This window comes from Macaca mulatta, chromosome 1 (genome assembly GCF_049350105.2).
Source record: "Macaca mulatta isolate MMU2019108-1 chromosome 1, T2T-MMU8v2.0, whole genome shotgun sequence".
In the NCBI taxonomy this organism is placed as follows: Eukaryota; Metazoa; Chordata; class Mammalia; order Primates; family Cercopithecidae; genus Macaca; species Macaca mulatta.
Genome location: NC_133406.1, coordinates 59,665,890 through 60,814,931, shown reverse-complemented (window position 1 = coordinate 60,814,931; position 1,149,042 = coordinate 59,665,890). Strand labels below are relative to the sequence as shown.

General features: G+C 45.9%; 19 protein-coding genes, 15 long non-coding RNA genes, 3 other non-coding genes and 6 pseudogenes across 198 annotated transcripts; 21 read left to right on the top strand and 22 right to left on the bottom strand.

Annotated features, from left to right (window-relative positions):
• Nucleotides 1-1,223: 1,223 nt before the first annotated feature.
• LOC144341186 (uncharacterized) lies at nt 1,224-5,795 on the bottom strand. Its single transcript, XR_013417974.1, has 3 exons — nt 5,611-5,795; nt 5,014-5,215; nt 1,224-3,093 (listed from the first exon to the last, which is right to left on the bottom strand). It is a non-coding gene; the product is annotated as an uncharacterized LOC144341186 (long non-coding RNA).
• On the top strand, nt 3,078-6,460 carry MYOG (myogenin). Its single transcript, XM_015119869.3, has 3 exons — nt 3,078-4,086; nt 4,860-4,941; nt 5,559-6,460. Exons 1-3 carry the CDS (start codon nt 3,541-3,543, stop codon nt 5,678-5,680), a joined length of 750 nt encoding a protein of 249 aa, XP_014975355.1. The 5' UTR covers nt 3,078-3,540; the 3' UTR covers nt 5,681-6,460.
• A 4,735-nt stretch (nt 6,461-11,195) lies between these two features.
• PPFIA4 (PTPRF interacting protein alpha 4) lies at nt 11,196-63,898 on the bottom strand. Of its 50 annotated transcripts, XM_078003116.1 has the most exons (32): nt 63,794-63,898; nt 51,969-52,170; nt 51,194-51,826; nt 46,643-46,744; nt 46,045-46,209; nt 45,687-45,761; nt 45,359-45,448; nt 44,548-44,739; nt 44,125-44,271; nt 43,730-43,864; nt 41,816-41,899; nt 41,412-41,543; nt 41,141-41,203; nt 40,357-40,448; nt 38,253-38,361; nt 35,830-36,038; nt 34,158-34,398; nt 33,660-33,695; nt 33,307-33,440; nt 32,859-33,028; nt 30,535-30,628; nt 29,960-30,041; nt 29,369-29,569; nt 28,582-28,644; nt 27,940-27,966; nt 25,931-26,106; nt 21,798-21,895; nt 20,963-21,138; nt 18,125-18,193; nt 14,162-14,342; nt 13,838-13,951; nt 11,196-13,596 (listed from the first exon to the last, which is right to left on the bottom strand). In XM_078003116.1, the coding sequence occupies exons 3-31, from the start codon at nt 51,425-51,427 to the stop codon at nt 13,893-13,895; spliced, it is 3,636 nt and encodes a 1,211-aa protein (XP_077859242.1). In that variant the 5' UTR covers nt 51,428-51,826; nt 51,969-52,170; nt 63,794-63,898; the 3' UTR covers nt 11,196-13,596; nt 13,838-13,892. The 50 variants fall into 50 exon arrangements, with proteins under 50 accessions (XP_077859242.1, XP_077859223.1, XP_077859271.1 ...); XM_078003097.1 differs by lacking the exon at nt 27,940-27,966 and having other exon boundaries at nt 28,552-28,644; XM_078003145.1 differs by lacking the exon at nt 13,838-13,951.
• Nucleotides 63,899-65,667: 1,769 nt separating this feature from the next.
• Nucleotides 65,668-83,995, bottom strand: TMEM183A (transmembrane protein 183A). 6 transcript variants are annotated; one of them, XM_028840564.2, is made up of 8 exons: nt 83,792-83,995; nt 83,505-83,594; nt 82,572-82,739; nt 75,466-75,625; nt 74,372-74,552; nt 71,919-71,999; nt 69,566-69,713; nt 65,668-67,665 (listed from the first exon to the last, which is right to left on the bottom strand). In XM_028840564.2, exons 1-8 carry the CDS (start codon nt 83,898-83,900, stop codon nt 67,571-67,573), a joined length of 1,032 nt encoding a protein of 343 aa, XP_028696397.1. In that variant the 5' UTR covers nt 83,901-83,995; the 3' UTR covers nt 65,668-67,570. The 6 variants fall into 6 exon arrangements, with proteins under 6 accessions (XP_028696397.1, XP_014974114.1, XP_028696424.1 ...); XM_015118628.3 differs by having other exon boundaries at nt 69,566-69,721; nt 75,466-75,622; XM_028840591.2 differs by having other exon boundaries at nt 75,466-75,622.
• A 39,408-nt stretch (nt 83,996-123,403) lies between these two features.
• Nucleotides 123,404-141,169, top strand: MGAT4F (MGAT4 family, member F). Its single transcript, NM_001375382.1, is given in 4 exon segments — nt 123,404-123,581; nt 124,991-125,165; nt 126,087-126,243; nt 139,927-141,169. Coding segments are annotated over 3 exon segments (1,401 nt in total). The 5' UTR covers nt 123,404-123,581; nt 124,991-125,057; the 3' UTR covers nt 141,063-141,169.
• Nucleotides 141,170-155,183: 14,014 nt separating this feature from the next.
• LOC114680023 (alpha-1,3-mannosyl-glycoprotein 4-beta-N-acetylglucosaminyltransferase-like protein MGAT4E) lies at nt 155,184-156,004 on the top strand (annotated as a pseudogene).
• A 9,562-nt stretch (nt 156,005-165,566) lies between these two features.
• Nucleotides 165,567-165,763, bottom strand: LOC114677125 (large ribosomal subunit protein eL39 pseudogene; annotated as a pseudogene).
• Nucleotides 165,764-177,166: 11,403 nt separating this feature from the next.
• On the top strand, nt 177,167-182,541 carry CYB5R1 (cytochrome b5 reductase 1). Of its 2 annotated transcripts, NM_001257476.2 has the most exons (9): nt 177,167-177,237; nt 177,530-177,679; nt 177,828-177,900; nt 178,435-178,541; nt 178,916-179,045; nt 179,729-179,812; nt 180,693-180,778; nt 181,256-181,355; nt 181,722-182,540. In NM_001257476.2, exons 1-9 carry the CDS (start codon nt 177,223-177,225, stop codon nt 181,892-181,894), a joined length of 918 nt encoding a protein of 305 aa, NP_001244405.1. In that variant the 5' UTR covers nt 177,167-177,222; the 3' UTR covers nt 181,895-182,540. The 2 variants fall into 2 exon arrangements, with proteins under 2 accessions (NP_001244405.1, XP_077822619.1); XM_077966493.1 differs by lacking the exon at nt 177,530-177,679 and having other exon boundaries at nt 177,171-177,237; nt 181,722-182,541.
• A 2,663-nt stretch (nt 182,542-185,204) lies between these two features.
• Nucleotides 185,205-202,723, top strand: ADIPOR1 (adiponectin receptor 1). Of its 7 annotated transcripts, none has more exons than XM_015118661.3 (9): nt 185,768-185,898; nt 189,798-189,864; nt 192,918-193,152; nt 195,245-195,361; nt 196,640-196,811; nt 198,379-198,565; nt 199,590-199,777; nt 201,326-201,519; nt 201,838-202,723. In XM_015118661.3, the coding sequence occupies exons 3-9, from the start codon at nt 193,012-193,014 to the stop codon at nt 201,964-201,966; spliced, it is 1,128 nt and encodes a 375-aa protein (XP_014974147.1). In that variant the 5' UTR covers nt 185,768-185,898; nt 189,798-189,864; nt 192,918-193,011; the 3' UTR covers nt 201,967-202,723.
• Nucleotides 193,114-194,876, bottom strand: LOC144341172 (uncharacterized). Its single transcript, XR_013417956.1, has 2 exons — nt 193,888-194,876; nt 193,114-193,717 (listed from the first exon to the last, which is right to left on the bottom strand). It is a non-coding gene; the product is annotated as an uncharacterized LOC144341172 (long non-coding RNA).
• Nucleotides 202,724-219,953: 17,230 nt separating the features above from the next.
• Nucleotides 219,954-259,186, top strand: KLHL12 (kelch like family member 12). Of its 8 annotated transcripts, XR_013407280.1 has the most exons (14): nt 220,962-221,149; nt 223,044-223,283; nt 227,819-227,972; nt 229,644-229,861; nt 232,598-232,639; nt 237,451-237,600; nt 239,820-239,934; nt 253,243-253,349; nt 254,573-254,768; nt 255,541-255,699; nt 256,011-256,109; nt 256,864-257,050; nt 257,623-258,088; nt 258,199-259,161. XR_013407280.1 is itself a non-coding variant. In XM_015118721.3 (13 exons), the coding sequence occupies exons 2-13, from the start codon at nt 223,089-223,091 to the stop codon at nt 257,747-257,749; spliced, it is 1,749 nt and encodes a 582-aa protein (XP_014974207.1). In that variant the 5' UTR covers nt 220,962-221,149; nt 223,044-223,088; the 3' UTR covers nt 257,750-259,161.
• On the bottom strand, nt 230,203-234,266 carry LOC144341168 (uncharacterized). Its single transcript, XR_013417951.1, has 3 exons — nt 233,724-234,266; nt 230,702-230,860; nt 230,203-230,576 (listed from the first exon to the last, which is right to left on the bottom strand). It is a non-coding gene; the product is annotated as an uncharacterized LOC144341168 (long non-coding RNA).
• A 1,958-nt stretch (nt 259,187-261,144) lies between the features above and the next one.
• On the top strand, nt 261,145-269,757 carry RABIF (RAB interacting factor). Its single transcript, NM_001265980.2, is given in 2 exon segments — nt 261,145-261,280; nt 268,948-269,757. Coding segments are annotated over 2 exon segments (372 nt in total). The 5' UTR covers nt 261,145-261,154; the 3' UTR covers nt 269,194-269,757.
• Nucleotides 269,758-290,945: 21,188 nt separating this feature from the next.
• Nucleotides 290,946-300,855, top strand: LOC106993939 (tubulin alpha-1C chain-like; annotated as a pseudogene). Its single transcript, XR_013417896.1, has 7 exons — nt 290,946-291,077; nt 293,679-293,907; nt 294,767-294,772; nt 295,001-295,150; nt 296,626-296,741; nt 297,054-297,597; nt 300,466-300,855. The product of XR_013417896.1 is annotated as a tubulin alpha-1C chain-like (transcript).
• A 563-nt stretch (nt 300,856-301,418) lies between these two features.
• LOC144341170 (uncharacterized) lies at nt 301,419-303,153 on the top strand. The gene is made up of 2 exons (XR_013417954.1): nt 301,419-301,549; nt 303,004-303,153. It is a non-coding gene; the product is annotated as an uncharacterized LOC144341170 (long non-coding RNA).
• A 23,483-nt stretch (nt 303,154-326,636) lies between these two features.
• Nucleotides 326,637-329,879, bottom strand: LOC705299 (alpha-1,3-mannosyl-glycoprotein 4-beta-N-acetylglucosaminyltransferase-like protein MGAT4E). Its single transcript, XM_015119963.3, has 3 exons — nt 329,641-329,879; nt 329,120-329,216; nt 326,637-327,857 (listed from the first exon to the last, which is right to left on the bottom strand). Exons 1-3 carry the CDS (start codon nt 329,743-329,745, stop codon nt 326,734-326,736), a joined length of 1,326 nt encoding a protein of 441 aa, XP_014975449.2. The 5' UTR covers nt 329,746-329,879; the 3' UTR covers nt 326,637-326,733.
• A 14,772-nt stretch (nt 329,880-344,651) lies between these two features.
• KDM5B (lysine demethylase 5B) lies at nt 344,652-427,771 on the top strand. 8 transcript variants are annotated; one of them, XM_078003010.1, is made up of 28 exons: nt 344,652-344,972; nt 376,773-376,850; nt 379,128-379,250; nt 380,805-380,975; nt 386,254-386,388; nt 386,808-386,915; nt 388,092-388,188; nt 389,663-389,772; nt 392,177-392,335; nt 394,255-394,374; nt 396,565-396,723; nt 397,633-397,814; nt 400,316-400,478; nt 402,905-403,024; nt 404,865-405,059; nt 408,292-408,473; nt 408,640-408,764; nt 412,102-412,252; nt 412,407-412,521; nt 413,200-413,555; nt 414,118-414,256; nt 417,241-417,420; nt 418,368-418,526; nt 420,374-420,859; nt 422,633-422,744; nt 423,820-423,974; nt 425,155-425,475; nt 426,010-427,771. In XM_078003010.1, exons 1-28 carry the CDS (start codon nt 344,769-344,771, stop codon nt 426,145-426,147), a joined length of 4,743 nt encoding a protein of 1,580 aa, XP_077859136.1. In that variant the 5' UTR covers nt 344,652-344,768; the 3' UTR covers nt 426,148-427,771. The 8 variants fall into 8 exon arrangements, with proteins under 8 accessions (XP_077859136.1, XP_077859154.1, XP_014975455.1 ...); XM_078003028.1 differs by lacking the exon at nt 386,808-386,915 and having other exon boundaries at nt 344,652-344,957; XM_015119969.3 differs by lacking the exon at nt 386,808-386,915.
• On the bottom strand, nt 346,175-350,978 carry LOC144341181 (uncharacterized). Its single transcript, XR_013417965.1, has 2 exons — nt 350,697-350,978; nt 346,175-348,675 (listed from the first exon to the last, which is right to left on the bottom strand). It is a non-coding gene; the product is annotated as an uncharacterized LOC144341181 (long non-coding RNA).
• On the bottom strand, nt 356,839-358,861 carry LOC144341185 (uncharacterized). Its single transcript, XR_013417970.1, has 2 exons — nt 358,673-358,861; nt 356,839-358,068 (listed from the first exon to the last, which is right to left on the bottom strand). It is a non-coding gene; the product is annotated as an uncharacterized LOC144341185 (long non-coding RNA).
• A 17,386-nt stretch (nt 427,772-445,157) lies between the features above and the next one.
• On the top strand, nt 445,158-565,222 carry SYT2 (synaptotagmin 2). 8 transcript variants are annotated; one of them, XM_077979509.1, is made up of 10 exons: nt 445,158-445,353; nt 527,482-527,564; nt 550,080-550,274; nt 551,260-551,426; nt 552,757-552,876; nt 553,333-553,500; nt 553,822-553,989; nt 555,377-555,494; nt 556,486-556,619; nt 558,880-565,222. In XM_077979509.1, the coding sequence occupies exons 3-10, from the start codon at nt 550,097-550,099 to the stop codon at nt 559,084-559,086; spliced, it is 1,260 nt and encodes a 419-aa protein (XP_077835635.1). In that variant the 5' UTR covers nt 445,158-445,353; nt 527,482-527,564; nt 550,080-550,096; the 3' UTR covers nt 559,087-565,222.
• Nucleotides 510,441-513,258, bottom strand: LOC144341183 (uncharacterized). Its single transcript, XR_013417968.1, has 2 exons — nt 513,072-513,258; nt 510,441-511,267 (listed from the first exon to the last, which is right to left on the bottom strand). It is a non-coding gene; the product is annotated as an uncharacterized LOC144341183 (long non-coding RNA).
• On the bottom strand, nt 555,676-803,383 carry PPP1R12B (protein phosphatase 1 regulatory subunit 12B). 47 transcript variants are annotated; one of them, XM_078003346.1, is made up of 26 exons: nt 802,946-803,383; nt 735,955-736,085; nt 730,110-730,228; nt 727,147-727,306; nt 725,754-725,898; nt 723,987-724,061; nt 721,797-721,876; nt 720,971-721,110; nt 717,843-717,955; nt 714,541-714,744; nt 711,752-711,834; nt 709,992-710,117; nt 707,334-707,516; nt 703,432-703,614; nt 666,768-666,858; nt 662,020-662,223; nt 659,877-660,066; nt 659,676-659,788; nt 658,234-658,275; nt 596,851-596,867; nt 592,915-593,059; nt 591,253-591,357; nt 587,954-588,007; nt 586,623-586,673; nt 563,763-563,970; nt 555,676-555,860 (listed from the first exon to the last, which is right to left on the bottom strand). In XM_078003346.1, exons 1-26 carry the CDS (start codon nt 803,234-803,236, stop codon nt 555,760-555,762), a joined length of 3,354 nt encoding a protein of 1,117 aa, XP_077859472.1. In that variant the 5' UTR covers nt 803,237-803,383; the 3' UTR covers nt 555,676-555,759. The 47 variants fall into 47 exon arrangements, 13 of the variants coding, with proteins under 13 accessions (XP_077859472.1, XP_077859463.1, XP_014975500.2 ...); XR_013417846.1 differs by lacking the exons at nt 555,676-555,860; nt 563,763-563,970 and adding exons at nt 573,025-574,991; nt 653,024-653,170; XR_013417850.1 differs by lacking the exons at nt 555,676-555,860; nt 563,763-563,970 and adding exons at nt 573,025-574,991; nt 653,024-653,167 and having other exon boundaries at nt 587,954-588,004.
• On the top strand, nt 597,604-608,518 carry LOC144341184 (uncharacterized). Its single transcript, XR_013417969.1, has 2 exons — nt 597,604-598,498; nt 608,351-608,518. It is a non-coding gene; the product is annotated as an uncharacterized LOC144341184 (long non-coding RNA).
• Nucleotides 627,737-627,854, top strand: LOC114675050 (small nucleolar RNA SNORA70; annotated as a pseudogene).
• LOC144341182 (uncharacterized) lies at nt 633,340-644,138 on the bottom strand. Its single transcript, XR_013417966.1, has 2 exons — nt 643,912-644,138; nt 633,340-636,901 (listed from the first exon to the last, which is right to left on the bottom strand). It is a non-coding gene; the product is annotated as an uncharacterized LOC144341182 (long non-coding RNA).
• Nucleotides 686,697-688,143, bottom strand: LOC144341176 (uncharacterized). The gene is made up of 2 exons (XR_013417961.1): nt 688,010-688,143; nt 686,697-687,883 (listed from the first exon to the last, which is right to left on the bottom strand). It is a non-coding gene; the product is annotated as an uncharacterized LOC144341176 (long non-coding RNA).
• LOC106994092 (peptidyl-prolyl cis-trans isomerase FKBP8 pseudogene) lies at nt 712,830-714,298 on the bottom strand (annotated as a pseudogene).
• LOC114674861 (U6 spliceosomal RNA) lies at nt 742,671-742,774 on the top strand. Its single transcript, XR_003725943.1, has one exon. It is a non-coding gene; the product is annotated as a U6 spliceosomal RNA (small nuclear RNA).
• LOC144341179 (uncharacterized) lies at nt 770,529-803,377 on the top strand. Its single transcript, XR_013417963.1, has 3 exons — nt 770,529-770,901; nt 772,060-773,796; nt 801,948-803,377. It is a non-coding gene; the product is annotated as an uncharacterized LOC144341179 (long non-coding RNA).
• Nucleotides 770,749-798,174, bottom strand: LOC144341167 (uncharacterized). Its single transcript, XR_013417945.1, has 3 exons — nt 797,333-798,174; nt 795,213-795,347; nt 770,749-772,759 (listed from the first exon to the last, which is right to left on the bottom strand). It is a non-coding gene; the product is annotated as an uncharacterized LOC144341167 (long non-coding RNA).
• LOC144341177 (uncharacterized) lies at nt 774,524-782,557 on the top strand. The gene is made up of 3 exons (XR_013417962.1): nt 774,524-776,954; nt 781,249-781,785; nt 782,109-782,557. It is a non-coding gene; the product is annotated as an uncharacterized LOC144341177 (long non-coding RNA).
• Nucleotides 803,384-803,572: 189 nt separating the features above from the next.
• On the top strand, nt 803,573-820,956 carry UBE2T (ubiquitin conjugating enzyme E2 T). Of its 4 annotated transcripts, none has more exons than XM_078003499.1 (8): nt 803,573-803,719; nt 810,160-810,251; nt 816,835-817,011; nt 817,595-817,664; nt 819,391-819,496; nt 819,611-819,709; nt 819,852-819,935; nt 820,654-820,956. In XM_078003499.1, the coding sequence occupies exons 3-8, from the start codon at nt 816,993-816,995 to the stop codon at nt 820,777-820,779; spliced, it is 504 nt and encodes a 167-aa protein (XP_077859625.1). In that variant the 5' UTR covers nt 803,573-803,719; nt 810,160-810,251; nt 816,835-816,992; the 3' UTR covers nt 820,780-820,956. The 4 variants fall into 4 exon arrangements, with proteins under 4 accessions (XP_077859625.1, XP_077859621.1, XP_014975609.1 ...); XM_078003495.1 differs by having other exon boundaries at nt 803,576-803,719; nt 816,835-817,007; XM_015120123.3 differs by lacking the exons at nt 803,573-803,719; nt 810,160-810,251 and adding an exon at nt 810,441-810,483 and having other exon boundaries at nt 816,835-817,007.
• Nucleotides 820,957-832,784: 11,828 nt separating this feature from the next.
• On the bottom strand, nt 832,785-956,648 carry LGR6 (leucine rich repeat containing G protein-coupled receptor 6). 5 transcript variants are annotated; one of them, XM_015120162.3, is made up of 18 exons: nt 955,541-956,648; nt 925,569-925,640; nt 923,099-923,170; nt 915,355-915,426; nt 876,468-876,683; nt 872,154-872,225; nt 854,739-854,807; nt 851,417-851,488; nt 851,103-851,174; nt 849,293-849,361; nt 847,976-848,047; nt 846,808-846,873; nt 845,614-845,685; nt 845,152-845,223; nt 843,386-843,511; nt 842,208-842,368; nt 837,663-837,743; nt 832,785-834,573 (listed from the first exon to the last, which is right to left on the bottom strand). In XM_015120162.3, the coding sequence occupies exons 1-18, from the start codon at nt 955,750-955,752 to the stop codon at nt 833,321-833,323; spliced, it is 2,901 nt and encodes a 966-aa protein (XP_014975648.3). In that variant the 5' UTR covers nt 955,753-956,648; the 3' UTR covers nt 832,785-833,320. The 5 variants fall into 5 exon arrangements, with proteins under 5 accessions (XP_014975648.3, XP_077859113.1, XP_014975661.3 ...); XM_078002987.1 differs by lacking the exon at nt 846,808-846,873; XM_015120175.3 differs by lacking the exons at nt 872,154-872,225; nt 876,468-876,683 and having other exon boundaries at nt 955,541-956,229.
• Nucleotides 919,333-919,433, bottom strand: LOC114675429 (small nucleolar RNA U13). The gene has a single exon (XR_003726447.1). It is a non-coding gene; the product is annotated as a small nucleolar RNA U13 (small nucleolar RNA).
• Nucleotides 952,044-952,147, top strand: LOC114675418 (small nucleolar RNA U13). The gene has a single exon (XR_003726440.1). It is a non-coding gene; the product is annotated as a small nucleolar RNA U13 (small nucleolar RNA).
• A 1,885-nt stretch (nt 956,649-958,533) lies between the features above and the next one.
• PTPRVP (protein tyrosine phosphatase receptor type V, pseudogene) lies at nt 958,534-991,660 on the bottom strand. The gene is given in 42 exon segments (XM_077982248.1): nt 958,534-958,763; nt 959,013-959,147; nt 959,476-959,636; nt 959,738-959,860; nt 960,001-960,129; nt 960,275-960,312; nt 960,315-960,350; nt 960,441-960,519; nt 960,626-960,713; nt 960,843-960,910; nt 961,276-961,393; nt 961,529-961,701; nt 962,258-962,416; nt 963,109-963,237; nt 963,239-963,253; nt 964,270-964,346; nt 964,455-964,503; nt 964,506-964,547; nt 964,709-964,802; nt 966,004-966,048; nt 966,153-966,279; nt 967,514-967,689; nt 968,539-968,665; nt 968,668-968,748; nt 969,024-969,158; nt 969,542-969,770; nt 969,773-969,852; nt 970,181-970,459; nt 970,680-970,943; nt 973,234-973,262; nt 973,264-973,489; nt 975,129-975,570; nt 975,701-975,710; nt 975,823-976,025; nt 976,027-976,103; nt 976,303-976,572; nt 976,762-977,033; nt 977,241-977,293; nt 977,650-980,533; nt 981,211-981,388; nt 982,040-982,141; nt 990,846-991,660. Coding segments are annotated over 39 exon segments (4,956 nt in total). The 5' UTR covers nt 977,707-980,533; nt 981,211-981,388; nt 982,040-982,141; nt 990,846-991,660; the 3' UTR covers nt 958,534-958,702.
• Nucleotides 984,328-999,350, top strand: PTPN7 (protein tyrosine phosphatase non-receptor type 7). 24 transcript variants are annotated; one of them, XM_078002894.1, is made up of 10 exons: nt 984,328-984,618; nt 986,635-986,695; nt 987,694-987,877; nt 988,177-988,258; nt 990,396-990,472; nt 991,667-991,804; nt 992,155-992,265; nt 993,284-993,441; nt 995,890-996,003; nt 997,603-999,350. In XM_078002894.1, exons 1-10 carry the CDS (start codon nt 984,576-984,578, stop codon nt 997,694-997,696), a joined length of 1,062 nt encoding a protein of 353 aa, XP_077859020.1. In that variant the 5' UTR covers nt 984,328-984,575; the 3' UTR covers nt 997,697-999,350. The 24 variants fall into 24 exon arrangements, with proteins under 24 accessions (XP_077859020.1, XP_077859012.1, XP_028707918.2 ...); XM_078002886.1 differs by having other exon boundaries at nt 988,174-988,258; XM_028852085.2 differs by having other exon boundaries at nt 984,342-984,618; nt 986,526-986,695; nt 988,174-988,258.
• Nucleotides 999,351-1,002,267: 2,917 nt separating this feature from the next.
• Nucleotides 1,002,268-1,017,207, top strand: ARL8A (ADP ribosylation factor like GTPase 8A). 2 transcript variants are annotated; one of them, XM_015120203.3, is made up of 7 exons: nt 1,002,268-1,002,555; nt 1,008,260-1,008,340; nt 1,008,638-1,008,711; nt 1,010,530-1,010,623; nt 1,010,804-1,010,871; nt 1,011,108-1,011,178; nt 1,011,820-1,017,207. In XM_015120203.3, the coding sequence occupies exons 1-7, from the start codon at nt 1,002,433-1,002,435 to the stop codon at nt 1,011,867-1,011,869; spliced, it is 561 nt and encodes a 186-aa protein (XP_014975689.1). In that variant the 5' UTR covers nt 1,002,268-1,002,432; the 3' UTR covers nt 1,011,870-1,017,207. The 2 variants fall into 2 exon arrangements, with proteins under 2 accessions (XP_014975689.1, XP_077859087.1); XM_078002961.1 differs by lacking the exon at nt 1,010,804-1,010,871.
• A 110-nt stretch (nt 1,017,208-1,017,317) lies between these two features.
• On the bottom strand, nt 1,017,318-1,023,843 carry GPR37L1 (G protein-coupled receptor 37 like 1). Its single transcript, NM_001266071.1, is given in 2 exon segments — nt 1,017,318-1,018,609; nt 1,023,149-1,023,843. Coding segments are annotated over 2 exon segments (1,446 nt in total). The 5' UTR covers nt 1,023,779-1,023,843; the 3' UTR covers nt 1,017,318-1,017,793.
• A 3,286-nt stretch (nt 1,023,844-1,027,129) lies between these two features.
• Nucleotides 1,027,130-1,081,074, bottom strand: LOC144341075 (uncharacterized). The gene is made up of 5 exons (XR_013417669.1): nt 1,080,719-1,081,074; nt 1,050,174-1,050,296; nt 1,032,895-1,032,969; nt 1,031,562-1,031,678; nt 1,027,130-1,029,802 (listed from the first exon to the last, which is right to left on the bottom strand). It is a non-coding gene; the product is annotated as an uncharacterized LOC144341075 (long non-coding RNA).
• LOC144341076 (uncharacterized) lies at nt 1,033,663-1,059,980 on the top strand. The gene is made up of 3 exons (XR_013417671.1): nt 1,033,663-1,033,736; nt 1,038,373-1,038,444; nt 1,059,348-1,059,980. It is a non-coding gene; the product is annotated as an uncharacterized LOC144341076 (long non-coding RNA).
• A 42,555-nt stretch (nt 1,081,075-1,123,629) lies between the features above and the next one.
• Nucleotides 1,123,630-1,124,073, bottom strand: LOC100428426 (U6 snRNA-associated Sm-like protein LSm3 pseudogene; annotated as a pseudogene).
• Nucleotides 1,124,074-1,140,524: 16,451 nt separating this feature from the next.
• Nucleotides 1,140,525-1,148,464, bottom strand: ELF3 (E74 like ETS transcription factor 3). Of its 2 annotated transcripts, XM_015120231.2 has the most exons (10): nt 1,148,256-1,148,464; nt 1,146,097-1,147,122; nt 1,145,504-1,145,674; nt 1,144,608-1,144,829; nt 1,144,350-1,144,442; nt 1,144,027-1,144,146; nt 1,143,750-1,143,839; nt 1,143,489-1,143,605; nt 1,142,792-1,142,987; nt 1,140,525-1,141,308 (listed from the first exon to the last, which is right to left on the bottom strand). In XM_015120231.2, the coding sequence occupies exons 3-10, from the start codon at nt 1,145,664-1,145,666 to the stop codon at nt 1,141,194-1,141,196; spliced, it is 1,116 nt and encodes a 371-aa protein (XP_014975717.1). In that variant the 5' UTR covers nt 1,145,667-1,145,674; nt 1,146,097-1,147,122; nt 1,148,256-1,148,464; the 3' UTR covers nt 1,140,525-1,141,193. The 2 variants fall into 2 exon arrangements, with proteins under 2 accessions (XP_014975717.1, XP_014975722.1); XM_015120236.3 differs by lacking the exon at nt 1,148,256-1,148,464 and having other exon boundaries at nt 1,145,983-1,146,233.
• Between the last annotated feature and the right edge of the window lie 578 nt (nt 1,148,465-1,149,042).

Sequence of the window (1,149,042 nt, the reverse complement as noted above, 5' to 3'; positions counted from 1 at the left end):
CCCCACGCTGCTGTAGTCAGACATACACAAACACACGCACAGACAGGGATTCACAGAAACCAGGCACACAAGGTCACCCTAACCTCCCGGCTCTGCCCTCATGTTTGGTCAGAGGCAAACATCATCCAGACAGAAGGCCAAACGCATGCCCGACAGAGCTTCTGCAGGCAAGCGCCGAGTCTAGGCACTGCTCTTGCCCCAGGTCAGGTCCCAGCCGGGGAACTGACAGAGTGGGTTCTCAGTAAATGTGTGTTGAGCAGATGGAGTGAATGAATAAATTCCTTCTCTGGATTACATCAGCACTTTCTCTAGCCTGCTCTTTCTACCTTGGTTAGATGACTTTGTGAACTCATTCTCCTTACGCATCAGTGAACACACTGAAGGCAGAGAGGGCATGTCTTAGTAACCCAAGCACCTGGCACAAGGTGCTGAATGCACGGTACTTGATCGAAAAAAAAAATGCATGAATGAATAAACACACCCAGGGTGGAGCCAGGTTTTCCCTCCTCCATTCCTGCTGCTGTGGTCCCCTGCAGGGCACGCAGAAGTAGAAGAGAAGACAAAGCAAGAAAAGGGAATAACATTTACCAGGAGTATCCATGTGCCAAGTACATTATCATTTAATACAACCATTCCCCTATTGCGTGCATACTCACCATCCTTTGCTAGTCTGAAACATGCGCCCTCTCCCAGTCGAATTCATCCTCCTGCCTCTGAGGGGGTTGTTCAGACCTTCATCATCTCATTCCTGGATGACCATCACGCTGTTCTGTGTGGTCTCCTTGCCTCAGCTCTTAAGTCCTTCCCTGCCCAGTTGGGCCTCCTCCCCTCTGTGCAAGTTTGTCTCCAATCGCCCCCTTACCTGAACCCCAAGCTCCATACAAACCAGCCTACCCAAAGACCCCTTCCCCTGCTCCTCTCTCCTCATCCGAATCCTACCAGTTCTCAAGAGCTGGCCCAGCATGCTCCCCAAGCCTTTTGCAGAGCCCCAGCCTTCAGCGATTTTGCCGTCCCAAAAATTCCCGAAACGCTTTTGAAGAATCTACTGGTTTGCAATTGATCACAGCCCCCATGTTTGCTGTGGAATCATCATAGCTCTCCCTTGTCTTCTAATCCAGCTTTGACATGTCAGCCCATGCTCACCAACTAGATAGTAAGGTCTTGAAATCACCATAGAGCAAGCCAGCTCTGCCTCCATTTTAGAGGAAGAAGACACATTATTTAGAGGTAAGTCACACTGGATCCTGGAATAACAAAAGACGCAAATACGGGGGTTCCTATAGTGGCTTCAACATGACTTCTTTTCTCAGGGCTCATAGGATTGGAGTGTAAACTGAGGCATTTTTTTTTCTTTTTTCTTTGTTTGGCAAGGGATGTGTTGGAAATAGAGACTCTTCTTCAGCCCAGCTTGTCAGGGGAAAGCAAAGTTTAGAACCCACACAGTACCTATGTTGCTAATTTCTTTTTTTTTTTTTTTTTTTTTTTGAGGCAGAATCTCGCTCTGTCGCCCAGACTGGAGTGCAGTGGCGCGATCTCGGCTCACTGCAACCTCCGCCTTCTGAGTTCAAGCAATTCCCTGCCTCAGCCTCCTGAGTAGCTGGGATTACAGGTGCCTACCACCATGTCCGGGTAATTTTTGTATTTTTAGTAGAGACGAGGTTTCACCATCTTGGCCAGGCTGGTCTTGAACTCCTGACCTCATGATCCACCGGCCTCGGCCTCCCATACTGCTGGGATTACAGGTATAAGCCACCACACCCAGTCTATGCTGCTACTTTCTATCATGCTGGTAAGGCCAAGAACAGAATTAAGACCTCACTGTTCTCCCTCAACATGCTTAGGGCTCTTTTATTGTTCAGCTATGTTCCCTCCTTCCCCCCGTTTCCTATCCCAAAAGGACATCAGAATTCTCCTGGCTCCCTGCTGTGAACAATGAGAGGAAGGAACACTGGTTCTTCACATGCTGCACAGATCTCATCTCCCTTGTAATCTCCCCTGAGTCCCCAGCAGGGTTCCCCTTCCTCTCATTGTCCTTGCCACCGGCTTGAACTTGTCATTTTGATCTGTCATAGGATGAGGAGCAGGACAGATCAGACTTGGTCTATGGGGCCTAAGGGAAAAAACTAGGAACAAAGGGTAAAAGATAGAGGGAGAAGATTGCAGCTCAAAGCTGCACGTCAATGGAAGGGGCTGTCTCCTGACGTGAGCAGAAGCTGAACAGTGGTTGCCTGGGAGGAGATTCGGTCATCAGGGGCTAGGTAGAAAGAGGTGACCACCATTGTCTACCAGATGGTAAGGTCAAGGGCAGGGACCCTGTCTGGGGTGTCCCTATAATCCCCAGCCCTAAGACTGAGCCTTGTTCACTGCTGGTGTCTGAGGTCTGCCCACTGCATTGGAAAGAATTTGTCCTCTCAGACCCTGAGGCACCTACTGAGAGGTGACCATGGCCTGAGAGGCCCGAAGATTATACAGTCCCTGCTCCACCTGACATTTGAGACCTGCATGATACATGTAAAATTGATGGCTCAGATGAAGAGGCAGAACAACCAAGCCCGATGGCCAAGGAGAGAAGAGATTTAAACTGAGTTTGAAGGGCTCTGTTTTTTCTCCTTTTTCACCCCCATCCACAGTAATGAGTCAGGAAAATTCTGGTGTTGGAAAAAGAGTTGAGGAGGTAACATAGAAGGACAGATCAATGGTCCGGAGTGAGACAGGGAGGAGACAGGGAGCTTAGTACATCTTGACCTTGCGGCTCTGGGGAAGGTGGCACGTGTAAGCTGTAAATTCTAATCTCTGCTCTGACCACGGCCGCTGTATTAAAGAGAAAATTTCTCTTGACCCCTGCCAAGAAAACCAAAACCCAAATAATTTCTCTTGCCTCAACTTACCCCCCATCACATGAGACCTAAGAGAACATACAGGTCAGAGCTGCTTGGGAACCCCAAAAGTGGAATCTATTAGCTGCTCTGAGTCTTGATCCCTTTTATCCCTGGATACTGAGTGCCCATGAATGCCCAGAATCTGAAGCAGTCCCATTCTTTCGGGAGGGAGGTCTTTAAGAGTCTCATCGACTGATGTAGTGTGGTTAAGGTGCTGTCAGGAAGCAGGGAGATGGATAAGTTGGCTCTTAAGGCCTCTTCCAGCCTAAGCCTACCCTTCCTTGTTCCCTCCTCCCCCTACACCCACCAGCTTCTTGGGGACTAGCAAGGAGAGAGCAGGCAGGCCGCCCAGCTAGGAGTAATTGAAAGGAGCAGATGAGAGGGGAATGTGTCCTCCCCCAATGCCCCTGCCCCACAGGGGCTGCTGAGAAATGAAAACTAATCAAATTACACCCGACGGCCTCCCGACCCGTGCACAGGAGCCCGCCTGGGCCAGGGACAGGCTGGCTGGGTGGGGTGGGGGCCATGGGGGAGAGAGAAGGGGAATCACATCTAATCCACTGTAAACGTCTTGATGTGCAGCAACAGCTTAGAGGGGGCTCAGGTTTCTGTGGCGTTGGCTATATTTATCTCTGGTTCCATGCCAGCGGGGAGGGTTTAAATGGCACCCAGCAGTTGGCGTGAGGGGCTGCAGGAGCTTGGGGTCTGGTGGCAGGAACAAGCCTTTTCTGACCCCATGGAGCTGTATGAGACATCCCCCTACTTCTACCAGGAACCCCGCTTCTATGACGGGGAAAACTACCTGCCTGTCCACCTCCAGGGCTTCGAGCCACCAGGCTATGAGCGGACGGAGCTCACCCTGAGCCCCGAGACCCCAGGGCCCCTCGAAGACAAGGGGCTGGGCACCCCCGAGCACTGTCCGGGCCAGTGCCTTCCGTGGGCGTGTAAGGTGTGTAAGAGGAAGTCGGTGTCCGTGGACCGGCGGCGGGCGGCCACACTGAGGGAGAAGCGCAGGCTCAAGAAGGTGAATGAGGCCTTCGAGGCCCTGAAGAGGAGCACCCTGCTCAACCCCAACCAGCGGCTGCCCAAGGTGGAGATCCTGCGCAGCGCCATCCAATACATCGAGCGCCTCCAGACCCTGCTCAGCTCCCTCAACCAGGAGGAGCGTGACCTCCGCTACCGGGGCGGGGGTGGGCCCCAGCCAGGGGTAAGTGGCCATCCCGTCCCCCTGCCCCAGGGGGAGGGGGCCAGAGGGAGGCACCTGGACAGCCTCAAGACCCCAAGAGGGGCTCAGAGGGTTGGAGCAGGTGCCAGACAGGGTCGAGGGGCTTCAGGAGCCCTTCCCTGGTCAGAGCTGGGCTATCCAGCTGACCCCCTGTGTCCTGTGTTCTTTCCAGACGAGATAGAGGCAGTGAGGAGGAAGTGCAGAAAGGGTGGGGGTGGGGAACACAGGACTGAAGAAAGGATCAGGAGCAAGGCCACAGTCAGCCCGGGTAAGGGTGAGGATTAATCGCAGAGCCTGAGTCAGAGCCTAAAAAGCCAGGCCAAGTTCACCAGAGAAGGCTGCTTTGCCCCCTGCCCCACCCCCATCCTGGGTGTGGCTGAGCAGAGAGAAAACCCACTCAGTCTCATTGGAACTCCAGCAGGCCTGCACAGAGTGACCTTCACTGGGCCAGAAAATCTGTCTCCATCACCCTTATCACCAGAGTCAGGAGAACCAGGGACCTTTAACCTGGGGTCCTGTGAGGGCAGAACCACCACTCAGGATGGAAGCCAAGAAGGCCTGGAAGCAGGGCCTCTAGGACATGAGAGGAGCTGGTTACTAAGATTCTGGGGTTGGGGATGGCCTGGGCTGGAAGGCCACAGCCTGTGGCCCACCCTCCAACCCCACCACAGGTGCTTCTGCCCACTGGGACTAGGCAGAGAGACACATCAAAGAACGGCTGTGCCCCGACCTTGGGCCTTCGCCCTGTCTTGCAGGTGCCCAGCGAATGCAGCTCTCACAGCGCCTCCTGCAGTCCAGAGTGGGGCAGCGCACTGGAGTTCGGCGCCAACCCCGGGGGTAAGTGAGGCTTGACCCTGGTAACCTTGACTCCAATCCCTCAGTCCCTCCCTGGGCGTTCTTCCCTCTTACCTTATTCCTTGCTCCGGTCCTCTTCCCTTGGGTCTCTCCAGGGACCTGCTGACTCCAGGACCCAAAGGGTGGGCTGGGAGGTTCTGTGTAGCCCTGCAGTCTTGACCAGCAAAGGAGTGATAGTGGCTCCTGCAGCTCCCCAGCTGATGCCTGGTGGTTGACCTTCTCCACAGAGAGGACAATGTCCCTGCCCCAGGGGTCCCTGCGAAGTGCTGAGTCAGTGCTGCAAAACCGGGCCGAGCAAAGGGCAGGTCCAGTCTCTGGGGAGCTCCATCCTGCTCCAACTTGAGTGACTGCTTCCAAACCCTACCTCACTAGGGGAGTTCAGAGAAGAGGCGCGCGCGCGCACACACACACACACACACACACACACACACACACACACAGAGCATGGGGAAAGGCAGGGACTAGGGAGTAGAACTCCGGAGCTTTATCCCCCATCTGTCCTGGAAAACCTGTGTCACCCCAAGGGTCCCATCCTCTATTCTGGGCCTCAAGAACCCCCACTCCTCACCCAGGTACCACCTTCCCACCTCCCCTTACAGATCATCTGCTCACGGCTGACCCTACAGATGCCCACAACCTGCACTCCCTCACCTCCATCGTGGACAGCATCACAGTGGAAGATGTGTCTGTGGCCTTCCCAGATGAAACCATGCCCAACTGAGATTGTCTGCCAAGCCAGGCATCCTTGCAAGCCCCCCAAGCTGACCACAGATGCCACTGCTTCTGTAGCAGGGGCCTCCTAAGCCAGGCTGCCCTGATGCTAGGAAGCCAGCTCTGGGGTGCCATAGGCCAGACTATCCCCTTCCTCATCCATGTAAGGTTAACCCACCCCCCAGCAAGGTACTGGATGCCCTCATTCAGCTGCCTCCTTAGAGGACAGGGCATCCCCTTTCCAGGAAGGTAAAGCAGGGGACCAGAGCGCCCCCTCATGTATGCCCCAGTTCAGGGGGCAAACTCAGGAGTTTCCTTTTTATCATAACATGGCCTCTAATTCCACCCCCTAAGTGAAACGGTTTGAGAGACACAGACAGTGTCCTGACCTGGACAAGCTGTGCACGTCTCCTGTTCTGGTCTCTTCCCGATGCCAGTGGCTGGGCTGGGCCTGCCCTGAATTGAGAGAAAAGAAAGGGAGAGAAACAATCCTCTGTTCCCAAGTCCCTGGGGGGCCAAACTTTTGCAGTGAATATTGGGAACCTTCCAGTGGTTTTATGTTTTGTTTTGTTTTGTGTGTTGTTTGTAAAGCTGCCATCTGACCAAGGTCTCCTGTGCTGAAGTTGCCGGGGACAGGCAGGGAAAGGGGGTTGGGGGCTCTTGGGGGTGATTTCTTTTGTTAACTAAGCATCGTGTGGTTTTGCCATTGTTTTGTATTTTTTTTTTTTTTTTTTTTTTGCTAACTTATTTGGATTTCCTTTTTTAAAAAATGAATAAAGACTGGTTGCCAGAAGAGTGTCGGTGATGATGCAGAGGGAGGGAAATGACTGACAGCCCTGCCCCCTCCCACTGAGCAGTCCAGACACACCCTAGTGGGCGGGGCTCCACAGCGCTGAGGGCCTCATCTTGCTGGTGGTCACTAGGCACTGGGGACCCCGGCTCTTTTCACCATGAGGAAGGAAGTCGAGCATGTCTAGACCTCAGTCTAGGTGGAGACCAGATTCCACAGACATCCTTGTGGGACACGGAGGACAACTGGCTAGGACTATACTTCACAGCCATTGCTCACAGGCTGCTGTGCTCTGCGTCATGTCCCAACAGGTCCTGCGGTTTCAGTTAACTGAGCAATTCGTGAGCCCAGTGCTCAGCCTACAGCCAGGGTGCAGAGCTAGAAGTTGTGGTTTCCCTTCCCTAGTCCCCACCTCTGCCCTGGTGTCACAATACCAGGAGCCCTATAGAGAAGTGGGAGGTGAGGAAGGCAGTGGGGTCAGACACTGTCATTTCCTTGCTGGCCAAATAGCATGGCCCCTCCCCATTCTCCTCCATTCCCTCCAGGCAGAAGGGGATTGTGGTTCCTGCTTGCAGCTCCCAGCATGAAGGAGATTCAGATTTAGCTCGGGGAGGGTAAAGGGGTCCACAAAGAACAATCGAAGAGAAGCTGGGTTCTCTTCATTTGGGGTGCTATTTTTCAAATATTAGCTTCCTGAGGGTAGAAGGTGGGTGGGAAATTGAGAACAGAGATTTTTGGTTAGACATTACACAAGGATTAACTGGGGAGTTAACAGGAGCTAGAATTCAAACGGAACATGGACATCTACTGAAAACGTTATTAATTCCAACAGCTTGGGGCTAAGTTCATCTGATTTACTGCAAATTATAAGTTTCAGAATCATTACCAAAGCAGGGATTCAGAGCATGGTACATTCCAGCCCTACTTAATTCTTTGGGGCCCTTGACAATGGACTTAACCCAGTGTTGCCTGAGGCTCTAGCGACCCCCCTGCACCCGCTCTGAGCTCAGCTGGGCCATCTCTCCCACACCCACCCTCCTGACCTTACTGCTGGAGAGGAGAGTTAACACTGTGCCCCCCCAGTTTCTTCAGAAACTCTGCCTAAGGAAAACAATCAGAAGAAGCCTCTGGAGACTCACAGAACTCAGGTGAGGGTGCAGAAGGGAGGGTCTCCCCCACTGCCTGCTTGTCCCAAACCAGTCAGGCAGGGCTTATTGGGAATTCCAAATTGGCCTCCTCTGCTCCCATTGGTGGGATTTTCTTCTTTTCAACTTGGTGTCACTGAGTTTAGTCTTTCCCCCTTGGAGGGGCTGGAGAGGAAGACCAAGGTCATTTCCATGACTCTTAGCTCTAATTCACTGCCCTGGAGAATGAGGAGGGCAACTGGGCTGGCTGCAATGCCTTGGCTCTGGAATCTACATTTACTCCTTTATTACCCCCTAAAAATTCTCAGAACACATTCATGGAGGATCTTCTCCCCTCAAGTTCATTTCCTCTGCCTCTGGCACCTCCCGCGCTCCTAGGGTGGAAACAGCCCTGTCACCTGCAGCTGTGACCTGCGCATCCCTCACCCTCCTTCTCACTGGGGTAAGAAGGGCTGGCCAAGGAAGGCACTCAGCTCTGCTGAAGCACAGGTTCTGGGGCTGCTGGATATATTTTTTTAAGTCTACTCCTCTTCAGTTATTCTGACAATTAGACAGTGAGGGTCTCGCTCAGACTCTGGAAAGAATGAACAGTCCTCAGCAATGACACTGGATGCAATAGATCCCTACCATGGTGGAGTGTAGTCACTGTCTACTTACTTTTTCATGTCTTTGAGTCCTTAAGGGAAAAACAATTTGCTAGAATTCCACAGGTGTGAATGGCAAACTCTGCTAAGCAGGAGCCCAGCCTCACTCGTTATTTTCACAGAATAAACAGTTGTTATCAAAGCAGGAGGAATTTTTTTTTTTTTTTTTTTGACGGAGTCGCTCTGTCGCCCAGGCTGGAGTGCAGTGGCACGATCTGGGCTCACTTCAAGCTCCGCCTCCCGGGTTCACGCCATTCTCCTGCCCCAGCCTGTCGAGTAGCTGGGACTACAGGCGCCCACCACCACGCCCGGCTAATTTTTTTGTATTATTAGTAGAAACGGGGTTTCACCATGTTAGCCAGGATGGTCTCGATCTCCTGACCTCGTGATCCACCCGCCTCGGCCTTCCAAAGTGCTGGGATTACAGGCGTGAACCACTGTGCCCGGCCACATGGGGACTTCCTTAAATTAGCAAATGCTTAATCTTCACAACAGAATTACAGAGAAGACTCCAATTAATGAATAATGAGTTGGAGTTCTTTAGGGAGATTAGCTCAAATGTGTTCTTTAGTTGGAAGCACCTACAATAAATCAAACCGGGTTAATCAAATGTTGCCTAATAATGGACTTTAGGGAATCCACTACAATGAAAAGATAAATATTACTTAAAATTGGCATACCAATTGTTGGTGTGTAAATAGGAACTTCTTAGAGTGCTGAGATAATTGGTGTGAACTGAATGCTTACAGTGCTACTTGTGGCACTCCGATAAGCATTCCTAGGGATCTAACCTCTCAGAGTAATTTATTTGGTAGACTGGAAAACCTTCTTAAGTGCTGCAGGTGTAGACAGGGTGGATCAACTGGAGAGGGAGGCGGCGGAGGGATGGCAGAGGGTGAGAGGAAAAGATACCCCTCAGCTCAGGTATCTGTTTCCTGGATAAAACGCCACCCCAACATGTTAGGTTCCTTGGGCTTCCCCGGGTTTCTGGACCCCAGGCTGGGGCAGAAAAGCCTGAGGGTGGGCCTGGAAGACTTCAGGTTGAGCCGGGATCTTGGCTAAGGAAGCTCAACCCAGTCCTGAGTGGGAACTCCAATCATAGCCCCTCCACGATTCTGGCTGTGCCTCATCCCTGTCCCCCTCAGCCACAGGTCCCCACTTGGATCTGGGCTCCTGGCCCCTCAATGCTTGGAACATTCCTAGAGGGAGCAAAGGAAAGGGTTCAAGGAAAGACACCTAGATTCTTCTTCCATACAAGTGCAGATGGAACCATGATGTCCAGTTCTCACCTTAAGCCCAGCATGTCCAAAATCAAACTCCCATTTCCACATAAGTCGGCTCCGTCTATATCCCCTGTCCCAGTGGAAGGCAGCACAACGAAGTCATAGTTTTCCTGGATCCCTCCAGTGAAGATCTCATTCCCATGGCTAGCCAGTCACCAAGGCTCATCAATTTTACCTTTGATCCTGGAGAGGGTAGCAAGGGACTCCCAGAGGCCTGTAGGCACAGGGCCAGTACCTTCCCTCACCTCTGTTTTCCCTCCCTGGGCTGTGTCCAGGGTGCCTTGTCCCACTCCCTCCTGTCACTTGTGCCCATGGACTCTGCTGTCCTTGTTCCATCCATGTTTGGGGCACCATCAGCCTTAAAGAGGACACAAGGATGCAGGGTGCACTGTGCTACACAAAGGGGAGTTCACCACTCATGGGAACAGGGGAAACACAGCCCCCCAAAGATTCATAGCAACCAAAGACCACGTGAGTTGTACACACAAAGGAGTCAGCGAAAGGGAGCTGGGTAGCTTGGGAAGGCTTGTTGAGGGGCAGGGGCTTGAGTTCACTTAAAAGAGAAGATAGCAACATTTGATAAGCATTCCTTTTCATCATGCTACTCCTAATGAAAAAAACAAAGACAAAAACTCCTGGCTCTGGGTCAGGAGTTTGAACACACATATCATAATTAAGGACAAGGCACCGGAGTCAGGAAGGCCTAGGTTTAAGATCCACATCTGTCTCTTACCAGCTGTATTATCTTAGTCTTAAAATGTCCTGTTCTATAGAATACTAAGAATATATCAGAGTTGTGAGGATTCATGAGTTAATATATTTACTATGCTTAGAATAGTGTCTGGCAAACAATATTACTCAGTAATTTTTAGCTTTTACTAATATTAATCCTTATACAACCCTCTGAGAGAAGGCTGGTGCATTTATTCATTTGAGGATATACACCTAGGGGTGCAGAGATCAACGAGGCTGCCCCAAAGGAGGGAACTCGCAGTCCAGCGTGGGAGGCAATCACTGCCCAGCCTGTGCAGTGTGCAGAGTGTCCAGAGAGCAGAGGTTGCTGGTTAACTAGTTCTGCTGGGGAAAGGCAGGTGATGCCTCCCCAGTGATGCCTGAAGTGGTCTTGTCAGCTCAAAACTACAACGGTAAGGACAGAAGCAGTCGTGCTGCCTTCTGGTGACGGGGTTGGGTGGACACCATGTTTCTGAGTTAGGTGGACTGGGGACTGGTGGGAGGAGGAGAGGTGAAGGAGCCAAGTCATGAATGGCTTCTTAGGCCACACTGAGGAGGAACTGCAACTCTGAGCTAGAGGTGCTTCGAGCTGCTGAAAGTGGGAACAGTGGAGTGATGTGACCAAGCGGCATTCAGGAGAAGGAACTCCAGGAGCAGCGGGAAAGGGTGACAGCCTGACCAGGTGAGAGAGATGAAAGAAGACACCAGGCTCCTCTCTCCTTATCTGGTCCTTTACCCACTGGGCACATGTAACCCAAACATTAATCTATCAATCCTGTGCTTACATAAACAGACAGTTATTGACTGTAAGTTCTGAAAATTGTATTATTTCCTTCCCAGAGTACAGCAGCCTTTACGACTGTGAAAGCAGCTGGAAATCTCAGGTGAGTTCAGAGTTTAAAAAAAAAAAAAAAAAAAAGACTGGAGGCCATTTGTACATTATCTTAAAACCAGGTTGTTTATTAGTACGTACACACCCACACTCACACCCACACACACCCATACACCCATTCCTGATGCACTGAGCAAGTACAGTACTGAGAAGGGACCTGATGAGATACAGGAGGCTGGTGTGGAGGGCTCGGGTCACTGGTGACTCACCAAAGAAAAAAATATATTGACTATGAGGCAAGGGATACACCAAGACAACAGCCTTCCATCACTGCACAGATTTCTCCAGATTTCTCTTCTTAACACCTCCCTGCAATACTTCTCAGGGTGCTCTGAATGGACCCAGCTATCCTGGCACAGCTACTGCCTTACAACATGGCCAACAGTGGCAGGAGTTGTAGAGGAGAGAGGCTGGGACTGAGTCTCCCATACAGCCAGCCCATCAAGAGCACCCTGAAGGAGTCAGATGGCTGTGCATTGCCCAACTCCACCAATCTTAGGAATCTCCATCATCTTAACAACCATTATGCAGGGATGGGAGCTCTTTATCTCCATCCAACTCATTTTCTGCACAATAATCCCTCCATCTCCACTCCCAGCAACCTGATGGCAGGGAGGCCAGGGAACACTAAGGGAGAGCAAGGGCAAGTGGCTGCCTTGCCCAAGCCTAGGGGAGAGCCCACCCCACCACACCACTGATGAGCCTCTCCTCTACTGAAAAGGAGCAGCAGGCTCTAAGCCCTGGCACTACCCAGGTGCCATTGCTCCTTCTGGACTGGGTGCCCTGGCCCATTATCTCACCTGCAAGCCTAGCCCCTGCTCAGAACTCAAGGTGATCAGGTTGCAATGCAGCTGCTCCAGCCACCTGCAGGATGGCACTGCACTGGCCCCTCTCCAAGAAACACGTGCCAGATGCTTTTCCTTTCCTCTCACTTTGATGAAGCCCTAGGTTCCATCATCCCACCCTGAACATAAGTCTTGAACATTTTCAGGCACCTAGGTAGGATGAGAGAGTAGGTGAGGAGGGGGTGTTTCTTGGGAATAATATTCCTACCAAAACAGGACCTGTATCCCTCAGCTCAGGTTCCCACCATGCTGCTGGGGAAAGCAATGAAAATGGTGGAAGCTGGGTGGATCTTAGGAATTCCAGGAGGAGGCAGTCCCTATACACCAAAAGAGCTCTGGATGAGGGTTAGGTGATGTGGGGACAAGCAGGAGAGTGGCTGACTTCACCAACATTGGTTTTCCTGAATCTGGGACATGAATCACTGTAGGAGAAACTATTTTCTTCCTGGGAGGTCAGAGAAAGGAGGCCTCAGTCTGCCTTTTCCCCAAACTTGACTTTAGGGTCAATGTATATTCCATCCACCCATCATGTTCATTTTTATAGGGCTGGGATTACTAAAGTGAGGCAGAGGAGGAGAGAAGGGAAAGGGATGCTGGGAGCAGAGCTAGCAATGCATGGTTAGATCTGTTCTGCCCCAGAGTCAAGATCCACACAACCTCCCTTCCCCACAGCCCAGCAGAAGCTCCACCCGATGGTTGGGGCAGGGGACATTCCCCCTGCCCTTTGGGCTTAAGGCTACCCAGAGGCCATCGGCTCTCTCTCTGGCTGGTCTGCCTGCACCTCTTATTGGGCAGGGGCTTAGAGTTTCCCCATCCTCACCCTTGGCTCAGAGCTCAGGGATCCATTTCTCTCTGGTTCTTCCCAAACCCACATTTGGGATTCAGCTTATGCCAGGGCCTGGAATCTCTACCTCAGTCTTCCTCCTCCCAGCCTCACCATCCTGCGGGAGAATGGGGTCTTCAGTAGCCCTTCCCAGTCCCTCCCTGTCCCCAAGAGAATGGGGACAGGAACCGCAGTCATGGAGATGGGTTGGGAGAGTGATGATGCTAGGGATGCCAAAACCAGCTGCCAAACCATTTGGCACAGCCAGACGTGGAAAGAGACCCTAAGGTTGAATAGCCCAAACAGGGCTGCGTCTGAAATGACCCTTTCTTAGAAGGATCATCCCAGCCCGTGGCCCAGGATCCTGGTCTTGGTGGAGGCTGCGGTGCAGACCAGGCTGGGTCCAGAAGAGGAAGGGTGGCTTCACATCCACCCTGGGAGGCCCTTCTCTCCTTCCCCCAGAATCCCAAGTGTGGACAACCTGGGTGCCTCCACAATACCAGGAGACCCCAGCCACACCCACCAGACTTACAATGGACACACGGTGGGACTCTGGGTAGTGGGGTGCCGAGGGGGTGGACGAATATATTCTGAGATCCAGGGCAACCGTAAAGTCACGGACGAGACTAGGAGCCGCGGAAGGAAGGGGAACGAGCAGGAGGGGTCAGGGCCAGTAGAGCCTGTGAAACCCAGAAGAAGGAAGCCAGCCCTGGGGGCCGTGGCTAGTCCCGGAAGGCGGAGAGCATGTGTCCGTAGAGATAGTGGGAGTGAGCTGAGGGAGAGAGAGAGACAGGCATCACACTGTGAGACAGGTTGCAGGATGTGTGCGGCAGCGGCAATGCAGCGTGCTCCAAGCGCAAAGCGCCCCGGGCCAGACGAAGCAGGAAGGGACAAGCCGGGCAGTGCTGGTAAGCGGGGCTGGAGCGGCAGGGCCAGGCCGGCAGCCAAAGGCAGGTGCGTGGGGCCGAGGGCCAGCAGCAAGGTGCCTGCGTCCCTGGGCCTGGCCCACTTACCCTGAGCCACGGGCACACCCCCCCCCGTCAGACCCCGGGCGGGAGGGTGGGGGGGTCAGCAGGAGTAGGTCCGAACCGTGGAGGTCTCCAGTCTCTGCGCCCCCGCCGTCCCGGCTGGGAGAAGTCGGCAGCCGCGGGAGAACACACAGAGCGGCGGGTTAGTGCGCGCACACGCTCCCCGCGGGGCGTTAGTGCAGCGGCAGCCCGAGAGCGCGGGGCACCAGCCTCGGCCTCGCCCCTCTCCACCCGGCCCGGCCCCAGGGTGCCAGGAAGAAGCCCGCGCTCGGCTGGGCCTCGGCCATGCCCAGCCCGCCTGTTACTCACCTTCAGGCATGATCTTCTTTGGCGGGGCCGGTGGGGGCTGCAGGGACCCCAGGGTGGACACACGGAAGCCCGCCGGGAGGGTCTCCGCCGAGGCGCTGAGCATGCCGCCGCCACCGTGGTGCTCCCGCGGCCGGAAGCGCTTCCTCCAGGAGGGCGCACGGCGGAACACCTTGTCATCCCCCTGCACCGTGGGGAACACCAGAGGCCCAAGGGCCTGTTGGAATTGCCATCCTCATGCCCTGCCTGGAGGGGGCCAGTCGCAGCTGGTTCTAGGGGCACCACTCCCACCCCTTTGGAAAGAGGGAGCGAGGTCACTTTCCCTTTCTAGCCTTGAGTCTTTCCATCTGTACAGTGAATGGGGAAACCCTGCGACTCTGAAATTCCCTGTCTCCGGGTGGCGGATGGAGGGAGTGTGTGAGGGAGAATCTTGTTGGGTCTGCCATCCTGCAGTTGAACTGTTTCCCAGCCCACCGCAATCTTCTCAAAGTGGGCTTGGCATGACCATTCACCTTTCAAGGCATTCCTCAGCCTCAGTCCATGGGAGGTGACAGCCAGTCCCTATATACACCGTCCTGTCCTTCTGGGGCCTCCGAATGGCTGTAGCCCAGTATGCCGGAAGAGTACTGTGTCTGGCGGGAGTCAGACACCTGGCTCTGCCATTTTACTGGCTATGTGACCCTGTACCAGGTGAGTGACCCCTCTGAGTCTGTTTCCTCATCGGTAAAATGCCCGACCTGTTTCTCAGGTTGCCTATCACTAATGGGATCAGATGAGATCACCCTGTAACAGGGATGGGTCAGGCAGACCACCAAGCAGACGCAGGCTTCTCCAAAGGACATGGCAGGCAGCCCCCCTGCCATCTGCCCCCCCCACCCATGCCAGCCATGTCTCCAAAATAACCATCTCTGCCACAGGGCACCCAGGACCCCAACCCTACAGGATCCCCCTCTGCACAGGCCTCCGCACCCCACACTTAGAGCCTCCATCACCCTGCTTGGAAGTCATGCCCAATCTCCCTCCACCCCATGTTCTCGGAGCTGATGCAGGCAAAGTGGGACTAGCAGGAACAATGGACATTCACCCGCCTGTTCTTGCCTCAACAACCCCTCCCAGCCCTGACCCCCTAGGGTTTGTTGTACATGCCCTGAGTGGGTCAAATGCTCTGATAAATTCTCAGCACCATGTACCTCTCTGTCACAGCACTCATCCTAGTAGCACTTTTATATGTATTTATGAGATTATTTCATTAATACAGTCATGCACCACATAATGTTTCAGTCAGTGATGGACGGCATAGACAATGGTGGTCCCATAAGATTATAATACTTTTACTGTCCCTTTTCTATGTTTAGTTATACAAATACTTACAAATGCCAGCAGGATTCAATACAGTAACAAGCTGCATAGGTTTGTAGCCTAGGAGCAACAGGCTATACCATACAGCCAAGGTGTGCAATAGGCTATACCACCTAGGTTTGTGTAAGTACATTCTATGATGTTCACACAGTGATCAAATTGCCTAATGATGCATTTCTCAGAACTTATCCCCGTGGCTAAGCATCATTAAGCCATGCATGACTGCATCTCTTTCCTCCTCCTTTTCCCACCTCCTTCCTTTCTCCCTACCTCCATACCTTTCACTTTCTCTCTCACTCTTTCTCCCTCTCAAATTCTATGCTCCACGGGGCAGAAACCATAATCTTTTTTGTTCCAACCAACGTATCTCCAACTTCTGAGCAGTGCCTGGGATCACATTAGGTACTCAATAAATATTCATTAAATGAATAGGTGGCAGCTGGCTCTTTATGCAGGAGTCCCATTCCTGAGTTTGTCGGGAACTTGCCTTGTCACTGCTATCCTCCCCATGATCCTGCTCTTACACTAGCCCAGAGCCTCTTTTCTCTCTCCTGCCTTCCCCTTGTCTCCATTTCCACCTTCAGCCAACCCTAAGGACCTGTTTCTGCATTCCTCCCCGGTCCCCTAATCGTCAGATGTTACTCCTTCCCGCTCCCCTCTTCCTTATTTCCCTTCAGTCCTCATCTCCATGTACAGGGAGAACTGGATACCGCCCTTAAGAGCCTTGAAGCTTCAGAAGGGACACTAAGAACCAAAATCGGCAGAGGGTGTGGTTGCAAGAGACAGCTCAAGGTTGCTGATGATGTGCTAGACAGCTGGACAGGAAGCAGTCTCCTTGGACCCCAGACCCTCCCCTCACCCTCAAATCTTACCTTATTCCCAGGACCTGGCTTCTACTCTACACTTCCCACAAAAACCATCCTCTCTAGCCCACACCTAGTTGCAGTCCCAAAAACTCCACTGCACAGCTCTATGTACACCCCAATGTCTAATCAATAACTCCACCCAAGTGTCTGAGGCCTGACAGGTCAGATAGCTCCACAAGCTTCCCAGAGGAAGTGGAACAAGGGGGAAGAGCTCAGAAATCAGACTCGCATCTGTTCCGGTCCTGCTCTGCCACAGCAGATAAGTTCCCTCTTTGAGCTTCAATTTCCTCATCCGTAAGATGGGCATCATAACCTATCTCATGTGGTGATCATTACCATAAAGTGAGACATCGTCATCACTAACCACCATACCTGGCACAATACCTGGCACAGGGCAGGCATTCAAAGAATATTTTTGTAAGGAGTGAAGGACTACATAGCTTCTAAATTAGACAGCACCACACTAATAAATATATGGGAGTCATTTCTCCAGAGAGCAACAAAGAAAGCAGAGATCCTAAGTGCACGTGGAATTAGTGGGAGGGTCAATACCACAGGGGCATTAGGAAAACAGAGATCTCTCAAGAGTTGCAACAGCTCTGGGTTGGGGTGGGGGGGCTGCCAGTTTATCCCCTTTAAGGTATGTAAATGACCAAAACAAATACTTATGTAAATATTTTTTTCTCCCAAACTTCAAGGTACCTCTGTGAAGAAAACACTTCCACAAAAATTCCTGAGAGTACCCTGTGTCTCCCTGAGGCAGAGCAATCCTTCTACAAAGGTGGATTTTAGCCCTGTTTTAAACCCTACTAAGAAACAGTGATCTGACTGAAGACGGAGCAGCAAAAAACACTCTGGGCTTTCTTTTAACTTGTTTGGAACCAAATCAACTAGGGCAGACCTGACAGGCAAGGGCAGTGATAGGAAAGTGAGGCGGGAGGAAGAAGGGAGGAAGAGGAGACGGGGGCCAAGGAGGGGCTATGACCTCAGCAAACCAGTGCAAAACAAAACAAAACAGCAGGATGCTTAGGTTGGCATCTCAAAGGGGACCATAGCTCAGAATGCCCTCAACTCAAGGGGAAGGCCTGATGAAATCAAGTGCAAGGGACTGTTCCTTCAGTGACCAGGAGGGTGGAGAGAGGAAAACTTTAACTTGGTGTGAAGGTAGACCAGAGGGTGAAACTAGGGAAACCTGGGATGGTAAAAGCCTGAGCGTGTGTTTAGCTGTGCAGACTGCACTGGTGAGCAGGAGAGCAAACCTGTAATTTAACAACCTCAGCAGGGATCTGCCTCCACACACCCACACTCCTGAAGGATGGGCTGGAATCTTACTGAGTAGGCTGGAGGTGTGCTGAGCTCAGCACTGAAGAAATACGGTCTGAGACATCAAGAAAAAGGTGTGATCCCAAAGATATGGCCCTTGGGGAAAATCTTTGATCCTATGTGGATAGGAAGGCAGGGCATAGAATTAGAAGATGATGGAAGTACAACACATGGGCCTTCAGCTTTTGCACAGGAGTTTCACAGAGACTTCTCCACAACCTATTACTACCCCAGACAAGTTCTTCTAGGGCTGGTCCATTTCCTCAACCCCCTGACATTCATCATCCCCATCCCCTCTGGCTCTCCTCCCTTAGACTAGCCTTCCAACAATTAGCCCAGGGAAGGCAGAACTCATGAACTTCAATCCAATTAAGATGACCAAATCCCCAAGGTTTCTAATTCATGGCCAGGTACTCACGTCATCCAGCTTCCGGTCTGTGCCCAAGGCCAACAGGTTATTGAACTCTCTTTCCATCACCTGGCGTGCCTGGAGTCCATAGAGCAGGAGAGGGAAAGGTGGGAAGGGCTATAGTTAACTACCTTTATGCCATCTTTCACCATTTTCCTAGGGTCCAAGGGCAGAGATACAAGGCTTCAGTGCATTTAGCCTGTTAGAGGCCTTTACACACCTTTCTGAAGCTGCTCCTTCAAGCAAACTCATAAGTAAAGCTGTAAGCCTAGGATTCTTTCATATACAGCAAATTAGAAAAACAATTTTTTTAAAAAAGTAGCAGCCTTGGCAACATAGTGAGACCCTGTCTCAAAAACAAAAACAAACAAACAAAAAAATTTCATTAAATGGGCGTGGTTGTGAACACCTACAGTCCCAGATACCGGTTGGGCAGGAGGATAGCTTGAGCCCACCAGTCTGAGGCTGCAGGGAGCTATGATCACACCTGCACTCCAGATTGGGTGATACAACAGGACCATGTCTCTAAGAAAAAAATAAGTAGGATCATAGAACACATAGATAAAGAGACTTCACCTAGTTGGAAAAAAAAAATTGTCTGAAAGGGGAAAATCGTGCCTGTCTTTCTGGAGGGGTACGTCAGCATGTAAACCATGGATAACCAGAATGTGACTGATTTGGATTAAATAAATATATCTGATAAGTTTTCACATCAAAAACTTAAAATTAGGAAGCCTGCTCAGCTATGGATATTGGTTGTCCCTGGGCTGTGTACATACAGACTTTCTTTAGGCCTCCCAGGAGATTAATTCATTCACAGTTTTCAGAAATGCCAGAAACAGAAAAGTTTTCAAAACTGCTACCAGACCTTTTTTTTTTTCTTTTTTTTTTTTTTTTTTGAGTGAGACAGTGTCTCATTCTGTTGCCCAGGCTGGAGTGCAGTGGCACAATCATGGCTCACTGCAGCCTTAAACTCCTGGGCTCAAGCAAAATTCCCACCACAGCCTCCCCAGTAATTGGGACTACAGTCATGCATTACCAAACTCAGTTAATTTTTTAAACTTTTTGTAGAGACTGGGTCTCACTATGTTGCCCAGACTGGTCTTGAACTCCTGACCTCAAGCAATCCTCCCACCTTGACCTCCCAAAATACTGAACATACAGGCCTAAGCTACCACATCGAGCCATTTTTAACCATTTTAAATGAGGGATTCCATATTGGGTCAGACACTACTTCTTCCGACAGCTCAATGACTGGGTCAGGATATTAAGAAAGGTTAGAAAGCCATGGAGAGGTGTCCCTGCTGCTATTTACAGAATTATTGCTTTCCTCCAAAACTGAATGCATTCGAGATAGGAAATCAAAGAAAGAGAAAAGTCCATTTCTGGGTAGAAAATATTACGCATAGAGTTCAATAAGGACAGTCTGGGCCAGTATTGGGAACATAACATTTTTAGAAATGATCTGAAAGGAGAAGCATAGTAAATTTCAAGTATCCAAATGACACTGCTCCTCTGGGCAGTGAAAGGGGAGGAGGACAGGTGTACATTTCAGAAGCATCTCACAAAGCAATGTGAGTGGGTAGGAAAGTGGCAGATGAGGCTTGTCCAAAGTGGGCAAGTGGAGAAAACTGTACTTGGGGGAGAAATCCAGGCTTCTCTTGGAGAATGAAGGGATCTGTCCTATCCGTTTTGACTGGCTGGGGTGGGGGTGGGGGGTCACTGCAGAATGCCTACAGGACACACTGGCCCTGTACACTGCCACCACCCCTAAAAGGCCAACACACTGCCCAGAATTACGAGACAACACAGCCCTACCCGCACTCGAGCCAAAACGTGTCTGCTCCCAGAATAGCCTGTGCAGCTCTGGTGGCTGAATTTCAAAAGAGATCTGACAGCTGCAAACAGTCCAGACAAGGGCAGCTAAAACAATCAGGGAACAGAGGCAAGTCTATATGAGGAAAGCCTAAAAGAATTAAGAACACTCTGTCTGGAGAGACAAAGGCTTGGGCCCAGAGGCAATACAATCAGAGTTTATGAAATTATAAAAGGTGAGAACTGGTTAAATACAAATAGCCTTACCAAACCTAAACTATTAGGAGGAGGTAGTTCCTTCCCCAGGGGCCTGACAGGGGCATTCTTAGGACAAATAAAATCAGGAAGTACTCCACACAACAAGCAGCACTTCTAGAATCTATTACCCACAGGAAGTTAGAAAGGCCAAAAATATAAATAGGTTCAAGAAAATTTAGATATATTCTTAGATGACAGCTCCATAAAAATGATGAAACGTAATTTCATGAGATGTTTAATCATTTGAGCTGTTGACAGAGAGCCAAAGCCCAGGCATGGAGAGGCTCTGGGCTGTGTAATTTGGTATATTTCGCTTTTTTAAGCCTGGGGGCCCAGGAGCAGATCCCTAGGGTGGTAGACAAAGGTGATATGGGCTCTCTGGTCCCTACGGGCCATGGGGCTCATTCCCCTCTAAGAAAAGTCAGATCAGAGAAGCAGGATGAAAAGGAAGGCTCAGCGTCTCAGCTATGAAGTGGGGTTAGGAGGAGATGGAGGTACCCAGGGCAGGATGGGGATGTGCATTGTAAGAGCACACTGTGTGCCAGGCCCGTGCTAGGTGTGCCCTGTATGTGAAGACCATGTGTTCCCATGAGGGCTTGCTTATGCACAGGGGACCACTTAGAGGAGGATTGAGGACATCGTGATCCCCTCTGGCATAGGCCCTAGAAAAGCTCCCCAACCCCAAGATACCTAAGCCTTTGTGTATGAGGGAAAGAAAGAGAGCAAGTAAGGGAGACAGGGAGAGACAGGTAGACTGATTAAAAGGCTACCCACCTGGGTGTTCTGTGTGGGGATCTGAAGGATCAGGGCCAGTGTGTTGTGGTCGAAGTTCTCGTCCAGGGCCAGCAAGGCTCCATGCACACCACTCTCATGCAGGTTTCCGGCATAATCCCGGAGCCCAATAGACTGAACCCAATGAACCACCTGGTCGTTGGTCCAGACTAGCACATCTGGAGTGTGGGGGAAGAAAAGGGATGGAAGAAGATACTACGTTTCATCAAGGACCCTCCAAGGACAGAAGCAGAACTCCCTAAACCCAGAGACCCAGTCCACCCTGCTCTCTGGCCCCCACCCCATCCCCAACTTTCTGTATCTTCTTTCTGTCCTCCCTGGAACCTGGGCTCCTGGGGAACCAACCCCCCACTCATTTCATCCCTGCCAGTTTACAGGACCTGGGGTCAGGCCAACAGGCTCTGAGCTTTCTCCCCAGAGCCCTTGCACGGGTCATCCCCCTGCCACAAGCTGGAATAGTCTTCATATTCTTTTCACCTTCAAGGTCTTCTCTAAGATTTGTATCTCCCATCCAACCCCATCCAGATCACCAAGTTCCACAAGCACACCAGTCTATAACACCGTCCCAGAGGATTCATTGCATTTGTCCAGTTAGTGGCTGCAGTCTGGTATGTGGGGTGGAGGGAGGGGATTATAGCGAACTTGGCATGGACCATGTCTCCTCCATCAGACTGGGAGCTCCCTAAGGTGAGGCTGCATCTTCCTTGTCAGACTGGAAGATTCCCTGAGAGACAGAATGCCTCCCCTCCACTTGGCCCAAGGCAGGGACCAGCCAAGCAGGCTACTCCTGCACCCTCTCCAAGCCTGACGAGCTTACCCTTGATCTCGTGCTGGCTCTCCTCTCGCCTCTTCTCCAGCTCCTTCCGGTCATAATTCAGCCTCTTCAGACACATGATGCCATACTGAAGACTGGTTCTGCAGGCACACAACCCCCGAGCCAGAGCCTCAGTGGGGCCACACTCCCACGCCACCTGTCTCACATCCAGCACTAGCTACAGCACGTCCAGACCTACTGCCTCCAGCACAAAGAGCACCCCAGCCTCCCCATGCTCCTCCTTCCCCAGGGGCTTGCCTGCGAACCATCCCAGGGTTACTCCCTTTCTCTGTCTAACCCATATCCTCCCTCTCAGTCAGGAAGCGGGCCTGGATTGATGGGAAAAAAGTTCTTTGAATGAAACCAACATGTCCTTCTCTCCAGGCACTGGAATGCAAAGACCCCTACCACCTGCAAGTGAAAGAAAAAGCAAAAACAAGATACCCCTTTGTATCCCTACTTCACTCAGAGTCCTTACAACGGCCTATAAGATACTCCATGATCTGCTCCGCCACCTGTCTAACAGCCCCTTCAGCCACTCTCCCTCTTGCTCTCTCTGCTGCAGCCACACTGACACCCCTGCTGCTCCTCAAACACAGCAGGCTCACTGGGCCTGCAGGCCTCAGGGCCTTTGCACTGGTGGCTGCCTCTGCCTGGAACACTCCTCCCCCAGTCGGCTGTGTAGCTTACTCCTTTTGTCTCCATTAAGTCTTTGCTTAAATGTCACCTTCTCAGTCCAATTCATTAGTCACACTGTTCATCAGATTTAAAATTGCAGTATCACTATCACCACCCCTGGCCCATACTCCCAATCCCTCTCACCCTGGTCTAATTTTTTCCTAGCATGTTTTGTCTCTTAACATACCATATATTTATTATTCCTTGACTGTCTCTTCCAGTTAGAATATAAGCTCTATGAGGGCAGGGGTCTTTGTTTTGTTCACTGATCCTAAACCCCTAGCGCAGAGCAGGTACTCTACAAATGCTTGATTAATTAAATGAAATAATTAATTCACACAAATTAGTAAAAGCACTTACACAGTATCAGGTGCAGGGCAAGCATTCAGTAACTAAGCCAGACACAGAACCACAGATTCTGTGGGTCAGAAGGAACCCTGGAGGCCATCGGTCCACGCTCCCACCTAAGGCAGGAGTCACCCCTGTAGCTTCCTTCAGAGTAGTCACTGAGCCTGTACCTGAGCGCCTCCAGGGACAGTGAACTCATTACTTCTCAAGGCAGCTCATTCCCTCTTGGAAGAGCTATAGTGTTCTTCCTTCCATGAACGCTACTTTGTCATTCAGCTTCTCTGAGTTTTTCCATCTTTACAGAATTAGAATGGAAAGTCCCTCCCAACTCTGCCTGCTTTTGACTCTTACTGAGGGCACTGCTTTGTGAGATTAAATTGTGCAGCCTGCTCCCTCCTTTTCTCCCCTCACTTCCCAGCAGGAGGCTCTTCTGCCTACAACAGAACTCAGAGATGCCACTTCCAGGAACCCTTTTCTGGCCCAAGTCGCCCATGTGTTGCTCTAGCCGCTGGTTTAAGCCTTGGTCCACTGTGAACGGGCATGCGCACACACAGCTCATGACTGGAAATGCCTTCTGTCTAGTTTCAATCTCACTCACTATAATTTCCAGTCCTGTTCCTTTCTTTTTTTTTTTTTTTTTTTTTTTTGAGACGGAGTCTGGCTCTGTCGCCCAGGCTGGAGTGCAGTGGCCGGATCTCAGCTCACTGCAAGCACCGCCTCCCGGGCTTACGCCATTCTCCTGCCTCAGCCTCCGGAGTAGCTGGGACTACAGGCGCGCGTCACCTCGCCTGGCTAGGTTTTTGTATTTTTTTTTAGTAGAGACGGGGTTTCAACATGTTAGCCAGGATGGTCTCGATCTGACCTCGTGATCCGCCCATCTCAGCCTCCCAAAGTGCTGGGATTACAGGCTTGAGCCACCACGCCCGGCCCAGTCCAGTTCCTTTCAAAGCTGCTGCATACCATGGCAAAAATATAAAGTCCTTAAAGTTAAGTCAACCTGGGTTTGGATGCCAGCTCTGCCCCTTCCTAGCTGAGAGGCACCCAGCAAATGTGAGATGGGGTCACACCTGTCTTGCAGGTGACAATAAATGCAAGGGCTTAGCCCAGCCTTTGGGAACATTACAGGTACTCGGAAGTGGCAGCACGGAAGTGGCAGTGGGTGACATTTATGACTATCGTGCATGCTTGTCCTACCAAAGCAGGAGCTCTTCTAGAAGACCTGCTCGATAGAGCACCATGTCCCAAGGAAAAGAGCTCTGAGTGGGGTGTCTAGAGACAAGGATTTGAGCCCCATTCTGTAATCACCTGGCTGGGTGACCTGATGGAAATCAACCTCTATTGAACTTGTTTTTCTTATCTGTAAAATAAGGTTTTAAAATATCCCTTTCTTATAATAATTATGATTTAAAAGAAATTTTAAAGACGTAAGAACATGCTTGTGAAATGTTACATGGAATAAAAGCAGGTAGACACATAGTTTGGTGGTGAGCTGTGAAAATGCTTTAGAAACTCTGAAGTACTCAAGATTCGGAGCTGAACCTAGAACCCCACGTTCAGGCCACAGTTCTCTCCTGGGGATGGGGCAGAGGGGCTGGGGGGAGGATTTCCACAGTCCTGGCTGGGGCCGGGCTGACAGATCCTCTAGCAGCCCAGACACATCCCGGCTTGGCAGGGGAACAGCTCATCTCTCCCCAGCCCTATCAATCACTGAGAAGGGGACAGGTGTAGCTGGGTCTGGCAGCCTCCAGGCAGAGACAAATGATTCCCTTTCAGCCCTAGCTGATTTGGGTGGGGGCAGGTGCAGAGGGAAGGATGCAGTCTTCCCTCACAAGTCAGCCCTCATGCTGGGGTCAGATGGGCCAAGGGTTCCAAGCCAGGAGGCTCTGCGCAGAGTGGTGCCAAGAGCACTGGACTTGAGTCAGCATACCTGGGTTCCCCTGTACTCTGCTATCATCCCTGAGTGACCTGGGTTACTGCTCCTCCCCATGCCTTAATGTTCTCATCCACAAAACAGGCACGCTAACAAGATCCCTTCCAGATTTAACTTTCTATAAGATTTCTGAGTTGGAGAGACCACAGGACATCCACAGAGCCCTGAAAGAACCTTGAAGAGCCCTATTCCTGGTCTTACTATCCAGCCACGACAAGTCTTGGCTCAAAGAGCCACCCACACAACTTGAAGCTGGATGTTAAGAAGGACTTCCTAAAAACTGCCAACTCCTAGCACCATGGCCACCAACTGCATTCTCCAACACAAATGCCTGCTGGGACCAAGCAGGTAACACAAGTGAGAGAAGAGGCTAGGGGGCTGGGAGGCCCTGGAGCAGGCCCACCCATCCTGAGTGGACTCCGCTCTTTAACTCCAGCTGGTTGCTTCCATGCTAGAATGTGTTGACAGAGCTTTCAAGTCTTCAAGAGAAACCAGAAATCCAGAATTGTATATAAAATCTACTGTTTAAATACTGGCAGCTCAATTTGAGTTGTTAAGATATATGTGGGCCAAACAAAAACAAGTCTGTGGGCCAAATTCTGCCCACAGGCTGCCAGTTTGGGACCTGCGCCGCAGACACTTTTGAACAGAAGATCTTTTCAGCAAAGAGGAGGAAAGGACTGGATGACATCCTATAAAAAAGGATGTGAGCCCAAAGGAGAGAGGTTCCGATCTGGGATGTCAGCAGGGCAATGGCCCAGGAAGATCTTCCCCCTCAACTTGGAATGAGACACCTAAATTGAACACTAGGTTCAGTTTGAGTCTTGTGAGAGTTAACACAGCAAATTCAGCAAGTGCAAAGACAAGCAATAAAATTCAGACCTCGGGGAAAATCTCAAAAGAGGTGAAGGTAAAGAAAAATGACTTTTTGTATCTTTAAGACTAGACATAATGACCTAGTCATTATAAGGACAGAAACCTGGTCAATTTGAGGATTAAATCCTCAAATTACAGGATGTGACAAGGATTTGACAAGGGAGACTTTCCCAAGGGGGAGACCTGTTGCCATTCAGAACAGGCCACAGAAAGAGATGAAGGCACCTCTCTTCCTGGAGGCAGACCCTCAGAGCTAGGGGAGGCCCCCACGAGGGAGGTGGCCCTGGGCCCCAGCCGCACTCACCGATGGAAGCTGTCCACCATCTTCAGGTGGACCCGCAGGTCCTTCTTGGTGAGGTGGTCCAGCATGCGGGCGTCCACCAGGCACTCCATGAAGTAGCTGCGGTACTGCGGGAGCCCCAGGCTAGGCAGCCATTCATTCCCAATCCACTCATGGTTCATGTCCCCATAGGCCAGGGTCTAGGGAAACGAGATGCAGAAGGCTATTATGGGGGAGGAAGGTAGAGCCGGCAGGCTGAGGCTGGTATAGCTGGTTGGGAGATGCATGAATCCATCCTCCACCCATGAGGGAGGAAGGGCATTCCAATACAATTTCAGTTTTATCTTCAATAAGGGGGCTGGTAGTGGCGGGAGGTGGGGATTTTAAATGGAACTTTATAAGATCTCGAAATGATACAGTTCCACTCACATATCAATTATCTACACTAATGAACAGAAGTAGCTATCCCGGCAGCAGCTAATATGAAATCCTTCCTGTTGACTCTGGATTGCATTTGCGGTATTGTGCGGCAGCCGTGCCTTCCTGACTCTCAGTGAGCCTCAAGCCCGCTGAGCCCAAGGGAGAGGCTGTGTTACAGAGGACCTGCAGCATGGCAAAGGAAGCCTGTCTCACTCCGGGACAAGGCTGGTTTTATGAAGGAAGCAAGGAAGTTAAATGTTGGCAGAAGATTGAAAAAAATAAAGGATGATGGCCTGTGCCTGAATAGCCAGCAGCACTCATTCTCTAAGGCCTGAGCCTCTGCTCCGAGAATGCTCCAGGTCCTCTGTTGCTTTCCCACACACACCCCGCCGTGTGGTCCTGCAGGGCCTGTGCCATGTGGACGTCGCCTCCTGACCTGGGCAGGGTGTTCCCTAACCACCCATCTTGAGAAAGCTTCAGTTTTCACAGCAACCCTACCCTACTCTTTCCTTATCCTTACTTGATGTTTTTAGATGGAAAAAGTCTATTTTGTTCTCTTTTAACAATGTAATAGCTGATACACACAAGACTATATGTAAAATGCTCATTATGAAGCATATAAATGAAGTTAGCAACAGTGGACACCAACCAAGCTAAGCAGCAGAGCATTACCCACACTGTACTGTTTGCACACTGATGCTCGCTGTCACCACACGTCTCCTACTGCCCCTCTAAAAGGGAACCACTATGCTGAGTTTTCTGACTATTCCTTTGGTTGTAAAAAACTGTTTTACACTTTTTACAATCATCCATGTATATTTCCCTAAACAATATATGATTAATTTTGTTTGGTTTTGAGTTTTGGTATCAAATTCCATGCATCTTTTAGGATCTGCATTCTTCATTTAACATCCTATGTCTCAGATCCCCCCAATCACCTCTGCCAAGGGTGTTTTATGGCGTGAATGATTCAGCCAGTCTCCTGCTCGTGAGGTTTTCCCTGAGCAGATATACACAGTGCTGCTCCCTGCTTCATTCTTCTTCACAGCTCGCATCACTATCCAATATTGTCCCTTTATTTGTTTACTTATTGAGACTGTCTTTTTTATCCCTATTGACATGGTTTGTTTACTGATATTATTCCTTTATTTGTTTACTGCCTCCATGAGGGCTTGCTTTCTTCACTTCTATATCCAGAGAGTCAGGAAAGGCCTAATCCCTATATTTGCTCAATAAATGTTTGCTCATGAAATGGATGAAAGACCTTCGCTCAGTTCACCAGAGTGCCTCTGAGAGGGACAGCGAGAGGAGAAAGACTCACACTAATCTAGGTCTCATTATTCCCAGGAAAAGGGTGAGACTGAGGAGAAGGGCCAGGGATGCAGGGGCCACAGCCCTCCAGGGCTCCTCACCTGCCACCCTGAGAAACCAGAACAAGCAGCTAGAGGGTACTGGGTGGGGGTGGGGGGGCGCTCTGATGGGAGCAAAGAACCCGTATCCAGGGCTTTTCATGTGAAGAAGGACTCAGAGATTCCTGCTGGGGAGAGAACCTACTGGAAGAACATTGTCTTGAAGTTTTGGGAGCTGGTTCTAGACAGGGGAGGGAGTCTTACCTGAGCCCAGCTGCCCTCCTCACTGTCCTAGCAGGAACAAGTGCAGCGTGTTAGGGGAAACAGGCAAAGTCAAGAAACCTATCAGCTCTACCCTAGACCCCATCAAGGAGAGGAAAAAGATGTCCCAGTATCTGGCTGGGTGACTGGGGAAAGCCTGTCGGGATAGTTAAGAGAGAACACAAGGTTGGTGTGTGCACCCACGTTTGCGGTGAGGCAGGGCAAATGTGTGTGTGGCAAAAACACACACCTCCCAGGCTTGACTGGGAGCCAGGCAAGATGCGCAGCTCTCCCAACACTCCCCATTCCTCCACCAGGGAGGAAGCACAAGGGCAGAGACCCTGTGGCTCAAGTCCATAGCAGGGCAAAGCCCTCCCCAGCCCAACTCTCCTCCACTGCAGCACACCAGCGGCCCAGGGCAAGCTTGTGACCTCCTGGGAAGGACCACACACATACAAACTGCTCCCAGCCTCACCCCTCTCCCGGCAACCCTCCACCCTAAGAGCAGATCACACCTCAGGGATACCAACCTCACATGAGATCGATGGCAGCCCACTCTGACTGCCCACAGCCTTTCCCTCATCCTTGTGGGAGTCATCAGTCCCAACCCCAGGCCCAGGGCCAAAGGCCAAGGGCCAGACTCACTGTTTTAGTAGATGTTTCCAGAGTTTCCATCTCTTCATGGGTGACCCAGACATTCCCAGAAGACTGTAGGCAGAGAGGAAACCCAGCTGGTCCTGGGTGTGGGTTCCCAGGATCCCCATCAGGCTGGGAGCCCAAAGGACAAGGACAAAGCTCCCTCCCCGAGTCCTCCAATGGGCCCAGCCCACAGCTTGCACACTGCCTAGCTCTGAGCAAGTGGACAGCAGAAGCCACATCTCTGTTATCATCATATCCACGATGCTTAGCACAGTTCCTGGCACACAGGAAGTGCGCGATAAATGTTTCCCGGATGAGTAAGAATGCACAGTGCTGACCTGGAATGGGGCTGACCCAGTCATGGAGATGGCCAGTAATGAAAGATTCCACCCCAGGGGCGGCGAAACAGTCTGCATTCTTGTGTTGATTGAGGTTAGAGGACCAAGACAATATTCACAAATGCCCTCTTCCCTTTGTTTCCCCCAACCTGGCAACCATATAAAACCCCAGAAAGCCCATCCTGGAAACTGCCCAGAGACCTGGAAATTTTGGCAGAGTAGGGATGGGGAGATGGAGCCCCATGGGTGGTATGTGAGAGGGAGGGAACCAAGGCTGCTGGGATCCTCCTAGAATCAACGTCATATCCTCCTGAAGAGCAGGGAGAGCCCTTTGTGAGGATGGGAAGGAAGGGGCAGGGCTCAATGCTGCCATCTTCCCAAAGCCCAACAGGAGACCTTGCAAACTCTATTCCAGAACCTCTGAAAATGTCCTGGGCAAGGGAAGGGCCACTCACAGTCCTGGAGGTGGGCGGGGCAGAGGGGCTGGTCAGTGACACCATCTCCTGAATGGCCAGGCGGAGCTTGAGTCGGTGCAGGGCATTGCTGATGCCGATCTCCCGCTGGATCTCTGTGTCCGACAGAGCGGACATGATGGCACCACTCTTGACGTTGGCGCGGCAGGCTGCCACGTACCAGGCAGGCATCCCCACCCAGAGCTGCAGACACCGGGCACAGGGAGGTAATTCAAGGCCTGGGCCCTACCACCAAGAGTTTGGCAATAGCAAGGGGCAAGGGCCAGGCCTCATCCACTGACTCAAGGGCCAGGCTTCATCCACTGACTCGAATAGCAAATGCAGACTTTAGGAATGTGGAGGTCCTCAAATCCTCACTCTCTCATTTTACAGATTAAAAGTAGCATCAACTCTGTCCTCTGACTGGTATGTGTGTGTGTTGGGGTGGGGGAGGGGGGCTAAATGCTAGGTATGGCACATGTGCACTTGGCAGGGAAGAAACACACTGTAAAAGTTCTAGGACATCACCCCTCTGCCCACCCCAAACATCCTTCCCTCCAGACCCCTGAGTGGACTCCCTTTGCTCAGGCTTACCTCCAACCAGGAGACCACAGTAGGACCATCCCACTGGGCAAAGGGCATTCCTTTCCTGCGGGCATCTTCAAGCAGCTGGTGTCTTATAGGAAGAGGAACAACAGACTCACTAGTTCTTCCTTGTCTCTTAACTGTTCTTGCTCCAGGGACCACTGGGCTGTGCAAGAGCTGGACACCCACAACCCTTGCTCCCCACCCTGGACTTCCTCTGCTCTGCTCTTCCGTCTTCTGAAGAAGTATGACAAGAAATGGGGCAGGAACACCTCTCCACCCCCAGAGGGCGAGGAGCTCTCTGTTTGCGTGTGACCTGACATTGACTTAGATTTCAATCTGCCCTGCCAGAGACCCACAGGACCCAGGTCACTCTCCCATAACCCCCTTGCCTCCTTCTCCCTAGGCTTATCCTAAGAACCTCCTCCCAGCCCTGTTGTGCCCATATGGACCAGGCCAACTCAGTTCAGGAAGGGCCTTGCTGGGGTCTGGGTCCCTGAGCTCAGTTTCACAGCAGGCCAGGGGAAGGGAAGTGCGTAGGGGGCTGGGCCCCATCCTGGCAGAATCTGGCCTGTGGCTCTTACTTCTTCTTTAGCCGCCGGTCCTTCTCTGCCTGGGTCCCCAGCTTGGCAGGCACCATAGGCTCCTGCATACTGAACTCGGAGTCTGTTAGCAGAACTACAAGGAAAGAGATGCGTGTATCAGCCAACCCCTCTGCCTCTCCTCCCTTGCCTGGATCAGGGGTGGGGAACAGAAGCAGCAGGAGGCTCCTCAGCAAAGGACAACCCATGGCCTGACGGGACCATTATTCCTGGAGCTTCTGCTCAGTGTCCCTGCATCCAGGCAGTCTCAGAGAATGGCATCAAGCAGGTCATCCCCAGTTCAGAGTCTCCCTGGGAGCCTCAGCCTTGGGGGTGTTTTCCAGCCAGATGGACCCAAGTTATCCCACCCTAGAATCCTAGACAGAACCTGTCCTTCCTCCAAGCCAAGGTGCAAAGGAAACGCAGAGCCCCAAACACAAGTGGGCTACAAGGCTCAGAGAGAAGGATGACCCTGGCTTGGGTCAGGGGTGGGGAAATCCACACACTGAGAGCTGCATCTCTGGGCCTCCTTCTCTGGGTGCATTCACTTGCACAAAACCATAAAGGGGAACATGCAGAGTTCTGTCTTCTATTAAATATTTCCTTGAATTGATGCTAGAACCCTACAGAATTCATGGCCAGAGGCAGAATCTTAGAATTCTTTTAAGCCCTGGTCACCCCCACACAGTACACAGTATGCAACAAGTGTGGGTAACCCAGAAACGAATCTGAGGTGCTGTCTCAGTTTTAGGTGCCAGCATGGTGTGGAGAGCGTCGGAAATCATAAGGTTTCACCCAAAATGCTTCTTCCCCTGATCAAACCTTTCAGCTTCCCCTGTCTGTGGCCAGCTCCACAACTCCCCTCACCCCTGTGGACTGGAGAAAGGAGCTGGACTTCATTCTCTGGGCTGACACTCCCATATTGTGAGCAGACATGGCCATGTTCCTCCTCCCTGTTCCCAGATCACCCCTTTCCTTCACACACAGACCTCTCCCCGTCTCAGCGAATTCCTCTTTCTCCTTCCTCTTTCTCTGACCTCCTTCTCTCATGCTCTCCCTCCTCCTCCTCCTCAGACAGCTAGCTATCTTCTGATTCACATCTTCCTGAGGTGCAGAAAGGTCTAATTATGTATTGGGGTCCAAAGGTTCATTTATTCTAGTTGATGAGTTCCTCCCCTGCACAAAATTCATCAATGCTCCCACTGCCTCAGGGGAACTTTTAAACTAAAACAGATGCTGCAAGGCCCTTACAGCTAGCCCCAGCCTAGCTGTCCAGTCCCATCTCCCCACTCCTCCCACCCTCCTTCTTCTCAACTCTGAACAGGCATAAGTACATACCAACCTCTCACACCCACAAACCTTTGCCTTTCCCAGACCACCCCCTTCCTCCACACACAGACCTCTCCTTGGCTCAGCTAATTCCTATGTGGCCTTCACACTTTAGCTCAGATGTCGCTACCAAAGGAGGCCACCCCTGTTGTCCCCATCATTCCATAGCCGAATTCTGAGTCCCACAAGCACCCTGGGCACATTTCTATCAATAGATTGTTCTGGAATTGTCTCTTTACTTCTTCCTTTTCATTAGACACTGAACTCCTTGAAGGAATGAACTGTTGGTCAGCACCTGTTACTAAGGCATACAGTAGTTACTCAATAAATGTTTGTGGAACAAATGGCTGAATAGGAAACAGAAAGAAAAGGTGATGGAACAGGAAAGAAAAGAGAAAAGAAGAAATAGAAGAGAGGGGGCAGATGAAAGCTAACATTTATTGTGTACTCACCACATGCCAAGTATGTACTAGACCTTTATACTATCATAGAGGTGATAACGATGTCACGCTTGCCTAAGAGCTTCCTTGAATTTAATGTCTACAAAGCTATAACTAGGTGTTACCACATTTTGAGTCCCAGAGGCCAGAGGTACCCAGAAATAAGTTCTAATCAAGAACTGACTCTTCTAAAGAAACAACCAAGAGATTTCTCCAGAAGGTCCCGAGCACAGTACATCAGAAAATCTCCAAATTGAAAGAAACCCCAGACGCCCAATCTTTCACTCAGTACAGGAGACCTTTCCACAGCATGCCAAATAAAGCCATCTAGCCACTTCCTGACACTTGTAGAGGCAGAAGCTTACCCCCTCATAAGGCAGTCCACTCCACCATGAATAGCTCTAACCGAAAACTGCTTCTGCGGATCTGAGGTCACCTGCCTGGGGCTTCCCCCAACTGGTCCCTGGGATGCAGGCAGAGAAGGCCAGTCCAAGTACACCTTCCTGCTTCTGATGCCCCAATGCCCGCCCAGACCTCCGTTAGGAAGGGGACAGAGACCATGGCCTGTGGCTCCATCCCGACTCAGCTGGATCAGCCTGCCCTTCTCCTTCTTCCCAAACAGGCGGCCAATGGAAGACTTGATGCCCTTGCGCTTGGCGCCCTTGTGCAGGGAGTCCTGGCTGCTGCTGTTGCTGCTGCTGGGGTTGCTGCCCTGATCCTCCAAGGCACTACAGGGTGATAGCCAGAAGGGGACAGAATAAGAGGAAACATACTTAAGTGACAGCAGGAAAGATGGAAGTTAGACCTCAGGAAGAACTTCTATTAAGTGTCAGAACTGGGATGGGGGCAAGGGAGACATAGGAACTCCCTTCCCTGATGGTGTTTCAAAGAGAAGTAAGACATTCAGGAAACTGGGACAGGGGAGATGCGGTCCCTGCAGAGGCAGAGGAGGGGAGGAGAGGACCCTGCGGATGGAGAGACTGGAGGTAGGGTCTGCTCCACTTACCTCTTGCCTTCTTCCTGGCTCAGGGCTGGGTGGCCAAGCTTCTCTAGCCGCAGCGTCCTGGGTGAGGAAGGAGGAGAAGTCTCACATTTTATGGTGGCTTTATCCTCTCGGTTCTCTTCCCGAGACACTGGCGACTGAACAGACAGTGGAGCCGTCAGGGGATAGAGGGAGAGATCTCGGGCCTGTCTACCCAGCCCAGAAGAGGTGGAGGAGCGTGGAGAAATGCGGTGGGGAGGCCCTGGGTGCCTCTCTGAGTTCAGACTCAGACTGAAGGGCCCTGGGGGAGGAAGCCGAAAGGAAAGGGCATGGGAGCAGCGAACCCGTTAGTACCTGGGCCATCAGGCAGCACTCACCAGCAGCTTCCTCCTATGCTTTCTTAAGTCACTGGGCTGCAAGAGAGAGGGATGGGTAAGCTTGGACTTACCATCTCCATGCCCTAGAGCCAACCCCAGGGGAGCCCAGTAGTCTTAGGATGAGAAGATAGGATTCAATGCCTCACACAGGCCCAGAAAGAATATCACACCAGAGAGAAAAAAAAAAAAAAAAAAAAAAAAAAAAGCTGGCCTAGAAAAACAAGCCAGGGCTTATTTTTCTGGAAGAAAGGAAGAGGTGAGGGCAGTGGGTGAGTTTCTTTAGCAGTCTGGGCTCGTCCAAGGAAGATGGCAAAGAAGATATGACCTAGGCCCTTCTCAAACCCAGGACAGGTTGGTGGCCTGACATGTCGGGGTCTGCACACATCATGGGAAGACGACGGCAGGCCCAGCTGAGAGCACATGAGTCCTACCATCCCTTAAAACCTCCCCCGGTGCAGGGCCCAGTGACGCCAGGCCTGCTCCTCAGCTGCCTCTCACCAGGGTCATGACCCCCATTCGGTCCAGGTCCTGGGCAGCACTGCGGGAGGTGAGCTTAGGTGTAGAGCGGCCGCTGAGTGGTGGGGACGCGCTGGCCAGGGACAGGGCTGTCAGAGAGGTGGGGATGGAACCGCGCTTGCGCAGCTGCTTCAGGTTTAGGGCCTCCATGCTGCCACTGGTCACACGTGTCTCAATCTCCTCCGCCCGGAGCTCCGTGGACTCCTTCTCTTCCTGAATCATCCTGGAAGGGAGGCAAAACCAGACCTCACCATGAGACCCAGCCAGGACCAGGAGGCAGCACGGGCCGATGCCTGCACTCGCCACCGAGGACTGGCAGGCAGGCTTTGTCTGTCCCGCTGGAGCTTAGAAATATGTTTCCTTCTTGTTAGCTTGCCTGCTCCCTCCATTTAACAAAAGCAGCTGCTGGGGAAGGAGGCAGTTTGGTTAGTGGAACATAAACCATCCTGAAAATCAGAATTCTTGACCTACCCCTAACTACAGGGGTGGCCTTGAGTCAGGTATTTTGCTCTCTGTGCCTCAGTTTCCCAACATATGCAATGTCTGAAGTGGTATAAGTCAGCAGTTTCCAAGTATAGGACTTTTAAATGATGCTGACCCCTGATGGGGTTTTCCCTGTGTCACAGAAAAATGAGAGAAATAATGAAAATGGTGCACGTGTGTGCCTGGGAGGCACTGAGCAACGAGTGCACGCACATACACATGCACACACTCACACATACTCCAGTAAAGATGCCCACTCCCTTTCACAAAGAAGGACTTGCCTTTATTCTGAGTATGTCTTTCTTACTTCAGGAATGTTAAAATGTCCTTTCTTTTGCAAAATGATTGTGATAATAGATAGTCCTTATAATTAATGTTTTACTTTGCAAAATAAAAAGCTAGTGGTCTTATGTTTGTACCTTTCTCTCTCTGTGTGTGTGTGTGTGTGTGTGTGTGTGTGTTCTTTGTAACTGGTCTGTGCAATACACTGAACCATTGAACTGGATATCCTGTACAGCTTATAAAGCTCTGATACACTTCAGCTCAGATATTGCCCTGCTGTGTGTCATCAACATTAATAAACTCATTAAAAAGGCACGATAGAATGAAAGTTTTCACAACTTTCCCTGTCACTGTTTCCGTTTGATGCCTCATTAGGGACAGGAAGCATGGTGCAGTGGACCAAGTTCAGACTTGAGTTTGAATCCTGGCTGTGTCACTTCTGTGTGACTTTGGGCAAGTCACTTAACCTCTCTGAGTTTCTGTTCCCTTGTCTGTAAAACAGGGATCATGCTGCCTACCTCAGGGACTGTGATAAGATAGACAGTGACATTTACAAAGCTCTCACCCTGAGCTGGCCTCAGTAAGCAGGAGCTACACTCTTAGTGGTTATGATCAGCTGCAGGGTTGCAGGAACACAGCGTGCATCCTCCTGAGCCGAGCCACATCGCAAGCCCTGAGAGGGAAGGTGAAGCCTGAGAAGTCCACTGAGGCCCTGCTCCTCTCACTCCAGCACTGGGCCAGCGGGCCTGATGACCCACAGAGGGTCCCTGAATTGTGGTATTCTAAGTTGCAGGTGTAAGAGGTGAGCAAACCCATATAGGATTTTTCCAACACAAAGGGCCCCCCTGCCCTTCGAGGCACTCCCCAAGCCCTCCAGCTATGCCCTAACCTGATTTCCTCATTGATGGCATCCAGCTGCTCCTGCAGCATCATGGCCAGAGTCTGGGCATCTGAGTGGCCGCTGGGGGAGACAACGTCCGCAGAGCCCACCAGACCCCCTGGCTCATCCTCATCTGCGTCGGAGATCTCAGGGTCACTGTCAAAGGCAGGGGCGGCTGCCGGGGCCAGCATCCCAGGCAACGGAGAAGTCTCCCAGTCCTTAGCAAAGGAGGAGGGTAAAGGAGTCGTAATAAGACACCCAGATAACTGCAGAGCAGGACCCTCCCTACCTCTACCCAGCAGCACTGGCATCTCCTGGGAGCTTGTTGGAAATGCAGAATCTCAGGCCATACCACCAGACCTACCAATTCAACTTCTGCATTTTAACAAGACCCCTGGGTGGTTTTTTTGTTTTTGTTTTTGTTTGTCTGTTTCTTGAGATGGAGTCTTGCTCTGTCACCCAGGCTGGAGTGCAGTTTCGCGATCTCGATCTCGGCTCACTGCAACCTCCGCCTCCCGGGTTCAAGCAATTCTCCTGCCTCAAACTCCTGAGTAGCTGGGATTACAGGCACATGCCACCATGCTACCACGCCCAGCTAATTTTTTGTGTTTTAGTAGAGATGGGGTTTCACCATGTTGCCCAAGTTGGTCACGAACTCCTGAGCTCAGGCACTCTGCCCACCTCAGCCTCCCAAAGTGCTGGGATTACAGGCATGAGCCACCACGCCCGGCTGACCCCTGGGTGATTTGTTTGCACATTATATTCTAAGAAATACTGCTCCTGGCCGGGCGCAGTGGCTCAAGCCTGTAATCCCAGCACTTTGGGAGGCCGAGATGGGCAGATCACGAGGTCAGGAGATCGAGACCATCCTGGCGAACACGGTGAAACCCCATCTCTACTAGTAAAGATACAAAAAACTAGCCAGGTGAGGTGGCAGGCGCCTGTAGTTCCAGCTACTCGGGAGGCTGAGGCAGGAGAATGGTGTAAACCCGAGAGGCGGAGCTTGCAGTGAGCTGAGATCCGGCCACTGTACTCCAGCCTGGGCGCGTCTCAAAAAAAAAAAAAAAAAGAAAAAAGAAATACTGCTCTAACTGTTAAGAAGAGAGTCCAGACACAGACTGCTTTGGTGTGCATCTTAGCTCCACCAAATACTAGTTGTGCAACCACAGGAAAATTGTTTAACCTCTCTGTACCTCAGTTTCTTCATTTGTAAAATGGGGATGGTAAGGTACTTACCTTATAGATAGCTGTGAGGATCAAATGAGGAAAATACATGTAAAGCCCTTAGCACAGTGCCTGGCACAAAGCAAGCACTATATAAAAGCTATCACTTTCCATTCACACAAACTCAAAGGCTGACTACACTTAGGGAGCCAGAAAGGCCAAGCAGGCCTGACTAGACATTCTGCAGAGTTTCAGCTCATCATAGGACAGTCTGGCCAACCCCGAGAGGTGCCAGCTTCTCTGAAATCATCCTACACACCTATCCAGCGGGCAAAGGCCCAGAAGAGGGGAGGGCAGAGAACTGGGCTGGGAGAGCCAGAAGAGCAGAGAAGGAAGAAAGGGGGCCAGGGACAGAAAGGTACTCTAACACCCATCCTCTATGACCCAAGCCTCCTAGCTCCCCCTCAAGGCTCCTGCAGCCTCTCAGCTCCTGGACAGCTGCTATGTTCTTATAAACAGAAAGAGTAAAGAAGTCAGGGGAGAAAGAAAAAGAGGCGCCTTCAGATTGTGACTCCCCCATCAGACTAGGAGTTTCTTAAGAGCAGAATGAATCTTCCCCTGAGACTAAGAGTTCCCTCTTTCTCCATCTATATCTTCTAATGCCCCAGTGCTCTAAATGATATTTAGAGGACCTGGACTCAAGACAGAACATGACGAATAATTGCACTTTCCCAAAAGATCGAACTCGGCATTTTTCTGCCCCATATCTTCCCTCATTCTCCCCTAATCTCCCTAGGCAGACTCAGACAGCATGAACGCACAGCTGCTTCTCGGAAAACTCCAGGTGCCATCCCAAGGGCCAGTTAACCTGTCATCCCTCCCTCATCTCCCCCATGAACCACAGCTTTTGTTCCAGAAAGTTTGCCAATTCCGTCTTACCCATGAAGCATCCCCCCGGCCCCCACGCCCGACCACCAGATACACACGCCTGCACGCCCAGGCACACGCACACACACTTCAGTGGGGCCTCAGGGACTGTTGGCTGCCTGCCAGCCCCCACCTCTTGCCCACCAGGAGGCCAAGGCAAGGGGGGGGGGGCACAGCTGTTGCAGCTGACGATGGCCTCAACCCCAGGGCTGCAGCTGTCGTTGACACAGGGGAGGGAAGGGGAAGGATTTGCCCCACACACCAGCCGTCTGCGTAACTGGAGCCAGGCACGCGGCCGAATTGACCCCAAACTCCCTGAGGAGATCCCTCCACCCCCTCACCTTGGCAGACTCTTCCCTCAATGCCGAGTAGCGGCGATGCACGCCTGGGGGTGCGTGTGTGGTTGTGCCCAGGGAGAACCGCACGTCTGCTGCACTGCCCATGTGCGACCTTGAGCGGTGATGAGGGAGAGAAAAGACAGGCGCTGAGGACTGAGAGCCCCAGCTCACACCCAGTGGGCCCAAAGAGTCAAGGGATCTTCAGCTCAGAGAAGAGACGTCTTAGCAGAACACGGAGCTGTCATAAATGTCTGAAAGGCTGCCGTGTAAGCAAAAGAGTAGACGTATGCCCTGGTGCTCCGGGGGTCAGAATGAGCCAGGGGAGAAAGTTCCAGAGAGTGGCTTTCCATCTGGCATAAGAAAGATCTTCTAATGGCAAGGGTTGGCTTATGATGTAACTGGTGGCTTTTAAAAAGTTGAGCTCCCCATCAAAGAGGTATTCGAGCAGAGGCTCTCTGGCCATCTGAAACACATGGCGCAGGAGGGCTCCAGGCACTGGGAGAGGTTGGAAGGGATGATGTCTACAGGTCCTTTTCACTCTGAGGGTGTTTGTTTTTTGGTCTTCTATCCAGCACTTTTCCTTGGGTCTCCCCATAATCTGGACCAAGTCCCTGGTTAAAATTCAAGCCAGGCATACCCTTTTGCCTAGGAAGCTTTAGGAGGCCCTGACACTGTCAGAAACACAAGCTAGAGAAAATACTTTGACTGCCCCAAGAGTCTATTCCAACCCTGAGATTTTAGAACCCAAGCAACAATCCCCTGGAATATCTGAAAGCCTCCCCAGTGATACTTCTTCCCTGTGCCTTTCTACTTGGAACCCTTGAGGGAGTCCAGAATGAAGGGACACAGTGTCTATACAGACTATATGAGGTCGCTGGATGGAGAGGGAAGTTCCCGCATATTCCCCTTTTCTCCCTGCAACTCAGCCCCAATTCCATGATGTACCCAATGATTCTATAGTCGAACCCAAGCATTCCCAACCATTAAAAAAAAAGCCAAGCAGTGGCAAATGGCTTGGTGTACTGTTGGCCATATTTTACTAATTGAGGGGTTGTCTCTTCTGGTCAGGATGGGAGAAGTAGGAGAAATCCCAACTACTGTTACCTGTCTCCATCCTCTGCTTCTCTTCATAGCCATATACAATAATTCCTGGTGAACATGGAGATGGTACTTAAAGTCTCTCCCAACCCAGACACCCACAGGCTTCTCTTCTTCAAGCTCAACATCCCCTTCCCTATTTCAAGCACTGCCTCTCCACACACATCCATATGCATATTTCCATTGACCTTTCTTCACGGTAGTTCATCCCATTTCCCTGATAGAGCAAGCACATGATCAAAGGGAACGGCAAGGGTTCTGATCTAAGAGAGTTTGGTTTGGAGAGAAAACAGCCAAGAGCCATGAACCTTGAGTGGCACCATCCACTTCAGTCTCCTCTGTCTTCACCCCACCTCTCTGGCCTGGGTACTGAGGACAGGCTCGAGGTCTGAGTTCAATACCCATTGCTCCACAAAATGTGGGGGAAAATCCAGAGGTTCCCTAAACATGGGCCTAATTCAAGCATTAGGAGGTAAGCTCCCTCTCTTACAATGGTTTCAAGAAAAGGGATGCCAAGACCGTAGGATCGCCACGGCATCTCAGCTTCCAGTAAGGAAGTTTCTGATGCCTCATTCCAATCTCTCCTGCTGCCTTTCTGCCTGCTGCCTGAACTTGGGTGGTCCTTGACTCTCAAGAGAACTGGAATGAGTGGCCCTCCCTACCAGTGGGCCTTGTGGGACAGGGCTAAGCAAGGGATGTGCAGGCCTCTCTCAGGGGTGTGCCCTCTGTCAAGGAAGCAGAAACCACGGCCTATGTCCTACCACAGCGGGGACAGAGCACTGACTGTCTGATGACTCGCCTCTCAGCAGCCCTCGGAGGACAGGTGTTCCCTCCCAAACTGCCCAAGTAAGCTGGGTGACTTTGACCAAGTTCTCTGAGCCTCAGTGTCCCACCCTGAACAGGAGGAGGACCCTGAGGTCCTGGGCAGTCTTTTGTTGGAAGGAAGTCTCCTTCCGCAGGGTCCGATAGGACCCCATCCTGGCATGCCCAACCTCCGGCGCTGCAGTACCTGGAGTGCACGCCATCCACAAACGGGCCCCCTCGGCCCTTCAGCTGGTCCACCTCTTGGCGCAGCTTCTCAATCTCTTCAGACAGGCGGCCCTGTGCCAGCAGACCCGGGGTGGGGGTGGGGGCCAGGGAGGGGCAGAGAGGGAGGGCGGGAGTCAGAGAGGGACAAAGAAGACAGCAGAGTTGGGGAGATGCTGAAGAATGTATTGCAAAGTCCAAAGCCAGGGGCCCCAAGCCAGGCCCACAGATGACACCAAAAGAGAAGAGGTCCAACCGGAGAGTGAGTGGAAGGATGGGCAGAGGGGCAGGGCCAGGAGGGGGTCTGTCTGGGGAGAGCTCTACTAGCCTAGGCCTCCTGACGCCTCACTACTGCACAAACGCACAGCAGATGAGGCTGGGCAGCAAGAGGGCCCCAGCGCCCTCTCAGACCTCACAGACACTGCCAAAGCCAGGACAGAGGCAAATCCTCCCAGAATCACCAGGCTCTGGCTGCACCAGGGTTTGAAGCTCCCTCCAAATCCTGCGGTGGAGCCCCTCACTGGGCCCTGCCTCTCTGCTGTCCACCTCTGCCCTAAGCTTCTGGCCTCAGTTTCTTCTTTACCTGTGGGCAGTGATGCATCTACTATGATGGGCTCTAATAAGAAATCACGGAATAACGTATGTAGTGCACTAACATAGGCACTAACACTGCCGAGTATCAGAGCAGCAGTGTTAAAAGCAGGGTGTCCTTTCCTCCCTGCAACCCGGCCCTCCCAGGCTGGGCAGGGCTGGCCTCAGCCGGGTACCTTGTGGTGGTGCTGCTCCTCAATCTGCCGCTGGGAGCTCTCCAACTCCTGGATCAACGTGTTCTGGGGGAGAGCAGCCGTGAGCCAGGCCCCTGCCTTCCTCTCCCAATCCAGACCTGAGCCTCCGGGTGTGCAGTCTCAGTCCCTCCTCTCCAGGCTGGCTACCCACCCCAGTGAGATCCTGCCTGCGCCCATCGCAGTCCCGCCTCCCCCCATCCCCCGCCACACCCAGCACTAACCTCTCACATCCCAACCCCGCCCCTCCAGGCACCTTCTCCTCCAGGGCTGCCATGCGCTCCTTCAGGTGGAGCTGTAGACGCTCATTGGACTCGCTGAGCAGCCGGTCCACTGTGTCCGACAGCCGCTTGTTGTGGTCCTCGTTCATCTTTTCCCGCTGGCGCACCTGCACAGCCACCTGCCTCGCACCAGGCCACCCTCCCAGGGAGGACCACCTTCTCCCACTGGGGTTCGACTTCCTCCCCTGTCCTCTTCTCATCCTCTGGCAGCCCCTCTCTCCACTCTCCTGACCACCTCCCCCCTCACCTGCCAGCCTCCTCCCACTCTCTGTGACTGTGTCCCTGGCCAGGCCCTTCCTCCATGCCCCTTCCACAGACCGCCCTGGGAGCCTGTCCTGGGGGAAGGAGGGGACCTGAGGGCCCAGCCGGGTGCCCTCACCCGTGCCAGCTCCTGGTTCTTCTCCTCCAGCTGTCCCTCCAGCTGCCGCAGGTGCTCCTCAATGTTGCCATGTCGTTCTTCAGCCTAGGGGCAGGGATGGGTCGGTGCAGCCCGCAGATCTCTGTTCCTCCTGCTCAGGCCCCATATCCCCTGCACCCTGGTGCCAGGGTGGCCCTGGGGATCATGGCCCCCGGTATCAATGAAGTTCAGCCTCCACTTATCAACTTGGAGCAGGACCACCATCCCCATTGCCTTTCTTCCCAGGTACTTCAATACCTGCCAGGTCTCCCCTGCCTCCTCCTCACTCAGGCCTAGCCCTAAAACATCCTGGAGCTAGCAGTTCAAGAGACTGTAAATAATCCCCATGCTTCCAGAAAAAGCTCCACTTGAAAGCATGACCTACCATAAACCTCTATGCCTCCAGATGGATAGAACCACACTGAAGAGCATGGACTCGTGCCACACTGCCTGGGTTCAAATCCTGGCTCCCTCTTACCATCTGTGTGACCTTGCGCAAGTTACCAAACCTCTATGTGCCTTCGTTTCCACAACTGTAAAATGTGGGTAATAATAGCACCCAAGCCCACTGGACCACCACGAAGACTAAATGAAATAATCCAAGGCAAACACTGAGAACATAGTAAGCACTCAACAAATGTTAGCCTTGCATGGTTACAGCTCTGCTGTTAAACCAGCCCAGGTGTAGTAATCTCCCTTTCCAGTTATGGGTGTCCAGAGATGGAGACCCTACTGTCTCTGCTGGCAAGATATTCTAGAGAGCCACATCTCTTACAGTCAGGAAATCCTTCTTTAAACTCCTCCTGCGATGACTCACTTGACTGTATTAATCATTTCAGCCCAGGCCTTCATGTCAGCTTTGGGAGATACTAAAGCTGACTGCTAAGCAGCCCACACATAACATGCTCTGCTGTGATTTCGACCCAATCCTTCGTTCCTCGAGGCTGGAAAGACCTCCAAGACCATCCCGTCTAACTCCACCATAGTGGTAAGGACACTGAGGCCCAGTTAAGGGAGGGGATGACTTTTCCCAGGTCGCAGAGACAGTCAGTGGCAGAAGCAGTCTTGGTCCTGGGTCTGCTGGGACACAGCCAGGCTGCGGGTTCCGTCCTCGAAGCAGCTGAGCTGCACACTGGCTGGCCAACCTCTCCCTTCTGAGCACTGTGCCTGGTGCTTCCTAAACACCGGTTTCCTTCTCGCCACAGGTTCGAAGATCCCATATGAGACTAACCAGCTGAAAACACTCCTAAATTATTTTGATTAACCCCTGCATGTCTACATCCATGCATTTACCTGACTCTTCCGGCACCTATTATGTTTTCAGTCAGCATACCTCTCAGGAATTACTACTTCATGAAGTATCCATTAAATAAAATTATATTATCTTTTCTTCATCCTAAAACTGCAGGCTTCAAACAACCAGGAGCAGTCCCTAGATCTAGAAGCTTCAATTTGGCAATGAAAGATGTACTCAACCTAACTCTCACCCCTTTCCCCTTCAGGGATATATATACCATATCTCTTCTAGGGTTTCATCCTTCCAGAGATGAAATTCCTAATCTTTCTACTCCAGCTCCAAGTGAAAGAAAGTATTCACCACAACCGTGTAGAGGTTTTAAAAAAAAAGAACACTTTGCATCAACATAGTTTCTTCTCCTTCAAGTACTTTTATACCCCTTCTTATGAGATTGTCACATCCCTGCAGGGTGATGAGGACAGGGATTACTCTTCCAACTGACAAGCACAAGGCAGTGTGCTCCCTGGAATCACACGGCGGGAAGCAGTTTTCTGGCTCCTGGCCCAGTGCGCCTCCTGCGCACTCCCTTCCCTGCCTGGCTCCCTGAGAGCTCAGAACATGGAGGACAGAGGCAGATCCCAGGCCCCTGGCCCACTTGCCTTGGTGAGGGCTGCAATTCTCTGGGCCAGCTCAGCCTCCACCTCTGGCAGCGTCTCTGCCTTGCGCATCGTCTGCTGCAGCTTCTGCTCTGCCACCTCCAGCAGCTCCTGCAGGTGTCGGGCCTTCTCCTCACACTAGCAATGTGGGGGCGGTGAAGTGATTCAAAAGGGAGCTCTGAAGCCCCCACCCCCACCCCAGCCTCAGCAGAGAGCAGATGACAGGTCAGAAGCAGCAAGGGACAATCTTGGTTGTTGGCTGCCCGAGATGCCTGACTTCCCCTTTCAAAGGGTGACCTGCAGGACCCCAGGGGCTCCTCAGCTACCACCAGTAGGTTCACGAGGACACCTCCAGGGCTAAGTACAATGCCTATGCCCACCACACCCCGAGGAGGTACCTGGCGGTGCAGGGACTCCTTGTTGGCCAACTCATTCTCCAGCTTGTCATTGAGGTCATGGATGGATGTTGCCTCACGCTGAGCAGCCAGGTAGCGCTTCTCCAGTGTAGTAATCCGCTCTTCCATGTCCTCCTTCTGGGCCAGAGCCTGGGAGAAGACGAGAAGAGAGGGACGGTCACCAGCCTTTCCCTGCCCCTGTCTATGCCTCCCCACCCATACCTGGCTGACTGGAACCCATTAAGGGGCATGAGCTACACTCCCCTGTCAGTTTCTGGCCTTGGCCCACCCTTTCCATGACTGCCCCCCACAATGGAGCAAGGCCAAGTAGGCAGGTGTTCAGTCTCATGCCCCAGAGCCCTTGCCTGGCTCTCCCTCCACACCCTCCACAATGAGGTCATGGAGCAGGCTTTCGCCCTCACACACCTCCCGGAGGTCCCGCTGATGCTTGCTGCTCAGCTCCTCCGACTTGATGAGGTCCCGGCGGGCCGTGCCCAGGTCCTCCTCGAGTTCAGTCACGGTCGCTGTCAGGGTGACCAGTCGCTCCCGGGCCTGGCTCAACTCAAAGTTCTGCTTCTCCAGGAGCTCCTGCAGCTCCTCCACCCGGCCCGCATCCTCCTCCAGGGATAGGGACAGAGAGCTCTGTGAGTCACAGGAGCATCCCACCCACCCCACTCCCCTATCCCAGGGGATGGGAGGAGGAACAGCACACCCAGAGCAGGTCACAGCTCTGTCCCCAACATCACAGCACTCCTCTGGCTACAACTGCCTCCCTCTGGGCCCCAGGAGGTCACTCCTGACAATGACCAAACACATTGCTATCCTGTGTCTCTCTTGAAAAACAAGTTTCTAGTTTTATCTGTTATGCCAGCCTCTTGTAACCCAGAAAGGGGCATGACTGGGGAAACAAAGGCTCAGAGAGAGAAGGAATCTTGCCTGATGCTGCCACACAAGTCAAATGTCACACAAAAATACTAACACAAGTCACACAAATCTACTAACAACTCAAGTAGATTCAAGTGTACAATGTGCCCAGCATGTGTTGGGCACTAAAATAAAAATCTACAGATTTCATTGCAAACGGGGTAGGGAGAAGAAGAAAGGAGAAGGGGAAATATTGGAGAAAGCCCCAAATTTAATTCAAGCAGTTGGTCTACTGAACTAAGGCAGGGCGGGGCCTCCAACCTCCCACCTTGGGGAACACATGATCCCGGCCACACAGTTCCCCATGACCTACCTTCCACAGGCGTTTTGGCCCCAGCTCCACAGTCCCCTCCTCTTCTGCCGCTCCATCCAGCACCCCTGCCCCCTGCTGCAGGGCAGACACCTGTAGGGCACAGGTCCCAGGGCAATGAGTCAAAGAGAAGAGAACCTCCCATACATTCCAGACCCTTCCAAAGCCCCTGATTTAGTTAAAAAGTGTCTCCTATAAAGAGGTGCTGAGCCTAGCCTTGCCTAGCAGCTTCCAGCCATGGCAGGGAGAAATCCGATGAGAAACGGAATAGGGCACAGGGGTGATCCAGCCTGGACTTCCAGGAGCTGCAGAGAGTGAGCAGGCAGCTTACCTGCTGGTGGGCACCTGCCAGCTGCTCCTCCAAGGTGGTGACTCGCTCCAGCGCTGCCCGGAGCCGCTCTCGCACCTGCTCGAGGTAAGGGGAGATGGAGGAAGAAAGGGGGACCCCACTTGAGTCAGGCTGGAAGAGCCTGGGCTTGGTCTACCATCACCGAGCACAAGGGCAGTGAAGGGCCTACTAAGAAGCACATTTGCAGGAGGGAGCCTAAAAGGAGGACCTTGAAGTTAAGACAATGTTTGGAGGGAGCCAGTATTCCCTAAATACCAGCCACAGAAATCTCAGAGAAGGGATACATGGGAGGCTCCAGGGCAGCCTAGCTGGATGTGGGGGCTGGCAGGCAGGTGGGCACCTTCTCATCCAGGGCCTTGTGGTGCTCAAACAGTGACTTGAGGGCCTTCAGCACCTCCACCTCACTGGAGACTCCCGAAGGTGACTGGGCCTGGCGCTTCACCACAGTCATCCGCAGTGACCGTTCATGGCGGGACACCAGGCACTCCAGATGTTCCAGAAGCAGCTGGCAGGGAGCAAGGGAGGGTGAAAGGGAGGGCTGTAAGCATGTGCCCCAGGGGCTACAAGCAGGGTCCACGTGGTCCTCAAACAGACATGAGTACAGCCATCCCACTGTGAAAACACTGAAATACTTCCAAATGGGCACAGAGCTGCTGCCCCAGCTGATACTACCCAAGCTGGCTGCCCCGGCCTCTCCCCAGCACCCTGAGCTTTCTGTGAATCAGCAACTACAGGTGAAGAGCCCAGTACTGGTGGTTAAATGAGGTACTCTCACCCCAGGATGGGAGACAGGAGGAGGGAAGGATGGGGCTTGAGCTAGGACTGTGCCTGGCCCCACTCTTGCCTGCTCTCTTGGTCAAGGTGTTCACAACACACCCCCATACATGCACACACACACGCGCACACACACACACACAAACAAGGTCATCCCCACTTACCCGTGTGTTATTCCGTTCTGCTTTCAACTCTGATATCTCTTCCTCCCGCTCTAGAAGCTGTTCCCGACACATGCTCAGCTCCCGGGTTAAGGTGGCAAATTCCTGAAAACCCCCAAGGCCCCTCAGTGCTTGGGGATTCACCCCCAAAGCAGTGCCTTGCACGCGCAAGTCAGCGATGGGATCCTCTCACCCATCCCCTACTTCCACTACCTCCCCCACAAAATCCCAATCCATCCACACTGCAGGTCAGTAAACCTGTAGCTAGCATGTGCTTCCTCCAGAGGGGTCCACATCACTGGGTCCTCCATGCATTCCATGTGTTAGAATCCAAGGGAACAGAGTTGTACACAAGAGTGAGAAAGTCACTGAGTCTGCTCTGCAGACCCTTCCCCATCCAGCTACCAATATGACCAGATCACATCCTCCCTCCCACTTGGCATTTCCATTTCTCCAGGAATTCAATGACATTTTCTTTTAGAAACTGATGGAGGGGAGTTTCGCTTCTGGTTTGGTGGAGTAAAGTCCAAACAGAAACTGATGGATATGAAAGAGGAAAGAGAAGGCCCGGCACAGTGGCTCACACTTGTAATCCCAACACTTTGGGAGGCTGAGCCAGGCAGATCACCTGAGGTCAGGAGTTCGAGACCAGCCTGGCCAACATGGTGAAACCCTGTCTCGACTAAAAATACAAAAATTGGCCAGGCGTGGTAGCGCACATCTGTAATCCCAGCTACTCCAGAGGCTGAGGCAGGAGAATCACTTGAACCCGGGAAGCGGAGGTTGCAGTGAGCACCACTGCACTCCAGCCTGGGCAACAGGGTGAGCCTCCATCTCAAATAAATAAATAAGGGGGAAGAGAAAGAGGTTTTGAAGATAATGTCTGCATGAGTGACCCAGGGAGCTCTTCCAGCCCTATCCCAGGGCTTTGCAAACTGCAAGTAGTTGTTGAAATAAGCAGATCAAAGGACCTACCTACATAGGAGCAAGAGAGCATGCAGACCTGCCCAGTCAGGCTTTCTAGGAGCCCTGCTCAACCAAGCAAGGGCTGTGTCCCAGCTCCCAATGCCAAGGCACTTGCCCTGGCTTTACCAAATATCTATGTACCAAGTATCATTTCTAGAGGGATCCATTTCCACACTGTCAGCCTACCCTCCCACATCAGGACAAGCATACTGGGGTGACAGACTGCTCCCACATTCCAGGCTCATCATATCCTGTTTAGCTAAACATCACCTCCTTGCAGGGAGGTTTTCAAATGAGTGGCCCAAACTCTGTGGATGTCCGAGGTCAAAGAGCAATGCAACAGGCCTCACCCCTGTCCTAACCTGAAGCCTCCCTCACACACCAAGCATTGGTGACCAAAGGAAGAACTCCCAATCCCCTCTCATCACTCCAGACAGGGCAAAGGGGGCTAGAAGGGTTGTGAGAGGGGACAAGGGACAAGAGATGCCAGAGCATGAGAAACCATGAGCCTCTGACATTATTACTCGATTACTGCCTTTCTATCAGGGCCATGGCCAAAGGTGGTCAAGGTCAAGCATCTCACACTCCAGAAGCCCAGGCCTGATGCTGCCTCATCCCTCAGCTTATGCACAAACACAGTCACACTTTCACAGGCACACGCACTCAAGTACACATGCTTGTACCCAGAGACAGGGCTTGACAGCCTGCCACCTAGCCCTACACCATGACACCACCACCAAAAGGCTGGTGCTACCCCCCTCCTGGCCTCAAGCTCAGCAGCTGTCTTATCTCCCTCACCACAGGATATCTGTACCCTCCCTCCCACCTCTAACCTATCTGACACACTGCTATCTACAAATCTCCCAAAGCACAATGCTGTCTACAAACACAGGAGACAGGGTTTCCTCTGTCACCCAGGCTGGAGTGCAGTGGCTCAATTTCAACTCACTGCAGCCTGGGCTCAGGTGATCCTCCCACCTCAGCCTCACGAGTAGCTGGGACCACAGGCATTTGCCACCATGCCCAGCTAATTTTTGGTTTTTTTGTAGAGATGAGGTTTTGTCACATTGTCCAGGCTGGTCTTGAACTCCTGACCTCAAGCAATCTACCTCAGCCTCCCAAAGTGCTGGGATTACAAAGTGCACCCAGCCTACAAATACAAACTTCTTATCCTGGTTTTCAAACTTCTCTCTCATGTCATTTCCATATTCCCTAAGACCCAGTCAACCTGGATCACCTGCTGTTTCTCCATTTTTTTTTTTTTTTTTTTTGAGACAGAGTCTTGCTCTGTCACCCAGACTGGAGTGCAGTGGCACGATCTCGGCTCACTGCAAGCTCCACCTCCCAGGTTCATGCCATTCTCCTGCCTCAGCCTCCTGAGTAGCTGGGACTACAGGCACCTGCCACTAGGCCCGGCTAATTTTTTTTTTTTTTTTTTTTTTTTTTTCTTCTTAGTAGAGACGAGGTTTCACTGTGTTAGCCAGGATGGTCTCGGATCTCCTGACATCATGATGTGTCCGCCTCGGCCTCCCAAAATGCTAATTCCAGGTGTGAGCCACCACGCCCAGCCTCACCTGCTGTTTCTAAACACCGGTGTGCCTTCCTAATATCACATCTTGGCTCAGTGGACTCCCTCCCCCTAGAAAACCTCTGTCATCACCTGTTGAAATTGTAATCATCCTTCAAAGCCCATCTCAAAGGATAAAGCCTTGCTGGGAGCTGTCCAGACTCCCCATGGGGAGGCTCTCTCCCTCTCCAGAAAGCCATTTGGAGGAGTGGTCAAGAACACCAACTTGGGAGCCCATCATTCAACCACAAATATTTGTGAGCACCTATCACATACCAGGTCCTGTGCGGGTCACTGGGGATATAGTGACAAGAAAGACACAACCCCTGCCCTCATGACGCTTCAGTGTGGGAAGTCGAGTAGGCCTGGGATCAAATCTCAGCTCTGCCCCTGTTAGCTGTATGACCTTGAACAAGTTACCTAACCTCTCTGAGCCGCATTCTCTGATCTGTAAGACAGAGGTAACAGTCCTCCCTCCAGGTGCTGGTATGAGAGTCAAATGAGCCAATGTATAGAAAGCACTTAGCCCAAGCCCATCAAAGGCAGCTATTTTTATCACTGATACTGTGCTTAATAACCCTTTTGGGCCTCTCTTATCTTCCTCTGCATTCTCTCCGGTCACATGGGTTGTATGTCTCCTTCCTAGTCTATGAGCTCCTTGGGGGCAGGAACTAGTTCATTCACTCTAGGGCAAGTTCAGAGCCTCGTGCACAGTGAAAGAGGAGGGCCCCACCTGCCCACCTGGCTGCTTCACCAGGGCTCCATATTCTTGTCCACTAAGCATCACTTTTGCGTAAGAAACTCAGCCACCCAGGCCCAGCCCTGGTACTCTTCCCCACACACCAGCAAGGGCCTGGCACTGAGGCTTGAGCTCTTCGGCTCCTCAGGGCTGCTTCCCCAACCCCAGCAGCACCCCCACTGGGTCAGGGTAGGCTATGCCACGTGTCCAGAGCCAGCTTCCAATACCCATCTCTCTGCTCATACGAGGGGCGGAGAGGGCCGGATGCTCCCACAGTCAGTGTGAGCACTGTCTCACAGACACACAACCCCCAGCCCTTTCTGGGCCTGGTTATTAGGCAGAATTCACAGTTTCTTTGACAAGCAGAAGCTAAACAGCCCAAGAACCAAACCATCTAGGCTCCCACTCCCTCCTGCATCCCCAGAGCATGTGCCATGCCTAGAATATCTACCAAGTGGGTGATAAGCAGGCATCAGAAGGGAGCTCCCAGGCCAATGCAGTGAGGGAGACATAGGTGCGGTGGTGAGAAACTTGGCCTCTCCAGGCACTTAGCCCCAGGCTCAGTTCCCACCTCCACCACACACTACCTGGATGGCCACGAACAACTTACTCATCTCCCCAAGCTTTAGTTCCGTGATTTGTACAATAGGACGATGGTGGTAATAGCACCAACTTCAGGGTTATAAGAATTTAGTGGGAGAATCCTTACAAAGTGCCTGGTCCACAGAAAGGACACAGTACACGGGACTACAGGACAGCTAGTGGCTGTGCTGTTGAGGAGTGTGAGACAGGATGTCAAGACATCCGGCCGCTACTCAGCTCTGCCCATCATCTTCCATGTGATATCTCTTGCTTTTTTCATCTATGCAGTAATGGAGATGGATGAGATGATCTCTAAGGCTTCTCCCGTCTCTACTGTCTGTGATTCCCCACCCACCACCTCCAAGAACAAGGCACTGGAGAGAAGTAGGCAGGGAGGAGGTTTCTTTCCAGTCTAGGGTGCCACCTACTGGCCGCTTGGGCTCACTGCAGCTGGCACCTATGGTTGTGTTTTTCTATCCACATCAAATTCCATCCATTTCTCCAGGGGAAACCAATTCCAGACTGAGGAGCTTGGAAGTGACAGGGAAAGAATTCAAGTAGAGAGAGGAAGGAAAGTAAATGCTTGGTTAATTCCAATTGTTGATATGCAAATAGACGCAGATGAGCTGAGGGCCCAGTGGATCTAGCAGGGCTAGGGGAGGGAAAGGGGTTAAGGGAGACGCAGGCCTTAGGGCCTTACCTGGGGGAGGGCAGAGTTAAGGTGGCGCTGGAGCTGGTCCCGCTCATGTAGGGCATCCTGGAGCCGGCTCTGCGTGGCCGCCAAGGTCTCCTGACTCTCCCGAAGAGATTCCAGCAACTTCTCCCGCTCGTCCAGCATGTTCACCATCAGCTGCTCGAAGTTGGCGTCAGCATCGGCGCCAAGAGGGGGCCCCAGGGGGTCCCCCTCATTGATTGTGGGCATCACCTCACACATGGTGGGGGAGGGCAGGGCCTTCTCAGCGTCAGGGGACAGGGAGGGACTCACAGGGTTGGCACCTCCAGGGGAACCCAGTGCATGGGTCTCAGAGTGGGCAGTGCCAGGTGAGTGGACAGGTGGGCAGGGGCTTCTCCCATAGCATCAGTTGCTTTTGCTCTGAAAGGGGCCTGGGGTCTGGAGTGCCCCTGTGGAACTGAGCCAGAAGGCCTGGCTTAACTTCTCAGGGCTGGGGCTGGGTGCCCTGTGTCCCCAGACATGCAGACAGCAGCCGAATGTGGCCATGACAGGCAGGGAGAGCAGGGCTGGAAGATGGCCCTTCTCTTAGACTGAGCGCCTGAGGCTGGCAGAGTCCCAGCTGGATCTAGCGACACCCATCGTTTCTGGAGGGCAGTGTGTCTGTGGGAAAAGAGACTGCTGTGAGTACCAACTGGGTGGAGAAGGGCATCGGGGAGGGGGTGGAGCAGAGGAGACAGGACCTGAACTAGAAAGTGGAGGAGAGGGAGGTGCTGGCGCATGCCCCTTCTCCAGGCTTACTCACTCTGATGGCACCTCCTTAGTTCTCCCAAGGAATGCACATGCCTACTACCCAGCCTCTGCCTCCCCCTGCTCTCCACAGCTGTCAGAAGTGCAGCCGCAGTAGCAGTGGTTCCCCTACCCACGTGGTTCACTGGCCAAATATAGAAATGATTCAGTCAGTGGCAGGGGAGCAGCCGGCAGGATGACCAGAGTCCTCCTGAGACCTGGGGGTGAGAGGGGAGGAAATAGGGTCTCTGTGCCACCCCCAACCTTTTCCCCATCACTTAAGTCAACCAAGCAAATGCAGATGGGTAGAAAGGACTCTTAGTGGGAGTGGCTGTGAGTCCTAAAGGCTGGACCTCTTGGGGTCATAGGAAACAGGGGCAGAGTAGTTCCTGCCCTGGACACTGGCACAACATGGCTAAGGGTTTGCAGAGGCACAGACTGGGTACTGGGGCAGGCAGAGAGCCCTGACCTGCTGCATTGCCCATAATTCAGAGAGGAGGCTCTGGCTCAAGTCATTCCCCACTTCCAAAACCTGCCAAGGAGGACAGCACACAGGCCTGGCAGACAGCAGGCTTGGATTCTGAGTTCACAGCCTCCTACCTCTGGCAGGAACTGAATGATGGAAAGGAACCCAGGGGTGATGTAGAGGTGCGGGGTGCCACTCTCCTAGGGTGGGGCTACAGTGTGGCCCCTATCATGGCTGAGAATCTGCTCCCTCGGCATCATTACCCATTGCTGACACTGCAGAACCCACCAGCGAGGTCAGTTAGCATGTGCACAGCCTGGCTCTGCTGATACGCTGAGCCTGGCACAGGGGGCCCAATGGTCAGAGCAACGGAAGCCAGCGATGAAGTAACGCGGAAGTAACGAGAAAGGCCGCGTGCAGCTGGGGATTTCTCTGCCTACAATCAGATTCCAACCTCCCTGTCCACATTAGAAAGCTACCACCTGAGTCGTTTTTCAGGGAGGACTGTCTTCAGAGGCCCCAGTAGAAGGAGAGAAGGGGTGTGAAGCCCCCAGCACAGCAATGGGCACACTGGAGGTGGCCCAAAAATGACGTTTTCCCTCCTTTCCTTCTCTTTTATCTTACGGGAGACGCTAGGAAAGCCTTCTGTCCACCCTCAGGGTGAGAATAACAGGCAGACTACGAGGGTCAGGGTGGACAGGAAGCATCAGGATCCAGTGTGAGGTGAGAGGTCAGACACTGCACAGGCCTGTGGCAGGACTGAACCCAGCAGGGGAACGGCTGGCCTCTCCTACCTGGACCCCCTCCCCAGAGTACTAATGCTCTAGGCAGAAATAGGGGAAAGGAAGAGGGAGACTGGGGAGCAACACGGGGTCTAGATCCAAGGAAAGTTAGTGCACCAGCTTGAAAATTCAGAGCTCACACTCACAGCCCTTCCCAGGGGGGCTCAGAAGTGCAAGCAGGCATGTGGGCGTGCACACACACATGCACTGAGACAGAAACACGGAGACCTAGGACAGATACACACATGGCCACATACACACTCCCATGCATAGAAACTGGACACAAACTCTGGTCAAGGGGATCCTTCCCAAACCAGATGGCCACTGTGGAGGGCAGGGTCCTAGAAGGCTACAGAAGTAAAAAGTAGAAGCTTGGTCTGCCCCCTCCTTTCCCCAGTACTGCTGCTCCCAGGGCAGCCTACTCACACCTCCCTGCCCCTCAGAGCAGCTGTGAGTGGAGAGGAGGGGCTGCTGCCCCAGTCTGTCCAGAGCTGCTGTCTCCCTGAGGCTGATAACAGCCGTTCCCCCAATTCTCCCATCCACCATGCCCAAGCCCTTCCACCCTGAATGCTCCAGCCCTGAGACTGAAAGGCCATATGGCCCCAGCCTACCTCCCCAAGTTCATCCACGTCCAGGCACACCGCCCCCCCCATCTTCCCCCACCCCTCCACACCCACCAAGATGCCATGAGAGGCCAAAAGAGAAGACTAGGCTGGGGAAGTGGCCCCTTGTGGCAAAGACTAACTTTGGAGAAGACTGTAGTGTGCCAGGAAGGAGTTTAGGTACCCCAGGAATGACCCCAGCCCAGCAGATCCCCAGGCAGCCTGCAGCGTGGCATATAGGAAAAAGCCCAGAGCAGGGACTCAGGAGACTAGGGTACAGTCCTGCCACAGACCAGCTGGGTGACCTCAGGCTTGTTACCACCTACTGAGGCTTTGGCTATAAGACAAAACCCACAACCCTGGTTTTGCCTACCTTAGAGGGATGAGCTCATGGCTGGGCAGTAAATGAAGAGTAGAAAGCACCCTGTGATTGCATGGAAGTGTGAATTACCTTAGTGCTGGCCGCCTGTGGGTGGAGTTTTTAAAGCTTCTTACAGGAAAGGGGCTGCAGAAGTTCTCAGGAAGGCAGAACAGAACCTCAGGCTGCCCACTGTGAGGCACTGGCTATCTGGTCCAACCTGGCCTCCCCAAATCCTCCTGGTCATTTTAGCAACTGAGAAGCTGGCTTTGGTTGCTTCTCTTCTCACTAGCCCTTTCCTGGCCTCTCTCTAAACCAGGTGCCAGGGAGCAACTCCACCTCCCCTGGCCAAATGGCATCACGTAGAGCTGGTCTGGAGATAGCCCAGAGAGGACTGCCAGGCAGATGCCCCTGAGATAACTGTCCAGGACCTCCTGCCCCTGTCCTGTCCGCTGCACAGGCACAGTGAGCAGAAGGGGGCCCCAGGACAGCCACGTGGGGCATCTGGCTCCTTCCGGCTCCTTCTGGCTCCAGGGCCATCTTTAAATAGCGCAATTATCATCTCGGCCTAACAGAAGCCTCCTCAACTCCCGCACAATTTCTAAGTAACACTCACAGGTCCTGATTCAGAGGCGAAAGCTGCCAGTCCCCAAAGCAAGCATTTGCAAGGGGCTTTGCCGGGGAGGAGTGTGGGCAGGCTGTGAAACAGCAGAAGAGGGCTCAAGAGTGAGTGGGTGTGAGTGTGCGTGTAGGGGTTGGGGGATTGGACAAAAAGTAGGCCTTGGGCCTTCAGAAACACAGAAGAGGCAACCTGGGGGCCTCTTTGGCATCCCAAAAGTCACCCCCACCTTTTCCTAACACATAGGAGGGATGGGCACTTGGGTCTGTTGCTCTGGCTGGCCCCACACACAGGCCTGGCTCCCTCCTGCCTACCAGATGGCAGGCCCGGCCATGAAGAGAGCTGGACAAGGGTAAGGCTGCCAGCCCCTGCGGAGACCACAGCCCGGGGCAAGGCTGCTAGGAGCGTCTGAGGGGCTATTCAGCTTGGCAAAAATGGAGCCTCCAGGTGGCAGCTACGAGGGAAAAGGGGAGGGTCAGACACCCGTCCGACTGGAGGTCGGGGGAGGATCTGAGGAAATGCGGAGGGCGGGGGTCTTCCAGAAAAATAATGGTCGCCAGAGCTGCTATGAGTCACTCACATTCACCATGTGCCCAGCACTGTGCTTCCAAATGGTATGAATTATTTTAATCCTCATAATTATTTGCAAGGAAGATGTAATTTTTCTTCCCATTTCACAGAACTGAGAACTGAGATGCAATGTCATGTAACCAAATCTATGCAGCTAGTGAAATGAAGAACCAGGATTCAATTCGTCTGTCTCATGCCAAAGAAGGGTTGAAGAAGGAGGAAGAAGAGAGAGGGTAAAGACAACCCCTTCAGACTTCATGTCTCCTCCAACAAACCTTCCCCACCCTCATCAGGGTGATGGCAGCCGGAGGACAGCTCCCCTCAGCCTTCCCTGTCCCTCTCCTCCTCCAGCCTGGGGGAAGGCCTCTGCAGAGCAGCCAAGATGGTCATGAGGCCATGGGTGACTGAAAGGCGCCCCTGGAAGGCCCCGTCCTCCATGCACCCAAATCTCTGCTCCCAGCCCCTAGCTGGTTCCACAGCAAGTTGTAGGCAGCTTCCCTGAGTTCCCCCCCACGGCCCCCCACTCCCATAGGCACTGCAGAAACAGACACTCTTGGGAGCCCTCATCCTTGGGACTCTCAGACACTCTCCCCGCCGTGGGCTTGCAGCTCAGCTGCCCATGCCTCAGGCTGCCCAGAAGTTTCTCCTTCTTCCCTGTCCAGCTCTGCACCCCCAGAAGCCTGGCCCTCATTCATCCTCTCCTCCAGAAATCCAGCCCCACCTCCTCTCCTGCTGCTCCCTAGCCCTTCCCTAGCCCTGCTCACTGAGGCCTGTTCCCAGGGCCCACCTATAGCTCCTGTTCGTCCAGCTCCTCACTGGTCTGCCTCTCATCTGCCTTTCCATATTGGTCTAGGGAGCTTAGATCACCCTGCTAAGCTCATCTCAAACACCACTTCCTCCATGGAGTCTCTTCTGATCCCTCCAATGTGTGAGATCTGCCTTCCGCTGAGCCAGCGCTGCCCTCTAGTTATACCTCTGTTCGTGGGACTTCTCTTACTTCACATCATCTCATCTGTAGACCCATCTCTGAGTACCCTAACACAGGGCCCTAACACACATGGAACTGAACAGAACTGTGCTGACGGTCATTCCAGGGCAGTCCATCCCTGACTGACTTCAAAGAAGGGGAACTCCAAAACAGGACTGACATGGCCACCTTCTAGGTTCAAGTGATTCTCCCGCCTCAGCTTCCTGAGTAGCTGGGATTACAGGCGCCTGCCACCACATCTGGCTAATTTGTTTTTTGTTTGTTTGTTTGTTTTTGTATTTTTAGTAGAGATGGCATTTCACCATTTTGGCCAGGCTGGTCTTGAACTCCTAACCTCAGCTCTCCGCCCACCTCGGCCTCCCAAAGTGCTAGTATTACAGGCGTGAGCCACCACACTCGGTCTGAAAATTAAACCTTCTTGAGAGCAAGATGGGGGCTGCTCCTGTCTTGAAAGGCAGACTCCAGAGCAGCTGATGATTCCGAAGGCTGTCATGCCCACGGACCATGCAGGTGACCCTGGGAAGATCCTGAATCTCTCTGCGCTTCCATTCCCCATATCCTCTGTGAATGGGGATGATAACAGTACCCACGTCAGACAGCTGGGACACAGGATGTCTACAGTCAGCCTACACAAAGTGCTGAGATCAGCACCCAGCAACACTCCGTAAGTGTTAATGAACTCTCAGCACCCTAGGCTCCCAAAGCGCCTCAAGTCTGGGCCCAATGAACTACAATAAGAAAATTAAACATCTATTCTGGCTACAGGAAGCCATTCCCAGCAAAAAAACTCTCGGAAGAGCCCTACTTAAGAGTTTCCACTGCTAGCCACAGATCCCTTCAAAAGCATCCAGTTCTCTAGGCCCCCGACACGCCTAGCAGTGAGACTTTACCCCTCTGTGCTTCAGGTTCCCAAGTCTGGAAAAGGAACACTGTAACATACAATACACTCTAGCGCTCTCACAGGTTGTCATGAGGCTCAAAGAGGTAACAGACATGAAACAGTTCTGAGAAGTATAAAATGCCGCCCAAGCACAGGTTAGCACCAGCTTCTGAATACACTCAGCCTCCTAATGCCAGGCTCATTCAGGGGACATGGAAGGAAGCATCTGTTCAGACAGGCTCCCCTGGGCCTGAGTCTGTGAAGCCCAGCTCTCCAGCTGCTCCCCAGGAGTTAGACATGGGCCACTTCTTCCCAAGACATGGCCTATCACTTGAGTGAGCACAGAACTTACTGTCCAGACCAGGACTCTCTTGGTTTACAGGGTCATGGTTTAGACAGTAAACCACTGTTAACAATCACACCAGAACACAGGTTTCACCTGGCCATATGGTCAACCTTGTCATTGCCACCCTAGGAGGACTAATGTCAAAACTAATGGGGAAGGCCGGGCATGGTGGCTCATGCCTCTAATCCCAGCACTTTGGGAGGATGAATTGGGAGATTGCTTGAGCCCAGGAGTTCAAGACCAGCCTAGGCAATGTGGTGAAACAGCCTCTCTACAAAAAAAAAAAAAAATTAGCTGGGCACAGCGGCATGCATCTGTAGTCCCAGCTACTCAGGAGGCTAAAGTGGGAGGATCACTTAAGCCTAGGAGATGGAGGCTGCAGTAAGCCAAGATCACACTGCTTACTCCAGCCTGGGTGACAGAGTAAGACCCTATTTCAAAAACAACAACAAAAAAAAAAACCAGCGGGGAAGGCAGAATTACAAGCCTCTGAGCTCCCACCCGCAAATAGTTCCTCTTCTGAAATACCCAAAATTATAGACATCACACCTACCTCTTTAACTTAAGACTGGGGTTTGCAAGCTAAGCTTTATGACAAAGTACCTTTAGGGGCAGTCCAGGGCCAAAAGGAGGGTGAAGAGGTGTGACAAATTCAAAAGGCTCTAAATTCCCTTTTCTTACTTTAATCCCATCAACTCCAAATCTGTCCGTTTTATGGGACATCTGATTAAGGTTTCAATCGTATAAAAGGATTCCAAGTCCATGAAGAGGTTAGAAAATCCCTAGTTTAAATATTGTCTACAGAAGGCCCCTGCTAAAAAAAAAAAAAAAAAAAGTTCTCAGAAAGGCTGTACATCAGTGCAACAATGACAACCCTGGGAATGCTACACAAGTAACACCAGGAGCCAACCAACTATTTTCCACACTCCAAATGTCTAATAGAGATCATATAGTTACCAAGCCAAAATATGACTCTGCACCACCGAACACAGACACAGCTTTTGCTAAACTTACATCATTAAGTACATTCCCAGAGAAAACTCTAGGCATCTTCTGCTAATCAGAGCCATTAATCAACACAAATGTCCTCAAATAATGTTTGCAGAAGAAGAAACAAAGTAATAAGCATGGCAAATTTGGAGAATAAAAATATTTCAAAACTAGGGATCCATGTGGGACAAATATTAAACACGATCCTCAAAGTCACTGCATTCGTAGAACAACCCATCAGATTAGGGAGCCATCGCAGAGCAGAGAAGAGGATGGTCCAGAGTGCTAATAGGCACCAGGTGTAAAAAGTCCAGAGTACAGAACTGCAGGGAGGAATGTAGGCATCATACAAAATGTGCATTTGTATGTGGTCACAGAAGTGGAGGGCAGTATGAAAAGAGAATGGGGGGGTGTCATGTGTCTTCATGCAACAGAACGTGTGTGTCATCGTGAGAATGCATGGTATATATGTGTGGCAAAAAGGAAGAGAAGCCAGCACAGTAGTAGTTCATACCTCGGGCATAAGCCCTGGGCTCAGTAGCACTTTGGAAGGCCAAGGCAGGGAGATTGCTTAAGCTCAGGACTTTGAAACCAGCCTGGGCAACATGGCAAAACCCCATCTCTACTAAAAATACAAAAACTAGCTGGGCATGGTGGCATGCACCTGTAGTCCCAGCTAATAGGGAGGCTGAGGTGGGAGGATCACTTGAACACAGGAGGTTGAGGCTGCAGTGAGCCATGATCATGCCACTGCACTCCAGCGTGGGCAATAGGGAGAGAGAGGGGGAAAGGGGCAGAGAGAGAGCGTGTGTATGTTGTGTGTATGTCTGTGTGTAAAGTTATGGTCATAAGTATGGTGTCCTGAGAGCATAAGCATGAGAGCAAGTAGGTGTATAGACTCATGACAGTGTGTAGATGTGTGTGGTCATAAGTACATCAGGGCTCATGACTGCATATAATTGTGGTCATGAGAACACACGTGTGGGTACACAGCCATGACAGTAAATGTGTATGTTCATACATGCACAAGCACCTGGGATTCATAACATCACACATGCTCACAGGAGCACATGGGGGCTGTGAGAGCTTGTGCCAGCATGCGTGTGTGATCATGAAAGTGTATTGGTGGTCATGAGACAGTGTAAGTCCATGTGTGGCCTTGAACCTGTGTGAGAAGGTATGAGCGAGAGAGGAGGGAGGGGGTGATACTGAAAGAATGAAAGCTCCACTAGCTCCAGGTGCTCTGCCCCAAAGTAGGACCAAAAATTTGGGGCGCTCCACAACTAGCCTAGTTTGAGCTGAAGTCATGGAACTGGGGCCACCCCAACTTTCTACCTACCCTCACCCATCGGGGATGCACTGCACCATCTCCCAAGCCCAGGCCTCCATGTCCATGAGATTGTTGGGGTCGCCCCCCTGCATGTCCCAAAATGCTCACTCCTCACAGAACAGCTCAGGCAAAGCTCCAGGCCCGGCCCCACTCCCCAGGCCTCCAGTCCCAGCAGCGCTCCTCTAGGCCAAAGGAGAGCCATCTTCTGAAGCAGCTGCCGAGGCCCTCTCCCATCCAGCCTCACCCCACAGCTGGACTCAGAAGGGCTCTCGGAGGTCACAAAGGCCACCTCCCACCCTGTGTGGGAGTTTCTTTCACAACATCCCTGGCAGCCCAGTCTTGACCTGATTATCCTTCAGGAACAAGGAGCTCACTATCAAATGAGGAAGGTTTCATCGTTCTAAGGAAGCTTTTTCTTCCATTGAATGGAAAACCCATCTCTCTTTGAAATGACAGTTATCTACCTGAAGACAGCGGCCATGAAGGCACATCAAGTAGATCTCTAACTTATGAGCATTCAACTCTAACAGCTGGGTGAAATAAGCAGTAAAGGCCTCTAAAATCAAATCGGCTATTTCATCTGACACTTTACTACAAAATTATATTGTGCATATGTACTCTTTGTAAAATCACTGTACAGTAGTATATACAGTATATATTTACATGATATAAAATACGTATATACCATACTATACATTCATATTACTGTTCAGGGTTATAAATCCATTTGCCATGCTTTATGAGAGACTGGGGAGTTTTCACTTCATCTACTGCCCACTGCATCTAATGCCCCCACAGGGATGTAACACCGGTGTCCTGGGTCCCCAGAGGTTTCGCTGCTCCAGGTTAAATATCTCCAGTGGCAAGGAGGCCCTGCTTCATGGAACTCGGGATCAGAAGACAGACCTCTTCAATTCAATCCAACAATCACTTACTGAGTGATTTCCATGCATCCGATACTGTTACGAAAGCAAAAGACATGTAAGACAGAAAGTCCACAGGCTACTTGAGAGAACACAGATACACATGTAATCACTGGACAGCAGTACAGAGAAGCACGTGACCAAACACTCAGTCTCTGGCACAGTCAGGGGGTCAGTGCTGAACACCACTTGGAGTTTGACCAACTGAATTAACTGGTGGCAGCTTCTCCTCCAGCTCTCTCAAAACGAAGCAGCCCCAGCCAAGGCCTCTCAATCACCAAGTGAAAGGCAGGTGGCTACTACATGCTAGAGCTGACTTCACCTCGGGGGATGGAGATACCTGAAGGAGGCCCTGAGGTTGCAGCACCCGAGCCTCTCTGAAAGCAGAGCAATGAGCTGGGCAGCAATCGTGCTTCTTGTGCCAGCAGCCAGGCAACAAGCGGGGAGGCCTCAGGCTCAGCCCAGCCCTGGAGTCTCCTGCCATCCTCACTTAGAGCTCCTTCCCCCACTGCTGTTTCCCCCACCAGCGCTGTCCCTGTGACATTCTCAGTTGCCTCAGGCCCCTCCCAGTACAGCAAATGCAGAGGGTCCCCTAGAAGCAGCCCCTTCCACAGTACATCGAGGACCATGGTCCCTCTGAATCCTCCACTCTGCTGGCCACCCGAAGTGCCACGCTCCTGTGAGCCAGCACCGTATGCCCTCCAGAGCTAATTATAGGTCAGTGAGCTAGCAGGCCAGAGGGGGACAGATGGTGACTTCATGTGGCTGCAATACACACTTGTCCCTCCCTCTGACCCCACTCCCTCCCCTCCATTTCTCTCAATTCCCTATGTGGGACCCAGACTTTGAGGCAGTTTTCACTCCCTCAATCCTCCCTGCTCCCCACCACTTCTCCTCTCCAACACAAGCACAAGCACACACACTCACGCATGTGCACACACATGCACGTGTGCACATACACGCACACACACTCCTCCATACCACTCAATTGCCATGCCTTGTTTCTACAGCAACTCACCTATGGAGCCAACACAGTAGGGCCTAAAGCCCAGGGGAGAATGTCCTTGGCATTCGAAGGCCTCGGCTAGCCGCCCGTATCTTAAAACCCCCTTAGCACCCAGCTCCCTGGCCCTGCTGAGCCTTCATCCCCACCTCATCACCACCACAGCCTGACTACTCATTCTCTTGCCTAGCTCTAGCTCTGCCATCCTCGGAGGCTCCATGAGGAACTACAAGCCATCCCTGACAACTCTTTTCAACTCTTAAGATTTCAGCAATCAACTCAGAGACGAGACCCAGGAGCCTGGCTGCCTGCCATGCCCTGCCCCTCCAGCCCTCCTTTACAGCCCAGCAGCCAGACCTCATGCACTGCACAGTTCTGACATCATGACATGCTCAGCAGCACAAACCCCAACCCCACTGGATAAGAATTCCCTTCCACGCCCTCCTCCCCCACACTCTTCCATCTTCCAGAGATGGCGTCTCCCACAACGCAGAGTGTCTAGGACATTCTTGGCCCCCAATAACCATTTTGTCATTCACTATCTCCTTACTTGGAGATACCATTTATCCCAGGAAGCCTCCTCAAACCTCAGGACAAAATCTGAGAAAATAACCAAGGAAAATCATTCAAGCTGCCCTTTTGCTTAGGCAGCTTCCCTGGGACTACCTGGCCAGTTAATAGTGGTAGGGGGTGTGTAGGCTACAGTCTAGTTCAGACAGCTGCTTGAAAGTACGTGGACACAGTTCTTTCTTTTTCTAATCCAACAGTAATGTAACAGAATGGGGGTGGGGGGTGAGGGAGGTGTTAACAGAATACCTACTATGTGTGCCTACTATGTGTACCTTTCAGCTGCTCCGTGGCTGTAAATTGCCTTCAGAAGACCTAGCACCGAGCATAGTATCCGGCAGATAGTAGGTGTCCAATAAATGTTTGCTGGATGTTGAACAAAGTACTAGGTACCAGATCCAACAACTCTGGAAAGGACTATGGGAAATCCCCGGAACCTGGCTCCTGGAGAGGACCCTTAAGCGCACACCAGGAGGGGATCTCCCTGCTAAGCAAAGGCTCCTTAACCACTTGCTCCCCACACAGAACGGCCTCAACTCTTCCGCTCCTCTGATGGAAACTACCAGCACACCTCTCCTCAAAGGTGACATCAGCGCCTAGTGGCACCTTGTCCTGGATCCCTCTTCCTTCTCAAAAAAAAACCACCTACACCATGTCTCCAAGTCCTCCAACCCGACCTCTCTCTTCCCACCCACCATCAAAACCTCAAAATCTGTGCTAGAAAACATCCCTACTGCGTGGACGTAAGTCAGCACCCCACTCCCACCCTCCAGTTCAGGCACCTCTATTCCAGCCCTCTTTTCCTGTTGCGCCCACCCCTGTCGCCACCCCCACCAGGCCTCGGGTTGGCCGCTCCTTCCACCCCACCGCCCTGGCACTGCGGAGATGGGGGCATCTCTGGCACAGACTGAGGCTGGCAGTTCGAGGAATGGAGAGCTAGCAACAGGAACAGGGGTGCTATGAGGAACGCGGGAAGGATTAAGACCCCCGCGAAGAGCGAAGACCTCAGCTCCTCAGAAGCGCGTCCCCAAAGGAGTGGGGTTAGCCTTGGAGCCGAGAGGCGCTTTTTCTGACTCTCCTGGAGGGGAAATGGGGGCGCAGTCTGCTCCGTTCCCACCGGGAGACTCGCCAACTCGGCCCCCTCCCCCGAAGCCGATGGAGCAGAGGGCGCACCCCACACCCTCCCCGCAGATCGGGCATCGCCCCCATCTTCACCCCCAAGGGCACAGGGCACCGCAAAGGCTGGCGAGGGGCGGCGGGGGGGAGCCGTACCGACGCCTGCCGGAGACAGCACATGGGGAGTCAAAAAGGGCTGTTTCCTGAGGCACGATAGACGAGACCCCTCCCCAAACTGTCGAGGGGAGTTGGAGGTGGGGAAAAGACGCATCCTACCCCAGTCCAAGCTCTGGGCGCTCACCTGCCTGCAAATGCCGAAGGCCAGGCAGCTAGGCTCGGAGGCAGCAGGGAGCCGCCCCCGACCGGTGCAGACCGACACGTCCTAGAACCGAGCCGGCGCCGAGGTAGCTGCAACCTCCGCCGCCCAAGCGCCCGGCCGCGAAGCCCCGCCCCCTTCCTCCGTGGACAACCCCCCCCAGGCTCCGCCCCCTGGGCGGGGCCGGGCTGCCGCGCCCGAGGCCACGCCTCCCGCCCCCAAGCGCCTCCGGTCCCGGCACGTGACGAGAGCGCCGCTTTGAGGCTGCGCGCCATCTTGGTTCAGCCTCGGAGGTGGCAAAGTGCCAGGGTTTTACCCTGCAGGAGGGTCTCAGGTCACAGGAGTGCTGCCAACATTCTGCCCCCTCCCTCTGAACTCGCCCCTGTTCCGAGTCTAACAGCCTGTTCCCTAAATTGGCCTTAGTCTCGGCCTTGTAATTGTTGTCAATAGTTTGCCACCTTTCACGCTTGCTCTCTCCTGCCCATTACTTGCTTTTCTTTTGATCGCACCCGTTTTTTAAGTGGGGAAACTTGATATCCAGATACTACATCTGTAGTATGCAGTTCAGTGAATTGTGTCGCTTGCCTTCAGGCACCTGGCTGTTCTAACACTGTTACTACAAAATGGTTTGTCTATTACATATACATAGTATGAAAACAAGTCTCAAATGCCAGAATTACTGACTGACAAATTTTAGCTAAGCCTCTCCATTTTCCTGAATTGCTCCCTTACCCTGCCCCCTGTGGCTATTAATGCATCTTTTCCATCTGCTTTGTGAAGTTTCATCACAGTGTGCCTACTCAATCCTTTACCAATACCCAGTAAGCACCACTAAAAGTGTGAACAATTTCTATATACATGCAATGTGTTCACGTGTATGTATTTATAGACATATACACAGCATGTTCTGTATCAGCAGCAAATGCCATAGCTGAGATCAATGACACATACAACCTTCTCTCATTTAACTTCCACCCTATATATTCACCATTTGGCATAATTTCCTTGCGTCTCTTTGAAGACAGGGAAATCTGGGTAATTCTGATCTGAGGGGTGGTAAGTGAAGCTAAATTGGTGACTTTGAACAACACAGCCTTCAACTGCATAGGGCCACTTACATGCAGATTTTCTTCCTTCCCCGCCACCCCTGAGACAGCAAGACTACCCCTCCTCTTCTTACTCGTCAGCCTGCTCAACATGATGACCCACTTAATGAACAGTAAAGATATTTTCTCTTCTTTATGATTTTCTTCATAACATTTTTTTCTCTAGCTTATTTTATTGTAATAAGGTATATACTACATATACAAAATACACATTAATCAACTGTTTGTGTTATCAATAAGGCTTCCAGTCAACAGCACACTACTGAGTTTTGGGGCAGTCAAAAGTTATAGCAGATTTTCAACTGTGTGAGAGGGTCTGCATCCGTAACTCTCACAGTGTTCAAGGGTCAATTTATGTTGCTTGACTGACAGAGCAAAATCCCGGTATATATTTATATATATATGTTATATATTTATATATATGTAATATATAACATATACATATGTTAAGTTATAAAGCTGTTTTTAACCTGTAGTCCAGAAAGTTCCAATTCTTCTTTGGGTGGTCTGGGGTCCTCACCAAAAGGAAATCCCTGAGACACTTCACGTCCTGTCACTAACAAAGCATGCATCATGCTAGAAACAGCAACTCAGTCAATGCAGAGGAAGGCTGAAGCCAAGATACACTGATAACACATTTTACCAAGTGTTTGTCAATATTATGCTGAGAGAAGAGAGCTGAGGCAGTATCTAGTACTGTATCTGTCACTGTACCATGGAATTTGACACAAAAAACTCAGAGCTGAGTCAGAATACAATTATTAAGCCAAATTTATTTCACCCCCTTTTTAAAGGTACTCCTAAGCGGGGAACAATGCACCAAGACACTCCTGCTCCATGGCATCTTTAGTTCAGGCAACCAGGCAGGGACTGTGCTTCTCTCCTCCTGCCTCAAAGAGGCAACTTTTCATTGTAGAGATTTGCAAAGTGCTCATTGTCCTTAGGCTTTTTGTCTGTTATCACTTAAATGCCCAAATTCTGTTTTTGACCGACCCAGGCTCACTCTTGTATTACCACCCTCAACGTGGGATAGGGTTAGCTGTTAGGAGCAAAATTAAGCAGATGCTTTCTAAGAATATTCCTGGGGAAGATGGTAAGGAAAAAAAAAACCCGCAAATTTAGCAGTTTGCCTCAAAGATTCTCCTCCACAAGATTTTCATTTTTAAAGAATATTGTCTTAATGCCCACCTCCTGGCAATATCCAGGTAATATCCAGCTCACTGGTTAATTTTGGATGTTGGAGGATGGGAGGAGAGACAAGCAGCAAGGTTTTCCTCTTAGCAAAACAGAAAAATGTTTGTGATCCTCTTCTCAGAGTACACCTGAACAACAGGAGTCATCTGAACAGGAGGACATAAGCATTTCTGCATGAAGACCAGGCTTCTGTAGGCACACAGGATGACGGCAGAAGCAGCACAGTACAGGGCAGAGCAAAGTCGCTAAGTGCTTATGGTTCAAGAGGCTGGTTTCAACATGCAATGCATTTTGTTAATGACATTTTAGCATAATAAATGCCTTTCTAACAGTTCAATGAAAGTGTCACTATCCTTCCTGAAATAGCTTTCTTGGTTTTACATTTCACTTAGAAATAACATATTTAAAATATCATTTCATCAATCTTCTATACTTTTTCGGCTGATTAGAATAAGGTATATACCACAATCAACTTTTCACTTACCCTTTTACTTTTTTTTTTATCTATGTACACTCTCCCTTTTACCCTTTTACCACCATCTACCACAAGAAAAATGAGACTCATCTTTTTAAATTGTGGTATAACAAAAAGACCTGGGTCAGAATCCTGGCTCTGCCTTTACTGGTGTTATAGGTATAATCACTAATTCTGCTTTCTCAACCATAAAATGGGAATAATACCACCTACCTTGCAAGACTGTAAGAAGTTGAGATACTATGTAAAGTTCCTAGTATAGTACCAAGGGTATAAAGTCATCATCATCACTATCAACCTCATGCAAGAAATACCTAAAATCCAAAACTGGCAAAAGAAAATGTATGCAATAAATATCACAAATTATTTTTTTAAAAAGATACACAAGTCAATCTGGTAAGATTCTGAAAACCCTGTCACCTGCTTTATTTCTGAAGAAGGGTAAAGGGAGAAGGGAAAATATTCACTTGAATTTGAGGGGCAGCTAAACTGGAAGCAACAATTTCAGGCCTCTAAGGTTCCTCTAATCCATAAGGGAATGCTGAAACTTCCTTGTTTGGAGATTCAAAGAGTTTAATTTTTCCCTAGAGCAAGATCAACAATTTTCACTGGGATAAAAGAATAAAGAACAAACTCAATAGCACCAAATGGGGTTTTAACACAGAAAACAGGGCCACTCCTTTTAAATGCAAATTTTTACATTAAAATATGTTTATAAATCATAGTAGTTGTTCTTCCTCTTGATTCAACATTTCTCCCTCCCCTAACAGGAGCCCTAGAACCTGAAGAGCATGTACATTACTAACCAGATATACAATCCAGCCGCCCCGTCCAAACTGGAATCTGATTACTAATGGACTAGACTCAGGGCTGCCCCAAGGGATAGGCAGCAGTAACTATGCTCTCAGGGAGAATGGGTACTGAGGGTGCCACCAGTCAAAGAGCCGAACGCTGTGCACTGGGTCCAGGATGACTTGCACACCCTGCTCACTGCGCAGTTTCCGACCACCATGGACAGGGGAATCTTGGAACACCAGTCTCACTCGATGATGCCGCATGTCCGTGCTCACATTGATAGTAAACTGAAATGGAAAAGCAGATTCAGTATCCAACTTACACAACCTTGGTTTCCAACAGCTCACTCCGAAATGAAATAGTCCACACTAATTTACACTGGCTACGTCACAAGATTAATCTCTAAATTATAACACGAACATCTTTTTTTTTTTTTTTTTTTTTTTTGAGAAAGGACCTCGTTCTGTTGCCCAGGCTGTAGTGCAGTGATGTGATCTTGGCTCGCTGCAACCTCCACCTCCCGGGATCAAACAATTCTCATGCCTCAGCCTCCCGAGTAGCTAGGAATACAGGTGTGCACCACCATGACCAGCTAATTTTTGTATTTTTAGTAGAGACAGTGTTTTGCCACGTTGGCCAGGCGGGTCTCAAACTCCTGACCTCAGGTGATCTTCCCACCTCAGCCTCCCAAAGTGCTGGGATTACAGGAGTGAGCCACCACACCCAGCCAACCTTTAAAGATACAAAAAATTAAGGACAATATTATAAGGCCTTCTCAGCTTCAGGTTTAAACTATGCTAAAGAAAGCCTCACTAATGAGCACTTTGGAAGGCCAAGACAGGCAGATCGTCTGAGGTCAGGAGTTTGAGACCAGCCTGACCAAACCCCATTTCTACTAAAAATACAAAAATTAGCTGGGTGTGGTGGCGGGCACCTGTAATCCCAGCTACTTCGGAGGCAGAGGCAGGAGAATCCCTTGAAACCGAGAGACAGAGGTTGCGGTGAGCCGAGACTGCGCACCATGGCACTCCAGCCTGGACTACAAAGCAAGACTCTTGTCTCAAAAAAAAAAAAAACTGCATATATGACACAATCTCAATTATACAAAATTATTTAAGACAGAGTACGTACATATTAACAGACACATTAAGAGAACAGTTCCCAAAAGATAAACTGCAGTTATAGGATAGTGAAAGTCTAAGTCACCTTTACTTTGTCAGTATATTTATGTATTATTTAAAGTCATTTACCATTAAAAAAAAAGTTACTTTCATTGTGGAAGGGTTACCTCATGTATCTCTGAATGTAAGCCTAAGATACAGAGAAGACAAATTACATGAACTCTCCAGCTGCCAAGCCAATGAAAAAATTTTAAAACCTGGAAAAATATGCCAGAGGCACATACATTGTTTACTAATTACTGGCCAAGCCTTGAACAGTGATAATATCACACAAAGGACAGAGCTGAGCCGGTCACTCTATATTTTAATATCTCATTTGTAACCCCTTATGCATGCCTCAAGGTCCTGACATACAGTGCTCATGTATATATCTCATCATTCTTCCTAATAGGATAATGTTTCTCAATCATTAATGACCACTACACATGAAAATGCAAAAACATTCCCTTTCCTACAATGAAGAAAAGAAGGTAAAATATTCTCAGATATAATTAACGTCTCCACAAATCTGTCTGTTGCTAATATACAGGACTGATTTCAAACTTTTTTTTTTTTAAAGATACTTTCCTTCATGGTTAAACTCACAAATATCCTTCAAACCTCAGATATAGCAAAAGTCTATAAAAAAGCTGAAGGCAGTGGCTCACACCTATAATTTCAGCACTTGGGAGGCCGACGTGGAAGAACTGCTTGAGACTAGGAGTCTGAGACCAGCCTCAGCAACGCTGTGAGACACCCATTGCAACAAAAAATAAAAATTAGCCAGGGATGGTGGTGCGCATGTGTAGTCCTAACTACTTGGGAGGCTGAAGCAAGAGGATAGCTTAAGCCCAGGAGTTTTAGGTTGCAGTGAGCGATGATTCTATCACTGCACTTCAGCCTGAGTGACAGAGTGAGACCATGTCTCTTTAAAAAAAAAAAAAAAAAAAGAGCTGTGGTTCACCTCCTTTCAGAATAAAAAACAAAAAAAAAAGAGCTGAGAATGACATCCTGAGTCCCTACTTACCAGAGTAAATATCATTCCCATGACAATCGGAATAAAGATGAAATTGAGGGTCGTGACCTGCAGTAGGCAGCAGTCCTGGTCTGGATTGGTATGAACATCTTCGTACTGAACGGGAGGCTGCAATCCTCCTGTACACTTGCTCTTTAACCTAGGGGACTAAAGAGAACTAAGAATTAACCCAATGGCTTAGAAGAAATGTATATGGCTCTAAGAGTCTACCAAAGAAAATCCTATGGCTCAACTAAAGCTAGTGAGATACATTTTTCCGTTATCTCCTCTCTCTTTATATATGTTTCTATACAGAGATCAAAGAAAATCTACCCTTTGAAAGAAGGGGAAATACATTTGGATGAGCGGGTTTATACTTCATTTAGATGGTATCCCTTGCCATCTGACAAGAAATGGAAACTTACAGCCTCTACCAGAGGTTCTACAATGTTTGAAAGATTGCAAATTCCTTGTAACTTGTCAGACTCCAAAGAACATCTGCTGTACAAAAGGGAAGGAAGCAGAAGTGGCCACCTAATTCCAGACCCCATAAAACAAAGGAATCACAAGTCTCGGAACTAAAGGAAATCTCAGCATTCACTTTCCTGCAGTAATCCTACTGTCTGCTTCTAGTCACATTTCACCACTGCTAAGACTGCCTCTCAATTCCTTCTCAGAAAGGTCTATGGTGGACTTACTACCAATGTCTAATGAATACCACAGACTGTGCAGATCTTATCAAATGCAAAATATGAGAACTAAAATTCTTCCCCAGAACCATGTTTTTGAAATAAATAAGAAAATAAGGTTTACTTTAACTACAAACTTATCTGTAACCCACCTGCCATCACGTGAGGAATAATAGTATTTGTGTCTCATCAGTGAGACACTAAGTAGAGGAGACAAGTGAAAACACCTCCCTTCCCACCTCACCCCCGCACCCCCCACCCCACCCCACTCCATGTGTTTTCACCTGTCTCCTCTACTGAGAAATGGGTTTATGGGTTTCTATAAACCGATTGCCATATCTGCTCATAATTCCACATAAGAATATAGGGTGATCATAATTACACCTAATAATACAGCTGTCCTTTGAGTAATACTGTCACTGTTCAAGGCCTGGCCAGTAATCAGATTAGTAAACAATGTGTGTGCCTCTGGCATAATTTTTCCAGGTTTTAAAAAATTTTCATTGGCTTGGCAACTGGAGAGTTCATGTAATTTGTCTTCTGTCTCTTAGGCTTACATTCAGAGATACATGAGGCTTCCCCCTCCATAATGAAAGCTTTTTTCAATGGTAAATAAGTTTAAATAATACATAAATATATTGACAAAGTAAAGGTGACTTAAGACTTCTGCTATCCTGTAATGGCAATTAATCTTTTGGGAACTATTCTTTTAATATGTTCTCTCAACATTTATACGTCACTCGTAAATAATTCAGCATATACTTACATATAACCACATTATCATTATCACCCATAAGAAAATTAACAATTATTTCATATTATCCATAGCACATTCTGATTTCCTAAATTGCCCCAAAATGTCTTTTATAGCTTTGTTCACTTATCCAGGATCCACTCAAGATTTACTCTTTGCAGTAGGTTGTTATCCTTGTCTTTCAATACAACATAGTTTTTGTTTTCATGGCATTTCGGGTTGAGTATCCTTTATTCGAAATGCTTAGGGCCAGAAGTGTTCCCGATTTTTTCAGATTTTGGAATATTTGCATTATACCAGTTGAGCATCTGAAATCCACAACCCCAAAATCCAAAATGCTCCAAAAGGCATTTTCTTTGAGCATCATGTTGGCACTCAGAAAGTTTCAGATTATGAGGCATTTCAGATTTTGGATTTTTAGGCTATATACTGTTTGATTTTAGTAAGGCAATTTCATGTCCAGTGTTATGATTTGAACGTTTATGTCTCCTCCAAAATTCATGTGGACACCTAATCTCCAACACAACAGTATTAAGAGGTAGGGCCTTTAGGAGGTGACCTACTGGGGAGGCCCTCCCTCATGAATGGGATTAAAGCCTTTATAAGAGAGTCTCCACACTAAGTTCAGCCCCTTTTGGCATTCCACTTTCCACCATGTGAGGACAAAGTGTTCCTTCCCTCTGAAGGACACAATCAGACACTATCTTGGAAGCAAAGGGACCAGGCCCTCACCAAACACCAAACCTGCAAAGAATTTGGACTTCCCAGTCGTCAGAACTGTGAAGAAATAAAGTTCTGTTCTTTTTTTAAGTTACCCAGAGTCTGTGGTACTGTTATAGCCGCACAAACAGACTAAGAAAGATATCTAGGAAAATCTCTTAGAACAAGGTGTTATCTGAAAAACAAAGAGAAGACCACATACCTGTTTTTTGAACTTGAAGTTGAATTCCCACATTGGTTCCTGTCTGTTCCCAACAATCTTTCTGCACCAGAAAAGTAAGCACTATAAGAAAGTAAAAATAAAATAAACCAAGAAAAAGAAAAAGAAAAAAATCAAAATACACTAATCAAAATAATCAGCAAAAACCTTTCTGTTTGACAGCTCTAAAGCCAGCCACAGTCCCAATGCTGAGATTTTACTTTGGCACAGATAGACTCCCAAGTTGACACTGGTTCAACATAAAAACAGACAATCCCAGGGCTGTTCAATAAGGAGAGGAGGGACCAATATAAGTCAACCTCAGAGGTTACTGACATCAACCCCTATTGTTCTTATCTTCAAAGACAGAAACGTGGTATCTAGAAACTGGGGCATCCTCTCTGATTCAGCAGGCTAATCCTCTACATTAAAATGTAAGGAGAGCCAGCAGCCACCAGGCAAGATGATACAAGGCCATAAGGTAGGCAGAGAGGCTGGCCCTATAATAGAAGCAAACTGCTCAGGACCCTCTGGGAGCAGACAGCCAGTAAGGAAACTACAGAGCTAGGCTGAATTCTGTCTAGAATAAGCCCCTCAGTGAAAGCCAGGCTACAGCTAGGGTTAAGCACAAGAAGTGAAGTACCTCCCAGGGGATAAGGGGTGGGTCGTCCGCCGTGCCAGCTGTCCTGCCCTTCAGACATGCCCTGTACGTCCTGCTGTTCCATCAAAATTAATGGGCTTGGCTTTAAGGGGAAAACACTTCTGCTGCCATCACAACGGCTCCAGTGTCCCACACAAGCTATGCTACTGAAAAGAGAGAGAGGGGGAATCAAATACGAAAAGCTGGAGTCCAGGAACATGGGACAACTTCCTTTAGGCATGCTGGCAACTCCCTGAATGCCACGCAATCATGGGTATACAAGTGGCAAGGCCAAGCATGGGACACCTGCCACTGCAGGCCCCACACCCTCTTCAGAAGATCTCTAACAAGGCACAAAAGCAGCAGCCAGATGGCCTGGGCTTACTATCTGGATTAAGACCTTAGTTTTCATTCTACTTTGGCTTTTTACAGTCACTTTAAAAAAATTAATAGACAATGATAAGAATATGAAGATAGGGGTATTTTAGAATTTAGGCAGTAGCACTTGCATTGTGCACTGGAGCCGCTAAGATGTGTCAAGCATGAGGAGTTTGCCCAATGCTGCTCTGCTCCCAGCAATTGATTCACTCCTGGCATGGCTAACTTTCGGATGATCCCCACACTCACCACAGTTAATATGATACTATCAAATGTTTTGGGGGAAAGGGACACTGTAAATGTGAGAAGATACACTGTCCACTCATATTACAGGCAGAAGCAGCTGCTGGGTGAAATCCTACTCTCCTGGCATTCTACTCCTTCTCTAAATCCACCAGTTAGCATGATATTAAATTGAGCTCAGCCAATGGCCCTGACCACCTCAGTTTACAAGGCTGGGGGGAACCTCGATAATCTTGAAATCAATAGTACCCTTTTAATTAATATGTATCAGGTAGAATGGGATCACCCTAGAGCTAAACTGGGGGAGAAGAATCATTATATAAAGTCCAATACCATAAAAACAAACTACAAGAGAATGGGAAATGCTATGGAACATCAGATTTGAGGTAGGAACAGAGTAACCTTGTTTGGCAAAGATGATTTAGTAATTTTACCAGGGAGGAGAAAAAGAGAGAATGGACCAAAGGCTAGTAGACATATTTACAAATCAGAAGAATGACAAGAGACTTGAATATAAATGTATGAATATAAAATATCAGGGAAATCCTGAGATAAAAAGAGCCTAGAACACAGAAAGAACTTGAGAGAACTAAGGTTTATGAATCAGGGTACCTTATAGTCTATGAGATGACCTACCAGAGCCTGGCAATAGTCTGGCACAGGGCACTTCCAAATGCTACAGAAGTCAAGTCTACACCAGAATCCTTTAAGAAGGTCAACAATAAAGGGGAATCCCTGATGTCAAGGTTGCATTAGAAAGAGAAAAATAGTGAGACGTTCACGTCATACCTCTGTACCGTGATTTAAAGCCCCTCTTAAAAATTACAGCATACATCTACCATTTCAGTTATGCTCTTCCTAGCCCCTACATGTACCCCTACATGTACAAAGGGGTCCAATGTACAATGTATGAAAATAAATTAAAATAAAAAGAATAAAGAATAATAATAAAATAAAAAGAATAAAGAATACACTAAAAGCACCGGAAAGCTTTAAGGTAAGTATAAGATAAGCCAGCTAGCACAGCAGAAAGGTCTTGGAGAAGTGAAATCTCTGAGCCCTGAAAGTTTACATTAGTCCCTTAGTAGCCTGGGACCTACACCCCTCCCCATCAAGGAAGTTGGAGACAAGCCATGATAACAGGCCTACCATACAAGAGTCCATTAGTCAAACCCCAACACAAATTCTCACTTACTTTGGAATTCTTTAATGTGCTGGGGGTGCTTTCTGGAATGGCTGGATTCTTGGAGATTCGAGCAGCAAATGGCTCATACATATGGTACAGAGATCGGATCACACAAGCCCGGAGACAGCGCAGCTTCTCCATTGACTCTGGTCGCAGACGCAAAGGCAGGGAAGCATCCAGCGTGTAGTGCCTGAAACATGACACATTACTCCTACCAATATGTGACCTGTCTCTCCTGCTCTAGGTCAGTCTCCTAAGACTCCTGGTCTCTGTATGAACTTTACTGCACTATTCCACTGGCCAGTAGGTAGCTTGTCCCCAGTGCTACTTGACCTCTTGGCAACTTTTACGTCTTTGCCTTGTAATCCTGCAGTTCACCATCCATTTTTAAAGTTGAAATCCTCACTTTTTTCCTGAACACAAGAGTAAACTCTGACTTGGTATCAGTATATTATGCTTTAACTGCTCAAAGAGAACCTGTCCTAGAGGAACCTATACTGGAGAAGAGCCACCAGGTTCTCCTGTCAGGTCTACAATGAGTTCTCTACTCCTTTCTACTTCAACATTCTTTCCCACCACAGCCTGACAGTTTACAATTGTCACTACACTTCCACACCTAGCATCAAAAATGAGCCCTTTTACTAATCACATAATTTACCTACTCCTCACCACTACAACTATACATAAGGCTGCATAAGTACAAAAACTGTGTGATACTTAAAGATGACTAGCAAATCAAAGCAACACCTAATCCAGCTGGAAAGATGAGCAGATAGGCATCTGCAGCTTTGAACATTCTAGCTAAAATAAGCCTCTGAAGAAAAGTCAAAGACAGTTCTCTCTGGGACTTGAAGCAAGACGTTTTGCTGAAACTGGATACTGGAGTGGGGAAGGAGGCAACCACATGGAAGACAATTACCTGGATAATAAATAATATCAAATTTAAATTAGAGAGGAGCTCAAGGAGTCCAAAGCTGGGTCATGCCCAGACAACATGGAGTAGAGAAAGTGAAAAGAGGTCACCATCCAGTGAGTAGCTCCAAATCACAAACAGTAATGAAATCAGCTACACAGATAAAAGAGTGAGGTCTCTGTGGTCGCACCTTCGGTACAACCTGGTCCAAAAGGCAGCAGTGCAAGTGACAGTCCAGGCATTCTTACAAATCAGGGAAAAATTCACAATGTCCTCAGGACGGATATAGGAGGCCAGCAACAGCCAAATATCCATGGGATACTCTTCTCCTCCAGCCCCGTCCAGTTCTTCTGAAACAGAAAAAAGAATAATCTCTGATCTTCTACATACATATCTGAAGATACTCGTTCATTTCATTTCTCCCAAGGATTGCACAGTTAAGAAAATGGTTTTAAATAGGTCCACGGAAGCGCTTCAAACTTATCATTTCCTGCTCATCCTAGCTGCTGGAAACTTTTACCTCCTGTTGCCCAAGTAAATAGGTTTTGTTCTTAAGGCCTTTACTTAACAACTATCGGCAATACCATTCTGAAGTTTTACTTTTTTTTTGAGACAGAGTCTCACTCTGTTGCCCAGGCTGGAATACAGTGGTACAATCTCAGCTCAGTACAACCTCCGCCTCCCAGGATCAAGCGATTCTCATGCCTCAGCCACCAGAGTAGCTAGGACTACAGGCATGCTCCACCGCACCCAGCTAATTTTTTAGTAGAGATGGGGTTTCACCATGTTGACCAGGCTGGTCTCGAACTCCTGGCCTCAAGTGATCCACCCGCCTCGGCGTCCCAAAGCCCTGGGATTACTGGCGTGAGTCACTGCACCTGGCCATCATTTTGAAGTTTCAAAAGTGCCTTTGCACACATTGTATCATTCAACTCTAATAATTCTTCAATAGAATAAGAAAAATATTATTGCACCCGTTTTACTAATAAGAAAAAAAAAACCTTGTCACTCAAAGGAAATAGAACCAAGATTTTCTGACTCCGAATTTCAGCTTTATGCTATTAAGCCCTGCTCTTGGTTTCTCTTAAGTCTCCACCCACTAAACATTTTCAGTCGGGAAAAAAACAAAATTGACTTTAGGATGGTATAGGGAGGCTGGGCACAGTGGCTCATGCCTATAATCCCAGCACTTTGGGAGGCCAAGGCAGGCGGATCACGAGGTCAAGAGATTGAGACCATCCTCATGGTGAAACTCTTGTCTCTACTAAAAATACAAAAATCAGCTGGGCATGGTGGCACATGCCTGTAATCCCAGCTACTTGGGAGGCTGAGGCAAGAGAATCGCTTGAACCGGTAGGTGGAGGTTGCAGTGAGCTGAGATGGCACTACTGCACTCCAGCCTGGGTGACAGAGTGAGATTCTATCTCAAAAAAAAAAAAAAAAAAAGGATGGTATGAGGAAATCTCAAAGTACAAATTAAATTAAAAAAACAGATAAGTTACAGTGCATTCTCATTACACACAACTACCTGTAAACATGTTTCTTCTAGTTTCTCCTTGTTTCACTGCAAGTTTGACCTATGATCCTTGCCAGAGACACCTAGTCATTCTTTAACAACATATCCATGCTGGGTGCAATGGCTCACGCCTGTAATCCCAGTACTTTGGGAGGCCAAGGCAGGTGGATCACGAGGTCAGGAGTTCAAGATCAGCCTGGCCAAGATGGTGAAACCCCGTCTCTACTAAAACTACAAAAAAATTAGCTGGGCGTGGCGGTGGGCGCCTGTAATCCCAGCTACTTGGGAGGCTGAGGCAGAGAACTGCTTAAACCTGGGAGGCGGAGGATGCAGTGAGCCAAGATCATGCCACTGCACTCTAGTCTGGGTGACAGAGTGAAACTCCATCTCAAGGAAAAAAAAAAAAAGTATCCCTATCTCTTCCTTCTTCACTCATTAGTGTTAATTCTCCTGACCTTGATGTCTACTATACTTCTCAGGTTCAGTTAATACACATGCTTTGTAAACATAACCTGAATCTGAGCTAATCCTAACCCTAACCCTTATTTCAAACCTAGTCCTAGAACTATCCTAAAATTATCAGCTTTCTTCCTTCCTGGGGAAAAAGCCCTAACACCATCTCCCCAAAGTTGCCCCTGCTTTTCTAGCTAACTACTTCCCACAACTCTATGATTAGATCAAGTTCTTTGGCTAGGTTCTTCACAACAGAGACCCAATATGTCTAAAACATCATCTTTTCTAATTCTTATCCCTCTTATAATCTCCAGTAATCATGCAAGACTCAGTCTACCATGTCCAGGCCCCACTTTCTTCCATATTACCTCTTCTCTCTCTGAAAGAGAAGGCAAATGACAGTTAAAATTTCCTCTATTGTGGCTGACTGCAGTGGCTCGTGCCTGTAATCTCAACACTTTGAGAGGCCAAGGTGGGAGGATGGCTTGAGCCCAGGAGTTCAAGATCGGCTTGGGCAACACAGTCTCTATAAAAAAACTTAAAAATTAGCCAGCCATGGTGGTACATGCCTGTAGTCTCAGCTACTCAGGAGGCTGAGGTGCAAGGATCAATCAAGCCCAGGATGTCGAGGCTGCAGTGAGCCATGACTGCACCACTGCAATCCAGCCTGGGCAACAGAGTGAGTCCCTGTCTCAAAAATCCAAAACAAAAACCAAAAAAACAAACAAAAATTTCCTCTACTGAGACCCATAAGGACTTTTACAAAGCAGAGTACTATCAAAAATTTTGTCTTTAGAGACAAAATTTAGTAAACAATGAAGAACTGTCAGTGTTTTATACATAATTATTAAATGAGTTTTCAAAACGAAGTAAATAGAATCAGTAAATGAAAGCTTCATGGAGGTAAGTCATGAAGGACATGAAGAATTTTGACAGGCATAGGTTAAGAGGAAAAGCATGTCAAGTGAATAAATGCTAACACGAAACCAAGGGACTCAGAAAAGCAAAACATGTGAGAACAGTAAACAGAAAAGTCTAACAAGATTTTAATGACATTGAGAAATTACTGTTAAGTCTTTTAGATGTGATAATGGTATTTTAAAAAAGATAACTACTAAGATATTTACAGAGATGATGATGGTATATCTGGAAATTGTTTCAAAATAACCCAGCGTGTGTGTGTGTGTGTGTGTGTGTGTGTGTGTGTGTGTGTGTGTGTGTGTTGGGGTGGTGGAGTAATGGCTGAAGTAAAATAACCCAGCGTGTGTGTGTGTGTGTGTGTGTGTGTGTGTTGGGGTGGGGGAGTAATGGCTGAAGTAAAAATGGCCAGCGTGTGTGTGTGTGTGTGTGTGTGTGTGTTGGGGTGGGGGAGTAATGGCTGAAGTAAAAATGGCCAGCGTGTGTGTGTGTGTGTGTGTGTGTGTGTGTGTGTGTGTGTTGGGGTGGGGGAGTAATGGCTGAAGTAAAAATGGCCAGCGTGTGTGTGTGTGTGTGTGTGTGTGTGTGTGTGTGTGTGTGTTGGGGTGGGGGAGTAATGGCTGAAGTAAAAATGGCCGTGAATTGATAGCATATAAAAACAAAATGGTAATTTAAAAAAGAAAGAGAAAAAAAACTTTTTTTTTTTTTTGAGACGGAGTCTGGCTCTGTCACCCAGGCTGGAGTGCAGTGGCTGGATCTCAGCTCACTGCAAGCTCCGCCTCCTGGGTTCACGCCATTCTCCTGCCTCAGCCTCTCAAGTAGCTGGGACTACAGGCACCCGCCACCTTGCCCGGCTAATTTTTTGTATTTTTTAGTAGAGATGAAAAAAAAACTTTTTAATAGCCATGAGTTGATCACTGTTGAAGCTGGGTTAATAGTTATATGGAGTTATAATCAGACTATTCTCTCTTCTTCTACATGTGTCATTAAAAAAAAGGCTTTTTAAAAAAAGAAGAAAAATACATTACACCTGCTAAAATAATAAAATAAAAAGAAATCTAAAAGGAAAAAAAAAAAGACCAGTCTGATGGAATGGAGAACCCTAACGGAGGTAAAGTAGAATAAGGAAGTAAAATATGAATTATGGTTAAGAGCCTGTAAGCCACAAATCATATATCTGGTAAGTGACTGGTAATCTGAATAGACAAAGAAGTCTTACAATTCAGTATTAAAAAGACAGCTGGGTGCGGTGGCTCACATCTGTAAACCCAACACTTTGGGAGGCCGAGGCAGGTGGATCACCTGAGGTCTGAAGTTCGAGATCGAGACCAGCCTGACCAGTATGGAGAAATCCCATCTCTATTAAAAATACAAAAAATTAGCTGGGCACGGTGGCGCATGCCTGTAATCCCAGCTACTCGGGAGGCTGAGGCAGGGGAATTGCTTGAACCTGGGCAGCAGAGGTTGCGGTGAGCCGAGATCACGCCATTGCACTCCAGCCTGGTCAACAAGAGCGAAACTCCATCTCAAAAAATTTTTAAAAAAATAATAAGATAATCCAATTTAAAATGGGCAAATATCATTAGCCATAGGGAAATGCAAATCAAAACCACAAGGAGACAAATACTAATCCACATCCACTATAATTTAAAAAGTCAGACAATAATAAGTGTTGGTAAGGATGTAGAGAAACTGCAACTCTTATATACTGCTGGTGGAAATATAAAACGATGCACACACTTTGGAAAATGGTTTGGCAATTCCTCAAAAAGTTAAACAGAGAGTTTCTGTATAATACAGCAATTTCACTCCTATCTAACCAAAAATGAAAAAACCTACGTCCACAGAAAAATTTGTCCATGAATGTTCATAGCAGCAAACAAAAAGGAATAAAAAAGAATGAGATACTGATACATGCATAGTATGGATGAACCTTGAGAACATTATGCTAAATGAAAGAAGCTACATGCAAAAGACTATATATTGTATGACTCCATTTACACGAAGTGTCAGAATAGGTGAATCTGTAGAGACAGAAAGTAGATTAGTGGTTTCCAAGGACTGGAGGAGGGTTTAGAATGAGAAGGGATGCTAATAAGTATGGGGTTTCTTTTTAGAGTAATGGAAATGTTCTAAACTTAGACCATGTTGATGGTTGCACAACTCTGTGAATATGCTAAAACCACTGAATTGTACACTTTAAAGGAATAAATTTTATCTCAATTTTTTCTTAAGTCTAAGCCATTCTGTGGAACAAGTCCAAAACAAGATAAATCCCTAATAGAATGGTGATAAGTAGCAAGTTTTTTTTTTTGTTTTTTTTTTTTTTTTTTTGAGACGGAGTCTCGCTCTGTTGCCCAGGCTGGAGTGCAATGGCCAGATCTCAGCTCACTGCAAGTTCCGCCTCCCGGGTTTACGCCATTCTCCTGCCTCAGCCTCCGGAGTAGCTGGGACTACAGGCGCCCGCCACCTCGCCCGGCTAGTTTTTTGTATTTTTTTAGTAGAGACAGGGTTTCACCGGGTTAGCCAGGATGGTCTCGATCTCCTGACCTCGTGATCCGCCCGTCTCGGCCTCCCATAGTGCTGGGATTACAGGCTTGAGCCACCGCGCCCGGCCAAGTAGCAACTTTTAAGTTAAAAATTAAGGACAAATAAGTATGAAGAATGTCAATACTGGCTGAGTATCCCTCATCAGAAACGCTCAGGACCAGAAGTGTTTCAGATTTTGGCTTTTTCCGCATTTTGGAATATCCTGACTGTACTTATTGGTTGAGCAGCCCTAATCAAAAATCAGAAATCCGAAGTGCTCCAATAAGCATTTCCTTTTAGCATCATGTCAGTGCTCCAAAAATTTCAAATTTTGGAGCTTTTCAGATTTGGAATGCTCAACCTGTATTAATTTTTGGATCCTGAAAAAGAGGAATATGACTAACAATAACTGGAGTAATTCCAAAGCAATCATACCATTAATTTCATTAACTTATTACTTCAATATACTTTAACAAATAAAAATATCTATTATCTGATTCTCAGGTACAGGTGAAAGTACTGGTAAATCTGAGACCAAAAATACATACATCATTTATTATTATGATGATTTTTTTTTTTTGAGACAGAGTCTCACTCTGTCACCAGGCTGGAGTGTAGTGGCACAATGTGATGGCTCACTCTAACCTCCGCCTCCCAGGATCAAGCAATTCTCCTGCCTCAGCCTCCCGAGTAGTTGGGACTACAGGTGCACACCATCACATCCAGCTAATGTTTGTATTTTTAGTAGAGACAGGGTTTCACCATATTGGCCAAGCTGGTCTCAAACTCCTGACCTTGTGATCTGCCCACCTCGGCCTCCCAAAGGGCTGGGATTACAGGTGTGAGCCACTGCGCCCAGTCTCACTATTTCACCTAAACGCAGCTGATCATCAGAACCACTTTAGCTTTAATAATTCTGGGCTAAGCATGGTAGCTTATGCCTATAATCCCAGCACTTTGGGAGGCCGAGGTGGGTGGACTGCTTGAGCCCAGGAGCTCAAAACCAACCTAAGCAACATAGTGAGACCCCCGTCTCTACAAAAAATAGAAAAAATTAGCAGGCATGATGACATGGCACCTGTAGTCCCAGCTACTCAAAAGATGGGTGAATCACTTAAGCCCGGGAAGTCAAGGCTGCAGTGTGCCATGATCTTGCCACTACACTCCAGCCTGGGCAAGAGAGCAAAACCTTGTCTCAAAAAAAAAAAATTCTGAGTTCCATCCCAAGAGATTCTGACTCATTAAGTCTGGAGGAAAACCCAGAATCTGAATGATGGTTTGGCACATTATATACCATCAGTTTACTATTCTTTGCTTCATTTGTGTACATTTCATTGCCATTAGGATATTTAAAAAATCACCTACTTTTCTATTTCCCACAGTAGTTACTAGACATGAAGCAGACATTACTAATTGTAGAGCACTTAAAAGCCCATGATAATGTCTATGTTTGTGTGTAACAAAACTTGTAACATAAAATCCACATATTTGGGAAAACATTTTTTGGTTACATCTCTGCTTCCTTACAGTAACATTCAGAAATCCAGAAATGCAAAGGCCTTTTATTTCCACATTGCCATGTGGGTTTTTAACCTGATAATAACATGTTCTCAATGAAGGGCTACTATAGTCCAGTTCACAGTTCCAGAACTCTATAACACATACTAATCTCTTTCCCTCTCGAATTCAGACAAAAGAAAAAAGAAAGCCCAAGTGTATTAAATCCTGTCCCACTACCAAGGTTCTTGTGGAGAGCCAAGTTTTCTTCAAACTCTCCTGGTATCACCTCTTATACCTCCTCCTGTGCTACCGGGAAAGTAACATCTTCAATTTGTCGCCACAGGCAGGTCTAATAAACCAAAAGAGAGCAAGCTCCATACCTTTGTGCCTCTTGCTTTTCTTTTTTCTGGAGACAGTTCTCTCATGGATGCTTTCCTCCTGGGCATCCATCTCATCACTGCTGTCGATGATGTCACAGGGCTCACCAGCCCCAGAAAGAGCTTCCTCTGCAGGAACCTGAGAGGCTTCCAAGCCACAAAGAGATTTTACTAGAAGAAAATAAGAGAAGAATGAGATGGCACACAGCTCCACCCAGAAATACAAACAACTTAGCCAAGGTATCAGCATCCATTCAGGAAAGGGGGGATAAAAACATCGTGAGAGAGAAAAGTGAGAATCTATCACCAAAAAAAATAAAGATTTTAGTATTTTAAATACAAAAAAGAAAGGAAAGTAATGGGCAAACTGACTCCAAAGTTGCAGAAACTCCTTTTTTCAGCCCTGAAGAAAAAAGGTGTGCACAATTTTTCCACTATAAACCCTGCAAGATACAAGATGATTTGTATTCTCTTAAGTTCTACAGAGAAATGTTTGAGACAAATTGAATCCAATTTAGCCCTGGTCCTGAGCTGGAGGCAGTAGGTGTCATAAAATACAAGTCTCAGCCCCATGAGTGAACAGACTGAAAGCAAGAGAAACACCGAAAAGGAAAAGAACACTCCAAGGTTATTAAACAAGGAAGCAAACTGCAGAGTAAAATATATGTGAACTACAGCAAAGAGATTACCCAAGAACAATGCAGTGGAAACTAGAGTATGCAAACATGTTTTTAAATGCAAAGAAAGAAAGAAAATACTTCTGCTGCAGAAACTGCTACTCTTGACTAATCCTCCTCCGCCCCCAATATATAAGTTAACATTGACAAGAGCAAACACGGTTACAGGAAGACGACTGAAGGATTGCAAGAAAAACAAAATAAAATGCCTAGTTCTGTCTTCGCGGCATGAGTCTTTAAAGGCTCGCGCAAAGCTTACCTTCCTGCTGAACAGCGTTGGCTACCGCTTTCTTGACTCGTCCAGACCTCACGACCGCCGGATCCGAGTTGGCGTAATCCGCCACGGTCACTGCAACACAGCACCAACCCTCAAGGAAGAGGCCTTCTCTCGTCAGCGTCTTCCCCGCCAAAGACCTCCTCCTCGCTGCAGGCCCCCGGACCAAGCCGCCCTCCAGCTGCGGACAAACGCGCTCACCTCCGCACGGTCCAGCCCCCTCCCAGCCGCCAGCCCCAAAATGTTTCGGCGCCCCTGCCCCCCTAACCTACCTCGGCCGGAGCAGGCGTCGTGGGCCCGGAACTTGAGTCGCTTTCCTCTCTTGGGCATGGCGACCGTATCCGGGCGAGGCCTGCCTAGCGGGCCGGGCCCCCGGGCCATGTCTCCGGCCGGAGAACCGGCCACGGGAGCCGCAGGCCAGCTCCGCCCGGCTCCGCGGCCATCCCACACCGGAGGCCGCTAACTCTCGCGAGAACATAGGTCCGGGGTCCGAGTCGCTTTGGCGGACGACGCCGCTCTACGCGAACCAATCATCGCCAGGTGCAAGGGTACGTCATCATTCGGCACCCGCGAAGCAAGCTGGGTCCAGGTTCCAGGTAGAGAGACAGCTGTTGTGCTGGGTGGTGTCGGGTATTGCCGTAACTCGTGTGAGACGAACGGTGTCTCAGACCCGGAGCCCACACCTGTGTTGATTAGAATTGAGAGTTTACATCCTGGTCTCTGGGATTCTTCATAGTAACTCCTCTGTCCACACTCCAGGTCCACGTCAGCACCAAAATGCGTATACACTGTCATCTTCGTGCTCTATCTCGGACCACAGAGACTGAGCGCCTGCTAGTCCAACATAGGTCTGTAAGAGTCTTCACTCTGTGTTACGAAAGCTATAAATAAATTTCTGAATTCTCAAAATAGGAGGAGTTCTTCAAAGTTTCCAATCTATCACCATGTAAGGTTAGCCGAGAGAAAGGACGAGAGAGAGACCCGCGATCAGGCGAGGAAGTTTATTAACTTGCCGGCTGCTACACGACAGACAGAGGAGGCACCCCTGAGCTTACAAAATGAGGGTTTTATATGGGGGAAAGAGACCCTGGGGTTGTTTGCTGGTTAATTTTGCCACATATTACCTTGTGACGTTTATTACAGGAGGGTGTAGGTAAAATTTGTTTATGCTTCCCACCGCCTCCCCGTGCGGTCCGGATGGTTTGTAATTGGGGTTTATTGCAGCAAGGTCTGATAAGTGAAGTCTGCTGGCTTCGTAAGGGCTTAGAAGTGTAAAGAGGCTTGGGGGAGGAAAAGAGTTGTAGAGCATTAGGGGGAGGGGTGGACAGCACGGAAGGGTTTGGGGGAAGTGTCGGCAGTACCAAGAAGCTTTTTGGGCAGTTTGTTCCTAACACACCGTCCCTCCAAAAAACTACTAGAAGCATCCATGAAAAACTATCGCAGAGGCAAGAAGGTCACTTGAGTCCGGGAGGTCGAGGCTGCAGTGGGCCATTATTGTGCCACTGCACTCCAGCCTGGGCGACAGAGCGAGAACCTGCCTCAAAAAAAGAGGAAAAAAAGAAAAAATAACGTCTTTCCTTTGTGTTGAGACAAAAGCGAGTCACTGAGTGAAGGTTACAGAACTGTAAGGGAGCAGGACCCTGGGTTGCTTCCTTGTCAGTGGTGCTTACTGTATCACCACGACGAATAAGAAGTTATTTGGTGTCCTAAGTGATTCTCCTTTATCCTTCTAACTTCCTTGCAGCTCCTAAAGGCTGATTATCCCTAGCTTGGGAAACTTAAGACCCAGGCATCCAATCCGCTGGATCTACCAGAGAGTGTCTTATATTCAGTCTAACCAGCGAGCACAAAGTTCTTTAGGAGAAAAACCTCAGGCCTTTTACTAACATTATGTAACAGACTACCACCAGGGTCGTGCTAATAGGCTTGAATCAATTAGGAATTAAAATTGAAGCTGAAAATAATTGATTACAATTGTGAAATATTCAAATTTAATTTATCTAAGGTTACAACATGAAACAAATGTCTAATAAACTGTTAACAAAAGAAAATTATTTCAAATAAGGTTTCTATTGATATGCAATTCATGTTTGTAGTCCAGTTCAAAATGCAGATGGTAAGTGCTGAGACTTCTCATTTTACAATGTTATCAATAAAAAATTCATGGCCAGGTATGGTGGCTCACGCTTGTAATCCCAGCACCTAGGGAGGTGGAGGTGGGAGGGTCCTTGAGCTCAGGAGTTTGAGACCTGCCTGGGCAGCAACAAGACCCCATTCTCCACCAAAAGGAAAAAAAAAAAAAAAAAGACCAAAAAAAAAGTGTAATAAAAAATTCACAAGGCTGACATATATGTAGATTTCTACTCATGTGGCACCCTGTTGAAAACACTCAGGCATTCAGATTCTGGAGGGAATCAAATGTACAAGAAACATAAACCCTATTACATTGTCACTATAAAAAACTTGGGTTTTAACAAGAATGTTCTCTCATTTTTCAGCAGTGTAATTACTATTTTAATGCATTGGATGAAAGAAATGCTAGTTCCCAAAACTGTTTATTTCATCTTTCAAAATTTCTAGACTGGGAAGATTTTAAGCAAATCCATGGGCCACTATAGTGGAACAAATGATCCTGCTCCTTCATTCCACCTTTTATTAAAAAGCAACAACTTTTAATTAATAATAGCACTGTTAATCTCCAGACCAGAAGATACAGGTTCTTGCTAGGAAGACAAATAAAAATTACTAAAATTGTTATTATGTTTAAATGCAAGTGGCTTAACCTAGCTATTAGGAAGAAAGTGGAAGGAAAATGTTTTCAAATATTTTCCTCAGAAAAGTGGGAAATTTAAGGACAATGTATAAATACATACGGCATTTGAATGCTATCTTTCTAGATTATGTCCACCCTACTTTTTTGGTATTAAATTGTCCTTTAGGCCGGGTACGGTGGTGCACACCTGTACTCCCAGCACTTTGGAAGGCCGAGGCAGGTGCATCACAAGGTCGGGAGTTTGAGATCAGCCTGGCCAACATGGTGAAACTCTGTCTCTACTAAAAAACAAACAAACAAAAACAATTTAGCCGGGCATGGTGGCGGGCAACTATAGTCCCAGCTACTTGGGAGGCTGAGGCAGGAGAATAGCTTGAACCCAGGAGGCGGAGGTTGCAGTGAGCCGAGATCTCACCACTACACTCCAGCCTGGGTGAAGAGCGAGACTCCATCTCGAAAAAGAAAATTGTTATTTATTTTGCACTAATAGTAAATGATCACAGGAGGTGTTTGCTTTTTAGGGTCCTTTCTCATGAAAACTTAAAAGTGGCAAATCTATGTTGGTTGTCATAATTTTCTTTTAAATTTTAATAGCCTGTGAAACCCTAAAGCCTGGGAATCATTGCTTTGGAGGTATTGGAAAAGTATCCCTTCGGTTTGAATACATACATGACAGTGGGATTTCCTACTAAAGGCAGTTTAGTATAAAAAAGCAATATTTTGGCCGGACGCAGTGGCTCACGCCTATAATCCCAGCACTTTGGGAGGGCAAGGCAGGCGGATCATGAGCTCAGGAGATCGAGACCATCCTGGCTAACACGGTGAAACCCCGTCTCTACTAAAAGTACAAAAAATTAGCCGGGCGTGGTAGTGGGCGCCTGTAGTCCCAGCTACTCCCAAAGCTGAGGCAGGGGAATGGCGCGAACCGGGAGGCAGAGCTTGCAGTGAGCCGAGATTATGCCACCGCACTCCAGCCTGGGTGACAGAGTGAGACTCTGTCTCAAAAAAAAAAAAAAAAAAAAGTATTTTGAAAGTAGTCAAGAGTGCAGATTGTGAAGTCAGACTTGCTTGTGTTCAAAATTTCCCTCTGCCATTTATTATCTATGTGACCTTGGAAAAGTTACTTAACCTCTCTGAAGCTCAGTTTCCTTGCCTATAAATTTCAGATAATAAAAACACCTGCTTCACTGGGTTGTTGAAATAATTAATTGAATTAACCCATAAAAAGCACTAAAAATAGCACATAGTAATCCTCTCAGCTGTTATTATAGTGATGAAAAAGTTGTGGTGGTTGTTATTTGAAAACACCTTAGGTGACTGATTCGTTTTTGCTTCTACTGCATGAGGAGAGAATACATAGAGTCATAAGGAAGGTAACTCATTCCAGTTTATTAAAATGCTAAAAGACTAGTTAGTACCTAACATACAAGTGGCAGGGTTAGAATTCAGACTATCTCCAAAGTTCATATATTAAAAAACACACTGTTCACTTTGGGAGGCCGAGGCAGGTGGATGACTTGAGGTCAGTAGTTTGAGACCAGCCTGGCCAACATGGTGAAACCCCATCTCTACTAAAAATACAAAAAAAGGGCTGGGCGCGGTGGCTCACGCCTGTAATCCCAGCACTTTGGGAGGCCGAGGCGGGCGGATCACAAGGTCAGGAGATCGAGACCATCCTGGCTAACACGGTGAAACCCCGTCTCTACTAAAAATACAAAAAATTAGCCGGGCGCGGTGGCGGGCGCCTGTAGTCCCAGCTACTCAGGAGGCTGAGGCAGGAGAATGGCGCGAACCTGGGAGGCGGAGCTTTCAGTGAGCCGAAATTGCGCCACTGCACTCCAGCCTGGGGCACAGAGCGAGACTCCGTCTCAAAAAAAAAAAAAAAAAAAAATACAAAAAAAGAAAAAAAATATTAGCCAGGCATGCTGGCACATGCCTATAGTTCCAGCTACTCAGGAGTCTAAGGCAGGAAAAAACACTGTCTTGGCCAGGCACAGTGGCTTCCAGAACTTTGGGAGGTAGAGATGGGAGGATCACTTGATGCCAGGAGTTCAACACCAGCCTGGTCACCATAGTGAGACCCCATCTCTGTTAAGTAAATAAATAAGAATAAGAACTGAAAATAAAAACCACTGTCTTATCCTGCCTCTAAGATTAAAACAGTCGTACTGAACTTTTGCCTTTGATTAATATTGGTAGTCTAAGTGTAAGTTCCTCTAAGCTGGGCGCACCATGGTCAAGCCATTGTGACATTCCCCCGTGTTGTGATAATGTACTTTGTGATATTCCCCGTCCTTGTGAATGTACTTTGTAACATTCCTCCCCGCCCTTGTGACAATACACCCTCCCCTGCCCTTGTGAATGTACTTTGTAACATTCTTCCCCACCTTGTGACTATAGTCCTCCCTGCCCTTGTGAATGTACTTTGTAACATCCATCCTCTGCCCGCAAAAATTGCTCCTAACTCCACGGCCTATCCCAAACCTGTAAGAACCAATGATAATCCCACCACCCTTTGCTGACTCCTTTCTCGGACTCAGCCCACTTGCACCCAAGTGAATAAACAGCCTTGTTACTCACACTGAGGCTGCTCAGGTGGTCTCTTATATAGATGCGCATAACATTTGGTGCCAAAACCCAGGACAGGGGAACTCCTTCAGGAGACTAGTCCCCAGTCCTCATGCTCCCTCTGTGAGGAGATACACCTATGACCTCAGGTCATCAGACCAGCCAGCCCAAAGACCATCTCACCAATTTCAAATCGGTAAGCAGTTTTTCCCACTTGGGTAAGCAGTTTTTTCACTCTCTGCCTAACTTTCTCGCCTCCCTTCAATCTCTGCCCTTTCAATTTCAGTTTCTCTGCCTTCCTGGTAGAGACAAAAAGGAGACACACTTTATCCGTGCATTCAGAACCTACGACGTCAGTAACAGACTTGGGAAGACAGTCTTCCCTTGGTGTCTGATCACCATGGAGATGCCTGCCTTGATCATTCACCCACATTCCCGTGGTGGCAGGTCAATTGCAGGGATGCCTGCTTTGGCTGCTCACCCACGTTACAGGCCAGGACTCAGTCAGAGATGCCTACTGGAAGCCTGGTAGCTGCTACCCCCATTTCTCCGTGTCTCTACCTTCCTCTTTAAACTTACCTTCTCTGCTATGGGCAACCTTCCGCCATCCATTCCTCCCTCTTCCCCTTAGCCTGTATTCTTAAAAACCTAAAACCCCTTCGACTAACACCAGACCTAAAACGTAAACGTCTTATTTTCTTCTGTAATACCGCTTGGCCCCAATACAAACTCGACAATAGTTCCAAGTGGCCAGAGAATGCCACTTTGAATTTTTCTATCTTATAAGACCTAGATAATTTTTGTCGAAAATTGGGCAAATAGTCTGAGGTGCCTTACGTCCAGGCATTTTTTATACTTCACTCCCTCCCTAGTCTCTGCTTCCAGTGTGACTCATCCCAGATTTTCCTTCTTTCTCTCCCATCCGCTCCTTTAGTCTCCACCCCAAGCTCAGAATCCTCCTTTTCCACTGACCCCTCTGATCTCTCTACTCCTCACCAGGCTGAATCGGGTCCCAATTCTTCCTCAGCCTCTGCTCCCCTGCCCTATAACCCTTCTATTACCTCCCCTTCTCACACCGGGTCTGGCTTACAGTTTCGTTCCACGACTAGGTCTCCCCGACCTGCCCAACAATTTCCTCTTAAAGAGGTGACTGGAGCTGAAGGCATAGTCAGGGAACATGTGCCTTTTTCTCTATCAGACCTTTCCCAAATCAGCCAGTGTTTAGGCTCTTTCTCTTAGACCCCACTAAATATATACAGGAATTCCAATATCTAACTCAGTCCTACAATCTAACCTGGAGTGACTTAAATGTCATCCTGACCTCTAACCTCTCTCCAGATAAATAAGAAAGAGTTTATTCTCTAGCCCAGTCCTACCCAGACACCCGCCAGCTTCATGAGCCAGGCCTCCAAGAGGGTCAGTTCCCTGAGAGGATCTCCATTGGCAATACCAGACAGACTCCCCAGGTGTAGCTAAGTGAGATTACATGGTCTCCTGCCTAGTCGAAGGGCTCAAAAAGGCAGCATACAAAGCTGTTAATTATGACAAGCTAAAGGAAACTACCCAAGGTAAATATGAAAACCCAGCCCAGCCCATGGCCTGCTTAGCAGCTACCCTTAGACGCTTTACAGCCCTAGACCCAGAGGGGCCAGAAGGCTGCCTCATCCTTAATATGCATTTTAACACCCAATCCACTCCTGACATTAGAGAAAAACTCCAAAAGTTGGATTCCAGCCCTTAAACCCCACAACAGGATTTAATCAACCTCGCCTTCAAGGTGTTCTATAACAGAGAAGAAGCCACAAAGTGGCAATGTATTTCTGAGTTACAGCTACTTGCCCCGCTGTAAGATAACCCACAGCTACATCTCCAGCATACAAAACCTTCAGAACATCCAAGCCACAGCTCACAGGGGCTCCTTCAAAACCTCCTCGTGGACCTTGCTTCAAATGCCAAAAGCCTGGCCACTGGGCCTCGGAATCCCTGCAGCCCAGGATTCCTCCTAAGCCATGCCCTGTCTGTATGGGCCCCCACTGGAAGTTGTACTATCCGACTCACATCGCCACTGCTTCTAAAGCTCCTGGAGCTCAAACCCAACGTTCCTTGGCCAACTCCTTCCCAGATCTCCTTGGCTTAGCGGCTGAAGACTGATGCTGCCTGATCGCCTTGTAAGCCCCCTGGACCATCACGGACATGGAGCTTCAGGTAACCTTTACAGTGGAGGGTAAGTCCATCCCCTGTTTAATCGATACAGGGGCTACCCACTCCACATTGCCTTCTTTTCAAGGCCCTGTTTCCCTTGCCCCTGTAACTGCTGTGGCTATTGACGGCCAGGCTTCTAGACACCTTAAAACTCCCCAACTCTAGTGCCAACTTGGACAACATTGTTTTATGCACTCTTTTAGTTATCCCCACCTGCCCAGTTCCCTTATTAGGCTGAGACTTTTTAACTAAATTATCTGCTTCCCTGACTGTTCCTGGACTACAGCCACACCTCATTGCTGCCCTTTTGCCCAATTCAAGGCCTCTTCTGAATCCTCCTCTCATGTCTCCCTACCTTAATCCACAAGTATGGGATACCTCTACTCCCTTCTTGGCAACTGATCGGGCACCCCTTACCATCCCATTTAAACCTAATCACCTCGCTCAATGCCAGCACCCCATCCCATAACAGGCTTTAAGAGGACTAAAGCCTGTTATCACTCGCCTGTTACAGCATGGCCTTTTAAAGCCTACAAATTCTCCTTACAGACTCCCCTATCCTACCTGTCCAGAAACTGGACAGATCTTACAGGTTGGTTCAGGATCTTCGCCTTATTAAACAAATTGTCTTACCTATCCATCCTGTGGTGCCAAACCCATATACTCTCCTATCCTCAGTACCCTCCTTCACAACTCGTTATTCTATCCTTGACCTCAAAGATGCTTTCTTCACTATTCCTTTGCACCCCTCATCCCAACCTCTTTTTGCTTTCACATAGACTGACCCTGATAGCCACCAATCTCAGCAACTCACCTGGACTCTACTGCCAAGGCTTCACACAGCCCCCATTACGTTAGTCAAGCTCTTTCTCATAATCTACTTTCTTTCCATCTATCTGTTTCTCACCTTGTTCAATATATGGATGACCTTCCCCTCTGCAGCCCCTCTTTTGAAACTTCCCAACAGGATACCCTCCTGCTCCTTCAACATCTATTCTCAAAGGGGTACCACATGTCCCCCTCTAAAGCCCAAATTTGTTCCCCATCCATTACCTATCTCAGCATAGTCCTTCATCAAAACACACGTGCTCTCCCTGCTGTGTCTGGCTAATCTCCGAAACCCCAACCCCTCTACAAAGCAAAAACGCCTTTCCTTCCTAGGCGTGGTTGGATACTTTCACCTTTGGATACCAGGTTTTGCCATCCTAGCTAAACTACTATATAAACTTACAAAGGGAAACGTGACTGACCCCATAGACCCTAAGTCCTTTCCCCACTCTTCTTTTCATTCCTTAAAGACAGCCCTGGAAACAGCCCCCACATTAGCACTCCCTAACTTGTCCCAATCCTACTTCTTACATACCGCTGAAATACAAGGCTGTGGGGTCGGAGTTCTTACACAGGAACCAGGCCCACGACCTGTAGCCTTCCTATCCAAACTTAACCTCACAGTTCTAAGCTGGTCCTCATGTCTACATGTGGCAGCAGCCACCACTTCAATACTTCTAGAGGTCCTCAAGATCACAAACTATGCCCCACTTACTCTCTACAGCTCTCATAACTTTCAGAATCTATTTTCCTCCTCACAGTTGGCGCATATACTTTCTGCCCCCTGACTCCTCCAACTGTACTCACTATTCGTTGAAACTCCCACAATTACCATTGTTCCTGGCACAGACTTCAACCCAGCCTCTCACCTTATACCTAGCACCAAACCTGAATCTCATGACTGTATCTCTCTAATCCATATGGCATCCTCCCCATTTCCCCATATTTCCCTCTTTCCTGTTCCTAATCTAGACCACACTTGGTTTATTGATGGTAGTTCTTCAAGGCCCAATCATCAGTCACCAGCAAGGGCAGGCTATGCTGTAGTGTCTTCCACATCTGTCATTGAAGCTACTGCCCTGCCCCCTTCCACTACCTCTCAACAAGCCAAACTCATTGCTTTAACCCAGGCTTTCACCCTTGCAGAGGGATCATGTGTCAATATCTACACCGATTCCAAATACGCCTTCCACATCCTACATCACCATGCTGTTATATGGGCAGAAAGAGGTTTTCTCACTACACAAGGGTCATCCATCATCAACACTTCCTAAATAAAAATCCTCTTTAAGGCTGCTCTACTGCCCAAGGAAGCCAGAGTCATTCACTGCAAGGGGCATCAGAGGTCACCAGATCCCATTGCTCAAGGCAATGTTCATGCTGATAATGCAGCGAAAGAAGCATCTAGTGTTCCCACATCTGTCCCTCACGGCCAGTTTTTTTTCCATCTCATCTATCACTCCCACCTATTCTCCCACTGAAACTATTACCTATCAATCCCTTGCTACTCAAGGCAAATGGTTCTTGGATCAAGGAAAATTCCTCCCTCCTGCCTCAAAGGCTCACTCTATCTTATCCTTTTATAACCTCTTTCATGTGGGTTACAAGCCAATGGCTCGTATCTTAGAACCTCTCACTTCTTTTCCATCATGGAAATCCATCCTCAAGGAAATTACTTCTCAGTGTTCCATCTGCTACTCTACCACCCCTCAGGGATATCTCAGGCCCCCTCCCTTTCCTATACATCAAGCTCGAGGATTTGCCCCCACCCAAGACTGGCAAATTGACTTTACCCATATGCCCCAAGTCAAAAAACTGAAATACCTTTTCGTCTGGGTAGATACATTCACTGGATGGGTAGAGGCCTTTCCCACAGGGTCTGAGAAGGCCACCACGGTCATTTCTTCCCTTCTGTCAGACATAATTCCTTGGTTTGGCCTTCCTACCTCTATACACTCTGAAACGGACCAGCCTTCATTAGTCAGGTCACTCAAGCAGTCTCCCAAGGCCTCGGCATCCAGTGGAACCTTCATGCCGCCTACCGTCCTCAATCTTTGGGAAAGGTAGAAAGAATTAATGGTCTTTTAAAAACACACCTTACCAAGCTCAGCCTCCAACTTATAAAAGACTGGACGATACTTTTACCGCCACCCTTAACTCTCTCTTAGAGTGGATAGAAGATCTTCAGTGGCAAGGTGCACTCCCATTCTTCTATCCTGATGAAGTCCTTTTTTTCACTTTTCTGCTCACTCTTATCCTTGCCCCCATTCTCCAGTCACTCTCTACCTCTCCCTAGTTACCGCCAGCATACTATCAATCTCTCCCACTCTCTCCTCACTGCCTCCAATCCTCCTCTAGCAAAGAATTGCTGGCTATGCATTTCCCTTTCTTCCTGCTCTTACACAGCCGTCCCCGCTTTACAGGCTGACTGGGCTACCTCTCCTGTCTCCCTGCACCTCCAAACCTCCTTTAATAGCCCTCATCTTTATTTACTGAGGAACTTCTTTACTTTCTAGACAGATTTGGTGAGAACTCGCCAGACATTTCACACCAACAAGCTGCCACACTTCTCTGCATCTACTTAATGGCACCTCTCCTTATGTCAATTCCACCCCCACCCCCACAATATTTGGACCCACACAAACAACTATCCCTGTTGCTGCTCCCTTACGCATCTCACAACAACAACCTACTGGAATCCCTTTAGTCAACCTTCCACCGTCCAGATGTTCTTTTACTCTTTATCTCCAGAACCCAGCCACACACATTACCAAACAGATGGGAGCATTCCAGCTTCGCATTGCTGATAAGCTCTCTATCATTACTGGCAAACTAAAAAACATTGGCAGTCACTATTGTTTAGGAAGACACCTGCCCTGCATCTCACTCCATCCTTGGCTACCCTCCACCTGTTTGTCTGACTCTCCTCCTGGCCCCTCCTCTTGCTTGTTTATCCCCAGCCCCATGAATGGCAGTGAAAGGTTACTTGTATGTGCTTTCTCATACACCATGAGAACCGAACCTCTCTCTGCACGGTTGTACCATCGATCCCCATTACAGCCTCTAACAGCTGCTGCCCTTGCTGGAGCTCTAGGATTTTGGGTGCAGGACTCCTCTTTCAGTACACCCTCTCACCTTTTCACTTTACATCTCCAGTTCTACCTGACACAAGGTCTCTTCTTTTTATGTTGCTCTTCCACCTTCATGTGCCTATCTGCCAACTGGACAGGCACATTACTCTAGTCCTCCTTACCCCCAAAATCCAGTTTGCAGATGGGAACGAACAACTGCCTGTCCCCCTCATGACACCAACACGACAAAAAAGAGTCATCCCACTAATCCCTTTACTTGTGGGTCTAGGACTTTCTGCCTCCACTATTGCACTTGGAACTGGAATAGCAGGTATCTCAACCTCTGTCACAACATTCCGCAGCCTCTCTAATGACTTCTCTGCTAGCATTAGAGATATATCACAAACTTTAACTGTCCTCCAAGCCCAGGTTGACTCTTTAGCTGCAGCTGTCCTCCAGAACCACTGAGGCCTCTATTTACTCACTGCTGAAAAAGGAGGACTTTGTATATTTCTTAATGAAGAGTGTTGTTTTTACTTAAATCAGTCTGGCCTGGTATGTGATACCATCAAAAAACTCAAAGACAGAGCTCAAAAACTCGCTAATCAGGCAACTAATTACGCCAGACCCACCTGGCCACTCTCTAACTGGGTATCCTGGCTTCTTCCAGTCGTTAGTCCTCTAAGACCTGTCTTCCTCCTTCTCTTATTCAGGCCTTGTGTCTTCCAATTAATCTCTCAATTCCTACGAAACCACATCCAGGCTATCACTAATCACTCTATATGACAAATGTTGCTTTTAACAGTCCCGCAATATCACCCCTTACCCCAAAATCTCACTTCAGCCTAATCTCTCCCACTTTAGGTTCCTGTGCTGCCCCTAATCCCGCTCAAAGCAGCCCTGAGAAATGTCACCCATCACCACTCCATACCGCCCCCCCAAATTTTCACCCCAAGTTTTCACTACTCTTTCTCATTTTATTTCTTCATTATTAACATAAAAAGACAGGAATGTAAGCTCCTCTGAGCTGGCCGCACCATGGTCAAGCCATCCTGACATTCCACCCCCCCCCCCCCCCCCCCCCCGCCCTTGTGATAGTGTACTTTGTGAAATTCCCTGCCCTTGTGAATGTACTTTGTAACATTCCTCCCCACCCTTGTGACAATACACCCTCCCTGCCCTTGTGAATGTACTTTGTAACATCCGCCCTGCCCTTGTGACAATACTCCTTCCCTGCCCCTGTGAATGTACTTTGTAACATCCTCCCTGCCCTTGAGAATGTACTTTGTAACATCCATCCTCCCACCGGCAAAAATTACTCCTAACTCCACCAGCCTATCCCAAACCTATAAGAACCAATGATAATCCCACCACCCTTCGCTGACTCCTTTCCCGGACTCAGCCCACTTGCACCCAAGTGAATAAACAGCCTTGTTGCTCACACTAAGCCTGCTCATGCTCAGGTGGTCTCTTATAAGGACGCATGTAACACTAAGTACATGTGGAGTCAAACTGGCTAAGACAGAGAAAACCTGTAACAGAAAACAAACTGAAAGTGTACTTAAACAATGAATTGCCGTGATGCACTGAAGCTGTGGAAAAGGTCTGAGAAGAATCTGATTCACAATAAGAACGCAGTGAGCCAAGATCGCGCCACTGCACTCCAGCCTGGTGACAGAGTGAGACTTCATCAAAAAAAAAAAAAAGAACCGTGGCACTAGAAAAAGTGCATTTATTGCATTTATTAAATCTAGGGAAAATTGCTTGTGACTAACCTTACATGCCTTGTTTAAAATATAGTATATTGATGCCGGGCACAGTGGCTCACATCTGTAATCCCAGCACTCTGGGATGCCGAGGCATATGGCCAGGTGTGGTGGCTTACACCTGTAATCCTAACACTTTGGGAGGCCGAGACAGGAGGATTGCTTGAGGCCAGGTGTTTGAGACCAGCCTGGTCAACATAGTGAGACCCCATCTCTATTTTATAAAATAAATTTTAAAAATAAAAATATAGTATATGATAAAATAGTTCAATTCACATAGTTCTGAGTGGTTTCCAGTTAAAAATAATAGTAACAAATAGAGTAGCCTAGCGATGGGAAGCTCAGGCTCTAGAGGCAGGTGTTCTCAGTTTGAATCACTGTTCTCTTAATAGCTACATGACCTTGAACAAATAACTTAAATCATGAAAATTCAGTTTCCTTATCTATAAGATGAGCTTAATAATGGTTCCCAATTCATAGAGTTGTTTTAAGGACTAACTGAGATAACACAATGTACGGAAAGCTCTTAGCTCAGCACCTGGCACATAATAAGCACTCAATAAAGATGGGCTACACTTAAAACTAGAAGCATATTCATTTGAATCAGTAGCTCTCAGCCATGACTGCACAATGGACTCCCTCCCTGGTGGTGGAATTTTATAAAGTACTAGTGACCTGACCCCACACCCAAAGTTTCATATTCAATCAGTCTGAGGTGTAGCCTGGGCACTCACGTTATTTTAAAACAATGCCCAGAGAGCCAGACTGGCCCATACCTGTAGTTCCAGCTACTCTGGAGGCTGAGGAGGGAGGATCCTTTAAGACCAGGAGTTATTCTCTTAAAAACAAAACAAAACAAACAAAAATAATCCCAAGATAACTTTAATGTTCAGTCCAAATATTGAGAACACAGGTTTAGATCAAGGGCCAGCAAACCAGAGGCTACAGGACAAATCTGACCCCTACTTATTTTTTGTAAATAAAGTTTTATTGAAATACACCTACCTATTTTTGTATTATCTGTGGCTGCTTTTTTTCTTTTTTAACCAACTGATAATCACTTTAATAAAATTGATTAATCCTGTGCAGAGGTGACTTCAACACCTGGCTCAATACTCATGGAAGTAATCAATTTAGCAATCTCAGAAGTTCTGTGTCAGTCAGTGAGTCGCTTGTGGATTCTCATGGGGATTCATCTTGGATTCTTCTAAGTCTTAACCTTCACCACAGGAATTTTTCTCTTAGTGCGTCTTAGAATCTTGGTAGGGATCCAAAATGGTCCTTTCACTTGGAGATTATTTTCCTTTGCACTTTTGATCAAGTCAGCTCACATCTTCGCCAGGGATGTTAGGTTGCGGCTAGTTAGGGTAATTTTATTTTTAGAGACAGGGTCTCACTCTGTCACCTAGGCTGGAGTTCAGTGGTGCTGTATCAGCTCACTGCAGCCTCAACCTCCTGGGCTCAAGAGATCCTCCCACCTCAGCCCCCCGAGTAGCTGGGACCACAGGTGCGCACCACCACACCCGAATAATTTTTGCATTTTTTGTAGAGAAGGGGGTCTCCCTATATTGCCCAGGCTAGTCTTGAACATGGGCTCAAGTGATCCACCACCTGCCTCGACCTCCCGAAGTGCTGGGACTACAAACGTGAGCCACCGCGCCTAGCCAGTTAGGGTAATTCTAATTCAGCCAATTAACTTGTGGTTCCAGGGATGTCTTTCTCATGTTGTTAAAAGCTGTGTCTGTGGCATGATTTCCTCTAGAGGGTGAGCAGCGGCGAGTCAGTTGCAGGAGCGGATGGACCAGAGTTCCGGTACAACTGGGACCAAGTCTTCCTCAAAGAGCTATCTGTGGCTCCTTTCACTCTACAAGGCGTAGTTGTGTCAAAGACCGAATGATCCTCAGTCTAAAATATTTGCTATCTGGCCCTTTACAGCAAGTTTGCAGACTTCTGGTTTAGAATAAAGTTCCTGGGCAGTCTGCACCACATGAGGGCAGTATAGCCTCAGTACGTGGTAATTGAGTCTACAAAAATAAGCACATCAGGAATCACAGAAATGAATCTATTTTTCCCACCTATAGGCTCCTTTCTCTAATTTACAAATCTACTCTGTCCTGAAAACCTCCATGACAAACACTGCTGCCTCTTCTATCTACCATGACTAATAAGAACAGCTTTTGCCCATTGTCTTTGTTTCTTCAGCACCTAAATGATTGTGTCACCAAACTTGGGCTTCAAAATTCACCTGTCCATTGAAACTACTCTTAAGGTAGCCAGTGACCTCTTCATTGCATTTTCTACATTCTGTTTCTTATATTTCTATGAGATCTCATCCTTCTTGAAATAATCTTCACCATGACACTCCATTTTTTTAGCTCTCTTCATTATCTCTCTGGCCACTCTCACAGTGACAATGCTCTTTTTTCTCCTCCTATAACCTGTGTTCTCTATTCCACTCTGTTTAAGATGGGCATCAGTCCAGATAAATGCTGTTTTTGCTTTTGCAAATTATTAGCCTTACAAAGTTTGGGAATCACATTGCTAATTTATAAGGGGCACGGCCAAGGTTTAGTATGCAATGGGGCCAGGTAAGAAGGAGTTGCTATTAATTGAAGAGGTTTGATCAAGTACCACGTCCCAAGGGCAGATCAGAACGAGTTGGGGGGTGAACACAATCTTCCTCAGCTTCATAATCCCACACCTCATGATCCAGTCAATTTTGGGGGTGAGACCCAAGTCTAACCCTTAGGATCTTTATACTATCTCCTCTATCAGGGAATACCTGTTCTATTCCTTTCTCCTGGGTAACATAGGAGCTCTGTAGGATTAAAAAAAAAAAAAAGGAGCTCCATTGCTAGCTATAAACACTCTACTTGCAGTTACTATAATTAGCTGAGATCTCTGGGAATTTTCAAGTTTCATTCATGCTGTAACGTGAATCAGAACTTCATCTTTTTTTCTTGCTAAATAATGTTCTATTTTATGTACGCACCACATTGTGTTTTTCCATTCATCTGTTGAGGGAAATTTGAGTTACTAATGTGAATAATACTGCTGTAAATATGGATCCACAGATATTATTTCAAGACCCTGCTTTCAGTTCTTTTGGTGTATATCCAGCAGTGGAATTACTGGATCATGTGGCAATTCTATTTCTAATTTTTTGAGGAAGCACCATACAGTTTTCCACAGCAGCTGCACCATTTTACATTTCCACAAACAGTGCACAAGGACTTCAACTTTTGTTCATCCTAGCCAACACTTGTTATTTCCTGTTTCTTTTTAATAATAGCCATCCTAATATGTGTAGGATGGAATCTCACTGTGGTTTTGATTTGCACTCCCCTGATGATCAGTGATGTTGAGCATCTTTTCATGTGCTTATTGGCCATTTATATATCTTCTTTGGAGAAATGTCTATTCAACTCCTTTTGCCCATTTTTGAATCAGGTTTTTTTGTTGTTGCTGCTGCTGTTGAGTGTTTGGAGTTCTCTATATAAACTGGATACTAATCCCTTATAAGATACATGATTTGGGCTGGATGTGGGGCTCATGCCGGTAATCCCAGCACTTTGGGAGACTGAGGCAAGAGGATTGCTTGAGCCCAGGAGTTCAAGACCAGCCTGGACAACATAGCAAGACCTTGTCTTTACAAAAAATTTAAAAATTAACCAGATGTGATGGTGCAAGCCTGTGGTCCCAGCTACTCGGGAGGCTGAGGTGAGGATTACTTGAGCCCAGTAGGTTGAGGCTGCAATAAGCTGTGATTGTGCCACTGCCCTTCAGCCTGGTTGGCACAGAAAGATCCTGTCAAAAAAAAAGATGTGTGATTTTCAAATATTTTCTCCAACTTTGTGGGTTGCCCTTTTACTCTGTTGATAGTGTTTTTGATGCACAAAAGCTTTTAATTTTCATAAAGTATAAATTGTCTATTCTTTCTTTTGTTGCCAGCCCCTTTGGTGTCATATCCAAAAATTCATTGCCAAATCCAATACTGTGAAGCTTTTGCCTATGTTTTCTTCTAAGAGTTTTATAGTTTTCGCTCTCAAGTTTGTCTTTCATCTATGTCAATTTAATTTTTGTATGTAATGTAAGGTAAGGATCCAACTTCATTCTTATGCACTTGCATATCCAACTTTCTCAGCACCATTTGTTGAAAAGACTGTCCTTTTCCCATTGAATGGTCTTGGCTCTCTTATCAAAAATCATTTGACTATATGTTAGAGTTTATTTCTGGGCTTTCTTTTCTATTCCATTAGTCTATATGTCTTCCTTTATGCCAATACCACACATTTTGATTACTGTAGCTTTATAGTTAGTTTTGAAATAAGGAAGTGTGAGTCCTCCAAATTTGCTCTTCTTTTTCAAGACTGTTTTACCTACTCAAGGCAAATTCCATACGAATTTTTAGGAAGGATTTTTCTATTTCTGCAAAAGACATCATTGGGATTTTGATAGGTATTGCATTGAATCTATAGATCACTTTGAAAGTATTAACATCTTAACAATATTAAGTGTTCCAATCAATGAACATAGGATGGCTTTCCATTTATTTATGCTTTCTTTAATTTCCTTGGCAATATTTTCTAGTTTTCATTGTACAAGTCACATCCTTGGCTAAGTGAATTCCTAAGGACTTTATTCTCTTTGATGGTATTATAAATAGATTTCTTTTTCCTTAATTTCCTTTTCAGACTGTTTATTCTGTTTATTGCTAAATACAAATTCAACTGATGTTTTTGTGTTGATTTTGTATCCTGCTAATTTGCTGAATTAGTTTAATAATTCTAACAGGTTTTTTTGGTAGAATCTTTAGGACTTGTACATACAAGATCATATCATCTTCAAACAGAGAAAATTTTGCTCTTCTTTTCAAATTTGGATTTTTTTCTGTCTTTCTTTTTGCCTAATTGCTCTGGCTAGAATTTCCAGTACTACGTTGAGTAGAAGTGGCAAAAGCGGGCATCCTTGCCTTGTACCTGATCTTACAGGAAAAGTTTTTAGCCTTTTACTATTGAGTCTCATGTTCACTGTGAATTTTTTATATATGACTTTTATTATGTTGTGGTAATTGTCTTCTATTCCCAGGTTGTTGAATGTTTTTCTAATGAAAGTGTGTTGAATTTTGTCAAATGCTTTTTCTGCATCAGTTGAGATAATTCTGTGGTTTTCTTCCCCTTCGTTATGTTAATATGGTGTATTACATTGGTTTTCATATGTTAATCCATTATTACACCCAGGAATAAATCCCCCTTGATCATGGTGTATAATCCTTAAGATGCTGCTTAATTCTTTTGGCTAGTATTTTGTTGAGGATTTTTACATGAATGTTCAAAAGGGATATTGATCTGTAGTTTCCTTATTGTACCTTTGCTAGCTTTGGTATCAGGGCACAAAAAACCAGCCGGCCTCACAGGATGAACTAGGGAGTGTTTCCTCCTCTTAAATTTTTTGGAACAGCTTGAGGATTCATGTTAGTTCTTTAAGTGTTTGGTAGAATTCACCAGAGAAGCCATCAGATCCTGGGCTTTCTTTGTCAGGAGATTTTTTTATTACTGGTTAGATCTTACTAATTATAAGTCAACTCATAGTTTCTATTTTTTAATGATCCAGTCTTGGTAGGTTTTGTGTTTCTAGGAATTTGTCCATTTAATCTGGGATATCCAATTTGTTGGCAAACAATTGTTCATAATACTTTCTTATAATCCTTTTTATTTCTGTGAATCAATAGTTATGTCCCACTTTCATTTCCGATTTTAGTACTTTAGTCTTCTCTCCTTTTATTCTTACTCAGTCTAGCTAAAGATTTCTCAATTTTGTTGGTCTCTTCAAAAAACAACTTTTGAATTACTTTATTTTCTTTTTCTTTGAGACAGAATCTTGCTCTGTCACCCAGGCTGGAATGCAGTGGTGCAATCTCAGCTCACTGCAAACTCTGCCTCCCGGGTTCAAGCGATCCCTTCACCTCAGCCTCCCAAGTAGCTGGGATTATGGATGTGCACCACCATGCCTGGCTAATTTTTGCATTTTTTGCGGAGACAGAGTTTCACTACATTGGCCAGGCTGGTCTTGACCTGGCCTCAAGTGATCCACCCATCTCGGCCTCCCAAAGTGCTGGGATTACAGGTGTGAATCATCGTATTTTCTTTATTATTTTTCTGTTCTCTATTTTGTTTATCTCTCCTTTTATCTTTATTAGTTCCTTCCTTCTGCTAGCTTTGAATTTTGTTATTCTTTTTCTAGTTCTTGAAACTGTAAGGTTGTTGATTTGAGATCTTCTTTTTAAATATGAGAATTTATAGCTATAAATGAACCCCTCCACATGGCTTTTGTTGCATCCTCTAAGTTTTGGTATGTTGTATTTTCATTTTCATTTATCTCTAAGTATTTTCCAATTTCCTTCTGTGACTCCTTCTTTCTTTTCTAAAGGGAAGTCCTAGAATATAGTTCCTTAATAAGCTATGACAAAATTTTAGTATGTCGAGTGGGGTACCTCAGTAGTCACTCTCATAGAAGTAGACTAGTGAAGGGGTGGCCTGCCCCTCCACACCTGTGAGCGTTTCTCGTTAGGTGGAATGAGAGACTTGAGAAAAGAAATGAGACACAGAGACAAAGCATAGAGAAAGAAAAAGTGGGCCCAGGGGACCGGCGCTAAGCATACAGAGGACCCGCGCCAGCACCGATCTCTGAGTTCCCTCAGTATTTATTGATCATTATCTTTACCATCTTAGAAAAAGGGAAGTGGCAGGATAATAGGATCATCGTAGGGAGAAGGTCAGCGGTAAGACATATGAATAAAGATCTCTGTGAATGAATAAGTTTAAGGAAAAGTGCTGTGCCTTGATATGCATATGTAAACATCTCCATAAACCTTTTTAGTGCATAAAGAGCAGCATTGCCGCTAGCACGTCCCACCTTCAGCCCTAAGGTGATTTTCTCCTCAGTAAACAGAACACACAATTGGGTTTTACACCGAGATGTTCCATTGCCCAGGGACGGGCAGGAGACAGATGCTTTTCTCTATCTCAACTGCAAAGAGGCCGTCTTTCCTCTTATACTAGTCCTCCTCAGCACAGACCCTTCACGGGTGTCAGGCTGGGGGACAATTAGGTCTTTCCCTTCCCACGAGGCCGTATTTCAGACTATCACATGGGGAGAAACCTTGGACAATACCTAGCTTTCCTAGGCAGAGGTCCCTGCGACCTTCGGCAGTGTATGTGTCCCTGGGTACTTGAAATTAAGAGAATGGTGATGACTTCAGAAGCATACTGCCTTCAGGCACTTGTTTAACAAAGCACACCCTGCACAGCCCAAAATCCGTTAAACCTTGAGTCACCACAGCACATGTCTCTTGCAAGGACAAGGTTGGGGGTAAGGTCACAGATTAACAGCATCTCAAATACAGAACAAAATGGAGTCTTTTATGTCTACTTCTTTCTATATAGACACAGTAACAGTCTGATCTCTCTTTCTTTTCCCACAGAAAATGGTTAATTTTCTTCTCATTCCGTTTTGTGTATATTCTATAACCATTTTATTTAAGGTTGCCATGGGGATTTTACACTTCACATCCTGAAGTTATGACACCTAATTTGAATTTATACCAGCTTAACTTCAATAGATACAAAAATTCTGCTCCTATACTGTTGGCTCCCCACCCCTTTCAGCTATTGATATCATAAAATATCTTTGTACATTGTGTGTCCAAAAACATAGACTAATAATTGTTTTTTTTTTTAATGTATTAGTTCTCTAAAATGATGTAGAAAACAAGATGTGGAGTCTCAAACCAAAGTTACAATAATGCTAGCTCTTAGACTAATAATTGTGTTTTATACTGGAAATTTTATGCTCATTTTTACTTGTATATAAATTGTTTTAAAGGAGGCATTTTGGTTGAGAGAAAAGAAAGAAGATGAGGAAACTTTTTTTAAAGACTAAGGAGAAAAAGGAGGAAGGGGTAGGAGAAGGAAAATTAGAAGAGGAAGAGGAAAAAGATGCTTATTTATCTCAGTCTCAAGTGAGTCATGACCCACAGCATAATGCTATAGTTTTGTACATGTGCCTTTAGCAAAATAATACTATCACTAAGTAAAGCTCATCTATAATTGTAGACTTTTTTAGATTTAAAAGTTGAATTTAGGATCTTTATGGGATAATTAGAACTGGTGTTAAACTTCCTATTATAAACAACTAGAAAATTGGTTAAAATATAAGAAAAAAATGCCTTTGGACATTGAACAACAAGTAACCCAAGGGAGAAAGGACAGACACAAAGTAAGCCTACAGTTCCCCTGGCTTTCTGCATTGAGGTAATTTCTGAACCACAGACATTACAGAGCAGAATTCCAGGAAAGAGAGAACTATGCAGGAAAAAGAACTCCAGAAATCTGCATATGAGTTTCCTCAAGTCAAGACTACTGGGCCATGCACAAATACAGTAAAATTCCACAAGGCCAGGGGAAAAGTGGGATGATGTCAGTGATAAAACTGAAAAAGAGCAGAGGAAGAATATGGAAATTTTTTGGGTCAAACATTAACATCAAGGGGGCTAGGAAAGAAAAGAGGTTTAATGACCAATTTGTGGTAACTAAGAGATCTACTAACCCATAGGGCCTGATCTTAACCTGGAAAGGGGATGTGGAAAGAGAGTAATATGGAAAGGGGATGTGGAATGAGAGTAATGAAGAAAGACTCATCACCTCCCTGTAGCTCTTCTTTACGATTCTACGTGAGGGCTTTCTAAGTTGTTGAAGGTGTTATTCGAAACCTGCCAATGTAATTCAAAGTGATAGAATTGCATTCTAAACAATTTCTAAAATACTGGATTAAATCAGAATAGTTAAGTTATGCTGTGGTCACAAACAACCCCAAATCTCAGTGGTTAAAGACAATAAAAGTTTATTTCTCCCCCAAATTACATGTCTCATCCAGATTTAAGGAAGGAGTGTTGACTCTGCTCCATATAGTCACTCAGGGAACTAGGCTGACAGATGCTCCACTGTGTTGCAGCTATGCCATCTGGAATGCATAGCCAACTTAGTCACCAGAGCAAGGGAAGAGAAAAAAATGGAGAATTTCATGGAGGTTTTTTACTGTCTTACCCCAGAGAGGACACATACTAATTTCCACTCATTTTTCATTGACTAGAGTTAGTATTGTGGCCTCACCTAACTGCAAGGGGGCCAGGAATAGAGGAGCAAATGGAATATTTAAAGAGAGTTTCTGTAGTTACCACAGCTAGAAAGCTGGTGTTAACATTTCTCACCACCAAAATCTAACCTTCACTTACAAATGATGGGGGAGATGGTGAGCTGCCTGCTCCCCATTCAGAAAGAACAGTGGTTGCTAGGTAGTGTCTTCTGGGAGTGTTGACCAGGCTTGGCTGTCTTATAGGAGACATTCAGTGGCTTCACCTACTCTGTGCAGTCAGAGCCCTGCCCTTCAGACACTAAGGTTGTTCTATTTTTAGTTTCAGAAAAATCCCCGCTTTCAGAGGAACTTCAAATTATATTTGTCAGTGTGTGATCCAAGAGCCAGACCAGTGGACATACTGCTCTGATTATTGTGAGAATTTTCACATGGTTAGAAACTTCCAGTTAGTTTCCATTTTCCTTGCTACCTTAATATTTGCCTTGGAAATGTGGCACATGCAATGAAGGGCTTATACTCAAATACCGATTTTTTACTTGACTGTGAGGTAGAAGTTCCTACAAAAATTCTACTGCCCCAACCAAACATGAGTTTGGAAGGGTAAGCCTTGAGGAATCAGTCAGCATAATGGCTGGGAGACAGGAGAGGAGAGGTTTAGCGGAGATGTGGGATTTGAAAGGATCATACTTGGGCCCTTTACCTTCTATTTTGGTTTCCTTTCCTTGGTACAACACCTCTTCTGGTTGGATCCCTACTCCAAGAGGGTTCTTCCGTTCTATTGCATGGTCCTCCTAAGACGTATCCTTGGCTTAAGCAGATGAATAAAGGCATCTTTAGTTAACTTCCTGTTCTAAAAAACTAGAAAATAAGAATACATCTGAAAACCGATGAGGAAGGTACAGATTGTAAAGAATAAATAGAATCAAGCTCCTTGGCCTTTTCAAAGGCCATTTAGATGACAATTTTTGCCGTTTTTAGATAACAAAAATTTGGGGTGAGAGGTGTTAGTAGGCAGAAGGAGAAAGCTCAGGAAAGAATAAGCCAGTGATACCTTGAAGTAGGAACAGAAGGGGAAAGGGTAAGAAAATGGCGCTGGTGTGCTTCTCTGAGGAGGAGGTACTTAAGATCCATGTGCTGCCAACATTTCTCTGCAGAGCTACATCCAACCCCTGGCAGCATGCACCATTGCTTTGGGAAATATGTTACAGCAATTATATCCTTATTCCTCTTGAGCTTCTTCCTCCATGAGAAAATCCAAAATGCTGAATGTAAACTTCTGTTGGTGAGTACCAGAACCTGATAGTGGAACCCATTTTCAATTATTAAATAGGAAAATAGCTAAATAAAAGTCAACATTTAGGCTCCATCTATGTGAGAAACTCTAGAATCACTGTAAATGTTCTTAGAAAAGAGAAGTAAAGACAGAATAATTTTTTTTTATAAACATAAATGGAAGTGAAATAATTTTGTTTTGTTTTCCTTAAGAAAAGATGGCAGGGCACAGTTGCTCACGCCTATAATTCCAGCAATTTGGGAGACCGAGGTGGTCAGATCAGGAGTTTTTGAGACCAGTCTGGCTAATGTGGTGAAACCCCGTCTCTACTAAAAATACAAAAAATTAGCCAGGCATGGTGGTGCACACCTGTAGTCCCAGCTACTTGGGAGACTGTGGTAGGAGGATGGCTTTAGCCCAGGAGGGAGAGGTTGCAGTGAGCCAAGATCACACCAGTGCACTCCATCCTGGGCAACACAGTAAAACCCTGTCTCAAAAAAAAAAAAAAAAAAAAAAAAAAAGGCAATTCACTTTCTGTAAATTGCTAACCCATGAAAGAAATAAATGAGTAATTTGTTATAACCATCAATGGTGACAGTAGAGAAGTATAGATGAAGAAAAGGGACATTTCCAGGGTAAAACAGAGTAGTACCAGACATAGGAGACAACTGACGATTAGATGCCTGATTTGTGGTTACTAAGAAACCTGCTTGCCAGAGGGGTATGGAATAGGAGTGATAGAGACTTCCTATAGCTTTCCCTCAAAAACTCTGCAAAGGACTTCTGTATTATTGAAAAAAGCATTCAAAACCAACACTATCAGCTTGATTCACAATTACTTTCTAAATTCCTGAATTTAAAACAGCCACTTTCCACTGTCCCCTGATATATCAGTGGGATTTGACTAGGAGCAGGGAGGAAGAAAGGGGACTCCAGGTGTGGAGAGGGCAGTGCATATCCTACCAGGCTGACTGGCAGGACCAGCAGGCAATGAGGACCTGGGTGCTGGCCACTTCCCGACCAGAACCTAGCATGGAGATGTTATTTTTCCTATTTCTCACATGAAGGATTGGAAATAGCTTCCATAAGTGGACAACATCTGCAAGTGAGAAGACCAAACCCCACACAATTCCTGGCCAGGCTTCGAAATCCACATTTTTCATAAAACACCTCAGACCAACTGGAGCTAAGCACAGGGCAGGTGTGGGGAGTGGTTCAGAAATGTGTGCGTGGTCAGATTTGAGCAAAAGAAAGGACTCTAGAATTGAGGCACCGGGGCCTATGTTCCTTGAGGACAGGGCCAGGCACTGGGCACCAGCACATCTCACAGAACCTAGCCCAGGCCTAAGCCGAGGTAGATGACACTGGCCAGCCTGACAACGGTGGGGTCAGGCAAGTGCTTTCTCCACACAAGCCTTGGCCCTTCCCGCAGGCACTCCACACAAACCTGGGAGCCCCACTTCCCAACTCAGGACCCATGGCTGGTGCTGGAAAGCCCTGCATGTTCTCATGATGAGGTGGGGAGAGCGGTTACCTGAGCCCCACACTCGGCTTCCCTGGGCACAGGAAGCTGGGGCTTGCCCAACCTGTCCTAAAAGGGAGATCTGCTCCTCAATTGTCTCCAGAGAATCTGGGGGTGAACCTCAGGACTGACATATCTTATCCTCAGAAGGAAAAGGAGGACATAGCTTGGCAAATAGCTGTCAAACAAATCAACTACGAAAGTAAGAACCATCTGTGAACCTTCAAGGAGATGCAGAGAGACTCCCCTCTTCTCCAGCATGCCAGCTACCAATTCCTGGCTGGAGCCCCTCCCCAGGAAAAGAGTGAGTACCTGGGAGGGAGTGGTCTGACTGGGAGAGGACCAGACAGAGTATTTTAGCCAGAAAAGGGAAGGAGGGTCAAAAAGGTAAGCAACCAGCATGTGGCAACGAAAGAGTGTGCTCTGAGGCAGGGCCATGCTGTGGAATTTGGTGTGTTTTCCTCCCCTTGGTCACCCCTTGAATCACCAACAGGACAGAAAGGCCATAGTGACCCCAGGAAGGAGCTGTTCCATAGTGAAGCTCAGTCACGGTAGGCCCCTAGGGAGGGGAAGACAGGAAGGGAGAGGAGCCAGAGGGAGCAGTGGGAAAAGGTATTGGGTAGAGGGCAACTTGTGGACTTTGGGTCTCAGTGCACTAGACTGCTGGACTCTTGGGTTTACATAGATTTCCAGAGATCCTCTAATCCACAGGTTGACCTGTGGTAGCTGAGATAATTGAAGGTCAAGGCCAGGCTAAGATATTTTGCCAAGTCAGCAAATTTGCCTTTGGTACCCGGCAGCCTTGCCCATGAGAGAGAGCCTTGCCCTTCACAAAGCTTCCCCAACAGCCTTCCAAAGTATTGACCCCAATACTTTGACTAAATAAAACCACATCACAATTTCTTCCCCACCCCCCACCCCCGCCAGACGGAGACTTGCTCTATTGCCCGGGCTGGCGCAGTCTTGGCTCACTGCGAGCTCCATCTCCCGGGTTCACGCGATTCTCCTGCCTCAGCCTCCCGAGTAGCTGGGACTACAGGCGCCTGCCACCACACCTAGCTAATTTTTTTGTATTTTTAGTAGAGATGGGGTTTCACCATGTTAGCCAGGATGGTCTCGATCTCCTGACCTCATGATTCACCCACCTCGGCCTCCCAAAGTGCTGGGATTACAGGTGTGAGCCACCGCACCCGGCCCACATCACAATTTCTGATCAGATATTAATCTCCCATCTGGACTACATGCCCCAGGAAAAGGAATGTGAATTGTCACTGGGATCGGCATAAGGGGAAGACCTGGGAGGAGAGTCCTAGGAATTCTTCACCAGCCTGAAGTGCTCATGTGCCTCATCTCTCCCCCAAGACTGCTGACCATGGGGATTGCCTCAATGCAGCATCCTCGTGGGAGCTACCTCTTGGACACCCTGCAGTCCGTGTTCCAAGCTTCCTCAGAACGTGAGCTGGAGTGTATCGTGGTGCTGGAGGCTGAGGGGTAGTGGCAATTCTGTTACTAGCCCCCAGTTTCTCCCCACTACCTTCATCTGTGTAAATAGTTCTGTTATTAAACCTTTATCTAATAACCATCTCACTAAATCTGCACTGTCTAATATGGTAGCTATATGCAGCTATTGAGCACTTGAAATGAAGCTAGATGAAATTAAGATGTGTTATATGTCTAAAATGCACAGCTGAAAGATTTAATATGAAAAAGAACAAACATTTCATTAATAATGTTTTATATTGATTACATATTGAAATCATATTTTGAATCTATTGGATTAATTAAATGTATTATTAAAATTAATTTTATCTCATTATTTTATCTGGCTATTAGAAATATTTTTAATTACCTAAGCGGCAAAAAGCATTCGTGGCTCACATATTTCTATTGGACAGTACTGGACTAAACTGTAGTTGCTAGCAGCAGTGGCTCCAGGAAACTAGTTCTCAGATCAGGATTCTGGAACTAAATTTACTCGGTTCATCATGAGAATAACTTTCTTAATGATGGGGAGTGGAGCATGGATAATCTTGGCAAATGGCAGCATCATGATTACTCAAATTATCTTCAGTGGTAAGTAGCACTAGATGAAGTTCAGGTGGCTGGGTATGGTGGCTCATGCCTATAATTCCAGCACTTTGGGAGGCTGAGGCAGGAGGATTGCTTGAGGCCAGGAGTTTGAGACCAGCCTGGGTAACACAGTGAGATCCTGTCTCTACAAAAAAAAAAAAAAAAAAAAAAAAATTTAATTAATCAAGTGTAGTGGCACACACCTGTAGTCCCAGCTCCTTGAGAGGCTGAGGTAGAAGGACTGCTTGAGTCCAGGAGTTCAAAGCTGCAATGAGCCATGATCATACCACTACTCTCTAGCCTGGGCAACAGAGCAATAACCTGTCTCAAAAAAAAAAAAAAAAAAAAATTTTCAGGTGGAGGGTGAGGCCATAGGAATCAAGGGGCTGTGGCCTTTAGTCTCTATGGAAACAATAGCAATTACAAAGATTATAGAGTCACTTGGCTGTGAAAAGTACAATTTAAAAATGGCAATTTTTTTTGGCCAGGCACGGTGGCTCATGCCTGTAATCCCAGCACTTTGGGAGGCTGAGGCGGGCGGATCACAAGGTCAGGAGATCAAGACCATCCTGGCTAACACGGTGAAACCCTGTCTTTACTAAAAATACAAAAACATTAGCCGGGCGTGGTGGTGGGCACCTGTAGTCCCAGCTACTTGGGAGGCTGAGGCAGGAGAATAGCATGAACCCGAGAGGCAGAGCTTGCAGTGAGCCGAGATCGCTCCACTGCACTCCAGCCTGGGCCACAGAGCGAGACTCCGTCTAAAAAAAAAAAAAATGGCAATTTTGAAGGAGTCCTGAAGTCACAGGGCACTTATGACTGAAAACCAGATCCAGGGACTATCTACAAGGCTTGCCAAGTTGGCAGTGCCAAGGAAATGATCAACCCTCTCTCAATCTAAGATAAGTGCACTGGTGAGGAAGGAGTGGACCCTGAGACTTAAGATGGGAACATTCTGGCAGACATGGATGAGATTTAAACCTCCAAATTCCTCTAAGCCTCACTTTCTAGAATAAGCAGTCTACCCCTATATAAAGAAACCAGTCCTCTTCTGCACATCTCATTGTCTCTAGGCCCATAAGGCCACATGGTACAAGGCCTGCTCCAGAAGGAAATGGCCTATAAACTCAAAGAATTAAGATCCCTCACCAATCTGTATTGGCAGGAGCCCAGACAGCAGATATAGGAGTGGACTCTTAGGGAGAAGGAATGTAAGGCTCTATCCAGCTGAATTCATTGACATAGATACATTAACCTGGAATTCAAGATTAAATGTACTCATCTGAGCATTAGAGAGCCAACATATTAATAATGCCTACATTCATGGTCTACAACTAATGGAGGTGTTCACAGAAGCCTGGATTTGACGATGGTTTATAGTTAATGAGATCAGAATACTTGAGTTTACTAGGCATGCCATAGAAAACGGAGTCTAAAGGCTCAGGGATATAGGGAATGCTGGAACCATGCTTCCAAGGAGGGTCCAGAGGACCCCTTCACCAAGACATTTACAGATATTTTGGTGTGGGGACACTCACATCATTGAAGAGCTCTGTGTTACCTGTTTTCTGCAAACTGGAGATGACAATAAAAATGCCCAGTGGAATTGGGTTCTTTGACCTCATTGAGAATAATGGGATCTTGGAGTGTAGAGACCAAGTAATAGCATTTAACCACTAGGTGAGCTCCCTTACTATAGTAAGCCAGAGAATCAGAGTGCTTTGATGCACAGGGATCTGTAGCAGTGACTAACTGATCCACAGGCTCTAGAAAAGAAAGAAAGGAGACAAAACAATTAGGTCATTTACTGAGAGGCTGTTGACACACGCAAAAAAATTTTAGGTCTGCTAAACACATACTTGAGTTGCAGAAGGGAGAATTCATAGCATTTTACTCAGTTCCCTGAGCCAGCTCAGGGAGCCCCTTCACTGAAACAGAGGCCAGATCTTTTTGAGGAAGGACCTACAATTTGACTAATAAGAGTATACCAAGAATCTTCCCAAGCCTTCCCTCCAAAACCTGCAGCAATTTACCAGGATGACTATGAACCAGAGAAAGAGAAATATGCAGACTTTTTATGAATTCTTGGATATTGGCTCTGAAGTAACATTAATTCTGGACACCCAAACTGCCACCATCATCCATGGGTCAAAGAGGAGGTTTAAGAAAGTCAGGTAACAGCGTCTTTTCCCTTGCCCATCTCATAGCCTATCCATCACAGCCTAAAACACATATTTCATTGTCCCCTCTCCCGAAAAATCCCAGATTGTACAGAAGAAATAAATATACTTAGAACTGGCAGAGATAAACACCACATTGATTCCCTGACCCATGGTGGAAGGGCTATTACAGAATAAACCGACTCTCACCAAAACAGTAAGCCAAAAGCAATGCCAGGGGGAAATGTAGAGATTGGGAACATCATCAAAAGAATCAATAGGTGCAATTGTGTGATTCCCACCATAATTCCCCATTGAACTCACCCATTTTGCTAGTGCAGATGCCAGACAGATCCTAAATATTGATGTCAATTGTGGCAAATGTAGTCAGTTTTGAGTTGCAAATCTTTACTGGAGTAGATCAGTGAAGCCCCTGGCACCTAAATTCAGCTACTAATCTGGCAAATGCCTTCTTTTCATTCCTACCATAAGGAGAATCAAAAACAGTATGTATTTAGAAGGTAGGAAGTAGTGTACTTTAACACCTTGGCCCAGAGCTATTTCACTTCTGTTTTCTGTCACAATAGTTTTCAGGGACCTTGATTGTCCTGATGTTGCACAGAATGTCACACTGACCCACTAAATTGATGACATTATGTTCACTGGACCTGTGATCAGGAAGTAGTAGTGACTACTCTAGATTCCTTGGTCAGATATGTGGACACCAAAAGTTAGGAGGTAGACTTCCTGAAAATTCAGGAGCCTGATACACCATGAAGTTTCTAGGGTTCCAGCAGTATAGGGCATATTGGGCTATTCCCTCTAAAGTTAGACATGTTTCCTTGCTTTGCATCTTGTACCATTCACTATGAAGAGACACCCAATGCTTGGTGAAAATTATTGGATTTCAGAGGCAACATACTCAACTTCTGGGCATGCTGCTACAATCCATTTGCCAAGTAACACATTAGGATGATAGTTCTGAGTCAGACCTGGAGCAAGAAAAATCTTTACAGAAGGTCAAGGTTGTGGAGCAAACTATCCTGCCACTTGAGCCTTGTGATCTAGCAGAACCCATGCAAATGTGATTGGGAGACACATATGCTGTCAGAGATGCCCCAGAGATTTTGATTTACTTCATCTAGTCTAACCTACTGTTATCATTCAGAGTTCTCCAGAGAGACAAAACCAGTAGGATAGATGGATAGATGATTGATTGATTGATGATGATGATAGAGATAGATGATAGATAGATAGATAGATAGATAGATAGATAGATAGATAGATAGATAGATAGAAGTTTTATTATGGGAATTGGCTCAAATGATTACAATTATGGAGGCTGAGAAGTCCCTAGATAGGCTGTCTACAAGCTGGAGAACACCAGAAGCCAGTAACATGGCTCAATCCAAGTTCAAAAACCTCAGAACCAGGTGTAAGCCAATGATGTAACTCTCTTTCTCAGGCCAAATGCCTGAGAACTCGGAGTTGGAGGGTGTGGAGCAGGGGTTGGGGAAACGCTGGTGCTCGTCCTGGAGTCCAAAGGCCAGAGAACCTGGAGTTCTGATGTTCAACAGCAGGAGAAGAATGGCGTTCCAGCTTCAGAAGAAGAGCGGGAATTATCTTTTCTTCTGTCTTTTTGTATCCAAGCCCTCAGCAATTGGATAGGCACCCCTTGCATTGAGGGTGGATCTTCCTTACTGCCAGCTGATTCAAACATCAATCTCTTCCAGAAACACCCTTGCAGGAATACCCAGAAATAATGCCTTACCAGCTCTTTGTATATTCCTAATCCAGTCAAGTAGACACTTAAAATTAACCATCACAGACCAGGCGTGGTGGCTCACGCCTGTAATCCCAGCACTTTGGGAAGCCGAGGCAGGCGGATCACAAGGTCAGGAGATTGAGACCATCCTGGCTAACATGGTGAAACCCCGTCTCTACTAAAAAATACAAAAAAATAAGCCGGGCGAGGTGGCGGGCGCCTGTAGTCCCAGCTATTCGGGAGGCTGAGGCAGGAGAATGGTGTGAACCCGGGAGGCGGAGCTTGCAGTGAGCCAAGATCTTGCCACTGCACTCCAGCCTGGGCGACAGAGCGAGACTCCGTCTCAAAAAAAAAAAAAAAAAATTAACCATCACAGCTACCCACATCCAATCTATCAGTACTATTGGTGAAATCCATTTCCAAAAGATATCACAAACCCAGCTGTTTTTCTCTTGTTTCTATTAAAACTGCATAACCACCATCATCTTCTACTTGGCTTCTATAACCACTTGACTCTTTTCCTCCTCCTTCTCCTTCCCCACTTCCTGTCTTTTTACACTGAAGCCTGAGCTATCTCTTAGAAATTTTTTTTTTTTTTTTTTTTTTTTGAGACGGAGTCTCGCTCTGTTGCCCAGGCTGGAGTGCAGTGGCAAGATCTCGGCTCACTGCAAGCTCCGCCTCCCGGGTTTACGCCATTCTCCTGCCTCAGCCTCCCGAGTAGCTGGGAATACAGGCGCCCGCCACCACGCCCGGCTAGATTTTTGTGTTTTTTAGTAGAGACGGGGTTTCGCCGTGTTAGCCAGGATGGTCTCAATCTCCTGACCTCGTGATCCGCCCGTCTCGGCCTCCCAAAGTGCTGGGATTACAGGCTTGAGCCACCGCGCCCGGCCAGAAATATTTTTTAAATGTCATATTATTCCCTTGCTTAAAGCCCTTTAGCATCTTCCGATTGCATTCAAGCCCAAGTTCCTTACCAAGATTAAGGCCCAATGCCAGTGGTTTCCAAGCTTGGCTGCATTTTAGATTTCCATCACCAGCAGATCTGCATGAGGTGATGGAAACAAAAAATACCCTGACTTGGTCAGCATACAACACATAAATGTATCAAAACATTAAACTATACCTTATAAATATGTAATTTTTAAAAATAGCTAATAATAGCTAAAACATATATGCTGCCTACTATGGGCCAGGCACTCTATTATATATAGATAGAGAGAAAGAGAGACAGAGAGGGAGAGACAGTCAGCCCATCATATCTGTGGATTCCACATCCATGGATTCAACTGACCACAGATCAAAAATATTTGAAAAATAAAAATTCCACAAAATTCCAAAAAGCAAAATTTACCGCATGCCAAGTGCTATGTTGAATCTATATGGATGAAGTGATGTGTAGGCATTGTATTGGGTATTATAAGTAATTGAGAGATTAAACTATACAGGAGGATATGCATAGCATATATACAAGGATGTATTATTCTATGCTATTTTATATAAGGGACTTGAGCATCTGTGGATTTTGGTATCCACAGGGGGTTCTGGAAAAAATCCTCCACAGATATCAAGAGATAATTGTGTGTGTGTGTATACATACACATATGTATGCAACATACACCATACTATATATGGTGGTTATATATACTATACCTAGTATAGATAAGTATATATACACTATACTCTATAAAATATATATTACATATAGTATAGACTAGATATGTATGTGTTGTATATACATATATACACCTATACTCACTATATGCTACTACTTGACTATACTACATATAGTTTATATTATATATAGCATATTACATAGACTGAGAGAATACAATGTATATGTAGTATTTATATATATCTCTCTCACATCAAACTCAATGAGATAGGTATTATTATTATCCCCATTTTACAAATGTTCCATTTCCAGATCTCATACATGTCCATCTGACTGTGGAAACCTATATCTAAATCATATGAGAACTTTAGCTGCTAAGGAATCTGAAAATGCAGGTTTTAGTTTTCCAGTCTCTGCAAACAGGGAGGCACCTTAGGAAAAGTTGAAATGGATGTTGAGCAAGCAAACCCACAATATTTGAAGCGTGTGAATGCGGGGTTTTTGACTTCCTCCACCCTAGCTAATGCACTCTCCTGGTTACATGATCACATTATAGTCATCCCTTGGTATCCCTAAGGAATTGGTTCCCGGACACCCAAAGAATATCAAAATCTGCAGATGCTATAGTCCCTGATATAAAATGGCATAGTATTTGTGTATAACTACATACATCCTCCTGTATAGTTGAAATCATTTCTGGAATACTTATAATAATCTAATACAATTGTAAATGCTATATAAATAGTTGTTATATATTGTATTTTTTAATTTGTATTTTTTATTGTTGTTTTATTTTATTTTTTCTTTTCTGAATATTTTTGATCTGTGGTTGGTTGAAATCCAAGGATGCAGAACTAAAGTGTTAATTGAATGCAGACACCAGGAGGAAGCAAATTCCCGGCCATGTGCAGTAAGAGACAAAATGGCAGAATATGACATTCCAGGGGTGCACCACCAGAAAAGGGAAGAAAGCCTCGGATGGGCATGCACACAACTTCCTAAACACACTGCATGAGCTCACTTCCCAAGGGTAAGGAGGGCATTATTCATGCAGGCTTTCCAGCCTAAGGCAAGAATCATGGGAAAGGGGTGCAAGGCACCAGCAGGAGGCCAGCCTCTGAAGTCCTAGGATCCAGGTTAAACGCTGCACTTGACCTTCTCAGTGCCCACTTGGGTCTTTTCCAAATGTACTTTCCTTTCTTTCCTGCTCTAAAGCTTTTTAATAAACTTCCACTCCTCCTCTGCAACTTGCCTCAGCCTCTTTTTCTGACTTCTGCCCCTCAGTCGAATTCTTGAAGTTGCTGCACACCCTTATAGATTCACCGCTGGTAACTTGTATCCCTTCCACTGGTAACATTCACACAGATGATTTGTGTAAATCCTGTCTGTGGTATTTGGAATGGAGAGGGTGTGTGATGTTGTGTGATGTTGTTGACACACCAACATGAATGCTAGGGGAAGGGGATCCCAGGGAGAATGCTCAACATCAATTCATCCCACAGAAATCTGACTCAGAAGCACCTGGGCAGGTGTCTACTCAGAGAAGTAGTAGGGTTACTGAATACAAGAAGATATTTTAGGAGAAATAGCAGTCCCAGGACAGCCAGATAATTTTATTTCTTTTTTTTTTCTAGGACTTTAGAGTTCTTTTTAAAATAGAGACATGATTCATGCATCATAAAAGCAATCCCTTAAAAGTACAATTCAGTGAGGTTTTTTTTTCACATATTCACAAAGTTGTGCAACGATCACCAGTATCTAATTCCAGAACATTTTAATCACACCAAAAAGGAACCCTAGACCAATGATCAAACTCTCCCCTTTCCCCATTTCCCAAGCCCCTAGCAACCACTACTCTACTTTCCATCTTGGTAGATTTGCTATTCTGGACATTTCATATCAATGGAATGGTACACTGTTTGGCCTTTAGTGTTTGGCATTCACCCAGCATCATGTTTTCAAGGTTAATACCTGTTGTAGTAAGGGTCAACACTTCCTTTTTGTGGCTGAATAATATTGCATTGTATGGAATCACACTTTCTTTATCCATTTATCAATTGATATACATTTAGGTTGTTTTCAGTTTTGGCTCTTTTAAATAATACTGCTATGAACATAAATGTACAAAGTTTTTCATGAACATATATGTTCATTTCTCTTGGGTATATACCTAGGAGTACAATTGCTGGGTCATATGTTAACTTTATGTTTAACTTTTGAAGAACTTCCAAACTGTTTTCCACAGTGGCTACATCATTTTACATTTCCACCAGCAATGTATGAGGGTTCCAATTTCTCTACATCCTCACCAACATTGTTTTTTTGTTTGTTTGTTTGGGGTTTTTGTTTGGTTTTGTTTTTACAAATTTTTTACACTTTTCTACCAAGAAGGTACATTCATTAAAAATAGGCGGCATGCATCCCATTTACAACAGCCGCAAAAAGCGTAAAATATGTAGGAATACAACTAGCCAGGGAGGTGAACCATCTTTACAATGAAAATTACAAAACAGTGCTCAAAGAAATCAGAGATTACACAAACAAATGGAAAACTATTCCATGCTCATAAACAGGAGGAATCAATATTGTTAAAATGGCATACTGCCCAAAGCAAATTACAGATTCAATGCATTCCTATCAAACTACCAATGACATTCTTCACAGAGTTAGAAAAACACTATTTCAAAATTCACATGGAGCCAAAAAAGAAGTGGAATAGCCAAAGCAATTCTAACCAAAAAGAAGAAGCTGGAGGCATCACGTTACCAAACTATACAAGGCTACCATATCCAAAACAGCATGGTACTGGTACAAAAACAGACACACAAACCGATGGAACAGAGTAGAGAGCCAAGAAATAGTGCTGCATGCCTACAACCATCTGATTTTCCACAAAGTTGACAAAAACGAGCGATAGGAAAAGGACTCCCTATTCAATAAATGGTGTGGGGATAACTGGCTGACCATATGCAGAAGACTGAAACTGGACCCCTTCCTTTCACCATATGCAAAAACAAACTCAAGATGGATTAAAGACTTAAATGGAAAATCTAAAATTACAAAAGCACTGGAAGATAACCTAGGTAATATCATTCTGGACATAAGACCTGGCAAATATTTCACGATGAAGATGCCAAAGGCCATTGCAACAAAAACAAAAATTGACAAATGGGACCAAATTAAACTAAAGAGCTTCTGCACAGTAAAAGAAACTATCAACAGAGTAAACAGACAACGTACAGAAGGGAAGAAAATATTTGCAAACTACACATCCAACAAAGGTCTCATATTCAGAATCTATAAGGAACTTAAATAAATCAACAAGCAAAAAGCAACCCCATTAAAAAGTAAGCAAAGGACATGGACGCTTTTCAGAAGAAGGCATACACATGGCCAAGAAGCATATGAAAAAATGCTCACCATCACTTAATCATCAGAGTCAAATCAAAACCACAATGAGATACCATCTCACACCAGTCAGAATGTCTACTATTAAAAAGTCAGAAATTAACATTCTGGTGAGTTTGCAAAGCAACAGGAACACTTATACACTGTTGGTGGAAGTGTTAATTAGTTAGGGAGTGTTAAGCCACTATGGAAAGCAGTTTGGCAATTTCTCAAAAAACTCAAAGCAGAATTATTGTTTGACCCAGTAATCCCATTATTGGGTTTTGCACACATATGTTCATGGCAGCACTATTCAAAACAGCAAAGACATGGAATAAACCTAAATGCCTATCAATGTTGTACTAGATAAAGAAAATGTGGCACATGTACCCCATGGAACATTTTGCAGCCATAAAAGAAGAACGAGATTGTGTCCTCTGTAAGAACATGGATGGAGCTGGCGGCCATTTTCCTAAGGGAACTAACCCGGAAACAGAAAATGAAATACCACATGTTCTCACTTACAAGCGGGAGCTAAACATTGAGAACATGTGGACACAAAGAAGGGAACAACAGACACCTGGGCCTACTTGAGGGTAGAGGGAGGGAGGAGGGTGAGGATGGAAAAACTACCTATTAGATACTATGCTTATTACCTGGGTGGCAAAATAATCTGTACACCAAATCCCCATGACAGGCAATTTACCTCCATAGCAAACCTGCACGTGTACCCCGAACCTAAAATAAAAGTTTTAAAAAATTGGCAGCATAGCCAAGCATGGTGACTCAGGCCTCTAATTCCAACACTTTGGGAGGCTGAGGTGGAAGGACTGCTTGAATCCAAGAGTTTGATACCAACCTGTGCAACATAGTGAGATTTGGTCCCTTAAAAAAAATAAATAAATAAAAAGTAGCCATGTGCACCTGTAGTCCCAGCTGCTCAGGAGGCTGACATGGAAGGATTTGCTTGAGCCCGGAGGTCAAGGCTGCAGTGAGCCCTGATAACACCACGGCACTCCAGCCTGGGCAACATAGCGAGACTTTATCTCAAAAAAAAAATTTTTTTTTTTTGGCCGGGCGCGGTGGCTCAAGCCTGTAATCCCAGCACTTTGGGAGGCCGAGACGGGCGGATCACGAGGTCAGGAGATCGAGACCATCCTGGCTAACCCGGTGAAACCCCGTCTCTAGTAAAAAATACAAAAAAATAGCCGGGCGAGGTGGCGGGCACCTGCAGTCCCAGCTACTGGGGAGGCTGAGGCAGGAGAATGGCGTGAACCCGGGAGGCGGAGCTTGCAGTGAGCCGAGATCCGGCCACTGCACTCCAGTCTCCGCGACAGAGCAAGACTCCGTCTCAAAAAAAAAAAAAAAAAAAAAAAAAAAAAAAATTTTTTTTTTAAGGCACCACAGGTGATTATTCTCTTCTGCGTCTTCAAACTCCTGACAGTACTTGTCTATGAAATCTCTGTAATACCCAGAATTCTTTATCCATGATAATGTCCTTTAAATACCCAACCTCTGATTCCAAATCTGCACCAGGGGCTGTACAGATGCAAGAAGTGGACAGGCTCCTCCGGGGCTACCATCGCACCACCGTCGTTGCCACATCCACCCTGCCTCCTACCCTGCTCGCGGCTGGGCCCAGTCTTGCTCTGAGACGGAGACCCCAATCCGCAGGGAGGGTGCGTCAAAGGGTAGGTCTCAGCGGGCACCCTCCGAGGAGCGGCGCCCCAGCCTCTGCCACCTGCACCATGGCAGCCTCGCGCCCCGCGGGACGCAGCTTCCGGCGGCTGAGGCTGTGCCAGGCGCTCTCTACATCATTCTTTTAAGGAGTGTTCCTTGGCGACCAGGAGAAGCAGCAGAAGAATAGGAAGGAGATAAAGATCAAGAAGAAGAAGACGGAGGATGGAAAATATGGAACCAAAGAAGAAGAGGGAAAAGGGAGAGAGAAACTGGAACATATTCTGGGCATGTGACTTTATTAAAGCAACATCATTACCAAGAAAAAAAATTAATTCTTCTTTCAGATCTAGTTCTTTTGAAAGAACTTGTCTTACAAGTGCATACTGCAATTCTGGACTTATAAAAATTATCGCATTATATTGCCATCATTTTTTCCTTAGATAGCGGCTAATGGTATGTGCTTTCCAGAGCAGTCTTGGAATGGTGGGTGGGGTGCGAGGAATAGCGCTGGGAAAGACAGACTTAGGATATTAATTATTAAGGACAATAAGGAAGACAACAGATAAAGAGGAGTGGTGGAAAATTTTAGGGGAAAAGGACAGCATGTCTGGAATAAGTGAGAATTAGAAATTGCCCAAGAAAACTGAAAATGGTCCACTTGTGGAGACAGATTTACTTCTTCCCTGAACTCCCCGAGAAATCACCACACTTGAGAAGTTGTGTTGCTCAGATGACACTGTTGGAGAGCTTCTGAGTCACTTGACCTCTGTTGCCATATTTGATTTGCATCCATCCTTCTCATTTTTATTTGTGAAAGGAAAATAAATCTTGGGACTCCAAACTCACTAAACCAAAGAGGAAAGTCAAGCCTGGGAACTGAAGCGTGCAAACCTGCCTGCCATTTTTGTTCCTGAGTAAAATGGCAACAGAAATGAAAAGCCACATACCTCCCCCACGTTTTGCCCACTTGTGAGTCCCAAGATCTTTACCCTAAAAAGCTTCCTTTAAAAGTTCACCATGGCAATGTAAATTGATGGCTTATTTTCACAGGTGCTGGGTAGAGGGGGACATAGGACAGAACTCAAAGTCATCCCTCTGCCCACCTGAGACAAATCCATATCTGATTGTTTCCTCTGCCTATTGTCTACGCTATCTTATGTAAAAATACAGATTCACTTGGCCAAAGGCATTAATGATTATTTTCCCCTACCCCCCTCACATGAAAATTGTGTATTTCTCTATATCCTGCCCTTTCCCCTTTAAATATTGAAGCCCTCAAAATTATCTTTGGTGAAAAGCATAGACCTGTCTCCCAGGCACGTGTCCTTAACTTTGGGTAAATAAACCTCCTAAAATGACTGAGACTTGCCTAGGTCATTTTCCTTGATTGACAGATTCAAGATGTTCACCAGATATTAAGAAGAGGTCATTGCTTTGAGTCATTTTTACTCTTTTTTCTTGTAATTGATTTAATGTTTTAATCGAACATGTATTATATTCATAATTGAGAAAAATATCAATAAAACTATTTTTTTTTGTTTTTGTTTCTGTTTTTTGAGACAGAGTCTCACTCTGTTGCCCAAGCTGGAGTGCGGTGGCATGATCTCAGCTCACTGCAGCCTCCGCCTCCCAGTTTCAAGTGATTCTCCTGCCTCATCCTCCCAAGTAGCTGGGATTACAGGTGTGCGCCACCACACCCAGCTAATTTTTGTATTTTTAGTAGAGACGGGATTTTCTCATGTTGGCAGGTTAATTTCTAACTCCTGTCCTCAAGTCATCCGCCGGCCTCGGCCTCCCAAAGTGCTGGGATTACAGGTGTGAGCCATCGTGACCTGCCAAAACTACTTTTATTTGGAGAAAAATGTGACCACTTACAGTCCACAACCCTAGATCCAGTTCAGAATCATAGGAAGCTGATATTAGATCTTCCTCACCATCTCCTTCCACAATGAGCTGGTGCTGGCTGTGAGACTGGGTGTTGGTAATCAGCCCCCATTCAGGGAGAACAATGGTTGTCATGGGAGGGGGTGTCATCTGACTAACTTTGTCTTGCCTCAGAGGATGCATACACCTTCTGGCCCCATCCCAGGGTCCCCAAACATTTTATTTTCTTCTTCTTGACTTTGGGGAAAGCCCTGAACATTCAAGTGGTATAGAGGTCAGGTCAGTCGCCGTGCATCCAGGGGAAAAAAAAAAAAAAAAAATCTCAAATGAAACTACAACTCCAGTCAAGGTGAGGACCTTTTCAATCTCCTTATTTACTGTCCCCTCAAAAGTTCTGGGGGACTGGAAGTTTCATGTCAGAAAGGGAAATTGTCCCTGGGACCTCTGACTTGATGCCATTCATCACCTACCTTAGGTCCTTAACAAGTGCTTAGAAGTGCCATGTCTACGTTTTGTTCCATGAGTCATCTAGAAGAACAAAAGAAACTGACATGAAAAAGAGTCATGAAAGATGAATGCCTAACCAAAAAGGGTCCAGACTTCAGGTAATGGAGAGGACTGCCCTGGAAGAATCTGAGTTTGCTCCCAAAGCCCCTGAGAAGCAGTGATATATAGGAAAAACGGTCTCTGGCATCAGGCAGGAAAACCTGTGGGAACATAGGACTATCACATCTAAATACGAGAGGAAATGGTGGCTCAAGGTTCAGGTTTGGAGAGGACAAAATAACACACTGTCTTTTCTTCTTGGAGCTACAGCCTTTGGATATGGCTTCAGTGTGTTCTGATCCCATCGAGGATCGTAGAAAGAGATGAGGAAGAGGGTGCTTAGCAACTGATAAAGATTTCCACCTCACAGAACTGGCTCAACATGAGCCAAATCGACATCTGTATGGAACATAAGAGTTAGTGGTAGACAGGGCGCAGTGGGCACTCTGGAAAGGATAGAACTTGGAGGGGAGAGAGAATTAAAGGCTTCAGATATCTCCTTCTAGAGCATTCCATGATGCTTAATGTAGGATATATATATATACAAACTAGAGTAAAGTCTGCAAAAATATCTTCCTGACTCCAGAGAGTCAGTAGGGTGAAGGAGTCAATAGGCTCTTGCAAGATTTTTCTATTACAAATACTCATTAGAGATCACACCCTCTCTATTCCCATCACGCCTTCCTTACCTCCTCAATGAATGCTGTCTGGTTCAAATGTGTGAATAAGAAATGTTCTCTATAATGCACTTGGAAACTCCTATTAAAACAGAATCAAGGTCTCTTCTCTTCACCTTGCCTTTGGCAGAAATCATGTCAGGGACTTTGGAGTTGGGGCAATCAAGGTAAGAAAGAGCTCTGGAAATTTAATTAAACGTTGGTGTCCAGAAGAAGGAAAATGAAGGAATGGATATGGAGACTTGCAGGCAAGAGTGGGGGCAACTGAAGCTGTGATATTAAGGGCACTTTGCATGCATTTTTATACATCTGTGTTTCTCAAACGTAAGAAAGGCATAGCTCTGTTTTTAAGGGGAAAAAAATCATTAAGGATTCTTAAGAATATATATAAGAACCCCAGGTTTAATATTACTGGCTTTGGAAACTATACTTATTCAATGATAATTATAATTTGATATTTTTGATAATCTTGTAATTTGAATTTTTTTATGTTACCATCAGATGAAAACTTTTCTCAGTAGTGTGTACATTTCAGACATCCAAGAATACACTGAAGGATCACAGATCGGGAAACAGCTCTGCAAGTTTCCAACCCCAGCACCATGAGAGATTTTCTATGGAAACTCATCATTATTGCAACAGCAGTAGTGCTCCCAATCTACTATTTCATTGACGAAAATCCCTTTGATACTGCAAGTTTCCTGTCTTTGGTGAGTACCAGAAATTTTAAGTGGGGCAAACTTTCCTGGACAGAATGAAAGAAAGCATTTATCTGAGTGTATATTTAAATGAAACTGTCACAAATGCTATAGACATTCAAGGAAGAAAAAAGACAAGCAAGTTTGAGGAATCAACATATTTTTCCTTGATGGAGACAATAAGGGATGGTAACACTCTGGAAGAAACAAAATTCAGGGCTGGGAAGAAATAACACTGATTTAATGCTTCGTCAGAGTTTGCCCTTTTCTTATAGCAATTGATGATGTAGAGATTTTTCTTCTTGTTTGGTAAGTTTCCCATTACAGAAAAGTTCCCTTGGTTTTCAAAGTTATACATTATCCCTAAAGTTATGCATTAGGATCCTGAAGCTCACAACAGTTAAGTCATTTCTCCAAGTCAAGAAAAGTTTTAAGGAGCAGAGAAAATTCTGCCAGAACCCAGAAAAGGCAAAGAAAAGAAGGGAGGGTGGTGAATGAACTTGGAAGGGTGAAATGCCACCAGTGGGAAAGAATTTAGAGTGAAGCACTGGGGTGCTTAACTGGCCTCCTGTATCTCTCATGCTTAACACATGCTATGCCCTTCTTGGGATTAGGTGACTCATACTAGACTGTAATCAAAAAGGATAATTGTGGGTGAAGAATGGCAGAGCTAGACATTGTCTCATTCCCTACATAAAGCTAAGGAGAGCTAGAGAAATCCCAACTCCCTTTACTCCAGGATCCATAATCTATATATGTAACAACCCCTGGGGTAGGATTGCTTCAGAAGAGAAGGAAGAAGTTTGAACTGAGCTTGAGCCAACCTGCCCTGTATCCTGAAGATGATTTCATTATATTATGCAAAGGGAAATGTAACTAACCATTTTTCCCAAAAGGGATGAATCACAGAGCTAAAACTCACTCTTTCCTCAGAAGGAAAAGGAGATGGTAGCTTGGCAGAGAGCCCGAATGCAGATCAGTCCTGGTAGAACAAACCACATGAAAACCTTCAAAGATATGCAGAAAAACTCAGAACCGCTTGAAAATGTGAACTCCCACATCTTGCTGGGAGCCTCTCCCACAGTAAAAAGTGAGTGTCCACCAGGGGTGTAGATCATCCAGGTTAGGCAAGGGTAGAGGGGGAAGGCAAGTGGAAAGGAAAGGGAACAGATAACTCGGGAAGAAAACAGGGATGCTGAAATGAAGGACCAGGCCTATAGAATTTGACTGCAAAAGGGCCGGGCTTGGTGGCTCACGCCTGTAATCCCAGCACTGTGGGAGGCCGAGGCGGGCGGATCACGAGGTCAGGAGATCGAGACCATCCTGGCTAACATGGTGAAACCCCGTCTTTACTAAAAATGAAAAAAATTAGCAGGGAGCGCTGGTGGGCGCCTGCAGTCCCAGCTACTTGGGAGGCTGAGGCAGGAGAATGGCGTGAACCCGGGAGGAGGAGCTTGCAGTGAGCGGAGATCGCGCCCCTGCACTCCAGCCTGGGTGACAGAGCAAGACTCCATCTCAAAAAGAAAAAAAAAAAAAAGAATTTGACTGCAAAAGATAGCAATTCTGACTCCATGAATCTCCCAGTCCCTTTTCTGATGAAACAAGGGAGACAATGGGAAAAGTACAGGAGAAAACTATGGGAAGGGGGACTGAGTAAAAGGGAAAGAACTAGGGAGGGGACAATGCAGTGTCTTGAGTGGGTAGTCCTGTCGGGTTCTGTGGGGCTCTAAAGAGCATCTAATAGCTAGCCACTCATGCTGTGGTCCACAGACTGACAGCTAGTGTCCATGGACGTCAGCAGCGTCTGTCTGGCAGCTTGTTCCGCATGTGGAATCTTAGGTCCTCCCCAGACCTACAGAATCAGAATTTTCATCTTAACCAGACCCCCAAGCGATTGGTATGCACATTAAAGCCTGAGAAGTATGCTTTCATAGATCTGGGGCACAGAGATGATTCTGGAGAGCACAGCCAGGACTAGCACATGTTTCAGATCAGCAAAATCAGTTCTGATGCTTTTTAGACTGTCCATATGATGGAGACCCTGCCCTTTTCATCCTCAGTGTGGGCTACCCTTGCAGTCTTTATGGAACTTCATTTGTAGTAAACAAACATATTCTCATTATAAACTATTTCCATACAATACATTGTAAGTATATACATATTGTATAGCGAGTAAAAAGTGATAGTTCCTTTTTCTCCCTCATTCCTGTCCTCTCCCCCAGAAGTCTAATAAGTACCCTTCTTGAGATCCAGATATCTTTCTAACACGTACATATATACATGTCTGGGGGATTTTTAAAGGCCATCTTATATGTATTGTTCTGAGATTTGCTTTTTTCTTTCATTCATTTGTACATGTTTTCTGGGTTTGGTGGCTCACACCTGTAATCTCAACACTTTGGGAGGCTGAGGCGGGAGGAATACTTGAGTCCAGGAGTTTGAGACTATAGTGAGCTATAATTGTGCCAATGTGCTCCAGCTCTGGGCCACACAGGGGAGACTCTTGTCTTTTTTTTTTTTTTAACTTTTACTTTAAATTCAGGGGTATATGTGCAAGTTTGTTACATAGGTTAACTTGTGTCATGGGGGTTTGTTGTACAGATTATGTCATCACCCAGGTATTAAACCTAGTATCCATTAGTTATTTTTCCTGATCTTCTCCCTCCTCCGCCTTCCGCCATCCAGTAAGCCCCAGTGTGTGTTGTTCTCCTCGATGTTTCCATGTGTTCTCATCATTTAGCTCCCACTTATAAGTGAGAACATGCAGTATTTGGTTTTCTGTTCATTCTTGCATTAGTTTGCTAAGAATAATGGACTCCAGCTCCATCCACGTCCCTGCAAAAGACAAGATCTCCTTTCTTATAGCTGCATGGTGTTCCATGGTATATATGTACACATTTTCTTTATCTGGTCTTTCCTTGATGGGCATTAGGTTGACTCCATATCTTTATTATTATGAATAGTGCTGCAATAACATTCGCATGCATGTGTCTTTACAATAGAACAATTTCTATTCCTTTGGGTATATACCTAGTAATGGGATTGTTGTGTCGAATGATAGTTCTGTCTTTAGGTCTCTGAGGAATCGCCACACTGTCTTCCACAATGGTTGAACTAATTAACTCTCCCACCAACAGTGTGTAAGCATTCCTTTTTCTCTACAGCCTCACCAGAATCTGTGAATCTGTTGGCTTTTGACTTTTTAGTAATAGCCATTCTGACTGGCATGAGGTGGTATCTCATTGTGGCTTTGATTTACATTTCTCTAATGATCAGTGACAGATTTTTTTCATGTGGTTGTTGGCCACATGTGTGTCTTCTTTTGAAAAGTGTCTGTTCCTTTCCTTTGCCTACTTTTTAATGGGGTTGTTTGCTTTTTTCTTCTTGCAAATTTGTGTAAGTTCTTTATAGATGCTGGATATTAGACCTCTGATGGATGCATAGTTTGCAAAAATTCAGGAGGAGACCCTGCCTTGAAAAAAAGTGTATATTTTGGAGAGTTTTTCCTTACCTCCTTCTTTTTTTAACTGCTGTCATCAACATAGTGTGGATGTAAAAAAATTTACTTGACTATTCTTATTGATGAGAACTCAATTGTTTTCAACTTTTTGTGCTACAAACAACATCACAATTAATATATTTTTGCTCATATGTAAAAATATTTCTACGAGAAATATTCCTGTGTGTGGAACTAATGAGTGAAAGAGCACATGCACTTTGGATTTTGATTGACACCTCAAAATTGCATGGAAAAAAGCATACTATTAATCACGTCAGTTTATGGATATCTATTTCCTCACAATCTTGCCAGTGCTGCTGTTGTTTGTCGGTTTGAAGGGCAGAAAATATTTCTTTTGATTTGGTGATATTTGTGATAATTTGATATCCCTGATTATTTTGACAGTTGAGCTTTTTTTATGTTTAAGGGTCATATTTATTCACTCTGTGGATGGTCTATTCATATCCTCTGGTAATTTTCTACCGTGTTGATTGCTTTTTGTTGTTGATTTCTAGGAGTTTTAAAATATATAATGAGTGCTCATTTTATATATTATATACATATCATTGCATTTATCTATTGTTAAATATGTCCCTCTTTGTCACTTGTCTTTTGTTCATGGTTATTTGTCATATGAATTTTAAAAATCGTATATAGTCATATAAAGGAAAAATGAAGCAGGCAAAGAAAAAAAGAATATTTTCTATAATCAAATTCGTTCTTGGTTTTTATAGCTTCTAGGTTTTATGACTGTTTTGGGGGAAAAGTCCCTATTACAATATTATTTTTGGAAAATTTTACTATATGCTCTTCTAATACTCTTCTGATTTTTCTATTTCAGGTAGAAATATTTCACATAGTTTAAATTTATTTTTAATTAGGATCTGAGATAAATAATATACTTTATTTACAATTGGATATCCTGTGATCTCAAAACCATTTACTGAATATTCCATCTTTTCCTCCCACTGAGAAGAAATGCCACCTTTGTCATAGAAACTCCCATATGTGCATGGGTTTATTTTTGAAAATCATTTTGTTCCATTGACTTTTTTAATGTTCCTGTACTAATTCCACATGATTTGAGCTTCTAATGGTTTATTGTATATGTTGTCAGACTAATCCTTCCTCCCCCACTTATTTATGTCCTATTTCAAATTATTGTCTATTCTTTATTTTTTCTCCTCCAGATGAATTTTTAATTAGCTTATTAAACATCATGTAAAACATACTCTTGACTGAGATTGCATTAAATGTATAGATAGACTTGGAGTTCATTGATATCTTTATAATACCAAATCATAGCCTGGCGTGGTGGCTCACGCCCGTAATCCCAACACTTTGGGAGGCTGAGGTGAGGGAAATCACTTGAGGTCAGGACTTCAAAACCAGCCTATCCAACATGGCGAAATCCCGTCTCTACTAAAAATACAAAAATTAGCCGTGTGCGGTGGTGGGCACCTGTAATTCCAGTACTTGGAATGCCGAGGCAGGAGAATCAGTTGAACCCAGGAAGTAAAGGTTGCAGTGAGCCAAAATTATGCCACTTCACTCCAGTCTGGGTGTCAGAGTGAGACCTTGTCTCAAAAAAAAAAAGTAATTAATAATGAATCATACCATTCAAGAATGTGTTATGTATCTACATGTATTCCAGGCTTCTTGTATGGGCTTCATTAAAGCTTTGTCATTTGTTTTAGGTACATTCCCCCATATATTGCAGTTCTTCACACTTTGTGGCTTCCTTTTCCACTACGTCTGATAATTGGTTATTGTAAGTTTGAAAAAATGCTAGTTGTTTCTGTGCTGATCTGTTATCTATCATCTTAATGAACTCTCTTGGTTCTTTTTTTATTATTATTGAGACAGATTCTCACTCTGTCGCCCAAACTGGAGTGCAGTGGCACAATCTTGGCTCACTGCAACCTCTGCTGCCCAGGATCAAGCGATTCTCCTGCCTCAGCCTCCTGTGTAGCTGGGATTACAGGCACCCATCACCATGCCCAGCTAATTTTTTTTGTATTTTTAGTAGAGATGGGGTTTCGCCATGTTGGTCAGGCTGGTCTTGAACTCCTGACCTCAGGTGATCCACCCGCCTCAGCCTCCCAAAGTCCTGGGATTACAGGCATGAGCCACCACACCTGGACTCTCTTGTTGGTTCTAATCGTTCATCAGATTCTCTTGAGTTAGCTATGCAGACCATGATATTATCTGCAAATAGTGACAACTTTGTCTCTTTCCGACATTTCACTCTCTCATTTCTTACATTATTTCATTGACTATTATAAGTAGACGCAAGCATCTTTGTCCTATTCCTCACTTCCATAGAAATTCTTCTATAATAGTTCATCATTATGATGTTTTCTTAATTTTTTAACTTACATGTGTCAAAGGATAAACAAAGTTTTGTGCTGTGTTTGAGGTTTACAATATATCAAAAGCACTTTTATCTTAATCTCTTCAGAGAGGATACAGTAGGTGGACTGCAGTATCAAACAATGGAAATCTTACTCAACTTTTCATAGAGTTAAAGTACAAAGAGTTTAGCCTAAAGTAGATATATCAGTCAGGATTCAACCAAAGAAGCATAACCAGTAGCAGATATATTAAGGGATTTATTGCACTAAATTGGCGATTGTGGGAGCTGAAAGGCAAGTCCAAAATCCATAGGTGGGTCATCAGTATGGGGAGGCTGGAAACGCCAGGGCAAGAACAGAAGCTGCTATCCACAGGTGGGATTTCTTCTTCTTCAGAGAAGCCTCAGTTGTGCTCTTTCACCTGATTGAATCAGGCCTGTCAGTCAATCTCCCTTGTTTTCCCCTCCACCAGGGGTAATGCTGTCCTGAATTTGATGTTTATACTTCCCTTATATTTCTCAATAAACTTACAATTAATTATTCCAAACTAATATTATTATTGCCTGTTTTTTGTGTTTTTGTTTGTTTGTTGTTGGGAACAAGCCTCCCAAAATCTGGCCATAAACTGGCCCCAAAACTGGCCATAAACAAAATCTCTGCAGCATTGTGACAGTTCATGATGGCCATAATGCCCACGCTGGAAGGTTGTGCGTTTACCGGAATGAGGGCAAGGAACAACTGGTCGGCCCAGGGTGGAAAACCGCTTAAAGGCATTCTTCAGCCACAAACAATAGCATGACCAATCTGTGCCTTTAGGACATGCTCCTGCTGCAGTTAACTAGTCCAACCTATTCCTTTAATTCGGCCCTTCCCTTTGTTTCCCATAAGGGATACTTTTAGTTAATTTAATATCTACAGAAACAATGCTAATGACTGGCTTGCTGCTAATAAATACATGGGTAAATCTCTATTCTGGGCTCTCAGCTCTGAAGGCTGTGAGACCCCGATTTCCCACTTCACACCTCTATATTTCTATGTGTGTGTCTTTAATTCCTCTAGGATTTCGGCAGTTTGTTTTCATTTTGTTCTGTTTTGTTTTGAGATGGAGTTTCACTCTGTCACCCAGACTGGAGTGCAATGGAGCAATCTAGGCTCACTGCAACCTCCGCCTCCTGGGTTCAAGCAATCCTCCTGCCTCAGCCTCCCAAGTAGCTGGGATTACAGGTGCCCACCACCATTCCCAGCTAATTTTTGTATTTTTTTAGTAGAGAGGAGGTTTCACCATGTTGGCCAGTCTGGTCTCAAACTCCTGACCTCAAGTGATCCACCTACCTGGGCCTCCCAAAGTGCTGGGATTACAGGCATGAGCTGGCCTAATTGCCTGTTCTTAAACTTCATAAAAATGGTATAAAACTGTGTGTGTTTTTTCCAGAACTTACTTTTTTCACTTAATGTTTGTGAGATTCCTTTTACTTCCTATTCATTCTTTTTTCACCTAATGTTACATTTGTGTTATACTCTGTGTAAAACATTCGACTTCGACTTCGTGTTGAATGAACCATCACAATGTTTTGATTCATTCTCCTGTTGATAGACACTTAGGTTACTGCCAGTTTTTTCTATTAACAACAATGTTGCTATGAATATTCTTGTACACAAATCTGTATGAACACACATGAGCAATTATTTAGGATATATTCCTAGGAGTAAAATTGCTAGATTATAAGACATCCATATCTTCTCCTTTATTAGATTTTGCCAAATTGATCCTTAAAATGGCCTACCAAAATAAAAACAAAAAAGCACACCCATCACAGTTATTACTCATTCACTCTTTATTCTCACCATCAAGATATGAAGCCCTGTTGTTCCACGTCTTTGCCATCTGTTAGTATTGTCAGATTTTCTTTTTTTTAATTGAGATGGTAGGTGTCTCTCTATGTTGCCCAGGCTGGTCCCGAACTCCTGGGATCAAGCCATCCTCCTGCCTCAGGCTCCCAAAGTGCTGGGAATACAGGCATAAGTCACCACGCCTGGCCCAGATTTTTCAACTGCTGTAATTCTTTGGTTTTAATTTGCTCTTCCCTGACTACCAGTAGGTTGAGCAACTGCCTGTTGATCATGCATGTTTTCATGTATCTATTGATCATTTATAGTTTTTTGTTTTTTGTGGCATGCCAGTTCGTAAATTTTGTATATTTTCTTAATAGTTTTTGTATTTAAAATAATTTTTAAAGTCTTCATTTATCTACTTGTGACATATTTTCATTCTTAATATTATTTATGTTTTCACCATTTTAAACTATAGGTTTAGGCAGGGTGCAGTGGCTCACGCCTGTAATCCCAGCACTTTGGGAGGCCAAGACAGATGGATCACCTGAGGTCAGGAGTTCGAGACCAGCCTGGCCAACATGGCAAAACCCCATCTCTACTAAAAACATAAAAATTAGCTGGGTGTGGTGGCAGATGCTTGTAATCACAGCTACTCAGGAGGCTGAGGCAGAAGAATCGCTTGAACCCAGGAGGCAAGGCCACAGTGAGTTGAGATCTCACCATTTACTCTAGCCTGGGTGACAAGAGCAAAACTCTCTCAAAACAAAAACAAAAAACTGTAAGTTTAGTTGATTAAACTTTTCTTTCTTTTTTTTTTTTTTTTTGAGACGAAGTCTCGCTCTGTTGCCCAGGCTGGAGTGCAGTGGTGCCATCTCCGCTCACTGCAAGCTCCGCCTCCCGGGTTCATGCCATTCTCCTGCCTCAGCCTCCCGAGTAGCTGGGACTACAGGCGCCCACCACCACGCCCGGCTAATTTTTTGTATTTTCGGTAGAGACGAGGTTTCACCGTGTTAGCCAGGATGGTCTCGATCTCCTGACCTCGTGACCCGCCCACCTCAGCCTCCCAAAGTGCTGTGATTACAAGTGTGATCCACCGTGCCCGGCCTGATTAAACTTTTCTAACAAACACCTCTTATTGATCTTTTACAGTTTTTAATCTATTGTATTTAATTACATTCTGCTTTTATCTTCTTAATTCCACATTCTGCTTCTGTTGGTTTTATTTTTGCCTGGTTTCTTTATTTTCTCATTTTATTTATTTTCTTTTCATGTTGCTTTCGAGAAAATACACTGAAAGATGTTACTTCTCTACGTCCCACTCCCACTTTAACCATGTCCCACAGGTAGTGGTCTACCATGTTCTTATTTCCATTTATTTCTAAGTACCTGTTAATTTCCATTTGGATTTCCTGTTTAACCCAAGAGATATTTAGAACAGTGACTTTTCATTTCCAAAGGGATGCTGTTAGATTTTCATGATTAGTTTTAACTTTATTGCATTATAATCAAAGAATATGAGATATAAAATTACAATATTCAGGACAATTAAAAGTAAAATTGTCTTCATGGTCTAATGCATAGCCAATATTTTCTATGGATATCTGAAAGGAATGTGTATCATCTGATGAGCTGATGAGCACCACACACATACACAAACACATACACACGTACACACGATGAATTTTGTTAATTGTTTTAGTAAAAACTGTTTCTTGATTTTCATTTACTTAATCTATTGATTTCCAGAGAGGCTAAATATTTCCCAGTGTGATTATGGATATATTTATTTTTGCTTAGATTTCTAAAGTTTTATTTCATATGTAGCTTTGAAATAGGTGAGTTCTATTTGTCAACATTTAAACAATATATTTTTCAGTACTATATTTTCGACATTTTTGTAGTGTGTGTGTGTGTTTTATAAAATGTATAGAGCTGAATTTCATTTAACATTGATATTAAATGAAGTATTTTTCCAGATACCCCTCTTTCCTATTAACCTTGGGTCCAATTCAGAAATACATAGAGGTTGGATAGGTAGTTAAATGAAACATCTCCCGCTTTTTTCTTCACATGAAGCTGGGTTGAAGATGTGTCTGGGATCCAAGAACACAATCAGCTTTGGAGTGCATCCCACCCCCTCCTGTTCCAGTGTCCTCTGGTCTCAGATTTAAAGAAACAAAATAGAAACCCAAGAAATTGGGTCTGTAGAACAAGCATTTAACCATTCAGATGAACAGAATCTTGCTCCTGTTTTTCACTCCACTGAGCACGAAAGTCTAACAAAGCTGAGAAGGAGGCTGCATGTGCACATTACCTGTAATAACCCAGTGCCGAGACCAGCTCGGTCGGGGAGACCCTAACCCAGCGGCGCTAGAGGAATTAAAGACAAACACACAGAAATATAGAGGTGTAAAGTGGGAAATCAGGGCTCTCACAGCCTTCAGAGCTGAGAGCCCCGAACAGAGATTTACTCACATATTTATTAACAGCAAGCCAGTTATTAGCATTGTTTCTATAGATATTCGATTAACTAAAGGTATCCCTTATGGGAAACAGGATTAACTAAAAGTATCCCTTATGGGAAACGAAGGGCTGAAATAAAGGAATAGTTTGGGCTAGTTAACTGCAGCAGAAGCATGTCCTTAAGGCACAGATCGTTCATGCTATTGTTTGTGGCTGAAGAATGCCTTTAAGCGGTTTTCCACCCTGGGCGGGCCAGGTGTTCCTTGCTCTCATTCCGGTAAACCCACAACCTTCCAGCGTGGGCATTATGGCCGTCATAGACATGTCACAGTGCTGCAGAGATTTTATTTATAGCCAGTTTTGGGGCCAGTTTATGGCCACATTTTGGGGGGCCTGTTCCCCACACCCAGCCCTAAAAGAAAACTGTGGGTCAGTGCATGTCAGAGTGATCATCTCAGTAAAGAAATAAGCCAATCAAGGACAGGGAAGTGGGAATGAGAGATTTAAGAAACTTCCGCATGAGAAGATGGATATTCCTAGTTTAAGAAAAGCATGTGCCAGGTTACTACAAGAAACCCAAGGCAGTTCTCATCCCACACAGTCTCTTCTCATAAGGCTCCATGTGTCTTCTTTTCTGACCCTAACTCCACCTCCTCAACTTCTGATGTCTTCCACTGTGCCCTCTAGAACTCATGATCAGTCATCAGCAAAGTTCCCTTCTCTCAGTACAGGTGCACTGTCCACGCTCCTATCTAGTTACAGCCTCTGAACCTTCACACTAGATTTCACCTCTCTTGACCACTCGTTAATATCACTCAATCAATTTTCTCTATCGTGGGCCACAGATTTTCCCTCCCTCCTCTTATCATACAAACACATTATAATATTTTTCAAATCTTGATAAAAGAAAGCAAACCTCTCTTAACACCACAGATTTTTGCCTTCGCCTTTTCAACAAAATTACTCTTGGTTATGTAGCCCATGGTTTCCATGTTGTTGTACCCACTGGTCAGTTTCCAATCTCTATCTTACTTGACCTATCACAGCATTTGACACAGTAAATGACCCTCTTCATTCAACATTCCCTTCCATTGCTTCCAGGATTCCAAACTCTTCTGGGTTTCCTCCAGCATTGCTGGTAGATGCTCAGTCTCTTTTGCTGATTTATCTTCTCTTTCCAACTTCTAAATGTTGATGTACCCTAGGGCTCAGTCTAGACTCACTATTTTGGTGACCTCATCCAATCCCACAGCTTTAATCCCTAACTATATGTTAATTGCTCCCAAAAGTATAGAACCAGCCTTGATCTACCTGTGGTCCTCACTGGCCTCTGCAGCAAGAATATGTGTCCCATTTCCCCTGTCACTGAGAATCCTGTGGGCAGCTGCTACTGAAGTGTTTGGCTGGAGAACATGTGGTCTTTTTCCTGTCAGTTCAATCAGGGCTTTGTGATTCTCTTGCTGAACCGGTTCACTTTGGCACCATGTACCCTCCTGAAGTCTGACTGTGACACCTGTTTGATCTCCATAGGTTACAACAGTATTTAATAGAAGAAATAAACCTTGAGACAGAATAAGATCTTCCTGAGTCAAGTACTTCTTTTTTCTTTTTTTTTTTTTTTTTGTTTGTTTTTGTTTTGTTTTGTTTTTTGAGACAGGGTCTCGCTCTGTCACCAAGGCTGGAGTGCAGTGGTGAGATATCGACTCACTGCAACCTCTGCCTCCCAGGTTCAAGCAATTCTCCCACCTCAGCCTCCTGAGTAGCTGGGACTACAGGGGTGAGCCACCATGCCCAGCTAATTTTTGCATTTTTAATAGAGACAGGTTATCACCACGTTGGCCAGGCTGGTCTTGAACTCCTGACCTCAGGTGATCCACCTGCCTCTCAGCCTCCCAAAGTGTTGGGATTTCAGGTGTGAGCCACCATGCCCAGCCTTGATTCAAGTACTTTAAAAATTCAAGAGACAGATCTAAGCTATTTATTATGTCCAAAGAAGATGAAGTTCAGGAGTGTTTACATTTGTCGGTTTTAATAACACAAAGAACTCTCAATGAAAACCTACTTTTTTCTTTAAGTTTAGATGCATTTTTAATGGAATGTGTTTTAAAATATCGGTATGAATTCATGATGTGTTTTATCTTTTTTTTTTTTTTTTAATATTTCTAGCTCTGTCCACAAGGGCCTAGAAATGACCAACAGTGAGCACCCTTGGTGCCAGATCATAGACTCTAACTCTCATTTTCCACTACAACAAGGGGAGGGGCTCCTTGTAAAAAGTGGATGATTCCAAATCCAAGGCAGGAAATGTCATAGAAGACAGCAGAGAAGCTTTATAAAAACGACTAAAGTTGTATCAGAACAGCTCAGGATCCAACTTCAAGAGCTTATTTGCAAAAGACAGGATAATTTAAGCATCAATAAGAATAAAATTTCCAGCTGGGCATGGTGGCTCATGCCTGTAATCCCAGCACTTTGAGAGGCCAAGGCGGGTGGATCACTTGAGGTCAGGAGTTTGAGACCAGCCTGACCAATATGGTGAAATCCCATCTCTACTAAAAATACAAAAATTAGCGGGATGTGGTGACAGGCACCTGTAGTCCCAGCTACTTGAGAGGCCAAGGCAGGAGGATCACTTGAACCTGGAAGTCAGAGGTTGCAGTGAGCCAAGATCGTGCCATTGCACTCCAGCCTGAGCAACAGGAGCGAACTTCTCTCAAAAAAAAAAAAAAGAGAGAGAGAGAGAATAAAATTTCCATGATTTGAAACACATGAAATATATGAGTTTATAAGGATCTCCCCCACAAAAAAAAAACCTGATACATTTTGTCACCATTTGAGAATGCTAGGGAACCAAGTCATTATTTTATTTGAAAGCTGATAAAAGGGAACCAGCATTTATCCTGCTTTTCTGTATGAACTACAACTGGGTAACCAAAGAGTGAATGAGGGGAATTTTCTCTTTACGGAAACATTCCAGATAATACACAAAGCAGGAATGCTCAACTTAGAATATCACCATATTGCAACCAGTAATGTATTAACAGATCTAGGCACTGAACATCAAAGGCTGCTAACATCATAAAAACAGAAGCAGCCTGCTATTCTGTGCCTTCAGATGAAAGAACACATCACTAATGCATGAAGTATTATTGCCCCAAAATCTAACCTGAACTTGGTCAAGTCCTCATACTAATGTTTTCTACAAACTCTTTATGATTCATATCAGCCGGTTATTTTGCCAAAGAATGTGATTTCCTCTCTGATCTGAGTATTTATTTGACTTATTTGGCATTTTCAATCATTGTTTCCTCTGTTAGCTTCTATTTCTGTAGTTTCTTTCTGATTTAGTTGTTTCTCTTCCGTTATATTGAAGCTTCTTGTTTCAGATTAATATTTGAGGATCTAGAGTGAACAGTGAACTTCTTCCCTCTAAGAGCCATCCCCGTTTGCCTCTTTGTAAAAGTGGGTTGTGATTATGGAAACCTGCCTCATTCGATTGTAAGGCAGGAGTGACATCTGGGGTCACTTCTGATGCTCTTTTCAGCCGCAGGACTCATGCCATGCCCTTTCCCCTAGCAGAACATCCACTTTATTTACACTAAAATACTTAGAACTTTAATGTGAGAATGGACATTGCCACCACCAGCCCCTTGGTGGGCACTAGCCCAGTGGTCCTAGAAATAGTTCTATAATCAAGTATCCAGAGGACCATCCCAGGGCTCACTCCTCTACTTTATATTTGGTGGCTCTGAACTTCAAATTTTTTTGAGGCCTTCTGTAGAAAGATGCACCTGTGCAGTTGTGTTTTCTTGCATATCTTTTGGACTGTGCATTCCTCTGCTTATACTTCCCCACCAGTCCTGTTCTGTAGTCTCTCTATCTTCCAGGAATTCTCCAAATTGTGTGGTTCTCCAAGTAGTGTGGTTCAGGGCAATCTTTCTATTTTTTTAATTGGAATTTTGTTTTTGTTTTTTGGGGTAAGGGTGTTGGAAGTTTTGGTTTGTTTGTGTGTGTGTGTTTGTTTTTGAGACACAGTCTCACTCTGTTGGCCAGGCTGCAGTGCAGTAGTTCAATCTCGCCTCACTGTAGCCTCAAACTCCCAGGCTCAAGTATCCTCCCACTCCTACCTCGAAAGTAGCTGGCACCACAGGCCTATGCCACCACACCCATCTAGTTTTTTTGTAATTTTTGTAGAGATGGGTTTTGCCATGTTGCCCAGGCTGGTCTTGAATGCCTGGGCTCAAGTGATCCTCCACCTTGGCCTCCCAAAGTGCTGAGATTCACACCTGAGGTTGAAATTATAGGCATAAGCTTAGTGAAATTTGGGGTAGAAGGAATTTGGGGTGGGGCATAGCTGCAAATATTAGTTTGTCATCTTTATCCATTTCCCCCACAATTGTTTTCAACAGCAGTGATTTTTAAAAGAACTCTCAACTTGTGACCAGATATTAACTCCTAATATGGTCTGTGGTCAGTCCTGCGAGAGAGAAAATGTAAAATAACCACAGAAATATATAAAAGTTGGCATATGGAAAGACCTAAGAGAATATCATAGCCTTACCCATAGCAAATACTTTTCTAATTTCTCTGAGTTGACAAAGGTCCTTTTTCTCCCCAATCCTAGAACTGCTGACCATAGGGATTTCTTCAGTGCAGCGTCCCCAAGGAAGCTACCTCTTGGACACCCTGCAATCTCTCTTCTTTGCTTCCTCCTTGTCTGAGCAGAAATACTTCACTGTTCTGGTACACCTGGCAGATCCTGATCCCAACTGGCTTGATCAAATGATCTCCAATATCTCAACCCTCTTTCAACCATACGTCCAGGCCAGACAGCTAGTAGTGATCAACACTCCTCTTAAAAGCTATCTTCCCTTAAAGAACCTTAAGAAAAACTTTAATGACACTCCCACCCATGTAACCTTTCGCTCCAAGCAAAATATGGATTATGCCTTCCTGATGAACTTTGCTACCAACTACTCTGACTATTTCCTGATGATCGAAGATGATGTGAAATGTGCTCCTGGATTTGTCTCCCAGATTGCTACTATACTGTCTGCCTGGGAAAGAAAAGCTTGGGTGACTCTGGAGTTCTCTAGGCTGGGCTTCATTGGAAAACTCTTTCATGCCAGAGATCTCCCCTGCTTTGTTCGCTTCCTTCTCCTCTTCTACCAAGAAATGCCCTGTGACTACCTTCTCTCCCATTTCCGTGACCTTCTCATGCAGAAAAAACCAATCCAATTCTTCCCCTCCCTCTTCCAGCACATGGGCAATTACTCCTCCTTTGAAGGTCAGTTGAACAGCCTCACAGATAAAGAGTTTGAGGGAAATAACATTGGCCCTCCTGGCAACCCTGCTGCCACCATTCACACTAGTCTGAATGTTACCAATGCCTCTGTTCTTATGAATGCCTATAGTCTGGATAAGAATTTCTTTTATATCAAGGAGGCTAAGGCTGGCAGCCACCTGACTGTGGTTTTGGACATACCTGCTACAGTGTTCCGAGTTCAGGTGCTGACTGGCTCTGAACTGAAAGAGGAGAATCAGGTGAAAGAGGGACAGGTAGAACTGGGCTATGACTCTACCAATCGGATTAATGACTGTGATGACTACATTCTGCTGGGGCTACTGGTGAATGGCATCCTGGATAAGCAGGTGTTATCTGAAGAGTCTGGGAAGAAGGTGAAATGTGTGAGACTGCTTGTAACAGCTGCTCTGCCCTCAGGATTAATAGTCAGGCACATCAACCTCTGGATTAAGTAACGTTTAAGTAATATGTGGAGATTCCAGTAGGACTTCTGGGAGTGCTCAGGTTGGAGGGAGAGTCTACAGAAGTAACAAAACATTAAAGTCTGGAAATTGGTCAGGTATATCTCTTTACTAGGTCCTTTCAGGATTCTAAGTACAGAAGACACAGCATGTTGAAAGGCCAAGAGAAGGTAACATCCTTTCGGTCACCTTCATGGGTGATCCTAGAGCCATGGGTGGGTAGAAGGGGTTTCTTAAGACGTTCTCTGGTTTTCTTTTCTTTTATTTCTTTCTCCCTCTCTTTTTTTATCTCAAAGTCTCACTCTGTCGCCCAGGCTGGAGTGCAGTAGCGTGATCATAGTTCACTGCAGTCTCCAACTCCAGGCCCAAGCAGTTCTCTCACCTCTTCCTCCCAAGTAGCTGGGACCACAGATGCATGCCACTAGGCCCAGCTAATCTTTTATTTTTTGTAGACATGGGGTCTCACTATATTGCCCAAACTGGTCTCACACTCCTTGGCTCAAGTAATCCTCCCACTTTAGCCTCTCAAAGTGCTGGGATTACTGGCATGAGCCACTATGCCCAGCTCCTTCTCCAGTGTTCTGTCTATAAGGGTCTACCATCCAAAGTTCTTTCCTTGGATCAGTAATGCCAGACCTCTACAAAGAATAGGAACATGTGAGTAAGACTAACTGATGCTCACGTCAGAAGACTGTAACGGTGCATGAGAGAAGACAAAAGTCCTTCCACCAGCCAGGAAATGGATTCGTTAAAGACAACTTCCTATGTGACAGAAAAAGTCAATCAGCTAAGAATATGACTCTTTTCTCTGTGATCTCATTTTTCCATTATAAGGTATTCGTTCATTCCATAAACATTTATCTGAGTACCTTTTATGTTTAGGCACAGTTCCCTTCTACATAATCAGCCAAAATGCCAGAGCATTCCTTTGTAAACACCATTAAAATTACTAAAAATAATGTGTTGTGATTTCTGCTAGCTTCTCTAGTCATATCTATGGGATTATAGGTAACTTGGGTATTTCTGTTAGGAAACACTTTGGATATTTTACTAACATCTTTATTTCAATTTGGCTATGAAATCTTTATTTCCAGAAAAATCTGGTCCCTGAGCTCAACTCATGTGCAGGGCCTGCAGAGGGGTTTCCACTACCTTGAAAACTATAATCCATGAAGGCAAGGAGAAAAGAAAAGGAAAGGAACACTTTAAGAGGAATACTTGGAGCTGGGCTTGGTGGCTCCTGCCTATAATACTAGTGCTTTGGCAAGTCAAGCCAGGAGGATTGCTTGAAGCCAGGAGTTCGAGATCAGTCTGGGCAACAAAGCGAGACCTCATCTCTCTCCAAAAAACAAATCCAGGTGTAGTGGTGCACCCCTGTAGTCCCAGCTACTAGGGAGGCTGAGGAAGGAGGATTGCTTGAGCCTTGGAGGTCAAGGCTGCAATGAGCTATGATTGTATCACTGCATCCCAATCTGGGTAACAGAACAAGACCCTCTCTCAAAAAAAATAAATAAATAAAAAGAGGAATACTTGGGAAGAACTCAAATAAAAAGCCAGACAGAGTGTCCTAATAAGTTATAATCAAAGTGGTTAGAAAGAACTAGAAAATTTGGAAACAGAATAATGGCATGGGAGCAAGAATAGGAGGTTGAGGTTTGGGGACATCAGATGCAGGGGAATGGGGCAAGCATATATGGCAGCCATGAGAGTGTAGGGATCAAATCTCCACTGTGGCCAGCATGATTGGTCCCACCACTCCCCTTTGGACCTACCACAGTGTGGTGCCAAGGCTTCACTTCCCACGGGCTGTGACTAACCACAGCAGAATGGTACAAAGCCAGCCCCTTTCGGCAAGATGAGAGACACCTCTGAGAGGTGATTTTAGCCTGAGGACTCCCCATAAACCTATTCCAAACTTCCTTGGACCACACTGCAGTCCTGGTCTTTCCCTAGCCAATCCTTCTTTCTCTGTCACCTTCCACAGTTGTCATACCTTCCCTACAGGCTGAATTTTCTTCCCGCCTTTTCCTTCTCCCTTCACTAATAAATCTCTCTGGTGTCTAACCCCCATTTTTGTGTCAGCTGCTTGGCAAGTGTGAACTAACAAAAATTTTGGTAAATTTCTGTGATCTAAGAAAAACAGATGGCAAGATGAGGACTTGGGACTGGCTTATTCATGACTTTCAGAGAGTTGTAGTAGTAGAGGTTAAAATAGGCTAATAGAGCATGGTATCACTGTGGAAAAAAATATGCAGATGGCCAGGCGCAGTGGCTCACGCCTGTAATCCCAGAACTTTGGGAGGCTGAGGCAGACGGATCACAAGGTCAGGAGTTTAAGACCAGCCTGGCCAACATAGTGAAACCCTGTCTCTAGTGAAAATACAAAAAAATTAGCCGGGCATGGTGGCGTGTGCCTGTAATCTCAGCTACTTGGGAGGCTCAGGTGGGAGAATCACTTGAATCTGGGAAGCGGAGGTTGCAGTGAGCCGAGATCGCGCCACTGCACTCCAGCCTGGGCAACAGAGTGAGACTCCATCTCAAAAAAGAAATCTATCTATCTATCTATCTATCTATCTATCTATCTATCTATCTATAGAAAAGGCCAGGCATGGTGACTCAAGCCTGTAATCTCAGCACTTTGGGAGGCCAAGGCAGGTTGATCACCCGAGGTCGGGAGTTCGAGACCAGCTTGACCAATATGGTGAAACCCTGTTTTCTACTAAAAAAAAAACACAAAAAAATTAGCCAGGCCTGGTGGCATGTGCTTGTAGTCCCAGCAACTCGGGAGGCTGAGACAGGAGAATTGTTTGAACCTGGGAGGAGAAGGTTGCAATGAGCTGAGATCATGCCACTGCACTCCAGCCTGGGTGACAGACTGGGACTCTGTCTCAAAAAAAAAAAAAATATGTATACTATATGCAGTCACTAAGGATGCTACTTAGCATCTGCAACCAAAACAAAGCAAGAATGAAAGAGCAGGAGTCTGAGGGCATTCATCCCTATAAGGAGTCACAATCCTTGCTTAGTTCCTGAACTTGAGTCAATTTTCAGATCCATACTGATTGATAGAGGAAATGGTCAGATCCTTAGAAGGAAAGAAACTGGAACACTGAAACACACATGTCCTGTAACAATTCCTCCAATCTTTACCCAAAGGTACCTACAGCCATCTATGTAGGTTTATGCAACTCTGGAATACTCAGACATTTTCACAACTATTGAACACAATGTCTGAGTTGATGTTGATGCCCAGAGATTCAAAGCTTAAGGCTTAAGGGGGCCAGATTATAAATGGAGTCTTTGCCAAAGTCATGCTTACCATGAGACCACTGGGTCCATAGACCCATACAGTGGTCATTTTCCCAGACCCTAAGCAGGAAATGATATATTTGTCTCAAGTATAAGCTAACGCATATTGGGGCACCATATTGGAACCTTGGCCTATGGAATAAGAGCAATCATAGTGGGGAAGACCAAGCTTCTGAAACTGCCCCCATCCTTGGCCAAGATAGTAAATCAAGAAGTATTATGTCCTAGGTTAAGGGATGATGGCAGAGATTAGAGCCATCATTGAAGAACCTAAAAGATACAGAGCTAGTGGTCCTTAGTGTATGTCTGTTTCATTCATTAGTCTGGCCCCTGCAGCAACCACATGGATCCTGAAAAATGACCATAGACAAACTCATCCAATTAAGTAGCCGTGATCACAGCTGCTGTGCCAAACATGGTATCATTACTTAAACATATTAATAGGCCCTTCGTTTATGTGACACAGTCATTGATGTGGCAAATGTGTTCTTGTCTATTCTGATTATAAAAGGTCAGAAACATTTCATATTCATAAGAAATGACAATATTCATTCATATTTTTGCCCAAGAACTATGTTAACTCTCTGGGCCTCTGTCACAATAGAGTCCAAAGAGATTTAGGCTGCCTAGGCATCCCACAGAGCATCATATCAATCCATCACATCTATGACATCATGCTTAGATTTAGGCTGCCTAGATATCCCACAGAACATCACATCAATTCATCACATTGATGATATCATGCTTAGATTTAGGCTGCCTAGATATCCCACAGAACACCATATTAATTCATCACATCGATGACATCATGCTTATTAGGCAGGACAAGCAAGCAGTGACTTAGATGCTGGAGGCCTTGGTAATAGGGTGGGAAATAAACCCTGCAAAGATATAGATACTTGCCCCATTTGACTGAAGTTTTGTTTTGTTTTGTTTTTTGTTTTTGGAGACAGAGTTTTGCTCTTGTTGCCCAGGCTGGAGTGCAATGGCACAATCTTGGTTCACCGCAACCTCTACCTCCCATGTTCAAGCGATTCTCCTGCCTTAGCCTTCCCGAGTAGCTGGGATTACAGGTGCCTGCCATCATGCCCAGCTAATTTTGTATTTTTAGTAGAGACAGGGCTTCACCAGGTTGGTCAGGATGGTCTCGAACTCCCAACCTCAGGTGATCCGCCCACCTCGGCCTCCCAAAGTGCTGGGATTACAGGCAAGAGCCACCACACCCAGCCGACTTAAGTTTTTAGGGCTCCAAAGGTTAGGGAAATGTCAGGATAATCTCTCCAAAGTAAAGGACAAATTGCTGCATCTTGCCTCCTCTACCATGAAAAAGAAAGCACAGCACATTGTAGGCTTCCCTGGGTTCTGGAGACAATACTTTCCATGCCTGGGAATACTGCTCCAGTTCCTTTACTAGGCAACACTGAAAGCTGCTAGCATAGAGTAGGTCCTGGAGCAAGAAAGGGCTTTACAGCAGATCCAGACTACAAGGAAAGGAGTCTTGCAACTTGGGTCATGTGATCCAGCACACTTGGTGGTGTCAGACAGTGACGGAGAAAGATACAGAGTAGCGTTTGTGACAAGCCCCAGTGGGGAATCACAAGGGATTCTGGAGTAAGGCCATACTATCTGCATCAGAGAATTATAGGCTTTCTGAGAAACATCTCTTGGCATGCAGTTGAGCCCTGGTGGATACCAAATGCTTCAGCATGGGCACCTGGTTAATGTGTCCAAAACTTCCCATTATGAGCTGAATTATGTCATAAGCTCAGAAGTCATAGTATTGTACAGGCCCAACAGCAGTCCATCAAAAGACGAAAATGGCACATCTGGGATCAAGCCTGAGCGGGGCAGGATATAAGTAAGCTTCAAAAGCAGGTAGTTTAGACTTCCATGTCAACCAGCACAGTGGCACCATACCCTCTCCCAACTCACACCCATGCCATATGGAGGGACCCATATGAGCAGTCGGAAGAAAGGGAAAAGACTCAAGCTTGGTGTAAACATAGGTCTGCTCAATATGTAGGTAGGGTGGGATGCAGTGGCTCATGCCTGTAATCCCAGTACTTTGGGAGGCTGAGGCCAGCAGATCACTCGAGTTCAGGAATTCAGGACAATCCTGGGAAACGTGGTGAAAGCCAGGCGTGGTGGTGCATATCTGTAGTTCCAGTTACTTGAGTGACTGAGAAAGGAGGATCGCTTGAGCCCAGGAGGTCAAGGCTGTAGTGAGCCGTGATCGTGCCACTGCACTCCAGCCTGGGTGACAAAATGAGACCCTGTCTCAAAAAAAAAAAAAATTGTGGATGGAAGCTGAAAAGGGATGGTGGCTGCATGATAGCCACATTCAGGGGCAACCTGAAACACAGCAGAGAAAGAAAATCTTTGCAATGAGCAGAGCTCTGAGCAGTGCGCCTGGTCATTCACAGTTCCCGGACAGTGGCCAAAGGTCTGGCTGTCTGATCAGGGACCTGGCAGGAAAAGCACTAGAAGAAGAGATACGAAGGATGAGATAGAGGAATGTGGAAGGACAAATGGGCTTGTGTAAAAAGCGTGAAGAATTTTGTATCTTCAAAAGTACCCACCAGAAAGTATCCCCTTGAAAGAGGCTCTGAACAACTATGTAGACAAATGACTCAGCCAACCGACATTAGCCAACCTGAAAGTGGCACGAGGACACATTAATGGGTGGCTACTGTGGCAGATATGGAGGCTACATGTGGACTCAACAGCATAGACTCCCACTTACCAAAACTGACCTAGCTATTGCCGCCTTTGAATATCCACTCTGTCAGCACTGGAGACCAATGCAAGTCCCCAACATGGCCCCGTTCTTTGAGACGACCAAACAGACACTCAGCAGCAAGTTTACTACGCTGGGCCTTTCTATCCTGGAATGGCCAGTGGTTCCTCATAGACCATCGTTTTTGAATATGGTTTGTCTTTTCCTGCCCACAGTGTCCCAGCCAGCACCACTATCTAGGAGCTTATAAAATGCATGACATCAGGCATGGAGTCCCATACAACATAGTGTCCAACCAGGGAACCCACTTCACAGCAAGGGAGGTACAGAAGTAGGCCACTGATAATGAGATCCACCAGCCATATTATATTACCCTCCACCTAGAAGCATCTGGCCTTATGGAGCACTGGAATAGCTTTCTAAAGGTACAGCTGAACTGCCATCTCAGAGATGACACTCTGAAACGATGGCAAGTCATTCTTCAGGATGAGGCACATGTACTAAATCAGAGACCTCTATATGGCTTCCAAAAGGAAGAATACATGGGTCTGGAAACCTAAGGGTGGATGCAGGCATGGACCCCATGTACCATCACTTCAATGGCCCAGTGGGGGATTTTATATTTCCCATCCCTGCAGCTTTGGACTCTTCAGCACTGGAAGAGGTGATTTCCCAAAATTAGAAAAAGGCACTCCTGTCTAAAGTGTGTGGCTTCCGGTTTGAAAAGCCCAAACTGGGGCTTTTATTAGTGGATTTTAGTTTCCTGTCATTCCCGTTGTATAGAACATGATCTGTACCACAGCTCAGATGAAGAGGCCCTGGGCTTGAGATTTTCAGCTCAGAGATGGGGTACATTTCTGATACAAAGCTGGATCATTCCAAAAAAAAAAAAAAGCCATCTTAAACAAACAAACAAAAACAGGCCCTAATTATTTAAAAAGAGTATGAGTAGGTAGTCAAGTTCCCGTCAGCTGGCTTGGGTACTAGTTAAGGATCCCAACTAGGCATTACATGCCAGTTGGGGAGCAGGGAAGGATCCAGAGAAACTCCAGTAACTCTTGGCCTCCCAGGTTAGGAGGCTGTCCCAATAGGACAGACTAATCCTGACCATATCATCAATGAGCCTGGAGCCTCTGGTCCCAGTGGCAGCGTGGTCAGAGTGACTCCACATCTTCCTGGAATGTAGACTAAGGTCTGTAGATATCTACCCAACTGTCTGACCCAATTTTTTTGAAAAGAGAGCTGGGGCTGATTATAGAGAGCCTGATACTCATTCAAAATACCTGGGATGAGGCCAAAATCAATGTAAGGATTAATGAGCTCCTTCCAGCTTCTCCCAGCCCTTTCTGATATTTTCTAATATCCCATGTAGAAGACAGGTTGAGTAGGAAACCTAATGTAGAAGAGAGGTTGAGTAGGAAACTCAAGTGCACCCAGACCTGTTTTCAGTAACTGCTTCTGTTTTGTTTTTCTTCTACTATATTGTCCCCACCCATCTTACCTGAATCTGTCCATCATGCTGTCTTTTACTGGTCTTCCGTACATTCTAAAAGCTGTTTATGGGGTGAAGACCAGAGAATACACTTGGTGCTAGAGGTCAACGTTAAGTTGGGTATCCTAAGGTCCCTGAGCTAAGTCTTCCCAGCAGTTAGAGTCTGAAAATGCAAATACCAAAAGGAGCCATGACCAAAGGCAGAAGCAGGGCAGCATCTAGCAAAAGCAGACCCTTGATAAATGCTCCTTCCCTTCACTTCTCTTGGCCTCATTTCCTCATCTTTAATATAGAGACAATAATAAATACATTCAATGGCATTTGTGAGGACTCAGCACGAACACATTAGCAGGTAACTTCCCATCACCATCACCATCACCATCACCACTGTGTCTGGCAAAAAAGTTGCTCAGTAAATTTTAGCTGTCTCGACTCTTTCTTTTTTTCTTGTCTTCTTTTTTTTTGTCAGAGTCTTGCTCTGTCACCCAGACTAAGTGTAGTGTAGTGGCAGTGGTGTGATCACGGCTCATTGCAGCCTCAACCTCTTAGGCTTAAGCAATCCCCTACTTCTGCCTCCCAAGTAGCTGGAACTACAGTTGCATGCCACCATGGCCAGCTAATTTTAAAAAATTTTTTGGTAGACACGGGGTCTCACTGTGTTGCCCAGGCTGGTTTCAAACTTCTGACTTCAAGCAATCCTCCCATCTTGGCCTCCCAAAATGCTGGGATTATAGGCACCTGGCCCGTTTTCCTTTACACTGTATCAGAAGTGGTGATTGAAACATTTAATAATCTAGATGCAACAAGCACTTTCCAATCAAAACAGGCACTGGCTCCAATGCCAGGGCAGGGTCCTAGAAGCCCCCTGCAGAGCCAGGTCTTAACTCTTTTGTTGCTAAGGTCCTGGAAGGTCTGGGGAGCCTGAGGGAAAGGGCAAATGTGGCTAGGACATGGGGCACGCCTAAAGACACAGATGTTTACTAACTGGTTCCCACGTCAACACCAACCCTGCATTATTCACAAGAGTCTTCACAATTTGGATCAAACTTCTCAGACTCTGCCAGGTGCAGTGGCTCACAACTGTAATCCCAGCAGTTGGGGAGCCCAAGACAGGAGAATTGCTTGAGATTGAGAAGTTTGAGACCAGCCTGGACAACACGGCAAAACCCTGTCTTTACAAAAAATGCAAAAATGAGCCGGGCATGGTGGTGCATGCCTATAATCCCAGGTAGTCGGGAGGTGAGGCAGGAGGATCACTTAAGCCCAGGAGAGCAAGGCTGCAGTGAGCCATGATCATATCACTGCACTCCAGCCTGGGCAAAAGAATGAGACTTTGCCTCAAAAAACAAAAATAAAAGGGAGAATGTTATGTATAGTTTTTCCAAAAAGTTCCTTGGCACTAATAAAGCTTAGAGAACTACTAGTTGGTAAGTGATGGCCGTAGGTAAAACAAGTCCGAGTCTAAGCAGGTTGTTTCAGTAGCTACTAGAGGAAAGTGGTTTCAGGTTACAAAGGCAGTTTCAGCAGCTAGACTTGTGCAGAATTACATTGTTGGAACAATATTACGTTCGCTGAGTGCTTTTCCCACCTGACTCTGTTTTTGTTGGGCATTTCCTGCTTTATTATAAAGGATATTACAAAGAGTACAGATGAAGAGATGAACAGGGCAAGGTGTAGAGAATGGGGTGTGGAGCTTCTGTGCCCTCCCTGGGCTCACCACCGTCCAGGAACCTCCAGTAAACGTTGGTGTTTCCCTGAGTTCTGTGAGCGCGCCAGCAAATTAATAAAACCCAAAGAAGTGGTTGTGGGAACCCCAACTTAAAGCTAATCAGTCAGAAGTTCCAGAGGCCTGGACTTTCTACTGGTGTCTTATGAGCGGGGTGGTCTTGTAGGACTGAGCCCTCAATCTCTGGGATCTGATGCTGTGCCCAGGTAGGCAGTGTCAGAACTGAGCTCAGCTGGAGTTGCTGGGTGTGTGGGAAAACAAAACAAAACAAAAACCACGTGTGGTTTTCGATAAGCTCTCAAGTCACATTTTCTGTTAGACAAAAAGACATCAGTGGATATAGTGCTCCCAACACGGTGAGGTCTTTTGTGTTGATTGTTGTTATGTGAAAGAATAGAAAAAAAGAGTTTATGTTTTCCCACTCAATATGCAAAGTGGTACAGTCACTTTGGTAAACAGTTTGGCAGTTTCTTTCTCTTTTTTTCTTCCTCTTGTTCTTCTATTTTTTAAATTTTATTTATTTATTTATTTATTTATTTATTTTTGAGACAAGGTCTCCGGAGTCTACCCAGGCTGGAGTACAGTGGCATGATCATAGCTCACTGCAACCTCCTGGGTCCAGGCAATCCTCACACCTCAGCCTCCTGAGTATCTGGAACTACAGATGTGCACCACCATACCCAGATAATTTTTGTAATTTTTGTAGAGATGGTGTCTTGCTATGTTGCCCAGGCTGGTCTTGAACTCCTGGGCTGAAGGAATCCACCCACCTTGGCCTCCCAAAGCGCTGGGATTACAGGCGTGAGCCACCCCACCCAGTCAAGCCTATAGTTTTAAAATATATGGCCTCGTAAGAACAACACGAACATAAGTAAAACTATAACTGTAGGGAGGAAGAACTGGAAAAACATTCCTAGCAATGGAAAAGAACGAATAAAGAGAAGAAAAGGGTGGCTCGTGCCTGTAATCACAGCACTTTGGGAGCCTGAGGTGGGTGAATCATTTGAGGTCAGGAGTTCTAGACCAGCTTGCCAACATGGTGAGACCCTGTCTCTACTAAAAATACAAAAATTAGCTGGGCATGGTGGCTCATGCCTGTAATCCCGGCTACTCGGGAGGCTGAGGTAGGAGAATCGCTTGAACCCAGGTGGCAGAGGTTGCAGTGAGCCGAGTTTGCACCACTGCACTCCAAGCTGGGCGACAGAGCAAGACGCTGTCTCAAAAACAATAAATAAAAAATAAAAATAAAGAGAAGAAAAGGAAACTCTAGCGGCCCACTGGGCAGTTGTGGGCCCAAGGGAGAACTGGAGATTTGAAGAGCAATTTCTGGTGACGAGGAAACCGCCCCCGCACCCCCCCCACCGACAGGCAGCACAGTGAGGCAGTATCCTGGGGACAGAGGTGTGTCATGGCAGCAGTGACTCGTCCAGGGGGCCCTCTCGTACGGAAAGAGGTCATTCAAAAGTCACCTTTGTCGACTGTCTTTGAGTCCGCCGGTTTGAATCTGAAAGTAACTGATAGTTACTTTCCAAATGTCAGGGTTTGAGGTAAAAGACTGGAAAGCTGGTTTTGAAAGTATATCCCACCCTGAACCCTGCTTCACCCAGAAACAGGTGCTTGACATGAGTTCAGAGGGGTGAGCAGCCCCTATTCAGGGAGAACAAGAACCCCCATTCAAGGAGAACAGTGGGTTCTCCTAGGAGTGGTAGCCAGTTTCAGCTACCTCTGAGGAGTCCCTCTGGGACCCCATCCTTCATTAAAAGTTTTTCTCCTTGAATTTGGAGAAATCCACATTTTCTGTTAGACAAAAAGATGTCAGTGGATATAGTGCTCCCAATATGGTGGAGACTTGCACATGACTGGAAGTGTTTAGCCACTCTGAGGTTTCATCCTTCTTACCAGTCCCAGCACGGGGAAGACGTACTCATACGCGTTTCCTTCTATCCCTCTGATTTGAGTCAAAACCTCGTATCTGCCTAACATAATCCTGGAAAGGATCAGATGCAAAAGTAATGGGGAACTAATAGACAAGACCCAATGTATTGGTCAATAAATCCAAGAAGAGTCTTTGGCTTGAATTTGAAGTCAAATATAATTTGGAAATTATATATTTCCAAATACATAAGGAAATATATAAGAAAAATATAATTAACTTCTTGATTTCCTCTTCTTGGTAACACATCCCCTCTGGTTGGGTCTCTAAACCAGAGTGGATAAATGAAGGCAGCTCCTTCAATTTCACCTGGAAATTCAGGGAAGGGAGAAAGAAGGTGGAGGCTGAACAGAATCAAACTCTATGATCGTTGTCTTTCCTTAGATGGCACAAGTGGTGGGAAGAGTGGAACCAGGAGGGAAAAAGTTTAAGGAAATATTTAAGCAGTAGTGTGCAGGAAGAGGGATGAGGGGAAGGAGGTAGGAGGCTGCCAGGCAGAAGGAAATACCCAGATGCTCTCTGAGCAAGAGGAACTCAGGATACATATAACCAACTCACATTTCTTTGCAGAGCTGCTCCCAGTCCCAGCACCATGCACTGCTGCCTATGGAGATATATCATTGTTGCTATATCCTTAGTCATCCTGGGCTTCATTCTCCAAGAGAATAAAGAGGAGCATGTTGAATACAGTGTATTATGGTGAGTACCAGAGATCAAGGCTGCAGCAGTTTGTCAACCCTTCAGTAGGAGGGAGTTTTTCAAATTTGTGAAATACTCTAGTCTCATCATAGGCGTTCTAAGGAGAGAACACGTGAAGAATCACGAGAATGTCAGGAAAAAAAAAATATGAACCAGTCTTGAAATATGGGTGGGATTTGACTAGGGGAAGGGAGGAAGAAAGGGGACTCCAGGTGTGGAGAGGGCAGTACACGCCCACCTCTAGAGGACCAGGCTGACTGGCAGGACCAGCAGGCGATGAGGACCTGGGTGCTGGCCACTTCCCAGCCAGGACCTAGCATGGAGATGTTATTTTTCCTATTTCTCACATGAAGGATTGGAAATAGCTTCCCTAAGTGGACAACATCTGCAAGTGAGAAGACCAAACCCCACACAATTCCTGGCCAGGCTTCGAAATCCACATTTTTCATAAAACACCTCAGACCAGCTGGAGCTAAGCACAGGACAGGTGTGGGGAGTGGTTCAGAAATGTGTGCGTGGTCAGATTTGAGCAAAAGAAAGGACTCTAGAATTGAGGCACCGGGGCCTATGTTCCTTGAGGACAGGGCCAGGCACTGGGCACCAGCACATCTCACAGAACCTAGCCCAGGCCTAAGCTGAGGTAGACGACACTGACCAGCCTGACAACGGTGGGGTCAGGCAAGTGCTTTCTCCACACAAGCCTTGGCCCTTCCCGCAGGCACTCCACACAAACCTGGGAGCCCCACTTCCCAACTCAGGACCCATGGCCAGTGCTGGAAAGCCCTGCATGTTCTCATGATGAGGTGGGGAGAGCGGTTCCCTGAGCCCCACACTCGGCTTCCCTGGGCACAAGAAGCTGGGGCTTGCCCAACCTGTCCTAAAAGGGAGATCTGCTCCTCAATTGTCTCCAGAGAATCTGGGGGTGAACCTCAGGACTGACATATCTTATCCTCAGAAGGAAAAGGAGGACATAGCTTGGCAAATAGCTGTCAAACAAATCAACTACGAAAGTAAGAACCATCTGTGAACCTTCAAGGAGATGCAGAGAGACTCCCCTCTTCTCCAGCATACCAGCTACCAATTCCTGGCTGGAGCCCCTCCCCAGGAAAAGAGTGAGTACCTGGGAGGGAGTGGTCTGACTGGGAGAGGACCAGACAGAGTATTTTAGCCAGAAAAGGGAAGGAGGGTTGAAAAGGGAAGTGACTGGCATGTGGCAAGGAAAGGCTGTGCTCTGAGGCAGGGCCACGCTGTGGAATTTGGTCCATGTTATAATCCTGAGTGTGTTTTCCTCCCATCTGGTCACCCCTTGAATGACCAACAGGACAGAAGGGCCATAGCGACCCTGGGAAGGAGCTGTTCCATAGTGAAGCTCAGTCATGGTCGGCCCCAGGGGTGGGGGGAAGACAGGAAGGGGAAAGAGCCAGGGGGAGCCATGGGAAAAGGCATTGGGTAGAGGGCAGGCAAAGAGGGCCGTGTGGACTTCAGATCTCAGTGCACTAGACTGTTGGACCCTTGGGTTTACATAGATTTCCAGAGATCCTCTAATCCAGGTCTGGTTGAACTGTGGTAGCTGAAATAACGCTGAAGGTCAAGGCCAGGCTAAGACACTTTGCCAACCCAGCAATTTGCCTTTGGTGACTGGCAGCCTTGCCCATGAGAGAGAGCTTTGCCCTTCATAAAGCTTCCCCAAGAGCCTTCCAAAATACTGACCACAATACTCTGACCAAATAAAATCACATCACAATTTCTGGTCAGATATTAACCTCCCATCTGGACTACATGCCCCAGGAAAAGGAATGTGAATTGTCACTGGGATCGGCATAAGGGGAAGACCTGGGAGGAGAGTCCTAGGAATTCTTCACCAGCCTGAAGTGCTCATGTGCCTCATCTCTCCCCCAGGACTGCGGACCGTGGGGATTGCCTCAATGCAGCATCCTCGTGGGAGCTACCTCTTGGACACCCTGCAGTCCACGTTCCAAGCTTCCTCAGAACGTGAGCTGGAGTATATCGTGGTGCTGGTCCACCTGTCAGGTCCTGACCCTGCATGGCTCGTCCAAACAGCTGCCAATACTTCAGCTCTCTTCACAGCACAGATTGGGGCCGGGAAGCTGCTGGTCATCCATGGTGGCTCCCCTATCCCAGGAGATCTGAGTGACGTTAATCACTCGTCACCCTGTGAAGCCCTCTATTCCAGGCAGAAAGTAGACCATGCCCTCCTCATGAACTTTGCTAGCAACCTCTCTGATTACTTTACTTTGTTGGAAGATCATATTCATTGCACCCCCAAATTCGCTGCTGCCATCTCTCCGGCATTATCAGCCTGGAAAGAACTACCTTGGGTGATCCTGGAGTTCTCCCACCTGAGCATCTCTGGGAAAGTTTTCTGCACCAGTGACCTCTCCCACCTGACCGCTTTCTTGTTCCTCTTCCATAAGGACACTCGTACTCACTTGCTTCTCTCTGAATTTTGTCTTCTCTTGGCCCAGAGTGTTCCTATTCATTTCAGTCCCTCTGTCTTCAACCACACAGGCGATTATTCTATGTTTCATGAATATGCTTTCCTATGGAGAAGGACAGGGTCTTTGGTGAACCAGATAACCCTGTTGCTACTGTCCTCACTGACATGGTGTCAAGGTTGGCTGTGATTCCACAGTACACTTATACACTGAACAAGAAGGGCTACTCTACCTTAGATCCTTTGAAAGGAAACTACTTGAAACTACTTGACCATGATTCTGGACAGGCCATAAAAAGTCACCCGGATAGTGGTGCTGACAGGCTCTGACAAAGACGGGAGGTACCGACTGCAGCAGGGGCAAGTGGAACTGGGCTATGACCCCAGGAGGATCCCAAATCCTGTGCTCGCTATGCCCTGCTAGGGCCACTGGCAGGAGGAAATTTGGACCAGATAGTATTTTTTGAAGAAGAGTCTGTGGAAGAGTTGAGTTGTATCCGGCTGCTGGTGTTGGCATCTCAAGAGTCTTGGCTCCTGATCAAGCAGATCAAAGTCTGGACTGAGCCTGATGAAGAGGAGAGATAGAAGGCACAATGGGGATTCTGGAAGAATTGGGTTTGAGAATGGAATCTATGTGGTTGGGAAGAAATAAATCCAGGCACTGATCCAAGTCTACTCATTCTTAGTAGGGTGGTCATATAATTTATTATTCAAACTAGGACACTTTTTTTTTTTTTTTGAGACAGAGTTTTACTCTTGTTGCCCAGGCTGGAGTGCAATGACACAATCTCGGCTCACTACAACCTCTACCTCCCAGGTTCAAGCGATTCTCCTGCCTCAGCCTCTTGAGTAGCTGGGATTACAGGCTTGCACCACCACACCTGGCTAATTTTTTTTTGTATTTTTAGTAGAGACAGAGTTTCTCCATATTGGTCAGGGTGGTCTCGAACTCCCGACCTCAGATCATCCGCCCGCCTCGGCCTCCCAAGGACTGGGATTACAGGTGTGAGCCACTGCGCCCAGCCCATACTAGGACACTTTTGATAGTGAAAGGAAGCACTCTTAAAAACTGCACTAGAACAACAGATGTAAACCAGGACTGTCCCCGGCAAGATGAGATGTAATGTCCCCCTAATGATGAGTTTTAAGAGAGATGACACAGTCTAATGAGGGGTGAAGCCAAGACAATATCCTTCTGGCTTCCAAACGCCAGGGATAGGGAAGGTGTCACCATGGACTGCCTTGTTCTTGTCTACATACAGGCATAATGCTCTCGGATCTCTCTTTGAGGAAATTATTGCTCTATCTATCTAGAGTTGGCAATAGTCTTAATAGTATATTCATGAGGGTGGAACTGACTTTATTCCACATCTGTAGACCCAAACCTCCAATGTTCCAAGGTTGAGACCTTTCCAAAGCAAAGTTTGCTGAGCCGGGTTTCAGGAATGGATGCTTCAAGTATCCGTTAATTTCCTATAACTATGTGCAAAATTTGTTGTAGGCTCATAAGTGCATTTTTTCTAAGGAGAAGATACTTTACTTTCATTCAAGCATCGATATGTTCCATATCTTCTCCTAAAAAGTTAAGAATAGGGCCGGGTGCAGTGGCTCACGCCTGTAATCCCAGCACTGGAGGCCGAGGCGGGCGGATCACAGGTCAGGAGATTGAGATCATCCTGGCTAACACGGTGAAACACTGTCTCTATTAAAAATACAAAAACATTAGCCGGGCGTGGTGGCGGGCGCCTGTAGTCCCAGCTACTCCGGAGGCTGAAGCAGGAGAATGGCGTGAACTCGGGAGGCGGAGCTTGCAGTGAGCCGAGATAGCGCCACTGCACTCCAGCCTGCTGGGTGACAGAGCGAGACTCCGTCTCAAAAAAAAAAAAAAAAAAGAGTTAAGAATAGCTAAACCAGCAGCTGTAACAATATGTCACTTACAGTAGAATCTTTCTATTTCCATTGGAAAATAAGAAGTTAGGCTCACACATTATTTCATGTATCCAGCAAATATCTGGATGCATACTTAGTGTTGGATTTTTTAAAGATGGTATGAATAATAAGATGAACCAAATATTGATGACACCAGTAAGGGACTTAACAGCAAAAATCAGTAATCACGCCTGGAATCCCAGCACTTTGAGAGGTGAAGAGGGCAGATCACCTGAGGTCAGGAGTTCAAGACCAACCTGGCCAACATAGTGAAATACCATCTCTACTAAAAATACAAAAATTAGCCAGGCGCAGTGGCATGGGCCTGTAATCCCAACTGCCAGGGAAGCTGAGGCAAGAGAATCACTGGAACCCCAGAAGCAGAGGCTGCAGTGAGCCAAGATCGTGCTATTGCACTTCAGCCTGGGCCACAGAGCAAGACTGTATCAAAAAAAAAAAAAAAGAAGAAGAAGAAAAGAAAACAAAAGAAAGAAATTAGTAAACGTTGGCTGGGCATGGTGGCTTATGCTTGTAATCCCAGCACTTCGGGAGGCCAAGGTGGGTAGACCACTTAAGGTTAGGAGTTCGAGACCAGCCTGGCCAACATGGTGAAAACCCATCTCTACTAAAAACACAAAAATCAGCCAGGTGCCATGGCACGCATCTGTAGTCCCAGCTACTCGGGAGGCTGAAGCAGGAGAATTGCTGGAACCCGGGAGACGGAGGTTACAGTGAGCCAAGATAGTGTCACTGCACTCCAACCCAGGCAACAGAGTGAGACTCCCTCTCAAAAAAAGAGAAAGAAATTAGTAAATGTACAGGTAGCTAAAATTGTTTCAATTTCCATTGAAACAGTAATTGCTCATTTGTGTATAGATTTCTAAATATATAACCATATACAGAAGTGTTCATTTTAAAATATATTTTATATGTGTATACATATTTATATATTGAGAGAGAGGGATGTTAATCAGGGTTAACGTGTTCTAACTTTCTAGTTCAATGAAAGAGTAATCATATTAACTTTAAACATTAAGTAAAAATATTTGTGTTAAATTTTTAGGATAATTCCAAATGCTAGAAATAGTGTTTAATGCCCAAACTAGAGAGAAAAAGAAATGTAATGGGGAAGAAAAGAAAAACTCAACCAATCCCCCACTAAAGGCAATAAAGAGGGAATAAAAATAAAAATAAAAGGTGTGCGATGTGATATACATCACATTTGAGATTTTTAAAAATCCATAAATATAAACATAACTTATTAAAAACAGAAATTAACTACATGCATTAGCCAAAAACAGATTGTCTCACTCAATTAGAAAACAAATACAGCTTTTCCTATCAAAAAGAGGCTCACTTGAATCTAACAACTTAAAAAAAGTTGGAGGTGACAGCATGGAAAATTATACAGGTATATCTTGCTTTACTGCATTTCACTTTAAAATGTTCTTTGCAGATATCGTGTGCTTTACAAATTGAAGGTTTGTGGCAACCCTGCATTGAGCAAGACTCTCAGCACCATTTCCTCAACAACATATGCTCACTTCATGTCTCTGTGTCACATTTTGATAATTCTCAAAATATTTCAAACTTTTTCATCATTATTAGTATATCTGTCATGGTCATCTGTGGTCAGTGATCTTTGATGTTACTCATGTTATTTTGGGGTGCCATGAACTAACCCTTATAAGACAGCAAAGTTGATCAATAAATGTGTGTGTTCTGACTGCTCCAACAACCAGCCAGACACTCCCCATCCCTCTCCTTCTCCTTGGGCCTTTCTACTCCCTGAGACACAATATTGAAATTACACCAACTGGCCAGGTACGGTGACTCACACCTGAAATCCTAGCACTTTGGGAGGCTGAGACCTGAGGTCAGGGGTTTGAGATCAGCCTGGCCAACATAGTGAAACCCCATCTCTACTAAAAATATAAAAATTAGCCAGTGGTGGTGCATGCCTGTAATCCCAGCTACTCAGAAGCCTGAGGCAGGAGAAGCACTTGAACCTGGGAGGCAGAGGTTGCAGTGAGCCAAGATCACACCACTGCAGTCCAGCCTGGGCAACAGAGTAAGACTCCATCTCGGAAAAAAAAAAAAAAGGCCGGGTGCAGTGGCTCATGCCTGTAATCCCAGCACTTTGGGAGGCCAAGATGGGCAGATCACCTGAGGTCGGGAGTTCAAGACCAGCCTGACCAACATGGATAAACCCTGTCTCTACTAAAAATACAAAATTAGCCAGGTGTGGTGGTGGGCACCTGTAATCCCAGCTACTTGGGAGGCTGAGGCAGGAGAATCACTTGAACCCAGGAGGCAGAGGTTGTGGTGAGCCAAGATCGTACCATTGCACTCCAGCCTGGGCAACAAGAGTGAAACTCAGATTCAAATTAAAAAGAAAAAAGGAAAGAAAGAAGGAAGGAAGGAAGAAAGAGAGAGAGAGAGAGAAAGAAAGAAAGAAAGAGAAAGAAAGAAAGAAAGAAAGAAAGAAAGAAAGAAAGAAAGAAAGAAAGAAAGAAAGAAAGAGAAAGAAAGAAAAGAAAGAGAAAGGGAAAGAAAGAAAGAAAGAAAGAAAGAAAGAAAGAAAGAAAGAAAGAAAGAAAGAAAGAAAGAAAGAAAGAAAGAAAAGAAATTACACCAGTTAATAAACCTACACCAGCCTCTAGGTGTTAAAGTAAAAAGAATCACATGTCTCTCTCTTTAAATCAAAAGGCAGAAATGATGAAACTTAGAGAGGAAGGCATGTTGAAAACCAAGACAGGCTGAAAGCTAGGCCTCTTGTGTCAAACAGTTAGCTGAGCTGTGAATACAGTTAAAAAGTTCCTGAAGGAAATTTAAAGTGCTCCTCCAGTGAACATATGAATGATAAGAAAGTGAAACAGTCTTATTGCTGATAGGGAGAAAGTTTGAGTAGTCTGGATAGATCAAACCAGCCAAAACATTCCCTTAAGCCAAAGCCTAATCCAGAGCAAGGCCCTAACTCTCTTCAATTCTATGGAGGCTAAGAGACATGAAGAAGCTGCAGAATAAAAGTTTGAAGCTAGCAGAGATTGGTTCATAAGTTTAAGGAAAGTGCAAGGTGAAGCAGCAAGAGCTGAAGTGTAGCAAGATATCCAGAAGATCTAGCTAAGATCACTGATGAAGGTGGCTACACTAAACGACAGATTTTCAACGTGAATGAAACAGCCTTCTGATGGAAGAAGATGCCATCTAGGACTTTCATAGCTAGAGAGGAGAAGTCAATGCCTGGCTTCAAAGCATCAAAAGACAGGCTCACTCTCTTCTTTGGGACTAATGCAGCTGGTGACCTTTAAGTTGAAGCCAATGCTCATTTACCATTCCAAAAATCCTAGGGCCCTAAAGAAATATGCTAAATCTTCTCTACCTGTGCTCTAGAAATGGAATAACAAAGCCTGAATGACAGCACATCTGTTGATAGCATGGTTTGCTGAATATTCTAAGTCCACTGTTGAGAACTGTTGCTCAAAAAAAAAAAAAAAAAAAAAAGATTCCTTTTAAAACATTATTGCTCATTGGCAAAGCACCTGATCACCCAAGAACTCTGATGGAGATATACGAGAAGATTCATATTGTTTTTATGCCTGCCAACACAACATCCATTCTGTCATCTATGGATGGATCAAGGAGTAATTTTGACTTTCAAGTCTTATTATTTAAGAAATACATTTAATAAGGCTATAGTTTTTTTGGTTTTATTTGTTTGTTTTTGAGATGGAGTCTCGCTTCATCACTCAGGCTGGAGTGCAGTGGCACAGTCTCGGCTCACCGCCACCTTTACCTTCAGGGTTCAAACGATTCTCCTGCCTCTGCCTCCTGAGTAGCAAAAGCTACAGGCACCTGCCACCATGCATGGCTATTGTTTTTATTTTCAGGAGAGACAGGGTTTCACTATGTTGCCCAAGCAGGTCTGGAATTCCTGATCAAGTGATCTGCTGACCTCAGCCTCCCAAAGTGTTGGGATTACAGGTATGAGCCACTGCACCCAGCCTAGTGAGGTGATAGTTGCAAGATTCCTCTGATGGATCTGGGAAAAATAAGTTGAAAAATCTCAAAAGCATTTACCATTTCAGATGCCATTAAGAACATTTCTTATTCATGAGAGAAGGTCAAAATATCAACACTGACAAGAGTTTGGAAGAAATTGATTCTAACTTTCATGAATGACTTTGAAGGCTTCAAGACTTCAATCGAGGAAGTACCTGCAGAGGTGGTACTTCTGGTTCAAGAGAACTAGAATTAGAAGTAAAGCCTGAAGATAAGACTGAATTGCTGCAATCTCATGATAAAACTTGAACAGGTAAGGAGTTACTTCTTATGGATGATTATCGGGGGAACCAGCCCCCAATATTTCAACATAGGTTCTTTCTATTTTCCATAAGTGTCGGCTGGCTGAGAAATAAAGAGAAAGAGTACAAACAGAGGAATTTTACACCTGGGCCTCCAGGGTAAAATATCAGTAGGACCGTGATGCCCACCTGAGCCTTAAAGTCAGCAAGTTTTATTAAGGATTTCAAAAGGGGAGGGGGTGCAAGAACAGTGAGTAGGTCACAAGATCACATGCTTCAAAGGGCAAAAAGGAGAACCAAGATACATGCTTCTGAGGAAACAGGACAAGGGCAAATTCAGAACTACTGATGAGGGTCTATGTTCAGCTGTGCATATATTGTCTTGATAAACATCTTAAACAAAAGAAAACAGGGTTTAAGAGCAGAGAACCAGTCTGACCTCAAATTTACCAGGCTGGGTTTTTTCCCCCATCCTAATAAGCCTCAGGGTACTGCAGGAGACCAGGGCGTATCTCAGTCCTTATCTCAACCACATAAGACAGACACTCCCAGAGCAGCCGTTTATAGACCTGCCCCCAGGAATGCATTCCTTCCCCAGGGTATTAATTATTAATATTTCTTGCTAGGAAAAGAATTTAGTGATATCTTCCCTACTTCCACGTCTGTTTATAGGCTCTCCGCAAGAAGAAAAATATGGCTCTATTTTGCCTGACTCCGCAGGCAGTCAGACCTTATGGTTGTCTTCCCTTGTTCCTGAAAATCATTGTTATTTTCTTCTTTTTCAAGGTGCACTGATTCCATATTGTTCAAACACACATGTTTTACAATCAATTTGTACAGCTAACACAATAATGGTCCTGAGGTGATGTACATTCTCAGCTTACGAAGATAACAGGATTAAGAGATTAAAGACAGGCATAAGAAATTATAAGAGCATTATTTTGGGGAACTGATACATGTCCATATTAAAATGAAATCTCCAAAACTTATTTTCAGAGATTGACATATAGATGGGTGTAAGAAATTACAAAAGTATTATTTGGGATCTGATAAATGTCCATATTAAAATGAAATCTTCACAATTTATGTTCCTCTGCCACGGCTCCAGCCACTCCCTCCATTCGGGGTCCCTGACTTCCCACAACAGATGATCAAAGAAGCGGGTTTCTTGAAATGGAATCCACTGCCAGTGAAGATGTTATGAACATGGAAATGACAACAAAGGATTTAGAACATTATATAAACTTAATTGATGAAGCAGTAGCAGGATGTGAGAGGACTGACTCCAATTTTGAAAGAAGTTCTACTGTGGGTAAAATGCTATCCAACAGTGTCACCCACCACAGAGAAATCTTTTGGGAAAGGAAAAGTCAATCAATGTGGCAAACTTGATTGCTATGAAGGAAGGAAGCCAATAAATAAATCACTGGTAATTTATTTATAGGAGAATTGTACAGCAATGTTCTTCATTAGAGGAAGGGAGATGAGATCCAGTGCTTGAGCAGAGGGAGTGATTTTAAATTAACTAATGGTAACAGGTGGAGAAGGCAGAGTATATGGATGCTAAAGCTGGTGGCTGGGTAGATACGGTGGAGGGAGTCTGTAGAAGTTCTCTTCTGATTGCTTTAATTTCTCAGTTAAAAAAAGAGGTAAAGTTATCAATTGAGAGTGAGGATAGAGAAAAGGTATTGGAGGCTTAGAGGACAGAGAAGGTGGGAAATTGTCTATGAGAATATGAGACAGAATGGATTAGGGAGGCATTACAGACAACATTAAGGGCCTACTCAAGGCTCTTGATTTTGAATTCAACATGATGCCAATCAGCACGGTTGTGTGTTTCCCCTAGCCATGGTGAGCTAAATAGGTGAAGGCTCAGAATAGAGAAGATTGACCATTGGATTTAAACTTTGCTGTGGATTTTCCAATCTTATACAATTAATTGAGAAGCAAAGAAGTTAGAAATATATGCAAGGCAATGACTATAGGGATGGACCACTGAGTTAAATCTGTGTAAGCATGGAAGAAAAGATATCAGGGAGGTGAGGTGTGGTAGGAGATGCAAGCAGTTCAATGTCTGGGTCAGTACTCGGTGTCAGTGATATCAAGACATGAGGAGCCCTGATGACCTCTCATGCTTATCAGAAACCTTGTCCCAGTACCTGAGGAGATCTCCCCACTGAAAACAATCCAGCCACTGCAGATATTGCTAAAGGCAAAACAAAACCAACAAAAATCTAACAAAGTATCCCCAACTTTCATAGGAACCTTGTTCAATGTCACTGGCATTTTCTAGAGTGACCATGTGGTTTGTAAATATCATTGGCCTTAAGAATGAGGATTTGAAGGCAGAGTGCATGAATGAAAAAACATAGCTCTGCCTCTTGAGCAAGTTATTTTGACCCCTCTGGGCATTTTTTTTCTCATCTCTAATACAGGAATAAAAATATCTCCTACTCATGAGGTTGTGAAAATTAAATGATTTAATTAATGAAACACAGTTAAAACAGTAGCAGGCATGTACTAAGGGCTTGTTTTTATTAGCTAATACCATCAGTATCATCATCTTATAAAGGGTTAACTCCTAATTCTTCACAAGAATGCCATCTAGCCACTGCGTACATCTGCCAGCTCATTGCTACTGGCCATCCTACACTCTACTCACTTCCTGGAATACCATTTCCCTTTATTCTTTGACAAATTTCAAGGCTCAAAGAGGCATGGAGAACTTGGACTTGATTCAGACCATGTCATTAGCAAAGACTGATCAAGGCACAGCACCACTCACAATGAGGGGTAGTGGGCAGGAAAACAAAGATTAAAGAAACAATTAGAAAAAAGAAAGAAAGGAACAATCATTCTCAGTTATTTCCAGGGCTCTTTCTGTGCCCATGGAAGGTACTAATTCCCTCCAGATATTGGCTTCTCACCCCAGCCTCTACCATGGCAGGAAAGGTGTGCAAGAAGTATAGCAGATGCTGAAAAATAGATGCTGAAACTTGGGCTGTTTTAAACAACAAAGAGTGGCAAAGAACAGAGGAAAAGCAAAAATAAAATGAGACCACCAAGAAGTGTTTGATTTTGCTTCCCTAGTTCCACTCTGCCATCGCCCTGCATATACTTTCTTCCCAGCCTCCCTGCATTCCATTGTTCCAGGGTCCTCTTTTCGACTGTAGTTCTCAATCAGGAGCAATTTTCCCCCCAGGGGACATTCAGCAATGTCTGGAGATATTTTTGGTTGTCACAACTAGAGGATACTATCGACATCTAGTGCAATAGCTGGGGATGCCGCTGTGAAAGGAGAATAAATCTCAGGACCCCAAAATCACTAAGCCAAAAGGAAAAGTCAAGCTGGGAACTGTGTCAATCAGACAAAACTGCCTCCCTCCCTTTTATTTATTTATTTTTATTTTTGAGACAGAGTTTTCCCTCTTGTTGCCCAGGCTGGAGTGCAGTGGCACGATCTCAGCTCACTGCAACATCTGCCCTCTAGGTTTAAGCAATTATTCTGCTTCTGCCTCCTGGGTAGTTGGGATTACAGGTCCCCGCCACCAAGCCCAGCTAATTTTTGTATTTTCAGTAGAGACAGAGTTTCACCATGTTGGCCAGGCTGGTCTCGAACTCCTGACCTCAGGCAATCCACCCGCCTCGGCCTCCCTAAGTGCTGGGATTATAGGCATGAGCCACTGCGCCCAGCCCTGCCTCCCATTTTATTCCTAAATAAGATAGCTACAAAGATTTTTTTTTTTTTTTGAAATGAAAGGCCTCACATATTTATTACTGAACCCAGCCAACCAACGCATTCATAATAGATTCAGAGAGGAAAATACGTCGAACTCTCCAGAGAGTGGTGACATTTTCAGTTTGATATGGTAATGTGATCGTGACCTTCAGACAGCACAAATATATGTGCCATCTCATGTGCAATTCCTTATAGACCCAGCTTTGGTTCTTCTCCAATGTCTCCTTTTGGAATTTTACCTTATTTTATTTCCATTTTTCATCCGAATCCACTGGGGAATGGGACGATTTTGCTTTTGTTTCTTGGCCAGGAATCGCTTAATCCTGAAAGTCCTGTGAGAAGACATGGAGAGAAGTGGAAGCAAGAACACACCACGATAGCAGAGAAAGGAAAAGAGAGCAGATTTTTGGTTTCTAAAGCTATATTCCTTCCTCACCATTTGCCCGCAAGGAAATTCCTTGTGGGCCTCAGGATCTTTACCCTAAAACAGTTCTGTTGAATTTCACCTTGGCAATGGAAATTGATAGCTTCTCTTCAAAGATGCGGGACAAAGAACTCAAAGTCGTCCTGCTCACCTGAGACAAATGCGTATCTGATATATCCCTCTGACTTCTTGTTTATGTAAAAATGCAGATTCACCGAGCCAAGCTAAGGCATAAGTGATCATTCCTCTACTCCCACCTCACATGTAAATTGCATATTCAGTGAAAGGCAGATCGAAGACTCAAAATAATGCAAACATTTGTCTCTTATCTACCTATGACTTGGAAGCCCCTGCTTCAAGTTGTCCTGCCTTTCTGGACCAAACCAAAGTACATCTTACATGTATTGATTGATGTCTTATGTCTCCCTAAAACGTATAAACCCAAGCTGTGCTCTGACCACCTTGGAACACGTAGTCAGGACCTCCTGAGGCTGTGTCACAGGTGCATCCCTAACCTTGGCAAAACAAACTTTCTGAGTTGATTGAGACCTGTCTTGGATACTTTTGGTTCATACTGCTAAGCAAACTATGATGGGCAGAACAGCCCTTGACAACAAAGAATTGACCAGTCTAAAATGTGAATAGCGCCAAGGTTGAGAAACCCTGCTCTGTGATAAATCAGCAATAGCTTCCGTGACAGGGTGAGACTACATTTAAACAGTTGTCCTAAAAGCAGAGTGTCAAAATGATGCAAGGAGAGAATAGATTCTTCAAACAGCAGATGGGTCAAAAGAAATTCTTTCCACCACAAAAGGCAAAACCACTAGTTCAACGAAGAAGTCATGGTACATAAAACATGTCTGGAAAAATATTTATAAGGGAAAATTCATGAATGTAAAGTCTTTACATTTAGATTTGTGTTTGGTCAATATAAGCACTTGGGATTTATAGTGTAAAAATAATCTGAATCCTTGAAAGGACTATACCTATATTTTATAAATCTATGAACTTCTCTCTCTGACTCCCTCCAACCAAGATTTTACCTCTACCACTCAACCAAACTTGTTATTGTCACGATTTCTAATAACTTCCTGGTTGCACAATTTGAGATTTGTCACCATATAAAGCCATGAGATTGGCAAGGACCAAGCCCTGGATCCTTTCAACATCAAGAGGTAGAGCAGATGAAGGGGGACCAAGAAAAGAGAGTGGGAAAGGGTAGATACAGAGGTAGGAGGAAAACCAATTGAGTGTACTGTAAAGACAGTGCTTCAAAAGTAGGTAATAATCAGCTGGATCAAAGGCTGCTGATCGGTCAGGTTCAATAAGGTATGATCACAGATCATTGGAGGTTAAAAAAAAATTATCAACAAAAGCATTATAACGAAAAACAGCCCCAGCCGGGCACAGTGGCTCACGCCTGTAATCCCAGAACTTTGGGAGGCCAAGGCAGGTGGATCACCTGAGGTCAGGAGCTAGAGACCAGCCTGACCAGCATGGAGAAACCCCATCTCTACTAAAAATACAAAATTAGCTGGGCGTGGTGGTGCATGCCTGTAATCCCAGCCACTCGGGAGATTTGCTTGAACCCTGGAGGCGGAGGTTGCAGTGAGCCGACATCGCACTACTGCACTCCAGCCTGGGCAACAAGGGCGAAACTCTCTAGAAAGACAGAAAGGAAAGAAAGAAACAAAAAAAAAGGAAGGAAGGAAGGAGAAAGGAAGAGAGGAAGGAAGGGAAGGAAAGGAGGGAAGGGAAGGAAGGGAAGGAAGGGAAGGAAGGGAAGGAAGGGAAGGAGGGGAGGAGTGAAGGAAGGAAGGAAGGGAGGAAGGGGAGAGAAAGAGAAAAACAGCCCCACCTCCCTTTTCCCTAGTTCTGTTCCCTAAACATAACTATAAGGCTTTCTACTATTTCTTCTAGTGTTGCATCCATCTTTCTAAATAATATACTTACACTGCCATTTTTAAATGTTTGTTTTAAATGTTTTTTTTTAAATGTTTATAGACAATTCCTTGTCATGTTAGGACATGTCTTTTTATCCAACTCAACAAATATGCATTTATCTTTCTCCTATTCTTTCTTTCTTTCTTTTTTCTTTTTCTTTTTTTTTTTTGAGACAGAGTCTCACTTTGTCACCCAGGCTGGAGGCAGTGGCACAATCTCAGCTCACTGCAACCTCCGCCGCCTGGGTTCAAGTGATTCTCCTGCCTCAGCCTCCCGAGTAGCTGGGATTACAGGCGCCCACCACTATGCCTGGCTAATTTTTGTATTTTTAGTAGAGACGAGGTTTTACCATGTTGGCCAGGCTGGTCTCGAACTCCTGGCCTCAGGTGATCCACCCGCCTTGGCCTCCCAAAGTGTTGGGATTACAGGTATAAGCCACCGCACCCAGCCCCATTCTTTCAATATAGTTAAATTAATGCTTACATTATGATGCTTTTGTAAAACATTCACTGCTGAACAAGTAGTTGTGAGACAATTCTCCAAAGCATTTGTACATCTCAGACTATCTTTTCCAGGATTTTTGGGCAGCAAACAGCCTTAGAAGCTAGAGGTAGTGTCTTCCTTTGGCAGAGGGCAGGTTTGTTTATTAAGACAGTGACTCCCTCTGGGAGAGATTTAGAAGCATGGTTCTCCAGCCATATTAAGGGATAGTAAGATCTCCCCACTTCTGCCTCCCCAGATATTTCTTTGCTAACCAGAAAAATAAAGATAATGTCTCCCTGTGGGGCAAAGATTGGGCAGGCTTGCTAGCAGTCCCCTTATAAGACTAGGGGTTTCCTAAGCTTAGCATTTCTCAGCTGTGAGACAGATCCACTGTGTGCTCAGCATCCACCCAGTCCCACTCAACATTGCTACAGTTCACCAAGTTCCCTTTTGGAACTTTTGGGGAAAGGGGAACTGTTAAGCCCATGCTGCCTGCTGTGTCATGGGTACTCAAGGGCCCACTGTTTCCTGACCGACTGGACTTATGGAGATGTGGCAAGTCGGCCTAGAAGCTTCACTGTGCTTGGGAATTGTTTGACCTCTTGATTAAACAGTAGCGCTCTGTGATTATAGTTTGTGTGTAATTTTTTTCCTAGAACAAATAATTGCCTTTTTTATTATTTGCATTATCCTAGCCACTTGAGGTTCATCGGTAAACAGACCAAGTTTGCAACCCTCATGGAGCTTACATACTAAAGCAGGACAGAGATAAAGAAGATAAACAAGTGTGAAGCAGAAGAACTGCAGGGTTTCAAGTGAAGGGTTTGGCATGATCTGGCTGAAGTTATAAAAGTAATACTCTGCCTACTATGTAGAGACTAGATTATAGAGGAACAAGGATGGAAACAGGGCCAATGAGGATGCTTCTGCAGGAATCCAGGCAAGAAAAGATGGTGGTTTAGACCAGAGTGGTGGCAATGGAAGCGGTGAAAACAGCCAAATGTTTAATATATTTTGAAGACAAAACCGAAAGGATTTTCTGAAAATTGGTTGTAAGCATTGAGAAAAGGAGTAAGGATAACTGCAAAGTTTTTGTCCAAACTACTGGAAGGATGGAGTTGCCATCCACTGAAATGGGAAGACTTCTTTATCTGTCATTTAAGGATATTTGATAATTTTCTCATGAGAGTCCTGTACCTCCTTTGTTATTTTTATTTCCTAGGTACTTTGTATTTTCTGTTGATATTAGCATACTAAACTATTACTGTATATTTAATAATTATGGTGAAATGGACTTCATTCTATTTTAGCTTCATCTTATATCCAGCAATTTTCTTCAAGTTTCTTATTGTTTATAACTAAATGTCAGCAATTTCTTCAAGTTTCTTATTGTTTATAACTAAATGTTGTGCCAAAACTGAAGTATAAATCTAACAAAACATATACATAATGTGTATGTTGGAAAGTATTAAATACTAATGAAAGAAATTTTAAAAGACCTAAAGAAATGGAGACATTATATTCATGGATTTGAAAACTTAACATAATAAAGATCTCATTCTCTTCCATATTGATGTATAGATTTAACACAATTCCAACTGAAATCCCAGCAGAATTCTTTTGGAGGTATAGACAAGCTAATCTCAATTTATATGGAAAGGCAAAGAACCAGAATAGTCAAAACAATGTTGGAAAAGAAGAATAAAGTTGGAGGAATCACATTATCTGATTTCAGGACTTACTATAAAGCTGCAGGAATCAAGACAGTATGATATTCATGAGGGGACAGACACATAGTTCAATATAACAGAATACAGAAATCATAAATAGACCCACAAAAACATACCAACTGATTTTTGAGGAGGGTGCAAAAGCAGCTCAATGGAGAAAGGATAGTCTTTTCTACAAAAGAAGCTGGAACAAAACAACATCTGTATACAAAAATAAACAAACCATAACCTAAACCTTATACTTCATGCAAAATAAAATTCAAAATAGATTATGGATAGAAATGTAAACCACAAAGCTATAAAACTTTTAGAAGAAAATATAGGATAAAATCTTTGTAACCTGGGGTTAGGCAAAGTGTTCTCAGATATGACACCCAAAAGCATGCTGCATTTAAAGAATTGATAAATTGGATCAGCCTGGCCAACATAGTGAAACCCTGTCTCCACTAAAAATACAAAAATTAGCTGGGCATGGTGGAGCGCGCCTGTACTCCCAGCTACTCAGGAGGCTGAGGAAAGAGAATCACTTGAATATGGGAGTTGGAGGTTGCAGTGAGCCGAGATTGTGCCACTGCACTCCAGCTTGGGCAACAGAGCGAGACTTCATCTTAAAGAAAAAAAAAAATGGATAAATTGGAATTCAACAAAATTTAAAACCTTCTCAGTGCAAAAGACACTTTAAGACAATGGAAAGACAAGCCACAGGCTGAAATAAAGTATTCGCAATATCCAACAAGGAGTTTTGTACTCAGAATATATAAAGAACTCTCAGCCGGGCGCGGTGGTTCATCCCTGTAATCCTGGCACTTTGGGAGGCCAAAATGGGCGGATCACTTCAGGTCAAGGGTTCGAGACCAGCCTGGCCAGCATGGTGAAACCCCAACTCTACTAAAAATTCAAAAATTAGCTGGGCAAGGTGGCAGGTGCCTGTAATTCCAGCTTCTTGGGGAGCTGAGGCCAGAGAATCACTTGAACCCTGGAGGCAGAGGTTGCAGTGAGCCGAGACCGTGCCATTGCACTCCAGCCTGGGTGACAAGAGCGAAACTCTGTCTCAAGAAAAAAAAAAAAAAAACTATCACAACTCAAGTGGAAGAAAACAATCCAATTAAAAATGGACAAAATACTTGAACAGACACTTCACCAAAGATAATATATAGATGGTAAATAAGAACATGTTTATTATCATCAACCATTAGAGAAATGCAAATTAAAATCATAATGAGGACCGCATGGTGGCTCACATCTGTAATCCCAATACTCTAGGAGGCCAAGGCGGGAGGATCACTTGAACCCAGGAGTTCAAAACCAGCCTGGGCAATAAAGTGAAAGCTCATATCTACAAAAAAAAATGATTTAAAAATTAGCCAGGAGTGGTGGCACATGCCTGCGGTCTCAGCTACTCAGGAAGGCTCAGGTAGGAGAATCGCTGGAGCCGGGGAAGTTGAGGCTGCAGCGAGCTGTGATCATACCATTGCACTCCAGCCTCGGTGACAGAGGAGACTCTATCTCAAAAAAGCAAAAAAAGTAAAATCACAATGAGATACCTCTTCATGCCTGTTAGAATGGCCAAAATCAAAAGTGCTGACAATACCAAGTGCTAATGAAAATGCCAGAGCAATTGGAATTCTCATCCGTTGCTAGTGGGAATGCAAAATGGTAAAATCACCTTGGAAAACAGTTTGGCAGCTTTTTATAAAGTTAAACATACACCTTCCATGTGATCCAGAAATCACACTTGTGGATATTTCAGAGAAATCAAAACTAGGTTCACATGGAAATCTGCACAGGAATGTTTAAACCAGTTTCAATCATCCACCAAAAATTGGAAATAACTCAGACGCCCTTCAGCTGATGAGTGGATAAACAAACTATGATACATCCATACAACGGAATACTACTAGCAATAAAAAGAACGAACCATAAATACGCATGATAACTTGGATGAATCTCAAACTATGCTGAGTGAAAGAAATCCACTCAAAAGCTTACATACTGTATAGACTTCATTTATGTGACATTCATGAAGAGGGAAAAGTGTATTGACAGGGAACACATCAGCGATAACCAGGAGTTAAAGGTAAGGGGAGGATGTGGCCATAAAGGGATAGCATATGGGAGTTTTGCGGGGTGATCAAACTAGTCTATATCCTGATTATAGCGGTGACACAAATCTATATATGTTCTAGAATTCATAGAACTGTATGCTCAAGAGTCTATTTTAATGTATGACAATTACAAATTTAAAATGAGACAGCTGGGGCCAGGCGCGGTGACTCACACCTGTAATTCCAGCACTTTGGGAGGCCAAGGCAGGTGGATCACGAGGTCAGGAGTTCAAGACCAGCCTGGCCAAGATGGTGAAACTAAAAATACAAAAAGTAGCCGGGTGCTGTGGCGGGCGCCATGGCAGGCGCCTATAATCCCAGGTACTCGGGAGGCTGAGGCAGGAGAATTGCTTGAACCTGGGAGGCAGAGCTTGCAGTGAGCTGAGATCACGCCACTGCACTCCAGCCTGTGTGACAGAGTGAGATTCCATCTCAAAAAAAAAAAAAGAAAAAAAAGAGACAACTGGAACTTTGAATACTGACTAGCTATCTGATGAAACTAAGTAATTGTTGTTAATTATTTTACATGTGATAATGGCATTATGGTTATTTTTAAGTCCTTATCTTTTAAAGATACACACTAAAATATTTAAGGACAAAGTTATATAAAGTATGGGATTTGCTTAAAAGTAATACTGGAGGAAGGAACGGACTGGGGAAGAAATGAAAGAAACCTGACCATGATTTAGTAATTGTTGAAGAGGGTAATGGGTACATGGGGCTTTATTATACTGTTCTGTCTACTTTTGTACATGTTTGATAGTTTCCATACTAAAAAGTTCAGCCGGCCGGGCGCGGTGGCTCACGCCTGTAATCCCAGCACTTTGGGAGGCCGAGGCGGGCGGATCACAAGGTCAGGAGATCGAGACCACGGTGAAACCCCGTCTCTACTAAAAATACAAAAAAAATTAGCCGGGCGCGGTTGTGGGCGCCTGTAGTCCCAGCTACTCGGGAGGCTGAGGCAGGAGAATGGCGTGAACCCGGGAGGCGGAGCTTGCAGTGAGCCGAGATCGCGCCACTGCACTCCAGCCTGGGCGACAGAGCGAGACTCCGTCTCAAAAAAAAAAAAAAAGTTCAGCCAGGCATGGTGGCTTACGCCTGTAATCCCAGCACTTTGGGAGGCCGAGGCAGGCGGATCACGAGGTCAGGAGTTTGAGACCAGCCTGGCCAACATGGTGAAACCCCGTCTCTACTAAAAGTACAAAAATTAGCTGGGCATGGTGGCGCGTGCCTATAATCCCAGCTACTCAAGAGGCTGAGGCAGGAGACTCGCTTGAACCTGGGAGGCAGAGGTTGCAGTGACCCGAGATCACGCCACTGCTCTCTAGCCTAGGTGACAGAGCGAGACTCTGACTCAAAAAAAAAAAAAAAAAGTTCAAAAAGGGGTGTGGGGTTGTTAGTTTTCAGCATCAAGCTGCCTGGTATGTAGTCTGAGTTTGCCATTTAGTAGGCGATCTTGGGCAAGTTACTTATTTGTCCTAAACTTCAGTTTCCCCCCACTCCATAAAATGAGACTACTAATGATAATATCTATCTCACAGTTGTTGTCAGGATTAAATGGATGTTGTCAGAATATGTGAAAAGCAAGTTCTTGCTATATTGCGCATGTTCGATAAATGTTAATTTTTTTTGTCATTATTACATCTCCTGGTCTGATTCCTCCATGCCATCTCCTCTGTATGAGCAAGTCTTCTTCCAGGCTTCTTTCTGGACATCTTATCTAAAAAGGGCCACTGTGTTTTACATCCTAATTCAGAATTATAAAACCCAGGTTTGAAATTCTACTTCCCCCTCACACTATAGTATATTATATTCTTTTTTTTTTTTTTGGAAACAGAGTCTTGCTCTATTGCCCAGGCTGGAGTGCAGTGGCACAATCATGCCTCGCTGCAGCGTTGATCTCCCAGGCTCAAGTGATCCCCCCACCTCAGCCTCCTTGGAATCTAGGACTACAGGCCAGTGCCATCGCACTCGGCTAATTTTTGTGTTTTTGTAAAGACAGCATTTTGCCATGTTGCCCAGGCTGGTCTCAAACTCCTGGGCTCAAGTGATCCATCTGCCCCAGCCTCCCAAAGTGATAGAATTACAGGTGTGAACCCAGTCTCTTCTATTCTTTATTGTATACCCAGTAGGAAATCCTAAACTTAAAAGACTGGGTTAAATAAAAATTCAGAAATGTCTATCTTTTCCTCCAAACAAGGAGTAATGAAAGATTACTGTGAGTCATGGTGGAGTGGAATTCTCCACAGAATCTGAGACAGGAAGACCTGCAGATCATCTGGTCCCATCTCTATCCTACTCAAGGCAGCAGCCCCTTCCCACCACTCCTGCAGCATTCATTTTCAGGAACAAAGGAGCTTTCCCACAATTACTGAGTCTGACGCTTAGTTTCCAGGATAAACCCGTACCCAACCATTCTGTCCTGTGGTTCCCAGTGATACACTCAAACTTGTTAGAATGTGTCACTTTGGGGTTCAGAAAATGCAATCACTGAGAGAAGCCCGAGTAGTAGTTATGCTCTCCTTTGGTTCCATACCTCCCCCTCTTGCCACATCTATCCACTAGAGGGAGGAAGGCCTAGAACCTCTTTAGCCAGAGCAGGGCAGTAGCAAGGATCAGTAGTGTGGCTTCTTAACCAAGCCAGCAGTGGGGGTGTCAGAAGCACCGAAACATAATCGCTTCATTCTCTCAGAAAAGAGGAAGGGTCTCTTCCTTCCCCTTTTCAACAGTCTCTGCATGGATTGGCACGTCACCATGCGCTGGTGCACTCACTTCCCTCAAGTCAGTGTGCAGGCTGCTTCAAAAATTCAGAGGAACGTGTACTGGGGTCTTAGGAACATTTTCAGCCAGTGCAGAGGAAAAGGAAAACTAAGTATCTCTTGAATCATTCAGAGTTCACCAAATACAACTGAAAACTGGGGGCTCCAATGTCCCTGCTACCCCGGTGGTATTAGTTTAAGATGTTGACATTGAGGCCGGGCGCGGTGGCTCAAGCCTGTAATCCCAGCACTTTGGGAGGCTGAGACGGGCGGATCACGAGGTCAGGAGTTCGAGACCATCCTGGCTAACACGGTGAAACCCCGTCTCTACTAAAAAATACAAAAAACTAGCCGGGCGAGGTGGCGGGCGCCTGTAGTCCCGGCTACTCGGGAGGCTGAGGCAGGAGAATGGCGTAAAAACCCGGGAGGCAGAGCTTGCAGTGAGCTGAGATCCGGCCACTGCACTCCAGCCTGGGCGACACAGCGAGACTCCGTCTCAAAAAAAAAAAAAAAAAAAAAAAGATGTTGACATTGACATCTGCAGAGATCTCATCCATCACTGTACATCAACAAGCAAATGTCATTCTAGTTGAGAAACTCATGTGTGAGAAAGAATGGTCATCTTAGGAAATCTGTAGCTCCAGCGGCTCCTGATGTCTTTTCCTGCCGCCTCCTGTCCCATGCTTGTGCCTCAGACAGAGCTCATTCCTAAAACCCTAGCTGACCCTCTGTGCTGTCTTTTTTTGTTTGTTTGTTTGTTTTTTGAGATGGAGTCTGGCTCTGTCGCCCAGGCTGGAGTGCAGTGGCCGGATCTCAGCTCACTGCAAGCTCCGCCTCCCGGGTTTACGCCATTCTCCTGCCTCAGCTTCCCGAGTAGCTGGGACTACAGGCGCCCGCCACCTCGCCCGGCTAGTTTTTTTTTTTTTGTATTTTTTAGTAGAGACGGGGTTTCCCGTGTTCGCCAGGATGGTCTCGATCTCCTGACCTCGTGATCCGCCCGTCTCGGCCTCCCAAAGTGCTGAGATTACAGGCTTGAGCCACCGCGCCCGGCCTGTCTTTTAAGTTATAATAGTAACTGCCATCTGTTGAATATTTTGCTTTATGACAGGCACTACATTAAGCACGTTAGCATATGTCAATTGAAGCCTCACGCTAAGGCTATGAACTAGATACTATCTGTCTGTAGATAATATATATCCATCTGTAGATGAAGAAACTAAGGTTGAGTAAGCTATCTAAGGTCACAGAGCCAATAAGTGCTAGAGGCAAGATTCTTATTCTGTACACTCTGCCTCAAAAGTCAATTTCTTTGACCCTAAGGGCACAAGAACCCAAATCAGGATATGAAGCTTGGACTTTGAAGCCAAAGGAAGCTCCTGAATAATTCTGATAGGCTGACAGCTTGGCGCTGTAAACAAAATCAGTCTTTTGTCAAAAGGTACCAGGAAATGAAGTTGCCATGCCACTGTTCACTCCTGTAAGAGACTCCTCCGGGCTGTTCCATTCTCTTGCTGCAATTCAGCCGGTTGAAAAACTAAGGTGGCTACACAGCGATTAACTTCAGGCCCTTCTGCTCTACTTTGAGCCTGTCTCCGGTTCATCGTTAACACTCTCCGCTCAGCACCCGCAGACTCAAGAGATTTCCAATCCCCCAATTTAGCGTGGTTCTACCTTAGGCAGAACTCCCATCCTGTTCGGATATAAGCGGGTCGAAGTGGCAGGGACCACTTCTCTGGGAAGAGAGACTGGAGCTGCGGTCTTAAAAGATCTTGGGCCGAGTGCGGTGGCTCACGCCTGTAATCCCAACACGTTGGGAGGCCGAAGCGGGTAGATTATTTGAGGCCTGGAGCTCGAGACCAACCTGACCAACACGGTGAAGCTCGGTTTGTACTAAAAATAAAAAAAATAAAAAAATAAAAAAATTAGCCGGGCGTGGAGGCGCATGCCAGTAGTTCCAGATACTCGGGAGGCTGAGGCAGGAGAAACACTTGAACCTGGGAGGCGGAGGTTGCAGTAACCGAGATCGCGCCACTGCACTCCAGCCTGGGCGACAGAGAGAAAAAAATAAAAAGTTAAAAAATCTTGAATAAGCACCGGAGACCCTGAGCTACCGAGTAGCGGAATTCCCTTTCCGGGTGGGGCACAGAGAGGACCAGCCCCGCCTCTGCCGGGCCCCGCCCCCAACAGGCCCAGCCGCCGGCGCCTCCTGCTAGGCCCCGCCCCGGACAGACACCCCCCGCCAGGCCCCGCCTCCTGCCCCCCCGGCGCCGCGAGGTCCGGCCTCCTGCCCGGCCCAGCCTCAGGCCTGCCCGGCCCTCCGACCCGCCCCGCGGCGCACTGTGGGATCTGTCTGCTTGCCGGGTGGTGGAGGAAAAGGTGCTCCGTCATGGGGATCCAGCCGGTAAGACCCTCGTTCAGTATCCTCCACTGGGGGACCCCTCCCCATCTGGTTCTGGCCACTCAGCTCCGAACCAGGAGCTGTCGCTGTCGACCCCGCCCCGCAGGGCTCTGGGCCCACAGTGGATGCTGGGGTCCCGGTCCCGCACATCCGGGCTCGGGACCCTGTCAGGTTACTCCTCTGCCCTTGGCATGCCTCCGCGCTGGAGCTCGAGATCGCCACCCCTGGGACGGTCAGCACCCAAGCCCCGGGCTCTTTCCCAGCCTGGCGGTTACGCTGCCTCCTCTACCCACAGAGCCCAGTCCTGCTGGCCTCCCTGGGGGTGGGGCTGGTCACTCTGCTCGGCCTGGCTGTGGGCTCCTACTTGGTTCGGAGGTCCCGCCGGCCTCAGGTCACTCTCCTGGACCCCAATGAAAAGTACCTGCTACGACTGCTGGACAAGACGGTAAGTTGGGGAAGAAAGGGGCAGGGTGGAGGAGGGGACCAGAGTGCTTCTGGCATGGAGGGTACAGCACCCACGGTGGTTGGGATGTCCAAGGGACGTGGCAGCGCCAGGCGCGCTTGGTGAAACACTTGTGTCCTCCACCCTCCAGACTGTGAGCCACAACACCAAGAGGTTCCGCTTTGCCCTGCCCACCGCCCACCACACTCTGGGGCTGCCTGTGGGTAAGGAAAGTGTGGAATGGGTTCCTTTCCCTGGTATCCTCAGAAGGTGACTCCCCTCCTGGGGTCTCATGAAACAGGCTGCTTCAACCGGTTTACTCCACACACCATTCCCCTTCCCCCACTTGGCTCTGCATCCTCCAAGCTGTGAGGTGCCACTGGGCCCCTCTAGGGTGTGGCTTCCGTGGCCCCCAACCAGCTTTAACACTTAACAGTCTTGCCTCTTCCCTGCAGGATTTGCTAATTACTCCATCTGAGCAAGCACTACTAACTTTTTCCCATTGCCCAGACCCTTTTGACTCATCTGTCAAGGTCCTGGCAGTAACTGGCAGGAAACGCTGGAAATAAGCATTTCCTCAACTGGGGGCTTATGAGAGATCCAACTGAGGGTTCAACGGGGTGAATCTTCCCTGCCTGGTAACTCCTTGGAACCACAGCAGGAAGCAAGACATCTTGTTCTCTCAAATCTCTTTGAGTATTTTGAGGGATGCAGCACATCACAGACAGCCCTTATGTAGTTCTCTGCACGGTCCCCAGGCAAACATATCTACCTCTCCACCCGAATTGATGGCAGCCTGGTCATCAGACCATACACTCCTGTCACCAGTGATGAGGATCAAGGCTACGTGGATCTTGTCATCAAGGTAAGGGGCTAGGGAGGGACCCTGGGGCTGCTTACCCATTCTTTCTGGGATTTGTAGAAATTTCTAAGATGTGCCTGATAGCCGGAAATGGTATATACTTTGTGGATATGAAAAAAGTATGAGCTACTCGGGATACTGAGGCAGGAGACTCGCTTGAACCCAGGAGGCGGTTTCAGCGAGCCGAGATTGCGCCACTGCACTCCAGCCTGGGCAACAAGAGCGAAACTCTGACTCAAAAAAAAAAAGAAAGTATGTAGATGGGGAAAAGATAGCACATATCTGATCCCTGCCCCAGCCTCAGGGAGGTTTAGTCAACATGGGGCTCAGAAACCATTGACATTCCAAATAAGGTATTTTTCTCTCTGTCTTGTAAGGTCTACCTGAAGGGTGTGCACCCCAAATTTCCTGAGGGAGGGAAGATGTCTCAGTACCTAGATAGCCTGAAGATTGGGGATGTGGTGGAGTTTCGGGGGCCAAGCGGGTTGCTCACTTACACTGGAAAAGGTAATGACCTGTTTTCTCCTTGAACCTGTCTCCCACTTTATCAGTTCCCATAATAGTCCTCTTGGCACAGTATGGCTGTGTGTACACATGTGTGTGCATGTGTGTAAGGGCCGGGGCCGCCCTTCCTTCTAAACATAGCACTGATACGACAGAAAGGCATGTTTCTCAGCCCCATTTGCCACAGGAAGCAGTTCCTCCTCCACTTGAATTCCCTAGCCATGGCAGCTGTGGAGATTACTAAAGCAAACATGTGCCCCTCTTCCCCTCCTTCAAAAATTTGCCCCCCGGGGTGAGCTGTGGAGAGAGCCAGAGATAGCTTTCAGCCCTTCCCATGGGAACAGCTGGGTGCATTAGCAAGTCCCTGGAGCTGCTGTGTGTCACTTCGGAAAATAGATTCACACCTGGCTTCGTGCCTGTCTCCTTCACCAGGGAGTGACACTTTGCCAGAAGCAGTTGATAATGCTGTGTGGCCCTGAACTGACTCACAGATAGCCCTGGCCCCATTGTCCCTCAAGTATATTATTGTCAGGGCTGGCTCAAGTCAAACTTCCACCCAAGCTCCAGGATCAGATGTCATAGCAGCTGCTCAACTGGCCTCGGGCATATTTTCAACTCTGCATTTGTTTTCTAAGTTCGCTGTCTTGACTTTATTCTTCCACTGCTCTCTTCACTTGACTTCTCAGGGCATTTTAACATTCAGCCCAACAAGAAATCTCCACCAGAACCCCGAGTGGCGAAGAAACTGGGGATGATTGCCGGCGGGACAGGTGCATTACACTGAGGGCCTTTCTCTCCCACTATTGTTGCCTGTTGCCATGCAAATTCCTAGGTGACTCTCTGAAGACTGGTAATCATAGCCAAGCTGTTCATCAGGGGATTTCCAGCAATGCTTAGAGCTCCCTAGCATATGAAAAACAAAATCATAACCAGGTAGAAACCAAAAAAATTTTAACTGATGGAATTAGAGAAACAAATTAAATGAGTTTTCCTCATATTGAATGGATCTAATAGTTTTTAGGTGAGAGAAGAGAAAAGCAGCTAGGAATGACTAGCTAGGAAGAAAGAAAATTCACATTGGACACTACCATGTATTAGACACTGTGTAGTCTAATACACTACTATATATTAGACACATAAATTAGACACATATATATGTATCTATGAAGTAGGTACTAGCCTTTCCCTTTTACAGAGAGCCAATGGAGGTCCAGAGAGGCTAAATGATTTCCACAGGGTTATATCACTTGTAATGGCCTAGAGCAAAATTAGTATCTGGCTCTACCTAATGCCTAAGTACATGCACTTAACCTCTGCAAATACAGTGTTCTAGAACCCTCATCTTTGAATCTGGAGGTACTTGTAGTCATCCGTGACATTGAAGTCCTAGCCTCCAAAGGACTTTCATTAAGAGTCTTAGATTGGTTCCTAAGAAAGATTTCTACAATAAGAACTCATATGAATTTGAAGGGTGCCTGGAAATGCAGATGTTGGAGAATATGCAGGAGGAGTTTAGAGGATGAGAATGCTAAAGGAAAATGGAGCGCAGTGGGGAATGAGCAGAATGAAGATGAAAGGGCTGGTCAGCTAAGGACCCAGGACAGGGCAGAGTGTGGCCAGTACATTTCATTGTGGGGTATCTTCATGCAGGAATCACCCCAATGCTACAGCTGATCCGGGCCATCCTCAAAGTCCCTGAAGATCCAACCCAGTGCTTTCTGCTTTTTGCCAACCAGGTTGGTTTGCTTTCCTCCACCCTAAGACTTCAAAGTTGCTGTGTGGGTAGGGCTAAGAGACACGGTATGGATGGGCAGAACTGGCCCAGTGCCCTGTTTTAGCTTCTGCCCAAGGTCCCTCTGTAAGGTACAGGGTCCTCTTTCAATAAGGAGGAGAAAGGACAGAGCACTGAATCACATTCCTTCGCTGGCCCCCAAGGAAAGAAGAAAACTTTTAAGGCATCTAGTCTGGAGCACAGTAACTTAGATCTTCTTGATTAAATATTCATCTTTATTCCTTCATAATATGTAGATAAAGGCTGTTCCCCTCTTCTCCTTATCCTAACTCCCTAAAAGCACTGCAAGTCTTGCTTATTTCCTAGAACTTCTGCATTCCCTTAACATTCTTTTTCTTAGTTGAAAAGTTGTTATAGCAGAAAACTTTTTATGTGGGCCTGAGAAGACTCCTAAAGACTTTCCTTCCCCTTTGCATTTCAGACAGAAAAGGATATCATCTTGCGAGAGGACTTGGAGGAACTGCAGGCCCGCTATCCCAATCGCTTTAAGCTCTGGTTCACTCTGGATCATCCCCCAAAAGGTATCCTTCCCATTTCTGGACATCCCACTAACCCCTCATCATCACAATCAAAGCCTTGCCCCTTTGTGAGTTCTGGCTTTGGTCAAATCAACCTTGCCTCACACTGCCAACTCGGAAGTCTGAGTGCACAGACACAGGGATCTCCTGGTCCCTTTTCTCTGGGTTCCTGTTTACCAGGTGGGTGACAGGGATGGCTGTGCTGCTAAGGCTTAGCCTGAGGCAGGCTTAGTATACCCATTCCCAGCTGCTACTACTACTTGACACTTTCTCCATAGCTTTTCAGGGCCCTCGCCAGTTTCATGGCACCACACCCGCTTGCCAGCATGTATCTGGAGTATTAAGTACTTTCTTCTCCCCAAACTTCAGATTGGGCCTACAGCAAGGGCTTTGTGACTGCCGACATGATCCGGGAACACCTGCCTGCTCCAGGGGATGATGTGCTGGTGCTGCTTTGTGGGCCACCCCCAATGGTGCAGCTGGCCTGCCATCCCAACTTGGACAAACTGGGCTACTCGCAAAAGATGCGATTCACCTACTGAGCATCCTCCAGCTTCCCTGGTGCTGTTTGCTGCCATTGTTCCCCATCAGTACTCAAGCACTATAAGCCCTAGATTCCTTTCCTGAGAGTTTCAGCTATTTTCGTTCCATCTAGAGCTGAAATCTGGATAGTACCTGCAGGAACAATATTCCTGTAGCCATGGAAGAGGGCCAAGGCTGAGTCATTCCTTGGAAGGCCTCCTAAATCTCCCCGTGGCAACAGGTCCAGGAGAGGCCCATGGAGCAGTCTCTTCCATGGAGTAAGAAAAAAGGGAGCATGTATGCTTGGTCCAAGATTGGCTAGTTCCTTGATAGCATCTTAGTCTCACCTTCTTTGTGTCTGTGATGAAAGGAACAGTCTGTGCAATGGGTTTTACTTAACCTTCACTATTTAACCTATGGGCAAATCTGTACATGTGAGTATAAGTTGAGCATACTTCCAGAGGTATCTTATGGAGATGGCAAGAAAGGAGGAAATGGTTTCTTCAGATCTCAAAGGAGTCTGAAATATCACATTTCTGTGTGTGTCTCTCTCAGCCCCTGCCCAGGCTAGAGGGAAACAGCTACTGATAATCGAAAACTGCTGTTTGTGGCAGGAACCCCTGGCTGTGCAAATAAATGGGGCTGAGGCCCCTGTGTGATATGGAAAGGGTTGTTGTGTCTGGGGTCCTTGTTTCCAAATCCCCGAGGACCTAAGGAGGAAGGGTTTGCCAGCATGGAACTCTCCCAGGTGTTCCAAAGAACCTTTGAGAAGTTGTACCATGTGCTGAAATATTAGCTGCCAGCAGACTCAGTGATCATCTCAGCAGCTGTCTCAGCAGAGGCAGAGCTCTGCTTCTCCCTGGAGGCTCTCAAGGTGGGGGAAGGAGAACACACATTAGAGGGGACATTTTTGAGCCCACTTGCTCCTCACAGTGTTCCCTTGATATGCTACTCTTCCCCTTCCTCCTCCTCTTGGCCCATCCTTCACCATATTTATCCTTCAGGGAACCTGGCACACAAATCAAAGTGTTGCCTTTCTGTTTGGAAGAGGAGCCTTCTTTAAAAAGTAACCTGACATCACCAGCCCTGGCCAGACTTGTTGATGCCCGGATAGAGTTGGCCTCCCCCAGGCCCATCTGTCCTGAGCGCCCTTCTCCTCTGCTATGAGAGCATGACCCAATCTACTCCCTTTCCCAGGGTAGGACTAGGGCAGCCTCTCTAGATTCTTCTTTGTTACTTTCATTGCAACAAAACAATGTGGTGGGCTCAGAATGAAGGTCAACATTGCTTTTCTGCTTTTCAGCAACTGTTTATTGCTGTTTCTGGGGCTTCTGAGAGAAAGGTTTGTAGGACCCTCAGAATTCACCCCTCCCTAGGGCAGAGCCTTCACTAAATTCTGTTGATGGTGTGCCATCCAACATTTCTTGATCAGCTAATATGTGTACGCACTGTGCTCTGTAACACAGTCTCAGCCACCTCACCTCCAGGAAGGAAAATCTTGCTTAGGAATGTTGGGCTCAGACAGTGAAGCAGGCTGGTAAAGAGAATTTCCTACATGGAAGATCACCATTCCTTGTCTTGCATGGGTTTTTGCCTCATCCACTCAACATACAAACGTTTATTAAGGATCTGTCATGTGCTAGGCCCTGAGGATACAAGTGTGACCAAGACTGGTCTTAGACTCCCAAAAAACTCACAGTCTAAGATAGACAAGTGACAAATAATTATAACACAGTGTGACTAATACCATAGCAGAGGTACACACAAAGCGGGAAGAGGTTGAGAAAGATTCAGAAAGGGAGGAAGGGGGGAAAGAGAGTTAACATTTTTGACAGCCTGGGCAACATAGTGAGACCCTATCTCTACAAAAATAAAAAATTAACTGGGCATGGTGGCACAAATCTGTAGCCCAGCTACTTGGGAGGCTGAGGTGAGAGGATCCCATGAAGCCCAGGAGTTCAAGGCTGCAGTGAGCTATGATCTCATGATCGCACCACTGTACTCCAGCCTAGGTGACAGAGTGAGAGCCTGTCCCTAAAAATACAAAAATATTTTGAGCCATGTACCAGGTACTGTGCTAAGTACTCGATCTACATCACATAATTTAATCCTTATGATAATCATGTGACTTGAAGATTAATACTTTGCCAAATGTCATACAGCTGGTAAGTGGCTGGCAGAGCCTAAATGTAAATTTAGGATTGTCTGAGGCCAAACTCAAACCTAGAAGTGGGCATTGTAATCTGCTGGCATCTTGCAGCAGACAATGAGAAGGGCAGTCCAACAGAAGGATCAGCATGTGCAACAGCCTGGAGGAATGAAAGAGAAGTTCACTTTAAAGAACTAGTTCACCAAGGCCCAACATGCCAGAGGGAAAATGGAGGATGAGGCCTTAGAGGTTACAGCCAGCTCACAAAGGGCCTTGAAACACTATGCTGAAGAAACCTGGACTCAATCCTTTGGACAGTAGGAAGTTTCTGAGGGTTTTATACAACGGGCAACACGGTAATAGCTAACATTTAGAAAGCACTTACCATTGACCAGGCCTCATCATAAGAACCTGCATGAATTATCTCACTCAATCCTGACAAAGACCCAATGAAATAGTATTATTTTATTCCCATTTTTCAGATGAGGTAATTATCATTTGGAGGGATTTAGTAATGTGCTCAAGATCATACACTGGCCTGGGACAGAAGCATGGCTCTGTGTGACTCCAGAGCCCATGTTTTTAACCAGGTAGAAGAGAATTAACGCCATGTCCCTGAGGCACCTGTATCAGATTACAATGAGTCACTTTCTCTGCCTCTAGAATGGCACTAGTTGCACAGTGAGCTATGATCTGATGATTGCACCGCTGCACTCCAGCCTAGGTGACAGTGAGAACGTGTCCCTAAAAAAAAAAATTAAAACTTTTTTTGAGTTAACAGCCATATCGAGGTACTGTGCCAAGTACTCTATCTATATCACATAATTTAATCCTTATAATAATCCTGTGAGTTGAAGGTTCGCTCACAAGAGGAAGATCGACATTGCTTTTCTGCTTTTCAGCAACTGTGTATTGCTGTGTCTGGGGCTCCAGAGCGTGGGCTCTAGAGTCACATAGAGCCAAGCTTCTGTCCCTGGCCAGTCTGTGACCTTGAGCACATTACTGAACCCCTCCAAATGATAGTTACGTCATCTGAAAAGTGGGAATAAAATAATACTATTTCATTCTTGGGAGAAATGAGAAAATGGCAGACCCTGAAATCCCCTTCTGTGTTGTGTGGTTCAGACAAGGGCTGTACTATACCCTATGTCGTCTCCCCGATCTGCACTCTGGGTGCCTGTAGGAGCAGGAGCGGGGGCACGGGTTCACCAGCAAGAGTGGTTAGAAACAATTCCGCTCTCTGACAAGAAAATAACAGGAGGCAGACTGAGGTCTAGCCCAGGGCCTGGCAGATGGTAGGCGCTCAGTAGTTTGTGGGAGGGAGGGACTGTGCGGTTGAAGAAGGGATTAAGAAGTGTTTCAGAGATGAAACGACTAGCCTTGGGGACAGAGGAGATGAGAGACAAGGTGTATGGTAGAAAATTCAGTATTCCCTCCCGACGTTCGGCCTCATTCTCTGAAATTCCTTCTCCATCACGCACTTCAGGCTGCGATAACGAAGTGGAACGAGGTGGAGTGTGGAATCGGACGAGCGACCGCAAGCCCAGGGCGGGTGGAGGTTACCTGGCCGCGGCGGAGGGGGTGGGCAGGCGGCAGGGAAGGCGGGGCGGCAGAGCTGGGCTCCGGGCGGGAGGTGTGGCCGGCGGGCGCGGGCCTGTGATTGGGACTCCGCGAGAAGGCCTGGGATTGGACGGGCGAGGCAGAGCCCGCGAGGAGGTGACGCGGCTGCGGAGGTGACGCGAGCGGTCGCGCGCCCCTTCCGGCGCGGGGAGGGCGCTGAAGATCGGGGCCGCTCGGCCGCAGGCCGCCTCCAGCGCCGCGGGATGTAGCGCGGGGGACCGCGGCCCCCAGCAGAGCCCGCCCGCCCGCCCGGCTGTAAGTCTCCCCGGGGCTGCGCGGTGGGCGGGGACTAGGTGGGAGCGCGGGGACCCGGGGGCCCCGACCCAGGCCTGGGGAGGAGACAGCCGTTGGGGGAACCCGCTCCGAAGTGCCAAGGGGCCCGGGCCCCAGCCCTGGAGCCGCCCGGCCTCCCAGCGTCCAGCCGGTTGAGGTTGTAAACATTTCCGGCCCCTCCCACTGCGCGCCGCCTCCGAAGAGGCCTAGGTGCAGTGGGCGCTAGTCCCCGCCTGTCCCCCGACTCCCGACAGTCTTGTGAGTGCTGCACCTTTAGCCCCACGGGGTGGAGATGCATGGGTTCCCGGGATCGGGACCAGACAGCCAGAGCTAAGCCTGGCCCCGAGGCCGCCGCGCGTGGGCAGGGAGTGCTGCGGGCCTAGGTCGCGAACCGCCTCTCAGCGGGGAACAGCCGCACGGGGTGGCGGGGAAGCCCAAAGGTTCCTACACCAACAATCTTTGGCAAGCCACGTCGTGACAGTGCCCTCACTTTGATGGGGTGGGAAGGGAGGTTGGTGATCGCTCTGCAGGGTTAAGGAAATCCTGAAGGCTGAAATGCGGGGCAGAATCGAAGCTACTTTGGGGGAAAATGAAATTTCATTAGCTGAGATATCTAGGATTGATGTATACCATCTTCTGTTTGAGAATTTTGGTCTTCAAGCCTTCGATTTTAAGAAAATAGGTAAGTGTTTCCCTCTGGTGCTCCGTGGGAGAATGGGAAACTGACAAGGCCAATTTCAGTTTACACCGTTTCAGATGTCAGAGGAGCACCAGGAGGCCATGGTTCTTTAGTAGATTAACCATAGTACTTCCCTCAAATAATTTGGAAGAAGGGCTAGAAAATACAGCTGAGAATACATAGGCTGCGGTCTTCAAAACAAATGAAGATTATAATGGCTGGTTCTTTTCTGAAATGAAGTAATAGTGGGGTCTGTTCACTGCTTTTCTCTTTTGCTAGTAGTTGGGTAGGGCACCATGGTGCAACTTCGGTTCCTGAGGTTGTATAGTATCTGTATACTGCCAGGAATTTAGGGTGGTGCTAAACAGATTGCAATGTCGGGGTTCCGGCTTGCAGCCACTAAGTGTATTTACTCCAGGAGTAACTTTTATGTACCCATATTGTAATTTGCACTTGGGAAATCAGTCATAAAAACCAGTGTTACCTGTGAAGGCCCATGTTAGGGTAGACCTCCGCAAAACTATACCTAATTGTAGAGTAGAATCTGAAAGCCTTCTGTTCTCAGTGGTCAAGACTTTGCCTGCAGGTAGGAGAGAATCTCAGAAAAGTAACAGGAAGCAACATTAATCCACCGATCCCCATTGCTGATTTATAAAGTACACCACCTTAAGTAGGCTTTTAGGCTATTTTCAGTTTCTTCAGTCTGGCCTCATTTTACCTTTCCAGGACTCTTTGGAAAAATGAATTGTTTACTGCCCTGGGGACTGTGTTCTTTCATGTCTTGTTCACACCATATACACTCCTGGAATGCCCTGTTTCCATCTCCACCTATCAAGCTCCTTTCATAAAATCTTCCACAAAACTTTTCTGATCACTTCAACTAAAGTTGAGCTTTTCTTTTGAATTCCTCCTGCACATAATGGCACTAAGCCTTGTAGAATGATATTAGGAAAGTTATTTCCCCCGTTTAGAGGCCAACAACCATTTCAACCCTCTGACTCCTCTTTGCTTTGTCTCTCTGACCACAATACCATGCATATTGTAAGTAATCCGTATTCTCAGATTAATGAAGGTTAAGAAATTGCCCTTCTTTCTAGGCCAGTATATTTGTTCTCTGTTTCCTTAGGAAATTTCCTTTGACTTCTAATACAAAGTCAAACTGAAAACCTTTATCACTCCTACCACATTATCCTGTCCCATCTACTTATTATCACACAGGTAAGATAAGCAGTCATCTTTATATCTAGAAGCTTTGTGAATTATGGTGAGGTTTTTTTGTTGGGTCAGTACTCATCAATGTTGTTATGTCCATTTGTCCCTAATGTCACTTCCTTGACTTTGTTCCTCTCACCATGCTCGAAGTTGATTCCTTTTTCCTGCTCAGAAATGTTGGGGGCACAGGCCAGGCATGGTAACTCATGCCTGTAATCTCAGCACTTTGGGAGACTGAGGCAGGTGGATCACCTGAGGTCAGGAGTTCGAGACCAACCTGATCAACATGGCGAAACCCTGTCTCTACTAAAAATACAAAAATTATCCGGATGTGGTGGCAAGTGCCTGTAATCCCAGCTACTTGGGAGGCTGAGGCATGAGAATGAATTGCTTGAACCTGGGAGGCGGAGGTTGCAGTGAGCAGATTGTACCACTGCACTCCAACCTGGGGGATAGAGCAAGACTCTTGTCTCCAAAAAAAAAAAAAAAAAAAAGTGGGAGCTGGCATTGGCTGGGCGCGGTGGCTCACACCTGTAATCCCAGCACTTTGGGAGGCTGATGCAGGAGAATTGCTTGAGTCCAGGAGTACTAGGCTGCAGTGAGCTATTATCATGCCACACACTCCAGCCTGGGCCTGGAACTGACTGAACTGGGAGCAAGACCCTGACTCCAAAAATAAAAAATAAAAAATGGGCTGGCGTTAAAATCCTTCATATGCCTGTATACTGTTCACTTTTTTTTGTCATAACATTAGCAAAGTTTGCCTGTCTGTTAGGGCTCAAAAACACCTCTTCAGTCAGGCACAGTGGTTCATACCTGTAATCCCAGCACTTTGGGATGCCAAGGCTGGAGGGATCGAGACTAGCCTGGGCAACATAGTGAGACCTCGTCTCTACAAAAACTAAACAAAATTAGCTGGGCATGGTGGCACATGCCTTTAGTCCCAGTTACTAAGACTTGGAAAGCTAAGGTGGGAGGATCGCTTGAGTCCGGCAGGTTGAGGCTGCAGTGAGCTGAGATCACACCACCGCACTCCAGCCTGGATGACCGAGCAAGACCCTTTCTTAAAAGACTTCTTCTGTTAGGGAAGAACTACGAAGGAAGTCAGATTGTTTTTCCACTTCAGACTTTGGGACGCTTGGCATCAAGTAGGAGAGCTGAGGCCCTATTACTGTAGTTTGGTGATTTCAAACATGTGCTTTTGCTTTGACTCATATTTCTCCAACAAAGCTGTGAAACTATCCTCCCTAACATACAGTAGATAAGGGGAAAGATGACTGTGTTCTTTATCTATACTGCTAGACTGGTCTTGCTTTAGCACAAGAATCAGGCTAGGCATGGAAAGAGCCTACCCACAGACTCTCTAAAGGCCCGGGAACTAAACTCTTAGAAACTTTGTGTCTTTGCCTCCTGGAAAGGTGTGCTATAACCTGGAAAACTTGGGAATTGGTTCACAGTATAAATGTCTCCAAAAACTATCAGTGAAATAACTCTCCAGCTAACTGGCTGGTGATTAAAAATCAGTCTTTTCCCCAAGTTTGGCACAAGATTATCTTATTTATAGGAGTACAAACACCTCCCTGCTCCACAGCTTTACTCTCTAATATCCTAGGTTTACCCAGTTGGAAAGCTTAGTGGTAAAAGTTTATTAGCTTGAGTTGAAGAAATCCCATCAAAAATGCACTCAGTCGAGTTTGGCTCAAATATAATTTGCAATATTGGGTGTGGCAAGCTTGAGGGGAAAGGCATTTCCTCTAAAATACATAAGGACATAGAAAACTGGCAGAAAGTTGGCTCTCCTAGGATCATTCTAACACCTTAGGGGTTTGTTCTGATTTTACATCATAGACTAAAACACACTTGTAATTCTCCATTGTTTGTGAGTGATCCACCCCATAGAAGTGGTATTTTCAGATCCTAGTATTTGCTCTTCTTTCTTGCCAGACGTCCGATCCCTATCTCTCCCTTTCCTGTCTCTGTGTTACTACAGTTTAGAAGACCAAACTGGACAATGGACTTTGCTCACTATGATGACATGATCTCCATTGACCTCCATTGTATGTACTTTAATGCATGATGATATATTTTGTATGATGAGTTGTAGCTGTCGGCTGGTTTGTGCGTTAACTGGGGTCTCAGGTTTTGGTGACTGTGGGTCTAGAAGATGTGTAGAGGTGATATAGGAGCTAGTGATAGAGGAGCTAGAGGGAATCAGAAGAACTAATAGTAATTGTGTTGGACTGAAAAGGGAAAAGGCTGATGATAACCAGAAGACTTGAGGGCATAAAAACTTTTCAGATCAAATGATGAAATTAGTAAGAATGCCAAGCTGGATTCTGCATATGATCTTTGGACCCTAATTGCCCAACTTAAATTTTCTCTATATTATTCTCATTGCCTCTAGTAAAATAGTTACATAGCACTCAAAATGACTAAATTTAGTGTGTGACCGTTCTAGTTGAGGGGTTCTCTCCCTCCACTGCCCTCTGGAGCAATCAAATTGTATCACTTATTTTTGTGCATATGACAAACTACCTATGTTATCTGGCTCTTTGAAAACAATGCTACAACTTGTTCAACTTGTATTTTGCACAGTATCTTAGAATGCCTTAGGGTGCTGTTCCTAAATACACTTGCTAAATAATGAATGTGTTGACTTACTCTGGGGAAAGGGATAAGAGAAGCCACCACAAGCACAAGAAAATGTGCATAAGCCCTTATCTAAGAGGCTAGAAGTTAAGTCATATGCTCGCAAGCTGGAATCTGCCCCATTCATTCATTTTGAAACGGGTTCTAACCAAAATAAAGTATATTTATTATCTTATGATCCGTGTGTTGCATCTCAGAACCAGAATTTTGTTTTGTTTTGTTTTATTTCTGCCCTGATGGTCTGATCTAAATTACTGCCAACAGTATCGCAAGCTAAGTGTGCCCGTCTTTTCAGATTTATCCAAGATGCCCAAAACTATTTATGTTTTTTGCTTGCGATATAAAGTGTTTGTTTGTTTTTTGTTTTTTGCTTGCGATATAATGTTTTTTTTAAGTAAAGGTGCTGATTCAGTAGTACTTCACTTTGAGGAAATATGTTTTGAGGTCAGCCTATTGAGAAAGATTTCCTAGTGTCCCTGTCATGTGGGTTGCCCATCCTCAAGGTTTTCAGAGCCCCTCAGCTTCCTGTTCTCCTTGAGCTCAATTGTTCACTATGACTGTGTATTGGCATCTCGTCAGAGTCTTGCACATTTAAAGGAAGAGGAACTGCCTATGTGTTGACACCATATAAAGGTCTGCTGTATAGCAAGTTATTGTTTTTGTCTCTCTTGGACTAAATTGCTGGTTGCTTTCAGCTGTGCTTGTGGGTTGAGCGTAGCATGACTCATGACTGTTTAGAAGCTTGAGGATTGCCCTTACCTGATGTGTTAGTAAGTGTTTCTCCAGAAAGCACTAATAGGATACATACATATGGATAGAGGTGGGATTTATTAGGGGAAATGGCTCATGAGATTACGGAGACTAAGTCCCACAGTATGTCATCTGCAAGCTAGACAACGAGGGAAGTCCGTAACTGGTTCAGTTTAAGGCTGAAGGCCTGAGAACCCAGGGGGCTATTGGTGCACGTCCCAGAATCCCAAGGCAGGAGAACCTGGAGTTTCTGATGTCCAAGGGCAGGAAAAGAAGGGTGTCCCAGCCCCAGGAGGGAAGGAGGGGGAGAGAGAGAGACAGAGAGACAGACAGAGTTAGGGAGTCAGAGAAAGAGATTTATAATCCCTGAGAAGGAATTGTGATTACTCTTAGATAAAAAAGAACTAACACAAGATATCAAAGATGTTTGTATATAGTGAATAGCCATGGATGATATAGTGTCTCCCTCAGGAGCAAAGTTATGTTTGCTGCCCAGTATAAAAGATTGGAGCTCCCTAAGCTTAAGTTTCCTCTCCCGGAATGCAACCCACTCCATGCGCAGGTGTTACCTGGCCCTCCCTGCATTGCAATGTGGTTATTTGGGTTTGGGTGGGGCTTGGGTAACCAATGCCAGAAAATGCTAATATTCTGGCAACTGCTATTGCTATAACTAATAAAGTCCTTTGTGTGGGGTAGGGGTGGGGAAAGAACTAATCATTTACAGCATAGTGGAAATCTTTGGAAACTTTCTCCCTCTTTCCCTCTTTTTTTATTTGCATTTCCCTGAGGCCTGATTAAAGACTACTGTGAAAGTCCAACCCAGGAAAACCTAAAGTGTCTGAGATTTTTCCTAGAAAATGGAATTCTGGGTTTTTCTGATTTTTGTGTGTGCCTGTCTCTAGTTTCTGAAATACTCATTTGAGTGGGGCTTAGATTATGGGTTGTGGTGGTTGAAACAAGTTCTTGCGGAGCTGGTTATTAGGTGTGTGTGTGGCAAAGGGTAAACTGGGGCTGCCTCCTTGTCTTTACCTTCCTGCTTCCAGGTAAGTTCTTGCTTGCTTGCGGGACAGATTGTAATGAAAGCTTGTTATCCCAGGGTTGAACTCAGGCTATAATGCTATAATAGAATTAGTAGACTTCGCAGAGAAATTAACCACTAGGCATCTGTCCCATAACCAAGTTCCTTTTGTATGCATGACACATTTATCAAAGCATTTGTAGATAAGGTCCAACTGAGTTCAGTTGGCATTTAATTCATTTCTAAGCCTGGATGATCTTGTAGTAATTGCAGCCAGATGATGGCTTTATATTTTTGTTCCTCAGTCTCAGAGCTAGGCCTTTCTTGGGCAGAGTGAGCTTTGGGAGTGGTAGGTGAGACTCTTCTCACTAAATGGTTCCATACCTGTGGGAGTGAGTTGAGGGTGGGTAGCTGTTTTTCTGTGGTGACAGTTTGGTGCAGTAACCTTAGATCATTTGAAAGCAAGCAACTAGGTGTTACATTTTCAGCCTTACTTATAAGATCAGTGAGGTTCTGGGTAAAGGCTGACGTTAAAGAGGGAGGACAGGAATAGATTTCATTCAAGCAATTAACTGGCCTTTAGAATTGGAGACAGGATATGGGTTGATTAGCTTCTTATTCAATATTAGAGTATAGAAATGAAACTGTAAGAGGAATAAATTGTCAATCCTTCATATTTGTGTTTGCTTTTAGTGTCTACTATCACAGGGAGATCTCTGCCCCCTGGGGCTGAGAGACCCCAACCTTTCCCCAAGCTGAAGCTGCAGGGTATTGAGGTACCAGCCAGATGTCTTCCCACAAAGGATCTGTGGTGGCACAGGGGAATGGGACTCCTGCCAGTAACAGGGAAACTGACACGGTGGAACTGGCTGAACTAGGACCCCTGCTAGAAGAGAAGGGCAAACGGGTAATCGCCAACCCAACCAAAGTAAGTCATCTTCCCAGGAGTCATCCCCTTGTTCAGTTTCTCTCCTTAGAACTCTCTCAGTTTCTCTTTTTTAAGATCTCACTGTCCAAAAGGAGGAACATTGCATTCTGGAAATGTCTCTATCCAAGTCTCTATCATACTATTATAAACATCTGTTGTCTGCTTTCCCCATTGTAAGCTTTTGGGAATTCACTCATCTTTGTAACGCCAGTGCCTAGCACAAGGCCTGCAGTCCAATAAATAATCAGTAAATATCTGAATGAATGAAGGAAGCAGTCAATTAGGATTAGGTTTGGCTTCATATAACACACAAAAATCCTTACAGCTTTGACAGGACAGAAGTCTCTCAAGCAAAAGAATTTCAGAAGTAACCAATCCAGGGCTAATATGGAGACTCTACCACTATCAGGCACCTGTGTTGCTCCCCCATCACTCTTAATATGTTGCCCATCATACCCACATTCTACCCCCCATGAAGGGAAAGGAGAAGAAAGGCCCTCTCTTTCCCTTTTATTCTTATTGAGATAAGGTCTTGCCATGTTGCCCAGGCTAATCTTCTAAACTCCTAGGCTCAAGTGATCCTCCTGCCTCAGCCTCCCAAAGTGTTGGAATTACAAGTGTGAGCCACTGTGCCCGGCCACCTCTTTCCCTTTTAAAGGGACTATCTCTACTAAAAAATACAAAAATTAGCTGGGTGTGGTGGCAGTCGCCTGTAATCCCAGCTACTCGGGAGGCTGAGGCAGGAGAATCACTTGCACCTGGGAGGCAGAGGTTGCAGTGAGCTGAGATCCTGCCATTGTACTCCAGCCTGGGCAACAAGAGTGAAACCCCCTCTCAGAAAAACAAAAATAAAGGGACTATCAGGAAGTACCTCATAACACTTAGGCCAGAACTTACTGACATAGCTATATTCAGCTGCAGTGGAGGTTGGAAAGTGCAGCCTGAGTAAAATTGCAGTAACATTGCCACCCTGAACAAAACTGTGGACTTTGTTACTTAGGAAGAGAGAGAATGGACATTGGGGTAGGCTGGCTGGAAGCTGTAGCACAAAATCTAAGATGGACAATGTGTTTACCAGTGACCATCAACAACAGGAGAGAAATAGCCCAGAAAAGGAGTTGAACTGCCAGGCTTTCTATAGACATGATTCAGAGCCTTGGGATAGAGAGAGAGAAAAAAGTTCCCTTCCTTTCACAGGCAAGTGCTCTCCTGGGTGTGCTCTTTTAGGCCCTGGAGTCAGTACTGCTGTTTTCCATGGAACCAGTTTTGAGGCCCTGGTACTCCGGGGAGCTGCTATAGATACAAAGTTTCAATCATGACAGCATCCCTAGAGTCAGTGAACAGGGAACTCTGAACAGAATTATTGTTATGGAACTCTCTGAAACTCTGTCTTTTTCATTGTTTTGAAAATGTAGGCTGGGCTGGTAGCACAGCCTGTAATCCCAGCACTTTGGTAGGCCAAGACAGGAGGATCACTTGAGGTCAGGAGTTCCAGTCTGGCCAACATGGTGAAACTGCATCTCTACTAAAAGTACAAAAATTAGGCAGGCATGGTGGTGGGTGCCTGTAATCCCAGCTACTTGGAGGCCAAGGCATGAGAATTGCTTGAACCTGGGAGGCGGAGGTTGCAGTGAACAGAGATTGCACCACTGTATTCCAGCCTGGGTGACAGAGGAATATTCCATCTCAAAAAAAAAAAAGAAAAGAAAAGAAAGAAAGAAAATGTAATGGCCTAGAAGAGAGAACTCTTTGGGAAACTGAGGAAAGTTGAGAACCACTATCCTAGAGGAAAGGATGTCATTCAGTACCTAGAGCTGGTATGCTAATCCTGCATTTCCCCAATGCTAGTCTCTGTGAGAGTCCTTTTACACACTGCATAGAATGTTCACTCCAGCATTTATGAAGTATTAATAAATTTCTAACTAGTATTGTAAACTAAGTATGTATGCTTTTGGAGAAGAGACCCCAAGACCCTCTGTAGGAAAGAGGCTGGGCAGAAGGTGTTAGGTTTGGGTTTTTCTGGGTCTCTGCTCTGGAATAGCAGAGTTTATGAGATGACTCCCTGGATTGTTGTGGGGTTTTTCCCCCACAGGCTGAAGAAGAGCAAACATGTCCAGTGCCCCAGGAAGAAGAGGAGGAGGTGCGGGTACTGACACTTCCCCTGCAAGCCCACCACGCCATGGAGAAGATGGAGGAGTTTGTGTACAAGGTATGGCCTATGAGTTTCTGTCCTGGAAGAGGAAGGGCAGCAGGCCTGTCTGGGATGTCCCCAGCCAGCAAGCTTCCACTGGGTTGAAGAGCTTTTACTCCTGGGAAGGAGTGGATTTGCCATCTACTCCCTGGATCCTGTCCATAGTGCATGGATCCTAGATTAAGAACCCCTACTCTAAAAAGACGTGAAAACCCCTACTCTAAAAAGTAAAGAACTTAGAATCTAATTGGTGGAGGGATGGGACATGAGATAGAATCTCCTGGAGAGGGGCAAAGGAGGGATCTGTGTGCTTTTTAAAATGATGTTTATAATTGTTTTGTTTTTATTCAGTATATCAATTTTGAGATTTCAAGTAGCCTAAAGGAAGTTGTACCATATTTTTTTTTTTTTGAGACGGAGTTTTGCTCTTGTCTCCCAGGTGCAATGGCACGATCTCAGCTCACCGCAACCTCTGCCGTCCGGGTTCAAGCCATTCTCCTGCCTCAGCCTCCCGAGTAGCTGGGATTACAGGCATGTGCCACCACGCCCAGCTAATTTTTGTACTTTTAGTAGAGACAGGGTTTCTCCATGTTGGTCTGGCTGGTCTCGAACTCCCAACCTTAGGTGATCCGCCCGCCTTGGCCTCTCAAAGTGGTGGAATTACAGGCGGGAGCCACTGTGCCCAGCCTGGTTGCACCATATTTTCTTAAAAGGTTGAGAAACACTTACTTAAAACTTCTCCAGATAAACTAACATAAAACAAAGAGAAAGGGTTTGTTTTTTTTTTTTTGGAGTACAGAGTCTTGCTTGGTCACCCAGGCTGGAGTGCAGTGGTGCAGTCTCCACTCACTGCAACCTCCGCCTCCCAGGTTCAAATGATTCTCCTGCCTCGGCCTCCCAAGTAGCTGGGTTTACAGGTGCCTGCCACCATGCCCAGTTTTTGTATTTTTAGTAGAGACAGGGTTTCACCATGTTGATCAGGCAGGTCTTGAACTCCTGACATCAGGTGATCCACCCGCCTCAGCCTCCCAAAGTGCTAGGATTACAGGCATGAGCCGCAGCACCCAGCCAGGATTTTTTTTTTTTTTTTTAATGGTCAAAATATGAGTCAGGACTCTGCTAGTCCCATTCATGCTATGTCTTGGATATCTCCCAGTCCAGGCTGGTTCTCTACTACTACTTAGGACCATTCAGAGCCTCATTGACATCTTCTTAGACTGGTTCTCTATCATTGCTTGTCCTTGGGGAAGGTACTATTCTCTAGTGCCCTACCTAGAGAAAGTGTGTATGTTCTAGGTCTGGGAGGGACGTTGGAGGGTCATCCCATATGATGTGCTCCCTGACTGGCTAAAGGACAATGACTATCTGCTACATGGTCACAGACCACCCATGCCCTCCTTTCGAGCTTGCTTCAAGAGCATCTTCCGCATCCATACAGAAACTGGCAACATCTGGACCCATCTGCTTGGTGAGTGGTTTGGATGGGGAAAAGTCGAATTCATTGTCTCCCTAACTGCCGAGGGATTATAGAGCTGAACAGAGTTGCTCGGATTCATTGACAGTTGGTGTTCTGCCTTTAAACTACTAATGACCTTGGTTGACCCTTGATCACTGATCTTTAAGACTGAGAGTAAAAGGCCTAGAAACCAAAGAAATTGGGACTAGATATTCTTTTGTGATCCCTGGCAGAACTGTTCTAGGTGGAGACAATTCCCTGTACTTCATAATTTCCGACTATAAAAGTAAAATGTAGGCCGGGCGCGGTGGCTCAAGCCTGTAATCCCAGCACTTTGGGAGGCCGAGACAGATGGATCACGAGGTCAGGAGATCGAGACCATCCTGGGGAACACAGTGAAACCCCGTCTCTACTAAAAAGTACAAAAAAACTAGCCGGGCGAGGTGGCGGGCGCCTGTAGTCCCAGCTACTGGGGAGGCTGAGGCAGGAGAATGGCGTAAACCCGGGAGGCGGAGCTTGCAGTGAGCTGAGATCCGGCCACTGCACTCCAGCCTGGGCGACAGAGCGAGACTCTGTCTCAAAAAAAAAAAAAAAAAAGTAAAATGCCAACGTTTCAAAAAATGGTCTTTTTGTCTGGGTTTCTGTGACTGGTGCCACTTTCTTTGAAACTTTTGACTGCAATTACACAGCTAAACCTCATAGCTTTCTGATTTTTTCTTTTTTTTCAATAGCTCTTGGGCTACAAAGGGTGGGGATTGGATTTGGTTACATGGATGAATTATATACTGGTGAATTCTGAGATTTTAATGCACCTATCACCTGAGCAGTGTACATTGTACCCAATATGTAGTTTTTCTATCCCACACCCCTATCTCACCCTCCCGCTTCTGAGTCTCCATAATCCATTATATCACTCTGTAGGCCTTTGCATACTCATAGCTTAGCTCCCACTTGTAAGTGAGAACATACATAGTATTTGATTTTTCATTCCTAAGTTACTTCACTTAGAATAGTGGCCTTCAACTTCATTCAGGTTGCTGCAAAAGACATTATTGCATTCGTTTTTATGGCTGAGTAGTATTCCATGGTGTACATACACCACATTTTCTTTATTCACTCATTGGTCAATGGACACTTAGGTTGGTTCCATATCTTTAGAGTTGTGAATTGTGCTACAATAAACATAACATGGGCATGTGTCTTTTTCATATGACTGCTTTTCCTTTGGGTAGATACCTAGTAGTGGGATTGGTGGATCAAATAGTAGCTCTACTTTTAGTTCTTTAAGGAATCTCTGTACCCTTTTCCATAAAGGTTATACTAATTTATAATTTACATTCCCGCAAGGAGTGTATAAGCATTCCCCTTTCACCACATCCATGCCAACATCTGTTGTTTTTTGACTTCTTAATAATGGCCTTTCTTGCAGGAGTAAGGTGGTATCTCATAGTGCTTTTAATTTCTATTTCCCTGATCGTTAGTGATGTTGCCCTTAGCTCACTGATTCAAAAACATCAACCGTCAAAGCGTACACATTCCCTTTTTTCTTACAGGTTTTTTTAATTTTACCCTCCTGCAGGTTTCGTGCTGTTTCTCTTTTTGGGAATCTTGACCATGCTCAGACCAAATATGTACTTCATGGCCCCTCTACAGGAGAAGGTGGTTTTTGGGATGTTCTTTTTGGGTGCAGTGCTCTGCCTCAGCTTCTCCTGGCTCTTTCACACCGTCTATTGTCATTCAGAGAAAGTCTCTCGGACTTTTTCCAAGTGAGTTGAAAGAACACCATAGGAAAGGACTGTGCACTGTTGTCACATCTTGAGATCCCAGTGCTTACTGGGTGCTAGGAGCTCATGTTACTCCTAAAGGTTTCTTGATATGCCAAAGGAAAGCCTCTCTGTTCTGTGGGGATAGTGGGGTGATGAAGCTTTTCTCCTGAACAGTTAATGAACAGACTTACTGCATCCTCCTCAACAGATGGAGGGACCAATTGTGGAATATATTTTCTACCTGAAAAGTACTATCTTTTGTGCGGCTTAGAGTGCCAGTGCACTGGCTGCTTTCCAAGACCTTGTACCCATTCCTAGCGTAACTTACTATTAGCCCAAGCCAGAGTAGGGTGTGGTGAATAGTCTGTGCTTCATTCTGCTGGTGCTCCTACCCACCAGTCAAGTAAAGCTTATCTTTGCTGCCCATGCATTGCTGGAAGCTCCAGATGTCCATCATCGTGTGCTTTCTCTCTTCCCCAGCTGTGAGCCTGGGGTTCTATTTGTTTGCTTGTTTTTGTTATTATTGGTTTTGGTGGTGACAGTGGTATATTATTTTGTTTTTCCTAACAACATCAGTAAGAAGGGTACATTTTCCTCATTTAAAAAGTCAACTAAGATAGAAAAAGCTAGAGTATCCCTTAGTGCCACTCCCAATTTAAGAATTTTGTTTTTAGAACTCATTCTATCAGAATAGGAGAATTTTCAAAGCCCTTCCTGAGTGTGATGCTGGGAACCAGCTGGATTGTGATGGAATTTCTATATTCGAGTGTCTACTAGGGGAGATACAGCTGTTCACTAGTAAGGGAAAGGGATAGAGTTCTTTGAATGCTGATTCTTAGAGACTTTTCCATCGTAAAATAGAAGTGACCTTGTGGAATTTTAATCCAGAATACAGGATAGAGTGTATGGGAAGTGAGGGGATGGTTCAATCTGGGAGCAGGTGGAGAACAGAAAGAGCTAGTTAAAGGAGCCATACAAATTCATTTCCCCCACTGATTTGTTTCATTTTTGTGGTTCTTTTTAGACTGGACTATTCAGGGATTGCTCTTCTAATTATGGGGAGCTTTGTCCCCTGGCTCTATTATTCCTTCTACTGCTCCCCACAGCCACGGCTCATCTACCTCTCCATCGTCTGTGTCCTGGGCATTTCTGCCATCATTGTGGCGCAGTGGGACCGGTTTGCCACTCCTAAGCACCGGCAGACAAGAGCAGGTAGGTCGGAAGACATATGTAAACCTCAAAAGTATTTAGACCTTAGGCCTAATAGGCTCAAACCTATCTGAGCCTTAAGGTTTGCAGCTTGAGAACCCCACCCAAGCCCTGATTTGTGTTTCAGAACTTTCAAAACAGCATCAATTTCAAAGCTCAGTTCATACTATTTCAGTAGAATGCTAATAGGACAGATCATTACCCAGCTAGTCAATTAACTGCAAGCACAGATATAGCTACTCTTATACTTGGTCTGTGACAGTTTAAAAATGTAGCAAGCACAGTAATTTTAGTGACCTGAGTCCCAAGCTCAGATCAATGGATTAAAATTAAAACCCTCAGAGGCATTTTACTAAGGGAATGGAATACCTGGTTTGGTGAATGAAAATACCTTGAGCATAAACACTGGTAACAAAGTAATAGCTACAAGCATAAACATCTTTGTGTTGTCTCATCTCATCTGGACTCTTATTTTAAGCTTTCGTTACTTGCAGCAACACCACCAATTACCACTAGTCTTTATCTCCTTTACAATTAATATCTGCTATATTTTAACCTTCAGTTAATTAAATATTGTCTGGGAGCAGTGGCTCATGTCTGTTATCCCAGCACTTTCGGGGGCCGAGGCGGGCGGATCACTTGAAGTCAGGAGTTCGAGACTAGCCTCTCCAACATGGTAAAACCCTGTTTTTATTAAAAATATAAAAGTCGGCGCTGTGGCAGGCGCCTGTAATCCCAGCTCCTCGAGAGGCTGAGGCGGGAGAATCACTTGAACCCAGGGAGGGCAGAGGTTGCAGTGAGCCAAGATTGCGCTGCTGCACTCCAGCCTGGGCAACAAAGAAAGACTCTATGTCAAAAAAAAAAAAAAAAAAAGAAAGAAAAAAGAAAAGAAAAGAAAGAGAGAAAAGGAAAAGAAAAGAAAAATAATAATGAAATATTTATCAAGCACCAGCCACGTGCATGCACTGTGCTTAAACAAGGGTATCTACAAAGATGGAGAGGTAGTCCCTGCCCTTCAGTTATGTGTAGTGTAATGGTATTGAGACAAGTACCCATTCTTCCCTTGCTCTTGCCTTATCTGTGTGTCCCGGCAGCTACAGGATAACTGCTGATCTGGGTATATCTGTCTACTCAGGAGGTCAGAGTCCCGGTTATGTAAGACTTTTATGATCTTAACAGGAAGCCTCCCCTACACTTCTCTGACTTGGGAGCCAACTGAAGCCTTTGCCATCTAAGTTCTGTACCCAAATTAGACATCAGAGGGTCTTGACATATCATTTTTACCTAAATTCCTTAACAGATAATGAAAAATACGAGATGTTTGTTCTTGGTGCTCCTTAAAAGGTAGTAAGCACTTACACAGCTTTTTCCCATTCAGGACATAGAAGAAATATCTGCTGAGTGTTATCCATCTGGTAACTAAGTTTCCTAAACATGTACTGTTCATCCAAAAATAGCTAATTATCATAAACATTGAAATTTCAGAGTAAGCAGTGCCTTCCATGTGGTGGCTCTTTCCTTGTCTGACAGTCTTATGTCTGTTCTGTTCAGGCGTGTTCCTGGGACTTGGCTTAAGTGGCGTCGTGCCCACCATGCACTTTACTATTGCTGAGGGCTTTGTCAAGGCCACCACAGTGGGCCAGATGGGCTGGTTCTTCCTCATGGCTGTGATGTACATCACTGGAGCTGGCCTTTATGCTGCTCGAATTCCTGAGCGCTTCTTTCCTGGAAAATTTGACATATGGGTAAGAAATGAGTCTTCCAGCAGGGCCTGTGATGGTGAATGAACAGCCCACATTTAAAGGTCTGAGGCAATGGTGGTGAGAGACTGGGATCATATAGTGTGTGGAGGTACATATATGTACATTGAAGGAAAATTGTCAGTGTTAACATTTTGGTGTATTTCTGACAAGGACTGTGTTTTTAAAACTATACCACTTTTATGATATTAAAACAAATTTGTTTAATTAAGGAGAAACTAGAAGTAGCAAATGCTTTCTCCTACTTGTTTCTTATTCCTCCTTGCATTATCCTAAAGGCTCTTCTCTTTTTTATTCCTACAGTTCCAGTCTCATCAGATTTTCCATGTCCTGGTGGTGGCAGCAGCCTTTGTCCACTTCTATGGGGTCTCCAACCTTCAGGAATTCCGTTACGGCCTGGAAGGCGGCTGTACTGATGACACCCTTCTCTGAGCCTTCCCACCTGCGGGGTGGAGGAGGAACTTCCCAAGTGCTTTTAAAAATAACTTCTTTGCTGAAGTGAGAGGAAGAGTCTGAGTTGTCTGTTTCCAGAAGAAACCTCTTAGAGAATTCAGTACCAACCAAGCTTCAGCCCAGTTTCACCCCCACTGGGCAATAAACTTTCCATTTCCATTCTCCTAGCTGGGGATGGGGCATGGTGAGACTCAGCCATCCCCCCCAGCAGTTACCCTCCTCAGCAAGGCATCTACCGGCCCCTCACAGAGACAGTACTTTGAAACTCATGTTGAGATTTTATCCTCTCCTCCAGCCATTTTGGGAAAATTTTGGACTGGGACTCTTCAGAAATTCTGTCTTTTTTTCTGGAAGGAAATGTCCCTCCCTTACCCCCATCCTTAACTTTGTATCCTGGCTTATAACAGGCCATCCATTTTTGTAGCACACTTTTCAAAAACAATTATATACCCTGGTCCCATCTTTCTAGGGCCTGGATCTGCTTACAGAGCAGGAAGAAGCAAGCCACCAACTTTTACCTAGCCCGGCTAATCATGGAAGTGTGTCCAGGCTTCAAGTAACTTGAGTTTTAATTTTTTTTTTTTTTCTTGGCAGAGTAATGTAAAATTTAAATGGGGAAAGATATTTAATATTTAATACTAAGCTTTAAAAAGAAACCTGCTATCATTGCTATGTATCTTGATGCAAAGACTATGATGTTAATAAAAGAAAGTACAGAAGACACTTGGCATTCAAAGATTTCACATGTATGGTCTTGATTATTTGCACACAACTCCAAAAGATTAAGTCAGACCTGTGATAATTTCAGATTCTCCTGAGGCACAAATTTGAATCATAGGCATTGACAGGCTGGCACATGCAGGCCAATAAATGAACCTAATTGAATTCCTAGCATCCGTTCCCCAATACAGCTTTTTTATGTAATTGTTGCACGAATTATCTTTTTACATTTTTAAATTTTTTTTTCATAGAGCCATTTGAAAAGAACAGACCATCTTGTTAGAGAAATCAGTATGTTATAGTAGTGTTCAATAATTAGGAGATTCTCAGGGTCGGGTGCAATGGCTCACGCCTGTAATCCCAGCACTTTGGGACTCCGAGGCGGGTGTATTGCTTGAGACCGGGAGTTCGAGACCCACATGGCCAACATGGTAAAACCCCATCTCTACTAAAAATACAAAAATTAGCCTCGTGTGGTGGTGGGCGCCCTGTAATCCCAGCTACTCGGGAGGCTAAGGCACGAGAATCACTTGAACCCGGGAGGTGGAGGTTGCAGTGAGCTGAGATCACACCGCTGCACTCCCCTGGGCAACAGAGCAAGACTGTCTCAAAAAAATAATAGTAATAGGTTGGACGCGGTGACTCATGCCTTTAAGCACTTTGGGAGGCTGAGGTGGGTGGATCACAAGGTCAGGAGTTCAAGACCAGCCTGGCCAAGATGGTAAAACCCTGTCTCTACTAAAAATAAAAAAATTAGCCAGACATGGCTGGCCCGTGTAATCCCAGCTACTTGTTGCTTGAACTTGGGAGGCGGACGTTGCAGTGAGCCAAGATGGTGCCACTGCATTCCAGGCAACAGAGTGATACTCCATCTCAAAAAAAAAAAAAAAAAGTAATAGTAGTAATAATTAGAAGATTATCAAAAGTGTTGGAATATATCCCAAAGTTTAGGGATATATCCCACGTTGCCTAAGGTCTCATCCAGGGGTCATTCCATGCCTTTCAGTGCTACTGTGAATTGTGCTCAAGCTGACATGAGTGCTGTTCATTATATAGCACAAGATAGCAGTAATCACTTCTCAGCTAATACAGGCAGTTTAAGGGCAGTCTTCTTGAGTTAAGGTTGGGTTCACATCAAGGGTCAAGTTTCTACAGTGGAAGAACAAATTATCCTTTTAAAAAAAAAATCCACCTACACCAACAGGAAAAGTTTCTCTGCCTCAAGTGGTAACCAGGGAAATGTAAATTAAAACCAAAATGATAAACTGTCCCACTCTGACCAGACTGAAACCAAATTAGAAGCCTAATATTGAGTGTTGGTGCAGATGTGGAGCAGACCAGATGCTGCTGGTGGAAGTATACATTGGCAGGACCACTTTATGTGGACACACACAGAGTATATACATGTTACAACATTCAAACATTTCGTGAAACGACACTATACAATATGAAATGCATCTGATACCTACCCTAGGTTACTTAAAAACAGTGCTGGCTGACCCACTAAATTGTTCTCATGACTCAGTAATGGGTCACTACTCGCGCTTCGAAACACACTGCTCTTGAAAAACCTGGCTTGTGCCAAAGGGTTCATTGCAACTGTCTAGTAGCAAAATATTGCAAACAAGCCAAATGTCCAAAACTGTTGAATGGAAAAATGTATCTTGGTGTATTCATATAATGAAACACTACTGGTGAAAATGAATTACAGTGACAAGCAACAAGATGGTTGAGCCTCAGAAATAAGATTGGCAGGAAGGGAGGGAAGCAACAGAATACATTTGCATAATTGCATGTATGTAAAATTAAGAAACTTGCTAAATTAATGATAGGTTTAAGGATACAAACACGATAAAAACTTTAAAGAGGGAATGTTAATTCAGAATAATGTTTACCTCTGAAGGACTAAGAATCTTTAAAGTTTATGTTATTTGAAGTTAGGTGGTGACCACATGTGTGATCCTTGTGCCTAGGATCATGTGATACTTACTGCCTTTATACAATGAATGTTTTATATGTTTAATCCAAAACCATTTTAAGTCTTAAAAAATGCTTGAGGAACTGTTGGCAGAAGTCACAAACTCATGACCTGTACATCAAAAACATCCATAGACATGTTTGGCCTTGCACAGTGAGAATCATCAACGGTGGCTCAAAAGCAGTTATGTATGTCCTTTATAGAAGGCTGGTGCTCTCCAGTTCATCATGGTCCCTACCTAGAATGATGGTCTCAGGCATCTGAGTTTGCAGCCGCTAGTATAAGAAATGGAAGGAAACCTAGGGATCGTATCTGATCCAACTCCATGTTCTAGATGAGGAAATGAGATCCATAGCTGTTCAGAAGGCTTAGTGTGTGGGGGAGGATTGCACGAGTCCGGGAGTTGGAGGCTGTAGTGAGCTGTTACCACACCACTGCACACCAGTCTGGGTGACACAGCAAGAGCCTATCTCTTAAAAACATAAAATAAAATAAATTTAAAAACAACCTAATGTGTGTTTCTTCATTTCCCCGTACTAGACGAGATCAGGGAAAGAGGATCTAAGAGATAACATTTATTGAGCACCTATTTGGTACTTTTAGTATGTCATTTTATATCGTTGACTCTGTGGAATACATAGTAAGTGTAGGTAGAAAATAAGTTAGTCTTTCCCCTAGTTCTTCATTCACTAATAGGAAAGGGATAGAATCAGATTCTCAGCTTTCATTCTTGGCCTTTTTTTTTTTTCTTTTTTGAGACAGAGTCTTGCTCTGTTACCCAGGCTGGAGTGCCATGGTGCGATCTCAGCTCACTGCAACCTGGCTCACTGGGGTTCAAGCGATTCTTCTGCCTCAGCCTCCCAAGTAGCTGGGATTACAGGCACATGCCACAAAGCCCAGCTAATTTTTGTATTTTTAGTAGAGATGGGGTTCTACCATGTTGGCCGGGGGCTGGTCTCAAACTCCTGACCTCAAGTGATCTGCCCACCTCGGCCTTTCTTTAATGACAGTTCATTAGTGTTTCTGTCATTTACTTATTCCATAGTGCGTAGCACCTAACAGGTTTGAGGACCACACTGGATTTCAGCTGCTATGGATCTGCTTATTGCCTCATCTAGAAAATGGATGGAGTTATATCAGGTGTGATATCTAGGTTTCCTTCCAGTTCAATACTAGTGGCTGCAAATTCAGATCCCTCCAGAAAACTAATACTTTTTCCTAAGGTGAGGGACAGGATTGGAGCCAGTATCTGAATCCAGGTCATTCTCATTTAAAGCCCATGTTATAAAGACTCAGGTCACTTAAAAATTCCTTTTGCTCCTGTTTTCAACATCTTCCCTTGCTTTTGTCAGAACTGCTAACTAGCAGCAAGTCACTGTTACCTTCTTTCTCTAATTGCATACTTCTGGTTCATTCACTTACTTTCTAAATACTTGAGGACCTGTTATGTGCTAGGCATTACAGAACAAATAACAAAAACACTGATGAACTTGAATTAAAGAAAGGCGAAGAATAAAAGCTAAGAATCTGATTTTGCCCCTTTTCCTATCCCTAAATCAAAAAATAGGGGAGAGCCTAACTTATCTCTATAAGCCATCCATTTTCTTTTTTAAAAAATTTTCTTTTTTTTTTAAATTTGAGGGGTGTGTGTGTGTGTGTGTGTGTGTGTGTGTGTGTGTGTTTTCTATTGACTGATATGGTTTGGCTGTGTCCTCACCCAAATCTCGTTTTGAATTGTAGTTCCCATAGTCCCCATGTGTCGTGGGATGGATCTAGTGGGAGGTAATTTAATCATAGGGGTGGTTACCCTCATGCTGTTCTCATGAGAGTGAGTGAATTCCCACGAGATCTGATGGTTTTATAAGGGGTTTTCCCCCTCTTACTTGGCACTTCTTGCCATCGCCATGTGAAGAAGGATGTGTTTGCTTCCCCTTCCACTACGATTGTAAGTTTCCCTAGGCTTCCCCATGAATGCTGAAATGTGAGCCAATTAAAACTCTTTCCTGGCTGGGCACGGTGGCTCACGCCTATAATCCCAGCACGTTGGGATGCCGAGGCGGGTGGATCACTTGAGGTCAGGAGTTCAGTACCAGCCTGGCCAACATGCTGAAACCCTGTCTCTACTAAAAATACAAAAATCAGCCAGGCTGGCCAGGCTCAGTGGCTCACGCCTGTAATCCCAGCACTTTGGGAGGCCGAGGTGGGTGGATCACTTGAGGTCAGGAGTTCAAGTGACTTGAACTGACCTGTAGCTGGCCAACATGGTGAAACCCCATCTCTACTAAAAATACAAAAAAATTAGCTGAGTGTGGTGGCAGACACCTGTAATCCCAGCTACTTAGGAGGCTGAGTCACAAGAATCACTTGAACCTGGGAGGCAGAGGTTGCAGTGAGCCAAGATTACACCACTGCACTCCGACCTGGGTAACAGAGTGAGACTCCGTCTCAAACAAACAAACAAACAAAAACCAGCCAGGCATGGTGGCTCATGCCTGTAATCCCAGCTACGTGGGAGGATGAGGCAGGAGACTTGCTTGAACCTGGGAGGTAGAGGTTGCAGCGAGCTGAGATTGCACCACTGCAGTCCAGCCTGGACAACAGAGCAAGATTCCATCTCAAAAAAAAATTTTTTTTTCCTTTATAAATTATCCAGTCTGGGGAATATCTTTGTTAGCAGCCAGAGAACAGACTAATACACCATCCATTTTTAATTTTTAAAAAATATAACTTTGGGAACATTAGTAAATTTGGATTATTGCAAATGAATAGGACCCAAATAAATTCTCACATGTCCTGCGTGTTAGTCTAGTTCTCAGGAAAGTGCTTGCTAAGATGAAATTAAATGTGCATATATTTTATTAGGGGAAATGCTTATATGTAAAGGAAAATAGGAAGGGGCCCAGAGAAGACTGGGACAGCCACTAGACCTTGAGGAAAAGAGAATAGGGAACAGCGTTCTAAGCTGCCTTGCAATCTAAGGAAGGTTCAGCAAAGTTGTTTCGGGGAGGTCCTTGATCTGTTGACAAGTCCCTTCACTGACAAAGGAGTCCGATCTCCCCTGAAATGGGTTTGTCTGCATATCTCGGCTCTCCCTAGTCACGGGTAGGCAGCAGCCTTTGGGGGGCACAACCTTGGCCTGGGTGCAAATTCAGGGAATGAAGTCCTAAGCAGCAACAGAGGCACTGCTTGGATTACACCCAGTGAGTAACTGAGAGGTGCATCCTCATGTCTGCCATACTCTGGCAGTACAAAAATGCAATGTACTTTGCCTGGTGGGTTTGCAGATTCCATCTACACTCTATGTACTTGATCTAGAGTTCCAAGGAAAACTCCGTTTTCCCTCACTTCAGTAGCTATGAACTCTCAGAATCACACCAAATGTCCAAACCATAAAGGCAAGATGATGTATAGAACCTGACTGACACCTTATCCAGACCCACCCCTCCAGAATAGACCTAAGAAACTCAGAATTCTGGGATGTGGAGTATTGGGTCAGATATCCAAATGACTGGGAATATTCTTGTATGGGAAGGATAGTGTCCTATGAGAGAAAGACCCAAATATATGCCAGGACTGTAACCCTGAAGGAAACAAGAATCAGGAGAAGGAGGTGGAGCAAGATGGTGGAATAGAAGTCTATACCATTCCTCCCCGCAGAACACCACATTTTTTTTTTTTTTTTTTTTTTTTTTGAGACGGAGTCTCGCTCTGTCGCCCGGGCTGGAGTGCAGTGGCCGGATCTCAGCTCACTGCAAGCTCCGCCTCCCGGGTTTACGCCATTCTCCTGCCTCAGCCTCCCGAATAGCTGGGACTACAGGCGCCCGCCACCTCGCCCGGCTAGTTTTTTTTGTATTTTTTTTAGTAGAGACGGGGTTTCACCGTGTTAGCCAGGATGGTCTCGATCTCCTGACCTCGTGATCCACCCGCCTCGGCCTCCCAGAGTGCTGGGATTACAGGCTTGAGCCACCGCGCCCGGCCTTTTTTTTTTTTTTTTTTTTTGAGACAGAGTCTCACTCTGTCGCCCAGGCTGGAGTGCAGTGGCATAATCTCGGCTCACTGCAACCTCTGCCCTCCGAGTTCAAGGGATTCTCCTGCCTCAGCCTCCCAAGCAGCTGGTATTATGGGCACCTGCCACCATGCCCGGCTAATTTTATTTTTTTGTATTTTTCTTAGAGAGGGGGTTTTACCATTTGGCCAGGCTGGTCTTCAACTCCTGATCTCGTGATCCACCCGCCTCAGTCTCCCAAAGTGCTGGGCTTACAGGCGTGAGCCACTGTGCCCGGCCAGAACACCAAATTTTAACCAATATCTATACACAGAAAAGCACTCACAAGAACAGAAAATCAGGTGAGCAATTGCTGTACCTGGTTTTAACTACATATTGCTGTAAGAGGCATTGAGGAAGGCAAGACAGACAGTCTTGAATTGCCAATGCCACCCTCCATCCCCCAGCAGTAGCCATGCGACATGGAGACGGAATCTGCACTTGGGAGAGGGAGAACACAGCAACCAGGAGACTGTACATTGAACTTAGTGCTGCCCTGTCACAGTGGGGAATAAAACCATGCAGGGCTCAGCCAGTGCCCATGTACAGAGGGAGCATTTGGACTAGCCTAAACCAGAAGAGAATCACCCATCCCAGCAGTTAGAACTTGAGTTTCTCTGCAAGCCTCACCACCATGAGCTGAAGTGCTCTGTAGTTCTAGGTAAACTTGAAAGGCAGTCTAGGACATGAGGACTGCAATCCCTAGGCAGTCCTTAGTGCTGGGCTGAGCTTAGAGCCAGTGGACTAGTGTGGCACGTGACCTAAGGAGACAATATCTATAGCCGCTAAGGGATTGCTTGTGCCATCCCTCCCTTGCTTCATTGCAGCTTCCAGCAATAAAAGGGACTCCTTTCTGCTTAAGGAGAGAAAAGCAAAGAGTAAAGAGGACTTTGCCTTGCATCTTAGATACCAGCTGAGCACAGTAGGTTAGGGCACCAGGCAGAGCTGTGAGGCCTCCATTCAAGACCCTAGCTTCTGAGTGACATTTCTAGCCAGACTCTGGGTCAAAAGGAAACCCACTTCCTTGAAAGAAAGGACCCAGTCCTGGCAAGATTGATTACCTGCTGACTAAAGAGCCCTTGGGCTTTGAATAACCAGCAGTGATATCCAGGGAGTACACTGTGGGCCTTGGGCTCTGAGATGTGCTGGCTTCAGGCGTGACCCAGCACATCCCAAGCTGTGATGGCTACAGTGAAAGACTCCTTCTGCTTGAGAAACAGCAGAGGGAAAAGTAAAAGGACTTTGTCATACACCTTAGATACTAGCTCAGGCACAGTGGGGCAGAGCAACAAGCAGCCTTTTGGGGTCCCCAAGTCCAGGCCTAGGCTCTTGAACAATATTTCTGGACCTGCCCTGGGCCAGAATGGAGCACACCACCCTGAAGGGTGAGTCCCAGGCCTGGCAGCATTTACCACAAGCAGATGGAAGAGTCCTTGGGCTTAAAGTGAACATGGGTGGTGGCCTGGAAGAACCCATGGAATGGTGGTTGTGGTGGCCACAGGGAGAAGCTCCTATGCCTGTGTAAAGGGGAGGGAAGAGTGAGAAGGACTTGGTATTGAGGTTGAGTGCCAACCTAGCTGCAGTAGAATAAACATCAAGTAAACTGTTGAGGTTTTGAACTCCAGTCCCTGGCTCCCAGACAGCATCTCTGGACACACCTGGTGCCTGGGGAAGCTCACTGCCCTGAAGGGAAGGGCTTTGGAAAAGACTTAATGCTGGACTGGCTTCAGGTCTGACCAAGCACAGTCCCCGCAGTGATGGCCACAGGGTCCTTGCATCACCACACCCCCAGTTCCAGGTGGTTCAGCACACAGAGAGATACTCTGTTTATTTGGGAGAAAGTAAGGGAAAAGAACAAGAGTCTCTGCCTGATAATCCAGAGAATTTTTCTGGATCTTATGCAAGACCACCAAGGCAGTACCTCTATGAGTCTGCAAAAAACACAGAATTACTGCGCTTGGGGTCCAAATCCCTTAAAACACTTGGAAAGCCTCCCCAAGAAGGACAGGGACAAACAAGCCCAGACAGTGAAGATTATAATAACTAACTAACTTGTTAATGCCCAAACACTGAGAAACATTGACACGCATCAGCACCATCCAGGAAAACATAACCTCACCAAATGAACTAAGTAAGGCACCACGGACAAACTCTGGAGAAAAAGAGATACATGACCTTTCAGACAGAGAGTTCAAAATAGCTGTTTTGAGGAAATGCTAAGAAATTCAAGATAACACAGAGAAGGAATTCAGAATTCTATCAGATAAATTTAACGAAGAGATTGAAAGTATTAAAAGAATCAACCAGATAGTCTAGAGTTGACAAGTGCAATTGACATGCTGAAGAATATATCAGTGTCTCTTAATAGCAGAACTGATCAAGCAGAAGAAAGAATTAGTGAGCTTGAAGACAGGCTGTTTGAAAATACACAGTCAGGCCGGGTGCAGTGGCTCATGCCTGTAATTCCAGCACTTTGGGAGGCCATGGCGGGTGGATCATGAGGTCAGGAGACCGAGACGCTCCTGGCCAACCTGGTGAAACCCCGTCTGTACTACAAATACAAAAATTAGCGGGGCGTGGTGGTGCATGCCTGTAGTCCCAGCTACTCGAAAGGCTGAGGCAGGAGAATCACTTGAACCTGGGAGACAGAGGTTACTGTGAGCCAAGATCACGCCATTGTACTCCAGCCTGGTAACAGAATGAGAATCTGTCTCAAAGAAAGAAAAGAAAAAAGAAAAAGAAAAAAGAAAGAAAATGCACACAGGAACCAAAAGAAAAAAGAAAAAAAAAATGAAGCATGCCTACAAGATCTAGAAAATAGCCTCAAAAGGGCAATTCTAAGAGTTAGTGGCGTTAAAGAGGAGGTAGAGAAAAAGATAGGGTCAAAAAGTTTATTCAAAGGGATAATATCAGAGAACTTCTCAAACCTAGAGAATGATACCAGCATTCAAGTACAAGAAGGTTATAGAACACCAAGCAGATTTAACCCAAAGACTAACTCAAGACATTTAATACTCAAACTCCCAAAGGTCAAGGATAAAGAATCCTAAAAGCAGCAAGAGAAAAGAAACAACATACAGTGGGGCTCCAATACATCTGGCAGCAGACTTCTCAGTGGAAACCTTACACTCCAGGAGAGCATGGCATGACATATTTAAAGTGCTGAAGGAAAAAAATTACTCTAGAATAGCATATCTGGCAAAAATATCCTTCATGAAGGAAAAATAAAGGCCTCCCCAGACAAACAAAAATTGAGGGATTTCATCAACACCAGACCGTCCTACAAGAAATGCTAAAGGGAATTCTTCAATCTGAAAGAAAAGGATGTGAATGAGCAAGAAGAAATCATCTGCGGGTAAAAAACTCACTGGTAACAGAACACAGAAAAACAGTATAACACTGTAATTGTGGTGGGTAAACTACTCTTAAGTAGAAAGGCTAAATGATGAACCAATCCAAAATAATAACTACAACAACTTTCAAGACATGGATAGTACAATAAGACATAAAAGAAAACAACAAAGTTAAAGAGAGTGTGGGATGAAAAAGTGTAGAGTTTTTACTAGTTTTTGCATGTTTATGCAATAAGTGTTAAGTCATCATCAGTTTAAAATAATGGGTTAGAATATGGTATTTGCAAGCTTTGTGGTAACCTCAAATTGAAAACATACAATGAATACACAAAAGATAAAAAGCAAGACATTAAAGCATACAACCAGAGAAAATCACCTTCACTGAAAGAAAGACAGGAAGGAAGGAAAGAAGGAAGAGAAGACCAGAAAACAAATAATAAAACAGCAGAAGCAAGTCTCTACCTATCAATAACAACATTAAATGTAAATGGATAAACTCTTCAATCAAAGATAGAGTGGCTGAATGGATGAAAAAACAAGACCCAATGATCTGTTGCCTATGGAAAGCACACTTCACCTATAAAGATACACAGAAACTAAAAATAATGGGATAAAAAATACTCCATGCCAATAGAAACTTGAGCAGGAGTAGCTATACTTGTATCACATAAAATAGATTTTAAGACAAAAACAAGAAAAGACAAAGAAGATCATTAAATAATGATAAACAGGACAATTCAGCAAGAGGATATAATGCTTGTAAACATATATGCATCTAACACTGAAGCACCCAGGTATATAAAGCAAATATTATTAGAGCTAAAGACAGAGATAGGCCCCAACACAATAATAGCTGAAGACTTCAACACTCCGCTTTCAGTACTGGACAGATCTCCCAGACAGAATACCAACAAAGAAACATTGAACTTAATCTGCACTATAGAATAAATTAACCTAAAAGATATTTACAGAACATTTCATCCAGTGGCTGCAGAACACACATTCTTATCCTCAGCATATGGATCATTCTCAAGGACAGACCATATGTTAGATCACAAAACAAGTCTTAAAAGATTCAAAAAAATTTAAATAATATGAAGCATCTTCTCTGACCACAATGGAATAAAACTAGAAATCAATAACAAGAGGAGTTTGGGAGACTATATAAACACATGGAAATCAAACAACATGCTCCTGAATGACCAGTGGGTCAATGAAGAAATTAAGAAGGAAATTGAAAAATTTATTAAATGATAATGGAAGGACAATATGCCAAAACCTATAGGATATGGTGAAAGCAGTATTAAGAAGGAAATTTATAGCTAAAAGTGCCTACATCAAAAAAGAAGAAAAACTTCAAATAAAAAACCTAACGATGCATCTTAAAGAATTAGAAAAGTAAGAACAAACAGAGACCAAAATTAGTAGAAGAAAAGAAATAATAACGATCAGAGCAGAAATAAGTGAATTTGAAATGAAGAAAACAATACAAAAGATCAACAACAACAAAAAATGGGTACTATGGGCAACTATATGCCAATAAATTGGAAAACCTAGAAGAAATGGATAAATTCCTAGACACATAAAACTTACCAAGATTGAACAATGAAGAAATCCAAAACCTGGACAGACAAGTAAGAAGTAACAAGATCAAATCTGTAATAAAAAGTCTCTCAGTAAAGAAAAGCATGGGACCTGATGGCTTCACTGCTGAATTCTACCAAACATTTGTAATGAGAGTAATACCTATCCTACTCAAACTGTTCCAAAAAATAGAGGAGGAGGGAATACTTCCAAATTCATTCTACAAGGCCAGTGTTACCCTGATACCAAAACCAGACAAAGACACATCAAAAAACAAAAAAACAAAAAAAAACTACAGTCTAACATATCTGATGAATATTGATGCAAACATTCTCAACAAAATACTTTCAAACCAAATTCAACTATACATTTAAAAGATCATTCATCATGACCAAGTGGGGTTTTCCAAGGGATTGCAAGGATGATTCAACATATGCAAATCAGTCAATGTGATACATCATGTTAAATGAATGAAATCATATGATCCTTCCAATTAATGCTGAAAAAGCATTTGATAAAGTTCAACATCACTTCATGAAAAAAATTCTCGGCCGGGCGCGGTGGCTCAAGCCTGTAATCCCAGCACTTTGGGAGGCCGAGACGGGCGGATCACGAGGTCAGGAGATCGAGACCATCCTGGCTAACACGGTGAAACCCCGTCTCTACTAAAAAATACAAAAAACTAGCCGGGCGAGGTGGCAGGCGCCTGTACTCCCAGCTACTCGGGAGGCTGAGGCAGGAGAATGGCGTGAACCCGGCAGGCAGAGCTTGCAGTGAGCCGAGATCGTGCCACTGCACTCCAGCCACTGCACTCCAGCCTGGGTGACAGAGCGAGACTCCGGCTCAAAAAAAAAAAAAAAGAAAAAAAAAGAAAAAAATTCTCAAAAGACTAAGGATAGAAGGAACATACTTCAACATAATAAAAGCCATATATGACAGACCTACAGCTTGTATTGAACTGAGAGCCTTTCCTCTTAGATCTGGAACCTGAAAAGATGCCCACTTTCACCACTGTTATTCAACATAGTACTGGAAGTCCTAGTTAGAGCAAGCAGACAAGAGAAAGAAATAAAGCCATCCAAATTGGAAAGGAAAAAGTCAAATTATCCTTGTGTGCAGATGACATGACCTTACATTTGGAAAAACCTAAAGATTCCACCAAAAAACTATTAGAACTGATAAATTCAGTAAAGTTGCAGGATACATAATCAACATACAAAAATCAGTAGCATTTCTATATGCCAACAGCGAACAATCTGAAAAAGAAATTTTAAAAAAGTAATCCCATTTACAATAACCACAAATTAAAAATACTGAGGAATTAACCAAAGAAATAAAAAATCTCGGCCAGGTGTGGTGGCTCACGCCTGTAATCCCAGCACTTTGGGAGGCCGAGGCAGGTAAATCATGAGGTCAGGAGATTGAGATAATCCTGCCTAACACGGTGAAACCCCATCTCTACTAAAAATACAAAATATTAGCCGGGCATGGTGGCGGGCATCTGTAGTCCCAGCTACTTGGGAGGCTGAGGCAGGAGAATGGCATGAACCTGGGAGGCGAAATTTGCAGTACAAGATCACATCACTGCACTCCAGTCTGGGCGACAGAGTGAGACTCCATCTCAGGAAAAAAAAAAAAAAAAAAAAATCTCTACAATGAAAACTATAAAACACTGATGAAAGAAATAGAAGAAAAATGTCAAAAAATAAAAAGATATTCCATGTTAATGGATTGGGAGAATCGATATTATTAAAATGTCCATATTACCCAAAGCAATCTACAGATTCAATGCAATCTCTAAAATACCAATAACATTCTTCACAGAAACATAAAAAACAATCCTAAAATGTATATGAAAGCACAAAAGACCTAGAGTAGACAAATCTATCCTGAGCAAAAATAATAAAATGGGAGGAATCACATTACCTGACTTCAAATTATACTACAGAGCTATAGTAACCAAAACAGCATAGTACTGTCATAAAAACACACAGAGAAAACAATGGAACACAACAGAGAATCCAGAAACAAATCCGCATACCTATGGTGAACTCATTTTCGACAAAGCTCCCAAAGAACATACACTGGGGAAAAGAGTGTCTTCAATAAATGGTATTGGGGAAACTGGATATCCACATGCAGAAGAACGAAATTAGGCTCTGTATCTGTCACCGTATACAAAAATCAAATCAACATGGATTAAAGACTTAAATCTAAGACCTCAAACTATGAAACCATGATAAGAAAACTTTGGGGATAATCTCCATGACATTGGTCTGGGCAAAAATTTCTTTATTTTTTTTTTTTAATTCTTGTTTCCAGTGGGGTTGGAAAAAATTTCTTGCATAATACTGCACAAGCACAAGAAACCAAAGCAAAAATGGGTAAATGGGATCCCATCAAGTTAAAAAGATTCTGCACAGCAAAGGAAACAATCAACAAAGTGAAGAGACAATCCACAGAATGGGAGAAAATATTTGCAAATTACTCATCTGACAAGGGATGAATCAACAGAATATATAAGGGGCTCAAACAACTCTATAGAAAAAAATCTAATAATCTGATTATATCTGGTTAAGGCCAGGTGCAGTGGCTCACACCTGTAATCCCAACTTTGGGAGGCTGAGGTAGGTGCATCACTTGAGTCCAGAGTTCCAGATCAGCCTGGGCAATATAGTGAGACCTCTTCTCATAAAAAAAAATTTTTTTTAATTAACAGAGCGTGGTGGCATGCACTTGTAATACTAGCTACTCAGGAGGCTGAGGTGGGAGGATCACTAGAGCCGGACACAGGGGAGCAGCAGTTGCAGTGAACTGAGATCATACCACTGCACTCCAGTCTGGGTGACAGAATAACACCCTGTCTCAAAATAAATAAATAAATATTTAAAAAATAGAAGTGGGCAAAATATTTAGACATTTCTCAAAAAAAGACATAAAAATGGCAAACAGGCATGTGAAGAGGTGCTCAACATCATTAATCAGAGAAATGCAAACCAAAATTACATGAGGTATCATCTCATCCCAGTTAAAATGGCTTTTATTCAGAAGTCAGGCAATAACAAATGCTGGCAACAATATGAGAAAAGGGAACCCTTGTACACTATTGGTGGAAATGTAAATTAGTGCAACCACTATGGAGAACAGTTTGGAGGCTCCTCAAAAAATTAAACCTAGAACTACCATACAATCCAGCAATCCCACTACTGTGTATATACCCAAAAGAAAGTAAATCAGCTGTGTGTGGTTGCTCATGCCTGTAATCCCAGCACTTTGGGAGACTGAGGTGGGTGGATCACGAGGTCAGGAGTTCAAGACCAGCCTGGCCAATATGTGAAACCTTGTCTCTACTAAAAATACAAAAATTAGCAGGCGTGGTGGTGGGCACCTGTAGTCCCAGCTACTTGAGAGGCTGAGGCAGAAAAATTGCTTGAACCTGGGAGGCGGAGGTTGCAGTGAGCTGAGAGAGCACCACCACACGGCAGCCTGGGCAACAGAGTGAGATTCTGTCTCAAAAAAAAAAGAAATACAGTAAGTCAGTGTGTTGTAAAGATATCTGCACTTCCATGTTTGTTGCAGCATGTTCACTAAGATTTGGAAGCAACCTAAGTGTCCATCAACTTAGGTTAGATAAATGGATAAAGAAAATGTGGTATTTATTCATGATGGAGTACTATTCAGTCATTAAAAATAATAAGATTCTGTCATTTACAACAACATGGATCAAACTGAAGGTCATTATGTTAAGTGAAATAAACCAGGCACAGAAAGACAAACATAGCATGTTCTCACTTATTTGTGGGATCTAAAAATCAAACCATTCGAACTCATGGAGACAGAAAGTAGAAGGATGATTACCAGAGGCTGGGAAGGACAGTGGGGACTGGAGGAAGGTGGGGAGGGTAATGGGTACCAAAAAAGTAGCAAGAATGAATAAGACCTAGTAGTTGATAGAACAGGGTGAGTACAGTCAATAATAATTGAATCGTACATTTTAAAATGACTAAAAGTATACTTGGATTATTTGTAATACAAGGATAAATGCTTGAGGGGATGGATACCCAACTTTCTATGATGTGATTCATACACATTACATGCCTGTATCAAAATCCCTCTTGTACCCCCTAAATATATACACCTACTATGTACACACAAATATTAAAAAGAAAAAAAAAAAGAAAAAGTCAGAAGTCTGAACTAGTTCCTTTGGTGTGATATTCTTGCTAACAGCTTCTTCATCTTTTATTTTGTGAATAAAAGGAGTGGGCATACTCTAAACAAAGCTTCTTTTATTAAGTGCCTTTTCATATTTGGAAAAATCCTTAATTTAGCCACCAGGAATTAGGCAATATCATTAAAGTACTATTTCACATCCTGAAAACAAGGAAGTATTTTTACTTTTTATTTTATTTAATTAATTACTTTATTTGAGATGGAGTCTTGCCCTGTTGCCCAGGCTGGAGTGCAGTGGGGTGACCTCAACTCACTGCAACCTCTGCTCCCCAGGTTCAAGCGATTATCTGGCCTCGGCCTACCGAGTAGCTGGGATTTCAGGCTCAGGCCACCATGACCGGCTAATTTATTTTTAGTAGGGCCGGGCGCGGTGGCTCAAGCCTGTAATCCCAGCACTTTGGGAGGCCGAGACGGGTGGATCACGAGGTCAGGAGATCGAGACCATCCTGGCTAACACCGTGAAACCCCGTCTCTACTAAAAATACAAAAAAACTAGCCGGGCGAGGTGGCGGGCGCCTGTAGTCCCAGCTACTCCGGAGGCTGAGGCAGGAGAATGGCAGAAACCCGGGAGGCGGAGCTTGCAGTGAGCTGAGATCCGGCCACTGTACTCCAGCCCGGGCTACAGAGCAAGACTCCGTCTCAAAAAAAAAAAAAAATTATTTTTAGTAGAGACGGGGTTTTGCCATGTTGCCCAGACTGGTCTGGTACTCCTGACATCAGGTGATCCGCCTGCCTCGGCCTCCCAAGGTGTTAGGATTACAGGCAGGAGCCACTGTGCCCAGCCTATTTTTACTTTTCAAAAAAATTGAACATATAAATATATTTTGAGGCGTGGTCTTGCTATGTTGCCCAGGCTGGTCATGAACTTCGGGGCTCAAGCAATCTTTCCGCTTCAGTCTCCAAAGCAGATAGGACAACAGGTGCACACCACCGCACCAGGCTCTTAACATTATTTTTAATTCACATGATGCAAAATTCAAAAGGCAAACTAAATTATAAAGGGCAAAAATCTCCTTCCCACCCTGTCTCACAACCAGACAGTTCCTTTCCCCAAAGAAACCAATGTTACCAATTTATTTTGTCTTTTCAAATAGTTTACACATACACATGTAAATATGAATATATCTTCCACCTTTTTGCACCAATAATAGAGTATATAAATTGTTCACAGCTTCATGGTATTGGATTTTATGGATGTACTATACTTTATTGAATCAGTCCCCTACTAACGGACATTTAAGGTTGTTGTCAATCTAATCTACAAACAATGCTGCAGTTAGCAATCTTGTACATATATTGTTTTACATGTGCACGAGTATATGTGAAGAAAAATTTTATTAAAATCAACGAATATTTCCAAAATGCCCCCAATAAATTTTATACCAATCTTGCACTCTTCTCTACAATATGTAAGTCAGGGACAGTTTTAGATCAGGAAGGTATGATATGGAAGATGGGGACACAATGTAAATTTAAAATGCTACCCACTTGGCTATGGTTTTAGAATCCTTAAGAATCAAAGGGCCAGGGGGTGTGGCTTCCGTCTGTAATCCCAGCACTTTGGGAGGCCAAGGCGGGCGGATCACAAGGTCAGGAATTCGAGACCACCCCGGCCAAGATGGCCAAACACCGTCTCTACTAAAAATACAAAAATTAGTCTGGCGTGGTGGCGTGCGCCTGTAGTCCCAGCTACTACGGGAGGCTGAGGCAGAAGAATCGCTTGAACCCGGGAGGCGGAGGTTGCAGTGAGCTGAGATCGCGCTAGTGCATTCCAGCCTAGGCTACAGAGCGAGAATCCGTCTCAAAAAAAAAAAAAAAAAAAAAAAATCAAAGGGCTCACAGAGGAAAATAGTATTACCAAACACAATTTGTCTAGACACTGAGATAAGCTGAACTAATTAACCTCTTTGCCTTTTCAGTCACTAAGATAAGTGCACCAAAATCAATTAGAATTTACTGAATCAATTAGAATTTCCTTAGAATCAATTCAGCGGTGATGACAGGGACCATTATGATGCAGAGTATATACTGAGGTCTGTGGGTCGCAGGGCTCAGAGGATTATCGCCGCAGCGTTGTTCGGCACGAAAAGGCCATTGTGGACAATGGACGTGAAAAAATTTGAGGCCTCTGTGGGTTTTCTCGATGTCAAAAAGTTTCTCAGTACCTGGAAGGTAAAACATACTTGCTGCAATCAGATGCTTGGCATATTAAGCGTTGGAATTCTCTCTGTGTGCCCTGCCTCGTGAGCAGTAGGGAGGAACTCAGGCTCAGACAGTCGCTGAGCTGTAGATACATTCCCAGGCTCCCTGCCGGACCCCACAACATCCGGCCTTTTTTGTTTTTTTCTTTTTTTTTTTTTTTTGGAGACGGCGTTTCAGTCGGTCGCCCAGGCTTGAGTGCAGTGGCGCGATCTCGGCTCACTACAACCTCCGCCTCCTGGGTTCTAGCGATTCTCCTGCCTTAGCCTCCTGAGTAGCTGGGATTACAGACGCGTGCGACAACGCCCGGCTAATGTTTTTTGTATTTTTAGTACAGATGGGGTTTCACCATGTTGGCCAGGCTGGTCTCAAATTCCTGACCTCAAGTAATACACCCGCCTTGGCCTCCCAAAGTGCAGGGATTATAGGCGTGAGCCACCACGCCCGGACTTTTTTTTTTTTTTTTTTCAACAGGGTCTCTGCAGTGGCGACTCTGGCTTACTGCAACCTCTGCGCCTAGCTCAAGTGATCCTCCTGCCTCAGCCTCCCGAGTAGCTGGGACTACAGTCGGGGCCACCACGCCGGGCTAATTTTTTTTTTTTTTTTTTTTTTTTAGAAACGGGGTTTTGCCGTGTTCCCCAGGCGGGTGTGGAACTCCGGAGCTCAGGTAATTCGCTCGCCTCGGCCTGCCAAAGTGCCGGGATTACAGGCGTGAGCCACCATGCCCTGCCCACCAGACCTTTTTCTAATTCGGCTTCCTAGCAACGTGCAGAGGCCCGGCACCAGGGTACAGGCAGGTCACGTGACACCACCTCTTCACGTGACGCAGACTCGAGCGGGAGGAGGGCGGTGCTCCAGCTGCATTGCGTCATCACGTCGCGCGGCCGCAGGGACCAGACCTGGACGGCTCCAGAGCCTCCAGAGCCTCCGGGTGGGGGCGGCGGCGGCGGCTCTTCGGCTCTTCCTGAGCCGCCTGCTGGCCCCGCGCCCCACTCCATCCCCACAGGCTGGGGACGGGCCCGGCGCTGCTGTGTGGGCTCGGGAGCGGAGGTGAGTTGCGCGGAAGTGATGGCAGTCAGCCCTTCCCTTCCTGTCCGTCAACTCCGGGTTATGGCCCTACCCCCCATCCTTGGTCTCCCTGTAAGGCGGAATGGGAGACATGCCGGAGAGAGGAGGAAGGCTGGCGGGGGGGCGGGGCATCTGGCCTCAGTCGCCCTCTCAACTCTCCCCTGAATTGCCCCCCTGCGATACCTCCATCTGGCGGCGCCGGTCATATGCCTGGTGGTATCAGAAGGAAGGAGTTCGTTTCCTTCTCTAGAATGTAGTCTTTCCGGAATTTACTACCCCATTCCTGCCCCGAATCTCCCGAAGTGGAATCCCTCTATTCAGATGTTAACGGAAGTTCTAGAAAATAGGTCACTTCAGAAGGGTGAGGGTGAAGGATATGCTGAGACTTGGAGTGTTGAGGCAGGAATCCCCTAGAAGGAAGGCCACTCTGCACTAGGGGTACTGTCATTTTGGCACGGAAACGATAAAACACCCCCCAGGCTGTCTTCACTGTAAATGGACGTTTGTTCCAGACTCTTTTTGCACCCCTAGAGTTGAAACTAAGTTGACTTAAGTCTTTTTGAAAAACATATGCTTTGATGAATCACCCCCTTTTCTGCAAAATGGGTCATGCAGTTGTTGGAGGGATTATCTATAGTGCTTATAGAGTAAAATGCCAACTATAAACAGAAGTAGATGAGAATTTAGGATCTCATTTTTCCTGTTGAAAAATTACTTGTGAGTTGCGAACTTCTGGAGACCACAGTTTTATTTCCTGCCGTCCCCCTACCCCCGCCCCGCCGGATCGTTTCAGAAAGTTTTGGATTCCAATATTGATTCGTTAACCAGTAATGGACATTTACAGATATAGAGTAGGAATACCCTCTTGTTGAGGAGCTTCAATATCTTAAGCAAGTGTAAGTCCATCGGTAACTTGCGTGGTTTCCACTATTCAGTTAGGGTAATAGGTCAATTGAAGTTTCTTTCTTTCTTTTTTTTTTTTTTTTTTTGAGACAGAGTCTCGCCCTATTGCCAGGCTGGAGTGCGGTGGTGTGATCTCATCTCAATTCAACCTCCACCTCCTGGGTTCAAGCGATTCTCGTGCCTCAGCCTCCTTGGTAGCTAGGATTACAGGCGCGCGTCACCACACCTGGCTATTTTTTGTATTTTTAGTGGAGGCTAGGTTTCACCATGTTGGCCAGGCTGGTGTCAAACTCCTGACCTCAACTGATCCACCCATTTCAGCCTCCTAAAGTGCTGGGATTACAGGCGTGAGCTACTGGGCCTGGCCTGAAGTTTCATTTTAAGAAGAAATCCAGATATAGCTGAAAGTCATCAGACATAATTATTTGGCTACTTCTTTAGAAAAAAGTTTATTTTTACTGACTGGCCTTTCTCTCTCTAAGTTGAAGTTGAATACACACTTATTCTTACATTAAATTGTAAACATTCATTGTGCAACTTCTAGGATAGAAAGCATACATATAAAGCAGGATCCTCAGCCTCTAAATACTTATCTACTTAAGGATATTAAATAGTAATGATATAACACCTTTAAGAAATTGTATATTTTCAATTTGTCATTTGAGACAAGAACCTTGTGAAGATTTACAGGACATATATTGTTTATCTCTACTTACGTTTCAGCATTGATCATAATAAATGTCAAGTGGTAGGGACACTCCGTGGTAGAGGAATTCAGAGAAAGAAGAGAGAACTTTTACATGTACTAGATAGTGGCTAGATAGTGGTGGTGATGCCAGGCATAGGAGTGCCCTCAACTTGTGTCTGTTTGGGTCTGAGGGAAGCCTCTTAGGTTCTTAATTTGTAAAACTAATTAAATATGTTCAGTTTCCCTAGTTCTTTGAATATGCTCATTGTTTTTTTTCTCTTGTAGCTTCAGAATCCAAGGACCCATTTTGTTTTTTCTCCGCACTGCTTTATGGGAGGCATTATGGCCCCCAAAGACATAATGACAAATACTCATGCTAAATCCATCCTCAATTCAATGAACTCCCTCAGGAAGAGCAATACCCTCTGTGATGTGACATTGAGAGTAGAGCAGAAGGATTTCCCTGCCCATCGGATTGTGCTGGCTGCCTGTAGTGATTACTTCTGTGCCATGTTCACTAGTGAGGTAAGTGATAAGTTAGCCCCACACAAATGAAACTCCCGTGGTACTCTAGTTGTCTTATTTCACTGAATAAAATAGTAGAACTTTGATATAATTGTGAATTTTTACAGTGTGATGTTTTGGCAGATTCTGGATAAGATCTACCACTTAGATGACTATGCTTTAGTTTCCTCATCTTTAAGTTAGGAATAACAGTAATATGTAATAACTGGTTATTAAGGTTATTGTGAAGATTATTTTATGAAATAACGTACAAAATGCTTAGAGTAGTTTAATATGCAGTAAAACACAAATGTCAGCTATTGGATTTTACTATTTCTTAAATTTGTTTTCCAATTTTTCTCCTTTTTTTGTTTTTAATTTTATTTATTTATGTATTTATTTGTAGAGACAGGGTCTCACTGTGTTGCCCAGGCTGGTCTTGAACTCCTGGGCTCAAGCAATCCTCCCACCTTGGCCTCCCAGAGTGGCCACATCTGGCATTACAGGTGTGAGCCACTGCACCTGGCCTTTTCTCCTTCTAAAGTCTAAAAATTTTTAAGTGAGTACCAGAGGGATGAGGAGGAAGGAAGGAGAGAAGAGTAGGATTCAGACCTCACCCCACTCCTCCTAACAATATGTGAAGAAAATCAGTGTAGATGTTAGGATAACTTCAAATGAAAGGAAGAAGAGTTTTTAATGAATAGCTGTGCAGGCATAGAGTGTATAACCTGAAAAAAGATGTTAACTTATAAGCACTTAACAAAGGGAATTAGGAAAAGGTTGGCTTGAGAGAATACAGGTAGTGCTCACAAAGTATTAAGAAAAACTGCTTAGTAATTGCCTGACAAAATACCTGAAATGTGGTGTAAGGCTGTTGAATATATTGTGTTGAATACTCTTAGAAAGCTGAACAGAAAAGAACATTGCAAGTCTTTGTTTTTCAAGATCCCAAGTCTGATTTTAAGAGCACATTTAAATAAATTATCTTGATTTATTTTTTCAAAGCTCAGTTGTGGGTGCACCACTGTTTATTATATAATTTACACTTACATGTATGCCTGAAATATTTCATTATGAAAACACTTTTTTAAAAGTCTTTTTAAGCACAAGTATTTTTTTTTTAGTTCTATCATCTTAGTGAAGATATTGCTGCTGGATCAGAATGGTATAATGGTGATAACTACCTTTTATGGGTCAGGTACTGTGCTAGTGATTGTTGTGCATATCTGACTCACCCTAGGGGTAGGTATTACCGTCTCATTTTACAAATGAAGGAACACGGTTTCAGATATTAAATCACTTGCCCAAAGTCCCATGGCTTGTAAGTGCTAGAGGTGGGATTTAATTTTATATTTTCCAACTCTAAAGCCCTAACAGTTTTTAACCCTTGTGCTGCCTTAGCCTCCAGAGTATCCTACAATCTAATTTTAAAACCGGTATAGTTAAAAATACTATGAGCCAATGCTCAGTCACATGGCTAGTAGGGAAAACAGGAACCTGACAGGTCATTCCAGCTAATCCAGGCTAATTTTTAAATGAACTTGTGTGATATCACAAGGCAGATCCCTGTCCTATACTGTTTGCCATGATATATACCCAAGATCATCAGAAGCATTTGGAATTTAACTGGGTAAAGAGAGTGTCACCCAGCAGCTGCTGAGCATGAAATGCACTAGAACTGCTGATTGCTAATTATATATTGTGCATCCTGTTGTCAGCTTGAAAATAGTCTGTCTTTACTCTTTCATTATTTGGAAATTAATTCTTTTTTTCTCTTCAGTGATGATTTCTTTCTTTAAAAACTGACATCAGGCAAGAAAATGCTAGATGGTTTTGTCTTTATTTTTAAGAGTAATTGTTTAAAGGAGAGAGTCCAGAGACCTGGATTCTAGGCTTAGTTCTTTCAGCAATTCTGTATAAACCCTGGGAACCATCTCACTTCACTGGGTTGATCTGTAAAATAAAGCAGTTGAACTAGATGGTTTCCTTGTTCTCTTCAGCCATGAAATGCTCCTCAAATGTCATCTGATTGAAAGATCACAAGATTGAGGCAAGAGGACCTGGGTTTTATGTCTCTCTCTCTCTCTCTTCTTTTTCTGAAATACTTTGATAGGAATGATATCTGTCTCTTACTAGCTAAATGACTGGTTAAGTCTTGCATCTTTTTTTGATCCTTAGACCCTTTATCCCTTAAATAGTAATAATATCAGACCTAACTACCTTACCAGGTTGCTGTGAGAATCAGATGAAATAGTAGTAAATGAGAAGCATGCTGAAAAATTCTAAAGCAAAATATAAATGTAAAATATATAATTGCTCTGAGTTCTTACATAGTGAAATTGTCTCCATATTTAAACTATTTGATGGAAATACAGTTTATTGAATGAGAAATTTCTGGAATACATGTACTTACATATTTCAGTATCATAATTATTGAATGCATTTAATGTGTTGGGACAGTAATTGTTTATGAATATTAGTACTGTATTAAATGTAAATAAACCCTAATATGTTTTTTCAAAATGATGTGCTAGTGACTTTTTTACTGTTAGGGACTGATTTTGTTCTTGGCTTTGGTAGAGAGTGCTTTTTGGTTATTCTCTGGCTGATGGAGAAATCAAAAATAATAAAGCCATTTAGTTAATAATGGAGATGCACCAGACTTTCGTGAGTAAAATGAATTTCTAAACTAAGATTAAGATCTAGTAAAATTTTCATAAGGTATTTTCAGATAGTTTCCTGTAAAGTTGAAGATTTCTTCCCTTAGCTAAACAGTTTTCTATGATTATCTGGCCTCATCAGTACTCATGGCTTCAAGAAGATATACTACAACAATTCAGACTAAATATTCTGGTAGTAATTAAGTTAGTCTAACCCAATATTTTGAAAATGTAACAAATAGTTTATTTGTATTCGGATGGTGTTACATAAGAAAGTCCCTTAGGATGATCTGCATGTTATTTTTCATCATTACCAAATGTAGTCTAAGGGCCAGGCATGGTGGCTCACGCCTGTAATCCCAGCATTTTGAGAGGCTGAGGTGGGCAGATCACTTGAGGTCAGGAGTTGGAGACCAGCCTGGCCAACATGGTGAAGCCCCATCTCTACTAAAAATACAAAAATTAGCCGGGCGTGGTGGCACGTTCCTGTAGTCCCAGCTACTCAGGAGGCTGAGGCAGGAGAATCGCTTGAACCTGGGAGGTGGAGCTTGAAGTGAGCCGAGATTGTGCCACTTCTTTCCAGCCTGGGCAACAGAGCAAGACTGTGTCTCAAAAAAAAAAAAATTAACTGGATGTGGTGGTGCACTCCTGTAATCCCATCTACTTGGGAGGCTGAGGCATGAGAATCACTTGAACCTGGGAGGAAGAGGTTGCAGGGAGCTGGGATCGCACCACTGCACTTCAGCCTGGGGAACAGAGTGAGACCCTATCTCAAGGAAGAAAAAATGTAATCTAAGGACAGATGATAGGAACTAGGTAATCCTGGAGAGACTGAAGTTATAACCCACAAGGTCCTCTACAAACATGAAATTTCTTTGAAATTTTGTGTCTTATCTTAAAAATTCATGGACAGTGTTATGTTCATGGGAACTTTTGCATTCTATTCTGTAACACATCTGTATTTTAATAAGAAATTGATTTTTAAAGTTATTCACTGGCAAAATTGCTATTCCAGGAAGGTGTCACCTATTACTTACTCCTGGGGTATAGATAACTACCCACTTCATTTGGAAAACTACAGATATTGTGCCATATTTGCTTTATTTTTTATTTTTTATTTTTTATTTTTTTTTTTTGAGACGGAGTCTGGCTCTGTCACCCAGGCTGGAGTGCAGTGGCGCGATCTCAGCTCACTGCAAGCTCCGCCTCCCGGGTTTACGCTATTCTCCTGTCTCAGCCTCCCGAGTAGCTGGGACTACAGGCGCCCGCCACCTCGCCCGGCTAGTTTTTTGTATTTTTTAGTAGAGACGGGGTTTCACCGTGTTAGCCAGGATGGTCTCGATCTCCTGACCTCGTGATCCGCCCGTCTCAGCCTCCCAAAGTGCTGGGATTACAGGCTTGAGCCACCGCGCCCGGCCCATATTTGCTTTATTAAAATCCAACAAAATAGAGCATACTTTTGTTTTTTTATTTTCTTACTTTTTTATTTTTTTGAAAGAGTCTCACTCTGGTGCCCAGGCTGGAGTGCAGTGGCATGATCTTGGCTCACTGCAACCTCTGCCTCCTGGGTTGAAGCAGTTCTCCTGCCTCAGCCTCCTGAGTAGCTGGGACTACAGGCATGTGCCACCATGCCCGACTAAGTTTTGTATTTCTAGTGGAGATGGGGTTTCACCATGTTGGCCAGGCTGAACTTGAATTCCTGACCTCAGGTGATCTGCCTGCCTTGGCCTCTCAAAGTGCTGGGATAACAGGCGTGAGCCACCATGCCTGGCCTATAATTTTTAAAGATATATGTTCAATTAATGTTACTAACATCTCTAAGCTCTTAGGTATGAGATTCTGCCTTTATCTTGTAGAATTATAACCATCATTCTTTTTTACCTTTCAAATTTTCAGCTTTCAGAGAAGGGGAAACCTTATGTTGACATCCAAGGTTTGACTGCCTCTACCATGGAAATTTTATTGGACTTTGTGTACACAGAAACAGTACATGTGACAGTGGAGAATGTACAAGAACTGCTTCCTGCAGCCTGTCTGCTTCAGTTGAAAGGTACAGACATTAAAACTTGGTATTATTTATGTTGAAATAGCCCTGGAAAGGTTGAAAATTAATAGTGTAAACTTAATCATGAACATTTTGGAGACAAACTATGGATGCTTATGTTTACTAGCCATGGCTTTTGTCTCATTGAGCAATAAGAGATCAGATGTCAATAGCACTATAAAGGAACTTCTCCAGATATGAGTATTTGGCACTATAAAAGAGCATTTGCACCTTTTCTGTTTTAAAAAAAAAAATGTAGGAAGGAGAAATTATGTGTTTTCTTACATACATGTATATAACACACCTATAAGGAACTATAATAAAAACTGATACTATACATAATCTACATGGATACTCTTTATCTGGCCATTAAGTGGTAGTATTTCATTAAGATAAATGAAATTTAAATTGATGCACAAAATATTAAAGTATGTTTTCACAGGATTACAGGTGGTTTGTTTTCCCTTACAGTTCCCAGGTTTTTTAGACTTCTTATTTTGTTTTTGAGACAAGAGTCTCACTCTGTCACCTAGATTAGAGCACAGTGGTACAATCACAGCTCACTGTATCCTTGAATTCTTGGGCTCAAGCAATTCTCCCACCTCAGCATCCTGAGTAACTGGGACCACAGGCACATGCCACCACACCCAGCTAATTTAAAAAAAAATTTTTTTGGCCGGGTGCGGTGGCTCAAACCTGTAATCCCAGCACTTTGGGAGGCCGAGACGGGCGAATCACGAGGTCAGGAGATCGAGACCATCCTGGTTAACACGGTGAAACCCCATCTCTACTAAAAAACACAAAAAACTAGCCGGGCGAGGTGGCGGGCGCCTGTAGTCCCAGCTACTCGGGAGGCTGAGGCAGGAGAATGGCGTAAACCCGGGAGGTGGAGCTTGCAGTGAGCTGAGATCCGGCCACTGCACTCCAGCCTGGGTGACAGAGCGAGACTCCGTCTCAAAAAAAAAAAAAAATTTTTTTTTGTGGAGACGGGTTCTCTCTGTGTTGCTCAGGCTGGTCTCAAGTTCGTGGACTCTAGTGATCCTCCCACCTTGCTTCCCAGAGTGCTGGGATTATAGGCATGAGCCACCATTCCTGGTCCTCAGTTTTTTCTTTTTAAAATTCAGTTATGTTTTTGGTTTTTATATATACATAATTGATACATTTTTAGTTTTTAATACATGGTTTAAACAGTGTGAAGCTTTTGCATTAGTGCATAGTCATAAAATTAAAATACCCTGAACTTTTCAATTAGATGAATATGAGATTTGTTATTATCTTCTGCTTTTCTTTCACTCTAGTCTTTTAGTAAGTTTTCATGTAGAGTAGAAAAATGGGTACATTATGCTGAATTAGTAATTAGTTTTATAGTTTGATTCCCAAGAGTTTTGTAGGCATTTTTGTTGAATTTTGCCAGGTCCCTGGATGTGATTCATCTTGCAATATTCACTTTAAAGATTAAACAGAGACAGGTGTAAAGGTCTTGCTGAAAGTGGCGCAGTACATAAGCCAGAAATAGGGTTTTAAGTTCCTTAAGCAAAGAATTTCTCATCTGTTTCTTAGGTGTTGAAACAAGGGTTCATCTGATAACATGTAGAGAAGATGTTGAGATACAAGAATACAGACTAGATCACACCCGTCCAACTGTTCTAAAGTGTTTGCTTCCTGTGTCCGTCCTAGGTGTGAAACAAGCCTGCTGTGAGTTCTTAGAAAGTCAGTTGGACCCTTCTAATTGCCTGGGCATTAGGGATTTTGCAGAAACCCACAATTGTGTTGACCTGATGCAAGCAGCTGAGGTTTTTAGCCAGAAACATTTTCCTGAAGTGGTACAGCATGAAGAGTTCATTCTTCTGAGTCAAGGAGAGGTGGAAAAACTAATCAAGTGCGATGAAATTCAGGTACAGATTTGTCTTGATGTTATGGTTTCTTCAAGATTGGGCAGTTACAAAACTTGCAAAGTAGGATGCAGTTACTTACCATTAGGGCTTCATAATCAAGTGTGTATTTTGGCTCAAAGATTTCATTAACCCCTCCTGTACCAAATTTATTTGCATTTTTATGGAGTGGGAGTTTGCCACTTTCTTCAATTAGATATATGATCCGAGTGGGTAAGAATCACTATTAAACAGAGTATAGAATAAGCAGAAATTGGAAGTAAAGTAGATATCTGTAGACCACTTCTCTGTTACCCATTCACTCATTTCACAAACATTTACTGAGAATATCTACTATGTAGCAATTACTATGCCAGGTGCTACAGATCCCCAAATGGGTAAATATAGTTCTTGCTTTCAAAAAATTCACAACCTGCTAGTAGAGACAGAGATATAGACTATATATATGTATATAAAAAATAAAGAGGATAATAAGAATAATGAGCCTATACAAAGTAAGGACATTACGTAGAAGAGAGAAGAATAAACCTTTGCTCAGGAGTGGATCAAAAATGAAGAGACAAAAGTTTGGAAGTGAGGATCTACAGAAGCAGGAGCCAAATCATAACTGTCTTGTGAGGGCGCAGGGGATGGAAGGAAGGGACACGCAAACTGGATGTTAAAGGAATAGTAGGCCAGGCACAGTGACCTGTACCTGTAATCCCAGCACTTTGGGAGGCTGAGGCAGGAGAACTTCTTGAGGCAAGGAGTTTGATACTAGCCTGGGCAACATGACAAAACCTTGTCTCTACAAAAAAATAAAATTAGCCTGGCATGGTGGTGAGCACCTGTGGTCCCAGCTACTTGGGAGGCTGAAGTGGGAGGATCTCTTGAGCCCAGGAGGTTGAGGCTGCAGTGAGCCATGATCACACTGCTGCACTCTAGCCTAGGCAACAGAGGGAGACCCTGTCTCTTGCAGGCGAAGAAAAAGGAATAATACTTCACCTAGGCCGGGCGCGGTGGCTCAAGCCTGTAATCCCAGCACTTTGGGAGGCCGAGGCGGGCGGATCACGAGGTCAGGAGATCCAGACCATCCTGGCTAACACGGTGAAACCCCGTCTCTACTAAAAATACAAAAAACTAGCCGGACGCGGTGGCGGGCGCCTGTAGTCCCAGCTACTCGGGAGACTGAGGCAGGAGAATGGCGTAAACCCGGGAGGCGGAGCTTACAGTGAGCTGAGATCCGGCCACTGCACTCCAGCCTGGGTGACAGAGCAAGACTCCATCTCAAAAAAAAAAAAAAAAAAAAAAATACTTCACCTACCAGGGGATACTGCCTGTGCCAGGCAGGCATTCAGTGACTTAACCTACACAGAAGAAAAGTCAATCCTAATTCTAAATCAGAGTACCGGTAGCAGAGTTTTTATTCCATATAGGTCTGTAGTGAGGCTAAGAATTGGAGTGAGAAGTCCAATATAGTTATTAGATGTCTTTGAAGCCCGTAGTATTGATCTCCAGTGGCCCAATTCTTTAATTTTTTTTTTTTTTCTTTTGAGACAGTCTCACTCTGTCACCCAGGCTGGAGTACAGTGGTGCAATTATGGCTCACTGCAGCCTGGATGTCTGAGCTCAAGCAACTCTCCCACCTCATCTTCCTGTGTAGCTGCAACTGCACATCACCACACCGGCTAATTTTTAAAAATTTTTGTTGAGATGGGGTCTCACTATGTTGCCCAGGCTGGTCTTGAACTGCTGGGCTCAAGCAATACTAGGCTCAGGCAATACCATTTAAAGAAAGCCTATAATATACTTCTGTAAACTAAATGATTACTCTCTCCTGATTTATTTTGTTAAAACTAGGATATTTGTGCAATAGAATAACAGGTGTTAAGTATACTTCTTCCAGGCTGGAGTGTGCAGTGATGTGATCTCAGCTCACTGTAACCTTCACCTTCTGGGTTCAAGTGATTCTCCTCCTCGGCCTCCCAAGTAGCTGGGACTACAGGCGCCCGCCACCATGCCAGCTAATTTTTGTATTTTTAGTAGAGACAGAGTTTCACTGTTGTGGACAGGCTGCTCTGGAACTCCTGACCTCAGGTGATCCACCCACCTCGACCTCCCAAAATGCTGGGATTATAAGCGTGAGCCACTGCTCCTGGCCTTAAGTATATTTCTTATCAAATTTTAGCCAAGTGGTTCTTTACACCTTTCTCTAGTGACTGTTCTGAGGGAAAAAGGATTAGAGCACATTAGTGACATTGGTTCCAACTGTAGAGGAATTATTTTCTAGCCTGACATACTGGGCTCTGTATCAGCCCAGAGAAGCTGCTGTTGCAAATGCTGTTGAGTCAAGAATTTGCTAAAATCGTAGTTCTCAGCCTCTTAGTGCAGGACGTTGTATCCTTGTGCTGAAATCACAGCCACAGCCAAAAAACATATTCATCAGACTTGGAAACTGGCAGTTCACTAGAATATCTTGATTTTTCTTGATTTGTCCACATATTGGAAAATACAGTGAATAGAATGAGCACTACAGATTTGACATTCACTACATATAATAGCTAATACTTACTCAGCATTTACTGTTGGTTCACTTACTAAATATTTGTTGAACACTTACTGTGTGCCCAGAACATTTCCAGGTGCTAGAGATCAAATTATGAACAAAACAAAAATCCCTGTCCACTGGAGCTTCCATTCTAATGGCACCATTCTTGGTATTTTTCTCTCATTTAATTCTCACATCTTCATTTTTCACAGGAGGAAAGTGAAGATTGGAGTTTAACCATCATACCAGCACTAGTAAGTGGTAGAGCCAGGTTTCAAATTCGAGTAGTCTGACTCCAGAGTCTATTCTCTTAATCACTCAGCTATGAGCTGGTCATGTTTCCATTTTGTTTCTAATTGTCCAAGTCAGGAAACAATCATAGAAGTCATTTCTTTTGGAACTATACAGGCTTTGGAATAAAACTGGATGGGGCCGGAGAGAACAAATAGCTAACCTTATTTAGAAGCTGAAATGAAAAACAGCTTGAGAACTCTTATGTATAGTTTTTTTTTTAAATGTGTGCCAAGACTGCCCTTTGCTTTTTTTCTGGAAAGAAAGCAAGTGACATATTGTTTTCTGTTCCATATACCAGCCAGAAATAGGAACCAGATGTCTGACTCCCAGTTGCTAATGCTTCCTCTTATTAAATAAAATAATAGTACTTAAAACAATGGGAAGCAGGATGTCTTGTTGGTTAAAACAGCATGGGTTTTAGAGTCCAACTGGGATTTAGTCTTGGCTGTGTGGTATGTGTTACCTAACCACTAATCTTCAGTTTCCTCTTCTATAAAATGTAGATAATATTAGTACTGAGTACACAGGACTGTTCCGAGCATAAAATAAGAACGCCAGTACCTAATACACAAGAGAATTCTTTGTGAAAATCTATTGTGGAGAAAATCTATTTTTCTCTGTAGTGAGGCATTAATGTTTGGGTTTTTTCTTCCCCATTAGCTGTTTTTCTGCAATTCTAATTTATTCTAAATTCTGCTCATGATTATCTGCTCATGGCTGGTCTGAGGGCAGTGGTGTTTACAACTGTTGATCATACTCAGTTATAGATTTCTTTGTTCCTGCTCCACACCTGCTGCTTCATTTGATTAGTCTTTTTTTTTTTTTGAGATGGAGTGTCGCTCTGTTGCCCAGGCTGGAGTGCAGTAGTGTAATCTCGGCTCACTGCAAGCTCCGCCTCCCAGGTTCACACCATTCTCCTGCCTTAGCCTCTCCAAGTAGCTGGGACTACAGGTGCCCACCACCATGCCCGGCTAATTTTTTGTATTTTTAGTAGAGATGGGATTTCACCGTGGTCTCTATCTCCTGACCTCGTGATCTGCCCGCCTCGGCCTCCCAAAGTGCTGGGATTACAAGCGTAAGCCACTGCACCCGGCCTTGATTAGTCTTAAAAAAGAAACTAAAAAACCTCTGCTCATGATTGAAAAGCTCCATCTTTAAATTGATGTATCTAATTTAACCTAGAATGTGTCAGAGTCTAGCATGTATCTGCTTAAAACTATTAGCCAATCATATAAAAGTTTTAAATTAAGATCAAGGACACCTTCTGTACCCTCCCCTGCATCTTATCCAACAATTGCCTGGGTTAGTTTGACCTCCCAAGTATTTCTCCAATGTGTCTATTTCTCTCTCACCACTGCCACAACTATAGTCCTGTAAGCACCTTCACATTTTGCCTGATATACCAGAGCAGCGTCTAAGCTCTTCTAGCTCTTGGCCCTTTAAACTGTTCTACCCACAGTAGCCAGGATAATGTTTACAAAACATCAATATGATCATATCAGTAGCCTGCTTGAAACCTTCGGATGATTTCAAGTTGCACTTAGAGTGAAATCCAGTATTCTAATGCTCTCTGTATCTGGCCCTTGCTTGACTCTCCAGCTTCATATTTTACTCCTCTATCACCCTCATTCACTCTGCTACACTAGCCTTCTAGTCATTTCCTCAAGCTGCCAGTTCTTTTTTGCTGTAGGACAGAGCTGTTCAATGGAACATTCTACGAAGATGGAAGTACTCTATATCTATACTGTTTAGTTTGCTCCTGCTAGCCCCATGTTGCTATCGGGCACTTGAAATGTAGCTAATGCAACTGAGAAGCTGATTTTTAATTTTAATTATGGTGAATGTAAATAGCCACACATGGGTAGTGTATTGGACAATGCACTTCTGGTGCTTTTGAGTGTGCTCTTCTCTCTGCCTGGGAGTACTCTCTCTCTCTCTCTTTTTTTTCTTTTTTTTTTTTTTTTTTGAGATAGAGTCTTGCTCTGTCGCCCAGGCTGAAGTGCAGTGGCGCGACCTTGGCTTACTGCAAGCTCCGCCTTCCAGGTTCACGCCATTCTCCTGCCTCAGCCTCTTGAGTAGCTGGGACTACAGGCGCCCGCCACCATGCCCTGGTTAATTTTTTGTATTTTTAGTAGAGATGGGATTTCACTGTGTTAGCCAGAATGGTCTCGATCTCCTGACGTCGTGATCTGCCTGCCTCGGCCTCCCAGAGTGCTAGGATTACAGGCATGAGCTACCGTGCCGGGTCCTGCCTGGGAGTACTGTCTTACTCCCCCTGGCTAACTGCTACTCATCCATCAGATTTCAATTTGTTGCTTCTTCAAGGAGGCCTTCCCTGCCTCACCAATCTAAACCAGAAAATCTCATGTTGTTCTGTCTCATAGCCCCAGTACCTTTCCTATATAGTATGTAATAATAGTGAGTTTTTTCATTTTTCTGATTTAGCAGTTTGACTCCCCACTTAAGAGCATGGATCATATCTGATTTGTTCACCATATCTGATTTGTTCACCATTGTGTAATCAGTTTCCAGGGCAGTGCCTGGCACTTAGGAGAGGAGTTCAGTAACTCCCTCAAATGAATGCACTTTTTGAAACACTGTCTGCATTTTTAGAGTATCACAGTTCTTGGAAAAAGTTTACAGAGTGATTTTTTTATCTAGTCACAGTGACACTCTGAAAGGTATCTCCCAGAATATGTACTCTCTAGGGGCTTGTAGAAGGGACACAGGACCTGTATTCAGGTGTCTGTCTTTGGGAAGTTCTAGGTGTTATTATATACCTAGGACCTTCCAGTATTGTAGAATAGGTTTTTTTTTAGAGTGTATCTCCCATTATCTAATTGGTCATATGTAATCTTAGACCTAAGTTCTCCAGATGATTAATTAATTATATCTTCTCAAATAGCATAGTGCCTAATACACAGTAGTTCCTTGAAGGCTAATTGATAATGCTTTTCCTTTTTATTTTTTTAAGACATTTATTCAGCATCACGATCAGACTATTACATTTGGCAATCAACAGCATGGCTGCAAAAAAAAAAAAATCTGCATTAAAACCCTTTGTTGGAATGCTTTACACTTTCCACAGAACAGAAACTAAAATAACCTATTATACAATTAATCACAAATACAGTCCTCGAGTTTTTTGCCCATACACATGAGTATTTGTGTAAAATATGTCTGCTTTGTAGCAGTTAGGCCCTGCCACCACTGTGCTTGGCTAAGTTCACAAATCTGTTGTAACCTGTAGCTTCCCTGTCACTTCTCTGGCTCCCCCTCCAGCTAAGCTTTATTTCCTAATTAAAATCTTCTGCCATTGCCATAGCTACTGCTGCTACTGGAACCACCATAGCCACCTTGGTTTCGTGGTTTGGCAAAGTATTAGTCTCTACCACCATAGGGGCCCAGAGCTTCGGCCTCCAAAGTTTCCTCCCTTCATGGGTCTTGTAATTGCCAAAATCACTGTAGCTTCCACCACCTCCAGAATTGCTTCCATCATTACCAAATCCATTATAGCCATCCCCACTGCCGCCTATCCACCACCACCACAGCTGTCATCTCAACTGAAACCACCTCCACGACCACCAGCAAAGTTTCCAGAACCACTTCGACTTCTTTGGCTGGATGAAGCACTAGCCATCTCTTACTTTGACAGGGCTCTCCTAACTTCACAGTTGTGGCCATTCATAGGGTGTTATTTCTGAATGACAGTCTTATTCACAGAGTCATGGTCATCAAAGGTTACAAAGGCAAAGCCCCTTTTCTTGCCACTGGCTCAGTCAGTCATGATTTCAATCACTTCAATTTTTCCAAACTGTTAAAAAATCTCTTAGGTGATGTTCTTCAGTGTCTTCTTTAATGCTGCCAACAAATACCTTTTTCACAGTTAAGTGGGCACCTGGTCTTTTGAGAATCTTCTTTTGAGACAGCTCTCTTTGGTTCCATGACTCTTCCATCCACCTTGTGAGGCCTTGCATTCATGGCTGCATCCACCTTCTCCACAGTGGCCAATGTGACAAACCCAAAGCCCCTGAGCGCTTGGTGTTTGGATCTCTCATTACCACACAGTCCATGAGCATTCCCCATTGCTCAGAATGACTCCTTAGGCTCTCATTGGTTATTTCAAAGCTCAACCCTCCAATGAAGAGCTTCCTCCGCTGTTCGGGCTCTTTAGGAGACTCTGACTTAGACCTGAGGGCAGGGAGAAGACAGACTTTAAAGATACTTCTTTGGCAGCATCCACGGGCAGAAAGGCGATAATGCTTTTGAAAACAGCAACTAATGATGTTAGAAAAGCTCCTGCTTCAGAGGCTTGGATGAACAATTTGAGGGGTGAGCCTGGAGATCATTAGATAACAATTATGACTAAAAATTATTTCAAGAGCTGATTGTCAATAAGGCAACAGATTCCCCCACCTACCTTCCCTAAAGTTAGAGAGATGACCAGAGGCAATTCAGGAATGGGGAAAATTCTGAAACGAAGGCCAATATGTGACTAGTGATTTATTACGTACTGTTTATCATTCATATGTGTGTGTGTGTGTGTGTGTGTGTGTGTGTGTATAACCCAAATTGACTATAATTCTTTTCCTGGTCTGTTAGCTGTGTCTGAAAAAAATGTTTTCCCAAGAGCCTAGCTGTTTCTGGAAGATGGGAAATAATGGTGATGGGCAATGGGAAAGCAGGAAGGAGAAAGTGAACGTGGTTACTTTTTGAGATGGTGAGCTAATTGGAAAACTAGGATCCACGGTGTGTAATTACACATTTACAGGTGGATTCTGAAGAGCCAGTCTTTGAGGCTGTCATCAACTGGGTGAAGCATGCCAAGAAAGAGCGGGAAGAATCCTTGCCTAACCTGCTACAGTATGTGCGTATGCCCCTGCTGACCCCCAGGTATATCACGGATGTAATAGATGCTGAGGTAAGTGGTGCAACACTCTCAGGATCCAAAACCTTGACAAACTCTTACCTTAGTGTTCTGTATTCAAAACTGATTATTTTAACGTAGGCACAGAGTCTCCTGGTTTGCCTGTCTAGGAATGCCAGTGAGAGTGGTGCTGGGTAGTTCCCAAGCATATTTCTAAGAAAAGTGAATTTCTTGGCAGACTCTTGACACAAATGAAAATCTGTGGTTCAATTTTGTGTTTTGCTGTATATGTTTTACATGCCCCTAAGTGTTTTGTATAAACACCTGATAATAAACTTTGTCCCCTTCTCCAAATTGCCCTTATGCCACACTTAGCAAGCCTCTTCATTTTTGACTTCTGGTGAAGCCAGCATGAAAGGAATTTGCTGTGTTTTAGTGTCAACTTCAGTCATATCATGTTGAGTTTATTTATAAAAGTGTTTCTCCAACTTAAGTTCTCTGTGATACTTTTTCATAATTTTTACCATATATGCCACCTATGTTGCCTGGACCATACTTCAAGGGAGCACTGATTTATAACATGTAGGTGAGCCAGCAAGAGAGTTCCTCTTGCTGGCCCAGTCCTAGATCTCTTAGTTAACTACTAACAGTTCTTCAGTTGTTCACATTAGAAAAGTTGCAGGATGGTTAGTGTCACATCTGAAACTCTTTTTCTCCTATTTGTGATTTCTGTCTTTCTTACAACCAATTCACATATCCCTTGTGTCAGTTCTTTACATTGTGGTTAGGAACACAGACTCTGGAACCACACTCGGGCCTGAAATCCCAAATTCACCACTTATTCTGTGAACTTTTAGCAGATGTCTTAATATATTTGTGCCTCAGCTTTCTTATCTGTAAACCAGAGATGATAATAGTACCTTCCTCATAGGTTATTGTTAGCATTGAGTAACTATGTGAAAGCTTTTAAAACCATGTCTTTCTACATAAGTGTTTACTACTATTTATTGTTTGTTTTCCTTTCCAGTTCAACTGAGAACTTCTTGGCTCAGGTTAATAGAGGTGCTATTTAATTAGAGCTGTGTCCTTTAGGGTCCCAACAGGAAACAGATGCTATAGTCTAAAACAGGACAATTTTAGAAGAGTTTTTTTTGTTTTTTTTTTTGTTTTTGTTTTTGTTTTTGAGACAGAGTCTCGCTCTGCCGCCCAGGCTGGCGTGCAGTGGCCAGATCTCAGCTCACTGCAAGCTCCGCCTCCTGGGTTCACGCCATTCTCCTGCCTCAGCCTCCCGAGTAGCTGGGACTACAGGCGCCCGCCACCTCGCCTGGCTAGTTTTTTGTATTTTTAAAGTAGAGACGGGGTTTCACCGTGTCAGCCAGGATGGTCTCGATCTCCTGACCTCGTGATCTGCCCGTCTCGGCCTCCCAAAGTGCTGGGATTACAGGCTTGAGCCACCGCGCCCGGTCAGAAGAGTTTTTTAAAATAAAGAAGCTGTTTACAAAGGTGCAAGTTCAGAGAAACAAAGACCATGAAATAACCTGGATCTAGGACACAAGCTATTAGCAACCCCTAAGCCCGAAGGGACAAGGTTGAGGAGTGGTTACTAGAACCTTAAAGGAAAGAGAATCATGGAGAGTCACTTCCTTGAGAGAAACCTTGACCTTTGGTTGGGCTGATCCCAACCAGAAGCTAGAAGGCATAGAAAGCCCTATTGACACAGTTCATATAGGCCAGTCTTCTGAGCCAGAGAACAGAATGGAAAAGGGTACAGAGCAAGTTGGGAGGCAAATGAAAGATGTCTAGTACAGAGCTATCCAAAACAGACATGGTAATTACAACAAGACTGTGGGGGAGATATTTCAGACAAAATACGATTCTTCCTGTCACCCAGAAAATAACAATCTTTTTGGTTTCCCCCTTAAAATTCTTATTAGTTATTATGTACTTATGTTTGCATAATCCCTGAAAGGGCGTACAAACTATGTAAAAATAGTTAAATGTAAGCACTGAGATAGATGGGAAATACTGCTCAACATACATGTTTATGTCATTTGATTTTTTATTCATCTCATATATTATCTATTTTTCAAGTAAATTTTAAAAATCATTCTGGAAACTCAGAGTATAGTTACTACCAGCAGTACTCCTGGAATCACAGGGCTTTGGAAACTGGTTTTCTGTAGTCAGAAGTTAATTCTTTGCATGTGCCATTTGTACTCTTATAGTATTATAGGTATCCCCTGTGCCTCACTCTACTGTCTGCTGTATTTCAGCCTTTCATCCGCTGTAGTTTACAATGCAGGGATCTGGTTGATGAAGCAAAGAAGTTTCATCTGAGGCCTGAACTTCGGAGTCAGATGCAGGGACCCAGGACAAGGGCTCGCCTAGGTAAGCTGATACCTTGGCAGAATGAGGGCATGCTTTTCAGCTACTTCTTGCAGGTGACAACGTAGTTGAAAATAACACTCTATAAGAAGTACAGCCAGGCGCGGTGGCTCAAGCCTGTAATCCCAGCACTTTGGGAGGCTGAGACGGGCGGATCACGGGGTCAGGAGATCGAGACCATCCTGGCTAACACGGTGAAACCCCGTCTCTACTAAAAAACACAAAAAACTGGCCAAGCGAGGTGGCAGGCACCTGTAGTCCCAGCTACTCGGGAGGCTGAGGCAGGAGAATGGCTTAAACCCGGGAGGCAGAGCTTGCAGTGAGCTGAGATCCGGCCACTGCACTCCAGCCTGGGCGACAGAGCGATATTCTGTCTCAAAAAAAAAAAAAAAAAAAAAAAAGAAGTACAGAGACCTTGTTTCAGATCTTTTCTTCTATCATCTCAGACAAGTCGCTTTACCACTCTAAGTTTTCTTTCCTATAATCAAGGATATCTTCTCTATCTACTTCACATAACCATTTGGAAATTAAATAAGATAAAATCTAAAAGCACTTGATACATTGTCAAGCATTACATAACATGTTACAATTTTTTGTCAATATTATTTAGATTCTGTGAATCAGATAATTTTAGTGCCACGTAGTGCTTCCACCTACCTCTTCACTTCCCCTTGTGTGGTTTTTCCATTCCGGAATGAAGAGAGGAAGAAAAGGAGCCCAGTATGGTAGAAAGTACATGGGTTTTGGCAGTGACTGTCAGTGTAGGTACCAGTTTACCTCGTACTAGGTATATTAACTTGGGCAGGAACCTTAACCTCTGTGTGCTTCAGTTGCCTCATCTGGAATCATCATAGCACCTGCCTGTAACATTGTTATGAAAAGTAAATAAAGTTATTTATGTAAAGCCTTAATACAGTTCTTGGCACATAATAACTATGTGTATTAGCTATTATCTTAGCAAATAGATCTACGTTCACATCCAAGCCCCAGCAGTGACTGGTTGGGCAAGATATCAGTTTATCTGAGCCTATGCATCTACCACTAAGATGAGAGTTAGTGTCTTATCTCAATGAGCTGTTGGGAGGATTAAATGAGATAATGTATATAAGATACCTAACACTATAGCTGGCACACACTAAGTACTCAGATATTTACCATACTTTACATTTCCTATTCTCTCTGCTTCACTGTACCAAGAGCCTAGGTGTATAATGTATAAAAGCATTTTATAAGTTATGAATTACTCTATATGTATGGGGTGGTATTTTGTTTTATTGTTTCCTTTTATCTGACTGAGGACTCATCATGCATGCTAAGGTGTTGATAATTAAGCAGCTCACTGATGGATTTAGGTAGAATGGTGATTTATCCCCTATATTTTATTTTTTCTAATAGAAATGGGGTCTCACTATGTTGCCCAGGGTGGAGTGCAGTGGCATGATCTCGGTTCACTGCAGCCTTAGCCTCCTGGACTCAAGCAGTCTTCATACCTTAGCCTCCCAAGTAGCTGGGACCACAGGCACCGGCCACTATGCCTGGCTAATTTTTGTATTCTTTTGTAGAGACAGAGCCTTCCTTTGTTGCCCAGGCTGGGTCTTGAACTCCTGGACTCAAACAGTTCACCTGCTTTGGCCTCCCAAAGTGCTGGGATTACAGTTGTCCCATATATATATATATATATATATATATATATATATATATATATATATATATTTTTTTTTTTTTTTTTTTTTTTGAGACAGTCTTGCTCTGCCACCCAGGCTGGAGTGCAGTGGAGCAATCTTGGCTCACTACAACCTCTCCCAGGTTCAAGCAATTCTTGTGCCTCAGCCTCCCGAGTAGGTGGGACAACAGGCAACTGCCACCATCCCCAGCTAATTTTTGTATTTTTAGTAGAGACAGGGTTTCTCCATGTTGACCAGATTGGTCTCAAACTCCTGGCTGCAATTGATCCACCCACCTCGGCCTCCCAAAGTGCTGGGATTACAGGCATGAGCCACCATGCATGGCTAGCTCCCCTATATTTTTTAATGGCATAAGTACTGTATGTTCAATGTAGAACTTTAGAAATACAGAGAACCAAAAAATAAATAAAAATCATCTATAATCTTACCACTCAAAGATACTGTATTTTAAAAAGAGAACTTTTAGAAAGGGCATTGTTGATGGTATTTTCTATTACTGCAAGATGACAAAATGTGATCTGTGTTTCATATGCTTCGTACAAAGATACATATCAACACAAGATAGACTGAAGGACTGAATGTTGAAAAACTATGAAAATATTAGAAGAAATTATAGGAAAATATTTGTATACCTTCTGGATGGAAGTCTTTTTTTCTTTTTTGTAAAATATATGTAACAGACCAGGCACTGTGTCTCAGCACTTTGGGAGGCCAAGGTGGGCAGATCACTTGAGGTCAGTAGTTTGAGACCAGCCTGGCCAACATGGCAAAACCCCATCTGTACTAAAAATACAAAAATTGGCAGAGTATGGTGGCACACACCTGTAATCCCAGCTACTTCGGAGGCTGAGGCAGGAGACTCACTTGAACCTGGGAGGCGGAGGTTGCAGTGAGCCAAGATTGTGCCATTGCACTCCATCTCAAAATAAATAAATTAAATATATTTAGCGTAAAATTTAGCATCTTAACCATTTTTACATGTACAGTTGAATCATGTTAAATACACTTACGTTGTTATACAATCAATCTCTCTTTTCATCTTAACGAGACTGAAACTCTGTACCCATTAAACAATAACTCCCAATTCTCCCTTTCCTCCCAGGGTAGGAACTTTTTTTTTTTTTTTTTTGAGATGGCGTTTTGCTCTTGTTACCCAGGCTGGAGTGCAGTGGCATAATCTTTGCTCACTGCAACCTCTGCCTCCTAGGTTCAAGTGATTCTCCTGCCTCAGCCTCCCAAGTAGCTGGAATTACAGGTGTGTGCCACCATGCTTGGCTAATTTTTTGTATTTTTTTGTATTTTTTTTTTTTTTGAGATGGAGTCTCACTGTGTCACCCAGGCTGGAGTGCAGTGGCACGATCTCGGCTCACTGCAAGCTCCGCCTCCTGGGTTCACGCCATTCTCCTGCCTCAGCCTCTCGAGTAGCTGGGACTACAGGTGCCCGCCACAGCACCCGTCTAATTTTTTGTGTTTTTAGTAGAGACAGGGTTTCACCCTGTTAGCCAGGATGGTGTCAATCTCCTGACCTCGTGATCCGCCCACCTCGGCCTCCCAAAGTGCTGGATGGGATTACAGGCGTGAGCCACCGCGCCCGGCCTACTTTTGTTTTTTAAAAAATAATTATTATTTTTAAAAATCAGATTGGGTGGCCGGGTGCGGTGGCTCACGCCTGTAATCCCAGCACTTTGGGAGGCCGAGGCGGGTGGATCACGAGATCAGGAGATCGAGACCATCCTGCTTAACACAGTGAAACCCCGTCTCTACTAAAAATGCAAAAAAAAAAAAAAAATTAGCCGGGCGTGGTGGTGGGCTCCTGTAGTCCAAGCTACTCAGGAGGCTAAGACAGGAGAATGGCCTGAACCCAGGAGACAGAGCCTGCAGTGAACCAAGATCACGCCACTGCACTCCTGCCTGAGCGACAGAGCAAGACTCTGTCTCAAAAAAAAAAAAAAAAAAAAAAAAAAAAAAATTTGGGTTGAGTAACCCTAATCTGAAATTCAGAATGCTCCAAAATCTAAAACTTTTGAGTGCCAACGTAATGCTCAAAGGAAATGCTCAATGAAGCGTTTTGAATTTGGGGTTTCTGAATTAGGGATGTGCAAATAGTTATGCAAATAAATAATGCAGATATTACAAAAATCCAAAAATGTCTGAAATCTGAAGCACTTCTTGTCCTAAGCATTTCAGATAAGGGTTACTCAACCTATACCATGAGAGCCAGTGACGTAGTGGAAAGAACCTGGCACTAGGAGATAAGACATTTTGCTTACTTTTATTTTTACTCCCGTGTCCGTCACTCACTCTGGTAACTTGCTGTTGGACAAGTCCTTTAACTTCTCTGGGTTTCCAGTTCTTTATATCAAGAGAGTTAACGTTCAATCACTAAGGTACTTTCCAACATAGAAAAATGTTTCCTTTTTGCATGATAGTACTCATTATTTGCTTATTAAATTGAACTAAAAGCTAATGAAAATTTTTGTGAATCAGTAAACCCAGAAGATTCTTTGAAGGTACATTTCCTGCGTATCTCTGAACAGGCAGCAAAAGGGGCTTCTGCTTGGTTAGAGAACTTGCTTATTCCCCCGACGTTAAAGGATTAGACTGTGAATCTACTATCTTCATAGTCTTGAGGTTATTTTTCAGAAGTTCTAGAAGGGAAATGCTGAAGCAGTTTCCAATTAGATGCTTAGTATCGCTTTGTTATTGCCTTAGAAAGTAGATTGTTCTTACCATCATGTCCTCTACCGATTTCTATCATATTGGCTGCTAAACCAGCTACCAGGATAATGACTCTTCTGCATACAGCAGAAGGAAATTAAATTGACAGCCAAGTTAAAATAGTCTGCCTGGCCGGGCGCGGTGGCTCACGCCTGTAATCCCAGCACTTTGGGAGGCCAAGACGGGCGGATCACGAGGTCAGGAGATCGAGACCATCCTGGCTAACACGGTGAAACCCCGTCTCTACTAAAAAATACAAAAAACTAGCCGGGCGAGGTGGCGGGCGCCTATAGTCCCAGCTACTCGGGAGGCTGAGGCAGGAGAATGGCGTGAACCCGGGAGGCGGAGCTTGCAGTGAGCTGAGATCCGGCCACCGCACTCCAGCCTGGGTGACAGAGCGAGACTCCGTCTCAAAAAAAAAAAAAAAAAATAGTCTGCCAAATAAGGGATTTTTAGTTATTAACCTTACCCATTACTGTCTCAAAGAAGATATAATGGAAATTGCTTTTCTAATTTGTGGCTGTCTCCTTTTTTGAACTAAAGATCAATGCAAATGGAAATGTGAGTCTCTGAACCCTGTTATTTAGCAGTCCTGCATCTGCCCTGTTCCTCTAACAGCGTATCACAGCACCTATTCCTCTAAAACGTATCACGGCATACACACACTCCCCTTCCCCTCCTAAAAATAATGACCATGCCACTGCCAGGTTCTTCAGTTTTAGAAATGTGCTTTTTCACACTGTTCTTGTCAGATGTCCTAGACAAGGTTTTCTCATTAAAAAGATAAAAATCTCACTTAACAAGTACTCCATCATTGGCAGAGAACAAACAGGCTTCTTTCTGGATTGACTCTTTCATTAACTTTTTTTTACACGAGTCAGATTGTTTAAGTATTGGTCTCCAACTTAGGGTTAAAACATTAAAACCTTAGGAGTTCTTCTGGAGGAGAAAGACTTTCTAGGCACAAAATAGTGGAAGAAATGACAAAGAATAAAAACATATTTGAATAAAAAAAATATACAAAATTATGACAAATTAGGAACATAGGTTTGGAACAACCTTTAAAGGGTTAAAGGGTTGGCCAGCGGAGTGGCTCACGCCTGTAATCCCAGCACTTTGGGAGGCTGAGGCAGGCAGATCACCAGAGGTCAGGAGTTTGAGACCAGCCTTACCAAATGGAGAAATCCCGTCTCTACTAAAACTACAGAATTAGCTGGGCGTAGTGGCACATGCCTGTAATCCCAGCTACTCAGGAGAATCGCTAGAACCTGGGAGGTGGAGATTGCAGTGAACCAAGATCGCGCCATTGCACTCCAGCCTAGGCAACAAGAGCAAAACTCTTATCTCATAAATAGATAGATAAGGCCGGGGGCGGAGACGGGCGGATCACGAGGTCAGGAGATCGAGACCATCCTGGCTAACATGGTGAAACCCTGTCTCTACTAAAAAATACAAAAAACTAGCCGGGCGAGGTGGCGGGCGCCTGTAGTCCCAGCTACTCGGGAGGCTGAGGCAGGAGAATGGCGTAAACCCGGGAGGCGGAGCTTGCAGTGAGCTGAGATCTGGCCAATGCACCCCAGCCTGGGCGACAAAGCGAGACTCTGTCTCAACAACAACAACAACAACAAAAAAAAAATAGATAAATAAGTAAAGCGTTAAAGGGTTAAAACCATTTGTGTGTAAAGAATGCATGAGACAGGGCCAAGAGCAGTGGCTCATACCTGTAATCCCAGCACTTTGAGAGGCTGAGGTGGGCGATGGAGCCCAGGAATTCAAGACCAGCCTGGCCAACTGGGTGAAACTCTGTCTCTACTAAAAATATAAAAATTAGCCGGGCATGGTAACACACGCCTGTAATCCTAGCTATTGGGGAGGTTGAGGCAGGAGAATCATTTTAGCCCAGGAGACAGAGGTTGCAGTGAGCCGAGATCACACCACTGCACTCCATCCTGGGCCACAGAGTAAGACTCTGTCTCAAAAAAAAGAAAAGAAAAGAGGGGCCGGGCGCGGTGGCTCACGCCTGTAATCCCAGCACTTTGGGAGGCCGAGGCGGGCGGATCACAAGGTCAGGAGATCGAGACCACGGTGAAACCCCGTCTCTACTAAAAATACAAAAAATTAGCCGGGCGCGGTTGTGGGCGCCTGTAGTCCCAGCTACTCGGGAGGCTGAGGCAGGAGAATGGCGTGAACCCGGGAGGCGGAGCTTGCAGTGAGCCGAGATCGCGCCACTGCACTCCAGCCTGGGCGACAGAGCGAGACTCCGTCTCAAAAAAAAAAAAAAAAAAAAAAGAAAAGAAAAAAATTAGTGGTCCCAGCTACTAGGGAAGCTGAAGTGGGAGGCTGGGAGGATGCTTGAGCCAGGAGGTCAAGGCTGAGGCTGCAGTGAGCCATGATTACACCAGTGCACTCCAGCCTGGGCAACAGAGCAAGACCTTGTATCTAAAAAGAAAATAAACAAGAATGCATGAGAGAAACAATATAGATTTGAGTGCACAGTTTGCAGAAGGGCAAGTAAAGCTGGCTATTGATATAAGGGAGGGAGTGCAACCTAATTAATAATAGGGTCTTAGTAATAAAGAATTAAACATACAATTTTTTGCCTACCAGAGTGTCAGAGATTTAAAATCTATCCAGTGCCTCAGAAAATAGAATGAGTTGGCACCTTTATAGTGTTGGTGGGGGTATAATTGGTAACAATTTCAAAAAGACACCTTATATATAAAAATTTTTTTTTTCTTTTTTTTTTGAGACAGGGTCTCACTCTGCCTCCTAGGCTAGCGTGCAGTGGCATGATCTTGGCTCACTGAGACTCCACTTCCTGGGCTCAAGCAATCCTCCCACCTCAGCCTCCTCAGTAGCTAGGACTACAGGCGTGTGCCACCATGGTCGTCTATTTTGTTTGTTTGTTTGTTTTGATACAAGGTCTCACTCTGTCGCTATAGTGCAGTGGCATGATCTTGGCTCACTGCAGCATCCACTTCCTGGGCTCAAGTGATCCTCCCACCTCAGCCTCCCAGGTAGCTGGGACTTGGGACTACAGGTGTGCACCACCAGACCTGGCTAATTTTTTTTATTTTTAGTAGAGACAGGTTTTACCATGCTGCTCAGGCTAGTCTTGATCTCCTGGGCTTGTGCAATCCGCCTGCTTTGGCCTCCCAAAGTGCTAGGGTTACAGGTGTAAGCCACCATGCCTGGCTCAAAAACTTTTTTTCTAATTCATGTTCATTACTCAGCATTCTTCCCATTTCTTTAAGAAAACAACTAGGAAAAGTTTCACGTTCAGGATATTTATCACAGGGTTATTTATGTGATTGTTTATAACCCAAAATTATGAACCCCGAAATGCCTAAGAATATTATAACCATGTACTAAAAGACTTATTCATATATTTGCAAAATGAAAAACATCAGCATATAATATAATATGGTCACATTTGTGGGGTTTTTTGTTTGTTTATTTTTGGATTTTTTTTGTTTTTGTTTTTGTTTTTTGATGGAGTCTTGTTCTGTCACCCAGGCTGGAGTGCAATGGTGCAATCTTGGCTCACTGCAATCTCTGTTTCCCGAGTTCAAGCAATTCTCCTGCCTCAACCTCCCGAGTAGCTGGGATTACAGGCACGTGCCACCACGTCCGGCTAATTTTTGTATTTTCACCAGAGATGGGGTTTCACCACGTTGGCCAGGCTGGTCTTAAACTCCTGGCTTCGTGATCCACCTGCCTCAGCCTCCCAAAGTGCTGGGATTACAGGTGCGAGCCACTGTGCCAGGCCCCCATTTGTGTTTTATAAATGTGTAGAAACAAGGCTGGAAGGAAATTATGTTATATTTTGGTGTGTCTTTGTATTGTGGAACTGTGGGTAATTTTTTTCATAATACTTGTCTGTATTTTCCAAGTTTTTTAGCAGTAAAAATGTATATTATATGTTTTATAATCACAAGGAAAAAACTTTTCAAGTCTTTTTAACGGGGAGGGGTAATATGTGAGTGGGGATGGTGATTATACTAGTCCTTGAGTTATTTTTAAATATTCTAAAAGAAAATCATTTTTGTGCGAGAAAAAGCTGAACAGGCAAAATAAAGACTTCAGATTTAGCTAACATTGTATCCATTCAGTGTGAAACACTGTTGCTCTCATAGTTATCAGAAGCTCTGTTGGCAGTTGCTGGGGAAGTTAATTACTTAAACTCACTTTGGTAGACAGTCTGTCAAAACACAGGATCTGTCAGGGGAAAACAATGAAGAGAGTCCTTCACAGCAAAGAAGTTTGAGAATCAGTGATCGAAGGATCCCAGCCATTTAGAGCCATAAAACCTATGTCTGTAATCCCAGCACTTTGGGAGGCCAAAGCAGGAGCATGGCTTGAGCTTCAGGAGTTAAGAGAGCAGCCTGAGCAACATAGTGAGACCTCCTCTCTGTAAAAAATTAAAAAAAAAAAATACCTGGGTTTGGTAGCACACACTGTGCTCCCAGCTACTCGGGAGGCTGAGGTAGGAGGATTGCTTGAGCCTGGAAGGTCGATGCTGTGGTGAGCTGAGATTGTGCCACTACACTCCAGCCTAGGTGACAGAGGAAGTCCCTGTCTTTTAAACAAAACAAAACAAACTCCTTTGCAAATCACACCAACACCTCTTACCAAGTTCCACCGTAGACATATAGTTACCAGAATGTTTATTGGGAAAATTTCAGCCAACAAGAAGTACTGTCCGTTCTCTGGGTTTTTATTATAATCTATTTCCTTTCTACTTATTTTCTCCCACCCTTCAAAAGGTACCTGAATGAAATATCAAGAAAGAGAGGGGTTTTTATTTTATTTTATTTTATTTTTGAGACATTCTTGCTTTGTCACCCAGGCTGGAGTGCAGTGGCGTGATCTCAGCTCACTGCAACCTCCACCTCCTAGGTTCAAGCGATTCTCCTTCCTCAGCCTCCAGAGTAGCTGGGACTACAAACACACACCACCACACCTGGCTAATTTTTGTATTGTATTTGTATTTAGTTTTTTTAGACAGAGTCTTGCTGTGTTACCCAGGCTGGGGTACAGTGGTGCAATCTCTGCTCACTGCAACCTGCATCTCCCAGGTTCAAGTGATTCTTGTGCCTCACCCTCCCGAGTAGCTGGGACTACAGGTGTGTGCCACCACACCTGGCTAATTTTTATATTTTTCATAGAGACGGGGTTTCACCATGTTGGCCAGGCTGGCCTCGAACTCCTGACCTCAAGTGATCCATCCGCCTCGGCCTCCCAAAATGCTGTGATTGCAGGCATGAGCCACTGCTCCCAGCCTTCTTTATTTTATGTTACTTTATTTTTTGAGACAAGTTCTCACTCTGTTCCCCAGGCTAAAGTGCAGTGGAACAACCTTGCTCACTGCAGCCTTAACCTCCTGGGCTTAAGTGATCCTCCCATGTCAGGCTCAGGAGGAGCGGAACTACAGGCATTTGCCACCACACCTGGCTATTTTTTTTAGATATAGGAGTCTTACCATGTTACCCAAAGTGTCCTTGAACCCCTGGGCACAAGAAATCTGCCCACGTTGGCCTCCCGAAGTGCTAGGATTATAGTCATGAGCCACTGTATCTGACCTCTTCATACATATATATATATATATATATATATATTTTTTTTTTTTTTTTGGTTGGCAGGGTGGGGCAGGGAGTCATATAAAGCAACAGAAATAAGAGCTGAAAAATCAGGAGAAAACTTTAAAATTTGCATAGCACAGGAAATACCTCTTGGTTGGTGTGGGAATTTTTATTCATACATATATCATCTGCTGGCATCATACTCATCTACATGGGAAATGTGTCTGGATAAAAGGATCACGCTTACCTTGTCTATTCCAGTCAGGAAGAGAAGAGGTGGAATAAGAAAAAGGAATATGTAGGGGAATAGTGTTCCCAAAGAAAAAACAAATAACTTGTGATCCTGGCTTCTCCCAATTTGAAGTACTCTTAGGCAGACATAAGTGAGTTCAGTCACTAAAGAACCCTTCATTCATATGCTTTGAATTTTTTTTTTTTTTTTTTTTTTTTTGAGATGGAGTCTTGCTCTATTGCCTAGTCTGGAGTGCAGTGGCGCGATCTCGGCTTACTGCAACCTCTGCCTCCTGGGTTCAAGTGATTCTCCTGCCTCAGCCTCCCAAGCAGCTAAGATTACAGGTGCGCACACCGCACCCGGCTAATTTTTGTATTTTTAGTAGAGACGGGGTTTCGCCATGTTAGCCAGGCTGGTCTTGAACTCCTGACCTCAGATGATCTACCTGCTTCAGCCTCCCAAAGTGCTGAGACTATAGGCGTGAGCCACCGCGCCTGGCCATGCTTTCATTTTCGAAGGAGCTGACTCCTGAGACCTACTTGCTGGCTTACTTTGGAGAGGGTCCACTTTATTTGGCAAGTACATAAGACAAGTGTCCTCTTAGAAAAACTCCACGGTTTATGTGTGGGTGTATATGTTTTATTAAGAAAAATCTCAAACATAAAAACAGTGATACAATGATCCCCCATACCCATCACTCAATTTTAACAATTATCAACACATAGCTTTTTTTTTTTTTGAGATGGAGTTTCGCCTTGTGGCCCAGGCTGGAGTGTAGTGGCGCCATCTCAGCTCACTACAAGCTTCACTTCCCGAGTTCAAGCATTCTTGTACCTGAGCCACCCGAGTAGTTGAGATTTCAGGTGTGCACCACCACACTCAGATAATTTTTGTATTTTTAGTAGAGACGGGGTTTTGCCTTGTTGGCTAGGCTGGTCTCGAACTCCGTACCTCAAGTGATCTGGCAGCCTTGGCCTCCCAAAGTGTTGGGATTACAGGCGTGAGCCACTGTGCCCAGGCTATTTTGAAGCAAATTCCAGACTGGATATAATTCCATCACTATGTGTCATACTTCCACGTGTGTCTCTAAAAAGGATAAAATTTTTGACACATCTAGAATGCCATTATCACTGTTTAAAATCACACAGTTCCTTATTGTCATAAGTACGTGTTTGTGTAACTTTTTTTCCATAATTTTTTGTTGTTTGTTTTTGAGTACTTACGTTGTTCAAATCAGGAGCCAGACAAAGTCCACACGTTGCTAGTGATTTCATGTCTCTTTTCAGTCTCTTTTTAATACAAAGTGTTTCCATCCTGTTTTGGTTTTTACTAATCAATTTATTTCTTGAAGAAAACAAGCTATTCGACCTGTAGAATTTCCCACATTCTGGACTCTGCTGTTGGCATCTTTATAGTGTCATTTAACATGTTCTTCTCCTATGTATTGCCTGTAAACTAGTGGTTGGACTAGAGGGTTGTTAAGAGTCAGCCTCAATTTTTTAGAAAAAAGACTCATTAGATGGTAGTGTGGTCCTTCCTATTCATCACCATTAGGAAGCACACAATGTCTCATAGTAATATGTTAGCTTTTGAAATAATGATTCTAGCCCAGCAATTGATGATAATTGTCAAATCCATTACTTCATTAGGGGTTTATCTGTGTTTCCTGTCAGCTTCAAGGTACTACATTTGCTCTTTCAAGTCCAGGTTACTTGTAAGATCACTTTGGTCTCCTAGATGCTTCCTAGTGATTGAATTTTCCAAAGCTCCAGCTAACTGTTCTCTCCATGAGTTCTAATGGAGCACATGCACAGGGGATTTTCTCAAAGAGACTTTGCTCTTTGAAAAAAGCCAAGCCAGGTGCTGTGGCTCATACCTGTAACCCCAGCTACTTGGTAGGCCAAGGCAGAAATATCGCTTGAGGCCAGGAGTTTGAGACCAGCCTGGGCAATATAGCAAGACCCTGTCTCCAAGAGCCAGGGTAGGAAGTATTTTATCAGAGTAAGGCCTTAGGGGAAGGGGAAGATATAAAGGCTGTCAGAATAGCTTCTTTGGGAAAATAGAGAAAAAGACTTTTCCTTTAAAACTCTAGTCTTTTGTTGCCTTGTGGTTTTGATGAATTGGCAGGGAATATGATCATATAGTTGACTACATTGGAGAAGGAAATGTTCATGAAAAAGAGATTTTAGGCCAGGCACAGTGGCTCATTCCTGTAATCCCAGCACTTTGGGAGGCTGAGGCAGGAGAATCACTTCAGGCTAGGAGTTTGAGATCAGCCTGGGCAATATAGCGAGACCCTTTCTCAATTCAGAAAAAGAGACTTTAAATCCATCACTTGGATCCTAAGTTTCAACATGCAGCTTTTTTTTGTGACAAGGTTAGGAGAGTTCTTTCCCTATTACAACAAAAAAACCCTCCCAATTTGGGTTTTTTCAGGCTGAGAAGTGCAGAGAGTGCCTTTAGCCTCTCACCTGCACTTAAGACCTCAAGTATTATGTCAGCCAGTCATCTCAATAGGTTGAAATGGTGCAGTGTTGCCGGGCACGGTGGCTCACGCCTGTAATCCCAGCACTTTGGGAGGTTGAGGCTGGCAGATCACCTGAGGTCGGGAGTTCAGGACCAGCCTGACCAACGTGGAGAAACCCCATCTCTGCTAAAAATACAAAATTAGCCAGGCATGGTGGCATATGCCTGTAATCCCAGCTACTTGGGAGGCTGAGGCAGGAGAATCACTTGAGCCCAGGAGGTGGAGGTTGTGGTGAGCCGAGATTGTGCCATTGCACTCCAGCTTGGGCAACAAGAGTGAAACTCTGTCTCCAGAAAAAAAAAGAAATGGTGCAGTGTCATGTTGAAGTTTGCTTTCTAGAGTTTTAATGTTGTCCAGAAATTTAAGTTTCAGAGACTTGAGAGCTACAGCCTCAAGGAGAAATAACTCCCCATTCGACAGCCTTATGATTATCTCCCATTTCAGATTGCATCCCTCAGTCACATAAAACAAGACATCCTAGAACTGTTTCTGTTGACACTTCCCTGTGACTAGTTACCCATCCAGGGATGCTGAACTAACCCATCTTTTTTCTGCCTTTGTCTTCAGGAGCCAATGAAGTGCTTTTGGTGGTTGGGGGCTTCGGAAGCCAGCAGTCTCCCATCGACGTGGTAGAGAAATACGACCCCAAGACTCAGGAGTGGAGCTTTTTGCCAGTAAATAATGGTGAAACCATTCGTTGGGAGGGAGCTTAAATGTCCTCAGTCTCTGGGTCCAGATCATAGCTAATCCAGCCTTAGGAGTAGAAAAGCCATTCGTTGGGAGGGAGCTTAAATGTCCTTAGTCTCTGGCTCCAGATCGTAGCTAATCCAGCCTTAAGAGTAGAAAAGCCTAATAACAGGATCATGTTTCTTACAGCAGTCTTGTGCACATAGTAGGTACTCACTAAACAGTTTTTGACTGTTTAGATTAGAAGATTATGCCTTAGTAATGTCAGTGGCCCTGTGTCAAGGTAAACTCAGATGGCCACCACTAGTTAGGTGCCTTGCCAAGCTGTCTGTATAATTCCCAGCACATTTCATTGGTCATGCTGTGTTAAACTGAACTGAATGTTAAATTGTGTGTAATTGAACCTAGTGTTCAGTTGAGCTAAGTTTGGGCTGGGCGTGGTAGCTCACACCTGTAATCCCAGCCCTTTGGGAAGCTGAGATGGGAGGATCCCTTGAGGCCAGGAGTTCAAGACCAGCCTGGGCAATATGGTGAGACTCTGTCTCTACAAAAAAGTAAACAAAAAAATTAGCCAGGCATGGTGGTGCATGCCTGTAGTCCTTAGCTATTTGGGAGGCTGTGGCAGAGGATTGCTTGAGCCCAGGAGTTCGAGGTTGCAGTGAGCTGTGATTGTGCCACTGCACTCCAGCCTGGGTGACAGTGAGATCCCAACTCAGGAAAAAAAAAAAAAAAAGTTTGTATCTGTCTTCCTCAGCATGTCTCTTTCAGTGCTGAATGAACAATAGTACTTTCTAAGAAAACATGGAAATCCAACCCTCCTACCTTTTAAGGTTCTTGTAATAAATCCTGGCCCTTTGATTAGCAGTGTGGGAATACTTTTCCACTTTATGGAAGGATATCAGTCTCTTAGCCCAGTGCCTTATGGAAAAGAAAGGAGTCAGATACTGGATAACAGAAGGCTGTTAAATCTTTTGGAAGCCTTGGAAAGAGGCAGATGTGCAGAAAGCTTGTATCTTTAAGAGCACCACAAGCATTTCGTTCAGTAGATAGCTATTTGGGAGCCACTTGAGGATGAACCACTCAGGGAGGGTTCATGATAACAGGTGAAGAAGCATAGAGGTGTGCAGATGCAACAGGGAAGATAGCAAAAGGTAAGGCCTAAAACTTGCCTAACTGAAATGCTCTGTACCTCTTCTCTCCAAATCCATAGAGCATCACTCGTAAGAGACGTTATGTGGCCTCAGTGTCCCTACATGACCGGATCTACGTCATTGGTGGCTATGATGGCCGTTCCCGCCTTAGTTCAGTGGAATGTCTAGACTACACAGCAGATGAGGATGGGGTCTGGTATTCTGTGGCCCCTATGAATGTCCGACGAGGTCTTGCTGGAGCCACCACCCTGGGAGGTAGGCTGGATGTGTAGGGCAATTATTTCCATCTTACTGTGGCTGGACCAGGGTTTTTAACCTCTCCTATTGTCTGGCAGGAGCATGAAATATGGAGAAAAAATTAAGGTCAAATGTTACTATTATTTGAGATAGGGTCTCTCTTTGTTGCCCAGGCTGGAGTGCAGTGGCACGATCACGGCTCACTGCAGCCTCAACCTCCCCAAGCTCAAGCGATCCTCCCACCTCAGCTTCCTGAGTAGCTGGGACTATAGGCATGCACCACCATGCCCAGCTATTTTTTTGTATGTTTAGTAGAGACAGGGTTTCGCCATGTTGCCCAGGCTGATGTCTTACTCCTGAGCTCAAGTGATTCACCCGCCTCGGCCTCCCAAGGTGCTGGGATTACAGGTGTGAGCCACTGTGCCCAGCTGACAAATATTCCTTTTTGCTTTCAGAAATATCAGTGTAATAGAAGCTGTTCGATATTCATGGATGTTTCAGTACTGACTACAAAATTGGCAAATCAAGTTCCAACGTGCTAGGTGGGGAACTGGCACTAGTTGTATTTTTGCAAACTCCCAGGTGGTCTTTGAATGCTTTTAAGGATTTTATTTTACCCCATTCTTTTTGGATGTCTTCCTTGTCTATAAAACTTAATTGACTTATCTCATTAAAAAATACTTTGTTTTTGCTCCCAGACTTTTAAAGAATCCTTGGAAAATTTGTAGAGGAAAGAGTTCTTAGAAATCTGTCATTCTCTAATAGTCTGTAATTTGTTTATTCTGAGCAGATATGATCTATGTCTCTGGGGGCTTTGACGGAAGCAGGCGTCACACCAGTATGGAGCGGTATGATCCAAACATTGACCAGTGGAGCATGCTGGGAGATATGCAGACAGCTCGGGAAGGTGCCGGACTCGTAGTGGCCAGCGGAGTGATCTACTGTCTAGGTATCGAGTCTGGGATGCAGGAATGGGAGAGAACTCAATGGGTAGTGGACTGTGAGTAAGGATTCCTTTTTACTAGGATGAAGTTCATAGACTTCCCTTCAACTAAAACCCTGGTGTGTGTTAATATATTTTCCATTAATTGGGATTATCTTTTTCTTATAAGCAGAAAGTAGGGTACTGTCAGATTTCTCTTATGGAACTCTTGGGGGAAAATTGAAACTAAAATAGTTAGTTGAAGCACTCAGAGAAAGACCGACCAGAAATGGGCATGAGGATTTACCACTCTTTCTGGAATGATCTCTGTCTTCCAGGAGGATATGACGGCTTGAATATCTTAAATTCCGTTGAGAAATATGACCCTCATACAGGACATTGGACTAATGTTACACCAATGGCCACCAAGCGTTCTGGTAAGACTAGATCTGAGGGAAGGGACAATAGATGGTACTGTCAGACATTTGCATATATAATGGTGGTGCATGGGGCAAACTGTAGATTAATGTAAAAATGAGATTCTGCTCTCCTCCTTATCTCTGTTTTCTCTAAATATTAGTGAAGATAAAGACAGTTGATACTTAACAACTAGATTATACATTTGTAAGCAAAAGCCTTCATGTCTTTGTTCTCTCCCTACTTTTTAGAATATCTAGTACAATTTTGTCTGTGTAGTACATGTTAAATAAATGTTAAATAAAGTCTCTAATGCATAAGGACAAAAGAGTAGCTACTTACCTTCACCGAGAACTTTTTGAAGTGGAGCAGGCTGGGATGTAGAAAAGGAGAAAACACTGTGCCGTTCTGGTTTACTTATTCTGGGTAAAAATTGCTTCAGAGGCATAATCACAACTCCTTTCCCTCCATCAACCTTTATTGCTGCCTTTTTTTTCTCTTCCTCCCTTTCTCCTAATTAGAAGGGTTGGGCTCTGAGTTAATGAAAGTAAGGAGAACAATTGTTACTTACCTTTTATCATTTCAAGTCCGAGCCAAAGGGTTTATAGGTGGAATAACTTGTGCTGGACTAGATTATTCTAGGCCCGTATGGACCCAGTCCATATCTCTCATCTACTCTAGAACTCAGCTAGTCATTAGTGACGATAGTTTATTTCTGTAATTCAGATTCTAGGCTTAGTACCATTCGTTTGCTAATGCCTTCATTTTCCCCAGGTGCAGGAGTAGCCCTGCTGAATGACCATATTTATGTGGTGGGGGGATTTGATGGTACAGCCCACCTTTCTTCCGTTGAAGCATACAACATTCGCACTGATTCCTGGACAACTGTCACCAGTATGACCACTCCACGATGCTATGTAGGGGCCACAGTGCTTCGGGGGAGACTCTATGCAATTGCAGGGTGAGGATTTAGAAACTAATCCAGACTCAATATGTAGCCAGAGCCAAGAGTCTATGTGATCTGATCCTCATTTTTGGATGGAGACAAGACTTGGGTAGGGGTAGATATCTCCAGTGGCAACCTGATATTTTTTATTAGATTTTTTTTAGTTTTTAGAGACAGAGTCTTGCTCTGTCACCCAGGCTGGAGTCTGAGTAGAGTAGCTGGGACCACAGGTGCATGCCACTGTGCCAGACTAGTTTTTTATGTTGCCTAGGCTGGTCTCCAACTCCTGGGCTTAAGCAGTCCTCCCACCTCAGCCTCCTAAAGTGCTAGGATTACAGGCGAGAGTCACCATGCCTGGTCTCCAGTGGCAGCCTTAATGAAGGACTTGTGTGGAAAGGAATAGAAGGCGAATTTCTTTCTTTAAATTTTATTGAGACGGGGTCTCACCATGTTGCCTAGGCTGTTCTCAAATTCCCTCCTGGACTTAAGCAATCTTCTTACCTCAGCCTCCTGCATAGTTGGGATTACAGGCACGTGCCACTGCATGCAACTGACTGATTTCTTTCTTTTGCTTCTTTCCCACTCAGATATGATGGTAATTCCCTGCTAAGTAGCATTGAATGTTATGACCCTATCATCGACAGCTGGGAAGTCGTGACATCCATGGGAACCCAGCGCTGTGATGCTGGTGTGTGTGTTCTCCGTGAGAAGTGACCATTGTTGGAGCACCATCCAGAGCTATTCCAGTCCAGTGGACAGTTAGTGGGAGAATCAAGAATCCTTTCCAGAATGTCTGTTTCTCACTATGTGCACAGGTTGATTACAGGCACCAGTGCAGTGATGATTGTACTTATTTGACACATACTCCCCCTCGTCCTGGGTCTTGCTCCTGAGAAGGGTGGGTAACAGATACTCCAGAGAAAAGAATGCACATTGAATGGATGTGAGAGACCACATTGCCTCTCCCACTGCTTTGGGGAGCATTTTCCTGTCATTTCTAACTTACCACGTGCTTGGTGTACTATATGTATGTTGTGCCTCATATGTTGCAAGGTGAGTATAGCCTACTAGATGTGGGTAATATCCAGCCTAGATGATTGGAAAGATACCAATTTAAGTAAGCTTGGTAAAATCCAAGTCTTTTTTTTTTCTTTTTTTTCCAGGAACAACTACATTTTCTCATCTACAGGTAGCTAGGGGCAACACAGTTCCATTGTAGAGGGAAACCAAAGGGAGAGCCCCACAAAACTTTGGGGGCAAGGGAGAGAGAGACTCATCTGACACTTCTTTTGGAGGTCAGGGTTTGTATATCAGAATTGAAGTTAGAATAAGTGAATTAAACTCAATGTGATGGAATGTGAGTGAACCTAGAACAGCACTGAAGTATGACATAACCTGGAAGACTGAGAAGGGTATATTATTTGAAGGATCTTTTTATTTCCCCAAGGTCTTTCGCACTGGAGACAGCATAAAAGAGTGAACAAATGTTGGGATAAGAGAAGATGACATCAATGTGGGAGTTCACTATAACTGGGGATAAACTAGAAGTACCTGTGATTTTACAGTCGTCTTATTACCTGCCAGGGCTTATCTAGCCATGGCAATGTTTGCCTTGAATGGGGGTGAAAGCCTTTCTTTGTTGAATCAAATACTACTACACTATTACACTTCCACACTATTTATTTGGGGATGGGCTGGGAGTGACAGTAGCCTAGTAGTTCAGCTACCTGATTGCTGCCCCATTCTTTTAGAAGCACACTTCTGCCAAGGAGTGGTTTGTACTGCTGTGTTTGGTACATTTGGTCTTTTTTTCTGGTATAAGTTTTCTTTACCTGTCCTTTAGTGTAGATTTTATTCATCATAGGACAGAATAATCAAGGACAACCAAAATCCTTTTGTTAGTTTCAGTACCTCAGCTAGCAGCATTTCTGAGCTATCATTCAATGTTCCTCCGTGTCATGGAGTGAAATTCTTGTTTTATGGGTATTGGGAGTGTGGGAATGTGATAACCTAAACAATCTTTGCTCTGAAATTCCATTTTCCCCTCTTTCCTTGAATTGTATTGACCTACAGAGTTAATTTCCTTTGTATTTTTTTAAGAAAATATTAAAAATCATTGGTGTCAAGTGCCGAGAGTTTGTGGCTAACCAGCATTGCCTTTAGCAGATATTTGGGAGGGAAAGATGTAGGGATCAGCCATAGCTCCCGTCTCTTCAACCTGTTCATCCTGTGTGTTTGCCAGCTAGTTCCGCTATTTCTCTGTTAGACACAGGTAAGAGGTAGCCACTTTACACTTTGGAGATCCTCTTCAGTAAAATATTTTCCTGATTCGCTGTATTCATTATTCCCTCTCATGCTTGGAGTTACTTGAAAACCAAAGGAACAAAGAAGAGACGTCTTCAATTCACTTAGCACCCGCTTGAATTTTAGGGTTTCAGTCACACTAGTCCTTTTTTCCATTTGATTTGAATTATGGCATGTGATATATAAACAGCTATGCAGAAGGCCTGCAAAACTGCAACAATCCTGATGCTTCCAGAGCAAAAGGGAGGAGCAACCACATGAGGAAGTTATTTTCCTTAAAGATACCTGCCAACTTTGGCAGATGGATTGCGCCTGCTAATTAAACCACAGCCTATAAAACGTGGCTTTTCCTATCTCAGGAATAAATCCAGGGGAGGGTGAAGGACTGATGGCTCCCATGCTGTCTTCAGTGCTAATGAGTTTCAGACCAACTTCACAAGTAGTTCATACACTGAAGCTACGATGGAATGTTCTACAGAAAGATCAACATGTAAAACTTAGAGCTCCTTTTTCACTCTTTTCACAATCGTGCACTTTCACGTGCTCACATATATACACAGAGATACCCCTAATTTAGTGGTTCATCTTATTTTTTCAAGCTCCCATAATTGGCAACCAGCTACTTAGTCATCTAACCCAGGAAAACCAGCAGTTGCTTTGTGTCACCCCCATCACAACACAGACATCCAGCTAGTTTCTAAGTTCTGTACAATTTTAATTGTTCCGAGTCCATTCCCATATCTTTGTTCCCTCTGCTAGCTTCAGGGCCTTTCTCAGCTACACTCAAGGTAATAGCCACTGATATCCTTACCTCTACTCTTTTTCCTCTCTTCAATCTATTTCCATTTAGTCATAGGTTGTCTCTGAAGCACAGATAGGATCATTACAGTACTTAACATCAGACAGTAAATATCAAACAGTTATTTCTGGCCTAAAATTCCACAGATTCCCATTGTTCATGTTATTAATGTTAAATTCCTTAGCATGACATTACATCCATGGAGCTCTGAGTCCACTCTACCTTCCTGATCTTACCTACCTCTACTACCGCTTCTCCCCAGGTGTAATGTGGATCAGCCACAGTGGTCTACTAACCATTCCTAAATTTGTTCTCACCTTTGTTCATATATAATACTATTCTGTCTGAAATAATCTTGCCTTCCTGACAATCCTAGTTAATGAAGAGCAGCAGCTTTAGAGTTGTGCTGCAACCTTTCTGATCTTTACCTTTCTCATTTCCTGCACAAGAGTGCCGATTCCGTAAGGAAACTGTGATGATGTGGTAAGTTTCTAAAGGCGCTTTGACATTTTGCCGCATAGTAAATGGTCACAATGAGTAGAAGAGACCAGCAATTAAAGCTTCCATGCATCTTTTTCCAATACCGAAAAGATACATGCCCCTCTAAGTAGTTTAAGAAGCTAGTGTGGCTAAAACTTGATGGGAAGTCCGACCCAGATTACCTTCACATTGCCTCCAATAATGTCCCCATTCAGGAGACTAAATTCAGATCTCAGAAAACTAAACAGGTCAACAGGTTTTAATATTAAGTGAAGCCCAGTGGCCAGGTGGGTATGGAGATATGTCACTGGTCCCAAGAAGTGTCCCTGTCACAAAGCCTGCCGACACCTAGCCACTCAGGTTAGGCAATGAATGAAGGCGCTTGCGCAGTAGAATCCAGAGCGGGGAAGCGGGCGCCTGCGCAGAGACGTGGTGACCGTCCGCTTCACGCCAAGCCGCGCCAGCGCAGTGAAGAACGAGCCAGCAGAAACAGCGCCTGCGCAGCCGTGGCTGAGGAGCTTGTGGCGGCAGCGGCAATGGAACCAGCGGAGCAGCTGAGCGAGTTAGTGTCAGCCGAGGGCCGAAACCGGAAGGCGGTGCTGTGCCAGCGTTGCGGCTCCCGGGTGCTGCAGCCAGGGACCGCTCTCTTCTCTCGCCGACAGGTAGGGAGGCAGGTTGGAGGCCGTTTACACCCGCAGTCTCCCGGACGAGCTGCCGCGGGCAGTATCTGAACCCCGGCTCCTCAATTTCCGGAGACCGCGCCCTCCTCGCGCGGCCTTAAGCCCCGCCCCTCGGGCCTCCGCTCGGCGAGGCTCCGCCCCTGGGGCCGCCAGAGGCGAGGGAGGGAACGTGGTCCCGCCCCGGCGTCTTTTGCCGCGGGAACCCTTCCCTGGGCCACCCGGCCCTTCGCCCCTGGAGCGGCTTCGAGCGCGGGCCGTGCGCCCCGCCGCCGTCCAGGGCCGCTGCTCCGCGGGCGCGTGGAAGGGAGGCGCCCCATTCCGGCTTCTGGAGCTCCCGCCGGCTTGCAGGAGACCCGGCAGGTACCTGTCGGCCGCGGCTCACCGCGAGTGTGGCCGGGTTCCTGTCCCACTTCATATTCCACCCGCCAGTCCTGAATTCACCATCTTATTTATGACAGGCACCTGTCTGCTCCACAGAGGAGCCCCAGAAACAACTGGTGTAGGGGACGCGGCAAAATAACCCTGGTAACCAATCCACTTTACCGAGGCACTGGAAGCCTCTGGTTTTCCAGATGAATCATATTTGAAGTGCTTAGATCCCTGACGTCCTGGAAGTAAATTTCGAAGAAAAACTATTTCCCGTCAGTTTAGGGATTTTAATATCCTTCCTACCACCATCATCGCAAGTGAGAACGTTGAAAAAAAATTTTATTTCGGTAAACTCTGTGTTGAAGCGCAAATATGTTATTTCAACCATAGGAACATCCTATCATTCAAAATTATTTCTAAAAATATGCAGACCATTTTATTATTCCATGTGGTTGAACAGATCGTGAAGTGTAAAGTCTAGTAGAAGAGCAAGAAGCACCCATTCCTCCAAAACAGCCTTCCATCAAAGGAGGAAAAAAAGGAATCTATGTTGTTTTGTAGGTATTTTGATGACTTTTGATCTAGAGATTGGTGGAGGTCCCGGGGTTCTTTTAAGGCTTCCAAGGTTTGGGAGTAGAGTTCTCAATTAATTTTACGAAGTTAGTAGCGTTATGGAGTCAATGGAAAGAACATGGATCTTGGAATTAAAACATACATGGAATTGAGTCCTGACTTTACCATTCATTAACATTCAAAGAGTTAGGCTGGGCGCGGCATGCCTGTAATCCCAGCACTTTGGGAGGCTTAGGCGGGCGGAACACCTGAGGTCAGGAGTGCGACACCAGCCTGACCAACATGGCAAAATCCCATCTCTACTAAAAAAAATACAAAAATTAGCTGGGCGTGGTGGCACACGCCTGGAATCCCAGCTACTCGGGAGGCTGAGGCAGGAGAATCGCTTGAACCTGGGAGCCGAGATTGAGTCACTGCACTCCAGCCTGGGCGACAGAGAGAGACTCCATCTCAAAAAAAAAAAAAAAAAAGTTAACCTCCATAAGATGCAGGTTGCTTATTGTGTAAAAGAGGGGTGTGCAGTCTTTTGGCTTCCCTGAGCCATATTGGAAGGTTTGTCTTGGGCCACACAAAATATACTAACGATAGCTGATGAGCTAAAAAAAAAAATTGCAAAAAAAAAATCTCGTGATGTTTTAAGAAAGTTTCCAAATTTGTGTTGGCCGCATTCAAAGCCGTTCTGAGCCGTATGCCGGCCGCGGGTTGGACAAGCTTGTTGTAAAATGAAGATGACGATAGATGGAAGAATTTATATAAAAGCACTTAGCACTGTGCCTAGTATGTAGTATGTATAGGTTAATTCCCATCTTTTCCATGGCAAGGTTTTGTCTAAATTTATCAACTGACATAAATTAAGAGACTTCTAAATGGAGTTTATAGTTTGTTTTAAAATTCTTCATTTTTTTTTCTTAAAAAAAAAAAACAAAAAACATAGCCCACGCCTGTAATCCCAGCTCTTTGGGAAGCTGAGTTGGGCGGATCACTTGAAGTCAGGAGTTCAACATTGGTTTGGCGGACATGGTGAAATCCCAGCTCTACTAAAAATACAAAAATTATCTGGGCGTGTTGGTGGGCACCTGTAATCCCAGCTACTCGGGAGGCTGAGGCACAAGAATCGCTTGAACCCAGGAGGCAGAGGTTGCAGTAGGCCAAGATTGCACCACTGCACTCCAGCCTGGGTGACAGAGCAAGAGTCCATCTCAAAAAACAAAACAACAACAACCACCGAAAAAAAAAAAAAAAAAACAGAAAAAACATAGACGCACTCACTGTATTGGTCTCCAACTCCTGGGCTCAAGTGATTCATCCACCTTGGCCTCCCAAAGTGGTGGGATTACAAGTATGAGCCACCGGGCCTGGCCAGGATCTTTCTTTTGTTTTGTTTTGTTTTGTTTTTGAGAGGAGTCTCACTCTTGTCTAGGCTGGAGTGTAGTGGCACGATCTCAGCTCACTGCAACCTCTGCCTCCCGGGTTCAAGTGATTGTCCTACCTCAGCTTCCCAAGTAGCTGGGATTACAGGTGCATGCCACCATGCCCAGCTAATTTTTGTGTTTTTAGTAGAGATGGGGTTTCAGCATGTAGGCCAGGTGAGCTGCTGCGCCCCACAGGACCTACCTTCTGCCCTGCCCTCCCTTCCCCTCCCCCTCCCCTCCCGTCCTCTCCCTTGCCCTCCCCTCCGTTCCCCCCTTCCTTTCTCCCCTTCCCTTCTCCCCTCCTCTTCCCTCCTCCCCTCCTCTTCCCTCCCCATTCCCTGTTGTGCTCCGTCACAAGTATGGCTCACTGCAGCTTCCAACCAGCCAAAATTCTTAATTCTTGTTTGATACTATTTTCAACTGATCTGCCAAAAACTGTGTGAGCAAATTAAATTATATATGTTACATTTATTTTTGTTTCTCAACTAACACAGTGGCCCCTATTCTAGAAAGAGGCCTAAGAATTTTCTTTAATGCATTTTGTGTGTTTTAAAATGTTTTCCCTCTTTTAAAAACGCAAAAAGGTGTTTTTTTGTTGTTGTTGTGTTTTTTAACAATGGCTTTAGTATTTCTGGAAATTTCCTATTTCTTGAGAAAGAATTGTTGGAAGAATCCTGTCCCTTTTTCTGGACTCGAACAACTCAGCTGTAGTCCAACCCAGTGTTCTCCTTACTCTCAGTCCTAATTGTTTTCTCCTTTCTTTTCTCAAATACTAATTTCAGCAAAAATATAACTTCTAGGACGTGATGTAAATAGAAAGTAGAAAATTTCATGGAAGATTCTAACCAGTTATTTATTAGTCCTTTCCCTGCTCTGTGTCACACATTTTAAGGTGGGGAAAAACAGTTCCATCCTTAGAACAGGCAGCTTCTGAGATGCCGAGCTCCTTAACTAAAGCTTTGGGGTGAACCCCGTAAAGGTTTGGGGTAGCTCTTTTTTTTGTCATCACTGTGACATATTGCAGATAAACCACCATTAGGGCAATTACAGCAGGGCTGTTAATCATCTCCGCAGGTGTTAAAGGAGCACTCTCAGCCCTTAAGCCTGGAGAAAGGTATGTACGGAGTCTGGTTAGAGGTGGCCTACAGCTTTCTCTCTCACTCCACACAGTGGAATAGCCTAGTAGCCTGCAGATGGGAACAATTGGAGAACTAGACTGCCAGTCCTACCTTTGAGGTGATCCAGGGCCTAGCACTTACTGTATCTTATGTTCCAGAGTACTTTAGTCTAAAGCAGTATGTTTCTCGATTCCTCCCACACTCTCCAGAGGACATTTAGCAATATCTGGAGACATTTTTGGTTGTCAGAATGAGGGAGGTGTGCTACTGGCATCTAGTGGGTAGAAGCCAGGGATGCTGTCTTACTCCGTCTCAAACAAAACAAAAAAACAAAAAAAAAGGCTGGAGTGCAGTGGCACGATCTCTGCTCACCTAATCTCTGTCTCCCGGGTTCAAGCAATTCTCCAGCCTCAGCCTCCCAAGTAGCTGGGATTACAGGTGCCCCCACCATGCCCAGCTAATGTTTTGCATTTTTTAATAGAGATGGGGGTTTCACCATGTTGGCCAGGCTGGTCTTGAACTCCTGACCTCAGATGATCCGGCCACCTTGGCCTCCCAAAGTGCTGGGATTACAGGTGTGAGCCACTGTGCCCAACCCAAACAGTGATATATTTTGCTCAGGAATTTAGGGTTCAACTGGGTTTAGCCAGGCAGTTCTCACTGGGGGTCTCTGATGTGATGGCAGTCAGAAAGGTCATTCCGTCACGCATCTGCCTGTGGGCTGGGAGGGCTCACACACCTGAGCACTGGAACAGGATTTGGGGCCACCTCTGTCCCTACATGGACCCCCCCCCCAGCCTGATCTCTACATGGCACCCTCAGGATAGCCGGACTTACGACACAGTGACTGAAGGCTCCCGGCACAAGTGTCCCATGAGAAATGGCAAAAGTTGCATGCCATTTTCTAACCAGCCTGTCACTACCACCACATACATTCATCAAGCAATCACCATGGCCTGCCCAGACCAAAGGAGAGGGGTATGGACTCCACTCTAGGTGGAAGGATTATCAGAGAATTTTCGGATGTGTTTTGAAACCACCACAAGTAACTCCCAGAAGGGGAAAAATTACGAAAAAGTTAACAGAAGTGTACTCTGTATTGTAACAGTTTTTATTCTCATCTATATTATAGCATGCTTGCCAAGTTTTCTATAATGAAAATGTATTTTTACAATGAGAAAGGTAGTATTTTGTTTTTAAAAGGGTGCTGTTAGTAGTATATCAGCAGTCTCACTGAGTTGTGGTGTTCAGTCTGTTTCTAAAGAGGCTGTCCAGGATTCGCTGGGGTCCTGACAGAACAAAGGTAACCCATCTGGTTAGGGATCTCACTGGCAACTTCACACCAAGTTGAGTTTGCCTCAAATCACTAATTTTTTTGTTGCCACTCCCAGTAGCCTATCCAGAAAGCCTCATTATATGCCAGGTGTTATAGCTGTCTCCTGGCCCTAGCAGTTGTCCTTGGCATTGCAGTAAATAGGTTGAGATCCAGGCAGAGATGCACATACATATGCATATATATGGATATACTCTTGTGGGCCTGACTGAGAGGGTCTAAGTTGAAATGGGAATGTTGGGGAATAGAGCAAACAGGACCCAATATGATGTCTTGAATGGATTGTTAATTATGGTAGTACCTTTAAATTACAGATCAAAGGAGAGACAACTGGACAGGTGACGCTTTGTGCCACAAGTGGGAACTGAGAGAGGGAAGGTGGTGGTCTTTTGTTGGGCACCTCCTGAACACTCATGCTTTAGTCAGTTTTCCTTTTGTTTTGTTGGACACATCAAATTCTTGGTTGATTGGTTAGATGTCTTAACTAGTCCACTGAAGTTTACTCCGTCTATGTGAAGATGTGTGAGATTTCATTCCTACAGTAGAGGGGATAAGACAGAAATATATATAGGAAAATTGAGGCCCACAGAAAGTTACAGATGAGACCAGAATTCAGGTTTCCCGGTTCCTTAATTTTGATTCCTAACTCTCTTTGCCTCTACTTGTTCCTGTTTTTGTTTAAGGTAGAACAAAGTGTTAAGGACACCTTGAACATGAGGCATAAAGAATGAGTGGAGTAGCAGTATTACACAGTGGCTTGCACTGTAACCCCAGTTACTTGGGAGACTGAGGCTGGAGGATTGCTTGAGCCCAGGAGTTCAAACCCAGCCTGGGCAATGTGGAGAAACCCCGTCTTTAATTACAAAAAACCAAAAAAGTATATCATGGGGTGGGAAATGGGAAATAAGTGATATGACAGCAGCCGTATGAGGAGCAGACGAGTAGCAAACTTGGCTGGCATGATATTTTGCAGTAGTCTGGGACAGCTAAGAGTATATACACTATCCATATGGAAGAAATTAAAGCAATTTTGTGTGTGCTAGAGGCCTTCTCCTAATGATTGAGAAGTCATATAGGTTGGAGGGTACAAGCATCCTAGAGCTGATAATTCCAAATTGTAGAACTAGATTTTCCTTTTTATAACATAAATCTAGTATATCCCTAACAGTGATGGAATAGATCAAAGCTAGATATTCTATGCTCGTTCTCTTAACAAATCATTGAGATCCTGCTGTATACCAGTTGCTATTCTAAGCACTAGAGATCGAGTAATGAACAAGGTAAGCTCCTTGCTTTCCAGGAGCTGATATTCTATTGGAGGTAGACACGTGGTAAATAAGCCAATAAATTAATACAGTAATTTCAGAAAATAAGCAATAAGTAAACAAGTAGGAGTGGCATGATGAAGAGACTTCCAGGGGAAATGAATGTGTTCATTATCTTGATTATGATAATGGTTTCACTGGTATACATGTGCTAAAGTGAAATAAACTGTGCGTTTTACTTTATTACTTTTTGAGACAGGATCTCACTCTGTCACCCAGGTTGGAGTACAGTGGCATGATCGTGGCTCACTGCAATCTCAATCTCCCCGGCTCAAGTGAGCCTCCCACCTCAGCCTCCTGAGTAGCTGGGACTACAGACACTTGCCACCATGCCCAGCTAATTTTTTTTTTTTTTTGAGACAGAGTCTCACTCTGTTGCCCAGTCTGGAGAGCAGTGGTGCAATCTCAGCTCACTGCAGCCTCAACAACCTCCTGGGCTCAAGCGATTCTCTTGCCTCAGCCCTGTGAGTAGCTGGGACTACAGGTGTGCACCACCACAGCCAACTAATTTTTGTGTTTTTTGTAGAGATAGGGGGTCTCACTACGTTGCCTAGGCTGGTCTTGAACTCCTGAGCTCAGCCGATCCTCCTGCTTCAGCCTCCCAAAGTGCTGGGATTACAGGCATGTACCACTGCGCCCAGCCCTGGCTAATTTTTTCAAATTGCTTTTTGTACAGACTAGGTCTCATTATGTTGCCCAGGCTGATGTGCATTTAAAATATGTGCAGTTCATATGTCAGTTTTACCTCAAGCTATTTAAAAAATATATATGGTGAGCAGTAAGTAAAGCTAATTCAGGTTGTTTGGTTAGATAAGACCTCCTAAGAAGGCTACATTTGAGCTGACTGCCGAGGAGCAGCTAGCCATGCCAAGATCTGAGGGCAGAACAGACTAATGCTGTTTGAGGAAGGCAAGAAAGCCAGTGTGTCTGAAGCATAATGAGCCAGGGAAACTAGGACCATGTGGGGCCCATGTTGAGGACAGCAGTGAGACCGAGTTCCCAGACCACCCAGCTGGTGCCCGTCTTTCATTTCTCTTAAGAATCAGGTTCACGCCTATAATCCCAGCACTTTGGGAGGCCGAGGCAAGCAGGTCACGAGATCAGGAGATCGAGACCATCCTGGCTAACAGTGAAACCCCATGTCTACTAAAAAAAATACAAAAAATTAGCCGGACTTGGTGGCAGGCGCCTGTGGTCCCAGCTAGTCGGGAGGCTGAGGCAGAAGAATGGCGTGAACCCGGGAGGCGGAGGTTGCAGTGAGCTGAGATCACGCCACTGCACTCCAGCCTAGGTGACAGTGGGATAATCTGTCTCAAAAAAGAAAAAAAAAAGAATCAGGGCAGAGACCAGAGGCAAAGAAGAGCCACCCAGCATTATCGTCTACAGCTTAACGAGACGGCTTCTCTTTTTTAGTTTGTCATTCCTGCTAAGGAGCAATGTGAAGTGTACCTAGAATGGGGGTGTTGATGGAACTGGGCCAGTTCAACTTCTGCATTCTTTATGTTCTCTCCCACTGCAGCTTTTCCTTCCCTCCATGAGAAAGAAGCCAGCTCTGTCTGACGGCAGCAATCCTGATGGTGATCTCCTCCAGGAACACTGGCTGGTTGAGGACATGTTCATTTTTGAGAATGTGGGCTTCACCAAGGACGTGGGCAACATCAAGTTTCTGGTCTGCGCAGACTGTGAAATTGGACCAATTGGTTGGCATTGCCTAGATGACAAGAACAGTTTCTATGTGGCCTTGGAACGAGTTTCCCATGAGTAACTGAGGGGAAGGGTACCCAGTTCCACCTCCAAAGATAAACCTGCTCCCCACAAGAACTGGCCTTTAATGTGGTCTAACTGTTCTGCTGCCTTCTTCTCTGTGCTAATATAAATACTGAGTACCAGCATGTCCACTTGAACATGCAGAGGGTTAATCCTGCTTCCTAAAGCCTCACGTACATGCCTCCTGCCTAGTTCACTTTGCGTCACATTTCCTAAGCTCCTTTTTCCCCCAGTTTTGGGACACTGCTTACCTCCACAAATCTCATCTCTTCCCTCGCATTCTGCCTAGGCTCTCTTTTGCCCAGGGGCTCCCTCTTTTTCTTGCTCTAGAAGAGCAGTATTCAACCGTTTAGCTATGACGACACGTAACAAAAGATGCTTATGTACTAATAGTTGAAAGTCTGCCTTTTTCTCATTCAAGAAGGCATACAAATATCTGAGAGTGACTTTGTTGTATAGCTACCCTTGTGATCTACAGTAATTTAATCAAACTAAAAGTAAAGCATTTACAAAACTCAGTATTTAAACCACTAACCAGAAACATTACTTGGGATGCATCTCCAGTACCATGTTTGAGCGCCTCTGCTCTAGATTGAGAATGACATTTTATTGTGAAGATGGGTGTGGTCCCTCTTCCTTTGAAATCTTACGGTTTCTTTTTATATTAACTCCCCACTGCTACAGCCTAGAAGGTGAGAAGCAGATTTTTAACCCCATCTGGCAGCCAGAGGAAAACCCAGCCCTGGCTGTTTACCCAGGCTCTCTTGGAATGAGAGTGGAGGGTGTAGGATATGAGGGTTAGGCCTTTGCCAGATTACACACAAGTTTATAATTCGCTTTATCTGGACGGGTAACTTTCTGCCTTTGTTCACAGGCAAGAACTTCTTTAATGGATAGTATCATTTACTGAACCTACTAGGCATGGTCCTCATGGAGTTTTGGTTCAACTGGAATCTCTGTGCCAACCCAGGATACAAACTTCCATCCAGATGCCTCTATTTCCATAGCTCCGGGGCTGCTCCAACAGTTTGATATCAGCAGACTTGTTTAAGCCTTCAACTTGATTTCCAATTATTCCATCATTTCTATTCTGAAATGACTCACCGTCATAGAAGGAAGTTTATTATATAACCAAGGTTTCAGGTATCTTCCTGTCACCACCTCTACCATTCAGGAGGCCTAAACTTGAAATAAGTACTAAATAGAAACCTTACCATCTGAAGTCTCTTCCGTTGTTTTCTAGTTGCTTCCTCCTTCCTTTACCCCCAGACTTTCTAAGGGCTCCCCCGCTGCAGTGAAAGCTGGCCTTGGGCACACTTTTGCAACCAACCTACTCCCCTGGAAAGGTGGCTTCCTCCTCCAATCAGCCTGAATGAGCTTCAGTAAGCAAGCAATTGAGAGAACTGTGTTTTTCCAACAAACGGTCACATGTCCATTGTTATGGCATCTAAAGAAAAACAAAGTTATCCACTCAAGTCAGGAGCATAACCCAAGTAGATGCCTCTAGAGGCACATGGCCCCTCACATCACAAGCCAGAACCTAAGCTAAGCATATTTTAAATGAGTTTGAGACTAGCCTGGGCAACATAGTGAGACCCCATCTGTATTTAAAAAATGAACAAAATTACCTGGGCATGGTGGTGTATACCTGTAGTCCCTGCTCCTTGGGATGCTAAGGTGGGAAGATCACTTGAGCCCCAGAGATGGTGGCTGCAGTAAGCCAAGATCACACCACTGCACTCCAGCCTGGGCAACAGAGTGAGACCCTGTCTCAAACAACAACCACAAATACATACATATATATATATACACACACACACATATATATATAGCGACTTGAATAGGAAACCATAGTATTTCATTGTTTTAATTTGCATTTATTTTATTTTTAGTGAAACTTTTATGTACGTATCGGTCATTTCTGTTTCCTTTTTTGAAAACTGCCAAATGTTGCCCTAGTAGCCAAAACTACCAAGTTGCTATTCTGCCTTTTCAGTTTGATCTGAAAGAAATAAAGGCATTTAAGCAATGGAAATTAGATTTCTGCATGTCCTTGGAAAGAATATATAAATTGAAAAAACAGAGGAGAGCTGAAACCTGAACCTTGGGGTTTAGCTTAAGGTCAGCCAACTGATTATCTAGTCTCCTATAAAATGCCAATGTCATTTCTTCATTTCCCTCACACATAGTAGGCTCTCAGTGCATACTTGTGAATCAGCTGCTATTTGCTGTAGGTAGATAGAGGCAACCTGTGCTTTCTACTCCTAGTATAGAAACTTCTGTTTTCTATTGGGGAGAGCAGTTGATTTTGCGAAGGTCTGATTGTTTCCACATAAGCATCTGTTGTTTTACAAAAACACAGAATGAAAGATGGGCAATGGTGCACCGACATTTCACAAATTGTATATGAGGCTGCACATGTAACTAAGTAGCTATGAGGACTTCTGCTTCTGGTAATGGTGGATAGGTCCTTTGGACTGACCAGCTCACTGGTTAACTAGAAAGGCTGGACAAAATACTTCAGAATCTTGGTTTGAAGGCACCAAGAGAGCCAACATGACTTTGAAGAATTGCTAAACGAGGACGGCAGAGGAGATGGGAACCCTGGGAGGTGGGCTTGGTGTGATGGGCCACCGTTCTCCTGGGAGCATTTGCCAAACTTGGAGGCGAATCAGAGTCTTAGCAGTGATTTTAGCAGCCTTTCAGAAGTAGGGGACAGGGCCTGTGAAAGGGGGATGGACTTGGTGGTGTCCCTCACTTTTGGTGTTTTTTCTTTTTTTTTTTTTTTTTTGAGATGGAGTCTTGCTCTGTCCCCCACGCTGGAGTGCAGTGGCGCGATCTCGGCTCACTGCAAGCTCCGCCTCCCGGGTTCACGTCATTCTCCTGCCTCAGTCTCCCAAGTAGCTGGGACTACAGGTGCCCGCCACCACGCCCGGCTAATTTTTTTTTTGTATTTTTAGTAGAGATGGGGTTTCACCATGGTCTCGATCTCCTGACCTTGTGATCCGCCCGCCTTGGCCTCCCAAAGTGCTGGGATTACAGGCGTGAGCCACCGCGCCCGGCCATCCCTCACTTTTGGTTGAAGCCCTCAGTCTTTTGCACCCCAGGAATAAGGGTGAGGCAGTGTAGGAAACAGGCTCTCAGGACCGCAGCCAAGCTTCTGATTATGGATCTTAATCTTTGAAATTAGATTAAGATGATCCCAGAGTGGTAGTTTGCCCAAACTCTTTGGATAAGCAAACAAAAACCCTCTCTAGAGGATATTATTATCCTAAACTTCAGATTATTTCTACAATTTTGTTAATACAATATCCTGAGTACAACAAGATGTAAGCAGGCATGTGAGACAAGATAGCAGGCCCATAGTAGCTAGAGATACTGGTGCTATCAAAGAGACTAAAATAACTGCTTACCATCTTCAAGGAGAGACACCAGTTTGGGAATTTCAGCAGCTACGTGGACATGCTTTTTTTTCTAAAGTGAATTCTAGAATTTGTAAGAATCCAATAATCAAAATTAAGAATACAGTGGAAACTTGGCCAGTCGTGGTAGTTCACGCCTGTAATCCCAGCACTTTGGGAGGCCAAGGCCAGCGGATCACGAGTTCAGGAATTCAAGACCAGCCTAGCCAACGTGGTGAAACCCTGTCTCTACTAAAAATACAAAAATTAGCCAGGTATGGTGGCGCACGCCTGTAATCCCAGCTACTCAGAAGGCTGAGGTGGGAGAATCACTTGAACCCAGGAAGCAGAGGTTGCAGTGAACTGAGATTGCACCACTGTACTCCAGCCTGGGACAGGGAGAGATTCCATCGCAAAAAAAGAAAGAATACAGTGGAACCAGCAGGGGCAACATAGTGAGAGTCTGTCTCTACAAATAAATAAATAAAATAGCTGGGTGTGGCGGCACCTGCCTGTAGTCCCAGCTGGTTTCGAGGGTGAGGTGGGAGGATCACTTGAGCCCAGGAGTTAGAAGCTTCAGTGAGCTATGATGATGACACTATACTCAAGCCAGGGCAAGAGTGAGCCCGCCTGTTAATTTCAAGTTCACTGGAACGTTTTAACAGCAGCTTAGGCACAACTGAGGAGAGAACTAGAAAATTAGGGGCTAGATAGTTAACTAACAGTAGATGTGTAAGACCACAACACAAAACATTATATGACATTACTAAGAGAAAGTAAAAGAAATTCATGAGGCCAGGAGACTACAGCCCACAGGCCAAATTCATTCAGCCAGTACCTATTGAGGCTCAGACACTTTCAAGCTAAAAATAGTTTTTACTTTTTTTTAAGACGGTCTTACTCTGTTGCCTAGCCTGGAGTACAATGGCACAATCACAGATCACTGCAGCTTCAGCCTCCCAGGCTCAGGTGAGCTTCCCACCCCAGCCTCCTGAGTAGCTAGGAACACGGGCACGTGCCAGTGCACCCGGCTAATTTTATTTTTGGTAGAGACAGGGTTTTGCCATGTTGCCCAGGCTGGCCTCAAATTCCTGGGCTCAAGCGATCCTCCCACCTTGGACTCCCGAAGTGCTGGAATTACAGGTGTGAGCCACCGTACCTGGCCGGTTTTTATGTTTTGTAAATGGTTATATAAATATATAATATCTCCAATTCTGCCTCAGCCCACAAAGCTTAGAATACTTATCTAACCCTTTAAGAAAAAAGTTTGTTACCTCCTAATATTGTTAAAATCTCAACTTCAAACTGATATATAAATTCAGTAAATCCCAGTCAAAAACTCAACAAGTTTATGTGTGTGAAATTCAACAAACTGATTGTAAGAGTTAAATGAAAATGCAGAGGACCAGGAGTAGCCGAGACAGTCATGGAGAAGAACAAGGTGGGAGAATTATTCTATTGGACAGACAGTGTAGCTTGTCACAAGGATAGACAAATAGACTAATGGAACAAAAGAGCTCAGAAGCAGACCTATGCATATATATGGACACTTGATTTATGATAAAGGTAGGAGTAATTATTTGGAGGGGGTATGAGGAGAGCTTCTGCAATGCTGGTAATATTCTATATTTAAAAATCTTGATAGTTGCTATGTAATAAATTGAGCTGTACATCTGTGCACTTTTCTGAACATATATTTTCACAATAAGGTTTTTATTTTTGGGAGGACAGGGCCTCTGTCACCGAGGCTGGAGCGCAGTGGCATGATTGTGGCTCACTGCAAGCTTGAACTCCCAGGCTCAAATGATCCTCCTGCCTCTTAGCCTCATGAGTAGCTGGGACTACAGGTGCATGCTACCATGCCCGGCTATTTTTTTTTTTTTTTTTAAGAGATGGGGTCTCACTGTGTTCCCCAGGCTGGTCTGGAACTCCTGGCCTCAAGTGATCCTCCTGTCAACCTCCCAAAATGCTGGGATTACAGGTGTGAGCCACTGTGCCTGGCGACAGTAAGATTTTTAAAAGAATGTAAGTAGTGGTTCTATACAAAGCCCACTTTTCTAAACATCAGTTCTTCCCTTCAAAATCAGATAGCATTTCATTTCCATTATCTCCTAAATGTATACATATTTAAAAATTAAACGCCTGACTCTACTTCCTCACTTCTAAGGACGATACATTTCATAAGCATAAGGACTCAGAATAAATATCCTATTTGCCCTTGGTGCGTGGCTGACAAAGTTATAATAGTTCAGTAAATAGTTTTAAAGAGATTTTTTTTTTTTTTTTTTTTTTGAGACGGAGTCTCGCTCTGTCACCCAGGCTGGAGTGCAGTGGCACCATCTCGGCTCAGTGCAAGCTCTGCCTCATGGGTTCACGCCATTCTCCTGCCTCAGCCTCCTGAGTAGCTGGGACTACAGGCGCCCACTACCACGCCTGGCTAGTGTTTTGCATTTTTAGTAGAGACGGGGTTTCACCATGTTAGCCAGGATGGTCTCGACCTCCTGACCTCATGACCCACCCGCCTCGGCCTCCCAAAGTGCTGGGAATACAGGCGTGAGCCACCGCGCCCGGCCTTTAAAGAGAATTTAAAATAAACTCTGCTGAATACTGTTATCATTTTAATGGTACTAATTTAAAGAAGTTCATGCAGATTTTTCAAAATGGAGCTAAAGGTTAGAGGAAATTATATTTATTTTTTGGTTTACTGCAGCACTTTATTTTTCCTTACACAAATAACAATGGAAAACCAAAATTTATGGTCATCTCTTTAAAAATTGAGAATTATGTACAAAAAACTTACATAAATTAAAAGAATGAATAAATTTACAGGTGTAAATGCAAACCACTTCTAGCTCAAGACTTAACACTAATAGACCAGCAAGACAGAAATGAAACTGGTTCAGGAGCTCTTGCCAGGCTCTAGAAAAATCCTGGAATGGCTGGGCACAGTGACTCACCTGAGGTTGGGAGTTTGAGACTAGCCTGACCAACATGGAAAAACCCTGTCTCTACTAAAAACACAAAATTAGCTGGGTGTGGTGGTGCATGCCTGTAATCCCAGCTACTTGGGAGGCTGATGCAGGAGAATAGCTTGAACCTAGGAGGCAGAGGTTGCAGTGAGCTGAGATTGCACCATTGCACTCCAGCGAAACTCCATCTCAGAAAAGAATAAAGAAAAACCCTGGAACACTGAGCTCTGACACGTTAGTACCTGCAGACATAAGGAGACTGCAGGTCACACAGACTCACCAACTCACAAACTTCCCTACCACAAGCATGTCCTCATGTCAGCCATGAAGTTACTGAGCCACATGTACTAAGGGTATAAATCAAAGATATGTACAGGGTGTTAAATACCAAGGGAACAGTTGACAAAGTCAAAATCAGCAACAAGTTCTTCAATCTGGTGCTGATATACAAGCTTCAAGGACCAGTTTATTTTCAAAGGCTTATTCTGGTTTCTTGAGGCTGGCATGAGGTGTATGCATTTGCCAGGGGCAAATTGATACTTCTACATTAATCCATGAAGCACATGATATGTGTCTGCTTGCAGTCCATTTGGGAGCATTTGCAGTGGGTGATGGAGGGGCTTGACTCATCCTAATCCTGCTTGATGATCCACATCTGCTGGAAGGTGGCCAGGGCGGCCAGGATGGAGCTGCCAGTCCACACAAGGACTTGCACTCAGGGGAGGTGATGATCTTGGAGCTAGGCACCAGGGTGGTGGTCTTCTGCATCTTGTAGGTGATGCCCAGGTACATGGGGGTGTCACCAGACAGCACCACGTTGGCATACAGGTCCTTGCGGATGTGCACATCACACTTTATGGAGTTGAAGGCGGCCTGGTGGATGCCGCAAGATTCCATACCCAGGAAGGAGGGCTGGAGCAGTGCCTTCAGACGCTGGAAACACTTGGACAGCTCCTAGATCTTCTCCAGGGAGGAGGAGGACGCTGTGGTGGCCATCTCTGCAAAGTCCAGGGCGGCACTACACAGCTTCTTGATGGTGCACACAATCTCCCGTTTGGCTGTGGTGGTGAAGCAGTAGCTGGGCTCCCTGAAGATCTCCATGGAGTGGTTGGTCAGGTGCCAGTCATCCAGACGCAGGATGGCATGGGGGAAGGCATAGCCCTTATAGACGGGCACCGTGTGGGTCTCGGCTGTGTATGATAATACCAGTGGTGTGACCAGAGGCGTACAGGGACAGCACAGCCTGGATGGCCATGTACCTCGCTGGGGTGTTGAAGGTCTCAACACAATCCAAGTCATCTCCTTTCTGTTGGCCCTGGGGTTCAGAGGGACCTCGGGCAGCAGCACTGGGTGCTCCTTGGGAGCCGTGTGCAGCTAATTGTAGAAGGTGTGGTGCCAGATCTTCTCCATATCATCCCTGTTGGTGATGATGCGGTGGTCCAGGGGGCAGTTTCAGGGTCAGGATGCTGCACTTGCTCTGGGCCTCATCACCCAGGTAGCAGTCCTTCTGGCCTATGCCCACCATCATGCCCTGGTGCCGGGGATGCCCGATGATGGAGGGGAACATGGCTCAGGGGAAACTGAACCAGCAAAGCCAGCTTTGCGTGTGCTGGAGCCATTGTCAGTGACAAGTGCCATGATCTCTTCTTCCAGTGTGATCAGCAGAGGAGCAGGCAGTGGAGTGACGGGAGAACCCAGAGTGTGGGCTGGTGGTGAGTGGGCGAGTTACATTTCTGATACAGGAATAGTGGGGGGCCAGATGTGGCAGTTCACACCTGCAATCCCAGCACTTTGGGAGGCCAAGGCAGGAGAATTGCTTGAGTCCAGGAGCTTGAGGTTACAGTGAGCCAAGATCACACCACTGCACTCCAGCCTGAGTGCCAGAAACTGTCTCAAAAAAAAAAAAAAGATACTGTACTTTTTTTCAATGCTGTTTGAAAAAGACAATGAAAACAGTTATACAGGTTAGTGAAAGAGTATTTCAATGCGGTTTTGACCATGGCTGTGTCTTCAGAGGGTAAGGGAATAAAGATGTTAACCTCAGCAAGTGCTAACCTTTTTTTTTTTTTTTTTTTTTAGAAAGAGTCTCCCTCTGTCGCCTAGGCTGAGTGCAGTGGCATGATCTCCACTCACTGCAACCTCCACTTCCCAGGTTCAAGAGATTCTCATGCCTCAGCCTCCTGAGTAGCTGGGCCTATAGGCGTGTGCCACCACGCCCAGCTAATCTGCTAACCATTCAATTATGACCAAGATTTTCTTGTGTTTGGAAAATTAAATTCCTGGAATCTGTAGGTGTCAGAATTTACAGTTAAGTGGCAGGAGTGTCCACCAAATTCACTTGAAGTCAGTTGAAACAGAATGCATTTTGCCTCAGAGAGAAACAACAGATGTTGAGTAGTTTTTAACCTATGACACTAGCCCATATGTGTACCGGAAGCACAGCGCTATAACAAACAATTCTAATGTTGGATGCCAGGAGCAAGGCCTTTGCTGCTGTGAGGGCAGGGTCCCTTCACAATCCAAACGTGGTGAGCCCCAGACAGTCTATTTCAAGTTGGGGATCAGGATAAACTCCGACTTATGTAATGGTAGGGAAACTACTGAGGAGATAGAATGTGGGCTGGGAATACTTACTGCCCCAGGGAGGTAAGAGGAGAGTGAGCAGCTCTGGGTTTATACATCATCCCTTCTCTCCTGTGTCCTGAATGGGCCCTGAAATGAGATGTAAAATAGGGATTGGCTGGAAACTGGGGGTCCTATCCTAGGGAGCAGTTGCCTGAGTCAAAGGGGAAATAAATTTCAAGCTCAGTAAGAAAAGAAAGCTCATATCGACACTCAGCCTGGGCGACTGTTCTAAGGTATTTGTAAGAAATTCCAGACCAAGCGTGGTAGCTCATGCCTGTAATCCCAGCACTTTGGGAGGCTGAAGCGGGTAGATCACCTGAGGTCAGGAGTTCAAGACCAGCCTGGCCAACATGGTGAAACCCCATCTCTGCTAAAAATAGAAAAAAATTAGCCGGACAAGGTGGTGGGTGCCTATAATCCCAGCTACTTGGAAGGCTGAGGCAGGAGAATCACTTGAACCCGGGAGGTGGAGGTTGCACTACAGCCTGGGTGGCAGAGCAAGACTCAGTCTCAAAAAAAAAAAAAAATTAAAAAAAGAAAAAGAAATTCTACCATTTGAAAGCCAGGTACTGCATGTACAGTCTTGGCACTGGCTCAAGAATAAATCCTGAAACATGATACTGGTCTATCACTGTTTACCTTAATTCTTCACCACTAGGTTAACAGGATATTCTTGTTCCCACAAAAGCCTCTCCAACTTCTTTTGTCCCTCCCTTGCCCAGACTGATGGGTGTTACTTCAATTCACAGTGTCACTTCATTGCTGTGTGGTGGAGGAAGATGGGGAGGATATAGAGAGAGAAAGGACACAGGTTTATCAGGATACTTTGGATTGCCTGAAAACTAGAGCTGACTATGGCGTTAGGGAAACAGGAGCATGGAGAACCAGGGTGACACCATTTTAAAATCAACTCCAGCTTAAAACTAGCAAGGCACATTCCTTGCCAGTCACGACCCATGGCCAGACGACGTTTTGAAGATGTTTTAGTAATGCCTGCAAGAACAAACTTCTGTGGCAGCAGAACGTCCAGCTGTCCAATATTGCATAACAATATATGTTTTAAAAATAGTTATAGTTATGCTTTGACATACTTACACACTCAAATGTCAAGGATAACTTTTTTTCTTTTTTTCTTTTTTTTTTTTTTTTTGTGACGGAGTTTGGCTCTTGTCACCCAGGCTGGAGTTCAGTGGCATGATATTAGCTCACTGCAACCTCTTCTGCCCAGGTTCAAGCGATTCTCCTGCCTCAGCCTCCCGAATAGCTCGGAATACAGGTGCCCAAACTGCTGGCATTACAGGCATGAGCCACTGCACCTGGCTGAGATTTTGTTCTTCTTATGCAGTTCAGTGAGTTCTAGATAAAATGGAAACATTAGAGACTCATTTGACACTGAGGAAAAAAATGTGAAAAAGGCTTTTTAAAAACCAAACTTCCGGCCGGGTGTGGTGGCTCACGTCTGTAATCCCAGCACTTCAGGAGGTCAAAGTGGGTGCATCACTTGAAGTCAGGAGTTTGAGACCAGCCTGGCCAACATGGTGAAACCACATCACTACTAAAAATACAAAAATTAGCCGGACATGGTGGTGCATGCCTGTAATCCCAGCTACTCAGGAGGCTGAGGCAGGAGAATTGCTTAAGCCTGGGAGATGGAGGTTGCAGTGAGCCATGATCACACCACTGCATTCCAGTCTGGGCAACAGAGTGAGACTCCATCTCAAAAACAACAACAACAAACAAACAAACAAACAAAAACCCCCAAAAATCCAAACTTCCCTAAAGATTTTAACAACAATTTTGGTCCACAGCTCTCCTTGGATAACTTGATGGATGTCTGGGTTATATCCATTTAAGAAAAGTTTATGATATGGAAAAACATGTTTCTAGAATTGTGGAATGGTTTTCTCTACAAACTGTTTCTTAAGTTTTCAGATTCACAGACAGGTGAGTGCCCTTTGTGTTCCTTCCCTTCCCTGTGTTGTTCCTTTTCCTGCTGAGCCTTCTGAGCCCCAGGAGTCATGGGATGCTCATGTTCTTTTATATTCACTGAGAACTGGGAGTCAGAGGCCCCTGCCCAGGGTTGTTGGATAAATTGAGGTTCAGAGACATATTTGCCAGCACCTACTAGTTCTCAGTCCCCCTTGTCCCCTTTGTCGGTTGCATATTTGCTGTCTATGCCTCACTAGTGACACACGCCACCCTCGGCTTGTATGCCCTAAACTTACACCTGTCATTTTCCTTCTCCTCTTGATGGTTTTCATTCTTTGGGTTGTTTAATTCAGCATCTCTCTGGGCAGCATTGGAGGGCAAAAGCCTCCTGGGAACTAGTCTTATTGAGAAAAAGAATAATGTTGTCTAATTCAGAAGCTATCTAAGGGTCGATTCAAATTATGGACTTGGAAATGGTTACTTGGACCAGACACGGTGGCTCACGCCTGTAATCCAGCACTTTGGAAGGCTGAGGCGGGCAGATCACCCGAGGTTGGGAGTTCGAGACCAGCTTGACCAACGTGGAGAAACCCCCCTCTACTAAAAATACAAAATTAGCCGTGCATGGTGGCGCATACCTGCAATCCCAGCTACTCAGGAGTCTGAGGCAGGAGAATCACTTGAACCCAGGAGGCGGAGGTTGTGGTGAGCCGAAATCATGCCATTGCACTCCAGCTTGGGGAACGAGCAAAACTCCATCTCAAAAAAAAAAAAAAAAAAAAAAAAAAGGTTATTTATGGCTGGGCACAGTGGCTCATGCCTGTAATCTCAATACTTTTGGGAGGCCGAGGCAGGACGATCACCTGAGGTCACAAGTTCGAGACCAGCCTGGTCAACATAGTGAAACGCTGTCCCTACTAAAAACACAACAATTAGCTGAGTGTGGTGGCAGCCCCTCTAATCCCAGCTACTCAGGAGGCTGAGGCAGGAGAATCGCTTGAACCCAGGAGGCAGAGGTTGCAGTGAGCCAAGACCACACCACTGCACTCCAGCCTGGGCAACAGAGCAAGACTCCATCTTGGAAAAAAAAAAGCTGGGCGTAGTGGCTCACGCCTGTAATTCCAGCACTTTGGGAGGCCCAGGTGGACGGATCACCTGAGGCTGGGAGTTCAAGACCAGTCTGACCAACATGGAGAAACCCATCTCTACTAAAAATATAAAATTAGCCGGGCGTGGTAGCACATGCCTGTAATCCCAGCTACTAAGGAGGCTGAGGCAGGAGAATCGCTTGAACCTAGGAGGTTGCGGTGACCCAAGATCACGCCATTGCACTCCAGCCTGGGCAACAAGAGCGAAACACCATCTCAAGAAAAGAAAATGGTTACTTATGAAAAAAAGGTAGAAAGAAACCAGTAGGTAGGGGAGAGAGATACTGCCCAAGAAGAAAGTTTTGGAAACGAAGATGTATTTTTGGTAAGGCAAGTTATAAAGAGGATGATTTTATGTTAAAAAAAAAAAAAAAAAGTGGCCAAGCACAGTGGCTCACACCTATAATCCCAGCACTTTGGGAGGCCAAGGCAGGGAGATCACCTGAGGTCAGGAGTTCAAGACCAGCCTGGCCAACATGGTGAAACCCCATCTCTATTAAAAATATAAAACTCAGCCAGGAGTGGTGGCAGGTGCCTGTAATCCAAGCCACTCAAGAGGCTGAGGCAGGAGAATAGCTTGAACCCGGGAGGCAGAGGTCGCAGTGAGTTGAGATCGTGCCATTGCACTCCAGCCTGGGCGACAGAGTGAGAAACTCTGTCAAAAAAGAAAAAAAAAGCTTTAACCCTTTAAATCTCAGTTACAAAAACATTTCAGGATACAAAATCAATGTGCAAAAATCACAAGCATTTCTACACACCAATAACAGACAAATAGCCAAATCATGAGTGAACTCCCATTCACAATTGCTACAAAGAGAATAAAATACCTTGGAGTCCAACTTACAAGGGATGTGAAGGACCTCTTCAAGGAGAACTACAAACCACTGCTCAACGAAATAAAAGAGGACACAAACAAATGGAAGAACATTCCATGCTCATGGATAGGAAGAATCAATATCGTGAAAATGGCCCTACTGCCCAAGGTGATTTATAGATTCAGTGCCATCCCCATCAAGCTACCAATGACTTTCTTCACAGAATTGGAAAAAACTACTTTAAAGTTCATATGGAACCAAAAAAGAGCCTGCATTGCCAAGACAATCCTAGGCCAAAAGAACAAAGCTGGAGGCATCAGGCTACCTGACTTCAAACTATACTACAAGGCTACAGTAACCAAAACAGCATGATACTGGTATCAAAACAGAGATATAGACCAATGGAACAGAACAGAGTCCTCAGAAATAATACCACACATCTACAACCATCTGACCTTTGACAAACCTGACAAAAACAAGAAATGGGGAAAGGATTCCCTATTTAATAAATGGTGCTGGGAAAACTGGCTAGCCATAAGTAGAAAGCTGAAACTGGCCGGGCGCGGTGGCTCACGCCTGTAATCCCAGCACTTTGGGAGGCCGAGGCGGGCGGATCACAAGGTCAGGAGATCGAGACCACGGTGAAACCCCGTCTCTACTAAAAATACAAAAAATTAGCCGGGCGCGGTTGTGGGCGCCTGTAGTCCCAGCTACTCGGGAGGCTGAGGCAGGAGAATGGCGTGAACCCGGGAGGCGGAGCTTGCAGTGAGCTGAGATCCGGCCACTGCACTCCAGCCTGGGCGACAGAGCGAGACTCCGTCTCAAAAAAAAAAAAAAAAAAAAAAAAGAAAGCTGAAACTGGATCCCTTCCTTACACATTATACAAAAATTAATTCAAGATGGATTAAAGACTTAAATGTTAGACCTAGCTGGGCGCGGTGGCTCAAGCCTGTAATCCCAGCACTTTGGGAGGCTGAGGCAGGCGGATCACAAAGTCAGGAGATCGAGACCATCCTGGCTAACACGGTGAAACCCCGTCTCTACTAAAAATACAAAAAAATTAGCCAGGCGTGGTGGCGGGTGCCTGTAGTCCCAGGTACTTGGGAGACTGAGGCAGGAGAATGGTGTGAACCCAGGAGGCAGAGCTTGCAGTGAGCTGAGATTGCCACTGCACTCCAGCCTGGGCAACAGAGCAAGACTCCTCAAAAAAAAAAAAAAAGTTAGACCTAAAACTATAAAAACCCTAGAAGAAAACCTAGGCAATACCATTCAGGACATAGGCATGGGCAAGGACTTCATGACTAAAACACCAAAAGCAACTGCAACAAAAGCCAAAATTGACAAATGGGATCTAATTAAACTAAAGAGCTTCTGCGCAGCCAAAGAAACTACCATCAGAGTGAACAGGCAACCTACAGAATGGGAGAAAAATTTTGACAATCTACCCATCTGACAAAGGGCTAATATCTGGAATCTACAAAGAACTTAAACAAATTTACAAGAAAAAAATCAAACAACCCCATCAAAAAGTGGGCAAAGATATGAACAGACACTTCTCAAAAGAAGACATTTATGCAGCCAACAGACACATGAAAAAATGCTCATCATCACTGGCCATCAGAGACATGCAAATCAAACCCACAATGAGATACCATCTCACACCAGTTAGAATGGCGATCATTAAAAAGTCAGGAAACAACAGGTGCTGGAGAGGATGTGGAGAAATAGGAACACTTTCACACTGTTGGTGGGACTGTAAACTAGGTCAATGATTGTGGAAGACAGTGTGGCAATTCCTCGAGGATCTAGAACTAGAAATACCATTTGACCCAGCCATCCCATTACTGGGTATATACCCAAAGGATTATAACTCATGCTGCTATAAAGACACTTGCACACGTATGTTTATTGCAGCACTATTCACAATAGCAAAGACTTGGAACCAACCCAAATGTCCATCAATGACAGACTAGATTAAGAAAATGTGGCACATGTAAATGACGAGTTGATGGGTGCTGACGAGTTGATGGGTGCAGCACACCAACATGGCACAAGTATACATATGTAACAAACCTGCACATTATGCACATGTACCCTAGAACTTGAAGTATAATAATAAAAAAATAATAATAATAAAAGAAAATGTGGCACATATATACCATGGAATACTATGCAGCCATAAAAAAGGATGAGTTCATGTCCTTTGTGGGGACATGGATGCAGCTGGAAACCATCATTCCGAGCAAACTATCACAAGGGCAGAAAACCAAACACCGCATGTTCTCACTCATAGGTGGGAATTGAACAATGAGAACACTTGGACACAGGGTGGGGAACATCACACACCAGGGCCTGTCGTGGGGTTGGGGGAGCGGGGAGGGATAGCATTAGGAGATATACCTAATGTAAATGATGAGTTAACGGGTGCAGCACACCAACATGGCACATGTATACATATGTAACAAACCTGCACATTGTGCACATGTACCCTAGAACTTAAAGTATTTAAAAAAAAAAAAAAAAAAGCTTTAACCCTTTAAATCTCAGTTTTTTTAGCAACCAAAATCCTAATAAACATAGCATAGGAATTATCTTGACAAAATGTAAACTCTTGGGGTTTTATTTTCTTGTTTTGTTTAGTTTTGTTTTTTGTTTTTTTGAGATGGAGTTTTGTTCTTGTTGCCCCGGCTGGAGTGCAATGGTGTGATCTCGGCTCACTGCAACCTCTGACTCCTGGGTTCAAGCGATTCTCCCGCCTCAGCCTCCCGAGTAGCTGGGCTTACAGGCATACGCCACCACACCCAGCTAATTTTGTATTTTTAGTAGAGACGGGGTTTCACCATGTTGGTCAGGCTGGTTTCAAACTCCTGATCTCAGGTGATCTGCCTGACTTGGCCTCTGAAAGTGCTGGGATTAGAGGCGTGAGCCACTGTGCCTGGCCTGGTTTGTTTTTTAATACTGCCTCTGGCATACCTTGACAGAAAAGGAGGAATATAAACTAAAAAATAAAAAAACCCTAAGCTCCCCAACAGAGCAGACCCCCTTCTTGGCCAAAGAGAATTTTAAAAATACCCTGAAAACAGCTGGGCGCAGTAGCTCACGCCTGTAATCCCAGCACTTTGGGAGACCAAGGTGGGCGGATCATGAGCTCAGGAGAACGAGACCATCCTGGTTAACATGGTGAAACCCCATCTCTACTAAAAATACAAAAAATTAGCCGGGCGTGGTGGCGGGCGCCTGTAGTCCCAGCTACTTGGGAGGCTGAGGCAGGAGAATGGCGTGAACCCAGGAGGCAGAGCTTACAGTGAGCCGAGATCGTGACACTGCACTCCAGCCTAGGCGACAGAGCGAGACTCTGTCTCAAAAAAAAAAAAAAAAAAAAAAAAATTCCCTGAAAAACTAGTTCAGGTTATGATGGGAAACGGGGGGTCAGACACACCTCACTATACATTTCCCCTCTTGCGATTCAGACACAACTGACAAGCATTCACATTAAAATAGAGATCATAAGAATTACAGAACACATTATTTATGGCAATAAGATACCAAATTATAAAGAGGATCTATGACTGGGCGTGGGGTTAAGTCTTCACCGCAATGTAAATAGAGTCATGTGTTACATGCATGTTTGTTCAATATATCTGTGTCAGGCAGGCCACTGCCATCAATATTCATAGCTCCCCTGTTCAACTAGGAGACTTAATCTTATTAAAAACTTGGAAAGAAGGCTGGGTACAGTGGCTTACGCCTGTAATCCTAGCACTTTGGGAGGCTGAGGTGGGTGGATCACCTGAGGTCAGGAGTTCAAGACCAGCCTGGCCAACATGGCAAAACCCCATCTCTACTAAAAATACAAAAATTAGCCAGGTGTGATGGTGAGTGCCTGTAATCCCAGCTACTTGGGAGGCTGAGGCAGGAGAATCACTTGCACTGGGAGATGGAGGTGGCAGTGAAATGAGATCATGCCACTGCACTCCAGCCTGGGCGACAGAGGAAGACTCTGTCAAAACAAAAACAAACAAAAAAACACCTTGGAAAGGAGGATCACCCCAAAATCAATTGCAACCAAAATGAAGGGGCCCTTTCTGGGGAGTATTGTTAAGCTCAGCACCCCCACTGCTGTAGAGCTTTGGGATCTCACTAGCTGAGTATGCCTGGTCCAAGATTAAACCCGTTTTTTACGAGTCCCCACAGGCACCTGAGAAAGACACCACAACCTACACTTGTGAACCCCTAGAAGACCTAAAGCTGTTGTTTTGCAAAGAAAGAGATAAGTAACATCTTCAGTCCCTCCTACAGGTACTCAACCTTCTTAACAACTCCCCTCCCATACAGGTTTGCACCCCCAACGGATACCTGTGGCTATGTGGTCACCCATTCAACCAGCCTATAAATAACTTGTCTCTCATTTGGGATCACGGAACCCATGGATACCAGTGTATTGATAATGTTTGGTTCGGGGGTCAATGTGTAATAGGACCAGCAAAGCTCTTTAATATATAATTACATAACATCACTTACCTGAGAGCTAAGCAGGCAATTGGCCTTATATTGGCTGGGGCTGGGGCTGCCAATGGCTTATTGGCCCTACAGGGAAAATTTGCGTATTCCAAGGCAACTCTTCAAAACTTTACTTCATTTTACAGACTGTCTTATAAAATGGGGGAGGCTTTAGATACATCAAAACTCTTCCTTGATTCCTTAGCAAATACAGCAATGGATAATAGATTTGCACTAGATTACTTACTGGTTGAACAAGGGGGAGTATGTACTATAATCAGTAAACCCTGCTGCACTCATGTAAATGCCTCCAGTCAAATAGAAGAAGATATACAGAAAATATATGAACAAACTTCCTGGTTGCATAAATATAACCAAGACACCAATCCCTAGGTCATTACTAGGTAGCTTTATTTTAATCATTGATATGCCCACCTTCAGTTGGATGCAACATTTGAGTTGTTTTGCTGGGGGTAGTGACAGGCAATGAATAGTGACAGGCCGTGTCTTAACTGGTCAACCATTGAAAGTGCCCTTGCGGCCAGGCATGGTGGCTCTTGCCTGTAATCCCAACATTTTTGGAGGCCAACGCAGGCAGATCACCTGAGATCAGGAGTTCGAGACCAGCCTGGCCAACATGGTGAAACCCTGTCTCTACTAAAAATACAAAAAATCAGCCAGGTGTGGTGGCAGGCACCTGTAATCCCAGCTACTCGGGAGTCTGAGGCAGAGAACTGCTTGAACCCGGGAGGTGAAGGCTGCAGTGAGCTGAGATCACACCATTGCACTCCAGCCTGGGCGACACAGCAAGAGTCCATCTCAAAAAGATGTTCCCTCCTGAGTCTCACTGTTTTTTTGCCCTTCTTTTTTTTTTTTGGAGACGGAATCTCTCTCTGTGGCCCAGGCTGGAGTGCAATGGCCGGATCTCAGCTCACTGCAAGCTCCACCTCCCGGGTTTACGCCATTCTCCTGCCTCAGCCTCCCAAGTAGCTGGGACTACAGGCGCCCGCCATCTCGCCCGGCTAGTTTTTTGTATTTTTTAGTAGAGACGGGGTTTCACCGTGTTAGCCAGGATGGTCTCGATCTCCTGACCTCGTGATTCGCCCGTCTCAGCCTCCCAAAGTGCTGAGATTACAGGCTTGAGCCACCGCGCCCAGCTTTTTTGCCCTTCTTAAGACCTTTGATAGCTGTCTGGTTATTACCAATCTTAGCCCCTTACTTGTTTAACTCCTAGTGAAGTTTGTGTCTTCTAGATTACAATTCTACATGATGCTGGCATAAGGCTTCCAGCCCATCCCATTTTCTGACCCAGGAAATAAAGACACCCTGCCTTTGGGCCCATAGATGGGGCATCCAGAGAATTTTTACTTCTCCAATCTTATGCCCATAAAATCAGCAAGAAGAAGTTACAGAAGAATGACCTTCGTACCTCATCTCTCCTTAAGATTAAGAGATCTCTTATAAATCGAGGATTATGTTAGGGAAACAGGAGCATAGGAGAGCCAGGGTGATGCCATTTTAAAAAATCAACTCCATCTAGGGGCTGGGCCCGGTGGCTCGTGCCTATAATCCCAGCACTTTGGGAGGCCGAGGCAGGCAGATCATGAGGTCAGGAGATCGAGACCATCCTGGCTAACACAGTGAAACCCCGTCTCCACTAAAAATACAAAAAATTCTCTGGGCGTGGTGGCGGGCACCTGTAGTCCCAGCTACTTGGGAGGCTGAGGCAGGAGAATGGTGTGAACCCGGGAGGCGGAGCTTGCAGTGAGCCAAGATCACACCACTACACTCCAGCCGGGGCGACAGAGCAAGACTCCGTCTCAAAAAACAAACAAACAAACAAACAAAAAAATCAACTCCATCTAAAACCAGCAAGGCACATTCCTTGCCAGTCACCACCCGTGGCCATAAGATGTTTAGGCTAAGGAATCAGTTTAGTAATGCCTGTGAGGACAAACTCCTATGACAGCAGAATGTCCAGATGTCCTGCTATTGAGTAACAATATATGCTTTTAAGATAGTTATAATCATGCTTTGAGGTACTTACACACTCAAATGCCAAGGATAACTTTCTTTCAATCAACAAACTTCTAAATTGTCATGCTGTCAGCCCACCAGCACGTAGACACAACTTAGCTTTAACATAGGTAAGACCCCTACATAAGAAGAGTTTAAAACAGGGATGGCACGTTCCTCCTCTTGCTTTCTGAGGACGCCTTACTCTGTAACTGAGTAGCTTTCAATAAACTACCTCTTACTGTGCACTCTGTGACTCGCCTTGAAATCCTTCCTGCGTGAGATCCAAGAACCCTCTCTTGGGGTCTAGATTGGACCCCTTTTTCCAGCAACAATGAGACTCTCTGAATTTTGGAATATTTTAAATTCCTGAAGAGGTGTGTGAAAATGGTGTGCCTGTAATGGCAAAGGAGTTAAGTAGGGTGATGTAGAGTAGAGGAGGAGGAAAAGTTCGAAATAAAACTCTAAGCTAGAAGGCAGTCTGGATAACAGAAATAACTCCAAATAGCTTATAAGAGGATTAGTTTTAATCAGTTTGATTAAAGAAGTATACTGCCAATGGCAGGGGTGGGGGATTGTGTAACTTCCATAAATAACACTGAATGTCACTGTTTCAAATGTATTTATAATCCCTGGGTTAGAGTCAAGTCAGGAATGGAAAGACATTTTTAACTGGCTGGCTCTACCAGCAGGTAGAATGAGTGCTTCATGAGGTGAGGCAAGCAAGAGATGATAGTGTTGAGTTTATGATGTTTTGAGTTTATTACTAGGTAGCTTTATTTTAATCATTGATAGGCCTGCCTTCAGTCAAAGGCAACAACTCAAATGCAACATTTGAGTTGTTTGCTAGGGGTAGTGACAGCCAATGAATAGCCGTGTCTTAACTCTTTATATATATGAGGTTTACAAAAAGCACTTATTTGGATGTTTCCCCACATTCTCTCACCTTATCCCCTAACCAGAGGCATCACTTTAGAGCTGGCAGCCTCATGAAGCCCATTAACAAGGGTTGAGACCAAATAATACTTTTCAAACTTTGAAGTTAACCTCTGCACCCTGGATTTAAACCTTCTTTTAAGTTTTTCATTTCAAAACATTTCAGGACAGTTTTGAATGACATGGCTAGAGTCTTCTGTAAAAATGGGTGCAGGCATCCAGGGGACAGCTGGTCTGATGTCACACTGGCCAATGACAAGGTCTTGCTGAGTTCTGTCAGCAGAAAGTCATATCAGCTGCAGATTTTCCTCAGGTAATTCAAGTCTCCAAGCCTGATTCTATACCAACTGGATGCAATCACCTGTCCACGGGAAGTGGGGATGAATAGGAGATGGCGATGCTTTGGGTTCCTCTGGAATGTGCCTCACGAATAGTAAGGGTAATCACTGGGCGGGGTGGCCAATCATTTGATAAACCAAACACTAATTAACCCTCCCAAAAGGAAAGGCGCTAATTTGTTACACTAAGGTATTTGGAAGTAAAACATCTCAGCTAAGGAAAAGTTTGGAAAAAGGGAAAAGTATGTGAATGCTGTTTAGCATGGAACAATATGAAACCAACCATCCCTGGAAAAAATAATGCACAAGTAACATCTCAGTACTGCTCAGAATGCTGCAGTGATCGCATCACTCCTCTGCTCAAAACCCCTCGATGGTTTGAAATTATATGCCAGGGAAATTATATGCAAACTCTCCAGCCTAGCATTGAAGGCCCCACGCCTCCTTTTCACCTCCACCCCACAGGCCCCCCTCAGTCTGCTTTGGCCAGCCCGGACCCCTTGCTCTTGCAGGAATCTGAGTCACCTGAACCTTAGCAGTTGCTTCGGTCAAAAGGGAAGTAAACGTCAACTACTGGCGCCTGCAGTGTCCTTTCCCATGCCTGTCTGCCCATGCTATCCACCCCAGCCGCATTTTGTCCCGCTCTGGAAGCTCCCAGCTGTCGGTTCTCATCACAGCATCTTTCCCTCTCTAGTGGTTTTTGAAGTTAAGTATGCACCCTCCTCCAAGGCCGACACATTTTTCGAATCAGGTCCGCGGCGTCACTGGTGTAAAGTCCTAAAACCAAAACAGAACTAAACTGTTTCCCCAAAGATTCCACCTCTTAGAACCAGCCCTCACCCCAACAGAGCAGAGGGTTATGCTAGCCGGGAGGACGCGGACGCCCGAGACCCTGCCTCCCTTTGGCTGTACAAACTGCCCAATGACCCTCTGCGGCGGGGATGTTTCCTAAGCGGCCGGCCAATAGCGGAGAGAGGGGCGGGCCTCGGTGGGGGCCTGGCCCAGTGAGAGTCGCGTGGGGGACGACCTCTGTCTAGCTGCGACCCAATGGGAGCCCCCGCTGGGAGGCACAACCGGCGGCCCTCCGGGGATTTATAAGGCCCGCCAGCAACCGCGCGTTGGGATTCGTAGTGTTGTTGAAGACCGGAGGAGTGTCTGCAGTCAGCGACTCTCCACCAACTTCAACTACTGGATCAACCATGGTGGTGAGGGATGCTGTGCGGGGGAGGGTGCTGCACGATGGCGAGGATGCCAGGGGCGCTCGGGGGGTCGGTGGGAAGGTCCCGCAGCGCAGAAAGGAAGGGCGCCCCGGCAGTCCAGGGTGTGGGGTGGGCTGCGCGGGGATGCCAGGGGTGTTTGGATGTTCAGGGCGAAAATGGGCTCTGCAGAAAGCACTGGGACGCCCGAGGAGTCCCGGCACAACTTTTCTACCCTACTTCCCCTGCGGGAGGCGGTGCGAGCTAGAAACGTTCTGAGCGCTCCACAAGCGCTGCAGGACTAGGGAGGCTGGCGAGCAGTAAAGCGCGGGCGAGAACGTGGTGGGGTCGCCTGTGCGCTGCGCGCAAGGTCGGGCAGCAGAGTCTGCTCTGCGGCGGAGCGCGCTCAGGAGCCTGGAGGGGATCTAGGACCTGCCCCATATTTCTCCCGCTGCGGTCCTGGACAAAGAAGTGCCCGCCTGTAGCTGCGGTCCCCGCCTCCCTCTGAGATCATACTCCCGCACAGGAGGCAGGGCCCAGGATGATTGGGAAGCTCTAACAGGTTTCTCCAGTTCAGAACCTGTTTCCCTGAATGTCTTTGTCCTGGACGCCCGACTCTTGCCAGAGGTAGAGGTCCTCGACCTTTGGTCCCATACTTGACTAGGGATTCCTGTAAGCTCTTGGGGCCTAGAAAACAGTGTTCTTGAGTTTTCTCCTGTTTGCTACCCAAGGACTTAAGGTCCCTCTGTTAAAACTGAGAACTTAACTGGCCGGGCGCGGTGGCTCATGCCTGTAATTCCAGCACTTTGGAAGGCCGAGGCGGGCGGATCAATCCTGACCAACATGGAGAAACCCGTCTCTACTAAAAATACAAAATTAGCCGGCCGTAGTGGCGCATGCCTGTAATCCCAGCTACTCAAGAGGCTGAGGCAGAAGAATCTCTTGAACCCAGGAGGCTGAGGTTACGGTGAGCGGAAATCGCGCCATTGCACTCTAGCCTGGGCAACAAGAGTGAAACTCCGTCTCAAAAAAATCAAAACAAAACGCCGGGCGCGGTGGCTCACGCCGATAGTCCCAGCACTTTGGGAGGCCGAGGCGGGCGGATCACAAGGTCAGGAGATCGAGACCATCCTGGCTAACACGGTGAAACCCCATCTCTACTAAAAAATACAAAAAATTAGCCGGGCGTGGTGACGGGCGCCTGTAGTCCCAGCTACTCAGGAGGCTGAGGCAGGAGAATCGCTTGAACCCGGGAGGCGGAGCTTGCAAGTGAGCTGAGATCTCGCCACTGCACTCCAGGCTGGGAGACAGCGAGAATCCGTCTCAAACAAACAAACAACAACAACAAAAAAACCCTAAGAACTTGAGGTGGGTACACAGAGGTCCCTGTGCACCCCAGAAACCTCTTGATCACTGCCTCTGCTCTGAGCCCCCTTAAAGGCTCTGAGGCTGTCTTGGAGGGTAGTTCCTAAGACTGTTAAACTGTTGCCTACTGTCATCCTAGAAGATCGCTTCAATATCTGGGAGGTGCGCGGCCCTTTTAAATTGATCCCCCTAGACTGTGGGTTGGGGTGAAGGACCAGAAGATGGGAGGGAGGGTTTATCCATCATAGGAGTTACCTGAGTGAAGAGTCGAAAGGTGGGGTGTTTCTTTTGGTCTCCGCTGTGATGCTTAATTAAGGAGTACTTGCATGAATTCGCTTGCTTGTACTGCAGTTGGCAGGGACAGGTGTCTAGGATAGGTGCTTGTCCCCCAAAAAGGGGAGTTTGTGGGTGAGCTTTCAGAAGGCTAGCTCTAACTGCAAGGCTGCTTCCTCAGTTGATCCACAGGTCTGAACTTAGTCTTCTGCCCTTTTGGGATGCTGAGGAGATAGTCACTGCCCATGGGAGACCTCCTTTTCTAGGCCCCGGTGCTTGAGTCTAGAAGCTCTTGGTGGGCCTGTCTTGGAATACAGGACTCTGAGCTTTCCCAAGCCACCCCAAACAGCAAGGAGGACACTGTGCAGTGAGATTTGGCTGTTTGGTTTTGGCTTTCTCTAGTTCCTGCCCCAGAAACCTAGGCATAACCACCTCAAGCTCTGAGTGAATGAAGGAAAATGAGGGCCTGGAGGTGGTTTGGCTTAAAGTATGGGAAGGCCTGGAAAGAGAACTGGGTCTTCTGGATTTTGGTTCTTTGGTTTGATTTTTTTTTTTTTTTTTTTTTTTGAGATGGAGTCTTTCTCTGTCGCCTAGGCTGTAGTGCAGTGTTGTGATCTTAGCTCCCTGCAACCTCTGCCTCCTGGGTTCACGTGATTCTCCTGTCTCAGCCTCCCAAGTAGCTGGGACTACAGGCGCCCACCACCACGTCCGGCTAATTTTGTATTTTTAGTAGAGACGGGGTTTCACCATGTTGGGCAGGATGATCTCGAACTCCTGACCTCAGGTGATCTGCCTGCTTCGGCCTCCCAGAGTGCTGGGATTATATTATAAGTAGGTGTGAGCCACTGCACCCGGCCAGTCGTCTGAACTTTGGACTAGGTAACACTAAGTTTCAGCCTTTAGGGAGGAAAGACGAGGGATGTTCCCAGAGAAGGCTTTTCAGGTCCCCACCTTTCGCTCTGCACCACTCAGGGCTCACCCTCGCGGTGTGAGTGCATCTCCATCCATGTGGGCCAGGCCGGAGTGCAGATGGGCAATGCCTGCTGGGAGCTATACTGCCTGGAGCACGACACCCAGCGCAGTGGCACCATGCCCAGCCACAAGGCCCTGGGGAGCAGCGATGACTCCTTCAACACCTTCTTCAGGGAGACCCAGCCTGGCAAGCATGCGTCCTGGGCTGTCTGTGGACCTGGAACCTGCTGTCATAGGTGAGTGGATGGAGGAGTAGGGGCCCCTTCCCCTAGGCCATAGTTTTTGCTAGTGCCAATGTCTGTTTAAGGGGAAAACACTTGAGATGCAAGCAGTCCCCTGCCATGAACGGCACTGAAGTCTGAAGTCTATTGCTTTTGTCTAGACTGTGTCCTCAGAGGGGGTCCTGGAGGCTTCCTGTATTGAGAGGAAGATCATTAGCACAGCTCTGCCAGGAAACTGCCAGATAGGAGTCAGGGATCAGGCCTAGAATGCAGACTGCAGAAAGGAGCAGATGTAAAAGCAGAAATTTAAAACTTGCTTTTCAGTGTCCTCAGACTCTTGAGGGCAGCCTGTTACGTAAGAAGCAGGGAGCCGAGAACATTCATAATGGCCCCCTGCTCGGCCTTAACTGAAATAGGCCCCCACGTAGGATGTGGGCCTGTGTGAACTTGGCTGTTGCTGGCTTCTGGGGGCTTTCCTGCTTCCTCCCTTCTGCATCTGCATCTCCTCAGTTTCCTAATCATGACAATTCTACCCCTCCTGCGTTTTTTTAAAGCTGTTATTTTAGATGTTAAATGGTGGACTGGGTTTCTTCATTAGTCTGTATTCTTTTTTTTTTTTTCTCTCTTTCTGTGGTGAAAATTTACATTGGGCTGTATTCTTACCCCATTCAAAAGTGAAGTGAGATTCTCCTTAACACCACTCTGATTCCTCACCCAGCACAATGAAGTGGCTGTGATCAGAGGGAAGGGACCACTGAAGGTGCCACCTGCTCTCCCCATCTCGGGCCCAGGCAGGACCCAGCCTTAGAAGTGGGTCTCTGGTTGGGAGGCTGAGGCAGGAGAATTGCTTGAACCCGGGAGAAGGAGGTTGTGGTGAGCCAAGATCGTGCAATTGCATCCAGCCTGGGCAACAAGAGCGAGACTCTGTCTCAAAAAAAAAAAAAAAAAAGAAAAGAAAAAGAAGTGGGCCTCTGGGACGCCGTGTATTATCACTCTGTTGGGCAGTTGTACCTGGGGAGGCTTAGCAGCAAAGGTTCTGGTGTCTGGCGTTCCCTTGGGGATGAACCAGCTTGTTTTACCTTTGTTCTTTCTTCCCCTCAGGATGGGGTAAGAACTGACATTTATAGGCAGCTCTTCCACCCTGGGCAGCTGGTATCTGGCGTGGAAGATGCTGCCAACAACTATGCCTGTGGCCACTATACTGCGAGGAAGGAGACCATCGATTTGGTGCTGGAGCGAATCGGAAAACTGGCGAGCAGGCCTCCAGCACCTACAGGAGGTCATTGCATCCTTAACCCTCTTCCTGGCTGGGAGGCAACCACAGCGTGGGCTGGCACCTGACATCATTCCTCTGGCCTCTCAGTCCATTCACTCTCTCCTAAGAGGATACATGTTTTCTGTCCTGGGTGCAGTTCTAGAGTTGGAAGCCTGAATAACCTACTCTGCCTTGAGTTTGTGGACTCAAGCTTCTGCCCTGGTGGTTCCTCACTTTGCCAGGTCTGTCTGATCCAAACCTTCTTTGACCTTTGATCTATCTCTACAGCAGCTCAGCTTGCCGTTCTTAGACTCCTACGCAGATCTGTCCAGGTGGGAGGGGCTCCTGTTTAGCGCTCAACCATTTCTCCAGTTCACCCTTCCCCTATCTGAGGCACTGAGAACTACGAGTGAGGCTACCTGTGAGCCAGGACTTTGGCGCTGTTGCTGTAGAGAGATTGCCTAGACTACTCTCTGCTGCTCAGTAGAGACTGAGGACTTGGAAGTGACCTGATTCTGTGCTCCCTTCCTCAAGAATGAAAATAAAATACCTCCTAGGGGCCGGGCGTGGTGGCACACGCCTGTAATCCCAGCACTTTGGGAGGCTGAGTCGGGCAGATCACGAGTTCAGGAGATCAAGACCATCCTAGCTAACACGGTGAAACCCCGTCTTTACTAAAAATACAAAAAATTAGCTGGATACGGTGGCAGGTGCCTGTGGTCCCAGCTAGTCGGGAGGCTGAGGCAGGAGAATGGCGTGAACCCAGGAGGCGGAGCTTGCAGTGAGCCGAGATGGCGCCACTGCACTCCAGCCTGGGCGACAGAGCGAGACTCCGTCTCAAAAACAAAAACAAAAACAAAACAAAACCTCCTAGCGTTAGACTTCTTTTATACTGTCACTACCCATGTGTCTGGTATAGACTGATGATTTTCTTACCCAAGGAACAGCTATATGAGAATCACGTGGGGTACTTGTTAAAGCTGCAGGTTCCTGGGTTCCAGTCTGAGGTGAGGCCTGGTAATCTGTATGTTCAACAGGATGCCACCACCACTCCCACTCTGCTGTAACTAGGGGGCACGGCAACAAAACAGAGAGGGCCTGGCTCTCTGACTGCAAATCCTGTGTCCTGCCTCATCCCGACCATTGTATATACACAACACTGCCTTTCCAAGTCATCTTTTCCCTAGGAACTCCAAACCTCTTGTAGTTCATCTCTTTTTTTTTTTTTTTTTCCTTTTTTGAGAGAGTTGCTCTTTGCCTAGGCTGGAGTGCCACTAGTGGTGCAGTCACAACTCACTGCAACCTCCACCTTCTGGGCTCAAGTGGTCCTCCCACCTCAGCCTCCTGAGTAGCTAGGACTACAGGTGCACACCACAACACCCAGATAATTTTTGTATTTTTTTGTAGAGATGGGGTGTTGCCATCCCAGCACTTTTGTAGGCCAAAGTAGTGATGTTATCGCCTACTCCAGACAGACCAGTGCACCAGGCTTCAGGGCTTCCTGATCTTCCATAGTTCTGGGGATGGCACTGGCTCAGGCTTTACCTTCCTGGTGATGGGGCAGCTTTCTGTTGACTATGGCAAGAAGTTCAAGTTGGAATTTTCTTTTTTTTTTTTTTGAGACGGAGTTTCACTCTTGTTGCCCAGGCTGGAGTGCAATGGCGTGATCTCGGCTCACCGCAACCTCTGCCTCCCAGGTTCAAGCGATTCTCCTGCCTCACCCTCCCTAGTAGTTGGGATTACAGGCATGTGCCACCACGCCTGGCTAATTTTGTATTTTTAGTAGAGACGGGGTTTCTCCGTGTTGGTCAGGGTGGTCTTGAACTCCCGACCTCGGGTGATCCGCCCACCTCAGCCTCCCAAAGTGCTGGGATTACAGGCATGAGCCACCACGCCCAGCCTCAAGTTGGAATTTTCTATCTACCCAGTCCCCCAAGTGTCCATGACAGCTGTAGAACCCTATAACTCCATCTTGACCACCCACACCACACTGGAACACTCAGACTGCCTTCATGGTAGACCACGAGGCCATCTATGATCTCTGCTGCCACAACGTGTGCCCTACCTATGCCAACCTCAACTGGCTCATCAGCCAGATTGCGTCCTCCATCACTACTTTCTTGCGTTTTGACGGTGCCCTCAATGTGGACCTCATAGTGTTCCAGACCAATCTGATGCCCTATCCTCGCATCCACTTTCCCCTGGTGACCTACTCACCCATTATCTCAGCTGAGAAGGCCTACCATGAGCAGCTCTCAGTGGCAGAGATCACCAGTGCCTACTTTGAGCCCTCCAATCAGATGGTCAAGTGTGAACCTCACCACGGCAAGTACATGGCCTGCTGCATGCTCTGCCGTGAAGAAGTGGTGCCCAGGAATGAGAATGCCACCATTAAAACCAAGCGAATATTCGTTTTGTGGACTGGTATCCCACAGGTTTCAAGGCAAGTGGGGGTAAAGGGTAGTTAGCACATAGCCTGTATACCTGCTGAGAAGGGAGCTTCCTACAGAGCAGGTGTGAGGAACAAATGCACAGGATCTCACTCTGTCACCCAGGTTGGAGTACACTGGCATGATCTTGGCTCACTGCAGCCTTGACCTCAATGCTCAAGCAGTCCTCCTGCCTCAGCCTCCTCAGTAGCTGGGACCACAGGTTTGTGCCACCACACCCTGCTAACTTTGTATTTTTTTGTAGAGGTGGGGCTTCACCATATTGCCCAGGCTGGTCTCAGGCTCCTGCGCATGGGTGATCCACCTACGATGGCCTCCCAAAGTGTTACGGGTATGAGCCACTGTGCCCTGCCAGAGGATGCCTTTAACTAGATAGATCTTGGCTGGTCTAGAAACCAGGCCTTGGACTGTAAGCCAGGGTGGGTTCTACTTGAAAGATTGCCTAGGCCGGGCACGGTGGCTCACACTGTAATCTCAGCACTTTAGGAGGCCGAGGTGGGCGGATCACAAGGTCAGGAGATCGAGACCACGGTGAAACCCCGTCTCTACTAAAAATACAAAAAATTAGCTGGGCGCAGTGGTGGGCGCCTGTAGTCCCAGCTACTCGGGAGGCTGAGGCAGTAGAATGGCGTGAACCCAGGAGGCAGGGCTTGCAGTGAGCCGAGATCGCGCCACTGCACTCCAGCCTGGGGGACAGAGCAAGACTCCGTCTCAAAAAAAAAAAAAAAAAAAAAAGATTGCCTTAATGAAAGGAAAAGTATCCATTTCATTTTACTTAGCCTGGTAAAAAGGCGTTCCCTAGGGCTGCCAGTCACACTGGGGAGAATGGCCTCCTCGTCACTTGTGCTAGGGACATAACCACATGCTGTGGCTCCTGCTCAGAAGGGAAGGCTTTTAGAAGCCAGAGAGACCCATTATCAGATGATGGGGAAAGTGCGGATCAGGTCAGAGGCTTCTTGTGTTCTGTGTCTGTAAATGCGTTCTCTTCCTTTTGCAGTAATGAGGAAGAAGCACTCATTTATGCCCCACCCTGTTATCGGTTGACCTTCCCAGGGTGCTGGGCATATGACCTAGTTTGGTTTATGGGTTTTGTTCTGGGGTAAGGCTCCAGAAAGATTAAAGACGGTACCTGTGGCATTAGAAAACATATATAATTTTCCTGCCCCATGACACTGCTGTGGACATGACCACAACAGGAGGAGAGGCAGGGATAATAGCTGCTTGCTAGTGTGGAAGAGTTGTCCTGTAGCTCAGAAATGGAAATGCAGGGTAGGATATCTTTGGGAAGCAGACTGTTTCTGCTTCCATATTAGGAAGATCTTTAGCTGCTTACAGGAAGAACTGACTGCCGTTAGGACATGCTCAGCTTGTTGTCCCCAGAGACACTAATGGGACGTTGACTTTTTTTTTTTTTTTTTTTTTTGAGGATGAGAAACACTAAAATGTATTATATATTCTGGGCTGGGTGCAGTGATTCAGACCTGTAATCCCAGCATTTTGGGAGGCAGAGGTGGGAGGATGGCTTGAGCCCAGGAGTTTGAACCAGCCTGGGCAATGTGAGACTCCATCTGTACAAAATATAAAAAAAAATTAGCCAGTCGTGCTAGTGTGTGCTTATAGTTCTAGCTACTCAGAAGGCTGAGGTGGGAGGATCACTGGGGTCCAGGAGGTCGAGGCTGCAGTGAGCTATGATTGCACCCCCAACTCCAGCCTCTGCAACAGAGCGAGACCCTGTTTCTTAAAAAATAAAACAACATATTCTGGGTAGACAAATGGTTAAAGTAGGTCTAATTGGAGAGCTTCCCTAACTTTTAACACTTTTTAGGCTACCGGAAAGTAGGGATACTAGTTCATTTAACACCCATATAGCCACTACCTGGATTTAACATCTAGGTCTGTTTCTTTTATTTTTGCTTTACTGACCCATTTAAACTCACTACTTTTGCGGGGGGATGGCGGTGGGGGAAGATGGAGCCTTGCTCTGTTGCCAAGGGTGGAGTACAGTGGTGCCATCTCAGCTCACTGCAACCTCACGGAACCTCCAGGGTTCAGACGATTCTCTTGTCTCAGCCTCCCGAATCGCTGGCATTACAGGCATGCGCCACCACGCCCGACTAATTTTTTGTATTTTCAGTAGAAACGGGGTTTCGCCATGTTGGCCAGGCTGGTCTTGAACTCCTGACCTCAAAGTGATCAGCCAACCTCAGCCTCCCAAAGTGCTGGGATTGCAGGTGTGAGCCACTGTGCCCGGCCCACAAATTTTTTTTATAGTCAATTTTTCAGTCATGATCTAATCAAGGAGCAGGCATTATGCTTATTTGTCTCCTAGCATAAGAGTCCACCCTTTTTCCTTTTTTTTTTTTTGAGACAAAGTCTCACTCATCCCCCAGGCTGGAGTGCAATGGCGCGATCTTGGCTCACTGCAACCTCTGCCTCCTGGGTTCAAGCGATTCTCCTGCTTCAGCCTCCCGTGTAGCTGGGATTACAGGTGCCTGCCACGAGGCCAGCTAATTTTTTTTGTATTTTTAGTAGAGTTGGGGTTTCATCGTGTTGGCCAGGCTGGTCTCGAACTCCTGACCTCAGGTGATCCACCTGCCTTGGCCTCCCAAAGTGCTGGGATTACAGGCATGAGCCACTGCACCTGGCCCCCTTTTTCTTGACTGTGACTGTGAAGGCACTAGTCTTGTCTTGTAGAAGCTCCCTCATTCTAGACTTGTTTGTTTCCTTGTGGTGGTGATCATCTTCCTCTATCTTTATTTCTTACAAGTTGACAAACGCCCCTTCCCCAGTTATGGGGATCCCTATACTACCGTTCCAGGAAACACAGAACCAGGTGCTTATACTTCTTTGTTTCTTCTTAGGTTGGCATCAACTACCAGTCCCCCACAGTGGTGCCCGGGGGTGCCGTAGCCAAGGTGCAGCGGGCAGTCTGCATGCTAAACAATACCACAGCCATCACCAAGGCCTGGACCCGCCTCAACCCAAAGTTTGACCTGATGTATGCCAAGCAGGCATTTATGCACTGGTATGTGGACGAGGGCATGGAGGAAGGGGAGCTCTCTGGGCCGGAGAGGACCTGGCTGCCCTGGAGAAGGATTATGAAGTAGGCACAGAATCTTTGGACAGCGAGGATGAGCGTGAGGAGTTCTAGGGGTCCTGGCACGTGTAATACCTGGTCTCTCGCACCACAGTTGTGCATCTCATTCCACTGTTCCCTGACCCCCTACAAATACAATGGATGTTGCAAGCAATGTGGAACTCTGTGGAATTCTGCCCAGGCAGTGGGCCATCTTTAAGCTTCTCAGCTTCCTTTGATGTCTTTCTAAGTTAAAGGGCAGGGTGGCCTCTGCCGCTAGGGCCTCCAGCCAGGGCATGTCTAGTATAGGATTGGCACTGCTTCCCTCCCATGTGAGCGGACCACCCTGACAGCTCTTCGCCAGCTCAGCACCCAGGCTGTAGTACTTCACAGGGGTCCCTATGTGTACCCCCTTGTCTCCAGCCCACTTCGAGGAAGAGTAAGCCTTCTGGAGGTTCTGATGAAAGCTGCCAAAAGTTTCTCTGCCCCCAGCATTCTGGGACAGAAACTGCTGGACTTCAGTGCCACAAGGAGTCAAGCACTTCTAACCACTCCTCCCGTCTGATGACCAAGAGGGGGCAGTAGAGGTTGTCTCCACAGCAACCATCTTAGACTTGAGGGCTCTGTCTTGATGCCTTACAAACACAGGGTCCAAGAAATAAGATTCCAAAAAACAAAAAACAGTGATCTCCCGCCTGGGACTATGAAGATGCGAAACAACTTTTTTTTTTTTCCTTTCTTTTTTTTTTTTTTTTTTTTTTTGAGACAGCCTCACTCTGTGGCCCAGGCTGGAGTGCAGTGGCACCATCTTGGCTCACTGCAAGCTCCGCCTCCTGCGCTCATGCCATTCTTCTGCCTCAGCCTCCGGAGTAGCTGGGACTACAGGCGCCCGCCACCATGCCCGGAGAATTTTTTGTATTTTTAGTGGAGATGGGGTTTCACCGTGTTAGCCAAGATGGTCTCGATCTCCTGACCTCGTGATCCACCCACCTTGGCCTCCCAAAGTGCTAGGATTACAGGCGTGAGCCACCGCGCCCGGCCTCAAAACAACTTACTTTAAGGGACAGGGTCTTGCTGTGTTGCCCGAGCTGGAGTGTAGTGGTTATTCTCACAGATGTGGTCACAGCATGCTACAGCCTTGGACTCCTGGGCTCAAGCCATCCTCCTGCCTCAGCCTCCCCATGTGGTAGACTACAGGCACCACCTCATGCCTGGCTATAAAGTAAATCTTAAAAGTGCCTATGAGACTTTTAATCAAGAAATCCATATCTCTTATTCTCAACGGAGTTCCTAATGAGGAAATTAGGAACTATTGTTCTAGAGGCATACCATTTCTGCTCACATGTGGTTTCAGAGATCAGTGTATTAGTAAAAGGTTCTGGCAGTAGTTAATGGCTAAACAAAAGGCCCCTTCTAGAACAGTCCAGGTTCAGGGAGGCTGCTTTTATTATTTTTTTTTTATCATTATTTTATTTCTTTGGAGACGGAGTCTCGCTCTGTTGCCCAGGCTGCAGTGCAGTGGTGCATGGCCTTGCTTTGGTTTCAGGAAACTGGTTACTAGCGTTAATCTAGAGACTTATTCCCAGCATCTGTGAGCCTTGCTCCTTGATCCCTGGGCGGGTATTTGCCAAGAGGATGGAATCCCAGAGCCTACCGCATAGTGCCCAGGGTCACAGACTGCCCCTACCGTGGAACTGCATGCTTAGGTCCAGAGGGGCTGTGGCCCTGTGTACTGGTCAGTCCCCACGTGTTGGCCCTCTTCCTTTTTTACCATTTTCCTCTGTATTTGCATTTCTGAGCAGAGAGGTCTGACAGTCTTCTGCTTGGCTGTATTCCCCCTTTGCCTGAGTTCCCATAGTCCCCAAAAGACAAGGGCCTAAACCTACTGTGTTCATTTGTCTTAATTTGCGAATAGCATGGCTCTGACGTGGGTATGTGTCCTTAACGTGTGCCCTCTTTCTTTCATGTAAGCAACACAAGTCTCCCTTGCTATAGCGGTTGATTTTTTCTATTTTACTCCAGAGTCTTTCACCAAAGCTGTTCCCAGGAGACTCCTAACCTACTGGTTCCTCTAGTACTGGGGTTAGAGGTGGAATAAGGGCACAGAAGGAAGGGAAAGAGGTGGGAGAAACTTGCTCTATTAAAGTGCCGATTGCCAGGCACGGTGGCTCATGCCTGTAATCCCAGCACTTTGGAAGGTTGAGGCGGGTGGATCACCTGAGGTCAGGAGTTCGAGACCAGCCTGGCCAACATGGTGAAACCCCGTCTCTACTAAAATTACAAAAAAGTAGCCGGGCGTGGTGGTGCATGCTTGTAATCCCAGCTACTCAGGAGGCTGAGGCAGGAGAATTGCTTGAACCCAGGAGGCGGAGGTTGCAGTAAGCTGAGATTACACCATTGCACTCCAGCCTGGGCAACAAGAGCAAAACTCCGTCTCCAGAAAATAAAGAAATAAAATAAAGTGCCTATTAACGGACCTGGATCTGTTGATGTTTGGCAGGTGCCCCTAGTCTGCTCTGCCAGTATCTTCACCCAGAAACCAGTGAGCTGATGTTTTCTTTCCTTCTCTTCCTCTCACTGGGCCCATGAATTCATACATATTAGCAGTTTAATCCATTATGTAGAGAGACCACCCCTCCCAGAGCACATGCCCCATGCCACAGGAAGGCGAACATCCGGTGAGGGTTGGACTCCTAACCCTGAGCACTCTCCTGTGATTAGATAACAGATAGAATGAGCAGTTAAAGCTGAGGTTAGCAAGCTCGACGATTTATTTGGATAACCTAGCAGCTGCCATACCTCTTCTCCTGGCCCCCAGACAGAATGGAAGGTAAGTCATGTTCTCATCTATGACCCATCCCTCTTTGTACTTTCAAAATAAACAGGAAGCGTTTTTGTTCAGTCTTTGCCCGACCTTACCTCCCACCTCCCCACCTCCAAACCCAGATAGGGCCCAGTTCCTTGGGAGCCTTGCTTGGGTTCCTTTCAAACTATGGAACCTCTGATAGGGTGAGGATGGAGAAGAGAAATTCTTTGTCTTGGGGTTGTGATCTGAAACTTAGAGACTCTTGGAGTCTTAACAAGCACAGTTGACCCTTGAACAACACGGGTTGGGGTGCTGACCCTGTGCAGTCAGAAATCCACGTATAACTTTTGTCTGCCCCAAAACTTAACTAATAACCTAGCATTCACTGGAAGCCTTACCAATAATACAACCAATTAACATATTATTAATGTATTACATATCACATTCTTTTTTTTTTTTTTTTTTTTGAGACGGAGTCTCGCTCTGTCGTCCAGGCTGGAGTGCAGTGGCCGGATCTCAGCTCACTGCAAGCTCCGCCTCCCGGGTTTACGCCATTCTGCCTCAGCCTCCCGAGTAGCTGGGACTACAGGCGCCCGCCACCTCGCCCGGCTAGTTTTTTGTGTTTTTTTAGTAGAGACGGGGTTTCACCGTGATAGCCAGGCTGGTCTCAATCTCCTGACCTTGTGATCCACCCGTCTCGGCCTCCCAAAGTGCTGGGATTACAGGCTTGAGCCACCACGCCTGGCCACATCACATTCTTATAAGAAAGTAAGCTAGAGAAAAATCTAAGAGAAAATATATTTACTGTTCATTAAATGAAAATGGATCATTATAAAGTCTTCATCCTCATCTTTACCTTGAGTAGGAAGAGGAGGAGTTCTTGCTATCTCAGGGGTGGCAGAGGCAAAAGAGGGTTGAAGAGGTAAAAGGGAAGGCAGGCACACTCAATGCAACTTGTATTGAAAAAGCCACATCTGGCCGGGCGCAGTGGCTCAAGCCTGTAATCCCAGCACTTTGGGAGGCCGAGACGGGCGGATCACGAGGTCAGGAGATCGAGACCATCCTGGGTAACACAGTGAAACCCCGTCTCTACTAAAAATACAAAAACTTAGCCGGGCGAGGTGGCAGGCGCCTGTAGTCCCAGCTACTCGGGAGGCTGAGGCAGGAGAATGGCGTGAACCCGGGAGGCGGAGCTTGCAGTGAGCTGAGATCACGCCACTGCACTCCAGCCTGGGTGACAGAGCGAGACTCCGTCTCAAAAAAAAAAAAAAAGAAAAAGAAAAAGCCACATCTAAGTGGACCCATGCCTCTCAAACCCATATTGTGCAATGGTCAACTATTCTACTTAAAGCATGAGCATAGGTAAGCATTGCCCTTCCTGGGCTGGCTTTCTCACGGATGTTGTTACTGGAGGATGCAGCAGATGGACTCTAGTCCTAGTCCTGGCCATAACAAGATCTAAACCTAGATGACTTCCTGCAGGTCACATTGGCTTCCATTTATAACTCCCCCAAGACCCAGGTCCCCATGCTCAGCTGGCTCCATGGAATCCTTGTAGAGAAGGGTGGTTACTCTGGTGATGCAGAACTGAAAACTAAGGGGAAGTGGCCTAAGAGAAGACAGAGCACCTCCAAAGTGCCCGGTCCCTATTAGAAATCCAACCATTTCTGACCTCCAAGAACGCATAGATGGGACAGGAGACCTTGACTGTTTCTTTTTCTCTGTAGTGCAGACTCTCAGTAAGTTCTGCCCAGCTTTCAGTCTGGTTCCTCACCTATAGCCTGAGCTGTATCTGAGGCCAGAGTTTTAGATTTAACTGCCCCAGGGTGTAAACTTGTTTTCTGTTGGATGCATTAGTTGTCTGCTTGTATAAAGTGAAAGACAGGATCTTGGGGCCTAACTTTTCCCTCATGAAGACTTGTGCTATTCTCAGCTCTACCCTGTATCCCCACCTTCAGATCTGAGATCCTGTGATGTGACTCATGTTGCTGCTTCTAGGCGTTCAGTGTCCTGCACTAGTACACCCACCTGCAGTGAGGAAGCTGCTCTTTTTCTGTCTTCCCTCTGCTTAAAGCTCAGTAGAGTGGGTGAGACATATGCTCAGTGCCTGGAGGCCACAGGAAGCCTCAGGCAAGACGAAGGGAGCTTTCCAGGAGGACTGGCACTTGCACCAGATACTGACAATGAGTTGGGGTACAGGGCAGGGTTCAAGGCAGAGACTTACAGGAAAAAATATGGAAAACACGAGCACGTTATATTTGGGTGATCTCGACGACCTTGTAGATGGAATTTGGAATGGAGGAAGGAACTAGAGAAAAAGTTACAGGACTGAATGACCTTGGTTTGGATTTCTTTTTCAAATATTTGTTGAGCACCATGGATTTGAGATGTTAGGGGGCCATTGTGGGGGGCAAAGAAATTTTAACTTTCTCCTGTATAAAATGTTTAGTGGCATTCAGGTGCCTGCATTCAGAGATAACCCATCCTTAAAGCAGTGGTTCTCAACCTGGGACACTTGCCCTCCAGCGGACATTTGGCAATGTTTAGAGATGTTTTTGACTGTTGCAACTGTGGGTAGGAATGATCTGGTGTGTTGCCTATAGAGACCAGGGATGTGGCTCAGTCCTACAAAGCACAGAACAGACATCCCACACCACAAAGAATTATCCTGCCAGAAATGTCAATACTGTTGAAATTAAGAAATCTTAGGCCGGGTGCAGTGGCTCACGCCTGTAATCCCAGCACTTTGGGAGGCTGAGGTGGGCTGATCACCTGAGGTTGGGAGTTCAAGACCAGCCTGACCAACATGGAGAAACCTCATCTCTACTACAAATATAAAAAGATTAGCTGGCCGTGGCCGGGCGTGGTGGCTCACGCTTGTAATCGCAGCACTTTGGGAGGCTGAGGTGGGTGGATCATGAGGTTGGGAAATCAAGACCATCCTGGATAACACGGTGTTACCCCGTCTCTAAAAATACAAAAAATTAGCCAGGCGTGGTGGTAGGCGCCTATAGTCCCAGCTACTCGGAAGGCTGAGGCAGGAGAATGGCGTGAACCCAGGAGGCAGAACTTGCACTGAGCCGAGACTGCGCCACTGCACTCCAGCCTGGGTGAGAGAGTGAGATCCATCTCAAAAAAAAAAAAAAAAAAAAAAAAATTAGCGGGCAATGTTGGGATATGCCTGTAATCCCAGCTATTCAGGAGGCTGAGGCAGGAAAATCACTTCAACCCGGGAGGCGGAGGTTGTGATGAGCTGAGATTGCGCCATTGCACTCCAGCCTGGGCAACAAGAGCGAAACTCTGTCTCAAAAAGAAAGAAGAAAAAAAAAATATTGCCTTAAAGGATTGCTTGACAGTTGCAAGAAGATAGATTTCTGGGCACAGTACAGTAGACGGATAGTGGCTGTTGTAGTAATCAAGGTGAAAAACCAATGCTTGGACCAGAGCAGTAAGATGGGGGAGGGAAGAGTAAAAGGGTTGGGTCACAGCACTTAGTGACCAGTTGACATGGCACACAGGGAGAAGGGTCATGGGTGACTTGCTGCCTTGGACAGCATGAGATGTTCTCCCTCCCATGTTTCCCATTTGGGCTTGGAGAAGAATTCAGTTTTAGATGTAGTAGTCTGCTGGGCTTGCCATAACAAAGCACCACAGACGAGGTGTCTTGAACAACAGAAATGAGCCTCACATCTGGGAGGCTAGAAGTCCGAGGTCAAGGTGTGTTGGCAGGTGGGTTTCTTCTGAGGCCTGTCTCCTTGGCTTGCAGATGGCCATCTCTGGCCTGTGTCCTTATTGCCTCCTCTTATGAGGACATCAGTCCTATTGGATTAGAATCTACCCTTATGACCTCATTTTACTTTTTTTTATTTTTTGAGACTGAGGCTCGCTCTGTTGCCCAGGCTGGAGTGCAGTGGTACAATCTCAGCTCACTGCTGCCTCAGCCTCGCAGATTTAAGCTATTCTCCTACCTCAGCCTCCTGAGTAGCTGGGATTTTAGGCACCCGCCATCACGCCCGGCTAATTTTTGTATTTTTAGTAGAGATAGGGTTTCGCCATGTTGGCCAGGCTGGTCTCGAACCCCTGACCTCAGGTGATCCACCTGCCTCAGCCTCCCAAAGTGCTGGGATTACAAGCATGAGCCACTGCGCCCAGCCCAAACAAGGTCTTCTAAAACAAGATCTTCCAAACACACTGAAGGCCTTTTTATTTCCCTGAAAAGACAATGTACCAGTAAGTAGTAAGATAAAGCAGGTGAAGGCTAGCCCCCAGTTCCATCAACAGCATGCATTTTCCCACCTGCTTCTGAGCCCTGACAGGGCCGAGAGTCCCCAGCACATAGAGCATGAAACCTACTTGCCCTCTGAGTCTAAGTTTGGAAGAGGGCAAAGTTAGGAAGGGGAAGCTCTAAACAAATCACAACATAACATGACAAATATGTGTAGAAATGTGACAGAAGTCCAGAAGCAGGGCAGACCTGCAGTAAATGGCAGTGGATTTTGGAGGCTGAGTTGGCCAGACAGACCAGGAAGGAACAAGGCAGGGGGAGCAGCATACTATCTCAGAACTGTAACAAGCTCCCTAATGATGGGGCTTAAGGAGAAAGGCAGAGTGGTGGAAAAGAGATGAAAGCTCAACACAGGTAGGCTGTGTGTCCATGGAGCAGGAATCTTCTGACCAAAGTGAAAGGTTCCTGCCAAAGAGTGACAGGAAGGGGCTCCCCCAGTGCATAAGGCTTTAAGGGCAGGGTGTGAGTTAATCACATGCCGTGCAGTCCTGGTTACCCCATCCTGTGCATACTCGGGTACTGAGCTAGGTTGAACCCAGTGGGAGGCAGAAAGATAGGAGTTGGAGCCCTAACTTACGGTGGGAGAAAGATGGTGGCTACTTAAAGCCTTAGATGTCTGGGAATTAGAGTCCAAGGGATGGTAATAAATGTAGATGATTCTCATGTCCCTGATACCTTCACAGTGAAGCTGGCTCATTGGCCAGGGAGAGAGGGAACGAAGTTAGAAACCAATCCTAGTAAAAGTTCAGGGCGTCAAGCTGGGACTGTCTCTACGTACTTCCTGGGGCACTCTGGGCAGCCTGAGGAGCAGGCTAGGGGGCGGTTGATGCTGGCTTCACCGGGGACTTGAACACCTGCTCAAAAGGATGTGGCAGGACTCAGTTAAGGAGGCTGTATGGAATTCCCTTACGGACAGGAAGAATGCGGAAGCTGACAGCACGTGCTTCCTTTCCCCACCCCTCCTCACCCCAGTCCTCAGTCTTCGGGAAGAAAGACAGTGCAGTGTATCAGCCCTGGGAAAACAGATGACCCCCTCTCTCACTTGGGGGAGGCGTAAAGACCTTGTCAAGTAATTCTTCTGGATGCTTTACTTGTCTATAAATTCAGGGACTTGGACTAAACCTCCAGCTAAGAACACCCTTGGCCAGGCATGGTGGCTCATGCCTGTAATCCCAGCACTTTGGGAGGCCGAGGTGGGCAGAATCGCCTGAGGTTGGGAGTTCAAGACCAGCCTTACCAGCATGGAGGAACCCTGTCTCTACTGAAACTACAAAATTAGGCGTGGTAGTGCATGCCTGAAATCCCAGCTATTCGGGAACCTGAGGCAGGAGAATCGCTTGAACCGCATGGTGGCTCATGCCTGTAATCCCAGCACTTTGGGAGGCCAAGGTGGGCAGATCACCTGAGGTTGGGAGTTCGAGACCAGCCTGACCAACATGGATGAACCCTGTCTCTACTGAAAATACAAAATTAGGCATGGTGGCGCATGCCTGAAATGCCAATTATTCCGGAGCCTGAGGCAGGAGAATGGCTTGAACCCGGGAGACAGAGGTGGTGGGGAGCCAAGATCGCATCATTGCACTCCAGCCTGGGCAACAAGAGTGAAACTCTGTCTAAAAAAAAAAACCAAAAAAAAACACCCTGCACCACCACCGTGACCACCACATGTCTCTATGTGGAACCCAGCAACTGGGAAGAAATGGAAAAAAAGATAAGGGTGTCTTGTCTCAGGTGTAGGCATCCCTCCCACACCCTATCCTGTCTTGCTGATCTGGAGTCTGATTTTTTTTGTCCCTCATCAAGTCTGGGCAGGTTCTTAAAGGGTTGTGAGTGCCTCTTCTGGGAGGAGCTGCTTCCAGGCTGTCAGAAAGGTAGTGGACAGGCCCATGGAGGATTTTCTGTGGCAGCGCCTCGCCTGTGTGGTCATCTTGTTCCGGAGCATCGCACTACAAAACAGTCCCCAACCCTGAGGGCTAGGCCCCTTGGAGTGGATTTTACTAGTCCCAGCACAAGCCATGTTTAATTGCTGCGATTAAGGCTCTGTAGAGGTGTGATGAGACAGTGCTCTGGCCTTAGAAAGGACAGAGCAGGCCAGGCATCGTGACTCACACCTGTTATCCCAGCACTTTCGGAGGCCAAGGTGGGCAGATACCTGAGGAGTTCGAGACCAGCCTGGTCCAACATGGTAAAACCTCATCTCTACTAAAAATACAAAAATTAGCTGGCATGGTGGCAGGCACCTGTAATCCCAGCTACCTGGGAGACTGAGGCGGGAGAATCGCTTGAACCCAGGAGATGGAGGTTGCAGTGAGCCGAGATCGTGCCACTGCACTCCAACCTGGGCGACAGAGCAAGACTCTGTCTCAAAAAAAAAAAAAGAAAGAAAGGAAAGGAAAGAAAGAAAAAAAAAAAAGGGACAGAGCAGCACAGGTGATGAAGAACACAGACTCTGAAGCCAGAATACCTGAATTTGAGTCCCAGCTTTGCCACCTCAGAACTGTGTGGCCTTGGTCATGTTACTGGCCTGTTTACTGATCTCTAAAATGAGACTAAAACAGCAGTACTTCCCTCAGGGTCATCTTGAGGATTAAATAGACAGTGCTTAGAACAGTACCTGGGACACAGTAAGTGGTCATCAGTGTTCACTATTATCAATATGATTGGGACCATAATCCACCATGGGGGAGGAAAGGGGGCTTTATGTATTTAAGCACTTTCTCTTCCCTCACTGTTCTCCATATAATAATCCTCTGTTCCTATTCTAAGTAATCACTTATTTGTGCTTCTCTGTAGCTCTTCATTTCCCCAAAATTAAGCTCTTTTGAAGACGCTTGTTCTCAATGGTTAATTATTCCAATTTTCCCCTAGCCAAGGCCTCTCGCTACTTGTATTCCTCCTCTTACCCCCTGAGGTTCCAGTGTCCTGGAGCCCACACAATTGGCTCTGTGCGCCCAAGCTCTGGCTGTAAGCCCACCCGCACAAAGCGCCCCTCAGTACCTCTCTAGCCCTCCCCTGCTCACGCCAGGGGCCCAGCTTCTCACCCGCGCTCTCAGAAGCTTTTAGGTAGGTCAGAGGGTGCCATTCATTAAATACAAGCACAACTTTGTCCTCATTCCCAGCCACTCCGCTAGCAGTGAGACCCAAATATTTTATCTGAGTGATAGGCAGGCACTGGCCTGACAGAAGGGCCTCCAACAGAAGGAATCGAGCATGAATTGCAAAGGCCCCGTGCTGTGTGAGGCATGTCTCAGTATGTCTTGCTATGTAACAGACTACCCCAAAACTGAGTGGCTTTAAACAACTGCCATTGATTCACGTTTCTGTAGTTTGTGGAAGGGCTTGGTGGCGGTGCACCCTGTCTGTGGAGTTGACTGGGGCCACTCAAGAATTCAATATGGCCACACTCGCACGTCTTACGTCTCTGCCGGCATGGCCGGGGGCCTCCCTTGCTTTTTCCTTAGCCCTTATCCTACAGGGCTTTTTTCTCCCGCAGTGTAACTGGACTTCTTAAATGGCAGTTGGCTTCCAGAGAGAGAAAACAAACTGTGAGGCCTCCTAAGACCTCGGCCTTGGCCAGAAGCAGCGGCTCACGCCTGTAATCTCTGCACTTTTGGAGGCTGAGGCACGCAGATTGCTTGAGCTCAGGAGTTTGAGACGAGCCTGGCCAACAAAGCAAAACATTGTCTCTACAAAAAATTAGCCAGGTGTGGTGGTGCATACCTGTAATCCCAGCTACTCAGGAGGCTGAGGCGGGAGGATTGCTTGAGCCTGGGAGGAAGAGGTTGCAGTGAGCTGAGATCATGCCACTGCAGTCCAGCCCAGGTGACAGAATGAGACCCTGTCTCAAGAAAAAGACTTAGGCCTTAAGGTCCACCTTCACTGGGAGGCACAATGTTGTGTCTTCCCAACACTGAATTTTGAACTCCTAACCCCCAGTACCTCAGCATGTGACCTTAATTGGAAATAAAGTAATTGCAGATCTTATTAATGAAGATGAGGTCCTACTGGAATAGGGTGGGCCCTTCATCCAATATGACTGGGGTCCTTTATAATGGAGAAATTACAACATACACACACAGGCAGGCAGGAGACTGTGTGAAGACTGGCATTATGCTGCCACAGCTAGCAGGTGCTAGGAAAGAAGCCCAGAACAGATCCTTCCCTAGTGCCTTTAGAGGAAATATAGCCCTGCCCATGCCTTGATCTCAGACTTCTGGCCTCCAGAACCATGAGACAGTACATTTTGGTTGTTTTAAGCTGCCCAGTCTGTGGCACTTTGCTACAGCCACCCTAGTGAACTAACGGAGAAATCAAGTCTGCCTCTTGATGGGAAAGGTGACAGGCATGTAGAGGGTAGTAGGAATAGTATCCTTTGTGGACTGACACAAGGCTTTGCAAGAGTGGACAGAACAAGGGAGGAGGGGACTGCATGTGGGGAGCAAAACCCAGCTTCTAGGTCTGACTCTGCCAAGAACATGATGGGAAGCTGTTTAACTCTCCCTCCTTTTCCCAGAGAACAAAAGGACAGACTTAGGTAAGACATCCTTTTTGATTATTTTCTGCTTTAAAATTGAGTGCCTCCATCAGAGTTCTTTAGCCTGTACTAGAATCCCCTGCAGGAGCTGTAAACTCGGATTACCGGTCCTACCCCTTGAGTTTCTGATTCAGGAGATCTGGGGTGAGGCCTGATTATTTTCATTTCTAACAAGTTCCCAGGCAATGCTAACGCTGGCTGAGACCACACTGAGAATACCGGTTCTAGGTCAGCGCTTCTCAGTTCTGCCTGCATATTGGAATAACGTGGGAAGCTCTTAATAAATACAGCTGCTCGCCGACTTATGATGGGTTTGCGTCCTAATAAACTGATCATAAGTCAATTTAATATACCCAGTGAACATTAGAGTTTAGCCTAGCCGCCTTTAAACATGCTCAGAACATTTCTATTAGCCTAGGCTGGTGCGGCTGCTCACACCTGTAATCCCAACACTGAGAGGCCAAGGCAGGAGGATCACTTGGGCCCAGGAGTTCGAGACCAGCCTGGGCAACATAGTGAGATACCATCTCTACACAAAATAGAAAAAATTAGCTGGGCATGGTGATGCTTTCCTGTAGTCCCAGGTACTCGAGAGGCTGAGGCAGGAGGATCGCTTAAGCCTGGGAAGTTAAGGCTGCAGTGATCAGTGATCAGACCATTGCCTTGCAGCCTGGGTGACAGAGTAAGACTCTGTCTCAAAAAAAAAAAAAAAAAAAAAAATTAAATAAGTAAATAAAAATCTTCCTAAGTGAGGCAAATGTGCAGCGGAGTTGAGAACCACTGCCCTAGGAGCCTCAGACATTTAAGGAAACAAGAATGCAGTAAAACTGTGTTGGTGCGTGCTTTAAAAAAGGTTCCTCAATCTGACATTCATGGCCCAAGCAAAATATAGCTTTAAAAAAAGGTTCCTCGGCCGGGCACAGTGGCTCATGCCTATAATCCCAGCACTTTGGGAAGTCCAGGCGGGTGGATTACCTGAGGTCAGGAGTTCGAGGCCAGCCTGACCAACATGGAGAAACCCTGTCTCTACTGAAAATAGCAAATTAGCTGGACGTGTTGGTGCATGCCTGTAATCCCAGCTACTCGGGAGGCTGAGGCAGGAGAATTGCTTGAACCCGGGAGGCCAAGGTTGCAGTGAGCCGAGATCGTGCCATTGAACTCCAGCCTGGGCAACAAGAGTGAAGCTCCATCTCCAAAAAAAAAAAAGGTTCCTCATTCTGACATTCATAGCCCAAACAAAATGTAGCTTTAAAAAATGAAGAAATGGCCAGGCACAGTGGCTCACGCCTGTAATCCCAGCACTCTGGGAGGCCAAGGCAGGCAGATTATCTGAGGTCAGGCGTTCGAGACCAGCCTGGCCAATATGGCAAAACCCCGTCTCTACTAAAAATACAAAATCAGCTGGGTGTGGTGGCACATGCCTGTAATTCCAGCTACTTGGGAGGCTGAGGCAGGAGAGTAGCTTAAACCCGGGAGGTAGAGATTGCAATGAGCCAAGATTGTGTCATTGCACTCCAGCCTGGGCGACAAGAGCGAAACTGTGTCTCAAAAGAAAAAAAAGAAAACCTTGTTTGCTAACTTGCCAAGGTTAAGAAATTTGAAATAGTGTTAGGGACTCAAGTTCCTTCACCTCTTTTGAACAGAGTAATTTCTTCTTGTCTCATCATTACACTGTAATTTCTTGTTCCCCCTTGCAAGAACAAGGTATGAATTCACTTGTTTTATTTTATTTAATTAATTAATTAATTTTTTTTGAGGAGTCTCACTCTGTTGCCTCCCGGGTTCATGTCATTCTCCTGCCTCAGCCTCCTGAGTAACTGGGACTATAGGCGCCCGCCGCCACACCCGGCTAAGTTTTTGTATCCTTAGTTGAGGTGGGGTTTCACCATGTTAGCCAGGATGGTCTCAATCTCCTGACCTTGTGATCCGCCCGCTTCAGCCTCCCAAAGTGCTGGGATTACAGGTGTGAGCCACCATGTCTGGCTAAATTTGAATCGAAATAACCTGAAACTACTGAGCACTTCTTCTGCCCCTGACTTTAAGGGAACAGAGCAAGCCTGGCAGTTAGGAAAGAGCTTGGGTCTCTTCGGGGAGCTTGCCTGAGTTCAGACTGCTTTAATGGTGGTGTGAGCAAGCTGCACAGATGAAAGCAGGTAGAGTGTAACCCCTCCATGCCTCAGTTACCCCACATGGAAAATGAAGTAGAGTCTATCACATTGAGCTGCACAGATGAAAGCAGGTAGAGTGCTTAGCACAGTGTCACACCGTAATTTGTGTACCTCCTGATTTCCGCCATTCTGTGAAGTGGTATTCTATTTTACTGATGAGGAAACTGGTGCAGTAATTGATTTGTCCAAAGCCTTAACAACTGGGATAGTGCTGGACTTGGACCTGTGCTCAAGCCTTTGGATTCGAGAGGTTCTACTCTTTGCCTAACAGGGAGGGATGGGAGCCGTCCTCATGAGGTTTACTAATAGGCAAGTGATCCATCTACAGAACAGCCCCAAACTAGAAACTGAGGTGACATGGTAAACAGGCCATGTGTTCTCTGGCCTCGTGAAAGGGAGTCAAGAAGGAAGATGCAAGTGACCAGAATTTTGAGTTTTGATAGGGAGGAGCAAGGAAGAAAGTCAGAACAGTGCTCCTGATTCCTCTGCTGGACTGGGAGCAGTTGCTGAGTCGGGTGGAGTTGGGGAGGACTGCGAATGCCACAGACTTCAGGCTAAGGAGAGTGGATGAAGAGCCTGGGGGCCTGGAGGCAGAGCTGCCTCTGAGTCAGTTGCCTTTTTCTTTTTACTCTGTCCCCCAGGCTGGAGTGCAGTGGCGTGATCTCTGCTCACTGCAACCTCCACCTTCCGGGTGCAAGCTGTTCTCCTGCCCCAGCCTCCTGAGTAGCTGGGATTACAGGCGTGCACCACCATGCCTGGCTAATTTTTGTATTTTTAGTAGAAGTGGAGTTTCACCATGTTGGTCAGGCTGGTCTTGAACTCCTGACCTCATGATCCACCTGCCTCGGCCTCCCAAAGTGCTGGGATTACAGGCGTGAGCCACCGCGCCCAGCTGCTTTTTTCTTTCAACGAATAAAATGCCTACTGTGTGCTGAATGCTCTGCAAAGCCTGGAGATACTGTCGGCATGGTGCTCAGTTCCTATCCTCAGGAAGCCCACATTCAGGGAACACAGGTGGGCGGATGCAGACCTCAGACAGTCACGCAACTCTTTATAAGTGTGCAAAGATGAAGGTCCAAAGAGGGCAAGTAAGAAGGAGCCCTGGTCAGGCTTCTCTGAGAAAGATTAAAAAGCTGCTGACGAGTAGTTGGTTAGATGGAGGAAGTCCGAGCCAGGAAGTAGCGCATGCAGGAGACCCAGAGCAGGCATGAGCTCAGCTGCAAGAACCATGTGGGTCAGATGGTGGGAGATGAGGTTAGTGAGCTGGTTGGAGGCTGTGGTAAACATGTTTTTACCCCAAAAGCTATAGGGAAGGCATGGAAGGACTTTATATTGGGTAATGTCCTGTGATGGATTTCTTGCCTTACAGTTCTGAACCCTCCCACACATTAGTCTCATTTGATTGCCACAGTAACCCTATGAAGATATTACCTCCGTTTTACAGATAAAGACAATTGGAATCCTTATTCCAGCTGGAGGTCAGATGTCTGAAATTACATATCCAGACCACACCTCTGCCCCACCTCTTGCTCTTTCTTCTACCAGAGACACCACCACACCCAAGGGAGGTGATGATGCCTGCAGGGGACCCAGGGAGCCCGGATGGTCTCTCTGCCCCATCTCTTAGCCCTCATGGTAACAATATTGCTCTTTGCATGCACAGGGCTCCTAAAGTAGCCTAACCAGAAAAGGGAGAACTATGCCCTGAGGCCACTGGGTGGGAGAAATCTGCCCCTCCCCACCCACCTGGGGCAGGGCTGGCAACAGTGGAAATGTCCTGCCTGCCTGAGCCTGTCTGAAGCTTCCTAACAAAGAAGGAGCCCAGACCCGGTGAGGGGGCAGCCCAAAGACCAGGGCTGAGTGTACAGTTGCCCTGGAGCCTCTAGGGATACGTCAGCAGGAGCAACAGAGGCCCTTGGCGTGGGCTGGAGCCTGTGGTTCCCCATGGAAGGATGTGATGGAGTGAAAGAGGGTGCCAGACTTGACAAATGCTGAAGGCTAGGCACCTCCATCTCCTGGAGAGGGAGAGTTGAGCTGATGTCCTCCGAGTGTCTCTCATTTGCATTACATGGAGAACTCCCTTTAGCGCCAGTGCCAACCCTGTGTGCTAGCTGGAATCCATGTTTCATAGGTGGGGAGACTGGCTCAGAGAGGTTAAATAACATCTCTCAGCTAGGCCGGGCGGGTTGCTCACACCTGTAATCCCAGTACTTTGGGAGGCCGAGGCAGGCAGATTACAAGGTCAGGCGATCGAGACCATCCTGACTAACACGGTGAAACCCCGTCTCTACTAAAAATACAAAAAATTAGCTGGGTGTGGTGGCGGGCTCCTGTAGTTCCAGCTACTGGGGAGGCTGAGGCAGGAGAATGGCATGAACCCAGGAGGCGGAACTTGCAGTGAGCCGAGATCGTGCTACTGCACTCCAGCCTGGGCAACAGAGCAAGACTCCATCTCAAAAAAAAAAAAAAAAAAATCTCAGCTAGTAAATAGCACTGGAATTAAAACCCAGGTTTGAGTGGCACCACCGTCTGTGAACCTTCCTTTGAGCCACAGTAACCAGAGAAGAGCTTACTTATTCCCAGGGAGAGCTCCAAAGCTTCATGGAGGACTGAGACCCTCCTCTCAGGTGCTTAGCACTCACTAGGAGCTTAGTAAATGTTTGGATGAATGAGAAACCTGGAGCAAAAAAGGTTGCTGCTGGGTCCTGGAGGTGGAGAGAGGGGAAGGGAGGGGAGGGAAGGGGAGGGGATGGGGTCTCAATTGCTCCAGTGGTGTGGGCTTCTCCCCAGCTCTCCAGGAGTGAAAGATTGCCTTGGCCTCTCCAGTCTCACCTAAGAAGCCAGAGCCTGTCCCACCTTTCTCAGCAGAAACCGGCTACCAAGAGACACAAATGCCTTTCCCCTAAAAGGCAATTCAGGAGAACCTGAAGCAGCTGCTTTTGATAAAGGAAGGATGTGGCCAACACAGAGGGAGGAAAAGAGGTCAGTGGGAAAGACAGCTGCCAGACAGACCTGAGGGGGGCCCCAGAGGCTGCAGAGAGGATGGGGGTGGGCTGTGCTCCCACTTCGTTTCCTCCTCCCACACCCCCGTCAGAGCCCCCCACTCTTCACGCTGGCTAAGGTCAAATTGCTGTTCACCAAGAAAGGAGGACACCCATGTCCCCCACAGCAGCCTGAGGCCACCTCAGCCTTTTCCCTGGGTAAGGGAAAGCCACATCCCTGGAAGGGCAGGTCTGATGGGGTGAGAGGGGCAGTATGTTTGGGTTTCCCAGATTCATTGCACTGAGAGAGCTGGGACAGTCAGGGAAAGGTCTGGGCCCTGCTGGCAATTTGGTGCAGACTTCAGTGAGGTTGCTCAGAAACCACCTCCCTGCGCTGGTGGGAACCTCCCCGAGACACCCACTTTTGACTACGTGAGGTGACCCAGGAGCTGCACCTCAGGCAGGGTCTAGGTTGTCGCAATCTGCATGAACTGTGCAGACTCCAGGTAACCCGTCTCTTGTATACGAGTATTTTTAATCCGTAAAACAGGATCCTCCCTGCAGTGTGCTTCTGAAGATTAAATCAGATAATGTATTCCTATGAGCTTTATGAACTGAAGTGACGTACAAAAGCAAGGGATTATTCACTAATTCAACAAACATCCACTGAGCTCGAGCAGTGGATTTGGAGGTAACACAGGAACCCAATGTCCAGACAAATCCAACTCAAGGTGCCCTGGGAGCTCAGAGGAGGGGCCGCTGAGCTGGCTCCTGCAGAGGAGGCAGGGATTACTAATACAGACAAGGAGGGAGGAGGTTCCGGGCAGTGCAGAGTATGTGGGTGTCAGGGAGCCACCAAACACCTGCCAGGAACCACATCATCTTTTCTCCTTTTTTCTTTGGTAAAACTAGTGATGGCTAACATTTTTCAGTGCTAAGTACCAAGCAATGTTCTAAGTATTCATTGTACTTCTCACCTCTTAATCCTCAGAGCCTGTATTCATAACCCTTTTTTACCAGATGAGAAAATGGGGTCCAGACGTTAAAGTAACTTCCCAGAGTCACTCAGCTGGTAAATGACAGGTAAAATTTGAACCCTTTCAGACTCCAAAAGCCATGGTTTTAACCTCCTTGTTAGAAAGCCCCTTCACTTTTATTCAACCCTCCAAAAATCCTCTTAAGCAACATTTCCTTAACTTGAGGATGTCACCCTTCCTCTTTCCCAAAAACAGAATCTTAATTCCCTGAGCTTTTTGTAAGAGGGTGTCCAGCTTGTGAGAGGCCAGAATGAGGTCGGCAGAGCATGGAAAGAAGATTTGGAGGAAAGTATTTATGAAGGGCCCAGGGCCTAGAGTGAACCAGAAATCAGACCCAAGCCCAAGGCCCCTTACCTCCACATCTCACCTATCCCAAAAAGTCCAAGCAAGGAGTTGGAGGAGGGCAAAGCAGCATTTATGCTCAGAGAAGTATCTTGCTTTCTGGTAACCAAGGCTGATCTCCTTGTAGAGTTCACGTCCCCCAAGGAAAATTAAGGTACGTTGTGATTTTTTTTGTTTGTTTTTTGTCTTTGTTTTTGCTTTTTTTGAGACAGAGTTTTGCTCCTGTCACCCAGGCTGGAATGTAATGGTGTGATCTCAGCTCACTGCAACCTCTGCCTCCTGGATTCAAGTGATTCTCCTGTCTCAGCCTCCTGAGTAGCTGGGATTACAGTTGCCCACCACCATGCCCAGCTAATTTGTTTGGTATTTTTAGTAGAGACAGGGTTTCGCCATGTTGGCCAGACTGATCTCAAACTCCTGACCTCAGGTGATCCACCCACCTCGGCCTTCCAAAGTGCTGGAATTACAGGCGTGAGCCACCGTGTCTGGCCAGCAAGTTTTACCACGCTGACTTTCTTGTCTTCCCCTGCCCTAACCCTCACTTGGAACAGAAGGCAAGGCCTCCACTTTAGGGAAAAAAGAATGTCCCAGAGAAGAAGGTTTGGGGGATGGGAGGCCAGTAAGGCTCACTCAGTCAGTAAACCCCCTCCCTTGACTGGCATTACCTTTAAGGAGAGGAGGGCCCAGGAAGGGTGGCATTCTCCGAACTCATCACCACAGCCCCTGGGACTATGCGGTGACCTACGTTCCTTTCTTTCCTAACTGCATTTCCCCTGCCAGCCCCATAATAACTTCCCTCATTGTCTATGCTCGCCATTCACCTTCTTCAAGGTGAAACCCACAACCCAGCACACGAAAAGGAGGCCTGTCTCGGAGACATGGCATGCCCACTTGGTTGTGTATGACTTGAACTCACATCGCCCGCATGTGAGGGCTTGGCCAGGACCTCGCCCGAACTCCACCCTAAACTCCAGGCCCCTCCAATCTTTGATACCACACCCTAGTCTGTAGCAAATAATAGGACTTTCTTTTGAATGATAACACTCATTGTAAATCATCTGCTCGCTCCTCCTAAACAATGTTAAGCCTCAAATAGGGTGGGTGGGTCAGTACGAGGAAAATGCCAACCTCTGAAAGTGGAGTGAATAGAATCAACAACAGATGGATTTGGCCATCTGCAGAGTAATCCACGCTCAGAGGGGCTTAGTGTTACTGATAGAGATAAGGGTATGTCCCAGGAATCCGTTTAGGGGACCAGTGCTTCTGAAGTTAAAAATGATTTCCAGCAAGTTGTAACCCAATCAAGTACGTGGCAACCTGAGGCAAACTCTTAACTTGAGAAAGCCTTCCCCGGAGCAGAGCAAAACAGTGGTTCATAGTGTTTTTTGTTGTTTTGTTGTTGATGCTGATTCTGTTTTGTTTTTGTTTTACTTTTGTAGAGGTAGGGGTCTCACTCTGTTGTCCAGACTAGTCTTGAACTCCTGGGTGTAAGCAATCCTCCCAACTCAGCCTCCCAAAGCACTGGGATTTAAAGATGTGAGCCACTGCACCTGGCCATTGTGTTAAAACCATCTTTTGATAACATTCTGAATTAGTTGCCAGCATTCAGAAAATTGAGAGGTCTAATATAAAAATGGAAATTTCCAGCTTCTCTTGACAAATGACCAGATCTGCAATGCTGTACCCACTTTCCCCCAGGGCACCTGTCCAGTAAAGCTGAGCTTCAGAGAGGGCATGCGGACCCGAGTTCGCCATGAGCCTACCACTCTCCACCATCCCCCAGACATGGAGGCTGAGCCTCAGTTGTCAGTTATAATGACACTTTTGCTACTGGATTCCCTTTTTTTTTTTTTTTGAGACGGAATTTCACTGTCGTTGTCCAGGCTGGAGTGCAATGGTGCGATCTCAGCTCACTGCAATCTCCGCCTCCCGGGTTCAAGCAATTCTCCTGTCTCAGCCTCCCAAGTAGCTGGGATTACAGGCATGCACCACCATGCCTAATTATGTATTTTTAGTGGAGAGGTGTTTTCTCCATGTTGGTCAAACTGGTCTCGAACTCCTGACCTCAGGTGATCCGCTGCCTCGGCCTCCCAAAGTGCTGGGATTAGAGGCGTGAGCCACCATGCCTGGCCGCTACTAGATTCTTACACCAGGCCTACTTTACCCAGCTATGTTGTCTTGCAGCCCTTGTAGACAGGAGAATGAGGCCTCAGTCACTGTCTAAGGCAGAGGGTGCCCTGATATGATCTCAGTCCATGAAGAAAGAAAAGGGAAGTGCCATTTATCAAATATCTATTATATGCCAGGCACTGAAATCAGCACCTTACACATATTTTCTTCTTTTTTTTTTTTTTTAGATATGGTCTGGTTCTATTGCCCAGGCTGGAGTGTAATGGTGGGATCTCAGCTCACTGCAACCTCTGCCTCCCGGAGTCAAGTCATCCTCCCACCTCAACCTCCCAAGTAGCTGGGACTACAGGCATGCACCACCTCACCCAGCCAATTTTTGTATTTTTTTGTAGAGACAGGGTTTCACTATGTTGGTCAAGCTAGTCTCGAACTCGTGAGCTCAAGCTATCTGCCTGCCTTGGCCTCCCAAAGTGTTGGAAATACAGGTGTGAGCCACCGCGCCTGGCCCATATTTTCTTCTTTAATTGTTTTGCCCACTGTGACCTCTTTCCATCTAGTCCTCACATGATGCCCATAGTGATCTTTCCAAAGCACAACTCAGATCATTTTTTTGTCCTTCTGAAAACTGTTTGATGATTCCCTATTACCATCAAGATAGCCTAAACCCTTTCATTTGCTTCTATAGCCTTTTGTTTTTGTTTTTGAGACAGTGTTTCGCTCTTGCCCAGGCTGGAGTGTAGTGGCGTGATTGTAGCTCGCTGTAGCCTTGAACTCCTGGGCTCCAGTGATCCTCCCACCTCAGCCTCCTGAGTTGCTGAGACTACAAGCGTGAGACACTGTTCCTGGCTGGTTTGTTTTTTAAATAACTTTTTTTGAGATGTAATTCACATACCACAAAATTCATTCTTTTCAAAGTGCACAATTTAATGGTTTTTAGCATATTAACAGAGTAGTGCAACAATCACCACAGTCAATTTCAGAACATTATCATCATTCCAAAAGAAACCCCATACCTGTTAGCAGTCATTTCCCATTCCCCTTTCCCCAGTCCCTGGCCACCAATCTACTTCCTGTTTCTATGGATTTGTGTATTCTGGATACTTCCTATAAATGAATCACACAATATGTAGCCTTTTGTGACTGGTTTATTTCATGTAGCAGAGTGTTTTTTTTTTTTTTTTTTTTTTTTTTTTTTTTTTTTTTTGAGACGGAGTCTCGCTCTGTCACCCGGGCTGGAGTGCAGTGGCCGGATCTCAGCTCACTGCAAGCTCCGCCTCCCGGGTTCACGCCATTCTCCTGCCTCAGCCTCCCGAGTAGCTGGGACTACAGGCGCCCGCCACCTCGCCCGGCTAGCTTTTTGTATTTTTTAGTAGAGACGGGGTTTCACCGTGTTAGCCAGGATGGTCTCGATCTCCTGACCTTGTGATCCGCCCGTCTCAGCCTCCCAAAGTGCTGGGATTACAGGCTTGAGCCACCGCGCCCGGCTCAGAGTGTTTTTAAGGTTCATACATGTATGTATCTGTACTTCATTCTTTTTTATTGCTGAATAATATTTCACTGTATGAAGGTACTACAGTTTCCTTACCCATTCATCAGTTGGTGGATATGTGGACTGTTACCATGCTTTATTTATAATAATGCTGCTATGAACATTCATGCATAAGCCTTTGTGTGAATGTATGTTTTCATTCTCTTGAGTATGTACCTGGGAGTGGAAATGCTTGATAATATGGCAACTCCAACATTTTGAAGAACTGCTAAACACTTTTCCAAAGTGGTTGCAGCATTTTACAACCCCAGCAGCATGTATGAGGGTTCTAATTTCTCCATATCCTAGACAACATTTATTTTCCTTTAAAAAAAAAATTATAGCCGCCTGGGCATGGTGGCTCATGCCTGTAATCCCAGTACTCTGGGAGGCCAAGGCGGGAGAATCACAAGGTCAGGAGTTTGAGATCAGCTTGGCCAACATAGTGAAACCCCATCTCTACTAAAAATCCAAAAAATTAGCTGGGCGTGGTGGTGGGTGCCTATAATCCCAGCTACTCAGGAGGCTGAGACAGAAGAATTGCTTGAACCCGCGAGGCGGAGGTTGCAGTGAGTCAAGATCATGCCATTGCACTCCAGCCTGGGCGACAGAGCAAGACTCTATCTCCATTAAAAAAAAAAAAAAAAAAAGCCATCCTGGCTGGTGTGAAGTGGTATTTCATTGTGGTTTTGATTTGCATTTCCCTAATGACTGATGATGAAATCTTTTCATGTGCTTATTGGCCACTGGTATGTTGTCTTTGGAGAAATCCCTTAGCCCATTTTTAAAGTGAGTTGTCTTTTTATCATTGAGTTGTATGAATTCTTTTTGTGGCGGAGCAAGGTGGCTCATACCTGTAATCCCAGCACTTTGGGAAGCCAAGGTGGGTGGATCATGAGGTCAAGAGATCGAGACCATCCTGGCCAACATGGTGAAACCAGGTTTCTACTAAAAATACAAAAATTAGCTGAGCATATTGGCACACTCCTATAATCCCAGCTACTCGGGAGGCTGAGGCAGGAGAATCGCTTGAAACTGGGAGGCGGAAGTTGCAGTGAGCAGAGATGGCACCACTGCACTCCAGCCTGGCGACAGAGCGAGACTCCGTCTCAAAAAAACTAAAGAAAGAAAGAATTATTTCTGTATTCTGGATACCAGTCTTTTATCAGATGTATGATTTGCAAATATTTTGTTTCTATTCTGTGGGTTGTCTTTTCACTTTAATAGTATGCTTTGAAGCACAAAAAAAATTTAATTTGTTGAAGTGTAATCTATCTATTCTTTGAGTGCTTGTGTTTTGGTGTCATATCTAAGAAACTTGCCTAATCCTAGATCACGATTGATATTTTTGTTTTCATCTAAGAATTTTATTTAACTCTTACATTTGGATCTACAATGCTTTTTTATGTTAATTTTTTTTTTTTTTTTTTTTTTGAGATGGCGTCTCACTCTGTCACCCAGGCTGGAGTGCAATGGCGTGATCTCGGCTCACTGCAACCTCCACCTCCCAGGTTCAAGCTATCCTCCTGCCTCAGCCTCCCAAGTAGCTGGGACTACGGGTGCCCGCCAATATGCTTGGCTAATTTTTTTATATTTTTAATAGAGATGGGGCTTCACCATGTTGGCCAGGATGGTCTCGATCTCTTGACCTTGTGATCCACCCACCTCAGCCTCCCAAAGTGCTGGGATTACAGGCGTGAACCACTGTGCCTGTCTATGTTAATTTTTTATATGATGTGAGGTAGGGATCCAAATTCATTCTTTTTTTTTTTAATTTAATTTTTCTTTTTCTTGTTTTTCGAGACTAGGTCTTGTCATGTTGCCCAGGCTGCTCTCGAACTCCTGGGCTCAGGCAATCCTTCTACCTTGGCATCACAAATTACTGGGATTACAGGTGTGAGCCACCAGGCCCGGCCCAACTTCATTCTTTTGCATGTGGATATTCAGTTGTTCCAACATCATTTGTTGGAAAGACAATTCTTTCCCCCACTTGATTATCTATGGCCCTTTTATTTATTTATTTATGTATTTATTTATTTATTTATTTAGACAGGGTCTCACTCTATCACCCAGGCTAGAGTGCAGTGGCACAATCTTGGTTCACAGCAACCTCTACCTCCCACACTTAAGTGATTCTCCTGCCTCAGCCTCCTGAGTAGCTGGGATTACAGGCATGTGACATCATGCCTGGCTAATTTTTTTTTTTTTTTTTTTTTTTTGTGGAGATGGGTTTTCTTTTTTTTTTTCTTTGTTTTTTTTTTTGAGACAGAGTCTCGCTCTGTCGCCCAGGCTGGAGTGCTGTGGCCGGATCTCAGCTCAGCTCACTGCAAGCTCCGCCTCCCGGGTTCCCGCCATTCTCCTGCCTCAGCCTCCCGAGTAGCTGGGACTACAGGCGCCCGCCACCTCGCCCGGCTAGTTTTTTGTATTTTTTAGTAGAGACGGGGTTTCACCGTGTTAGCCAGGATGGTCTCGATCTCCTGACCTCCTGATCCGCCCGTCTCGGCCTCCCAAAGTGCTGGGATTACAGGCTTGAGCCACCGCGCCCGGCCGAGATGGGTTTTCACTATGTTGTCCGGGCTGGTCTCGAACTCCTGGACTCAAGTAATCCACCTACTTCAGCCTCCCAAGTGCTGGGATTACAGGCATGAGCTACTGTGCCTGACCTCCTTTGACCTTCTTAAGCTGGCCCTTTCTTTGTCCTGTGTCTTCATCATCTGCGTTACCCTCACCCAGCCTTGTCCTCCATCTCCAGATTCACTAAATGATTTACTCTGTATCACCTCTGGCCCATTTCACCGCATGCTGTTTCTTCTACTGGAAAGTCTCCCTGCCTCTCTTCCCATATCACTTGGATATTTTCTCTAATGATCTGGCAAGTCTAGGCTTAGATGTCATATCTTCCAAAAAACCTTTCCTAAGTCCCCAAGAATGTTTTGGGAACAGCAATTCTGTCTCCCAAGGACCCTGTACTTAACCTCAATGTGATGCTTAACACACTTGTGTATATCTTACTCCCACAAGAACCCTCTTCACAGATAGGAGCATTTTTTTGTGCCTGGCATGTAGTAGGTACTCAATAAATATCTGATGAATCCCAGAAGTCAAGGAAGAGGACAATTTTGAGAAGGAAGACATAATTAGAACTGTGTATTGCTGCAGAAAGTTAGGGAGAATGAGATCTGAAAAAGTCACTGGGTTTTGACTATTCTCGTCATGACAAATAGGGAAGAGTTTCAGTAGCATTGTGGATGCAGAGGCCAGTGTGGACACAGAAACCAGAGTTAAGGAGTGAATTGCTGATGAGAGAGTGAAGCTTTCGTTACAAACTTTTTTTTTTTTTTTTGAGACAGAGTCTTACTGTGTTGCCCAGGCTGGAGTATAATGGTATGATCATGGCTCACTGCAGCCTCAACCTCCTGGGCTCAAGTGACCCTCCTGCCTCAGCCTCCTGAGTAGCTAGGACCACAGGCACATGCCACCACAACCTGGCTAACTTTTTAATTTTTTGTAGAGATGGGGTCTTGCCGTGTTGCCTAGGTTGGTCTTGAACTGTTGGCCTCAAGAGATCCTCCCACCTCAGCCTCTAAGGGAGGCTGGAATTACTGGCATGAGCCACCATACCCAGCCTAGTTGCAACCTATTTGTGCCCAAGTTTATTGGTGAGGAAAGGAGGGAACTAGATTGGCACTGTGAAACAGCTTCAAGGATAGAGTTAAGGGATTCGTTTTATTGCTATTTGTCTATCTGCTACTTTCCTGCACTTCAGAGATTTTGACTTCTAATGAGAGTCCCTTTTATGGCTTTTTATAATGTCAATTCTAGGGATTCAGCCATGATTTTCCTGCCTGCCCTCCCATGACCATATACCTCATCCCCACCTCTGCCTGTGTTTGAACACAGAAGTGCATACATGCACACACATGTACACACAGACACCTTGATTTGGGCTGATCTCAGCATCCCAGGTATCTAAAGAATTTGGGAGTGACCAAAACTCTCCCCAAATGCAGATAAGCTATATGTGCCTCAGCAAAAGATATCCTATGAGAGTTGTTTGGGTAGAAAGGAAGCAACAAGTCTCCTGACATCTTGGCAGCACCAAAAGACTGATAGTCTTCTCTGTCTGCCCTTCATTCCCTTGTGTCTCCCCTGTGTTACTCATATAGACTAGAATGAAATGGCTTTAAGATTTTAATTTTTCATCCCCCTACTGATTTATCTTCAGCATTGATCCACTTGCTGCTATTTGTGATTTTTCTCCCAGAGGTAGATATGCCTGATCATGAGCCCCCCAGCCTGACCAGCTGTCACCACCAGCCTCACACAGCTCACGTGGTACCCCATACCTTTCAGATATATCTCCTGATCCATCTGCCCCTCTAAAAGATGTCCCAGCAAGGCGAAGCTGGTGCAGTGCTGAGGCACCCCCTCAGGTTCGTAGCCCAGCTCCACCTGCCCCTTCTCCAGGGCATACCTCCCATCCACAATGGAGCCCGTTATCACTTGCACTCTGCTCAGGTTTGCTGGATGGTTCAGAATCACTGTCAGGTGGTTTCCTGTACTAAGGTTGTGTGTCCAAAAGAATGACTCATCCAGAGTGTAGGCCTCCCAGGGGAAATGCACGTCGGAAACCTGCATATCAGTGAAGACAGCTCCAGGTGGGTTGTTGGGACCATCAGCATTCTTTTTCTGAAGTGCTGTGGCCTTCTGCTTGTGATCAAAGGTGGTGTAGGAGACCCTGCGGTAAAATAGGAAAGGTTTGCAGAGGATTGGGCTTTCCTGGACCAGGAGCATACGGAAATGAGAAATCAGGCTGTCAAGGGGTTTCTCCTTGTAGAAGAGGAGGAGGAAATGGGCCAGGAGCGGGAGGTCCCTGCTGTGAAAGAGTTTGCCAAGGAAGCCCATATTGGAGAACTCCAGTAGCACCCATGAGTTGGACTTCATGGTGTTCACCCTTGAATGAATGTGGGTAACAAAGTTGGGGGCAAAAAAGGCATTGTCCTCTATTAACAGGAAGTAATCAGAGAGCTTTGTGGCAAAGCTCATGAGGAAGGCGTGATCTACGTTCTGCTTGGAGTAGAATTCGCCACAAAAGGCTTCATCTCTGACGCTGTCAACAGTGGGGTAGGCATCGGATGGAGCATGGATCATTAGCAACTGCCCTTTCAAGATCTGCGGGCTGAAGAGGCTTGAAATGTGGGCAACAGTTTCTCTGAGCCAGGTGAGGTCAGAATCTGCCAGGTGGACCAGCACCGTGAGGTGTTTCTGCTCAGCCTTAGAGGAAACACGGAACAGGGAGACCAATGTGTACAAGAGGCTGCTTCTGTCCCCTTGCTGCACTGACGATATCCCCACTGTCAGCCATGCTGAGGAGAGGTAAAAATAGGGATGACTGTTAGTGCACAGTAATAGTGACCATTCTCAGAAGGGTTAGGGGTTGGGGGACCTTCACTCTTCCTTCCTCCCTCTTATTTCCCACCTGTTTTTCCCTTTGGCAGAGGGGATGTTTACATCCTTGTTGCTCAAAGTGTGGTCCTTAGTCCAGCAACATCAGGCTCATCTATAAGCTCATTTCAAATACAGAATCTTGATCCCTACCTCAGATTTAATCAGAAGCGGCATTTTCACAGCATCACCAGGTAACTTGTATGCACAGTAAAGTTTGAGAAGTACTAAACTAGGTGATGCTGAGTCTCTGTGGGTTCTGCTCAGTCTTCTTTGAGCCTGGAACTTTGTGGCATATGGTTTAGGGGCTCAATAAATATTAGCTATTATTTTAGTTATCATTGTTGTCAATTATGTTATTATATTGTTGTCAATTATTGTCATCTTCCCAAAGCTGTCCTTTGAAGAAGATATATTAGGAAAAGGACTTCCCCTGGAAGTCAGGAGCCCGGAGTTTTTGTCCCAGTTCTGCTACTGATTGTGTGATCTTGAGCAAGTCCCTTCAGCCCTGAGTCTAGTTCCTGATCCATAAACTGGGGCAGTTGGACTATGCGACTCTAAGACCCCCTCTAATCCAAATGTTCTCTAATCTAGTGATTCCACCTTCTTATAGCAATTAACTTTAGTAACTGGCCAAGTAGGGCAAAAATAAAAGTAGTAGCCAACTTTATCTTTTTCCTCCTTCCTCCTCATACTGCTGATATATAAATATTTACCTTGGGGGAAGGAGGAGAGAATTAACTGCCAGATTCTTTTTTTTTTTTTTTTTTTTTTTGAGATGGAGTCTCGCTTTGTCGCCCAGAGCAATGTCCGCTCATTTTTACCACCACCTCCCAGGTTCAAGTGAGTCTCCTGCCTCAGCTTCCTGGGTAGCTGGGATTACAAGTATCCCCCACTGTGCCCAACTAATTTTTGTATTTTTAGTAGAGATGGGATTTCACCATCTTGGCCAGGCTGGTCTCGAACCCCTGACTTCGTGATCCACCCACCTAGGCCTCCCAAAGTGCTGGGATTACAGGCATGAGCCACCACACCTGGTCATTGTCTGCCAAATTCTAATATTCCTGGGCACAGTCTGTCTTTCTCCTTCCCTCTTCTACTTTCCTTCCTATCTGCCTGATCTCTGGCTAGCTGTCCCTACTTCCCCTGGGATACTGAATTCCTCCCTCTTGTTGGTACTCACTCTTTCTTCTCTTCTGGATTTTTTCCATATATTTGAAGGTGAGGTTCTGCCAGTCTTCGAGTGGTCTTGGGTCCTTCCTGCTGTTATAACTGGCCTCCTGGGGCATTGACAAGGGTAAACATATATATCCTTTCATAAAAAGAACAAAGTTTACACCCCAGTGGCTCCCCATCAGCTTTTCTAGGGAAAGAGGTGGAGTGAACCATTCTCCCTAAAGTGAGCCCGGCACATTCTCAGGATACCTGTCCATTGGCTAAAATATCCAGGGCTCAAGCAGTATTTACTCTCTTCTTTACCTTAATGAATAAGGAAAATAAATACAGCTTCTTCATGGACTAATAGGCCCAGGTCCATACCCCCATTCCCTTTGGAGCTTCCTGCTCTCAGGTGAAAAGGTACAGGAAGGAAGAAAGCCCAGGGGTTTTCAAGAATCTGCCTGTCCACACCATTTCCACCCGATATTCCCAGTTCCCAAACTGATAAGGCTCAAGCCTTGCTACTTGGCCTTTGATAGTCATCACATTTTGGTCATCTTCAGTTTCCTTGGGGATTTTCAAAGTGATGAAGAGCCACAGGAATACGATGCCCACTGACTGTATGAAGCATTTCCTAATGGAACACCGCATCGCGTCTGTGTCAGGATACGGTTCCTACAGCAAGAAGTCAACGTGTACAGCTGGAGGACTCTCTCCCTCCAGTCCATGCCTAGAACTTCCCTTCTGCCCTCTTGAAGGCTTCCCCACTTGTATTAACCACCCTGTGTCTGCCTCCATATTCTACCTTTCCTCATCGTTAACTTATTTCCAAGATCTAAACTCACTATGACCTCTGCCTCCTGGGTTGAAGCGATTCTCCTGCCTCAGCCTCCCAAGTAGTTGGGATTACAGGCACGTGCCACTGTGCCTGGCTAATTTTTGTAGTAGTAGACGGGGTTTTACCATGTTGGCCAGGCTGGTCTTGAACTCCTGACCTCAAGTGATCTGCCCGCCTCAGCCTCCCAAAGTGCTGGCATTATAGGCGTGTGCCCGCCATCCAAGCACACCCTTTTATCTGATCTAGGAACCTGATACAATAGAGCCTTATTCCCTGCCTGAAGAAGGAAGGTCACTTGTCTCGTGATAATATTTGTTGCGTTCACTTCATATGCTTGGAGATTCAACTTCCCTAAAGTCTCCCCTACTCAAAATGATGAAGGTTGGCTGAGGCTTTAGTGATACAGTCAATTTATCTGAGTAAACAGATGGCCATTGTACCCTCCTTACCCCTGCTTTTTTATTTTATTTTTTGAGACAAGGCCTTGCTCTGTTGCTCAGATTGGAGTGCAGTGGTGTGATCATGGCTCACTGCAGCCTTGACCTCTCAGGCTCAAACGATCTTCCCACCTCAGCCTCCCAAGTAGCAGGGATGACAGATGCACACCACCACACCCAGCTAATTAAAAAAAAATTATTTTTTTTTTAGGATAGACTCTCTCTGTGTTGCCCAGGGTCATCTTGAACTCCTGGGGCCACGTGATTTTCCTGTATCAGCCTCTGAAAGTGCTGGGATTACCAGCGTGAGCCACCACACCCTGCCTCCCACACTTTTTAAAACAAAAATCGAACTATTAAAACAATTAAACCTGAAGTGTTGCCAAGTGTTATGCCAAATTGGTGTCTTTGTCAGTTTTTTTTTTCCCTAAAGAGTATCCTTAGTTTATTCCAATCTTTAATCTTACTCACAGACCTTGATTAGAATGTGATTGTGTTAACTTAGAGTAAAAAAAAAAAAAAATCCTTTCCTGCGTGTTGGGTTATTGGAATTCAGGCTGGCTCAGCCTCAGAAGCGCTTGTATGCTGCCCTCTTCCTCTGTGAGTGTTTTTTCTCTGGCGAGATGTGTTTCTCTGATTGCTTCAAGATGATCAGAGGAAAGGCTTTAATATGCCTTCTCACCCCTTCTTGATTCTTTCCCTGTGTGATCAGTACACAAAAGAAAAGCTGTAGTCAGTGATTTCTGTGCTCCTGAGGCCATACTATTCTCTAATCTCCCCCATTCCAGGGATGCCTTCCAATTTAGTATTTTGGTAGAGGTTAACATGCTTCTCTCCCTTAGCCACTTCACTTTTTGATGAGTTATAAAAGTAGGCTGGGCACAGTGGCTCACGTCTGGAATACCAACTCTTTGGGAGGCAGAGGCAGGAGGATCGCTTGAGCCCAGGAGTTCCGAGACCAGCCTGGGCAACACAGGGAGAGCTCCAACTCTGTTTAAGGAAAAAAAAAATAATGATAACAATAATACTTATATCTCCAGGTAATCACAGGGATGAGGAAAAAAAAATCTTATAGTAGTAAGGCTTTACAGATTAAACATTTCTTACTTGACTTCCTTAAGGAAAGACTTTTAGTCATATATATATATATATATATATATATATATATATATGCACATACACTGAATAAAAAGGCTCTAGGGGCTGGGCATGGTGGCTTACGCCTGTAATCCCAGCACTCTGGGAGGCCGAGGCGGGTGGATCACCTGAGGTTAGGAGTTTGAGACCAGCCTGGCCAACATGGCGAAACCCCTTCTCTACTAAAAATACAAGAATTAGCCAGGCGTGGTGGCAAGTGCCTGTAAAATTGCAGCTATTCAAGAGGCTGAGGCAGGAGAATCTCTTGAACCTGGGAGGCGGATGTTGCAGTGAGCCGAGATTATGCCACTGTACTCCGGCCTGGGCAACAGAGCAAGACTCCACCTCAGGGGAAAAAAAAGAAAGGAGGTGGGGCTTTAGGGCCAGGTGAGGTGGGATTGGGATAAAAATCACCCAGTGAAAATGTGTGGGCACTCAGGCCTATAATCCCAGCATTTCGGGAGGCCAAAGCAGGAGGATCACTTGAGGCCAGGAGTTCGAGACCAGCCTCGGCAACATAGTGAGACCCCCATCTCTACAAAAAGTTAAATTAGCCAGGTGTAGTGGTATGTGCCTAAAGTCCCAGCTACTCGGGAGGCTGAGGTGGGAGGATCGCCTTAACCCAGTATGTCGAGGCTGCAGTGAGCTGAGATCGTGCCACTGCACACTCCATCCAGCCTAGGGGACAGTGAGACCCTCTCTGTCTCTCTCTCTCTCTCTCAAAAAAAAAAAAAAAAGACTTTAGGCAGGGTGTAAGGCTCTAATTGCAGTTAAAGGGTTTCACCACCACAGGCATAAGCTCTGTTCCCCTTTGGTACCTCCTGTGTAGTTTCCCAGCCACAGAGGGAAGACTGCTCTCATTCAGCCCTCTGAGTTTGACAGACTTCTGGAAAAGGCAGGAGACAGAGAGAGAGAAAAAAAAAAGGAGCTGGGGTGATAAGGACCAGTCACTCTAGGAGTAATGAACAGACGGTGAGACCAGGCACAGCAAACAAAGGTCTCCCCAGTTTTCTACCCTTGAGCTAAGCTCCCTCTGTGATGTTACTGTTGCGTCCTAGCCACCTACTCCCCATTGTCAGAGGAACACGCAGGACTTACATGTGACCTGTGTGTGCTTCATCACTGGGAGCTATGACTTCGCATTCACCCTAAAGACCAGCATCAGTATCTTTTTAGATACTGAGCACTCACCTCCCCACCCCCACCGTGTACCCTATTTCCTTACATCTCTCCTACATTCTCTCCTTCCCTCTTGTTGGTTCCACTGACTCTTAGGCTCAGACTCCTACTCCCTCTCGCCTTCCCAAGTTCTCCACTCCTGCAGTTATCCTCTTCCTCTTCTGCATGATCCACTTCTCCCTTTCTACTGGACGATTCTCATCACTAGGAAAAGGAAGTTTATTATCTCCCAATGGGAAGAAGGCAAAAAGCAAAATACCTCCCTGAATTCGCGTTCTCTTCCAGTTCTGTGCCATTTCTCTACAACCACACACAGCAAAGCCCCTTTAAAGTGTTGTCTTCGTTAATTAGCCCCACTTCATTTCACATTCTCCCTCCTCATCTTACTTAACCTTTCTGCAACTTTGACTCAGTTGACCGCTACCACCTCCTTTAAAGACTTCCTGGGGGCACAGCCGGGTGTGGTGGCTCACGCCGGTAATCCCAGCACTTTGGGAGGCCGAGGCGGGCAGATCATGAGGTCAGGAGTTTGAGACGAGCCTGTCCAACATGGTGAAACCCCATCTCTAAAAAAATACAAAACTTAGCTGGGTGCAGTGGTGCACGCCTGTAGTCCCACCTACTCGGGAAGCTGAGGTAGGAGAATCGCTTAAACCTGGGAAGCGGAGGTTGCAGTGAGCCAAGATTGCACCACTTGCACTCCAGCCTGGGTGACAGAGCAAGACTCCGTCTCAAAAAAAAAAAAAAAAAAAAAAAAAGAGAGACTTTCTGCTCTGGCATCTCTCTTGCCATGCTGATTGCTCCCTCTCAGTTTCCTTACTTGGCTCGTTCTCTTCCCAACCTATATATGTAGGAGTGTCATAGGGCTCTCTTCTCTTCCTACATACTTTCCCTGGGTGATTTTATCCCAGTCCCATGGCTCTAAGTAATATACACACACACACGCACACACGCACATACATGAATGTGTGTATGTATGTATCAGGTAACTCCCAAATCTTATCTCTAGCCCCGATTCTTATCTTGATCCCTATCCTGAGCTCCAGATTACCTAACTATTCAATATCTCCAATTGGATGATAAGGTATCTCAACTTTAACAGAACCAGAATAAAACTACAGATTCCTCCTACCTCCCAAATAATTTCCTCCCCAAGTTTTTTCTACCCTAGTATATAGCATCACCATTCACCCAGTTAGAGAAAAAAAAAATCAAGGAGTTATACCTGGTGCCTCTCTCCTTTTTTTTTCTTTTACTCTTGATTTTTATATAGAGACAGGGTTTCGCTGTGTTGGCCAGGCTTGTCTTGAACTCCTGGCCTCAAGTGATCCTCCTGCCTTGGCCCCCAAAGTGCTGGAATTATAGGTGTGAGACACCACACCCAGCCTTCTTTCTCCTTAATACTCCACAGTCTATTTAATCCTGCTACCTTTTCCTCCAAAATTTACCCAGAACATGACCACTTTTCAAAATCATCTCCTGGACTACTGCAACCACCTCCTAATTGATCTCTCACCTCTACTCTGATTCTTCTGCAATCTGTTCTCCACGTGGCAGTCAGACAGACTTTTCCAATTGTAAATCAAATGATACCCACTCCCTGCCTACAATTCCCCAGTGCCTTCCCACTGCAAATAAATTGAAACCCAAACTCCTACCCATGGTCTGCAGGCTTTCACCTGATCTAGTGTTTGCTTTTTTTGTTGTTTGTTTGTTTGTTTTTTGAGACAGAGTCTCGCTCTGTCGCCCAGGCTGGAGTTCGGTGGTGTGATCTCAGCTCACTGCAACCTCCAATCTCCCGGATTCAAGCGATTCTTCGGTCTCAGCCTCCTGAGTAGCTGGGATTACAGGTGCCTGCCACCACACCTGGCTGATTTTTGTATTTTTAGTAGAAACAGGGTTTCGCCATGTTAGCCAGTCTGGTCTTGAACTCTTGACCTCAAGTGATCCACCTGTCTCAGCCTCCCAAAGTGCTGGGATTACAGGCGTGAGCCACCACGCCCACCTCTGATCTAGCATTCTGCCTGCTGCTTTGACCTCATCTCCCTCCCCACTCTCTAGCCTCAGGGACTTTCTTTTTCTTTTGTTTTTCTTGGTATGTCCCTTGGACACACCAAGCTGTTTCTTGACTCAAGGTCTTTGCACATGCTGTTCCTCTTTAAAATTTGTTTCTGGCCGGGCGCGGTGGCTCAAGCCTGTAATCCCAGCACTTTGGGAGGCCGAGACGGGCGGATCACGAGGTCAGGAGATCGAGACCATCCTGGCTAACACGGTGAAACCCCGTCTCTACTAAAAAATACAAAAAACTAGCCGGGCGCGGTGGCGGGTGCCTGTAGTCCCAACTACTCAGGAGGCTGAGGCAGGAGAATGGTGTGAACCCGGGAGGCGGAGCTTGCAGTGAGCTGAGATCCGGCCACTGCACTCCAGCCTGGGCGGCAGAGCGAGACTCCGTCTCAAAAAAAAAAATAAAATAAAATAAAATAAAATAAAATTTGTTTCTATTTTTTTTTTTTAATTTTACAATGTCTTCATGACATTCAATGTTCCTCTTCTTAGAACTCTCCACTATAGATTTTCCAATAGCTGCTTTCTTCCTAACATTCGGATCTGAGTTCTGATGTTCTCTTTGCTGCCTTAGATCATTGTGGCTAACAGCCCTTGCCACTCCTCCCATTCCATCCTCCCAGTACTTTTATCATGTATTCTGTTTTTCTCATCATTTATTTCATTGTTTTGTTTTGTTTGTTTTGTTTTGTTTTTGAGACAGAACCTCACTCTGTTGCCAAGGCTGGAGTGCAATGGCACGATCTTGGCTCACTGCAGCCTCTGCCTCCTGGATTCAAGAGATTCTCCTGCCCCAGCCTTCTGAGTAGCTGGGATTACAGGCATGTGCCACCACACCTGGCTAATTTTTGTATTTTTAGTAGAGACAGGGTTTTGCCATGTTGGCTGGGCTGGTCTGGAACTCCTGACCTCAAGTGATCCACCCACTTTGGCCTCCCAAAGTGCTGGAATTACAGGCGTGTGCCACCACACTCGGCCTCTCAGCATTTATTTCTACCAGAAGCTAACTTACTTCTTTGTGTGTGTGTTTATTGTCTGTCTCCATCCACTAGATTAGAATATAAGCCCTTAAGGGGCTTTGTTTGATTCAGTGCTGTATCCGTAGCACTTCGCATAAAACCTGATCCAGAGAACATACTAAACAAGTATTTATTAACTCGCCAATTATAGGGACTACATGATAATGATGAATGGTCACCTTTCTTCGACAAACACTACACTAGGTGCTAGAGGCACAGCGGTGTCGGGGGACTGGCCAGAACTCGAGAGAAGGGCAATATATGGGTGATGGTTAAGCGCTCCAATTCAGGACTCAGACAGGCAGAGCTGGAATCTAGTTCTGCGAGACTTGTTGTCCATGTGACCTTAGCCAAATGACTCAGCCTCTCTGAAGCCCAGTTCCTCATCTATAAAATGGAGATAAAAATGATGGCTACCCAGGACAGGGCTGGGCTAACAAAAAATAAATAAAAATAAAGTAAATGATGACTACTTTCAAGAGTTCTTATGAGGATCAAAAGAGATCATTCTATATAAATAGTTATTCTTAAAAATAAAAAAAAAAGAGAGTATCCATATAAACATACTTGGCATATAGCAAGCACTCAATAAATGTTAGCTCTTTTCTGTAGGGAATGACTACCATCTTCAACCAAAAAAAAAAAAAAAAAAAAAAAAAGAAACTCATCATCCCACTAGTCTCTTCTGGCAGGTGGAGAAGGGGCATGGCTACAGGCATGTGTGATTGGCCCACACACTGTTTCTTTTTTTTTGAGACAGAGTCTCGCTCTGTCGCCCAGGCTGGAGTGCAGTGGCGTGATCTCGGCTTACTGCAAGCTCCACCTCCCAGGTTCACGCCATTCTCCTGCCTCAGCCTCCTGAGTAGCTGGGACTACAGGTGCCCGCCATCATGCCTGGCTAGTTTTTTGTATTTTTAGTAGAGACGGGGTTTCACTGTGTGAGGCGGGACGGGATGGTCTCGATCTCCTGACCTCGTGATCCGCCTGCCTCAGCCTCCCAAAGTGCTGGGATTACAGGCGTGAGCCACCACGCCCTGCCCACCACACACTGTTTCTTAAAAATCTGATGAAAGATTGAACATTTAAGAATTGGAGGGTGGGCATGATGGCTCACGCCTGTAATCCCAGCACTTTGGGAGGCCTAGGTGGGCGGATCATGAGGTCAGAAGTTTGAGACCAGTCTGGCTAATATGGTGAAATGCTGTCTCTAATAAAAATGTAAAAAATCAGCTGGGCACGGTGGTGTGTGCCTGTAGTCCCAGTTACTTGGGAGGCTAAGGCAGGAGAATAGCTTGAACCCGGGAGGCAGAGGTTGCAGTGAGCCGAGATCGTGTCACTGTACTCCAGCCAGGGGAAAAAAAAAAAAAAGAATTGGGAGAGCTGAACAGGTGTGGCTCACGCCTGTAATCCCAGCACTTTGGGAGGCCGAGGTGGTCAGATCACTTGAGGCCGGGAGTTTGAGACCAGCCTGGTCAACATGGCAAAACCCTGTCTCTACTAAAAATGCAAAAATTAGCTGGGCCTGGTAGCACATATCTGTAATCCCATCTGCTTGGAAGGCCAAGGCAGGAGAATTGTTTGAGCCTGGGAGGTGGAGTTTATATAGTGAGATGAGATCATGCCACTGCACTCCAGTCTGGGCGACAGAGGGAGACCCTGTCTCAAACAACAAGCAAACAAACAAACTGGGAGAGCTTACCTAAAAGCCTAAATAACTGGCTTCTCTTGAAAAATAGAAACTTGGTGCAACCCTGGTCTGAGTAGTGATGGCCCCCAGTAGCTGGACGTGCATTCTCACCTCTCCACAGACTCCACTTTGCTCACCTCCCCCATGTACCTGTCTGGCTTCTACACAGGCATTTGAGTTTTTAACTCCTGCTCTCACTCAGGTCTTGAGAGGCTCGAAGACTCTATGCTAGCTCTTGGTCTTATATGTGGCACCTGTTTAGCACAGGGTGCTATAAAGATAAGGCACAAAGTGATCCCTGGGTTGAAGGGCTGTGGGTAGAGATAGAAGGAAAAGGTGGCTGGGCAGGGTGGCAGATTACACACCTGTAATCCCAGCACTTTGGGAGGCTGAGTCAGGCAGATCACCTGAGGTCAGGAGTTCGAGACTAGACTGGCCAACATGGTGAAACCCCATCTCTACCAAAAATACAAAAATTAGCCGAGTGTGGGGGCCTGTGCCTGTAATCCCAGCTACTCGGGAGGCTGATCCAGGAGGATCTCTTGAACCCGGGAAGTAGAGGTTGCAGTGAGATCACGCCACTGCACTCCAGCCTGGGTGACAGAGGGAGACTCTGTCTCAAAAAAAAAAAAAAAAAAAAAAAAAAAAAAAAAGCAGACCAGTGAAAAAATTAAATGGTGAAAAACAAATGGAAGAGAAAAGATATAATTATTGATTTTGTATATGATATCTCAGATGATATTCTGAGAGATTTCCATTGTTCATGGGGAATATAGAGGGAGTGGCTGAAATTAAGATTTAAAAAAATGTTTTAAATTAAATTAAATCTTATTTTATTTTATTTTATTTTTGAGACAGAGTCTCGCTCTGTCGCCCAGGCTAGAGTGCAGTGGCGCAATCTCGGCTCACTGCAAGCTCCGCCTCCCCGGTTCACACCATTCTCCTGCCTCAGCCTCCTGAGATAGCTGGGACTACAGGCGCCCACCACCACACCTGGCTAGTTTTTTGTATTTTTAGTAGAGACAGGGTTTCACAGTGTGAGCCAGGATGGTCTCGCTCTCCTGACCTCGTGATCTGCCCGCCTCGGCCTCCCAAAGTGCTGGGATTACAGGTGTGAGCCACCGTGCCTGGCCGATTATTGTTATTTTTTAGAGACGGGGTCTTGCTTTGTCACCCAGGCTGGAGTGCAGTGACACAATCATAGCTCATTGCAGCCTCAAACTCCTGGGCTTAAGTGATCCTCCCACCTCAGCCTCCCAAATAGCTAGAACCACAGGGGTGTGCCACCACACCTATTTTTTTTTTTTTTTTTTTTGGAGACAGAGTCTTGTTCTGTCGCCCAGGCTGGAGCGCAGTGGCACGATCTCTGCTCACTGCAGCTCCGCCTCTTGAGTTCAAGCAATTCTCCTGCCTCAGCCTCCTGGGTAGCTGGGACGACAGGCACGTGCCACCATGCCAGGCTAATTTTTGTATTTTTATTAGAGACGGGGTTTCACCATGTTGGTCGGGATAGTCTCCATCTCCTGACCTCATGATCTGCCCGCCTTGGTCTCCCAAAATGTTGGGATTACAGGCATGAGCTACTGCGCCCAGCCTTTTTTTTCTTTTTTATAGAAATGGGGTTAGGGATCTTCCTATGTTGCCCAGGTCCATTGTAAGTCACAAAATCAACTTAATGAGTTTCAACCAGCATATGTAAGTCCATCACTATATAAAGGTAATACTGTTTTGTGAAACTTTTGTTGCTGTTGCTATGTAAACAAAAATACTGGAGATTAGTCAAAGTTTGAAGCCACTGTAGTCTAGAGGGGAGAGTGGATCAATGTTGGCAGATTAAGGGGCAGCTGGTGGTGAGATCTGAGATGAGGCTTCTGTGTCCTTTTTCCTCAGCTTTAGAAAAGTCAGTTTGGTGTTTTGGGAAGATCAAAGGTAGGTACTAGGATAACATTCTTTTCCTAGCTCTGCTATTACTGTCTGACTTTTGGCTAATTAACCTTTCTGAGTCTCAATTTCTCCATCTGAAAAATGGTAACACTAATACCACTCATTTCACAGGGCTGATGTGCTCAGTAGACTATGATTTCCACCTGGCTAATGGCCGTCTTATTCATGTTACTACAGTGTTTCTAGTGGTTCTCATGTCCCTGCTTCCTGCCAGGAAAGAGGAAAAAGGGAATTCACCTGTAGCATTTAGTGTGTCAGATGCTGTGCTGGGCACTCAGCATGATTTGGTTGAACATGGAATTCCAAATTCCCAGTTACAATTGGGAATTTACAGTGGTGGTCTGTAAAGTGCTGACACAGTGTTGCAGCAGTTTTCATTCTATTGTAAGACTTTCATCCAAGATGCAGGCAATTCCAAACATTCCAGCTATCCACGGCCATTGAGCATGCTGCCAGGGGCCCCTCAGCCCAGAGACCCGAATTAGGGGTGCTGGTGGTGCCACTGAGGGATGAACAGGGAACATGAGTTTCCCTCTAATCCTTATAGCTTCTCTAAGCAGCTCACAGGATTGCTCCTTGGGAGTCCAGGGCTTCTAAAGTTGCCCAACCGGAATGGGAAGAAACAAGCCCTGAAGCCCTGGTGTGGCTAACTCTGCCCTTCCCAATCCCTGTGGGCAGGGCTGGCAGCACCGTGGGAATGTTCCACTTGTCAGCGACTGACCCCGACAAGGGTCTAGCCCTTTGAGCCCCACACCCAGGTAAACCAAAGCCCAAGACTGAGAGCGCAGTTACCCTGGAACTCAGTTGGGCTGAGTCATCAGAAAGGGATTCCAGGACAGGAGAGGAAGAGCAGATGGGAGGAGGAAGAGGCATTTATTAGTTACCAAGGTGGCTCTTAGGACCCAGACCCAGCTTCCCAAGGACAGAAACCCAGAAATGAGCGCCTGGTCAAGGTGTGAGCCATTCCCCAAGGGCAGCACCGACAGCTGGGGCTAGGGCAGGACAGGGAGCACCGAAGTCCCCCATAAGGGACCAGCTCAGCAGAAGACGATAGCATAGGAGGGGTTGCTGGTTCCTGGGAGTCAAGTAGGGCAGGGAATGGGGGAGGATGGGTTTATCTCACCCGTGGTGCCCACCCATCGTGGAGGCTCCATCAACACCCTTCTGAGCCTCCTTCCTGCTTCATGAGGTCAACCAGATTTTTCTCTTTGTCCAGCCGAAAGCTCCATCCACAGCCAATTGGAGCCACAGAAACTCAAGGCCATTTACCCTCCCTTTCAACAAATATTTGTGGAGTGTCTGCCACGTGCCTGGTGCCAAGGAGAGAGACATTACTCCTTCCCTCTAGAGGCTTACAATCTGGCAGGAGAGGAACATGTATGGGGAGAGTGCAGGGACACTGCGGAAAAAAGACAAATACTGAGTTATAAGTGTTGTAATGGGGGTAGTAATAAGACGTTGTGGGAATACACAAAATAAAACAAGAAGGCCAAATTGCAAGGGTTTGTGGGTTTCACAAGGGACATCTGACAGCAAACATTCCAGGGCACCTAGAGGTGGTGAGGAGAGAATGGCATTGGAGAAATAAGCTGAGATGGACTGCGTAGAGGACGAGGGAAAGCCGGTGCACTGGAGATTGGGGGAGACAAGAGGATCCACCAGGCTGGGAGGGGAAGGGTGGTGCTAGAAGAGTGGTGGTAGAAGCACGCGCGAGGGCCGGGCGCGGTGGCTCAAGCCTGTAATCCCAGCACTTTGGGAGGCCGAGACGGGCGGATCACGAGGTCAGGAGATCGAGACCATCCTGGCTAACCCCGTGAAACCCCGTCTCTACTAAAAAATACAAAAAACTAGCCGGGCGAGGTGGCGGGCGCCTGTAGTCCCAGCTACTCGGGAGGCTGAGGCAGGAGAATGGCGTGAACCCGGGAGGCGGAGCTTGCAGTGAGCTGAGATCCGGCCACTGCACTCCAGCCTGGGTGGCAGACCGAGACTCCGTCTCAAAAAAAAAAAAAAAAAAGAAGCACGCGCGAAGCAGAGACCGGAGGCCAGGGCGGAAGGGAGGCTCACGGACGACCCCGGGAGCTCTGGAAAGTTGTCAGAGGCACCGAGGGGGTAGGGAGCGGGCCCTACACGTGCGCTACGTGCTGCGCCGGCCGCTGGGGAGCTCGGCCTGCCCCCCTCATCCCCGAACCCGGTCCCAGGGTAGTTGCACGGCGCCCAAGGGGGGGGGGTGGAAGTCCCCCCAAGTTTGCAACCCGGCAGCGTGGTCTTCACAACGCAGCTACCGGAAGGAACGCGGGGAGCGCCTCATCAGCAGGCGGGTGGATCTAGGGGTGAAGGCTGCAGATCTGGGGCGCAGGCTGGAAAGTGGGGTGCAGCCGGTTGGAGACGTGAGGTCTGGGAGCTGGATGGACCGCATGAGGATGGAGACACCTATGGATGTGTCCAAAGGATCTGGCGCTGCACAAATGAGGGCGGTTTGGGGGACGGAGGCCCGGGCGGGGGCGGAGTGTTGTCCAAGAGTAAGGAGGGGGTTCCTGGAGACGTGGCACTCGGAGCGGGGCTGGGTTCCGCTCAGGTCGCCTGGGCTGCAGCTCCGCTATGGCCTGGGAACCCGAACCTGACCCCGCCCAGACATCGCACCCAGCCCTCTGGGAGCTCCGGCCCCGGCACCTCCAGGCTGGGGTTGCCCAGGTCCGGCCTCTGGGGTGTCCAGCCGGCCCCAGACGAGACAATGCGGCCCGGGCCCCGCCCCCGGAGGCTGACGCGCCCGGCCGCCGGCCAATCAGCGCCCGTGGCTAGGCTCTTTAAAAAAAGAAGCGCCGGCGCGGTGTGGCTGTCAGCTGGGAGGGATCCCTCCGCCCATGTAAACATCATAAAGGGCAAGGGGAGCGTCTGCTGCGGGCGGGGGAGCGGCTGCCTTCCTGGAGAGTCCTCTCGGTCCCTAGGTTCCCCCTCAAGACGCCGGCAACCGCCCCCTCCCTTAACGTCACACCGGGTCCGTTGGGAGCCAAACAGCTGCGGCCCGATCTGGGAGCAATAGAATCTCATCACTTAGGGTCACTACCGGAAATGGAGGAAGCGGGACTGGGAGACCTTGAGAGTTGGGAGCGAGAATAGTATAGAGAATAGAGAATTGTAGGACGCAGCTGAGAATTGGGAAAGATTTTCTTAGGCTTGTTCTTGCTGTCGATCTCAGTTAATAGTCATAACTCATGTAAGTCTAGAATTTGTTTCAAAGTTATGCCTACCTGGCTTGTAGGATGCAAACGTTAAGAGTGAAAATAGTCAACGCTCTCCCGAGAGGGCGCGTAACAAGACATAATCTTCATCAAGACCCACAGAGGCACAGAATGCGCACCAAAGAGCCATCGACGATAAGAATTCTTCTACCCAACTTCTTTAGTATTATCAAATATTCAGTAAAGTTAAAAGAAATTTGCATCAAATTCCTCTATACCCACTACCTAGATTCTATCATAACTTGCCACATCGCATATCTATCTTGCACTGATAATTCTTCTAATAGTGTGCTAGCTGTCCCCTGGGCTTGATTCTCCATTGCAGTAGGGAGCAGGAAGAGGCTCCAGGTCCCAAAGCCCTAGAGATCTAAGAAAAGGACTACGTTTTCCCAGGACCACTGTGAACTCTTTCCGGGGTCAGGTACCTCTGGGAATAATTTGTTGAAGGGAACGCGGTTGTCCTCTCCCCCCACGCCCATCCCCCCTTTTAATTGAAGACTTCTTAAGCATAAGAGATTTCCTTCCACTAGGTGAATCTGAAAGCAGAACTAAGATCTTGACAAGCAGTCCTTGCATACGTTTGGCACCTTTTTGGATGAAAGAGGTCATTTCAATGTTGACGTTCTACTTTTTGAACTTTCTCCCTTTTTCTGAGGCTGCTGGACACCACCCACCCACCCCCGTCTCCCGTCCCCCGCCAAAAGGAAAAAAAAAAGGCGCCTCAAAAGTGTTCATATCTCTTAAAGTTCGTTAACCTCGCTTTGCCTCCGTTGCCTGCTCTGCAAAATGAAGATAATATCGTACCTACTCAATATGGTGGTTGCGAAGACTCAGTGAGCTAACACATGCAGAGCGTTTAGAACAGTGCCTTACACACAGTAGCATTAAATAGCGGCTATCACCCATATGCACATAACTCCCAGATTTATATCTCCAATTCTGATCTCGCCCCTTCTGATTTATGCCCTCCAGTCCGTTGAAGGATACCCCGTTGGGTATCTCTACCTGTTTGTACCAGAGACACCTCAAATTCAAAATGTCCAGAAATGAGCACAGCACCTTCTTCCCTTGAATAACTCGCCTTGTGTATATAATTGGGGTGAACGTCCCACCAATGCCAACCGGCTAGCATCTACTCAGGCAGATACGCCAGACATCTGAATCTTAATACCTCATCTTCCCCCCCAATCTGTCACTGTGTCCTAATTTTATTTCCTACCTTTGCATCCCTTCCTCATAATCATCAGTACCACTGCCTTAAATTAAACCCTATCATTTCTTGTCTGGATTATTTCAAGAGCCTTTTGCCCCTCTCAAGTCTGACCTTGTCATAGATTGTTGATATTTATTTTCCCTGCAACATCTCCACCTCCCAATAATCTCCATCACTTATTAGCCATGTGAATTTTGGCAAATTGCTTAATCTACCTATGCCTCACTTTCCTTATTGTAAAGTGGAAATAAGAGTACCTATCTCATAGGGTTGTGTGATTAATCATGCAATGCAATTAGAACAGTGCCTAGGATATGAAAGTGACCAAAAGTGTTACGTTATTATTATTATTACTACTATTGCCTTCTCACGAACATGCTGTTTGTATGTTCAAGCTGTTATCTCTACTGGAAAATCCTTCTCCATTTCCAATACTCTTTCCAAAACCCCCTCCTGGGTTTTACTGCACCTACCACTGTGTACTGACATGATTGAATGATTGGCTTATGGGACTGATCCTTTCTACCAGACTTAACTTCTTCAGGGCAGGAACTCTGATGCATAGTAAATGGTCAATAAAAGTTGGCTCAACTGAAACCCTAAGGATAAACTCCATCCACAGCGGAAGGCGCGGCCCCTCCTAATTCGGGGGCGGGGCGGGGAGCCATGCGCGGAGGGTGGGTGGGTGGGGGTGGGGTGGGACTCTTTTTCCTCGCCGTGGCGGCGGAGGCGCACGGCGTGGGTTTGCGGCGAGACGTCGTCGTCGGAGGCTGAAAAAGCCCAAGGTGCTGCCGTTGCCCGTACAACTCGGACTTGCTGTCGCCAGAGCTTCGTCTGCACGGGTCTCGGACCGAGTGGAGCTCGCAGCCTCGGTCCCGGAGCCCACCCTCGCCTCGCCTATTGCCCAGCCTGCAGTGATGGAGCCGGCCACCGCGCTGCACCCGGGCCCGCGCCCGGCGCTGCCCCTTGGGGGCCCGGGCCCGCTGGGCGAGTTCCTGCCTCCCCCCGAGTGCCCAGTCTTCGAGCCCAGCTGGGAAGAGTTCGCGGACCCCTTCGCTTTCATCCACAAGATCCGGCCTATAGCCGAGCAGACTGGGATCTGTAAGGTGCGGCCGCCGCCGGTGAGTCACGCCAGCACCCCGGATCCAGCTCGTGGCTGGGGGAGGGAGCGGGGACGCGCGGGTCTGGGGAGGCCCGAGGCGCGGGGGGCGGGGAGCCGGTCGCCCCACCGGCCTCGTCAAGTTTGAGGCTGCCTAGAAGGTTGGAGTTGAGGCTGGGGGAGGAAGATGGGGGCTTCTCTAGGGTGGGAGATGAGTAGCGTGGGAGAACCGGGGACTTCGGCGGTGCCACGGGAGGGCCGGGTCGCCGCGGGGTTCGGGCGGCCGGGTCCGGAGGTTCGGGTTCGGTTCCGGATGGAGTGATGGCAGGAGCCGGGGGTGGTCGCGGGGGAGTTTCCTCACGTAGCCCGGCGGAGGCGCGGGCTGGAGGGAGGACTGTGGGCCCGGCGAGGCTCAGCAGGCTGGTCCTCGCCTCCGCTCCCGGGGTGCGGGGGTGTGTGATGGGGTGGGGTGGGGGTGGGGGACTTGCGAGTTGTCGTGCGAGGAGGAAAGTTTTCAATATGGCGGCGGGAGCCCCTGGTCCTTTGTGTGGTGGCGGCGTCGGCCCGGAGCGGCCCTCACCTGGGCGCCCCACCCTCCAGACCAGGGCACCCCTCCACCGCCTGGTCCCCGGGCCTCCAGGTGTCCCCCGGGCCGGGGTCAAGAGGGGGGCGGCCAGCGCTGGCTGGGGGCGGGGAGGAGCCGCAGGTCCGGCCCCGGAGCGGATGTGTTGTGGGGGGCGTTAGTGTCTGGGGGGACACTTTTGGGGCGGCGGGGGCAGGACAGGCGGTGGTGGGCCCCATGCCCGCCCGCGCTCCCAAAGGCTCACACACCCGGCTTCTTCTGGCTCAGCCGCTCGGCTCCCCGGGGAGGCCTGGGCTGTGCTGTTGGGGATGGGGTCGGGGCGAGGCCGTGTTTGTAGGGGAATGTCAGACGAAGAGACCTCCGAAGATTTCGTGCTCGTTTCCCCCGGCCCTCGGCCTCTGGGCGCTGAAAGGCAGTCACCCACCGCAGCCCTTGCAGCCCTGTCTACAGCGCCTCGGGCCTGGGGGCAGTGAGTGAGGGGTGGGTGTTGCTGAAACCATCCCCAACGGCTCCAACGTTCGCTGAGGAGAGCCCGGCCAACTCCTTCCCCCGTGGCCGGAACTGGGTGCGCTCCTACACCCCTGGTTTTTGCCCACCTTTCGGGAGGGTCTGAGTCCGAGTTGGCCTAAGCGGCGGTTGGACGGGCTGGGACCGTTGGGAAGGGGGTTTAACTGCCTTTCCTACTGTTTAAGAATCTTCTCCCCACTCTCTTCCCCCACCCCCACTCCTAAGTGGAGGAAGACCCCTTCCCACCCCTTTCTCCCTTAAGCTTGCTCTTTGTAATGCCATTTTGAGTTGTAGGGATTCTGTTTGTAATCATTATGTTTTGGAAAGCTGTTTTCAGGGAGATCCCTGAAAATAAGGCTTCTTATCCTAACTCTTCCCCGCCCCAAATTAAAACATGGACACCTACTTTAGTTTTTCTTAAGCAAGTTTGAAAAGGGAGATGAACTATATGCTTCACAAAATAACTAGCCAGCGAATATGAGGGAAATGTTTGAAAATAGATCCATTTCTTACAGCGAGGTGGGCAAGGTTGATTCTTGCTGCTTAAGGGAAGTACGTTTCTCTTAGTGCGAAGAGGCCTGCAGAAGTTATAACAGGGCTGGTTAGAGCCAAGGTTTTAATTCTTGAATAATAGGTCATGTTTCACACTGTAGTAATGTGGCTTTATGTCACATGCTAGAAGGGGTGAATATGAATATCGCACATTTGCATTAATGGGATTTTATTCAGAAATTGGGTAACTTGACTAAGTTGTTAGTAACCAAAATGTGGGGAGTCAGATTCCTGGGAGGTGTCCTCCATGTTGGTATTGTGGTATACCAGGGCTGGGGTAAATCCTTTATCTTGCTTTCTTGTTCTTTGCCTTTTAGAGGGCCCTTTTCCTGAAAAGAGAGTGTTGCTCTGGTTAGGCTTGGCTACCCATTTCCTCATCTTGGCTAGAATATTAATGGTAATCTTTGCAAAATGTGTGATCGAATTGCCTTTTCCCCCCTCTGAATGTCAGACAGACATGATGGCCACCATTTTGTATTGAGAGTACTACATAGTACAGCCTGAGGAAAGGGGTTAAAGAGGCACCAATAATCTACAAATACAACCAGTGCTGTTTTGGAGACCTCCTTTGTGTGGAGGGGGCTTGCTTCCTCCTTTGTTTAACAAACTCCTATGCCAAATGGAAAGAGTTTGAGAGTATTTGTTGTTGATATAACCACAAAAAGGGAAATCTTTCCAGAAGTTGTAGCTCTTGAAGAGGGGTCTTGTTGGAACAAAGGCTTCTTAAGAGATGTAAACAGTCTTTGTTTTAGAAACTGTTTTGTTTTTAGGAAAGCTAACTGTGAACAAGTGGTTTCATATAGTTGATATGTAGCAACAAAAAAACCCTTCAAGAGGTGTGAAATATTTTCCATGGTCATATATGTAATGTCTGTATTTCTGGATGATTTTTGTTCACTGAGTTTTTGGAACACAAATGGTTATATTAGAAGGGGAACTGGGACTATTGATATTTTACTTGTTAGAAGGTAAGGAGAAGTATAAAACATTTCTGTCTCCTTTTGTTCTTACCTTTGTATCTTTACCAATGGTACTTAATATAGCTTCAGTTTATAGCTGCTTTCTCAGTGAGACTCCCAAAACTGCTTGGCTTCTGAAAACCTTAGAGTGCTTATATTATTTTGTATATGGCAGCTTAGGGGTTCTCAGAAATTTGAAAATATACTAAGATAAATGTGAGAAAACGTAATTAAGTCAAGAAGATTATACTTCAATTCTGAGTTTGAAGTTTAACAGACACCTTTGTTTCAAATTATATTAACTACGTAGGATAACCAGGTTTGTTTTCTGGGCCAAGACCTTAAATTTACAATTAATACGGTTTCTGGTTTTGTCACCTTTAAAATGCAAATTTTAATTTCCTCCTTGATACTGTACTTAGATGTCTGTTTAAGGACAAATGATATTTTTCCATATCACTTTGTGGTATTTGGAGATTAATAATTTTAAGGGTGTAACTATTAGGCAGAAAAATAGTTGGCTGTTCAGTAAATACTTTTTTGTCTCCCAAATTTTGATAGGAATATAGTTATGGCTTTAGTAACTTATTTTCTTGCTTTCAGATGTCATGTCTCACATTTGGCCATAGATAGATTCCACAAGTTTCTTTTCTTTTTCTTTTTCGTTTTTTTGAGACGGAGTTTTGCTCTTGTTGCCCAGGCCTGATGTGCAATGGTGCGATCTCGGCTCACTGTAACTTTTCCCTCCCGGGTTCAAGTGATTCTCTTGCCTCAGCCTTCGTGAGTAGCTGGGATTACAGGCATGTGCCACCATGCCCGGCTAATTTTGTATGTTTAGTAGAGACAGGGTTTCTCCATGTTAGTTAGGCTGGTCTTGAACTCCTGACCTCAGGTGATCCACCCGCCTCGGTCTCCCAAAGTGCTGGGATTACAGGTGTGAGTCACCGTGCCCGGCCTAGATTCCACAAATTTCTTCTTTGTGTCCAGAGAAGGTTTAAATCAAACCCAAGGGCACAAGAGACAGAATTTTTTTCAGCTTTAACTCCTTGTAGTTACTAGTTTGATTCCTTCATCTTTATAGCCAAGTGTAAAACTGCCCTTAAATGTTTTAATACAGTCAGCATCTTTTTTTTTTTTTTTTTTTGAGACGGAGTCTTGCTCTGTGGCGCTGGCTGGAGTGCAGTTGCGCTATCTCGTCTCACTGCAAGCTCCGCCTCCCGGGTTCACGCCATTCTCCTGCCTCAGCCTCCCGAGGAGCTGGGACTACAGGCACCCGCCACTACTCCCGGCTAATTTTTTGTATTAGTAGAGACGGGGTTTCACCGTGTTAGCCAGAATGGTCCCCATCTCCTGACCTCGTGATCCACCCGCCTTGGCCTCCCAAAGTGCTGGGATTACAGGCGTGAGCCACCGCGCCCGGCCACAGTCAGCATCTTTTATTGAGTGAGCCTATTGGTTCCACTCCTAGAGAAGAGGGAGGAACTTACACACTTTGTATGGTAGAAGTGTTAATGATATGGAGCTCATTTACTCCCTTTCCAGCGTATCATTCTCCCTAATTTGGAGTTTGATTAACTTAGACCTAACCCTCTCTGGGTTTTCCTATTTCTTTGGTGTCACGAAATCTTTCCCTACTTGTGGTATCTTTGGCTACTTTAAGCCTTCAACGTTTGGAGAAGAGGCTTATCAGTGGAAACATCCTTGAGCAAGGGAACAACTTGTAACTACTTAAAAAATAACCCTTTTATTGAAACATACCACAGAGTTCACCCATTTATGATGTGCAATTCAGTGGTTTTTGATATTTTCACAGAGTTGTACAACCATCACCACAATCAATTGTAGAACATTTTCATCGCCCTCAAAAGAAACCCTGAACTCACTTGTAACTACTTTTAAAGACAAATTTAGGACTATAATGCCCAGGATAAAAACTTGATAGGAGGTTGGATTAAGTCTTACAGTTCCAGGCCACAAATGTCTACCTTTTTTTTTTGAGATGGAGTTTTACTCCTGTCGCCCAGGCTGGAGTGCTGTGGCGCAACATCTGCCTCCTGGGTTCAAGCGGTTCTCCTGCCTCAGCCGCCTGAGAGCTAGGGTTATAGGCGTGCGCCACCACGCCCGGCTAATTTTGTATTTTTAGTAGAGATGGGGTTTCACCGTGTTGGTCAGGCTGGTCTTGAACTCCTGACCTCAGTTGATCTACCCACCTTGGCCTCCCAAAGTGCTGGGATTACAGGAGTGAGCCACCGTACCCAGGCCACAAATGTCTACCTTAAAGCAAAAACAAACTTCATTTATTGTAGTTATTGAATGGGTGTTTAGCTAAATTTGACTTTGCCAGTGGTAAATTGGGCACATTAGTAACCACAAAACATATCTACCCAGTTGTAATTCGTAGTGAACTAATAAACAAAACTTGTAGAATTTAAGAATGTAATGTGAATGATATTGCAAATATGAGTCAGCTAAAGATTTGAGTCCCCACCCCCACTGGAAAAATTTCCTTCCCTTCCTATGATTATAGGGTATGGTTTTAAACATGCAATCTAAACTTTTAAAAGAGTGAAATGGGTAGAGAATTACCTTTGAAAAGCGTTAATATACTTCTCTCTTAAAAGCCAGGGCTTGAAATCTCCCTTTTTTTTAAAAAATCTCTGTCACCCAGGCTGGCATGCAGTGTTGCAATCAAGGCTCACTGCAGCTTCCACTTCTTGGGCTCAAGTGCTCCTCCCTCCTCAGCCTCTAATAAATTGTAGGGATGGGGTTTCTCAGTATGTTGCCCAGGCTTATCTTGAACTCCTGGCTTCAAGCAGTTCTCCCGCTTTGGTCTCCCAAAGTGCTGGGATTACAGGCCTGAGCCAGTGCACCTGGCCTGAATTATTTTGTTGAGACACTGATAAGAAAAGTTAAAAGAAAATTATTAACCCTTAATTTTATTCTTTCTCTGTTTCTAGGGTAATTTTCTTTATGACCTGTTGGCCTAGACTTAGAGTATTGGAGTATGTCAGGTTGATAGATTAGTGAAAAATGTGTTTATTGGTTTACATTTATAAGTGGGTAGAGATCAGCCAGTGGAGGAATTTTCTCTTAGGTAAAAAAATACGGGGTTGGGCGTAGTGGCTCATGTCTGTAATCCCAGCACTTTTGGGAGGCCTAGATGGGCATATTGCTTGAGGTCAGGAGTTTGAGATCAGCCTGGCCAACATAGCAAAACTCTGTCTCTACTAAAAATACAAAAATTAGCTGGGCATGGTGGTGGGGGCTTGCAATCCCAGCTACTCAGGTGGCTGAGGCAGGAGAATTGCTTGAACCTGGGAGGCAGAGGTTCCAGTGAGCTGAGATCACTCCATTGCACTCCAACCTGGGCGACAGGCTCAAAAAAGAAAACAAACAAAAAAAAACCCAAAACAACAACAAAAAAAAGGTGTAAACTATTCGATTTTAAAAAATCGAACCCTGTTTAAATACTGTAATGGGACCTTTTTGTAGACTTTTGTAACCTTTCATTGTTGCCTTAATTGAACCCCATTAAGGTTGGCTATAGAAAAGAATAAGGGAAAGCCCATGCTCCTAAAATGAATGTGCTAATTAGGTCTCTGGTGTTCAGGGTTTTTGAAGTCTTATGCATATACTTCTTTCCAAATGTCATCTATAGGTTTGAAAAACTGCTAACCTAGGAGTACCTTGCTTTCATCCTTGGACAGTCCTCTCAGCTTCATTTGTGTTGAGATTGCTGTGCAATTTTTTTTTTCCTCTAAGAGAATTAGGTGTTCTCTAATATAGCTATTATAGTACAGATTATTGCCAGCCTCAAAAAAAAAAAAAAAAAAAAAGATGGAATGAAGGTTGGGAACTGGAGGGCTACACATTCTCAAATTTAAGTTTGGGTCTCTTGAAGGGGACTCAACAGAGGCATACCGACAAGTTCCTTTGGGGTGAGTGGGTGGGTGAGTTAATACCTTGGGAAAGCCATATTCTTGGGCTGCTGCCATTGACTTTTGATTATTTAAAGTTTGAGATACTAATAACTGGATTTATAAAATCCAGATTGTGAGAAACTTGTTTTAGACATAAGAATTGTATGCAGTTGAGAAGTATTTCTCAAATATTTCTACTGCTGTGTCCTTGCATGGGATTAAAGAGGGAAATTAAATGAAAACTTAATTTTAAATAAAAATTAAATGAAAAATTAAATTGTATACCTCCACAAATTCGTCCAGAAATGTTTCTTTTTCTATTATTAGATGAATTCTTTGGTGAATTTGCTTTTTACAACCAAGTTTATAAACCAGATTAATGAAGAAAAGATATCTCTGGGACAGTGAGGCATTTCGGTTCCATAATTGTAGGATGTTTGGAACAAAGATGCAGAATTTGAACGCATTCTTTTAAGTCCTCTTCCCCACACCATGGTTTAAGACACTCAAACCTTTAACTGTAGACCATCCTTCTTAAAGCACCATCAGCATATATCTTTACACATGGCCTTAGAGTCATCCCATGTGTGCTACTGCTTCTTTTTTTAAAGCATTTAAGCTTTCTTTCGGATATAAAAACTAATCATTTTGTTCTGCTAGACCCATCACTTACAGGGAGTAAATTAAAACATTTTATTATGAAAAATGTCGAGAATACACAAAAGTGTAAAGAATAGTTACTTTAGCTATTTTCCTGGATTGAAGAGCTGAAAGTGGAGTAGCAGCATTGGAGTTGAAAGAATACTCTAGGGATCTTCATTTGTAAAGAACAGCTTGGCTTAGCTTTTGTCCTATTCAGGTTATAAGTGACATTTCGGCAATTAGGAGTGAGCTTTCTAGCCTTTAGTCAGTGATGGTCATTTTGCCCAAATAGGTTGGGGATAGTGTTTCTCAGTTTTAGTCAATGGCTTTGTTGCTTTGTTACACATTTGTTGGGACATGTCAAGTAACTTGACCAGCTGCAGGTCTGTTGACACATGGAGGTGTGGGAGTTGGTTGGTGGGTGGAGGTTGTCTCTGCTAACATCACTTCATTCTTTATCTGTTCATTTTCATATTGGCCAGACTTTATCTCAACTTTTCCTTTCTTGGGAAAAGGGGCCTTCTGGTCAGAGTGGGTATTTTGCCTGACAAAACAGAGTTGACATCAGTAGTAACGAAGAAATAGAATGACGTTCTAGCCAGGCATGGTGGCTTTCACTTGTAATCCCAGCACTTTGGGAGGCTCCAGGCAGGAGGATCACTTGAGATCAGGAGTTTGAGATCAGCCTGGGAAGCATGGTGAGACTCTATCTCTACAAAAGACAAAAAATTAACTGGGAATGGTGCCGTGCACCTGTAGTCCCAGCTACTCAGGAGGCTGAGGTGGGAGGATGGCTTGAACTCAGAAGTTCCGGGTTGTGGTGAGCCCTGATCATGCCGCTGCACTCCAGCCTGGGCAACGGAGCAAGACTTTGTTTCAAAAACAAACAAAACAAAATGGCTGGACGCGGTGGCTCACTCCTGTCATCTCAGCACTTTGGGAGACTGAGGTGGGCGGATCATGAGGTCAAGAGATTGAGACCATCCTGGCCAACATGGTGAAACGCTGTCTCTACTAAAAGTACAAAAATTATCTGGGCGTGGTGGTACTAAGTTACTTGGGAGGCTGAGGCAGGAGAATCACTTGAACCCAGGAGGTGGAGGATGCAGTGAGTCAGTATCGCGCCACTGCACTCCAGCTTGGTGACAGAGCGAGACTCTGTCTCAAAAAACAAAAACAAAACGAAAGTCCCTTTCTGGAAAAGACGTTTTAGGGAAATGAGAATTTGAAGAGTCTAATGAATTTCTTCTTAGATTATTAGGTTCAGCTTAAAAATTAGGTCATTGGAAAATATTTTCTATTAATATCCCTTAAAATCTAAAGACTTGTCCCTGCTTCCCTGAAATAATAATTTTATTTCTCAGATAGGAGATGCCACCAGGCAGAAGGTCACATAATGACCTTTTAGAACTTGTTGATTTCATTTCACATGGCAATCTCTTGTAACATGCTGTGAAATTTAACTATTATTTTGCAGGGATAAAAATGAGGTTTATCAAGGGGACTGTGTGTATATATATATTTGTCATAGTTTTTTCTTTTTTTTAAATTACTTTTTTTTTTTTTTGAGACGGAGTTTCGCACTTGTCGCCCAGTGTGGAGTGCAGTGTGGAGTGTAGTGTGGCGTGATCTCGGCTCATTGCAACCTCTGCCTCCCAGGTTCAAGTAATTCTCCTGCCTCATCCTCCCTACTGGCTGGGATTACAGGCATGTGCCACCACGCCTGGCTAATTTTGTATTTTTAGTAGAGACGAGGTTTCTCCATGTTGGTCAGGCTGGTCTCGAACTCCCGACCTCAGGTGATCCTCCCGCCTCCGCCTCCGAAAGTGCTGGGATTATAGGCATGAGCCACCATGCCCGGCTTAAAATTACTTTTCAAAAGCCAGTTCCTCTATTATGTAAAAGAGGACAGGAGGGATATTTTCTAGATTTAAAAAAATAGGTGGGTAGAGTCTTCAGTCTAGTTACATCATGACCGTGGACAAAGTCATTTTACTGCAACGTATGCTTATCATCTGCTCTAAGGGGATCTGACACTGACCTAGGGCTGCTGTCCAGACTAATTAATTGATGGATTGCAAGGAGCTTAAATCCCAAAGCTTTATTTGCTCATTGCTAAGAAGAGTCTGGGGACAGATTTAGTGAGGCAAGAGTTAGTGCCAAATACACATCCCTCATTTTCCCATATAGTGAAGGGATTTCCCCTTACCCCCCGGGGACAGAGTCTTGCTTTGTTGCCTGGGCTGGAGTGCAGTGGTGCATTCATAGCTCATTGCAGCCTTGACCTCATGGGCTCAAGCCGTCCTCTCACCGCAGCCTCCTGAATAGCTGGGACCACAGGTACATGCCACCACACCCAGAATTATTATTTTTAGGGACAGGGTCTTGCTATGTTGCCCAGGCTGGTTCGAACTCCTGGCCTTAAGCCATCCTCCCACCTCAGCTTCCCAAAGTGCTGGGACTACAGGCATGAGCCACTGCACCTGGCTGTGAAGGGACTGTTTTCTTTTTTTCTTGTTCTGTTGCCCAAACTGTAATGCAGTGGCGCAATCACAGCTCCCCGCAGCCTCGAACTCCTGGGCTCAAGTGATCTCACTTCAGCCCCCCATTTAGTTGAGATTACAGGCACACACCACCGTGCCTGGCTAATTTTTCAAATTTTTTTGTAGAGATGGTGTCTCACTATGTTAGCCAGGCTGGCCATGAAGGGATGTCTTAAAAGTGATACTTGAAAAGGCACCCCCCCTGCCCCGTTGCCCCCCGCCCCCCAAAAAAAGGGCAAAAACCCATCATCAAAACGAGGGTATAGCCAGCACAGTGGCTCACACCTGTAATCCCAGCACTTGCGGAGGCACAGGTGGGAGGATTGCTTGAGCACAGGAATTTGAGACCAGCCTGGGCAACACAGCAGACCCTATCTGTACAAAAACCAATTGAACAAAAACCCTAGAATATGTAGACTATAATTCTTCTATTAGTTTAGATGAAGCTTTTCTGTCCCTGAATCTTTATTTTTTTTGAGACAGGGTCTCACTATGTTGCCAGGCTGGAGTGCAGCGTGATGGAATCTTGGCTCACTGCAACCTCCGCCTCCTGGGCTCAAGCCATCCTTCCACCTCAGCCTCCCGAGTAGCTGGGACTACAGGTGCATACCATCATGCCCAGCTGGTTTTTTTGTTTATTTTAATCGAAACAGGGTTCACCATGTTGCCTAGGCTGGTGAGCTTGAACTCCTGAGCTCAAGCAGTCTGCCCACCTAGGCCTTACAAAGTGCTGGGACTATAGGCACAAGCCACCACACCCGGCCTGTCCCTAAACAGATTAATGAGATTAATATATATTTTTTTTGTTTGTTTGTTTTTGTTTTTTGAGACGGAGTCTCGCTCTGTCGCCCAGGCTGGAGTGCAGTGGCGCGATCTCGGCTCACTGCAAGCTCCGCCTCCTGGGTTTACGCCATTCTCCTGCCTCAGCCTCCAGAGTAGCTGGGACTACAGGCGCCCGCCACTGTGCCTGGCCAATTTTTTTGTATTTTTAGTAGAGACGGGGTTTCACCGTGGTCTCGATCTCCTGACCTTGTGATCCGCCCGCCTCGGCCTCCCAAAGTGCTGGGATTACAGGTGTGAGCCACCGCGCCCGGCCTAATATTTTTTTTAAGGTAGAGCTGTTAAAAATTATTTCAGAAAATTTGCGGATGTATTCGTGTGTCTTATGTAGTGTGTGTATATAGGCAGGAGTTTAGTTTGGTGAGATTTGTGTTAAGAAGGGTTTACAGTGATTTAAATTTCCCCTAATACAGGATGACCGTGACGTTGTGGAAGCCATGCAAATAGAAGGATATTGTACTTACTAACATAATTTAAATAGTCTCAATTCGTGTCTGACAGGAGGGGTCAATAGTTGAAGTCTAGTAATTTTGCAATTATCCTACTTGTAAAGTGGGGAGAAAAGTAGGAGTGGCAGGAAAAATGTTTACCTAGATCTTTTTTTTTTTTTTTTTTTTTTTTTTTTTTTTTTTTGAGACAGAGTCTCGCTCTGTCACCCGAGCTGGAGTACAGTGGCCGGATCTCAGCTCACTGCAAGCTCCGCCTCCCGGGTTTACGCCATTCTCCTGCCTCAGCCTCCCAAGTAGCTGGGACTACAGGCGCCCGCCACCTCGCCCAGCTAGTTTTTTGTATTTTTTAGTAGAGACGGGGTTTCACCGTGTTAGCCAGGATGGTCTCGATCTCCTGACCTCGTGATCCGCCCGTCTCGGCCTCCCAAAGTGCTGGGATTACAGGCTTGAGCCACCGCGCCCGGCCTTACCTAGATCTTTTAAGAAAATATTTTAGGATAAGAGCTACCATCATATTTTATTCTTTTATTTATTTATTTATTGAGGTTAATTGTATTTAGACTTAGGGAATTAACAAAGGAGGGATGAGACTAGACCAGGTCCCAGGATTTCTTGGCTCCAGCTACAGCAAGCACGGAGGGAAACACAGGGGAGGGGCAGATAGCAGATTTGGTCTTGAACTTGGAGGGTGGGAAATTGATGATCCCCACGATGGAGGCAGCAGGAAGAAACTATGTCTGAGGAAGGTCTGGGCTGCCCAGAGGGGCAGCTTACCCCTGGGCCCCTGGGGCTATGGACTAGCAGGAGGGGAAACAAGGATCATCCCCTCAGGGCTGAGGAAAAGGCACTTGATTCAGTCCCTCCTCCCCTCTTTCCCCATCCATTGGAGAGATGGGAGTCCTTGCCTCCTTGCCCTTTGAATGGCCCAGATGCTGATCCTGATTGAGTCTCTTTAAGAAGCTTTTGCTGAAGTGGTGATTGTGATAGCATAGGAGGGGATAGCCTTAGTGATCCAAGGGAGGAAACCTGCAGAGCCCTCTGATGCCTGACTTGGCACAGATCTACCTCTGAGCAACCAGGTAGAGTCCACATCCAGGGGTGTCACTCCCACAACTTCCATCACTCCCAGTGTGGCCCGGTGTTGAGTCTTCACCACGACAAAGGTTAGAGTCAGCACTCTAGCCACCATCCTCATGATGCTGCCAGCTGCAAAGCTGACACTCATGGTTGTCATGGGACCATGGAGGTCCTTTGGCATGAGCCCATTCAGCCAGCTCTTCACTAGCTCCTAGTTGAACCAGTACAGGGCTGAGAAGGGCACATCTCAAAGGATAGTGGGGTCCCGGCACAGCCACAGTGAGCACCAACCACTCTAAGACACTGGAGCTCAAACTACAGGTATCAGCACATAGTATAACATATGCTGAACCTGCCTTTGTCTGCATAAGCTCCAGGGCACTGATAATTGCAGTGATAGTGCCCGGGTGGGCCAGCACACCAGCTACCAGGTTATGTAGAGGTAAGGGCTCAGCCACACAGGAAGGCCTTGAGTTGGTTGTAGGCAGTGAAGTAGTTGGTGGTAGCTGGCACAGCCATCACCAGCGTGGCTGGGAGGCCACTCCACAGGTCCTAGTGCCCTTGTGCCTCAAAATCTTCACAGAGGCATCCATGGTGCCAGTGAAGCTGGTAGGGTCTTAAAACCAGGTGGCACAGCAGGGACCATTTGGTCATAGGTACAGAGGCTCCAGGATATCATTGTAGTACATGATTGGAGAGAGGAGGGCAGCTTGGCATAAGAGAGGCTCTGAAGTCTGGAGGAAGGTGTCAGCTCACTGACCACCAGCAGGCACTGAGACTGGAAATAGAACTTCCACTATGTCTAGGGGTGTCATGAGGAAGCAGGTGACCACAGCCCTTGAAACCTGAGACCACCATTTGTTGGAGGGAGCTAATGCCCCCAGAGTCCTAGTCCGTCATCATGTAGCTTCAGTCCTGGCTCTAGACTGGTGCTTGTGCAGTGTGAGGCTGGTCAGGCCCATTCCAGCTCTGGCCTCACCTTGCATCAAGACTGGCTCCCTGTATTTTACTCCCTATATTTTATTATTTACCAACAATTAGACAATCTTATTTTAAAAAAAAGCTAATTAGGACCCCTATATAATCATATAAACTTAAATTTCCCAGTTTTTAATTCAAATATATCTTCCGTTATTGGACCTCATAACGTTGGCTCTTAGGTAGACCCAGGTAGAGAGTAGTCCCCTCTTTTTTTTTTTTGAGATGGAGTCTTGCACTTTGTCGCCCAGGTTCAAGTGCAGTGGTGTGATCTCAGCTCACTGCAACCTCTGCCTCCGGGTTCAAGCGATTCTCCTGCCTCAGCCTCCTGAGTAGGTGGGATTACAGGGACGTGTCATCACGCCCAGCTAATTTTTGTATTTTTAATAGAGATGGGGTTTCACTGTGTTAGCCAGGCTGGTCTCAACTCCTGATCTCAGATGATCCATCTGCCTCAGCCTCCCAAAGTGCTGAGATTGCAGGTGTGAGCCACTCGCCCAGCCTCTAGTAGTCTCCTCTTAACTGCAGAAAGGAAAACCATGGATAGAATTTGTCAACTGCTTTTGGGCCGGGCGCGGTGGCTCAGGCCTGTAATCCCAGCACTTTGGGAGGCTGAGGCGGGCAGATCACAAGGTCAGGAGATCGAGACCATCCTGGCTAACCCCGTGAAACCCCGTCTCTACTAAAAAATACAAAAAATAAGCCGGGCGTGGTGGCAGGCGCCTGTAGTCCCAGCTCCTTGGGAGGCTGAGGCAGGAGAATGGCGTGAACCCGGGAGGCGGAGCTTGCAGTGAGCCGAGATTGCGCCACTGCACTCCAGCCTGGGCGACAGAGCGAGACCCTGTCTCAAAAAAAAAAAAAGAATTTGTCAACTGCTGTCCAAAATAGGTGAGGACAGTATAGTAAGATATTTCGAGAGAAAGACTACATTCATGTAACTTTTATTTATTTATTTTATTATTTAGTTTTTGGAGACAGAGTCTCACTCTGTCCCCCAGGCTGCAGTGCAGTAGCGCAATCTTGGCTCACTGCAATCTCCACCTCCCGGGTTCAAGTGATTCTCATGCCTCAGCCTCTTGAGTAGCTGGGACTGCAGGCACCTGCTACCACGCCCGGCTAATTTTTGTATTTTTAGTAGAGATGGGGGTTTTACCATGTTGGCCAGGCTGGTCTCGAACTCCTGACCTCAAGTGATCTGCCCGCCTCAGCCTTCCGCATTTCTGGGATTACAGGTGTGAGTCACCACACCAGGCCCCATGTAACTTTTATTACAGTGCATTGTTTGTTACTGTTAATCTCTTACTGTGCCTAATTTATAAATTTTATAGATATGTATGTGTAGGAAAAAACATAGTATATATAGGGTTTAGTACTTCCTATCTATGGTTTCAGGCATCCACTGGGGGTCTTGGAATGTATTCTTCCAGATAAGGGTGGGGACTACCATATACTATATTGCTACTGTGACTTTAATGTGGATTTTTTGGTCTTGAATCAGTCACTTAATACTGCTTTCTAAATGTATTAAGACACTCCCCAATGGTACATGTACCATTTAAAATTGTCAAATGCTTAGGTATTTTAGTTAGGAGCAGACAGCTAGGCTAAGATTTCTTTTCCCAGCTATGTACTTTATGTGCCCTTAGGCAGAGTTTTGTGCATTCTTGAGTTGATTTTTGCCATCTCACTGGCTTGACCAAATTGTAATGTTCAGAGAACTAAAGCCTAAACTTAGTGTGTTTCAAGCACTTGATTGGAACTTTTCATTAAGTACATTTTCTTAGGGGGCATACATACTACAGGCTACAGATACTGAAACATTATAATATTACTCTAATCACATAACCCCAGAAACAAAGAACAAATCCCTATCAAGCCCACATAATTACAAGGTCTTTAAGGCAGGATCCTCCCAATTTTCTGTGGCTATACCAACTCATCATTTGGTGATATTTAAACCAGATGGTAATATCTCATCCTTGCCAGGCTTTAACTTGGAAGAGATGAGAGGTAGGAGCTCTTAGGATTTGTATTCTGTTATCTTTTTATTTATGGGACAATGGGGAAAGGGGTGGATATAAGAAAAGTTTATACAGTGAAATTTGAGTATTGCTTCCACTTTGTAAAATTCCAGATCTTTAAACTTTTCCCTGTGTCAGAGAGGCTTTCATTCAATATGATGCATTTGGACAAATTGAGAACAGCCACCAAATTTTCCAGTGGGAGGCTGGCTTCAGGGATTTGTGGTAGAGTATGGGTTTGGGGTTTTTAAAAATTGTACTTGGTAGCAGCCTATTCTTCTGGGTTCCTCTATAACTACTATTTTTCTCTGGTATCTTTGTGGCTTTTCCCATCTTCCATTTCTAAAATGTATTTTTGATTTATAGAATATATAGTTGCTCATCAAGATTTTTTTGACAAGAACAAAGCTTAGAATTTGATTTAGGATTCTAAGATAATTTGGTTTTGATGGGTGACATTAGCCAGCTAGGAAATGAAATCTTCAAGATAATAGAGATTTTGTGGAAAGAATACTAGAGTAGGAGCCAAAATGTTGGGTTTCTGGCATGTGTTCCATTATTTCCATGTTATCCTTGAGCTCCTAACCTTAAGGGGGGTAATGACTATTTTCAGAGCTTTATTCTATTGATCTGCCTATAAAATGGGCAGACTAAAATATCAGCCCTTCTTTACATAGTGAGGCCTAAAGAGGTAAGGAATCTTGCCCAAATCCTGGTGGAGCCAGGATTTGAACTTTGGTGGTGCAGGTCCTCAGTTACTGCTCTTAACTACTGTATTGCCTCTAATATAACCATAGTAATGATATAATTGTGATTTCATGAGATGATTAATGGGAATTATGAATCTATTAATTTTTGTTTATATACTTTCTATCCTGGTAGGTTCAGCAAAACAAAACCAAAAACAAAATACTTGTTGGTTTTTGCTGCTAAGGCAGATCCATTTTATAGAAAAGGAAACAAACTGAGCTTGAGAGAAGTGACTTGCCTAAGGTGACACAGCCTTGAAAGCACAAATTGAATGTTGCAAACCATGACTCTTTATTCCCAAGTTCAGTGTTCTTCTAATTTAATATATAATGGCTCCCTTCATAGATCGAGATATTAGCCTGCTTCTCTCTTTCATCTCCCCTTACAGTCTTTTTTTGACTGTGGTCTTCTCTCTCTTCCTTCTGGCTACCCAAACTTAAATGCATTAATAATAATAGTATGCTGCATGTATACAGTTATCAAAGTACCATTTAGATTTGTGTGTTTTATCTACTTATCAGTATTTATGAGCTTAGCCCATTCATATACTGTTAGTTTGTTGGCTCATTCATATGTAAACTCGTGGCTCATCAACTCCAGTGACCACTCAGCTTCACATAGGAAGAGTATTTAGGACTCGGGGCTCCCTATATAAATGTACTTCTGCCTCCCATCAAAGTCATTCTGGGGTTCATCCCAGAATTACTTAATTAGAATCTCATTTGGGCCTAAGTGTTTGAATTTTAAAAAGCTCCTCTGGAAGCTCTGCTAGGTTTGAGACCCACTGGTTTAGGTGATTTCATGACAGGTTTAGGCAGCTAACATAAGGAATTCTCAAAAAAAGAGAAAATCTAAAAACCAAAATCCCCCAAAACATAGAAAACAAAATAAAAATAAAAAAAGAAAAAAATAAGGAATTATCTTACCTGTTGACTTCAAATTAATCAGAAATTTCTCAGTTCTACTATGGAAAACTGGGCAATTCTTTTTATCAACTCTGTTGAATGAAGGAATGAATTGAGTCCTTGGAGTTGGTTGTGGTCTCAATTCAGTACTTATTATTGATATGTCAGTAAGTGCATTGTGTTAAAGTCCTAGGTGGCTCATGCCTGTAATCTCAGCACTTTGGGAGGCTTAGACGAAGTTAGTAGTTCGAGACTAGCCTGGCCAATATGGTGACGCTCTGTCTCTACTAAAAATATAAAAATTAGCTGGGCATGCTGGCATGCACCTGTAATCCCAGCTACTCGGGAGGCTGAGGCAGAAGAATCGCTTGAATCTGGGAGGCGGAGGTTGCAGTGAGCTGAGATCACGCCACTGCACTCCAGCCTGGGTGACAGAGTGAGACTCCATCTCAAATAAATAAATAAATTTGAAAAATAAATAAAGGAACTCATAATTGACTGGTCAGAAAGATTAGCAAGTATGATGTATGCAAGGAATAGAAGTTATATACCGAGTGGTTGAAGGTTGGGGGATATGGAGGTGGATGAGAGGGAGCTGTCTGGGAAGGCTTTGCTTCACTTGGATTAGAGTAGGGTTGCAGGAGGAAATAGGTGTGTAGAATGAGAATGAGGGTCATGACATCCCCCTACAAAACAACAATATTCAAGGAAGGAAGAGAATTTGGTTGGAGGTACCAGGAAATGTGTTGTTAGGAAGCTAAGGAGAAAATAGTAAGTTCATTGTTAGTATTTCAGACTTAGGTGGCTTAATGGTGATATTTCTGAAGTCTCAACTCTAGACACAGCTGTAAAACTCTGGAAAAGTAGATACTTACAGTTTTTGTAGAGTATATCCCATTGATACCAGGCAGCCATTCAAATGAAAACCAGTTTTGTCAGGCTGCAGCTTCCTCATATTTTAGGCTAAAGTGGGTTATCTTTCAAATCAAATTTATTTTGGACCATGGCAATACATTTGAAAGAAATAAAGCATTTGATAATACCAGCACGCTACTACAGTCACACAGCATAGTCTGAAATATATCATAGGGTAAGTTTCTTTTAAGATCTTTTGACGTACTTATCTACCATCCTAAATTGAGCATGCCTATGTATTATTAGTGCATCCTTATCTCTTTAATGTGGGGGATCTAGCCTTGAAGCTTGGTCAGTATCTTAGTTCATTTGTGTTAATATAACTATATCTGAGACTGGGTAATTTATAAATAATAGAAATTTATTTCTTGCAGTACTAGAGACTGGGAACTCTAAGATCAAGGCACTGTCAGGTTTGATGTCTTGTGCTGGCCAGGTCTCCACTTTCAAGATGGTGCCTTGACTGGTATGTGGAAGGGCAAAAGGGGCCTAGGGTGTAGGTTCCTGCAACTCTTTTATTTATTTTTATTTTTATAAATTTTTTATATTATTATTTTTTCTTTGAGACAGAGTCTCACTCTGCCACCCAGGCTGGAGTTGAGTGGCTCGATCTGGGCTCACTGCAATGTCTGCCTCCCGGGTTCAAGCAGTTCTCCTGCCTCAGCCTCCTGAGTAGCTGGAATTACAGGCGTGTACCACCATGCCCAGCTAATTTTTGTATTTTTAGTAGAGACGGGGTTCTGCCATGTTGACCACTCTGGTCTCGAACTCCTGACCTCAAGTGATCTGCCCACCTCGGCCTCCCAAAGTGCTGGGATTACAGGCGTGAGCCACAGTGCCTGGCCTAATTTTTGTGTTAAATATGTTTTGTAGGGATGAGATTTTGCCACGTTGCCCAGGCTGGTCTCAAACATCCAGGCTCAAGCAATCCACTTGGTTGGCCTCCCAAAGTGCTGGGGTTACAAGCGTGAGCCACTGCACTTGGCCTGCCATTCATTCATTCATTCATTCTTTTGACAGAGTTTCACTCTTGTTGCCCCGGCTGGAGTGCGATGGCGTGTGATCTTGGCTTACCGCAACCTCCGCCTCCCGGGTTCAAGAGATTCTCCTGCTTCAGCCTCCTGAGTAGCTGGGATTACAGTTGCATGCCACCATGCCCAGCTAATTTTTTGTATTTTTAGTAGAAACAGGATTTCTCCATGTTGGTCAGGCTGGTCTTGAACCCTCCACCTCAGGTGACCCGCCCGCTTCAGCCTCCCAAAGTGCTGGGATTAGAGGCATGAGCCACCGCACCCAACCTTATTATTATTTTTTAGAGATAAGGTCTTGCTGTGTTGCCCAAGCTGGAACGTAGTGGCGCTATTGTAGCTTACTGCAGTAGATGGGACTACAGGCATGTGCCAGTATGTCTGGATAATGTTTTAACATTTTGTAGAGATGGTTTCTCACTGTGTTGCTCAGGCTTGCTCCTCACTCTCTCACTCTGTCTGTCTTCAGCCTCCCAGGTAGCTGGAACTACAGGTGCATGCTGCCATGCCTCGCTAATTAAAAATAAAATTATTTTTGTAGGGTCCCGCCGTAGTGCTCAGGCTGGTCTTGAATTTGTCTTCAATTACTTTCCTTTCCCTTCCCCTTTCTCCTCCCCTCCCCTTTCTCTTCCCCTCCCTCTCACCTTCCCATCCCCTTCCCTTAACTTTCCCATTACTCTCTCCCTTGCCTTCCTTTCCTCCTCCCCTACCTTCCCCCTCCCTTCCCCCTTCCCTCTTCCCTCCTTTTCTTACCCTTCCCTTTTTTCCTTCCCCTCCCCTCCCCTTCCCCCTCACCTTTCCCATTTCCCTTCCCTTCCCTTTCTCTTTTTCTCTTTCTCTTCCCTATCCTTTCCCTTTCCCCTTTCCTTTCCTTTTCTGTTTCCTTTCCCCTTTCCTTTTCCCTTTCCTATGGAGTCTCGCTCTGTCACCCAGGCTAGAGTGCAGTGGCACCATCTCAGCTCACTTGTCTCTGCTTACTTTGCAACCTCTGCCTCCTGGACTCAAGTGATTATCATGTCTCAGCCTCCTCAGTAGCTGGGATTACAGGCGCCCACCACTGTGTCCTGCTAATTTTTGTATTTTCAGTAGAGACGGGGTTTCGCCATGTTGGTCAGGCTGGTCTTGAACTCCTGACCTCAAGTGATCCACCTGCCTTGGCCTCCCAAAGTGCTGGGCTTACAGACATGATGAGCCACTGTGCCCGGCCCTTCTTTCTTTTTTTAATACAATTGCAAATGCGTCATCTTTAGATGGGATATTGACACAACAAAGATTTTGCCGTCTTGCAGTATTTTTTGAGGCTCAGACTGATTTTTAGTCTCACTTCTGTTCGTTTCCTGACCCTGCTGTTGAATCTTCAGGAGTGACCAGTTTATAACTAAAGGACTAAAGGTGCGTCTGTTTCAGATTTAATGAGGCTTTAAAGTTAGGGTGTGGGATATTTAAGCTTCCCCTGCCCTTAGTGCCCAGGTAGGTTTGGGTGTTGCTTAGGCAAGGTTGGGGGCAGAGTCCAATCTCTTTCCTAAATCCCTTCCTCCTGACAGACAAATCATTTTTGGAATCTTTTTAAGTATATAATCTTTTCTTAACCTTGGCAGCCTCAGTTTTCTGCCAGAAATTTTTTCTTCCTTGGATTCTAGGTATGGAAAAAACACAATGAAAGCTAGTTACTAAAGAACCTCCTTGAAAAAACTGTGAAATTATGTATACTTGAGTACAGCATGGCTTGGTATAGGCATGCTGAAGTAATATGTGCACCAGTTATAATTGATGTAGGGGGAAGGATCTGAAATTTCTTCTGATCCCATTCAGTGATTGAAGTATCATAAAATGTCTGTGAATGACATGAAAGAAATAATGTTTTCCTGTTTAGAGGACTTACAAATACAGATTATTATTATTGCTAAGTTTTATTAAAAGTGGTGAAAGAGGAATTTAATGTGACTAATGCTTAAAAAGTAAATAGCACGGTATATCCCTTTATTACTACTATATTTTTATTTACTAATATTCCTTAGAAACAGTGCTTTGCATTCCCAAGTATTTAATATTCAGAAGCTAAAATAATCTTTGAAACAAGTTCTTTAAAACTGATAGCTTTCACCATGACCTATCTGTAAAAGTTATAATTTTAATATGAGTTCTCATTCCTTGGTATTTATTTTTAATAATGACTATTAAAAAAGTCCACATGATTTGCGTTGGTATTTTCAGGGTCTTTTTGGTGATAGGACTTTAGGGAAGACTGGGTTGACCCAGGTATAACTTTTCTAAAAATGTTGACATTGTAAAAATAGGTGGTCAATAAATCACTATTAGTGAATGGAGAATACACTTGAAGGGGCTGTATTTTAAATCTGGATGGAAAGAGTTCTTTGGAAGGACAGATTATATGGGGTGATCTGCAGGGCGTCCAGTAGGACAGTTATTTCCAGGGTGTGGGCCGAGAACCCTTGGAGGGTTCCCAAGACCCTTTCAGTGGATCCAAGAAAACTCCCCCCTTTGAACTAAATATCTGTGGGAGGCCAGATTTATTTCACATACTTTTTTTTTTGAAACAGAGTCTCACACTGTTGCCCCGGCTGGAGTGCAGTGGTATGATCTTGGCTCACTGCAACCTCTGCCTCCTGGGTTCAAGTGATTCTGCCTCAGCCTCCCAAGTAGCTGGGATTACAGGCATCCGCCACCACGCCCAGCTAATTTTTTTTTGTGTTTTTTTTTTTTTTTTAAAGACAGGGTTTCACAATGTTGGCCAGGATGGTCTCGAACTGACCTTGTGATCCACCCACCTTGGCCTCCCAAAGTGCTGGGATTACAGGTGTGAGCCACCGCACCCAGCCTACTTGACATACTTTTAACCAAAACAATATACCACACCTGACTGGAGAAGAAATTGAAACCCAGTTTATTTATATCAAGCCAGACATTGAAGAGATTTGCAAAATAATACAATGCATTACAGATTAAAGAGATTAATTCATTTAAAAAATGTTTCAGTTTTAATTTTTAATGTGATAAAAATCTATAGATACAATTCGTGTAAATTAACATTCTTTGAGGCCCTCAATTTTTAAGATTTTAAAGGACTCCTAAGGCCAAAATGTTGAGTTATTGCAGATTAAAAAGGGAAACTTGGTCAGATTGGTGGCTCACACCTGTAATCTCAGCACTTTGGGAGGCCAAGGTTGGAGTATCCCTTGAGCCTAAAAGTTTGAGACCAATTTAGTCAACATAGGAAGATCCTGACTCTACAAAAAATTTCTTTAAAAAATTAGCCTGAGGTCTGGGCACGGTGGCTCACGCCTGTAATCCCAGCACTTTGGGAGGCTGAGGCAGGTGCATCACGAGTTCAGGAGATCGAGACCATCCTGACCAACATGCTGAAACCCCATCACTACTAAAAATACAGAAATTATCCGGGTGTGGTGGTGGGCGCCTGTAATCCCAGCTACTCGGGAGGCTGAGCCAGGAGAATGGCTTGAACCCAGGAGGCGGAGGTTACAGTGAGCCAAGATTATGCCACTGCGGTCCAGCCTGGTGACAGAGGAAGACTCTGTCTCAAAAAAAAAAAAAAAAAAAAAGCCTGATGTGGTAGCATGCACGTATACTTAGGAGGCTAACGTGGGAGAATTGCATGAGCCCAGGAGTTCGAGGCTGCAGTGAGCTATGATTGTGCCACTGCATTCCAGCCTAGGGACATAGCAAAATTCTGTCTCAAAAAGAAAAAAAAGAGGGAAACTTGATTCTGCAAAGACATGACTCAGTAGGAATAAAGCTAAGATCTTAGCTTTTTGTATATTTAGTAGAGACGGGGATTCTCCATGTTGGTCAGGCTGGTCTTGAATTCCTGACCTCACGTAATCCACCTACCTCGACTTCCCAAAGTGCTGGGATTACAGGCGTGAGCCACCGCGCCTGGCCAGTATATGTACTTTCTAAAACTTCAGTAACAAGCCTTACATTTCTATTTAAATTATTTTAAATCGATTCTGTTGCTTAGCTTTTGCCCCAGTAAGAGAACATGCAGTCAAGAAGTTTTGTATAGTGGGCACACAAGAAGTGGCATGGTATTAGGTTGGTGCAAAAATAATCGTGGTTTTTGCCATTTTTGCATTTTTGCTTTAATGGCAGAACTACGATTACTTTTGCACCAACCTTGTAAATGTGAAATACTGCTATCATGGAACCATACCTAGGTTTGCTGGCTACATTGTTAACTTTTATGGTATACAAGTTCAATTCCATTGCCATCCCAGCAACTCTACTCTCAGTGTGTTGTCTCCTTTACCCTTGAACTGTATATCTAAAAACAACTTAAAAGCTCTTCAAGCATGGAAATCTTAACAGTATACGCTCTTATTTTAAAAAGCAAGGTTGGATCAGGTGTGGTGGCTCACACCTGTAATCCAGGATCGCTTGAGCCCAGGAGTTTGAGACCAACCTGTGCAACATAGTGAGACCCTCCAACCCCCTATCTCTTAAAAAAAAAAAAAAAAAAAAAAGCTGGCCATGGTGGTATGCACCTATAGTCCCAGGTACTCTGGAGGTTGAGGTGGGAGGATCACTTGAGCCCAGGAGATCGAGACTGCAATGAGCCAAGTTTATGCCATTGCACTCCAGCCTGGATGACCTTGTCTCTTAAAAAACAGAAATAAAAACAAACAAAAAACAAGCCTGCATTAGGCCTCTTGGAAACGAAAGCTTTGCAACATGAATATTTTCCTAAGAAAAACCAGCCCTATTTTTTTTTTTTTTTTGGATTAGGAGTCTGCCTCTGTTGCCCAGGCTGGAATAGTGGTGCAATCTCGGCTCACCGCAACACCCGCCTCCTGGGTTCAAACAATTCTTGTACTCTGCCTCCTGAGTAGCTGAGACTACAGGTGTGCACCACCATACCCAGATAATTTTTGTATTTTTAATAGAGAGTGGGTTTTGCCATGTTGGCCAGGCTGGTTGCGAACTCCTGACCCCGTGATCCGCCTGCCTTGGCTTCCCAAAATGCTGAGATTACAGACGTGAGCCACCACACACCTTCCCAAAACAAGTATTTTTTTGACCATTTACTTAAAGTTAAGTAAATGTTGTCTAAGGGTTCTACCTGTATTATTTTACTTAACCCTAACAATTATCCCTTTATTCACATATGTAAGGTACAAGGAACTTAACTTAGTACAAAGCCACACAGTGGTACCAGGATTTGAACCCAGGCAGTGTGTGTGACTTGAAAATCTATCCTCTTTGACATCTATTCTGATGTACAAGGTAAAGGCAAATGGCATCACTATGTTCTATAAAAATTACCATTGGGCCGGGCGTGGTGGCTCAAGCCTGTAATCCCAGCACTTTGGGAGTCCGAGATGGGCGGATCACGAGGTCAGGAGATCGAGACCATCCTGGCTAACACGGTGAAACCCCGTCTCTACTAAGAAATACAAAAAAACTAGCCGGGCGGGCGAGGTGGCAGGCACCTGTAGTCCCAGCTACTCGGGAGGCTGAGGCAGGAGAATGGCGTAAACCCGGGAGGCGGAGCTTGCAGTGAGCTGAGATCCGGCCACTGCACTCCAGCCTGGGTGACAGAGTGAGACTCCGTCTCAAAAAAATGACCACTGGAGAAATAACAATGGAGAAAACAGAGGAGGCCTTTAACCTGTGTTAAAGTGGCTATGATAAAATATGCTAGTTGACAATTACATGCCAACTAGGGTTAGGCTGGAAGGATAGGGTCCTTAAAGGTAAGGTTTAGAGGTCAGATGCTCCTTGAAAGTTGAGGTTGCAGCACTTTTTGTAGAGGAAAATTAATATTTAAGTGGTCAGAACTTAACATAATTATAATTGTTACTTTTACTTTCCAATTTGATGAAAAAACTTTTATATTTGTAAAATCAGTTCTCACCATAGTCCTAAAAGGTAGGCTGTACTTTTTTTTTTTTTTTTTTGAGACAGGCTCTCACTTTGTCATCTAGGCTGGAGGGCAGTCTCTGCCTCTCAGGTTCAAGCAATTATCGTGCCTCAGCCTCCTGAGTAGCTAGGATCCCAGGTGTGTGCCACAATGCCTGGCCAATTTTTGTATTTTTTGTAGAGACTTGGTTTTGCCATGTTGGCCTGGCTGGTCTCAAACTCCTGGCCTCAAGGTCTGTCTGGGCCTCCCAAAGTGCTGAGATTACAGGCGTGAGCCACTGCTCCTGGCCCTGTTTGGAAGATCTTGAATGCAATTCTTTGTATTACAAAGCTTTTCTGATAGATACCTATCAGTGAGTGGCAATTAGACTCCATCGGGGGCTCGTAAATAGTTAACTCTGCTTGTCTTTTATAGGAGGAGTTTATAATAGTTGTGATATACTTGGTTCTACCTTTTGCATCTGTGCAGGTGTTTTAAGGGCATATTACTGACCTAAAACCATTCACTTGATGAGAAAGTGGTCTTTTAAATTATGTTTCAGGCCGGGCGCGGTGGCTCAAGCCTGTAATCCCAGCACTTTGGGAGGCCGAGACGGGCGGATCACAAGGTCAGGAGATCAAGACCATCCTGGCTAACACGGTGAAACCCCGTCTCTACTAAAATACAAAAAAAATTAGCCGGGCGAGGTGGCGGGCGCCTGTACTCCCAGCTACTCGGGAGGCTGAGGCAGGAGAATGGCGTGAACCCGGGAGGCGGGGCTTGCAGTGAGCTGAGATCCGGCCACTGCACTCCAGCCTGGGCGACAGAGCGAGACTCCGTCTCAAAAAAAAAAAAAAAAAAAAAAAAAAAAAAAAAAAAAAATAAATAAATAAATTATGTTTCATATATCGGTTATTCTGATCTTTATATTAAAGTTAAATTTTGTCATCCTCACCTGAAAGGTTTGCTAACTTGCAAGTGCATTTATTCTATGATGACTGGGTTTCATAGAACATATACAATTGAAACAATGCTTTGGTCCTTAGTTGATGTTATTCTTTGTAAACTAACAAGAATGTGCTTTTGTGACACTGATTTCTAATTGGTTTTGTCTGCAGGGAGTTAGAGCCAACTTTCGTAGCCTCTGTAGAGCATATACTTTTTGATTTTGCTAATTATCAGATCTCAAAATGACAGCCTTTCTATACTTAGAAAGATAAAAACAGTATTCTAATATATTAAATATGTGGGTGTTAATAGCAGATCCTCTACAGAGTGAATTTTCCTGGCATTTTTTGGAAAAATCTTCAGCATCTTTTGAAAGTTGTTTTCACAGTGGTTGACTTTATTTTTTAAACATTTCTCTCAATTAAATCTGCTTTTAGGCCGGGCGCGGTGGCTCAAGCCTGTAATCCCAGCACTTTGGGAGGCCGAGACGGGCGGATCACGAGGTCAGGAGATCGAGACCATCCTGGCTAACCCCGTGAAACCCCGTTTCTACTAAAAAATACAAAAAACTAGCCGGGCGAGGTGGCGGGCACCTGCAGTCCCAGCTACTTGGGAGGCTGAGGCAGGAGAATGGCGTAAACCCGGGAGGCGGAGCTTGCAGTGAGCTGAGATCCGGCCACTGCACTCCAGCCTGGGTGACAGAGCGAGACTCTGTCTCAAAAAAAAAAAAAAAAAAAAATCTGCTTTTAGTTGTTAAGTTAGTGCTGGCACTGAGGAAAATGTTTACCTGATGTTTCTCAGGCCTCTGAGGATTTTGAAGCTTCAACTTTCTACTTAATTGCCTTCCTAAGGAAATACATTTTTGAGTCTTAAGGAAACTAATCGAACTTTTTTTTTTTTGAGACAGAGTCTCGCTCTGTCGCCCAGGCTGGAGTATAGTGGTGCGATCTTGGCTCACTGCAATTCTCCTACCTCAGTCTCCCGAGTAGCTGGGACTACAGGCGCCTGCCACCACGCCCAGCTAATTTTTTGTATTTTTTTGGTAGAGACGGGGTTTCACTGTGTTAGCCAGGATGGTCCCCATCTCCTGACCTCGTGATCCACCCGCCTCAGCCTCCCGAAGTGCCGGAATTACAGGCGTGAGCCACTGCACCCAGCCTGAACTTTTAAATAGTAAGGTTCTTGTACTTTATCTTGTAAGGGTTAAAATAAAACCATTTTCAAGTTATTTTTATTTGTTTTTTTGAGACAATCTTGCTCTGCCGCCCAGGCTGGAGTGCAGTAGCATGATCATGGCTCACTACAGGATTGACCTCCTCGGTTCAAGTAGTCCTCCCACCTCAGCCTCCTGATTAGCTTGGGACTACAGCTGCATGCCACCATGCCTGGCTAACTTAATTTGTTTTTGTAGAGACAGAGCCTCACTATGTTTCCGAGGCTGGTCTTTCTTTCAGAGTCTTGTTCTGTCACCCAGGCTGGAGTGCAATGGCGTAATCTCTGCTCACTGCCACCTCCACCTCCTGGGTTCAAGTGATTCTCCTGTCTTAGCCTCCTGAGTAGCTGGTTATAAAGAATGAGAGTTATTTTATTTTATCAGGTACGTGCCACCATGTCCGGCTAATTTTTGTATTTTTATTAGAGATGGGGTTTTGCCATGTTGGCCAGGTTGGATTCGAACTCCTGACCTCAGGCGATCCGCCCGCCTTGGCCTCCAAAAGTGCTGCGATTACAGGCGTGAGCCATTGTGCCCAGCCCCCAGGCTGGTCTTGAGCTCCCAGGTTCAAGCAGTCCTCCCCTTTTTGGCCTCCCAAAGGGTGAACCCCACCACACCTGGCTTACTTTCAAGTTTTGAAAGTAAAGGAAATTAAAATAATCTCAGCAAGGAATTTATATGGAACTGCATGTAATCTACAAATTCTTATTACATCTAGTTAGTATGTAAAGGCTGTTTTATGTTAGAAAAAGTGATTTATGATCCATTTTATTGGTAGGGAGTATAAGTTTTACTTTTTGGCCAGCTTACATTATATTCCTTTTAGACACTTAAGCATCAAGTTAAACATTATCACAATGTCTCTAAGTGGGGATTTGGATTGTTTATTTGGCTACGTAATTTGAGGATTCTTTTTCTTTTTTCTTTTTTTGAGACGGAGTCTCACTCTGTTGCCCAGGCTGGAGTGCAGTGGCGCGGCGCGATCTCGGCTCACTGCAATCTCCGCCTTCCGGGTTCACACCATTCTCCTGCCTCAGCCTCGTGTAGCTGGGACTACAGGCACCCGCCACCATGCCTGGCTAATTTTTTGTATTTTTAGTGGAGATGGGGTCTCACCATGTTAGCCAGGATGGTCTCGATCTGCTGACTTCGTGATCCCCCGACCTCAGCCTCCCAAAGTGCTGAGATTACAGGCGTGAGCCACCACGCCCGGCCCCGAGGATTATTTTTCAAAATTTTCACCTTAGAAGCTTTATTATGATCTCTTGTATTTACCTTTCATAGTGACTTCACCTACCCCCCATTTAAAAGTTATGATTGGCTTCTGCCATGCCTCACACCTGTAATCCTGGCACTTTGGGAGGCCTAGATGCGAGGATTGTTGAGCCCAGGAGTTCCAGACCAGCCTGGGCAACATAGTGAGACCTCATCTCTACTTGAAAAGAAAAAAAGATTCATGTCCCAAAGAGACCAGACTTTGCCAAAGGTATCTTAGTTCCATATGATAGTGAACATTACAAATAAATTTGATTTTTTTATTGGAGTCTAGTTTTGCAGCTGACAGTGAATGTCCCAAAACTGAATGACATTTATATCTTCTCTCATTCTTTATAACCAGAAGAGATGACAGAGTTTGTAGTGATCTATTTTTAATGCAAAAATGATCTTCTCAAACTATTTCTTTAAACATACCCACTGTATGAGCATTCTTATTGACAGATATGTACTAGTTTCCATTTGATGAATCATTTTCAGGATTCATTTTAGCTTTAGGCTAAAATAAGCATACTGTGTATATATTCATACATAGAAAGAAGCTCATTTTAATTTGTAAAACTTTAATATATAGGCTTTTGAGAACATCAGATTAATATCTTTATCATTGTGTTTTGGGATTAGAAGGTAAATTATCTGATCAATCAGCGAATAACATATATCACCTGTAAGTCTTAGTTAAAATTTTCAGGCCATTTTGAAACTGTTTAGACTAAATATTTGAACATTTACTTCTATATTCTGACACATTATTTTTGATATGCTTTTGATCTCACCTTAACCCAGATCAATTCATTTCTGAAAACCAACAGCTTTTATAACACACTAGAAGCAAAGCTCTGAGCAATATAAAGACTTCCTGTTAGCCTACCATAGAATATGAAGAAGCAGTGTCATTTCCTTTTGCTAGGATGTGTTCTGTACAAATTAAACACATTACTTTAGCTTTTAGTTATTGAGTTGAACAAAAACAAATCAGACTTTAATCTTTTTCACTTGGGATGGAGGTATTTTTTAACTTTAACAAAGTATAGTATGTTTTTAACTGACATTTTAAACATTAACCATAAAAAGACAGTACAACCATGTTAAACACTTGAAGACCTTACCCATCGCTTTTTAGCTTAACATTTTATCATGCATCGCTGGTGGGCATTTTTACTGAAGTCTTTGCTATCACTAAAACAAAACAGTTTCATTTATGTGTTTATTTTAGAGCTAGGGTCGTGCTCTGTTGCCCAAGCAGGAGTGCAGTGGCACAATCATAGCTCACTGTAAACTTGAACCACTGGGCTTAAGTCATCCTCCTGCCTTAGCCTCCTGAGTAGGTAGGACTACAGATTTGCACCACTATGCCTAATTTTTACATTTTTTGGTAGAGATGGGTAGAGACTGGTCTCAAACTGTTAGATTCAAGTGATCCTCCTGCTGCTGCCGCCCTAAGTGCTGAGATTACAGGCATGAGCCACTGTGCCTGGCCGTTATTTTTATTCTAAACTAAAAGCAATCTATAATGATAAGTTCCAACAGTACAGATTTGAAATGTTAAAAAGCCTCTTTTCTCCTTATTATTGTGATACTGTTTAAAATCTGCATATGTAAAGTTCAACACAATGTTATTAGCTTGGTGCAAACGTAATTGTGGTTTTTGCCATATGTGTATGTAGGTAATGGCAAAATTACAGCTTTTGCCACATACGTGTATGTATTTTTTTTTTTTTTAGTAGTGGCAAAATCTGCAATTACATTAGCACCAACCTAATACATGTTTTTGTTCTAGTTTTTTGCTCATTGAAGCTTGGGTATCTTTCCATATTTAGAACATCTAGATTTTTTTTTTTTACTATAGCTGAGTGGTATTTTATTGTTGGTTATAGATATACCAACATTTATTTAGGTTATTCTCTTACTGATAGGTGCTTAAATTTTAACTTGAAGGAATTTTGCAGTGAATTTTCTTTTGCCTATATCCAGGTGTTGTGAGTGGTAATAGATATTTATAAATTCCTATCAGAAAATTACTAGGTCACGGCCAGGCGCGGTGGCTCATGCCTGTAATCCCAGCACTTTGGGAGGCTTAGGCAGGTGGATCATTTGAGGTCAGGAGTTTGAGACCAGCCTGGCCAACATAGTGAAACCCCGTCTCTACTAAAAATACAAAATTAGCTGGGCGTAGTAGTGGCACATGTCTGTAATGCCAGCTAGTCGGGAGGCTGAGGCAGGAGAATTGCTTGAACCCGGGAGGCGGAGGCTGCAGTGAGCCGAGGTCACGTCATTGTACTCCAACCTGGGCGACAGAGTGAAACTCTATCTCCAAAATACATACATACATACATACAAAATCTATACTACAGGGTACATTTTTCCTTTTTTTCTTTTTTCATTGTATTAAAATATTAAAATGTATATAACATTAAATTTTTGCCTTTGTAACCATTTTTAAGGATACAGTTCACTGGCATTGGGTACATTTACATTGCTGTACAACTGTCACCATTGTCTGCCTCCAGACCCTTTCATTATCCCAGACTGAAACCTATTAACACATTTTTATACCTTTAGCTCTTCTCTTGTTGTGGACATTCATTTTCAGTTTTCTCCCTTTGTAGGTAACAATTGACATATATATGTGTGTATATAAAAATATGTATGTATATATTTTTTTACTTGTCTGATTACTTTCTCATGATGGCAGTTCTTCCATGATAGGACAATTCTCTAGAGAACAGTTTATATGAGTATACATATTAAGGACAATTTTTTTTTTTTTTTGAGACGAAGTCTTGCTCTCTTGCCCAGGTTGGAGTGCAGTGGCGTGATCTCGGCTCACTGCAACCTCTGCCTCTCGTGTTCATGCGATTCTCCTGTCTCAGCCTCCTGAGTAGCTGGGACTACAGGTGCCTGCCACCCCACCTGGCTAATTTTTGTATTTTTAGTAGAGACAGGGTTTCACCATGTTGGTCAGGCTGGTCTTGAACTCCTGATCTCAGGAGATCCACCCGCCTCAGCCTCCCAAAGTGCTAGGATTACAGGTTGAGCCACTGTGCCCGGCCAAGGATGACTTTTAAAATTGGATTTGGATGTCAGTTTTTCTCCCCCTGACACCACTGTAGAATTTACCCCCAGTTTGATAAGAAAAGTTAATGTAGGCCAGGCTCCAGTGGCTCACACCTGTAATCTCAGCACTTTGGGAGGCCAAGGTGGGAGGATCATTGGAGCCGTAGAGTTCGAGACTGATATGGGCAATACATGTACCTAGACCTCGTCTCTAACAGAAACCTTAAAAAACTAGCTGAGTGTGGTGGTGTTTACCTGTGGTCCCAGATACTTGAGAGGCTGAGGTGGAAGATCGCTTGAGCTCAGGAGGCAGAGGTTTCCATGAGCTGTGATCATGCCACTGCACTTAAGCCTGGGCAACACAGTGAGACCCTATCTCAAAAAAAAAAAAATTAAAAAAGTTAATGTGACTGGAAGGTTAAATGTGTTTTTTAAAGTTATAGATATATAGCTGTTATATAAAAAATGAGATACTTCTATGGTAATACAGAAGTCAAAGTGTCTTTTGCCTAAATGAGTGTTTTTTTTTAACAGGCTCAGTGACATTGCTCAGTGGGAAGATTTGTGGGGAGAGGTATATATGTGATATTTATTTGGGAAAGGGTGTTCATACATATTTTGCTGTTCTCCTGGACAAAAGGTTGAGAAACCACTACTTTGTGTTCTATTTTGTTTGACTGGTTAGAATCAGATTTACCTAACCTGGGTTTTAATTGTAAAACAAAATTTTAAATCTCAAATACTTACAAGTTACTCTAATAAGAGCCTTTGCTTTCTCCTAGGATTGGCAGCCACCATTTGCATGTGATGTTGATAAACTTCATTTTACGCCACGTATCCAGAGACTGAATGAATTGGAGGTAATGTCTTCACTAGTGTTCTGTTTGCCTGTATTCCAGGGGGACCCTCCTTGAAATTATTAGGACATATTAAAATTGTTATAGAATCACCATTGTAAATCTGTTTTTAGATTTGTATTTGAGCAAATAAGAATATTTCTGTAGAGAACAGGTCTTTAAAGTATCGAATTGGCTAGGCATGGTGACTCACACTTGTAATCTCAGCACTTAGGGAGGCTGGGGCAGGAGGGTTGGCCTGGGCAACATACTGAGACCCTGTCTCTAGTAAAACATAATTTTAAAAATTAGCCAGGTGTGATGATGATGGTGTGTGCCTATAGTTCCAGCTACTCAGGAGGCTGAGGTGGGTGGATTGCTTCAGCCTGGGAGGTCAAGACTATAGTGAGCCATGGTTGTGCCACTGCACTCTGCACTCCAGCCTGGGCAACAGAGCAAGACCCTGTATCATACATATTTACATATGTGAAGATACACACACACAAAATTGTATTTTTTTTGTAGGGATGGAGTCTCCCTATGTTGCCCAGGCTGGTCTCAAACTCCTGGGCTCAAGTGATCCTCCTGCCTCTGCCTCCCAAAGCTGGGCATATAAAAGCTTCTTTACTTGTCATATAATTTTAAACAATAATATGGAATTGTGCTTACAGTACTACTTAAGTTCCTTTCAGAGTGCCTACTTACATCACAGGAAGGTTTACTGAGTGTTTAATTCCTTGTCTGTCACGTGGTAGGGGCTGAATTAAATTTTTTTTAAAGTCACTTAAGATTTTTACTTTTTTTATTATGGAGTCCCGCTCTGTCACCCAGGCTGGAGTGCAACAGCATGATCCTGGTTCACTGCAACCTCTGCCTCCTGGGTTCAAGTGATTCACCTGCCTCAGCCTCCCAAGTAGCTGGAATTACAAGTGTGTGCCACCAAGCCCGGCTAATTTTGGTATTTTTAGTAGAGATGGGGTTTCACCTTTTTGGCCAGGCTGGTCTTGAAATCCTGACCTCAGGTGATCCACCTGCCTTGGCCTCCCAAAGTGTTGGGATTACAGGCGTGAGCCACCATGCCTGGCCTGAATTAAATTTTTGTTGAGTTAATGTGTGTGTGGGAGGGGGGTGGGGGGAGATATATATATATATATATTTTTTTTTGGGGGGGGGACAGAGTCTCGCTGTGTCACCAAGGCTGGAGTGCTGTGGCACAGTCTCAGTTCACTGCAACCTTTGCCTCTTAGGTTCAAGTGATTCACCTGCTGTGGCCTCCTGAGCAGTTGGGATTACAGACGTGTACCACCATGTTCAGCTAATTTTTGTGTTTTTAGTAGAGATGGGGTTTCACCATGTTGGCCAGGCTGGTCTCAAACTGTTGGCCTCAAGTGATCTGCCCATTTTGGCCTCCCAAAGTGCTGGGATTACAGGTGTGAGCCACCACACCCGACCATGTATAATTATTATTTTTTTATTTTTCATTTTTATTGAGACGGAGTTTCGCACTGTCATCTGGGCTGGAGTGCAGTGGCATGATCTTGGCTCATGAACCTCTGCCTCCCAGGTTCAAGCAATTCTCCTGCCTCAGCCTCCCGAGTAGCTGGGATTACAGGCGCCTGCCACTACGCCCAGCTAATTTTTTGTATTTTTAGTAGAGACGGGATTTCACCATGTCAGCCAGGCTGGTCTTGAACTCCTGACCTCATGATTCACCCATCTCGGCCTCCCAAAGTGTTGGGATTACAGGCATGAGCCACCGCACCCAGCCGTATAATTATTATTATTTTGAGATGGAGTATTGCTGTCTCGTCCAGGCTGGAGTACTGTGGTGTGATCTCAGCTCACTGCAACCTCTGCCTCCCGAGTTCAAGCTGTTCTTCTGCCTCAGCCTCCTGAGTAGCTGGGATTACAGGCAAGCGCCACCACACTTGGCTGATTTTTGTATTTTTAATAGAGATGGGTGTTTCACCATGTTGGCCAGGTTGGTCTTGAACTCCTGACTTTGTGATTCATTTGCCTCGGCCTCCCAAAGTGTTGGGATTACAGGTGTGAGCCACCGTGCCCAGCTGGCCATGTATAATTATTTAACCAGCTATATTCTCTGTATTTTTGGCTGTTTCTCATTGAATTTAGAAAGTGGTATTATATGGTTCTGCTGAAAGAGCATTAAATTAAAAAAATTTTTTTTAAAACGGTATTGTACTTAAATATTCTGTGAAACAAAATATCACATGGGCAGGTAATAGGAGCTTTAAAATAAGCTAAATGAGATGAAAACTCAATCAATTCTTTGTCTTTTAGGCTCAAACTCGAGTAAAATTGAATTTCTTGGACCAGATCGCGAAGTACTGGGAGTTACAGGGAAGTACTCTGAAAATTCCACATGTGGAGAGGAAGATCTTGGACTTATTTCAGCTTAATAAGGTAATGGGCTAATGACCATCTTACCATCTTACTCATTTAATAATCTTACTGACAGAATGAATTTGATCTTCTTTGCCTTAAAAAGGAACTTACTGCTCAGTCAGATGGCTCGCGCCTGTAATCTTAGCACTTTGGGAGGTTAAGGGAGGAAGATTGCTTGAGACCAGCCTGGGTAACATAGGGAAACCCTGTCTTTACAAAAAATTAAAAAATTAGACAGGCATGGTGGCATGTGCCAGCTATTTGGGCGGCTAAGGAGGGAGGATCCCTTGAGCCCAGGAGGTGGAGGCTGTGGTGAGCTGTGATTGCACCACTGCACTCCAGCCTGGGTAACTGAGCAAGATGCTGTCCCAAAAAAGAAAGAACAAAGAAACTTATTTTTTGAGATGTGCAAAATGAGGTTCTCAAGTCAGTTGAGTGATGAGGATCATCAGGCTCTGCTTCCCAGGTCTTGAAGCCTTGTGGAATATTTTGCTGCCACCTGTTTTTCTCATTTTCACACTTTACAAAAATTCTGCAAAAAATTAGCCGGGCGCGGTTGTGGGCGCCTGTAGTCCCAGCTACTCAGGAGGCTGAGGCAGGAGAATGGCGTGAACCCGGGAGGCGGAGCTTGCAGTGAGCCGAGATCGCGCCACTGCACTCCAGCCTGGGCGACAGAGCGAGACTCCGTCTCAAAAAAAAAAAAAAAAAAAAAAAAAAATTCTGCAAACTATTTCTTTTTATTACAGATAAGGAAACTGAGGCTCAGGGTGATTAAAAAGCTAAAAAGCGCTGAGCTATGGCCGGGCATGGTGGTTCAGGCCTGTTATCCCAGCACTTTGGGAGGTCGAGGCGGGTGGATCAACTGAGGTCAGGAGTTCCATACCAGCCTGACCAACATGTCGAAACCCCGTCTCTACTAAAAATACAAGATTAGCTGGGTATGGTGGCACATGCCTGTAATCCCAGCTACTTGGGAGGCTGAGGCAGGAGAATTGCCTGAATCCAGGAGGCGGATGTTGCAGTGAACCGAGATTGCGCCATTGCACTGCAGCCCGGGCAACAAGCGAGAAACTCCGTCTCAGGGAAAAAAAAAAGAAAAAAAAGCTGAGCCATAATTCAATACCAGGCCCAATTGATTCTGAACTTTACGTTCTTTCCATCAAACATGCTGGCATGCATCCTAGTCTTTAGTTTTTGGAGATTTATTTAAGAGTCCAGAGTAAGACCAAGTATTATAGTCCCTTCTTTGGTAGAGATTTAGTTTTAGGTAAACTGATTCTTTCCACAAGATTGCTTTGGGGATGTGAAAAGTAGCTTAGAGGGGACAAAATGTTTATGGACCATGTTGTCAAGACAGATGTTTAAAATTTCTAACTTAAAATTAGTAGTGTGTATATATGTGTGTGTGAGTATATATGTGTGTGTGTGTGTGTGTATGTATATATATATTTGATTGGCAAAACATGTTTTTAAAAGATAACCATAGCCAAGAACATTTTCCCCTTGGAGTCATACTTAGGTGCGATTAGAAGTGACTCCATATAGTTGTTTCTAATTTTGCTATTTTAACAGTTAGTTGCAGAAGAAGGTGGATTTGCAGTTGTTTGCAAGGATAGAAAATGGACCAAAATTGCCACCAAGATGGGGTTTGCTCCTGGCAAAGCAGTGGGCTCACATATCAGAGGGCATTATGAACGAATCCTTAACCCCTACAACTTATTCCTGTCCGGAGACAGCTTAAGGGTAAGTTTGGGGGCTAGCCTTAACCTGTTTTATCTTACTACTTATCAGTACATTGTCTTTTCAGGAAAATGAAAAGGCCTTGATTGTGTTTGGAAGACCTTGTTTTAGAAGACCTTGTTTTGTCGGGGTGCGGTGGCTCACTCCTGTAATCCCAACACTTTGGGAGGCCAAGGCAGGTGAATCACCTGAGGACAGGAGTTTGAGACCAGCCTGGCCAACATGGCGAAACCTCGTCTCTACTAAAAATACAAAAATCAGCTGGGCATGGTGGTGGGTGCCTGTAATCCCAGCTACTCGGGAGGCTGAGGCAGGAGAATTGCTTGAACCCAGAAGGTGGAGGTTGCAGTGAACCGAGATCGTGCCACTTCACTCAAGCCTGGGCAAAGAGCGAGACTCCGAGACTCCGTCTGAAACAAAAAAATACCTTGTTTTGTGTTTTTTCCTCTAGTGTTTTTGTTCTGCTTTGAGAGCAACTATACTTAGAAGTTTGTTTCTGGAATGAATAAGATTGTGGAGGAAATTTTTTTACTGTCAAAAGCTGAGGAGTTGATTATTATCTACTTGTTACAACTTTGCCTTCTCTTTAAATTTAAAGTAGCTAAAGTATTCCTGGCTGTCATATGAAGGTATAAGCTGTGAAATAACTTACCTACCTATTCTCTTTTGCCAGCTGAGATTTTTTAGGAGATTGTCAGAATGTTGATATGGTAAAGATAGGGGATTTTATAATGCTGCATAGCTAATGGGTTCCTCTTCTAGCAGTTCCTATGTAGCCATGTTCATTTCTGACAAAATGGTATTTGTGAAATTATTCACTTAAAAACTTGTAAGTAAAACAATACTATAAAAGCTTCCCATTTATTTCCATGCCTTGGTAGAAAGAAGAGGGGTGTCATTATCCATTCACACCCTTTGAGTTATTTTAGGACTACAGCAGTGAGCCCTATAATTTTAAGAATTGTTTTCTGTGCTGTAGAGAGGTAGGAAGAGAATAACATAGTTTTTGAGGGGTAAGTCACTAACCAAAGTCCCGTCCTAATACTATACACACACAAACACACCATCTGTAATGCTTAAATCCAGTAGATTTGTTTTTCTTCCCTCTTTCCCTTATTGATTCCAGGTGAACACTTTTTTTTTTTTTTTTTGAGATGGAGTCTCGCTCTGTCCCCCAGGCTGGAGTGCAGTGGGGCGATCTCCCGGTCACTGCAAGCTCCGCCTCCCGGATTCATGCCATTCTCCTGCCTCAGCCTCCCGAGTAGCTGGGACTACAGGCGCCTGCCACCGCACCCGGCTAATTTTTTGTATTTTTAGTAGAGAGGGGATTTCACCGTGGTCTGGATCTCCTGACTTCGTGATCCGCCCGCCTCAGCCTCCCAAAGTGCTGGGATTACAGGCGTGAGCCACCAGGCCTGCCTAACACTTTTTAGCATAGAAGAAAGTGGCCAATCTGACATTCAAAACTTTTTTTTTGTTTGTTTAGTACATTATGTGAATGTTTAGTGAGCCCATGGATGAAATTGTTTAGAATGTTGAGTGTGAGCCGGGAGCGATGGCTCAGGCCTGTAATCCCAGCACTTTGGGAGGCCAAGGTGGGCGGATCACTAGATGGAGAGATGGAGACCATCCTGGCCAACATGGTGAAACCCTGTCTCTACTAAAAATACAAAAATTAGCTGGGCATGGTGGCGCGCGCCCGTAGTCCCAGCTACGTGGGAGGCTGGAGCAGGAGAATTGCTTGAACCCAGGAGTTGGAGGTTGCAGTGAGCTGGGATTGTGCCACTGCACTCCAGCCTGGGTGACAGAGCAAGACTCTGTCTCAAAAAAATTAAAAAAATAAAAAATAGGCTGGGTGCGGTGGCTCACACCTATAATCCCAACACTTTGGGAGGCCTCAAGTGGATCCCCTGAGGTCAGGAGTTTGAGATCAGGCTGGCCAACATGGCAAAACCCCGTCTCTACTAAAAATACAAAAAAAAAAAAAAAAAAAAAAAAAAAGCTGGATGTGGTGGCAGGCGCTTGTAATCTGAGCTACTTGGGAGGCTAAGGCAGGAGAATTGCTTGAACCCGGGAGGCAGAGGTTGCGGTGAGCCAAGATTGCGCCATTGCACTCCAGCCTGGGTGATAGAACAAGACTTAGAACGAGATTGTCTCAAAAAATAAAGAAACAAAAATAAAAAATAGAATGTTGAATGTGGAACGTTTTTGCCTCATAGTCACATCTAGATACAGTTACCCGTAATAGGTTAATTTTCTCTTCTTGAACTCTTCCTAAGTATGGAAGTTATAGTGAATAAAGGAAGAGAGAGTCCTTTTAATGATGCTTTGTGGATTGTAACATTTTAGAAACATGTCACTTATATACTTAAAAAGGCAATGTAGTTTTATGGTTAAAAGTCACTTAAATATTTATACAATCAATGAGTTGAAAGGAGTAAGTATTTAAAAGGTACCCTTTTGTAAACATTGCATCTACAGTAAAGGTAGATATTTGTGAGTGACTTACTGTGTGCCAAGTATGTTTTAGGAAGTGATACACATTCATTGTAGAAAGTTTAAAAACACAGGAGGAGAGTATGGCAAAATAAAATCACTCCTGATCCTTCCACCTGTTATTTCTCTCAGGGCTATTTTTATGCATACATTCACAAATTGAAAGTGTACTCTTCTTCAATGATGTATACATCATTGCATCTTGGGTTTTTTTACTAATCATATGAGCATTTGCCATATCATTGAATAGTTTTGAAAATGCGATTTCTAATGACTGTGGCAATCCATTTTTTATAGCCAGACCTTATTTTTATTTCTTCTATTGTAGAATGTTTAGGTCGATTCTAGTTTTTTATTATAATGCTATGATGAACATTCCTTGTATGTAAATTTTCACATCTATTTCTGATTTTTGAAATAGTTATTAGGGAGAGAAGAATTGAAGAACATATACTTAGGAAAAACAGAGGTGTACAGTGAAGGAATTATTGCAAAAGGGTGAAGGGAGAGTATAAGTTAAATTTTAGGAAGCTTGAGAAAAGTTGATACACTGTTCCAGTGGAACAGAGGCCTCAATCTTGCATCATCATGTTTTTTAAATGTCTTAAGGGATTGCTCTGCCTTTGTGGGATGATGTGGTTATGGCATGATGATGATATTAAATCACCTGTAAGTCCTAGTTTCTCAAGTAAAGGTTAAAATTAGCATCTGTATGTTAATAACACTAGATATAAAACCATATCATGTGTATTTTTAATTGTGGTTTGGAGCAAAATAATAAAGCTCTTCTTATTTATTCTAAAAAACTACAGGGCATGATTGTCTTAGATCTGCAAAGTCCTTACAGAACCAAGCTGACCATAGATGATGGAACCATTGAGACTTAACTAGTAGGAGAGAGGAACCACATATGTAGTATCCGAATTTGTGATCATCCACTTAGTACAATTTATGTAATTCAGCTCAATTTGTATTTTCCTAATCACTCATACTTTTGTGTCTCCAATAGAAAGTATGTTGGATACATAAAGGGGATTAATTTACATGATGAACAGGTTTTATTCCCCTCTGCATGCTTTCATTAAACATACTCTAAATGCTCAACTGAGGACTTGTTACAAAACAGAAGGCAATGTTCTATATACTACTTTTTGTAAAAAACAAAATATTTTTTTCTCTCAGTTGTCATTGGTGTTTAGTTTGTCTCATAATTTTTTCTTTTTTCTTTTTTTTTTTTGAGACGGAATCTTGTTCTGTCACCCAGGCTGGAGTGCAGTGGCACGATCTTGGCTCACTGCAATGTCTGCCTCCCAGGTCCAAGCGATTCTCCTGCCTCAGCCTCCTGAGTAGCTGGGATTACAGGCATGTGTCACCACATCGGCTAATTTTTGTATTTTTAGTAAGGACGGGGTTTCACTATGTTGGCCAAGCTGGTCTTGAACTCCTGACCTCAAGTGATCTACCTGCCTCGGCCTCCCAAAGTGCTGGGATTACAGGCGTGAGCCACTATACCTAGCCGTAAGTCTTAAATAAGGTACTTTATTTAAGGCACCACCGCACCTGACCAACTTTTTTCAGAATGTAAATGCTTAACTATTAGGAATATAATAGTTAACTTTTCTGGATCAAATCAATGTGTAGTTTTAAGTAGAATGAGTAGAATATTTAATATTTATAGGGTGCTATTACCAGTGGTAGATTTACTACTTGTTAACAAGTAATGAGTCAGTATTTTTAAATAGTATATCATATTTCTTAACTATCAGAAATAAATTTTATCATTTTGTCGCTTTGTACTTTCTTTTGTTCTTTTGCCCGTCTCTGTATTTCTGCAAATGTGAGGAGGAAAGGGGCCAATCTCATTAGTGAGATTCTATGGTAGTAACTGCCCGTAGTGTCAGTGCTTCAGGAAGGTTGTTATTTCCATGTATCTCATTCCAAATATAGCTGCTATAACACACCCCAGAGGGTTACTTTTGAAACTTTTACAAAGGTTTTTCGTGAGGTTTGTGGGTCCTCTTATGAAAGAGTAGTACTTACCTGAAATTCATATTAGCTTCAGTGGCAACATTTTGGTGTGTTAATAGCTTAGAATAAAACTCAAAAGAAAAACCAAAGCAAGAAGAGAGGTGCATTTTTGATCAGAACCAAAGTTATTGCTGTGGGCTACCAGTTGATCTTTGCCTTGCGAGTTAGACTTTGTAGGGATATACTGTGGTAAATAGAAACCCTAGTGAGGAAGACTGCTTTAGTTAAATGACCTGTTTTCTCAATTCAGGTGATATCTTTGGATGATAACTTTGCTAGTTATATCTGAAACTATACAGTTGTAAAATCTAGAAAACATATTGGATTCCCTATTTTTTTAATTCCAAATACTTTTAAAAAATGAGATATTTTTAATATGGAAAATTGTTTTGGGAGCTTATAAGGGGCCTTTCTAACAATATGGACCTTCCATTAACTGACAGTTGCAAGCACAAATAATTCCAAGTGGTTTATTGGGAATGCCTTGAGACAGCTATGGTCTGTTGTAACCTGATGATGTCAGCAATGAAAAATCAAAGCAAAACCCCCTGTTAAAAATTTTTAAAATGTTTTAAACCTTTATAGATGTATGTATGTGGTTGGTAACTGCAGACTTATCTTTATTTTTATTTAGATTTTTAAAAATTATAGGCCTGTTGTCTAGATAAATAGTTGTAAAATGTACCTTACAAAAATCCACTGAAACTCTGTAAGATTAAAAAGGGAAGGAATTTATCAGTATAGTTGTTATTTCTAGTGTTTGCAGAAGCCAAACCTGACCACAGACACTAAGGACAAGGAGTACAAACCCCATGATATTCCCCAGAGGCAGTCTGTGCAGCCTTCGGAAACGTGCCCCCCAGCCCGACGAGCAAAACGCATGAGAGCAGAGGTAAGAGCCTCATGAGGTTAATTTAGAAGGAATTCTCAAGCCCTATTACCAATGGCTGTCTGACACTGGATTTCTCTCATGTGTATGCTCTTTGTAGTTTTGAACCTTGTTAATCTCGCAAAGGGATGCTGTTTGTATTCCAACTTTTACACTTGGGTGAATTGTACCATCAAAGGGATAAGGAATCGAAGAAGTCTTTCTAAGTTTATGCTGCCTGTACAGACTGCTGCTTGTTACCAGTCAAGGCCTTAGGAAGAATTGGTGTTCTGTGTTCCTACTTGGATTGCCCATTACCCTCACAAAGTTGGGCAATGTTTAATGGGGATTAAGGCTAGAAAACATGTAGATTAGGAGGTTTTTTAAACAGAGTGGTTAGAAGACAGTTAAAGCCATTTTTCTCAGACTTCTTTTTTTTTTAGAGACAGAATCTCACTCTGTTGCCCAGGCTGGAGTGCAGTGGCGCGATCTTGGCTCACTGTGACCTCAGCCTCCCAGATTCCAGCAATTCTCCTGCCTCAGCCTCCCCAGTAGCTGGGACTACAGGCGTGTGCCACCACGCCCAGTTAATTTGTTTTGTATTTTTAGTAGAGACGGGTTTCACTGTGTTAGCCAGGATGGTCTCAATCTCCTGATCTCATGATCCACCCATTGTGGCCTCCCAAAGTGCTGGGATTACAGGCGTGAGCCACCGCGCCCGGCCTCTTCTTTTTAGAGATGGTCTCGCTCTGTCACCTAGACTGGAGTACAGTGGCATGATCATAGCTTACTGCAACTTTCAACTCCCAGGCTCAGGTGATAACTGCCACCTCAGCCTCCCGAGTAGCTGGAACTACAGATGCATGCCATGCAGAACTACAGATGCATGCCATGCATGCCTAACTAATTAAAATTTCTTTTGTGTGAGATGGAGTCTCGCTCTGTCGCCCAGGCTGGAGTGCAGTGGCGCGATCTCGGCTCACTGCAAGCTCCACCTCCTGGGTTTACGCCATTCTCCTGCCTCAGCCTCCCGAGTATGCAACACCTGGCTAATTTTTGTATTTCTAGTTAGAGATGGGGTTTTGCCATGATGGCCAGATTGATCTCAAACTCCTGGCCTCAAGTGATCCACTCACCTCGGCCTCCCCAAATGCTGGGATTACAGGTGTGAGCCACCTCACCCAGCCACAATTTGTTCTTGATCCTTTGACTTTCCCTATTTTTTTTTTTTTTTTTTTGAGATGGAGTCTTGCTCTGTCACCCAGGCTGGAGTGCAATGGCATGATCTCAGCTCACTGCAGCCTCTTGTCTCTTGGGTTCAAGCAATTCTCCTACCTTAGCCTCCCAAGTAGCTGGGACTACAGGTGCATGCCACCATGCCCGGCCAATTTTTGTAATTTTAGTAGAGACAGGGTTTCACTGTTAGCCAGGCTGGTCTTGAATTCCTAACCTCAAGTGATCTGCCTGCCTTGGCCTCCCAAAGTGCTGCGATTACAGGTGTGAGCCACTGTGCCTGGCCAACTTTTCCCTATTTTAAAATTTCTCATCCATGCTTTAATAGTAGTTTCAAAGGTGAGCTTTCTTCCTTAGGAAGAGAGAGAAGTATGTTTTGAATGCTCTGTTAATAGAGGCAATTGGTAGGATATAGTCATCTTGAGATTCCAGTTGGATTTTTAAAGATTATATCTTCTTAAAGGAAATATTCATATATGTGACAATTTTTTTAGGCCATGAATATTAAAATAGAACCTGAGGAGACAACAGAAGCCAGAACTCATAATCTGAGACGTCGAATGGGTTGTCCAACTCCAAAATGTGAAAATGGTAAGAAAATTTATCAGTGAATAGGAAAGAAAAAGTAAATAAAGTAAAAATAACTATTCATAAGTAAACATTATAAGCTGAAAAAGTCAATGGAAAAAATTAAAAAGTAAACATTAGAGCAGCTATTACACTGGGTTGAGCTTTGAGAAATAAAATCTTAATATATCAACAATGTCCTTGTTCTCATAATTAACTGACTAGTGGCAGAGAGAAACAGAAACTATATGTATGCATATTAGGAGTGTGGGTGAGTTTCTCAGCTCTAGTGAGTTGCTACTTTGAAATTTGATTTAACGCAGTTACTTGAAGTAATTTGTGAAAAACATAGGTGCCTTTGACCGAGTGTCTAATAGATTTATTTCAGGCAAGGCAAACAGACATGTTCCTAAATCTGAATTGTAGTTAATTGCTTGCCTGGCTATCACTTGATGTAAGTCACTGAGAGGTGGATTTGAGATTCTCTTTTTTTTTTTTTTTTTTTTAAAGTTATTCTGAAATTTATTTGCATCTTTAAAGAGTACTAAAAGAGATCAAATTTATAATTCACAGCACTTTTTTTTCTTTTTTTCTTTTTTTTTTTTTATTATTATTATACTTTAAGTTCTAGGGTACATGTGTATTACGTGCAGGTTTGTTACATATGTATGCTTGTGCCATGTTGCTGTGCTGCACCCATCAACTCGTCAGCACCCGAGATTCTCTTAAGAGAAATCTTATATATGAGGCACATACAAATTAAGAAGTTAATAAAATGTGTTCCACCTAGGGATTAGTGAGGTAGTGGAAAGGCAGCACAATGCAGTGGAAAGTACAATATAAAGTAATACAGTAATCTTGGCACAACCGCTAACTAGTTATGTAACCTTAGAGATGTTTCTTGACTTACTTTAACATCAGTTTTCTTACCTTTGAAATGGGTTTGTTGTGAAGGATTGAATATTTTATGGGAAGCATTGAGCACACTGCCTACCACATGATAGTTCAGTAATTGATAGCCAGTGTTTTTGCCAAACTTCTTAGTCTTCAGAACCAGGAATTTGGAGACCAGGAGGATGACCAGGAAAGTCATCTTAGATCATGGAGAGATAATGTGTTATATGGAGGAGGTATAGTTGGGGAACTGTTGGTCTCTTACAGTCATGGCCAAGAGGAATTTGATTTCATCAGTATATGTTATGTGTTGGTCTTAAGAAAACTTAGTTCCTATTTTGAAAGCATACAAACCTGAGAGACATCTTCAGAAGTAACCTACATCCTGAAATTTAAATGGCACAAGAGTTTGCATTTTATCATAAAGTAATCAGCATTTGAGCCCTTGAATAAAGTATACTGGGTGCTATTGCTACTAAAATGAAAACACACATGAAATTGTGTTTGTGTACGGTATGTGCTTTGGGAGGGAGATGATCAGTTGAGGGAGGAAGTGGAAAAAAGCATTGTACAGAAAGAGCTAATTTTGGATTGCCTCCTACAGAGAAAGAAATGAAGAGTAGCATCAAGCAAGAACCTATTGAGAGGAAAGATTATATTGTAGAAAATGAGAAGGAAAAGCCCAAGAGTCGATCTAAAAAGGCCACCAATGCTGTGAGTGACATCTCCCTTTCTCCTTTTTCTTTCCTATTTTCCTTCTTCCCTTCCTTTCTTTAATCCCCTTTACCCCCAAGTTTAAACTTAAATTTGTGCTTTAAATAAGATTGTTTAACTTAGTGTCTGACAATAAAAATATCTTTTGAAGTCAGTTTGTAGTATTAGTTAATAAATGAGGAATGAGGAAATACATGATCGTACTATAAAGATGGTAGTAACATCTGGAGGGGGCATTGACTGCCATTTTCTGGAATACATTCAGTTTTAGCACTGAATAATAATGAACTGTAATCTAGCTCATTATACGTAGAATTGCTCATAATTCACTAGCTCCCTTCTACATGAGCTGAAGGCTAGCTCAAAAATCCAAGTTAGTGTTTTCCAACTTTCCAGCTAGCAAAGGGAAGGAAGGAAATGGAAAGAAGGAACAAAAAAGAGAAAGGAAGGAGGAAGAGGAAGGAAGGAATGAAAAGGAAGTAGAGAAGGAAGGAAGAGAAAGAAAAGGAACAAAGGAAAGCAGTGGGGAGTAGGGAGGAGGGCATGGCAGAGTTAGAGGGCTGGGAGCTGTTTATTCTGTGGAAAACTTTTATTAAAAGTAAAGCCTGATGGCATTAGAAAGGATCTGGTTCTTCTCTACCCCCTTCTGAGAGCCTGAAACAGTGCTTTTTTTCATGGAACTAGAAATTATTCTAATTGAGTGTTCTCTCCATAAATGTCACCTTCTGCCCCACCCCCTCTCCCCAATACAATCAGAAAACTGACAGAGCTAGATTCTTATTTGCTACAGTAAATATACTGAAACAGTTAGACTCCCCGTTTAGTTGAATTCTCAGCTTTCTAGTATTGAGTAATAGTTTGCTATGGCTGCCATAAGGATGTGCCACAGACTGAGTTGCTTAAACAACAGAAATTTATTTTTTCACAGTTGTATAGGCTGGGAAATTTGAGATCAAGGTGTTGGCGGAGTTGATTTCTTCTGAGCCCTCTTTCCTTGGCTGTAGATGGCTGTCTTTCACATGGTCTTTCCTCTGTACATATCTTTGTCCTTATAAGGACACCAGTCATATTGGATGATTACCTCTGTAAGGACTCATTTCCAAATATAGTCACATTCTGAGGTACCGAGGGTTAGGACTTCAACATACGAGTTTTTGGGGGAATACAGTGTACCTGATAAAAAGTAATACCTGGCCGGGCGCGGTAGCTCAAGCCTGTTATCCCAGCACTTTGGGAGGCCGAGATGGGCGGATCACGAGGTCAGGAGATCGAGACCATCCTGGCTAACACGGTGAAACCCCGTCTCTACTAAAAAATACAAAAAACTAGCGGGGCGAGGTGGTGGGCGCCTGTAGTCCCAGCTACTCCGGAGGCTGAGGCAGGAGAATGGCGTAAACCCGGGAGGCGGAGCTTGCAGTGAGCTGAGATCCGGCCACTGCACTCCAGCCTGGGCGACAGAGCTAGACTCCGTCTCAAAAAAAAAAAAAGTAACAACTATGCCTTATCACTGGGCATTAGGGGAACTTCTTAACCATGACCCCTTAATTAGAATTAAAAGTGGTAGTTTATTTTTATTTTTTTAGAGACGACTGGAGTACAGTGACACAATCATAGCTACTGCTGCCTTGAACTCCTGGGCTCAAGGGATCCTCTTGTCCCAGCCTCTTAAGTAGCTGGGACCACAGGTGTGCACCACCATGCCCAGCTAATTTTTCTTTTTTAAATTTCTTGTAGAGACAGTGTCTTGCCATATTGCCTAGGCTGGTCTCAAACTCCTGGCTTCAAGCAGTCCCACCAGGCCCCCAGAAAGTGTTGGGATTACAGGCTTAAGCCACTGTGCCAGGAACTTTAAAACAGTTTTGTTTTAAATATGGAAAAATTATATTTTCCTTCACAAATTATACTTTTGGTTAGGTTGGTAATTTATTACCTGGTGTCTTTTTTTTCTCTTTTTTTTCTGAGACAGGATCTCTGTCACCCAGGCTAGAGTGCAACAGTGCAATAAGGGCTCACTCCAACCTTGACCTACGAGGCTCAAGCAGTCCTCCTGCCTCAACTCCCCAAATAGTTGGGACTACAGGCATGTGCCACCACACTTGGCCTGTAACCTTAGCATCTTGTTGTTTTGGAACCTACTAAAAACTTTAAATAACAAACTTTAAACATATGACAATTGAGAAAGCTAGGAGATTCCACCTTATATTTGGGTATGCATGAGGTATTGTGAAATATCCTTCATAGAAAGTGAAGCATTTTTATTTAAAGTATCCTTTATAGAGGTTGAAGCATTTGTAGCAGGATGTAGAGACTAGATTATGCCTCAGATCCATTTCATTTCTAGAATTTTAGAAAATCAAATAATAGATCATGTTCCTTTGTTCTGTACCCATTTTTATTGCTACAGGTGGATCTGTATGTCTGTCTCTTATGTGGCAGTGGCAATGATGAAGACCGGCTACTGTTGTGTGATGGCTGTGATGACAGTTACCATACCTTTTGCTTGATCCCACCTCTCCATGATGTTCCCAAGGGAGACTGGAGGTGTCCTAAGTGTTTGGCTCAGGTAATAATTAATGGTAGAGGTAACACTAGAAGATTTTTTTAGGGCATTTTTCTTTGCCTTTGAGTTTTTTTTATTTTTTATTTTATTTTTAGACAAGGACTAACTTTGTTGCCCAGGTTGGAGTGCAGTGGCACAAACATGGCTCACTGCAGTCTCAACCTCCCTGGCTCAAGCAGTTCTCCCACCTCAGCCCCCCAGGTAGCTGGAACTACAGGCCCATGCCATGATGCCTGGCTGATTTTTGTATTTTTTGTACAGAGGGGTTTCACCATGTTGCCCAGGGTTGATCTTGAACTCCTGAGCTCAAATAATCCTCCTACCTCGGCCTTCCAAATTGCTGGGATTACAGGTCTGAGCCACCTCATTTGGCCTGCCTTTGAGTTTTAGATTTGGCAGTCGACAGTAATGAGGTCCATGAAGAAAACTGGGATGGACCTGAATAGGAAAGAGGTCTTAGAAGTGAGTTCCACAAGGTATGTGGGTAGTTAAGAGGCAGAAAATAATTTGTAATAACTATCTTTTTTTAAAAACTTATAAAAAGCATTACATGCTCTTTGCAATAATTATTAAAACACTGAACAACTTAAAAAGTAGAGCTATGCTTTCACAGTGCATACATAACCACTGTTAATGTCTTGGTGTATATTCATCCTGCCTTTTTTCTATTTTAAACAAATGGAGCTACATTATATAAGTAATTTTAGTAATCTGCTTTTTTCATTTATAGAGACATTTTCATGTAGCACTTTGATTACTGATGTTTTTAATAGTGCATGCTGTCATTGGTAAAATCTGAAAAGGATCTATGATTATCTTTTTGAGGTTTTTTTTTTTTTTTTTTTTTTTTTTTTTTTTTTTTTTTGAGACAGGATCTCACTCTGTCACCCAGGTTGGAGTACAGTGGAGTGCAGTGGTGTGATCTCAGCTCACTGCAACCTCCGCCTCCCCAGCTCAAGTGATCCTCCCATCTCACCCTCCCAAGTAGCTGGGACTATAGGCTTGCACCACCATGCCCAGCTAATTTTTGTATTTTTTAGTAGAGACAGGGTTTTGCCATGTTGTCCATGCTGTTATCAAACTCCTGAGCTCAGGTGATCCGCCTGCCTCGGCCTCCCAAAGGACTGGATTACAGGTGTGAGCCATTGCGTCCAGCCATTAGGATTATTTTGTATTAATATTATGTAGCAGTCAGTCTATTACCCTTGTTAGGGTTAAATTGTAATATAATAGTAAGGAGGTTTAAGTATAGCATGGATATAAAGGTTTGAGTGCTTTTCCGTGTAGCTATGTTACAACATAAGGATGTCTCTATCAATGGGAGGTCATTAAGCATGGGACAGGGCAGGGGGTCATGGATGTTAGATAAATTATTTAATAACTTATAATAGGGATGACCTTATCAATGGATCTGGAATATTTAAGTCTGTTGGCTCACGAAGATCTAAGGCAGCTTATACTGCCCCTGTTAACTCCCAGTATTAGATTATAATCAAATATTGCTGGCCTGAGAGCCATTCTGTTTCCATCAAGTGGTTTATCTCTATTTTGATCTATTGTATGTTGATTTTATAATTTTAACTCCCAGGAGAACATTATTACTCTCATTTTCAGTATTGAAAACATTATTTGATTTTGAAGGAAGTCGAATCTTTAGCCTGCCTCTTATAAGTATGTAAATTTATCCAAGTTGTGGTTGTTAAAACTGACATTTTATTTGCTCATTAGCAAATAAATAAAATGTATTTCATTTGCTTATTAAAATAACCACATTTTTCAGGCAGGTTTATTTTTATAATATAGACCTAGCATAGCAGTAGAATACACAAAGCCTTGTTTTGTATCTGCCAGCTTGATGATTGACCAAGTATACTTGGTGTTTTCAGTGTCACCTAGAACATAATTTTCTTTTTTATTTTCAGGAATGTAGTAAGCCACAAGAAGCATTTGGCTTTGAACAAGCAGCCAGGGACTATACCCTCCGTACTTTTGGGGAAATGGCAGATGCGTTCAAATCTGATTACTTCAACATGCCAGTCCATGTATGTACATATATACTGCTTCGATTTAGGATTTTAATAGCTTTTGGAGAAAAGTGTACCTGAAGACGGATTTTTAGTTGAGGCCTCACTCTATTAGGCATTATCACACAGAAAGCAGAATGAAACCTTTAATTTGTTTTGTGGTATTTAAAATTTCACAATACTTTAAAAAGCATTCTAATTTTTTATTTTAGGATTTCTCTAAAGATACCTCTTCCACACTGATCATACAGCACCAGTAATAGAATACTAATAAAGAAAATCATCAGCAATCGTTTTGGTCCAACAAATATAAAGAATACTTAACAAAATGTATTAAATGACTGCTATGTGCCAAGGAGTGTACTATGCATTGGGAACACATTTGTTGTATATTGTTATGTAATCATAAGTTAGTATTATAAATTTCAGGATGAGTCCATTTTTAATTCCCCTTTATGTACTTTGAAGCATAAGCATTTTCCATTCAGCATTTAATATTCCATCAAATGAGTACACCAAAATGTAATGCTTTAATTCTGGATATTTAAACTATGGTTTTTGTCACTACTAATAAAGCACTGCAGCAAACCCTTAATGCATGTAGTACTCTTTAATTGGATGATTTTCTTGGGATGATTATTGAAGTCAGATGAGAGTCATTCTCCCTCATTCCATCCCAGTGGCTGTAGCAATTTATGGATCCCAGCAATGTATGAGTGAACTTGTTTTTCCCCAACACCTCTAACATCAGCTATTAGTTACTTAAAATGTTTGCTTATTTAATGGACTTAAATTTATACTCCATTTGAATTTTCAGTTCTCTTGACTTCCATATGTGTTATATTTGCCAATATTTTTTGCTTAACCAATCCTGATGACTTGCATGTAACCTCTTCTATTTGTGGTTAACTGTATATTTTGATGAAATATTAGATGAGGACATTGAGGGATAGACGTTTAAATGTTACCTGCCTCTAGATTTACACCAGATTAACAACAGATTGACATTTAATCTGGTGACTCTTAATTCTAAGGGTGTGCTGCTACAAATTGCTCCTTTTGTCATATCCTATATACTGGCAGTCTCCAACCACCCCTTCCCCACCTGGCCATGAACCAGTACCAGTCAGTGGCCTGTTAGGAACAGGGCCACACAGCAGGAGGTGATTGGTGGGCAGATGTTACCACCCGAGCTCTGGCTCCTGTCAGATCAGCAGCTGCGTTAGATTCTCATAGGGCAAACCCTATTGTGAACTGCCCATGCAAAGTATCTAGGTTGCATATTCCTAATGAGAATCTAATCCCCCCACCTCCCAGCCCTTGCGCCCTGCCCTTCCCTAGGGGTCCATGGAAAAATTGCCTTCCATGAAACCCATCCCTGGTGCCAAAAACACAGGGACATTGGGGATCACTGCTATAGACTTGTCTTTTTTTTTTTTTTTTTTTTTTTTGAGATGGAGTCTCGCACTGTCGCCCAGGCTGGAGTGCAGTGGTGCAGTCTCGGCTCACTGCAAGCTCCGCCTCCTGGGTTCACGCCATTCTCCTGCCTCAGCCTCCTGAGTAGCTGGGACTACAGGTGCCTGCCACCATGCCCGGCTAATTTTTTGAATTTTTAGTAGAGATGGGGTTTCACCATATTAGCCAGGATGGTCTCAATCTTCTGACCTCGTGATCCGTCTGCCTTGGCCTCCTAAAGTGCTGGGATTATAGGCGTGAGTTACCGCGCCTGGCCTATACTGTCTTTTTTGTGTTGGTTGCCTACATTGCTCTCAGACAGGTCCAGTGAAAAGAATGAAAGGATGGACTCAGGTTATGTATTTGAAAGCATCTCAAAGTATAAAAGATCATTGAAACAACAAACCATTATTACTGTGCTATTATCAACTGTACAGTACTATACGTTATTCAAACACAACTAACCATTATTACTATACAGTTTATGTTACATTTTTTGAAACACAGAAATATCTCCAAGTCATAAATAATTGCTTTCCTTGGCTCCCTTTTACAGTTGTGGCATGGCTGGTGATAGAGGAACATGAATTCTTTTTAGACAGTAGAGGTTTTCTGAATTGCCTAAGATCAATTATAGAACATTCTAGACACAATTTTTCCGTAGAGTGCTGTTCTTTGATTCCCATCACTAAGCTTAATTGGTCACAGACAGTTTGTGAGGGAACTCATTTTTTCTATTCCTTGTATTTCCAGATGGTCCCCACAGAGCTTGTTGAGAAAGAATTTTGGAGACTGGTAAGCACTATTGAGGAGGATGTCACAGTGGAATATGGAGCTGACATTGCCTCAAAGGAATTTGGCAGTGGCTTTCCTGTCCGAGATGGGAAAATCAAACTTTCACCCGAGGAAGAGGTAGGCATATAAGTGGCTTGGAAATTGAGGTATTGAAAGTCTGTTTGATTGGCTTGAAGTAACTTATGATTACTTTGAGCAAATCCTTAATTACCAGATTTTTAATGATTTCAAGAAAAGTAGAAAGAGCCTACAGAAGAATTCTAGTCCTAACTATGTCCTGTATTGTGATCATAGGGGAAAATTACTTACCACCCTTTGCCTTCAGATTTTATAACCTTGGTTTCTCTTTCTGAAGAAAACCTGAAGGACTGAGACCAGGTCTATTTATTTTTGAACTTTAATATTTTTGAGTATTTTTTTCCATACTAGCAAACTATTCTTAGGAAGAGTTCTATTTCTATCTTGGTAGGAAAGTGTGATTTTTTTTTTTTTTGGTAGTTTTCTTTGAGAATATTACATATGATCAGAAAAGTACATAGTTATTATGTATACAGCCTGATGAATTTCCACAAACTGAACACACCCATGTAACCAGCACTAACTAAAACAAGAAATAGGATATTCCTAGCACCCCAGAAGTTATCTTTTTGCCTGCTCTCCTTCACTACTTTTCCTCTTTCAGGACAAGCACTATGCCCTCAGGATAATCACTATCCTGACTTCTAACACTATCGATGTTTGCCTGATTTTGAACTTTGTTAAAGTGGACTCATGGCTTATGTTCCTCTATATATATTTAAAAAGAGATAGATACAAAAGTATATGCTGTATAAATCCCTTTACACAAAGCTCAAAACTGGGCAAAACAAATCTCTGAGCATCCTAGAAGGTCAGCATGGTGGCCCCTCTTCTTCCACATTTCTTTTTTTATTTTGGAGGAGAATATTTTTAGCTGGCCTTTTGAAACAGTTCTAAAATGTTAGCATTGTATAGCTAAACCTTTATCCTCTTTTGTCTTATTTTTAGGAGTATCTTGATAGTGGCTGGAATTTGAACAACATGCCAGTGATGGAGCAGTCTGTCCTTGCACATATTACTGCTGATATATGTGGCATGAAACTTCCTTGGTTGTATGTGGGAATGTGCTTTTCTTCATTCTGCTGGCATATTGAAGACCACTGGAGCTATTCAATTAACTACTTGCACTGGTGAGAAGTTCCAAAAAGAACCCATGAATAGTATGCAAGCTGGATAGGAAAACTTTCCTTTTCAGTGCAGATGTATGTGTCTTAACTGTGTCTAAAGAGTAATGAACTACTTTTTTTTCCCTAAGGTTTTTCACTTCTATTAGAACAGGTGTCCTGACAAGTTAAGACAGTGGTTCTCTAGACTTTTTTTTTTTTTTTTTTTTTAGATGGAGTTTTGCTCGTTGCCCAGGCTGGAGTGCAATGGCGCGATCTCGGCTCTCTGCAACCTCCACCTCCCAGGTTCAAGCAATTCTCCTGCCTCAGCCTCCCAAGTTGCTGGGATTACAGGCATGTGCAACCACGCCCAGCTAATTTTTTCTATTTTTAGTAGAGACAGGGTTTCTCCATGTTGGTCAGGCTGGTCTCGGACTCCCGACCTCAGGTGATCCGCCCACCTCAGCCTCCCAAAGTGCCGGGATTATAGGCGTGAGCCACTGTGCCCGGGTAAGACAGTGGTTCTTAAGATTCCTAGAGCATCCATGAATTCCCTGAAATTGCACACACACTACTTTGCAAGAACAACATATTTCTGGGGGAAAAGGTAGTTTTTATCTGAAGTAAAAAAGTCTTTACCTAGGCCGGACACAGTGGCTCACACCTTTTATCCCAGCACTTTGGGAGGCCGAGGTGGGCAGATCACCTGAGGTCGGGAGTTCGAGACCAGCCTGGCCAATATGGTGAAACCCTATCTCTACTAAAAATACAAAAATCAGCTGGGTGTGGTGGTGCGCACCTGTAATCTCAGCTGCTTGGGAGGCTGAGGGAGGAGAATCACTTGAACCCGGGAGGCAGAGGTTGCAGTGAACCAAGAGACCCCGCCATTGCACTCCAGCCTGGGCAACAGAGTGAAACTCCGCCTCAAAACAAAAAGAAGTCTTTACCTATAGAAAAAGCATATTCTAAGTAATTTGATGGCCAGTGGTAGCCTGGATACCCTTTTGGGAGAAGTGTGAATTTTAGTAGTACCACAGTGTCCTCTAGGTCTGTGTGATGACCAGCCTCTCTTTTGTTGTGCTGAATTCAGGTATCACTATGCACAGTAGAGTGAGCCTTATCTTTGTGTGTGCATTGAGGGGGCAAGGTGGGAGGGATGTGCAGATATTTGGGCTTCTTTACTTTTTAAACTCTTCAAGCCATTTCTTCACATCTGTTTTCTTCTCTATTTTTCTTCTAAATATAAAAATATTTGAAAATCTATAACTCACTCAAATCCTCACACAAGGAATTTGAGGATGTACCATAAGAAAGAGAATTGGCATATATATGTATAGAATTAATTCTACTTCCCTAGGCAGTTGCTCCCAGCTGTAAAATGAAGATTATATTTACCATATCTCACAGGGATGATACAGATAAATTGTTTGATAATTTAAAGTCCTTTGAAGAATAAGAATTCCTTAGAAATGCTAATTGCCTTATTAGTGTTTGATTTAACCTAGTCTGCCAGAATGGGCAAGGGAAAAGAAAAATGGCGAGTTGCCTTCCCTTGTCAGTTGCTTTAGGAAACTGTGGTAACAACATATCCTGAAGTGAATACGATACCTTATATTCTTAGAAATTCTAGATACCGGCTGGGCACGGTGGCTCACACCTGTAATCTCAGCACTTTAGGAAGCTGAGGTGGGTGGATCGCCTGAGGTCAGGAGTTCGAGACCAGCCCGGCCAACATGGTGAAACCCCGTCTCCACTAAAAATACAAAAATTAGCTGGCCATGGTGGTACACACCTGTAATACTAGCCACTCAGGAGGCTGAGGCAGGAGAATTGCTTGAACCTGGGAGGCGGAGGTTGCAGTGAGCCGAGACTGCGCCATTGCACTTCAGCCTGGACAACAGAGCAAGACTCAGTCTCAAAAAGAAAAAAAAGAAATTCTAGGTGTCTGCATTTTCTAAAGAATCAGATAAAAATGGGAGGGGGGGAGAGGAACCTTAAATGGAAAGTCTTCTGTTCATTCATACTTGAAGGGGGAAAATGTATTACATATGTTCACATCACATTCCTTTTTCTTTTTCTTTTTCTTTTTTTTTTTTTTTGAGGTGGAGTCTTGCTCTTGTCATCCAGGCTGGAATGCAATGGTGCAGTCTTGGCTCACTGAATCCTCCACCTCCCGGGGTCAACTGAATCTTCTGCCTCAGCCTCCCAAGTAGCTGGGATTACAGGTGCCTGCCACCATGCCTGGCTAATTTTTGTATTTTTGTTAGAGATGGGGTTTCACCATGTTGGCCAGGCTGGTGTTGAACTCCTGACCTTGTGATCCACCCGCCTCGGTCTCCCAAAGTGCTGGGATTACAGGCGTGAGCCACCGTGCCCGGCCCACATTCACATTTCTAATGATACTTTGTCAGTTTGCGGTTTCCTTTGTAGCGTAGTCTTACAAAGCCAAGTTTGAAAAATATGAACTGGTAACCCATTTTGTTTGTGTTGGTGTTGCAGATTGATTTATTTTTATAATCTATTTCCAGGGGTGAGCCAAAAACCTGGTATGGAGTCCCAGGGTATGCTGCTGAGCAGCTAGAAAATGTAATGAAGAAACTAGCTCCAGAACTCTTTGTGTCCCAGCCAGATCTCCTCCATCAGCTTGTGACCATCATGAACCCCAATACCCTGATGACTCATGAAGTGCCTGTATGTTCTGGGTTAATCTTTCTGCCACTCAAGCTTAATTTACCACTTCTTTTTCCTTTTTATTCACTTTTTTATGATGTTGATTTGATTCTGTGTTTTCCATAGCATAACTTGATAGCAGAAACAGCTGTTTTGCTGCCGTACTGTACATTTACTCAGTGGGACTGGATCCTTAGATACCATAAAAATTAATTTGTTGCAGCTAGTAACTAGATTGCTAAACAGCCTTCCTTTGCAAGTAATAATTGCAATTCATTGGTTTTAGTATATTTGTATGTGAAAATTTATTTCAAGGTCTTGGGCTTGTATTTTAGGGTTCACAGTCTAGACCAAAAAGTCTAGAGGTTGCTAAATGAAGTGACACCTAACAACAGGGATATGTTCTGAGAAATGCATTGCTAGGTGATTTCATTGTCATGTGAACTTCATAGAGTGTACTTACATAAACCTAGATGGTGTAGCCAACTATACATCTAGGCTATATGGTATAGGGTATAGATGCTGAGCTACAAATCTGTACAGCATGTTACTGTACTGAATACCTTAGATAGCTGTAACACAATAGTAAGGATTTGTGTATTTAATTGTATCTAAACAGAAAAGGTACAGTGAAAATACGGTATTATAATCTTACAGACCACCATTGATATGTGGTCTGTCTGTGACCAAAATGTTGTTATGTGGCGCACAACTATACTGGCTTCCTTTTGGAGAATACTCTGAAGATATTTGGGAGGCCATATTGAAATGTATGAAGAGTCCATCTTAGCTAAATCAAATGTCAGTGATACATTTACAATGTTTTTTTGTTGTTGTTGTTTTTTTTTTTTTTTTTTTTTTTTTTTTGAGACGGAGTCTCACGCTGTTGCCCAGGCTGGAGTGCAGTGGCGCGATCTCGGCTCACTGCAAGCTCCGCCTCCCGGGTTCCCGCCATTCTCCTGCCTCAGCCTCCTGAGTAGCTGGGACTACAGGCGCCCGCCACCGCGCCCGGCTAATTTTTTGTATTTTTAGTAGAGATGGGGTTTCACTGTGGTCTCGATCTCCTGACCTTGTGATCCGCCCGCCTCGGCCTCCCAAAGTGCTGGGATTACAGGCTTGAGCCACCGCGCCCGGCACATTTACAATGTTAAAGTGAATTCTTGAACTTGTTGTGACCTAAATTTTATGCTTTTGGGTTCATAGGCTAGTCAGTGGAGACAACAGAAAGGATTTTTATTTGAGGCATTATAAATTATGCATAGACCATAGCTTAGAAAATAATCACCAGTAAGCACCACAATCTCACCATCTTCTCGTAGTTATTTTTCTCATTGATATTTTTCTTTCCTTATGTTGACTGTTTTTTCCAATTTGTTAAGAGTAGATTGCTTTAATTGAGACCTGACCCTGGTTCTTTAATAATTGAGCAAACCTCCTGGGGTTAGATTCTGGACCTACAGAGATAGATGAATGAACTCCTTGTGCATTTAGGGATTCACAATATGAGGTAAAAGATAATGCTTATACAGATAATCAAAGGGTGGTTTCATTTGACAGTGGTGCCAACTATGAGACTGATCTAATAACTCTATTGGGAATCAGAAAGGGCTCATAAATGAGATGACATCTGTAGTAGGAGCTGGAACTCTGATAAATTATCACATGTTTGTCAGAGTTAGGGAAGGAGGAGAAGTATTCCAGGTAGAAGATATGGTGTTCCTGTGATGGGTCTTTTAACAGAACCCTGAAGGCCGTATTACTACACAGATGGCTGGTCTCCACCCCTAGAATTTCTGATCCTGCTATTTTGTTAGTCTGAGTGGGGCTTGATGATTTGCATTTCCATCCTAGTGAATGTTGATGCTTTTGTTCTGGGGGACCATACACTAGGTAAGCATTGGTGTAGAAATATAGAGGCTTGAAAAGGAAATCTAATATTATTGTTAATAATAAGCCCAGTGTAAGGATTTGTGTGCCTAGAGCATTATAGGTACTTTTGGGGTGAGGGTAGTGGTAGGAAGAAGGGAATGATGGGAGATAAGTTTGAGTTCCAAATGAGGAGGAGCTCTGTATGTTATGAGATTCTTGAAATAGAGTGGGATTTCTTTAATTGGTGGTAGAAGATACTTATTTGGGGGTAATAATAATATATTAGGATATTCTTAATTGTAGCTGTTTTTACAAGTTATACTTTGAATCTTAATATGGCCACATTTTTGTTTTGTGTTCGGATACTAATCAACTTTGGTAGTCTGGGATACTGCTCCATCTTGTGACATAAATTAGTATCGCTAGGTGATATTCTACTATAGTAATTTGTTTCTTCTGGCTCAATTTCAGAAAGCTGCCTTTTTTTGGAAATTATCTAATAGTCTGTGTCCAGATTGGTTTTAGTAACAATGTCACTCTTTAAGAAACTCAAAAATCTTCAATTTCTGTCTCTTTAGGTTTACCGAACTAATCAGTGTGCTGGGGAGTTTGTGATTACATTTCCAAGAGCCTACCACAGTGGTTTTAACCAGGGTTTTAATTTTGCTGAGGCTGTTAATTTCTGCACTGTTGATTGGGTATGTAATTGCAATTTAGTGAACCTTTTCAAATTTATTATTTTTCTTGAGGAAATTGAATATAATGTTTTAAAGTGTCATGTGGGCTAGGTGCGGTGGCTCATGCCTGTAATCCCAGCACTTTTGGATGCCAGGGCGGGCAAATCACCTGAGGTCAGGAGTTTGAGACCAGCCTGGCCAACGTGGTGAAACCCCATCTCTACTAAAAATACAAAAATTAGTCAGGCGTGGCGGTGGGCGCCTATAATCCCAACTACTTGGGAGGCTGAGGCAGGAGAATCACTTGAACCCAGGAGTTGGAGGTCACATTGAGTCAAGATCATGCCATTGCACTCCAGCTTGGGCAAGAGACTGAAACTCTGCCTCAAAAAAATAAATAAATGTCACACGGGTAGTTGCCTTGACCCATTACTGCTCAAATAGTCAGTCTGCAAATTATTTACCAGTCCACAATGAGATAAAGCACTTGTACCACAGTGTAAATCAAGCATGAATTACCTAAGCATACTGCTTAGTTCAGCTGATGTGTTTTCTTTTGTAGCAAGATTTTCTTGATAAAGAAAGGAGTCTGGGCCGGGCGCGGTGGCTCAAGCCTGTAATCCCAGCACTTTGGGAGGCCAAGACGGGCGGATCACGAGGTCAGGAGATCGAGACCATCCTGGCTAACACAATGAAACCCCGTCTCCACTAAAAATACAAAAAAATTAGCCGGGCGTGGTGGCGGCGCCTGTAGTCCCAGCTACTCGGGAGGCTGAGGCAGGAGAATGGCGGGAACCCGGGAGGCGGAGCTTGCAGTGAGCCGAGATCGTGCCACTGCACTCCAGCCTGGGCGACAGAGCGAGACTCCGCCTGAAAAAAAAAAAAAAAAAAAAAAAAAGAAAGGAGTCTGTTGATTTACATTCTGGCTGAAGCTCTGCATCTGATTGCAAACTGATAAATAATTCCAGTCTAAAGGCTATACTTTGTATAGTACTGGCTTAAATTATTTACAGTACAGCAATTTAAGGACACATTTGGTTTCAGTTAGTTGTAAAGTTTAATTTTTATATTTGTATTAATACTTTTACCTAAAAAGATCTAGATTAAGTGTTGTTAAAGCTAATGAATTATTATTTTGTCATAATGGTACTTGCTATATCTATACTTATTTTCCATTATATAGTTTTTTGAAGTATTATTCCCTGAAGTAGGTTGATCTTACCAGTTCAGCACAACTATTTCAGGAAATATATAAGGTCATACTTCTAATTAGATTCTACATTGTTGTAGATACTAACACATTGTTAATACATTGGGTCTTTTTTATTAAAAAAACACTTTTTAATTAAGATATGTAACATTATAGATCTTTGGTATGCAAAGATAAATAAGGCCTAGGGCCTAGGCTAGGAATCTTATGAGTCTGATGTGTTGTTTTTTTAAATTTTTTGAGACAGAGTCTCGCTCTGTCACCCAGCCTGGAGTGCAGTGGTGTAATCATGGCTCATTGCAATCTTGACCTCCCAGGCTCAAGCAATCCTTCCACATCAGCCTCCTGAGTAGCTGGAACTACAGGCGTGCACCACCACACCCGACTAATATTTGTTTGTAGAGATGGGATTTCACCACACTGCGCAGGCTGGTCTCCAATTCCTAGACTCATGCAAGGCTTGGCCTCCCAAAGTGTTGGAATTACAGGTGTGAGCCATCCACCTGGCCCAGAGTCTGGTTTTAGGGTTGGTAAATGATACGTGTTAAGACCCATAGTGTGATGTTTGGTAATTTGATGATAATGGGTCAGAGGTGTTTGCAGATAGAAGAAAGATGAATGTTATTTTTTTCTTTCCATCTTTTGATACAGCTGCCATTAGGCCGACAGTGTGTGGAGCATTATCGCTCGCTTCATCGATATTGTGTGTTTTCCCACGATGAGATGATCTGCAAGATGGCTTCCAAGGCTGATGTACTAGATGTTGTAGTGGCTTCAACTGTTCAGAAAGACATGGCCATTATGATTGAGGATGAGAAAGCTTTAAGGGAAACTGTCCGTAAATTGGTAAGGCTTATGGAAATCCAACTGCATGTTGTCATTGGGTATTATTTAGTAAAATTCTTACGCACTTTAATATCATTTAAAGCAGTCTTTTTAAAGCGTATTTTCTTTGAGGCCATTGTAATAGATGTAGTATCTCGTGGTTTTAATTTTTATTCACTATCTTATTTGCCACATGTACATATGTCTCTTTGAAGTAGCTGTTCAAATGTTTTGCCCCTTAAAAAAAAATATTTTGTAGAAACAGGGTCTCACTATGTTGCCCAGGCTGGTCTCAAACGCCTGGGTTCAAGCTATCCACCTGACTCAGCCTCCCAATGTGCTGGGTTTACAGGTGTGAGCCACCACACTCGGCTTGCCCTTTATTTTTTAAAAAATTTGATTGTTGTAATAATTCTTTATGTGTTCTGTGTACCAGTTTTTTTTTTTTTAAAAATCAGATAGGCGTTTTGCTAATATTTTCTCCCAATCTGTGGCTTGTCTTTGATTTTCCTACCAGTGTCTTTCAGCAAGCAGGAGTTTTTCATTTTGATGAAGTCCAGTTTGTTAATTATTTTCTTGTGTGAATCATGGTTTTTTGGTTTCCTATTTAACAAATCTTGCCTAATCCAAAGTTACAAAGATTTTTCTCCTACAAAGTCAAAGTCATCAAGTTTTACATTTAGGTCTTTCATCTATTTCAAGTAATTTTTGTTTTTCAAAAATATGAGTCAAGGTTCATTTTTTAACATGTGGATATCTAGTTCTTCCAGCAGCATTTCTTGAAAAGACTGTCTTTTCTTCATTAAATTGCTTTGGCACCTTTGTTGAAAATCAATTCACCACATAAGTATGGGTCTATTTCTGGACTCTGTTGTGTTCTGGTGATCTGTGCATCTATTCTATTGCTAATACCAAATGGTCTTGATTATTGTAGCTTTCTAAGAAGTCTTGAAATCAGGTAGTATGAGTCTTCCAACTTTTTTTTTTTTTTTTTTTGAGACAGAGTCTCGCTTAGTCGCCCAGGCTGGAGTGCAATGGCGCGATCTCGGCTCACTGCAAGCTCCGCCTCCCGGGTTCACGCCATTCTCCTGCCTCAGCCTCCCGAGTAGCTGGGACTACAGGCGCCCGCCACCTCGCCCGGCTAATTTTTTGCATTTTTAGTAGAGACGGGGTTTCACCATGTTAGCCAGGATGGTCTCGATCTCCTGACCTCGTGATCCGCCCGCCTCGGCCTCCCAAAGTGCTGGGATTACAGGCGTGAGCCAGCGCGCCCGGCCAACTTTTTTTTTTTAAATTCGTTTTATCTCTTTTACTTTTTTTAAATGTAAATTTTAGCATCAACTTACCGATTCCTGCCAAATCAATTCCTGTTGGAATTTTGATTGACGTTGCATGAAACTATGAATAGTTTGGGGGAGAATTGATATCTTAATAATATTGAGTCTTCCAATTCATGAACATAGTATGATTTTATATTGCATGTTTTTTGGCACTGTTATAAATTGTACTTTTAAAAGCTTTGAATTTCTAATGATTTATTGCTAGTATTTAGAGAGACAATTGACTTGTATATTGACCTTGTCTCCTGAGACCTTGCTAAAGTCACTTAATTTCCAGTAGCTTTTTCATGGATTCTTTTGTAATAATAATATCTGCAAATAGTAATACTGTTTTTTTTTTGTTGTTGTTGTTTGTTCGTTTGTTTTTTAAATGTGCCTCTTTGGGTAGAATCCTAGAATACTGGCTCTCTGCAGCCCATTATAGTTTAACAGCAGGTCACCTACCTTCCCTCCTTATGTTTTACAGTTGGGGAAAATAGTGTCCACAGGGTTTAAGTGACTTATATCAAAGTCTTACATCAAAAATGGTAGCTCATTTTTTAGAACTCTGAGAATTTTTCCAGGTATGGAATTTACACATTAAAATTGGGTATAAACTACATGATTCATTCTCAACTAAAATCCATAGAATTGGTCCTTAATCTTATTTTAAACAAAAATTTTAACTCTCTCCATCCCATGAAGTCCTTTTTAATGACCAATTCAAAAATAAAACCAAAATCTAATTAGCATTTTCCTTACCTTCCTCATCTTTGTTGGCCCATATACTTGGCAGATATGAAATAGTTAAAAGGTTAAAATACAGTATAAGAGAATAAACGAAAGAAGCCCAGTGGTTCATAAACTGACTGGCATTCTCAAGACTGGATTAGGATCCAGTTTTAGATAGGGAAAAAATGGTGATAGAAGTTTGGTCATTGAATGACAAAAGGTATATCCAAGAAGGGTTCTCTAGATGTTCGGTGGTACAGATTATGTTGAAATTTACTGGTTCAAGACCTTATCGTTCCTGGCAGTCTTTTTGGATGAAATGTTTTATTATGGCTTTAGTCTTTCCTATTGCACAAATTTTCTAACTATTCAGGTAATGATATCCTTTCAGATAACTTCCTGTAAAAGGCTAAGAGACCACTCAGCATCTTCCCAAACTCAACAATTTCTGCATAATAGTCTTTTCCACTTGTCCCATGTTCTTTCCTTTTATTTTTGTCCTTTTAATAGATTCTCCAGGCCGGGCGCGGTGGCTCAAGCCTGTAATCCCAGCACTTTGGGAGGCCGAGACGGGCGGATCACGAGGTCAGGAGATCGAGACCATCCTGGCTGACACAGTGAAACCCCGTCTCTACTAAAAAATACAAAAAAACTAGCCGGGCGAGGTGGCGGGCGCCTGTAGTCCCAGCTACTCGGGAGGCTGAGGCAGGAGAATGGCGTGAACCCGGGAGGCGGAGCTTGCAGTGAGCCAAGATCACGCCACTGCACTCCAGCCTGGGCGGCAGAGCGAGACTCTGTCTCAAAAAAAAAAAAAATAGATTCTCCATATTTCCTCAGAAGTAGGAAGCATATTCCTTTCTTTTGCTCTTATCTATACCCAAAATGTGGACAAGGCTAATTTGGAGTAGAACAGACAACTAACCTCAGTAGTTTTACAGTCCTATTGTGTTCATACTCAGATCAAAATGACCAAACATAAGGACCTGCCTTGTCTGAAAAAGGAGATCTCCCTAGACAAATGAACTTGCCTATATTTGCTAGGTCATTTGTTTCTTGTATGCCACATGTTTTAAAATCATGCATCCCTATTTTGGTAAGGCTTTTTTTTTTTTTTTTTAAACTCAAGTACTACTGCATGCTTGTCTTGGGCTGGTGGATTATATTATCCTTTGGAGGTTTCTCTAAAGTATACTTTATTCTAGGGAGTGATTGATTCGGAAAGAATGGATTTTGAGCTATTGCCAGATGATGAACGTCAGTGTGTAAAATGCAAAACTACATGCTTCATGTCTGCCATCTCCTGTTCTTGTAAACCTGGCCTGCTTGTTTGCCTGCATCATGTGAAAGAATTGTGTCCCTGTCCGCCTTATAAATATAAATTGCGGTAAGTAGGAAGAATGATTTTTTTTTTTTTTTCCTATGGAAAACAGTTGATCCTTACTAAAAGCTCAATGACCTCGCAGTTCTGGGGCTGAAATGTTAAATATAAAACATCTAGTTTTCTCCAAAGCTACACGTCTCAAAGCTAAGTGTGGTGGTATTATTTCCAGGTATAGATACACGCTGGATGATCTCTACCCTATGATGAATGCATTGAAGCTTCGAGCAGAATCTTACAACGAATGGGCCCTGAATGTGAATGAAGCTTTGGAGGCAAAGATCAACAAGAAGAAAAGTATGTGGTACATAAAGTGACTTGGTGATTGGCAAATTGAGGCTCATTGTGATGTAACCAAATTAAGGTCAACAAAACATTTCTTGAAACAGCCTGACCTCATCCTTGGTTATCCCCTCTATGTAGCCAGGTTTACAGAGCACCAGCAGAGAAGGTTTTAAAACCGAGAGTGGATAATGCAGATGCCCTTACATCATAGTGAAATTTCGGTATATGAGTTGTGCAACATCACTTAACAAAAACGATATTGTTAGGAAACCTTTATTTTTGTCTCAGAAATAAAAATTTCACATTTCTTACAAAGACATTGAAATCTTCTTTAAAAAAAAAAAAAACCAAAACATCTTGTGACAAAGGCAGCATGACACTAAATCAGGAGTCTCTGAAATGGTAGTTTATCACTTCTTAGTTCTAATTAAGGTTAAGGTCCCTGGCACTTGTCATTACCTTTGAAAGTCACTACTACCCTTTTTATCTCTCTCTCTCTTTTCTTATGAAAATATAGTTTGTTTTTTGTTTTTTACTTTTCAGCTTAGGGGTACATGTGCAAGTTTGTTACATAGATAAACTTGTGTTATGGGCGTTTGTTGTACAGATTATTTCATCACCCAGGTTATTATTAATAACCCATTAGTTATTTTTCTGGACTCTCTCCCTCCTCCTGCCCTCTACCCTCCCAATAAGCTCCACTGTGTGTTGTTCCCCTGTATGTGTTCATGTGTTATTCCCCTCTACTCATCCATGTGTTTTCATCATTTACCTCCCACTTATAAGTGAGAACATGCAGTATTTGCTTTCCTGTTCCTAGTGTTAGTTTGCTAATTGCCTCCACCTCTATCCATGTTCCTGCAAAGGACATGAGCTCATTCTTTTTTATGGCTGCATAGTATTCCGTGGTGTATATGTACCACATTTTTCTTTATCCAGTCTTATCATCGATGGGTATTTAGGTTGATTCTGTGTCTTTGCTATTGTGAGTAGTGTTGCAGTGAACATGCACATGCACGTGTCTTTATAATGGAGTCATTTATATTCCTTTGGGTATATGCCAGTAATAGCATTGTTCAAATGATATTTCAGTCTTTAGATCTTTGAAGAATCGCCACACTGTTTTCCACAATAGTTGAACGAATTTACACTTCTACCAACAGTGTATGAGTTCCTTTTTCTCCACAACCTTGTCAGCATCTGTTACGTTTTGACTTTTTAATAATAGCCATTCTGATTGGTGTGAGATGATATCTCATTGTGTTTATTTATTTATTAAATTTTTTTTATTTTTTGAGACCAAGTCTCGCTCTGTCGCCCAGACTGGAGTGCAGTGGTATGATCTCGTCTCACTGCAACCTCCATCTCCCAGGTTCAAGCAATTATCCTGCCTCAGTCTCCTGAGTAGCTGGGACTACAGACACACGCCAACATGCCCAACTAATTTTTGTATTTTTAGTAGAGACAGGGTTTCACCACGTTGGTCAGGCTGGCCTTGAACTCCTGACTTCGTGATCTGCCCGCCTTGGCCTTCCAAAGTACTGGGATTACAGGCGTGAGCCACTGCACCCAGCCTTTCATTGTGGTTTTGATTTGTATTTCTCTAATGATCAGTGATTTTGAGCTTTTTTTTCATACGATTGTTGGCCATATGTATATCTTCTTTTGAAAAGTATCTTTTCATATCCTTTGCCTACTTTTTAATATTTTTTTCTTGTAAATTTGTTTAAGTTCCTTATAGATGCTGGATATTAGATCTTTGTCAGATGCACAGTTTGCAAATATTTTCTTCCATTCTCTAGGTTGTGTATTCACTCTGATGATAGTTTCTTTTGCTGTGCAGAAGCTCTTTAATTAGATCCCATTTGTCAGTTTTTGCTTTTGTTGCAGTTGCTTTTGGCATCTTCATGAAATCTTTGCCTGTGCCTATGTCCTGACTGATATTGCTAGGTTGTCACCCAGGGTTTTTATAGTTTTGGGTTTTACATTTAAGTCTTTCATTCCTCTTGAGTTAATTTTTGTATATGGTATAAGGAAGGGGTCCAGTTTTAATCTTCTGCATATGGCTAGCTGTTATTCCAGCACCATTTATTGAATAGGGAATCCTTTCTCCATTGCTTGTTTTTGTTAGATTAGTTGAAGATCAGATAGTTGTAGGTGTGCATTTTTATTTCTGGGTTCTCTATTCTGTTCTATTGGCCTGTGTGTCTGTTTTTGTACCAGTTCATTTCTCTTTCAGAGTGTTTTCACTTGCTTTCATTTCTGTAGCCCAACACATAACTCCACCCCCTTTTATTTAGGGGAAAGGAGCAATATCATTGTCTCTGAGTCTACTGTGCTTTAGTAACTGAGCACACTAGTTACTCACTAACTGTAGAATAAAATGCAGGAGGAAGAAGTGGTTCAAGCCACACAGTAAGAGTTATATTTACTTTGCTTTCATAAGTCAGTTGTTTTCTTCTTTTTGTCTATTGTAAACATGCCAGGTTTTTTTTTTTTTTTTTTTTTTTGAGACAGGGTCTTGCTCTGTCATCTCAACTGGAGTACAGTGACATGGTCATGGCTCACTGCAGCCTTGAAATCCTGAGTTTAAGTAATCCTCCTGCTTTAGGTTGTCAGATAGTTGACTACAGTTGTGTGCCACCATGCCTGGCTAAGTTCTTTAATTTTGTAGAGATGAGATCTTGCTGTGTTGACCAGGCTGGTCTTGAACTCCTGGCCTCAACTGATCTTTCTGCCTTGGCCTCGCAAATTGCTGGGATTTACAGGCGTCAGCCACTGTACCCGCCCTAAAACATGTCAGGTCTTAGCATTTTTATATTTAAGTTCAACTCTAGACACTTGTTTAAAAAACTCCATGTTCGGCTGGGCGCGGTGGCTCAAGCCTGTAATCCCAGCACTTTGGGAGGCCGAGACGGGTGGATTACGAGGTCAGGAGATCCGAGACCATCCTGGCTAACACGGTAAAACCCCGTCTTTACTAAAAAATACAAAAAAACTAGCCGGGCGAGGTGGCGGGTGCCTGTAGTCCCAGCTACTCGGGAGGCTGAGGCAGGAGAATGGCGTGAACCCGCGAGGCGGAGCTTGCAGTGAGCTGAGATCTGGCCACTGCACTGCAGCCTGGGTGACAGAGCAAGACTCTGTCTCAAAAAAAAAAACAAAAAAACTCCGTGTTCAGCCACCACCCTGGAAAAATCAAATCAACAAATTTATTAATAATTTAAAGCATTGCAAGAATTTGAAGTTACATTTCTAGACAAGAACTGACAAAACCAATCTCCTCTGAATTTCATACCAGTAGTAATAAACATAATGATTACAGAAAATATGACTTTTTCTTCATTCCTAGGCCTTGTCAGCTTCAAGGCTTTAATTGAAGAATCTGAAATGAAGAAATTCCCAGACAATGATCTTTTGCGACACCTTCGCCTAGTCACACAGGATGCAGAGAAGTGTGCCTCTGTTGCGCAGCAATTGCTTAATGGCAAAAGGCAAACTAGGTATGTGCTTCTGACTGCGTGAGTTTGGATTCTTTGGCACCTATGTTTGGAAACCTGTTGTGACTCCTTCTGTCTTGAATTTCTGTGACCACCTGGGTGTGGTGGACATATATATATATTCTTATATGGCTTCCTTGGGCCTTTGTCTTTATAGATATCGATCTGGTGGAGGGAAATCCCAAAATCAGTTGACAGTGAATGAGCTCCGGCAGTTTGTAACACAGCTGTATGCTCTTCCATGTGTCCTCAGTCAGACACCATTGCTAAAGGTAACCATAGAGGGATGTGTGGGAGAATACTTTGGTAATGCTGTATTTTGTATATAAACTTGATTGACATTACTAAGTAATCTTTGATGATTAGTATGTACATTTTTTTGCAGATGCTTTTAATAATACATTGAGTGGTATGTGTATATAAATGGATTATAATAGTAGGCCCACAGAGGGGAAATAAAGTTGGAAATTTTTCCTTTGAAAGTGACCTTGGCTGGGCATGGTGGCTCACACCTGTAACCCCAGCTCTTTGGGAGGCTGAGGCAGGCGGATCACCAGGTCAGGAGTTCAAGACCAGCCTGTCCAATCTGGTGAAACCCCATCTCTACTAAAAATACAAAAATTAGCCAGGCATGGTGGCACATGCCTGTAGTCCCAGCTACTCCAGGAGGCTGAAAGCAGGAGAATCGATTGAACCTGGGAGACAGAGGTTGCAGGAAAAAAAGAAAGAAAGTGACCTCAGCTAGTTCGAGTTGGGATAAGGTCTCCGTTATAGTTGCTCAGTGTTTGCTGTCAGTTGGCTTATGTATTATCTTATTTACCTATATTATTACTAAAATTAAATGAGATGTTAGAGTATCTCAGTGAATATGAATTTAAGATTCTAAGTTTGAAAGAAGCCAATTACTGAAAATTACTGTTTTAATGCAATAACCTGTGTATTTTTTTTAGGATCTCTTGAATCGTGTAGAAGATTTTCAACAGCATAGTCAGAAACTACTGTCTGAGGAAATGCCTAGTGCTGCGGAGCTGCAGGACTTGCTAGATGTCAGCTTTGAATTTGATGTTGAACTTCCACAGCTTGCTGAGATGCGTATCCGTTTGGAACAGGCCCGTTGGCTGGAAGAGGTGCAGCAAGCTTGCCTAGACCCCAGCTCCCTTACTTTAGATGATATGAGACGTCTCATAGACCTAGGGGTAGGGCTGGCCCCGTATTCAGCAGTGGAGAAGGCTATGGCCCGGCTGCAGGAACTGCTCACAGTGTCAGAGCACTGGGACGACAAAGCCAAGAGTCTCCTCAAGGCCAGGTGAAAAAGCAGACTTCTCTTTCTTTGGGAAGGTTGGACAGTTTTCTCCATCTTAAACATAGAGCACAACAATTGGTGTATGGCACGTGCTCAGTAGCTGCGGTTATTATGCATGTGGAAGACATGTAGAAATAGCTGAGATATTTGGAGCTGCTTTGGGACCTGAATAAAAGAATGTTAATTTTTTCTTATTTTACTGATTATAAAATGAATAATTCAATTGGATACAGCTTTTCTAGAGTTGGTTTAATAAAATTTCCCTGGATCCTGTTAATATCCTATCTTTGAGAGAGGAAAATACTTACAAATAGGTGAAGCTGTTTAAATTCACAGTTAATAAATACGGTTCCAAGGAGTCTTAAAGAGAAATGTGTGAGAGTCAGTAGGCACTGTTCTGCAAGAAAACAGTGCAGATAATTTTCAACATGAACAGACAATGCCATTTGAAAAAATTTCTTTGCCATACTGAATTTCCTTTGAAATGCTAGTCTTTTTGGTAACCATTTAAAGAAAAATGAACCATCATATAAAATACTAAGAAGTCTTTGTTTGCATTTTGTAGGCCACGGCATTCATTGAATAGCCTTGCTACGGCAGTAAGGGAAATCGAAGAGATCCCCGCATATCTGCCCAATGGTGCAGCTCTGAAAGACTCAGTGCAGAGAGCCAGAGACTGGCTTCAGGATGTAGAGGCCCTGCAGGTTGGTTTTAAAAAGTATATACGGAATGTATAAGTGCATCCAGAAAGAGCAATATTGGAAAGTTGTGAAGAATAATATGTTGGATCTCGCTGCACAGTTTCAGTATTTTAGGGGTTGACCAGAAGACTAATTCTATTCAGATTTATTTGGATGTACTTACCAGCTATTATCCTGACCAGTTGTCTCAAATATTTAAAGCTTAGACAGTGTCACCAACTTTTTCTGGGAGCTGGGGAGTCTTTCATAACAAACTTGAGTACTTGACTGCAGATTGAAGCAAAAGAACTAACAATGAAGTAGTGAGAGGAAGTAGTTTTCTACTCTTTGATAAGTATGATTACCTCTTGTTGGCTTGTCCACAACTTTGAAGTTCTGACAATCAGTAATAGCAGATTCAACAAATCTAGTTATATGACTAAATGCCCAAACTAAGCCCCAAGGCCCAGAATTTTCATGAAGTAGTGACTTCAAAGTACCCTCCCAACCCTAAAAAGAAATAAAAACCTACCCAGTTCCAAAGTAATTATCCAAAGTATCCAAAGTCATTTCCACCAAGTATTTGTGGTTTTATGCTAGATGTCATACTTTTTGACCTGTATATAAGTTTAAAAAAATAATTAAGTTCACTTGTAGCATTGTTAAGGTACAAAAAGAATGCATTATTTAATATGATTTTCCCAGTTTTCAGACGACTGACTGAATGACTTAATTTGAAAAGTGTTTGATGGGGGATGTCTTCCCTTATCTCTTATCATCATAAACTAATAGGTGTTACTGACCTATTGAGAAAAAAAAGTCTCAGGTTCTGTTTTGTTGAAGTCCTCAAATTCTAGAAATAAAAATACTATCTGGCTTTCTGAATATTTGTGTAATTTTAAGTGGTGCTAATTGGCTAGTTGCTAACAAGAAGTACCAAACAGGACAATTCTAGACAAATGTTTGCATCTGGGCATCTGTTCTTGTTAATAGGGAAAAGAAGATATATTGTTTGAGGAGATTACATAATTAAGGACTGACTCCAGCAAGCCAAAACAAAAACAACAAAAAACAAAGTATTTACTATGGATGTAAACTTCGTTAATGAGAGTTTTAGATGTAGGCACTTGTCAATGATAGTTGGTACTGTAGTAATTAGTTTTAGTCATGGTCCTCCTTTTTACTCCATGATTGCTAGCAGCCAGAAGGTGAGCTCATGGCAATAAGGAGAGGCTGGCATATAAAATCAGAAAGCAAGGGCATGCTTCTGGATGAGTTTATTTCCTTCATATTTTATATGTATATGCTACTTTTACTATGTTTGTAACAGTGCCATTAAGGGCAAAAGGCAAGTTTTGCTTCATTCCTGAAAAAGTAGCCTACCTTTTTTTTGAATCATATATTTAAGGACTAATAGACATGACTAACAACAAGGAACTATTTTCTATTTAGTGGATTATTTATTTTAAAATGTTAGGCAGTATTCTGCTTTACACATAGGAAGCACTCGGATTTCTAAATTAAATACCATAGGAATAGCATTAATTTATGAGTCACGTTCTTAAGTGTCCATCAGAACATTTATGCCCTAACAGTTTTAATCCTCTAAGAATAAATATCAAAGGCAGCAAAATAACCTACCCAGTCTTCCCTAGTTGTCCCAAAAATGTCCCTTATGGCTGTTTGTCTAACCCAGGAACACACATTGCACCTAATTGGCATCTCTTTAAGTTTCTTTTGATCTTGTAGCGTTTTCCTCCCTACCCCAGTTTTTCTCATGTCACTGACTAGACAGTTATCCTGTGGTATACTCCACCTTCTGGATTTGTTTGGTTGTTTCTTTGTGGAGTGTTCTATTCTCTGTATTTTCTATAAATTGGAAGTTAGTTTTAAAACCCTGGTGCATCCAAGTTAAACATTTTTTAATATAATGCATTAAAATGTCAGGTAATACTGTATATTCTGTATTACATCACAACAGGAGACATATCTGGATGACCTGACATCAGTGATGCTAAGTTTTACATTGTATTAGAGCAACACCAATGCATTTCATCCTCCATAACCTAATGCTTTTACTCTCCTTCTAGTTTGGCTATCTTTTTCTAAAAATACAGTTCCCAGACCAGCAGTAGTAGCATTGGCAACAGTAGCTTCACCTGGGAACTTGTTAGAAGTGCAAATTTATGGACCTTTCTCTGACCCACTGAATTAGAATATTTGGGGATAGGACTAAGGAAACTGTTTAAACAAGCCTTCCAGATGATTCTTATGTATGCTAAAGTTTGAGAACCACTGGGCTGTCTCAACTTTTATTTTAGTTTCCTGAATAATTTATATTGAGTCGCTTTAATTAATCATTGGTGAGTGGATTGGGGTAAAATATTGTTTTGTTACTTTTTATTTGTATAATTCTGTATGAAAGTCTTGAGTTTCTACAAACCTTCATTTCTGCTGAAATTTTTTTCAAACTATCAGTAGGGATCAATGTGATGAGTGAATTTAGAAGGGTATAAATAGAACAAAGGGACCACAGTATATGCCATGTTCACATTTGTATCCTTAGAGTCTAGCATATACTAGGTTCTCTAGGCCCGGCACAGTGGCTCACTATAATCCCAGCAGTTTGGGAGGCCGAGGTGGGAGAATTGCTTGAACCCAGGAGGTAGAGGTTGCAGTGAGCTGAGATTGCACCACTGCATTCCAGCCTGGGCAAGAGTGATACTCTGTCTTAAAAAAGAAGAAAAAAGAAAAAAAAAAGAAAATAAAAAAACACCACCAACACCAAAAGACCAAACTAGGTTCTCTAAGTGTCACTTCTACCCCCAACATTATTGGTCAGCTGGCAGGTTGACATTTGTGAATTTAGCATGTTGTTTGTGAATTTAGCATGTTGAGATCTTGGAGTAATCTGAAGTACTCAGTGAACCAATCTGATTTATGCTTTTCCTGTTTTTCATAGAAGTGTTCTTTTTTCTAAACTGCTGTAATTTTCCTTGATTTATTAGGCTGGAGGACGTGTGCCAGTGTTAGACACACTCATAGAACTTGTTACACGAGGCCGATCTATCCCGGTACATCTGAATTCTTTGCCAAGACTGGAATCCCTAGTAGCTGAGGTTCAGGCTTGGAAAGAATGTGCTGTTAATACATTCTTGACTGAGAATTCTCCATATTCTCTCTTAGAGGTAAGTTTACAACCAGCTCATCTGCAAGACCTTAGATCTCCTAGTTTGGTAAAACATGCAGTTCATCACATGCAAAGATGACATCACAGATTAATCTATATTCTGTGAGTTGTTCTTCCAGAAAAGCCAGGGAGATTCTTCTAATCTTCTGGTGAAGCAACCTTTAAATGTTTTCTTGGTTCATTTAGGATAACAGTATCTTAAAGAAGAAAATTTTTTCCTACTGGGTGAAATTCCTCTGTGTTGAAATTGGACTCTTAAACTTGGCCATGTTAGGCCGGGCGCGGTGGCTCAAGCCTGTAATCCCAGCACTTTGGGAGGCCGAGACGGGTGGATCACAAGGTCAGGAGATCGAGACCATCCTGGCTAACCCGGTGAAACCCCGTCTCTACTAAAAAATACAAAAAACTAGCCGGGCGAGGTGGCGGGCGCCTGTAGTCCCAGCTACTCGGGAGGCTGAGGCAGGAGAATGGCGTGAACCCGGGAGGCGGAGCTTGCAGTGAGCTGAGATCCGGCCATTGCACTCCAGCCTGGGCGGCAGAGCGAGACTCTGTCTCAAAAAAAAAAAAAAAAAAAAAAAACTTGGCCATGTTTTACCCACCTGAATTTCGTAAGCCTGATAAATGATCTCCCCCATCTTTTAAAAGTGCTTTAACTGCACTTTTTGTATTTTCTGTAAACTGTTGCTTGTGCATCATGACTGGGATCAGTTGGTATATATCACATTTTTTACTTGTTAGTTAATTGAATCAGGAATCAGTCAATCTCATAAGAGTCTTCCTCCTCCTTTTGTAAAGGAGAGTCTGAGGGTTGCACGTTCCAAAGAAAATCTTCAATACTAAGAAATGCACATCCTTTTTACTGCTTAGGCTTTTATTTTGGGACTTCCTACTTAATGCTTTATCTGAAATTTATTTTACCGTTCCTTGTGCTTTGTCCCACATTAGGTGCTGTGTCCTCGATGTGATATTGGCCTTTTGGGATTGAAAAGGAAACAGAGAAAGTTAAAGGAGCCCTTGCCAAATGGAAAGAAAAAAAGCACCAAATTAGAGAGTCTGAGTGACCTGGAGAGAGCTTTAACTGAAAGCAAAGAGACTGCTTCAGCTGTATGTAGGGGTTTTTTTCTTCTCCTTTCTGTGTTATTGGGAAGAATAATTTCTGACCCTCTCTGGTTTATAGGAATTTGGAGAAGGCAAGTAGAGTAAATTGAAAGTGTTCAGTTTTACTAAAAAGACTTTTTGAAAATTGTCAAGTGTTACGAGTTTTGAATGGTAAGATGCATAGAAGTGCGAAAGATTCAGGGTAGGCTTCCCAGTCAGGGACTGGCAGACGCAGAAACAGTCTTGTTAGTGCCTGTGGGTTGATCCAGGAATGCTAACTAAATATATTGAAACTAATATGAATAGATACATGAAACTGCAGTGCCAATTTATTAGTTTACAGTTAAGAAGTACATTTAAAAGTTTACTGGATACTTTGATACTCATCTAGAAGACCTTAAATCTCTGATTCAACATACTGTTGATTCAAAGATGATAGTTTCAAGGAGACGAAGCAATATGTAACTAATGTTACACATTAAGCACCTTCTCAGGATTAAAAAGGGATAGTTTTGTGATGCTTTTAATGGCACGAAGCATTGCCCGTTCTAGAGTGGGACTGTATACCTGCTACTGGGACTAGATTGAATGGGTTCATCTGTGGATCCGGGCACCTTCTCCCATTGATTTCTTTGTAACTGCCGGACCTCTTGCGATAGACATGGGTTGCTTTGATTTATTTAGGTATTTTGACACAGATAAAGTCTTTAGTGTATGTTTGTATATTCAGTCAGGTTCTAGACAGATTTCTGCCATCAGAGGTCCTCCATTCCATCTGTGGTTTGTTTTTATAAAGACTAACTGAAAGTTACAGTCACCCTCCTGAGATGTTTATATGTTGGTTTGAAACTTTACATGCAGTATCTTTCATAGATTTTAGTCTGTGCCCATCTGTCTGTAGACCCCTGGTTGAAGAATTCTCCCTACATATTATCTGTTAATTTATGGTAGACCTCAAAGGTTAGTCATTTGCTTTCCATCTCTAAGCTTTGAGAAGTTACATTGTTATCATAAAACCCACACATATTACCTGTATATTATATTTACAAAAGAAGTGGATTTTTTTTTAAATATACCAAAGGTCTTTACCTGATTTGCTTTTAGATTTTTTTTTTTTTTTTTAAATAATAGAGATAATGGAGAGTTTATTCTGCCCTTGAAAGGGTGCTTCATCTGGTGAATCGTGATGGATCTGAAAGGGGATAGATGTGATGATTGGAAATGGTTTTTTAACTGTGACAGATTTTTTGAGAACTTGTTTACTATATGCCAGGCAAAGAGTGTCCTATCCCACATCTGTCACTTAACTGTCATCTCAGCCTTGTGAGGTGGGCATTATTATCACCTCCATTTTACACAGGCAGAAATTTAGCCATAATGGAATACGTGGCACCAGGTCACTCACACAGCTTAGTCTGAGGCAGAGTCAGGATTTGAATACAGATAATCTACTCAGGATCCCATGCTCTTTTTTTTTTTTTTTGAGACAGAGTCTCGCTCTGTCACCCAGGCTGGGGTGCAGTGGCCGGATCTCAGCTCACTGCAAGCTCTGCCTCCCGGGTTTACGCCATTCTCCTGCCTCAGCCTCCTGAGTAGCTGGGACTACAGGTGCCCGCCACCTCGCCTGGCTAGTTTTTTGTATTTTTTAGTAGAAATGGGGTTTCACTGTGTTAGCCAGGATGGTCTCGATCTCCTGACCTCGTGATCCGCCCGTCTCGGCCTCCCAAAGTGCTGGGATTACAAGCTTGAGCCACCGCACCCGGCCCCCATGCTCTTAACCACCAGGACTTTGAGTTTTAGGGGAAGGCCAAGTTATCTAGGACATCATCCTTGATTGTTAACTCTTTTTTCAGATGGCAACTCTCGGGGAAGCTCGCCTAAGGGAAATGGAAGCCTTGCAGTCTCTCAGACTTGCCAACGAAGGGAAATTGCTGTCACCTGTCCAAGACGTGGATATAAAAATCTGCCTATGTCAGAAGGCCCCAGCTGCCCCTATGATTCAGTGTGAACTGTGCAGGGATGCTTTCCACACCAGTTGTGTGGCGGTACCCAGTATTTCACAGGGCCCCCGAATCTGGCTTTGTCCCCATTGTCGGAGGTCAGAGAAACCTCCATTAGAGAAAATTCTGCCCCTGCTCGCCTCCCTTCAGCGTATCCGAGTTCGCCTTCCTGAGGGAGATGCACTTCGATATATGATTGAAAGAACCGTGAACTGGCAGCACAGAGCCCAGCAACTGCTTTCATCAGGGAATCTTAAATTTGTGCAAGATCGAGTGGGCTCAGGACTGTTATATAGCAGATGGCAGGCCTCAGCAGGACAGGTGTCAGACACAAACAAGGTGAATTTGGACTTTCCTTATTGGGTTGTTGGAATTTGCAAAGCTCTGTATCTTTCTCTCGAACCTGTAGCTTTGGTGTTGCTATTCCCTTGGTGATCACTTTACTGTTAATAGCACCCACTTTACCTGTAGCTTCCCACTTCAAGACCATGCAGCAGGTACAACATACTCTTTTAGTTTCCTCTGCTCTTAATAGAAGTTGTTTCTTAGGCACTCTTTCTTTTTTTTTTTTTTTTTTTTTTGAGACGGAGTCTCGCTCTGTCGCCCAGGCTGGAGTGCAGTGGCGCGATCTCGGCTCACTGCAAGCTCCGCCTCCCGGGTTCATGCCATTCTCCTGCCTCAGCCTCCTGAGTAGCTGGGACTACAGGCACCCACAACCGCGCCCGGCTAATTTTTTGTATTTTTAGTAGAGATGGGGTTTCACCGTGGTCTCGATCTCCTGACCTTGTGATCCGCCCGCCTCGGCCTCCCAAAGTGCTGGGATTACAGGCGTGAGCCACCGCGCCCGGCCTCTTAGGCACTCTTTCTATAGAGCACATATTTAGCTTTTCACAGATACCAATGATCTTTTCATTTATATGTGTGCTGACCCATATATATCTTACATATATGTCTATGATGTTCCTTTAAGTCTTTGCTTGACTAAAAAGTTTTTTACCCTGCTTCTTCTCATGTAAGTCAATTAGTAGAAAGGGAAAGCACTTCCTGCCTTTCATCTGTTTTTGCCCTTTAAGGGAACATATTTTTTGGAAGAAGTGTTTGAGCACTGTGTTATTTCAGAGGAAAGCTGGGTTACACACCATGTGTGATCTTTCTGCCAAAAGCCAGATTCTTTTGACCATCACTGGATGGGCAGAGTTTTCTGTCATCTTCCATAGGTGGCTGCAGTAAAAGAATGTGAAGACAATAGAAAAGTACAATCAGGAAGGCAGTATTCAATCTTTATGAGGTTAATCTGATGGTTTTTAAATTTGCTGAACATCTCCGTACCAGAGATACCACAACTCTCTTGTGCCATATGAGCACAGACACATGGATTATATGAATTACATTGTTGATAAGATGAAGACCAAAAAAAAAAAAAAAACCAAAACAGTCTGTCATATTTATTTCCTTGGTTTTTTATTTCTTTGCAGGTATCTGAAATGTAGTGCCTGACACATAGATGATAAATTAAATATTTGTTGCATAGATGAGTTGTGGCATTGTGCACACTCCCAAAGTGGAGTCATTGGTGTTCTTTACCCAGGATGTGCTAGGAGTTTACCCTTCTTAGTAAAGGGAAAGGACACAACTATTATATTAATCCATGGTCAAAGGAGTGTTTCCCCTAGCTCTTTTAATATAAAACACTAAGGAAGATAGGAAAGTGGTTATGGATGATTTCTGACATTTGATTTACTCGAAGGGGTACATACGTGTTTATTGTATTTTAACCCTCAATAAGGAGCATTAGAAAAGGATTAAAAGGCTGTATGATCTGTTCTCACACTGAGAAAGTGGCTTATTTCCCAATGGTCTTCTTTACATCTCTGAAATCAGTCCAAGTAAAACTGGAAAGAGTAAAGGCTTGGTATTTGGGAAGATATAAGTTGATTTGGCCAGTTCTGAAACGCCAGAAGACTCTTCAGCAGGGGAAAATCAAGTTTTTTGTTTTTTGTTTTTTGTTTTCCCTGGTTGCCTGCCTGGGTAATGCAAGCTACTGTCATTGGACTAATGGGAGTATTTTTAATCCTGAGGAGATTTTATTACAAAACGTTTTCCCTCCATTAGGTATCTCAACCTCCTGGCACAACATCATTTTCCTTGCCTGATGACTGGGACAACAGAACCTCATATTTGCACTCTCCCTTCTCTACTGGACGAAGTTGTATCCCCCTCCATGGTTTGTATTTTGTTGTTATGTTGAAGGCTGGATACTAATGAGTGATCTTGTATTACTAGGTTTTTGTTATAGATGATCAAGTACCATAAAAAAGGACTTTATGCTGTAATGTAGGATATAAGCTATTACATATTTGCAAAATAGGGAAGGGATCCTATTTGAAGGCTTATAAATGCAAAGGAACAGAGAGGAAGGCTTTATATCCATTGTCCTCAGGGATGAAAGGGTTCATGCCACACCAACTGATAAACATCAAGCTGTTAAGTCAGATGCTAGTCATGGGCTCCCTTGTTGCTTCATTACTTAGGAGACTTGAGAATCTTAGGGATAATCCACATTTACTAGAATCCTGATCCTTAGTCATAGCATCTCAGTGTGTGTCTAGTAATGTGGTTAGACCTCCTTGATCTACTCAGATTGTTCATGCTGTGGCCATCAGTTTGTTTCTGTGCTTTCTGTTAGAAGCCATTAAGGCAGAAGTACAGTTTTTCTGCGTTAGCAATAAGTTAAATGAGAAGGGGAATCAGTGTATAATTTTTTTTTTTTTTTTTTTTGAGACGGAGTCTCGCTCTGTCACCCAGGCTGGAGTGCAGTGGCCGGATCTCAGCTCACTGCAAGCTCTGCCTCCCGGGTTCACGCCATTCTCCTGCCTCAGCCTCCCGAGTAGCTGGGACTACAGGCGCCTGCCACCTCGCCCGGCTAAGTTTTTTTTTGTATTTTTAGTAGAGACAGGGTTTCACTGTGTTAGCCAGGATGGTCTCGATCTCCTGACCTTGTGATCCGCCCGTCTCGGCCTCCCAAAGTGCTGGGATTACAGGCTTGAGCCACCGCGCCCGGCCCCAGTGTATAATTAATACTAGTAATCAAAGACTTAGGAAATCTAGTTTTGGCTCTGTTTATTATATTGTGGCTTTAGGCACATTAAGTAAACCTCACTTCAACTGAAGATAATTTGTAATATAAGAAGGAGAGGGTAGTATGGTATTAGGGATAGTCCTTCTATTTGTCTCATAAACCCAAATGTGAATGTGAAACACCCTTTGTTATCATTTTGATTTGGTCTGGTCTTTTACAGGCGTTAGTCCAGAAGTGAATGAACTGTTGATGGAAGCCCAGCTGCTCCAGGTATCCCTTCCTGAAATTCAGGAACTTTACCAGACTTTACTTGCAAAGCCAAGCCCTGCTCAGCAGACTGACCGAAGCTCACCAGTGAGACCCAGCAGTGAGAAGGTGAGTGTCTGAGAGGCTTCTGTGGCAAGACACAGTCTGGGGTGGGGGTCTGCTTTCTTTTACTCCTCCAAACATAACCAGGCAGCTGGTGTGAGCACTGGGTGATTAGACTGAGGATGACCCATTTTGAATGCTGACTTACTTGAAGGATACTCCTTAATGTCCAGTTTCTTAACATAGTTAAGGATACTGCGGCTGCTGCCACTTCCTTCTAGTGAACTAACTGACCCATCACATTTAACACCCCTGAGAATATAGTTAGGATAGAAATCTGCTAGGAAGCCTGAAGCCAAATTAGGGAAGAACTTCACTAAAGATAGCATGAGGGCTAATGTTGACATTTAGAATTTCATTTTTCATTGTGATACCAAGTAGTATGGCACGATCATTGAATGTGTTCAGTTAATGCACCTTACTCCTATATGGTGTCGGGGGTGTACATCCTTCAAGAAGGAAGATTATTAGTGTGATTCCTCAGGAGCCTATCGGTCAAAGGATAGACATAAACACCTAGACAGAAACTATACAGTAGTCATTCATTCAGGGATTTGGTGAAAGGAAGACTCTTAGTGGGCACTTCTCCATCTTCTGGTATTGGTTGGCTAATTTGAAGGCTAATCACATCTTTAACATTCCTTTTTTTTTTTTTTTTTTTTTTGAGACGGAGTCTCGCTCTGTCGCCCAGGCTGGAGTGCAGTGGCCGGATCTCAGCTCACTGCAAGCTCCGCTTCCCAGGTTCACGCCATTCTCCTGCCTCAGCCTCCAGAGTAGCTGGGACTACAGGCGCCCGCCACCTCGCCCGGCTAGTTTTTTTGTATTTTTTAGTAGAGACGGCGTTTCACCATGTTAGCCAGGATGGTCTCGATCTCCTGACCTTGTGATCCTCCCGTCTTGGCCTCCCAAAGTGCTGGGATTACAGGCTTGAGCCACCGCGCCTGGCCAACATTCCTTTTTCCAGTGATCCTTTGGTAGCACTAACAGTGACAGGGAAAGGAAGTATGTTAAACCCAAACTGGTTGTCTTCTATAAGACTGGGAAGGGAGTGGTTAAGATGCAGTATTTTTTTGTGTGTAGACTGGGGGATCATCTGATTTCTAATTTACGTGCTCTCTTTAGCTTCTTTAGTTTTAGTAATAGGTGAACCATAGGCTAAAATTGAACTTTCCTGTCTTCTACCCAGAATGACTGTTGCCGAGGGAAGCGAGATGGAATTAACAGTCTTGAGAGAAAACTGAAGAGACGCCTGGAAAGAGAGGGCCTCTCCAGTGAGCGGTGGGAACGAGTTAAGAAAATGCGGACCCCCAAAAAGAAGAAAATCAAACTGAGCCACCCCAAGGACATGAACAATTTCAAGTTAGAGAGAGAGCGTAGCTATGAATTAGTTCGTTCTGCTGAAACTCATTCCCTGCCCTCAGACACATCCTATTCTGAACAGGAAGACTCTGAGGATGAAGATGCCATCTGCCCAGCTGTGAGCTGCCTGCAGCCAGAAGGAGATGAGGTCAGTGAGGTTTGGGCCATAGAGGACATGCTTTCCCTTAACTCAGAAACCCTGTAAGCTAGACCTCATCTCGCTGGGTCTTTCTCCTCTGCTTATCTGCTTTGAGCTGATCTGAATGGATTGCTCAGCCCTTCCCCCACTGATATCTCTGCTCTTACCATCGTTCCTGGGTCTCCTCCCTTTTCTTGAAGAAACTCTTGTTCTTCCCTTTTTCCTTTTCTTGCTCTTCCAGCTTTCACCTTCCCGGCGCTAAGAAGGTGGGAGGGATGCTGATGTGATGCCCTGTGGCTTACTTATCACAGGGCAGCGCTGTCTTAACCCCAAAGCAGACACGACTTGAAGAATGACTTTGATTCGGTTGCTTTGGATAGGGGGCCAGCTACACTCATTTGGCTTAGCTGTTGTGCCAGAGGTCCTGGTGGTGAGACAGTGGCCGTTATTGGCAAACGGCCTGAATTTCTTGAGGCTGGCCTGCCCAATTTTGAATCCATTTTTTTCCTCTGAAAACCCCATCTTCCTGCTCTTTGTAACCAGGTGGACTGGGTCCAGTGTGATGGCAGCTGCAATCAGTGGTTTCATCAGGTCTGTGTTGGTGTCTCCCCAGAGATGGCAGAGAAAGAAGACTACATCTGTGTGCGCTGTACTGTGAAGGACGCACCAAGCCGAAAGTAAAAACACAAAAACAGATACCCCCCTACTTAATGTAATTCAGGACTCCAACCAAGAGGATTTCTTCAAATCTCAGCAAAGCTACAGGACTGGTACTCAAGCCAGCCTGTAAACGGTGCTATTTCTATTCATTATGGGATCATTTTTCCAGGACTCTTTGAAGAAAAGAAAAAACAACTAAAAAAATTTTTGACACTTTTTGTATTTTTTCCTTAAGAGCTATTTGTGGTTGTTGAGGTTTGAAAAGCTGACTGTTTTTTGCAGGGGTTCCCACCAATTTGGAAGGCATTGAAGCTTGCACCTTTTCATGTACAGCATTAAAATTTTACCTCTCTCTGGGATTTACCAGCTTAAGAGTCCAACTCACTTCCAGTGCCCAAAAGGGCACCCACCAGAAATTCCAGTAAATCCTCATTTGAGGAAACTCTCCCTTGTTTACTCTGTTACCACATTGGGGAAATTTTTAAGTTTTTCACTTTGGGGGTTTTTGTTTGTTTCTTCTTTTCCTTTATCCACTTTTCTTTTTCCTGGTAGACTAGGTTTATTTATCTGAGCAATAACTTCTGTGTTGGTTTCAGTGGCTGGAATTAAAACAAAACAAAACAAACTTCCAAACAGTGTGTTGGTGCTTTAGCGATTGATTGATGTACAGAACACAAATGTCTAGTTTCTAGTGTCACTGATGAACTAGTGATGTAGAAAAGAGACCTCTCTGTAAGTAATTGCCACAGCTGTATTTTGGCTTTCTCCCTGTCCCTTCCTTTCTCCCCTATTTTTTGGTAGCTTGTATCAAATGTTACAGTTTATATTGTGGAATAAATCCTTCGTCCTAACAGAACACTAAATGCTGATTATTTAGAGCCATTAGAGCACAGCTTCTTCTGCCCCTCTACTGTTGCACAGCCAGAAGGGGCTGCTTGCTTTTGCCTCTGCCCAACCAGGTTGCAGTAGCAGTGGATGTTAGCCTGCAAACAACATTAGGGGATTCTTCTTTTGTGTCCTGCTCTGTTTGGTGGGCCATATGCCTACAGCCCTCACTAACAAAGAACCCCTCTGTCTTAAAGGACTAGAACCTATCTTTAAAGCCGTGCTCTTTTAAAATACGCTTTCTCAGAATGTTGGCAAATCACTTCAATCCTCAAATCAGTCCTCCTTGTGAAATGATGCCTTTATTATATTTGAATTGATAGGGGAACTTGGTTTAGGGTTAAGACATTGAAGGAAATCTAAGGAAAATTAATCCTCATAGAGGTCCGGGTTTAGTGTATGTCTTGAGAAGAGACTTGTGAATTGCCAGACTCTGCCTCCTGGTTTCCTTTCTCATTTCTTTCTAACTGTAGCTATCGTTACGGCTGTGGATAGCCCATAGCTATTTTCCTTGCTTTTCTTTTTTAAAGGGCTCTGTTCTGCACTGGAGAAGATATTCTGATGAATGGACTTTTGCTTTTTCCTATTCTGTTGCCAATTTTTGTTTTCCCCACATTCTATAGCCATAAACCTGAAGATGAGTAAAACTGGTGGGTCTTTAATAAAACAACAACAAAAACAGCAGTTTGTGATATAGCAGAGATTTAAATGTACTCTCCCCTTTTATGCACTTCAAATAATTAAATCTCTTTAAGAATGACTTCTAGTTGTCTGCAGTTTTCTGCAGTTGTTGTGATGTTTCTCCTCATCTGATGGTGGTTCTGGGGCAAATAGAGAAGAATAGTCTCCAGAGTACAATCTGGAATCATCATGGTTTGGCCTTGTCAGTGTTCAAATTCTTAGAACCCCCTCCATCACCCCTGACATTGAGATAGGATGCCAGCTGTCCCAGTCCTCACCTTCCATTGAGAAATTAAGCTTAAAAGGAGACCCTGCTGCTAATATAAAGCCACTGCCTTTAGAGAGCTTTTGCCATCTAGTAAGCACAACCCCTGCCCCAATCCCTACTAGTTTTTCTTCTTCACCTGTGGGTGGTACATAGTCATTGACAATAGCATCTTTGAGGAGGTCAGATCTTTGTATCTGTGAGTGAGGCAGAAAAGGTAGGCATGTATGTATTTGAACCACTCCCTTCCTGGATGAGAACCACTCATCATTTTACGTGTGATGATGCTGAAGTTAAAGAGAATGTCAGTTGCCCAAAGCTATACTGTACTACTAGTAAATAACAAAGCCTGGGTTTTGTCTTCCAGTTTTCCTACAGTATTCCTCCTACCTTGTACACCATCACACTAATGAACACAGAGATACATTTACTTTCCAATTTATGCCTTCTGTTGTATCCCTAAAATGACTACAGACTGATGGGATCTAAAAACCATGTTTCATTGTGTGTTAGCAATGAAGCTGGCCTGTGTCAGAGAAACCTCTGAACTTGTAGGGAAAAATGATGAAATGCACACGGAAACTGACACTTCGGTTTCTGTCTCAGTAGTCCTGCAGTTTTGTGAGGTGGGAGATGGGAAGGACTGTGTTAAGTTAGAGCCTGAGCCAGAAGGAGGGTCAGTGGGTAAAGAAAGAAAGGGTAGATGAGGTGTGCCTCCCACCTCACCTAAGTGAATACTGTTTGTTTTTTGTTTTTCCTTCCAGATCAGACTTTGGGGGATTTCTTTCTTTTTTTTTTTTTTTTTTTTTTTTTTTTTTTTTTTTTTTGAGACCGAGTTTCGCCCTTGTTGCCCAGGCTGGAGTGCAATGGTGCGATCTTGGCTCACCGCAGCCTCCACCTCCCAGGTTCAAGCAATTCTGCTGCCTCAGACTCCTGAGTAGCTGAGATTACAGGCATGTGCCACCATGCCCGGCTAATTTTTTTGTATTTTTAGTAGAGACAGGGTTTCTCCATGTTGGTCAGGCTGGCCTCGAACTCCCCACCTCAGGTAATCCGCCCGTCTCGGCCTCCCAAAGTGCTGGTATTATAGGCGTGAGCCACTGCGCCTGGCCCAGGGATTTCTTATATAGAATAAAGGGCTTGATTATATGGAGCCTCTATCCTGGAGAAAGGTTATGTAATTTGGACTAGCTGTAAAGGAAGTTGACTTCTTTACAGCTTCATTTCAGTATCCTAGGAGGTCGGGATTCATTTTTCTATCTCGAGTTAACCTAAGGGAGAGATGGCACTTGTGGTGATGGAGGTTGGTAAAAACCGGAATTTCCCTGCTTCATTCTCCAGTGAAGAGCTTAAGAAAATGAGGCTTTGGATATTTTGGCAGAAGTGTCTGAAATGCACCTAATTTGCCATTATACTCACCATCCAAAGCAACACAGTCCTTTGGGTGTTAGTGCAAGATTAGCCTAAGAATAGAGCAGATCTCTACCTGGAAGAGGGTGAAACATGGCTCTCTACTGATTCGGGTTGTACTCTGAAGCTCCTTTGTAATGGCTTTCTGCCTCTTTTTATTCCACTTAAAAATCTTGATGGATATTTGGCAGTCTGTTAAGACCTGCTTCTGGCTTGGAGCAGGCATTGATTGGTATTTAGTACCCACAGGTGTTTTTCTGGGCTCAGTCTTGCCTATGTTTGTTGCCATGTAGCATAGACCGGAATGGATTCCAGATGCTATATACCTGTAACAGGAGACAGAATTGGACAACAAAGATTTTAAGTCATTGCCCATTGTCAAGCATTAAGCCAGAGCTGGTTATTCATTATCAGACTGACTACATGCTAGTCCATGCTAGTGTCAGCCTATATTAAAATAGTCTTTCCTTGCCATAGTGCTGCAGAAAACACAATCCCTTCTGATGAAACATTGCTTCTTGGGAAGAAGAGCTGAGGAAAGCAATGAAGATCCCAGTGTCGGCCTTTATTGAGCTACGTATGAGGGTCAGGGTCCCTCGACTCCTAGTGACTATGAAGCAGCAGAGTGATGGCTTCGCCCTCTTTGCCCCTCTGTCACCAGTGCTTTGCATGTGGTTCTTTTAAGCCTCTCAGCTTTCTTTTCAGAGGTTTCATATGTAACTTACAGAAATGTTACTGAAAAGCTGCCTAAACAAAAAATTGTATAAAGTAGGAATTTGTGTAAAGTAATACTGTTGTAAATCCATCTTCAAGGTGTAAAGAATCAATTTGTAAAGTTATATTTTCACTTCTTCCTTCAAATTTATGTGAACAAGTTTTTATGTGAACAAGTTTTTCATGTTTCAATATTGCTTACATAGGAATGCACGTTACGTTTTTATCAGTATAAATGGAACATTTAAAGCCAGTCAACAACAGAACAGATAATCCAGCTCCCTGTTTGTGTTCTGGGTTAATTGTGCAAGGATGAAGGGCTGGAAAGTGGTGAGTTTGGGTGTGTTTCTTATTTTCAGGATAACCAGCTGCATTGCAATAGAGGAATGGAATGGTGAGGTCATTTGACCTGTTCCAGGTGAGTGGAGGCCAAAGAACATTCTTTCTGCCTCCCCTTGGATGGGAAAATTGAGAAATTAAAAAGTTGCCTTTCCGAGGAAACAAAAGTTATTTTTTCTATTTAAAATAAATGTCCAAAGGCACCCCACTAAACACCAAAACTTTTAGCTCCTGGCAAACTTACCTAGCTAGAAGTTGGAGAAGAGTGGAATTTCAAACCCTGCTTTCTTTCTGCCTTTGCCAATACGTTTTCACTGACTATGATTCTGCTGCGAACACACACACACACACACACACACACACACACTCATAAAAGCCCCTTTTATATATGATCAGGACAAGTAGTTCAACAGTTAATAAAAAAGTTAAATTATTGGATGAGAAAGATACATTTAACCTAAATCATAAATATGTATATCCATTTATTAAAAACTAAAATTGAGAAAAATTACAGTTTGGGGATGAGGGCCTTCATTCATAATAGCCATAATGCGTTATCTATGATGTCAGCTTGATTGAACTTCTTTAAAATGCATAAAGAATTTGAATAACAAATTTGACTTTTTTTTTTTTTTTTTTAAAGACAGTGTTTCACTCTTGTTGCCCAGGCTGGGGTGCAATGGCACGATCTCGACTCACTGCAACCTCCACCTCCCAGGTTCAAGGGATTCTCCTGCCTCAGCCTGCCAAGTAGCTGGGATTATAGGCATATGCCACCACGCCCGGCTAATATTGTATTTTTAGTACAGATAGGGTTTCACCATGTTGGCCAGGCTGATTTCGAACTCCTGACCTCAAGCGATCCACCCGCCTCAGCCTCCCAACATGAGCCACCACGCCTGGCCTAGGAATTTGATTTTAGAATTCTAAATATTTACTCATTTTTCTCAATCTTTTGTAAGAATTTCACCCACCTAAATTGACAGTTTTACAAGTTTTTTATTAAAAAAACTATTTTCACACTCATTTCATTGGTTTATGTAATAGTCAATTAAAACATAGTTACTATAACAAGTTGACTAGTATATGATTAGGAACAAATACTACTCGGTGAGAATAAAAGAGAGCAGGCCACAGGTGCTCAGCAGGCCAAGACCTTGAGTACATTTTACAGAAGGAATGTAGAGGGAGAGTGTAGGTTAATCGAAGTTGCTTAAGAGAGTGTCAGTATCTGGTTGTGTGTGTGTGGTTTTTGGTTTTGGTTTTGTTTTTTTGAGACAAGGCCTTGCTCTTTCCGTAGTTTGGAGTGCAGTGGCGTGATCACAGCTCAATGCAGTTTCCCATGCTTCAAGCGGTCCTCCCACCTCAGCCTTCCAGGTAGCTGGGACTATAGGTGTGGGCCACCAAGCCTGGCTAATTTAAAAAAATATATTTTTTGTAGAGACGGGGTTTGACCATGTTGTCCAGGCTGGTCTCAAACTCCTGTGCTCAGCAGGGGGATCATCCTGCCTTGGCCTCCCAAAGTGCTGGCATTACAGGCAAGAGAGTATGTGTTTTTAAATCATTTGGTCTGCCTCTTGCAAGACTTTCTTCTTCTTCTTTTTTTTTTCTTTGAGATGTCTCACTCTGTCACAGAGGCTGGAGTGCAGTGGCGCAATCTTGGCTTACTGCAACTTCCGCCTCCCGGTTCAAGTGATTCTCCTGCCTCAGCCTCCCAAGTAGTTGGGATTACAGGCACCCACCACCACGCCCAGCTAATTTTTGTACTTTTAGTAGAAACAGGGTTTCACTATGTTGGCCAGGCTGGTTTCCAACTCCTGACCACAAGTGATCCGCTTGGCTGGGCCTCGCAATGTGCTGAGATTACAGGAGTGAGCGCCTAGGAGATGCCTGGTATTTAAGATGCTTCATAGATTCTGAAGCCATCCTAATCCACTGGCCAGTTATAGCACACTTGGAATTTTGTTCTTTTAATGATTTTAACCCATCATAGTCACTGTCCTATGTCACAGGCATGAAAACTTAAGCCACCTTAAGAGAGGTGGGCTTTGGAATAATATGAGGGCCTTATCCCTAATCTGGGCCTTAGCCTTATTGTAAGGAAGAGCTCTTGGTGTAGTTGCTTTCTAGTTCCTTGTCCAGGACATTCTACATGTCTCAAAGAACTAAGAGTATTGGTCTTGGAATTGGTGAACCTGCTTCATCTCTGTCGTTGTCTCCACATTTCCTCTTGCTCCCAGCCAGCAGGGAATAGAGTGGGCAAATGTGACCTAGGGTTTGACCTCCAGTCACTGATAGATCATTTTTTTTTTAATAGCCCTGTTTGTGGAGTACTTTTATTTTTTAGAGATGTCTTGAAATCTAGCAGCCATGTTTAGCCTTGAAGTGGCCACCCTCAAATGGCCAAAATGCCTCAATGATTAGTTTCCTTTTCCCTCTTGAGACTGGGAACCCGTGGTCCTTAACATGTTGTGTTCCACAGACAACTCCGTATATTCTCAGGCAATTTCACAAGAGGAGGCAGATCCTGGGCACAGGTTTCTGGACTTTGGCATGCCTTGGGAGATTAGCAGAGGACCTGGTGGACATGAGTGCCCACAGCCTGTTTCTGTGCCCTCTTCATTTCCATACCACCTCACACTCCACTCAAACCCTTCAAGGAGCAAGAGTGAACAACTAAAGTAGGTCTTATTGGATCAAGGAAAAGAATGTCCAGAGAGCTAAGCAAAGGGGAGTTTGAAGAGAGAATAAGGCGGTGTGACTGAATATGCAAGCACTTCTCAACATCTTTCCTATTGATATCATTCAGTATGTCTCCTTTGAGCCACTGCTAAACTTAGGGCAACTCTGGCTGCCACTCAGCTTGGCCACCAGACAGCACCATTCGGTTTCCATAAGGGCCATGTATCCTCTTGCCGTATCGATGGCTGGTCCTATTGGCCAGAAGGAGGGGAAAACATGACACTGGGTTTACGTACCAATCTTCAATAAGATTATTAGGGGTTATAAGGCTCCAGCCCCTACTAGCGGAGAAAACCTTTGGGTCTTTGCATACCTTCTCCCCTAAACTTTCGTCATGGGATAGGTTTATGTATATATCAAAGGGAAAATGGGAAGAGTCGAGGTGCTCTTGGTGTAGGCATTACAATTTAAGTGATGACCACAAGAAAAGGTAGCCCTGGTCAGAGGGGCAAAGTGTGCTGATCTGAAACTTCACTGTTAATTCCTTACTCCAGAGCTACCTTCACTGGACAAGGGTGGGGGACAGAATTGGCATGTATTATTACTGAGGGCTTTTTATGAGTCCTGAATGATGAGGTCCTCAGGGAAGCAGACATAGGAAGGGATCATTATCTCTTTTGCTAGATGGCCTATAGACTGAGCACTGAGAAATCAGTTGTGGAGGAGATGTGACTTAAACTGGGATATGGGCAGAAGTGGCATGAGGCTTGTGGCCAGTAGCTGAGCCAGACTCCAATCCCATGTCCTTTTAATACTGTGACGTCTGTCACCTCAATGAGTTTAAACAAAACACACTGGGTGCAGTGGCTCACGCCTGTAATCCCAGCACTTTGAGAGGCCGAGGCGGGCGGATCACAAGGTCAGGACTCTGAGACCATCCTGGCTAACACAGTGAAACCCCGTCTCTACTAAAAATACAAAACTCAGCCAGGCATGGTAGCGGGCGCCTGTAGTCCCAGCTACTCGGGAGGCTGAGGCAGGAGAATCGCTTGAACCCGGGAGGCAGAGGTTTCAGTGAGCCAAGATCACACCACTGCACTCCAACCTGGGTAACAGAGCTAGACTCCATCTCAAAAAAAAAAAAAAAAAAAAAAAAAAGGAAGGCTGTGCCCACGTCTACTGCTTTTTTGCTCAGTAAGACAAATTAGTAGCCCAGTCTGAACTACTCGGGAGGCTGAGGCAGGAGAATGGCGTGAACCCGGGAGGCGGAGCTTGAGCAGTGAGCTGAGATGGCGCCACTGCACTGCAGCCTGGGTGAGAGTGTGAGACTCCATCTCAAAAAACAACAACAAAAACACTTCTATAGCACTAACTACCAGATACTATTCTTATATATATATTTTTTTAATTAATTGAGACAGAGTCTCACTCTGTCACCCCAGCTGGAATGCAGTGGTGAGATCTCTGCTTACTGTAAACTCCACCTCCTGGGTTCCAATGATTCTCATGCCTCAGCCTCCCGAATGGCTGGGATTACAGACATGTGCCTCCATGCTGGTTAATTTTTGTATTTTTAGTTGAGATGGGATTGCACCATGTTGGTCAGGCTGATCTTGAACTCCTGTCCAACTCTTGGCCTCAAGTGATCGTCCCTCTTTAGCCTCGAAAAGCGCTGGGATTACAGGCGTGAGCTACCACGCCCAGTCTTCTTAGGGCTTTACATATGTTATTTAATCCTTGTAACACATGAGGTAATATTCCCTGTGGGTGAGGGTGGAAGGCTGGAATTTTGATGCAAAATTGTGCCCTCACTTGTAAGCTTAAAAAAACAAAACAAAACAACTGCCTCTATAGGATAATTTGTTAGCTTTAGAGTTCAAAATAAGGAGCATGCACCATATCTGCCAGATCCTTGGAGGTGGGGGCAACTCCAGCGTTCTGAAAAGGAAGGCTAGCCGGCTGCGGTGGCTCACGCCTGTAATCCCAGCACTTTGGGAGGCTGAGGCAGGCAGATCATGGGGTCAGGAGTTCGAGACCAGCCTGGCCAACATAGTGAAACCTCGTCTCTACTAAAAACACAAAAATTAGCCAGGCGTGATGGCTTGCTCCTGTAGTCCCAGCTACTCGAGAGGCTGAGGCAGCAGAATCGCTTGAACCCGGGAGGCAGAGGTTTCAGTGAGCCAAGATCATTCCACTGCACTCCAGGCTGGGTAACAGAGCTAGACTCTGTCTCAAAAAAAGAAAAAAAAAGAAGGCTGTGCCCAAGTCTACTGCTTTTTGCTCACTAGGACAAATTAGTAGCCCAGTCTGAACTAATGGCAATCACAGTTATTTTTCTTGCTTGTAATATCAATCCCCTAATATACTGAAACCACAGGGTGGGGCAGGTGGGATGGGATACTGGAGAGGAAGTGGGTTTTTTCCAGGCCTTTTGGGACAAGCCAGGAGGAGCTTCTAATAAGCAACAAAAGAGGGCAGCAGAGGACTAGGATTGGGCTGCTTTCCCCTCCTAGTTCCACGGGAGGGAAAGTGGTGGTGGAAAGACTTGAATACCCAAGGCCACTCTCCATTCCTTTTCTGGTCTGCGACCTGCCCTAAAGTTGGACATCAGGATCTAGTCTTCTGCAATGTTTTGCCCCTCACAAAATTCTTCAGTTCATTATCTAAATCTAACCTGCTTGCTGTTTGGAAGATTAGGTTGTAGATTTAATGTTGTTTTAAGTTTTTACTCTTTTTTTCTGTTTTTTAAAAAATAGAGATAAAGTCTCACTATATTGCCCAGGCTGGTCTTTAACTCTTGGGCTCAAGCTATCCTCCTGCCTCAGCCTCCAAAAGTCCTGGGATTACAGGTGTGAGCCACCATGCCCAGTCTAATTTTTATCTTTTTAGTAATGGAGTCTTGCTATTGCCCAGGCTGAACTGGGCTGTAGACCTAAGACTGAAGATCAGGCTTTGGATTCTCATTCTACCTGAGGTGGAGCCAATTCCTAAGCCAGTGATGATCCCTGTTATGTGCCTAGCATACTAACCACCTCCTGTATTCTCAGCCCAGGACTAGGCTTTGTAGATTTGTATAGAACATGGACACTGCACTGCACCCAAGGAGCTTGAAATTTAATGTAGAAGGAAACTATGTGAAAAAATGTTTCAAGTCTCTTGTTCCATTGTGCATACACATTGTGATGGAGCTAGAGAAGAAAGAGCAAGGCTTAGGAAAGGTGAAAATTGGATTTGAGTTGACACTTGAAGTGAGGTTATTGTCAAACTGACCATGTGGCCTTGCCAAAGATGGAGGCTTGGCATATTTAAAATAAGACTAGTTTACAAGGTCCCCGGGGTACTCTGTCCTTATCTGCTCCTCCCCTCATAAGTTTGGTTTGACTGCAGCACCCTAAAGCACCACCTAAGGTAAGTCAGGGGCATTGGCTGCAAATTGTTCCAGTAATGGTTCTCTTGACTAGGGACAGGCCTTGGCTCAGTGGTTACCTTGAATACTGAGGCAACTCTTTGTGTGAATGGAGAAGAACCAGGGAAGAGGTCCCAGGAGTCCCACTCTGCACCTTCAGTGACTTCTGTGGGGCCAGAACTAGATGTGCATCTAGGGCAAGCTGAGGAAGAAGGCATTTCACATTAGCACACTTCATGATGAGAAATAATAAAAGCTAACACAGCACTTAGTACGTGCCAGGCTCCGGATCCCTTGCATATATTAACTCATTTAATCTTCACAGCATCCCAATGAGATTGATACTATCACACCCATTTTACAGATGAGGAAATTGGGCTTCAGCGAGGTTAAGACTGAAGGCCATTCAGCTGGTACATAGACAGCCAGGATGCACCCAGACAGTCTGGCTCCTGAGGCTGAGCCCTGTAAACAAGATGGAAGGCCTCTGAGCCGCCTTTCAGATGTGTGGTTCCGCAAAGCAGTAAACCATTCCTAATGACTCCCCAACATAGCTGCTGATGGATGCCCTTAAAGGCTGTGGTTTTTCTTCCACCAGTAGTTGAGTAAGGCTTATATAAGCCTTCTTTTAGAGAACTGAGTGAACATTCTTTTTTTCCTAAACTGGTTTGGGTAATTCATTCAAGTTGCAAATGCATTTCAGCTGCCTCTTTAAGGCTATGGTACCTGCTGCCCCAGAGGGCAGACACTCAGGTCTGTAGGCAGGGACCCTGCCCTCAGGGGCCCGCTGGGGGGTGGGTGGCAGTTCTACCATGGTACTCAACTCTCCCCAACTCCTCCACCCACCATCAGCAAAGCCACCTCAGTTGGGACTGAGGCCAGGTATATTGCATTCCTGGCAACCAAAGCAAATCCATACAAGAAGACCTTAGTGATGGGGAACTGCATAACAAATGTGTGGAAACTCTTAAGGTGCCTGGCCTGACTAGGGAAAGGAAACCACGGCATTAGGCAGGTCAGACCCAAGGTAGCTTGCCCTTGGGATAGCAGAACGTTTTTGGGCAGAAGCTCCTAGACAGTGCTCCAAAACGCAGAAAAAAGACCCAACAATGCTGGGCGCAGTGGTTCATGCCTGTAATCCCAGTACTTTGGGAGGCTGAGGCAGGTGGATCACCTGAGGTCAGGAGTTCGAGACCAGCCTGGCCAACATGGTGAAACCCTGTCTTTACTAAAAATACAAAAATTAGCCAGGCATGGTGGTGGGTGCCTGTAATTCCAGCTACTTGGGAGGCTGAGGCAGGAGAATCACTTGACCCAGGAGGCGGAGGTTGCAGTGAGCTAAGATCACACTACTGCACTCCAGCCTGTGCAACAGAGCAAGACTCCATCTCAAAAATAAATAAAAAATTAAAAAGACTCAATAAACGTGTTTTTCCTGTAGGTCTGAGTATGTGCGCACATGCACACATGCACACACAGCCATCGTGAGTCTAGAAATGAGACCATGTGCAATCAATGTCCCATGACCAGGGGTTGGGGTGGTGAGGAACAGGATCTAACAAAGGGTGTTCAATCCTCCGTTTTGAACTTTTCTCCAGCCAGGCCCTAGACAGTACGAGGAGGTAGAGCTATCCCATGGCTTCTAGACTCACTGAGCTTCCTTGGGAAAGTCACTCAACCTCTCTGGAGCAAACAATGTAGAGAATCATCATTAGGCTTGCTGGTCTTCTGGAGCCAGAAATAATAACAGTTACTGTAATAGTCAACACGCACTGAGCACTGACTGAGCATCAGGTACTGTGCTAGATATCAGATAATTTCAGCTGACTCTCACCACACTGCTATGAAATGAAGTCACTAACTCATGGCCTCTGAGAGGTGAGCCGAGATTGGAACTCAGGAAGTCTGGCTCCAGAATCCAAACTGGTAAGCACGACAGTATGTAGTATGCGGCGGCCTTTCAGAAGTCAGCAAGGGAAGGGAACGTACAGGCCCTCTAACACAACTAACTCCAGCTGTGAGTGGTTTTTCTAAAAGCATAAAATGGATCAGGTTGCTCCCATACTTAGATTCCTTCAATGGTTTCCATTACCTTCTGAAGAAAATCCAAACAGTTGGTCTACAGAATCTGTCATGAGCTTGCCTTTGCCTCTGATCTTTCCCTCCTCCCCAAACCTACCCTATACTCTAGCTCCACTGAGCTATTTACATTTCCCTAAGCCACATAATAGAATCTACCTATTTTGTTAAGGCCCTGCTTACTGTTTATAACCATTATACTATTTAATCTTCACAACAGTCCCTCAAAGTAGGTGGTGAAGTCTTCATTTTACAAACAAGGAAACTGAGGCTGTGGAGTAGTCACACAGCTTTCTGACTCCAATGCTTAAGCTCTTCAATGAGTGCACTGCATACTTTTATCCCACTACTGCTGTCTTTGCCTGGAATGCCATTCTCTTCATTGCCTGCCTAGAAAACCAGTCTTTCCTCTAGAGGTAGCTGAAAGGTTATTTCATTGGGGAAGCCCTGCCATTATTTCTTGACTTCCTACCAGGTTGAGTTAGTGACTCTCTCTGGTTCCCACAGCATCTTATACTTTTGTTTTTTGGCACGAGTATCTCACTTCCTGCGTCAAGGAGGCTGTGAAATCCTTGAAGCGTTTAAGTGTTCCCCTCCACGTTGCCCGCTCCTTGCAGGGCTCCTGACAGATAATACCCTGGGTAGTGGTATTATCTGCACTCTAGATAATTTCTTTTTTCCGGGTTTTTTTTTTTTTTTTTTTCTTTTTTGAGACAGTTTTGCTCTTGTTGCCCAGGATGTGGTGCAATCTCGGCTCACTGCAATATCTGCCTCCCAGGTTCAAGCGATTCTTCTGCCTCAGCCTCCCAAATAGCTGGGATTATGGGTGCCCACCACCACACCCAGCTAATTTTTGTATTTTGGGTAGAGACGGGGTTTCGCCACGTTGGTCAGGCTGGTCTTGAACTCCTGACCTCAGGTGATCCACCCACCTCGGCCTCCCAAAGTGCTGGGATTACAGGCGTGAGCCACCGCGCCCGGCCGTGGTAAATGTTATTGACTGGATAGGTGATGGGTACATGGACAAATATGAAGCTTAAGAGACTTATTTCAGATTTGCTCCTGAGTTACAGAGAAGAGTGGCAGATGGACTTGGGATAACGAAGAAAGGACTGTATCAATCCTAGAGCTTCTTCCCCACCTGTCTCTGCTGTGGCTTCTTGTGCTTTGGTGCTTGCCTTCCACAGCTAGGGCACATCCCAAGGACAGTTCTGTGATACAACTCCAATTTATGGAGAGTTTTAATGGACACAGGGATATTAAAGCACCAGGGTTAATTATTCAGAAAATGTTTCAACCGACTTGCTTTTCATCTCCCCCATGATGGGTAGCTTCAAAGCCTACAGTTGCCCTCTGGTAAGGAGAGACATCCTGCCCTCCTGTGATTAGTCTGAGCCATTTGCTCTTCACATTCCAGAACGCGAGCGCCTCAGAAGAACCTTCTCTTCTATGAAGGGGTGAAAACTGAGGCTCAGCGAAACTTACCTGGGACATAAAACTGTGACTGGTACTTCACTGCAGAAGGAAGAAGGGTCTGCTCTGGTGTTGTAGGTTATTATTCCCTTTGAATCTGAGAAGGAAAAACAATCATTGTTACTACATGAAAAGACGAGGTCCGCCGGGCACGGTGGCTCATGCCTGTAATCCTAGCACTTTGGGAGGCTGAGGTGGGTGGATCACAAGGTCGGGAGTTCGAGACCAGCCTGGCTAACATGGTGAAACCCCGTTTCTAGTAAAAAATACAAAAAATTAGCCGGGCGTGGTGGTGGGCGCCTATAGTCCCAGCTACTGGGAGGCTGAGGCAGGAGAATGGCGTGAACTCAGGAGGCAGAGCTTTCGGTGAGCCGAGATCGTGCCACTGCACTCCAGCCTGGGCTCAAAAAAAAAAAAAAAAAAAAAAAAAGAAAGAAAGAAAAGACGAGGTCCTAATGATATTCTTTAGCTCCTGGGATTTGATGAAATTCTGTGATTATTATTTGCATCCTAGTGACTTTCTTCCATATGCCAGAGATGGTCTTGAAAACTTTAAAAATCTTCCCCTCTAGGAATATAATGTTATAGATCCAGTAGTCCCCTGTCTTCCCCATTCTGTTGTATTTAAAAGTTTTATTTGAGCTCAGAGTTATTCGTTTTTATTTTGTTCACTGCATAGAGAAGAAATAATTATAGTCCACTTAATCAGCTTTTTGGAAGAGTTGGCCTTCACTGCCTGTTAGAAGACTAGGGTTTTTCTTTTTGAATTAAAACCTAAGATATCATGTAGAGTATATGATATATGATATTTATCTTTATTTTGCTCATGTTTGATTTCTTTCCCCACATCTGATCAGTTCATGTCTTCTGTATTGAAAGCATTTTGGGGTCAGGTTCAGTGGCTCACGCTTGTAATTCCAGCACTTTGGGAGGCCGAGGTGGGAGGATTGCTTCAGTCCGGGAATGCAAAACCAGCCTGGGCAACAGAGAAAGACCCTGTCTCTACCCAGAATTAAAAAATTAATGGGGCATGGTGGTGCATACCTGTAGTCCCAGTTACTGGGGAGGTTGAGGCAGGAGGATCACTTGAGCCTCAAGGCTGCAGTGAGCCCTGATTGTGCCACTGCACTTCAAACTGGGTGACACAGCAAGACCCCCATCTCAAAATAAATAAAGTAAAATAAAGAAGATAAAAGAATAAAAAAAGGAAAGTATTTCATGGGATATCTAAAAGTTGACTGCAGTATGAAATATGTTATTATTATTTTTTTGAGATGGAGTTTCACTCTTGTTGTCCAGGCTGGAGTGCAGTGGCACGATCTCAGCTCACTGCAACCTCTGCCTCCCAGGTGCAAGTGATTCTCCTGCCTCGGCCTCCCGAGTAGTTGAGATTACAGGTGCCCGTCACCATGCCTGGCTAATTTTTGTACTTCTAGTAGAGATGAGTTTTCACCATATTGGCCAGGCTGGTCTCAAACTCCTGACCTCAGGTGAACTGCCTGCTTCAGTCTCCCAAAGTGCTGGGATTACAGGTGTGAGCCACTACACCTGGCCAGACATGTATTATTGAAGAGTAAGTAGTATAATGGTTATAAACACTGAGCAGGGCCTTAGCAAAATAGGTAGCTACTGTTATGCGGCTTAGGGAAATGTAAATAGCTCAGTGGAGCTAGAGTAGAGGGTAATTTAAATAAAAGTTAAAATACATTTAAGCTTGGTATGTCTACAAAATTAGATTAGAAGAAGAAAACCAAGATCTTTAGTGATAGGAATTGCATGTAATTTTTTTTTTTTTTTGAGACGGAGTTTCACTCTTGTTGCCCAGGCTGGGGTACAGTGGTATGATCTCAGCTCACCGCAACCTCTGCCTTCTGGTTTCAAGTGATTCTCCTGCCTCAGCCTCCTGAGTAGCTGGGATTACAGGCACCTACCACCACACCTGGCTAATTTTTGTATTTTTAGTAGAGGTGGGGTTTCACCATATTGGCCAGGATGGTCTCAAACTCCTGACCTTGCGATCTGCTGGCCTCACCCTCCCAAAGGGCTGGGATTATAGGCATGAGCCACTTTGCCCAGCTGTAAGCTTTTAAGAACCATTTACTCAGTTACAACCAGTAAAGCAGGCATGTTTCAGAGGAGAGTTTAGTCATTGTTTGCTTAATTGTCAGGAACAATACAAACTGCTCTGGAAAAATAATATGGGTATGTGCAAGGGGTGAGAGGGAGAGAACAACAGCTTTCTGAAGAGGTGTTTGTTTCTGTGTGTGTCAAGAGAAAGCAGAAAATGGGAGCTGGCCAGGGTCAGCGGTGATGAAGACTCGCTCTCCTGTCCCAGCTCGTTTCTGTTTGCTCTAATGACGACAGTAGGGCCTGGAACAAGTTTGCAAGGACAAAGACCTGACCAGAACATCAGGGAAACAATCCAAGTGTGAGGTTGTGCAAGTGCTAGTGGACCTATGATCAAGGATGGACGAAAAGGGAATTATTTAAGCAGAAGGTGGGTGGCAGGCAGGAAAAAAGTACAAGGGCTTTCAATCTCCAGGAAAAGCTGTGACGGGCAAGATGCTGCAGTTCCCTGCTCTCTTCTTTCTACTCCCTAGAAAAAAACAGAAAATGAAGCCACCAGGAAGCACTCTATTCAGCAGAAAGTGGTAAAACAATGTAATCAGGGAGTTGTAGACTTTCTTCCTAAATAACTCTCAGTGTTAGACAGCCCTCCCCCACCTTTTGTGGGTTCAGAATGACCTTGCATGGAAGCAGAGGGATTGCCCTGATGGCCCTGGATGGGCCTGCAATTGAGTGATGTTGGTCTAAGATACCAGAGGCTCATCTTTCTACAATGATGAACAGTTGAAAAGCAAAGTATCTAATAATAGGCTGGGCGTGGATGGGGTGGATGTCTTTTCCATTCTTTCCTCTTCCAGCTCCCGAAGCCTGGGGGAATAAGCAAGAAGGATGCTGAGCTCCTGATTAGGTTTGTAACCCAGACACTACTGGTCCTGATGAATTAAAAGAACATTAAGGCCGTAGCCAGGGACACCACATTTTTCATTTAACCAAATTGATTGCAGCATTGACTCTCCTAATAGCCTGGGAAGGCAGGCTGGCTTCCTCTGACGTGCTTAGGAGAAGAAGTTGGGGCACCAGATTGACAAAGGCTTTGATCAGAACAGTAGGCAGCTGAGTCTGCTGCCGTGGAAAAGTTGAAGCGCATCAGGCCAGTTCGCTGGGCTTGATTGTGTGCAAGGAGGCTGCAGCCCTCTTTCTGGCTGGAGTCATGCAGATACTGTCAGCATGGGGAGTAGGAAGGAGCAAATAGAGTAGAGCCAGCCCCTTTGGGGAAGCAACAAGTCCTGGCTAAGGGTGGGGGTGGTGGGTACCCTCTTTGGCTGTGAAGGTCTCATTCCTAGTCCATTGTAACTTGGCTCCCCACTTCCTCCACTGCCCTTGTTATGATTGCTCCACAGGTGAACTGGGAGGACCTCTGTGCCTCAGGGGCTGTGGGCACAGCTTCAGTCTGATTGAGGACTCCCCAGAAGTCTTCCCCCACCTCTTTTGTAACATCCACTGAGGTGGCAGTCACTTTCCGCCTTGCTCTGAGGCAAGCCAAACTGGGGATAGTCTCCAACTGGGATGGTCTGCCAGTAACACCTGGTATTATTGGCACAGTGATCTGCAAAGTGCCCGCCACTGCCTCTTCTCTCCCTCAAGCCTGAATCCCACTTGTTCTTTGCATCTCCTCCTATTGCATTCATTCCACCTCTCACTCACTCACCAAGTGTGTATTGAAGACTGACCTCAGTCCATGTATGGTTTTGTACCCAAAAGCGAGGCAGGATGCTACAGTCCTACTATAAAAGTTAACTCCAGGCCAGGCGCAGTGACTCATGCTTGTAATCCCAGCACTTTGAGAGGCCAGGGTGGGTGGATCCCTTGAGGTCAGGAGTTCAAGACTAGCCTGGCCAACATGGCAAAACCCCATCTCTACTAAGAATACAAAAATTAGCCGGGTGCGATGGCGCACGTCTGTAATCCCAGCTGCTCGGGAGGCTGAGGCGGGAGAATCCCTTGAACCCAGGAGCAGAGGCTGCAGTGAGCCGAGATCACGCCACTGCACTGCAGGTTGGGTAACAGAGTGAGACTCGCCTCAAAAAAATAAAACAACAACAACAACAAAAAAAACCAAAGTTAACTACAAAAGAGTTAAAGTGGATATTCAAATTGTGCTGTAAGGAAGTCCTCGTGCTGCCCTGGCAGTTCCTAGGTAGGTTAGGAAAGGCTCCACTTTGCCCTTGCCACCCTTCTCGTTCCCGCAGGCTCTTCCGAAATGCCACCACTTACTGTCTGCAGCTCCTTGGCCCAACGCACCATTCAGGGACTGTTTCCCCACCTGCAAACTGCCCACCCAAAATGCCCACTTTAAAAGGATGTCTTACGTCTTAAGCAAACTAACATGTGTGAACACCTTGTCTTTAATAACCGGTAGCGTCCTCCTTTTCTTTCCACCGCCTTCCAGCTCCTCTCTCCTTGCCACCCTGCAGTTCTTCCTCTCCCCTCCGCCGTTCTATTTCCATAGGCCTCAGGCCCCGCTGTCTTCTCCCAAGCATCCTCCTCTTTCTCACCCATCCTTTAGGCTCAGAAGCACCACCATCCAGGTGGCCACTATAGGTAGCGGTGACCTAAGCGGGGACGGGAGAAGAGGAGGCTAGGGGCTCAGGGATCCCAAAATGGCCATGGGGAAGGGGACTCCTGAGCCCAATAATTTAGCCATGAGCTGCGGTGGGTTCGGGAAGTTGGAGAGAAGGAGCTGGCTCGAAAAGAGACCGGCCCTCTGGGGTGGGGAGAATGGAGCCCCTTTCCCGTTCGCCTTCCCGCTGGGGAAACCGCCTCCTCGACCTTGAGCAGGAGGCGGGGTCGCCGAGCGCCCGGGGGGCTGCGCAGAGAGGACCCGTCCCGGGGGGTCAGGCCCGCCCTCCGCCTCCTCCGGGCCTCCTCCGCCTGGGTCCCCGCCCTCCCGCGCCGCTAGGTCTCCTCCCCTCACTGCAGCGCTTGCAGCGCGCGCTCATCGATCAGGCCCCCTCCCTCCGCCGCCTCGGCGCAGACTGCTAAGCTCAGCAAGTCTTGCGGCAAAGGCACTTCGGAGCCGAGTTGGGGCAGCGGCGGAGCGGGGACTCCGCGCCCCAGGGGAACGGGCGCCCCTGCGAAACCGTCGCCAGCGCCGCGTCCTTGCGGCCCGACGCCCCCTAACATCGGGGACCCCGGATCTCTCCCGCCTCCTTCGGGTCGCTCTCCGGTAAGTCCACACCCCCGCCGGTGGGGGCACGGACCTCCCTCTCCAAAGTTTCTCGTTTCCTGCTACTGAGTCGAGGGGCCACGGGGTGGTCTGGCTCTCGAGAGGTGAGTGGGGTTGGGGAAGTTTGAGGCCAAGGGGGCCGGGAGTCCGCACCATCCTTTGGGGGAGTTTGGAAGCGTCCGGATGGAAGGTTCGTCTAGGGGAGCCGGACCCGAGGGGCGAGGAGCCGGCTTCTCTGAGGGACTGGGGCTGGCTGGGGGCAGATTTCCTCCCGCGGTCTCCCCGCGAGTTGCTGCAGAGAGGGGCGGGCGACGCGCCCCCGCCCCTCTCTCCTTTCCCTGGGACGCCCCCACTCGCGTCTAGCCCAGCCCCCGCCCGCCCAAGCGGTCTCCAAGGAAGGTTCTTTTGCCCCAGCCTCAAGCTTCGGGGACCCCTGGCACCGCCGTCGTGGGAAATGGGGGGAGGTCTGAGCGCTAAGAGCCGGAGACCCTGGGTCAGGGAGAGGTTGGGGAGACAGACTGCAGGGGCCATCTGGAAGCAATGGGCACGAGGAGCTGGGGCAGGGGCCCAAGAAGGGTATAGAGGCGCCCCTCGCCTCTCTCCAAATCTCATGACTCAGCACGACCTAGGATGCCCCGTCCCTGCTTTAGCTCTGTCCCCAGGGCTGGGCTCGCAGCCTGGCGGGTGCTGACAACCCGACTCCCTTTTCTGGACTCTTCCATGTATCTTTCCCGTTTGGGGTTCCCCCTTCCCCTGCCTGTGTTCCTTTTCCCACCTCTGGGGCATAGGGTTTTTATTTTTCAACTAAAAAGACGAGCTTTATCCTTTCCCATCCCACTAAGCCAGGCTCCCTCCTCCTGTCTCCTTCTCCCTTTTCATCCCCACATTCCACAGGTGCCTCCAGGACACCCCCAGCCCACGGCTGGTGGGGTCTCTCCTGGCAGGGCAGTGTCCTCCCCTACGCTGGCTGAGGTGGTAGGGTAGGTGCTCTCCCCGCAGCAGGACGAAGAGAGTGCAAGGACAGAGGAGGCGCTGGCCCAGGAGGGGCCACTGCAGTGGGGAGGGAAGGACAGAGGCTCAGTGGGCAGGTAGCCCAGGTTGGGTTGGCTTATGAGGAGGAGGAAGTCCTTAGGATCTGGGAGCGCCCAGGAAGCCAGAAAGGTGAACTGGGGTCTGACCTGGAAAGCAAAACGGTGCCCTTCTCCCTCCCCTACTGCTGCCGCCCTGAGGGGTCTCTCCCAGGTGGAATAGATTGTCTTCCATCCAATCTATCCAGCTCCCCATAACCTGGCACTTCATTAGAGGGGGTGACAGTGAGAATCAGGGAAGCCCTTAATCCTTTCAACCATCTCTCCCTACTTAGGACCAAGGCCAGCTTTGGGGCTGCTAGAAACATCTCTGTGACCAGCAGAGGTGCTGAAAAAAATAGCCATGCCCAGGGCTCCTAAGGCAGGCCCAAGTGACAGGTGGAAGGGGGCAGGGTGGCACTGATGCAGTGGGACGTGCCTGGCATCTGGTCCTGTGGAACGAGAGCAGTAGCCTGGCAGGCACTGCAAGCTGCAGCGTGTGTCAGGGCCCTGGGGGTGAGTCAGCGTCAGGGGTCCACGCCAGGCACACTGTGGCCTAGGGAGTCCAGCTCCCACCCGTCCCCTCCCATGCCCCTGGAAAATGGCCAGTGCCCGCTGAACCCTGACTGAACCACCTTTCCCTCAGGGTGGCCCCTCTGCTTGGCTGCCAGGCAGATCCCTGGCTTCACCCTCTAGGACTCCCCCAAGAGGCCTGACTTTTTCTGGAGACCTCTTGGGCTTAATCCTTACCTTTTCCCCTCCTCGCCTTGCCAGAGGAGGAGGAGAGGGAGGCAGAGGAAAGTGTCTAGGTTATAGCCTCACAGACCTGGCCCACCTTCCCCTGGAGGAAGAGAGACCAGACCACTCTGCTGTGAGTCTGCTTTGTTCTGCAGTCCGGGAGCTTGTGTCCAGGGAACTTGGGTTTTCTTTTGAGGGAAGGGGGTGATTATGCAAGAACATTTCTTTTTCAGCTTTGGGGTCTGACATCCACAGAACAGGACCAGGGGAAGCAAAAAGTGTTGGTGTTTGTAAACGTTGACCTTTCACCTAGAGAAGCTTGCAACTGGTTTCAATTTAGGACTGAAACTGGTTTCACCTGGGCAAAGCATGTACCTTGCTGAAGACCTCGCAGGGCCCGGGAGACCCTTTTTGGAGCTGGGTCTGGGCTCTCCTGCCCTCACGTTGCAGCTGGAGCTCATTCTATTCCTTCTACCCTTAGGCAGCTTCCAGGCAGGTGTGACAGGGCTGTCTATGATACTGCAGAAACCTGGGGGTGGGCTTTGGAGGTAGCTGGAGAAGCCTCTTCCCTGCCCTTCTCAAGCCCCCCTGGGGACCACGCTGTCCCAGTGTTCCCCAGCCCCTAGGCAAGCCTGACCTCTAGTCATTCTTTCTGCCTCCATCTGAACTTTGTGCTATCTCAGTGGGGTCTCCTTTTTTCTTCTCTGACAGGCCTATGCCTCCCTCTCTGGGTAGAGTAGATTGGGGGGCAGTGAGTGCACTGGAAACAGGGGGACAGAGGACAGTGAGGACAGAGTGGGAGGAGGTTGGGGTTCATTTGGCTGGAAGAATGGCTGTCATTCCCTTCCCTGGACAGAAACATCCTCGTGGATGAATTGAGGCTGCAGATGAGTAGAAACACTACTTCATTTGGCTTTGGGATTTGCTCTGTGGACTTTCCTGATCTAGGCAGGTCCTAGCTGAAGCCAGACATCACTGAAGGTCCAGGGTGGTGGGGATACTCTTTAAGGACTGGAACAGCAAGCCAGAGAGAGCAATGGGGTGGGGGGATTTACTCAGTGCGGTGGTTAAATACGAAGCACCAAAGAGGAGGCCAGGAGCTAGACAGGCCTGGGTTCAAATTCCGGGGGTGCCAAGTACAAAGTGTGAGACCTTATTTGCAACAAGTATTTTATTAGTGAGTACCTACCGTGTGCCACTGTTGTAGTCTCTCTGGGTGGGGAGTGAGCACAGTGGCAGGCCCTACACATGTTACTGAGCCACTCAGCATCCCTTCTGCATTCATGCCACTATTGCATTTTGAGAATCTATGCTAGGCAATGGAGATTCAGGGGGGAACAAAACAGACCTGCTTCCTGCCCTTGTGGCACTTACAATCTAGTGAATACCACACAATTAAATAATTACATAAAGAATTCATCATGACTGTGCCGAGAGTTATGAAGATGTGTAGGATGCTTTGAGAGCATGTAACAGGATGACCTGACAATGTCTGCACAGTTTTCTCTGTCAAACAGAGGTAATAATGCTTAACTCTCAGGGTAGTATTGTAGAACTGATAACTATTCGTGTTATTTTAGAAGTAGCCCCTGGCCCACCAGGCAGATGCATTTCTAAATTCCCCACATGAATAATCCATCCATAGGCAACAAGCCGAATCTTCGTCTTCCATTCAGTCAGAGAAGCCAGGCTAGAGAAGCTGGGATTCAGTTACGGGTTCTCCTGGGCTCCAGAAGCCTGTGACAAATAACATAGTTTCATTGGAGAAACATCAAGTCAGAGATTTTTTCTAAGTGGCAGCATAGTGACTACAGCCAGATTGCTGGGGTTCATCCTGGTTCTGCCACTTGCTGTGATTTTGGGCAGGTCAGTCACACTGTTTCTTAGTCTTCCCATCTGTAGAATGGAGCTAAAATTTGTAACTATGATGTAGGTTGTTCTTGGTGAGGATGAAATGGGTTAATTCCTGTAAAGCGTGTAGAACTGTGCCTGGCGCAGGAGGAGTGCCGCGAAACTGCTTTCCATCCTTTGGCGTCCTGTGTGCTCCTTTTCCTGCCCACACACAGAACACTGTCTTGGGTGCTCCAGCTGGAGGGAGCATTGTCCACCTTTGATATTCTTAAAACTCAAGGGAAGGAGCTGCCATCATGTCTTGGTGGTCATTCCCGCGTTTCATCCCCCTCACCCGACAGTTCTTCTTTATGCCTAATGAGTCGTTTCTTGCCAAAGCTTGATTTCTGGGAAGGATTTGTCCCAGCAATCCTTCATTTTCATCTTTGGAACTGACGGTTCGAGGAAGTAGCCAGAGTGATGGGTAAATTTGGATCCAGGCCCAGAGGGACCTGACAGTCACTGTGAGCCTGGAGGTCAGGGGAGCACCTAGCTGCCAGCCCACTCCCCTAGAGAGGCTGGGTCTAAAACTAAACATCCAGAGGGCCTCCCCAGGCCACATGCAGTGGCTCACGCCTGTAATCCCAGCGCTTTGGGAGGCTGAGGTGGGAGGACCTCTTGAGCCCAGGAATTCCAGAGCAGGCTGGGCAACATATGGAGACCCTGTCTCTACAAAAAATTTAAAAATTAGCTGGGCACACCAGGTTGAGCAGGTGGATCGCTTGAGCCCAGGAGGCCGAGGCTACAGTGAGCTATGGTCATGCCACTTCACTCCAGCCTGGAAGACAGTGAGATCCAGTATCAAAAAATAAAAAGGACTCCCACATCCAGGACAAGCAGTAGATATTGTAGAAGCTTCCTCCTTGGATAATTTTCGGATGAGGATCAAGTCCCCGCTGGCTGAGTGCCAGGGAGGAGGTTAGCTTCTGAAGGCCCCTCACAATTAGGGAAGTAGGATGTGAGTAGCTGGGTCCATTAAAATGGCCAAGGAGCCTCCAAATCTGAAAGAAAGGGGAGTTACCTGCTGCTGTAAAGTCAGGAGAGGTCCTTCTTTGGCCACTTTAGCTGGGGACCTCAGGATTTCAGCTTTTGCTGTCAGTAACACTAAGCATCAGGCATAAGAAAGGGCAAAGCCAGCGTGGGTCCTGCACAACAGGGAACCTCGGAGCTCCTCCCTGCCCCACTCCCTGTGCCTCCCGCTCACCTGCGGCAGGATAGAGCGGCTCGCAAGGGCGGTCAAGCTCTCATCACTGCAGTCCTCGGCTGTGCCATCGCTGTCCCCACTTTACAATGAAGGGGCAAAGGTCCAGAGAAGTTGTGTGGTTGTTCAAAATCCCCAGATCATAGGTGCTTTGGGGGGGGCCTTTCAGGCCACGGCAGCTGAGTGGTCAGAACCCTTCCTCCTCTCCTCGCCCCTTCTCACCAGCTCTACCTATGGCAAATGGAGCCCGAGAATACAGGTACGGGTCCTTGGGATGAGGCCGCTAACGCATTGAGTAGAAGCAGGAGGCTGGGTGATTGAAATCAAGCAGCAGCCTTTACAAAAATTAGGCAGTGATTCCTTGGAGGAATTGAATCAACTCTCCCTCCCTGGTGTTGGGTTTCCTTGGGCTCCCCATAAGGGCTCTGGCACCTCCTTCAGGAACACCTGCTCTGAAACAAGGAGGGAGGCCTCAGGGTGGGCCGTCTTGAGTGCATGATGGGACGCCCTGCTGAATCCGGACCAGCTCCAGCCTCAGCAGCCCTATCTGTGATGGCATGCTGATGTCATCAGCACCAAAAGCCCCTGCAGGTTCCAACTTGGCAATTAAATGACTCCTCTGAAGCCCAGTGGCCATGTGTGTGTGCATGTGTGTGTATATATGTGTATTCAGGGTCCTAGGGGTGGGCTGGGGAGGAGGGCTCCTTGCAAAGGCAGGGAGAATGGGAGTTAGTTGGTGTGTGACTGCTTCACTCCTTTGGAGACTCCAGACCTGAGAAGTCAGATCCCTATGGGACTCACAGCCCAAAAGTCAACCCTTGCATGCAGGTGCAGCCAGAGTCTAAAATCAGCCTGAGCCAGAGCACCCTATTCCTTCCTTGTTTCCTACTTTCCTCTCCGCTTTTCCTCCACATTCCACTCCAATGCACTGAGCACCTAGTCTGTAAAAGGCACCTGGGATGTAAAGGGGGAACTCAAAATAACCATGTCTCCTCTATCAGCCTGGGCACTCCCCAGGGCCAGGGCATGTGGTTCCTCCTCCTCTCCTGGGTCCCCCCAGCCCCCAAAGTAGAGCTCTGAAGCTGGGAGCGCTGGCGGTAGCTGGTGCAGAGTGACAGGACTCCCAGATGCTCTCCAACTCCAGGATAGCTGCTTGTCAACACAAGGCTTTCCTCAATCGCAAAACTTTCTTCACTTCCTCCCTTCCCCTGCAGAGAAACTAGAAGCCCAAGGGCCTCATTACTGGACAGGCTGGGACCAGGGAAGGACAGTAGCTGGGTGGGGAGTCAGGAAAGCTCCCCTGAGGCATTTGTCAGGTGCCTCTCAGTAAGGCAGGGAGTCCTCAGACCATGGAGAACTCTGGCAGAACTTCCCATAATTGGGTTGATACAGTGGTTCTGGAATTTAGTAATTAGGGAATATTGCAATTAGTGATGGAATTTACCCATTGCTATTCCATGCATCTTAATACAGGGTGTAAGTGGTTGAACTGTGAGCTTGGCACTAGGCAGATGGGAAAATAGAAGTGAATGGAGAAATGGGATGAGGGAGGGAGGGGATGGGAGGAGCTTAACCCTTTCCATACCCAAATAGACTGAAGGAACAGCCTGGGGTGATGCAGGGTTAGGGCGAGCCCAGCAGCCCATTGTATTTGTAAGAGGTGACTGAGCCAAAAATCACAGGCTGCCTCTGGACCTTCTGCTTCTTTAGCTCATGTAGGATCAGATGCAGGGCTTGGCAGGGGTTGGGAGAGTGGTGATGGAGGCCAAGAGGGAGAAGCTGCAGGGGAGAAGGGCTCTTCTTCCGGTTTCCTGCTCAGCTGTGGAGAAACAGAGAAGAGAGTTGTAACCACCTGCAGTAGTGTGCATGTGAGAGAGAGGAGAGGGTACCTTGTACCTTCATCTCCCCCTCCCCACTTGGTCCCCCCACCCCCCGGCTTCTTTTTACTGCCTTTCTCATTCCTACTCTTAGCTTCATTTTCCTCTGAAGTCAAATGAGGCATTTGTGTTAGTGCAGGGCCGAGCTGGGTAGGGCCATGTGTATGGTCAGGGGCAGGGGTGGGGGGTGTCAAAGGGGTGGTGTTCATTTTTTCCCTTCCAGACCAGAAATGGCTTCCCCAAGGTCAGCCAGTGCTCTGAGCTCCAAAGACCTTCTCAGAGAACCTCTGCTCCCTAAGGGCTGGATGGTTTGAGAGAAATCTCTTTTCCTCACCATTGATTCCAGTCTGAACTAATGGTCCAGATGTGCTGGGATGTCCTTCCTCTTCTACAAAGTGACTGGGGAAGCAGTTTTTAGGTTGTTTATAGAAAGGAAGCATTTTCTGGAGTGGGACCTCCCCTGCTTCTGCTACACCTTAACTCCCTACATTAGAGGAGGGCTGTGAAGCTGCAAGGAAGGGGGCCTGGGCTGAGGGTGGTGGAGGTCTCTGAGGACCCTCCTTGTCTTCTGCCTCCTGTGTTGATTTGGAGAAAAGCCCCTTTAACAAATGCACAGGTTTTACCTCTGTCCCTGTTGGGGCTGTCTGGCCTCCCATTTTCATTGTCTGCCATGGATCTTTCATTGTATCAACTCAGATGGACCAAGTGACCTGCCCAGTCACAGGGACTGAGATGGGATATTAGGAGATGGGGATAGAGGCCTGAAAGCAGGAGGAGAGGGGATCACCCAGGCAACACTCTAGGAGTACAGGAAGGATGAACAAGAACCTATTGGTTAAGTGCTCTGGGGTCTTGGAGGGAAGCAGACCTAGGACGGAAATCCATCCTCACCACTAGGAGCCAAGAAGAGTTACAGGTAAACCCCAGGAATCTCAAGGGTGGCTGTGGCTAGGATCAGTGTTAGCAGGAAGCATGGAGTTAATTGGCTGTGGGAGGGCTCCCTCTCCCAGTCTGACTCTCCACGAGGAGGAAAAGGCATCACTTTAATAAGGCTGCCCTGGTTCCAAATCAATCCTGGCATTGCAGGAGGCGAAGGGGGAAGCACAGCTGAGAAATTGGATTAGCTCTTTGATGCTGGGAACTGTGCTGGCTGCTGCTGCTGCTGTTGCAGGAGGCAGGGAAGCATCAAGAACTGAGCCTGCCATTGGCAAGCCAGCCCCAGACGTCTGAAGCTTCCCAGGGAGGCATGCTCTGCCCCCATCAGGTCTCCTACTGGTAGAGGGTGGCAGGGGTGCCCTGGGGCAGACAGTAATAGAATCCCAGATCCTCACCACTGCAAGGCTGGGAGGTGTCTTTGCGCCTCCCCTGGAGTAGGTGATGAGCCCCAAAGACCTCAGGAGGTGAGGCAATGGGGAAGGGGGAGAGGAGAGGCTCCCATATTTGCATGTTCTATAGGGCATAACCGAAACAGCATGTGTGTGACTGGGAGTTAGATGGCCTGGGTTCAAACCAAGACTGCCACTTCCTGCCCATGTGTCCCTGGACAAGTTACTTAAACTTTCTGAACTTTGGGATCCTCAGCTGAAAATGGAGACAGTAACGTGCAGGGAACAGGCCCTTGTGAAGTTTTTCTTACAGCAGTAATCAAGATGCGGGCCACGGGTCCCTGGGAGTCCCTAAGAATTTTCAGGGGGGTCCATGAGGTCAAAGCAGTTTTCATGATAACACTAAAGTTATTTGCCATTCCCATGCTTGACACTGATGGTGCTAAAGCAGTGGTGGGTGAAGCTACTGGCACCTTAACGTGAATCAAGGTAGTAGTATCACACTGCACCTGTCTTTGTGTTCTTCCACACCACACACCCGCTAAGCAAAGTAACTGGTAAGTAACGAAATGCCGGTTTCACTTAAGAATGTCTTCTTTTCATGAAGCAGCAAAGATTATAATTATATTGAACCTTGATTCTGTATCTTTTTAATATTCTCTGTGATGGAATGAGAAGTACACATAAAGTACTTCTGCTGCTTACAAAAATATTACGCAATAATTTCTCAAATAAGCAAGTGAACGATGCCAATCACCTGTGCATCTGTTTGAGTTGCAGGCTGAACTAGTCATTTGTTCGTGGGATACCATTTTATCTGAAAGAACAACCAACAAACTCCAGTTATTCAGACTTGAGTGTTGAGCAGGCATTTTTGCAAAAATGAATGAAGTGAGCTTGTCACTTCCAGAAAAACAATTGACAGTATTTGTGGCCAATGATAAAATTCAAGCTTTCAAGCAAAAATTAGAAGTTTGGAAAACTCACACATATTACTATGAAAAGGACTTTTGTGATAAGATCAGTGGTTATATTAATGGATGTGGTTAATATTGTTTAATGAAATTCATCAATATTTGAAAGATCTGCACAATTCGGCAAACCAGTATCTTCCAAATGATAAATAAATGATGTCGCAAAATCATGCACAGAGGCAAACATGCATTCCAAGTGCAAGGTTTCAGGTTCCCCACTGAAACCAATCTAAGAAACTACCACTTGGTGAGTGTTGATGTCATATCAAAGAAAAATATCCACAATGATCTGAAAAGGCTTTATTAAATACCCCTCCCCTTTCCAGTTACATATCTGAGTGAGGTTGGATTTTCTTTCATCTTTCAATCAAAGTAACGTATTGCAGACAGACCAAACACCGAAGTTGATATAAGACTCTAGCTACCTTCTAGTAAACCACACGTTAAAGAGATTTGCAGTGATGTGAAACAAGGCCTCCTTCTTACTAGATATTTTACTAGAGAAAACGTCTACTAGATTTTCTTTTGGTCTTGAAAAATATAGTTACTTCTTATTAAATATGTTGTATTAACAGGTAATGAGTTACTATTGTATTTTGAGCTAATTTAGAAATTTCTCAGTTTTAATTCTGAATATGGTAACTATAGATGGATCTAACTTACATAAGCAAACGCTTTTGGAGGGTCCTTAATAAATGGGTCTTAGAACCAAAAGGTTTGAGAACCACTGTCCTCGGTGAAGCCCAGCCCAGAGCCGAGTACACAGTGAATGCTTGATAAGGACCGCATGCTCCTCCAGAGTGCCGGGCTTCGTGTCACAGGGCAGAACCTGAGGGCATTCTCTGTATCTCAGAAGTCCAGGGTCAGCCTGGCAGCCTTACTGGGCGGACTGCATGGAACAGAACAGTCTAGAGCTGCACGGGGTGAAGGGAGCCCAGGGAGCACCTAACCCCTGGCTTCCAGGTGTCCTCTGGGGATGAAGCTCCCTCCAGGGCTGCCTGGGGAGGAGAGCTTTCCTTGGAGTTGGGAGAGAGGGGTGTCTAGGGAGAGTCCCCCTCGACTGCCCCAACCCCTGCCTTCACCAGAGCAACCCTGCGTTTATCTGCCTTGCATATTGGGGTTCTTCTACTGGAATTCTCTTAAGCTTCTATTTAAAGGAAGGGGTTTGAGGCTTCCTGAAGATTTCAAAACTTTGTAGTCCAGCTCTTTATTTTAAAGACAAGGCCCGGAGAGGGAATTTGACTTCTCAAAGAATACACAGCAAGCAATCAGCTCAGCAGTGATCAAGGCAAAACCGACATGCGAGACCATGCTAGACGGAGCCTCTCAGCTGGCAGAGCCCAGTGCTGCACAGCAGGAACGCAGCAAATATTCATACACTGGATAAAAAAGCTTCCTGTATATTCTCTTGTTTTATCTTTATAACAAGCCTGAGCTTTATTGAGGTATAATTTATAGATCATAATATTCATCTGCTTTAAGTGTACAATTGAGTGATTTTTAGTAAATTTACATTATACAGCTATCACTACAATGCAGTTTTAGAGCACGTGATCTATTACCCCTATTTACAGAGAAAAATAGTCCCAGAAAAGTAAATAAATGTCCCCAAGGTGACACTGCTATTGGGTGGCAGAATGACATCCAGATTCAAGTTTTTCTGTCCCCGTGTCACACCCTGCTCATGCTGCACACTGCAGAGAAGGAGGTCAGGTGGTCCGCTGTTTGGGGACCATGGACGAATGCCCCACTGCAGGCTGGTGTTCGTGAGACTCTCTCTAGAGCTGGTTGTGCCAGTCCAATTTTAGCACTGGAGACTGGGCGCAGTGGCTCACACCTGTAATCCCAGCCCTCTGAGAGGCCAAGGCAGAAGGATCACTCGAGCCCAGGAGTGCAAGACCAGTCTGGGCAACATAGCGAGACCCCCACCTCTACAAATAATAAAAAAAAATTAGCTGGATGTGGTGGCATGCTTGTATTCCCAGCTACATGGGAGGCTGAGGTGAGAGGATCTCTTCAGCCCAGGAAGTTGAGGCTGCAGTGAGCCGAGATCATGCCACTGCACTGCACTCCAGCCTGGGCAACAGAGCAAGACCCTGTGTCTCAAAAAAAAAAAAAAAAAAGGGACAGTTTGGCTACTGGTTCTATCCACACAACTCTGGATGCAGAGGAAACCTGGATCCCAGCCCCCTCAGAACTTGAATTCTCCACAAATGGGGGACCTGAAGTGCTTCCCTTAGCCTGTCTTTCATAGGGGACCTAAAACTCCTCACTGAGCAGGCCCTCTAAGAGTCGCCTGCTGGGAAGTACAATCTCTAGGAAGTAAAATCAGTCCTTAACCCTGGTGACCTCTAACGGTGAGGAAGTTCTTCCTTGTGTCTAGCCACATTCCTCTTGCTGTACTGAATGCCTATTTCCTATTCCTATCCACCCTTCCTATTCCTATCCACAGAACTCTTCCTGTTCTGCCTAGTGAGTTAGGGGTCGGTGTATAGAGTTCAGAGGCCACAGAGAAAAGCTGAGAGCTGGATGGAGAGTCTGGACTGTCTGCCTAGACAACTGCCTGCCTGCTGTAGTTAACATTTAGTACCCTGATCTCCAAGGATGGCTGCTCTTTTCACAGGAAGGCCAGACAGTCCTCATGTCTCTTCTGTGGCTTTTTGTGGCTCTGGCACTGAGAGAATGTGGTCAGTTCTTCCTGGGAGGATGAGTGGAGTGAAGGGCAGGGAGGCTTTGCAGGATGGTGGAGGAGCCACCTTCAGACGAAGTCAGGTGTCTACCCAGGCACACCTGGTGTAACGGGGAGCACACGTCTCTCTGCTCTTCAGCGGGCACAGGCCTGGGTAATTGATTGCCCTGGCACATGGCTCCTTCTCCAGCTTGGCCAACCTTGACTGTACTGCTGTCCAGGCGCCTCTCTATAGGGGCTGCTTCTAGTACCCATTTTAGACCATGCTTGGGGAAAGACCTAGACATGGTAAAAGATGAAAGGGAGGGTATTCCCTGTGGTGAGAGGGGTCACTTGAGCAGACTGAACTTCCCTTAGTTGGGGGTGGTGAGACCCTGGATGCTGCCCTGTGGAGGTCATCCAGCTAACGCAGGAACTGGGTCCCTGATCCTTCACCCTCCCAGCATCCCCAGCCGTGTTTTCTTTCCCTCTGGCTCCTCCTGTCCATACCAAGGAGCTGTGTTGCAGACAGACCCTGGGCCTGGCAGCTCTCGGCAAGGAAGAAATCAATAGTGAATGTGGGAGTGCTTGGAGGCAGGCCGGAGCAGTCTCTCTAGGGTAGGGTTTTCTTTTATAAATGTAACATTTTCTTTTTTCCAGCGCTATTGAGGTGTAATTGACAAATAAAAATGGTATATATTCAAGATGCATAATGTAATGATCTGACATACATATACCTTATATGGTGATTATTACAATCAAATTAATCAGCACACCCATCAGCACACATAGTTGCTGTGTGTGTGTCTGTGTTTGTGTGTGTCAGTGGTGAGGACACCTAAAGTAGGTTGAGACCCCTGGGACCCTGAGTCCTGGGACACAATGCTCTGGCTCTTTTCCTCTCCCAAATAAACTGGACAGATTCCTCAGACAGCCCCTTCTGGGTCTTGGCCATTGCCCTACTTTCAGAGAACATTTCCTTCTTGTGTGAGGTTCGCAGCAAGTCAGGACATTCGGCTCAGAGTAGGGAAGACTCACAACTTTATACAAGTTCATGCACAGATGCAAACAGACCACACACGTGGCTCTTGGCAGGTTGCCCATGGGCAGAGGTGCCTCTCTCTCACATTCCTTGGAAAGTGAGGATGAAATTGAACCTGAAGCCTTATCTCCAGCTGGAAGGAGACTGCTCGGGTGACATTGATCCTCTCTCCTAGTCCACACGCCACTTCCCGGCTGGGCTCAGGACTGCTCCAGGTGGGATCCTAGGCTGGGTTCTGGCTCAGTGCCTTGTAGTTATGTGGTTTGCTTGCAGACTTTGGACCTGTGGCTTCCCCAACCATTGCTGCCTTTTCAGACCCTGTGGCAGCTGCCATCTGCCATTAGGAGCTAATGCTCTCAGTGAAGCTTGCTCAGCTGTGGCCGTTAGCAGTACACTGTCTGGAGGCAGCATTGATAGGGGCTATTGTCCTCAGAAACGGGGGCTTGGTGGGAAGGTGAATGAGACCATGTGTCTGGGACCAAAGCTTGTGACTTAGATTACTGTCCTCATGACAGAGGTGGTGGGAGAGAGGGTGATGGGGAAGAAAGGTATGGATGAAAGCAAGTAGACTCATTAAATCTTTGCACCAATGCGAAGAGCTCACCTGATACCCCTGCTTCAAATACATCCCATAGTGCTAAGATGCCTTTTTTGTGTCCAAAGTTCTGTAGAGAAGGAAAATTTGTGACATTACCTCTACTCCCTCCTCAGTGTTGGGGCCAGGACTAGAAGCTGGGACCCCTGGCCTTGCAGCTTCTTATCTGTGTGACACTGGCCAGGCTCCCCTGTGCCTCAGGCCACATTTCCCTAGGCTACCACTCAGCCATTCATTCATTTATCCAAGGAACACACATCCGTGGAACAAGCTCTCTGTGCAGACTGCAACTGCTATGAAGACGGAACAGACAGTTCCGGCCCTCGTGCCTCTCACAGGCAGAGGGAAGCAAAGACATTAAACAAAATAATCACACGATTGTTTATTTAATTACAATTATGATCACTGGCATGAAGTAAAAAGTGCTTAATGCTCTGAGGGTTTATAATGGGGGCTTAGCAGGGCGGGGAACATGGTGGGTGCATGGCCACCATGATGCCTGGGCTCTCAGGGCAGCCGCCATAGGCATCCTGGGTCTTTTCATGAGGCATCAGGTCCACTCTCTGGCACTGCCAGGGGTGTGTGCACCTGGCATGTATGTTACACCACCCCTGGAAGGGTCAATAGGAAGAGTTCTGAGCTGGGAGGCATGATTTGGGTTGTAAAGGGGACTGGAATTTCTGGCTCTGCCTCTAGTTCCCCAGGTGACTGTGAACTTGTCACTTTCTCTCTTTTCTGTGTTCCATCCTTTGTAAAATGAGGAGATTTGACTGGAAAAATCCCTGAAGTCCCTTCCCAGAGTCTCAGAAAAACATTAGAGGTTTCCAAAGGCAAACTATAGTTTTTCCACTGGAGACTGAGAAAGGAATGTAGAAACAGGGTTGAAAAGGCCACTAATTCCAGAGAGCAAGAGGGAGGAGGAGAAGAGCAAGCCCAGAGTCAGGGGACCATGGTATCACAAATGGAGGAGTGCACATGGCAGATGCATCCCCAGGGTGTCTGGACTCAGGGATGGAGACATGTCACTGCACTGAAGGTGCAGCTAGAGCAGTGGTTGGGAACTGCAACGAGAAGAGTTTAGATTCGATATTAGGCAGCGTTTTCTTGCTTATAGCACTGAGACAACTGGCAGGTGATTAAAGAGGTGTAAGGGAGAGTGTCATATAGATGTTTCAGAAAGGCAGAGAAAGAGCCTTTCAGAGGGAGGTGTTTTGCATGGAGGCAGGGGCGATGGATGACCTTACAAGGTCTCTTCCTCAGACAAATCCATGAATCTCCCCTCCTCACGTTGCCACTGATGTCAGCACTGTCTGGATGTCTGTGAGAGGAAGATGTCAGGTCCCCTTGGAAATGAATTTTTGACCATAAACTCTCCCCAGTTCACATCTCTCGGTGACACATGTGGCTAACTGTGCAGTTGTCACACTCAATCAAATTGAGTTCAATTGCACCTTTGCTCTCTTGTCCTGCTGTAATATAAATATGGCTCTGAGAAGTGTATTAGTTGCTGACAGTGTGGGAACTGGGGAGGCTGGGTTTGGAGGCTAAGGGAGGCCTGGGAGTTTCATGTTTCAGACCTAGAAACAAGGGCTGGAGATGGGTTCCTCGAGGTTGTGGGATTGGGCTGCTGTGAAGCCTTTTCTTCAGGCAGCCCTGAGGCAGTTATATCTCTAGATCAAGGGGATGGGTCAGATGCCCTCCCAAGGGTCCTTTGTGTTCTTGGACTTTCTGTTGTTGTTACCAGTGGTCGCAGGTTCTCCCTGTGTGTGTGAGCGGGGTGTATTGCATTAATGCATGTGTCTGTCTGCAGATTACAAAAGGTCCAATGACACCTTGCTTTCCATTTCTACTGAGGAAGGTGCTTTACACCTTCGAAAAATGGTTCATAAGGTCATAAAGGTATGGGATTTACCTATAACATGAAGGATTTTAGGTAGATATAAGGAGGAATTTTCAAACACTAAATATGGTTAGATATTGTAACAGAAGACCAAGCAGGGGGTGAGACCTCCCTCAAGGAGAAGAGTGGTCTGGGATAGGATGGACATTGAGAAAAAGATAAACTGTCCATCGCAATTTCTTGCAGCCAAGGGTTTATATATGAGTGTGAGTATAGACATGTTCGAGAGAGGAAGGTATGCACAGTTGTCAAGCAGTTGACTTATACAAATGTATTAAAGTGTCAGGGGAGAAGAGGAGGAGGAGGAGGAGGAAGGAAAGGAGGAGGAAGGGAGAGGAGAGGGGGAGAGAGAGGAATAAGAAGGAGAAGAAGAGGAAAAAGAGGAACGAAGAGGAGGAGGAGGAGGGAGGTGGTGGTGGTGGTGAATAATGCTGGACGTAATAGGGCTTAGCAGGGTGGAACCCCTTCCTTTATCAGTGCCATAATGTTATTGCTGGAGTCAGGGATGGTGTGTGTGTGTGTGTGTGTGTGTGTGTGTGTGTGTGTGTGTGTGTGTGTGTGTGTAAATTCAGCCTCAGGAGACTTCAGTTACGATAGTCAAGCCTGCAATAGGACAGGCAGGTACCCCTCACCATGTGGGCAGGCTGCCCATTTAAATTCAGGATTCTGTGCATCGCCTACTAAAACAGCTCCTTTATATGTGGTCTGTTTACACATGCTGAACATTTGCCCTGCCAGAAAGCCACAGCCATCCACCCTCAATTTTGAAGGGAGAATGAAGAGTCCAACCAAGCCTTGTGAAGAATGCAGCTTCTAGATTCTTTCAGCAGGAACACCAGTCTGGGGCTCAGGATAGATTCAGCTCCTTTTTTCTAACACAAATCTGATACCATTACACATGTATTCCAGGGATATCTAAGGATTTATGCTAGAAAATGCATAAAACTCTGATATGGCTTGGATGTTCATCCCCTCCAAATCACTTGTTGAAATGTGATCCCCAGTGTTGGAAGTGGGGCCGGGTGGGAGGGGTTTAGGTAATGGGGTCAGATCCCTCATGAATGGCTTGGTGTCCTCCTCGTGGTAATGAGTGAGTTCTTGCTCTGAGTTCATGCGAGATCTGGATGTTTAAAAGTGTGTAGCACCACCCCCCACCTTGCTCTGGCTCTTGCCATGTGATGTGCCTGCTCACCCTTCCACCTTCCACCATGATCGCAGGCTTTCTGAAGTCCTCCCAGAAGCAGATGCTGGTGCAATGCTTCCTGTACAGCCTGAAGCACCACGAGCCAATTAAACTTCTTTTTAAAATATAACTTACCAGCTTCAGGTATTTCTTTGTAGCAATGCAAAAATGGACTAACACAATCTCACCAACAGAGGAGGAATGGACAGTTAATCTTTTTTTTTTTTTTTTTTTTTTTTTTGAGATGGAGTCTTGCTCTGTCGCCCAGGCTGGAGTGCAGTGACGTGATCTCGGCTCACTGCAAGCTCTGCCTCCCGAGTTCACGCCATTCTCCTGCCTCAGCCTCCCGAGTAGCTGGAACAGGCGCCCGCCACCACGCCCGACTAATTTTTTGTATTTTTAGTAGAGACAGGGTTTCACCATGTTAGCCAGGATGGTCTCAATCTCCTGACCTCGTGATCCACCTGCCTTGGCCTCCCAAAGTGCTGGGATTACAGGCGTGAGCCACCGTGCCCCGCCCACATCTGTTTTTTTTGATACTGTCCCAAACTTGACTCCAGGGACCCACAGGAGGGTCACAGTCATGATCCTGGACTTTGGAGGTACGACCTTGAAAGATCTTTATTCCAAACCTACAGCCTCTTGGCAAGACCTATCTAAATCACCCCAAATCCTGTTACATATGCTCCAGATTTATCTTGCCCTTCCGGTGGCCTCCTTCTTAGAAAGTTTCCCCTTTGGGGCCAGGCGCGGTGGCTCACGCCTGTAATCCCAGCACTTTGGGGGGCCAAGGTGGGCAGATTACAAGGGCAGGAGATCGAGACCATCCTGACTAACATGGCGAAACCCCGTCTCTACTAAAAAATATAAAAAATTAGCCGGGCGTGGTGGCGGCGCCTGTAGTCCCAGCTACTCGGGAGGCTGAGGCAGGAGAATGGCGTGAACCCAGGAGGCAGAGCTTGCAGTGAGCCGAGATTGCGCTACTGCACTCCAGCCTGGGCGACAGAGCAAGACTCCGTCTCAAAAAAAAAAAAAAAAAAAAAAAAAAAAAAAAAAAAGACACTTCCCCTTTGGCTGTTTCAGTCATCAGTATAAGTCAGGCTGTTTTCTCCTACTCAGCTTCTCTGAAAGGACTTGTATCTCAGTACTTTAGGGTCAGGTGGTCATGCCCAGATCCAGGTGATGAGTAGAAATGAGAGTTTTGGATTGTGCACTGAACCCTTCCCCATGGTCTTGAAGGGTATCTGTCTTGAAACACGGTATGCTTATTTATCTCTTTGGAATTAGTCTCTGCCACCTTCACTTTGACCTCTTGGATTGTGTCATCAATTTGCCCCTGAATCCTCCATAGCACCCTTGAAATTGTGGAAACCCCAACAGTATTTAGCAATGCAAGCCATGGCCGCTCCAGATGGGGAGGTTCAGCACCATGGACAGAGCTCAGTGCTGCCCTCCTCTGCTCACAGCTGAGTCCTCTGGTGATGGATGCATCAATATCTCAGTAATCACCACCAAAGAACTTATTCATGTAACCAAACACCACCTGTTCCCCCAAAACCTATTGAAATTAAAAAAAAAAATTAAGCTGAGTCCTATTGTCTTCCTCCCCCTCCTTCTCCTGTCGTTATTAACTTGCCTCCTCCTCCTCTTTCTTTTTCAATAATATTTTAAAAACTTTTTTTGTAGAGATAAAGTCTCACTATGTTGCCCAGGCTGGTCTTGAACTCCTGGGCTCAAGCCATCTTCCCACCTCGATCTCCCAAAGTGCTGGGATTATAGGTGTGAGCCACTGCCCCCAGCCCTAACTTTCCAATTTTGGAGGTAGAAGCTGGCTGAGGAGAAAACCAGTGTTGTATGACATTGTTTCTGCCCTTTACTGACTGTGAGATCTTAGCCAAGCCACCTCCTCTCTACAGGTCCTACTTTTTCATCTGTAGAATGAGGAGGGTGAACTCCAAGCTCAGTCACTCTCTGAGCCTGAGTGTCCATGATTGCCTTTCCCAGAAAGTCCTTAAAAGTAATCTCAACATGCAAGGCCTGAGTTAGGGTGGGGCCAGTTTAACCTGTAGGTGATAGGAAGCCATGACCTCAGGTCCTGCAGTCTGGCAATGTTCTCCCAAAGTCAGTGCCTTGCATCTTTCTTCAGCTTGTTGAAATGTTTAGAGCAGGGGAATCTTCCCTGTAATATTTATTATCCCAGATACCTCATTGCCTGCCCCACCCATAGGCAAAAATGCAGCCTGTCTTGGTGGGCTAGGTAGGTTTTTGTGGCAGGTAGAGGGCACGTGAGCTTAGCTGGGGATAGAGCCTCCAAATGAGGGTGGAGTTGAACGCACGCCTGGAGGGGAGCAAGCTACGTAGGGGTTAGCGGGGAGAGCCAAGGCTTCTCTATGTCAGGTCAGAGCAGGGTACCAGAGCTGGGCTCTCCCTACCTCACTCTGTCGCAGTGACACCACCTCAGTAGGAGCACTGGGCTGCAGTGGGAGCAGTCTGGAGTGGGAGGAGGAGGCATGACTGGATAGAATGGCATGGAGCCAGATGTGAGTGGAGTACTGGGCAGAGACTGGCAGCTCTCCAGAGCTCTGAGGGCTGGGGGTGCTTGATGGTGGGAGAGAGAATAGAGTGCCAGACGGTAGCTGTGTCCTTGTGTGCCTGTAGCAGGGCTGCACCACATTTCTGGCCTCTTGATTCATTTGAATAGGGTCATCCTCTGCTTCCAGGCTCCAGAAAACCTGGGAGGAGGGAGCTCTTCTCTATCCTCTAGCTCCTCTTCTTCCCACCCTCTCCTGTCTACCTCTCTCTCTCTCTCTCTCTGTCTCTCTCTCTCTGTCTGTCTGTCTCTTTTTGAGACAGGGTCTTGCTCTGTTGCTTAGGCTGGAGTACAGTGGCATGACCTCAGCTCACTGCAACCTCGACCTCCTGGGCTCAAGTGATCATCCTGCCTCAGTCTCCCAAGTAGCTGGAACTGCAGGTGCACACCACTGCACATGGCTAATTTTTTTTTTTTAATGTTTTGTAGAGACAAGATCTCACTGTGTTGCCCAGCTCTGGTCTCAAACTCCTGGGCTCAAGCAATCCTCCTGCTTTGGCTCCTAAAGTACTGGGATTATAGGTGTGAGCCAACGTGCCTGGCCAATCTACATGTCTTCACCATGCCTCTCACCAACTGAGAATTCAAGCCCTCCTTGTTTTCTGGCCCAGGGCACTTAGCCTGGAGCAGAAGGTGTATCTATTGTCCCTTAGGTCATGGGAAAGCTAGCCCAGGCTCTGTATACTGAGTGGGATCACTTGGAACCCTCCACAACCCACCAAACACAAAGGGGGAAATTTCAGGCAATATTTAGATTACCTCCTATCTCCCCTTTTGGAAAGAAGGTCTTGCTCTTAAGCTGCCCTCAGAGATGCCAAGTGACCATTTCTTGGGGGGTGGAGGGGTCTGGACCTAGTGGAGGCGGACTCTTGCTTAGCAGAGAGGAGTGTTGTGTGCATGTGTGAGTAGGGGGAGAACTGGAGGCTTAAACCTCGAATACCAGGAGTATCCACTGGTCAAGTCTAGACCTGAAAATGATTGCCCAGATATGGGAGCAGTTCCGGGACACAAGGCCAGCCTGGGGGAGCAAGCTGGTCCCGTAGTCTTACTGCAGTGAGCCTAAGGCTTTGGGTCTTAGAGAGGATCTTATCTTCTACTAGGTCAAGGAAGCACAAGTTACATGGAGACTGTTAGAATTGTCTTCCTTCACCTTAGGAAGACAATTCTAATAGAGCAAGAACTTAGTCTGTTTTAGTTGTAAACCCAGTGCCCTATTCAGTGCCTAGCACTTGGAAGATATTCAGTAAATAGTTGTCGAATGAATGTTGAAGAATTAGAACCGTCCAGAGACTCGGTGGCTTGCCGCAGGAGATGTGACCGCCTTGTCCTTGAGCATGTCTCAGCAGAGGCCAGGGACCATTAAACTGTTAGATTGTTGGAGGGACTCATGCAGCACTGATGGCTTGGACTTGAGGCCCTTTTCCCTTTGGCTCTGAGAATCCATGGATCTGTGACCTCTTTTGAAGAAAGGAGACCTCTAGAATGGGGCTGGAGCAGGGCTAGCAGTGGGTGTCTTTCTCAGGGACATGCAGCTCAGTACTTTTTGCCCAGCCGTCTCTGCTACATCAACCTGCTGCCACGCATGCTTGTCAGACTTGATAAAGAGAGCGTGTCTATTTATCTTTTCTTGGAAATCTTTATTGTGAGGTTCCTGTGTCTCAGGCTCAGCTTGGCCTGTGACTTGCTGGCCATCTGTTCAGTGGGGTGGTATTCGTCTGATGACTGCATACAGTATTCAGAGGTGGGTGCTCAGTAGGACCCTGAGTGGGTGGGGTGTAGGAGAGATTGCTGGTTGCCTTCAGGGGGAGTACAGGCAGAGTGAGTGTAGGTCTCAGCTCCAGCTGTTCCCTTGCTGCGTCCCCGGCTCTGGCCCTGACGGAGATGAATAATTGATGGTGACTAATGGATCATTGCTCCTGTATGAAATATTCAGCAGGGACTGTGGCAGGTTTGTGTAATCAAATGTTTCATGCTGCCCTCCTGGTAGGTGTAGGACTCCTGGGTTTCCCTGACTCTCAGAGCTGTGGGGTGATAGGTGGGCACTTCCAGGGGAAGTACTTTACAGGGGATGGGGCAAGGCCCTTAATTCTGGGACCTGACTTACCTACCTTGTGGGGGTGTCTACACTGCCCAACATTCAGAATGTTGGGGAAGTAACAGGAGGAATCACTAGTGGTAAAGGAGCAGCCCGCAGCCCTGGGATGTCTAAGAGGGTTGGGAGGATGCTGATGCTGGAAAGAGAATGAGTTAAACCCTGCTCCCCCACAATGTTCCCTGCCCCCTGGACACTCAAAATAACTCTGTAGAACAGCCTTATTATGCAGATGAGGAAAGGGTGCTCAGAGGGATTAAATGATTTGCCTGATGTCACACAGCTGGTGAGTTGTGGAGCTGGACTCCTCCCACAAGACCACTCCACAGAGCTGTCTGCGAAGATAGTCCCTTGGTCTCTTCTCCCCGCTCCATGCCCACCTCATCCCCTCCTCACCTTCCCCACTGACTCTGTGGGAATTATGTTATTGGGATCCCAGGATAGAATTATAGCCACAAGCATCCATGTGCTTGAGAGAGCTGGCTGGTCCCTGATGGGGGATGGGTTACGGGAACATCTGTGTGTGTGCACACATGTGCACACGTGTTTGTGTTGAGGGAGGATCTGAGGCTCATCCTTGCACATGTGAGGTGGTGGGCTCAATATGTGTGCTCAGGGGTATGTGCTAATCTCCTTCCCTTCTTTAGGGAGTAAGGGGCTAAGAGTGGTTCAGCCATACCAGCCCCTGCCTTTCCTGATCACAGCTCAGCAGGGAGGACAGTGATCCCTTCCCTCATAGATCAGATCCAGTAATTCAGGGATCTCAGGAGATTCAGTCTGGGGGCTGGCTCCACACGGGGGTTGGAAGTTCCTTCCCTCGCTGGGGCTGGCCTGTTGGAGCTGCTCTGTGAACTGTTAACCTTCCGTGGAGCTGCAGGCCACACCTAGAACACCATGTCCTGACTCCCCATGAAAGATCCCCATTTGGATCTTTCCCCTGCCACACTGTCTTCATGACTCTGTCACCATCTGAGGCTGGGTGAGGAGGCCACCTGGGGACATCTCTACTTTAGGAATGAACAACTCAACCCAGACCACACTCACCAGTTCTAAAAGACCCCACGGAAGGGCCAGCGCCCTCAACCATCCCTTTCAGCATTTCACAAGCTCCTTCCACTGTCAGAAAGTTCTTCCTGCTCTCTAGTTGGAGACCTTCTTGCTGCAAATGAATATGTCCTCTTGTTCCTTGGGCTGCAGATCTCTCTCTTCAAGGTCTCATGTAACATCACAGGCGTGGGTGACGGATGAGTAATGCTTGCTTAACAGAGAGGAAAATGCAATTCAGGATTTTGGGTTTAGAGCCAAATGCCTCTGTAGCTATCTCTCATCTCCAACTTGACACATTTCTCCACTTGATACCTGATTCCTGTTCAGGGGACCGAATCGGAGTATCTTTGCAGGGGAAACAGGGAGGACCTGCTGGTCCCCTGCCTTATGCAGTCCGAGCCTGTTCCAGATCCTCAACTGTGCCACAGGGGGCGGGACAGAGCACGACAGGGTCATCCCTGCTAAGGAATGAATAAAAACCTTAGTGAGATTTCCCCATATCCTCTCATTTCACCCTTCTGGGCTGGAGGAGAAAGACTGAGCCACCATGGGAGGTCACATTAGCCCATTTTGCAGATGAGGAAGCTGAGACTCAGTAAAGGGGCATGCCAGAGTTCACATTGCAGAGTAGAGCGTTAAAGCATTTTGGGTCCTGTGCTGAATGCTAGCCTCTGGGTATGGGGGGTGACAGTGACCAGAAAGCCAGGCGTTTGCTCACAGATGGGGTCTCTGCTCTCTTCCTGCGCTACAGGAGGGGCTGCGCTGACCAGATGGGCTGCAGCATGACACAGGCACATGCTGTCATCCAGGGCACCGCCTCCATCCCATTAATGTGTCCTCAGAGTTGTGATGACATTGTGAAAAGACATTTTTTCCCTTGCTTATTTCAGCTTCAGTTCAGTGTTAGGTACAAAGAACTTGGCAGATAGGAAGAGACAGGAGGAGAAAAAGGGTAGCTTTTGTGTCTCAGATTCCCAAAGGAAAAAATTAACAGGATCTATTCTTAAACAAAAACAAGGCTTTTCTTGCAGAATCCTTTTGATCCCCCTGGTCTGAGCCACATATGCTGTTGGCTGCACCATTTATAAGTCTCTTTCTTTTATTATTATTATTATTTTTTGAGATGGAGTTTTGCTCTTATCGCCCAGGCTGGAGTACAATGGCGCAAGCTCGGCTCATTGCAACCTCCGTATGAGGCTCTTTCTCCCTGGCATCTGGTCAAGGGGAGGCCCTGTTCCGCAGAGCTGCTTCTTCTGTCCGACAGTCAAGCAGTTGTCACGCTTAGCTGAAAGTCGACCACACACCCCACCCAGGGCTAGGTTCTGCAGGGAGGAAGAAAGCAGCCCCATGGAGTTAAGGCGCTACTCTGTCTCTGAGCAACATGATAGAGATTGAGAGTAACTCATGTGGAGATGAAGAAAATGTCAGGAGACAGCAACATAAACCTGTCACAGGGATGGAGCACTTAGGGCCAGGTGGGGCCAGCTTACCCAAGATGGGCTTTTGGAGTTCAAGGGTGATGAGAAAACCAAGGGCTAGGTTGATAGGGCGAAGGGGACTCAGAGAGGAGGGCACTTGAACTAGACACACACCTCAGTGGCTCCTGTGAGAATTCAGCCATTCATTTAGCAAACATTTGATGGAGTACACACCAGGAGGGCAGGTGTTTTGCTAAGCCGTGGTGATATAAAGATGCTTAAGACACAGCCCTTTCCCTTCACGAACTCACAGTCCAAGCACGTCAACAGGTCATTTGAATACAGAAGTGTAAGTGAATATAGATTGTCAGGCTGCAGCTCAGTGAGCATGAGGAACTGTCAGTTCCACCCAAGGGAATCAGAGAAGACTTCACAGAGCAGGAGCTTGAGTTGGTGCTTGAAGAAAGAGTAGGCATTTTCCAGATGGACAAAGGGAAGAACCTTGTTTCAAGCAGAAGGAATCACGAGAATGAGGACTCAGAGGTGTGAAGCCCCTTGGTGGGCTTTGAAGAGCTAGAGAGGAAAGCAAACGCTGGCAGAGGGGCGTGCATTTGGCAGGGTATGGAAAATATTTGGAAGAGGCAGAGAGCTAGCATCAGGGGCCTGTTTGGGACAATGACATAGGAGTGACAGAAGGTGGGAACTGGTCAGAGCAGTAGCTGTTGTCTGCCCAAGCCCAGAGGTGCAGGGAATGGATTTCAGGATGACCAGGATGACTTGTCCTTGGCCCCTCAGGAGGACCTGAGGACCTCCCCCCACCCCTCATTATCATGGCACTTCTTTCCCAGGCCAGTGGGACATAGGCATCAGGGATCCACCTTCAAGAAGGAAAGAGAAGCTATGAGCTCAATGCTTTCCTTGAGACCTTGTCTGTCTGTCTGTCTGTCTGTCTATCTGAGGTTAAGACAAGGTAGAGATGACATGAAGGCAGACTGAGGCAAGAAGGTGACAGCAAGAACCCCTGGAGCAAAGTGTTAACATGGTTGTATTAGGCCATTTTTATGTTGTTATAAAGAAATATCTGCGGCTGGGTAATTTATAAGAAAAGAGGTTTCCTTGGCTTACGGTTCTGCAGGCTGTACAGGAAGCATAGGGACAGCATCAGCTTCTGGCGAGGGCCTCAGAAAGCTTCCAATCATGGCAGAAGGTGAAGGGGGACCCCCACAGGGTGACCCAAACACCTCCCACCAGGCCACATCTCCAACATTGGGGATTACATTTCAACATAAGATTTAGGTAGGACAGATATCCAAACCATATCAGGGGCCCAGGGTCATATCCTCCCGGGCAGACCCTCTCTCTGGTGGATGTGCTTGACCCTACCCTGGGGGCTTCCTGGCAGGAGCACTCCTCCCCAGGACTGTAGAGGGTGAGAGCTCCTGCATCTGCACACCCCCATGCCCCAGACCCTCTGAGATTGTGTCCCGATGATCTCATACCCTCGCCTTGCTTGCAGGAAACATGCCTTCTAGCAATGTGAGCCTGTTTCCCTAGTTAATGGAGCTGGGGAAATGTGCATTCATTTTTCCCCTGAGCTGTGACAGGCAATAGGAAATTTGCCCTGAAATATGCTTCAGTGTGGATTGAAATAAGACACTTGGTGTAGTTTGCAACAGAGCATTAAAAAGGAATAATGCAGGCATCTCACCCAGACACCAGCTTCCAAGGGTAGCATTTCCCTCAAACTTTCTTTTCCTCCCCACCCAAGCATCCCTTCATGTGGTGAGGCGGGGTGAAGCGGTGAATTACCTGGGAAAGAAGCTGGGTCAATGAAGGGCTAATACCAGTGTGCCCACTGACAAGAGAGACCAGGACATCTGAGACCTTTTATTTTCAAAATAATGGTGACTTTAGAATTCTGGAAGAAAGAGTGAGTTCATTTAAAAGCCCCTGATGCCTGGATTTGAATAATTAAACTCAATTGATTCTCCACATTGCCAGTGGAATTCTGTTGGTGTGAGCAATGGAGGTGTTAGGATGGGGGCCTGGAATAGCAGGTGGTGGTTGGGGGGGGCACTGGTGCAGATCTGGTTCCTCTAAGCAGCCCCCTCTTCTATTTCTCTTAACCTATAACTGAACTGTACCCAGAGAATGATGAATGCCAGCCAGGTGAGTGGGAAATGGCTCTATTTTAGTTTATTTTACTCCTTAGGAGGAAATGTACTGTTTGTTCAGGTGGCCACTTCATCAACAGGTTGCCAGGACAGGGCTGAACTCCCGGACTTCCCCTCACAGACAACCACCGGGTCTGACCTCCCTCTTCCCAGGTTCTATGTTGTCCTCTGCATGCTGCTGGCCTCATCCTAGTTTAGGCTGGTCACTCCCCCAACCCTGCCTGCAGCCCACTGCCACACAGATATTCCTGGAATACCTTTTGAGCATGTCATCCCTCCCTGCTGTGTCCTGGAGGGCATCAGGTGCCAGAGAGAGGGGTTGGGTGTCAATGCTAGGAGTCAGTGAGTTAGAGATGGATCAGTCAGGATGGGCCATTTCATCAGAACATCATGGCCTGTGGGGACAGAAGGTAGGCTTCACAACATGCTGAGCGACATGGTAAGTCAGAATGAAGGGGCTGAAAGAAGTAACCCTCACTAACCAACTGAAACCAAATACATCATGGGTGAGGGGGATGTTGGAGCGGAGACACCCAGAGACAAATTCCTGTGGACACAATTCTACACATGCTCCCTTTTCAGCTATGGAGACACCTGCACCCCCATGCTCATGGCAGCGCTATTCACAATAGCCAAGATATGGAAACAACCTAAAGTTCACTGACGGATGAACGGATAAAGAAATTGGTGCATATACACGACGGAATGTTATTTAGCCGTCTAAAAAAGGAGATGCTGCTTTTTGTGACAGCATGGATGAACCTGGAGGACATTATGTTAACTGAAATAAGCCAGACACAGAATGACAAATACTGTATAATCTCACTTATATGTGGAATTGAAAAAAAAAGAAAGGCTGAATAAATAGAAACAGAGAGTGGATCAGTGGTTACCAGGGATGGGGAGAAGGAGGTCAAAGGTACAACTTGCAGTCATGTAGGATGAGCAGGACTAGGAGCTCATCTACAGCAGGAAGACTACAGTTAATCATATTGCGTCATGCGCTGAACATTTGCAAAGAGCAAAGATAACTATGGAAGGGGACAGGTAGGCTAATCTGCTTACCTGTGGTAATGATTTCACTATGTATATGTATATTAAAATGTCACATTGTACACCTAAATATATACAAAAATACATTAAAATTTGTTACTGAAATATATTTCAGTAAAATATATATTATATATAACATGTAAATATTTAACATGATATGTACACAGAAAAGTGCACAAATCCTGAGTGTTGATAGTTGGATGAATATACACAGACTGAACACACCTGTGTAACTGCAGCCAGACCAAGAAATAGAACATTTCCAGCAGTCTAGAGGCTGGAAATGATCCTTAGTGAATGGGAAAAGCCTCAATTTCCTCCAAGCATGACTTCTTGCACTATAGAAAAGGTTTGCCTGTTTTTGAACTGGAATAATATAGTACGCATTCTTTTTTTTTTTTTTTTTTTTTTGAAACAGGGTTTCACTCTGTCATCCATGCTGGAGTGCAGTGACACCATTATGGCTCACTGAAGCCTTGACCTCCTCAGCTTAAGCAATCCTCCCACCTCAGCCTCCCAAGTATCTGGGACCACAGGCATGCACCACCACTTTCAGCTATTTTTTAAAAAATTTTTTTGTAGAGATGGGATCTTGCTATATTGTCCAGGCTGGTCTCAAATCCCTTGGCTCAAGCAATCCTCCTGCCTCCACCTCCCCAAAATGCTGGAATTACAGGCGAGAGCCACCACATTCGCCAGTATACACTCTTTTGTGACTGGCTTCTGCTACGTGATGTTTGTGAAATCCACTCTGTTGTTACATGTGGTTATGGTTTATCTGCCTTGATGTGTCATGTTTCCTCGTGTCATTGTGCCTCAACTCATTTGTCCTTTCCACTGTTAATGACATTTGTATCATTTCCAGCCTGGGATTGTTATGACTAGTGCTGCTGCAAACATACTTGTCATGCCTTTTGGGAAGCACATTTCTCTAGCTGGGTCATGGGATAGGTATGTTTTGTTTGGTCATTGTAGGGTATGCATTTTCCAAAATGCTTTTGCCAACTTACGCTCCCACCAGCAGTGATGGCGAATTCCTGCTGCTCCATGTTCTTGGTATTCTCTGTCTTTTAACTTTAGCCATTCTGGCAGGTGTACATGGCATCTCTGTTCCATTTCAACATGCACTTCCCTGATGACTAAAAGAATTGAGCCCCTTTCCAAATGCTTGTTGGCCATTTGGATATCCTTTATTGAAGATACTATTTAGGTCTTCTGCTCGTGTTTCTACTAGGTCATCTTTTTCTTGTTGATTTGTGGGCATGATTCCCACCTCTGTTGAAGGCCCGGGCACTGATCCTTCACTTGTGAGTTTCCTCCTAAAGCAGAAGGGCTAGGTTTGTAGCTAATTGAATCCCTGTTCCCACCATCACCTACCTACTGGATCAAGTCCACCCCGCATCTAGGGTATAGGTTAGTCCATGATCAGCTCCACGCTAGCTCTGCGGCCTTGACTCTCAGTGGTCCCCACCCTCAGTCCATGCCTCAGTTGGATGGGAGTACACCCAGGCCTGAATCTGCTCTGTGCTTTGCCACTCCACACCCGTGTCCAGGTGTGTTCTTCTGCTGGAAATCTCTCCAGCAGCCTTTTTGCTGATTCAAGCCACCCCCTTTAAGGTTCAGATTAAATCCCACCTCTTCCTCGAAGCTTTCCTAACTCAGACGATGGTTTCCTCCTCCCTGACCCTGCCCTTCTTGTCCGTCTGCCTCCTTTCACAATGAACTGTATTCTGCCTTGAGACACCTTTCTGTTGCTAGCTTAGCTTGTTATTTAACTTTTTGTATTTATGCCCACGTAGATAGTACCTCTGCGTTTCCCACTGTGGGGGCGTGTTTGATCCAGGCAGGGGAGGGGCAGTCAGAAGTCATGCACAAGCCAACCCCATCATGCTGTGCCACCCCCCTTGCCAGGTTGCTCAGTCAACTAACCTGCTCCCCTGTCTACCCCCATGTGCCTGACTCCCAGCTGGCAGCTGGGGAGAAATGCGGCAGGGAATGGTACCTAACCCCCGAGAGGTCAGTCTCACTGGTAAGGCAAGACAGGGACCCAGGGAGCTACAGAGGTGGTGTTAGAGCCAGTGTAGGCTGGGCTGGGCTGGCTCTGGGCAGAGTGGTCTGGGAGGCTGGATTTCAGAGGAGTAGGAAGGCTGTGGCTCACCAGCCGCCGTGGCCCTGGCCTCATCAGGTGGAGCTGTCAGCAGCTCCACGGTTGGCTTTTTGAAGGAGTAGCTGATGAGGTCGTGGTCTTGGATCTGATCCCCATGGAGCCTCATAATTGCTCTCAAGCAAGCAGCATCACTCATGTCTGCTCCAGGCACCCCAAGTCCTGCCTCACTGGCCAGGTGGTGCTGGGAGACGTGAATCCTTCCATCCCCTGACTGCTCAGCTGATTTATTGGTGCTACTAGCCCAGGCTGGCAGGGGAGTGGGGATGCTCATGCCACACGTGCCCACTGCTGGGGAGTCATCCAAGCAGCCATCTGAGCCCCCCCTGTCCCCTTACCCAGAGGACAACGTCCCTGCCCACAGATCGTTGGGCTGGTCCTGCTCTCTGTTGCCTTTTGAATCTGGGCCAAGCTCATGCCTTTGCCCTCGGGGCTCAAGATCATGCACTCTGGTCTGAAGCTTTTTATCAGCCCAAGGATGAAGGGCTTTCAGTGGGGAGCCTCTTAGAGGTTTCACTTAACATTTCCTGAGTGCTCCCTACTGCCAGCGGGGCCATAGCAGGAGAAGTTAAGGACCCTGCTCTGGGGATTTCTCCAGTTAAATAAGACGAGACTCCAGTCGGGAGGTGGAGGAGTCTCTGCAGCTGCTGGCTCTTACTTCGTTTCCTGGGCTCCAACCCCAGGACTCGTCCCTTTAACTCTCCCTCTCACCTCTGGTGCAGTTTGCATGGAGGGAGGATCCCTTGTGCAGCTTTCAGGGAGGGCAGTGGGAGGGGTGGCTTCCAGGAGGGTGAAAGGGTTGTGGGCAGCAAGGGAAAGTGAGCTTCCCGTGGCTTGGCTGTGGCTGGGGGCAGGAGGAGGGGGTGTGGCTTGATCCAGGTGAGACCAGGAGCCAGGGTGGGACCAGGTGTGGGGAGGATCTGGCCATTTGGAGTGATCTAACACCTCACTGAGGCATTAGCTGGACTGCATTTGAGGGAAGGTTGAACAGAGACCCATGTCAGAGGCCTCATAGTGGCTTTAGCAGCAGCAGTGATGGGGAAACAGTGTTTTTGTCAAGAGTTCTTCTCTGGCTCCTCAAATCACCTGCCAGCTTAGCCCAGCCCTATTTTCCCAGGGCCTACAGTAGGCAGTGGGGCTTATGGAAATCCACATGCAAGCTCTGGAATGATGGGATCATGCCATCGCTCTGCATGCCCGTTTGTCTTCAGGAATTCGCTTGTTGGACAGCACCACAGGTGTTTGATATGGGCAAGGGCTTCAACTCTCTGGGAATGTTTTCAGATAGAGAAAAGCAGAGAGGGGCAAGGAAGAAGCTGGGAATGAGTGGGAATAATGCCAGTTGTGTGGTTAAGTAGGATTTGGGGTAACTCTGTTGCCCAGGCTGGAGTACAGTGGCATGATTATAGCTCACTTCAGCCTCATCCTCTTGGGCTCAAGCGATCCTCCCACCTTGGCCTCCCAAAGTGCTGGCATTACAGGCATGAGGCACCATGCCTGGCCAACAGTAGCAAATTTAGTCACCAAAAGGTTCTATGTATGAGAGAAAGAATTATTCACAAAGATTCCATAGGTAGGTCCAATTTTCTATGGCTCCTAGGGGTAGAAACTGGTATGTTCTAGTCCCCATTTCAGCACCAATTACATAATGGCAGATGTTAATTTGAATCCTCTGAATTTTCCTGTTTGATTTTAGGAAGTTCTATATTTAGGTAAAATGTATGGAACCCCAACTAAGTGCAGGCCTGTGCTAGGCTCTGGTATATAGAAACAAATAGCCACGGCCCCTCCTTTCAGAGAGTGCATATCCTGGGGAAACTTACATGCAAACTATTAGTTCAGTACAGTGACATGGCATTCAGGAGGATGGAACACTGGTTATGCTAAGGACTGGTGGACTTTCAGAGGAGGTGACATCTGATAGATGTTTTGAAGGAGGAGTAGAGGTCATTTGATGAATAGGGGCATTCTAGGCAGAGAAAGCAACAAGGATGACAGTAGAAAGGTGTGGCACAGCATTGAGGGCTTAAGAAAGCCTAGAATCTGAATGAGGGCCTGGGAGGGGTTGAAGCTAGAAAGAAGGGTGGAGGCTGGGTCATGAAGGGCCTTGAATGCTGGGCTAAGGAGTTTGGATTTTTTCTATTGAACGATACTAAGCAGGGATGTGACATGACCAGATGTGCGTTTTAGAAAGTTCACTCTGGCAGACATGTGACTCCTGGTTTGAAGGGGAGTGGCGCAGACGGCGGGGAAAGTAGTTAGGAGATAATTGTGGAATCTAGGTGAGAAATGATGAGGGCCTGGACCTCTGGGAGACAGAGTCTGCATTTGAGAGCTAATTAGGAAGAGTAATGCACCAAACTTGCGAACCAATTATAAGTGGGAGATAAAGCAAAAGGAAGCTCTGTGATGATTTCTAAGCCTCTGAACCAGACAACTGAGTCAATGGTGGTGCCTGGAGCTGAGAAGGGAAATACAGGAACAAGACTGGGCCTGATTTGAGGGAAACAATGAGTTTAGTTTGGATATGGGGAGTTTGAGGTACCTTTGGGTAATTACCAATAAACAGCTGCAAGTGGCAGGGTGGGGCATGGTGGGGGAGGGGTGGCAGCTGGTGCTCAGGGGAGGCCCAAGCCCTAGGAGAAGAGAGGGAGTCTTCACCATCGAGGCAGCTGTAGGAGGGGAACAGGAGGAAGACAGAGAAGGGAGTCGCCATGAGCCCTGGGGGATGCTGACACCAGTGGGACCAGCTTCTCCTCCTCAGCAGCTGAGGAGGAGAAGCTCAGCAGAGGGAAGGAGCAGTAGGAGGGGAGCGAGAGATGGGCATCGCCCCAGAGCAAGGGAGAGAGGGCAGAAGGGGTGTGGCCCTTGGCAAATGCCTGCATGGCCAAGCCAGGCAGGGGCAGAAGTGTCCCTGAGAACTGGCATTTCAGAGGCCCCTGGGGACCTCTGTGAAAGCTGTTTCATTGGTTAAGAAGGGCCAGAGTCAGAATGTAGGGCAATGTGTGTCAGAATGTAGGGCGTTGGGTCAGTAGTTGGGAGGGTGCGTGGTGGAGACTCTGAGCGTAGCACCAGGGAACAGCCACACGTCTGTATTGGGAAGAAGAGATATGTGTGGGTAGCTAGAGGTCATGTGTGTTTTAATTTATAAATGGTACAAACTTGAGCTTATCTGTAGACAGGAGAGGCAAAGTGAGTTGAAGGTAGAAGGAAGTTTGGGGACGATTGGCGAGCAGGATCCTAGCAGAGGCAAGAGGGGTTAAGTGAAGGGACTGACCTTATAAAGGACTAAGTACAGTCCCTCTCGAGGCCTATAGGTAGCGGGGAAGCCCCAGAGAAAGAGACTGAATACAGATTTCAGGGAGGGACATGAACATTAAGGGAGCCATATGAAAACAGGATCTCAGAGAGGGAGGTGTACTGGGTGAGCCTTGGAAATGAAAAGATGAAAGAGGAGAAGAGGTGGAGAGTTGGAAAGATGGTGAAAGAAACAGATGCAGTCTCCAAATCACAGATGCTAAATCTGATTTTACCTCAATGATAGAATCTTTGCAGTGCCATATTAAAAAAAAAATTAGAAAGGTAACAGAGCAGAAAAGTACAAGCATCCATTTTATTTTATTAGTTTTTTTTTTTTTTTTTTTGAGATAGAGTCTTGCTCTGTTGCCCAGGCTGGAGTACAGTGGCGTGATCTCGGCTAACTGCAACCTCTGCCTTCCAGGTTCAAATGATTCTCGTGCCTCAGCCTCCCAAGTAGCTGGGATCACAGGTGCCTGCCACCATGCCTGGCTAATTTTTGTCTTTTTAGTATAGACATGGTTTTGCCACATTGGCCAGGCTGGTCTTGAACTCCTGACCTCAAGTGATCCACCCACCTTGGCGTCCCAAAGTGCTGGGATTACAGGCATGAGCCACCGTGCCTGGCCCCAATCATCTATTTTTCACAGAAATAACAAATGTTAATGTTTGTTCAGTCTTTTTCCCTGTATAGTGAAGAACACCACAAACAATATATGTACACGTTCTTTTTTATAAAAATGTAGGTATGTATATAAACCATCACAGGTAAAGCTAAAATCCCTTTTGGAGATTTTACCCCTTATCCACTTCCTCAAAAGCACCCATGATAATTTTGCTGTTCATATTTCATAAATCATATAGTGTTGGGTTTACCTGATATTATGAAACACCTCATAATAAACCACCTCAAATCAGTGGCCTAAAACAAAAACAATCATTTACTTTGCTCAGAAATCTGCAGTTTGAACAGGGCTCAGCAGGGATGGTTCATCTTTGTTCCACATGGTGTCAGTTTCCTTGGGGCCTCTGGAGGATCTACCTTCAACATAGCTCATTTACATGGTGAGTTGGGGCTGGTCATCAGCTGGGAATTCAGTGAGGGCTGTGGGCCAGGGCTTTCTGTTCCTCTCTATATGGATCCTTCCGTGAGCTTCTTGAGCTCCCTCACAGCATGGTGGCTGGGCTCCAAGAATAAGTGCCTAAGAGAACAAGGTGGAAGTGCATTACATTTTCATTACCTAGCCTTAGTCATGTAGCATCACTTCTGCCATAATTTGCCACTCAAAGCAGTAACAAAATCCATCAATTTCAAGGAGAGGGTACACAGACCCTCTCTCTCAACATCAAAGTCACATTATCAGAAGAACATATGGGATGGGAGATGAGAATCTGCCACATATGCATTTAAAACCTGTATTTGTCTGTTCTCACACTGCTATAAAGAACTACCTGAGACTGGGTAACTTATGAAGAAAAGAGATTTAATCAACTCACAGTTCCACAGGCTATACAGTAGGCATGGCTGGGAGGCCTCAGGAAATCTATAATCATGGCAGAAAGTGAAGGAGAAGCAGGCACTGTATTCACGTGGCCAGAGCAGGAGAGAGAGAGAACGAAGGTGGAAGTGCTACACCCTTTCAAACAATCAGATCTTGTGAGAACTCTATCGTGAGAACAGCAAGGGGGAAGTCTGCCCCCATGATTCAGTCACCTCCCACCAAGCCTCTCCTTCAACATATGGGGATTACAATTAGACATGAGATTTGGGTGGGGACATAGAGCCAAACCATAGCAAAGTATTTACATAAACAGTATTTTATAGTCTATATTCTTTAATTTGCTTTTTCTCACTCAGCATTATGTTTGTGAAATTTAGAGCTGAACTTACTTTTTTATACCTGTCATGGCTGGTGTTCACGTCCAGGGATTGAGGAGGAGCTGTTAGCAATATCATGAATTTGGTTTCAGTGTAGCCTTCTATTATTAAAGTCAAAACTAGTCTGGGAAAAGCTTCTGTTTTGATCAGCACTATTATATCCAAAAAGCTGAGCCTGGTTGTCTGATGTGAAATGCAAGATTCATGCCAATTGTTTAAGCAGGAGCTTCAGCAAGAAAGGTAAAGAGGAACGGAATCAGAATGAATTGAATGAGGGTCTGCATGCTAGGCGTTGTAAGATATACAAAGAGACAGATGCCCATAGACAGGGAGAAGGTTTGTAAGTTGAGTAGAGGAGTTCAGAGAGGGTGGGAAAGGATGGGTGTTGAGCTAAGAGCTGGCTTTGGGAAGGATTGTCTGCCCCATGGGCTCCTCCAGGCTAGGATGGTGTCTCATCTATTTCCTTGTCCCCAACTCCCCGGAGGGCACCTGGTTCAATAAATGTGGTTGAATGTGGGAAGTGGGACTTAAGCAGACTCTGAATTGGGTGGGGGGAAGGGAGGAAGGTGGGCATTCTGAAGCTGGGACCACAGCCTAAGTATCCTGGACTGGAACAACAGTGAGACATCCAACTGGCTGCAGGGGTGGAAAGGCAGTGGCCTTGGTGAGACTGGTCTTTGGGCCAGTGAGTTGGGTTGGGATTGAACCTGGCTTGCCAATTACTAGTGAGATGACCAGAGGGACAAGTTATCAGTTTCCTCATCTGTAAAATAGACATAGTAACGCTTGCCTAAACTGGCTGTGAGGATTAAATGGAAAGATGCAAAGTGTTTAGCACAGTGTAATGCACCTAACACATGGTAAATGCTCAAAAGAGGTTAGGAATGATTACCATTCAAGCTGGGGTCAGATGACAGGTGGCTTGACCCTAAGCTGGAGAGCTTTAATTTGGTCCTTTAGGTGTTGTTTCAGGATTATTAGCCTGGCTGCTTGGACTGGTTAGAGGAAATGGAGTACGGTGGAAGGGGACCAGCCAGCAGGTCATGTGAGAAATCCATTTGGGTATCAGTGAATGAGTATGTCCCTTTCTCGAGGACTGGGGTTCTTCCTGCTCGGTGTCCAGGACCTCTAGTGATAACATTTGCAAGTGCATGTATCCACATGTGGGTTAGAAACAGAAAAGCCCAGCCTTTCCCTGAGTGCCTGAAGCTCTCAGAGTGATTCCAGCCCCTTGGGAAAGCCTTTCCTGAGCTCCCAACTCAACTACGGCCCCTGGTCAAATACTTTCATGGCTCTCTATGCTTTGCATTCATAGTCTTCACATAATTTTCAATTGTGTATATATATATAATATAATTATTATATATTAATAACTATATATATATAATTAGTGTGTGTCTCTCCCACAAGACTGTAAACTCAATTAGAGCAGGGCCTGTTAGTGTGTTTGGCACACACTTACTTGTAAGTAATTTGTTGAATGAATGACTGCACATTAAATATATGGTCATACAGACTCATTCTAATTCATGTGCCCAACATGCTCAGTATTCACCACATCTTATTTTTCCTTAGTAGACATCATAGTGCACATATGCAGACATCATATGGTTGCACATGTACCATCCTCATTCAACAGTTACTACTGGGCCCTCCTGTGCACCCAGCACTGTTCAGGGGATGCCGTAATAAACAAGAAAACCATGGCCCTCTCTGAGCACCTGGCATTTTCTTGGGAGGCGTGGACAGACAATAGACAAGGTGAGTTCTGAACAGGATAACTTCAGATGGTAGTAAGTGCTCTGAAGGAAGCAAAGCAGGCTGAGATCATGAGTGACCTCTTATAAAGAGGAGACGTTGAGATTGGGGTGAAGTGCCCAAGGCAGAGCATGCTGGGCAGTGGGGGAGGGGACCAGCCAGTCTGAGGGTGTATGGAGGCCAGTGTGACCACAGCAGTGTGTGAAGGTGAGAGAGCAGAGCTGCGACCAGTGAGGTGGGAAGCCGAGACTGCCAAGGTCAGATTAAACAGTGGGGGTTTCATACTAAGTGCAATGGGAGTCCTTGGAAAACTTTAAGCTGAGGAGAGATGATTTGGTTTACCATTTGAAAAGAATCCTCAGGCTGATAACAGATCATACTCCCATCAGTTATACAGATATGGATGAGTGATTGAACACGCATAATCTCACTAAGTACTTTCAGCCATTTATCAAAGTTCATATTTCTATATTCACACATATATACGTATCACATCGTATTACACAGACTGTCACATCCTTCCACACAGATGTTCATATGCTCAAATGGACCATGCTAACACTGGGGTATATGCATAATTAAAAACACCTAGTCCAGGTGTGGTGGCTCACACCTGTAATCCCAGTACTTTGGGAGGCTGAGGCAGGCAGATTACCTGAGGTCAGGAGTTCGAGACCAGCCTGGCCGATATGGCAAAACCCTGTCTCTACTAAAAATACAAAAATTAGCTTCACGTGGTGATACACGCGTGGTGGTACATGCCTGTAATCCCAGCTACTCGGGAGGCTGAGGCACAAGAATTGCTGGAATCCAGGAGGCAGAGGTTGCAGCGAGGTAAGATCACACCACTGCACTCCAGCCCAGGCGACAGTGAGACTCTGTCTCAAAAAATAAAATAAAACAAATAAATATACCTGTGCTCTCACATTGTTTGGAAATTCACACACATACCCGTGCAAGAGTACTCACACATTAAAAAAAATACACATTAACCTGCCACATAGGCCTTCATGTGTTACACACCTATAGCACGTGTATGTAACGGCACGTTCACATATCCACTCCTATCCAGAACCGGCCAACTCTCACTGCCCATCAGCCAGGCAATCTCATTCAGGCTTCTAACGGCAAATGAGATCAGAACTCTATGAGGAATTGTCCTCTCTGTTGAGCATAAATGTGCTAAGTAAATCTCCCTGCCTCAAATAAATCTTGTACAGATGTAGAAAACACATTAAAGGCTGAGAAACTAGAGGTGGCTGGAGACAGCCATGGGAACAGAGTAGTAAATCTGCAAGGGGCGTGCCAGCAGCTGGGGCTGTCCAGGGCAAGGAAAGGAGCTGGGCGTGTGGGCAGGTCTTCCTGGAGGCCACCCCAAGGTAACCATGGCCTCATTCCCTGGGTAATGTGTCCCTTCATCTGGAGCCGTTGGGACCCCCACCTAAGGATGTGGGTGAGCATTGATCTTCGTGACACAGAAACATCCGTCTCATTGGATCCATTTGGGGAGGAAAAGTACCTGTTGAGTCAAAACTCCAAACTTTTCAGAGTATGAACATTGATACATTTTTGGTTTGTTTGGGCCTGATTTAGACGCGAATTACTGATTCTTGCCTGCAATGTAACTGAGGTTCCAGGCCCATGATTTTATTATATGGTTGGGTCCATTTTCACGTACCTTTTAACTTCCATGTTCCAACACTGAAGCTGACCTGCCACACAGGGTCTTGCTGTTTATTCTAGAAGACTTAATAGTACTTATAGTTCAGACGTTTTCCCCTCTTCAGATGATTGATTAAAATGTTCAGTAAACCCAAGCCCACCATCTACACTTGGGGGATGGCTAATATGTTATTCCTTTTGTTTCCTATCTCCAAGATTTTCTTGTACCTCCCCCTGCACCGTCCATAAGCCCAGATTTCTGGGGAAGAAATGAAAAATGTTTTCATTCAGTTTACATACTAACAAACGTTTGGATATTGTGAGACATCTGGAGCCTGTACTGCCCTCCCAGCTGCTAGTTTGGTTATTTTGGCTCTACCTTTTTAAGACTTTTTCTTTAGTTTTCTGCAGTTTTCCTATGCTATGTCTAGACATGACTTTCTTTTTATTTTTTATTTTTTGCTGCTTGGGATTTGTTGGGTTTCTTGAATCTGTGGATTGATATCTTTTATCAGCTGTGGTGTCTTCTTCTGCCTTTCTGTCCTCAAGTGTTGCCTTAGCCTGCCTCTCTCTCTCTCTCTCTCTCTCTCTCTCTTTCTCTCTCTTTCTCTCTCTTTCTCTCTCTCTCTTTCCCCCCCATCTCTCGCCCCTCCCTCCCTCCCTCCCTCTCCCTTCCTCTCTCTCCCCCGCCCGCTCATTTCCCACCTGTAATTCCAATGAAATGTGTTTTCTTTTCATCCTCTTTTACCCTTTATTCTGCTTCTGCCAAGTTTTTACCACTGTGTTCTGGATCATTTCTTCTGATCTGTTTTCTAATTCATTAATGTCTTCTTCAGCTGTATTAAACTTGAGGTTATATCTGTTCATTGAACTTGTATTTTCAGTTATTGTATGTAAATACAATAACATACAATCTTACCATCTTAGTCTGCACCAGCCGCTAAAATGAAATGCCATAGACTTTCATAGGCTTAAACAACAGATATTTATTTCTCACAGTTCTGGAGACTGGAAGTCTAAGATCAAGGTGCTGGCAGATGTGATTCTGGGCGAGGGCCCTCTTCCTGGCTTGCAGGTGTCCGCCTTCTGGCTATATCCTCTTCCCATGGCAGAGGACCCCCATTTCATGGCCTCATCTAAACCTATTTCTCTCCCAAAGGTCCCACTTCCAAATGCCATCACACTGGGGGTTCAATGAATTTCAATGAACATATGAATTTTGGGGGGACATAGACATACAGTCCATAACATTGCATTTGTCAATTATAAGCTTTATATTTTATTGTTTTCAAACTATCCTATGGCACGTTTTATAGTTTCTGGCTCCTTGCTGAAATTTTCGATGTTGGCTTTTTATTTATTTGATACTGAAAACATAGTTGTTTTATAATCAGTGCCTGCCGTTCCTCTATCTGGAGTCCCTGTGGATCTCTTTCTGTTATCTGTTGTTCCTGCCAGTTCTTTCTCAAGGTGTCGTTTCCTTGTGTGCCTGAGTTCCTTTTGTGCTAAGCATTGTTTTTGACAAATCATTTGCTATCTTCCCCGGAGAGAAATTTTTCTTTCTTTTTAATTTTTATTCTTGTATTCAGGGAGAATTTTTGTTTGCTTCTGCAGTGTGCCTGGGGCCTTTCTTAGGGCGGGGCACCTTAATTCAAGTTCAGGGCTTAAGTTTTCATAGCCAGAGAGTGAAGTCAGCTTAGAAGCCCATCTGGTTTTGTTCTGCAATGCAGATAAGGGATGAGCCCCTTTGGGGTCGACTCTAAAGCAATAGGTAGTTTATCAAAGGCCTGCTTTGGTGGATCCCGGACATTATTGACTTTCGTTTCTCTAGCTCTGGGAGGCTGCCGAAAGTGCAGCCCTGCCAAGCCGAGTTTCTCAGCAGCTTCCTCCTGATGGACAAATGCTCTCAGGGCAAAAGCGGCTTCCAGCTCTGGGGTTTTGTTGTCTTCTAGATTTGGGTCCAGCATTTCCTCATGAGCTTGTCTTTGATGCTGTTTAGGTGCTTTTTGTATTTCATTAAGCGTTTTTCCTCAGTGGGAGGGTCAATCTTGACGGCCTAACTTCCCTCGCTAAAAGTGGGTCTCTCCGCCTTGGCCCATGCACACTTGGCTGCCCTGAGCCCTGGTGCTGTGCTGGGGACTGGCCTCCATGGCCGTGAGCTTGTCCCAGGCAGGCAGGAGTGGCAGCACTTCCCTCTGGCTCCAACTCCAAGGCCTTGACAGATCGGGGGCTGCCTCTGTTTCTCATGCTTTCCCCAATCGTGTTTGAGTTCTTTTTTCAGAGGTGGGGAAGGCTGATCGTGACTTTGTTTCTAAAAGGAGGGGCCCCTCTTGCCCCCCTCACACAGGTTGAAGGCTCACGCAGGTGATGGGAGTTTTGCTGGTCTGACTGCTTCGTTAGGCCAGCGGATCGCCGATGGGAGTGACGGGCTGCTTATCAAAACGAATTGGTTCTTTGGCCTCGCCTGTATCAACTCTGACCAGGTGAACAGACTCAGGCCCAGCTCACCCAGCAGAGATCACGGGGCAGCCTTGGGGTGGTGAATGTTTAGAATACAGCCCCATCCACCACTCGTTGAATCAGTGATTGCCCTTGTTTTATCAATGATACCGATGGCTGTGCATGATTTGTCAGAGCCCATATTGATCAAAACAGACTGGGACAAATAAAAGATGCATTTTAATACAGAGCAATGACCCAAGGCTGTCAGGGGCACCTTCCTTTCATGCTGCTCCCTTGACAGTTGCTTTCAAACATTAGGTGTGGAGAGGGCTAAGTCACCCATCTCGCCCACCCATGTTGTTCCAACCAGACTTGGCCATTACAAATGGTCATGCCCATGTTATGCTCACAGCAACTAGGGAGTGCAGTAATTGATCCTGGCGAGAACTTCATTAATCTCGATTTAGCACCCAATAGAGTTGTGCTCCTCTTCCCTCTTCCCCTTCATTTTTCTACACATTTAATGACTGAAGAAAGAATGAATTCCCAGGGAGAGCTAGCTGGGGTTGGGGGATTCTTCAGCTCCTTGGAACCTCAGAAGTCCCACCACAGTTTTCAGCCAGTAGCTCCTTGGGCACCAAAAGAAATTTAGCAATACAGGGGTTAAAGGGTTAAGCGCCCAATGCTCCCACTTCTCTATGATCCTGCAATCCCATGCTGTCTTGGCCTAGGTTCCTGAGCTTCAGGAGTAACGGTATCTTCTCAGTTCCTTCTCGGTCTGCTCCCAGTGCTCCTGTGAGGCCGGGTCACTCATGGGACCTCACAAACTGCAGAGAGGCTAAATTCTAACATTCCTGCATCGCCCTAAATGCGAAAACGCCTCCCTTAGGACCCCAGGCTCATAGCATTAGTGGTATTCTCTGAGTCTTTCTCCCTCTTGGGTTGCCACAAGCCCTTATTCCTCATGAGCGTTGGCATATGTCAGTGAGTACAGGTGTGCTGATGAATGTTGGGGTGTGAGTGGCACTGTCGTTCAATGGATCTGGACCTGCAAGCTTTGTATTCATCAGGCCCTCTGCTTTTACACCAACGAGAATAAGCTGTCACCAGGCAGATGGCAGTGCCTTGGTTATGCCCAGATCTGAAAGGCCAGGGCTCCTAGGTGAGTTGACTGAATGAGAGACTGCTTGAACTCCTGACCTCAGGTGATCCGTCCACCTCAGCCTCCCAAAGTGCTGGGATTACAGGCATGAGCCACTGTGCCTGGCCTTCTAGGTCTTTCAAACAATGAATTTAATAAGAGGATTGGGGGCCAGGTGCTCTGACTAGTCAACTATGGTCTTGAAATCTATTAAAGATAAGAATTGTGGGTGTGTTTTTTTTGAGACAGGGTCTCACTGTGTCACCCAGGCTGGAGTTCAGTGGTGTGATCATGCCTCACTGTGGCGTTGACCTCCTGGGCTCAAGTGATCCTCCCACATCAGCCTCTGAGTAGCTGGGACCACAGGCGTCCACCACCAGGCCCAGCTAATTTAACTTTTTTTTTTTTTTTTTGAGACGGAGTCTTTGCACTGTCACCCGGGCTGGAGTGCAATGGTGTGATCTTGGCTCACTGCAACCTCTGCCTCCCAGGTTCAAGCAATTCTCTGTTTGTATTTTTAGTAGAGATGGGGTTTCACCATCTTGGCCAGACTGGTCTTGAACTCCTGACCTCATGATCCACCCGCCTTGGCCGCTCAAAGTGCTGGGATTACAGGCGCGAGCCACTGCACCTGGCCTAAATTATTTTTTTGTACAGACAAGATCTTGCTATGTTGCCCAGTTGGTTTCAATCACCTGAGCTCAAGTGATCCTCCTGCCTCAGCCTCCCAAAGTGCTGGGATTATAGGTGTGAGCCACTGAGCCTGCACTAAAGATAAGAATTAAACATTAATTAGTATTTCTAAACAATATTTTAGTGCACAGTTTAATGCAAGATGTAAAGAGACGCAAAGATTTTGTCTAGTTACGTGACTCGCAGTATCTCACTTTGTGTTACTAGCTGCTTAGCCTCACTGATATTTTCATGGCTTGTGTGGAATTAACGCATGCTGAATTTATTAACTGTACCCTAGACTTTCAGAAGCATCAACAGATCCCAAATTCCTGAAGGCTTGACATAAACGAGACACAGATACCTGATTACTACAAGATCTCCTCCTACTCAGCCAATCATTTCTACCTGATGTAACAAGCCTCCTCCTGACTTCTACTTCAAGAAATACATATGGCTTCAAATGAAGGTCATTGAGTTGCCCAGGGCCATCAGTCAGTGCCTCGATGCCCTGTCTTTGAGGAGATGCCTTATGCAGTGGTGGGTGGGCCTTGGAGTCAGACAGATTCAAGCCCAAATCCCAGCTGTGTCCCTTGGTGGCCACAAGCTCTTAGGCAAGTTACCTGCTTTTCTTCTGGAAAATGGACAGAGTAATGCCTGCCTTTAAGAAATACTTCAAGGCAAGGAATTATTCTTCTTCTAAGTGGCATAATGCACATAAAATTGCTAGCACAGGTCTGGCATATAGTAAGTACTTGATAAATGAGTGTTGTCATTACGTTCTCTTCCCCAAATAAAGGATTTCTATTTGCCCCAGAGCCTTTAAACCCTGTGGGTTTTATAGTAATTCTACCTATAACCATTGCTAGCAGTTTTCACTCTTAACAAACTACAGAATGAAAGTATAATCTCGATTATATTTTTGCATTTATTTGAGTAATGTGCTATCAACTTTATAAAGCACTTTCACATATACTATTCTATTTATCTTCCACATCACACCTGAGAGATTTAGACCATAATGAAAACAAGACTTGAAGCAGACCTGTGTCTTAACCAGTTTATCTGAGTGTGTCTGAGTGTACAAACGGATGTGGATGAGCACACGAGAGATGTGTGAGCCCATATCTCCACGTGTCTGTGACTAGAGTGTTGGGGCCCTACAATATATTCAATGATTTTATACTCTGCCTCTATTCTGTTCCCACCAAAATGTCCTTCTCCATTTATTTGTGTGCTGTTGAGCTGCTACATGGGCTTTGATGGTTCTGAGAGGGCGGATTGCCTGAACATATCTGGGCTGGGTGTGATGGCTCATGCTTGTAATCCCAGCACTTTGGGAGGCTGAGGCAGGTGGATCACGAGGTCAGGAGTTCAAGACCGGCCTGGCTAACACGGTGAAACCCTGTCTCTACTGAAAATACAAAAATTAGTTGGGCATAGTGTCGTGCGCCTGTAATCCCAGCTACTCAGGAGGCTGAGGCACAAGAATCGCTTGAACCCGGGAGGCGGAGGTTGCAGTGAGCCAAGATCATGCCACTGCACTCCAGCCTGGTCAACAGAGCAAGACTCCGTCTCAAAAAATAAATAAATAAAATAAAAATAAAAAAGAAAGTGTCTGAGAAACCTACTATGGGCTCAGTCCATTACTCTCATGGAACTTATGTATTGACTGATTTATTGATTGACGTAATCTTCATGGTTACACATAGCAATGGGGTTTATTTAGAATGACCACTACAAAATAGTCTCCACACCTCTTTCTGATAAATCCACACAGGAAAGTGCACACACACGCGCGCGCGCGCGGCTGGTCACTTGCTTGTTTGTCTTTAGATCCTTTCCTCTGCTCAGCAAACCACATTTCCCAAGCTCCCTTGACAAGTGGATTCTGGGTAGGTGCAGCCAGGTAGGTGCTGGTGGAGATGGAGGGTGGGAGGAGGGGAGAATCCCTTTCTCTCTTTGCCTCAAGTGGCCTCTCTGGCAGTAGTTGTGTTTCCTCTATGGATCTAGTTTTTAATAGAAGACCCCAGATTCTGGGTCCTGATAACACCACCTCCTCCTTTTCTTCCTCCCAGCCGTAGGAGTGGTAGTGGCTCTTTAATACTGTTTTCCTTTCGGTTGAGTCTTTTCCCCACCTGACTTCTCAGTTCTCTATCACCTGTTAAATTACTATAAGATTCACAAGGCTTAAATACTCTGGGACAAATAGAGAGAAATCCTTTATATGGGGAAGAGCACATAATAACAGTCTTCTGGGTTTTTGTCTGTTTTGTATGTTTTGTTTTTTTGAGAAAGAGTCTTGCTCTGTCACCCAGGCTGGAGTGCAATGGCGTGATCTCAGCTCACTGCAGCCTCCACCTCCTGAGTTCAAGCGATTCTCCTGCCTCAGCCTCCTGAGTACCTGGGATTACAGGCGCCTGCTATCACACCCGGCTAATTTTTGTATTTCTGGTAGAGATGGGGTTTTGCCATGTTGGCCAGGCTGGTCTTGAACTCCTGACTTCAGGTGATCCGTCCGCCTCGGCCTCCCAAAGTGCTGGGATTACAGGCATGAGCCACCGTGCCTGGCCTTCTAGGTCTTTCAAACAGTGAATTTAATAGGAGGATTGGGGGCCATGTGCTGTGACTCACCGTGGTAAGCACATTGGTCCCAGAGAGTCTCAATAGACCAATAAAGTCATTCACTTTGGGCTACGTCTGTGGCATACCTCTGAAATGGTAGGTATTTATCATGGAGAGATTGTTCTCTTCTGCTGCCCTACCCCAGCATCCCCAGTATTCAGCCTTCAAACCCTCTCCTCTCTGTACATGATGTGTGGGCCTAAAGAAGATGCAAAATTCTGGGCCCTCCGCATTCCAGCTTTGCTCGGTGGGGCATTGGTCTGTCCCGATTTCCTGGTTGGGAATCTTCTTTGAAGGAAGAGAATGCTACCATTTTCACCAGCAGACTGGGTCTAGATTCTGATGAAACAGCCAGTCAAGCTGTCAGATCACTGGGGAAGTTTAAGTGAAATTAATTGTTTGGCATCATGAGGACCAGGGACTAGATAATCTTTTTTTCCTACTGAGAGCTGCTCACAAAACTAACTAATTTTAGTTAGCTTTTTAAAGAAATAAATTCATGACTCACTTCTTAAATTACAAATCATGATCACAAAGCTCCATTTAATAAACAACAAAACAAGTATAAATGTTGCACTGATGACCAATGACTGTGGAAAGGTAGACAAGGAGCAAACGAGTGAGGGGAGCGAGAGACAGATGCAGGGGAGGGAGAGAAGAACAAGTGAGGAGAGAGGGCACCGAGGCCCTCTCGAGAGATCCTGGTGTGTAGAAAATGAGGAAGTATAGAAACAGACCCATAATTCATGAAGCAATAGCCCCACTCTTCTGGCCTTGTAGGATGTCACGGCTGGGGACTTTTAAAGTAGCTTTATCTTCCCAGCTATAGACTATCTGAAGGCCCAGGAGTCAGAGCTCCAAACAGATTTTTCTCTTGGTTGCTTTAGTCCAGAAGAAACACCAGGCATCACATGTTCATCTGCCTGACTCCCTGACAAGGGCCTTGAGGTCAGGCGCCTTGTCATGGGTACTTAGCCCAGGACTTAGTAAGTGCTCATAATTTTTTGATGAATGTCACTGAAAGGGAATCAGAAAACTAAAAAGGAGTATAGAAGTTATTTGGTTCATCCTTTCCCTAAACGAGACATACCTAAGTATCTTTGACTCTGTGCTTTATGCAAGAGGTGACAGCAAAAACTGTCCTGTTGTTATTGTCGCCCTTTTCCTCCTCATCACTTTCATCCCAGGGACAAGTTCATTACCCTCTTAGAAGGCAGCAGAGTTTCTTAGAAGACTGTAGGAAGAATAAGGGCAGAATATACATAAATAAATTATTTTAAATTGAAATTAAAAACTTAAATAGGCACACCATAGAATGGCATACTACATTCAATAATGAAAAGAATGAACTTCTCTTACCTGTAATGATATGAATGAATCTTAGAATAATTATGCTGAGAAATTCGGGCGTGATCCCAGCACTTTGGGAGGCCGAGGCAGGCGGATCACCTGAGGTCAGGAGTTCGAGACCACCCTGGCCCACATGGTGAAACCCCATCTCTACTAAAAATACAAAATTTAGCTGGGCATAGTGGTGGGCACCCTGTAATCCCAGCTACTCGGGAGGCCGAGGCAGGAGAATTGCTTGAACTCAGGAGGCAGAGGTTGCAGTGAACCAAGATCGCACCTTTGCATTCCAACCTGGGCGACAGAGTAGACTCCATCTCCAAAAAAGAATAATTATGCTGAGTAAAAGGAGCCATCCCAGAAGAGTGCATCCTGTAATGATTCCATTCGTGTAAGAATTTCAAACAAGCAAATTTGACGATGAACCAAATCAGAGGTTACCTGGGGCTGGGGATGATGGGGGCTGAGTGCAAAGAGGCACAAGGAAATGTTTTAAGGTGATGGAAATGTGCTGTATCTTGATTGGGGTGGTGGGAAAGTGCATATACACTTAACAAAATTAATCAAACTGCATACTTAAAATGTGGATATTTCATTATATGTATGTATTATAATTCAATGAAGCTGATTGGAAAACGTAAAATGAGGCCAGTGATGGAGACTGGAGCCTTGTTGCTGTTGTGTGCGTGCAGGAAACCCAAGTGGGATGGCAGTGAGCCACCTTCCTCCTAGTTAAGGATGAACCAGAATGAGAGGCGTGAGCTTGGACTTCACAAGAGCCTCGTGGACTGTTAGAAAGAGGGTCTTGGAATCTCTTTCCTCCCTGTACATGGGAAGGTCCTCCCTCTACCCCTCTCAACATTCATATCCTCTGTTTGGGGAAGCCAGGGTTCAGGCAGTGGTTGAGCCTGCCTTTCCTTACCTGTGTTGCAAAGAGAAGACAATGACTTGAAGGTAGAAGAGCACGCAGCAAGGCAGCTGACATCCCCAGTGCTGCCTCGTTGCAGATTCCAGAGGGCACTGTGCTCGTGGAATCCTGGAGTTTTATAACTTGGCTGACCTTACATCCAGGGGAGGAACTTCTTGGATCCCAAGCCCTTCCAAAAGTTAGTGTAAACCCAGAAAAAGGAGCATCTGTTCTTCTAAGAGCCCAGCAGACAGAGCAGCCAGATCCCCAGAGCATCCCAGGCATAGTGAGTGCATCCAGAGCTGCCCCATGGTCTTCCTGTCCCTTCTCCTACAGCCCTGTCTTCCTGCCATCTCCTACAGCCCTGCAGCTTGAGTGGAAGTTCCTTAGCCAGCCTCAGAGGAGATAATGTCTGGAATTGCTTTAAAATACTCCAGAAGAAAAAGTGTGAGGGGGGAAGAAGTAAAAGGAGATTGTAGAATATTCTTATATATTGAAGTTGGGTGACGAGCACATGAGGCATATTATACTCACCTTTGTACCTATGTGTAAGTTTGAGGATATATTCATAATAAAAGATCTATTTAAAAGGTTGCCGCTGAGGTTTCAAAGTGGAGTAAACAGAAACACAGTGGTGCCGTGGACAGACACAGGGGATTCAGGAAGAGGAGCCAGTTTGGAGGCAAAGGTTTTTGGAGTTTTCTCGGGGAAGTATTGTGTACTTGGTGCAGTTGGTAACACCCAGCAAACTGGAAAGAGGAGGCCAGGGCCAGGAGCAAGGCTGAACTGTTGGCGTGGCAACTGAATGTCCATGCTAGAATGGCTGCCCATAAAACCTGCTATCCCAGAGCCCTTAATGCTGAAGGTAATGACCTCTGCATCCCTTGGTTCTCCCTCTGAGAAGATTGAACGCCTTGCTTTCCCTGGGGTGAAGGTTGGCTGGCTTGAGTTCCCTTTCTTGGTAGCCATGAAAGGGCCTCCCGTGTGTTGGGCTGATACTTTGATTGCTGTCCCTTGCCCCACATACTCATAATCCCAGGAAAACTTCCAGAAAAGAGGACTCATGATGATGTCAAGAGAGGTTAAGTGACTGTTCACACTGCGAAGCATATCCAAGGAGTTAGTACTGCAGCCTGCTACTGCTTCTCTCCTCTGGGAAAGAACGAGCTCATTTCCCCTTCAAAGCCCCAGTCAATTCTCCATTATTATTACCAACAATTTACTATGTGCCTGGGACTTTGCAAATCAATTCTGTACACATTATTTTTAATCCTCAACAACATTATTAGATGGATATTAGTAACCCTCTTTTACAGGTGATGTTCCTGAGGCCCAGAGAGGTTACCTGACTTGCCCAAGGCTACTCAGGTAGTAAAGGCTCAGCTCATGATGGAACTAAGCTCTGTGTAATGCCAAAGCTTGTACCTGCAACCATAACACACAGCATCTCTTAATAAGCCTGGCACGTGCCCAGAGAAGTTGGGGATGTGTGCACTCACCAAGAGAGGATGGAATACACAGGGTCTTTCCACCCACCCAGCTCCACCCCTTGCCCCTCGGTTAATGATGTACCTGAGCTGGTGGAAGGGTAGCACTTGGCCCCGGTAGTATCTGCACTCTCATAGTCCAGGTAGACTATGGAGGAGCCCTTGGCTTCAGTGAGTTTTAGTAATTGACGTGCTGTCTTCCAGATGCTGCCCTGAGCATCATTACTAATTAGAGGGTTAACTTCCTTGCCTTGAATGTATGGGGCTCTGCCCTAGGCAGGGGGATCAATGAGTGTAATCTCTGCATCTTTAGGAAGTAGTGAGGCTGCAGAGATAGGGGAAAAACACTGGGATCTGAAGATCTGGGCATGGTTCCAATTCTGCCGCCAACTCGCATACACTATGCCTCTTGCCGCTTCCTGGTCTTTGCCCCTGGTGTGTCCTCTGCCTGGGATGCCCTTCTTATACCACGTGGTTGGGTAATTCCTATTCTCCCCTAAAAACTCTGCTCAGCAGGCCCCCTGGCTCCCGGGCCAGTTTGGCACCCTCCTCTCTGTTCCCACCACACTGATCATCATACGTTTTACATTACATTGTGATCATACGTGTGTCTCCTTATTGGAGGGTGGGCGTCTTGTGGACAAGGATGACCACAGCGTGTCATCCTTGTATGTCCAGTGACTAGCACAGCCATGGTACCTGGTGGACTCTCAAGGTGTCTGACAAGTGAACCAATGAATGGGTAAATGCGTGCATTAATGAAGTAAATATACTAGATTTGTGATCAATTTTGAGCAAATTAGGATCTCACTCTGAGCCTCAGTTACCCCACTAACAAAATGTGGGGATTGAATCCAATGAATTTCGAAGGCCCTTTGCGCTTTAGAAACACTCCCGCAGGGGTGGAGGGAGAGGGCCAGCGCCTGCAGAGTGTTCTCTCTGAACACCTGCCCCCTTGGAGCAGAGACTGGAGTTGGCAGGCCGGTGATGGATGCAGGACTGGCATAAAAAATCGAGGCCACGGGCTGAGCTCCCCCTGCCAGGCTGTGCGAAGGCTGCTGAGTGGCACAGGGCAACCACGAGGGAATGTTATCGATGGCCTGACACCGTGTTTGGGGGATTAGCCCGTCCTCACATGTAATTATGAGGCATAGGATCATGCAAAGGGACAAGGCTACATCGGAGGAAAAAGAAATACCTTGTACTCAGCAGTGGCGATGAGTGAGCTGGGGAGGAAGGCCAAGCCATCCATCTCTTCTAGGCTGCTTCTGCATGGCATAGCCAGTAGGTGGCAAGTGATAACTGGCTGGACCCTGCACTCTGGCTTGGGATTTGGAACTGAGTGTTCCCAGGGGCAGGTGGTCCTAAGGGCTATCTCTTCCATGGCCCTTTTCTGACAGGAAGGGCTTTGCACTTAACCTTTGCATCCTGCACGGTGCCCAGCAGGAGTCAGCATTCCATAGCATTGATGGAATCAATAGATGCTCAATAAGCATGTGCTGAATGATTAAGTGACTTGAGGAAAGGGGATGTAGAAGTATGATACTGTGGCAGAAGAAGAAAAGCACTAGAGAGTCCTTAAGTCTGGATGGAAGGAAGGCTGGGGGAGAGGAAGCTTGCAATGTGCTGCAAGCACAGGGGGCCTGCATCTAACCACCTGGGAGTGACAGGTTCAGAACCATCTCTCCTTTCCTCTGGAGAAGCGCTTCTCAGAATGTGATCCACTGGTGGAACGCGGTGGTCATACCTGTAATCCCACTACTTTGGGAATCTGAAGTGGGAGGATTGCTTGAGCCCAGGAGTTCAAGACCAGCCTGGGCAAAATAGCAAGACCCCATCTCTACAAAAATATTTTTTAAATTAAAAGTGTTTAAAAATATTAAAGGTGGTCCGCTGACCACTGTGTCAGAATCTCCTGGAGCACCTGAACTGAGCTTGCTGAATCAAAATCTCTGGAGTTGGGCCTGGGAATCTGAACTTTATGGAAGTTTCCAGGAGATTTTCAATACATGTTAAAGTCTGGGAGCTATGTGGTGAAAGCTGCTGTGGAAGGGATTCCTGTGTTTCTCACCTGCTATGCTGGGGGGTAGTAGCAGTAACAGAAGTAGTAGCCACCATTAGCTGAGGGCATATATGCATTGTCATGTGACCCTCCCAGCAGCCTTATGAAGTATTACTTTTCCTCTTACAGATGAGGAAACTGAGGTTCTGACAAGTTATTGAACTTGCCCCACATCATACAGCTAAAAGGTAGCATAGTCAGGACCGAAGTCCAGCTCGTACATATTACACTGTACTGCTCTGCTACAGTGGTGCTTTCCTGGTGAGATGTTCTTCTGCTTTCCTGGTGAGATGTTCCCCCTTGTGGCTAACTCAGGTCCCCCTTACTGTCCTTAGAGCCCAGCGCCTTGTCCTGACCTCAGGAGGAGAGAGCTGTCACCTCAACTGGCAATGGGCATGCGCTCCAGCCTGTGTTTTGGTGGAAATGCGCGAAGCAGAGGGACGGAGATTCTTGGGCAGAGAATCAGTTTGTTTTTATTGAAGGACCTCTGTGCCAAGTTCGGGTCTGGAGGTACCTCCTGCCTGGGACCCAGGGAGTTTAATGGCAGGGAGGAGAGGTCCTGCAGGTAGTAGCTCTGACCCTACCAGCCCAGCTCCCCACCCCTCACCCCTAACTTACATGTCAGCAGCTGTCACCTGCTCGACAGATGGGCCGACTGGCAGCACCTCTCCCTGGGCTGTACCCAGATTGGCTTGGCTGTGGTCTGGCTGCCCCTAAGCTAGAACCATCTGTGCCCAAGAGAGACCCAACATTAGAGGAGAAGGGCAGACGGGGCTCTCACAGCCCCTCCAGGTCATGGGGAGAGAGCTTAGGACCTTGTGATGCTCACCACCTGCTGTTCCCAAATCGGGCACCTGAGAGCCGGGACAGAGACTGCAGGGGCAGCTCTACTTCCCCTGCAAGGGGCTTTCAGAGTCGTTTCCAAGGCTAAAATGCCACTTACTGGCCAAACACTGCCAGCCCGACCACACTTGTAAGCTGTCTTTTTTTACCACTCTCTTTCTATCAGCAGAGCGCCCCCAGTGTCCTGCATGGCAGTTGGAGTCCTGGGAAACCCTCTGCTTGTTGGAAGGGAGGGGCTGAGCTGGCAGGGATAGGTCTGCCCCTGGTTCCATTCAGCCCTTCTTCTGGATTTATTTTCACAGCTGATTGAACTCATCACCTTTTTAATGAGGAAAACAGAGCTGGACTAAAAAGTTCCCTTAAAATGAAATCCAAGATCAGAAGAACAGGGACAGAGGTAACGTGTGTAGAATTAGTTTGCTGTGCACTGGGAAAGGGGAGGGGTCCCTTCTACCAGGGAAGGCGACAGGGTGGTCAATTTCATGCCCTTCTGAGAATGCTGCAGCAGATTTGGTATTTGATACTCCAAAGTGGGAGGGGTGTTGTCATCCTCCCTCCATCCCTCAAAAAACTCATTCAGAAAGAGAGGCAGAGATTTTCTTGAGTCTAAAGGCCTCTGCCTCTGTGAAGGAGCCTTAAGCCGGATCCCCTAGGGATTGGGAAATTGAGAAGTGCTCCAATCTGGCAAGCATTTAAGTTCCATCCGTCTGTGTCCCAGCTTTTAGGAAGGGAAAATCGGCCACTTCATACTCTTTCTACCTAGACCTCCTGACTTCACCAGGAGCAGGGTTCAGGGGGCCGCACACTAGCAGGGGCAAGAGGAGGGTGCCAGCACCCTGAATCGGGAGGGGTTGACACATTTTGAGGCAATCTGGCCACTCCTTTTTTAAAGCATTTGGCTGCACATTTCCCTGGGAAATGGGGACTTTTAGGGGAAAAAAAAAACTAATAAAAAAATCCGACCACTGCATTGCAGTGCCTCTGAGATTGGTGCAGGCTGCTCAGCTGCTGTCTGAGGCACACACACGCCACACATACTCACAGCCTGCACCTAGGCCCCCGGTCTTCTTACCCCCTCTGGCAGCTGCTGTCATAGCCTGGGGGCCAGAGGCAGGGAGGGGGCCCCAGCCATCCTGCCACCCAGCTCTGGACTGGCCCAGGACAGGATCCAAGAGGCATCAGTAGAGGCAAAGGTGGGGATTTCTGACCCAGGGAGGGGACATGTGGCCAGGCCTGGCTGGCTTCCTGGTCTGTGGCTCTGCTGCCTCTACTGCCCTTGCCACACACTCTGGTTATTGCCACCATTCAGGGCACTTTTAGCTGAAACCTGCACAGTCCCATTCCTGGCACCATCCAGTGCAGATGCCCTCATCATTTTTTCCTTTTTCTCTCCAAAAAAGGGGCCAGGAAGCTTTGTCATCCACCCACTCCAGTCTCCCAGCTTACAGAGCCATGGAATATCAGAGTCGAAAGGGCCCTAAGAGATCATCTAGTCCAATCCTTTTAGTTTATTAATAAGGAACCTCAGACCCAGAGAGGAAAGGTGACTTGCCCAAGGTCACTCAGTGAGCTCTGGGCAGAGCTGATCCTACAGTGTGGGCCCTGAGGTGGCACAGAAAGTGCTTTGAAACATGCTGAGTGAACCCAAGTGAGAGGGTCCCCAGGAAGGGGCTAGTGACTTCCTGCTGATTGAATAATGAATTCATTGATTAGCTGTTCAAGGCGGCCAAGGAGATGCAGGATCAGCATTACGTCCCCAGCAAACATACCCTGAGCTCCCCCCAGGGCCCTGGCCCCACTGTACCCCTCTGCTTTCACCCTCCAGGAGCCCTCTACCCACCTGCTGGCTTCCAGTGCTTGTCAAGGACAGTGAGAGGATCCCAGAGCTGTTGTCTGTGCTGACTGCACTCAGTTTCTGGACCCAGGTGCTGACACCAGGGGAGGGAGGAGGCCAAGCAAGGGGGGATCCCTTATATCTCTCACCCCAGGAGCCAGGATCCCCAAGGCAATCTCACAGCTCTCCAGTGTGAGGGAGGAGAGGGGAAATGCAGTGATTGCCACATCAACATTTTCCAAGTCACAGAGCTGCTCCCTGACTGCTCCCTCCCTGACTTCTCCCAGAGCCTTGTGGTAGCCCCCAGTCACTGCATGCCTTCCCTTCAAATGCCTGAGAAGCCAGGAGCAGCTTCTGTCCAGGGTCCTGACCCCACCTCCCAGGGAAATGGACTTCAGGTCTCACTGGGAGGAGAGAGAATCATAGGTGGAGAAAGAGGCCCACTTTGGATCTTGGGCATCTCTTCTAAAGGCTGCCCTGGGGACTCTTCTGGTGGGTTGCTCTAAAGACCATGGTGAACGTGGCTCTTGTGTGGGTGTGTTTGGACTGGCTGTGCCAGAGATCAGACCCAATGAAAAGGCTTCTGTGCCATGACCATGATGAGGTTGGCCCAGCCTCAGTCTGACCTGGAATTTGGACATTTGGCTCTTATGTAGGGTGTGCTGTACTTCTCTGGACATCCCATTTTAAAAAGGACACAGACAAACTGAGCCTTGCCTGGAAGAATTTGGCCAGGAGGGCAGAGGCAGTGGAAAACACTGGAACAAAAGTGGAGAGATCAGTTTGGATTAGACAAAGGCACCCAGGGAAGCCATGGTGGCTGCTTCCAGAGAGCTGGAGAGTGGTCCTGTCTTCTGAAGGGCTGGACTCTGGCAGTGGAAGCCACAGGGAGAGAGATTTTAGTTCAAGATAAGGAAGTCCACTGTAACTCTTAAAGATGTCCAAACAGTGGGAAGAGCGTAATGTGGTGGGTTGCCTGTTGCTGGAATGTTCTAGCAGAAGCTGGTTAGGGAATTCCTGCATGAAGCAGGAGGTTGGGCTGGGGATAGCTAAGTGGAAACACCAAGGAAACTTACTATGTCATGGCTGTGGCACGGGGTTGGGCCCTCCACGTATGTGTGGTATGTCAAACTTAACATGTGGTCCAGCGCATCTAAGCTTCACACCATCCTTGCCAAAAAGGGCATTATTTCCTGCTTTTATAGATGACACAATGAGCCTTAGAGAGGTTAAAGACATTTTCCTAAGGCTGTCCACTTGGGAAGCAGCAGTTGGGACTTGAACCCAGGTCTGTCTGGCTCCCGATCCCTTGGTCTTTGCACTCTACTATTCTTGGCTCCAAGTTTCAGGCTCACAGGGCCCAGACAGAGGCTTGCACCACTCCTGCTTTGAGTCTAAAATCAAGAAGATAGGGGAGCCAAAGCCCTCGGGGGCTGAGGATCTGGAGTTTTGAGAAATTTCTATTTACTTTGCAGTCCAACAGCAATGACCAGCAGGGGACCCCAGAGTTCAGCCTCTGGGTTACCCTGACCAGGCTGATGCTCCATGGCTGACTGTTCTGATTGGAGCATGTGAGCGTTTGTGCCTGTGTGCATGCATGCAAGTGTGCATATTTGCACGTGTGTGTGTGCGTTCCAAAGCCCACTCTCCCACCAGTGCTGCATGCTCACTCTTCACCCCCTTTCTCACAGGCATGGCCTGTTCACCCCCTCCTCTCTGCACACAATAAGCCACACTTTCTGGTCCTTGTTTCTTGGCCTGGGGTCACACCTGTTGCTGCTCAGACAGGGAAGCCCCCCTCTTCTACCTGGCCCAGCACTTTCTGCCCCAAGCAGGCCCACTTACTCCATGGTCACCTTGCATGTGATCACCCTTCCCTGTGTTCCTCCTGCCAGCATCACAGTGCAGCCCTGGACCAGTGGGAGGACATCAGAGATCCACATCTTCTAGTCTTTGCCACCCATGACACAGATGAAAGGTGACTGGTACTCCTGGGGTCCCTCAGACCCTCCCTTAGCCTCACAAACACATGACCATTTCTTTTAGAGAGACAGCACCTGGAAGTGAGAACATGCCAAGCAGGATTGTGCAACCCCTGCCACTCACTGCAGGACCCTAGGGACACTGTTTAACTTCTCTGAGCCCCAGTGTCCTGTTCTGGAAAATAAGGATAGGAACACCTCTCCCGCAAGGGTCACGTAGGTTTGGCACATAAAGACCCAGCACAGTGCGTAGCTAAATGGTGGTGTTCCCTTGTGCCTGAATTAATGGTCGTGTCCCCTTGTCCCTGAAGACTCTCAGGCAGTTGATCAGCTGTCGTCTCAACAGTAGATAAAGAAAATGGAAGGAACTTAAATGACTCTGAGATTAAAAAAAAAAAAAAAAAAAACCAGAACAAAATGACATTGTAAAAATGAGGTATGTTTCAAGTCTGCTAGGGATGAGCCTGCAGTGAATAATTCTGGGCTTCCTCAAGGCCTGTCCTGGGCTCACATCTCCGGCTGTCCGAAATGGCCACACCCTTCAGCTTCAACTGCCTCCTCTAAGCAGATAACTCACAAATGTGAATCTTCAGCCCAGACCCCTCCTCTAAGCCCGCTTGCTCACCGATCTGCATGTTCAGTGACTCCACTTTGACACTTCTAAGGCATCTCAACACCCAATTCATGCTCTTACCCTCTTGTTCACACCTGGTCTGACTCTAGGGAATTATATCGCAGTGAGTGACACCCCCATTCGGCCCATAGTACAAGCCAGGAGCTTAGGAGTTGCTCTTAGTGCCCTTTCATCCTCTCCGCTCACATCCAACCCAATACCAAAGCCAGTCACTTTCTTCTCTTCTTTCTTGAACGCTCTGCCTCTTCTCCAGCAGCCTGGGCCAGCCATTAGCATCTCTCACCTGGATTATGCAGAAGCTGGTCACTCTGCCTGGAATGCACTTCCCTCCTCGCTGCCTAGTTAATTTTGACCCAGCCTTCAAGCCTCAGTTCAAGGGCCACTCCCTCCAGGAAGCGGTCCTTGAACTCCCTGAGAGGTCTGAGTCCGTCTATTTTAGAGCACCGTCCCACACTCCATAGTGCTGGTTGTAGCACAGATCTGATGTGTGTGTGTGTGCGTGTGTGTGTGTGTGTGTGTTGGGCGGGGGCAGGGGTCAATGATGAGTGTCACCTCTCCAAGTAGGAGGAACACCCCATGAGGTCACAAGCTTGTCTGCTTTTGTTCATCATTAACTCCCTGATGGATGCTGAGAACAGCATTTGACACATGAATTAAAAAAAGATTGTTGAATGGATGAATGAATTGGCAGGAGTGAGTCTGGAGTCAGGTTTTGCACTTGGGCGGAGAGGCTGGAGGAGGGCGTTCTGGTGCCTTCAAAGAAACAGGGCTGGCCTAAGTGCAGGCGCTGCAGGTGGAGGCAGCTATCACAGGCTCAGAAAGTGGGTCTGCCAGGGAGTATGGGCAGCAGAGTTGCAGTGGAGAATGTGCCTTCTTGGGTCATGTGACTAGGAAACTATTAGTCCTCGGGAGCAATTAGTTAAGTTAATTAGCCCATCCATTTAAGCAGCAGCTAAAGCAACGGGGCCTGAAGACCGTTTGGGGAAAGACACTCAATTATTTGCACCAATGTCACCCTAATTTCCCCAGTAAGCTCAGCTGTGGCTAGGCAAGGGAAGAGACTTGAACACTCAATTAATTTCCTCTGTTTGGGGCCTGGAGTGGGAGGGGTAGAGGGACCTGGGCAGGAGGGTTGGCTGAAAGCAGGCTGCCAGGGCCCTTGAAGCCCCAGTGGCCACCTTCAGACTCTGCATCTCTCATTGACCCTTCTGATCAAGACATAAGTTTTTCAGGCCCCAGGGATGTCACTCCAGAGAGAGGATAACTTAGTCAAGGTCACACAGCAAATTAGTTCTAGGGACAGACCTAGAACCCAGGCTCCCAGCCTCTTCAACCAGGACCTCCTCTTCAAGGAAAGAAAAGAAGAGGTACAGAAATCACTGTGGTGACTCACAGAGGTCCAGCGGGTTGCAGCCATGTAGTCACACAGCATAGCTCTCCTAGAGAAGCATGCAGTGGTACTTGCCTCCATCGCGGGACACCAGCGCCCAGTCTCTGTTTCCCTGTCTGGAAAATGAGGCCAGTGTTTGTGGGGAGTGGACTTGGAGATACCACCATTCCCTATTCCCAATCTCTGGGGATGGTCTGTGGGCATACAGGTTCTGGTCTCTTTTTGACCCCCATATGAGGTCAGCAGTTAAGACAGGCATCTACTATGTGCACAGACTGTGCTTGATGCTTGGGGTGGGGTGGAGTGGGGGTAACTGCCAAGGTATGGGACAAGTCCCCTGTGGTAGTACAAGCAAAGTGACTGGAGAACAGTACCAGCCGGTGCATAGTGACATGCTGAGCTGTGTGTCTGTGAGGACACGTCAGTCAGGTGATGAGTGAGGAGATGGATTTAGGGGGCTTCGAGGGAGAACTAAAGACTCTAGGTAAGTGTGTGAACCTATAGGGAAGTATGAATCTATGCAGGAATATGAGGATGCAGATGGGCTGGAGGGTTCGGGGGTTCCATGTTGGGGACAGAGGCACGAGAGTTGAGTGATCAGGTGAGGCCATTTGGAGAAGGGCCTTTTGTCTGGGTGCAGCTGGAAAAGGTGACAATCGAGATTTTCAATGAAAATTGTGGCATGAGATGTCAAGCCGCTCATGCAAAAAGACAAGGAAAAACTTACGCCATCAGGGAGGGGCATTCTTTCCATGGGCTGCTGAGCTGGGGGACTTGCGTGAAAGGCTGGGTTGGGAGGAAATCCAAACTGTAAGGGGCGGGGCAGGGGTGGGAAGGAAAATGATATGCATCAAAGGCCAACTCAGGCTCTAGGCACTGTGCTTTAAATGGGTTATCTTAGGTGAATTGGTGATGAATGTTCCTTAAGAAAATGAAACTGGAGCTCATCTGGAGCTCAGAGAGTTTAAGTAATTAATCCAAGTCACACAGTTAGCACAAGGCAGAGCCACGATTCTGGGTCTGATTTTGAATCCAGGGTCTTTCCACCAAAGCGGTCCCCTCACCCTTGGCTACATGGAGAACGACTGATGCCTGGACCCATCCCAGGATAGCTGAGGGAGTCTCTGGGAGATGGGGCTGGGCACCTTTCCTTTAAGCTCCTCAAGTGTCTCTGTTGGGCAGAGAAGTTGAGAGGGCCCAGCAGCAAGCTGCCTCCTGCTTTGGTCCCCAGCTTCCAGCTGTTGCATCACAGGGGACTGAGTTCCTGTCGCTGTGTACTAACTCCATTACTGTCAAAGATGCAGGAGGTAGGGAAGACACATTGGTGCTCTAAAGTTGATCTGGGACAGGCCTCCTGTCCTCCTACAGAAAGGCAGGTGCCCAAATTCAAAGGGAGAGGTGAGAGATGAAGAACAGTGAGGACAGAGGCTGAATCCACTGACCCCTGCTTGTCACCCCCACCCCAGATCCATGCATGACCCCAGGAGTTCCTCTTCTACCATCACCACAAGCCTTGACGTATGTTTATTTCTCCCCAGGGAGCCATCCTCAGATGCCACTCACCCAAGGCAAAGGGACGATGGCTGTTCCCTCAACAGATGCACATGCGGCTCCTCAGGCCCCTTCCACTGGCATCAGCCACCACCAACTCTCTACAGAGGAAACAACTCTCCCAGAGATAGTTGAATGGTTGGCTGTGATAGGCACCATTTCAGACTTGCTGTGTGACTTATTTAGACGGAGTCTCGCTCTGTCACCCAGACTGGAGTGCAGTGGCACGATCTCGGCTCACTGCAACCTCTACCTCCCGGGTTCAAGCGATTCTCCTGCCTCAGCCTCCCAAGTAGCTGGGACTACAGGCGCACGCCACCATGCCCGGCTAATTTTGTATTTTTTGTAGAGATGGAGTTTCTTCGTGTCGTCCAGGATGGTCTCGATTTCTTGACCTCGTGATCCGCCTGCCTCGGCCTCCCAAGGTGCTGGGATTACAGGCGTGAGCCACCGCACCCGGCCGCTGTGTGACTGATTTAAATATATTCTTCAGCTTTCCAATTCTGTAAACTGGGTAGAATAATATCTGAATGGAAACTTATACCTGAAGGCTTTAGGAAAAAGAAAGATTGTTTAGGAGCCTTTTGTAACTTCTTAGCTGTGAGGTAATAACTATTGATAGATAGGAATGTGCTGAGGTGGAAAGAATGAACCAGCATGTGAGTCCAATAGTCTGGAATCAAATCCAGTCACTGCCATGTGTGAGGTTCTTAACATCTTCAGAGCAAGTTTTCCTGTATGATTTATGAGTCAATGAATTCCATGTCTTCTGTCCAACCTCCTTTCTGAGCTCCAGGCCCACAATTCTAGGGGCCTGCTGGACATTTCCTCCTGGATGTGGCTCAGGCTCCCAAACTGATCATGTCCCAGGCTGATCTCCTCACTCCCACCCGCCGCTGTGCTTCCTCTCTTGGTGACTGACGTCCCCATCCTTCCCGTTTCACAAGCCAGAGATCCAGAAGTCACCCTGAACTCCTCTCTATTCCTCACGCCCACCCCCAATTAGCCACATGGTGTGGAGTCTTGTTTCTAGATGAGCACATCCATCCCTTCCTTCCCACTCCTATGGCTCCTCCATGGTGCAGACTGGTATTAGCTTTCCCTTGACTTACCGCAACACCCCCTCTCTGCCAGCGCCCTGCTTCAGGCCTTCCACTGTGCCCATTGCCTGTGTGGGCAGAAGCCCCACCCCCTTAGCCCGGCTTGCAAGGCCCTTCGCATCCAGGCTCCAATGCCCCTCCCACCCCACTCCCGGCCCCTCCTTCCCACTCTGCCCGGTGCCTCCAGGCGACGTGCCCAGTGTCCTCCTGCTTCCATGCTGGAGCACTAGATGTTCCCTTTGCCAGGAACACCGCCTTTCCTTGGGATCGGATCAGAGGTGTACTTACTTCAAGAGCCACTCAGAAGCCATCTTCTCCGACTGTTCCTTCATCCTCACCCCCGTGGAGGCTCCAAGGGCTGTGGCTCCACGGGCTTTTGTGCATACCTGCTATTTTCCCCATGCTGCACTGTTATCTGCTTATGTGCCTGTCTCCCCCAGCAAACTTCCAAACTCTTGTGGGCAGGGATTGTGTCCTACAGAACTCTGTATCCCAGGGCCAGGCAGAGTGCAGGGCACATAGTATGTATTCAGTAAAAAACATACCATAGCCAGGTATGGTGGTGTGTGCCTGTAATCCCAGCTACTCAGGAGGCTGAGGTAGGAGAATCACTTGAACCCAGGAGGCAGGGGTTGCAGTGAGCCAAGAGTGTGCCCCTGCACTCCAGCCTGGGAGATAGAGTGAAACTATGTCTCCAAAAAAAAAAAAAAAAAGCATATGAAATGAGTGTTTGGCAGAGGGATCTTTGCTGGATCCTCTCTCCCGCAAAGACCCAGCTACTCTGGAAGAAATGTACACATAGGGTCTGCCCCTTATATATGTGCCCAGCCAGTAGGTGGCAGTGGAAGTGTCACTGCATGCAAGCACATGACCCTTTCTGGGGTCCTCTGAGGCAGGCTGGAAACCCTGGCTCGCAGGTGGGCAGGAGTACCTGGAACACGGGGCTCACCCAGGTAGATTCCTCAGACTACAGTCTACATACCCACAGATAGGGGAGTTGATTATTTGGGCTTCTTGGATTCTCTGGGAAGATCCTCTGAACCCAACCACAATTTTCTTTTCCTCTTCCGGGGCCCTCTGCCAAACATCTGTTCTTAGATGGCCTACATGTCTGGCTTGAATCTAGAGAGGACTTGGAATCGCTCCCTATGTCCGGAAAAAGCCCTTACAGAGGGGATGGAGAAGATCTGTGCTTTTGTGCAGGGAAGTCTGGAGCTGGACTGACAGCAGCCTGGGAGACTGAAGTTAGCTGTGTGGTCTTGGGCAGGTCACATCACTCCCCAGAGGGTGGATGGGTTTTAGCGCCCCCACAGACCAGCGCTTGAATCCTGGCTCTGGCATTTCCCAGCTATGCAGACTAGGGCAAGTCATTTGCATTTTGGGGGCCTCAGTTTTCCCAGCTGTGATATGGGGACAAATACCAGTTTCATGAAGTAGTTACAGGGATGAGGTAGGACCCAAATGTCTACAATGCTGTTCGGTTTATGGCTGAGAAAGGAGGGCACCTGTATCAACTGGCAAGGCATATAGCACAGGGGTTTGGAGTGCGGCTTCAGGAGGCAACGATGAGGTTCAGATCCTGCATCTTCCCATCTCTAGCTGTGTGACCTTGGACAAGATATTATATCTCTCTTTACCTCAGTTTTCCCATCTTGAAAATAGAAATAAGAATAATCCTCTCTCCTAGAGTTGTTGTAAGTACGAAGTAAATTCATGTGAAACCCTTAAAATAGTACCTAGCACATAGTAAGCATGAATGTGTGCTTCCTGTCACCATTGCTGTCAGCCTCATCAATATCATCATCTCAACACTTGAATTGCATTAACTCTAGGCACCTACCTGCTCTTGCAGGAAATCTTGTCTCCTCTGGATCTGCTTCATACCAGCATGTGATCTGGGAGACCCGCAAAGCTCACGTACACACCCTCATACTGTCTGGGCTGCCACTTGATGCTGGTTTCAATGTCCCCAGTTCCTCTGGCACCGCCACTGTCCAAAGCTGCTGCATGGCCTCTGATGCCTGGGGCCTGCTCCTCCTGCTGATGTGCCTGGCTGTCAAGGCTTTCAATCTTCTGCAGCCTTAGCCGCTCAGCACCTTCTTTCAAAGAGAGAATGAGAACAGTCCCTCCCTAGGTGATGTGATTATTGGAGGGGCAGAGTCTCACAGCAGGTTGCTTGGGCCTTGAAGTGTTAGATTTAGTGAGCTTGCTCTCGAGACAGCTCTTTCATTCTACACATAGCTACTCCTCTTCCCAGGATCGCTGGGTCAGACAAGGTCAAGAGCCAGCCACTCTGCCCAAGCTGGAGGGTCTCACTGTCTGACCTCAAGCCCTGTTGTGCAGACTCACTTGTTTTGTCAGCTTAATTCTTTCTTTTTGACAATAACCCCTACTTAACAACTGCCAGAAACCTCTCTATATGTCTGGAGCCTGGCTGTGAAAACACTTCAAGCTTTTCCCCCCAGGGACTCCTCTTTAGCTCCCAGGTAACCCAGTGGATGCAAATCCATACTCTGGAAGATGGATGCCAGCAGACGCCTTGGGTTTGAGGTATGCATCTCAGTCTCAGCTGCAACCCATCCTGGATGCCTTGCCCCATGCAACATGTATAAACTGCCTGGTACATAGCAGGCACAAAATAACCAGTAGGTATTTTTTTTTATCAGTTTCCTCATCTGCAAAGCAGAGATAATAGAAGTTATAGGCTCACACCTGTAATCCCAGCACTTTGAAAGGCCAAGGTGGGCAGATGGCTTGAGGTCAGGAGTTCAAGACCAGCCTGGCCAATATGGTGAAACCCCATCTCTAGTAAAAAATACAAAAATTAGCCAGGCATGGTGGTGCATGCCTGTAGTCCCAGCTACTTGGAAGGCTGAGGCATGAAAATCGCTTGAACCCAGGAGGTAGAGGTTGCGGTGAGCCGAGATCACACCTCTGCACTCCAGCCTGGGCAACAGAGCAAGACTCCGTCTCAAAACAAATAAGCAAACAAACAAAACAGCTAACATTTACTGTGCCCTTATTATGTCCAGATGATGTTCTAAGTTTTTTACATGTATTAACTCATACTGTTTCTGTTCCATTTTATGGATGAGGCATAGGGTGTGAAGTGCCTTGACCAAGGTTGCACAGCTGCTAAATGGCAGAACCAGGATTCTACTCCCAGTGGTCTGGCTGCAGAGCCTGTATTTGAACCATCATGGTATCCATGCTAATGCTCAGAATTACTGTGAGATCCAATGATTCCATGTCTTATGGCTCTATACAAGCACTAAGAGCTGCTGCTCCCATGGCTCAGTGATTTGGAGGGGGTGGGAGGAGGGGGAGGAGGAGCAGGGAGACGGTCTCTCTTAGCACTAGTGATGGTCACGGTAGTGACTGCAGGATTTAGAGGCTCTTTGCAGAAATCTAGTTGCTGCGTTTCTAGAAGGGAATACTGAGAGCCATTATTTTGTTTGGACAGGTCTGAAGTGGGGAGGGAACTCGGTCAAGGTGAAGAACTACATCAACTTCTCAAGCATCCTCTTCTCTCCCTTCCCCTCTTCCTCTCTCACTCCTCATTCAGCTAGGGCCTGGGGGCAGGGCTGGGGTTTCCAGGAAGGCTGCCTTCACACTGCCCAGGTGGTCTGCCTCAGCTACTGTTGTAGGGTTCGGCTGCTGGGGGTGCTCATGGAATATGGCTGGGGGGAAGGGGCCGCCAGCCTCCCAAGCAGCAGCCTTCACTAAGGCCTAGATCGCTGAGAGAGAAAGGAGGACACCTGAACAGCCACAGAAAACTGGCCCAGGAGACTGCAAAAGTACTCTTTGAGGCACCTCTTCCTAACATGAGCCTTCCCTCTACAGGCCCTGGAAACATATGGGCAACAGGAGCCTGATCCTGCAGCGCTGGCTTAGAGCCCAGAGTTCCAGGGCAGCTCCAGCATTTCTGTAGAGGAGGGGTTTAGGAGTTGCCATCTCATTGGAAGGGAGGTAAGGGGCCTTTATTTTAGTCTGTGGACTTATTTGGAGGTGACTTTGGGGAGGATGCTGATAGAGATCATGAAGGAGGGTAAAGTCTTCCCAACCCTACCCTGGCCGCCATGGTTCTGCCAGTGCCTGCTACCACAACTCCAGGCCTGGGGTTTGTTCGTGCTGACACCTGAGGCCAACCCAGGGACAGTGCAGAGAATCCTGTGCTTGGACTACGGACCTGGAGAGGCAAAGCCTCGGTGGGGACGAACTGGCTTCAGCTGCTGTCCACCTTGTCCAGTAAGCCTAGAGGGAGAAGTTAGGATTTCAGGAGCCACTAAGTGAGGTGAGGCTATGGAGGAGACAGAGTTGGGGGTCAGGGAGGGGAGGGATAGTTAGAACCCTGGGGGAGAAGGCTGAGGGTGGAGTAAGAGGCTCCTTCCCTTATTCCTTCAGCCCTCTGTCTTCCCCAGCAAGGCCAACACTGCTATGCCAAGAATGGCACTGAACTAGTCTCTTTATATACATTATCCCATTAATCCTTACAAAAAGTCTGTTTTATAATCCAAATCCCCATGTCGCAGGTGAGAAAGTTGAGGCGTAGAGAAGTTATGCAATTTGCCTGTAGTCATACAGCATACAGAGGCAACACAAGGATTTGAGGATGCAGCATTTGCGGTGTTTACTGAATGCCTACCCTGGGCCAGTAGGCTAGGTGAGCAGGGTCCTTGCCCTCCTGGAGCTTACAGTCTAGTGTTGGAGACTAGAACAAGGAAGGATAAGTGTGATGAGGGCTGCAGAGGAGAAGCACAGGGCACACAGGGAGAGGGGTCAGGTAACTGGGACTGGCAGGATGGAGGGGGTTGGCCTGGTGTAGTGGGGTGTGGAGGACAGCATGTACAAAAGCTCCGCAGCAGGAAGGAGCATAGCCCTTTGGGCCCTGCAAGGAGACAGTGAGGGAGTGGGCAGTGCCAGGTGAATTTGGAAGGTGGGTAAGGGCTGCATCTAGAGATGCTGGTGCAGGAAGCCTGAAAAGGTAGGATGGACAGTCAGGACCTAAGGAGCACCTGGGGAGGAGGGTGGAGGTCGAGATATACACCCAGCCTATGTAGACTCACAAGACCCAGCTCCATGCCCTAGCCTACGTCAGGACCTTGGGTGAGTCATCCACCCTTTGGGGTCTCCCTGTGCCTCAATGGAGTGAAGAATTACCCCTTCCTCACCCTGCTGCCTCCTGGGGAAGTCAATAAGAATCCAGTGAAATTAAGACTGTCAGGCTGTCATTGTCATCCCTATCAGGGGAAGGGTCCTCTGAGGCCTGAGGGGGCTCTGAGTGAAGCACAGCTGTGTTTTCTCCAGGGACCCACCGTGTTTCCATCCTCCCCCATTCTGGCCCAGCCTCTGCCTGTGCAAATGTCACCCGATCCTTCCATATGCCATCAGAATTCCACTTCTGCCCAAGAGGGGAAGGGGCACATTGGAGGCAGCATAGACATTAAACACGGTATTTTCAGAAGGGGCAGACATAACCTTAGATAACTGCTTTATTTTCTGTAATTAGACTTTATTTTACTGGAGGCAGCTTTGCGTAAGGCTCAGGCATCTCTTGGTCCATTTTATCAGAAGGAACCCTGAGGGTCATTTCATCCATCCCTTTTCATCCAGCAGCACTACATTCCAATCGTGAAGGCATAAGCTTTCCCTGTCAAGCAGGATGCTGCCCCAGACCCTTAGCATCAGGAAATCCCAAAGTCAAACCTGCATCCAGCCTGCTGAATGAAATTTCAGTCCCATCCTCCCTCCCTCCTAGCAAAAGAAGCTTTGGGGGAGATTTCACAAAAGAAGCACTTCTCTCCCCAGGGAGAAACCGAAGAGGAGCAGCAGGTGCTGCTCTTCAGTCTGCATACTCATCTCAGGTGACAGGTCCCCTCCTCGGTGTGAGGTGGCATGATGGGAGTAGGTTACGGGAGTGTACCAGAGTAGGGGGAAAACCCTGGTGCCCTCCTGCTGAGCATCTGACCTTGAGCCCTTTACCCCAGGTCCCCTTTTCCATTTGAAGAACAGTGAGGGGTCAGCAGACCTGACTAGAGGGTCTCAGGCATGGGTCCTCTCCCCCAGCCCACACATGAACACACACACACACCCTTCCCAACACCCAGGTATGCAGATGCACACTCCCCCACAGGACCAGCAGCCCGGAAATCCCTGAATCAGCTTTTCTGCAGTCCAGGGTCTGTGACAAGCGAGCTGCTGCCATTCTGAAGAGAGGCTCCAGCCCAGCTAGGAGCAGCGGGTGCTGCAACACTGCAGTCCCAGGCTTCGGGAGTGAGGTGTATGTCCTGGGGCGGGGGATGCCTAGAGGAGGGGAGGAAGGGGGATTCACTGCGGGTATTGGGAATTTCCCAGTTCCCCAGACTCTGTGGGGATGAGAAGCCGTGGAAAGCCCTGAATGACTGTCCCCCCAACACACATGCACACAGGATTTTTGTGTGTTGGGGGTGGGGGGGTGAGGAATGTCACCTCCTGGGTCAAACACCAAACTCGAGTCCTGGTCCTGAGTGTGCAGAGCAGAAGGCAAACAGAAAGCAGCGGCATGGAGGGTGAAGGAGAGGTTGAGGGGAGAGGGCGAGGGTAGGGTGGAGCTGGGAAGGTCAGGGGTGGTTAATGGCCAGACAGCAGCAGAAATTCCACCTGGCCAGCTGGGGCCCCGAGGTGAGGTTGAGGGGACTGAGGGTGCGGCCCAAGGGTGAGACTGAGGCACAGGAGTGCTGCCCGGGCTCGCCGTCCTCCCTGCCCCTTTCTGGTGCTCACAGTGGGTGTCAGCCTCGCCTTCCCAAGTGGGAAAAAGCAGAGCTGCGGAGGTGGGAGGTGTTGGGTCCATGGCAGAGCCCTTCTGCTGGGTTCCTATCTGGGAGCAGGCAGAGGGTCCTGTGCCAGCAGACGCTCTTCCTCCTCTCCCCCAACCCCGTACCCCTCCATCCCCCTTTCTCCCCTCTCCAGGTGGCCCGTGAAGAGCCCTGGCACCAGCCTTGACCTCACCCTCTGGGACAGACTGAGGCTGGGGACCGCGGGCTGCCGGAGTCCTCCGGGCGAACTCCCCAGCTCCCCTTCCCCTCCAGCGTCTGCCTTTTGTTCCATCTCTCTTCTTCTCCCTCCCTTCTCTCCCTTGACTCAGGAAAACCTTCATCCGTATCTCCTGAAGCAAATCGTTTCCCTCCCACCCCCGCCCGCACGCCATTCCCTACAGCCAGGGGGTCCCCTCCCTGGTGTCCCCTCCCCCCAGCCAATTCCCGGACCTGAGAGGCTGTAAACTCAAGGCTGGCGGGTGGGGTGGGGAGTGTCGCAGGAGTGCACGGAGCTGGCGGGGACTCCTCCGCAGAATCGGGGGAGTCCCGTAGGGCTCCGGGGGCGCGGAGCCGGCCCCGCCCTCCCCAAACTTCTGTAGGGCCGCGCCAGTTTAAACCCCTCTCCCCCAGCCTAGTCCCTCCCGCACACACCTCCCCTTCCCCTGTCGCCCGTTTCCTCCTCCGCTGGCAGTCCGGACTGGAGAAGGGGGGTGTGGGCGCGCGGAGGCGGCCTCTCCCGCAGCGGGGATTGCCTGGGGCGGGGGGCCCTGCGTCGCGGTTTGCGGGGATCGCCCTCGGAGGGGCCGCGCGCGCTGTGTGCAGGCGGATGTGAGGAGCATCTCAATTGGCGGGCGGGGGAAGCGGGATCAGGTTGTTACTACTGCAGAGAGAGAGGAAGAGAAGAGAGAGAGAGGGAGAGAGAGGAAGAGAAGAGAGAGAGGGAGAGAATCGCGGGAGCGAGGGCCGCAGCGGCAGGGCCGGCGGGGAAGTGGGAAGAGGGACCTGGACTTCAGGACCCCAGGCGTCCCCGCCCCCGCCCTCTCCACCAGCGCAGGCTGAACGCGCCCGGAACGTCCCAGGGTAAGAGGGAACCCCAGGCAGGGCACCCCACGAGGGCAGCCAGTAGTCCCGAGCGAAGCCGCGCCTCGACCGACAGTGGTCATCCTTAGGGCCTGGGGCGTGGGCAGACGCGGGGTCGCCAGACAGGGACACTCCGACTTTTGGGGCTTGGCGCTCACGGCGGGATAAACTAAGTACAGGACTGAGCCCTTGGTTGGAACTGTAATCCGGAAATCCATGGGCGTCGGAATTACCTGGCTAGATCCGGGGGAGGTGTCCTGAATTATCTCGGGAACCCCTCGCCCCCAACCAGTTTCTCCCCTCGGAGAGCCAGGGTCCAACGCGGAGAGAAGGCAAGAGAAGCCGCGGTGTCTTAGTGCTGGGACCGGGGACCTGCGGGGAAGCGAAGGCGCCTCGCCGCAGAGAAACCGTGGGAAGGGCGTGGGGAGGTGCATGAAGTGGGCGTGCGGGGAGAAGTGGGTGCGGGGCGCGTGGGACCCCGCCGCGCCTGCTTCGCTGAGGAGCTGGAAGACCACGCTTGCGCAACACTGGGGAGCCCCTGGCGCAGAGTGGGGTGTGCCGGAGGCATCCGCGGTGCGCAGGGCTGGCTGCCTTTCTGAGCCCCCCGCCTTGCCGCAGCCGTCCAGAGTTGGGATGCGCGGCTGCATTTTCCACCCCTTCCTCTCCCAGGAACTTTCCCACACTTTGACACGCACCACGGCTCTGTGCATTGGAGGAAGCAGGCTCCCGGGGATCCTGGCAAGCTTGCAGAGACCCGGGCGGGCGATGGGAGGGGGCAGCTAGGCAGTGGAAACAGCGTCCTACTCAGTTTGCAGTGTGACCTTGGACAAGCCGCTGCACCTCTCTGATCTGAATCTCAAGATGATGGAGGCGCATGGTGCCCAAGACAGGAATGGGGACGAGGTGGGGGAGGGTGCGTGGGGGACAAGCTCATGGGCATGCCTGCCCGAGCCTCTACCTGGGAATCGCTGCCTTTGGTCACTGGCCTTTCTTAAGTGAGTTCAGTGCTCACTTCCTGAGCAGGGGGTGGCAAGGTGGAGCTGTGAACCCAGCGCCCCAGGGAGAGTCCGAAAGCTTCCATTCTGACCTGTCCTGTGACCTTGGGCAACTCACTGACCCGCTCTGGTCTCAGTATCTTCATCTGGAAAATGGAGTTTGGAATTTAAGGTATCTGAGGTTTTTCCCAGCCCCAACACCCTGCCGGTGTCACCCACTGAAAGGTTGGGGGTGGGGTGTAGCTGGGTAGAATGACCTAGCCTCTGGGAAGACTGTAGCTCCCCTACTGCACCCCCTATCCCAAAGTAGCAGGGCTGTGACACCCTCAGCCTGTTCATTGGTCATCTCTCCCCACTCTCAGAATTCAGCTGATGGGGAGAAAGGCTGGCTTTCCAGTATTACACATCCTCTTTGCAGAGGACGGATTCCTCCCTGGGGAAAGGTTCGCTGTGACAGATAGATGACCATAGGTTAAAGGGTGATGTCAAGGACCTCACAAGGTCATGCTGTCTGCTCTCTACCTCCAGACAGGGCTGCATCCACCTCAGATAAGGAAGATCTGAAGGAATCCTCTCGTTTTAGAAAGATCTCCACTGCAATAGCCTAGAGCACCTCATTGTGCAATGTGACAGTCCTTGCCATAGGAAAGTCTAATCTAACTCCTTTTTGGGATGAACTCTGGTTCTGTCTTCAGTTGAGATGAGACAATGGCTTCTTACTGGGCATTGGGGTGTTGTGGATGAGTCCCAGTTTGAGACAAGAGAGCTGAGTTTAATTCACAGGCTCAGCCTCCAATTTGTGTGACCTTGTGTGACCTTGGGTCAAGGCCCTTTCTTGCTTTCCTCCCCTGTACATTGAGAAGGTAGAACTAGATAACTTCTCAGGCCCTTGCAACCGCACAGTTTTGTGGCTGCAGTTCTGGGCTGGTGTCTGAGTAGCAGGAAGTAGGCTTGGCTGGGTGATGGGAGCAGGTGGACTCCAGGAATTTCCAGTGCATTGCCCTCCCACTTCTGTCACCAGAGTTGAGACAACTTGAGACAAATACTGTGTATGAATTTCAAAGCCCGGCACACCCCTGGAGGGACTCCCCAGGAGACCTTGGCTCTACTGGTTATTGGCTGTGTGACCTTGAGCAAATTACTTCATATCTTTGAGCTTCAGTTACTAAGTAGTCAAAACAAAATGAGAATAGTGGTGGTATTTTAGGGTTTTTATGAGGATTAAACAAGAAGCATATGTAAATACTTGGTCCAGTGCTGAGCTGTCTAAGTCCTCAATGAGTGGTAGCTATTGTTAATAATAATACAAGCTATGTAGCAAGCAGGTGGCAGGGCAGCTGTGAGCAGTGGCCATGGGGAGCAGGGAAAGATTGTGGACTTGCAGTGTGATCCTCCCCTAACATCTTCAAAGCTTCGCTACAGAATAGGAATGTCAGCACTGTCTCTCTGTCTCTGACCAGTAGGACCGTTCTGCAGTAGAAGCTCCATGGGAAACAGAGAGACTGCTTGACTTTCCAATAAGCTCACACCAGTTTTCCTTTGGTTCTTCCTTCCCCACTCTCTGCCACACCTCTGTGGTTACGACAAAATGGGCCTTTTACTCCATTGCCTGAACCTTCTAGAAATGGACCAACTGAGAAGCAGAGAGGGATAAGGCTGGATGTCCCTGGAGTGAGTGGCTGAAGGCATGTCTACACCCAGGTGGAAGGAGTGGCAAAGGGACTGGCTCAACCTGGAGGAGGATTCCCAGGACCCCATGGCCGGGACTGAGGTTTACCGTAGACTTGCTGTGTGACCTTAGGCAAGTCGCACACCACTGTGGACCTCAGTTTTCTCATATGTGAAGCGAAAGCTTGGTTTAGATGACCCAAAGTCCTTCTGGCCTTGTTGATCCACGGCCCTTCTGGCTCTGCCTTTGCCGAGGCTGGGTGGGGAGGGGTGGGGTGGCGTGGGGTGAGGTGGGAGGTTTGTTGGAGTCGTTCAGGCTTTGGGTGTTCTCTGCTCTTTGATTCCAGTCCTATAAGTCAGCTTGGGGAGAGGTGATGACCTCACCTTCTCAGTAAGAGTGCTGATGGTTAAAAGCAAAGGCTTTGCAGATAGATATATCTAGGTCCCCATCTTGGCTTGCTCCTTAATATCTTTGTGAATTCAGGCAAATTATCAACCTCTCTGAGCCTCAATTATCTCACCTGTGAAAAGGGAATATTACCAACCTGGAATAGGAAGTCCCTAGTGTGATATTGACTAATGTACAAGGAATGGGTTTTTGAGGTTCTATGTTATCACAGAGAGGGCTCAAGTTAGAGGAGCAGGGATACAGTTCACAGTCCTGCAGTTGTCACCATGCACACGCTCTCCCAAAATGCCCCAGTGTTCTGTGTTGTCCTTCTGCTGTGCACTGGCCTCAGGCTCCAGGAGTTTGCATGTGCTGGTCTTTGTCATGGGGCCTGGAGAAAGGAAGAGCTCATCCACAGAGGCCAAAGGCCAAGCAAGCATGAGTCTGAGGGAAGTGTGGCTGACAAAAGGCTCCTGATGATGAGGGAACACGAGCCAGCAGCGTGGCATCCCTCCATTCAAGGTTAGTCATGAGGAAAGGCTGTGAGATGCAGCCTTGGAGAAAAGGCTGAAGGAGGGGGGGACATCGCCTTCCACAGGGATGTGTTAGATGAGTGGCATGGCAGGACGAGGCACTGAAAGGGGCTGTGGGATCATCTCATCCAGCCCTCTGTTTTGATTATGGGGAAACTGAGGCTTAGAGAGGGGAGCTCCTTGCCCAGGACCACACAGCAGGTTAGCACCAGCGATGGAGCTTGCCGGCCCTTGTAGACCGTCAGTCCAATGCTCTTTCCTTCCTCCCTGTTAAGCACCAAGCAGTTATTTTCCATCTTTTCTAAAATCAGAGCACAAGGTAAAATGCTTTGACTGCAGCAGAAAGGACATGAGTCCTGACAGGAAGGAACTTCCTGATCTAGATACTGAAATCATGGGATCCAACCTTCCCATTTTGCAGAATAGAACACGGAAGCCCAAGAAAATTAAACAACTAGCATAAGGTGACCCAGTATCAGACACTTGCATTCCCAAGCCTGAGCTCTCTCAGTTATGCCAGCTATGCCACGCTGCTGCTCTTGAGCCAGACAGGGCAGCAGGATAGCCAAATGTGAAAAAAATAAACCCAGATGGGCTTGGGGAAGGGAGGGAGGACAGAAAGACAAAAGACCAAAAGACAGAAATATTACTTCCAAGACCACGCTTTGCTTTCTCAGCTTGTCTCAGTTGGCCCCTGCTCAGAGCTGTTGAGGCTGACAGCCTGCTTTGCCCTCTGAGAGGAGAGAGGAGGGAGACAATAGCCAGCCCCAGTGGTCTCACTTCCATTGACAAGGCTGAGTGAAAGAAAGTCAATATTTGCCCAGTGGCAAAGGATAGGGAGTAAGTCTGACTTGGGATGGGGTGGGTAGGGGCTAACAGGGTAGGGTGGTGGGGAGTCATTCTGAAAAGGAAGACTGCGGCGTGTAGGGCCTTGGTTGTGAGGATTTGACTTCTAAAGGAGCCTTTGGATGTTCCACATTGAATAACCCTTTGTATCTCGGAGTGCATCCGGCCCCATTCACAGGCACCATCCTCCCAGAAGCCCTGATCCCTAATAAATTTCCCTTATTGTTTGGAGCTGACACCTCCCCAGCTTCCAGCTCCCTGGAGAAATGGAACTTTTGAAGCTTTTGCAGAAAGGCCTCCGAGCAGATGGCCCATTGAGCGGGTCTCTCAGGCAGAAGCTGCAGAAGCTGTGAGAAAGGCTCGCTTCCTTATCTGGGTCCCCGAGCCTAGGGAAAGATGTGGAAAAAGTCCTTGGCAGGTCAAGAGAGGCTGTGAATTTTTTTTTTCTGCTTTTGTTTTGTTATCTTTCCATTTTTCTTCTCCACATCTTGCTCCTCTTTTCTGTCTGTCCTGAGATTGGGGAGGGGCTGGGAGGGAGGAGAGGAGGGGCAAAGCCCACAGCCTTCCCCAGCCGGAGTGGAATTCTTGAACCCTGTAGCAGCTGCCGTCTGCTTCAGTGGCTTTTGTGATGGCTGCGTTGCTCATGGAATCACAGCTTAGCAGTTTAACAAAGGGTGCATTTGGAAGCAGAAGGGTTTCTAGTAGAAGGTACTGGGGCTATACTGCAGCAGGAAGGGCTCATGTGAGGTACAAGAAGGACTTCCTACCAGGGGAATTGCCCGCTGTTGGCAAATCTACTAGGTGGACAACTGTGGGAGCTGATCCACTGGACCTCCTTACTGTCTTGGGAATGAGCCAGGTTTGTTACCTGTCCCTGAAGGGGCCACAGTGACATTCCTGGAGGTCAGTGCTGCCACCCAAGCCTAAACCTGGTCCCACAGCCACCAAATTGATCATCAGGGCTGGCAGTCCTTGGAGACCAGAAAGCCAGAGTAGCTTCCTAAGCCCTTAGTTTGGCCCTGGGCACTGAGGGAGGGACAGAAGGTGGAAGGGGACAAGGAGGGCCCTTGGCCTTGCCTTAACCCAGCCAGCCCTACAGCCAGGAGAGATACTGCAGCACCTATGAGCAGCCGGCAGGAGAGTCTCTCAACGCTGCCGCTCACAGCGGGGCAGACGGAGCCTGCCAGCTCCAAGCCTGCCTTCAACCTGCTCCCCACTGCTGGGCTGGGCTGGGCTGGGACTTGAGGGCAGCCGGCTGCTCAGAGACAGATTGCAGCCTGTCCCCCGTCCCCGCCCCCAGCACATGGTTGCCTGGGTGAGAGCACAGTCCAGCTCCTGGACTTATGTGGACTTCCTGCATGTGTACTTTGTCCTGAGCTGCGCCCCAGTCCATGGTTTTTGGTTTGGTTTTCAGGTTTTTTGAGACAGGGTCTCACTCTGTCGCCCAAGCTGGAGTGCAGTGGTGTGATCATGGCTCACTGCAGCCTCCACCTCCTGAGGCTCAAGTGATCCTCCCACCTCAGCCTCCCACATAGCTTGTGGTGTGCACCACCATGCCTGGATAATTTTTGTTTTGGGAGGTGTTTCTTTTTTTTTTTTTTTAATTATTTTTTGGTAGAGACAGAGTTTCACCATGTTTCCCAGGCTGGGCTCGAACTCCTGGGCTCAAGTAATCCTCCTATCTCAGCCTCCAAAAAGTGCTGGGATTACAGGTGTGAACCATCTGCCCAGCCCCTAGTCCATGTCTTAGTGTGACTTGGAACATGTGGAGCCTTGTACTTGTATGTGCTTGGCACTGTTGTACAGTGGTTAAACCTCAGGTGCTAGGGCTAGGTTGCCTGTATTCAAATGCCAGCTCCTCCAGTTTTTTATCTGTGGGACTTTGGCTAAGTTATTTAAACACTTGTTACCTCAGTTTCCTCATCTGTAAAATGGAAATGAAATAGCTTGCCATCAGGTTGGCATGAGGATTTGATGTATGACTATTTACATATAGCTCTAAGAATAGGCAGTGCCTGACACACTGTGTTATACAGATTTCACTATCAAGTGCTATAAAGAGTGTTGTTATGGTGTTTCTGAAAACTGACGGATATTTTGTAGGTAAGCTTAGCAGCAGAGCTGGGAGTGGGCAAGGCAGGGATATGATTGGCTTTAATGAGGAGAATGTACAACCCAGTGAACCCACTATTAAGTTACTGCACATCGCCCCAGGCGAGCGGGTTTTCCCTATCTCTTGGACTTCAGTGGTCCCCATTAAAAAATGTGGAGAGGGATGCCTGTCTTCCTCACTTCTCCCAAGATGTCCTGGAATCAAATGAGGTGGATGATGGTCTGAAAAAGCCAGTGAGCATAGCGGATGCACAGGTTGGCCTCTTCCTGCCCCTGCTCTGGAGTACATGCTGGCTTTCTGGCTGAGGTCCTGGCATGTTGGGCTTTCTCCCAATGGCACCAGACCCAGTGGACTGCTCTCCCAGTGAGGCCACTTGGACTCTGGGTGGCTCTGAGCTGAATATGGCCCTCCTCGTTTTCTCTTCTTCCTTATTTCACCTGGAAAAAGGATGGTGGTTTTGCATGTCCTAATGCTCCTTAGCAAGGGAGAAGGCGTGTTTCTGAATGCAGTCTATAGTTGTACAAGCAGAGAAGGGGGCAGGAGAACCTCTCCTTCAAGCTGGGACACCCTGGCCATGAGCCCCAGACAGACGGAGGTGATACCTTCCCTGGGTTGTGAAAAGTGGGAGCTCCTTCCCCTACCACCTGCAACCAGACTATCCACAGTGCAGGGAGGCAGGCAGGGGCTGACCAGAAGCAGCACATTGAGTCAATATCACAGTCAGCATGTTTCCTGCCAGGTAAGACAAGGACCCTGACTGTTAGTGCCCTTGTCGCTTCCTCCTCTTGCCTCCTTCCTGACTGGGAGGAAGAGCCAGTCTGACCTGCTCACAGTATTGGATTGATGGTTAGGTTAGGGCCTCATGGTTTGGCCCCAGTATCCTCTGCCAAGAACCATGGGAGTGGCCAGCCTGTGTATAGCCAAGCAAGCAACCAAGTGATGCCCACTGCCCTACAGACTTCCCACCTGGTCATCTGGGGTGAGTTGTGAATATGCAGAGGGAAGGCCACTTTAGAAATGGCCTTAGAAATGTCTGCTTCTGGAGCTTTCCCCAGAGATTCTTCCTGAATATCATTTTACCAAGAACCCCAGAGCTGAGATTTTTTGGCCAAGGTCACCCCCAAAATCAACTGTGGGCTCATGTCTTGAAGTCCACTATATTTCATCAGCCCCCTTCCCCAGGCTTCCCTAAAGAAGACATCCAGAATTGGCTAGAAATGTAGGTTTCCCTTCCAGTGCCTGTCTCCTGTGACCCTGTTCCTGACCTCAAATCCCCCTGAACATCATCCCTTGTAAGTTGAATGGGTTTAGATTAGAGGGCGGGGAGAACTTCTTGAATGGCCTCATTGGGACAGGGAATGGAGGCTTTCCCCAAGATACATAAGGGCAGACCTGCTCTCCATGAGTCTGGGCTGGATCAGGTCTTAGGAACTTGACAGGAGTCAAGCTTTGTGTTGTCAGACTCCTGACAAGGAGTCCAAACAACACAAAGTCCAAAGTCAGGTCCTGCAGCCTACTAGCCATGGGGCTTTGGGCAAGTTACTGACTCGCTCTGAGCCTTATCATTAAATTGGAATGGATATGATTTACTATCTTATTTATGAAAGTTCCTAAATATATATTTACTTTTTAAAAACAGCTTTATTAAGATATAATTCACATACTATACAATTCACCCATGTAAGTGCACAATTCAATAGTTTTTAATATATTCACAGAATTGCACAACCATCACCACAATCTAATTTCAGAACATTTTTTCACCCCTAAAAAAGAACTCCATACATATTAGCAGTCACCCTTGATTCTTCCGTTCCTCCCAGCCTTAGCCAACTAATCATCTACCTTCTGTCTCTATGAAATTGCACCTTCTGGATATTTTATTTAGATGGAACTATATAATACATGGTCTTTTGTGACTGGCTTCCTTCACTCACATAATGCTTTCAAGGTTTAGCCACGTTGAAGCATGTATCGGTACTTTATTTCTTTTTATTTCCAAATAACATTCCATTGTGTGGATATACTGCGTTTTATTTCTCCATTCATCAGTTGATGGACATTTAGTTGATTCCATTTTTCAGCTACTCTGAATAACGCTGCTATGAACATTTGTGGAAGGATTTTCATAAGGATATGTGTTTTCATTTCTCTTGGGTATATGCCTAGGATTGTCAAATGGTATACTTTTTCTTTTTTTTTTTTTTTTTTTTGAGATAGAGTTTCACTCTTATTGCCCAGGCTGGAGTGCAATAGCACGATCTTGGCTCACCACAACTTCCGCCTCCCAGGTTCAAGTGATTCTCCTGCCTCAGCCTCCCAAGTAACTGGAATTACAGGCATGTGCCACCGTGCCCAACTAATTTTGTATTTTTAGTAGAGACAGGGTTTCTTCATGTTGGTCAGGCTGGTCTCGAACTCCCGACCTCAGGTGATCCACCTGCCTTGGCCTCCCAAAGTGCTGGAATTACAGGCATGAGCCACCATGCCTGGCTGGTATACTTATTTTTAAATGGCATATTTATATTATGAGGCTCTGTTCTAAGTATTTTGTGTGGATAATCTCCTTTAATTATCACTATACTCTATGAGGTAGGTACTATTATGTATCTCCCTCTTAAAAAGTGAAGAAATGGAGGCATCATTTGAAGGACATCAAGGGACTTGTCCAAGGAGACTCAGCTAAGAGAGCCAGGATTTGGACCCTGGCCTCTGGCCCTTCACTCTGCCACCAGCTTGCTCCCACATGGGAGGTTTAAGTGAGAGAATGTCTGAAAGTGCTCCCAGCCTGACTGTAGTAGGTGCCCAAGAAAATTTTGTTGGATGCTGGGAAAGGACCAGACACTTTGCATTTCGATGTCTGACTCACCATGTGGCTTTAGGGAATTTGTGTCCCTTTGAGCCTCAGTTAAATTTCCCCAATATCTAAAGCTTCAACATGGCATTTCCTAAGAGACAGGGCTGAGATGGGAGGTGCAATATCATGGAAAGAGCCCTGGATTCTAGCTCTGGCTCTCTCACTGGTTTGGAAGGGGTAGTAATTTCCTTTCTCTGTCTCTGGGTTTCCCCAGTGTTCATTTAGGGGCTGGAACAATTGATCCTAAGTTTCCTTCCAGCTCTCCCATCCTATACAAGTTCTATATTCTTCCTCAGCATCCGGAGCCCCCTGGGGAGCTAAGCTGGGTTGGGTGCCCAGGGCCTCAGGTCACTGCTGTGCTCAGCAACACTTCTCCTACCCAGTGTGCTCAAGGCCAGGTAGGGGCTGAGTGGGATGAAGACGGGGAGAGGGGAGAACCCACTCTAGGCCTCCCTTCTATTATAGAGCCCTTGGTGTGGGCTGAGGACCGTCTATTCTCTGAGCCAGAAGAGAGCCACTTCACCTACACATCCCCTCAGTCTTCCCCGGCTCCCCTTCTCTGGAGTCCTGCTCCCTCTGGAGTCCCTGCAGCCCTCATTCCATTGAACTACCCAGCCGCCTTTGGAGGCTTGGCCTACCTAGATCCTGGTTTGGGATCATTGATGGGAAAGTGCTGGGCAACCACTGGGTGCCCAGCGTATGTTAGTTGACTTAAATAGGGATCAGTATTTGACCTAGTGGCTTCCCCTAGGTCATGATTCCCCAGTTCACTTTTCCGCATCCTTAGTCAGCAAGAGCATTCATTGCATTCTGCAAACCCAACCTGGCAGCACCAAGCAAGGCGCGTCTGCATCTTCCAACTGCAAGGCCACATCCTGTAAACTTTTCCTTGGCCCTCCCTTTAGTCCATATTCCTTACTTCCTGGATCCCACCGGTCAGAGTGCCTCCTGCACCGCAGGTCCTGTGCCAAGCACATAACATACAGGATGGTGCATTTACCCCTCTGTGGTGGGAATTTGTAGTGTCTCTGCTTTATAGAAGAGGAAGCACATCCAGGACAGGGAAATAATACCTCCAAGGCCACCAAGCCGGGAGATAACAGTGGAAGGATTTGAGCAAAGGCTGTCTGGTCCCAAAGCCTGTGTCACTTGACTGAAAGGAAAGATGGCATAAAGGGCTTTTAAGGGGGTGCCCAGACCCAGGGAAATCAGGTGGAGCCTCTCTGGGCAGCTGGGCTCTGGATTCCTCGGGGCAGGTCTGTGTCTCTGGGTCTTCTCTCTTCCCCTGCATGGAGAACAGTGGAGCCTGTTGGATAATGCCTGGGAACGCCCTCCTCTGGGCTTAGTCTTCTCATCGACAGAACAGGGTCTGACATTTCCAGTAGGCCTGGGCTCCAGGCTTACCCAGGGATCCGGCGATGGCTACACAGCCTTTCTTCCACTGGTTGTAGAGTCGGTTTCTCCCAGGTTTGCTGTTCTTGCCTGTAGTGTGATGAGCTGGAGTCTCAGCCCCAGCTCTCCATCCCCCAATGCCTGTGTGTCTCACTATTTTTAAGCTCCGTGGGCTTAATGAGCTGCCTGCCATGACACGTCTTCAACATTCACCTTTTTCTCTAACGAACCTCAGAGAGCTAGGTTGGGCTCATTTTTCCCTTGACAGTCCCCCACCCCAGTCAGGAGGCCAGAACTGGGCTGTTTCCCTTCTGGGCCCAGATGTGGCTTCCTCAGACCCCTACAGCAGTGTGCCCCACAAATTACCTAGTGGTGGCAACACTGCAGATTCCAGGCCCTCGGGAGCTGGCCCCTTCTCCGGTGCCGCCTTCTGTCTTGTTTCTCCCCTCTTATCCCACCTCAGCCCCTTCCTGCAGGGTGGTGATGTCATAAAGGAAACTCTTGTGGTCCCCATGTAATTGGCAGCTACTTCTCCTTGAGGACAAACTGCCTGGCAAACCAGCAGGGCCTGGCGAATGAGGCCAGTCGGCAGCAAGGACTGGGATAGAGATGTCAGAGATTTAGATGTATTTTTAGTAGAGACAGGGTTTCTTCTCAGGGTTGGAAGGGGGACCTCAAGTTTCATCTAGGCCAACGCTGTGTCCCCTTACCTGAGTCCTGTCTATAACATCCCTCCCAATAGTGTGCTAACCTCAGCTTGAATGCTCCCAATGATGGAGCACTCATTACCTCCTGGGACCATGAACCCATCAATGGGTGGTGCTGACTGTGCAAAAACCCTCCTTCGGTTTGAGCCTAAATCTATTTTCTCACATGAAGAGACGAGACCCCAGCAGTGGGTTCGTCCATCTTCCGCCTCCAGCCCGCACTGCTGCGAAGGAGCCACAAGTCACTCTTCATGAGGAACCACGCGTGGTGTCGTGGGTAGGGGCAGAGGCACCGCTGATCCACAAAGATGTGGTGTGATTTTTTCTTCTCAGGGGACTTTGCTTGGGGGAGGGGCCACTGGGAAGAGCTGAGAAGCTGCTAGAAAAAAACTGAAGTCGTTCCTGCTTCTCAAGTGCGAAGTGAGCCTGCGGCAGAACATCAGAAACCCTGCTGCACGCTAGCTCCGTCTACAGGGACGGTTATATGCCGGCCCTCTGTTGCCAGCTCCAGGGAGTCAGCGTCTGATGGGAGCTACCCCGGGAATTCCACTTATAGTCACAGCTCCGAGCAGGGGTCATCCGCAGGGTGATGGGAACTCCGTGCGGTTCCAGAGAGCCACAGATGCTCACCCATGCCGGCTTTGGTAGGCAGGCAGCTCGTTAAGCCTCTCCGAGGCTCAGGATTTTGCCAGCTTGGAAGAGCACTGGATTGGGAGGCAGGCTTCTTACTCTGTCACTTCGGACAAGTCCCTTCCTCTCTCTGACTGTCAGTTTCCTCGGCTGTGATATGTGCTGTGTGTCGACCTTCAGAAATGGTGTGGGGCTGGGCCCTGCAGCTGCCGAATGCTGTGTGTGTGGGTGGAGGTGCTTTATTCTGGGCCGTGCTCTGCAGGACACAGTGTTTGTCACCAGTGGTCATATGAAGGACAGTCCTCTGCCCACTTCTATTCCCCCTCTCCTCTGGCCCAGAGCAGGGAGGCCAGAGCCCTGTGTATTTTACTGCTAGGCAGGGCAGTGGCCCCTTCTCAAATGTTTGTTGGGGCCCGTGGTGGGGAATGATGCTTCTGCTCCTATGAGGAAAAGCCTAGAGGCCTCTGGCGTCCTGGACCAGGGAGGCTCTCCTGCGCTAGGTCAGGCTCTGTGGAGGGCTTCTCTGGAGCCAGGAGTGTGTTCGGCTGTGTCATCACCTTCCCAAGTCAGCTGTCATCCCTGCGCTTTCCAGGGTGGTGGCTGTGAGGAGTCCCATCATGGTCTGTGGTTGTCAGACACCCACCCAGGTGGACGTCTGTTGCCTGGAGACTGGACAGCCTCTTCCAAGCCCACCTCATCTCCTCCTAAACCTTGGCCCCTGCTGCTCTTTCAGGAAGCCTTTCCTCAGGGGCCGCCTGGTTCTAGGTGCCTTTGCCCTGTGGTTCTCAGCAGAAGCGCCTGTGCATCATGGGAAAGCCGGCTGGCGATGGGATGCACGGCGCTCCATTAGGATCTATGTTCCCTCTCTCCATGGTGTCCTCCAGCACCTGCTCAAGCCAGAGTGTGTGGGAGCCAGGGGTCAGCCCCCAGCTCTTTCTGCTGTGCACATTCGTTTTTCTTTTGATGGAGTTATAACCTAGATTCAGCAAAGTGCACAACTTATGGGTATATGCACCTGTATAATCACCAAAGAAATTCCCCAGAAGGATCCCTGTCCCCTCCCAGCCCCTGCCTGCCCCTCCAGTGTAACAGCTGTATGGCCATGGAGTCCTTTTCTGTTCTTCAGAGCTTTCCTCCCATTCCTGGTCATTCCCCAATCTCCCTGGCTTTCCTCTTTCTCTACAAATCCTCCAAATGCTGATATTTCTAGAAGCCCATCTCTAGATTTCTTCTGATGCCCACACTCTCCCCAGTGGATTATTCTTTTGTGCTAGTGACTTCTGGCGTCACTTCTGAGCAATTCACCTGCCCGCCCAGCTGCCTGCTGGGTATGGCCGCTTGGCTGGCCCGCTGGCATGGCTCGGTCTCACCTAATGTCAAACTCCTGGGCTCCAGTGATTCTCCCACCTCAGCCTCCTGAGCAGCTGGGACTACAGGCACGCACCACCATGCCTGCTGAATTTTTAAATTTTTTGTAGAGATGGGGTTTCACTGTGCTGCCCAGGCTGGCCTCAACCTCCCAAAGTGCCAGGATTACAGGCGTGAGCCACCACACTAGGGGCAGGTTTTGGCTGGGACATCCTTGGGGAGTCTGGGCAACCTCACCTCTTCACATCCCAGTGTTGTCATCTATAGGATGGGAGTGGCAGCTAGAGGAAGAACAGCTAGACTCTGCTGACTTCTGAGAGGAGGATGCGGTCAGATACCCACAAATGAGAACTTGAAAACTTGAGCAACCAAAATATAGACTCAGGAGCCACGGTTGGAGAAGCCGTGGCTGCTGAGAGGCCTGAGTATTGGGGAAGGGGGGCTGGAGGAGGGGGAAAGGCTTGGCAGTGTCTGGACACAGGGGTAGGAAAGAAGCCGGGGATAGTGCAGTGTCCTGGCTTGCACTCCAGTGCAGACCCTAACGGAGCGCCGTGCATCCCATCGCCAGCTGGCTTTCCCATGATGCACAGGCGCTTCTGCTGAGAACCACACGGCAAAGGCGCCTAGAGCCAGGCGGCCCCTGAGGAAAGGCTTCCTGGAAGAGCAGCAGGGGCCAAAGTTTAGGAGGAGGAGATGAGGTGGGCTTGGAAGAGGCTGTCCAGTCTCCAGGCAAGAGACGTCCACCTGGGTGGGTGTCTGACAACCACAGACCAGGAAAGAAGCCAGGGATAGTGCAACATAGTTGCCCAGGATGGTCTCAGAAGAGAGGACTTGGCCCAGAGGTGGGTATCAAGAAGGCTGTCTGGGCTGGAGCTAAAGGCATGGGTAGAAGGAGGACCATTTATTAAGAGAGACCTGAATTATCCCAGGAAATTAAAAAAAAAAAAAGGGTGTTGGCTTAACCTGGTCCTTAATAGGAGGTTAGCAGAGAGGCTGCCCCACCACTTCACTGGAGCCATCCCCGTGTGCTTCTGACAGGCCCATGCCCAGCCTGGCTCAGGAACCAGCCATGGACATAATGCCATACAGTGCTCCTAAGCCTCGCAGCCCTGTGCGGCAGCTTCCGTTATCATTCCCATTTTGCAGATGGAGTGCTGAGGCCCAGAAAGGTTAAGCAACCTGCTCAAGTTCCCATGGCTAAAAGTGGGAGAGCCGAGACTCCAATCCAGGTCAGTCTGCCCAGAGCCCAGGTGCTAATTCACTCCACTTGGCTGCACCTGGTGTTTCACTTGCTCCTTTTCCTCAGCAGAGCTGTCTTCTAGGTTTGGATCCACATAGAATTCCAAGTTGAGACTTTCCAATTTGGAATTCTCCCCCTCATTGCTCCCCTCCTCCAGCCCATGGGTGCTTTGAGGTGATGGTTCATCCCTCCTGGCCCCTATCTCCCATGTCTGTCCCAGCCCCCGGTCAGGCAGGAGAGAGCTGGCTTCTTCGGAGCACCTAATTGTGCCCCCGGGACTTGCATGCTCCACTTTAGTTTCTGGAGACCATGAGCTGTCAGAGGTGTTGGTGATAATGGGCATCTCTGTCTGAAGAGTGATGGGCACATCTCTGTCCCTGGGGCCTGGCCAGCATCTGGAAGGATGGAGGTGCTCTTGGAAATGGGAGGACCAGACCGCACCTTCCTTGGCCGGCTCCCTGCCTGGGTGCTGGCTCCCAGCTCCCACCGAGAGCAGGCTGGGCTTCCCAGATGTCTCATGACCTCTCCCAGGTCCCGGTGTGGCCCAAAGCGAGCTACTCTGCTACCTTCGAGTACAGTTCTTTCCATCCTCTGGGGAAGGGTGCTGTGAGCGAACCACCTGTTTCACTCCCCCTGAGGCCCAGTTTCCTCAATTACAAAATGGGAATCACAGTCCCCACCTCACAGGGCGCGGATGAAATGAATACGCTGCTGGCACGGAGTGGGCACCGTGGCCTCCCTCCCTGCCTCCGGCACCTACCTCTGAGCCCAGTGCCTTTGTGATCTTCCCGTTAGACCCACCTTCCCAGTGTGCTTGAGGAGCTCGCTGGGGCTCTTTGTTGGGAAGGAAAGAGCCCTGGGCTGGGTGCTAGGAAGTCAGGGTTCAAGTGCACCGTGAGGCCTTGGGCAAGCTGATCTCTGAGCCTTAGTTGTCTCCTCTGTCAAGGGGCAGAACCACATCTGCTGCACCTCCCAAAGGCCTGAGCTCTGTCATCTCCCCGTGAGCTGCTTCGGAATGGGGTTGGGTTTTATTCATCTTGTATTCCCAGCACTTAGCATGGAGCTTGCCACAGGATTTGGAGGAAAGGAAAGTGAAGATCAGATGAGAGTGGATTTTTAAGCAATTAAACAGGCTCGGGGTTATTTTCAAGGTTGGGTAAGGCAGACAATTCTTGGTGAGCCCCTCATTAACCAGGGAAGTGGTCTTCATACCCTTCCTTTGCGCATTACTCTCTGGAGAACCTGAGCTGCACTGGACCTCCTTTCCCCTTGGGGAGCCATGGGCCCGCCTGCCTATAGTGGAGTCCCGCAAGGCAGTGCACCTGCCTGTTCACACCCCGCCCCATGACCACTCAGGCCCTGGGTGTCAGGGTCTGACCTAGACAGGGTGCCTTTTTCACCTTTGGGGTTTCTCTTCTGTCCTTTGGCAGGGAGCTTGATGGGACGGAGGTTGCCAGAGTTGGGGGGCAGTGCCTGGTGAGATCCCCCACCTCCTCTGTGACCTGCTGCCAGGCTCGGCAATCAAGCTGCTGCTCTGGGAGCTGGCAGGAAATGCAGTCATAAACAAGACATGTTCCCACCTCACAGCCCTAGTGGTCCTCTGGGAGCTGAGCTGCTTATACAAGTACCTTTGACACCAGGCAGAAGTGGCACAGTCTCTGCGAGAGGAACACACAGAGCCAGGGAAGAGAATTCTGGGCCTCAGGCTCCCCAGCCGCACAACCTCTGCAGCAACCCTTGCCCTCCTGGGCTGGCTCAGAACCCCTGGCTTGGTGACCACTGCAGCCCTCGTTGTGGGGAACACAAGGTCTGTCCTTGAGTCCACGGTCAGCATGGACTCAGCCTAGCCCCACTGAGAGGAGAACCGAGGAAAGGAAATGAGTATTTATTTAGGGTGCACTTTGTGCCAGCACACGTGGCCTCTTCAATCCTCATAACATCCCTGTGAGACAGGCACTTGACCCTTGGTTTGTAGCTAAGAAATGATCCCAGGGAAATGAACTCATCTCCCAGGGCTGCAGAGCTGCTAAGTGTCAGGTTGGAAAGCAGCCCCAGCTGTTCTAAAGCCTGCATTCTCTCATGACCCCACCACCCTTTGTGCCACTCACCTTCAGAGGTAGAACTCTCCAAGCATCTCAGAACGCTGGGTTTTAAAAGCTGAGAGGCTATCTAGGCTGCCTGCAGTGGCTCAGGCATGTAATCTCAGCCCTTTGGGAGGCTGAGGCAGGTGGATTGCTTAAGCCCAGGAGTTTGAGACCATCCTGGGCAACATAGTGAGACCCCTTCTCTATAAAAAATAGCCAGGCATGGTGGTGCCCCTATAGTCCCAGCTACTCATGGGGGTTGGAGCAGGAGGATCCCTTGAGCCTGGGAGGTGGAGGCTGCAGTGAGCTGTGATTGCATCCCTGCTCTCCAGCCTGGGCAACAGAGTGAGACCCTGTCTCAAAAACATAAAAATGAAAGCTGAGAGGCTATCTTGGGAGATGCAAAGCCACTTTCCAAAGGATGGAAAGAAGGGGAGAGAAACCAGGTCTCCTGATACCTCTTTCAGGTCCCCGACCTCGTGCCACCTTTGGAGACAGAGGGTCTGGCAAGAGACGCCGCTGCTGCAGAGGGAGGGTGGGGGCTGGTGACCCTGTGGTCTCTTCCACCCCCGAGGCTGTAAGTTGACCCGCACCGTAGTCCACCCCCTCCCATTACCCACATACAGGGCCTGTAGCTATCACCTCAGCTTCCTGGACAAGTGGTGTGGCCCGAGACCTCCAGCCCTCCCTTCCCTAGGGCTTCTCACATTCCCACATATGGCAGTGTAACGCACTTGCACACAATGTTTGCTTGCATTCATGTTCACAGTGCCAGTTCATGCATGTTTATACATTCAGAGATGGTGTTCATACACATACACAGCCTTTCTGGCATTCTCTGCCATGTCCCTGCACTGGCTGCTGTCACCCATCTCAGCTGGGCCTGAGAGATGGAAACAGGACCCCCTTCCCGGTGCTGCCAGCTAGCAGATGCCACGGTGCTGATGTCCTGCTCCATTACTGGGTTAATGGAGCCTCCTTCTGCCTTCAGCCTCCCACCGGTTGCCCACCTCCTCCTTTCCAGGGTGTGAGCATTGACTGGGCCTGGGAGGCAGTGAAGCCTGGCTGTGGTGCGGCTGTGTGCGGAGGGCGTGGGCCTGGCTTGGGTGGAGATGGGGCTGGAGGCAGGCGGCAGGCTCCTGGACGCACAGCAGGGGGCACCACTAGGTCTCCTCGCCCCGCCGGGGCCGGGCTGTGGGGAGGAAGTGGGCTGGGGAGGAAGTGGGCTGGGGAGGAAGTGGGCTGGGGAGGAAGTGGGCTGGGGAGGAGGCGGTGGTCTCTCCAGCTACTTTCCTGCAGCTTGAGCCGGGGCACCTGCCACCCAGCCAGGGCTCCTGCTCCTGCCCCTGCTCCTGCCCGCGCCCCTGTCCTCCTCCCCGCACACTGGCAATGCCCCCTCCCCTTACACTCCCAGCCCATGCCACACACACACCCTACTACACACAACACATACCACACAGACACACACCCTACTACATGCCACACACACCACACAGACACACACCACACATACACACCTCACAGACACACCACACACCCTACTACATGCCACACACGAACCACACACCCTACTACACACCACACACCCCACACAGACACCACACACACAACCTACTACATGCCATACACACCACAAAGACGCCACACTACACACACCACACATGCCACACACACACACTACACAGACACACATCACACACACCACACATCCTACTGCACGCCACACACACCACACACAAACCACACACACACCCACACACCCTACTACACACCACACACCCCACACACATACCACACACACAACCTACTACATGCCATACACACCACAAATACACCACACTATACACACCACACATGCCACACAGACACACACACTACACAGATACACATCACACACACCACACACCCTACTACATGCCACACACCACACAGGCACACATCACACACACACCACACACACACCCTACTACACACCACACACACCCTAATACACACCACACACACACCCTACTACACACCACACACAGCCTAATACACACCAGACACCACACACACCGTGCTACGTGCCATACACACCACACACAGCACACAGACACACACCACACACCCTACTACACACCACACACCCTACTACACATCACACAGACCATACACACACCACACACACAACCTACTACACACCACACACACCCTAATACACACCAGACACACCATACAGACACACCAGACACACCATACAGACACACCACACACAACCTACATGCCACACACCCCACAAAGACACACACCACACTACACAGACACACACCATGCAGACACACATCACACAGACACACCACACACCCTACTACATGCCACACACACCACAAAGACACACACCACACACACCACACAGACACACCACACACACCCTACTACCACACACACCCTACTACACACCACACAGATACCACACACACGCTGTGCTACATGCCATACACACCACACACACACCACACACACCACAGATACACACCACACACACCCTATTACACATGACACACATCACACAAACACACCACACACACCCTACTACACGCCACACACACCCTACTACACGCCACACACACCCTACTACACACCACACAGACACCACACATACACCCTACTACACACACCACACACATTGCACACACCCTACTACACACCACACACATGCACACCACATGCATGCCCTACTACACACCACACATCCCGCATACCATACTACACATCACACATACCATATGCACACACCACACACAACACACACTGCTGCACACCACACACACACCCTACTACACATCACACACACACCCTACTACACATCACACACACCATACACACATACCACACAGTACTACACACCACACACACACCCTACTACACATCACACAGACACACACCACACACACCCTACTACACATCACACACACACACCAAACACCCTATTACCCATCACACACACTGTACACACACCACACACAACACACTACTACACACCACACACCACACACACACACCACATACATCTTATATTCCCTACTACTCACCACACCCACACACCACACACACTCTATGACACACCATACACACACAACACGCACACACCCTACTACACACCACACACACTACTAAACACCACACACCAGACACACACCACATAGATACACACCACACATACCCTACTACATGCCACACACCACACCACATAAACACCCTACCACACACCACACAGATACACACCACACATACCCTACCACAACCACACACACCACAGAGACACACACCACACACACACCCTACTACACACCACACATGCCCCACAGACATACACCACGCACACACTCTACTGCACACCACATACACCACATGCACACACCACACATATACACCCTACTACACACTAGACACACCACACACACACCACACACACCCTATTACATACCACACACACCCTATTACACACCACACACATACCTCACTACACACAACACACCACAACACATACACATATTACACACACCACAGACGCACTGACACACATCCCACACTAACTATACCCCCATACCACACATAGGTACACACCACACATATGCCACTACCCACCACTACCCACATACCCCCTGACACCCCACTAGACCCTCCACCCCAACCCACACCACCCCTACATCACACACACCTCTCACACTATATACACACACCCCACTGTCCCCCACACCCTAGCCCCCACATTACACACTATACATGCAGCACACACATCTTACGCACACACACCACCACATACACCGCTACCCACCACACACATGCACACACCACGTATGCACACATCACACACACACAACCACACTCACGCACTCCTAGTAAAAGGCTAGTTTGCTTTCGTGCCAAACCTCTAACCCCGTCCCTTAGAGGGGCGGTGCTCGGCAGAGCTAGTGTGTTCAAACCTTGTAACATTTAATCAGAAAGAAAATGCATCAATTTGTAATGGTTTGTAGCTGAAATTGAAGATGTGCATCTGGCATGAAGGGTATCGGGACTGTGCTGGAAGGTGCTTTGTGTCTCACATGAGGCAGAGCTGCTCACACTGTGGCCGGAGGATCCATTGATTGTGTGGGTTCATCACTGCTAAGCCACAGAGAGCTCCCCTTTCCCCTGGTGAGCGCTCCCCCGGCTGGCAGTTGCCCACGCGCCCAGCACCTCTCTTGGGAGCACGACCCGGGCAGACCCCCACGGTCCCACCTGTCCTCCCTCACACTCAGAGCATGTGCACAGCAGACCTCCTGGGACTCACGGGTGCAGCCCCCCCGGACACACACTTTCCATATCCTACACCAGGCAGCCCAGGGCTTGCTGGTCCCCAAACCTCCATCTGTCCACACTCAGTCACTCATTCGGGGTCCCCCACCCTTCCCAGCCTGCTCCCAAGCATCTTGACACCCAACCAGTGGAAGACCCTCTCCTCTGCCCCAGGACAGCTGCCTGTGGGTTTGGGAGATGTGGGGTGCTAGGGAGTGGGGAACCCTGGAGGCCCAAGATTCTGAGTCTCTGGTGAAGGAGGTGGGAAGGCAGCCTGTCTGGGGGCCAGAGGCAGCCCCCTGGGCTGGGAGCAGCTGGGGGCCCCCGCAGGCCTTCAGAGCTGGCCAGGCGGCTGGACTGTGACTCAGCAACTCCTCCGCCTTGGCTAGAGTGCGCCTCGCTGCAGTGTTAACTCCCTCTCCAGGGAGCCCGGCTCCAGCTCCTCTCCCAGGGGGATGGCGGACTCCTCTGTCCTGTTTCAAGTCGTGATCCTGGCTGGGGTGGCAGAGCAGAGGGTGTGCTGAGGGGCTTGGCCTGGCCAGGGCATCCCTCTGCCCCCTCACCACTGCTACCCCTGCACCCTAAGAGTTAGCCAAGGATCAAATGGAGTCAGGGCTTGGCGGCGTGGCCTGAGGGATGACAAAGGCCTGGATTCCAGGAAGTGACAACGCAGGCAGTTCCACTACCATTTAGCGGTGTTGTTTGTGTGATGGAGGTAAGCCACCTCCCTTTGGGGCCTCGGTTTGTTTTTGAAAAGTGGCTGTGGACTGCGTTGTCTGTAAGAGTCCCTCTGCCCTCACGGGCTGGGTTTTATTAATATTTATTAATATTTGCCTGTGATTTAAGGGTATCCATGCCTGGGGTCTAGGTTCAGAGAGAAATAATCCGAGGCAGGTGTGAGACGCTGCAGGTTTGCAGAGCCTTATTCAGGAACCTTCACCTTTGATCATGGAAGCCGTCCTTAAGGCAGGCAGGGCAGGGATGCTTAACCCTCACTTAACACACAGCCGCACACGCACAGGGAGGCTAACAGGCCAGCCCAAGATTGGTGCAGGAAGGGCTCAATCCTCAGCCATTGGATTCTGAGGCGCCCATCAGGTGGCCTGGGATTGCTGATCTCAGCATAGATGCGAGGGAAGGAAAATGAGTGTTGACGCAGCAGGAGAGATTGAAGTTAGACTCTAGAAGGACGTTCCAACTCTCAGGAACCCAGCAGTTGTTAGCTTCCCCAGGGCCAGTCAAGAACAGACTCTGCTTCTGTGCGTGCGGAATGACAACCTTGCTCCAAAGTGGAGGAGTGCGTGGACTGACCAAGAAGGCTCATCAGGCCTCTGTACACAAGGAACTCAAAGAAATGGGTAATTTATTTTCAGAATGAGCTAGAAAATTAATTCATTAAAACTTTATCCTCAGCCTCCCAGGACCAAACGTTGGACTGAAGCATTGGTGCAAAACATAAAGACATACATTTCTCCTTAAGTATTGATCTTTTTAGCCTGTGAGCTTCGGTGAGAAGTGTCTTGCTGGTTAACCTATTTCCATCTCATTACTTTGGCTTCTGCAAATACAATGCCAGGAAAGATTAAATACTGTAAGCTGTATCCAGTCAGATCTCCATTATCTGTATTAATCGAGGCCAGTACTGAGTGGGATAATCCACAGAAGTGCCTAGTCCCCAGATCATATTTAATTGGTTTGGGTTGGCAGTTGATGGTGAGTGTGTGTGTGTGTACACGCGTGCACACACACACACTTTTGGTGAGGGTGAGGATCGAACTTACCCATCTTTGATGTGGCATCAGGATCCCATTTTGGAGGCAGTCTCATTTAGGGGCACATGAAGGGATCCCAGAAGCCTGCTAGAGGAGAGAGCAGGGCTTCTGGTCTCCTGACTTTTTGTAGGGAAGAAGAGAGGCAAGGTGAGAGCCCAGGTATTCTCTGAGGGTGAGGGGGGCAGGTCCTGGTGGCATTCTCCCTGCAGCATGCCTCCCACCTGGAGCAGGTTGGGTGATTCCTGGGTGAGCAACACAAACCCACTTGTTTGTTCTCTCTTTTGGCTGGGTGCAGTGGCTCACGCCTATAATCCCAGCACTTTGGGAGGTTAAGACAGCAAGATCGTATGAGGCCAGGAGTTCAAGACCAGCCTGGGCAACATAGTGGTACCCTGTCTCTACAAAAAATTTTAAAAAGTAGCCAGGCATGGTGGCGCACGTGTGTGGTCCTAGCTCCTTGGGAGGCTGAGGTGGGAGGATTGCTTGGGCCCAGGAGTTTGAAGGCTGCAGTGAGCTATGATCACGCCCCTGTATTCCAGCCTGAGCAACAGAGTGAGACGCTGTCTCAAAAAAATAAAATAAAATAAATTTAAAAATACACAAACCCCCTCATTTGTTTTCTCCTTCGCAAGGCTGAGGATCCAGCTCCAGGGTTCTGAGGTACCAGAGGGTGGAAGAGACGGGCAGATTTTCATGGGATTCAAAATTTTAAAGATACAGAAAGATACCCAGTGAAATATTTTCTAGTTCCTCCTTTCCCAACTCCCCTCCCCAGAAGCAACTACAACTAATGTCATGAATTCCTTATGCACCTTTCCAGAGCTGTGCTGTGAATATAGAAGCATACAATCGTACATATACTTCTCCCTCACCCTTTTACGCAGGTACCATGCTCACTCCCCTTCATGCCGATTCTTTCACTATCTCCCTTGGAGATCATTCCCTGTTCGCCCACACAGAGTGAAGCTCTGGGGCATCTGGGCCTTCTGTGATTCTCCCACATGGGCTGACCATGGGCAGAATGAAGACCCTCAAAGCAGAACATCCCAGAATTACTGAGAGTGTGAGTGTGAGTGTGCGAGGTCGTCTCACCCCACCTTCCTCCTCCAGCCTAGCTCCCCTTCCCTCCTACTCAACTTGATTGTCAATCAAGTCTCCCTTTAGTTTAGGTACAAGAACTGCGGCTGAGCTCTGAGCACATCTGGGCCCTTGGAGTTAAGGGAAAAAGAGCCTTCAGACATGTTGTTTCTGCTTGTAATAAGAGGGCTCATAATGGAGGGAGAGATGGCAGCCCCTTCCCCCTGACTCCCCATCCCGGTGTATCCCTAGGCTCTGTTGAGAGCATTCTTCTTGATACTCACCTGAAGTCCTGCTTTCTGCCCTGACAGCTCTCTACATGATAGAAAAAAAGGATAAGATAAAGGATAAGCCAACCAGGTTGTCACCTGCTCCCCAACTCCTCTCCTACCCCAGGCCAAATGTGGCTGTTCTCCCTAGCAAAGGGGACCAGAGGCAGTTAACTAGTACCCCGAGACCCCAGTGTGTTCTAGGGTCTGTGCAGGGACATGCATGCCAAGCATGGTTCCTCCTGGACCCATTGCTCCCAACCCTGGGGCCACTTGGAAAGGCCTGAGTGCTTGGGACTGACACCGTCACAGGGGCCAAGTGGCCATCCTGGGCAGACAGGACAGCGGCCAGTGGACCAGGGGGAGAAGGGAATTCCTGTGTGGATTCTGTTTAGTGGCCTTGCTTCTGGTCTACCCCTGTTTTTCCAGCATCATTTCCCACTATTGGAGACTCCCCCTTCCTGAGCTTTCCCTGAGGACTGGGCCCCCTACCTTGCTCCTGAGCAGGAGACCTGGCCTCAGTCAAATTTAGACCTGGATCTTTACTCTGACCAACTGTGTGACCTTGGGCAGGTCACTTACTACCTGTCTGAGCAGAATTTGCCTTTGAAATGATGGTGGTAATCGTGCCCTCCCCCGCGGTGGGTTAGATGAGAACATCTCTGTCCTCACCAAAGAGAGCTATGGTGATTGAACCTGTTGTTGCCACCAGTGTCTTCCTGCCCGCTCTGCCCTGATGCCCTCCAGGTCCGCAGTGCCTTTGAGGCTTATTTTACTTCCAGCAACTGGGCTTGGACTTTGACCTCTCTGGCAAATCTTTCTTAATTACTTAGAACCTCATGTTTTCAAAGTGTGGTGCCCAGATCACCTGCCTCAGAGGAAATGGGGGTGCTTGTTATAATGCAGATCCCTGGGCACATTCCAGTCCACTGAATTTTCTGTGTTAGGCTCTGGGGGACAGGGTGCAATGGCAGAGGGTCTGCATTTTAACAAACTCCCCAGGGGGTCTTGATGCAGGCCAAGCCTGAGCGACCCTTCCTCAGTCCCTTCCCTTGTATGTCTTCTCCCTTGATGGGGCCTCCCAGGCCCCTCCCTCTTCAGACCTTGACCTGTGGCCCAGCAGGCTGGGAGCAGGCATCTCTCCCCACCCCCAGCCTCCCTCCCCGGACAGCTGCAGCCTTCACCTAATGGCGCCATTTCATGCTTTCCTGCTTGGGTGATTCTGACCAGGCAGAGGAGTTCACTCTGTCCTGGGAGCCCTGGCACCCTGATCCATTTATCATCCTCAAGTCTTCCAGCTGGCTGCTTTCCCCAGGACTGCAGCTCCCAGCCATGCAGGAGCCGGGGCAGCTGTGAGTCCCTGAGGATTTGGCTCTCCCTCACACCGTTCTCGCTGCCATTCCTCCCCAGCCACGGGAGCTCTGCCTCCTAGAGTGGGGGAAATAGTCCTGGAGGCGGAGGAGGCTGCTGGGCTGTGGAAGGAAGCACTGGACTGGGGGTCCAGGAACTTAGATTCTTCCTCCACCAAATGCCTGTGCGACCTTGGACAACTGGCTTCACTTCTCTGGGCCTCCAGGAGTCTCAGGTGGCATGTGGGGTATGAACGGGCTCTTGCTGTTTTCTTTTTTTTTTTCTCCTCTGACTCTAGAAGGGACAGCAGAGCCAGGCGGTAAGGGGTCACATCAGAAGGAGAGTCTGCCAAGGGAATCTTGGTCTCTCAGCTACTGGAGTGTCTTCCAGGGAAAATGAAATGCAACCCAAGGGCAGCCTTGGAAAAATAAGCAGTGGTTCTCTACATGCTGCCCAGACTGTAGGCTGGGCAGACTGAAGGACATGTGGTCACTACCCATGCAACATCTCATTTAATCCCAGCCTCACCTCGAGGGTTTAGGAATAAAAGCTGCGTTCCAATAGTTAAAAAGTCTGACACTCAGAGAGGTGAAAGAAACCACCTGAGGTGAAATGGCTCAGAAGGGGGTATGTCTGACTCTCTATGGTCCCAGGCCTGCTGCAAGAGGAGAGGAAGGGTGGGCAGTTCCCAGAGCTGTGTGCAATGCCCCCACTTCCCATGCCAGCTTTGGGGTTTCACTGTACACACACACACTCTCTTTCACACCAGGCCTTGGTTCCTTCCCAATCTATGCTTGGGTGTGTGTTCCTGGATATAGCCTGATGACAAATGAGTCTTAACATGGTTTGTGGAAAGAGCCCTGGGCCCAGAGCCAGCCTGTACTGCCGGGGGTACCCTGGGAAGGCCACTTCCCCACAGAATTCAGTGTCTTCTGTGAAATGACATAATGTGACCCAATCTCAAAGTCTGTCTTGCTTGATCATTTACAGACCCACATATTTATTGAATGGACAGATTACTTGAGGTCAGGAGTTCGAGACCAGCCTGGCCAACATGGTGAAACCCCATCTCTACGAAACTACAACAAATTAGTTGGGCATGGTGGTGGGCACCTGTAATCCAGCTACTTGGGAGACTGAGGCAGGAGAATCACTTGAACCCGGGAGGCAGAGGTTGCAGTGAGCCAAGATTGTGCCACTGCACTCCAGCCTGGCAGACAGAGCGAGACTCGGTCTCAACAACAACAACAAATGAACAAAAAAAAATGCATAAACAAGTGAGTGTCCCAACAAAATTTTATTTACAAAAATTAGGTGTGGGACTGGATTTAGCACCTGGACCACTGTTGGCCAATGCCTGCACTAGAGTGACAACAGTGAGCAAGACAAATGAGGTGGCTGCTTATACAGTCACAAGCTGCATGAGTACCATGGGGATGAGAATGGAGAGCCGGGAAAGCAGGTGGTTGGGGCCTTGATGCAGGGTAGGGGAGGAGGGAGCCATGGGTGTGGGGAGGAAGGCGTCCTTGGAAGTGCTGTTTGAGCTGAGAAAGATGTGTAGACTGTATTAGTCTGATCTTGCACTGCTATAAAGAAACAAGACTGGGTAATTTATAAAGAAAAGAAGTTTAATTGGCTCGAAGTTCCACAGGCTGTACAGGAAGCATGATGCTGGCATCTGCTTGGCTTCTGGAGAGGCCTCAGGAAGCTTACAATCATGGGAGAAGGTGAAGAGGGAGCCAGCCCTTCACATGGCCAGAGCAGGAAGAAGAGGCAGGGGAGCGGGGTTTGGGGGGCGCTACACACTTTTAAATGACCAGATCTTATGAGAACTCACTATCACTAGATCTGACCCTGTGATCCAATCACCTCTCACCAGGCCCCACCTCCAACATGAGGGGTTACAATTTGACATGAGATTTGGGCAGGGACACAGATCCAAACTGTATCACAGGCTTTGGCTCCGTGAAGGGGGCACAGCATGTGCAAAGGCCCCGAGGAGGGTAATACAGTGTATGAGGGGAAACAAGGAGTGTGGGCTGGTGTTAGCAACCCAGGGAGGGAAAGCCGAGGTGCTGCTGGATGGAGAGCATGAGGGGCTGTAGGCCATGCTAGGGCTTTTGGCCTGTCTCCCTTGGGTGGCTTTTCATTATGGTGACATGACCAGCTTTGCATTTTATGAAGATTGCCTTGGTGGCAAATATGGAACTGACTGGAGGTGAGCAAGAGGAGACTCAGGAGATCAGGCGGCTATGTTGGGGGCTGATTGACCTGTGGGCCTGGAGCTCAGAAGTGGTTTGACTCTGACAGAAGAGGATGGCACTGATGCCAGGGTGCGGAAGGAACCACACAGGGAGACACCATAGCTGAGGAGGACCTTGAAGGACCTCAAGAGCAAGCCTGAGGCAACAGAAGGAGGAGTAGTCACAGTTATGACGAAAGCAGGCAGTGGCCAGCTGGTGACCACAGCTCAGGGGTCCAGCTCAAGGAAAATGAAAATGTGCCCTGGGTTTAGTGACCTTGTGGTCCTCATCCTGACTTTACAAAGAACTACTTCAGCAGAGGGATGGGGCAGAAGCCACAACGGAGGGGCTGACGAGTCAGGTGAACGTGAAGAAAGGGGGACCATGTGTGCGTGTGTGTGTGCACACGTGTGTATGTGTGTATGCACACGTGTGTATGTGTGTGTGCATATGTGTATGTGTGTGCAAGTGTGTGTGGTCACAAAGGGAAGGGAAGAACAAGGTAGCAGGTGAGGCTCATTTTTGGTGGGTAATGTGATAAACTGGACTGATCCAGCCTCAGCCGAGGGAAGGGGGAAGTGTCAGGCACAAGAAACGGCGGGGATGGAAAAGACTTCCTGAGAAGTCAGGAGGGCTCCTGCGCAGGAGTGGGAACTGGCTTAACCAGAGGAAAAGCCCTCGACTGAGAAGGGGTCAGGAGGAAAGGTCTGTGGTTTGACCCGAGGTTGGGACATTTTGAGAGATTTCTCACTTCTATTTTTCCTTAAAATAACAGCAAAGAGAGAGGAGGGGTGTGAAGGAGCCACAGGCCTGCGGAGACTGGAGGAGGAGGCAAAGCTGGTGGGGAGGCGTTTCCCGCAGTTTCTGTGCAATGCAGAGGGCCTGGGTGATCCTGAGGGCTGATGGGACACGGGCTGCCCTCGTACTGTAGGCGGATCTCACCAGGGGGCTCAACAGTTGGGGGTAGCCATGGAGAAGGAGAAAGCTGTCAGTGGGATTTCTCCAGGGCTGGCACTTTGCCAGACGAGTACCACAAAAATGCCAAGGGAGTGTAGGGAATTGGGAAGAAGTTGTAGGCACCACGGACCATGGTGGGAAAAGAAGACTAGAGGGGTGATGGTGTCCCGGGGAGGTCAGGGAGATTTCTCCAGGAACAGTATTCTAGGCTGAGGGAGAGTAAGTACCGAGGCTGGGGGATGGGGGTCTGTTTGGTGGGTTTGTGGCTGGTGGCAAGAGGCCAGCATGGCAGGAACTGAGTGACTGACAGCAGGGACAGGAAATGCCTGTGGGAGCCAGCCAGGGGCCAGGCCAGGCAGGGATCTTACTCTAAATGTGACAAGAAGCCACAGGAGGGTTTAAAATAGATCAGTCTGGCTGCAGTGTGGAGATCAGCCTGAGTGGAGGGGAGTGGAAGCTTCCAGATAGGAGGCTACTGTGGTACTCCAGGTAGAGGGTAGAAAGTGGCCAGGTTTGGAAAGCATTGTGGGTTGTTGATGAATTTGCAGACACCTGGGATGTGGGGGGTGACCCCACATGGATGGGAGGATGGCCCCAAGGCTTCTGGTCCCAGCACCTGGTGCCATGTACTGGGTGCATAATTGAGAGGTGGGCCCTGAATCCACCCCATCCACTCTCTGGGCCCACTGGCCATGCCTGCCTTTGACCAAGAGGCTCCTTCTCAGGCATCTTCTATTCCCTTGCTGTCTGGGCAGCTATAGCTTCCTGGTTGTGTTGGAGTCTGGAAGAGCCTCCAATCTGCTGCTTCATGGACTCCCCACATTCCCTCTCTGAAGCTCTAAGTCATTTTCCTCTGGTGGATTCCCCGGGAACACTGTCTGTCTGTCATAAGAGCTCAGGGATGATAAGACATTTGTTATTGGTTGTTTTCAACCCTTTCCCCCCTTTCCTCTGGAGTTATGCTCCATCCTAGTCTTTTTACTCACTACAGCCAAAGTGAAACTTTCAAAATATACATTTGTACATGTTACCCCTGCCCCCACCCTTAAAGGCCTCCCACAGCTTCTCATTCCTCTTTGGGAAAGACAAAACTCCTTGATGCAGCCTATGGTGCCCCTGATCCTGCCCTGCCCGGCCTGCCAACCTCACCCTGAACCATCCTCCATCCACTCCAGCTGCCCTGGCCTTCTCTCAGGCTTTGGACTCACCACACTGCATCCCACCTCTGGGCCTTTGCACAGGCTGTGCTCTCTGCCTAGGCCGCCCTTGCATCTGCTCTTTACCTGGATAAATACTCACCCTTCAGGTCTCAGTTCACTCATCAATTTTTCAAGAAAGCACTTTTGCTTTCCCAGATTAGTTCAGGTATGCCCCATTATAGATGCTCACCACCACCAGATGGCTCTCCTTTCCTGCACTTCTCATAATTACAATTTTATATGCACTTATGTGAAGTGCATGGTAAGTTCCATGAGGGAAGCATGATATGAGCTCAATAAATACTTGAGTGAGTGAGTGAATGAATGAATGCATGCATGTGTCTCTCACATCTGTTCTCTCTACTCCATTCCCTACCTTCCCACCCTAGTGCAGATCCTTACCATTTCTGGTCTGTGGAACCAGCCTCCCTGCTCCACTACCCATGGAGCTAACTTTACAAACCCCCACTTACAACTGCTCAGCACCCTTCAGTGGTCCCTGCTGGGTATAGGGGGAGGTCTAATCTCCTTTTCTTGGACTCCAACACTCCTGAGATGCAGTTCTCCCCCTTCATTCCTGGCCTGCAGGTTCCCTGAACCTCTGGAGCATTCAGCATCTTCATTCCTGGCAGGTTTATTTCACTCCCAAGCAGCTTTACTTTGCTACAGGACCATTTCTGGATGGTCAGTCTTAGAGAGAAAGCCCGCATCCGCCATGAACCTTGGGTCCCTGTACTGTGCCAAGGCCACTTCCAGGTGCCTCAGACAGGGTTCAGTGAACACTTCTCAGATTCACATCCAACCCACATTTATTGAATGCTCTCTATGTGCCAGACACAACCAAATTTGTTTTTAAACTTTTCACAGCAGTTCTGAAAAGTAGGTATTATTTTCCACAATTTTATATTAAGGAAATCAAGTTTCACAAAGGGATTTATTTGGAGTCAAATGACAAGTGGTTGGCATTCTTGGGACTACATTCAGCCTCTTCCCCCAGCCTGTGCTGCCTCCTGCCCGCCCCACAGTGGAGAGTGAGAGGGTGGGGTGCTGTAGGGACTGTGCACCGGCTGTGGGGAGCTGTCTGCAGAAAGGGGAGGAGGACTGCAATCCAGGGGCAAGGGTAGAATGGAGGAGCTAGGCTCAACCTGATAAATGGCATCTACAAAAAGCCCACAGCTAACATTATATTAAATGGAGAAAGATTGAAAGATTTTCCCCCAAAGATCAGGAAAAAGACAAGAATTCCCACCGTCACCACTTCTGTTCAACAGTGGACTGGAAGTTCTAGCCACGGCAATTAGGGAAGAAAAAGAAAATGGGAAACTATCTTCATTTGCATGATTCTATATATAGAAAATCCTAAGGAATCCACCAACACACACACACATGCACACACACACACGCACACACACAAATTATTAGAACAAATGATTTCTGGCTGAACGCAGTGCCTCATGCCTGTAATCCCAGCACTTTGGGAGGTGGAGGCAGGTGGATCACCTGAGGTTAGGAGTTCAAGACCAGCCTGGCCAACACGGTGGAACCCCATCTCTACTAAAAATGCAAAAATTAGCCGGACATGGTGGCACACACCTATAATCACAGCTACTCGAGAGACTGAGGCATGAGAATTGCTGGAGCCCAGGAGGCGGAAGTTGCAGTGAGCCGAGATCACACCACTGCTCTCCAGCCTGGGCGATAGAGCAAGACTCTGTCTCAAAAACAAAAACAAAAGAGAGTTCGGCAATGTGGCAGGGTACAAAACTGAGCTACGAAAATCTATTATATTTCTATACACTAGCAGTGAACAATCTGAAAGTGAAATTAAGAAAACAATTCCATTGATAATGACATCAAAAAGAATAAGATACCGAGGAACAAAAGAAGTGCAAGATTTGTATGTTGAAAACTACAAAACAATCTTGAAAGAAATTAAAGGTCTAAATAAGTGGAAAAATAATGTAAAACTCAATATTGTTGATATCCCTGAGCTGATCTACAGATTCAACACAATACCTATCAAAATTCCAGCTATTTTGTAGAAATTAACAAGCTGGTCCTAAAGTTCATATGGAAATGCAAGGAACCCAGAATAGCCAAAACAATCCTGATTAAGGAAGAACAAGGCCTGGTGCAGTAGTTCATGCCTGTAGTACCAGCATTTTGGGAGGCCAAGTGGATTGCATGAGCCCAGAAGTTGGAGACCAGCCTGGGCAGCATGGTGAAACCCCGTCTCTACAAAAATACAAAAATTAGCCAGTTGTGGCAGCACGGGGCTGTAGTCCCAGCTACTCAGAAGGCTGAGGTGGGAGGATCAACTGAGCCCGGGAGGTCAAGGCTGCAGTGAGCCATGTTCACGCCACTGTACTCTGGCCTGGGTGACAAAGTGAGACCTTGGCTAAAAAAAAAAAAAAAAAGTTGGAAGACCCATTCTACCTGATTTCAAAACTTACTACAAAGCTACAGTAATCAAGACAGTATGGTCAAGAGTAGGCAAGTGCTATTAAAAAAAGTAATAAAAAATAAAACCAGTGTGGTATTGCCATGAGGTTAGACATACAGATAGAATTGAGAGTCCAGAAATAAACCCTCATATTTATGGTCAGTTGATATTTTACAAGGGAACTAAGACAATTGGATGGAGGAAAGAATAGTCTTTTCAACAAATGTTACTATACCAAATGGATATCCACATACAAATGAATAAATGTGAACCCCTTCCTTATGCCATATTCAAAGTGGATTGTAGAAACATAGTGGAACCTAATTTCTAGAAGAAAATTAAAAATTAGCCAGGTGTAATGGCACATGGCTATAGTCCTAGCTACTCAGGAGGCTGAGGCTGGAGGATCACTTGAGCTCAGGAGGCCATGGCTGCAGTGAGCCATGATCATGCCACCGCACTTCAGCCTGGGTGACAGAGTGAGACCCTGTATCAAAAAATAAGTAGATTGTAGACTTGAATGTGAGAGCTAAAACTATACAACTCCCATAAGAAAACATAGGAGTAAATCTTAGTGCCCTTAGATTTAGTGATGGTTTCTTATATATAGCACCAAAAATATGGCAACAAAAGAAATAGCTAAATTGGACATCATCAAAATTGAAAACCTTTTTGCTTCAAAGGACATCATTAAAAACTGAAAATATGACAGGGCACAGTGGCTCATGCCTGTCATCCCAGCACTTTGGGAGGCCAAGGAGGCCGGATCAACTGAGGTCAGGAGTTTGAGATCAGCCTGGCCAACATGGTGAAACCCTGTCTCTACTAAAAATACACAAATTAGCCAGGCATGGTGGTAAGCACCTATAATAATCCCAGCTACTTGGGAGGCTGAGGCAGGAGAATCGCTTGAACCTGGGAGGCGGAGTTCGCAGTGAACTGAGATTGTGCCATTGCACTCTAGCCTGGGCAACAAGAGTGAAACTCCATCTCAAAAACAACAACAAAAAACCACCACACACACAAAATGAAAATATAACCCCAGAATGGGAGAAAATGTTTGCAAAGTATATGTTCAACAAGGAACTGGTATGCAGAATATATAAAAATTCTTACAACTCAATAATAAAAAGACAAAATATTTTAAGATGACCAAAGGATTTGAATAGGTATTTCTCCATGGAAGACATACAAAGGGCCCATAACCACATGAAAAGATATGCAACATCATTAGTCATCAGGGAAATGCAAATCAAAACTACAATGAAATGCCACTTCACCTCCACTAGGATTACTATAAACAAAAAGACATAATAACAAGTGTTGTCTGGGATGTGGAGAGCTTGGAACCCTCATACATTGCTGGTGGGAACACAAATTGGTGCCAGCACCTTAAAATGTCAAACATAGTTATGAACCAGCAATTCCATACCTACATATATACCCAAGAGAAATGAAAACATATGTCCACGCAAAAACTTATACATGGATGTTCTTAGCAGCATTATTCATAATATCTTGCAAGTGGGATATTATTAGCTATATTTAGTTATAAAATAGCCCAAAGTGGAAATAACCCAAATATTTATAAATTGATGAATGGATAAATATAAAATATGTTCTAGGCAAGGTGCAGTGGCTCATGCCTGTAATGCCAATGTTTCAGGAGGCTGAAGTGGGAGGACTGCTTGAGTCCAGGAGCTCGAGACCAGCCTGGGCAATATAGGGAGACTCCGTATCTACAAAAAATTCAAAAATTAGCCTGGTGTGATGGCATGCACCTGTAGTTCCAGCTACTCAGGAAGCTGAGGTGGGAGGATCACTTGAGCCCTGCAGGTGAAGGCTATAGTAAGCCATGGTTGCACCACTGCACTCCAGCCTGGGTGACAGAGTGAGACCCTGTCAAAAACAAACAAACAAACAAACAAAAAAACAAAAAAACACCTGTTCTACCTACACAATGGAATATTATGTGGCAATAAAAAGGGAATGAGATACTGATACTACAACATGGATGAACCTTGAAAACATCATACTAAATGAAAGAAGCCAGTCACAAAGACCACATATTTTATAATTCCATCGATAGGAAATGTTTAGGATAGACAAATCTATAGAGTCAGAAAGTAGATTAGTGGTTGCTGGAGCTGGGAAGAGGATGGGAATGGAGAGTGACTGCTAATGGGACTGGGTGTCTTTTTGAGGTGGCAAAAATGTTTTAACTTAGATTGTGCTAATTGTTCCACCATTCTGTGAATACAATAAAATGCACTGAACTGTATACTTTAATGGGTGACTTATAAGATATATGAATTACATCTCAATAAAGCTGTTTTTTTTTTTTTAAAAAAAAAGGCCACAGAGGCCTTCACAGTGTGGTAGAAGTGAGGGGAGATGGACACGGCGGAAGGCTCTGGACACAGATCTTGATCCCCTGGTGTGGCTACTTGCAGTTCCTGCCAGACCAGACCCATCTCTTTGCCCCCAGAGGTGAAGTGTCCAGTGGACCTTGGTTTTTCACTTCAAGACCAGTTTTGGGGTCAAGGCTATTTCAGCATGGCATGTAGTAAGAGTTTAATAAATGCTTGGTGAATGAACCTACATTGCATCAATGTGCAGGTCACTAGAAGTACTTAGGGCTGGAGCAGTCTCTAGGGCTGGGGAGGGGATCTCAGCAGGTTTTTAAAGGAAGGGACAGAACTTAAGAGCTCCTAAAACGTTCCTTCAGAAGAACCCTGAGTCCAGAGGAGAGTTAACTCATCCCTTACATGCAATGAGAAAAGTCTCACATTTTTTCTTTAAATTCTTGTGCTGTATGCATCCTACTCTGTATTTCCAGCTTGTTTTAATTTTAAAATACTGTAAATTGCCATTCAGTAAAACAGATGCTTCAGGGAGTTGTGCTGTTTATTCTTGCATCCTGGAATACCTGTGGGTGTATGCTGCTATGTTCTTTCAGAGGAGCTCAGTCAACAAATATCCCCCGAGTGCCCACTGTGTGCTTGGCACGAGGGGTGCTGTTGCCAACACAGGATCTGCCCTCATGGGACTTTCAGTTGAGAAATGAGTGCATAGCCCCGAGCTTGGAGGAGAGGACAGAATTGTGGGGGGTAGAGTTTGGAAGCTCGTTAAGAACATTGCCTTAAATGAAGACCAACATTTATGCTCAGTGTTTTACTAGCAAAAGGTTGAAAACTGCCTAATCTAATAGTGGAATGGCTAAGCAAATTATGGTGTTACCATGTAGTAGGATATTATGTAACTATTTAATAATAAAAAACAATACAGGAAAAGGCTTATGAAATTTTATGTAAAAAATCTTCCAAAAAAACTATATATAGTATGGTCTCAACATGTAAAACATATTCAGAAAAAATGCCAGCATAGAATGCCCCAAATGCTAGTTGATTTGGAAGGTAGAATTATGGGGGGGATTTCTCTCTCTCCCCAAATTGTCTACAGTAGGTCGGGGTTCTGTTATTAATAAACATTACATCTTTGATGCGGGAAAGCTAATGTGCATCTGCATGTGGGGCAGGGCTAGAGATGAAACTGGAGTAGTGGCTACACAGTAGACCAGGGAGGAAGGGCTAGAGATGAACCTGGAGTAGGGGCTACAGAGTAGACCGGGGAGGAAGGGCTAGAGATGGAGATGTGGGTCTTCCTACAGGAGAGGTCAAAACAAACCCTGAGTGAGCACTGAGGGAGCCGGTGAAGAAACCACAGAGGGCTGAGGAGTCTCGGAGGGCAGGAGGAGGAATTGGAGTCAGGGATGAGGAGAGTTCAAGCGTCATGGAGCTGGGCAGAGAATCTAGGCAGAGCAGTATCTGGAAATCCTTGGAATTCAAGGAGAGAGGTTGAAAGAGGAGCCCTTAGTGTAAAACCTTATCTCCTTCCTAGAGGGTTAGATTTAAATGAGACATAGGAGAGTGATTTAGCTATATGGGCTCTGGAGTTGGGCAGACCAGTTCAAATCTCAGTTTCAGAACTGACAGCTAAGTGACCTTGGAAAAACCGTCTAACCTCTCTGAACCTGTTTCCCCATCTGTTAAATGGAAACAATAAAAACCATTAGGGTATTTTTTGGATTAGATGAATAATGCACAGAAACTGCTTTGCATAGTGCCTGACACATATATGTACTATTTTTTTTTTTTTTAAGAGACAGAACCTTAGTCACCCATAGCTCATGCAACCTCAAACTCCTGGACTCAAGTGATCCTCTGTCACTTCAGCCTCCACCATGCCTAATTTAAGAAAAAAAAAATTTCTGGCCGGGCACGGTGGCTCAAGCCTGTAATCCCAGCACTTTGGGAGGCCGAGATGGGCGGATCACGAGGTCAGGAGATCGAGACCATCCTGGCTAACACAGTGAAACCCCGTCTCTACTAAAAAATACAAAAAAAACTAGCCGGGCGAGGTGGTGGGCGCCTGTAGTCCTAGCTACTCAGGAGGCTGAGGCAGGAGAATGGTGTGAACCCGGGAGGCAGAGCTTGTAGTGAGCTGAGATCCGGCCACTGCACTCCAGCCTGGGCGACCGAGCGAGACTCCATCTCAAAAAAAAAAAAAAAAAAAAAAAAAAAAATTTCTAAAGACAGGGTCTTGCTATGGTGCCCAGACTGACCATGTACTAATTGGATGATGTCTATTATTATTGGTTTACTAGAGTTGTTAATATTGTACAAAATATCTTTGATCTATAAAGAGCTTCTCCTGGTCCTTTGGGCAGGGCTTTCTGAGGGGAAGACGGCCTCCGGGATGCTCACCCTGCCCTCTTCCCCTCTCGTCCCCAGCTGTTCCCTCTGCCACCATGAGGAACATTTTCAAGAGGAACCAGGAGCCTATTGTGGCTCCTGCCACCACCACCGCCACGATGCCCATTGGACCCGTGGATAACTCCACCGAGAGTGGGGGTCCTGCGGAGAGCCAGGAGGACATGTTTGCCAAATTGAAGGAAAAGTTCTTCAATGAGATCAACAAGATTCCCTGTGAGTGTTCCTGGTGGCTGAGAGGGTGGGGCAAGGCTAGAGTCTGGGAGAGGTGAAGAAGCGTTGGGGATACCACTGAGATGTGATTGACTGGGCTCTTTCCTAATGCTTAGATTTCAGGCTGGGTTTTTGGAGAGCCCTTGCAGGAATCAGGGAGGGGGAAGTAGGGTCTGCCATTAATGTGGCAAACAAGGGGGTTTATGCACTTCAACTTCTCAGGGGAAGAAAAGTTCTTATAAAACTGTCCAAAGATGAAACCAAAAGGCAATGAAAAATTATGAAACAGAAGTCACTTTCAAGTTTGCCAATAATACTTTGAAATTTATGTTGGAAGATAGAAAATAAAAGCCCTCGCTGCTTTTGAATTTCTGGCAGAAGCTGTATAGGAGACACCAGAGATGTAGATTAAGGGGCAGCAGTCACACTGGTGGGAGATGGTACTTCAGAACCATGGAGAGCAGCTCAGGACCTATCCCCAAACAGCTGGGTTTTGCAAAGCCCAGCAGTGGTCTAGGTCCAGACTCAATCTTACGGAGCTTGGCCTGCCTATCCAGCTATGCATCACGCCTCTCAAGACTTGGCAAAAGGGGTGGAGGCCAAGGGACTGATAAGCATCATCCCATCCTCTCCAGTGTGAGACAGTACTCCACAGATCACACTAGTAAAACTCAATAGAGCTAAACTGATATTCTTCCATGCATGCACCTACTTGCTACCTCTCAGCTAACGGGCTATGCCAACAAGGGCAGTAGGCAAAATCAATCAATCAATAAATAATAAATAAAAAAGCAAGGTATTAATGAAAAGGCATGCAAAGTATATGCAACTTACATACAAATCACTCATGGGTGTGTGGCTTTTAAAATGTGGGGTGTGGGCATTGTGGGAGGGCAGTCACATTCCTCACCCATTTTTGCCAATGCTACGGGGTCAGGGGCTGCAAGACATGGCACTGCTGACCCCGGGATCTTCTCTGTGTGGGCAGTACCACCCTGGGCACTGATTGCCATTGCTGTGGTTGCTGGGCTCCTGCTTCTCACCTGCTGCTTCTGCATCTGCAAGAAGTGCTGCTGCAAGAAGAAGAAGAACAAAAAGGAAAAGGGCAAAGGCATGAAGAATGCCATGAACATGAAGGACATGAAAGGGGGTCAGGTAGGGCACATTGGTTGTGAGGGGGACTGGAAGGGGCTCAGCCCAGGCTTTCCTGATGCTGAAAGGGTAAGCAAAAGCTCCTGGGCTTCCACAACCAAACCTCCTCCCCTCCTTAAAACTTGGCTCTCTCAGTTACATCTCTAGTATAACACCATCTACCTAGAGGTCCCTGGGAGGGGGTGCCTTATTCCTGTGTTAGCATGAACTCATCCCTGGAAAGACAGTGAAGAACAATATGTTGACCCCCCCAGTGAGGCTACTAGGACAAAATGTTGGAAAGAGACACCCCCCCACCAGCAAGACACCATTGGGTAACCCTGTGTTTTCCTGCCAGAGAGACTGAAGGACAATATCTCATGGGAGGCATCTAACTGGGCATGGGGCAGGAATCAAATGAGGCAGAAGAGTGGCCCTGAGGCACTAAGACAGAGCCAAGTAGAATCCATCATTAATCATATCATAATTTAATTTATTTTCCCCTGTCTTTTGGTGTTGGTCAGCCTAGAAAGCTCCTTTTCTTGTTTTAAGTTTGCAGAGGCCCCTGCGTGCTTCCCTTTCCCCCATGTTTGTTTGGGGGTGACTAGGAGGAATCTTTTGCTCAAGGAATCCATATGGAGGATGGAGGGAAGGGCTTGATCTCAGAAGCCAGGGATCTAAATGGCCTTTGAGTGCACGTGTGTGTGTATATGTCTGTGCACATGCAGGTATGTGTGTGTATGTGGGCCCAAAAGGAACCTGCAGTGTGTGTGAGTGTGTGTTGGGAGGGGTTCCAGGATGACTTGGGTGTAGCCCTTCCTGGTCTTGATGAGTGGCTGTGGTGACTTTAGGGGCTGGTTTGAGCTGCAGGATTTTCTCTTATATCACTTTCTTCTTTCTCTCTCCACGTCTGTGGGCTCACTCTGCTCCTGTCTGCCTGGACCGTACTTCTGGTATGTCTTGCCCAGGATACGTGGGGCCTGAGCTGGGGAAAGTGTTTGGGAGAGGGCTTACAAGGGAAGCAAATCCCACCCCCACCCCAGCCTCCAGAAGCTATGAAGCACTTGGCACGGGGCCTGGTCCCTTGGCGCACTGTGCCTCAGAGGCAGGAGAGTGGTGCCCAAACCAGTCATGTCTCAAACACAGGGCTGGGGGTAGAGGAGCTGCCTAGGGGTTCTGATGGGCCATGAAGGAGGGTCCCATGGCAGGGCCACATTCCCTCTTTTACCCCCACCACACACAGCTCTGAGTCAGGGTCTACCACAGAGGGGCTGGTTTCCCATCACCCTGCGCCAAGCCAGGCTCCTCTGTCCTCCCCTTTTAACTTGTTCCCTCTCTCCCCCAGCTCCCACAGGATGACGACGATGCAGAGACAGGCCTGACTGAGGGGGAAGGTGAAGGGGAGGAGGAGAAAGAGCCAGAGAACCTGGGCAAACTGCAGTTTTCCCTGGACTATGATTTTCAGGCTAATCAGGTATGCAGGGCTGTGGGGGCAGAGTGGGGAATGGGGAGAGACCTGAGAGTTGGGTGGAAGGGGGATAGAAACAGCTCCCTCGGAGATGTGTGGGCGCTGCTCTTCCCTTAGAATGAAGCAGGCTGGAAATGGCAGGGCCTATAGCTCTGGACATTGATGCTGGCTTGGCCACCAGCCTGCTTTGCGAAAGGTTCCAAGTTGATTATGCTATTAACCTGCCCACCAACCTTGGGCAAAGCAATTTCTCTTTCAACTTCAGGTTCCCTAAATGCCATTCCAAATTCCTTGGGGTGGAAATGGAGACCAATTTTCCTCTCTAGCACCAGCCTGCCTCCCCTCATTCCCCTGCCCCAACTGCCTCCTCTGGGAAGGAATTGGTAGGAACTGGGTCTGGGGCCAGTTGTGGTATTGGAACTGTCCTGAGACTCAGGCCCCTTCTCCCCTCTCTCTCCACAGCTTACTGTGGGCGTTCTGCAGGCTGCTGAACTGCCTGCCCTGGACATGGGAGGCACCTCAGACCCTTATGTCAAAGTCTTCCTCCTTCCTGACAAGAAGAAGAAATATGAGACCAAAGTCCATCGGAAGACACTGAACCCTGCCTTCAATGAAACCTTCACCTTCAAGGTGCTGAGGGCTGGAAGGGTGACTCCAGCTCCCTCCCTGATCCCAATTCTCCGCTGAGTTCTACAGACCTTTCCTTGGTCTTTAGCCATTGCTCAGCCTGGAACAATGGCAGCCTGGACTGCAGGGCCCCCCTGGCCTCTTTGGAGGATGGGGATCCCTCCCACCCCACCCTCACACTCTGCTCCCCAAAAGCCCTGGGTCTTTCTCTGTCTCCACACACTAACTGGGACCCTGTGGGCTGGAATAGAGGCCTCTGCCCATAGCACCCCTGGAGGTGCGTGAATCGCTCCGGCCCCCTCTGATTCTGCTTGTGCCCTGCAGGTGCCATACCAGGAGCTCGGGGGCAAAACTCTGGTGATGGCCATCTATGACTTTGACCGCTTCTCCAAACATGACATCATTGGAGAGGTAAAGGTGCCTATGAACACAGTGGACCTCGGCCAGCCCATTGAGGAGTGGAGAGACCTGCAAGGCGGGGAAAAGGAGGAGGTAAGAGCAGAGATGAGGCCAGGTCGGGCAAAAACACGAATGTACAAGTGGGCTTCCACCTCTTGGCGTGATGGAAATAGGATGGGCTTTGGAGGCAGGCGACCTGGGTTAGAATCCCAGCTCCACACTGCCTGGCTGTGTGAACCTGGGCAAGTTGCTTACACTGTTTGGATTCGGGTTCCCTCCTTTAGTCTTTTTTTACAGATGAGGATTCACTACCTGCATAAAGTGCCTAGCGCAGTGACTGGTATTTGGTAGGTACTCAAATAAATACAAACGCCATTATTATTGTTACTCCTAAGCTTCTGCTATTACCTAAGGCCTGTGATTCATGCCTCTGTGCCTCAGTTTACCCATAAGGAAACTCATGTTTGTTCTAAAGGATACTCAGCAGAGGGACTTGTCCTCCCAGAACTGCTACAGCATCCATTCACTCAGTAAATATTTGCTGAGCAATTGCTATGTACCTAAAACTCCATTTTAACCATTCCTCCTTCTGGGCATCAATCATTTGTTTTGGCCAGGGCCCTGCTACCCAGCACACTCTAGGCAGTGATGGAGGGCTGAGTAGAGAAGCTTAAGACATCCTTTTGTCCTTTTTGTCCCCTGTGCCTGGGAGGAAGTCCAGCACACCTGAACCAGGACCTGTGTGATGTGGTCAGTCTTGCCCTGGGTGGCTTTGACTTTGAGCAGCTTTGACTCTGCAGTGTGGTGTTGGCCTTAGGAATTAGGAGCCCTGGGTCCTTGGCCTGCCTGCAGTGCTAAATTGTTGTGTGACTTTGAGCAAACCATGGCCTCTGGGAACCTCAGTTTCTCATTGGTTACGAAGAATTCTTGTCTTGTTTACATGAAAGAGTTCAGTGATAGTAACAAAAGAAGGGATGCAAATTGCTCCGAAAACCACAAATCATACTACAAGTGGAATGGTCCACAAGGAGAGACCTTGGTGGGTGAGAGTGTTCAGGGAAAGAAGGCTTCTGAGACATTCAGTCCCTCAGGGCCCTTGGAGGTGGACATGTGGCTAACCCCTGGGCTTCTTGCACCCCTTTCCACCTTACCAGAGCCTGGGGTAGGAGCCCAAATATACTGCCAACCTCCCAGATCTCAGATCCACCCAGGGATCCACAGCTGTCCTCTACCCCCCTCATCCTCAGCCCATGGCTCCTGAGGTCCCAACCTGTCACTTTCAGGGACTTTGTTGCACTGCATCAGGGGGCCCCAAGATCAGATGCTGGAAGACCTTCTCAGCCATCACATATATGGGGACTGGTGATGAGGGAGGCAGGGACACGTCACTGCCTTGCTAATTTTGGCAAGAAAGAGGCCAGCCATGAGAGAGGCACTAGGATGGCTGAGATGACCCAAGTCCTGCTTTTCCCCCGGATAGCCAGAGAAGCTGGGCGACATCTGTACCTCCCTGCGCTATGTGCCCACGGCTGGGAAGCTCACTGTCTGCATCCTGGAGGCCAAGAACCTCAAGAAGATGGATGTGGGTGGCCTTTCAGGTATGTGGAGAGCTTCTGGCTGCCATTGGGTGGCACCAGCGAGCCAGTTAGCAGAGTTTGCACACTCCAGTGAACAGGAACAGTTTGCTGCCCTGGGACTGAGATGTCTCCTCGAGGAGCGGTGGAGCCTTGGCTTCCCAGCCCCTCCTTTTCTCCAAGGGCCCGTTGTCCCCGTCAGAACTGCCTTCCCAGTGCTCTCTGGCCTTGCACTGTGGGCTACAGAGAAAAGGATCAGAGAAATTTCATCCCCAGATAAGTTCATGACTTACGATTTTACTTCTCCCAGGGAAATGGGCAGGGCTTCGCCTAAAACGTGATACCACAATCGGGACATGTTTCCAGAAGAAGCTGTAGGCTCTGCTGGCTCTGCCTTGGAAAGGGGAGGGTGAGGGAAAGGGGTGGAAGATGCTCTGAATATCACATTTACCTGGCAGTGAATGGGGCTGGCCATGGCACAGGGCTCTGGAGAATGAAGCCTGCTGCTTCAGCCGCCCTCCCAGAGAATCAGCCCTGGGCATGGGCTCCAACCAGCATGTTTCAATGCCAGCTCTGGCTCTGTCACTGACCTGCTGTGTGACCTAGGGCAGGTCATTTCTGTTCTTTGGCCTCAGTTTCTCGTCTGCAAGATTAGGAGGATTGGACTGGGATCATGACCCAGCAGATGTGTGTCCTGACTTTAGCACTCCCCACCCCCTCCCCAGCACAGGATCACAGATGAATCCCCATACCCTTTCTCACAAGGCCTTAGATTCAGAAATGCCCCCCACCCAATGCTTCAGGAAGCCACAACCAACTGGTCAGAGTTGGTCCTTGAGGTGAAGTCTTTTGCCACCTTTGAACTGGATGGCGTGACTTGGGGCTTTCTGAGGGCCTGGTCTCAGCGGAATGAAGACCCCATCTTGACCGATGCTCTGGGCAGGCCTTGGTACATTCGGCAGGAGGGCTGGGGGCTAAGGGGAACCTCTCTGGGGTTGGGATTCTCCCTCCGCAGACCCCTATGTGAAGATCCACCTGATGCAGAATGGCAAGCGGCTCAAGAAGAAGAAGACAACCGTGAAGAAGAAGACCCTGAACCCATACTTCAACGAGTCCTTCAGCTTTGAGATCCCCTTCGAGCAGATTCAGGTGCTGGAGCCCTGGGGTCCTAGGCATGGAGCAGGGTTTGGGGAGGCAAATATGTATGGGGAGGTTGAAGAGCGGGAACTCATCCAGAGACCACGGAATAGCCTTTCTTGGTGGGGGAAGGCTCGAGGTCTAATGGTGCCTAGGTGGGATCTCCTTCCCAAGTGCTTCAGGGATCCCCCTTTTCTGATGAGATAAACATGAACTAATTCAAAAAATTCTGCAAATCATTCCTTTAGGACTTGCAGGACCATGGTCATGCGCACAGGTGTATGGGGGTGTAGCAAAGGTGCCAGAGGTGTTGGGAGCTGGCTGAGAGGGTGGGACTGGCCGCTGCCACCTCCATCCTCTCCAGCCACATCCTGTCTTGGTCATCCCTGCCCCACTTCTACTGCTCTCTAGGTCCTTTCCATCTACTCCTCTGATTTGCTTCCTCTCCTCTTTCCCGCCACCCTTCCAGCCTTCTCCACTCTTCCTTCCTTCTCACCAGCAAGCTCTGTAAATATTGGAGATGAGGTCTGGTTTTTACCATTTCCGGGTATGAGTGGGATCTGGATATGGTAGGACAAGAGGCCGACCCACCCATTTGGGCGGGGAGTCAGGCTCAGCTGGGGGCTTGCAGAGTGGTCGATTATCATGGAGTCTTGGTCTCTCCTTCTTTGTAGTAAACTGATCCCACCCCCTCTCCTCCCCATAGGAGGGCTGGGGGCAAGGGTGCAAGAGAATCTTCAGAGTTGGTACTGTCATCTATGGAGATGTGTATGATGTTATTGATGGAATACTTCAAGGGAACATTGGGCAGCCCAGTGATAACGTTAATCCAAGAGAAGTCCTCATTACAGAGAATTTTACATCTAGAGCATCCTGACCCAGGCATCTCAAATTCAACATTTCTAAAACCAATGTAATGTTCTTCTCCCTACCTCTTCCCAGCCAAGCCTGTTTCATCTGAATTCTGTTTTCAATGAATGACCCCAGAGTCCCTCATCTACCCAGTGGCCCAAGTCAGAAACCTGGACATCACCTTAGACTGACTGTTTCCTTTTTCCTTTCTCATTTATCCAACATACTTTACTGAGCATTTCCTAAGTGCTAGGCACTTGCTAGGGGATGAGGAAATAAGTGTGTAATCGACACGGTCCTTGCTGTCAAGGACCTCACAGCAGGAGGGCACCAGTAAACAGTCTAGTAAAGCACAATGAGACGACAGCTTCAATGTCCATGAAGTGGAGGACTGTAGTGAGGCTTCCCAGAGAAAGCTTGGTCCTGAAGGATGAATCTGAATTGGCTGGAGTCACAGGAGAAAAAGGCATCAACCATTCAGCAAATCCAGCTGATCATCAAGTCCTCTTGATTGTCTCTCTAAATACCCCTCCAACCTGGTTTTGACTTCCCATCCCCATTGTGCCTGCCTTGGTTCAGGTATTTGGGATCCATCCTCCTAGACCCTCCAGCATTCTCCGACGGGTCTCTTCCCTGCCATCAGGCCCACTCCTCCTTGAGTGAATCTTCCACCTCAATGCCAGGGCTCTCTCTCTCAAATGTCCACCACACTCCTTTACTTAAAGTCGTCAGGAGTCCCCTACTGCTTGCCTGAAAGACAAAATGCAAACTCCTCAGCTGACCCCAACCTACTCTACCAGCCTCATTTCCTGCCCCACTGCTTCTCACCCTGTACCTCAATGACTGATTATCTAATGTTTCTCAGATGCCAAATGTACTCTCAGGTCTCTATGCCTCTACGCAAGATAATCTGTTTTCCTGGAATCCTCTTCCTTCTTTTGTCCTCCTAGAGAAATTCTCAGACTTCATGTCCCAGTCACCTCTTCTGTGAAGCCTTTTCTGATTGGCCCTAGCAGGACTGTCACCTCCTCTGAGTTTCCACAGTACCTTGTGCCTATCTCTCTAGCATAACCTTTATCACTTCATGTTGTAAGTTTTCAGTTACATGTCTGCTGATCTCATTGAGGTGAAATTCATCTTTTCATTTTTCCTTCCCTCTTCTCCCCCTACAAGTGCTTAACAGTGTCTAGAGCACAGTACACCCTCAATAAATGCCCAGTGGTAGAAACAAAGGCTGCCAAAGGCGTGGCCTCTGCTTCCATGTCAATTCAGTCTTCACTGGAGCACAGATGAAACCAAGGAGCCTCAGGAGGCCTTTCCTTCCCAATCATTTGGAGTAGAGGTTGATGGAGGATAAATTTGGTCATGGGATCCCACGTCTCTGTCTGCCAACTCCCTCCCTCCTTTGTCTTCCTTGCAGAAAGTCCAGGTAGTGGTCACCGTGCTGGACTACGACAAGCTGGGCAAGAACGAAGCCATAGGCAAGATCTTTGTGGGCAGCAACGCCACAGGCACAGAGCTGCGGCACTGGTCTGACATGTTGGCCAACCCCCGGAGGCCCATCGCCCAGTGGCACTCGCTCAAGCCTGAGGAGGAGGTGGATGCACTCCTGGGCAAGAACAAGTAGACAGCAGCGGCTGGGACCCCACACCTTTCACGGACACTGACAAGATCCAGAGCTATCAATACCTCAGTTATGCAACCTTAGAGGTTTTCTTTTTTCTTTCATTTGTTGGTGGTTGTGTCCTTGTTTTTCCTTGTTTTTCTCTTTTTAAAGACCAACTTCCCTTTGATGGCTGTGTGAGGAGAGTCCCCTAAGAGGTGAAAGAGAAGCCTGGCTCTGTTCATGGTCCCAGGAGCTGCCCTTGCTGCATGCCATCACAGTTCCCCCGACTCTTTCAAAGCTTCACATCTGCCTCACCCCAAGCGAGGTCCTCTACTGGCGCAAGCTTGCAGCACTTCCTGTTTTTTGAGCCTTTTGGACCAACAAAATGGCAGCACATCCTGCTTCCTGACAGGGAAGGCATCACAGTGGCTAATGATCCGTGTGTGTGTGTGTGTGTATGTGTGTGTGTCGTGTGTGGTGTGTGGTGTGTGGTGTGTGTGTGTCTTTGAGCATCTCTCTTCATTCCTGGAATGAGCCATGGACAGTAAAGTTGTGTGGGAAAAGAAGGCTCTTCGGGGACCCTGACATGAAGAAGTCCACTAAGTGGGAGATCTTCTCTCATCTATGGCAAAGTCTCAGGATCCTGTTCAGATGCTGGGGCTTTCATACTCTTCTTGGTGGCTATTTGGGAGACAGCAAGATGTGAAGACTGGATGTGTTCAGAACTAGGACCAAACGATGCCATCAAAGACTTCCTCCTGCCAGTCATGGTTTCCCCAGAAGTGTGGTTCCGGGGACATTCATGGATATGAGCTATTCACTAGTTGGGTCAGACTCTAACAGGGACTCTCAGTCCCAAAATCTCACTCTTATTGACAATAAATATCAAACTATGAAGAAACAGAAGTCCTATTACCAGAAAGACCAAAATTAAACTCCTGGATCGTCACCCCATCCAGTGGGAAACACAGATGCTTTCTCCCTTTCCAGAATATAAGCAGCCCAGTTCATTTGCATTTATTCCCCACTGTGCTTTTGCTTCTGTTTCTCTTTTAAGTGGAGCAACACTGTCTGAAGACACGTTATCTGTGCAGAGCCAGAGAACTTTAAAAGGAAAGTTTAAATATTCTTAGTTCCCCTGAGGTCCAGGTAAGAAGGGGGTGGTAAGAAGAGGATGGGGGACAGATGGCTGAGATTTCCTGGGTGGAGATATAGGGGAGCACTGGAATTCCCCCCAGACTCCCACTCCTTGCTTCCTTGGCCTTCTGCCCTCCATGCTGGAGGGCTGATAGGTAGCTGGAGTGGCCCAGGGAGACCTATAGGGAGGACTCGTCCTACCATTAGGGGGCTTCTCTTTATGAATACTAAGAAACAAAGGGCATCCATTCCAAATAAGTAGCAGAGGAGACCTTCTGGGGTTTCTACCCATGCTCAGTTGTGTCCCACTCCCTGTTCACCTTCTGTCCCCAGCACTGATATAAAAGCCATATATATGTTAGTCAGGTTTGCACTGAGTCTTCTTCCAAACCTTCAGCCTGGACAACAGAGTGAGGTCCCCTTGTGACCAGAGGCCATCCTTCCTTGCCTCCCTTCCTTTGGCCTCTCTCTTCCATCCATGAAGCCCTCAGGCCCTTGCCATTTTTTCACCACAGAAAACTCATGGCTTCTCCAGAAGCCTGAGTATCTCTCTTTCCCAGTACAAATGGCAGCATTTCTATCCTGCCCCATCTGGGCCACTTCAGCTTCCTGTAGACACCCGAGACAGATGGACAGTGTTGGAGGGAATCAGGCTTTGGGGATCCAGCGTGAAGAAGTTGCAGAGTGTCTTTTTATTTTATTTTAAAAAGGGAGAAGGAGCTTTTGGTTTTGCTTTGTGTTTTGGATGAAGGAGTGGGGGAAATGAGGGAATACCCCCACCAGAAACAGACTGGAAAGCCTCCCTGTCTCTCGGAGATCCTTCTTTGTCTTGTTAGTGGTACATGGGAAGTTATATTTTTACTGGTGTGTGTGTGTGTGTGTGTGTGTGTGTGTGTGTGTGTGTACTTAACGATGGGAAGGTAAGACTCTGATCAGGATTATGAACTGTGGTCCTTGGGACCAAAGGTGTGGTCATGGTAGAGAGTTGTAGGACAATAGGGTGCTTTCAGAATCTGGGTGGCCACAGAGTGGGATTTCCTGGTATGGACATCAGAAGTCACTGGACTCTTCTCCCATCCCCAGAGTTGTGGGATTTTGGTGCTTTCTCAGGGTCTCTCCCCAGACTCATTCTCCTCACCCATATCCCACAGACTCATTCATGGAGACCCCCTTGTCAATATTCCCTCTACCTTTACTCCTTTGCCCTTTCCCAATTCACCTTCTACCACCTGGGATTCTTTTCCATTCATGAACTTCATTCAGCCCTTCCAAAGCCCAAGATTTGCACTCCCTTGACAGGGAGGAAAGGCAATGGTAGGAACCTCTGGTGGTCTAAGTGTCCATGTGCCTGGTGACCAGGGCTGGATTTTATTACTCTGAGCCCACTGCTAGTGAGCAGCCTTGAGGGGTGGGGACAGGTTGCTGAGTGACTTTGAATCTTGGCACCAGTGTGGAGCCAGTGTGGGTGTGGGGAGCAGTGCCTTCCCCAGGTCCCAGCTGGTCGTGATGTGCCATCTAGCGGATGGCATCTGTCTTGGTCCATAGGCTTGGTGGGAACATGCTTCTGCTTGTGTGTTTTCCATACCTAAGGACTGACATAGCTGAAACCACAGGGCATCATGCCAAACACTCACTGCTGGGCAGGTTTATTTCTGGGGATGTCAGGGTACTGGGGTGTAGGCACTAAGCAGGATAGAGTTAGGGTGTTTGGCTAGTAAGGCGTTCTGGACGCCTCTGGGGCTATAAGTTTTCATCTCAAAGTCTGTTCCAGAGAAAGGAAAGTAGTATAGAGGTGATTTTTAGAGAAGCTGAGACCATGAAAATCCAAGCCTAATCCCACCCAGAAACTGGGATAAGGTCTGAAAGCTTGTTTTCTTCTTCCTCCCTGAATAATTGTTCCAGAAGGGATGCTAATTCTGTCAGAGCTACAGACAGGTTTTTGGACTTTGGAAGTGGAAGCTGAGGCCTGGGGAAGGCTGGGTAAGGAATGCTGGGGCAATCCCAGACAGTAGGCAGGTGCTCGGCATGAATGAGAAGTGACTTTCCTGGAGTCCCTCAGCTGGAGGATGAGACAGCAGGGATTAGGCCACAGTCTCAGATCCTGATCTTTCTTCCTAGGAAAGCATACATAACTTGTGTCTCTGCGGAATCAGTATGGGATGATTTTGCTGGCCCAAGGCTTCAGCGAGAGGGAGAAGAGGGGTCGCTACAGCCCTCCTGCGGGTAAAAGCAGCTCTCTTATAAACCTGCCTCCATGCAGTGGGGTGGGGGGGTAAGGGCGGGTGATAGCAAAGAGGTTGATGAACCTCCCTGGGTTTGGGGAGTAACAGTTTCCATGTTCCCTTAATGTCCTAGGTTAATTCATAAGGCATCTGAGTCCTGGGTCTCACCCAACCTCATAGAGAAAATGCCTGTTCCTGAGGGCATCCCCTCCCACTCAAAGGTACAAAGAGATTGAGCCAGGAACTGCCCTCATATCCTCTGCTCTGCCTCTTCCCTTCCCTTTCCTCTGCCCCTCCCACTTAAAGCTGTTTGGGGCCCTTTCTCGGAGCCCTGGGTGGTGGCAGGCAGGGAGGAGTCCCAAGATCCTGGTGGCCCAGAGCCCCATTCTGTGGTTGCCAAATAAAAATATGGATGCCCAGTTACATTTGAATTTCAGTTCAACAACAAACAATTTTTAAGTGTAAGTATGTCCTAGGCAATAGTTGGGACATATTATACTAAAAAATAATTCGTTGTTTATCTGAAATTCAAATGTAACTGGCCATCCTGCATTGTGTCTGGGAACCCTGCCCTATGACTTTTCCCCTCTCCCTTTGGTCCCAGGGGGCCAGGAACCCCAAGGATTTGACTTAACCAGTTTTTTGAACTGCAATATTGAGAAGGGGACACTGTGACTTGAAGACACATGAATTACTTTATTTTTTAAGCAACAACAAAATAAGAACCTTCTGAAGCCATTTGAGCCTCATCTGCCCCCATCCATGTATATTTAATTATATATAAAAGAAGATAATTACCTAGAAACATATGAACAGAATCTTGTTTAATCAAGATGCATGTCTATAACTTTCTGTAAATAGCCGCATGGCAATGCTGAGAGTCCCCTTGATCCCCAACCTCAGACCCATTTTACAGAACTGGTTGAGGCTGCTCCTTTGATTTTATGTTGTGTAAAGTCTTTGTCCCCCAGCCCCACCCCTGCCTCCTCCCATCGGGAAACCTCCCCATGGGAGTCATCAGTGGGCGGGAGTCGGTGCCTGCCCCAGTCCAGCCCTGCCTCGGGAGATGCTGGAGGTCGCCCTGAAGGCCTGTTTGCTGCACATCTGTCTGCAGAGCCAACCCTTGGGGCCCGGTGCAGTGTCCAGCCTGGTATCTGGCATCCCAGTAGCTTCCGTGTTCTGTGTATGTGTGTGGTGTGCCCCTTCCTCCCACTGTCTGAATTCACTGAAAAGCCATAAAGGGGACCTCCTGCTGGAGACTTGGCCTCCCTTGGCTCCTCCCAGGAGCCCCCGTGTCCCTCCAACTGGCTCCCCACAGAACACTTGTGAAGGGCTCACCTGTTGTCACCCCCTCCTGCTCCCTCAATCCTGTGTCATGAGAATGGATGGTGTCCAGGGCTTCCGGTGGGGCCTTAGGCGATGCCCATGATGGCCCTGCCTGAGCTGGCTTCCTCGGCCTGGGTTCACAGTTCAGCTCCATCTCTATGCTGGGCGAGGAGCAAGCAGCAGTGGGACTCCATGGTTCTGGATACCTTTCCTGGGGTCCCTGTGGAGGCAACCAGGATTTTCAGGAGCAGCCAGTCAGTGGCTCAACCAGGGGCTCAGTCAGGGATGACAGAACCATCCCTGCTTACTCACCTCTGTGGTGTGAGGGTCGTGGGTGGTGATGGAGGAGGGACTCAGGGAGAGGCTGGTGAATACAGGGGCTGATGCTCTTTTCTCGTGTGTCCTCCTGCAGTCTGACAGAAAGCAGCCCAATAGCAGGGCGACCTCAGGGCTACCAGGGCTCCCCTGAGAGTGGGGTGGGCAGGTCCAGCTGTGAGGGAGGCTCAGAGGCTCAGGCAGAGCAGGTGTGGACTAAGCCCGCTGACCTTCACACCTGCTCCCCAGTGAAGCCCCAGTCAATTGCACCAAGTAGCAGAGAGGTGAGTAGAGGGGCCTGGGGGCTTCCGAGGCCTCAGGTCATCCTGTTGAACTGAGACGGACAGGTAGCCCCCCTGCCTGCCGCCCCTGGCCCCATGGGCACCTGAGGGCAGTACTGCATGGGAAGGGTCCAGGATGCCTCAGGCCTGACAACTGGGACGAGTATGAGGAAGGATGGAGAGAATGGGAGGGTAATCAGGCAGGGCACATTCGATGAGGCCAGAGGTGGCGAGGCAGGCTTGCCCTGCACAAACCACAACACATGAGCACAAAGAAGTCCCAGGGACTTTTGTGCTGGGACATGAAAGAGTGAGGAAGGTGGAGGGGACCATTTCAGAGCAGGCTGGAATCAGGTGTTTGGACGAGTGAAGACATGTCTTGCTTCCTCCAGCTCTCTCTGGGGCCCTCCCACTCTCCACACCCATAGCAGAGACAGAAATTGAGGCAGGAGTTGAGAGAGTGTCTGTCTGGTGAGGTGATGGGAGCAGTGTGCGTGGGGCACCAGGAGTTCCTCCATCCTGCCTGCCTTAGCGATCAGGACTGTAGTGGGGCCTCTTCAAAGATGCTGACCTTTCTGCCCTGACTCCTGCCCATCTAAGGACTTGATTTGTTGCTTTCTGAAAACCCTGGGGCTGAAAACTTCAAAATCAGGGCCTGGCAGAGCCTAGCTTCCCCCAGGTCAGCCCACCAGGAGCCCTGACTTTGTCTCCATAGGAAGGACACATGTACAGCCCGGCCCCCGGCCCATTCCCCACCTCTGCTTGGCAATGCTCTCCATCTCCCTTATGTGGACTCTTGTTCTTGTCTGATCTCTTGTCAAATTGTTATTTTGTAATGAGCTGCGTCTCCTTATTAAAGAAATGAGCTGAAAGAAACCTGGGGGTGGGGGGTGTCTCTGGTTGTTTTTGCTGCGCTGAGGTGGGGGTGAGGGTGTGGGAGCTGCCTGTGAGGGTCAGTATGGTGGGTGAAGGTGGTGAGATGGTCCTGAGGCTCTGGCCTCTAACCCAGAATCTCCCTTCAGGGAAGCACCAAAAGGGGCTGAGGTCCCCTCTCTCCTGGGGTTGGGGGAAGACCAGATTGGCACTCTCGTGGGTGCTGGGGCCCACACATCTCCTGAGGACACATGCCAGGCCTGTGGAATTGTGGGGAGCATGGTGGTGCCGGGGAACATTGTCTGGGAAGCTGCGTGGGGTGATGGTGGGGACTATATTCTTGAATTCCCTTCCAGTAGAGCTGGGCTTAGGGAATAGCCACAGTCTGACCCCAATGACAAGAGGGAGGCTGGCCCTGGGAAATGGGAATTTGAAAAGAAAGAATTTCTACAAAGTCCTCAATTGTCTCTTTGCAAAGAACTTGAAATGTCTTTAACTTCTAAAGCAAAGGTGTTAGGGACCAGGGATAGGGTTTCAGAATTTTAGGGAAAGGGAGAGTAGGGCAGCATTGCTCCCAAAGACCAGGGAAGAGTAAAACTCTTTCTTCAGTTCCCACTTCCACCTGTCTCATCTCCTTCAGGATAGACCAGCGGCTACCGTTTTCAGTTTACACCAGCACCTGTCCTCCAGGAACACCATTGGCTAGATGTGTGTTTGTCCATCAGGTCCAACAGCATGGGGGCAGTGAAGGCAAGCCAGGGACGGGAGCTGCCCACCTGAGGGAGCATGAGCCCAGATCCTTTAACATCTATCCTGTCTTGCTGCTTCAGTCCCTGAGGCTGGGTAGGGTGAGGGGCATGAGCCTTTCAGCAGGACCGGGATTGATCACCTGAGGGTCTCCTGGCTGAGAATGTGAGCTTTTTACTCTGCTAATAGGCTGTGGCCTTCTCCTTTCCCTTGAAGAGGGCTGGACCACGTGACAGCTAGGTGATACTGTCTCTGCAGACCTTACTACAACCAGCGGGGGTCAGAAAGAGAAACATTTGCAGTCTAGGAACCCTTTGCATCGGTCATGCTTCTTTGCCTCTGTTTTGCGCCCCAGGACAGGACTGAATTCTTCAACCATGACATCAAGTGTGTTTGTTCTGCTGCTGCTTGGGTTGCAAACAGCTGGGTGACAGCAGGGGAAAAGAATCTTCCCTCCCTGACCTCTCACCAAGTCAGTGACCAGGGATTTCCGCTTGGCAGGAAACACAAGGCTGAGCAAAGCCAGAGGCAGGGCTTGCTGGATGGAGAAACCAGACCCAGATCCTGGCTGCCTGGGGTCAGACCTGGCCACCTACGTACAAACCCTGCCAGCGGGCCTGAACAGCTCCTTTCTGGGCATGGCTCCTTCATTTTGAGTTTAGATTTAACCTTCAATAACCCCCAAGTTAACTACATTTGTAGTTTGGAACTACAGAATAGTTCTGGATCTCCCGACTTAAACAATGACCTCATGAAGACTGTTATGTATACAGCAGATGACTAAGGGTGGTGGCAGGAGACTTCCATGAGCCCGAGGAAATCACCACCTAGACCTCAGCTTTCCCAGGTGCTAGTAGTCACCTGGATGGCCTCCTCACCCTTGTCACTTAAACCTGGTGTCTTCCAAGAACTAACCACACACTTAGTTACTTGAAGCTTGGAACCTTGATATCTTCTTTTATGGTTCTTTTGAACTCCAATCTAGGCTTCTCCTTGGCCTGACTCCATTTAGGAAATTCCTTGATTCTACCAGAGACCCTTATCAGTGGCCATGACTCACTGTGGCTGTCCCTGGGGAAGGGGCCTCTATGTGGACAGGAGTTGTAGCAGGCTGGTGGGCAAGGCCCCCACCAATGGTAAAGAGGATGTAAAATCACAAGAGGCTGCCCCAGATGTGAGATTCTATAAATCCCATGCTCTGAACTGTGGAGACAGTCACAAAGTTAAAACACAGTTTTATTTACTCATTTATAAATACTGTTGTGTTTACAGGCATCATATAGATGTGAATATTATTATTCCCAAACTTTGAAACACAGAATACTCAATACTATATAATAACAACCAGTAAAACAAAACCATTCATCTTAGGGTTGAAAGGCCACTCAAAATTGCATAAAAATACATTCAGTTCACAAAGCAAGTCTGGCTTCTTCTCCCTAAACACCCCCCAACCCCACCCCATCCCAGGTGTATTTACAGTGGACTGAAGTTAATCCATACAACTCAGCTGAAAAACAGTTATATCTGGTGCGTTAACCTTGGTGGAAATAGGGTGAAGGGTGGAGTAAAGACACAAAATGCTACCACTAAAATGGGAGAGGCATGAAGACACCAGGGTGATTCTTTTCACCCCTGTTGATCAAAGTCAGGGCAAAGACAAGAAGAAAGGAAAACCATAAAGCCAAAGTCTTGAGTGTGAACTACTCAACTGAGCATAGGCTGTATCTTCACCAAGAAGGATGCAAGGGTGAAACATTCTTTCCTTCCTTCTGCAGAGAAATCATTGCCTGGTGTGCCAGCCAGTGGTAGGCACAACCTTTCAAAAGTTCAAGGGATGCTGGCTAGAAAAGGAGGTATTCTGGATTGCTGCATCCTCTCAGAACCTTCTCCTACTCCGCAGCCTGCCTCCTGGTGTCTTTTTTCCTCCAAACTCTCTTTATGTGGCCTCTCTTCATCAGAAGGCAAGCAGGACTCGGTTCCAGGTTTCAGTAGAATGGGAGAAAGGACAGGCAAAGGCACAGATATTAGGCGAGAGTCAAGCTACTTCTGGCCCTAGCGTGTCCCTTGTTCAGGAACAGTGGGCCCAGGGGACCGGCACTCTGACTCTCAACTCTGATTTTGGGAGAACATTAGCGGCTCTTAAGAGGCTCCCCACCATCAGTGTGCCTTTCCTGAATCCTTGCTCTTTGAATGGGCTGAGCTGTTGCCACCAGATGCACTGATACACTGATTAGGTTTGTGCTGGGAAGACACACTTCTGTTTTAAGCTATAAACAGTCTCAGGACAAAGAGTAAACCAGATATGGCTACTCATGGTCTCCTTGGCCAGGCTATGGAGGAGTCATACGGGCCTACAAGTCAAACCTCATCTCTGAGGGGACATTAGCATAGCCAGGGAGCTTTGAAACTGGGAAGAGGGGACAGTGGTGGTGGTGGTGGTAGTTGGTATATCCAACTTCTCCGGGAATCTTGGCTGATTCATGGAAAACCACCTCGCTAAAGCACCCTCGGCTCCAAGTGAGAAAAGCAAGGAATTAAGAATGTGGAGGGAGGTGAGAGGGAGAGGAGTGAAGTGTATGTTTATCCTGGAAGGACATAAGAGCATCCTGATGTCACCTTAAGGGGCCACCCAAGCAAATCTTTATTGGAAACATCAGGGAAAAATTTGGAGGAGAAATAACAGAAAATATCACTCTGGCAGATTCACAGTCCAAAATGATAAGCAGATGAATTGGGGAACGGCTCAAATAGGTCCTTTGGGGGATTAGAAGGGAGGGGGAAAAAACAAAAGATAGGATTTAGTAATATACTTGGATAAAATTGGTTTCTGAGTTCTCATTTGTAATCAAGTATATGCCAGACCTCATTTTAAAAGCTCCGGGCTAGCAAATGTGCATGTGAACACACATAAGCTAGATGCAAGAGTTATCCCCAAATTGCTAAACCTTTTTAGGTAAGGCCAAAACATTCATTAATGGTATTGTCTTTAGACACACCCACCTCTTACTTACAGTTCTCCCGAAGGAGGGCTTCCGGGACACTGGGTTGTAAGCCAAACCTGGGTTCTATGTTTGCCCTCAACCCCAACTCTCCAAGGAGAAGTGAATGCATCTTCTTTTACCATGCAGCTGCTGGCTGATGGTCAAGATTCTGTGTTTTTTCTTAGGCCTCAGAAATCACCTCATTTCTAATAGCTGTGACCAACAGTTCCTGGACTACAATGAAGTTGAAGTTCATCTATTTTCCAATCTAATCAGAACATAAGAGATCAGTAGCTGTCCCTGATAGGGTCTACTACTTCCTGAGCAGTGTCAATACCCATTAAGGAAGCTGATTAAAATCTCTGCTCAGCTGGAGCCTGAGGGATGAAGTCACCAGTGAGACAGAACTCATCTCTGTGTGCCAAAGCTTTGGTTCTGTGAAACTCTCTTCCTTCCCAGTACTTGCAGCTTCCACCCTGCTCTATGTCCAAAGCCCCTGGGCCTTCTGCCTTCTTCCCATCGCAGCACACAGCCACCTCCACTTCCAGGGTCTCTGCCCTTTCACTCCAATTACACCAGGTCCTGTAGGAGGCTTGCAAAAGCCAAGTGCTGTTCCATGCAATGTGGTTGTGTGGACTCTGGGTTTGTAAACACTTACTGCTTTGGTAGTCTCCTCTTCAGACCTGCTTTGAAGGAAAGATCATCTTGAATGGTATCAGAACCTCCTACTTCTGATAGTCCAAAATCCAGAGGGGGAGCTCAATGGAACTAAAGATTGAGGTTCTTATCGAGGAAAATTTTCTTGCTGCTGTAACGCAGAGTTCAAGACAATGAACCAGATGGTGCTAAGCAGAAAAACTATTAGTCTGCTATTTGGGTGTGAAGAGCCAATGTAGATCACATTTTGAGAAAGCTGAGGAAAGGTGGTTGAGGAAACCTATGAAGCAGCGGGTCTGTTTCCTATTAAAACAACTTGTCCAAAGGCTGCCTGCAACAAATTGCTTTCTATCCATTTCTCCATGAGCTCCAATTTCCACCTCTGCAGGCTTTAATATTCTTACCAAGCCATCAGGAGGGAAAGCCATTGCAACATCATTCAATTACCCTCAATATTAAATTCACTTCCCAACAAGGATGAGAAGTCAACCTTGATGTGCTCATGTTAAACAGTTTAAATCCAGAAGAAAACAAAAAATGTGGACTTGGATATTTGAGATTAGAATTTTTGAAGCAGAAATCCCAATAAATGTTCTGATCTTCCTAAGAATGAATAAATCACAGAATTTTAAGCCAAAAGGAAAGGGCACATAAAGATTATCCAGTCCAACCTCATTTTACAGACAGGGAGGGTGACGTGCCCAAAGTCACATGACTAAAAGGAGAAGGTGTAGTAGCCTTGGAATACAGATGTTCTGACTTCTAGGGTCTTATCTTTTTCTGTTGCCTTTTTCTGTCCTCAAAGCTGCCTTTCTTATTGGGTTGGAAGAACTCACATCTTATGAGGGGTTAGACCCTGCCTTGAAAATCAGTATGGTGGGCTGGGCATGGTGCCTTAATCCTGTAATCCTATCACTTTGGGAGGCCCAGCTAGGTGGATTGCTTGACCAGCAGTTCAAGACCAGCGTAGGCAACATGGCAAAACCCCATCTCTATAAAAAAATACAAAAATTAGCTGGGCATGGTGGTGCATACCTGCGGTCCTAGCCGCTCGGGAGGCTGAGGTGAGAGGATCCCTTGAGCCTGGGAGGTGGAGGTTGCAGTGAGCTGAGATCACACCACTGCAATCCAGCCTGGGCAACAGAGTATGGTGACTAAGATCTGCAATAATAACTGGGCCTAGATTTAGGCCACTTGCACCACCTCTGATTGGTAAGTGTGTGCTTAAAGTGCGGTCAGTGCTGGCATAAACAATGGGGTTTGAGGGCCCCTGATGATATCTCTGAGAGAAGGATATCAGGGCTCCTGCAGTGTTACTTCACTGAAAAGCTCCAGTGGAACCAGTGGCTTATCCGGTAGAGTAGAATTTCCCTTTCCTTTTTGCTTAAATGCTGAATCCTTTCTGCTTTCTTTTTCCTTTTTGCACCTTTGGAGGTGCAAAGCCACCTGGAAGCTGAATAACTGGCAACACTTTAAATAGTTCTCTCTTCTTCAGGCTTCTTCTGCTCACTCCATGCCCACCTCAAGGGTGCCGACACTCACCAGTGGCCTGGACTGAAACACTGGCCTTTCTCTGAGAGGAGACAGTGTCTGTCTGTCGCTAGGAGAGGCTGCAAAGGGGCCAAAAATCCAGACACCTAACAAAGTACATGCCTTTGAGAGTTTCTTCTTCCATCATCTTTGGCTCAATTAAATGCCTCTAATGGAGAAATGGTCAGTAGTTCACACACACTTTCATGGGATCCACAGACTATTAAGTTGAGTTTTAGCTTCCTTGCTTCCTGAGTGGAACCATCTAATAAGCACATGGTTTGAGGAAGGGAAATGGGTAAAATGTTGCAAAACAGTGATCTGAAATCTCACTAGTGGCCTCAGATAGCAATATATGAATCTAAGTCTTCTTAAACTTGGGGTGGGAACTAGCACAGAAACCACAGAAAACCCAGAAGAGAAGCAAACACATCCTGCAGTTGGAAGACAAGGAGGTTCTAGTGAACATCAAATGAGAATGGCCCACTAGAGAATCTAGTGCACTAAGTAAGCCCAAAGCAAGTCTATTCTTTAGATTCTTTAGTGGCAACACCCTGAGATTTGCGTAACCCTTTCGCTAGAGACTGGGATGGGGCTAGGGGTCATCACACTCTGGAGCTATCTGGAAAGGGATCAGCAGCCCTAGAAAAACAAACTTTAGCCACAGAATCTCTGGAATGGCCAAATCATTACTTTCAAAGGTGTGGCTCGGTTTTTGAAAAATAACAAATTAATGAAAACAGAGTTGTGCCAAGAACATTCTCTTTCCCATTCTGATATTTCATGTAAAGACTCTAAGTTAAGTGATAAACCTGTGCCACATGTTGTTGGCCAAGTCTGCAGCTATTGATTCAGCTTGAGCTGTTTGGACATGAGTGTCCAAACCAGCAGGTGAGGACTGAGGATTATGGCCACTGAAGAGGCCAGTGGTAGGTACCTGTCCAAGCAGCACAAGAAAAGGGAGACCTGCTGATGCCAGTATCCAGAGAGAATTGCTGGCTAGTAGAAGGCCTATAACTACCACCTCATGGGGCTTCCAGACAATACAGTTGTGAAGGAATGGTATTTTATTTCTGGAGATAGACCAGAAATCAGTTCATCTAATAAAATTAAATGCGTAAGAGAAAGTACCTGAAATTACCTAGGACAGTTTACACTTACTTTCATGAGTTCCTGGCCATAGAATCCGGTATTCCTGAGATTGAAAAGCTTGCAAATTTCTTGTCACAAGGAAAACTTTCTGGCAAGAAAAGTTAGCTTTAACATGAAAGGGCCATGTGAAGTGGCAGGGGTGCAACACCAATCTAAGAGTTTTGAGAATCTGCCCCCAGTGCTTTTGAAAGGCACAAACAGATCTGAGGGGACTCTCTGTAACCCCTTTCCCTGGTCTATTGAGTGGAAAAGGGTCAAGATGTATTCCCAATAATCCAATTTTCTTTTCTTGAGAAAGCAGTATCATCTTCCTTCCCCAATATTCAAAATGTTCCAGGATAATCAATAAGTCAATACCTTATGTTGATTTCCTCTCCCAGAATGAAGGAAATGCTTATAGTGAAAGATATAAAACTTATTACTCTAATTTAGCATTCCCTGAGAACTGAACTTACAGTACTCCCATGATAATCCAAAGTCCCAAGATAGTAGCAGCTTCTCTTGAAAAATGGTTGGAAATGGAAGACAGAATTTTATATACTCTAAAAATGGGGTTTTGTCAGAGGAAACATATCTCCTGTTATGGAACTGGGATCTTGAATTACAGCTTCTAGTTTAAAGAGCATGTGATGTTTCAGAGGGAGGGCCATGGACAGCTACACGTCATGTCAGGAAAGGAATCAACAGGCAGAGGTAGTGTATGTTAAGGGAATGAACCACTCTAAACACTGAATATCATTGGTAACCCTAAAATGATGAGGATTTAATGACTTGCACACTCAAGTGAACCAAGGGATAAAGCTCCTACAAAAGGAAAATACTGTAAGTATTAATGCTAGGTTATCATCAAGAACTAATGGTTTAATTTTGCACTGGATGTGTAGAGTATTCTTTCCAGGCCTGGGCATGATATTTTAAAGGCTGGTTTTGTCTAGAGGAGGATGGCCAAGATGTGACAGGTAAGAAAAGCATGCCATATGAGGAATGACTGAAAGGACTAGGGTAACAGCAGCTCAAAGTAAGACTGAGGGGGAGACCACCCACTGCACATATCTGAAGAGCTGTTAAAGAGTTGCAGATAGTAGATCTGGACTACAAGGAGAATCCACAGGCAGACTTCAGCTGATATCAGGAAAAACTCTCTCGATTAGAGTTGCCCAACTTTTGAGTAATAAATGCATAGCCACCAGAGGCTACCTGACCATGCCCATGGGTCAAAACTGTGGTAGCAGGGGTCCCTGTGACACAATAATAGAAAGCTGGACCTAATGACCTCTGGGCCTTGCCACTCTAAACTTCCATGACTCTCATCAATGGGCTGAAAGTACTTCATTCCATTAAACCTCTATTAAGTGCCATTTCCCTATTAATTTCCAAGAAAGTAAATCTCTCCGCTAAATCTAACCACTGGAAATAATCAAATTCACCACTATTCTCACAGTCCAGTGGGCTGCTATCTTCTACCTTCTTTGCCACAATGTTGCAAGTGGCCTCAGATACTTGACCTTCACCATATGTGTCTTTCCAGCCTGCTTCCACTTCCTAGTCCATCTCCCAACAATCTCCCCTCCCCACCTCTCATTCCTCCCTGCACTGACTTCATTTCTCATTAGAAGCAGGTGTCAGAGCGAAGAGAGGAAAACAAGGTCAAGGAAGTGAGGCAGAATGGGGTATTCAGAGCCAGATTTTCTTATAAAGAAAATCACTTTGAAGGGGAAAGTGGGAGATGAAAACAATGAGCTGACACTTATGCCATAGTCTAGCTTTCAGGGCAGTGGTGCTGCCACCAAGGCACCAGAGTGATGATTTTCTTGTCTCCAGAATAATGATTCCCCACAACGGCCAAAGACAACTGAGGTCAGGTGCTCTGTCCTAGCTTTTATACCATTGAGTGAGGGGGTGGGGGAGGGAAAAAAATAAAAGGATAGAAAGGAAAGGAATAAATGAAGCCAGGGCCATTTGAGCCTTGAGGAAAGGGCTAGGTATGAGGGAGGAATAAAGGTTAAAACTAGTTAGGGAGATTACTGGGTGTTGATAGAAAAAATAAAAGTTCCTGAGAGGTGAAGAAGAATAGAGCACCTCAATGCAGTCACTGTCACCTTGGATGCTAACAGCTCTGGAGGCCATCTGATGATCAATTCAACATCCTGCTGTTTCTCTTGGCACCCCAATCAGGATCCTGGGTGGCTACCACAAGACTCACCTATATCAGAGGACACTGGGTCAATGTAAAAAGCTGAAGGATACTGATTTGGGTAGAAGCCTTACATGTTTGGACCAAATCCAATGTGGACAAAGTAGCTGAGCAGCAGGAAGTTGAGGGGTCCACAGCTGAGCCTAGTGTACTCCCCAGAGCATTCTCCAGATGGCTCGAATTATCACAATCATGCTTCAATTGAAACTGTCATAAAACTTGGGATAGGGGTTTTGGAAGAACAGGGCATTGAAAGTGCAGAGAAAATGTAAAGTGTATAGAAGTGACTGAAGAGGGTGTTAGAAAGAAGTGTCCTTCCACCAAAACATCCATTTCTTTTGGTTGGAAGGCAAGGACTGGAAAAGAGGGGTGGGGGCAGCAAATACTGTCCCTTTGTTTCCTCATAAATCTGGAGCCTAGCCTATTTGGACAGTTTGCTGATGACTCTGATGAGGGCACCATTTTCATCTTTCAGCCTCTGGTTGTCGGATTTCAGTTCTGTTAACACCTGTAGGGTGACAGAGGGAAAGGGAAAGGTGAGTTAGAGCCTGGCAGGATCCTCCTTTGCCCTCCCTGACCAGGCCAGGCCAACCTGGTGATCAGGGCCTTTTGAGACAATGTGTCTCATGGTCCCTTGTCCAGGGATAAAATTCCTTTCAATCTTCCTATTTATTGAGTTGGTATTGTTAATCTTCAGGGAGATTATAGCCCCTCCATCTTTTGAGCTGGCATATTTAGCAGTAATATCTTATTTCTTCATAGGCAGACCTCACATTTCACACTGTATATCCTTTCATTCTATTGAATCAGTAACCACTTTCAATTTCTCCTGCCCTTAAACTCATCCCTAGTCTAAAGAAATTGGGGAGAGAGCCAAAATGGGCTAGTGAGGACATAGGGAAAGAATTCAGAAAGGGGGTGGTGGTCAACTAGAAGAGTTAAAGGAGGATACTGCTTCACATCTCATCAAAAACAAGAGCAAAGGCCACAGAGGCAGCACTCAGCTTTCCTGCCATATGCACAAAGGGTCCTCCACTTGGTGCCTTCAGTGAATAATCCTCCAAATTCTCACTGGCCATACTATACATATCCACTTTCAATCATTAAAACTCAGAAAACTTACAGTCACAGAGCTGTCAGGCACAGTGAACACTAGGCATGTATTTAATCCTTGCCAAAGCTCTCCACTGACAGTCACCAAAGGATACCCAGAGGCCTTATCAGCAGTTTTAGGGCATTGTAATTCACAGAAATAGATGCTTGTCAGGCAGGGGAGGGAGTAGAAACTCAATCTTATCAGTTCTGCCATCTTGGAACATTACACATACTGTTGTCTAACTTGTGAAAAAAAGGAAAACTAATAGCCTCAAGTCCCATCCTGGAAGTCCAAGTCTTTGTTACATGATCAGGCACTTTTGACAAGTACACTGTGCATCTGAAAAATCCTAATGGGATGTTGATAAGGGTACAGTTTATGTGTGGGTCCCACTGGCAGCAAGAGCGATTTAGGACAGCGGGTAAATGTATCACCACTATGCAGGCTACAGAAAGCTACATTTGTATCTGTTCAATACAGGTGTCCTTTGACTAGTCATTTAAACTTACAGGACCCCAGGGGCAGGTAATGCCCCCAGTAAAGGGTACCTGGGCTGAGGTGTTATGAGGCCTATTTAGTTCTAGCTCTGGCTCTGCTATTAACCACTTAGGAGATCTAACTGTGCCTTAAGGAATATAATCTGTTTCCTTGATCTCTCAGGGAATATACAGGTTAAATTATATAAATATATGTGTATGTACACAAATATGCATCACAGATACATAATTTGTATCAGGGAAATAAAAGGAAAATTACAGAATATCTATAATGTGGACGGCACTGTGCTAGAGGGTCTCCCTAGTGCCTCATGAGACTATGATACAGTTGTTATCCCGATTTCTACAAATGAGGAAATGAAAAGTGCCAGAACTAGTTCAAGGCACCCAGCAAAGCTAATACTGAATCCCAATGTGCCTGACTCCAAAGATCCTTCTTTTATTACACGTGGGATGGAAAACAAAACACCAAAAATGTTTGACGCCTAGAAACTGAAATTCCAGCATTGTCTTTGTCACTAGTGATCTATTACTTTAGGCAGATCACTCACCTTCTCTGCATTTCTATTTTTGTACTTCTATAAGAACAACAGTCCCTGTCCTACTCTCTCCTACGGTAGGGACTCTACGAGGCTCACAGGAGGTAACAGATGTGGAAGTGTGTTGACATACATACTCAGCTTTGCGATATTGAGTGTTCCTACAATCACTGTGAGTCTTCTCATGACTGTGGGAGGGCAGGCAAATAATCTGCAAACTTCATTAAGAAGACTCTGATCCAGAAAATATAAAAATAAAGTTGCAGTCCTTTGACCCTGGTCTCCTACCTCTGATTTAATCAAAGCAGGTCTGGCTGCCCTCTCCTTCATTCCTCTATCCCTGTAGCCTTGTCTACCAGATTGAATGCTTGGAAACTCATTTCAATGAGATTTTTAGAAAAAATCCAGGGTGGCCTCATGTTTCTGTGTTCAATCTGCTCTATAATGCCCCATCCTGGGGCTGCAGCTTGGGTATAAGTGAGACTGTGAAAGCCACATTTCCAAAATAGGATTCCATAGGTAGGAAGAAGCTATATATGGCAATGGATTACATTTCCCTGCTTAGCAGCTCATCAAATCAGAACTGAGCTGCCTTAAAAAATGTATAAACAACTTGTAGAGTCTTGTAGAGTTTTAGTGATTTATTTCCACATTAAGAACTCAATTCCTTGAAAAAAAATTTGGACAAGGCAGTTTTGCAGCTGCAACATGCTACAATTGACATCTAAAGGGAGTGGCAAAAAGTGTAAGAGGTGGAATGTAGAAATCAAGGCAGGGCAAAAGCCTCACAAAGTTCAAACTCAGAGGAGGGGGAAATGAATAGTGTTATCTGATATCCACTTGAAGTTAAATAATGGTTAAATAAGAACATATGTGAAAGTACGATATAAGTATGAAGTTTAACAAAGCTTTATCATTTTAAATCTCTGGATCTTTGTTTCTTAATTTGTAAGTTCCGAGCTTACCACAATTTGGTGTTAAAGATACCCTGGGCAAATAAAATTAAGTACACATTTCTCAACTATTACTTCTTACAGTCTTTGAGGAATGTGTTAAAGAGGAAAGGGCTATAGGGGTCCTAAAGCTTCAGAGACATAGGGCAAGGTTAGCCATAGGTTGAGAGGGACTCAGGATGAGTCTTACATGAGCTGTCTTGCTTTTAACTACAAGGAAAGTGGGAAGGGAGTTCCCTCTGGTATTTTGTTGGTAAGTGGTTTGCTCTACATGCTGAGATAAGATGATTTTTCCAGGGAACTATTAAAAAAAAAAAAAAAAGGTAGAGCAAAATCTCTCGATTGCACTGCCAGTTTGGCTTAGTTATCTCATCCTTCCTTCTGGCAAGAATCGGCAAGCTTTTTTTGTAAAATGCCAGACAACAAGTATCTTAGGATTTGCAGGTCAAACAGTCTCTGTTGCTACTCTTCAGCTCTGCTGTTGTAGCACAAAAGCACCCACAGACATAACGATAATATGTAAACAAAGGAGTATGGTTCAGTTCCAATAAAACTTTTATTTTGGACATTGAAATTTGAATTCCATATAATGTTTGTGTTCATATGTTGTAAAATATTATTCTTCTTTTGATTTCTTTTTTGACTATTTGTATGGCTTATGGGCCATACTGGTGGGTCACAGTTTGCTAACCCTTGCTATGGTCATATACCAGGCAATGGCTTTCTTCACGGCAGCAAAATCTTTTGCTAGGTAAATGGCTCTTCAGAAGTTAGGCTTTGACAAGGAAGTCACAGTGCTGAGAAAGCAGAATGCTGCCCTTCCTCCCTCAGCTGTAATACCGGGGGCACAGCGTAGTCGCTCAATAGATCCTTCTCGCATTGTTTGGGCCGTATGCTTAACAAATGGTGAAAACTGTGCCAAATATGCAGACAGCTTATATTACAGTGGTGAAAAGTTTGCACTCTGGAACCTGACATGTTTGGTTTGAATTTTGGTTCTATCACTTACTCTCGGAGTGACCTTGGACAAGTTATTTAATCTGTGACTCAGTTTTTTTTTTTTCATTTTTACAATAATGGTTTTGGAGAAAAAATGAGAAAAACTATATAAAGTATTCAGCACAGGCCTTAATAAATGACAACTGTTAACGTTATTAACTACTGAAAGCATGAGATCTAGTTTTGCCCCATATCCTATACGATCTTGCAACAAAGGGATACTAAAAATAACTGGGACATTTTTTTGTGGGGGGGTCCCTAGTTTGCCCTAAGTAAAAATTTCCAGGAATCTTGAGGCTAACGTTAAAGCATGGAGTCTGGACCTAACAGTGGCTGCTTACAGCCAGGCCATAGTAGGACTTCCCTTTCAATTTTTTTTCTGCCTATGACAGCATCTACAGCGGGATATTAGCTCAGTCCTATGATAATTCGGGTGATTCAGTTCTAGTGGATATTAGTTGCCAGCTACTAACCCTGAAGGCAAAAGCAAATAGGCTGAAAGAAAGAACAGGCTCTGGCCAGGACTAATTAGGTTGTTGCTGACAATTAAAAATTCATCTCAGAGGAGTGGTGACCCCATCATACCATCTTGAGACAGAAAAACCAGTTGTCTGTGAGCTTGTCTTTCAGATCCATAGCCAGGGAAAGGCTCTAGTTTGCCAAGCACAGTTTTGGTTCTCAGTTGAAAATAAATCTCTGATCTCTGCTCCACTGCCTGCCATCTCCTTTGCAAAGCTGGCCCCATTAGGGAGGGCCTGGCTCCATGAGGGTCTCATTTACATAGGCTGTGATCTGCCTCACAGCCCACACACTAAGGACAGGGAGGGGCACATCTCTAGGGCCCAAAGATTTGTGACAGGAATGAGAGATATGCCTCCTAAGGAGGGAGAAGAAAGCAAAGACTACCGCAGAAGGAGGCAAAGAATGCTTATCCAATTATGCTTGAATAGTGGGATGGAGAGTGTTTTTGCTGGTAGTGGAGCTGGGCAGGAACAGTTCCAACCTTGAGTTTTAGTCCTCTCCATCAGTAATGTTGTCACCCATGAGGACCGTCTGGTATCCAAAGGGTTATGATTCTTAACCATGGCTGTACAAAGAATCAACAGGAGAGCTTTGAAAAAACACTGATGCCTGGGTCTCAACCCAGACCATTGATTATTTGGGGATGGACCCAGACACCCCTATGTGTATATGTTAAAAGCTATGTATATGTTTAAAATATACCCATAGATATATGTTAAAAGCTCCTAGATGTTTCTTGCAGCCAAGACTGAGAGCCCCTGACGTTGGTTACCCAAGGCCCAACCCCAACTGCTCCAGGGGAGCGGGTTGCACTTGGGTTACTATTGTCTAAGAAAGATCAATCTCCATTTGGCAATGACCCTGTCAATGAAATATGTACATGTGTATGTACATAGGTATATGCACATACTGTGTATACCTATATGTAGCTGAGTGAACAAATTCATACTCAGTCTCTAGGGGAAGAGAAGGTAATGTGGTGACCTTACCAAATGAATATACTGGTAGCCCAGTTGAGGTCTCACTGCCTCCCTTGACCTAGGCTGTTAAGTCCCATTCTATGATCTCAGTCCTGGCTGCTTCCATCTGCAGATAAACAAGCCTTACAGGAACCTGCATATGGAGGCTCGGATGGAGGGGATGAGCACAGAGCTTCTGGGACTAACAAGAAGACTGAACCTGCCTGGAGTAGTGGAGGAGGGAAGTGAGTTGGAGAGGAGGGACAAGAACTAGAGCTCCTGGGTGTCCGAGGACTCGACGGACTCCGAGAGTCTGGCCACCACTCGGGTCAGGGCCCTGTTCTCAGCCTGCAGTTGCTCGTTCATCTGCTTCAAGGTTTGAATCTGTTTTAGCTGGTGGAGGTTCTGTAGAGAGTGAGACATGAAAAGGACAGACAGACAAGACAGAGAGAGACAAGACAGACCAGAGGAGAGAAAAGTAGGACAAAGAAATCACGTGACTTTTTGTTTTTGTTTTTAATTTGCATGCAAGAAAGGAAATGAGAAAGGCAGCAGTCATGGAGCAAATGGGGGGCAGGTGGAAGGATGATGGAGAAAAGCAACAGGGAAGGAGAGCTGTGTCTGATGCTTGGCTAAGATCTAAATATGCCATATGAATATAACCGCCAGGCTCTCAAAAGGCACATATGGATTGCTTTTGAGAATGAAAGCCCAGCATGTGGTTTGGAGCCTTCTGAACCAAATTGACATGGTTTAGGCATAACTTCAGGGACCCTTCATCATGACTGAGATTAGAGATGAGGACTTGGTGTGTTCTTAAATCTAGCTGCTGCCCCTTTCTCTCTCCCTTCCTCTAACCTTCCCCCCATACTCAGCTCCTTACCCTCACTTTGTTTGTTTATTTATCTGAGATAGGGTCCGACTCTGTCACATCAGCTGGAGTGCAGTGGCACAAAACTGAAACATCTGCCTCCCAGGCTTAAGCCATCTTCCCACCTCAGCCTCCTAAAGTAGCTGGGACTACAGGCATGCACCACCATACATGGCTAATTTTTATATTTTTTGTAGAGACAGGAGTTCGCCATGTAGCCCAAGCTGGTCCCAAATTCCTGAGGTCAAGCAATCCTCCTGCCTTAGCCTCCCAAAGTGCTAGGATTACAGGTGTGGGCCACTGCACTTGGCCTCACTTATTTAAAAAAAATAAAACAAGGAAAATAAAAGAGAGGCCTATTATTTAAGCACTTTTTTTTTTTTTTTTTTTGGCCAGGGCATGTACTGTTTAGAAGGTTAAAGTGACACATACCCAAATAAGAAAGAACTGTCAGCTCTCTGGATCGTCCTCTAACCTGCTTTGTAGGAAGCTTCATTAACCCTGCTAGTTTTCCTCTGCAGTCCAGAGAGATTGTTTCAGGATCCAATAACTGCTAACCTGTCTCTGACCTGCTATATGATTATATGCATCACTAAATTCACAGCTAACTGTGCTTTCTTTGTCTCAGTTCAAGCAGTTTGGGAGCTGCTTAAAGGTGTTCATAAACAGACTCATACTCTGGAAATTATAGCTGTGCAAAAAAGCTGGAGAAATCATAAATGTCCAATGATAATGAAACTAGTTGGACCAATGTGCTAGTCCAGCCCTGTCTGTCTGTCAGTGTTGCAAGTGGAACAGAATAACCAGTCCACAGACATTCTTCCTGATACCCCATATTCCATAAGACATTTAAAGACTTTAATAAATGGAATTATATCAAAGGCCTGCCGACTCTGCTACTGTCCTTCCTAAGTAGTCATCTGCACTGCCCTGAAACTGAGACCATCAACTCTTTGGGAGGAGAATAATGATTTTTTATGCAAATAGGGTTTCATGTATGAGGATGGACAATCCTGTGGGTTATAATGACTACAGAAAGGTGGCCAGGTATCAGAGAAAAGTCTCTCATATCTATAAGTGGGAAGGATAGAAATGAAAGATTAGTGGAGTTATAGTTGTTTGGGAGTGAAGAAGCAAGAAAATGAATGGTAGCATGAAGGGGAAAAACAGTGAAAAGGAAAAACAAGCAGAGACAAACTGCTGAATCTCTCTTTTCCCAAAGAGAAAGAATGACCACCTTGGAATAAAGGTAGGCTAGCCAAACTGTCTCATGTAGCCATTGGAGGGTGAGGACTGGGCAATCTTCTTTGCTCACTGTAAGCATCTTGGCCATGGTGAGGATAGAGGAGGGAGATCATGGTACAGCATATGGAAAAGATTAAAGCAATGGGCAGGGACCAAATTTAAAAACCAATGGAAAGTCCCTGGCTCTCACCCTTCTTTGATGTTGACACTGGAACAAAGCTTTCAATATAATCATTGTCAAACAATTGTCATTGTATGAAGTGGTACTTGCCTCCCAGGGAATAACATTAAAGACATGAATGATGAAAGTGACTCAATTTAACAAGTGAGTATAAGCAGATCAAGGTGAAAGACTTTGGAAGTTATCAAGCATGAGGGAGAGATGCAGGAAACAATCTGGTGGAATGTTCTATGGGAAGCAGTATTGAAAACAAGGCAAGGCAAGGAGGAGAGGAGAAGGGGCAGGGCCCAGCACAGAATGGGCAAGGGCAGGGCTAAGGAGCAGGGTCAGCTAGTCATCTTTCCAAATAAAAATAAAAATTCCAGGATCAATCTAAAAGGGAATTGGTTGCTGGGTCCCTCTCATGCAAGGACCTAGGAAAGGAAGGGGAGATCTGACAAGGAGGCTGATGCTGAATGGAGGATGCAGTAGAGAAGTAATCACATCTGATGTGGGCCAAGACCAGGTGCAGGCCTGGCACAGCTCACACTGACATGCACACCTGTCAGAAGTTGGCATATAATCCTACTCCAATCGAGGATCTGGGTGGAGTTTCTCCTGACAAGAATTCATAAATACTTACCTTTCCAATAAAAGTCAAGAAAGATACAACACACCTCATAACCACAGAGCCGCATATACATCTGGGTTAGCCCATCTCATGGTTCCCCCATTTCACCTGGCCTTTGTACTTTATTTGGTAGAGTTAGAAAAATAGGACTGAAGTCACTTTCTTTCCTTGAGTAACCTACTGTATTTTTAAGGGTTCACTGGATATTAGCCCCCTCTACTGTTCCCTACTGATTGCTCCAAGGAGGATTGAGCATCTGTGCAAAATGAACATGCAACAAACATGACCAACTGGCCCCAAGCTCTACTGGGTCCCAGTTCAGCAAGAAAGTCACCTGTACCTTTGTTTGCCTAGTACAGAGAGATTTTGGCCATTAATCACTCTAGCAATGTTGGTCACCATAAACCATAGTCTGAATGAAGAGCGTGATAGCTAAACAAGTATTTTCTTCGACTCATTTAGGGCCAGTGATACCAATTTTATATTTATATATCTGTGTCTTTGAAGGTTTTGCCTTCAAGTAGGTACAGACAGAAACATAAAACTGGTGAGAATGCAAAGGCACAGATGCTTCTCCCCCTTAGTCCTCTAGGGGGTGCTGGACGAGCTGCAAATCTGGCATTGGGCTTTGATTTGAGCAGTGTTTAGGGGCTTTAGAGTTTACAGGCATTTCTTCTTCATTTGGCTCTGTAATGGATAATGGAGAATAATGGACACTGACTGACTGAATCAGTGAATGTTTTAACTAAAAAAATGTCAGTCTTGGCCGGGCGTGGTGGCTCACGCCTGTAATCACAGCACTTTGGGAGGCCAAGGCAGGTGGATCACCTGAGCTCAGCAGTTCGAGACCACCCAGGGCAACATGGTAAAACCCTGTCTCTACTAAAAATACAAAAAAATTAACTGGGTGTGGTGGTACACACCTCTAGTCCCAGCTCCTTGGGAGGTTGAGACAGGAGAATTGCTTGAGCAATTGAATCTGCCTAGAGGCAAAGGTTGCAGTAAGCCAACACTGAGCCACTGCACTCAGGTTTGGGTTACAGAATGAGGCTCCATCTCAAAAAAAAAATAAATAAATAAAATAAAAAGAAAAAGAAAAAAAATCAGTCTCAAAACAGCTTACCTATTGGTTTGGGGACTAAACATTCATGATCTGGCTCCACTTGATAATTTAAATAATTGATTCTAGAGTTGCTGGAAAATGGCTTATGGCTGGGGAAAGCAAACACTTTCATATGTTATAATCTCTTGAGGAAACGAAGTAACTCATGATCTAGTTGAGGAAATCATAGACTGATAATATAAAGAGACAGAGAAAAAATGTAAGCCTATCTCAACCTACAGAATTGAGAGCAACTAGAACCACTGAAGGGGCTTCCATAATTCCCAATTTAGAATTGGAACAGAAATAAGAAAGGGCCTCAATTTCTCTAATTTGACCACTTTCTGGATTATTGTGTGTGGGTCTGCTTGGATGTGACACAGAGCCCCATGACTGGTGGGTGGAGGCTGGCTTTGGGCTCCCAGGTACTCCTTGGAAGGCTCTAGCTCTGGCCTCAATTATATGCTCTAGATCAGCATTTAGGCCATTTCTTAATAAGCAACACTGACAGCTGCCTAACAGCAGAGTACAGATGGTATAACTCAGGAGGTTTCAAAAATGGAGAAGCGGCCGGGCGCGGTGGCTCAAGCCTGTAATCCCAGCACTTTGGGAGGCCGAGACGGGCGGATCACGAGGTCAGGAGATCGAGACCATCCTGGCTAACACGGTGAAACCCCGTCTCTACTAAAAAATACAAAAAACTAGCCGGACGCGGTGGCGGGCGCCTGTAGTCCCAACTACTCGGGAGGCTGAGGCAGGAGAATGGCGTGAACCCGGGAGGCGGAGCTTGCAGTGAGCTGAGATCCGGCCACTGCACTCCAGCCTGGGCGGCAGAGCGAGACTCCGTCTCAAAAAAAAAAAAAAAAAAAAAAAAAAAATGGAGAAGCCTCCATGCAACAAGGAGCTGTGGATATTCACTCGTGAAGAAACGGTTAGCTCAGCTGAGTGTGGCGGCATGTGCCTGTAGTCCCAGCTACTCGGCAGGATGAGATGGGAGGATCGTTTGAGCCCAGGAGTTCAAGTCCAGGGCAACATAGCGAGACTCCATCTCTTAAAAATTAAAAGAACTGGTTATCTCTAATAAGTCACTGCTCTAAGTGGGAGAGAATACTTCTGTGTGGTAGTAAGGTGTGTTTGAAAAAAATCACAAGATGGAGAAGTTTAGGTGCTAGGGCATACTGTTCCACCATTTCAGGAGAATCAATTACTTATGATTTCTATTTCTTGCTGCTTTGAATCAACTTGGAAGATTTAAAATGTTTGAGATACAAGCAGGTATTGCTTATAATTCTATGTGAATGTTACAGTTACAGCCTTGGGATAGTGGTAGGAAATGCAGGGGCAAGGCTCAAGATTTCTCCTTCATTCTGGAATTATAGAGTAACAGGATTGATTATGAGCACTGGATCTGGTGTAAACTAAAACCTCAACGGATCTTAAAAAGTTTTTTTTTTTTTTTCAACAAATAACCAATCCATTTAGGCCACTGGAACAATAAACGTCTCTCCCAAATTGCATACTAGGGATGCTTGCTCATAGAAAGACATTTGGGGATCTGCCTAATACTATCCCAGTGCTTCAGCTTCCTAGCTGAAGAAACATGTCTCACCAAATGAATGCTTGGCATCATGTATCTGGTAAAATAAGATGCCTGAAGAAAGAAAAATGCTGAGCAGGTGCTAAGTGATTATGGGCATGTGGCATCATGCACTGCAGGAATCAGATGTTTCAAAATCATCTCCAGGTGGCTACCCTGACCAGCTCTATATTCCCTGCAGCTCTGTATCCATCTTCCCCCTTTCACCCTCCTCCCCTCCCACTGCCTCACTGCCTCCCATGGCAGCAAATTGACTCCTTTGGGTAGATTTCCAGTTCTTAGCACTCAAAACTGCCCAGGATGGCAGTCGTCCATTAAAGTGGCTAATAGAGGTGATGGTCACTGCAGGTCATGGTGAGGAGAGAAAGGAAAGTAGTGAGCTGTGAGGTGTATCTGGTGGCATGAGCTTACTCCAGTGGGAGAGTGCCAAGCATCCCTGAATATTTCAGAGGAAATGGACTGGGGCAGGAAATCAATATGTGAATACATTTTTATTCTATTGCAGAATGATTCAAACTGTGTTCTTCCCAGCAAAGGGATGGGCTGGGAGGGGCACCAGGGAGGAAAGCTTATGGCCATGCTCAGGCTTCCCCAGACACCTAATGGGAGGTTCCCAGAGCTGGAGAACTTGTTCTAGTCTTTCATTTCTCCTCTAGAGGGCAAAGATACTGCTTGAAAAGCCTTAAAAGTTCAACTCAAGTTTGTTTCAAGCCTGCCAAGATCTCTCCTTAAACCAAAGGCATCATTTTTTCCTAGAACGCCTTTAAGGTGGCCTCAATGGATGTTGTGTGAGCTGAGAGAGCCTACAAAATGGCTGAAGAGAGATGCTCACTTTTTTACACATCATTTCTTCTTGCAGGTATTGCGTTTGTAGTGAAATCTGGAGGGGGCAGGCCTATGCTCAAATATCCAGTCTTGGCAGGCATTCAGAGAATAGGCATACAAAGAGAAAGAAAATCTTTTCATACCTTCATTTCTTCCTCCATTTCTGACATTTTGCGCTCCAAGGCTCGCCTCTCCTGTTTTGGAACAATGAGACTGTTGAGCATTTATTGAATTCAGAAGGGAGTAAAAATGCTGCCTCCCAGCTGCTGTGTGATCAGCAGATTCATGGTCAAAGGTTTGTCTACTGACTCAGGCAAACCTTACGCAGGAGATCTGAGCACTATCTGATCCTGCCATTTGTGAGATGGAGCTACCTCACTGATAAAAATCACATTATCTAAATCTCCTATCATAAAATCAGTACATACATGGAGAAGCAACTTGCTAATATGCAAACAGACCAGGACATTCAGTTACTCTGTGCAGGTTGAAGATTTCATAGAATTTCAAATGTCTGCAAGTGACTAGGGCCCTTGCTCTCTATGATCAAAAGACATCATTATCTTCTTTCTTTCATGATGGAGAGCAGATGGTGAGCGGGGAAGTAGACATCATTGTCTAAGAAACAGCATCTCTCCCCCTAGTTTCTTCCCTCCCCCTGTAGTTGCTCCTCTCCCACTCCATTTCTCTTTCCCAGCAACTGACTCTTGGTTTAGCCTAAACCCAATGAGGAGTTTTTGATCAGATGGGATACCAAGGAGGTTTGGTTACAGGCCAAAGGAATAAAATGTAAAATTTAGCTACTTTCCAAATTAAACAGAAAACAACAGGACAGATGGGAACATATTATATCTCTAGGGCCAAATCAAAGCTAGAGTCCCTCAATAAATCTAATTGAATTTTCCCAATCCAAGAACGTAAAATCCCAGAATAATATTCTGAGTACAGTTGGGAGGAGATCAGTAATTGAACCAGAAATCCTCCCCTCAGTCAAAATGAGTGAAAGACTGTGTTGGCTCATGTTTCAAGTCGTAAGACCTAAATGGCAGAGGGTCCCACTGAAAGCTTCCTTTCTGTTCAAGGTGATGAAAAGGGTAAAGAGACCTTGGACTTGTGTATGTGTGTGTGTGTGTGTATGCAATGATTTACAGTAAACCAAAATTTTATAGGTTGTGTGTGTATGCAGTTCTGCCCACAGTCAGAACAGTGTATGATATGACCTTCCAAGGACCCTTCCCACCCTAAGGCTAAATATGTGGAAAGTACTGACCATCTGAGGAAATCAAAAGGACTAGCAATCATATTACTGCCTAGAGTCAGACAAAAAGAATTTATCATCAAGCTGGGAATGGAATGTGGCAGAACTCCCTCCTTCTTAAGATGGACTTTTTCCATTGGCATGAACAACAAAGTGGGAGAGAGTCAGAAAGAAGAGATGAAACGGGGTGTGGGGGGGAAACAGACATGCACATACCCGTTTCTCCATCTCCAGCACTGATGATCGGTCAGAGGTCTTTTCTTGTTTCTGCTGGTGCAAATGGAAGGAAAACAGTTGTTATTTAAGTTGTCTCAGGGCCAACAGAACGCCTAGTCTAGTTCAGCTTCACTACTGGACATCTAGAAATAAACAGTAAAACTTTGGACTTCCCCTATAGCAGGGATCCCCAGCAAGCAGGTTCTGATAGATCTCTAGGCCTAACATTATCACCTCTCTGAAGTTTGCAGGATTCCCTCTGGGGAGGGGAAGGCAGTAGTAGTATTCCCTGAAATTACAAAGACATTACTTACAACACACAATCTCTCTTTCTCTCTCTAGGTCTTCGATGCTAATTACAATTTTACATCTCACCATTCTTCTCCTCTCTTCATTCTATGAGTAATATCACAATCCAGAGGAAATTTTTTTAAAAAAAGGCTTTTCTTTAAAAGGCTGGCAACTTCTGAGGGTGAAAGTCTAAGGCCAATGGCACTTGCCTAAATAATCCCCTTTCCCCTCTTCTTTCTGTTTTGGGAATTGATACCATTTTTCTTTTAGAGCAGCAGTTTTCATATGTGGGTGGGCTTTCAGGGGTTGTTAGGAGTCCATTCATGGCATCTGCCCTGCTTTGAACTGAGGTAGTCCACTTTTATCTGTCTTATATATTGGGCTTCCAGATAAGGTAATTTTATTTGAATAAAAGATTTAGAATGTTTATTTTAGATCATCTTTGACTTAAATTTTGCAGAGGGTCTGAAAAGATTTAGCCTCATGGCAAAAAAACCAGAATAACCTCAGATAATGATCCTTTTTTAAAAGGGGAATAAAAAACCCCTTAAGTCCCTTTTGGCCTTAGGGTCATAGAACTCACCCGAATTTCTTACATTCAGTAGACATTTAATAACTGGTGGGTGATTATTTTTATTTTGCTTAGTGTCATGCAGAGACAACAATAAATATAGAAATTATGCTGGTCTTCTTGCAGCAGTTTCTTTTTTTTTTAAAAAAAATAAGGAATGGCCAGAACTAACAGTGAAACTCAGAATTCTGGCTCCTGTCCTGGGCTTTCGCCTTCTGTTTGGAAGGGCATGGCTGTATGCCTTTATCCTGCATCTACTATGAAGCAGAAGGAAAATAAAAAAATGCAAAAATAGATCCTATCCTACAGCTTGTTCATATCCTCATAAGTCTTTCTTCCTAAGCCTGAGGAGTTGTAGAAGTTGTGATGATTTCATGATTTTCAAGGTTTATATACACAAAGAACTAGTTTTTTTGTTTGTTCTGTTTTTAATTTTGACTCCCTTAGAGTTGGGGTGGATCTTTTATGTAGAAATATTGTGTATGTTCATGTGGTAACTGTCTCCATACAAATGTGCGAGGCTGAGAAGCCCTCCCTCCACTGTCCTGCCAAACAACTCCATTTTTGGTAAACATCAGAGACTTGGTTTGTAGCAGCACCATTTCTTCTGAATTTCAATAACTTGTATTTGGCAAAACTAAGTATATTTTGACACACCCAGCAAAGCAGTTGGCCGGAGAGTAAATGCTTTTCCCCAGCAACTGGAAAGGTTGATTTTACATTCAGCGCCCTCTGTGCAAGTCAATGTCAGCAGCTTGTTAGACTGCTCACTGTTCTAAGGCACGGGCTGGTGGAAACGCTGAGAACCCCTAAAGGTCAAGACATATGCTGTCATAAGCTTCCGCTGAGAAGAGTGGGGAGCAGGTGAAACTGCTCTTCCTGTGGTTCCTCACATGACTGCTCCTTAATTTTCTGTAAAACAATCCTAGTAATAACTGATGAGAACCAGCGTAAGATCTGTATTTATAAACCACTGCCAATATGTGGTGCCATTCAGAATAAAAAATTAGCCCGAGATTTCTTCTGAGGGTCTACTGTGAATGAGACTTTTTTTTTTTTTTTTTTTTTTTTTTTGCCTGGCTCTATAATGTTGGAGTGAGAAGAGACCTTAAGATTTATTCAGTCTAACCCCCTGCCCTATGGCAGGGCTATAGCTATGTGTATATTTTTCTCTTTTAGATTTAGAAACCTACTTTTCTTATTCCACAAAATCACTTTAAGCCTAGTTATTATCTATCTGTGTTGCAGTAAGTCTCAGAAATTCCCAGTAGAGCCATGTTGGGCTACTACAATCAGGAAAAAGGGGGTGGCTCTTCTAAACTGACAGGCAGTTCACATTTTGCACCTGAGCAAGCCCTTCTCCAGAAAGTGAGGGTCCTGGCTGTCCTGCTGGAGTCCTACACAGCTCTGTAGGGCCGTCTTCCAAGTGTTGGCACCCTCCTGCTCATCCAATTCCAGAGTGGTTACAATAGGATGTTTAGAGGGTAATCAACACCCCTGCCCTCCAAACTCCATGTATTTGGTACCGTACAACCCTAGCATTTTAGTCTTTGCTTTTGGATAGTCAATCATATTGCCAGAATGACTAGCCACCTCTGGTTTTCATTTCAAGCGTTCCTGGTAAAGAGTCATTTTTACTTCAGTTCAGCTTTCGAAATTCTAAGTCCCCAGGCATTCTAGAAGGGAAATAACTCAATAGGTTTCCTGATAACTCAGCAATAACCTAAGGTAGTGCTTGATTTAGCTTTCAGCTACAGAGTTTGTTTCACTGGTGATGAGGTTATTACCTCCAGCATCCTCTAAAGCATCATCTAATTAAATCAAACCTAGCAGTGAGAGGAAATAGTTTATCAGTCTTTCTGCCACTAATATTCCTTATTTGTAGGCTGAAAAAGAGTGATGGCTTGGGGAGATAACATATGCTACAGAATCTTTGCTTTGGGACTTAATCCTCTGTTGTGGCGCCACCTTTGCCCTTGATTTGTTATATGGCCTAAGCAAACCACTTACTTCTCTAGGTTTAATTTGTTACCTCTCTGCCCTAGGTTTAATAGTGTCTTGCTTATCTCTCTCCAAGAGGTGAAGTGTAGATAAACTGAACTGAAACATAATGAACAGGACAAGAGGAACTGTCTAGGACTAGCTTTGTAGTGCTGGTTTATGCTTTTCTACTAATAAATAAGTAGATGATGATCCATAGTATTAATTATTAGCATTCAGACCATCAGGAATTGTTCACTAAATTATCAGTTTTCCATTTTAAGTTCACTGATTGAAACCTAAAATCAAATTAGAATCTAAGAAGCTTCCATCTCATCGCCCACGAGAAGGCCCGATCTTGACTCTATCTTGCTTCTTATCCCTTAGATCCCTAGTCCAGTTTGCTTCCTTACATCAACCCTTGGTTTCCATCTTTTTTCTTCTTCTTCCCTCTTACCTGGGTCACCTTCTCAAGCTTGGATTTTATATCTGCTAGCTCTAGCTGGGCTTCCTGAAGTTTTGTTTTCAGTTTTTGGTTTTCAGTCAGAGCACTCTCATAGAGCTAGAGGAGGGGGAAAAAGAGGATCAGGGTTCATGTTAGAACTCACACCATTTCATCACACGAGAATGCCCAGGGCTCTGTGCCCCAAGCCACCACTATATGGTAGATAGAGAAGATGAAGGAAGTAGGGAGCAGAGTACATTCAGCCAACTAGTCTCTTGCTTTTTCAAAGTGATGAACAGAAAGAGAATGATGATGCTCCAACTTCAATAATGTTAATCTTTGGGGGAAAAAACAGTCGGTACATTTTATCCTATGGGACATTTTCATTGCTTAAAAGAGCAATGAGAAACAGAATTTTTTTTTTGGAACCAGCCTACTGTGTATATTGATTTTAGTCAAGTTCTGTTTAACAAAACATTAACAGAATAAGCACTCTTTATGCCCTTTTGAGACAGGGTCTTGCTCTGTCATCCAGGGTGGAGTGCAGTAGCATGATCACCTCTCACTGCAGCCTTGAACTCCCAGGCTCAAGCAACCCTCCTACCTTAGCCTCCTGAGTAGCTGGGACTACTATGAGCCACCATGCCCAGCTAATTTTTCTATTTTTTGTAGAGATGGGGGACTCACTATGTTGCCCAGGCTGGTCTCGAACTCCTGGGCTCAAGTGATCATCCCACCTCACCCTCCCAATGTGCTGAGATTACAGGCATGAACCACCATGCCCATCCTAAATATTTTCTTTACAAAAATATTTTTTTCTGGCATCTCAAACACCTGAACGGGAAAGTTTTTAAGTCTACTCTTGGAGCTAGGTACTATTCTATAAGAACAAAGGAAATAAACTGTAAAGTGATGACTTAAATCTTAGAGCTTTTCAATGATGATGATTTTTTCTTTTTTTTACTAACACAAAGTAGTATTTAGTTGATATTCACAGGACCTTATTAGAAGCATATGTTTGTTAAAAATAACAGTCTACCAAATGATTCTCAGGGGCTCAGAGAGACAGAGTTAGGTTTTTCACCCTTTTTATATTCTTAATTTCTTACTTTTCCCTACACTTCTAAATATCTGATTCTAACTATATACTTACTGTACTAAAAGCAATATATGGCTGGGCATGGTGGCTCACGTCTGTAATCCCAGCACTTTGGGATGCTGAGGTGGGAAGATTGCTTGTGGCCAGGAATTCAAGACCAGTCTGGGCAATATAGTGAGACCCAATCTCCATAAAAAATAAAAAATGTAGCCGTGTGTGGTGGCATGGCTATAGTTCTAGCTACGTGGGAGGCTATGGTAGGAGGACCCTATGAATCCAGGAGTTTGAGAGGGCAGTTAGCTATGATGGCACCACTGCACTTCAGCCTGGATAACAATGAGACCTTGTCTCAAAAAAACAAAAAACAAAAAACAAAACACCTCAATATATGAAGGGGTCTTTATCTAGCTTTTTGGAGAGGTGAAGTAAACCCAGAAAACTGCAAGGAATTATTATTACTTAAGTGCCTTTTCTTCTGTTTATTCAGAGCTATGGGAATTTTTCTGGGTGTGGTGGAGGAAGGCTGAGAGGTTTACATGTCACCCAAGAACCAGAAAATTGAATAAAGACCCTACTTTTTTATAATCTCTGTTGCTGTCTTCTTCTACACGACTGGTCAGGGTGGCTAGACGGGCCTCCCGGGCCTCCCGACGGGCTCTTGCTGAAGCCCGGTCACCGTAAGAATCACTGGTTGTAGGATTACTACCTCCTGATTCCAACCTGTGGGAGATAATATTAAAGATAAAAATTGATTTTGAGAACAAAGTAGTGGCGGGAAGGTAATGCTCAGGGGTAGTTAGAGCCTTTTCTAAGAAGTATTTCGGAGCCCTGGCCAGAAACAACTCATAACATTCTTTCCTTCAATCTCTCTGCCAGCATTCCCAGACCTCAGGACTAAACTGCACGAGCTTGGAGAGGGAGGCTGACCATCATTTGCCAAGAATGAAGCTTATTGAAAAATTAGTGGTTTGGACCTATGTGCTGACTTAAATCTTAGAGCTTTTCAAATTAGTTTAGCATTGAACAGCTTCCCTCAAAAGTGTGCTTTTAAAATTAAAGATTTCTTGAATTTCAATGGCTCTTGGAAAAATGATTACAATGAACTGTCAATGAATCAGAAACATATGGACTTAGAGCTGGAGGTTGAATAGGAATGAAACAGCCACTAGGGCATGGTACGTATGCCATGGTAAGGTGCTCTACAGGTTTGCTGGAATCCCAAACATTTTAGGGATACCAACACAGTGCCCAAACAGCTAGTTTTCTACCATCTTATCCATATTCCACATCGAGACTGCTGTGCCTGTGATTAGAATTTCTACATATTTTAGCAACTGAGCTCTCAGAGTTGATAGTGGTTTTATTTCCAGTATTGGTAAGTTCATTAAGGGAAGGATCTCTCAGCTGATTACCTGCTTAAGTGTACAACTATCACCGTAAATCCTTAACGCTGGTTTATATTTTTCTCAGACTTTGCTCTTTCCAAATTAAAAGGCAGCACATATGAAACTGAAATCAGCCCTGCAGAGTGCCATATCCTGAACTGGGATGGTTTGAAGAGTCACAATTGTGAAAATTGCATCTGATGTGTCTGTCCTGTGGTAGCTATTTGCCATAGCTGGGGGTGGGGAAGCTGAAATAAGTATTAGAAGAGATAGAGAAGCAATAAGGATGACACAGAGAAAGCAGAGGCAAAGTAATTAGCTTCTAATGACAATAGTGGCCACTTTTCATTTACAGAGATGCTAAGTCCCACATTCTTCAAAACATTTTTTCTTTTTTCTTTTTTTTTTTGTTAATAGAAATCTCGATTGAGTTTACTGATTATAAAAGCAATATATGGTTGTAGAAAAAGTTAATACTGAAGTATGTAAAGTAGAAAGTGAAAAGGTCACCTCATAATCCTGCCTAAGAAATAACTACTTTTAACTGTTTAGTTCATATCCTTGCAGAATGTCAAGCATATAAATATGTTAAAATACATAGTTCTATAAATAAATGCAGATAACATATATTGTTGTCTAACTCCTCCTCCTCTCTATACTTACCACTATGATTGTGGACATCTTGCCATCCAAGTAAAAATAGATTTGCCTCATTTAAAAAAAAAAAAAAAGACTGCAGTCTTCTCCATTACATGCCTGTAAGATAATTTAACTAATCTTCTATTGATAGACACTTAAATTTTTCAAATTTTTTAGCTATTATAAACAACGCTAAAATGAGCAGACTTATCTATAAACCTTAGTGCCTTTGTCCAGTTACCTTATGATAGAAATATTTCTTATGATGACAGAAATATATCTGTCATTAATTTTAATATTTTAAAATCATTATGAACAATCAATATCTTTGGTTATTTTTCCTTTTTTTGGGTGTCTGAATTGCCAATTCATAGCCTTTGTTCAGTAGGGTAATCATCTTTTTCTTAGAGTAGTGGGGGAACCTCCTATAGAGTAGGGCTTTCAAAACTAATATAGGCAGCAAATATTTTTTTCCCACTTCACTTTCTGTCTCTGTTTATAGTGTCTTTTACTTAGAGATTTTCAATTTTATATTATTAAATTTGATGATTTTTATCTTTATGGTATTGTCAGAGACATTCAAACCACAGCAACTCCATATTGAATAGGGGTTGGGTAAAATGAGGCTGAGACCTACTGGGCTGCATTCCCAGACGGTTAAGGCATTTTAAGTCACAGGATGAGACAGGAGGTTGACACAAGATACAGGTCATAAAGACCTTGCTGATAAAGCAGGTTGCAGTGAAGAAGCTGGCTAAAACCCACAAAGCCAAAATGGCCGTGAGTGTCCTCTGGTCATCCTCACTCCTACACTCCCACCAACACCACGACAGTTTACAAATGCCATGGCAAAGTCACGAAGTTACAAGATATGGCCTAAAAAGGGGAGGCATGAATAATCCACCCCTTGTTTAGCATATAAACAAGAAATAACCATAAAAATGGGCAACCAGTTGCTCTGTCTATGGAGTAGCTATTCTTTTATTCCTTTACTTTCTTAATAAACTTGCTTTCACTTTATGGACTCTCCTTGAATTCTTTCTTGCATGAGATCCAAGAACCCTCTCTTGGGGTCTGAATCAGGACCCCTTTCGGTAACGGTATCACACTTGGAAAGGCTTTTCCTATATAAAGATTATAAAATATTCTCTCCTGCTAACTTTTATGGTAAAACACTTTTCTCTTAAAAATTGTAATCCAACTGAAATCTATCTGTTTTTGGTATTGCTGAAGGGAAAGATATAATTGCTCAAACAGATAATTAACTGTCCCAATGATCACTTATTGAATAATTATTTCCTCACTTATTGAATAATTATTTCCTTACTGAGATGAAGTCACCTTATACATGTGATTTTTGGGGGGCTATGGATTGTGTCCCACAGGTCTCTTTTTTTATTCTTGAGCTGGTGCTTCACTGTTTTAATTGGTAGTTGCACAGCATATTTTGAAGTCTGTGGGAAAAAGTTTCCTTTCACAAATGGCTATTATAATACAAGAGAGTTCACAAAAGATTAACTACAACAAAATACCACTCTCCAACAATTTTGCAAAACTAAGTAATTTTCTGCTAGGTTAGAAGTAAATGACTTGTCCTCAGCTGCTGCCTGGTGAGAGGACAAGCAGAGGAAGAACATACATAAAATTTAGAATATATTAATAAGGCAGAACCAGCTCAATACTAAACAAATTATAAGGAAACTCATTTGCTCTATGGTCCCATAACTATATCTTCTCCCAATCTCTTACTTTCTCCATCAGAGCAACAGTAGAAAAAGAAAGATTCCAACTTTTGGCTCCATAGTGTATTATTTTTTATTTAGTTTCTTCTTTCAGAAGATCAGTTTTGTACTTTTAGATACTAGGTGAAAAACTGCAGAGGGTCATTCCCCCAACTTTGATATCCTTTTTAAATTTTTCAGCAGTTGCAAAACAGGTCTTTAGTTTGTTCATTCAACAAACTACTAATGAGCACCATCTAGGTACCAGGTATTTGGCTGGATGCACTATTAAATAACAGTATCTAACCTCAATTTGAACATCAGGTTAGGTTAATTGCTCTTCTCTGTGCTCAGAATACCTGTCTGTACTTCTAATGGGCACTTATTACGTTCTATTGAAATGATCTGTCTCTCCAGGGGCTTGTTAGCTAATTGAAGGTAAGGATACTATCTTATTCATGTTGTTTCTCTAATACCTAGCATGGTGCCTGGTACACTGGTGCTTTAAAAAAATTAATCTAGAAGAAGTCTACAAGGTGAACTGGAAAGAGGAGAATTTGGAAGCAGGAAGGTAAATTGAAAAGCTTGTTCCATTGCTTTGGGCAGGAGGTAATAAAAGTCTGAATTATTGTGATGGCTGTGGAAAAGGAAAAGGAAGGAAAGGATGTGAGAAATATTACTGAATTACTATATAACACTAAGTTTAATTAGACATGCATTCACTCACAAGTATTAAGCATGCATATATAACAGGGAGAGTTCTTACCTAGAAAGTCTTTCATGCTAGAGAAAGGAGACAAAAACAAAAACAAAAAAGAAAAAAGAAAAGAAAACAGCATTAGCAAGAGACTGATTTGTATTATTTCCATCTATAAATGCACTTTTCAAATCAGATGGCTGAACTTCACAGCTGGAGATGGGGGTGACATTTAAGAAAAGCAATCAAATTGACTACACAAAGGTGACTTAGCCCTAGTTCACACTTCTTTGTATGCCATGACTCACTAGATTTGAGGTATTAGGGATAGCATCTTTTTAAACTAGAAGTTAGCAAAATGTAAAATGATCAAAAACTGCTCCAACTCCCCACCCAACTAACTAACCAAGCTTGTGTTCTAGGAATGACTATCACTGACTTTCTATGTGACATTTGGCCTCCCTGGATCTCAACATTCATTCTATTAATTTCCTTCAGTTCACAAACTCCCAACCTTGCCCTGAGTGAATACTGCAACTACAAATAAACTACAAATATGAAAACTCAGGAGACTTCCTCAGTTTCTCCCAGATCGCTAGTGAAAGCAGAAGAGTAAGGGAGAGGGGAGAAAGTCCCATCCTAGTCCCTAGGATGCTGGTTTAAAAACAAAAAAAAGTAGGTACTCTTGAGGTCTCAAAAGAAAGGAGTTTTATAGATACAACCAGTATGCTTGGTCATTGTAAACAAATCAAACAACAAAAAGTGCTTATGTCTGTGTTTGACATTTACTTTTTACTGTAGATGACCTTTACCCTCCTATCCCTTCTTCTTCTTCTTTTTTTTTTTTTTAAAGAACTCTGGCAAATAAAAATTCAATTGGTTTAAATAAACTTAATTATTTCCTTTTATGAAGTGTTACAGAACAACAAAATCTTCAAGACAGACAAGAGGAGGAAGAGAAACAAAGGTCCAATAATCTACAAAATGGATAATGAATTCTTGAACTTCTGAGGAGTCACTCAATGACACTGTTTTGCATTAAACAGTCCCTGGAAGCCACTGGTTTGTCAAACAACATAGCAGGACAACCCAACACACCACACCCTACAGCTGTCCAGGAGAAGTATACAGTGACAGCACATGTGACTAAAGAGGACTGAATAGAGTCACCCTGATAAATGATGACATTTCCTCATGGAATCTGTCTTTAAATCAGGGGTTATACTCATCAGAATAATCCTGCACACTTTTGCAAACTGTACATATCCTAACCTTAGTACTGGAGATTCTGTTTCAGTAGGTCTAGAATGCAGCCTTCCTATATGTATTTTTAAAAAGTACCCCAGGTGATTCTGCTGTACAGCCCTGGTTAAATACCACTGGACTAAATGAAGGTTTTTGAACATGGAGATATGCCCCCATTTGAGGTAGGGGAATCATTAGGACTCATTAAGAAAAGTATATGGTATATTCTCATACAGTGAGTTGAGAATCCTGAAAGTTGGAAATCTAAAATTCAGGACAATTCCAGGCATTTTTTCTGTTCCACATTTATATATCTAATCTCTAGTGGCACTCATATGTATACCCCACACTATCAATGCCTACTTTCTCAACTTTACCTGAAGTTTTTTTTTCTTGATGTCTTTTTTCAAAAAAGAAACTACATTTTAATCACCTCTCAAGAACTAACACATATATAGGGCTGGGTGCAGAGGCTCACACCTGTAATCCCAGCACTTTGGAGGCAGGAGGATCACTTGAGCCCAGAAGTTCAAGACCAGTCTGGGCAACATGGCAGGACCGCATCTCTACAAAATAATTTTTTAAAAGTTAGCTGGGCATGGTGGTGTGCACCTGTGATCCATGCTACATGGAAAGCCGAGGCAGGAGGATCACTTGAGCACAAGAGGTCAAGGCTGCAGTGAGCTGTGTTTGTGCCACTGCACTTGAGCCTGAGTGACAGAGTGAGGCCTTATCTGAAAACAAAACAAACAAACAAAAAGTATGCAAGTGAAGCTGAGATCCTGGGCTATGGGCTACTCATTAGCTTTGTGAGAAGACCTAGCATCTGGGTGAATTAAAATTCATGGTCCAGGAAAACTATTTATTGTGACATGTCAAATACTTGTGAATAATTGAGCCTGAACTCCATACCAGCAAATGCAAAACATTTTATTGTATTTAAGAACCCACTGTGTGCAGAGCCCTGTAGAGGAGGCACTGAGGAAGAAGCAGAACAAGTTGCATGACAGAACCAGGAGAGCACTGTGAACGTAATTAACAAGTTCACCTGAAGCAATGCTGTATACGGAGATAACAGTGGTAACCCATTGGCCCCAACTAAGAAAACCTCCTAAAAGATATGAGTTTTGGGAGGATCATATTAGAGAAACACACACAAACACACATTTTTTTTTCTGATAACAAAGACCCAGAAGAGATACACACGTTTTTTTAAAAACCATATTGTTATGGAGGGAACGTTTCACTAAAATTCCATCTTATTCCTAATTATATTTTTAGTACCTACAGGGCCAGAACACGATAGGCGTTCAATAAACACTCACTGAACTGAATTGCTAATGCTCTGAGAAGTGTGATGGTCTTGGCTAGACCTGAGTTCTAATTTCTGCTCTGACATCTAGCAATATGACCTTGGCAAGTTACCACTTATTCTAACAGTAAGAATCAACTGTGATAACTACAAGGAAGTGAACTCTTAAAATGTCAGCTTCCCCCTCACCATTCCTCTGCTTTCATTTTTTAAATTGTAAGAATATTGTATTACGCCAGGTGCAATGGTTCACGCCTGTAATACCAGCACTTTAGGAGGCTGAGGCAGGTGGATCACTTGAGGTCAGGAGTTTGAGACCAGCCTGGCCAACATGGCAAAACCACATCTCTACGAAAAATACAAAAATTAGCTGGGTGTGGTGGCACATGCCTGTAGTCCCAGCTACTTGGGAAGCTGAGGCAGGAGAATTGCTTGAGCCCAGGAGGTGGAGGTTGCAGTGAGCCGAGATAGCGTCACTGTACTCCAGCCTGGGTGACAGAGTGAGACTCTGTCTCAAAAATAAATAAATAAATAAAATATTATATTGGCTATTGACGCTGGTTAGAGTACCAAGTTAAAACTTTGTACCTTTGGTTCAGGGAATTGAGTCCACATGTAACCAAATGGAACAATAATTTAGAAGACCATTTAGCTTCTCTCAGTGTTTCTGAGTAGAACAGCCTTCAAACTATACCCTTCATATGGGGGTAGCATTCTTGACACTCTCTTCAAAGATATACTTTCCGCATCATCTTAGGTATGGAAAAATGACCTGTTTACAATCATACTGGTCCCTTGGGCCTTCTTTATCTTCCTCCTATTGAACTAGGAGCCCATTTCTCCATGGTGTGCACAGACTGAGGCCTAACTTTCTGACAATTAAATCATGCTTTTTTGCTGACTTTTTCTTGAAATGTGAAACCTCACTTGAGTTTTTTTGTTTGTTTGTTTGTTTGTTTTTAGTTTCTTCTTTGTAAATATCCTATTTGTTGGGTAAGATTTTACTATATCTTTAGATTTAAATTCTGCTGTGTAGACTCTGGTAGCTGCCTCTATGGTGACGAAACAAGTTTTTGTTTTTGTTTTTTTTTCCATTAAAACAGGGAAATTAGGATTTTACCAGGCATCAATCTTAGCCATTATCTATAAATCAATGCATGCTAATAATTTCCATTACTTTACTTTTTTAATGACATTAATGCTTTTCATTTAAAATGTTCTGGAAGCACAATTAAGCCAAGAAAGTTCTCAGATATATGGCTGCATAGTATGGCTGTGTATACCATATGACCTTCACTGAGGAGGCTGACATAAAACACAAACATTTAAAAATTGAAAAACACAAAAAACAGGTTAGCACTATCAAGCAGCAATCAGAAAAAGCCCAGAGGGTTCCTGGATATGAAACGGCAGATTCCACAGGGTTTTCAAGAGGCCTAGATTAATTTTTCCACAAATGACAGCACATGCAGGAAGATAATGATAACACTGCTCACACTTGTGATTGCCATACCAGTTTTTGTCCCTATTGGCTTACTGTAGGAGGTGTTCCCTACAGCCACCTAGGAAGTTGATGACCTACACTCTTACTTCTGCTTGCCAGGAGTAAGTGAAAGCAAACATCATAGTCTGTTGTTTATTAGCTTTTAAAGGCTTGTTAACATCCCTTGTTAACAATTTACTTTTGGGTAACCTTTTATAAAATGTGTAGGTGATGAGTGATCCAGCAGACAAGGTGGTAGACAATTTACCTAGATCCAGATATTAGAGAAAACAGAGCTTGCGAGTTAGTCCTCGATCTTTCCTCACTACCTCTAATTCCCTCCAGCTTTTACCAGACTTTTGGAGCTATGTGGAATCCTTTTTTTTTTTTTTTTTTTTTTTTTAAATATTATTGCCTTCAGGGGCTAACCTTAGCAATGTCCTAGGAAAATCAACCTACCAATTAAAGGAGAGCATATAAACCTCCTAAAACCTCAGAGATTAGTGAGATTTGGATGCAGCAGAGGAAACACAGTTACCTTAATACAAACAATATTATTTCAAAAAAGGAAGAAAACTGGACTTCTAAGGGTGAATTATTCTCATTGTAATTGAAATGGTTTCCTTTCAGGTTTTTAGTCTAAAAAGAGTAAGGCAAGATAGCTTAAAAGTATATAGGGTTTAATGTTTAATTCCCCCAATTCTGATAAAATGGCTTGGGTTTTTAGATCATACTTCCTAATTTTCACTGGTGGAATACCTCTAGAAACTATTGTTTTGCTTGGCTTCTTGATACCCTAGATAATCCGGGGTTTGATGAAAAACACTAGTTGGATTTAGGGAGAGAGAAGTTGGGGTTTCTTGGGTAAAGAAGCAGAGTGGCTGGATTGATGCAGAAGACTTAACTTTAATTTTTTCTCTTCATCCTCCTGTCATTCAAACTAAGCACAGATCAAATCAACTGTTAGGCTAACACGACTTCATTCAAGAAAGCTGACTGCCAATCCTGCAGGGAGACTACTGAGTAAATCTAGAGGAGATAAGACAGAGTGGTAGTTTGCCTAAGTAATCTCAGGGGAACAGTGAGCCAGGAAGTGACATCAGAAGAGGCAAGCAAAACATAGGGTAGGGAAATGAACACTGAAGCTTCTCCCAGAGAAGAGGATTCTAAGAGGTCAGCTGAGTGGGCAGGAAATAAGGGGAAGTCCTAGAACACAGGGCCAAGGGACTCCAGCCAAATCAATGATCCTTTAGAGGCTAGGAATGTGGACTCATCTTATCTATGCTCTGGCAATGGTCCCATCCTTCCATTCTCTCTCCTCTGTACACTCCCTCTCTCTTCTCAAAAACAGAAGTTAGTCTGCTCTGTAAGTAGAGTCTGAATAGCTTATCTGCACATGATGATATCATATATTTTAGAAAAGGCATGAATCTTTTCTCTAATTGGTAGGTTAATTCACAAATTTATTATGCTGTATGCTCTAATCTGGAAGTCTTAGAACTTCTATAAGTATTTTTGTTAAAGATTGTTTTGCTCTACCTTCTACTGAAGACAAATCATGGCCACTAAAATGAGACTGTCTGGTGTGTCTGAACTAGATAGACTGTTCAAAGAAGGAATTACTTTCACAGCTTTTATGGTCCTACTGGGGACAACAGATAATGTGAATGAGACTCTGGAGAAGAGACTAAAAGCTGCTCAGAAACCAATATGAATACAGAGAGTAGAGGTAAAAAGAATGATTAGCTAGATAGACCATAGTTTTAAAAATGTCCCAAAACTAAGAAGCAGACTTCTTCCTTTCATACCTCTTGAAATTCTCCCATAATAATCTCATTGCTTGGACCTGTTTCTAATAAAAGAACAGAATGAAGATCATCATTAATTCAGATGGCAATCTTAGAAAGGGACAGAAACCAGACTGGTTTTCATTTGTGAAATGTATAGGGCCCTTAAAACACCAGAGACTGGCTTAGAAAAATCCCCACAAAAGCTTTCAACTTGAAAGTTATCAGGAGTTCAGGAAGGCACATAATTAAAACCAAACTCCTTCTACCAAGTTTAAAATAAAATTGTGGCTCAGGAAAGCTGGGCCCAAGGGAAAGGAATGAGACCAAGTCACATGTCTGCTGCCAAGGCTGAAACTGGTTTAACTCATGTTCCTTTTGGAGTCATGGCTTGACCCCACAGTGATGGGAAAAAACTTCTATTTACATTTTCTCCCAAAGAGGGACTAAGCAGAAGGAACATTTTATATTATGTTCTTGTGTACTAGCTGAGCCAGGGGAAACAATTTGAGCTATTCTGGGACGGCCTACAGAGAACCATCTTCTTTCCCTTCAGTGTTCTCAGAATATTGACTGATGATGAACAAGCCAATGATGTGAGTGTGGCTGCAGCAAGGACCCTTCAAATTTTCAGAGGTACTGCAAACCTAATCACAGTCTGAGTTAATTGCAAAATAGTATAATTTTGTAACTTTTAAGAATCATTCTGGTTTCATACATACGTCCAAGAGAGACTAAAGTTTTCCAGCCTTCTATCTTAAGGGAAAATATTTCTTCATAATTCAAACAGACAAGATTCTTAGGAAACTTGAAATAAAGAGAATCTACCACTTTCTAACTTTGAAGTGAAGCCTGAACTGTTCTAGTAATTTATCTGGGGATCCTGCATAATCTGGAAATAAATGTGAGGGTGGAACAAGAACTTCCAAGATTTATGCAAAGATGTGACAGTAGAGGACAATGATAATGAGGCCTATGCTGTTTTTCTACATCAAAAAAATTAATACCATCAAATTTTCAATTTCATTAGTTTCCTATTGCTGCCAAAACAAAATTTAGTGGCTTAAAAACCCATTTATTATCTCACAGTTTTGTAGGTCAGAAGTCTGCACAGTTCTGCTGGGTTCCCTCAAGTTTTCAATGGTCTGAAATCAAGGAGTCTGCTGCTGGCTTTTATCAGGAGCATCTGGGGAAGAATCTGCTTCAAGCTCATCCAGGTTGTTGGCAGGAATCCAGTCCTGTGGGGTTTCAGGTACCCACTGCCTTTCAGGGTACTGGCTGCTTACTGCTTGCAGAAGCTCCTACATTCCTTTTCACATGGCCCTTCTGATTTTCAAACCAGCAATGAAGCATTGAGTTCTTTTCGCACTTCACATTTCTCTGGCTTCCCATTCCATCATCTGCTGAGAAGGCTCTCTGCCTTTCCAGGCTCATGTGATTAGCTCAGGCCCACCCAGGAAAACCTCCCTAACTTAAGGTCAACTGTGCTATGTAACATAACAATCATGGGAGAGCTATCTTGTCATACACGTGGGTTATAGAGATTAGGCGAGGACATTTTGGGGAGGCATTTTAGAAATTCCAACTATCACAAGGATCTCCCTTAAAAAAAATGGTCAAATTTATCTGTAATATCCTAAAAGAAACATCCACAGTACACGGCCTCTCAGCTGCACTAGGTGATTGCATACATTCAGAATCAGGGCAATACCAAAAGCACTGTCTTATACAGGGAAAAAACAGGCGTCCATGTGACCTGCTATACATATGTGTAAGAGAGCACACTTCCACGGACACATTAACTTTTAAAAGCAAATATTAAATCACATATGTCTTCATCATATTATATGTCTTGATTTGTCTTTACCAACTACTTAATACATATAGAACAAAAAGTTAAAATAGTCAAATATAGTACTTACATTCAGTTCATATTATAAATATTTCTGAAAAATCTCATATGCCAGATTGTGACTACCCTATCAATTTAAGGCATGTAAAAATGATATCATGTAATGTCACCTCACATATTGCAGTACATGTCACTATATTTTAAAAGAAAAACCATTAAGTTCATTAAATGATAGAAATAGACTCATCTTTTGTTGTCTCTATTGCGCTACCTAATATTATTAGAATTTTAAAGCTCTCAGCATCTATGCAGACCTGTACCTCCCTTTTGTGAATATTCCCAGCTTCTGAAGAATTTCTGGATCTTTTGGGAACTCATAAAATGCACTCATTGTAGAAGGAAATATATGGATATACTAAGGCCTCCATAAAATATCTAAGGCAAACCATTTTATATTTATAATTTATAAACTCTTGTGATTCATAAACGCATTTGCAGGCTCAGGCATATTTTCCATCTAGCCTTTCACATGCTGTGTACTATACGGGATGAAAATGACCAACAGGGGAATGAGGAGCTCTAAAACTTGTGTGGCTCTAGCACATGCGTCACATTTCTTACATTTAATATCTATATTTACTTTCCGCATAGCTTGGAGTTTTAGGTTCACACAGATGTGTATGGCCATCTGAAACTATGAAATACATTAAGATGGTTTTAAAAAAAAACATAGCCTCAGTGAACACCTGAGAAAAGAAGCCTGATCAGTCCCTCAAAATATTGTTAGAATACAGCATAGAGTGTATCGTACATTTTAAAAGTCCTTATTTAGGCCTTAAATCCCACTGTTTGAGTTTTACTCCATTTCTCTAATTGAGATTCCAGGTCTCTCCCCACTAGTCTGTCAAGGCTCTTCAATAGATGACGTTACGGACCACCATTATACCTCTTTAGGAAGTAAGCTTTCCATGAAGCCTGGGAAGAGATGGATTTTTTCATATGGTAAATGTCACAGTCCAGCAGCCTGTTTGAGTAGCAGTCACTTTAATTTTATTTACTAGGCTGTGAATCAAAACTTTTACAAACGAATTAGTGAGGCTCTCCAGACCTCACATTTCATGAGGAAATAAATATTAATACTTGGGACCTAAGTAACATAGGGTGGAACTTTTTATTTCTGAGTAGCTTCCACAGGCTTTTTCTCTTTTGATTCCCACAAAAAACAAAATATTAACTCACACATTTTGGAGCGACAGATATACTAGCAAATTGCAATAAACAGGAATCTGAATTGACTTGGGAAGATCTATGGTTAGCCTTCATGTTAGAAATAAGATTCGCAAGTGTGTGGCCTCTCAGTCCTTTCCAGATGGCTAAATGGGATAGGAGCAGAGAGATCAAATCTCAGGCAGCAGCATTTATTCCCTGCATTTACATTAAGCACCTGTATGTGCCCAGCCTTGTGAGTAGTACTTAGAGAAGTAAAATCGACAATTACAGAATCTAAGACATGGCTCTTTGATCTCAAAGAGCTCTTCTTTGTGGAGGTAAAATACACACACTCATAAAACAAATAAGAGTGTAATTCAAGAAAGTAATTGATTAAATGCAATCAAATGTTAGACCATCTAGTACATGCAGTAAATAAAAAGGGGTAGTTAGGAAAGGGAGAGACCGATACTGACTAGATATTTTCGGCAAGGAGATAATGGAAGGAACAGGAGTTTGAGGCTGCAGTGAGCCATGATGGTGCTACTGCACTCCAGCCTGGGTGACAGAGCGAGACCCTGTCTCCAAAAAAAAAAAAAAAGAAAAAGAAAAAGAAAAAATTCTGACTTTTTACTAATCTAGGTTTGTCTGTTCCTGTTATTCTGTTACATTTTTCCTTGAAATAGCTTTTGTTGTCGCCATCTCTCTTTCCAAGTCAGATTCAATAGTCAGGGATACCGGTAACAATCTAGGAGCTATTTAAAGAAAAGACAGTAGTTTCACTGGAACAGCTACACCCCTTACTGGTTAAGGCTGAGGCTCTTGATCCAGACTGCTGGCTCCAACATTTACTATGTGATCTTACATGATTACTTAACTTCTCTGTTCAGTGTCCTTGTCATTAAAATGAGAAAATGGTACTTGGTGTTTATGGTTATCGAATGTATTAAATAAGACAATACATGTACGTGCTTGGTACAGCACTGACGAAGAGTAAATATTCAATAAATGTTAGCTATTGATATTACTACAGTTCTCCCTATTTTTTTCTGTTCTCTCTCTTGTCCCTCTTTGGTCTTTTGGTTCTCCCAATGCTTGTTGGCTGCAAGAGGAATAAGCTCAAATAAATTCCTCAGCACTCAAAGGGTTTTGATTATTTGTAGATTTTGATTATCCAGGCTAATTCCTACTTCCCTTTCTAATCTACAAACATTTAAGGTCATTATTTTACTGTCTGGATGGATATATGTCCTTTCAGACAACCAACCATGTAAAGTTGATTTTGGAAATCAACGCAAAACATTTTTTAAAATGCTGTAATACACTCCCACATATTTTACAATTTTATTCAAATCTAGAATATTTAACTTTTTACAACTTTTAAAATAGCCACTTGCAATTTTATGCACAACTCCCATATGAAAACGCTGCTTTCATAATGAACTATGAAGGGTTAAAGTCCAGACACACTTTCAGTATCTTTATCTAATCATGTCACTGGTAGAACTCTTTCCATGCTGTGTAACCAAAGAAGGCTGTTGGATTTTGGAACTGTTATGAGAACTAACATCCCAGTTGTGGATAACCATCACCAACTGCATGATAACCAGGTCGAGAATGGAATAAAAAAAGAGGCTTAAAAGAAATAAAAAGCTGATGAAAGCTAACTCTGATTGTTTCCCTTTGGTCTTCTTACTGTAATGAATTGCCAGCTCACCCAAATATTATCAGATTAAGAAAAGAAATTAAAAACCAATGCTGAATAGGAACTATTCCAAACTTTAAAAATAATCCCTTGTCACACAGCTGGTTAGGTACTGAAAACAAAACTAGAACCCAACACAAAACTCATAACCAATTGACCCTTAACTAATCTAAATTTCTGAATCCTTTGAGAACTGAAACTTATCACCGTAACATAAGTTTGACCACAATACCTCTGAACAAAGAAACCAGATACAAGACCTGCTGTTTTCCTCTATGTGATTCCAGTGGTGATGGAATAGGAAAGAACCATTAGAAAAAGAAACATATCTCTTATCTGCTTGTGGTTACTCCTCTCAAGGTTTACTCTCAGCCCTTCCTTATGTTACATCTACTCCTTAGACAAGCTCACCACTCTTAGGGCTTCAATCACAAATATCAGTATTTTTAGCCCATAATTTTCTAAGTGTCAGACCAACTACTTTCTGGAAATCACTATCTGAATGTCCCAAAGTACCTCTAATTCAACATATTAAAAAGTGAAACCATTTCCCCACTCAACAGCATTTAGCCTCCTGTGTTTGCCAACTCAATTTTGTCACACTATTTTTTTTTTCTTTTTGAGACAGGGTCTCGTTCTGTTGCCCAGGTTGGAGTACAGTAGTGCAATCATGGCGCACTGAAACCTCGACCTCCTGAGCTCAAGCTATCCTCCCACTTCAGCCTCCCAAGTAGCTAAGAGTATAGGCACATGCCACAATACCTGGCTAGTTTTACAATTTTTTGAAGAGACAAGTCTTACTCCATTGCCCAGCCTGGTCTCAAACTCTTGGGCTTAAGCAATCCTCCCATCTCTGCCTCCCAAAATGCTGGAATTACAGGTGTGAGCCCCTGCACCTAACCCTTATCATACAATTTTCTAACCAGTCACCTAAACCAGAGACCTGGTAGTCACTCCTGACTCTGCCCTATCTCAGGCTCATCCTTATCCCCATTCTATCAGTCCGTGTCTTGTCAATTCTACCTTCTAAACAACTGAATGCTTCTCTGTACTTCCCAGAAAAAAATCTCTGCCCAGGCCCTTAACATTTCTCACCTGGAATACTGCAATCAAGGGCCAATGACCTGATCACATCCTGACCCTCCCTCCCAATCCAGCTTCCACAGCTGCCAAAGTTATTCTCTAATATGCAATTCTGAGCACAGCAACTTTACTTCAAATCTTCATTCCTTTATTCTTTATCCACAGGATAACTCCCCAAATCCTCAAAATTACATACTAAGCCTCACATGACCTGGGTTTGCTAAGCCTCCTGCCTCATTTCTTATTACATTTCTAAATATATCTTTCGTTCTAGCCACACCGATATGCAGCTCTCAGAATAATGCCATTATGTTCTCATATTCTTTTTCTACCTTTGTAATGTACTGTTTCCTTCTTCTTTGTCCATCTAGCTTCTATTGTTCTCCAAATATCAGGCTAGTGTATTAACCACATGGCTGATCTAAAACACCCTGAACCTATGTCTTTATTAGAAAATTCACCTCCCTGGTGTTCTAATTCTTGATTTTCTTAATCTCCCCAATTAGACTGCCAATCCTTTGAGGGCAGGAACTGTGTCTTTCATTTATGAATTCCGGTGTCCAGTATAAAGCCTACTACAAAGCAGACACTCATAAAATGTGGGAGGATTCACAATAGGGCAGGTGGCTTTGATACACATTTATCATGAAACTAAAAATTAGAGTAGAAGGGCAGGACACTGCTTGCAGGAAAGAGAGCTGATGCCTTCGAAGCTCCCAGTCTCTCTGGTCAACAAACCAAGACTTCAGATGCCATCTCCTCCAGCTCTACGTAGAATATGAGTGAACTAGGCCACTCTCTACCTAGAATTCGTGTAATGGGTCCAAATGAGAAAGCTACTTTTATTCCCACAGGTTTGACTGTTCTAGGAGGATTCCTTGGGCTGAACAATTACTGCTATTGATTTTCCTTGAGTGAAATAAACCCCCCCCCCCAAAAGAATACATTCATGGTTTTAAATAGGCAGAAAAAAATGGTTAACAGATTGTACTCCTAATTAGCATTGTTCAACCAAGTGTTTCTCATTCCATGACAATGGATTATAAAGTGGAGTAAAAATGGATTCCAGATTGGTAGTGCATCAGATGTAGTGTTGGATGTATACAGGATACGATAATATGCTAAATAAATGTTTGGTACTTGTCAGAGGAGGGCACAAAGCACATGCAAAAAATAATTATCAACACTGACAGTCTGGAAGGCAAAGAGGCAGAATGCCTCCAGCCTGCTAACTAAAGTTGCTATGCAGACAAGCTCTCAAGAAGGCAACAATACTTTATCATTCAATTATTTACCAAATGTACCCTAATTAGTTTGTAGGACTGGTTATAAAACAAAGCTAATGGATTAAATGTTCCCTTTATGTACATTAACGGTTGACTGAAAAATATTATGTAAAATCTTTGGGTTTTTTTTGTTTTTCTTTGTCATTTAAAAAAATTGAGATGTTAGAACTGAAGGAATAGCAGTCCAGACTAAATGGGAACATGCTACTGATCTTGCTTTATAAATGCAGGTTAAATCCTATTATAACAAATACCAACACAATGAAAATGTGCCTAATTAAAAGATTCCCAGGGTTCATGTGATGACCCACTTACTTCAAGATTTATTCAATATAATAAATATCAGATAAGCACTACAATTTGGACATCCTCTAGTATTTTCCTTTAACTATGCCCTGTATCAAAAAAATTTTAAATTAGCAAATAATAAAAATTTGAGAATATTGACCAAAGATTACCTGGCTCTTACTTTTAGGATGATTTAAAAATGCAAAATCATCTAAATTGAGTAGTTCCTAATTTACAGAATTTATAAACGTTAGACCCAATAATATAACACAGTGATTAAAAATCAAGAGCTAGAAGTGTCTACTGTATTTGTAGTTCAGAATTTTTTCTTTAACTACAAAGACTAAGAAAAATAATTTTTTTTAACGTTGTAAAATTACTGTCAAAAGAAAGTTTTACTACTAATTGTATGAACCCAGCATCTTATATTAGGGTTGTTTCACGGTATGAGAAAAGAGACTGAGCTTTCAAATACTCATCAATATCTACCTGGTGTGGTTCCCATTAGAAATGCAAGTGAATCTGGAAGTTTTTCCGCCTTTCCTAACAAATCAGAGATGATCAGAGCTGTTACTAAGGGAACTCCTCAACTTTTAGACACAAAAAAGATGCCGAACTAATGGAAACTTCATATGAAAGCCAAAAGTAGCAGTAAAAAAAATTATTTCATTATTTAGGATTAACAGAGACCAAAACAGCAATATTAGGAGCATACCACTTATAATAGTCATTCTTAGTGTCGGTAGGAGCGAGTGAAGGCATGCCAAAAGGATGGATGAAATTCTCTCTAGTGAGGAAGAGGGATGCGTTTGTTTGTTTGTTTATATATATATTTATTTATTTATTTATTGATGGAGTTTCGCTCTTGTTGCCCAGGCTGGAATGCAATGGTGCAGTCTTGGCTCACTGCAACCCCTGCCTTCCGAGTTCAAGCGATTCTCCTGCCTCAGCCTCCCGAGAAGCTGGGATAAGGGATAACAGGTGCCCGCCACCATGCCCAGCTAAGTTTTTGTGTTTTTAGTAGAGATGGGGTTTCACTATGTTGGCCAGGCTCGTCTCGAACTCCTGACCTCGTGGTCCATAAGGCTTCAGCCTTCCAAAGTGCTGGGATTACAGGTGTGAGCCACCGCGCCCAGCCGGGATGTATATTTTAAAAAACCATGTTTAATAGCATAATTTTGTGTTCAGAGAATTAAAAATATTTATTATTTTCAAAATACAAACTAGAGAAGGTAAACAAAAATCTTCTTGGCTGGTGAGAACATGCATTACCTTCCACATATGAGTGATTTTTCATTAGGGAGTATATTGGTATACTCCCTACACATAATCTCAAGGCAAACATTAGATTTTTATATTATTTAAAAGAGTCATAGGTTTACTGAGTATAGAAACACTGAACTATGAAAAGTATCAGCTGCTGTTATTAGTTTAAAAGTAAAGGTATATGATAAAAGTTTGTTTTCTAGTCACTGAAAAATCATCCTGCCTTTTGTTTTCTCAAGTTAAAAATAATAACCTGTTTGACTTACAGTTTATAGTTTGCCTTTACTACTTCTTGAACATTTGACGAAGGGTATGGTGTCCAAAATATTCTCTCCATGTGAATAGCTATTATTTTAAAATTCTCTCTAAGGATATTTTCCTTATATGGGGGCATTTAATATTTAGCCCTGTTAACAACACTCAAAAAAGAATCAAACTTTTAAATGCTGGCTGAAATTTCAATCCTCTGTTTTGAAGAATGTTGGATCAGGGGCTGTCCCTCTGTAACTCTGTGCCATCTCTAGAAGAAACTGTATGTATGTATACAAACAAGTCAAAGAAGTTTGAACGAGGACAGTTAAGAGAGCTCTCCTTAACTCTTAAATGCACTGAACTCTGAAATGCACACAGAAACTCCCCAGTATCTCTACTATAAAGACTCAAGCATTTCCACTTTAAAGAGAAGTATGAAGACCCTGAAGCCCGCAAGATCTCAGGCTCTGAGGGCTCCATGGTCCCAGATGACATGGTCTCAAATGACTGGGATTTGAGAACCAGGCACAGGAGATTCAGTTATGGCCTGTCAATTCCCTCCCTTGGCCTATAAATACAGCTTTCCTCCTTCCTGCAATTTCGGTTTCCTGTGTCTCCATCAAGGATAAATTTTGGACTCCCACAGCTACGTAAGCTTTTAACTGTCATATTTGCCCTAGCATGTTCTTAAACTTGACCTTCAAATATATTTGAGATGTACGCCAATGTTGCTGCGAATATGGGGTTTTAGAGTCACCGAGCGCGGTGCTTTAATCAAGGCTCTGCTGCTTACTAGTTGAGCAATGCTGGGCAAGCCACTTCTTTTCTGTGTATCTCAGTTTCCTCATATGTAGAATAGGGATAGCAATACCCACCTTTCAGGGTGGCTAAGGATCAGCCAGTTACAACCAGGTATCAAAAGGCATATGAGCACAAGAACACCATCACAAAACCAGTTGTTAAAGAACAATCAAAATCAGTTTTTAAAGAGTAGCCTAATTAGTTGGACATGAGAGAAAATGAACTAGGCTAGGGAGATCTTAAGAGATGAAATCTTCATTTTATAATTTTATAACCAGTCCTTAGTGTCAGCAGCCACCAAATGAGTCTTGCATATCTTTCACTCTGACGTTAAAGACATAAGCAACATAATGGAACATGAGTGGTATATGAAAATCAACATTCTCTTTAACATAGTCTCAAGCCATTTGGACACTGGAAGTTGGTTAGAGTAAGTTGATGCTATTGTAGGAATCCACATCCAGTGACCACTAATATTGGGAAGCAGTCTCTTATTAAGCCATCTATGTTTTAGTTTCCTATAATTCAGATTTTCTCCCACTGTGACCTCTGTCTAAAAGGCAGGAATGAGGGGTTGTGAAACAAGGGTAGGGAGGTTGGATGGCAGCTGTTAGAAGTGAGACAAGATGAAAGCAGTACCTAACTCTAAGAAAGCAAAGGAAAAACAGAAAGGGAAAATGGGGGAAGGTCACCAAACAGGTAATTGTTGGTTGCTCACCACATTGCTCTGGGAGCTTTGGTTATAGTGGTGAAGAGACATTAATAAGGGGCTCTTTACAACTAAAGGTACTACTGAGTATATGAGGGAAGGGAGCAAAGATAAACACTAACTGAAGTAAAGTGTCCAGTTTTGTGGACCTCGATTGGTAGCCACCAAAGAATACCCAATAGCTAGTGGGGTGAAAGCATTCTGTGGCTCCTTGGGAAAAAAAGGTACCAGTCTACATGTTGAAGAGACACTCCTGGAACTCGATGACAGTAACATATATATTGGAGCCCCTCTTGGTGCTCTCACAAAAACTTGTGAATAAAATAACTTTGTAACAATATCCTTTGGTATTCTCATCCTTAGCTGAGGTCTTAGACCAACAGAATTACAAATTCTACTACATGGTAATTGATACTGGTAAGACAGACATTGAAAATGGATACAAAATAATTGAAAAACAAAACAAACAAACAAAAAAACAACCCCACACTAATCTATCCAGGCTTCTTGCAAATTTTCTCCCTGTAGCTCCCTAAATAAGGAAGCTATGGCCATCCTTCTTCTTACTCTGTATATACAGCAAAGCACAATCTAGTTCCCGAAAAAGTAACTGCTATATGGCCTGCTACCTAATATGCCCATCAGAACTTCTCGTCACTTGCTATTGGTAGCAGTTCTTGCTTTTGTCAGCTTCCCACAGGGGAAGACACTAAATTAGATGCAAATGCCCATATGCAAATCACTTCATTGAGACATTCATTAGAGAAAATGGAGAAAAGTCTCAAATTGTTCTACCTAGGACATCACAAATACCTCCATAGAAGTAGTTGTCAATGGCCAACAGTTAGTTAGTTCTTGGGCTTTTAAGCAAGAAATTTCCTGAAGGTACTTGGTGATTAAGGAGTAAAGTTTCAAGTGGTCATAACTCCTTGCTCATTTTGGTCTTTCTCACAGACAGACATACAAAATAGGCAAAGACATACTCTACCTCACATACATACATACACACACAAATACACCACGGAACTTTCACAACTGAAGTTTAATGTATATAGTTTTGTGGCCATTTCGGAGGTTTTTCTCTTGAAACATAGTATTGATCCATAAAACACAAGAAAGGCAGTGACTAAAATAGCCGTAGAAATTAAGAAAAGCCTCGTAAGATAAAGTGATAAGGACTGTAAAATCTTACTGTCAAGCAGTTTACAATTGATAGTTAAAAGCTAAAAGGCAGAAACTACAGCCTGACATATTTAAGTCTGCTTTTACTTAAGACTGTATTAAGTATTATGAACCATAACCCCTTGCAGAGAAGCTTACAGGGTCTTTACTTGCAAATTTTCTTTTTTCCTGTACCGATTCCCATATGCTCTGAAATCCCTTTGCTCTAAACCTAACGCCCCAAGTTATATATATATATACACACATACACACACACATCCTCTACCTTTGACCCATCTATGAACATATGTAAATAAAAAATGCTGCTTACTCGGAGTGTCTTGGCAGTCGGGGAAGGAGATGCTGGGGGAGAATCAGACTGAGATTTCCTATTCCGAGTGAATTCTTTACTTCGGGTATATAAAGAGGACATGGTTCCTCAGGATGCAGATAGACACTCAACCACTGGATTCTTCACACAAAGCTGGGAAATTTCCCCTGTAGGTTACCCTCACAGAATCTCTCCTTTTGAGTTGATGCAAGATGACTTTGGATAGAACTAAATAAAGGATAAAAGCAGCCCTGTAAATTATAGTCTTGAGCTCTGAACCAGTCCCCAGTTCCACAGAGTCTGAGTTCCATCAATATTTTCAATTCAGTTTTGACCACAGGTTCTCAGGACTGGTAGCTTACCGTAGAGGGTATTGTGCTGAGCAACACCTTTTATGCCTAGATTGAGTCCTTGATTCTCCTCAAAGGACACTTCTTATTGAGGCTTGCTCTCCAATAAAACCTGAGTCTAGGTTCCTGATGACACCAGATTAAATTCCAGAGGAAAGACGACCTTGGATCCTGCCGACAGCGAGTCTGGGAACAACTACTATCACTTTATCCAGAGGGAAGAAATACAAATCCTGTGGAAACCATGCTGTCTTTCCTTAGCTTGACTCCACTGGACTGTAAGACATTTGGAACTACTATGATAAAATCAGGTCAAACAACTTAAAAAACAAAAACAAAAACAAAAAGATAAATAAGGAACCAAGAGTTTATAAGAAGGAAGCAGTCTGAGGAAGTCAAGTTTCCCTAAGTCCTCCCAGACGAAGCTGCTTTTACATATAAACACTCACAGTCATACACACATCTTTTCCCCTCCCCTCTTCTATTTTCTGACATTCCAAATCCCTATTCGCTCAGTGAGGAATGCTGGAGAGGAGCCAAGGGCAAAGATTCACTTTCAACTCAGAATTCGGGTTGCCACTTGTAGGAGGAAAAGAAAGCCTGCCAGCTTCTAGGAATAAAGGGAGGCTCTTTGGGGGCATGCTGAGGGGCAAACTTCACCAACCTTCCAGTGTGCCCTGCCTCAGAGAAGGCAGAAGTCTCTAAAACTGATTGCTCTGAATACTATGAGAAGGGGGATTTTTCAACTTCTAGATCTCTTAAGTAACAACGCTCAGACAGAAAAATTAGTCAAAGCACCTCCAGGCCTTTAATGTTCCATTTTAATGAGATGCCATTCCTGTTGCACCATGAGGAAGCAAACCGAAGCTCTGGCTCACTGCAAAGAAAGTTCTCTGTCCATTACAGACCTTACTGGCTGGATCTGTAAGTATAAAGCTTACCAGAGTTTCCTAAGATGCCACAATCAGGGAAAATGACAATGGAAAGGGGTATAAAGGTGAGGGAAAAGAAAGAAGGGTCAGAAATGAAGAGAGAAAATAGACAGTAGTGCAACTGCAAGACTACAGGACTCAGAAGTACAGGAAAATGAAATTAAAAAGAGAGGAATTTATTTGCATAGTGTTGAAGGATTTTCGGATTTGACCTGGAAGAAACATCTAAAATTTAATCTTTTGCACTCTGTTGTTACCACTACACTAACCAAAATTTCTAGGCCAAATGCTTTCTAAGCCAACGGGTTTATCCCCGAAGTAACAACTCTCTTTTCTCTGGACTCTTGGAAACTCTATCCTGCTTTCCCTTCTTTCACATGAAATTTATACTTTTTACTTCAAACTTTCTCAACATGCTATTCTTTTCCCTCTAATTGCTTTGACAACTTCTTTATTCCTGGGATCAATTTTGTGAAATTAAATCAAGGGAAGTGATCAGCTACTTGGAAGTTGGTCTGAGGAATATAGGTTGAAAAGAGTTTTACAAACTCATTCTTTTAGGTTGGGAATGAATCAGAACCCCTTTATTAGGGGTCCTGGAAATTATTTAGTCTTCCTTAAGAAGACTGATCAATTCTATCATAAACCAGAATACACTATGTCTCAAAGGCCAACTGTTGCCAGGCGCAGTGGCTCATGCCTATAATCCCAGCATTTTGGGAGGCTGAGGTGGGTGGATCACATGAGGTCAGGATTTCGAGACCAGCCTGACCAACATAGTGAAACCCTGTCTCTACTAAAAATACAAAAAATTAGCCAGGTGTCATGGGGGGCACCTGTAGTCCCAGCTACTCGGGAGGCTGAGGCAGGAGAATTGCTTGAAACATTGAGGCAGAGGTTGCAGTGAGCCGAGATAGTGCCATTGCACTCCAGCCTGGGCAACAAGAACAAAAAAAAAAAAAAGTGCCAATTATCTTGGGAATTCAGATCTTATATGATGTATATTAAGGATATAGCTTATATAACTAATCTCATCAGATAAGGTGAGTCTCCATTAGATCTTTTCACTTAAAGAAATACTGTTGTAAACCTAAATACTAACATTCCCATGCTTGGTAGCATGATTGGCTAGGGAAAGCTTAGTGATACTTTTTTGTTATGGTGAATGAAACTCACCGGTTTACATTATTCTTTAAAGACATGGCAAGAACAACTTGATCAGACACAGTTTCCTGACCTGTTTCTGTAAGGTTCATATAGTGATTTCACACTCCCTGGCAATTAGAGAGGGATGTAAACCTCTTTTACTCCAAACTGGCCTCTCTGTCTTTTTTTTTACTTCTATCTTACGTCCACTTCTAGAAAGTAGTAACAATAACAAACTCTTTTATATTTTATGAAGTGTTTTAACATATATTATCTCACCTGATCCTCTCAACCACACTGAAAAGTATACCACCATACAGTCATGCCTTACATAACTGATGTTTCGGTCAACAAACCACATATACAATGGTGGCTGCATAAGACTATAATGGAACTGAAAAATTCTTATCACCCGGTATTTACTATACTATATTTTTAGTCATTATTTTAGAGTGTACTTCTCCTTCTACTTATATATATAAAAGTTAACTGTAAAACTGCCTTAGGCAGGTTCTTCAGGAGATATTCTGAAGAAGGCATTGTTATGATAGGAAGTGACAGCTCCATGCATGAAGACCTTCCAATGGGATAAGATATGGAAGTTAAAGACAGTGATACTGATAATTCTGACCCTGCATAGGCCTAAGTTAACATGTGTGTGTCTTAGTTTTTAACAAGAAAGTTTTAAAGTTAAAAAGAAAAAAACAGATAAAAGCTTATAGATTAAGAATATAAAGAAATATTTTTGTAGACCTGTATAATGTGTTTGTGTTTTAAGCTAAGTATTACTGCAAAAGGGTCAAAATGTTAAAAAATTTTAAAAATGTATAAAGTAAAAAAAGTATAGTAAGCTAAGGTTATTTATTATTGAAGAAAGAAAAAACTTTTTTATAACTTTAGTATAACCTAAGTATACAGTGTTAATAGTCTATAGTTGTGCACAGTAATGCCCTAGGCCTTCACTCACCACTTGCTCACTGACTCACCCAAAGCAACTTCCAGTCCTGTAAGGTGCATTCATGGTAAGTGCCCTATACAGGTATATCATTTTTAATCCTTTACACAGTATTTTTATAATACCTTTTCTCCGTTTAGACACACAAATACTTATCATGTTCCAGCTCTACAGTACTCAATATAGTAACATGCTGTACAGGTTTGTAGCCTAGGAGCAATAGGCTCTACAAAATAGCCGAGGTGTATAGTAGGCTGTACCATCTAGGTTTGTATTAAATTCACTCTTTGATGTTTGCTCAGGGACGAAATTGCCTAACAACTCATTTCTCAGAATGTATCCCTGTCGTTAAGGGACTTGTGACTATATTACTATCTTACAGATGAAGAAAGTGAAGTTCTGAAAGGTTAAGTGTCTTGGCCAAAGGCACACAGCCAATAAAAGGGGAGCAAAACACAACTGCCTGAAGAATAAACTTTGGTTGATTAAAGTAAAGTAAAAACAGATCTGAAAAGATTTACCAATTCAAATCCTTCAGTAAAATTCTGGGTATTTGAGACACTTGCAGGAACACATCATATATACAGAGGAACATAGATAAATTCTCCAGAAAGCTGAATGTAAGCTCTTTTTTTCTTCATTTGTCTTTTTGTAGATTTAATTTTTTTTCAACACAGCCAACAAGCATTTATTGTTCCTTGCTGACTGAAAAGACATTAATTCCCCTGTGAAAACAAGAACTGAATGGAAATATTCTTGACCACAGACTTCTACAGGATGAGCTTTGCAAACAGCCACTTGTTTAGAAAATAACTCATTCCAGATAAGCAGGATAGGATGTTGAGTTCATCTATTTTATTTCTTGTGGGTAAAAAAGAGGGAGGAAAAAAGTCTATAAACTTTAGGGTGAAGGCCGGGCGCGGTGGCTCAAGCCTGTAATCCCAGCACTTTGGGAGGCCGAGGCGGGCGGATCACAAGGTCAGGAGATCGAGACCACAGTGAAACCCCGTCTCTACTAAAAATACAAAAAATTAGCCGGGCGCGGTGGCGGGCGCCTGTAGTCCCAGCTACTCAGGAGGCTGAGGCAGGAGAATGGCGGGAACCCGGGAGGCGGAGCTTGCAGTGAGCCGAGATCGCGCCACTGCACTCCAGCCTGGGCGACAGAGCGAGACTCCGTCTCAAAAAAAAAAAAAAAAAACAAAAAACAAAAAACAAACAAACAAAAAAAAAAACTTTAGGGTGTTATTATAACTGAATTAAGAGCCCCAGGTAGTCAGCTCAACAGAGTTTCCAAAAAATATAAGAACTATCAAACAGAAGAACTGCATATGTTTGTTTTTGAGATGGGACACATCTAATGTGTGAATAAGCCAATAAAATGCCTCATGATGTGAATCCTAATCATTGACTCTCATTGATTCAATTCTCCCAAAAGTTAGTAAAGGAAGAAATTAATGAACCAGTTAAGTAATTTCTACTTTTTCCTCTTTTTATTTTTTAAATTGAAAAATCCTAAATGGCATGGTTTAAGGGTGATGTTAGATAAAATGCTCCCCAGTGATGATTTCCAATGTTAGCAATATAGCACAGTACAGTACACATGGTTTGGGAAGGGTATGGATTTGAGGTCAGATATCCTGGGTTGAAATTCTAACCCCTGCTTAACTGACTGGTATGATCAAGTTCTTCAGCCTTATTGAATCTTATTTGGTTCATCACCCAAAATAGTGATAAGGATGCTTATTTACAGAATTGTTATATGGTTTAGGACACACATACACACACACACACACACACACACACAAAATCATCCATCACAGTGCCTAGCATGTGGTCATGTTCAATACATGGTCATTATCACAAAAAATGCTTGGTTAACACGCACATGCATGTATAAAATATATGTAAGAATCTAAATGAAACCCTGAAGCAAAGAGCTTAAATATCAATTTTTATATTCTATGCACTTATTTTCCTTGTGATTATGTAAAAGGTTACTGAAAAAGACGTCAGAATCTCCTTTTCAAATGCTTTAAGAAAAAACTTATCTCTACCTATCTTTCTCCTTATCTCTTCCCAACTTTCCTTATTTCTTAGAAGGCAAAGCCCTGGCAATAAGAGGAGGGTACAGTGGTGAGGCAGTAGCCTGGTCTACTTGGGTTTAGTTAGAGGATTGGCTTTACACAAGGGACTGAGCAAATAAGTAAACATATTGAAAACGGCAACTAGGTTTCTCATTGTTGGAGAAGGCAGGCATAAATACAAAAAAAAAAAAAAAAGGAAAGCTAGAAAGAACCCTATGTTGGTATGTAGGAATTGAAGGTATTGGTATGAACTTATGATTTTCAATATAGATAGATAAAGAAATAAAGATGTAAACATACGTGTATATTAAGCAAATGCATCCATACATATGTCTTTCCTAGCTCTGTCCACTGAAAGGGGCCTGGGAAGAGCAACACTCCAGCAGCATTTAGCATGCCTAGTGCCCAGATTATTGTTTCTAAATGCCACTTTCTACTAAGAGGAACAGGGCTCCCTGGAGAAATGGCTAATTCCAGAGCTGGGGCAAGGAAACAAAATGAGCCCGATATCTTGTGCTAGAAGGTGAGAAAGTTCTCAAACAACACTTAAATGATATGACATAAGGACACAGAAGCCTGCTTAAAAAGCCAAACCTGGGATAATAAGAGCATCAAAATGAATAATGATAGCAACGAATTATAACCCACTGACTAGGAACCCCTGAGTAGACATTGATATAAATAAATGAATGAAAAGAATAAATGGGAGGAGAACAGGTTCTTGCTTACAATAGAATGCCTACTAATAAATATAGAAGGAGTAATAAAGTTAGAAAAATTACCATTTGGCAACCATGACTATAAAATCAATCCAAGAAAGAAGTATTAATGATATTCAAAGTAGTGGGTAAAAGTAGAGACTCTAGTACTTACTAGAGTCTACTTACTAGACTCCAAAAGTTGGAGTTTACATAATCTCAAAGTATCACATCACACAACATTTACTAATCACAAAGGAGGAAAAACTAACTACCATGGAGAAACCTGGCAGATGTCATCTCAATTCAGCGATCAAAGACAAGACCACTAGTAACATGACAAACTGATAGCATGAAATGAGAAGAGTATAGTATCACTTCTATGACATTGTGGCCAAAAATGCATAAACTGGGTCTAATCATGAGAAAACATTGAATAAACCTAAACTGAGGGACATATATGACTGGCCTGCTATCTTCAAAAATACCAAGGTCGGCCAGGCGTGATGGCTCATGTCTGTAATCTCAGCACTTTGGGAGGCTAAGGAAAGCAAATCTCTTGAGCCCAGGCGTTCAAGATTAGCCTGGGCAATGTCACAAAACCCCATCTCTATCAAACAAACAAACAAACAAACAAAACAAAACAAAAAATCCAAAATTAGCAAGGCAAGGTGGCGCCCACCTGTAGTCCCAGCTACTCAAGATGCTGAGGTGGGAGGATCCTCTGAGCACAAGAGGCAGAGGATGCAGTGAACTAAGATCACACTACTGCACTTCAGCCTGGGCAACATAAAACAAAACAAAACAAAACAAAAAAAACAAGGTCATATAAGTCGAGGAAAGTCTAACTAGAGATACACAAAAATTGGGTATAAATAGTGATCCTGGATTGGATCTGTCTGCTCCAATGGACTTTATTAGGACAACTGGTAAAAATGTGAATGTGTCGCGCCTGTAATCCCAGCACTTTGGGAGGCCAAGGCGGGCAGATCACCTGAGGTCGGGAGTTCGAGACCAGCCTGACCAACATGGAGAAACCCCATCTCTACTAAAAATACAAAATTAGTGGGGTGTGGTGGTGCATGCCTATAATACCAGCTACTCAGGAGGCTGAGGCAGGAGAATCGCTTGAACCTGGGAGGCAGAGGTTGCGGTGAGCCGAGATCACGCCATTGCACTCCAGCCTGGAAAACAAGAGTGGAACTCCATCTCAAAAAAAAAAAAAAGTGAATGTGATCTCTACATAAAGGATATACAGCAATTCTTTAATCTATTCTTGAAATATTTCTATAAGTTTAACAGTGTTTAAAAAAAAACAGAGTTTTTTCATCTCACTACAGTGAGAAAGGGGCATAAGGAAGTGACTTTCTTTTTTAATTCCTAACAACTTTTGAAAGATAGTCTCTCATTACAGAGGACTCTAAGATTATATGTTCACCAAAGAATTGGGTTTGCTAATGGAAGCAGGTAGTCACTTGAGCTAAAGGTACAATGAAACTCATTGTTAGGTTATGAATCAATTTAGTGGCCACAACCAGATCAATAAAAAGTGAATAAACAGAATAGCAAATGCTGGAATGCATTACACATAGTAGACTAAGGTATAGGTATGTTTTTGTCAAAGGTATTTGAACCAGAGGCACTCCATCTTGAATGGGGGCTGGGTAAATAAGGTTGAGACTTACTAGGCTGCATTCCCAAGAGGTTAAGGCATTCTCAGTCACAGGATGAGATAGGAGGTTGGCACAAGATACAGCTCACAAAGACCTTGCTGATAAAACAGGTTGCGATAAAGAAGCCAGCCAAAACCCACCAAAACTAAGATGGTGACGAGAGTGACCTCTGGTCGTCCTCATGACTATTATACACTAATTATAATACATCAGCATGCTAAGAGACACTTCCACCAGTGACAAGACAGTTTACAAATGTCATGGCAACATCAAGAAGTTACCCTATATGGTCTAAAAAGGGGAGGAACCCTCAGTTCTGGAAATTGACCACCTCTCTCCTGGAAAACTCATGAATAATCCATCCCTTGTTTAGCATGTAATCAAGAAGTAACCATAAAACCAGCAGCCCTTTGGGCTGCTCTGTCTATGGAGTAGTCATTCTTTTATTCCTTCACTTTCTAAATAAAGTTGCTTTCACTTTACTCTAGGGACTTGCCCTGAATTCTTTCTCGTGTGAGATCTAAGAACTCTTTCTTGGGGTCCAGACTGAACTCCCTTCCTGGTAACAAAACCACAAGATCCTTCAAGGCCCAAAGGATATCAATAGTTAGGTGGACATTACCTAGTCTTTCAAAAATGTCTCTGCCTCTTCCTCTAAGCAATTTTTTGGTAGGTTAGTTTTATAAACTTCTGAGTAGGTACAACACACAGTATTTTAGTTCAGATTTAGGTAAGAAGGTGATGAGTCAAGTATTACCAGTTAAGAAGTACAGTTTAAGTTCTCTGCTCCTCCTTTTGGAACAGGGCAGTCATTTTCAGTCCGTTTATGAATATAAGATCCAAAGAAAATATTTTTATTTTCAACTGATACTTTTCTTCCATCAACTAACAACTATTAAGTTCTTATTCTATGCAAGGTACTATTAGGGATAGGGATATACAAAGTTCTGTTAAGACATGATTGGTGTCTTCAAAGAGATTATAGGAAATCTCAAAATTTGTATCACTACAAAGATCTCCATACTGTTAAAATTAATATCAAGCCCTACTCTTCCATATATTTTTATATAAATAATTTTGATCTCATACTAAACAAACAATTTGTTTTTAAAGGAGACCATCAATAGCACACAGCCAAGTTGGAAGATAGTCTAGAATTCATAATAGCTTCATTTACTACTCTACTCTTTTATAGGGACGTTTTATTACTGGGTACTTAGAAGGGCCACAATGTTACTTGGGGGCAGGAAATAAGAAGTTCTAAAGGAAATAGGAGGTTCTTAGTCATTTCTTCTCTTTTGATTTTTCCATCTCAATCCTGTTTTAATTTATGTGATGTGAAAATCCTCCCCTTTTGGGGGTGATGGAAAAGACCAATAATGATAACGCACATTTAATGTTGACTCCTGTACAGATGCTCCTGAGTGAGGGAGACATATTAGGGACTTTACCACAAAATGAATCACTTACTATCACTTCTCCTTTTGTGATGGTAATCATCTAAAATGACTTTAAAGAGTCAGCCTTCATTCCACTTGTAAGGAAATGCAGAATACAGAAAAGTCACGCAATTCTTTTAGTGTAATAAAGGGCCTTTGACACTTTGTGAACAAGCAAAAAAAGCTAAAAATCAGACCAACAAAATATATCCACTAACGGCTTATGCATACTCTAGTGGGTTGCTAGGAGTAGGGGGAAGAGATGGTGCTATTTTGGAGTACAAGGCAGCAACAGAGAGGCAAAGCAAGACAGGATCTACAAGTTGCACAGCATGGAGCTCACAATAACTTACTAGCCGACAAAATGTTCCCAATCTTGTTCCCATATATTTAAATAATCATGCCCTAGTGTCATGAATGTTTAAGTCTCAGAAACTCATTTAAGGGTAAGAGATTATAAAGGTCCTTTAAGAAAATCATTCTGCAAACCTGTCCTAGAATTGGTTCATGAGTTTAATATTTTGAAATTAAATTTAATTTTAGCAATGGCTTACAAAAAGCAGAAATGAAAACCTACCTCTTTTTAATGTGAACAACATAGCTTCTCCCCCTTCACACTTTTTTTGTAGGCCATATAGGCTAGAAACATCAGTAAAGGTATAAGGGGCAGAGGTTTGTCACAGGGAGGGGAAGGGGCAACACTTATCACAAGAGCTTTTGAAAATATGTGGGGACACTGATTGGCACAATGATTGGAGAGTGCTATTGGTGTTTCAAATGCCAGGCTGAGGGATGCTGAATGCTTGCTATTCTGGAAATAGACCCACATAGTGAAGAATTACCCTGCCAAATGCTCACAGCACCTTGATGAGAAAAAAAAAAATGCTTGAACTGATTAGAAGCAGTAACAGGGTATATTATATATTTTTTGATTAGCTTAAAAGTAGCAAAAGGGTTCTATATAGTGTCAGTTAAACACTGAATAAGTAGCTTTAAAGCATATGATTTATCTGAAATTTTTGTTAAGACTATAAATATTTAGTGCAGTTAAGAGTTAGGGAGAATTGGGGAGATAGTTTCCTCAAATTAATCAGATATTACAATTTAAATATGTGTAGTCGTACAGAAATTTTATGTCAAGAAAGGTGTTTTAAAAACTTAAGGAGAAAGGTACGGAGGAGAAAGGTATGGAATTAATTTTAGAATAACTTTTAAAATAAATAAATCCATTCAGTTCTCAAAGGTATCTATGATAGTTAAGTTGTGCTTATAATCTGTATGCCAGGCAAAACATATTACTGCCTGGTAGCAACATACTTAAATTTAAGCTCACATGTTTGATAACGATCAGTTTCTTGAAAATGTAACCTATAACTTAAAGAAGGTTCAGAAATTCTATGTAAGTTTTTAAATTGTCATCAACTTGATTTTAAAAAATATTTTGTTAGTTTTCTTTAAAGCCTATAAATGAGGGTGAACGGTGCATCAGGTGTTAAGAAAAATAATTATTTCCCATTTTTAGTTAACTGCAGAGTTTTAAGGAAAAAGCCCTAAGAAAAGCAATCTATGTATGATTCATCTAGAACTTTAAACATTTCAACTAGTCTTCAGAGTTGTGAATTTGCAGTTGATCCAGAAATAAAAGCTGCTCTGTTCATCTGGGTTTACTAAAAATACTCCCAAACTTAACATCTAACTACTTCTTCTTCTTTTTTTTTTTTTTTTTAAATAACATAGATCCTGGAAGAGTATACAAAAGACTCTTCCTGGTCAACAATGAACTGACATGCACCATTTTTGCTTTGCAGATACTTCTGACATATACAGTGTAAATGTTTATTCATTTATCAGTTGTCTATGTGTCATCTATACACACTTTATCTTCATGTTTTCAGGTAAAAATACTTTAAAATAGTTGAAGATGAAAGATGTCATTGTACTACCAGGTTTATCCTCTCATTTCCTTTATCCTCAACTTATTTTCTTTTGTGTCATCTGAATCCTCCAGATATCGAACTTTTCGTTTTTATACCTTTCACATTTTCACTGGAGATCACTTTGTCCCCTTCATTAGGGTTCTGTCAGGAGAGATTTAAGATTTGGTCCTAGCTAAAAAATATGGCTGTAGCTCTGAAGATGACATAAAAGTTTTTTCCCATGCCTAAGATTTCAAATATATATATACGTTTGAAAGAAAAAACAGGGAGAGCATTATTTTTTTGTCCAGATTATTTTTGCTCACTGTAGGTAAAAAACAGTCTGTACATACATGTAAAAAAAAAAAAAAACAAACCAAAAAAAAAAAATCAAAAACCTTTCAGTCCCTACATAATAACTCAGAAATAAAGTTTCTTCAGCCAGCTATGGGGATGAGGGAAATAATTCCCAGGGTATACACATTAATGGTCCTATCAACTCTGTCATTCTCACATTGCAATGCCAATGCAATTCCACATAAACACAATTATGCTGAGGCAAACACTGTTGCAGAGTATAAGAACTACATATGCACTGTTCTAAGAAACACAACTTGTGAGGTTCATGAGGCATGGCAATGTTTGTGGCAAACAGGACCAATGTGAGAATCAAATTAATTAGATTCCTAGAGTCTACTGCTTAGCATGCAATACAGTAAACAACTAAGCTCCATGATAACTGAGTTGACTGGCATACAACCACAAATTGTTCTCTTTGAGCACAAAGGGCATGTAAGAGCTAACAGCTGAGTGTCCCAGGCATGGTTCTAGGTAGTTTGTATGATACCACATATGATGTTACTAACTAGGCTGGTCAGTTTGGGTGGTGATAACAGTGTGTTGCTGGAGTTAAAGTTACAGAGTCAACCCCTGTATGCTTAGTTAGCACCATATTAAAACAAAAATTTTTCCATGCCACAGACTATTAGTGACCTAGCTATCTTACAAATATATGCTGTTGGTCATAATACAGACTGAGTGTGTCCAAAACCCATCATTACAACTGGAACTAAAATAACTGGAATCAAAGAGCAAAGCTGATCCACACAGAAGGATGAGCACAAAGTCAAAGGTCCAATCCTTAAAACCTGTACCACCTGGGTATTATCAAATGTATTTTTCTAATGCTGTTTGTGGGAAGTATTCAGACTTTATTTTGGTTTTTCTTTGCCTCAGTTCTTAGCCTCTTTTTGTTGTTACTAAACAAGTTGGAGGCAAAACAATCTAGATTTTGGCTTCCTTCTTTTTATTCTCTGAAGCAGTTTATGTAAGACAAGTATTATTATACTCGTTCCTTGACAGTTTGATGAAATTCATCCCCCAAATTACTCTAGGCTTGGTGTCTTTGGCAGCAGGTTGGGGAGGTGGTGGTGAAGTATGATTAAATTTCTTTAAAGGTTACTGGACTTCTTTGTTTTGCCATTTCTTCCTAAGTCATTTTGATATTTTATATTTTCCCAGAAGGGTGTCCACTTAAATCAGGTTTTCAAGCTTATTGTCATAAAGTTGCTCAAAATAATCTTATATTTTAAATACGTTTATCTTAACTTTGTCCCTATTTCTCTTCCTAATACTATTTGTTCACACCTAGTTTTTTTTGTTTGTTTGTTTGTTTGTTTTTTTGAGACGGAGTCTCGCTCTGTCCCCCAGGCTGGAGTGCAGTGGCGCGATCTCGGCTCACTGCAAGTTCTGCCTCCCGGGTTCACGCCATTCTCCTGCCTCAGCCTCCTGAGTAGCTGGGACTACAGGCGCCCACTACCGCGCCCAGCTAATTTTTTGTATTTTTAGTAGAGATGGGGTTTCACCGTGGTCTCGATCTCCTGACCTTGTGATCCGCCCGCCTCGGCCTCCCAAAGTGCTAGGATTACAGGCGTGAGCCACCGCGCCCGGCCCACACCTAGTTTTTCTCTAGTTCAGCTTGTCAAAGATTTACTGCATCTTAACCTCCCTAATGGGGCTCAGTGTGCAGTGGCTGGAAAAAGTAGATTCCCGGGTTATGTATGCAGCTCAATTGTTATACGTGTTGCTTTAAGGGACCTTGAAGACTTTTCCCTCTCCCTGTTGTTGCCAAAATAACTGCCTCTGATCTGTTTTTGTTTGCATCCCAGGCCCCAGACTAGCATATAAGATGCCTTTGAGTCCTAGAACACTGCAGTCAAGGTGGACATTGCAAAATAAAAAGGTTTATTGAATTTTATATCTTTTCAAAGAATCAGCTTCTGGTATTAACACTATTCTACTGCTATTCTGTTTTCTGTTCATTAATTTCTGCTTTTATCTTTATTTCATTCCTTCTACTTAATTTGGGCTTACTCTGTTTTCAACTTCTTGAGTTTAAAGCTTAGCTCATTTATTTTCACTTATTCAAAATTTTTAACCTTAAACATGTATTTAAGGTTATAGCTTTCTCTCTTTAGCTACTCTACAAGATCTAATGTGAAGTAATCTCATTGTTGTTTAACTCTAAATATTTTGTATTTCTCATTATAATTACCTCCTTACCCATGCAGTATCTACAAGGAAGTTTATACTTTTCAGAAGTGTTCTTTTCTTCTCCAGCTAACTTTTTGTTGCCATTACAAAAAAACTATAACCCCTCCATAATCTCAATTCTGTATCTCCAGATCCCATCTTTCCAGCTTATTCTTTCTACTAGGGTGACCCTGAACTATCATTCAACCTCATGGAATCTCCACTGTCTCTCATGCACTTGATGTTCCTTCACTCTACTCTTTATCGAGCTTACATTCCATGATTTATCATTATTATCATCACTCACCCCTCTCTCCCCTCATAGTGCTTGGCAAAACTACAACCTTGTTTAAATCAAATTTTCTGCCTACTCCACACCTGCACCTGTGCAACTAAATGTGGCTGAAAAAAAAAAAACAACCATGCTCATTGGTCTCAATTTAAATTCATTACTTTGAACCTTTAGTGGACTCTAATGCACACACAGATACTTCTCTACTCCATTTACTTTCCTAGATAAATACTTCACCCCTTTCCCTTTTAACTCAAACACCCATCACTTCCTTCCTCATATTCTTTCTTGGCTGCTGGTCTTGCTTTCTATTTCACTAAGAAAACTGAAGCAATTAGAAAAGAACTTCCACAGACTATCACCACATTTAACCACCATTTACCATCTTCTCACTTGTTACCATTGATGAACCTAACATGCTTCTATTTGAAGTCAAATCCTTCAACTTGTACTCTAGACCCTACTCAAGGACCTCATTACAGCAGCTCTCCATTCTTCCTCCTACATCATCTTTTGTTGTTGCTGTTGTTCTCCATTGGGATCATTCTCAGGAGCAAACATGTAGCTTAAAAAACACCCTTTTACGGCACGGTGCAGTAGCTCACCCCTGTGATCCCAGCACTCTGGAAGGCCGAGGTGGGAGGATTACCCGAGGCCAGGAGTTTGAGATGAGCCTGGCAAAAGCCTGTCAACATGGCAAAAGCCTGTCTCTCCTAAAACTACAAAAAATTAGCCAGGTGTGGTGGTGGGCGCCTGTGATCCCAGCTACTCAGGAGACTGAGGCAGGAGAATCACTTGAACCTGGGAGGTGGAGGCTGCAATGAGCCAAGATTGTGCCATTGCACTACTCTAGCCTGAGCAACAGAGCAAGACTCCGTCTCAAAACAAAAAAACACCCTTTTCTTGACTCTATCTCCCCAAAAGCTGCCACTCCATTTCCTTGCCAACTCCCCTTCCTGAAAAACTTATCTTAAAAAAAAAAATAACTTTTCTCAATGTTTCCAATTCCTCTCTTCTCAATGTGGCTTAAAATTACTTCAGTCAGGCTTTCTGTCTCACTATTCCAACAAAACCACTCTTATCAAGGTCATAATGTTATCAAAATCAATGGTCGTTCTTAGTCTTCATCTTACATGACGCTATCAGCAACATTTAACACTGTTGACAACTATCTCTTTCCTGATACTTTTTTTTTTTTTTCACTCACACTGGAAAGGACACCAGATACTTCTTGGGCCCTCTTCCCTTTTCTATATTTTCTTTCTGTTATCTGATACAGTCTCATTGCTTTAAATATCATCTAAATACTCCACAGCAATTTGGCAGATCTGTATAACCAAACTGCCAAAATTTCCAGTGGAAATCTAATAGGTATCTCAAACCATCATACCTAAAATTGGATTCTGGCCGGGTGCAGTGGCTCACACCTGAATCCCAGCACTTTGGGAGGCCAAGGTGGGCGGATCACTTGAGGTCAGGAGTTCTAGACCAGTCTGGCTAACACCGTGAAACCCCAACTCTACTAAAAATACAAAAATTAGCTGGGTGTGGTGGCGGGCACCTGTAATCCCAGCTACTCGGGAGGCTGAGACAGAGGAATCACTTGAACTCAGGAGGCAGAGGTTGCAGTGAGCCAAGATGGCACCACTGCACTGCAACCTGGGTGACAGAGCAAGACTCCATCCAAAAAAATAAAAAATAAAATTGGATTCCTAAGAAGTCATTATATGAAAAAAATACTTGCACATGCATGTTTACAGCAGCACAATCTGCAATTGCAAAAATTTGGAACCAGCCCAAATGCCCATCAATCAATGAGTGGATAAAGAAACTGTGGTATATATATATACTGTGGAATACTACTCAACCATAAAAAGGAATGAAATAATGGCATTTGCAGTGACTTGGATGGAACTGGAGACCATTATTCTAAGTGAAGTAACTCAGGAACTGAAAACCAAACATCGTATGTTCTCACTTATAAGAGGGAGCTAAGCTATGAGGATGCAAAGGTGTTAAGAATGATACAATGGACTTTGGGGGCTCAGGGGAAAGGGTGGGAGGGGGGTAAGGGATAAAAGACTACACATTAGGTACGGTGTACACTGCTTGGATGATGGGTGCACCAAAATCTCAGAAATCACACTAAAGAACTTTTTCATATAACCAAAGATTACCTGTTCCTCAAAAACCTATGGAAATAAAAAAAATTAAATAAATAAATAAATAAGACTGGCTTCCTAGTTTTCCTCCTCAACCTGCTTCATTTTTAGCCTCCCCCATGCCAGTTGATGGTAACTCTATCCTATCAGTTGCCTAGGTAAAAAACCCTGGAATCATCTAAAATTCCTCCCTCTGTCTGCCACATCCCACAAGCCCTTCCAGGAAATGTTGGCTCTACCTTCAAATATATCCAGAATCTTACCAATTTTCAACAACTCTATTGCTGCCATGTGATCCAAGCCCCTATCATCATTTCTTGCCTGGATTACTGTAATAGCTGCTCAGCTGCTACCTCTGTCTGAAGTCTAATCTCAACACAGCAGCTTGAATGATTGTTTTAAAACTTAAGTCAGATCACATCACTCCTTTACTCAAAATCCTGCAATGGCTCCTCATTTTGTGCATAGTAAATGGCCTATGATGCTCTACATTCAGATGATCTGATTCTCTTTCCTGCTACTCTCACCTGTCATTTCTTTCATGTGCCAGTACTTTCCCACCATATGGCCTTTGCTCTAGTTGTACCCTCTTGCTAGAGGACCTCACTACAGTACATCTGAAGAAATGTTCTTCCTTCAGATATCTTTGTGGCTAACTCCTTCAGTTTCTTCAAATCTCAACCTGTCAATAAGATTTACTCAGACCCACTGTTTATATTACAACCTGTACTTTCTCCACCCAATCCTCTTTATTCAATTCTCCTTTCTAGTTTTTTTTTTTTTTTCCAAACTGCATCAGTGTCTAACATATTATACACTTTATTATGTTTGTTGTTTATGGTCTGCCTTTTCATCTTACTCCCTGCTAGAATGTACACTTCAGCAGGTCAGGATCTTTGTCTACATTGTTGACTAAAGGATTCCAAGAGCCTTGAACAATATCTGGCAAATATTGGACAAATAAGTATTTGTTGAATGAATGAGTGTTGATTTTTTCATTTAGCATGGTCACAATACACATGCCCTACATGTGCTATATATCTGTTACATTAAGCTGGTGTATTATGTTGTTCAACTCCTTTATGTTCTTGAGTATTTTTGTCTGTTCGATATATTGGTTTCTAAGAGAGGTGTGTTAAAATCTGCAACACTGACTGTGGATATGCCATTTCTTGGTAATTCTGTCAGTTTTGTTTTATATATTTTGAGAGTATATTTTCAGTATCTAGAGTCATTTTATATCATCTTCGTGGATTGTTCCCTATTTATAAGTAGGACATATATTTCTGTCATTTGATGTTTTTAAGCAAAAACATGTTCATGTTTCAAATGATATGCATGTTGCCAGCTTTCAATTGGTGGTAACCAAGAGAAAATTTTTCCTATACTTTTATTTTTTGTCTTTCAGTGTTACTCTGAAAACAGCATATGGAAGGATAATCTGAGTATCTCTCTGGCTTTGTAGATTAATTTATATTATGATTACTTACACATTTTATTTTGTATTTCCTATTTCCATGTTTTTCCTTTGCTTCTTTTTATCTTCTTTCCTGCCCTTTATTGAATGGAGTGAAAGCATTTAAAATATTACCTATCTTTTCTCTTTCCTCTACTGATTTAGAATTTGCACCTTCTATTTCTATACTTCTATTACTGTACTGAATATCCTTATATTTAACATACTTAAATATATTTTTTCTTTAAATGTCTATAAAATTAATCTGTGTCTTTTCTACTCCAAACAAGGACTTTAGTACACATTTACATCTTTTAATACCATATTATTGCTAATATTTAGTCCTAACTTTTGAAGCATATTAGCTTTATCTCATATTTTAACACTCTTTGCTTTTGTATTCCACTTCTTTCTGCATTTATTTTTTTCTTTGCTGAAGAACATCCTTTAGTTCTTTTATCACCAAGAGTTTGTGAGTTGAAAACTTAGCTCTGTGTATCTTGAAGATGTGTTTATTTTGGTCCCACTCTGTATATAAACCACTGTATGAAACTATAAGCTCATACTTATTTTTCTACAGCACTTTGAAGATACTAGTCAGTTTTCTAGTATCTACTGTTGCCAGAGCCTACTGCCAATTCAACTACCATTCCATTATTCAGAATTTTTTGTTATATCTGTATTCAGAATTTCAGATTTTCTCTTCATCGTTAATTTCCTACAATTTTATTATCATATATGTAGTTGTGGATTTATCTATCCTGTGTTACACATGGCAGCATTTTCTATTTTGAAGACTCAGCGTCACTTCTGAAAAAATTCTTAGCTGCAGTTATTGTTATTACTAATGTCACTTTTTTATTCATTCTTTTTTCTCCTTTGCAACTCCTAGCACATGCATGTTAGAGCTCCTCAGGTCATCTTTCATGTCCATCTTTCTCTTTCATTTTCTTCTAACTTTCTCTAAACTGCATTCTGAAAGATTTTCTCAGTTCTATTTCCTAATTCTCTTATTTTCTCTTAAGCTATATAAAGTATGTACAGTATAACTGTTCTTTTACTTCAATATTGTATTTTTACATTTCAATATATTTTTCACTTCAAGATGTCTAAATGCTCCTTTCTCACAGCTTTCTCTTCTTGTTTCATTATCTGCTCTTCATTCTGTAAAATCTAGTTTCTTCTGTACATATATTGAGACTTTTAACTTATTTTTAAATCTCTTCAGAGTGTTCTTTTTTCCTCAGATATAACTTCTCTCACTTGTTGGGTTCTCTTGACTGCTTTTTCATGATCTTAGGTTTTACTGAGTTCTTTGTAAAGTTTTGAGGGCTCAATTTTTAATGATGACTAAAAAATGTAAGTATCTGTAACTATATATACAGTTTTAAGTATCTATAGGGCAGTTCTAAGTTGCCTCAGCTTAAATCTGATAATGTGGCAACCTTGAACTAGACCTTAAGTTGGTAGCTCTGGGCTTTCTTTCCTCCTAGGTAGCCCAGTTCTGAATTTTTAGCCCAAAAGTATTTTGGGTCCAAGTTCTATCTTGAGTGGTTTCCTGTGCTTGTTTGTGTCTGCCAATTCTTCTTTACTTCTGGTCAGGAACAAGCAGCTTATTCCTGGCTGTGACACTGCTGGGATAAGTTAGACTAACCCAGCTCCCATTTGCATTGTGCTCTTGGGTCCTGGGTTCATGCACAGACAGGATCATTGCAAAAACCCTGGTCCCAATTGCCCATATCCATTCATAGCACCACCCCCTGCCATCACAGTGGCTTTTCTATTACTGGTCCAAAGAGACTTTTTTCTCTTATTTTTAAGAATAACTATGTATTTTTAAAAACCTTTAAAAATATTTATGTATAATTTCTCTGTTTTTGAATGAGAGGAATTAAGATTCAAGAGTATTCACTCTGCCACCCTGACCTAGAAGTCCCAGAGTAGCTTTCACTTTTGAAATAATAGCAGTTTAATTTTCCTTACCTCACCAGTCTGTAAATATTAGCATATATACCCAAAGCTCAAACTTGAATAAGCTGTAGTAGAGACATATTTCCATTATTTGGAATTTGTTTACATTGAAATAAGTAATAGATGTACTAGGAAATCAGAAGTAGAAGGAAGATGACTTTTAAAAGGTTAAGAAACTTGGGACAGCAGCAGACTTTACTGTAAATCTTATGTACAAACTTCGTCACTGCTTCCCATAAATGGAATCAGACTGAGCAAAGAAGAGGGTACTTTCCACAGCACCAGGAAGAGCCACTGCAGCCAGCAGTCCTGTAATAAGCACCAACCTGCACTCCCGCACCTGGAAGACAGCCATCAGCTTAGTGGAAAGAATGTTGGACTGGGAATTCAGAAATATTCTAGTTCATTTTCTAACACTAAGTCATAATACAGCTTAGGCTAAGCCAGGCCCTCTTCTGGGCCCCAGGTTTTCCATCTGTAAAATCAGAGAGTTGGGCTAGAACAACTTCTAATGTACCTTCCAGAAATAATTTTCTGTGACCTTAACAGTTTGGTACTTTATAAGTAGGCTGAGTCCTCCATTCTTCAGCTTGCTCAGTAATAACCTGCCAGGTAAAAGAAGAAAATCATGTATTTCTGAAATCAGTCTTCAAATCAAATGAAAGAATCACTAGATGCATATTTTTGTTTGATCACCACTCTGCAAAGGAACAGCCTAGTAGCTGGATGAAGTTTCTGTGTGGGTGTACACACAATCTAAGTTTTAAATAGAAAAAGCAAACCAACCCAGACCAAAACAAAAACCCTCCACACAAGTCCCAGACACAACAAATGGTGAGAGTTCTTTTCTACAAACACGTCTGTTTCTAATAGCTGAGAAGACCAAAAAAGAAAGTATCACCCTGACCAGATATAAGTGTAGATAAAGAAAAAACTAAGGAGCATGCAGCAAAGTTACAGGATATGAGAGATTTGACTCTGCACACTGCAAAGTCTGTACAATTAGAAATTTCATGTGAACAGAAATGTAGAGAAGACAATGAGAAAGGAAAGGATAAAACTGGAGTTCCACTAAATGGAAGTTAAGAGTGGATTAAGAATTTTTAAATTGAAGCCAGGCACAGTGGTTCATGCCTGTAATCCCAGCACTTTGGGAGGCAGAGGCGGGCGGATCACTTGAGGCCAGGAGTTTGAGATCGGCCTGGCCAACATAGCAAAACCCCATCTTCACTAAAAAAAAAAAAATTAGCTAGGTGTAGTGGTGAACACCTATAATCCCAGCTACTCAGGAGGTTGAGGCATGAGAATCGCTTGAACTCTAGAGGCAGAGATTGCAGTGAGTCAAGATCACACAACTGTACTCCAGCCCGGGTGACAGAGTGAGACCCTGTCTCAAAAGAAAAAGAAAAAAAAATATTTAAAATTGGGTTAAGTGGCAAGGAAAACTCAAGATTAAATCTCAGAGCTTCCTAGAACCTTAACTATGGGCCACAATAAAAATTTATGTGAATTGTTTAATTTCACCACAATACAGTAAAAAATCAAACTGATTCAGACTTTATAGGTCTGAAGGATGGAAAGTTGGCACACAGCTAGCCATAATCCCGATTCTTCAAGTAACATACTAAAGATATACTGTTTTCTAAAAAAAACAACAAAAAGCATCTTATCATCTACATTGCTATTTGTGAGGCACAGTGTATTGCATTGACATTGCCATATATGTATAGACAGACTATATTAAGGGTGGGTGTCCAGCAGATTCTATCCACTATTGCATACTTCCACCACAGCTGAAATAGCCCATCAGTCAAAAGAAAGGGATAAAGTTCCCTGACAAAATTCCCACTCAGTTCACAAAATAGCCACTGAGCAGTCTTCACTTTCATGCAAACTTTTTGTAAGTGTGTTATCAAAGCATTTAAGGCAGGAAAAAATTACACAAATAACAAGGCCTCATTAAAGAAAATTTGGGAAATAAAGAAAAGTAGAAAAAAAGTCACATTTAGTCTCATCACAGAAATACAACCACTGCTAACACTTTGCTCACTTTCTCCCTGGTCTCTTTACCTGGGCCTGAGTGACCACTTCGCCCTTATGGTTGTAATCATATGACATATACAATTGTGTATCTAGTTCATTTAGTAATACTATACTATAAGCATTTATCCAAGTTATTATACTATCTTTGTAATTCACTTTTAAATGGCTGCTTTATACTCCACTCTATTTTAAAGAAACACCCTAAATGGCTAGTTGGTGGGGAATGGTAAAGCAAACTATGATTCATAGTGTTCCATTAGATGGATGAATCATAGTTTACTTAACTGCTGCCAGAATACTGGACAGTAGGCTGTTTCCAATAAGTCTGTTTTGTTCAATAGTGCATAATAGCCTTCCACATAGTAGGTACTCAAGTATTTGTTGAATGGATGTTTACAGAGCTGCCTATATATAACATACCTTGTGATAACAATTTCTGTGCATAAACTCCCCCTCCTTCCCATATTTAGAACTGTTTCCCAGAGATACATTTTTATAGGGGGCTATTTTGGGTCAATTTGGGACTTTTGTCAATCTAGCCATTTGCTTCTCAGAAAATAATGACTAATTTGCATTCCCAACAGCAAAATATGGGAAGGCCCATTTCACTACATTCTTAGCTAAATTGGGCATTATCTTTTCAAAGTCTTTGCCTTTGGTAAAAAAAAAATGTTACTTTGGCTGGGTGTGATGGCTTACGCCTGTAATCCCAGCACTTTGGGGGCTGAGGCAGGCAGATCACCCAAGGTCAGGAGTTCAGGACCAGCCTGGTCAACGTGATAAAACCCTGTCTCTACTGAAAATACCAAAATTAGAGGGGCGTGGTGGTAGGCACTTCTAATCCCAGCTACTTGGGAGGCTGAGACAGGAGAACTGCTCACACCTGGGAGGCGGAGGTTGCAGTGAGCTGAGATTACGCCATGGCACTCCAGCCTGGGTGGCAGAGCAAGACTCTGTCTCAAAAAAAAAAAAAAAAAAAAGAGTTACTTCATTATAATTTTAGTTTTGAACAACAGTAAGGTTATACACTTTTTCTTTTTTTTTTTTTCTTTTTTTTTTCTTTCTTTTTTTTTTTTTCTTTTGAGACGGAGTCTAGCTCTGTTGCCCAGGCTGGAGTGCAGTGGCCGGATCTCAGCTCACTGCAAGCCCCGCCTCCCGGGTTCACGCCATTCTCCTGCCTCAGCCTCCCGAGTAGCTGGGAGTACAGGCGCCCGCCACCTCGCCCGGCTAATTTTTTTTGTATTTTAGTAGAGACAGGGTTTCACCGTGTTAGCCAGGATGGTCTCGATCTCCTGAACTCGTGATCCGCCCGTCTCGGCCTCCCAAAGTGCTGGGATTACAGGCTTCAGCCACCGCGCCCGGCCGGTTATACACTTTTTCTTATGCTTGTTATTGTCTATTTTGAAATAGCTTTCTAATAATCACTTATCTAAATCTAAATTATTCCTGGAAGGTCAGTTGTGGGTTGAAGTAACAACAAAAGCCCCAATATTTTTAGGAAATAAATTCTGGAAGGAACCTAAGGAACTAACATAAATATATAGCTGAGAACAGCTTATTCACAGAGCAAGTCTGGAACACTGTAATGTGCTTTTATTAATAGTAAAGTTGGAGGCTAGAGTTGTCGGTTCCTGATTCTTTCCTCATATTTATCTGTTATACAGTTTGGTTTTACATGTGATATTTGTCTGTGGGTGCTGCTGTAATTTGGGAGGGGAGAGCTGGGAGGAAAAGATTCCTTTAATAATTCTTCTAAAACTTTTCTTTTAGGAAATCATTCTAGATTAACCCAGAAACTCTTAAGAGCTGTTTCCCACAACTGTACTCTGTAAAAACTTCTTTAGCCAAGATAATCTTGGGGTGGCTTAGCAGAACTTTGTCAACCCTGAATTAGGCTTTCTCTATGAAAACATTTTGTAAACAAGTAACTAGACACAGAAAAGGCAGAAGCACATTCAGAGAAAAAATGTAGGTCTGGGCAACATTACCAGTAATGAGAACCTGATGAAGACTGACAATCACACCTCACTGACTAATCCAATAACTAGCTCTTTTCATAACATGTGAAAAATGCTCCTCTGCAGCAGAAGTATAACTGCCTTTCATTCCTTCAAGATGCTCTTGCAGGAGTAGGCAAGAATGTTGATCTGCCATCTATTCTTAACAAGGAGAGAAAGCAGAAACATGGACTAAGGATTGTTAGGGGAAAGCAATTTAGATGGAATCAGGTACCACAATGTGCCAAATGATATGACAATTAGATCTGTTTGAACCCTGTTTAAGCCTTTATGAAGATTTTTTTTAGCTGCAAACTATCTTGGAGCTCTGCTCACAAAGCAAATGGCTACTAACCAACGGCTATTAACTTCCAGAAAATCCATCAAAATTGTTCTCATGCAGATGAGTCACAAAGAGAAGATATCATCCTTTCATGCTCCCTAGCCCCACTCCACCAAACTGCTCTCACAAGTCAGCAACATCTCCTTACTGGCAAACCTACGAGATACTCTTCAGCTCTCAAACTACTGGATGTGATTATAGCGGACTATTGGTAGCTATAATTTATCTTTCCAACCCTTTATCTCTTTCTCTTCTTTTGATAACAGAATCCCTATTTCCTATGGGGAATCTATTCCACGTAGCTGACCCTCTGCTAACCCTACCCCTATAACAAGTGGTAGCTGTTGCTCTTGTTTCTTCTTCATCACTGTAACAAGCACTACCACTATTGTTATCATTATCATCATCATGGTGGCTAAGATTTATTGATAATTTACTATGTGCCAGACACTCTTCTGTCCGCTTTATATGTATTATCTCATTTAAAGAAATGACCTACGTGATAAGTACTATGATTTCTCTCATTTTAAAGTTGAGGAAACTGAGACACAGGGAGTATATAATTTGGCCAAGCTTACACAGTAGGTAGCAGAGGAGGGACTTGAATTAAACTTGGTTTTAGAGTTCAGGCTTCACTGCCTCTCTAGCTAAATCTCATCTAATTTCTGGCTATAGAAATTGGTTCAGGGAAGTTCATCTGATCCAGGAAAGGTCAATCAGATACATGACCACTACGAGGCCAGGTGTGGTGGTGCACACCTGTAATCCCAACATTTTGGAAGGCCAAGGTGGGAGGACAACGTAACCCCAGGAGTTTGAGACCAGCCTAGGCAACACAGTGAGACTCCATCTCTACAAAAAATAAAAAGAATTAGCTGGGCATGGTGGCACACGCCTATCGTCTCAGCTACTTGGGAGGCTGAGGTGGGAGGATCGCTTGAGCCTAGGAGGTAGAAGCTGCAGTGACCCGTGAGCATGCCACGCACTCCAGCCTGGGTAACAGAGCAAAATTATGTTTGCAAAAACCAAAACCAAAAACAAAAAAAAAGATATATGGACACTAGGATAGAGGTCTTTCTTCCTCTGAAGTCTATGCAGAGAAGGCAGCAGGGATCTGGTAAGTTTCAGTTTCCTAGATTTAGCTATGCCTGAAGCTAGGCCAGGCTGAATATGCAGATTTTCTAGCTACATAAACCTTTATGCTTGAGCTATATGAAGTTAAGTTTTTGTCACATTGAGTCTTTGAAAGTTTTCATTCCCTTGTTTGGTTGAATACTACTCTTTTTAAAACAAACAAACAAACAAACACTTTTATTTTAGGTTCCGGGGTACATGTGAAGGTTTGTTACATAGCTAAACTTGTGTCACAGGGGATTGTTGCATAGATTAATCACCCAGGTATTATGCCTAGTACCCAAGAGTCATCTTTTCCACTCTTCTCCCTCCTCCCACCCTCCACCCTCAAGTAGACCCCAGTGTCTGTTGTTTCCTTCTTTGTGTTCATAAGTTCTCATCACTTAGCTCCCACTTATAAGTGACAACATGCGGTATTTGGTTTTCTGTTTCTGCATTAGTTTGCTAAGGATGATGGCTTCCAGCTCCATCCTTGTTCCCACAAAAGACATGATCTCACTCTTTTTTATGGCTGCATAGTATTCTATGGTGTGTATGTACCACATTTTCTTCATCTGATCTGTCACTGATGGGCATGTAGGTTGATTCTATGTCTTTGCTATTGTGAATAGTGGTACAATGAACATTCACATGCATGTGTCTTTACGGTAGATGATTTATATTCCTCTGGGTATATACCCAGCACATAGACCAATGGAATAGAATAGATAGCCCTGAAATAAGGCTGCACACATACAACCATCTGATCTTCGACAAAGCTGACAAAAACAAGCAGTGGGGAAAAGACTCCTGTTCAATAAATGGTGCTGGGATAACCGTCTAGCCATATGCAAAAGACTGAAGCTAGACACCTTCCTTAACCATATACCATATACAAAAATCAACTCAGGATGGATTAAAGACTTAAATGTAAAACCCCAAACTATAAAAACCCTGGAGACAACCTAAGTAATACCATCCTGGACATAGAAATGGGCAAAGATTTCATGACAAGGACACCAAAAGCAATCTCAACAAAAGCAAAAATTGACTAGTAGGATCTAATTAAACATACGAGTTTCTGCACAGCAAAAGAAACTATCAACAGAGTACAGACAAACTACAGAATAGGGGAAAATATTTGCAAACTATGCATCTGACAAAGGTCTAATATCTAGCATCTATAAGAAACTTAAATTTACAAGAGAAAAACAAAACCCCATTAAAACATGGGCAAAGGACAGGAACAGAGACTTTTCAAAAGAAGACATATATGCAGTCAACAAGCATATGAAAAAAAGCTCAATAGGCCGGGCGCGGTGGCTCAAGCCTGTAATCCCAGCACTTTGGGAGGCCGAGACGGGCGGATCACGAGGTCAGGAGATCGAGACCATCCTGGCTAACACGGTGAAACCCCGTCTCTACTAAAAAATACAAAAAACTAGCCGGGCGACGTGGCGGGCGCCTGTAGTCCCAGCTACTCGGGAGGCTGAGGCAGGAGAATGGCGTGAACCCGGGAGGCGGAGCTTGCTGTGAGCCGAGATCGTGCCATTGCACTCCAGCCTGGGGGACAGAGCGAGACTCCGTCTCAAAAAAAAAAAAAAAAAGAAAAAAAAGAAAAAGAAAAAAAGCTCAATATCACTGATCATTAGAGAAATGCAAATCAAAACCACAATGAGATACCATCACACACCAGTCAGAATGGCTATTAGTAGAAAGTAAAAAAAAAAAAAAAAAAAAAAGAAAACAACAACAAAAAAAAACAGATGCTGGCAAGGTTGCAGAAAAAGGAAATGATTATACACTATTGGTGGGAGTATTCATTGCGTAAAGCAGTGTTGGCAATTCCTCAAAGAGCTAAAAGCAGAACTCTCCTTTCCAGGCTCTTTTCCTTCTTCTCTGACCATTACCCTGCTGATCTCTTTCATGGGTACCTCTCCCCTTCTGCCTGTCTCAAACAGTGGTGTGCCCTGGCTCTGTTCTCAACTGTGTACTCTTTTCATAGCAGTGGCCCTCCTTAGCATCCCACAATCATTCGGATAGGCCTTCCCTGGGGAACATGCTCCTTTTGCTTGCCCCTGCTTCAGAATCATTGAGACATTGAACCACAGTTACACAGTGAGTACCTTATATCCATCAGAATGCTGGGGAAGAAAAGAAGTTGGGAATCACTGCTCTAAAAGTTAACTTTGGGAAATGTGTTTTTCTTAGCTTAAAACTATTATCAGCAAGCTGATACCTTCCAACTCTCTCTCTCTTTTTTTTTGAGATGGAGTCTTGCTGTGTTCCCCCAGCTGGAGTGCAGTGGCGTGATCTCGGCTCACTGCAACCTCCACCTCCCAGGTTCACGCCATTCTCCTGCCTCAGCTTCCCAAGTAGGTCAGACTACAGGCAACTGCCACCACGCCCGGCTAATTTCTTTTGTATTTTCGTAGAGACGGGGTCTCACCGTGTTAGACAGTATGGTCTCGATCTCCTGACCTCATGATCCACCCGCCTCAGCCTCCTAAAGTGCTGGGATTACAGGCGTGAGCCACCGTGCCTGGCCCCAACTCTTTATCTCTAGCCCTGGAACTTTCCTATACTTCATACCCATGTATCTAATTGCCGATAGGACATTTACTTTCTTACATCTGACAGGTACCTTGAACTCCGTATGTCTAAAATCAAAATCATTATCTTCATCCCCAAACATATTCTTCCTCCTGAATTCTCAATCTTATTAATGGCATATTATCTATGCAGTCATCATAATAAAAAAAAGAGTATCATTTATTGCATTGTTCTCTATTCACGGAAGACATACCTAAATACTAGATATTCTTGTAAATATAATGAACAAGAAACAGGCTGGGCATATTGGCTCACACCTGTAATCCCAGCACTTTGGAAGGCTGAGGCAGGAGGACAACCTGAGGTCAGGAGTTCAAGATCAGCCCGACCAACATGGTGAAACACCATCTCTACTAAAAATACAAAATTCAGCCAAGGATGGTGGCTCATGCCCATAATCCCAGCTACTTGGGAGGTTGAGGCAGTAGAACTGCTTGAACCCAAGAGGTGGAGGTTACAATGATGCAAGATTGCACCACTGCACTTCAGCCTGGGCACTGGAATGAGACTCTATCTCAAAAAGAAATAAAAGAAGAAAAGAAACAGACCCTGCCTTCAAGGAGTTCAGTTAGTTGGCAAATACAACATAGTATGATTACCACTCCATATTAAAAATAAATTCACAGTGCTAGGGGAAACTAGTCTGTGCAATTTAATAAAACCTAGTTCCAGGGAGGGGGTCAAAGGAAAGCTTCTTAGGGGAGGTGGTGCTTAACCTAAAACATGAATATGTTTTTAAAAAGTGGAGTAGGGAGAGGAAGAGGCAGTAAGAGGAAGAGAATTCTAGAGAATGAAAATAACATGTATGAAAGCTCAAAGATGGGAGGAGGGGAGACTGGTGAAATACTACCATATGAGTTGCCTTTATTTATTTAAAAATTTACCAAAGGTAGGCACTGTGCTAAACACTTTACATACATTGTTACTGCTGTTCCTTATATCGAGCCTACAAAACAAGGATAATAATCTCATTTTTACAGATTAAAGAACTTTCAGAGCTCAGAAAGGTTAAATTACTTTTCTAAGACCAGCCAGTTAATAGGAGATGGAACCAGCTTTGAACCTAGGTCTTCTGGCTGCAAAGCCAATTCTATGCATCTTCCCAAATACCTTGGGACTGCTCTTTAGGCTTTTATCATCCACATCTAGTAAAACATCAAATCCTGCCAAGTTTTTCGTATTTCTTACATTGTTCCATTCTCTCCATACCTACCATTAGAAACTTAGCTCATTACCTTTCATCTGGACCCTAGGCTGTAATTGCTTTCTAGGTATAAACGGGTATGTGTGTATGTATCACAATAAGTCAGATCGGCATGATCTCACTTTCACAACAAGAGATTCAACAAGTATCTGTATACGTACCATGGAAGAAATATGCCTGCTCTTTTCTAGGGCTAGCCCTGGAATATCCTAGAGCCTCGTCAGGGGCCTTCTTTTCTGCTTTAATTATGCTTGTTGGTGATCTCACCCAGTCTTCTGACTCTAAATACCATCTCTAAAGTAATGACTTCCACATCTATATTTCTCCAGCTTTAATATCTCCCATAAAGTCCAAATTCTTAGTTGACAATTGTCTACTTGACATCTCAACTTGGATGTCTAATAGAAATATCCCCTGCCCCAGCCGGGCGCGGAGGCTCACGCCTGTAATCCCAGCACTTTGGCAGGCGGAGGCGGGCGGATCACGAGGTCAGGAGATTGAAACCATCCTGGCAAACACGGTGAAACCCCGTCTCTACTAAAAATACAAAAAAATTAGCCGGGCGTGGTGGCGGGCACCTGTAGTCCCAGCTTCTCGGGAGGCTGAGGCAGGAGAATGGCGTGAACCTGGGTGGCAACGGAGCTTGCAGTGAGCGGAGATCGCGCCACTGCACTCCAGCCTGGGAGACAGAGCGGGAAAAAAAAAAAAGAAAAGAAAAAGAAATATCCCCTGCCCCATTAAAATGTGAGTATTATGAGGTCAGGAATTTTGTCTACCTTGTACATTTTTGCATCCCTAATGCATAGTGCCTGACACATAGTGGATCATCAATAAATATATGTAGCCTGAATAAACACATGCTGCTATGAGAGCAAAAGACATCTCAAATGGGACTCAATTGTCCTAGAGGGTCTTTGAGAATTTGGTACTCTGGGTTAAATGTGTATTCTGGGAGGACAGAAAGGAGTAGAGGTTGACTCTAAGTTCCTTTAGTGTGCTACAGTTAATCCTACTCTTTAAGGATTGACCCACCTGGGATGTTAGCAGTCCCTAAACATTATACCTCTAGGAACACTATCCATCAGGCTTGCCTGTTAAGAATCACTTTGGAAGACCTTTACAATATAGATTTCCAGGACTTCCACCCGCTAGCACCATGTCACCTCCTTATCCAGAATCTCAAGGGGAGTGGTCTAAAAATCTACATTGTAAACAACCCCAGTGACTGTTATTGACAGGTTTGAGGGAGACTACTATAGAAGCTTTACCCATTAGGTTATTATAATTGAAAATGGCTCAGCTTGCTAGATATCAATATCTATACATGCCCTTAGCTCTAAGTCAAGAACTCCAGAAATGATACATAAACTGCCCGAATAATATTTCATTAGTTGTATTCCAAAGTACTAGAGGTCACCAGTGATCTAAGAGAGGCCTTCTCACACAACATGTCATATATGGAGCTTTTAAAAGTACATATTCTATTAAGGCACATCTGTGTGAACATTTATTCTCAAGAAAGGATCTGATTTTGTTCACTTGGCACAAAATTAATTATGCCATCCCATGCTCAATTCCCACACCTTATATGAGCCTTTACTGTGACATATTAATGTCAGTTTTCATCACTTTTTTCCCTTAAAATTGCTGAAGAATCAGGATTTCAGCTTCTTTTCCCCCAGATCCACCCCTCTTAACTATCATTTCAAGCAAGCACAGGGTTATCACTGTGAAGATTTCTGTCATCCCCTCCACTAATCCCCAAAATGTTTTTCCCGTACATATTCAGCAGACTAAGTGTTGACAAGGCAAAAAGACTAGTAAATTCCATAATCTACTCCTAACTAAGGAATTCAAATGACAACAAGCTTAAATTAAAGTGAATGACAGCAACTAACAATCTTCTGACAGGCACTCTTCCAAGAACCTGTGAGCTTCAAAGGCAAACTTACTTATGGTCAGTCTACAAAAGCTGAATTTCAAGTATTAAGTGATTATATATTCCCAACTGTAATCTTAGCTAACCTCAAAGATTGGTCCTTGAGAAGTAAGAAGGAATAGGATCAGATGAGAAAAACAGATAGGGACACGCTGGGAGAACCATTTCAGACTTTCTCCTCAAAAGGTAATGAACTGAAACATAACAGACTATATTTAAAAAGACATGGAAGCAACTCCCCTTCTTTCCTTCACTTTCTCATTCAGGAAGCTTTACAGCTTGCTTCCTGCTGCATGACCAAAACTCATTAATGCTGTCCCAAACAACATTTATCCCTCTCAACACATGATGTTCCCCCACAAACTGTTGCTGATAACAAAGAATAAGGGGAATTGGCACAATGCTGAGTTACCAGAGAAGTGCTTGGATGAGAGAAAATTGACATTTGGACATTAGCAAATACTTTCTGTATCAGTAACCTACAGCAGAGGCCAGCAAACTGCAGTGTGGCCTGCAGGCCAAATCCAGTCCACCAGCCTGCTTTTGTAAATAAAGTTTTATTGGAATATAGTCACTCCCATTTAGTTACATATTATCTATGGCTGCTTTCCCATTATGACAGTGGAGTTGAGTCATTGCAACAGATTACGTGGCCAGCAAAGTGGAAAATATTTACTATAACGCCCTTTTCATAAAAAGTTTGCTGACCTAGAGCACTACGTGCCAAAGATGAAGTGAGGCTGCTACCACTGTCCCACCCCCAACACATACTGCTGGAGAATAGGTATAAACATCTGCTTTCTCTATCAGCCTCAGAAAGGCAGAGTGTTGACTCTTCACAACAGCCAGCAAGTAGTAGCTATACCAGACATTTGGAGAAATTAGAAATATAGCATTCAGCCACCATAAACAGCCCCATGTTTCACCCATTTGGCATATCACTTTTGAAAGTCCTCCAACTCCTAAAATGCCATAATAAAGTATACAATGTTTTATTTGGTGATGTAATACTCAAACATGTTGTTTGCCTCTTAAAATGCTTCTGTTACCTGAAAAAACTTTTAGAAACATAACAAGAGCTGTAAGCTCCAAGGCCATAATAAATACTTGTATTATGTATTATGCTACATATTAATTTGCCAACAGATTTTTAAAACTTCCCTGCTTTCCTCTTGGTAGCCAATAATACTGACATAGTTTAAGGTGTAAGAGTTAAGGTTGTAATAAAAGATTTTTAAAAATTTAAAGTATAAAAAAGTCAAGAGTTTTTTAAAAGTACATATTCTATGAAGGCGCATCTGTGTGAACGTTTATGTACCTTAAAGGATCATACTAGGTTACAAAACTATGGTTTCTCTATGAAGAGATTCATGTCACTAAATGGCTGCTATCTGATTCTTGAACTTGCTTTACTGAAGACTGAGACAGTATGGAGAAAAATTAAAACTAGGAGGTTGTGGCCATTCATCTTTACATTTTTACAAGCTTTATACAGGAAGCTTTACAGCTTGGGATAGGTAGTCCAACTATCCTACCTTTGAGATTCTACCAAAATAACACTTTTAAAGGTAATGTCTGTTAGTGCCTTAAGCTCAACGTTCCTGCTGGGGCAAATCTATAAACACTCCATTTGCTGAAAAAGGACTTCAAATCCTTCATCAAGCTTTCTACCTCAATCATGGGGCTAGAACTCTAACATTAACTAAGCCTAAGCCATGGTTAAGGCTCTCCAGCCATGCTATCAACAGGAGAAATGAATACTTCTGTAACCGAGGTAACCCTTAGACTCCAACGGAAAGAGAAACAATTATTCCTGGAGGCTGTCTATGATCAAAGCCATCATAGGACTACTTTGATAAAAGAGTTGAACCCAAGTGCTTTGAAGATAACCTTATAAAATTGTCATCATAGTAATGATGGTGTCCCAGGAATGCTCAAGTTGACAACAATCCTTTTCTAAAGAATGTCATTAGTTGGTTTTGAATATGTTTTTTAAAAAGAAAAACTTTGGAAAAATAACAGCAGGAAATTCACTAGAATGTTAATAATTTCTTCTGAAAAATATGGTTACAGATGGTTATGGACAATTTTTTCTTAGCTTTTATAGCTGAAACAATCCCTTTTCATAACAAATATTTTTAACACCCCCTTACTATCCTGAAATAAAAATCACTGATATAAAACTTACCTAAAATCATTAAAAAATAGTAACATAATATGAAGAAGAAATAAAAGCAAAGCACTTTATAATAAAATATGCATTTTAATGTGTTAATGCTTGGGCCTGTAAACTAGGAGGCATAAAGAATCAGTCAGAGATTTGGATGCATCATATAATTATCATGAAGGCAGAGGTTAAATGCAGATCTACAGAACGTGTAGCATGATGTACTCATAATAAGTGGCATTGCTGTCAGGGATAAATAAAACTAAGAGCAGTTTCTCCTCATTTACATGGTGGTTGAATTTTTAGAACTGTCTTCCTCCCCACCATCAAAAATGAGCTTATACATAAAATCAAGTTTGGTTTTAGACTCAGATAACCGATAGGTTTTCATCTATGACTGTCAAGGGAGACAGTCAAAAGTCAAGCAAGCTTCAGGATACTTGTTTGATATGGGGCATTTTAGGATATCTAGCATCTCTCACGCTTTCCACTTAATACATGTAGAACATCCCCCATCACTGTATTCCCTGAAAGTAGCTCTATGAATTTTTACAAACTCCTCTAGCAATTCTCCTGCTGCTTTTGAGAGCTACTGCTTTATATTTTTCTATACTTCATGAATTTTCTTTAATGAAATTTACTATCTTTTACAATCTTTTTTTTTTTTAAAGCTCCAGCAGAGTTTTAAGCTCATCTGTGTTCCTCTAATAAAAAGACATAAGGTCAAGTCACTAACACAAACTAATATCTTGAAAGCAGTTGGAGGCAGAAGAAGAAATCAAAAAAAGAAAAGGTCAAGAAATTTACTATCCTTAGTAGTCGGATAAACCTTTCACATCTTTGGATGAGATGTATGACAGAAGTCCAAACAGATACCTCAAAGATCAATTTATTCTATCTTAAAAAAGATTTATGATTAAAGCAGAATTCACTGATGTAATGGGACACTAGGTCCAAAAATTACAGGGTCTCAAAGGAATACATGTGAGCTTTGATTACTGAGATTTCCTGGGTAACAGCACGACCTAAAATTAATAGAGTCCATAAAAGGAAGATGCCAAAAGAAACTTTGTTCTTAAGATGGTTTATACAGCTTGGGCTACAGCAAGACACAACCCATATATAGAAAATCACAGCATCTGCAGTATTTTAAGAAACTATAGTTGAAAAGCAAGAGCAAATGTACAGTGAGAGGAAAGATCCTTCGAGGCCAACATGGAGTCAACATCTAGAGAAGATTCTTCAGTGCACGCTGGATAACAGGCAGCTTCCCACATACAGAATTGGTTGGCTGCCATTTCTCAACCTCTGTCTTTTTCCCTGGGACTGCCCATTGTCATAAATTGCAGAAATCCAGGACAGCTTGCTTTTCTACATGTGGAATGCCTGCCAATTCCCAGAGGCTGGCTACCACAGGACTGTTTATAACAGCCATTGCTTATTAAGTTTACCCTTACTTTTATATCCTTATGAACATTATCATGTTATCAAATTTCTCAGACTTCTCAAAACCCTCTCATTCTGGGGAAGAGCTATCTTTTCCTTTCTTTAAAAAAAAAATCTGCCTAAAGATTAAACAGGTTGAGAGGAGAAAAATCTATATTTTATTATCTCTTTAAGTCTGTTAAAAGCAACAGAGGCTTGCTTTAAAAATAGATCTTGGTGGTTATGTAATATACTGCAAAAAAAAAAAATTACTTTACTACATAAATAACTATTAGATAGCTCACCTACCGTGTCTTTAAACTTAGTCAAACTGTTGTTCTAACTCCACAGTGCAATCTTGTCTGGGAAATACCTTACCATATTAGGCAATCGGGCCCCAGAGAGAGAGGAAAACAAAACAGACTTAGGATTTTACCTAAAAGGAGAATGGCAAAAATACTGACTGGTGGTGGAGAGTGGACAGAAAGTTGCTGGATACCCTCCAGCAGATAAACGGGCTTCACAAGATTAAGTAACAAGATTAAAAAATTCTGCTCAACAGAAAGGATCCAGCAAATAGCCAGAAGCAACGCTGTGAAACATTGGAGAAAAAGGGTTGCTATTTACTCAAAGAAAGAAGGTGGGAAAAAATAGTAAAGATCTCTGAAACTAGGACTGTTGGAAGGACTGGCAAAGAAGCATAAATGGGATGGGTTATTTAGGCCATAAAAATGAAAGCCTGCTTGCTTGACAGAGAAGCTGCAGGGACTTGACTTGATCAGATGCTCAACAGGTTCCAAACAGCATTTGAAACATTTAGTTCTTGTTCCTTTCCTTTCTACTCATTTCTTTCTCCCTACTTCAGCAATCTCCTTTAAAATTTATTCCTCAAAATTCTTCAGTTATATGTCAGAACACATGTTGGAGTTATAGAGGATTTGGGGCTACTTCTGTGACTCTCCAAATAATCCACTCTTTAAGGATAAATTAATAACTTCAAAATCACATGATCCTAAGGCCAAAAAAAGTATTCCGAAAGCCTTGCTCTCATCCAGATGTAGGAACTTAGAGATCTGGAAAATAATTTAAATGGATCGTAATTATCTCTATTTAAATGTATTAGCTCATTTTCATTTCACGATGCTAAGAGGCAGACTATCATAATCCCTACTTTACAGATGAGGAAACCGAGGCACAGAAAGGTTAAATAACCTATCCAAAATAGTTAAATGGTTAAGCTGGGGTTAAACGCAGGGAGTCTAGCTCCTGGGTCTGCACTCTTAACTATTATGCCATATTACTTGTCATAACAGTATGTGGTATGATATAAGAGATATAACACATATAAAGATACAAATTTTGAAGGTAGTGCAACAGCTGTGCACTAGGACTACGACTCTGTGATACTAGCAAGGTACTTAACCTCCACACCTCCTGGGCCTCAGCGGTTAACTTCAAAATGACAGTGTTAACTAGGTGGCCTTTAAAGTATTTTTTAGCTTTAAATTTAGTCTATAACTGTCATTCTAGCCACCCCAGAGCTATTAATAAATCAAATTTTAATATACAGTAACATCTCTACGTGTTAGGTGTTTTATTTCTAATAAAAGTTTTTCCAAGAGTCTTTTTTTGTGGGGGGACAGGGTCTTGCTCTGTTGCCCAGGCTGATGTGCAGTGGTGTGATCTTGGCTCACTGCAACCTCCGCCTCCCAGGTTCAAGCGATTCTCATGCCTCAGCCTCCCGAGTAGCTGGGATTACGGGCAGGCGCCATCACACCCAGCTAATTTTTATATTTTTAGTAGAGATGGTGTTTTACTATGTTGGCCAGGCTGGTCTTGAACTCCTGACCTCAATTGGTCCATCTGCCTCGGCCTCCCAAAGTGCTGGGATTACAGGCATGAGTCACCATGGCCGGTCCCAAGAGTCTTCTTAACTGCAAGTGACAGTTATTCAAAGATGTAATAGAGCTGAAGAAAATTTGGCAAAGGAGACCAAGAGGTAAGTTAACAGATCATTTGGAGACATGGTAATCAATAGAATCCCTCTGATGTAGTAAGAAGAGTAAGAAGAGTCTTATGACATCCCTGGACTTCAAAGGCCTCTAGACAACGTTGCAGAAAGGAAGCAATTTCTAGTTCAAAAGACGCCAGAAGATGCTCTGGAATGTCCAGCTCTCCTATACCACTGCATAGCCCATTTAGAAATAGACTGAGCAGATTTCATGGGAAATAGCCCTTGAAAAAAGAAGTAAAATAAGAACAATGATAAAACTGCCTATTGTTCCATTTGTTTTGTTTGATTTTGTTTTGGGAAAAGGCGGAAACTACATCCATATTCACAGGGTCAGGTACCAGGATTGCTCAGTTTCCTTTGCTGATTCTTCCACTTCTCCTCACTTTGAATTTCGGAGTGCACCAGGGCTCTTTCAGCCTCTTCTCTGTCTACGTTCATTCTCTTGGTGGTCACATTCAATCTCATGGTTTTAAAATGCAATCTTTAGGTTTACTGATATCCAAGACATAGTTCCAGCCTGGTCCTTAATCCTGAATTCCAGATTCCTACATCTAACTGTCCTCTTGACATTTCCATGTGGAAACATGTCAATCAGATTTATTAGATTTAACAATTCTAAAACCAAAACCAAATGCCTACTGTCCCCCCACCAAATGTATTCTTCCTATAGTATTCTCCATTTCAGTTAATAAAATTTCATGCTTTTAGTTGCCTTAGCTAAAAAGTCTTAGTGTCAACCTTGACAACCTTCTGTTTTCTCACCTGATATCCAAGAAAATAGCAAATCTCATTGGTTCTAACTTCAAAATACATTCTGAATATGACAACTTCTCAGCATCTTTACTGCCTGCTGTTCTCCTGGTACAAACCACCATCTGTTTTCCCCTGGATTGTTGCATTATAATGGCCTCCTAACTGATGTCCCTGCTTCCGCTAATGTCTTCTCAGAGTACATTCTCCAAAATAGCAGGCAGTGATCCTTTAAAATATAAGTATAATCATGTCACTCTTCTGCTCAAAACTACAAAAGCCAAAGTTCTTATAATAACTTATCAGTCTATGCCATTTGGCCTTCTTGCACATTCCACTTTAGCCACACTGATTTTTTTTCTTTTTTTTAACCTGTCTTCAGGCATGCCAGACACCTGTCTTAGGGTCTTTGCAGTTGTTGTTCCCTCTGTCCATAACACTCTACCCCCACATGTCTACATAGTTTCCCACCTTGCTTCCTTGAAGTCTAGGCTTAAATCATATTTTCTTGGTAAGGCCTATCCTGACCACCCTACTTATAATGTCATCCTCCTTTCATGTTGGCACTTCTGATTCCTCCTTAGTCTACTCTATATGGTTTTTCCATAGTACATATCACCTTTTAACATAATATTTAATTTACATATTTATTTTATAGTCTGTCTCCCCCACTAGAATGTAAATTCCATAAAAGCAGGGCTGTTTGTTCATTGTTGCATCCCCAGAATCTAGAAAAGTGCTTGATCATAATAGGCAGTTAAAAGCACTTGTTGAATTAAGATGCTTATGAAAGTAAAGGCAGGACAAAATGGAAAATGCATTTAGTGGCTTTTGGTATATTTCTAGGGCATCTGTTTTCTGTTAAAGTTCAAAACTCAGCTCTCCTAGCAAATTCCAATTGTGTTCTTTTATTTAGTTTGAAAACCTTGTATTTGATTGCTTACCTCTTTTAGAAGACTTTTACCAAGAGATCTCTCCACTAGCATACCCCCAGTTATCTGAGGCAGGTACCTTGATATCTATGATTCAGTAACTCTTTAGTACTATCTCCTTTACCAATGAGTTTTGAGGGATGATTAGTCATCCAGACCTACTGGTTGCATTCTGGATGGGGACAGCTACATTGCTAACTTTTAGGGTAAGGTTTCAGTGATTTTGTTCAGATTGAGTGCCACCTGTTTCATCTAAAAGCAACAGAGATTCTAGGGGAAAAGAAAAGTATGAAAAGTCTTACTTCCTGACATACATAACTACCCACCTATGTCAAGGACAGCAGAAGAATGCTGATGCTCTACCCACTGAATCTTGATACTCTGAGTAGGCTTTTAAGTTGTCCTTCAAGAAGACGTTCCTTCACTCAAGGAGGTGAGATGCTACTAGCAAGTCAATTCGAACATGTAACCTGCTGAGTAAAAAAACCAAATGGATGAATAGGGAATAAAAAAGGATACAAGTCCTAATTTCAGGTTTGCCTCACTATAGTAAAACAAAGAGGTTCCCTGAAAAAAGGTATAGGTTGCTCACCTAGCAGAGATATCATGCCCAAATAATTCTTAATTTCTCTGGGCCTCAGTTTTCTTAACTGTAAAATGAGGTTCCTAACCCAAGATATCTCTAGATTCTCTTCCAATCCTATGATACCAAAAGCTGGGAGGCAAGTACCTTTACTACATTGAACTGGGTCTTTCAACAATTCCTTTAAAACAAAAGCAATTTGTCTTTTGCTCAGCTTCTTTAGGGCACCATTCTGCCTGTGCACCAACATCTTTTCTGTTGACCACTTGTGCCCTCTAGTGATAAATTCAATTATACAACAGGATTGGCTTGGAAAACAGCTCCAGAGTAAACAGGGAAAACAGTAAGAAAGCAATAGATAAAATTCAATGTAAAGAAAATGGAATCCAGGCCAAAGATGCAGGTTAAAAAAGATGGAAATAATCCAATGGTCATTACCTTCTGTGGTGTACCTATGCTTGTTCCCTCCAGGGCAAACATTCTATGTGATTACTACTATAGTAAAGAAAACAGCAAACACACTGCTGAATATAAAAGCGTTTTCAGATATAATTAGAATAACCCTATTCCTCAAATTAAGATGCAGATTATTTTTTATTTAGAAAGACAAAGGATCTATTAAGATTCTCAGAGACTGTCATATACGTAATGTGGATAAACAAAACAGAATTGTTTTTAAACACATCTGTCAAGCAGGTGCTAAGATGCCAATTTTAAATATTCATGTTAGTTTCACTGGTGCATGGATTTACCAATGGGGATGGGTTCGGACTAAAATTATGTACTATGTTGGGCTTAAGTAGGGTCCCCAGCCTTCTAAGCATGTTCCTTGCTGTCCCCAGCATAGCAATGCATGACTAGTCTATCACATACTCTCTTCTGAAAAATTTTAAATTGATGCATTATAATAGTACGTATTTATGTGGTACAAAGTGATATTTCAATACATATATGCAATATGTAATGATCAAATCAAGGTAATCAGCATATCTATCACCAAAAATAATTTCTTTGTGTTGGAAACATTCAAAATCCTCTCTTCTAAATATTTGAAAATATACAATAAATTATCATTAAGTATATTCACCCTTTAGTGCTACAGAACACTAGAACTTATTCCCCTACCTGTAATTTTATATCTGTTAACCAACCTCTGACTGTCCCCCTTTTCCAGACTCCAGTAACCATAATCCTACTCTCTACTTCCATGAGCTCAACTTTTTAAGATCCTACATATGAGTGAGAACATGAGGTACTTATTTTTCTGTGACTGACTTATTTCACCTAACACAATGGCTTCCAGGATCATTCATGTTGCTGTGAATGATATAATTTCAGTTTTCTTTATGGCTAAATAGTATTCCACTATGTACATATACCACATTTAATTTATCTATTCATTTATTAATGGACATTTAGGTTGATTCCATGTCCTGGCTATTGTGAATAGTGCTGCAATAAACATAGGGGTGCAGATATCTCTTTGAAAGACACAGAGAGAGTGAGACTGAGAGAGAGAAAGAGCGGGAGAGAGACAGAGCATAAGAGAGAGCAAGAGCACCAAATCCTAACCACTAGACCACCAGGGAGCATCATCTCTTTGATATACTGTTTTTCTTTCCTCTGGATAAATACCCAGTAGTGGGACTGCTGAATCATATGGTAGTTCAATTTTTAGTTTTTGAGGAACTTCCATACTGTTTTCCATAATGGCTACAATAATTTATATTCCCACCAATAGTGTATTAAGAGTTTCTTTTTCTCTTCATCCTCACTAGGTTTTGTTATTTTTTGTCTTTTTGATAACAGCCATTCTAAGAGATCAGATGATCTATTTCATTGTGGTTTTGATTTGCATTTCCCTGACCAAATATTCTATTGACAGCAAACATTATGGCCATTCCTGACCATATATCTTACCTGTACATAAATGTTGGTTACATTTTTCTTGTTATATAAAAAAGGAAACGAACTTCAATGACCTCAATAGAGATTCAGTTTAAACAACAGAAAGGTCTCCTAAACCATGCTGTTGTCACTGCTATATAAGTGAAGTATTAAACAATCTTCTTTTGAAATCTTTAAGAAGAGGGTGGAAAAAAACCATAGGTATTTTGAATCATTTAGGTCTAACTCTGACTGGAGGCATAAGATAAAGATAATAACCATTAAAGCTTCCTTTCTAGCATTAAAATTAACTATTATTGGCTGGGCATTGTGGCTCATGCCTATAATCCCAACATTTTGGGAGGCCAAGGCAGGAGGATTGTTTGAGCCCAGGAATTCGAGACCAGCCTGGGCAACATGGTGAAACCCCGTCTCTAGAAAAACTCCAAAAATTAGCTGGGCGTGGTGGCTTGCACCTGTAGTCCCAGCTACTTGGGATGCTGAGGTAGTAGGATCACTTGAGCCTGGGAGGTTGAGGCCACAGTGAGCCATGACTGCACCACTGCATTCCAGCCTGGGTGAAAGAGCAAGACCCTGTCTCAAAAAAAAAAATTAAACATTATTGCTGGTTGATTTCTATCTTTTCCATTCAATTCTCTGTCCTGAGAGGCAACCACTCTTCTGATTTCTATCACCATAAATTAGTATTGCTTATTCTTGAGCATTAATGATGAAATGTTTTAAGGTGATGGAAAAGTTCTGTATCTTGATTTGAGTAGTGGTTATGCTGGTACATAGAAGTGTCAAAACCCAGGAAACACTATATTTAAAATCTGTGCATTAATTGTAAATTATATTTCAGTTAAAAAAAAAAGATATTAGAGTCTTGGGAAGAGATAACTTTAAAAATAATAGATACTATCACTCTTAAGGAGTGGGCTAGGGAAGAGAAGGAAGTCGGCATGACCTCAATAGCAGGTATAGTTTTATTGAACCAAAAACCAAAAAAGGAAAGAGCTGCCCTGGCTTCTCAACTGTATCCATGCTGATTAGTTAACAGCACCATTTCAATAGAATGCCCCCCACTCTGACTGGCTCATTTGTTGTTGCAGAGCTGAGTAAACTATACTGCCTGATGGATGAAAATGGATTTAGGGTAGAGAGGTGGTCATAAGATACTACTGATTGTCTTGAGGTAGAAATGTAGGAATTTACACTGGGTCATGATGAGGCATGTGGCTCTGTAGGCCCATATAGATAACGGCATCATGCCTGCTAGCATTAGGAGAGAGTGCTCAAGGGAGAAAAACAGTTAAGAATTTAACTGAAATAAATGAAACAAGCAAATATAAGACTTTGACAAAAAGGATGCCTCACCCTATGCTGATTCATTATCAGCCTTTCTTTCTGCACTATTGGCAAGGCTGGAGATTGGAACTTGGAATATATTTCTTATAGCAATCCCTAGCTTACCTGCATAAATTCAAATGTACCAGTCCAGAGATACTGGGCTGTTTATTCTTTTTGATTCACATTGTTGTTTTCTTGACACATGGTAAACACTAGTAAATGCCTTATGCAATTGGATGTGTGGAGTATTTTTAGTCTGACAAATGCCTTTCACATCAAACTGCAACAGTCTCTGCTTTTCTTCATACTTTCAAGTCAACAGTCTTAAAGTAAAATTCTCTAGGAAGTACTGCTTCCTAGAGATCAAGATTAAGATCAAGATCATCTTAATTTTCCTTACTTGGTACCCTGTAGGCTAGGATTTTCCACTGCCAAGAAGATTAGAAAAGTAGAGAAAAGAATTTTCACTGGCAAAAGACATTCTTAGACAACAAAAACTTCCCTTTTGCAATTCCCTGGATTTAAATGGCCTATGTAATTCTGTATGGATAATGTTCCATTTCAGTACTCTATAATCTATAACTCAGATCTTCTGAGTTATATTTCCTGAGTTACATATTCTTTAGAGTTATAATTCCCCAAAGGAACTTTCCTGTATTCACTCTTCCTACCTCCAAAAGCCTTTCCAAGCCCCTTGAAGAAACTAAGAATTGCTGTAATTTATACACATACACACATGCACACACTCTTGCTCCAAGGAACCTCTATATACTATTTCCACACCACACAGCTTGCCTTTATGAAGTTGCCCCAGCTTCAACCAAGGACAGGCAATTCTCACCTATGTCACCATTAGTCATTAAAGACACTACTTTCTGGAAGGCTACTATTGTCTGTTTTGGATCTAGACAAAAATATAGGCAGTTAAATGACAGTATATTATTTATATCTTCTCTGCTAATGATGAGTTAGATGTTAATTTTCAGTATAGGTTATTAAATATACTCTGAGAACATACTTCCCATAAGTTGCAGGATACAAAAAGGTCATCTTTTTACTTAATTTCAATAGAAAAGCATGTGTATTTCAAATAATTTAGTCAAAACCAATTTCCTTCCTTCTTGGAAAACAGTACTGAAAAGAAAACCACCACCAATCATGTCTGAGTGGCTTACAGGAGCCTGGAGTATCTTCGGAAAAGGTGAACTTAGGCCTTTCACTGCAGGGAAGAGTTGGATGTCAGGCCTTAAAAGGTCAGAGTTATATAAGATGCCAGATGTTTAATCTTATCTCAAAGTCAAATATAAATGACTTGGGGACTGTCTGATGTTTTACATTCTCCACATTTATGTCCCTCTCTATTAGTGTGGATCCAAAAAGGAACTGGTATCACTTTTCATTCAAAGATTTCAAAGTATTTCATATAATCCAATAACATACTCAGAAGAGAGAAAATGATGGATCCTATAACAGGGTGAAAGATTGGCAGCAGGCAAAGAAAAATGTAGGAAACTGGTTCAAGAGCACAGGCATTGTTACACCACATGAGAAAACAGTACCACAAACTAACACCTGCCCCATCTCTTAGAGGAATGTCTATCTCCAAACTCCCTCTCAACTAAAATCTGCATAAGTCTTGCCCTTTCTTCTACTAAAATTATATACAAGAGCAAGACTATGCTCTCAAGAGACAAGCCTCACTGGTTTGTCACTTACCCATGTTTCTTTGACCTCTTCAGAGCCATCAGTTTCATCCTCCTAAAAAAGAAAAAGGAAGAAAATCAAGAGGCTCATCGTCAGAGACATCCTTGAAAGCAACAAGGTCAGATCCCATCAATTATGCATCTTGGCATTTCAAACATGGGCAATGAGAATTGACTTCCAAGTGATGCTCTGTTACTGCTACTTTTCACAGCCATCACAGGCAGGCAATTTAGAAATGTCACCTGTAGTCTAAAAAGTCAAATAGACCACAATTGGAAAAGGGATTTTTTTTTTTTTTTTTTTGAGACGGAGTCTCACTCTATAGCCCAGGCTGGAGTGCGGTGGCCCGATCTTGGCTCACTGCAAGTTCTGCCTCCTGGGTTCACGCCATTCTCCTGCCTCAGCCTCCTAAGTAGCTGGGACTACAGGCACCTGCCACCACACCTGGCTAATTTTTTGTATTTTTAGTAGAGACAGGGTTTCACCGTATTAGCCAGGATAGTCTCAATCTCCTGACCCGGTGAACCGCCCGCCTCAGCCTCCCAAAGTGCTGGGATTACAGGCGTGAGCCACCGTGCCCGACCGGAAAAGGGATATCTTTAAGACAGATGACAGACAGACAGACTTAATTTCATCTTTGTCAATACTTATCAATTTGGCCCTATAACAATAAAATACTTTTATCTAAAAATAATTTATAATAGATGACTATTACTGTCTCATTTCTTGTCTCACTGAATAAAGTTTGTCCAATTTTCAAATGAGTCATTGGTAGGCAGGTCCTCTTGTCCAAGTTATTGGCCACTTGTTCTTTAAAATGCCAATAACAAGGTTGAATGAGAAGGGTACCAAACAAGATATGGAAGAGGATGAATGGAACTACTGAATGTGTATTTGTAGTTAGTAAACATTGGTATATCTGTCTTTATTTGAAAGCCAAAGTTCATCTATTTTATGTTATTTGTTCTGTTTTTTCTCCAAAAGAGTAAAACTAAGTGACCTTGTATTACTTAGAGGTTTTAAGTTCCTTGAACTTCTTGTAGTACTCCTACAATATTTAGTTAGAATCTCTGCTCATATGTGGCATTAAGATATTGTTGACTCACTACATGACATTCAGGGAATATTAGGAAGGACTACTAAAACTTGACAAGCTTATTCACTTGTTATACTTGTTTATATGGCTGTTGTATATTTCCAGTTTTTTAATTCTTTGCCAATTATTTACTGAGTGCCTGCCATGTGCTTAGCACTGTACTAGATACTGGCAATCTAGCAGGAACATACCAAATGAGTCCCACACTGGTTAGGTCTTTCTTCTCTTTTCCTCAGTAATACTTCCTGAGAATCTGCAAGATTCACGGCACCATGTAGGACTCTTTCTTTTAAACTCAACTGAAAGGATGGTGGCCAAGAGTAATACGATATGCCTCAGCACACACCAATCCACTTACATCCTTTGTCCAGAAATTGATGCCTGTACCTCTTCGTCGTTCCTTGGGCCGCCTCCTCTCTCTGACGGACAGCCTTCTAGAATACTGCTCATCCAAATCTGCTTCTTGATTCTCTGGCCAGAGATAAAATAAAGTATGAACTTTAAGAATCTGGGGGATGTGCACTGTGGAGGGGCCTGTGTCTTTTGAAGCTCTACATACCATTTTTGTCCATTTCCTTTGCAGTTGTAGTATTTGTGGTAGTCTTTGAACTCTCAGAATCAGGGACTGAAAATCTATTTGTCCATAGCAGATGGGAACTGGTGTAGAGTGAGGGTCTTGATGTAGAAGGAGATGCTGGCGTGGTGGGTTTGTCTGGCTGAGTTGGGCACCTCAGGCGATGACAGATAGGCTGGAAATAATCCACAACATGAGATACTAGAAGTCAAGTCCATCTAAAGGATAAGGACAGCAGGATTATACAAAATGCTTTTTTTTCTATATTAAGAGGCTTATGAGTAGATGATGATCAATATTGAGTACCTGGGAATAGGTCCTCAATAAGTGAATAAGCTAAAATCAGTTAATTAGACAGAAAAAAAACAGCTGCTAGACTCCTACTCTGAGAATCCCATCATGTTGAGAGCAGTTCAAGCGAATTACTCATCAATTGACCAAAGGGTACTACACAGCATTAACTGTGTAAAAAAAATTCCTTTGATCTTGTAATGAAAACAAGAATGATGGCCTTTTTAAGATGGAGTGCTGAAAGGCAAGGTTTATGTAGGGAAACAAAAAGATCAGGAGCATTAAGCAGCAGAATGTAGGGATTATCTGAGAACAGAGAAGAAATGTATCCTACCGAGTTCTGAATACTCTACTAGCTTGCCATAACCAGGCTTACTGAAACTTTCTAAAGTTCCCATTTTCCTTTTTGTAGTTTTGTTTTGTTGTTTTCTTTTTCTTTTCTTTTTTTGAGATGGAATCTTGCTCTGTTGCCCAGGCTGGAGTGCAGTGGTGCGATCTTGGTTCATTGCAACCTCTGCCTCCCGGGTTCAAGCAATTGTGTTTTGTTGTCTTTTTTTTTTTCCAACCTGAGAGTTAGGACAGATAGAGCCTAACAATAAGTCTTAACGTGGTTTATGGAAGACTCAGAGATAGATAAATCCTTACTACACATTAAATTTATGACATAGAGATTGTACACATTTTTGTGATTTATAAAGACACATACAATAAAATGTAGTACATTTGGAGTCAGACAGATCTTTGTTCAAATTCTAGCTTCAGCACTTACTAGCTGTGTGACCTTGAGTAAGTTACTTAGCTTCTCTGAGCCATAACATCCTCATCTATAAAACAGAGATAACACCTTCTTCAGAGAGGATTATGAGGATTAAATAAGAAAATGTGCATTAGGTGCTTAGAAGAATAGCTGGTAATAGGTACTCAATAAATAGTAGCTTATAAAACAAACAAAATACAAAATAGAACTTCAGTTTATGGAATCTAGCCATTCAGAGTCAAAGCAAGAAGGAGATTATTTTCCTCTATAACCACAGTGACCATAATATTTATCTGTCCAAACTGGGACACTTTTGAGAGTGCAAAGGAGTGGTAATGATAATTACACAAAGACAACAGTTGTAATTGGAACCATCTTAGATAAACCACGAGTTATGTTCACCCTAAATATAAACTTATACCTTTGACTACCAACTCCACTAGAGAAATGAAACATAAATCAAAATGTCCTTCCCAACGGTGACACTCATGAGTGCTTTGTAAGCCCTTAGGTTATAAGAGTTTGAAAAACAATACACTAGCAGTTAAGAGAGCAAGCTGTGGAGTCAGGCTGCCTATGTTCAAACTCTGGCTTAACCACTTCTTGGCTATGTGAAATGTTGGGCAAATTCCTCAACCTCTGTGATTCAATTTCCTCATATATAAAATAGAAATAGTAATATTTACCTCAGAGGGTTGTTATGAGGATTAAATGCATTAATACATAAGAAGTATACTTAAAATAGTGCCGGCATAAAGTAAGCATGTATTGAGTAAAGTAAACACTCAATACATGCTTATATTTTTATTTGCATTTTGTCATACTATGATCTCTCTTTTTAGAATAGAAGGACATTTATTCAAAAGCATCAGTGAACTCTCAGAAGAAAAAAAAATGGTCATTTAAGGACCAACATCCTCTAAATTTTTGTCACACAGGTTTCCCAACTAAAGACAGCCATACAGAGTAAGTTGTCCATTGCAAGGTAGAACATAGCCTTTGAACTATCAGTGAAGAAGACACTCCCCAAACTAATTACCCTGCTTTTAGCACAGTACATGCCAGCAAAAATGAGCTCACCTCTTCATCCAGACTCCTGCCCCAGGGCTGCTGGCCCTCCCCAGCTTCTGTTGCTGGAACTGCTGAGGGCTCATGCTTCTCAGGGCTCCCCTCAAGCCCTTCAGTGTCTGTGGGCTTCTCACAAGGCTGCTCCTGAGCTTGCCTCTCTGCCCTCGACCGGCTGAAAGTCCTTTCTGCTTCCTGAAGGTCCGTTAGGGTGACACCCTGGGAAAATATCATAAGATCAGGGCTGATTCACACTAACCATGGAATAACTCTTGATTGAGCAGCAGTATTCCCAAAAAGATCTACTAGTTATCAAATACCAAAATGAAGCCCCCCAAAATGCATAATGAGGTCACTTCAAGCAATATATGCTTAAAATAAGCATCTCACTGTACAAAGAACCCAGGCCTGAGTCTAGGTATATTTTGAATGTAATACTTTAGTTTTTCTAGTTTGATCTCCAGAAAATAGGTCAACATTGATGTCTGCCTGTTATAGATGTACTTTTTCCATACCAAATAGTTCTCCTTATCTTTATTTGAAAGGTCCCTACCCTCCCAAGATCAAATGGTTACGAACAGAGATTCTCTAAACAGCAGATACTGGGAAAAAAAATTTCACTTAAAAAAAGAAAAACCTAGCTCAACAAGATGAAAATTCAGAGCTAGGCTAGAATAACAACAACACAACCTCTTAAAACTCCTAGACTAGCTTTTCTCTAACATCAATTCCCAAGTCACTCTAGGAATCATATATGGATATTCCCACAATTAACGTTCGCCCCGCAGGGTCATAGGGGCAGCAAGACAGAAGAAAGGCAAATGATGACAAAACTACAGGAGAAGGGAGAAAAGGAGTTTAGAAAGAGCATGAGTTGATTCCAACTCAAGTAGTTATGTGCGTGAGTCCTCAGAAGAAGGAAGTTCCAAAGCTGGAAGGTAGTTGATCAGGTACTGTATCCACAACTTGCTTCCCCTCCCCACACCTGGCTTTTTTACTATTAATTCATTTACTTACTCATTCTGTTAATAAAGAATTAGGTGTCTTTAGGCACTAGAACTACAAAGACAAATCAAATGATTACTGTCAAGAACCTTTTAGTCTAGCAGAAAAGACATAAGAAAACAGACCAGTATAATAAGAGAATGTAAGTATTAAAACAGAAACACAGGAATATATAAGAGGAATACCTAACACTGGGTTCTAAAGAGTAAAAAGAACTTGGGTAGGGGGAGGGAGAAAAGGCATTATAGGTAGAGGCATCCTGTACAAAGATACAGAAACGAGAGAGGCCATGGATGATTTAGAAATATGTAGGTAACTTAGCAAAGATGAAGCACACAACAAAAAAAGGAAAGTGGGAGGAGAGAGGGAGAATGAGGATAGGTGATTTGAGGAAAGCAGGCAGAGGCTAGGTCATAACAGATTTTGTAAGCTATGCTAAGAAGCTTAGATTTTACTTTCTTTGGGAGTCAGTGGTCCCTTTGAGAATCTCATGAAGACTACTGAGAATCTAATAAAATCTCCTCAAAAATTATGTACACATTTCAAGGAGTTCAAAGATCTATTCAAGTTTTGACATGGACCTTCACTCCCTCTCTACTGAATCTTTCCCTCTAAGACGGTTCTATGTTCCTGTCTCTCCCACCTTCAATTCTATGCCCCTCTCCAGCAACTTCCCCATCTCTTCCCATTCCTTCATAAACAAACTTGAAATCAATCCAGAGCAATTTATCTTCCCATATCATTTATTTCTCACTCATTTATTTACTCAATAAATATATAGTGATTTATTTACTGTATGATGGTGGAAAAGATGAGCAAAAGTATAGTCAGTCTTCTTTTTCACACCCATTAGGATGGTTACTAGCAAAAATACCAGGCTGGGAGTGGTGGCTCACACCTGTAATCCCAGCACTTTGAAAGGCCAAGGTGGGTAGATCACTTGAGGTCAGGAGTTCAAGACAAGCCTGGCTAACATAGTGAAACACCGTCTCTACTAAAAATACAAAAATTAGCCAGGTGTGGTGATGGGCGCCTGTAATCCCAGCTACTTGGGAGGCTGACACAGGTGAATTGCTTGAACCCTGGAGGCAGAGGTTGCAGTGAGCCAAGATCACACCATTGCACCCTGGCCTGCATGACAACAGCGAAACTCCATCTCATAAAAACAAACAAACAAAAAAAACAAATATTGGTGAGGATGTGGAGAAATTAGAACCCTTGTGCACTGCTGATGGGAACATAAAATGGTACAGCCGCTAAGGAAAACAGTATGGGAGTTCCTCAGAAAATTAAAAATTGAATTACTGTATGATCCAGCAAATTCCATTTCTTGGTATATACCCAAAAGAATTGAAAGCAGGGTTTCAGGGAGATATTTGTATAGCCATTCTCATAGTAGCATTAAATAGCCAAAAGGTGGAAGCAACCCAATGTCTACTGACAGATGATGAATGGATACACAAAATGCAGTATCCATAAAAGGCTGAAATATTCAGCCTTTAAAAGGGAGGAACTTTGACACATGCTACAATGTGTCATGTATCATGATGTGTCAGGTATCATGGATGAACCTTGATAACTATGCTAAGTAAAATACAACACAAAAGGACAACTACGATATGATTCTACTTATTTGAGGTTCCTAGCAGTCAAGTTCATAGACAGAAAGTGGAAGCGGGGTTGCCAGAGGGAAATGGGGAGTAATTATTTAATGGATACAGAGCTTCAGTTTGGGAAGAGGAAGAAAGTTCTAGAGATGAATAGTGGTGATAGTTATACAACGATGTAAATGTACTTAATGCCATTAAACTGTGTAAACTTAAAAATGGTAAAACTGGTAAGTTTTATGTTAGATATATTTCACCACAATAAAACAAAACAAAAAAACAGTCAGTCTTGGTCCTCATGGGGATTACATTCTAGCGGATGAAATAGACAATCATCAAGTAAAAATAAAGGAAGAATATATAACCTACTTTGGGAGAGTCAAGGAAGACAACAAGCGTGTTTTTGCTGCCATATATAATGTCTCTTTTCCAGTGATCAAATTTGCTACTTGACCTCTGTAGTATTCAAAACTGTGGAACTTCTCCTTTTCACTGGAAATGGACTTTTCATTTACTTCCATGCTGCTACTATTTTCTGATTTTCTTTTCACCGCTCTTGCTGCTTCTTTTCATCCTGCTTCAGGGGCTCATCTTTCTTTGCTTCTTTAAATAAGAAATTCATAGCCTTCTCTCCATTCTCATTGTCATTACAACTTGATTTCATTGCTTTGTAATTTCCTGGGACTACAATACAGCTTGGACTACAATACAGCTTCCCAGCAAGTCTTCTTGCTTCCAGGCTTGGCAAACGTACCTCTACCTACCATTCCCATCAATTATCTGCAGGGTGATTTTTCTAACACATAATGTAGACTATGTCATATTCCCTTAAACTGCTTCAATGACTCCCTCAGGGATTCCTTTTGTAACATCTTTATTAAAATACAATCCTTATATCATATAACTCACCATTTGAAAGTACACAATTCCTTAGTTTTTAGTTTATTCACAGTTATAAAATTATTACCACATCTAATTTCATAACATTTTCATCACCCCAAAAAGAAACCACACACTCACCATTCTGCCTTCACCCTAGCCCTGGCACTAATCTAATTTCTGTCTCTTTGGATTTGCCTATTTGGGATATTTCATATAAATGGAATCATATAATATATGGAGTGTTTTTGTCTGGCTTCTTTCACTTAGCATAATGTTTTCTCAAGGTTCATCCATGTTGTAACATGTATCAGTACTTCATTTCTTTTTATTGACAAATGGTATTCCATTGTATGGATATATCACATTTTATTTACCCATTCATTAGTTAATAGACATTTGGCTTATTTTTACTTTTTGGCCATTATGAATAATACTATTACAAACACCTATACACAAGTTTTTATATGAATATATGTTTTCATTTCTCTTAAGCAGAACTGCTGAGTCAAATGGTAACTCTATGTTTAAAATTTTGAGGAACTGCCAAACTCTTTTCCCTTAGGGATTCTTAAAATGTAGTAGGGATATAGGGATGTACGGGGGTTCTTAAGGTCTTTGAGCACAAGTGGAATAATTAATCTTGTGAAGGGAAGGAGATAAACCTGTTCTAAGTCTGGAGGAATATTGGTGAGAATGGGTAGATGTAGCTGTAAATTAATTTGGTTCTATGTAGTGTAAGATTCAACACAATGAAAGTTTTTAAGACTGTGGCTGGAATAGGGCAGTCATTTTCATGTATGTGTTTTATTTTGTCTTGTTTTTTTGAGACGGAGTCTTGTTCTGTTGCCTAGGAGGGCTGTGGTATAATCTTGGCTCACTGGAACTTCTGCCTCCCAGGTTCAAGCAATTCTCCTACCTCATCCTCCCGAGTAACTGAAATCACAGGCACTCAACACCATGCCTGGTTAATTTTCATATTTTTAGTAGACACAGGGTTTCACCACATTGGCCAAGCTGGTCTCGAACTCGTACCTCAAGTCAGGAGTGCTCCTGGTCTCAACTCCTTGACTTCCCAAATTGCTGGGATTACAGGCATGAGCCACCATGCCAAGCCGTGTGTGTGTGTGTGTGTGTGTGTGTGTGTGTGTGTGTTTGTGTGTGTTTGTTCAAATCAGCAGATGAACATGGATATTGTAGTGTGTTTTGATCATACCTCCAAAAGAAGGGTAGATAGACAAAATGACATTTAAAAAAAAAAGCCACACTCACTTGAGTAGACCTTCGTGTCTGCCGAGCTTGTCTGGAGCGTGCTTTCCGTAAAGACTCTGCTTCCTCATCCCGTACAGGAGTTAGATAGGACCTGCAGAGAAAAAAGAGTAATAGCAAAAGCAAGATCTTTGCTGCCTGTACTTGAGGAATGACAAAGTGCTTCCACATACTGAAGAGATTTCCACATTCTAGGAATGAACTTAATGACAAGAAATGCTATCAACCATCAGTAAACATTACGGAATCCAAGTCATTACAGTAGTTCCCCCTTATCTGTGGTTTTGCTTTCTGTGGTTTCAGTAGCCCATGGTGAAATGTGGTCTGAAAATATTAAATGAAAATTTCCATCAATAAACAATTCATACATTTTCAATTGTGCACTGCTCTGATTCGTGTGGTAAAATTTCGTGCTGTTCCATTCTGTCCCTCCTGAGATGCAAATCATGCACTGTTGTGATATCACAGTGTTTATATTCAAGTAATACTTATTCTACTTAATAATGGCCCCAAAATGCAAGAGTAGTGATGCTGGCATTTTGTTATAACTGTTCTATTTTATTATTAGTTATTAGTATTATAGTTAATCTCTTACTGTGCCTAATTATAAGTTAAACTTTAGCATAGATATGTATTTATAGGAAAAAAATAGTATTTATATAGGGTTTTACACTATCTGTAGGTTCAGGCATCCACTGAAAGTCTTGAAAGGTATCGCACAGTTGCTCACTCCTGTAATCCCAGCACTTTGGGAGGCCAAGGTGGGTGGATCACCTGAGGTCAGGAGTTTGAGACCAACCTGACCAATATGGTGGAACCCTGTCTCTACTAAAAATATAAAAATTAGCCAGGCATGCTGGCAGGCACCTGTAATCCCAGCTACTCAGGAGGCTGAGACAAGAGAATCACTTGAACTTGGAGGCTGAGGTTGCAGTGAACTGAGATGGCGCCACTGTACTCCAGCCTGGGTGACAAGAGTGAAACTCGGTCTCAAAAGAAAAAAAAAATGAAATGTATCTCTGATGGATAACAGAGGACTATTGTATTTGTAAATGTATTATTATTCACACAGAATCATGTCATCTGTAAAATGAGAATTTTATTTCTTCTTTCCTATCCTTCCAATTTTTATTTCTTTTCTTGCCTTAATGCTTTGGCTAGAATCTCTAGGACATGCTAAAAAGCAGTGATGATAGTAAGCTTTCATTCTCTGTAATCCTGCCATCAAAGAGAATGCTTTCAGCATTTTTTCATTAAGTGTAATTTTTTTTGGTAAGATTTATGCAGATACTACTCATCAAACTAAAGCAACTGCCTTCTATTCCTATAGAAAACAGGCTAAGAGGGTTTCTCATTGCTGTTTTTTAATCATTAGTGTATGTTGAACTTTATCACATGCTATTCTTCCCCATATATTGAGATGATTGCTTTTCTCCTTTTTTCTGTTAGGAAGATGAATTACATTGAATAAGTTTTGAATGATAAAGCAACGTTGAATTCTTGGGACAAGCTCAACTTGGCCAAGATGTATCATCTTTTTATATAGATTTTTAAACATATTCGCTAATATTTAGTTTAGAATTTCTACCACATTCATGAAAGAAATTGGCTTATAATTTTCTCTTCTTGTAATATGCTGGTCAGCTTCATGAATTAAGGTTATATGAATTGCGAGTGTTCTCTACATGTCTATTTCTGTAAGAATTTGTGTAAGATTTGGGTTATTTCCTCCTTAAATGATTGGAAGAGTTCACCAATCAAGTCATCTAGGTTTACAGTGTTCCCTGTGGGAGGGTTTTATTTTTGATTTTTGGTTTTTATTTTTGAGACAGAGTCTTACTTTGTTGCCCATGCTGGAGTACAGTGGCGTGATCATAGCTCACTGAACCCTTGATCTCCTAGACTCAAGCGATTTTCCTGCCTCAGCCTTGCAAGTAGCTGGAACTACAGGTGCACACCACCACACCTGGCTAACTTTTTTTGATATTTAGTAGAGCAGGTCTCGCTATGTTGCCTAGGCTGATCCTGAACTCCTGAGCTCAAGCAATCCTCCCACCTCGACTTCCCAGAGTGCTGGTTTATAGGCGTGAGCCACTGTGCCCAGCCCTCATGGGAAAGTTTTAAATAAAGGGTTCAATTTCTTTAAAAGAGTTAGGCTTATTCAAATTTTCTATTTTGGTTTTTAAAGAAATTTTCCATTTTGTCTATATTATCACATTTAGTGGCATAAAGTTGTTAATAATACCCTTAGACTATATTTAATTGTTATTTTAATATCTAGAGCAGTGGTTCTCAAAATGTTTTGGTCTCAAGATCCTTTAATATTTTTTAAAATTATTGAGAATCCCAGACAGCTTTTGTTTATATGGGGATTAATATTTATCTTACTAGAAATTAAAATTTAAAAATTAAAAAATGTATTTATTAATTTAAAAATAATAGCAGCCAGGAGCTCACGCCTGTAATCCCAGCACTTTGGGAGGCCCAGGCAGGCAGATGGCTTGAGCCCAGGAGTTTGAGACCAGCCTGGGCAACATGGCAAAACCTCGTCTCTTCAAAAAATACAAAAATTAACCGGGCACAGTGGCACGTGCCTGTAGTCCCACCTACTCATGAGGCTGAGATGGGAAGACAGCTTGAGCCTGGGTGGCAGAGGTTGTAGTGAGCTGAGAATGCACCACTGTACTTCAGCCTGGTTGACACAGCCAGACCTTGTCTCAAATAATAATAATAGTAATATTAAAATAGCCCTAGATAAGTTGGAGTGATGTCAGCAGGATGGCCAAATTGAGCTACCTAAAGCCCATCCTCTCCACAAAAAGGGACCAAAACAAAGAATAAACAACTATATTTCAATTAAAATGACCAAAGAAGTACTCTGGAGAGCACCAGGGGAACAGCAAAATCCCTGTGGAAGACAAAAGCCCAGGGCAGCACCATAGAGAGGGGAGCAAGGCATTCTGCTTCTGCCACACTGTCTCCCCTACCAGGATCAGTCTGGAGCCAGAGGGGGCTTCTTAAGGGGAAAAAGTAAGCTGGAGATCACCAGTGATCCCTATTGCTACCATAAATGCCAGAAATTCTTGCTATAGGAGAGTCCCCCAGTCCTCACAGGCCCTGAATCCAGCTTGGAGAGTAGCCAGGAGTTCATGCAGTTACTGTGCCTAGAGTAGGAGCTCACCTTGAGCACGCCCTGCCCCCGACCCTCACATCCTAAGCTGCTGCTACTCAGTACCATCTTGAAACTGGACCTACTACTAGAATGTGCCCTTCCCTGTGGTCCAGTATAGGAATGGACTTTTTCCATTCCTGTAGCCCTGCCATCACTCTACCATGTTTGCATAGGTGCCTGTAGCACTATGATCCTAGCTGCCTGAAGCCTAGCCAGATGGAACAACTGAGACCTCTGCACTTGCACCCATGTGGCACACTACCCTCCCAACCCCAGGAAGAGCCAAACCTGCACAGGGGTGAAACTGCCTAACTGCTGGCCAGTCCCCTCACCAGTACGTACCTGCACTGCACAGCTAGCTGGCCAGTTGAACTCACGCACACCCATATCCAGCCCAACAACCAGTCCTACAGTGGTTCCACCCCTCAGACCACTGCAGAACCACCCAACCCTTCTGTGGCCACATACCACTGCGCCTGACAGCCAGTCTAGCAGCAACCCTGCCCCAAAGACAGACCACTGCAAGGTTGTGTGGCCTTGCTCTACCCATGCTTGGCCTGATAGTTGGTCAAGCAGCAGCCCTGTCCCCTGGGTTTCTCAGGAGAAACCTTGTAGGCCAGGAGAGAATGAGATGATATATAGAAAGTTTTTTGGGAAAAAACCCTAACCTCTTAGCCAAGAATACTATATCCAGCAGAACTATCATCTACCAATGAAGGAAAAATAAAGAGCTTCCCAGACAAGCAAAAGCTGAGAAAAATCCATCACCAATAGACTAGCCTTACAAGAAATATTTAAGAGAATGGTATAACTGGAAACAAAAGATAATTACTTTCATGAAAAGATGTAAAAGTATAAAACCCACCAATAGAGGTAAATTTATAAATCAAATTCAGACTAGCCCAGTGATGTAATGGTGCTATGTAAGTCTCTCAGTCCTCTAGTACGAAGGTTTAAAGTCAAAATGGTCAAAACCCATGACAGTTACAATTAGTAGCTAAGGAACACAATCACAGGTAAAAAAGTAAATTACAGCAACAAAAGAGAGAAGTCTAGAGTATTTTAATGCAACCAAAGTTAAGTTGCTATCAGCTTAAAACATTCTATTATAAGACTTTTAATGTTAGCCCATGGTAGCCACAAAGAAAGAAATTACCGCAGAGGCACAAACAAGAAAGAGAAAGGAAACAAAGCTCAGCACCACAGAAAACCACCAGACCACAGAAATAAATAAAAGAGGAAGAAAGGAATGAAGGATCTATAAAACCACCAGAAAAAAATTAACAAAATGGCAGGAGTAAGACCTTCTGTATCAATAATAACCTTAAATATAAATGGATTAAATTATCCAGTTAAAAGATATAGAGTGGCTGAATGGATTAACAACAAGACCTAACTATATACTGCCTACAACAGACTCACCTAACCATTAAAGACAAACATAGACTAAAAGTGAAGGGAGGGGAAAAGATATTCCATGCAAATGGAAACAAGTGAGCAGGAGTAACCATGTCAGATAAAATAGACTTTAAGTCAAAAACTGTAAAAGAAGACAAAGAAGGTCATTAGACATTGATAAAGGGTATAATTAAACAAGAGGATATAAAAACTATAAAAACATCCATCCATCCAAGATCAGCGCGCCCAGATATATAAAGCAAGTATTATTAGAGGTAAAGGGAGAGATAGACTGCAATACAATAACAGTAGGTGTTAAATGTAGTGAACTCCAAGTTTCTCTTCAAAGAATCAGTATGTCAGTATATTCAGCTCTCTTATTCTCTGTTCTCCATTTTAAAGCTTAACTTCCTGGTTCTCTTTGCCCTCTTGCCTCTAGCTTCAGTAAACAATCCCCTCCTAGCCTCTATCATCTGCTCTGTCCTGAGTCACCCCTGATCACCTGCTCTGACCTGAGTCATCCTGAGTCACCTGTTCTGTAACCGTATTTCCCGCCAAACTACTCACTGGGATTTTGGGCATAGACTTCTTCTGTTCCCTCTGTCAGTCCTTCTCTCTTTTTACATATACTTTTTGGGCTTCTCTTAGAAGCTCTTCTATAGATTTATCTTTCTTGTTCTCTATCTTTTGTAATTTCTTGTTAACATCTTAGCCAAGATTGCACCACTGCATTCTTGCCTGGGCGACACAGCAAGACTCCATAAAACAAAAACAAAAACAAAAACAAAACCACACACACACACACACACACACAAATGGTGTCTTCACAGAAATAAAACAAAATCCTAAAATTCACATGAACCAGAAAAAAAATGAATAGCCAAAAAAGCTGGAGGCATCACACTACATGACTTAAAAATATACTACAAATGTGTAATAACAAAAACAGAATGGTACTGGCATAAAAACAGACACATAGACCAATGGAACAGAATAGGAAGCCCAGAAATAAATTCACACACCTAAAGTCAACTGATTTTTGACAAAGGTGCCAAGAACACACATTAGGGGAGAAACTGTTTCTTCAATAAATGCTGCTGGGAAAGTGGGACATCCACATGCAGAAGAATGAGACTAAATCCCTACCTCTCACCACATACAGGAATCAATTCAAAGTAGATTAAAGACTTAACATGGAAACCCAAAACTATGGAACTACTAGAAGATAACATAGGAGAAATGCTTCATGACATTGGGCTAAACTAGGATATTTTAAATAAGACCTCAAAAGCATAGGAAACAAAAACAAAAATAGACAAATGAGATTGCAACAAACTAAAAAGCTTTTGCATAGCAAAGGAAAGTATTAAACAGAGTAAACAGAAAACCTAAAGGATGGGAAAGAAAATTTGCAAACTATACATCTGACAAGGAGTTAATATCCAGAATATATAAGGAACTCAGCAGCAAACAAAACAAAAAAACAAAAACCTGATTTTAAAAATGGGCAAAAGACCTTAATAGACATTTACTTCTCAAAAGAAGTCATACAAATGGCTAATGAGTATAAGAAAAAATGGTCAACATCACAAACCATCAGGGAAATAAAAATCAAAACCACAATGAGGTACCATTTCACACCACTTGGAATGACTATTATCAAAAAGACAAAAGAAAACCAGTTTTGGCAGGGATGTGAAGAAAAGTGAACACTTACACAAGTTGGTGGGACTGTAAGCTAGTACAGCCATTGTGGAAAACAGTATGGAGGTTCCTTTAAAACTTAAAAATAGAACTACCATATGATTCAACAATCCTGCTACTGTGTATACATCCAAAGGAAAGGAAATTAGTATATTGAAGAGTTATCTGCACTACCATGTTTATGGCAGCACTATTTACATTAACAAAAATATGGAATCGAGTCCTCAAAAATGGAAGAATGTGTAAAGAAAATGTGTATATCCAGAATGGAACAGTATCCATCCATTAAGAAAAAAGAATAAAATTTTGTCATTTGCAACAACATGGATGAATCTGGAGAGTATCAGGTTAAGTGAAATAAGCCAGACACAGAAAAAAATATACCGCATGACCTCACTAACATGTGCAATCTAAAAAAAGGTGGGGGGAGTTGATATCATAAAATCGGAGTAGAACAGTGGTTACCAGAGACTGGGGAGGGAAGAGGTGAGAGAAGGATGGGGAGAGGTTGGTTCATGGTTCAAAGTTATAATTAGGAGGAATAAATTCTGACGTTCTATTGCACAGTGAGGTGACTACGGTTAACAGCAAAATATTGTATATTACAAAATAGGTAAAATAGATGCTTTTGAATTTTTTTTTTTTTTTTTTTGAGACGGAGTCTCGCTCCGTCGTCCAGGCTGGAGTGCAGTGGCTGGATCTCAGCTCACTGCAAGCTCCGCCTCCCGGCTTTACGCCATTCTCCTGCCTCAACCTCCCGAGTAGCTGGGACTACAGGCGCCCGCCACCTCGCCCGCCCGGCTAGTTTTTTTGTATTTCTTAGTAGAGACGGGGTTTCACCGTGTTAGCCAGGATGGTCTCGACTCCTGACCTCGTGATCCGCCCGTCTCGGCCACCCAAAGTGCTGGGATTACAGGCTTGAGCCACCGCGCCCGGCTTGAATGTTCTTACGACGAGAAAATGATAAATGCATGGATGATGAATATACTAACTACTCTGATTAGATCATTATACAGCATAGCTATGTATCAAAACATCAAACTGTACTTCCATAAATATATAGTTATATGTCAAATAAATTTAAAAATAAAAATGAAAATAATAGCCCTAATACATTTTAACATCAATATTATTTTTTATTAAAAAAACTATATCTTCCAAAACAAAAAATTATAAGAGTGGCATTGTTTTACATTTTTATAAATTTCTTCAATGTTGGCTTAATAGAAGACAGTCAATATATTGTTTTGGTTAAAATATATAAAGAATATCTAGTCTTGCACAAATAGTTGGAAAAGCGAGCAGTATTGTGATAGCTTTCTCAGATAATTGAGAGATATTTTTCTTTGATGATACACCAACACAAGTGGTGGTTAGTTACAATGTGTACTATAAAACAGGGGTCCCCAACCCCCGGGCCGCAGACCAGTACCGACCAGGCCGTACAGCAGGAGGTGACCAGCAGACCAGGCCGTACAGCAGGAGGTGAGCGAGTGAGCATTAATGCCTGAGCTCTGCCCCCTGTCAGATCAGCCGTGGCATTAGATTCTCACAGGGACGTGAACCCTATTGTGATCTGCCCGTGCCAGGAATCTAGGTTGTGCATGCCTTATGAGAATCTAACTAATGCCTGATGATCTGCAGTAGAACAGTTTTGTCCCAAAACCATCACCATCCCCGACACCTAATGCTTCCACCAGTCTGTGGAAAAATTGTCTTCCATGAAACCAGTCCCTAGTGCCAAAAAGGTTGGGGAACACTGCTCTAAAACATATTAATAGATTTTTCATATTCTGTTACATTGAAATCCTTTGGTCTATCTGTACTTTCAAAGAATCTTCTTAGTCATGCATGATTTTGTAACATATCTTCATTAGTCATTTGTAAAATATTGGTGCATTTGTAAAATATTGCTGCATTAAGCAGATCTTCCCAGTATTGACATACTACATTATATAATAATAGTAAAAATAAATTATTTAATATCACCTTTGATCTTAGAACTTCAAATATTGGGAAGCTGTCAATAATATTACTCATGGTGGCATATAAGTTTTCTAAAATTCTAATTTCTGCTTGAAAGTTTAAATTTTCAATTGGCAACAAATACTCAACCGGTTGACTTTATTTTCAAGAAAATGTCTGCCAAATTACTCAGGTGTGAATAACCATTGTTTGACCATCAGTAACGCTTTGAAGTAAAAACAGTGTTCTGTGAAAAATGAAGCTAGTTCCTGTCTTCTCTTAGGACTCCAAACACTTATGTTAGAGCTTACTGGCCATGTTCTACTGATTTATCATGCTTTTTCTGTATTTTCCATCCTTTTATCTCTCTGTGCTTCATTCTAGATATTTCCTACTGTCCAATCTTTCAGTTCACTAATCATTTCTTTAGCTGGTCTACTACTGCAAACTCACCAACTGAGTTTCTTGATTTCAGTGATTTTTTGTTTCTAGAATTTCCAGTTGATTGTTTTTAATAGATTGCAGTTCTCTGGTGAAAATCTCCACTTCTTATCTATTTTCTGGAACATATTAATCACAATTATTTTAAAGTCCATGTCTGATAATATCAGTATCCGGACCTGTTCCTATTGTCTGTTTTTCTTTTGGTCTTTTGGTAACTCTTATTTCTTGGTATGTATGCTAATTTTTAAATTAACATCAGGCATATTTAATTAAAAAAAAAAGTAGTGAGTGATAACTCATGACTCTGTTGTTGCTACCCTTCAGAGAGGATATTCTTTCCCCCTGGCAGTGAGGCTAAGGAAGTGGTTCTTAAACTTTCACTTGTATCAGAACCACTTTGAGGGCTTATGCAATACAAATTTCTGAGTACCTCACCACCAGAGGTCCTGATTAAGCAGGTCTGGTGTAGGGGTCTGAGAATTTGCATTTCTAATTAGTTCAGATGATACTGCTGGTCTGGGCACCACACTTTAAGAACCAGGAGACTAAGGCGAAGTACCTTAATCCACTTTGAGACTCAGCTGATTGGAAGCTAGGCTTCAGTCTTTTCAAGGGCTGGTCAATTTCTGGTAAGCCCTTAGAATGTAGCCCTTCAGTGGTTCTAAGTCAAAGTCTGGGGTATCTGCTGGGCTCTCTTTCTGAACTCCGATCGTTCCCCGAGTCCCATGAGATTACCAAAATCTTGTTCAGTTTCTCAGGTTTATAGCCACTGCTTTACTAATCAGCAAATACCTCAAGGGGAAAAGTAGAGCCAAATGTTGTGTTTACCCTTTTAAAGTTTCCTTCTCTCCAGGATCTTGATCTCTCAAGTTCTCACTTGCTTCATAACTCTCAAGTACCTTCAAAAACTTTTTTCTTATATTTATCCAGTTTTTTCAAGTTATTCTCAGTGGCAGATTTTACATAAAACAAAATATGCCACAGACTGAAGCAGAAGTCCCCAACCAGACAATGTTTTTAATACTCATATTTTTTCCCTCAATATAAATTAGTAAATTGGAATTCCAATACATGTGTTAATACACTATAGTCTAAGTAGGTTTGAGTATTTCCTTAATAAATTCCTCTCCTCTGAGTGAACTAAAAAAATTAAGTCCCAAAACTAAAGCTGTAGTCCAGATATTGGAATTGGTGAGAACTAACTTCCCATGAAGTTCTGTCTGGATTACCAGCAAACCTACTTACATGTTATTACTACCTGTAAAACATACAGTATCACTATTATACTGAATTCTTGACCTTTATCTCTTCTTTGCATATAGGATAGAAGGCACAGTGAAAGAAAAAGCATTCAAACTCCCTTATCCTACTGCCTACTCTAGAGTCTTTTTTGAATGAGAGAAATATCCCGTAAAAACCTGGTAGGTAAGATCAGGAGGATTTTACCTGACTTGGAATCTTAAATATTTGAAATCACACATGTGAAATCACACTTTTTCCCAGGGGTAAGAAACAGACAAAAATATGAAAACAAAAATCAACTAAAATTTTATCACATGGAGATAATCCCATTTTTATTTTGCTGCATGTAAGTCCAGATTGTATGTATATACTATACAAACTATATATAGTTTTTCATAAACTATAAAACTATAAAAAAACTATATACTATGAATATCACACATATATTCTGTAACCTGTGTCAATATATGAGAGTTTTACTATTTAAGAAAAAATATATAAAAACAAAACCCATAAATTCCAGTACTTGAACTGTAAATGTTTTTGAAGGAACATTTTCATTAATTTTTCTTTATCTCAGATGGACACTCCAAGGATCATGGAAGTAACGTGCCTAACTTATAACTACGTTGAGGACATACTACGTTTTCAGTAGAGACTAGGTCCTTCTGTAACACTTTCTAAAATCTAGACCAGTGGTCAGCAAACTATGATCTTGGGCCAAATCTGGCCTGCAACATTTTTGTAAATAGAGTTTTATTGGAATCACAGAGCAGAGTTTAGTAACTGCAACAGAGACAACATGGCCTGCAAAGGCCAAAATAATCACTGTGTGGCCCTTTGTAGAAAAATATTGCTGACCCCTAGGTAGAGCAAGCCCACACTCCACACTCCTTGATTTTTCTGAGAAGCATTGCAGCCATCCATGAATCTGAATGCTACAGGATTCTTCATCGCCATGCAAAGACAGATATAGTCTCACAAAACAGAAATAAAAATAATGGAAGCCATGGCTTCTCATCTGTCCCCTCACCTTCTGGCATCCAGATAAAACTAGGCTAACACTCGCAGTCTAGTAGCATGGGAAGGAATTCAGATGCCAAAGTCCTTTTATTACCATCTCTACCTACTATGTTTCCTAGAGGGCAGGAATAATTTTTATTTGTATTTGTTATGATATTGAGATTACACAATCAGTGGCATTCAAATAATTGATTACAGAGAATTAAGCATGACTTCACAGATATACTTTGTACTTTGCCTCTAAAGTTTACACTGCCCCTTCACACACTATAAATGGGCAAATTCTGTCTCAAGAAGTTGTTTTGGGAGAATTACTTAAGCCCAGGAAGTCAAGGCTGCAGTAATCCATGATTATACCACTGCACTCTAACCCAGGGTGACAGAGTAAGAGCCTGTCTCAAAAAAAAAAAAAAAAGAGAAAAAGGAAGTTGTACAAAACATCCAGCAAATCACCAGTGAATATTTTAAAAGTCACAATAAATAATAAAAGACCTAAACTACCTTTTGACAGGTATAATGTAGTGATAAAGTACCCTGGCATAAAAATCATACTGCCTGTTTGTACCATGGCTTCTCAACATACTTGGTAGGTGACTGTGGATAAATTATTTAAGCACTCTACACCTAAGTTTCTTATACAATGAAGATATGAGCAGTTGTAATAGATATATACAGATATATTAATAGAATTGTGAAGATTAAATGCAAACCCATGTAAGGCACTTAGAATAGAACCTGGCACACGTTTGCTGCTACTACCATGACCAGAACTACTATCATCACTACCAACACTCTTACTACTACATTATTTTCATTGTCATATTAAAAGCTCATCAGTAATAACTTGGAAAATAAAGAAAGGATAGGTGTGCTACAATATTCATCACATCTTAATCAAAGAGTTCCCCTTAATTATTTTTACCAGGTATGGCTAATTCATTTGGAAGAGGTCTTAATTCTCTTGAAATATTCTCCATGAAGGTTCATAGGGTTATCTAAGTAAAATAAAACTACTCCAAGTAGAAGAATGAAAAAGAAATAACCATAATTTCCAAGGACAGAACAACGCTGCTTTCTCTAGAATGATAACAAATTTTGTCTGGAATCCAGAAGGAAATTGGGTTTTGAAGTAGCTTTAGAGTTCTATACCTCAAATCTGTTGAGGAGGGAATGGTATTTAAATATGTTCACTCCAAACAGGAAAGGAACTAAGTTGAGTATATAGCTTTTATAGATGTCTCTTATAGTATATATCTTATTTAAAAAAATTTTTTTTTTTTTTTTTTTTTGAGACAGAATCTTGCTATGTCGCCCAGGCTGGAGTGCAACGGCATGATCTCAGCTCACTGCAACCTCTGCCTCCCAGGTTCAAGTGATTCTCCTGCCTCAGCCTCCCGAGTAGCTGGGACTACAGGCATGTGCCACCAGGCCCAGATAATTTTGGTATTTTTAGTAGAGATGGGGTTTCCACCATGTTGGCCAGGCTGATGTCAAACTCCTGACCTCAAGTGATCCCCCTGCCTCAGCCTCCCAAAGTGATGGGATTACAGGGTAAGCCACCACAGCTCAACCATAGAAATTTACTATATTTACATATTATATAGCTTATAATATATAAAAAACATTGTTAAAGACATACTATATAAATATTTTATAGTATATGTCTAATACCGACCACTGAGGATGCTGTGGTCATTAATTACAGAATATCTAATGGTCTTACAAGATAGTTTATCATTCATTGAACTATATCCTTTTTTTTTTTTTTTTTGAGACAGAGTCTCACTCTGTTGCCCAAGCTGGAGTGCAATGGCACGATCTTGGGCTCAACGCAACCTCCACCTCCTGGGTTCAAGCAATCCTCCCGCCTCAGCCTCCCTAGTAGCTGGGACTACAGGCACATGCCACCATACTCAGCTAATTTTTGCATTTTTTAGTAGAGAAGACGGAGTTTCACCATGTTGGCGAGACTGGTCTCGAACTCTTGACCTCAGGTGATCTGCCCGGCTCAGCCTCTCAAAGTGCTACGATTACAGGCATGAGCCACCATGCGCAGCCAATATGTGTGTATTAATATAAGATCACATCAACAGAAGTTTTTCGGAGATCCCAAAAAAACCTTCTTTGATATCAACATGGAAGTATATATGGATAGCTACTGGGGGCGGGGGCAGGGGGGCAGACTTAGGGAGACAATGGGAATCACAGACCTATGCCTACAGACTTTGTGACTTCAAGATGTCATTTGATCTAATTTTAAGACTTCAGGTAGACACAAAAAATGTATTCCTATTTTACAGACGAGTCAACAAAGGCCTAAGGAGATGCTAAAACACCCAAGGTAACAATGTTATATACCTAAAGGGATTTTAACCATGTTCTCCTTCTTCGGGTATAGCTTTTCTTATATTGCACCACAATGAACACTGTTTCCTCCACTCAGTACCATGGTATTCTAGCTATGTAGATTTATGTAGCAAGACATTTCTTCTTCCAAATCCTGCAATATTGGGAACTAATGGATAACAATGTCTTGCAGTAAACTTCTCCTAGCATCCTCTGACATTTCCCAAAAGTCTGTCGTAATCAACACTCCATTCTTGGGAAAGTATGATTTTTACATTTCTAGAAATTTCCATCAACATGCTATAAGACTGCCATGAACAAACTACAAACGTTAAAAATATTAGGGATAAATTCTTCTTTGCAGGATGCAGTTGACTCTACAGTTGCTAGGACCCTATGAGGTAAATTTTAGTTCAAATTTTCCTTGCTGTTTCTAATCGGGAAGGGGAGGCTAATACTATGGTACAATAGAAAGAACAAGTACCTGGGTTCTAGTTTTAGCTCTGTCGTTAATTACTTGTTTGATCTTAAGAGAATCACTTAATCTCTTGGAACTCTAGTTTCTTCATCTGTAAAATAAAGGGGTAAATCTAAAATTTGAAAGACCTCATTTAGCTTTAAACCATGGTGAATCCATATTTATGCTGATTCTGAACAAACAGCCTCTAAGTCTCCTCACTAAAATGTCTATTCCTCAGTCTGGCCAAATACTAAATTTTTTATATTTCATAGGTTACCTTCTTTAGTACTGTCCAACAGAACTTTGTGTGATAATGGAAATGTTGTATACCTGCACAGCCCAATATGGTTGCCACTAGTCACATGTGGTCACTGAGCACTTAAAAGAGGAACTAAATTTTAAATTTAATTTTAATTATTTAAATTTGAGTAGCCACACATGGCTACTGATTACCATACTGCACATCACAGCTCCAGAAGTCCCAATAACCCAATTAAAAGACAGTATTACCAAGCCCTCTCCTCAAACCTGAAAGCCAGATCCAACTCACAAAACATAAACTTAACAAAATTTCATCAAGAATGCAATTTGTGGCTGGGCGCAGTGGCTCATGCCTATAATTCCAGCATTTTAGGAGGCCGAGGTGGGCGGATTACCCGAGACCAGGAGTTCGAGATCATCCTGGCCAACACAGTGAAACTCTGTCTCTACTAAAAATAGAAAAAATTGCATAGTGGCCTACACCTGTAATCCTAGCTACTGGGGAGGTTGAGGCACGAGAATCACTTGAACCTGGGAGGCAGAGGTTGCAGTGAGATCACGCCACTGCACTCCATCCTGGGAGACAGAGTGGGACTCTGTCTCCCAAAAAAAAAAAAAAAGCAATTTGTTAGTCAGCTAAGTTTAAAAGCAATTGATTCCATTTTCTTCTCAAAGTTCTCATTTTTCTCCTATGCTTCCTGGAGGCAGTATTACAGTAATCTTACATTTTTATATGTGGTACTTTAGGTAGTACGATAGTGTTGGGGTTCCCACCTTTACAAACAGTTCTATAGATACAGCAAATAGGAACAAGCTCACAGATACAGCACACTTTAGAGCTACTTTTTCCCAATTGCAGCATTTATACTCTGCTGTCTCTGTATGCCTTACCCTGTACCACCCTACTTTCCCTCTGTCCCCTTTGACAAAGAGAGCTCCAAGAAAACAGGCTGTTACCTCCTCGAGCAGGCCTGCATAGCAGAACGAAGGTCAAGAGACGCGTGGAAACGAATAGCAAGAAAGGTAAGTGGCTGCTGGGAAAGACTGCAGTCTCAGCACCCGGTCTCCCTTGGAAACTGGAAAAGGCTTGCACTGCCACTGCTATACAGCAAGCCAGAGGCAAAGCTTGTAATTTGCTAAGGAGCTGCTACTAAGGAGGAGGAGAAGGAAGGGGAGGAGAAAACGGAAAGAAGGCAAAATCTTGGGCCTCGGCAGAGCCAATGCTGCTAATAGTTCCCAAAATAACATTCCATTAGATGCATGTTTTATACACTGTACCAAACCAATCAATACTACTTCTCATCTGACAGGGACGGGAGAAAGAGAAATTCTTCCTCATGTGAAAGAAGACAGAGCAAAGAGAGATGCAGCATTCTCATTCTGGATCCTATTTCATCTGCCCTTGAGCTACCCTAGTTGCTGCATCCATCCAACTGAGCTGTAAATACTGCCTCACTTGAGGATCAGGCATAGCCAGCTGGCAAATGCCAACAGCTGTGAAGAGATAGATAAAAAAGGAACACCTGACACACAGAAATGCAGGAACAAATTTCATATCTGCTATAAATGGGTTAAACCTAGATAGAGAAAGAGTGTACATACCACTCAATTTGATAAGCTAGCTACAGATCAGGAAGATTTCTAGATCTAATATGTGTCACATATCAAAATATGATCTGATTTCACAGTTTAGGGCAACTGCATTCAAATGCTCATGTGTCATTTTTGGCCTCTCTAATTTAACACTGAGATCAGAGCTGACGTTTAAGCAAGGAATCAAAGCTACAATTCCATTAAGAATTTTTTAAGAAAGAATTTCCCTCAGCCAAACTAAGCATTTCTTGAATTGAGACCTATAATTAACTGGCCCCAAATGTCAAGAGTGCTGAGTTTGCAGAAGTTGAAGTCAGCAAATTTTGTCTGTAAAGGGTCAAACAGTAAATCTTTTAGGTTTTGCAGGCCTACTCAACAGCTCTGTTGTGAGGCCAAAGCAGTTATAGACAACACATAAATGAATGGGCAAGGCTGTATGACTACTGCTTGCTGTGCTACGCCAGCAGAAGGGAGCAGCTGCAACAGAAGCAATGTGGCTTGAAAAGTCTAAAATATTTACTATCTGGTCCTTTGCAGAAAATGTTTGCTGATCCCTGCTCTAGACTCTTAAGTTATATATCACCAAGCTATGGCTCAGAGAAGTCCTTTTGCTTTAGAGAAAGTGTGAGTCTAGTGTTTCTGTGACCTACCTTAGATAACTACTATATCATCTTTAATTCTTTTTTTTTTTTTTTTTTTGAGACGGAGTCTTGCTCTGTCGCCCAGGCTGAAGTGCGGTGGCCGGATCTCAGCTCACTGCAAGCTCTGCCTCCCGGGTTTACGCCATTCTCCTGCCTCGGCCTCCCGAGTTGCTGGGACTACAGGCGCCCGCCACCTCGCCCGGCTAGTTTTTTTGTATTTTTTAGTAGAGACGGGGTTTCACCGTGTTCGCCAGGATGGTCTCGATCTCCTGACCTCGTGATCCGCCCGTCTCGGCCTCCTAAAGTGCTGGGATTACAGGCTTGAGCCACCGCGCCCGGCCTTTAATTCTTTTCCATCTGAATATTTGTTTCATTAAAAACACATCAGCCTCAAGTGCCAAAGCCACTTTCACAATAACAATGTTTTACTTATGTAGGTCACTCTACAGTTAGTTCCTGGTCAGAACAAGTGTTACTGATGGTAAGAATGGCAGATTCAAGCACCAACAAGGCCAGTGAGTGCTGCTTTACTTCATACACATCAGCTGTACCAGGCCAACTGTCTCAAATATTTATCATTTACTGCAAAGCAGACCAAGACAAATTCAGCACCACCACTTATTTTTCTTTAACAAGATAGCCCAAGAAATTAAACATACAAAATGTATATGGAAATAACCTATATATCAAACAATAAGGGGAATGGTTAAATAAATTAAAGAACATTCATGTGATAAAATATTATAGACATTAAAAGACAAACTAAAAAGTACTACATATACATAAGTTCCAAAATATTTATATCTGGAATATATTAAAAAACTTTTACTCATTTTTTAAAAAAGAACCAACCTAATGACAACAACAAAATCAACAAAATACATAATCAGGAAATTCACAAAAAAGGAAACCAGAAAGCATATAAACATAAAAGAAAATGTTGTTTCACTAGTAATAAAAACAAAATGCAAATTAAAATGATAAATGATTTTATCTTCCTTAGATTACCAAAAAAGCAGCAGCAAAAAAAAAAAAAAAAAGAAAATTCAAGTCTAACCTAGCTGTAAAGAATTAGAAAATCATGTACATTGCTGGTGAGAGTAAACAGGAGAGCAATCATGCTCCAATGAAGATGCACTTATCCTATAGACCCGGAAATTCCATTTGGAAATAAATACTGTTGAGAAACTCTTGCATGTTTGTGTCAAGAAACATGAACAAGAATGTAAACAGCAGCATCATTAGTATTAGGGGAAGAAAAAAAAAAAAGATCTAAATACCTAAATGTCCATCAGCACAGGAAAAAAACAAAAACAAACTGTGGTATAATTATATAATGGATTAAAATAAGCATTTAGAATGAACAAACAGAATGCTAAGTGACAAAAGCAAGTTTCAGAATGATGTGTGCTGATTATACCATTTATATAAAGTATTAAAATATGTAAAAGATTATATAAGTATGCAAATGAATAATAGTGATAAAAATTTGAGAATGATAAATAGCAAATTCAGGATAGTGATTAATTTTAGGGAGAGAATCAAAGGATGAGACTGAGGAGAGATACACAGGGGCTTAACTATATTTTATTCTTAATAACGGAAGCAAATATGGCAAAATATTGGGATTTGATCAGACCAGAAGATGGATAGATTGGGTGTTTGTAATATTTAGTAACTTTTTGTTTTCATTTTTTGTTGTTGTTTTTTGAGATGAGGTGTTGCTCTGTCACCCAGGCTGGAGTACAGCTGACATGATCATAGCTCACTACAGCCTCGACCTCCTGGGCTCAAGTGATCCTCCCACATCAGTCACTTGAGTAGCTGGGATTACAGGCACAGGCTACCACGCCTGGCTAGTTCTTTTTTCTTTATAATTCTCTGTAGAGATGAGGTCTCACTATGCTGCCCAGGCTAGTCTCGAACTCCTGAGTGCAAGTGATCCTCCCACCTCTGCCTCCCAAAGTGCTAGTATTATAGGCATAAGCCACCGCACCTGGCCAATAATTTTTTAAAAGAAAAAACTGTATACAGCATGATCTCAAAATAAATAAAATATATAAAGATGTTAGCAGTGATACTGCTGATGGTGAGAATATGTGCAATTTTTATTTTCTATTTAAAATACAGTTATTGTGGAAAATTTTGTAAATTTTTTAAAAGTTAAGGTTAGAAACTTTTAACTTGGAAAAATGATCATTAATATTTAAAGGACTGTTCCAAACAGTAAGATATACATAAAAGAGATGTATTTGTATTTCACACTTTTTTTATTACCATAGTTGATAGTGATACAGAAAGCACAGGTACTCCTCAGTATATGCTAAATACTAAAGGAAGTTAAATATGCCAGAAAATAACTGGTCAGCCATAGGGGGCAAAGAGAGAGAAAAGAGGTCAGAAGTGGTAGAAAAAGGAGTTCTAACTTGTGTAAGTAGGCAATTAGGAAAAGACCTGTGTTAGCATACATGGACTCTCTCTATTACGACCAGTAGATTCAGACTCTTCTACTCTCACCAACTCCTAGAAATTGGTCTCCAGCTCCTATAATCACTAGGATGGCCTCCAGTAGGGAAAAAGGGGGTACCTGGGGAAGCAGAAAAGCTCTTAGACCTGCAGTTCTTAACCTTTATTGAAATCTAACCCATCTTTAACAATCAGATAAGAAATATAATCTCCTACCCCTAAAAAAGCACTTACGTATACACAAAATTTGGCTAGCAATTTCAGGGATTTCTGAACTTTCCATTAGCTCAGATTATGAACGAAAGGATCTAGAAAGAAAGAACTCCCTAATAGACCTAAATTAGATTTATCTTCAGAGAAAGCCTCTAAAATAAGTCTATTATTTTCACTTTCCAATTACCCTACTTTGCAGATGAATCAAATTTCTTTAAGACTCAGTGGCATTTTTTTTTTTTCTTTTTTGAGTCAGGTTTCCTGAGGTAAGTCTACATATGGTAAAATTTGCCCTTTTTAGCATATAGGTCTGTGAGTTTTGACAAAGGCATAAAGTCTTATAACCATCACCATAATCAAGATACAGAACAATTCTGTCACCCTCCAAACCTCACTCATGCTACTCAGTGGTCACCCCAGTCCTAGCCTAAGGAAAATTTTTTTTAACTTTTATTTAAGTTCAGGGGTACACGTGCTGCAGGTTTGTTACACAGGTAAACTCATGTCACAGAGTTTGTTGTACAGATTATTGTATTTCATCACCCAGGTACTAAGCCTAGTACCCAACAGTTATTTTTAAAACTCAGTGTTGAAGAAACACATTGACTTTTTCTCACACTAGAAAGTAATATGTAAACCAGCAACTGTCTTAGCTCATTAAGTCAGATGTTGGCCACTATACTAAACTGTAGATTATAACAAAAAAAGTGCTATTCTACCCACAACTAACCACCATTCTCGAAGTTCTAGGAAGGTAAGAACTACTCTTTATCATTACATCATTAAAATTCAGCATTGTGCCTACTCTTTATTAGGTACTCTAAAACAATTATTGAACTGAATTAACGTTATGGATAAAACTCAGAATCTGAGCTATTCAGTTTTGTTTTAGGGTTGACCCTAATTTCCTACATATTTATTTACCATTTTAAAAGTCTGGTCAATAGTGTATTGGTTCATGCACTTATTTTGTTCATTCTATTCAACCATTTTCCCACTTTACCTTTCTTTTCTTTTTTTTTTGAGACAGAGTCTCGCTCTGTCACCCAGGCTGGAGTGCAATGGTGCGATTTCAGCTCACTGCAATCTCCGCCTCCTGGCTTCAAATGACTCAGCCTCCCAAGTAGCTAGGACTACAGGCGAGCACCACCATGCTTGGCTAATTTTTTGTACTTTTAGTAGAGATGGGGTTTAACCATGTTGGCTAGGCTAGTCTCAAACTCCTGATCTCAGGTGATCCGCCCGCCTCAGCCTCCCAAAGTGCTGGGATTACAGGCATGAACCACCGTGCCCAGTCACCACTTCTTTACCTGTTCCAGATACTACATATGAAAATGAATGTCTGTTCTGAAGCAAGATCTTGTACGGGAGTTGGACATACTAAGTGCTGATAATTAAAATTTAAGACAAAAAAATGCCACAAAGAGATAGCTCTGGAGAGGAAATCTGAGGAGTATCAGGAATAAAATGCTGCAGGGGGCGTGATCTGGGCAGAATCTAAAGAGAATAAGAGACTTTCTAGAAAACAAGGGAGGACAACATTGCTTGCAGGACCATTCTCAGATTTTAAGCAGGAGAGAGTGACTGGATGAGATTTGCATATTAGAAAGATCACTAATGCTTCACTGTAGATGGTGGAATGGTGGGGTGGGGCAGGGGAGAGGAAGGCCAAAGGTCCCAGTTAGGAGGGCCTGAGTTAACAGAGAGAGGAGAGGATGGAATTGAAGGATTCTGAAGGAGAATGAAAGACAGGACTTGGTGACAGACTAAATATGAGAAGTAAATAATGAAAAGCCTTCTAGTTTGATTTCCAAGTTCTCAGTTGGGTGACATGTAAGACCATTAGCAAAGAGATTTCTAAAAGAAAGTGAGAACAGAGACTTTCTCTTGCCTTTTTAAGGCTAGAGGAAAGAAAGATTTGGTTTACCTGTTTGCTTATTCTCTCTTCCTAAAGAGGACTTGAGAACTCTTACAGAAATACATGCCTATAATACTACTTTAAATAAATAAATAAAGGGAAAAGGAAATAAGAAATAAGGAGATAAAGTAACAGCCAGAAATGGCTATTGTTACGGAGTGCCTACATGAAGTCAGGCTGTCCTAAGTAAGTTCTTTACATGTAGTATAATGAACTTCTGCAAAGAAGTCTGAGCTGGGCCAGGTGTGGTGGCTCACGCCTGTAATCCCAGCACTTTGGGAGGCCGAGGCAGGCGGCGAGGTCAGGAGATCAGGACTATCCTGGCTAACATGGTGAAACCTCGTCTCTACTAAAAATACAAAAAAATTAGCCGGGCGTGGCGGCGGGCACCTGTAGTACCAGCTGCTGGGGAGGTTGAGGCCCCAGAATGGCGTGAACCTGGGAGGCGGAGCTTGTAGTGAGCCGAGATGGCGCCACTGCACTCCAGCCTGGGTGACACAGCAAGACTCAAAAAAAAAAAAAAAAAAAAAAGTCTGAGCTGGAGAGAGAGAGATCTGAGTGCTAGCTGCAGCAATCAGAGTGGATGAGGTCAGCTAGGGAGAGTCCTAAGGAGAGAAAAGAAGGAAGCTTAAGGAACAATACCTAAGGTGTTCACAGAAAAAAAAGGGCTAAAAAGAACACAAAGAAGGAGCAATCAGAAAAGGTAGAAGTGAGCCAGGAAAGAATACTATCAGAGAGGTTATGGTAGAACAAAAATTTAGGAAGGCAATAGTCAACATTATAATTATTGCCAGGATTCAAGGTAAAAGATGAAGTGACTAAGGAATCTGTAATTAGAAAGTTTACAGGGCCCTTTGCCAGAAAAAATTCACTGGATTGAGGGGGTGAGTAGAATTTCTATTTCAATATTTGAACAGTGAATAGAAGGCCAAGATGAACAGTGAAGGGAAGAGTGAGATATGGTAACCCTAGAGAGCAGTGCAGGGTCAAAGGTGAATTCTATTATGATGGAAAAACAAGCAACTGTCAAGGACAAATAAAATCATTGTGCAGGTGTATTTTTGTCATAGATAGAGCTAAGCTTGCAGTTTTGCTTCCCAATGTTTATGAATTTTGTATGCTAAGTGTTCTATTAAACACTGTCAGTTTCATTATAAAGAAATTTAGTTCTCAAAGGATTCTTGAGCTATTACTATATTTTATTTACATGTCAATGATCAATGAGCCATTTTCAGCACAACCGGGCAAGGATTCTGAATCATACTCTAGTTCCCTTTATCAGGTTAGAAGACTAGATTTCCTTAGAAAAAATAAATTTAAAAGTTAGGTCAGTATACTATCCAGTATTATCTAAGAGACTCTGAGGAAGAGGAAGAAAAAATCACTGTTTAATTTAAAGAAGAATCAGAAACAAGCCCTCAGGTAATTGCTGTCAGCCAATTCCATTTTTAAAAATACGTGTTAAAATAGAAATATGCCTGCCCAAGGCTCTGGAACTCTCCCAAAGATAAGTTTCTTATACTCAGCAACCTCAGCCAACCCTGGACAGCCAGGTGACCCATAAGACAACCTCTCATTTGGTTCTCAAAACAAAAAAACCCTATTTCCCATCTAGATTTCAGAGAGGCTAGCAAGTTTTCAATTTGCTTCACTTTCAGAAGTGATATCTCCCTATACAAAGACTCATTTCCTAGAAGTTCTACCTCCCCTTCAAATAAATATGAAGAGATTCTAACCATTGTGCTTATATTGCCAAGCTCATGGTATACAAATATCCAATGAAGACTGACCCCTTGGACACATTTTCTTGGAAGCATGGGCCTCAAAGTCCGAAAGACCTCGTTTTGAATTCTGGCTTTTCATTACAAATTCTGTGACTGTGGACAGATTCCTTAACCTAGCTGAGCCTTAATGCATTCTCTTATGTGTATTAAGAAAAGAATATTACTTATCTGACAAAGTTACAAAGGTTAAATGCATCTAGCAGGGTACTTAGCATATAGTAAGTTTCCAAAAACATTAATTCTCTTACAGCATTTAAACCCTTCATATGCTTAAAGGCAAACTCAATCTCCTCTGGCTCCACGAAGCCCCTTCTGGCTACTCCATCCTATACCATTTATCTTCTCTGAACTCTTAATATACCTACCTAAACATAATTTTGCTCTCAAGGATATACTATTCCTTAATATACATTCATGCCTTACTATGTGTACATTTGATGTCTTGGATCATGAGAGCACCTAGGGCATGTCCCTTTTTTATGACACAGTTCTTAACACAATATTGAGCACATAACTAAGACAGTCACTGATGACTTAGAAGGCTATTATTTTATAATCTAATATTCCCTATAGATCTCATAACTCCACCAATTAGCTGATTAAGAAACTGAACAAGAGAAGTTAAATGGCTTGCCTGAAAAGGCATAAATTGTGGGCTTAGCTGGAGAGTAAACAAGGTATCCTGTCTCGCAACCCAGGGAGCTTTATATCTTGTACCTGTTGCTCTTGCGTGAAGAAGTGCCAGAGTGAAAATGCACAAACGGCCTCATGTGCCAAAAATATCTGCATTCCCTATATTAAAACACTTAAATGGAATGGGATAGAAAGGCTCATCTGCAAACTCATCCAAACACAAAACGGTCTTTGCTAGCTTCACACTCAAGTAGATCAACAGACATTCTTCTGCTGCCATCTTATGGGCATAGAAGATCACTACACATGGGCTTATTTTCATTTGAGAAATAATTTTATTCAATAAACATTTACCCATCATCTACTATGTATTAGGCTCTGTGAAGAAAACCCAATTAAAAAGCATCCTCAAGAAGCTCACAATGTGGTAATGAAAAGCAACAACATACCATTTAATTAATTAGTAAACCAATCCTAAAACAGTGTTACAAAAAAAGAACACTGAAGAGTGTTTTAGCCTGGGGCTCGGGTGTAGCAGGGTAGTCAGCAGTGGGTTCTAATTTGCAGGAGTTCTTACAGTATGAATACAATTTTGTTAAGCAGAGAAGGTGAGAAAAAACCACTCCAGAAAGAAGGTCACCCATGGACAAAGAAAGAGGGTCATGAAAGTAAAACCTACAGGAAATAGGCCTTATCTTTCTACCTGAATAAAGTGACTCAATTACCAGGAAGAAGAGTTGAGAGAAAGTGATAAGAAAAATAGGGAGAAAAGTATAGTCCTGGGTAGGCTGAATTCAGAGTTTGGTGAGTGCTCTCTCTACAGGACTAAAATGACTAACGATCAGTAGGATTTTCTATATTGCCTGACTCAGCATGTGTTTGAATTCTGTCCAGAAACTGGTCCTCTGAACAAGATCAATTAGGAATCTTACATACATGGAAAAACATTAACTTCCATTAATATTCAATCTGATTGTAGAGTGTGTAGTAAGTAAACAACTTTTACCTATACCTGGTCAAACTAGTCTCTTCATTTTATAATTTCAAAGGCCAACTCAAGTTGCAACTGCCCCTTCACCTACGTAAACGAGCTTCTTTCTGTAATTGCCTAAATATCCAACAATTCTTTTTGTTTTACTTATTTAAAACATATATAATATTTAAGGTAAACAAAAAAAGATATAAAGAATAATAAACCATCACCTGTGTCTTACCATCCAACTTAAGAATAACAGTGCCAATTCCAGTTTCTTCTTCAAAAGAGAAGCATGTTTCTACTTCTTGAAACTCTTAATTGTCCTCTGCTACCCTAATCTTTTGGGTCTGATCTTTATAAGTCAGTGCATATGTTTAAATTCATTAGGAATGTGAACAAACACTAGTGAAGTTCCAAACTGGTTATATCTTATTCTTACCACTTGCCCAACCATACTACCAAATCAAAGTATGCAACCAAGCCAGTTTCCCAAAGACACATGTATCTAGGACATTAAAGCTATCAAACAAAGAAATTTTACCTGCTGCTTCTGACATTCCAGGTCCAGCACTCGCTGATGTCTCAACTCAACACACTGGAGTTAGCCTCCAAACACAGAGAGTGCTAATGAACTATGGCAGAGGCTTGTCTCAATTCCCCAGAACACCCAGATCAACTTCCTGTGCCTCTGATTTCCATAAAACCAGGAATGGCAAGGAACTCTATTGCCAGATCAAATCATTCCAGGTGAGAGCAGGTCAAGCTACCTCAGACACACCTTGCCACACACCTGTGAAGCAACTTTCCCAGAAGCCCAATTTTCAACAAATGGGTGGTTACTCCTCTGGCTGTCCTTCTCTAAACACTGGAGCCCATTTTATGAGATTGTACCAGCAACTGTCCTTTTCTAACATTGGAAAATCAACTGATAAACGAGAAGGGAGGGTTGAATGAGGGCTCAAATTTTTGGTCCCTCCTACATGTCACCAATATTCATAGCTCTGAAAAATGAACCACTTTATCAGAAGGAGATTAACCTCAAAAACATGACTGATAAGGGCTTTTAGTAGCAGGTGTTGGGTGACTGTCTTCACTCTGAAGTGGCTGGGAATTGGGATAGAACTACCAGAGGTTCTGCTACATAAGGAAATGGGCTCTTGTCCTTTCTTCTAAATGCACATGTCCTGAGGGGGAGGGGAAAACACTTTAAGCTTCCACTCCTGAACTGTTAAGTGGTGGGCTGAGAAACTGCATGACAAATGCCCTTGTCTCTAGAAAATGAAGTGAGATGGTGTTGGCAATAGCCATGTTTAGCAACAGAAATATGCAAAAAATAAAATAGACTCTTTTATTCAAGGCTCTACATCTCATTGCTTTAACTCTTAGTAGACACCATCCAGGCCTCCCTTCCCAGAACTGTTTGGCGGAGATAAACAGTACTAACGTTATTTTTAAACAGCTTTATTGAGACATAATTCACATACCCATTAGGTGTACCATTTAAAGATTTTTAGTATATTCAGATTTATGCAATCATCACTATAACCAATTTTAAAACATGCTCACCCTAGTATCAAAAATATCCACTACTGCATAGTATGGAGTGTACTTGTTTGCGAAACAACAGAAATTGACCTCACTAAATTAGGCAGGAAAGGAATCTGTGGGAGGGAATTACTAACATTTTTAGCATAAAGAATACCACTGGGATAGGAGGCCCAGGCTCGAACTTTCCTGCAAGGGTCAACTGCTACCATTATCACATTCAGCTCACTAGCTGTTGCCTCAAATAAATGTTCAAGTGCTTAGATTCCTAGACACTGCTTGGTGAGGGGAAAAAGGCATAAGAAGGTACCTGTGTATGGCTGCCACTTACTGTGGTACCACAATGGAGATTTTCCCTTAGGGCTGCAGAAAATAATGTATGACATTATAAATAATTGGTAAGGAGATCAGAGGCAGGACAAGTGAGCTTAAATTTAAAAATTAAGTCTCCTACACTTGAGATATGGAATCCCTATAGCATGTAGGGTTTAAAAATTAAATAAAACAACCTAAAATCTAAAATGGTATTAACATTTAGCATTTTAGGGTGGATCTTATTTCCAAATGTATTGGCTCTGGAGAAGCTAGGAATGGATTTTAATGAAAGTCAAAAAAGCATTTCACTGGTAATGACATACATAATTGTCATATATATCTCTAAATTGTTTTGTAGTTTGCAAAGCACGTTCACATAGTCTGTCTCATTTGATCCTCACAGTAACTCCATGAGATAGGTTTGGGAAAATCTAGGTTACTCGTAAATTATTTCTAATCTTCATATACATACAAACAAGGTAAGCATTATCCCTTTTTGACATATGAGGAAAGAGTCAGAAATGGAACTTGATTTATTTAACCAAAATCACACATACAAGAGGCTGAACTGGACTCTTCTTTTTTAAAATTTTTTTAAAGAGATGGGGGTCTCACTATATTGCCCAGGCTGGCCTTGAGCTCCCAGCATCAAGTGATCCTCCTGCCTCAGCCTCTCAAGAAGCTGGGATTATAGGTATCAGCCACCACACCCCATTTGAACTGAACTCTTAAATCAATCCTGTGCATTTCCCACTAAGTCCAGCCATTCACAGTTATCTAGGGGTAGCCTCATCTCTCAGGCAGCAATATATCATCACTACTATTTCAAAGAGACATATTCTGAAAAAAATTACATAGAGGTGCCATATGACACTGAAAGCAGTTTGTTTGTAAGGTATATTCAGCCTGGTGAAGTCTCTTGTCATTCTGCTACCTAAGGATTAGGGCCACAGCACTAAAAGAATCGCCTTTTTTCTTTCTATTCCAGAGTTGTTCAAAGTCCCACAGCATAATCCTAATTCTATAAGAAATTCAGAAACCTCCAGAATGGTAATATAGTGAAAATGTACCTACTGCTACATACGTTTCACTCTCTTCTTGTTCAATATTCATACTTAGGAAGAGAGAGCTTATTTCTTTCAGTAGAGAAAAAACTTGGTAGTGGCAGCATGGCTGCAGACGTTTAGAAACTAAACACTTTAGAACAAAAATGGAGAAAGATTGGAGTTGTTTGTGGAACCTCTTTTCTAGAGTACCTTTTTGAGTTGACAACTGCCAGTCTTTAGCTTGGACACAGAGGAACAAATCAAATGACTTTTAAAAACCATAACTCAGAGTTTAAATTCTTGGTTTAAATTTTAAACATTCCAAAGATGATGCCAAATTAATCTGCTGACAGCTTCACGTTAGTAGGTACAAGTACCTAGCTTATAAAGACCCCAAGGAACTGAAGAAGGTCGATAAGTGTGGTATATATGACTCAGCCAGTACTCACTGTATGTTGACCAAGCAGTCATATGTAATGTGAGCTATTTGGGAGAGACAATTTTAGTTTATTGTGGAGAAAAACTATTTTTAACCATTTCTACAAAGAAAAGAAAGAGCACCATAAACAAATGTAAAATTCAGGGTTGGGCGAGAGAGAAAAAGCTAAAGGAGAAACAAAAGAATCAAAGGCAGACACTATTAGACTCTAATATTAGCAATGGGAATTGTTTACATTTTGTTGCTAAGGAAAACTTAGAGCTTTGGAAAAAGAACCCAACCACTACACTATTGTGACAGCTGCTGCCTGGCCCTGGTATTTCTGCAGAGCTATCTGCCAACAGCTTGCCACTTGCCATTTCTATCCTGTCAAATCAGTCCCTTTATAATCAGATGACCTTGTTTCTATAGTTCTCACAAGCAATCCAAAGACTGAATGGCAGTTATCAGAATGCCCTAAAGATAGAGACTGTTGCATTCTGAGCTGTGGACTGGCCCCTGAATCAAAACCTTTATTCTGAATGGATAATACTTAAATTCAATAGAAGAAATGGTCAGTGAATTCAATAAGAAGGAAAAGAAGGCTTAGGTGATAGTCTCTACTATGCCTCTGACTCAAAATGTGATATTAAGCAAATGACTCTATGCTCTTAGGGCCTCAGCATTCCCATTTGTAAAATAGGGAGCATATGTTCTAGTCCTTTCCATCTTGTAAAGAGAATACATTCAAGCACACTTGAGCTTTTCAGGGGGGAAAAAAAGGAACTTCACAAATCCAAGATTATGCCCTTCTCAAAAGGAATAAACTGTTTTAGAAGCTCTGCACTGAGTTATGTACGCAAAACCATAAATTATCTAGAATCCTGCAAACCTTGAATCTCTATTATATTTACTCTTCAATGATCACGGCCTTCTTCACAGACTTACATTGTAAGAAAGACTGTTGTCCCTGTAATTAATTTTCCTTCATGCCCTCCTGCTCCCTCTGCCCCATCATAACATAATCCTTTATCATTTTGGAACGTTGGAAAATACAGAAAAAATAAAAATAAAAAGTATCCATAATAGACCCAAAAATCCAATATTAACATTTCTATGTTTATTACTATTTGATATCATAATGTATTCTTTTATATCTAGCGTTGTTCATTTAGCAACATATCTGTAATTAACAAACTGCGTAAAGAACTGTTAGCACAAGAGTGTAAAGCTAAGACTGATCACTGGCCAACTGGTATGCACATACCCACTTATTCCCTCTTAAGATAAAACGTTCTCAGAAAAGGAAAGCCAGTTGTGCAATTTAATGGTAAAACCCACTCCCCAACTGAAGTGCTCTAATTACACTGCAAATGGAGATTATTTCTGAGAGAGAACCTTCTACTACTCAGGTCTAGCTGTGGCCAGTTTTAAAGCCCCATTTATCCCAATGCTCACTACTTGTTTGAAATTGGACCTGTGAACACAGGCTTCAGGCTTTTATTAAGGTTTCCCAGTAGGATTCAAAATCCTTCCACAATGAGCTGATTACAGAGAAAGCCGCAGCTTCAAGCAGAGAATTAGCATCCAGCATGCTCTTTCAGAAGGAAAATTTAGCTGTTTTCAAAACATCTGATTTTTTTTTTCTTTCAGTTTATGCTTGTCTAGCCAGAGAAATGAAATGGCTTTAATTCTATAAAGGCTTAAATGATATGTTTTATATGATCAAGTCATTCCCCTGCTGGAAATCCCTCAATTGTATTCCACAGCTTCAAGACTAGAAATTCAAATTTCTTAGCACAGTACAGACAAAAATCTACATGATTTGGTTCCTGCCTAACTCTCTAGTTTGACAATTTCCAGTTTCTCCAGTGGAATACCAGTCTTGGGTTTCTTTGAAAAACAAAACAAAACTACTGGATGGACTCAGAAATTTGGAAAATGCTGCAAATCCCCTAACCACTCCCATGTCCCACTCTCCCCACACCCCAGAGAGGAATGACCCTAAGAAGGCTTTTGAGTGATCCTATCTAATTTTGTTTAATCCATTGTTCCCGAATTCATTTGGCCACAGCATACTTTTTTTTTTCCTTCATCTAAATCTATTCCACAAAAGACACTTTCAGAAATGCTAACCTTGCCTCACCTTCTCCCAGCTTCAGGCATTCCGAACTTGTTTGTTTCTTGAATTTCTTATGTTTCCTCTCAAATACCATCCCCCTATTACTACTTATAGATAACTTATAGTTGCCTTTCAAAATTCAACTCCAGTTACCTTCTCTGGTAGGCCTTCCTTGTCACCCTATTCAATCTAATTGAGATTCCCCTTCTCTATGCTTTCATAGCAATCTACACATATCTTTACCACAGCACTTAACAATTATACAATAATATTTGATGTACTTGTTTGCCTTCCCATGATAGTTATATCCTCAAGGGCAGAAAAAATGTTTTCTTTTTTTTCTTTTTTTTTTTTTTTGAGACCAAGTTTCGCTCTGTCGCCTAGACTGGAGTTCGATGATGCAATCTCAGCTCACTGCAACCTTTGCGTCCCAGGTTCAAGTGATTCTCCTGCCTCAGACTCCTTAGAAGCTGGGATTACAGGCACATGTCACTACGCCCAGCTAATTTTTTGTATTTTTTAAGTAGAGAAGGTGTGTCGCCATGTTGGTCAGGCTGGTCTTGAACTCCAGACCTCAAGTAGTTCGCCCACCTCGGCCTCCCAAAGAGCTGGGATTACAGGTGTAAGCTACTGTGCCTGGCCAAAAAAAATGTTTTCTTTGGTCTTGTATCCTTAATGTCTCTGTGCCTGGCACATGGCAGTCTCTCAATAAATGGTTGTTAGGTGCTTTATATATGTGGGTTCCCATTTAAACAAGATTCTATATAGATAATACTATTTTGCAAAATCTTATACTTTAAAAACCATTCCTGATTCATTTACCAAACTCTTCCTATACGTGTGTCTATCTTCACTACCGCTGGTCAACTGTAATTCTTGTTACCTATTCCAATATAGTCTGAGGTTTCTTTCTGCATTAAAAACTTTTATTACATGTTAGTCTGCATCTATGAGTTTATCACAGAACTCTCCCTCATGGTGACCTTCAGTGTTTATGTTTTATGTGAATTCATCTTTGGTTCAAACTGTTTTTACAGTTTACAGTTTTTTACTCTGGGTTGCAGATGTGTTCCTTCAAGGTGGTTTTGAATTTACTTGTGCCAGGGCCCCAGAGTTTCAAGGGTACAGACACAGTTTCTGTATTAAATCCTTGACTTCTGGGATTTCTAAGCTATATGAATAGTCAAAATTTCTCACAAATGAGTTGTCTGCCCCTACCATGATCCTTGTATAGATTTCCTTCCTTGCCACTTCCTTGAGTTATGGGCTAAGTACCCTTTTCATGGGCAGCCCTTTGAGATTTCTAGCTCGATACATAGTTTCTTAGTTACAGCTCGCAGCCTTAGTAGGCCCAAAGCCATGCTTTCTACACACACGTGGCATTAAAATCTGAGCGTCCAGACCTTATGATCTACATATAGGTCTGACACCAACCCTGGGTCACTCAAACGACTCTGGATTTTGAGTACTCTTCACTTTTGTCATGTGAGAGTTCCCTATCATTCTTCTGAATTCAACCATGAATTTCTGTTTATAATGGGCAAGGGAGCCTTACAAGTTCCATCTACCATGTTGGAATCATCCTCCTAAACATATTTTGAAACCATTCACATTTCTTTCTTTTTTTTTTTTTTTTTTTTGAGACAGATTGTTGCTCTGTGGCCCAGGCTGGAGTGCACTGGCATGATCAGCTCACTGCAACCTCCACCTCCCAGGCTCAAGCGATTCTACTGCCTCAGCTTCCCGAGTAGCTGGGATTACAGGCGTGTGCTACCACTCCTGGCTAATTTTTGTATTTTTAGTAGAGACTGGATTGTACTGTGTTGGCCAGGCTGGTCTAGAACTCCTGACCTCAAGTGATCCACCCTCCCTCAGCCTCCCAAAGTGCTGGGATTACAGACACGAGTCACAGTGCCTGGCCAAGATCATTCACACTTTTCTCTATCTCTTCTACCATTATCTTAGTGCAAGCCACTGTTCTCTCTCATGAGCCTTTCTTCCGCAATGGTTTCTTTACTGGTCATCTCACATCCATTCTTGTCTATTTTTCCTCATCCAATTCACATGTAATACTGCAGCCAGAGTTTAAAAGCCAGAACTTTAAAAACTATAGGTCAGGTCATGGTACTTTTTGCTTAGAATCTTCTAGTGGCATATGACCCAGAAATTCTACTCCTAGGTATATAATCAAGAGAAATGAAACCATATGTTCACATAAAAACTTATCACAAATGCTCATTGTAACATTATTCATAATAACTAAAAGGTAGAAACAACTCAACTGTCCATTGACTTATGAATGGACAAACAAAATGTGGCATTATCTATATGATGGAATATTATTCACCCATGTAAAGGAATACAGTACTGATACATGCTATCACATGGATGAACCTTGAAAACATTAAGTAAAAGAAGTCAGTCACAAAAGACTGTATTTTTATCCCATTTATACAAAATGTCCCAAATAAGCAAATCCATAGACAAAAAGTAGATCAGTGGTTGCTTAGGCGCAGGGGGAATGAGGAGACTGTGGGGGATAGCTACAGGGTACAGGATTTCTCTCTAAGATGATGAAAATGTTCTGTAATTTACTGTGATGATGGTTCCACATATCTTTGAATATACTAAAAACCACTGCATTGTACACTCTAAATGAGTGAATTGTATGGTATGTGAATTCTCTCTCCCTCTATATATATGTATATATGTATATAGCTCCTACCCACTCCTCAAGCTTCATCCTAGACCTTTCCCCCTCATTCTCTACTCTTAGTCACAATGCCTTCTCTCAGTTTCTCCAAAAGATCAAGTGCCTTTTCACTTTAGTGTCTTTTCAATTGCCAGACCTTTTGTTTGGAATGCCCATTCCCTTCTCTTCACTTAGCTATTACTTAACCAGCAGATCTCAGGTTGAGCAGTATCATACCTTCATGAGAGCCGCCTTTCATCCTCCAGGAGAAGGGAAATCTTTTTTTTTTTTTTTTTTTTAAGAGACAGGGTTGTGCTCTGTGGTCGAGGCTGGAGTACAGTAGTGTTATCATAGTTCATGGCAGCCTCAAACTCCAGGGTTCAAGAGCCCTTCCCACCTCAGGCTCTCAAGCAGCTGGGAGCGTATGCCACCACCCTGTTAATTTTATTTTTGTAGACATGGGGTCTTGCTATGTTGCCCAGGCTGGTCTTGAGCTCTTGGTCTCAAGTGATCCTCCCAATTTGGCCTCCCAAAATGCCAAGGTTACAGGTGTGAGCTACCATACCTGGCCAAGAAGGGAAGTCTTCTGTCAGCAGATCTTCGGTAAGACACTGTTGTAACAACTCATACTACTACTTTATAATATATTACACAAATATAATTATTTACATTTTTCTTTTTCACTAGCATATTTGTTTCACAAGGGGTCACATCATATTTGTCTGGTTTACTGATGTATCACCCGGGCTTCTCATAGCACCTGGCAACAGGTACTTTAAAATATTCAATAAGTATTTTGAAGATGAATGAATGCTAGAACATATCCAGTGAATGAGTCCAACCAGTCTACATCTAACATCTCCCTACTTACTTATCTTGTGCCATTCCTAAAATACACTTATCTTGACCTGTACTTGATGTACCACATTCAACTCATAATTCACTAATATTTTGATTTAACCCTTTGAGTCACATATCTGGTCTGTTACAGGTACTATCTTATTGATTGTAGGTTACAACATTTCCAGAAGGCAGTAAAACTAAGTTTCTTCAAATAACAGTTCATGCAACAAGGTATTTAATAATGCAGTCTTATAAATAACCTGATATCCCCATCCTTTCTGGCATCAAGGTCTTAATGATGAGTTTAACTCATTTTACTTCTCTCAGCTCAGAAAGATTTTTTAAAGAGAGTTTTTGTCAGCTAATGAAAAGATTACTTTTGCATTTAGTTTCTACGTGAAACTAATAGTATCTAAATTATATTTGAGCTATTAAGTATATAAGTATTTACTATTCAAGATTGACTTATTACTATTTCCTTGGCTGGAGACCAATTTTAAAAAGACAGTTACTGGCTCTGAAACCTGTTAGCCCAAAAAATTAGTTTCCTGCCATTTTATGTAATGAAATGAAAAACAAAAACAAAAACAAAAAAAAGAAAAAGAAAAAGAAAAAAGGAAGGAAGGAAAAGAAAAGAAGAAAAACACTATTTTCTAACTCAACATCTCCCTTAACTTCCTTCTCAAAATGTGTCTTTATAAAAAAAAAAGTCTTTATAATAGACACATTAGAGCTGTCCTTATTATAATAAGCAAACATAAAAAGTTCTATTTGTATTGTATCTTGTATCTTGTTTAATTTGTATTGTATCTTTTATACTTACTACACATATACACACACTCACATGGGACCTGATGGCTTCACTGCTGAATTTTACCAAACACTTAAAGAAGAATTAGTACCAATCCTACTCAAACTATTCTGAAAAACAGAAAAGGAAGGAATACTTCCAAACTCACCTGATGAGGCCAACATTACCTTGATACCAAATCAGACAGGGCACATCAAAAAAAGAAAACTACAGGCCAATACTAGGAAACCAAGTTCAACAACACATTAAAAAGATAATTCATCATGACCAAGTGAGATTTATCCCAGGGATGGTTCAAAGATACACAAATCATTCAGTATGATATATCATATTGACAGAATGAAAGATAAGAACCCTATGATCATTTCAATTGATGCTGAAATAGCATTTGATAAAATTCAACATCCTTTCATGATAAAAACCCTCAAAAAACTGGGTATAGAAGGAACATACTTCAACACACTAAAAGCTATATATGACAAACCCACAGCTATTATCATACTGAATGGGGAAAAACAGAAAGCCTTTCCTCTAAGATCTGAAACAAGACAAGGATGTCCACTTTCAACCACTGTTACTCAACATAGTGCTGAAGTCCTACTTAGAGCAATCAGACAAGAGAAAGTAATAGATTGGGCACAGTGGCTCACGCCTGTAATTCTAGCATTTCGGAAGGCAGAGGTGGGAAAATGTCTTGAGTCCAGGAGTTTGAGACCAGCTTGGGAAACACAGTGAGACCCCATCTCTATTAAAAAAAAAAAAAAAAAAGAAAGAAAGAGAGAGAGAGAGTAATACATGACATCCAAATTGGAAAGGAAGAAGTCAAATTACCCTTGTTTGCAGATATACAATGTTATATTTGGAAAAACCTAAAGACTCCACCAAAAAAACTATTAGAACTGAAAAATTCAATAAAGTTGCAGAATTTAAAATCAACATACAAAAGTCAGTAGCATTTTTATTTGCCAAGAGTGAACAATCTGAAAAAGAAATCAAGAAAGTAAACCCATTTGCAATAGTTACAAATAAAACAAAATATCTAGGAATTAATCAAAGAACTAAAAGATCTTTACAATGAAAACTATAAAACATGGGTGTAAGAAATTAAATAGCACACAAATAAAGATATTCCATATTCATGGACTGGAAGAATCAATATTGTTAAAACGTCCATACTATCCAAAGCAATCTACAGATTCAATGTAATCCCTATCAAAATACCAATGCTATTCTTCACAGAAACAGAAAAAACAATCCTAAAATTCATATGGAACTACAAAAGACCCAGAATAGCAAAGCCACCCTAAGCAAAAAGAACAAAACTGGAATAACATTACCTGACTTCAAATTATACCACAAAGCTATTATAACCAAAACAGCATAGTTCTGACATAAAAACAGACACACAGACCAATAGAACAGAGTAGAGAACTCAGAAATAAATCCATACATCTACAGTGAACTCATTTTTGACAAAGGTGCCAAGAACATACATTGGAGAAAAGACAGTCTCTAAATACACACAAATATAAAAGCTCCTTCCTTTGGATATTCAAAATAATACGAAGTCAAACTGAAATCTAAATTTTGATAAGATTTCACCTGGTCTAATCTTAACAAGGGATAATTATAGCCTTAGTCTTTAAGTACATTTGAACCTCCCAAATGCGGTACATTCTATTTTTAATACTTCCTCGAGTAGGAGAAAATGACCCATTCTTGCTTGGTCACATTTTCCAAGGTTTCTCTTAATGCTGGCAATCAAAAAGTTTTTCTTAGCTTCTACCTTAAATATCTTTTATGTCAATTCACAATGTTCTCTCAACTTCTCTCTAAGGAAATTACAGAATACCTAGTCACTATTCTTCTACCATATCATCACATACTATTCATTTCTTTTTCTGGTATTCTTCTCAAAGTAATCAAAAGTTTATATCCTAGTTCTATTTCTTTGAGCCTTGTGTCATACTGCTCCCTTTCTTTGCTGCCAGAGAAGTCAACATAGACTATCCATAACAAAACAAAAGATCCTTCTCTGTGCTTCACAGGTTCTCCATTACAAAATGGTGAAATAATGCCTAACAATTGTCTCTATCACAAGACAAACAGAAAAAAGATATGCCTAAATCCATAACGGCATAAGTGTCTATGCTAAATAATCATAAATAATTGAGTCACCAAAAACTGACTGCTCAGAGGCAAAAGACAGAACAATAATTTAAAGATATATTTTCAGGCTGGGCACAGTGGCTCAGCCCTGTAATCCCAACACTTTGAGAGGCCGAGGTAGATGGATCACGAGGTCAGGAGATCGAGACCATCCTGGCTAATATGGTGAAACCCCGTCTCTACTAAAAAGACAAAAAAATTAGCCGGGCATGGTGACACACGCCTGTAGTCCCAGCTACTCGGGAGGCTGAGGCAGGAGAATCGCTTGAACCCAGGAGGAGGAGGTTGCAGTGAGCCGAGATGGTGTCACTGCACTCCAGGTTGGGTGACAGAGCAAGGCTCCATCTCAAAAAAAAAAGATAAATTTTCATAAATGTATTTGAAATTGGGAAAAGCACTTTATGCCCATTCCTTTATCTTGTACCTCAAAGCAGAGCCCCACAAGTGAAATCAGTAACTCAACATACCTCCTCTTCTCCCTGGCTTCCACAGAGGAATCTGTTCCAGTAATGGAGAGTACAGGAGTAGCTGTAACCCCATTGGCAGTGCTAGGCAGAGGGCGATTGGTGATCACACAGAGCGGGGTGCTAGAAGAGACATTGTCTGCTGTTTTCTCTGCTATCGAGTCAGCCTGGGATTTGTGAGGAGTCCTGAAATAAAAAAAGATACAAGCAGAAAGGAAATGGTTAGGCATGCTATACAACAAAGCACTGGCACAGAGACAGAAGGATTAAAGAGCGGTTCATCTAGGAAATCTTGCTCTGATGTTTGTTGTTTTTTTAATTTTGAGCTCTTACAGTTTGGAATAGTATAATTACACGTTTAGTCTGACATCCTTTGCCTGAGGAGTTACATTTTATGAGACTTGTATGTGTATGTGTGTGCCTGAGATTTTGTTTTAACAAAAGTCATTAGCTATGGCACAAGGCAAGATAGTGACATATGCAAGAGTGTTTTAAACGACTCCCCAGTAACATCTGGTCTCCACACATGCACACAGAGAAAGGGCCTCTCTACACAAGAAAAAGACATTAAAGTCACTTACGATATTAGTCTCTACCTGTTCCTTAATTCTTGGCAGTGGGAGTCTTTGTGGTAGTCCTCAGCCTAGATTTGATGACCATCTTCTTGGATTATCCAGAGACAACTGATACTACAGCTCAGTGTGCTTAGTTCTCCCTCACCTAGTTCAGTAACTGCTCTCTCTTTCCATTTAACCAAATGCCTGTCTATATTCATAACTGCAGAAGTGAGAAATTGAAACAAAAACCAAACCAGATTCTATAAGTATCCTTAACTACAGACTTTTCAACAGCAAGCTGTATAATTAAACTCATTTACATGAAAACAAGATCTTTGTTTCTTAACAAAGAGTTGAGAGCAACCATTGACTCTCCACCCAAAAAGCTATCATTTGTGATGTCACAGCTGTTGCTGGGGTAACAGAGGTCCACAACTGATACAGAGATGGAGAAAGCAATGAAAAGCACAAATATTAAAAATCTATTTTTTTCACCTACTCACAATTATTAGCAGAAATGTTCACAGGTAGCTCTAAGCTTACTTCCAAATAATCACATTACAAGCTTGAAAAAATAATAAAAATATAAAAATATAAATATGGTACCTAGATAAAACATAAAAGCAGACTATTTTAAAAGACAGAAGTAATATCTAAAAAACACATGCTAATTCTCCAGAAGCAATTAATGACTACAAAAAAAGGTGAAATTTTATAGTCATTTTTTTAATAAAAAAAGAAAAGGCAAAAAATTCCTCAGACTTACAAGATAAGAATCTATAGGAAGTACTAATAAAATTAGCTAGACACACAGCTATAAAAAATTACACTTAACCAAACCTTACTTTAAGTTCTTTTTAGGTTAATAACATGTTTTGGTCTCACTGTAATTTCTTATGCTGTTGAAATGCCAAGGATTTTATTTTATTAAATTACATAATAGGACTTTTACTATTATTTTGAAATGCAGTGTAATTTTACAAGTAGATTGTTAGAATAAGCACAGCCCTAGAGCAGAAATCAGAGGATATGCAATGGGGTAGAATAAACATGGGCTTTGGAAACACAACATTTGCTTAAATGTAGACTCTCTGATCTCTTCTTCATTGACAAAATAGAGATAGTGGCACCTTAAAATACAGGGTTCTTCTAATGATTAAATAAAATAATGTCTGCAGGACACCTAAAATAGTACCCAGAATAAAATACAAACTCAGCAGAAACAAACAGTGACAAAATAGATAAGAGCTTTGAAATGTACAAATCTGGGTTCAAATCCCACCTCAGTTCCTCACTGGCTGTGTGACCTTGGGCAGATGATTAACCTTTCGGTCCGAGTTTCCTCATCTATAAAATAATACTTTATATAATAGGGGGCTCATTATAAGAGAATAGATGATACATGTATGCATGAGACAGCTAGTTGTCTAACCCATATCCATTGTCCCTTTCTTCTTTATGAACTGAATCCCTGTATTATTGACGGCAGCAATATACCTAGTTAAAGTACACACTTCTCAAAGTCTCCTGGCCACTAGAGGTACCCAATAAGACATATGCAGACAACTAGTACTTCTGGGAAAACTCTCAGTTCAGAGGCATTCTTTCTTTGTCTGCTTCCTTCTTTCCTCCTTCTTCTTCCGTAGAGTACAGCCATGATAGCTAGAGCTACAGCAGTTATTCTGGACCACGAAGCCACCCATGGAAATGGCAGCCATGACACAAGAACTGTGGAGAAGAGAGAACCTGGATCCTTTAATGACTGTGGAGCTACTGAGCCAGCTTTGCATATTTCTGGACTTTCTTAAGTGCAAGAAAGAAAAACTTTATCTTATTTAAGCCACTACTACTTAGATTTATTGTTACATGTAAGCAAACTAAATCCCAATATAATACCTAACCAAATGCCTGTCACATAATGGGGTCCAACAAATTGCAGTTGTAATTATTTTCTCTCAGTTGCAGCTCTTCATAGTTATAGTAATAGCAATATAGTATTATTATATAATATGTAATATTATATATGTAAAATATAGTAATATGGCCAGGCACAGTGGCTCACGCCTGTAATCCTAGCACTTTGGGAGGCCAAGGCGGGCGGATCATGAGATCAGGAGATCAAGATCATCCTCATTCTGGCTAACATGGTGAAACCCCATCTCTACTAAAAATACAAAAAATTAGCCGGGTGTGGTGGCATGCACCTGTAGTTCCAGCTACTCGGGAGGCTGAGGCAGGAGAATAGCTCAAGCCTGGGAGGTGAAGGTTGCAGTGAGCTAAAATTGCACCACTGCACTCCAGCTTGAGTGACAGAGAGAGACTCCATCTCAAAAAAAAAAAAAAAAACATATATATATATATATAGTAATATAATATAGTAATAATAACCTCTCTATGTTTGTTTCTTCATCTATGGTGATAATAGTTAACATGTTATGCAAATGGATTATTATAAGGACCTAATAAATTTACCCATAATTACACAGTATTATTATTAATAATCCATCATAAACCCTTACCTCCTGGCTGAATTAATGATCACCACTTATTTTAGGGAAAGAAATCTAGTAAACTGACAAATATCAATCAAGCACTATCACTGGCGTTCCTGCACCAACACCATCATTAAGATTTTTTTCATTTTCTTTGTCAGTTGTAGACACAGACCCAAAAAAAGAGACCCTTTCCCACTACACATAAAGGATTAAAAGCCACAGGTAAAATTACAGCTAAAGTACTAATGTACTTTCACAATAACACTCTACCATGCTATCCCTTAGCTGAACTAGAAACCAAGCAGATACTGCCCCCAGAACACAGTTTAGACAAACACAAATCTGTCCCTTTTCACAATGTTTCCAGCAAAATACTCTCGTTGGCTGGGAGTTTTCAGAAGGCTATCACAGGCTTTTGGAAAATGAGTTAGCGTTCTTTCTGCTTTGGGTTTGCATGCCATTTAAAAGACTAAATACAAGAGATTCCTATTATAATTACTGGAAAATTAATAGAAATAAAATATGAAAATATTTTCAATATTTAATTTAGCACAATAGTATGACCCTTAAATTGTAATCACAACTGGTAAGGTTGTTGAGAGATGAAATCAGTCATATTAAGCTGATGTCCAAACACCAAGTACAATTATACATACCCTTTGATTATTCAATATGCAACTGTTGACTGGTTAATACAAGTCAAAGCAAAAGCATCTTCATTAAATTCAGACATTTTCTCAGGAATTCTAACTTGCTTTTATAGTGACAAAGTCTCTTTGGTTCAAATTTCATATCTGTTTTCAGAGCCATTAACTTTGATGAATGCAACTCAAATGGCTCCAAGAAGCCTTACCTGCCATGATGTACAGATGCAGTAGTGTTTGCACTGATTGGTGCAGGGCAAGAAGAGGCAGGTTGCCACTGGCTGCCCCGAGAGGTAGATGAACCAATGGTAATGGGTGAGGTAGCAGGAGATGAATTGCGATTGGCTGAAATGTAGGGACTTGTGGGGTCACTACTTCTACCAAATGAAGCACTGCAAAACAGCACACAGTCACTTTCTTCAGGACATGCTGCTCACCCACCATTTCCCAGCACCACCTTCCCACCCAGATTGTGCACTTGAAATGAATATAGACCAAAGAAAGGGTATGACAACTGGGAAGTGAAGTGATCAACTCCAGTTAGAGCTGAGTCACTGGCAGCAAGCAGGCAATCATCCAAAAGAATGAAGGAATCATCACTCTTTGAAGGATGGTCTTTTTGGTCAATCATCCAAAAGAGTGAAGGAACGTGGAGGAAGAGAGATGATACTGAATGAGGGAAAGCAGGAAAGTAGAATATATGATAAGAGGAGAGGCTAAGAAAGGGAATAATAGGAAATAGGATAATTTTATTAGAAGAAAATAATTCCCAACAAACCCAATGCAAATAATCATGCAACCCCAAATGTCTACCTGATACAGAATTAGCACTGCAAAAGCAAAAGTAAGACCAGAGAATTTGGAGAGGTTGTGGAGCAGAGATTTAAAATTTAAAAGTGGAAAAGGGTAAAGAAGCTCTGTGAAAAAAAGTGACTTTGAGAACTGCAGTTATTCAGCCTAAAGCAAAATTGCCTCTGGGAGGATTTAAAGTTTTAAGTCTAGAAAGTAATACTGTATGAGCAATAAAGGGCAACTTTTATTTGTTTCAATTGAAGACAGGTAAGAACCATCTCAATTGCAGAAAAAAATTATTTGGGTTCAAATTTCAAAAATACTTCTTGACTATAATAGAAATGAGACACTTGAGGAGATAACAAAAAAAAAAAAGCTATAAAGCCTTCCTTGGAAAAGAGGTATTTTAATATGGGCTATATGAAAGGAATTTCTGCCTATACACAAGAGATGAACTAGAAAATGGAATGTATATGAAGGTTTGGCATAGCTGGGAAATGACAAATTTCTCCTTACACTTGCTCTTTTAAATGGTGATGGCATAAGATTCTTTCTTTTTAAAAATCATAAGATCGGCTTTTATAAAATCAAAAAATGCTTTAGGATTACAGGAGAAGAGCTTTGGAAATTCAAGATATGAAGCAAGTTGTACATCTTTTCCTCAAAAAGTGCTCACATTAAGCATGCTTTTGATCCTAAACAGAGGCAGCCTGTCCCTTCACTGTTCACCATAACTTTGCCAAACTACATCTATCAAACCAAATGCCTCTCAACCCATTTGCTGATTATTTGGATCACAAAAATCAACAACCTCACCACAGAATAACTCCGTGCCTGGAAATTAAATGGCAGCTTTCTCCCTTCCCTTGATCTAGAACATTATTTTCTCAGAAAAGTTTTCTTGATCTTGGATTCAACTATAAGGAATAATAATGCATCCAGGAAGACCAAGGCCTTAGCCATTAAGACAAATAGGTGATAGCCTCATAGAGCAAGAAACACCTCTTTTGTGTAATAAAGCATCAGTGAATCCATCAAACTTTCATACTTCCCAAGTTGAGCCCTTTCTTATAGAATGTATCTACAAAACTGAAGAACATTAAAAGGCAACAATGACTGTTTTCTAGCTATTTCCCATGTTTCAACAATAACTAGTTGACAAGTTTTTCTGTCAAGTGGAAATAAGTGTTGATTACAAAGAGTTAATGTGCTCATCTAGTCTATGGCCAGGGCCTGTTTCTAAGGTGGCCAACCAATCATCTAAAAAAACCCAGTGATGAAGGCTATGGTATGAGGAGATAGTGGGAGGGGTTAAGTGGAAGTAAAGAAAGAATTCAAAGTAAGCAATAAAAAACAGATTCTTCCACATTAGCAGCAAAATTCAAATTAAAATATTAAGTATTTTTGTAGCTTAATGGCTCTGGCAAAGGTGCTTGGTTTGCTGGCTAGTATGTGGCAAAGAAAATAATTGCAGAAAGGGAATACAGATGAGAAAAGAAGGAAACCCATGTACCTTCTCTGCACCAAACTTGCGAGTTTCACATCTTGATGGATCTGAGGGCCATTAAAGTCATAAGAAAAAAAACAACTCAAGTCCCTAAATTAACAGGCTTCAGTATGAAACTTCTTTAATGCAATAGAAAACTGTCCCCATTTCCCATCCCTCCCCACTTTATAGTATCCCTCCCTTTCTCCCCCGCAAAATAGCACATGGGATGAGAACTACTCTGTTTCAGAATAAGGAGAACCAGCTACTGGACAAGGATAACTTAAATTCAGTCTTGCCCAGACATTACTGAAAGCCACTTCTGACTGAAAATTTTAACAGAATGGAGAGGATGAAGTATGAAGCCAGTAGTGAGAATCTGAAATTAGCTTACTTTAATTCAATTATTAAGAGAATAAATTAATTTTAATTTTAAATTATTCAAGATGTTAATTCTAAGAAACCTGAAAGTAATTCATTTTGATTCATTTCTGTGGTGTTAATCCAACATAAAAAGGCATACAATCCTTACCCATATTCCCATGGCTAGAGTGAAAGGAACATCTCCCACCCCCTTTGAGCCTGGTACCTTTTCAAGTAGGTTGATACATAGGTGGAGGGGGCAATTGTCTGTGGGGTTTCATTTCCCTTTGCTTCATCCCTCCATAGCTGCCGGGTATAGGAGCCACTCCTCACTAGATTAACAGCTGATTCTCTGTAGAAGCATGAAAGGAAAACAAAACACTGATTCCTACCACCAGTTTTTGTCCATGATACAATGCAAACAGAGAGAGAAGAGACAAACAGGCAAACTATAACATGGCTAATAGACACATTCTTCAGGTGATTCTGTTTTACGTACCTGTTTTCTGTACAGAAGAGAAGTATTACTGCCTGCTTTCTTTTATCAACTTTGAACCAATTAATTTCAACAGGTACCAAATTCCTCATGTCAAAGGTCTCTAACTCTTTTGTAATAAGAAGTCACTTTTGATCCTCACTTAAAAACTGCTTTGCGGCTGGGCATAGTGACTCACATCTATAATTCCAGCACTTTGGGAAGCCAAGGCAGGCAGATCACTTGAGGTCAGGAGTTCAAGACCAGCCTGGCCAACATGGCGAAACCCCATCTCTACTAAAAATACAAAAAAAATAGCCGGGCATGGTGGCACATGCCTATACTCGAGAGGCTGAGGCTTAAGAATCACTTGAACCCAGGAGGCAGAGGCTACAATTAACCAAGATCGTGCCACTGCACTCCAGCCTGGGCGACAGAGTGAGACTCTGTCTCAAAAAAAAAAGAAAAAAGAAAAAAGGGTGTTGCAATCAGTCTTAGTAGTAGGTGGCTTTTAAGTTAAGCAGAGAAGGAAATGATGGGGGAAGATGAAGAAGTTACTGAGAAAAAAAGGTTATTACAGAAGGGGAAGGGGAAGGAAGACTTGCTGGAAGCCTCTTTAGCATTATAAATGAAAAGGTATCCAGGAAAGTGCTGTACTAGGATTTTTGATCCACAATTGATAACTCAGGGTCTTTGCTGCAAAACCTATGGGTTTCCATGCTTCACAAGATTCTCTAGCACAATCCTTCTCAAACTTTAATGTGTATTAAATTTCATTAGAATGCAGATTCTAATTCAGTAGATCTGGAGTAGGGCCCGAGATTCTGGAGTCCTAACATGAACCCGGGCCAGCAGCAGTGGCTCACACCTACAATCCCAGTGCTTTGGAAGGGCAAGTCAGGAGGACCACTCGAGGCCTGGAGTTTGAGACCACCCTGGGAAACATAGCAAAACCCTGCTTCTATTAAAAAAAATTTTTTTTAATAAAAATAAAATGTACCCAGGTGATGCCAATGCTGCTAAGGTTTGAGATCACATTTTGCCCCGAGATGCAGCAATACTTCAAAATCCCTATATTTAACTAATTAGGAAGACTTTAATTTTACCTTCTGACAAATTAGAAGTTGGTCAATTTAATTAAATAACATTATTTTAGTGTTCACTATGTGTTAGGCACTGTGCTAGGAACTAGGGGTCCTTGAGAAACCAGACAGACACAGATCCTACCTTTACAAAGCCTGCTGGTGGGCCAAAACCAATGCATGTGTGGAAAAATCAGGGAAGACTTCCTAAAGAAGGTAATGTCTAAGCTGGAGTTAGAATTTGAAGAATAAAGAACTAGCAAAGCAAGGATGTAAGAGTTGAGAGGTGTTCTAAGCAGAAGGAACAAACAATTCATAATGTGGTAAGGAAATCTGAGGGAAAAATGCAGAAGAGTAATGCCCAGGAGATGACTATGTCCAGCAGACCTAAGAGGACGAGGACCATCTTTTGGCTGGTTTTAGGATTACCTGTTCTCCTTTTCTTCAATATCACTTGTGCTGTTGAGCTTCCGGGGTGCTAGTGAACTAATATAGCTTTTGTTTTCTCTCTCCTGTAAAATAAAAAGAAGTAAAGCACAAGAAAGGTACAATACTGGCACAGCGTAAAACATTTTGAGTAAAAAAGCAGAACTTAATATACCTATATAATCTTATTTCTGGATCCCACACTAATTCTATTTTGAGTGGTATTTACAAAAGGTTAGCTTTCAAAAGCTTACTCCTAACTTTCTTCCATTAAAAAACAGTATGAAGGGAAATAATTCTCATGGGAAAGTCAGGATGAGCAAATAAAGAAAACAGCAGCACAAATTACACAAAGCAGCACCTCTGCCAAGAGAGGAGGAGAGCCTTTGAAAAGCCACAAACAGAAAGCTCCACTCTAATATTCTTGATGAAATAAGATTTATGTAGTCCCCAGTAGTCCCCAGTACATCTTTTCCTTGAAATACAGCTTCCTTAGGAATATGTACAATAGTATGCTGCAGAGTTAATCCAACCAATATGCCTCATCTCTTTGAGTAGTCTCCAGAGATATAAAGCAAGAGGACTGTGATTAAAAGGAAGATGTGACCCCAGAAAAAAGCACTAAGAGAGTCCTATAAAATCTGGAACTAAAGAGTGAAGAAAATAAAAATTTACTAATCTTGAATGAATATACAAACTATTTGTGAAGTTAGCCTAACCATATTAATGAATGAATGACAAGTTAAAAATTATTTTTCCAAGTACTAATTTGCCTGAGCTTAATTTGGATTCAAAGCCCAGAGAACCTCTTAGGCCATACTGAATTTTTTTTTTTTTTTTTTTTTTTGCAGAGTAGGAGGCTTTATTTCACTGTGGCGGGAAAGCAGCCTAGACAGCGTGGGGCAGGCAAGGCAGCAGGGGCTGCCCCCAAGCCTGTTGAGGAGAAGTTGAGGCCAGCCCCAGCGGAGACCTAGCCCAGTGGGAGAAGGGGAGTGGGGGGGAAACTGGGTCTGAAGGAATGAGGGCCCCCTTGCTCTGAGCATTCCTCCTAGAGGGCCTCAGTCCCTCCTACTGGCTGGGCTGCACAACCCCCAATCCTTGCTGCCTCCAACTTGGAGGAGGGGGCTGGACCAGGGAGGGCAGTGGACAGGGAGCCTGGGGGAGTTAGGGAGCGCAGGGCAGGGTCCATGGTGTGCAGACGGGGTGGTGGCCACCTGGGTGGTCAGTTCCTGGCAGGAATTACCACAGAAAGTGCCACACCCTCTAAGGCAACAGCAGTCGCCCCAAACAGCCACTTCCATGGGCTGGACCAGGCACCCTTGCTGGGGCATGGCTGGGGTTGCCCAGCATTTTCTAGTACAGCGTGGTCTCCATGCTCCGCTGTGCTGCGTGCTTCTTCACCAGCTTCGAGAGCTCTGCGTGGATAGTCTTGTTGGAAGGTTCCAGCTTCAGGACCGCCCTCAGGATAGGGATGACCTCACTGTACTCACCCTGCTGGGGCAGTATCTTGCCCTTGTGGAAGACAGCCTTAATGTTGTCCAGATGGTGCTCCCACGAGGTTGCAGGAGCACAGGGCTGCGCAGTAGTGGTCGAGCTTCACCTGTGAGGCCACCAGGTTGTTCAGACACCTCACCCTCAACTGCAGGAGCTGCTTCTCCTCCTCGAACGTCATGTCCACTTTGGCGCTGGAGGTGACGGTCTTGATGGCAAGGTCATAGGAGTTGGTGGCCAGGACGAAGTCCGCCCACTGGTAGTGGGCACTGCCGCACTCCCACTTCCGGTTGGCCAAGGCCACGCGCTCCTGCCCTATGAGCATCTCCAGGTCAGGCCAGTCCACGGCCATCTTCGGGGTCACCTCCAGGCATAGGGCCGCGTGCGGGGGATGTATGGGCTCCTGTCCTGGGGGCTGTAGCAGTACATGCAGTCAGCAGTGACCATGGCTGCCTCCCCCACGTCCATGAGTTAGACACTGAGATCCAGGGCCTGGATGACCTCACAGACGCTCAGGGTGAACACTAGCTCCGGCTCCTCCTGCACCCACATGCCATTCTCTTGTGATGTCTGCAAATGCATGGTGACCACCTGGCCCTTGACTGAGCAGCTCAAATCCGGTGGCCCTGGGACAAGCGTCTTCTTCCTCAACAGCTGGTTATGTCTGGCCACTCTTCTGGGGCCGGGGACGGGGCAGGCTCAGGCTCCATGGCAGTGAGGAACTCTCGGGCCAAGGTCCCGGGCTGTTCAGTCTCTTCCACCAGGGGCTGTCCCATGTCCTCCAGCAGTGGCAGCTCTCTAAGGTCATCTTCCTCCTCCTCTCCCTCCTTGCCCTCTGCATTCTCGACCCCATCCAGCACCTCGAAGTCCTCGAGCAGTGGGACCCTGGCAGGAGGCGGGGGCAGAGGGCTCAGAGGGTTCAGCACACGATGCCATGCTGCTGAGGGGATAGGAATTGGCCCTCTGGCTCCAGGACCCCTGCCTGCGGTCCTGTGCCCCCCTCCGCCATATTGAAATTTTTATGTTTCTGATCTATTTTTTGCTTTAGGTAAGGGGGCAAGGAAGACTGAACGAACCAAAAGGAAAAGCTATTTTTAAAGTTTTTTTTTTTTTTGGCCAAGTAAATAATAGCAAGCAAATAGCTACTTGATTAAACTATCAGTGTGCCTGTCTCCCTTTAAAAGCTTTGCATTTCCAAAATCAACTTAAGGACTAGAAAATATTTTCATTTGTTGCTAAGATTGAATTTTCATGGAAAAAAAAACTGCATTGGAATTCCCCCACACCCTCCCAAACTGCACCTTATCTTTGTTGTCTAGTAGAGCAGAAATCCGAGGGCTTGAAGAGGAACGGTAGATGGAAGAGCCTCGGTCCCTTAGAGGTTCCCTGGAATTGGCCACCTCACTCAGCATGTTGTGGCTGCCAGTTTTTCTCAGTCCCAATCTCCACGAAGAAGGAGATTCATCTTTGGGCTCTTCTGGCTTGTTAAAAAGGCCAGAAGAGAACTACGAGAGAAGCAAAAGAAATGAAAAATAAAGGCTCTGATGATTCTTTTTCAGCCTATTTGCCTTTTCCACACTTAACTAAGTTCAGCGAGGCAACATAAGGTAGCTAAGAACAAATACAGGGCAGTCTTTCTGCCAATGTTCCCTCCCTCACCCGGCAAACACTAATAACCTCTCCAGGCTCTTTCTTCCTAAGTCAAAAATAGCCTCGGATTCTTCACACAGTGCTCCTACCTGACAGAGTTGTTATGAGAAATTAAATACCATTTGCTATCCTTGTGCAATTAATACTGACCTGGAACACCAGGAGATTGTATTCGAGTAATGTATCTTCTTCTAACTCACTGTGGAACTGAAAATAAGATACTTTACTTCTCTAGGTCTCAACATGCTCACCTGTAAAATGATGATAATGAGCTTAATCCCTTATAATATGTGGAGACTGGAAAAAATGAGACCAGCTAATTTATCTTTTATTTTTTTTTTTTTGAAGTAGGGTCTCACTCTGTCGCCCAGGCTGGAGTACAGTGGCCTAATCAGAACTCACTGTAGCCTTGACCCCCTGGGCTCAAGTGATCCTCCCACCTCAGCCCACCAAGTAGCTGGGACTACCAGCATATACCACCATGCCTGGTTAATTTTCTCTAAATTTTAATAGAGACAAGTTCTCCCTATGTTGCCCAGGCTGGTCTCGAAGTCCTAAACTCGAGCAATCCTCACACCTCAGCCTCTCAAAGTGCTGTGATTACAGGCATGAGCCCATGTCCAGCCAGGAACAGGCTAATTTATAAATACATTTTAAGGTACTATGATAAAGTGATTTAAGTTAACATTGATAAAAATTCTAGAAGCCACTCCACTTAAATTCTGCTAATTTCAAGGAAATTTATTTGATCTAGAGTAGCAGTTTAGAGAGCTTTAGATTTCACTGAGCAGCCTCCAAAAAAAGCCAAAAAAAAACCCCATAAAACTAGAGGTCAAAGGGTTGCTATCTTTTTATCTTTTAAATTTAATTTTGCCAAAAGAAAACAACATTCTGAAAGATGTTTTCTTTTTGAACTCATCATCACCACCATTTCATTAAAAATGAAATGTTAATATCAAAAAAGAAAGCTTTATGGAAAGCTTACATTGTCCTTAATTATCTCATTTTGCCATAAACTAGGGAAACATCATAGATCAGTATTAGGCCAAGGACCAGTTTGGGGTACAACTAGTCTTTGGAACACAAGCCAACAGACCCTTCCTGAGGTCCAAGACCTTTTCAAGAAGACTTAGGCCTTTCTTCCAATATAAGGCTACCTTTACTGCCTGATACGGTGAAAATAAATAAAACTATTAATCACTAATCTCCAACTCACATAAGATTTTCTCTTTTCATCAGTCATCTGAATGTACACATGTATGTACTCCTTCCAGCTTTAGGGGTTCAATGTCAGCTTTTTACAAGCTACTCTGATTCTAAGGGGGAAAATGCCTTCCCCAGCATCATTTTAGCAAAGTAGAATAAGTATCTGTGTGTGTGTGTGTGTGTGTGTGTGTGTGTGTGTGTGTGTGTGTGGTGGTGGTGGTGGTGGTGCTGTTGTTGTTGTTTTTGAGACAGGGTCTCACTCTGTTGCCCACGCTGGAATGCAATGGCACAATCACAGCTCACTACAGCCTTGACCTCCCGGGCTCAAGTGATCCTCCCACCTCAGCCTCCCAGTCCCAAGTTGCTGGGACTACAGGTGTATGCCACCATGTCTGGCTAATTGCTTTATTGTTTTTAAAGATGGGGTTTTCCCATGTTGCCCAAGCTGGTCTCAAACTCCTGGGTTCAAGTGATTTGCCTACCTTGGTCTCCCAAAGTGCTGAGATTATAAGTGTGAGCCACTGTACCTGTCTAATTTAGTATTTTTCTATTGAAAAAAGTAGGAAGTCAGACAGGCATCCTTAGAAGCAGTGGCAGTATATGAGGTACACCTAAATGACTGAATTAATGAGTGAGATTACATTTATTGGAAACCTCTTTAATTATTCACAATGATGCTTCTAGGGATAAATAAGTAGCCAGGCCTTTGTTCTCTCATTTCCACAAGAATACCACAAGCCTATCTTTCCAATTCATGAAGTGCTAAGAAGATCATTAAGTTCATACCTATATAACCACAGAGCTTTTTCAACAGCTTCACTCCAAACAACTCAAATCAATTCTTAACCTCAAAACAACTTTTATACTTTGTAGAGCAGGGTCATCATTCAACTCAGTCTCACTGACTAGAAGCCTACAGATTCTCAGAGGCCTGCACAAAGTTACAGGAGGACGTGCCTCTGGTATTTCAACAAGTTATTTCTACATCTGCCCTCTACTCATCATAAGGTATAAAGACTTTACTCATGAAAGTCTTAAAGGAGAAACATAAAAAGGAGAATAATCACCAAAACAATGAATACTGGATGCTAGGTATCTTCTAGCCCAGTCCACACTTTACATGTAGGCATCTTAACTTCAGATACAAAGAAAAGAGGCAAATGACAAAATCTCTTTGGCCTCGGACTACTCTATCTTATGTTATCTTAACACATGGTAGCCAAATTTGTTTGGTAATGACCTTATAGATTTTGGGCGGCAATGTTATGGGTTGAATGTTTGTGTCCTCCCAAAATTCATATATTGAAGCACTAATTCCCAGTGTGACTATATTTGGAGATAAGGGTCTGTGAGGAGTGATGAAGGTTAAATGAGGTTAATAGGGTGGGGCCCTAATCCGATAGGGCTGGTTACCTTATAAGAAGAGAAAGAGATACCAGAGCTCCTTCTCTCTGCCATGTTAGGACATAGCGAGAAGGTGGTTATATTCATGTCAGAAAGAGGGCCCTCACCAGGAACTGAATTGGCTGGTACCTTGATCTGAGACTTCCCAGCCTCCAGAACTGTGAGAAATAAATTTCTGTTGTTTAAGCCACCCAGCCTGTGTTTTTTGTTATAGGAGCCGATTACGACAGGCAAAAATGTATTTTTTTATTATTTTGCAAGAATGTACCTTCAAGGCCTTTCTGGATGTGTGCTACTGCGGTAGGGTAAAATCTAATTCCCAAATTAAGCAAAAAGTACTCACCCTCCTAGCAGAAGAGGCAGAGAAGGTATTCTGAGCTGGTGCTGGTATCTGCTCCGTGATGCTACTCTTGCTTTCAGAGTTGGAATGGTTGACAAAGGTTTCCGGCTTTTTACCTGTTATTTAAGACAAGAGAATTAACAACTACTAGTATAAAAATCTTATCTTTGTGTCTATGTCCTTTTCTGCTAATAGAAAAGATTTGCCCATTATCAAAACAGATTATTAAGGCCTTGTAATGCTTGGATGTAAACTAACATAAGATCTCTTGCAACTGTTGGCAGAAGAAAATAAACTCCATGTTATTCCCATCTTGGTAGGCTCCAACTCCAACTTTCAGATAAAAACTGAAAACTATCTCCACGTTATTATATCATATATAAAATCCATATATAATCTGTCCTTTGGGGATCTCATCCTTTTCTACAGTTTTACCCTTCACTTCTTATGCAGATAATTTCCACCTGGGTCCCTACTACTCTGAGGAGTCCCAGATCAAAGTCCAGATCTTAGGCACGCCACTTGCCAGTTATGAAACCTAACTCACCTAACCTCCTACAGTGTCAATTTCCCATTCTAAAAAGTAGTGATAATAATATATACCTCAGAGTGTGGCTGTGAAGATTAAAGAAAAATGTTTAAGTGTGGTGCAAAGTAAAAAGCACTATACAAATGTAAAGTTTTATTGTAATTCCCTGAACTAGATATAATGTTTCTGACTAGTGAATACCATTGACTACACTTACATCTCTCATGTGAAATGTATTTTATTCATGTATACACCTTTCTATTCCCTGACTAGATATATTCAACAAAAAACATTTAATGAATGTGAATGCCTGTTATGTACCAGGCATTGAGCTGAGATCTGGGAGTTCAACAATGAACCCAGAGTTCCCAGCCAAAATGATGAGTGCTACAGCAGAGTTAAGTAGGCAGTGCTAGAGGGACATAAACAGAGAACAATCATGGGGTAGAAAAACAGTGAGGTGGCCCATTTCCTTTCAGCTTCCTATACCAGAAAAACCTAAAGAAAGACTTTTTCAACCTGCTAGATCCTATAGTTTTCTACAGAAATCACTCAATGAGCATTAATGGCCTGAAATGAATTTAGGCTTAAATGGTACAAATGTTCAGAAGCAGGAAAGCTCAGGGCATGTTTGAGGAAATTAAGCAGTCCAACTTGGCCAAAATGTGTCCTTATCTATGTACAGCATTGGAAAGGTCAGCTGGAGCTAGATTATGAAAAGTCCTGAAGGCCAGACTATGGGGCTTGGGGTTTATTTACTCTGTAGGCAAAGATAGAGTGAGGGAGGTGGTCATAGATTTAAACAGAGGTGTAGCATAATCAAAAGGGTACTGTGGGTGTTTATGCCAATAGCAATGTGAAGACGGGCTACAGAGAATAAGAGATCTAAGGCAAGGGTACAAATTACAAAGCAATGACAGTCATTCAGGCAGCTCCCTCCCATTTTTCTCATACCTTAGCAACTAACAAAAGTAATCGAGAATAGAGCAAGTTCAGATATTTGTTCCAAATATTTGAAGCCTAGAACATGTAAGTACTCAATAAATAATAAAATATCAAAAAGATGCACATTTATAAATTCTTATAGGTACTACAATAACATTTCCAGAGCATACTGTGCATGATAAATAATAGAAGTTCAAGTCTCAATTAATAAAAGGTCAACTCCTATATTGTAAACTTAGCCGGTGCCTTTCTTCTCTGTAGAACTGGATGGTTCTCTGACTTCCTTTTGGTGACTGACATTCAGTGAGCCTCAGAGACTAAGACATGAAGAAGGGTAGTATTCTCCCATCATGGAGAGAAATCATATCAGCAAAGCCAGACCTCATGAGGAGCTGGTGCCCAGACAACAGAGTAAGTTAAATTATATATATATTATAGGTAGGACAACCATGGCAGAGTTCAGAGGAAAACACAGACTCCATTGTAAACATAATGTGTGACTCCCCTCTAACAGAAACATTTCATCTTAATATGGCAGTGAATGTGGGGCATAGGTACACTATTCTTTTCTCAGTGTTTGCCTGACTATAAATCAAAACTTGTGGATTATTTTCTAGCTTGTTGGTCTGACCATGTTCAACATCTCACTCACTGTTGGGGTTCCTGTCTTGTCAAACAATAAACTTAAGCTCTAGGGCCAGGTGCGGTGGCTCATGTCTGTAATCCTAGCACTTCGGGAGGCCAAGGCAGGCGGATCACTTGAGGTCGGGAGTTTGAGACCAGCCTGGCCAACACAGTGAAACCCTGTCTCTACTAAAAATACTAAAATTAGCTAGGCATGATGGTGCACACCTGTAGTCCCAGCTACTGGGAGGCTGAGGCATGAGAATCACTTAAGTCTGGGAGGCAGAGGTTGCAGTAAGCTGAGATCATACCACTGTACCCCAGCCTGGGCAATAGAGCGGGACTCTGTCTCAAAAAAAAAAAAAAAAAAAAGAGGAAGCCCTATATGAGGTATATATTATCAATAATAGCCATAAAGGTAAATATGATTTTCTTCCTTCCTTACTCCCCAACTCACGAGAGGGAAAAAAAGATTTTAGGATTCTGTTTAGGAAATCAGGCAAACCTGAGAATTAAATGCAAGTATTCACCAGTTGGTTTGACCCTAAGAGCTTCTGCAAGATCTCATCTTCTCTGCCTCTCAGCATACTGACTTTTGGATTTTGGTTTCTATGCCATCTACCAACCCAGGGTAAGGAGAATTGGATTCCTCACATAAGAATTATTATTTTTTTCTTTTTAAATTTTTTTGTAGAGACAGGGTCTTGCTATGTTGCCCAAGCTGGTCTAGAACTCCTGGCTTCAAGCAAGCCACCCTGTTTGGCCTCCCAAGTGCTGAGGCACCGTACCCAGCATGCACCTAAGAATTCTTTGTGCACCTTATCCTATGGCTACACAGGAATTGGTAGATATAGTCTAACATAGCTCACAGTTTTTATATAAGGGGGTCATCGGCAATTTGATATCTTATCCTTGAAAACTAAACTTCAAGCTCTTTTTGGAGTCCTGTGAGGCCTGGCTAGCTCTCTGACAACGAGTAATCTCCTTACACTATGGAGACAGAGGGTCTTTACTATGAACATCTTTGCATTACCTGCCTCCTTCTCAGTTTCTGACTCAGAAGCTTCATCTTCACCTTCCTCCTCCTCTGAGCTGGAGCTACTAGATTCTTTGTTCTCTTCCTCCATTTCTTGGGACTTAGGTGTCTCCTCCTCATAAAGCATCTTCTCTTTGCTAAATTAAAGATGACAACTTGAGTGTAACTCAGAAGTGATAATCAGGTATAATAAAGGGAACAAGTCTATAAACCTGTATGTGGAAGCAATAACAGAAACACATTCAAATTCTTCTTTACACACAGAAATTCTTCTGTGTGTTCTTCCAAACTCTTCATTTTTGCAGACTAAGATTTAGTATTTTACTACAGAGTATGGCTCAAGGAAATCTGGCCTGTTTAACACACAGAAAAAAGGAGAGCTATGAATTTTGATGACAGTGGATAAATATTCAAAAAAATAATTTAACAAATGTTTACTGAGTACTTATTACATGCCAGGAATCACGGTAGGCACTGGTATAGTCATAAACAAAATAGACATTGTCTCATTGTCTCTGAGTTCACGAAACTTACAGTAAGCAGAGGCAGAAGTTGAGACTAAGAATGCCTAAGCCAGGATTTTTAAATGCTGAAATGCTGCACACAGTCTAAATTAATTCTGAAGTTTAAAACACAGTCAACCTTCCTAAGTGTCTCCCTCACATATCAATGCCACTCTCTTGTTCCACATACTTTCCCACAAGTTTATAGATCATGTGGCTAAATACAAACACAGAGTTTCTTCACTTTATAAATTCTGAAGTTAAGTATGTCACTGACACAGAGCAAAGCTCATCCCACTACTCAAGCCTAAATGTCTTACTTCTTAAAGAACCCACTCTGCATCTTGCTGTTCAGGTCTGACTCAATGAGTTTATTCCGTGTCTCCTTTTCACTTCGAAGCTGGAAACGGAGAAAACAGAGAGAAAAGGGAAGAAGTTGACTATTGGTGAAAAATCAGCAGTATTGAGAACCAAAATGATACTGTCATCTTGAAGAAAATAGGACCAACACCAAAGAGGTAGTGGGGAACCGAGAAAAAGAGAAACATATCAGTTGGGTCTCCTTAGATGACAGAACTCATCCAAGGTAGAAGAGAAAAGCCATGGTGTTAAGAACTTCAATAAAACTGCTCCTATCAAATATCCAAACCCAATCTTCAAAAAAAAGTCTAGATTCTGAAGGATAAAAAGCCAAAAGGAACCTGAAAGAATTCTTTATGATTCATATACTGAAATAAGTTGGCAATATTTCTAAAGAAAACACAGGTACCAAATGGGAAATAAGCCCTTAGAGAAAATGGTCTGCTATTTAGATGCATGCTCTAGATGAAATGTATTTATATCCCTGGAACTCAAAGTTATGCAGAGGGCAAAGATAAGTACCATTCCCACTGGTGTAGAAATATTATTTCATGAATAATACTATTGATGTTCAAAAACCTTACCATGCTAGGTAGAGAATACACAGAACTCTCTATTTTTGCAACTTCTGTGTGAGTCTAAACTTATTCCAGAAAAAGTTTTTAAAATTACAAGAACCGCTGGGTGTGGTGGCTCATACCTGTAATCCCAGCACTTTGTGGGGCTGAGGCAGGCAGATCACAAGGTCAGGAGATCAAGACCATCCTGACTAACACGGTGAAACCCCATTTCTACTAAAAATGCAAAAAATTAGCCGGGCGTGGTGGCGGGCACCTGTAGTCCCAGCTACTAGGGAGGCTGAGGCAGGAGAATGGCGTGAACCCGGAAGGCGGAGCTTGCAGTGAGCCGAGACTGTGCGCTGCACTCCAGCCTGGCCGACAGAGTGAGACTCCGTCTCAAAATAAATAAAATAAAAGTAAAAAATAAAATTACAAGAACTTAACTGTGCAAAATATACAACTTATAATTAGGAAGGCTGTTGCTGCTAAATAACAGCATTGACACTGTATTTGAAAATCCTGGTTTCAGTGATCCTGACTGCTCAACAAAGAGAACAAAACGAACTTTAAGTTGTGTTTGTCTGAGCTTTATGTATGTGACTTTTCCACTGAGCCTTAAAATAACCAGAATCTTCACTTTACCATACCAGACATAATGCTGAACACAACAGAGGTTAGGTATGATCTGTCCCATCATTGTATAGTTCTTTGATTCAGAACTGCTGTTTTCCACATGTGTCTTAAACTTTAGTTTACATTACCTGAGTGACAGCATGTGCAAAAGAAAAAACAAAAACAAAAAACGTCATTGATTTTTTTGCCCCTAATGTCCCACCCTAATGTCATTGATCTTTATTCTCCCCACTCAAATTATTCATCTGCTTTACGAGTAAAAAATATGGCTTATTCACTCTTCATCTGTATATTGGGTGAGTTTTCCATCCTGCAGTCTGAACACAAATACCATACTTATGTAGTTCTCCTGTATAGCACTAATTAAGCCAAAGGCATGCATGACCAAACAATAAAAGATTCAAAATGAGGAGCAGAGAAAGGAGGACTGAATTCTGGATGTTTCATAAAACTGGAGTAAGTATGAATCACTGATCAAATACTCTCTATATGAAATGACAGTTTTAGTATTGTGTGTATTTCCTTATTTTTTAAGAAATAAATATATTCTTCTCCGTAATCAATGTGTTTAAATAAAGATAGTCTTTTAGTCAATAAGAAAGAGAAAAGCTACGAGGTGTCCTCCACTCTGGTACTTTCTATTTGGAAAAACATATGATTTGAACACATCACATTCATTTTCTAGAAATCAAGGGTATTAGTTTTTTGCGGCTGTTTTTAACTTTTAGCTCCTTGAAGGCTATCTTATAATGAGCAAAAATCCTGAGCAATAATGGTTTCTGGGATATATTCTTCTAACAGACTGTTTATAGTTCCTGAAGGGAACAATTAACATCTCTGGAATGCAGATATGTCCATTTCAACTCTCAGCAGACATAACTGAAACAAGCAATTGAGATACTCGGTGTGAACTGCAAACTATTAGAAAAGTTTCAAAAGCACCAATCAGAGACTCACCACATTCTGCTTCTTCTGGAGCATCTCCAAATGCTCCACGAGACCCTCATCAGCCACATCAAATGGTGTCTGGCCCTAGCAGAGAAAAGGAGCACCATGACTGATAGAAAACAGAAGCAGCAATCACATGACTTTATTAGGGAACTATTCAATAGTCACGTTTTGCCTTTGACTCCAATAGTAGCTGCTTTTCAAACTAATCTACCATACATTATGATAACACCTTCATCTATCACACAGGACACATAACAAGAAACACCAAATCCTTTAAATATAGAGTTTGTACAACAGTATTGCAGAAATCACACCATTTCTAATCCTTATTGCCACCTGGCAAATAATCAAGTGAAATCCCTACTTGTATCTGTTCTAAAATGGTCTTAATTGCTATGATAAATTCCATAAAGAGCTCTTCAAAACTTCAGAGGGAGGTTCAGGGCACATGTTCAATAAAAATTAAATCACAGGAATCATCTTCCTTTAAGTGAGGGGAGGACTGACAAGAAAGTTACTCCTTTTAGGAAGCATCAGTATAATTAAGAATCCTGACCCATAGTCTGAGAATGAAACCTGGGTTCGGGAGAGATGTGACACAGATAAGAATATCTACTAATTAAAAGGCCATGTCTCTGCACTACCAGAAAATCAGTACATATATGGGCTGGGCACAGTGGCTCACACCTGTAATCCCAACACTTTGGGATTACTCAATATTATTCAATATTCACTTTTTGCCTTTAATTCCAATAGCAACTGCTTCCCTAATTAGTCTACCATACATTATGATAATACCTTCATCTATCACAGAGGACATGTAACAAGAAACACTAAATTCTTTAAACACAGAGTTTGGGATTACAAGTGGCAAGGCTGGGGAATCACTTGAGCCCAGGAGTTTGAGACCAGCTGGGAAACCAGTGAGACCCCATCTCTACAAAAAAAAAAAAAAAGAAAAAAAAGAAAGAAAAAAAAAAAATTAATTAAAACAAAATCAGCCGGGCGTGGTGGCTCACGCCTGTAATCCCAGTACTTTGGGAGGCCGAGGCAGGTGGATCACCAAGTCAGGAGATCGAGACCATACTGGCTAACACAGTGAAACCCCATCTCTACTATAAAAAAAAATACAAAAAATTAGCCGGGCGTGGTAGGGTGCGCCTGTAGTCCCAGCTACTCAAGAGGCTGAGGCAGGAGAATGGCGTGAACCCGGGAGGTGGAGCTTGCAGTGAGCCAAGATCGTGCCACTGCATTCCAGCCTGGGCAACAGGGTGAGACTCCATCTCAAAAATAATAATAATAATAATAAAATAAAATCAGTAGACATAGGGATAGGAGTTCCAGAGCTTCTAAGTTGTTTGAAGTGAGGCTGAATAACACTATTTTCAGCCGAACTCAAGGATCTTTGTCATTATAACATTTTAATGACTCACATGAATACAGCAACCATAAAATCTTTCATATCTTACCACAGACAGTAACATTAGGCTCCTCAAAGCTCATTTTTTGCCAAGAACAAATATATTTTTTTCCTGTTTTAGAGGCTTGAACATAAATACAATCAGAAGGTCCATGGAGTTTTATTTTAAATAACAAACATAACTCTGTGTTAATAGGGCCAGAGGTAGAGTGGTGGAGGGTAACATTATAGCTACCAGTGATGTATATTTCACCAGAACAGTCAGACTGCCAGTGAATAGAGATCTTAAGCCTTTTATTTTAGAGACCCAGCCACCAATCTCATTGTTCTTTTAGAGGTTCAAGCTCACTCACCAGTTTGTTTCGAATATCCATGTCACAGAGTGCTTCTGCCAGGATGGAGCAAGCCTCCTTCACTCCCCAGTGTGCAGCAGCATGGAGGGGAGTCCAGCCATCATAATCCTGAACATTGAGTTCATAGCCAGCCTGTATTAAAAGTCTAAAAAGAAAACCCAAAACAAGACATGTATCTCCTCTATATTACAGTTTTCTGACAAATAAACTATTATCTAATTGATATTTAAGATTTTGGCCCTGAACCACAGGGGTCTTATGATTACTTCTGCCCTCTAAGGCACAGTTTGGGTTTCATAGTTACTACTTTACATACCAATCACAGATGATCTTTATCAATCCTCTCGAAAAAGTCATAAGATATTTCCTAGGCATATCCATGTTATACCATACAAGGGGAGTATATGGAAAGGTATGTACCTAAGATTAACCAAAGCATAATTCAATTAGCCAAATCACATAACTCTGTTAAAGGTACATTTTCCATTTTCCAGTGCAGGGAAGAAGTAACATATAAAATGAAGACTCTAATAGGCTGTGGTCATTCTATCTATCTGTAATAGTGTCAACAATAAAGTTTAAAAAAATAAAATAAAATGAAGACTTAATTCTCTTCAGGTTATTTTCCTAACTAGCTTTCTGGTTGATCTTTCTAGGACACTATATTTACTGTATACCCACATAACTCCAGTTTTTTGCTAACTATAAAGCTATAATTTAACTTGTATGCATGCAAGAGAAAAGATTTGACTCTTGAAGACCCAAACTACATTGGGGCCCTTATGGATATCACTCTCAGGCAGAAATGGAGCACCAAAACACTGCTATACCTACTAGGAACCCTGTATTAGGTGAAATATGAAATACTGGAAGAGTCCAGTTAACAACTGCACATATAATGCCTTTGGCAACTCAAGTATTTGGGAAAGCCTGCCAACATTAAGTACCAAGAGCTACAGGAAGCATGTATGGATGTAAGGAAAAATGGAACAGACAGAGTAGTAGAGTCCAAATCCCTCACATAATTTTGGCTATCCTGTGCCAGCTGGATACTGCATACTCAAGATCTATATAATTAATCTAATGACACCAAATAAATTATATAAGTCAAAAAGGAACAAATGGTCACAAGTATTACAGTCCCCTCCTAGGACCATATACCTCAACTATGTTTCACACCATACATGTTAGTGAGAAGCTAGAGGAATGGTGGGAGGGAGGGAGACAATCCATGGATGAATACCAGCAAAATGTGAGAAAGACTGTACAATCAGAGAGCAAACCAACAAAAAGAAAACGCATCATAGTGGAAAATCTAAGTCAGCCTCTGCTTCCAAAACCCATTTCATCTTCTCCCAGTGAACCACTCCTGATTGATGTAAATGGACAATACCTGAGGACTTCAGAGTAGCCCTTGGCAGCAGCCACATGAAGGGCTGTAGCTCCTGAGCGAGCCTGCCTCACATCCTCTATTTTCCCACTGTTGAGCCACTGGCGGGCATCCTGCAACAACTGCTGCTCTTCTTCTTTTCTTGACTGCTCTAGATCGACTCCTACAGAAACCAGGACAGCCAGGATTACTAAAGCTCCACTTAAGTTTGACAGGATATTTTCCTTAGATTAAAACACATCATAAATATAAATACAAATAACAATTTAGCCATCAAGTTGGGTAATTATCAAATTTAGAAGATCAATGGCATTTGTACACATATTAATGGTCTTACCAGGATTAAATCATGAGGTTAAATATTATATGATACAGATCCATTAAGGGAATGCACCTAAAATTGTTTTCAACAGAACATAAAGACAAAGGGGACATTATTTTTACATTATAATATTTGTGCAAAGCTATAAACTTCCAAGTCTTTTTACATGTTATACGACTTTAGTTTCCCAACAATCTTTCAAGGTAAATATAATAGATATTACAATCTTCATTTAACAGATGAGGAAATAAAAATAGAAAGATTAGGAATCTGGCTCAAAGCCACAAAACACATTAGTGACAGAGCTTGCCACTAGAACTCCGATATCCTGGGTCCCTCTGTGTCATTCTTCTTCTGGGTCCCTATCCACTCACTATACCATAGGATTAGTATCCAAAATCTTGGTTTCAGGTATTGATATACTTTAAAAATTGAACTATCTCTAAAGTTCATTTCCATATACAGGCAAATACACTGACTTGAATATATATAATCTAGGGCAGATTAGTAGGTGATCTGCAGTTTAAAAACCTGTCTGCTTTCAAGGGAATGCAGATTTTGTTTTCCTTAAAAACATGAAAAAACTCCAAGAGTTACTCCCTTTAGCCAATAACTTTCCAATATCTGTGCCAGTGAAAAGGGGTTAGGGTGGGGCATACCCCATTATACAAAATAATAAAATGTCTCAAATACAAATATACCCATTCAAAAAGTTTTACACTTATTAGCAGTCTTTGTGCTTGGTCTACTCCCTTTCAGCTCTTAAAAGAGAACCTGCCAGGTGCGGTGTCTCACGTCTGCAATCCCGCACTTTGGAAAGCCTAGGTCGGTGGATCGCCTGTGGTCAGTTTGCGACAAGCCTGATCAACATGGTGAAACCCTGTCTCTACCAAAAATACAAAAATTAGTTGGGCGTAGTGGTGGGCACCTGTAATCCCAGCTACTCGGGAGGCTGAGGCACGAAAATTGCTTGAACTTGTGAGGCAGAGGTTGCTGTGAGCTGAGATTGCACCATTTCACTCCAGCTTGCGAGACAGAGTGAGACTCTGTCTCAAAAAAAAAAAAAGAGAACCTGTCAAATACCTAAGTATTATCTGTATGATTTTGGGAGGAGGATGGGGTGAAGAGATCAGTTTAAAACCAATTTAAAACAGATCAGTACTCCAAACACAAAGAAGTGTTAGCAGTGCTGCAAAGTTAAACATATATACGAATACCCCTTTCAATAGCGTATACTCCCTCACTGAAGAGTCAGCAATCAAAATAGAAAAAGTGGTTTCTCCAATCAAAACTATTTTTTAAAACTGATTTTTTTTAAAGTTGTTTGTACATTTTAAAGCAAATGTTAGGAGATAAAACTGAGTGAAACTGGAGGTTATGCTAAGCATAAAATTCTTCAATTCAATAGGGCACAAAGCCAGGAGCCATAGCTCATGCCTTTAATCCCAGCACTTTGCGAGCCGAGGCTGGTGGATCACTTGAGGTCAGGTGTTTAAGAACAGCCTGGCCAACATGGTGAAACCCTGTCTCTACCAAAACATACAAAAATTAGCCAGGCATGGTGGCGCACACCTGTAGTCCCAGCTACTCAGGAGGCTGTGGCAGGAGAACCACTTGAACCTGAAAGGCAGAGGCTGCAATGAGCCGAGATGACACCACTGCACTCCAGCCTGGGCAACAGAGTGAGACCCTGTCTCAAAAAAAAAAAAAAAAAAAAAGGACACAAAAACTATACATGAAAGGCAGCAAAAGCAAGTAGTTACTGATCTAGAACATCACTATATTAAAGTAGGATCAACATACTTTCTCCAAAGGGCCAATATTTTCAGGTTTGTGGTTCATCCAATCTATCGCTACTACTCAACTCTGCTGTTGTAGCACAAAAGCAGTTTTGGATAATATGTAAACAATGTGCATGGCAAGAATTGGCCCTAACTGTTCTAAAAGTTCAAATTGGGAAAGACCACTGGAGCTAAATCCTCTGGGATGGACTGCAGATTGTGAGTAAGGTAGTTCAGCAGAAGGACTTAAAAAAAAAAATCACTACAAATCTTGTCCACAGAGTTTTGTAATGGAAAAAGAACCCAGGGACTTCCAGGTTGAAGAATTCCATCCTATTCTGTGAAATTGATTCTCCTAAAACTATAAAATAAGAATAAGCATTTTTAGAATATATTATTCTAAGTTAGCTTCCTCACCTTAACAAATTATCATACTAATTCTCATGGTTAGTTACAATAAATATCTTTACCAGCACCACTTTTAGCTCTCAACAAGGGAAAAGATGCAAAGTCACAAACTGTATTTGGCCAATTCTCAAATTTACACTGGATCCCAATACCATGCATACACACAGTAAGAAATGTTCACACTCCTCATCAGGTCACTCTTAATTGTATAATGGGTATGCAACCTCTGAATGGCAAAAACAAGGAATGATTAGTCATCCTTTTGGCATCTGGCCTACTCTTGTGTGAGTTATTATGAGGATACTTGATGCTGGATTAATGATTAATGCAGTGCAGACAGATCAAATCCTCTCCTGTCATATGACAGTGAAATGCTCTACACAGCAAATGGATTATTTTCTGTAAATGGCAGTGTTTGAGAGTCTTTCCTGGCCCCCTCCAATCCATGAGGTTACCTTGCTTCTTTACTTGCTCCAGAAGAAGATCCTTCATGGCTGGCTCTTCTGCAAGGTCAGAGGGAACTTCACCTTCACTGTTGACAATACCTACACTGGCTCCGTGATTAATGAAATACCTGTTGTAGACAAGATCCAGGATCAATATTTTATGTCAATCTAATATAAATGTTACTCATGCATCTGGCATTGAATACACAGAGAAGTCTCTATTTTGAGTTTAAAATATGGTCTCAGTTAAGATATTCCATTATTAGTTTCTACGTGCCTTAAACTTCCGTAATTAAGACTAAAGGCTTCCCTATTTCCTCACTACAGCAATGCCAACAAACAAGATTTCTTTCACACTTATATTACTAACTCCCATCCTCTCACTCTCAGTGGATGGCAAGAGAATTTCTAAGTAACATAAAAAAGGCATGTAGCCTTAAACTTTCCCAGTGCCACATTGGAGCTTACTAAGTAGTGCTGTGGGTGTGAAAATAAAAGAATAAAGTGTCCATTAAAATTTGTATAAATCTGCCTAAATTATGCCCCCACAAAAGTCTCCTATCAACCAGACATCCACATGAAATCTTCCTCTACTCTAAGACGAAACTAAATTATTTAAGAAGAAATATTAAAATGTTAAGTAACTAAATTCTAAATCCAAATAGAAGACTTGATTCTGAAGAAGAAAGATCTGATAATTCAATACCTTACATAGATCCTTTTTGATTTTCAAAGTACTTTCAAGTAAAATTATATCTTAAGTCTTAGCACATAAAATTATATCATAAGTCTTAGGCAACATTAGGAAGTAGGCAATGTGGGTATTATTACCATGACTTTAACAAATTGAGGTTCATACATATTAAGTAATTTTCTCAAAATCACATAGCAGGCAAGTGGCAGAGGGTATAGCCCCAGTCTTGACTTTAAATCTAGTTCATCTTTTCTCTAGATCAAGTCACTTTTGGGACAGTGAGAACCCTAATAATGCTAGGAGCTCTATCAAATACTCAGAAGTATTTAAAGGAAAAAGAAAAATAATTCAGATTAGACTTCAATCCATTCAACAATTCAATAAACATTTACTGGTCCCCTACTATATTCAAGAAACCCTTTTTTTTTTTTGAGACAGAGTCTTGCTCTCTCGCCCAGGCTGGAGTGCAGTGGTGCAATCTCGGCTCACTGCAACCTCCGCCTCTTGGGTTCAAGCAATTCCCCCACCTCAGCCTCCTGATTAGCTGGGATTACAGGTGCGTGACACCATGTCCAGCTAATTTTTGTATTTTTAGTAGAGACGGGGTTTCACCATATTGGTCAGTCTGGTCTCCAACTCCTGACCTCGTGATCTGCCTGCCTCGGCCTCCCAAAGTGCTGGGATTACAGGTGTGAGCCACCGCGCCCAGCCATAGGAACCACATTTTAGACACTGTAGGAGATTACAAAAAAAGAGAGAGAGAGATAATATATGGCCACTGGCCACTGCATTCAAAGAACTGGCAGAGGTGGCCAAACGCAGTGGCTCACCCCTATAATCCTTTGGGAGGCTGAGGTGGGCAGATCACTTGAGGCCAGGAGTTTGAGACAAGCCTGACCAACATGGTGAAACCCGTCTCTACTAAAAATATAAAACTTAGCCAGGCATGGTGGCAGATACCTGTAGTCTCAGCTACTCAGGAGGCTGAGGCACAAGAATCATGCGAACCCAGGTGGCGGAGGTTGCAGTGAGCCAAGATCAGCCTGGGTGACAGAGCAAGACTCTGTCTCAAAAAAAAAAAAAAAAGTTGGTAGAGGGAAAAGAATCAATAGAGAGTAAGACCATGTTTTTGCTTTCTCGGTGCCTAGTACCTGGTATAATAGGGCCTCAACAAATGTTTGTTAATTTATAGATCCATTCTACATGTATGAAGCTCAAAGGCCTTCACAATTCACCTGACTTTTAACCATCTCCTTCTTTCCCTTACAGTCTCAGAGGAAGACAGACCTTACTCAATTCCAAAACTAACTCCCTCTATTTGTATTCTTAATTCTATCAAGTCCTAGTATTCCATTCATAAATTACCCTTCATTTCCACATATTCAATAGCTCCTCTCTTCTGATTCCTCTCCCTTAGGCCAAAGGAATATTCAGCTACACCTCCCCAACCCTGAAATATCAAAATGCAAATAATACACATAGTAAGCACTCAACAAATGTTTCCTGGATTGAAGTGTACCCTATACTCTATAATTAAACTAAACCACTTACTGTTCCCAAACACATCAACTCTCACCCAGCTCTCTTCCACAGCTTGTTTCTTCCAACTAGGTGGAACTCTCTCCCTTCTCTTTCCCTTCTAGAAACCTTTCACTTCTTTCAAAGTTCATTTAAAATGCTTTTGCCTTCATGAAAGCTTTGCCTGTTCTCACACACTGAATTCCCTCTTTCCTTCCTTTAACCCCATCCTTCTTCTTCTCCTCCCCAACAAACACTAATTCTAGACCTTGGTCATGACTTACACTGTACCTCGATGCAACCGTTCCATCAGACTGAAAGCTACTTGAATGCAATGTGAAAGGAAAATAAAAACTTGGGACCCTAATTTCACTATGCCAAAAGAAAAAAAAATTAAGCTGAAAGTTGAGTCATGCAAGAAGTTGCCTTAGCTTTTGTTCCTAAGCAGATAGCTATAGATAAAAAGTTAAATATCTCTACAGGTTCTACGTTTACCTCTATGTTCACCTTATCTTACGTAAAGTGAGATTTACTGGGCGTGAGATGAACATTTAATTGACTATTTCCCTACCCGCTCCTTTCCTTGTGAATTCAGGAATGTGACCATGCCCTCCCCTTTTCCCCTCCAGGCTGCTTTTCCCTTTTAAGTATTGAAGTTCTCAACTTGATCTTTGGGGAAAGGCACAGATCTGTCTCCTGGGTACACGTCTTTAACCTTGGTAAAATAAACCTCTAAATTGATTGAAACCTGTCTCAGATACGTTTTGGTTCATAGCAACAACTGGGTCTTCCTCACTATTATCATCGCCATGGCATCTGACACTTGCTTTTTTCTCCTGGCATTCCATAAATATTGCTTGAACTACATGAAATATGTAACCACTCTACTCTGACATCTATTCCATCCCTACTGGATCAGGCATAATGTCACTTGGGTATACAGGACCCTGTTTTTCCCATGTTCTACAATCAAGAAGATGAATTTTTAGAAAGTAATTTGGCTCTCTGTTTTTCCATTTTCTCCAGTTTTAGGGAAAAAAAAAAAGTTAAAAACCTCTTTAGTTTTACCTTTACCTGGACAAGAATAAATACCAACCTATGAAGTAATTTCTACTTTATCTCTGAGAATCCTTACAGTTGCCCAAAGGCTCATAGCTCAATAAATATGCCCCTAGAAAATAAAGCCTTCTTGTCCTTCCTAACTCAACACCAATACAAGGTCTTTATGCTACTATTCTAAGGGAGGAAGAAAGAAATGAAATATGTTCAAAAATTGAGAATAAATTAGCATCTCAATAAACTATAAAGCCAAATGCTGTACGTTTGGGTCAATCTGCTGCTTCTAAGTTAAACATTATTCATAATAAAAATGTAAAAATACCCAGCTAACTAGCATTGAGCCTGAACTCATTTTAAAATGAGGAAAAAAGCCTCTGAAGCTCCCTCCTTTTGATGCAACATACTGAGACAAAAAAATCATCATGAAACATGAAATAGAATGTACTTGGATTCTTCCTAGAAAGCCAGTTTGCCTTTATTCATTTCTACTCCCTTGAAATTTAGAGTTCCTAATGATTCTGGGAATAAGAGCATAAAGTCTAAGATCTTTCAGATACAAAAATAAAAATGATGAGATGATCAGGGACTGATCTTATTTAAAACATTCTCCATTGGCCCTGAGGTAAAGCAACCAAAATGAATAGTACAATTTTTTTTTCCATTGTGTTTGTATGTGTGTGTGTGTATATAGATATATAAAAGCTATATACTGCAAATAAATAAATGACAGTAAAGTCAAAACCTGTCTAATAATGATATGTATAGTGAAAAATAAAATAAAGAAGGCCATCTCTACCACCACCCCACCTCTGCAATGTATTCTGGTCTAGATCACCTCTCTCCTGTTCATACTTCCAAGTTTAATTTGTAATAATTTGTCTTAGGAAATAGTAGCTCTCACAGATTTATTTCATACAAGGTAATATTTGTCTGAGCTAGAGATTGTTACATTTTGAACTTACTTCCAGAAGAATTATATTTGTTCATAAGGATGAATTAAATAAATCACTGTAAAAAAAAAAAAAAGCAATTACAATCATTCTCTGTACTTAGCTTCACACACAGGAGGATAATGCCAGCACAAGTGATCCTAATTCTAAGCATGTGCTCTCCTTAGAAAAGTGAAAGAAAAAAACTTAGGAAAAAATTGAATCCTTGAATGTAATGAGATTTGGTAGCTCGAATATCACAAGCATGCCACCTGAACAAATAGCAATTGAAAGGCCAACATGTTCTATAAATGTTTCTTAAATAAATGTTTTAAGTAAAATCACCTCAACTCTTAGGCATCAGAATTCTGGCGTTACTGGATAAGACTGAGAATAAGAGCCCTCCTTCCTGTTAGAATCTGAAAATGGGCAACCTAGGGGATGAAGAGGTTACTGATTTTTACTAAATTGGAACAGAGGGGGGAATCAAGAGTGAAGAAAACTGCACTGTTTATTTCTGGTTGCTTTGGGGCCAACCCAGTCATCCACTTTTTAGAACAAGTAGCCCAGTCAAACACCAGTACTGCTGCCTAAAGTTTCTCTGGCTCTGACTCTCCCTTTGTCTAACTTCTCCCACTGAGCATCCCTGGGTCAGCAGCAAACCTAGCAACTCAGACTCTCCCTTAGGAAACCTGGGCAAATCAGATTCTGTGGGAAGTCATTCTTAGGCCTCTACAGAGCTGCCAACAAAATTCTCCCTGCTGTTTCCTGAACAGGAGAAATGTAATGGAGTTCTACTCATATTATTGAAAAGGGCCTTCAAACAAGCAATCTGATTTTCAAAGGAGCATAGAATATCATGATTTTATTTAGGGAATTTACCTTAACAATATAAATTTACCCTCATCTAGAATATGCTCAACTGCCTCATTTTAAAGATGTTTCGACTGCCAAAGTCTCTTCCTTGTTTAAAACTAAACTCCCCAATCATTCCTTCAAACAACAGATATTTATTCAGTGCCTCTTATATCTCAGGTACCACATGGTCAGGATTCTTCTACCCACAGGAGGGGAAACTAGTTGTCCTGGAGATAGTACCTCCTAATGTATTTTATTAAACATTCCCATTCAACTAATGTGGAGAACACATGCCAGTGCCCACCTTTCCTTTGTTCCATATGTTTAGGCTCATTCTTCTGCTATTAACTACATGAGTGCTGTGACTGGTATGCTAGGCATTTTTTACCTTCATTTGTACTAAGCACTGATTAAAAAAGAAAACAAAAAAAAACAATGAAACAGGTTTACAAAGAATCCAGAAAAAAATCTCCAGGCCTGCCTATATACATGCCCAGCTACAGTTGTTCAGAAAGTGAACCCAGACAGTGGAACAGCCACCTCTGCATATCCCAGCAAATATAAATTACCTGCAAATAGAAGCAAACAAAAAGTTTCAACCAAAAAACTATGGATTTAGCAGCTTTACAAAACATTGTATTAGTTATGTCTTAAAGATAATTCAACTTTCTGCTTTTGTAATCTGTAATAAAGAGAGACTATAATTATTTATAAAATTCAAATTCCTAAGAATAGAGGAGTAATGAAGGCTATTCCTACCAATACTGCAAAGCCACACACACAGAGGCTCACTCACTCTGCTATGTTGAGATAGCCACAGGAAGCTGCTGCATGGAGGGGTGTCCAGCCTTCGTTGTCTTGCTGGTTTACATTGGCTCTGTTCTCCACCAGAAACTTCACCATATCCAAATTTTCATCAATACATGCCTGAAAAGAAAAGTCCGTTCATTCATTCGACAAGTATTCACTGGGTTCCACTATGTGCCAGACGCTGCTCTGGGCATTGACAATGCCCAGCAATTCTAATAATACATTAATTTCTATTTCTTCCATTCTGTCTCCAGAGCATGACTTCTAGGCTTTGTGATCTTATACAAGCTCCTTAAATGTCTCTATGCCTTAATATCTCAACTGTGAAACACAGTTTCACGTATAATGATACTTAATCTTATTTATAGTATTATTAGGATTAATTATGAAAGTGATTTCTAAAGTGCTATAAATGAATAAGCTGTTTCATCATTATATTATGAAAAGGAAAGCATGTCACAAAACACTGATTTGTATATGAATTTTATTTTATTTCACTGCCACCTATTTGTCACAGATGCTTATTAATTTTAAAAGAAAATAATCAGAGGATTGCCTGAAGCCGGGAGTTTGAGACCAGCCTGGGTAACAAAGTGAGACCCTGTCTCTATTATAAAAAAATTCATTCATTCATTCATTTAAAAAAGAAAAAATCACACAGGATCAAATGCAGTTTTTCTCAGTGGGAAGTTGTAGTTTACGACTCTAGAATTGCTAAATAAACCTTGCTTTGGTGAGAAATGGTAGGGTGATCATTTCAAACAGAAAAAATGTATTTTCATGTATTTTCTGAATGGCTTCAAACACTATGGCAAAGTATGCTTGCAGTTATGGATGGTTAGGAGTCTTATCTGTTCATTTCATGGCAGCAATTAGGAGACAGCAGAAACTTTTTGAATAAAGGCTTTAGGCTTACCATAAGACTAAAAGAAACAGTCATGAACAGCAATGAGATCTAAAAAAACCAAAAGGTCTTGACATAGCTACAGAATAAAAATGTGGTAGAAGGTCCACATGTGAAAATGGTAATCATTATCAAGGCTTCGATGGTTACAAAACCATTGGGATAATTCAGGACCAAGAAACAAATGAGACTCCCTTTTTAAAACTTGCCTTTTAATCCCCTCCTTTAAAAAACAAGGCTAAAACTTCAGCTCAGGTAGAATTATCCAAATCAAAGGATTTTCATAATAATATTAAGATATTACTTGCATTTTCATTGTATTGACATTTACACTAATGATGCAAAAGCAATGGTGAGTAAAACTGCTGGTGCCTTAGCATGAAGCAAGACAATGGCATCAAAAACTACCAGCAGGCACTATATTCTTCCCCACCACATACAGTTAAAAAAATAAAAAAGAAAGCCAGTTTCACTTAAGAATAACCTTGAAGAAGCAGTAGAAATTTTTTAATATTCTGTGTGAGAAAATGGAAAGTATACTTAAAGCACTTCTGCTGCATTTTGAGGTATGATGGTTGATTCTAGGAAAAAGCACCTAAGGCCAGGCATGGTAACTCATGCCTATAATCCCAACACTTTGAGAGGCTGAGGCAGTAGGAATGCTTGAGCCCAGGAGTTCAAGACCAGCCTGAGCAACACAGACCCCATCTCTACAAAAACATTAAAAATTAGCCAGGCATGGTGGCATGCACATGTAGTCCCAGCTACTTGGCAGGCTAAGGTGGGAGGATGACTTAGGCCTGGGAGGTCGAGGCTGCAGTGAGCTGTGAGCACTGCTGTCCAGCCTGGGTGACAGGGAAAGACCCTGTCTTGAAAACAAAAACAAAAATAAAAATAAAAACACACCACTTGTGCATCTGCTTCAGGTGTGGGATGAACTAGCCACTTTTTAAAATCAAAATAACACCATTTTTACTCAAAAGAATAACCAACAAATTGTGATAATTCGGACTTGAAAATGAACAAAGTAAGCCTGTCACTCCAGAGAAAATAATCAGTATGTGTTGCAACAAAATTCGACCATCCAAGTGAAGATAAGAATTCCGGAAACAGCTACCACCATGAGCTTGACAGCTTCCCAGTATTCACTTTTCTGATAAGGTCTGTCTGTCTATCAACAAATCTGATTTGTTGATATTATATAATGAAATGTATTTAGATTTGTAAGATCTCTATAACTCAATCAACCTATATTTTCCAAATAAACAAATGCATGGTGTTAGAAAATCATGCATGAAGTAAAAGATTCATTTAAAGTACAAGTTAGACTAATGCGTTTTAATGTAAGAGAGTAAGAAAAGTCCATTGATATGGTTTCAGTTTCCACACTGCACGGACATTTAAGAAACTCATGTCTTAAACTACCATTTCCAAAACTTACATTTAAGAAACTATCAGGTTGGGTGTGGTGGCTCATGCCTGTAATCCCAGCACTTTGGAGGCCGAGGTAGGTGGATCACCTAAGGTCAGGAGTTTGAGACCAGCCTAGCCAACATGGTGAAACCTCATCTCTACTAAAAATACAAAAACTAGGCAGGTATGGTGGTGCATCTCAGCTACTCAGGAAGCTGAGGAATAAGAATCACTTGAACCCAGGAGGCAGAGGTTGTAGTGAGCCAGGATGGCACCACTGCACTCCAGCCTGGGTCACAGAGACTCTGTCTCAAAAAAGAAAAAGAAAAAGAAAAAGAAAAAGAAACAAACCATCACTTGTTGGAGTTTGGTATAATATCCAAGAAAAACATCTACAATTGTCTGAACAGACTATTAAATGGTCCTCCCTCTCCCTTTGAGAGGCCACATTTTATATACTTTCATCAAAATAATATATCACAACAGATTGAATACAGACATTAAAATAAATTTGTAAAAACATAAAACAATATCATTATTTTTAATTATGTCATTTATATTAACACGTAATCAGCGTCATTGTTGCTTTAAATGACTTAATAAGTACATATTTAATAACTACATATTTTAAAAATTTCTCAGTAACATATAATAATCAATACAAACAAAGTCCTGGTTAAATTTTGGGAGTCCTAAATGATTTTTTAAGTATAAAGGAATCCTGAGATCAGTTTGATAACCACTGTCTTTAATCAAACACACCAAAAGATATTTCATGGTGATAATGAACTATTTAAATGGCAAAAGATTACTGTGGAAAGAATTAAAGTTAGAACTCTAGAGGGCCCTAGTAACTACAGGACTTATGTAGTACATATCATACCAAGAGAACTTACAGGAACTCCCTTCAGAGATAAACCTCATATCAATCCTGCCTAGAAGGGGATGAATGAAAAAAGGGTGATTTCATTTAGATGAAAATTTAATTAGATAACTTGGTTACAAACAGCATCTTTGTTATTTTTTTCCCAAAATATTTGATACTTCTTTTATAGTTACTGAGATTAGCTAAAAATGACAATCTAGGTTTGATTTGATGCTATATAATATATTCCTCCAATCTGACCTTCTGGCCAATCTGACTTTTATAGCCAGTATTCATAGTGGTCTAGTTTTCTTTCTTTTTTTTTTTTTTTTTTTTGAGACGGAGTCTCGCTCTGTCGCCCAGGCTGGAGTGCAGTGGCCGGATCTCAGCTCACTGCAAGCTCCGCCTCCCGGGTTCACGCCATTCTCCTGCCTCAGCCTCCCGAGTAGCTGGGACTACAGGCGCCCGCCACCTCGCCCGGCTAGTTTTTTGTATTTTTTAGTAGAAACGGGGTTTCACCGTGTTAGCCAGGATAGTCTCGATCTCCTGACCTCGTGATCCACCCGTCTCGGCCTCCCAAAGTGCTGGGATTACAGGCTTGAGCCACCGCGCCCGGCCTTTAGTGGTCTAGTTTTCAACAGCAGCTCCAGAAATTATATTTCTTCTATGATGTTTTCTTAGATTTATCAACTTCCACAAGTATATCCCATTCTTTACCATGTAAAATGTTTAATAATTATTCATATTTACAAATAGTTCATAAGTATGCTTATCACTAAATTGGTCATATATTGTATGTCTGCCCATTTGCAATCCCATATGGCAAGGTCTAGCCAACTTCTCGCAGAGTACCTCACTAAAAACTGTAAATAAACATTTTTATTTTATTTATTTTTATTTTTTGTAAATAAGCATTTTTAAGTAAAAAAAAATGGAAGAGGACACTTTCAAAAAGGTACTGAAGTCCAAGAATAAAAAAGTATTTTAAAGGTTGTGCTAAAAACACTCTTTGCCCTTATTAATACTCCTATATCAAGAAGGCCAAATGTGCCGTCTAAACCTGTGTAGGCCAGGACAGCTAGGTCAATTGCTTCTTGCTGGGTTGCAAAATTTCTTTGGCTCTGAAAGAACAATCTAAAAACTTAGCTCTAATGTCCACACCACTATCAAGCAGACTTTTAGAAGCCAATGTTTTCAAGATCATTCTTTGGCCTTTAAAGACAACAGCAGCCACATTCCAGAGGCCCTAAAATAAGCCCAGCTAGTCCAGGTATCAAATGGGAGAAAACTTATCTTTTCTCTTTCCTCCCCTCTTACTTCTTTCCTTTTCTTAATCTCCTTCACCTCATCACTACTTCAGTTCTCTTCTTTCAAATTTTGTGATATTGTGTCTTATAAATCTCAAATCCTTGATACAAAAAAATTTCTGAGACAGGGTCTCGCTCTGTTGCCAGGGCTGGTCATTAACTCTTGGGCTCAAAAAGCCTCTGTCTCAGCCTTCCAAGTAGCTGGGACTACAGCTACATGCCACTACAGCCAGTTTGATACAAAATTTTATGGGAATGACGCTGTAAGGAAGTTACAACAACAAAACTAGCCTACTCTAAAAATGTAATTTAGCGATCATCAATCTGTGAAGAACCATCTTAGAGAAAATAAAGGAGGCCAACTGTCTAAATCATTCCCCATACCCTCCACAAAGTGAAGGATGGTATATTGTTTAAAACAGTTTTGGCTAGGCATGGTGGCTCACACCTGTAGTCCCAGCACTTTGAGAGGCCGAGGTGGGAGGATCGCTTGAGTCCAGGAGAACCTGTGCAAAACAGTAAGACCCTATCTCTATTTGTAAAATAAATAAAAGCACCAGCTTTGGAGTCAGACAGACCAGGGCTTGCATACCAGCTCTGCTGATGCATACAACCCACAGTGGGGTATCTAACCTAACTATAAGCATATGTACTCATCTATAGTATTGGGAGTACCACCTACCTTATAAGGTTTTGTAAAGATTAAAGGAGATAAGCCCTTGGAATTGTTCCTGACTTTGTTGTTGTTAAGGCAACAGTGTAACACACAGCAACTGCCTCAAGGGGAAAAAAAAACAAACTCAAAAAGTACTTATTCCTCACTGATCATAGCCCTCCCCACCCCCAGTACCTTACAGGAGGAAAGTAGTTTGGTTAAAAATGTCTTTGAACTAGCAAGATTCTGGAGCTTGTTTGTAAGTCTAACTGCAGAAAATTCCCTCTCTAATGTTCAGAATCCCATGGGTTCTTAAATTCAGGAGCTATATGAATAAAATAGTATGCACCCAGTTAAGGTGGAAGAGAATCATCCTTGTAGGTAAGACCAATCAAGAGTTGTAGGACACTCACTCTCATTAAGCAACTTGGAATAACTGTTCTCTTGCTCTCTCTCTGGTGTTGTTTTTGTTTGTTTATTGGTTTGTTTGTTTGCCTCCAGAAGAAGGAATATGACTAAAGCATGGATAAGAGACTAAAGCATGGATGAGAGACACATAGTTCCTGAAAATCTTCTCCAGTGAATAACGACTAAATTTAGATGCCCTTCTGCCCACTCCATCTGCAGCTGCGCTGCTGACTCATTCACAACTGAAACATGGTAGATGAGCAGATTCGCCCACTTACAAAACTGTGTCCAGGGACGTGAACTTCAACACCATGCCTCTACACAGCGCTATGCTAAACCTTCCAGAGAGATAGGTCTTTCCTTTTCTTGGGAAGCAGGCTAAACAAGCTTTTGATGTTACCCATGATAATGGGGAAATTCTTTGCATTTGACTTAGATTCCTTCTGATGTAGTTTAAGCCATTTCCTCCTATTTTGCATTCCTGAAGACATATCAAAATTTACTAAAGTAACAACATGTTCTAAGCTCCTTAAGAAATAGAGATATAACTTAATTACTAGTATAAAGGAACTATTTAGAAAAACTGCCAGGTAATAAATTAAAGCTTCCTAACATCAGCACGTCACATTTGTCTGGCAATGACAATCTCCAAGGAAAAATACTTGATTTTACCAATAATCTGGGGAAAGAGCACTGTGATCTCACTACTGTACCTGATACTGCTCTCTTCATATCAAAGGCAAAAGTGGCTGATGATCAATCAGGGCCAGGGTTAAATCTGGCAGTGCAGAGAAGGCCTCACAAAACAAAGCCTCCTCGGTTCCCAAAATAGCCTGCAACTGTTGCCAGCAGCAAGTGCCAGCTTTCAGAGCTGACCTTGCTGTTGTGTCTCAGAATATCACGAATACTACCTGCCTTGGCCTCAGAACAACTCTTCCCCATAAAACCCAGCTCCAGGTGTCTGGGCATATGTTACACTAGAAGCTGGGCTTAGTGCAGCCTAACACCTACTTGTTTGGATTTTTCAGCCCACGCTTTCCTTGATTTCAACAAATCATGTGGACAAAATTGTTGAGGGAGTATATCAAAAAACACTACCGAAAGAGTAAAAAGGCAGTCCATAGAGTGGGAGAAAATTATTTGCAAATCAGTGCTCACTTCGGCAGTACATATACTACAATTGGAACAATACAGAGATTGGCATGGCCCCTACGTAAGGATGACAAGCAAATTCATGAAGCATTCCATATTTTTATAAGCAAAAATATATGTATGTAATAAATTTTTTATATTTGCAAATCATATATCTATTAAGGGATTAATAGCCAGAATATATCAAGAAATCCTAAAACTCAACAACAAAAAATAAACAACCAGATTCAAATATGGGCAAAAAAGATTTGAATGGACACGTCTCCAAAGATATACAAATGGCCAATGAGCACATGAAAAAATGCTCAATGTCACTAATTATTAGGGAAATAAAAATCAAAACTACAATGAGATAGCACCTTATACCTATTAGGATGGCTATTATCAAAAAAACAAAATAAGTCTGTAGTCCCAGTTATTTGCGAGGCTAAGGAGGGAGGATCGCTTGAGCCCAGGTGATCGAGGCTGCAGTGAGCTATGATAGCACCACTGCACTCAAGCCTGGGCAACATGCAAGACCTGTCTCTAAAAATAAATAATAAAATATAAAAATAAAATTTTAGCATGCAAGGAAATATTTTTAAAGTGCTGGCTGGGCACGATGGGTCACACCTGTAATCTCAGCACTTTGGGAGGCCGAGGTGGGTGGATCATGAGATCAGGAGATTGAGACCATCCTAGCCAACATGGTGAAACCCCATCTCTACTAAAATACAAAAAATTAGCTGGGCGTGGTGGTGTGTGCCTGTAGTCCCAGCTACTTGGGAGGCTGAGGCAGGGGAATCGCTTGAACCCAGGAGGCGGAGGTTGCAGTGAGCCAAGATCGCGCCACTACTCTCCAGCCTGGTGACAGAGGAAGACTCCATCTCAAAAAAAAAAAAAAAAAAAAGTGTTGGCAAGGAATTAAAATCCTTGTGCACTGCTCAGGGGAATGTAAAATGGTATAGCCTCTATGGAAAACAGTATGGAAGTTCCTCAAAAAATTAAAAATAGACTTACCATTTCTATTTTCTATTCAAAAATAGGATTCTTCTGGGTATATACTCAAAATAATTGATGCCTGTCGTAATGGCTCATGCCTGTAATCCTAGCACTTCGGTAGGTTGAGGCGAGTGGACTGCCTGATCTCAGGAGTTCAAGACCAGCCTGGGCAACGTGGCGAAACTTTGTCTCTACTGAAAATACAAAACATTAGCCATGTGTGGTGGCATGCGCCTGTAATCCCAGCTACTCAGGAGGCTGAGGCACAAGAATTGCTTGATCCCAGGAGGTAGAGGTTCCAGTGAGCAGAGACTGTACTCCAGCCTGGGGGACAGAACGAGACTCTGTCTCAAAAAAAAAAAAAAAAAGAAAGAAATAATAATAGTCATAATTGAAAGCAGGATCTCTCAAAGAGGTATGTGTACACCCATGTTCACAGCAGCCTTATTCACAACAGCTACAATGTGGAAGAAACTGAAGAGCCCATTGATGGGTGAATGGATAAGTAAAATATGGTATATACATATAATGTATATATATACCAGAGGGAGTACGGCCCTGATAACACCTTGATTTTAAACTTCTGGCCTCCAGAACTGTGGAAGAATGATTGAATAATTTTGTTTTAGGCCACCAAGTTTGTATTAATTTGCTGCAGAAGCCACAGGAAACTAATAAACTTGCCATAGAATAGGGAATCAGGACCTAGAGAGTCTGCCATATCCTCAATCCTTACTAATAACTGAAAATCACAGCTGTAACTGATCCCTTCTTTGACAGATGAAAAGTGATCAATAAATTTATCATACAACTTTTTAAAAGACAACTACATTAAGTAGAAAGTTTTAGAAACTGTTTAACCAATCTCTGGCTCAAATAGCAAAACCCTGAAAGAACTAATCATGGTTCTCACATGAGGCATTTTACTGAAGGTATTCTGGCTGAGGACTGAAACTGGGATAGAAATACTGATTGATGAGGTCCCTGTGAAACCCAACATTTCTAAGTTCAAAGTCCCCTTGTCCCAACTAGGCGGCCAAGAAGTCATATGCCAAGAAATTATACAGCTGTCCCTCAGTATCCATAGAGAACTGGTTGCAAGACTCCCTGTAGATACCAAAATCCACTGAGGGTCAAGTTCCTTAAATAAAATGGTATAGTATTCGCATATAACCTATGCACGTCCTTTCAAATACTTTATATCATCTCTAGATTACCCAAAATGCCTAAAATAATGTAAATACTACGTAAATAGTCATTATACTATACTGTTTTTGTTTGTATTATTTTTATTAATATTAAATTTTTATTTTTTATTTTTCCCAAATATTTTCAATCTGCAGTTGGTTGAATCCATGGATGCAGAATCCACAGATACAGACGGCCAGTGGTACAAATAAATTAAAGGTGATAAAGGACTCAGTAAATCTGGCAATCTCCACCATCGGATCTTCACTACATGAAGGCTTTAACCTATTAGTAGTTAAGATTGACTGATCCAGAGCTTCAGTCAGTCCTTCCAAGTACCTGTCTCTTCATTCCAATCATGATATAATATAACTATTGCTTAAGTAGGAATCATCACAGCAGTCTGCTCCAATATGACAGGTGACCCCAGCAACTGTCTGCACTGTGTGAAAGACTCATAACCCCATTGGCAGAGACAGTTTGGCTCTCAAATGATGAGAACTATATCTGATTATGTACTCAGTGATCAGGCAGGCTCTGGACACAGAACTGTACCCTGTCAAGAGAGACAGCCAAGAGAGCAGAAGTAAAGAATTTTCCATGAAGTGTCATACTGATTAAGATTTTGTTCTCAGTAAACTGGCATATTACCTCAAGACTGCAAATGCTTACAAGTTGGGACCAAAGAACATCTTCCTTCAAGTAAGAGCAAGCATCATATTGCCTAAGGGTTAACAGTACTTACGTGTCAAAAATGTGTTCATTTTGGATTCTAACAAGCACTTCGCTTCAAATAACTTTTCCCTCAATCTTCTCTATTCCCCATGCTTTTATTCACCTAAATGAAGAAAAACTCATTCGGCTGTCTTACAATTTGGCAACTTTTGCACTATGGTTATACATGTCTGATCTCTTATAATCAAATCATGTTTTTTTGAAAGTTGAGGAGAAAGAAGATGAAGAATGAGATCAGAAAATGAAATCTGCATTTTCTCAAAGCTCATGAGTGATCTTCAAACAGAAGTTGTATGTTCCAGTCTCCAAATCTCTACTTTGTTACTCACTGATAATTATAATTTTGAGGAATAAATGTGGCCTACTAATTGTGATAAAAATCCCAAGTATGACTTTCTTTCAGATCAAAGGTGAGATAGCTGAGTAACTCTGACACTTGAATATAAGAAAGTCCTGTTGAAATTGCCTTCTTACAAATTCTGCACATAAGAGCTAAGACACACTAAGTAATGGAATGATACACCTTTACAGACTTGATCAAAGACATTCCTTGGAAAAAGTCTATTATAACAAAGCAGTAAAGGAAAAAAAGAATATGGAAGCTGGAGAGATAAGCATTAGGACTTTTCATGTTACAGATAAGAAACTCAGCCTTGGAAAAGTTAAATGATTCTTATTTAAGGTCATATATTCAGTCACAGAACCACCTAAATGCTTTCTACCTACCAATTTAGAGGTGATCGAAATAGAGTTCATGGCCAGGGTCAAGAAACTACTTGCTTCATGGAACATTTTCAATGCTTAATATCATCTCCCTAAAAATAGCTTTATTTCAGTATATACAGTGTTAACTGATATTAGTCTACACCTCCAAAAATTTTATATGAGAAATGTGGCCAATTGGTCAATTTAGGTTGGTTACTCCTAACTAGATTAAATGCAAAACACAAAGATCTCATTAAATTGCTTTGGTTACCACTCTGTTTATTAGCATGAGTCTGGATTAGAAACCTCCTTCCTATCTTGGCTACCTGTCTTAATCACAGCCCCCCAATGGTCTACCCTGCTGCCAAGTTGACATGTACAGTAAATTGTTGTCCCATGGAGAGGGATTTTTCTATTTAACTCCAGATCACTCTGTGCCCATAAACAAGTATTTCACAAGCCACAAGAGCACAGCCTGAAAGCTACGGCATGGGCAATGCTCCATAGCTATTAAGTAAGTCCAGGGAAAAGAAGGAAGGCAATTCTGGGATCTGAGTTGAGTAAGGAGTGAATGCCACAAAGAAATTACAGGCAGTTTAAATCTGCAGAAAGTATAAATCAGCACACCAAATATTATCCCTAAAAGGAGATATTAAATAAAAGGTTATTATTTTTCCCAGCATATTTTCATTGAGTTTTATATAGTCAAAGCTAATATTATTAGTCCATAACACTTATTGTCATGTCCTCCCAGAGGTAGAGTACTACATGGTAGAAGACATGAGAGAAAGCAGTTAAATAACCCTACGCAGTACAGTATATAGTTAAGAGCACAGACTATGAAGTAAGACTTCCTGAGTTCAAATCCCAGGTCTACCAGTTAAGTAGTTTTGTGTTCTCGGAACAAGTTATTTCGTCTGCTTCGGGTTCCTCATCTGTTAAATTATCATACCAATCATAAGAACTACTTCATGGGGTTACAATTAGGATTAAATGAGCTAATGTACATAAAAACACTTCGTGCCTGGCACACAGTTAAATGTTATGTGTTAGCTGCTATTATTATATTACCCTTGTATAACCTCCAGAGTTAACAAGGGACCCTCCTTTCTACACAAGAGCAAAAACGATATACTTAAACATAAATATAGTTCTACATAAGTAATGTTATACTTAAATATAAATATGAGCTCTATGTAAGTTCCTGTACATGTAAACAAATCACAGTCAGGTTTCATTCATAAGAGATGAAAGTTAATTAAAGCTAGGATTAGAGGAAAGGAAAAACAATGGGCCAGGGCTCCTATAGCTGACTCCTATAGCTGGTAAAGGAAGTTGAGGGGCTTTGGACTGCATTTTACCATAACAGAGTCACTGGCTGCTGAGGGTCCATCAAGTCTAATAGTTAGCACAAGCAGAAAATCTAAGAAGATAAAGTTCTGGATCTGACACTGACTCACATTACCAAAGAACAGGTTAAGAATTTGTCCCAGTAATCAGTGTTCCCTGACTGTAATGTGCATTTCCATTTATTCACATAACAAATATTTACTAAGGCCTGTACTATGCCAGACATGGTCCTCAGGTGGAGATGCAGTAATAAAAAATGATTAAGACTTTACCATTTAGTGGTGGAAAGAGACATGTAAATGATACAATGCAACAGAAATAATCACTAATATAAAATGAGAGATAAGTACAAAGTGTTGTAGTACAGAGTACGAAGTTGCTAACTTGGTCCAGGAGTGACAGGAAAAATCTCCCAGTATAAACATTATTTGGGCTGGGTGCGGTGGCTCACGCCTGTAATCCCAGCACTTTGGGAGGCCAAGGTGGGCAGATCATAAGGTCAGGAGATCGAGACCATCCTGGCTAACACAGCGAAACCCAGTCTCTACTAAAAAAATACAAAAAATTAGTCGGGTGTGGTGACACACGCCTGTAGTCCCAGCTACTCAGGAGGCTGAGGCAGGAGAACCACTTGAAGCTGGGAGGTGGAGTTGCAGTGAGCCAAGACGCACCACTGTACTCCAGCCTGGGCGACACAGTGAGACTCCATCTCAAAAAAATAATAATAAAAATTTTAAAAATAAAAATAAAAATAATTATTTAATTGAGTTATAAAGAAGAAAGAGAACACTGAAACAGCAGCAAATGAAGAGATCTGAAGCAAAAAGAATAACATAGGCAAAGGTCTGGAGGAGAGAGAAAATGTCCATTTTTTGGAATAGTGAGAATTCTATGCATGCATAGACTAAGAAAGGGGTGGGGACATGCATAGAAATTTAAGTAGGGCTTCATTTGCCATACTGAGAAATTGGAACTTTACCTCATAGGCTAATGGAAAATAGAGGGAATTGTGGCTGGTAGGGTACGTTGACAGTCATGAAGGTCCCTATATCCCATCCATGATAAAGAGTTTCACTCACCTTTATCCTGAAGACAACAGGGAGGTATTGAGGTTTTTAAACCAGAGAGTGATACTATCAGAATTGTATCTTAGAATGATAATTACAGTGGGAATATGAAGATTGAACCACTGGGAGGGAAAACTCATGAGAGACACCAGTGAGGAAATTGTAATCCAGGCTAGAGAGGATGAGGTCTTGAAGTAAGGTACTGGCAGCGAAGACATTGGGGAGGACATGGATTTGAGAAGTACCCCTGAGGTAGAATGAACTGAACGGGGTCACTTATTAGAATGTCAGTGGTGAGAAAGGATAACATGGAGATTGTTAAGAGCTTAGGACTGTGGGTGAATTGTGACACCACTTAGACAAAACAGGGAATATAAGGAAGTCTTAGAAGTCTTTTCTGTTTCTGATTCCCAACTAGTGCTAATTTCTCTTACAGCCTAAGTGACTTACACTCAGGAACTATATTTGAGGAGCAAACTAACAAGTACCGTTGCCCTTTCCATATTAAATAATCCTAAAGTGAGCCTAGAGAAATCAGTGCCAACCAGCCCAGCCTCACAGCTGTTCCCTGCCCCACAGCAAAGTCCTGGTTGGGTCAGTGTCATGAATACCATGGCATGGGCCTGGCAAGGAATTACTGTACAGCAGCCCACACAACAGGGGAATTGAGGTTACAGTATAAGGTCTCTGCTACAGCTGAAATCTCTTTAAAGGCACGTGTTAGTGATAACAATGGTAACTTTACAACTCAAGAGGACACCCCCAATTTCTTCTCGAAAATTGAAATCTTTGGAATAGAAAATGAGTTGGTAAATCAAAAATAGACTGTTTGGCCCATATGGTATTTTAAAATTAAAGATTTTTTTGCACACAAAAATTCTATATTTGAAACTCCTTTTAAAAAATTAGATTACCTTACAACACTGGGGCCAGATTCCCACAAAGCAACAACTGGTTGGAGTTGAGTGGCAGCCGCCTTCTTTAGGCAGAACATGCATTTCTCAGTGCCCTAGGCCCCATCTCTCTCTACTGTGCTATACCAAGCCTGCTTTATTAATTTATATTACCTGCCCATCCCCTTTACTTATTTTCCCAAAAAATTTATTATGAAGATGTTCAAACACAGAAAAGTTGAAAGAAGTTCACAGTGACCCACCCAACCGCATATACCCACACAAGCTATCGTCCACCATTAATGTTGTACTTGCTTTGTCATGTATGCATCCCTTCATCCATTCATCACATTTCAGACATTAGTAATAATTTCTCCAAATACTTCACTATAAACTAGAGTTCAATACCTCTTTACAGTATTATTTTTCTTTTGAAGTAAAATTTACATATAGTAAAAAGCATAAATATTAAGTATACATTCATTAAATTTTGACAAATGTCTGTATATGTTACCTCTCATTGTAGGTGTTTGAGTTGCATCTCTCAGGCATCTGACTCCTTGGACAGAGAATTGTTTTTCTACATTGCTCTGACCTAAGCATTGTCTGAGGCCAAGGAAATGCTGGCTATGAGCAGAAACATAGTTGACCTCTCTTAAAGCTGTACCTTGTTTCTGCTAGGCCTTAACAGTCCAAATCTGGGTATAATCAATTTTGGATATCTGATAATGTAAATTCACTATTGAGGCTGAAAACAGAAGACACACTAGAGATTAAGACTTTAGAAATCTAAATAACTTGTTTTTTTTCCTGAAAGCATCAAGCACAATGATACAACAAAACATGGCCTATAGTTCAAACTTCAGACTGCTACGTCCTAGAAGAAGGGAAGTAGAATGAAAAATACAAACCAATAAATAACACAAACATCCCTTGAGGTCACAAATAGAAGAGTTAGATTCCACTCTCCCTGACTAGCTTAGTGGTAGTACCAAGGTAACAAGAAAAGCTTCTGTGATTTGGTTGGTAAGAGAAGGCATTCCTAAGCCAAGGAAAATATCAGGAATAGCAGAAAGGTAGAAACCTCATGTTCCAAAAGTAGAATATGGACAGGTAAAAACCTGAAAGGGACTCAAGATTCACTGTTAAGGCAAAGGCTTTCCACACAGCCTGGCAAAGCAATGGCATCCCTTTATGGAAATGAAAATGAGAAACACCCCCTGTCTCCTTTGACAGTAAATGCTTACTTATCTGCAATCAAATCCCAGCCTGCTGGAGCACTTCGCTGGCAGGGTGCTCAGACTTAGGTGAAGCTTGCCAAGACAGAAAATTTCAGATGCTCCCGCAGAGGCACCAAAGGTTAAGGAAAGAGTGTGTGTTACCTTGCTTTCAATCTGTCTCAAATGTCTCATTTATAGAGTGTCCTCAAGCCCAAACTCTGAACAACTGTGTATGTAGGACAGAAGTAGAGGAGAAATTTCAGAACAGAATGGAAGATGTTATAAGATGCTGTACAGGCAAAAGAGTCTGACTTTAATGTCACAGCCCATCCTAATCTTTCCACAGCTAAGTTTCCTAGCTATACAAGAGAAACACCAAATTTAACCTTTTTTTAATTTCAGGGTTGATGTGAGGACACAAGATGACAAATAAGAAAAGAGACTTTTAAAAAGATAACTAGTACATAACTCCAAGTATTGCTATTAACGTATGATATTCTTCGTGTTAATTAATAAAACAAAATATACTGTGAGGCAGTAGAGTGCACTGATTTAGAGCAAACTTTCTCTGTAAAGAGCCAAATAGAAAGTATTTTATTTGAGAGAACAAGGTGAATGAATTGCTTGAGGCCAGGAGTTCAAGACCAGCCTGAGCAACATGGCGAGAACCTGTATCTACAAAAAAAAAAAATAAAATTTAAAATTAACCAGGCATGGTGGTGCATAACTGTAGTCCTAGCTACTCAGGAGGCTGAGATGAAAAAATTGCTTAAACCCAGGAGGTCAAAACTGCGGTGAAGTATGATTGTGCCATTATACTCCAGCATGGGTGACAGAGCCTGACCCTGTCTCTAAAAAAACAAGAAGAAAAAAGAGAAAAAAGAAAGAAGTACTTTATGCTTTGCAGATCATAGTCTCTTGCAAACATTCAACTCTGTCATTATAATTTAAAAGCAGCTATAGATAGTACTAAACCAATGACTATAGCTAGGTTCCAGTAAAATTTCATGGATACTAAAAATCTGAATTTCATATAAGTTTCACATATCACAAAATATTTTACTTCTTTTTCAGCTAATTAAAAATGCAAAACTATTTTTGGCTTATAGGTTGTACAAAAACAAGCAGTGAGCAGGATTTGGCCCATGAGCTATAGTTTGCTGACCCCAATTTAGTGCATTGGCCAGAAAGTTTGAATTCAAATGTCAGCTGTGGAACTTAATAGCTATAAGACCTTGTATTAGTTACTTAACTTCTTTCTGCCTCAGTTACCCCATCTATAAAATGGAAATAACAGTAGTATTTATTTCTCAGTATTATTATGAAGATTACATAACTTTGTACGGGCACAGTAGTTGGAACAGTGTCTGGCACAACTTAACTGCTCATGCATATTGCTGTTAGCTATTATAAACCATTTCCATAACAATCTCTAACAATTCTGCAAGTGTGCCACACTCACATGCTGTTTCCTCTGCCTGGAATGCATTTTCCTGCTTAGAGCTTCTACGTGGTCTGAAAGACTTAGTTTAAACATTACCTTCTCTATGAAGCCTGCCTTGATTATTCTTCTCATCCTAGCAGATACTAGCCACTACCACCAGTTTCCCATTACCTATTGTAGTATATTGGATTTTATTGTAGTTATCTTTGATAGGTCAAATTCTCAGCAAGACTCCTTGTAAGTATGTAAGTAGTATGACTTACTAATTGTATCCCCAGAGCCCAGAATAGTGCTCTACACACACAAAGAATGTATTTGCTTAATGATATTAACAATACAGAAAACAAGCTAATACATTAATAATGAGGATAGAAATCTCCTAGTTATGTGCCATAAAAAGGAACAAAATCATGTCCTTTCCAGCAGCATGGATGCAGCTGGAAGCCATCATCCTAAGTAAATTAACACAGGAACAGAAAACCAAATTCTCCATGTTCTCACTTATAAGTGCGAGCTAAACATTGGGTATTCATGGGCATAAAGATGGCAACAGTAGACACTGGGGACTACTAGAGTAGGGAGGGAGGGAGAGAGAAAGGGAGAGGGGCCAGGGATGAAAAACTAACTGTTGGGTACTATACTCACTAACTGGGTGATGGGATCAGTCATATCCCAAACTTCAGCATCACACGGTATACTCATGTAACAAACTTGTACATGTACCCCCTGAATCTAAAGTTGAAATTATAAAAAATAAATGAAATAAGATCTTTTTAACCCATCATCAAGGAAAAACACATCGGCCGAGCACAGTGGCTCACACCTGTAATCCCAGCACTTTGGGAGGCCGAGTTGGGCGAATCACGAGGTCAGGACATCGAGACCATCCTGGCTAACACGGTGAAATCCCATCTCTACTAAAAATACAAAAAATTAGCCGGGCACGGTGGTGGGTGTCTATAGTCCCAGCGACTCAGGAGGCTGAGGCAGGAGAATGGCTTGAACCCAGGAGGCAGAGCTTGTAGTGAGCCAAGATCGCGCCATTGCACTCCAGCCTGGGTGAAAGAGCTAGACTCCATCTCAAAAAAAAAAAAAAAGAAAGAAATCAGGCCAGGTGCGGTGGCTCACACCTGTAATCCCAGCATTTTAGGAAGGCAAGGAGGGAGGATTGTTTGAGACCAGCTTGGACAACAAAATGAGACCTCGTCTCTACAAAAAATTAAAAAATTCTCTGGGCACGCTAACACATGCCTGTGGCCCCAGCTACACAGGAGGCTAAGGCAGAGGGATCGCTTAGTCCCAGGAGAACAAGGCTGCAGTAAGCCATGTATGCACCACTACACTCCAGCCGTAGGTGACAGAGCGAGACCCTTTCAAAAGAAAAGAAAACAAAAGAAAAGAAAAGAAATCTCCTAGTTATATGACAAATGTGAATATAATTAAATATGAAAATAATTTCTAATATCCTATTTTGAGTAAAATTGACCATGTTAATATCCATCCCCAGGCATATCCAGTGAGCATCCAGAGTTTGTCTTGGTACTATTATTAGTTGGTAGCAGATATCTTAGAATCCACACACTGATCATCACAACACTTTAGAGATTAGCTTTTAGAGATTCAAAAGCTCATCTCCCACCTGAATTTACAAAAAAAAAAATCTGTGTTTAGTAGTGAGGGGAAAAGGAAATAAAATAATGAAATGTGAAATTTCTACCAATATAACAATGTATATAGCGAAAAGCAAGAAGTTAACAGAATGAAAGCCCTTTTCTGAGTCTGCTCTTAAACTCTTAAGGAAACAGTTAATCATCAAAAGGCTTCACCAAGGCCACTGAGAGAAGTATGCTTTCTCAGCTAGTCAGGATTCTAACTAAAACAGAGTTACTTGGGCAACCTAAGACATTACCCTTGCCACTCTCAACCTGCCAAGGGTGTTGTGCCCCTTTGCTTAGACTTCTGCCAGGCAAGCTATGATACTGTGCCCAAATGATCCTGTGCCAGACACAGCAATCCCTCTGACAGAAGGTTCCTTGTGTCTACTAATTCTAGGCTAACCAGCATGCCTGGCATACTGTCTCTGAAAAAAATCAAAGCTGTTTTGGGAGAACGGGTTAAAGGAGGAAGGGAACTCCAACAACTAAATAGTGAATATCTTCCAAAAGGCAATTTAATATCATCAAAATCAATATAATGCTATAATAACGAAGAGAGTCCAGTGAAGATTCAGATCGCAGCCCCTAGGTGACACTAACATGGCAGTGAAGATGAAGTAGGAGCTTTCCATTTTCTAAGTTTTCTAAGTTAATGTCACATATGTAAAAATCCCAGCTGTTTGCTGTGGAAATAATGACATCAGAATCAGTTTGTCCTTGGGTTTTTGGTTTTGCTTCTTTTGTTTCCAACGTGTGTGTGCATGTGTGTGTAATACACTGGCTGAGAATTATCCATTTTTCCAGAGGTCTATTTCCCTCTTGCAGAGCATGAGATCATATACTATGAGAATCTGCCAAATTTAAGGAATTTGGCAAACTGTCGCCTAAAAAAATCAAACATATAGAAAATACTTTTTAGCTGGGTGTGGTAGCGCACGCCTGTAGTCCCAGCTACTCGGGAGGCTGAGGTGGGAGAATCTCTTGAATCCGGGAGGTGGAGGTTGCAGTGAGCCAAGATTGCGCCACTGCACTCCAGCCTGGGCAACAGGGCAAGACTCCATCTCAAAAGTAAAAAAGAAAATATTTATGTTAGGACTATGCTGTATTCTTGCCAATGCCATTGTTATTACTACTACCATTGTTATCATGATTTTCTTCGGTGCCAGAAAATACCTTCATGTATAGTATTTAATTATCGCTGAATTTGAACATTCTCATAATTGCTAACTCATGGGATAGTAACTTTAGACACACTATTATCAACAATTTTTTTCTTCCAACATATTGTTTTAATATATCTGATTAAAAGGATTGGGTTTTCTTATATTTTAGAGCTAGATTAATTTCAATGGAATAATATAAGTTATAATGCCATCCTTTCTTCCAAAAAATTCAAATTTTAAATATATCCCCATGTGTCTTCCCAAAAGTCCTCTAAGGAAGGGAGAGGTTGAGGAATATCATAATACTGGTGACAGCAGCCAATATTTTTCTGGTCTATTTGAAGCTGGGCATGTGGACAAGACCTGGCAAGAGAGTAGTGTGAAAAGACAGCCTACCACAAAGCTATGAGAAATTCTAGCATTTAAAAACCATGTAGGAAAGGATAAGCAAGCAAAGGTGGTATAACCAGAGAAGAGAAAAGAAAAAGAAATTTGTCATGGAAGCCATAGGATGAAAGGGTTTCAAGAAAGAGAGAGTGGTTGATGTTGCTAACAGTCAAGTAAGCTAAAGAAAGGAAATGTCAGAATTAGTAATGTAAAGGTCATGAAGGACCTGAGCTTGAAGTGTTTCAGTACAGTAATGGGGCAAGAGCAAGATAAGAATGGAATGAAGAGTGAAAGGAAATGAGAGCATTGATAAGTCTTGAAAAATGTGGCTAAGAAAGGGAGGAAAGAGACAGAGTGATATATGGAGGCCAGGAAGGGGTCATAAAATGTTGTTGTTGTAAAATGAAAGAGGCTTGAGCATGTTTAATTACATTTGGAAGCATTCACACGAAAAGAAAAGGTTGGCAAATAAGGTTGGATAGCATGAGTTTAAAGAGAAAGGCTCCAAAACAAAGACAGAAGGATTAGCCTTAAATGGGAAAAACTCTCCACTGCAATAGGAGGGAAGGAAAAGAGAATGCCTCAGACATAGGTAGAGTGGTTTAGAGATAAAATTTGAGCCTGGGCAACATGGTGAAACCCCATCTCTACAAAATATACAAAAATTAGCCAGGCATGATAGCACGCACCTATAGTCCCAGCTACTTGAGAGGGTGAGGTGAGAGGATCACTTGAGCCCCAAAGGCATCGCTTGCAGTGAGCCTAGCCTTGCAGTGTGACACTGCACTTCAGCCTGAGTGACAAAGACAGACCTTGTCTCAAAAAAAAAAAAAAAAAAAAAAAATAACAAATAAGAAATTCCCATCTAATTTCTCTGTTTTCTATCCTATCTATGAAGTAGCAGTAATCACAGTAGTAACAGAGGTAGTGGTAGGAGCAATAATATAAGTTAATATTTATTAAGGGCTTACTATATATGGGTGAAACACTGCCCCATATATGTTAATTCATTAAATCCTCCTAGCAAGCTAATAAGATAAATATTACTATTATTATCATCATCATCATTTTTAGAAGATTAAGGAACATGCCCAAGGTCACATGGCTAAAAACTAACGAGCCAGCATTCAAATCCAATCAGTCTAGCTCCAGAGCATAATTCTGAACCATTTTATTATACCAATTCTAAATTTAACAACCTACAGGGCAGTAGAGACTTTCACAAGTCTCATGTTAAAGTACTTGTTAAAAGGGTTTTTTTGGTGCAGTGATAAAGACAAAAGCCAGATCAGAGTGGTTGTGGAGTAGGAAGCAAAGCAGTAGGAGGTGATATCGACTGTTAAGAAAAAGGGAGGAAGTAGAATGGTCAGAAGGGTGAAAAGCATACAGAAGAATGACATGACCATTCCAGAGAAATGAGTGAGTTGGCCAGGGACACACGACTGGGTTTCCACACAATGGAAAGGATCTATTTGAATTTGGTGACCATGATGGTCACCAAGTTCAAATAGATCCTTTAAAGAAGTAAATGGGAAAAAGAATTGGAAGTCCCAATTAGAACTGGTTATAATAGCAGTGATTGAACTAGCAATTCCATATTATGGCCAAAAAGCCAGATGCATTAGAGTAGCAGCAGATATAGGTGAAATTTGTGTCATGGGTACAACTGTGGAAATGGGTGACAGAGCAAGGTGGAGGGAAAAAATCACCCAAATGAGAAACATTTTCAGGAACAGTCACCCAAGTGAATGTTGGATGATTTAATAGCAAAATGAGATGGAGAGTAAGTTGTGAGCTAAGTCTTTGATGAATGAGGGGGTTAAAATGTGGCATGAAAATCAAAGGAGCAGCAGTATTTTATTTTTATAAGACGGTATAGGAAATAATGCTCAGGAAGTGACAATGGGGAACAACATGGTCCTAATACTACTTCCTAACACTCAGTTATGTGAGACAAATGAAACCTAAACCACTTGAGAGGGCTTAAGTCTATGACAATAGCAGAACTAACGCTGTGGGTTTCTAACTTCCAAACCAAAGCTCCATCCACTATCAGGTATACTGTAGCCTTTTTCTTCAAATTAATTTTTCTTTCTTTCTTTCTTTTTTTTTTTTTTTTTTTTTGAGACAGAGTCTCACTTTGTTGCCCAGGCTGGAGTGCAGTAGCATCATCTCAGCTCAGTGCAACCTCTGCCTCCCGGGTCTAAGTGACTCTCATGCCTCAGCCTCCCAAATAGCTGGGATTACAGGCACCCACCACCACACCCAGCTAATTTTTGTATTTTTAGTAGAGATGGAGTTTCACCATGTTGGCCAGGCTGGTCTTGAATTACTGACCTCAGGTGATCCACCCACCTCAGTCTCCCAAAGTGCTGGGATTATAGGCATTAGCCACTGGGCCCAGCCCAAATTGATTCTCTTCTCTTCTCTTCTTCCTTCTTTTTTTTTTTTTTTAATTTTTTTTTTGAGACAAGAGCTTCACTCTTGTTACCCAGGCTGGAGTGCAATGGTGCAGTCTCGGCTCTCCGCAACCTCCACCTCACAGGTTCAAGTGATTTTCCTGCCTCAGCCTCCTGAGTAGCTGGGATTATAGGCATGTGCCACCATGCCTGGCTAATTTTGTATTTTTGGTAGAGATGGGGTTTCTCCATGTTGGTCAGGCTGGTCTTGATCTCCCAACCTCAGGTGATCTGCCCGCCTCAGCCTCCCAAAGTGCTCGGATTGCAGGCATGAGCCACTGTGCTCAGCCCCAAATTGATTTTCTTAAAGTAATCTAGTAACACAGAGTATATTTTTATTGTTAAGAGAAAATAAAATAAAATCTAACTACAATTTGGTATATATCCTGCTAATATACTGTCTAGATACTTATGTGCTTACATGTACTTTTCATATATCTTTCAGAATTTTTTTTTTCTTTTTTTGAGATGGAGTCTTGCTCTGTCGCCCAGGTTGGAGTGCAGTGGCATGATCTCGGCTGCGATCTCGGCTGGTGCGATCTTGGCAGTGGTGCGATCTCAATGCCACCATGCCCGGCTAATTTTTTTGTATTTTTAGTAGAGATGGGGTTTCACCGTGTTAGCCAGGATGGTCTCGATCTGACCTCGTGATCCGCCCGCCTCAGCCTCCCAAAGTGCTGGGATTACAGGTGTGTGCCACCACACCTGGCCATCTTCCAGAATTTTTAAAAGTGTAAATGGGGACATATTACATGTACTTCAGTGAGTTTTTCTTTCTATTTACAATATTCTTATAGAATGTTCTTGTGTAGTGTTAATACAGGTTTATGTAGGTCCTCTTTTGATTTTTATTTATTTATTTTTTAGAGACAGGGTCGTGCTATGTTTCCCAGACTGGTCTGAAACTCCTGGCCTTAGGTAATCCTCCTGCCTTGGCCTCCCAAAGTGTTGGGATTACAGGAGTGAGCCATCATGCCCAGACCTGGGTCTACCTCTTCTGTTCATAACAGCAAAAGATTTCCATACTGTGAATATCTAACCATTCCCCCATTTATATAAATTTAGGTTTTTCCTAATTTTTTTTTTACTATAAACAAGCAATAAAAGAACATTTCTGTACATACACCTTTCTGTACATGTGCTAGAATAAGGAAAGAAGTAAAACTTAGGAGCCAAATTATCTGCATATATTTTTATAAATTCTGCCAAACTGCCTTCTGAAAAGGCTTTGCCCTTTTACAAGACAGTTAAGTGTACCCATTTCCCCAATTCCATATCAATATCTATGCTTGAAAGAACTAATTCTTTTGGTTCAAGGAAAAAAAAAGAACTAATTTTTAAATTTCTGTTAAAGAATTGAACAACAACAAAAGAAAAACACGAGTGTTTCAATTTGCATTTTGCTAATTAACAGTGAAATCTGAGAAGTTTCTCATGTGTTTTGAAATTTTTTTAAATGTTAAAACAGCTTTACTGAGATATAATTCACATACCACACAACTTGTCCATTTAAAGTATATAATTTCAGGCTGGACACAGTGGCTCACTCTTGTAATCGCAGCACTTTGGGAGATCAAGGCAGGTAGATCACTTGAGGTCAGGAATTCGAGACCACCCTGGCCAACATGGCAAAACCCTGTCTCTACTAAAAATACAAAAAAATTGGCCAGGCTTGGTGGTATATGCCTGTAGTCCCAGGCCCTTGGGAGGCTGAGGCATGAGAATCACTCTAACCCGAAAGGTGGAGGTTGCAGTGAGTTGAGATCGCACCAGTGCACTCCAGCCTAGGCAACAAAGAGATACACTGTCTTTGGAAAAATAAATTAATTAATTAAATTTAAAAAATATAATTTCAAAGGTACTTTTTTTTTTTTTTTAATTATAGTCATAGATAAGTGAAACCATCACCACAGTCAATTTTAGAAAATTGCCATCATCTCAAAAAGAAGCCCTGGGGTCAGGCACAGTGGCTCACACCTGTAATCCCAGCACCTATGGGAGGCCAAGGCAGATGGATCACTTGAGCTCAGGAGTTTGAGACCAGCCTGAGAAGCATGGTGACACCCTGTCTCTAGCAAAAATACAAAAAATTAGAAATTAGCCAGGTGTGGTGTGGACCTGTAGTCCCAGTCACTTGGGAGTCTCAGGTGGGAGCATCACTTGAGCCCAGGAGGTGGAGGTTGGAGTGAGACAAGATTACACCATTGCAGTCCAGCCTGGGAGACAGAGTGAGACCCTGTCTCAAAAAAAAAAAAAGAAAGAAAGAAAAAAAAAGAAGTCCTGTATCCTCTAGCTGTTGCTCCTTACCCTCTTATCCTCCCTTCTCCTATCCCTCAGCAACCACCAACCTACTTTCCCACTCCAAGAGATTTCCCTATTCTGGACTTTCACATAAATAGAATCATATAATATGTAGACTTTTGTGACTGACTTCTCTTAGCATATGTTTTCAAGGTTCATCCAAACTGTAGCATGAATCAGTATTTCATTCCTTTTTATGGCTAAATAATATTCCATTGTATGGATATACATTTTGATTATCCATAAGTTGATGAATATTTGGGTTGTGTCCACCTTTGGTTATTATGAATAATGCTGCCATAACATTTTTGTGTAAGTTTTTGTATGGATATGTGTTTTCATTTATCTTCAGTACACCTAGGAGTACAATTGCTGGTATGGACATATGTTTTCATTTATCTTGGGTGTACCGAGGAGTAGAATTGTTGGATCATACGGTAACTCTATGCTTAATTGTCTGAGGAACCGCCAGACTGTTTTTCAGCAGCTGCCCCATCTTACATTTTTACCAGTAGTATATGAGAGCTCCAATTTCACCACACCTTCACCAATACTTGTCATTATTTGACTTTTTGGTTCTAGTCATCCTAGTGGTTACAAAGTGGTATCTCATTATGGTTTTCATTGCATTTCGCTGATGACAATTGATGTTGAATATCTTTTCAGGTGTTTATTGGTCATTTGTGTATCTTCCTTGGAGGCATGTCTATTTAGATTATTTGTCCATTTTGGGATATTTTGTCTTATTATTATTATTATAAAGTTTATTTATTTATTATTAAAGTTCTTTATATATTCTAGATACAAGTCATTTACAAGATATATAACTTGCAAACATCTCTCACTCTGTGGGTTGTCTTATCACTTTTTTTTTTTTTTTGAGACAAGGTCTCACTCTGTCACCCAGGCTGGAGTGCAGTGGTACGATCTCAACTCACTGCAAGTGATGCTTCCAGGTCCAAATGATCCTCCCACCTGAACCTCTAGAGCAGCTGGGATTACAGGTGTGTGCCTCTATGCCTGGCTAATTTTTCAAATTGTTTGTAGAGATGATGTCCTGCTATATTGCCCCAAGCTCGTCTTGAACTCCAGGACTCAAGTGATCTACCTGCTTTCTCGATAGTGTCCTTTCAAGTATTTTAAAGCTTTTAGGCCAGGAGTGGTGGTGGCTTATGCCCGTAATCCCAACACTTTGGGAGGCTGAAGTGGGAGGATCAGTTGAGGCCAAGACGTTGAGACCAGCCTGAGCTCCAAAGCAAAACCCATCTCCAAAGAAAAAAAAAAAAAAAAAGAGCCGGGCGCGGTGGCTCAAGCCTGTAATCCCAGCACTTTGGGAGGCCGAGACGGGCGGATCACAAGGTCAGGAGATTGAGACCATCCTGGCTAACACGGTGAAACCCCGTCTCTACTAAAAAATACAAAAAACTAGCCGGGCGAGGTGGCGGGTGCCTGTAGTCCCAGCTACTCTGGAGGCTGAGGCAGGAGAATGGCGTGAACCCGGGAGGCGGAGCTTGCAGTGAGCTGAGATCCGGCCACTGCACTCCAGCCTGGGCGACAGAGCGAGACTCCGTCTCAAAAAAAAAAAAAAAAAAAAAAAAGGCTGGGTGTGATGTCACACACCTGCAGTCCTTGTTACTTGGGAGGTTATGGTTAGAAGATCACTAGAGCCCAGGAGTTTGAGGTTGCAGTGGGCCATGATCGCACCACTGCACTCCAGCCTGGGCAAGAGAGTGAGACCCTGCCTCTTAAAAATAAATAAATAAAGCTTTTAATTTTTATAAATTCAAATTATTTTTTCTTTTGTTGCTCATGCTATGGTGACATATCTAAGAATCTTTTGCTAAATCTGAGGTCATGGATCCAATTTGATAGCTCATCAGTAAAATTCCATCAATTAATCAATGCGAGGTCATGAAAAACATTACCGCTATGTTTTCATCTAAGAGATTTATAGCTTTAGCTTTTACATTTAGGTCTTTGATCTATTTTGAGTTAATTTTTGTATTTCCCCAGTGAATGGTCTTGGTACCTTTGTCCTGTATCAGTTGACCATAGTTGCATGGGTTTATTTCTAGAATCTCAATTCTATTCCATTGATGTACATGTCTACCTATCTGCCAATACCACACTGTCTTGGTTACCCTTGGTTACCATTGTTTTGTAGTAAGTTTTAAAATCAGGAAGTGTGAGTATTCCTACACTGTTCTTCTTTTCAGGATTGTCTTGGCTATTCTGGGTCCCTGGCAATTCCATGTGGATTTTTTTTTTTTTTTTTTTTTTTTTTGAGACAGAGTCCTGCTCTGTTGCCCAGGCTGGAGTGCAGTAGAGCGATCTTGGCTCACTGTAACCTCCACTTCCCGGGCTTAAGCAATTCTCCTGCCTCAGCCTCCTGAGTAGCTGGGACTACTCAGTCTCAGCTAATTTTTGTATTTTTAGTAGAGACGGGATTTCACTATGTTGGCCAGGCCAGTCTCCAACTCCTGCCCTAGTGATTTCCCGCCTCAGCCTCCCAAAGTGCTGGGATTACAGACGTTAGCCACCTCGCCTGGCCTTCCATGTGGATATTATCTCATATGTTTATTAACCACATAAACTACTTCCCATTCATAGCCTTTCCTCATTTTTTTTTTCAAACGGTTAATTTTTATTTTTTATTTTTTTTATGAGACGGAGTCTTGCTCTGTCGCCCAGGCTGGAGTGCAGTGGCGCAATCTCCATTCACTGCAAGCTCAGCCTCCTGGGTTCACGCCATTCTCCTGCCTCAGTCTCCCAAGTAGCTGGGACTACAGGCATCCGCCACCACGCCCGGCTAATTTTTTGTATTTTTAGTAGAGATGGGGTTTCACCGTGTTAGCCCAGATGGTCTCGATCTCCTGACCTCGTGATTCGCCCGCCTCGGCCTCCCAAGGTGCTGGTAATACAGGCGGGAGCCACCGCGCCCGGCCAGTTAAATTTTTTAAATTGTTTTATAAAGAGCTCATTACTCTGGATATTAATCCTTGATCACAAAATCTTTTTCCTAGTCTGTCATTTGTCTTTCAACTTTTTTTTAGGATGTTTTTTGTCATAGAAAAGTTCTGAGTTTCATTTTACTCAGGAAGCCTTCTCCCTTCCACCTCTTCCTTGCTTACTAGTTATAAAATTATTCACCTATATTTCTTCTAAAAATTATATTAACTATTTGATTCCTTGGAACTTACTTTTGCAGATGGTGAGAGTTAGGGGGTATAATTTTTTTCCCCAAGTAGAGAGCCAACTTTCCTAACACAATTTTTATCCCATTAATTTGAAATGGCACCATTATCAAAATTAAATTCCCATCTATAACTGAGTCTGTTTCCGGAGTTTCTATTTCTTTCATTTATCTATTTATCTATCCCTCTATCAATACTATAGCATTTTAATTACTTAACTATATTTTGACATCTGGTAGGTCAAAACCTACCTCATTGAACTTTGAGGGATTTTCTTGACTATTTCTGCAGATGAATTCTTTCACATGAAATTCAGGATGAGCTTGCCAAATTTTTCCACAGAAATTTTGACTAGAGTTACATGGATTTTATAATAAAAACAATAATAGCAAACACTATGGAGCCTACTAAGTGTCAGAAACTGTTTTAAGATCTTTCATATATTAATCCTAACAATTCTATGAGGTAGTTACTATTGTAGTACTACTAGATCAATATTAAGAGAGATGATACAATACTATTTCTATCAGTAGCTCCACTTATTTAGGCCTTCTTTCATGTTCTTTATAATAAAGTATTATATTTTCTTCCTGCAAGTTTTATAAGCTGGGTGTGGTGGCTTACTCCTATAATCCCAGCACTTTGGGAGGCCAAGGTGGGTGGATGACTTGATGTCAGGAGTTTGAGACCAGCCTGGCCAACATGGTGAAACCTCATCTCTACTAAAAATATGAAAATTAGCCCCGTCTCTACTAAAATACAAAAATTAGTGGTGGCGTGTGCCGGTAGTATCAACTAGTTGGGAGGCTGAGGCAGGAGAATCACTTGAACCCAGGAGGCTTGCAGTGAGCCGAGATTGCGCCACTGCCCTTTAGCCTGGGCAACAGAGTAAGACTCAAGTTCAAAAAAAAAAAAAAAGTCTTACATGTTTCTTCCTGGGTTTACTGCTAATGATTTTGTTTTTTGTGTTTTTTTTTTCTGCTTCTATGAACAGGATCTTCTTTCTCATTACATTCTTAAATGTATACCTATTATATTCCAAATGATGGTTTCAAAAACTATTTTGTATTGACTCAAATTAAATTTATATAAATTTTTTTCTGAAATTTCATTTACCTTAGAATTATTCTGCTTTTAAATAATGGCTAGTTTATCCCATAACTATGTGTTAATTCCACAACTAACTTGCATATATTCTTATTGTGTGACACACGGCAAATTAAAGACTTGCTTTAAAGGTAAAGTGACAACACTCCTATCTTTCCCAAATCTGCTATTCAGAATTACCCTATAACACTAGATTAAACTTCTAGTGCATCTATTATAGAAAACTGCCTTCTCACCCAGTGGAATGTGACCTATAAGATCACAACAGTCAAATCTGAAGGGATAGCCAGAAAGGGATCAAATTTGGAGTTTGTTTTTGAATAGTGTAATTATTGACCTTTTAATAAATCATTAAATAATCCTTTTCTACCTTAAGAGAATCAGCAAAAAAAAAAAAACAAAAAAAAACCTTGTACCACTGAAACATTAAAATGAAGCCAAGTTTAAGGAGTAGTCAGATAGCTAGCTGGCATGTTTAAGTTGTCTATTTGGAGTTACAGCTATCTAGTTAACAACCTCAGAGATTAATTCAAATGAACCTGAAATAGCAGTATACCAACAGAGACCTCACTCCTTAGGCTTTTAGGGTGCCAAAGTCTTCACTTAATTAAGACTAAGCAGAGATGATCCCCGTATGTTTTGGAGACTAAGTTTCACCTTTCTTGCTCTGTAAAATTTTAGAACTCAGTGAAACCTTCTACATAACTTGTACTAACCCAGCCCATTTTCTGGAGCACAGTTAGTCTTGTTGATATGCCACACTGACATGGTTGACAGAGTACGCCAATTTAAGGCTGAATGGCAAAAACTCAAAGGCTTAAAATAACGTAATACTTTGTTTTCAAAGGCTATGGTAAAGGCCAAGAGCAAAGTCATTCTTCCAGCTTAACAGCACTGGAAAGACCACAGCAAGTACCAGAAGACTTTCTGACACAAAATCAGTAACTGCATGCAAATATGAACATCAATAGTTACATCTTCTTAGTCACTAGACTAAGTTAGGACTAGCAATGAACAAAAGCTCTTCTAAAATGTTCTTATCCCCTAACTTACTCTTATTTCACTTCTCCATTCCTTTCTGTAAAATAATAGGATACCATGAAAAGTTGTGTAATTCCATTCTTTTAACTGCAGTTTGGCAAAGTCCTTAGGCGAAAATATACCTAAATATATTCTTATGAAAATGGCCTTCATGAAGACTAGCATATTATAAAAATCAAACAGCAGTAGGATAAATATACTACCCACCCCCCAAAAAAAACTCTGTCAAAGTGTTAAATACCATAGTACTTCAGCCATTCACTATTATTTAGTGCCTTAAATTTGCCAAATGTCAAAGAAAATCAACAGAACATATTAAATACACAGACACTCATCATAAGTATTCAAATTTACATTTACATTCTGAAGTTACACATGTATTTTTTACTATAGAAAAATAGTTCTTGAGCAGCTGGGCGCAGTGGCTCACGCCTGTAATGCTAGCGCTTTGGGAGGCCAAGGTGGGCAGATCATGAGGTCAGGAGATCAAGACCATCCTGGCTAACATGGTGAAACCCTATCTCTACTGAAAATACAAAAAATTAGCCAGGCGTGGTGGCAGGTGCCTGTAGTCCCAGCTACTTGGGAGGCTGAGGCAGGAGAATGGTATAAACCCAGGAGGCGGAGCTTGCAGTGAGCCAAGATTGCACCACTGCACTCCAGCCTGGGCAACAGAGCGAGACTCCGTCTCAAAAAAAAAAAAAAGAAAAGAAAAGAAAAATAGCTCTTGAGGCACTTGCAAATCTCATGGTTACAGCAATCACCTTATTATAATTGTCCCTTCATCCCTTACAGTAAACCTTTTGAATAAAATCCTTACTAAAAACCAAAACAAAACAAAAAAAACCCCCAAACACACACACACACACACACACACACACACACACACACACACACACACTCCCTCTTGGACTAAACATTTAATCCATAATAATAAGACAAAGGAAAATGTGACAGTTATTGTATGACTGAAATAGATTTAGCTGTGAGCCCTTGCATAAATCACTTTACCTTCCTGAACCTCAGGTTTTTTGATCTGTAAAAATGATAGGGTTGATCACTAGGGTAGCTTCCAGCTGTATTATTCTATACTGATCTCAGCCCCAAAGAGTCTAGGACAATTTCCAATAGATTTTAATACCCTAAAAACCTCGAGAAACAACAACTAAAATGAATGCTTTTATTTTACTAATGAGTTTATGTCATAAGATTTTTATGGTGTTTGCTGGTGCTATTTGAATGAATTTTTTTTCCAGATGTTGAATCTGAAGTTGAATTTAGACATTTCTTTTTAAAACATCTAGTAGAGAACACAACACTTCCTCAACTAAGAAGAAGCCACTGGGAAAAAAGAACTGCTGCATGAAGAAGAAACTATTGAGAGAGATGGTAAAAGATGTAAACAGTCTAAATAATATACAAACTGAACAGTCTAAGCATAAATTGTTCAGATGTAATTGTCTGAGATGCTAAGGAAGATTTTCTGTAACAGACCTGCCCAATCTTTCCCTGATTTTCATAAACCTTATATGAAGTTGGTCATGCACAAACCCCAAATATAAACCAATACATTACTTGGGACTTGATATTTTGCAGCTCATCACCAGGAAATCCACACAGCAATAATCAAGAGCCATTTGCAAATAGTATCGCACTCTTGGCATTGTTTGAGAGTAATCAATTAAAGAATTATATCAGTTTTAATCTGAGAAATTAGTGATATAAAAATATGACAACAGCAATTGTAAGTGGAAATGTAGAACAATGGGAGCTTTCCTACACAGTTAGAGGAAGTGTACACTGGCATAGCCAATCACTTTGAACATCACTTATCCAGTGAAGATGCACAAATGTTTAATCTTTCACATAAACCCTAGGAAAATTCTAACACATTTACACATGAAACCATGTATAAGAATACTCACAGTAGCACTATAAATTTTTTAGTAGTCTTTTATAACATCTTCATTGAGATGTCATCAACATACCATAAAATTCACCTTTTGAAAGTGTACAATTCAATGGTTTTTAATACATTCACAGAATTATGCAACCATCATCCTAACCAATTTCAGGACATTTTCATCTCTCCAAAGAGAAAACCTGTTCCATTAGCAATCACTTTCCATCCACCCCTTCCAAGCCCTTAACAACCACTGATTTACTTTCTATTTCTGTGGATTTGTCTTTTCTAGACAGTTCATATAAGTGAAATCATATAATATGTAGCCTGTTGTGTCTGACTTCTTTCACTTAGCATAACGTTTTCACCGTCTATCCAAGTTGTAGTATATATCAGTAATTCAATTCCTTTTTATGGCTGAAAAATATTTCATTTTATAGCTATATCACATTTTGCATATTCATTCATCAGTTGATGGACATTTGGGCTGTTTCCACCTTTCGGTTATTGTGAATAATGCTGCCATGAACACTGATGTACAAGTTTTTATGTGGACATATGTTTTCAATTATTTTGGATATATACCTGGGAGCAGAACTGATGGGTCAAATGTTAATTCTTATACTTAACATTTTGAAGAACTGCTAGACTGTGTACCAAAGTGGCTGTACCATTTTACAATCCCATCAGCAATGTATGAGGCTCCAATTTTTTCATGCCCTCACCATTATTTGTTATTGTCCATTTTTATTTCAACATTATGTATTAAAAGCAAACCAAAAGAAAAGCAAGCAAGCAACAACATCCTAGAAACTTACATGTCCATCAGTAAGAAAAGAAACTTTGGTATAGTCATACACTGGGCTACTACAGGACAATATAAAAAATAAATTATTGTTACATGTATCAATGTGAAGATAAATGAACAGGTGCAGTATATATCAAAAGAAATACATCTTAACAAATATAATTTAGATTATATCTTTTTTTTTCGAGACAGAGTCTTGTTCTGTTGCCCAGGCTGGAGTGCAGCAGTGGGATCTCGGCTCCCTGCAACCTCCACCTCCCAAGTTCAAGCAATTCTCGTGCCTTAGCCTCCCAAATAGCTGTGATTACAGGCACGTGCCACCACACCCAGTTAATTTTTGTATTTTTAATAGAGACAGAGTTTAGCCATGTTGGCCAGGCTGGTCTTTAACTCCTGATCTCAAGTGATCTCCCCACCTCAGCCTCCCAAAGTGCTGGGATTACAAGCATGAGCCACCGCGCCTGACCATATGGGAAATTTTAAAAAGCACATAGCAAAAGGATAAATAGAATATGATGCCATTTATAGATCACAAAAATGTAAGACAATATTATAAAATATTTAGGAATACATTCCTATGAAGTAAAAAATATGAAGATATATTCAACTGTATTGCTAATGGTCTTTTTTTTTTTTTTTTTTGGAGAGGTAGTCTTGCTCTATCTCCCAGGCTGGAGTGCAGTGGTGCAAACTGCTCACTGCAAGCTCCGCTTCCCGGGTTCACACCATTCTCCTGTCTCAGCCTCCCGAATAGCTGGGACTACAGGTGCCTGCCAGCACGACGCCCGGCTAATTTTTTTGTATTTTTAGTAGAGACGGGGTTTCACCGTGTTAGCCAGGATGGTCTCAATCTCCTGACCTCGTGATCCGCCTGCCTCGGCCTCTCAAAGTGCTGGGATTACAGGCGTGAGCCACCGTGCCTGGCCGGTCTATCTCTTAAGCTGATTTTCATAAACCTTATATGAAATTGGTCAACAGGGCACAGTTAAACAATATCTCATAGGACTTCTTAGTTTAATAAGATGGAACTGTAAAAAGCATTAGGGCTTCCTCACATCAAAAATCCAAACCCTAAGGCAGTCTGTTAGACTATGCAGTTCTTAAAATATGAATTGGAAACTTTTTTTAATTGACTTGAAATTTTTTAGTTATTTGTCCTGGATGAAGAGAATATAATGACAATTTGTTTTTGTTCTATAACTATCTCTATATAATGAAACCAGTCTAAATAATTTGATGGATCAACAAGATTTAAACTTCATTGATATCACTATTAAATAATAATGTTATAAAGTACTCTTGGATTTTTGATACACATCTCACCGTCAACTTTTTTTTTTTGAGACAGAGTCTTACTGTGTCCCCAGGCTGGAGTGCAGTGCCACAATCTTTGCTCACTGTAACCTCTGGCTCCAGTGTTCAAGATATTCTCCTGCCTCAGCCTCTCGAGTAGCTAGGATTATAGGTGCATACCACCACACCCAGCTAACATTTTTATTTTTAGTACAGACAGGGTTTTGCCATGTTGCCCAGGCTGGTCTTGAACTCCTGGCTTCAAATGATCCACCCCCATCAGGCGCCCAAAGTGCTGGGATTATAAGACGTGAGCCACCGTGTCCAGCCACAGTCAATTTTTTAAAGCTCTCAAAGAAATTAATTTCCTCCAACATAATATGCTTTGTTTTCCAAACTTTCCAAGTTGGAAATTTGTTTCCTAAAAAAAAAAAGTTACATAATCTAAATCAACAGAATGAATTTAAAACAACTTTGAAAATAATTGTGTATTTATAGGAAATTACTATATAGAGACGTTCGGTGTGTCCTTCACCCAGTTTCTTCCACAGGGACACCTTAAATAACTCTAGTATGATATCAAAATCAGGGACTGGGCGTGGTGGCTCACGCCTGTAATCCCAGCACTTTGGGAGGCTGCAGCAGGCAGATCACTTGAGGTTAGAAGTTCAAGACCAGCGTGGCCAATGTAGTGAAATGCTGTCTCTACAAAAAATACAAAAATTATCCAGGCATCGTGGCAGGTGCCTGTAATCCCCGCTACTTGGGAGGCTGAGGCAGGAGAATCTCTTGAACCAATCTTAAAAATTTCCTGCTGTATCTTGTGTTGGTGCCTATATAAATCTGCACATGTGGTTGAACTGTATATAGCTGTACACACACACATACACAAATAAATGCAAGTAAAACTGGTGACATCTGAATAAGGTGTATGGATTGTCTCAACATCCATTTCCTGATTCTTTTTTTTTTTTTTTTTGAGACAGAGGTTTGCTCTGTCGTCGAAGCTGGAGTGCAATGGTACCATCTCAGCTCAACACAACCAATACTGTGTATTGGCCTTCTCTCCTTTAAGAGATTAAGATAACCAACTAGGACAAGGCAGGAAGAAGCCTCAATTCTAAACCTCATCAGAGATAAAAACCAAGTTTTTTGTGGTAGGTTAAGATTTTTTAATTTTAATTTTTATTTTTTGTTTTTCTATTTTAGACACAAATACACATTCAAGTTTTCTAAAGAATGATTTCTTCTTTCCTAGAACAGTGCCTGACATATAGTAAATACTCAATAAATATATACACTTTTAAGTAAATGGATGGATGATCGGATGAACAAGTGAACAAATTCTCTCTCCTTCCTTAAGCTTCCATGATAGACCAACTAGTTCTTCAGCTTCTCCCTCTGATCATTCCTTATTTTTCCTCTTCCTATCCCAAAATATGTAATTTCCCCAAGGGACAGACCTCAGTCTTCCACTTGTCTCAACCATGAGAGAGCTCATCTTTCATAATTTTTAACATTGATCCATTCATTCAAGTAGTGTGCTGGGCACCAAGGAGAAAAAGATGTTTGAGACAATCATGCTTGCATCAAGGACTCACACTCTAGCATGAGAAAAATCAAATATAAATTTGTGTAAGATAATATCACCTGTGGTTTGCTAAACTAGCAACAACGTATCATGAGAACAAGAAGGAAGGATGAATAAATTCTGACAAGGTAAAACTTCACAGAGGAAATGACACCTGAGCCAAGCCTTGAAGTGATTAGGAGGGTTTTACCAGGCACAGAAGGGGAGCAGGAGCAGTTAAGCAAAGAGAATAGCATGAACAAAAAGTTCATGGAGTGCTGAGGAGATGGCAATTAATAAATGAGAAGGTATGTGAGTGAGGTTGAGGAGTGGTAGGGAAAAAAACTGGTAAGACAGGTTGAAAGCATTTTAGATGCTCTTTTACTCTGCATGTGAATGGCTTCAAAATGCAAAATTGCATCAGAATCTCTGCGATACCTGGTAAAAATACAGATTCCTGTGCTCTACTCCAGATCTACTAAATTGAAATTGCCAGAGTTGGGGCTCAGGCATCTGTATTTTTCTTTAATTGTCCTCATTCTTAAACAGACAGAATCTGTATTTAATGAGTATTCTGATGTATAACCAAGCTTGAAAGCCACTGATGGATTGTTTTTTTAAAGAAAAGTTATACCATTGGATTGGTATTTTTAAAATAGCAAGGTACTATTAGAAATAGACTGTAAAGGTGTGAAATTAGGGGAAAAAATAGACCTATGGCAGACTATGGCAATGATGCATTCATTTATTCAACAAGAATTTTAAAAATACCTACTATGTACCTACAAGTTCCCATAAGGATGACAGTCTCAACTAGAATACTAGCAGTGTAAATGGAGACAAGAAGACAGAGTTATGAGACATTACACAGATAGAACTGATAAGTCTTGGTAACTCAGTAGACGGTGGAGATACGGATGGAGGGAGCAAATCAGTTTTCATCAGTGATTTCCAAACTTGGATAAGCATCAGAATAAAAGATCCCTGGGTCCTATCATAGACCTAATGAATCAGGCTCTTTGGAGGATACAATTCAGCAATCTCTATTTTTAACATGTGCCCCCACGTGATTCTCATGCAGTCAATTGGGACTCAATGACTTAAATGACTGAGTGGCTGATGACACTTCTCTCCAAAAGAGAAAACACGAGGAGGAGCAACAGATTTTGTGATAGGATGAGAACAATTTTGCTCTGGAAATACTGAGACCAAGAGAAACCTGTAAGACGTCTATATCAAGATGTCTAATGGGCAGTTGGAAATGCAAATCTAGAGTCCAGGAAAAAAGTCAAGTCTAAACAGGTCACAGTCAGACAGATCTCGACATCATTAGTACATAGTGAGGGATGAGGCCATGGGAGTGGGTAAGGTTACAAAGAAAGAAAGAATATAGAGAAAGTGAGTTGGGGGTGGAAATCTGGGTAAAGAGTGGGCAATGGAAGAGGAATCATGAGCAGAAGAGTGACTCAGGAGGTAAGAGGAGGATCTGAGGGGGGAAAAAGCATTGTTTTGGAAGCCAAAGAGTAAGAGTTTTAATTCATATGGAGATAAAGTAGACAAAATGTTATAAAATGCTCCAAAAGGATAAGAATTAGAAAAATGGCTGGGTGCGGTGGCTCACGCCTGTAATCCCAGCACTTTGGGAGGCCGAAGTGGGCAGATCACGAGGTCAGGAGTTGGAGACTAGCCTGGCCAACATGGTGAAACCCCATCTCTACTAAAAATACAAAAATTAGCTGGGCGTGGTGGCACATGCCTGTAATCCCAGCTACTCGGGAGGCTAAGGCAGGAGAATCGCTTGAACTTGAGAGGCAGAAGTTGCAGTAAGCAGAGAACGCACCATTCCACTCCAGCCTGGGTGACAGAGCAAGACTGTCCCAAAACAACAACAAAAAAAGAATTAGAAGGATGATAAGGTGTGGCATTTAGGAAGTCTGCGATGACCTTTGAGGAAGCAGTTTCAGTATAACGGAGCAAAGTAGCACAGGGGGTTTACACTACTCCTTAAGGAGAATTTGAAGAGAAAGGAAAGAGATGGGTCAGTGGTTTGCAAGAGAGGTAAGACTGAAATAGTTCTTTTGGTGGCCATTTTTATTTTTAAGAATAAGGACCAAAAAAAGAATGACAACAACTTGAGGCATTTTAAGGAAAAGAAGACAGCAGGAGAAGGCACAAATGAAGAGATAATTGATCTACTATCATCCTAGAAGAGGCAGAAAGGATGGTATTAGCCTGTAAAAGAAGGAGGAATGATAACAAAGATAGTCTGGGGGTGGAGAGGAGAGGAAAGTGCTGAAAGTGTGTCTTTTTTTTTTTTTTTTTTTTTTTTTTTTTTGAGAAATAGTGGTAAATAGGAAAGAAAGTAAAGATGCGATTGGAAGCATGAAAATGAGAAACAGAGCCACTTGGGATGATTAAAACATTGGCAGGAGGTAATAAAGACCAGGATAAGAGTATTTTATTTAACAAAAACACATGTAAGCACTTACTTTGTGTGAGGTAGTGTTCTGAGCACTTTTTATACATTAATGCAATTACTTCTCATAACAATTGTATGAGTTTGAAACTCTATCTTCATTTTACCTATGAAGAAACTAAAGCACAATGAGATTAAATATCTGCCCAAGCTAGTAAGTAGCAGAACCAGAATTCAAATCCAGGTGGTCTGGCCCCAGCGTCTGTGCTCTTAAACACTCTATGGTGCTGCTTCTTTAATACAAAAATCAATATAGTTGTTATGAAGTCAATAAGGAATTTTGTGTGTGTGTGTGTGTGTGTGAGACAGAGTCTTGCTCTGTTGCCCAGGCTGGAGTGCAGTGGCACAATCTCAGCTCACTGCAACTTCCGCCTCCTGGGTTCAAGCAATCCTCATGCCTCAGCCTCTCATGAGTAGCTGAGATTACAGACGTGCATCACCACACCTGGCTAATTTTTTATTTTCCTAGTAGAGATGAGGTTTCACCATGTTGGCCAGGCTGGTCTGGAACTCCTGGCCTCAAGTGATTCACCTGCCTCGGCCTCCCAAAGTGCTGGGATTACAGGCGTGAGCCACCCCGCCACCATGAAGTTTAGGAGAGCAGAACTGGGAAAACGCAAAGTACACTGAACCCAAACTAAAGGAAGATGAGGGCCCTTATGAAAGGAGAGTTGTAATGACTAATAGATTGGGAATCCAGCTGATTCTGACTTCAAAATCTATCCTTGACCCTAAACTTTTTTCTAAATTCCAATAGTTCACCACACATTAGCAGTTTGGTATCTCACAATCTTACCACAAATTATAAGTGTCTAAAACTAAGCTCTACTCTTCCTCCACATCAGCTTCCTTTCTTGCCATCCTCCTTTGCATTCATATCATAGAGCAGAATGAAAGCTACATGAAAAAGGACCATCTTCCTCACTCCTCACCATTTTTTCCCCCTGGCACTTAACTTACTTCCGCATCTAGCACAGAATGGATGCTTAATAAATATTTGTTAAATATCAGTATTCTCAAAATCTTAAAATTGTCTTTGACCTTTCTTTCTCCTGCTTCCCATAACCAGTAAGTCTCAACATCCTTTATTTTTCTTAAATGCCTATTCACATCTTACTTTACTGTTCTCTTAAATGCCTTTCACTACTGCCTTAGAGGCTAATAAGCTACTGTGCATCTTAACTCATCCCTCCTTCCTCCAATCAATCCATCCAACACAGTCTTATCAAATTAATCACTTAAAATACTACCCTTCTCACATTACTACTCTACTTCAAAATATTCAACCTGTTTATCTTATAAGCAGTTACGAGATACCCAGCCTGCCAGGAACCATGCCTTTCCCAATTGAAAGTAACCTCTATCTTCTCAGAACATCTAATTAGCCAGTGTATTCATTCCATAATTATCCTGCCTTAAACAGTTAGTTGTTACTGTTTTCATGTAACCATGTCTTAGCTCACCAAATGGTGTAACAGGGGTATCCAATCTTTTGGCTTCCCTTGGCCACATTGGAAGAATCGTCCTGGGCCACACATAAAACACAGTAATACTAATGATAGCTGATGAGCACAAACAAAACAAAAAAGCCAAAAAAATCTCATAATGTTTTAAGAAAGTTTATGAATTTGTGTTAGGTCACATTCAAAGCCGTCCTGGGCCGCATGTGGCCTGAGGGGCCATGGGTTGGACAAGCTTGGTGTAAAAGGTTCACCTCCCAGCATTCAAAAAGAACAAAAAGGTACAAGGTTGAAAAAAATAGTCTCTGATGAACTCTGGTTGGTCCACTATCCTATTATTTAATATTTACATTATATTGAAAAAACTTTAATGATCCTTCCCATATTCCTTTATTACAGATAACAACTTCCAGGGTAATTTTTACATCAAATAAATGATTAAGACTATTTAATCCACATACAACTTATAAAAGGATGCAATCTTTACATATAAGATTGTATTTACATACCAATCCCTAAACTATGTTTTTAAAATTTAGTTTTATTCTTACTACCACTCACATTTCTGTACATCCATTCAATTTATACTTTCAGTTTGCTTTCAGCTGATTCAATACCTATGACACAGCAAATTGTCTAAATTTTGCAAGAACTTTCAACATCAGAGGTACTTATTCCTAACAGTTGCACTCCTCACATTGATACACTCCCTGAAGGTCAAGGATCTAAATTCTGTAATATTTTTAGCATCTAAAATCCTGGTTTATGCTCTCCTTCTAGTTCTCTTGGTCTTTAAAAGACATAAGAACATGCTATCAAATTGCTAATTCCCTGTTAAGCCCTACCCAACCAAAGTTTAACTAATTAAAAAAAAATCTAAAACAAGAGTCAATTATTAAGAAAGAAAATCAAGTATTTTTAAGCAAAAGAAGTTATAAGGTTTGAAGCACAAACTTGGATTATTCCAACTCTGATTATTCTTATACTGCTGTTTTTTTGCCACCACCCCCTTCCTCTGCTTAGTTCATTCATTGAACAAATCTTTATTCCCAGTGCCTAAGACTTAACAGATACTGCGGTAGATGCAATTAAAATAATAGTGAATAAGTTAGGCACAGTCCCCCCCTTCCCAGAGCCTAAAGTGTATTGACCATAAGGATATATGACAAATTAAACTGTAAGACTATATGACAAGTGTTATGACAGGTAAGCTATAAGAAACAAAGTTGGGGCTGGGTGCCATGGCTCATGCCAGCATTTTGGGAGTCTGAGGTAGGAGGACTGCTTGAGGTCAGGCATTTGAGACCAGCCTGGGCAATATCGTGAGACCTTGTCTCTACAAAATAAAGATTAAAAAATTAGTCAAGCATGGTGGCACACACCTGTAGTCCTATCTTCTTGGGAGGATCCCTTGAGCCCAGGAGTTTGAAGTTACAGTGAGCTATGATTATACCACTGCACAACATAGTGAGACCCTATCTCTTAAAAAAAATAACAAAAAGATATAAAGGGAAAACACAGTATGGGTTATGCCATGGGAGGCTCCTTAGAGGCACTGATGTTGAACCTGAGACCTGTAAAATTGGTAACCAAAGACAGACAATAAGGATTGCGGAAGTAGGAGAAGGAAATGTGTTAAAACTTGGAGATGAGAAAATGATATAATTGAGAAAGTGAAAAACGATCAGTGTGGTTGAAGTGTAGAATTAAAAAATGGGAACGACAAGAAGTGAGATTGGAGAACAGGGCAATGACAACCACTGAAAGATTTTAAGAAAGGTGTGAAATATTCAGGTCTTCCTGGCTGAAGCATAGAAAATAGTTGGAGAGGCAGGGTGCAGTGGCTCACACCTGTGTAATCCTAGCACTTTGGGAGGCTGAGGCAGGCAGATCACTTGAGGTCAGGAGTTCGAAACCAGCCTGACCAACATGGTGAAACCCTGTCTCTACTAAAAATACAAAAAACTAGCCGGGTGTGGTGGCACATGCCTGTAATTCCAGCTACTCGGGAGGCTGAGGCAGGAGAATCACTTGAAGCCAGGAGGTGGAGGTTGCAGTGAGCCGAGATCGCACCATCGCACTTCAGCCTGGGCGACAGAATGAGACTGTCTTAAAAAAAAAAAAAAGAAAAAGAAAATAGTTGGAGAAAGTAGAATAGAAGCATGGAAATTATGCAGCAGACTGTTTCTATAACCCAGGTGAGAGACAATTACTTGGACTAAAGTGGATGAGGCCAGGCACAGTGGCTCATGCCTGTAATCCTAGCACTTTGGGAGGTAGAGGTGGGCAGATTGCCTGAGCTCAGGAGTTTGAGACCAGCCTTGGCAACACGGTAAAATCCCATCTCTACTAAAAATACAAAAAAATTAGCCGGGTATGGCGGCATGCACCTGTAGCCCCAGCTACTCAGGAGGCTGAGGCAGGAGAATTGCTTGAACCCAGGAGGCAGAGGTTGCAAGTGAGCTGAGATTGCACCACTGCACTCCAGCCTGGGTGACAGAGCGAGACTCCGTCTTAAAAAAAAAAAAAAAAAAAAAGAGAGAGACAAATGAAAGCAGATGGATTTGATAGATATATAGGAGGTATGATCCACAGGATTTGGTGACTACAAGCTCATGAGAGGACCAGCATGAGAGGTCCATGTCTCTTTTATTCCCTACTATATTCACAGTCTTAGGTATCTAGCACATAGTAACTGCTGGATAAACATTACTGAACAAATAACAAAGAATCACAGATGTTACCTAGGTTTCTAGCATAATGACTGGGTAGAGGGAGGTGCCCTTTACCGAGACAGGAAACAGAGGAGAAGCAGTTTATATAAAATATGTTGAGTCTGAGGTACCTGCGAGCCTCCAAGGAAAGATAATGAGAATCCAGCTGGATATGTATTTATAAAGCTCAGGAGAAAATGTAAAATAATGGCAGCCTCAGTGCCTCAGTTAAAGCTATAGCTGATAACTGTCACTTTTAAAGCATACTATGTGAGACATCATCCCAATAATCCTTTTAAATTTCCCAGGGTTATTAACAGTTTTATAATCAAGGGTATAAAAAAATTAATATACCTTCTTGATCTTAAAACCATTAGAAATAATATTTTATTTCTTGACCAAAGTAGTAGTAACTCAAACCTTTGCTTTATAAAAATCCATTAAGTTGTACGTTTGTGTTTTATGTACACTTTTCTGTGTTAAATTTTGCAATAAAAAGGGGATTTTTTTAAACCTTCATAAACTAGAAATAAGAAAATTCCTTAATCAAAGAAGCTATTGGAAACTAAACACCATATTTCTAGTAGAAACGCTAGAGACATTCTCATTAAAGGAAAAAAAAAAAACAAAGACATCCTCTGTCACAATTATTAATAGTGTTCTAAATGTTCTGGTTAAAACTGAAGACCAGAAAATAAAAAAAGGAAGGCATAAACATTGGGATCTTTTCAACAGTGGTGCTGGGACAACTGGATATCCACATGCAAAATAAAGCTGGACCCCTAGTTCACACCATATATAAAAATTAACTCAAAATGTATCAAAGACCCAAGTGTAAGAGCTAAAACTACACAACTCTAAGAGAAAACATACCTGTAAATCTTTGTGACTTGGGAATAGGCAATAATTTCTTAGATATGACACTAAAAGTATAAGCAACAAAATTCTCAAATTTTTCTCTGAAAAATTAGAGAAATTAGACATCATCAAAATTAAAAACCTTATAGTGTTAAAGATTTAAACCTTTGGGGAAAAACAAAAGGAAATTATCAGTGGCCAGGTGTGGTGGCTCACACCTGTAATCCCAGCACGTTGGGAGGCTGAGGAGGGAGGATCACTTGAGGTCAGGAGTTCGAGACCAGCCTGGCCAACATGGTGAAACCCCATCTCCACTAAAAACACAAAAAACAGCCAGGCATGGTGGTGTGCACCTGTAATCCCAGCTACTCAGGAGGTTGAGGCATGAGAATCACTTGAACCAGGGAGGCAAAGGTTGCAGTGAGCCGAGACAGTGCCACTACACTCCAGCCTGGGTGACAGAGCAAGACTCCATCTTACAAAAAAAGAAAAAGAAAAAGAAATTATCATCATGATTAATAGATGCTAATATATAACTGAAAAATCCAGAGTTTGAGAAAACTAATAACATAGTTCAGTAAGAAAATCAAATAAATACTACTACTTTTTAAAAACTCCTTTTTTTTTTTTTTTTTTTTTGTTGACACAGAGTCTCATTCTGTTGCCCAGGCTGAAGTGTAGCAGCACAATCACAGTTCACTGCAGACCTGAATTCCCAGGCCCAAGTGGTCCTCCTACCTCAGCATCCCAAGTAGCTGGGACCACAGGCATGTGCCACCAGGCCCAGCTATTCTTTTGTTTGTTTGTTTGTTTGTTTGTTTGTTTTGCAGAGATAGGGTTTCTCTATGTTGCCCAGCCTCCCAAAGTGCTGAGATTACAGGTGTGAGCCACCTTGTCCAGGCGAAATTGCTTTTTTTTTTTTTTTGAGACAGGGTCTCACCCTGTCGCCCAGGCTGGAGTGCGGTGTTGATCTCAGCTCACCGTAGCCTCTGCCTCCCAGGCTCAAGCCATCTTCCCTCCTCAGACTCCTGAGTAGCTGGAACTATCCGCACGTACTACCACGCCCAGCTAATTTTTGTGTTTTTTCTAGAGATGTTGCCTAAGCTGGTCTTGAATTCCTGGATTCAAGCAGTCCACCCACTTCAGTCTCCCAAAATGCTGAGATTACAGATAAGAGCCACTGGGCCCAGCCAAAAATTACTTTTCTAATATAAGAAAAACTGATTAGAAAATATAATGAAGGGGCCGGGCACAGTGGCTCACACCTGTAATCCTAACACTTTGGGAGGCCAAGGTGGGTGGATCACCTGAGGTCAGGAGTTCGAGACCAGCCTGGCCAACATGGTGAAACCCCGTCTCTACTAAAAATACAAAAATTAGCCAGATGTGGTGGCACCTGCCTGTAATCCCAGCTACTTGGGAGGCTGAGGCAGGAGAATCACTTGCACCTGGGAGGTGGAGGTTTCTACTGAGATCGCGCCACTGCACTGCAGTAGAGTGCATAGGGTGACAGAGCAATACTCCGTCTCAAAGAAAGAGAAAAAAGAAACTATAATGAAGGAAATGGCATTCAGAATATCAACAACAACAACAAAAAATCTTGTTTTGAATAATGCACCATGTTTATGTAAAATGTTAACATTCGGGAAAGCTGGGTGAAGGGTATACAAATACTCTCTAAACTATCTTTGCAAATTTTGTAAATCTTAAATCACTTCAAAATAAAAAGTTTATTAAAACAAAACAAGAATGTAAAGAAACAAGGCATAGACGGGGGTAAAATAGCTATAATATATTTATCTGACCAAGGACTTATTCCAGAAAACATCAAGAATGCCTGCAAATCAATAAAAAGCAAAAAGCAAATTTAATGTACAAAAGACTTAAACCAGACACACACACACACACACACACTCCAAATAACTAATAAATATGCAAAAAGGTGCTGAACATCACTAGTCATTGGGGAAGTGTAAATTAAAACCAGAATGAAATAACACTATACAAACAATGGCTAATATTAAAAAGGAAAAAAATGCACTGACAATATTAAATATGAACAAAGATGTGGGCTGGGCACAGTGGCTCATGCCTGTAATCCCAGCACTTTGGGAGGCTAAAGTGGGAGGACTGCTTGAGCCCAGGAGTTTGAGACCAGCCTGAGCAACATAGCAGGACCCTGTCTCTAAAAAAAAAAAAAAAAAAAAAAAAAAGCTGGGTGTGGTGGTGCACACCTGTAGTTCCAACTATTTGGAAGGCTGAGGTGAGAGAAAGGCAAGAGCCTGGGAGATTGAGGCTGCAGTGAGCCGTGATCAAGCCAGTGTACTCCAGCCTGAGTGACAGAGTGAGACAGTGAGACTCTATCTCAAAAACAAAACAAAACAAAAAAGATGTGGAATAAATGGAACTTGTATTCAAAAAGAATGACAATATCAAGTATCAACAAAGATGTGGAGCAAATAGAATTCTAATTCATTGCTAGGGGTAGTATAAAATGGTACAACCACATCAGAAAGCTGCAAGTTGCTAATAAAGCTAAAATTTTATATTCGCAGCCGGGGATGGTGGCTCACGCCTGTAATCCCAGCACTTTGGGAGGCTGAGGCAAGTGGATCACCTGAGGTCAGGAGTTCGAGACCAGCCTGGCCAACATAGTGAAACCTCGCCTCTACTAAAAATACAAAAAATTAGTTGGGTGTGGAGGCGGACTCCTGTAATCCCAGCTACTAGGGAGGCTGAGGCAGAAGAATCACTTGAACCCAGGAGGCAGAGGTTGCAGTGAGCTGAGATGGTGCCATTGCACTCCAGCCTAGCGACAGAGCGAGACTTCATCTCAAAAAAAAAAAAAATGTATATACTCTATAACCCAGCAATTTCATTCTCAGGTATTTACCCAAGAGAAATAAAACTAATATGTCTACAAAAAGATTTGTAGAATATTCATAGCATCTTTATCATCTTTATTCATAATAGCAAAAAAGGAAATAACTCAAATGCCAATAATCAGAAGAATAAACTAATTTTGGAATACTTGCACAATGGACTACTACTCAGCCACAAAAAACAACAAACTATGGATACATGAAAAATGAATAAATCTCAAAAACATTATGTTCAGTTGAAGAAACCAAACTTTAAAAGGTACATATTCAGGCCGGGCGCGGTGGCTCAAGCCTGTAATCCCAGCACTTTGGGAGGCCGAGACGGGCGGATCACGAGGTCAGGAGATCGAGACCATCCTGGCTGACATGGTGAAACCCCGTCTCTACTTTAAAAATACAAAAAAAACAACTAGCCGGGCGAGGTGGCGGGCGCCTATAGTCCCAGCTACTCGGGAGGCTGAGGCAGGAGAATGGCGTGAACCCGGGAGGCGGAGCTTGCAGTGAGCTGAGATCCGGCCACTGCACTCCAGCCTGGGCGGCAGAGCGAGACTCTGTCTCAACAACAACAACAAAAAATAAAAGGTACATATTCTATATTCCTTTTAAAACAGCTAAAACTGAAAGAGTGGGATGTCTGGCTTCTGAACAGGAAGTTCATAGCACCAGTGATGAGAGACAGAATTAAATATGGGTGATGTTGAGAAAGGCAAGAAGCGTTTTGTTCAGAAGTGTGCCCAAGGCCAGGCATGGTAGTTTATGCCTGTAGTCCCAGCACTTTGGGAGACTGAAGTGGGCAGATTGCTTGGACCCAGAAGTTCATGACCAGCCTGGGCAACATGGCGAAACCCTGTCTTGATAAAAAATACAAAAATTAGCCAGGCATGGTGGTACGTGCCTATAGTCCCAGCTACTCCGGTGGCTGAGGTGGGAGGATGGCTTGAGCCCAGGAGGCAGAGGTTGTAGTGAGCCAAGATCGTGCCACTGCACTCCAGCCTGGATGATGGAGCCAGAATTTGTCTTAAAAAAAAAAAGGTGTGCCCAGTGCCACACCATGGTAAAGCGAGGCAAGCACAACAGTGAGACAAATCTCCATGGTCTCTTTATGCAGAAGACAGGTCAGGCCACCGAATTCTCTCACACAGATGCCAATCAGAACAGAGGCACCACCTGAGGAGAGAAGACACTGATGGAGTATTTGTAGAATCCCAAGAAGCACATCCCTGGAACAAAAATGACCACTGCCAGCATTAAGAAGAAGGCAGAAAGGACAGACTTGATAGCTTATCTCAGAAAAGCTAATAATCAGTAATAATTGACCACATGACTTTTTTATATGTACATAATTTAATAGCTCTCTTATATACACCAGAATTCAGATCATGAATAACCCATTATTTTTGTTGAGCAGTCCTGATTTAATTAAGACTAGCTTGTGGTTAAATGAATACATTTGGGTTTTTTTTTTTATTTTAATAGTAATTCTGATTCAGTAAATGGTATCACTGTTTCCCCCTTCTAAAACTATGATTGGACTTAATTCGTAGTGTTCAACTTTTCACAAAGATTGTGAATGCCATCTTAAAACCTATTGGAGATTGGCTTTATATTCAGGTTTATATAACTGGCTATACGAATATATTTAAATACTGGGGAAATGTCTTCACTGCCTCAGAACCAAGCAAGACCCACCTGTGTTCTGTGTTCACATGCCTCTTAAAGGCAAGGACTGAACATAAGGTAGCAATGTCTACTTTATATTTCTGGTCTTAACTATGCCAATTTAATTAGAATTCTCTGTGTCTAAAATGGTTCCTTGGCTAGGCATGGTGGTTCATGCCTGTAATCACAGTACTTTGTTGCGGCTGAAGTGGGAGGACTGCTTGAGGCCACAAGTTGGACCACATAGAGAGACCTCGTCTCTACAAAAATTAAAAATAGCCAGGCAGGGTGGTGCATTCCTGCAGTTGTAGCTACTCAGGAGGCTGAGATGGAAGGATGGCTTGAGCCCAGGAGGTCAAGGTTGCAGTGAGTCATGATCCTGCCATTGCCTCCAGCCTGTGTGACAGAGTGAGACCTTATCTCAAAATAAAATGGTTCTTTTAACTTATTAAAAGGCATTTTATATGGCTTATATATAATATCAAATAAAGAATAGTTAATATTCTTTAAAAAAAAAACAGCCAAAACTATTCTAGAATGATAGAAATTATAACAGTGGTGGCCTGGGGGAGGATGCAGGGGTGGTGGGTAGAACTTGCAAAGGAAGCAAAAATGTCTTATTTCTTGATTTGGGTGATGGTTACTATATTAGGCTATTTTTGTGTTGCTATAAAGAAATACCTGAGGCTGACTAGTTTATAAAGAAAAGAGATTTAATTGTTTCACAGTTCTGCAGGCTGCACAAGCATGGTGCTGACATCTGCTTGGCTTCTGGGGAGGCCTCAGGGAGCTTTTACTCACGGTGGAGCATGAAGTGGAACAAGCACATCACAGGGCAAGAATAGGAGCAAGGTTGCAGGGGGCAGTGCCACACACTTTTTTTTTTTTTTTTTTTTTTTGAGACGGAGTCTCGCTCTGTCGCCCAGGCTGGAGTGCAGTGGCGCGATCTCGGCTCACTGCAAGCTCCGCCTCCTGGGTTCACGCCATTCTCCTGCCTCAGCCTCCCGAGTAGCTGGGACTACAGGCGCCCACAACCGCGCCCGGCTAATTTTTTGTATTTTTAGTAGAGACGGGGTTTCACCGTGGTCTCGATCTCCTGACCTTGTGATCCGCCCGCCTCGGCCTCCCAAAGTGCTGGGATTACAGGCGTGAGCCACCGCGCCCGGCCACACACTTTTAAATGACCAGATCTCAGCCAGGCGCAGTGGCTCACACCTATAATCCCAGCACTTTGGGAGGCCAAGGGAGGCAGATCACCTGAGGTCAGGAGTTCAAGACCAGCCTGGCCAACATGGTGAAACCCTGTTTCTACTAAAAATACTAAAAATTAGCCAGGTATGGTGGCACGCGCCTGTAATCCTAGCTACTCGGAAAGCTGAGGCAGGAGAATCGCTTGAACGCAGGAGGCGGAAATTGCAGTGAGCTGAGATCACGTCACTGCACTCCAGCTTGGGCAGCAAGAGCAAAATTCTGTCTCAAAAAAAAAAAAAAAAGGATCTCCTGAGACTGCACTCACTATCTTGAGAACAGCACCAAACCACGAGGGACCCTCCCCTATGACCCACACACTTCCCACCAGGCCCCACGTCCAACATTGGGGATTACATCTCAACATGAGATTTTGGGGGGACAGATATCCAAACCATATTGGTTACATGGTTATATACATTGTCAAAACCCATCAAACTGTAGATTTAAGCTAGTATTTTACTATATGTAAAATTTACCTCAATTTTAAAAAATGAGAAAGTGAGGAAAGTTTATCTGAAATTTTTAGATACGATGGCCTGGAAGTGCTTCACTGCAAAGGTGACATTTGCAAGCCACGTGTGTATCTGATGGAATAGCATTCCAGGCAGAAGGAAAAACAGATGTGAGGCCCTTAAGCATCTATTCCTAGCAACTGGAGTTTCTGAGAAACAAGGAGGATGCTAATGTGACTGGAATAGGTCGAACAAGGGAAAGACATGTATTGAGAGCTAATGGGGGATCAGATCATACAGTGTCTGGTAGGTCACGGGAAGACTCACTAAAGATTTTTATCCTCATCTTAGTCTGAAAGAAAATCACCTAAATGCCTACCAAGAATAAGGCACTGTGCACAGACAGCTTACATAAAGCTTATGTAAGTAGCAAAACCAGGATTAGAAACCAAGTATGTCTGATTCCAAAGCTCATAATCTTAACCACTTTGTTTTACTAACACAACATAACAATACTCAATATTTACTGAATGCATACTATCAATATGTTAGAGCTAAAAGGCTTTATATCAGAACTTCCCAATCATTTATTGTTCTAAAATGTCTTATAAGTAGTGTAATATAAAGATCTTCTGAATAAAATTTTGTATTGTATTAAAAATGTTTGGCAACCAACTAAAAATTCAGGATGGGTAAAGTTATATTTGATTCATATGGTTCTCTACATAAACTTCCTAATTATAATTTTTTTTTTTTTTTTGAGACGGAGTCTCGCTCTATCTCCCAGGCTGGAGTGCAGTGGCGCGATCTCAGCTCACTGCAAGTTCCGCCTCCCAGGTTTATGTCATTTTCCTGCCTCAGCCTCACGAGTAGCTGGGACTACAGGCGCCCGCCACCTCACCCGGCTAGTTTTTTGTATTTTTTAGTAGAGACGGGGTTTCACCGTGTTATCCAGGATGGTCTCAATCTTCTGACCTCGTGATCCGCCCGTCTCGGCCTCCCAAAGTGCTGGGATTACAGGCTTGAGCCACCGCGCCCGGCCCCTAATTATAATTTTGATACGGAAAACTATAAACATGACTTCACTATGTGGAACCACTTATGTTCCATAGTTTTGGTGCATAAAACTATGCACATGGCACAGTACAGTGACTCCATGAAATAGCCCCTTCTCTTGATCTTCCTGTTGAATCATTTTAGCCTATATTTTTATTTTAGTCTACATTGTTTAACATCAGTGAGGTTCTATGTTTTGCACGCATATGTAAATGACGTTTTCTATTTAATTTGCTCTAATTGCTCCACAATTTCTGTATGTTTGCCATTAATAGCATTATAATCAATATCATCATTATTAATACATATGGTATTATTAGTTGTTCCTAAATAAAACATAATTTTGTAGTTTCTTGGTTGTTCTTAGTCTATTTATTTAATATTCATATATTTTTATTCTATTGCTCAATGTCTGATTTTTAATGCATTTTCTTATCATTACTGTATTAAGAAAATACAACTGATTTTTTTTTTTTTTTTTTTTTGAGACAGTCTCACTGTCTCCCAGGCTGGAGTGCAGTGGTGTGTTCTTGGCCCACTGCAACCTCCACCTCCCAGTTCAAGCAATTCTCCTGCCTCAGCCTCCCAAGTAGCTGGAATTACAAGCATGTGTCACCATGCTTGGCTAATTTTTGTATTTTTAGTAGAGACAGAGTTTCGCCATGTTGGCCAGGCTGGTCTCAGACTCCTGACCTCAAGTGATCTGCCCACCTCAGCCTCCCAAAGTGCTGGGATTACAGGCATGAGCCACCAAACCCAGCAACAATGAATTTTTGTATCAAATTTGCAAATATCCTCTAGTTTACCGGGGTGTTATACAAATGTCATTTTCTGTGTACACCATGACATGAAGGAGGTAGGAAAGCAATGCTTTAGCTATTACTTCACACTGAGTAGGTGCAGAATTCTGATAATATAAAAATCTCAGTAGCAATGGAATGCTAAAAGAATCCTACCTCTATAAAACTATGTCTCTAAGAGATCTTTTGGGGGAGGCGGGGGCGCGGGGACAGGGTCTTGCTCGGTCACCCAGGCTGGAGTGCGGTGGTGCAATCACAGTTCATTGCAGCCCCAAACTCCCAGGCTCAGGTGATCCTCCCACCTCAGCCTCCTGAGTAGCTGGGACTACAGAGGTATGCCACCATGCTCAGCTAATTTTTTGTATTTTTGTAGAGATAGGGTTTTGCTATGTTGCCCAGGCTAATCTTGAACTCCTAAGATCAAGCAATCTGCCCACCTCAGCCTCCCAAAGTGCTGGCATTACAGGTGCTAAGAGGCTTTTTAAAAAATACAGAGGTCTAAATGGAGAGGTAAGCCAGGATTTCAGAAAACCAGCACAACCTAGGTAGAAGACTAAAAGCTTCTGAGTTAGACAGATGTGAGTTTAAATACCACCATGACCTGTGATCCCTAGGTTAGGACAAATTACCTTCTTTGATTCTTCTTCCTCATCATTAAATGGAATAAACCACCTATTTGGTAGAGCTGTTGATGTAAAGATAATTTTTAAAAAGCAAAATGCATAGCAACACTTGGTATAAAGCAGCACTCAGTAAACATTACTTTTTTTTTTTTTTCTTTTTTAGAGACTGTCTCACTCTGTTGCCCAGTCTGGAATGCAGCGGTGCAATCTTAGCTCAACCCCCTGGGCACAAGCAATCTTCCTGCTTCAGCCTCCTGAGTAGCCACAACTACGGGCGACCACACTTGGCTTTTTTTTTAGACATAGGATTTCCCTATGTCTAAAAATGCCCAGGCTGGTCTCAAACTTCTGGCCTCAAGTGATCCTCTTGCCTTGGCATCCCAAGGTGCTGGAATTACAAGCATGAGCCACTAAACCTGGCCACAGTACTGATGGTAATTTTAACATACCATGAGTTCAACTATGTTAAAATATTTGCAAAAGCTAAGATAGCCTGAGGAAGAACAAAGAGAAAAAAACAGTTAATATGTTAGGGTGGTATTTATACTAATTGTTTTCTGTTTTAAAAAATTTTGCTGGCCAGGCACGGTGGCTCATGCCTGTAATCCCAGCATTTTGGAAGGCTGAGGCGGAAGGACTACTTGAGCACCCAGGAGTTCAAGACCTGCCTGGGCAACACAGTGAGATCATATCACTACAAAAAACTAAAAAATGAGGCAGGAGGAATGCTTGAGCCCAGGAAGTCAAGGCTGTAGTGAGCCATGATTGAGCCACTGCACTCTCACCTGGGTAACAGAGTAAGACCCTGTAATGTTATCATGTTGCTTAGTAATAGATAGATATAGAGATGAATAAGTCAAATGTAAAACCAATTCTTAATAGAATCCTTAGATTAATTATCTTGGAACATGAATAATTACCCCGATGTTTCTATTAATTTGACGTTTTTGAAAGAGGAATAAAACTATAAGGCATCATCCTTCTTCAAAAGTTCTTCACAAGAATTTACAGCACATTTTGCTTCTTCTCAAAGTACTAATAATTTGCAAATAACTACATTTCCATAGATAGAAAAGAATATCAAGCAGAAATTTGATAAATAGAACATTTCATTATATCTTATATCTGTACCATGCTTAAGGTATTCCTTTAGCTTTTTTCTAGGCCTCATATTTCTCATTTGTATTAATAAAATGGGCCAGGTACAGTGGCTCACACCTGTAATCCCAGCACTTTGGGAGGCCAAGGCAGGCATATCACTTGATGACAGGAGTTCGAGACCAGCATGGCCAATATGCTAAAACCCGTCTCTACTAAAAATACAAAAATTAGCTGGGCATGGTGGCGTGTGCCTGTAGTCCCAGCAACTAGGGAGGCTGAGGCAGGAGAATCACTGGAACCCTCGAGGCAGAGGCTGCAGTGAGCCAAGATCGCACCACTGCACTCCAGTCTGGGCAACAAACAGAGGGAGACTCTGTCTCTAAATAAATAAATAAATAGAATAAAATAAAATGGCACAGGTGGGCCAAATGTTGTCCTCTAATGTTCTTTTTGCTATAATATCCTGGAACTTCATAATCTTCTCATAAAGCAAATGCATAATGATAGTCCTGCAACTCTGTACTTTGAAGTGGTCCTATAATACTCTTTCACCCTAGTGGTGGTCCCCAGAGCTGACGACATTACTGTCTCTTCTCACAGGGCCAGTGGACCCAAAAGGAACCAGAAATTCACAGGAGAGATAGACAAAACGATTAATGATTTGGAAATTAAAGAATAGACATGTTTATCCTGATTAGAGAAGGCTAACGACAAGGTTTTGATTATCTTAAAATATACAAAAGTAAATGTGTAGATAATGATCAATACCCTTTTCTCCACTTTTACTATGAAGAGATTAATAGGAAATGGAATCAACATGAAGTACAAGCAATATAGACCAGAATAGATCTTTAAGATTATGAGTTTGTCAGTAACTGTGGGATGCCTGAGAGCAAGACACAGTTGTATGCCATCTTTGTATCCCAGTATACAACAGCATCTGGCATCCAGAAAGTGCTCAATACAAATGTGCCCTCAAAATTAATAAGAGATCATTTGACTGTTTAAAGATTCAAACTACAAACTGGACATGGTGGCTCACGCCTGCAATTCCAGCGCTTTGGGAGGCCAAGATGGGTGGATCACTTGAGGCCAGGAGTTTGAGACCAGCCTAACATGGCAAAAGCCCATCTCTACTAAAAATACAAAAATCGGCCTGGGCATGATGGTGCATGCCTGTAGTCCCAGCTACTCAGGAGGCTGAGGCACAAGAATCGCCTGAGCTCAGTAGGCAGAAGTTGTAGTGAGCTGAGATCGTGCCATTGCATTCCAGCCTGGGTAACAGAGGGAAACTGTCTCAAACATAAAAAAATAAACATTCAAACTACAGAAGTACATTATAGAGATAGGACAGAACATTTCTCTTAAGAAAAATGAAGATAATCTTGCAATAAGTTAGGTAATGAGCAGAAAAATTAAGTTTATAATTATAATTTTTCAAAGTTATTTCCTTATTACAAAAAAAAACCCTTGGGCCTTGGTGATTCTGTCATGAAGTGACTATACACACACAGAGCTGAAGCAAGGCAGTCTCCATTCTCAACTGAAAACTGGTGCCAATCATAAAGATGTTGCCTACTTTAAAAAAATACCTGTTAAGCACTTAGAGTTCTAGCAGTCAAATTCTCCTAATACTAGCCCTGTATGGCAATTGTGAAGTATGAATGGATGCAGCTCCTCACTAGAGTCCTTGCGCTGTAGGAACTCTTCAACAGATGAAATGATTCTCAACAGATAGAAGGAATCTTGGTCATCCTTCAGAATCACTTTCCATTACCCCTAGTGATTTATAATGAGGTGAGTTATTCTTTTGACCTCATTTTTCATGCTATTTACTGTCAAGGAGGAACAATTTAAACATGGGTAGGAAAATCAATACAAGAGGCATAATTATAAAACAGTGAAGCTGCATCCACAGGACCCAAACACAATCTGTTTTGGCATATTAAAGTCACATTTCATTGCCAGACCAACCAACTTTTAAAAAAATAAAAATCACTAACTAAAAAAAGAAACCTGGCAAAAATGTTGCCAAGAAGCAGGAAAAAAAAAAAAAAAAAAAAAAAAAAGCAACCTGCCTCGCCTGAAATGCTCGCATATAAACAAAACAGTTCATAAAACCATACATCCCACTGTGAAATTCACATTCAATTAGAAGGGCCAATTTCTCTTAGACCTCAAAGAGCACAACAGCCAGCCAACCAACCCAATCTCCATATGAATGCCCAATGTCACTTCCATTTTCTAAGACAAGCACATCATTTGCCCACAGTTGACTGCCCAAAACTGATGTAGCTAGAATGGACACACTTCCTATCTTCTCTCTTATAAAGCAGGTCTCTTTCTTCTCCTTACATCACCAAGTTACTCTCTATTTTTTTTTTAGTTTTCTTTGGAGGCTTCCCTTTGAAGTTTTCTTTCATAATGGACCTCAAGGGTTGGCAGTTGTCTTAGGGAATAAGAAACCATATTACTGAACTGGAATTCTGAACAATATTTCAAAATAAAGAGAATAATATGCTTTGGATATTTGTTCCCTCCGAATTTCATGTTGAAATGTGATCCCCAATGTTGGAAGTGAGGCCTGGTGGGAAATGTGTGGGTTACAAGAGCAGATCCCTCATAAATGGCTTGGGGTCCTTTCCATGGCAATGAGTAAGTTATTACTCTGGTAATTCATATGAGAGCTGATTGTTTAAAAGTGTATGGTACCTCCCACCTCTCTCTCTTTCTCCTGCTCTCACCATGTGATGCACCTGCTCTCCCTTTGCCTTTTGCAATGATTGTAAGCTTCTCGAGGCCCTCAACACAAGCAGATGCTGGCTTCATGCTTCCTGTATAGCCTGCAGTACTGTGAGCCAATTAAACCTCTTTTCTTTATAAATTACCCAGTCTCAGGCATTCCTTTATAGCAACAAAAACAGACTAATACAGGGAACTTTGGTTAAGAGTTAATGGTAAAGATCTGAAATGACAGTAGAAAAAGTTTACTCCATTGCCAATCACTGAAAAAATTTACATATGAAGAGTACTACTAATCTCAACATTGGGCACCTTGTCAAGCCTTGCAACAGTCAATACACTAAACCCATGTTAACCATTTTATTCACAATTTACCTTTTTTTTTTTTTTGAGACAGTTTCACTCTTGTTGCCCAAGCTGGAGTGCAATGGCACAATCTTGGCTCACTGCAACCTCCACCTCCCGGGTACAAGCGATTATCCTGCCTCAGCCTCCCGAGTAGCTGGGATTACAGGTGTCCACCACCAGGTCCAGCTAAATTTTGTATTTTTAGTAGAGACAGCATTTCACCATGTTTGCCAGACTGGTCTCGAATACCTGACCTCAGGTGATCCTCCCACCTCGGCCTCCCAAAGTGCTGTGATTACAGGTGTGAGCCACTGCACCCAGCCAATTTACATTTTTTAAGCTGATCACTGGTAACCCAATTGGAAGCTCAATACAAGGAGCTTCTTGTGATGTGATGATAACTAGAATAATTAACTAATTAATTGAATTCAGGTCTAGTCAACACTGGCTTGAAACTTCAAAATTTTTGCAGGCCATCAATGGCCACTAAATCACAAAGAGAGATAACCTGACATTAATTGCCTTCTCATGGAAGTACATACCACCACTTAAGATGTACTCTTACCAAAAAAATTGAACCTTAATCATCAGATCTCATCTCTAATTACTAGTTTATGGAAAACACGTGGGACAAAAGAACACATTAACATCACAAGCAAGCAGTCAGAAAAGTCTAGATTGTAGAGAAACTCTAAAAGTACAAACAACCCAGTTTTTCAACAAATAAGGTAAGAGAAAAAAAATGAGGAGGAAACCATAGATTAAAATACATATCAATCAAAACAGACCTTATTTGAATCATGACTTGAATAAACCAACTGTTAAAACACACACACACACACACACACACACACACACACACATACACACCTGTGAACAATCAGGGAAATTTAAACATTACTAAAATAAAATTTTAAGAAACAAGATTTTGACTTTTAGGTATGCTAATGAAATTTTTTTTTTATTTTTGTTTTTGTTTGAGACACAGTCTCGCTCTGTCACCCAGGCTGGAGTGCAGTGGTGCAATCTCAGCTCACTGCAACTTCTGCCTCCCCGGTTCAAGTGATTCTCCTGCCTTAGCCTCCCAAGTAGCTGGGATTACAGGCACGTGCCACCACACCTGGCTAATTTTTTGTATTTTTAGTGAAGATGGGGTTTCACCATGTTGGCTAGGCTGGTCTCGAACTCCTGACCTCAGGTGATTCACCCACCTTGGCCTCCCAAAGTGCTAGGATTACAGGCATGAGCCAGCACGCCCAGCCGATTTTTTTAATTTAAAGTTCTACGTTCTAGAGATATATATTGAAATATTTACAAATAAAATATAAGCTGGGCACAGTGGCTCATGACTGTAATCCCAACACTTTGGGAGGGTGAGGCGGGTGGATTACCTGAGGTCAGGAGTTCGTTCGAGACCAGTCTGGCCAACATGTGAAATCCTGTCTCTACCAAAAATACAAAATTAGCCAGGCATGGGGACACATGCCTCTAATCCCAGCTACTTTGGGAGGCTAAGACACCCCAGGAGGTGGAGGTTGCAGTGGGCCAAGATCGTACCATTACACTCCAGCCTGGGCAACAAGAGTGAAATTCATCTCAAAAGAAAAAAAAAAAGTATGTGATATCTATGATTGGCTATAAAATAATCCAGTACACTGGAGATGAGGATCTATAAATGAAACAAGATTGGCCATAAGTTTATCACTTTTGAGAATTCATTATACTATTCTCTCTACTTTTGTATCTTCTATTTTGAAATATTCCACAATAAAATGCTTAAAAAAAAGAGAGTCACTAGACCAATAAGTCATACAGAAAAGCCAGATATATATATCATGCCAGATATATCATGAATATTTAGAGCATTGCACCAAAAAACAGTTCCCCAAATTTGCATTAGATTAATATTCTAACAGATTAACACTGTATTATAACATTTAAGTATACTAAATATAAAATAATTTCTAAATTTTTGTATAAACCTATTCCATAACTACAATGAAGTAGAATATTTCATTAAAAACCACATGCAAGTCAATTTTCAATTCTGAACACTAAGCTTCAGCTTTTCTTTTTTTTACTTTTTTTTTTTTTTTTTTTTTTTTTTTTTTGAGACAGAGTCTCGCTCTGTCACCCAGGCTGGAGTGCAGTTGCACCATCTCAGCTCACTGCAACCTCCACCTCCTGAGTTCAAGCGATTCTCCTGCCTCAGCTTCCCGAGTAGCTGGGACTACAAGCGCGTGTGACCACGCCTGGCTAATTTTTTGTATATTTTGTAGAAACAGGGTTTCACCCTGTTAGCCAGAATGGTCTCAATCTCCTGACCTCGATATCTGCCCACCTTGGCCTCCCAAAGTGCTGGGATTACAGGCGTGAGCCACCGCGCCCAGCCAAAGCTTCAGTTTTTCAATTGAACTACCTCATGAAACAAACATAAACTCTGCATGCCTGATAAAACTTTAAGCTCCCAAATTTTACTCAAACTGGTTACAATCTAAGATCAGAAGTTTAAGAAACAATTTTTTAAGTTACCCTTCAAAAGCAGTAAAAACCCCAACATATTCACAGACAAAAACAACATCAACAAATTGGGCAAGCATTCAATTAGCAATCCAAATGAGGCTTCAATTCCTTGTCCTATATGACATTCTGGGCCAAGATCTTAATCTGAATTTATTATTACTATGTTGAACCATTAAAGATTTATTAGACATCCGCCATCTCTCACCATCTTACAGAAGATATATATGTAATTCTCCTCCATAAGCATAAAATAGTCTCAAATACTGATAAATATAGTACTCCCCTGACACTCCTCAAGAGCCAGAATGCTAGAACAGAAATTACTATGTAGCCGATTTCCTATTATAAGTTATAATAGTAACCAACTATTCTGGAGACCCTTCCCAAAATTCAATTTCGTTTCTAAATTGTATCTACTGCTAAGTAAAAGTAACAAGAAGCACAGAATCAGATACACAGTAGACACTCAATAAATAAAAGAGAATGGCAGAAGAAACTGTTTATTGGTACTAACCTCCCTATCACTGTTCCCCCAAGGCTGCCTTCCAGTGAAAGTGCTAATGAGTGGGAAATGGGCCAAACTAGACTGAGAAGTAAAATAAACTAGATAATCAGCCATCAGTAATAGGGACATAACCTTCTTGCCCCTACTGTCAGGTTTAATATCCTAAAATATTCTTAACTCATGAATAATGAAACCACCTGAACTAGCCTGAATTTGTCATATATTTTGGGCCCTCATTTAAATTACAATTATATTGATGGACAATCTATATTTTTTCACCCAAAAGTCAACAGAAAGACAAGTTATCCTTAATGCAAAAAAAACTGCATATAACCTCCACAAAAGTCTTCAAAAATATATCTACTGAAAGTGCTCTTTCAAAGTTTAAATGACCAAATCCAACAGTCTTTCTACAGGCCTTCTCCTCAATTTCCTTTTACACTATTTACCATCCATTCCTTGAAATACCTCAATATCACTGTTTGTCAGTTCTTCTCTGTATCAGTTTCCTATTGCTGCTCTAACAAATTACCATAAACTTAGTTGCTTAAAACAACACAAATGTATTATCATAGCATTCTGGAGGTCAGAAGTCTGAAATCATGGCCAGATGCAGTGGCTCACACCTGTAATCCCACCACTTTGGGAGGCCAAGGCGGGTGGATCACCTGAGGTCAGGAGTTCGAGACCAGGCTGGCCAACAGGGCAAAACCCTGTCTCTACTAAAAATACAAAAATTAGCTGGTCGTGGTGGTGAGTGCCTGTAATCCCAGCTACTCAGGAGGCTGAGGCAGGAGAATCGCTTGAACCTGGGAGGAGGAGGTTGCAGTGAACCAAGATTATGCCGTTGCACTCCAGCCTGGGGGTCAAGAGCGAAATTCAGTCTCAAAAAAAAAAAAAAAAAAAAAAAAAAAAAAAAAAAAAAAAGGAAGTCTGAAATCAGTCTCATTGGGCTGAGTTGTCAAATTGCTGGCAGGGCTGGTTCCTTATGCGGAGGCTCTGAGAGAAGAATCCACTTCCTTGCCTTTTTCAGCTTCTAGGGTCCACCTGCATTCCTTGGCTCACAGACCCTTCCTGGAATCCTTCCAATCTCTTGCTTCCTTCATCACATCTCCTATTCTAATTCTGCTCTCTTGCCTCCCTCTTATATGGATGCTTGTGATTATATTGGGCTCACCTGGATAATCCAGGTTAATTTCCTTATCTCAAGATCCTTAAACTAATCACATCTTCAAAGTCTCTTTTACCATGTAAGGTAACATATTTACATGTTCTGGGGATTAGGACTTAGACATCTTTGGGGCACCATTAGTCATCCTACCACATCTTCCAATGGCTCTAACTTGAATTTCTGCATTCTCTGCCTACCAGCTGTTTGTGTTTTCTGCTCTTCTCTATATATTTTCTCCCCTTCCTCTTTCACACTCATTACTTCAACTCTCACCTTCATGCTAAAATCAAGTCTCGTCTCAAATATGAGAAAATTGAAGCCTAGATAGGAAAGTGACTAGCCTCGAGTCACATAGATACCTACAGGATATTTACTTACTTATTTATTTATTTGAGACACACTCTTGCTTTGTCACCCAGGCTGGAGTGCAGTGGTGTGAACACAGCTCACTGCAGCTTCAACCCCCTGGGCTCAAGTGATCCTCCCACCTCAGCCTCCTATGTAACTGGGACCACATGTGTGCACCACCATACCTAGCTAATTTTTTTGGGGGGGGGGTAGGAGAGATAGGGTCTCACCACATTGCTCAGGCTGGTCTCAAACTCCTGGTCTCCAGCAATCCTCCCACCTTGGGCTCCCAAAGTGCTGGGATTACAGACATGGGCCACCATGCCCCGCACTTATAGGAGATTTCTACTTGTACATCTTCAGAGTACCTCACTCTAATCGTTGACTGAATACTATTTCTACCTGAATAACACAATTATTTCATACTCACAAGCTAGAACTGTGCTACACTTTTTTCTCATCTCCATTCACTCAGCTGGTTCTCTCAACTCTGTCTCTCCATTCATTCAGAAATCCAAGTGCCACTTCAGAATCCCAAAATACTGCTTTGGTTGGGTAACAACCTTGCTCAAACCCACAAAAATTCTCTACTAAGGAGTCCATCAAGCCTCCTTGGCCTGATGTTTGATGTTCAAAGCCCTCTAGGATGTCACCCCGACTCTCTCTCATCTCTAACCCTTCAAACACATCCATTAGGATTTCCTAGTGTCCTCTGCCTACATACCACACTCATTCCTATTTATTCGCCCATGCTGCTCTATCATCCTGGACTGCCTTCCTTTGTCCTCCCACTTAGGAACACATCCTTTCCAGGGCATCATAGAATTTGGAACTCTAAAAGGAATCATTTTTTTATTTATCTGTCTCCAAACCTGACTGTTAGTTCCTTGAGGGCAGAAATTATACCACATATATACTCTAGTACACGCTTACAATCTAACATTTAGACGTTCAACATTAGCTGTTAATTAAGAATCTAAGAAAACCTCTAAAGAGAAAAATATAGTAGACACATGTAATTAATGGCATAATATTCAAATATCAAAAACTTTACTCTAGGCCCAGCATGGTGGCTCTTCTTTGTTTAGAGACAGGGTCTCGCTCTGTCATCCAGGCTGGAATGCACTGGCATGATCATGGCTCACTGCAACTCCAGTTCATGGACTCAACCTATCCTCCTGCCTCAGCCTCCCAAGTAGCTGCAACTACAGACATGCACCAATGTGCCTGGCTAATTTTATTTTTTTGTAAAGACAGGGTTTTGCTATTGTGGCCCAGGCTGGTCTCAAACTCCTGATCCCAAGTGGTCCTCCTGCCTCAGCCTCCATCTATTGTGATTATAGGAACAAAATAACTGATTAATGACTGTCATGGGCTGAGGGTGGGAAGAGCTGTCTACCAAGGAGCACAAAAAATCTTGAGGGTATGGTAATGTTCTACATCTTGATTATAGTGGTGGTTCCACAACTGTACGCATTTGTCAAAACTCATAGGGTGCTGCACTACAAAGAGGGAATTTTGTTGTATACAAAGTGTATCTTAATTTTAAAATATTTAAAAAGAAAAAAATAAACGACTTAGTTTTCTGTTACCAACAAGACTGGTCCAACTCCTTACCTTTGGCAGAACTGTGCTTAATCCACATATCTTAACAGGTTGCCTATTTCAAAATACTCATGGAGAAGATGATTCTAAAAGCCCAAATGGTGATATATAGTTATTCAGCATGAGTTTAAGAATTGGGGAGAGGCCAGGTGTGGTGGCTCCCACTTGTAATCCAAGCACTTTTGGAGGCTGAAGGGGGAGGATTGTTTTAGCCCAACAGCTCAAAATCAGCCCTGGCAACATAGTGAGACCCTCTTGTCTACAAAAAATTTTAAAAATTAGCTGGGTATGATGGGGTGTGCCTGCAGTCCCAGTTACTAGGGAGGCTGAGGTAGGAGGATCACTTGAGTCTGAGAGGTTGCAGCTGCAGTGATCCATGGTCACACCACCACACTCCAGTCTGGGTAACAGAGCAAGATCCTGTCACCAAAAAAAAAAAAAAAAAAAAAAAGAAGAAGAAGAAGAAGAAGAATAGGGAAGAAATTCTTTTTTTTTTTTTTTTTGAGACGGAGTCTCGCTCTGTCGCCCAGGCTGGAGTGCAGTGGCCGGATCTCAGCTCACTGCAAGCTCCGCCTCCCAGGTTTACGCCATTCTCCTGCCTCAGCCTCCCGAGTAGCTGGGACTACAGGCGCCCGCCACCTCGCCCGGCTAGTTTTTTTGTATTTTTAGTACAGACGGGGTTTCACCATGTTAGCCAGAATGGTCTCGATCTCCTGACCTTGTGATCCGCCCGTCTCGGCCTCCCAAAGTGCTGGGATTACAGGCTTGAGCCACCGCGCCCGGCCTGAATAGGGAAGAAATTCTGTGAAACAAATGAAAGTCATTTTTATCTACACTTTCAAAAACAAAAACACACACACACAAAGCTGAGTTTCCCAATATGGCTTTGAGGTCCAACATAGTCTGATGCAACATATTAAGCCATTTGAAGAGGTAAGCTACTAAAATGGTTCAGGACAGATGACTATTCTAGATGAACAGTAATAAAGGAGCAAACAGGATTTTCTGAATCCTATGTTGCCATGGGTCCTGACACTAAGCAGAATTCATCAACATTCAGGGTAAGGAAAAAGTAACTTCAAAGGTGGAACTAGGAGAGGAATGAGTAATATATTTAGAATAAAAGAGAAAAGGTTAAAAGCACAAGTTTTATTTTACCATATAAGTTAGCACGCAAAATATACTATTTTATATGGAACTGAACACACAGTCATCTTGCTCATCTTCTGTCTCTGTCTGAATGTAAATTGCTCAGCCTATCCTCCTCCCCTCACTTGTTCCTATCTCCATCTCTTTTCACGAGAAATACGTGATTTTAGCCTCCCTGAGGCTACAGCGTCAGACTGAGGCAACTCTAGAATGACAAAGGCTTATTCAACTACAAATTCAATTCCAGTCTGGGGTGCCCATGAGGGTCCAAATTTGGACCCTGCACTTCACAAAGACAGTCCGAATTTCTTTTTTCTTTTTCTTTTTTTTTTTAAACGGAGTCTCACTCTGTTGCCCAGGCTGGAGTGCAGTGGTGTGATCTTGGCTCACTGCAACCTCCACGTCCCGGGTTCAAGCGATTCTCCTGCCTTCAGCCTCCCTGAGTAGCTGGGACTACAGTTGTGCGCCACCACACCAGGCTAATTTTTGTATTTTTAGTAGAGACAAGATTTTGCAATGTTGGCCAGGCTGGTCTCGAACTCCTGACCTTGTGATCCACCTGCCTTGGCCTCCCAAAGTGCTGGGATTACAAGCGTGAGCCACTGCCCCGGGCCGCCCATCTGAGTTTCTGAGTCAAGTATGGAATTATTCTAATATCCTTGATAGTCTCCTTGATATTCATCCAAGGAAAACTGATCAGACTGTGCTAAGAGACAAGACCTATGGTGATTGGCATCCAGTATCCCTCACCACACTCAGCACAGATTTAAGAGTCAATGTAATACATGCTGAAGTAAGTAAGCATTCATTTTAATGAATCCTAGAAAAATCTCTTTTCTGAAAGCAGGTACTTGCCTCTTCCAACAGCAATAATTTGGTAGATACAGTTTTTAAGGGCATGTATCTAGGCCTAGAGTACCTAAGATTATAATGCTAAGGATACCAAGATAGGTGCTAACAGTCAAACTTATTCAATAAATAAAAGAAAAAATTTAAAGTACTAGACCACATAGAATTATTAACAAATATTCCTGGCCTTACAATGTGTATATGCAAATGAAACAGAAATTCCTTTGTGAGCAAACAAGTGCTTTCAAGGGTTCTATAATCAGATTAGTACCTTGTTCATTAAGGACTCTAGGACAACACATGCATACACATCAAATCTTAATATAGTCACTGAAATTTAGTCTGCATCAGTTTCCAAGGCTTTCATCAGAGTTGGTCTAACCTTTGAGATACTTCTTATCCCAGTCTAATTCAAGTATTATTAATAGGCCCCCTGGAGCTTGTTATCTTTGACTCAAGCACCTCGTGGTCTCAGCAAAGTCTGCCAGGAAAGAAGGTCTCTAAGTCCAAAAGAAGCATCAAGGCACCACAAGCTGCAGTGCAAATCATCTACTGTGACATTGTAGGCGGAGAAAAACTGTCCCCCAGTACTATCTGGGGGCTACTAACATGCCAAGACAATAATCCACAGTTGGTCAAGTGGCCATGGTCAAAAGAGAGAAAAGAAGCAATTATCCAGATAATTTATATCATGCTTATATAACAGATGGACATTTTAAATAATTAATTCATATAATTATACCACTCACTCTGCATTTCACAGAAGGTGAATCTGTTGTAAAGTAGGTGGTTCAGCTACAGATAGCTCCAGTCTCACTTTTGAAAATAGTCTTTTACATACCTTAGGAGTTCTCTAGGTCGACCATGCATGGTGGCTCATGCCTGTAATCCCAGCACTTTGGGAGGCCGAGGCGGACAGATCATTCGAGGCCAGGAGTTTGAGACCAGCCTGGTCAACATGGTGAAATCCCATCTCTACTAAAAATACAAAAATTAGCCGGGCATGGTGGTGGGCACCTATAGTTCCAGCTACTTGGGAGGCTGAGGCATGAGAATAGCTTGAACTTGGGAGGTGGAGGTTGCAGTGAGCCGAGACTGCACCACTGTACTCCAGCCTGGGAGACAGAGTGAGACTCTGTTTTGTTTTATTTTTTTAAAAAACAATAACAACAACAAAACTTCTCCAAGTCATGGAAAAACATATTGTAACTCTTTGGAAACTGACTTGCAATGTTCTGAAGCCAATAAAGGCCCGTTGTCTGGATTCAAAGATATAATTTCTCAACAGAAGACCTCAAATCTTTAAGCAGCTTAATTTTTACCTGAATTTGTCTAGAATTGAGTATACCTATTCAATTTAACTCCTTGTCAGCCCTATAAATTGAAAGGAACGCTTACATTGCATTTATAGATGTTAAAAAAATTAATAGCTGTCATCCCCTTCTTCTCTTATTTCAATAGATTACTAAGCTGAGCACAGTGGCTCACACCTATAATCCCAGTAGTTTGGGAGGCCAAGGCAGGTGGATCTCCTGAGGTTAGGAGTTCGAGACCAGCCTGGCCATCATGGTGAAACCCCATCTCTACTAAAAATACAAATATTATCTAGGCGTGGTGGCAGGCACCTGTAATCTCAGCTACTTGGGAGGCTGAGGCAGGAGAATCACTTGAACCCAGGAGGCGGAGGTTGCAGTGAGCCAAGATCTCACCATTGCACTCCAGCCTGGGCAACAGAGTGAGACTCCATCTCAAAAAAAAAAAGAAAAACAAGAATTCACCTTCCCAAATAGTTCAGAAATGTAAAGTTTAAAATTTAATGTGGTTCTCTTAGCTTTTATCTCATTTTACATTCAGCTCCTTATTAAGTGGGATATAGATCTCTGGGATGTAAATCTGAAAAATCCATGCCTATGGGTCACTTCTTTACTTTCTAACTTTGCACAAGTAATTTTCCTGAGCTTCAGTTTCCTCATCTGTAAAATGAGAATAACAACAGTACCTGCCACACCTACTTCAAAGGATCACTGCTGAAACTCACATGGGGTAAGACATATGAAATCAAACAGCAAAGCACTCTGCAAATATTGGTTACTACCACAGATGGGGAAATATTACGAGCAGGAAAAAAAAAATGGGTGAATTAGTTTAGAAAAAATTAGGGTGAAAAAGTTTCTTCTACCTGAAAGAGAAGGGTTGCAAACATAGAAGTAACTTTAAGCTATTGACTAAATATATTTAGGGAAGTGGTCTGACATAAAGTTGAGTTATTATTTAGAAGTGGATTCTCATGCCAACACATTCACTTCGCACAGACGGCAGAAGAAGAAAAAGACAAAAGATTAAGAGTGGGTGTCCGGCTCTCAGCTCACCAAAATAACTGATTTGAGGCGAGAGGGTGTAGTTAGTCATGGCAGTCAGTAGATAGAGAATATTGCTGCATTAGGTGATGAACTATAAGGTGTCGTTACCAAGCACAGATTATCCACAATCCATATAGTATAGCTACGTATAGGGCATGGGATTTCTATAGAGCGCTTTAGAAAAAAAAAAAAATAGAAAAATAGAAAAGGTATTCCATAAGTATCAAACAGACAGAAGTAATTCAGTAACTTAGTTCTCCACAGGAAGCTCTCGGGGAGGTAGCATTGCTGAGAAGAAAGTTAAGATACCTATAACAACGAGGTCCGGGGTGTTCTAGGAGCTATAGCCTAGAGGCGACACAAACTGTTTTTAAGTACTACAAATCAACAAAACAAGAGGTGTGGTTTCAGACCTGCTTGTCTTTACCCAGTATAGGGCTCTACTCTTTAAGTGATCTAAGATATTCTATAATGGAGACACACAACAACTGAATTTTCTGAAAGGGCATCAGACAAATGACACTGTGACACGGCATGCAGGCACGCCAACCAGACATAAGTGAAGATAACTAATCTATAGGGATACGACCAGGGACAAAAATCACCAGTAACCATGACAACACAAGTAGGTGGAGGGAAACACAAACACTGACCAAGCAGCGGGGTGACACTATTCCTTCAGGTAGAGAGATCCTGGGGTCAGAAAAAGACTTGATTAGTGGAGGAAGCTGGCCAAGAATGAAACCGATTAGCCCAAAAAGGCAGTGTCCATGCAGAAGGACTCGGCGGCAACACTGATACTCCCCATGGGGCGGCTCGCAGGGTCAAAGACACATCTGTAGGAGACTGGACGCCTCTAAGACCGTGAAGGAGTTACCTGGTGCAGGGCTGTCAAGCCGTCCACGTTGACTGTGTTGATATCAGCACCTCTTGCCAGAAGCTTTCTCACCTCGTCGGTGTCCCCGCTAGAGCAGGCGGCCAGGAAGACAGCACCGTCCTCGAAGCGGACCCTGGGGCTCCCGCGCCTGGTCAGCGGCTGCCGCCCCGCGCCTCGTCGCTCCGCGGGCTCCTGCTCTGTCAGCGAGCCCCGCCAGCGCCGAAGCTGCTCTGCCCGCCGCATTCGCGCCGACTCTGCCCGCTTCCCTCCTAGGTGCTCCAGCTCCGCCATTGCTCCGGCCTCGGCAGCTGCTGCCAAAACTACCAACACTAAATTACTGTTGGGGCTCGGGTTGCCGCTGCCGCCTCCCTCAGAGCGCTTCAGCCGGGAGCAGAGGGCGGAGACCCTCGCGCCGCCATCTTTACTCCTCTCGCCACTAGCACCGCCCGCACGTTCCCTCGGCTTCAATACGCAGCCGCTGCCCGGCCTCGGATCATCACGGGACTCGTAGTAAGAGGCCTGCCCTAAGTGCACTTGGTGGCCGTAAGGGAACTACAAATCCCTGGATGCATCAGAAAAAAGTCGAGGACAGACGGCTCTTTCGCCACGGGACCCAGTGAGGTCACCTTTGCCCTAAAGCTGGAACTGTCTCCTGGACTGGCGTCAACCTCTTCCTCTGGGCATTTTGGGAGTCGTAGTTTATTCTTGTTATGACTGGTAACTAATCTTAGCTCCCTAATTATCACATCAATTCTTTGGAGTGGAAGAGACGCGGTAATTATTCCTATTTTCTGGAGGGGAGAACTAAACATTAAGTACCTAAACGACTGGATTCTATATCCTAGTTCTAAGTCTAGGGTTTTATTAACATGTGTATTAATCACAGTAAATGTGAATGTGCGTGGGGAGGAGGAGCAGTATTACATGTTTTACATAAATACTGTCAACTTACTCCAGGCCCAGAAAAGATCTTGAAAATGATGCATTCAGATGTAGTGAGAAGAGTTTAAGCTGTGAATTTAAATTGAATTCACAGCCGTAGACAAATTACTTGACTTCTCTGAGCCAGTTTTCTTATGTGAAAAATGGGAATAATATCTCACAGGGTAGTCGTGTGGATCAGATAAAATAATACATGCAAGGATGCCTAATACTATCTTTGGCACATATTGCATCCCAATAAATAATTTCTCTTCCTTCTCCCTCCTCCTCCTCCTCTACTCTTTTCATATATCTTAAATTTTTACAAGACAGAATAGATGTCTTCCGTGATTTTTATTTCTTTTCTTTTGACACAGAGTCTCACTCTGTCACCCAGGCTGAGTGCAGTGGCACGATCACGGCTCACTGCAGACTCAACCTCCTGGGCTCAAGTGATTCTCCCACCTCAGCCTCCCAAGTAGCTAGGACTACAGGTGCCCACCACCACACCCGCTATTTTTTTAATTTTTTTATAGAGACAAGGTCTCACCATGTTGCCCAGGCTTGTCTGGAACTCCTAGACACAAGCGATCTCCTGCCTCAGCTTCCCAAAGTGTTGGGATTACAGCCCTGAGCCACTGTACCTGGCCCATGATTTTTTTTTTCAAAGCTAGAGAAAGATACTATCAAGCATACTAAATCATACTAAATTCCTAAGGTAGCAAATAGGACATTCTTATGTTCCCCAAGACTAGGTTAAAAAACGTATATCTGTCTGATTGTTTTGTTTTGTTTTGTTTGAGACAGGGTCTCACTCTGTCACCTATGGCATGGTCATGGATCAGTGTAGCCTCAACCTCCCAGGCTCAAGCAATCCTCCCACCTCAGCTCCGCAAGTAGCTGGGACTACAGGCCTGCGTCACTATGCCTGGCTAACTTTTGTATTTTTTGTAGAGACAGGGTTTTGCCATGTTGCCCAGGCTAGTCTTGAGCTCCTGGGCTCAAGTGATCCACCCACCTCAGTCTCCCAAAGTGTTAGTATTACAGGCATGAGCCACCACATCCGGCCAGTCCGATTGATTTAATAATTATAACCTCCAGTGCTCTAGCCCTGAACAAAATATAATTAAATGTGTTACCCATAATGAAGGAGTACATATGCAAATATTAGATTCTTTAAACATTTCTGTATGTTTAAAATTTTTCATTTAAAAATGTTGCAAAATGATCAGGGTATTGTAAAGGGAAACTTTATTATATTCTGTCATGTGAAAATTTGCCTGTTCCTAAATTCCCCCTGAAATGAAGTGGAAATCATACATTAAGGAAACAATTAGTTATTGAATTGAAAACCTTAAATGAAAAGTGACATATAAATGTAAAAATTATTATGTTTAATAATACTGTGTCTACCCACCATATGCTTTAGTAGGGTATTCTTAAATACATTATAAATACTAATTAAACCTTATGTCAAATCTGTGAACTATGAATAACAATGTACATAAGGAAAATCAAGGTATAATAATGTATACATTATGTAACCTCATTTTCCTTGCTACATACATTTATTTATGGCCATGATAGAACTTGTCATGTCTCATCATTTATTGCAATTAAAAATTTTTGGCCAGACGTGATGGCTCACGCTTGTAATCCCAGCACTTTGGAAGGCCAAGGCGGGCAGATCACTTAAGGTCAGGAGTTCGAGACCAGCTTGGCTAACCCCATCTCTACTAAAAATACAAAAAGTAGCTGGGTATAGTGGCAGGTGCCTGTAATCCCAACTACTCAGGAGGCTGAGGCAGGAAAATCGCTTGAACCTGGGAGACGGAGGTTGCAGTGAGCCAAGATTACACCACTGTACTCCAGCCTGGGTGACAGAGCAAGACTGTCTCAAAAAAAAAAAAAAAAAAAAAAATTATTCATGAGATTTACTTTGTAACATATCACAGTGGGACCTCCTCTTATTCCAATTCAGCCTCTTGCTGATAATTTGTATTGCCCTTAAGCACCCAAATAGAACTCTCAGTAAAGGATAAAAGAAAAATTGGTATTAAATCAAATAGGTAGGAATACTCAGCTAGAAGCCTAATCCTATTCACAGTCCTCATGCATCATTTCAGTATCATGTTCCTGGTATATGATAGCTGCTCCTATATATATATAACTTTATGTTTTACTGGCATACTGGTCTTCTAATAAGGATTTTTGAACTGGAGTACATTTTTCAGGGATCAATAATGATGATTCTTTTGGCTGCATTCTTTTTGTATTCAGAATTAGGAGGCAAAAAATATCTAGTTCCAGTTGTTTAAATAAGCTAAAATTGACCCACTCCAGGTTAAATCCTTACTTTCCCAAGAGATAGGAACTAAAATTTCTTTCTTTTTTGGAGACAATTGGTACCAACATAACTCACTGCAGGCTCGAACTCCTGAGCTCAAGCAATTCTCCTCCTACCTCCTGAGTATCTGGGACTATAGGCACATAAAATAAAATTATGTTATTTTATTTTTAAGCAGATACGGGTCTCGCTATTTTGCCCAGGCTGGTCTTGAACTCCTGGCCTCAAGCAGTCTTCCCACCTCAGCCTCCCAAAGTACTGAGATTTTAGGTGTGAGCCACCATGCCCAGCCTGAGCTTAAATTTCAACAAGAATTCAGTCTCTTTTTCTTTTTCTTTTTTTTTAAACGGAGTCTCCAGGCTGGAGTGCAATGGCACGATCTCAGCTCACTGCAACCTCTACCTCCCGGGTTCAAGCGATTCTCCTTGAGAAGCTGGGACTATAGGCGCTCACCACCATGCCTAATTTTTGTATTTTTAGTAGAGACAGGGCTTCACCATATTGGCCAAGCTCTTGACCTTGTGATCCACCTGCCTTGGCCTACCAAAGTGTTGGGATTACAGGCATGAGCCACCACGCCAGGCCAAGAATTCAGTCTCAATATAAGGAAGTTCCAGGAAGCCAGAAGTACTTCCTTACCATACCTATTTTATTTGCTTCTTTTCTTTTCTTTTTTTTTCCTGTGGAAGTAAGTATGTAATACCTTCTTTGGAGATTTTACAGAAAAGTGTAAGTAGCTAAATTCCTTGGATAGTTTAAGTGCATACCTACTTGGAGAGAAAGAAATATAGCTTCTGGCTGTATGATTATTGAAAGTAGTAATAATTATTATAATCTAATTAATTTTACAGGCTCGGCCAAAAAAGATGCCATGAAAACATTCATCTACCTATAATGACTTAAAAAGATTTTCACATCAAAATCCTATTTTTTCTAAAACATCTTTCCCAACCAGGGCTTTCTGAGAATAACTTACACAATCAGCTCATTAAACAAGTATGGTAATTTAAATTTCCTAAATAAGTACTCCATTCTTTTATTATTTATTTTTTATTTTTGAGACAGGGTCTCACTCTGGATTTGCAGTGGTGCAATCACAGCTCACTGCAGCCTCAACCTCCTGGGCTCAAGCAATCCTCTTACCTCGGCCTCCCAAGTAGCTGGGACTACAGGCATGCACCACCATGCCTGGGTAAGTTTTGCATTTTTTGGTAGAGATGGGGTTTTGCCATGTTACCCAGGCTGGTCTCAAACTCCTGGGCTCAAGCGATCTGCCCACCGAGGTCTCAAAAAAATAAAAAATAGGCCAGGAGCAGTGACTCACGCCTGTAATCCCAGCACTTTGGGAGGCCGAGGCGGGCGGATCACAAGGTCAGGAGATCGAGACCATCCTGGCTAACACGGTGAAACCCCATCTCTACTAAAAATACAAAAAATTAGCTGGGCAAGGTGGTGGGTGACTGTAGTCCCAGCTACTCGGGAGGCTGAGGCAGGACAATGGCGTGGACCCAGGAGGCGGAGCTTGCAGTGAGCTGAGATTGCGCCACTACACTCCAGCCTGGGCGACAGAACGAGACTCCGTCTCAAAAAAAAAAATAAAATAAAAAAATAAAAATAAAAAATAAAAAAGGATATATTTTCATATACTAGTGAATAAATCCTGACAAGTAATACTGTTTAAAAATAAAATACAATTTTATACTTTTACAAGTACTTAAGCAAGCCTGCTGTGATGTGTTGTTAAAGTGAAGAAACCTTTATAAAATAATAGTTTTCATAGCTACACTTTAAAAATAAATTATAACATTAGAATGCTCCATTTTAACAAACCATAACACCTGTAAAAAGTTTATGAAAATCTTTTAGCCTGGCCTCTATTCCCACCAGTTAACATACCCCCCTCTGGTGGACAAATGGAAACGGTACATTTAGTGTATGGGGTTCTTTCTCTCTTTTTTTTTTTTTCTTTCTCTTTGTTTTCTTCCTCCCTCTCTACCTACTTTTCTTCCTTCCTCTTTTTTCCTCTATCCTTTTCTCTTTCCTCTCTGTTGCCAAAATTATAGGGACTTACTTGTTTTATCAAACCATCTCTCTTTTCCACCAGACTCAATACAGTTCTTGCTTTTTCTTTTTTTTTTTTCTGAGATGGAGTCTCGCTCTGTCGCCCAGGCTGGAGTGCAGTGGCCGAATCTCAGCTCACTGCAAGCTCCGCCTCCCCAGTCCACGCCATTCTCCGGCCTCAGCCTCCGGAGTAGCTGGGACTACAGGCGCCCGCCACCATGCCCGGCTAGTTTTTTGTATTTTTTTTAGTAGAGACAGGGTTTCACCGTGATAGCCAGGATGATCTCGGATCTCCTGACCTCGTGATCCGCCCGTCTCGGCCTCCCAAAGTGCTGGGATTACAGGCTTGAGCCACCGCGCCCGGCCAGTTCTTGCTTTTTCTAAGAGACATTTTAAAGATCTATTTCTCAGAGAAACACCCAAGGAAGTAATCAAGTTCAGTTCTGACGACAGAACTGTAATTGAGATACAATTACAGTTGGGCAGGAAGAAAATAAAAACAGGTATTGAAAGGATTAAAACAGAAAACAGTAGTAAAATAAGCAGGAACTCAATTATGACAGAAAACACTTCACTAAATGCTGAGTAAATGCTAACAATAAATGCAAAACCCCAACAGCGAACTGGAATTAGACTGGACAAGAATGGGATTCCTTGTTTGTTTCAGAACTTTACAATTAATAAACTACTGTAGTTGGCTTATTCCTGCAACTAAGGTGAGGAACCCCAGGGGAGCATCACAGAGTCCTAGTGAACATGTGGGGCTCTTGAGAGAAAACACACCACACAATGGTTATGGGGAACTACTTGCCACTTAACCCCAGTTTCGACTAGATGTAGACATCACTGCTGTGGCCAAAATTATACTTACTTCCAAGTTTAAAAAGAGACTGATTATTACTCCGTTACCAATAATAGTAATAAACAGTATAATAGTAATAATAATAAATTACTATTAGTATTATCATCATTATTCCAAAGCTACATAGTGAGCTGAGAGCAGTCAGATGAGGGTTGGCTTTTTGTTCGTTTGTTTTTCCACCCACAGCATTCCCAAAGGCTAGTCAAGTTCCAGCCACATCCTTTAGGTTAAGTCAGGTCTGTGCCATCTTTCAGCGCTCATGAAGCATTGGCCTCTTGCAGAGGCAGCTCTGAGAAGTTAAGGTTGGCTTAACCATAAACTGTTTCTTCCTTGTTCAGTACCATGCATCTAGCGTTGGAAGACGGTTTAAAAGTCATCTATTCCAGCTGGGCACAGTGGCTCACGCCTGTAATCCCAGAACTTTGGGAGGCTGAGGCGGGTGGATCACCTGAGGTCAGGAGTTCAAGACCAGCCTGGCCAACACGGTGAAACCCCGTCTCTACTAAAAATACAAAAATTAGCTGGGCGTGGTGGCGGGTGGCTGTAATCCCAGCTACTCCGGAGGCTGAGGCAGGAGAATCGCTTGAACCCGGGAGGCAGAGGTTGCAGTGAGCTGAGATTGCTCCATTGCACTCCAGCCTGGGTGACAGAGCAAGACTTTGTCTCAAAAAAAAAAAAAAAAAAAAAAAAAAAAAAAGTCATCTATTCCAAACTGCCACCCAGTACAAGGATCCTTTCTGCACTATCCCTGACAAGTGATAACCTAACTTCCACTTGAACATTTCCAGTGATGAAGGAATTCACTACCCCCTACGTTTACCTATTTTGTTCTTCAGAGTTCTAATTGATAGAATGCTTTATTTAGCTAAGTTCTGCATCTCTTAGACTTTCATCCGTTGTCCTTAAATGTGTCCTCTGAAGTAGTAAAATCTCCCATGTGAAAAATACTTAAAGGAAGACAGCTATCACGTATTCTCTTTTCCAGATTAAATATTTCTGGTTCCTTTCATTTTTCTTGCTAAGAAACGATTTCCAGCTCCTTCCTTGGTCTGACAGAGCCGACTTCGTAACCGAACGTGGACCCCCGGATGTCTTCTCAGGGTTGAGCGCAGCGGGTAAGACGCTGAATGGCTGCGCGCTGTGCGCGCTCTCATTTGAATGCGTGAGCGTTCAGAGCGCTGGCCAATAGAGAGGAGCGGTGGCTGCGCTTCTTTCCCGGGGGTTACTGTGGGCCAATCACAATCTTCTCCAGACAGGGGGCGGAGCTACGCCAACCGTCCGAGGTCGCGCAGGCGCTGGTACCAAGTTGGTCCGCCGGTTGCCGCGTTGTGAGGGGTGTCCGCGCAGGTAAGTAAGGAGAGTATTCCGGTTCCCGATCTGAAAGAACGTACACCGGAGGAGGTCACTGAGTCTTGGGGGGAAGGAGTCCTGTGTCCGCCCAACATGGGAGTTTTCGTCTCCTCTGAAAGGAGAGCCTCAGAAAAGCCACCGTTGAGCGGAGGGTCTCACAGTATCTTTGCATGAAATCGTGGTCAGAGCTCCCCCTAGCCGTCCTCCTGCCACGGCGGGGAGAAATTTGCCACTAGAAAGGACGTAACAGCCCAGTACTTGCTGCGGGTTGTGCACTGGCTGTTCTTTTGCCTTCTTCAGCATCTGGTCCAAACCCACGTTTCGTTCATTAATTACCCAAATTTACTGCAGACTTGATACAAAAAAAAAAAGACTAGGGACCTGCCGTCAAGGAATTCCCCCTAAGGAGAAGAAACTATCAGATGAATTAGAACACGATGCAAATAGATGTGGACTCACAGAGGGTGACGTTGAAAAGGTGTGAGGGGTGGGGATGCATTACTGGAGAATGAGTTGTGATTTAATATGTACTTATCTAAAGGTGTGAAAGAATAATACTTTTATGAGCAGCAGGAATAGGGCAGTGTGGCTGAAGCACAAGTTTGTGGAAAGTAGATACTGGATATAAGGCGGAATATAAGGGTTAGATTGTAAAGAACCTTTATACCTTGAAAAATAGGCAGTTATTCGTGGCATTTAAGCCACAGAATGGCATATGCCAATTTTGGTTAATATAGTGAGGCTGGAGTCTGATTGATTCCTTGGGAGAAATTGCCTTGCTTGTTCTAATCCTTTTACCATGGCTTTCCACTGTTCTCGTTTTATATAAAGGTACACTTTATACTTGTGATATTTTAATGTACAGTCAGCCCTCAGTATCCATGAGGGATGGTTCCAGGACATCCTGCGGATCCCAAATCCACCAAAGGTCAAGTCCCAGATATAAAATGGTGTAGTATTTGCATGTAACCTATGCATGTCCTCCCATATACTTTAAGAGATGGGGATCTCCTTTGTTGCACAGACTGGTTTTTTTTGTTTTTTTGTTTTTTTGGTTTTTTTTCCCAGAAAGAGTCTCGCTCTGCCACCCAGGCTGGAGTGCGGTGGCACGATCTTGGCTCACTGCAACCTCCGCCTTCTGGGTTGAAGCTATTCTCCTGCCTCAGCCTCCCAAGTAGCTGGGATTACGGGCATGCACCACCACACCCTGCTAATTTTTGTATTTTTAATAGAGACAGGGTTTCCTCATGTTGGCCAGGCTGGTCTCAAACTCCTGACCTCAAGTCACCCACCCACCTTGGCCTCCCAAAGTGCTGGGATTACAGGTGTGAGCCACCATGCCTGTCCAGTTTTGTTTTGTTTTTGAGACAGTGTCTTGCTTTGTTGCCCAGGTTGGAGTGCAGTGGCGCAATCTCAGCTCACTGCAACCTCCACCTCCCGAGTTCAAGCCTTTCTCCTGCCTCAGCCTCCTGAATAGCTGGGATTACAGGCACCCACCACCGCAGCTGGCTGATTTTTGTATTTTTAGTAGAGAGGGTATTTCCCTATGTTGGCCAGGCTGGTCTCGAACTCCTGACCTCAAGTGATCCACCTGCCTTGGCCTCCCAAAGTGCTGGGATTGCAGGCATGAGCCACTGCACCAGGACGCACAGGCTGGTCTTGAACCTCTGCATGTCCTCCCATATACTTTATTTATTTTAGAGATGGGGTTCTCCTTTGTTGCACAGGCTGGTCTTGAACCCCTGGCCTCAAGTGATCCTTCTGCCTTGGTCTCCCAAATTGCTGCAATTACAGGTGTGAGCCACCATGTCCAGCCTCGCCCCCATACACTTTGAATTATTTCTTGATTACTTATAATACCTAATAAAATGCTAAGTAAATTGTTGTTACACTGTATTGTTTAGGGAATAATGACAAGAAAAAATGTATAGTACATGTTTGGACGAGTTTTGTTTTTTTGTTTTTTTGCTTTTTTGTTTTTTGAGACAGAGTCCTAATCTATCGTCCAGGATAGGGTGCAGTGGCGTGATCTCGAAGTACAAAACGCTTTCAGCAAAAAATCTTTATTTTTAAGAAAAATATTTTTTCTCATTTTCTATTTCTGTCATAAATTTTTATTCTTTCCAGTGGAACCAAAACTTGAACTTTCTTATGGTTGATACATGCCCAGCAAGACTGATCAAAGAAAAGATGGCACAGATAAACCGTGTTAGAAATGAAAATGGAAACATAACTATAGATAACTACAAAGATTAAAAAGATAAGGCATTACACAAATACATGTAAAGTTGCATGTAATAGATAAATTTGTGGAAAAATTTAACTTGCCAAATTGATGCAAGAATAAATAACTTGAATAATATTTAAATAAATTGGATTTGTAGTTTAACATTTTCTCAAAATAAAAACACCAGGACCAGATAGAGTTATTCCAGACAACCTAGTAACAAATTATCTCTTGGACTAATCCACAATATATATTTAAAAAAAAAAGGAGGCAATGCTCCCTAACTCATTTTAGGAGGCTACAATAACCTTGATACCTAATAAAGACAAAATTAGAAAGGACAGTTATAGGCCAGTCTTATTGATTAGCATAGTGTTAAAAGTTTTCCCTTTAAGGTTAGAAATCTGACAAGAATGCCAACTATCAGCTTTTCTTTCTTTTTTTTTTTTTTGCTGTTGTTGAGACAGTCTCACTCTGCCACCAGGCTGGAGTGCAGTGGCACAATCATGGCTCACTGCAGCCTCCATCTCTCCAGGCTCAGGTCATCCTCCCACCTCAGCCTCCTGAGTAGCTGGGATTATGCCAGCATGTCTGGCCTAGCTATCAGCTTTTGTTTTCAACATTGTACTGGAAGTTACTGCCAGAATAGAAGGCAGGAAAAGAATTAGAAAGGAAGAAATAAACTGATTATATGTGGATGACATGATTGTCAGTGTGGAATTACCATTCCCAGACTGCTCCCCACCCCAAATAGATTCATCATTACCATTACTAAGGCTTTGGTTAAAAATCAATTAGATTGACTGGGCGAGGTGGTTCACGCCTGTAATCCCAGCAGTTTGAGAGGCTGAGGCGGGTGGATCACCTGAGTTTGAGAGTTCGAGACCAGCCTCACCAACATGGAGAAACCCTGTCTTTACTAAAAAAATACAATATTAGCCAGGCCTGGTGGCACATGCCTGTAATCCCAGCTACTCAGGAGGTTGAGGCAGGAGAATCGCTTGAACCGGGGAGGTGCAGGCTGTGGTGAGCCAAGAGCACACCATTGCACTCCAGTCTGGGCAACAGGAGTGAAACTCCATCTCAAAAAAATTTAAAAATCAATTAGATTTACATGTATCAGTAAGAAATGGGTAGTAAGTAGTGTTTTTGAAAAGATAGCAAAAATATAAAGTACTTAGAAATCAGTCTGACAAAAGTTAGGTAAAGCTTTGTAGAGAAAATTATAAAACCTTTGGAAAGCATCAAAAAAAGACTGAAACAGCGTGCTCATGGATCTTAGGATTCAGTATCATAAAGATATCAGTTATCTCCAAATTGATCTATAGCATCAATAAAATTACAATCCAAATCATAGAACCCTGTTATGATTTGGATTGTAATTTCATATATACATATTTATGTATATATTTATGGACTTATGAACAGATTGTCAAATCTATGTGGAAGAGCAAAGAGTCAAGAATAAGTCATTCCTGAATAAAAAGTGGATAAGCTACAGTAAAACATCACATTGTACACCTTAAATATATACAATTTGTATTTGCCAGTTATATACCTCAGTAAAGCTGGGGAAAAAATTAAATAATAATAAATGAATAAGCTATAGTAAATCAAACAGTGGAGTATTGTCTCAGAAATAATCCACTTGACCGATAGAACAAATTCAAGAGTCCCAAAACAAATCCACACATATAGAAATTTAATTTATAGTAATATCAGCAGGAAAAGGATGGACATTCAGTAAATGGTGTTAGAACAATTGACTATTCATATGAGGAAAAACTTTAAATTGGGCCCCCCCTCACTCACTATGCATAAAATTCAATTCCTAGTGAATTCAATATTTAAATTTGAAAAGCAAAATTATAAAATATTTGAAGACTATGTAGGAATATCCCTACATTTGGGGGTAAGGAAAAATTTAATACACAAAGTATAAATGTAAAGGAAGAGATTTTAAGATTGATTATGTTAAGAGTATGTGTTCGGCCGGGCGTGGTGGCTCAAGCCTGTAATCCCAGCACTTTGGGAGGCCGAGACGGGCGGATCACGAGGTCAGGAGATCGAGACCATCCTGGCTAACCCGGTGAAACCCTGTCTCTACTAAAAAATACAAAAAACTAGCCAGGCGAGGTGGCGGGCGCCTGTAGTCCCAGCTACTCGGGAGGCTGAGGCAGGAGAATGGCTTGAACCCAGGAGGTGGAGCTTGCAGTGAGCCGAGATCCGGCCACTGCACTCCAGCCTGGGCGACAGAGTGAGACTCTGTCTCAAAAAAAATTAAATAAAGAGTATGTGTTCATTGAAAGACACCATTTACAACATGGAAAGATAAGCACAAACTGGGGGATATTTGTAACACATATTAAAGGATTGGTGTCAGCTGGGCACGGTGGCTCACATCTGTAATCCCAGCACTTTGGGAGGCCGAGGTGGGTGGATTACGAGGTCAGGAGTTCAAGACCAGCCTGGCCAAGATGGTGAAACCCTATCTCTACTAAAAATACAAAAATTAGCCAGGTGTGATGGCGGGCACCTGTAATCCCAGCTGCTCAGGAGGCTAAGGCAGAGAATTGCTTGAACGCAGGAGGCGGAGGTTGCAGTGAGCTGAGATTGCACCACTGCACTCCAGCCTGGGCAACAGAGCGAGACTCCTTCTCAAAAAAAAAAAAAAAAAAAAGATTGGTGTCCTTTGCTTGGTTAATAGTTAGAGGGAGAACTAGAGTTGAGAAGAGTGTTGGGTGAATGTGTGGGTGTTGGTTTTAGGTGAGAGAGATTTTGAGCATATTTGAATATTGAGAGTGAGAAAGATGGAATAATTGATGGACTGGTATCCCTGAAGATTGAGAGAAGGTGGAATCCATAATACATGGAGAGAACCTTGGACATTTAACATTTGTTTGTGCCCGAGAATGTTGACTGTCTTTACCATTCTTGCTCTCACAAAGCATATGTAGACTTCCTCACAACAGCTAATATTTGTCAAGTCCCTTACTATGTCAGGCATGTTAAGGCTACAATAGTAAGCAAAATCAGACCCAGGCCTGGCCTCATGAGTTTATTATTTATCAGTGGAAACACCCATTATTTAAAACCTTTAGTGTTTTTATTTTTTGTAGAACTTTTTGCATTTTTAATTCTTTGTCTTTTCTTTTCTTTTTTTTTTTTTTTTTGAGACGAAGTCTTGCTCTATAGCCCAGGCTGGAGTGCAGTGGCTCAATCTCGGCTCACTGCAACCTCCGCCTCCCAGGTTCACGCCATTCTCCTGCCTCAGCCTCCCAAGTAGCTGGGACTACAGACACCCGCCACCATGCCTGGCTAATTTTTTTGTATTTTTATAGAGACGGGGTTTCACCATGTTAGCCAGAATGGTCTTGATCTCCTGACCTCATGATCCGCCCGCCTTGGTCTCCCCAAGTGCCGGGATTACAGGCATGAGCCACCACGCCCAGCCAACATTTTTAATTCTTTATTTTAAAAACATATTTGCTTGAGTAGATAAACGTTCACCAGAAGGGAATGGAAAAAACTCAGATTCCCTTGTCAGAATAGAGATTAATAAGAGGAATCTTGGCCTGGTGTGGTGGCACACACCTGTACTTCCAGCTACGTAGGCGGCTGAGATGGGAGGATCGCTTGAGCCCAGCAGGTGGAGGTTGCAGTGAGCTGAGATTGTGCCACTGCACTCCAGCCTGGTTGACAGAGCAAGACCCTGCCTCCAAAAAAAAAAAAAACCAGGTGCATTGACTCATGCCTGTAATCCCAGCACTTTGGGAGGCCAAGGCAGGCGGATCACCTGAGGTCAAGGCATTTGAGACCAGCCTGGCCAACATGGCGAAACCCTGTCTCTACTAAAAATACAAAAATTAGCTGGGCATGGTGGCGCACGCCTGTAATCCCAGCTACTCTGGAAGCTGAGGCACGAGAATTGCTCAAACCCAGAAGGTGGAAGTTGCAGTGAGCTGAGGTGGTGTCACTGCCCTCCAGCCTGGGTGACAGAGTGAAACTGTGTCACAAAAAAGAGGACTCTGTCCCCCGCCCTCACTACATTGAAACTGTTTGCTGAAAACTTCATAGTCATTATTGCTGACGATTTTATGGTTGCCTCTTTTCTCCTCCAGTGCATCCCAGCCAGCTCTTAGTGTGGAGCAGTGAACTGTGTGTGGTTCCTTCTACTTGAGGATCATGCAGAGAGCTTCACGTCTGAAGAGAGAGCTGCACATGTTAGCCACAGAGCCACCCCCAGGCATCACATGTTGGCAAGATAAAGACCAAATGGATGATCTGCGAGCTCGTAGGTATCAAATCATGTATATGATGGAAGTCATGACCCTATTGAAGATTGTGCTGAAATAAACTATTTTGTATATTCTTCTGAAGTAAGGAACAGTTATAAGGTCAGAGTGCCCTACCATCTTTCTACCCTAATTTGTTTACATTTATAAAAGGTTTGCTTGACATTTCTTGCTTCTTTGACTTTTTATTATACCTTCTGCTGATTTATAGCCAAGATTTAAAGCAGTGAAGCAGTGTTTAGATCAAAGATAACCATCTCAAATATCTGTGAAGCCAGATGGGAAACATACATGATTAGAATACTGCAGTCCACACAAAACAAATCTGTAGGTTGTATTTGGTCTTGTGGCCAGCATTTTGCAACTTCTGCTTTAGATTTTCTATATGTCCTTTGACACCATTAACTTTTTGAGTACATTAGCATTGTGGTGTGTTGCATGAGGACTTGTTAAAGTCCTGAGAGAGAATTATTGTCCTAGGCCTAGTTTCTCTATTAGGACCATAGACCTCATTAGCTCCATATGGTGGTAATTCAAATGATCTGATTCCCTTTTAACTTTTTCTTTCTTTCTTTTTTCTTTTAAGAAATATTAGGTGGAGCCAACACACCTTATGAGAAAGGTGTTTTTAAGCTAGAAGTTATCATTCCTGAGAGGTTAGTATGAATCAGCTTCTCAACCTACATAGTAAAGTGCATTTATTGGGAGACAGAGCAATGTAGTAGATAGAGCATAAAGGACTAGGTTTTAATCCTGGCCTTATCATGACTTAATGTGACCTTGACCAAGTTATTTTATCTCTCTGGAGTTCAGTTTCCTTCTCCAGAATAATGGGCCAGATCACATCAAAGACCCCCTCACTTTTTCAATTGTGGTAAAATATACATAACATAATGTTGACCAGTTTTAAGTGTACAGTTCAGTGGTATTAAATACATTCACATAGTTGTGCAACCATCACCAACATCTATCTCCAGAACTTTTCATCCTCCCGAACTGAAACTTCATAGCCATTAAACTCTAACTCCCCATTTCTCCCTGCTCTCAACCCCTGGTAACCACTACTGTGCTTTCTTAATATTAAGCTCCTCCTCACTTTTTCTTTTTTTTTTTTTTTTTTTTTTGAGACAGAGTCTCGCTCTGTTGCCCAGGCTGGAGTGCAGTGGCGCAATCTCGGCTCACTGCAAGCTCCGCCTCCCGGGTTCACGCCATTCTCCTGCCTCAGCCTCCTGAGTAGCTGGGACTACAGGCGCCCGCCACCGCGCCCGGCTAATTTTTTGTATTTTTAGTAGAAACGGGGTTTCACCGTGGTCTCGATCTCCTGACCTTGTGATCCGCCCGCCTCGGCCTCCCAAAGTGCTGGGATTACAGGCGTGAGCCACCACGCCCGGCTCACTTTTTCTTTAACATTTATTTTAGGTTCCGGGGTACATGTGCAAGTTTGTTATATAGGTAAACTCATGATGTCACGGGGATTTGTTGTACAGATTATTTCGTCACCCAGGTACTAAGCCTAGTGTCCAGTAGTTTTGCCCTTCTCTGTCCTCCCACCCTCCACCCTCAGGTAGGCCCCAGTGTCTGTTGTTCCCCTCTTTGTGTCCATATGTTCTTATCATTTAGCTCCCACTTATAAATGAGAGCATGTGGTATTTGGCTTTCTGTTCCTGCAAAGACCATGATCTCATTGTTTTTTATGGTTAAGGCCCCTTTTAATTCAAGTCTCCTTTAAGGCTCTCATCAGGTAAGTTACAGTTGTAGTTTTGTACAGAACTGAGAAGGGAAGAAATGACTATATAACAGTTGAAACATAGGTATGTAATCACTAGGTCAGATCCTGGCCAAACTTGTTAAAGTCTTGAGAGAATAGCTTAATAATCATGTGGTGCATCAGTTCTAAAAATAGACTGGGAACTTTGCAAGGTCTGTGTCTCACAAAAGATACATAATAACCAAATGCAATGTATAAATTGTAATTGAGTACTGTTTTGAAAAATCCAGCTATAAAAAACAAAAGGAGAACAATTGAAATCTGAACAGTAAATGATATTAGGGAATTAGTTCTTAAATTTTTCATAGGGGTAATAGTATTGCATTTATATGGGAGAATGTTCTTATTCTTAGAAGATATGCTCTAGTATTTAAAAGGTAAAGTGGCTTGAATCCAGGTGGTAGATATACAGGTGTTTTCAGTACTGTTATTTCAAACTGATTTATTGTAAATTTTCATAATGAAAATTTAGGAGGAAAGAAAGTTTTCCTCCCAAAGGCTGGCTCCCTGACATTTCTATAATACTAACATTATTATGACCAAGAAACTATTTTAAATGTATTTAGAAGCAAAATTATATAATGAAAATTACCTGTTGTCTTATTCTTTCATAGGTACCCATTTGAACCTCCTCAGATCCGATTTCTCACTCCAATTTATCATCCAAACATTGATTCTGCTGGAAGGATTTGTCTGGATGTTCTTAAATTGCCACCAAAAGTGAGTTGTGGGTAAATGGTTGACTCTACAGCATTCTGTTTTCTTCATCTATTAAACTTGAATTAGAGTGTCACATTATAATATAAAAGCAACTGTTTATCTGTTTGTGTATAGGGTGCTTGGAGACCATCCCTCAACATCGCAACTGTGTTGACCTCTATTCAGCTGCTCATGTCAGAACCCAACCCTGATGACCCGCTCATGGCTGACATAGTAAATATCCCCATTTTCCTCTGCAACGTATATCCTACCTTGTCTATACTGCTAACTCTCCCTGTGTGAGGATAGCTGCAGCAGCTCTAACTGACCACTGCAAATCATTTTTTTCTCCATTAACTCTTTGATTTCATCTCAGTCCTCAGAATTTAAATATAATAAGCCAGTCTTCCTCAAGAATGCCAGACAGTGGACAGAGAAGCATGCAAGACAGAAACAAAAGGTATGATGTTTGCTACTATTGTTAGTTAATTAAGTATATATAGTATAAAGTATATATGTATAAATAATGTTTTTTAGATTTGCCAAATTTGTACTGAACTCTAGAATGCCTGATCTTTTTCTCCTATTGCAACCTTCTAAATAATCATTCAGCAAAATAGCCTAATAGCTCAACCAACAGTAGATGTTTCATAACAGTTGTCATCTATTGGCAACACTAGAGGGCAGGCAGCATCTGGTTAATTTTTTTTTTATATTACAGATAGCAAGGATAGCGGGGTGGTGTCTCAGATTCTTTTTTTCTAAGTTGTCCTTTTAACACTGAGAAGAATCTATATTTGCAGGGACTAGTTGCAGAGATAGGGGGAAACTTATGGGACCATTCGTGGAAGAAGGTTGAAGGAAAAACTTCAGGTTGATAGAATTTCCTCATTTAGCAAAATGCAAATTACAGGAACATGGAAGTTAACACATGATAGTTCTTGCTGAGTTATACCATCTTTCAGATTGAGTTAAATAGCAGTTGTGTTACTTGTAAAAAGAAATAAAAATTTAAAAAAATTGAGAAAGATGTTTTTGAGAGAATATCGTATGCACAATGCTGTATATAAATCTTGCAGCAAAGAAGTACATGGAAATAATATTACAGAGCTTCATTTTTCTCCATCCTGGCATTTGTGTGAACCTTACTGTATTTCACCCTGTCTCCTCCCTTTTAGGTTGATGAGGAAGAGATGCTTGATAATATACCAGAGGCTGGCGACTCCAAAGTACACAACTCAACACAGAAAAGGAAGGCCAGTAAGCTAGTAGGCGTAGAAAAGAAATTTCATCCTGATATTTAGGGGACTTGTCCTGGTTCATCTTAGTTAATGTGTTCTTTGCGAAGGTGATCTAAGTTGCCTACCTTGAATTTTTTTAAAAAATATATTTGATGACATAATTTTTGTGTAGTTTATTTATCTTGTACATATGTATTTTGAAATCTTTTAAACCTGAAAAATAAATAGTCATTTATTGTTGAGTATGTGTTTATCCTGAATGTGTGTCTGGGAGTAAACTGGCCAGAGAGGTATATAATCAGAACGTTAAAATATTTGGAATTGTTGTCCTTTAGTTTGCCAACTTCCCAGCACCGCTAGGGACTCTGAATGTTTGACACAGATGTAAAATAGCTGTAGAAACAATTCAATTACCCTTACGCTTTCAGGGATGATAGCTTTTCTGAGGTCTTAAAATAATGTGGTAAGAAGATAATAGATCCTTTTGCAAATTTATTTTTTTGCAGCTTTCACTTTTTGTGATTTACATAGCTGACCAGAATTCTGTGATAAAACTTTCATTTGTTCAACAAATACTTAATGAACACCTACTATGTGCCAGGTATTATGCTAGTGTTTGAGAATGAAATGGTGAGAAAATTGGATGTGAGATTAACCAAATACTCATAAAAATGTAAGTAGGGATTTCCTCTCTCCAGCATCATTTTATGGCAAGTACCACTCTGGACAATTTGGTGTCAAACTTGAATTCCCTACTCATGATTTTGTAATACACTTGACTTATCTTTATAATTCTATTTAAATGACAGAGATAACAGATTTGAGCAGAAATCAGCTGAAATAGGAGGAGATCACCCAGGCCAAGCTAAGACTTTGAGGAATGTTTTTTTTTTTTTTGAGACGGAGCCTCGCTCTGTCTCCCAGGCTGGAGTGCAATGACGCGATCTCCGCTCACTGCAACCTCCGCCTCCCAGGTTCAAGCGATTCTCCTGCCTCTCCTCCTGAGTAGCTGGGAATACAGACGCGCACCACCACACACAGCTAATTTTTGCATTTTTAGTAGAGATGGGGTTTCACCATGTTGGCCAGGCTGGTCTCAAACTCCTGACCTCATGATCCACCCGCCTTGGCCTCCCAAAGTGCTGGGATTACAGGCATGAGCCACCATGCCCGGCCTTGAGGAATGTATTATAGATACTGGACTTGCCTAGGCAGATGACTGAAGACTATAATGCCCTTGTCCATATCACAGTGTAGCAATGATGATTTTTTACCTAGGCTAGGCACCATGCATGTAAAATGCATCTCTGAATAGGCATCTTTCATTCTTCTACCTATGAATTACCTTGTACTCTTTACTGAGCAGCAGCCTGCCATACTGCTTATGTGGTGGTTGGACTCATGCAAAGAAAAGAAGTATGAATTTATATAATCCATTAATGACAGGTCATGGCAGAAGCTAAAAATATAAATTTCTAACGTCTACAGTATTTTTGAACCCACTTTTCAAAATCAGTTACTGGTCTTTTTTTAAAGCCCAGGAATTAATTCTATTCCAGGCTTGTTTCCTATGCTTATGCATACTTAAGTCAGGTTTGGAGTTCCTAGATACCATTAGTATATCAATTAGGATACTTACAGTTGTGAGTGAAATTCAACTCACACTGGCGATAATGAAAGAAGTTCATCGCCTTACTAAATAGAAAGTCCAGGGCTAAAGTGAACATCTGGGTTGGTGAATTCAAAGGCTCAACATTATCATCAAGATCTTGGTCTCTTTCCATCTGCCATCCATAGTATCAGCTTTCTCTTAGGCTGTTTGTTCCCTAAGTTTCTTCCCCTCCTAGGATGACTATCAGCAGCAGTTGGGGTTGTGTACTTTCTATCCAGCCAGGCCAGGAGGCTCTACTTTCCATGAAACAAAAGTCCCTGTGGACCGCCCTGAAAGCAATCACTGTTGCCAGGGAAATGCCATGTGCTGATTGCTCTGGGCTAAACCCAGATAAGAAGTGAGAGATGGACTTAGGGAGTAGTTGTAGGAAAAGAGCACCTCCTGTAGGACAAAACCCCTTACACTTCTATCACCATGTCTGGTCAGCTCTACCAGCTACTTTTCCCTACCGCTACTTACAACACTAGTTCAGCTGCCATCATCTCTCACCTGCACTTTAGCCATAACCTTCTATCTTGTTTCCTTGCCCCCATTCTTGACCTTTGACACTCCATGCTCTTCACAGCAGCAAGAATAATCTTTTGACAATGTAAGTTGGATGTGGCTTCATTCCTCCAAGTGGCTTCATCTTGCAATTAAAAGCCTAGTCTCCTTCCCTGACCCATAAGACCCCGCATGATCTGACCCCTGCTTGCCTTATCTGTCCATCCTCATTGCATACCCTCAAACCCCTTATACCTTACATTCCTCCATCCACACAGTCCTTTCAATGTCTTGAACACACCTAGCTCATTCCTACCTCAGGGATTTCACATATGCTATTTTCTCTGCCTCCTACATTCCCCAGGATAGTCTCAGCTTGAATGTAGCTGCATCAGAAAGTCGTTTTCTATCCCATCTAAAGGAGCCCTAGATCCTCAGGTACTCTCTGGTCCATAACCTATTACCCTAATTAATTTTCTTTATAGCACTTGTACTTATCTGGAAATGTGTTCATTTTCTAATGTGTATATTGTCTCACTCTAAGCGCTGGGGATATAGTGGCTACAAGGAACTTTTCTCTCTAATCACAGGAAACACCAGAGCCAAAAGCTATTAGAAGTCATCCAACTATTTCTCTGCCTGAAGTACCGAGGACTGGACTAGAGAACAGAAGTGACTTGCCTGAGGATTTAAAAGCCCAGCTCCCTACTCCCAGCTCAGGGAAGGATGGGAAAAGGCTAAAAGCATGGACTTAAGTCAAGGAGACCCAGTTTCAGCTCTGGCAGTGCTGCTTACAAGTTGTGTGACCTTAGCTTTCTACTCAGTCCTATTTTTTCAGGTTTTGCCTCTGCAAAAGGGATGATGATGCTGCTGCTGCTTAAGACTCATGAGGTTGTTGTGAGGATTGAATGAGATAATGCATGTAAAGCAGCCAGTACAGGGACTGGCATGGTGCTGACATTTATTGAGTGCTTAGCAAGGGCACTGGGGGATGGAGACCAACCATAGGTGGGTCTTTTTTTTTTTTTTTTTTTTTTTTTTTGAGACGGAGTCTTGCTCTGTCACCCAGGCTGGAGTGCAGTAGCCGGATCTCAGCTCACTGCAAGCTCCGCCTCCCGGGTTTACGCCATTCTCCTGCCTCAGCCTCCCGAGTAGCTGGGACTACAGGCGCCCGCCACCTCGCCTGGCTATTTTTTTTTTGTATTTTTTAGTAGAGACGGGGTTTCACCGTGTTAGCCGGGATCGTCTCTCGATCTCCTGACCTCGTGATCCGCCCGTCTCGGCCTCCCAAAGTGCTGGGATTACAGGCTTGAGCCACCGCGCCCGGCCCATAGGTGGGTCTTAAGGAGCTGCCCTGCCCACTGCCAACTTGCCAATCTGCTCTGTTCCTAGGATAAGCAAGCTGAGCTGTTTCTCAATTCCAAACCCCTAATTAAAGAGAGATGACATCCATGACTGATCATATAAACATTGCAGATTCCAAGTTCCCCTCTCCTGCTGCCCCCAACCCCCCTCTCCACCTCTCCCCAAAAGCTATCTAAATAAGAACAGATTTTACCACCCACTTTGTGGGCAGACTCAGCTGAGGCTGGAACTAGCTATTTATCCTTCGGCTGCTGCGGGAATTCAACACATACAAATAAAGCTCCTTTTCCAGCCAAGTGTGTATTTTTCCATCAGCATGTGGCCCCCCTGCTCAGGTTGTCTTGTTTAGGTTGAGGCAGCCCAAGGGAGGGAAGGACAAGGAAGGGGTGTGGGGCTATGATTTCAGAACCTGCTCCCCAGAATGGCTGGCTGCAAGACATCTTACAGTCCTGAACCACACTGGGCTGCCAGTGAAGCCCGGGAGAGGTTGGGGTGATGGACACAGACATGCTATACTCAGAAACAACACATTCCACTTTCTCCTTGCTTCTTGGCAAGTCGCCCCTGCCTCCTGCCATGGTCCCCAGAGTGTGTCCATCCCTCTGTCCATCTCTTAGTTTATATCAGGGATGACAGTTTATCCAGAATGTCGCGCTCATTCCATCCACCCTCCCACCCCAGTACAGGGTTTTTCCCCTTCATGTGCTTGTTTTCCTTGCTTACCTTTTCCCCTGATCCCGCATCCCAGTAGAATGTGTCCCCTTCCTTCCACTGTCTTCCTCCTTTAACCAGGACCCTGAAACTCTGTGCTTCAAAAAAAGGGTGTGCTCTGACAGTTCCCTCAAACCTTCCATCAGAGGCAACTTTTCTAGGGGGTGAGTTCTTAGTCTCTACGTTGTCTCTAGGCCTGGCAGTTATTGCCATGCACTAAGCTAAACCCTTCGCATGAAATTTTTTTTTTCTTTTTTGAGACGGAGTCTTGCTCTGTCACCCAAGCTGGAGTGCAGTGGTGTGATCTCGGCTCACTGCAACCTCTGCCTCCCAGGTTCAAGTGATTCTCCCATCTCAGCCTCCTGAGTAGCCGGGATTACAGGTGCATGTCACCATGCCCGGCTAATTTTTGTATTTTTAGTAGAGATGGGGTTTCACTATGTTGGCCAGGCTGGTCTCAAATTCCTGACCTCAGATGATCCACTCGCCTTGGTCTCCCAAAAGTGTTGGGATTACAGATGTGAGCCACTACGCCTGGCCTCATGAAGAATCTTTTTAAATTTTTTCAATAACCTTCAGAGTTTAGATACTATGATTATCCCCATTCTACTGAAGATGAAACAGATTCAGAGAAGTTAAGGAAAACCTAAGGACAACTGGCTGTTAATGGTAAGTCTAGGATTCCAATCCGGGCCTGTATGACTCCAGAATCATATTTGTCAGCTGCATGGATTCTAAATTTTTTTTTTTTTTTTTTTTTTTGAGATGGAGTTTCACTCTCATCACCCAGACTAGAGTGCGTGGGTGAGATCTTGGCTCACTGCAACCTCCGCCTCCCGGGTTCAAGCGATTCTCCTGCCTCAGCCTCCTGAGTAGCTGGGATTACAGGCACCTGCCACCACGTCCAGCTAATTTTTGTATTTTTAGTAGAGATGGGGTTTTACCATGTTGGCCAGGCTGGTCTTGAACTCCTGAACTCAGGTGATCCACCCACCTTGGCCTCCCAAAGTACTGGTGTTACAGGTGTGAGCCACCACACCTGGCCCTATTCTAATAATTTTACGTCTGCCTCCACAGAGTAGCTGTGGGATAATGGGCAAGTTTCTCCCCTTCCATTTCCTCCTCTATAAAATGCAGGCGTGGCTTGAATGCTCTCTGAGATTTCTCCCAAAGCTCACATTTGACAGTTCTGCAATTCTGAAACTTCCTGTGTAATCCAGGGGCTCAGGGCAGAGCCTTTGGATCTCTGGTTTAGTGATGAAATAAAGTAGGTTGGTCTATTGCCTTCTCATCTTCCCTTTTTATTATCTTTACTTCTTCAGCATTCTCTTGCTGTAGGTTCCCTGCTAGGGATTTTCCACCCAGGCCCACAGTCTCTACCTGTTAACTCATCCTGACAGTACTTCTGTCTTATCACATACTTTTGCTCATTGAAATTCCTATTCAGGCCATGCATGGTGGCTGTTGTCTGTAATCCCAGGACTCCGGGAGGCTGAAGCAGAAAGATTGCTTGCATTCAGGAGTTTGGGAGCAGCCTGGGTAACATCGTGAGACCCCATCACTACTAAAAATTAAAAAATTAGCTGGGTTTGGTGGTGTATGCCTGTAGTCCCAGCTACTCAAGAGGCTGAGGTGGAAGGATTGCTTGAGCCCAGGAGGTCAAGGCTACAGGGAGCCATGATTGTGCCACTGCACTCCATCCTGGGTGACAAAGTGAGACCTTGTCTTACATTTAAAAAAAAAAAATTTCAATAACTGCCCTCTTCCACACTAATAGTTGAAAAGAGGTCAATCGGTTTACTCCTGGGCTGCAGGTAGAGAGCAATGCAGAGGGAGAAGCCTATCTGGCTTCTTTTCCATGAGGGTGACAGAAATCTAACAATCTCACTTGAGCAAACAAAAGGTATTGGTTTACAACCTGAGAAGTCCAAATGTGCTTTCAGGCATGGCTAGGTACAGATGCTCAAATAATGCCATCAGGATTCATTTCACTCCAAGTGGCAAGAGAGACACCAGCAGCTTTCTTCCTATCAGTCCAGCAACTCCAGTGAAAGAGTACTTCTTTCTTATCAGCTCCAGCAAAGTTCCTAAGTTGGGTCTCATTAGAAGGATTTGAGATGCAAGCCCATCCTTGGACCAACCACTGTGACCAGGGATTAGAGTAAGCTGATAGGGTCTGGGTTATATTCCCACCTCTGGAACCTGGTCTGGAGTCAACCCCACCTGAAAGGTAGGCACTAGAGAGCAGTGGAGGTAGTTGCCTGAAGGAAGGTCAAATTGATGTTACCAGAAGAAAGGAAGTGGTCATTTCCTTTCTTATAAAGGAACAGATGCCGTGGGCAAAGGGCTATGGGCTATTCCTAACCTGAAGGAATAAGTAAGTATGATGGTGGAATTTCAACCTCTGTGGTAGCCAGGGAAGAAGCTGTTATAAAGTAGAGGGTCCGGGAACTTGGTAGCCTTCAAATCTCACCATACAAATATCTGCCCATTCTGCGTTATTTACATCTCCTGGCCAGATGGCCCCTTTAGGTTGGAAAACAGAATCTTAATGGATGTACTTGGATATATTAATTTCTTTTCTTTTCTTTCTTTCTTTTTTTGTTTGTTTGTTTTTGAGACAGGGTCTGGCTCTTGCCCAGGCTGGAGTGCAGTGGCATGATCTCAGCTTACTGCAACCTCCCAGGCCTCCCACTTCAGCCTCCTCAGTAGCTGAGACTAAAGATGCACGCCACCATGCCCAGCTAATTTTTTTTTTTTTTTTTTTAGAAATGGAGTTTCACCATGTTGCCCAGGCTGGTCTTGAACTCCCAACCTCAAGCAATCTGCCCACCTTGTCCTTCCAAAGTGCTGGGATTACAGGCGTGAGCCACCATGCCCAGTCTATTGATTTCTTAATACTTTTTTTCAAAAGAAATTAATTGAGCACTTTTTTTGTGTGTTAGACCTCATGAAAAGGATTGAGGTTACAACAGTGAATGACACCAGCATGATCTCTGCTTTCATGGAACTTTCCTACTGTGCCTACTGTCCATTCAGAGAAAAGTAGTCCTACCCACAGCCCTTGACAAGGGAAGCCCTGAGCAGTTATATTTTGTCCAATATGACCCCACACAAACATACCCATTCACACACTACAGTTTAGTGAACCAGGACAGGTTCCTGGCCTAAGAGTAATCAACCCACCTGTTGGCCATTAACCTATAATTTGGCCTATTGTAGAAAAGGAAGTTTGGTTAGTTTGGTTCTCTCTCAATCTTTCAGGATACTACCGTTGGAAATTTAAAAAGGAAAACAACAAAGAAATTAGCCCAGTAACTGAAAGCTGAAAGGATGCATCCAGAGACCTTGAGGAAGGACAGGGTTCATAGTGAGGTAAACATAAGCAGAAGTTACCCATAAACACAGGCTGTGAGTCAAAGGAAACAATTCATTTCTGCAATAAATAATCACACCTTTTCTTTACCCCATTGCTGGGCCAAAAGAATTATTCTGCCTCCCTTATTGCTTCACATATATCCTCTGAAAAATGATTCTTTTGACCCAGCAATTCCACTTCTGGGAATTTATCTTACAGATATACTTACTTACACAGGTGCTAAATGGCATTCATGTAAGGTTACTTGTTGCAATATTGTTTATAAGAGCAAAAGAGTAAGCAACCCAAATGTCCATCAGAAGGGGAATAAGATGAAATCATGATACATCTACATAATGGGCTATAACCTGCTTCAAAAACATTAGAATGCTTTCTTTACTGATGTAGAAATGTCTTTGAGCTATATTACAGGTTAAAAAAGCAGAAGCAGAACCTTGGTGTGCTAGTTTGGGAAAAGGAAAAATAATCATATATATGCATCTTGCTAATATATATATTTTCAAAACTCTGGAAGGATATATAAGAAACTAATAACAGTGGTAACCAATGAGGGCTTGGGAAGTGAGCCAAAAGGGACGGAAATGAGAGGAAAACTGTTAAGAATTTGTTATTTGAACCATGTGAATGTATTACTTATTCAAAAATTAAACTTATGAAAAGCTTTTTAAACAAAAGGGGTGGGTGGAAGCAGCTGATCGTGGTTGAGAAGCAGATAGATATAAAAACAGGCCTCCAGAGAGCAGCTGAACCGGCTAATTTTGGGCAACACAGAGAATAATCACAGACTAAATCCAGAATGACCTTTAGTTTCAGGTACCACAAGGCCCAGTCTTACTGCTCTTTCTGGCCTTGGATTTATTTGCTGAGATTCTGCCTCGCTTATTGCTTCATATGGATCCTCTCAAGAAACACGTACTTACTTAACCCCTGAGTTTCTGTCTCTTAATCCAGTCTAAGAAGAACAGCTGAAAAAATGGTCTTCCCTGTAGTTGAGCCAGGAAGATAGAGGGTTTGAAATATTCTGTTTTCAAGAGTGGAGGGCAGGTATTCATGAAGGCACCAGTTTTCCACTCAGAAGGGAGTCAGGCACTAGATCAGTACAGCCCTAATACCATTCTGGGGCTAGCACCTTGCCCCATGATTTCAAGTTTTGTTGAACTCCATCTTCCCTCCCCTGAGAAGGGGACACCTGGTTGTCTTGGGGGCATCACCCCACTCTGAAGCAAGGCTGGGCCAGGGGTAAAGATTCCCAAGGCAGAGAGTGCTTGAGAGAGTGCACTCAAGGAGAGGAAAGCAAGCTGATTATTTGGGGTTCACATTATCAGGAAACCCCAGCATTAGGGTTGGGTCTGAGAAGGTGTTCAGGGTCTGAATAATGAAGGCCCAACCTGCTCACTGCTTTCTTTAGATTATTCTATGTCTAATTCAGTGGCAAGCACACAAAGGGCACTTTGATATAAGTGAGTGGAATGGATTCTGATGCCTCCAAACTTCAACCCTGAGCCTCGTTGGCTGTGCCCTAGGTGCCCCAGAACTCAGAAGACAGGTTAAGGAAGAGCATTGCCACTGATCACTCCTCTCTCAAATACCTCCGGCCACTTCCATGGCTCCACCAGAGGCAGCAGAAAGGAGTTGAGGGACACACATCATTCTTCACTTGCGCTTTATTATACAGAAGAATCCAAATATTTACATCTTGACAATCCTTATACTTCAAGCAACTGGAGAGGGCATGGAACTGAAACCCAGAAGTGATGTGGAGGTGATGGGTGGGAGAACTTGCTAAAGCAGAGCAGAGGTAGTTAGATGGTGCCAGACAGGATCAAGGATTCTAGCTACTGTAGCTCTGATGTTGGTTTATGAAATAAGAAGAAATAAAAAAATTTAAAAATTAAAAATGAGTAAAAATGTTTTAAAAAGGTAAAAAAAAAAAATTGAAGAAAAAATAGAAGAACAAACAAAAAAGCGTTCTAGCAACTTCCCATCATCGTCACTCAGGCCTATTTATTGTCAGCTCTTCCTTTTTCCTTTCCCCTACTCTTTAGACCTTTTAGTCTTCCCAGAAAGGGAAACTAGAAAGATATTGGAGGCTAGAGGAGGAGAGAGGAAAGCAAGGAGAAGGCCAAGCTAGGGGCTGTGTTCATCCATAATCTTCAAATGTCAGCTCTGCATTTTTTGGATTTTACAAATTGGTATGTTCAAAGGTGCTTATAAAAACCATTTCTGCCATAAGAGGTTCTCTTCCACAAGTCAGTCTGAGATGTGATTGTGGTTGGCACCAGTTGCCAATGCACAGCACACAGAGCACAGGGCAACACACACCCAGTCAGCAGTCCTCAGTGTTGCCACCACTACAGCCCTCTTGGACAGATAATTCCCCATGGATACCATTTTGGAAGATTTTGTCAACCCAACAAAATGCATTTAGATGCACTGAATAATTTGTTTTTTGATTTTGTGATCAAAGACATACATAATCTTCATGATCTTCTGTGGATCATAATGAAGATAACCAAAGGAATAACATACTGACTTGCTAGAAATTCAGTCAAAATCAAAAAACAAAGAAACTGTACTACTCAGCTTTATTTTGGGTAAGTGTACATTGACCAGACTTTCCGAATAATGAAAATAGTTCATGGCAAACACCTCCGCTCCCTTCCTCCACACCTCTCCTCTAATGAGAAGGCTCAGCAGATGCTCCTCTGGCCAGCAGATGTCTGGAGCTTTAGAAGCGGATGACAAGGTGACAGTGGTGCTACCTTTGAGCTTGCAGCCAGAAATCACTGGTCCCCTTTTCATAGAAGAGGCCACCTGTAGGGAGCAGTTCCTGTGACTCCTAAACCTCTAACACATGGCTACTGTGCTCCACCTCAACACAGACTCCCTAACTCCAAGGGGAGCAATGATCACATGGCGGGGGCAAGAAGTGAGAAGGGATCTGGGGTGACTTTTTACAAGTCAAGGCTCCCAAAAACCGTACGAGTTTTGTCATCCCTGAGGCAAAGAACTCTTTTCCCTGATAAGAGTCACCAATTCTCAGTACTCAAAGTAGAGCAAACTCCTTCCTTTAAGGGCTCTTGATCAGCCCTAGGGAAATTGGGAGAGCAGGGTTCTCAAACAAACAACGGATAAACCTGCCATCATTAGCGAGTACCTACACTGAGGCTGGCCTCATGGTAGGACCCCAAGGTTCTTCTGGGATTACAAGGTCAGCACATTCTGCTTCAGAGCCTATAAGAGACCAGGCAACTAGTCAGATAAGATTTAGAAAGGTATCAAGTTTCATCCATGGAGCTACCCTACCTACCTCAGCCTAGGCAGCCTTTTTGTCCTGTGTCAGAATTTCCACTAGGCATTGGGGACAGCAGGGAGATAGCAGAGAAGCTAAGCTGCAGAAACTTGAACTACAAAATTAGAAGAAGGGCTTTCTTCAGGTTTGTTGTTTTAATAGTGGAGCCCCTGGGGATAGGGCCCGGCTGAGGACCATGCCAGAATTCAGGAAGAAGATTGTTTTCCATCTGGTCTCAGAATTCTAGACTCCTGTCCTCTAGATGTGACTGCTCTTGGGGTACCCTAGAGCAAGTCTTGCCCTTTGCTGAGTCTTGGATTCTCTTTTTATGTCTCCAAGAATTACCTTGAATGTCTGGAAGGATGCCCCAGTCCTTACCACCTCACTCTCAGATCGAATGTGTGTGTGTCTGGGGCTGGATGAGGGGGGCATTCTGGAAATGCTCAGAGACACTTGGTAGACCATAGGTAGAAAGGTCATGAGGGGAGAGGCAGAAAGGTCAGTGGCCGATCTGAGGCACCCAGGGTCCCAGATAACTACAATTTCCTAAAATTCAATACCTACATTTCAAATCTCTCCTGTTTTCTGGCTAAGGCCTCCTTGTCCCAAAGAATAGGCAGGACCTCGCTTGTGGTAGGAGGTAGCAGGGGGCATCTGATGGAGAAGCATAAGAAGGCAACTAAGAGCCAGAAGGAACCTAGACAGCCCTGCCAGGATCCAGGAACCCTACTATCCCTCTTGCAGCAGACAAACTTGCATTGGTGCTTGGGCTTGCTGGGGTTGATGGCAGGGTGGTGAGAGAATACACAGGGATCCCTTTCTCCCTGCCCCAACTCAGGGGTCTGAGTCTGGAACCACAATGGCAGGCTTCTCCTCATCCTTCCCAGCACAGGATAAGAGAGGTGGGAGGTAAAGTGTTGAGACTCTCTACTGGTGGATGGAATCATCAGTTACCTCTGGCAGTGCATTCTAGGATCAGGGCTTTCAGGAAGTGGTGGCATTTTGTGATGTCACTGGGTAGCACTAGGTGGTACAGAGATGAGCTCCCTGGGAGAGAACAGTGCTAAGTTCTGTCATATTAATAGATATTCCAGGAACACCAAACAAGCAGACAAAAACCTGTTACCAAATAATTCAGGGAACTGGGTTAAACAAAGTTCAATAGATTTTACTACTGTAGGACTTCTCTCTTTATTACACTAACATGCACTGTGAATCTCTAAGAAAAAGACATCATGTGGAATCTCTTCCAAAGCTTATTTTAATAGGAAGTCTTTATGCATGGCATATGTCAAGATTAATGGTATGCAGAACACATTTTGTATCCTATCCATGAGTCACATGGGAAATCACCTTCCAGACCTTTCTCTGTGAGGTCTCCCTGTCCACTGTGCCCTGATCAACCCTTCACCCCTTCACTGTCTTTACTTCCCTCATTTCCCTTAAGCAGACAGATGTCCAGGTCTCTGGTCCACAGCTTCAGACATGACAAGGAAGAGGCTCAGCATGAAGGTGAAACTGAGGAAGGCCAAGGGAAAGCCAGGCCAAGAGGCACTCGTTGGTGATAGTCACGGGAGAGAGGTGATCAGTGGAGCGAGGGACTGGGCTGAGTTTTGGTTGTATTTATTTTAGAAGCAGCCATCATTCACCGAGGGGGAGAGAGGAAAGGAAGAGAGGGGAAGAGAAGAATGGGGAGGGATATTTACACGTGTGAAGCAAAGGCCAAGCCAGAGGGCCGAAAGCTGCCACCCCCTGATGAGCCTCCACCTGCTGGCATAGCTCCCTCTGCCCTCAGCAGCAGTTCTCCATCCAAGGAGGGTTGGGGGTTCCCAAAGTGATTCCCCTCTGGCTCTACACAATGGCTTCCCTCCAGCCTGGGAGCCCCCGGCTGCTGACAGATGAGGGTCACTGAGGGGAAGCCATACGTCTCCAGCCCAGGGGGGCGCCCAGCTTCAGAAGCTTCCAGAATGAGATCCACATCAGACAAGGCCACCAGGGCCTGGGTAGAATCGCAGGAGCTCTTCTCCAGCTCCCCGGCCGCAGCATAGGCTAGGGGCCCTGAGGCGCCTGCGCGGGGCCTAAGCCGCCGAAGGTCATCCCGGAAGTGGGGGTTGAAGAGCAGGTAGAGCAGTGGGTTGAGGCAGGCAGGCAGCGGCAGCACCACCAGCAGGACAGACTTGACGGCCTCGGGCGTGACAGGCAAGAGGCCCAGCATGGAGGCGAAGCTGAGGAAGGCCACGGGACAGTAGAGGAGCCCGTCTGCGAAGATGAGCCAGGCCACGTGCCTCACCATGGCGCAGTCCCACACGGCCTCAAAGTCGCCCCGCGGCAGGTCACAGTAGAGTTTGATGTAGGCACCGGCCACGACCAGGAAACAGAAAGAGTTCATCATCACCAGGGCCACTGCGAAGCCCAGGGCTGCTGGCTGGCCCTCAGGCGGCGCGTAGGGCAGGCAGAGTGGGGAGGCCCCGTATTCTCCCACTGAGGCCAGGGGCAGCGCGGCCGCCAGCCCTGCCAGTGCCAGGCAGCCCAGGACCCCAGCTCGAACGCTGCCCAGGGAGGGAGACTTCCCATAGGCCCGGACGCAAGAGACAGAGACGCTGCACTGCACTGCGGCCAGAGTGAGCAGCAGCACCGACGCCTCCGACCCAAGTACTGCCAGGAAGCCAGTGGCCCTGCAGCCCAGCCCCATCTCCCAGCGGGCTCCGTACTCGGAGAACTGGCCAAAGGTCAGGGCATCGACTGAGGCTAGAAGGCCACAGGAAATGCCAGTCAAGGTGTTGGCGCCTGCAATCGCACCTACCACAAACTTGACCGGGGGTAGGGGGACAGGGCCGCCAGCGAACACCGTCAGCAGCACCAGTCCATTGCAGAGCACAGAGAGCAACACGATGGCCCACACGGCCAGGCGGATGCCCCAGCTTTCAAAGAGGTGCTCACAGGGCTTGAAGGGGCCTGTAGGAAAGAAGATGAGACATTAACCCTGGGCCAGAGGATGTTGAGACCAGGTCTTGAGGACCAAAGTCAGCCTCTGTACTCAGAGAATTTCCAGTCAAAAGGGGATGAACATGGCCCCTGCCCTCGGAAAACTCCCAGTCTAAGGGAGGCTGACCCAGTTTCTGGCCCCGGAGAACTCCCAGTTGGGGGGTCTCTCACCTTAGAGAACCCCCAGCTGGGCTTGTGGGGAGGAGCAGTGGGACATACACGACTCTTCTTCCAAAGAGCTGCAAGTGGGGTGAACTCTAACCCTCCTCTCAGTACACCAGAACGTAGAGCGCATATAGGCCGGGCACAGTGGCTCACAACTGTAATCCCCGCACTTCTGGAGGCCGAGGCGGATGGATCGTCTGAGGTCAGGAGTTTGAGATCAGCCTGGCCAAAAAGCAAAACTCCTTCTCTACTACAAATACAAAAAATTAGCTGGCCGTGGTGGCGCGCACATGTAGTCCCAGCTACTTGGGAGACTGAGGCAGGAAAATCATTTGAACCCAGGGGACGGAGGTTGCAGTGAGCCGAGATTGCTCTACTGCACTCCAGCCTGGGCTACAGAGCAAGACTCTCAAAAAATAAATTAAAATAATAATAATAATAAAATAAAATAAAAAATAAACACAAACACGGTACAAATTAATACAGTACAAACCCAGATATTGAGGAAATGTTAAGTGAAGGACAGCACTGGAAAGAAAGGAAAGACAGGCTGCCATCAAGGAGTGGAGAAGGTATCAGAATTGGAAGATACGGTGGGTAGGGACAGAGGTGTGAGGGACTGCCCAGACAGTAACCAGTCTATGCCTGAGGCTCTGTTTCTTTCAGTCAGTCCCCAGTGATCCACTAAGGCCTCCACCGTGGGAGAGTTCTGACCAAATATTACACCAGGCTGGCTCTCCCTTGCTCTGTGAGAGGGGTACAGACCACATTGAATATTTGTCAATCAATCAGTATTTGGGAGGTAAAGTGTCTCAAGTACAGTAAATCAAAATACAGATGACTTCTGGGGTTTTCCAACCTGGGTCCACACGAGATGCCTGAGGTCCTGGTGTTTTCCATCCCTCTCTCCAAAGTCTGTTCCTAAATCACCTTGTAACTTTGGAAATATTATTTCTTCATTTTCTTTGGCTTTTGACTCTTGTTCTTCAGTGTGTTTCTAGGTAGCATGGGAATTTGAGAGGCTTTTGTGGGAGCTATTTTTAAACCATTTTTTCTTATTACCAAATATAATAGGTGATAATTGTAGAAAATTTGAAAATATAACATGAAAAAATTTAAATGACATGATACTTCACCTCTCAGAGATAACTCATTATCTTGGTATGTTTCTGTCCAGTCTTTAAAAAATACATACATACATATAGGTTTTTAAACTAAATTAAGATTTTACTGCTGCTATCATTTGGGTATGGTTTGTCTCCACCAAAACTCATGCTGAAGTGGAATCCCCAATGTGGCAATGTTGGAGGTAGGGCCTAGTGGGAGGTATCTGGATCATGGGATCCCTCAGGAACAGATTAATGTCCTTCTGTGGGGGTGAGTGAGTTCTCAATCAATCCAGGGAATGGATTAGTTCCCTAAGAGTGGGTTGTTAAAGGGAGTCTGGCTTTTCTTTCACCCTGTGATCTATTTGCACTCCCCTTCTGCTTTCCACCACAAGTTGAAGCAGCCTGAGGCCCTCATCACATGCAGCTGCCCAATCTTGAACCTCCCAGCCACCAGAATTGTGAGTCAAACCAACCTCTTTCCTTTATAAATTACCTAGCCTTAGGTGTTCTGTTATAGCAACACAAAGTGGACTAAGACAACTGTATATGCGTTTCTCTTTCTCTTTAAGCTACATTTTTATCAAGCAGACTTTCCCAAATTTTTCCCCAGAAGATATCTTTATATTATTCAAAACATATTTCATGTACCATGAAATGTACCATAATTATTTGACCATTTGGTATGAATTATTTTAAAAGCAAGCTCAAGTTGGACTTTGTCTTTTGGAACTTCCTTTTTTATGTCATCCCTGCGGATTACTGGTTTTCAGAGGTGAAATTTCCATGGTATCGTGAATGCAGCATGTGTGTTTTTCCAAGTCAGAAGCAGCACCTGCTTCCTCCAGGTCGGGTTAGTGTTCTGGCCCCGAGCTGGCACTAGAGGGCGTGCTGTTGTCACCAAGCACTGAGAACTCGGGCTGGGCAAGGTCAGGCAATCACTCTATAGGCTTTAGAGAGGGTAAAGGGAGAAGGCAAGGGTCCTGGGCCAGAGAAAGCTGGAAAACAGGAAAATGGAGGTGGAATGAAATGGAAGAAGCACACTGTTCATTACTTTCTGTCCATTCTGACGAGTTCCCATCCTTGCCTAAGTAGCATGCTGCTTGCTACCTTCTGTGGCCCGTTAGCATTTTATATGCAAGGGAAGTGACTTCCTCACTCTAAACATCTCCAGTTGAATTGCACCAAAGAGAAAGAGAATTTTCTTTTTTGCTTTTTTATAGCAAGATGAATTTAGGTTAGACGCTAAAGGAGAGTTCCCCAACTGTAAGGGTTAGATGGTGCTGTAAGGAGTTGCCCAGGAATACTATGGAGTTTTTCCACTGTGCAGAGTTTTAACAGAGACTGTAATCTTCCTGGGATGGAGTAGGGAGGGATGGAGAAGGTGACCTTTCGGAGTCCCATCTGGCTCTAGGATTCTGTGGTATGGGTCTTAGACTGAGGGATTACTCAAAAGCAGTCCTATGTGCCACCCTGAGCAATAGGGTCAAGGCATTCTTTCCTGCTTCTCTCCTGTGTGACAGTAGTTTTCTCCTGGATGCACAAATGCTAATTGGCTGATTGCTTGACTTCGCCTCCATTCATGCTACTCCCCTCAAGCAGCCACCCAAGGGAAAGAACTCCAGTTCCTTCCCCAGGAATTATGAAAGGAGGGCCCTCCTGCAGCAGGCTGGGAGTCAGGCAAAGAATGTGGCTGCAGACATGCCTGGCTGAACTAATACCTCAACTAGGTGTTTGGGTGCCCTTTCTCCATTCCCCCTTGTCCCCATTCCCCAGACACCACCTCACCTGGAGTAGGGCTACACTGGACACTGGGGTGTGGCTTTGAGTCCTCCATCTCCAGCTGGAGCTCATCTAGGTCCAGGTCATCTGAAAGGAGAGAAAGTGATGCAGGGCCCTGGGTCTTGGTGTCAGTCAAGCCCTACCTTTCTCCAAATGCCCTCTCCTTTCAGTTGTCTCCTACTAACTCTTCTCAGCCCTGGTCATTCCAGCAACCCTGCACATCCATTTCTACCCTTGGGGGTAAAGATTTGGTCAGCTTCCTATTATCCACATGTGGATAATAGGATAATAGGAAATGTTTGCACAGCAAACATTTCACCTAGACCTTCTCTTTCTATTAGTCAGGGCTCTGTGTCCTCTCCAGTTGGCCTTACCCACAAGTGCTGCTTCGAGTTGGAGTGGAAGCTCTTTTAATAATGTATGCTAGTGATCACACATTTCTCTACTCTGGCTGGGCTGTCACTGTAATTTTGTGTACAGTTGTGAAAACTACACATTAAGAAAAACATTAGTGAGCCAGATTGTGTTCAGATGTGAACGAGTGAACTAGGGGGGAGAGAGCAGAAGCCATTTGTGAGTGAAACAGTCAAAGCAACTGGGCAGTGTTTAACTTGGAGGAGGTAAGAGTGAGTGGGGATATGATGGCTGTCCTCAAAGGGCTGAAGGACTGTTAGGGGTAAAGGAATTCAACTTCTACATGCTGTTTTGCCCCAGAGGGTAGAACCAGGATCAATGGATGGACTGTAGAAGGAGGCAAATTATGATTCGAATGGAGACACTCTACTTCTTCCTAACAAGAGTAAGTTCCCACAATTAGAGCTGTCCAAAAAAGGAACACCCCAGCTTCAACAGGTGCAGAGTAGGTCCACATCTGCTGAGTGCAATTCTGGCACTGGGCAAATTCAGAAGAATTTCAGGGATGAATAAGATATGGCCCTGCTCTCAAAGAGCTTGTGCAGACTAATAAGGAAACAAATTGTCATGCTACAATGAGTGGCATCAACTAACAGATTTATTTCCTAGATAGAAGGGAATAATTTGAATGTTTCTAGCATAAAGAAAAGACAAACATTTAAGGCAAAGGACATCCTGATTACTCTGATTTGATCTTTATATACATTATATGAATGTATTAAATAATCACACATGCCCCCCCAAATACATACATCTATTATATATCAATTAGAAAAAAATTTTCAGCTAATAGATTTACTGAACAACAAGAGTTAACATTTCTTGAGTTCTTATTCTGTACCAGGTACTGTGCCCAGCCAGTCCTCATCTTCATGGTCCCATTAACCCTCACAGCAGTCACACGAGGCAGGTGACAGATAAGGAGACTGAGGCTCATTGAAGTTAGGTGTCTTACCCGCAGCCTCACAGCAATAGACTAGAATTCAGATGCAGGTTTGTCTGACTACAGAGCCCAGATGTTTAACCATTATGCTTTCCCAGGCAAGCAACCAATTGCTTTGGGGGGTCAGGGTGTGGGGAGGGTTCAGGAGATTTACGGGTGCATGAGCTGAACATAATTTGTCACTGATGATACTAAACAGAAAGTCTTCAATGTGAGAGAAAGCATTTCTACACTGAGTCAGAGGCTGGACTAGATCATCTTTAATGTTCTTTTCAATTCTAAGTCCAGGTTTTATGCTTCCTTTTTTTTTTTTTAGACGGGGTCTCCCTCTCTTGCCCAGGCTGGAGAGCAGTGGCGTGATCTTGGCTCACTGCAAGCTCCGCCTCCCGGGTTCACGCCATTCTCCTGCCTCAGCCTCCCAAATAGCTGGGACTACAGGTGCCCACCACCACACCCAGCTAATTTTTTGTATTTTTAGTAGAGACGGGGTTTCACGGTGTTAGCCAGGATAGTCTTGATCTCCTGACATCGTGATCCGCCCACCTTGGCCTCCCAAAGTGCTGGGATTACAGGCATGAGCCACTGCACCCCGCCCTACACTTTTTTTTTTTTCTTATTCATTATTGTGGTGTTTCTCAAACTAGGGCCTGTGAACTCTAGGGCGTTGCAGACATGCTGGAGGTCCACAAATTCTATAAGAATTTTGAAATGAGGAATCTAGAACATTTTATAATCTATAAAGACAAAACATTTTTTTACCGTGATAATCCATCATTGAAAAGCTTTTTAAAGAATAAGACAAGTTTCTCAAGTCAGACTGGGAAATGTGTCTGAGGACCCAAGTTTGGGAAAGAATGGCTTGTCTTCAAAAGGTAACTGTACAATCTTCAGGTTTAAGAGATAGCACCCTGTGGGCTCTTCCTCCATCAGGCAGAGCAATGGATAGGTGACTCTGTTTGTTGCACTTGTTCCAACTTTGGTTCACAAAGTCTGTTTCCTGTGTGGATCCTTCCTCCCCACTTAAAGGGTAAACACCATCAGTTGGGAGTTTTCCCAGGAGGCAGGAAGACTGTGAAGCTGCCCCTGGCCCAGACACCATCAGGGCGGGTAGGAGGCTGAGTTGTGCCCACAGAGTCCTGGCATTTCCTCCTCTCTACCTTTCACTCCCTGCCCGCCCCTGCTCTCCAGAATGGAGCTCAGCAATTCTTTGAAATCAAAATGCATGAATGAAATGCAAGAGGTGAAACCCGTGGACTCTGTCTGAGGCTGGGAAAGTCACAGCCAAGGTGTTAAGTAACCACTCTTCAAACGAGGAGGAAATCGAATCTGGCTGGAGCAGCAGCTCCTGGCTTTCCTTCTCGAGGCTCATTAGCTCCCACAGGAAGTGGGGGGCCCTGCCCTGGCTCCCATTACAGGCGGCAGGCAGCCCACGATCTTGACGCCCTGTGGTTCTCCAAGACCTAAGCCCGGTGGAAAGTTTCACCTTGAGGAAGGAAAGTTTCCATTCCCCCTTCCAGCCCCCTGAGGGAGTGTACAGCAGACATCCGGGAATGTCCCCCGGGGACAGCCGTCTGCCGGCCCAGAGCCAGCCAGGCTGCTGGGCTGCTCCTCATCGGGTCCTCATACCCTCCCTAGGAGGTGTGTTAATACATTGGGAAGAAGGCTCTCAGAGACCCCCAGGTTGCCTGCCCACCATTTGCCCTCCATACACTGTGCCCTGGACTCCACAGTTGCACTCTCCCTATACATGTACACCAGAAGGCACCAGTCCTCAGTAGTAGTGGTGAGCATACTTCATCATTTATGGAATCTTTTAGTCTTCCCCAACAGCCTATGAGCTATCCATTATCTTTCTTATTTACTTATTTATTTATTTAGTTTTTTGAGACAGAGTCTCACTCTGTCACCCAGACTGGAGTTTGCAGTGGTGCGATCTCAACTCACTATGACCTCCACCTCCTGGGTTCAAGCCATTCTCCTGTCCCAGCCTCCTGAGTAGCTGGGACTACAGGCGCATGCCACCATGCCTGGCTAATTTTTGTATTTTTGGTAGAGACGGGGTTTTACCATGTTGGCCGGGCTGGTCTTGAACTCCTGACCTCAAGTGATCCACCCACCTTGGCCTTCCAAAGTGCTGGAATTACAGGCATGAGCCACTGCACCCAGCCAATTATCTTTCTCATTTAAAGATAAGGAAAGTGAGGCTCAGTATGATTACATGACTGGTCCAATGCAATCCAACTGCTGAATGTAGTAGTTGGGTTTGGACCTCAGTTCTGTCTACACTGTCATGAGATGTTTTTCTTACATGTTTATATTTGATTTTTGTTTGTTTGTTTATTTTCTCCATTGAAATATGGTGGAGAGTGAGAGATGGAAAAAGAATACCCCAAAGCAGAGGACCCCTACTCTCTCCCTCCTAATTCTGCTTGTGTTCTGTAATATGGGCAGAGGGAGAAGGAAGCCCTTTTCTCTGCCCTTAGTATCTAAGACACCACTTAGTAAATGATCCCTCAGAACCCCCTTGACTGCCTGCCTCCAACATGTGCCTTTTACCCTAACTCTTCCAGAAACACAGATGGCCCAAGATAGCTTGCACTCGATAGGCCATTCTCAGTGAAGGTCTCTTGCACCTGGTGGCCACGGAAGTCTCACTTTCAGACTCATGGGGCAGACTAGAGGTGCAGCATGGACTTGGATAGCAATAACACTGCACTGTTCCTTTTGGTTCTAGGACACATTATGAGGGGATTTGTTTTTTCTGGAAGTAGGTTTAATTCAATTGATTTAATTAAATCATATTGGCTCAGATTGATAAAATAAGGGGTCTGTCTTCTCTGAGAACACCCTGAGGTTGAAAGAGAAGAAACATGTGGACCATAAGGGGAGGGTTAAGTGAGATGGTGCGTGAGAGGCACTTTGTGAACTGCAAAGGGCTAGGCAGATATTGAGACATTACCACAACCATTGTTGCCATCATTACTTCGTCCCAAGCACCGCTGGGTGTAGTCTTAGAGAGACAAAGTGCAAACAGAAGTAGAGTTTCCTCCCAGATCACGGGCAGCTCCTCCCACCTCTGTGGGGCTTCCCTCCACAGCCACTGTCAGATTCCCTCTCCGGTCCCCCAAGCATCCCTTCTAACTTCCTCTCCAGAGCCCACCACCCTCCCCAGCCCAGGGCCCCCAGTCACTCACAGTGGTTCTCTGCTTGTCTGGAAAGGAGGCCAAGCGGCCGTTTTGAAGACTCCTCATCATCAAGGTGAAGGTCTTCAGCCTCCCATTGCCCAGAGGCCTTGAAGAAGCTGGCACACATCCCATAGGGACAGCACTGGTAGGCATAAGGCACCTCCAGGATCCTGGTGGGGGAAAGACGGGCAGGTGGGCTGCCTCGGCATCTTTGGGGTCTGAGACCTAAGTCTGATTTAAGAGATCTCCAACCCAGGGGCTGGGCACTCAGTGCCTGTCCTTCAACTCCCAAGTTCCCTGTTCATTGTGCTGGCAGCCTCCTAGGCATTCTTCGTAAGGGCCTTGTAGCCTGACTCCTGATCTGAAGGGCTCTGGAGGCGTTTCTGTCTTTCTTTGTTCATCTTGGCAAGTGAGATGGGGAAAGAAACGTTCTGCCCATTGTTTAAGGAGTCCTCTCTGCTGGCTCAGAGCGGGGAGAGGCTTCCCCAAGGTCACACAGCACTGCCAGTGCTCTGCTTCTCCTCCCAGGCAGCGCCTCCTCTTTTATATTTAAGGAGACAGGGATTCTCCTGGTGATTCTTCACTCTGGCCCTCAGTGAGGCCTGCATCCTACCCTCCCCCATCTCTGGGCACATTGGAGCTGGATTTGGTGCCCTCTGAGGGTGAGTGCAGAGGCCCTAAGGGCATCTCATTAGTGTGCAGCAGATGAGGCTTGGGCCACACAGGCTGCACCACTGCTGCTGCATGGAAGAGGCCTGGATGTCATTAGCACCACGGCCTGGCTGTGCAGCTTGTTTTCCACCCATCAGTGTCCTAGGCTCTACCCTGATTCCAGGGGCTCAGATGCTGCCCAAGTGAGGACAGACAATCTAGACATGTGGAACCAGGTGAGGCACAAGGAGGGCTAGGGGGTCTTCACATCATCTTACTTCTATCCTCTCGGGTCCCAGTGCTCACTAGCGTTGGTGCTTGGGACAGGGTAAAATGCCACCAAGGAGATAAGGAGGAAGGAGAGGCATGAACCAGGCCCCATTCGGTCTGTAGGCGGTCAGGTGAGCCCTTCCACTAAATCTTGGTCAAATCTAAGCCTCTAGGCTCTTCTCAGGGTGGAACCGTCTGGCTTTCTCCCTGTCCCTCCAGGGCCTGCAGCTGGCCTATCCAGGTATTGGGGAAAGCCAGTCTCTCACCTCAGTTTTGGGAAACTGTCCTTGGAGAAGGCCTGGGAGAGAGCCATGTTCCCTTTGAGCTTCAGATGCATCAAGCCCCCAAGTCCAGCCAGGGGCAGTGTGGTCAGCTGGTTGTCTGTCAGGTCCCTAGGACAGTGGATGGTCAGGGTTATTGGCAGTCAGTGGGATTGCTGAGGGGGCAGGGTTGTGCTGAGGATGTGGCCAGTGTGCCTGGGATGGAAGCAAGAAGAGAGGAGCAAAGGACAGGAGAGAAGCTTAGAAGAGAGTACTGAATGCCGAGGGAAGAGGGCAGCCAAGAGTTGCTAGAGGCACCATCTGCAGGTTGTTCATTCTTTTATTCACTCATTCATTCAATACATAATGGTGCCAACTATGTACCAGGGACTGTTCTGACTTAATGCCAAGCTATCCCAATTTGTAGGTAACAGAGCTCCCTCAACCACTTAGTTCCTGTGCCCAGGTCTAAGTGCCATCCAGGAAGCCCTGCCCACCCCCTTGGGGAACCTTCCTGTTGTTGTTTATCCCCATCCCCCTGCCTTTCCTCTGACATTTCTGATGATATAAGAGGCCTGAGTCTGGGACTAGACAGAGCTGGTCATCTGGCTACAAGCAGGGATTGGGTCATCCATTCCATCTTGTAGGGCTTGCTTTGTAGCCAGAAGTGAGGACATGCATGTTCTTCTACTGGAGACACGTTAGAGGAAGCCCAGGGTTCCAAACCAAACATGAAGACCACAGACTGTGCGTCGTGGAAACAGCCCTGGACTGGAAGGCAGGAAACCTGGCGCTGTCACCAACTTCTGTGTAACTAAGGGGAGCTGCAAATCTGCCTGAGCTTCAGTGTCCTCATCTTTCAAAGGGATAAAAATATCCACCCTACCTATCTGGCAGGACTAGAGCAAACAGGAGAGGGAAGATGGAGGTGAGAGTTTTGCAAAGCCACGGCCCCAGCCTGAGGAGGAACTTGTGTGCCCACTGGGAGTCCTGGCCCTTGGCTTTGAGCAAACTTCTCCTGCTGGGCCTTGGAGGCCTCACCTGTGAAGTGAAGCGGGTGGGGCTAGATGGTCTCTGAGGCCAGGGCCAGAGCTAGCCCAAAGGAGTCTTTGTGTTAACCAGAAAAAGGCCCAGTCTAGGTAGATGTGCTTTTAGGACTCACAGCTTGGCAAGGATGTCAGCTCCCTCTTGGGCAGGAGCCCTTGCACAGTGAATAACCTGCCCCACAGTACATGGCAGCTGCAGCAGAGGCCCCTTCCAGCCCTGACATAATGACCATATAGCCAACACTGCTCACTTTCTGTTTATATCCCATGTAATTCGAAGGACCTGAGGTCCCCTGCTGCTTCACAGAATGGCAGTCCTCTACAGCAATGCTCAAGCAGGGAACCCCTGAGCTCTCTGAGACCCTGGCTCCCACATCTACTTCTACCCTCCTATGTGTGAAGGGATTCCAGGACCAATACATCCTCTTTATCGGTGGATAGAGAGGATGGGGGTGGGACCCAGGCAGGGGAGATGAGGAGGGCTGAAGCTGCCAAAACACTGCAGAACATTAGCAGATGATATTCCAGAGCTTGCAAGGGGCAGGCTCTCTGTTTATCAGGCCCTACACTCTGTCAAACAGATTGTCAGAATGATTGATTAGGCTGAGGCCCATCTCCTTGGGATATACATGTTCCTGCTCTGGGGTGGCCCTTCTGCCCCCATTGGCCAGCCCATAGTCCCGACTGGCCCCCAGCATCCTGGAGAAGAATGCCACAGGCACTTACAGCTTGACCAGGGAGCGCAAGGTGGAGAAGGCCTCGGGGTGGATGGACCGGATGGCATTCCAGCTAAGATCCCTGCAGGTAGAGAGGGTGTGACAGGAGGGGATAGTAACATATAGAGGACTCACTGTTCCCATCACAGGCTCTCCCTCACATACTCCCATCTGACCTGCCCCCAGTAACAGTAACCTTAGCCTTTTGGGGAAGGTACCTGCTGCTGCCCAGCTCCTGAGCTGGCTGTGGCCCCAGGAACAGGGACATGACAGCTTGGTTCCAGAGCCTCAAGACCTCCTGGGTACCAGCTAGAGAAGCGTGTGTGTGTGCTGGGGATGGGGGCTACAGAGCTGGGAGGCGATGTGCATGTCACGTTTGCTTAAATTGTACACATGTACTATGACAATGAGCATGCCTGGCAGAGGGACATGGTGGCTCCTCCATGGCCCACCCCTGGATGTGGGTACTCACAGGGCTTGCAGTGAGCTCAGCTGTCTGAAGGTGTCAGCTCCAATTTCCCAGATGCGATTGTGTTGGAGGCCGCTAGAGCAGCAAGAGAGGCTGGATGAGTCGGCAGGCTCAGACCCTGGCTCCGCTCCATGCCCCCCGAGCACTGGGAGGAAGAAAGTAGAGCCCCCCACTTCTCCTGGCACAGGAAGAAAGGGCCCAGCCCGAGGAAGTCACCAGAATTAAAGGGAGCACAAGGGGATCCGGTTGCCTTGGGTAAGTGGGTCAGGAGACAAAGCCACAAAACCATCCCCATGGCCCAAAAGGGAGTCAGCTTCCAGTGTTCCCACTGGGCCTGGCTCCCAGCCCAGCCAGACTGGCCCCCACACCTCCCATCACCATGGGTCCTCCAGACCCTAGCCCAGAAGCAGAGCACCGCCCAACCCAAGTGACTGGCCCAAGCTGGGAAGCAGAGCTCAGTAGACTGGTTGTCTGAACGGGAGATGGACCCTGGACCTCAGTCATGCAGAAGGCTCTCCTTCCCTTGGCACCTAGACAAACAGGAGACCCTCATACCTCTACCCTGCCCCAGCCCCAAAAGCTATGGTCCTGCCTAGAAGTAGGGGACAGACACAGGGAGGCTCAAGAGGCCATGCTGACTTGAGAAAACAGGAGCTGGGTTAACAGAGCTTAGAGAATTTTTCAAATGATATTTTATTTGTGACCTTTGAATCCCAGGCTTGTTCTTCCACATATGATTGTCTATGTCTGTGTATAACATGCAAACATACACACATATGCATGTGTGTGTTTACGGGGGTATGGAAAAGGAGAGAGCATCCTCCAAAATGCAGGGTGCTTGCAATTACTTAAAGCCTTCTTGGGTCCAGCCCACTGGTCCCTGATGTGATCCTGTCCCTCCACTGGTCGTAATCACTACTGCATTTCTGTGTTGCTACTGATTCATAAGGAGCGGCCTTGAGACTTCTTTTAGGTACCAGCTCCTGGGTCTGTCTTCTATTGTGAGTCCTAGGGCCATAGTGCAGGCCTCTGCCAAGCTCTCAGCCCTAAACCCCGGGTTCAACAAACTCAGAAAAGAGAAGGAAGCAGTGTCAGAGTTTGCATTGGCCCTTACTGATGCCCTGCAACATGCCTCCCTGCAGGACTTTCTCAGGGTCTGGCTGGTATGCCTTTGCCTCTTCCCCACCCCAGACTCACATTTCCTCCAATTTCTGACACCTGTGTAGGCTGGGCAGCTCCTCAATTTGATTGTGAGACAGTTCCCTGGGGAAAAGAGAAAGGCCAGGGCCGGGGTGAAGTGGTGGCTATGTGAGGGCTGTGGTGGGGCAGGGGGCTCTGGCCAGGGCTGTGCTTTCCTGTCAAGCAGCCAAAGGCTGTGGGGTCCCCACAGGGACATGGCTGTTGAGGCATCTCACACCAGGGCACCAGTCTCCTCAATTTGTTTTCTCTGCATTTCCTCCTACTAAGTCCCACTCCTCACTGGGCCTAGATGGGGCTACCTTATCCCGTGATGGCCTGAGGAAACCTGGTAGGGTCCTGGAGGAAGATGAACAGGAAGTGAGAGGGGGGTGGTGAAGAGGAAAGAGGCAAAGAGTCGGGAAGAAGGGCACTGAGCCAGGCAGCAGAGAACACATTGGACCTCACTGAGCAATGCCAACCCAAGCACCTGTAGTCACCATTTATGGAGCTGGCAGGAAAGATCAGAGCTGGAGGCCCTTAGGGATCATCTGGCCCAACCCTTTCACTCGGCAGATGAGAAACCTGAGGCCCACAGAGGGGACAGGACCTGCTAAAGGACATACACCACTCAGTGGCAAGGATGAATCTGGAGCCTGTGTCTCTGGACCCCCAGTCTAGGGCTGTTTCCATACACTGTATGTTGGTCCATTCATCTTGAGCTGTGGGGCTATGGTCCCTGATGAGGAGCCTCAGACTCAAGTTGGAGTCCAAGGAAAGAGGAAAACTCCCCTTGACTTCAGAGGCCACTTAAGTACCTCCACAGGCACAAGATCCCAAGAGGGGATTAATTTTCTTGTGTAAATTAGAGTAATTATGTCATTTATTGGTATTATGCACTAGGTGCTTTACATGTTTTTTTCAACCCTTACAAATTGACTTACATTTTATAGATGAGGATATTGAAGCTCAGAGACATTAAAGAGTGAGTGAAAATCAATACAGCTAGTAAGTGGCAGAGCTGCACTTCAAACCCAGTCCTTCTGGGATAGGCTCTCAGCAGGAGCCTATGCTGCCCCACTCTCCAGGAAGGGAAGTGACCAAGTGGGACAGAAGCAGGAGAGGCCTTCTGTGGGACATGGGGGCAGGGGCACAATGCCAAGACTGTAGAATGCTTGTGAGCACTCACAGGACTCGGAGCCTGGGCAGCTGTTGGCACATCCCCGATGGGAGCAGCCGGATGCCTGCGCGGGTCAGGGTCCTGCAGGGAGAACAGAGACAGAGCTGGCACCAGGCCCGGGGCCCTGCCATTCCCAGCCACCCGGCTCCAGCTCTGGACCTGATACTGTCGTGGGATGACGAAGTTAACAAAAGAGAGAAATGGAGGGAGAGACAGGGCAGGGGGAGGGGCTGTGGGGACAGAAATGAGCAGACACTGGCATCTGAGCACCAAGCTCCCTTGGGCCTAGAGGAGCTGGGGGAGGGGAGTGGAGCGAGAGGGCCACAACCCAGGGCTCTGCTTGGCAGACTGTGCTTGCACGTCCAGCCCTGCTCCAGCCATCTCCATCCCATCCCCCCTCCATGTCTTATAATGGTCTCAAGCAGCACTGGGCCTGTAGGACAGGGACACAAATCTTCTCTGGTGAAGGGACCTTAGAGACAGGGGGATGTCCATGGGCAAGTGTAGACAAAAAAACACCATAGTGGGACCATGGGAACCAGGCACAGAGTTTGGTCCCTGTGCCTCAGAGGAGGGAGTAGAGATGGGAAAGAAGGGAAGAACCAGGTGCTGGGCTGGAGACGACTGTGGGGCAGATTGGAGAGCAGGCCTGGCTTTGGGTAGGGTGTCCCAGGAAGGACTCAAGGCCAAGGTCATCTTTGGGGACTGACTACTTCCTCATGGAAAATTTTCCACGTGCCAGTGAATCTAGCGGGGAGACAATGGAAGCACAGAGGACAGCCCCAGTCCCAGCGGTGCCATGAATGAGCTTTGCGGTGTGGGGCCGGGCAGTCGACTTCCTGACACTTACTCTGGGTGTTTGCTCGATAGTTTCATTTCATTCATTTAAATGTATCGAGGGCCTACTGTGCTTCGACACTCCTGCCCTCTACGCCACAGGATATAAGAATAGAAAATACAAGAACGTCTTTGTTGGATCAAGCTTCAGAAAGGCAAAGAAGATGGGTTTTCACAACCCTCCTCTCCATCACTTCAACCCTCAATGTATCTGTGGCTTGGGGTTAGGGGCTCTGAATTCATACCTGAAAACCCCAAGCATGATAAAGAGAGAAAGACCAGTCTCCTTGCTGCCATCCCATCTGCCACCTCCTGACCTTGCCTGTGGGCAGTGCTACATCAGGAGGAAGGGGATGGAGCCAACAGTAGAGACAGGCTGGATAAAAGGGAAGCAAGGAACCTAGACAGCCTTCTAGGGGCAGGGAGTGGAAGAGCCCTTGGGAATGAAGCTGGGGCAATAGATAAAGTGGAGGGAGAGAAGCCACTCACAGAATCTCCAGGCTGGTGGTGCCTTTAAGATCTGGAAACTCCTGGATGTCCGTGGCACCATTCAGAGATCTGGAAACAGAGACAATGAGCTCTGAGGGGTGGAGTCAGAGCATCTCAACATCAAGACTCTCAATTCTCCATTTCGTCTCCCCTCCGGGACTCCTTCTTTGGTAGCAATGTCATGCTTCCCTGCAGTATTCCTCAAGTCAGCTACGCAGGCCCTCGTGGAGGCTGAGCCATGCTTAGCAGGGTCCAACCAGCCGTTTGCTTGAGTTTGCTTAGCACACCCTCACCCAGACAGAGCTGGGCAACCTTAGCATTCGCGCTTCATCTTGCAAAAACCCCACAGCCAAGCAACATGGGAATGGCCTTTGGTTAATAGACAACAGCTTGGGTGCTTCTGGAGAAACCCTTGGCTGCTGGGTTTTGCTTATTAGAACCTGAGATAGGGTCTCCCCTAAATTGTCATCTGCTGGAACTTTATTAGAACTATCAGTTCTCTTAAACTGCTTTAGACTGGTGGTTTTCCTCCTCCCCACCATCTCCTATCTTACTGAGGACATGGACCCACGTGGGGCCTGCATGCAACAGCAGCGCAGAAAATTGAGTGTTGTGAAAAGTCCCGAGGAGGCAGCATGGGGTCCAGAAATGAGCCCAGAATCTGAAATTAAAGGGTTCTGGGTTCATGCCCAAGCAGGGCCTGAGTACCTCATGTTCCACCTGTAAAATGGACCAATAACACCTACCTCGCAGGGTTAGGATGAAGATGAAATGCCCTAACGAACATGAAAGTTAAGTATATGCTTTGGAGACGTCGGTTATGTTACTGTGGCGCCACAGTAGGCTGACAGCAATCCATGGAAGTTTTTTTTTTGCTGTTGTTCTTTTTTTTCCTGAGACTGAGTCTTGGTTCACTGCAACTTCAGCCTCCCAGGTTCAAGCGATTCTCCTGCCTCAGTCTCCCAAGTAGCTTAGCTGGGACTACAGCCATGCACCACCACATCTGGCTAATTTTTGTATTTCTATTTTGAGACAGAGTTTCATTCTTGTTGCCCAGGCTGGAGTGCAATGGTGCGATCTCGGCTCACTGCAACCTCTGCCTCCCGGATTCAAGAGAGTCCCCTGCCTCAGTCTCCTGAGTAGCTGGGATTACAGGTGCCCACCACCACACCCGGCTACTTTTTTGTATTTTTAGTAGAGATAGGGTTTCACCATATTGGCCAGGCTGGTCTCAAACTCCTGACCTCAAGCCATCCACCCGCCTCCCAAAGTGCTGGGATTACAGACATGAGCCACTGTGTCTGGCCCTGTGGAAGCTTTTTGAAGATGTGTGACCTGGGCTGGAAATTAGAGAATGAGAGAGGAGAAATAGAGAGCACCTTCAGGCCAAGGGTGATAACAATGGCATAGCAAAGGACCCAGGGATCTGGGTTCCAAGGCCACAGGAGAACCAGCCTTGAGAACACACCATATTCAAAACTCTTTCCCAATTATTTCTGGAAAAGCTACCATGAACAGGATAAAGTCCAAAAGGCCAGATGAAACTCCTTGACTATGGAAGTGGACCTTCTTTGCCCCTTTGAGACCTGGGAAGAAGCCACAGGTCAGGGAAGTGGAGGGAGGCTATTAAATTTAGAAAGACGTGGGAACGGGTCTAAGCAAAGCAGAGGCCTGCAGCCTTAAAGACCGTGCTTTGCAGTGGACTTGTGCCTTGCAAGGGAGAGATCCGCAGGTGGAAGGCAGGAGAGAGCAAAAAGAAGTGAGGAAAGGGGGAGGTTCAGGCTGCAGCAGCCTTCAGGAGCCAACTTACAGTGTGTGGAGTTTAGGCAGGTACTGGAATGCCGATCTTCCCACAAACTGGATTGGGTTATCATAAAAGTGTCTGGAAGAAGAAGGTCAAACACCTAATTGGGTTTTTTAGGCCTTTCTGCTGGGGCTAAGGCCAATCTCTGCTTTCTTCTCCTATCAATGTAGACCCAGGAAAGAACATGCAGGGAAAGGCAACCCCTCCCATGCTTCTGCCTCCCTGGTGCTTCCTAGGGAAGTCCCTCCTGCCTTCCCATCCTCTGTCCTCCTCCCCAAAACATTGTTCAGCATTAAGAGACCAGAGAAAGTAGTACTCACATCGTCTGTAGCAGAGGGTTCCCCATGAAGGCCTTTTCTGGGATGGCCTTGATGTTGTTGTTATGGAACCCCCTGGAAGACAACACCCGGAAACCAGTGAGGATTTGGAGAAAAGTATAGAGAGGGAGAGGCATGGAATTTTTACAGCAAGCTAGATAGTCCATAAGATAAAAGAGGCATTGGCCTGGAGATTCCAGGTTCAGATTCAAATACTGCCTGTGATTTTTCTTTTCTTTCTTTTTTTTTTTTTTTTTTTTTTTGACACAGGGTCTCTGTTGCCCAGGCTGGAGTGCAATGATGCGATCTCGGCTCACTGCAGTGCAGCCTTGACTTCCTGGGCTCAAGCGATTCTCCTGCCTCAGCCTCCTACATAGCTGGGGCTACAGGCATGTGCCACTGCACCTGGTTAATTTTTTTGATTTTTTTGTAGAGACGAGATCTCACTTTGTTGCCCAGGCTAGTCTAGAACTCCTAGGCTAAAGTGATCCTCCTGTCTCGGCCTCCCAAAGTGTTGGGATTACAGGCATGAGCCACTGTACCCAGCTGATTTTTCTTCCTGTTCAATTACACACACTTCTTTCCCTAACAAGTGTGAAAAGAGTGAGGGATTGAGACCTTGCTGCAGGCCTCAGGAAGCCTGTGGGAGCAACTCAAGAGCAAGAGGCTGAGTTCAGGCCCCAGGAAGGGAATCCTCTCCTTAGTCACTTGTGGTGGGAGCTCTGGCGGGTCCCCACAGAGGAAGCCAAGGGTGTATGAGAGAAAAAGGAAGATACAGAAAAGACACAGCTTCCAGGGGATCCCAAGTGAGGGATGTTCCTCAAATGGAGGCTGGCTTGGCCTCAAGGTCCTGAAATAAAGAAACATAGAAGTGTCAACAGCACGCGGTCAGGGGGATAAGGTGCGGAATGGGCTGCTGAATGACTGTGGATGGCACTACAGGAAAATGAGGACTGAGGCACCCAGCTGAGGGTCTGGAAGTCTAGAAGCCAGAATTATGTGTTTGGTTAGTTGGGAAGAACATTTCAAAATAAATAACATGTTGGACTGAAAAGCACATAACCCGTGTGGAGCAGGCCCCTTTCCTTCCCATCTTTTTCATTGGAAGTTTCTGGCTTCTCTGTCCCCCTGGCCTTTGCTCATCTCTGTCTTCCTCCTGCCGTCCCATCATGACTTCCACCTTCATGCTGTCTCACTCACAGCTTCACCCTCAGACACCTCCAGTTAGTGCCACCAACCCAGGCCTGTTTGTTCATTAATTTACTCCTCTCATCTGCTCATTATGTTTTTCTTAAACATCTTTGTGTCTAATGGTGGGCCAAGCTCTGAGGGATTTAGAAGTTTCTAAGACAGGGGCCCTGTCTTCAAGCAGCTTTCTCTCAACAGATGAGAGAGAGAGATGGAGATAGACAGGTACATCCCCTCCCATATATTTTTGCCCCTGCTAACTTAGGTCTCCTCTCTCTTCCCTAATGCTTTATTATTTCCCAGCTCAATGCTTTTGCACATCCTATTCCCTCCATGCCCTCTTGATCGATCAAATCTCATGCTCCCCTCATGCCCCAGCTCAAAGGAAAAAAGTTAGATCTTGGTGACTCTGGCAATGGAGAACTTCCAACAGTTTCTCACTCAGACTTTTTTTTTTTGAGACAGAGTCTCACTTTGTTGCCCAGACTGGAGTACAGTGGTACAATCTCTGCTCATTGCAATCTCTGCCTCCTGGGTTCAAGTAATTCTCATGCCTCAGCTTCCCAAGTAACTAGGACTACAGGTGTGCACCACCATGCCGAGCTGATTTTTGTATTTTTAGTAGAGACAGGGTTTCACCGTGTTGTCCAGGTTGGTCTCAAACTTCTGACCTCAAGTGATCTGCCCACCTCGGCCTCCCAAAGTGCCGGGATTACGGGCATAAGCCACCACACCCAGCCAGACTATTTCCTCTAGGTGGTCCAATTGTTCCCTATGTGCTGCCTACATCTGGCATTCACACCTTCAAACTTCTGGTTGAGGCAAGGGAGGTGGCATGGGGCTAGTACTATAGGTCTCAGGTGGTAGTGGTGGTTTGAGCTATAAAGATACTAAGCTGGCCAGGAACAGTGGCTCACGCCTGTAATCCCAGCACTTTGGGAGGCCGAGGCAGGCGGATCACGAAATCAAGAGATAGAGACCATCCTGGCCAACGTGGTGAAACCCCGTCTCTACTAAGAATACAAAAATTACCTGGGTGTGGTGGCGCGTGCCTGTAGTCCCAGCAACTCGGGAGGCTGAGGCAGGAGAATCGCTTGAACCTGTGAGGCGGAGGTTGCAGTGAGCAAAGATCGTGCCACTGCACTCCAGCATGGCGACAGAGCGAGAGTCTGTCTCAAAAAAAAAAAAAAAAAAAAAAAGATACTAAGCTGCCTGAAAGTTTGGGGCTCTGTTTATGAGCCTCCAGGACCCTTAATCTGGTCCCACTCTCGCTGTACAATAGAACTGTTATTGTTTCCTGAGAGCTTCCCTCCAGTAAAGCTGCTTCCCACCTGTGCTCATCCTTCTGCCAGCTCAACTTCCTACCTGGGTCTTTACCTACAATTTCTTCCTCTGAAATGCCTCTCCCCTCCCCCATCACTGCTACCTCAATCCCGGTCATCCTTTAAGGCTCATCTCAGGATAGTCCACAATGATCTTTCCATGTTACTCTGAACTCCCGCCATTGTTTTAGCTAATACTCTGCAATTTATGGTTGGAATTATACCACTTTGTCCCACTCCCTGTTTTACCTATGTTACTTTGTGTCTTCATTGAGGCTCAAGGATGTTTGGGGAGGGCCATGTCAATCTGACCCTTCATTTGTGTTTATCACTAAACACAGTGCTGGGCACATTGGGTGCTCAGTGAATGCTGAAATAAAATAATAAATGGTGGCTTTGGGGAACCAGAGACAACTTCTCAGTCCCCCTGGGGACAAGGTGCTGAGGATTGATCCTGTAAACCAGCTCTCAGTTCCTTTCCCCATTCTTCTCTGGACACATCCCAACCAAGGCAAGGGCAGTGCCAGGCCCAGGCTAATAGAAGGTGGCTTGTGCTATGGGTTTTCCCAGGCTGGAAGGGCCCAGGGCCATTTCTGCTGGTGACATACCCCCAGGAAGTGCCCAAAGCCAAGCTAATGAGGCCTGGGACTACTTAGAGCTGCACGGGGGCTTGAGGAGCTGGGGGACAGGGGCAGCTACATCTTTTACAAGGACCATGGGAGGTGAGGAGGTGAGAGCATGAGGCAGCTCAGGCTGGCTTCAGCCCCTGCCCTTGGGACAGAAGGACACCCACAGAAACCAACAGAGGCGCTTACAGTTCCTGCAGTCTGCCCAGGGTCCGGATGGCCATAGGGAATTCCTGTAGCTCGTTATAATTCAGGTCTCTGGAACAGAAAGCAGAGCAGTCATTAGAGCAAAGGCTTAATGGGGCATGTCACGGTCCCTGAGAAACGGAAACTTGGCTCTGGGCTTGGCCAGGGAGATGAGTTTTCCAATCTGTTGGATCCAGTGGCCAATGTCTGGAAACACATTTTTGGAATGTTTGTGCTCCATTCCTGTTCCACAAATCCTCAGGCGTGGAATCTTCCTGGCTGCAGAACTGTTTTGAGGTAGGAAACATACTTCAGGGGTGCAGATACCTGGAACCATCTCCCTCAGAATAGACCCTGCCAACTGAAGAAAGCATCTCAAGCCTTTGGAGACATCAGAGGAGTGGAGGAAGGGGTGATGTGGGTGATCATTAACATCTTATAACCAGCACTAGGGATTCCAGAAGGTTCCTCAGGTGACTACTGTGGTCTCCATCTGTGGTCTTTGCTGTCATCCTCTATAAAAATGGGGGTGTTTCTTCTCTTTAGGTGAAGGCACAATAGCTATTTTCTCTTACACTTTTCTGTACTTTCCAGTTTTTGTTTTGTTTTGCAATGAGCATATATCGCATGTGTAATCAGAAAACGATGAAGGTAATTTTAAAAAGGGGTAGTAACCCAAGTTGGCAAGAATGTGGGGAAACAAGCATTCTGATAAATTATTAGTGGGAATTTAAATGTGTACAACCCTTTAGAAACTATTTGACATCTTTTCAAATTAAAAGATTCATACCCAGGTACTCCAAGTCTAGAAATGTATAAGGATAAGTATAAGGTTGTTCAGAACAGCACTGCTTAGGCACCAGCGGCAAAATATTGACCCACAAGTGACCACAGCTTCACTCCATCAACTCTTTTAAGGAAGCTTCTGTGTCTGTGCCTTTTTTGGAGATGACAGGGTAAGAGAAGGAAGAGAAATGGAAGAGGCTGAGGGTAACTTTTATTTTCATCAGAAAAGATTTGGAATTGCTTGTGACAAATAGAAAAGAGCCCCAAAGACAGGGGAGCCCCAGGGAAAGAGGTGAGCATTTTGAGGGAGATAGTAAAGAGTGACTGGGAAGTAGAGAGTAAGAACTACAGGGTACTTCTAGAAAGTTGTACTCCCTGTTACGTAATGAGATCCCCTCTCTACCATCAAAGAGCTTCCAAAATTTTAAAGTTGGCTTTCATTTTACTCAGTAGTCAATGACTTAACCCCATGTGGAAATGTGACTGATTTGGGGGTGTCTTGATGCCTCTTGAATCCTGTTTCTGGGGTCCTGGGGTTTGGCAATAGGTTGGGGGAAGACTCAGTTACGGCGTTCCTTCCTAGCCTCCCAGGATGACCCCAGCCCACCTCCTCAGCTTTTTTTTTTTTTTTTTTGAGACGGAGTCTCGCTCTGTCGCCCAGGCTGGAGTGCAGTGGCCGGATCTCAGCTCACTGCAAGCTCCGCCTCCCGGGTTCGGGCCATTCTCCTGTCTCAGCCTCCTGAGTAGCTGGGACTACAGGCGCCCGCCACCTCGCCCGGCTAGTTTTTTGTATTTTTTAGTAGAGACGGGGTTTCACCGTGTTAGCCAGGATGGTCTCGATCTCCTGACCTAGTGATCCGCCCGTCTCGGCCTCCCAAAGTGCTGGGATTACAGGCTTGAGCCACCGTGCTCGGCCCCTCCTCAGCTTTTTAAAGCCACCCCTGCCCTGACAACTTTCATGGTTGTCCATCCAATGCCAGGGCAGGGGGACCACGTGGAGGCCCTTTAATTACAGGTGACTTGGCAGGGTTCTGTGGATAAATACCATGTTAACACGGAGATAATGACAGGCTCCTCTGCGTGACAGGTCATTACACTTAATAGTCCACAGGTAGAGCCAGGAACCCAGCCCAAGGGCCAGAGGGGCAGTGACAAGCGTCTGGCAGCCAGTGAGCCAGATAATTGTCCCTCACTACACACACACACACACACACACACACACACACACACACACACACTAATTACCCGATTACCCTCAGACTACCCTGGTGATCTTGGGTAATTACAGTAGAAAATCCCTTCTGCCTTGCTTCTCTTTGCTCCATTCTCTAGTGAGTCAGACGCCTTTGCCTCTCATGCGTCAAACCTTGTTGATTCGCTCACAGAGAGGCTCCCACAGGCTGTGTGAAGGATGTGGTCAGGCGGAGGCCAGGATGTGTGCAAAGCACTTTGACTAAAACCAGAGGTATTGGAGTTGGAAACAGAGAGGAATTTTCAAACTGTGGAGTTCCTGGAGTTCTACCAGGTGCTACAGAAAATGCCTAGAAAACCAGACTGGGAGAATTGAAGGATGGCAGCAGGGATGAAAGCGATGGCCTCTCTTTTTGGTCTTAAATTGTATACATGATTTATTCTCGTATCTCAGGTTTCAAAAGCAGGTGTTCCCCCTCCATCTTGGCCCAGTGCACTCAGGAATTCTCCACTGTTGCCTGAGAACTAGATTTCCCACAAATGACATGGAAGTATCTTTATTGAAAAGTCGTTTATTTTTTCTTTTTGAGATGGAGTCTTGCTCTGTCACCTGGGTAGGAGTGCAGTGGTGTGATCTCAGCTCACTGCAACCTCAATCTCCCAGGTTCAAGTGATTCTCCTGCCTCAGCCTCCTGAGTAGCTCAGATTATAGGCATGTGCCACCACGCCCGGCTAATTTTTGTATTTTTAGTAGAGACGGGGTTTCACCATGTTGCTCAGGCTGGTCTCAAACTCCTGACCTCAGGTGATCTGTCCACCTCGGCCACACAAAGTGCTGGGATTACAGGCATGAGCCACCGTGCCCAGCTGAAAAGTCTTCATATTGCATTATTATCTCAAATGCAAAGTATTGCTTCGGTCTGGCTTCAGAGACTTTGCTTGCTATTCCAAAGACCTAGCATGCTCTCCCCCAAATACTTCCATGGTTTACTCACTCGCTTCATTCAGGTCTCTGCCCAAATTATACCTCATCAGAGAGCCCTTCTCTGACTACTCTATCTAAAATAGCATATCCTGTCATTTGCTGTTCCCTTATCCAGTGGGGTAGATTTAAAATGATCACAAATCCTTTGCAGCTTCTCCTCTCAAGATGTGACATCTACCTTGGGCTGGGATGGCCTTGTGACTGACAAGGTCCAACAGAATGAGATGGAAGTGATACAGTGTGACTTGGTCCCTAGTCACATGAGGCCTCACAGCCTCTGCCTTTGCTTTCTTAGAATGCTCCCACCACTATGTAAGAAATTCCAGGCTAGACTCTTGAATGATGAGGGCCATGTGCAGAGAGAAGACCAGCCGACAGCCAATACCAAAGCCCCAGACATATGAGTGGCCTCCCCAGACCTCCTAGCCCTAGTTGAGCGTCCAGATGACTGCAACCTCATGAATGAGCCCAGGGGATGGCTCCAGCAGAAGAACCACCCTGATGAGCCAGCAAAGCCATAATTCATGAGAAATAATAAAGTGATATTGTAAGCCACTAAATTTTGGGGTGATTTGTTATGTAGCAATATAGAATGAGACGGCTTCCGTTCTTTCTCTTCACAGAACTTAGTCACCTGACATATATTTTTGTTTATTTTCTTCCCACCCAATTAGACTGAAAGCTTCTTGAAAATAGAAACATTGTTTCATATTCTCTCTAAACACCAGAATAATCCTGGCATATAGCAGGAGTTCAACAAATACTTGATGGATGAAGCAGTGAAGACATCTAAATAAACTGATTAATGAAAACACTAATAGACTCTTAAGAGAATCTAGAGTATTTGGGGGAACATCCTTAAGATTTTGAGGCTGATGTTGCAAAAGACACAAGATAGTCCTGAGTGGCTTGCCTGGGGCCACAGAGACCATGGGATGGTTTCATGTGACTTTGCTATCATTAAGTCTTTATACAGTTCTTTGGACCCATGTCCAGGCAATCATTGAGTAGTTCCAGCCCTCCTTGGCAGTTTCTGGTCAGGAATTTTGCAGGAGTGGCCTAACAGACAGTAGCAAAAGACATATGGCAAAAGGCATGTGAACTAGAAGTCTCCTTTTGTCAAGAAATGTGAAAGAATAAAAGCTGTGTAAAGGTCAAAGAGAATTCTGCAAACTCCATGCCAATGAGGTGGCCGGAAGTTTCCCATTTGGATATCTACACAGATTTAATGACCTGGGAAACTGCCAAAGTCCTGCTTCATATAGTACCATGTAGATGTAATCTGTGCCTCTAATTGCCCAGGGAACACGTCTTTGCAACTCTCTATGCTCCTGATGAAATCAACTCAGTGCAATGAACATTTCTTGCCTCCTTGAAATACACAAAGAATTCTGCTGGGTAAAGTGGAAGGTAGAGAGATGGGTTTGAAAAAAAAAAACCCACTCCTATCTAGACAAATGCACAAGATGATGAAAGAGCATCTTTGACATGATTGTGGAGAGCACATGAAGCATCAGGACCTTCACAGACTGCAGTGATCACACAGAGCTGGGAAGACCATGAGGGCTTCATGGAAATGTGACATTTGAACCAGGTCTTGATAGAACAGCAGGATTTCAATACGAAGGAATGAACGGATCAAGGCAAGAGAGCATAATTTAGAGGAAGTGAGTGCTGTGGAGTCGTGTTTAGAAAAGAGCAAGCAATATAGCTTGGTTGGAGCAAAGGGCAATACTTGGAGGTAATTCTATAGGGCTCTCTCCTCTGGACTGTTGTACACTTCTTATCTGCTATCCCTGCCTCCAAGTCATCCATATGATAACCTTGCTTGAGCACTGTATGTGTGCCAGCCCCTAAGTGTTTTGTCCGAATAATCTCTTAATCCTCACAACAGCCTCAAGAGGCAGTTACTACTATTATACCCATTTGACAGTTGAGGAAAGCGAGACACAGAGATTAAATTAGTCACTCAGTCACAGAACTGATACCTGTCTGTGGCAGACTCCACTGCCTGTAAGTCACAATCTACTCTCTCTTTTCTCCATAGTTGCACTGACCAATACAATAGCCACTAGGCATGTGTGGCTATTCAAATTAACTACAAATAAATAAAATGTAAGATTTAGCTCTCAGTTTCACTAGCCATACTTCAAGTACTCAATAGCAACTTGTGGCTAGCAGCTATCACATGAGAAGAACAGATGCAGAACATTTCCGTCATCCCAGAAAGTTCTATAGGGCAGTGCTAGCTTATCGTAATAGGAAGAATGCCAGGAATGGAGCAAGAGTGGACTTCTCAGCCTCTCTCACAGTGGGGGTGTCAGAAGTGGTGCATACCGCATCTAGTCCAGGATTTATAAAATTGACAACTTGTCTCCTCACTGGTCTCTCTACCCTTCCACCAGCTAGAGGCCAAAAACAGTGAGGCCCTAGAGGTGGCAAGCTCCCAAGAAGCCAGATCCCTGAGTCATCACACGGACGAGGGCCACCTGCCAAGAAGACACACTCTCCTTAGACTGTTACATGATCCAGAAATAAACTTCTATTGTGTTTGTGCCATTATCCATGTTTCAGTCTATATGTCACAGCCATTTAGCCTACCTGAACTAATTCGGTGTCACAGCCAGGATTTGAACCCCAGCAGTGTGAGTCTGAAGCCCACACTCTTAGCAACTACACATCTGCCAGAAAGACCTTTTTAAAATGCAAAACTGAGTCTGTCATTCTCCTGTTGAAAAATCTGGAAAGGCTTCCAGAACAAGGGCTTACAGACAAAATTCAAATCCCTTAATGGGCTCCGATGCCCTTAACTAATCCCTCAGCTTCATCTGCCATTTCAGTTCTCCATGGGTTGTGCCATTTTCACACCCTTGTGTAGCTACTTGTGCCCCTCATGCCCTCAGTCTGAAATACCCTTGCACCACATCCACAGCTGTTGAAATCCTAGTCATCCTTTGAAGTCCGGCTCAAATATACCTTTCTCCCTCAATCCAACCCAATCCCTATAGTCAGAAGGAGTCACTCACTCTCTCGGAACTTTTCTGGGATTTCTTCCTCTCCATGCATAGCATTACAATGGTAATGGTAGTGGAGGTAATAATAGTAATTACTATGCATTAGTCATGGTTCTAGGTGATTTGCATATACTAATTCATTTAATTGCCATGCCAACCCTTTGAGGTAGGTACCATAATGACCTCCATTTTGGAGATGAGAAACTGAGGCACAGAGGGAGATAATCACTTGACCACCGTTCCACAGCTAGAAGGGCGGGGATTGAAGCCCAGGCAGTTTGAGTCTACAGTTGGGTTTTCTACATGCATATTGTCTCCCCAATGATACAGGAAGTTTGTTGAGGTTGGGAAGCATATGGGTTCACTTTTGGATCTCCCACAGCCCAGGCACAAGGCCACACATGTGAATGTTCACTGTTGTATGATGACCATTTGAGTCCACTGTGCAGGGTCTCAAGATGAGGGCTCCTTTGGCCTTGGTAGCTGGCTGCTTCATGGCAGTGTCTTGGCCTTTGGGATTAGACTCTAACACACAGACTCTCGGTGACTGCAGGGAAGGCCTCCCCTGGCACCAGGCTCAGTGTGTATCTTCCATTGCAGGATGGCTTATGATGGCCTAAGCTTCAGCTGGAAAACTCATCCATGGCTTAATAGACTATTATCTTTAACAGCCCACAACCAGCCAGCAGCCCAGGAAGAGTTCGCTGTTCTGTCTCCTGCTCCCGGGAGCTAGAAGCAGATGGGGAAGGACTGAAGTTAAAGAGAAACCTCTTCCAACTGCAGCCAGAGCTCAGTCTGGAAGCTGCAGCTGTCCATAGCTAAGACACCCCTTCATCTGCTGGGCTGTTTCTAGCCAAATCTAATCAAAACAGATGGCAAATTCATGCAATCAGTAAAAGTAGCTGAGAAGGCAACCCCAGCCCCAAGCTGTTCAAGGACCCAAATGCCCAATTTTCTCTTTTCCATCAGGTTATGTAGAAATGGCCAACTTCAGAGATCTCTGGAGAGCCTCACTGTAGATTCAGATGTAGATTCAAACGACAGAGCTGGCAGGATTTTACAGTCATCCTATCCAGTTCCTTCGTTTTCTTTTTCTTTTTTTCTTTTTCTTTTTTTGAGACAGAGTTTTGCTCTTGTTGCCCAGGCTGGAATGCAATGGTGCAATCTCAGCTCACTACAACCTCCTCCTCCTGGGTTCAAATGATTCTCCTACATCAGCCTCCCAAGTCGCTGGGATTACAGGCATGCACCACCATGCCCAGCTAATTTTGTGTTTTTAGTAGAGATGGGGTTTCTCCATGTTGGTCAGGCTGGTCTCAAACTTCTGACCTCAGGTGATCCGCCCGCCTCAGTCTCCCAAAGTGCTGGGATTACAGGCGGGAGCCACCACACCTGGCCCCCCTCCCCCTTTTTTTATTGATGAGGAAATTAGCTTGGAGAGAGGAGGTAAATTGCTGCAAGTTCCAGAGCCAGGATTCAAACTCAGGCCTCTTGGCTCCTGGTTTAAAACACTTTCCTATATTCCACACAGAGTTGGATCCTGACTAGGCTCTAAATAGCAGGGCTAAGAAAAAAGTTTTAGGGAGAGAGGATAAATGGACGTGGAGGATTGGGCTTCTGCAGGCATTTCTTTTGGTGCTTATAAGCATGTCAAAGCCAAATAACTATGATTTGGAAGTTAAATGTCTTTTTGTATGTTATCTGTGTTAGAGAGAGCTCTTGTCTTCTGTGCACCAACAGGATCATCTTGAACAAATCTCTTAATTTTCTTAGCTCATTTCTTCACCTGTAAATGGGACATAACCATTGCATAAGACTGCTCTGTTCACCTGGTCCAGAGACTAGCACAGAGTAGATGTTCAAATAATGCCAATTCCTTTGATCTCTTCCTTTTACTAGACATAAGCTATTAGAACAGACACTTTCATTCTTTAGATGCTACGAAAGTCAGCACGCAAGTTGGCCCATCTCCTTTTCATAGCAATTAAGAAAGATGAATATCACTAATTGGGTTTCCACTCACATTTTTATTCTCAAGGCTAACATTTGTGTTTATTACTGAATCATAGATAAGGGCACATGGGGGAATATGGGTGAGCCTAGCTCCCCATTGTGAAATGCAAAACACAGAAATTTTAGATAGATTGTAAACTCTGAATTGCCTTTTATCTCCCAAAGGCCTGGAACAAAGGCAAGCTAGCACAGTGAATACATGTCTTAATTGCTTTTCTCATACTGCAGACAGAGCCTCTGTCCTAAATATGACTCCACGTGCTTGGGGCAGATAACTGGGTGAGCCAAGAACCAACCAAAATTTTATGACTAATAGTATTGTTTTACTTCTAAACAATCTACATAAAAGGCCACCCATTAATAAATGCAGCAGTGAGTAAAGTTGTCATTCGTTTCCATTGAGAGACACAGATACAACCTCCCTCCTTCCACCTACATTCTCTTTCTCGCCAGAGAGAAAACTCAGAATCTACCTGAAGCAATAGCAGCGCTGATTTTAAAGAAAATGACTGATCTCTGAGATTGAGATTACTTGTTGCCCTGCCCTAATGAAGCACTTGGAACCACAGAAACCTAGAATTAGAAGGGAGGTAAAATATAATAGTCCAACCTGCCCCCAAAGGAAGAATCATCTCTGTGATTCTGGCCCAATGAGGATCCAGTTTGTACTAGAACTATCTAAAGGGCAGGGCACTCACTGACATGCTGGGTGTCTCTGGTGCTGTCACTGCTGGGCCACTCTGCAGATTAAGTAATCCTTCCTTACCATCAGCTGGAGTGCCCATCTTCACTTCCCTGCTTGGCCCTCATGCTGTCAGCTGGAAGAGCATAAAATGTAATCTGCCTTCCAAAGATGATCGTTGTACTCTATCCAAGGCTTCTCTTCAGTTCTTTGAATCACATTTTGTGACACTTCATATTCTCACCACCCTTCCCAGGAGAGCCTTTGCCACGCTTAAGATATGGCACCCAGAACAGGATCCAGTTCTCTGGATGCAATCAGACCTCTGTGGGCAACATCTCTCTCACCTGGATGTTTGGGGCCTGTTAATACAGGAGACCTGAAGGCTCTGAGGTGTTCCTGACCACAGCAGAATGTGGCCTGATAATCTTTCCCAGAGACTTGGACCTTCTGGTCAAAAGCTAGGGTCTTGCAATTCTGACCAACTGGCTTGTGGGAAGGTGACCTAGACCAAAGGGAGGGCCGAGGGACCATCCTTGTGGGTTCAGTCCATATCCAGGCCATTTCTCCAAGACAGCATGGTATACCTGTGCCAGCTCCTGGACTGTGAGAGGACTGACTAGAGGATACTTACATCTAGGGCTCAGAGGAGAGGTCTGGGCTAGAGACTGCATATCTCAGAGTATAGATGTGACTGGGGCTGGGAAGAACCTTAGATGTTAGATAGTCCAATGCCTCCCAGTACAGATGGGAAAACTGAAGCCCAGAGAGGATAAAGATTTGCCAGGAGCCATACATCTATTTGTTGAAACAGTTGTTCACCAAACATTTATTGAGTACCTTCCCTGTGCCTGGCACTGGGTCAAGAGCTGCAAATATAAAAGTGAATAAAACTCATGGAGAGATAGGAGGCAGGCAATTAAGTGAGTAAACAAATTATTGGGATATCAGATTGTGGTGCACGCTATGGAAAACGAGGAGTGCTGGGAATGGAGGTTGCAAAGTGGTGACCAGGGAGGATACGTAAAAGGTGACATTTGAGCAAAGTCTTAGAGGAGGTAAGGAAGTAAACCATGTGGATAATGGTGGAAAGAACATTCCAGACAAAAGGAACAGGCTTGATGCAGGAGCAAACGTAGTGTATTCAAGGAGGCCATCGTGCCTGGAGTAGATTGAGGAAGGGGTAACACCAGAGAGGCAGCAAGGGGCCACAGCATCTGAGGCCTTGTAGACCAGTACAGAATGTTGGGTTTTTTTTTCTGGAGTATGATGAGGAATCACTGGAGGGTTTGGAACAGAAAAGTAACATGACCTGATTTGCATACTAAAAGAGTCACTCTGGTTGTTGTGTTGAAAATAGATTGTAGGATGACAAGAATGAAAGCAGAGTGACCAGATAGAAGGCCACTGCAATAACCCAGGTGAGAGAAGGATGGCGGCTTGGAGCATCGTGGTAGCAGTGGAAGGGGTGAGAAGTGGTCAGATTCTTAATATAGTTGGAAGATGGGGCTAATGGAGTTTGCTGACAGCTTGGATGTGGGATGTGAGAGAAAGAGAGCTGTTTTGGAGGACTCCAAGGTTTGGGCCTGAGTAACTGCAGGAGTAAAGCTGCCATCACTGAGCTAGGAAGACCTCTAGTGGGATGGGTTCAGAGAAAGACTCCGGGGTTCAGTCTGGAAGTCTGGATATTTGTTAGACATCCAGTGAGCACATTAAGAGGGCCTTTGAATATTTAAGTCTGGAGTTCAGGAGATAGGTCTGGGCTGGAGCCATCAGCAAACATACAAGACCAGATGAGAACACAGAGGGAGAGAGCGTAAACAGAACTTGAGTCTTGGGAGAACTTGAGCCTTGGGACATGCCAAGGTTAAGGTGATGAGGTCAGAAATGCTGGAAACAGTGCATTCATGATAAGTTGAAAAGAACTCAGGACTTCTAATCTAGAACCCTTTCGTCTCTGTGACAGCAGGGGCTATACTTTGTTGTTCATAAATATTTTCCCAGTGCCTATAATGGTGGCCTGGCACATACTAAAAACTTAATAAATAGGTATGGAATGAGTAAATCTAAAGAAACAGAAGTAAAGAGAGGGGTAGTCTTTAATTCTTACCAGCTCCTCCTTCCTACAGATATGGGAGGGCCAGACCTGAACTTCGTTTCCTCTCCGTGACATCTACTAAGGAACCTGTGGGCCAATCCTCCCCACCCCCCTTAACCTCCCTTCCTCTCCATTCCAGACCAGCTGGCTGGGGTGCCTGTGGGAGCAGTCGGCGGAGGGGGTAGAGTTCACGGCGGAAGTTTTGTCCCCATTGCCAGCAGGGGAGGGAGAGGCAGCAATGACAGGAGCAGTGACCTTGGCTACCCCCCACACCAGGGCAATGGGAAAGGGAACGTTGTGCTGGGAAGAACTATTAATAACTCGTCACGGTCACAGAACGCAACACAAACTCATTGGGCAGCTCAATTTTTCTGCCTGTTAAAAGTTATTAGTGGTTCTGTGGGGGAAGCCAGAAAAAATTTATATGGAACAATAAATTCCTCTATAAGCCACAAAACCCTACAAATTTGCAGCTAATAAACCCACAAATGTAAGATGATTAAGAACTGGCAAGGAAAGAGAGTTCCTTGATTCTTAGCCTCAAGAGGCAGTGTGGTCTGATGGGCTGACACTGGGCCAAAGGCAGAGAAATCCAAGTTCTAATCCTGGCTCTTAATTAGCTGGGTGTCCTTGGGCAAGTCATCCACCCTCTGTCTCAGTTTCCCATCTGTAACATGAGGATACACAGTTCCTGCCTTGTCTTTCTCAACAAGTGATTGGGGGGATAAATAAGTTATGAGACAAGACAGCCTTTCAGAAAAAAATATTTCTAATTCTCTTAACTGCAGGTAATTATTATTCGCCCAGTGACTAGTGGGACTATCAGCACTTACCTTGAGATATGAAGGCAAATTTGCAAGATTCATCTGGACCTCTGCCCCAACCCATTAGTCTGTCCCCAGAGGGCTCTGTCATAGAGCCCACCAGGATAGCTGTATAGTGGGTTGAAATATATGTAGCCCCCAGAAGATATATTCAAACCTGGCACCTGTGAATGTAAGCTAAGCCTGGTACCTGTGAATGTGAGCTTATTTGGAAAAAGGGCCTCTGCAGTAGGAATTAAAGATCTCAAGATGAGATCATCCTTGGTTAACATGGTGGGCCCCAAATCCAATGGCAAATGTTCTTACAAGAAGATGAGACACGCAGAGGAGAGACACAGAAGAAAACAAAAAAGGCAACCTGAAGATAGAGTAAGATATTGGAGTGATGGGTCTATAAGTCAAGGATTGCCACCAGACACCAGAAGTGAGGTGAGAAGCATGGCATGGATTTTGCCTCAAACCCTCCAGAAGGCACCATCCCTGATAACACCTTGATTTTGGACTTCCGACCTCTAGAACTGTGGGAGAATAAGTTGCTTTTTTTTTTTTTTTTTTTTTTTTTTTTTTTTTTTTTTTGAGACAAAGTCTCACTGTGTCACCCAGGCTGGAGTGCAGTGGCGCAATCTCTGCTCACTGCAAGCTCCGCCTTCCGGGTTCACACCATCCTCCTGCCTCAGCCTCCCAAGTAGCTGAGACTACAGGCGCCCACCACCATGCCCGGCTTTTTTGTATTTTTAGTAGAGACGGGGTTTCACCGTGTTAGCCAGGATGGTCTCGATCTCCTGACCTCGTGATCCGCCCGCCTTGGCCTCCCAAAGTGCTGGGATTACAGGCATGAGCCACCACGCCCGGCCGTTGCTGTTTTTTTTAAGCCACAAAATTTGTGGTAATTTGTTATGGCAGCCACAGGAAATTAACACAGTAGCTATGCCTTGACTGCCTGGAAATTCCCATCCATCCTACAGAGGAGATGAGACACAGCATGGACCACTGTGAAATGACACTTCTGGGTAACATCCTCCCAGCCACCTTAGGACACATTCTGTCCAACATTAAACGGGAATACAGGAAAGGAAGCCAACATAAATCAAGCACCTATAATGTTCCAGGCACCATGTGAAGTCATCTCATTTAATGTGATCCTTGCCAACAATCTTCTCAACTGAAAACTATTATCCCCATTTTCTATTTGTGGAAACCGAGGCTCTTGAGAAGTCAGGTGACTTACACCTATTACATGCTGGTGGCAGAGCCAGGATTTGAATCTAGGTCTGCTGAGTCAAGATGAATCCTCATACTACCCCGGGAAGATCCCCGAGCCCTGGGAGGACCTCGGTGGAAGTCCACCTGGTTTCCCGTCCCTGGCCAAAGGCTGACATCAGGGACAGGAGTGAGGCGTAGGCCAGATACTCTCAGAGCCAAGTCAGAGCCAGTTTCCTGTTGGCATTAGCAGTTTCAAAGACACACAGAGAGAGGAACATTTTCTAGCTACAGTCACTGTTGAAGTAAAAATGTTCTGTGGAAACAGATCACCAGAGCATCCGTCACCAGAGGAGATTTGATGTGGAAGGTACAATTTTGTATTATAAGGCAGAATTCAATACATTTCTTCTTTGCTCTCTTCCCATCCCAGGCCCCTGTTGAATGCCAGTCCTGATTTAGAGAGACAGCTGGGGCCAGATTTCTGTTCTCACTATGGCCCCAGGCTCTCCTCCAAAGGGAAATGTCCAGCCAGCACAGGGCTCCAGTTGGGCCTGATTTGTTCAATGAGGTTATAACAAGGCCCAGGGAGCATCATCCAGGCCCAAGAGAGGTGAGACACTGTTGTCCCCGGGTCCATCCTGGACCCTGTCCCCTCCTGGGTTCTAGCTGAGATTCAGCCATCAAGTTCCCAGATCTAGAGCATGAGGGTGGGCCCTTTAGGATGCAATTGGGTTTGCTAGACCTTTTCTTTTCTTGCAAAGATTTTTAAAGATTAGCTGTCAGGCTAGACTAGCTCCTCATGGCCTCCAGGCACACATTTCCAAACACCGACCTAGGGTTTCAGGTCCTGAGACCTCCCGGGTAAACCTTCCTAAAAATGTTCTTCAGCATGCTCTCTTATCTCTCAGTCTAGATACCTGGGAAGTCCTACGATTGAGCTGACCTTGACGGAACCTCGTGCTAAATGAAGCAACGTGTTACGAAGCAAGAGGTATGGTTTCTAGTGGTTTACTATCACTTACAAACTATAGAGACATGGGCAACTCACCCCCAAATACCTACATTTGGTTTGATCTGGTAAGTGGAAATACTACTTCACAGTCTGGGGGCTAGACCACCTGTGATTCTCAATTTCCCAGCAAGTTGGCGTCATCCTCATTGTGGAAGTAGAAAGGAGTTGTGGATGCAGGATGGAGCATGACCTGTCTGCTTCTGGCTGAGGTTTCTTGGCAAAGTCTGGAATGATGATGACTACATCAGGAGAAATGTCCTAGGAGCTTCCTTCCTACGAGGTCAGACTTCTGCAGAGGACAGCAAGGTTTCTGCAGGAAGGGGGTGGGGCGGGTGAAGTCGGCCTGATTTGTTCTGCTAAGCAAGAGACAGGTCTTAACAGTGCCCATCCCCTGAACCCTGCCCAAATCACTTGAATTTGCTGCCCTTTTTGAGTAAAAGAGAGCATGGTGTATGTCTCTCCCACTTTCCCCCATCTCTGAGGCAGCCCATGTGTAGATGAAGGAAGTGAGGCTCACGGAGGTGGAGTTACTTCCTCTGGCTGACCCAGCTTGCAGAGGCAAAGCCAGGGTTGGAAGCCAAACAGCTTGGTCTCCAGAGCTGAGGCCATAACAGAGGCCGTGTTGCTGCAGGTGCATTTGTGATGGGCATTTCTGTGCTGTCCTGGGTTGTGGGGTGGGGCTGCCTATGTGGAGTGAGGATCATGTAGGGCTTGCAACCTGTGGCATGTGTGTTGCATGTGCACATGATTGGCTGTGCAGTTCCAGATGCCTGTGTGGCCACGCGTGTGCATGCCCGCTCCTGGCCCCTCCTCCCCAGGTGGTATGGCTGGGGGCTGCTTTCCCCACTTAGAGGAGTCTGCAGAGGAGCCAAACCACAGCTCCAGCCAAACCGCAGCTTGGGCCACAGGGGTTTGATCTTCCCTCTGCTGCCGGAGATGAGAGAAGTCTAAGTGGCAAAGATTTACGGGGCCTGAGGGAGAAATACCCTTCCAGTGAGAAGCTTACATGAAAAGCTCCAGAGTAATAACTGAGGCTGCAAAGCGTGCCAATTATGCAACAATTAAAAGGTTTGACTATCATATCTTTCTCCTTTTATTCTCCCATCTACTCCTCCCCCTGCCACATCTGGCTGCCCCTGCAGGCTCCCCAGCAAAAGCTCTGGGGAACAGAGGATAAAGAACACACTTTTCCCCTTTTTAATTGGAGATCAAAAGTTGGAAGAAGAACTCACCCCCTCAAGGGCAGGAAGAAAGGGGTATTGTTGAGATGGAGGCCCTCAGAGGAGGGGATGGGAAAGGAGAAAGGAGTGTAGGGCAGGTTCCTATACAGTTTGTCAGGGTCTGTAAGAATTTTACACACATCATCTCACTTAATCCACAGGCCAACCCTGTAAGGTTAGTATATTACTGGCATTATGTTTCAGATTAGAAAACGGAGACCCACAGAGGCAAATGATTTGACCAAGGTCACACAGCTGGTAGAACTGGCATTGTACCCCAGGCTGTCTGATGCCAAGGGCTTTGCCACCAGGTTCCTAGCCTTAGCTTTCCCATTGGTAAAGTGGGTGCAGGCCCTGGGCTTTGTGTGATGGAATCAAGTGCTCCCGTAGATGAAAGGTACAGTGGGCGCTTAGCGGCAGGATTGCTCTGTAATTCAGCCAGCAGCAGCTGAGCCAAATGCCCTGCACAGCAATCCAGTGGCTAATTGAGAAAGAATTAGGCAGTGTGCCCCAAAAGTGAAGAAACAGCTGCTAGTTGGCTTTTTAGAGGTGCCAACACACAGCCAGTATATGTATCCCCTCCCCAACTGATTTCCCAGCAGAGCTAACAGCGCCCACACTCCAGGGCCCATGGCATTGGACTCCCTCCTGCCCTTCTCATCCATGGCAACTCCAAACACTGCCCTAAAAGCTCTTATATCTCCTGAGGGAGGGTGGTGTGGGGGCACAGGCTTTAGGAGGCTAATGGCCATCTCTTACATCCAGGATTCCCCCAAACAGCTGGCACATAGCAGGCTCACACAGCTCACATTTGACCCAGACAAAATAGGACAGCAGGCTCTACCCTAGGGACTTTCATGTATGTTTTCTCATTAACACACCCTAGATCTGCTCTGTCTCTAACTGAGGGAGTAAATCTGGGCAGGCCATGACACCTCCCTGGACATCAATTTTCTCAGATGTTGATTGAGTGGGCTAGACTGTCCAGAGTTAACTGCCCAGCTGTCTATGACAGCTAGAGAGGGAGGAACATGTAGCCCAAGTCACTCACAGTGGCAGGGAGAGGTTCCGATCATCCTGCCTCCAGGCTGGGGCATGTCCCCCACACCTCAGTCCTCAGTCTTCAGGAGGGTGAGCATGCCGGCAAAGCTGGGCTGGCTCTGCCGTTTCTCCTGCTTCAGGCTGAGCCCAAGAAAGCAGCCACACACCTGGGTCTTGTGCCCACAGGACAAAAGAGTGGAGCTTGGGTCTCAGCATCCCTATTACTTTTCCCTGCACCACCACAAATGCCGTCAGCCCAGGCCTCCTGGGATAGGTTTTGCTAAATGGTTTTCCCCAATATATTGCTTCCCAGGTCACAGCCCGACTCTCAGCATTTTCTCCTCTGCTGCTTTGGATTCTTGAAAACCCCTCACCTCAGGAGTGATGTCCTGGGGTATGTCAGTGGGGTGGAGAATAAGGGGGATTGGTTATGGAGAGCGAGGCAGAGCAAGTCGGGGGCAAGAGAAACTGTGGCCATCCCCCCGACACCATGAGCTCTACCCCAACGTTAGTGGCTCGCACTTGGTGACCTGGGGGTCCTTCTTTCCCCATCGCCCCTCTCCCAGGCCTGTACCAGGTGGCTGTGGTAGCCAGCTCCCTCATGGGAGCTGAGGGACCCCAGCTGGCAGAGACGGCCACACTTAGAGAGCCCAGCCAGTTGTTTGCTCAAGTGGGGCCCACTCAGCCCACTGTGCAGGGGCTGGCAGGACTCCAGAGGAAATGATGGGAGGGTTTGGGTGCATTCTGACCTTAACTGAATTCCAGGATGATGATGTGTGAATAATATGGCTTTTTGAGAGTCAACAGCTTGGGTGCTTTTTATAGTCAGGCTGGAACGCTGAATGGGCCATCTCCCCATTAATCATTTAGCTAGTTAGATCAATTGGCAAACAATCCCAGCATTACTCTGTGGTATTACTCTCCCTTCCGTCAGCAGCCACCCTTACACAGATGTCAAAACTGCCATCAAGTTAGCCCCAGCCCTACCCCCGTGCCTTCTATTCCCCAGGCTTCATATTCTAATTCCTCGAGCTTCTTACAATTCCCATTTCTGTCCAGAATTTTCATTATTTTGGTGGTCTCTGCCCACAGGGAGATCCCAGGTTCCTACTCCCTGGGCCATTCTGAACTCCCAGAGGGCACATTCTGACCACCTGAAGGAGGAAGAAATTCATTCTCAGTGATATTCCAGAGAAAGTGCCAGGGAGGGGCATGTGGGTGAATAAGCCCGGGGCCAGACCCCAGCACCTAGGCCCGCTGGCTCTTCCCTCTGTGTGCTCCCTCCACTCCAGGACTCCAGGCTTTCATCACCAGGCAGGACAGAGTTTGACCAAGACCTCAAAACTCACAGTGTCTCCAGATTGTGCAGCCCCTCGAAGCTGTGGGTCCCCAGATGCTGGATGCGGTTGTTATGCAAATGCCTGCACGGGAAGGAAAGACGCATCAGAATGGGTGCTGACAGCACTGGGGCCAGGGAATGGAAGAGCACACAGTGGCATGAGTGGGAAAGTGGAGGCAGAAGCATGGACAGAATGACCCTAATGATCCATCCCTTTGTTTCTAGGAACAAACTGACTGGCCAAGACTGACTTCTGAAGCCACAATCTCCACGGCTAGATTGACCATAGGCTACCCCATTTTGATTTCCTATTAAAGGAAAAAGGGAGAGGAAAGCCTTAGGCCAAGGCTAAAGCAAGTTTCCCCTAAGCTCTAGGAGACAGTTCTGATGTCAGAGGGGCTCAAGTCTGAGGCTTCTATGGCCGGGCTCCCCAGGACCCAGTCTGCCTGACTCAGTGGCCAGACGTACTTATGGGAGCCAACAGCAAACCACTGCAGACAACATATAATTAAAGGCGAAGCTTTCTGTTACAATTGGAGAGAGCTACAGATACACTCAGAGAACAGGCAGATTGGTGAGGCCAGAGGAATGAAGGCAGGCTTTATAGAGGTGGTGATCCAGAGCAGGGCCTTGAAGGACAGGTGAACTGAACAAGCAGAGGGAAGGGCATTCCAGGCAAAGGGGGACCGAAGGTGATGCAGCTTGAACAACTGGACAGAGCTATCCAAGCATAAGCCGGAAAAAAATAACATTGCATGGAAATTATGAAAACATACAACAGGGAAACTGTGAGCAAGAAGAAAGAGGATGCAAAAGGCAGGCAAAGTTTCAAGCCTAGAAGAAAAGATACCTAATGGACCAGGAACACAAAGAAATTTATCACAGTAGCCTTCTGCTACAAAACAATCCAATAAAACATTATTTCAAAGACAAATGTTCTTAAGTGAAAGGAAAAATGACACAGTAGATTAAGGAAATAAATTAAGGACCAAACTACATCACTAAAAAAAAACTAGTCAATAAATGTAAAGCAAGGGACAGTGCAGACACTGCTAAAAATTGAATTGGTGTCAGAGAGAAAACTTGAGATAATCGTGATGACTATGGTTGAATGAGACAAAAATGTTAAAACAAAAACTAAATGCTGAAGACATAAAGGTGATTTAACACAAGCATAATTGATGTTTCTGGAGCAAAGAATGCAAAAATGAGACTGAAGATGTATTCAAAGACATAATACCAAAAAATCTCTAAGATGACGAAAGAATGGAATCTGCAGCTCAAAAGCATATATTGTTACAGGATAATTAAATACTGACTATTCTATACTGTAACATATCCTAGTTAAACTATTAAATTCAAGAATTTAAAAACATCTTCAGGCGGAAGAAGGAAATCACTGACAAGGGGAAGAAAATCAGGCTGGCCTCCAAGATGTTGTTTAAATATAAAGGCAATGGGCAGGCCTCATCCAGCATAGATGGGTAAGGACCAGACTCCTGTGAGCCTGGGGATTTAAAGCTTCTGTCTGTCTTCCCTATCCTTACCCACCTGCTCCATGAGGTTCCGTTTCAGGAAACAGACTCCTGTCCCCAGGGAGCTTCTCATCCAAAAGGGAAAACACCGCCTTCTGGGAGTGATCTCCCCTTAATTTTTCCCATTTCTTTCACACCTACAAACCAATTGTCATCAAACTCTATCATTCTTCTTGCCTCCTGTTGAACTTCCATCTCCATTTTCCACCCTCTTCTGCCTCCCCCAGTATCTCAGGTCCAAACCATCTCAGCTAAACATCCAGCTCCTCCCTCCAACTTCCTCCCCTAAACCACTCATTCAACCCTGGTGTCTTGGGCACCCCAAATGGCCCAGTCCGGGGGAAGTGTTGAGGCTTATAGCCCAGATAAAGAGACAAGATTACACACATGATACCACTGCTGTCCAACTAAGTGCTACCTAGGGGTCCTGTTGGTGCCAGAGCAGTGGTGAGGGGGGTTCCACATGTGGCAAAGCAACCCGGATGATGAAAGTTCAGGGTTGGGTTGAAAAGAAGCCCCTTCTCTTCTACCCTGCTTGCCTGCTCACACCTCCAGCCAGGCCCCTATGCAATCCTTGATTTTAACCAAATACCTTTCTTGCTTCCCATCATATCCAGTCTTCCTTTTCTTCCTCCTGAGCCTTCCTACAGCTCATCCTGTAGTCCCTGGACAGCATTCCCCAGCTTCCTGTCCACCTCACAAGTCACCCTCTGCTAAAAGCCTCTCTCCTCCATCCCATGAGTTGGAGGCAGGTGAAGGACGAAGGGGTAATGTTTCTAGCCTCTCCCCATGCAAAGGGACCAGTTTTTCTCTATCAGCTTTGCTCCCACACCAGTAGGTTTTCTTTCCTTAGTCCCTTGTCCCTCTTTGTCCTCAGTGGGCCTCCCCCTCAATACCTCCTAGATCTATAACAGGCCTGACTTACAGGCCAATTCCTTGGCTCCCACCCAAACCTTGGAGTCACCCATGACCCGCCTTCTTCTTGGTCTTCTACCCTCTGAAAACCTCTCAATCAGGTCAATTCTTCCTTCAAAACAGCCCTCACAGTCATGCCGTCCCTTCCATCCCTTCTACCACCTCCTTAAACTAACTGGACTTTGACTGATACCAAGAACCTCTGAACTGACCTTCCTGTCTCCAGTCTGCCTCAGTTCCAATCCAGCCTTCAAATTAATCTTCCTAAAATACTCCATTTTTAACCCTTGCCTGAAAACCTTCAAGCTTCCCCCACCCACACGGGCAGATAGAAGCCAAGCTCTCTGTTCTGACATTGCAAGTCCCAACATGCACCTTTCCAGCTTCTTCTCCTGAGCTCTGCATGGGGACCCTCTGCTCCAGCCCGACTGGCGTGGTTACTGGCAGTCAAACACACTTACTCTCCCCGCCGTGTCTTTATTGCTATCTACTTGGAATGTCCTCATTCTCTTCATTTCACCATCTTTCCAGGCCCAGGTCCCACCCCACCTCCCTCAGGAAGCCTCCCTCCCCTCCACCTCAGCCTTCCCACCATACCAATGCTGCTATGAGTCTGAACTTATCATCTGACTGTGTTAGCATAAGTGACACTACATCATTCATTATTTTTCCCCGTATTTATTCTGCTCTTTCAACTGGACCGAAAGCCCCTCAAGGGCAGTGTCTATATCTCATAGTTTTTTGAGTTTTCAGTATACCACATGGGCGCTCAATAAATGCCTGCTCCTGCTCATCCATCTGGGGCCAACCATGAAGTTCTTATTTCTCTAGTAATCTTACCACTCACAGAGGCCTGACCCCACCCCCTCACAATGTCACGGGGATATCACCAAAGTTAGGACCAATCACCTTGTTCTGTTTACCCTCTATAAATACCCCCTACTCCGTGACTCCCAGAAGAAGGGAGGGTGTGGCATCCTGACAGAAGAATATAGTCCACAAGGATATTCATCTTGGTTCTCCAGCTTCCCAGGACAGAGAATCAGACAAACAAATTGGTGCCTGCCTTTCATCTCTCAAATGGAACTAGGTATCATCCATTCCCTCGCTTAGAAAATCACGCCAGATCTTCAAAAGTGGGGGGCGGGAGGAATGTTACCATTCAGTAGAGTCACTAACACGCATGTTCCTAAGCCATGTTCCTGCAGCAATTAGTGTGTAACCCAAAGCAATTATACATGACCTCCAAGCCCTTTTAGTAATTACCCTATGAACTTACCAATCATTCATAGCAATTAGCTGGGAGCTAATTTGCTTTCTAATGCTCCCACTGGGAAGGCAGAGTTAACCCCAGTCCCCAGTTCCTGCCAGGGATGATATCTCCCAGGTAATTACGGTGATGGGGTTTTGCTGTCTAATTATAAGTGATGGCTTTTCTCTGCTTCTTAAGGCCTGGGAAATGAGATGAATTTATCCCATCCCTGTGCCAAAGCATATGACTGCATCATCTAATTGTCAAATGTGGTAGAAATTACTTAAGAAATTCTTGACTTATATTTCAGTTATCATGGTATAGTTATTATAGGTGCATGGCAAGAAAATAATAGCTTAATTCCTATTTTCTGTTTATAGTACCCTGGCCCTTTAGTGACTCTCAGAGCACTTTTCAAGCTCTCATGTCATTCGACCTCATTATAACCCTATGGGATCAACAGGGAATGGTCATCCTCATGCTTTTCCAAAGGGAGACCAGAAGGTTTAGCAACATACAAAGAAGAGCAAAGCTAGCCAGACTCCAATCCAACTCAGGTAAACATGCAGCCCCCAGCCCCCAGCAGAACCCCACTGGGGATGGGGAACAGAGCAGCACTCACAGCACCACAAGGCTGGTGAGATTCTGGAAGGCGTAGTCAGGGATGTGGCTGATGCGGTTGAGGGCCAGGGTCATGGCCTGCAGGGCAGGGAGGTTGTTGAGGGCCCTGACAGGGATCTCCGTGAGTGCATTGTCGTCCAGCCAGAGGTGGCGGAGGGAGGACAGCCCCTCAAAGCTCCTCTCCGGGACCAGGGAGATGAGGTTGGCATCTAGGCGCCTGGTGGAAGAGAGGATGGAGAGGGGTCAATCCAGGGCAAGATGCAGACCAAGCTTTGGGGCTAGACTGGGCCAGCCAGGCCCTCAAAAGGGCCTTTGAGGTTCCCTGGGACTAAAGTTGTGACATGTATCCTGTATCCCACCTCTTCGAGTTCCCATATTTGGCTCCATTCCAACCCATAGTTTTTGGTTTTTTGTGGGGGAGGAGATAGAGTCTCACTCTGTTGCCCAGGTTGGAGTGCAGTGGCAGGATCTTGGCTCACTGCAACCTCCACCTCCCACTGGCCAATAGTTCTTGATCCTCTATGCCATATGTTTCCACGAATAATCCTTCTTCTTCCTCTCAGACCCAAGGCTGAACCCATAGCCTGTTTGTGAATAGCCAGTATTTTCCTTCACATCCATACTCCCGGGTTTCCAAACCTATGCCATAGTACCCTAGCTCTCTGAGTGTGACCTCGACCTTCCTAACTCTTCTGTGATAGTCCAAGATCATATAATGGAGATGTTCTCAGCATTGGCAGAGGGAAATATCCTCCCTCTGAACCAACCCAAAGAAAAATGCCTCCCCAAAAGTGTAAGCCCTTCCCTGTCACCCATCCCTAGCACCACCTGTTCCTTGTCCCTTCAAGGGCCCAGGGGCAAGGAGCTCCTGCTAAAGTCCTGGGGCTTCTTGCTCAGTCGATGACCTCTGGGAGTGTCCTGCATGCCACAGTTGAAGTTCTTGATTAGCTGCCTCTCAGAACAGGTGAACAGATGGTGGACAATCCTGTTTTTGCATAACCAGAGATTCTAGGGTGATACGAGGATTACTGATGGGAGCCCTAGAAGATCTTAGCAGCCCAGCAAAACAAGATTTTCAACCTTAGCTTTTTACAGATGTGCCCAGGCCATGATAGCCTTTATCAATATGCTACTGTCTCTGAGCCCCAGGTTGGGACTTGGGCTGAACCCCTACTGCCCTAAGCTGATGGTCTCACAGGGACTGGACAAACTGACCTGTACCATGGATCTATTGCTGGACTTTCCTATGTTGAAGCGAGGCTTGGCCCTGAGCCATGGTCCTCCCACATAGCCATATGGCATTGAAGCCATGGAAACCCCAGCCTTATCCACAAAGGCCCTACAGCCCCATAATCCTGAACCCAAAGGAGAAGTGATGTGATCAGTAGGGTGGGATGGGGTGATCTTTCATCCCAACAGCACAAGCCCCCTTGTAGAAGGTCCAGTAGTGCTTCTGTCTTTTCCCTAAGCATCTCACCAGTGCTCTGTCTGTGAAGACCTCAAGCACCATTGGGAAATACTCCCTAGCTCACCAGCAAGGGGACCATGGGTGGATGGGCCAACACTGCAGTCTTGGGTGTGAAAGCGCATTCACCAAGACATTCTTCGAAAGCTGTAGTTAGGAAAGACTTCCCACCCACATCAAACCTGACATGATGGGACCAAAAGCCCTTCAGTGAGTGCCCTCTGCTGGCAAGGCCTGTCACCTTGGACATGGTTCTCCAGTGGTGGCCATCACAGCCTTGATGGTCTGTGGCTGAACCACCTTGGGGAGCTTCGTGCAAATGTGGACTCCCATGGACCATCAGCCCCAGCATCACCTGGAAGCTTGTTAGAAATGCAGAATTTTAGGCCGCACCCCAGACTTACTCAATCAGAACCTGGATTTTAACCTGACTCCCAGGTGATTCATTGATTCATCAGCACATTAATGTTTTTAAAGCACTGAGCTAGGTTTTCTAGATCTTATGCTCCCATCTAATGACCTTGGATTGCTGGAGAAGACAGGAAGACTGAATGAGGATGTAGAAAGCCATTTCCTGCTGTGATTAGTGCTCAGCTGGTCCTGGGAGCCCTTGTTCTTGGATTTGATCATCAATTACTCCAGAAGATGAGGGCTGTACCTCAACCTCCTGCATAAATGACCATAGCAGGCACTACGTTCAGGTGTGAACGCCCAGCACCCAGCACAATGCCTAGTTTGCAGATGGCACTCAATGTTTTTAAATAAATGGGCAATAAATAAATGAGTGAATAAATGCCCTCTAAATTCTCTGCTTCCAAGCCTCAAATTGATGGCCTGACCAAGCACACCAGTAAGCTAGAGGAGACCTGGACAGCCCCCTTACCAGGGATGGTCGGGGATCCAGGTTGTCCTGCTTTGACACCCCATTCCATTGTGGTGAGGGCTCTCATCTGCAGATGCCCAACCAGCAGATGCTCAGACTCTCCTCCTGACCCTGGGATGGCCCTTTCCATGGGAGCAGCATCATAATCCCAGATTTTCCAGAGACCACAGACAGATCCCTAAGCCTTGAGTCCTGCTTAGGACCACATTTGAGATGGCCTTCTTAAGGGAGGATATGATTTCAACAAGGAGAGATGGAAAGGGGTGTCATGAATGAGGGCCTCAAGGGAAGAGAATGCAGGTCCAGTGTGGATGAGGGAAGGGAACACAGATTTCGGATATCCTTAAGAGGTCAAACTGATGGCCGGGCTCGGTGGCTCACGCTTGTAATCCCAGCACTTTGGGAGGCTGAGGTGAGCGGATCACCTGAGGTCGGGAGTTCAAGACCAGCCTGACCAATGTAGGGAAACCCCGTCTCTACTAAAAATACAAAATTAGCTGGGCATGGTTGCACATGCCTGTAATCTCAGCTACTCAAGAGGCTGAGGCAGGAGAATTGCTTGAACCTGGGAGGCAGAGGTTGCAGTGAGCCGAGATCACACCATTGCACTCCAGCCCGGGTGACAAGAGCAAAACTCCATCTCAAAAAAATAAAAAAGAGGTCAAATTGATAAGGCCCAGCAACCCATTGGATGTGGGGCCAGGGAGGGGCTAGGGCCTGACACTTCTCGAAGATCCGGGCCTTGCTCTCTGCTACTGCCTCCCTAATGGGTAAATTAACAGACCCAGGAAGCCTCACTCCCTGAGGGGGGGGCAGTACCTCCTTCTCTGAAGCTCAGGGCAGAGAACATCCCTACAGTGACAACCATGACACCAATATTAATCACTGTCTCCATTTATTGAGTCCTTGTCATATACCAGGTATACAATACCAGGTACTGTGTCCTATATCTTCTCAAAAATGAAATTGAGGTAGCTCTGATTAGCCCCATTTTACAGAGAGATTAAGCCCCCCAAGGCCCCACAGCTAGTAAGCTGCAGGGCTTAAATCTGAACCCAAGTTGTCTACCGTCAAAATTCATGTGCCTCACCATTATGTAGTGTTGGCACTGAGGTGCATGAGGGGAGGTAAGAACCTGTTCACCTAGGACAGCCGGGATATCAGGGCAGAGACTGTGGCTGAGCCAAGAAGATGGCCACGTACTGTAAGGAGGTGCTAGGAGGCAGGCAGGAAGTGGGTCAGGTCAGGGCAAGGGGAAAACTTCTTCTGTGATCATAGGGGGCACTTGGAAGTGGCCTTTGCTATGCATGTGCCTATGTGTGAGTACACACATTTGCCAGCCACATGCATGTGCACACTCACACATGTAACCTACAGTCCTGGTTAGTCCATCTCCTGCATTTTGTGTAACCCATAGGCAGGAGAGCTTGGGAAGGGCCCTTTTGCCAGGCTGGGCCAAGCATGGCAGTGGCTTAAAACAGGGCCTCACCACTGCACTCCAGCCTGGGCGACAGAGCGAGACTCCGTCTCAAAAAAAAAAAAAAACAAAAACAGGGCCTCACTTTCTCCGTCTCTTAGGGAAGGGCTGGGTGGGCTGAGCCTTCAGGCCGCTTTCTGCTCTGTCAGGGAGAATCCATCTTCTGTCCTGGCTCATGGTATCCTGAAGGGGCACGGTGGAGTAGCCGAGGGCTGGAGAGGGGAGGTGTTTGCAGCCCTGCTCCTGGTACTTGGGAACTGGGACACACCAAAGGAGAAAGGGAAGCAAACTGGCAAATGAAGAAGGTGGAATGAGCACATGGAAGAAATTGGCCAGGCCTATGTTTGTGTTTGGGGTGAGCAGAGAGTCAGGGCATTTACACTCAGGCCAGGTGGGTTTGGGGGTGGGGCATGGACCCAGGGTAGCACTGCCAGATATAGCAAATAAAATAACACGCTGCCCATTTAAATTTGAATTTCAGATAAATAACAATTCTTAGCATAAATATGTCCCGTGTAATATTTGGGACAATGCCCAGTTAAATCTGAATTTCAGATAAGCAAGTATAAGTTTGAGTAAGTCCCATGCAACATTTGTATTTTATCTGGCAGCTCTGACCCACTGTGATGTGGAAGGTGTGGGCTTCGCCATCACACAGATGTAGCCACAAATCCCCTCCTTCAACCTTTTGTGTTGCTTTCCTCAGCTGTATTGTTTGATGACCTGCCCACCCAAGAGACTGTGAGGACAAACACCCTCTTAGAGGGAGACTCCACGAAGCACAGAGGGGAGTGGAGGAGGCAGCAGGAGACAGGCGCAGTATTGGCCTCTATTAAACTTTCTCCTCTCTCCCCTCCCTCGCTCTTTTTTTTTTTTTTTTTTTTGAGACAGAGTTTCACTCTTATTGCCCAGGCTGGAGTGCCATGGTGCAATCTCAGCTCGCTGCAACCTCTGCCTCCCAGGATCAAGCGATTCTCCTGCCTCAGCCTCTCGAGTAGCTGGGATTGCAGGCGCACGCCACCATGCCCAGCTACTTTTTTGTATTTTTGTAGAGACAGGGTTTCACCATGTTGGCCGGGCTGGTCTTGAACTCCTATCTCAGGTTGTCCACCCGCCTCAGCCTCCCAAAGTGCTGGGATTACAGGTGTGAGCCACTGCACCCAGCCTCCCCTTTCTTTTCTTGTTGGACAACCCCTCCCTCCCCCCAGCAACCTCTGACTCTTGGGACACCTAAGGGTCGACACCTGGCTATAGAGCAATCCCTCCTACTATCTCTCCAACCAGCTCCCGGTAGGATAAGGTGCTCTCTTGAGAAATCCCCCACCCTTTCGAGTCAGGGTTCAGGCTCCCCTGGGATCTCTAGTCCTCTAGGGTAGGTGGGTCCTAGGGTCCCCTGCCATCTGGCAGCCAGGAGAGGGGTATTGGATTGCTGAAGGAGTCTCTGAGCGGCCAGTAGAATCCTCCACTTGAGACTAAAAGACCTTTTTAAGCAGCTCCCCGTAGAAGGTGGGAGAGCCAATCCTGATGGACTCTGGCTTGGCAGGCAGAAGAGAGCAATTATACCAATTAAGCTCTGGAACAGAATCAACAACCCCCAACAGCGCCTCTCGTTCTCCCACGTGGACCTGGGCCCTTCAAGTGATTTCTGATTATAATTCTTACCTGCAGTAATGGGGCAGATTAGCAGGGACCTCACAGGCCAGTTTGGGCTTGCTTAGGCTCTGGGGAAACAGCTTAACCTGTCAAGGGCCAAACTGCTTCTCATACTCCCCCAGCTAAGGGCTGAGGCTGAAGCAGGGAGGGAAGGAGGGAAGGAGGGAAGGGGACCCTTCGCTGGGGACATAGGGTCCTGATCCGAATCGACTGAAATGAGATGAGGACCTAACAGGGAGCAAGTGTAGCAGAAGAGCTTGAGGTTAGACAGCAAGAAGTGACCCCCTGACAGCGACCCAGGACAATAGTGTACACTAAGAATCACACTATATCAGAGCCTGAAGGAGCCTTCCGGCCTCACTTGTCTCATATGAGGAGTCTGAAGCCCAGAGAGATAAAGAGAAATGCCCAAAGGCAGAGGTAGGGCTGGGACTCAAACTCAGAGCTTTGCTGGGTGCGGTGGCTCATGCCTGTAATCCCAGCACTTTGGGCAGATCACCTGAGGTCGGGAGTTCGAGACCATCCTGACCAACCTAGGGAAACCCTATCTCTACTAAAATAACAAAACTAGACGGTCATGGTGGTGCACGCCTATAATCCCAGCTACCTGGGAGGCTGAGATAGGAGAATCACTTGAACCCTGGAGGCGGAGGTTGTGGTGAGCTGAGATTGTGCCATTGCACTCCAGCCTGGGCAACAAGAGCAAAACTCTGTCTCAAAAAACAAAACAAAACAAAACAAAACAACAACTCAGAGCTTCACTCTACCAGTCTGGTTCCCCCAAAGCGAAGGAATGACAGAGAGACTCACACCTCTCTGTGCAAGATATGGATATGCAAGAAGCATATCTCCTTTGGAAAACAGGGGCCCTTACAGGCCACAGAGGACTAAATCAATCTAATAGACCCTCTCTGGGATTTATTTCTCTAATCCATCTTATATCCTACCAGATTTTAGTCAAATACAAGATAAAGGGGACAGATTCAGGGGTCTGAGTGGGCCATGGACGTCATCAAGTATTCATTTAAAAACAAGCACGCATGTCAAGCTCCACGCTCAGGGCCTTGCCACAGTACCTGCTCCCTGAGCGCAGGCTGACTTTAAATTCAAAAGTCAGTGTGCCCTAAGGCAGACGAAGAGGAAAGCAGGAGGAAGACGGCAAGTGTCCTCCTATTCTGTTCCATTCAGGTCAGCCACGACTTGGGTCCCCTCCCTAGCTCTGAGACACATTACATGAGAAGACACAGCAGTCGTAGGACAGAGGGCTTTAGGAGCAGAGAGAGACTGAAACCCAGAATTCATGAGGTAAGGTGGGCCTGAATGAAGTAGGCTCCACAGGGCTGGGGCACATCCAGGAAGGAATTCCACTTCTCATTCAAGAAGAGGAAGATGGTGCCTCCAGAGTCTCTTCCATGACATGGTCTCATCCTAAGAAAGTATCTCCAGCCAGTCCTAGGACCAGCCAGCCCATCAGGGTTTTGCAGAGTAGGAAAGGAGGGCCAAGGTTCTGTTTCAGATACTGCACACTCAGAGAAGGGGAGCCTCTAGCCAGCTTTCTTACAGTGACGTACAAACTCAGGTTGCTGAATTTAGTGGACTTCTCTGCTCAAACTCCCAAGCCAGCCTGGCTGCCTCCCTCTCTCCTTGAAGCTGCCCATCACTAAGACCCTCCTGAATAGGACTGGCTACATAATGAGAATGAAAAGCCTGTGTTCTAAAATTACTAAAAATCTCAGCCGGGCACAGTGGCTCACGTCTGTAATCCCAGCACTTTGGGAGGCCCAGGCGGGAGGATTGCTTGAGCTCAGGTGTTTGAGACCAGCCTGGACAAAATAACAAGACACCCTCTTTAGAAAAAATTTAAAAGTTAGCCAGGCATGGTAGCATGCTCCTGTAGTCCCAGCTACTCAGGAGGCTGAGGCAGGAGGATCGTTTGATCCCAGAAGTCGAGGCTGCAGTGAGCTGTGTTCACGCCACTTCACCCCAGCCTGGACAACAAAGCGAGACCCTATTTCCAAAACAAACAAAAAACTTCAAGATGGCAATAGAGCACTAAACCAGTTGCAGGTCCCTTCTGCTGTCAGGGCCCTGGCAACCACACAGGTCGCAGGCCCATAAGGTCGGCTCTCCTCCCAAACTAAAAAATCCTCAAAAGCGTGGGCTAGGCCTTCTCCTGTTCTCATTTCCTAACTGTGCCAGTGAGAGGAAGAAAGAGGCTGGGAGGTGAGATACCTTGAGGGCAAAGACAGTTCATTTGACACAGGATTACTGATTGTTTGCCCCTGGCCAACCCCAGGGCTGGTTTTCATCTCTGAACCCCTGACCTCTACTTGGCTACATAGCTGACTTTCGGTTGAACATGGGAAGGGAGAGAATAGAGAAAAGATGTGGGTGGGGAGGGGGACATCTCAGTCGCTGGTTGGAGTAGAGAATGGAGGTTGGAAGGGGGAGGATACTGAAAGTTTAAAAAAAAAAAAAAAAAAAAAAGCAGCCACTATAGAAATGGTTATTCTGCGGGGAACATATTCCATGTGGGAGCCGTTGATTGCCTGGAGGGACCAACAGCCCTGACCGAGAGCCTGCCAGGGAAGGCAAGGATTCCAGCAGGGAGCAGGCTGGCACCTGCCGAGCAGTGAGGAGATGCCCTTGGGCCTTCCATAGGCGGCAGGGCCCAGCCTCCCACACCATCACCAGCCGGCAGTGCCAGGTGCCAGTCTCTGCATGGAGGGCCCCGATGGGGTGGTGGGGCCCCCTGCCCATGGCATGTCCTGGCCCTGCTTGGCAGGAAGGCTTGCTCAACTGGGGAACACGCAGAATCTGCACCCACAGACTCCACCAACGCAGGCATGGGTGCTCATGAGCCTCTGCCTTCCTGCGGACTGACACCCCTCCCGGTCCCTCTCCTGGAGAACACAGCCTGCGTTCTGTGAAGGCCCTTTATGGTCTCATGAGGGCTTCCATAAAGCTCTACTGCCCCCCTATCCCTCCCTCACTACCCATCAGACTGCCTGAAACGCCTCTCATTACAGATGGTATCATTCCTTTTGTCTTCAATTCAATAGGATTGGATTAAATCCAATAAACATTCATTGAGTGCCTACTATTATGCCAGCCTTGTGCTCAGTTCTAGTGTTCAAACTTGAATAACACATAGTCCCTTTCCAGAGAACCTCTTACACTATTTACTTTGCTGTTTGATAAAACAATATAAAAACCTTAACTTTTATATTGAGGAGCTAATTGCCAGGTGTGCTCAGCATTTACATATATTATCATATTTAATCTTCACCCTAGCCCTGTGGAGTAGGAACTTTATGCTTCCCATCTTGCATGCAGAAAAGGAGGCTCAGAGGAATGAAGCCATTGGTCTGACTCCAAAGCTACCACTCAATTCAGGCTTATTGATATGACTTCTCCTTATCAAGACTTGAACATCAGAGCTTGTCCTGAAAGGCCTGTCCCATGTAATGAAAAGAAGCCTTCTCCGTTAAATAGTTCAGTCCTAGCCAAGGCCTTTAGGGGGCTGAAAACTGGGGCTGTAGCCAAAGGGACTAAGCAGTGTATCTGCACTAGAAGTAGTCACCAAGCCCAGAACCCATATGACTGGACTCCAGAGCCAGTTACAGGAAGCTCCCCTTCAAGCAGGTGCCAGGGATTGACCTACATATAGTCTGGGAAGCTAAGGACTCCCCAGATCCATCATCCCTCCATCTTGGGTGTTGTATGCCTCTGGTGTTCTCTAAGACAACACTGTTCAATAGAGCTTTCTGCAGTGAGAGACATATTCAGTATCCGCCCTGTGGCTATTGAGCTCTTGAAGTGTGGCCAGCATGACTGAGGAACCACATTTTAAATCTTATTTTGTTTTAATTGACACATGCCACAAGTGGCTACCATACTGGATGGTACAGTTCTAAGAAATTAGCCAGGCTCCACACAAGATAGGAAGGATACAGAGATGAATGAATTTGGTTCCTGCCCTCAAGGAACTCATAGTCTAGCAATGAAGATTAACAAATAACCAATTATGATTGTGTGTGTGTGTGTGCGTGTGTGTGTTAGACAGAGAGAGAGGAAAAGAGAGTCTGTGTCTGAAAATGGTGTACACCAAGAGTTGAGGAAACGAATTGAAGCGTGTGGAACCTTCAGCCAGGGAGGAAGGACAAACTTCCTAGAAAGGGTAAAGATGGGACATTTGTGTTGAGTCTTGAGGAATAACTGAATTTTCACCAAGTGGATGAGGGTAATGAGCATTTCTGGCAATGAAGGGTGTGTGCAGAGGTACTGACCAAAGAACAACATGGGAGAGGAGAACAACTCATCTGTGCTGAGAGCAGAGGGTCCTGGGTGACGCAGGGAGTGAGGGCTCAGGGCAGATGGGAAAGGTAGAAGGGAAGAGAACGTGTGGGTCTTTGGGGGCTTTATGGATCTGAACTTTAAATTGTAGGCATTGGGAAGTCTGGGTTGAGAAAGACCACTCTGGTGGGGTGGGAACAGGGGTGTGAAGGCTGGCAAAGGTCTTGTTCCTGCTGATACAGAGGGCACTATGATTTCAGACGAGTCCCTTTCCTCTCTCCAGGATCAGTGTCTTCACCTGCTTAAGGAGGAGGTTTGCTTCAAGAGTCCCTGTGGCTCTGTCCTTCTGAGAGTCTGTACCTTCTTTGGACAAATTCTTCTGTGCTATGTCCCCGTGTCCCCAAGCAGGCCAACTTACAAGCATGTGGTGTTGTGCAGAGGCACAGAGTAGCCGACTCCCACTCCCCGACTCCCCAGGCATCTCAAAATGACCAAATTCTACCATTTGGATAATATTCTTTTTTTAGAGTGTAGAAGCTGCCCGTTATTATTATTTTTTTTAATCTGGCAAGTATTATTAGGTAGACTTTTAGTGGATAACAGCTTTTTGAGAGAAGCTTCTAGAAATGAGACACAGACTTGGAACACAGGGAGCTTTGGGCCAGAGAGATGAGGAGCTGGGAGAGATGGTCAACAGAGGTGGGAGACAGTAAAAGGCCAACTTCGGAGCTTTGAACAACTTTACCCAAGTGCCCACTTTGGTCACTTTTCTCCCCCATTACATGGGAAGACCCCTGAAGACATGGGCTGTGTCCTCTCTTTCCCTGGAACTTGCCCACCATGGATATTCAGTCTGTGTTTTTTATCGATCTAGTTATGGGCACTTTCAGCATTGTTCAGAGGATTGCTTGCTGGGGAGAGCGCAGCAGTGGAAGTGAGAGCTGACAGGGACCCCACTTAACCAGGGAGGAAAGGGGACTCTGAAGGACCAAGTGATTTGTCCAAGGTCACAGAGTAAAGAGATGGCAAAGCCAGAGAAGGCATTGGTTTTGAGTCCAGTGTTCTTCGAGTTCAGCGTTCACCTCTCTCCTACCCTTGTCCTCTTGGGAGAAGAAGGTGTTCATCGATTCCTACCCACCCCCACACACAGTGCCAAGGGGGACCCCCAGAGACCCTTCCCAGGGCACTGGTTGAGGAACTTTGAAGACCCTCATCTCTGAGAACCATTCCTTGGCAGCATCCAACACTTGGGGCTCATCCCTTGCATCCCAGCAGTGCCTCTCCCCATCTGGAACCCATCACCAGGCCCTCACAGAGCACACAAGCCATGAAGAGTCCAAAAGTGACAACTCTCGGGAGTCGGAGCCTGGGCACTTCTGGTGGGATAGTCCCATGGTGACAGACAGCATAGGGAGCAGAGGAGGCCAACTGAGCCACCAGAAGCTGGAGTGAGAACTCCACTTTCCTGCAGGGGTGGGGTGGGGGTGATGGTGGATGGAGCCTCGAATTAACCTTTCCATGCCCACTTACAATTGAGGGGAGAAGGGCAGGTGGGAGCTAGAGCAGCACTTTTCTCTTTCTCTCCCCACCCAGGGAAAAAGTTTGTTGGAGGAAAGTGATTTCATCAGCTCTGATTTATGCCATCTAATAAGATCCTTCCCCTCACTGTCAGCCTCTCAATAGATCAAAGGTGGGATATTAAAATGAAGGCAATTCCAACTGGTTCTCCAGGCTATGCTAATGCCTCAACTCCCCTTTCCCTCCATCTGTCAGGAGAATTGATGGGTGTGCAAGAACCCCGGGGGGGCAGAGAAAGTGCTTCCTTTCTATACATCAAAGGATGATACCTGAGCATTCCTCCAAGCTATTCCTTGTATTTTATTCAGCAGCAATATATAAAAATAATTACCCACCCTCCAGGAGGCAGGCAGGGAAGTAAGCGCCTCTGTGTGCAGCCTTTATGAGCTTCCCCCAAAGACACAGACCTACAGATCCGGGCAGAAGGCCAGCTTTGTGGGTGACAATCCCGGAATCCTGGGGTGGGAACTACAAAAAGCCATCTCATCCATCCCCCAGCCTCCAGCCATTGAATTTCAGACATCAGGCTGGTTTCTGGGGACCTTCGTGGGCTGTCTGATATGTGCTTGGGAGCTGGGTCCTGTGGTTGCTTGAGGCCTGGCTGCCTGCCCTGGCAAGAGGGTGGCTGTGGTTGGTGGAGGAAGAGGCTGATGGAGATCTTCCCGACTTGCCTCTCCAGAAAGGGGGCAGTGATGTCAGAGGCTTAGGGAATAGAAGTGACATCCCAGAGTTTTAAAGATACTTAAAAGCTGTCCTAGCAGACTTTGTAGTAATAGTCACCAGGGAAAACCAAGCACGTATCAACACTTCTAAAAGTACCATAGGAGAAGGGAGAGAAGAAATGGGAAAAGTCCATATCAACTCTGGCTTCCCACAGGGTTCCAGTCCTTCCCACAATCTATTTTCTCCCTCATTCCCAAGAGCTCCCAGGCTCTGTGTGACCAGTATGAGAACAGGAGAGGTTATACCTGTGTAGTTTCAACTCTCCCCTCCCCAGCCTCCCTATTTCCTGGCCCCACATCCCTCCATCCATCAGTTTCTCCGTTCATCCATCTGTCCATCCACTCACACAGACTACACAATCATCCCCACTGTTGTAATCTTGTTTTTCTCTTGGTCAGAATTATCTATGGCTTCTAGTCAACCCCAAACTCTTTGGCTTGGGCTTCGAGATACCTTCCCTGAAATGACTGTCTCACCAGCATAATTTCTCAGAAGATGTCCCCCAGTTCTCTATTCCATATGCAAATGTGCCTCTCGCCTTACCTCTTTTCCCACAGCGCATGGTTTATTCATCTTTGGATCTTTGTATAGGTTGGTGCCCCTCTTTGAAAGATGTTTCTCCATCCTCTCTTCAAAGCTCTGCTTAAAACTCCTCTTTCTGGAGCCTCCTGACCTAACCTCACATGGTGCTCTTCCCTCCTATACGCAGTATCTTCCAAGTCCTTACTGATTGGTCCACAAGTACTCACCACACCCACACCCCTGTGCTGAAGCCATAATCCCTCTCTAGCCTAGGGAGGAAATGAAGGAACAAGTCAAACACACTCAAGTTGTTTCCAGTTAAAATGAAAGAAAACTTAGCTACCTTCTCACTAAAACACCTATGAAGATATAGAGAGAAAAAACAAACAAAAAGATGTATGCTGGCCAGGCGCAGTGGCTCATGTCTGTAATCCCAGCACGCTGGGAGGCTGAGGCAGGCGGATCACCTGAGGTCAGGAGTTCAAGTCCAGCGTGGCCAACATGGTGAAACCCCCATCTCTACCAAAAATACAAAAATTAGCTGGGCATTGTGGTATGTGCCTGTAGTCCCAGCTACTCAGGAGGCTGAGGCAGGAGAATTGCTTGAACCCGGGAGGCAGAGGTTGTGGTGAACCAAGATTATACGACTGCACTCCAGCCTGGGCAACAGAGTGAGACCCTGTCTCAAAAAGAAAAAAAAGACTATCGTATAACTCTGAAAATAATTTATTGAGAGTGTAATAGAAGTTATTTGGCACCCTCAGTAAGGTACAAGAAATCATGACCTCTCTGAAACAGGAACAAAAATCCATAAAAAGAAAAAAAAAAAGCTAAGACAGAAGAACAACAACAAAAAATAAAATAAAATGAAATGAAATAAAATAAAATAAAATAAAAGGCAAATTTCAAAGACAAATTGAAGTGCAAATGGAACTAAGTAACTAAGTGAGATATGGGAGGACTGCAGGGGAACTAAGTTGAAAAAGCAAAATTCAAATTTGCATTGTAGGTGATAGTGAGTAGACCTAGCCCAGCAAAAAACTGAATTAGCAATGGGGAGAACAAACATAAGACACTCTCCTTGAAGTCAGAATAAAAGGACAAAGGGGTGAAAATTATGGAAATAAATATGAGATAGATAGAAAAGAGAATTGAATTTGAACTTGAGAATCATAGGTATTCCAGATGATTAAACCCAGAGTGAATGCAGCAGAAGCACATGATAGCTGTAATTGAAAGAAAACATTTGAGCTGCAAGAATAGTATAGATTTAAGATGTTTATTGTATCCCAAGCAAACTAAGTAGAAAGAATACCTCAACACATTCTGGCAAACATTTCAGTTGTAAGGATAAAGAAAAAAAATCTTGTAAGCATTCATAAAGAAAAAATATGCTCTCCTTGAAAGAACAAAATGATAAGGCTGACCTCAGAATTTCCTGTCACACTGCATATCAGGGGGAAATGGAGCCTTATGTACAGGATTCTGAGAAAAATAGATTGTCATCCAATAATTTTATATTGGCCACAAAAAAATATATTAGTTGGCCACAAAAAAATATATTCTCAACTATATAAAAGATCAGAAATATAGTTGCCATCTGTTGTTCTTGGGGAAAAAATTACTTGAAAATATACTACAGGCAATCAAGAGAGATAATTTTTAAATGAAGAACTCAAGAATGGGGAATTTGGCAGAGCACAGTGGCTCATTCCCAACATTCTGGGAAGCCAAGGCAGGCGGATATCAGGAGTTTGCGACCAGCCTGTCCAACATGGTGAAACCCTTTCTCTACAAAAAATACAAAAATTAGCTGGGCATGGTGGCACATGCCTGTAGTCCTAGCTACTCGCGAGGCTGAGGCAGGAGAATCGCTTGAGCCCGGGAGGCAGAGGTAAGATTGTGCCACTGCACTACAGCCTGGGTGATAGAGCGATACTCTGTCTGAAAAAATAAAATAGTCCAGGAGCGGTGAGTCACGCCTGTAATCCTAACTCTTTAGGAGACTGAGACGGGTGGATCGCCTGAGGTCAGGAGTTCGAAATCAGTCTGGCCAACCTGACAAAACCCCGTCTCTACTAAAAATACAAAAATTAGCTGGGCGTGGTGGCGCATGCCTGTAATTCCAGCTACTCGGGAGGCTGAGGCAGGAGAATCACTTGAACCCAAGAGGCAGAGGTTGCAGTGAGCTGAGATCACGACACTACACTCCAGCCTGGGCAACAGAGTGAGACTCTGCCTCAAAAAACCATAATAATAATAAAATAAAATAAAATAAAATAAAATAAAATAAAATAATGGTGAATTCTTCTTGGCTTTTACTTCCAGGCAGGATTGGAGTAGCAGTTGTTTTTGCCTCAAACAACTGAAAAGCAATAGGTTTGAGGCATTGGACAACAGGCAGCATAGGACTGTGATTGCTGAGAGCTGGGAGGCACATGCTGTGAGCCTTGTGATTGGCCGAGTTTCTGCCTGGAGAGGGTGTCCAGGCTGCAGGACAAAGAGAGGGAACTCAAGCAGAACTTGTGTTCACTCTAAGTTGAGGAGATAGCGTGCAGAGTTCAGGGAAGCCAGGGTGGCTAAAATTTGAGGGATAGAGTACCTAAAAGAGAGAGAGAGGGAAATGGGGGACAGAGAGATGGGAGGAAGGAGGAGGAGAAGGCAGGGAGAAGGAAAACAATGGAAACATCAATTAAGCCTTTAAAAAGTATAAAACATGACAGACGTGAGACAAAACATCATTTATATTTTTCCAGAATATAACTCATTTTCTTAAAATAATTTAATATATTAGCACAGATGGAAAAGATTTTGATGAAATGGATAGTTTTCAGGAAAAGATAATGCCCAAAACTGACTAAGAAGTAGAAAACCAAAGAGATCAAACACTAAAGAAGAAATTAGAAATGTTATCAAAGAATTTGCTCTTCAAACACAAGTTTGGGGTCCAGGAAATTTGTCCATAAATTTTTCCAAACTTTCAAGTAAAAAATAATTTTCATGCTCTATAAATTGTTCCAGGGATAGAAAAGGCTGGAATGATACTCAATTCATTCTTGGAACTCAGTTTAACCCAATAACAAAAGCGATCAAAGAGAGTACAGAAAACAAGCTATAGCCCATTCTCATTTATGAATATTTTATTAGGATGCACATATTGTAATTACAATACTGGCAATAAAACATAGTGGGAATAATCTACCACCATCAAGATGGGATTATCCAAAGAATACTGTGATGTTAAAATAATAAATTCTATTATAGTATAATGGGTTTAGTATACATAACTGTAATATATACTAAAAAAAACCACTCAGCCACATTTAAAACTTCTAATTTAAAAAAAAATGTAAGATATTGAGATAGAGAAATATTTTCTCAACATGGTAAACTCTATTATCTCAAAGGATATCCAGTATCATACTTAATGAGAAAATACTAGAGATCTTCCTCTTAAAATCCAGAACAAGATAAATATGTTCCTTGTCATAATTGCTAATGTCATTGTTCTGAAAGCTCTAACGCAAAAGACAGGAAACAGAAATAAGCGGTATAATTATTACTTACAAATAATATTAGATATCTAAAAATTCCAAGGGAATCAATGATAAAGCCTTAAGATTAATAAGAGAATTTAATTTAATAAAGTGATCAAATACAAGATGAATGTGTACGCCTCAATACTTTCCTAAATTCCAACAATAAACAGAAGAGACAATGATGAAAATACCCCCTTTACATTAGCGATAGCCACCAAGGAAAGCTCATAAACAAACACAACCCAATAAATATGGAATAATTCTAACAAGAAATGAGTCGTTAATGAAAAAAAAACAAAAACCATAAAAAGATTACCAAGATATATAAAAGATGTTTTGAATTAAGAGAAATAATAAATCCTGTAGGAGAAGACTATATTTTTTAATTATGTAAAGCCTCTACAAATCAACTTATAGACAATGTAATTCCAATTAAGATCCCAGTGGGACATTTTTGGCAGGAAGTGACGGCACCCTCATAAAATAAAACTAAAGTTCATGTCATATAATAAATAGGTGAGCAAAATATAACAGAAAAATGAACAGGGACTGCCCCTATTAAATATTAGAAACTTAATAAAAATCCACAAAGAAATTATCATATCTAATAAATGAGTGCAGCAAAGCTGCAAGATACAAGATCGACATACATAAATCAATTGGATTTCTATACACTTGCCATGAGTATTCCAAAAAAAGAAATTAAGAAAACAATTCCATTTAAAATAGCATCAATATTTTGGAATAAATTTTAAGGAATAAATTTAACAAAAACAGTGTAAAACCTGTACTCTCAAAACAACAAAACATTGTTGAAAGAAATTAAAGAACACCTAAATAAATGGGAAAATATCCCATATTCATGGATTGGAAGATAATATTGTTAAGATGGCAATACTCAACAAATTGATCTACAGATTCAATGCAACTACTATCACAGTCCTAGTGGCCTTTTTTCAGAAATTGACAAGCTGATTCTAAAATTTATATAGAAATGCAAGGGAGCAAGAATAGTCAAAAAAATCTCGAAAATAACAAAGTAGGAGGACTCACCTTTCCCAATTTCAAAACTTACTACAAAGCTACAGTAATGCAGACCATATAGCACTATATAGTAAGGATAGATATATAGATCAATTGAATAGAATTCAGAGTCCAGAAATAAATTCTTACATTTACAGGCAATTGATGATCAAGAAGAGTGCTAAGACAATTCAATAGGAGAAAATAGGCTTTTTAAAGAATAGCATTTGGGATGACAAAAATGTTGTACTGGAACAAGTGGATATCTACATGCAAAAGAATGTAGCTGGACCTCTACCTACATTGTGTATGTGTGAACCATATACAAAAATTAAAATGGTTTAAAGACCTAAAACTACTAAATTCTTAGAAAACAACATAGGCATATATCTTTCTGGCCTTGGATTAGACAATGGTTTCTTAGATATAACACCAAAAGTACAACAAACAAACCAAAAAATAGACTAATTGGACTTCATTGAAATTAAAAACTTTTGTGCTTCAGAGGATATTATAAAGAAAGTGAAAAAGACAAAAGACAGAATGGGAGAAAAACATTGTCAAACCATATATCTGATAAGGGCCTTATATCTTTAATATATAAAGAACCGTGACAACTCAACAATCAAAAGACTACCCAGTTAGGAAAGAGGCAAAGGATCTAAATAGACTTTTCTCCAAAGAAGATATACAAATGGCCAATAAGTACATAAAATGATCCTTAACATCATTAGTCATCAGGGAAATGCAAATCAGAACCACAACAAAATACCACTTCACTCCCACTAGGATGGCTATAATAAAAAAGACAATAACAAGTGTTGGCAACAATGTGGAGAAATTGAAATGCCCATACAATACTGGGAGAAATATAAAATGGTGCAGTCACTTTGGAAAAGAGTTTGATAGCATTTCAAAAAGTACATAGAGTTACTGTATGACCCAGCAATTCCATTTCTAGTTATATACCCAGGATAACTGACAACATATGTGTACATAAAGATTTGTACACAAATGTTTTTAGCAGCATTATTCATAATAACCAAAAGGTAGAAACAGCCCAAGTATCCATCAACTGATAAAGAGGTAAAATAAAATGTGATATATCTCTACCAAGGAATATAATTCAGCTATAAAAAGGAATAAAGTGGTCAGGCGCAGTGGCTCACGCCTGTAATCCTAGCACTTTGGGAGGCTGAGGAGGGCAGATCACCAGAGGTCAGGAGTTCAAGACCAGCCTGGCCAACATGGTGAAACCCCATCTCTACTAAAATACAAAAATTAGCCAGACATGGTGACATGCACTTGTAATCCCAGCTACTCAGGAGGCTGAGACGGGAGAATCGCTTGAACCCGGGAGACAGTGGTTACAGTGAGCCAAGATCGTGCCCCTGCACTCCAGCCTGGGTGGCTGAGTGAGACTCTGTCTCAAAAAAAAAAAAAAAAAAAAAAAGTGCTGTTACATGCATAAATATATACATGGATGAACCTTGAAAACATTATGCTAAGTAAAAAAGCCAGACATTAAAAGCTACATATTGTATTATTCCATTTATATAAAATGTCCAGAACAGGCAAATCCAAAAAGAGACAGAAAGCAGATTACTGGTTGTCAGGGTCTGGGGGAAGATGTGATGGGGAGTGACTGCTAATAAGTAAGGATTTTCTTTTTGGGGTGACAAAAAAATATTCTAGACTTATGGGTGATAATTGCACAACTTGGTAAATATGCTAAAAATCACTGAAATGCATACTTTAAAAGAGAGAACTTTATGCTGTGCAAATTATATCTCAATTTTTAAATATTTAAAGCTAAAAGTCTTATAATAGTGATGTATTAGCACAATTTTAAAGAGACAATAAACCAGACGCTGGCATGGTACGTAAAGCAAGCATGTGTGTTTGTAAGAGTATGTGTACTCATAGAGAAATACACAGAAATGTTAACAAGCATTGTGGCTGGGTGGTAGAATTGTGGGCGATTTTTATTTTCTTCTTTTTATTTTTTGTATTTTCTAAATTTTCTACAATGAGTCAGAGCAAAAATAAACATGTTTTTAAAAACAAAGTGCGTCAGTGTATAATTAAGTCCTGGGCTGTTGGAGAGCTGAGCTGAGGGGGGCCGGCCAAGGGAGTGCTCCACGGACTCTGCAGCCTGAGCGGGGAAGGGTGCTGGGGAGGGAGATGAGGGGCAGGCAGTGGAAGGGGACTTGCTTAATTTCACCTGCTCTGTGTCCCACCTTTGCCTGGATTTCCTATCCAATCAGTCACCAGGTCCTGGGAATGGAATCTCAAGGCCACACCCCCTCCTCCTGACCCCAAGGCCACTGCTGTGGTCCAGGCCCCCTCCTGAAGTGATCTCCTAACTGGCCTCACTCATGGCCCATGGCAGAAGCTCTGGGGTCCACTATGGACAGCTAGGTCCACGTGCTTCTCTGGGACACACATCTATCTGTTTCCATGAAAACCCTGTGGTGAACCTCCCTCACCTCTGAGGTAGTCCTTAGCTGGTCATCAAAAGCCATGGTCCTCTCTGCAGACTTACCTGCTACACACAGGTCTTCCTTCAAGCGGGCAGGCAGTGCTACAAGCACAGGAAGCTGTGCCTGCACCACACCAAGCTGCCATTCTCTAAATCAGTATCACACCCCATCCCCGTGCCCCCAATTCACTGCCTTCACACTTCACTCAGGCTTTCCCTCCTAGCAAAAGATGTCTTTTCAACTCTTTTCTCTTTCTTTTTCTCTTTGTGTGTGTGTGTGTGTGTGTGTGTGTGTGTGTGTGTGTGTGTGTGACATACAGACAGAGTCTCACTATGTTACAGCCCAGGTTGTTCTTCAACTCCTGAGTTCAAGAGATCCTTCCTCCTCAGCCTCCCAAAGTACTATTACAGGTATGAGTCACCTCATTCAGCATCTACCAGTTCAACTCCTATTCTACCTTCAAAACTGGCACAGTGCTGGCACATTCACCCAGCAAATAGTTGCTCCTCCCCTTCCCACAGCACTCTGGACTTTGCATATGTACCTGCTGTATTTATTCTAGCATGTACTATTTGTGAACATGTCTCACAGTCCTTATTTGGTAATGAACTCACTGAAGGCAGGCACATCAGCGCCTGGCATGGGGAAGTGTACAACACGGATCCGCAGAATGCAAACATAATGGAAGGAATGACCTACATTCACTCACGGCAGGGGCAACTCACCACCAGAGGGACCATTTCTGAGGTCAGGGGTGGAGGAAGTATCTTTTCCTTCCTGGATAATCTAGTTTTTCAGCAAAGCCTGACCAGAGGTGACGAACCCCTCAAGTCTATCCCACTCCAGCTCCTCACAGTCAAGAGTTTCTCTGAGCTGCACAAAGCGTCCTGCCTCAGGCTCCCTCCCTGGTGGAAAATGATGTGGTAGGAGCCAGTTCTGGAGATTAGGCTAACAAGAATAGTAGGCTGGGTGCAGTGGCTCATGCCTGTAATCCTAGCACTTTGGGAGGCCAAGGCGGGCAGATCACTAGGCCAGGAGACCGAGACAGTCCTGGCTAACACGGTGAAACCCCGTTTCTACTAAAAATACAAAAAATTAGCCAGGTGTGGTGGCATGTGCCTGTAGTCCCAGCTACTTGGAAGGCTGAGGCAGGAGAATTGCTTGAACCCAGGAGGCAGAGGTTGCAGTGAGCTGAGATTGGGCCACTGCACTCCAGCCTGGGCAACAGAGCGAGACTCCATCTCAAAAAAAAAAAAAAGAATAGTAGGACCATCTTGGCCAGGTGCAGTGGCTCACGCCTGTAGTCCCAGCACTTTGGGAGGCCGAGGTGGGTGGATCATGAGGTCAGGAGTTCGAGACCAGCCTGACCAATATGGTGAAACCTCACTTCTACTGAAAATACAAAAAATTAGCCGGGAGTGGTGGTGGGCACCTGTAATCCCAGCTACTCGGGAGGCTGAGGCAGGAGAGGAGAGTCGCTTGAACCCAGGAGGCGGAGATTGCAGTGAGCCGAGATCGCACACTGCACTCCAGCCTGGGCAATAGAGCAAGACTCCATCTCAAAAAAAAAAAAAAAAAGAATATTAGGACCATCAGTTATCATGCACTCAGGATGTACCTGGCATTGTGCTAAGTCTTTCTATACGTCATCTCATGAGTCTTCAAAACAACCACTTTATTATTCCCAGTTTATAGATTACAAAAATGAGGCTCAGAATGTTTGGACAATTTGGTTATGATCCTTTATCTAGAAAATGGCAGAGCTGGTTTTCACAGAAAAGCAGCACTATTTTCAGAGACCCTAAAATCACACACCACCCTTTCAGCTAAAAGGAGACAGATTATTTGGGCTGCCACATAATATCGCAGCTCCCCAGACTGAGCCGTGACTCGAGTGTGCTGGCCCCTATGTCAGGATGTCTTCCTGCTGGGTGTGTTGAAGCCCTCGATTAAGGGGCGTGGTGAGAGTGCCCATGCATGTGCCTGACACAATGCTTGGCACCCAGCAAATGCTCCCTACGGCTTACTTTCCTTCTTCCCTCTGACTTTAAAGTCTCAGAGCAGTCTAGACACAGTCAGATTCAGGACGCTTGTCAGGGAGAGAGAGGAGACAGGAAGCATACCCATCTGGTTTGGGCTGGGCATGGAGCCCTTTCTCAAACTTTTCAGACTTGCCAAAAGGCTACCATTTAGTGTCCCAATCCCACAAGTCCGAAACCAGATCTCTAGGCAGTACCTAAAGGCTATGTTTGTCAGTGCCCTGTTCCTTTCCACAAGCTGAATTCTTGTCAGGTTCTTCTCCATGCCTCTGGCAGCAGGTAGTTGCTGGCAGACTCTGGTCCAGCAGGGCATTTGGCTCAGCTGGTGCTGGCTGAATTACAGAGCAATCCTGCTGCTAACCGCCCATGGTACCTTTCATCTACGCGAGCCCAGGGCCTGCACCTACTTTACAGATGGGAAAGCCAAGGCGAAGAGACAAGAAATAGTTATAAAGAGTGAGGATGCCTGGTTCTGGTATTTAGTGTTCCCCATGTGTTCCCCAGCAGGCCCAGAGTCAGATGGAATTATTCTAGGGGGGCTTCCTGGAGGAGGTGAGGGCTGTATTGGTGCAAGCAGTGTAGTCAAGGCTTCGCAGAAAGGAAAAGGAAAGACTTCCTAGTCTGAGAAACAGCTTAAGCCAAGGCACGGAGGTAGAAGGACAGGCTTGGGGAGGTAGGGGGAAGAAGGGGAAGTGGCTTCGCTGGAGTAGAGAGCAGGGTATAGGTGAAAACAGGTATAATTTAAAGGAAGATTTGCCCCAGCTGGTCAGCAGTCTGTGGGTGGTTTCTGATCAGAGGAGTGAGATGACGTAAGTGGTGCCATGTGATGACTTGGAGGAGCCCTGGGCACCCCCTTCACCACACCCTCTCCAACCTATTTCACCTCAACAAAAGGCAGAACTAAGAATCCGGGGACTATTCGTTTGTCTCCAGTCTCCCCCTCATCCCCTCAGTCTGACACACACCAGTCTGGCCCCTCCCTCGTCAGTCCTCCTTCTCCCTCCTCTTCTCTCTCTTTCCCCTTCCCCTCTCCACTTTCCCATCTCCTCTCCCTTCCAGGTGGGCTCCCCTCCAGCCTCCCACACTCTAGATGTTCTGAGGCGGGGGTTACTCTAGGGCCCTTCAGGCCCCCAGTTAGCAGATGTGCAGCTGAGAGGCAGCTAATGGGGACCAGGGGAGGATGCCGGGCTGGGGCTGGGAGCAGAGACAGCTGCATTGGCCCCAAAGGCCTGGTGGCTCCCCGAGGAGCCCAGCAGCCTCATTCCCGTCAGCTGCAGCTGTCAGCAGGAAGAAAAGGGGAAATGGCTGGGGGAGTCCTGCCTGGAGAATAGAGCCTCCTGGCTTCCCAGCTGGGAGGGATCTGAGGCTTCCTCTTCTTCCCTCTCCTGCTCCCCACACCCCAACCTGGAGCTCTGGAAATGGTGAGTGCCCCTATGTAGTCTTCAATGCTGCACCTGTAGCCCCTGCCTCTCCTTTCCCCACGAAGGCTCAGGGGCTGCAGGGACACAGATCATCCTCACATAGCAGGTAATTCTAAATAATGTGATTGTTGGCTGCAGAAGACACTGGATGGCTTTTTTAAAATAACAAGTTTCTTTTCCCATTCCTGTTTTATTTAGGGTGATCCATATACGAGTGTGCAGGCTCTGACAACACACTATCAGACAGTGGAGGCCGGCAGCCTCCTTATATACCTTCTCTCTGTGAATTCACAGCACAGAGAGCCAGTGCTTGCAACAGCAAGCCAATAGCATTGCCTATATCAGGCCGTCATCCATGATCATCTCTTTTTAAACCCCTTGGGTAGCTTTCCTGCTTTTACTCCCCTCTCAGCTCTGTCTGTTATGCCACCTCCCCGAAACATGACAGCAGAGGGCAGGCAGGGCCCTTCTCCCCCAGGTCTGTTCTTCCTTAGAACTTCTTGGGTGTTCTGAGGAAGAACGTAGAGGAAGGGGGAACCAGGGAGTTATGGCAGAAAAAGCATGGACTCAGGAATCAAGACGTACCTGAGTTTAAATTCAAGCTCCAGATCTTACAGATTGTGGGTTACCGAGCAAATTACGTAACCTCTCTGGTCCTGTTTTCCCATTCATTAAAATGTACAATTATAAGCAAAGACCACTCGGTGCCTACTATGTGCCACATATTGTACTGGCAATGGGGAATCCTGAATTTTAAAAAAGGACATCCAGTCTGGGTGTGGTGGTTCACTTCTGTAATCCCAGCACTGTAGGAGGCCAAGGCTGGCAGATCACCTGAGGTCAAGAGTTTGAGACCAGCCTGGCCAACATGGTGAAACCCCATCTCTACTGAAAATACAAAAATTAGCTGGGTGTGGTGGCGGGCGCCTGTAATCTCAGCTACTCAGGAGGCTGAGGCAGGAGAAACGCTTGAACCTTGAAAGTGGAGGTTGCAGTGAGCCAAGATTGTACCACTGCACTCCAGCCTGGGTGACAGAGCGAGACTCTGTCTCAAAATAATAAATAGTAAAAATAAAAAACAAATTAAAAAATAAAAAAGGACACTCAGACTCCACCCCCGTGGAACTCAGGGTATAGAGGGAAACAGGATGAGATGAGATAAGAGAGTAACAGTAGGATTGCAGGCTGTTCTGGGAGTGCAGCACAGAGGCAGCTGAATGAATCAGAAAAGGCCTCCTTCAGGAGGAGACATTCAAGCTAAGACCTAAAGGATGAGTAGGAGGTGAGAAGGATGAATTAGGCTGGTGAGAAGAAGGAGAATTAGAAGCAAGCATTCCAGGCAGAGGGAACAGCAAAGCACAGGAGCACAGGCTGCAGGCCCAAGGGAACTGCAAGTTACTCAATCTGACAGAGTGGGAGGGGAAGTGGTGAGACATGGGCGGGAGCCAGGTCATGGGTGCATTGTACGTTAGCCAAGGAGTTTGGGCTTTGTCTTCAGGACAATTGGGAGCCAATTGAGAATTTTAAGCAGGGGAGTGACATGATCACATTTGTGTCTTAAGATCCATCTGGTTGCAATGTGGGGAAAAGACTGGAGTAAGTTCAGAGTAGAAGCTGGGGGGCCTGTAAGGAGGCTGTTACAGCAGCCCAGGCAAGGGATGATGGCGGGCAGACAATGGTGGCCACCAGGAAGTAAGGAGAAGAGGACCTACTCCAGAGCGAACAGGATGTACAGTCACTGGGACTTGACTGATTGGATGCAGTGGTAAAAGAGTTAAGGATGACACCCAAGTCTCCGAATTAGGGAACTAAATGATGTTATTTCTTGAAACAGAGCATGTGGAGAAGGAATATGCATGGGAGATGATGGGCTTACTTTGAGAAATGTTCAGTTTGAAAGTTTGAAGCCCCGTGAGTCATGCAAGTGGAGACTCCAATAGGTCGTTCATTGTACCAATCTAAGCTAAAGCTAAGGCTTGAGAACCATCAGTTCACAGGTAGTTACTGAGTCCACAGGCAGATGAGAAACTCCCAGGGAGAAACTGAGGCACAGATAGGGCAGAGCCCCCAAAGAATTGTGCCATTTATAGGATGGCCAGGGGAAGAGGAGCTTGCAAAGAGAATCGAGGAGTGACTAGAGAGGAGAGATCTAGGAGAAGGGGTTCTCCTTACAGAAGGCACAGGAAGAAAGGACTTTAAGGAGAGAGCGGGCAACATTATCACATGCTGCTATGCAATCAAATAAGGGCCGGAAAGCACCTTATCAGAAGGGTAAGAATGCTTCACCTGTTGATGAAGAACTGATGGACACCACTGGCGTGGACTGTGAAGGGGAGGAGAGAGCGAAGTCAGGAGTCGGCTGCAGTGGAGCCTCAGTGAGTGGTACCGGTGGCCCTGCTGCTGAATGGAGATCAGCCTGAGGAAGGTGCCTGGTATCTGTCATGCAGGAGATGCTCAAAGAAAGTTTCTTTCCTCTTTCCCTCCATTCCAACTCCTGCCTTCTCTCCTATTCCCAACTGTGGTGCCTTGGCTCCCAGGATAGGGATGGGGCCAGGGTCACCTCTGCTGATGGTCCTCTGTGGCCTCCAGCCCCAGAAAGGTGCACACTCCCTACTCACCATGCAATAAAGGCAGGACACCTTCCAGAGAAAAAGTGGAATTCTTCTAGGAAACATGGGGAGGGTAGAGAGAGCCAGACTTGCCCTATTTCCTTGGAGAAGAGATTGTTTTGCAAGGGGACAGCAACGATGTCCTCTCTATGGGCTGCCAGGGCCCTGAAGGCACTGCATCCTTTCAGTGACTGTCACCCCACAGCAGCACATCCCACCAAACACCATGGGCCTTGCTTCTCCCTCTCCATAGTCCAGACCCCTCCCAGGATCCTCAGAGCCCTCCAGACCAGGCCTTGCTGGAGTCATTTAAGGGAGAGCAGAGGAAGGAGCTGGCTCCAAGTCCCAAAACAGGTGTTAGGGTGGTGAGGGAGGGACGCAACTTTGGCAAGAGTCCCCCGGATGGGGTCACATTCCAGAACAACTGATCTTAGAGCCATCTGGTTGCAGTGGTCACAGAGGCTCATAAATAGATCATCCCCTTCCAGAGCCAAAGCATCTGCAGGCCTGGTCTGGGTTCCAGCTAGCTGCAGCGTCACCACTGATTCACTGGGCGACACTGGGAAGTCACTTCCTTTCTCAACTGCTTGGTTTCCTCACCTGCAAAAGAGTCAGTTGGACTGAGTGACCTCCATGACGCCTTCCAGCCCCAGTATTCTAAGGTCCTGTGGTCTCAGGAGGGCAACCTCCACCCACGCAGCCTCAGCCGGTGGCCAGGGCAGGAGCCCGGTGTGCTTGCCGCCTTTTCCGGTTGCTGTGTGGATTTCCACCCTCCAGCAAGTGGCTGGCAGCCACCTGGGCTCCAACAGCTCATAAACAGATGGAAAATTACTCATACACTCTCGAAAAAGATCACACTTTCCCAGCCCCCGACCCTTCTTCTCTCATCAGGATGGCTGAGGCACAGGGGAGGAGGAGGGGGCAGGCAATGGCTCCAGGGGTGTGGCCAGTGGAAGGCTGCTGCAGGCCACAGGTGCTGGCTCCACTCTTCCTGGCTGCAGCCTGAGCTTTCTCTCACCTCTCTGGGATTCTCTAAGGATACTCCCAGAAAACATCATGAAGGCATCAGAGTGAGATGGTCATATACTTTCTCTTGCCCCCAGGCCAGGTGAGGAGAGTGTGACTCTAACATACCTTCCCAAGAAGGTACTCTAGCCTTTTCCCCTTTGTGTGGTATAGACAGCTAGGAAGTTCTTCCCAAAGTCTAACCTTTATCTGTCCAACTGCATCGCCCAAGAGGTCATCCAGTACCTTTCACTGCCTCCAAGTGGGTCCACAACCAAATCAGTCTAAACCTTACATTTCCATCCCACGTGTACAAGTGACTGCAGGGGTACAAAAAAGGGGTTCTAAGGGTTGAAGACTTTCTGCAGAAAGTCCTTAGGGCCTAGGGGACAGACCTACGGACAGCTGATAATGATTGCTGTCCATCTCAGCTGAGGTTGGGAGAGGATGCAGAATGTCCCAGAAGCTCCTGAACAAAAGAACAGTGATTCCCAATTTTGAATTGCATACTAATCCCCTGGGGGGTGGAAGGATGGGTCCTGTTAAAATGCAGAATCTGCATCAGCAGGTCTGAGGTTCTGCACTTACAACATACTCCCAAGTGATGCCGATGCTGCTGGCCCATGAAGCTCACTTTGAGGGGCAAGGATTGGAGCAGTGGCTCCCAAACCTAGCTCTGCATCAGAATCACCTGGGAAGATTTTTTTTTTTAATCTAGATTCTTGGGCCCCAGCCCTAAAGATTCCAGTTCAGGAAGTCTGAGAAGGGGTCTGGGGATCTACACTTTATAGCTTCCCTAGTGCTGTGAGGTAGACAGCTTTGGGAACTAGACCTCAAGGGTCCCTCACAGCTGCCCTTCTGCATAAAGTCATGGCTAAGAGCATGCATGAGCTTGGTATTCAGATGAACCATTTTACCAAGTGATCAATTCCCTATATCTTCACTTCCCCATCTATAAAAAGGGATCACAGGACCTCCTTTAGAGGCTTGTTGCAAGGAACGAGGTAGTCTGCCAAGGATTAGCCTAGAGCCTGGTAACATTGTAAGCACTCACCAAATATTAACTACCAATATGATTTTTATTACACACACTGCGCTTCCCCTGGTTTTCATCATTTTAGTCAACTCTCTTTTAGCTTTTATATACACATTTTACAACATGTTCGCTTGCACTGACTTTTCTGTCACAGAAATTTAAGTGCACAGAATGGGAGAATGTATGGGAAGGGAGGGATGAAGATGGGGTCTTGGTGTATCTAATATTCCTACATCAGACCAAGAGCTGCTGAAAAGGCAGGGCCCTTGTTTTATTATTTATCTGAGTATCTCTTGTGTTAGGCATTTCAAGCACTCGTCAAAGTTTACAAAAACAAACAGATGGACAGAGGGATGGGGGATGGATAGATGGATGGATGGAGGGATGGGGAATGGATGGTGGATAGATGAAGGGAGAGAGGGATGGAGGGAGGGAGAGATAGGGATGGAGGAAAGGGGGATGGATGGATGGAGGGAGGGATGGAGGAATGGGGGAGGGAGGGATGGGGGATGGATGAATGGATAGATGAAGGGAGGGAGGGAGGGATGGATGAATGGATGGAGGGAGGGAGGGAGAGACAGAGGCAGGGAGGGATGGGGGTGGATTAATGGATAGATGAAGGGAGGGATGGATGGATGGATGGATGGATGCATGGATGAATGGATGGATGGACAGAGACACACCAATAGTTTGGTCTCCTCTTCCCTCCTGACAGACCCAAAATTCAGGCCAGGGCTCTGCACTGGCATCAGCTGCTCAGGAAGGGGCAATAATACAAGAGTAAGGAGAGGTGAGGAGAAACCATGCCTCTGTCCTCTCCCCATGGGGGAGGGATCACCCACCTCCTGGCCACGCCTGGGGGCTTAATTGCACCTACACCAAATCTGAGCTTTCAGTTCGCAACACCCGGGGTGCTCTTGCCTCAGGCCTTTCAGGCCTTGGCCTGCTTGAGCTCTGTGGGGCGCAGAGGGCAGGAACGGTCCAGTCAGAGGAGAACATTCTGGCCCAAGAAGGCCCCAGCACCATAGCCAGAGAGGGCCAGTAGGAAGGCTGAGGAGCCCCACAAGTCTGAGCTGAGGTGCCTCCGGTGGGGCCGAGGCCCCGCACTGCTCCTGGGTGGCCCAACTTGGGCCAACTCTGTCCCAGACCGGCATTTACGGCTGAATCACCCCTGATCCCCTGGACCAGCCCACCACGAACACTCTCCTAGCATCTCTCAGGAGCCAAATTACCCATGTTCAGACGCTTGTGGGCTACAGGGGGCTGCCCGCCCGCCCACCCACCCACCTCAGAGCAGCCTCTGCCCCAAACACATGTGGTAATCAACTCCCGGAACCTTGGGAAGATCCAAATACAGTAGCATATAATCACGGAGCCCAAAATAGCCATGCCAGGGAGGCCATCTGCCACCTCGTGCATCCCTGGGGACCCCTTGGCTGGGCCCTACAGCACAGCTGGGCCTTAGGGCCCTCTGGCTGGCAGGCAGGATGGGTGGTGCCAACAGGGTTCACAAGATCACCTGTACAGCTTGCAGGCAGATTTTGGAGGGGGCTTTTCCACAGCAGACTGGGCATCTTTAGGACGAGGCCTTAGATCAGAGCACCCCAGACCTCGGCCTTGTTGCCCTTGTTGCTCCCTTCTCCATCCAGCTCTGGGCCTCACTTGGCCAGATGCCCCCATGGTGGGCACAGCCGGCTCAGGGCTACTGCCCACTCTAATCCTCCTGTTTTCTTTTTCCTGACTCTAGCCTCAGCTTCTCACCCCTAAGTGCTCTCTCACAGGGTCCAGGCCCACTTCCCTTCCTCCCCTTGTAGTGGGTGAAATGGAGGACCCAGAAGATATACAACTCCCAGAACCTGTAAATGGGACCTTATTTAGAAAAGGGGCCCTTGCAAATGTATTAAGGATCTTGGGGTGAGATGGTCAGGATGATCCAGGTAGACCCTAAATCCAATGATAAGTAACCTTATCAGAGACCACAGAGAGACACAAAGAGAAAGAGGAGAAGGCCACATGAAGGCAGACGGCAGAGACTGGAGTGATGCAGCCACAAGGAATGCCAGCAGCCGCTGGAAGCTGGAAAAGGCAAAGAAGGACGCACCCCTAGTGCCCTCAGAGGTACCGCAGCCCTGCTGACACCTTGATTTAGAACTTCTGGCCTCAGAACAATGAATGAATGCATTTCAATTGTTTTAAGCCACCCAGTTTTTGATGTTTTGTTAAGGCAGCCCTGGCATACCAATACCACATCCTTTTCTTCTATAACAATGGTCCTTAATTTTCAGTGTGTGTCAGAATTACCTGGAGAGCTTGTTAAGATACAGGTGGCTAGGCCGGGCATGGTGGTTCAAGCCTGTAATCCCAGCACTTTGGGAGGCCAAGGCAGGCAGATCACGAGGTCAGGAGTTCGAGACCAGCCTGGCCAGCATGGTGAAACCCCATCTCTATTAAAAATACAAAAAATTAGCTGGGCATGGTGGCACGCGCCTGTAGTCCCAGCTACTTGGGAGGCTGAGGCAGGATAATTGCTTGAACCCGGCAGGTAGAGGTTGCAGTGAGCCGAGATCGTACCACTGCACTCCAGCCTGGGCGACAAAGCAAGAGTCTGTCTCAAAAAAAAAAAAAGGCCGGGCGTGGTGGCTCACGCCTGTAATCCCAGCACTTTGGGAGGCCGAGGTGGGCGGATCACAAGGTCAGGAGATCGAGACCATGGTGAAACCCCATCTCTACTAAAAATAGAAAAAATTAGCCGGGCGCAGGGGCGGGCGCCTGTAGTCCCAGCTACTCAGGAGGCTGAGGCAGGAGAATGGCGTGAACCCGGGAGGCGGAGCTTGCAGTGAGCCGAGATTGCGCCACTGCACTCCAGCCTGGGCGACAGAGCGAGACTCCGTCTCAAAAAAAAAAAAAAAAAAAAAAAAAAAAAAAGACTTTTTTTTAATTCTCATCGTTAGTCCTTCACCCAAGGACAATTTCCTTGTCACCGCCCGCCCCCACCACCAACCCCATGATGTCTTCCTCCTTTCCTTGGTGCTCAAGAGATCCAAAAAAAATGACTCCTTGAGAAAAATCCCCAATTTCATGCACAACAGGCTCCTTCTCTTGGAATCACCCAGGCCTCCCACTTGGGCCCTCTTGGAGATTTGCTTCCAGGAGGCCATGAGTGGTAAGGTCAGTCATGGTTGGGCTCTTCTCCCGACACCACAAGAGCCTCCTTAGCTCCATCCCGGCTTTATCTCTAACCCACTGGGGAATCTCAGGAAAGTCACCTCCTGCTCTACACCTCCCCTGCAGGTCTGTCTGTAAAATGGGGCGATAACTGCATTGCTACTCCTCACAAGGGAAGATAGAAGAGCCATTTCTGGTGAAAAGCTCCTAGAAATGTCTTAATGCTGTTCGTAAGAAGATGGTTATTAGGCATGACCAGCCTCAGGCGCTCTCTTGTGGACTCTTTGAGGGTGCTGATCAAGGCCAAGGGTCTCAGGGCTCAATGCTGATACTACAGTGTTCACATCCCCTACCTCCCCAGGCAGCCAGAACCATTCCCTCAACCCAGGCTCCCCTTAACTCTAGAATACCTAGGGTAATGACAGAAATAGGGCAATCCAGGAGCCCCAGGCATGCCCCAGCAGAGCTCACAACCCAAGGTCAGCTCTGAGAGCAGGTGCCCTGGAAATACCATGGTTTCCGAGCCCCACTGATGGGCAACTTCCCAAGGCTTGTCATCTCATTCAGCCCACCTCAGAATTGCTTGAGAGGCAGCCCAGCACCACAGTCAAATGCATGGACTCTGGGCCAGGCTGCCTGACTTTTGACCCTGGCTCTGCTCTAAGTCACTTTATGGCTCTGTGCCTCAGTTTACTCCTCTATAAAATGGGGATGATAAGATATCCAGCAGTAGTCATCCCAGAGAAGTACTGTGAGGATTAAGTGAGAAAATAAATGCAATGGCTTGCACATGGAAAGTGCCATGTAAGTGTTGGTGATTGTTGTTCGCCTGCCCTTGGGCTTTAGTCTGGGGGTACCATAGCCCTTTGGAGGGGGATCAGAGGCAAGAGATGAGGGAGACCTGCTCACAGGTCCCTTGCTTTTGGTTCTCTCTGGGAACACTGCCAATCCCTCCTAAGAACTCCAGCACTGGACAAAATGGTTCAGCCATTTTCTCCTGGAGCAGCTCAGGTCTTTCCTCCTCATCTCAACTCACAGCATTCCCAGGAGACTGGAAGGGTTCAAAAAAGATACTTTCCATTGCACAGTAAGGGAAACTGACACCCAGAGAGAGCAAGCACCCAGTAAGCATAAACAATTCAAGAGCAGAGCCAGTAACCCCATTAGGAAGTTCCTGTACCTCTATGCATGACATTCACTTGGGACACCTGTCTGCCAATTATCCCACTGGACGCTCTCCTTTTAGAGATAGAGAACCTTGGGCTCAGAGAGAGGAAGTGACTTGCCATGGCCTCGTAGCTAGTTAGTGATAGAGCTAGGACTTGAACCCAAGTCTCTGGATCCTAAAGATTATAGCTTTAGGAGATGCATTAAAGGATAGGGGTTAAGAACCTGGTACTTTGGAGGTGGAGCTAAACTAAGTTCCAGCTCTGTTACATCCTAGCTGTGTGACCTCAGGCAAGTTGCTTAACTCCTCTGGGTTTTAGTTGCCTCATCTATAAAATGGGAATAACAGACACTATTTACAGGGCTTTGGGGATTAAATGAGATATACGAATGTGCTTAGCATATTGAAATGTGCGAAGAGGGAGCCACTCCTCCTTCCCATGTCACCTGAGCCCAGCTGCCTTCCTTGGCCCACAAGCACACCAGCACATCATTTATCCACCCTGGCTTCTCCACCTGTTTCCTGTCAGCAGGCAACCAATTTGTTTTGGATTGGCTGGCCTGGGCTGAGAGGGTTGGGATAGTTCTGCCTTGGGTTTCAGTTTGGAGTCTGATACTGCTCTTGATGCATTTCCCCGGCTCTAGACAATGTTTGCTAGTTTCATGGGGCTGTCCTTCGCAATTATGCATTTCCCCCCTAGAGTATCCAGGCTTGGGCTGTTTGGCTGTTTTCTCCCATTTATTCTTGCCACTGTGCTTTTCCAACTCTTCTCCTGGGACCAGCCCGCTGGAGTTCCCCAGGACCCAGACCAGCACAGCCCCCACTTCTTCTGCTTTGCCATGTTGTCTCCCCCTTGCCCTGCCTCACCCCCACCCAGTTTCTATTTTCCCCCAGGCTCTGCTGGCTTCCCGCGGTTTCTCTTGGCCTTGGCTCAAGCCTGGCATGACATGTCTGGCATGGCCATTCTCCCCCCTCCCACACTGGTGAGGGAGGAAGCAAGTGTATCCAAGGAGGAAGGTATTGTGGAGCTGGGTGCTGCCTGCTCAGGTGCCAAGCCAAACAGTTTGTGCACCACATACAGCTGGGTCCCTGGGCCTAGAATGCCTGACTGGCCCCTGTTCCCTAGCCCTAGCCCCACTCCTCACTCACACAAACCTACCTCTTACTGTGCCCCCATCTGGTTCTAGCTGGTAGAAAGGGGACCACAGGACTGAACCTTCCCTGAGGCTCCAGGAATGTCCAAAAGAGTTTGCTTAAGTCCCTAAGTGGGCTTGGTCTGATCTGGGAACACATCACCCTAGAAGGGGCACGGTCAGGGGGTGCCCCTGATCCGTTGATTTCCAACAGGAAAGACATTTCCATTTGCTGGTACTCCTTGGGAAGCAGGGAGGTTCACCTAATGAGAGCCATCAAAAGGTAGCTTCTCTTGTAGCCTTTGGAGTTCAACAACTGGGTATAGGCCTGCCATGCCCACTCACCAGCTCTCACTTTGGAAGAGGCCCTGAACTTGTCTGCCTCTATTTCTTCATCTGATAACAGAGATGACAATTATTACAGAGGGGTTTCTGTGAGGAATAAATCAGATAATATATATAGAACTTCTCATGTAGTTTTAGGGGAGCTTTAGCCCAGCCTTGGACATTAGTCTGGGGGCACAACAGTCCCTTGGAGGAAGGTCAGAGGTATGGAATGATGGATCTCTGCTGGCACACAGGGAAGTCCAAAAAACTGTCATTTTTTTCCACTGTCTCCTTTCAGCCTAGCCACCTGGGCCTGCTTTTACTGTCACTAAGACGGAAGGACCTGAATAAGGTAGAGGAGCACCTTACTGTGGGGCCTGAGGCGGTCTCTCCCTGAATCTCCCAATTTCCAAACACTTAGAACATAACATCTACATAAAGAATCTTTGAGCTAGATTACGGACCTCCCCTCTTCCCACCAACACACACACTGATGTCCTGCAGGTCAACTGACCAATTTTCCAGGTTCTCTAGGATACTTGGTCATCCTGCCTGCAGGCACCACAAACTCAACATGTCCCGGAGGGGCCTCAGCACATCCCCTTTCCCTGCACCCTCCCCAGAGCACTCACCTTCTGCAGTTCATTCATTCTTTCACATCTTTTTTTTTTTTTTTTTCTGAGACAGAGTCTTGCTCTGTTGCCCAGGCTGGAATGCAGTGGCACAATCTCGGCTCACTGCAACCTCTGCCTCCCAGGTTCAAGTGATTTTCGTGCCTCAGCCTCCCAAGTAGCTGGGATAACAGGCACCTGCCACCACGCCCAGCTAATTTTTTGTATTTTTAGTAGAGATGGGGTTTTGCCATGTTTGCCAGGCTGGTCTTGAACTCCCGAGCTCAGGTGATCCACCTGCCTCAGTCTCTCAAAGGGCACGCCTCTCACAGGCGTGAGCCACTGCGCCCAGCCTACACGTTCTTAATAAGCTCTTACCACGTGCCAGACTCTTGCTGATGGTACACCCTGATGTCAAAGCCCAAGAACTGGGTGTCAGTTGAACTTCTCCTCTCCCTCAGCTCCCACATCCAGTCAGCATTATTACTACTAATGATCATTGTAGAAGTAGCAACAAAAGGTGCTGTTCTAATTCTTTTATGTATATTAAATGATTTCATTCTATCCTGTTGAGATACATAGATACTATTATCGCTTCCATTTTACCGATGAAGAAATGGAAACGCAGAGGGTAAGTAGTCTGCCCAGGGTCTTATAGGCAGTAAGTGAGTAAGTGAAGGAGCTGAGAAGTGAACCCAAACAATCCGACTCCAGAGTCTCACTGGAATGACTTCTAGATATTTCTAGTTTGTCCACTTCTCCTTTCACCACTGCCCCTGTCTGTCTTTCCCTTGGCCACTACATGCTGCCTTGGTTTAGGAGCCTCTTCACTGACTTCCCCACCTTCAGACTGCCCCCTATAACTGCTGCCAAGGTAACTTTTCAAAGACACAAACCCTATCACCACCTTGTTTTCCTGCTAAAAGCCCTCCCATGGCTCCCCGCTGTCTTAAGAATAAAGTCCAGGCTGGGCACGGTGGCTCATGCCTGTAATCCCAGCACTTTGGGAAGCTGAGGCAGGTGGATCACGAGGTCAGGAGATGGAGACCATCCTGGCTAACATGGTGAAACCCCGTCTCTACTAAAAATACAATCAAATTAGCCAGGCGTGGTGGCAGGCGCCTGTAGTCCCAGCTACTCCGGAGGCTGAGGCAGGGGAATGGCGTGAACCCGGGAGGCGGAGCTTGCAGTGAGCCGAGATTGCGCCACTGCACTCCAGTCTGGGCAACAGAGCGAGCCTGCGTCTCTAAATAAATAGAATAGAATAGAATAGAATAGAATAGAATAGAATAGAAGTCCAAATCCTTAGCAAGGTCCTGCCTACTTTTCAGGTAAGACCACTTCTAACTCCAGATCTTTCTCCACTACTGCCCTTCCCACCAGCCGCCCAACACACACACACACACACACACACACACACACACACACACACACACAGAGTTCAGCCAGCCAGACTCACTTCCTTCCAAATTCTCTAGAATTTACTTGTTTCTGAAAGATTCTCCCCGGGGCCTGAAAGCTTGAAGGGATGAGTAACTCCTCCCTTCTCAGGCCCAGTCGCAAGGCGCACGGCTACTTGCGCCAGCAGCGTGCACCAGCAATATAGCAGAAGCAGGAAAAGAGGCGGCCGGATGACACTTACCCCGAAGATCGAGAAAGAGGCCATCCAGGTACCATGTAGCAGTTACGTCAGACTGAGACACCTCCTGTTTACAGGAGACTATAAACTCCCTGCCCCATCCTCACTTGAGGCTGACGCCATTTTAGGCCTCAGCCCATCTGCCCCCAGGCCTGGTTAAAACAGCACGTTGCTCCACACCACCTCGTGTTATCTGTTGGCAAGCTCTCGGGATTCCAACCGATACAAGAACCTTTCAGGTTCTTTCTTAACTTTGTGCCTTTGCAGCGTGTGCTGTTCCCTCTGTCTGAAACGGCATTCCCCGCCTCTTCACCTGATTCATACTAATCTTTCAATGCTCAACTCTGGTTCTGGCACCTCAAAAAATTTTGTTAAAAAAATGGACCTGGGTGCCATAATCGCAGCACTTTGGGAGGCCGAGGCAGGTGAATCACGAGGTCAGGAGTTTGAGACCAGCCTGGCCAATATGGTGAAACCCCGTCTCTACTAAAAATACAAAAATTAGCCAGGCGTGGTGGTGCGCGCCTGTAGTCCCAGCTACTTGGGAGGCTGAGGCAGAAGAATCGCTTGAACCCAGGAGGTGGAGGTTGCAGTGAGCTGAGATTGCACCACTGCACTCCAGTCTGGGCGACAAGAGCGAAAACTCCGTCTTGAAGAAAAAAAAGAAAAAAAGGATCAGGCTGGGCACAGTGGCTTACTCCTGTAATCCCAGAACTGTGGGAGGGGAGACCAAGATAGGTGGATTGCTTGGGCTCAGGAATTCGAGACCATCCTGGGCAATATGGCAAAACCAAAACCCTGTCTCTACAAAAACATACAAAAATTAGTTGGGCATGGTAGCGCACGCCTGTAGTCCCAGCTACTCCGGAGGCTAAGGTGGGAGGGTGGCTTGAGCCTAGGAGGTGGAGGTTGCAGTGAGTTGAGATCAGGCCACTGCACTCCAGCCTGGGTGACAGAGTCAGACCCTTTCTCAAAACAAACAAACAAACAAACAAACAGAGGATCAATGACTGGTTAGGTGAACAATCTCACAATAACATCATCATACGTTATAGCTGTATGAAGTCTTTTTTTTTTTTTTTTGCAAATCCCCCTCACATTGACTTTATATTTGATCTTCCCAACACCCTATGGGGCAGGGAAGATAATTATCCCCCACTTGAAGATGGAGAAACTGAGGTGCAGAGAGGCAAATGATACAGTAGTCAAGATCAGAGCCAGGACTTGAAGCCACATTTTTTGTCACACAGGCCAGTGCTCTTCTTGCAGGATTGCAAAAAGCAAAATCTACTCATCTGCCTTATAACTGGGGGAGTGGGGGACTTGACCTCTGTCCCCTGCCCTGTTATGCCCAGGCAAAGGAGAATAATGGGGCTGAAAGTGGAAGCTAATGGTCTGGTTCTCCCAGCCACAAGGGCTGCCCACTTCTCAGAAAGTGTAGGGAAAATTGTCTGCATTGCCCAAAAGCTCCATGTCTAGTCTGAAAGCAAGACCTTTAGAAGCCCCAAGAACTCAGAATATGTGATTCACGATTTAAAAAAAAAAAAAAAGTAAACTTAATTAACAACCTTAAAAGTGTGAAGAAGTCCAATGAAAGTCTAATTTTTTTCCCTATGAAATCCTCTTGAGACTGTGGATGAAATGTCAAATTCTTCTCACTCCTCCTCCCTTATTTTTGGATGTCCCTGCTGTGCCGGTGCCCTAGGCAAATGTTTAGTCTGCCCTGCGGGTGGGGAGCAAGCACAGGCTTGCCTGGCCTCTGGTCTTCCGACATTGGCTTCTAGGGGCACACTGGTTTGCCTGGCCCTGTCCAGGGGTGAGGCTGGATGGGAGAGGAGAGGGCTGGGGCCAGACGCCCAGCACTCATTGGGAAGTGGGGGTGGAAGCTGAGAGAGTGCGGGGAGGCAGGTTCTGCCACTGGGGCTGATTGATTGAGCAGCTGAGGATTGCCAGAGACCATACACAGAGGCAGAAAGGTAGAGGGCACCCAGGGAAGGAGTAGGAGAGGAAAGCCCTCACCACAAGTGGGTGTGGCACGGCTGCTAGCCAGGACCCCCACAGCTGGCCCTCTGCATAAGGTGGAATGGGGCCTAAATATCAGACATGGGAAGGAAAGTCACCTTTTCCCACCTCATTTCTCCTTCCACCCAAGGAGAAGTCAGAAGTTGTCTGACTTCCACATCCACAGACTGAACAGCGTCAAAGGCTGAGAATATGAGAGGCCTTTGTCCGGACACACTGCATGCCCACTATAACTCAGTTTCCCCCACTAGCTAACTGCTGTGCCCCAATCCTGCCCCCCAACTTTGACTTCTCCCAAAATATCTGTTCACTTTCCCATCGGATGAAGTTGTACCTGATAATTAAGTTAGGTTCATCAAGCATGTATGAGGCACCTACTGTGTTCCAGGCCTTGGGCTGTGCACTATGTGGATGAAGCCCAGCGGCTCCCACTGGGCTGGGTTACATCACCCTGGAGCACCTGCTCCCGCTTCCACCCTCAGGCTGGGTCTGGCTTCCACCCTCAGGCTGGGTCTGGCTTCCACGATGCCCCTGCTGGACAAGAAGGGAACTACAGGGCTCCTTGGCGAGAGGGATCTATTATGGGTGGCCTGTGAGTCCCTGAGGGCAGTCCCACCCCCAAGTAGAGAAAATGAGTATCTGAGCCTAGCTTCCTTCCCACCCACAACAGAGCCCGGGGCAAGAGCAGGCTAGGTAGAGGAGACAGCCCTTTCCTGATGCTTATTTTGGGCATCAGTCTCCACCCCTAACCCCAGGCTCCAATGGCAGAACGCCAGTCGCCCCAGGACCGCTGCCCTGGTGGCCTCACCTAGGGAGGTCCCATTCCCACAGTCCCCCAGTGGGGCCTGGGAGCCCTCCTTTCCTGAAATACGCATAGGAGTGTACACATCCACACACTGATGGCAACAGAAAACCCTGGAGAAACCAAAGCCAGGAGTGGCATGCTGTCTGGAACGTGGTCTGGAAGAGGGGGGCCTGCAGAGGAAAGGGAAAGCTGAGGCAGGGGGCCCTGGGCTGTGACTCAGGCCCCAGGAAGCTGGTGACTCCCAGACCGGCCCTCTAATGACTCACAGCGACTGCAGGCTCGGCAGCTCCCACAGTGCCTCTGCGGGGATTCCTCCCAGCTGGTTGTTCTGAAGCATCCTACAGGGAAAGAGAAAGGGCTTTAAGGACCCACATGGCATGCAGAACTGGGTTGGGGGTGCTGACTCCTCCCTTGAACCCCCAGCCCCAAGCCAGACCTCTCCTTCCCACTCCAGCCTCAGAGCCCCAGAGAGAGTCTGCTCCAGCAGACTTGTTAGTGCAGATTCAGAGGCTGCTGAGGTCCCCTGGGGGGTTGTACATGGGGCAGAGAGGCCCAGTGTCCAGGGAAAGCATCTCAGAAGGGACCCTAGGATGAGGCAGGAGTGAAGAAGACCATGGAGAGGAAGGAGAGAAGGCGTTCTGAAGTCAGAGTACTTGGGATTCTGTTAAAGTTTGGTCAGTAAGGATGTGGGAAAATGTAGGTTGTCAGTTTCCCTGTCTATTCATCTGAAAGGCTAAAGGTTTCTTTGTGGAAGGGGAGGATGTGGATGAGGGTAAGGCTGCCCTTAGGGTGTCAGGGCCCCGGGCAGATATAGTTTTTTGAGCATTTGTCTATAGGAACAATTCAAAGTACCCCAGATGAGTGTATCTGCACTATTCTCATGGCCCAGTCTCACCTAATCCCTCAAAGAAGTGCTGTGCCAGCCAGTGAAAATGATCTGCTCACTAGCTGCCCTGTGGGAACCAGGACCCAAGCCCCAAAACCCCACAATGACCCTCCAGGCCTTTATATCCAGAAATGAGAAGGAGAGCACACAGCGAGTTCATGGAAGAGCTGGGGAAGCAGGAAAGGAGAAAGTTGCTGACTGCCCTGGGCACAGTGAGTAAGCCCTACCCTAGGAGACTCAACCACCCCTTTATGGTGTATCCATCCATCTTTCAGAGGGGGAACCTTGGTCCACAATTGTTCAGGTAATTCCACACTTCAGGAAGAGTAGCCCATTTTCTGGTCCTTCAGTTTAATAATAGCAATGGCTAATGTGCCAGGTCCTGGTCTTAGGACTTGTATTAATTCAAAATTACCCTTGTTATAACTCCAACAGATAGGAATTATTATCATCCTCATGCTGAGGGTGCATACAACTGATAAGTGACAGAGCTGGGCTTTGAACCCAGAGGGTTTGGGTCCAGAGTCTAGACACTTAGGGTCCAGAGTCTAGACACTTAACCATTACACCACAGCATCTATCATAGTGGTGGGATACAGCAACAGCTAGAAAATGCTGAACAGTAAGATGATGAGCCTGAGTCGTTATCCACGCCTCCTATGTGATGTCCTGGTTAGAGTCACATGTCATCTCTCTTAAACTCCTCTTACGGGTATGTGAAAATCTCAAATATGAACCCAATCTCAGCATCACAAGAACAAAAGAATGCTGAGCTCACTGTGGGAATGGGTGGGGATAGAAGGAGCCCTTCATAGAGGCAAGGCTACAGAAGGGACAACAAAGAACAAAGACAGACTTTGGGGACCCCTGGGATTGGGTTCCTCCTTGCCACCCCAAAGGGTGGGGAAGGGGCAAGGGCCACACAGGGGAAGGGCCTGGCTGCAGGAAGGGGCAGAGCCCAGGGCTCTGAGCAGCTGGAGGGCTCAGCCCCTTTCCATGCAAACTCTGTGTTCCTGAAGGTCTGCTGGCCTCCAGTGGCCCCTTCAATCCAGCCTCCACCAAGTGCCAGAGGGGCCTTTCCAGTTACAGTGTTGCTTCAGGGTTGGAATTCAAACCTGTGTCTCTTGGGCTTCCTTAAAGTATAGTTGTCACAGGTGCAGACTCTGAAGTCAGACAGCCCTGGTCCACATCCTAACTCTGTTGCCTCCAGCTGTGTGATAGTGTGCAAGCTACTTAAGCACCATGGGCCTTAGTTTTCTCATCTATAAGTTGGGGGTGATACTGACCTCATGCACTGATTGTGTGGATCAAATAAAATCACCCCTGTAAAGCACTCAATGGCAGTGTCTCACACAGAGGACAAGTTCAATAGCACATTCACTGATACTATCAATTATCATGATTAGTATCTGGTCTCAGTGTTACCACTTACTGCATGACTTGAGTAAGTCACTTCCTCTCCACTCTCTGGACCTTGATTCCTTCATCTTTCAAAGGAATAGGCTGCCAGAAGGTGCATAAAGCCTCACTCAGTGGTGACATCCCATCCAGGACATCTCCTGCCCTCTACCTTGCTTAGTGTTTCTACCCTCCCAGCCATCCTGACTTCTTTCATCTAAAGGATGGGCCTTCACTTCCCATCTCAGGGGCCTACCTTGATTCTCATGCAGAAGCCTGAGGGTGCTTGGAGCAAGAATACAAGAGAAATGATGGCTGAGAAAGCAGGGGGTCACAGGCTGCTCATGCCTCTTCACAGGCCCCACTCCTCCAGGGGCCCAGGAGGCTACATCTGGTCACTGCACAGGTGAGCCTGAGCTCCAAGAGGCCCCTCAATGCATCTCTACCTACATCACCTCCTAAGATTCCTCCATCCTTTCCTTTGTCAAATCCCAGAGAGAGATCTAGAAAGAGCTTTAAGGTTTCTGAATTGTACCTCCTACCAATGCAGACACTGCAACATCTTCTCAGGGCACTTAATTTTCCTTCTAGTGCCAGGGAACTCATTGTCTCCCCCAGACAACTCATCCCATGCCAGACAGTCTGATCATCAGAAAGTCCTTTTATTCATGGAATCAACACCCATCAAGCTGGAGGTCAGCATGGCAGTCAGCTTTGGCCCTGACCCATTTCTCTTGATGTTCCTGGTCTCACTTGCCAGCCATCATTCTTTTATTGAACTACAACTGGGTTATAAAGCTTGGAAGAAAACAGCCCTTTGTTTTCCAAGATGAGGAGCCGAAGGCTCAGAGAGGGAAAGTAACTTGCCCTAAGTTACAAAGCAAATTAATGGCAGAATCAAGACTAGGATTCAAGTCCTGTCTCTCAGGCCAGTGCTTTTATGACGACATTTTCCTACTTCTCTTTCTAGCCCTGGTTCTATATGGAGAGGCAGTCTATCTAATCCAGCGGTTCTTAGCCCTGGTTGTACATCAGAATCAACAGACAAGGTTTTAACATTTTTTTTTTGTAGAGATGGGGTCTTGATTTGTTGCTCAGGCTGGTCTCAAACTCCTGGGTTCAAGCGATCCTCCTGCCTCAGCCCTCCAAAGCACTGAGATTACAGGCATGAGCCACTGCACCTGACCTCTGGGATGATTTTTAAAATCCCAATGCCCAGGTCACACTGAAGCCCAGTTAAATCTCCGGGGCAAAGTCTCTGGGGAAGGAATATGAGGCATCACTAGTTTTGCAAGCTCCCAGCTGACTCTAACATGCAGACATTGGTCCAGTAGAAGTCTAGTCCTCAGCACTCCTCCCCTCCTCACACATGTGAAGTACCTCTCTGACCAGAGAGGCATTTAGGGGCAGGAACCATGAGTGTCATGTCCAAAGGTATAAAAGAGGTGATCCACCAGTGGTTTCCAAAGGCTCCTTTAGTTCTGTAGAAGTGCTTGGGGGTTATGGGACGGGTAGGTAAGACACAGCTTGGAGTGTACCACCCTCTTTACTCGCTTTAACCAGAGACCTCCTTCATCTGTTTTATGTATTGAGACGTCGACACAAAATGCCTTTTTTTTTTTTGAGACGGAGTTTTGCTCTTGTTGCCCAGGTTGGAGTGCAATGGCGCAACTCTCAAGGAGGTGGCTCACTGTACTCCACCTCCCAGGCTCAAGTGATTCTCCTGCCTCAGCCTCCTAAGTAGCTGGGATTACAGGTGTGTGCCACCAAGCCCTGCTAATTTTGTATTTCTGGTAGAGATGTGGGTTCACCATGTTGGTCAGACTGGTCTTGAACTTCTGACCTCAGGTCATCCACCTGCCTTGGCCTCCCAAAGTGCTGGGATTACAGGCATGAGCCACCGCGCCCAGCCCACAAAATGCTTTTGATTTTGTTTCCTTTTTAAAAAAAAAAAAAATCATGTAAAGGGGTAATGTGCTGATGTTGTAACAAGGTCCAAGGGTGGCACATCTCACTCATGAGGGTGAACACTGATCATCACGTGTATGAAATACAAAGAATCTGTTTTAAGTTTCCACAGCTAAAAATGCTGGAAATTTTATTCTGACTCCTCCACTTTAAAAGGTGAGGAAATGGAGGCTCAGAGAGAGGAAATCTGAAATCCTTCTTAACACCTGTTCTGGGGTCTGGTGAGGCTCTGAGTCTGACCTCAAGGCTTCTGACTGCACATGAGATCTACTTCCTGTCATCCAGTCCCTTGAAAGACTGCCTCATGTACAGGGGTGATTCAGAGGGGGCAGCCTTCTCCCCTGAGCCAGGTTAGTGAGGCTCGGACAGAGCCCAGCACTCCCAAATGACCAGCATGTCCTTTCATGGGTCAGCTCAATTCAGTTCATCAACACTAATGGAGCCCAGACTCAGCCAGGCACGGTCACCGCCTAGCCAGGCGGAGAGTAAACACAGTTATTGTCAACTGAAGACAGTTCCATACAGGGTGAAAAGGGCTACACTAGAGGCTGGTTCAGGGAGATTTCCTCCAGGATGGGTCCCAGAGATGCTAACTCCCAACCACTCCTCTATGGCCTGAAGCCAGGGTTTCATGTGGGATGAACCCCAGCTGAGGAAGCAGAAGCTGCCTTCTAAGAGCCTTCGTCTTTATCAAGATGGCATGGGCTAAAAATCCACAGTCACAGACTTATAGGGATTTCGGGCTCAATCCAGGAGCAAGGCACCTGGGAAAATCTCCTGCCCAGTCTCTTGAGGGCAGGACGGGAGGCAGGTCCTCAGACTGTTACTCCAACTTCCCAGATCTGGGCCTGGTGAGAAGCAACTGAAGCCCAGCAGAAATCTTTCTAGATGCCAGGTCATCTTATGTCAGGCCAATCTGGCATAAGGAGGGAGGAGCTTGTCTTCAGAGGTGGGAAGATGACCAAGCCTCAGGCCTCACCCAGCTCTCTGGGAGGGCAGCTCTGGGGAAAGAAACCTGTGATGGAGACAAGACAGGAAACTTCTGAGATAAAGACTGGAGAAGTCTGACACACACACGCACACATACATCCCCACACCCTTAGGCCGTAGGTCAAGATGCAGGAGCTCTGGCCAAAGCTGCCCCTGTGTAAAAACAGGTAGGACAGGAGCCCCCAGAGGCTCAGGCATTTTCCCACATGCCTAGGACAGAGGGAACTGTGGCTTCCCTTAGCACAGCTCCAGTGCTGAGCCAGGATGGTGAGACTAGTAATGGTTAAGACTAGCGTCTGGACCTTGCCAGCTCTACAGGACAGAGATAGCAGTGTGAGACCGAAAATTCCCCGCAGGGGCTGACTCTCTTGATCTGAGCCTGGCCAGAGCCTATGGGTTGAAGACTTAGAGAGCTCGCAGAGGAAGAAGAAGATCTTAAGAGTAATATTTCCAGGTCAGGCAGGGATGGGTGGGGGGTGGGGGGCGGTGGGAAAGACATGAGAGAGGGCTTCTGTCACAGTCATTTAAGAAAGGATCAGAGAGAGAATCTTCTTTATTTAATCCTTTGCCTCGGGAGAGAAGGACCAAGGCAGAGTGTCCCACAGGGAGAGCCCGGCCTCTGAAATAAGAAGAGGCCACTCAGATAAGGGTCCCAGGCCCAGAGAAGACTGGGGAGCAGCTAAGGTGACCGTCTCCTGGTACAAAAAATAGGTTATCATTATCACGGTGCTACTGCTCTATTTTTCTTGCAGCTCTGAAAAGAAAGCAATGGAAGGAACTACAAGGGAAATTGACATCAGACATCAGAGAGTAATTCATGCCTAGGATGCAGGTGGAATCTTCTGCTTTGAAGCATATAAGAGGATAATTCCCCAAGACCACCCAACCCATCCCTAAGGTAGAGAGGTTCTATAGGCCAAGGACTGACACAAAGGCTTTGGGGGACCAGGTGATCTTTGAGGATGGGGCAAAATGGGGCTCAATGGCAAAGTGGGGGAGTGGACAGCCTGGCTGTCCTCAGCTCCCATTCAACTCCTGCCTACAACCTCTCCCTGCTGCCCTACTCACTGAGCCAAGGGTGCCATTTGCAGAAAGGGGGGCGGGAGGCCTGTGGTTTCTCTGAAGCTTTGATTTATTGCCTAATGCAGGCAAAGAAGAAAGAGGAGGCTCATCTCTAAGCCGGAGTCTTAGGAATGGGACGTGAGTCTCACATCTTCTGAAGGCCCAGTAAACAGAGCCCTGCTCTCTAATCCAGACTGCAGGTCTGAGCCTGTCACTGGGCACAGACACACCACCAAGTAGGCCGCCTGCACTGTGTGTCTGTTTCAGAACGCCTCCCCTGCTCCCCAGGGCAGAGATGTTTATGGGGAGAGAGACACAGAGAGGAGACAGGAAGAAGCAGAACTGAGAGGCAGGGAATAGTGGGGCAGGGAGAGGGAGAGCAAGGTCTGAGACAGAGAAGGAGAAGGGGGAGACAAGGAGACTGAGGCTGGTGACAACAGGAGAGACCCAAGGACAGAGCAGAGATTAAGGGAAGGATAGAGACCAGAGAGCCTTGTGAGTCAGAGATTCACAGACAGAGGGGCCAGAGACCAACAACACAGGGAAAGGAGAAAGTGCTTAGATGTGGAGTGTTGACCTTGACCAGCTGGAAGCCTGGAGCTCATGGGCCAAGCGGGGTAGGACCACCACTAACCCATCAGCAACTCTGAGTACATTGTTAAAAGATATCCCTTTCTGGGTGAATACAGCCCCAAGCCAGGGCACAGGACTGGGATTCAGCCCCTTCTCACTTCCTTAACCAGATGGTCTGGTGCAATGAACAACCTGCTCAACTGTCTGCAAGTCAAGTCAGGGGTAAGGGAGTAGCAGAGTTGGGAATGACTCACCACTTTAGGGAAGCCCCAAATGCTCATTCTATTGCTCCAACATCATTCCCCAATATCCTCCTTTTCTTCCCAAACCAGACCCTGTGGCAACGCACCCTCCCTGGGAACCTCTCCTATCTACCTTCAGTCCCTCTGCATCTGCTTCCTCCCAATTCTTCTTACCCCCACTCATCATAAGAATATGAGGAGGCTTGGGGAGGACAGTCTTAGTTGGAACAAAGTGAGTCATGAGTTGGGATGGGAGGAGATTATGTCTCAGCCTTCCTTTCCCTGAAATGGGCAATCAGTTTGATGGCAAGTGGAAGCCAGGTGAAATAACAAAAGGTCCTCTCCAACTCTCACTTACCTTTTGCTTCAAAGGGAATAGGCAAAGGAGGAGCAGGGAGGAAACAACCTGAAGACTGGAGGAGGGAATATGTTTACAGCCAGAATGGAAACTCTTGCTGCAGCCACAGAGACTAAGGTTGGGTTGCAAGGAGAAGAGCCAAAGAAAAGCCACCTGGATTTCCCCTCTCCAGAAACAGTCTTATCCCTTTCTTGGGCTAGAGGTCATGGGGAGAGACCTGTGGGTCTGTAACTGAACTCAGCCCCACAAAGACCTATGTCGATGGTCATTATACACTTTATTTTTTTTAATGTTTCACTTCCTTTTAGTGTGGCTGAATGTAGCAGATACAATTAAATGTTTGTTGACAAATCATAAAGTTTGTTACAGACAAGGTGAAGCAAAGAAATGGAAATAACAATTGAAACTGAAAGTGAAGATAAGGAAATAATAAGCAAGGCAGTGGTAAACCAAGACCTGGGTTCTGAAACTTTGATTTGCTCACAATTCTCAGTGCTGCAGCTTTATGTAAAATTAGGTGTACCTATACTTACAGGATTTTCAGGCTGTAGAGACCAGAGAATGCTTGTCCTGGGATGTGTGAGAGATGGTTCCCAGAGAGACGCCTGGAAATCAGAGACAATGGTCAACGATGTTGGCAGGTAACCCAAGGAGGTGGTGACCTCCATAAGTCAGTGTCTTGGGATAGGGGAAGGGAGGGCGGTGGTAAGAACTACCATTTATTGAGATCTACAATGTGTTTAATACTTCACATGCATTGCCTCAGTTCTCACAATAATCCTGTAAAGTGCCTATTATTTTCCCCAAATTTCAGATGAGCAAACTGAGGCTAGGAGAAGTCAACCACATCCCCTAGGGGTCACAGAACCAGTCCATGGCAGAGCCTGGTGTTCTCGCCCAGACCTGACTAATTTCAAGGCTCACAGCCACAGTTTCCCCTCATCCTGTTCTGTACTAACCTGGATTACCCACCACCTGCTCTCAACTGTTGGACTGCATCATACGGTGTCATCAGTGGAGGGATGAATACCAGGGGGTGTGTCTGTGTCTCTCCAGGCCCTAAACTACACAGCTAACCCCCACTAATCCAGGAGGGTTAGGAAACGGGGTGTTGTGATTCATCTAAGATTCTGGTCTAATTAAGCATTTCCACGTTTGTCAGGGGCAATCACCAGATCTAAAAGGAGCAAATGCAATGAAATACACTCAATGCTGAAACCTGACTGAGCAGAGTTTAATTGTACATGAAGGCACTGCCTGATCTCCAAAGTCCCCAGGGATATTATTATGTGCATCAGTTGCTACCAAGAGGCTTGTAGATATGGAGACTATTCAGGCATACCTCAGAAGCTATTTTTAAAACATAATAATAAAAGTCTCTTTATTTGACATATATTGTTTAAAAAAAAAACTGTGTGGAAAGGCATCGTGACATCTGAGGTCTCCTAGCTTGGGTTCTGTAGGTGGGTATTTGCCGTGGAAAGGTCCTTTACGTGGAGCCTCTAAAATGGGTCCAGACCTCCCATGACCTGAGAGGTCTGCCTGAGCTCCTTGGCCTTTGGTTTTGCTTTGCATTCCCACCTAAGCTAGGTTATCTCCCCTCAAAAGGCCCCTCCACTGCCTCTTACCCTGTCCATCTCCTTTGAAAACTGGTTTAATCTTCCTCCTCCAGGAAGGCTTTCCTGCCCACCAGCCAGGCCGACCCTGACCACTTCCTTACACAGAATGCCCTGGATGCCTGAGCCAACAGCTGCCACACTCCCCTGCTAACTTGCTGGCCACACTACTCTTCAGCCTCACCTGGACCTGGGGGTGGCAGGAAGGCTTTTATCTTGTTTTCTCCCAGAGCACCTTGAGCTTGCCTGTCTACTAGAGGGGGTTCAACAGGTACTTGGTCTGGAGACCAAGCCATAGCCCTAGGGATCAAAACTCCAACAGGGGCAGGTTGACTGTATCCTTGGGGAGCACTGTCTAGGGTCAAGGTGGGGACGTCTGTTAGGGGAGTAGTGGGGCCAGGGTAGAGGTGAAATTGTGAATGCTTTCGGGGCCAGGAACTCACAATTTGTGAAGTTTCTTTGTTTATGATTTTTTTGTTTAAATTCTAAAAGAGTTAGACAAATTCTGAAAGAGCTGTAATCCTCAGTTTGAGAAGTTTAAGCACAATTTCTAGAGCCCCAAGGATCTATGTGGTGTGAAAATAAGAATAAACAGGGCTAGGAGGTGTTGGAAATATAGAGCTAGGATGAAAGGAAGGATTGGGACAGAATGACCTGGCTTCCCAGAGCAGGCAGTCAGTCACTCTAACCCAGGAGATGGTTTACTTATGAGCCTCCCTCACATATAAGGCCAGATTTAAGAATCTCAACCTGAGAGCAACCACTGTGGGCAGGGATTCACCAGGGAGCACTTTGTTGAGGAAATGGACCTTTACTGTAAGGGAGGGTCTAAGAAGTGGATCTTTTAGGCCATGGGGAACTACAGAAAGCTTTTGAGCTGGTGAGATGCATCCTGAAGGTGTGCAGAGTAATTTAGAATGGAAGGAGGGCATCTGTCTGTTTGGAGGCTGGTTCAACCCCCAGATGTGAGCGGGCATCTGGGGCAGGAGCAGTGGGACTAGAGAAACGGGGTGGAGGTGAGAGACATCCCAGAGAAGAACCACCAGGCCTTGGGGAGGGGATGGTGGCTGGACACAGGGGATGACAGCAGGTCAAAGATGACTCCCAGGGAGAAGTGTGACTATTCACATTAGGAGGGAATGCTGCAAAGAGGAACTGGTTTCAAAGAGCAATGAAAGCTAGATCCTAGACTTCCCATGCCATGTGGCCCAGCATGTCAATTCACACCTGGGCCAGGTGTCAGCTAAAGAACACCCTTCTGTCAAGAACAGTCTTAGCTTCCCAAGCCCCTTTCTCTTCTCGCCACCCCACCTCCTGGGGAGCCCTGGTTCCAGAGATGTTAGACACAGCCCACGCTTGCCTCCCACCCTGCAAAGCGTCTACTCACAGCTCTTCCAGGAAGCGCAGGTGGTGGAAGAGGCCAGGCTGAAGCTCTGTGAGGTTGTTCATACTGAGGTCCCTGGTGGAGAGAAAATGGGAAAAGGAGCTGTGAACTCCCCACTTGGGCCATCTGGCACTGTCCAGGTGCCAAACCCCCTTGAAGGACCTCTGAGATTCCCACACTACCCCCCACCAGGTCATTCTAACTCCAAAGCCAGTCTGGCAACAGCAGCTGCATTCTCTCTAAGAGCAAGAACTAAGCTGGGAGTCAGGCCTCCTGGGCCATTTGAGGATTCTCTCTATATGGTCTCCCACTTTCCCCTCTGCCTTTCACCGTTCCTTTGTGAGACTCCCCTGGGACTGGCTGTGATTGGGATTATGCAGGAAACTGGCCTCCCTATAAAGGGAGGAACTAGAGTAAAATTCATAGAATTTCAGAGCAGGAAGGGAGGGATCGCCAAATACAAATAATATCTCATCCACGCTTTTTACCGGTGGGGAAACTGAGGCCCAGAGATCACTGCCATTCTGATCTATGGAGCAGGCTCATTCATTATTCATGAACTGGTAAGATGGTCCCTGGGCTCCCCATGGGGGACCATCCTCTGATTCAATCCCAGAGCTAGTGGCATTTCACTGCCCTTTGAAGTGCCTACCAGGCTCTACCTGTTTGCTTCCCTTAGTCCAGGGGTCCCCAAGCCCGGGGCAGTTGACCGGAACCAGGCTTTGGTCTGTTAGGAACCAGGCGGAACATAGAGAGGGAGGTGAGCTGAGCGGGCGGGTGAGCATTCCCACCTGAGCTCCGCCTCCTGTCAGATCAGCCAAGGCAGCATAAGATTCCCATAGGGTCGCAAACCCTACTGTGAACTGCGCATGCGAGGGGTCTAGGTTGTACGCTCCTTATGAGACTCTAACTAATGCCTGATGATCTGAGATGGAACAGTTTCACCCCAAAACCATCCCCCACACTCCACCCCCATCTGTGGAAAAATTGTCTTCCATGAAACTGGTCCCTGGTGCCAAATAGGTTAGGGACCACTGCCTTAGTCCACCTGGAAGACTTGACCCTTGGCACGTCACAGAATTGGCACACCACTAGATTCCCAAAGGGTGTAAGCATCCCAGTCCCTCTGCAGATCCATAACCTTGATCATCTTAAGCGCATATCATCTGACAGACCCTGTGCGGGGTTTCAGTGTCACTGCCCTCTTAGAGGCCCTGAACACAAAATAATCACAATAATTACCCTGGCATTTACTGGAGGCCCACTCTGTGTCAGACACCAGCTAACCTTCATCCAAACAACCTCCCTCCATTCTCATAATAACCCCAAATTAGCTTCCATCATTATCTCCATTTCACACTCAAGAAAACAAAGAGAAAGGAGCACTGAGTTTTGAAGTCAAAAGGCCCTGAGGTCACATCTCTCCTCTGCAGTTACCTGTCGGATCTTGGGCCCTTGACCGCTGGGCCCCTAGTTGACCTCATCTATAAAAATAGGACAGCACCAAGCTGGTAGGGTGCTTGTAAAGATTAAGTGAGCTCATGTTTACAGACTGTCTAATAAATAGTACGGACACGGTACATATTTGCTTTTCCCCTCCTACCTTTCCCTCAGTGTCCTGTGGGCAAGTGCCCCAGCCCCACAGGCCAGTGGGAGAGGGGCTGGTGCCTTTTCCACAGGCCTGTGGGGCTGGGACACTTACCCACAGGACACTGAGGGAAAGATGGAAGGAAGAAAGTAGTAGAGAGGGGTTGGTACCTTCCTCTGTGGGTCCCACCCTGTGTTGGCATCTTCTTCACAGTTTGTGCCTGGGTGAGCAACAGTTTGTGAGACTGTGTATGTGTGCCTGGCACATTTGGGTTCCATCCTACTTCAAACTCCTAATACCTGATTCTCATCTCTGCCTGCCCCTTCCCTGAGGGGGTACAGAGGTGGGCCCAGATCAGACACCACAAGGCTGGGCACTGCCCCCCAAGCCTTCTTGAGGCTTTCTCCTTTCCCTAGACATGCACTGTCGCCCTCAAACCTCAGTGTCTCCATTTCCCCACAAGAAATGCATGTGCTTTCTGTGTGTGCCCAGAAAGGCAAGCTGGGGAACAGCCAGGAGAGAGTGTGCTTGGGAGTCCTGTTCCAATCTATAAAAAGACTGTTTAGTCTCAAATGTTTTATCTTTGATAAAGCCTGGGCTCCAGACTCCATGTCCTCCAAGGAAGGGAGACATTCCGTGCAGGGTAGAACCAAGGAACTGGCATGCTGCACCCAGCGCTGCTTCTCATCTACCGTTCCCTCCCTGCTCCCCTGTGGAAACAGCAGGGTCACCTCTGGGCTTGTGGGTCTAGAAACGGCTCCGCAGAAGCTGCAGCTGGTATGCTGTGGCCACAGTTTAAGGTGGGAGAGAGGCAGAACCGAGAGAGTTTGTTGATGGATTTTTTTTTCCAGAGTTTCACTGTTATCACCTAGGCTGTAGTACAGTGGTATGATCTCGGCTCACTGCAATCTTCGCCTCCTGGGCTCAAGCGATTCTCCTGCCTCAGCCTCCCAAGTAGCAGGATTATGGGCGCCTGCCACCATGCCTGGCTATTTTTGTATTTTTCGTAGAAATGGGGTTCACCATGTTGGCCAGGCTGGTCTCGAACTCCTGACCTCAAGTGATCCACCTGCCGTGGCCTCCCAAAGTGCTGGGATTACAAGAGTGAGCCATCGCACCCAGCCTGTTGATGGATTTTAAGCCAGGGTTTGGTCCTCAGGATGTTTTCAGGCCCCACTAGCCTCAGATTGTGGCTGAAATGCGAAGGTGCAGGAGCACACTGGACAGTGTCAGGAGAACGTAGGGCGACGCCCACAGAAGCCCAAGCTGCAGAAGCTGGGCCGGATTGGACTCCTCCCCCGGTGTCCCACCCCCTGGCTCATTCTCAGCAAGGCAGGAGGCTCGAGGTGCCGGAAAAAAAAATGATTACCTCTAAATATTTACCCTGTGCATTTCTGGATGTGTCTCGACAGGAACGCAGCGGGAGTTCAAGGAGCACTCGGGGCATGTGACTCAGGCCTCATCACTCAGCTGTCCCTCCAGGGGCCGGCCGCAGAGGCTCTGATGTCCCTCCATGGCCCCCACCCCACCCACTCCCTGTGCCCCACCACCCTGACTAGCGGCCTCATTGTTCTCCCCTGCGGAGGAGGGGGCCTGAACCCCTCCACTCCCCCCCACATCCTGCCCCAAGACAACACAAAGCCCAGCTGCAGCGCTCACTAAAGGGGCTGGGGTGGGGCAAGGAGGCGAATTTCAACTGTTCAAGGGTGGAGGGAGCCCCATTCAGGGCTGGCTCTCTCACAAAAGGAAAAGGGGTAAGACTGGTGCCAGGGGAAGGGGAAAGAAGAGGAGCGTGCAGAGCTGGAAGCAGGAGGTGAAGTGGGGATTTCAAGGCCGAGAGCCACCAAGCCAATGCCACAGGCCCTGGGAATGGCTAAGGGTCCTGGCAAGAGGCACTGGGCCCTGCTGTGGGGAGGCTGTGCCTGCACAATGACAGGGAAGGAACTGACACACAGAAACTCCAAACACAGAGGTTGCTCTGTCATGTTGGTGGTTCCTACTGACATATGACTGTCCTGGGAGGTTGGCTGTGCAGCTGGTTTTTTGTGCAACTCAGAGAGCACAGTTCAAACATTCAGGCCATGCCTGGACCCAGGGGAAATAAGAGTGCACCTTGATCCTTGGGTGCTTGGGGTTTGGTTGTGGCTACATTCACTGGGCTGCATGAACTTGTAGATATGTACAAGAAGTGGAGGTCATGGGTTGGGATACCTGGCCTCTTGGATGTACTTGTTTTGAGGGTGCTAGGCATGTGTATGTCATGTGTGAGGGCACATGTGTTTATCTGTACATATGCATGTACAGCAAGGGGATTGAGATGATGGGTTGTGACTTCATTCTGAAGCCTTCTTCTTGGGAGCCCTTGGGATACCCAGAGGGGCTATGAGTCCTCTCAACTGGACACAGCCATGATGGGGTGGGGATGGGAAATGTCTCAGGGAGGGGCTTGCAGGAGGGGAATGGAGAGGAGAGAAGAGAGGGGCAGTCCTGGGCATGCGAAGTGGAAGTTTCTGGCTGCACATGAGGAAAATGTTCTCAGAGTTTCACCCTGTGAGGCAACCAGACCACCCAAGGAAACTGGGTAAGGCGGTGTCACCATGGAGACAGGGAACAGGTTTGATAAGAGGGAGGATGCTGGGGAACGGGTCGGAGAGCAGCTGAAAGGGGCTGGGATCATAGGAGACCCTCCACTGAGGCAATCTGGCTCATACCCAAGGGTCTGAGGGGATTGGGTCTGTTTGAATTTTTCCTATGGGAGGAAGAAGCAGTGAAAGACAAGCCCCTGGGTCCCCTGCGGTGGACCTGGGCGAGCTGTGGCCACTTTCCCTGATGGAGAAGAGGCCAGAGGGGCAGAAACCCCTTTTCCACTGTCCCACTGTGGACTCAGGTTGCCCATCCCTGCAGCCAGGAAAAAGCCAGTTATTTTATTTATGTATAGATTTAAGGCATATAACTTGATGATCTAATCTCTGTATACATTGTGAGATAATCAGCACAATCAAACTAATTAAGATAGTCATCACCTCACATAGTGTGTGTGTGTGAATGTGTGTGAGTGTGTGTGTGTGTGTGTGTGTGTGTCTAATAGGAGCACTGAAGATCTACTTTCAAGAAAAAGCCAGCTACAGTGGCCAGGAGGCGAGCCCCTGGGGTTGGCTATGCCCCACAGTCCCCTCCTTTGTGAGGTGCTCCCAGCACCGCCTGTCCCCATGGTATTTTGCGTACGATCACTCAACAGTGCTTACTGAGCACTTATCATGCATGTAGGACGGCACCTGCCTTTGTCATCCCCCCAGCACAACACTCACTAGCTGTGTGACCCTGGTCATATCACTTCCCATCTGTAAGCCTCCATTTTCTCACCTGTGATATTGAAATAATGACACTAGTTACCTCACAAGAATTATAGTGTGGGCCGGGCACGATAACTCATGCCTGTAATCTCAGCACTTTGGGAGGCTGAGGCGGGTAGACCACCCGAGGTCAGGAGTTCAACACTAGCCTGGTCAACATGGTGAAATCCTGTCTCTACTAAAAATACAAAAATTAGCCGGGCCCGGTGACAGGCGCCTGTAATTCCAGCTACTCAAGAGGCTGAGGCAGGGAGAATCACTTGAACTCAGGAGGTGGAGGTTGCAGTGAGCCGAGATCATGCCACTGCACTCCAGACTGGGCGACAGAACAAGATTCTGTCTCAAAAAAAAAAAAAAAAAAGTTGTAGTGTGAGGTAAATAAGTCAATAAATATAAAACACAGTGCTGGCTGGGTGCGGTGGCTCACACCTGTAATCCCAGCACTTTGAGAGGCCAAGGAGGGTGGATCATCTGAGGTCAGGAGTTCGAGACCAGCCTGGCCAAAATGGCCAAATCCCGTCTCTACTTAAAATACAAAAAAATAGCCAGCATGGTGACGGGCACCTGTAATCCCAGCTACCTTGGGAGGCTGAGGCAGGAGAACCGCTTGAACCCGGGAGGAGAAGGAGGCTGCAGTGAGTCAAGATCACACCACTGCACCCCAGCCTGGGCAACAAGAAAGAAACTCTGTCTCAAAAATAAATAAATAAATAAAACCCAGTGCTCAATAACTATGCCTTATTATTAATATTCTACTCATCTAACTGAATTATAATTATTACTATAGAATGACACAGATGACTATGTGTTTCTTCAAGGCAAGGACTTAACCTTAGTCATCTGTGTATCCTCCAGTCCTATCAGGGTGCCTGAAATGGGATGCTTAATAAATATCCAAATGAGTGCATTACAGACATAGACAAGTGATGTTCCTGTGGCCGAGCCTTTACTCTAGGGAAGTTCTTCCTCCTGCCTAGTGTCAATGTCTCCCCCAGCTGCTATAAGGGCCTAACCTCTATAAAGAAACTACCATATGCTTAGTTCCAAGCTGGCACCCAATCCATGAAGGCTGTTGCTCACAATGCTCACTGTTCTCTTAATCAGGCATCCTCTACAGAAATTAAAGTGAGGTCCTCCTCCAAATAATCCCTTGGCTCCCGCAGTGGACCAGCAGCTTTCTCCCGAGCCTTCTCTCAGTCTCTGACTAGTGCTTAACGAGCTGCCCAGACAACCTTCAGCAGCAACCCCTCCCCATGAGGGCCAGGCTGGGCCGGGCACATATCCTGCCATGTCAGGAGACAGCTCGTGGGTTGGCAAGGAGCAGAACAGGCCACTGTTGAGAGTCCAAAGGTGGGGTTCTCTCCCACTGAAAGGAGCCAGGAGACAGGCTGGCCGCCACGGAGACCATTTGGTGCTCAGAGAACACTTGCTGAATTCTTCTGTCAACAACAGAAGCAGGTGATGGGGCGGAGAGGAAATAACACAGAATCTGGAATCAGAGGACCTGGTTCCATTAGATGAATGCTAAGTTCCCGGCCAGCCCTGAAGGTCATGAAGTTGTTTTCCCACAGGCTTCTGTGTGCTGAGCTCAGTGCTGCGTGAGATACAGACAAAGCCCAGGGCAAGGTCTGGGCCATCAAGGAGTTGACAGTGTTGCTGGGGAAGGACTGTTTACTCACAAAGGGACGGCAAACTTCCACATATGTACTCCGCTTTGTTCTGCAGCCACCCTCCCAATTAGGTTCTAGAACATGTGCCCAGACTGGAGACTACAACAGACACTCAGGAGAGAGGGTGAGCAGGGAAGGCTTCCCGGGCAGAATGAGGCGGGGCATGGATGAGACGTGAGCAGCCCACAGAACCGAGTTCAGAGAGGAAAGCACCAGAGAGCACCTCATGTTACTTGTGGGGGCTCCGTCGGCATTGCGGATGGGCAGTTCTTCACTGGGCGGGACTGTCCCACTTGCTGCAGAGCTTTTCGCTTCCCTGGCCTTGCTCATAAATGTTTGGAGCATCTCCCTATTATTGTGACCATCAAAGACACCGCATGAGCCTGGACAACATTGTGAGACTTTGTCCCTATACAAAATTAAAAACTAGCCAGACACGGTGGCACACACCTAGAGTCCCAGTTACTTGGAAGGCTGAGGCAGGAGAATCCCCTGAGCTTGGGAGTTTGAAGCTGCGGTGAGCTAGGGTAGTACCCCTGCACTTCAGGCTGGACAACAGACTGAGACTTTCTGTCTTAAAATAAAATTTTAAATGAAGAAAAACACCCCGTGCATTTCCAAACACCCGCTGAAGAGCAGGCACTTTCCTCTACCTACACTCCTTTAATTTGCTAGTGCAGGAACAGACTTAGAGGAACAGAGTTACCTAAGGACACACGACAAGTTCATGGCAGAGTGGGTGTTACAAGTAGGTCTCCCAAAACCCTGGGGGATGCTCTTTCCACCCCACCAGATTGATCTTGGTTTCTAGCACAGCCTCCCCACTTTAGATGACACCTTCTTATCAGAGATGACTTGAATACTAGCTATCATCTTTGAGATTCCAAACACACAAGATGACACAAAGTTCTCTCGGATTTTTTGCAATTTTCACAAATATCCAAACAAGGGAGTGTACTCCCATCAGGAAAATGTGTGTCTATCTTCACACACACATAAGAGCACAACCTGTTCTCTCTGGCTTTGCACAAAGTCCTGCGTGAGAACAATGCTGTATTTTTAAATAAAAGGGCTATTGCTTTATTTTGTCCTTTCTTGGCTCCCTTATTGGTAAAAGGAACATCTCCCAGACTGCCTGGAGTGGCAGGAGGGCCTGTGATGGAGAGGACGGATGTGGGGGAAGATAGGAAAAGAGAAGCTGGAGGGGAGCCTGGAGTGGGGGGTTATTTATGAGGGGAGAGAGTCCCTGGCAGTTGCTAAGCAAAGGCAAAGCTTGTGCAGGTCAGACTGAGCCAGGGAGATGCTGGGCACCCACAGTGTTGCCAGAAGGTGACCCAATTCATTCAGGTGGAGCTGAGAGGGATAAAGGCAGGGGAAGACATTCCTAAAAGTCAGGTGAGAGAAACGAAAAGGTGGGGTTTTTTTGTTAGTTTTGTTTTGTTTCCCCTGAGTTAAAAGACCATGGAAGTCAGAAGTCAGAGACTGTCCACTACATGGTGATGTTTCATTGATGTGATGTGGGTCTCCAAAAAACCCTGATGGTAGAGAAAGAAGGTCAGGGAGGGACGAGATCCAGAAGAGGTTCCTCTCTCTCAAAAATGCTAGATTTGGGAAATCATGGTTTGGCACCACCATAGGAACCAACTTCAGGTTAAATCGTATTGTTCCGACCTCTTCTTACTAAAAGCGGTTAATCTGACAGCAACAGCATGCCAAGGGTGTGGACCCCTGGGCAGAGCAAGGAGATGGAGACAGTTCTAGGGCCGGTCCCCACCCTCAGCACTGCAGGGGAATCCTCTTGGGAGGGACTTAGGCCCATCCCAGACTGAGGAGACATCTCTGGCTCTCCCCAGCACAGCTGCTAAACTGGAGTGGCCCACACAAGTTCCTGAATCCCAGTCAGAAGTGTTACAGCAGGTCAGGTGCAAAGGGCCACTCCTGCCCCCATGCAATTAGCTGTGGCTCTCAGAGAGCCTGGGGAGGTGTTCCCCTGCCCATGCACAGAGCCAAGAGAAGCTTCTCGAGAGCAAAGCATAGCACAGGGATTGCATAATGCATGTGTGTGCTTCTCCTTCAATGGCCCCTTCCTCCTTGCCAAGCCATGCCACCCACAGGCAGAGAAGTTAAAGGGACCCAGGCTTCCCAGGCCCAGCCGGGGCCACAGTGTGACCTGAGGACAGCCCAGGAGCATGATAGGGCAAAGCCTCTGGAGACCAGTGAAGATATGGGGGGCTGTTTCTGGGCCCCCTCTCCTCTCTACCACCTCTCTGAGAGACAATGCGAGACCTATACTGTCCAGCGCAGTAGCCACTAGTCACTTGTGACTATATTTAAATTCGTTAAAATTAAATTTAAAAGGCAGTTCCTTAGCTGCACTAGCCACATTTCAAGGCTCAATAGCCACACAAAGCTAGTGGTTCCAGTATTGCACAGCACGGTTCTAGAACACATTCATCATCGCAGAGCATTCTATTGGGCAGCAATGGTACAGCCTCTGTTGTCAGGCTGACCTCTGTTTGATTTCTAGCTCTGCCACTTACTGGCTATATGATTTTGGACAATTATTTCACCTCTCTCTGTCTTAATTTCCTCCCTGGTAAAGTACTTAGGCAGTGCCTAGCACATGGTAAGTAACCAACAAACGTTACCTTTGAGCATCACCACCCGACTCGACCATTTACTGAAGCCCAGTTCAAGTACCTCCTCCTGCAAGAAGTCTCCAACCTTCAACCATTCACTTAGTCATGCAGCCTTTTGTCCATTCAACATTTATTGAGCACCCTAATATACATCAGGCACTATGCTAGGTGATGAAGCGGCAAAATCCAATCACAGATGCTCCCTGTCCTCAAAGAGGCAACTTAAGTGGGGACAATGACTACAGAGTGGACAATTACAAGCCTGAGTGACAAGTGCTGGGACTGGGACATACGTGTCACAGGGCTTCCTCAGACTAATCCCTTTGGCCTTTTGGCTCTGATCTCTGCGGGTTCAGTCACAAAGTGAGGCCACACGATCCTGTCCTCGATTACAAACTGTCATCTCCTAATCTCAGGTTGCTCATTCATGCGGCTGGTCTCCCCAGACAGGCCCCAGACACGGCTCCCAGTTGTCTGTCCTTGTCACATACACACACAGCTTCAAGGCCCATTTTCTACAGCTTCCGAGGAGTGGGCACCCCACCTGCGGGCCCTGGACAAGGGATTTAAGAGGGAAGGAAGACAGATTCTGAGGCAGGAGGGAAATTGAATGAATCCAGCACAGGCAAACGGCAGTGACTGTGGATTAGAGGACTTGCCCGCTCTATCCTGCTAAGCCTGGTCTCCCTGGCTCACCAGGGTCTCTTCTAGCCCTCATTCTGATCTCCAGCTCTATCTAGGAGGGCACTGTTTCTGTGTGTGGAGGTATGTGGATGTGAATTCTGTCTACCCTATCAGACTGGAAGCCCCTTAGAGAGAAGGACTGAGACATCCCATTAGATCAGACCTCTCCATGGGTAAAAACTGCACTTCCCTCCTCGGATGGAAATCCCTAAGCTCCCAGCCAGGGCCCCCAGGAGAGGAACTGGGTGGAGCTGGTGCAGGTGGGAAGAACTAGGGCTGCACAAGGATTGGGGAGGTGAAGTCAGACCACATCTCTGAGCCTTGTTTGTTTAGCTGAAGCTCCTTGTCCTGCTGCCTTTATTTCGTGGATAAACAGGCAGGGTGTGTCTGGGAGTGGAAAACTGGAGAAAGCCCTCTCTATTCAGAGTCCCACCCTCACCACCCCCACCACCTTCACTAGCCCCATCCCAGATGGAAGCTTTTCTTTTACATCAGAGCACCGTCCTTCCCAACCCAGCAACTCAACTCACCAACACACACACACACACACACGTATGCACAGCCCGAGGTGCACCCAAACACCATCTACCCCTACCCTAGCCAGAGGGTTTTCTAAATTGGATGGGATCCCAGACTCTATTTGAATCTAGGGGAAAAGAGCAGAAGATAAAGTTCAAAGCATATAATAAAAAGAGCTACGTTTGCTGGATCACACACTGTGCTAAAGACTTCATTGACCCATTTTACAGATGAGGTTCTGCAAAATTAAGGTGTCTCGCCACCTCTCCGCCTCTCCAGACCCCCACTCCACGTCTCTGCATTTTATAGAGCTCTTGAACATTCTTGGTTTCATTTCATCCTTTTTAACAGGTCAGGGAGCGAAGCATTATTTATTCCCATTCCAAATGAAGAAACGGAGATTCGGAAATACCAAGTTACTTCCCCCTGTGTCACAAAGTTAAGTAGTGGCAGCGCGAACCCACACCAAGTGGTTCAGTGGAGTCCCTAGCTCCACGCACGTACCCAGGAGAGAAGCGGCGGCCCCAGGAGCGGGGACAAACCTCGGGCGCGAGCCCCTGCCCACCCCAGCCCGCCTGGCCGCGCCCCTGCCCGCCGTTGCCCGCGTCGCCCGCCCCATGGCTGAAAGGGTTCGGAAGTGGGGAGGCGGCCTCAGCTCCCGGAACAATGGAGGGGGATTAGGGCCGGCCCGGGTAGCGCCCCACCCGTCGCGTCGGCCTCTGGGTCCTGCTCCCCAGGGCTGCGAAGGACCTGTGGAACTTTCCGGAGCTCGGCACCCCTCCCCGCAAGCCCACCTGGGCGCACCGCGCCCTGCACTCCCGGCCCAGAGGAGGTTCAGTCCCGCCCGCGTTAAGCGGCCCTCTCCCTCTGAGACCATCCGGCCCCTGGGGCCTCGAATGCCAGTTCCGCGGTCCAGTACCCGCCGCCCTCCGCACTGATCCTTTCTCGTTCTGCCGCTTCTCTCTTATGCCCTTCCCTCTGGATAGCGCCCCACCCATCTACCCTCTTCCCTAACTCCCGAACTATTTGGTTCATCAGAGCTATGGAAAAACTAGATCCAAGATCTGGATCTAAAATCCCTGTCCAGCAAGATGTTCTTCCTGATACCTAGCCTCACTCCCTCATGCTGCAGTTGAACTAAGTAAGAGTTCTCTGCCTGCCCTTATGGTGTAGCCCTCAGTGGCTCTGGGGTCAGACTGCCAGAGTTTGTATCTTGGCCCTAACACTTAGCAGTTGTTTGATATTGGACTAGTTCCTTTACTCTCTGTGCCTCAGTTTCTGCATCTGTAAAAGAGTATCTAATGTGTTGTGAGGTTTAAATGGGAGAACCCACGGGTGTAGCATGAATGTCAGTGGAAGTCCCTCTCCTCACCGCCATGCAACCCACAGAGCCCCTCCTGGTGGAGAAGCAGCGCTATAAAGTTAGGGAAGATGGGCTGGGGAGGCTGGGGGTAGAGTAGGGCGTTCTGGCTCAGCCCTGCCCTTAGGAGGCAGCAGCTGCCGCCTCTCTCTGGTGCCTCCAAGTGAGTGCCACCTGCCTCGCCCCTGATCTTCTCATCCTTTGATCTTCTGATCTCTGGCCAGGGTCTCCCAGCCAAAGGCATTCCTGTCTCCCTTGCCTTCTCCAAGGAAAGGCAAAGGGCTGGGCTCCCTCCCTTTGCCCCAAGCTCCTTCCTCCCTCCCCTGTGTTGTGTGTGTAACTAAGACTACCAGTCAGGCCCTGGGATGAAGTAACAGCCAGGACCCCTAAGGTGGCAGTGTCTAGGGAGAGGAGAGGACATGGGGAAGTGTTGGACATTGGGGCTGTTACTGGGCATGGTGCCCTGGGCTGGACCAGACACTGTTGGAAAGGTGCCTTCAGCCCAAGTTCCTTATTGCCAGAGCCGGTTTATGCAGAGTCCTGGATGAGCACTGGAGAAAGTGTGTGTGCCCCTGTGAACAGTGTGTGTTCCCTGCCCTCAGGAAACTTCGGTCTGAGGAGAGATTCAGAACCACAGATACTGCTGGACAGAGCCTTGTACATTAGTGCTGAAGGAATCTCAAGTACCTGTGGGTCAGGGAGGGCTTCCTGGAGGAAGCTTGGCCTGAGCTGGCCAAAAAGGACATGATTTGCCATCAGAAAGTGGCCTGCCTCAGAGCTCTGCAAAGGGGGGAAATGAGCTGGGGGTGTTACCATGGGAATGAGGGAAAGTATGGTGGATGAATGGTGGCCCCACTGAAGGTGTGTCTACCTCCTAATCCCTGGAACCTGTGAATATGATCTTACTTAGAAAAAGGGCCATTGCAGATGTAGCTAAGAAAGAGATCTTGAGATGAGGAGATCCCCCTGGGTTATCTGAGTGGGCTCTAAATCCAATGTCAATTGCCCTTGTGTAGACACGCAGAGCTCACACACGGAGAAGAAGGTGAGGTGAAGACAGAGGCGGAGATTGGAGTGATGTGGTAACCACCAGAAGCTGGAAGAGGCACGCAGTGGGTTCTCCCTTAGAGCCATTGACAGGAATGTGTCCCTGCTGACATCTTGATCTTGGGTTTCTGGCCTCCAGAACTGTGAAAAAATAAACTTAGGCCACCCAGTTTGCGGTACTTTGTCACGGCAGCCACTGGAAACTAACCCAGGTAAGTGGGGAGCAGTCAGCAGAGCCACTCTTCCCACTGTGGCTTCCTCCTGCCCCTCCCTCTGCTCGCCCTCCATCACTGGCCCAAGCCAATGACCCATCCCACACTTCTCCACCTAGGAAAGTCATTCTCACCCCCTTGAGACTCCCTCGGATCTACTCTGATCAGCAGTTCTATTCCCAGGGACTTAACCAACAAAAACACATCCGTGTGCTCACTAGACAACGTACAAAACTGCTCGTAGCACAGCTATCCACGGTACTCCCAACTGGAACATGTCCAGTTGCCCATCACCAGTGGAATGGGTAAACTCGGTTATATTAACCCATAGTGAGTACCATGCCACAATGAGGATGAACAAACCATGACCACCAGCAACAACATGGGTGAATCCTTAAACATGGTGAGGGAAAGAAGCCAGATGCAAAATAATGCCCCATTTATAATAGGGTTCAAAACACAGGCACAGCCTACCTATGTTGTTAGAAATCACGATCATCGCTATATTTATGGGGGAGGGTAGTGACCAGCAGAGGGCATGGGGGTGGAGTGCTTCTGGAAAGGTGATGACGTTCTCTTTCTTGGTCCAGGTGCTGGTTACACAAGTATATTTGCTTATGGAAGTGTATCAAGCTATACACTTATGATATGTACTCTTTTCTATTATGTATATTATATTTAGTTTAAAAAAACAAACACTGGGCCGGGCGCAGTGGCTCACGCCTATAATCCCAGCACTTTGGGAGGCCAAGGCAGGCGGATTACTGGAGGCCAAGAGTTTGAGACCAGCCTGGCCAACATGGTAAAACGCCATCTCTACAAAAATACAAAAATTAGCCGGGTGTGGCGGCACATGCCTGTAATCCCAGCTACTTGGGAGGCTCAGTAAGGAGAATTGCTTGAACCTGGGAGGCTGGGAGACAGAGGTTGCAGTGAACCAAGATCACACCACTGCACTCCAGCCTGGGTAACAGAGTGAGACTCTCTCAAAAAAAGAAACTCTGGAAGTCTTCCATGAACCTCAGGCTTTCTGAGGGCTCCCCTCTAGGTTCCCATGGAATCCTGTGAGTAATTCTCAGCTTTTATGTCATTAAATTGAAATTGGATGTTTACTTCTGTATATGGTTTCATCGTACTCATCTGTGTATCCTTAGCACTTTCCCCAGGCTCTGACACATAGTAGATGCTCAATAAACATGAGATTTGCTGGCATGGCCACGGGCTTTGGTGTTCCCAGACTTCCCCCCCAGGGTTTCCTGGCCATTGGCCCCAGCTCCCTGGATCTTCACAGGATTCCACAATGAGACACATTCCTTTCCACTGCTGCCGCATCCTACCTGCCTTCTAAGTGCCCCCACGACCAGCCTATGCTTGTCTCCTGCCTCACGCTTAATGCACAGGATGGTAATTTCCTGACCCAATTGTAAACTCTCTCAATGCAAAATTCAGGTCTTACTTATCTTGGATCTTCAGAGCCTAGGCAAGTGTCAGGCACGCTGTGGAGATTCAAGAACCCACAGCCTCAAATCTCTAGAGTCCTCTCTCCAAGCCTAGGGGTAGGCACATACCTTTGTTCGTCCTACCTTGTTTGGAATTGGATGGAAATTTTCAAAAGAAGTTTTCTTTAAAAAAAAGAATTAAGAGAATGAATAGGAAAGGCAAAAGCTTCTAAGTGGAAGGGTTTATAGAACAGATGTCTCACTCTAATGAAACCCAAGCCTGGCCACGAGCTGGCTGGCTGGCAGCTTAAGAGGCTCCCCAGCGCGACTCCTTCCTCACCGCAGCCGTCTGGGTTGGAAGCCACACCTCGGGCTCCTGCCTGCGGTGGAGCCAGGTTAGTGCTACTACCAGGTTTGAAGAGGGCTGCCCTCCCTGCCTCTCTCTCAAATAAGTCCATCTGCTCCAGCCTAGGGTTTTTGTTTTTCTGCTCTGTACCTCCCAGCCTCTGGCCAGGCATTTGTTCATTCATTCACTCACTCATTCATCTCTTCACTCATTCCACCAATATTTTTGAGCACCCATGTGCAGAGGGTTTGGGCCAGCACTGAGGATACCAGGAGAGCAATGGTGGCCAGGCCCCTGCTATCTTGGGGAGCCCAGCCTGGTTTGAGAAACAGACAAGTAACCAGGAATTAGAACCCAGGGGAATGAGCCTTGGGGCAGGGCAGGCACACAGAGGGGAGGCTTCCCCCAGAGTTGAGGGATTAGGGAAGGTTTCCCAGAGGAAGAGACATCTCAGCCAGCCCCTTACATCCTAAATGAAACCAATGCTTCCTTGCCTCTTCCAAACACTCCCCACCAGAGCTGCAGGCTTCTGGTCTGAACCCATTTCTTCACCATATCCTTGCAGTAAATCAACCGTGATGTCACAGGGCTGTTTCTTATAGACCTGGATGTAAACCAATGGTGCATCACCTAAGTAGAAACTAGGTAAAAGCAGTACTGTAGGAGATGGAGTAGAGAGTGGCTGTCCAGCAGCTCTGCTGATGATCTGACTTATTCCATGAATAAGCTTGAGGCAGTGCTTGGCAAACCCTAAAATGCAGATGCTGGCTCAGTAGGTTAGGGGTGAGGCCTGAGCTTCTGCATTCCTCACATGCTTCCAGATGATGCTGATGCTGTGCTGCTGGGCTGTGAACCATACTTTGAGTGAAAAGCTTTAGGATATCCAAGGGAATCCATAGAAGAAACCTCCTTTAAGCAATCTTTTATAAATATGTTTTAAATCACTTTTTTTTTTTTTTTTTACTAAGCATTGACCAGGCTGACTCATAGAAATATCCCACTGTGGCCTGGTCTAGACAAAGGTGTCTGGCCAAGGGGCCAACCAGAGGACAAAATCCGCTCCTGCCCCACTCATCAACTCTACCCGCTCCCTACATGGTAGGGCTACTGGGGCAAGGGGCACCCTTTTCTATTTCTCACAAAGATGTTGCCTGGACTAGCTGCAGCGCAGAACACTATGGGGCAGGCAGGCTGAGTGGGTGTGTGGATTTCTGAGGAGAAGCAGGCAGAGGCCTCTGACCTCCTTGGCAGGAGGCAGTCCCTCCAGGATCCCTGGGGATAGCGGGTGTGGCATCTCCAAGGTTGCCTTTATAGGCCAAGATTACTTCCTCATAGAGAAAGTGAAATGAAACCCAGGTCACCCCACTATTCCCTATAGGGCTAACAAAGAAGGGGTTGGCTTTGGGCTCTCTCCCCTCTGGCCAAAATAAGAGGGAAACTCGGGGGTATTATAGTAGGAAGGAGGAGAAACTCTTGGAAGAACTTCCCAGTGATCACATTCCCAGGGGGATCAAACACTAAGCAGATGGTGGGATGTAATGACTTGATCTGCCCATCTGGAGGTCCCAGCCCAGGTTAGGGGTAAGGGGCTGGAGTAAGGTGTCAGGAGGGCTCCCCAGGCCAAGTTTCTGAGCTTCCAAGCCTTCCCCTCTTACTACACACTCTACCTCTATGGCTCTAGGGCCATTCGTCCATCAGCACTGGGCATGCCAGGGTTCCAGGGGTTAGCCCAGGTATTTCCTGACCCCAAGCCCCACCCCCAGCAGGTCCCCTGGGCCCCGCAACATGGTGTCTTTGCGCCCCCATGCCAATCTAGACAGTGAAGCTAATACTTTCTGGCAGGTGGAGGCAGGGCAGGCAGAGGGGGAAGTGGCACCCTGGGCTTCTGCATTCAGAGTAGGGGAGTGGGCAACGAGGCGAGGGCTGGCGTGGCGTCGGCTGGCGGGGGGTGGGCATTCCTCTTTCCGCTGGCTGCACATAGTTAATGGGAGGCCTTGTTCTGGCTGGGCACACAGCCCTCGAGGTGCTGATGATGGCCATGTCCTGTTCCAGCCCCTGGGATCTCAAGTCTCACGGAGTCAACACTGCAAATCTCAGGGGACCCTGGCACTTCCTTCACATCACAGTCTCCTCATCATCGGCTCACTCATGCCCCCCCTTTCTTTCTCTCTCTCTCTCTCTCTCCACCTCCTCCTCCTTCTCCTCTCTCTCTCCCCTCTCTGCATCTTTATTTATACACCATCATTTGTCTCTATAATACCCTGGGGTCAGGAACTCTCACCCCACAGGAAACAGACCCAAAGGCATCAGAGGACTTGTCCAAAGGCACTCAGCATGTTGGCAGCAAAGACAGGGTCCTAGCCCGGGGTCTCCTGATCCCACTTCCAACTGGAGAACAAACCTAAAGCTCCAGTTGCTGGGGTCAGGAGGGCTGCAGACGAAACTGGAGGAGGGAAGCTTTGGAAGCACCCCCTTCCTCCAGAGGACTCACGCAGCTCCTCGCTCCACAGGACAGAGAAACACTGCAGCAGGAGGATGGGAGACTGCAGGGAGGGGCTGAGCCAGCAGGGCTCTGCAGGTCAGTGGTAGGATTTCCTGAGTCCAGGCGCTCACTCAGGCGTTACTAAGAATTTATCTCCACAGCTGGACCAGGGACTCTGTTTGTTGTAGTGAAAGTTAGTGTCAGCGCCTAGCACGGCTGTGCCTACTACTAAGTGTATGCTTAATATATATTCATAGGTTGAATAAATGAAAAATAATAGCTAACATCCATTGAACGGTTACTATGTGCCAGATGCCGTTCTAGGCACTTTGCATATATTAACTCATTTAACAAGGGCATCATTGTCATTCCTCTATTACAGGTGAGGAAACTAAGGCACAAAGAGGGTAAATCTTTCCCCAAGGATTGGTAAAAGGCAGAGCCAGAATCTGAACTCAGGTGGAGTGGCTCTGAGGTTTGTGCACTTACCCAGTCTGCTAGATTTATAAGAAACTGGGAAGGAGGCCGACACACACAGGATCTGACACCTGTGGGATGGGCCCTCTGCCCTCCCTTTCAAGCAGAATCCCTGCCCACCAGAGACTGACAACTGCCTCATTCCCAGAATCGCTGAAACTCTGGTGTGCCCCCTGTGCCCACTCTAGCACAATGCACCCCATAGTCCCTGGCCCCTGCAGATGCCACACTCAGGCCAAGAAGCACCTCCAACCCAAGGATGCTCAGTCTCCCCTCTAGTCCTGGGGCCGCCTCCTGCACATCTGGGCAAAGGCTACCTTGTCTTCCCTGTGGCATCCCTGAGAAAAAGACCCCTTCCTCTCATCCCCTCCTGCCCTAGCCTCTAGGTTAAGGGGAGAAAGGGCTACATAATTTGCAGGACCGGCCGGGCACAGTGGCTCACACCTGTAATCCCAGGACTTTGGGAGGCCAAGGCGGATGGATCACCTGAGGTCACGAGTTCAAGACCAGCCTGGCCAACATGGCGAAGCCCTGTCTCTACTAAAAATACAAAAATTAGCCGGATGTGGTGGCAGGAGCCTATAATCCCAGCTTCTTGAGAGGCTGAGGCAGAAGAATCGCTTGAACCCAGGAGGCGGAGGTTGCAGTGAGCCGAGATAGCAACATTGCACTCCAGCCTGGGTGACAGAGCGAGACTCTGTCTCAATAAATAAAAATAAATAAATAAATAAATAAATAAATAAATAAATAAATAAAATAATTTGCAGGACAAAGTGCAAAATAAAATGTAGGGCCCTTGTGAAAAAAATTATTAAAAATTGTACACAGCTCTCTCACCTGTAATCCCAGCAAGTTCAAGACCAGCCTGGGCAATATAGTGAGACCTCACTATAAGTTTTAAGTATTTTAATTTTTAAAAAACTTAAAAATTAGCTGGTTGTGGTAGTGGGCACCTGTAGTCTCAGCTACTCGGGAGGCTGAGGTGGGAGGATCACTTGAGCCCAGGGAGTTGAGGCTGCAGTGAGCGGAGATCATACCATTGCACTCCAGCCTGGGTGAAGTGCAAGATCCTGTCCCAAAAATAAATAAATAAAATAAAATAACACACACACACACAACCAAAAAAATGACATGGTAACAGCAGAGCAATGACCCAAGCACGGGGCCCTGTGTGACAGCGTGGAGGGCATGTCTGTGAAGGGATCTCAGGCCACCCTGGGCCCGGTCCCCCAAGCGCAGTTACCTGCTGAAGCAGGCTGAAGCAGGTAACTGCACTTGGGGGACCGGGCCCAGGGTGGCCTGAGAGGTGAGCTGGTTCCCAGCTCTGACTCCTTTCGGTCCTGAGCTCTCATCTGCCCCAGGTAAGTGAGGGTGGGAGCCCAGGTCCTGTCCCAATTCTCATTCTCTCTTGCTTTTGTCCCAGACAATGGTTCCCCTCCTTTCTCGTCTTCTCCCAGCCTTCTAATCTGCTCTGTCCACCACAAAGGCAGGAGATTAGTTTACAGCCCCTTCCTGCCTCAACTCTCACAATTCCTGGACACTTGATCCAGCGTCCTCCATCCTCAAACACTCCTAACCCTGGGTTGCCCCAGATCTGGAGCTGAGAGGAAGGGAGAAAAAATGAAATGCATACACTGGATCTGTTTACAGCCCTGTCCTGAGCGCCCCCTGCAGGCGGAGACCCATACTGGGGTAGGGGGTGTGTTCTTGAAGGACATGTGTGTGTATGTTTGAAGGAGGTATGTGTGTGTATGTTTGAAGGAGGTATGTGTGTGTGTTAGGTCTGTGTGTGTTTGGAGGTGTGTGTGGGTTTGTGTGTTTGAAGGTGTGTGTATGTTTGAAGGAGGGGTGTGTGTTTGAAGGAGGTGTGTATGTTTGAAAGAAGGGTGTCTGTGTGTGTTTGAAGGTGTGTGCATGAAGGAGGTGTGTGTGTGTTTGAAGAGGGTGTGTTTGTGTGTGTGTTAGGTGTGTGTGTGTTTGGAGGTGTGTGTGTGTTTGAAGAAGGTGTGAGTGTGTGTTAGGTGTGTGTGTGTTTGGAGGAGGTGTGTGTGTGTTATGTGTGGTTGTGTGTGTTTGGAGGTGTGTGTGCTTGAAGGAGGTATGTGTGTTAGGTGTTGTGTGTGTTTGAAGGAGGTGTGTGTGTGTTAGGTGTATGTTTGTGTGTTTGGAGGAGGTGTGTGTGTGTTAGGTGTATGTTTGTGTGTTTGGAGGAGGTGTGTGTGTGTTAGGTGTGTGTGTATGTTTGAAGGAGGTATGTGTGTGTTAGTGGTGTGTGTGTATTTGAAGGAGGTGTGTGTGTGTGTTAGATATGTGTGTGTTTGAAGGAGATGTGTGTGTATTAGGTGTGTGTGTGTTTGGAGGTGTGTGTGTGCTTGAAGGAGGTATGTGTGATGTGATCCCGAGAAGAGGAACCATGAGCACAGATCCTGCATACAGGAAGCTCCCAGACTGAAGCGGGGGCATGGCCCCTGCCCTAAAAGAGTTCCCCTCTTCTGATGCAAAGAAACATGGCTCCTGTCCACAAGGAACCCTGAATCTGATGAAGTAGAGCATCACAGTCAGACAAACATACAGACAGATGGGGACACACACACCCTACAAAGACATAGTGAACATAATACTATCTGATATTTTCACAGGAAATAAAATCACACCCCCTGTGTGCAAAACGCCCCCCAAGCAGGATCTTGCTTCATGCAACAACTCATTGGGCAGAGATGATTCTCGACACCTGACAAGTGTCAACCTTGGTCTTCCCATTCCTTGGCCTGTGGGTTTTCCTTTGCACCACGACCACCTTTCAGGGGCTTCAGAATTAGGGGCCTCAGTTAGACACCAGCGTTCCCTCCTCTGTGCCCCGCCTGCTGCGCGGTATCTGGCCCTACCTGGGCGTGTTTCTCACTTCCTACAACAGGTCACAGTTATTTGCGCGTGTCTTATCTCTCTCTCCAAGGCTCCAGGAGAGAGGAAAGAGGGCAAGTATTCAATCCACATTTGTCAAATGAACAAATGAATGATTGAATGAATGAATGCTTGCTCCTCACAACAGCCTGGGAGTTTAAGTGGCACTATCATTGGTTATTAACACGGGGCATGAGGGGCACCGCAGCACCAGTGGGGAGGACAAGTATTGCCAGAATCCACACAGTGTGCTGATAGCAACTGAGGCTTACACACACTCTACCAAACTGCGCTGTTCTTCTTCATGCAAAGGAACATGGAGCACGTTGGGAGAGGTCTAGAGACCTGGAGAAAAGAATCCTCACACCGGATTCACTGAGAAGGCTTCCTTCCTATAGGAGGTGCTAAAAGCTTCTTAGCCGGGGGCTGCCTTTGGCCTGTTTCCCGGGAGTCAACGATTAACTCAGATAGGGGGGCAATTCTAACTTGCAGATCACATAGGGAGTTGGAATAAACCTCCATGTACTAGGCTCCCATTTTCCTGGTTCACCCACATATTCCCCTATACAAAAAGCCCTCCCTCTGCCCTGCAAGAACCCCAGCAATGCACTGGGCTGCGGCTGCTACGTGGAAACAGTGGCTCCGCACTGCTCCTCTGTTCCTCCCCCTCCGTGAGTCCATCTGCCTTGGCTTTGGGCCTGGGGACCACATCCAAGTCCCTGACACTGGTGCAATGGAAGGCACTCAGCACCTTTCTGCCACCTTTCTGTCAGTCTGGACACTCTCGGGGACACTCCCACCTCCTCCAGCACCTCCAAGGGCAAAGGGGAAAGGATGGTGGCGGGGCAGAGAGTGAGAGGCACTGTGTCCTAGGACCGACCCTCTGGGTCTCACTCTCAGCAAGCCCTAGGCAGACAGAGTCAAATAGGCGAAACGAAGGGCCACTGCAGGCCTGCCTCCACCCCTTCTCCCAAGTGCCTCTCTCAAGGGGAGACCAGATAGATAATAACCATAGCTCCCATAGATTGGACATTTGCTATGTGCCAAACACTGTGTCTAATTATAAACATCTTTCCGTATGCCTGTTTTGAAAGTAAGAAAACAGAAGCTGAGAGGGGTGAAGAAACACACAGCCGTAGCTGGTTAGTGCTGGAGCCTAGCCTTGAACCCATGTCTGCTTGGCTGCAAACATGCACTCTTTCTTCTACAGCAGTGCTTCCAGGTGTGTGTCCAGATGGGGTCTCCTATGCCTTGGGATGGCTGGATGCTGCCCAGGGTTAACTGGGTGCCTTTCCCCTGAGAGGCCTTGTTGGTTTACCCGGGACGCTGGACACCTTGGATTGGGTTTGTGTGTTTGTATATGTGTGTGTCTGTGTTTTTAAAATGTGTTCTCTGAGGGAAAAAGGGCAGAAAGCCCTGCTCTAGAACATGCTGCCCCAGGGAGTGGGACAGAACAGGTCATGGAGATGAAGTACGAAACCCCATTGAGGTTCCTCATTCTATCCTGGGCTCATGGCTTCCCCTTCTCCTGGCCCTGAATTAAATCCTTCTGGTATTCAGGACTCAAGCCTCTTCTCTCTCCCCTGGGACTTCCCTGACCACCTCAGTCCTCTGTCTCCCTTGAATGCCCATGGACCTCACCTCTGGTCCTCCCTGGATGCTCCCGGGATTATCTGATACAGTGAGTTCACTTTTCACGTGCACCTGGCTGGTATCTCACTGAAGTCATCACCCTGACTGCCTCCCAGAGGACCCAGCAGACAGTAGGTCCTCAACGTCAATGCTGATGATCATCTCCACACTCAAGGATTCTGTCTTACCCTCCCCAGAGTCCCCAGTTTCTGTGCTGAGCCCCAATACCTTCCCCTCCAAGCAGTCCCCATAGATGGGCTCCCAGAAACCACTGCTGGTGGATGGGAGGGAAATGGGGCAAACCACTGATCCTTCCCCCAGAAAGACGGGAATTATAAATAGGCTTTGAGAGGCTGCTTGACCTGGGATTTTGACAAGCCCAGAGTCCTGCTCATTCGCTTGGAGCTTGGAAACCCCTCAGCTGTGGGCCTCTGAGTGTTATCCCCACTGGTAAGTGGGGATAACACTAGCACCTCTCTGATGGGGTTTATGTGAGATGATGCAGATAAAGTGCTTGAGCACACTTCTTGCCACATGCCAACCATTCAGTAAATGCTGGTTATCACTGTTATTGGTATAGAAGAGACACCAGGGTGATGGTGGATTCCTATGTATGTGTCTCTGAACCTATGGGGGCCCATCGAGACTGGGTCCCAAGAATGAACGTTCCTGATGAGCTAGTGTCTTCCTGGAAGAAGATCACAGTCCAGGGAATGAATACATCAAACAGGAAGGTATCCTCACCATGCTGGAGCAGACAGGAGAGGCAGAGAGCTGGGCACAATGTGATTCCCCGGTCCCAGCCTCAAATTCACGTCTCATAGCTAATCAGAGAGAGCCCTGATCTCCCAGGGATGGGGGAATTGAAGATACAGAGCATAGGCATCCCCTGATGGTTTCCGGAGGAGAAAAAAGGTCGTAGCAGAGAAGGGAGGACTGGGGATGGGACACAAAGGAAACTTCAGTTCTGGAGGTGCCTTAAGTAGCCGGGCCCAGCCCCCCCAACCCGCCAGCCGCCAGCCTGCCCGTGGCCTGCTCTGGCATGGCTCCGGGGGGCACAGTGCCAACCCCTGAGCTCTCCCCCCACCATGTCCTTTCGCTGCTTCCAAAATAACTCTCTGCTCACTGCCCAAGTTTGGCCTCTCGGGTGTTTTTCTCCTCCTGGGACCTGTTCTCCCATGTCTGAAGGGCGAGGGAAGAGACCTGAATTGTCATCAGGGACTGGAGATCACTCCATTTCTGACAATGGACTAGTTAGTACAAGGGGCCCCCACAATTCTCAGAAGCCCCCAGGTCAGTGAGTTCATTTCAGTTTGGCTGAAAGAAGTTGCCATTTCCAACCTGGGGAAGGGGGATTGGCATTTTTTCCCCCACCCCATCTCCTGCACCTTCCCAAGGTGTCTGAAGCCCCGGCAGGCTCCTTGATCTTGGCCCTGCTCCCAGTAGTGGGTCACTAGCCTAAGGTCAAACAACCCATTAAGGATGAGCTCAAAGGAAGATCCTCATGGCCCCTCAGGGCATGTCTGCCCCCCACCCTCCCCACCCCCACAACAACACTCCCAATCCCAAATGCCCCATCCACCCCTGCTTTTCCTTGGGCTATAGCAGAGAAACTCTAATTTCAAGGAACTCCGATTTCTGGGGAGAAGTTGGACTCTCCAGACAGTGCTAACCTAGAAGCCCAGATTCTTCCTCTTTGGAGAGTCTCCCACCAGGCGGCAGGCTTAGCCCCAGCTCCTCCGGGCATCGCCTGGGAGAAGGATCACTTCCTCCATCATCCACGCCCAGGAGCCCAAGAGCAGAACTGGCTGCTTGAAAGGCCTGTTTCCCTGAAAGTCAGTGGGAGGGGCTTTGTTAGTAAAGAAGGAGGGTGGGAGGGAAGGAAGGGTGATCTGATGGGGCTCCAGAAGATGAGACTCTGCCATCCTAACTCCCCATCCTGTCCCCGTAGCTCTGCTGGGCCCTTTTCATGGTAGTTTATTTGTAGTTGAAGGCATTAAGAAAAACTATATTAATAGTAAACATTTTGTAAGCCCTTATAGCATAAAAGACCCTTTGCTTTCTTTGTCTCATTTGCTCCTCCTCACAACCCTTTGAGGTAGATACTATTAGTGTTTCCATTTTGAAGACTGAGAAACTGGAGTTTGGGGGAGGTTAAGTGATTTGCCCAGAGACACGGCTCATCAACAGGGGAGCTGAGACTTGAACCCGCGCCCAGCAAGGCCTCCCCATTCAGATACCCTCTGTGCCCTGTCTGTCTCTCCCCTGGGGGGCATGGGTCAGTGCAGGAAGCAGGCTGCAGCGCGTGTGGGGCCATCAGGGTTGAGAGCCCATGGAATGGGGGGAAGGTGGGGTGGAGTGGGGGCAGGCTGGGGGCCAACTCTGCTCTGAGCCAGGCTTTCTTCTCCTCCGCCAGCCGCCCCACCCGGCCGCGCCCCATGCCCGCTGCTGCCAGAGCCGAGAGGTTTCCTTTTTCTTTTGCCTAGGGCTGTTTCCTGCCTTTCCTTTGAACTGGGGTGTTGGCTCCCCCACACATTCACCCACCTCCGGCGACCCCCCGGGTCTGCCTTCTGATGGGCCCGCCCTACTAGGCTCCACTTTGGAGCAAGGCTGGGACGGGAGAGCCCCACAGGACCCCACTTCCTGGAGTCACTGTACCCCTCCTTTGCCCCTCTCTTCCCCGCACTGGTCTGGGTGCTGCCTGGGTCCTCCCCTTCCCTCCTTCCCTTCCCTCACGGCCTGCTGCCGAGCAGCTCTCCCCGGGAGCTTTCTCTGTCCCGCACCAGGAGCAGGAGACTCAGAGTGGGTTGCTCCCTGCCTCTCCCACTTTCTAGTTTTTCATCCAAAACATGGCTTCTCTGGACACTGAGGTACAGAGAAGTTTTGGGACCTGCACAGGGTCTCATAGCAACTGAGAGACTGAAGATTAGAACTCACAAACCCCAAGTTTCCGGAAGGAGGAGTCAAACTCTTAGAATCTATTAGAAAGGGCGATTAAGACTGGGCCAGGGAAGGGTGGCCTTGGAAGTGAGAAATGAGACCTGGCCCATTGGCACCTCCACCCCCAATTCACAACACATCCTCTCCAAGGCTGGCTCTCCCCTGTTAAGGCCGCCTGTTCTTTGCTTCTGCATCTCTAGACTATATAAGGGAGCACGCTGGGGTCTTCCATCAGGTGTTCCCTTCCCCTCCCTGGTTTTTCTAGACTGTACTCAAAAAAAAAAAAAAAAAAAAAAAAAAACCTAAAATTACTCTGGGTTCCCAGTAGAGCTCATTCCATCCTCTTGGCAGCTTCTTCTGCCTCTCACAGGCCCCAACTACACACATACCTATCCTATACCTTTCATAGAACAGACCTGTTTCCCTCCCTCCCATGCTAATTCCAGGACTTCCTCCTCCAGGAAGACTTCCATGACTAACATTTCTTGGCCCTGGTCACCCTAATAACAACACCCTAATAACAATGGACCAGACATTATAACAAACCCTTTGCAAACATCATCTCAGTGAATCCACACAACAGCCCTATGAGGTAGATCTTAACCCTGTTTACAGGTGAGGAAACTAAGTCACAGAAGGGCTAATCAACTGGCTGGGGGTCACATAGCTAGTAAATGATAGCATGAACTCTGCTTTGTTGTGGCAAATGTGGCAAATTTACAGACATCTCCTGTAAATTACCCTGTATCTATACACACGCAGAAACACACACAGACACACACAGACACACATGTACACACCATCTAACCTTTCAAACAAGTCAGGTGGTTATCAGTTATCACAGGCAATCTTAAAGGGAGTGAATTCCCAAGAAAGCAATTAGCAGTCTGAAGTGGAGGTTGCATGGTGTAGTGGCCTGCCCTCAGCCCTGGTGGCAGTGGACAATGAAAATGGGTGCTTAGGTGGGACTGCAAGTGCGTAAGCCTTAGGTCTTTTACAACTAGGTGTGAGACACCTTTTCTGGCACCATCTGTTTACTGACACTGCTCAGCCTGGGGGCCCAGAGTAACTACCCAGATCTTTCTACTCAGGAACAACTCCGGGGATTATCTGCTCAACAAGTTATATGCTGTCTGTGTACTCCTGTCTCTGCATCGTGTGCACATGCGATAGAATAGAACAAGAGGTGATCTTTTTGTAGGTAAGAAGCGTGACGATCGGGTTTTTGTGCTCACGTGTGAGAAGTGCCTCCCTCAAACCTTGTTATGAAGTCAGCACATTACTGGTCTTTTTTTTTTCTTTTTAAAGAAGAAAGAAAAAATAATAGAACAAGAGGCATCATGCCTTCTCATCACCATCAGATTGGATGTCCCAGAGCCAGGGCCTCCATCTCCCCCTTGGTCTATTTCCAGAACAGGCCCCAGCCAGGGAGAATGTTGAAACCCCGGTGAGTGTCAATGAGCCTCGCTGAGACTACAGTTTAGGAGGAAACTGTTGAAAAAAGAGAGACATATGAAGGATTGTGAGTATCTGAAGTCTGTCTTCCCAACCTTGATCAAACAGGGCTGGCACTGAGTCCAGAAGTGGTAATAGTTTTTGGACATGATTGTCAAAGCAAAGAATACCAGTTGGTTATAGAGATGCCTTCCTGGTCTGCCTTAGAACCAAGATGGAGAGGCGGAAGCACCTACCTCATGACAGGTATTGGCTAGAAGGAGAAAATCTCACAGCCGTGGAGTGGGGGAAGAGATATGAAGTCATTTTTATTGAGACCAGGTCAAGGAATGTGCAAGCGGACTTGCGGGTACCTTTTGGAGCCCATAGCTCCTGGGAGCCTCCTATGGTTCTGTCTATGGCTCCTTCTAAGGATCTTCGAGTCCTCTCTGGTCTGCTGCTTCCTGCAGTGTTTTAACATTTTTCATTCTCAACTCTGTGTCAGGATGACCTAAGTCCCCACCCCACCCCCGATCCCCAACCCCCAATTTTTACCAACTGGTTGGGCTCCAAGTCCCCAGAACCAGCCAAGTATTGATCAAGAGTTGCCCTGACACTCACCTCCCCAGCACGCAGCTCTCTTCCTCCAGCCACAAACCATTCCCTTGAATTCTACACTCTCCCACTAGGCTCAATTTCCCTCCGGTGTAGAGAGGCCTGGTAGCTTACCTCCGCCTCCACAGAGCACCCATAGGAGGCATGATAATACTAGCCACCATTTCAGAGTCACCCTCGGGTGTCAGGCACTGTGGGGACTTTCACTGAACATATTATCTCACTTAATCCTCTCAACAACCTGCTTCCTCCTCTCCATGTACACATGAAGAACCTGAGGTTTAGAGGTGTTCAGTGAGTGACTCTCAGTAGGCAGCAGAGCTAGGAAGGAACCAAGGTTTGAGTGACCCGGAGAGAGGCACTGCTGGTTATATCACCAGATGTGAATCTGCTCTGTCCTCTGGGGTACACGGGGCAGGGCCAAGCCTGGCATCTCCTAACATTGCTGAAAAGAGAAGAGAGCCCCAAGACTCCCCCACCCTGGCTCCTCTCCAAGCCAGCCCTCAGCCCCACCTTCAGGGGCCTTTGTGGTAGAGCCGTTCTCCAGAGAGGGCAAAGAAAGAAAATTCCTCCTCTGAGCCACCCTCAGGACAACTGTAGGAATCCTCCATGCACCATCCACGTGGGACCCCTCCCCAGCCAAGAGCTGGGGACACGGTCCTCTGCCACCTCCTTCCAATATTCCAGACCCCACTGCTAAATTCCCCACATTGCCCCAGGACCCATCATACTCTTTCTAGTTCCCACTCCCTCTCTTCTCTCCACCGCTCAGAAGCATCCCCTGACTCTTGAGAGAGAGGGAGTTTCTCAATCCCCAGGAAGACAGACCAGCTCAGAAAACCCCACCTCTACTGAACCCAAACGCAGAGTTCACAGCTCTGAGGGAACTGTGATAAGCTAGCAGGAAAATCTTCTGCCAGCATGGATGGTAGGATGCTTGAATTCCAAAGGTGACACTGTACCTCCTTCCCCAAGTCCTAGAAAAAGGATCATTAACCAGTCTAGGAAGACTTAATGCTGGGAAAGGAAGCTCTGGAAGGCCTTATCTTCCCTGCCCCTTCAACCCAGGCAAGGGACCTTCCTTCGGCTCACCCCGAGAAAGGTTCCACAGAAGTCACGCCTAAACTCTTTAGCTACAGGACCCTGTCTTCAAATGAACCAATGTCACATACTCCCAGGATAGAAAACTGCTGAAAGCAGGGCTGGCCTGGGTGTGGGGTGGGGCGGGAGCCTGCCCTGCTTTGCCAGATGTTGAGTGCCCGGGCTCTGTGCAGTTGGTACCTTTATTCCCATGACTGCCTGTGCCGTCACCCGCTGCACTGTGAAGGATTCCATTTGTCCGTCTGGAAGATGGACATTATTTTTCCCTTCTCACTCCTTCACCTGGCCCACAGCCTGTGCCTTTTGGAGTGGAGGGGGACATCCCGACCTGGGGACAGGGACATTTGGAGAGCAGTCCTGTGAAAAGTTGCCATCTGGGACCCTCCACCTCCCACCAGGACACTGCCAACACTGAGCACCCTTTTAGTTCCACAAATTCTTGCTAGGCCCCTGTAAAGATTCGCCCAACCTCCTCTTCCTCTAAGCTCTGACATGTTGGAACCCCAAAGCCATGAGGGGCCTCTCTCAGGCCAGAAGGAGCTCTAGGATCCTAGCCCTCAGCAGAAGGCCCCAGGCTTTCCCACCTGCTCCCAGCTGCTCTGAGGAAGGTGATGGGGCCTGCAGACCTGGGCTGGAGGAGGTTTCCTTTCCCCAGAGCCCGGCTGGGGGTGTGGGTAGGTGTCCTGGAAAGTGCTCTGTCACCCTCCTCCTGCCCAGGTAGTGAGCAGCCAGAGCCCCCAGCCCTCCAGTTCTGAGGGTAAGCTCTGTGAGCCAGACTGACAGGACAGCTGCCCCCAGTAGGGTCCCCTTCACGCGCCATCTCACCCCAACTCAGACGCTAAAAATGGTTCTCTGGTTTTCAGCCTCGGCGCCTGCCCACAAATTAGTGTCTCCAACACAGCCTCTTGGGACATGACTTTAGGGAGGACCCTGGGGGAGCCAGGAGGCCCCAGTGAAGGGAGATGGTGCTGGCAGAGTCCCTTTCTAAGGAGACAAGAGTGGATAGGGGCCCCCTCCCAGCTTCTGGGAACCCCCCCTCACGAAGGCCACCCAGCCTCAGTGTGACAGCCCTGCTGTCCTCACCATGGCAGAAGAACAGACATTATTTCCACCCCACTGGGGCACGCTCCCCTCACCTCCACCTCCAGTTCTGTCAGCTTTACCCTCAGCCACCATCCCGGGCACTGCTCTACTAGAAGAGAATGTAGCAACGGAGATGGGGCAGCCAGCCCCGTGCCCTCCTGCTCAGGGTCCAGAACCCACCTCACCAAGCCTGGGCTCCCATAGTGAGCCCACAAGCACAGAGGCCAATGGGGAAGCCAAGTCAGGGAAGCCCGGTCTCCCTGCTCGCCTGATATTTCATCTCAGACTCTTCTCCCCTCCCCAGTCCCGCAGCCGTGAACTTGGAAGGGGGTGAACCCTCTCTGTGATGCCCACGCCCCAGGGCACCAAGCAAGCAGGTGCCCTGCTGAGGCCGAGACTGGGCACTAGCCAGCAGCCCGCAGGACCAGGTGGGGACGGGCAGGCAGTACTCACAGGTAAGCCGTCAGGGGGTCCAGGTCCCCCGGTACGGCGGACAGCCCGAGCTCAGAGCAGTCGGCAGACAGCATGATGCCGTCCTCCTGGCAGTGGCAGGGGGCCGGGCAAGCAGTGGGCCCCGGGCCGGGCCGGGGGGCGCCGCCGGCGCTCCGGGAGGCGCACAGCGCGGCGCAAAGCCACAGTGCCCGGAGCACGGGAGGGCTGGGCATCTCGGCGGCCGCGCTGCTGGGGCACCTGGCGGGCGGGCGTGTGGACGCACGGGCGCGGTGGCCGCAGCTGCTTCCTCCCGGTCCCGGTGGGCTGCGCCGTCGGTGGGGACCGCCCCGGGGACTCTGCTGGGCGTCAGCGGTGGCGGTGGGAGCGCCGGGACGGTGCAGTCAGAGAGGGGCAGGCATTGTTGAGTGATCTTCGTTATTCAGTTTCACAGGCTGGGCTTGGCAAGGGAGGGAGACCCAGCCGGAGGAGGAGTCAAGGAAACTTTCTACGCTGCGGCTCGCTCCCCTTCCCTCCTTCCTTCGGAGCTGGCAGGAATTCCATCCAGGAAAGAAAAAAAAAGGAAGAAAGCAAAGAAACCCAAGCGAGCAAAGCTCAGCCCGTCAGAGACGTGCATTTGTTTGGAAAGGGTGCCCCAGGGCCTTGGCCCCAGGGCTGGGGACCCTCTTGCCTTTGGGGACAGCCACAGAGTCACATGGGACCAGAGGAGGTCCCCTCATGCCTCCACCACGTTTCACACGTTTCACACTGGAGGAAACCGAGACCCAAGAGGAGAAATGATTTGTTCAGGGTGACACAGCTGATGGGGCAGCCCCAGAGCTGGAACTCGTCCGCCCTCCTCGGCCTGTCTTCTAGGACAGGAGAGAGCGGAGTGAGGGGCTCCTCTGGGAGAGGCCAGGCTGCGGAGGGTTCCACTACAAGCTGAGATGACCCGACAGTGGGCAACCAAGAGCAGTCTCCTCACTGAGAGGCCGCGCCTTGACTCCAGAGAAACGGGTGTGGAGTTCCACCCGCTGAGCGCACCCTGGGTGGAAATGCACTCCTGCAGCTTCTGTCAGGTTTACGGGGCCGGGGACTACCTTGATCCCCGCTCCCAGGACTTCGGGAGACTGAGGGACTGCGGGCAGCTCAGCTGGTTGTCAGAGCCCGCCTCAAAGTAAGCGGTTTGGCGCCACCTGGAGGCCGAGTGCTGCAGCTGCAGCTCAGCCACCCTGAGGCTGGAATCCCAAGGGGCTGACCTGGCCGACCCCAGAGCACTGATGAGCAAGGGGCATGGTGGTTAACACTGAAGTCAATCGCTGTTCTCTCCTTAGACCATAGTGAGCTGGCTGTGCTTCCTTCTTGCTCTCTCTGGTCTATCCCATGCTGAGCCAAGCCCCATCGCAGAGCTAGAGCAGGCTGTGGGCCCCCCTCCTTCCTTTTTTGCCCCGTCTGCCCATGGTCCAGCCAGAGGGTATACCAGAAACCTGGGACTTCAGAGGCATCCAGGATTTCTTCCACCCTGTACTTCCACATGCCAGGATCCTCTCATCAACACCTCTCCACTCTCCGATAACCTCCCAGGGCTAGAGGGACTGCAGAGCTGGACCAAGAAATAAGCAGACCCTGACCCTAGGCCTCCAGTTGGTGCCATGGCGCTGAAAGTAGAAGAGGAGCCTCATAGGAAGGCCAGGGGATGGGCCTGCATGACCAGAAAGACCCACAGATAGAGCCACCTCTGCCCTATGGCAGAAAGCTACCGCAGGTCAGCCTGCACTTCCTTCACTCAACCACAGCCTCGACTCCATCTCATTTGCAGCTCCTGCTGCTCCAATGTGAGATTTTCCCAGAGTAGAAAAGCCATAGTTGAGCAACCTCAGCAGCAGCTGCTTGAGACAGACTTGGGCAGCTCAGAGCAGAGCCTCTAGCCTGCTTTTGTGAGAGTCATTGGGGGCCCAGCCCTCAGCTCCTGATAAACAAGGCATATGGAGGACACCGACACTCAGTCCTCGTGGGAGGGGACCAGTGCTTAGTCTCATTCTGGGAAAGCTCCCGGCTGCGCAGCCAGCACGACCTCTGTACCCTTCTTCAACCAGGCCTGAGAAGGACCCTCCCTTGACTTCTGACCCATTGCATGTTAGTAGGAACTCAGGCTGGCCCAAGAGCTCTCCCCGCTTCCCCTTGGGGAGACCCAATTCCATTTCAGGGACTCTTGCTCTGATCTGCCCAGGCTTTCTCTGTGTCCTCCCAGGGCCTTCCACCAGGAGCAGTTAGTGTCCAGCATCAGGCACTGCACCTGGAAACTCGCAGCCTGACCAGGGAGGCAGGCAGGAGCTCATGCGGCCATCAGCAATCATGCAGATGGTATGCAGTGCAGTCCTAGAGTGTGTGGGACAGACAGCTACCTCCCCACCCTCTTTTCTGGTCTCTGCTGCTCCTCCTGGTTTTTCCTTTCTCCATATGCTCTCCCTGCTTTCTCCCCCACCTCCTCCTATGTGGAGGGGAGGAAGGAGGAGACAGGGAAGGAGCAGGGAAAACTTGGCAACTCCATCTGAGGGGTGCCTCCAGCATCTGCCTTCTGAGTAACAGGGTAGCTCTGACACCTCCACCCTGGTCGAGGGCTGAGGGTGGCCCCTGGGGGCTCTGGCAGGTAGAGAAGGCTGGGCATGGCAGGAGAAGGGAAATAGGAAACAGGATAAACCCTACTGTATACAGGGTGGCGCTTACAGGGTAGTGGGGCAGAGGACGAACAATTTGGAGCTGTGATTCTGAATCCAGGACTTAGCACCACAGGAAACTAGATGTGGAGAGACCAAAGTCTGAGGAAGCTGAGAAACTGGAGGATTAGCGGGAACAGGATTGCTCCATGGGAAAAACCAACAGCATAGGGGCTATAGGTCACTTAGTTCAGCCAGACTCCAGGTCCTAGCTTCCATCCCGGCTCCATGTTTGCCCACAAAACCCACACACTGGACTCACGTCTGAGGATGGACAGACAGAACACGCTGAGCCTCACACTTGGCCACATGTCTTTATTCCCAGACCCTGTCCCTTCACAGCACAGGGCCCAGTGGAGGCCGCCCTTCCAGGGAGCCCAGGCCCACGTGGACGTGTCAGGAATGCTGTCCCGATCCAGCAGGGCACAAACCTCTCCTGCTCTGACACGGCACAGTGACCGGTGCCAACTCAGGGCAGCCCGTCTGCCAGCGCGCTGTTCAGACAGTTGTAGAGGTAGATATACTGCTCCTGGAGATGGACACAGGATTAGGAGGCTCGCCCCGCCTGCCCCAATCTAACAGAAAAAGGTTCCCTTGTGTGCCCCAACCCCTAGGGCGCCATCTGGGAGAGCGCACAGCGGTCCACAGCGCCACCTGGTGGCTACCCGGGTGGTGCTGCCTAGAGGCCTGGGCAGAAGCTCCCTCATCCCCCTGCCCCTTCCCACAACTGAGCCCCCACGCCCCCACCTCAGCCCCGTCGCCTCTGGTCGCCTCTCAACAGCGTTGGGGTCATAAGGCTACAGGCCTGAGACCGCTGCAGGGCCACGTTAAAGACATCCACGGTGCACTCAGACCCTGCCTGCTGCAGCAGCTGCTCCATGGCCAGGAAGGTGCCCAGCTGGGTCGCACCCTTGCTGCAATTGACCTAGCGTTGGAGGAGGTACCTAAAGGGGGTATGGCGGGGGTGTAGGGGGATGTGGGGAAACCCAACCTGGGCGCAGGGACTGAGAAGGGACACCAAACACTTGGTCAGCCAGCCAGCCTGGGCCCAGGGAGGGAGGCGGTAAATTCCCACCATATTCCTGAGGACAGGGTAGGGTGTGGAGAAGACGGGGGGCCATTGTGAGACTGTGTCCTTTTCACCCATAACCCAAGCAGGGCTCAGGGAGATCTGAGGCTATGCCAGAGGGGCAGGGAGGAGCTTCCAGTGTCCACTCCCCCAAGACTGTTGTCCAACAACACCTGGAGCAGCTGAGCAGTGTGCCTGGCTTCTTGCTGTTGCCCCGAGAGCAGCACTGGCCCACAGCAGCCAAGAAGGGCAGCAGGTTGGTGGCAGGCAGCTCACGCCCAGGTTCCAGGTATGGAAACTGCAGTCTCTGCACCTCCCTTTCCTTCCTGCTGTCCTGGGGCAAAGGCAAAGACATGATCGGCATTGATGCTGGAGAGGCAGGGAGCCCGCACATGACTCTTCCCCCACACACCATCCCATGTCCTGTGGCCCAACACCTACATGTGTAACCCTGAAGAGGGTACAGAGCCAGCCCGCTGTGCTGCTCTCGGCCACCCAGTGCACCGTCACCATGTCTGTGACAATGGGCTGCATCTCCGTTGGCCAGAACTCCTGTGGCTGGGACCAAGTTAGGGCTGCTCAGGCAACTTCCTGAGATCTCTGCCCCCGCCTTGGTGACAGACAGCATCGCAAACTCCCCGCCTCCATCCTCAGCCCTAACTCCTGAGCCTCCCTTCCTCTGTCCTCTGCTCTCTCACCTTCTCCGTGGCATCGGGTGGGCACCCAGAGACAAGCACATGAGTTCCGTGCTGCCACACCAGCTTCCAGAGCTCCTCTGGCCCTGCGGGGCCAGTCAGCACCACGTGGTCACGGCCAGAGGGCCCACCCTGCAGAGCACAGCTCATGGGCTTCCAGAGACTGAGGGTGTCCCCTATCCAGCTCACAACTGTGGGAGCCCCCAGCAGCCCCAGCCTGGGAAGTACAGGTGGTCAGAGAGGGCAGGAAACAGTGGCAAAACCAGCATCATCTCACAGGGAAAAGCCAAGCTTCGGGCGTGTCATCGGGGGGCTCTCCTCCACCGGAGAAAACTGTCCCCGAGAACAGTCATCTGAGGGAGGACAGTGAGGGTGAAGCTGCCAGAGGCCCCCCAGCCCACGCTGGCCCCCTGCCTCTCCACAGGGTCCGCAGTGAGACTCACAGGAGATGGGGCTGTCCTGCTCATAGCCAGGAGGGGGCGTGGAAGAGCCAGCCTCGTCCTTGATGGCCTGTAGGAGGAGCTGGGAAGGAGATGGGTGCCCTGAGGCTGGGAGGTCCCACTGCAGGGCTGGCTCCGCAGGGGAAGGCTGCCCTTGGCTGTCACCCACTTCCTGGCCTGAAGTGTACCTCGTACTTCTTCAAGAAGCCAGCGTTGGCATTGGCTGCCCTCTTGGCACATGCCTGCATGAAGTTCATCACAGAGATGGGCCAAGACCTCGTCGGGGGGTTGGAGAGGGAGAAGGCAGTCAAGGTTCCCCAGCTCCCCATTCTAGTCTGCTCGGCTCTGCCCACGAACAGGAGCAGGGAGCCTGCCTGTGGGAGGCACAGGGAAGCTGGGACTTACTCAGAGATGTTGGAGGGCGCTTCCAGAATCTTGTTCAGTAGGCAGCTGTGCAGGAAGACGTACGGGCTCTGCCAGGGGGAGGGGCATCAGGCTGCTCAGCGAGAAGCGAGGGGGGCCTGCAGGGAGATTTTCCAGGCCCTGACCAGCAAGGCAGGGATGGGGTAGGAAGGAAGAGGGAGCCACTGAGAAACCTTCCCTCCACCGTCCCATGGTGTCAACGCTGACAGGGTCCTGTGCCACCTCCCCTTTCACAGAATAGGAAGCACTGCCCAGAGAGGATGGTGATGTTTTTGAAACCCTCTCCCCAGGGTCTTCTGTGTGCCCCATGAGCTCTCTTTCCTGGTCCCTCCTGTAGTCCTGTGGCCACCCACTTCCCTCCCACTCCTTCAGGGTCCCAGCTGCCCAGCCCAGTCTGCGAGGCCCTCAGCGGGGCCTGGATCATGAGGGGCCGGTGCATCCAGGGTGCATACACAGCACGGAACATGTCTACCACCTGCTCCTCCTCCAGCTGCTGCAGCAGCCTCGACAGGGCCACGAAGGTGCCCGTCCGGCTCATGCCACACTGCAGGGACAGCCCCTGAGGAGCTGAATGGGCGAAGGGGCTGCCCATGTCCCCAGATCTCCCTACAGTCCAAGAGCTCCCCATATCCCCAGGCCAGGCAGGGGGCTCTCTACCCTATGCACACACCTGCCCTCACCTGCAGTGCACCAGGATGGGTCCCATGCCTTGGGTGGCCCTTGCCTGCTCCTGTACCAGCTCCATAAAGGCGAGCAGGGAGCTGGGGGCCTCGAGGATGCTGTGGTTGGGCCAGGTGGTGAACCATAGTTGCTTCACCGTCTGCTGCTGGTGCTGGGCAACCTGAGAAGGGGGTGGGAAGGGGGCAAGGAGGCAGAGGGGCCCTGTTGCTGTTCCTTATCTTCCTAACTCCAGGCTCCTGTGCCACCGACCTCACGCTTTCTTCCCCAGCTGCCCAAGGGTAGGGGTGATGCAGACCAACTGTTTGTTGAGGGTGGCAGTTATGTCTCCCCCCTCAGGATGCTTTCTGAGCCCTGGGGTCCTTCTCTAGCTTCCTGGGTAACCTCTGCATATACAGGGTGCCGGGCAGAGGAGTGATTCAGGTCCCTGGCTTTGCTGCTCCAGGAGTGCACAACCTGGGAAGGCAGATGGACACAGGGGGCATGGGGTGAGGCAGGAACCCTGAGCTGGCATGGGGGAGGTCAGGAACCATCATGTCTCCCCTGCTTTTCCTTTCCCTCACTGTGTGGCCTCAGATAAGCCCTTAACCTTCTCTGTGCCTCCCTTCCCCTTCCAAACACACACTTCCCTAGGGGTGGCTGAGTGCTTGTGGTCCTCAGAAAGAGAGGGCTCCAGGGACCCAGGAGGTGAGGCAACCATCTCAGAGATCTCAGCTCTAAAGCCTGTCCCACCCGCTCATCCTCAGGGCACGCATGTGCTGCAGCTGGAATTCCCGCTTGGTCCACTCATCCTCAGGCTCCTTGGCCAGGAGGTGGATGGTGATGTGACCACAGATGACCAGGGTAGATTCTGCCGGCCAGTAACGCTCACACAGCACCTGGGGCCAGAGGGTTGGAGAGGGGAAGGGCGGCTGTGGGTCCAGCCCTGTCACTGCTGCCCCCTGCTTTACCCAGTCCCACCCCTCCCCACCCACCTTTCTGGTCCCTGCCACTCTGCTGGGATTCTGCTCTTTGTAATGACCCAGCTCCAAGGCTCCCTCCTCCAGGAGCCACTTTCCCTCGCCTGGGCTCCGGCAGCCTCGCCCTCAGACCTCTCATGACCCTCAGGATTCTGAGTCAGCTGCTAGGCTCCTGTGCCAGACAGGGCAGCCCTTATTCAGCAGCCATTGGCCCTGGGCTCACTGATCCAGCAAGAGGACAGGCTCGGCAGCCTCTCTGTGTGTCCCACGGCCCTGCATCTGCCAGGCTTATCAAAAGGAAGGATCCATGATGGTACCTTTGACACCAGCCCTGGGCAGTCCCTACCCCTTGCTGCCTTCTCTGCCCAGAGCAAGAAGCCCGTAGAAACTAAGCCAAGCTGGGAGCTTACATACCTGGTTCCTCCCACTGCCTCCCCATCCCAGGGACGACCCCATCCTGGGTCTGAGTGGGAGGTGGTTCCACCACCCTCCAGGCCTGATTGGCCTCACTCCAGTCTGCCCCGCCTTCCCTGTGGGAAGATGCCAATGGGACCATTCCCGCAAGGAGAACGTGCGCCACCTGGTGGCCTTTCCAGGAGACTGCAAGGCGCACTCATCCTCCCGTTCTTCATGCCGACAGTCAGCACGACGACGACGCGGACCTGCGGCTCCCACACTAGCTGCCAGACGTCCTCCAGCATTTTCTTGAGAGGCCCCTGAGGGGCAATGAATTCCTGTGGGTGCATGGGTGTAGCCCTGGGGTGTAGGGGACAGAGGTCAGGAACATGTTAACGGGCGATGCTTGGTGTGAAGCACACAGCAGATTTCCGACATTCGACCTCCAGGAGTGAGGATGCTGTGCACACACCTGCATGTGTGCAAACACATGAACACATGTGCACCCAGAATGCAAACCAGGAGGGCTGACTTCAGAGACACCACTCCATCCCTGTCCCGCCCCAAAGGGACAAGAAAAACCCCAATGAAAACAAGATACTGACATGCATTAAATAGCCCACCTAGGTCACCCTCTTCACCCACCCAGAGTCGCCTTCCTAAAACCAAACTGCGTTTCTTCCATGCTCAAAAATCTTCTAAGGCTCCCCATTACCCACCAAATAGAGTCCAAAGCCCTCAGCCTAACAATCAAGCCCTCCTTCCTTCAGCCCCAGGCTATCTTTCCCATTACATCTCCCACCACCCAGCACTTCCCCATTCCCTCACCCCTATGCACCATTCCCCCCCACCCACCCACCCATACACACACACACACACACTGCCTGAACGTTACTGCCTGGCTGTTCTCTGGCTGCTCCTTCCAGTCAACAGAATGTCCTTCCCTCTCTCATCACTTATCAAAATGTTACTCATCCTTCCATAAATCAAATGTCCCCTCCTCTGGGAAGCCTTTCTTGATTCCTCAGGTGGAGGAAGTTTCTCCTTCCTCCATGTGCCCTGAGCAGTGTTTTTTCCTCTATTACAGCCCTTGTCACAATGTGTGGTGAATGTCACACGCGTGCCCACGTGCTCCTTTGAAGGTGGGAAATGTGGCTAACTCAGCTCTGCCTCCTGCAGGCCCAGCACAGAGCACAGCACAGAGCCCAGCACACAGTAGGCCCTTGCTAGACAGCTGCTGGGTTGAGCTCATGAAGCCCAAGCTGGTGATCTCCTAGAGAGCTGCTACAGCTAACGAAGGCCAGTGCGGCCTGCAAACCAGTCCATCTCCTGAGCAGATCCCAGATCCCACGGACAGCCTCGCTGGTGGCCCTTACTGGGATGAAGTTGGGGTTGATGTAGTCAGAGTGAGGCTCTCCCTCCAGCCAGGTCAGCCTGACCCTGCAGTGGTCATCTGCAGAGAGTGAAAGCTGTACATTCAGGGCTGGGCACATGAAGCCCCCTGCCCCCATGCCAAGCCCTAGCCCTCTGCCATGCCTTCTCTCCTGTCCCCAGCACTCACAGGGTAGCACATGTGGGTAACGGTTCTTGGTGGTGTTGGCACCACCAGCCCAGCCTCCAGTGTGGGCTGCTCCTTGCCCACCTCCTTCAGCTCCTGCAGGGATCAAAGGCAGGCACTGGTTGCTGAAGTAGACCCATTTCACCCCATGCCAGGAGAGGGGCAATGGGGGCAAGAGTGCAACTGGGAGTTCCTCCAGACCTTCAGACAGGTCCTAGTCTTTCCTCCTCTGAGCCCAAGGGTGGTACAGGCCTTACCTCGAATTCCAAAAAGAGAGCCTGGTGCGCGTGAGCACTCTTGGCCTCCTAGCTCTGCCTGAAGCCGTGGATAGGGATGGGCCAGTGGGTCCACCTGGTGGGAGGGGGAGAGGGTAGCCTTCCAGCCTTAGGTTTGCAGAGTCCTGCCCTGCCCTCCCCTGGGTGACAGGTACAGAGCAGAGGACCTCAGTCCTGGCGGCACAACCTGATCACCTGAGGGCCTGCTGGAAACGCGGATCCTGAATTCCACCCTGGGTGTGGAACAGTGTGCATTTCCAGCAAGCTCCTCCAACGCCCAGCCTGGGCTGCAAACCACCAACGTGGAAGAATAGAGAAGGGGCAGGGGACATGTACGCATGTGCACACACACACACGCGTGAGTCTCATAGACTCCCTCCCCAGGCCCTGAGGAGGGCTCCTGTGCACAGCCAGCGCTCAGTTAATGTCAGCCCCAGGCTGTCTTTCCCATTACTTCTCCCACCACCCAGCACCTCCCCACTCCCTTACCCCTACGCACCCCCGACCCCTACAGGAGGTTGACATGAGGGAAAGACCTATGGCCTGATACCATCTACATGGTTAGTCAGGGAGAAGGTGGGAACTGGAGAAGGTGTGTGTGATGGTTAATTTTGTGTCAACTGGGTTGGGTCACAGTGCTCAGAAGGTTGGTCAAACATTATTCTGGATGTTTCCATGAAGGTGTTTTTTTGTATGAGATTAGCATTTAAAGTGGTTGGCTGAGTAAACTCTAATGTGGCTGGGCCTCATTTAATCAGTCGAAGGCTTTCATAGAACAAAGACTGACCTTCAAGGAATCCCGGCAGCAGGCTGCCTCCAGATGCTTCCCTGAGCCTTTGGCCTGCTGGTCTACCCCAGATTCCTGGACTCACCAAGTCACCACAATCACATGAGCCAACTCCTCAACATCGCTCTCTTCCCCCTCTCTCCCTCTCCTCTCCTCTCCCCGACCTTCCGTCCTCTCTCTCCCTGCTCTCCTCTCTCTTCTCCCCACACACACCCTGTTGGTTCTGTTTCTCTGGAAAGCCCTGACTTATGTATGAGTGCATTTGGAGGAGTAAGAGGCCACATGGGCAGAGAGGAGTGGGGAGCGAGAGGTCCAGGCATTGAAAAGGTATTTGGGGAGGTGTGGTGGCTGAAGAAGAAGAATGGGGGTCTGGCAGAGCCTTGCAACCCCCTGACTGGGACACAGTCACAGCAGAGTGGGGGCCAGGGGAGCTTCAGCAGTGCCGCCATGGCCCCCACAAGGCAGAGGCACAGGAAAATGCACTCACCGCAGGTTGTAAGCTGTCAGCTCTTGGGAAAACGGATTCTTCCCTGCCCTGCAAAGGGTGAGGGGGCACATGGGAGGCAGCCCCAGGGGCAGGGAGCTGGCCCACTCCGGTCACGAAGTTCTCCCCAGCCCCCAGCCTTCCCTCCCACTCACCTCTGCCCCTTCACCTGCCTCCAGCACAGCAGGCCCAGCACAGCACAGATGGTGAGGACACAGCCCGCCATGAGGCCCTCCACTACCGGCAGGGGCACTGCTGCGGGGGAGACACTGGCCTGGGGCTCTGCGGAGGGAAGGGAAGAGTGGAACATAGCCTTGTCCCACAAACCCTGGGGGTCATGCCAAGCTCTCCTAGACCTGGGACCCTCTGGGTGAAGGGTACAGTGACAAACCCCCTCTACCCTAGTAGTCCCAGATATCAAACTGAGGCCAGACATGGCTGCCTCGGGGGAACATCTGGATGGGAACTGGGAACACCCAGCAACCCCTCCCTGACCCCAGCTCCTCAGGATGCCCCAAAGACCCCACTCCCTTCCCTGACACCATCAAAAGAAAAGAAAGCCGGCAGAGGCCTGGTTTCCTGGACTTTCTAGAACTGCACTGTCCTTATACGGTAGCTACCGAACATTTGAAATATGGCAATTCCAACTTATGATTTGCTGTAAGTGTAAAATACACACCAGATTTCAAAGACATAGTAAGAAAGAAAAGAATGTAAAATATCTCATTAGAAGTGTTTTTGGCCAGCCGCAGTGGCTCACGCCTATAATCCCAACATTGGGAGGCTAAGGCAGGTGGATCACCTGAGGTCAGGAGTTCAAGACCAGCCTGGCCAACACGGTGAAACCCTGTCTCTACCAGAAATACAAAGCTGGGTGTGGTGGTGGGTGCCTGTAATTCCAGCTACTCAGGAGCCAGAGGCAGGAGAATCACTTGAACCTGGGAGGAAGAGGTTGCAGTGAGCCAAGATCACGCCACTGCATTCCAGCCTGGGCAACAGAGAAAGACTCTGTCTCCAAAAAAAAAAAAAAGTGTTTTCAATGGGTCACATGTTGATATTTTAGATATTTTGGTTTAAACAAAATGTCACTAAAATTAATTTCACCTGTTTCTTTTTACCTTTTTAATGTAGTTTTAAAAAGACATTTAAAATTACTTATGTGGCTTGCCTTACATTTCTATTGGACAGGGCTGTTCTAGAGCCCCGATGGCCTGGGAGCATCCGGGTATAGAGGGGCAGAGCGGGAAGGTAGCATGAGTGTGGACAGCAGCCGACCACTGCAATGCCTCAGACTCTCCTGCCTGCACTCTCAGCTCACCCAGGCCAAGTCTGGTGCTAAGAGCACTTTCGTCACTGGCTCTGGGTCTACCCACTCTGCTAGGCAGGACATGTTATCCCAGTAGTCTAAGCTCAGTCCTTCCTGCTACTGGTTGGTGATGAGCCACACAAGAGGGTTCCCAGTTCTCCTCCCCATCTCCAGGGTCCAGCTGGAGCCCATGCCCAGTGCCCATCCTACCTGAGACGGCTGAGAAGGAGTTAAGGGTCTCAGGAGGGCCACGCGTCGTAAAGGCTGCAATGCTGAACTTGGGCAGAGAAACAGGACCTTCTGCTGGGGAAGGGCAGGCAAATAAGGTGAAGCCCCTCCCAGCAATCTGGGTCACGAGCAATAGACACTCAGACAGCAAGTGCTCCCTGGAAGGGGTGTCCGAGGAAGAGAAGAGACAGTCATGGGTTCTTAGTTTCCATTTCTGGTTGGGCCAGTAAAGCCACTTCCTCACCCCTCCTATCTGCTTATCAGTAGAGACAGAAACTAAACACCATGGCCTCAGGCTCTAAAGGCCTAAAACAAAAGAGAACAGAGCAATAACAAAATAAGGCAGGTTGGACAAGCTTGGCAGAGGTTAAATATCATGCTATCTGCCACCTTACAGCAAACCCCATCTTCCTTGCCTGAGAGTAAGAGGAAGCTCTAGAAATAGGTACCTGAGCCTGGCACCCCTGTAATCCCAGCACTTTAGGAAGCCGAGGCAGGCAGATCACCTGAGGTCAGGAGTTGGAGACCAGCCTGGCCAACATGGTGAAACCCTATCTCTACTAAAAATACAAAAATCAGCCAGCCATGATGACCTGTGTCTGTGGTCCCAGCTAGTCGGGAGGTTGAGGCAGGAGAATCGCTTGAACCTGAGAGGCAGAGGTTGCAGTGAGCCGAGATCAGCCACTGCACTCCGGCCGGGGTGACACAATAAGACTTTCTCAAAAAAGAAAAAGAAAAAGAAAAACATAGGTACATGGATATCCTGGGAACTGCCCTGGCAAGCTGAAACAATATACTCCACTTTCCTTTTTGAAAAAAGAACCATGTAACAGATAGATGTTCGGGTTTTTGCCTTGTCTGCCAAGAAGCTCAGTCAAAATAACTCTGTTGGCCTTAATGGACCATCACATGCATTCTGTTTATAAATCAATCCAGATCTCTTGTTTCTTTACAAACCACAAATGAAACTTACAAGTTTCATCACTCCCTTCAGCCTTAGCGCTCACCTATACTGGGAACCTGGCTTGAGCTGCCCATTGCACATCTCTTTGGTGTGGCCACAGTCCTCTGTACCCACAGGCACTGTCCAGGATCTCGGCACAGCCCAGGGCTCCGGGTAGAAGGGGTTGGGAGCAGGACGGCCAGGTAGGAGTCACGTCCTCTGTAGTAGCGTTCATGCCATGTATGGTTGATGGTTTCCCCGGAAGGCTGAGGCACTGAGAGAGGAGTGCGGAACTGGCAGTGCAGGGTGGGCAGTGGGGCCGAGGCCTCTCTTCCTGCCACAGAGGGGCTGCCCTATCTCTCTAGCGGGTACCCACTAATCACATTAGCACTCTCCTCTAGAACACTCTGGTCCCCCTTCCTGCTCCGAGACTGACACCAGCCTCACATACTTCATCTTACCAGTCGCAGCCCCATCTTACCCCACCGCCGTCACCCACTCCATGCCACGGCTAGGGTCTCCCCATCCCCTCCTGGGCCCAGGACTCACGTGACATGTTGATGGTGGCAATAATGCCGTACCACTGGATCTGCCCATCATCCTTGCCAAACATACCCTGCGGGATCATCACTCCCATTTCTGTCCCAGGCTCCAGCTCAGGGGTGGGGCTAACGCTGGGGAATGCTTGGCTGGGGATGGAGAGGACAGTGAGGACCTGACTGGGTGCCTAGCAACCCATCTTCAAGGGCAGGGACCATACTTTCATAGCCCCAGTGCCCCTCAGTGCCAGGGGCTAAATAACCAAGGCTGGGTGCAGTGGCTCACGCCTGTAATCCCAACACTTTGGGCTAAGGGAAATAATTAAATAAGGACTAGAAGGTTCCCGGGCTAGGGTACCAGGACACAAGGCTCAAAATATGGTATCAAACTAGCAAGATCAGGGCCAGAGGAAAGGGCTGGGCCCTGGAGAACAGAGAAAACCTCAAGCAGCCAGGACCCGGGGAGTGACATCCCCAGGAAGACATGGAACTGTGGGAGCATGTCTTCTGCACAGAGAAGTTGCCTACCCTCAGCAGAAGTGGAGCACACCAGAGTGACTGCCCAACTCCACAGACTGTTCCTGCCCAGCACGGCGAGGCTGAGGCGATAGGAAGTGGCAGGCACCAGGCTGGGCAACAGGACTGCATTTTTGGAAGTGTCAGCCTGGAACATGCTGACATTGACATGAATGCCCATGAGGTGGGCATTCCCTCCTGCCGCCAGCTGCTCTGCCACCACCACACAGGTGCCCACCGGCGGTCCGCAGCAGGCACCATCCAGTTCAGGGCCAGGAAGGTGGCCTCAGGCTGGCACTGCATATCCTCCACAGGGCCAGGCTCTGTAGGAATCAAAAGGCTCTGTGTTGGGTGGGGGTCAGTGCACTCCCCATAAGCAGGGCTTCTGGGTGAAGGGCTCTCGAAATCTGCAGGCACAGAGGGACTGGGCATTTATGCCCACGGAAAGGGGTCTCTGCCAGGCGGAAAAACATCTCCTTTGGACATGACTGCCCACCTGGAGAAGCATGAGGGGCATAACCCAGAGCAGAGTGGGTGCAGCATCCATCTGGAGAGAGCAGTGGCTCAGAGCCGAGCAGGCAGTGGGCTGCCGCCCGGATCGGACCTGCATCTCCGGGCACCTTCATCCTCCCACTGCTGACGTCAGCATACCAACAAGCAGCACCACGCGGTGAGTGGACGCCTGCAGCGGCCCCGCCTGGCACAGCACTGACAGGGAGAGGTTGCATCCAGGTATGAGGCCCCTCAGGATGAGGTGAGCTTGACCTGGCACCAGGGGGTGCTCCCAGGAGAGGTGCCCCGCCTCTGAGAGTTGGGATCCCCTTCTTGTTCCGAGACTGTGTACCCCCAAGGGGCCGCTGACCCAGGCCAGGCTGACCACAGTGGTGCTTGCATGGCTGGACACCAACAATTCACTGGGTGGGCGCAGGGCTACAGAGGGAGGGAAAGAGGGAGGGAGAACAGTCAGCCAGGCCACCAGCCCCACTCCCCAGAGTCCCATGCTTGATGCCATGGGCCTGTTGACCCCTGCAGGGCCCTGAGGTGTGGAGATGGAAAATGGGCTAAAGGGGGCACCACTGAGGGAAGACCCAGGGCTCTCTGAGGCAGCCTTGCTCACCTCTCCTGCATCTCTGCCTTCCCCATGCCTCACAGGTCCAGCCAGAGGTGTTGGCTGCTGCAGTGTGGAGGGGCCCACCCTACGTGACAACCTCTACCTCGTACTTTGTGCCTGGAGTCAGACTCAAAAAGCTTGTGCTGGCCACCTTGGCTCCCACAGTGCTGGTGCTTGCCTGGGTGCCTGCCTGGTACAGGGTCACCTGGTAGCCGTCTCAGCCCCTGGGGGCATGAACCCAGGAAGCCCAGAGCTGGGTGGGACCTTCACTCATCACATTTACCAGAGGAGGGGCAAGCAGGCCTGCGAGGAGAGCAAGATATGGAGGGTGTGGAGAAAAGGGAGAAAAGATCTACACTAAATCTCTGGCTCCTCCTCCCCAAAGATCCCCAATTTCTCCCTCCATCCTTGGCCCTATCAATAAACACCCAGGAGCTAGAGACACCATTTCAGGGCATCCAGTGAGCCCAGGATTCCACTGGAAAGCAGGGCCCGCCACTGACCCCAGGCAGCAGAGTCCAGGCTAAGCCTGAGTTGAACAGATGAACTAATCACTTACTCTCACCACACTCCCACCGCTCTCAAGGCAGAGCTAGGCTGGGCAGCATGAGTGTTAAACCGTGTCCCTTCTCCCAGCCCCTGCACAAAGTAGCTTTTAAAGACCCTTATGGCCGAGTGCGGTGGCTCATGCCTATAATCCCAGCACTTTGGGAGGTCTAGGCAGGTGGATCACCTGAGGTCAGGAGCTCGAGACCAGCCTGGCCAACATGGTGAAACCTGTCTCTACTGAAAATACAAAAATTAGCTGGGCATGGTGGTGGGCGCCTGTAATCCCAAATACTCGGGAGGCTGAGGCAGGAGAATTGCTTGAACCCAGAGGCAGAGGTTGCAGTGAGCCGAGATTGTGCCACTACACTCCAGCCTCCTGGGCAACAGAGTAAGACTCCAGCTCAAAAAAAAAAAAGACCCTTATGTGCAGCCAGGTGTGGTGGCTCACGCCTATAATCCCAGCACCTTGGGAGGCCGAGGCAGGTGGATCACTTGAGGTCAGGAGTTCGAGACCAGCCTGGCCAATGTGGCGAAACCCCAACTCTACTAAAAATACAAAACTTTGCCGCACATGGTGGCAGGGGCCTGTAATCCCAGCTACTCCAGAGGCTGAGGCAGGAAAATGACTTGAACCTGGGAGGCAGAGGTTGCAGTGAGTCGAGATCACACCACTGCACTCCAGCCTGGTAGGCAGAGGGAGACTTCGTTTCAAAAAAAAGACCCTTACGAGGATGAACAGGCAGGTATCTGGAGGTCCAGGCAGCATCCCTCCACCCCCAGAGCTTGAACTCACTGGAACTCAGGAGCCACACAAGCCTGGCCCAAAAGTCAACACTTCTTTATAAATGGGGACACTGAGGCTCAAAGAGGGCCAAGGTTTGCTCTAGGGGCTGAGTCCCAGCTAGAACCCAGGTCTCCTGACTCCCAGGGTGACCTCTTCCCAGCTCCCTCCTAGTCTTTACTCCAGGCAGGATCCAGACAACAGTGACAGGGGCAGGAGGAGGCTGGGAGGGGAGACCTAGGGCAGGGGTGGAAGGAGCCACCACATTGGAGACGGATGCGCTGAGGGTGGGGAGGTCCATCTGTCCCTCAGCTCCACCAAGGGCTCCACAGGCAGAAAGAGCGGGAGGACCCAGGCCACATGGGAGGGGATTCCCAACCCAACTCTATGGGCCCCCAGGGCTTCCGGGGAGGAGAAAATCTCCCCACGTGTCCTGCACTTCAGTAAAGGCAAGGAGCATGGAGCTGGTCACACTGCCTGCTTGAATCCCAACTCCCCACTGTGCTGAGGAACCTGGCGCAAGTTATTTTCTGTTTCTCTGCCTCAGTTGCCTCATCTGTGAAATGGAGAAAACCACAGTAACTACTTCCTAGGCTTGGTGTTATGAGACTTAATGAGGGCACACAGGTAGAAGACCTGGCTGAGTGCCCAGTAAACGCTAGCCATTGCTGTTATGATTTTTTTTTTTTTTTTTTTTTTGAGAGAAGTGGTCTCACTCTGTCACCCAGGCTGGAGTACAGTGGTGCGATCTCGGCTCTGCAACCTCTACCTCAAGCTAATTTTTGTATTTTTAGTAGAGATGGGGTTTTACCATGTTGGCCAGGCTGGTCTCGAACTCCTGACCTCAAGTGACCCACCCGCCTTGGCCTCCCAAAGTGCTGGGATTACAGGCATGAGCCACCGAGCCCGGCCTTGCTATTGTTATGATTAACCACTTGTGGCCCACTATCACTCACCTCCCTACTGCCAGCCATGAGAGAGCATGAGGAATGTCATGCCCAGGGCCACTATCCAAGTCAGCAAACCCCTTCTAAGAAGGGTCTGCCCACCTTCTAGAAGGCCTAAAGGGCCAGGGCCCTGGGGGAGTCCCAGTGAGGGGAGTGGGGTTACCTGGTGCCTAGGGACTGAGGGAACAACCCTAAGCTGGTACTTGCCCCACCATCAGCCCAGCTGCCTGCCTGAAGACCACAGAGGCCAAGGGGACATGCAGCTCCCTGGGAATCCAAGGAGCACGGTAGGGGAGGGCCATCAGACGGCACTCACATGTCCAGCCTGTGGCGTTGGTGATGCTGCAGGGTGACCAGCTGCACCAGGAACTCGGTGCCCGGAGACAGCTAGGCCCACGAGAAGTTCTGGACCTCTACAGCCAGAGTCTCCTCCCTTTCCAGAGTCAGAGGCCTCAGGCTATAAAGCTGCGCCAGGAAGTCCTCCCTCCCCACTGATGGGGGACTCCAGGAAGCCCTCAGGGCAGGAGGCTGGATGGCAAGGTTCAGGCTCAAGTTGGCAGGAGGAGCAGGGACTGGAGGAAGGACAAGGGAGAAATAGATGTGGAGTCACCCGAATCCCCTGCCTCTCCCCCCATGAGCTACACCCATCTCCTCAGTCCCCAGGCAAGCTCCCAGCACTCCCCACCTAAAACCCCCGCTTCCACAGGGCTCAAAGGCCACCCTCCTTTCCTTCCCAGGAAACCCTCTTAGACAGATGCTTGCCCAGACACCTGCTGCCCCGCTTCCTCCCTGTCTGTTGAGGGCATGGCGCCAACCCTCACACCTCTGAGGGCCCCAGTCTCCAGCTCACCTGCTGACGTTCAGTTCCGGTTCAGTCTATCTCTGGCCTGTGGACCTTGGTGCACGCTTAGCCTCCTGCTAAGGTCCTCTCTACCCATCCTCCCCAGCCCCAGCAGATGCCTCTGGGCAGGACCCCACCCTGTCCCCCACCAGCTTGCTCTCACTCAGCTCACTCTTCTCCGGGAAACCTCCTCTGACTTTTTAAGCAGATGTCCCTTCTGTGAGTCCTAAAAGATTAGACTGAACCACATAAAATTCCTGAGATGCAGCCATTTTAACCAATAGGAATGGAGTTTCATAGAGTTCAAGCTAATACATTATGCACATTCCAATTAGTGCATTAACAGGTATTATGATATATAAAGTAAGCCATCTGCTTACTTATCTTCCTGAGGCACTGAGGACTATTCATCATTTTGGCCTCAGCAACTGGTTTCATGCCAAGAAAATGACAGTCATTCATTAAATAATTGTGGGATGGATGGATGGATGGTGGATGGATAGATGGATGGATGGACGGTGGATAGATGGTGGATAGATGGTGGGTATATAGCTAACCAGATGGAAGGAGGTAGAAATTGCTTGCAGATAGATTCATGAAAAGTCTCATCTTGTACTCATGGCCTTCTGAGTCAAGAATATGGCACACAAGGCCAGGCGCAGTAGCTCATGCCTGTAATCCCAGCACTTTGGGAGGCCGAAGTGGGCAGATCATGAGGCCAGGACTTCAAGACCAGCCTGGCCAACATGGTGAAACCCCGTCTCTACTAAAAATACAAAAATTAGCCAGGTGTGGTAGCAGGCACCTGTAATCCCAGCTACCTGGGAGGCTGAGGCAGGAGAACTGCTTGAACCCTGGAGGTGGAGGTTGCAGTGAGCCGAGATCACGCCACTGCACTCCAGCCTGGGTGACAGAGCAAGCCTCCATCTTGGGAAAAAAAAAATACATGGCACACAGTTCAGCCACAGTGGCTCACGCCTGTAATCCCAGCACTTTGGGAGGCCAAGGTGAACAGACTGTTTGAGGTCAGAAGTTCAAGACCAGCCTAGCCAACATGGTGAAACTCCATCTCTACTAAAAAAAAATTAAATAAAATAAAAATACAAAAATTAGCCAGGCAAGGTGGCGGGTACCTATAATTCCAGCTACTCAGGAGGTTGAGGCAGGAGAATCACTTGAACCCAGGGGTTGAAGGTTACAATGTGCTGAGATCCCGCCACTGCACTCCAGCCTGGGTAACACAGCGAGATTCATCTCAAAAAAAAAAAAAAAAAAAAGAATATGGCACATAGAAGTGCAGAGTAGAAGATGCCAGTCCCCCAGTCCACCACCTGGGGCTGGCCTCCCACAGGCTGCAGCCAGGAACTCACAAGTACAGGTGTGGATCTTCTGAATGCTGGAGTTAAGGTTCCCCGCCCAGGCCCACACTGACACGGCACAGCAGGAGCTGGGCACCAGACTCCTCAAAGTCAGGCTGGAATTGTCCAGGCCCAAGTCAACAAGACCGCCCAGTGACCTCTGGCTGCCCTCCTAGTGCCAAGCGACCCTGTAGCCTTCCCGCTGTCCTGGTGCTGGGGCCCAGTCAATGGCCAGGTCAGAGGGGCCGCCCCTGCTGATAACCTCCAGTAACTGTGGTGCCAGGGGACCTGAAGAGAAAGGCAATTTGGTGAGGGGTCCATATACCGCCTGCAGCCCTTTGGTGCCCCCTTCCCAGCTCTTCTGAGCCTCTCCCCTGCTCTGACCTCCCTCCCCTGGTTGCAGTGAACTGAGATTACGGCACTGCACTCCAGCCTGGCAACAGAGCGAGACTTCATCTCAAAAAACAAAAACAAAACAAAACAAAACAAAACAAAAACAGAAAGTGCTTAGCAGAGTCCAGCACACAGAAGGGTTCAATTGACAACTACTGTCACCACCACCATCCCCTCAGATAGGTGCCCACCACCAGCCAACTGGAGGTGCACTCCCTCTGAGCCTCCAAAGACGCCGCCTCCCCTGCCTGTTGCATCCTGGCTACTTGACCCATGGAGAAGAGATGGGAAGTCTCGGCTGTGTCTCCTTTACCCCAAAAGGCACTCCCAGGTCCACTCTGTGGCATTGGGCCCCACTGCCTAATGGGGCCCGGCAGCAACACTGAACGTCAGCTCATAGGGGGTGCCCGGAGACAGGTGAAGGAAGGTGTGATGGGAGACTCCCCGTCTGACTACTGCCATCAGGTTGGTGCCACCTAGGAGGTCTATAAGCACCACGTGGAGCCAGGCAGCCCCCCTTGGAGCCATTCCCAAAGGCTTGCAAGGCACTGGTGCCCTGGGTATGCAGTACCAGGTGATCCGGAGACACAGGGGCTGCAGGAAGGATGGAGAGAACAAAGTCCGGCTCAAGAAAGACCCCTGGAGCAGGATGCTTGCAGGGACCCTGGCACTAGGGAGCACAAAAGCCCAGGCACATTGGGGCACGGCTGCCTGTGAGGCGCCGGACTTTCCACCATTGCCACCACTCCCAGATTGGCTGCCACCTGGGGCCTTGCCCAAGTGCCCAGCTTACCTGTCCACTGAGGGAGGCTGGTTTTTGCTGGGAGGTTGCTAGCCTAGGTGTTAACTTCCAAAATATACTCACTACCTGGCAAGAGGTCTCCAAAATTGTAGCACAGGGTGCCCGGGGGCATGGAGATATTATGTGCCAATGTCTGGGATTCTAGGTGGTAGAGGAGAAGGCGATAGCCATCCTGCTCCCCCGGGGCTTCACCCGATGAGGCCTCCAGGCTGGATGGGCTCCCGGGGCTGTGGAGCTGCAGTCCATGGACAGTTGGCGGGGCTGCATCAGAGGGAGACAGAGACACCAAGGTCACTGCCACAGGGGCATTGCCTGCAGTGCTCCTAAATGGGTGACTGTACTAGACATGGTCTACAGAGAAGTTGCCCTCCCTGCCAGCACTCCAGGGCAGCCCCCTCCTTCCCCAACCCCAGGCAACACCCCCACCCCCTCAGCCTGCAGGCCTCATGCCAGTGCGAGCAGTGAGGGTGACAGTGACATTCTGCCCACAGGGTCGCAGGGCAGTCACTTCCAGCTGGTAGCGACTCCCTGGCACCAGATCCTGGAACTCAAAGCTGGATGCATTGGTGTGGGCCTGGAGCTGCTGCCCTTCAGGAGAGCTGAGGGGGCTCAGACGTGTGAGGCAGAGGGCATGGATGAACAAGCCTGGTTCCGGGGCTGCCCAACTCAGAAAGAGGCTAGTAGGTCTCCCCTGGCTGGTGATGTTCACGTTCGGGGTGGGCCTGGGGAAAAAGAGGTGCTTTCAGAACCCACTAATAGCCTTTCTGCCTTAAAGAAGAATGGAAGGCTAAAAATAAAAAAAATAAAAAATAAAATAAAAAATAAACAGAAAAAGAAAAAGCCAGGGTAGAGGCAGGGTCTGGTGTGGAAACACTGGCCCTACATCCCTGACTCTTCACCCCCAGAACTCTCTCCCCCGCTGAAGACACCTGCCTGCACTCTCCCTGCCTGCACTCCTTTCCAGGGAGGGGCATGCTTCCTCCTGCAGGAAGAAAGGGAACAGAGCGTGGGGGAAATGGACAGAGGCCTCTGGGAAGGCTACTGGGGTGGTGGGGCAGGGCCAGGATCCAAGAGAAAGCTCTGTTGCTGTGTCTGACAGCCCCACACACAGCCAAGGGGCATCTCCCAGAGGCATGCCCACAGCGCATCTGTTCTCCAGGCAGGCTGGAGCAATCTGTTCTTGCTCGCTGTGCCACATGCTGGCCCTGGTGGAAAGGGAGCAGACTCTCCTTGCCTAATGCAGACCAGCTGTGGGGCCCCGAGGAGGGCTGGGAGGCCTGGATGTGCCCTGGAGAGTGGGGACCCCACCCGCTGGCCTGCCCCCCATGCCCACCTTACCTCTGCCAAAAAACCCCGGAGCCAGAGCAGGGCAGCAAACAGGATTGGAGGCCTCATCCCGATAGCTACAGAGTAAAGCTGGGAGGCAGCAAGGGGAGGAGCCAGTCCCCTGGCCCCCTTGCCTTGCTGGCTGGCGGGCAAGCAGGCGGGCGGGCATGGGTGGGAAGGGCAGAGTTTCAAGCAGAAGCAGGCAGCAGGCAGCAAAAGCAAGGGGCTGCCTCTTTTTTTTTTTTTTTTTTTGAGACGGAGTCTCGCTCTGTCACCCAGGCTGGAGTGCAGTGGCCGGATCTCAGTTTACTGCAAGCTCCGCCTCCCGGATTTAAGCCATTCTCCCGCCTCAGCCTCCCGAGTAGCTGGGACTACAGGCGCCCGCCACCTCGCCTGGCTAGTTTTTTGTACTTTTTAGTAGAGACGGGGTTTCACCGTGTTAACCAGGATGGTCTCGATCTCCTGACCTCGTGATCCGCCCGTCTCGGCCTCCCAAAGTGCTGGGATTACAGGCCTGAGCCACCGCGCCCGGCCAAGGGGCTGCCTCTTACTCCCAGAGTCTGACCCCCCATCTCTCCAGCCTTGGCAAGGCTCTTGAAGGGACAGAGGAGACTGGCTCCAGGCCCAGAAGGTGGAAGGGGATTGTGACTCTCAGGCTGCAGACAAGCCCACCTCTTCCCGATGCTGTAGCAGGACAAGCCACAGACAAAACTCCTCAGACACCAGATTAAAGAAGGAAGAGGTTTATTTGGCCGGGAGTGTCAGCAGACTTGCATCTTAAAAGCCGAGCTCCCTGAAAAAGAAATTCTTGGCCTTTTTAAAGGCTTACAACTCTAAGGAGTCCATGTGAAAGAGTCATGATGAATTGAGCAAGTGTGGGGAACGTGACTGGGGGGCTACATGCATCAGCTAATAGAACAGAAAGTTTTGCAATGCTTTTTCATGCAATGTCTGGAATTTACAGATAACACAAGTAGTTTAGATCGGGGTTGATATTATTATTACCTTTTTTTTTTTTTTTGAGACAGAGTCTCGCTCTGTCGCCCAGGCTGGAGTGCAGTGGCCAGATCTCAGCTCACTGCAAGCTCCGCCTCCCGAGTCTACACCATTCTCCTGCCTCAGCCTCCCGAGTAGCTGGGACTACAGGCGCCCGCCACCTCGCCGGGCTAGTTATTTGTATTTTTTTAGTAGAGACGGGGTTTCAACGTTAGCCAGGTTGGTCTCGATCTCCTGACCTCGTGATCCGCCCGTCTCGGCCTCCCAAAGTGCTGGGATTACAGGCGTGAGCCACCGCGCCCGGCCTATTATTACTTTTTTAACTCCTAGGGCCAGGTGGTGGTGCCAAGGTTGTCTGGCTATTTATCTTACTTCTGTTTCTTTCCAACTTTTTGCTTTCTCTCTTTCCTCCTCTCTTGTGAACTAGGCAAGATGGGGGGAGGAGGACAGCAGGAGTAGTAGTGGTCTCCTTCCTTAATGCCTCCCCTACCTCTAGCCCACTTCCAGCCCTCAGCTCTCCAGGGAGGAAAGGGTCCTGTGCTCTTGGGGAAGACCCAGAGGAGAGGTGGTTTTGCAAATGGACACATTTGCAGCTGGCTCTCCCACTCCTTGGCCCTGGAGGAGGGGCACGGTGTCTGCTGATTCCATCACCAAATGCGAGATAGTGTTTCCGGGGGTGTGTATGGTCTTGGTGACACCATGTGGATGTGTGTTCCTGTGTCCTAGGTGGATGGCCAGCTGAGTGTGTGCCTCCTTTTGTATCTCCATGTGGTACCATGCTCTTGTGGACAGAAGCACATCCTTTGGCTCCTGAGTCACAGCAATTGTAGATCTAGAGCCCACCTGGCCTTTGGGCCTCCTCTGGTCGCACCTCATCACTGCCAGATGAGGAAGGCGATAACCAGAGAGGGGAAGAGCCCAAGTTTGTGAACAGAAAAGCTGGGCTTGAACCTGGGACTTCAGACTCCACAAAACAGAGATGGCGGACCCTGCTCCTAACCTCCCAAACTGGGGTCCTCTCAGCTGGGAATCCTCTGAGGAGCAATTCAGGTACCTGGGACTTTTGCTTGCCTTCCCCCACTTCCTCTCCCCGGATCAGCAGCGTCCATCCTGGTTCCCCGGGCCCCTCCCAACCTCCACCTGGCTTTGGGCACTGCTGGAACCCAGGCAAACCTGCCTGAGGCCTGGCCTCAAAGATAACGAAGTTAGGGCTTTGCTTTACTCCTGACTACAACCCGAGTCACCCCGAGCTGCTCACCCAGGTGCTCCCACCCACAGACAACTGAGGATGAGGAGGGAGAACGGAAGAAAAGGCTTTGGGCCCTGGGAGTGAAGCCTAGGACTCAGAACAAACTCAGGAAGTGGGGAGAGGGGATGTGTGGAAAACACACGGGTATGGAAGTCTGAACACCAAGGCAGCCTCTGGGGTAGCTGGATTCTCCTGGGCCTGCCCCAGCAGGAAGGACAAGCCTGCCCCAGCTCAGCCCGGCTGCCTGCTCAGGCCACAGCCAGGGGCTGCTTGCCCCTCCCCCGCTCCACGCAGCCCCAAACCTCAGAGCCGCCCACCCGGCCCCTGGATGGGGGCCTGGAAACTCAGCACTGCAGACTCAGGAGATTTTCCAGGCTGTGTGTGCGCCTGCGCATATGTGCTCTTTTGAAAGGCGGGGGCGGGGGGCGGGGGCGGGGGGCGGGGGGCGGGGGAAGGTTGCAACCAGGGAAACTGATGTGAAAGGGAAGCGGTCCCAGGTCCCAGTGTGACCAAGAGGTGGGGAAAACGACGTACCTTCTCATCCCATCCTCATCCCACTTCACCTGCGGACATCTCACTTTGTTCTTTCTGGTGGCCTTGATCAGCAACCAAAAAGGGGAGAGGTGGGGTGGAGGCGCCCTAATTCGGAACCTAAGGAGAAAAGACGCACAGGACACAGGTCTAGGTAAATGCAGGGTATGTCACAACCTGCCCAAGAGTCCCCACAAAAAAGAGGCCTGCGGGGCCCAGCACAGACTCCATAGCTAGTCCTTTGGACAGAGCCTTGAGGAGGCACCTGGCCTTAAGAGGCACAGCCACCAGTCCCCAGCGCAGCCTAGGGGACCGGGAGACAGGGCCCCTAGAGGTTCTGATAAATAAGCAGCAGCCAGCTGGGCACGGTGGCTCATGCCTGTAATCCCAGCACTTTGGGAGGCTGAGGTGGGCAGATCACGAGGTCAGGAGATCAAGACCATCCTGGCCAATGGTGAAACCCCGTCTCTGCTTAAAACACAAAAATTAGCTGCGCGTGGCGGTGCGTGCCTGTAATCCCAGCTACTCGAGAGGCAGGAGAATCACTAGAACCACGGAGTTGGAGGTTGCAGCGAGCTGAGATGGCGCCACTGCACTCCAGCCTGGTGACAGAGTGAGGCTCCATCTCAAAAAAACAAAATAAAATAAATAAGCAGCAGCCTCCCCAGCCCAAACCTCTCCATTCAGCAAAAGAAAAGGTACCGCAAGGGCTGTATCTCCACCCCCACAGACAAACCCACATCCTCTCCCTAGAGAACCCCTGGGGTTCCCCCCACTACCCTGAGGTCTCAGGGCACCTTACTGATTCCTTCTGGAGAGAGCCAGCCAGGAGGCAGAGGAGAGGGCAAGGGGCAGGTCCAGGAGTCCTGGCTCCCAAATGTGAACTGGCCTGGCCTACAGCTGTCCCGGGCAGCGCTCTTCCGGCTCCTCCCTGCTCTCTCACAGCCTGAAGCCAGGCCTTGGGCAGCCCCCACACTGGAGGAAGATAATCACCGGGCAGCAGAGGGGTGGGGTGGCTCAGGACAGCCAGGCCGCCCACTCCCCCTGCTGCCTATACTATGGGGAAGGTGGCCAGGGAGTGGGGGAAGGCCTAGTTCCCCCTGACCAGGTCATGGGAGAGCAGGGGAGGGGCTGGTCACGTGTGGATTGACACTGTGCATGTGCATTTGTGCAAATGTGGGCCATGAGGGTGTACACATCTGTCTTGATGGATGCATGAGTGGGTGTCCAGGGACAACACAGAGCGGGAGGGAGACGGGAGCCCCTGGGAAGAAAAGGCCACATTGTAGAATAGATGTCCATTTGGCTGGCTCTGGGCTTGGGAGAGAGGGAGGGACTCTTCTACCCTAAAGCCTTCCTGCCAGGGTCCTGAGTTCCAGCAACGGGCAAAGAACCAGGTACTTTCCTGGACCTCCTGGCAAGATGGCCCAGTGCCGAGCAGGGCTGGATTGCTGGTCCTCCCAGCCAGGGGTAAGGGGTATGGGATGTTCCCCTTCACCCAAAAGGTAGCAGGAGGTCCTAGCTGGCCCGGCACAGGGGTGCAGCTTTGAGACAGGGGTGCAGTTGTCACTCTGGTCAGCCCGGACCCATCCCATGCCCCTAACAGCACTTCCCTGCCCCACTCACCCTGTCTCCCCTGCTGTCTCCCTGCTTCCTCCGGGATGAGGCCTCCCAGATCCAGTTCTCAGTGTTTCTGTCTCCCCCACACAAACAGCAACAAGCCTGGGCCTATAAAGTTGGGGCAGAACGAGCCGGCTCAGGCTGGCCTAGGATTTTGGGGGCAAGAAGGATGGAGGAGCAGCCGCCCAGGATCCTAGTGCTTCTCCAGAGAGGAGCCGAGGAGGGCAGCTAGGAAGGGGGCAGAGCAGGTGGAGTGTGCAGGACCCAGGAGTCCTGGCCCCCAGCAGCTGACTCTCTCCCCAGGATCCTCCTCTTGGATAATTAGAGGGTGGCAGCCTTTGCCTCTGGGAGCCAACTGCACCCTAGCAAGGAGCTCCCTACTCCTTAGGGGCTAGCAAGGAGCAAAGACTTCTGAGAATTCTAGATGTAATGGCCGCCTTTCCCCTGGGCGGGGGGCTTCTGACACTTGGGGCAGGGAGCTGCAGCTCATAGCCCTGGAACTGGGAATCACTAGAGGGGGAAACAAGAGAGTCAAGACATGTGTGGCCGGAGCTCGGGAGGGCTGAGGGCACCCACCACAGCCTCAGATGGGACAAGGCCTGACTCTCAGGATGCGTCATGCCCTGCATCAGTCCCTCCCCAGCCTGGCCTGCCCTCTTTGTCCTCCCTGGTGTGGACTCTGTCCCACCCAGGATGCTGGGAGACCCCTCGGAGTGACTCCTTCCTGAACTTCCTCAGTGCTCTGGTGGAAGCGCCCCAGCAGCCCTGCTTCGGGGAGAAAGTCAGCAATGAGGAGGAAGAGGGAGGCTGTCGAGAGGTGAGACCCGGCAGCCGTGACCTCCTCACCCTGTGCTGCTCCCAGGCCCACTTCCCCAGCCAGCTCCTCCCAGCTCCTCGCTCCTCTGGCTACTGACTCCCAACCTCTCCTCCGGGAGCAAATCACTCCATGGGCTGACAAGGAAGGTGCTATGATCATCCCCCAGTGGAGGGAGGAAGCTGAGGAGGAGACTGAGACTCAGCAATTTGCCCAAAGTCACACAGTTAATAAGCTACGTTTAGACTCATTATGCACAGATCTTTCTGATTTCCAACGATTACTATACTTTCTCTGGAGACGAGGGTGGCTAGAACCTAAATCTCAACCCAGGAACACAAATCAATTCGAGTGATGGAAGTTTGACAGCTGCTGGGACCACGGGTGGGAAGGTTCTGGAGGGGAGAGGGAGTCACTCCCAGGAGCCTCCCAGCAGCCCAGATGGGACGGAATCCACTCCAGAGAGGGCAGAAAGGGGCGTCCCAAGTCACCAGGCCAGGCTGGGGAGTGGGTGGTGCAGGGCGGCGACGCATGTTTTGTCCCATCTGAGGTTGCAGTCGGCACCCTCAGCCCGCATGAGCTCTGGCCACACACCTCCATGGACGTCCAGGCATCTCTAAGCACAGGAGAAGAAGGAGTGGGCAGGAGCCAAGGAGTGACTGTCCCCACACCCAGCCAGAGGGAACGGGGGATCCTTGAGAGGTCTTGCCTCATGCTCAGCCACTACCCCACCTGCCCCCAACTATCTTCCCCATCTCCTGGCTCCCAGCTTCCTTGCTGTGAAGCTCAGCTTCCAACTGTACGGCCCTAGGCCTCGGTCTGTGGGGGCAAAGGGTAGGCTCACAGCCAACAGGGCTCAGACCCTGGAAACTTGGGGGGACCAGGCAGACCTGTGTGGGGAGGGCTTTGCCGCTTCCTCCTCCCACCCCTGTGGTGTCCTAGCTTCCTGTTCTTGATAACAATCAGCATAGGCCCAGAGCCGGGCCCTCTTTCCAACCCCCACCTGCCCCCTCCTGTGTCCCCAGGGCCCCCACTACCCACCAGTGGAAACACTGACTGGTGTGGGGGGTGAGGCAGAGGCCAGTCTCCGGGTCACTGCCCGCAAGCATGTTAGGGATTCCCAGGTTCCTGCTCCCCTCCACTCTCTCCTGAGCACAGGAGCCAACCCATTTCCCAGCCCTAATTGGCCTCCTCCTCGGGGAAACCCACCCACTCTGGAGAGGAGCGCAGGCTGCAGGGAAGGAGGCGCCAGGATCAGCTGGCCATGGAGGAGCTCAAAAAAGAGCCAGCCCCTGTCCCCACTGCCCAGAGCAAGGGCGGGTGCTGGGAGGCCTTCTGAGCCTCTGAGAGCCGTTCTTGTTCTTCATCTCAACCCTCCTCCCCAAGGGGCCAGCAGAAGGCCAGCCCCCTCCCGACCACCCCCTCCGGCATGCCTACCCCCTGTGTCTAGGGTACCTCATTTATTTTTTGCTGTCACCATTTGACAGCTGAATCAGGGAAGTGGGAGGAAGAAAGAGGACGTGGATTGCGCGTGTTGGGGGCCGGGAAGGGAAGGGCGTTTGAAATGTTACAAGGTAAAAGGAGGCCTGCAGCAAGCATGAATCGGCTGGGCTGCTGGCCCGCAAGGAGCCTGCCAAGGCCAGGCAGGGGCAGTGGGCAGAGGAGTCTTGGACTTGGGGGCCACCCTTCAGGTCCCAGGCATCCAGGCACCCCAGCAGCGAAGAGGACATGGGAGTCCCCTGGTGTGAGGGCCAGAGACTCTCCACTGTCTGTAAGTCTTCTAAGTAGATGTCAGGGTTCTGGGAGGAGGCCTGCAGGGGGCTGGGGGCCCAGGGGAAGCCCCTCAGACTCCCTCCCACAAGTGGACTCTGCTATCTGTTTCCTGCTGGGCTGGCCTACATTCAGGCCGCGGGCTGTGGAGAGCTGGGCCGTGGCACAGGGCGTGGAGACGACCTTTTTGGCCTGGCCCCAGGCCTTTCCTTCACATTGTGAGGCATGGATTCTTGCCTCCTCTTTTTCCCCACCCCAAGTCTGTGCCACATCTGCTCTGGGAAGATGTGGTCTGTGCTTGGCCATGAATTCCCAAGGCTTGAAGCAGCAAGGGCTTTGAGGGAGAGGACTGTGAGGCAGAAGCAGAGAAGCAGAAATAAGCCTCCGGCCAAGGTCAGGTTGAGCAGGAGAGCCTTGGGTTCTTTGTGGGACAGCACAGAGCTGGGGGTCAGGCGAGCTGTGCCCAGCAAGTAGGCAGTGGCTGGATGTGACAAAGACCCAGAGGAGAAACACAGCAGGAGGGGAGAGGGTCTGGAAGCTGGGGAAAGCAGGATGGTCGGGAAGGCCTGGCCCCTCACCCATTCCCAGGGAACAGGGCCTTGGGCCCCAGAAGGGCACAGGCGGGAGGCAGCCGACCCCTGGTGGCAGCGGCAGCAGGCACAGGAGGGCAGAATGCAGCTGGGGTGTGCGTGGGTGGCAGCAAGGAGGGGCGGAGGGAGGAAGCTGGCTTCCTGGAGCCTTCTCAGCCCTCAAAGACAGACCGACAGACAGACAGACAGCTGGCAAGAGGCAGCCTGGGGGCCACAGCTGCTTCAGTAAGTATCTGAAGCGGGGACTGGGAGTCCTGTGGCCCTGGGGGGTGCGAACTCCGGGGATATAAGAGGGCATCTCAGGAGGGAGTGCAGGAGGGCGAGTGGGGCGCTCCAATGCCTGGCTGGGGAATGGGTGCTCACAGACCTGGTGTCCCCAAGATGGGGGTGAGCAGGGAAACCACAGGGAGCTGCAAGGAGAGCAAAGGCTGAAGGGACCCTTTCTGCTGCCAGAGACCGTTGCTCTACCACCCACACCTGTGCCGGGCCCACTCTGTCCCCTCACCTCCATCCCTGCCGCCTTGGTGACTCAACAGCCCCGCCACCTCGCCCACTGTGACCCTGGCTCTGGGAGATAGGGACTGCCCCCAAGAGGAGATGGTCCCATCACCTCCATGCCCCCTGTCTTGCCCCCAGCTGTCGCCTCACCATGCGCTGTCGCTCAAGGGCTTGGTGAGGCCATTTCCTGTGACGGTTACAGAGGCGGGAGACGGGGGGATGGGCAGGAGGAGGAAGGAAACACCTCCAGCCTACCTCCCTGGACAGAGACCCCAGAAGCCAGAAATGGACTTGGGAGTGGAACAGCAGCAGTTAGGAGAGGACCCTGCTGGGGTCCAGGAGCCCGCCTGCCTGGCTGCCCAATCAGCTCCAACACTGCTGGAGGCCTCCATTCTCTGTTCAGGAGAAGGCCCACTGGTTAGCTCAGAGATGGCTTCTGCACGCTTTCTCCCTTCTGTCCTAGAGAACACATGTTTTCTGTTTCCTCCCTTGCCTTCTCCCACTTGGACCCGCTCAGAGCCCTGTGTACTCTGGTGTGTGGTCTCTCTCCCCTCTCTCTTTTCCTCCTTCTGGATTCTTTCCTATCTTCATCCACAATCTCTACCCTTTATCTTGCCGTTACTCTGACCCCAGACTGCCTTGTGTCCTGGGTCCCGCCAAATAGATCCTGTCCTTCCCTTAGTGAAAATGAGGCTACCTCTTGGGAAACAGAAGACGACCCAGTGAAAACAAGAGCGCAAAGCCGGCCTAGCGTGGGAGCCTCCTTCTGGCCAATCAGCAGGCCAGAGAACAGCAGCGGAGGACCCTGTCTTTCAGGCAGACCTCATGGCTGAATGAGCCTCCCCTGGGCCTAGCACCCCACCCCAGCATGGTCCAGGCCTGTGGGGGGCGCTCCAGAGCACAGCCGCTGACCTTGTCTTTGGGGGCAGCCATGACCCAGCCTCCGCCTGCCAAAACGCCAGCCAAGAAGCATGTACGGCTCCAGGAGAGGTGAGATCTTCCCTGGGAGAGGGGTCTTCCCCGCCCTGCGTCCCCATTCCGCTCCTCCCTTCCCTCCATCTGCTCCTCCAGCTCTGACAGCAGGGTCCAGAGGGCCCTCAGGTGTTGACTCCTATTTGGAAAGGAAACCAGTAGTGCTCATTTGCATGTCTTTTGCATGTCTGGAGCACAGAGTTTCATATCAACCCTGAGCCTGCTCCCTAAATTCCAGGCAAGGCCAGCAGCTTTCTTGGTGCTGGATGCATGTCAGAGCCACAGGGCCTGGCTGGGAGTGGGAAGAGGCAGGCGGCTGGAAGAAGCAGTTGAGTTCAAGGCTGCCCTGTTCTGGCTGACAAAGGGAGAGGGCTGAGCCGGGCATGGTAGCTCATGCCCCAAATCCCAGCACTTTGGGAGGCTGAGGTGAGAGGATCTCTTGAGTCTAGGAATTAGAGACCAGCCTAGGCAATATAGTGAGACCTCCTCTCTCTCAAAAAAAAAGGAGGGCATACAGCAGGGGCCCGAACCCTAAATTTACTGGGCCTCCAGGTTAAAGGAAAGACAAAGAGCGGCCCCCTCAGAGGTGCCTCATAACAGTAATACTTGTAAGAAAAGCAAATATGGTCAGGTACAGTGGCTCATGCCTATAATCCCAGCACTTTGGGAAGCCAAGGCAGGAGGATCACTTGAGTTCAAAACCAGCCTGAGCAACAGAGCAAGACCCTGTCTCTCCAAAAAAAAAAAAAAAAAATTTAAATTAGCCAGGTGTGGTAGCATATGCCTGTGGTCCCAGCTACTCTGGAAGCTGAGGTGGGAGGATCGCTTCAGCCCAGGAGTTTGAGGCTGCTGTGAGCCACAATTGTGCCATCACACTCCAGCCTGGGCAACAGAGAGAGACCCTATCTCCAGCCTGGGCAACAGAGAGAGACCCTATGTCTAAAAGAAAAGATAAAAAGAAAAGGAAAGCAAATATGATTGGGTGCTCACTAGGCAGTGGGGGGCTATACCTGCAGGCGGGGCTCCAATGTGGCTCTGATGTTGGACGTTCGGTCGCTGGGGGCCGTAGAACCCATCTGCTCCGTGAACACACCCCGGGAGGTCACCCTACATTTCCTGCGCACTGCTGGACACCCTCTTACCCGCTGGGCCCTTCAGCACCAGCCACCCAGCCCCAAGCAGCTGGAAGAAGAATTCTTGGTAAGAAATTGGGGTCCCCTCCGAATCACTCTGCCCTCTGTATCAGAGGCAGCCAGCTGGAACCATTCTCTCACGGGCACCGTGGGCATGTCTCCTCTTTGGGCCCCTTAGGAAAGAGAACGTCAGGGCTGAGGGAGGGGGCTGCCCCCAGGCTTCCCCTTCTGCCCCCACCCCATCTAGGCCTACATACTAATGTCGAGAAGGAATGGCCAGAGTCCAGCTGTTCTAGAAAAAGGTAGAAGGGAGAGAAAAGGAGGCTAGGAGTCAGCTGCTCACCCATTTCCTCCCCCTGCCAGAAGATCCCTTCAAACTTTGTCAGCCCCGAAGACCTGGACATCCCTGGCCACGCCTCCAAGGACCGATACAAGACCATCTTGCCAAGTAAGAACTGCAGCTGGGATGGAGGGAGTTGGGTACAGTCCCTGGGGCTAGAGAACTTCACAGGACAAAGTACACAGTTTCAGCCAGGGAAGGACAACCTTGCTTGGCACATCTTCTCTCAGCAGAGAAAGGGGGAAGAAGCAGCAAGAATCACAACAGCAGCAATAATAATGTTTGCAGATATGTACCTTGGGCCAGGCCCTGCTCTCAAACCTTTTTTTTTTTAAAAAGACGGAGTTTTCGCTCCTGTTGCCCAGGCTGGAGTGCAATGGCGCAATCTCAGCTCACTGCAACCTCCGCCTCCCAGGTTCGAGCGATTCTCCTGCCTCAGCCTCCCAAGTAGCTGGGACTACAGGCATGCGCCTCCACACCCGGCTGATTTTGTATTTTTAGTAGAGATGGGGTTTCTCCATGTTGGTCAGGCTGGTCTTGAACTCCCGACATCAGGTGATCCGCCCGCGTCGGCCTCCCAAAGTGCTAGGATTAGCACTGCGTGAGCCACTGCGTCCAGTCTCAATCTTGTATATTCACTCATTTCTCACAACAATCCCATGAAATTTGTACTGTGATATTATGATGACCATTTTACAAATAAGGAAATTAAGGCACAGATAAGTTGAATATGTTACCTAAGATATTCAGCTTAGCTACTTGCACGAAGCCCTTTTCCTTGTCTTCCTCTCGCTTGGGAAGTGCCCAGCCAAGGCTTGTGGTGGAGGAAGCACCACCAGGAGGGCTCCCAGAGAGAGGGCTTTGAAAAAGTCAGATGGAGACAGGGCAACGGCCAGCAAGAGAGCAGTGGCGGGGGGGATGGAGGACACTCAGCTAGGAGGGGGTGACCCTGCAAGCTGACAGACCCAGGACAAGCACCTTCCATTTTTCAGAGGCAGGCACGAGGCCCCGGAGCCTCTCCCTCCCTCCCCTGCTCTCCCTATAGGGAAGCTACTCCCAGCTTGAGGCTTTAGCTCAGTGAGCACATGGGCCCTGTCTCCTGCTAACCCTCCTGGAGTGCTCTCTGCCTGAATGGGCGGATCAAGGGGCTATTAGCGCTATTCCAGGCCAGGGGGAGGAGTACCCCTGTTCTTGGCCTAATTCTAATCAGCCCTGCAGCCACCAGAAAAGGGAACAATTCCTTTGCCTGAGATTCCCCTGGTCCCCAGGGTATCCTCTGTCCATGACCAGGCTGGCATGAGCAGAGCAAGAGTCTCTTCTCCTTTCCTCACAAGCCAGCTTCTTCATCCATGTTTGGGTTTCATTTAGAGAAATCCTTCCCCCTTAGAGGCAGAGGCCAAATGCCTCATGGCTGAGTGGAATCTGAGTCCTAGTTCCACTTCACGGCTGTGTGATATCCAGCAAGTTGCTCATCTGAATCCCATATTCACCATTAGAAAACAAATTCTTCTTCCTCTACATCTCTTTTTCCATTCCTACTGGCATAATCTTATTCTAAACCTGTACTGATCTCAAGGATAGAATTCTATATATATTAGAATATTATATCTGATATTATATCTTCCCATTTGGTCTCTGCTGTTCCGTTCCCTTTCTTCTCTAGTCCATCCTATATAGCACCACTCAGTTAACCTTCCCAAACTATTGCTTTGATCATGTCACTGTCCTGCTCAAAAACATTATATAGCTCCCTACCGTCTGCGTATAAAATTCTTCATAGGGGCCAGACATGGTGGCTCACACCTGTAATCTCAGCACTTTGGGAGATTGAGGTGGGAGAATTGCTTGAAGCTAGAAATTCACGACCAGCTTGGGCAACAAAGTGAAACCCTGTCTCTACCAAAAACATAAATAAATAAATAAGCCAGGTGTGGTGTGGCATGTGCCTGTAGTCCCAGCTATGTGGAAGGCTGAGACAGAAGTATCACTTGAGCCCAGGAGTTAGAGGTTACAGTGAGCTGTGATCACACCACTGCACTCCAGCCTAGGCAACAGAGTGAGACCCTGTCTCTAAAAACAACAACAACAACAACAACAACAACTTCAGTGGGGATAAGGCCACCTGCTGTACACAAGGTGCTGGGACTGTGATGAGCACAGGAACTCTCTTCTTTCTGATCCTGCTGGAGTCTGTGTTAGTTGGTCACCTTCTGACCTCTGACCTCTGCTGATTTTTATTTCCTAGATCCCCAGAGCCGTGTCTGTCTAGGCCGGGCACAGAGCCAGGAGGACGGAGATTACATCAATGCCAACTACATCCGAGTGAGTGGCCTGGCTGCAGTGGTGGGTGGGGAATGGGGGAATTCTCAGACATCTGAGAATATCTTCCAGCTGTGACTGGCGGATCAGGTGCCTGCATTTCCTGCTCCAGCTCACTGCTGTCATAGCCCTACCAAGCTGGGCTGGCACTGAACGCGCCCTAAGGCACCAACCTAAAAAACGGAGCAGATGTTGAAAAATATCTGGAGAGACCACCGAGTCTCCCTAACCTCCACTATCAGCCCTCCCATGCCACCCTCTAAACTTAGCAGGAAGTTAGTGTTGTTGAACCCAATCTCCAGCTCCTTGAGAGGTCGCAGCTCCCGAGAACTGCATGGGTGATGCCAGCAGTAATGGGACCTCCCCCACAACTTACCTTAACTGACCCTCAAGTAGCCCCTCTTATGTGAAGACGGTTGATTGATGTCAAGCTATAGGAAGCTCCAGGCCAGGTGGATGCTCCTCGACAGCTTCTCGCTGCTGTGGACCCTAAGGCGATGTAAAAGCAGCGCTCTCTAGTGACTCAGTGTGGTAAGACATCAGTCAGGGGCGCAGGGAGGCGAAAAGCTCTTAGCTAGGGAAGCTATGGGGAAACACGATCTTCCATTTGTCGGCCAATACCAGATCAACTGCAGTCCTGATTCCACCATCATCTTGAGGAGCAGGAAGCTGAGGGTCCTGAAGGTGAGAAAATCAGGTTAGGGAGACTGTGCTACATTTTGCTACTACTTTTATAGAAAAGTAACATGTAAGTGTGAAACGGTCACTGAACAAATATTAAACACTGTTTAGGTATTTTGTGCTAGAAGAAAGCAGCAGGGGAGGAAGAGAATAAACATTTATAGAGCACTTGCTATATTGACTCAATATATTTTACTGAATTTAATCCACTCTATATTCCTACAAGATAGATATTATTATGCCCAATTTACAGATGATACAACTGAGGCTTACGGAGGCTAGGTAACTGGCCTATAGTGGCACAGCCAGGAAACAGCAGAACAGGGATCTGATCCTCACTCCAGAACCCATATCCTTTCCACCGTGTGGCTTCTGAGTGTGCGTGTTCATGCACGTGTGTGTCTATACCTGTAGTTCACAGCTTCAGGCTGACCCCAACACCTGAGGCATCCAGGATCACCCCAGAGTTCTGCTCTCACTGCTCCCCACCCCTTCCCCTGTGCTTCCACCTTCCAGGGCTATGATGGGAAGGAGAAGGTCTACATTGCCACCCAGGGCCCCATGCCCAACACTGTGTCGGACTTCTGGGAGATGGTGTGGCAAGAGGAAGTGTCCCTCATTGTCATGCTCACTCAGCTCCGAGAGGGCAAGGAGGTAGGAGGCAGAGCCACGTTCATGATGAACCCAGAAAGTGTTATGCCCACCCCACCCCCTACTCCCTACAAAGGGCAGCTCAGGACCAGAGGTTTCCCTGGGAGCCAGCCCCAGCTCATACCTCTCAGAAAATTCCCTGAGATATACCCCTGGGAGGCTGTCCATGGCCGAAATATAGGATAGAGTGAGCACTCTGCTTGCAGGTGTCAAGCTCAGAAGAGCCAGGCTCCCTGTTGCTGACCTTCCATCCAGTAGGGGTGGAAAATGGGGAGGAGATACCGGCCCCTCTTTGCTGCCCTGTCACCTGCTCCAGCTGACCCTCTTCTGACTCCCAGCTTCCTCCCTCCTAGAAATGTGTCCACTACTGGCCCACAGAAGAGGAAACCTATGGACCCTTCCAGATTCGCATCCAGGACATGAAAGAGTGCCCAGAATACACTGTGCGGCAGCTCACCATCCAGGTACCACCCCAGGGGCCAGGCCCAGTGGGAGGTTGGGCTGCCCACAGCATCTCTGGAACTCAGGCCGGCTCTTCACTAGGAGCCAAGGGTTTGCTCATCTAAACCATCTTAAATCCACATCTATAGAAGAAAGAGAAACTTGAGCACTGTCCTCAGCCTCTAGTCTAATAGGGCAGAGCCAAAAAGCCGAATAGGACTACCAAGAAGTACCCACCTGTCTGTGTGAATGGTCAGGCGAGGATAGGCAGGATCCAGGAGCCGGGCCAAGGGAAGGAGAGGAGGTTAAAGGAGATGTGGAAGGCCAGGTGTGGCAGCTCTGCCTGCAATCCCAGCACTTTGGGAGGCTGACGCGAGTGGAGTCCTCCTGAGGTCAGGAGTTCCAGACCAGCCTGGCCAACATGGTAAAACCTCGTCTCTACTAAAAATTATAGCTACTTGGGAGGCTAAGACAGGAGAATCACTTGAACCCAGGAGGCAGAGGTTGTAGTGAGCCAAGATTGTGCCACTGCACTCCAGCCTGGGTGATGGAGTGAGACTGTGTGTCTCAAAAAAACAAGCAAAAAAAAAAAAGAAAGAAAGAGATGTGGAATAACATGTACATAAGGGCTTTTTAAATGCCTTCTATTATTTTACGGTGTTTTATATTTTTGAAAGCATTCCTCTATCAACTCATTCTCCTCCAAATATCCTAGCAAGTAAACCAGTAAGATATCACTGTCCCCATTTTCCAGGTGAAGAAAATGAGATCAAGGGACTTGCCCAAAGTCATGTGCTTATGGGAAGCAGAGCCAGGACTTGAATTTCGGTGTCTCCCCTCTCCCAGGACAATGCTCCTTCCCAGCATTTTGGAGGGGGAAGCGGTGGAGAATGATGAACATGAAAATTGCAACCTAGCTTGCTTTGAGTAGATGACCCCCCACAGGGTAATTCCAGCCCTTGCCCTCCTCAGTCACCAGAGAAAAAGGCAGACAGTGCCCTCCACCCTGACCTTGGTTCTCATGCCTTGTCTCCAACCCAGTACCGGGAAGAGTGCCGGTCAGTAAAGCACATCCTCTTCTCAGCCTGGCCCGACCACCAGACACCAGAATCAGCTGGGCCCCTGCTGCGCCTAGTGGCAGAGGTGGAGGAGAGCCCGGAAACAGCTGCCCGCCCCGGGCCCATTGTAGTCCACTGCAGGTGCGTGGTCCTCCTTTCACTGCAGCCTGTGGACTGCGCTCCCCTCCCCTGCCCCCTGGGTCTCTCCTGGGGAAGGGTCTGAGCAGAAGAGCATCAGGCAAGCCTAGTCCTTACTTGGACATGACTCACAAGGCCATTCAGCAAGGGCTCTGTTCTTTTCACCTCCTTCATGCAGAACCCAGACATCTGGGCTGGACACCCAGGCCCCATCCACAGAGGGGACAGAATATCAGGAAGGTCCCAGTCAGCTGCAGGAGGACATAAACAGGATTCCAACTGTTGGGGAACTCATTTACTCATTCAACAAATATGTATTGAAAACCCTATTATTGGCCGGGCACAGTGGTTCACACCTGTAATCCCAGCACTTTGGGAGGCCGAGATGGGCAGATCACTTGAGGTCAGGAGTTTGAGACCAGCCTGGCCAACATGGTGAAAACCTGTCTCTACTAAAAAATACAAAAACTAGCTGGGTGTGGTAGCACATGCTTATAATTCCAGCTTCTTGGGAGACTGAGGCAGAAGAATTGCACAAACACTGGAGGCAGATGTTGCAGTGAGCTGAGATCATACCACTGCACTCCAGCCAGGGTGACAGAGCAAGACTCCATCTCAAAAAAAGAAAACTTATTATTGTCAGGCACAGTGTTAGATGCTAAAGAGACAGCTGTGAACAAAGCAGTTTGGTTTCTTCCCAGACGGGTTTACAGTCTGGTGAGAAAGAAGGCAGATTAGGCCAGGCACAGTGGCTCATGCCTCTAATCCCAGCACTTTTGGAGGCTGAGGCGGGAGGATCACCTGAGGTCAGGAGTTCGAGACCAGCCTGGCCAACATGGTGAAACCCCATCTCTACTAAAAATACAAAAAGTAGCACGTGCATGTAATCCCAGCTACGTGGGAGGCTGAGGCAGGAGAATTGCTTGAACCTGGGAAGTGGAAGTTGCAGTGAGCTGAGACTGCACCACTGCACTCCAGCCTGGGCAACAGAGCAAGACTCCATCTCAAACAAACAAACTAACAAAAACAAACAAAGAAGGCAGATTAAACAATTAAATACCGGCCGGGCCTGTAATCCCAGCACTTTGGGAGGCCAAGGCAGGCGGATCACCTGAGGTCGGGAGTTCGATACCAGCCTGACCAACATGGAGAAACCCTGTCTCTACTAAAAGTACAAAATTAGCTGGCCATGGTGGTGCATGCCTGTAATTCCAGTTACTTGGGAGGCTGAGGCAAGAGAATCACTTGAACCTGGGAGGTGGAGGTTGCGGTGAGCTGAGATCACACCATTGCATTCCAGCCTGGGCAACAAGAGCAAAACTCTGTCTTAAAAAAAAAAAAACAAACAAACTATTAAATATCACACAATGTGATGAGAGCTGTGATGGGGATATGATGGGGAGCATAGAACCAAGTCTCCTAAGCCAGACTTTGACCAGAGAAGGTTTTCCAAGAGAAAGGCCATCTAAGCCAAGCTAAGACCTGAACGGTGAATTAGCCAAGCGAAGAGAGGGAAGGGAACACATTCCAGGCAGGTGGAACAGCATATGCTAACTAAGGCCCAGAGAAGAAATGTGAAAATGGATACACTGCTGGGAGCAGGGTTACAGGTTGGGCCCAGAGGTTATGTGTGGGGTAATGATGAGAGATGGGTTTGGAAGGCCAGTGAAGGTCAGATGATGAGGGGCCTTGTAGGACTGGCTAAGACACTTGGTTGTAAAATAACACTTTGGCTATAGAGTGAAAAATGGATTGGGCTGGAGTGAGAGGGTATCGTAGGGGATAAGACTAAAGAAAGAGATCATTTGGGAGTGCATATCCTAAATAAAACAGAGCACAGAGGCAAAAAGCATGACACAGGGCCTTCCCAGCCCACCCACAGGTAGCAGTGGGACATGTGCAGGGAGGTCATTAGAGGCTCACGCAAGAGGAACAGGAGGCCTGGGGAGTTTTGAAATAAACAGAGGGCACGATGGAGCAAGCAGAGCAGAGCGGAGAGAAGACTGTGGGAGGGCGCCAAGGTGGGAAACAGAGGGGCCGGGCATGGGCTGCGTGGAAGATGAGTCTGAGCTGAGAGGAAGTCAAGGTTAGATAAGGAGGGCTCAAGGGTCAGCACGCCCACAAGTGGGGAACTGTCTGTTGGAAACTGCTGTAGATGCTCAGCAGAGTGGAGATCATCAAAACGTCCACAGGGACCAGAAGGTGGCCTGCAACAGGCTTACAGTGAGGCTGGTAAGAAATGTAAACTCCTCCCGTGCCAGTTATAACCTGCCTCCAGCAGGGTCCCCAAGGGGACTGGAATCCGAAGTACTCTACCTGCCCCCATCTCCAGAGTCCTATCCCCAAAATACAGCACCTGCAGGTCCCATTTCTTTCTCCATGGTTTGGGGCCTGGCTCTTAGATTCCCTTGTCTCCCATGACCTCCCTGTCCCCTCCCTGGCTATCTTCAGTGCAGGGATTGGCCGGACAGGCTGCTTCATCGCCACGCGAATTGGCTGTCAACAGCTGAAGGCCCGAGGGGAAGTGGACATTCTGGGCATTGTGTGCCAACTGCGGCTAGACAGGTGGGTCTGTGGGTGTAAACAAGGCCAACAACGTTAATGGGGGGCATCAGTGCCTCTGGGCCCCAGAGCCCTGATAGGCCCATCACCATCAAGCACTCCTGCAAGAAAGGAAGAAACCCTTTCTGCTTAGAGCTGTTTATTTTGCAACTAACAACCAGCAAAAAATATCTATCTGGATGGCCGGGCGCGGTGGCTCACACCTGTAATCCCAGCACATTGGCAGGCTGAGGTGGGTGGATCACCTGAGGTCACGAGTTCGAGACCAGCCTCGCCAACATGGTGAAACCCTGTCTCTACTAAAAATACAAAAATTAGCTGGACCTGGTGCGGGCCCTTGTAATCCCAGCTACTCAGGAGGCTAAGGCAGGACAGTTGCTTGAACCCAGGAGGTGGAAGTTGCAGTGAGCCAAGATTGTGCCATTGCACTCCAGCCTGGGTGACACAGCAAGACTCTGTCTCAAAAAAAAAAAAAAAAAAAAAAAAAAGAATATCTATCTGGAAAGTTGGCTTGGAGCCCTGGAATTAAACATGATATGAGGCAACAAGTAGTGCAAAGAAGCTCACTGGGTTGAGGCAGAGCCAGTGTTCAGATTCCAACTTTTGTCTCACTGAGATGTCACTAGATTTCTCTGAGCTCCCATTTCTTTTTTTTTCCTTTCTTTCTTCTTTTTGTAATAATAGAGATGGGGTCTCACTATGTTGCCCAGACTAGTCTCGATCTCCTGGGCTCAACAATGCCCCCTTGGCTTCACAAAGTACTGGGATTACAGGCTTAAGTCACTGTGCCCAGCCCCCACTTCTTTATCTAGAGAGAGATAATGGCTCCTTCCCCCAGAAAACTGTTGTAAGAAATGAGTTAACTTATATGAAAGTGTTTTGGAAATGGAAACTATTATACAAATGTATGGAATCATTATTTTTACTTTTAAGATTATTAGAAAGAAGGAAACTTGAGGCTCAGGAGTATTCCTGGCCCGACTCAAGGCTTCAGAGGTCTGGTTTTGTCCCAGGAGCTGAGTGAATCAAGGAAGACCAAGCGTCAACACGGGGCATCACCCCTCAGCACGTGTAAGGGGCAGAGGACTCCTCTCACAGTAAATCTGAGGGTCAGCAAGGAGGAGTAGCAAGTAGAAAAGATGAATATAGGTGGCGGGGCATGGTGGCTCATATCTGTAATCCTAGCACTTTGGAAGGCCAAGATGGGCCAATCACTTGAGGTCGGGAGTTCAAGACCACCCTGGGCAACATGGTGAAACCCTGTTTCTACTAAAAATACAAAAATTAGCTGGGCATGGTGGCAGGCACCTACAGTCCTAGCTACTCAGGAGATTGAGGCAGGAGAACCACTTGAACCCAGGAGGCAGAGGCTGCAGTGAGCCAAGATCATACCACAACTCTCCAGCCTGGGTATCAGAGTGAGACTGTCTCATAAAAAAAAAGAAAAAAAGAAAAAGAAAAGATTAACACAGGCAAAGGAGTTGGCATGTTCTTTGAGAAAGTCAGGACTTTTCCAGTAGGACCGCAAGAATGTTTGACTGGAGCCATTCAGCCAGCACCCTGACCCTCCTTTACTCATGGTCTGTGTGTTTCTCCTTGCAGAGGGGGGATGATCCAGACGGCAGAGCAGTACCAGTTCCTGCACCACACTTTGGCCCTGTATGCAGGCCAGCTTCCAGAGGAACCCAGCCCCTGACCCCTGCCACCCTCCAACAGCCCAGGCACCCACCTCCCTCAAGCCTGGGAAGGTGGGTCTGGGGAAAGTGGGCCGAGTGATCTGGGGTACCCCTTGGGTGGGTGTGCTCCTTAGTGGTGCTTGCAGTCACAGGAAGCAGCATCAGTAAGGACAAGGGGCTGGACTCCAGGTCTTCACCACTGGCCACTCCTCTGCTTCCTCTGTTGGCCCCAGATGGACGTAAGGGGAACCTCCAATGTCTCTCTGAACTTAAAGACAGGAGCTGGCAATTTATGACAGACAAAGAAAGAAGCCCAGGTGTCCTGGTCTTCTCTAAGACCCTCTTTGTGAGCTTCAGTTTCCTCTTCTATAACGTGAACATTAAGTGCTTAGCTGCCATGAGGGAAAAGCAATGAGAGAAGTTTCTAGAAGCCACTCCAGTCACTCCTTCCTGGGGCTGACAAAAGGGTGATTCCAAGACCATCCTTCACCCGAGGCCCTGCCCAAGCACAGGCCAGATGCAAGAATGGGGAAAAGTCTGGTCCTGATCTCCAAGTCTCAACATCTTAGCAGTGACTCTGCTCCCTGACCAGACATCGGAAGGGCTGGACAACTCCAATCCAAAGAAAGAACAAGGACTCTGGTTACCCTCGCCTCCACTTATGTGTCCTAAGAGTAGGCTACAGAGGTGACCGGGCCTGGCAGTTGAAATCTCAGGAAGAGGGAACATGTGGGGACTACTCAGAGGCAAAGAGGGGCTGCTCCTGCCTCCATGGTTGCTGGCCACTCCCACCAACTACTGTTAGGGAGGCTGAGCAGTCTCTGTTTTGCTTCCATGGCTTAAATAATACCCTGGGTATGCAGGAAGACAAAAGAAAGAGGCAAGGGGAGAAGAGGAGGCAAAGTGCTCAGTCTGATTTTAGATAACCAACCCCGCCATGACCCTCTATACTCCGCATTTGCTGAGTACACCTAGAGAGCTTGGCTGTTTCCAAAAACAATCAGGGTCATAACCATCCATGCAGACATGGAGGCTCGGCTGAAACTGGACTCCTCACTGTCTACCCCAGAGAACGAGCGCCCCTCATCCATCTCAGCATCAACACAATTTCCAGGGGACCTGAGGTCTAACTAAGGACTGAACGCCACACCTCAGGATTCGTCCTTCTTGAATCTGAGACAGGCTGCCTATTCTGAGATGGGGATGAAGGTAAGATGCCGCATCACCGGGCATGCTGCCCCTGAGAGCTGCCTTGATACCAGTTCTCTGTGGAAACCCCCGAGGAGCTGGATCTGGAGAACAGCTGGGCCTCCTCACTCAGGACTTCTCTCCTAAAGAACACACAGTGCTAAAACTGAGGATGATTTCCCTAATGCTTCTGCTTGGCCTTGTGGAGGAGCTGCTCCTTCCTTACAGCCCTGGGGATGGACTTGCCCACACCTCCACCTCCCCTGAGCCCTGTGAGAGGCACAACTGTCTATGCCAATGAGGCTCGGTGGGGGGCTCTCAAGTGCCTGATCCTGCCCTGGGCTCAGAGCCAGCCCAGAGGGAAGCAACTGCACAGCCCCACAGGCCTTCCCTGGCACTGCCCCCCCAACCCCATCTCAGAGCTCAGAGGGCACAAGCTCCAAAACAGTAACCAAGTGGGAAAATAAAGACTTCTTGGATGACTGACTCATTCCTTCTTTCCATCTTCTTCTAGGCCCTCTGGGGCTTCTTTGTAAGAAGAAAGACTGCAGACCAGGGACAGGCAGGCTGCAAATCTTTGCCCTTGGGATATGCACTTTTCTAGCACTTCCAAGGACATAAAATAAGGTGAAACCAAAGTCAATTTAGGAAGTGAGACAGGGTGGACTCTCATAGTCTACTCAGGCAGCTGTAACAATTCCCACTACCGTAAACTGTGTGGCTTCTAAACAACAGAAATGTATTGCTGGCCTGGCGCGGTGCTCATGCCTGTAATCCCAGCCCTTTGGGAGGCTGAGGCAGGTGGATCACGAGGTCAGGAGATCAAGGCCATCCTGGCTAGTACAGTGAAACCCTGTCTCTAATAAAGACAAAATATTTGCTGGGTGTGGTGGCACACACCTGTAGTCAGCTACTCAGGAGGCTGAGGCAGAAGAATTGCTTGAACCCTGGAGGTGGAGGGTGGAGTGAGCTGAGATCATGCCACTGTACTCCAGCCTGGACCACAGAACAAGACTCCGTCTCAAAAAAAAAAAAAAAGAAAAAGGAAAAAAGAAATGTATTGCTCACAGTTCTGGAGGCTGGGAAGTCTGGGATCGAGACCCTTGCAGACTCAGTGTCTGGCTATTAGGCAGAGCCTTCTTTCTTTCTTTTTCTTTTTTTTTTTTTTTGAGATGGAGTCTCACTGTCGCCCAGGCTGGAGTGCAGTGGCGCCGTCTCGGCTCACTGCAAGCTCCACCTCCCGGGCTCATGCCATTCTCCTGCCTTAGCCTCCCGAATAGCTGGGACTACTGGCACCCGCCACCACGCCCGGCTATTTTTTTATATTTTTAGTAGAGATGTGGTTTCACCATGTTAGCCAGGATAGTCTCGATCTCCTGACCTCGTGATCCGCCCGCCTCGGCCTCCCAAAGTGCTGGGATTACAGGCGTGAGCCACTGGGCCCAGCCTTAGGCAGAGCTTTCTTTCTGTCCTTGCATGGTGAAAAGGTTGTGGGCTGGTGTTCTTCCCCCCAACCCCACCCACCCCTTTATAAGGCCCCACCCTCATGACTTAAATCACCTCCTAACACCATCACCTTAGGGGTTAGGACTTCCACCTATGAATTTTGGAGGACATCAACATTCAGTCCATAGCCTTTATCTTAGGAGCTAGAGGGGGACTTATAAAGGGCAGAGGTTAGAAAGATGGTGCTTAGGCCGGGCGCGGTGGCTCAAGCCTGTAATCCCAGCACTTTGGGAGGCCGAGACGGGCGGATCACGAGGTCAGGAGATCGAGACCATCCTGGCTAACACGGTGAAACCCCGTCTCTACTAAAAAATACAAAAAACTAGCCGGGCGAAGTGGCGGGTGCCTGTAGTCCCAGCTACTCGGGAGGCTGAGGCAGGAGAATGGCGTGAACCCGAGAGGAGGAGCTTGCAGTGAGCTGAGATCCGGCCACTGCACTCCAGCCTGGGTGACAGAGCAAGACTCCGTCTCAAAAAAAAAAAAAAAAAAGAAAGATGGTGCTCAATAAACCAGAATATTGGCCAGGCACAGTGGCTCATGCCTGTAATCCCAGCACTTTGGGAGGCTGAGGCAGGCAGATTGCTTGAGCTCAGGGCTTTGAGAACAGCCTGGACAACATGGCAAAACCCCGTCTCTACAAAATATACAAAAATTAGGCAGGCATGGTGGCGCATGCCTGTAGTCCCAGCTACTCAGGAGGCTGAGGTGGAAGAATCACCTGAGCCTGAGGAGGTGGAGGCTGCAGTGAGTCAAGATCTCACCACTGCACTCCAGCCTGGGTGTCACAGTGAGACTCTTGTCAAAAAAAGAAAAATAAAACAAAAAAAACCCAGAATATTATTCTAGCCCAAACCTTGTGATTCTTCTACTTTGGTAACTTTTTGACTATTTGGGGTCATCTAACTCCGGTCGATTGGACAGATATGGTTGATATTGATAGTTTATCCACTTTTGACTAAAACAATAGACTACATACGACTACATTTGAAAACCAAATCCCAACGGGCAGCCAGCAGAGGCTGGGGACTGCCCGAAGCCTGGGCCTACCCAGAGGGTCAGCTGGGGTTGTCAGCCTGCCTGAGCAGGCCCTACGGGTGGGTCCTGCAAGGAAGCGGGCAGGAGTGAGGCAGCTTTGCAGGCACTCCACACCCACTTCAGGAGAACTATCACTTCTCCTCCTGAAGAATACTCTGCTTTTCACCAAAACAGGGCAACATTTGCCTTTGTCACAGATGTTCCTCACTGGAAGCCCCCTGCCAGGACTGTATCTGCTTCGGTATCTTGGGGATGCTGGTAAAAATCGGGAGCAACTTCAAGCGTCCGTTTCACTTGGGGCCAGAGGCTTCCTAACAAGTGGTCGGGGTAAATTGTGGTGAACAAAACAAGATGGAGTATGAAAAGGCCCGAATACGGTTGTCCCTCTGCGCTGGGAGCATTTTGAGAGGATGGGACTCTACCCAGGGATGCTCAGAGGCAAGGGTTCAGGAACAAAAAAGCCTCCATTTGCCTCCCTGTCATAGAGATCTCATCTTCGTGTCCTGGAAAGTGAGTGACACACTCTCCTTCAACCTGGAAAGGCTCCTGCTTAACCGGGACTTCACCCACCTCGAGCCCACCACCCTTTAAGAAAGGGGGTGCCAGTCAGGGCGCGGCGGTGGGGGACAGCGTCTAAAATAAATTAGACCCCATTTCCTAAGCGCCTCTCGACGCCAACTGCCAGTCAACCCCCTCCCCTGAAGCCTGCGGGTTCCCTGCTCACCCCACCTGCGGGTGCCGCCCCTGGTCCCTGGCTCCGGCGAGGGAGGAGCGCGCGCTCGGGTGCGAGCAGGACACGGCCCGGCCGCGCAGGGCGGCGGCGGCGGAGGAGGAGGAGGGCGCTGAAGCCACACCCATCGGCGAGCCGATTCCGGGGCAGCGAGTCGTCGGCCGCCGCGCTCGAGCCTCCGCCCGCACCGAGCCGCGGGACCCGGGCCGTACCGGGGAGGGGCCGCTCCGGGCCGCAGCGCGAGGGCAGCTAGGGGCGGAGGGGACCCGACACCGGGCGGGGCCGGCGGCAGCGACCATGATCGCTTTGTTCAACAAGCTGCTGGACTGGTTCAAGGCCCTATTCTGGAAGGAGGAGATGGAGCTCACGCTGGTCGGGCTTCAGTACTCGGGCAAGACCACCTTCGTCAACGTGATCGCGGTACGAGGGCGTCGGGTGCGGGGTCCCCGGGAGCGGGCCGCGGGTCGGGCCTGTCCCCGCCCGCGCCGCGCCCTGCTGAACCGGGGTCGCCGCCTGGCATGGCCGGGCACGGCCGGGCGCCGGGCGGGGGAGGAGCTGGCCCCGAGTGCTTGGGGCCTAGTACGGCCCGTGCCGTGGGGGACCGGAGCGGCGCGCGACCCGCTCTCCCACCCGGGCCGGTACTGCACGGCTGGGGGCAAGGGAAGGGGGACTAACAGACAGGGCCGGTGCCACGGGGCAGGCGGCACCGAGGGGCTCTCGAGGCAGGAGGGACCAGCTGCCGGCTGAGACGGGCCCCCTCTGGCCCCCGCGCAAGGGGGCATGACGGAGCGAAAGTGCCCGGGCCTTCCTGTCCCGCGGGTAGAGGGTCACGGGACAGGACGGCCGACAGGCTTGGGGCGGGGGTCTGAGCAAGCCCAGCCCCACCCAGAGGGCTTAACCCCTCTTTGCCGGAACCGGAAGCCCCGGCCCTATTGAGGGGGAGGGGAGGTATCCCCCGGGGGTAGAGAACTCAGCTGAGGCCCTTGGCTCAAGCCCAGACTCCTCCCCAACCTCTCCCCGACCCGCAGTGTCTAGCTGGGGGTCCAGGGAGGATGGCATGGTAACCGGAGTTTGGAGACTCCGTCTGGCTCAGAAGTTGCAGGAGGAGGTGCTCCGGACAAGAGAGGATGAGGTGCAGGGGCACTGCCCGCTGGGGCCTTGGGAGAGTGGCTCTAAGGGCTTTGGGTAGTCAACACTGAAGTGGGTGATTGTAAGTCTTTCAGTGCCAGGGGAGTGGTGGGGAAGGAGTTAAAATCTCTCTCAAAAAAAGGGGAAGATGAGTTCCATGGGTGTGAGCTGAGGCTGCAGTAATGGCTGCGGCCTGCCTGTCAGAGCTAGGCTAGACAGGGCTTGTGGGTCGAGGAAGTGTGGGACAGGGACTGGGGTTGTCCAGGGACCTGGCCCCAGTCCCAAAGCTGAGGTTTCCAACAACTGTGAGTTGGCCAGATAGTGACCAAAGATGCTGATGAGATAGGTCAGCAGAGGAATGTGTCCAGCCAGCCTCGGTACCTCCACCTGTCATGTTGTTGCCCTGCCTTGCAGAAGATGGGCCTCCCGGACAGTTCTCAGCATCCCAGAAGGCAGGGTATGTCACTTCATTGGACCTGAGGCATGAAGGCAGATGGAAGGCTCAAGGGGCGGGCACCCTGATTGAACACTGGCTTCCTTTCCCAAACATGCTCTGCAAATGACCTCTGCCCTTCCTCGACCCAGTGTCTCCTGTCTCCTGTCTCCTGATCTGACAGGGCAAGATCTTCAGGCCAATGCTGCGGTTTTGACACAGTAATTTTCGGAGCTAACGCCCCTGGGCTCTGTCTGCCTAGGCTCTGCCCTTTGGGTCAGAGACCCTCTGGTTAAAGTTGGCATTGACTTAGGCTCTTGGATTCCCAGAGCAGGCACACAACACCTGGACTCTGACCTGACTCTGCAGGCCTAGGTGGCTTGGCTTCTAGGCGTTTAGGTGTGAGAAATGCAGCTGGGCCTAGGTATCTCCTCATTCCCCAGGGTGTTACTACAGCTGTGCTCTGGGACAGGGATCTACAGGTACCCAGGTGGGTTCGGTTTCTGGGTCTGCAGTTGAGCCTTTGACAGGAGGGCCCCCTCTAGACCAGCATCGTATCCAGAGAGTTGGAGACTATAGCAGACCAGAAACAGAACCCAAGAGTCCCAAATTCCCATGCCAGGGTCAAGAGTTTCTGTGATGTACAGGAAAAGTCCCCCATCTGCAGCCCACATGGTCCCCTTTTTTATCTTAAATTTGCCACTTCCGCTGCCACATCTAAAAGAGCAGGCAAGCTAAATTCCCTTCTTTAAAGAGGCTTCCCAAGGAAAACCACCCCGTGTGGGCTGCAGTTGGAATTCCAGTGTCCTGGTCACTCCAGCATTTTTAGCTCCTCTGGGGCTACCACACTGGCATTTCTGCCCACCCCGTGTATAATCACAGTTGAGTGTCTTCCAGTAAGAAACAAAGAGTTGGGAGCCCTGTGCTCTGTTCCTGTGCCTACCACTGGATTTCTGAATTACCTTTGCCTGTTCATTTGGCCTCTGTTTGTCTCAGATCTTTTGGCATTGGGTTTTTTCTACTCACCCTATGAGGTCTAGCTGTAAATAGAAATTGAGTTTAGTGTGTCTAGCTGCTCAGCAGGTTAATATGAGCTGGAAAGAAATTATATACAATGCTTCTACATACCTAAAACATCGGCCAGGCGTGGTGGCTTACGCCTGTAATCCCAGCAATTTGGGAGGCCGAAAACAAAGAACCTAAAACATCCTTTGAGTTCTGAAAAAGTTGTGATGCTAGAAAAGTGGGAGGTGTTTTGCCCTAGGAAACACATTTTCAATAAAAGTGTCAAAGACTGTCCTATGGATTAACTAGTCTTGGAGTGCCCAAGGGGACTTAGGAACAATGGGTGGACATTCTAGGAATGATAGATTTTTTTTTTCTCCTTTTCTTTTTTTTTTTCTTTTTGAGACAGAGTCTCACTCTATCGCCCAGGCTGGGAGTACAGTGGTGCAAACTCGGCTCACTGCAACCTCCACCTCCCAGGCTCAAGCAATTCTCCTGTCTCAGTCTCCCAAGTAGCTGGGATTACAGGCATACACCACCACGCCTGGCTAATTTTTGTATTTTTAGTAGAGATGGGGTTTTGTCATGTTGGCCAGGCTGGTCTCAAACTCCTGACCTCAGGTGATTTGCCCGCCTCAGCATCCCAAAGTGCTGGGATTACAGGTATGAGCCACCATGTCCAGCCAGATTTTTAACTCAATATAAACAACTTTCTGATAGTTGGAACTGACCCAAGAGGGGATGGGGCAGAAGGGATTGAAGTCTGAGACAAGAGATTGGGCTGCATGACTTCAGGTTAGTTCCAACCTTAAATAAAGAGCTATGAGACAGGGAGGCATTCGCAGCAAAATTAAGTCATAATCTGATTCCACCTTATCTCCAATTCACAGCTGAATAGGACCTACTGGTGCTGGGGAGCCTGGCTCCTTGAAGGCCCTCCTAGCATCCCTCTCTGCTAAGGTCACATTCTGCCAGGCTGGGCTTCTCATTTACTTGGTAGCCTGTGGATCTTCTAGTTGTCAAAGAGCAGTGATGGTTTTCCATGCTATATAGAAACCATTTCGAAGCACGTTGTGAGTCTTATTTACAGTTCCTAAGAGACCGAAACCCTTCTCCCCAATTTTACATTCAGAAACCCTGAGATCCAGAGAAGTTCAAGTTTCTTATCCAAGCACTCCTGGGATGAGAGATAAACAAGAACTGGGCCTCCTTCCTCAGACTCTGTGGATGGGGATGGGGTAGACTGCAGCATGCTGCTGGGGTTTGGGTAATTTCAGCACACTTAATTCTCCCTGCTTAGCCAGAAGAAGCCATTTCCTCTTCCTCAGTGATTCCTACCTTTGGGGCTCTCAGACCTTTTTGATATCTGAGAGGAGTTAGAGATCCTTTCTCCAGAAAAATGTACATACAAACAAAACTTTGCACACACACACACAGATGGTGTACAATTTCAGGGGATTCAGGGGATCTCTGAAGCCCAACTGTGGGCCTCAGGTTGGAAACCACTGCTGGACCTTGTCATTGGGTGTCAGTCCTGGGTACTCCGTTCTTACATCATCCTAGGGCCCTGACGAATGGGTGGTTCCTGCAGATAAAAGAGAATCGGGCCGGGCGCAGTGGCTCACGCCTATAATCCCAGCACTGTGGGAGGCCGAGGCGGGCAGATCATGAGGTCAGGAGATCGAGACCATCCTGGCCAACATGGTGAAACCCTGTATCTACTAAAAATTAAAAAAAAAAAAAAAAAAATTAGCCAGGCGTGGTGGTGCGCGCCTGTAGTTGCAGCTACTCAGGAGGCTGAGGCAGGACTGCTTGAACCCAGGAGGCAGAGGCTATGGTGAGCCGAGATCCGCCACTGCACTCCTGCCTGGGCTAGAGAGTGAGACTCTGTCTCAAAAAAAAAAAAAAAAGAGGGGGTGGGGAGGAATCGAAGCACTCTTATCAGGGGTCTTCATGTGGACTTGGAGGCATGAAATAAGAGCCAATCATCTACATCTTGGCTAATGGTCAGGGCCCCTGATTTCTTCATGTAACCCAAGGCAAATTATTCCTGCCAGCTGGTGGGAGAAAAGGGCATTGGTAAAGGAACAGGGCTTGACTGGGCACTGTGGCTCACCCCTGTAATCCCAGCACTTTGGGAGGCCCAGGTAGGTGGGTCACTTGAGGTCAGGAGTTTAAGACTATCCTGGCCAATGTGGTGAAACCCTGTCTCTACTAAAAATACAAAAATTAGCTGGGTGTAGTGGTACATGCCTGTGGTCTCAGCTACCGGGGAGGCTGAGGCAGGAGACTCGCTTGAGCCCAGAAGGCAGAGGCTGCAGTGAGCTGAGATTGCATCATTGCACTCCAGCCTAGGCGATAGAGTGAGACTGTCTCAAAAAAAAAAAGAAAAGGAACAGGGCTATCACCCTCAGGTTCAAAGTTGAGTGAGCCCCATCTCTTTTTTTTTTTTTTTCTTGAGCCAGAGTCTTGCTCTGTCACCCAGGCTAGAGTGCAATGGCATGATCTCAGCTCACTGCAACCTCTGCCTCCTGGGTTCAAGTGATTCTCCCACCTCAGCCTCCCAGGTAGCTGGGATTACAGGCACGTGCCACCACGCCCAGCTAATTTTTTTGTATTTTTAGTAGAGACGGGGTTTCACCATGTTGGCCATGCTGGTCTCGAACTCCTGACTTCGTGATCCACTCCCTCAGTCTCCCAAAGTGCTGGGATTACAGGTGTGAGCCACTGCACCCGGCTGAGCCCCATCTCTTTAGCCCAGGGGATAAGCAGAAGTGTCCTACCCGTGAACATGGAGATATGACCTGAGAGGGAGTTGGGTCTGGCCTTATTTGAAGCTTGCAAGTGGTTTAGAAGAATCCAGAAATCTTAGAGACAATACAGAATGGATTTTGGAAAATGGAATTATAGTCAACCCCCCAGTATTCAGCAAACATTTACTAATGGGGGTCCTCTCCCAGGAAGTGTTCCTTCTAGTGAGGAGACACATACATCAGTAAGCAGACAATATAGAGTGTGGGTTATCCTTCCCAACAACTGGAGTACAGTACAAATAAACCCAACCATGGATAATCCCGAAATTGCTTGGCGTGCGCTGCATTTTCAGGAAGACCAATATACTCTGCCCCAGAAAGTTTGACTTTTTTGGTTGGAAAATGCGTCTGCTTTCTTGAGATCCTCCTTAACTGTTAGAACATGACTTGCCTCAAGTTCTCTTCCTGGGAGGTAATTTCTTCCTCCTCTCCACTGGAGAGAAAGTAGCATCAGTTACTACAGAGAGATGTAGGTTAGACTTGAGGAAGAATTTTCCCCTAGTCTAGGCAGAGAGAGAGAGACTGATAAAAGTGGGTCTCTTCACAGGGCATCCCCGAGTGTAGGCGGGACACATAGGTTGGTGATAGCCCATCCTGCCTAAAAGCACGGGACATGCAAGAGTACCCCACGGTGGGAAGCCTAGGACGCTCTGGCCTGGCCTCTGCATGGTTCTTGCAGCCTCTTGGTCTGTGGCCAGGACATGTCGATTTTTGCACCGTTTCCCATTCTGAGTCTTCTTTCCAGTCAGGACAGTTCAACGAGGACATGATCCCCACCGTGGGTTTCAACATGCGCAAAATCACCAAAGGGAATGTGACTATCAAGGTGAGGGCTCGGAAGTTAGGGGGTGCAGAGGACTCTGTGTGTGTGTGTTGGGGAGGGCAATGGAGGCCCCTGGGAGGAGCGAGCTCAAGTGGGGCAGAGGCCAGGGTCCCCCTGCTGAGGAGCTGGGAAAAGACGGTAGAAGACTTCTAAGGTAGACGGAGAGGTGGGTGGAGAGGGGGGAGAACTGGAGAGAAAGCCGGGGAGGCAGAGGAGAGTAGGGCAGGGTAGGAGGGGGCATTTGAGACCATTTTGGTGGCCTGCCCACTACTGAGGCTATCTCACCCGCTTCTTGCTCAGCTCTGGGACATTGGGGGACAGCCGCGTTTCCGCAGCATGTGGGAGCGCTACTGCCGAGGAGTGAGCGCCATCGTGTAAGTACACGGGAGGCATCCCCAGACTCCAGCCTTACCTGGCTCCCCTAGCCCTGCTACCTTCGAGGACCTCAGAGGCGCAGGGTTGTATTAGACATAATCCTCAGTTCATGACACAGTGTCGGTCCGTGGCCTGCCTTTATTTTGCATGCTGCTCGTTTCTTATTGGATAAATGCCCTGAGCACTCACTACCCAATCTAAGAAACAGACACCTGTGCGTTCTCTTCATTAACTGTCTCCCTCCCCTCAACCCAAGTCACCACTGTCTTGAATTTTGTGTGATTTAAATGATTCTTTTTTTTTTTTTTTTTTTTTTTTGAGATGGAGTTTTGCTCTTGTTGCCCAGGCTGGAGTGCAATGGCGTGATCTTGGCTCACTGCAACCTCCTGCCTCCCAGGTTCAAGCAATTCTCCTGCCTCAGCCTCCTGAGTAGCTGGGATTACAGGCATACTCCATCACGCCTAGCTAATTTTGTGTTTTTCATAGAGACGGGGTTTCTCCATGTTGGTTAGGCTGGTCTCGAACTCCCGACCTCAGGTGATCTGCCCATCTCGGCCTCCCAAATTGCATGCATAAACCGCTGCGCCCAGCCCTCTCTTGCTTTTTAAAAATAATGTTTTTCTGGCTGAGCATGGTGCCATACACCTGTAATCCCAGCTACTTGGGAGGCTAAGGCAGGAAGATTGCTTGAGCCCAGGAGTTGGCCAGCCTAGGCAACATAGCAAGATCCTGTCTTTAAAAAAATAAAATAAAATAAATTTTAAACATTGAAAAATGGCAGGGCACAGTGGGAGGCCAAGGCAGGCAGATCACTTGAGATCAGAAGTTCAAAACCAACCTGGGTAACATGGCGCAACCCTATATCTACAAAAGTACAAAAATTAGCTGAGCCTGGTGGCACGCACCTGTAGTCCCACCTACTCAGACGACTGAGGCGGGAGGATCTCTTGAGTCCGGGAAGCTGAGGCTGCAATGAGCTGTAATTGCACCACTGCACTCAACCCTGGATGACAGAGTGAGACCCTGTCTCAAAAACTAATAGGCCGGGTGCGGTGGCTCACACCTGTAATCCCAGCACTTTGGGAGCCCAAGGCGGGTGGATCACAAGGTCAGGAGATCGAGGCCATCCTGGCTAACATGGTGAAACCCCATCTCCACTGAAAATAGAAAAAATTAGCCATGCGTGGCGGCATGCGCCTGTAGTCCCAGCTACTTGGGAGGTTGAGGCAGGAGAATCGCTTGAACCTGGCAGGCGGAGGTGGCAGTGAGCTGAGATTGCACCACTGCACTCCAGCCTGGCAACAGAGTGAGACTCCATCTCAAAAATGATATTAATAATAATAATAAAATGTATTACATATATATGCCCAAACAATAGATTGTTTAGAATAAACAATAGGTTGCTTTTTAACCTGATAACAAAAAGTATCTTGCTAAAAGAAATCTTCTAAGGTTTCCTTTGCTTTTTTCACTCTAACCTTATTTAGTCTTTCCATGAAAACATAAGTGGGTCACTTTGAGAGGGTCTTACAGCTAATTCCAGAGGGCCCATGCTTTTCCACATGAGTAATGGCTTCCCCAGAGTAGCACTTGGAGGCTAATGGCAGGCCCCAGGATTCCCCGCAGCTGTTCACTCCCATAGACTCAGAAAACATCCGAAGAGCACCTGCCTTGAGCCAGGCCAGGTAGCCCATGGATCCTGAAGTGACCAAGCTGCAACAGATGCTTTGGCCTCCAAGCAGCAGCTCCTTCTCTTCCTTGCACCACCCCAGCCTGTGGTGTCAACATGCTTGTCCCCACCCTGCCCTTTTCCCCAGGTACATGGTGGATGCTGCTGACCAGGAGAAGATTGAGGCCTCTAAGAACGAGCTCCACAACCTACTGGACAAACCTCAGCTGCAGGGCATCCCGGTCAGCAGACCTGTGGGAGCGGGATGGGGAGGGAGCTCGGCTGGGAAGTCACTGGGGGCAGGTAAAAGCCAGGCATAGTAGGGGCGCAGAGAGGAAACGGGACCCAGGAGGCCAGCTCACCACCCAGACAACCTGGGCACAGCTGCCCTAGACCTCATCCTCACCCTCGCTTCTCCATAGGTCTTAGTCCTGGGTAACAAGCGAGACCTTCCGGGAGCATTGGATGAGAAGGAGCTGATTGAGAAAATGTGAGTTGGGTGGCTCTTTATATTACTTTCTGCTCTCCCAATTCCCCAGCCACCAGTCCAACAGCCTAGGCTTGCTGCTGTTCTTAGTATTAGCCACACGGTGGCAGCAGAGCCCACCTTTTCAGGCACCTCACCCTCCCCATTGTAGCCTCTTAAGAAAAAGGCCCTGCTGTCCCCTAGTCCCAGGCCCCCTGGATGTGCGTAGCCTCAGTGGACTCTACTCTGGTTTCCCCCAGGAATCTGTCTGCCATCCAGGACCGAGAGATCTGCTGCTACTCCATATCCTGCAAAGAAAAGGACAACATTGGTGCGTAGGATTGGGGAAAGGGGAGGAGAGGGGAGAGGCATTTCTGGGTGTTTTAGTGGCTCTCAAAGGTTCTCGCTCCACAACTTTCCTTTAAGTCCAAAGCTCTGTGGCTCTTGGGTAGAAAAGGCAGCCGGGCGGCCCAGATTCTGGGCACTGTCCCAGCTCGTCCCCAAGTGGTTGTATGATCTTGGGGTTGAAATCGATCCCTGCTCTGGGCTTCACCGCCTCACTTCTAAGATTCCAGGGCTGGACCCTGTGATTCTCAGGTCCCTGCTGGCTCTGACATGCTGTGGCTCTGTCTCTTTCCCAGCACCTGGATTCCGCTACTACTTGTTCAGGGCCGTGTGGCGCTTGCCAGCTCTGGACTTCTTGTTTGTTTGTTTTTGAGAAAGTGTCTCGCTCTGTCACCCAGGCTGGAGTTCCGTGGAGTGATCATAGCTCACTGCAGCCTCCAACTCCACTCCTGGGTTCCAGCAATCCTCCCACCTGAGCGTCCCACGTAGCTGGGACTCCAAGTGTGCGCCATCCCTCCTGGCACCTCTGGACTTGTGATACCCTTAGGTTTGGTTTCTTAGGCCTCTGCTGCCCCAGCATGGCCAGCACTTGCAGGCCTTATAAGCTGTTCTCTTTTCGCCTCTCAGACATCACCCTACAGTGGCTTATTCAACACTCAAAGTCACGGAGAAGCTGAGACTCCAGCCCTTCTCCCTCAGACCAGGGACCGTCGTCATCTAAACCTGAAGCCGAGCTCCCCGCCCCCCCCCCGTCGTCCCCCTAAGCCCACCCCTCCTCACCCAGTGTGAGGAGGGCCCTCTGGGGACCCCAGAGTCCTGTTCTGCTGAGGTTTGAACTCCTGTTTTTATTGTAAAATACATTGCCCCCCATTCTGGTCCCCTAACTTCTCACCCTTCCCCGCTGCCTTTGTCCCATCACCCAGCCCTGCCTCCCTCCCAACAACCCTGGGCCACAGCCCCCGCCCCTGGCTTTTCCCTGGCCCACTCCTGCACCTCCCTTTTCAACACTCTCTGTTATCGTCCTGTGTGTACAGTATATATATGTATATATATTTTAATTTTTTAATTTAAGCAAAGACTAAAATCAACCATTTGATGCTGCAGGGCATCCCTTTCAGGACCTGGGAGGGGGCAGAGTCTGGAGAAAAGGAGGGAGACGCAGGTGGACTTGGGGCAAGTTCAGATCAGGAGAGGTGGAGACTGGCACCTGCGGCAGGTACCAGCCTGGGCACTGGTGGCCGCCCCCCTGTCCCGTGTGTTTCCACCGCCCAGTCTGGCTTGTGCTGGCAGTGCTTGAACCCCACAGGCTAGCAGGGGCCTCCGGGGGCCCCTCCCCTCAGTCCCCAGCCTGGGTAGAGCCACCAGGTACGACCAGGTACCAGAAACCACCAGGTGCACGGGGCAGAAAGCCAGCATCCATGCCCCAGCAGCCCCCTCCTGCCTGCTCCTGGCTCCCAGCTCCCGCCCCTCCCCAGGGCCCCCACCTCCACGGCCCACTTCATTTTCTGTTCTCATTTTGCAGAGTTGCACAAGGAGAGAACTCAGCATGGGGGGTTGGTTCTTGGGTTCTGTTTGTTTATTTGTTTAATTTAATGATTTGTAAAGTGATGTTCCTCTTCCTTTTTTACACTTTTCAGCTCATATTTAACCTCTGTTTGGAAAATGATTCTTGTAACTGTACATTTTTTTGCCTCCTAATAACAATGACAACAACAAAAATAAATGACCAGTTTTGTGTTGGGGGGGTGTATGGTGCCGGTTACTTCTCCGCAGTTGGCATGGGTTGCCACAGGGCCACCAGCACACCCCTGCACACTGGGCACCAACAGAGCCACGGAGCGCGAGCACGTGCCCGCCCGGGGAGCACAATGGCGCTGCACAAAACGGCCTCCCACACGTGCGTCCAGGCTCTTGCGCCACCTCCTTCTCATTCTCTTTTCAGACTTTCATGTAGCCAGCTTTGAGCCAGCAGCTGCCACGTGGGGCTGCAAAGCTCTGTTGAGGGAACTGCCCAGGACTGGGTAGAGGTGGCAAGGGACAGGGCTGGGTGCTGTTTTGTGTGCGAACTGAGCTGCGCTCTCCTTAGGCCCAGTTCAGGCCTCAGCCCCTCTTTCCCAGGCCCTGGATCTCACCGGCAGCCAAGGTTGAGCCAGAACCAGCACCCTGTCCTTCTGGCCCCCAGTTCCTACCCCAGAACCAGTTAACTGTGCTCCAGGGGTAGGGCTGGGCCCACAGAGCCTGGGGGAGTGTCACCGCCTTTGCTGCCTCTCAGTTAGTGCCAATGCTATGGGTTTCCTGGTAGGAGGCCTGCCCTCGCTCCTCTGCCTGATTCTAGTCGGCCCCCCCGCCCACCACCTCACCGTTCACCGTCAGACTGGTCCTCCCTCGGCACTGCTCACAGCTGCTGCCTCAGAGCCTGGTGGCCCTGCCTGCTCAAATCCGAGGCCATCTTGACCCAGTTTCACAGTAAGCCCCACCTCCTCCCGCTCCACCTCCCTCGGCCTCTCCTTCACCCTGGAAAATGGAGCAGGCCCCTGCAGAACACCCCAGCCCTTCTCACCCCTCCCACTGCAGGAAAAAGGAGCCAAATTGTCCCGTAGTCCTGGGAGTGGGGATCTTGACTCCTCATCCTGGGCCCCCCAGCCCCTCACCTTCATTGGTGCCCAGAGCTTCCTCCTGGAGGCAGTCATCAGACCTGTCAGAGCAGTGCCCTGCCTGGAGAGGCAGTTCCCCACTGCTGGAGAGTTGGAGGAAAGAATGTGGATGGAATTTGGCATCTGAAGCTAAGTGATTCTAGGGTACTTCCCAACTCCTAAGGAAAATGGGACATGCCCTCTTGGCTAAGGAGGTTGAAGGGGGGCCAGGGCTCTGTCCCCTGCCCTCTCCTGGCTGCAAGCTTGTCTGGGTTTGCCCTGGGCCTGGGATCCTGGGAGAGGACCAGCAATCTCACTCATCTGGGGCTGTTTCCAGGCCGAGGTGCCTTTCTAGATCCTGTGATCCTCAGTGAGGACTGAGGTTTGAGATAAGACACCTGGTTACCAGGAAGCAAGCGAGCATCCTCCTTCCAGAGTGCCGGCATGCAGCAGGTACTAATAAGACTTAAAGAATTTGTTCAAGGGCCAGGTGCAGTGGTTCATACCTGTAATCCCAGCACTTTGGGAGCCCAAGGTAGGAGAATCACTTGAGTCCGGGAGTTTGAGACCAGCCTGAACAAAATAGTGAGACCCTATCTCTACAAGTAATCAAAAATTAGCCAGGCGTGGTAGTGCACACCTGCAGTCCCAGCTACTCAGGAAGCTGAGGCAGGAGAATTGTGTGAGCCCAGGAAACAGAGGCTGTAATGAGCTATGATCACACCACAGCACTCAGCTTGAGTGACAGAGTGAGCTCCTGTTTCAAAAAATAAGTGTTCAGCCAGGCATGGTGGTACACACCTGTAGTCCCAGCTACTCAGGAGGCTGAGGCAGGAAGACTGCTTGAGCCCAGGAGTTCAAAGCCAGCCTGGGCAACATAGTAAGACCCCCCCAACTCTTAAAAAAAAAAAAAAACACACACACACACAACCTATTAAAGGTGAACAGGGAACAGACCATGAGTATAGGTAATTTGTCATGTTTGGGGCCCTTTGATGCCAAAACCTGGATGCATTTAAGAATCCCCTGGCCAAGCTTGCTCCATCACACTGGAGAATTGAATTCCCAAAGGGGAGGAAGGAATAAAAGGTTTGGGGCACTATGCAAAGTGCTTTATGTATCTTATCTCATTAAATGACCATACTCCTCTGTGAAGGACAGATTATTCCCATTTTGCAGATGAGGAAGCTGAGACTAGGTTTAAGTAATTGCACTCAGGTTCCAGGATAAGTGATGAGAAGGAGACTCCCAAGTGGAGCAGGGAGACGCAGTGGATTTCAGGCTCCCCTCATCCCCGTAACCTGGCATCAGGATCTGAGGGCTGGTCTGAAGTCTGCCCTTGGGTGAGCAAGCATGTCAGTGGCATCTCAGAGCATCCCAGCTCAAGTCCACCGCCCACCATGTGCCAACCCCCCCCCGCAAGCCTAGGACCCCGAAGCAACAAACCCTACATTGTTCCCCCAGCTGGCCCAGGCTGCGGGGACAGTGGCTCTTTCCCAAGACTGCTGGCCTGCTGACTGATTCTGCAAGCCATTCACATTGGCAGGCCTGGGAGGTGGCAGTGGCAGAGCCTTGGAGCCACGATCTCTCCCCCTTCATCTCTGAGTCGACCAACCAGCAGGAGGGAGAGGCGGAGGGCACCCTTTGTGGAGGAGGACTCCTAAACAGGATGTTGAGGGGTCTGCCTCCCCTGCCCTGGACTTCACCTCAGTTCACCCGGCCCCTTCCTGCATCCCTTAGGAAGCTGGTGGTGCCTCCAGGCCTGGCGGGGGGTGGAGAAGGAGTTGGGGAAATGGGGAGGAAATGGTCCCTAGGAGCTTCAGCGTGACAGGCCTGCCTTTGGTCCTCTCTCCAACCTGCTCCCCCAGCCATCTGAAGTTTCTACAGACAGAGCTGGGGACTTCAGTCACCGTGGCAACAGGTCTGCTGAGAAATGGGTGGGTGTCACTCCCCAGCACAAAGGGTGTGCGCATGGCGGCGCCATCACCTAGCAACGGCCTCCCTCTCTCTTGGCGGCATCACCCGCCCTGGGGGTGGGTGCCAGGGAGAGAGAACAAGGCCGTTAAGATCCCCAGGAGAGGGGGAGGGAAGCTTGGGTACAGGGCAGGCTGAGGCCAAGGAGTGTGGGTGGGTGGACAGAGGAGAATGGAGCCCCGGGTGCTCGGAACCCCTGCCTCTGCCCGTCCCTGGGCCCCCGGGACCCTTCCTGAGGCCTCGTGTGGAAGTTCTAGGTAGGCCTGGTGGGCAGAAGTCTGGCGGGACCCAGGACAGAGCTTCAGACAGGGGCGGCGGTTCTGAGGAAAGCTGAGCTCCCAGGCAGGGAGTGATTGGCAGCCTGGCTGAGGCATCACTTCTGTTTGATGCTGTGCCAGCTTCCCAGGGACCCACAAGGCTAATGGTGCCCTCTGGAAGGGCCCAGAGGTGGGGCTGGGGGAAGTGGGACTTCAAGGGCAAGACCCCACAGGAGGAGCTGCATGAAGCATCTGCTGGGGGCAGTGGGAGCTCTGGCGGGAAGGGTGGTGCAGTGGGGGCTGGGCCGGGGCAGGCCGGGGCAGGCAGCTGGGCCGTCTACAGGCAAAACAGTCCATTCTAAGAAACTGAACAAGAGCAGCTCTCAGAGTGACAAAGGTTGGGAAGTCCTGGGGCTCACAGAGGAAAGAGCACTGGCCTCCCTCCAAGGGGGGCTTTGTGGAGAGAGGGCATAGCAGAGACGAGGGCTCCAGGAGAGAGATTTTCCAGGCTTTTGACTTCCCAAGCAGCATGGGGTTTAGACCAGGATGAGGACTTAGGTCTCCCGGCTCCCCGAGCCCTCCATCCTCTCTGTCCCTCAAAAGCCATAAAACCCTTGGAGTCCCCAGAGCCACAGGGCTGTTCTGAACATCAGCCACAGGCCAGGCCAGGTCAGCAGAAATTCCCCTAGGCATTGCCAGGCCAGGAAGGCCCAGGTGCATCTGGGCCCTGCCAGAATGTGGCACAAGAAAGTGGATGGGTGTAGGGGTAGTTCTACCTAGTTTATTGTTTCTCAGGAAGGGCCTCCTATGGGAAAGCACCTAACAGGGAGAGTGGGATAGGGCAACCAGGGGATCCCAAAGAAAGGAGGAGGAAGGAGAGAGAAATCCTCTGGAAGAAAAGAAGGCACCAGTAGGAGGAGGCATCCAGGGCTGGGACAGATCCGGTCCAGAGAAGAGTGTATTGAGGCCGGGCGCGGCAGCTCACACCTATAATTCCAGCACTTTGGGAGGCCAAGGTAAGCAGATCATTTGAGGTCAGGAGTTCGACGCCAGCCTGGCCAACATGATGAAACCCCATCTCTTCTACAAATACAAATATCAGCCGGGTGTGGTGGTGCACACCTGTAATCCCAGCTACTCAGGAGGCTGAGGCAGGAGAATCGCTTGAACCCAGGAGGCAGAGGTTGCAGAGAGCTGACATCAGGCCACTGTACTCCAGCCTGGGCAACAGAGCAAGATTCTGTCTCAAAAAAAAAAAAGAAAAGAAAAGAAAAGAAAAGAAAAAGAAGAGTGTGGTGAGCCACATTGAGCTGGAGCCCCCAAGGAGCCCCCATTCCAAGATGGAGCCCCAGGTTGGGGGTTGGAAGATGATGGGAAGGGCGCAACTAAAGTATGGTCAGGTTACAAGGCAGAGAGCAAGAAGAGAGACTGCAACCAAGGGAGGGCAGGCAAAGTTCTGGCTCCCAGCTGCTGGGATGCAGAGTTTCTGGGCAGTTCTAAGGACCTAGAAGCATCACCACCCACCAGTGGAAAGGACAGGGTTGGAAGGCCCCACAAGGGACAGGAAAGGCCCTGCGTGGGGAGTGGGCTTTGACATTCCCAAACCTTGACAAGAGGAACCAAGTCCATCTCTAGACAGCAAGACAGGCAGCAAAGCAAGACCTATGGGGAAAGAACAGCAGACACCGGCGGGGGTGGCGGCCCCTCTCTCCCTCCCTCCCCACCCCTGCTGGAGCCTCAGCAAGGTGTGCCCAGGGGCAGGAGCGGGGGTGACTCCCTGGGCTTGTGGAAGTAGATGGAAGAGGACACCTCGGTCTTGAGCTTGTTGTCCGAGCCACTGGCGGCCGAGGCCTCCGAAGCCCCGCCGCACTCCTCACAGCAGCAGCAGCAGCAGCAGTCCAGGAAAGCCCGGCCCAGCGGCCTGCAGATGCATAGGAGCAGCACCGGGGTGATGGCGCCCTTGAAGAAGGCAGAGAACTGGTTGATGAGGCCCAGGAGGTCCAGGGTCTGGCGGGTCAGCTCGGTGGAAAGGTAGGCCACCACAATGTTGCAGACGTTCTCTGGGAGGGTGCAGAAGGCGTAGACCACGGTCAGGCCCACCACAGTGCTGTTGAGCTGGCTCTCACACTGCTCGTGCTTGCTGGCCCTGCACTCCGACTTCCTCCCCGGAGGGCCTCGCACCCGCCACGTCACCAGCTGGCAGGTGACCGTGAAGAGGATGGGCAGGCAGAAGTAGCAGCCAAAGTACCACCACATGCGGGCGTTCTGGTAGGTCATCACCAGTGAGTACAGGGACTCGGGCAGGCTGGCTGAGGGTTTCATGATGCACGAGTCCAGGGTGCCCATGGTAGGGGCAGGCTCCTGTGCCAGCTGCCACAGCAAGAGCTCGGGCACGGCCAGCGTCATGGAGCCCACCCAGATGACAGCCAGCTTGGCCAGGATAGATTGGCACCGCTCGATGGGCCTCACCTTGGGCAGGGTGCTGGTGGCCACGTGGAAGCGGTCAATGCCCAGGGCACAGAGGCTGAAAGTCGTGACTCCCAGAGAGGAAACCTGTGGGCAGGATGTGAGGGAAGAGAGACGCACTTGGTCAAAACCTATGGGGACAAGGAAGGACACCTGGCTTCTGGCTCAGTTAGACAATGAATGGAGTGATAAGCATAGAAATTATAATAATGGGCCTGGCGCGGTGGCTCACACCTATAATCCCAGCACTTTGAGAGGTCGAGGCAGGCAGATCACTCGAGCCCAGGAGTTCGAGGCCAGCCTGGGCAACATGATGGAACCCAGTCTCTACTAAAAATACAAAAATTAGCCCGTCATGGTGAGGCACACCTGTGGTCCCAACTACTCGGGAGGCTGAGGTTAGGAGGACGGTTTGAGCCTAGAAGGCTGAGGCTGCAGTGAGCCAAGATCACATCACTGCACTCCAGCCTAGGTGACAGAGTGAAACCCTATGGAAAGAAGGAAGGAAGGAAGGAAGGAAGGAAGGAAGGAAGGAAGGAAGGAAGGAAGGAAGGAAGGAAGGAAGGAAGGAAGGAAGGAAGGAAATGAATTATAATAATAGTAACAACTCCATTTAATAAGCTTTTCCTATGGGTCAGAAACTTTACATATCACATTCCCAATCAACCACCTTACAGCTGAAAAAGCTCAGGCTCAGGCAGAAAGAGTGACTTGCCCAGGACTACACTGCTGATGAATGGTGGGGCTGAGGTTTACACACACACCTGCCTCCTTCCCCCTTGTTCTTTGCCTCTCAGGCTGGGGGATGAATGGCCTGGCTCCCACAGACCCTGTTGCTCTCTGACAGACTTTGGAAAATCATCTCCAAGGAAGAACCAAGATGAAGACATAGAAGTTCTGGATCTTTGCAGGTCCTTCCACTGCCCACACCCCATTATGTGCACGCATGGGATGAATGGTCTTGGGGAACATGGCTTACGTGTGCATGCGCGCGCGCGCGCACACACACACACACACACACACACACACACACACACACACACACACAGAGTCCTGCTCCTGGCCCTGTCTGGAGAAGCCCAGGGCCTGGCTGTGTGGGGAAGTGGCCCCCCTCCGAGCAGCCTGTGCCCACCATGCCCACACACTATTCATCAAGCGCATGGAAAACCACCCCGTGAGCCAAGAGGAAGCAGCCTGAGCAGCAGGGGAGGAGAGTGCCAAAGAGCAGGAAGGAAGAGGGGACCCTCCCGCACCGTCAGACGCTGCTCGGCCACACTCAGAGATTGTGCTCAGATCCCCCTCCTGTCCAAATTCTTCTCTCTTCTGGATGGGGAACACAATCCCCGGCTTTTAGCACGGTCACCAAGTGTCCTTTGTGAGAACCCCAACCCCGTCTCTTGGCAGGGGAGCCCAGGCCTGTGGAGGCACAGCCTTTAAGCTTGGGTAGAAACGCCGCCATTCTCTCTCCTTTTTTTTTTTTTTTTTTTTTTTTTTTTGAGAGTCTCACTCTGTTGCCAGGCTGGAATGCAGCGGCACAATCTTGGCTCACTGCAACCTCCGCCTCCTGGGTTCAAGTGATTCTCCTGCCTCAGCCTCCCGAGTAGCTGGGATTACAGGCGTATGCCACCACGCCCAGCTAATTTTTATGCTTTTAGTAGAGACGGGGTTTCACCATGTTGGCCAGGATGGTCTCGATCTCCTGACCTCATGATCCACCCACCTCGGCCTCCCAAAGTGCTGGGATTACAGGCGTGAGCCACCGTGCCCAGCCCTGTCCTTCTATTTTACATCTCAAAAATATCTCAAGTTTTATTCCAAGCTGCCTTTTCCTGCTCCTTCCTCAGCGTCATCCTGAGATCCTCCCTATAAAAGGGTGTTTCCAGGCGCAGTGGCTTGCGCCTGTAATTCCGGTACTTTGGGAGACCAAGGCAGGTAGATTGCTTGAGCTCAGCAGTTGGAGACCAGCCTGGGCAACTTGGTGAAACCTTGTCTCTACCAAAACTACAAAAATTAGCCATGCATGGTACTGCCTGCCTGTAGTACCAGCTACTCGGGAGGCTGAGGTGGGAGGACTGTTTGAACCTGGGAGGTGGAGGTTGCAATGAGCTGAGATTACACCACAGCATTCCACCATGGGTGACAGAATGAGACTCCGTCTCAAATAAAGAAAAAGAGTGTTGTGGGTAACAGAGTGAGACTCTGTCTCAAAAAAAGAGAAAAAGGGTGTTGTCTCCCTCCACCCGTCCCACCACCCAGCCTAGAAGGAGGACTCTCTACCAGCCTGTGGATCATCTCTATCCTCCAGGAGGTGTGGAGGGGCTGGCCCAGGAGGACATTACATATGTCAGGACCCACAGTCAGGGAGGGCCAGGTGTTCATTTACCTACCAGCCACATGCAAGCAAGAGGTCATACGTGTCTGCCCTTTTCCCCTTCTCCTCTATACCATGCCCAAATAAAAACCACCATTTAGGCCGGGCGCGGTGGCTCAAGCCTGTAATCCCAGCACTTTGGGAGGCCGAGATGGGCGGATCACGAGGTCAGGAGATCGAGACCATCCTGGCTAACACGGTGAAACCCCGTCTCTACTAAGAAATACAAAAAATAGCCGGGCGAGGTGGCAGCGCCTGTAGTCCCAGCTACTCGGGAGGCTGAGGCCGGAGAATGGCGTGAACCCGGGAGGCGGAGCTTGCAGTGAGCTGAGATCCGGCCACTGCACTCCAGCCTGGGCTACAGAGCGAGACTCCGTCTCAAAAAAAAAAAAAAAAAAAAAAAAAAAAAACAAAAAACCACCATTTATTGATTTTAATTCTAAGCACTGTATAGACATCACCCATTTAATCCCTTAAGAATTCACCCAGATAGTTATTAGTATTATTATCCCCAATTTACCAATGAAGAAATGGAGATTTAGGCAGTTAAAGTAATTTACCAAATCACACAGAGAGTGATGGGAAAAGCCCAGTTTCTAATCTAGTCTGCTCAATTTCAGAGTCCTGTGTCTAAGCACGCCCAGCTCACATGGGTTGTGAGCACGAGATGATAACTAAGATGCAAAGGCTCTCTCCAGTTGCAGGGTCTTCTTTTTTTTTTTTTTTGAGACGGAATCTCACTCTGTCACCCAGGCTGCGCAATCTCGGCTCACTGCAACCTCTGCCTGCCAGGTTCAAGCGATTCTCCTGCCTCAGTCTCCCAAGTAGCTGGGACTACAGGCGTGTGCCACCACACCCGGCTAATTTTTTATTTTTAGTAGAGACAGGATTTCACCATGTTGGCCAGGCTGGTCTTGGACTCCTGACCTCAAGCGATCCGCCTGCCTCAGCCTCCCAAAGTGCTGGGATTACAGGCGTGAGCCACTGCGCCCAGCACAGGGTCTTCTTTCAGGGTGGAGTACCTTTGGACCACTGTTAGTCAGTCTCCCTGGGTTGGAAGGACAGGAAAGGACTGTACCCACTGCTGAGACCCAGGGAGTCTGTCCAACTAGGACATCATCATTGTTACATGGTGAGGTGGGGACAGACCTTGGAATAGGACCTGTGTCCATGTGCCTGATCCTGAGCCCTTCTCTGGCCAGGCAAGTCTCTCTTGTCATGCAGCATCATTCACGAAGGAACAGCAGCTTCACAGGGAGGCCACAGTCACTCCATTACACTCCATGCAGCCCAAATTTGAAAGACTGCTTATTTTGTCTTATAAAGAGAGGGTGGCCTTGCTGTGTTTTGCATAAATGCACACATCAGTATATTTCTTCAGTGTTTTAAGTTGTCTCTCTATGCTCTACATACCCTTTGACACCCGTGGACTTATCGTAGACATTCCCAGAAGTGAGGGCATAGTGGTATACTTTAGAAGTGTAGAACAGGCCAGCTGGAAGGACCATCTGGTCTACCCACCCTGGTTGGGAGACTTGGTCTCCCAACCTGCCCAGTGACGCCCAGTATGTCAGTGGTAGAGCTGAGACTAGAGCCCCCCATTAGCTCCAGTGCCCAGAACCAGGTATTCCCTTTCAGAGAGGATCTAGGAAGTTGCTGGTGGAGATGACAATGGTAACAATGAGAATCTCAGCAGGGAGGGAAGAACAGAGCAGTCTTTTGCTTCGGGTTCTTGTATTCTTGTGGAGTGGAGGCTGACCTGATCCAGACGGGTGTGAAGGAAACTGGGCTCTCCCTTCAGGCACTCCTTCAGGAGGCAGGAGACGGTGAAGGGAGCTGTGGGAGCAGGACAGCCGCAGAGGGTACAGAGGGAAGAAGAACCGCAAGAAAGGACAGAGGGATCTTGGGTGGGACAGGGGAGAAGGGCTGAGGAAGGGAGAGGGCAGCTTAGGGTCTGGAGAAAGTGGGAGAGACCTGCCTTGAGGTTGCTCCTGAAGCAGGAGATCAGGCTGGGGCTGGAACCCAGGGACCCCACATACCCGCCTGTCCCCCTGGCCTGCCTACTTCTCTTGAGAGCAACCAGAAACCAATACCGTATTTGTCTCCTTCTCCAAGGTAGAGGAGAAGCAAGCCAGAGCTCCAAGACTCAGGTTTTGCACACCCACAAATTCCACTTCCAAGGACCTGATGGAGACTTTGAACCCCTTCCCTGGATTGCAGCCTCTCAACTGAGCTCAGACAGAACACACACTCACCTCCATGAAGGGCACGGCCCGACAAGAAACGTCACCCAGTAGCCTCTGCTTGGTGATCTCATTGAAGATGACAATAGGGAGGCAGAAAAAGAGGACCAGAAAATCCCAGAGGGCCAGGCTGGCAAGGATAGAGTTCCAGGCGCTCTTCAGGTAGTAGCTGTGCCACACGATGCACATGACCGACAGGTTGCCCACGATGCCCACCGCAAATACCACCAGCGCCAGGAGCATGATGGCATAGGCACTGTAGGAGCTCTCGGTCACCGGATACAGGGGGTTCTGGATCTGCAGCCTCTGCCCCGGTGCCCCCGTCAGATTACCCCTCAGCTCCTGCCCGCTGCCTGGGGTGCCCCCATCCTTGTCGGGGTTAGGGCTGGTGGCCACCAAGGGCTTGGTGGGCTGCAGTCCAGCAGGATGAATGGGCCGGGGGTACTCCGCCCACTCCTCAGGCACATACTGCTGCACTCCCTTGGCCTCCTCATCCTCGGTGCCCCTCTTGGATCGGTTCTGCTGCTCCTGGGTCTCGGCTCTGTGCCTTCCCAGGTGCAGGGGGGCACCCCCAGAGACCCTGCTTAGCCCCACAGCCAAAATCACAGCAAGAGAGACAGCCAGGGGCCACAGCCACCGCATGGCTGAATGAGCAGGAGGCAGCCACCCTGGGAAGAGCAGGTGAGTGCAGGGGCCCAAGAGCTGGGCTCCAGAGAGGCAGCTGGCCGGCTGGATCCGCCTCCAGTCAGGCGTCTGGCATCACACTCGCCTGCCCTCCCTCCCAGCCTCTGTCCATGGGCTGGGCAGGGCCCTCTGCTGGACACACAGCACTGTTTCCTGCCCTCACACGTCTCGTCCTCCACGACGCCGCTTCTCAGGCCCTACAGCACATCAGGCTGTGGGGCCCTAAGAGGGCACCTGCTTCAGGCCCCTGAGAGTAGGAAGGAAATGTGGCCTGCCTAGGGTGACACAGGGAGGTGGGGCAGAATGGGAACTGGGGTGCAGGTCTCCTGACTCTAAGGCAGCTCCTCCATTCAAAACTGAGCAATAACCATCACTGTCACTTGTGGAACACTTCCTAGGTCCTAGCACTCAGCTGGTTTCTCAATTAACCCGCAATTAATCTCAGATCACAAATCTGAGGTTTGTAGAGGTCAGTCACTTGCCACATAGTTGATAAAAGGCAGAGCAAGGCCCGTAACCCAGATCTGATTCCAGAGATTTCTAATTTTTTTCTTTTTTTTTGGTCGCCCAGGCTGGAGTGCAATGGTGCAATCTCAGCTCACTGCAGCCTCTGCCTCCTGGGTTCAAGTGATTTTCCTGCCTCAGCCTCCTGAGTAACTGGGATTACAGGTGCCCGCCACCATACCTGGCTAATTTTTGTATTTTTAGTAGAGACAGGGTTTCATCCTGTTGGCCAGGCTGGTCTCAAACTCCTGACCTCAGGTGATCCACCTGCCTCGGCCTCCCAAAGTGTTGGGATTACAGATGTGAGCCACTGCACCCAGTCTAAAACACCATATTCTGAGCCAGACACAAGATGCGTGGACATTTGCAATAACACGTCTTTACTGACTACATGTTGTGTTCAAGACACTCAGAATACAAAAATGTAAAGGATCTCTGCCACCAATGAACTTTCAGTTCAGAGAAGGAAGTAGATGTGTAAGTAAAGTCAGTGTGATAGATGCTATGAAAGGCAAGGGTCATGATGCTGAGGGAACCCAAGAAAATCTGGGGGGATCTGGAAGGCCTCCCAAGTGAGGTGACATTTGAATGGATCCCAAGAAATGGCTGTGAGCTTGCCTGACAGACTATGGGAAGGGAGGGTGCCCCCGGCAGAAGACACAGCACACACAAAGGCTGGGTGATGTGAAAGCAGGTGATGTTCCCGCAAGACAGCAAGTCTGTCAAGGGGACTGGAGTGCAAGGGAGGTGAGGAGAGATCATGGGCCCTTGGGACAAAGAGCCTGGACATATCAGCAGAGGAGGAACTGGACTGTAAAGCACTTTGTATGCCAAGCCAAGGAGTTTAGATTTTATCCTATAAGCCATGGAGAATGTCACAGGTTGTTAAGCAGACAATGACTCAACTAAGTTATTCTAGAGGGGTCGCTGATGGGCAGCTGGGGTCCTAGCAGTCTGGAACAGGAGGATGCAGAGACCGGGGGACCTGTTGGGAAGCAGTGGGTGATGGAGAGAAACCCAGAGTCAAGGAAAACCAGCAGCTTTGAGGGGCTTTGGCTGTGCATGGGAGGGAGAGGTTGAGGCATAGCTCAAGCATGGAGTGGATAGTGAATCTACCCACCCACATTAGGGAGGCACAGTTCTGAGGACAGACCACACGATGCCCAGGAGAATCCACTGGAGAACTAACTGGAAGACCTGCCCCAGAGTGAGTCAGATCATTCCCTCCTCCCAACTCCCATGGCATTAGGCTGCTGTCATTGAGACCTACCACCTTCACCAGCCCAGCCAACATGGTGAAACCCCATCACTACTAAAAATATAAAAATCGGACAGGCATGGTGGTGCACACCTGTAATCCCAGCTACTCGGGAGGCTAGGGCATCAGAATCACTTGAACCCAGGAGGCAGAGGTTGCAGTGATCTGAGATTGTGCCATTGCACTCCAGCCTGGGCAACAGAGCAAGACTCTGTCTCAAAAAAGAAAAAAAAAAAAAAAGGCCGGACACAGTGGCTCACGCCTGTAATCCCAGCACTTTGGGAGGCTGAGGTGGGCAGATCACAGGGTAAGGAGTTCAAGACCAGCCTGACCAACATGGTGAAACCCCATCTCTACTAAAAATAGAAAAAAAAAAAAAAAAAAATTAGCCAGGCGTGGTGGCAGGTACCTGTAATCCTAGCTACTCAGGAGGCTGAGGCAGAAGAATCACTTGAACCCGGGAGGTGGAGGTTGCAGTGAGCTGAGATTGTGGCCAGTGTACTCCAGCCTGGGCGACAGAGTGAGATTCCATCAAAAAAAGAAGGAGGAAAGGAAAGGAGGGGAAGGGAGGGGAAGGGAGGGAGGGAGGAAGTGGGTAGAGGGGAGGGGAAGAGAGGGGAGGGGAGGGGAAGGGAAGGGAGGGGAGGGGAGCGGAAGGGAGGGAGGGAGAAAGTGGGCAGAGGGGAGAGGAGGGGAAGGGAGGGGAGGGGAGGGGAGGGGAGGGGAGGGGAGGGAAGGGAAGGGGAGGGAAGGGGAGAGGAGGGGAGAGGAGAGGAGAGGAGCCTACCACCTTCCGCCTTGTGGTGTGGCTATTTGGGGATTTGGATAACTAGAATCATCTATCATCTGCAGCATCACCACTCACCAAGTACCACACTTTGCTCAATGCTTGCTATAATTATCACTTACTCTTTATATTACTCTCCTAGACTCTGAAAGGTAAGGCAACTTTCCTAAGAACACACAGCTAGTGAATGACAGCTGGGATCCAAATGTAGGTCTGTCCAACTCCAAAGCTGAAACTTTTTTTTTTGAGACAGGGTCTGGCTCTGTCGCCCAGGCTGGAGTGCAGTGGCATGATCTTGGCTCACTGCAACCTCAGCCTCCCGGGCTCAAACAATCCTCCCACCTCAGCCTCCCGAGTAGTTGGGACCACAGGTGTGCACCCACCACACCTGGCTAATTTTTGTATTTTTAGTAGAGACAGGCTTTTTGCCATGTTGCCCAGGCTGATCTCAAACTCCTGAGCTTGAGTGATGTACCCGTCTCAGCTTCCCAAAGTTCTGGGATTACAGGCATGAGCCACCTCACCCAGCCCAAAGCTGAAACTCTTAACCACTCCTCTGTGTGACTTCACAGAATTCTAACATAGGAAGAGATGCTAGAGATAATCTACACCAACCTTCTTATTTTTCAGGAGTAGAAACTGAAGTCCAGAGAAGCCAAGTGACCAGGCCAGGCACTCGGCAGTCCTGTCTCTGCTGTGGGATCCTCAGTGCTTCATAGGCACGTGTCAACACATTATGGACCCAAGCCCAGGGCTGGTATGTGTGAGCAGAATAAGTGTTAGTTCTCTGCTCTTAAACAAAACAAAAAAAATCAAACACAAAGTCCTGCTCTATTGCCCAGGCTAGAGCACAGTGACATGATTATACTCACTGCAGAGTTAAACTCCTGTGATCAAGCAATCCTTCCACCTCAGCCTCCAGAGTAGGTAGGACTACAGGTGCACACCACCCTGCCTGACCTTCTGCTTCTTATTTTATTTTTTTTATTTTATTTTATTTTAAAGACAGGGTCTCACTCTGTCGCCTAGATTGGAGTACAGTGGCAGGATCTAGGCTCACTGCAGCCTTAACTCCTCCTGGGCTCAACTGATCCTCCCACTTCAGCCTCCCAAGTAGCTGGGCCCATAGGCACATGTCACCATGCCCATTTTTTTTTTTTTTTTTTTTTTTTTGGTAGGGATAGGGTCTACCGATATCACCCAGGCTGGTCTAGAACTCCTGGGCTCAAGCAATCCACCCCCCTCAGCCTCCCAAACTGCTGGGATTACAGGCGTGAGCTACCACGCCCAGCCTCTTTATGCTCATGGACATGCCTCCATCAAACCTCACATTTTGCCTCACACAGAGTAGGTGCTCAATAAACACTGAATGCCTGAAAGGGCACCCCTTGTGCCTGTCTCTGTGAGAATGGTTGGAACGTCAGAGGCCACTAGGTGGAACCAAATGTCCAGTGATGGTAGTTAAGGGCCCGGCCTCAGACCTTCACCCCATCTGATCCTAACCCATCCCATTCTGCCCAGGTCCTGCCCACAGACCTTCTATGGCTGTCTGAGGAAGCCATCTGAAAAGAGATGATAGGGGACAGGGTGGGTTCCCAGGGGCTGAGACTAAAGGGATGGGGGATGTGCCTACTCTTCCCCTCCACCCGCCCGGAGGGTGCCCAGCATGGGTCCCCCAAAAGCACTTTTCTCCTACCCCTAGTTCTACTCTAGGAAGATTCCTCTCTCTGGACCAAGCTGGAGCCATCTCCCCTATTCAGAAGCATGCCAGGCAGAGACAGAAGGCTTTCCTAGCCCTTGGGAGTGTCTCTCCACGATCCCAGGAATTCCCCATTCCTCTCCCTGGGAGTTTCCCCAGTGCTGGCTACAGAAAAGGTATTTAGCTGGGGCCGGGTGTGGTAGCTCACGCCTGTAATCCCAGCACTTTGGGAGGCGGAGATGGGTGGTTCATGAGGTCAGGAGTTCAAGACCAGCCTGACCAACATGGTGAAACCCCGTCTCTACCAAAAATACAAAAATTAGCTGGGCATGGTGGCGCATGCCTGTAATCCCAGCTACTCAGGAGACTGAGGCAGAAGACTCACTTGAGCCTGGGAGGCAGAGGCTGCAGTGAGCCGAGATTGTGCCACTACACTCTGGCCTGGGCTACTACACTCCAGCCTGGGCTACAGAGCGAGATTCCGTCTCAAAAAAAAAGAAAAAAGAAAAGGTACTTAGTTGGAACTGGGTGGGAGGGAAGCACTGAGGTGGCACTGAGGGTATCTGAGCTGGTGTGGAAGTGCCACCCATGAAAAAAATGAGCGAGTGTTGTACTGAGCAGATTCCATGTGCCATGCATTCTCCAGCCAAGAGCACACTCTGGAATCAGACTGCCTGGGTTTAATTCCTGGCTCTGTCATTGACTAGCTGTGTATGTGACTTTGGTCAAGTATGTAACCTCTGTCCCTCAGTTGCCTCATCTGTAATGTGAAGATAATAACAGACTTGTTGTGAAGATTAAGATTAAATGCTGGGTGTGGTGGCTGTCTCCTCCCAGCCCTTTGGGAGGCCAAGGCAGGAGGCTCGCTTGAGCTCAGGAGTACAAGACCAGCTTGGGCAACATGGCAAGACTCTGTCTACAAAAAATACAAAACTTAGCTGGGCATGGTGGTGTATGCCTATAGTCCCAGCTACTTAGGAGACTGAGGTGGGAGGATCACCTGAGCCCAGGAGATCCAGGCTGCAGGGAGCCATGATTGTGCCACTGCACTCCAGCCTGGGTGACAGAGCAAGATTCTACCTCAAAATAAATAAATAAATAAGATGAAATTATGCCAGGCGTGGTGGCATACACCTGTAGCTCCAGCTACTTGAGAGGCTAAGGCAGGAGGATCCCTTAAGGCCAGTAGTTCAAGACTGTAGTGTGCTGTGATCTCACCTGTGAATAGCCACTGCACTCCAGCCTAGGCAACACAGCAAGACACTATCTATAAAAAAAAAAAAAAAAAGCCTGGGCGTGGTGGCTCACACCTGTAATCCCAGCACTTTGGGAGGCCAAGGCAGGCAGATTGCAAGGTCAGGAGATGGAGACTATCCTGGCTAACACGGTAAAAACACATTTCTACTAAAAATACAAAAAATTAGCCGGGTGTAGTGACGGGTGCCTGTGGTTCCAGCTACTCGGGAGGCTGAGGCAGGAGAATGGCGTGAACCCAGGTGGTGGAGGTTGCAGTGAGCTGAGATCATGCCACCGCACTCCAGCCTGGGCAACAGAGCGAGACTCTGTCTCAAAAAAAAAAAGAAAAAAATTAGGTGGGCATGGTGGCACGTGCCTGTAGTCCCAGCTACTCAGGAGACTGAGGCAGCAGAATCACTTGAACCTGGGAGGTGGAGGTTGCAGCAAGCCTAGATCATGCCACTGCATACCAGCCTGGGTGACAGCAAAAGACTCAGTCTCAAAAAAAAAAAAAAAAAAAAAAAAAGAAGAAGAAGATTAAATGAGTTCATCTATGTAAGTCATTAGAATAATATCTGGCATATGTAAGCACTATATACATGTTAGCTACTGACTAGAATTAATTCATTTGATTCTCACAGCAACCTTATGAGATAGGGTACTATTATTATATATCTACCCATTTTACAGATTTGGAAATTGAACAAGCAGAAGGCAGCCAAAGAAGCAGAGAGGGCAAATTCTGAGACAAGTTCTTTCCCCTGCCCGGGTTCCAGTTCTGAATAGGAACATAGATCTGGCCTATACTGAACACGGACTGAGGCTAGGGGAAGCATAGACAGTCTGACCCCACCAGATCTCACTGTGTCATTCTCCTCCAAGCTCTGGGCCCCTGGCCCCAAATGGCACTTGGGTCCTGCTCTAGGGAACAGGTGAAGGGCCACTAGTGGGAAAAAATGCTTCTAAAAATCAGGAGACTTGCTACTGAGTCCCAACTCTGCTACTAACTAGCCCTGTGACTTCAGGAATAGGTCAGTCACTCATTTTGAAAATATCTGTTGCGCACCTACTATGTGCCAGGCATCGTCCTAGACATTTGGAAAACAGAGTGAACAACATAGCATGGCCTCCACCCTCATGAAATTCACATTCAAAGCTGGGTGCAGTGGCTCACACCTGTAATCCCAGCAGTTTGGGAGGCCGAGGCGGGTGGATCACGAGATCAGGAGATTGAGACCATTCTGGCCAACATGGTGAAATCCCGTCTCTACTAAAAATACAAAAATTAGCCAGGCGTGGTGGTGGGTGCCTGTAATCCCAGCTACTTGGGAGGCTGAGGCAGGAGAATCGCTTGAACCTGGGAGGTGGAGGTTGCAGTGAGCTGAGATCGCACCACTGCACTAAAGCCTGGCAACAGAGCGAGACTCCATCTCAAAAAAATAAATAAACAAGGAATTAACATTTGAGGCTGGGCGCAGTGGCTCACGCTTGTAATCCTAGCACTTTGGGAGGCCTGAAGTAAGGAGTTTGAGACCAGCCTGACCAACATGGTGAAACCCCATCTCTACTAAAAATTAGCTGGGTGTGGTGGTGCATGCCTGTTATCCCAGCTACTCAGGAGGCTGAGGCAGGATAATCACTTGAACCCAGGAGGCAGAGGTTGCGGTGAGCCAAGATCATGCCATTCCACTCCAGCCTGGGGTACAGAGTGAGACTCCGTCTCAAAAAAAAAAAAAAAAAAAAAGAAAAGAAAAGAAAAGAAATTCACATTCAAGTGAACGAGGCAGTCACTGAAAAAGCCAAATTCCAAGTAATATAGCTATAAATTGTGATGAAGTCATAAGATCATGAGACCTCTCTGTCCTTCCAGTTTCCCCTCAGTAAAAGGTAAGGGGTATTTCTTGGGTCTTAAGTCCCCCCAAGCATGCTATCTATGGTAATAAAATACAGTCATTGCGAAGGCATTTTAAAAGGTAATGTGGACTGCTAACACACTGTAAGTCAGTGGGTTTTGATTGGATCATCAGGGTCAGAAACACCTGGAAACTTATTTGAAATGCACATTCTCAAGCCCCACCCTAGACCTGCTAGATCAGAAACAGGGTGGGCCCAGCTTCTAGTTGTTTTCTAGCAAGTCCTCCAGGATTCTGATGAAGGCTAGAGTTTGAGAACTACTATACTAGGCATTCCCATTGCATTCAAATGGTAGGGGGGTGGAGGTGGGAGGATGCTTGTAGGAGGGGACAGGGGGAGAAACCTGTGTCCCTGGAGCTCCCAGATCAGGAAGTCACTGAACCTCTGATGAGCAGGTCCTGTGTCTGCCTATCTTGGTCCTCAGTGCCTGGCATTCAATAGATGCTTGATACACCTGTTTCTGGGAAAAAAAAAAAAAAAAAGGAAGGCCGGGCGCAGTGGCTCAAGCCTGTAATCCCAGCACTTTGGGAGGCCGAGGCGGGTGGATCACGAGGTCAGGAGATCGAGACTATCCTGGCTAACATGGTGAAACCCCGTCTCTACTAAAAATACAAAAAACTAGCCAGGCGTGGTGGCGGGCGCCTGTAGTCTCAGCTACTTGGGAGGCTGAGGCAGGAGAATGGCGTGAACCCGGGAGGCGGAGCTTGCAGTGAGCCGAGATCACGCCACTGCACTCCAGCCTGGGAGACACAGCGAGACTCCGTCTCAAAAAAAAAAAAAAAAAAAAAAAAAGGAAATGGTAAGTAGAAACAAAAAACTGCTCAAAAATCCTACTTGTTATAAGATGCCAAAATCTCCTTAATGGGAGTGGGAGGAAACTTCTGGCTTCCTCAACAAAGGTAACATTTAACAACTTTCAAGTCCAGGTGACTCACTCCTGTAATCCCAGCACTTTGGGAGTCCGAGGTGGGCAGATCACCTGAGGTCAGGAGTTCAGCCTGACCGATATGTTGAAACCCATCTCTACTAAAAATTCAAAACTTAGCTGGGGGCCGGGTGCGGTGGCTCAAGCCTGTAATCCCAGCACTTTGGGAGGCCGAGACGGGCGGATCACGAGGTCAGGAGATTGAGACCATCCTGGCTAACACGGTGAAACCCCGTCTCTACTAAAAAATACAAAAAAAAAAAAGCGGGGCGAGGTGGCGGGCGCCTGTAGTCCCAGCTACTCGGGAGGCTGAGGCAGGAGAATGGCGTAAACCCGGGAGGCGGAGCTTGCAGTGAGCTGAGATCTGGCCCCTGCACTCCAGCCTGGGCGACAGAGCCAGACTCCGTCTCAAAAAAAAAAAAAAAAAACTTAGCTGGATGTGGTGGCGTGCGCCTGTAGTCCCAGCTGCTGGGGAGGCTGAGGCAGGAGAATCGCTTGAACCTGGGAGGAGAAGATTGCAATGAGCTGAGATTGTGCCACTGCACTCTAGCCTGGGTGACAGAGTGAGACTCTGTCTCAAAAAAAAAAAAAACAACTTTCAAGACAGTCAGTAGAAAGCCTTTCAACCATCTTCTGCTCCTGCCCCAAGATGCCCCTTTCCTGGGGGAGAAGAGGGTATCCTCCTCTCGCTGTGACTTTCCCCAGCCATGGCAGCTAGCTCCCCGCATGCAATGTTCCAAGCACATCTCACCGTCTTCCCTCACTGGCCTACAGCACAGCTAAGGCAAGGCTGGAATGTTCAGATGCAATGAAATCCTCAAGGATGCTAAAGAGATACAAGCATAGTTAGTTACAAGAAGTCGAGGGATCCAGCCGACAAGGCGTGATCCTACTTCCCAGATCCCAGAGCCCCCCTATCGTATCTCCTAGCTGGCACCCAGTACTAGGAGCTCTCTATAGACATCTACTCTCTTCCAAGTCCACACCAAGAGACGGGTGGAGAGAGGGCCTCTTCTACTTACTAGGACTGCTCTCTAGGTTAGTTTCTCAGTAAGGACCTTTCAATATCAGAATAACTACAGGCAGGGACTGGCCTCTCAGGGCCCAACTGGCTGCCCCATCAGAAAAAAAAAAAAAAAAAAAAAAACCCAAGTATTTATGAGACACATACTGGCTGTGGGAGGAGAGAGAGCCAGGCTGTTATTGTTTAACAAATGTGTACTGAAAGCCTTTCATGTGGCAGACACATCATTGCTACCTAGAAACATCTGTTATTAACCCCTCCTTTGACAGCTCACTACTTTCAAGATAGCCCATTCCAGTGTTTAGATGACTGTTATCATGCAGAACTTGCTCCCTTATCAGAAATGTGACTCAAGGAAAATCCACCCGTTGTTTCTGGTTCTGTCCTCTGGAAGAGACAGAACACACACACACACACACGCACACACACACACACAGGATCCAGGTGTAAGACACAGTCAGCAGGCATAACATCAAATACATAAGTAGTAGGCACTGGCCACAGTAACAGGTGGAGGTATGTGAGGATGGCAGCAGGCAGGAAAGCCCAAGGGAACCAGACAGGCTTGGGTGAGTCAAAGAAGCCTTCCTGAGTTCTAGAAGGGGTTTCTTCAGGAGCAGGATTTGAGTGGAAGTGAGAGAGTTAGTTTGGCAGAAAGGAGGTGGCGTAGAAGTTCCAGGCAGGAAGAGAGCTGGTGGGGAGGAAAGACTCCAGGAAGAGCCAGCTGCTGGGTGGAGCCCAGCATCACTCAGCTGGAGGAGAGTCTGGCCCCTGCAATCACAAGACTGAGCAGTTGAGCCAGGGCAGGAGTAGGGTGAGGCTGGAGGAGCCTGGGAAACCCCACAGGGCACCCTGCATCCTCTCACATCTCCCTTCCCCAGTGATTCCAGGCGCATTTGGCTGTCCCCTACAGATGCCTGTGCCAGATTTTCATCCTTGGCAGCTGGAGGGGCAGGCTGCAGGGCCCTCTGGAGTCTAGAACTTGGTTCTGAAGCCCTGGGGCGGGTGGAGAGGGATGGGATAGAAATCTTACGGGGAGATCCAAGTCCTAGGCTGTAGCTGTGATAGGTTTGGCTGCAGCCAGGGGCAAATGTGGAAAGCTGCCACAGTTCCTGTTTAGGTGGCTGTCTGGGAGACGGAGCAAGTGCTAAACATAGAGGAGTCTCAGGTCCTGCCTCCAAGCTAGCTGGCCCCCTCCCCGAGCCCTTGACCCCAGGTCCTGGCACTGCCACCATCCCCACCCCATACCACACAGCCACAAGGCAGCAAGGCCACGACAAACAGATTATTCATTGCCAGGTGCCCTAGCCATGTCCTTTCTGCCTTCTTGCCCTGATGTCCTGACACAAGCTGCCAGAGAGCTCAGCACAAAAGAATGCAGGGCAGAGCCAAAGAGGAGGGTTAACCCTTCCCTGGGCAGCATCTGCCTGGATAGCTTTCAGGGGGCTGGTTGGGTGGGTGGGGAGGGAAACGATGGTTGAACTTCTACCTCCGAGTCCCTCTGAGCCTAAGAGCGGCACCGTCTTCCTGCCCTTCTCTGGAGTTGACGGGTCATCCCAGACACATGGAATTGGATCCACAGAAATCCACATCCCCTTACTTGCCAGCTGTGTAGCCATGGGCAAATCACTTAACCTGTCTTTTTTTTTTTTTTTTTTTTTTTTTTTTTTGAGGCGGAGTTTCACTCTTTCGCCCAGGCTAGAGTGCAGTGGTGCGATCTTGGCTCACTGCAACCTCTACCTTCTGGCTTCAAGTGATTCTCCTGCCTCAGCCTCCCCAAGTATCTGGGATTACAGGCGCTTGCCACCATGCCCGGCAAATTTTTGTATTTTTAGTAGAGACGGGGTTTCACCATGTTGACCAGGCTGGTCTCAAACTCCTGACCTCATGATCTGCCCGCCTCAGCCTCCCAAAATGCTGGGATTACAGGCATGAGCCACTGCGAGTGGCTAACCTGTCTTTATCTCAGTTTTTGATTTTTGTTTTTTGAGACGGGGACTCACTCTCCCCCAGGCTGGAGTGCAGTGTAGCATGATCGTAGCTCACTGCAGCCTCCAACTCCTGGGCTCAAATCATCCTCCTGCCTCTGCTGGGATTATAGGCCCATGCCCGGCAGACCTCAGTTTTTTTTTTGTTTTTTTTTAAAATAAAGTTATTTTAAAATAGGCTGGGCACAGTGGCTCATGCCTGTAATCCCAGCACTTTGGGAGGCCAAGATGGGCGGATCACTGAAGATCAGGAGTTCAAGACCAGCCTGGCCAACATAGTCTCTACTAAAAATACAAAAATTAGCTGGACGTGGTGGCGGGCACCTGTAATTCCAGCTACTCGGGAGGCTGAGGCACTAGAATTGTTTGAACCTGGAAGGCGGAGGTTACAGTGAGCTGAGAACGTGATGCTGCACTCCAGCCTGGGTGACAGAGCGAGACTCCTTCTGTTAGCCAGGATGGTCTCAATCCCCTGACCTTGTGATCCTCCCGCCTTGGCCTCCCAAAGTGCTGGGATTACAGCCATGAACCACCGTGCCTAGCCAATTACGTTATTTTAAAGCAGAAACTGAGTCTTGCTGTGTCGCCCAGGCTGGTCTCAAATTCCCAGGCTCAAGTCATCCTCCCGTCTCAGCCTTCCAAAGTGCTGGCATTACAGGCAAGCACCACCACACCTGGCCCAACTTCGGTTTTCTTGACTGTAACTGAGGACACTGCACTTCCAAGGTTGCTCTGAACATTAAATTATGTAACTTGAGTGGTGCATTCCTGACACAAAGCATGTTCTTCATGAATGTCAGTTTCCTTCCTCACTCCCTCTATTCCCTCCTCCTTCACACACCTGCCTCATTCTCCCAGTCCCACTAGGAGCACTGTCCAATGCCTTCAGGCACTTCTGCTTACAGGGTGCAGCAGACCCTGAAACCCCCAGGCTAGGGCTGTCCTGCAGCCTGGTAATGTGGCTCTGACTCAGATTGCAGCAGGACCTCATGCCATGCTGTCACGATCCCAGGCATCCCAGAGACTCTGGAATGGGTTTGAGGGTTTCCTCTTCCCCTCCTAGAGTGATGAGTCTATTTTATGTCCCCCTTAGCCATTACCCCAAACTGGGGGTGGGGAAGAGGCAGAGAGTGCCTCAAAGGGAGGGGGGCAAAGCTCCCTGGCCACACCTCCCCGTGGGAGAGATGGAGGAAATTTCCTGTATGCAAAAGAGGATAAAGAGAGACACAGGAGGCCAGGCGAGGTGGCTCACACCTATAATCCCAGCACTTTGGGAGGCGGAGGCTAGTGGATCACTTGAGGTCAGGAGTTCGAGACCAGCCTGACAAACACAGTGAAACGCCATTTCTACTAAAACTACAAGGCCATGTGTGATGGCTCATGCCTGTAATCCCAGCACTTTGGGAGGCCGAGATTGAGACCATCCTGGCCACCACGTTGAAACCTTGTCTCTACTAAAAATACAAAAGTTAGTTGGGCGTGGTGGCACACACCTGCAGTCCCAGCTACTTGGGAGGCTGAGGCAGGAGAATCTCTTGAATCCGGGAGGCAAAGTTTGCAGTGAGCCGAGATTGTGCCACTGCACTCCAACCTGGTGACAGAGTGAGACTCTGTCTGAAAAAAAAAAAAAAAAAAAAGACACAGAGACCCCACCCCAGTTCTTAGCTCTGGAATCGGAGCCCAGCCTCTATTCCCTAGAACAGGCAAGGTCAAGCTGGCTGCGCAACATCTTGGGTGAGACTTGATTTATGCACGAATAGAATGATTTCCACCCATGGGCAAAAGTCCTCCTACCTCTGGCTGTCCTTGGCTGTAGGGGTCAGATCTTGCCCCCTCTGAATCTTCCTGGGATTCATTCTGTTTCTCTCTTGTCTAAACCAGCACAAAAGTCCTGTGAGTCTGCAGGGGCCGTGTTTTGCCTGTTTTGGGGCCTGTGGCCTTGCGGGCTGAGGGAGGCCGTTTGCTGAAGCTACCCTATATACCCAACATGAGAACAACCTGCAGGGGCCTGGGTACCTAGTTCATGTCTGTCTCCCCAGCGCCTAGCATAATTCCTGACACAGAGTATGCACTTCATGTGCCTAAGTTGTTATCATTTTTTTTTTTTTTTTTTTTGAGACAGAGTCTCGCTCTGTCGCCCAGGCTGGAGTGCAGTGGCCGGATCTCAGCTCACTGCAAGCTCCGCCTCCCGGGTTTACGCCATTCTCCTGCCTCAGCCTCCCAAGTAGCTGGGACTACAGGCGCCCGCCACCTCGCCCGGCTAGTTTTTTGTATTTTTAGTAGAGACGGGGTTTCACCATGTTAGCCAGGATGGTCTCGATCTCCTGACCTTGTGATCCGCCCGTCTCGGCCTCCCAAAGTGCTGGGATTACAGGCTTGAGCCACCGCGCCCGGCCAGTTGTTATCATTTTTAGCAGGACTCTGCTTGAAGATGTGGCAGCCTTCAGTCAAGGTCATGTCTAGAGGCTCAATACTGGGTAGTATGAACACCCTGCATCTGGAGGGCTCGAAAATTTGAGGCTTACACTGAAACAAGTTTGGATTGTCTGCATCTCTCTCTATTGAGGTCCCTCTGGCATAGAGCACTGAAATGCTAGTTCAACTAGCACCTAGGTGCTAGTTCATAGACCCTGAAACCCCCAGGCTGGGGGTCTTGGCCTGCTGTCCTGCAGTCTGGTAATGTGGCTGTGACTCAAACTGCTGCAGGACCGTGGGCCATGCTACCACGATCCCAGGCATCCCAGAGACCCCAGAATCATAGGCACTAGTTCAACTAGTGCCTATGAACTAGCATTTTTCCCTCATAGTCGACAGAAGATCCCTGTTCTCCCAGCCCTTGGGCAGGCCCTAGGGTAGGAAGGTTGGAGGACACACAAGCATAGTGCCTCTTTCCCAGGTCTTCCTCTGGGCATGCCTGATCCACTGTGGCCAGCTGGGGGGCACCCCCCTGCAGGAAATCCTCCAGGGTGGAACCATGGGGCCAATATCTGACCTGGACCCTGGAACTTCGGCAAGATGCCCTTGGCAACAGTCACGAGCACTGAGCCCTCCTCTGGATGGAGAAACCCTCCCTCTGGGCCTAGCCCTCATCCATAAAATGGGGCTTTGCTAGGGGTATGCTCAGTCCCCTCCAAGCACTAGTATTCCCAGATAAACCTACGAATGATGCCCAGTCAATGTTTTTGTTTGTTTTTGGTTTTTTTTTTGTTTTTTGCAGAGGACGAGGGAAAATGTCTGGACCACTGCTGGCCTAACAGTTCACAGAAAGCTGCCACTGTGCACTGGAAAGGTATATTTAGGTCTCGTGCAATATCCTTTTCTCTTTTGCCAATTTCTGACCCGGGAGGGTGGAGGAGAATAGAGATGATGGTGACCTTGGCGGAGGCAGGAAGGAGCAGGGCTGGTAGATAGATTTTCATCTGTGCAGGTGCATGTTTATGCATTCGTGTCTGTCTCTGAGCTCAGTATAGATCAGCGTGCATCTCCCTCCATATTAGAGTTACAGAGCTCTCCATTTACAGCTGTAAAAGAGATTTATATTTCTTTCTAGAATGGTTGGGGCAGGGGTGTGGTTCAACAGATGGCTAGCAGGTTACAGGTGTGTCTAGCTGAAAAAAGTATCTGGCCCAGGGCCTCCTGATTGGCTGTCAGTGAGTCACAATGGTTGGGTTCTTGGAGCGGAGCTAATTGGCTGTCATGGAGTTGGGTTCATGCCCTGCCTTATCTTTAGGGCCTTCTCCTGCCAGCCTAGACGGACAATGTTCCCTGTATAGGCAATGACGCTCGCAGGCTGCTGACTGGGGGTCAGTGGGACGTGCCCTTTGGGTAGATTTCCCAGCAGCAGGTGGTTCACCTTGACCTGGCCACACCCTGACTCCTCAGCCCTCCAGAGCCCGATGGATGGCACCCTATTGGGGAGTGATTCCAGGGGCCAGCTGGCCGTGACCTGGCAAAGTCACAAAGGTACTTCCTCAGTTCTGGAAGTACCATCCGAACTGACTGGCAACAAGAAAGTGTTTGTGGGCAAACATTGTAGAAACCAACTCTGGATTCTATGAAAGGCCTCTGGGGAGATAGGCAGGAACCGTTGCCATGGTAACCAGCTCTGGGGGTCTGAGCAGAAAGCAGAAGAGAGGCAGGCAGAAGGGGTCCCTGCCTTGGCTTTCCAGATGCAAGGAATCTTTGAACATGCAGGCTCTGGGAGTGGGCTGCCTCCCAGCCTCAAGTCACATATACACACAGGGCTTTCCACTTCTGCTAGGCCTTACATGGGTGTAGCTTCATGCCCTTCCAGGGAGCAGGACCCAGTTATTCCAGGGTTAGAGATGGGCAAAGCAAGCCCTGCAGGAGCATACACACTGCCCAAGGTCACAGGGCAGAGACCAGCAGCCAGCAGGAGCCCAGTGGACACAGGGACACTTGACAAAACTTGCTTTCTGTCTGTCTGCCAAACTAGCTGCAGCCCCCGGTCCGCCATTAAGAGTCCCGGGGACCACTCAACTCAGGGGAGTGGGAGGAGCTGGCATAATCTTCTTGGCTCAGGGGTACAACTTCTGAGAAGTTCAAACAACCACATATTTCCCCATCCTCCTCCTCCCACCTGTCTGTCCATCTGAGTAGAATACAATTTCTGTGTCTGAGCAGTGGGGGGCAATTGAGCTGGGGAGACCTTGACAGGCCCCTTACCAGCTCCCTGAGGCTGCCAGGCTGCCTGTTGGTATCCTGGACTCCCGGCTTTTGCCCGCCCAGCCTGGCACAGTTGCCATCCAGGGTGCCTGGGCAGAGAGCCAGAGGGAATTTTCCACCTGCCTGCCTTTGTTGTCTGCTCTGTGGTCTGAATCCTGGGCCAGGGGAGGGGCAGGCCCCCAGGGTATCTGCAGGAGGCCTCCGAGGTTGCCTTGGGCTGCCTCACACAGGAATTGCCAACCCTTCCCGTGTTCCATGACCCAGTGGGGTTTCTTTTTCTCCCTGGGAGAGATGCAGGAGCTAGTGGGGATAGGGGAAGTTTGGGCACTGGGGTGGGGATGCCCACCTGGGTAACCACAGAGTGCAAGGGTTAGAAGGAGCCTAGGCTTATCCAACTGAGCCCCTACCTTGTACAGATGGGAACACCGAGGCGCCTGCCTTGTACGGGTGGGGATAAGAGGGCAATGGACACGGCCAAGGTCACAAAGGGAGGGTAGATGCCATGACTCAAAGCTGCCTTCCAGACTCACATCCCAGTATCTGTCACCAAACCTTTCAGTCCCCCCATAACTTCACTCTTCCATTCTGTACTGAATCAGGCTATGGGTCTCCCACTCCAACCCCTCCTTCCACACCCTGTGCTCTCTTCTTAGCACAGGATGTGTGGGCCTGGCCTGCCCTCTACGCCCCCTCAATGTGAGCACCAGCTCCCCTGGCCCCCGACTGGCTTCAAGGGGCCCTCCCCTCCTGGGACTGGCTGAGCTCTGCATGGGGTCCTGGGCTGCTCTAGGGGACAGTGGGTGAATGAAGACAAACCCATGGGAAGAGATGAGAGACAGCCAGCTGAGCTCAGCAGTTGGACAGGGCGGTGGGCCCACGTGGAGCTGTTTTATGCTCCCCAAGTGCCTCATCTTTCTAGAGAGCTCCAACCCCTGTGCTGGCCTTGGGCCATCTGTGGGTGTGGGGGCAGGCAGTGCCCCAGAGCCTTATATCTCTCACTCCTGTGGTGGGGTGACCCAGGTGCACCTGCTCCTGGGGGGTAAACAGCAAATGAGATGCCCGGGGCAGGGGCGGGGCGAGGCTGAAACTGGGTGCCTGGAGCCAGATGAGTCACATTCTCACTTGGGGCCACCAGGGATAAGAGGGGGAGTGAAGAATGCGGGGAGGACAGATTAGGGCCATGACAGAGCGAACTCAGGACCCCCCTCCCCCGACCCTCCTGCTCTCCTGTCTGGGCTTCATGAAAGAGTCCTCGGCAATCTGTCCTGCCATCACTTCATTTTATTGAATTAGGAGGCTGTGCCCTAGAGATGGCCCAGAGAGGACAAGTGACTTGTTGGGGACACAAAGCACGTTGGTAGTTTCAAGTCTCCTGAGCCAGTTATGGGTTCAAACCCCAGAGCCAAAAGCAGAATCTCAGCAAGCTTTTCCTGCCCAGTGGTTCGGAGAGCAATTTGTAATTACAATCATTGCTAAAATGCAGTCAAGCCCCTGAACTGCCCTGGGGATAGGAGGGACCTGTGGCTCCTCCACCTCCCTTACGTCAGCCGGGTGTCACCAATCCCTGGAAGCCCTGCCCAGTGGTGTGACATCACAGGGCTGGGCCAGCTTTGCTGGAAGGGGCTCCACCCTAGAGAGGAGGGTGGAGGGATTCCGGTCTGGGTCTGTCTCTATCCTACCATGTAGCCTGCAACCTAAGTGCAGGGGTTATCGAAACTCGAGGGCCTCTCTGCTGCCCACCTCCCACTCCCTTTGAAACCCAGGACTCCTGGGGCTGCCACAGGAGCCTGAGTCAGCTCTCAGGGCCAACTTATGAATAATAAAGCCAGGCCTTCCCTGACTACATGTATTGTGGTTAAGAAGGTGGAATTTAGAGAATTCAGTGTCAGGTCATCCTAGCAAATCTCAGCTCCTCACTAGTCAACTGTGAGACCTGGGCCAGTTTCTGACCTCACTGAGCCTCTTCTGTAATTCGGGTATGAGATTACCTATCTTACAGGATTGTTGTGAAGATTAAATGAAGTGACCTGTGCATCACTCGGGCACAATGCTTGGCAGGCAGCAATATGGGCTCAATTTTTGAAAGATAAAGTATAAATATGATAGAAGAGAACTCCACCGGGTGTGGTGGCTCACACACATCATCCCAGCACTTTGGGAGGCCGAGGCAGGCAGATGGCTTGAGGTCAGGAGTCTGAGATCAGCCTGGCCAACATGATGACACCTGGACTCTACTAAAAATACAAAAATTAGCTAGGCATGGTGGCATGCAGCTGTAATTCCAGCTACTCGGGAGGCTGAGGCATGAGAATCACCTGAACCCAGGAGGCGGAGGTTGCAGTGAGCCGAGATTGCACCACTGCACTCCAGCCTGGGCGACAGAGAGAGACTCTGTCTCAAAAAAAAAAAAAAAAAAAAAAAAAAGACCGGGCTGTAGCTCATGTCTGTAATCCCAGCACTTTGGGAGGCCAAGGCGGGCAGATCACCTGAGGTCGGGAGTTTGAGACCAGCCTGACCAACATGGAGAAACCCGTCTTTACTAAAAATACTAAATTAGCCGGGCGTGATTGCACATGCCTGTAATCCCCGCTAGTCGGGAGGCTGAGGCAGAAGAATCGCTTGAACCCAGGAGGCAGAGGCTGCAGTGAGCCAAGATCATGCCATTGCACTCTAGCCTAGGCAACAAGAGTGAAACTCCGTCCCAAAAAAAGAAAGAAAGAAAGAAAGAAAAGAACTCTTTTTTTTTTTTTTTTTTTGAGACGGAGTCTCGCTCTGTCGCCCAGCCCAGGCTGGAGTGCAGTGGCGTGATCTAGGCTCACTGCAAGCTCCGCCTCCCGGGTTCACGCCATTCTCCTGCCTCAGCCTCCCGAGTAGCTGGGACTACAGGCGCCCACAACCGTGCCCAGCTAATTTTTTGTATTTTTAGTAGAGACGGGGTTTCACCGTGGTCTCGATCTCCTGACCTTGCGATCCGCCCGCCTCGGCCTCCCAAAGTGCTGGGATTACAGGCGTGAGCCACCGCGCCCGGCCGAAAAGAACTCTTATAGTAATAATAAACCAAGTTTCGAAACTTCGCACTTACATCACGGAAGGAGAGTGTAGGGCACTTCTTGGCTTTATCGATCTATTCAACAAACTTTTCTGAAGACCGGTGAGTAAGCAAGCACCCCTTTCACCAAAGTGACAAATGGAAATGATGGGCTCCTCTTCCAGAAGTAGAGGGCTCAGGATGGGATTAAGAGGAAGAACAGAAAGAGACAGGAGCTTTCCAGTTACTCCAAAAACAAATGCACCTTCTTCTGTCCGTGCCTCTACACAGGCAGGTTTTTTCGGACCAGAAATTTTTGCTATTCACTCCAAACCTCCTTTTTTTTTTCGAGACTGAGTTTTGCTCTTGTCGCCCAGGCTGGAGTGCAATGGCGTGATCTTGGCTCACTGCAACCTCCGCCTCCCGGGTTCAAGCAATTCTCCTGCCCCAGCCTCCCAAGAAACTGGGATTACAAGCTTGCGACACCACACCTGGCCACCAAATCTCTTCTTTACCAGCAGATATCTACTCCTCCTTCAGAGCCCAACTCAGGCTTCACCTCCCCTGAGCAACAAGTCAGGGCCAACACCCTACTCGGGGCAGGGTGAGGTGCCCCTCCTTATGCACTCCCACAGGACTCTGCTTCCCCTTTCCTGCTGTTTATCTTAGCATTTTACACACTCTTTTGTGATGAATTGTCTCTTCCATTAGACTGTAAGCTTCCCTAGGCCAGGGACCTCTTGCTATCTGGATTTTCCAGGAGAGGTAAGAGTAAGCCTTTGTGGAATTAACACATGAAAGAAACAGACTGTTCCTGTGACAGATGTTTCCCTGGGGTTCTGTGCCCACGAAAGGGGCCTGACTGACTATACATCCTAAAGTGCCCAGGACAACCACAGCCTATGCTGCTGTCCTGTCACGATTATTGATAGCACCCCCTTTTACCTGCCAGATGTCCTGGTTGAAGGATAAATTTTATAGTCACCCTTCTCTGTCAGAGAAACCTGGAGGAAACCCAGTTTCACCAACTAAAGGTTTCTTGTTACCTTTTTTCTTTTCTTTCTTTTTTTTTTTTTTTTTTTTTAAAGACAGGGTCTCAGGCCGGGCATGGTGGCTCACGCTTGTAATCCCAGCACGTTGGGAGGCTGAGGCGGGTGGATCACGAAGTCAGGAGTTCGAGCCCAGCCTGGCCAAGATGGTGAAACCCTGTCTCTACTAAAAATACAAAAATTAGCTGGGTGTGGTGGACGCCTATAATCCCAGCTACTCGGGAGGCTGAGGCAGGGAACTGCTTGAACCCAGGAGGTGGAAGTTGCAGTGAGCTGAGATCACGCCACTGCACTCCAGCCTGGGAGACACAGCGAGACTCCGTCTCAAAAAATAAAAATAAAAATAAATAAAAATAAATAAATAAATAAATAAATACAAAAATTAGCTGGGCATGGTGGTGGGTGCCTGCAATCCCAGCTACTTGGGAGGGTGAGGCAGGAGAATCACTTGAACCTGGGAGGTGGAGGTTGCAGTGAGCCGAGATCATACCACTGCACTCCAGTCTGGGCAACTGAGAGAGAGATTCCATCTCAAAAATAAATAAATAAACAAAGATAAGGAAACCTGTGGGGAGAAGGACCAAAGGAATGGTGCAGGCTGTGGCAGTACCTCCCAAGAAGAAGTCCCCTGCTAGGAAATGTAGGGGTGGCCTATTTAAGTAAGCCTGAAAGAAAAGGCACTGCAGTTACAAAGAAGAATTCAATAGGCCCAGCTGGTAGGTAAGGAGGAAATTACCATACAATCAGGCTCTTTGTGTCTAAATCCTCCTGAGGCCTCAGCAGGGCCAGCCCATCTCTAACCTGTGAGACTGCCAAACCCCAAAGCACCCACGGTAAAGCTGTGGAGACCTGAGAATCCTCCTCCCAGAGGCAGGCAACCTGATCCCTGGGCCCACCAGGCCCCAACGACAGTGCAGGTTCGCCCTCGCCCCGGCACCCTCTCAGGGATGGGGCTGCCTCTGTTTCTCTACGGCCCCCAGCTGGGATTTCAATGCAGTGTGTGGGGAGGTGGGAGGAGGAGGTCTGAAAGAGACAGAAGAGAGAGACAGAAGACAGAAGAGAGAGAGAGAGAAACCATGGCAACCAGTCCATAAATGAAGACTCATGGAGAAGTCTGGAAGAGACCTTGAGGAGGCACCTAGCCAGCACCTCATTGAATTTATTCAGCAAACATTTATTAAGCCTCACAGGGTGCCAGGCACTGGGCTAGGCCCTAGGGATACAGAAATGGAAAAACAGCCCCACCCTGTGGAAGCCCACAGGCTTCCGGAGGAGGCCAATGAGCAAACAGATGCTGTTAAGGACTGGCAGGGATGCTGGGCTGGAGGGAGGCCAGGTGTGTTGCTGGGGCCAAGGAAGTGCCTGAATCCAGAGGAGGCCTGGTACCCGGACAAGGTCGGGGGTGGTCAGACACACGACTCCTGACCTCAGGCCTGAAGACCAGTAGAATCAACCAGGCCAAAGCAGGAAATAGACAGGTTTAAGGAGGGGAAAAGCAACTCAGGCCCAGGAAGAAAGAAGCTCTATGTTGAGGGAGACAGAAGAGCGTGGAATTTACTGAACCTTGAGTATTTTAGTGTGCCTTAAGAAAAATTATCCAGAATTTGGAAATTAGACCAAAAAATGTCAGCATGGTCTTTCAAAATCATTCTAAAAATTAGCTGGTGTGCTGTCAGCTGGGAGAGACAGGAGGAAGGAAGACTGCTTGAGCTGGGAAGGTGGACACTGCAGTGAGCTGAGATCCCACCACTGCACTCCAGCCTGGGTGACAGATTATGTCTGCAATCCCAGCACTTTGGGAGGCCAACCAGCCTGGGCAACATAGTAAAACCTCGTCTTTACTAAAAATAAAAAATTGGCTGGGTGCGGTTGTGTGCACCTGTGGTCCCAGCTACTTGGGAGGCTGAGGCAGGAGGATCACTTGAGTCCAGGAGGTCGAGGCTGCAGTGAGTCAGGATCATGCTATTGTATTCCAGCCTGGGCGACAGAGCGAGACTGTCTCAAAACAAAAACAGCTCTGTGTGTTTAATTACTGAGTAGACCCTACAGACCTTTGCAAATTTGATGTTAACTTGTAGGAAATTGATAGATTGCAAATAATTTTTTTTTTTAAGGGACAGGGTCTCACTGTCTTGCTCAGGCTGCTGGAGTCCTGTGGCACAATCACGGCTCACTGCAGCCGTGACCTCCTGAGCTCAAGCAATCCTCCTACCTTAGCCTCTGGAGTAGCTAGGACCATAGGTGTAAGCTACTACACCCAGCTAATTTTTAAATTTTTTTTTGTAGAGATGGGGTCTCATTATGTTGCCCAGGCTGGTCTTGAACTCCTGGACTCAAGTGAACCTCCTGTCTCAGCCTCCTAAAGTGCTGGGATTATAGGTGTGAGCCACCATGTCAGGATAAATTAAATAAATCTTTGATGTGGCCCACTATTTATGTAGGAGACATGCTTTTAACTTTTTGAAATTATAGGCTGGGCACGATGGCTCACACCTGCAATCCCAGCACTTTCGGAGGCTGAGGTGGGCAGATTGTTTGAGTCCAGGAGTTTAAGACCAGCCTGGGCAACATGGCGAAACCCAATCTCTATTATTTAAAAATACATAAATAAAATAAAATAAATTCCACAGTCAGCTCTCTGTATCCATGGGTTCTGCATCCATGGATTCAAACAATTTTGGATTGAAAATATTCAGGGAGGCCAGGCTCGGTGGCTCATGCCTGTAGGCAGCACTTTGGGAGGCCGAGGCAGGTAGATCACCTGAGGTCAGGAGTTTGAGACCAGCCTGGCAAACATGGCGAAACCCTGTCTCTACTAAAAATACACAAATTAGCTGGTGTGGTGGCGGGTGCCTATAATTTCAGCTACTTGAGAGGCTGAGGCAGGAGAATTGCTTGTATCTGGGAGGTGGAGTTTGCAGTGAGCTGAGACCGCACCACTGCACTCCAGCCTGGACAAGAGTGAAAATCTGTGTCAAAAAAAAAAAAAAATTAGCTGGTCATGGTGGCACACTTCTTGGGTGGGTGAGGTGTGAGAATTGCTTGAACCTGGGAAGCAGAGGTTGCAGGGAGCTAAGATCACGCCACTGCACTCCAGCTTGGGTGACAGAGCAAGACTCTGTCGCAAAAACACAAACAACAACAACAACAACAACAAAAATATATATATATGTGGGGGAAAATGGATAGCTGCATCTGTACTGAACATGCAGGCTATTTTTCTTGTCATTGTTTCCTAAACTATACAGTATGACACCTATTTACATAGCATTTACATTATATTAGGTACTATAAGTAATCTAGAGATTGTTTAAAATATACAGGAGCTCTACAAAAAATTAAAAAATTGGAGCACAACTGTAGTCCCAGTTTCTTGAGATATTAGGGTGGGAGGGTCACTTGAGCCCAGGAGGTCAAGGCTGCAGTGAGCAGGAATCACATCACTCTAGCCTGGGCAACAGAGACCTTGTTTCAAAAAAACAAAAACAGCCGGGCGCGGTGGCTCAAGCCTGTAATCCCAGCACTTTGGGAGGCCGAGACGGGCGGATCACGAGGTCAGGAGATCGAGACCATCCTGGCTAACACGGTGAAACCCCGTCTCTACTAAAAAATACAAAAAAAACTAGCCGGGCGAGGTGGCGGGCGCCTGTAGTCCCAGCTACTCGGGAGGCTGAGGCAGGAGAATGGCGTGAACCCGGGAGGCGGAGCTTGCAGTGAGCTGAGATCCGGCCACTGCACTCCAGCCTGGGCGACAGAGCGAGACTCCGTGTCAAAAAAACAAAAACAAACAAACAAAAGTATACGAGGCAGGGCGTGGTGGCTTATGCCTGTAATGTAATCCCAGCACTTTGGGAGGCTGAGGCAGGCAGATCACCTGAGGTCAGGAGTTCGAGATCAGCTTGGCCAACATGGCAAAACCCCGTCTCTATTAAAATACAAAAATTAGCCAGGCATGGTGGCAGGAGCCTGTAAGATTTTCACTCTTGTCACCCAGCTACTAGGGAGGCTGAGATAGGAGAATTGCTTGAACCCAGGAGGCGGAGTTTGCAGGGAGCCCAGATCATGCCATTGCACTCCAGCCTGGGCAACAGAACAAGACTGTCTCGGCCGGGCACGGTGGCTCAAGCCTGTAATCCCAGCACTTTGGGAGGCCGAGACGGGCGGATCACGAGGTCAGGAGATCGAGACCATCCTGGCTAACACCGTGAAACCCCGTCTCTACTAAAAATACAAAAAAAAATAAGCCGGGCGAGGTGGCGGGCGCCTGTAGTCCCAGCTGCTCGGGAGGCTGAGGCAGGAGAATTGCGCGAACCCGGGAGGCGGAGCTTGCAGTGAGCGGAGATCTGGCCACTGCACTCCAGCCTGGGCGACAGAGCCAGACTCCGTCTCAAAAAAAAAAAAAAAAAAAAGACTGTCTCAAAAGAAAAGTATGTGAGAGGATATGTGTATGTCCCATTCATGCAAATGCTGCACTACTTTATATGAGAGACTAGAGCATCTGCAAATTTGGGTATCCTGGTGGTTGGGGGGGTCCCAGAACTAGGCCTCCATAGATACTAAAAGACAACTATTCTTTGATGGAGTGCGTATGAGGTCATGATGGAAAAGGAAGGCTTTGTATGTCACATTAAAGTAGGCCAGGTACAGTGGCTCACGCCTGTAATCTCAACACTTTGGGAGGCCGAGGTGAGTGCATCACCTGAGGTCAGGAGTTCGAGACCAGCCTGGCCAACATGATGAAATCTGTCTCTACTAAAAATACAAAAAATTGGCCGGGCGCGGTGGCTCAAGCCTGTAATCCCAGCACTTTGGGAGGCTGAGGCGGGTGGATCACGAGGTCAGGAGATCGAGACCATCCTGGCTAACATGGTGAAACCCCGTCTCTACTAAAAATACAAAAAACTAGCCGGGCGTGGTGGCGGGCGCCTGTAGTCCCAGCTACTCGGAGGCTGAGGCAGGAGAATGGCGTGAACCTGGGAGGCGGAGCTTGCAGTGAGCCGAGATCGCGCCACTGCACTCCAGCCTGGGTGACACAGCGCGAGACTCCGTCTCAAAAAAAAAAATAAATAAATAAAAATAAAAATAAAAATACAAAAAATTAGCTGGGCATGGTGGCAGGTGCCTGTAATCCCAGCTACTCGGGAGGCTGAAGCAGGAGAATTGCTTGAACCCAGGAGGTGGAGGTTGCCGTGAGCCGAGAACATGCCATTGCATTCCAGCCTGGGCAACAAGAGCAAAATTGTCTCAAAAGAAATAAAGAAAAATAAAGGGAAGAGGGTGCAGTGTTGTTTGCCTGTAGTCCCAGCTACTCAGGATGCTGAGGCAGGAGGATCACTTGAGTCCAGGAGCTGGCGTCCAGACTGGGCAACATATAGTGATACCCTGTCTCAAAAACAAAAAAACAAAAATAGAGGAAGAGTGTATGTTTATAGGAAATGAAAAAATTGTTTTGTAGGTTTTTTGTTTGAGACAGGGTCCTGCTCTGTCACCCAGACTGGACTGCAATGATGTGATCATGGCTTACTGCAGCCTCAACCTCCTAGGCTCAGGCAATCCTCCAGCCTCAGCCTCCTGTGTAGCTGGGGAAAAAAGGCATGGGCCACCACACCTGGCTAATTTTTTTTTATTTTTGTAGAGGCGGGTTCTCACTGTGTTGCTCAGGCTAATCTTGAACTCCTGGGCTCAAGTCATCCTCCCACCTCGGCCTATGAGAACAGAAACCTACATATACTTCTATGTTCCACATAGTAACCATGGTAGTTCTCATCCCACAGAATGCAGGATAACCTGGCTGGGCGTGGTGGCTTACGCCTGTAATCCCAGCACTTTGGGAGGCCGAGGCGGGAGGATCACCTGAGGTCAGAAGTTCAAGACCAGCCTGACCAACATGGAGAAACCCCGTATCTATTAAAAATACAAAATTAGCCGGGCACGGTGGCTCACGCCTATAATCCCAGCACTTTGGGATGCCGAGGAGGGAGGATCATGAGGTCAGGAGATTGAGACCATCCTGGCTAACACGGTGAAATCCCGTCTCTACTAAAAATACAAAAAATTAGCCGGGCGTGGTGGCAGGTGTCTGTAGTCCCAGTTACTCAGGAGGCTGAGGCAGGAGAATGGCGTGAACCTGGGAGGCGGAGCTTGCAGTGAGCCGAGATTGCACCACTGCACTCCAGCCTGGGCGACAGAGCTAGACTCCATCTCAAAAAACAAACAAACAAACAAAAAAACTTAGACTGGCGTGGCAGCAGGTACCTGTAACCCCAGCTACTTGGGAGGCTGAGGCAGGAGAATCACTTGAACCCGGGAGGCAGAGGTTGTGGTGAGCCGAAATTGTGCCATTGCACTCCAGTCTGGGCAACAAGAGTGAAACTCCGTCTAAAAAAAAAAAAAAAAAAAATTGTCAGGAGTGGTGGTGGACGCCTGTAATCCCAGCCACTCAGGAGGCTAAGACACAGAATCGCTTGAACCCAGGAGGTGGAGGTTGCAGTAAGCTGAGATTGTACCACTGCACTCCAGCCTGGGCAATAGAGTGAGATTCTGTCTCAAAAAAAAAAAAAAGGAATAATGTGTGACTCTCAGTCTACCTTACACAAAGCCTTTGGGCCCAAACATGGCATAGTAGCAGAGGTGGTTTCAGTAGGGCTTGCCTTCATGCTCAACATGCCCCAGGTTGGCCCCCAGCATCTATACACATTTCTCACACTTCAGGCAGGGCTGATGCCAGTCCTTGCCCAAGGAGGTCACCCACTTGGCAAAGCTTCTCTCCTTGTTGCACTTGGTGCACTTGGGTATGGGGGTGCCCGGTCTGGGGCAGGTGGCTGCAGCTGAGGTGAAAGAGGGCTGTAGGCTCGAGACTCATTTGGGGTCTTTAAAATGAAGTATTTAAACCTTGAGGGCTGTTTCTGAGAGCACTTTCTGCTTCTCTGGGCTGTCAGCATGCTGCTGTTGCTGCTGCTGCTGCTGATGATGATGATGATGATGATGACGATGGTGACAATAACATTTATTGAGCACTTACTATGTATCAGCACAGTTCCCAAATGTTTCCAGATGTTAACTCACTTAATCTTCAACAGCCTTTCATCATAAATACCAGTATAATCATTCCCATTTTACAGATGAGATAACTATGGATCAGAGAGACTACAAACTTGCCCGAAGTTCTCCTACAAACTAGCAAGGAGCAAAGTCCAAGTTCAAACACAAGACATTCATCCTAAGGGCCTTCTCTCAACCTCTGGTCTGTATATCAGTAGTTCTCAAACGTTTTAGTCTCAGGGCCCCTTTAAATCTTAAAAATTGTTGAAGACTCCAAAAATCCTCGGTTTATGTGGGTTATAGCTATTGTTATTATCAAATTAAAAGTTAAAACTGGCCAGAAATGGTGGTTTATCCCTGTAATCCCAACACTTTAGGAGGCCAAGGCAGGAGGATCACTTAAGTCCAGGAGTTTGAGGCCAGCCTGGACAACATCTCTAAATTTTTTGTGGAGACTCCCATCTCTACAAAAAATTTAAAAATTAGCTGGGTGTGATGGACCACACTTGTGGTCCCAGCTACTCAGGAGGCTGAGGTTAGGTTCGAGAATCACCTGAGCCCAGAAGTTTGAGGCTGCAGTGAGCTATGATGCCACCACTGCAGTCCAGCCTGGGCAACAAGCATGAACCCTTATCAAAAAAAAAAAAAAAGGTAAGGCTAGGCGCGGTGGCTCACGCCTGTAATCCCAGCACTTTGGGAGGCCAAGGCGGGCACATCACCAGGTTAGGAGATTGAGACCATCCTGGCTAACACGGTGAAACCCCGTCTCTACTAAAAATACAAAAAATTAGCTGGGTGTGGTGGCGGGCGCCTGTAGTCCCAGCTACTTGGGAGGCTGAGGCAGGAGAATGGCGTGAACCCGGGAGGTGGAGCTTGCAGTGAGCCGAGATCACGCTACTGTCTCAAAAAAATAATAATAATAAAGTTTGGGGGGCAATAACAAGTCACATGGGACAGAATGAGGCAGTATGGGGTGTTTTTTGTTTGTTTTTTGAGACAGAATCTCACTCTGTCACCCAGGTTGGAGTGCAATGGCACGATCTTGGCTCACTGCAACCTCTGTGAGGCAGTGTGAAATAGACAAGAGCTGGGATTGGGATCATCTCTCACCTTAACCATTTATGGCCCCTGTAGTAAAGTGCTTTCCTAGGGAAGTGCATAGGGAAGGGATTCACACTAAGAAACCCATTATACATTAACATAAATAACTTTTTTAAATGAAAAAACTACATTTTCCAAAAGCAGAAAAACTTAGTGAGAAAAATGGCATTAACATTTTTCCAAATCTCTTTAATATGTGGCTTAATAGAAGACAGCTGGATTCTTGTACCTTCTTCAGCATTCAATCCTTTGTGATATGTTGTTTTGGTTGATGTATATGAATAAAATCCAGCTTCACACAGATTTGCAGTTTAAAGAGTGAGGAGTATTTTAATAGCCTTTTTTTTTTTGAGACAGGGTCACCCTCTGTCACCCAGGGTGGGGTGCGGTGGCACAATTTCAACCCACTGCAACCTCTGCTTCCCTGGGTCAAGCGATCCTCCCACCTCAGCCCCTCCAGTAGCTGGGACCACGGGCAGGCTCAACATGCCTGGCTAATTTTTGTATTTTTTGTAGAGATGGGGTCTCACCATGTTGCCCAGTCTGGTCTTGAACTCCTGGGCTTAAGCAATCCTCCCACCTCAGCCTGGGATTACAGGCAAGAGCTGCCACACCCAGAAGAAATAGAAATCTTAGAGGTTAGTTGCAATGTAGACTCTGAAACTGTATCAATGAACTTTTTGTACTCTGTAACATTAAAATCCGTTGTTCCTTCATTTTGTAGGAAACTTTTAGGGGGTGATGGACATGTTCACTGTTTTTATTGTGGTGTTAGTTTCATGGGTGTATACATATGTCAAAACTTGTCAAACTGTACACTCTAAATACATACAGTTTATTGTATATCATTATTACTCAATAAAGATTTTTTTTTTTTGAGATGGAGTCTCGCTTTGTCGCCCGGGCTGGGGGTGCAGTTGTGCGATCTTGGCTCACTGCAACCTCCGTCTCCTGGGTTCAAGCAATTCTCCTACCTCAGCCTCTGAGGATTATAGGCATCCACCAGCATACCCAGCTAATTTTTTGCATTTTTTAGTAGAGATAGGATTTCACCATGTTGGCCAGGCTGGTCTTGAACTCCTGACTTCAGGTGATCCGCCCACCTCTGCCTCCCAAAGAGCTGGGATTACAGGCATGAGCCACCGTGCCTGGCAGGATGTTTTTAAAAAACAATCCTAACAAACAGATTGTCCTGACCTATTCAGAGAAGCAGCATGGCATGAAGGAAAATATGTGAGTTTCAGAAAGCAACTTAGCTGGGTTTGCCTGGCACTTCTTAGCTGTGTAAGCTTGGGCAACGTTCATTAATTCACTCATTTCACATGTATCAAACCCCATGAGACTCTACAAGGTGGGCCTAAAGCAGTGAACGAGGCACAGTCCTCACAGTCGAGGAGCTTATGGTCTGACTGGGGAGACAGGCAACGGCAAGACAGAGTGGCGGAGAGCCCTGTGGAAATAGCTGGGAGGGGCAACCTATCAGGGGGCTGTGGTCAGGAAATGCTTCCTGGAAGAGGTGCCATCCCAGCAAAAACTTCTCTAGGCAAAGGATAGGAATTCGTCAGGCAAAGACAGGGAAAATGAGCTTTCCCAGCAAAAGGAATGTGATGACAAAGGTCCAGAGACACAGAGTGGTCCAGCAAGGCCACAGTGAGTGGAGATGGCAGGTGGGGTTGGCGAGGGATGATGCCAAGAGACCTGCAGTCAGACCCTGAAGGGCCCTGTCTAGGCCTATCCTGAGGAATCCTGAGGACAACGGAGAGGCATTGAAGGGTTTTAAGTAGGAGTGATGAGATCAGAGGTATGCTTCAGAAAGATGATTCTGCTGCAGTGTGAATAAACCAGAGGGGCTACAGAGACAGGAAAACCAGTTAGCAGGCTAGTACAGTACGCTGGGCAAGAAGTGTCAGTGGTCTGAATGAAAGTAGTAGTGCTGGGCCGGACACAGTGGCTCATGCCTGTAATCTCAGCACTTTGAGTTCGAGACCAGCCTGGACAACACAGTGAAACCCTGTCTCTACCAAAAATACACATATTAGGGGTTCCCTCTTTCGGCTTGGAGCCCCCTCCCTCTGTCTCTGTACAGGGGGAGTCTCTTCCTTCTATCTTGCCTATTAAATTCTACATTCCTTGGCCGGGCGCAGTGGCTCATGCCTGCAATCCCAGCACTTTAGGAGGCCAAGGCAGGCGGATCACAAGGTCAGGTGATCAAGACCACAGTGAAACCCCGTCTCTACTAAAAATACAAAAAATTGGCCGGGCATAGTGGCTGGTGCCTGTAGTTCCAGCTATTCAGGAGGCTGAGGCAGGAGAATGGTGTGAATCCGGGAGGCGGAGGTTGCAGTGAGCCAAGACAGCGAGACTCCATCTCAAAAAAAAAAAAACAAAAAACTCCACTCCTTAAAACCAAAAAAAACAAAAAGCAAAAACACATATTAGCTGGGTATGGTTGTGCGTGCCTGTAATCCCAGCTACTTGGAAGGCTGAGGCAGGAGAATCACTTGAACCCGTGAGGCGGAGTTTGCAGTGAGCTGAGATTGTGCCACTGCACTCCAGCCTGGGCAACAGAGCAAGACTCTGTCTCAAACAAACAAACACAGTAGTAGCACTGGTAGCAATGGATGGAGAAAGAGGTGGACAATGGGTGAAGATGCTTAAAATTAGTTTTAATTATAAAAATAGTGCTTGTTCTTAAAAGTAGAGCAATACAGAAGCATTAAGTAAAGAGTAAAAGCCATTTCCACTCCCAATGTGGCAGGAAAAGCTCCTAACAGACCCACATTAGCCAGCATGGGTTATGGCAGAGAGTACACGTGGTCCTGGGACAGAGGCAGCCTAATTCTGCGATGTGCTTTGGGGATTTTTTCCTGAAAGCTCAGCCTAGATTCTGTGAGTTGGACCTCCCCAACAATTCTGGGAACTATCTTTATCCCTTAAAAAAAAATTTCCCCTTTTGCTTAAAATAGAACGGATTCTGTGGTTTGCAATTAAGAACATTGACCTAAGCAAAGGGATAAGGGGCAAAGGGGCTGGAAAGCGGTTGAATGACAGTCTAAGTTGGATTAGGAGGGAACCAAGGCAGAAAGTGCCTGATAGATGGGGACAAAACAGAAGTACTGTGGGACTGGAGGTCTCAAACTTATGCATTAGAAATAAAGGACACACGCCGGGCGCGGTGGCTCACGCCTGTAATCCCAGCACTTTGGGAGGCTGAGGCAGGCGGATCACCTGAGGTCGGGAGCTTGAGACCAGCCTGACCAACATGGAGAAACCCCATCTCTACTAAAAATACAAAATTAGGCAGGCGTGGTGGTGCATGCCTGTAATCCCAGCAACTCGGGAGGCTGAGCCAGGAGAATCGCTTGAACCCGGGAGGTCGAGGTTGCAGTAAACTGGGATTGCGCCATTGCTTTCTAATCTGGGGGACAGAGCAAAACTACATCAAAAAAAGAAAAGAAAGAAAGAAGGAAGGAAGGAAGGAAGGAAGGAAGGAAGGAAGGAACGAAGGAAGGAACGAAGGAAGGAAGGAAGGAAGGAACGAAGGAAGGAAGGAAAGAAGGAAAGAAAGGAAAGAAAGGAAGAAAGGAAGGAAGGAAGGAAGGAAGGACACAGTCTGGGCAACATAGTGAGACCCCATCTCTACAAAAAAATACGAAAATTAGCTGACATAATGGTGCACACCTGTGGTCCCAGCTACTCAGGAGGCTGAGGCAGAAGGATTGCCTGAGCCCAGGAGGTTGAGGCTGTAGTAAGCAGAGATGGCACCACTGCACCCCAGCCTGGGTGACAGAGCAAGACCCTGTCTCAAAAAAGAAAGAAAGAGAAAGAAAGGTAGCTGTGGTGAGTGGGGAGGTCATGGAATATCTCAATTTAAGATTTAAGTGGTAGGGAAGTTCCTAGTGATGGTAACATAGAGGATGTGATCATGGAAAACTGACTAAGGAGAGTGGAGGTCAAGGAACAAGCAGGTTAAGGTGTTGGATGGTTATCTTCATGGACAATGAAGTCCCTCAGAATAATGGCAGGATGAGAAAAGAGACTCCTTTCAGGTCTCCAAATCCAGAAAGAATAATGGTGTGTCACCAGCAGGTGGTAGAGAAGAGTGGCAAAGAGATGGTCCAGATAGACAAAGAGGGGAGGGAAGGGGCCTTACAGGACCCTCTGGAAGTGATGCTAATAGCAGGACCCAAGATGCCTAGAGTGTGAGGAGAGTCAGCCTTGCTGCAGATATGCTGCTGGGAAGAGAAGTGAGTGTCTCATGTGACTAGTGACGGTTTGCGGCCAGTATCATGTAGGTGGTAAGGAGAATTTACTAAGACAGTTGTAGGTGAAGAAAGGCAGATTTGACTGGGTGCAGTGGCTCATGCCTGTAATCCCAGCCCTTTGAGAGGCTGAGGCGGGCAGATCACTTGAAACCAGGAGTTCGAGACCAGCCTGGCCAAGATGGCAAAACCCTGTCTCTACTAAAGATGCAAAAAGCTGGCCAGGTGCTGTGGTTCACGCCTGTAATCCCAGCACTTTGGGAGGCCGAGGTAGGTGGATCACTTGAGGTCAGGAGTTCAAAACCAACCTGACCAACATGGTGAAACCCCTTCTCTACCAAAAATATAAAAAATTAGCCGGGTGTGGTGATGCACACCTGTAATCCCAGCTACTTGGGAGGCTGAGGCAGGAGAATCGCTTGAACCCGGGAGGTGGACGTTGCAGTGAGCTGAGATCTTGCCACTGCACCCCAGTCTGGGTGCAGTGCGAGACTCCATCTCAAAAAAAAAAAAAAAAAAAAAAAAGCCTGGTGTGGTGGCACACGCCTGTAATCCCAGCTACTCAGGAGGCTGAGGTAGGAGAATCACTTGAACCAGGAAGGCAGAGATTGCAGTGAGCCAAGATCATGCCACTGCAATCCAGCCTGAGTGACTGGAGCAAGACTCTATCTCAAAAAAAAAAAAAAAGGCAGATTTATTGCAGGAGGGCTGTGTGTCCTAGACCATGAAAAAAGGCAGACTTACAGCTTATCTGCTGTCTCTTTTTGCTTTCCCTTGGTCCTGCCAGCCCAACTCCTTTTCCCTAATTAGGACTCCATAGTGAGGACTTCAGGGGAGCCAGGTTCCCTGCTGTGGGCAGAGGTGCTGGGAATAGTCTCTGAAGGGATGAGTTGAACATATAAGGAGTTTTCATGGATCACATATTATTATTATTATTATTTGAGACAGAGTCCTGTTCTGTTGTCCAGGCTGGAGTGCAGTGGCATGATCTCAGCTCACTGCAATCTCCACCTCCTGGGTTCAAGCAATTCTCCTGCGTCAGTCCCCTGAGTAGCTGGGATTACAGGTGCGCACCACCATGCCCAGCTAATTTTTGTATTTTTAGTAGAGACAGCGTTTCACCATGTTGGCCAGGCTAGTCTCAAACTTTTGACCTCAGGTGATCCCCGTCTCGGCCTCCCAAAGTACTGGGATTACAGGTGTAAGCCACTGTGCCTGGCACCCCAGCTAATTTTTAAACTTTTTTTTTTTTTTTTTTTTTTTTGAGACGGAGTCTCGGTGTGTCTCCCGGGCTGGAGTGCAGTGGCGTGATCTCGGCTCACTGCAAGCTCCGCCTCCCGGGTTCACGCCATTCTCCCGCCTCAGCCTCCCAAGTAGCTGAGACTACAGGCGCCCGCCACCACGCCCGGCTAGTTTTTTGTATTTTTAGTAGAGACGGGATTTCACCATGTTAGCCAGGATAGTAAACTTTTTTTTTTTTTTTAAGAGACAGAGTCTCACTATGTTGTCTCGGCTAGTCTGAAACTCCTGGGCTCAAGTCATCATTCTAACTTCGCCTCCCAAAGTGCTGGGATTATAGGTGTGAGCCACCTTGCCCGGCAAGGACTGATGGTCTTTAAAGGAATCCTAGACCACATGAGAAAGTTACTTGATCTCTCTGGGACTCAGTTTTCTTATTTTAAGATGGGTACCATAATACCTAACTTGTTAGGTTGTTGTAAATTTTATAAATGAAATTAAGGCTGAGGCAGGAGGACAGCTTGAGCCCACGAGTTCGAGACCAGCCTGGGCAACGCAGGGAGATCCCATCTCTACAAAAAACAACAAAATGAAACAACCAGCTGGGCATCATGGTGCATGCCTGCGGTTCCAGCTCCTTGGGAGTCCAAGGTGGGAAGATCATTTGAGCCCAGGAGTTCGAGTCTGCAATGAATTATGATGAGGCCACTGCAGTCCATCCTGGGCAACAAAGTGAGATCGTATCTCAAAAAACTAACTAAATAAAACTAAAAATAAATAAAAATAGAAATAAAGTTAAAATAAGGCACTTAACTGAGTATCTAGCCCAAAGTATGTTTTCAGTACAATGGCTGCTATGTTTGCTGTGGTTATAATTCAGTCCCTTTGGGAAGGCTGAGGCATCGATGAGAGATGACATGAAGGTCAGAACCTGGTGCTTGAGACACCTCAGGGTCCAGCCCAGGTCTCACTCTCCTCCCCTCCCTTCCCTTCCCCACAATTGACCTTCTCAAGAAATGTGGCTCTTGCCTTCTCATAGGGTCCAGGCATTCTATTTCTCTCCATTTAGGGAAAATAGAAAGTCCTCTGCCACCAGACAGAAAGTACTCTCCTGAGGAGAGCATCTTCTGAAGGGAGCATCTCTTGAATCAGATTGCTCAGAGCCCAGGGCACCCGTGTGGCCCTGTCCCACTGATTCCTCCCTCAGTATCTCTGACCCATTAAACTCCCTGCTTACCTCTGCCCTCATCTCTCAGCCTGCAGCAAAGTAAAATCCTGGCCAGATAACTTCCCATGGGCAGCAGAAGCTGGACGCAAAGTCTTTGGGCAGCCATCACCATGATGACGAGCTGAAGGGAGCTGGCCCAGAGGAGAAGGCAGATGTCTCAGCCTATCTCCACCACCCCTTCTGCCCCTCTGTCCTGTCTTCTTAGCTGCCTCTTTCCCTCTGCTGTGCTCTCCATGTCCCTCACTAGCCCTCTTAGGTCCCCTTTCACTTGTTGCCATCTCTTTCTGAAAACGGGCAATAGAAATGAACGTGACTTATCAAATTTGGAAAGCTGGTAATAGTTTTACACACACATGCACACACACACATATTCTTCATCTCCTCCCATCTTTTCCTCCCTGTCTCTGTCCCTGCCTATTTCTCTGGACTGACTGCCCTCTCTCTTCTTCATTTCTCACACTCTTCATTCTCTCTCCTCTTCCCAGATCTGTTTCAGGCTATTGCCTCCTCCCTTTGGCAAGACAGGAGTTATCTGAGCTCCTCTCTTGCCATTTGCAGGAATGAGATGCCTGAGTAGCCCAGGAGGAGGCTGCCAAGGGGCACAGCAGAGTTTGCCTTGAAGCCACAGACTGGACCTTTAATTCCATCCCATCTGTCTGATCAGTCACCGATGCTCCCCATGCCTTAGTTTATCAATAAAATGATAAAATGATGTGTTGTGATGACTAGTACATATGTAGATTTCAGCTCATATGAAATCATAGGGACGAGCCTGGCCAATAGGGTGAAACCCAGTCTCTACTAAAAAATACAGAAATTCCCCAGGCATGGTGGCGCGTGCTTGTAATCCCAGCTACTTGGGAGGCTGAGGCAGGAGAATCGCTTGAACGGGGGAGGTTGGGGGGGCGGAGGTTGCAGTGAGCTGAGATCGCACCACTGCACTCCAGCCCAGGAAAAAGTGCAAGACTCTGTCTCACAAAAAAAGAAAGAAATCATAGTTACACCATAAAGAGAACAACTGATGTCCCCCAAACTCAACTGTTCTCCCCTACTGCCTAGTCTGTCTGGGTCCTCAGTCTGAGCTCAAGAGGCCACTCATACACTCCTGATGGCCCCCAGCCCTGGACTCCACCAGTTGCCTCCCAGGGGAACCTCCCTCCCTCCCCCATACACACCCTCTGGCTCCCTCTGCCAGGGTAGCAGCCAGCCACAGCCGGCCTGAGCAGGACTGGGTTGGGAACATCTCCAGCCCCCTGCATGGCCCAGTGTCAGTTTCAAGCCCTTCTGGGGTGGGAGGAGGCTAGGGTGGGGCTGCCAAAGTCAACACAGCCTGTTTTCACGGGCAGGGACCGGTTTGGCACCTGCAGGCCTGGTTTCCAGCTCACATGCTTGAGTCTTGACCTCTCCTGGGGTCAGCTGGAGTTCCTCCCCCTCTAGTTCTCCAGTCTAACGTGTCTCTGCCTCTGCCCTGCAGTCTGGTCATTGCTCTTCAGGACTATAGACCCTCCTGCCATTCCCCGCCCCAAACTCCAGACCAGCCCCTAAAGAGCTTTTACCCTCACACCCTCTAAATTTACACCTAAAATGGAAACTACCTACCACAGACACAACTGAGGTTACATTAACATGACTTTGCTAGTCTGCTGTCTTCATTAGCATAACTTTATTATTCCAGTCAACTCCGCCCAGGTAAAAGACCTGATTGTTCACTACAGGAACTTCCCACAAAACCCATCAAGTCTTCAATGGAAGCATCTACTTTGAGCTTGCTTCCTAACATTCTCTTAATCCCTTGTCTCAAAAATCCTGGCCTTGATGTTTGCACCAATTCTTGACTGTTATATGGCGATCCTTACCCAGTCCTAATCAAAGCTGTCTTCAAGATCCATCTTAAACCAATCTTAAATCAAACTTCGAATAACCTTGCCTTTCCCACTTGGAGAGACTGCCAAATCTCTGTCTCCCTCACCAAGGTGAGCAATAAACTGCTTTGTGATATCAGTAGATTGTACTAGTGATTTTGAGGAGCCAGCATTTAACACTTTCTACTTATCTTCTCCCTAAAATGAGCCCTTCTGGTCTCCACAGGTGCAGCCCCGATAAGATCCCAAACCTGGCCTCATTCTCCTAAACAGATGTGTTTCTGGAGTTCCTCAGGGTCAAGCCAGCTCCCTGCACTACAGCTGCCTCTGACTGGGAGGCCAGTCTAGGGACCAGCCTGACACGTGGACAGAAGGAATGGGAGGCAGGAAAGGGGCTGGATGTAACTAACAGATGGGTGAGGGGTGCAGCTGGGATGGGCAGAAGCCTTCACCAGTCCAGACTTCTCTCCCATGCAGGAAAGGGGAGCAAAGCAAAGTCCTCACCCTCTCCAACAGCCGGATTTGTTTTGCAAACTCTGAGGTCATCCTATGTTCAGGCCCCAGGGAAACTGTGAGGCCTGGGGGGAGGAGGTGGAGGCAGCTCCACACGGTACACACACTGCTGCATCCAGACTCACCACCTCCTCCCCATCCCAACGCACCCGCTTCTTCATTCCTACTTCCAAATGCTCTCCAAGTTCTATCTCCCACTCTGCACAGCAAATCCTGCTCCCTACCCTGCTGCCTGTTGGATAGATGTGGAAACTGACTAATGAGGAGCCGGCCCTTCCCCAAATGTAGGGGGGCACTAGATACCCCAATGTCGGCCCCGACAAAGATAAAACTGCATGCATTTTCAGCATGAGGCTGGAGCAATTCAGAAAAAAACCCCTTTCACCCCTGTCTGAGGCCTGTGTGCCCCTTGGGCCAGCAGCGGGACATCATTAACGCCCTTTGCCCATCACGGGCAAGCTCAATGGGAGCCAGGCAGCTGCCTCACCCAGTACTGCCCTGCCCCTACCCCCTTCCCCACCCGGGGCGGGGCTGTCCTTCCTCTCCCCGAATGCCTCCTGGGGCTCGGGTCCCAGGGCTATACAAAGAGTCCTTTGTCTGTGCTGGAAACAATTGTTCTCCCCTTTATGGAAACATGGGCTGTGTCTCATAATCAAGCCTTCAGAGGCCGGATCAAAGTGCACTGCAGCTTGGGTGCTGGGGATTACGGAGTTGCCCTCGGAGCCACTGACAACCTGTCATCTGCTCCTAATCTTTACCTGTTCCAAACCCACTGAGAACACCATTTCTTCCCTGGGCTGGGCCTGTGTAAGCCCTTGGAGAGGGAAGGGAGCTGGGGGAGACAGGAGGAGGACAGGGTGGGTCTCCCCATCCTGGCACCCAGGGCTCAGGTTACAGCCCCTGACAACACAGCATTGGGTGTGAACGTGCAAAGAGGCACTACCTGGTGAGAAAGGGAGGTGCCTGGTTTGGCCCAGGGCCACTCCCCATCTCCGGGATCTTCAGTCAAGGGGGGAACCACCCCTCGGACTCACAGGGGCCTCTTCTCCTTATTTGCTTTGGCGTGGAGTGAGTCTCTGCCCAGAGACACATGGGACCAGGTCCCTGTTCTGCCCACAGCTCTCTAGCCCTCTGCCTGTCACCACCCAGCCCCTTCCCACCTCCCGATTCCTCCTCCTCTGTCCACCTTGCGGCCCTCCCCACTGTCCCCTGCATTGCCCACACGGGAAAGACTGGCTGGCGCCACTCCCACGTGGGCCTTCCCTTCTCCATCATACCCACGTAACTAGGCCTGGAGGCTCAAAACATGCAGACTCCAGACCACAAACTCCTTCTTTGCCTCCACAAACATATCCACACACCTTTTCCAGAATCCAACAAAAACAAGTCCTAAATCACTCACCTGGAGATTAAAACCAAGTCTGTCCTCCAAGGTCGGAGCCTCCCTGGGCTAGTGCCACAATCAGTGCACAAAAATCACATTATTAGAACTGGAGAAGCTCTTAGAGACAAATTTAGGGGCTTGTGAACCTTCTCCTCTCAGTCACACGCGAAGTTTTGTGCACCAACTCATTATTCTGGAGATATCTATAGATTCTGTTGATATTTCAAACATAATTTAAGAATCGGCCTTAGCCGGGCATGGTGGCTCACACCTGTAATCCCAGCATTCTGGGATTATAGCATTCCGCCAAGGCAGGCGGATCACCTGAGGCCAGGAGTTCGAGACCATCCTGGCCAACATGGTAAAACCCCTGTCTCCACTAAAAATACAAAAATTAGGGCCGGGCGCGGTGGCTCAAGCCTGTAATCCCAGCACTTTGGGAGGCCGAGACGGGCGGATCACGAGGTCAGGAGATCGAGACCATCCTGGCTAACACGGTGAAACCCCGTCTCTACTAAAAAATACAAAAAACTAGCCGGGCGCGGTGGCGGGCGCCTGTAGTCCCAACTACTCAGGAGGCTGAGGCAGGAGAATGGCGTGAACCCGGGAGGCGGAGCGTGCAGTGAGCTGAGATCCGGCCACTGCACTCCAGCCTGGGTGGCAGAGCGAGACTCCGTCTCAAAAAAAAAAAAAAAAAAAAAAAAATTAGCCAGGCGTGGTGGCAGGCACCTGTTATCCCGGCTACTCAGGAGGCTGAGGCAGGAGAATCGCTTGAACCTGGGAGGCGGAGATTGCAGTGAGCCAAGATCGCGCCATTGCACTCCAGCCTGGGGGACAAGAGTGAGACTTCGCCTCAAAAAAAAAAAAAAAAAAAAAGCCGGGCGCGGTGGCTCAAGCCTGTAATCCCAGCACTTTGGGAGGCCAAGACGGGCGGATCACGAGGTCAGGAGATCGGGACCATCCTGGCTAACACGGTGAAACCCCATCTCTACTAAAAATACAAAAAACTAGCCGGGCGAGGTGGCGGGCGCCTGTAGTCCCAGCTACTCGGGAGGCTGAGGCAGGAGAATGGCGTAAACCCAGGAGATTGGCCGGGCGCGGTGGCTCACGCCTGTAATCCCAGCACTTTGGGAGGCCGAGACGGGCGGATCACGAGGTCAGGAGATCGAGACCATCCTGGCTAACACGGTGAAACCCCGTCTCTACTAAAAAATACAAAAAACTAGCCGGGCGAGGTGGTGGGCGCCTGTAGTCCCAGCTACTCGGGAGGCTGAGGCAGGAGAATGGCGTGAACCCGGGAGGCGGAGCGTGCAGTGAGCTGAGATCCGGCCACCGCACTCCAGCCTGGGTGACAGAGCGAGACTCCGTCTCAAAAAAAAAAAAAAAAACAAAAAAAAACCCCAGGAGGTGGAGCTTGCAGTGAGCTGAGATCTGGCCACTGCACTCCAGCCTGGGCGACAGAGCGAGACTCCGCCTCAAAAAAAATAAATAAATTAAAAAAAAAAAAAAAAAAAAAAGAATCTTCCAAGTGCGGTGGCTTATGCCTGTAATTCCAGCACTTTGGGAGGCTGAGGTGGGTGGATCCCCTAAGGTCAGGAGTTCAAGACCAGCCTGGCCAATATGATGAAAACTCATCTGTACTAAAAATACAAAAATTCGCCGGGCATTGTGGCAGGTTCCTGTAATCCCAGCTACTGGGGAGATTGAAGCAGGAGAATCGCTTGAACCTGGGAGATTGAGGTTGCAGTGAGGCCAAGATCGCAACGTTGCACTCTAGCCTGGACGACACAAGCGAAACTCCATCTCAAAAAAAAAAAAAAAAAAATCATCTATGTAGTCCAATCCATATCCTTCTACAGATGGGGAGACTGAGCCTCCGAGTGAGGAAACTTTTATCAGGTCTCCTAACCCCCAGGCCACAGAGGGATCCCTGCTGTTTCCCGTGTAGCTTGTCTCCCTGCCAGCAATCACCCACAGGGGTTCCTGGCTTTTTGCAAAGATCACCATTAATTCAAATGTCTGGGAGACCCAGTCCTTCCCCGGAGGAAGCTTACAATCAAGCAGAAATGGAATAGATAAGAACTGACAGGCCGGTGAAGGCTGAAGGTGGCTGACCAGGCACAGTGGCTTACTCCTGTAATGCCAACACTTTGGGAGGCCGAGACCAGTGGATCACTTGAGTCAGGAGTTTGAGACCAGCCTGGCCAACATGGTGAAACACTGTCTCTACTAAAAACACAAAAATTAGCCAGGCGTGGTGGCATGCGCCTGTAATCCCAGCTGCTTGGGAGGCTGAGGCAGTAGAATCACTTGAACCCAGGAGGCAGAGGTTGCAGTGAACCGAGATCATGCCACTGCACTCCAGCCTGGGCAACAGAGCAAGACTCTGTCTCAAACAAACAAACAAACAAACAAAAAAGCTGATAGCCTGGGATATGAATAAATGCAGTGTTCAATGCAATGTACTGAGATAGCATCAAAAACATGCCTACTACAAATACACGTGAAAACTAGTCCTCCCAGGCTGGGCGAGGTGGCTCATTCCTATAATCCCAGCACTTCGGAAGGCTAAGGTGGGCAGATCACCTGAGGTCAGGAGTTCAAGACCAGCCTGGCCAACATGGTGAAACCCCGTCTCTACTAAAAATACACAAATTAGCCAGGTGTGGTGGCAAGCGCCTGTAGTGCCAGCTTCTAGGGAGGCTGAGACAGGAGAATCACTTGAACCTGGGAGGTAGAGGTTGCAATGAGCCGAGATCACACCACTGCACTCTAGTCTGGGGAACAGAGCAAGACTCCATCTCAAAAAAAAAAAAGAAAGAAAACTAGTCCTCCCAGGGACCTCTGTTCCACCTTCAGGTCTGGCTGGCTGTGGGACTGTGGGGTCAAGGCTGGCCCGCTGACCAGAACAGAGCCCCTGACTGGGCTTTGGTGTGCATCCTGCCCCTGAGGAAATTAGTATTCTGTTCAAGAGACAGGACACAAGGCCCCCCTACAGCAGCCAGAGAGTTCAAACCCTCCATGGCTCCACATCTTACCTGTAAAAGCCAAAGTCCTACAAAAGCCCTGTGCTATCTGCTCCCGCCCTAGACTTCATCTCCACCCCTGCGTCCTTGGCTCTGTTCCATCTGCACAGGCCCCCTTGGCTTTTCTCACAGGAGCCGCGCGTTCCAGCTGCTGGGCCTTATAAAGGCAGAAAGGTGTGATCCCTTTTCTCACCCGCCAGAAGGAGGTTAATAAGAGAAAACGTAACAGATTTATTTAATCAAAGTTGGATTTTTGTTTGTTTGTGTTTGTTTTTCCTCACTCTGTAGCCCAGGCTAGAGTGCATGGTGGGATCTCGGCTCACTGAAGTCTTGACCTCCTGGGTTCAGGCGATCCTCCTACCTCAACCTCCTGAGTAGCTGGGACTACAGGTGCACACCACCACACCTGGCTAATTTTTTAAATTTAATTTTCATAGAGACTGTGTCTCACAATGTTGCCTAGGCTGGTTCAAGCAGTCCTCCCACTCAGTCTCCCAAAGTGCTGGGATTACAAGCGTGACCCACTGGGCCCAGCCTATTTGATCAAAGTTTTATGTGTTCACAAACAGCCTGGGCAACATAGGGAGACCTCGTTTCAATAAAATTTTTAAAAAAGTTTTATGAGAGCCTTCAGAAGTGAAGACCTAAAGACGCAGGGAAAACTCTGTTTATGCTTAGGGTTGATGAGGAATGGCAGCTGTGTAGAAATATGATTGGATGAAGGGCTATGATCTAATGCTCAGTGAGAGGGGAAACAGCAAGGCCTGTCTGCTCGATTCTCCTTGGTTTCTCTGTGTAACCTTTCCTTCTTCCTTTCTTTCCTTCTTTTTTTTTGATACGAAGTCTCACTCTGTTGCCCAGGCTGGAGTGCAGTGGAATGATCTCGGCTCACTGCAACCTCCATCTCCCAGGTTCAAGCGATTCTACCACCTCAGCCTCCCGAGTAGCTGGGATTACAGGTGCATGCTACCACATCCGGCTAATTTTTGTATTTTTAGTAGAGACAGGGTTTCGCCATGTTGGCCAGGCTGGTCTCAAACTCCTGACCTCGAGTGATTTGACCGCCTTGGCCTCCCAAAGTGCTGGGATTACAGGTATGAGCCACTGCGCCCGGCCTATGTAGCATTTCTTCTTCCTAGGTATGAGGAAGGACCCCTCTGGGATGAGGGACTTTAAGGGAGAAGGGAGAGGGGGAAAATGACCTCTGTAGGTTTTGCTTTCTGGGAGAGGGATTCTAGTTTCTATGGCCGTGGGGAACAGGAATTCTGGTTTCTATGACTTGCCTCGAAAGAGAAAGAAAGGTGAGCAGCAGGGCAGGAGGTCAGAGAGACTCCGCTTCTGAGGCCTTCCCATCTCCTTTAGTTCAAAATACTCAGCATGCCTTACTTTGGGGAATTGTGTTCTGAGCCCTACCTGGAAGTCTCTTCTCTGAGATGATTCCACAGCTCCGTCCTCGGGCCAGTGCTGAAACCTTCTCTTAACCAAGACATCTGAGAGGAGCCCAGATGGAAGCCTACCCTCACCCCAGTTTCATCTCCATTCCTTTCTTTCTTTCTTCTGCTTTATTTTTCTTAAGGGAACATATCAGCACCTGACATAATTGTGTGTTTCATTATTGTTAATTGTATTTTTTTTTTCAGTTTGTTTTTTTTTTTTTGAGACAGAGTCTCGCCTCGTCATCAGGCTGGAGTGCAGTGGCGGGATCTGGGCTCACTGCAATCTCTGCCTCCCGGGTTAAAGCAATTCTCCTGCCTCAGCCTCCCGAGTAGGTGGGACTACAGGTGTGCATCACCACGCCCAGCTAATTTTTGTATTTTTAGTAGAGACAGGGTTTCACCATGTTGGCAGGATGGTCTCGGTCTATTGACCTCGTGATTTGCCCACCTCGGCCTCCCAAAGTGCTGGGATTACAGGCATGAGCCACCATGCCCAGTCTTTTTTTTTTTTTTTTAAAGTAGAGACAGGGTCTCCCTATGTTGCCCAAACTGTTCTCAAACTCCTGGGCTCAAGGTATCTTCCTACCTTGGCCTCCCAAAATGATAGGATTATAGGTATGAGCCACCATGCCCATAACAATAACCACAATAATTGTGAATTGTATTTTGATTATCAGTTGCTCCAAGTAGAATATTAGCCCCATGAGGACAGAATCTTTTTTTTGAGGCAGGTTTTCCCTCTGTCTCTCAGGCTGGAGTGCAGTGCCACGGTCTTGGGTCATTGCAGCGTCAACCTCCCAGGCTCAAGTGATCCTCCTGCCTCAGCCTCGTGAGTAGCTGGGACTGCAGGCAGGCACCACCACGCCTAGCTAACTTTTGTATCTTTTGTAGAGACAAGACTTTGCCATGTTTCCCAGGCTGGGAGGACAAGATTTTTGTTCTGTTTTCTGCTGTATCCTCAGTGCCTAAAACAGCACACAGTAGGAACTCAATGAGTTTTTCAATGACTATTGTTGAAAGAATACAGGAGGCCAGGCATGGTGGCTCACGCCTGTAATCCCAGCACTTTGGGAGGCTGAGGCAGGTGGATCATGAGGTCAGGAGTTCAAGACCAGCCTGGCCAAGATGGTGAAACCCCCTATCTACTAAAAATACAAAAAATTAGCCGAGCGTGGGGGCATGCGCCTGTAAATCCCAGCTACTCGGGAGGCTGAGGCAAAGAATTGCTTAAACCTGGCAGGCAGAGGTTGCAGTGAGCCGAGATCACGCCACTGCCCTTCAGCCTGGGTGACAGAGCAGGACAAGCAAGCTAGCAAGCAAGCAAGAAAGAAAGAAAATAGGAAAAGGTGGCCAGGCATGGTGGCTTATGCCTATAATCCCAACATTTTGGGATGCCAAGGCAGGCAGATCACATGAGGCCGGGAGTTTGAGACCAGCCTGGCCAATATGGTGAAACCTCATCTCTACTAAAAATACAAACATTAGCTGGGCGTGGTGGTGCACAACTGTAATCCCAGCTACTCGGGAGGCTGAGGCAGGAGAACTGGAAAGGCAGATGTTGCAGTGAGCTGAGATCGCACCCCTGCACTCCAGCCTGGGTGACAGAGCAGGACTCTGTCAAAAAAAAAAAAAAAAAGACTATAGGAAAAGGAATATTAGATAAATCACGTGGCTCCAGTTTCCCCATATGGAAAATGGGAAGGATTAAATTGGATCTAAGATTCCATCTGTCTCCAGGAGTCAAGTAGGCTGTGTTGGGGCGGCCTGGGTGGGCACGGAGGTGGGGCTGAGAGGGACAGTTTCCTCACAGGCTTCAGAACAAGCCTGTATGCGACTGGCAGGGTGGGGCAGGGCATGGGGGAAGGGGCGATGGAAGGACTTTGCTAAGGACCTATCCAGAAGATTTCAAAATTCCCTGAATGAGACAGAATCCAGATGAGGGCAGCTTCAGTTCAGGGCATGGGGCCCTTCAAATAAAAAGCAGCAGGCCAGGCGCGGTGGCTCACACCTGTAATCCCAGCACTTTGGGAGGCTGAGGCGGGTGAATCTCCTGAGGTCTGGAGTTCAAGACCAGCCTGGTCAACATGGTGAAACCCCATCTGTACTAAAAATACAAAAAATTAGCCAGGTGTAGTGGCGGGTGCCTGTAATCCCAGCTACTCAGGAGGCTGAGGCAGGAGAATCGTTTGAATCCAGGAGGTGGAGGTTGCAGTGAGCCGAGATCACGCCACTGCACTCCAGCCTAGGCAACAAGATCGAAACTCCATTTCAAAAAAAAAAAAAAAGGTAAACAGCAGTGCCTCAGCAAACAGCAACATCCTCCGTTTCCATACATACAACCAAAGACTTAGGAATCTGGACGCTCCCTTTTCCCTCAGTCTCTACATCTGATCAACTTTCAAACCTGCAATTCTTCCCACTTGCCTGCCACAGTCGTTATCTTTAGAAACACTGACATTTGGGCTGGCACAGTGACTCACGCCTGTAATCCCAGCACTTTGGGAGGCAGAGACAGGCAGATCACCTGAGGTCAGGAGTTTGAGATCAGCCTGACCAACATGGAGAAACCCCCTATCTACTAAAAACACAAAATTCGCCAGGCATGGTGGCACATGCCTATAATTCCAGCTACTCAGGAGGCTGAGGCAGGAGAATCGCTTGAACCCGGGGAGCGGAGGTTACAGTGAGCCGAGATCATGCCATGTTGCACTCCACGCTGGGCAACAAGAGTGAAAATCCATCTCAAAAAAACAAAAACAAAAAAACCCCAAACATTTGCAGAGCACTTCCCACAGGTCACAGCCTGTCTGACCCTTCCAGCCCAGTAAAGCAGGCCATCCCTCCAGCTCCTTTCCTCAAGGGCTCTTCCAGCATCATTCGGGTCTCAGGCTAAATGTCACTTCCTTGGAGTGGGCTTCTCTGATCACATCCTGTCACCCTCTAGCAATCATCCTATTTTAATTTCCCACATAGCACTTGGCACTCCCTGTGGATTCTCTGGTTTGAGATCTGACTCCTCCATTTGAGTGGAAATCCCACACGGGCAGGGTCTATCCCCTTCACCGCAGCCTCCCTCACCTGGGGCAGCACCTGGCGCAGCACCAGAAGACAGGTGAAGAGAAACCCTGTATTATAGCTATGAAAACAGAAGCACAGAGGCTAAGTGTCTGGCCCAAGGTCTAACACAGAGTCAGTGCCAGAGCCAGAATCCATCCTCCCACGCTGCCCCTCCTGCTCACCATGCCTGTCTCTCTGCCCCGGCTGCCACATGGCAGCCAAAGTGAGTTTTTCTTTTTTCTTTCTTTCTTTCTTTTTTTTTTTTCTAAGAAGGAGTCCTGCTCTGTCGCTAGGCTACAGTGCAGCGGCACGATCTCAGCTCACTGCAATCTCCACCTCCTGGGTTCTAGTAATTCTTCTGCCTCAGCCTCCCGAGTAGCTGGGATTACAAGCACATGCTACCATACCCGGCTGATTTTTGTATTTTTAATAGAGATGAGATTTCACCATGTTGGCCAGGATGGTCTTGATCTCCTGACCTTGTGACCCATCCACCTTGGCCTCCCAGAGTGCTGGGATTACATGCGTGAGCCACCACGCCCAGCCCAAAGTGAATTTTTCAAAACATAGACCAGATTCCTTCTGACTCACCTTCCTGTGGCTTTGTTTTCTGCATATCATCATCTCCAGACTTCTTATCTAGGCCTATCTGACTGTCCTCATCAGGCCTCTGCCCACTATCCTCTTCTCTCCAGCTTCTATTCGACACCCGGACAGATCATGCTCGCTCCTGCCCCAGGACCTTTGCGCTGGCTCTCTCCTCTCCAGGGAGGTTTTTGGCATGGCTCATTCTTATCCCCCAGGGTCTTTGTAAGAAGGCCATCCTGACCACTGTAAAGCCGCCCTGTGCTGTCCCCATAGTCTCTCCCCACCACAGCCCTCTTAGACTTTCCTCCATTGCACTCAGCACTCACTACACTTATTGATTTATCTTTTGTCTCCGGCTACCCAGAACACAGCCCAGTGAGAGTAGAGACCATGACTAGTGGCTTCCTCAGTGTATCTCCAGTGCCCAGAACGGTGCCTGGCACAAAGTGGGCACTCATAAAATATTTGTTAAATGAATGGATGCAGGAGTGAGTGAATGCATTTGGGAAAAAGGCCCAATGGGCAAGAAAGAAATGAGGTTGGAAAGGCAGGGCCGGCTGCTGAGGGTCATTTCATAGGACAAGCACAGAGGCCTGCAGGCCGAGGCACAGACCTCAGGAGACATGCACAGACTACTGTTAAGAGACAGTGACACTGAGGTTCCTCGCGGTGCTGGGAAGTCTGACTTGAGAGTACAGTGCTGGTTATGATTATAAACTGGCAAAAAGCAAACAGGCAAGACTGGTGAGCTTAACCCAGTGCATCTCACTCCTCTTATCAAATTTCTCTGAAACTGTTATCTCTCTGGACTTCAAACAGCTGCCTCTTATCTTCAGCCCAGCCCAAGCAGTTATCAGGTTCTAGAATAACAGCTTTCCAGGCTGCTAGGAGCAGAGCCCAGTGCCAGGTCTCCAGCCTGGTGTGGGGAAGGCCCGAGTGTGTCTTCCCTGCACTCAGCAGGGCCTATTGACTCCCAGTCCCCAGAATCCCTCATCACAGCACAGGAAGGGCGGGAGACAGGCTGAATCTCAATGAAGCCACTTTGGGTAGGGGCGGAGCGAAAAAAAATTTCTATTCACAGTTCCACCAACCTGTTAAGGGACTGGTCCTAAGTGTCCTCTTATCACCTGAGCTACGGGTTAAAGTCTTAAATGGGACCCCTGGGACCCCAGAACATGACCCGGATGTCAGGCCTCCTCTGAGAATATCCCAGTCCGCAGCACCCTTCAGTGCAGGGAGAGAAGTTTCCCAGAGAGAAGTAGCCCCTTCTATGTGCCTTGGTCTACTCTGACCTAAGAAATCACTCCTCAGCTACCCAGGACCAAGTCACCTTCAGAACTTTGAAGCCAGATGTGTGAGAGGGAGATTGAGTCACTGCAGGACAGACCAGGCCCTCAGGGTTCTGCCTCCTCACTATCCCAGCAGGACACAAAGCTCCAGCAAAGCCCAGGAGGCCACAGGCTAACATCCACCTGGCCTCACTTCATACCAGGTGGTGCACTGGCCCAGGCCCCATTGACAGGGGACAGCCAGGGCCCTCCCTACACCCTGGGGTAGGGGCAGGAGCCAGGGCAGGACAACAAGCACAGCATGACATGCCCTAAAGGACTTGTGCCAGCTGCCTCCCACCAATGCCCTCCCTCTGTTAGCTATAGAGATGTGTGTAAGTCTGAGCCATGGGAAGGCTTCCTAAAGCATCTTTAGAAACTGGCCAGACCTCTCATTTCCTCACTTCATTCCACCTTGAAGCAGGGGGTGTCGATAAGGAAAAAAAGCACATACAGAAGTGGCATTAGCAACAGCATGTCAACACCTATGCTGAGCAGTTTATCAGTCAATAAAGGCCAGAACACAGGGCAGAGAGGGGAGCCTGGACTTGACCCTGTGGACAAAGGGAAACTGTGGTGGAGCTTTAAGTAGGGGATGGACAGCACCAGATTTGCATATTTGAAAGACCCTCTGGCTATAATGAGTGGGGAGGAGCCACAGACAGGAGGGACAGGTTTGCAGGAGGAGCTGTTAGCAGTGCAGGAGAGAAATTGACCATTTGAAAGAGTCCACAGTATATATGTATTTTCTCAATATAAAGACACTGGTTCAGCCATGTGCAGTAGTTCATGCCTGTAGTCCCAGCAATTTGGGAGGCCAAGGCAGGCGGATTGCTTGAGCCAAGGAGTTTGAGACCAGCCTGGACAACATGGCAAAACCCTGTCTCTGCTAAAAATACAAAACTTAGGCAGGCGTGGTGGCGCACACCTGCAGTCCCAGCTATTCGGGAGGCTGAGGTGGTAGGATCGCTTGAGTCCAGGAGGCAGAGGTTGCAGTGAGCCAAGATTGTGCCACTGTACTTCTAGCCTGGGTGACAGAGTGAGACCGTCTCAAAAAAAAAAAAAAAAAAAAAAAAAAGACACTGGTTCGAGACCAGCCTGGGCAACATTGTGAGACCCTGTCTCTAAAAATAATTAAAAATTAGCTGGGCGTGGTGGTTCGTGCCTGTAGTCCCAACGACTTGGGAGGCTGGGGTAGGAGGATTGCTTGAGCCCAGGAGGTTGAGGCTGCAGTGAGCTGTCGTGCCACTGCACTCCAGCCTGAGCAGCTAAGACCCTGTCTCAAAAAAAAAAAAAAAAAAAAAAAAAGACACTAGGCTGGGCGCAGTGGCTCGGGCCTGTAATCCTAGCACTTTGGGAGGCCGAGGCAGGCATATCACGAGGTCAGGAGATTGAGACCATCCCAGCTAACATGGTGAAACCCTGTCTGTACTAAAAATACAAAAAATTAGCCGGGTGTGGTGGCTGGCGCCTGTAGTCCCAGCGACTTGGGAGGCTGAGGCAGGAGAATGGCGTGAACCAGGGAGGCAGAGCTTGCAGTGAGCTGAGATCGCACCACTGCACTCCAGCCTGGGTGACAGAGCAAGACTTTGTTTCAAAAAAAAGACACTAAAAGCCAAATGCCAAGCATGTGGAGGCTAATCAGAAATTTGTTTGTTTGTTTTTGAGACGGAGACTCACTATGTCGCCCAGGCTGGAGTGCAGTGGCGCAATCTCAGCCCACTGCAAGCTCTGTCTCCTGGGTTCACATCATTCTCTTGCCTCAGCCTCCTGAGTAGCTGGGACTACAGGTGTTTGCCACCACGCTTGGCTAAGTTTTTGTTATTTTTAGTAGAGACAGAGTTTCACCGTGTTAGCCAGGATAGTCTTGATCTCCTGACCTCGTGATCCGCCTGCCTCAGCCTCCCAAAGTGCTGGGATTACAGGCGTGAGCCACTGTGCCCTGCTTATCAGAAGATTTTAACTGTTTTTGAAAAAGTCTTCATCCTCCAAAAACCTGGGAAGACCTCCATGTATAGGTAACACCCAAGCCCCTTCCTCCGGCCTCCAAAGCCTTCCAAGATGGGGCCCAGCCTCATTCTCCAATACTGTGCCCTTGTTTGCACCCCAGTGTCCAGCATGAGGAATAGCCCCCTCTGCCCAAGTGACCACAGTGGCCCATGCCTCCATGCCACTGTGCAGGCTGTCACTGCTGCAAAGCATTCCCCACTCCCTCTTGTGTCTTGTTCAATGCTCAGCACGGCATCTGGCCCGTGGTAAAGCTCTCAATCAATATGTCTTTTACACACAGCAGAGGTAATCACTCCCTCTACCTCCATGCAGAGTACATACCTTTAAGGTTGCAATTAGGTTGCTTGGCAATAACCTATTTACTTGACATCACCCAGACTGCAAGCTCTTTGAGGGCTGGGACTCTTTCATTTTTGTGTCCTCACTGCCTGGCACACAGTAGGTGCTCAATAAATGCTTGTTGAATAACTGTGTAACACCCATCTGAACCTTCTCTAATCACTTCTGAGAAACCATAGTACATCTATGGCACCTTTTTTTTTGTTTTTTTTTTTTTGAGACAGAGTCTCGCTCCCCAGGCTGGAGTGCAGTGGTATGATCTCAGCTCACCGCAGCCCCCACCTCTCGGGTTCAAGTGATTCTCCTGCCTCAGCCTCCTGAGTAGCTGGGATTACAGGCGCCCACCACCACGCCCGGATAATTTTTGTATTTTTAGTAGAGATGGGGTTTCACTGTGTTGGCCAGGCTGGTCTCAAACTCCTGACCTCAGGTGATCCACCTACTTTGGCCCCCCGAACTGCTGGGATTACAGGCATGAGCCACCATGCCTGGCCAGGCGCCTCTTGTATCTCCCTCATGACATTGCTCTGTAGCCCAGCAGTTAATCCAGGTACCTCAGACAAATCCAAGTCCAAATCCTGGCTGCACCATTTGATGATGACCTAGCACACCCCTTAAGCCTCAGTTTCCATTTGGTGTCCATATTCCATTAAGGAAGTGGAAGAATGCAATCAGGTAATTCATGGCAAGAGTTTGGCAAATGTCAAACAAATGCCAACTTTGTTATTCTGGCCTCACCCACAGTTTTCTCACTCCCAGAATCCTAAAGCCAGCCGTTTAGTGCCTCAGAGACCTTGCTCTTAGAGAGATAAGATGCCCTAGGTGTGGCCAAAGAACAAGAAGGTCCAAAGCGAAGATAACATTTTTTAAAATGTGTAGAATAGAAGAATGAGTAATAAGAAAAGGAAGGCTGGCCAGGGTAGCGACAGAATCAGGAGGGACCTTGAGGCTGCCTGGGAGTGCCTGTGTGTATTGGCGTGGCACAGCCAACCGTCAAGGTCCAGCACCAACCCGCCCAGCATCTGGGTTCTGCTGTAGCTCTTCTGGCCCAGGCTGGGTGGCCGCTTCTCCCCATACCGTTCAAGGACTCTCCTTCCTCAGCTCCCTGGCTCTCCCCACAAACCTGCTGTGAATTTCCTGGGGTTGCTCTTCAGTTAGGGATTGAGAGGCCTTAGACATGAAGGACAAAACTGTCATCAGGAACCCAGACTGGCCGCCTAGTACATATGGCATTCCCTGGGCCTCATCATCATCATTATTATTATTATTTTTTTTTTTTGAGACGGAGTTTCACTCTTGTCACCCAGGCTGGAGTGCAATGGCGCGATCTCGGCTCACTGCATCCTCTGCCTTCCGGGTTCATGCGATTCTCCTGCCTCAGCCTCCCGAGTAGCTGGGACTACAGGCAGGGACCACCACGCCCAGCTAATTTTTTTGTATTTTTAGTAGAGATGGGGTTTCATCACGTTGGCGAGGCTGGTCTCAAACTCCTGACCTCAGGTGATCTGCCTGTCTCAGTCTCCCAAACTGCTGGGATTACAGGTGTGAGCCACTGCGCCTGGCCTTAATTTTTATATTTTTAGTACAGATGGGGTTTCACCATGTTGGCCAGGCTGGTCTCAAACTCCTGACCTCAGGTGATCCACCCACCTCGGCCTCCCAAAGTGCTGGGATTACAGGCATGAGCTACCACGCCTGGCCCACAATTCTTCATTTGTAAATTAGGATAGCAATTTCTATCTCTTTTTTTTTTTTTTTTGAGACAGAGTCTAGCTCTGTGGCCCAGGCTGGAGTGCAGTGGCCGGATCTCAGCTCACTGCAAGCTCCGCCTCCCGGGTTTACACCATTCTCTTGCCTCAGCCTCCCGAGTAGCTGGGACTACAGGCGCCCACCACCTCGCCCGGCTATTTTTTTGTATTTTTTTTTTTAGCAGAGACGGGGTTTCACCGTGTTAGCCAGGATGGTCTCGATCTCCTGACCTCGTGATCCACCCATCTCAGCCTCCCAAAGTGCTGGGATTACAGGCTTGAGCCACCGCACCCGGCCAGCAATTTATATCTCATATAATTTATTATTATTATTTTTTTTTTGAGACAGATTCTCTCACTCTGCCACCCAATCTGGAGTACAGTGGCGCGATCTCGGCTCACTGCAAACTCTGCCTCCCAGGTTCAAGTAATTCTCCTGCCTCAGCCTCCAGAGTAGCGGAGACTACAGGCAGGTGCAGCCACACTCAGCTAATTTTTGTATTTTTAGTGGAGACGGGGTTTCACCATGTTGGCCAGGCTGGTCTCAAACTCCTGACCTCAAGCAATCTGCCTACCTTGGCCTCTCAAAGTGCTGGGATTACAGACATGAGCCACTGCACCCAGCCTATGTCATAGAATTTTAATGTTAAATTACATCATGTTAGCCTGGCCATATAATTTATTATACAAACCAGGATACATTTGAGAGTGAAAGGAGGCCACTGTCCACATTTACGCTGGAACAATAGGCCTAAGCCAGGACTGTCCCTGGTGCACACGGAGGTAAGGTCACCTTGGGTTCTGCTTATAAGCACCTCACCTTAGTGGTAGCAACAACAGACACTCATTGGCTCTTACAACATATGGTGTATGGTTCTAAGTGCTTTGCCTCATTTGATCCTTACAAATAATACAAGTACCTATTTTACAGGTGGGTAGCCACCATTTTATAGGTGAATAAACCAAGGCATACAACGTTAAGTAATAGGTTTCTTGTTTGTTTGTTTTGTTTTTTTTTAAGGCCATTCAAGTGAAACAGTAGGAGTGAAGGAACAAAGAAATCTGTAACCGCTTGTGATCAATTAGTTGTAAACAACAAGTAATACGTCTTCGGTCACCCAGGTGGTAATAATAGTAGAGACGGAACCTAGAATCTATGTGCAGGATTACCAGACCATGTTGGCCTTGGTCACAGCTGTTGCTCTTCCTGAGTAAGTCATCCCACTTGGATTCCCAGGAGTCAGTCTCTCAGCCCCAGCTGAGCAGGCTTCTCCCTCAGGTGTGTCCATCATGGCATGGGCCCCTCCTCACTGTGTAGGCTCATTCCCTGGGTATTACCCATCCACACACCCTGAGCAACCAGCTGTGATCACCAACCTAGCATTTCAGCTCAGGTGTCTACTGATCTCCAGACTGGCATATTCAGGGCCTGCCTGGGCATCTCTGGGGTCCCTATGTGGAACCAAAGTACACTTAGAAGGGACCAAGGTGACCTCTCACAGGGTCCAGGGTGCTCCAGGGTGGATGATCTATAACAGAGGAATTGATAAACTGATATGCCCTAAATTTTAAAAAACCTCTTGGCTGAGCATCTGATAACTGGGCAGTATGAGGTGGAGACTGTTTTCTTTCTCTTTTGTTTTTGTTTTTGAGAGGGAGTCTTACTCTATCCCCCAGGCTGGAGTGCAATGGTGCAATCTCGGCTCACTGCAACCTCTGCCTCCCGGGTTCAAGTGATTCTCATGCCTCAGCCTCCTATTACAGCTGGGATTACCAGCCACCACACCCGGCTAATTTTTGCATTTTTAGTAGAGATGGGGTTTTGCCATGTTGGGCAGGCTGGTTTTGAACTCCCGACCTCAACTGATCTTCCCACCTTGGCCTCTCAAAGTGATGTGACTACAGGCGTGAGCCACTGCACCCAGACGGATTGTAACTTTTCTTTTTTTTTGAGGCGGAGTCTCACTCTGTTGCCCAGGCTGGAGTGCAGTGGCATGATCTCGGCTTACTGCAACCTCCGCCTCCCGGTTCAAGCAATCTTCCTGCCTCAGCCCCCCTAGTAGCTGGGATTACAGGCATGTGCCACCATGCCCGGCTAATTTTTTTGTATTTTTAGTAGAGATGGGGTTTCACCATGTTGGCCAGGCTGGTCTTGAACTCCTGACGTCTGGTGATCTACCTGCCTTGGCTCCCAAAGTGCTGGGGTTACAAGCGTGAGCCACTGTGCCCGGCCCAGATTGTAACTTTTTAACGGAGCAACCACCCTTAACCTTCTTGTCATCGTTGATGTCTTCTACAATACAAGCCTGTCTGCTGTGCATGCATTTTGCCCCTACAGACATCATGTTCTATTAGCCATCTGCAGGTCATGCTCCCTTGGCTGCCATTCTGACCTTGCCAGTGTTTACAGTGTCTGCTACAATCTGGCTTTTTGTCGCCAGGGCAGCCACCTGGTCTCCATTGTTTCAGAGTCCTCTTATTTCCACTGATATCAACAACAAGCCTCCCTACTGGGAGCCTCAGCTTACAGAGGAAAGCTGCCACTGAACTCCTGAGTGCTGCTGGTGTCCCTCTCAACACTGTATTCCCAGTGGTCTTAGTGTAAATGGTGCATCCTTGTGGGCTTCCCATGGAACCTAAACATCTGATGGGTTTTCTGGTAGCACCCAGCATATCATTTGAGCATGTCCCCTTCCCTGCACGTTTTTTTTTTGTTTTGTTTTGTTTTGTTTTGAGATGGAGTCTCACTTTGTTGCCCAGGCTGGAGTGCAGTGGCACAATCTCGGCTCACTGCAACCTCCGCCTCCCAGGTTCAAATGATTCTCCTGCCTCAGCCTCCTGGATAGCTGGGACTACAGGTGCCCGCCACCATGCCCAGCTAATTTTTTGTATTTTTAGTAGAGATGGGGTTTTACCGTGTTAGCCAGGATGGTCTCGATCTCCTGACCTCGTGATCCACCTGCCTTGGCCTCCCAAAGTGCTGGGATTACAGGCCTGAGCCACTGCACCCAGCCCCCTGCACTTTTTAATTCTTTCCTTCACCATCTGCTATGGTAATTCTGGTACTGCAACTTCATTCACTGTGGATACTTTTTCCAGCTTCTAGAAGCCATCATTATGGCAAGTTGATACCCTCTCCTGAGATCCTGAGATCCTCACTAAATCCAGTATCTCAGGAGAGCTCAATAAAGTCAATACATTTTCCTATCTCATATATATATATATATATATATTTGCATTATTTTAAATTTTAATTTAAAAAAATAGAGACAAGGTCTTGCTATGTTGCCCAGGCTGGTCTCAAACTTCTGAGCTCAAGCCATACTCCCGCCTTGGCTTCCCAAAGTGCTGGGATTACAGGTATGAGCCACCATGCCCAGTCTCCTATCCAATTTTATGTTCCAGCTCCTTAATCAAGCATCCTCGGAATCATCCACCCAAACTCCCCTGGGACTGATAGCACTGCTGATTCTTGCAGCTCATTTGAAACACAGTCTCCTTTTCTGTCATTAGGTCCAGTACCTCCCGAGCTGGCTGACTCCTCTAAGACTTAAAGGTTTTGTGTAGCCCAAAAAGGAGGTGGCCCTGAAGGGGCACACATTGTCTTGCTGGGGTGAGACTTCTGCATTGCCTTTGAGCAAGGGCTGGTGGGGAGGCAGTGCTAGCTCACAACATGGAGAAGTGGGTCACATCTGCAGATTCAGAGTAGTCTGGGATACCAGGATCTTCAGGAACCTTCACCCAGATGTCTCCACTCATAGATGTCTCCACGCATAGACATCTCCATCCCATGGGTTAGGGTCCCAGATTTTTCTAAATTTTTTATTTTATTTTATTTTATTTTATTTTATTTTTATTTTTTGACAAAGTGTCTGGCTCTATTGCCCAGGCTGGAGTGCAGTGGTACGAGCTCAGCTCACTGCAATCTCCACCTCCCGGGCTCATGATCCTCCCACCTCAGCCTCCGACCATAGGCACGTGCCGCCACCATGCCTGGCTAATTATTATTATTATTTTTTTGAGCCAGAGTCTAACTCTGTTGCCCAGGCAATAGTGGCTTGATCACAGCTCATTACAACCTCTGCCTCTTGGGCTCAAGCAATTCTCATGCCTCAGACTCCCTAGTAGCTGGGATTACAGGCATGAACCACCACGCCCACACACCCAGCTAATTTTTGTATTTTTTGTAGAGCCAGGGTTTCACCATGTTGCCTAGGCTGGTCTGGAACCCCTTACCCCAAGTGATGTGCCTGCCTCGGCCTCCCAAAGTGCTGGGATTACAGGCGTGAGCCACCGCACTCAGCCAAGACCTTCTGACTTTCACACCTGATTTTCAATTGCTTGTTAGTCCCTTCAGCTGTTTTTTATCTTTCTACAGAAGTAGGTGGTTTAGCAATCGCCATTCAGGAGCCCTCTCCTAATTGATACCAGTTCCTCCCCACCGGTCAGACTCCTGGGACCACACACCCTCCAGTGCATTCTCTCCCTCCGGTACGCCTTCTGGATTTACCACCAGTGAAAGTTTTAACGCTGCCACCTTGTGCCAATAGCCCTCTGTACCCCACTTCCCACCAGGGATGAGGTCGTCATGGCCAGCTAGGCAGTGAGGCATCCAGCTCCCGAAACCCATCTTATTACCTGCTTTCTTGGGCCATTCCTGACTGGGTTCTCTGGAAGCAGACACTGAGACAGAGCTGGGATAGAAGACATTTGTTAGGGATCAACACTTCTAAAAGTAAGACAGGAGCAGGACTGGGCCAAGGGAGAAGCTGAGCTGCCAAGCAGGCCTGTGAAGACTGGACCAACCAGCAGAGATCTCTGCGGTGAGTATTGCCTGTCAGGCCGTCCCACCGTGGGCTGTGATGGCCAGGTGTTTCTACTCTTATCTTAGTCACTAGATCCGGGCTGCCCTGGGGAGGGCATGACCTCAGGCTCTCTCAAACTGAGGCAGAATGTGACAGAGCTGACAGCTGGGAGCTATCTGGTGGCCTCACTCCCCACACCTGGGCAACAAGTCCTTCCTTGAGGGAGGCTCTACGCAGCACATATCTGAGTCCACAAAAAAGCAATTTAACATTCATTCAGTCAACAAATACTACTTCCTATTATTATCTGCTAAGCACTGTTCTAGGTGCGGCAGATGCAGCCACGTAGGAGACAAGCACGTGCTCTCATATGGTGCTGTATGACTTAACAGACTATTCATCTAGAGATCCGGTTGACATCACCTTATAAAACTTGAGGATTCTGGTCAGACACAGTGACTCACACTTGTAATCCCAGCACTTTGGGAGGTCGAGGCCGGTGGATAACCTGAGATCAGGAGTTTGAGACCAGCCTGGCCAACATGGTTAAAACCCCATCTCTACTAAAAATACAAAAATTAACCAGATGTAGTGGTGCATGCCTGTAGCCCCAGCTACTGGGGAGGCTGAGGCAAGAGAATCACTTGAACCCAGGAGGCAGAGGTTGCAGTGAACCAAGACCATGTCACTGCACTCCAACCTGGGCAACAGAGCGAGACCCATCTCAAAAACAAAAACAAACAAACAAAAAAACTTGAGGATTCTAATAACAATACCAGACAGAAGGCCATTCACTCAGAGGGGAAGAGAGGCAACATTATTCTAATATCATATCTTATGGGTCTGCTTTAATGTGTAAAAGAATAAAGAAATGGCTGGGCAAGGTGGCTCACGCCTGTAATCCCAGCGCTCCGGGAAGCCAAGTCAGGAGGATGTCTTGAGGCCAGGAGATCAAGACTAACCTGGGCAACGTAGGGGGACCCCATCTCTACAAAAAATTAGCTGAGCATGGTGGTATGCACCAATAGTCCCAGCTACTCGGGAGGCCAAGGTGGGAGGATTGCTTGGGCCTGGGAGGTCAAGGCAGCAGTGAGCCATGGTGGTACCACCACATTCTAGCCTGAGTGACAGACAGAAACCCTGTTTCAAAAGAAAAAGAAAAAAAAAAGGAATTGAAGCCCCAAAATTACTCTCCATGTAACATGGCTTTCATAATTATTTTTTAAAATGACTTTACTGAGACATCACTCACATACAATTTATCTATTTAAAGTTTACAGGCTGGGGACAGTGACTCACAACTATAATCCCAGCACTTTGAGAGGTCAAGGTGGGCAGATCACCTGAGGTCAGGAGTTCGAGACCAGCCTGGCCAACATGGTGAAACCTCGTGTCTACTAAAGATACAAAAATTAGCTGGGCGTGGTGGCGGGCGCCTGTAATCCCAGCTACTCGGGAGGCTGAGGCAGGAGAATCACTTGAACCCCGGAGGTGGAGGTTACGGTGAGCCCAGATGGTGCCTTTGTACTCCAGCCTGGGCAACAGAGCAAAAACTCCATCTCAAATAAATATATAAATAAATAATACAGTTTACAATTCAATTACTGTAATCATAGAGTTACACAACCATCACACAATTAATTTTGGGACATTTTCATCACTCCATAATGAAACGCATGCACATTTTTATCACTCCAAAAGGAAACCCTGTACCCATTGGCAGTCACTCCCCATTCTCCTCTCCTCCCAGCTTTATGCAGTCACTAATGTACTTTGTGTCTCTATAGATTTGCTATTCTGGACATCTTATATAAATGGAACCCTGTAACGTATGGTCTTTTGTGACTGGTTTCTTTCACTTAGCAATAATGCTTCCAAGGTTCATCCATACTTCCTTCTTTTTTTTTTTTTTTTTTTTTTGAGACTGAGTCTTGCTCTATTGCCCAGGCTGGAGTGCAGTGGTGTGATCTCGGCTCACTGCAACCTCTGCCTTCCAGGTTCAAGCGATTCTCCTGCCTCAGCCTCTGGAGTAGCTGGGATTACAGGCGCCCACCACCACGCCCAGCTAAATTTTGTATTTTTTAGTAGAGACAGGGTTTCACCATGTTGGCCAGGCTGGTCTCAAACTCCTGACCTCAAGTGATCCACCCACCTTGGCCTCCCAAAATGCTGGGATTACAGGCATGAGCCACGGTGCCTGGCCACTTCCTTCATTTTTATAGCTGAATTATCTCCTATTTTAGAGGTAAATGCATGTTCTTTATTTGTCAGTTGAAGGACTTTTGGGTTTTCATTTTTTGCCTGTGATGAATAATGCTGCTCTGAACATTTGTGTGTAAGTTTCTCTGTGGACATGTTTTGTCTTGGGAATACACCTAAGACTAGAAGTGCTGGGTCATGTAGTAACTCTATGTTTGACATTTTAAGGAACTGCCAGCCTTCCAAAGTGACTGTACCATTTTACATTCCTCCCAGCAATATATAGAGTTCCAATTTCTCCACATCCTTTTTTTTTGAGACAGAGTCTCGCTCTGTCACCCAGGCTGGAGTGCAGTGGCGTGATCTCGGCTCACTGCAAGCTCCGCCTCCTGCATTCCTGCCATTCTCCTGCCTCAGCCTCCCAAGTAGCTGGGAATACAGGCACCCACCACCATGCCCGGCTAATTTTTTTTTTTTTGTATTTTTAGTAGAGACGGGGTTTCACTGTGTTAGCCAGGATGGTCTCGATCTCCTGACCTCATGATCCGCCCACCTCAGCCTCCCAAAGTACTGGGATTACAGGCGTGAGCCACCACGCTCAGCCCTCTCCACATCCTTGACAATACTTGTTATTGTCTGTCTTTTTGATTATAGTCATCCTAACAGGTGTAAAGTGGTATTTCATTGTGGTTTTGATTTGCTTTTCCTTAGTGGCTAATGACATTAGTATCTTTTCATGTGTTTACTGGCAGCCTCAATAATTTTAGCCAGGAATTTCAAAAGATCCACTTCAGGAGTTTTCACACTTGTTGAGCCTTAGAATTCTTTCTCCTGATGCCAGTTTACAGGGAAGTCTAACAAACAAACCCAGAGTCAGGGAAAAGGGTGAGAAGGAAGCAAGGCTCAGGCCACTCTGCCCAGTGTCTTCCCCAGGGCCTACCCTTAACAGCAATAGCCTCTGAAACTCAAAGCTTTGTAAAGCACAGTTTGAAAACCACCAACTGGCCAGGCACAGTGGCTCATGCTGGTAATCCCAGCACTTTGGGAGGCCGAGGTGGGTGGATCACCACCAGCCTGCCCAACACGGTGAAACCCCAACTCTACTAAAAATACAAAAATTAATGGTGGCACATCTCTGTAATCCCAGCTACTTGGGAGGCTGAGGCAGGAGAATTGCTTGAACCCAGGAGGCGGAGGTTGCAGTGAGCCGAGACCACGCCACTGCACTCCAGCCTGGGCAACAGAGTAAAACTCTGTCTCAAAAAAAAAAAACAAGAAAAAAGGAAGAAAATCACCAACTGGGGCAACATCACAACATAATGAGAAGACAGAACAGTAAATAGGAGGGAAGAAATAACAAAAAACAGAGCTACAGATTCTGACAACAGAATATTTGAACCTGAAAGTTTTTCGAAAATCCTGTCTTTATTCTACATTTTTTTTTTTTTTTTTTTGAGACAGGGTCTCACACTATTGCCCAGGCTGCAGTGCAGTGGCATGATCTCAGCTCAACGCAACCTTTGCCTCCCAGGTTCAAGTGATTCTCCTGCCTCAGCCTCCTGAGTAGCTGGGACTACAGGTGCACACCACCACGCCTGGCTATTTTTTTTTGGTAATTTTAGTAGAGATGGGGTTTCACTGTGTTGGTCAGGCTGGTCTCAAACTCCTGACTTCAGGTGATCCACGCGCCTCCACCTCCCGAAGTGCTGGGATTACAGTTGTGAGCCACCGTGCACTGGGCTTCAGTCAACAAATATTAATTGAGAACTTTTCTTATGCCAGATTTTCCAGGTTCTAGGGATTAAAGCAGTAAACAAGGCATGCCCCACCCTGAGATTTACATTCCAATAAATGGAGGCAGACCACAGACAAATGAATAAACAAGAAAAACATCAGATGGTCAATAAGGCTTTGCAGTGACTCAGCTATTTCCATGGATCTGATGACTACTTCAGGAGGTCAGAGACCCTACCGGCTACCTCTGCCCCCTCCCCTCTGGAAAGTGACATTTTAACTAGAAAGCTGAAGAAACAGACAAAGCTCTAGGGTGAGACCCTGCATGACCTGCTCACACAGCTTCAAAGAGGTGGAGCAGAATGGCCCGGGAGGAGTCGGAATGAGACTGGAAAAGTTACTAATAGCCAGGTTTTGTTGGCCTCTCTGGGCCAGGCTAGAGGCTTTATATTTTATTCTGACTATGATGGAAAGTTATTGAGGTGTTAAGCAAGAAAGTGACATAACTGATTTATCTTTCTTTCTTTTATAATAAACATCTTTGATAATTTTATTCATTTATTAGAGACAGGGTCTTGCTATATTGCTCAGGCTGATCTGGAACTCCTAGGCTCAAGCAATCCTCCTGCCTTGGCCTCCCAAAGTGCTGGGACCACAGGTGTGACCACTGTGCTCAGCCTGTAATAATTTTAGATTTACAGCCAGGTGCTGTGGTTCACGCTATAATCCCAGCACTTTGGGAGGCCAAGGCCGGCAGATCACGAGGTCAGGTGATTGAGACCATCCTGGCTAACACAATGAAACCCAGTCCCTACTAAAAATACAAAAAATTAGCCAGGTGTGGTGGCGGGCGCCTGTAGTCCCAGCTACTCAGGAGGATGAGGCAGAAGAAGTGCTTGAACCCGGGAGGCAGAGGTTGCAATGAGCCGAGATGGCACCACTGCACTCCAGCCTGGAGACAGAGCAAGACTCCGTCTCAGAATAATAATAATAATAATTTTAGATTTACAGAAAAATTGAAAAAGGAATACCAACAGTTCCCATATACCCCATAACTAGTGTCTCCTATTATTAACATTCCACATTAGTATAGTACATTTGTCACAATCAGTGAGCCAATATTGATACATTACTATTAACTAAAGTCCATATTTTATTCAAATTTATTTATTTATTGAGACAGTCTTGCTATGTTACCCAGGTTGGATTTGAATTCTTGGGCTCAGGGGATCCTCCTGCCTCAGCCTCTCAAGTAGCTGGGACTACAGGTGTGTGCCACTGTGCCCAGCTATTCAGGTTTTCTGAGTTTTTCCTTAATGTGCATTTTTTTGTTCCAGTACTCCATCCAGGATACCACGTTACATCATTTAGTCATCACGTCTCCTCAGGCTCCTCTTGGCTGTGACAGTTTCTCATACTTTCCTTGATTTTTGTTTTGTTTGGTTATGTCTTTTTTTTTTTTTTGAGATGGAGTTTTACTCTTGTTGCCCAGGCTGGCGTGCAGTGGTGCGATCTCAGCTCACCACAACCTCCGCCTCCCGGGTTCGAGCGATTATTCTGCCTCGGCCTCCTGAGTAGCTGGGATTACAGGCATGTGTGACCACGCCCAGCTAATTTTTTTTGTATTTTTAGTAGAGACAGGGTTTCTCCATGTTAGTCAGGCTGGTCTCGAACTCCTGACCTCAGGTGATCTGCCCACCTCAGCCTCCCAAAGTGCTAGGATTATAGGCATGAGCCACCGCACCTGGTCTTTGTTTTGTTTTGTTTTGTTTTTCTGAGACAGAGTTTCACTCTTGTTGCCCAGGGTGGAGTGCAATGGCGTGATCTCAGCTCACTACAACCTCCACCTCCCAGGTTCAAGCGATTCTCCTACCTCAGCCTCCTGAATAGCTGGGATTACAAGCCTACACCACCCATGCCTGGTTAATTTTGTATTTTTAGTAGAGATGGGGTTTCACCATGTTGGTCAGGCTGGTCTCGAACTCCTGACCTCAGGTGATCTGCCCACCTTGGCCTCCCAAAGTGCTGGGATTACAAGCATGAGCCACCGTGCCCAGCAGACTTTCCTAGTTTTGGAGATACGTTTTGGAGAATGCCCCGGAGTTGGGATTTGTCTGCTCTTCCTCTGATGATTAGAAACGGGGTTGGAGAGGCAGGGCTAGGTGTGGGCATCATCCAGTAAGGCAGTCATTTACTTATATCAGTGTGGACGTGTGGATGTCTGTGTCATATTCTGCACTGTCATCCAACACTACTTGATTTTGTTGTTCAGATTGTTTTGGCTTTATTTAACCAGTGGGAGCTCTTTCAGTTGCTTCCTGTGTCCCTCTGACACACTACATCTTAAGACAGCATGGGAAAAGCCAGAAGCACCCCAATTTACAATAGAATGTGGGTAAAGTCACAACATGTGGCTTCCAAGGCTAAGTTGTAAAAGACATTGCCACTTTCAACTTGTACCCTCTGAGGCTGCTCACTTTGCGGGAAGCCAGTGGCCATGTCAGAAGGACGTTTAAGCAATCTCTGGAGAGGCCTCCACTGGGAGGAACTGTGGCCAAGAGTCACCATCAGCTCTCCAGATGTGTTTCTGGGCCTCCGTGGAAATGGATCCTCCAGCCCCAATCAAGCCTTCAGATGACTGCAGCCTTAGGAGGGACCCCCATGCCTAAGCCCACCGAAGTAGGCCCTGCCAGAATTCCTGACAAAAAGAAACGGTGGCTCACACCTGGAATCCCAGCACTTTGGGAAGCCGAGGTAGGTGGATCATTTGAGGTCAGTAAAAGATCTGCCTGGCCAACATAGTGAAACCCCATCTCTACTAAACGTACAAAATTAGCTGGGCGTGGTGGGGCATGCTGGTAATCCCAACTACTCAGGAGACTGAGACAGGAGAATCACTTGACCCCATGAAGCAGAGGTTGCAGTGAGCCAAGGTTGTGCCATTGCACTTCAGCCTGGGCGGCAGAGTGAGACTCCATCTCAAAAAAAAAAAAGACCGGGCATGATGGCTCACGCCTGTAATCCCAGCACTTTGGGAGGCCGAGGTGGGTGGATCATGAGGTCAGGAGTTCAAGACCAGCCTGGCCAAGAGGGTGAAACCCCATCTCTACTAAAAAATACAAAAATTAGCCAGGCGTGGTGGTGGGCGCCTGTAGTCCCAGCTACTTGGGAGGCTGAGGCAGGAGAATTGTTTGAACCCGGGAGGCAGAGTTTGCAGTGAGCCGAGATCGTGCCACTGCACTCTAGCCTGGGTGACAGAGTAAGACTCTGCCTCAAAAAAAAAAAAAAAAAAGGAAAGAAAAAAGAAAAGAAACTATAAAACAATGAATGTTCTTTTTTTTTTTTAAGCCTCTAAGTTTTGGAGTAATTTGTTATGCAACAATAGAAAACAAAGGCACAAGAGTAGAATGCTATAAAAAAATAACATGCATAGGACATGGTCCACCTGGCCAATAAAGTAAGACCCTGTCTCTAAAAAAAAACAAACAAAAATAATTAGCTGGACGTGATGGCATGACCCTGTAGTCCCAGCTACTTGGGCAGCTGAGGCAGGAGGATTGCCTGAGCCTGGGAGGTGGAGGATGCAGTCAGCTGTGATCGGGCCACTGCACTCCAGTCTGGGTGACAGGGTGAGACCCTGCCTCAAAAAAAAAAAAAACCCGGCCGGGCGCGGTGGCTCAAGCCTGTAATCCCAGCACTTTGGGAGGCCGAGGCGGGTGGATCACGAGGTCAGGAGATCGAGACTATCCTGGCTAACATGGTGAAACCCCGTCTCTACTAAAAATACAAAAAACTAGCCGGGCGTGGTGGCGGGCGCCTGTAGTCTCAGCTACTTGGGAGGCTGAGGCGGGAGAATGGCTTGAACCCGGGAGGCGGAGCTTGCAGTGAGCCGAGATCACACCACTGCACTCCAGCCTGGGAGACACAGCGAGACTCCGTCTCAAAAAAAAAAAAAACAAAACAAAACAAAAAAACAAAAAAACCCACAACAACCAAAAACATAAAAAGAGCTCCTGGAAATTAGATACCTGAAAACAGAAAATATAAACTCAATAAAGGGTTAGAAAAAAAGTTGAGGAAATCTTCCAGAAATTAGAGCTGAAAGACAACAAGATGCAAACAGGAAAGAAAAGAGAATTAGACAATTCGTTGTGAAGAGTCCAACTTCTGAAAAATAGGGGTTCTTGAGAGAGCAAAGAGTATACAAAAATTAGCTGTGTGTGGTGGCACATGCCTGTAATCCCAGCACTTTGCGGGGGCCGAGGTGGGCAGATCATAAGGTCGGGAGACTGAGACCATCCTGGCTCACATGGTGAAACCCTGTCTCTACTAAAAATACAAAAAATTAGCCGGGCATGGTGGCGGGCGCCTGTAGTCCCAGCTACTCAGGAGGCTGAGGCAGGAGAATGGCATGAACCCGGGAGGCAGAGCTTGCAGTGAGCCAAGATCGCGCCACTGCGCTCCAGCCTAGATGACAGTGTGAGACTCCATCTCAAAAAAAAAGAAAAAAAAAAAAAGTACTAGTGAAACAATCAAGCAAATTTCCAAAAACTGAACTGAAATATCCTTCAGTTTTCAGATTGAAAGGGCACAGTAAATGCCCAGAACGATGTTTGAAGATAGAAGTATACTAAGGCAGCCAGGTGTGGTGGCTTGCACCTGTAATCCCAGCACTTTGGGAGGCTGAGGCAGGCGGGTAACTTGAGGTCAGGAGTTCGAGATCAGCCTGGCCAACACGGTGAAACCCCATCTCTACTAAAAATACAAAAATTAGCTGGGCATGGTGGCACGCACCTGTCATCCCAGCTACTTGGGAGGCTGAGGCAGGAGAATCGCTTGAACCTGGGAGTTGGAGGTTATTGTGAGCTCTGATCGCGTCACTGCACTCCAGCCTGGGTGATAGAATGAGACTCCGTCTCAAAAAAAAAAAAAAAAGAGGAATGATTAATACAGAAGAATCAAGGATGACATCTTGATTTTTGGCTACAGCAACCTAGTAGATGGAAGTCCCAGTTACTGAGACAACAGGGAAGACAGTCGGCCTCACCTCTGGCCCCTGAAGGCATGACTGGATTTCACAGGTTACACAGGCTCCAGGGGAAGCAGCACCCTCAGGGCTGGGCTAAATTTAACTGAAGCCAGACAGTGAAGAGGGTTTGGTGGAGGGTGGGGAGACAGTGGGAGGGTAGATCAAGGGACAGGAAACCCCGTCACAGTAGGCTTGGGCTTGCAGGAGGGCAGAGATGACCAGAGGGACTGAGAGTCACAGCACTGTGGGTGTAACTGCAGCAGGCATGGTCCAAATTGGTAAGTGGCAATAAGACTAGTTGGTTCCCCAGACTTTGTTCCTTTGACATCCAGGCTTTGCATGAACACCCACGTCCCCTTCTCAGAAAATTGCCCATCCCCTTGTTGGAATTCTTCTACTAAGACAAAATCTCCCTTCCAGTGACCTATGCTCAGTGGTTCTTGTTTTTTGTTTGTTTTTTGAGACAGGGTGGGCCCAGCCTGGAGTGCAGTGGTGTGAGCATGACTCACTGCAACCTCAACTTCCCGGGCTCAAGTGATCGTCCCACCTCAGCCTCCTGAGTAGCTGGAATCACAGGCATGTACCACCACACCCAGCTGATTTTTTAATTTTTTTGTACAGACAGGGTTTCACTATATTGCCTAGGCTGGTCTCGAATTCCTGGGCTCAAGTGATCCTCCTGCCTCAGCCTCCCAAAGTGCAAGGGTTTCAGGCATGAGCCACAGCACCCAGCCATGCTCAGTGGTTCTTGATTTACCTTCTGGTCAACTACAATGCAGAGTACATGACTTCTGTGCTTCCTCACTTTGAGCATTGAAAGCTTTTTGCCTGGTCACACCAAACCTTGGCAAGAACAATTTCACCAGCCACCAATGAGAAGGGTCACTTCTGCAGTGGGTCTTTAAAAAAAACATGCCTGGGTTTTCTTTTTAATATGATGTTGTTTTGTTTGTTTGAGATGGAGTCTTGCTCTGTCGTCCAGGCTGGAGTGCAGTGGCTTGATCTCAGCTCACTGCAACCTCTGCCTCCCAGGTTCAAGAGATTCTCATGCCTCAGCCTCCTGAGTAGCTGGGATTACAGACGTGCATCACCATACCTGGCTACTTTTTGTATTTTTAGTAGAGATGGGGTTTCACCATGTTGGCCAGGCTGGCCTCGAGCTCCTGAACTCAGGTGATCTGCCTGCCTTGGCCTCCCAAATTGCTGGGATTATAGGCGTGAGCCACCGCGCCCGGCAATTTTTGTATTTTTAGTCAAGATGGGGTTTCGCCATGTTGGCCAGGTTGGTTTTAAACTCCTAACCCCAAGTGATCCACCCATCTTGGCCTCCCAAAGTGCTGGGATTACAGGTATGAGCCACCATGCCCGGCAACCCCTTCTTTTTTTTTTTTTTTTTTTTTTTTTTTTTGAGACAGAGTCTCGCTTAGTCGCCCAGGCTGGAGTGCAATGGCACGATCTCGGCTCACTGCAAGCTCCGCCTCCCGGGTTCACGCCATTCTCCTGCCTCAGCCTCCCGAGTAGCTGGGACTACAGGCGCCCGCCGCCTCGCCCGGCTAATTTTTTGCATTTTTAGTAGAGACGGGGTTTCACCGTGTTAGCCAGGATGGTCTCGATCTCCTGACCTCGTGATCCGCCCGCCTCGGCCTCCCAAAGTGCTGGGATTACAGGCGTGAGCCACCGCGCCCGGCCTAACCCCTTCTTAAATTAAGCCCTTGTAGTACTGTAGAGCTTGTCTCTCCAGATAAAGGGCTGTAGGGAAGGAAACCAGACGGGGCAGTTTTCCTAGCTCCCACCTACTTCATTCCCCCAGGATATGTTTCCAGTGAGCATCCCAGAGTCCCCCAGGCCACCCCAATTAATCTTGTTAATGGATCCTCCTGGGGAACCTGTCTCCTCTGATAACCCTGAACAGATCAAGGCAGGAGGCGCTGGGCAGCACCGTGCGGCCCCGCCCTCTGCAGTTACAGTCGTCAAGCTGAGCGCTTTGTTAGGTTCGTGACTCCAGTCTATCTGGTGACGAGAGTCTGTTTGCAGAGTGCTGGCACCCGGTGCGGCTCACAGAGCTGACATTCTGCTCCACTCTCTGGCGCCAGGTCCATGCCACCACGCCCGCCCATGCCCCAGCGAGGCTGGCTCAGGTTACCCCTGTACACCTGTGGTTCCCCAAAAGGCCCAGGGCTGGGTAGGAGGGTCCCGCCCCACCCCGCAGTGGCATGGGTGCTTGAGGAACACAGAAGGGCCTTACCTGAGGTCTCTGGGAGAGCCTTGAGGACGTGCAGCGGCCTTAGTTGTCATAGATACCAGAATCTGGGGGCAGCCCCACTTCCCATTTCCCAAGCTTCACTGCGTGGGGCTCACCAGGCCACTTGGGGCTTGTCCATACTTGCCCTGTGCACTGAAGTTTAGCGTCAGTGCCAGCCTCGGCCCATCCCTATCTTGACCACACTAAGCTGTGAAAAGCATTCCAGATCTAAATAGCAATTGCAGCTGGGCGCGGTGGCTCACGCATGTAATCCCAGCACTTTGAGAGGCCGAGGTGGGCGGATCATCTGAGGTCAAGAGTTTAAGACCAGCCTGGCCAATATGGTGAAACCCTGTCTCTACTAAAAATACCAAAATTAGCCAGGTGTGGTGGTGCACACCTGTAATCCTAGCTACTTGGGAGGCTGAGGCAGGAGAATCACTTGAATCCAGGAGGCAGAATTTGCAGTGAGCTGAGATTGCACCACTGCACTCCAGCCTGGGTGATGGAGTGAGACGCTGTCTCAAAAAAAAAAAAAAAAGCAACCTCAGTGACCACTGGTCTTCTGTGAGTGTGATGTTTGGGCCTCCTGTGCTCATTGCTGCATTACCATCCTCTCAGCAAACGCCTGGACTCTGTTGTTGCCACCTGTATTTCTTATGCCTCACAGCTCATTCATCAGCAAATCCTTTCAGCTCCGCCACCAAAATATAATCCTAGTCTGTCCATTTCTCACCATCTCCCCTGCTCCATCCTGGTCCAAGGCACCATTATCTCTACCCTGGAAGCCTGCAGTAGCCTCTTAAGGGCTGTCGCACCCCCACTCTTGCTCCCCTCTATCTTCACATCACCACCACAGTGAGCTTTTAAACATGGAAATTAGGCCAGGTGAGGTGGCTCACACTTGTAATCCCAGCACTTTGGGAGGCCAAGGCGGGAGGATCACTTGAGGTCAGTAGTTCAAGACCAGCCCGGCCAACATGGTAAGACCCTGACTATTAAAAATACAAAATTTAGCCGGGCATGGTGGCACACACCTGTAATCCCAGTTATTCGGGAGGCTGAGGCAGAAGAACAGCTTGAACCCAGGAGGTAGAGACTGCAGTGAGCCAAGATCATGTCACTACATTCCAGCCTGGGTGACAGAGTTAGAATCCATCTTAAAAAAAAAAAAAAAAGGCCTGACACAATGGCTCACTCCTGTAATCCCAGCACTTTGGGAAGCCGAAGCAGGCAGATCACCTGAGGTCAGGAGTTCAAGACAAGCCTGGCCAACATGGTGAAACCAATCTCTACTAATAATACAAAAAAAATTAGCCAGGCGTGGTGGCACACGCCTGTAATCCCAGCTACTCAGGAGGCTGAGGCAGGAGAATTGCTTGAACCCAGGAGGCGGAGGTTGCAGTGAGCCAATATCACACCATTGTGCTTCAGTCTGGGCGACAAGAGTGAAACTCCGTCTCAAAAAGAAAAAAGAAAAAGAAAATAGATTGGATGACTCCCTGATTTAAATCTGTGGCTTCTCATCTCCCATAGAATAACACCCCAACTCTTTGCTCTAGCCTGCAAGAGCCTATGCATTCTGGTCCCCTGTGGCTACCTCCTCAGTCTCGTCGGGTGCCACCATGTATTCACTGGCCTTGGCACACAGCTTCCCTGTTTCCCCAAAACACCCAGCTTTCTCCTGTCTCAAGGCCCACCTGCTGTTTCCTCTTTCCTCTGCTTCTCCCCAGACAGGTCTCAGTTCAAATCTCACCTATTCAGAAAGCCTCTGCCCAGCACCCTATCTAAAATAGATCCCCTTTCCAACCCCACCCCACCCTCCAGCACTTCACCCAGCCATCTTGTCTTCAGAGCCCTTATCCACCTGAGATTATCCAGTGTCTTTCTGTACTTGTTTACTATCTGTCCCTCACCAGCCCCAATGTAAGCTACTTTAGGCAGATCTTTTTTTTTTTCTTTTTTTTTGAGATGATGTCTTGCTGTGTTGCCCAGGCTGGAGTGCAGTGGTGCAATCTCGGCTCACTGCAACCTCTGACTTCCGGGTTCAAGCGATTCTCCTGCCTCAGCCTCCCTAGTAGCTGGGATTACAGGTATGTGCCACCACACCCAGTTGATTTTTAGTAGAGACGGGGTTTCACCATGTTGGCCTGGCTGATCTTGAACTCCTGACTTCAGGTGATCCACCCACCTTGGCCTCCCAAAGTGCTGGGGTCACAGGCATGAGCTACCTCATCTGGCCCAGAATTTTTTTTTTTTTTTTTTTGGAGATGGAGTCTTGCTCTGTAGCCCAGGCTGGAGTGCGGTGGAGCAATCTCAGCTCACTGCAAGCTCCGCCTCCCGGGTTCAAGCGATTCTCCTGCCTCAGCCTCCTGAGTAGCTGGGACTATAGGCGCCCGCCACCACATCTGGCTAATTTTTTTTTTTTTTTTTTGTATTTTTAGTAGAGACAGGGTTTCACTGTGTTAGCCTGGATGGTCTCGATCTCCTGACCTCATGATCCGCCCGCTTCGGCCTCCCAAAGTCCTGGGATTACAGGACTTTAAGTTATTTTTTAAAATAACTTTTATTTTAGGTTCAGGGGTGCATGTGCAGTTTGTTATTAGGTAAACTTCTGTCACAGGGGTTTGTTGTACAGATTATTTCATCACCCAGGTATTAAGTCTAGTACTCAATAGTGATTTTTTCTGATCCTCTCCCTCCTCCCAGTCTCCACCCTCAAGGAGGCCCCAGTATCTGTTATTCCCCTGTTTGTGTCCATGTGTTCCCATCATTTAGCTCCCACTTGTAAGTAAGAACATGTGGTATTTGGTTTTCTGTTCCTGCATTAGTTAGTTTAGGATAATGGCCTCCAGCTCCATCCATGTTCCTGCACAAGACATGATCTCATTCTTTTTTTTGGCTGCACAATATTCCATGGTGTATATGTACTACATTTTCTTTCTTTCTTTTTTTATTTTTATTTTTTTGAAACAGAGTTGCCCTGTGGCACCATCTCGGCTCACTGCAAGCTCCGCCTTCCTGGTTCACGCCATTCTCCTGCCTCAGCCTCCTGAGTAGCTGGGCCTACAGGCGCCCACCACCATGCCCGGCTAATTTTTTGTATTTTTAGTGAGATGGGGTTTCACCATGTTAGCCAGGATGGTCTCGATCTCCTGACCTTGTGATCCGCCCGCCTTGGCCTCCCAAAGTGCTAGGATTACAGGCGTGAGCCACCGTGCTGTGTTGCCCAGGCCCACATTTTCTTTTTTTGTTTTGAGACGGAGTTTCACTCTTGTTGCCCAGGCTGGGGTGCAGTGGCACGATCTCGGCTCACCACAACCTCCACCTCCTGGGTTCAAGCGATTCTCCTGCCTCAGCCTCCCAAGTAGCTGGGATTACAGGCATGTGCCACCAAGCCTGGCTAATTTTGTATTTTTAGTAGAGATGGGGTTTCTCCATGTTGGTCAGGCTGGTCTCGAACTCCTGACCTCAGGTGATCCACTCTCCTCGGCCTCCCAAAGTGCTGGGATTACAGGCCTGAGCCACCACCCCCGGCCCCAGGCCTGCATTTTCTTTATTCAGTCTACCATCAACGAGCATTTAGGTTGATTCCTCGTCTTTGCTATTGTCAATAGTGCTGCAATGAGCATACGCATGCATGTGTCTTTATGTATGTAGAATGCTTTCTATTCCTTTGGATATATACCCAGTAATGGGATTGCTGGGTCGAATGGTATTTCTGTTTCTAACTCTTTGAGGAATCCCCACACTGCTTTCTATAATGGTTGAACTAATTTACATTCCCACCAACAGTGTATCAGTGTTCCCCTTTATCTAGAAATGTTGCCAGCATCTGTTATTTTTTTACTTTTTGAGGCAGATCTGTTTTCTGTCACGTCCACATGTGTCCCCAGTAGCTCTTCCAAAAGCTGCTCAATAGAAACATTTTTGAATGATAATGATGCTAATAATTTAGATACATTCTCTACTCCTACATGAAACTCAAGGCCCACCAGCATTTTTTTTTTTTTTTCTGAGCCAGAGTCTCTCCCTGTCACCCAGGCTGAAGTGCAGAGGCGTGATCACAGCTCGTTGCAGCCTTGACCTCCCAGGCTCAAGCAATCTTCCTGCATTTTAAATTTTTTTTTTTTTTTTTTTTTTTTTTTTTTTGAGACAGAGTCTTGCTCTGTCTTCCAGGCTCAAGTGCAGTGGCATGATCTCAGCTCACTGCAACCTCCGCCTCCTGGGTTCAAGCAATTCTCCTACCTCAGCCTCCCAAGTAGCTGGGATTACAGGCATGTGCCACCATACCTGGCTAATTTTTGTATTTTTAGTAGAGCAGGGTTTTGCCTTGTTGGTCAGGCTGGTCTTGAACTCCTGACCTCGTGTGGTCCGCCTGCCTCGGCCTCCCAAAGTGCTGGGATTACAGGTGTGAGCCACCGCGCCCAGCCCATTTAAAAATTTTTTTGTAGAGAGGAGGTCTCACTATGTTGCCCAGGCTGGTCTCAAACTTCTGAGGTCAAGTCATCCTCCTGCCTTGGCCTCTCAAAATGCTGGGATTAGGCTGGGCGAGGTGGCTCACGCCTGTAATCCCAGCACTTTGGGAGGCCGAGGGGGGGTGGATCACCTGAGGTCAGGAGTTTGAGACCAGCCTGACCAATATGGAGAAACCCCGTCTATACTAAAAATACAAAAATTAGCCAGGCGTGGTGGTACATGCCTGTAATCCCAGATACTCAGGAGGCTGAGGCAAGAGAATTGCTTGAACCTGGGAGGCAGAGGTTGCAGTGAGCCAAGGTCACGCCATTGCACTCCAGCTTAGGCAACAAGAGAGGAACTCCGTCTCAAAAAAAATAAAATTAAATTAAAAAATGCTGGGATTACAGGCATGAAGCACCATGCCAGCCCCCACCAGCTTTTTAAAAAAATTATTTTATGGCCAGGCGCAGTGGCTCACGCCTGTAATCCCAGCACTTTGGGAAGCTGAGACAGGTGGATCACTTGAGGTCAGGAGTTCCAGACCAGCCTGACCAACATTTTTCTACTAAAAATACAAAAATTAGCCAGGCGTGGTGGTACATGTCTATAATCCCAGCTACTTAGGAGGCTGAGGCAAGAGAATCGCTTGAACCTGGGAGGTGGAGGTTGCATTGAGCCAAGATCGCACCACTGCACTCCAGCCTGGGCGACAGGGCAAGACTCTGTCTCAAAAAATAAATAAATAAATAAAATGAAAATAAAAGATAAAAAATATATTATTTAAAAAAATTTTTTGAGACAGTCTCCCTCTGTTGCCCAGGCTGGAGTGCAGTGGCCTGATCTCAGCTCACTGCAACCTCCACCTCCCAGGTTCAAGCCATTCTCTGCCTCAGCCTTCCAACTAGCTGGGATTATAGGTGTCTGCACCCACACCCAGCTAATTTTTGTATTTTTAGTAGAGATGGTATTTCACCCTGTTGGCCAGGCTGGTCTCGAACTCCTGACCTCAAGTGATCCTCTCTCCTTGACCTCCCAGAGTGCTGGGATTACAGGCGTGAGTCACCATGCCTGGCCCCCACCAGCTTTTTGCAAAATATTTGTAACAGTAGAACTTGGTTGGAATATTATTCAGCAATAAAAAGTAGTGAAGTACATCCAGCAACATGGTGGGACCTTGAAAAGGATATGCCAAATGCAAGAGCCAATCCCATAAGACCAGAAGTTGTATGATTCCATTTATGTGAAATGTCCAGAATATCCAAATCTATAGAGACAGAAAGTCGATTAGTGGGTGCCAGAGACTGAGGGAGAGAGAAATGGGGAGTGGCTGCTAATGGGCACAGGGTTTCTTTCTGGAGTGATAAAATGTTCTGAAATGAGCTAGTGGTGATGGCTGCACAATTCTGTGACTATATTAGAAACCACTGAAGGGTACACATTTAAAGGATGAATTTTATGGTATTGTGAATTAAATCTCAATGAAGCTGCTATTTTTAAAAAGTACATGGCTATTATATGATTCAATCAGCGCCCAATGGGTAGAAAGAAGAAATGAAAAATCATATTAAATTCTACCCCCAGAGATAGCAACTGAGAGCCTATTAGTGAGTGTCCTTCCAGACATTTTGCTGGCAATGTGCACTCTTATAGATAGAGAAAGTTACTCTCAATCTTTTCTAAGATCAAAAAACCTGAAGACCATGACATACTCCTCGGCAACCTGGGCCAACCTCAAGAGTGAGTCTCACCAGGTGCGGTGGCTCACGCCCGTAATCTCAGCACTCTGGAAGACCGAGGCAAGCGGATCACCTGAGGTCAGGAGTTCAAGACCAGCCTGACTAACATGGTGAAACCCTGTATCTACTAAAACTACAAAAAGGAGCCGGACACAGTGGCGGGCACCTGTAATCCCAGCTACATGGGAGGCTGAGGCAGGAGAATCACTTGAACTCAGGAGGTAGAGGTTGCAGTGAGCCAAGATCGTGTCATTGCACTCCAGCCCGGGCAACAGAGCAAGACTCCATCTCAAAATAAATAAATAAATACATTTTTTTTTTTTTTTTAAAAAGAGTGAGTCTCACCAGAGCATGAAGGAGTTCTATTAGGGTGCGGCTGTGGCGATGGCAGAGGGGCTTTGTGGTTTGTAGAGACCCAGCAGCTATCTGTAATATACCAAAGAATCACTGGGAATCATACATAAATAGCATCATATTATAGATGCTCTTCTGTTACCGGCATTTTTAAAATTTAATCTTGCATCGTAGGATATCTGTGTTAATATGCAGAGCTTTACACCAACCCTTCAACAACCTTGCAATAGTACACTGTGTGGACACTTCATGATTTATTTAACAGTCTCTTTTTCTTTTTTGTTTTTTTTTTTTAGAGACAGGGTCTGGCTATCACCCAGGCTGGAGTGTGTGGCACAATCACAGCTCACTGCAGCCTCCACCTCCTGTGCTCAGGTGATCCTCCCATCTCAGCCTCCTGAGTAGCTGGAACTAACTGAGTAGGGTGCCACTACATCCAGCTAATTTTTAAATTTTTTTTGTAGAGATGGGATCTTGCTATGTTGTCCAGGCTGGTATTAAACTCCTGAGCTCAAGTGATCCTCCCATCTTGGCCTCCCAAAGTGCAGGGATTACAGGTGTGAGCCACCTCGCCCAACCCTAACAGTCCCTTTTAATAAGCTGCCTCTTCTAGGAAGACTTTGGGACCACCCACACCAGTGTGGACTGCCTCCGCCAGCTCTTCAAACTCCCCATTGGTTTTCCCCAGCGTAGAGAATCCAATGATGACAAAGAGAACACTTGAAGGCGGGGTCTGTGTACTGCTGCCTTTGTTTCCTCACTGGAACCCCAGGACTTCAGCAGAGGGCATATACTATTAGAAACATATTTATGAAATTAATGAAACAATAGTGACTTAGTAAATAATCAGAGTAGATAAATTAAAGAGTAAAGCTGACCCTGGAGCAGCTCCCCAAAGAGTCTCTGAGGCTGTGAATAATAAAACATCTTCCCTGTAGATTGGGGTAATTTTAGAATATAAAAGCATTTTCCTGGGCATCACCTCCTTCTTTTTGATTTTTTAAACATCTATGGAAGGCATTACTCCCCATTTTGCATTGAATAAACTGAGACTCAGAGAAGTCAAAGTTCCTCCCTATATCCCTAAATCTTTAAATGTGAGCCCCTAGGTGGTGCGCGGTGGCTCAGGCCTGTAATCCCAGCACTTTGGGTGGCCTAAGTGGGCGGACCATGAGGTCAGGAGTTCGAGACCAGCCTGGCCAATATGGTGAAACCCCGTCTCTACTAAACATACAGAAATTAGCCGGGCGTGGTGGTGTGTGCCTGTGGTCCCAGCTACTCGGGAGGCTGAGGCAGAAGAATTGCTTGAACCTGGGAGGTGGAGGTTGCAGTGAACCAAGATTGTGCCACTACCCTCCAGCCTGGGCGATAGAGTGAGACTCTATCTCAAAAAAAAAAAAAAAAAAGTGAGCCCCTAAACTATCTCCATGACTGTTGTCACTCCAGGGACCTTAAAGAGCTCAGTGGGTCTTCCCTGACATGATGGGCCACAATTAGCAAAGCACAATACGTGTCTTGTAATATAAGTCTTGACTATCTAGGTTCTATCCATCATGCCCAAGAAATGGAAGAAGTGCATAGTTTAAAATCTTGATGTTACCAGTGTTTCATCCCTATCCTAAGCCCTGCTCTCACTCTGAACTCCTGTCCCCTGGCATTATGAAGTGGGACAGATGGTGCTGGCTGAGCTGGGAACCTCATCTCTCCTTCCTCTTACAAGGTCACTCTTAGGGGATGGCTGCTGTGAGTAAAGATCACCCGGAAAGATTATCTTTTTTTGTTTGTTTTTTGAGACAGGGTCTCGCTCTTTTGCCCAGGCTGGAGTGTAATGGTGTGATCTTGGCTCACTGCAGCCTCTGCCTCCCAGGCTCAAGTGATCCTCTCACCTCAGCCTCTCAAGTAGCTGGGACCACAGGCAGGCACCACCACACCTGGCTCATTTTTCTTTTTCTTTCTTTTCTTTCTCTTTCCTTTCTTTCCTTTCTTTCTTTCCTTTCTTTCCTTTCTTTCCTTTCTTTCCTATCTTTCCTTTCTTTCCCTCTTTCTTTCTTTCTTTCTTTCTTTCTTTCTTTCTTTCTTTCTTTCTTTCTTTCTTTTTTTTTTTTTTTTTTTTTTTTGAGACAGAGTCTCACCCTGTTGCCCAGGCTGGAGTGCAGTGGCATAATCTTGGCTCACTGCAACCTCCACTTCCCGGGTTCAAGCGATTCTCCTGTCTTAGCCTCCTGAGTAGCTGGGATTACAGTCACGTGCCACCATGCCCGGCTAATTTTTGTTTTTGTTTTTTTTTTGAGATGGAGTCTTGCTCTGACGCCCAGGCTGCAGTGCAGCGGCACTATCTCAGCTCACTGCAAGCTCCACCTCCCAGGTTCACGCCATTCTCCTGCCTCAGCCTCCTGAGTAGCTGGGACTACAGGTGCCTGCCACCACGACTGGCTAATTTTTTGTATTTTTAGTAGAGACGGGATTTCACCGTGTTAACCAGGATGGTCTCGATCTCCTGACCTCGTGATCCTCCCTCCTCAGCCTCCCAAAGTGCTGGACTTACAGGCGTGAGCCACTGCGCCCGGCCTTATTTTTGTATTTTTAGTAGAGACGGGGTTTCACCATGTTGGCCAGGCTGGTCTAGAACTCCTGACCTCAAGTGATCCGCCCATCTCAGCCTCCCAAAGTGATGGGATTCCAGGCATGAACCACACAGCCCATCCCCAGAGAGATTCTCTTCATGCAGCCTGTGATATGGTCTGCAGACTGGTTGGTGCCAGTCCATGCTTAGAAACTATTAAAGTAATTTAACAGAAAAATGTTACGTCTGTTCAACCCAATAACAACAACAACAGCAACAACAAAATGGGCTTATAATTTGTATATCCTTTCTGTCTTTTCGTTTTTCCAGCAATTCATTTTTATTATGCTTTGCAATAATTTTGGACTGGAAATTAAAAATAACCCAAATCAAAGCAAAAACAAAATTGGTCCTTCTTTTTTTCTTTTTTTTTTTTTTTCAAAATTGGTCCTTCACAAATAGTTTGAGAAGCTCTGGTCTATAAGACCTGGGCTGGTGTCCAGGCTCTACCACTGCAAGGTAACAACTTGGCCTTCAGTGAGCGGCCCAACCTGTATGACTCTTACATTTCCTTATAAGTAGAAAGGGATAATAATAGTACCTACTCCACAGGGTTGTTGAAAGACTTAGATAACATATGCAAAACACGTGCCTACGTAATAGGTGGTAGTTCTCCCCACCCTTTCCTGTTCGCTCCCATCCTTTCTAGTGACTCTGCAATGATATATTCTGAGAGATCAGGGGAAACCCAGCTTAAGAAAGAATGATGGAGCAATAAGTGCTGGAGACAGGCAGAGTCATGGCTCTAAAGAGTCAGGGAACAGCAAGGAGAGCTAGAAAATCTCTTCTAGAGGGAGCAAGAGCTGTACAGGGGACTTCAGCCTTCCATGGTGCCTGTGTTAGGAATAGGACTAACCTGTGAAGGAGAACAGACTATGCCACCTATAAAGGGCATCAGACTATGGCAAAAGAATTATTTTGGGCTGAAGGCAACTGAGACATAGCTGACACAGGAGAAGCTAGCTCTCTGCCCTCTCTCTCTCTGGCTAAAAGCAGAACATAAATTTCTCTTTGTAAAAGTGACATATTGGGGCCAGAAGTGGTGGCTCATGTCTGTAATCCCAGCACTTTGGGAGGCTAAGGTGGGTGGATCACCTGAGGTCGGGAGTTCGAGACCAGCCTGACCAACAAGGAGAGAAACCCCGTCTCTACTAATAATACAAAATTAGCTGGGTGTGGTGGTGCATGCCTGTAATCCCAGATACTCAGGAGGCTGAGGCAGGAGAATCTCTTGAACCCAGGAGGCGGAGGTTGCGGTGAGCCAAGATCGCGCCATTGCACTCCAGCCTGGGCAACAAGAGCAAAACTCCGTCTCAGAAAAAAAAAACCAAAAAATTAGTCGGTGTGGTGGTGGGAACCTGTAATCCCACCTACTCAGGAGGCTGAGGCACAAGAATCTCTTGAACCTGGGAGGTAGAGGTTACAGTGAGCCGAGATTGTACCACTATACTCTAGCCTGGGTGACAGCGAAACCCTGTTTCAAAATAAACCCCTAAATAATCCTTATCTATCATTGGTTTCCCCATATATTTACTCTACCATAATTTACCACCCTAAAAGCCCAAACCCCTTTTCCTTTGTCTACTAATTTTTCCACAATTTATCACCCTCTGTTAAAATGGTACATTAGTCCCAAGTCTAGCTGCTTCTTTGGGTTTTCATTTCTTTTCTGTGTAGGCCCCATGCATATAAAATTAAAAACATTGGCTGGGCGTGGTGGCTCATGCCTGTAATCCCAGCATTTTGGGAGGCTGAGGTCAGCGGTTCACCTGAGGTCAGAAGTTTGAGACCAGCCTGACCAATATGGTGAAACCCTGTCTCTACTAAAAATAGAAAAATTAGCCGGGCTGTGGTGGTACATACCTGTAATCCCAGCTACTCAGGAGGCTGAGGCGGAGAATCGCTTGAATCCCAGAGGCGGAAGCTGCAGTGAGCCGAGATTGTGCCACTACACTCCAGCCCGGGCGACAGAGGGAGGCCCTGTCTTAACAACAACAAAAAGGCCGGGCGTGGTGGCTCATGCCTGTAATCCCAGCACTTTGGGAGGCTGAGGCGGGCAGATCACCTGAGGTCAGGACCTGGAGACCAGCCTGACCAACATGGAGAAACCCCGTCTCTACTAAAAATACAAAATTAGCCAGGCGTGGTGGCGCACGCCTGTAATCCCAGCTACTTGGGAGGCTGAGGCAGAAGAATCACTTGAACCCAGGAGGCAGAGGTTGCGGTGAGCCAAGATGGCGCCATTGCACTCCAGCCTGGGCAACAAGAGTGAAATTCTGTCTCAAAAAAAAAAAATCAAAAACATTGATGAACTTAAATGTCTTTTCTTTTGTTAATGTGTCTTTTTTCAGTTTAATTCATAGTCCCCAGCAACAGAACCTAAGACAGTGGAGAAGTTTTACATTCCCTGCACTTGTCTTAGTCCCTGAGCTTCTTGAGAACAGATATCCCACCTCCATTAGCTTCTTGGCCTAGTCCCTTAACTGCCAGTTAGTATCCAGGGTCCCTTGTGGGAGACCTGCAGCTAACTCAGTTACAGGGGGTGGATTAGGCATGGGAGAGGGAGCCACAGCTGCTGGGCTGGGAGCTGTGGACTGTGAATTTAGCAGAGGTGGGACAAGTGGCCTGGAATCCAGCGGACTGTGGGGGTGGCAACAAGGCAGCTTTCCCAGCTCTAGTGAAATACTCCACTGGACTTTGGCACTACAGGCTGGTGGTAAGTGGCAGGAGGCAGTGAGCCATGGACCTGGAGGACCTTGAACAATTCCTTCTAGAGCTGAGAGACAGCCTGGGGGCTGAGAAAAATCACAGAGCTAACAGCCCATATGGATGACAGATGATATGACCTGGGGAGACAACCCTAACACTCCTTGGAGGTTGGGAACCCTTTCACCAGAGGAAAGGTGTAGAGGAAATGAGAGAGCCTTCCCCGTAAAGATCTGTTGAAGAAAACCACCGTCACCAGAATATGCATAGGTCTTTGGCAAAGGACAAGTAAAGATGAAATCCGTACACAATGTGCCTAATGTACCTCTGTCACTTTATCTTTGGTTTTCCTGATACATTCAATGTTGGAATAAACTGAATCCTAATTTTTGACTTGAACAACAACAACAAAAAGATGAAATCCAAGTCATTGTGTCCCAGGACATACAGAATCAGGTGTGGGGACTGCAAGGCCTGGTCACGGGCATCTCAGGCACAATGCAGGAAGCAGGCTAAGCCAGCAATTCTCCACTGCGGCCACCCTGAGCCTCCGCCTTGCTCAGCAGGACCCCGTAAAGCAGGCCCCCAGGTGGTCTTAGAGCTGAGCCTCTGTGTGCTAATCTCCCGTCCAGAGAAGCTGAGCAGGACTGGGACCCCCAGCACAGGGGCAGGGTTGACACCTCTTCTACTCCTCCGGAGGGAAGGTGGTACAGATTCAGCAGGGTGGGAAACTGAAGGATTTCCTGTTTGAGGTCGTGGCCTTCCGGTGAAGAAGACAGCAAGATCATCTGATGAGAGTCAAGAGATGCAGGAGCTGCAGGAGAGGGATGGAGGAGTGATGGAGGGAATGGGAGAAGGAGCTGACCAGGACAGTGACCCACCGAGATGGCTGCCATGGATTGGTAAAGTCACCAATGAACACAGCTGTGATCTAAGCACCCAGCAAAGGGCTGGGCACACAGTGAGTAGTTACTACATATTTGTTGACTGAGTACACAGTCATCATTGTTGTTGAAAGAGACAGAAGAGATCAGGTGGAAAACACATCTTAGGTGAACTTGGTCAGTTAATCCTCTGGTGGCAGAGGAAACTTCTCTGAGTTGAGGCACACCTACCCAAGGCCTCTGCCCCTACCCAAACTCCTGACTCTGACCTGCCTAAAATAAATCTGGGGGCTGCAAATGGCCTGGAGGCTGGACACTGGTGTTTCTCTTCCTCTGGGACACAGGCTCTGCCTCCTGACTCAGACTTGCCTCATCTGACACCTATGTCCCTTGCCCAAGTCTGCCTTTCCCCCTCACTCCTTCCAGAAACCCAAACTGCAGGTTCACTCTTGCTTCCTCAACTGACCTGACTGTGGAACAAAGTCCAGAGAGAGGCAGAGCCACCCAGGGTGCCCAGTACCGCCACCTCCTCATGGGCACCATGTCACAGTGGGGTCTCCCATCAAGGCAGCTAGCAGCTCAAGTGTGGATCTTATTGCCGATTCTACTCTGTCTCTCTCTAGACCTCAGATTTCTGCTGGGAAATGCCCACTAAAGATAAAGAGTCTTTGGTCCTCTTGCCTCTGAGGGCTTGAACACAACTTCCTGGCACTCCCTGGGCAAGGTAGCCCCCCCTAGAGCCATCCCATCCTTTTGGAGTTGGCCAAGAATTCCTGGCCCAAGGCAGTAAGAGCCTGGCAGCAGCACGGCCATGGAAAGGAACAGAGCTTGCTCCCCAAGGGCCTGAAACACCTGCCAGTACTGCCCCCCGCTCTCCACCCCCAAGAGCTCTGCCCAACCTGTCCTACAGGTGTGTCTGGATCAGGGCCAGTGGGGCCCAGCACCCAACTCATTTACGGGAAGGGAGGATGTAAACAGAGGACAAGGGGCAGACAGAGGGCAAAGGCAACCCGGGTTTCTTGTTTGTACCTCACTTAGCTCAGAGGCTGCCCACATCACACCCCGGGGGGCTGGTACCCTGGGATCTGGGACCTGCCCACCAAAGGGCAGCATGCAGTGCCATGAGTTGCCTTTATTTGCCCTCCAACTACCAGCCTTCAGGCCATTTGCAGACCCGGATTTATTTTAGGCAGGTCGAAGTCAGGAGTCTGGGTAGGGGCAGATGCCTCGGGTAGGTGTGCCTCAATTGGGAGAAGTTTCCTCTGCCTTTATTTTACCATCCCACCACCCCCTGGTCCCTGTTGCTGGCACTGCCCCGGCCCACCTGTCCTCCCTCACAGCATGGTCTCAGCCTCAGACAACTCCTACCCATTCAGCCTATGGCCAGGAAGCAACTAGAGAGTGGCAGGTGCTGAGACATTGGATAGAGTTCACCACGTGGCCCATTCAGGGGAGGGAGGCACTTTAGTTTTCGTTTCCCACTTCAAGGAGTCAAGAGAAGGCAGGGGCTAGAAGGCCAAAGGACATTTGAAAGGCCTCAGCAATTATCAGGTGGGAACCCAGGTAGAGTGAGAATACCACCTGCCTCTCAGGGTTAATCCATGCAGGATGCTTATGAGTACTTGGGCCATAGGAAATCTTAAAAACTCCATGCAGTTGGCCAGGCACAGTGGCTCATGCCTGTAATCCCAGCACTTTGGGAAGCTGAAGTCGGCACATCATGAGGTTCAAGAAATCGAGACCATCCTGGCCAACATGGTGAAACCCTGTCTCTACTGAAAATACAAAAATTAGCTGGGCATGGCTGCGTGTGCCTGTAATCTCAGCTACTCAGGAGGCTGAGGCAGGAGAATCGCTTGAACCCGGGAGGCGGAGGTTGCAGTGAGCCGAGATCACGCCACTGCACTCCAGCCTGGCAACAGGGCTGGCTAGACTCTCTCTCAAAACAAACAAACAAGCAAACAACCATAACAATAAAAAACTCCATGCAGTCAACAAATCTTTCTTTCTTTCTTTCTTTCTTTCTTTCTTTCTTTCTTTCTTTCTTTCTTTCTTTCTTTCTTTCTTTCTTTCTTTCTCTCTCTCTCTCTCTCTTTCTTTCTCTCTTTCTTTTCTTTCTTTTGGAACAAATATTTATTATTTATTTTGTCTCACTATGTTGCTCAAGCTGGTCTCAAATTCTTGGGCTCAAGAGATCCTTCTGTCTCAGCCTCCCAAATAGCTGGGATTGCAGGTGTGAGTCACCACTCCTGGCTAGCACATATTTCTTGACCATCCACCAGGTTCCAGGTACCCTTGTAAGGGCTGGGATACATCAGTGAACAATACAGGCCACTGCCTGCCTACATTAGCCTCCATTCTAGTGGGGGATAGACATGAAACAAGGTAAATACACAAATACCTCACACATTAGATAATGATGAATGCTGGGGAAAAAGAGGAAGCACAGGAGGTGTGTGGAGGGGTTGCCAGGGAGGTCTTCCTGCCAAGGGATTATTTGAATAAAGACCTGAAGCCATTGAGGAACAGATGCTGGTGAACGTGGAGGGGAGGATTGGGGCAAGCAAAGAGCAGTACAAGGCATTGAGGTGGGGCCGTGTGTGGCACATTAGGAGGACAGTGAAGAGGCCAGCGCTGCTGCAGGAAGGGAGGGAGAGGGCAGGGAGGAGGATGTCCAACACGGACCCTGGTACCAGTTCCCCCAGGACCATGTAGGGGCTCAGCGTATGCTCTAGTGAGAGGGGCGCCTTGGAGGGCTCTGAGCAGAGGAGAGTCATGGCTCACTCATGACTTAGCTGGATCACTCTGGCTGCTGGGTTAGATAATAATACATTCTTAGTAAATGTTGACTTTTTTTTTTTTTTTTTTGAGATGGAGTCTCGCTCTGTCACTCAGACTAGAGTGCAATAGTGCAATTTCGGCTCACTACAACCTCTGTCTCCTCAACTCAAGCAATCCTCCTGCCTCAGCCTTTCGAGTAGCTGGGACTACAGGCATGCGCCAACAAGCCCAGCTAATTATTTTGTATTTTTGGTAGAGACGGGGTTTCACCATGTTGCCCAGGCTGTTCTTGAACTCCTGACCTCAGGTTATCAGACTGCCTCGGCCTCCCAAAGTACTGAGATTGTAGGCATGAGCCACCACCCCTGGCTAAATGTTGGCTATCAGTTTTGAAATTTTTTTTTAAATTGTGGTAAAATATACATATCATAAAATTGATCATTTTAACCATTTTTTTCCCTCGAGACAGAGTCTTGCTCTGTCCCCCAGGCTGGAGTGCAGTGGTACGATCTCGGCTCACTGCAACCTCCGCCCCCTGGGTTCAAGCAATTCTCCTGCCTCAGCCTCCTGAGTAGCTGGGATTACAGGCGTGCACTACCACACCCAGCTAATTTTTGTATTTTTAGTAGAGATGGATTTTCACTATGTTGGCCAGGCTGGTCTTGAACTCCTGACCTCGTGATTCACTCACCTCAGCCTCCCAAAGTGCTGGGATTACAGGCATGAGCCCCCTGCCCAGCCATAACCTTTTTTTTCAGGGGGATGGGACGGAGTTTCACTCTTGTTGCCCAGGCTGGCGTGCAATGGCGCAATCTCAGCTCACCGCAACCTCTGCCTCCTGGGTTCAAGCGATTCTCCTGCCTCAGCCTCCCGAGTAGCTGGGATTACAGGCATGCACCACCAGGCCCGGCTAATTTTTTGTATTTTTAGTAGAGACGGGGTTTCTCCATGTTGGTCAGGCTCATCTTGAACTCCAGACCTCAGCCTCCCAAAGTGCTGGGAATACAGGCATGAGCCATCACGCCGGCTGGCTATAACCATTTTTAAATGTATAGTTCTGTGGCATTAAGTACAGTCACATTCTTGTGCAATCATCATCCCCATCCATCTCCAGAACTCTTTTCATCCTCCCAAACTGAAACTCTACCTGTTAAACAGTAACTCCCCATGCTCCCTCCCCACCATGCGGCAACCACCATTCACTTTCTGTTTCCATTAATGTGACTGCTATAGGCACCTCCAGTAAGTGGAATGATGCAGCCTTTGTCCTTTGGTGTCTGGCTTATTTCCCTTAGCTATTAGTTTTTTTTTTTTTTTTTTGAGATGGAGTCTCACTCTGTCACCCAGGCTGGAGTGCAATGGCGCAATCTCAGCTCACTGCAACCTCCACCACCTGGGTTCAAGCGATTCTCTTGCCTCAGCCTCCAGAGTAGTTGGGATTACAGGCACACACCACCATGCCTGGCTAATTTTGTATTTTTAGTAGAAACGGGGTTTCTCTATGTTGGTCAGGCTGGTCTGGAACTCCCAACCTCAGGTGACCCACCCACCTCGGCCTCCCAAAGTGCTGGGATTACAGCTGTGAGCCACCATGCCTGGCCTAGTTTTTTATTCTTTCATTATGAAGTAGGAAGAATGATAGTTGCTTTGACTACCTCAGAATTGTCATGCGAAGACCCAAGGAGGTGACGAACGTGAAAGTGTTTTATAACGGTGAAACCCAATCCAAATGTTAGGATGATTGCCATGGTCATTATTGTGCCCAGGTAGAGCTGCCCAGCTGGCGGTGAGGTACGGCATGCGGCATTGGGGGGATTTCTGAGCCTCCTTCCAGACATTAAAGGGACAGTGGTGGGTCACCAAGTGCCAGGCAAATGAATGACTGCTATCTCTGGGGCAACAGTTTGGGGCTTGTTGGAAAGGGCCTCCCTTGGCTGGGGCGGGGGCCTGGGGTGCTGACCCTAATGAGGGGCAGGGAAGCCAACTCCTCCTACAGCCACCTCATGCCAAGCGTCCCTCACCAGTTGAATCTGAGTTGCTCACCGTATACCCCTGCCACACTGCAGAGTGGCAGAGCTGCCCACTACACATTTCTCTAAAGCTACTGATCACCCTAGTGCCAACCCAGGGCAGACATCCCCGAGAGCAACTGTCACAGTCTTTGACCTCAATTCTATTGGATACGAATGTTATTTTAGAGATATTCCCTGGGATTGAGGAGGAGAGCGAGAACTGAACCCAGTCTGGGCCAGTGAAGGAGGGGCTCGGTGAAGGTTTCCTGGAGGAAGTCACCAAATATCGCTTTGCCCTCTTCTCAGCAATACCAATAGTAGAGCAGCGGAAGGAGAGATGGCATGTGCCGCACAGCAAGCTTTACGTGCATCACATCCGTTAATCTCACTAATCCCACAAGGCAGGGACTCAGCACCCCCACTTTACAGCTAAGGAAACTGAGGCTCAGAGAGGTTCAGCCACTTGCTCAAGGTCATACAGCTCTAGGTGGCAATGCCGGGATGAAGTCTGAGGTCTGCTGGCCTCCGCAGTCTGCACTCTGTTTTGCTTTCTTTCTTTCTTTCTTTTTTTTTTTTTCTTTTGAGACGAAGTCTCACTGTTGTCCCCCAGGCTGGAGTGCAATGGCACAATCTCAGCTCACTGCAACCTCCGCCTCCCAGGTTCAAATGATTCTCTTGCCTCAGCCTCCTGAGTAGCTGGAATTACAGGCGCCTGCCACCACACCCAGCTAATTTTTGTATTTTTAGTGGAGATGGGGTTTCACCATGTTGGCCAGGCTGGTCTCGAATGCCTGACCTCGGGGTATCTGCCTGCCTAGGCCTCCCAATGTGTTGGGACTACAGGCGTGAGCCACTGTGCCCGGCCTGCACTCTGTTAACACTGCAGGCTGCTTCTGAAAGGCGGGGCTGCCCAAGGTGTAGCCAAGGGCACTACTGGTGGTTCCTAAGATTAGCTTAGTTGGCACACGGCCAAACATTTCTAAACATTTAATAGGTGTTCATTGCCTTTAATGTATGTTAGGAAAGTGATAACTAGTACATCAAACCTTTGGTGAGACAGAGAGATATAAAGTTTCCTTTGGAATTACATTTCAGTAAAATATGCTGACTTTTTAAAAAGTTCTCAATTCGCTTCTAAATTCTTCCAGGCATCACAGCAAAATGTTTTGTTTATCAACTTGAAGGGTTGAATTGTGGTAAGAAAGACATAACAGTACCATTTTGACCATTTTGTCCATAGAAATCAGAAAAATAATTTATTCCAAAAGAGAGTTTGGTGTAATTCTGTTGGGACAGAGCTTCCCTCTGAGCGTGCTCTCCTGCTGATCCCCAGCTGGTATCTTGTCTGTCTTGCAGCCGTTTTTAAACCCTTGGTTGATTTCCACGTTGTGAGAAGGTAGGAGCCATCTTCAAAACCACAGATTCCAAGGAGGGACTAACATATTTATCAGAAGAACAGCATTTTCTACCTCAAAAGAGTGTGTTAACATTGTGCAGAGTCAGCACAGGTTAGGTTAAGTAGGCACATAATTCACCAAAGTGTAAAAAAAAGTGAAAGAAGGCTGGGCGCGGTGGCTCACGCGTGTAATCCCAGCTCTTTGGGAGGCCGAGGTGGGAGGATCACAAAGTCAGGAGTTTGAGACCAGCCTGGCCAACATAGTGAAACCTCGTCTCTACTAAAAATACAAAAGATTAGCCAGGCGTGGTGGTGGGTGCCTGTAGTCCCTGCTACTGGGAGGCTGAGGCAGGAGAATCACTTGAACCCGGGAGGCAGAGGTTGCAGTGAGCTGAGATCGCATCATTGCACACCTGCCTGGGTGACAGTGTGAGACTCCATCTCAAAAAAAAAAAAAAAAAAAGCGAAAGAAGAAATACGGCATTGTTGAATAAGATACTCAAATGCAGTGTGAATATTTAAGGTGACTGATACCCAAAATAGGCAAGTCAAGAAAGGTGATTTAGATTTGGAGGTGATTTTGCATGTGGAAGGAATTCTCTTCCCATGACCTTAGTGAGTACTGTGGAGCATATCTTCATCCTTACGGTCAGATGCTTCAGATACCAGATGGTTTCATTTCTCAACTGTGGTCCAAAGAGAGGGTCGAGTTGGGCCAGAGTTGCCAGAATTGCAATTGGCCAAGTTTACTGTATCCTGCTTATTATAAAGGATATTACAGCCGGGCGCGGTGGCTCACGCCTGTAATCCCAGCACTTTGGGAGGCCGAGGCGGGAGGATCACAAGGTCAGGAGATCGAGACCACGGTGAAACCCCGTCTCTACTAAAAATACAAAAAATTAGCCGGGCGCGGTTGTGGGCGCCTGTAGTCCCAGCTACTCGGGAAGCCGAGGCAGGAGAATGGCGTGAACCCGGGAGGCGGAGCTTGCAATGAGCCGAGATCGCGCCACTGCACTCCAGCCTGGGCGACAGAGCGAGACTCCGTCTCAAAAAAAAAAAAAAAAAAGGATATTACAAAGGATACAGACAGAGAGATGTGTAGGGCAAGGCATGTGGGAACAGGCGTGGAGCTTCCACACCCTCCCTGGGCACACCACCCTCCAGGAACCTCCACGTATTCAGCTGTCTGGAAGGTCCCATAATGCCACAGAACTGTACATTTAAATGTACAGTTATGTGGCATTAAAGTATAGTTACGTTATGGAGGCTGAGCATGGTGGCTCACGCCTGTAATCTCAGCACTTTGTGGGGCTGAGAATCACTTGAGCCCAGGAGTTTGAGACCATCTTGGGCAACATAGGGAGATCTCGTCATTATACAAAAGCTAAAAATTAACTGGATGTGGTGGTGCATGCCTGTAGTCCCAACTACTTGGGAAGCTGAGGACAAAGGATCACTTGAGCCCAGGAGGTCAAGGGCGAGGTGAGCCGCACCACTGCACTTCAGCCTGAGCAAGACACTGTATCTTTTTTTTTGAGACAGAGTCTTGCTCTGTCGCCCAGGCTGGAGTGCAGTGGCCAGATCTCAGCTCACTGCAAGCTCCGCCTCCCAGGTTCATGCCATGCTCCTGCCTCAGCCTCCCAAGTAGCTGGGACTACAGGTGCCCGCCACCTCGCCTGGCTAGTTTTTTGTTTTTTTTTTTGTATTTTTTAGTAAAGATGGGGTTTCACCATGTTAGCCAGGATGGTCTCAATCTCCTGACCTCGTGATCCACCCGTCTCGGCCTCCCAAAGTGCTGGGATTACAGGCTTGAGCCACCGCGCCCAGCCAAGACACTGTATCTTAATAATAATAATAATAATAATAATAATAATAATAATAATAATAATAAAAGGATAGCCACATTGTGGTGCAGCCATTACCACCACTTATCTTCAGAACATTTTCATCTTCCCTAACTGGAACTCTGTAATTCACTAAACACTAGCTCCCCATTCTTGCCTTGCCACATCCCCTCCTAACAGCTCCTCCAACCACTGTTCCACTTTCTGTCTCTGTGAATTTGCCTATTCTAGGTATCACATAGAATAATTGTTGTTTCATGTCTGACTTGTTTCACTTATGATGTAAAGGGGAGTCTATTTAAAGAGAAAACATCAGGCTGGGTGCAGTGGCTCATGCCTGTAATTCCAACACTTTGGGAGGCCAAGGTGGGCAGGTCACTTGGGGTCAGGAGTTCAAGACCAGCCTGGCCAACATGGCGAAACCCTGTCTCTACTAAAAATACAAAAACTAGCTAGGTGTGGTGGCATGCACCTGTAATCTCAGCTACTTGGGAGGCTGAGACAGAATTGCTTGAACCCAGGAGGAGGGGTTTGCAGTGAGCCGAGATTGTGCCACTGCACTCCAGCCTGGGCAACAGAGCAAGACTCCATCTCAAAAAATACAAATAAATAGAAAACATTAAAATATATTAGAATTTAGGATGTCTGCAGATGTGGCGATGGTACAGGGTGACTAAAGATGGAAATTCAACAGGCTGTGAGAACAGAGGACTTCTCCCTCATCTCTGTCTGTGAGCGTAACTAGATCTGCTAATCTGGGAAATTCAGGACACACATTGGGAACAGGAGAAAGAGGAGGTGGAAAGGGGTCAAACACAAGCTCCCCATCCAAAGAACCAAGCAGGTGCTACTGAGCTCTCCTGGGAGCCTTAGTGCTCCCAGGCCTTTGACACAGGGCTGGCCATCCACTCTGTACACACCTGACAAACAGATGATAGGTGGCCCATCTGTGGGCGCCATCCCAAGCCTGCTGGTGCCATTTTCTCACACTTGTCTGACTAGTGTGAGAAAATGGCACCAGTAGGCTTGGAATATGCCCAAACACAGCCATCCAAGGGACTTCATACTGTCGTGGATCCATATACATCCCAGAAACCAAGTAAAACCCAATGACTAGATGTCCCATATCTCAAGGTTCTGAGTCAACAGCAGAGCTAACACTTAGGGCAGGATCCGTGCAGTGAGAAGACTGAGATTGGGAAATCTCCAGGGACTTGCGCTGAAAACAAAGCCATTTCCAGAATGGAGAGGGAGCCAATCTCCCTGGAGGATTGGGGTCCTTGCAGAGAATCCTCACTCAAGGTTGCAATAGGCAGACTCCTTATATTAGTCCGTTTTCACACTGCTGATAAAGACGTACCTGAGACTGGGAAGAAAAAGAGGTTTAATTGGACTTACAGTTCCATATGGCTGCGGAGGCCTCAGAATCTTGGGGGGAGATGAAAGGCACTTCTTACATGGCAGCAGCAAGGGAATATGGGAAAGAAGCAAAAGCAGAAACCCCTGATAAACCCATCAGATCTCGTGAGACTTATTCACTATCCCGAAAATAGCACAGGAAAGACGGGCCCCATGATTCAATTACCCGCCCCCACCAGGTCCCTCCCACATGTGGGAATTCTGGGAGATACAATTCAAGTTCAGATTTAGGTGGGGACACAGCCAAACCATATCACTCCTGTCAACTATGGTCTCTAGGCACAATCATCCAGAAATACTGGGATGTGAGGTTTCTCTCCAAGGAGAATGTTCATTGCCAGGGATGGGCTCTCATGCTGAGTGGCCCTGTGTGCCCCAGGCCTGTGGAAGGTGCTACTGCTCCATCTGTGCCTTGGATACCTCCATGCAGCCCAGCCCTGCAAACCAATTGATTATACTTTCTGATTCACATGATCTCTAACTAGCTGCCAGGCCTCACTCAACGGTGCAGTTTACTGGATGTCATCAGCTAATCTCACACGCTATAAAGCCTTGAGAGAAGGGATCACTCTGTTCTCTTTGCCCTTCGTACCTTCAGTATCTAGCACAGTACTCCATGGATAACAGTAGCTCATTAAATATTTGTGAATAAATCAGTGTATACATGATCATCAATCCTGATGTGTTTTATTGAATGCCTTTCTTTTACAGTTTTGTTTTGTTTTGTTTTGTTTTGTTTGAGACAAGATCCCCTCTCTCACCCAGGTTACAGTATAGTGGCGCAATCATGGCTCCCTGCAGCTTCAACCTCCCAGGTTCAAGCAATCCTCGCACCTCAGCCTCCTGAGTAGCTGGGACAACAGGCACGCACCACTATGCCAGGCTTTTGTTTTGTTTTGTTTTAGAGACAGGATCTCACTATGTTGCCCAGGCTGGTCTCAAACTCCTGGGCTGAAGTAATCTGCTCACCTCAGCCTCCCAAAGTGTTGGGACTATAATTGTGAGCCACCATGCCTGGCCCCCCATTGTGTTCTTTCAAGTTTTATACCTATACATTTGTGTAATACACACCACACATCTTTACATACATATATGTATAATTTGTTAGCTTTATGATTTTAAAAATCCAGAATCTTGTGATGTTTCTGGAGAAAAAAAATTCATATTTTAATATATAATTTGCATTGCTAGCGGACTATTTATCAACTCCTAAAGTCAGTACATCTGAACACAGAATGTGTCATGGAAAATAATTCTCTTTTAAAAATTCACAGCAATCAGGACAAATCTTATTTTGAAAAAGGAAACATGCCAGGTTCACGCCTATAATCCCAGCACTTTGGGAGACCCAGACAGGTGGATCACTTGAGGTCAGCAGTTCAAAACCAGCCTTACCAACATGGCAAAACTCCATCTCTACTAAAAATGCGAAAATTAGCCAGGGATGGTGGTGCACGCCTGTAATCCCAGCTACTCTGGAGGCTGAGGCAGGAGAATCACTTAAACTCAAGAGGCAGAGTTGCAGTGAGCTGAGATCATGCCACTGCACTCCAGCCTGGGTGACAGGGCAAGACTCTGTCTCAAAAAAAAAAAAAAAAAAGAGAGAGAAAAAGAAAAGTAAAAGGAAACAATTCAAGTGTGAATGGAGTCATAATGGAAAAAAAGAGTTCCAGCCAAATTCTTTTCTATATAGCATTCCCTGAGGGCAAACATCTCTTTTTTTTTTTTTTTTTTTTTTTTGAGACGAGTCTTGCTCTGTTGCCCAGGCTGGAGTGCAGTGGCCCGATCTCGGCTCACTGCAAGCTCTGCCTCCTGGGTACACACCATTCTCCTGCCTCAGCCTCCTGAGTAGCTGGGACTATAGGTGCCTGCCACCACACCCGGCTAATTTTTTGTATTTTTACTAGAGATGGAGTTTCACCGTGTTAGCCAGGATGGTCTCAATTTCCCGACCTTGTGATCTGCCAGCCTTGGCCTCCCAAAGTGCTGGGATTACAGGCGTGAGCCACCGCGCCCGGCAAACATCTCTTAATGAGAGGAATTCCTACTTTCCCAAGTCAAGAATTTGCTGCTACAAGTTGCTAATATTATAGCAGTTCTATATTTTATATCAATTCCTGGGTCTATTTCTGGGTTGGAAAGTACTTTTGGTGTCATGGGTAATCTAAATACTAATGAATAGAGCAGGTAGAATGCTGAGATCTTCAGGGGTAAAAAGCAATTTTTAAATATACATCTAAATTTCGTTTTGTTTTTTTTTTTTTGCTTGTTTGTTTTTTTGTTTTTGTTTTTGAGACAGAATGTCACTCTGTCACCCCGGCTGGAGTGCAGCGGTGCAATCTCAGCTCACTGTAACCTCCGCCTCCCGGGTTCAAGTGGTTCTCCTGTCTCAGCCTCCCAAGCAGCTGGGATTACAGGCACCTGCCACCACGCCTGGCTAATTTTTGTATTTTTTAGTAGAGACAGGGTTTCATCATGTTGGCCAGGCTGGTCTTGAACAGCTGGCCTCAAATGATCCACCCGTCTCAACCCCCCAAAGGTACTGGGATTACAGGCGTGAGCCACCGTGGCCGGCCTAAACTTATATCTAAGTTTAGATGGAAATATGTACTTAAAACAACAATAGATGAATAAAAAGCCACCCAAGCTTATGCAAAATGGAAAATGTTATTTGCCATCAGGAAGCCTTCCATGTCATATGTATATTTATATATGCTATAGACAAATTTTTATGACACTTGTGAGCAGTGATGCAGATAAGAGGGCAGTGGCCAAGGATGGGGCGGTCACATACCCCAGCCCTGGCTAGGGTATGTGACCCCGCATACTAGGTATGTGACCACGCACACTAAGGGATGTGACCATGCAACCCCTTGCCCTGTAGGTCTGCACCTGAGGACGGGCCTTTGAGGCCCTCCAAGATGAGGCTGGTTAACCATTCACTGTGCTCCCAGGGTGAGGTAATCCAGTCTCCCCAGGGAGGGGCGAAACTTGCTGGTAAACCAGCCCAACCTGCACTGCAGGGCTGACGTCACCGTCACTGAGCTAGCGAGTTAGCAGCTAGCGGAGGTTGCTGCTGGCCAGGCCACGGGTGGGTGGGAAACCTGCGGTTGGGGGTGGGGATGGGGAGTGGAAGATGGGGGATGGATTCTCTTGAGCTAAGGGCACATTCCTGACTAAATTCACCCCTAGGCTGCTCTGGTGGAAACCACCAGCTGGTCCCAGGGCCCTGGTGCTGCAGAAAGAACCGCAGGCTAAAGGGAAGAGATCTGTGAGAGCCCCTCCACCTAGTTTGAGGGGCATTTGATGGAAGGGGGCAACAGGTGGAGGGGAGTGACTCTGTAGATGGTGAGAACATGGGAACTCCTGCAGAGAAAGCCCTGATTTAGGAGGCTACAGACCCTCGGTCCTGGCTCTGCCATACCACGCCCCATGCCTGCTGGGTGACTTCCACCTCCGTTCCCCAGATAAGGACAGACCATACGTTCCTTGGCGCCCTCTCTCTGCTTTTAAGTGCCAGCTGCTTACATAGATGATCTCATTTCATCCTCAGAACCACCCCAAGAGATGGTTGTGAGGATCAGTCGCATGTGGGAGGTGGGGAAGCTGAGGCAGGAGCAGTGGGTACTTACCATGGATTACCCAGCAGTCAAGGCTGACTGAGGACTTTAACCCAGGCAGACTGGCTCTGGCACCCGCAGCCACAATGCCATCCTGCCTGGGCCCCAGCTGACCTCTTCTGGGACCTGTCCCCCAGCCCTCTCCTGTCTGGCATCTCATATCCTCCTCCTTCCTCCCTGCCTTTTCATATCCAATTCCTTGGAAGCCCTAGTTCTCAGAGAGGAAGGCTTATGAAGCGTTGATTCACACAGCTTCCCTATCCAGCCCAAGGGTATAATGAAGAAGAAAAGCCAATCAGTAGCAAAGAGGTCAACCTTTTGCCCACTGATTAGAGCTAAAGGTCCTCAGCCTTGCCAGAGGTCACCAATCAGAGGTTCAAAGATGATAATTAATGGCCACCAATTTCTTGATGAAGTATCAGGTAGATGCATTCATTCATTTGATAAACTGTTTATTGAATGTCTTCAGTGGTTGGCACTGTGAGCAAAGCGGGCAAAATGCCATGCCCTCACGGAGTGTTCATTTTAGTCGGGGGGAGAAAGACAAATAAAAACAGCAAAAATAGATAAATATTTTGTGTTTCTGAGCGTGATAAATGCTATGGTGAAAAATAAAACCAAGAAAGAAGATAGGGAGGTGGGCAGGGCTGGGGTGGGCAATGGGTTACAATTATTTTTTAATTATTTTGTTTGTTTTTTAAATTATTATTATACTTTAAGTTCTATGGTACATGTGCACAACATGCAGGTTTGTTACACAGGTATACATGTGACACGTTGGTTTGCTGCACCCATCAACTCGTCATTACATTAGGTATTTCTCCTAATGCTATCCCACCCGTCTTTTGTTGTTGTTGTTGTTGTTGTTGTTGTTTTTAAGAGATTGGGTCTTGCTGGGCGAGGTGGCTCATGCCTGTAATCCCAGCACTTTGGGAGGCTGAGGCGGGCGGATCACGAGGTCAAGAGATCAAGACCATCCTGGCCAACATGGTGAAACCTCATCTCTACTAAAAATACAAAAATTAGCTGGGCATGGTGGTAGACACCTGTAATCCCAGCTACTTGGGAAGCTGAGACAGGAGAAGTGCTTGAAACTGGGAGGTGGAGGTTGCAGTGAGCTGAGATCGTGCCGTCTTGCACTCCAGCCTGGGCAACAAGAGTGAAACTCCATCTCAAAAAAAAAAAAGAAAAAAAGAGAGAGAGAGAGAGACTGGGTCTCACTGTGTTGTCCAGGCTGGAGTGCAGTGGTGCAATCATAGCATACTATAGCCTTTCACTTCTAGGCTCAAGCCATCCTCCTGCCTCAGCCTCTTGAGTAGCTAGGACTACAAGCATGTACCACCACGCTTGTTTGTTTTGTTTTGTTTTTTGAGATGGAGTCACACTCTGTTGCCCAGGCTGGAGTGCAGTGGCACAGTCTTGGTTCACTGCAGCCTCTGCCTCCCAGGTTCAAGTGATTCTCTTGCCTCAGCCTCCTGAGTAGCTGGGACTACAGGTGTGCACCACCACGCCCAGCTAATTTTTGTATTTTTAGTAGAGACAGGATTTCACCATGTTGGCTAGACTGGTCTTGAACTCCTGACCTCAAGTGATCTGCCTGCCTCAGCCTCCCAAAGTGCTGGGATTACAGTCATGAGCCACTGTGCCTGGCCCTTGCTAACTTTTAAAAATTGTTTGTAGAGGCCGGGTGCAGTGGCTTACGCCTGTAATCCCAGCACTTTGGGAGGCCGAGGCGGGTGGATCACCTGAGGTCAGGAGTTTGAGACCAGCCTGATCAACATGGAGAAACCCCGTCTCTACTAAAAATACAAAATTAGCTGGGCATGGTGGCACATGCCTGTAATCCCAGCTACTCGAGAGGCTGAGGCAGGAGAATCGCTTGAACCTGGGAGGCGGAGGTTGCAGTGAGCCGACATCGTGCCATTGCACTCCAGCCTGGGCAACAACAGCGAAACTCCATCTCAAAAAAAAAAAAAAAAAAATTTTGTAGAGACTGGAATCTCCCTATGTTGACCAGGCTGATCTCAAACTCTCAGCCTCAAGCGATCCTCCCTAGGCCTCCCAAAGTGCTAAGATTACAGGTGTGAGCCACTGTGCCCAGCCTGTTTTTAAGATGGGGGAAATTATAATACGTTTATATGCCAATGTAAATAATCAAGTAAAAAGGAACATTTTGAGAAGGGGGAGAGTTGCTGGAGCACTGTCCTTGGGTAGGCGAGATGGGAGGGGATTTAGTGCACAAGCAGAGGGGTTGACCTCAGCCAGGAGCTCAGCCGGTCATCTGCAGTAACAGGAGAGAAGGCAGAGGGTTTAGGTGTGAAGGTGGGTAGGCGGGTGGGTGCAGGGGTGAGACATTGGAGGGAGTCCTCCTCTGGTCACTTCCATTTTCTCAGTGAACTAGGAGGCAAGATCCTCCACCGAGTGAGAAGTGGAAAGGAGATGAAGGTTTGATAAGAGAGAAGGTATAAAGTATTCCTCTGAGAAAACAAGAGGGTGAGTCAACTTGGGAAATGTAGTATGATTGTCAGGTAACACTAGGGCCCACATAAAATTCATGATCAATAATTTAGAGAAGCATTTCTCAATCTCAGCATTATTGACATTTTAGACCAGTTAAGTCTTTGTTGTGGGGAGCTGGCCTGTGAGCTACAGGATGCTTAACATGGCTGGGCTCTCTACCCACTAAATACCTGTGGCACTTACCGTCAGGTGTGATCATAAAAATGTCTCCAAACACTGATGTCCCTGATGGGGGCAGGGGCTGGGTGTGCCAGGTACAAAGCTGCTTCCTATGGAGAACCACCGATTTAGACTGAGAACAGTCAATGTGTCTGTTGATCAGCACAGGTGCATACTTGGAATGGATGGAGGGTTGGATTTTATCAAGATTGCGGTTCTGCCAAGCGAGAAGCGCAAAGCAAAAGGGGCCAAGAGAGTTGAGAGTTTCTGAAAGAAAGTGATTGTAACGATAGATCATAAAATTTAATCTGGGTAAAGAGGGGAGGGAAAACATGAAGGGGTGAGGGACAGAGAAAAGATAGAATGGTCAATGGATTAGATATCCCTGTGAAACTGAAGGGGTGCTGGAGTTATAATTCCACAGAGGTGAGCGATAAAAATGAGAGGCAGTGGCCAGAGTGAAATTGAGAATATTAAGGTGTTCAGTGTCTGGTAATGACAAGGTTTAAGAGATGACCAAGGGAGTCTGTAGTTGAATTAATGTGGAGGACAAACCCCCTGAAGTCTTAACAAAGGGTTTTTCAGTCACATCCTTGATTTCATCTTTAGACAATATTTCCTGACAGTGCCCTGGATCTTCTCTTTGCCTGGAAATGATTTCTTTTGTTTTGTCTTAAGTCCATAGGGCTATTTTTTATTTTTTTATTTTTTTTTGAGACAGAGTCTCGCTCTGTCACCCAGGCTGGAGTGCAATGGCACAATCTCAGCTCACTGCAACCTCCGCCTCCCAGGTTCAAGCGATTCTCCTGCCTCAGCCTCCCAAGTAGCTAGGATTACAGGCACATGCCACCATGCCCAGCTAATTTTTTTTTTTTTTTTTTTAAGTAGAGATGGAGTTTCACCATGTTGGCAAGCCTGGTCTTGAACTCCTGACCTCAGGTGATCCACCCGCCTCAGCCTCCCAAAGTGCTGGGATTACAGGAGTGAGCCACTGCGCCCAGCAGGACTATATATATATATATATATATGTATGTATGTTTGTATGTTTTTTGTTTTTTTTTTTTTTTAGACAAGGTCTTGCTCTGTCACCCATGCTGGAGTGCAGTGGTGCAATCATGTCTCACTGCAGCCTTGACTTCCTGGGCCCAATTGATCCTCCTGCCTCAGTCTTCCAAAAGGCTGGGATTACAGGTGTGAGACAATATGCCCACCATAGTGTCTTTTTGTGTGCTGGGATTATAGGCATGAGCCACTGGGCCTGGCCTATGAGCATCTTTTGACATTTGATACTATTGACCACTTCTACCTTGAGGTTTCTACTTCTTAGGTCTCTCTGACACCATCCTCCCTCGTTTCTGTTTTCTTCCTACCTAGGTGATCTCACCTTCTCAATCTACCAGCCCTTCTTTCTCCATTTAGCCCCTAAACATACAGAAGTTCTATCCCTGGACTATTTTCCCCTGTATTTTTCTGCCCATTTTCCCTGATTTGTGTTCAAACCCTTAGCTTCAACTATCATTTAAATGCTTCAAGACCCTAAAAGCTACTTTTTGACCCAAGCCTCCCTCCTGAACATCTGCCTGCAGAACATCTCAGGCCCCTCAAAGCACAGTGATCAGATCCAGCACCCAGTCTGCTCTTCCCCGTGAAGACCAGAACCCAGCCTACCCAGCCACATGTCAGACTCTCTGTGTTATCTTGACTCTGCCCTCCCCTTCACCACTCACCAAGTCCTGCCCTTTAGACCTCTGTGATGTCTCCTGATCCCTTGCTCCACTCTAGTCATCATCTCTGCTGTCATCGCTGCCACTTAGGCCCTCATCCCCTTTTCATGGGAACTGTAACAGCTTTCTGGGTGGTGTCCTTTCTTCAGTACTATCCCATCATGCCACCCTCCACATTGCCATCAGTAAGACATTACCAAAAAGCTATTTTGACTCTGTTATCTTACATTTCATGATCTACGAATCTCTCAGCCTCATTTCTGGCCACTCCTTCCCGAAATGCTAGGCTCCTATCCTATTCAATTTCTTCCTGTCCTCTGTTTAAATCATACCATTTCATGCACCTTGACCTTTGCACGTGATGTTCTTTCTGCCTAGGTGACCCCCATCTCTGTGCCCTGGTGAGTTCCTACTTATCTTCCCAGAACCCCCATGCACCTGGTTCCAGAGTCTGTGCTGTTCTCTGTGGTTTCAGTGTCACTATAGATACTTTTGTCATACAATTATTCCCATTATGTGTTAAGCATCTGTTTACTCATATAACCTCAAGAGGGGAGAGTCCTTGTCCTCATCTTGGTTTCTTTTATATCATCAATGCCTGGCACAAAGCAGATTCTTCAATGACTCAACATTTTTAATGAAGGCATAGTATTCCATATTAGAAATAGATGAGTCATACTTTGGTTAACTCATTCCAAATATAGACACGTTGTTTATTTTACCTTTTTTGAATTACTAATGTTTATTTTTCAAAACGAAGGAAGCATTTTCTTTTTTTTTTTCCTGAGGAAACACCAATTTTAATTTAAAGAGAACAAAATCAGAAAAATATCTGTGAGAATAATGGAGCAAAACAAGTCCTGAAAAAGAGTCCTGCATCTTGGTCATGTTTATTGGAAGAGCTTGAGAAAAATGAAAATACCATTTAGCTTAAGAAGTTGTGAGTTAGGCTGGGTGCAGTAGCTCACGCCTGTAATCCCAGCACTTTGGGAGGCCGACGTGGGCCAATCACGAGGTCAGGAGATCGAGACCATTCTCACTAACATGGTGAAACCCGGTCTCTACTAAAAATATAAAAAATGAGGCGGGTGTGGTGGCGGGCGCCTGTAGTCCCAGCTACTAGGGAGGCTGAGGCAGGAGAATGGCGTGAACCCGGGAGGCGGAGCTTGCAGTGAGCCGAGATCGCACCACTGCACTCCAGCCTGGGTGATACAGTGAGACTCCGTCTCAAAAAAAGAAAAAAAAAGAAGTTGTGAGTTATCTGCAAATCAACTCATCTCAGGAGTGGAAGAATCCCTGTAATTATTTCTTAATATCAACATGTATGCAGGTTTCTCTTTTGAATGTCTTCTACATTTAGAGCGGCCACTGTGCAAAGTCTCCTGCTTTCCATACAGGACAAATTCTTTGTTTCAGCCAACTCTCAGTGGAGGGGCAACCAGGACAACACCATCTCCCCTGACAAAGACCATTAGAAGATTCCGTTTTGTTGACTTATGTATCTCTTCATATGTTTCTTCATCAATTTCTATAGTAGTCACAGTGTCTTCCACATCTCCCAAGGTCATATTTAAATGTTGATCATAAGCATGTGATCTGCCTGGAAGCTCTCAGTCATTTCTTATTTTCACATCAATTTGCTCATCTAGGCTGAGCCTGATAAGATCCAGGGGCTCCTCTACAGTGCTGGTAGTTTGATGCTGGTCTATGTCCTCCACCATGTTTCAAACCCTGCGCCCTTTCCCGCCTCATTTTCTTCTTCTTTTTTTTTTTTTTTTTTCCCTTCCAACTACATCCTACATGATGTCTTCCTTTTTGTTTTAACAGACATACAGGCTTTTTATAAAGGAAAATTCAGGCAATATGGAAAGGCATTAAGACAAAAGTAAAAATTATGCATCATATCGTTATCCAAAGATAGTTGTTGTTATTAAGCTGATATCATCCTCCCAGGCTATTTTCTTTTTTCTTTTTTCTTTTTCTTTTTTTTTTTTGAGACGAAGTCTCGCTCTTTTCCCCCAGGCTGGAGTGCAATGGCATGATCTCGGCTCACTGCAACCTCCCCTCCCAGGTTCAAGCAATTCTCCTACCTCAGCCTCCTGAGTAGCTGGGATTACAGGCGCCTGCCACCACGCCCGGCTAATTTTTGTATTTTTAGTAGAAACGTGGTTTCACCATGTTGGCCAGGTTTGTCTCGAACCCCTGACCTCAGGTGATCCGCCCACCTCAACCTCCCAAAGTGCAGGATTACAGGTGTGAGTCACTGCGCCCGGCTTCCCAGACCGTTTTCTTTTCCTTTTTTTTTTTTTTTTTAGAAGGAGTCGCACTCTGTTGTCCAGGCTGGAGTGCAGTGGCGCAATCTAGGCTCACTCCACCTCCCAGGTTCAAGCAATTCTCCTGCCTCAGCCTCCAGAGTAGCTGGGATTATAGGTGTGTGCCACCACGCCTGGCTCATTTTTGTGTTTTTAGCAGAGATGAGGTTTCACCTTGTTGGCCAGGCTGGTCTCAAACTCTTGATTGCTTTCCTTGCCCTCCCAAAGTGTTACAATTACAGGCATGAGCCACCTCGCCTAGCTCCAGACTGTTTTCTATGCATACATATACCCATAGTTATTTCTACATTTTAAAACCAAAATTGAGAAATATTATGCATGGTGTTTTGCGGTCAGCCTTTTTCACTTAACAGTATGTAATGAACAATATTCCATGTCATTAAATACAGATCATTGTTTATAATGATTGCATAGTGTTTCATTTTAGGGATATGACAATTTATTTAACAGATCACCTATCTTTGGGCTTTTTAAAAATAGAGATGGGGTCACACTATGTTGTCCATGCTGGTCTCAGACTCCTGGGCTCAAGTAATCCTTTCACCTTGGCCTCCCAAAGTACTGGGAGACATTGCACTCCAGCCTGGGCAACAAAAGCAATACTCTGTCTCAAAAAAAAAAAAAAAAAAAAAAAAACCTAAAAGCATTAAAAATAATTTTTGTTTTGTTTTTTCTGAGGTGGAGTCTCACTCTGTTGCCCAGGCTGGAGTACAGTGATTCAATCTCCACTCACTGAAACCTCCGCCTCCCAGGTTCATGCCATTCTCCTGCCTCACCCTCCCGAGTAACTGGGACTACAGGCGCCCGGCCCCGTGCCCAGCCAATTTTTTTTTTTTGTATTTTTAGCAGAGATGGGGTTTCACCGTGTTAGCCAGGATGGTCTCGATCTCCTGACCTAGTGATCCACCTGCCTCGGCCTCCCGAAGTGCTGGGATTACAGGCGTGAGCCACCGCACCCAGCCTAAAAATACTTTTCTATGGCAAAAAATTCAAATGGGGCCAGGCGCGGTGGCTCATGCCTGTAATCTCAGAACTTTGGGAGGCCGAGGAAGGTGAATCACCGGAGGTCAGGAGTTTGAGACCAGCCTGACCAACATGAAGAAACCCCATCTCTACTAAAGATACAAAAATTAGCAGGGCGTGGTGGCAGGTGCCTGTAATCCCAGCTATTCAGGAGTCTGAGGCAGGAGAATCACTTGAACCCAGGAGGCAGAGGTTGCAGTGAGCCGAGACCATGCCATTGAACTCCAGCCTGGGCAACAAGAGCAAAACTCAGTCTCAAAAAAAAAAAAAAGAAAAGAAAAATTCAAGTGGTCCCATAGGTTATATTATAAAGAGTCTCCTCACCTATTCTGACTTCCATTCCTATTCCAGAAGGAACGCAGTTTATCAGTTTCTTTTACGCCCTTCCAGAGATTCTCTCCTTTCTTTGTCACTCACACATACACACAGTAAACTATACACACTGTTCTACATCTGCTTTTTTCACTCAATCTGTTTTGGAGATTGGCCCACATAAATTCATGCAGAATCACCTCATTTTTTTTTTCAGTGCACTGTAATTTTTTTAACTACTTCTATATTAGTAGAGATTTAGGCATCATGCTTAAGATTCATGCATAAGCTCTGAAATCAGACTGCTTGAGTTTAAGTACTGGCTCCACAATTTACTAGTTGTAAAATCTTGAGCAATTGACTGACATTCTTAGTGCCTTAGTTTTCTCATCAATAAAATGGAAATGACATAGACTCACCTCAAAATGCGGTTGTGAGGATTCAGAGTTTGCATCTGTAAAACATTAACAAGATCTGGCACGTAGGACCACTTATAGAACGACTTTTTCTCTCTTTTTTTTTTTTTTTTTTTGAGACGGAGTCTCGCTCTGTCGCCCAGGCTGGAGTGCAGTGGCCAGATCTCAGCTCACTGCAAGCTCCGCCTCCCGGGTTCCCGCCATTCTCCTGCCTCAGCCTCCCGAGTAGCTGGGACCACAGGCGCCGCCACCTCGCCCGGCTAATTTTTTGTGTTTTTAGTAGAGACGGGGTTTCGCCGTGTTAGCCAGGATGGTCTCGATCTCCTGACCTTGTGATCCGCCTGTCTCGGCCTCCCAAAGTGCTGGGATTACAGGCTTGAGCCACCGCGCCCGGCCCTTTTTCTCTCTTTTTATTTTTGAAACAGGGTCTGGCTCTGTCACCCAAGCTGGAGTGCAGTAGTGTGATCTTGGCTCAAAGCAACTTCTGCCTCCTGGACTCAAGTGATCCTCCCAGTCAGCCTCCCCAGTAGCTGGGACTACAGGCTCATGCCACCACGCCCAGCTAATTTTTTGTATTTTTTGTAGAGGCAGAGTTTTGCCATGCTGGCCAGGCTGTCTCAAACTCCTGGGCTAGGCCGGGCGCGGTGGCTCAAGTCTGTAATCCCAGCACTTTGGGAGGCCGAGACGGGCGGATCACGAGGTCAGGAGATCGAGACCATCCTGGCTAACACCGTGAAACCCCGTCTCTACTAAAAAAAAATACAAAAAACTAGCCGGGCGAGGTGGCGGGCGCCTGTAGTCCCAGCTACTCCGGAGGCTGAGGCAGGAGAATGGCCTAAACCCGGGAGGCGGAGCTTGCAGTGAGCTGAGATCCGGCCACTGCACTCCAGCCCGGGCTACAGAGCAAGACTCCGTCTCAAAAAAAAGAAAAAAAAAAAACTCCTGGGCTCAAGTGATCCTCCCGCCTTGGCCTCCCAAAGTGCTGGGATTACAGGCATGAGCCCCACACCTGGGCAAATGACTTGTTTTTTATTTGTCTCCAAATACAAATAATTGTTTTCCAAAAAATACTGCAATGACTCTTCTTGTACCAATATGAAAGTATATCTGAAGAATAAGTCACTAGAAATTAAATAGTTTCTGTTCTACATAAGCTGTCCAGCATCTGGCCAGGCATGGTGACACATGACTGTAATCCCAGCACTTTGGTAAGCCAAGGCGAGGGGATTGCCTGAGTTCAGGAGTTTAAGACCAGCCTGGGCAACATGGCAAAACCCTATCTCTACCAAAAATACAATAAATTAGCTGGGCATGGTGGTGCATGCCTGTGATCTCCCCTGCTGAGGCTGAGGTGGAAGGATTCCTTGAACCTGGGAGGCAGAGGTTGCAGTGAGCCAAGATTGCATACTACTGCACTCCTGCCCAGGCAACAGAGTGAGACACTGTCTTAAAAAAAAAAAAAAAAGATATCTAACACTTTATAAAAAATTATGAGATGCACACAAAAATTCAAACATGGCTGGGTATGGTGGCTCATGCCTGTAATCCCAGCACTTCGGGAGGCCGAGGCAGGCAGATCACTTGAGGTCAGGAGTTCGAGACCAGCCTAGCCAACATGGTGAAACCCCATCTCCACTAAAAAATACAAAAATTAGCTGGTCATGGTGGTGCGTGCCTGTCGTCTCAGCTACTCGAGAGGCTGAGGCAGGAGAATTGCTTGAACCTGGGAGGTGGAGGTTGCAGTGAGCTGAGACTGTGCCACTGCATGCCAGCCTGGGCGAGACAGCGAGACTCTGTCTCAAAATAAAACAAAATAAATAAAAATACAAAAATTAGCCAGGTGCAGTGGTGCATGCCTGTAATCTCAGCTACTCAGGAAGCTGAGACATGAGAACTGTTTGAACCCGGGAGGCAGAGGTTGCAGTGAGCCAAGATGGTGCCACTGCACTCCAGCCTAGGCAACAGAGTGACACCCTGTCAAAAATTAAAAATAAAAAACAACAACAAAAAAAAGGAGATAGAGATAAAGGCTATCTTCTTTTTTTTTTTTTTTTTTTTTGAGACGGAGTCTCGCTGTGTCGCCCAGGCTGGAGTGCAGTGGCCGGATCTCAGCTCACTGCAAGCTCTGCCTCCCGGGTTTTTACGCCATTCTCCTGCCTCAGCCTCCCGAGTAGCCGGGACTACAGGCGCCCGCTACCTCGCCCGGCTAGTTTTTTGTATTTTTTAGTAGAGACGGGGTTTCACCGTGTTAGCCAGGATGGTCTCGAACTCCTGACCTTGTGATCCGCCCATCTCGGCCTCCCAAAGTGCTGGGATTACAGGCTTGAGCCACCGCGCCCGGCAAGGCTATCTTCAATGGGCTCATCAGTAGACTCAAAACAGCTGAGGAAAGAATGAATTTTTTTTTTTTTTTTGAGACAGAGTCTCGCTCTATCTCCCAGGCTGGAGTGCAGTGGCGTGATCTCTGCTCACTGCAACCTCTGCCTCCCGGGCTCAAGCAATTCTCCTGCCTCAGCCTCCTGAGTGGCTGGGATTACAGGCATGCACCACTACGCCCAGCTAATTTTTGTATTCTTAATAGAGACGGGGTTTCACCATGTTGGCCAGGCTGGTCCCAAACTCTTGACCTCGTGATCCATCCACCTCAGCCTCCCAAAGTTCTGGGATTACAGGCGTGGGCCACCACGCCCGGCCCAAAAGAATAAATTTTAAAAACACTACAGTTGGCTGTGAATCTTTGGACAAAGTTTTAATTTTTCAGAGTCAAATGTTTCTTGCCAAATTGAAAAGAACAATTCTTGTCTCTGAGTACCTAAGAGAAAGAAATGCCTCTGGAAACATTAATTTTTTTTTTTTTTTTTTTTGAGACGGAGTTTTGCTCTTGTTGCTCAGGCTGGAGTGCAATGGCTTGATCTCGGTTCACTGCAACCTCTGCCTCCTGTCTCAGTGTCCCGAGTAACTGGGATTACAAGTACATGCCACCAGATCCAGCTAATTTTTTTTTTTTTTGGAACCTCCGCCTCCTGGGTTCACGCGATCCTCTTGCCTCAGCCTCCCGAGTACCTGGGATTACAGACATGCGCCACCATGCCCGGCTAATTTTGTATTTTTAGTAGAAACGGGGTTTCTCCATGTTGGTCAGGCTGGTCTCGAACTCCTGACCTCAGGTGATCCGCTTGCCTTGGCCTCCCAAAGTGCTGAGATTATAGGCGTGAGCCACCGCGCCAAGCCTAAAATTATTTTGATTCTGCAGAGACGGGGTCTCACTTTGTTGCCCAGGCTGGACTTGAACTCCTGGCTCTCACCTTGGTCTCTCAAAGTGTTGAGATGACAGGTATGAACCATGAAGCCTGGCCCTAGAGACACTTTTTTTTTTTTTTTTTTTTAGAGAGGGAGTCTCGCTCTGTCGCCCAGGCGGGAGTGCAGTGGTCGGATCTCAGCTCACTGCAAGCTCCGCCTCCCGGGTTTACGCCATTCTCCTGCCTCAGTCTCCCAAGTAGCTGGGACTACAGGCGCCCACCACCATGCCCGGCTAATTTTTTGTATTTTTAGTAGAGACAGAGTTTCACCATGTTAGCCAGGATGGTCTCAAACTCCTGACCTTGTGATCTGCCCACCTCGGCCTCCCAAAGTGCTGGGATTACAGACGTGAGCCACTGCGCCCGACCTAGAGACACTTTTAAAGTGTTATGGAGATGTAAATAACAGTCTTTGGAAGCTTTTCTTCAGTCCCATTGATGCTTTTTTTTTTCTTTCCCAAAATGGAAAATAGCTTACTTTTTTGTGATAACATATGCTCTATTTAACTCTTTTCAGAAAATGTATGTTTGATACCACCCAGAGATAACCACTAACATTTTACAAAGTAGAATCATTCTATACAAAATGAGTACAAACCTACTTTTTTCCCACTTAATAATATATCATGGACAATGCTACATGTCAATAAATATAGTCCACAGCATCACTTTAATGACTGCCTAGTATTTGAATAAATACCTCTATTATAGTTTATTTCACCAATCCTCTCTTTAAAAATTTACTTACAAATTTTTATGTATTTGTATTTTTAGAAATGGTGTCTTGCTATATGCCCAGGATAGTCTGGAACTGGTCTCAAGTGATCCTCCTGCCTCAGCCTCCCAAAGAGCTTGAGCCACAGTGCCCAGCCCTATTTATAATTTTTTTTTTTTAAGCATGCCCTGAACCAGAATAGGTTCAGAGAGACTCTGTCACCAATCCTTTTTTTTTTTTTTTTAAGTGAAAGGAAGTTTATTAAGAAAGTAAAACAATATCCTGGCTAACACAGTGAAACCCTGTCTCTACTAAAAATACAAAAAATTAGCCAGATGTGGTGGCGGTCGCCTGTAGTCCCAGCTACTCAGGAGGCTGAGGCAGGAGAATGGAGTGAACCCAGGAGGCGGGGCTTGCAGTGAGAGGAGATCGCACTACTGTACTCCAGCCTGGGCTACAGAGCGAGACTCTGTCTCAAAAAAAAAAAAAAAAAAAAAGTGAAGAAATAAAAGAATGGCTACTTCATAGGCAGAGCAGCCACCAGTCCTCTTTTGGTTGACACTGGGTTGCTAGCTTTTGTCTTCAGTTATAACACCACCACAACAAGCATCCTTGTGTGCTTTTCCAATTATTTTTCTTGGAAAAATTCTTAGACATGAAATTGCTGTGTAATAGCATATGCATGTTTTTTAAGGCTTTTAAACACTCTGTGAAATCGTTCTTTAGAAAGTTTATCCTGCTCGCACCTGTTGTCTCCACACTTTGGGAGGCTGAGGCAGGATAACTTGAGTTCAGCAGTTCAAGACCAGCCTGGGCAACACAGTGAGACTCCTGTCTCTACAAAAATAAAATAAAATGAAAAAATTATCTGGGTGTGGTGGCACATGCCTGTGGTCCCAACTACTTGGGAGGCTGAGGTGGGAGGATCAGTTGGGCCCGGGGGAGTCGGGGATCAAGGCTACAATGAGCCATGATCATGCCACTGTACTCCAGCCTGGGTGCTAGAGTAAGACCCTATCTCAAAAAAAAAAAAAAAAAAAAAAAAAGTTAAAAAACATATAAAAATGGCCGGGCGCGGTGGCTGACGCCTGTAATCCCAGCTCTCAGGGAGGCAGAGGCGGGAGGATAGCTTGAGCCCAGGAGTTCGAGACCTGCCTGGGTAATATAGCGAGACCCCGTTCTCCACAAAAAGGAAAAAAAAAAAAAAAAGACAAAAAAAAAAAAAAAAAAAAACATTAAAAAATTAAAAAGAAAGAAAATGTCTCTCGGCCAGGCACGGTGGCTCACGCCTGTAATCCCAGCACTTTGGGAGGCCAAGGCAGGCGGATCACCTGGGGTCAGGAGTTCAAGACCAGTCTGGTCAACGTGGTGAAACTCCTGTCTCTACTAAAAATATAAAAATTAGCCAGGCGTGGTGATATACCTGTAATCCTAGCTACTCAGGAGGCTGAGGCAGGAGCGTTGCTTGAACCTGGAAGGCAGAGCTTGCAGTGAGCTGAGATCGCACCACTGCACTCCAGCCTGGGCAACAGAGCAAGACTCCATCTCAAAAAAAAAAAAAAAGTGTCTCTCAATTCACACCTTGACTCGTAGTTTGTGTCAAGTTTGAGTTTCTTCACATCCTCACCAGCTCTAGACATCATGGGCATTCTTTAATTCTTTGCCAGTTTGACATATGAAAAGTAATATCTCCCATGGCCTTAAGCTGTTCACGTTTCAAGCAATGATAGTGAAGAGGAGGTCCATCTGTCTGCGTTTGCCATAGAGAGTCTAGTTTTCCAAACCCCAGCATTTGCTCTGCCTGGAGCATTCTCTCCTGGCTAGAAATCAGCCTGGAATCAAGCCTGTGATACAAAGACTCTAAATCCCAGCTTGCCTTACAAACACATGGAGTAGATGAGGATTGACCAAAGGATGCTGGGACTTTCCCCTGGGCACTGTGGCCTGGGTCACTGAGGCTGGCAGGTGTGGAGGGGGCAGGTGAGGCTGAGTCATGCAGGACACTGGGTGTGGTTTCCTGGATCAGCTCCAGAGTTGACATGCAGGTTCCAGTAACGGGCGGCTGAGCTGGGCTAATTGCTGCTGCTGGTGCCCCAGCCCAGCCCTGCACGTAGCAGGAGGAGGAGGAGGAGGAGGAGCATAGGATAAGAATAGCAGAAGGAGAGGCCGGGCGCGGTGGCTCAAGCCTGTAATCCCAGCACTTTGGGAGGCCGAGACGGGCGGATCACAAGGTCAGGAGATCGAGACCATCCTGGCTAACATGGTGAAACCCCGTCTCTACTAAAAATACAAAAAACTAGCCGGGCGAGGTGGCGGACGCCTGTAGTCCCAGCTACTCGGGAGGCTGAGGCAGGAGAATGGCGTAAACCCGGGAGGCGGAGCTTGCAGCGAGCTGAGATCCGGCCACTGCACTCCAGCCTGGGCAACAGAGCGAGACTCCGTCTCAAAAAAAAAAAAAAAAAAAAAAAAGAATAGCAGAAGGAGAAGGAGGAGGAGCATAGGATAAGAATGAGAGGGCAGCGCTCCCAAGGGACGGCCACAGTGAGGTTCTCAAGAACTGAAAACTCACTTTCCATCCACCCTGCAGGATCCAAGGGTCCCTGGAAAGCAATGCTCATTGAATCCGCCCTCCACCCCAGGCATGGTTGTATATCCATAGGGCATTCCTCAAATTGCACATCTAATGGTGGGGTTTCAGGCACCAACGCAGCAGAGACATTTGGGTTGCTCAGCACCTCTCAAAGCAGAGGCAGCTGTGGAACTGAAGAAAGAAGCCAGGGTTCAAGTTCTGGTTTCCTAAACTTACTGCTATCTCTGAGCGCTTAAGCTGTTTCTTAACCTCTCTGAAGCCTCAGTTTGCTCATCTGTGAAATGAGGCACTCATCCTCTACCTCGCTGAGAGGTTTATATAGATGTCTTTGGAATTTCCTAGGCTGTAGCCTAGGCTTCCTTCCTTCCTTCCTTCCTTCCTTCCTTCCTTCCTTCCTTCCTTCCTTCCTTCCTTCCTTCCTTCCTTCCTCTCTCTCTCTCTCTCTCTCTCTCTTTCTTTCTTTCTTTCTTTCTTTCTTTCTTTCTTTCTTTCTTTCTTTCTTTCTTTTTGAGATAGAGTCTCGCTCTGTCGCTCAGTCTGGAGTACAGTGGCATGATCTCAGCTCACTGCAACCTCTGCCTCCCAGATTCAAGCAATTCTCTGCCTCAGCCTTCCAAGTAACTGGGATTACAGGCACCCGCCACCATGCCCGGCTACATTTTTTGTATTTTTAGTAGAGACGGGGTTTCATCATCTTGGCCAGGCTGATTTTGAACTCCTGACATCATAATTCACCCACCTCGGCCTCCCAAAGTGTTGGGATTACAGGCGTGAGCCACTGCTCCCGGACTTTTTTTTTTTTTTTTTTTTTTGAGATGGAATCTCGCTCTGTCGCCTGGCTGGAGTGCAGAGGCGTGATCTGTCGCCTGGCTGGAGTGCAGAGGCGTGATCTGTCGCCTGGCTGGAGTGCAGAGGCGTGATCTCGGCTCACCACAACCTCCTGCTGGGTTCAAGCGATTCTCCTGCCTCAGCCTCCCAAGTAGCTGGGATTACAGGCACCCGCCACCAATCTCGGCTTATTTTTGTATTTTACTAGAGACAGGGTTTCGCCATGTTGGCCAGGCTGGTCTCAAATTCCTGCCCTCAAGTGATTTACCCGCGTTAGCCTCCCAAAGTGCTGGGATTACTGGCATGATCCACCGCGCCCGGCCACAGTCTAGGCTTCCTACTCCCCCTGAGTGACCTCTTCCCTACTGGGTCTTCTGCACGCATCATGGAGTCATGCACACAGCAGACAGTTAATGAATACAGAGAGAATGAATGATGTATATAAAGCAATAACTTGACACATTGCCTGGCACCTAGTAGATACTCAGTAAGCAGTAACCTGTCAACATGAAGCTCAAGCTCCATTCGACAAGATTTGTGACTTTGAGCAAGTTACCTTTCTTTTCTAAGCTTCACTTTCCTCATCTACAAGGTGAAAAGTGTTCTACATTGAGTGCTCTGTCCTACAAATCACTGGTAGTTATGATGTAGGGACTAATTTTTTTTTTTTTTTTTGAGACGGAATTTCGCTCTTGTTGCCCAGGCTGGAGTGCAATGGCGCGATCTTGGCTCATCGCAACCTCCGCCTCCCAGGTTCAAGCGATTGTCCTGCCTCAGCCTCCCGAGTAGCTGGGATTACAGGCATGTGCCACCACAGCTGGCTAATTCTGTGTTTTTAGTAGAGTCGGGGTTTTTCCATGTTGGTCAGGCTGGTCTCAAACTCCCAACCTCAGGTGATCTGCCTGCTTCGGTCTCCCAAAGTGCTGGGATTACATGCGTGAGCCACTGCACCCAGCCGATGTAAGGACCAATTTAAGGTGCTTGTTCTTCCTGAGAAAAGATGGGTTGAGGGGGAAATACATGCAGAGCTATCACGGACAATGAAGTTCTGCCAACTCTCTTCCCTCAGCAGAGAGAGGAGATGGGACAAGACTGCTGGGCAGTGGTGGCATCTTTGGGCACTCTGGGTTAAGCAGCCATGCACAGTCCAGAAGACCGTGCAGAGATAGTCCAGTGTGCATGAGGGCCTATGCTATGCCATGCACTGAATTGGGTTAAAAGTCAATGGTCTTGGAGCTAAGAAAACTCACTATTTCCCAGTAAGTATCAGGGGCTCTGGTGTCCATCCCAGACCCTCATAATAGAAGGAGCTGGCTGGGCTTCCATACTCATGAGCATCCTCCCATTCCCTCAACCCACTTCATTCATTTACTTGTTAACATGCCCAACGAGACATCCTTTTGCCAAGTAGAGGGGGTACAAAATGTGCTCCTAGTCTGGGAGCAGTAGGTGGGAGAGGCTTAGATGTTTTTAAACAGTTGTTGAAATCTTAGCACTTATGGGGCCACACAGGTACTGCGTGGTGGGGATGGTGGGAAACTCAAGACTGTATGGAGCAGCCTGACTCCACTCTGACAGATTGTGGTACAGGGAGAGCTAACTCAGCTGGGCCAAATCTTCTGATTCTTTTTTTCACATTTATTTTTATTTTTAACTTGTTTTGAGACCAGGTCTCACTCTGGTGACTTGTAGGACAAAGCACTCGAAGTAGAACTATCTTCATTTTGTAGATGAGGAAACTGAGGCTCAGAAAAGGAAAGTAACTTGTTCAAAGTTATAAATCATGCCCCGGCTGGATTGTGCGATCAGAGTTACTGCAGCCTCAGCCTCCCAGGCTCAGGCGATCCTCCTGCCTCAGCCTCCTGAGTAGCTGGGACCACAGGTGCACACCACCACTCCTGGCTAATTTTTAAAAAATTATTTGTAGAGAGAGGGTCTCCCTATGTTGCCCAGGCTGGTCTTGAACTCTTGGGCTCAAGTGATCCTCCTGCCTCGGCCTCCCTGTGTTGGGATTTCAGGTGTGAGTCACTTCGCACAGCCAATTTTTTAAAAAGACAAGCCATAAATTTAGGGGTTTTTCCTGTGAAAATTTTCCTACTTTTAAAAACTTGACAACTTGGGCCAGGTATGGTGGCTCATGCCTGTAATCCCAACACTTTGGGAGGCCAAGGCAGGCAGATCATGAGGTCAACAGATCGAGACCATTCTGGCTAACATGGTGAAACACCGTCTCTACTAAAAATGCAAAAAAGTTAGCCGGTCATGGTGGCGGGCACCTATAGTCCCAGCTACTTAGGAGGCTGAGGCAAGAGAATGGCGTGAACCTGGGAGGCAGAGGTTGCAGTGAGCCGAGATGGTGCCACTGCACTCCAGCCTGGGCAACAGAGCATGACTCCGTCTCAAAAACAAAAAACTTGAACAATTGTTGATTTCTTTGTGACTGTGGCAAACATATCTGTAGTAGAAGTCATGGTGGGTAGTTAGTTCAGTGGAGCTCTTATGGGCCAGTGGCAAATGATGGCAGGGGTGGCTTCCTGAGTGCAACTTGTACAGTGGTCCCACAGGGCCCTGCACTTGGTGGAGGACTGCACCTCACGCATGGTTCATGCTCTGCTCTGCTGTTGCCATTTTGAAATTTTTAATTATTATTATTTATTTATTTATTTTTTGAGATGGAGTTTCGCTCTTGTTGCCCAGGCTAGAGTACAGTGGCTTGATCTCGGCTCACTGCAACCTCCGCCTCCCAGGTTCAAGTGATTCTTCTGCCTCAACCTCCAGCGTGGCTAGGATTACAGGTGCATGCCACCACACCCAGCTAATTTTGTTATTTTTAGTAGAGATGGGGTTTTGCCATGTTGATCAGGCTGGTCTCAAACTCCTGACCTCAGGTGATCCACTGGCCTCCCAAAGTGCTGGGATTACTGGTGTGAGCCACCACACCCGGCCTAATAATTCTTTAACAAGGGCCCAGGCTTTCACTTTGCACTGGGCTCTGCAAATTACCAAGCCTGTCCTGACTGGAGGCAAGGGCTGAACCCACCTGGTGGTGGAAAAGGGCCAAAGAGGAGGTCAGGAAATGCTTCATAGAAGGACCCTGAGGGAGGAGGTGAGTCCTGCAAGTAGGCCTGGGTGTGGCTATGTGACACTATGAGGTGGGAGTGTGTTGTGTGCACCGGTGTGTGCAAGTGTGAGGCTGTGCATATGGTCCATGCAAGTGTGTGAGAGCAGGCAGTGTCTGCAGGGGCATGTGAGTGAGGGCTTGTGGATATTTATCTTTGTGAGTGTGAGTGTGTGTGTGACTTTGGTTCCCATGAGTGTATATGAGTGTGTGTGGTTTGTGGGGGAGGTGGTGGCCAGGGCAGGGAGAGTCACGGGGCTATTTAACAAATATTTATTGAGCACCTCCTCTGTGCCAGGCGCTGTGCAAGGTGCTGAGGTGAGTAAGCCCCAGCACTTGCCCAGAGGTGCTCACAGCCAGGCGAGGGAGAGAGATGTGTAAACAGACAACTGCAGTGAGAGAGCAGATTGAAACCAGACTCCTCAGAAACGCAACCCCTTCACCCACTTCCCCCAGGAGAAGCCAGATTTCCCCAGAATTGGTGGGACAGGTGGGGCTGTGGGAGAAGCCGGGAACTGTCCCAGGAGGCCGACCCCAGCCCCTCCTCAGGCACACCCAACACCACGGGAGGGGTGACTTCCCTCTGACCTGCACAGCGACACACCCAATCCCACAGAAGCAGATAAGAGGTGACCAGCAGCTCCGGCAGGGCAGGATATAAACAGCCTGGCCCTGTGGCTTCCTCCCCACCCCCACTCCCCAGCCCAGAACACACCTGAGGGGATGCAGACTGGGGTGGGCGAGAGACAGGGCTGTCTCCTGCTAGGAGGGGTCCATTCGGAGGTCCCCGGGCTGGTGAGAGTTGGGGTAAGGGTGTCCGGCGACCGACAGAGAGGGCAGCACAGAGGCCAGCCCAGGGGTCTGTGCCAGGACTGTGCAGCGTCCTGAGGGGTGAGAGGGGAGAGAACTGTTGGGGAGAAAGACGTCCCTCCCAGAGCTGCCGTCTTCCCGGCTGTCCCAGGCGCTGCCCAGGTGGCCTCACTGAGCTGCAACGTGGGGGCAGGCATGCTGTCAGTTGGTCCCCACTCTCACCCAGCCAGTGACTTCGGCCCACCTTGTCAGTAAAATGGGGACGCCCGGTCTCCTCAGAGAGCTGTGGGGTGGATCAAATGAGATAATGGGATGAGGAAAGCACCTCATAAACTGCAAATGGCAGGACAAAGGTCAGTGTGCAGCGGGCAGCACCTGCCCCCAGCCCTCCAGAAGAGGGTGAAGGGGCTGAGCACCATATTCCCAGCCCTCCTCCCTGCTACGATTTCCTTTAGGAGTTGAAGACGCTGGGAGTCAAGGGAGGCCGAACAAGCATGTCCCAGGCTTCAGAGGCCCCTCCCCCACTTCTTGGCTAGGTGACTTCAGGCCACACTGGGTCACCTCTCTTCTTTTTTTCTGAGACGGGGTCTCACTCTGTCGCCAGGCTGGAGTGCAGTGGCGCTATCTCGGCTCACTGCAACCTCCACCTCCTGGGTTCAAGTGATTCTCCTGCCTCAGCCTCCTGAGTTGCTAGGACTACAGGCGCGTGCCAGCACGCCCAGCTCATTTTTGTATTTTTAGTAGAGACAGGGTTTCACCATGTTGGCCATGATGGCCTCGATCTTCTGACCTCGTGATCCTCCTGCCTCGGCCTCCCAAAGTACTAGGATTACAGGCATAAATCATCGTGCCCAGCTGGGCCACATCTCTTAAGGGTGCAAGGACCCCGAGATACTGTGGCTAGGGAAACTAGCCTAACCAGAGTCTAATGCATAATTTTCAAGAAATGGGGTCATTTTTAGACTGAGTAGCTGTGAAAGCTTCCCCAGCTTCTGAGGTTACACCTACGCCCTGGCCCACATCCCCTTTGTCTAACTGGCTCACACTTCAGAAGGGAAATGTAAATAAAAGTCTTTTTCCAAATGGCTCCAGGATTCTGGGTTCTCTTGTGATCTCACTTTTCTCTCCAATCAACTTCCCCACTCTCTTTTCTACCATTTCTTGCTTCTCCAGAGCAAGCTGCATTTCCAGAAATCCACACACAAGCTTTAGTTTTTCTAAGATCCCTTCTTTACCCACATCACTTCAGCCAATAATCTGGTTGGCATTTCCAAGACAACAGAGCAGTATTTGAAACTCATGAATGGGATTTTATTTTTTTATTTTATTTTATTTATTTATTTATTTATTTTTATTTTTTATTTATTTTTTTTTTTTTGAGACGGAGTCTCGCTCTGTCGCCCAGGCTGGAGTGCAGTGGCCGGATCTCAGCTCACTGCAAGCTCCGCCTCCCGGGTTCACGCCATTCTCCTGCCTCAGCCTCCCGAGTAGCTGGGACTATAGGCGCCCGCCACCTCGCCTGGCTAGTTTTTTGTATTTTTTAGTAGAGACGGGGTTTCACCGTGTTAGCCAGGATGGTCTCGATCTCCTGACCTCGTGATCCGCCTGTCTCGGCCTCCCAAAGTGCTGGGATTACAGGCGTGAGCCACCGCGCCCGGCCATGAATGGGATTTTAATGTGCTCTATGGAATGTGAAGCCTCAAACTTAAGGAACTTTTCACCTGGAAAGCATTCTTCATAAGTAACATCAATGAACTGTCCTCCCTAAAACCTAGATACATTATCGCTGTGGAAACAGAATAATAGTTCTGGAGTCGATTGAGGATTAGGTTAAGAGAGCCTACACCAGGAAAAGCTCCCAGGAAACGGTTTGAGGACAGAATCAAGGCACACCTGTGGAACCTCTTTCCGCATCTGTCAAATGGGGATACTGCATCTCCTCTCTTCTTGGGAGAGGATTAAATGAGCCAGAGTGGGCTAGCGCAGTGTCTGGCATAAGACTAGGCTTTCAATGGGTGCTATACTCGCTACCTGGGTGACAGGATCATTCGCATCCCAAGCTCAGCATCACACAATATACCCATGTAACAAACCTGCACACGTACCTCCTAAATCTAGAGTAATAGTTGCAATTATTAAATAAAGAGAAACAGACTATACTTTCAACAAATGCCAACTCCTTCCCTCATTCTTTCTCAGCAAGTACTCATCTCCATTTTGTTTGTGTTTTTTTTTTCCTTTACAAGATCCTAACTCTGATTTTGTCAGACTCAAAAGCTGGGATTTATATTACAGATAAACAGCTTACAGCCCACTTGGCTGGAATGCAAAACCATCTATTCCACAAGGCCGGCCATGCAATTCTAGACATCTTGAGAACATCAGGTCCAAACCCTAGCCTTATAGGAAGAATCAGTCCCAAACAGGGCAGACTTGGTCAAGGTCAAGGTCACCCAAGCGGTGTCGCGACAGCAGGATGTTTCTGACCTCAGCTTTCTGAGTTCATGTCCTTGCTTGCATGAAGTCTTGTAAGCATTCTCTGACAGTCTCACCGGCTTCCTTTGTTCGCCTCCCAGCCCAGTCCACGTGTCTGTAAGCCCAAACCTGCTACAGGAAATCTGTAACTCCCCTCTTCGTCAGCCTTTGCCCTCACCCCTCAGCCTGGTAGACCTGCATTCTCCTCCCCTCCAACCTCTTGACCATATTCGATCCAAAGGCCCAAATTTCAGTACACAGGTAGCTAAGACAAAGGTTAGAAAAAGCCCAGAAGGCACTTTATTGGAGGTCTCTGCCTCCATTCACAGGAGAAAGGAGCCGGGAGTCCCATCCTGAGGGTCCCAGCATCAGCCCACTGGAGAGCCTGGAACAGTCCAGCACTCTGTGGGAGAGGGGAATGTTTTAGAAAAAATAGATCTCTATGTACATCTGACATATTTATAGCACATAAATTAGGGAGTGCTCTGACCCCTGCCCGTGGAGCCCAAGCACTGAGCAGGGAGATGAACGCCAGTCCAGAAAGAAGGTGCTGGAGCCCCTGCTCTGTCCTCTCCATTACGGTGCTCCCCTAGGGCCTCCCCAGGCCTCCTTGGCTCAGTCCAGGTGTCTGCAGGAGGAAGGTGTTGTCTGTATTTAGTGTCTGAGACTGGGTTTGAGGAGGCACCAGATTAAAGGAGACACATTTGCAGCTATACAGTCAGCTTCAAACCCCAGGGCTTGTAATTCCAAGAGAAGGGTGGGGAGGCAAGGCCATAGTCTCCAAGTCCCAGGATGATGGCTGACAATACACCAAAACTTCAGCTTCTCTCCACAGCACAGCTGGGAGCATTCCCCAGTGGAGGGGCCATCCGGCCTGCCTGTCCTCCCAGGAAGGTTTGCAGGCCTCAAGTGGTTGTGAGTTTGGTCCCGGGTATAGTTCCAACCCTCAGTTCCGACTCTGGAGAACCTCTTCCTCCTTCCAGCCACTTGAGTTTTTGCCAAACTTGTAGACGAGTCGCCGGCCATCCACCCGTTCCAGGATCTCCCGTTTGTAGTAGTACCTGGGTGGGGAGAAGGATGGTCAGAGGTGCTTAGGCAGGAAACGGGCCCCGAGTCGCCAGCCCTCCCACCTAGCCCGCGTTACCCCCAGGTGACCCATGCCCACTGGTATCTGCCTAAGCCGAGCCTGACTCACACTTCCTGAACTCCTCTGTTCTTCCCACCCGTAAGCAGAAGCTCTGTCCCTATACTGGCCAGTAACTGTGCCCAGGACACATGGCTCTCTGCCCTTGCTTCTTTGTATCCTATGGCTATGACTGGGGTCTGATCATTAAAGTACATGATTTTTAAGGCCAGGCAGCTGGGCACGGTGGCTCATGCCTATAATTCCAGCATTTTGGGAGGCCGAGACGGGCGGATCACTTGAGGTCAGGAATTCAAGACCAGCCTGGCCAACAGGGTGAAACCCCCGTCTCTACTTAAAATACAAAAATTAGCCGGGCATGGTGGCAGGTGCCTGTAATCCCAGCTACTTGGGAGGCTGAGGCATAAGAATCACTTGAACTTGGGAGGCAGAGGTTGTAGCGAGCCAAGATTGTACCACTGCACTCCAGCCTGGTCAACACAGTGAGACCCTGTCTCAAAAAAAAAAAAAAAAAAAGAAGAAGAAGAAAGAAAAGGCCAGGCACAGTGGTTCACACCTGTAATCCCAGCACTTTGGGAGGCCAAGGCAGGGCAGTCATTTGAGACCAGGGGTTTGAGACTGGCCTGGCCAACACAGAGACCCTTGTCTCTATTTAAAAAAGAAAAAAAGGCCGGGCACGGTGGCTCAAGCCTGTAATCCCGGCACTTTGGGAGGCCGAGGCGGGCAGATCACAAGGTCAGGAGATCGAGACCATCCTGGCTAACACCGTGAAACCCCGTCTCTACTAAAAAAATACAAAAAACTAGCCGGGCGTGGTGGCAGGCGCCTGTAGTCCCAGCTACTCGGGAGGCTGAGGCAGGAGAATGGCGTGAACCCAGGGGGCGGAGCTTGCAGTGAGCCGAAATCGAGCCACTGCACTCCAGCCTGGGCCACAGAGCAAGACTCTGTCTCAAAAAAAAAAAAAAAAAAAAAAGAAAGTAAGTATATGATTTTAGGGCTGGATGGGACCTTAAGATGACCTAGTCTACCCCTGGACATAGGAGGAAACTGAGGCCCGGAGAAAAGCAAGCTAAGTGCTTCAATGAGGAGAAAGCCAGGCCCTGGGTGGGCACAGCTCCCGCCCACTTCCCGACTCTCCAGGTGCCTTCCTGAGGACGAGCCTCACAGGTGATACAAGAAATGTTGCTGTTAGCTCAAGCACACTGTGTCTGCCATCCGCCAGGCTGATACTTCCTCCCTGTTGTCGTTTAATCCACCAAGTAGGCCAACCCAGATGTTGTCCTCACTCTACAGGACTCAGCCTTGTTGCATGCAGCCAAGTGGCATCCAGGAGGGCAGTGGGAGTGTGAGCACTGTCCCCGTGTCTGGCTGCATGGTGAGGGTCCTGGCCGCCAGCTCACCTCATGGCCCGGCTCAGCTTCTCATAGGTCATGTTGCTGTTCTTTTTCTTTTGGCCCCACAGTTGGGCCACAGCCTCGGAGCGCAGGAACTTGAAGACGCCTTCATGCCGATTCTCCCACTTCATGAGGCCCTCATTGAGCTCTGGGTGGATGAGGATGTCCCGGATGAACTCCCACAGGTGGGTACCTCTGGGTGCTACAAGGCCAGCCTCCGTCAGTTTGCCATCCAGGTGTCCCCTCTCACTCAAGGCCAGCTGGCCCTGCCCGCCCCGGCGCACTGCTGACTCGGCCACAGCATGGAGCAAGCCCCTCCAGAGTGCCTCTGTGTGGGTACTGCAGTGACTGCTTTTCTCCTCAGCCCACGTAAGCACCCACCAGCTGCCTCCTTACACCAAGGGTGTCCCAGAAGGCAGGACAGTGGCCAAGTGCAGAGAGGGCTGGAGTCAGTGGACAGGACTCTAGTGCCATGAGCCTCCCACTGGGAGCCTTATTTCCTCCTCCTCTCCAGGACCACCAAGCAAGGCTCTGTAATTAGGTGGTGACCAATACCATAGAGCCCCCAGCTTGTGCACAGCCTTAACAAAGGCCGTTTGGAGGCCAGAAAGAACGGCAGGAGGGATACCCACAATGACCCGCAGTGCCCGGGGAAGCAGCTCAGCCTCGGTGCAGGGAGGACCCAGGGGCCCCTGAAGCTCACCGTGCTTGCTCTTCTTGCCCTCGAGACAGTCCCAGTACTCTTTGCTCAGCTTTCGGGGCCGACCTCGTTTCCGCTTCCCGTGCTTGGGATCCCCCTTCTTGCAGTCAGGAAAGCCATCTGTGGGGGCGGTGGTGGAAGATCAAGGAGGGCAAGGGGGGAGTTAGGGAGAGCAGCCCCTCTATAGGAAAAGGCTGCAGAAAGAGCCGGGCCCTCTGTACACTGCTAAATGGGACACCCTCTTGGGGACCTCCCTCGACTCACCTCTGGGGAAGAGCTTGCTGTCAGTGGGATCCAGGTCCACATCACTTCCACCGGAGTCTGAGGAGTGGGAGCTCCGAGAAGCACCAGTCCCTGGGGGGTGGGGTCAGAGTAAGTCCCCTGCCGGCCCACCCTCTGCTGAACCATGCTGCTGGCTCTCAGGACACACTTCCCAGCCTGTTCCTATTCCTGCCAGAAGGCCTGAGTTCTGGTGCTGGGAGCCGGAGGGAACCAGGGACACTTTGGGGAAGGGAGGTTGTGGCCCAGAGAAGACTCTCACCTGCGGTGGAGACGTCAGAGCTGCCGGGGGAGGGGGCTCCTGCGCCACAGCTGCCGGGGTGGTAGGGGCTGGCTTGCTGACTGTCGTCCAGCAGCTCCTGGGCAAAGGGGCTGCCCTGGTCTGGGAAGAGGAGGTGAGAACTCAGAGAGGGCTCAGGGGACCAGACCAGGACAGGTGAGGCTGCCCATGGGTCTGATGACCTGCTGCAATTTTTCTAATTGAGGGAGGAAGAAGTCTGGGGAGGGGGTCATCTCTAGCACTCTGTGGAGGGGCAGGGATGGGACAAGACACGCTGGGGAAGGAAGGAGAAAACGGGTTCTCACCGAAGGGCCCTGGGTCTAGGGCCTCCTGGAAGGCCATGCCATCCTTCTCCAGCAGCTCAATGATCCAACTGAGCTCATCAGAAGAGCTAGAAGCTGACAAGGAAGGAAGGAAGGGTCACACTCCCTTCATCCCTCCCTGAAGAGTTCTCTCTGGCTGTGCCGCTGGCCCAGAGCTCCAGGGCCTGCCCACTGTCACACTGAACTCAACTCAGCTCAACATATGGAGCTGCTCCCCCGCTTCCAGGGGCCTGGACTCACTGAGGTCTCGCAGCTGGGCATGGAGTTGGTCCCCCAGAGGCCCAAAGACCAGACGCAGCTCCTCAAGGGCACAATTGCAGAGGGTGGCCCCGTCCATGTCACACCGTGAGAAGTCAATGGCGCTTGCGTCGTACTTGTTCTTCTCCACTTGGTAGCTGATCCAGTCCAGAACCTGTGTCTTCGACCAGAACTGGGGCTGTTCTCCCGACCAGCTGGTCTTCTCTGCAAGGGCCAGGCATGGCAACAGGCTCAGTCCAGACCACCCAGCAGACCTTACAGCGCTGTTTTGTTTCTTTGTTTGTTTGTTTGTTTGTTTTTTGAGACGGAGTTTCGCTCCTGTCGCCCAGGCTGGGGTGCAATGGCGCCATCTCGCCTCACTGCAACCTCCACCTCCTGGGTTCAAGCAATTCTCCTGCGTCAGCCTCCCAAGTAGCTGGGCTTACAGGTGCCCACCACCAAGATGGGCTAAAATATTTTTGTATTTTTAGTAGAGATGGGGTTTCACCATGTTGGCCAGGCTGGTCTCCAACTCTTGACCTCAGGTGATCCACCCAGCTCAGCCTCCCAAAGTGCTGGGAATACAGGTGTGAGCCACCATTCCCAGCCCACACAGCCCCATTCCTAGAGCACACTGGGGATTCACACCTCAGCCCTTGGAGCCATCGCAAGAGTAGGGGCAGGAGGTAGCATTCACAACACCCTTGTCCTGGTATCTGACACCTCCCTCTGACTGTCACAGCCCCACAACCCCCAGCACCTCAGTCACTACGTCTCAGCCTCTAGCCCTGGAATTCGTCCAGAGACCCTCCTCCCTGCCCATTCTCCCATTTGTCTAACAGGCCCTTAGATGGATCTGTCTCCCACTCCGTGCCCCATCCCACCCCGCTGAGACCCACCTGTACCCTCCAATGACATCTGGGGGTTGCTCAGGGTCAGCACCAAGTCATCGGCCCCAAAGGCGGCAGCAGGGGGAACAGGGGCCAGGGCGGAGTCCTCTGAGCTGTACATCGCACTGACGTAGTTGCTAAAAATGTTGCTAATCTCACAGGTTGCAGCCATGAGGCTACCTGTGGGTAGGGGGAGAGGGGATGAGGTTGGTGAGGGGACAAGGGTCCTCTCCTTACACTCCCAGCTACTCTGCTTTGCCCAATGATGGGCAAGAGTAGCCCCCAGGGGCAGGAAGATCATCAACTCTGCAGACACCCTCTCTTCAAGAAGGGCTCCAAGATCTCAGACCAGGGCAGGACCACAGAAGCCTCCAGCTGGACTTCCCTCCTCAGATCTCTGGGGCCCTGGAGTCAGACTGGCAGCGTCATGGCCATTCTGCCCTCCCAGAGACGATCTCTGTCTGTTCTTCGACACTTAGAACACCTACGCTCTTGCTCGGAGATCCTAGACTGGAGTGCGCAGATTCAGAACCGCAAATCCTCTGGACCCCTCTGCAGTTTCCCAAGAGCTGTTCTAGGGAATGACAGGCAGGGAATCCTACCGGAGTGGTGGAGTCCGGCTGTGGCAGGCAGGCTGGCAGTCAGGCTTAAGCCGCAGGTGGGAGAGAAATCCAGTTCTGCCAGGTAGCGCTGAGGTGTCTGGCCGCTGCGTTCCCCTACCTGGCTCTAAATAGAGCCTGGAGGGAGCTCCTCCCTGAGCTCAGGCCTTTATAGTACATCCCCTGCAGTAACCTGAGCTGGTGGCTCATTGGACGGAGGGGATTTCCTGGCCTTTAGACTGGGCTCCTGGCCCCAGGTGATTTGCATATTCAGTGCCACTTGGCCCGGATCTTAGCAGGCGGTGCTGGGAAATCAGGCCCGGCTGGTTTAATGATTGTCAGAGTCTGTCATCCCGCACCCTCTGGGGTTGGGCACAGGGCACTAGCCTGGGCAGGTGGCGGGAACATTGCTGGGGTGGGCATCTGTGCTTTCTGCTGCCCTCTGGCCCAGGAAAATCCTCCCAGGGGCCAGGCCAGAGATGGGCCAGGCAGGGGGAGGGAAAGTGAGGGACTGTGAACCTCTGGCTGACCTGGATCAGAAAGCTGCTGGCCCCTAAATTCCAGCGATTCAGCGACAAAGAGGCCTAGTAGGGAGAGGAGTTACTAGGTTTAGGGGTTTTTCCCAGAACACCCAGGACTCTGGCCAGGGGCTGGCAGGTGCTCCAGGCTCAACGCTGGGCAATACTCATGGATTAATTGGTGGTGGCTGGGCCTGCCAGCCTAGCCTTGGCTCCAGGGTCCCCACTAAAGGGGTCCTTCTCCAGCACTCAATCTGTTGGCAAGGTCTTCACTACCATCACCTGCCTGAACTCCATCCAAGCATCAGGGTTGCTGCAGTCACTCCTGAAGAGACCCGGCTCTGCTTGAAAGTTCTTCCCTCAGCGTCTGCTGAAGCCCTCCCTGCCGGAGTTGCCAGAATCCACACGGATAAGTTCATCCCTGCTCTCTGGACTCCATCCAATCTCTGGTTCACTGGACCCAGTTTTCCGGTGCCTTCTGCTGCCCTCTAGTGGTCAGAAGCCTGACTATCTGGGTCACGTCATTCAACGAAGAGGGAACGCATAGTATTAATATATTTACCAAGCACTTTTCAACATATTCTCTCATTTAATCCTCACACCAAAAAAGTCCTGTAAGGAATGCATGGTTATTCCCATTTTATAGACAAGAAAGTTGCAGCGTGGAGGGTTCCCTTAGAATGGCTTGCCCAGGCCACACAGAGTTGGTGAAGGGGTGGGGCTGAGATTCACACCCAGGTATGCAGGTGTGTTGTACATGAAACCCTTGCTCTTTCCCTGCACAGGACTCAGAGTCTTCCCTCCCAGCTCCATGGTCAGAGCCCTTGCCTTCCCTGTGGGTAGAGTCCCCCATGTCTGTGGTTGTCTCTATGGACTCAGCCTGAAACACAATGGACAGGGTCTTATAGACCCTCCTTGAGATCCTGAATGGGGTAATACAGGTGGCTGAGGCAGGAGACTTGTAGCCAACATCTGCAACTGTGTCATCTTGGGTGAGACCCTTGGAGTCTGCGCTTGTTTCCTCATCTATAAAAAATGAGGTTGTCTGAATTCAATAATCCCTAAGATCGCTTCCAGATCTAGCATTTTGTTTGTTTATTTTGTTTTGAGGTGGAATCTCGTTCTGTCACCCAGGTTGGAGTGCAGTGGCGCGATCTCTGCTCACTGCAACCTCTGCCTCCTGGGTTCAAGCAATTCTCCTGCCTCAGCTTCCCGAGTAGCCAGGATTACAGACCACCGCCACACCCGGCTTTTTGTATTTTTAGTAGAGATGGGATTTCACCGTGTTAGTCAGGATGGACTCGATCTCCTGACCTTGTGATCTGCCTGCCTCGGCCTCCCAAAGTACTGGGATTACAAGCATGAGCCACCGTGCCTAGCCCAGATCTAGATTTTTATGCATCTAAAAATGTAGGATCCGGTGGCTCACACCTGTAATCACTCCATCTCAAAAAAAAAAAAATGTAGGATCTGTGTGACCCACCTCCATTAATGCATAACTTGCGGAGTTCCTGGCCACCCTCAGCCAGGGTGGGTGAAATGGTTACTCAAACAAAAGGTGACTCCACCTTCCACAGATACTCCTTTCTTTAACTCTATAGCCTGAGGACAAAGAAAGTCCTGCCCAGAGAATCTGCTTCTTACCTTCCTCCTCTCTGAAGCGCCTGGGTGCCTAGGAGAGAGTTAATGTCCAGGATTCCCCCCCCAACCCCACCCCCACCCCCCACCCCCGCACTGGGACAGTGCAGGCAGGAGAGCCTGGGGCTCAGTAGGATTTTCCCCAGCCCTTCAGGGGGCCTCCCCCAAGGAGCCTGAGGCAGGCACACCCTCCACCCAGTCCCTCACCCAGGAATGTGGGAGAACCGGCTTCTAGCCCCAGGGCTGCTCACGTGCTCCCTGCCCTGAAGAGTATCTGGCTGGGGCTCCCAGGATGGCGGGGTGAAGAGGAGGATGTATGAGAAAAATGAGAAGGCTCTCAGCTCCCTTGCCTTCTTGGAGCTTCCTCACCGGTGACATGGAGCTGAGATAAGGAATCCCTACAGACTAGCAGCTTGAGATAAGTGGGAAAGACTGGATTGAGGTCAGTGCCTTGGAAGCATGGGGATGGGGGTGGGGAGAAGATTCCAGGATAGTGGTCAAGAGAGCTACGGAGCAGGATGCCAGGGGCTTCCCAGTACTCTGTGATGGCAAAAACAGCCCACTGGCCTCCTCTCTCCCCACAGAGCTTGCCCACACGGCAGCACAGCCTCATCTGTGGGATGGGAGGATGCCCTACAAAAGGACAGCCACATCCAGTAGGCCTGTCGGGTACAAAGGTGGCGAGTGAGGCAGGCTACACAGCTCAGGATACCTGTGCTATGAAATGGGAACCCACAAAGTTAGTGGAGTCACAGAACGGCTGTTAGAAGAAGGACTTCCAGCCTTTCCTTCC

What these genes read in the sequence shown, in the direction of transcription:
- CYB5R1 (NM_001257476.2), top strand. An exon ending in TTCTGCTTTTTGCCAACCAG is followed by an intron (nt 180,779 to 181,255) that starts GTTGGTTTGCTT and finishes TTTGCATTTCAG; the next exon opens with ACAGAAAAGGATATCATCTT. An exon ending in TCTGGATCATCCCCCAAAAG is followed by an intron (nt 181,356 to 181,721) that starts GTATCCTTCCCA and finishes CCCAAACTTCAG; the next exon opens with ATTGGGCCTACAGCAAGGGC.
- PPFIA4 (XM_078003074.1), bottom strand. Translation starts at nt 51,427, where the DNA reads ATGTGTGAGGTGATGCCCACAATCAATGAGGGGGACCCCCTGGGGCCC. An exon ending in AGCCAGGAAGAAGGCAAGAG is followed by an intron (nt 33,029 to 33,306) that starts GTAAGTGGAGCA and finishes ATCACCCTGTAG; the next exon opens with TGCCTTGGAGGATCAGGGCA. An exon ending in GAGCCAGCACGAGATCAAGG is followed by an intron (nt 21,139 to 21,797) that starts GTAAGCTCGTCA and finishes CCCACACTCCAG; the next exon opens with ATGTGCTAGTCTGGACCAAC.
- ADIPOR1 (XM_077966803.1), top strand. Translation starts at nt 193,012, where the DNA reads ATGTCTTCCCACAAAGGATCTGTGGTGGCACAGGGGAATGGGACTCCT. An exon ending in CATCTGGACCCATCTGCTTG is followed by an intron (nt 196,812 to 198,378) that starts GTGAGTGGTTTG and finishes ACCCTCCTGCAG; the next exon opens with GTTTCGTGCTGTTTCTCTTT. An exon ending in CTGGAAAATTTGACATATGG is followed by an intron (nt 201,520 to 201,837) that starts GTAAGAAATGAG and finishes TTATTCCTACAG; the next exon opens with TTCCAGTCTCATCAGATTTT.
- SYT2 (XM_077979190.1), top strand. Translation starts at nt 550,097, where the DNA reads ATGAGGAACATTTTCAAGAGGAACCAGGAGCCTATTGTGGCTCCTGCC. An exon ending in AGGACATGAAAGGGGGTCAG is followed by an intron (nt 551,427 to 552,747) that starts GTAGGGCACATT and finishes TCTCTCCCCCAG; the next exon opens with CTCCCACAGGATGACGACGA. An exon ending in GGATGTGGGTGGCCTTTCAG is followed by an intron (nt 555,495 to 556,485) that starts GTATGTGGAGAG and finishes CTCCCTCCGCAG; the next exon opens with ACCCCTATGTGAAGATCCAC.
- ARL8A (XM_015120203.3), top strand. Translation starts at nt 1,002,433, where the DNA reads ATGATCGCTTTGTTCAACAAGCTGCTGGACTGGTTCAAGGCCCTATTC. An exon ending in CGAGGAGTGAGCGCCATCGT is followed by an intron (nt 1,008,712 to 1,010,529) that starts GTAAGTACACGG and finishes CCTTTTCCCCAG; the next exon opens with GTACATGGTGGATGCTGCTG. An exon ending in CTCAGCTGCAGGGCATCCCG is followed by an intron (nt 1,010,624 to 1,010,803) that starts GTCAGCAGACCT and finishes GCTTCTCCATAG; the next exon opens with GTCTTAGTCCTGGGTAACAA.
- PTPN7 (XM_078002780.1), top strand. Translation starts at nt 985,170, where the DNA reads ATGGTCGGGAAGGCCTGGCCCCTCACCCATTCCCAGGGAACAGGGCCT. An exon ending in CATGTACGGCTCCAGGAGAG is followed by an intron (nt 986,696 to 987,693) that starts GTGAGATCTTCC and finishes CTATACCTGCAG; the next exon opens with GCGGGGCTCCAATGTGGCTC. An exon ending in TGCGGCAGCTCACCATCCAG is followed by an intron (nt 992,266 to 993,283) that starts GTACCACCCCAG and finishes TCTCCAACCCAG; the next exon opens with TACCGGGAAGAGTGCCGGTC.
- MYOG (XM_015119869.3), top strand. Translation starts at nt 3,541, where the DNA reads ATGGCACCCAGCAGTTGGCGTGAGGGGCTGCAGGAGCTTGGGGTCTGG. An exon ending in GGGGTGGGCCCCAGCCAGGG is followed by an intron (nt 4,087 to 4,859) that starts GTAAGTGGCCAT and finishes CCTGTCTTGCAG; the next exon opens with GTGCCCAGCGAATGCAGCTC. An exon ending in GTTCGGCGCCAACCCCGGGG is followed by an intron (nt 4,942 to 5,558) that starts GTAAGTGAGGCT and finishes CTCCCCTTACAG; the next exon opens with ATCATCTGCTCACGGCTGAC.
- UBE2T (XM_078003495.1), top strand. Translation starts at nt 816,899, where the DNA reads ATGCAGAGAGCTTCACGTCTGAAGAGAGAGCTGCACATGTTAGCCACA. An exon ending in GAAGTTATCATTCCTGAGAG is followed by an intron (nt 817,665 to 819,390) that starts GTTAGTATGAAT and finishes ATTCTTTCATAG; the next exon opens with GTACCCATTTGAACCTCCTC. An exon ending in ATGCAAGACAGAAACAAAAG is followed by an intron (nt 819,936 to 820,653) that starts GTATGATGTTTG and finishes CCTCCCTTTTAG; the next exon opens with GTTGATGAGGAAGAGATGCT.
- LGR6 (XM_015120162.3), bottom strand. Translation starts at nt 955,752, where the DNA reads ATGCCCAGCCCTCCCGTGCTCCGGGCACTGTGGCTTTGCGCCGCGCTG. An exon ending in TTGCGCTCCCTGGTCAAGCT is followed by an intron (nt 843,512 to 845,151) that starts GTAAGTGCCTGT and finishes CCACTGTCCTAG; the next exon opens with GGACCTGACAGACAACCAGC. An exon ending in CAGACAAGCAGAGAACCACT is followed by an intron (nt 837,744 to 842,207) that starts GTGAGTGACTGG and finishes CTCTCCTTTCAG; the next exon opens with ATGACCTGGACCTAGATGAG.
- ELF3 (XM_015120231.2), bottom strand. Translation starts at nt 1,145,666, where the DNA reads ATGGCTGCAACCTGTGAGATTAGCAACATTTTTAGCAACTACGTCAGT. An exon ending in CAGCAAGCTCTTCCCCAGAG is followed by an intron (nt 1,143,606 to 1,143,749) that starts GTGAGTCGAGGG and finishes CCGCCCCCACAG; the next exon opens with ATGGCTTTCCTGACTGCAAG. An exon ending in AAGCTGAGCCGGGCCATGAG is followed by an intron (nt 1,141,309 to 1,142,791) that starts GTGAGCTGGCGG and finishes CTCCCCACCCAG; the next exon opens with GTACTACTACAAACGGGAGA.
- KLHL12 (XM_015118716.3), top strand. Translation starts at nt 220,004, where the DNA reads ATGGACGTGAAAAAATTTGAGGCCTCTGTGGGTTTTCTCGATGTCAAA. An exon ending in CAGGACAAGGGCTCGCCTAG is followed by an intron (nt 239,935 to 253,242) that starts GTAAGCTGATAC and finishes CTTTGTCTTCAG; the next exon opens with GAGCCAATGAAGTGCTTTTG. An exon ending in TGGAGCCACCACCCTGGGAG is followed by an intron (nt 254,769 to 255,540) that starts GTAGGCTGGATG and finishes TATTCTGAGCAG; the next exon opens with ATATGATCTATGTCTCTGGG.
- TMEM183A (NM_001266281.1), bottom strand. Translation starts at nt 83,900, where the DNA reads ATGGCCCGGGGGCCCGGCCCGCTAGGCAGGCCTCGCCCGGATACGGTC. An exon ending in CAACGCTGTTCAGCAGGAAG is followed by an intron (nt 82,740 to 83,504) that starts GTAAGCTTTGCG and finishes ATTTTCTTCTAG; the next exon opens with TAAAATCTCTTTGTGGCTTG. An exon ending in GCACATTAAAGAATTCCAAA is followed by an intron (nt 72,000 to 74,371) that starts GTAAGTGAGAAT and finishes ACTTTCTTATAG; the next exon opens with TGCTTACTTTTCTGGTGCAG.
- KDM5B (XM_078003010.1), top strand. Translation starts at nt 344,769, where the DNA reads ATGGAGCCGGCCACCGCGCTGCACCCGGGCCCGCGCCCGGCGCTGCCC. An exon ending in AGAGACTGAATGAATTGGAG is followed by an intron (nt 376,851 to 379,127) that starts GTAATGTCTTCA and finishes TTTGTCTTTTAG; the next exon opens with GCTCAAACTCGAGTAAAATT. An exon ending in ATTTCTGCACTGTTGATTGG is followed by an intron (nt 403,025 to 404,864) that starts GTATGTAATTGC and finishes CTTTTGATACAG; the next exon opens with CTGCCATTAGGCCGACAGTG.
- PPP1R12B (XM_078003337.1), bottom strand. Translation starts at nt 803,236, where the DNA reads ATGGCGGAGCTGGAGCACCTAGGAGGGAAGCGGGCAGAGTCGGCGCGA. An exon ending in TCCAGAAGAAGCAGAATGTG is followed by an intron (nt 721,877 to 723,986) that starts GTGAGTCTCTGA and finishes CTCCGTTTCCAG; the next exon opens with CTTCGAAGTGAAAAGGAGAC. An exon ending in CAGAGTGGGTTCTTTAAGAA is followed by an intron (nt 721,111 to 721,796) that starts GTAAGACATTTA and finishes TCTTTAATTTAG; the next exon opens with CAAAGAGAAGATGCTTTATG.
- LOC705299 (XM_015119963.3), bottom strand. Translation starts at nt 329,745, where the DNA reads ATGCGGTGTTCCATTAGGAAATGCTTCATACAGTCAGTGGGCATCGTA. An exon ending in AAACTGAAGATGACCAAAAT is followed by an intron (nt 329,217 to 329,640) that starts GTGATGACTATC and finishes TCAATGCCCCAG; the next exon opens with GAGGCCAGTTATAACAGCAG. An exon ending in AATCCAGAAGAGAAGAAAGA is followed by an intron (nt 327,858 to 329,119) that starts GTGAGTACCAAC and finishes ACCTCTCCTCAG; the next exon opens with CATGGCTGACAGTGGGGATA.